General features: G+C 41.7%; 6 protein-coding genes and 2 long non-coding RNA genes across 24 annotated transcripts; 4 read left to right on the top strand and 4 right to left on the bottom strand.

Annotated features, from left to right (window-relative positions):
* The first annotated feature begins 24537 nt into the window (after positions 1 to 24537).
* Positions 24538 to 165548, top strand: LOC140916890 (uncharacterized). 2 transcript variants are annotated; one of them, XR_012160683.1, is made up of 4 exons: positions 24538 to 24734; positions 147127 to 147250; positions 147347 to 147401; positions 165171 to 165548. It is a non-coding gene; the product is annotated as an uncharacterized LOC140916890 (long non-coding RNA). The 2 variants fall into 2 exon arrangements; XR_012160682.1 differs by lacking the exon at positions 24538 to 24734 and adding an exon at positions 39637 to 39755 and having other exon boundaries at positions 147120 to 147250.
* Positions 165549 to 366913: 201365 nt separating this feature from the next.
* Positions 366914 to 526543, bottom strand: PID1 (phosphotyrosine interaction domain containing 1). Of its 4 annotated transcripts, none has more exons than XM_073359837.2 (3): positions 526165 to 526540; positions 470184 to 470330; positions 366914 to 370220 (listed from the first exon to the last, which is right to left on the bottom strand). In XM_073359837.2, exons 1-3 carry the CDS (start codon positions 526192 to 526194, stop codon positions 369744 to 369746), a joined length of 654 nt encoding a protein of 217 aa, XP_073215938.1. In that variant the 5' UTR covers positions 526195 to 526540; the 3' UTR covers positions 366914 to 369743. The 4 variants fall into 4 exon arrangements, with proteins under 4 accessions (XP_073215938.1, XP_073215937.1, XP_078710561.1 ...); XM_073359836.2 differs by lacking the exon at positions 526165 to 526540 and adding an exon at positions 509119 to 509157; XM_078854435.1 differs by lacking the exon at positions 526165 to 526540 and adding an exon at positions 475577 to 475657.
* Positions 526534 to 602127, top strand: LOC140917316 (uncharacterized). 2 transcript variants are annotated; one of them, XR_012160787.1, is made up of 4 exons: positions 526534 to 526976; positions 527136 to 527212; positions 598576 to 598685; positions 601948 to 602127. It is a non-coding gene; the product is annotated as an uncharacterized LOC140917316 (long non-coding RNA). The 2 variants fall into 2 exon arrangements; XR_013636355.1 differs by lacking the exons at positions 598576 to 598685; positions 601948 to 602127 and adding an exon at positions 547136 to 547449.
* On the bottom strand, positions 560346 to 836619 carry DNER (delta/notch like EGF repeat containing). Of its 2 annotated transcripts, XM_073359835.2 has the most exons (14): positions 835965 to 836619; positions 710768 to 711064; positions 691022 to 691116; positions 687669 to 687835; positions 657554 to 657699; positions 630839 to 630992; positions 622381 to 622494; positions 609217 to 609441; positions 593665 to 593787; positions 584150 to 584263; positions 579261 to 579392; positions 568979 to 569225; positions 561329 to 561446; positions 560346 to 560834 (listed from the first exon to the last, which is right to left on the bottom strand). In XM_073359835.2, the coding sequence occupies exons 1-13, from the start codon at positions 836211 to 836213 to the stop codon at positions 561335 to 561337; spliced, it is 2175 nt and encodes a 724-aa protein (XP_073215936.1). In that variant the 5' UTR covers positions 836214 to 836619; the 3' UTR covers positions 560346 to 560834; positions 561329 to 561334. The 2 variants fall into 2 exon arrangements, with proteins under 2 accessions (XP_073215936.1, XP_073215935.1); XM_073359834.2 differs by having other exon boundaries at positions 560346 to 561446.
* A 37546-nt stretch (positions 836620 to 874165) lies between these two features.
* On the bottom strand, positions 874166 to 1024962 carry TRIP12 (thyroid hormone receptor interactor 12). 11 transcript variants are annotated; one of them, XM_073359822.2, is made up of 43 exons: positions 1024469 to 1024661; positions 986351 to 986445; positions 985886 to 986032; positions 970153 to 970278; positions 968372 to 969171; positions 956280 to 956385; positions 944173 to 944309; positions 942960 to 943043; positions 941324 to 941419; positions 940201 to 940349; positions 937870 to 937905; positions 937677 to 937772; positions 934089 to 934181; positions 933735 to 933896; positions 931065 to 931133; positions 930801 to 930966; positions 925539 to 925656; positions 925233 to 925389; positions 924169 to 924322; positions 923254 to 923482; positions 922307 to 922425; positions 920909 to 921116; positions 919673 to 919773; positions 919246 to 919420; positions 918532 to 918673; positions 917239 to 917430; positions 915921 to 916072; positions 907755 to 907927; positions 907140 to 907213; positions 906856 to 907055; positions 905767 to 905894; positions 905347 to 905498; positions 904395 to 904537; positions 902564 to 902720; positions 900131 to 900229; positions 899477 to 899591; positions 897903 to 898057; positions 897134 to 897298; positions 887494 to 887658; positions 879348 to 879461; positions 877039 to 877133; positions 876650 to 876753; positions 874166 to 875529 (listed from the first exon to the last, which is right to left on the bottom strand). In XM_073359822.2, the coding sequence occupies exons 3-43, from the start codon at positions 985981 to 985983 to the stop codon at positions 875333 to 875335; spliced, it is 6201 nt and encodes a 2066-aa protein (XP_073215923.1). In that variant the 5' UTR covers positions 985984 to 986032; positions 986351 to 986445; positions 1024469 to 1024661; the 3' UTR covers positions 874166 to 875332. The 11 variants fall into 11 exon arrangements, with proteins under 11 accessions (XP_073215923.1, XP_073215925.1, XP_073215924.1 ...); XM_073359824.2 differs by lacking the exon at positions 1024469 to 1024661 and adding an exon at positions 991534 to 991557; XM_073359823.1 differs by lacking the exon at positions 1024469 to 1024661 and adding an exon at positions 990151 to 990381.
* On the top strand, positions 1024847 to 1096779 carry FBXO36 (F-box protein 36). Its single transcript, XM_073359833.2, has 4 exons — positions 1024847 to 1025128; positions 1079209 to 1079317; positions 1090469 to 1090641; positions 1094759 to 1096779. The coding sequence occupies exons 1-4, from the start codon at positions 1025033 to 1025035 to the stop codon at positions 1094939 to 1094941; spliced, it is 561 nt and encodes a 186-aa protein (XP_073215934.1). The 5' UTR covers positions 1024847 to 1025032; the 3' UTR covers positions 1094942 to 1096779.
* Positions 1096780 to 1100592: 3813 nt separating this feature from the next.
* SLC16A14 (solute carrier family 16 member 14) lies at positions 1100593 to 1127176 on the bottom strand. The gene is made up of 5 exons (XM_073358778.1): positions 1126848 to 1127176; positions 1118459 to 1118735; positions 1114563 to 1114706; positions 1108069 to 1109064; positions 1100593 to 1100995 (listed from the first exon to the last, which is right to left on the bottom strand). The coding sequence occupies exons 2-5, from the start codon at positions 1118718 to 1118720 to the stop codon at positions 1100847 to 1100849; spliced, it is 1551 nt and encodes a 516-aa protein (XP_073214879.1). The 5' UTR covers positions 1118721 to 1118735; positions 1126848 to 1127176; the 3' UTR covers positions 1100593 to 1100846.
* A 3184-nt stretch (positions 1127177 to 1130360) lies between these two features.
* LOC140916998 (uncharacterized) lies at positions 1130361 to 1150942 on the top strand. The gene is made up of 4 exons (XM_073358894.1): positions 1130361 to 1130558; positions 1131695 to 1131759; positions 1149259 to 1149617; positions 1150311 to 1150942. The coding sequence occupies exons 1-4, from the start codon at positions 1130361 to 1130363 to the stop codon at positions 1150787 to 1150789; spliced, it is 1101 nt and encodes a 366-aa protein (XP_073214995.1). The 3' UTR covers positions 1150790 to 1150942.
* Positions 1150943 to 1153433: the final 2491 nt, after the last annotated feature.

Genomic DNA, 1153433 nt, shown 5'->3' with positions numbered 1-1153433 from the left:
CTTTTATTTTGCCCCAGATGCACCCAGCTAACCATCAACAATCTAATATGGAAAAAAGCCAGTATTTTGGAACAGTTACTAACAGAGATGGAAAATAAAAGAGCAATAAACACAAACAGACAATAGGTTCAACAACACTTTCCCCCCACCACCAAATACGGAGGAAGGGTGCGAGTGAGGGGGTGGGAGAGAGCGCGCAAAGGAATATTTTTGTTTTCTTACTAATTCAGACATCTAGAGCAACTCTTCCACAGCTGTCAATATTTGGCCAGAGTATAGACCTTGCACTCTCTTGAATTTAGCCTGTATAAGAGTGCCTGGGTCTTCATAGGTCTGTCCCTGGGGGAAATTGAGGGTCAGAACTACCAGCGTTTCCTTAAACCAGGGTTTCCTGTATGGTAGTGTCTAATGCTGCTGCTGCTTCATGAGAAGATGGATTCTCCTGTGGATTCCTTGCAACTTTTGTGCTCACCTGATGGTTCCCATGAGTACATTTAGGGCTGAATGGGACACTAAAATCCAATCCAGAACATGTTACCCGTTGAAAGCAACAAAACTCATTTCAGTAAAAAAAAACACAACAATAAATATTCTGTTAAACAGTGGTACAGAGGGAATCTGTCATAGTCTAGTGATGACTGAGGTAAGATTCAGAGTAATCTATTTTAAGTTACAAATAAATAATTTATTAAGTAAACACAGAGCTGCTGCTGTCTAGACTGGCTTGGATAGTCTGTCTTTCTCTGCCTCTGCAGATGGTCTCTCGCTTTCTCTGTGAGGCAACAGGAAGCATGGCAACTTTAAACTTGAGTCCTAACCTTCTATTGCACAGGATACAGTAGCCCTTATTTTCCTGAATCCTTACCTTGTGCTATTTGTTCCATTCTTAATCGGTCGCTCCCTGCCCTGTGCCCCTATAGTACGTTTTATATCCCTCAGCAGTGCTTCCCCAGATCATGCGATACATTTTAGGTACTGCTGAGTCAGAAAGGCACATTCTGCTCCTAGTGAAGTCAATGGGATTTTTGCCAGTGATTTCAGTGGGCACAGGACCCAGCTCCAGAGTGTGGATAGCAATGCAGAGGACAAAGGCAGATACTATAGTGACAGCCTGGAGCTGAAATCTAACCATATCATAGTATTGATACTTTTTCTTTCCAGAACATCTCAAAAATTTCTACTGGAAAAGAATCATAAGACATGGCTGTTGGACTCTCCAAGTATGGGAGAGGAAAGATCTTAGAGTGGAGTAGTGCAGCAACAGGGGTGGCAAGAAAATTAACTAGGTAACTATTACTAGAAAGATTTAAATTTGGCGCGACAGCTCGGTGGGTTTTCAAGAACTGACCTAAGGGTTTAGGAATTGAGGAAAGAGAGTCAGAGTAAAGACAATAAAACTCATCTACTTCTGATATTATACTTGAAGTGATCCCTCTGATGTAAGGGTTGCTGAATTTCGGTGTTCCAGAAATCCAAACAGACTCAGCACTTATGGTTTTAACCCACAAGACGAGATAAAAGTTACAAGGGTGGGAGGATACGTGAATCTGAGGATCTTCTGATGTTAATCCATTTCTAATTGCCACATCAGCGTAAGCTACAACATGTGGGAAACTTTCCAACAATTTCCACACCCCCATTAGATAACATGCAGCAAATACTTTGGGCAAGTTCTTTTTTTCTGATGAGATGCATTAAAGACTAGTATCCTCTATTGTAACAGAATCAGCATGATTGATTAGATTGAGTAACAGGAACCCCCCTGTCAATGACTTTCTGTGTGACCTTGGGACAATCCCTTAAACCCTCTGTTTCCCAGTTGACGAATGGCAATAATGTATATTGTAAGACCACACAGAAATGGTGTGGGGATTAATGTTTGTAACGCACTCTGAAGATATAAAGTGCTAAATATTACTGTGCTGCATATTGACACTGTCAGCTATTCTCAACTTTCCTTTTTGCATAAGAAGTCCTTTCTCAATAGTCAAGTCAAGGGTTGTGTTAACATTGTGGAGTGTGATTTACAAAGTAGCATTAAAGCTGTTGAATTTAAGGTGCTGTTGGTATTGTCATAATCACTTCACTTCAGTATTCAGCTTCCTGTATTTCTGCACTAGAGATGGTCCCTCATTTTTCTAGATTATATTGGGTATCCTGGTTTGTGGAAAAAACAAACTCCAAACAGAGACTGTAGCCTTGTAATAAGCTAAAGCCACCAACCTGCAAAGACTTGCGCACTTGCTTAAATCTAAGCATGTGAGAATTCCTATTGAAGAGGATATTTTCCACCATCATAGCTGTTTGGGCAGTCAGGAACAATGAGGAATCCAGAAGAACCCTGGCTTCATGGTCTGAGGGCATCTGTCCTCAATGGGTGGTGTTATAGAGAAGGTGAATGAGTTAAAATTACAGCTGGTCAGAATGTTTTACATGAAATTTAAATTTTGTCAAAAGTATTGTTAGTGCTGGGATGATAAACTTGGCTCTGATTAGGTAGAGCAGGGACTAGAACCTGGGTCTCCCACATCCTAGGTGAGTTTGCTAACCACTAAACATGGATGTATTTCCACTCACTCTCAAAGCTCAGTTTTTGATCTGAAAAAGGATATTTTGACAACTCTGTTTCAATAAAAACATTTGAAAGGTTTTGTTTTTGCTCTCATGAAAAATGAAAACAAATTTAGAAACCTCACAAGTTGCTGTGAAATTGAATTGTTGTCCTCCAATCAGCTCTAATTAAAATTTTAAGGCCTGTGATATACAGGAGGTCAGATCAGATGATGATAAAATGGTTCATTCTGGCCTTAAAAAAATCTACAGGAGCAGGTATAAATCCATGAAAAGATGGGAGTATTCATGTATTTATACCTGCTCCTGTATTTTCCACTCCATGCATCTGATGAAGTGGGTTCTAGCCCACGAAAGCTTTTGCCCAAATAAATTTGTTAGTCTCTAAGGTGCCACAAGGACTCCTAGTTGTTTTTGCTGATACAGACTTACACAACTACCACTCTGAAACCTGTCACCAAAGGTACATAGTAATCAGGCAGGTGTTTAAAACAATAAAGGCCTATATGCCTGTGTTCTGTTTTGTTCTTTCCTTGCCAGTGTTGGGTAAATCCACTGAGCCCTGATGTCCCTTCTCTGGGCTAAGAATGACAGACTCCTACAATATCTTTTGTGTTTCTTGGTCAGAGATTCCTCTCTAGCCACTACTGCCCTCACAAACCTTTCCTGCCTTAGCCAGTCTCTCAAAAGTTTTCCCTTTTGATCCTAGGATTTGGGCCTGGGAAGAATAAACACTGCCAGCCTACCTGGAGCTAGGCAGGGGCTAGGGGGACATTCCCCAATGTAATAGCTTCCCTGTTTCCTTACGGGACCCTTGACTTTCTTATCTTTACCATTGTTTTGTTTCCTGTTGGTTTCTCCCAAAAGCCTCCTTTCACTTAACTCTGGGCAGTCAGGCTGGGTAACATCAAGTAGGAAAACTGAAGTACACATATTTATTGGAGGGTGGGGTGGGGGAGATTGTCCTCATCTCTACATCTGTTATGCACCTATAGCCATACCAAATGGCAAAATATTCTTGTCGAAACTAGTGACTCCCAAAACGACCAGCTTGTTTTAAAATGTCCAAAAGATAAACTTATATTAAAAATCCATACACCCCTTTCATCAAGAGATCTGTTATTTAAAAGGAAAGGTAATATCTGCATATACTCAGAAACATTCTAGCTATTATGCAGCCTCAACGACTTCAGTGTGGGAAATATCTTAGAATATAATTTTGTTTACATGTTTGTCTTAAGCTCTGAATGTTAAGGTAGAGAGTATTGCAGAACTACATAATTTATGCCCCCCATCACTGCAATACCTGAGTCTTCTCAGAGCCTTAATGTTACTGTGGATTGTTATCAGCAAAGAGGAAGAGTTGTAAGAGGCACATGGTCAGGGGGCTTTGGGCTGAAAGTCATTGTAAACCCCTTTATTATTGGAGTAAGGAGCCATTTGGGCAGGCATGATTGTAATGAAAATGCAGTTATCTTTCAAGCCAACATGAATTAATATGCTCCTAGGGCATCCACCTGTTTCTGTTTTTCAATTCAATTTTTTTAGTGAACTGTCTGCTATTTCTAACTAAGCAGCAAATGTCCAGTTCTCCTGATTCTCTTCCAATGTTCTGTCTCGTGTTCCAGTCCCAGCAGGTCATCTTATCTGTCACAGTGCTTTAATCCCTCACCATGCTAAAGTGGTTTTGTTAGAAGCATGACTTCTTGTTAGTTACTGAAAAGAATAGCTGCCCCCAGAAGGTTATGGTACATGGTCGTGCAGGAGAGGTAAAAGAACTGGGAGTAGGACAGCTCAGTTCTGGAAGGTGCACTTTAAAGTGCACTTTAAAAATAGACTGAGTCAAGGAGAGGAGAAGAGAGGGGAGAGTGTGGTGTAAGATGGGAAGCAGCCCCTTCTTCCCTGATGTAAATCTCATACCAGGTCAAGATGAAAAATTTAAAAACAGGCACTCCTTTATGTTCTATTTTGTAATTTACTTACAATACACACTACCTTTTCTATTAATTCCTAGGATCAGTAGTGCAAATTACACACTCTGGAGTCTGTTTCAGGTATTTATAAACTGAAATATTCAGAGAAGTCTTGGGGCCTCTGTTCCCACCTTCTGAAATGTCTAACACACTTATTTTCCTCTTCGCTAAATCTTGTACACATGAATTTGAGCTTCAGGCTTCAGTGATGGGCTCTGCTGGAAGAGGGCTAGGCTGTTTACTTGGTTGGTGGGTCAAGTTACCTTAACTGTGCAAGTCTTAATGGAAGTTGACTGGTGTACACAGGCTCTTCCTAGGACTGCAGGTTTTGTAATGTGAGCTTCCAAGTCCAATACTGAGCATCTGTCTTCTCTAAAGCTACCAGACTTCAGCAGAGGCAGAATTTGTGTTTGGGACACTGCTACTGTGTGGTACTGCAGACAAATATGTCAACAAACTCACCTAGTTTCCAAATATTCTCTGATCTTCCCCACTTCTAGTTTGACAGTTATTCCATACTCACTACACAAGCTGCCTAACAATCCACAACTTTACATTGCAGCTGCCCCATCCTCTTGAAACTATCCCCAAGTAAACAGCCCCCTCCCCTCTTACCAGCTCTAAGGCAGACAACTTGTGGGGCTGTTCCCTCGTCATAGAGAGCCAAATCCTGCTGGTGATTATTTTTTTCATGCAAACTCTCATGCTGTTTGTCCCAAGTAATGTTTATGTGGCCGATTTTCACTTTTAACCTAATTTTGGAACTCTGGTTGTTTGTGCATTGAAACAAGGGAAAATGTAACAAGCCACTTCAACTCATTGCACATGGGAGTGATTTCTGTTGTTCAGTGGAATTTCTGATGAGGTAAGAGTGACTGAGTTCACTGCAGTACAAAACTGAGTACGCTGCAGGGCTGGATTCAGGTATAGATACAGCAGGCCCATGCTCATAGCCCAGCTGCTGGAGCCATTTTGGTTACATCCTAATAACTGCTTACTCATCCCATCCCCCCAACATCCCAAGGACTTGTCTAAACAGGCTGTAACTATAACTGTTTAAATTCACACTCAGCTGATATCAGTATGACTTTTCCATGTAGACAAGCCCTAAATGAAAATTCCTAGACCTTGGGCTTGCAGAGAAAGCTTGAGACCAGAGTGTTCCCAGTGCAGTGGTGTCTGCCTAAGTCTAAAGAGAGCCTGAAACGATAGATTTTGAGGGTGTAAACTCCTCTGCATCTCAATGGGAGTTAACTCCAAGATCCCTTTGCCCTGTGAATACCATTCCAACAGACGTCTGTGGCAGGCAGGGAAGAGCACAGTGGGTCTGCCAAGTATTGCACCCTGCCTCTCTATAGGCAAGGGGAAGAGGGCCCCGCTACCACTCCTGAGATGGAGGAGGAGGCCTGTTTCATTACCCTGCTGCTTGGGGAGTGGAGGGTGGACCTCACTGTAAATGGAAGCAGGGTCACAGTGTAGGGTGGTGATAGGGAGTCACAGTGTGCCGAGGCCCCCAGGCTGCCTTTATGTAGCTGTGCTACAGAAAGCTAGTGGTATATGTTACATTGGCCATTAACCTGGGACCAGGGGGAAGCTGGTCACCTACTCATCTATTGACTGTCCTCTCTTAGTATGTGTAAAAATATATATGTATTTTTGAGACTACCCAGGTAGAATGTGGCATCTGCCTGCAGGCTGCTTCTGCAGCTTGGTGCCACCTCCCCTATTCCTGACAAACATTTGCCATCAACATGAGCCTGCTGGGTGGGCACGCACGTAATGTCAGCGGTCTAACTAGTCCTTGTGTCTGCCATGACTACAAGAAATCCCCACCCAAACCTCCCAAAAGTCAAAAGGGACCATTGTATGCCACCATTCTTGCCAGCGTGGCATTAACCAAGAGGTTTGTGAGCTTAGATACGCTGGAATTCATGGCAGGCAGGCAGGACACAGATCAACAGCACAGTCTGCAGCTGTGCCCAAAGAGCAGGCAGAGTTTAGAAGAGAATGTCTATGCGCAATTGTGCACACAGACTCCAGCCTTTGTTCCCACACAAAATCATACTGTATCAGTCTGAATCTGACCTGTCCCTGCCAATGCCCTGTCATCGTACAATGGGGTATAGCGGGGTCCCCTCGCGCACACAAACAACTCCTGGCCACACTGTGTTATCACACCTAACCTTTACTCTCCCGCTCCTTGTCTCACCATTATCACTCAAGCTCCATGGTAGCCTGTCAGCTATACCTCCACTTGAATTGACACATCATAAGATTCCTTCTCTCCAAATTTACTGACATCAGCAGCAATCTGTCTGCCTCCCTGGCCCTAATTTTGATAAGTACCTTGTCAGTTGCTTGCATCTCCCAGATATATCAGACTTAAATGTTGTAGTTAGCCAGTTGCTAAGAATTGTCTGGGGAGGTAGGTCAAAAATGAGAGAGCTATTCTGTTACTTCAAGGCCTGCTTCCCACACGCCTCTTCCTAATGACTAGTTAGGGCCACTTGATAATGGGGCCTCTTTAAGAGCAATACGCTTTTCTTTTGGGAATGTAGAACAGCATCTCCTGCTCCCAGTGCCCGTAAACTCTTATTGTGAGGAATACCTTTCGGGCTGCAACATTGGAGTACTCTGAAGTTTCTCCCGAGTTAAATGGTGTTTACTGATAAGTGTGAAGTTTATTTAGTATCTCTAATATGGAGAAAATAAAATGCTAGAGTCCCAAATGTGCCCACATTTATGAAGGTGCAAGTGGCATGGGAATCACAATCCCCAAGTAAATAAGGGCAGCAAATGAATTCCATGTTTTTTCTCTGAATACTGCAAAGGCAGAATGTTCTCCCGCTGAGAGAAGGAGTCCCCAAAGGTTTCTGTTGAGCCTCCTGAGCACATTCATTGATTCAAGGCCAGAATGGACCATAGTGATCATCTAGTCTGACCCCCTGTATGTCACACTTCAGGATTGATGGAAGCTTCCTAAAAGTGGGGGGGCCACCAGCGCCGGAGCCATGGCCCCATCCCTCATGCTGCCCCTTCTCCCCGAGGCCCTGCCCTTGCGCTGCCTCTTCCCCCTAAGACTCTGCCCCCTGCTTGCTCCTCTCTGCCACCTCCCTGCCTTCACTTACCCTTATGGCTGGTAAAAAGTGCGGCCATGGCCTCCTGGCTCCCCCATTCCAGCATCCTGACACAGGCCATAGCATTTCCCCCCAAAATAATCCCTAGATTATACTTTTTAGAAAGTAGAGCTACTACTTCAGAATGCCTCTTCCCGTCCCCACCCCCAACATGCAAATTGAATCTCATTTGTACATCAGAAACTCTACTTTTGTGATGTTATAAGCATGAAAAATGGATTATGGTTTCAGAACAATGTTTAAAAAAAGAGATAGAGGGGGAAACTTCTGCTTTGTCCATACTCCTTTTTGAAAAATAAATTCTCTCAAGAGGAAAATTCTAAACAGGAGAATATGATCTGACAAGTTTTTTTCAGTTCATGTATGACTTTCTGATGAGTGCCTGGTGGGAATAAACAGATACATAGATAGGAATGCCTATTTTATGACTTAACAAATGAAAGTACTGTATTTCTTATATTGCAATCACCAGAAGAATGGCAATATGCTCTATTAGGCAGATCACAGGACTAGGAGTGAGTGAGAAATTCCTGGGTTCTTTGTCGTGTAATCTGTCTCAGTTTCCCATCGGTAACAGGATAAGAGTAATACTAACCTACCTCTCACGGGAACTATATGGTTTCATTAAGCTGCACTGAGTCAGCATACTGCAAGTCACTCAAACTGTTTGGATTTGCAAAGCTACCTGCAGTGTGAATGTGCAATGCTTTAATCACTTGTCATTCAACATAAAAACAGACATGTTTTTCTAGCTACAAGGAATCCTCTGCTTGAGTTAAAAAAATGCCAGTGATGGAGAATCCACCAATACTCTTCATAAATTGTTCCAATGGCTAATTATAATGGTTAACATTGGTTAGGCTCAACCAATGAGAGGTCAAGACTTAAGTGTATGATAAATCTGAAGTAAGTTTGCTTGATATTTGAGTGCTGACCTCTAGCTAGTCCAAATAAATTTCATGCACAACCTTCAATTTTTTGAAACCCAAAATTTGCTGGAAAGAAACACTGTTTTCATTAAGCACCACAGACTTTAAAAGGGGGCATATTTTTAGTATGTTCAGCTTGGAGACAAATATTTTGCATAGCTCTAATCATCCTTCTTTGAGTTCCTTTTCATTTAATTCACATCTCTTTTAATAAAATAAGGACTACAAAACTACACAGTACTGTATTCTGGATCCTTGTCTGTATCATTTCTCCTTAATATGCAGTTCCAAGGTGAGTAGGGAATTGAATGGGTAAACTGTAAATAAAGTATAGAGTTGCCAGACTCTTTCCTTCTTTTTTCCTATGCAAGACTTGAGAGTTCAAAAATGCTGGAGACTGCTCTCCTTGCTCTACAGTAGCAGAATTTTAATTATATTTATTTCTACCACTCATTGACTGTTATGCAATCTTTTATCTTCACTCCTACTTCTAGTGTTAGTTGCAGCTTTTACAAGTAGATTAGATTAAATTTCAGAAAGTTTGAATTGCTTTGAACTCTGTGAGGCTAAAGCTAAGGTATCACATTTTTTGAGGATTTCCCCATCATGCTATTAAATGTTCTTGTGTTGAGAAGAGATGAAAGAGCTCTCTTACTGAAACTCACTAACAGGCTGCAATTGTTGAGTAACAGCACAGCTGATAACGAGAGGAGCTTTCTGCAAAAGGGATGAATTGACTCAAGTTTGCAGCTCAGGAGTTTGCAACATTTTAAATAAATTAGTTCCGTGCAGAGCTAAATTGCAAATCAGTAGTATTGCCTCAATAGTTATGTCACTATTTGCAAGTAAAATAAGTAAATAAATAACCTGGGTCCAAAACTAGCTTTTTATCCCAATTCTCTGGGAGAGGTTAAATTGGTGGGACCGGATTCTCATCTGCTTTATGCTGGTGTAAATCAGGAATAACTTCATTGGCTTCAGTGGAGTTACTTCAGCATAAAACTGGTGTTAGACCAGAATCAGGCCCAGAGGATTTTATTTTCAATTTCTTGCATAAGGGGAGCTTCTGCCTTGATAACAGGCAACATAAAGATTGTAATGCTTCTAGTAGAATATAAGCATGGGAGAATTCTGATTCCTAGGGGTTAAGACAGCAAGTAAAAGCATGGCAATACAAAGAGAAATTAATGGCCCAATCCTACTGTCCCTGAAATCAATGGGAATTTTGCCATTTTGTTCATCAGGTGCAGTATTAAGCCCTAAGTTCAATGCAATTAACTTTAAAATTACCTGTTCATTTTTTGTCTATTTCAATAAAATATGAGGTAGCATTTAAAACATTTTTATGCTTTGTTAAGAATAATAGTGCAATAATCTTGACAAAAGCTAACACCAGAAGCCAAGCTCAGGAAAGCATGAAATTGAATAGGATGGAAAATAATGGCATTCCATATGTGGAGTTATTAGTCTTTTAGCAGCCTGGATCATGTATACAGTAAACCTGTCTAGCTGATTTATCAACCCTTCTATATATCTCTAGTAGCAGGGGAGGGACAAAAAACACAGAGCAGATTCCACCAGAAAAGCCCTGCTTTATGTTAGGATGTGTGATTGGTTGGATCACAGAAACCCCCTGGGGGTTGCCAACTGATTTGCCAAGACTACTTCTGCCCCTGCTTTCCCTGCCAGCTTGGGACTCCAGCACCCTGTCTTGCTGAGCCAGACATGCCAGTCTGCTCCAACACAGACCCAGGGTCTGAACCATGTGCCCCAAAGCTGCAGACTTAACTGAAAGCAACTTAAGAAGTGTTCCTGTCTTTAACACTGAGATGCCCAACTCCCAATGGGGTCCAAACCCCAAATAAATCTGTTTTACCCTGTATAAAGCTTACATAAATTGTTCGCCCTCTATAACACTGAGAGAGAGAGAGATATGCACAGCTACTTGTCCCCACCCCCAGGTATTAATACATACTCTGGGTTAATTAATAAGTAAAAAGTGATTTTATTAAATACAGAAAGTAGGATTTAAGTGGTTCCAAGTAATAGCAGACAGAACAAAGTGAATTACCAAGCAAAATAAAATAGAACATGCAAGTCTATGTCTAAGAAAACTGAATACAGATAAAAACCTCACCCTTAGAGGAATTCCAGTAAGCTTTCTTTTCAGACTAGTTTCCTTCTAGTCTGGGTCCTGCAATCATTCACACCCCCTGTAGTTACTGTCCTTTGTTCCAGTTTCTTTCAGGTATCCCTTAGGGGTGGAGAGGCTCTCTCTTTAGCCAGCTGAAGACAAAATGGAGGGGTCTCCCACGGGCTTACATAGACTTTCTCCTGTGGGTGGAGACCCCCTCCTCTCTCCTATGCAACGTCCAGCTAAAGGATGAGGTTTTGGAGTCACATGGGCAAGTCACATGTCTATGCATGACTCAGAACTTACAAGTAGCATCCATTGCGCACATGGTATCTTGAATGTCTCCAGGAAGACTTCTTATGTGGATTGGAGTCTTCCAACATCCATTGTTCCTTAAGTGCTTCTTGATTGGGCACTTAATTTGCACATTCCTTTCTCAAGAAGCTGACCAAATGCTTTACAAAGGCTACTTAAAAATCAAGCTAGTACACAGCCAATATTCATAACTTCAAATACAAAAATGATACATGCATACAAATAGGATTAATAGATTCAGTAGATCATAACCTTTACAGAGATATGTTACATGGCATAAGTAGCATAAAATATTCTAGTTATGTCATATATACATTCATAAGCATATTTCCATAAAGCCTTATGGGGGGCACCGTCACAGGATGCTTTTTCAGAAGAGACATATATAATCAAGTAAATATATACAGTAGAAGTATCCTGGATGCAAAATACTTATCTAGAAAAATAGGCTTTTATCCTACAATCCTTACTCACACTAGTAGTCTCATTGTAGCTTATGCTTAAATAAATTGGTTAGTCTCTAAGGTGCCACAAGTACTCCTTTTCTTTTTGTGAATACAGACTGACACGGCTGCTACTCTGCAACCATTGTAGAGAATGTGACTGATCACGAACCACTTGCCTGAGTAAGGTTTGCAGTGTTTAATTTGCCGCCATCTTACCTATTATATTTCATATATAATGTATCAAAACTCAGACCAAGCTTGTTCAGACAGGACCATGTTATTTTCTGCAAAAACTGAAATAGGAAAAATGTCCTGAAAAGTACAGTTTTTGACACTTTGCAGAATAGCATGTCTGGATTTTTACAGTTTTTTATCTTTGATTGAAGGGTAACTGTAGTGCTCAAGACAGCTAGTGGATTGACATCCTGGCGATGGGGTCTTCAATCTACCCACAAAGCCCACTCCTCCATTTTATGCATTTCCCAGACTTGGGTACAGAGAAACTGACATTGTATAGAAAGAGACTAGATTCTCTCTAGGCAGAATGCAAAGATGATTGTTCTTGAAATCCTGAGCTGTACTGTTGTGTGACTTGACTTGAAGCAGGATATATTATTTTCTGGTGAAAAGAGAAATTAAAAATCTGATGTGTTTTTTCCCCACATAAGAGGTGATTGGAAGAGGGTCAGCATAGAGGATTTCAGTTTCCCATTGGACGTAGGCTTGCCTCCATCTCAAGACAGACCAGTGTTCAGAGGCTTGTGTTATCGCAGCCTGTGCTGAACGTGTGCTGTATATAATAGAGTAAGATTTGCTAGTGAAATGAACGCAGTCTCTCTCTTCTTGTTGGATATTATTTAGAGTGATATTCAATATGGGTTTCTTCTTTTCATGCGGTGCTGATGGATGCTTTTTTAAAAAACAAACACAAATTAATAGTCCTATATTTATCAGACAACACAAGGAGAGATTATAATTGTAATTCCGTCTAGACAGCAGAGATATATCTCATACAGGCACATTAGTTTGTATATAATGTAGCTGTAGTAAACCCAGTAGTTACTCCTTAAGAAATTAATAGAAAAGTGGAACACAGTAAACAAAGAAAATCATCATGCTGAATTCTGAGCCCTGGTAGTTTATTTCTGAGCAATATTTGTTCATTAGCTGGAAGGTATGCATTCAGCTTTCATCAAAGTCAGGCCGTTGCTACAAGGATGTTTGCAAATGCGTGAAAAGCTGATGTGTAAAGAGGTCAACTTCTGCATTGCCTTTAAGCTATAGCCTCCGTAGTTGGGTAAAGCAGATGCCTTTTAATACTTATCTGCAATGATGACTTGTTCATTACAATGTAATTATGCTTGCACTGTATATTTATACTGTCGGGGGAATGATAGTACAATATGTATGTATGTACTGCCAACTCACCTCCCATCTGCTCTGATTTTTATAGTAAAGCTTCCACTGCTCTGTACTCAAGGTTCAGAATAGATTCCTTCCCTACTGGGTGATTGGTATTAAAAAACCAAACCAAACCAAAAGCCAACCAAACAAGACCAAAAGAACACTTCAGTAAGGTGGATTAGCACTTGCTGGTCTACGGACATTTGTCTGTCTTAAGTTAAATTTAGTTCCCTTTTCTAGTCAAATAGAAAGATGGGTGTGTGTGAACATCAGAGGCTGTGCTAGCCCATTTGGGGCCCTAAGCAGGAATATTTCCCTGCCCCCCTCGCAATTAGGGGCCCCGTTGAACTGTTCAGGACCCGAAGCAATTGCTTATGCCTAGCACTGGCTCTGGTGAACATCTTCCAACAGCTCATAGCATTTCTCAAAAGAATGTATATCTTCTATTTTAGTAGATGTTTCAAGGAGTTTACAGCATCCTCTATTGAAATCTCAGGCAGCCATCTTTGACCTTGTGCAGAGGTTTTTGAAGGAGATCCTGGCAAAGGCAACATACTAAGGTAAGGTTTCAGAGAAGCAGCCGCGTTAGTCTGTATTTGCAAAAAGAAAAGGAGGACTTGTGGCACCTTAGAGACTAACACATTTATTTGAGCATAAGCTTTCGTGAGCTACAGCTCACTTCATCGGATGCATTCAGTGGAAAATACAGTGGGGAGATTTATATACATAGAGAACATGGAACAGTGGGTGTTACCATACGCACTGTAACCAGAGTGATCACTTAAGGTGAGCTATTACCAGCAGGAGAGCGGGGGGGGGGGTGCGGAAGGGGGGGCGTTTGTAGTGATAATCAGGGTGGGCCATTTCCAGCAGTTGACAATAAAACTTCCTGCTATAGATTCTAGCACCAAAGTTTTCAGAATGATTTTTGCTTGCCTTTTTTGTGTGTTGGGTGGTGGTGGTTTTTGTTTTTCCAGTGTCCAGTTCAAGACCATTTAAAAGGGCCTGATTTTTAAACCATGGCTGCTCACTGTTTTCTGAATACCAGGCTGCTTTAATGTGCACCTAAAAATTGAGGAACCTCAAATCACTAGTCACTTTTGAAAATCTTGCCCTAATCCTATGTGATCTGCATCAGTTCCTTCCCTGGCTCCTTTTTTGTCTTCCACTGAGTTAAACTCTGCTCTAGAAATTCAGCAGAACTTGAATTTCAGTCTCACTGAGTTCCTATTCTGTTTAGGAGAGACTGTGGGAAGAAAAAGAGCAGAGAGAACAGAGGATTGAATTTGTTTTCAGTTTTCTCTCTCTCTACTTCTTTTTTCTCATTCTAAGAGACTGAGAAACAGGCCTAATAAAAATAAATAAAAAGTATACACCATGTATCATATACAGTGCTGTAGCAGACAGGAGTTGGGTGTAGTTTCTTCAGATAATTTGTGAGCCTTCCCGTAGTATTCACTGTGTTCTATGTTTTCAAAACCAGCTAGAAAAGCGGTGGCTATATTAGCACTGGTTGGGAATTTTCCATTTGAATGATTTTCTGATGGAAAATGCCCTGTTTGCAAAATTGAAATTTTTCCCCATGGAAAATTTTAGTTTTGCCAGAAAACTTAAAAAAAAAAAAATGGAGAAAATTGAAATGGCAGCTCCCTGGCTGTCCACCTGAACAACTCTTGTCAATTTACCTGCAGGCAGGAAGTAAAACTGACAGGTGCCCAGACCTGAAGAAAGAGCTCTGTGTAAGCTTGAAAGCTTGTCTCTCTGACTAACAGAAGCTGGTCCAATAAAAGATATTACCTCACCCACCTTGTCTTTCTAAGTGACTTCCAGGTGGGCATACAGCAATCTAAAACATTTTGTTTTGGTTCTCTTGAAATGGAATTCTTCTGAAAAAAATTAGCATTCTTGCCTTTTTATCCTGAGTTGAGATGATTTTTTTTCTTCAAAAAAATTAAAATTATTTCTGCAGGAAGGGACTTCCATTTTCTGGCTAGCTAGTCTATTTGTAAGTAAGTTATGCATGTAATATACACTGTTGTTTGGATCCCACTGTGCCCCTGTCATTTCTTCATAATACTATTGTTGTATATAAGGCAAAAGATACAACAGATGCCCCCTTGTTCTATTGTATGGTGGATTATTCTTTCCTTTTTTACCTAGCAGAGGATTCCTTTTAGCTAGAAAAATATGTCAGGTTTCAGAGTAGCAGCCGTGTTAGTCTGTATTTGCAAAAAGAAAAAGGAGGACTTGTGGCACCTTAGAAATGAACAAATTTATCTGAGCATACACTTTCATGAGCTACAGCTCACTTCATCGGTAGTCTCTAAGGTACCACAAGTACTCCTTTTCTTTTTTAAAAACATGTCTGTTTTTGTGTTGAATGACAAGTGATGAAAGCATTGCACATTCACACTGCAGGTAGCTTTGCAAATCCAAACAGTTTGAGTGACTTGCAGTATGCTGACTCAATACAGCTTAATGAAATCATATAGTTCCCGTGAGAGGTAAGTATTACTCTTATCCTATTACTGATGGGGAAACTGAGACAGATTACATGACAAAGAACCCAGAAATTTCTCACTCACTCCTAGTCCTGTGATCTGCCTAACAGAGCATACTGCCATTCTGGTGGTGATAGTAATATAAGAAACACTTTCATTTGTTAAGTCATGAAAATAATCATTCCTATCTATGTATCTGTTTATCCGTACTCATCAGAAAGTCACCGATGAACTGAAAAAAACTTGTCAGTTCATATTCCCCAGATTAGAATATTCCTCTTGAGAATTTACTTTTCAAAAAGGAGTCTGGACAAAAGTAGAAGTTTCCCCCTCTATCTCCCTTTTATAAACATTGTTTTGAAACCATAATCCATTTTGCATGCTCATAACATCACGAAAGTACAGTTTCTGATGTACAAATCAGATTCAGTGTATGCATGTGGGGGCGGGGAAGGAAAGAGGCATTCTGAAGTAGTAGCTCTAATCAGTGCTTAGCATTCCAATTCTATATGATGCTGCACTTGCATAGAGCAAAAGCTTCATTAAACATTTTAAGTATATGCTTCAGTGGGCTTATCCGAGGAGAGAGAAGAATGATCTCCCACAGTGACTTGCACTGTAACAGAGGAGTGTGTGAAGCATTGCTTTTGGACAAGGTATACACAGCTCATATATCTCAGGGTGTCCTCGTCTTTTTCAGACTGCTGACAGCAGGCGCAGAACTGTAGTTAAACTGGTCTCACTGCTTTTACAAAATGAAAGTGTTAATTTCCCAAACTGATTTCTGTACCCACCTTCCTGAAGAGAATTGACAAAAAATTTACCTCGGAGTTAGAGATCCAAGTAGGAGGCTGAAACATTAAGAAGTCAGATGACTCCCCCCAATCCTCCATCACCAGATAGAAACAACACACAAGCAAGTGAAAGTGTTTCCAGCCTGTTTCCCTAGTTAACTCATGGTTCATTCAGCCTGATGCATCTCAAGCCACAAACTGCAGTAAGTAGCAATCCAGGAGTTGCAGCCTTTCTTATTCAGTTGTTGAGAATGGAAAGGATGATCGTCACTATGAATTTAAGGGATGGGAAGCACAGGGGGCCTCACTGAGAGACCTCTGAAGACTCCAGATAGTAAGAATGGGACATTCTGCTCCCCTCCATTTACTTCAGGTTGTCAGATGAAGGCACTGGGCATTCCCAGGTGGATTTGGTGTAAGGGTACAGTCTCTACTAAGTAATGTGTTTTCTGAAAAACTTCAGTGTGCACCTGTATATTCGCCAACTGCAGCCAGCACATACCGAGAGCTCCTATACAAAACAGAGTCTGGTTAAATTCCAGTCCAACTGTCCAAGTTGAAATACCATTCCAGCTTGCTCAGAGTTTAACTATTTTCCAACACACAAAAAGAATCCCCACTTGTGCTATATGTCTATGTGCTCTCGACATAGATCAAAGTTGGTGAATACTGTTCCACTATACCTTAAATCATCTTAATGCATAAAACTGATTCTCCCAAATCTCTAAGTACCTGCTGATAGCCCCCTTTCAGCTTGGATCTTTTTGCAAAACAGTTTCAATCTTAATTATCCTAATTGCTTACTCTTGAGTTCACTTAGATAGTGAATAGGCACTTGAATGGCACTCAGGAGACCTGGGTTCTATTCCCACCTCTGTCGCTGGCCTGTTTGATGATCTTAAAAGCAAATCAAGTCCCCTGCCTGTGCCTCAGTTTCCCCATCCATAAAATGAGGATAATGTTACTGAGCTCCTATTGTAAAGTATTTTGAGATGTATGGATGGAAAGTGCCTTGTAAGAGCTGGGTATTTTTATTTACTTTATTTTTAGTTGGCTGTTTGCAATGCTAGGGAAGCTTCTTCCTATGGTAGGTGCAATTTTATTTAAAGCCGATATTTCTTATGACTTCTAACAACTCTTCATTTGAATGATGTTTGCAAACTTGTTGAACTAGATATTCAGTGTAACTTGTGCACTGCATTTTTAAAAGTGAGGTCTGCTTTATTATGGAGCCTGGAAATGTTTAGAATGTGTAAATGGAAATGCTCTGAGAATATTTTTCAGGATGTTTGTGGAAATTATTCACTTGGCCCTCTGCCAGTTCTGTAGAAAGGTGTGAGTTCTACAAGCTGGAAGGGGGATGTTTTAATTTCTAATTTAGTGTGTGCATCCCAAGGGGTTCCAGCAATGTCCTAAACTCAAAAATCAATTCACAATTTTTGTGTGTAGTTATTTCACAGCATGTGTTGCTGTAGCTGTCCATATTTAACTATTAATGGCACCTCAGTCTGTGTATGACATGCATTACTGCTAGAGGATACATAGTGCAAAGAAACAAAGCAGGAAAGTTGTTCTAAGCTTGTCCTGGTACGTCTCAGGACAAAGAGTGATTTAAAAACAAGCCCTGAGAGAGAGAGAGAAAGAGAGAGAGTGTAACAGGAGCCCAAAATTCAGCTGAAGACATCATGGAAACAAGCCCCCTCCAATTTATTTGGAACTGCCTCGGGAAGCTTTTAAATCATGCAGGTTTTTTTGTTAAATGTTGTTGGGATATGTCTGAAAGGCAGCCTGCCCTCTGTGTGGCAACATGACAAAGTTTGTGAGTTTCCTCAGTTTGGTTTTCTACCAGGTTAGACCACAAAGACTTGTTAAGGAAACAGATTTTACATATTAGCTTCCTCAAGAGAGAAAGCATGTGGGTGTCGCTTTTCTTTTTTAAGGAAGTGTTCTGCCCATTCTGAAGCAATATGGTTTGGCTTTGAGCTCCTAAGGGGAGCGGAGGTGTTTGTGGGCATTTGCAAGCCTTTCTAGGAGCAAGAGGACTTGCTGTCAGAAGTGGCATGTCCCCAGGCTGAGCTGAATCTAATATTGTTGATGAATGCAAACTGTTCTAAGCCAATGGAGATCAGACTCAGAACAAAGTACAAAGAGAATGGATTATGTCATTCACTCTTATTACCTTAACTGATTATACATGGGGACCATTCCTGCCTTATGTCTAACAGGTAGAGTTTCTCCTTTTTGCTACTAAGGTAAAGTAAGTGTTATTTTTGCTCCTCTTGCACCCACTACTTCTTTCTTTTCTTACATTTTATGTATGTTTTATTAAAAAAATCCAGTAGAAGAAATACTTTCCTTACAATTGGTAATAGACAGTGATCAATGCCAATAGTAATAATAATCCCAGGAAGTGCAATTCTTAGTTACAATTGTGTCTTCCTTTCACAGAAGTTGTAATCACTTTGCCATTCTCTCTGTGAGGCGTGGGGGTGCTCTTTGTAACTGCTCTGCCTCCTTTTCTGGATGAGCAAAACACGAATCATGATACTTAACTTTTTTAAAGCGCTGTAGGATCTCTGTAGAATATGCCGTATGTACGTTAATTCCAAGGTTTGCTGACATAGCCTTGCAGTAAGATACGGAAATGGATGTACTGCAATGTGAGATCCATACTGTATACTAGAAAAGCTGGCTGAAAAGTGATAGTCTTGTAATTCTAAACTGGATACTGCATTGCAAAACTCATATGACTCGCATATTATGTATAGTTACTATAATATTAGTAAACCAAAACAGCCTTCCTGTATCTCTCTGCTTCACCAACTCCATTTCTTTTCATATCACTCCCGGATACCTATCTTGTTTGCCTTGGGCATGTCTCTAAATTCCTTTCTTCCTTTGCTACTTGGTAACTGTACTGTACACAGATGTTTATTTTACATAGAACCATAGAAATGTGAGGCTAGAAGGGATCTCAAGAGGTTATCTAGTCCATCCATTTGCACTGAGGCAAGAGCAAGTAAACCTAGACAATCCCTGACTGGCTTTGTCTAACCTGTCTTAAAAATCTCCAGTGACATGGATTGTACAATCTCTTTAGGCAACCTTTTCCACTAAAGTATCCTCATAGTGTGAGGGGCTTTTTCCTAATATCTCACCTGAATATCTAACCTGAATCTGCCTTATATTTCCATTTATTTCTTAATGCTGTGACAAATTGTATAGAATAAAAGGTACTACTTGAATATATATTATTTATGGTAATTGGATGAATGGATTGAAGCTTCAGGTTTGAAAGGTCTATGGCTTAATCCTCCCCTGCTCCTGAGCTTTGCTTTATGGAAGAGCCATGGAGCCAGGCCGGATTCAGACAGCTGTGGCTCCTTGGTTCTGTGCTAGCCTAAGGATTGTTTTAACTAGCAACATTTTTTATGGGTCCTATAGGAGCTTTGTAGGAATAAATAATAGACTCATAGACTTTAAGGTCAGAAGGGACCATTATGATCATCTAGTCTGACCTCCTGCACCATGCAGGCCACAGAATCTCACCCACTCCTATAACAAACCCCTGACCTATATCTGAACTACTGAAGTCCTCAACTTGTGGTTTAAAACCTTCAAGGTGCAGAGAATCCTCCAGCAAGTGACCCATGCCCCACGCTGCAGAGGAAGACGAAAAAAACCCCAGGGCCTCTGCCAATCTGTCCTGGAGGAAAATTCCTTCCCGACCCCAAATATGGAAATCAGCTAACCCCTGAGCATGTGGGCAAGACTCACCAGGCAGACACCCAGGAAAGAATTCTCTGTAGTAACTCAGATCCCACCCTATCTAGTGTCCCATCACAGGCCATTGGGCATATTTACTGCTAATAGTCAAAGATCAATTATTTGCCAGAATTAGGCTTATCCCATCATACCATCCCCTCCATAAACTTATCAAGCTTAGTCTTGAAGCCAGATATGTCTTTTGCCTCCACTGCTCCCCTTTAAGGGCTATTCCAGAACTTCACTCCTCTGATAGTAAGAAACCTTCATCTAATTTCAAGTCTAAACTTCCTGATGGCCAGTTTATATCCATTTGTTCTTGTGTCCACATTGGTACTGAGCTTAAATAATTCCTCTCCCTCTCCGGTATTTATCCCTCTAATATATTTATAGAGAGCAACCATATCTCCCATCAGCCTTCTTTTGGTTAGGCTAAAGAAGCCAAGCTCATTGAGTCTCCTTTCATAAGACCGGTTTTCCATTCCTTGGGTCATCCTAGTAGCCCTTCTCTGTACCTGTTCCAGTTTGAATTCATCCTTCTTAAACATGGGAGACCAGAATTGCACCCAATATTCCAGATGAGGTCTCACCAGTGCCTTGTATAATGGTACTAACACCTCCTATCTCTACTGGAAATACCTCGCCTGATGCATCCCAAGACTGCATTAGCTGTTTTCACATCCATATCACATTGGCAGTTCACAGTCATACTGTGGTCAACCAATACTCCAAGGTCCTTCTCCTCCTCTGTTACTTCCAAGTGATGCGTCCCCAGTTTATAACAAAAATTATTATTATTAATCCCTAAATGCATGACTGTGCATTTTTCACTATTAAATTTCATCCTATTACTATTACTCCAGTTTACAAGGTTATCCAGATCTTCCTGTATGATATCCCGGTCCCTCTCTATATTGGCAATACCTCCCAGCTTTGTGTCATCTGCAGACTTTATTAGCACATTCCCACTTTTTGTGCCAAGGTCAGTAATAAAAAGATTAAATAAGATTGGTCCCAAAACCGATCCCCGAGGAACTCCACTAGTAACCTCCTTCCAGCTTGACAGTTCACTTTTCAGTGTGACCCGTTGTAGTCTCCCCTTTAACCAGTTCCTTATCCACCTTTCAATTTTCATATTGATCCCCATCTTTTCCAATTTAACTAATAATTCCCCATGTGGAACTGTATCAAATGCCTTACTGAAATCGAGGTAAATTAGATCCACTGCGTTTCCTTTGTCTAAAAAATCTGTTACCTTCTCAAAGAAGGAGATCAGGTTGGTTTGGCATGATCTACCTTTTGTAAAACCATGTTATATTTTGTCCCAATTACCATTGACCTCAAAGTCCTTAACTACTTTCTCCTTCAATATTTTTTCCAAGACCTTGCATACTACAGATGTCAAACTAACAGGCCTGTAGTTACCCAGATCACATTTTTTTCCTTTCTTAAAAATAGGAACTATGTTAGCAATTCTCCAGTCATACAGTACAACCCCTGAGTTTACAGATTCATTGAAAATTCTTGCTAATGGGCTTGCAATTTCATGTGCCAGTTCCTTTAATATGCTTGGATAAAGATTATCTGGAGCCCCTGATTTAGTCCCATTAAGCTGTTCAAGTTTGGCTTCTACCTCGGATGTGGTAATAGCTACCTCCATATCCCCATTCTCATTTGTCATCCTACAAATGGACAACACTGATGGGAGCCTGTCCCTTCCTCTTCCTGCACTGGATATACTGTTAAAAAACCAAGAGGAGCTGCTGTAGAGGCAAGATCTTAAAAAAACATTCATGGTAGCTGTAATAATAACCACTTCATAACATGGAGCCCACTTAGAACTATTGGCAAAAATGCCTAAAATGGAATCTGCATCTAATAATATGTAGAATATCTTATACTTTCTCCTACATCCAAGGGTATCTATTTTATTTGAAATGTTTATAGTATGGATTTCTAGTATCTTTTGATGATCATTTCCCTCCTTTATCTCTGACTCTTATAATACAGCTTTTCTGTGTCATCAAAATTCCCTTTTGTTTTTCCTATTCTTTCTTTTAGTAATTTATTATATTTGTGCAGAATGGTCATGTACACACATGCGTGCGCGCACACACACTCTAATTGTTACATTATAGAAAAGTCAGAAGTGACTGTGTGATTTAAATTGGTTTCCATTGTCTCCATTTTATTGTGCTTTTGTTCCGATTTAAACCAGCTCACTCTACTTTTGAAAATCAACCAATTACGAACAGTGTTCTGTTTACCCAAAGTAGAGTAGGTGATGTAAAGCTACTACATAAAGATATAATATGTGCTCAATCCTTCCCCTATTTAGATCTTGTTTTTTGAGCTTCCACAAACAAAAAGGAAATATGCAGTTGTTCGATCAACATTCTCTGTCCCATATTGTTCACTCACCCCTCCATCGTCCAAAAGAAAGTGACTAGGGGATTTTAGATTTGCAATGCTGAAGTCTTGTTGAATGTTGAATGTTACTATCTCTTCTCCAGTGGAGATCACCCCTTATTTGAACTGGAGGCATCATGCTTCCATGTAACTGTGGTCTATTTCTTTGCATCTGGTTTTCTTTTAATTAGCCTTTGAGTACCCTAGTTTATCGATCAACCAGGGCAAAAGGAAATGAATCTCTCTGTAGATATCCTTGAGTTCTGCAGTGTGAATGTGGGTTTTGTACATATTTTTCTTTTTTTCCTGAGTTATTCTGACCTTAGCTAGGACACATCCATTTCCAATTACAAAGTGTTCCTTTCCATGCTGTGGTGACCTGAAAGCACACTTCCCCCAGGATTCTGCACTAGCATAAGCAGGAATTATAGTGATGTCATCCTGAACAATTAGGGAAGAAAATTAGACTTGAAATTTATTTTTTATTAACCAATCAAAATAAATATAACCATGCAAATCCTGGCTGTTCTGCCAAAGCCACAGGGGAAGGTTCTATTTTAAGAACCTGAACAAACTTAGCAGATTCATTGGAAGTACTGCAACTGGAAGTGACTCAAGTGAACTTTTATAGGAAAAGTAATTTCAGCTGCCTGAAATCGACACACACACTTTCTTGTTAGTTTCCATTGCAAATCAAGGGATGGTGAAAAATGAAACTGAAGTTGGGAAGTGACTGAGGGTCACAGTGATTCCCCTTTCTGTGCTAAACAGTAAGCTCTGCTGATATTAATCCTACTCTGTAGCTTCAGTAAACAGGTATGCCGGGTTCATTCTATACTAGCATCTAGCAGAAAACAGAAGCGAGCTGCAGAAGTCAGCCTGCTAGCAAACTGACACTCATTAATGCCAGTTCTTCCAGCCATTCATGTGCTTCTATGCAGCTTTAGTATCATTATTGTGCATACACTTCAGTGATTATAGTTATCAATGCATACTCTTTTGTTTAAAAAAGTGTCCCGCCTCCCCCAGGAGACTGGACATGTCTGTGTTTTGCAAATTTTACCATACACTTCCCAAGATCCTAAACAAAGAGACTAAGTTTGCTGATGGAGGCACACAGAGGGCCAAATGTTTAATTTGGCATTAATCAGGCCTCTGCTTTCCCTCATGCTAATTGCAGGGGCAATTTGGCTCTCTCAAGTATCCAGGTACCTGACTTGCAGAGGTAATGAGGACTGGGTGACAATAACTGCTCCTGCAGTAACTCAGGGCCCATAGGTGGAGGAAACTGTTTAAAAAACAACCCAACAACAAAAGAAAAAGACAACGTGCCTCATAGTCAATTTGGAAGTACATCCCCCAAAATAAATGGAACAATACTGATGGCAGCTTTATAAAAGGATATTATCCCACTTTAGAAAATATCAGCTGTTGCTGTGAAGCAATGGAAAAATCGATAATGGATCCAAGCAGCATGGAAAATTAACTTTTCTATTTAGATTGTAACCTGTCTTCATTCTGCAGTATAAACAGGAGAGGAGTCTAGCCAGATGTTCTTTGTCAAGGCCCCACAGCTTTATTATTTGCTTCCCCCTATGGTGCACCAGAGCCTCGTCTGTTAACCTTCTAGAAACCTTGCAAAAGGCCATCTTGTCCCCCACACAACACATTCTGAGGCAGAGGCTTGGAAGGGTTGTATTAATTTGCCTGCTGTGTAGGCAAATACTGTTAATATCAAGTCTGCTGGGGGGAATCTGTGTGTTTTCTGACATTATGAAACTTTCAAATTCTTAAAAGCAGCCAGAGCATGGGGGAAGATGTCTCAATGACTCTAAGCATCCAAAATAATAAATCCATATCTGTCTGCCAAGCAGATGGCTGGCTTTTAATAAAAACAAGGTCCTGACAGCCAGCTAGCTATTCAAAACATATTAACTTTGAAGATAGCTGTCCATACTGTTGAAAGCTATGGCCTAGATTCTGAGTAGGGCTGTGTCCCCATGCACTGTTGTACGGGACTCAACTCTCCCCATGCACCAGTACGGCCTTCCCAGACCTTGAGTCTTCAGGGAGAATTGTGTACTGCACACCTGCTACTTTCCTATGGAGCGAGTGAGCAGAAGCATGGCTCTTCCTTCCCCACAATGTGCCATGTTCAGCAGAGCCAGCACAGGGATCAGGGGATAGTGATTTTGCTGCTGGTAGTAGGCTAGTAGCAAAATTATATCCCCTAGACTCTACTTTAAGCTAAATGGGTATTTCAAGGATCACCATAAGCTTATTACTGAGATTGCAATATACAGTGATCAATTAAACATCATATGGGAAGCAGAGGTGAAACTGGGACCTGCATAAGGTAAGTGATCTTTTTTTTGCAGATGTCTGAGAAGTTGCAGAAACCTAGCCCAGTGTTGACCCCAGTGTTTATAAATCATCTCTATTAAATAACCAGTTATTAAATTAATGTTACTGGCTTTCTGTGTGTCTTTCTCATTTGAGATTTGAAATAAAACCTTGTCATCTTTTTTTCCCTCATGCTCTTAGAACATTTCAAGATGGGAGGATTGTTAAACAAAAATAGACTAATATGCAACAAAATTTAGCCACTCAAGCATTGCGCTGTGATGTGATTTCATCCTTCAGTTTTTTTTGCTTTAGTAGACTGAACTTGAGAGGAAAATGTGTTCGAAGGCTCTGAACCTGTAAAGACGTAAATACATGTTTAACTTTAACTATGTGAGTAGCTCTGTTAAATGAGGACTCGTCCTGTGATTAAAGTTTAGCACTTTGTAGGCTCTGGCCCCAAATGACTGAAATGCAAGTTTTGATCATATTTTCCTTTTGGCTAAATGGACATCTGAAATGGCAGGTCAGGATAATTTGTGGAAGGATGTCTGGCTAAATCAAGCTCTCTGCAGGGTATTCCAAATACGTTTTCAGGTGACAAGAAGCACTTGTGTAGTATTAACATGAAATGTGTTAGCACCTCACCAAAGCTTTTGACTTCCTACAGAGTTGAGTACTGAATTAACAGAGACAATGTTGTATTATTTAACTGAAGCTGACTTGTGCTTGTGATTTATGAGGATCTCATTTCCATCTGTGACACAATCAAAATAAATGGATCAATTAAAGTAATCTTGAGGTGTATAAAGAGCAGTTTGTATTATCGATGCAGAATTTTTTTTATTTATTTTTTACTATTTGTGTCATGCTTAGTATGAACTAAAAGGTAAAATAAATCAGGGTAATAATAAATAGTCTAAATATTTTTTAAGACAGCCCATTACGGCTGTTGTTTGGTTTCTCTTTGTTTCTGTTTCTTTATACCTACTTTACTGTAAGAGCTTTAAATGTCTTAAAGGTACAAATCACTGGAAATGATCAACAGCAAGATGTGAGATTAGTTCCAGTTATGATTGGTTTAATAGTTTTAGCTGGGGGTTTGTTGTACCTGGAGTCACTGAGGGATGAAATTGTTCTTACCTCAGTAGTTTCAAAAGATTAAACCAGAATTTCCTTTACTTTAAGATAGTCTCTGGATCTCTCTGGCAACTGTGTACAGCAAAAGATGGGTATAAACACAAGTCCCAGATCTGAACTTTGAGAAAGTTTTGTTCCAGATCCAGATTTTGTGTGTTTGTCCCATTTCTACGGAATCAATAAAAACTATAATGGCTGTCCACTATATAGCTCTATGGCAGAAGAAATGTAAAAACTAGTACAGTAACTGTAAGACATGCAAGGAAGTGATACACAAATAACTCACTTTTTTAGTTTGGTGGCTGAAGAGAAATCTCTAAATAAAAATTTTGTTTAGTGGCTTCAAATGATGTTTTTTAAAACACTTTTAAATAAAATTCAGGGAAATTCCAAAACAATATGTCTTTCTGAAACGTAAAACTGAAATGTTCCATTTTAGAAATGCTGAAATGAACAGTTCTGACAGTTCTGAAAATATTTTGAGACATAACCATTTGCCCAAAACAATCAAAATTCAGATTATTTTGGTAGATCCAGATCTGGATTTTTCAGTGAAGAAAGGTTTTGCACCAAATATTTGTTCCAGGTCTATTGAAAACTGACTATCAGCCGAGTCAAGTTTAGCTTAGCAGCTAAACTGTGCCATAGATTTCCTGTATGAAAGGCAGGAAAATAACTTAATTTTAGAGTATCACCTTTTCTTTGTCAAATAGGGAGAATAATGCTTATTTCACATTAGGGCTTTGAGGGCAAATTAATTAATGTAAAGAATGTTGAGATCTTCCAATTAGAGTTTCAATAGCAAAGTACCATGCTATTCTAATAACAATTTTTTATTTCCATTTTGCAACCACATATTGGTTTAATGCAAATATGTATCCACATTAAAATGATCTTTTATATTTTTGCAGTTGTATAATGGCAACTTCATAATCGCAGCAAGAGACAGTATTAGATATGTATCCCGCTCCTACAGTATGTTGCCACTTCATAGTTTTGGCCCTCTCCCTAAGAACCCACAGAGGTATGGTGCTAATTCCAGCAAAACATGCTGTCCACCTTGTTATCTTTTATTGCTCAAATAATCTTGCAACTTTCTAGGGTGGCCCTCTGGATTTCATGACTGATGAATTTTTTTTATAATCCTGAATTTCAAATTTGTATGGCATTGATTTGGGGTAAGATTTTCAAAAATGTCCAAGGCACTGGGGGTCAGATTTTGAAAGTATTTAAGCACCTGAAGATGCAGATTGGTGCCTAACCTGCTTAATTGTTTTAGAGAAAAACAATAGGTATCTAATTCTCGCTGAAATCAGGAATGTCAGCATGAATAAATGTAGAATACCCGTGTTCCACTACTTTCCACCTACAGCAACCCCTGGCACTGAAGTGAATCTCAGTTTGAGGTATCCTGGAGTGAAAATTAGAATAAAGATCCAAACAAATATTAGTGTTATCTTTTATTGAAGCCCTTCATGGTGTAGAGTAATGAGATGTACTAAAGAAAGTGAATCTGCCTGTGAGATTCCTATAGAAATCCCCAGCCAATTGTTTGATTTTTCTTTTTATACTCAAGCGTATTAATGTATATGTGGGAGCCACATAATACTCATTGCTGTGTCATCTTCTTTATTCATATTCCAACAACTACCTCCGAAGGAACATGTCTTTGGAAAAAGATCTTTCTTCCCATGAATCTCTAGGCTTATAGTCACTAAATGACAGTCCAAACATATTTGCTGCTGTTTAAGATTTTAACCTGTTAACTGTGTGACAGTACATACTGATCAGCAACCTTCTTTTAGCTTAAATACATATGGAAGCTTGGGAATGATGCGGGTAATTCTTTGCACTCCCTGATTTTTAGACCCCTTGAATAATTTAGACCAAATCCTAATAGTAGTTCAAAACAGAAATATAATCCCCATACTTAATTGGACTGGAGACAGAAGTATGAAAAACTATTTAATTGTGAAATGCATACTGCACACAATTAAATTTTATATTATAAAAATGCATGTTTTGAACAATGTTCAATTTTAGAGAGGGAGCTGCCTGGACAAATGACTAGAGCATGATTTTAGAGAGAGAAGGTGGGTGAGAAAAAATCTTTTATTGGACCAACTTCTCACAAGCTTACACAGAGCTTACAACAAGCTTACACAGAGCTCTCACCACCATAACAGAAGTTGGTCCAATAAAAGATTTTGTCTCACCACCGTGTCTCTCTAATATGCTGGGGACAACATGGCTACAACTACACTGCATACAGCATGATTTGTCATACAATGAAATGTGTCTAAAGAGCTCAGTCACTAGATGATCACCTTCAATATCTGAGCCAAACATATCCCTAGGTTGCTGCACATTTACTGGGTAATCATCTTCCCAGCAACTCCCTTAGGAAACCATCTCCTCACTGAATGCTGTTTGCCATGCAATGGTCCTGGCACCTGCACTCTCCTCTCAGTGATTAGCTGGCTACAGAAACCATAGCCCCTACAAGGACGCAAATAGATTAGCAATGTTGGAGATTAGCACAGTAATGAACTGTGTTGGAGATGGCTGTATGAGACACACAATTGATTTTATGGACTCTCAGTAAAGAAAAAGATCTTGAGGAGGACCTGAAAATGGATGAGTTTCAAAGGATGGAAATACGCACATGTTCACTCACTATGCGGTCTTTGTACCTTATTCTGGTGAAAGTTTTACACTTACCGTAGATATAAATGACTGAGGTCTGACAACTTTCAGGGTTGTGTTGGTTAAAAACCATGTGACACTTTTCCCCAGTGTGGATGAGACTAGTCTTTTCAGAAGCTGGATCAGAACAAATGTTTTATTTCATGGGAAAGAATCAAAGGAATGAATTGCACCAAGGGGAGGAGAAAAAGAAAAGCCACTTGACAATGGCAAGGCACTTCTCCCTCCCCACTGTTTTAGAAGCCACACCACCTGCAATCTACAAAACTAATCAGAAGGCATAGTGACATCATGACTATTTTAATTCACATAGCAAGTTCTCAATCAAGGAACAAGTAGGCAAAAGCAGAAGGTTGTGCTGTTTTTAGACAATGCACGCCCACAGATCCCTTTGAAAGACATTTATCTGTAGTTCTTCCCATCTAATACAATCTCCATACTGCAGCCAGTGGCTCAAGGTTTCATTCAAACAACATACTTACAGCAGCGGAAAAGATAGCTGTGGTATCTAATGACATGCAGAGATGCTGACAAGAATGTTTTAACGGCTTATTTTAAAAAATGAAGCAATCTATTGGATTAATGGGTTTGGGAGAGGAGTGCAAGAAGAAACCATAAAAAATCCTTTGCTCATGCTGTTTTATCTTTAAATTTAATTTTTCAGGCTTAGTGGTACATGATATACTGAATGGCTTTTATATTGGTGTGTCTGCATGTTCAGCAAGCAGCAGAGAATATTTCAGTCCATCTTTCAAGATGTCGTATCTACTGATTTAAAAAAATGCACGAAACACAAATGGACAGAAGAACCTGCTTCAAATGTTTGGAACTCCCAGCCCTCCTCCCACCCCGTCCACTCTCCAGTGATGGCAAAATGATAATGAAGAGGAAAAATCATGCATACTTTGTAAAATATCTCTAAAGAAAACAATGGCCTTCTAAGGACCTCTATTTTCTGTACAAAAAGAATATTTGCTGGGATAAGTGACTGAAAATAAGACACCTTGTCAGAAACACTAGATTACAAAACTGATTATATTGATGGGCCATTGTAGCCCCACTGACTTTTCAAACAATTTCCACCATCATTTTCACTAGTAATTACTATTTTCACTACATTTTAACAAAACATTCTAGTTCTAAAACCATTGCTACACGTTTATAACAAAAGACAACTAAAAACCTGGCACTCTTGTTCAATTTTCTGGTCACCATGGGCCTGATCGAAAGCACACTGACATCAGTGACAGTCTTTCAATTCACTAGGTTTTGGACCAGACCCAAGGTGCATCTTGGCTTCAGTTGGAATGGTTTATTTAAGCTCTGAACTCCTTGGGGTAGGCACTGTCTTTCCTCTGTGTGTGTGTGTGTGTATCTATATTTTACAGTGCCAAACAAGCCTTTGACACAGAACAAATAACTGTTTGCTGTTCACCCCCATTCTAGTGGATACAAATTGTGAGGCAGAAGAAGGTAGAAAATTAATTATAACTCAAGGCACACTGCATGTTTGACTCAGAATTACCATATGATTATGAACAATTGTATGAATCAACGTGTCACTCTTGGGAAATATTGTGTATTCATAAATTCATTTGAAATTACAATGTTTTATATAAAGTAGCATTGAAACTGGCTGAAGAGATTCAGTCTGCAAGGAGTTATGTTCAGACAGATGTTTGGAGCTCCAGTTACTCACTTTGACCAGGTTCTGAGCTGGTGAATTTCCTAATCTTGAATGACAAAGTTGGGTGAGGCAATATCTTTTACTGGACCAACTTCTGTTGATGAATGGGAGAGAGAGAGAGAGAGAAGTTGGTCCAATAAGAGATATTGCCTCCCCCACTTTGTCTCTTCAATATCCTGGGAATAACACGGCTACCACAATACTGAGTACAACTAAGCTTGGATGGACAGCCTGAGAAGTGGTTACCCCATGACTTCTCAAAAATAGCTTCATTGGAGACCTGGTCAAATAATACAAGAATAGATTGGTCAGTATTTTTGTGGCTAAACTTAGTGGCTTCACTGTTTTTATTCCTCTATTATTTTCCATATTAAAGGCAGTGGGGGTAATGCTGCTTATAGTTAGGTTTGCCCAACATTTTCCAGTGAAGACCATGTTTTCAGTTGGCTATAACTCTGCCAAAATTGAATAATTTGGGCTGAAATTTTCCATGCCAGGAATCTGCCTCAGGCTTTTTTTTGAGTTTCATTTTAATGGCTCAGCTGTTTCAGAATGATATTATGGACAAATGTTGTTTAAAAAGTCTTCCCACTGTTGATAGGTACACTAGAAATTTGGCAGGGATGTTGACCTGATGTCAGGGATGTGCCTTTTGCTATCCCTGGGAAAATCTACCCAAATTTGGCCAAGTTGTAAGCTTCCAAAATTCACTGTTTGCACCTGTCTGGTAGAGACTTAGAATTTGGCAGCTAAATTCTCTGAAGATTCTGCCCGCACTGAGCGTGCTCCAGCCCCGGGTAGCAAGGGCTCAACAGGAGTTTTCTTGTAATTGCTCATCCAGGCAGCCACAGGCTGCTTTAGCACTGGGCACCAAAACTGAGAACAAGGAAACTATCTCCTGTGCACAGGGTGCTCCTCTTACTAGCACCCACTATGTGATCATAATCCATGAACACAAGGGGGATGAATTATGATTGGCGGGGGCAACCTAAATGCTGGTACAGTATTTCCTTTTTCTCCTAGCTTTTCAGTGATTTACAATGCAAACTTAATGCTCTATTTTGTGTGTGGACATAATATGTGTTACATTAACCTAGGAAACTCAATTGAGGATCAGGACCCCATTGTGCTAGAAGCTGTACAGACAAATAAAAGGACAATCCCTGACCCATAGAGCTTATGACTGTAAGGTGTCAGGCAGGATGAGATGGGGGATGAAACAGAAAACTGATTAGGGAACATGGAAAGATGAGATAAGGATTATTAATCTGCAGAATTTCCAAACTGGAAGTACACTATTTGCTGTTTGGCATTTGTTGTTTTCTCATTTTATAAAACATTGTTATTCAGTCACTGAGCAAAAAGAATACCAAGTTACTTAACTGATCAGGTCTCCTTGCCTCTCCCATCTCTTGAGCTGCTACCTTCCAGGACTTTAAGTCCATCAGAACAATTTCTTCTCTTTCACTCTGAGACACCACCTCCACTGCTTGTTTTTGAATCTCTCCATGACTGTGCCCCTTCTCCATTCAGTCTGCTGCACTGAGTTCCTCTCCTCCAACTATGGCCTCCATCCTCTTTAATCTGGTTCTGCCTTTTTCCGAAACTGCTGAAATCACTCTTATTGAAGTCTCCAGTGACAATGACCTGACTAAATCCTCACACCTCTATATTCATCCTCCCCAGCTTCTCTGCAACCTTCGACCTGGTTGATTACCTCCATACATCATGTCATCCAGTGGCTTTCATGATTCCATCCTCATCTTTTTCCAACCTCTCTGATCACTTCAGTATCTAATTTGATGGGTCTTCTTCACATTTCTGCTTTCTACTCCCTCTGTACACCCTGTTTTTAGGTGATCTTATCCACACTCATAACTTTTAACGTTTTTATACCAGTGTCTCTCTCAAATCTACCTTCAGATATTTTTATGGTTCTTATCCCTTTAGTATCTGACAAGGGAGTTGTGAACGACAATTTTTCTTTCTTTCTTTTTCTTTCTTTTTCTTTCTTTCTTTCAACAGATGGGGAATTAAGACACAGAGATACTAAGTGACTTGCCCCAGGTCCCATTCATGGTAGAATGAGAAATTGAACCCAGCCCTCCAGGGTCCTACGCCAGTGCTGTAACAGCAAGGCTTGCCTATTCCTGATCTGTCGCCTCCATTCAGCACAACATCTTGGTCTTTCTGATATCACCTTGCAGTTGTCCTATCAAGAGCTCAGACTAAACATGACCAAAACTTTGTTCCTTGCAAGTTTTCCTCCATTCTTCCAATTTCAGCCACAACTGGTAATACCAGTATCCTTCCCCTTGCTCAGGCCTATCATCTGGGCATAAATTTTGACTCTGCTCTCTTCCTATTCAGGATGTAGCCGAATCTTGCGACTTTCTCCATCATAACATCTCCAAAATCATGACTCCTCTCTTTGCCCAGATCGCCAAAGCTCTAAACTGAGCCTTTATTATTTCACAGCTTGACTACGCTAATCTTTTCCTCTCCTGCCTTAACTACTGCAACTTTGCCCATTCAGGTCCATTTCAAATGCTGCTGCCAGTGACATCTTCCTAGCTTCCTGCTTTGATCATGTCACTCCCCCCCCATCACTCCGTGTCTTACCATCTCCCTGTTCTCCGCCCCACCCCCAGGCAATGGAGCATTACTGGTGTGGCCTCTCTACAGCCAGCTTGTCAACTAAACCACTGCCCTCCCACTTTGGGAATTATTTGCTTGAGTCAGTCAGTAGAATTTAGTCATGTATGTCTGTGAACATCTATACTGTTATGTTAAGAAAATATTAATAAAAAAATCCAGGCACTGTAAGGAGGTAAACTTGAGTCACTTGTTTATATGAATAGATTTGATCATTATCAGATCATTTAAGAATCTAATAATAGGTCACTGAGAAACTTAGAAAATCCCTTAGCTATAAATGATCTAATCTGTATTAGATTTCTTGATGTTTGTTTGTTTACAATCTTTTCCTTGCATGGTATATGGAAAACCCAAAGACCTATTTATGAAACTCAGAAAAGGCTTTGGTTTCTTTCTTCTAGTTTCTTACATTGTTCTCAGGGATTTCCTGCTTTTGTGTTATTTTTTCTTCTCTGGAAAATTCATAACTCATTATCTGTCCCTTCTCTTTATAGCTTTGGGAGGATTCCAAGCTATATTAAAAAAAAAGAGTAGAATTATGAATTATTTCTGCAAATTGGCATTCTTTCCTTTAAAATGATTATAAATCTCCACCTATGGGATTTAATAGTCTTCCAGGATGGCTTGGTGTCTAAAATTATTAAAAGTAATTTGGATGATAGCAAAATGAGATCAAAGTTAGGCTGGTAATTTATCCTCATGTCTCAGAAGTCTGCTGCCAAACAACCTGAATTATAGATGTGGAAAATATATTTCTAACTTAATATTCCATAACACCTAACTTATTTTCCCCTGGACAGTGACCCCTGCCATAATTAACATGCAACATTTGTTTTGATGCTGTGGTTAAGGGCCATGAAAACTCCCATGATCCAGATCCAATCCTGCCCTTTCTATCCTCCTACCTTTAGCGGGATTGTCTTTCCCATTTTGTGACTGGGTGGAACTCACCACTTTGGCGCCTCCTGCTGGCTGTCATGGGAATTAGCTGTTCCCGCCAGTGTACCCTCTTTTGGTGGTGCCTCGCCGCTGTCACTTCTGCTTTGGGACCCATGTCACTCCCAGGACTGCAGTGTCCTCTTCAGTGACGCCACACTCTGTGCTCCCCCCTTCCTGGGGAATGTCGCAGTCCCTTAGTCCAGCCACTTCCTCAGTGGTGAGTGGGGGCAGGGTTGGACCCTGGCCCACCCACTACTCTGGATCCCGACCCAGGGATGCTGTAGATGGCCACTGCTTGTGGTGCCCCCATAGAATCCTCAGTAGATTTCCCTGGGCCACTTCCCTGTGGCCCCAGCACCTTCTCTGTCATTGCCTCAGGGCCTCAGCCTGCAAATACTTGCAGCCCACCAGGTTGCCGTGAGCTCCCCAGGTCGCTGCCTGCTGTACTGTTCTGTCCTGGGTGCTTGCTGCCTGTGACTTTACCAACCTGGCTAAGACAAGAGTGGTTCCCTTACTTTCTTTGCTTCTCCTCCTGGCCAGCCTTAAACTTCCACAGGTGCCCAGTCTTCTCACTCAGGACTCAGGGCTAACGGTCTATATCCCAGCCTGAACACACTGCAGCTCAAGGCTTGGTACCTAGATGGTTCTCGGGGTTAGAACTCTCCTGTTCAGCAGGACTTCTTGAACTTCTCCGGAAGAGTAGGAAAGATTCCACCAGAAACACCTACCTTCAGATATGGAAGAAGAGACTTGCGAGGCTACTACACTGGCTTCAGTCCATACCCTCTCAACACACTATTCTAGAGTTGACACTTTTCAGGCAGATGCTGCCTTTGTCTCTGCAGTTTTACAGTTAGTTCTAGACCAAGTTCCAAAGCTCCAATCCTTCAGAAGATCCTGTTCGGGAGCCACTTCAAGTGGACCAACTTGCAGGGACACTACTTGAAGAAGAGATGATTTATCTTGAACTCCAGTTACTGTACAAAATGTATGTCACTCAGGGTGCTCCAGTACCTGCCCTTCTTCCCCTCTGCTTCAGAGACTCATCTCCTTGGTGTTTGTCGTGGAGAAGGAACTGAGGGTAGCCCATTCGTCACAGCCCTATACATCCTTGTACCCCACACTGAGGAGAGCTAGGGCACATGTGCAAATCAAATGAGCGCTACTGACAAAAAAAATCTCTGATTGAAGGTGTATGCGCACCTCAAGTGGAGCACCCAGAGGGGGACACATCTCAAACTCCTGTTTACTGTACAGAGCAAGTAACCTCAGCTTTCATTCAGTGACCTGTTCTACTTGAGCCTCTAACAACTATTGGCAATTATATTTTCGATTGAATTTCAAATCAAAGTTAAGCACAAGCAGAGCAAACTTCAGATAAATCTCTGGTTTGAGAGCTGAGCTGAAGGAAACTACAGAACCAATCAGCCAGCATGAAATGCTTTTTATTTAGAAACTCCTGGCTACAAAATAAAAAGGAAAGTGAAGGGAAAGTTGGGCTTTTGCTGTTTAAAAATTGGTGCAGTTCTTTCTATATGTTTGTAATGTCCAGCATTCTGAATGTTGAAAAAAGGAGTTAAAAATTCCTGTCAGTCAATCACTCAGTCTCTTTATTTATATTTATAAATATCTTTAGGTAATTGTAGGGAGTCAGGGTGGCTCTCCTCCGAACCAGAGGGTAAAGAGCCACCACTCTCACCCCACCTGAGGGGGCGGGGCCAGGCCAAGCTTCCACCAATCCCCGGGAGGGGAGGGGTGGGACAGGAAGTACAAAGGGCGGGGCCCTTTGCCCAGTGAAGAGAGCACCAGGGAGGGAGATAGACGCTGGCTGCTCCCTCGTGATCCTGCTGCTGACCCAGGTGAGGCCCTGGGCAAGGAGGAACCTGACTGGGAGGAAGGCCTGTGGCAACCAGGACTGCCAGCCGCTGAGTACCCGGAGGACCTGGAGGGGCCCGGCTGCAGCCCGGGCCGGCGTGAGTCCGACACAGAGGGGGGGCTGGAGCTGCCAGCAGCGGAATACCCGGACGAGCTGGAGGGACTGGAGAGACCTGCCGGAGAGACCGGGTAGGAAGTAGCCCAGGGGCAGAACGGCACCGTGGGGTGGGTGTGTTTGGTCAGCGGGCACGGACGGCCCCGCTGACCCAGCGACAGGACCTTCGCCTCCCGCCACTGACCGGGCCCTGGGCTGGAACGCAGTGGAGTCGGTGCCTTGGGTAGCAGAACTGTGCGCCGCAGACTCGGGCCGGCGCTCCCCCCTGCCTGAGGGGCGCGCCGCAGACTCGGGCCGGCGCTCCCCCCTGCCTGAGGGGCGCGCCGCAGACTCGGGCCGGCGCTCCCCCCTGCCTGAGGGGCGCGCCGCAGACTCGGGCCGGCGCTCCCCCCTGCCTGAGGGGCGCGCCGCAGACTCGGGCCGGCGCTCCCCCCTGCCTGAGGGGCGCGCCGCAGACTCGGGCCGGCGCTCCCCCCTGCCTGAGGGGCGCGCCGCAGACTCGGGCCGGCGCTCCCCCCTGCCTGAGGGGCGCGCCGCAGACTCGGGCCGGCGCTCCCCCCTGCCTGAGGGGCGGGCCGCAGACTCGGGCCGGCGCTCCCCCCTGCCTGAGGGGCGGGCCGCAGACTCGGGCCGGCGCTCCCCCCTGCCTGAGGGGCGGGCCGCAGACTCGGGCCGGCGCTCCCCCCTGCCTGAGGGGCGGGCCGCAGACTCGGGCCGGCACACCTTCCCCGCTAATTCCCCAGCACCTGAGAGGTGTGACTGAGGCCGGCCAGTGGGATCATAGCTCTCCATCGCCCCTAGGGGCTCAGAGGACCGAATGAAACCTGTCACAGTAATATATTAATTACAGAAGGAAGAAAAACATGAATCATTTCCCCTGATCTCTCTAGTACATGGAGATCCATATTAAAGACTTGAAGTAAAGGATATTACTAGATAGAGGCCCAAATCAAAACCCCTGATCTGAAATTTGGATCTGGGTCTGGTGCAGTATTTAGTGTGAAGCCCACTTTTTAGATATTACATTTTCCAGGGTGTATGTTTCACAGGTAACAAAGTTGTTGCTTCCTCTTGTTTTAAGCATAATTCCTCTTGGTTTTAAGCTTTTAAAGTGCAATTGCAACTTGTTTGTTCTACCAAGGCTTTCAAGTTGCTCGCTAAAGTATGAAATGAATAAAAGTAATAATGAAGAAACAAGCCTTTTGGCTTTTACTGTGTCCTACTGACATAAAAGAAACTTCAGTTCCTCTTTAATTGCTGTGCATAATCATAAAAATGAGGTTTCACTGCTTGCTTTAGTTACCCCCGTTTCAATTTTTTAAAAACTATTCTGTGTTAATTTGATGTAAATGTACTGTGGGCCAGATTCTCTGGCACTCGGTGCTGCACTGTGCGGTTAGGGAGGGCAAAGGTGACTTTTAGCCATCTTTGCAGCTCCCCAGTCCTCCAGGTGCTGCAAGAGACAGGACCCAGACAGTTTCTGGCATAAGTCTGGTCCTTAGGTTCTGCTCCACGTTAGCACATTCTAACAGATGACGATCCACCAGGCGAAGGCGACTGTGGGAGGTGGGGGGAAGTGTAGAGTAGGAGCTACTGTGGTGGCTATATGTCATCCAGGGATTCCTATGTAAGAGAATCCTTAGATGGATGGTTAAGCCAGCTTTCTGTCTACTTGGTGCCACCATAACAGCACAAAGCAACCAGAATGGAACAGAGGGTCAGGCTTTTTAATTCTGTAATACACCTAGGAGAAGTAAAAGCTACTGTTAGTAATATTCTTTTCCGTTCCCTTTCTTATACAACAAGGAACAACTGAAGTACCTCATAGCAGCTAATATCCAAGGCATGCTAAAGTTTAAGCCTCATAACATACTCTTGTGAGTCATATTACTGTTTTCATTTTGCAGATGGAAAAAAATGGGGCATGGAGATGTTAAGTGACTTGCTCGAGATCATACAGAGAAAGTACAAGATCCAGGAGTAGAATGCAGAATTCCTAACGCCTATTCTGTGCTCAGATTCCTCAAAAATGTTCCCTTATTCTGCAGACTGTTGACTAGGAGAGTCATGCAATTATTTCATTTTACTGCATTAAATCTTTCAGTGTCTCAAGGGACCCAGTTCATCTTGGTGTAGTGACTGCAAAGGAATTAAACCATTAGGAATCAATTAGGCCACAAAGTATGTGAATAGCTTCATTTATTTCACATTAGTATTCTTGTTTCCATTAGTTGCTCAGTTCTTGTTTTATTTAAACTATTCTAGAACATGATCCATAATAATCTGTGTGCATCATATTTCTCTCAGATTGCACGGTGGGTTTACTGCATAGTAAATTCTATAATCATTTTTTTAAGAGTGCACTAAAGAGAAATTGTTTTTTTCCTGAAACATACAAAATGATCAGTAAAAGGGGCTGAAATATAAAGTGCGGTTGGCTTTTGGGTCCATTCATTCATTTGTGTGTGTTTGTGTGCACATGTGCTCTCTCTCTCGCTCGCACATACACACATGCACACACATATATATAATGAGGAAATGCTGGGACAGAGAGATTAAATGGTTTGCCCAAAGTCACACTGTGATCAGTGGCAGGGCTAGGAATTGAAACTGGGTCTCCTGCCTGTCTGGTGTTATTGTCACTTCATCATGCTGCCTCCCAGATATTTGGTCAGAGGATCTATGATTGAGCAACATGAGGCTCTACATGAGCTGAATATTCCATCTCTTCCAAACTTCCAGCCTCTCTTAGGCCCGGGAACTAAGAGACCATAACTAAAGAACAAACCAAGTACTGGTGCACACATTTGTTCTGTAAGCGTTTCACCACCTATGAAAATCAGCCCCATGTGTCTCAAGTAGAGCATCCAAAAATTGAGGTGTACAAGGAAGGTGTACTTAGGCTGAGGCGTGTTTGATTAATCTCTCTCTCTATGTGTGTGTCCACATGTACACACAATATAGACACACAGAATATAAACTAATGATAAATTGTAGGATGCTGTTGATAATATACCTTATATTTTCCCCAGGATTGTTCATTTTTTTAGTGCTCCAGTATCACGTTTAAAATCCACCCTAAACAGTGTGGTATGCTAGTGTGCCACCACCTTCACCATTCATATATGTTACACACAGTGGCATGAGTCCATGGTGCATTGTTAGCACTAATCCAATCTTTTCTTATGCTAGTTTGTCATACCATTTGTTTGTGATGTAGTATGGATTCATGTACATGGAAAGAGTCCAGCGAAGGGCAACAAAAATGATTAGGGGTCTGGAACACATGACTTATGAGGAGAGGCTGAGGGAACTGGGATTGTTTAGTCTGCAGAAGAGAAGAATGAGGGGGGATTTGATAGCTGCTTTCAACTACCTGAGAGGTGGTTCCAGAGAGGATGGTTCTAGACTATTCTCAGTGGTAGAAGAGGACAGGACAAGGAGTAATGGTCTCAAGTTGCAGTGGGGGAGGTTTAGGTTGGATATTAGGAAAAACTTTTTCACTAGGAGGGTGGTGAAACACTGGAATGCGTTACCTAGGGAGGTGGTAGAATCTCCTTCCTTAGAAGTTTTTAAGGTCAGGCTTGACAAAGCCCTGGCTGGGATGATTTAATTGGGGATTGGTCCTGCTTTTGAGCAGGGGGTTGGACTAGATGACCTCCTGAGGTCCCTTCCAATCCTGATATTCTATGACATACATGTATGTACACACTGACATGCTGTGATACATTGGTGTTTGATTCTTTTCCCTCCTACAATTTCATTATTCATATGTATATACAGGAAGGGCACTGCAATAATCTTGCAATCGTTCTGGAAAACAAACTTTTGTGGGCCTGTCTACACATACAGCACTGATGCAGCTGTGCCATTGTACCACTTAGTGAAGACACTACCTATGCCAATGGGAGAAGGTAGGTACTCCACTTCCCGTCAACATAGCGCTTTCTTCACCAGGAGTTTGGTCAGTATAACTGTGTAGCTTAGGGGTGTGTTAAATCCTGAGTGACATAGTTATACCAACATAAGACTGTAATGTAGATCAAGCTTGTGCCAAAATTCTGACAAAATCAGGTAGCTGACCTAAGTTAGCAAAAGCCTTTAGTTACTTTGTAAACTGCAGTAAACTTTGTGCTGGGTACTGGAAAATAAGATTGGACACCCCTCTTGGCTATGTGATTTGAAATTGGTTCTGCTTGGATGGCAGGGAATTTGAAAATGAACAAAGGAATTCAGCAAAATTAATCTTTCAATTATTAAACTATAACTGAAATATTGACTAAATCTAGGTTCTTGTAACATGAATAAAATGTCGTCTCTCTCAGAACTATTTTTCTAAAATCACATTTAAAACAAAGTTCTTTTAAATATTCTTTGGTTGTAGCAGTTTCCTCTTGAAAAGTTAGTCTCTTTGTGGTTGAGTGAAGTTCTAGCAACAGCAGTGAGGTTCAGTTACTGATATTGCCTAACAATACTTTGCACTTGTCCATATAGAAGGCTCCGTACATCTCAAACATTTTGCAGACATTAAGCCTCACAACACTCCTGTGAAAGAATTAGGGAGGGATTATTATCCCCATGTTACCAGTGAGGAAACTGAAGCTGAGGTAAGAACACAGAGAGACAAAACAAAGTGTGACAGCTGTTAGTCACATCACTTAACGAGCTGCACTACACTCACTCAGCTGCAAGGGGGTGCAAGAATCTATGTAGGCTAGACTACATGAGAGTTGTTGAGTGACTTGCTATAGGTTCCATAACAAGACAGAACTAGAACCCAGAACTTCTGACTCTAGGCCTGTATTTTAAACACCAGACAATATTACTTCAGCAGTCCTGGTCTCTACTCAGATTGGCTAGACCAATCCAGGCATGGAGCTCTGAAGTCACTCCCAAGGTTTGCAATTTAGTTTCTGGTTTTTATTACATTGTATTAGGGAGGGCAGTCATGAGGAGTCCATAGAAAATCAGGATGTCAGTTAGTCTTGATAGTCTTGACCTTCTTTACATAAAAAGCCTGGAAAGTAAAACTTCCCAGGCAATATGTGAAATGTTTGGATCCCTGTCTTAACAGTTGTGGACACATTTTACTGTCATTAATTCACATCAGTACTGTGTACAGCAATGACCCTGACATCCTCCTATGTTATGCACTTTAAACTCTGGATGCATTCGGCACAGTATTGTCATACATGTAACAGAGAGGGGATTTCTTTTAACAGAGCAAGCGAGCAAGTCTCTGTGGTAAGATATCCCATTTATGTTAAGTTATTCAAGCTATTAATGCACAATGTGTCACATATTGTGGAAGACTTCAATTCTGCTTATGCATGTGGTTAGTGGAGCAGAACTATCCTATCTCACTAATTCACATTTAACGAGTAGAAGGAGCACAATGATAAGCCATGCTCTTAAACACTTTTTTTCCCTTTGACTTTCATGAAGGTCTTTATTTTTTGAGACCAAACAGATTTATTTTATTAATTTAGATATCTTAAAAATATTTCCATTCCTTGTTCCGGGTGCATGTATAAGAATTACAAAATACATTCAAAGTCCTCATTCTCAACTGACATAAAATGATATAGTGACACTGGGCTACACCAGCTAAATATCTGGTCCAAAATTTATGATCTGGAATGCAGATTTACACACCAGATTAGCCCAACCTTATTTGACCTTAATTGATATTTCCCTGCATAATGTTTTCAGCAGAAAACTCCTGCACTGAAATGTTTAGAGGGCATTTTTTCCCCATCCAAAACATATGAGTGGGTCACTTGCAATGGTTGCAGTTTTAAGTACTGTATTATGAGACTTTTAACATGGTGCTGCACACTGAAGACTCATCTTTCAGCTGTATTTGGCACTGCTGTGCTCCATAGGCCAAATTACTGTCTGTTTATTGTAAAAGATGATGCACAATACATTTCAGCAAAGTAGGCCCTTCTGATCTGAAATGCACATGCTGGTGCTCAATATAAAGCGAAATTCATTCCTGGTATAACTTCACTGACACCCTGGAGTTAAATCAGAGATGAATATGGCTCAAAGCCCTTAAAGCCAACCCTATGCCAAGCCCAAATAGCCAAGCTTGGTGCAGAGAGGTTTGGGGGATTGAGGGTAAGGAATTCTGCCCCCACAGGCACTCCATGGTAGTTATTACAATAACAACCTCTGCTCTTGTTCTCCAGTCCACCAATCCACTAATTTTGCCTGCTCTGCTCCTGCCTTATCCTTATCTCACCCACCAATCTTCCCTGTGTAGTTATGTGCAGACAGCCCCTATGTTTTTTGTTCTATAGGATGCAGGGAGTTCAGCACTCTTGGACAGGCCCCCTAAATTCTCATATTACCCTTCTAGCAGAACCACACTGTGTCTAGGAGACTCTGCAGTTGCCAAAGAGGAGGCAAGATCTGCTCTATAAAGAGATTCAAAGCTTCCTCAGTTATAAGTTCAACACAATAGCTCAAACAGAGGTTCAGGGTTCTGAAATAGAGGCCTAGAAACTAGAGCTGGGTGAATAACTGATTTGTTTGGTTTGGTTTGGTGATTGAACCAAAAACTGAAAGGGGAAAAGAAAGTTTTGTGTCGAACTGAAATGACCATTTTTCAGTTTTTCTCACAGAAACAGAAATCCAAAAAATTCAGGTGGAACTAAATGTTTTTGTTATGTTTTCAGGTGTTTTTACCCTTATGGGGGCTTCTTAGTTTAATCTAGCCAAGTTTCTGAACAAAACGTTTAATATTTTTAGGATTTTTCCCACATTTGTTTTCAGATCAATTTGTTGAATTCAACCGAGATTCACAAATGGTTTCAGTCAACACAAAATTGCATTTTTTAATGAATAATCTTAGTTGAAAAAAGTTTGCCTGAATTAAGTGCCTAACTCAGGCACTTTTGAAAATCCCACTAGGTGCCTATCTGCATCTTCAGGCACCTAAATACCTTTAAAAATCTGTGCCTCCATTCCCCATCTGTAAAATGGGGATAATAGGACTTTCCTACCTCACACTGTTGTTATAAGGATAAATAGATTAAAGATTGCGTTCAGATACCACAGTGATAAGAGTCATAAGCAGATAGATAATGTCTTACAGTTATTTGGGTTGCAAAGGGTATTCTCAGAGCATAGCATTTACTTATTGCACTTGAGTTTTTAACAGATTAGCTTTATAAATAATATGTACCATTTCATAATAGCGTGTATCGATGTGATGGGGTATACAAACACTACATTGGAGAAGAAAGGGTTAAGAAGCTGCTCTGGGCCTAGGCCGCCCTGCCACACCACACGTACAAAGCCTTCACTAACTGGAAGTGCAGCTTGAAAAGGGAAGGAGAATAGCTCTGTGGCTCGCAGATGGCATTTTGGGCTGTATAAGTAGGAGCTTTGCCAGCAGATTGGGGGACGTGATCATTCACCTCCATTCGGCATTGGTGAGGCCTCATCTGGAGTACTGTGTCCAGTTTTGGGCCCCACACTACAAGAAGGAAAAATTGAAGAGAGTCCAGCGGAGGGCAACAAAAATGATTAGGGGGCTGGACCATATGACTTATGAGGAGAAGCTGAGGGAACTGGGATTATTTAGTCTGCAGCAGAGAATAATGAGGAGAGATTTGATAACTGCTTTCAACTACCTGAAAGGGGGTTCCAAAGAGAATGGATCTAGACTGTTCTCAGTGGTGGTAGATGACAGAACAAGGAGTAATGGTCTCAAGCTGGAGTGTGGGAGGTTTAGGTTGGATATTAGGAAAACCTTTTCACTAGGAGGGTGGTGAAGCACCAGAATGGGTTACCTAGGGAGGTGGTGGAATCTCCTTCCTTAAAGGTTTTTAAGGTCAGGCTTGATGAAGCCCTGGCTGGGATGATTTAGTTGGGAATTGGCCCTGCTTTGAGCAGGGGGTTGGACTAGATGACCTCCAGAGGTCCATTCCAACCCTATGATTCTAAGATTCTACAGGGGAAGTGAACTGAGCTCTGAACTCCTGGGAAGGAGTACCACAGATGCTCTTGCTGCCTGAGGTCTGGTGATATTGACCTGACCCAGCCTGCAAAGGAGGGACTGGTGACATTTTGAAGGTCATAAACTTTATTTCTGTGTTCAGTTATTTACTTTATGTTGGGAGAAGAGAGGGCACTGATAGGAAGTGATCCAGGGAGTCAGCTACGTAGCACCCCAAGGTGCAGGGCTTAGCTGCCAACCATTGGGTCCTGGATCAGAGTCTGGTGGACAGCATGGGCCCAGGCTTCCCTGCCAGTCCCTAAAGAGGGGACAACAATAGCAGTCTATCCCATGGTGGGGAACCTAGTTGGGGAAGATTCTGAAGGTATAATGGTCCATATCCCACTACTCCCACCCATCAGGGAAACTCTGAAACCCTTGCTGATTTCTGAAGACCTCCTCATCATTGAACTCATTGTGTACCCCAAAGAGTACACAGAGCAGAGCTACAGTGGGTCAGGGAGGACCTGGGAGTTATAGTGAGACAGGCATCACCTGGGAGGAGGACAACATCCCACACCCCTGCCTGACACAAGGCAGCACCGGTGATGAGTGTTCCCATTCACAGTTGAACATATGCTCCCATGTTTTTTAAAAGACAAAACAGCCCAGGGTTCTGTTTCATTACCATGACTAGTATGGAGTTCTTATTGCCGATCTTGGTTGATGTACTAATGTTAGATGCCCCTTCAATATTAATGGTTTTGCACAACCTTCTGAAGGTGCACTCTCTTACTGCAATTTTGATTGTTTAGCTCTTCATGGCCGAACACATTTTGCCCTAGTATCTACAGTATAATATGTATGCAAATATTGTCTCTTGCTTATGGACAACAAGCAATAATAGAGCTCAGCAAAAGCAGTGCAATTGATTTTGATTTTGGTGAGCTGCTTAATGAAACTCAATGGAATCTGGAGGCTATGAACATGAAAATGTCATCTTTGACAGCGATTTGTTTTGTCAGCAGACATATATAAAACACCTCTTGTTCAAGGAAGTAGGATTAAAGTGTGCAATAAAATAACAAGTATAATGGAAGATATTTTTAAAGGACAGATCAGCAGAAAGGAGAGAGATAAATTTGAGTGTTGCCCTAACCCATCTCCATGAGCTCCTGCTATTTAAAAGAGGAAAAAAAAGTCATTATCATGACAAAGATGAATCATGAATATTGAACTTGATTTGTTGCATTGATAGTTCAGTATATTAGGGTATATTATATAGCTTTCCTCATTACTTGTTCAATAACTTTTGTGAAGGTTGTAATGCAACCTTTCCAAACTACAAAAATAATACAGCTGTTGAAGGAAATGTTGTGCATAGCATTTTCTTGTCCTTGGTACTTAAAATGATTTCTCATGTGTATGTGTGGGCAGTGCCTGGCACAATGTGGGTGCCAGCAGAAATATAAATACTGATTAAATTCACTGATGACACTATTAACATTCCATGCATCCACTCTCTCAGGTTATGACTCAAGTGGTCATGAGTGAAGTTCCTTCACTTCAACAACTGGTCCCAGGGCTTTTGAATAGGGATAGCTGAAAATTTTTTGTCAAAACTGTTTTCAACAGAAAATTTGGATTTTTGTACAAAAGAATTTTTTAGTGGAAAAGTATCTGCTTCCAGTGGAAACTGGTTTTGTTTTTGTCTTTTTGACAAAAAATAAAGAACCCCATAAAACTGAAACAGTTCAGCTGAAAATGAAAATATTTTGATTCAGATGTGCCACCACAGTGCCTCATAGGATTTGTAGTTCAGGGGCCTCATGCTCCCATTTTTTATGAACTTGGCTCCTCAGCTGGACTTCATCTCCCATGAGGATGTACTGCAGCCACATGAGAACCAAGAGGGAAAACTGCAGTGCATCCTCATGAGACATGTAGTCCAGCCAGGAAGCCCAGTCTCCAAAGAAGAGAGCATGAGGCACCATGGTGGCATTTCCAAATCAAATAATTTTTGGCTGAAAACTTTTTAGCTTTTGATATTTTTTGAATTGAAAACTTAACTTTTCTTGGAGGGTGTGCATGGGCAGGCATGCAAATTCCCATTTTCTGACTATTTTTCTACTTTTGAAGCCATCTAAAGGAGGGGGGAGGTGTTTTATGAATGGACTTCTCATTGCACAAGAAACTCTTTACATGCACTACCGCAGGCTGGGAACTTGGTGCTTTATTCAACTACATAACAAAACAGAGAGGGAAAACACCTACTACCTACATGGGAAGTAAGAGAGGGGTGGAGAATGACACCCCCTTAATACTCTGAGTAATCGAGTTAACCCTTGATGATCACTTTACTGAGTGTGTGTTTGGTTCCTGATCATCTTGTGGGGAAGGAAAGGGAAATGGGAGACTAGAGGCTCTCTGTGGGAGGCAGTGCTCCCTTCAAATTCATCAAAATAAAATCTTTGTTAGTGATACTCAAACCGTTGGAGCTGGATCATCAGTGGACTGAGGAGCCTTTCTTTACAGTCTGCAGAATGAAACATTTCAAAAACTAAGCAGTGGAAGTGTTTAGGGAACTGGGATGGGAGCTTGATGTGGAGATAGGTTGCAGTTTTGTTGTAGCCATGCTGGTTCCAGGATGTTAGAAACAAGGTTGGTGAGTTAATATCTTTTATTGGACCAACTTCTGTTGGTGAGAAAGACAAGACATATCATCAAACAATTACAACCCATACTTGATGGGGATCACATCCTGAAACACATCTTTCCTCAACCTTCTCTTCTGGCCTTTAGACAATTACCCCCGAAGATCATCATCAGAGGCAAGCTCCTCACAGACCAGGACACATCAACTCAAAGCTGCATCAGATCCTGCCAGAACAACAGATACAAAACCTGTTGACATCTCCACTGTTATGATGCTCAATACCCGAATGACTTACCTTTCATGATCCATGGGTCCTACACATGCCTATCACAACCTGTGGTGTGCCTCATCCAGTGCACTAAATGCCCCAATAACATTTGGGTGAAATGAGGGTGAACATGTGGGTGAAATGAGACAATCACTATACTCTTGAATGAATCCACATAGAAAAATGATAAAAGACAAAACCACCATATCACCTGTGGGCGAACACTTTTCACAAAGTGATCACCGCATATTTAACCTCTCAGTCCTCATCCTCAAAGAGAAACCTGCACAACAGCATTAAAAAATGAGCCAAGGAGCTTAAATCCATAATTTTGCTAGATTCTAAAAATCATGGGCTAAAGAGAGACACTGGGTGTATGGTTTATTATAACAATCTAAAACCCACTAACCAGCTTCCCCTCTGTGACTGGAGAGATCTTAACAGATCACTTCACCTTGATTGGTCTCTTGTAATACGTTAACTACTCATGCTAAACAATCTGTTTGACCTCGTATTTAGCTGTGACACTGAATACCGGTTGCAGACCAGAAGAGCTGTGTGTACATTTGAAATCTCTCTCCAACAGAAGTTGGTCCAATAAATGATATTACCTCACCCACCTTGTTTCTTATAAGGTGGTCTGTCTTTCATGGCATGATCTACAGTGTGACAAGGCTGGAGAATGCCTATTGTGAGTCAACCTGCAGGAGTTGGGTCATTTCCATCCCCTGTGAACATAACTGCAGGGTTCAGTTTACTTATTCACATATCAAACCCAGCCGGGTCCTCAAATAAGGTTTCTTCCAAATGATGGTTTAGACGACTCTCCTTTTGCAACTCTTATCAGAGCACTTGTGGTATTGATTCCCTATATTTAGGATTGGGAATACTATGATAATATTAATTAGGCAAATGACAATCATGAACATCAGTATCATTTGGCTACCTTAATAGGAGGCCATTTTTCCAAAACTTCCCATCACAATACCCTGAGAATTGACAACATGCTTTAGAAGTGAAAGCCAGTTTTTAAAAATTTGATAATTCGATGAATGTTTGGCCTTTTTAATGATCATTAAGACTGCTTCTTACTTCAGAAATTAAGCCCACCCACCTTTTCCCCTCTTCAAGCCACATAGCTCCCACCTTGCAGCTTCTAAAATTGGGAACTATTTTATACATCAGTGAAACAGTCACTCTTCTGGAACACAGTGTTAATTGAATAGGAAACAATTAACTGCAATGTTCAGTGTTCTTAATCATCTTGCATGAAGCACGGCAGAGTAAATGGGAGATATCTTCAGTCACTGAAAAATGAAATAATTAGTTAGGTATGCAAAAACTGAACTATTTTCAAAAAGGATGAGTCTGAATTCATACTACTAATTACACCTCAGAGCTCCCCATAATTACAGTACAATGTTCTCCATATCAGATTGCTCCAGAAAGTAATGTAGTGTCTGAGACAGTAATGACTTTCTTCCTGAATAAAATGGAATTATCTACAGTCTGTGTAATTCATTCAATAAATATGAAATCTGAGGGTGCTAAAACAACGCTGAAAGGCACAAGGTCAACATTAAAGAACTTATTTCAGGAAACCCACTCTTCAAACTCCTTGTATTTGGATAGGCTTCCTGGCTTAAAACACATACAAAATTATATAAAGCTGATTTTCTATTAATTAGAATTTGACTCTTCTAACGTATTAAGAGTGAGTGGGCTCCAAGACTACTATTAATTACTCTCTTGCATGATGAGATCTCAAAGCACTTTACAAACATAAAATAATTTATAGAATTGGATGAAAAATGCAGAAATGTCCCAGAAATATTATTTTGAATTTCTTATTGAATTCACTTTGGCCATGTGCTTACTTCTTCTTTTTTTTTTTAAATGAGCATAGGGTAAAATGTACAGATGCCCATGCGATTGTTTGAGGAAATCATAGTTTAAATTCATTTATGCAAGTGTTTGCATCAGAAGTTGTGTCCATCCAGTCAGGGAACAGAAATAATACCTTGTTGAGTATCCAAACAACCTATCTAAGCAATTTAAATGTTTGTGATCAAACCATAAACCAAGTAAACAATGTAAAAAGGTTTATTATGATGTATTCAATAAATTTGTGTAATGAATGTTTGAGGAGATCATGATCTGTTCACAGATACTGCAGAAAGATACTAACTTGATTAACTGCTTTGAATTATTCAATTTAATGAGCTCAGTTAATCACTTAAACCTTAGAACACTCATACAGGGTAAATAAGCATGATAGCCATTTCATAGATAGAGAGGATCTAGGTTTACTCATCTTTGATAAGATGATGTAATGTAAGAAATTGGTTAATAGCATTTTCCTTGTCTATCTGGTCTTTAACAAAGCATTTGATATAGAACCACATAAAATGGGGGATTAGTTCAGGAATTGTAAGGTGAGTAAGAAACTGGCTAAGGGGAGACAATGGGTTGTGCTTAAAGGAGAATTATCAGGCTGTAGGAAGGTTACTAGAAGAATTGCTCAGGGATAGGTCTTGGGAATGATCTATTAAATATTTTCATTAATGACTAGCACAAAAAGTAAGAATGTGCTAATGAAATATGCTCATGACACAAAGTTGGGAGGTATTGTCAAGATAGAGGAGGGGTTAGAGTCTTATGTAGGAAGAATTGGATGGCCTCTAGATAATTGTAGTTGTAGGAACAGGGATGAAATTTAATAGCACAAAGTGCAAGGTCTTGCACTTAGAAGGTCTTATTAGTCCCTGCTATAAGATGGGAGCTGATCAGTTGGAAACACCAGAGGAGGACAAAGATCTGGGTGTATTAGTTAATTTCAGGATGACTATGAGCTCCTATGTAACCTGGCTGCTTGTTTTATTTTTTGTTTTTTAAAAAGGGCAGAAAATGTGATCCTAAGATGTATCAGGTGACATATTTCCAGTAGAGAGAGGGAAGCACTAAATGTCCCTGATAACACTTCATCTAAAATACTGAGGTCAACTCTGGTCACTCATGTTCAAAGTGGAACAGAGGCAGAAAAGGGCTACTAGGATGATCAGGGGAATGGAGAAACTATCTTCCAAGAGGAGACTAAAAGAACTTGGCTTGTTTAGCCTAGAAAAGGGGATAAGAGAGAGGATATGATTGCTCTCTATAAAATACATGAGGGGCTAAACACCATTGAAGGAGAAAAACTAAAGGACAATGTTGGCACAAGAACAAATGGGTATAAACTGCCCTGAATAAATATAGTCTGGAAATCAGAAGAATGTTCCTAACCATAAGAGGGCTGAGGCTATGGAACAGCCTCCCAATAGGTATAGTGGGGGCAAACAACCTGACTAGTTTTAAGATGCAACTTGATAAATTGATGAATAGGATTATATGTCAGAGATGCCTGTGATAGCAGGGACTATATGACCCAAGAGGTCGCTTCCAATCCTGTGTCCTGTTTTCCTAAAGGACTCCCAAAGTCACCCAGTGCGTTCATGGCAGAGCCGGGAATAGTATTCACATGTCTTGGCTCCCTGTGGCTTTCTCTAACCATTAACACAACTGCTTCCTGAAGTACAGTGATGCCTTGATTCTTGCAAACATGTAGCTCAGGTCTTGTTACTTGTATGATCTGTGCTCTCTTTTTTTCTATTATTCAAGGAAGTTCTGATGCTCAGCAGCTGACTGCTGAAGAGGGCTTTGAAGCAGTGACTGGATTAAGCTTGAAAATAGGGCTGGGTGAAATATTTTGCCCCAAACCCTTTTTTGACAAAAATGAAGATTCAAATTCACCAAAACAGTTTGAGTTCATGTAGCTTTTAGTGAACAGGTTTAGTTAGAAAAACTCTTAATAAAACCCACAAAGTCAAAACATTCAGTTGTGACCCTTTCAAAATGAAAAGCTTTGATATTTTTTGGGTTGAAACAAATTGGTTCAGAATTTCCTTTAATTTCATTAAAAATGCAAAAACATAAAAGGGTTTTGTTTGACCTGAAATAACTTTTTACTTTTTTGATTTGCCAGATATTCTGAAAAAATATGTTTCAAAGTTGACCCAAAATGAATTTTGCCTCCCAACGTTTTTAACAGCCAACAACCCAAGAAATCCATTATTCACAGAGCTCTACCTGTAGTATCAATACTAGAAACACCTTGGGCCTGAATCCTGAAACTATATATACCCATGCTTAACTTTAAGCATTTGAATAGCTCCATTGACTTCAGTGGAAATACTCACATGTTTAAAGTTAGCCACATGCATAAGTGTTGGTAGGATCAAGGCTTTGTAGAAGTATATTAAAAATCAAGATGGGGCTTTTCTCAGTAGAGCTAGTCAGATATTTTGGGAATATTGCCATAGACAATTGCGGATACTGGTTATTTTGTATGTATGTGAGTTTCCTAGATATTAGAAATGATGTTTTCCATTTCATTTTATGGCTAAATCTGTCCCAGATGGGATCTTTGACAAATGCAAATTTATATACAGTGAAGATTTTAGACACTAGAAAAATAACATCTTGATTAAAATCTACTTATTCTCTCTCACACATTCAAAGACATGATTTGAATCATTCTTGGCACCCTCTCTGTTCTAATATTGAAGTCTAGCTTTTGGACTAGACATAAATCCATTCACATAACCAATAAGATTGCGAACTGTAGTTGTTTAATTTGACAAGGTAAGTTCAAACAAAAACTGTAGGGTGCAATCTCAGAAAATCTGTAATGAAACAATAACAATGGGTCCTGAGGAGTAATCTAATTCTTCAAAATTGTCAAAAAAGCCCATCCTTCTGTAGCCTTAGAGAGGTGTGGATATGTGTGTCTTTGTCTTGGCCAGCAGGATCAAGGAATACCATGGACCTCTTTAAGGACTGCACCCTCCCTCCTCCCCACCCCCCACATTCTTTGTGTACTGGAGCAGTTCTGTGACTCACTGCTTGAACAGAAGTATGCCCACTGCTTCCTGCACACCCAGTGGGAGGCCTTAAAGCTCTTCCCCTTGCCCGAGGTCACTATGTTGTAATGGGAAGAAAAGCACCACACTTTTCACCTTTGGGATTAGAATGGGGCCTAGTTTGGGGGTCTTGCTGTGGGACATAATGCTAGTTATCTTTTTGGGGCCAGAAAGGAATTTTTCCATTATTGACTGGTTGGCTTGGGCAGGGTGAGTTTTTTCACCTTTCTCTCAGCAGCCCAGGGACCCAGTGGATATGTTAGGTTGTAAAACTCATTTTGTAACAACTTGGCAGGTGGCCAGGGGTCTGGTTCCCTGATAAAGTAGAATTGCAAGGTGGGTTAGGAGAAAGCATCTCCTATAGAAGGTGCGGAATGGGGTTGGGGCTCCTAACATCTGGTAGAGCAAGCAAACAACCTCTCTTCCTCATCCCTTTAACCCACAACCTACAAGGGGTGGATGGTGGATTCCCAGCATTGGCCTGGGACCAAATTAACAGGGTTGGGGCTGACAGCAGCCCTCCACTGGGGGAGTGGATTACAAAGGATAGGTGACCTGCACTGGGTGAGTTACTGCTGGATAGTTCCCAGATATTAATAAAGTTGGAGCCTAGTTGAACCACCTTCCCAGGGCCATGTGTGTCTTCCTGCACAGTTCAGGACAGTAGGAATTTACAGAGTGCTGTTCTTTCAAGAGTAAAATGATATTGCTTACTGTACACGTAATTGTATAGCATAAATATTGGGGACGGTACTTCACCTGGATATAGCTTTAAAGATATGGCAGTAGCTGCCATCCATTTTTAGTAGCTTGATATTGCCTGACACAGACGCTTTTCTGACCAGATAGCAATCATGAGGTATCTCCTCTTCTGAGAGCTCTGGCATAAGCCCTAACAGGGCAAGGGATAATGTGGATCTAAGCAACACAATGAAAAATGTAGCGTTTCTGGTCATTCCTCCTTGAGCAGCATGTTTGGCGGTAACTAGCTTCACATTTTTATTTTAAATTTCTTGACGTCAGAAATCATCCTCTCCTCCCCTTCCCCATGACTCGCACTGAAACCTGGATGACGTGAAGTCATTGCCACTGTTATCCAGAAGATCTTGAAAATACTCCAAAATAATGGACCAAATGCTCCCTACCCAATTAACAGGAGAACTTAATCATCCACTGAACCAGAGGACCAGCAGATGTGCCACATCATGCCATGGTTCTGTGTACCAACCAAAAAGGCAACAGTCATTCACAGGCCCCACTACAGTAATGAGGTTAGAATGGCAAAATCTAATGCAACACTATCTTCCATGCTTAGCCACAGCACTGTACACCTCTGCCCAGCACACTTGCTCCCTGGCAATGCTGCCATAAGTTCCCCCAATAGCAGCTGCCCGGACTGGTGCTCCCTCCCGAGACGTTCATAGATTGCTTAGAGTCAAAGGGTGTATGTTGCAAGAACCTGACTCTGCTCATGACTGTATACTTGTTTAGGTAACGTGCTTTGCTCCCACAGTGCTTTAGGCTCTCTGCTGATGGTAGAAAATAAACTGCAGAGGAGATTTGTTTTCACTTGCTACAAAAATAGGCTGCAAAGTGTTGCCCTTCGCACCACATAATGGTGGGGAGAGTACGAGCCAGTATTATTGATGCTGTATTGACACAGTGAGTGAGCACACAAGGTTGGTTTTGGTCTTTTTTTTGGTACTTTCTGACAAATTCTACATGTTAGTGAGAGATTCCTTATACACATAACGGGAAAACTGCTGGAACTGATAGAAAGTATTGAGAAAGAGAGTATACGTTTGCACATCATATTAGAAGTGGACTGTGTGAAACGTTTGCTAATACTTTTCTTCTTGCCTTGCATTTTTGGGGTTATTCTAATTTACAAAAGTGAATACAATGAAAATTAAAAATGGGATGATAAAATATCTCTGTTCATCAACTGCTTTACTCGGGAAGAAAGAAGTATTCATCTTCGTTATGCTTATGTTAGGACTGTTGTGTTAAACATGCAAATTATAGTTCAAGTCCTTGTCAGAATTCCTGAGTCAAAAGTTTAACAGATTTGTGGAAGAAAATATTAAAGATCTGATCTTTCAGTTGTCAACTCATACTGCTAGCAAGGTCACAGAATCCTCAGCAAGTATTTTGTTCTCCTCCAAATCCTGATTTTAAATTAGAATGTGAGCTATTCATATACATACACGATGTCTTCTAGCTACTTGCAGTGAAGCTGAGAACAACAGGGTTTAATGAAATATAAGGAACTAAATTCAGAAGTAGTGTAAATGGAACTTCAGAGGATTTGCCCTCACTAGCAGCATGGGTGAATTTGGCCAGAAGAGTTTAGCTCTCAAAATATTGGATGGTACTATCTTCCTCATATAATATATTATATATATATATATAAGGAAGATAGTACCATCCAAAATATATATATCTAGAAAGGTATATTAGAATTACACCTAATAGAGGTATATTAGAGTTATATATCTAGACAGGTATATTAGAGTTACACTGCTTGATTCAGAAACATGTTCATGAAACTGAAGTTTTGAACAAGAATTTTTTTTTTAAATAGTCCATAATTGAGACATCACAAAATAGAAAGATCGGGACTTCTTTGTGTTCTGCCTATACCTGAAAATCAGTAAATTCCATTTGGAAATTCAGTATTTGGTAATACATACCATAGAATGGTATGTTTAGAATAGGGAAATACTCTGGTATCCTAGTTACTATTCTATGGCACTTGTGGCCAAATGTTAACTTTTTAATGACAAATCAAGGTATATTTTCAAATAAATTATGTTTCCTAAGGATATAAAGCCAATAATATGTTTTTCTTCCAACAAACAATATACTGTATTATGATACCCATATGGGGAGGGAGGAAAATTGCTCTCACCTTGTTAGGAAATCATGCACATATTACACCTCTACTACTCCTGTAACTCTACCTCATGTGAGAAGTGCTACTGAAATCAACTGAATTATTTACAGGAGTAAATGTTTAGAATTTGAGCCTATAGCAGCACTGAAAAGTAAACACTTTTTTTTCCCCTAAAGAAGATAAATGAGACTGTGTAGTTCCTGTACTTACTTTCTTTGGTAGTAGCATGATGTAGACAAGTAGCCATCTTTGACAGCAGGTGAAAGAGACTGGTGAATGTAGACACATAGCAAGCATAATTGTAAAGCCAAATTTAAATAACATTATAGAAAAACTTTTAATATGGAAAGTAGCGTACATCTTGACATTACTTAAAGCATTTTCCCTAAAGAAACTAAATGAGCTCTGCACTTTGTATGTGCTGCTGTCAGTTCATTTCAGGTGTCATTTAGGAAATATTGGCAGATAATTGGTCTTTTAAAATCATCCTTTTGGGAAGCATTCACTTTACTACACATTTGCAGCAATGTGAAACAAAGATGTCATCCTGGTATTTTCCCCCCTTTTACCTCACTGAAACACATACACATCAACCTGCAAAAAGGATAAATTAGTAATTCAAGAAAATGAAAGTGATTCCTTTAATAATCTGTTAATGTACAAATGTGTGATATATCAAATGTCATTTAGTGCTGGCTCTGGCCTGGCAGTGGTCTGAGGCCCGTGTCAAATGCTTTATACAAATCTGCGAGCTGTTGCAGAGGCAGATTGTCGAATGGCTCAGGGGATGAGACCCCATAAATCAAAGTTGTGGAGAAGGAGTGGACTCTCCAAACCTTGCAGCAGCCAAGATGTTGAGGAGTCGAGTAGCTGAAAACCTAAGCAGGGTCTACTCTAGGGACAGTACTGTCCCCTTATACAAGGCCTCTTGACTTGAATTTTGTGATCCTGAATCAAAGTCCACTGAAAGACTCCTGTAGATTTCAGTTGACTTTGGATCAGGGCCTGTGTCAGGATCAAGATTTGGACCCCAACAAATTGGGTATATATTATTGATTCAACATTAACCTAGATTAAGTAACAAGCCTTTGTAATTCACATTAATTTCTTGACTTCCTCATAACTGTATTGAATGAACAATGTATCACTTTTTATAGTATTCTTTTACAGTTTATTGATGTATCTAATTTGTGCAGTGTTTTTGGTTTTTTTTTGGTAACTTCTGTAAAATATCCCCAGTACCCTTATTCATGCTGGATTTGTGGGGAAGAAATAAACCATGTGAATTTGATCTTTCAGAAGACAATATAATTCGGATAACCTACTTAGAACCTATTTTGAAACAAAGCCTAGAAAATATTCAACCTTCTCTCATCTTAATTGTGCTAGTTTTAATGATGGATTGTCAAGAAAGACACCTGGAAGAAGAAAAAATATTGCTTGGTCGAAGCACATTGGCTGAAGCTATGTCATGTCCCTAGACAGACTGTGAGAGTTTTTGCTCCTGGGGAACAAAAACCATGAGCCCAATCAGGGATTGAAGAATTCACCAGAAACCTAGTCATATGACAGCCAATCAGCCAAGGGCCATATGAAAGGTCAGAAAAGCCAATCAGTGATGTCCAGGGACAGCATTCTGATAAGAAACTGAGCCTCAAAACTTTAGGTAGGGGGAGAGTACTGTCCCTAGAGTAGACCCTGCTTAGGTTTTCAGCTACTCGACTCCTCAACATTTTGGCTGCTGCAAGGTTTGGAGAGTCGACTCCTTCTCCACAACTTTGATTTATGGGGTCTCATCCCCTGAGCCATTTGACAATCTGCCTCTTCAACAGCTCACAGATTTCTCAAGCGGCAGCAGGTTAAAATTGACATGATTCTTGTTGGTACTGCTGCTTCTCCCAAAGAAAGCATTGAACAGCAGCAAAGACACTGAAGCTGTCTGCCTGTGCTCAGGAAGATAACACTGCATCCGTTCGCATTCAGAAGCTTAACTGTGAAACCACGAGGCTTAGAAACTATTTTAAAAAACAAGATATTACATTATGCACTGACTGTTCACTCTTCTTCCCAGCCCATCAGGGAAAGCTACTTATTTACCACAGATGAGTGGGAAAGTGCATTTTTCTAGCTTTCAACCCAATACTTCATTCTTCACTCTAGCAAAATGCACATTGAAGTATGCATGGAATGCAGAACTTGGCCTGGTCATTGGCCAATGATTTCACTGTATATAATATTCACACCTTTATGACTTCATCTTTATCCTAACTCACTCTTCTGAGGCTATTGTATGATATGCTAGAATGAAAATTATGAAAATATATTATACATATACAGGGCCAGATTTGCAGCTGCTGTAAATCAACACCGACTTCAATGGAGCTATGCCAATTTGCAGTGGCTGAGGATCTGGCCAATTGCTCCTGTTGTTGAATACTTTATTGAATATGTTTTTATCAATTGCTGTGTAAATATTCATGGATAACTGATGTCATTATTCAACTACTCTAGTTGTGGGTAGTAAAAGTACCTTGAAGGTCAAAGAAAATTAGACTATTATTTGTCTGGGCAACTTGACAGGTAAATAAAGTTATAGATAGAGCCTTCTTAGAAACTGCGTGTACGATTTAGTTTCTGCTATAAATACTATCCTGCTGGTGGATGTAAACACATACAGTGGGCTAAATTGTTCTCTAATTTACACCATTGTAAACCCAGAGTAGCTCCATTGACTTCAGAAAACTCCTCTGCAGGCTCACTTGTGTCACAACAAGCAGAGCTTCATCCAGTAGTGTAACTTGAGGGTAGAAAAATCTCTTTATGTGACTAGTTAATGAATGGCTCTGCAAGAGATTGGTGAGAAAAATAAGTCATTATCCAGATGTAGCTGCTGACAGATGCCAAGTTCTAATTAATTTTCATGCTCCATTAGGGCTCTTTTGTTTCTTTAAATGCAATAGATACTATGGGGGTGGGAGGGGGGCTAGAGAATCTCCAAACCAGCAGCAGGTCTTAGTGGCTTTCTGGTTGCCTCCGTGCTGAAAGAGGCAGAGGGCTATATCCACAAAAGGGACTTGGGCATTGCAATACTGAGCACCACAACATTTAATTTGTAAGTGCCTAGGTAACAACACTGTGATCCACAAAGCTGAGTTAAGCACCTAGGCTCCTGTACAATGCAATGGTGGCAGGGGGTGGGGGGGAGGGAGATTGAGATATACAATGCCAGCATGCTGGTGTGGGTGGGGGACTGTCTAAGCTAGCCAATGGATGATGCTGGTGAGTGGGATGTGTGTTTCTCCCTGCTCCTCTCTGAGTTTGGTGCCTCTGCTTGTGTTCACAGAGTGGGTGAAGACAGACATTCAGAACCCTAAGTCACATGCAGGACCCAATCAGAGGGCACTTAACGCCACACAAAATGGCTGGGGGAAGGCGACATGTGAGGAAGAGGAGGAAGACTTCCTGTTCAACCTTGAGCCTAGTGGTGAGGGTACTCACCTGGGATTTGAGAGATCCCTCCGTTCAAGTCCCTCCTCTACCCAGTGAGAAGGAATTTGAACAGGGAGCTGCCTCCTCTCCAGTGAGTGCCCCAACCACTAGACTGTAAAGTCGTTCAAACTCTTCCTCTGGACCAATTAATATTTAATTAAAGTGGAATAACTTCAACAGGAGAGACTGAGGAACCACCCACATCACAATATCCCGTAGCCCAGTGGTTAGAGTACTCACCTGAGAGGTGGCAGATCCCTGTTCACATTCCCTCTCTTCAGGCAGAGGGGGGACTTGAACTGGACATCTCCCACATTGTAGGTGAGTACCCTAACCCTAGGGTAAAGGTTATAAGAGAGAGCTTCTTTCCCTCCCCAAGTTGCTTTGTGTGGCGTTAGGCAGCCTCTGATCACGCCTACAGGATTGTGCCCCACGCACCTCTCTTTTTCCTGATTCCTGAATCACTCAGGGGCTAAGGTGGTAGATAGACAGCTGGGCCCCAAGAGTGAGGCAGCACAGTCAGAGGTGGAATCATAGGTGCCTAGGGAACTTTTACTGCAAAAACCTAGACGCTGAGCTGCTTTACGTGCTTACGGAGTTAGGTGGCAGCCAAGCCGAAGTGTTGTGGAAAACAGTAGTGCCTAAAGATGGGACTTAGATGCCCAAGTACCTTTGTGGATTCCACCCAGAATGCCACCGGCAGCGCTAAAGGAATGCACTGCCACTGCTATGGCTGTTGTCTTAAAAAGTCAACCTTTGCCAATAGGTACCACAGTTACTCCCCGCTAGCAGTTACTAGCCTCGGAAGAAATTGTGGTGTTTCAAATACTACTGCGTGGAACTGGGGGAAATTCTGACATTTTAATGGGGATTGCGGTACACTTTTAATGACAATAATGTCCTGGGTTCTGCCTCCCCCTGACCACAGTGCTAGCTTCATGGCAACAGCCACTGCACAAGTGGTTGGGGCCACAGCCCCATCTTCACCCTACCTCCTTCACTAGTTTGGCTAGCTGCTAGTTTGCTAGTTCTGCTAGTGAGGTTGTCATTTCCTGCCGTCCCTCCCTCCTGCTTGCACTCTAGGATGGCACATTCTCCTTGCACACTTGAGAAGGACAGGAGTGGCTCCTTGTACCTTTCACCCTCTTGTTCTCCTGTGCAGGGCCAGCCACAATCAGTAGCACAGCTACTGTGTCTGAGCTCTAATAATACTAAATAATAGCAGCAAAATATGGTATAATTGAACAGTAAGGCAGAAATTGTGATAATGATTCAAACTAATCTCATGGCAAGAAACTAAAGTTATCACAATAACAGCAGTTTGTGGGATCCTAAAACATAAATTTAATTCCTAGTCAGGTTAATGATATAAACACCAGTAAGTGGTATGAGAAGTCACATGATACCTCAGTACAAAAATTCAATTTATCTAAGAAACTCCCAGAACTTACTGTGTTGTACTTCATAATCGGTTATTAAAAGTCCAATTAACTAAAATACATTGATGCTGACTCTGCAGTGGCTTTAACAAGCTAAATGCAAATGGATAGCAAATATCTAAAGGATATGGGCCAGATCCCTAGCTGGTGTATATCAGGGATTCTGAATGGAAGTTGATGGGGCTACACTGATTTATAAAAGCTGAGGATGTAGCCTACTACCTATGTTTCGATGGAATCTTCAGCTAACGTGTGGCTGCAAATAAGCATTTGGAACCCTTGGCTTAAGAAATTGAAAGACTGTACCCAGTGAACTAAAGGAGCAACTCCATTAGCTCAGCTACAAAAGGGCCCCTATATGCACTTGAGCAAATCTGGGCAAATACCTCACGTTTTTTCAGTTACTAGTCTTTATATTCCTTTGAATTTTTACACTAATTCACTTTGGCAGAGTTTATATCCCTTTTTATATTCCCTTCCTCCAAACATTTGTATGATTGTGGAGACCAAATGATAAGCATACCAAACTTTTGCCTCAGGGAAGGAATGGGGAGTCAGGTGCTATATGTGGCAAATGACTGGAAGTAGTTAAATCAAGACCCTGATCACACCCTGAGAACTGTGTGGGCAGACCACTGTGCCTATGTGATTCTCAGTGCATGATCAGGACTTAATATGGCAGCACAGGGCCTGATCCAAAGCCAGTTGAAGTCAGCGGAAGGACTCTCATTGAAATAGACTCATAATTTCACCCCTGTAACAGATGAGCCAGGGAAAAGTCAGGTTGACAATAGGGAAAGTTTCAGGATAGTAGGGAAAAAATCAAGGACCAGAGAAATCAAAGGCCATGTCTGGTAGGGTAGAAAACCTCTGTGGCCAGTCATGGATTTGGGACAAGTTTTCAGGGTTGACTTTATATGTAGGTTGTATGATATGTGTAAAAGTCTGATTCCACTGAAGTCAAGGGCAAATCTCACATTGAATTTAGTAGGGCTAGGATTTTACCCTATATATTTGGAAGTTTATAGTGTGTGTGTGTGTGTGTGTGTGTGTGTGTGTGTACTATAAGTATGTATGTTATGACTTGCATTTTACCATAGTGAAATAAGGAGGGTATATGCACTTATGGTAACTCATTGAACTAACAGTCTAAAGGTCAATATATAATCAAAATATGTCAAGCTTTTAGATCAAAATTCTTCCTATTCAGATTTATAGTATCATTGACTGTGTAGGTCTCTATAGAACACTTGCTTTAAAAGATTTTCTATTTTCAGATCCTGTTTTGTTAGAAATCTAGGTCAGCTTGCTTGGCATACTGCTAGGAGAGTTTTGCTCGAAGACTAGAAAGTGTCTCTTACAACTGATAAAGACATTCACATTCTCAAAGGGGAACTAACACTTTGATTTTTGCACGGAGAGCATTCTGAACGCTATGGGGACCTATACATTATTGTTAGACAGCCTTTAGAATTTGGTGATGTTCTGTGAAAATTCTAAAGATTTATCTTAAAATTAGGCAAAAGCCCATAGTTAGCTTCCTAAATTGCTCTGTTGGCCAACTTAACATTCAATTAAAGTTATCTTTCTGGAAAAGTTATTTTCAAAAACATTTAAGGTGTCAAATTAGATATAGGTTCTCAAGGAGTTAATTCTAATTTGTTTGTATAATTTTGTAGTTGTTATACAACACAAGGTCGTACATGAGGAAGGTTAATGGTGTTTTTACATAATATTAAAGGAATTCTCTAGTCTCCAGCAATCTCATTTGGTGATTTAAATAATTTCTAGTGTTAACATACACTCTAAGATAAATAATTAACCCTCCACACTCAAACACTCCTTAATAGGCATACCCTGGAATAAAATAAGTAATAAGGAAAGCATTCTAATGTAAAAGTATCAGTCTAAAGTTACCATGAGACCTGTGGAGCACTGACCATATATAGAAGCAGAAGGAGCAGTGTACTGTATTGGCTCCACTTACTTTCAGCTAATTTTGTAGGTATCCTCATCATCTTGCTCTTCTGTGTTTCCCTTCACACCTCACTGTGAAGGGAAAAGTAGGGCTCTGCATCCCAAGGGGGAATTTGTTTTTCTGAATTTTGTTGCATCCAACCTGCAGGTTAGCCCAGTTTCTGACTCAGGTGAACCCATACAAATGAGCACAAGGCATATGAAGAAAAGGAGTACTTGTGGCACCTTAGAGACTAACCAATTTATTTGAGCATAAGCTTTCGTGAGCTACAGCTCACTTCTGAAGTGAGCTGTAGCTCACGAAAGCTCATGCTCAAATAAATTGGTTAGTCTCTAAGGTGCCACAAGTACTCCTTTTCTTTTTGCAAACACAGACTAACACGGCTGTTACTCTGAAACAAGACATATGAGTTTGCAAGGAGATGTGAACATGGGGAAAACTGGGTTAATTTTCCAATGACAAGGCTTGTGAAGCTCTGTAAATTGCTTCTGACACATAATATTCCCAAACCAGATTTGAATGGAACTTGGAGGGCTCTCCAATAATTCTAGTTTAGACATTCCAAACAGATAATATTGATTGTTTTGCACAGGTTTGGCCACCTTCCAGTTATTTCCTTTCAGCTACTGCTTTTCTTCACTTCCTATCCAGAATTCAGTCTGCCTCTGTCATACTTTCCTTTGTTTTTCCTGCTTTGGGGTTTTTATGGGTTGGCAAATGTTCATGAAAACAGGATATTTTCTTTTGAAGTGTTTTCTGTGCTCCTGCTATTCCCCACTTGAAGTCAACATCTTCCTTTTATAGCGTCACAGTAATCTCCAGAAACCAACTGTGACTTCAAATAAGGCATAAACAGGAAGAACAGATGAGCACTTAAGAAGCATAGATCACATTTTCATGCAAATATCACAGTAATAAAACTGAAGGTACAGAAGATATTGAGTAGGCAGAATAAGTGTCTATATAAAACATTTCTCTTAAGTTTTCTGGAAGATATCAGTGTATCTTCAATTCTACCCAGCTTTGCACAGTTAAACTTGTTTCAGCTCCTGTTACCAGCATGACGGATCTACAGTTTTTCCAACATTATAATCTTAAAATATATCTGCCAACATAATTACTGCTAACTACAATTGCTATTTTATACACAGTGTGGACTCTGGAGTCCCTCTTCCATCACTTATCAAACCTTTATCCCCATGTGTAACTTAAACTTCAACTAGCTCAAAACTAATTTCACAGTCATTAGATACGGGAGTTCTTTTATATCACATTCTTTAAATTATGTGAAAGTCATAATCCTGCAGGGTACCAATTTGGAGAGCAGGTCCAATCCTGCACTCATAATGCACACACAAAACCCCCAATGACCTTTACTTTGGTAAGAAGAATAGGATCAGGGCACAAAATAGGGTCCAGAAAAAAGCTAGGACATGACCAACCCTATGTGATCATAAAACTGGTCACAAACTGGTTCAGTGATTCCTTGTTCAGTGATTCCTTCAAGAAAATGTATGACTAGGGGCCTGGTCCAAATTCTTTTGAAATCAGTGGAAAGATTTCCACTGATTTCATGGGCTCTGAATCAGACCTCAAATCATCTATCTATTTATTTATCTTATGAGTTAATTGTACAATTATGTGGAAGGAAGGCATTTGAATGCTGGGATGGTGGTGGTGAGGGGCATAAGAAAATAAAAGAGAGATGGTAGAGAGAGGATGGGGAACTTATGTGTTTAATTTAAATGCCACCACCAACAGCAGCCAAACTTAACTAGTAAGTTGTGTGCCAGTCATCACCTCATCCCCACCCTGCTTACCTTGACTAAAATTTACATGGTGAGTAGTGCTGTTAATTTCAGTGGAATTATTTAAGGATTTAGGCACTCTTATTCACCTTGGGTAGTATCAGAAACAGGCCTTTTTCTTGTATTCTCCATCCCAATTCTCCACTCCTTCTTTCTTTCTGTCTTTTTAGATCTTGCAGTCCCTCCCCCAAAGAGTGTATCTTCTTCTGCATTAGGAAAGCATCTAGCACCTTTAGGAAGTGAGTATCACAATCTAATAATTAAGAAGGAACAGGTTATTTTATTTGAGAGAGCAATTTTTTCAGTCTCTACAGAAAAAAAAAAGTAAGAAGTGGAACAGGGATTTGAATGTCTGCCCTCGTTAAAAAGACCAATGAAACTCACAGGAGGAAAGGCAAGTGAGGATGCACACTTGCAGACTTGGCTAGTGAGCTCATGCTAGCACTCTAAAAATAACCATGCAGTGCTTTGAAGTTGCAGCTTTGGGCTGGAGCTCAGGCTCTGAAGACTATTCCCCTCCCCAGGGGGAGCCTGACCTACAAGCCTGAGCCACAGCTTCAAAGCGCTGTCTGTACAGCTATTTTTAAAGCAGTAGCATGAGGCCTGCGAGCCCAAGTCTGGCGACTTGGCCAGGCTGGGAGGCTCACTCCAGCTTGCTCTAAATGCAGTGCAGATGCACCCCTCACTGACACCTGCCTAAGGTGTCATGTTCCACCTTTACCAATCAAATATACATGAAAGTCCCTCTGAATAGTCTTTGAAGATAGAACTCAAGCAATTGATATATTCATCTCACCCCCATGAGAGTGACCTTTACAGGAGCTGAGATATTTCCATCTCTGGATATTGGGATATGAAAGTAATTTTTTTTTTAAAAGCAGCTTCTCATGTTATGTGCTTTGAAGTTCAGGTTAGAAATTAAAATGAGTTTTCTTTCAACATGAGCTTTCTGAAAATGGGCTCAAAATCCTATGTGTAGCTAATGCACAGTGCCTGCCGTGCACCATTGCTAACAAACGGTCTGCATTTCTTGGAACTCCCCTGTGGTGCCCAAAGGATCTGACTTCAGCCCCTGAATATGCTATTTTAAATATTCTTTTTCTGAGAAGTTATAAGGTGGTGATACAAGATTTATATGTGAGCTATTTCACTGTTTCCTTGTATCATGGGCATTGGGGGGGGGCTGCAAAAGTGGGGGGCCAAGCAACCAAAATGTCTCAAGCCCCCGCTCCACCGCCACCAGCTGGTCCCTCCCCGCTTTTTAATTCACCCTGTCTTCTGGTGAGGCCCTAGCCCTCAGGTGATGAGTCCATCCCACTTCACAGACGCGGCCGGTCCCCAGTACCAAGAGGAGCCACTGCCAGAGTTTTGCCAGCTGACAGGTAAGGGCCCAGCAAGTGGCACAATGCAGCGCAGGACCCGGCTGGCACATGGAATGGTGCAGAGTGGGACCTGGCTGGCACGCTGCATATGGCATAATGCAGAGCAGGTCCTGGGTGCCAGCTGGGCTGTGGTGCACGCCCTCCCTGCTGTGAACAGGGACGCCATTTCAGATTTCAATAGGAGAGGGCAAATTTTAGTGGGGTCTAGAGGCTGAAGCTCTTGGATTTTTTTTAAGGTTAAAATGTAAATGTCAGTCTATCTGGGAGTATTTCTTGTGATTATTTTCTACACCACCCAGCAGTGGCACTCATCCCGATGATGCCCCCAGATCACCTGGCAGCATTCCCAACCCCCCATAGTCACCCCGAACCCCAGCTGGCAGCACCCTCCCAACCCACTGTACTGCCCCCAGATCAGCTGACAGCACTCTACTCGGCAACTTCCACTCTTAATTACACATCCATGGCCCCCACCTGCAGAAAGAGGAATTGGGGGGAGGGCACATGGCAGGAATTCCACTGGGGGGAGTGGGCTTCCCTATTCTTCAGCGTGGCCCCGCGCCAGGCATTGCCCTCTCCATTCACCTGGGTCAGCACTCCCTGATGCAGGCACACAGGGTTCAGAGGGAGGAGTCCCCTCCCACCTAGAGCTGCACTGACTGACAGTGTCATGGGCCAGTCATGGTTCTCTGGTGAGAGCTGGGCTCTGAAGCAACAGTGGGGTCCATTGGGCCGGCTCACAGTTTATTTGCAACCAAGGAAAATGGAACTGCAGCTTGGCCTTCAGCTCAGCCAGTGCTCCCTGGTGTCATGGTGTTGCTTTCCTCCAGGAGCCCAGAACAAAAAGCCACTCTGTTATCTTGCTGTTAGCAGTAAAGGGACTGTGAAGCAATGTTGAACAGATTTTAATTTTACCAAGTAGTGGACATATACTGACCAGTTCATTCAAATACAATTACACAGCTGTATAAAAATGTATGTGCCCCTATATATATAATGTATAAACAGCAAGCTTCTCATTGTGGAAAACTAGTTGTTTTTCAAGGTGTTGAGCAGGATGGACTCCTCTAGACCACAGTTTATGGGGCTGCAGTGTATCCTCTTCGCAGCTTGGAATAGTAGCCGCAGTCCCTCTGTTGGGGTTTAGAGCAACTGGATCAATATATGTGTGTATAAATCCATTAGGCTTTTTACTCCAGCCACATCCCCAGTGACTCAATTCTGAATGCTTTTAGGCAGTCTAGAGGACACCATGTCCCTCCCCATCTCCTCAGCTGATTTCTCTGGTTATTGGACTTTGTTGTTGAATTTGTATTTCAATTATGTACATTCTGAAGTTTTTATACCCAGAGGTGAGTGGCTTATCAATCAATCCAATAATCAATGAATAAACCAATTATTTGTGACAACTCTTGTAAGCTGCAAATACTAAGTTTTTTGTTGATGATGAAGTATTTTTATAATATAGTCCTAAATGAGTTAGGTCTGATCCAAACTCCATTGAAGTTAATAAGAGTCTTTCTATTGACTTCTGTGAACCTTGGATCAGGCTGTCAGCAAAACAACATTTCTTGCATCTGGTAGGTCAGAATCAGCTCTTGGATACCTCTCTGCAATATCTGAGAGAAGAAACTGACCTGGTAACTTTAATTTTCTTATAGCCTTAATTCTTTTCTACTATTAATTCATCTCTTAACTTCAATACTGTATAGCATTCAAGGCTCAAGGTATTTTTCTTTTTTTATCAGGAATCTTATGTATGAATAGAGAATGGCAGGATCTGGAATTCATATAATATAAATGAGGGTGGTTTTAATGCAAATCATAATATTTAGCTCAAATATATCCCAATATTCATCCATAACTCTCAAAGATGAGTAGGCATTATCTTTGTTTTACACATGGGAACACTGAGGCATAGAAAAGTAATGGATGAGCTTTTTCAAAAACTCCTAAGTCACTTAGAAGCAAAAGTCTCACTGAAATAGGATTTATAAGTCTAAACTACTTAGGTGCTTTAAAAAAATCCCACCCCCATTGACTTAGGGTATGTCTATACTACCTGCCGTATCGGCAGGCAGTGATCAATCTAGAGGGGGTCGATTTATTGTGTCTGGTCTAGATGCGATAAGTCGATCCCTAAGTGCTCTCCCGTCAGCTCCTGTACTCCACTGCCGCGAGAGGCGCAGGCAGAGTTGACTCACTGTACTGAAGACACCGCGATAAGTAGGTCTAAGTACATTGACTTCAGCTACGTTATTCACGTAGCTGAAGTGGTGTGACTTAGATCAATCCCCCCACCTAGTTAAGACCACGGCTTGGTGTAGGTCACTCAGCAAGTCACTGGCAGAGTGGGGACCAGAATCTAAGATTGTTGATCTGCAAAACAGTACTCTTATCAACTGCTCTATACTGTTTCCTGATTGCTTGATGCATATCCAGGGGCAGACGCAGCTCCAGACAACCTGCTTTTTCACTCATGAGTTCACTCATATGAGCAGAGCTGGGTGAATAACTGATTTTTCAGATCACTGGCAATTTTAAAAAATTGAAAAAATCCTTTGTTTTGGGTAGAACTGAAATGAAAATGTCCACAATTTTTGGTGAATCAAAAAGTTGGGGGGAAAATAATTTTGAATCAAACAAAAGATTTCATTAAACCAAAAATGGAACATTTCATTTTGATTTTAAGCATTTTTATCTTAATTTTAAATAAAATTAAATGATATCTCAAAACAAAAAATCATATTAAATCAAAACATTTTGTTTTGAAAATTTAGAAACTAAATGTTTAATCTTTTTCAGAATTTTTAAAAATGTTTTGGTTTTTTTGGACCAGAACAATCTGGCATAATTGACAGGAATTTGCCAACTGTTTCAGTCTTGCCAAAAACAGTTTTGATAATTTTTTTTTGCTTTGCTCTATCAGTGAGGGAGTCCTCTAATTTAATGTTAAAAAGTGAACTCTGGGAGGTAGCATTGATTATAATAATTCCTGAAGTTTTATATCAAAATTTTGTATGTACCCTTCTAGGTACTGTTTCTCATCTACCTTACAGCACGCAGATTCTTCAGTGTTCAAGGTCTTTCACGGGCAGACATGGCCTATAGGATACTCTGCCAGGAGAATCTTGTGTGCTAAAAATGAGTTTATTTTCATTAGTCCGAGGATAAGTTTGATCAGTGTACTTTAAGAAAGTTAGCATAGATATTCAATTGGTTCAGAACCAAAAAAAAAAAGGAAAAAAAAAGAGACAACTACCTAAAAAGCCAGCATTGTTTCTTGTAGCTTTTTGGACACACCTTCCCCCCCCCCCACCCCGCCCCCTCATAACCTTGAAATTCCTTTTGGATGATGATCCTGATTTCTCTGTTCAAGAGCCGAGATGTTAATTTCTTTGGGAGGTGAATTCTTTTGCTATAAAAACTTAATGGGCTTTGTGCAAAATTGCTTGAATAAATGTTCTCACAAAGAAATAGACTTTGATCTTTATCTTCACATTTAGGTTTGTAGCGCCCTTAGCAATACACAGATACAAGCAATTTTCATTTGTTGCTTTAAAATTGTTAATTTCAATGGTAATTCTTTGAGTCTACAATGCATTCCTTGAACAACACCTTGCAAAGCTCAATTCTCCTGCTGTCTTATGACTCCCAGAGCTTAGTCAGTCCTTATGCTAACCTGAAACAAAGTTTAAAAAAAAACCGCTTAGATTCTATTTTTAACAATGAATTGACAGTAGCTACTTAGCAGTAGACTGCCAATTGCATAGACTCAGCTCAAGGACATCTACTGTACTATATCAGGTCTGTATGCAAATAAAATATAAAGTTGTTAGGTACATTTGGAGTCTTAAAGATGAACTGTGCTCCTGAATTTCAATGAGAGCAGAGTTAGGTCAATGCTGAGCAGGATTGAAAATCCCACCCAGAGTATTGTGATGGGGGTTTACTCCACACAGGCAGAGAAAGAGTTAACTAGAGCCAGACAGCAATGAGTACCCCTGATTTCACCTAGAGGGTGAGCTAGGCCCACCCTAGGATTTGACTTAAAGTTGGGGGAGAGCTGGGTGACTGAAATGAGAATGAGTCCTGTTGAGAGGAGTGGGGTGACTAATAAAGGAAGGACTTTGGGGCTGTAGAAGGGAGGCTGGAGACTCACGAGGGAAGAGTAGGCCTTTGGATCTTCTCCAGAGAAGGGAGCTCTGGCAAAGGGCCAGGAATGCAGTGAGCTTCTGTGGTGAGCTCTGACAAATGGACCAGACACCAGGGAGACAGCCCTGGTTTGGAGATTCTGAGAGATTGAGAGAGAGATGGATACAGAGAGGCAAACAGGAGCCAGACCTCCAGGGAAAAAGCCCTAGGAAGCATTATTTCATACAGGAGCTGAGAAGAACTCTGCAGTGCCCTGGAAGGGGCAAAGAGTCTGGTGGAGTGAGCCCAGGAAGAGCTGAGGCAGGAAGTAGTCCAGAGAAGAAGTGAGGAGGCCGATCTTAGCTAAAATAGGGCTTGGGTTCCTCTACTGACCACCAAGAAAGGTGGAGTGAAAACCCCTGATGTAAAGGATGTAAGTCTGGATGAGTCCAGAGTTGGGCAGAATACCTGGCATAAAGCCATTGGACTGCTGTTTTGTGGGACTCTTTCTTACCCCCGAATGGGCGGAAGTGAATGTAATCTGGCTGAGTCATGAAAAGTAGATCACGGCTGGGATAGGATGGCTGTCAACTAGGGGTGCCAGATTGATATGCCAGAGCTGGGTATGACAGCAGGTGAGTCACTCTTCTATAGTATATATTCTAGTGAGCAATTGGATGAGAAATATTTTCACCCATAAGGATGACTTGTCTCTCTGTAGGTCTCTGATGTATATATCTGTCACTCTCTGGCTTTAGATTATCTGTGTAATGCCAGAGCCTCTCACACCTCAGCACTTGCGTTGAATGAAGTCCCATGCAACTATTTCTCCCTCTTCCGCTGCTGGCATCAGTAACTGTTTGGGTTTGGATTTTTTATTTTAGGGTGGAGGATTGCACACAACTCTCCCTCTTCTTCCTGCTCCTGTTTTGTTTGTTTCTTGTGGGAAACCTAGGCTAAGAATAGAGTTATACACGATGTTGTGAGAGGCAGCGAGATGGAAAAGGGAGTCACATCGTCTGGGTCCAGTTGCTGACAAAGATCTCCCCATCCTCCATCATCCCCAGCATTCTCTCAGATTTAACCCTTGAGACTGACAATTTCTTAGTTGTTGTGGAACAGAGCTGTTGATGGACGTTAGGGCTTTTGTATCTTGCATGCCTTGAGTCGATGCCATGGAGTAATTATATATTTAAAATTAAAAAAAGGAGGGAGAGGGGAAACAAAGATCTTGAATTTAACCCCATAATCTCCAGGGAACCAGTGTAGTGAGTGGAGCACTAGGATTGTGTGTTTTGAATTATTAACTGCTGTGAAGGTGCTGCTGAATTCTTGATTGGTTGAAGCTTTTACGACATTTTCTTTTATTTCATTGTTTTATTATTGAAATTCTCTGGCCTGTGACACAGAGGAGACTAGACTAGATCATCTAATGGCCCCTTCTGGCCTGAACATCTGTGAAACATAGCTCACAAAAATACTGTTCATATCACACCGTCCACACAGTTACCCCTATATTGTAAACATCTCCTTTATTTATTTATATACATAAATTCTCTCTTGTATTTGTATTCCATTTTCAGGTTCATTATTACTGTCATTATGGTCACAGCTCAGACACTGCTGTGTGGTGAGAGTGGATTAGTAATGACTGTGCAGTGGTGGCTATTGTAAATTTACTGAATTTCAACATACATATTTTTAAAAATGCATAGTGGAGTTACATCTTTCCTACCACATCTTTGCCCTACAGGAAGCTGAGAATGCTCACTGCTGTTGCTACTCAGCCTTAGTCTTAGCAAAGTCAGAAAAAGCAATCAATAAAGAGACATTTAAAGAGCGTCTATAAAATCCCCAGTGCAACTGACATAAGTTGAAAGTCCCACATCACATGTTTATATAGGTCACTACTCTTCCGGTGTCATGTTTTTCATAAAGAACTGCAGTGTATATTTTTTTCCCCATGAGAACACAGTCCTCCTGCAATTTATTTCCCCCCCCTTACTTTGTTCATGCACAAAGCTAGCACCCCTTGACTATCCTACCAGGGCCAAATCTCGCCATTTCTCAAGGAAACCAGAGAAGGGGTTAGTAGAAAACAGTTGGCTGCACTTCTGGCACAGGAGGCATGCTGCTTCATAGGGTGGGCGACTGCAGTGCAGTCATGGATGATATTCACTGCCCCCGCTGGATTGAAGGATTGACACACAGTTTCCTTTGTTGGTTTCTATTAGCAGGGGTGCTGGAGCAATTTGTATAGTGGGGGTGTTGAGAGCCACTGAATCAAACTTTAAACCCTATATATGTTGGAAACCACTTCAAGCCAGGTAGTGCAGCAGCACCCATAGTTCCAGTCGTTATAGCTATTGGCAAGATATGTATTTGTCAGTTAAGGGGCTCAACGCCCCTTAGGATATGATCTGCACTCGAGCAGGTTAGCCAGTGTGTGCTTCTAGTGTTGAGGGATTCTGCCAGACTGCATGCATGCAGAGAAAAAGTCCCTTTTCTTTTAGGGTCAATCAAAATGTTTCATTCCAATAAAATTTAAACTTGGTTTCAGTTTGGACTTTTTAAATATTGCTTTCTAATTTAAAATTAAAGTTTAGTACATATTTTAAAACTACAAAATATGTAATGTGATTGCTATTCTAACTGGTACTTGGCAATTACTGCTGAAACTGGAAAAGTAACTGGTAGCATTGATGACTGGTTTGGCAATTGGTATTGAAATTAGTATAATATAAAAATGAAATGAAATATAAATTTTTGAAACTTCAAGTCACTTGGAAACAAAAAATCAAAATGTTTACTTTTGAGAAGGTCAATAAAGATGTTCAAACTTATCAAAGCTCTTTGTTTCAATTTTTTTCACAATAACATTTTGTTGAAATCATCACCTTCCCGCAGAACATGTTGATTTTGACAAATTGGCATTTTCCACGACAAATTCTTCTGTCAGAAAATTTTCAACCAGCTGTATTCTCAGTTTCCTAGGCCTAAACACTAGATTGTCAAGATGTTTTTCAGCAGCTGCAATACTCTGTCGTCTGTTATGTAGGTGTTAAACAAGAAACACAGTCTAACAGCCATCTTTTACATGTGGATAAGAAGTACGAGGTTGGGGGAGGGAAATGAGTACTTAGTACCCTCCCCAAAAATAATTTTCCTCCCCAGCGCTATGGTTGGCCTGGGTAACTCCAAAACAGGCGTAAAGTAACTCTGGGACGTCACACATCAATAATGTAGTTAACTGATCTTGCATGAGTCCACATTTACTTCAGACTCCTGTGCAAATCCTACATTAATGGAGCACTGTCCATTTAGAATGAAGCGTTGGTTCAGAGCAGCAGCAGCAGTCTAGCATATTCTGATACTCTACATGGCACATATAATTATAATGTTGGGTCAGGCAACCTAAGCATTTGACTTCTGTGTGAAGCAATAGTCCTAGCATGTTTGGTAAGTATAGTGGAAAACATTCCCTTTTATTGTACTCTGCCAAAGATGTGCCAGAATAGTTTCAGACATTTCCAAACATAAGAGCAGGTCCACTATGAGGAAATAATTTTCCTACCTAAATTGACCTTACTTCTGAAAGTGATGCAAACACATGGCAGCCGCATGTATGGCTGGTATTCTGGCAGTGGAGGGTGTACTCAGGTAGTGGTGAAATCTTGTTTCACAGTGCCATACCTGTCTGTGGCATTTTACAAATAAATAAAAATAAATGATCCACACCTTGATCACAGTTACACCATGTAAATCTAGAATAACTTCATTGACTTCACTGGAGTACAGTGGAGTAGAAGGCTGAAGTGACAAAATTTAAGCTTTCTTGAAGACCAGTTTGCCAGACACCTGCTGTTTACTTTCTGTTTCATGAAAATAGGTCATGAAGCAGCTAATGGACGTGTCAGTGTGCTTGTCATTTGTTATTTTTAGTCATTTTTGTCCCCTTTACTGACAGGTTTTACAAACGAATGGTGTTGAAAACTGTCCTCAAGATATCTGCATTTGAATCAATCAAAATGCCTCATCTCTGCTACTCCTGAGGAGGCTAGGTCATATAAAAGTCAAGACATCTGCTCACTTCCACTTCTGACTGCTTAAAAATAACTCATTTAGTTGACAGATTAAAATGACAGATAAAATACTCAAGGCACAGTCATATTGCACGAGTTCAACATGTTGCAGAAATAAACAGTCCTTCTGTCTACCTAGGTATACCCTCAGGATGCGTTGGTTCTTTCAAGCTATTAAGGCTGAGGGAACAGTCCTTTATGCACCATTAATTCCAAAGCAGAGGTGAAGACTCTCATGAAGGAGTTTGCACATGCAGCACTAACACTGCAAAGATGATGGCTGACCTGTTCAGGTATGAATCTTACAAAATGACTGAACAAACATGACATGTGAGCCAATGCAGGGAAAAGGGACTGAAAGAGAGAATCAAGCGATTGTAGTATATTAGCTGCCCCATGAGACGGAGCATAATTGATACGAGATTAGACAATGGATTGTTTGTTTCATAAGAATGTCCAAACATTTTGGTTTAGGTTTGTGCTGTAGTACTGCTCTGAAATAGATGTGAGGTGGATGTGCATTCTGGGTACTGTCAAAAAAATGAGCAACTATGCATGCAACTTTGAGCCAGAATTTTTGGGTGAAATGCTGACCCCATTAACTTAAATGGGGTTTCACCAGGATTTCACCCTTTATGTTTAGTTCATCCCCAAAGAGTACTTATTGTTGTCTTAGTATATATGAGAATGGGATAACAACCTATTCTGGTATAGATTAAACCGAGTATCCAATATATCCCACATTCAATGGTTGAAATGCTAAGATTGGGGCACATCTTTTATAATTTGGCTTGAAAAGCACAAAGGGAAGAATTCAGTGTATCTAAAAGCCCAGCTAAGGTTTTCAGTTCATGCTTGCAGCTTTGACACCAGCACTTTTGTGCAGATATATTGCTCTCTGGGGAATTACATATGTAACTTCCATAAGAGTTAGTACAAGTGATAAAATGTTGGGTATGCCAGGTGTTTTTGCTGTACCCATGCTCCCTCCCTCTGACCCTGAATAAGCTGCCCCTCGCCTGGAGGCACAGACAATATCATCCATTCCACTCACTGTCATTTCCATGAAAATGTATTTGTAAAACAAAAACATAGCTGAAATTAAAGATGGGACCCTAGAGAGAGAGTTATTTTGAACCTCTTCTTTGTTCAGGAGTTGTTCACATTCTGGACCTGAACCTTGATCCAAATGTTGTTGGCCAATCTCTAGCTGAAATCACGTTTAGGTCTTTTGTTTTGTATTCAAACTTAGAATCTCAGAAAAAATTAGGCAGTGTTGAGCATTGAGACAATGGTAACAATCCTGTCAGGATTTGCATTGGCTTCAACAACTTTGGAACCCAGAAGGGTCACACAGAATCAGTGATCCAGAAGCAGTCAACCCAGGCTTATAGCAACATAACTGGATAGCACAGTATGAAGTGAGCTGTAGCTCACGAAGGCTTATGCTCAAATAAATTGGTTAGTCTCTAAGGTGCCACAAGTACTCCTTTTCTTTTCACAGTATCTATATATGTGATAAAAATATAGGAAGAATACTCTTTAAATATAAGGAGGGAACATGGTGTTGTGTGTCAGGCACTGGACTGGGACTCAGGAGATCATGGTTCAGTACGTAGTTCTGCCACAAACTTCCTGTGTGGCTTTGGGCAAGTCACTTAACCTCTCCATGCTTTGGTAAAATGAAGACAATACTGCTTCCCAAGCTCCCATGCATGTAATGAAGAAAAATCCATAAATATTTAGGACATGGCCAAGGAATATGGTTATTTGGCAGGGGTCGTGGGGAACAAGTGCAGCTAAGTATCTATACATAGAATATTCATCATATTTCTGGTTTGAGAGAGAGGCTACAAGTGTCTATCAGTGAAAACTGATTGGTTGTTCATGGTTGTTTGTTTCACATAAGGTAGATACATTTATGTATCTTATTCATGCTCTGATATGTTAAGAAAATGTTTGATTTTACCCAAATAATCCAACTGAAGCAACACTGGTTGATGGTAACCCCAGGAGTTGTTCAATCATCTTCAATCTTTCTGAAAACAATTACTTACATTCTGCTGGAGGGGAAAAAACAGACCATTATAGGAAATTTCTGGCTATTCTCAAGCAAAGAACATTTCTTCGGCTATTTTTAATAGCACTACTATGTATTCCACAGTGTATATCATCTCCTTTTGTTATGGAAAGGAGGTTGCTACAGAAATGCTTTCTGAAAAATGATTTTAATATTAGAGTGGAAAAAGAACCTAGCTTCTCTAGAGGAGGCTAAAGTTTGATTATACATTTAAATTATTATTTTAAAAGTGTTTTGACCTTTATTGAAATTAAAAGGATGGGACATTTTGGTAGCTGAGAGTAATGAAGCAAATTCATATTACGAGTCTGATCTTGCAAAGTCCTGAGTTCCCTCAATTTCCATTGATGTCATTTTGTACAACATTAATATCATTAATGGACTTGTGGGCCTTCTGCACTTCAAAGAGGGCACTCAGCACCTGGCAGGATTAGGCCTTTAAATTTTGAAGCCATATATTTATTTGGCATTGGAGTAGTTTTGAGAAGCCTTTGGCCAATCCCATGAAGAATCATTGGATAGTTACATGGATGAGTGTCTGAATTTCTTGAATGTTCTCTCCATGGGTAGTTTGTAGAAAAAATAAGAGAAATAAAGTCTGGGAGATCATAAAATCCTTCCTTTAAAATCCAGTTATTTGGGGGAAACAAGAAATGACTGAGCAATAATTGAATGTGGCCGTACAGAAAATCTGTGTTTGTACACCATTGAGGTCAGGGGATATTTCAGCTGCCTGGCTCTTATGTGAGCATTATTACTTATCTGTTAATAACTTCATACTGAAATGATCACCATTTGTTACCACAGCCTATTGTCAGTCATTTATCTTTTGAGGACACAGCATCACTCCTACCTCAATTGTTTTACTCCAAGATTGTAAAAACAACCATAAACTGTCCTATAAAGATTCTGTGTTCCCAGAATTTAAAATATATTTGAAGAAGGAATCTTTTTTACTTTCCATCTCAGAACTTCCCTCTCAGATTGGTAAAATCAGACCTTTGAATGTCAGCTTCTTTTAGAACCGCAAGGTATTAAGTGAGTATAAAAATATGTGCTAGCCAGACAAAATGTCAGGGCCTGCTCCTGTGTGGGAGGGCTGGGAGAGGAGAGAGCTCAAGGAGACAGTGCACTCAGTGCAGCCACAAGTGCGTGAGTGCAAACGGTAGGATCAGCTAGCATGGTGGACAGTGCTCAACGTCGCAAAGTGGACATGTCACATTGGTCTGAAGGCATGGCCAACCTTTATTCTCCCCAACACCCCTTTGTAATTTGTAGTGTCTGGTGCTCAGGGGAGCACCTTTTGTGTAGTTGTGCCTCCTCTTTTCAGCATGGCCCCCTTAGGGTCCTCAAAGCCCTGATTCTGTGACTCGGTGAACACCATCTTGTTGGACCAGGCTTTTCCATAGGAAAAGTCTTCCAGTGAATTTAATAGTGTCAGTTTGGGGAATAATCCACTTGTTTATCTGGACTATAAGAGGAATGCTTTTCCAGCCACAAATGTGTATAGCAAATTCTAAGCAAATACATGCGAGACATACAGGTTTGGAATGACTTTTGCAGCTCTTGACAACAATTCTGATACAATGGAACTCTTTATAGTGAGCTCGTTCTTTGCAAAGAGCAGCTTAATGATGGGTAATATTCAATACATGACTTAGCCCAGTTGTGGAGCTGAAGGTAGACCAGCCATGCAATTTCATCTCCACATGTCCTTTGTGCTGAGTGGGTGTTTGTGGTGCCTCTGAATATATCGGTTGCAAAGCGGAGAAGCTAGATAATACGAATCCAGGGAATCTAAATCCTGCACAGGGGCTGCAGGGTGTCAGGGCTGCTATACTAGCCATTCACTCAGTTGTGAGCTGGCGCCCCACATCCACGCCCCCACCTCCCCTCCTCTCAGTGAGCTACCTCTGCCTGCATTACAGATCAGATCACAGAAAGAAGAGAACTCCCTTCTGTGCATGTGGGTGGGGAGTGGATGGGATTCTGACCCCACCCCAGTGTACCAGCCATTGTAGCTAAGTCCGTGCAGAGGACGGAGTGGCAAGTACCTAATATCGATGCACATTATGTCTACCTGGAACAAAGTGTGAACAGGGATGAAAATGTGTTACAACCTCGTCCAAAGTCTGCTTTTGGAACAGCGCAACTACATGCTGCCCCTCACTCAGAATAGTCTTCATAGTGTAAAGCTAGCTGTAAAAGTGGGTTTCCTTATGTTTTGCAAAACCTATTGCAGAGTATATTCTACAAAGCAGTACAAATACTCTCACTGTAGATTTGAAATATTCAGCTGTTTTTATAGATTATATATGTAAGGTAAAGTATTGCTGTGTGCTAATGGTTGGCAAAGGATGACTTTTCAATAGCAACCACTGTATATGTTATCCTGTATTACCATGCCACTTGTTAGGGCTGGATGGAAAAATCGAGGTGCGGGAGATCATGAATATTTTCAGCATAATTATTTTTTTATTGAAATGTTCTAACTGGCCTGACCAGTGCTGCTACTTACATATGAGTACATGTGACAGAGTGCAGGGGATGAACAGGTGAGCCTGCATGCTGATCACTAGGACACCAGTTAGCTCCCCCCAGAGAAAGCTGATTGAGGTAATTAGATAATCAGGCTGGTGGGCCCAGTGACACAGCTTCAACACTTCAAAGTAGGCACTTCCAGGCGGTTGGGAGGGGTTCTCCTGTCAGTGGTGGGGAAACCACCTCCGCAACACGCAGTAATGAGGTCAATGGAAGAATTCTGTCTACCTAGCACTGTCTATGCTGAGCATTAGGTCGGCTTAACTATGTCACTCATGGCATGGATTTTTCACACCCCTGAGCGACATAGCCAATGATCTTACAGGAATCAGTAAAGCTTATAGAAGTGTTTATGGACATGGAGTCTCCCAGGAAAGTATTCCAACTGTTTCAGGGACTGGACTTGGGGAAGTAGCAGGGAGGGCATTTTGCCACACCTAGGACAATTGAAAAGAGAAAAGAGGAGATGAGAACTCGTTCAGGGAGCCAGGGAGTGTTTTGCTACCTGTGTGAGACCAAAACAAGGCCTATAAAGTAGGACTGCCCACTTGTGGAATGAGGGTTGACAGAACTCTCTGGGTGGACTACGACTATCAGAGACAGGCAGAAAAGGCATCAGTAGGGACTGGTGAACACTGCCTCAAGATGCTCAGGAGTCCAGGGTGATTTTGTAAAGCCCCTTGGATACTGCCTGGCAAGAGCTTAGAACTGGAATGCATCCACAGTGAGAGAAGACTCTGCCTAATAGGGGAGATAAACTTCCACTTAATCTCTGGGGTAAGTGGAAGCAGGTAGGGGTTGTGGAGGGACTGCCTCATCCAGTTGTTTTAGGAACAGACTGGAGCTCCTTCCCTTTATAAGAGAAAAATGGGGGTCTGGAGTCCTCCACAGCAGGAAACAGGGCTAACAAGAAATAGGGCAAAATGGCTTGATGTAGAAAAATCAGAGTACCCTAGACACAAGCCAGGAGGAAAGGGAAGGAGGAAAAAGACAGTCTAGAACAAGAAGTAGGTGAAAATCAGACAGTTCCAGGGAACCTCACCATCAGAACAGTGGGAGGAGGAATCCTGGGACCAGTGTATGAGGTTGGAGGAACCAGAGTGCCCTGTGGAGGAGGAAAAGAAGGGACTGCCACGGACCCTACCCCAACTGAAGGAGAGGGCAAAGAGAGTGGGGGAACAAGTCCTCACACCGTGGGTAGCCTAACAGGGGGGAAAGAGTTGTGGGGGTGACCTCCACCCATGAAGTGCAACTTCTGAGGGTGGAAGATGGATAACCCCCCTGGGGGCAAGTATAAGCAGAGAAGTCCAGTGCCTCCTCTAAAGAAGGGAGGGCATGGAGGAAAAACCTGGCTAGCAGACAACTGGGGGAGGTGTGTAAAACAGTAGAGGGGTGAACACCTATTGAGTTCCCCCCACATCTGAAGGCCCCTCGCTCAATCTAAGAGGGACAACAAATAATAAAAGAGGGAGAAGAGCGAGGTCATAGAGGCAAAGTCAGAGATCCAAAAGTGGACACTGTGCAGACAACCCTGGACAGCACCCACTGTTCCTCAAAGGTATCTAGGAAGCCAGCAGACACAGCCCAGAGGAACTCTGCCCGGATATGTGAACCAAGGGAAGAACGAAAATAGGCCCCACAGTCGCAGAACACGGTCCCCGTCCAGCATCCTCCTCCTGGTGCAATGGATGGCCAGCAGCAGGAGGAGGTTGATGAGGAGGACTTTTGACTTCGTGGGGCCACGGATGTGGAGGGGTGAACATGTGAGCTCTGATCACTCAGACACCAATAGGTTCCCACCCTCCCTTCCCTGGAGAAAGCTGATTCAGGTAATTAGATAATGAGGCTAGGTGAGATAGCCAAGTAGTCTGTCAGCCAAGAAGGATAAAGAGACTGAGGAAAGACAGAAGTGTGGGAGAGAGGATTAGGGCAGCTGAGCCTAATCTCCCAGAGATGCTGGCGAAGGGAGAACTCTCAGGAGAGGGCCAAAAGCACAGAGGATATTGTAAGTAGACTGTTGCAGGGGAACTGCGGTGGTGTTGGTGGAGGAAACTCAAATAAATAGCACTGTGAATGCATAACCAGTAGAGTCCAAGCCAGTTTGTAAGGGGCAAGAAGACAGGAGCTAAGGTGCTCCCTGTTACAGTGTTGCAAAAATCTAAATGGAAGAAGGAAAAATAGAATGGGAGGGGAGTACATACCTGTAGATACATTTTGTTTCTGTCTGCAGTAATGTTTCAGAAAAAGATTGATTTTTGCTTAATTCTGTATCATCAATCTGAGAACTGATTTGGCATAAATAATAAAATAAGAAAATCTTTGCTTCAGGAGCAGCTTATTACATTTTTGAAAATGTATTGGTTCAAAAAGAAACTGTCTGCTTACTTCCAGTAGCTTCAGTGATGCATAGGCTCCCTATTTACCTATCAATTTAGTTAAATAGATCTGACTGAGGAAAAATGGCATTGATTTGAAAAATGCTATAAAAAGAAATCTAGTGAAGAGTGCAGCTAGTACAAAGTGTGCTGCTCTGAATACAAACCATCCCTTTCTGAAACATGTATTGACTTTTGTCAGCATCAGGCAGGTTATAAGAGATTCCTCTGCTCCAAGCTTTAAATCATATCAAGTATCCATTATGTAGCCAAAGTGGTGTAGTAGACGGGTATGATGTTAGGGTTAGAAGCAACTAGGACTGTCCGGTTACTTGGAGATAGGTCTGTTTATTCTAATGGCCACACCCTGGTTTTGTGGCTTGAAGAGTGAGGAGAACATTTTATTGCTGAACAATCTGGATGATTAAAGAGTAACAACAGGCTCTGCTTCAATTCATTAGAACCTTCTGTGTGACGCTATTCTAGTCCTATGTGACCAGAAGGATGGTAGCTTGGGCCTTAAAAGTGACCTGTGTATGGCCTAGGGAAAAAATGGGGAATCCTCAGTGTTCTACTACACCAGAAAAAATGGAATTAACATTTTTCCTTCACTATAGCCAGGCAATCTCTTACTGATTTCTGTGCTTTCAGCCACTTTGCTTTATATGTAGTGGCTTTGAATTGATTAAAACTGATGCAGTCATGGAGAGGTAGGTAGGTCTCTCTTCTTTTCCTTTAAAAATGTAAGGAATAATCAAAACAGTTCCTAGGAGGCTGTGGGGCCCAGGGCAGAGGTGATGAATCCATCACTTCCAGGACCAACCTGTCACTTCTGGGACTGACCACGCTGGCCAATCGCACCAGTCTGCGGGGCCCCGCAAAGCACTGGGCCTGGAGCGGTTGCCCTGATTCGCCATACCCTAGGGATGGCTCTGGGAATAATTTTCTAATGTGAAGGCAAGTTGTGCATATTCATTAACTATTAGTGTTTAATAAAATCAGGTCCTGATCTGTCAAACCCAACTCTCATAAGTAATCCTGCTGACATGGGACTATGTGCACAAATGAGAAGTCCTCATATGAACAAGTGTTTGCAGGATCAGGCCCTTAATTTTCATTCAGGACAAATCAAAATATCGTCAAATGTAAAATGATTTTTAAAAGAATAAGATTTCTGGCGGGGTTTGCTCGTGTATCTTTCTTAATCATGAACATAAATTGTCCTGAAGGATGAGCTCAGCTGGTTCTTGATGGACCTGCCAATGTGGAGCTCCTGTCAAGCAAGGCAGCAGCTGACTCATCTGACCCCAGCAGAGAACGTGCTTAGGAACTCAAAAGCAAACTGAGGATTAGTTTACTTCTAATGCTCAGTCAGGGATTGCATCTTTGCCAGTAACAGCATGGAGAATTGGCAGGAAGGTTTATTTTGGTAGGCTTTTTTTCTTTTCCTTTTATAAGTCACTATAAAGATCCCAAGATCACACAGAGAAGCAATAGGGCCACTGCAAAAAAAGAAAGTGAGGGAGGATGCGAAATTGGCTTATGATGCACATGCACATATGGTTTCTAATACATTTATCAGGAGAGTCAAAAATGAAGAAAATTAAAGAATCTGAATCATACAGCAAGCTGGGGATATTTTTAGGAAAACAGCCATAGAGGGTAAAAGCTCAGTGTTAAACAAAAAAGAAGGTGAAGTATTTTGAGGTAATTTAGAATAAATAATAATACTTTCATTGTCTGGTCAGTGCCATTACAGAGGATTCCGTATAATTTTAAGAAAGTGGTTGTTCGAGTTCAGAAATATTCTGGGATGTCTAATGCAGATGTGTGGCAACACAGGAAAATGGTGAAGTTGTAATAAATACAAATAGTTGTAATAAAATTCCAGCATCATGAATACATAAATCTGCAACAGAAATCCTGCAATCTCTCTCTCTCTCTCTCTTAATCATAAAATGAATCACTGAGTAGTGGAACAGAGCACCCAGGAAGGTGTCCCAGTTACCATCACAACCATCAAGCCCAGGTCAGAAAGGAAGTCGGTGGGAATAAGGAAGTGCGTGTTAGTGTACCGTACACCAGGAGAGCTCATTCTATTTACACTAGAAGCATTAAATTACAGATTTTAAAGGATCTATGGGAATCATAAAAATGGACAATGACTTCGTGGTTTTTTTTCTTTTTTTTCTCAATACTTACACTTTTCTGTAGCTAGGTATCACTTGCCCCAGCTGCACTAATTTGAGATGCACTGATATTCACCTTGGAGGCCCAGTCTGGGGTCCTAACATGATGTCTTGTGATTCAGTTGGCTTTATTCATTGCAAACAAGTTATTGGGGAGGGGATACAGCCCCCCTTTCTATTTGCAAACTATTCAGGAGTGGATCTGTTCATTAATCAGAATGCACTGGCACCTAAATCACCTGCATTGTGCCCATTGAGCATGATTGGAAATTTAAACCAGGAGAATAGAGAATAGCCAGTTTCTTGTCTGAATTTTCAGACAACTAATCACTCATACTAAAATCTGAACACTGAGTATTCGGATGAATCCCAGAATCAACAAATATGACCCTATGAGCAACAGCAGAGAAATCTTACCACTCTACCCATGCAAAAACACCCTTCCCCCAAAAAACAAACACGAAAACTTGCAACTTTCCTTTTGTACTAGTCAGTCAACTCATGGACTGCAGTTATAGGAGATTTCTGGGCAATCTGACCATCTGTTCATTTAGTACAAGGAAAACCAAACTTTAAAAAGATAATTATACGTTGTTTCCCTGTGACTTCTCCTTTTGAACAGTCTTTCACAGAAAGCATTCTGCCTGACAGTACTGGTTGTAACCTAGCTTGTTGGGGGTGCTGATGCCTTGAATGTTCAGGATAATGATAAACATTAAGACTTTTCCTTTTTGACTTTGGTATAAACGCCTTAGTGAGCTTCAGTCTCCTAAGCTATTGCATGAGAAGTTGGTCAGTTTAAACTTTCAACAATTGCTTTTTTAGAATCACCGTACCACTATGCTTTTTGGCAAACAGACTCAATGTTTTTTCTTTTTGCAGAATTAAAATCAGGGCACTCCAGATGTAAAGTGTTCTTCTGGGGCATGTACCTCATTGTAGAACAGCTCTGAAGTAACCATTTGGATAATCTGTCTACCTTAGAGTTTTATACTGCAGCACATCACCAAAGCATCTAAGCACGTGAAATCAATCAATAATGAGTCTCTGCCTCTTCTCACTCTTCAGGATATAAGAACTCTGCTTGGGGTAGCAGTTTTCTTTGCCTGTTTTTTAGTTTCAGAATTGCATTGGGCTTGGTTTGAAACCTTTTTATTTTTTGGTGGGAGCAGGTATGGGAGGGGTCACTACTGTGAATATCATTCTTGTTATGATAATAAGATGTTGTCAAAGAGGAAGACTTAGAGGGGTAAGCTTTACAATGGGCATGCTGTGTATAGAGGTTGAGTGCTCATAAGAAATACTTTTGGCCCAAGGGGGACTAAAGTCAAACTTCTTAGGAGTTGAAAAGTATTTTGGTATCAATGGCTTTATTTCTCTTAGCCACAACTTTATTACCTAAATAATTTATTTTGTAAGCCTCAAGTCCAGGGCAGTGGTTTTCCCTGTGTAATGAATCTATGCAATTGTTGGCCCCGATGAGTATCAATCTGTATCATTCTTCGGGAATTTCATGTAGCACTAGCCCGGATTGCCCTTGTTAATCTTATGAAATTATGTCCTTGCCTAACTTGTCAAGAGACAGGTAGCATGAAAATACTCCTCCTGCTGGAATGACTCTAAAGGCAAAGTTCAGCTGAGCAATTAGTGATTGCATCTGTTTTTTGTTATTTTCCCAGCTTGTGATAGCTGAGTTACTAACCTTTTAAAATGTTGATGTGTGGCCCAGGGCAGATGTAATTTCACTTTCTCTCCAGATCTACTGCAATGCTCAAAAGTGATCACTTTGTTGGAACCATCTGTTTCCTCTCTCCAAAGACACGCCACAAACTCCTTGGCAGCTTCCTTGAATGAATTCAGGGCTTCTTAACATGTAAGAATATTCAGTGAACCTGGAAATAAAAAAATATCCTAAGAGTCCAACAGTGATATTAAGTCTGATAGTTGCATTGCAGGAATGAACTAAATGCCTCAAAGCACATAAGCAAAGAATTGCAGAAGTCTGTCAAGTGTGCATTCCCTTAATTATCAAACATAGATTTTACCCACTATCTAGAAAAGCCAGAAAACACCTTAAAATAGACTTTCTATATCTGGCTTGGTATTATGGAGGTCCTTTCATAATCCTATTTGTACAATTTTCTGTACCTGAACAAGCATATAATACCCAAAACAGCACCAGGCTGATACAATCATTAAACTATTCTCTTCTGGATCTAATGAATCATTTAAGTGTAAGCCTCCTTCCACTCAGACATCACTATTTCTAAATATGCAATCATCAGAGTGCATACAATCCATCTTCATGTGAGAGCTTTCTCCAGATATTAGTTTAACAGATAACACTCTAATCGCTGGACATAGCTTTCTATGCCCCACATGATGTGGGTTTTGGTTTTGGTTTGGTGTCTTAACGGTAATATAAAGCACAGGTAAGATTTTTATTTGTGTGACATTTTCTTGGTGCGTCCAGAATCAAAAGCCACAGTTACCCCTCTGCCTGAGCAAGAGAACACTTTGCCGGAGCTTAAACTGTGTGTGTGTCTTCTCTCTGCCACACCAGTCTGTGCACCTCACTAGCAGACTCCCTGAGACTCTGCCAGTCTTAACCTTGCCTGTCAGGTAACATTTTGTGGGTGTCCAATGATAGGGGCTGGGTACATACTGCAGAGGAACTTTCTTCCAGGGGGTTCAGGATCTGGGGTACACTGAAATTACGAAGTCTGCTGTCTGCAAAGAGACAGAATAAACACCAGTCTGTTGGCTCAACTGAGAATGTATACCTCCCTTCAGTGTAACAGCAGTGAGATGAATTTATTGTAAAACAAGAATGAGTTTAAGTGATAGTAAGCAGAGATTAAAAAAAACAGAAAATGGTTAACAATGAAATATGCTTTCTAGTGTCTAAAATTTAAGCGTTTACAATCCTGGTCTTAAGCGACTTCTCACCTCCAGTCAATTCTCCACATCCTCAACCTACATGGTTGGGGGAGCCACCTTTCACAGAAGCCAAGAGCATTGGTCCCTTTTGTTCCTTAAGGGATGGATAATAAAGGAGTCCCTTTTCTTCCCTCTTACAGTCCAGAAAGCCTTTGAAATGTATTATTTGAAAAGTAACCCCAGACAAAGTTTCTCTCCTTTGCTTCTTGTTCTTTTGAGTGCAGGTACCAAGTCTCTTCATCATCTGGTCAATTTGCTTTTTTTGATTGGCTTGATCACTTTGTTTACCTTAGATGCAAATGTATTTTCATTGTCCTTTACTTGTAATCAAGCCATGCTGTTTTCTCATCTGCCTATTAGCTTGGTCCGTGTGGACAGGTAAATCCACATTCCTTTGTCGAGGGCAGGCTTGTTTATCAACTGCCTCCAGAACACATTTAAAGAACATATTTCAACACACTTACATAACTCTTTGTACACAACCCATACATCCATCACACAAGGATATTTATGACCAGCATGTCATCAGTTTTCATACAGAACCTTACAAGACACTCTTTGGATAAATATTCTGACAACAGTGTGTTGAGTGTAGTGAGTTTGTCACAGTGCTGGGATTTACTGCTGCATACAGCGGCTCTTAGGGTCACTAGCTGGTCAAAATATTCTCCAATTCTGATGAAACTTTTCATTGACACTTCGATGGAAAAAACTGAGAGAGAAATTCAGTGACATGTTAAACTGGATTCCAGTTTTCACCCTGCTCTAGTTATTTGTTTGCTGAGATGCATAGATTTCTTCTCTTCTGTCTTCAGTACTTATCCTTACTGAACCTTATCTGACATTCTTATGAGCACAATCAACTCCTCCTGTTTCCTGGACCTTATGATTTTCTGCTTGTTGAGTGTATTCAGATGGAAAAGTTTGAGTACACCATGAACTCAGACATGAGGGTGAGCCAGAGGAGTGTTTTCATGCTGACTCTCACTTTACAACTCCTTTGCCAGTTATGGTGACCATTATTTCATTGCCAGCATGTTTTTATATGTTAACTTTTTCGGGCTTACAGCACAAATGCAGTATGGTGAAAGGTCACAGACCTCTTGGATTCTACTAACACTGTAGGAATAGACCTAGGCTTAGGTACACTTTTTCAGTTTTAATAGAGCACAGGAGACTTATAGCTGATTTGATTAAGTTCCAGTCACCCAAGGCCTCAAACTTGCAAACCTTAACTCTGTCAGATACTCCAAAGGGACTACTCATATCGGTCAAGATTAGTTGTGTGGATGAGCTTTCAGACTCAGTTCCCTATTTCTCCATGTGTTTCCAAAGCTTTTTATGTACCATTTTCCTTCTTAGAATTTGCAATAATTACCAAACATTCCTGCCACCAACTCACTTTCTCCTACTAGTATGCAAAAGCCCTACCTTCAACTGGGCACAAGTATGCCTTTGATTGGTAGCATTTGGCTGTGACTCTGTGCACCCTGCCATTTTGTACTTCCTATTCCTCTGCATGTCTGTATTCAGTTGTGCATTCGTAGCCTATTTCTCATTCATTCATATAGTTAAATAACAACCTACCTTTCCTAATCAGTGCACTCTATATCTGGAATAACTCACTGATTGTCTCTCCACTGGACAGCAGACCCTTTCACTCACTCTGCTGCAGCTTGCTGATAAATCAGTGGCTTCAATTAAAGAACAAGCTGCTGTAAGCAGGGACAACATCAAGCGTGCTCCCAGTTATCTTCAGCCCCAATCTATTCCTCTGTTGCAGTGATACTGAGACTGCAGTGGTTCAAGAGCCAAATTTTTTATTTTGTTGGCAGCATGACCCCATGTTAGGACTTGCTTTCAGCATTTGGAATTGCCTGAGATCTGCAGCATAATGTGTATTCTCTAACGATACACCCCTCACCTTCCTCCCCAGCCCAGCCACTGGAACTGAAAGGTGAAGAGGACCTTACACACGACCCTGTGTGCTTGGGTTTGCCATATCTGGAAAGTATATTGTAAGAGTTACTGTCCTGGCTGGGTGGATGAGGGTTACTTGATGTGCACAGACAGCCCCTAATGGGTATGACACCTCCCATATGGGGTGGGAAGCAATCCCAAGAGGAAGTACAGGGGGTACTATTGAGCTGGAGGGGGGTGTCCTTTCTGCCTTTGGGGAAAGAAGGAACCCAAATAGAATAGCAGCAGGGGGTGAGCTCCTTGTGCAATATCAGACCATTTCTTTTGTTTAATGAATGAGTGCCAGCTCATTAGACCTGGTCAAAACTTGGGATTTCTGTTTCATAGGAAATTCTGGTATTTCTAAACTTTTGTTCCAAATTGGAACGAAAACACATCTCTTCAAAATGCACATTCTCAAACTTTGTTTCAAAACTTTGTTTGGTGGAAAATTTTCCTCTAAATCAGTATCAATGTGCAAAAGTGGGGGGGAGGGAGTTGTTGGACAACCTTTTTCCTACTAAAGTGTTTCAACAAAAGTTTTCTGACTAGCACGACTGCTGTCATTATAAATGGGATTTTTGCCTGCTTGTGCTATCCCACTATTAAGGAGATTGCAAGGTGACAGAACAATAGCTAAGTTTATTTTGTTCTCCTCATTCCCCCCCAAACATACTGTGTGAACTGATAACCTGCTAAGAGACATATGTTTGCCATCTTAGAGCCCAATTGCAATCAGATCCACACAAAGGGACCTTTGTACTCCCATTTAGAGTCACTGAAGTCAACTTTGACTTAGGTTTCAGGTCTCATAATGTATATTCTTTATCCTCAGATAGGAGAATACTTGAGAAAGTATTATTTAGAACATTACAGGTCTTATACTCTTACTGATGATTATGAATGCATTTAAAGAGGGGCTTAATCTCTAAATTTAAATTATCTTTTGCCATCTACACTCCAAACCTTGATTGCAGTTCCATATTGTGCACTTCCACAGGTGCTAAATTTATGGGCCTAGTATCTGCATCTCATTTTCTCATTAAATACTTTTTGCATTGGTCTTCTGTAATATTTTCAAGAGACACAATTAATCTTTCATGGGTGAATTCAACAGCAGCTTAAAAACGTAGCTCCTGTGGTTTTTAGAATGTTACTGATTAGTAACATGTTCTTTGAAAAGATAGTCCTGTAATTGAAAGGCAATATGGGACTAATCCATAGATCCACAATCCAAGATTCCCATTGTCTTCAATTGGCTTTGGATCAAGTTCTTATATACACACCTCCCACAGGTGCAATTGAAAGAGTCAAGCATGTGTTAAGCTATACCAGGTGGTTCTGCCTGCAAAGTGTAATTACATGTACATGCAGTTGTGTGTTGTACAGTGCACATGAGGTTAAGTCCCTTGCAATATATATATGTGATGATTTTACATTGATACAGGGAGCAAATGAAAGGCTCCAGATATAGTCCTCTTCCCTTCAAACCTCACTAAAATCCATGAGAATGAATATGTGATTAGCACCTATAATCTTATTATGTAACATCTTCACAGAAAGAGCATTGCCTGAACTGTCACATGAATTTCTGAGGGCAAAATGTGGGCTAGAATATTTAATCATGGATATTTTCCATTTTTCCCTTAGCGTGGCTTGTGTACAATAATGATTGGAATGAAACAAGACAGAATTTAAAAGTAGCATTACTCAGGGGTACTATGAGAGAGGCCTTATGTCTAGTGGAAATAATGAGATGGCCTGCACTTATAACACCTTTGAGCACTCTCAAATCTCATGAACTAAACTGGACTGGGTCTGGCCAATAGATGGGTGAGAAATCTAAGGATAAGATGTGTCTTTGTGTCTGTATATCTGATTTACCTTGGCCACACTTTAAAACTGGAATGAACATTGATTATGAGATGTTACCAATTCCAGTCATCCCTTATATTTAAAATGGAGAATGCTATTAGAAATCAAATAGACTTTCTGTCCCTGTAGAGAAGAACTTCGGGGTGTTTTCTTAAGCTGATGCCTCGCCACTATGAAAACTAGCCCCAACAGAGCATATTTAGGGCTCAGTCCTGCAAATAGATTTATGCAGGTGAATTCTGAACCTGTATGGACCCCTACTGATTTCAGTGCATTGACATGACTTGCAGACTTGGGACCTTGAAGATGATAAATGATAGGAATTTCTTCAGATTTTCTCTGATTCTTCTGCTCCTTTTCAGCCAAAAGTCTCCCTGGCTTGAGCAATGCAGACTGTGCTGCCAAAGGATTTGAAACCAAAGAAGCTTAAAAAATTTTGAACACCTCAAAGAAAAGGAACAGCATTTGAAAACAAAAACAACTTTTTTTCCCCTCATAGGTTAGAGCCACATTTTCAAGTCCTCCAAACTTGGCTGTAGTTACAAAAAATCCAAGTTTTCAGAAAAACTGGTTTTCTGAATAGATCGGCTTCTCTCCAGGGCTCATCAGATCCAAAAGGACTACACAGCACAGCTCAGGTGGAAATGATCAGTATTCTGGAAGCTAACATGGGTTTAAGCTTTTGGAAATTTATGAAATATAAAGTACTCTGTCTTCTAAAATGAAATTATGCTAGAAATAAAACAGATGAAATAGAAAGCAGAAAAAATTGTGAGGCTTAGAGGTGTGCTGCAGCATCTGAGTGCTAGGCCAATGAATTCTGCCCAGGGCATTGTAACAGTGATAACTCAAGTGAGTGGATAATTAATCTGTCATTATTAGCTGTGTCACCCAGATGGAGATCATGTGACTGAAGCCAGGACTAAAGGGCGAGACTTGCTTGGCCACCATGCTCCTTATGTGTATCTTAGCCTGCACAAGAGTAGCGACTGCCTCTAAATCCCCTTCTGGGGAAATGCCAAAGCGTTGACCAATCCTGTGCCAGGCCACGACCAACCACGGCTTATGTCCCCTGCCTGCCGGCTCAGTTGTGATGACCGTATTGTGGAGCAAGAAGTCTCAGCCCCCCATCTGTACAGAGGTAGGGGAGTAGTGACTCTGTGGAGACTGTTCTGTTCTGGGCACTGTGTGCTGCAATGTGGGTAGCCCCTTTGCCCCTTGTGTGGACACTTAGGAAAAGCCACAATGTAGCACAAATCTACACACAGAGATTGCACATTGCTGCCAATATTCAAGAGCATTTACAATGATGATTTTCAAAGCTTGGTGCCTGAAGAAGAGCTCCCAGAGCTGTATTTAAACATGTAAATAGAAGTGGCCTGATTTCCAAAAAACGCTGGCATTGATTTCAGTAGAATTTTGGGCATTTCAGCAAGCCTGAAAATCAGCCCACTTCTAGGGTATGTCTACACTACGGAATAAGGTCGAATTTATAGAAGTCGGTTTTTTAGAAATCTGTTTTATATATTTGAGTGTGTGTGCCCCCACAGAAAATGCTCTAAGTGCATTAAGTGCATTAACTCGGCGGAGCGCTTCCACAGTACGGAGGCTAGAGTCGACTTCCGGAGAGTTGCACTGTGGGTAGCTATCCCACAGTTCCCGCAGTCTCCGCTGCCCATTGGAATTCTGGGTTGAGATCCCAATGCCCGATGGGGCTAAAACATTGTCACGGGTGGTTCTGGGTACATATCGTCAGGCCCCCGTTCCTCCCTCCCTCCGTGAAAGCAAGGGCAGACAATCGTTTCGCGCCTTTTTTCCTGAGTTACCTGTGCAGACGCCATACCACTGCAAGCATGGAGCCCGCTCAGGTAACCGTCACCCTATGTCTCCTGGGTGCTGGCAGACGCGGTACGGCATTGCTACACAGTAGCAGCAACCCCTTGCCTTGTGGCAGCAGACGGTACAGTACGACTGGTAGCCGTCATCGTCATGTCCGAGGTGCTCCTGGTCGCCTCTGTGAGGTCGATCAGGAGCGCCTGGGCAGACATGGGCGCAGGGACTAAATTTGGAGTGACTTGACCAGGTCATTCTCTTTAGTCCTGCAGTCAGTTCTATTGAACCGTCTTATGGTGAGCGGGCAGGCGATACGGACTGCTAGCAGTCGTACTGTACCATCTTCTGTCGAGCAGCCATGAGATGTGGATGGCATGCAGTCCTTCTGCACCGTCTGCTGCCAGCCAAAGATGTAAAAGATAGATGGAGTGGATCAAAACAAGAAATAGACCAGATTTGTTTTGTACTCATTTGCTTCCCCACCTCCCCTGTCTAGGGGACTCATTCTTCTAGATCACACTGCAGTCACTCACAGAGAAGGTGCAGCGAGGTAAATCTAGCCATGTATCAATCAGAGGCCAGGCTAACCTTCTTGTTCCAATAAGGACAAAAACTTAGGTGCACCATTTCTTATTGGAACCCTCCGTGAAGTCCTGCCTGAAATACTCCTTGATGTAAAGCCACCCCCTTTGTTGATTTTTAGCTCCCTGAAGCCAACCCTGTAAGCGCCCCTCCCGACGTCAGAGCAACGGCAAACAATCGGGCATCTGAGAGTGCTGTCCAGAGCAGTCACAATGGAGCACTCTGATGGGGCTAAAACATTGTCGCGGGTGGTTCTGGGTACGTATTGTCAGGCCCCCGTTCCCTCCCTCCCTCCATGAAAGCAAGGGCAGACAATCATTTCGCGCCTTTTTTCCTGAGTTACCTGTGCAGACGCCATACCACGGCAAGCATGGAGCCCGCTCAGGTAACCGTCACCCTATGTCTCCTGGGTGCTGGCATACGCGGTACGGCTTTGCTGCACAGTAGCAGCAACCCATTGCCTTCTGGCAGCAGACGGTGCAATACTAATGGTAGTCGTCCTCGTCGTGTCCGAGGTGCTCCTGGCCACGTCGGCTGGGAGCGCCTGGGCAGACATGGGCGCAGGGACTAAATTTGGAGTGACCTGACCAGGTCATTCTCTTTAGTCCTGCAGTCAGTCCTATTTAACCGTCTTATGGTGAGCGGGCAGGCGATACGGACTGCTAGCAGTCGTACTGTACCATCTTCTGCCAGGCAGGCAAGAGATGAGAATTGCTAGCAGTCGTATTGTACCATCTTCTGCCAGGCAGGCAAGAGATGAAGATGGCTAGCAGTCGTACTGTACCATCTTCTGCCGAGCAGCCATGAGATGTGGATGGCATGCAGTCCTTCTGCACCGTCTGCTGCCAGCCAAAGATGTAAAAGATAGATGGAGTGGGTCAGAACAAGAAATAGACCAGATTTGTTTTGTACTCATTTGCCTCCTCCCCTGTCTAGATCACACTGCAGTCACTCACAGAGAAGGTGCAGCGAGGTAAATCTAGCCATGTATCAATCAGAGGCCAGGCTAACCTCCTTGTTCCAATAAGAACGATAACTTAGGTGCACCATTTCTTATTGGAACCCTCCGTGCAGTCCTGCCTGAAATACTCCTTGATGTACAGGCACACCCTTTGTTGATTTTAGCTCCCTGAAGCCAACCCTGTAAGCCGTGTCGTCAGTCGCCCCTCCCTCCGTCAGAGCAACGGCAGACAATCGTTCCGCGCCTTTTTTCTGTGCGGACGCCATACCAAGGCAAGCATGGAGGCCGCTCAGCTCACTTTGGCAATTAGGAGCACATTAACCACCACACGCATTATCCAGCAGTATATGCAGCACCAGAACATGGCAACGCGATACCGGGTGAGGAGGCGACGTCAGCGCGGTCCCGTGAGTGATCAGGACATGGACACAGATTTCTCTGAAAGCATGGGCCCTGACAATGCATGCATCATGGTGCTAATGGGGCAGGTTCATGCTGTGGAACGCTGATTCTGGGCTCGGGAAACAAGCACAGACTGGTGGGACCGCATAGTGTTGCAGGTTTGGGACGATTCCCAGTGGCTGCGAAACTTTCGCATGCGTAGGGGCACTTTCATGGAACTTTGTGACTTGCTTTCCCCTGCCCTGAAGCGCATGAATACCAAGATGAGAGCAGCCCTCACAGTTGAGAAGCGAGTGGCAATAGCCCTGTGGAAGCTTGCAATGCCAGACAGCTACCGGTCAGTTGGGAATCAATTTGGAGTGGGCAAATCTACTGTGGGGGCTGCTGTGATGCAAGTAGCTCACGCAATCAAAGATCTGCTGATATCAAGGGTAGTGACCCTGGGAAATGTGCAGGTCATAGTGGATGGCTTTGCTGCAATGGGATTCCCTAACTGTGGTGGGGCTATAGACGGAACCCATATCCCTATCTTGGCACCGGAGCACCAAGCCGCCGAGTACATAAACCGCAAGGGGTACTTTTCGATAGTGCTGCAAGCTCTGGTGGATCACAAGGGACGTTTCACCAACATCAACGTGGGATGGCCGGGAAAGGTGCATGATGCTCGCATCTTCAGGAACTCTGGTCTGTTTCAAAAGCTGCAGGAAGGGACTTTATTCCCAGACCAGAAAATAACTGTTGGGGATGTTGAAATGCCTATATGTATCCTTGGGGACCCAGCCTACCCCTTAATGCCATGGCTCATGAAGCCGTACACAGGCAGCCTGGACAGTAGTCAGGAGCTGTTCAACTACAGGCTGAGCAAGTGCAGAATGGTGGTAGAATGTGCATTTGGACGTTTAAAGGCGTGCTGGCGCAGTTTACTGACTCGCTTAGACCTCAGCGAAACCAATATTCCCACTGTTATTACTGCTTGCTGTGTGCTCCACAATATCTGTGAGAGTAAGGGGGAGACGTTTATGGCGGGGTGGGAGGTTGAGGCAAATCGCCTAGCTGCTGGTTACGCGCAGCCAGACACCAGGGTGGTTAGAAGAGCACAGGAGGGCGTGGTACGCATCAGAGAAGCTTTGAAAACCAGTTTCATGACTGGCCAGGCTACAGTGTGAAAGTTCTGTTTGTTTCTCCTTGATGAAACCCCCCGCCCCTTGGTTCACTCTACTTCCCTGTAAGCTAACCACCCTCCCCTCCTCCCTTTAATCATTGCTTGCAGAGGCAATAAAGTCATTGCTGCTTCACAGTCATGCATTCGTTATTCATTCATCACACAAATAGGGAGATGACTACCAAGGTACCCCAGGAGGGGTGGTGGAGGAGGGAAGGAAAATGCCACACAGCACTTTAAGCACAGCACTTTAAAAGTTTACAACTTTAAAATTTATTGAATGCCTGCCTTCTTTTTTTTGGGCAATCCTCTGTGGTGGAGTGGCTGGTTGGCTGGAGGCCCCCCCACCGCGTTCTTGGGCGTCTGGGTGTGGAGGCTATGGAACTTGGGGAGGAGGGCGGTTGGTTACAGAGGGGCAGCAGTGGCAGTCTGTGCTCCAGCTGCCTTTGCTGCAGCTCAACCATACACTGGAGCATACTGGTTTGGTCCTGCAGCAGCCTCAGCATTGAATCCTGCCTCCTCTCATCACGCTGCCACCACATTTGAGCTTCAGCCCTGTCTTCAGCCCACCACTTACTCTCTTCAGCCCGCCACTTACTCTCTTCAGCCCTCCACCTCTCCTCCCGGTCATTTTGTGCTTTCCTGCACTCTGACATTATTTGCCTCCACGCATTCGTCTGTGCTCTGTCAGTGTGGGAGGACAGCATGAGCTCGGAGAACATTTCATCTCGAGTGCGTTTTTTTTTCTTTCTAAGCTTCACTAGCCTCTGGGAAGGAGAAGATCCTGTGATCATTGAAACACATGCAGCTGGTGGAGAAAAAAAAAGGGACAGCGGTATTTAAAAAGACACATTTTATAAAACAGTCGCTACACTCTTTCAGGGTAAACCTTGCTGTTAACATTACATACATAGCACATGTGATTTCGTTACAAGGTCGCATTTTGCCTCCTCCCACCGCGTGACTACCCCCTCAACCTTCCCCCCTCCCTTTGGCTAACAGCGGGGAACATTTCTGTTTAGCCACAGGCAAACAGCCCAGCAGGAATGGGCTCCTCTGAGTGTCCCCTGAAGAAAAGCACTCTATTTCAACCAGGTGACCATGAATTATATCTCACTCTCCTGAGGATAACACAGAGAGATAAAGAACGGATTTTGGTTGAATGCCAGCAAACATACACTGCAATGCTTTGTTCTACAGTGATTCCCGAGTACGTGTTACTGGCCTGGAGTGGTAAAGTGTCCTACCATGAAGGACGAAATAAGGCTGCCCTCCCCAGAAACCTTTTGCAAAGGCTTTAGGACTACATCTAGGAGAACCGCAAATGCCAGGGCAAAGTAATCCTTTCACATGCTTGCTTTTAAACCATGTATAGCATTTTAAAAGGTACACTCACCAGAGGTCCCTTCTCCGCCTGCTGGGTCCAGGAGGCAGCCTTGGGTGGGTTCGGGGGGTACTGGCTCCAGGTCTAGGGTGAGAAACAGTTCCTGGCTGTCGGGAAAACCGGTTTCTTCGCTTGCTTGCTGTGAGCTATCTACAACCTCCTCCTCCTCATCATCTTCTTCGTCCCCAAAACCTACTTCCGTATTGCCTCCATCTCCATTGAAGGAGTCAAACAACACGGCTGGGGTAATGGTGGCTGAACCCCCTAAAATGGCATGCAGCTCATCATAGAAGCGGCATGTTTGGGGCTCTGACCCAGAGCGGCTGTTCGCCTCTCTGGTTTTCTGGTAGGCTTGCCTCAGCTCCTTCAGTTTCACGCGGCACTGCTTCGGGTCCCTGTTATGGCCTCTGTCCTTCATGCCCTGGGAGATTTTGACAAAGGTTTTGGCATTTCGAAAACTGGAACGGAGTTCTGATAGCACGGATTCCTCTCCCCATACAGCGATCAGATCCCGTACCTCCCGTTCAGTCCATGCTGGAGCTCTTTTGCGATTCTGGGACTCCATCATGGTCACCTGTGCTGATGAGCTCTGCATGGTCACCTGCAGCTTGCCACGCTGGCCAAACAGGAAATGAGATTCAAAAGTTCGTGGTTCTTTTCCTGTCTACCTGGCCAGTGCATCTGAGTTGAGAGTGCTGTCCAGAGCGGTCAGAATGGAGCACTCTGGGATAGCTCCCGGAGGCCAATACCATCGAATTGTGTCCACAGTACCCCAAATTCGAGCCGGCAACGTCGATTTAAGCGCTAATCCACTTGTCAGGGGTGGAGTAAGGAAATCGATTTTAAGAGCCCTTTAAGTCGAAATAAAGGGCTTCATTGTGTGGACGGGTGCAGGTTTAAATCGATTTAATGCTGCTAAATTCGACCTAAAGTCCTAGTGTAGACCAGGGCCTAGTTAGGTGTCTAAATATGGATTTAGGAACCTAATTTTGGTAGTCAGTTCTGAAACTGTTGTCCCTTGTTTTTAGGGATTTGCAACACTGACTGCCATATTTCTGTTGCTACTTTTGTCTGAATAGGTTGCACCAGGATTTAGGGTAGAATAAGTTCCCCAATATTTTGTTCTGTAAGCAGCATTGGCCATCCACTTAGCTTTCTAACAGTTCCATGATATATCAGCTAATGTGTCTCTAAGGCTAAAGGACAATCTCTTTGGGGGGCGCAACTGTGGATGGTGGGATGATCATTACAGGAGTGATTATAACTTTTGCATATTGCTGTCATTAAAAAAAATCTTCTGTCACATTTCCACCTGATAAGTTTGACTTGCATCACAGTTCTGTTGTTTGAGCAATCTTTAGAGCAGTGGCTCTCAACCTTTCCAAATTACTGTACCCCTTTCAGAAGCTGATTTGTCTTGCATACCCCCAAGTTTCACCTCACTTAAACTATTAGCTTACAAAATCAGACATAGAAATAGAAAAGTGTCACAGCGTACTATCACTGGAAAATTGCTTACTTTCTCATTGTTACCATATAATTATAAAATAAATCAATTGGAATATAAATATTGTACTTACATTTCAGTGTATAGTATATAGAGCAGTAAAATTTTAGTTTGTATTGACTTTGCTAGTGCTTTTTATGTAGCCTGTAGTAAAACTAGGCAAATATCTAGATACCTGCTGGAAGACATCTGCGTATCCCCAGGGGTACACGTACCCCTGGTTGAGAACTACTGCCTTAGAGCTTCTCCTTATCCATTGTATCCTGCTGATAAAGGTCTTTGATAATACCCACAGGCTCACTCAGTGCGAACTTCCCATTCAGTGACACATGGGGGAGTATGGAGGGGCAGATCCCCATTGCAGTCAGGAAGCAGTTAAAGAGCTCTTCTGGGCACAATCAGCTTCCACCCAGTGCACCTGTGAGGCTTGTAAAACCTGGAGTTGGGCAGCTCCTCAAAAGGTAGTATCCCTGCTCAGTGCAGGATGGTACTTTGAAGGAGCAGGACTGCAACTCCGCTCACTGGCCCCTGGAAACAGGGGTTGGTGACCAGATAAACATCTTGAGAGCCCTCTCAAAGGGGAAGGACTGTCACTTTTCTTTTTTTCCTCTTTTGGCTTCCTTAAGGCCTTGGACTCTGCTTTTAGAGGGCTGTGGAAGCATACTGCACTGCTTTAACTCCCCTCCCTCCACAAGGGGGCATATGCCCTGAACAATGCAACCAAAGCACTGTGCCCCAGATTCTGAGGCAGGAACAGTGCCCACCCTCTCCCAAGGGGGCACTAGAGAGACCTAACTTAATCTAGGGAGGGTAGTCTTTCAAATAATCTTCATGGAAGCTAAACTTATGCTCAAAGTCAGTTCCTTTATTTTAAGGGAAAGGGTTATTGCCTGACTTCATCTGGGTGCAGTTACCTTGCAACTGTGTTCCAACCCATGGTCATTGTGGTGGCAGTTTTATGATTCACTAAACTCAACAATATATGGAAATCACACAGCACCGAACAAAACCAAGACTTTTTTTTTTCAACTCAAATGTAATCTGTGCTAAAGCATACAGCTGTGAGACTGAAACATTAGTCAGAAAACAAAACACATTGGAAAAATAAGTGCCTATGAAAGACCCTGGGCATTGGGTGGGAAGACTTCATTACCAATGAGGAGATCAGAGAAGTCACCAACCACCCAGCTCACCTTTTCTAGAATCAGAAGGCAGCACTGGATATATTTGGGGCATGTATTCCAGATGACAACACACAGGCTCCCACATGAAGTAATGAAGTGGGAAACAACTGGTGTGAGGAAACAAGGGCACCGAAGAGAAACTTTAAGAACACCCTTAATAAGGAGGGAAGGATAGTTGATCTCAGCACCACAGAGCTGATGGAAGCCGTAGCAAATGATGGAGGAATGGAAGAGACTTGATTCCCTGTACCCTGGTACAGGAAGAATGTAATGTAATTATTATGGTAGTGCAGGATTGCCTAGGGTCCCCAGTCAGGGATCGCTGCCCCATTGTCATAAGAAGTGTAGGCTCCCATAACAAAAGATGGCCCCAGCCCTGAAGAACAATCTATTAAATACCTATAGCAGATACATGATTCCTAGTGTTCCTGTGGTTACCAAATAAATCTTTCCTATTTCACTAAATATTCACTGAAGTCTATAAGAATTCTCACTATGTGAGAGTCAGATCAGAATGAGGGCCCATACTCTCTCTGCATCAGTTTTCAGCAAACTATATCCAGATCAGTTTTGGTGACTCATCCTTTTCTTGTGACAAGAAATAGAACTTGGAAGACTCAGTGGTAGAAAGTTTTATTATACCATCAAATTGTCTAAACTAAGCTCTGGAGAACATCAAGGTGTGTGTGTGTGTGTGTGTTAGACTGGAGCCAAACTTTTAAGGCAAACTTTTAAGCCGCAACCTGCAATAGGTACAACAACCTAATTCTAGAGACACCTTGCTTGGGGGCAGACCCCATAGCACTCAACACATGGCACAGCATGTGCTCCCAATGCACTGATTCAGCTCCACTGGCCTAAGGGCATAAACCAAACTGTGACTGATGTGCCTAAGAAGAAACTTCCCAAATTGACAATTACTCCATAATTGTCCATTTGGGGGTTTCGGGCACCTTTCTCCGAAGCTACTGGTACTCGTCACTGTGGGAATCAATGTGCTGGATAGACTGCTGGACTGATCAGGAATGACAATTCCCTTGTTTACTTGGTTGGTTTTTTTAGGTTTAAAAAAAAATTAAAGAAATATTTTGTTATATCGTAGAAGGTTAATGATCAGCTCCTTTTTTTGTGCAAGGAAGCTGTATTTCTAAATTTGTATTTAAAACACAATTTATAATCTTGCATGAATTTTATACTACATTCCTATCAAGTCCCTCCCTGGTAGGTGTGTTACATGTTAGGAAGCTTTTATTTTCATGGGTAGTGGAGAGTGTGCACTCTGAGCATGAACCAATTATTAACTGCATCAGTTTCTTTGTGGGGCTTCCATTGTGCTGGTTTTTCCTCTGGGTCTGTCTTATACCATGGCTGTGTGCATGTCATTTGTTTCTGGGAAAGTTTACTGCACTCCTCCAAAGCCTTCCAAGTACGGATAGTTCATTGGCTGTTGCTCACTATTCCCCTTCACTTTGTATATTCCTTGCTAGGAACTCCATCCCACTGGAAAATACCTACAAGACTTTATTTAATGCAATCAAGTGTCAAAATCACTAATTGGATGCTTTCTCTCCATGACTAATGAAAAGATGACACTACTGCAGAAACACATCAAGAGACTTCACAAATTGTAGTTAAAAATAACACACTTATATTTAGAGATGATAGATTTGAGAGCAGAAAGTACAGAGAACGGAGGGTAAAAACACAGCTATATATAGGTTTGGGAGCTGAATGTTTGGACTACAGCTGGGTGAACCCTGCAGAGTCTGGTTCATGCAGGGTCTGTTTGCTAGCATTAGCAATGGACTAATACCTGCAAGCAAGAAAGTTCAGGTTCTACAGACAGTCTGTTTATGCTTCGGAGAATTTACAGGGAGGACAGGCAGTGGCATCACCTACAACAGAAGTAGCTTGAATTTCCACTGCAATATACTGCAATGTCCTCCATGTCCTGCTGGTAGATGATGTTCATAAATTCACTATTTCAGCATATTCTTCTACTACCATGCCCACACTGCTCCCTGGCTATTTCTTCAGGATTTGGGCCATGTTGACTCCCTTCAGGGCCTGGCAGAAGGAAAGTTGTGGCCACTTCAAGCCTTCTCTTGGTGGCCTTTCCAGTAGCTAGGGCCTTGTGCTTGGTGTTGAAGTGGCGTAAGTCTCCAGCCCACCCAAGATGCTGTAGATAAAAATCATCTCTTGCCCACTCCTTTGGCCCACCCATCCAACTTCATTGGTTCCTTACTGCTCTAGATATCAAGATCATCATCCTTGCCTTCTTATTCCACTCAACCACAACCTGTTACTGTGATCTTGTCTCTATCTGTGTTCCCCTTTGTCCTCTCCATCTCTGCCATCCTTGATGCCCCCTTTTTTCTCTTCTTTCACTCCCATTTCTGACCCTGCATTTCATGCATAGGGGCAGCATGTAAACTACCCTCAAACTTATAGACCAACCTATTTTCCTCATCACATTCAAATCCTTTCTTAAAGAATAGCTTCTCCTCTTTTGCCTTCAGGAAATATAATCAGGTGAAGTTAATGTAACCAACAAAATGTGTTACTTAACTACCCCATGATCATGTTACTGTTATCCTTGTCCTTCTTTTAAAATGTACTAATGAGCAGGGGGTCTACTTAAATCATGGAGGAATCACACAATTTTCACAGGTTGGTCATGGCACAAATAGCAAATTTCACAGATGTGTTACACAAAACTCTCAAAAATGTGTTATTTCTCCACAGCCTTTCTCAGATGAGGGGCCTGGACCCAAAAGGGTGGTCAGAAGACAATTAGCGGGGTCACAGTGTTGCCACCCTTACATCTGTGCTGCTGCTAGCCATGGTGCTACTTTCAGATCTGGGCACCCAGCCAGCAACCACCGCTCTTTGCTCTGCCTTTAGAGCTGGGCGGCCGGAGACCATACTTCATGGACGAGACCAGATTTCACAGTCAGTGATGCAACTTTAACAGCCATGGATTTAGTTCACCCCTACTAATGAGTCTCACATCATGTTGAAATCCCATGATACACTATTCATGGAAAGGACTGTTTGAGACATGTAGCATATTTTTGTTTGGAAACAGCTACTGACCATGTGGAAAGGACACAGATTTCATATGTCTGCTAGTATGTCATATATCTTCTACAATGTTGTGTGTGTAACATTTAGAAAGTGTTTAGCACTTTCATTAGCAGAGTCATAGATGTCCACTGTTAATTTTATAATATTCACATGTTATATAAAGTTGTTTTTTTTTGCATGCCTATACCTCAAGTGACAATTTTTGTACAGCCCTATCTATTCCTAAACCCATGCTCTCTATAGACAGGCATGAACAATTGTCTCTCTCCCAGAGCCACCAACCTTAGACAGTCTAGATTCAGCCAAAATAAATAATTTGAGTATACAAAAACATGTTATGTCTCAAACGGTTAAAGACCCAGTCCTTTCCGCGAAAAGCGTATCCTGATTTACAAAGAGGAGAGGAAAAATTAGAATAACTTCTTTAATGAAACATTAGCTTCATAATTATAGTTCCCTATTATTATAATTATGAGTGTAATGTATTTGCATTTCAGAGTGTCATGTTTACTGTAGCATATATGAACTTAAAACCGTCCTGTGAAATCTTATTGAGAAAAATATTAACAGCATCTTATTTTCAAAAGCCACTTTTTTCTAAAGAAGGGGGGGAAATATGTATGTCAAGTCGGTCTTATTTGTCAAGCTGAAGTGTTAAATAACTGCAGTGTGAAAATCAGAAGATAATTTCATGACTAATTTCTCTTTAAAACTACGACTGTCAATCTTTGTAAACAGATTGATAGAAAGCCCTTGAGAGTAGCGTTTTAATTTCTGGGTACTAATTAGAGATAGAATATCTGAAAAGTATCAGACTATTTGCTGAATTTAACTAAGCTTTAGGTTTGATTATGTTTGGGTTTAAAGATTTAATAGATCAAAGCACTCGCAGTTTACTGTAGGTAAATAATAATATTTAGGTCACAGAAGAGCTGGAGTTTTTTGAGGCTAACCAGAATATAGCTGTTAAACTGTTATGTGAGTCAAAAGATTTCTATATTACAGTTACAGCAGATCTGCAGAGACTGAATTTGAGATTTCTCTCTCTGTAATAGCTGTATGACAGGAAAGCCTTATAATGAAGAAGTATTCTGCACTCCCATTCTGTTTACATCCTTTGATTTGTGTACTTGTGTTTATTTTGGGCTTAGAAATGACTCCATGGAAAATTGATTAATCATGATTAATTTTCATGAGATGAAAAAAATGCATGCAAGAACAAGGTGACGCTGGGCCAAACTCTGCACTGATTTAACTGGGTTGCAGAGCATCACACAATTCGGTTTATAATTTACAGTAGCTGATGATAAATTTTGCCCTAGTAACGTGGCATGAACCCGCTGAAGTCAATGTGTTTGATTCTCTTACCCCAGATTTTGAATGGTGAACAGAGGTTAGAACTTCTCCCTTTGTCTTTCCAGTTTTTATTTTGCTACAAAATGTAATGCCTTTTTATTTGAAGCCTTAATCTGTGTGCCAGATGGGAATGAAACCTGATGTGCTGAAATACTGTAAGAAAGGATGTGTTCTATGGCGTTTCCTGCCCAACCAGAAACAGGAAGTGGGAAGTATCCGATATCTCTCAAAAGACAGTTCCAACATTGTTTCAGAGCAGGGAAGAGTTAAATTCAGGAGGAAGATGGTGCTGTGGTTAAGACATTGCACTCCCAAAACCACCACAGATTTTCTGTGTTACCTTGGGAAAGTCACTTAATTTTGTGTCTCCTTTCCTCTTGTAAAATGAGATCTGTACATTTTTTCTCCCACTTTTTATCCATTTACATTTTCTTACTGTGTATTTGTACAGTGCCTAGAACAGTTATTATATATTGTTTGTATTGCACCTAGTTGGCCCCGTCATGGACAAAGGCTAGGCATTGTAGAAACCCAACAAGATGATGATCCCTGTCACAGCGAGTTTACAATAAGACCAATGGGGTCCCGATCTCAGTTGATGCCTAAGTGCTACCATCAAACAAACAATAGTAACAATGATCAATAAGTTTTGCATAAGCAGCTGTGCTTTGAGTGCTCATCTGAACCAAATGCCTGAGATTTGTCAACCAGTAACATTAAGGGTATTTTTGTGTTACTTTAAATGGAGACAGGGTCTAATCCTACACACCTGGCCAAGTCCAATGGGCATGGAGCATCCAAACTTAATTCTAGTGAAACTTTTAGGTGTGCAATTTAAGCTCATGAGTGTGCCAAGAATACAAGGGGTCTGAAGCAACTAAATCAATGGATAACGGCAAAGCATCAATTTGAAGTCAACAATTTTTCCAGGGATGGAGGGAGGGGAGATTATATTTTTATTTACTCTCTGTATTTTCTTGTACTACATGTAGTAACTCAATTATTTTATTCCCTGTATGGGGCCTTTCCTGTGGGAGATAAATCTCCCTGGAGTTTTGTAAACACTTAAGACTAAATATTTCTGTCACTGTCTGTTAACCAGTTTCATGGGAAGTAGTTAAAAATGAGAGTTGAATTTAGGCCTCAGATCTCTGAACCTGGTTCCTAGGAACTTCAATGAGTGCAGCACAAATGCATCTGCAGCTAGAATTTGATTTGTAGTGTTCATTTTTGTTTTATAAGTGACTGTCTTTTTTTTTAACTTCATATCCAAGCCCTGGCCAACTGTCACTTCAAACTCAAGCCCAAATCAACAACATCACGGTGTCTCTGATGGATTATTTGTGCATATTTGTGCAAATATTGTTTGTGCATTTTGTCACTGTGCTTGAAAGCTTTAACTTTTCTGAATTTTTCCTCCCTCCGTCCCCTAGTCTGTCTCTTTGATCTTCTTTGCAGGAGATACAGTTGCATTTAAGTGTCATTTAAATCGAACCACCTCTCCCCCTTCACCATAATTTGTTCCTGCAATTTAGATAACTATTGTGCACATTTTTGAGTAATGCATTCAAATTTTTTTCCTGGTTTTCTACCTTTGATTTCTTCCCCCCTTGCAAAACTTCTTTGTTCAGTTTCCTTTAACTATTCTAAAAGAAGTTGGTTGTCATTCTTGTTATGCTGAATTTAATAGTATGACAGGTACAGATAGCATACAGTAGAAGTACAGTAGAATTCACCTAATTTACCATATTGCAGTTAAAATCAATGAATCCCAATCCATACATCAACTTAGTTACAAGAAGCCCATAGAGATATTTGCTGTGAAATGATCCTTTTCTGATGTGCTTTTAAAAAAAACGACGACGACAACAAACAAAAAAAACCCTGAAGGTTTGTAATAATATATAAGTATGGTCAGATCAGAATTTATACAGTCATCCTAGCTCTGGTGACCAGCATAAAGGATAATATGGTGGAAGGGTTACACTAACGAACACCAGTTCACACCTATAAACAACTGACTAGTCTCTGAGACAACACCAGACTTGTTACTTGACCAGATTAGGTGTGCCATTTATCCAATGTTTAGAGTAAATGAAATGGACTGCACTGGATTTTTTTTTTTTGTTCCTGGGAAAAGTCCCAGCCTAGTGTTTATGTTATTCATCGTGATGTCTCTTAGATGAGCTCTCCTATGTTTTCTAAACAGTGGCACCTTTTTACTTGAAGCACTTTGGGTGAGGTACTCTGGTAAGAGTAAAGGTTGTTCATTATTTTGGTTCTAGTAATGCCAGTGATACTATAGTTAGTCTGTTACAGTAAGAGTGTGTAATTTTGTGCAAGACTATAAAACCAGTGACATTTATCTTTTTAAATGACTTTGCAAAGCGCATATCACCCAGCGTTGTTGTATGTCTTGCACTTAGGCTAACAAGCATGTCTCAACACGTATGGCACTATGAATTCACATAATATTATCAAAGAGGACACCCAAGGTTTCTCAGATTTTTTCTGTCCTTCACATTGATTATGAAGCTCTTGGGTTTGGCTCTGCCACTCTAAATTCTGATCCCTGCTACATATATCAGAAACATGGCAAAAATGTTTGCTTCTGTCATTAAAGTTGATATGAAGCAAAATCTGCAATCTCTTCCCCTCCACTAAGGGTAGCAGTGAACCTACTTCCTTAATAATTTTTACTAATCATACCGAGGCAGCCTCGGGATTGTTCAGAAAAAGAAATGACATTGCTTAGGCAATGATTTTTCCCACATCTAAAAATAACAATTGTCCACAATAATGTAAACCAAATACTTGCTCCAGTCACAGATGCTGGACGAAATCCTGTTCCCAGTTACACCAGTGTAAATCCAGATTAAGTTAATCATCTTCAGTGCAGTTAGTCTGTTTTTACTCCAGTGTTGCTTAAGCCCTTTTTGTGCATTTGTAATACCAACAGGTGACATGATTAATATCTGTTTTCTTGGGTGCTCGCTCTTAGTACATCAGCTCAGTCTGTTTGAAGAATGTGTGGTCTGATTAGAAACTTTTTATTACGGCAAGGTTACAATAAAACATTAACAAACTAAATCTTACGTTACTTATCACTTGTTCAGAATCAGATGAATATTCAAAGAACCTGGCTAAAGATTCTGGTTCATTCTGCTAAAAAGGGTGACCAAATTTCCAAATACCTAGCCCCTTTTTGGCATGTCTCTTGTCTATGTACTTGTTGTGAAAGCTTTTCCATTACAAGGATAAGTCCATATTTTACTATACCACAATTCCACAGGAGGAGTTGCATTTTTCCAATAATGTGCAGTAAAAGTCTAGCTGATAACTATAAAGAAAGTAATTTGTCATTCTGTTTAAAATGCAGATCCTTTACTGGAGCATTAAGTAAGCATGTCAGAGGATCTGTAGGAAGCTGGCATTTTGTGATATGATGAATCTCTTTAATAATTTTCCTCCCCAGACCATCTAATTCCTGAATACAACCATCACATGTGCAAGTACGTTCTCCACAACCCCTCCAACAATTAAATAATTTATTCCACCTTGCTCCTGGGTCAACTTCTCAAATGCAGTTAAAGGTCTAGACAGAGCTGCCTTGTATCCAAAGTTCACATATAAAATGTTTGTTTATCCTGTAAATCCTGAAAATATGGGATCTTTATATTACATATCTCTTGGTATGATTTCAAACCAGGACCCAAGAACAGCTGTCTGAATTCAGTAATCTCAGTTCTTACTCACAACAGTAGTCACTTGGAATTTATTTATTCCTAGGAATAAATTCCTTATTAATGAAAGTACCCAAGGGAGATCATGTTGGTGACAGGAACTTTAAAAAAAAATTGTCCAAAGCTGCTGAAGTGACCTAAATGAATGGGTGACTTACTTTTCTTTAACCCAACAGTTACTATGAAGAGCTATATTTTGTGCTACAGTTTTTTCAAGTTTTACCCCAGTGTTTGGAAGGACTGTGAACCCAAGTGATCATATCTTTTAATTGTGCTGCATAAGAAGACAAATTAGGCAGAGCTAATCCACCCCATGTTGTAGGTTTATACAGAATTTTAGAACTCCTCCTTTTGTCTTTTGTTTCCATCTGAATTTTAATAGCACATCCTACCATGGTTTTTAATGTCATGTTGGGGATATCAACAGGGATGCACTGAAACAAAAATGATCATTTTGGGAGGCCATTCATCTTTACTGAGGCTACCCTGCCTAGCCAAGATACTTCATATTTGTTCCATTCCTCCTAGTCTCTTATTTTATTCCACACTGTAGGGAATTGGCTTTAAGATTTTTTTTTTCTGTTTCTCTGCAATACTTATTCCTAAACATTTTAAAAATTCCTTTACCCATTTAAATGTATGTAGCTGATAAGTTTGTTTTGACCCTTTTGGGAATATTAATTCCTAATATTTCAGAATTATCATAGCTTATTTTGAAGCCTGATACTAATGTCTGTTGCATAATTTCTAATGAGGCTTCTGGATCCCGTAGATGTAACAAGACATCATTGATACACAAGCTATTGTGTGTTCTAATTCAGAAGGCATTTTGATGCCCTTAACCAAGTGACAGTTTTTTACATATATAGCAAATGGCTCCATTGGCAAACTAACAGTCTCATATACCCCCAGACAAATTAAAAGGAGTGGATTGATGACCATTAGCCAAAGCAGATACTTGAGCATGCGTATATTGAGCCATTATGCCCCTCTAAAATTGATTTCCCAAATCAAACTTCACCAAAATCTGTCAGAGGTATTCCCAGTGCTTAATCTGTAATGAAAGAGATGCTGGGGCTCAAAGAATTAGGTGCCGGGGATTAAGCAATATTTTTACTTTCATAACTGATGCGGCAAGCCCAGAGGTGCCAGGGCTATGAACTGCCATTCCTACAGGTCCTGGGGCTCAGGCAAGCCCTGGCACAAATTAAGCACTAAGGTTTGCCATTCCAGCCAGTCAAAGGCTTTTTAAGCATTCAAAGAAAGCAGCCTATAGGAAGAATTCAGAGTTTATCAGATTGGTGAGGGTGAACATATTGGGCAAGAAGACACTCAGTCTGTTTGCTAGCACATTGGCATACATTTTTGCATCCACATTAATTAAATAGGTCTGTATGATTCACAATTGGTAAGATCTTTTCCTTCTTTAGGAACGACCACAGTTATTGTGTCTTTCCCTGAATCTGGAATCTCATTCCTCTACAATGTATCATTAAACAGACCAAAGCTTGTTTAGAACTCTGTAAAAGTCCCTGGAAAACCCATTGGGTCCTGGAGCTTTATTGACTTTTAAATTCTTAATTACAACTGGAACTTCCTCTGCAGCAATTTCTCCATCAAGAGCTTCTGCGTCATCCTCTGACAGCTCAGGTACTTTCATGCTTCTAAATATCTATACATTTAGGATTTGGGTGTTCTGTAAGTATTTCAGAGATCTGTTTGATCCTGTAATGAAATTTTGCTTTTTATTTCTTATCAGAAAAATTATCAGGCTGAATTATCCTGTTTCTTTTTTTTACATTCTGGCTAAAAGCCTCTCAGTTTTATTTTTGTCTTCATAATATTTTTGTTTGTTTAATACATCTAAGTGTTTGTTTGCTCAGCCTTTCTTTTGCTTTCTCAGGGTTGAGGTTACTAGATCAGGGAAAATTTGTATGTACTGACTGGGAATCAACAGTGGTTCAGCTCTCTCTCTCTCAGTATTTTATCCTCATCTTGATAGTAGTGTAGACAGACAATCCAAGCTTTTGGAATTGGGGCCTTGGGAAAAGGACCTGTGATCCCTCTCAAACTTTATTGCCAAGTTTTAATGTCATGGCAAATATCACACAATCTGTCCAGCAGATTTCTCTTCTCGGTCTCCTGCGGAATATCTATAATACTTATGTTAATTCTACATTCTCTATTAGTCCTGCAGTTTTAATTTTACTTTTTCCCTTTTTTTAATGTAATGATTAGTAATGTTAATTGCTCATTTAATCCTGTTTCCACATCTGATCTTTTCCCATCAATCTTCTACATCAAATATATATATTAAAAAATTGAATTTAAAGTCTGGAACTCTTCCTTATCTCCTTATTCATCTTTGTGATTTCTAACACCAGCTCCTTCAGGTCAGCCTTAGTGATTGGTGGTTCTCCACTCATAATTTGTTTACAGGACGGGGAGTTACACGGCCATGAGAGAGAGTCTTTGTTTTGGGGAGAGAGGGAGTGCAACAGATTTTTGTATTGGAGGATTTTTCCTTTATTTCTCAGACATATAAATCTTCCTCTTCTTTCCTGTTTGCTCATTGTGCCGTTCTCAAAATGGCAGCTGCCACACTTCCTCTCCCAGCCACAATAGTTACAAGATTGTATTTTTTTTATCCTGTTGCACTTACCCACCCTGCTGCGTTATCTCATTACAGTATAATGAGGATCCAGTTCAACATCTGAGCTTGCAGATTCATTGTTAACGTTCTGCTGGCTGATGGTGCTGGATTTTCTCCCCCAGTGGCTACTCACTGGGACTGGGATCAGCCATCTCTCCAGCCTTCTCATTTTCTTTTCAAAACTGGCTCCAAAGTAGCTATTCACATTTACAGCACAAACCTATGGATTCAGGCTGGCTTTTTTTTTTTTATCTTGTTACATTTCTTTTATTCCCCATTTATTACAGAGAGCTGGATTGAGCCACCATTTTATCTGTTGGGTTAGTCACTCTCCATATGGCCTGACTTTTTTACACTTGCATAGCTCCAGTAACTTACATGGAGTTACTGCTGATTCTCACTGGTGTGAGAGCAGAATTGAGTCCTAAGTCCATAATATTCAAACATGGGTACCTGATTTTTGGTAGTGCTGAGAATCCACAGCTCCTGTTAAATGCAGGAGTGCAATGCTGCTCAGCAGCTTTCAAAATCGCATCCTGCATTAAAGTGCATAGCATCCAAATTTGAATAATGTGCCTTAAAAGACGAGTCAGAAAGAGTGAGGCGTACTTCGAGAAGCTTCTTTCCTCCAATTTTCACATTAAAATGGATTATGTTGGTTCTAGAAATAACCTCCAATATGCGGCCTTCTGAGCTAAGCACGACCAATGCAAAAACACTACAGGAATGTCAAACTAAGGAGTAAAAAGAACAGGAGGACTTGTGGCACCTTAGAGACTAACAAATTTATTTGAGCATAAGCTTTCGTGAAGTGAGCTGTAGCACATGAAACAAGTCAGCACAACAAAATGTAGGAATAAAGATTACTTGATTATAATGCCTATATCTCCTTATTCACTGTGTTGTCATGTCCCACAGCTCAAGGATTTGGCCCAAATTAAAGATGGGTGGCTTTACACAGCTTTATTTTGTTTATGCAAAGTAGTGGTTGTTTATGATAAGCTATTTCTTATTTATGCTGGACTCTTCCTTTTGCTCTGAGGATGATTCAGAATTTCCCTTATGTTAGAATCAAATATTTATCTGCACTGGAAACCCCTCCATTCCCTCCCTTTTCTTAATGAGGAAGTAGCACATATACATGGCAACGCTGATTTCTGTAACATGCTTCATTTACTCTTTAATTTGCCAGAGAGTAATGTGGTCTCATGTCAGTGTCTAGTTCTAGAAGCTAGAAAAAAGGGTTTTCCTCCCATCTCTGATACTGACCTTCCTCTGTGTCCATAGGTAAGTCCTTTAACTTGTGTGCCTCAGTCTTCTTATCTAGATAACAAAAGGTACCTCACAGGGGTGTTGAGGATTACTTAATGTCTGAAAGCACTCTGAAGAAGAGAAGTACACCATAAGCCAAAGACTATAAATCATTCTCAGCTCTAAAAATGAGACAATGTAGAGATTCAAGGCTGCCATGTGAACAAAGCCTGCAACACTGATCTCATCTGACTGCAAATCTTTGGTCAGAGCAATATTATTTACTTTCACAGGCCTGGCTGTAAGTGTGACACAGACAAATTTAGCTCTGAATCTATAGTCTTTGTTTTCCTCCTGGTTTTGTGGTGATAGAGATTTGCACCTAGTCCAGAAGCGGTGTATTTATAGCTTTCAGACTGACGTGACCAATGTTAGCTTTGACAGCTTTCCCATCTTCTGAATGTAACAGCATAATAAGTAAGCTCCTTTCCAGTTTGCATACTGCTCTTGGAGTGGAAAAGGTACTCTATAGGGTTGTGGTTGTTTTTTTAAATTGGTACAGTGAAATGCATGTAGTGCTATTTAACAGAATGTAGTCTTGCACTCCAGTGACAGATGTGTTGCTCGCTGAGAAAATAATGAACATCACAGGAAAGAATGAGTAATTTTCCTTGTATTCTCTTTTCATTGTCATTTGTCTATAAATATAACTGCAGATTCTATGTCTGGTCATGGTTGACTCTGTTGGCTGGAAACCATTTTTAAACCCAAATATCTCAAGATACCAAATCCCTTTATTGCAAGCCAAAACTGAGTTCACGAGAGAGTCTACTACTTCCCCTCCAAGTAATGGGAAACATACAAATCAAAGTATCTGTAAAGATATCTTAACCTCTGGGAGGACAGAGTGGTTCAAGTAATAGATAATGGGCTGGAAAACATTTACATCTGGCTTAAAGCAAGGCTATGGACAAATTCTCTTGGCAGCTGGTGAGAAAACAGCCAGAGACCTAATCATCATCCCAAGTGACTAACATGTAAGCTTATGGCATTTCTTCTTAATTTAAAAACAGAGTAAGATAAAGACAGAAGTAGTTACACATCCAGTTTGGGTGCTCATTCTAGGTGCCATTTCCAAAGTATAAACAGAAGAAGGAAACACTTCAAGAGGGAGAACGGGGGGTTAAAGAAGCACCAAACAGAAATAGCTTGGGGCCTGATCCTCACCCCATAATTCCCAGCAAAGAGTGGCTCTTGATGTATATCTTCTCTTCCCATGCAGAGGCACAGAAGGCATGGTCCATTCTCCATTGCCCCATACCTGGTGGAGAACTCTCCATTTAGATGGGATCCGTCGGTGGGAAGGGTGCAGACTAAGGGATGGGCTGGGAGGAGAAAATGCAAATGGCCCTGGATCTTAGAGAGACAGGAGGGCAAATACTATCCTCCTGATGGAGCAGTCAGAAAACTTAGTGGCTGAAATGGATAACTTTTTTGTATATTCATAGCAAATGTTTAGCACATGCTCACTCCTCAAACTTCCATGTTGCTGTCATCAACAGGCCACACCTTGACACATTCAATGTACGACGGGCATTTTAGCATTTTAACCCCACATTTTAAAGTGTTTATTGAAGGGTTATTCTCCTGTCTTGGAGATGTGGGAAATGCTATTTTACATGCTAGGGAGAAGTAGGATGGTCGTGTGTGTGTGTGTAAAAGACACTAGACCGGGACTCAGGAGATATAGAGACAATTTCTGGCTCTGCCACAGACTTCCTTTGTGATCTGGGGCAATTTGCTTAATGTGGGATTTTCAAAAGGTGGCCAGCTCCTGTAAAATTTGATGCGGATTTGCATGCCTACTTCTGTTAGGCTACTTTTGAAAATCTCATCCTTTGTTTCTCTGCCTCCTTTCAACACAGGTAAAATGGGAAATTATTTCCTTTGTCCGTCCTGTCTATTTCGATTGTAAAATCTTCAGACCGAGGATGCTCTCTTACTAGTTACATATACAGTGCCTAACACAATGGTGCTCGATCTCAGCTGGGGCTTCAAAGGTACTGCAATACCATTTTTCTTTTTTTCCATACATATGCTTTTTCATGAACATGTTAGTTATTAATCAAAGGTTGTTGATATCTGATTTCTGTTTGGTCCATTTGTAAAGAGAATGGTGGCATTCTAATTCCTAGTGAAGAATTGTCTACATCACTGAACCATGGAGCCACAACTGGTGCTAATTGTTACCCTTCTTGATTAGCTCACCAGAGAGGCCAATAATTGAATGGGTGATATCCTTTAGGTCAGGCTTGCAACATATTGGTGGGAATGGAGAAGATATGCATAGCTCATAGGGTGACCAGATGTCCCAGTTTTATAGGGACAGGCCCGATATTTGGGGCTTTGTTTTATATAGGTACCTATTACACTCCACCCCCATTTTTCAGACTTTGCTGTCTGGTCACCCTAATAGCTCATGCTCTAATCATTCTGTGGATAAAATAGAGGGATTCATATTTGTTCATCTGGTACCTTGCCTACCTCTAAATTTACTCCCTTTTTAAAATTCAAGTTTAACAGCCATGAGTTTTATTAATGGGCTGCATCCTGATCTCAATGAAAAAAAGATGCTATTTGATGGTGCAGAATCAAGTAAAATAACTGTTTTTCTTTAGTCTTGTCTTATTTGTAGGACTTATGAAGGTCTCTGGGTAATATGTTACAAGTGACAGGTGATGTACCTTTCATTAGCTTCCTGCATTCTTTTCCTGCGGCCAAGTATTCATAAAAAGAAAAGGAGTACTTGTGGCACCTTAGCGACTAACCAATTTATTTGAGCATAAGCTTTCGTGAGCTACAGCTGAAAGTGAGCTGTAGCTCACGAAAGCTTATGCTCAAATAAATTGGTTAGTCACTAAGGTGCCACAAGTACTCCTTTTCTTTTTGCGAATACAGACTAACACGGCTGTTACTCTGAAACCTGTCAAGTATTCATAGTAACAGCTTTTGAAGTGAGGTAAAGTAAAGGGAAAAACTAGGCACAACCACAAGCTTGATGTTTCTGTCTTCTGGTTCCTTAATACTTGGCTTTTGAATTCGTCATGAAATAAATAGAAAATGTCTTGTCTAGGCAACATTTTTGCGATTAATCATTCATTAGAAACTCTTCAGTGAATTTCACTCAGAATTTTAAGTGTGTGTTAATACACCAGACTATAAAAATGTGTTCCCAGAGGTAGGAAAGTAAGCAAACAAAACCCAGTAAAGATTAGATTATGACCTGATTTTCCTAGATATGTTTTCTCTGATATTAAGACCTGTCATATAGACTTTATTCCATACGTATATAGTGTCATATGAAATACTGTAAAATGCATACATAAACAAGCACCTGGTCAGTAGTAATGACTGAGAGGACAAGATACTTACAACAGACTATGTATTATTATCTATATAGTTTACTGTGATATACATACTTACAACTGTTGCCTTAAGCATATTGTTTCTATGGCTATGATTCTGTAATGTATCTAAGGGTGCTGTAGGAGTACAAACCATGAAATTGCATATACACCATTTAACAAAATCTTAACCCCCCTCTCCCACTCCAAAGCTTATTTTTGGGGAAGTGTGTATGTTGTCATGTTCAACAGCATCCTCTTCAGAAGGTAACTTCTTGCGTTCTTTCACACTACAGAAGGCACCATGCTATAGCAGGATTATTTCCTATAGACTATCCCAAGGCACCTTCTTTCAGAGATAGAGGCTGTCATTTTTCTTACCAGTGTAATTTCTTGTTTGTTACAAACCCTGCTCCTTTCCAAGGGACATGCACTGAAATTTGTTAGCCTCTTTCTAGACATCAAGGTGATTCAATGTGGAAATGGAGTAAAGCTTTCCTTAGGAGAATTTTGAACAATGGGAACATATTTGGGGAGTAAGGTCCACTAGAGAGCAACTCCGGGCCCTCTGTAAGTTGTAAACACAGAGCAAAATCCAGCAGGGGTGGTGGACTTCTTCTCTCTCCAAATCAACTAAGTTTGAACTATTTTTAAAAATAGGATCGGTTTGGTTAAGATAGGGAGTCATCTCCCACTTCCTTGAGATACTCCCAGGAGCCTATATCTCCTGCCTAACATCCCGCCCCCCACATTCACTTCATGGCCCCTCCCCTCATCAGCTGCTTTTTCCTTCATCCCCACTTAGGCCTTCAGCTGATCCTTTGAATCTGGGACTCACCTTAGTAGGAGGCATTTTGAAGACTCACTTTGTTTGCATCCCAGAATGTCAGATGTCACTGTGGGCCATATCACACAGGAACTGAAAACTAAAACATCAATGACCCATGCAGAGGTAGCAGTTCCCCAATGATCAACTTAAAAGATAGGAGGTGTTACAAGAAGCTAAGGAAGCTCCCAAGCCAGGGCAGACATGAGGATATTGTCAGAGGCCATGAAAGGTGGCAAGCAGGTGGAAACCAGCAGGAGTAGGGAAAGGAGGGTGGCTGGCCCCTGTAAATGAAGCAGGTCCAGCACTGCTGTGCCAGATCAGGTGCACCCAGTTGACCCAATTAAGGGAACAGGGACTGCACCTGGGGATATAAAGGGCCAGAGGAGACCCAGTGAGTCAGACCTGGTGAGAGGGGCCTGGGAAGCTGCAGGGAACATGACTGCCAGAGTCTTCCGAGAGCCTAAAATAGAAAGGGTGAGTTGAGAAACTGGTTTATTTGTTTAGGTTTGGACAACAAAGCTGTTTAAAATATACTGTGGACATGACAATGAGTCCTTTGCAAGCTGGGAGAAGCCTTGTCTTGTGACACATGGTGGAGAATGCAGGTACTGTAATGGTCCTTGATACAAGGGGGAGAGGACGATCGTTAGTGCCAAGAAAAAAAGAGGGAATTGAAGCCTCAGATATTGACTTAGCTTTGGTGATTGGGGTGTGTGTGATGGGCCTGTTATTAATGGCACAGTAGCATCAGACAGTCACATTACAGTGGCAGCAACAACAGACCTGTCACACACTCCTACAGCTGAGGAGCTCATGGGAGCGACAAGCAGCACAACTGGTTGCTCAGCAGCAGTGGCAAGAGGCCGACTTCTAGCAACAAGCGGAATTGTTTGGGCTTGGGGACTGGAAGGGTGGGGGTGTGGGGATGTGCTTGGTGATGGAGATGGAAAGCTCAGGCCAGCTGATCCCCGGCCTAGTGAAGATGGTGCTATAGGATGATTCAGAGGCCTCCTTTCATACTTCCAAGAGTAGCAAGTGCAGTAGGCTTGCAGGAGTTGACTTGGGCAACCCGCATAGCACTCTTCCTGCTGGGTGAGGCACAGTGGTAAGTAATGAGCAGATGGGCTTCTATCCTGTGGCGAAGGCTGCCCACCTTAGACTGGAGGTGTGTGGGCACTAGTTTTGGGTTGAACCGCTTCAACAGAGGGCAATACCATGAGTAGTGACTCTAAGACTACAGGACCTCACAACCTGGTGGCTATGCCCCCAGACCAGTGCAATAGAGAATCATTGACTAAGTCATCCTCACATAGTTGTTAAAGGCCCTTCCATTGGCAGCCCAGAGCTGGGCAAGGCAATTTCAGCCTGCCTTACCTGAGGAGGCAGTTGAACAGGCAAATGCTGCCTTTGAGGCCAAAAGAGACAAGTGGCTTGAACAGCATGGCAGAGTAAGAGTGGCTCAACAGTGGGGGAGTTGCAGAGAAGCTCTCAGTGCGTGAGGATCCCAAACAGCCCAAAACAGGGCCCTGGGCAGTCCCCCAGTCCAGCAGAAGTACTTCTGGGGATGGCTGGGGGAGTCTAGTGGTGTGCTTTAATTGCAGCAAGCCTAGGCATATTAGATGAGACTGCCCAATAATGGAATGTGATTACCCTGGGATATCACAGCTAGACCTGTGGCCTGGGGTCCATTCCAAATGACACTGGGGCTCACCATATGTGGTATCAGTCAGACTGGGAGGAATGGTGATAGAAGGGCTTGGTGGACTCAGGTTGAGGGCATATCCTTGTCCAAGAAGATGGTGTGATGGTAAAAGAAGGTGGACTAGCATCTCTATGTGCATGTCTTGTCTATATGGTGAGGCACATGTCTATCTACAATGGAACTGGGGGTCCAAGGCTAGAGAGTTTGGCTATGTATCTGCCAGGGCCTGTGATCTTAGGGAGAGATTGGCTGAGTTTCCCAGCCCTGATGCCATGGAGAGTGGTAGCGAAGACTCACAGCTGATAGGGAAAGGAGTGGAGGGAGCTTGAGTAGAGAGGGCAGAGTGTGGCCAAGAGAAAGTCCTTGACTGTCTTCAGTGCTTATAAGATCAGCTAAAAAGGTATTGAAAAGAGCTACAGGGTGTAACCACCTGTTGTCAGAATATCATCAATCAGTTGATGGGACTGGGACAAGAATTAGCATGCATTAGGGCAGAGGCAGAGAGTGGGAATGTCTCTGGGTAGAGAAGGGGGCCAGGGAACAGAATCTGGTGGCAGACACAGATGAAGGTACAGTGAGGACCCAGATAGTACCTCATCTCAGCCCAGCATGCTGATAAAAGCAGGGTATAAACAGTGGACCTTGGCAGGGGGAAGGACAGAGGGCATCTGTTCTCTGGGTTCTGGTATAAGAACTGGGGAACTGCCAGAGCAACCTCAAGAGAGAACACAAGCTACAGATGATTAAGCAAGAAAAAGAGCAGCTGGCTGTGGAACATCAGGCCACTTAAGAAGAGAGAGGTCACCTGATCCTCATGGTCAGTGAACTTGAGGGAGAATTAGACCTTGAAGCCCTGGAGAAGAAGATAAAGTTATGTGGACAGAGCCCTGCCGAATTGTAAGGCTTTAAGGACTGTGGTGAATTTGATGTGTACAAATGTGTGTATATATATATGAATTTTTCTGTTTTGGGTTGCGGGTGAGAGTAGTCCAGAAGTAGCCTCCCAGGTCAGAAAAAATCTGCCTTTGAAAGAGGCAGGGTTTTTTTGTTTGTTTGTTTTTTGGTTGGTGGTTTTTTTTTTTAAATCCATGTCCCAGGATGGCTGTCCCCTGTAAATGAAGCAGGTCTCACTACCCTATGCCAGATTGTATGCTCCCAGGGGGAAGTGCTGTACTTGGGGGTATAAAGGGTCAAAAGAGATCTGGTGAATCAGAACTGGTGGAGAGGGGGTTAAGAAGCAGGAGCAGCAGGACTCCCAAAGTCCCCTGGGAGGGGAGGCAGTGAGACCCTAAAATGTAATGGGTGAGCTGAGGATCTGATTTTTTTTGTTTAGGGGTGGACAGTAAAACTGCCTACAAGATACTGGGTGTGGCAGTGAGTCTTTAACAAGCTGGGGTGAAGCCTTGCCTCATGACAAAAGAAAAGATGGATAGGTCTGCAAAGTGTTGTGGTATTTTGTTTGTTTGCAGGTTCTGTTAGTATTTGTATGTATTCACATACTTCTATATACCACGCTGAACAGCTGGGGGCTCTCACATAATTTGTCTGACTTATATGATGTGAGTTATATTTGAAGTATGAAAATAAGCTCCCATTCTGACATCCATGAACCATGGCTGAATTTAGCTTGTTGCTTAAAACACTTCCTTTTCTTCACTGTAACGTCATTAGGAGAATTGTATGAAACTACTCCTGCTATTCATACTAAGACCTAACATATTCTCACAAGTAGCCACAGTCTTGAGCTAGGGAGAATTCTTCCCATTTTGATGTTCAACACAGTTTCTTGGTGACCCATGGACAAACAAGTGACTTCTCAGGAATTTGCTGTATGGACATTCAACCTATGTACATTCCAGTTTTTTCCAATAAAGAGATTCATCAAACAATTCTCACCATCAATCTGTAAACTCTTAGAGGAGATAGTAGGGTTATAAATAATAGCCAGCGTGGATTTGTCAAGAACAATTCATGCCAAACCAACTTAATTTCATTCTTTGGCAAGCGAACTAGCCTAGCAGATACCAGGGAAGCTATAGATCTGATACATGTTGATTTTAGTTAGACTTTTGACATAGTACCACAACATTCTCAAATGAAGCTAAGGAAATGTGGTCTAGATTAATTTACTGTAAAGCAAATGCAAAATTGGTTGAAAGACTGTACTCGGAGTGTAGTTATTGATTGTTTGCTGTTCAAATTGCGGGGACAGGGATATAGTCTAGTTCCGATACTAGTAAATATTTTCGATAATGACTTTGATAATACAGTGGGTAGTATGTTTATAAAATTTGCATACAACACCATGCTGGGCGGGGTTACTAGCACTTTGGAGGACAGGATTAGAATTCAGAATGAACTTGACAAATTGGAGAATTGGTCTGAAATCAGTAAGATGAAATTCAATAAAGATAAGCGCAAAGTGCTATATTTAGAAAGAAAAAATCAAATGCACAACTACAAATGGGGAATAACTGGCTAGGCAGTATTACTGCTCAAAAGGATTTGGGGGTTATAGTGGATCACAAATTGAATGAGTCAACAGTGTGATGCAGTTACTAAAAGGCCAATATCATTCTGAGATGAATTTAGAGGAATGCTGTAAGTAAGACATGGGAGGTAATTGTCCTGATCTACTCGACACTGGTGAGGCCTTAGTTGGAGTATTTATGTTCAGTTGTATATGCCAGACTTTAGTAAAAATGTGGACAAATTAGAGTCCAGAGGACACCACCAAAAATGATAAAAGGTCTAGAAAACATGACCTGTGAGGAAAGGTTGAAAGAAACTTAGTTTAGTCTTGAGAAAAGAAGACTGAGTGGAGATCTGATAAATCTTCAAATATGTTAAGGGCTGTTATAAAGAAGATTGGTGGTTCTCCATGTTCACTGAAGGTAGGACAAGAAGTAATGGGCTTAATCTGTAGCAAGGGAGATTTAGGTTAGATATTAGGAAAACCTTTTAAACTATTACGATATTGAAGAACTGGATTAGCCTTCTAAGGGAGATTGTGGAATCCCAGTCATTGATAGTTTTTAAGGACAATTTAGACAAACACCTGTCAGGGATAGTCTAAGTTTATTTGGTTCTGCTGCAGCGCACAGGGCTGGATTTGATGACTTCTCAAGATCCCTTTTAGCTGTACATTTCTATGCTTCTGTAATGGATTCATATTTTTAGTTTATTAAAATACAATATAAGACCACTGATACAAGGTTCCTTTTCCATGGTAGTTAATTTGTCAGCTTTTCATTTGCAAGCCATGGAAAATTTATAAGATGACATTTTATATCTAAATGAAATTGGCTTTATTAGTTTTGATTATACTTGGTACACTAGAAGTTAAGGAATGCAGAAGACATATAATAATATAGGAGCTACTGCTCTATCAAATTAGGGCAATCTCTGATTTCCTGAAGCAAGAGATGATCTCCAATTTAGTGTGACAAAATACTGCATTACCCAATAGATCTTACTGAACTGAAATATCAAAAAGAATTGTTGAGATGAGTAACTCATAAATTGAGGACCATTTATCTGTTATTAGCTCATCTGGAATTCCAGGTGAACAAACCTTGACTTATGTAAGGGGACTGTTGCCCCCTTACTAACATTCAGTGGGGATTTAGTTGCTGGCTCCCAGTACTAAAAGGGGGAAAGGTCAATGGGGAATCAGGACCTTGAGACTGCCAGTCCCTAGGAGCAATGGGGAGAGGCCAATTCTCCAGGTCTGCCTGAATGACGGTGGGCAGGCTAATCAGGGCGGGCAGGCTAATCAGGGAGTCAGGAGGTCTCGTCCTCCATGTGAGCTGGAATTGCCTGGGTCAGACAGTGCAGGGGCGAGCTAAAGAGAAAGCAGGGGCCCAAGCTGAGCTGGGGAGCAGAGCTGTGCCAGATCCAGAGGGACCAGAAAAGCAGCCCAGAGAGAGCAGGCCCTGTCCTGGGAGCAGAGCTGCAGCCCCAAAGCCAGAGGCACATCCCAGAGAAAGCAGACTTGCCCTGGGAGGAGAGCTGCAGCCAGCAGAGCCAGAGGGGCCAGAAAAGCAGCCCATGAAGCAGGTCAGTGCTGGGAGTGGAGTCACAGAAGCAGCCTGCAGAACAGACCTGTCCTGGGAGCAGAGCTGCAGCAACCAGAGCCAGAGGGGCCAGAGAAGCAGCCCAGGGAGCTAGAGGCAGAGCAGCAGCCGTGCTGAGGCAGAGTGGAGCTGGGGCTGGGGCTGTAGCAGTCTGGGGCCCAGTGTCGTGAGCAGCTGGAGAGAGCGAGGGGGGACCCTGGGCAGTGGGACCAGCACAGGTAGACACCTCAGCCAGGAGGCTCTGCAGGCCAGACTCGGAGGGGGATTGGTAACCCCGACAGGGCGGGGGCAATGCTGGGAAGAAGGGCCCTGCCTCCTAGAGCCTGAGAGCCTGTGGCCACCACCAGAGCGAGTGTCCAACCCACAGCATCCCTGCAGCACAGCCAGGGCCTGAGAAGAAGGCCTGGGACTTACAAAGAACAGACTGTGAACTGTCCTGACATTCCAGAGACACTGTTTGTGATGTTCCCTGCCACAGAGCGGGGTGATGTGTTTCCTTTAATCTTTCCCATTTTTCCTCACTCTTTTTTAAATTAATTGTTGATTAAATAGCTTGCATTTGCTTTAAATTGTATGTAATGATCAGTGGGTCAGAGAAGTGCCCAGTGCAGAAAGAGTACCCTGGAGTGGGGACACCCTAGCCCCTGTCCTAGGTGACCACAGCAGGGTTGGGGGTCGAGCCCCCCAGGAATCCCGGGCCCAACCTTGTTGGGGTTACGAGGACTCTGCCAGACAGGGGAGTGGAAGGGGAGTCCTCAAGGGCAGGGAGGCCTCTGGGTAAAGGAAGTGGGAGCGAGGACTCAGATCCTTTCGCTAGCCCACTTCACCGGGGTAGTGCAGAAGCCAGGAAAGTTCCCCACAATAGCAGGACTATTCATAGATTCATAGATACTAAGGTCAGAAAGGACCATTATGATCATCTAGTCCAACCTCCTTACAATCTTTTCTTACATTGATAGAATGGTGTGCGGCAATTCATTTTCTTTTTAAAATTGAGCAGTAGAGCAACAATGAAAAGTCATCTTTCCCTTTTTATTCAAACAGATCTGTCCAGAGCCTGGAGCAAGGGCAATCAGGACTCCCATGTGGTTTCCAATGTTTTTATATTCAGTTTTGTGTATTTATTTCAGATTTCATACTTAGATCTTACCTTTGACAGCATTCATGGCTGGCTGGATCAGGGTTTCGTGGTATCTGTGGATTTTTCTTAGTTTCTGAACTCATACAATGTGTGTTTTTTATGGTATGATGTCCTTAGCACTGACTCATTTAGGATACGTCAGTTCACACATCCATCATCAGGCCCTTACTATGCACCATCAAATGAGCTAGCAGAAAAGTCAGCGCAAACAATGAAGAACTTGATTTAAAAAATCACTCTGCTAATATAAGACTATTAGACTGTAACGAAACACTTCACAATTATTATGAAATTCAAAGAAAGAAAACAAAAAAGTTTTTTTGAACCAAGAGCAATTAAAACTGAAGTAGTTACAAAACAACCATCCGCCAGGAAACTAGAACAGATGAAATATTACATCGGGAATTCCTGTGGTAAGTGGGAGAAACTTGACCTTTAAATAGGTTGTCAGGTTACCAGATGCTTTCTAACAGCTATGCTACCTGCACCACGGTCATCCGAGGGAGAGCCCGTTCTGAGGGTCAGCCCTACTAGAAGAACTGAATACATGGAAACAAAATCAAGGAGGCCATTGGCTCTCTGTGTCTTGGACATCTAGAATGCTCATAAGAGTGTTTATGTGCTGGCAGAAATAACACATGCTGACCCAATCAGTTCGTTTCTGAATTCACTTAACATCAATTTCACCATTAACTAGACACACTTCAGTTGTTTAACTGCTTGCTAACATTTTCGTTTGGGAAGTGCAGTTTTTAATTAGCCTTGTCAGTACTCACTGATCTTTTCAACATTGAGTCCATTTCCTACAATAATCTTGATTTGACTTAGTTATTAGATATACCACCAATAATTCATTCTCTTATTAGTCCCATCAGATAACTGTTCAAAATCACATGACTTAGCTTTATTACACAGGTCTACAACATCAGTCAGTGGTCTCACCTGGTAGCAGTTTCTTGTATAGCGTACCTTTCCCAAGTGACATTCTTGCACGGATCAAATTATTCTTCACATTTGGGAAAGACTTTATCTAGCAGTATCAGTCTCCCTCATGCTTCCACTGGTATGTATGGTCCATGACCTCCAGTGTGCCTCTGTGCCTGCCTACAGCAACACTGTGGAGAATTTCACTCGCTCCAATTTTTTCTTCAATATCACTTAACTCTAGGAAAATTTTTGGAAGTGCTGCACCTATCTTTTCCAGTTTCATGCCAGGTTTTTAGACAGGATAAAAGTTTACCAAAGATTTAGTTTACATGTGGTACCATGTAGTAAGCATGTGAAGCAGTGCTTACTGCTAAGCGTGCTGGTAAGAGCGTGATTTTTATTTTCTGGACCCAGTAACATGGAATAGGTCAGGCTACTGCTACACTTCACTCTCCACTCCCCTGCCTCTTACCAGGATGGAATGCCTGGTCCAATGGCCTTCTCTGGGAGGTGATTTTCCAGCTATGTCCCATCCCCTCTCTACCAAGCATGACTTCATGGATGCACAATTCCTCAGCAGTCCTTTTCACCTCACCTACAAACAGTATTCTTATGCCTCCAGAAAGTGTGTTTTTAAAGTGTTTTTTTCCCCTCACTCTACCCTTTCCAATTTAAGGTCTTTTCCCTGATCCCCTAAGAGTAACAAGAGCTCTTTTTCTTTAAACTCTTTTATGAGAAGCTGAATCAGTATCTCTGTCAAACCACAAGATTCAAACTAAAGTTCCATACTTTTGTAACACATGCTGAGTTGTAAAGAGAGCTGCCTCACAAGGGAATATTGATTCAAATCAGCATTTTCTTTGCTTCAGTACATAAAATTCAGGGAATGCTTCTTATCCTTTCCCCCATGTCTGCCAAGTAATTCAGTACATCATATTTTAATACAATTGTCCTTTAAAAATGTTTGCTGAGTTAATAGGATGGCTCAACAAGTGAATATTCCAGACTATTATTTGGCCTTTTTGAGTCAGGTCTGCTCTGATTTGTGGATTTTGACATGCCTGATATTTATCTGGGGGAGGCCAAGAATACTGAATTATAGTTCATAATGTACCCAGCACACACAAGCCTTATAACAGAACCCTTTACCATAGCCAGGGAAGTTAAGAAAGCTTATTTCCATGGTTTAAAAACTTTCATTTATCAAAATAATGAATCTGTTTGCAGTTGACCTTTTCCACTGTCCTAAACAGAACTCACTCCTCACATAATGGAAGGACATAGAATGTCACTACACACATAGGCAAAGAAAATGTAACCCAATTGTCAATAACACAATAGACAAGGTGGTCATGAGCAAAGCCACTGACCGATGTTCCCTCTAATTTTTAACAGGCCATGTGCGCAGAAAATTTCTTCTGTGCAAATTTTTGACAGGCCGTGTGTGCAAAAAACTTCTGTGCAAATTGTTGTGCTTCTGTGCAAATTTTTGTGTGCATGGTGTTTCACCGTGTGTGCGGGGTTTAGGATCTGTGTGCGCACGCACACAGCTTAGAGAGAACTGTGCCCACTGACCCTATGTGTCTAGTACTGCTGTTCTGCAAGTCATTTAAAAGTATATTAGGTAAAAAAGAGAGTAGAAGGAGGGAAAAGAGAAGGAGCAGAGGTGGTAAAACTGAAGAAAGTAGATAAGTAGACATGTACATGTCTGGATAAAGAGGTGATGTAGATGCACCTTGTAGATGAGATTAGGGGATATAGAGTCCTAGACTTTAAGGTCAGAAGGGACCATTATGGTCATCTAGTCTGACCTGCTGCACAACGCAGGCCACAGAATCTCACCCAGAATCCCACCCCATCTAACATCCCATCACAGACCATTGGGCATATTTACTGCTAATAGTCAAAGATCAATTAATTGCCAAAATTAAGCTATCCCATCATACCATCCCCTCCATAAACTTATCAAGCTTAGTCTTGAAGCCAGATATGTCTTTTGCCCACACTGCTCCCCTTGGAAGGCTGTTCCAGAACTTCACCTCTCTAATGGTGAGAAACCTTTGTCTAATTTCAAGTCTAAACTTCCTGATGGCCAGTTTATATCCATTTTGTTCTTGCGTCCACATTGGTACTGAGCTTAAATAATTCCTCTCCCTCCCTGCTATTTATTCCTCTGATATATTTATAGAGAGCAATCATCTCTCCCATCAGCCTTCTTTTGGTTAGGCTAAACAAGCCAAGCTCTTTGAATCTCCTTTCATAAGACAGGTTTTCCATTTCTTATATCATTCTAGTAACCCTTCTCTGTACCTGTTCCAGTTTGAATTCATACTTCTAAAACAGGGGAGACCAGAACTGCACACAGTACGCCAGATGAGGTCTCACCAGTGCCTTGTATAACAGTACTAACACCTCCTTATCTCTACTGGCAGTACCTCACCTGATGCATCCCAAGACCGCATTAGCTTTTTTCACGGCCATTTCACATTGGTGGCTCATAGTCATCCTGTGATCAACCAATACTCCGAGGTCCTTCTCCCGCTCTGTTACTTCCAACTGATGAGTCTCCAGTTTAGAACAAAAATTCTTATTATTAATCCCTAAATGCATGACCTTTCACTTTTCACTATTAAATTTCATCCTGTTACTATTACTCCAGTTTACAAGGTTATCCAGATCTTCCTGTATGTTATCCCGATCCTTCTCTGTATTGGCAATACCTCCCAGCTTTGTGTCATCCGCAGACTTTATTAGCACACTCCCACCTTTTGTGCCAAGGTCAGTAATAAAAAGATTAAATAAGATTGGTCCCAAAACCGATCCCCGAGGAACTCCACTAGTAACCTCCTTCCAGCTTGACAGTTCACCTTTCAGTGTGACCCGTTGTAGTCTCCCCTTTAACCAGTTCCTTGTCCAGCTTTCAATTTTCATATTGATCCCCATCTTTTCCAATTTAACTAATAATTCCCCATGTGGAACTGTATAAAATACCTTACTGAAATCAAGGTAAATTAGATCCACTGCGTTTCCTTTGTCTAAAAAAATCTGTTACCTTCTCAAAGAAGGAGATCAGGTTGGTTTGGCATGATCTACCTTTTGTAAAACCATGTTGTATTTTGTCCCAATTACCATTGACCTCAATGTTCTTAACTACTTTCTCCTTCAAAATTTTTTCCAAGACCTTGGATACTACAGCTGTCAAACTAACAGGCCTGTAGTTACCCGGACCACATTTTTTTCCTTTCTTAAAAATAGGAACTATGTTAGCAATCCTCCAGTCATATGGTACAACCCCTGAGTTTACAGATTCATTAAAAATTCTTGCTAATGGGCTTGCAATTTCATGTGCCAGTTCCTTTAATATTCTAGGATGAAGATTATCTGGGCGTCCCGATTTAGTCCCATTAAGCTGTTTGAGTTTGGCTTCTACCTCGGATGTGGTAATAGCTACCTCCATATCCTCATTCTCATTTGTCATCCTACCATTATCCCTAAACTCCTCATTAGCCATATTAAAGACTGAGGCAAAGTATTTGTTTAGATATTGGGCCATGCCTAGGTTATCCTTAACCTGTACTCCATCCTCAGTGTTTAGTGGTCCCACTTCTTCTTTCTTTTCGTCTTATTTTATGGCTATAGAACCTTTTACTATTGGTTTTAATTCCCTTTGCAAGGTCCAACTCTACATGGCTTTAGGCCTTTCTCACTTTATCCCTACATGTTCTGACCTCAGTAAGGTAGCTTTCCTTGCTGATCCCTCCCATCTTCCACTCCTTGTAGGCTTTCTGCTTTTTCTTAATCACCTCTCTGAGATGCTTGCTCATCCAGCTTGGTCTACAACTCCTGCCTATGAATTTTTCCCCCTTTCTTGGGATGAAGGCTTCTGATAGTTTCTGAAGTTTGGTAAAAGCTTCCTAGAGAAAGAGTTCATTCAGCTGGTGTATGTGAATCAGGCAGCTTCCTCCTCCAAGCTGCCTGGTCTCAGCAGGGGGATCACTGGGAGCACAAGAGAGACAGGCTCTGTTGTGATAATTGGGGCCTTGCAGGCTTACTTTAATTGTAAGCCTCACCAGTAGAAGGTGAGTAAACATTCATGAATTGTCACAATGACTTGTTATATACAATTATTGAAGAAAAGGTGTAAGAAGGAGATAAACTGGATCAATTTAAACAGAGAGGGTCTACTGATACCACCCAAGGACTGTGTTAAGATTATGACTTATAAACAGGAGGAGTAGAGGATCAAAAATCAATGGACCAACATTGGTGCTTTGGAAATTAGGCCTAGTTAGTGGACAAAATAATGAGAGGATGGACTATTCCACCCATCCACTTTTGGGGGCCTTTAAAAAGTGGCTTGGGGGAGAATAAGCATTTCTACCCCTATTGCGGCCATGGTGAAAGGATTTTTATCATGACTCCCAGACTTTGATACACCAGTGGGGATGCTTGACTATCACCACTGCCCCAGCAAGGATCCCAGTCTAATACCTGTGAGAACCGGCTTTATTTTCCCCTCCCTCATGTGTCCCTTTCTGGCCCCCACTATCTTCCTCCTGTCCAATCTCTCTCTGTTTTTCACCTAATCCTGAAATCAACTACACTGCACAGCACCAACGTGATGAAATGACACGGCCCAGATCTACTCAGTCTGAGAAGGAGTAGTGAAGGAGATGGACTGGACCAAACCAACCAAATGATGTCCCTGACAGGGGAGGAAAGCTGGGGTCCAGATCAACCACTATTGTGGCTGACCTACCAGCCCAAAGCATCTCTGACTGACTGACTACCCTGGATCCTGAGAACATCAACAAAGGCCACAGTTCCCTCATCTTTACTACCCTGTCTATTTTCTCCTTTCTGTGTCTCTCTGTCTGTCAAAAGCAGGAAAGTGACTATCATTTTGACTCAAAATTGAGCAATACAACTAACACCTTCCTTCCCACCCACCAAGGAGGACTGCTTGACAGAATAATAGACTTTAACCGATATTCCCTCTCTTTTTAAAGAGATGTTGATAGATTTTGATTAAGTTTAAAATTGAGTGATTATATAAAACAGTTTCAATGTCTTTTGCCTTGTTTTGATTCTTCTTCTTTTGTCTTTCAATCAATAAATTTCTAACCTTTAGCATTAATTTCCTGATGTGTTTGCCATGGTACTAAGTAGTCTGAGGACTCTGCACTCGGAACCATGAACCTCATTTAAAACTGTTAAATTGTACAGTGGCTTGGTCACGTTAACACTTGACTCTATGTGCCAACTTATTCCATTGACATTAAAACAACAGCTCCCTGTTCTAAGTTCAGGGGCCAGTGCTGGCACGGCCCGTAGCAGCCTACAGCTGCAATTGCAGAGAAAGTTCTGCTCAGCACCAGGCTGGAGAATGCCCAGTATGGATGGAATCTTCTGAGATTTTAGCAGCTAAGTAATTTAGCAAGTCTCTACTAAGTGGTTCAAACTGATTTTTTTTTCCAGAGGGGTATAATTTGGGGGGTTTTTCACAAGAAGGGCAAAAGGAGGGTAATTTTATAGCTTCTCAGTGCTCTCATAAAGCAAACCTCTCAGATAGTGTACCATGACTCAGAAGCAAGTGCTGATGGTAGTTCAGATGCTATGTGCTATCCATGGGGTCCCCAATAAGCACTCGGAAGATGGCTGAAGTTGGGGGTTTAGCAAGAAAGAGAAAGGTTGCAAATACCCTTTGCAATGCAATGGGTTAGATAGTTACAACTCAAAGTAAAGCAATAGCAGTTTCTATTTGGGCCCCTGTGAAGCAATCCACAACTGGGTCAGGGGTCTGCAGGCCGAGTGCCTAGAGTGCATTCTCAGTAGCACCCATAAGTGTCTTTGGAGGGTAACAGGGATGCGGGGCTGGACCCAACCCTGGTCCTGAATCAGACCTGAACAAGAGCTTTCTGGAGGATATAGTCCAGAGGGAATTAACCATTTAACTATGGGCTGTGACAGCAATGCTTCCTGGGAAGAAGTGTCAGGGAATATAATGAGTTGCCTTCCTTCAGGACAGCTAGGAAGCTGCCTGGAAAGGGACTGTAACAAAAGTCTTGGGAAGAGGTGAGAAGGACCTGGAGTGGGGAAAAGGGAGTGAAGGAAGAGGCTTTGGACAAAAGGAGAATAGAAGGACTAGGATAGAATCCAGTGGTGGTGGCTTCTTTCAGCTGGAGCTTCCTGAGAGGGTAGGAAGGAACCTCCCTTCACTTGCTGCATCAACAAAGGAAATCCAGGGAAGATGCTGTGGGAAAGGAATTGTGAACTTTTTAACTTGGGGAGGGAAAACTTCTGTTGGCATTGATCAGCCCTTCATGAACGTGGTTGAAAGCTGTAGCCGGAGGAAGGACAGGAATGTGTTTTTGTGTTTGGACTTTTGTTTACTCTGGAAGGGGAGTACATGATTTGTCGGGAAGGCTATATCACATCAAATTTCCCAAAGAGGCAAACTGAGGCATGGTCAGGCCCTGTTGGAAAAGCAAGAACCTGCTACACTAACAATTGCAGCACACACAATAATAGTTTGGGGAACTATAGAATCATAGAACTGGAAGGGACCTCGGAAGATCATCTAGTCCAGTCCCCTGCACTCAAGGCAGGACTAACTATTATCTAGACCATCCCTGACAGGTTTGTCCAACCTGCTCTTAAAAATCCCCAATGATGGAGATTCTACCACCTCCCTAAACAATTTATTCCAGTGCTTAATCACTCTGAAAGGAAGTTTTTCCTAATGTCCAACCTAAACCACCCTTACTGCAATTTAAGCCCATTGCTTCTTGTCCTATCCTCAAAGGTTAAGAAGAACAATTGTTCTCACTCCTCCTTGTAACAACCTTTTATGTACTTGAAAACTGTTATCATGTCCCCTCTGTCTTTTCTTCTCCAGACTAAACAAACCCATTTTTTTCAATCTTCCCTCATAGGTCATGTTTTCTAGACCTTTAATCATTTCTCTTGCTCTTCTCTGGACTTTCTCCAATTTATCCACATCGTTCCTGAAATGTGACGCCCAGAACTGGACACAATACTCCAGTTGAGGCCTAATCAGCACAGAGTAGAGTGGAAGAATTACTTCTCGTGTCGTGCTTACAATACTCCTGCTAATACATCCCAGAATAATGTTTGCTTTTTTTTTTTTTTTTGCAACAGTGTTACGTTGTTAACTCCTGTTTAGCTGTGATCCATTATGACCCCCAGATCCCTTTCCGCAGTACTCCTTCCTAGGCAGTCATTTTCCATTTTTTATGTGTGCAACTGATTGTTCCTTCCTAATTGGAAGGGACTTCAGGAGGTCATCTAGTCCAACCCCCTGCTCAAAGCAGGATCAATCCCCAACTAAATCATCCCAGCCAGGGCTTTGTCAAGCCTGACCTTAAAAACCTCTAAGGAAGGAGATTCCACCACCTCCCTAGGTAACCCATTCCAGTGCTTCACCACCCTCCTAGTGAAAAGGCTTTCCTAATATCCAACCTAAACCTCCCCCACTGCAACTTGAGACCATTACTCCTTGTTCTGTCATCTGCTACCATTGAGAACAGTCTAGATTCATCCTCTTTGGAATCCCCTTTCAGGTAGTTGAAAGCAGCTATCAAATCCCCCCACCTCATTATTCTCTTCTGCAGACTAAACAATCCCAGTTCTCTCAGCCTCTCCTCGTAAGTCATGTGCTCCAGCCCCCTACTTGTTTTTTTTTTGCCCTCCGCTGGACTCTTCCCAATTTTCCACATCCTTCTTGTAGTGTGGGGCCCAAAACTGGACACAGTACTCCAGATCAGGCCTCACCAATGCCGAATAGAAGGGAATGATCACATCCCCCAATCTGCTGGCAATGCTCCTACTTATACAGCCCAAAATGCCGTTAGCCTTCTTGGCAGCAAGGCACACTGTTGACTCATATCCAACTTCTCATCCACTGTAACCCCTAGGTCCTTTTCTGCAGAACTGCTGCCTAGCCACTCAGTCCCTAGTCTGTAGCAGTGCATTTACTTCAGACCATTTCTCCAGTTTGTCCAGATCATTTTGAATTTTAATCCTATTTTCCAAAGCACTTGCAACCCCTCCCAGCTTGGTATCGTCCACAAACTTTATAAGTGTACTCTCTATACCATTATCTAAATCATTGATGAAACTATTGAACAGAACCTGATCCAGAACCTATCCCTGCAGGACCCCACTCATTATGCCCTTACAGCATGACTGTGAACCACTGATAACTACTCTCTGGGAACAATTTTCCAACCAGTTATGCACCCATCTTATAGTAGCTCCATCTAAGTTGTATTTCCCTAGTTTGTTAATGAGAAGGTCATGCGAGACAGTATCCAAAGCCTTACTAAAGTCAAGATATACCACATCTACCGCTTTTAATTTTTGCAGTATGTATTCTTGGGGGCTTCTTTGAATGTGTCATGGCAACCTTGCATTTATACGATTAGATCTGCAGGTGTGTAAACTAGCAACCCCTGTTTTTATGTAACTTACATAGAATGGCTGTGCATGCAACATTACCTAATACTACTCACAAACAATATTTTAGGAGCTATGGAATAGAACCTGGTTTCAGAAACGTGCTCAGTCCTGTTGGCTTCAGTAGAATCGGGTCAATGACTACAGGACATGACCCTATGTATGAAATCCTGACACCACTGAAGTCAATGTCAAAGTTCCCAGTGAAGCATTGACTTAAATAAGAGCAGGATTTCATCCTATATTTTCAATAACTTTTATACTTAAACTGGGTTGTAAATGGAACTCTCTTTCATTGTATTTTCTAGAGCACCTAGGACAATTGCACCCCACTCCTGATTAGGGCCTTTGAGTGCTACTGCAATACAAATTAGAAACAACAAAAATGTCTTTTTTTTTTTGAAAAATGAAAAACACAAATTAGAACACGTCTCTTGAAGAGACATTATTTTACCTTTTGTGAATTATTAAGCTATTTTCAGCAGATTGAGGTAGAAGCTAAACATCTATTAGGTTTTACAGTGATGCAGGGACACACACAAGACCTTCAAGTCCTGAGCCTGAGTAGATTTTACTTACTAACAATACAAACCTTTCTTTACCACATTGGTACTCATTATTTACCAATTCTAATTTTTTCCCCGGAGAACCTTGCTTTAATCTCTTAAGAGAAGACTATATAGAAAGGGCCTCTATCTTTAACACACATGTTCCAGATACTTGTATGGAGCCCAGTGGGAATAAAATTAAATGAAACAGACAGAACAATGAAATCAAGTGTTGCTCTGTCTGTGATTCAGGGCTCTTAAACTACTAAAAAATCATCCCTTTCTGAAATGGCTGTCCCAACTGGACTGTCTGTAATTCCCATGTAATCATCCCAGTATGAATCCTATCCAGTCCTGAGACTGTGACGCAAGTGGTAGATTGCTTATAATTAGCATGTGCATACCAGGAATATCGTTTTCCAGATATGCTCTTAGCGTCTCTCAGAGAGCCATATTTACATTTAGGGTGACCAGATATCCTGATTTTATAGGGACAGTCCCATTTTTGGGGTCTTTTTCTTATATAGGCTCCTATTACCCCCCCCCCCACCCCCTGTCCCGATTTTTCACACTTGCTGTCTGGTCACCCTATATACATTGTATTTTTATGTTTTAAGAATGGTTTGGTAGAGGATAGACCTGTTATATGATTCTTTTCCTGCTCTGAGTTTAAGGATTAGAGAAGTGCTGGTCTAACTCCATGATTAAGGTTGAAGTGAACAAAGACTTGAGCTGGCTTTAAACGTTTGATTTAGAGATTTCCAGCACCTTCATTCTCCTGCCTCTCCTCCCTCCGTTGTTTCCACACATTCATTTCCGGGTTCCAGCAGCAACCAAAAGCAGAAGTACTGAAATAGACAGAAAATAGCCATTCTCATCTGGCTGGAAGTGAGAAATATCTCACATCGCACAAGAAACTTTCTTCTTGGGAGGCTTCCAGCCCAGTTTGTCCAACTCAAAGTTCAGCTAGGACAGATAAGCTTTGATACTTATACAAATGTGGGTTTTTTAAAAATAATCCCATCAAAACTAAGGTCTCCATCCTATAGTTCCTTTACAGATGACAATCCTGTAGCCTGAGTAAGGATTATCAGATCCATCCCTGAGTGGTACAAAAGGTATTGTGGAGTCAATTTTGTTTAACTTCAGTCTGGCTCTAAAAGAGAAAATGTGCCAGGTGCCCACCAATGTGAATACAGGATTCATAATCAGGCCCTTAATGTTATCACTCTAAAACACAACTGAAAATCTACATTAAAAATAGACCGGCTAAATTTGTTGTAAATATAACACTGCTGTGAGCAGTGGGTCGGGTTTAAGAATGAGATTATCCCATGGTATTTTGGCTCTTTAGATTCTGTCACAAAGATACCAGCCAGTGTAAACTAGCATAGATCCATGTGCTCCAATAGAGCTATGCTGACTCACACCATCTGAGGATCTGGCCCTTTATTTTTATTCAGGCCTATTTTATTTCTTTGAACTATCTGAGTTAAATGTGCTGGCAAGCAATACCTGAAACCTAATCTAAGAAAAGGTTTCAGAGTAGCAGCTGTGTTAGTCTGTATCCGTAAAAAGAAAAGGAGGACTTGTGGCACCTCAGAGACTAACCAATTTATTAGAGCTGTAGCTCACGAAAGCTTATGCTTAAATAAATGTGTTAGTCTCTAAGGTGCCACAAGTACGCCTGTTCTTTTTACTAATCTAAGAACACCATGATGATGATAAAATAATGCAAATGATGTTTTCTACACAGCTCTGTTTAATGATGGCACCTATCAATAGCACAATAAATCCTCAGGAAATAAGCAGATTTCACTGATGAAAATAAAGTCTGGTTTGTTTGTTTTTTAATGGTCTCCATAAATAACAGGCATTAATTGCAGAGATTTTTTTCCTGCACATTATTGTTTCTGATTCAGACCCTGCCATCCCAGTTACTCTGAAAACCTTTTAAGTCATCTGAAAGCTAGAGGAACACTTTACCTGTGCAAGACACTTGACAAATGAAAAGGGTCCATAGTGTAAAATCTCTCATCGCTTCCAAAACTACAGTGTATGTGGACACACTTTGATCTTATTCGCAAATACCAGTATGTAAAAGAACAACTTTTGCATGTACTTACTTTCTTTAATCTTAAATGTTTGTGTCCATTCATTTCAGCTATCTCAGTTTTTGGATGTGCTGTTTTGGACACCTAGAGGTCTTATATTCAGGGGCGCTGAGCACCCACTAGAGCAGTTGAAGACAGTGAGAGCTGTGGGATGTCCAGTACCTCTAAAATCAGGCCATTATTGTCCAATTGGGCACCCAAAAATAGAGAACACTTCTGAAACTATAGGTCCTAACACACACACACACACACACAAAGGGATTGGAAGTTGGTCCTCTGGGTACTAGTCTTAATTCTTCCTCTGACTTGCTGTGTGACCTTGGGAAAATCTCTTAATCTCTCAACTAAAATTAGTATTATATTTATACCCTACAGTGGTTACCTACACATGTGGTCTATGATAGCTGTCCGTAAATTTGGGATACGTATTTGCATATTTGGACTCTTTTCCAATCTGAACTCTGATACTTTTGAGGCTTCCTCAGCACTAGTTTGTTTGTGGTGGTGAGTGTGAATTTAAAATATGATTTAATGATTAATACAGTGTAAAACCATATAAACCCAAGTTTATAGCACAAAGGTTCTCTGGTAGAATATTTCAATAAATACATCTGATTTTACATTTCAGTAATGGAACAAAAAAGCTTTCCCTACAATATTTTTCTGCTTCATTTATGTTTTCTAGTCAATTTCAATGTAGTGCTATCAATCCGAGATTGGAGTATAATTTATTTTGTGCTTGTATAGGTATTTTCTTAACATTAATTGCAATGTATATTCAATTTTCCAGTGTTGAAATGAGTTTGATACATGCTTCTATGTAATGCATCCTCATTACATATGTTTTTAAAATAACTTTTTTCCTATAGTGATGATAATAGTCTGGACACTATTTTCCTCTATATTTGCTTTATTGAGGCTGGTTTATTACATACTTTGGTTTTCCAATGATGTTTCATTTACTTGGTGTTCTCCTTTATGCAAAAGTTGCCTGTGCTACAAGCTGGGGTTAAGAGGGCTTTAAATTTTATTCAGCTTTCATTCCTAGAAGCAGAGCAAGAAAAATGATTATTTAATTTGAGTCCATAACAAGTGACAAACAGAAAAATGTAAAATAAATGAATCCAAACCAAATATAAAACCAAAGGGTTCTATTAGGAACGGGAAGTCAAAATATGATTGTTGAGGTTTTACCAGAACAAAACAAAATCTCCTTGTTCTCCCATTTCTATTAATAAAATATAAAGTATTAATCTACTTTTGGATTCCTGTACACTGATGTATTCACATTAAACTCATTGCACAACTGTTAGTCATTGCATTGAGTTGGTATATTAACTTCTAACACGATAGATCTATTAAACAGGCAGACAACTCACTTCATAAACTTACTACAAGAGAACCTTTAGACTGTGAAATCTTTTCTATTTCTGTGCTCCCATCATCCAAGATGACATTAATCATGATGCTGGGGATGAATGCAATAAGGATTTCCCTTTTCTCAAAACATTCTGTGTTGTGGATAAGGAGACAGAATGTCTAGATGGCATAATGGATACAAAGGGAAAAGAGGTGGCGGGGAGGGAAAACATGGCTAAAGGCACAATTCTGTGATTTTACATTTCAGTACTGGAACAAAAAAGCTTTAATATCTAAAATTATATATTTCTCTGGTGTATTTCTCATTTCCAGTTCAATTTCACCATTTTTTCCCAATTAAACTCATGGAAAAGATTTGAAATTTTGATTTCAAGATAGTGTGAAACAGGTATGTTAGACAATGGGTCTGCTTCTGATCATAACCTGGTATAAATCTGGCATGTATGATGTAATGCAATGTAGGTGAGAGTAGATTCTGAACCAGCTGCCTGGTGTACTTTATGATGTATCAGCTACATGGATTTCTCAATACATGTTTTAAATCATAAATAGTATCATAGTTGCAGGATCCTGTTTTCTTTGATGAAAAACCCCATCCTTGGTAGAGACTGAAATACTTATACACAGCTGTCTGCACAGCAGACATGGCCAGATCTAAACAAGACCTAGGCCCAGATAAAAGGGTGCGAAATGCAAAAAAGGATCCAGCCCTTAATTACTGCAGTCAGACACAAGCTAAAATCATGATTTCTCCAGAACCTTTCTGAAGCAATCTGCCTTTGTTTTGTTTTCAAGTAAGGAAAGAAAACATCAACAACAAACAGAGGACCAGATTTTCAGCTGCTGTAAATCAACATACCTCTGGCATCAACAGAGTTCCACTGATTTACATCAGCTTATCATTTGTCTCACTAACATTTGGAACTCCTGATGAGACTTTACTGGTTAAATGAACCAATCTTTCAAAACCTAAATATGTATTCTAAACATCCAGGCTGCAAGGTGAGAAGTGTATTGTAAAGTACGCCTTCTTTCTTGACTTTGCCTCTTGAGAAGTTTTTATGGCATCAGTTTATCACAATTAGTAGCACATCAAGTATTATTATGTGCAAATACTCACAGCTGTGCAAAATGTATGTTATCCACAGAAGCCAGCAGTATTACCTCTACCTCCAGATTGAGACCATGTTAGCTTATTAAAAGAATGAGGGAAATGTAAAACATTGGCTCTTCCAGTAATCCCGAAAGAAAAACATTCTGTTGTTAAAGCTAAGGATCTAGTGATTATGTTGCTTTCTCAATATAAGGGAGTAATGGAGAAGTATACAGACAGAGAAACACTCACTTGAAGCTGTACAGTTTCTCATTATGGTAATATGACACAGGCCTGTGCAGAAGGTCTGTGGTCCCAGGTCTCTATGGGTACGGCTACACTGCAATGTCAGCCCAGAGTTAGTAGAACTTGTTAGCAGATCCCAGGTTTGTTAACCTAAGGCTTGAGCATCTACATTCATTTGTGACTTGAGGTTAGGTATTGTTGAACCCTCAGTCCCAGATTGGGGCTCCAGCATCTACGCTGCATTATGTGGGCCAAAGTCCAACTACCCATATCCAAGCCTTCCTAGCGCCCTCCCAAAACGTGGCTGTTTTAGCTCTTTGTTTGCGGTTCAGTGTGGAATAATCTCTCTGCCCACCAAACTTGACTGTCCAGAGGACAAAAAAAGTTGGCCTGTGAGATTGTTGGATACTTTTCACAGACTCCCAGAGCACGACTCCTGTGGGGCTGCATCTACGCGGCAAAGGAATACGGATTGAATCCTGGGTTGACTCAGGCTCAGACCCTCCACCCCTATGGGGTCCTAAGAACCTGGGTCCAAGACCTGGGTTAGCACGATTTGTATGTAGTCTGAAGGGGGGTTAGGCTTGAGACTGAGTTTGAACCCTAGGTTTACATTTAAGTGTAGACATAACCTGAGTCCTTCACTCCTGACAACCAACCCTTAATGAGGAAGGTTACAGTCACATGAAATGACAAAAGTTGGTTTGCTGCATTTACCTACATGGCTACTTCAACAGCCTCAATTTTCAGTTCCAGTCAAGTGTCTGAACTATGTAATAAGTGTGAAGAGAAAGGGGGGAAATTTTACAGGTTGTTGAACAAAAAAACCCTATAGTATGCTGTGAAGTAAGCACTACAGCAGCAAGAGGCTATGGGACCTCTGAAAAGTGAGGACAAAACAGCAAAGCATGTACACAACGGGAGATAACACGAAGAAATTAGTGGTGCTGGTGGCTTCCAAGTTTCCCTTTAGAGGTTAGTGTGTCTTGTAATATAGTTAGCACATTTACAGAGGTTGTATTAGACTCCTGTTTAATATAACTGGCAACAGCATATGGCTCCAGGCCTCTATTCTTTCCAAGTTGCAGGTCTCGGTCATTCATACTTCAGTCTTTATCTGATGTGGGCTGAGGATTTGTATCTGTTTGGCTGTGGGCTACAGCTTGGGTTTCAGATTCCAGGGTGAATGATAGCTAAGGAACAGACAGAGACACCAAAATCTCACCAGATGTTCTTGTGAGTTTTCAGTACACTGACTGAGCATCTGAGAGCTCTGCTATCTCAATGTTTACACCATCTTTAAAGTAGACGTATTTCATCAGAACAAGTCTTGTGAGACTTCAGCCCCATCCAAATTCAAACTCTAAAGCAGGTCCCTTCTAGGGTTAGATTAGACTAACTAAAACTACAGAGGATAGTTCAGGTACCACAAAACAGCTGGTAAATAAAACACTGGATTCAAGAAATGGAATGGTGGCTTCCTGACCTGGCCCAATTTAAATGGACACTGATGAAAGGACTTTGTGGTCACTTCAAAATTGTTATCCACAATTATCTTGGCTAAAAAGGCTCACTCACGTAGTGATTAAAAAATTATAGTTGTAACTAGTTGTCATGATGATAGAGCGAGTTTATAAAGTGGATGTTTGGGGAAACCCTAAATTGTTTGTATGACAACACTGAAATAGCAAATGCAGTATCCTATTGAAGGCTTAATACTGCATATATTATATTTTATCTATGTATCTGAAACTGATATGCTGTCTTGATCTGGCATCTTGAATACGCTCTGGACACCTACTTTTCCTTACTTTAGTTCAGAGAATTGGTCATAGTTTCATAGATTACAAGGCTACAAGAAACCACTGTGATAATCTAGTCTGACCTTATATAACACAGGCCATAGAACTTCCCCATAATAATTCCTAGAGCACATCTTTCAGAAAAACATCCAATCTTGATTTAAAAATTGTCAGTGATGGAGAATCCCCCAGGGGTACTGGTTAATTATTCAAATGTTATTTGCTCTCTCTATTAAAAAATTATGCCTTATTCCCAGCCTGAATTTGTCTAGCTTCAACGTCCAGCCACTGGATTGTGTTATACCTTTCTTTGCTAGATTGAAGTGCCCATTATTAAATATTTGTTCCCCATGTAGGTCCTTGTAGACTGCAATCAAGCCCCCACTTAACCTGCTCTTGGCTAAGCTGAATAGTTCAGCTCCTGGAGTCTATCACTGTAAGGCAGGTTTTCTAATCCTTTAATCATTCTCATGGCTCTTCTCTGAACCCTCTCCAATTTGCCTACATCCTTCTTGAATTGTGGGTGCTGGAACTGGATATATATCCCAGCAGTGGTCGCAACAGTACCAAATACAGAGTTAAAATAACTTCTGTACTCCTACTCAAGATTCCCTTGTTTAAGCATCCAAGGATCACATTAGCCCTTTTGGCCACCGTGTTGCACCGGGAAATCTTGTTCAGCTGATTATCCACCATGACACCCAGTCTTTTTCAGAGTGATTGCACCCCAGGAGAGAGTCCCCCATCCTGTAAGTATGGTCTACATTCTTTGTTCCTAGATGTATATGTTTACATTTAGCCTTATTAAAATGCATATTGTTGCTTATTAACCAGCTTACTAAGTGATCCAGATCACTCTAAATCAGTAACCTGGCCTCTTCATTATTAACCACTCCCCTATTTTTGTCATCTGTAATTTTTATCATGATAATTTTGGTTTTCTTTGAGATTACTGATGAAAATGTTAAATAGTATAGGACTAAGAACCAGTCCCTGTGGGACCCCTGAGAAAAACGCCTGCTTGATGAATCCCCATTTACAATTACATTTTGAGACCTATCGGTTAGCCATATTTTAATCCGTTTATTGTGTGACATGTTAATTTTATATTGTTTTAGGTTTTTAATCAAATTGTCATGCAGTACCAAGTCAAATACCTTACAGATGTCTAAGTATATCACATCAACACTATTACCTTTATCAACCAAACTTGTAATTTCAAAAAGATATGTTTAATTTGACAGAATCTGTTTTCCATAAACCCATGTTGATTGGCATGAATTATATTAACTTCCTTTAATTCTTTACTTATAGAGTCCTGTATCAGCCACTCCATTATCTTGCGTGAGATCGATGTCAGACTAACTAACAGGCCTATAATTACCTGGGTCATCCCATTTACCCTTTTAACATTTTGGCACATTCGCTTTCTTCAGGTCTTCTGGAAAAAAGCTTCCAGTTAAAGCTCAGTTGTCACGTCCAACTTTTTAATGGTACAAGTATTTTTAAAGCTATTACTTGGTTACATGAAAATGTGTTTCTTGTTGATTCTTTATATATACATTATATATCTTCTAGAAGCATAATGTGGCTTCCCAGATGAAGTAGGGGGTGTTTAAGTGCAATGCTGGGCGACAGGGTTTGTCCTTGTATCACTTGGTGACTAGATAAAATCTCATTTTCACTGCATCAAGACCACTGAGAGGAAGGCTATGAACTAGGCTGAAATGTGGTGCAATCAATCAGCTGTTCAGCTGTAGGGTAATGTAATTTATCATCTCTCTGGTGGGATCTACACTGGACACTGCATGTCCTGCTGAATATAGTAGAAAATCAAGTGTGCATACTGTGCATTAAAAGCACTCTGTTTTAAATGTTCTGCTTTGGGGCATTGCCACCCAGCGCTCCAAGGCTGGGGGCACAGTGACTGCTCTGCCCGAAGCACCAGGGATTGGGCTTTGCCCACCCCGGCCTCCAGGTGCTGGGGCTGAGGGCTGCAGTGGGGGTGCTCTGGGCTCCTGCAGGGAAGAGGGAACAGGGGGAGGGATGGGTCCGGGGCAGAGCGGGGAGGGGCCAGAGGCTAGCCTCCCGCAATGGCCAGATCACTGGCCACCTATGGCCGCTAGCGCCAGGCGTCAGCGCGGCCAGCCCCGGTGCTCCAGGAAGCCCACCCATCCTAAGCCCCGATGTTCCGGGCAGCCGGGCACCGTGTCCCCAGCCTCCATGCACGGGGCAGTGCAGCTGCAGCGACCCCAGCCCCAGTGCGCCGGCCAGCACAGCTCGTGAACCAGCCACCCTGAGTCCCAGTGGGAGGCAGGCCAACCAGGGAAGAGCACTGGGAACTGCAGGAGGCGGCCTGGCTTGGGACGGAGCGTGGGTGGGGCCATGCTAGGCTGTTTGGGGAGGCACAGACTATGATACCCACCACCCATGTTCTGCTCAAGAAAGTGCATCTATCAGAATCTCTTTAAATATGAAAAACCTTTATATTTCAAACCAGTATCTGAAGCTGCTCAGTCCCCTGGAGAGTAAAACACTAGACATACTGCATTTTAGCAGTATGGACTAGTCTTGAGTCAAAAAGCAGAAAGGCCAGTTCTGTGAATTGTGCAGAAATGGAATCATTTTAAACGCTAGATCATGTCCTAGCTGAAAAAGATGGCTTTTTTTTTAAAAAAGTCATGTTATGCACTGTTTCAAGGGATTTAGTGTCTAAATTCTAAGGTCAATAAAACAAGCAAATAAAAATTGTCTATCCCCAAAGACCATTAACACAAGCCCCATAATAACTACAAAATATAGTTGGTGTGTGACTCCATTGATGTCAATAGGGGGGAGTAACTGAGGGCACAATTTGGTACTCTCACTTGTGCATTGTGTCTACCAGTAAACTGCAAACTCTTCAGTGCAAGGAATGTGTTATGAGCCCTTAAAGAATTTCTAGGCTGACATAGTACGCTATGAATAAACAAGAAAAATTAGTAGCCCTATGGGGGAGAGGGGAGGTTAAAGGTGACCCTAAATTTAAAGGTTTCCGAGTAGCTAAATTTAAAGCACATCATCTGTGTTTAACATAGCTGGCAAAGGAGTCTCTTTAATTAGATTTCTAGCCTATTCTGCTAGGCATCTGCACAACAATAAACATAAACTAGAGCATCAGCCTCAGAAAACAAATACAAACACAAATACATCATCTGACCCAAATAAACAAATACCCCATCCAGTCTCTCAACTTCATTTTTTCTAGAACTCCAGTCTTTACTGAATACCTAGAAGGCAGCAAACTTGGGCTACTTCATGCTGAAGGTATGCGGTGAAGTCCAAAGTTCAGGGCCCCTCACAGAAAAAAAACATACCTTTCTCCCCTTTAAACCAATAATTATATAGCATGAGTCCTCTCGTCTCATTGCAGCTATAGCAAGTATTTTACAGGGGTAGAGAAGATTTCTCAAGTAGGCAGGTCCCAAGCTATTTGGGGCTCTGTAGGTCAAATCCAACACTTTAATTTCTGCCGAGAAACTAGTAAGTGCAGAGCATGGAGCATTGCTGAAATACTTAGATCATTAGGGGCCTCAACCCTGCAAACATGCATGTAGTTAACTTCATTCTTGTGCATAGTCACAGTCTAATCTTCGGATTAGATTTAAATTGTGGCCTGATTTAGAGTGCATTGCAGTGATCTAAACTTTTCAATTTGTGTTGCTCTATTCTGTATCTTTTTTTAACAAAGTGAATAACTTTGTCCAGAGTTTTTGAAATTTAAACTTTATTTAGTCCACCTTCTGTATGTTTTGTAGCAGAAATTAATTTTTAGGAGAGATTTAAAAGAGGGGATGTTGATGGCTTGATACAAAGTACTCCAGGCATGGGCGTGGCATGGAAGAATGACATTTAATCAGGAAGGTATGCAAATAAAAGAAACGGTCTCATAATTGAAGCACAGACTGAGGCAGCAGTGGGTTCTTTTCCTAGTTCTTCCATTAGCATCATTTTCTCTGTGACTGGAGACACATCTGTAACATGGAGATGACAATACTATACTGATATTTTGTGAGGATTAACTGCTGTTTAAGTGATTTTGAGATCCTCCTATAGAGAAGTGGTGGTGATTTATTTGTGGCAACAGTGAGGGGGGGGGGAATCGAAAATTATAATTTACTAGGGGAAAGGCATATCAAGTAATTGAAAATTCAATGCAAATAACAGAACTTTAAGATAATTACCTAAATAATGTTTCTAAATAGTGAAAAATCAAGCTTATTATAACCAAATAAAATATTTCACTCAATAAATTATAGTGCTTGACCTTGGTAAGCACTCCATAAAAGGCACAGTAAAACAAGCATTTTACATGTAAATTGGTCTACTCTTTCAGAACCAGTGAATTGAAAACAGAGCTAACAGATTTTAGTCATAAAAGATTGCAGCTTGTAAAAGGATTGGATGAATAATGAATTCTCTGTGGTTCCCTTTTCTTCACACTTCACTATTTGACAGCATTAGGTTAAAGTTCGTAAATCACTGTCAAGTTTCATATAGTTCTTACAGTTCCATTTATCCATTCCTGTCTATTACATTTATACTGCATTTTGACTGGATTTATTCAATAAAACAATTATTAGACTTCTTAGGTCTTAAATTGGTAAAATGTTATATTGGCTGCTGTAACAAAAAAATATACTTTCCCTTGCTGGGGTTACTGAGAGTCATACAGTCAAAGTTATAGCAGAGATGTGGCCATAGAAAGAGAATCAGCTCTGTGTGATCATGCAGCTGTTGTTAATGCTCAATAAACATAAAGCAAGTCCGCAAATTAAAATGAACTACTGTTGAGTATATGGCCTGAACTATGTTACAAATCTGCTGTGGCTGAAAACTCTAATTCAGCATTTCCCAAAATTCAAGTGAAACCCCTGCCCATGAAATCAATAAGCACCCCCTTTCAAGTCTGCCATGGGTTGTTTTCCGTTGGTTGATAGGTTGGTTTTGCTTTTTTTAAAAGCCTATCCAAAATGAGCAGTCACCTACAGTAATTTGTATAGACCCTCATGGTATGATCCTTCTTCTACTTTCTTATATGCTTTGAGAAGCAGTGAAATAGTTAACTATGGCATTTAAGTTAGCACCTTTTGAAATGAAAGGACTAGTTAACATCTCCTAGGTATTGTCAGCCACTCTGCAAAATCAGAAAGATATCATGACACTTTAAAAAAAATTTCACAACCATAACAGCTGGAGACTTCTTTCTGTTTTCATTAAAAACAAATAAACAAACAAAAAACACTCGAGAACAAGTGAGATGTCTGTCTGCACCCAATTGCTAGCTATTCTTTCACTCTGCACTAGGGAGAAGTTTTCTGATCTAAACCTATCACTTGCCCTGTACCAGTCTCAGTGAATACCAAATAAAATGAGAACACCAAATCCAGAAGGGAAGTAAGAGAAGTAAATAGGGAAGGGGTGGGGGTATTGGCATTCTGAAAATATTGTAATGACCATGCAGGTACGCAGCTTTTAATTTTCTTTCACAGGTCAGATATAAATCCCATATCATTCCTGAAAAAAGCCCCATTCAAATCATCCTACCTAACTTTATTTTCTATTTCTAACATGCATTTTAAAAAAAACACTCCCCTTTGGTTCATTTGCAGCCTCTGCTTTGCCCCTGTTTAATGTTATTTTCATATTTGGACAGCGTGGTTGTTTATGGCAGTGTTTTACCAACAATGTCAATCTACCTCACATAAAGAAGATCTATAACCAACCTGAGGTTATTTTTGACCATAAGGTAAAGAGATTTGACAAGCTGTGATGATAAATAAGGATGTTCCAGTTATGAAAATTCTTGATCAAACTGTCACCTCAAATTTAATATGAAATAATGAACAGCTCCTAGCGATATTACACTCCCATATGACAGCTGTGTTTATAGGAAGTTTGAGTGTATGCCAGTGATAAGACTTATTCTAGTTTCCTAGCAATTTGCATAGAATGTAAATAGTGACCCAGACTTAATACTAGCATAGTTAAAATGTCTTGGATATGCAAAGCAATTTGCCAACAAAGGCTAATAGCCTCATTAATATACTTGCGCTGTGTCATCTTTGTTCATGGACCCATCATGAACTGCAGTAGCGTATTGCAAGTTTATTTTGTTAGGATAGAAAATTGCTCCAAGTACTCTTATTACAATATTTAGTAATATTTTTCAAAAACAAAGAAAATATTATTTCTGCATAAAATAACTTTTTTGCTGACAAATCTTGTTAAGTATTCTCTGGTTTAATAACTTAGCATTGATTCATTGGTTATGTCTTGCAGGGTCATTCATAGAACTGTGAAAAATGTTTAGTTAAATACATGAACTTCAGCTTAATTCATGACTCGGACCACTTTTAAAACTCTTGCCCTAATTTTGATTCTTAAATGGGAACTGAGTGCTATTGAAAATCAGGGCCCAGTTGTTGGAGTTGAACACCCAAAAATCTGTCAGAGGAGAGAGAACTATTCTTGCTTCTATCTCAGCCAGTAGCAAGCTCTCATTGACTTCAGTAGGAGCAGACTTGGCCTACAAGTCTGGCCCTTTAGAAGGTATAAACTTTGAGGTCATTTCAGAGGAAAGTATGAAGTTGCATGAAGTACCAGGAAGTCTACTAGTCAAGGGTAAGGGCTTGTCTACACATGGAAGTATTCAGGAACAGCTATTCCTGGATAACTCGAGTGTGTGGACACACTTATTTTGGAACAAGAGTGTCTTGTTCCTGGTTAGCTTAGTCCACTTTGAAATTTCCGAGGACTTAAGCACGTGCCTATGGCCATTTTATTCAGGGCATGACTTACCCACATACTTAAGTGCTTTCCTAAATTATGGCCATAATAACTTCAGACAAGATGACGCAGAGAATTTCCATAATTCTTTCTCATGAGAATAAGCGTACAGTTGTAAAATTGTGAGTCAGCCCAACTATAATTTTCTCTCAGAATGAATGAATGAAAAACCAGTGAAGTTTCATTCATCACTCCTTATCATGTTAACCTAAGCAATTTTTGAGACTTGCATGAGGACAATTAATTTTGCTAACTTGTGGCTTAATTAGAAAATGGTCTTAATCTTCTCTTCTTTTCCAGGATGGGAGTAATAGCTTAAAACTGTATCCACGTCCCAAGGCTGTTTTATATCTGGCTTTTATGAAGATGGAGGCCACAAAATATATATGTTAATGACCCAGCAGAAGGAAAGGCTGGGTCTTTCAGGGACTTTTTTCTGAGAGCCCTGTCCATACTAAAATCCTGTGCCACCAGAACATTGCAAAAGAGCCTTAAATCTGCCCTCTGTGGGCAGCTAAGGATGGGAGTATCCTCTGCTGGTATGAAATTGTTGTAGGCTGCTCTACAGCAGGCCCCTAAATCCTACAATGTAGGATGAATGCTAGAAGGGGAGAGGAGGGAGCACACTGCATTGTGGTGAGCCTTGTCAGTGTGATTGGCACTATGAGGGCATTAGTCTGTTGCAAGTCAGAAAAGTTTTGTGCCTTTGGCTGCCGTAGTCCGAGTCAGCCTCAGAATCAGGTAAAGGTCTAACCTGGTGTAGTGGAGGGTTTAGCTTGATATATCTAAGTGGAGGTCTGAGATATTAGTACTCTGGGATGCATTCTTTTATATTTGAGTAGGTCAGTTTTTTCTAATACTGCTTATTCTTAAGTATAATTATTTAGGCATCTTGTTTGTTTAAGTACAGACAATGTGAAACATAACATATCAGATTGTTTGAAAAGCAGAAAACCAGCTTGGTTTGAATATGTTGCTGATGATGAATTGCTCCACTGGTCCAGTTGCTGCCATTCGAGTTCTGACAAGCTTCTGCACTGGGACTAGCTTGTCTATAAACATGTGCATCAGAGTGTACAACCATTGTCATGAGAGCCCTAAAGAAGTAGAATGATGACTGAAGGCTTCCTCGGGGGTTGTTCAAAGTAATTGAACAACTGAGGTTAAATCCCACATCTTGAGTGGGGGTGGGGGAATGAACAGGAGAATAAGTACCATGTAAGTTGTAGCATTAGAGGAGTAGATTATTTTAGGGAAACAGTATCCCTCCAGACTAATTCTTCATAGCATGTGGTGCTGTGCCAGCTTTCCTTGATATGAGAACTATTGAAATCTAATACTCTGAAAAACTTCTGTCAGATTTTATTTCCAAAACAGAGGTCCAACATGATTTTGTATCTTCTTTCCTGTTCAAGTAGGAAACATAGCATTGTTTCTAATATACTAGCTTTAGTAGTCATGTAGAAAGTCTTTCAAATATAATTTTCTAGATTGTGGTTTTCCTAATGTGTTTACACTGAGTTCTGTTAACTTACATATGCCACAATCTTCAGAACATTGTCAACAGCAGAGTAATAAAGCTTTCAGTCACCTGCTCCTACTACATTACAAACAGAAATAGATAAATTAGAGTGTGGAGGAAGAGTTAACTTCATACCAGCTGAGTATTAATGTTGTAGCATCAGGAGTTGCCGATTCAATTGTAAATGGAAATCTCACAGTAATGCCATTCCTCACTGTAGATTGGGCAAAATACATACTTAACTATCCCACTCTAGTGCCAGTTTTGCTTGTTGAGATAACACAACTTCAGTATTTGGAAAGGTTTTTTTTTCTTGCCTTTAAAAGTCAAAAGGTAATTTTTTTCTGAAAATAAAGTTGTTGGCAAAATTGGAAGTAAAGCAGAAGTGAACATCCTATATTGGCCATTCACCTTTTCCACACACCCCTCACTTGCTACTTAATCATGTACATTTGTAGTGTTTTAATTAGATCTTCATAACTTTTTATTTACTTTGAACTCATCTAAGACTCTCAAAACGCAAACCGTTCAAACTAAACAAAGACAAAAAGCAAAATAAAATCAGCCTTCCCCAAAACAGAAAACAGACTGATGCATGAATTCACAAAGAATGAAAGAAAGAATTTCCTAACTAGAAAGCCTTCACCAGAAGAAAGCACCCTCCCCACTACATGCAGGGTAAACCTACATGATGGCCCATGCTAGCTGGTATCACATTTAAGCCTTTCCTATAGATTCACCCCTACCATGCCGCCTACAGTGAATATAATTAGCTTGCAATTTTAAAACCCTTATTTGTTGTTCCCTTCCCCCTCACCTGCGTTTGTCCTTTAGGCTGTGAACTCCTCAAGGAAGGGTCCAGGTCCCTAGGAATGTCTGAAAAGCACTTAGCCCATTATGGGTACCACCACAAAACAATATGTGCTAATAATAACCATATTTGGGTGCTGGGGGAGATGACGGATCCTTGGAGTGCTGATGGAGTTGCGTTGATATTCCCAGGAACAGTTGTTAGGGCAGCTGGCTTTGACTAGTTTACATATTATTACTAGTAGTTCTAATCATCTTTGTTTATTGTTGTTGGAGCACTTAGGAACCTCAGTCGTGAACCAGGATTCCACTGTGCTTGGCACTGCACAACCCAGTACAAAAAGAGCTACCAATCTAAGTAGAAGACAAGAGACAACAGAAGGGTCAAACAGACAGTGGATTACAAGGTAACAATAAGACATATCTGAACCTCACATACTATGATTTTGTAATTGTCCACTGTGGTCTTATTCTGACGTCTTTTCTCTTTTACCCTCTTGTAGGTGGCTGGGGTCCAGAAGCTGCTCCTGAAGTACGTGTAAATACATTTGTACAAATGTAAGTACATTTTCACCTTTGGTCTTTTTTCATAGAAATGTCGGGTTGAAAGGGACCTTGAGAATTCAGGAAGTCCACCAAGTAAACCTAGACCATCCCTGACAGGGATTTGTCCAACCTGTTCTTAAAAACCTCCAGTGACGGGGATTTCACAACCTCTCTTAGAAACCAATTCCCTTATATTTTTAGTAATTTTTTTCCTAATCTCTAACCTCTCTTGGAAACCAATTCCAGAATTTAACTGCCCTTATATTTTTAGTAATTTTTTTCCTAATCTCTAACCTAAATTGCCCTTGCTGCAGATTAAGCTCATTACCTCTTGTGCTACATGGAGATGGACATGGAAAACAATTGATCACAGTCCTCTTGGTAACAGACCTTAGGATATTAGAAGACTCTTTTCAGGTCCCCTCCTCCGTCTTCTTTTCTCACAATTAAACAGATTTGTTAATCTTCCTCATAGGTCAGGTTTTCTAACCTTTTATCATTTTTGTTGTTCACCTCTGGACTCTCTCCAATTTGTCCACATCTTTCCTAAGTGTGACGCCCAGAATTGGACACAGTGCTTCAGCTCACCAATGCCAAGTAGCATGGAACAGTTTTCTTCCACATTTCACATAACACTCGTGTTAATAAACCGAGTGCTATTAGCCTTTTTTGCAACTGCATCACATCGGTGACTCATATTCAATTTGTGGTCCACTATAAGCCCCAGATCCTCTTCAGCAGTACTATCACCGACCCAGGTATTCCCCATTTTGTAGTTCTGCATTTGCTTTTTCCTTCCTAAGGGAAGTACTTTGCACTTATCTTTATTGACTTTCATCTCGTTGAATTCAGCCCAATTCTCCAGTTTTTCAAGGTGGTTTTGAATTCTAATCCTGTCCTCCAAAGTGCAAGCAACCCCTCCCATCTTGGTGTCATCTGAAAATTTGATAAGCCTATCCTCCAGTCCATTATCCAAGCCATTAATAAAACCATTGACCAGTACCAGACCCAGGACGGACCCTCTACAACCCCACTAGACATTCCCAGTTTGACAGCAAACTGTTGATAACTACTCTTTAAGTACAGTCTGTCAACCAGTTTTGCTCCCACCTAATAGTAATTTCATCTAGACCAGGCGTTCTCAACCTTTTTCTTTCTGAGGCCCTCCCAACATGCTATAAAAACTCCACGGCCCACCTGTGCCACAATAACTGTTTTTCTGCATACAAAAGCCAGGGCCGACGTTAGGGGGTAGCAAGCAGGGCAATTGCCTGGGGCCTTATGCCACAGGGGCCCCCGCGAAGCTACATTGCTCTGGCTTCAGCTTCAGCCCCAAGTGGCGGGGCTCAGAGCCCTGGGCTTCAGACCTATGTGGTGGGGCTTTGGCTTTTTACCTTGGGCCCCAGCGAGTCTAATGCTAGCCCTGCTTGGCGGCCCCCATGAAACCTGCTTGCAGCCCCCTCAAGCGGACCCAGACCCCTGGTTGAGAACTACTGATCTAGACTGCATTTCCCTAATTCGGTTAAGAGAATGTCATGTGTGACTATATATCAAAGGCTTACTAAAATCAATAACTTCTATTCTCTGGACTAGAATGAAAAGAAATTGTCTCAAGTTTATGATAAAACTCAAATGTGTCAGCGAGCATGAGAAATGAGACTTTATAAATTGCTTTAGAATTTCTGCAAACTTTGACGCCAACCTGCCTTCAAAGTAAATCAACAGCAGACTGAAACTCATGCTCCTTAGTAGAGATTATACCCCTGGTATCAATGCACAGAATTCTCTTAAGACAATGTATAACCCCCAGATCATTTGTTTTGTTTCTTCTGCTGACCAAACTTAGAAACTCTTCTAATGCCAATTAGCACACTGTTGAGAACATGTTGAATGTATACTTAGGATAAATAGCATCTTTAAATAACTTGTAAATTGTGGTTTATATCTGAAAAGCAACTCTCTGCAATTGGCAACTCGATATGTTTCTGCTTGTATTGTCTCAGTGATTCCACATCATATTGGCTCAGTTCAAAGTAAGTATTTCTTTATACAACACACAGTCAACCTGTGGAACTCTTTGCCAGAGGATGTTGTGAAGTCCAAGACTATAACAGGGTTAAAAAAGAACTACATTAGTTCATGGAGGATAGGTCCATCAATGGGTATTAGCCAAGATGAGCTGGGATGCAAAACCATGCTCTGAAGTGTCCCTAGCTGCTGTTTGCCAGAACCTAGGAATGGGTGACAGGGGATGGATCACTTGATTACCTGTTCTGTTCATTTCACCTGAAGCCGCTGGTATTGGCCACTGTTGGAAGACAGGACATTGGGCTAGATCGGGGAGGGGCAAACTATGGCCTGCCAGCTGTTTTAATCCGTCTCTTGACCTCCTGCTGGGGAGCGGGGTCTGGGGCTTGCCCCGCTCCAATGCTCCAGTTGGAGAGCAGGGTCGGGGGCCGCTCCACATGGCTCCCGGAAGAAGCAGCATGGCCCCCCTCTGGCTCCTACATGTAGGGGCAGCTCCGGAAGCTGCCCCTGCCCCAAGCGCCACCCCCACAGCTCCCATTAGCCAGGAACAACAGCCAATGGGAGCTGCAGGGCGGTGCCTGTGGATGGGGCAGGTTGCAGAGCCGCCTGGCCGCGCCTCTGTATAGGAGCCAGATAAGGGACATGCCGCTCCTTCCGGGAGCCGCTTGAGGTACGCACCGCCTGGAGCCTGCACTCCTGAGCCTCTCCCTGTGCCCCTACCCCCTGGCCCAGCCCTCATCCCCCGCTGCTCTCCGAACCCCTCAATCCCAGCCGGGAGCACCCTCCTACACCCCAAGCCCCTCATCCTCAGCCCCACCCCAGAGTCTACACCCCCCAGCCAGAGCCTGCCCCCACACCCCAACCCCCTGCCCCAGCCCTGATCCCCCTCCCACCCTCCAATCCCCTTGGTCCCAGCCTGAAGCACCCTCCTACACCCCAAACTCCACAACCCCAGCTGAAGCCCTCACCCACCCCCCTGCACTGCTCCACCCCAGCCCAGAGCCTAATTCTGTACCCTGAACTACTCATTTTGGGCCCCACCGCAGAGCCTGCACCCCCAACCAGAGCCCTCACCCCCTCCCATACCCGAGCCCCTATTTTGTGAGCATTCATGGCCCACCATACAATTTCTATTCCCAGATGTGGCCCTCGGGCCAAAAAGTTTGTCCCTGGGCTAGATGGACCATTGGTCTGACCCAGTATGGCCGTTCTTATGTTTACAATAATTTTTTTCCCTAATTGCTAACATTGAAAACTCAACCACTATCTGAAAAGCTCACTGATTTTTTTTTCTAGCTCACAGATCCCTATGTGCCAGGCCAGAGTAACTCTCCTTTGGGCCAGGAGCTATTAAATTTTGTGAGGCCCGTGGGTGTTTGGCGTGCAGGAATGGGCTCAGAGCTGGGGCAGTGGATTGGGGTACAGGAGGGGGTGCAGCTCCAGCTGGGGGGGGGTGGGCTCTGGGGTGGGGCCAGGGATGGGCCGGGCTTGGAGTGCAGCAGGAAGTTCAGGGTGAGGGCTCTGAGTGGGAGTTTGGGTGCAGGAGGGGGCTCAGGGCTGGGGTAGGGGGTTGGGGTACAGGACGGGGTGTGGGGCACAGGCTCCAGGCGGGAGGCACTTACCTCAGGCGGCTCTTGGTGGCAGCGCAGCGGGGCTAAGGCAGGATCCCCCAGAGTTGCCAAATCCGTGAAAACCAAGCAGAAATTGGGCTTGTTTTAGGCTGAGTTGGCTTGTGCATTGTGTGTTGGCTAGCTTTTTGGCTTTCAGGGCTTTTACAGTAGTTTGTAGCTTCTTGTGTTTTGATTGGCTCCTGGCCCTGGCCCACCCCTGGTCCCAACCAATCAGAATGAGAGCTTGAATCAGGTGATTTTGGCTCCAGTCCAGCTATAGTGTGTGTGTATGTGTATGTGCTGAGCGTGGGTGTGCATACCCTCCCCTGACCCTGCTCCCGCCCTTGAACGCCCCTTGCCGAGGGGCTGCAGGGGCATGCCGGTGCTTGCGGCTTCATCCCTACAGGGGCGCTGAGGCTTCGGGACCGGTGTCCGGCCCGCAGCATGGAGACTGGCTGGGAGCCGGATGAAAAGAAGCAGCGCGCCCCAACCCCCTTAGCCCAAAGCCGTGGGCTGCAGCCCCTAAAGCCCTTGCATTAGTCCGGTCCCACCTATGTGTTAAGATTCTGCCATCAGAATGTAGTTAACAAATCTGTTGAAGATGCATGAGCCAGAATCCAGTTCAGTCTCCAAGGTTAAATTAACTCCACCTGCATAAAGCCCAACTATTGTCTCCTAATGTAGGTAGTGTTGAAGGAGGCTGGGGAGATTAAATCAACCATCCTCATTCCCACACAAAGTTGGGGTGTGACTACCACATAGCACCTCCCACAGAGCTGCTACTCTCAATAATGGCCTGGCTTAGTAGCCACAGCCTTCTCCAGGTGTTTCGGTGATGGTCGAATGGAGTACTGGATCATCACACCCACACAGATTTGTATTAATTTCCTTTCCATTCCTTCTATGGTTACTAAGCAACTGCAGGGGGATACAGCAAGTGGGGAAATGGATAGGGAGTGAAACAACAAAGCTATTCATGTGGACAGCTCCTATATCCACAGAGGTAGTGACTTCCTTCCTCATGGATCCGGAGAATCGGTGGGGTTTGACACTTCATCTGGTATGATCTTTTCCCTCCTCCCCTCTCCGTAGGATAGTCCCTCTGGGAAGGTGACTGAGATTATCTGTCCTGACATTTTCTTAAGCTATGAATATAGCCAACAACTCTGAATGAACATAAGAACGGCCATACTGGGTCAGACCATAGGTCCATCTAGCCCAGTATCCTGTCTTCTGACAGTGGCCAATGCCAGGTGCCCCAGAAGGAATGAACAGAACAGGTAATCATCAAGTGATCCCTTCCTTGTTGCCCATTCCCAGTTTATGGCAAACAGAGGCTAGGGACACCATCCCTGCCCAACCTGGCTAATAGCCATTGATGGACCTATCCTCCATGAATTTATTTAGTTCTTTTTTGAACCCTGTTATAGTCTTGGCCTTCACAACATCCTCTGGCAAAGAGTTCCACAGGTTGACTGCGCATGGTGTGAAAAAATACTTCCTTTGTTTGTTTTAAGTCTGCCTATTAATTTAATTGTGTGACCTCTAGTTCTTGTGTTATGAGAAGGAAGGGAGAAAGAGGGGAATTCTGCAGACTTTTTTTTAATGTGGGATGGATGCAAAGCAAAACTAGAAATGATTATGAAATTATGAAGTATGAAGTGCATTTATATTATAGAGGGAGGCCCTTTGAGTGATACTATTCATGGAAGTTAACCAATTTAGATCACTCTATTATAGTTGCCTTGTTTGCATTATATTTTGTTCAGCCATAAACTATTTTTAAATGATCTGTGTGGGGAGAGGTGATGGAATTGTATGTACATGAACCTCTAACCATAAACATCTCAAAATAAGAAGATGGTTTGAATAAGATAAGCAACTTCCCTTCATCTAAAACATGAAGCCAATCTAGTTTGAAGTTTGAACATTTTTGTAACAGTGTAGTTTTCTTTTTTGAATATCTCCGTTGAAGTGTCAGACAAAACTGGAAGTAGAAGTGCTGAAATATCACATGGAAAGCTGATCTGGTGGCAGTTCTGGCACACCCAAACATAAGATATTCTAGAGACCTTATTATTATAAAGATTTGCCACCCAGTTTTCTAAGCTCAAGAGATCTGGATAAGCTTCTGAGACTTAGGGTTCTTGAGTGAATCATATTAAATCTTGCAACTTTTTAAGGTTCCCCACAATGTCTAGTATAAAGCTGCTTCTGAATAAGAAATTGCTAGTCTAGTAAATATTTCCCAATATCCACATGTAGAGATGTGAGTGTATGTGTAATATATTCACTGATCTTTGTAGGGGTATCCATTAACTTTTGTTAGGTCTGCTGCTATTCTTGCAAATATTCACAAAGCTATTCAAATTTTTGAAACTTTTGGGAAGTGCATCATATTAATTTTATTTTTCCTTTTAATGTTTAGTCAATGGGAAATCTGAAAATCTCATGTGACCAACAATACCAGTGAATTAATAGCCCATAGTCTGACAATTATTCGTTTAACCTGTTTCTGAATAATTAATTCTTTGTATTAACACTGTGCCTAAGACCGCCAAGCATGGACCAGGATCCCATTGTGTTACACACTGCACAAACACAGAACAAAGATGGTACCTGCCCAGAGGGTTCATCATTTTCTTCATCCAAAGCAAACTGTTGTCATTTTCTGTGTAAGAAATTTTCTACAATATGACTTCCTTCCAAGCTGATGATTTTGGATACCAATATATTTAACCATCTTAGTTAATTTCTTTGAAATGAATTCCTTATTTAAGGTATTTTTTATGCCCTTTACCATCTAATTTATACTATAAGATTGGAAAATGTTTTACAGTGGATAAAACAGAAGATAGCTCCATTGAAAGGACAGTTCAGAAAATGTAGAAGTTTATTACGGAGATGAAATAATTGCCTCCAGTAACTGCCAATGATAATGATGCTCTTTTGACGCAACGGTTCTAAAAGCTCATAACTGAAGTCTTCTTGGGCCTTGTAAAAGAATCGAATGCTGGCTTTTAATAGTATTTTGGGAATAATTGCTCTACCATGTTGTTGTTCTGTGAAAATACACTTGTCTGCTAAAAATCTTTAACTCTTCCCAAGCTATTTTTTCACTCTTAGGAACACTTCTTTACAACACAGAATGTGGATGCTGATAAGACAGAATTGACAAAATAGCGTTTTGTTTTTTAAATTGAAAACATTTATTTTGCGTGAGATTTTTTTCATACACTATTTTGAATTATCACCTTTTTTTTTGTACTACAACAAATCCATGCTATAAATAGACAGGACAACTTCTTATTGCTACTATTTTCTGTTTTGTCACCTTTTTTCATGTTCGTATAATCACGAGTATCCCCACTGAAATTGGCCAGTGAATTAAAGTGGAGCTCCTTGTAGGAAAAGGTGCTGCTGAGTTTGATAAGGCTGGCAGAAGGGGGCTCTAAATCTGCACGTGAAGTACATTGACAAATCTCTTTCTCACCTTAGCCTCTTAAAAAGAAAAAAGTACTCGTTCCCCACCAACAACATGAGGATGCGCTTGGCTTCAGGCGACCATGCAAACACACACTGCTATTGCTGCTGAGAAAGCAGGCTCTTTGAAAATCCGCATTTTCAGCCACTTAACATTTCTACAAACACTTCTTACCTGAAAATTGTCACGGTAGTCTCAGCCGAAACCTCTTCCAACTAGGCAATCATCTAGTCTGGCCACTTGTATATCACACTGCAAAGGACTCTGCTGAATTCCTGTATAAAGTAGATCATATCTTTTTTTAAAAGTCTAATCTTGATTTTAAATTGCAAGTGGTGGAGAATCCACCCCAATCCTTGGTAATTTGTTTCAATAGCTAATTATATATATAAAAATAGGCCTTATTTTCCGTCTGAATTTGTCTAGCTTCAACTTCAGCCATTGTATCTTGCTATATTTTTGTCTGCTAGACTGGAGAATCCATTATCAAATTCTGTTCACTATGTGGGTACATATAAATTGTTATCAAGTCATCCTTAACAGGGTTTTTGTTAAGCTAAATAGATTCATCTCCTTGCGTCTATCACTGCATGGCATATTTTCCAATCATTTAATTATTCTCTGACTCTTCTCTGAATCCTCTCCAATGTATCTACATTCTTGTATTGTGCATGCCAGAACTGGACATAGTATTCCAGCAGTGGTCGTGTCAGTGCCAAATACAGATGTAATATGACTTCCCTATTCCTACTCGAGATTTCCCTATTTATGCATCCAAGGATCATAGCCCTTTTTGGACACAGTCTCACATTGGAAGCTTGGGGGTTATGGTGGATAATCAACTCAACACAAGTCTTTTTTGGTGTCACTGCTTCCCAGAATAGTAGGCCATACTTACAGAATGGGAAATGTTCTTTGTTTCTAGATGTGTAACTTTAAATTTGGCTTTACTCACCCACTCAATTAAGAGTCCCCATTTACAGTTACATTTTGAGACCTGCCAGTCATTTTTCAATTCATTCAATGTGCGCCATGTTGACATATTATTTTTGTTTTTAATCAAGGAGTGCAATACCAAGTCAAATGTTTTACAGAAGTCTAAGTATATTACATCAACAGTATTATCTTTATCAATTAAACTTGTAGTCTCATGGAAAAAATATATCAAGTTAGTTTGACAGAATCTATTTTCCATTAAGCCATGTTGATTATCCTCCTTAATTCTTTATTAATCGAGTACTGTATCAGCCGCGCTTTTGTTGTTGTTCTTTTGCCTGGGATCAGTGTCAGGCTGACAGGCTTGCAATTATCCAGGTCTTCCTGTTTAATGCTTTTTAAATATTGAAACAATGGTAGTTTTCTTCCAGTTTTCTGGAACTTCCCCACTGTTCTAAGATTTATTGATAATATACATTAATTTTGGCTTATCTGAGCAAAGTTTTTGATGGTTATGATGGAAGAGTTTCAGAACATTCAGAGGTTTGGCTCAGATGCTTATCTAAACTTGCTAGAACCTGTTTGGGAAGGAGATGAGGCTATAAATCTGTCTGAGATTGGGACTGGGAGCCTGGAACTCCTGATTTCTCTATCAGTTTTGTCATTGTCTTGCTTTGAGGCCTTGAGCAATTCACATCTGTTATGGCTCCATTTCCCCATTTGTACAATGGGGATTTCCTGTTAAACAAGTGTTTCTGTACCATGTGAAGATGCTTCATATCTTTCTATTTTAGGTATTTTTTTGGCAAAAATGTATCCATATACAAATTTGTGGGCATCTTAGAAACACGAGAATTGCTGTACTGCATCAAACCCAAGGTCTATTTAGTCCTATTTAATATCCAGTCTCTGAAGTGGCCCATACCAGATGAAGGTGAAAGAACCCTGCAGTAGGCAGATGTGGAAATCTGTACCCCATATTAAATGTCATCCTGGTATCTCTAGGTATGTCTACGCTGCAATAAGACACCCGTGGCTGGTCCATGCCAGCTGACTCAGGCTCGTGGGGCTCAGGCTTCCAGGGTTGGGCTGCAGCCAGTTCTGGGACCCTCCCATGGTCCTAGAGCTCAGGCTCCAGCCAAGCCTGGAAGTCTACACTGCAATTAAACAGCCCCACAGTCTGACCCCCACAATCTCTTGGATTGTGACTCTGGCACTTTTTACAAGTATTAAAATTCCCTTATTCTTACCGCAATCCCTAATAGTTAATGAGCTAACTATCTCCTTCTTTTGGTGATCTATGATGAACTCATTTGACAGATCATCAGGCATAACTAGCTAAATACTGGTGGTGATAATCAGTATTCAAATGACATATTATGTTTGAAATGTTTTATAAACTATATTCCAAATACAACTGAAATGGACGATTCAGTGCGTGACAGCTTTTCAAAAATAGCCGCTTTTGTAAAGTAGCTAATTTATGAGTTACAATAAGTGTTTTTTTTCTTCCTGATGCAGAAGAAACTTAATTGCATTAAGTGGCTTTTCCTATCATATTTTTAGAAGCCTATCATGAGTAAGAGTTCTGTTTGTACTCTTAATTAAGTGATAATATTAATGGAATTGTATTTTGCTTCCAGATAATGAGATCTAGCCAAAAAAACCAATGAAGAAGCATTCACAAAGACATTTATCAAAATTAAACACTGAGACAAAGCAATTATGGTTATTTCAAATAATTTACTTTTAAAATAAATATACATGAAATAAATCCAGCAGCCCTACAGAATGTTTCCACTGGGAGATTCAAAGAAACCTGAAAGAAAAGGAGTACTTGTGGCACCTTAGAGACTAACCAATTTATTTGAGCATGAGCTTTCGTGAGCTACAGCTTACTTCATCGGATGCATACTGTGGAAAATACAGAAGATATTTTTATACACACAGACCATGAAAAAATGGGTGTTTATCACTACAAAAGGTTTTCTCTCCCCCCCACCCCACTCTCCTGCTGGTAATAGCTTATCTAAAGTGATCACTCTCCTTACAATGTGTATGATAATCCAGGTGGGCCATTTCCAGCACAAATCCAGGGTTTAACAAGAACGTCTAAGTTAATTGTATCCAATTTGCAAATGAATTCCAATTCAGCAGTCTCTCGTTGGAGTCTGTTTTCGAAGTTTTTTTGTTGAAGGATAGTCACTTTGAGATCAGAAATCGAGTGACCAGAGAGACTGAAGTGTTCTCCGACTGGTTTTTGAATGTTATAATTCTTGACATCTGATTTGTGTCCATTTATTCTTTTACGTAGAGACTGTCCAGTTTGACCAATGTACGTGGCAGAGGGGCATTGCTGGCACATGATGGCATATATCACATTGGTAGATGTGCAGGTGAATGAGCCTCTGATAGTGTGGCTGATGTTATTAGGCCCTGTGACGGTGTCCCCTGAATAGATATGTGGGCACAGTTGGCAACGGGCTTTGTTGCAAGGATAGGTTCCTGGGTTAGTGGTTCTGTTGTGTGGTATGTGGTTGCTGGTGAGTATTCGCTTCAGGTTGGGGGGCTGTCTGTAGGCAAGGACTGGCCTGGTCTCCCAAGATTTGTGAGAGTGTTGGGTCGTCCTTCAGGATAGGTTGTAGACCTATTTCTCCTTGTTTATTCCTTCCCATCCCCCCCACTGTTCCTCAGACGTTCTTGTTAAACCCTGGATTTGTGCTGGAAATGGCCCACCTTGATTATCACACACATTGTAAGGAGAGTGATCCCTTTAGATAAGCTATTACCAACAGGAGAGTGGGGTGGGGGGAGAAAAAACCTTTTGTAGTGATAAAACCCATTTTTTCATGGTCTGTGTGTATAAAAACATCTTCTGTGTTTTCCACAGTATGCATCCGATGAAGTGAGCTGTAGCTCACGAAAGCTTATGCTCAAATAAATTGGTTAGTCTCTAAGGTGCCACAAGTACTCCTTTTCTTTTTGCAAATACAGACTAACACGGCTTTACTCTGAAAGAAAGCTGAGTGAGTTTGTGATCTCCTGCCTGTAGCCCAATCCTGCACCAAAACTTCTTGTGAAATCAGCACAAATTTGCAACATGCAAGGAAGGCAGAGTGAAATTGTGGGGGGGGGACTTAGTCCAGCATCTTTTCATTGCCTTTGATGCTTTGATGGGTTTTGGATCAGGGCACTGGTGAACAAGATACATTTATTTTAAGAAAAAAATCTCCATAGTTCCAGTCACACGATAACAGGGTGAATTTAAGGGCAGTTTTGCCCCTTCTCCAGGGGCAAAACAATTAGAAAAGGAAGATATGATCTAATTCTCAGTCCCAGAATACACAGATAGGATCCAGGGCCAGAGTTCCACCTCTGTGGTCAAGACTGTAGTGAGGTGCTGAATGCCCCCTGTCAAGCACTGACCATTCTCTGTTTATAAAAGCGCTATTGTGAAGTTCCCTATTACAGCCCCTTTAGTGTGCACAGCAGGATCTATGTAGACCAATTAATGCACAACATGTTAGTGCTCTTCAGTTATCACACCCTGTGCTGTGCATCACCCCACCTTGTAGACCAGCCCTTATTTGTATTCGGAAAGAGCATAGGAGCTGATACTTGGATAGCTTTAAAAGGAACCGTTCATAGTCCTGGATCAACACATGTATGACTACAGCTCTGACACAGCTGGCATTTGGAAATTCCTCATAGCTCTAATGTTTCCTGGTGCATTATTTCAACATCAGTGCTGCAATCTAGATTTTAGATAGCATATTAAATATGTAAACTAGTGTTCAGCAACCTTTAGCCATGATCTGTACATCTTATGTAACTCCAGGTGTTTAAGTTTCCTTAGTAGCATCGTTGTTGTTAGAATATTAATGTTATTTTGTGAACTAATGTCAGAAAGAAATGGTGGTTTATAGAGAACCATACACTCCTGTATTTAAGAGAACCATACAGATGTAAACCATACATTTAATCTCAAGAGAACCGTTCAAAATGCCCACAGAATGGAGTAGTTCTCCTTCCTTGTTTGTCTGTGAAAAGTTCTTCCCCTTTTCCACAGATTGCTTTACAGCCAGATAGTGAGCTCCAAATCCAGGAGGGAAAGGCTGCATGTGCATTCTGCACTGAAGAGCTCTTCAGGGTTTAGTTCCTGCCACAGCTGGTCTTGATCTATTTTATGTACATATTAAGATAATTCCTGTTTCCAGTTGTTTATCTGAGATGGAGCCAGGATCAGCTGACTGAACCAGTGTGCAGTACCAGCACACTGAGTATATGAAGTGCATATTCTAGTGCATATTGACTGCTGTGCAGCCCATGGGGCTCTGCACAGGGCCCTACCTCTGTGGAGAAGACTGCAGCATTGGGTCCTGGTGCATGTAGCCTATGGCTGATATTTTCAAAGCTGATTAAGGGAATTAGCCATCCAATTCACATTAATTTCCGTGGGAGTCATGGGCTTAACTCCCTTACTCAGCTTTGAAGATAACAACCAAAAGGTGCTTTTTATATCAGGAAATAAAATTAACACAGTGTTTCTCCTTTTAAATGTAGAAGCAAAAAAGTTAAGATAAAGTGGGATAAGCCTGGGTGCCCTCATTTTAGTCGGTGGAGCTTGGTAAATAAAATTATCACACTATTAGGTCCTGATTCTGCAAACTCCTATGCACTCTTCACATGGGTCGAGTTAAGCACATGCATACATTTTAGAGGCTAAGGGCTTTCATTATTATTTTATTTTAATATAACTGACTTCTTTCTGTAAATCACTTTTGAACTATGTTGCACTGGTGAATTCATCAACAGAATTCTCTTCTAAAACTGCACACCAAGGATCAGGTGCTTGCATTCCCAAGTTTTAATATGGTCTAAAAGAATCTTCCTGTTTTTTCAGATTTTGTTTCTATTTGGCATTTAAAATTCTAGAAAAATGTTTTTTAGAAGATCAGTAATTTGATTACATAAGGTCTGAGCGCATAGCTTTTGCCAGCAAAATACTTACCCTGCCTCCCACCACACTTTCTCAACATGCAGTGCATAGGGACTGGTTAGTATAATTGTTTACGTTTTGTTGCAGAGTTAACTTAGGGTATGTACACCCAAGTTACTCCTCTCAAGTCAGTAAGAGTGGCCAATCTGAAAAGTAACATTTGAACTGCTGTATCTGCACGGGTGCTACAATCACTGGTGTGTGTTGCTAAGACTTCCAGGGGCATATCCCAGGATACATTATGTTACAGTAAGATGAATTCTAGGAATTCATTCCCAGTGATTTGTAGGAGAATATGTCTGTTCTTTTGCATGGGAGGAGGGCGGGGGAATGATGGGAAGGCACTGGAGTGCAGTAGCCTGCATCCACGCTACAGAGTGATCATGTTAGCAGCTGTCGATTTGTATTAACTTGAGCTTCAGCCTACACCCCAGATGGGGCAGCCAACTCAAGTTAATGACACAGGTGCCCTCCAGTTAACACATTTTACATGTGAATGGGACTCAAGATAGGGGCAACACTAGAGATATAACTTAAGATACCCTTGCACTGGAGACAAGCATATAGGCCTGGATGGGGAGAGATAGGCACCTTAGACTGCAATCCACAGAAGCCAGCATGCTGGCTGGGGAGCCATCTAAGCTAGCCATTGAGAGATGCCAAGGACAGAGGTGTGTTCTAAGCCCTACCCCCTCACAGCTGGGAACCCTCACTGGAGCTAGGCTGGTGCCTGATATATAATATACACAAAATATTCAGTTTTATCTTCAATGGTTTGACATTATTTCCTTACATATATTTTGCTCACGTACATTTTAAAAATGAAGCAACACATTATACAGCTTTAGTTTGTTTTCTATTCCTGTAAATACAAAAAGTCATTGGCTGCTGGTGCCTGACCCAAGTCCTCCAGAATAGACGCATGCATCTGTGCATCTGATGATGACTCGCTGGCTGGCAGCGCAACCTCTGGGTTTAATTTTAAGACCAACCAATATCATTTGAAAATCTGCTTACGCGTCTCACATTACTAACAATGCTTTCAGCTTTGTGCGTCCTTGAGTTCCACAGTAGCCAAGTCTCTTCAGTATATTTGAGTAACTTGCATTAATATTAAAAGGAACCCTTTGAACAGTTCTCTTGAGATTAAATTGAGCCTTTTATTAATCTGCCACATGCCCATGGAAGGCCCATGCATATATTTCAGCCCTCTACCTGTCCTTGCAGTTCAAGGTTTCTGGGTCATGGAAGTGGATTTTCATTGTTCTGTGAAGTCTTCAAGAGTCGACTTGGTCAATGTTGTGAGGAAGATAGGGCACATTTGAGTTGGGCCTGGGAAAACTTTAATTATAGTGAATGGCTTTTATTCTGAAGGAAATGTAAAAGCAGTTCCTTGTTTCTAGGGCAAAAGTCCCATGTTTACACCTAGATTAGGCCCTCTCCACAGCTATTTCCTTAATTTATCGCAGGGAACCAGCCACTGTCATGAACTGGTAACAGCATACGAATGAGTTGTGTATGCACTGACTAGGTTATTCGCTATTTTAAAGAAACTGCCAAACAGCTGATGCTGCTAAACATGGCCCCCCACATCTGTTACCCCAAATGGAAGGCTGGTACCAGTTTTTCCAGCCTAGGCTGGGGTGGATCTGTCAATCTCTTCTGTTTTGAAGTTGTTCCACTATATATAAATATTAGAATAGTCATTGGGCCAGAGAGAGAGTTAGTCGATAGCCCAGTGATTATGGCACTCACCTAGGTTGTGGGAGACCCAATTTAAAATCTCTTCTCCACATCAGGCAAAGGGGGAATTGAACCAGGATCACCCACATCCCAGCTACTCACCACGGGGCTAAAACTTAAGGGAAGAAACCAACATAACCTCCTGCTCTTCTGGCCATTTTGGGTGGGATTAGTCATACTCTGAAAATGCCTATTGGATCGGACCCCACAGGTGAGATTAGAGGGGAATGTCTAGTTTGAGGATTGCATTGGAGTTTAGGCATGAAATAGGTGCCTAGCCAAAGGCAGATGTATGCACAGTCACTGGCAGAAATGTAGGCACTTAGGGGACTTTAACTGTGAAAAATTAGGGGCCCATGGATTTCTGGTGCCTATAGTTAGGTGGCAGTGGGGGATTTGACAATCTGAGTGGCACCTAAATGATACTCTTAACTGCCCCTTGAAGCATCTAAATCCTTTTGTATATCTCATCCTTTGTATTTCTTCTGCTTCTTGATTGGACAGGTGAAAAGTTTTAAATAAAGGACAAGCGAATAGGGAGAAGTTAGTTTTATTTCTGTTCCTTCATATTTTCTGATGCCAGACATGGAGAGGGAAGGGAGAACATGCAAATGCACTGAGAATGCATAGGATAGGATGACTACTCACGCTCTATTTTCAGACACAGCCATACTTGGACCTAATAGCCAATGACTCATGTTCAGCAAGGAGGTACTAAGAAGCATTTGATAAGATTGAAAAGCATGTTTACAACCAGTAATTGTGTATGGCTTTGTACAATGAATTAGCCCTTGTCAGTTGTTATCCTTTAAAAATAAACTATGCTGTCTTTTTTCCATATAGTTTTCCTTTTGGGGGGTGGCGGTGGCTTTTATTTATTTATTTTTTAAATAGAGACAGTCCTCCTGCATGGTTGAGGAATTTGGTGTGCATTGCAACAAAATTAGGGGTATAAGCAATGCAATGGTACACAGCATATTACTATCTCCTGCTTCTTCTGGGAACTGCGGTGACCCTTATTTGCATCAATTTAAAAAGGTTTTTTTAAATAAGGTATTTTTCATCTAGTAACTTTTACTTTGAAACACTCAAGTAAAAGTTACTAGATGAACAATACCTTATTTAAAAAAACCTTTTAAAATCATGCTTACAATGCTTGCTTTTTCATACGGCATTTGAACCTTCTGATTGTTTGGATACCATAAATTTTTTTTTGCAAACACCAGGGATTGACTCATACTGTTAAACTTAGGTTTGCACAAATGCAGGCACTGGAAAACATAGAGCAAAAGAATCAGATTTAAACTATAATATAATCAGGTCTGGTAGGTGCACATCAGTTATTCCTGCTGTTGGCCAGAATGCAATTGATTGCATAGCAAATGTGCTCCATAGAGGATTCTAAATTTGGAAAGTGCCTCCTTCCCTTTGTTGATGCAGATGTCTTAAGTTTTAAAGTCTAAGATCTATTGCTCAGAGATAGTTACAGGTTACAAAGTAGAATGAAAGGTCGTGTAACTACTATGCACAATCCACGGCCATGTGGAAAACTTGCCTATCTGTTTTAGAAAACAGAGTTATTAAAATACTGCTGGTATTGGGAAGTTTTTTCCATCTTTTTTTTCATACACGAGAGAGAGGACGACTTAACACCCCACGCCCCGTCTCCTCTTTTCCCAGACTCCCTACAGCTTGATTCTAAAAACATTTCATCCTCTGGACCCTGAAGAATGAAAATGAACAAAGGAAGATCCATAACTGCTTAGGTCTTGCAGAGGGCTCAGTCCCGCTCTCCTAACTCAGGCAATGCTCCCCTGAATTCTGTTCTCCACTCCTGCAACACTATATCCTCTTTTCCATGGATGGCTGTTTACCATGCAAACTATTGTGTATCAGTTGCAACATAGATACGGTTATTTCCTTTACCCAAAAGCTTATTTACTAGACAGCTCTAACTCCAGAGTGGTCTTATTCAATTTTGCACAGGTCTCTGTCCATTGTACTGAAAATGTATAGGCATGGTTTGATGCTGAATATGCTCCGACACCAATGACACACTCTTACCATAATTAACAAGGATTCAGAAATTTTCTGATAACGAAAAGGACACATAAGTGCTGTGCTACAGAAAGGACACAAGTGAAGCAAAAACATTTTCATGGTCACAGATTAGGAATCATAATGTAAGCAATTTTCTAAGGATCCCCAAACTCACAATCTTACAACTCCACTGGATTAAGAACCATACAACAAAGAAGCAGACAACTTAGTAGATGTTTACATGGCAGAATTATTCAAACACAAGGCTTCCTCAAAAAGAAAAGGAGTACTTGTGGCACCTTAGAGACTATCAAATTTATTTGAGCATAAGCTTCCGTAGCTCACGGAAGCTTATGCTCAAATAAATTTGATAGTCTCTAAGGTGCCACAAGTACTCCTTTTCTTTTTGCAAATAGAGACTAACACGGCTGCTACTCTGAAAGGCTTCCTCAGTAACACTGAAGGGCTAAAATCCGTATTCTGTTTATGTTATAACCTGATATATGGACTGTGTCAGCTCTTTTTACAGGCCCAAAATCCAGAGTTTGGTCAAGAAGACAGAGGCCTAGCAAATAGTGAACAATATTAGTTAAGAAACAGAACAAACAAAGGACAACCTTACTTTTTGCTAAGATAAGCTTGGTCAGCAAGAAGCCAGGTGGAAATTATAATTGGGGGCTTTATCTCAAAGTTGGGAACAGACCATGGGAATGAAAGGGGCCCTGTTTCTTCTGTAGAAGAGGTGCCTTCCTACATACCAGCCTTGAGTTTATGGAAGAGGTTCAAACATATCAGTATGAGATATGATATCCTCCCTCTCACAGATGTGCACCTCTCCTCCTAGCCATTGCCAGTACCTGCCTTACAAACACAAATGAATAATTAAAAGACAACCTTTATTGCTATATACTTTTCATTTGTCCTTTTGCTTTAACTCCTAGGTGTGTACCTGTTGAACAATCAAGGGAGCTACTTCATTATCTATGGATCCCAAATCAGAATTCAACATATATATATTTTATACTAACACACTTTATATATTGTTTAATGGAAAACACCTGTGTACTAATTGTCATGTGTTAACCTGAAACCATGGGCGGAGACATTATGTAGCCTTTTGACCATTGGCTACTGTGCTTATCTTGTCTTGCTGCTAGACCTATCCAGGGGTTTGGGACTGCCTACCCCGTCATTTCCCTCCACCCATGGAAAATCCATATAATCCATTGTAATCAATTGTTTGGCAGTGTCTCTGAGCCTAATAAGCGAGGTGACGCTCTGTCAGCGCTGTACGTAATAAACCCACTTGCTTGATTCTACACGGTGTCCGTATTTGTTCCTTCAAACACCACATTGACCGGCCTGTATAAGATCTGGTCAGACCTGCAGTTTCTGTGCACAATGGAGCATAGGGCCCTCTCCCTGTCTGTTCCCTTAGATGACAAGCATCATAGCAAAGCCCATACATTAAAAAGCCTCTAAGTACAGGAATACGTTGATGGAGCCGAGGGTGAATCTTCATATTCCAAGAAAAAGACACTTTGTGCAGAGGGCCTCTGCTGTGGACCACTTTTGTGCCAGAAAGATGGATGAGTCCTCCTCCCCTTCCCCCATTTAGAGGAAAATGTGAGTTGTGCCTCTTTACCCAGGCCTGTCTCTATTAATAGAGGTTTCATCCAAACATGCACACAACCTGTTCCCTCTCCTTACTTCCATGAGATACTCTCCCAACTGCTATCTGGTTGACTGGCAAGCAATGTATGGGTCTCTTTAGTTATTGAACTAGGCAGCTAGATACTATGGTGATACGCATAATAAAAATACCTAAGAAAAAATAGTTATGTTTATAAAATTAAAGTTCATGTGGAGCAAATGCTACAATGCACAGAAATACACATCCCAACCAAAGTCCTGTGTTAATAAACCACCAGAAGACCCAAAGGAAACTGAAAATGTGAGAATGAGGAAAAATTTTCCAGGCCTAAAAGCAAAAAAAAAAATAACAAAACACCACACCCCCAGCTTCCTCCAATTTAAAATCAGGTTGGAATTAACCTTAATTAATAACCTGAGTCTTAGGCCCTGATATTTTTGTTGTTTAGGGCTGACTGCTTTTATTTTATGCTTTCACTGTTAAAAGAGAAAAATCAACTTTCCTGAACTGAGTCTACAGCATCTGTGCCCAAACGCCTCCACTCATGCTGTGTGTTTGTGCGCGTACAGTAAGAAACAAAGTGGAGGTAACAGATAAAGATTCTGATTAACATGTTAAAAAATAAAATTAAACGACACTAGCCAAAGGATTTGCCATGCAATTCAAATTAAGGGTGAGAGCTTTGCCAGCACTTAAGCTTTAGAGGGTGCAGAATTTAGCTATGAGCTTATGAATTAATTTTTGATTATATAATTGCATTTACTTTTAACTTCTTGCTGTGCATATTTGAGGAGTTTTGGGGGTGTGCCTATACTTCTGGGAGGACAAGGTGGGTGAGGTAATATCTTTTATTGGATCACCTTCTGTTGATGCGAGAAGCTTTCGAACGTATAGAGTTCTTCTTCAGGTTCCTCAGCGTCAAGCTGCCTGCAGTGACTCAAGAGCATGAGTGCCAACCTCAGGGCAGACTGCTAGGAATCAGGGCACAAACCCCAAATTGGGTGTGAGGTCTATACTTAGATTTCACTAACCAATCATCAAGCGTAAATTCCTCTGGCCTAACCATGGAGTCACAGACAGTTCCCTTTGGTACTCCAATCTATCTTGCCACATTGGTAAGCATACCTTTGGGATAGGTGGTCCATTATACTAGGAATCACAGAAACATTCAGGTTACTCCCATCCCAAAGGACTAGTCACTTACCCCGGTCAACTGCACCTTAGATCTCACACCAAAGACAGCACTTGTAACCAATCCTATAATACACTACATAAAGATTTATTAACTAGCTCAAGAAAATAAGAGTCATTTCCAAGGTTGAAGCAGGTGAACATATACTCGCACGAATGAATTATAATCTTAAATTCCAAAAAGTAATAGAAGCTTTTCTAGTAAGCAAGTTGAATATGTCCTATAGGGCTAACCCAGGCTAAGCAGCTGGGGACCTGAAGAAGCGCTCTGTGTAAGTCTGAAAGCTTGTCTCTGTCACCAGTAGAAGTTGGTTCATACAGATATTACTTTGCCCACCTTGTCTTGCTAATATTCTGGGATCACCATAGTTACAACAATGCCATATACTTATATGGTCAGACTGCTGCAGGTTCTTCTATGGATATGCAGAAGGGAGGGTCATAAGGAGTTTTCTCTCCCATTGCACTGTCCCTTTACGCTCATCAGCACAAAAGACTGCTCCACACCATGGCTCTCTACCTCTCTTTCTAGAAGGGGAAAAGAGGAAGTGGGCTCTGACCAGGCATCCCTCCAGACTACGAGCAAAGGCAAAGAAAGGGATGCCACAAGTACATCCACCCTGCACATCAGGACCCTTCAGTAGGCTATGGCCCTCATGTGGCGGTAGGCATTCTTGGGGGGGGGGGGGGGGCAGTACCCTCAAATCCCATTGATTTGAGAGAACTCACCCTTTCAGAGCCTGCCCCAAAAACAACTGTTCTTGGGAAGAGTTAGGGCACGTGCACGTGTTGTCCTGCACCCTTTCTGTACGGTTATTAAATCTGCAAACTGCTTAACTGGCAGAAGAAGAACTGTAACTTGGTACAAGAACATAAATGTGCCCAGCTCAGAAACTGTCCAGCTAAACTGGCAGAAAGCGTTAAGAGACCGGTGACAAGTAGTTAGACACCTGGCAAGACTTCCGTGTGAAAAAAGACTGGGACTGTTCACTTTAGAGAGGGGATTTGACAGAGGTCTACAAAAGACTGAAAGGTCTTGAAAAAACGGCTATGCTCCTATTTGCCCTTTTTATTGTAAGACAATAACAAGGGGAGGTTAAATGAAATGCAAGGTGACAAACTGAAAAGGAAATACTATTTTGCACACCGTGCGTAGCCTGTGGAACATACTGCCACAGGATATTTTTGAGGCCAAGAGCTACTAAAATGTTAGATGTTTATATGGATAAGGAAACATAAATATTTACATTAGATTACATGAGACAGATAATATAAATAGAGAAGGGATTCAAACCCTCATGTTCCAGGGCCTAAGACAACTGCTAATAGTGATTAGGAAGAAACTTCCTCTGTGGGCAGGGTATTCCCTAATTATGAGAATAAGTAATGAGATTACTTATGCCTTCCTCTGGAACACCTTCAATTGGCCCAGTTAGAGTCAGGCTATTGGATCAAAGGAAGGGCCGGCCTGATGAATACAGCAATTTGTGTAGTCCGATGAGCAGATTTTAAACACTATTTTCTTGCAGGCTAAACTAGTATTTGAGGTTAAACAGGGTCCAAAATGTGGGCTAATATAAAACCCTGTGCAAGACTGTTGAATGGATTGTAAATCAGCAGAGAATTTGCCCCCAAACAATATACTGGTGTGATGCAATAATTGGACTGAGATCACCTCTGCTGGTGCAAGGAGGTGCAACTTGTATCTCCCTGTCCCAGCCAGGGCTGCTGCATCCCAAGGGGACTTTGCTCCCCAGAGAGGGCAGACAGTGTTCCTCCACAAGAAGGCTGCTTTAGTCTCTGCCAGGAGCACGCTTATAATCCTGCCAGGGGATCCTGCACTGGGGATGTGGTGAGCAGCTGCTTCTCCCCGCCATGCAGACTCTCCACTGTTAGGAGCACTCTGCCAGGTTTTGTTCGCTTCCACAATTGCAGACTAGTGTAAATCTGGCCCACTGAATAAACCATTTGAAACATACTTTATTATCATAATGGTTTGTGTGGATCCCATGTCAGCCATCCTCAGCTCACCTACAGTAACTAAGCTCATGTAATGAGGTAGGTATATTGATGAAGCTTATACCTGGTTTTTTACAGTGTCTCCTTAGAGTTGATGTCTATCATTACTATCCTTGTTAGGAATAACCTTGAAGTGGCCGGGGATGTCATTTAAACAAAGGAGACGTTACTGTTCTGATATGTAGGAGGTCTAGCTTTACATTTAAACAACTTGACACGAGGAAATGACTGTAAACCTGATGGCCCCTGTGGGCCATAAAGTTTGTGCTCTCAGACCATATAGTCAGAGACAATGCAGTTCAAGAATTCCCAGGTGAATTTTTGCAAGTTATAAAAGAAACTTGTATATACATGTAAATAAAAATGGTGTGGAAACAAGAGAACAATTCCAAGAAATAACCCAGAAAGTCTTTCGCAACACAATTTCTTTTATTGCAAAATGGACATCAAATGTTCTCTTTTGGTCACAGCTCACCGTCTGTCCAATAGTTTACCAGACTGCAAACTAAAACATGAGATGCCTTCAAGCTGTGGCAATTATATGGTCAAGATTTGTTATGCAGAGGTCAACTGAAGAGGCCTTTATTCAACCACAGTAGCAATAAATTTCATAGCTAAATAAGCAGAGATAAATGTTAATAGATTTTTCTGCTTACGTAGGCAGTTGGTACAGAATAACAAAGCTGAGGCTGTTCTTATTATAGCTGCATAACCATGTAGCTTGAGGCCAAAATATGTCTGAAGAATGGCATTGTCAAAAACGGAAACATTTTCTGTTTTGTCACCTACTTCTAACTGGGTTGTCCCTCTTTCCTTACCTGTCTCTGGTGCAGGCTAAGGGCCCAATCCTGCAGAATCCCATGAGTGGTGAGTGTTGCTTACTCACATAAAGTATGATACACACTGAAGTCAATGGAAAGCCTCTGTAAAGCAGTGGACTCATTCAGGGGCACCCCCAGAAATGTTTAACATGATACGCATCCTCAATCCCTGTGGAGCCATCTCCTCCCCATAGCCAGGTGAGGCCAGGCAGGCCCCAGGGAGATGGGGAGTGCTGGTACTGGAGCCAGCCCCACAGCAGTGGTAAGAAGAAATAGTACTGGCCACCTCATTGTTCACTCAGAATTGGCACCGTAGCCCCTCCATCATGGTACTGTTACCCCTGTGTACCAGGTTGCGATGCCAGGCACTCAGTTTTGACTCCATGCCCTCCCCACCCGCCGACCCTGCTTCATGACAGAGGACCAGCAGGGTCAAATCTGACTGAACAGTGGGGTGGTCAGCACTGCTCCTTCTCACCACTGCCAGTGGTGCATTCCACATATACCGTGCATACGGCTGTGGGTGCCACTGAACTCACCACTGGAGTGCTTTCTCTTGGCCAGAAATAGCACCAGAGCTGCCTCTCCACCAGGTACTCCCCGAGATTGCTTGGGTATTTGCGGGGGAGGAGGGGGGTTGAATGGGTTTGTGTTTTGCTTTTTTCAAAACCAAGGGGGAACTGCACTGATCTAATGGTAAGAGTGAGCACCAAATTCTTCTGTGATGCCTGCTAGAGTCTTTAAATAAATGGAAAATCATAAGAGTTTATTTTCCAGGAAAGAAACACCATAACCATTGTGCTGGAAATAGGGGAAAAATGGCTATGCCTTTGAATTATTCTAACAGGCAAATGGGGAAACAAATGCTGGGTATAGATTTGGGATCTGGCTACAGGGCTGTTTCATTTGCAAAGAGTGAAGCTGAATGCAGGTTGCGCTGACCAAGTGGAACTTTATTAAACCCCGCTCACTGCTCTGTCCATGTTGCTGAGTTGTCTCCAGCCCAACTCCTCTCCCTCCCTGCTTTCCTGGTGTCCCATCAGTAACAGTCGTTCTGGGCTCTCTGACTCCAGTTCCACTGATTGTGATACAATGGCTATTCCAGAATCTAGTACTTAGGGTCCTAGCCTGATGTTGAGGGGCAATTTTAGCCACTATTCCCCATAGTGTGATCCCTATGGACAAGAAAAGAGGGCCTGCTGCTACAGGATGAGCACTAAGCATGCCCTTATTCAGCCAGCCACCTTTGCATGAGAGAGGGCTGTGAAACCTCCTCACCATATTTTCAGGCAGTTAGTGCTTCTCGCAGTGCTACCCCTACAGGTTCCTAAAGCTCACCATGTCTGCACCAGGATCCCCAGTGCCCCTGCTCCCATGGTGCTGCCCAGGTCAGGGGACTCGGGGAAGTGGCGGGACATCATCTCCCAGACTGCAGCACCAGAAGTCTGGCAGGGGTTCCCCCAACTGGCGAGGCTGCAGGCACCCCTGCCTGTTCCTCCTGGTGCAGATGGTGAGTCCCTGGCTGTGGGATCATTGTCCATTCTGCTGTCTCAGATATGTCCAGGAGGGGAGGTGGCAGCTGCTGGGTCTTCCCTATGGCCAGTGCCTCTGGCACCCCCTTCTTCCCCTCAAGCCCGGGACGGGGGTGGGGGGGAGGGGAAAGGAGAAGCCCTTTACCGATGCACAGGCCAAAGGGTGTTGGCAGGAATGAAATGAACTCTCTCGACCCTATCTGCTGCTCCTGGGCGAGTGGACTAGACAGGTGTCCACAGAGTTCCAAGGGAGAAGTGAGTTCTGGCACTTCTTTTTTTAGGACTCAAGCACTGCATAGAAAGGAGCCTTATATTAGTGTAGTCCATTCCTCTTCCTTTATGGGAATAAGCTGTGCTGGTATAAGCACATCTACATCAGTAAAACTGTGTCCACACTGGGGGTACTGGACAGCATTTATACCAGAATAGTTAAAATGGTGCAAACTTTGTGTGCAGACAAGCCTTGAAACATTTTTTGTTCATAAAGTACCTTTTAAGCTTTAGTTCAGCTCAGGTTCCTATTTCTGCATAAGGTTTCAATTTATTCACAGTCTGCTTTTGTTAAACTGGTGATGAAACCAGAAAAGCAATGCATATTCTACTGCTGTGTAAGCTGTATTACACTTTTTTCTGATCAGCTCCCCCCCACCGCCGCCAAAAGCCTCTCTGTGCCTGTCTTTCAGTTTTAGCCATGTGAATGGCTGTCAGTGACATGAATAGTTCAAGTGTTAAAGGCCTTTAAACATTAGGTAACAAAAACACAACTGAGCTGTCCATACGTGCCAGGCCTTTCTTCCACACCAATCTTCATCAGTGTTATTCTCTCACTGAGAAGCGCACACGTCACCTTGCAGAGTCAGAAAGTAATTATCTCTTGTCAATTTGACTCAGTCAGCTTCATAAACAAACAGCTGGTGGTGCTTACCAGTCATAATTACTAAAATCTGCAAGACTGGCTGAAGCATAGTGGCCCAGCGAGTGGCTATAAAGAGGACAGGCTGTGAGACAGAACCACGGAATATTTCTCTGGAAAAACAAGCTCTCTTTTTCATTGGTTTTCTTTAATGTCGGTACACCAAGGTTGAAGGTATCCATTCTTATTTATGGATGACTCCTGTTTAGATGTACAAAAAATATGTAAAGAATATTAGAGTAACATGACTGTAGCTTTTTTTTTTTAATAGATATCGCTTACATTGTGCTCTCCCAAACAGGTTTTCTGGCCAACTCTAGCTCCTTTGCTCCATTCAGGCAGTGCATGGGAGCTAGAACTTGGCCCATGCTGGGAGTCTTTCAGCTGGTATAAAGCCTGGGTTACCAGCTGCTGCACCAACTGTCCCATTCTCTCTCACTCACACAGGATAGGGTGGCAGCAGACCCTATCAAGCTGACATAAATTACAACAGCCCGTAGGCTGTTCTGACTCATGCCAGGGCCAGCTAACTGGCCCAGAGAATCAGGGAGCTGAAAGTCGCTCACTGACACACCACTGCTCAGTCTAAGTGGATCTCCAAGCATAAATATATCTGGCTGTCCATGCTCAAAACATTGTACAAACGTAAAGTAATTTTCATCCAAGTTTTTCTGAGTGTCCCAAAACTGAGTCTTTCACCAAAGACCCACCTAAAAATACCTTTGCATGAAAATGCATAGTCCTGCCTTGAGTGCAGGGGTCTAGACTAGAAGCCCTCTTGAGGTCCCTTCCAGTCCTACAATTCTGTGATTCTATGCTGTGAATGACATTGCCCCTGATCCAATACCCATCAATGCCAATGTAAAGGCATTAGATCAGTTCATAGTGGCTAAAATAGCTTAGTCAAAATCAAAGCTATCCTGGGGAGAGAAAATAAAAATTGTTGCCCAGTCATCCCTCTCTCAAGCACTTGGATTTCATTTAACTTCTCTGTTTAATAATAAAAAAGTAAATCATAGCAAATAATTGAATTACTCGAGAGATGCTGTTGTCATCTGCTCATTAAAGTTATTCTTTTGAAAATAAAATACAATTTTCTTAATTTAAGACTTAATTGGAACAAAAAGTGATGGATAGACTATTATTGAACAATAGTGGAACTGAAAACTTCCTGTAGAAGAGCGGGGGATGATGAAAAGTAAGGAGGATTAATATTTATTGGCATGAATGAAAAAAAATCTTGCCTCAGTGCTCCTTAAAACAAATCAGTGGAAGAAATCATGGGCAATTCAAAAAAGTGAGGGATTATACTTTCTATTTTTCAGCGGGTGTATGTAATAATAAAATGAGACCCTCTTACTGTACAATATTTCCACAGAAGTTGCTTGTGTCCAAACATTTTATATAGGCAACGATGCAGTACAGTGTAGGCAAGCCCAAGATTGTGTTGAAAATTCAGTCCCAGGTTGGAGGGGAGAACGCCCCCCCCCCACTTTTCTGATTGTGACCACAGTGTGTAATGTTAACCCAAGAACTTGTTGGTGATGGTCAAATCTTGAAAGGTTCAGAATTTCCATTTAACTGAGATAAGCATCTAATTGTAACAGCTCAGGTGGTCAGATTAATTTGCTAATTTTATCTTTCTGTTAAAATGCCATGTAGGTTTGGCTCATTATTTGACACATCAGATAACTAAATTTTATCTCAGTTCTCTGAGAAAAATCTGAATCTCTCAGTTCAAACAAACTTCTTTACCCCAACCACAGGTTGGCCTCCGATTCCAATTTTACGGTTTTGATTTTGAACATATTTGCAAAGGTTTCACACCAGTATTTCTCTATTGACTTCAATGAAACTAAATTTGATTTACACTGGAATAAGTGAGATCAGAACTGGGCTCTAAATTTCCAATTTATGAACCTTTTTTATGATTTTTCACTGAAGAACTTTAAGCACAAACTACTTAATCAGAGAAGTATTTAATTTTATTTATTTAAAGATACTAGAACATGTGCCTAATTTAAGCATGTCAATAGGCCCATTGACTTCAATTTAGTCATATGCTTTGGTGAATCAGGACCAAAACCAAGAATTATGTACTTTATGTAACAAGAGACTAGATATCTTCCACTCCTATTGATGATATAACCAAACCTGTAAAACATTTCTTATGTAACTTGTGACCAATTGAGATATGGCTGTATCAAATTGTGAACTCCGCTTTGTATTGCAGCCTCAACCTTAGATTGTAACCTTCACTTCTACCTTCATTTCACAGTGTAACCTCTCTTTTGCATTAGAACACCTATTTTGTAGTAGAGCCCTGGCACCTAATTGAATGACTATGGCTGAGAAGCCATCACAGAGCAATCTAGGGGCATCAGCATTGGTTGTATCTCAACTACTGGCCCATCCCCATGGGACAATGGACTTTCAAGCACAATGGAGTGGGGAAAGGGGCTAAAATTTCCCAGTCTAGGCCATTGGTAAAACAGGGTCAGAGACTGTATTTAAGGGGGGCTTTTCTGAATAAGGGGGTCATCCACAGCTGCAAACCAGAAGACTGGGCTGGAGGGAAAGAGAAGGCAGAAGGGGCTCTGCCTGGCCTGAAATGATGATCAGACCTCAGGCTCACAAAAGGGGTGAGATCAGGCATCACAAGACTGTTTGTTCTTCTGTAAAGAATAATAACTCTGCAGGGTTAAAGGGCATCACAAGACTGTTTGTTCTTCTGTAAAGAATAATAACTCTGCAGTACTTTCTTAAGAGTAAAAGTGACTGTGGTTAAAAAATTCCTTTGCTAAGCCTATATTCCTTGTTCACCTGACACGTTGACCTTGAAGGGGTTAACTGAGAGGCTCAGAGCGCCCACAGCAAGATGGAACTCTAAGGGTATGACTATACAGCCTGCAGCAGTGAGCTTCCCAGCCCAGATTACTGACTAAGGTTTATGGTGCTCACACAACAGTGCTAAAAGTAGCTGTGTAAACATTGTGACTCAAGCTCTGAAACCCATGCCCCTCCTTAGGCTTCAGAGCCCAAGCCACAAGTTCAAAGTGCTATCTACACTGCTATTTTTAGCACAATAGTGTGAGATGTGCAAGCCCAAGTGTGTTGACCCAGACTGGGAGGCCCGCTACTGCAGGCTGTGTAGTCATGAACTAAGGGAACACGAATAACCAACTGGGTGATTCAGGAGGGCTGAGGCACTGGTTTTGGGGTCTAAAATAGCCAGACTGCAGAGTGCTATGTCCCAAGGACCGGTTACAGACTCTTGCTTGGGAGCATGCCTTAGCAATCCAGAACTAGGAACAGTTTCCTGGCTCTTCTCAGATCTGGTTGGCTTATGAGCACATGGAACCAGCAGTTGTGTCCACTCACAACAGACTGGTGTCCTTCCAGAGGGGACTTGGTCAGCCTGTGATATATATAATCTCACTGACAGCAATTGGGCTACTAACATGAGTAGAGACTAATCCTGTGAGGAAAAATTACAGAACCCCAAACACTTCAGTAGGAATTAAAGGTACTCAGAACTACTGCAGCAGTTGTGCAACACCTTGCAGAATTGGGCTGTAAGTGTGCAATAGAGTCTCTAGAGCCAGACTTTTAAAATACTTTAACTCATTTCCCCAAAATTTCTACCTTTGCAAGTCACTGTACTTAAGTTCCCTGGATTTCCTTAAAAGTATGGTTAATTATTTTTTCCCTCTCCCTTTTAAATCAATCTTAGTCTCTATATAGGATCTGGCCATTTTGATAATGATGGGCAAACTGCAGCCACTGGGAGCTGCGGGCGACCGTGCCTGCAGACAGTCAATGTAAAGAAAGTGTCTTGCAGCCCGCCAGCGGATTACCCTGATGGGGCTGCAGGTTGCCCACCACTACTTTGACGCCTTAAAAAAAAGTTTCTTTTTTCCTAAGCAATAGATGATGTGTCTTCCTCCCTGTTAAGGGAGTCCTGGATATTTGCTATGATATGCAGTAAATCAGGCACTGAGAGGAGCCTATACCCATTTAGTAGCTACTTATAACAACTGGGGTTATTTTTGTGCAGTGAGATGAGCAGTAAAATTGATGCAAACACAATCATCTCTAAAAGGGCCCAATCCTGTTCCCTTTGAAGTAAGTGGTAATTTTATCATTGATGCTGCTGCTCACTGTAGTCAGTGGGAATTGGGAGTGCTCAGAATTTTTCAGATCTCAAAACTTCACAGGATCTGGCCCTAACACTCCAGCTACCATTTGAACTACTCTGTACCATGCTCTGATTGAATAATAGAGTGAATTTTTCCCATTTTTAAAATTATATCAAGTATTTGTTTAACAAAATTAAATCAAAATGTAATTTCTGAAAAATAATTATCTGGAGATATCTCACCCTGAGGTAAGTTTCCACATTAGTTCTGCAGAAAATGCCATTACATAAGTCATCATCCACAGCATGATCCCTTTAGAAAATGAGTATGGAGAAGTAATAATTACAGTGAAGCACATGAACATACAGGAAGAGACAAATACAGGTGTTTTCTTTGCACCAGCCATTTCTCCTGCTGGTTCTTCCCACCTCCTCCTGATCCCAGAAATATCCACCCACAAGACCCAAGCATGCTCCTTTCTCATCACTTACAGCCCTGCCTGCCTAGGACTGAACTCTGGACCTAAATTCAGACCTTCCTTCTTTAGAGCATGAGCCAACCTCCATGGAAGTCAATGGGAAGATGAGTTCAATAGGCTTTGGAAAAAGGCCTTTTGGGAATGTCCCATGCAACAGCAACAGGCCTGGCACTGACAAGTTCTGGACTGAATTGAGTTAGACTGCTTTGGTTTGAAGGAATGGCTTCCTTGAAGATTTGCAAAGAGCTCTGCACCCAAACTCATTTTTCTTTCTTTTTTTCTTGTCTTAAAATCAGTGGGCCAGGTCCTAAGGTCCAGATCCAAGACTGTCATCGACTGGACTAGGCTTAAATGTTACATTGGACCTGCGCCATGGTATAAATTGCCAGAGCTCCTTTCAAAACCAAGCTATACTGATTTACACCAGCTAAAAATCTGGACCGTCTGTCTAAAGGGTTTTTGTATTGTAGACATATCCAAATGAAATGTACGGCTTTTCACATTAATGAAAAACCCAAACCCCAGGGGAACTCAAGATCAACCTCAAATTCTAACATAGATATAAACAAAATAATTACTGTTGGTATGTTAGGACATTGCAACAAGATAACATTTTAAAACAATCAGTCAAATATAATTAAAATATTCTTAGTGACAGTTCATCAGAACTCATTTTATCCAATGACGTAGGACTCTGAAATCTTTAACACCAGCCTCAATGAAAAGTTTACAGAAAATCAGATAAAATATGCATCACACACACTGATTAATGGTCTTCGGGGAAATGCTTCTTCCAAGATATTATCACATCTGCTGCTTAATTTAATTTCTGTTGCTACAGAAACACATTTGTATGTAGCTCTGAGTCATAAAGCATCATGTTTTACACATTTATTAGGATAAAACTCTCATTGACAGTGATTTAGATCAAATATTGCCACAAGAGATAAAAGTACAAGCCTTCATAGTTCTCTAATGCATAATGGAACTTGTTTAATATACACAGATTAAGGCCCCAATTCAGCAGGGCCTTAAGCGTGTGCCTAATTTTAAGCATGAAAATAGTCTCACTGAAGCCAATGGGACTTCTCAGGTGCTTAAAGTTAGGTAAGTGCTTCAGTAACTCACTGAATCCAGGCCTAAACAAGGAAAGGGATCTGTGGTGTGGTCCCTTATGGTGTGATGTCCTATTTAAGTCCTTTTGCAGGACTGGAACCTAAAGTTGTTTGTTGCTGCACAGAGTTCTCCAGTAGCTTTCTTGTGGTGATTAGTATAATGGTCTATGCTATGTACAGTTTAAAACATAAATCATTGTCCTTCTCTAGAAGTTAAAAAAAGAGAGAGAGAAATAACTCAAAAGACATTGCAAGCATCAGTTTCACATCAATAAATAAGTAAAGGCTAGATTGTGCTAGTTGGAAACAGCCCAGAATGAGGGGCAGTACAGAGCCAGAGGTGGCTGCAGGGATGGATTCTACCTGAAAAAGTACTCTGTGTTTTGGCCTTTTGCTGCAAATTTGAGACTTGTCCTTTGTTAAAGGCAAAAAATTATCCCAATCAATTTTTAAATTTTTCATTCAAAACTGGGCCAGATATACAGTTAAAATAGATTTCAGAGTAGCATCCGTGTTAGTCTGTATCCGCAAAAAGAAAAGGAGTACTTGTGGCACCTTAGAGACTAACAAATGTATATGAGCATAAGCTTTCGTGAGCTACAGCTCACTTCATCGTGAGCTGTAGCTCATGAAAACTTAGGCTCAAATAAATTGGTTAGTCTCTAAGGTGCCACAAGTACTCCTTTTCTTTTTGCGAATACAGACTAACACGGCTGCTACTCTGAAACTTTTTGTGAAATGTTTTGTTTCCTCCCTCCCCCAAACAAAGGCAGGGTTTTTGTTTACACTTTCCTTACTCACAGGGGTGCTGTGGTTAGCTGATAGTTGCAAAGTGTTAAATGAATGTTCAAATGCACAAAAATATGCATATGACCCAGATTTCCAGCTTATTTCTCCTTAATTCCCAACAATTACCCCTTGACAAACTGAACTGTGTATGGACTCCTGCCCAAGCAGTTAGGCTTTACTTGTCCAGGAAGAGGCTGCGGTGGGGAGTGGGAAATGGCTAAAGATCCACCCTTGGCCCAATATAGTCATTCTCTCCCTGTGCATATCTATATATAATGAGTTAGTTAAAATTGGACATACCTCAAAGGATCATCTCATTAACCCTCCCCAACATCGGCAGTCCTGTTCATTATGGTTTCATCAACGTGGATAGAGCTGATTATATCTGAGGAAGGCAAAAAAATTGTTATAGAGGCCCATTCAAAGATGCTAAGACTGCTTGTGGACATGACAGTTTTCATTGCTGATAATAGGACACAATAACTCTAGCAGCTGCATGGTATGTTATGGCAAATGTTGATGTGTAATGGTCATCATTGTATACCAAGTAAAAATCTTCCTTTTGGATTTCCCTTTCCTCTTCAAGTTCAGGTGTAATCAAGCAAAAAAACCAGAAGGAAAACGAATGCTTTGTCATATATAACAACCATTTAAAATAGAGGCAAATAAGGAGAATGCATTTCCTAAGCTAGAGCTGTCAAAGCAGCTTTTATGTGCTTGAAAATGAAGGCTTTAGTCAACTACTTCTTTTTCAACAAAATAATTGAAGTCACCATAGCAACAGCCATTTTGTAAAATGCTTACACCTCAATACATTCCAGATAGGGAGCAGCTAACTTAAAAAAATATACATGCCTCAGACATCACATGGGAACTTTGTACTTATTATAAAGATTTATGGGGAAAAGATACAGTATCTGTTACAATGAAGTGACAATTTCCCAAGAATAATGCTTATTTATAACTTTCTGCAGATTATATTTTTCCTTTCTGAATCCATCATGTGAATAAGATGAGACATTTATTTTAAAAACAAAGTTTTTAAAGGGCCAGATTATTGGCAGGTGGAGGTCAGCATATATTTACTGAAGTCAGGGGAGATGTGCAGCTGAGGATCCAGCCTCAGGTGCCAATGGAGGGGTAAGGTAGATGCTAGGATCAGCTGAAGACTGTCATGGTTTCCTCCACATCACAATTTGGCAGGTGCTGTGCAACTAACAGAACACAATGGCTTACCCAGATGGGCTTAAAGCTTTTATTTTATCTGTGGAGTTTGTTACCATGGGGTGTAAGAATTAAATACAATGGATCAAATCCTGCCTTTTTCTTGCATTGTGTGATTGACTAAATGAGGCATGAAATTGTGATCTGAAAATCACACATAAGCAGAGGTGGGCTTTAGCCACAACTTTTAGATCCAGGTCAGTGTTTAGAATTTAAACACCCTCAACATTTCCGAATGTAGCATGAGAATCTGAGATTTTTAGTTCAGGCAAATCACCATGGGAGTTTATGAAAACAAAAAGGAATGGAAAGTAAAAGTTCAACATCCATCTTTACTCCACTGCCTGTTGCTTAGAACTTTGCAGCTTGATACCTGACATTGCAGGGTCAGCTAGTGTACTTAATATAGATCCACTGACTTTCAGTGTAGCTATGCCCATTTACCAGTTAAGGATCGGGCCCTGCAAGCATGAAAACGATGGGTTACATTTATGCCTGGTGGAAGTCCAGGGGGGCTAACAGCAGGCATAAATTTGGTCCAGAATTTCTGAAGACCGTTTGCAACACCAGACTTGCTTTTGGACATGGTAGAGTTCACATTTCATTTGTGCTGAGAAGTGCTGCTTATATTTCTGACTGCAAAAATTGTATGTGTTTTTCCTTTAAGTATTTCCAAACATGACCTGTAGGAGAACACAACTGAACAGAAATTGCCAATGTGAAATGTAAGAGGGTGGCTGTGCTTTGTGGCATGAGACGTTTGTCAAGTGACATGAACAACATGGTGACTTTTTGGTTGCAGAGTGGGCAGGCAGGGCTAGGCGGGCAGCATTATTCCCCACCACCATCTGCACAGAGCTTACGAATAGAAGATAATACAACCTTACTCTGTTATCTTTTTGTGTGCATTTCCACCCCCAGCCATCCTGTGGTAGGAATTCCCCTTTGAGGGTGGTCCTTGGACACAGGGCACCCTCGTGATGTGACGCTATCAGAGAACAGGGTGGGCCACTGGTGCACAAAGGTGTTGTGGAGGCATGGGGCCTCTGTGCAGATGAGCCTTGTTGAGGCTCTTTGGAGTGTGGGGGTGGGTCAATGTTCTGTGGAGTGGTCAGACCCAGCCCCACTGCTGGAAACGTGGGAGAATTAATCTGCAAGGAGATCCTTGTGAAAATTTCTCTATCATGATCCCCCTTCCATTATTTTTTTTGTAACACCAGAGCAAGCAATCTGGTCCCGTGTATGTTTGTTTTTCTAAGACTATTGATTTACTCATACACAATACACGTTCCAGTCCAAGTAATTGTGTGAGTTAGTTTAGTCAGAGTATCAGAGGGATAGCCATGTTAGTCTGGATCTGTAAAAGCGGCAAAGAGTCCTGTGGCACCTTATAGACTAACAGACGTATTGGAGCATAAGCTTTCGTGGGTGAATACCCACTTCGTCGGATGCATGTAGTGGAAATTTCCAGAGGCAGGTATAAATATGCAAGCAAGAATCAGGCTAGGGATAACGAGGTTAATTCAATCAGGGAGGATGAGGCCCTCTTCTAGCAGTTGAGGTGTGAACACCAACCTAGGAGAAACTGCTTTTGTAGTTGGCTAGCCATTCATAGTCTTTGTTTAATCCTGAGCTGATGGTGTCCAATTTGCAAATGAACTGAAGCTCAGCAGTTTCTCTTTGAAGTCTGGTCCTGAAGTTTTTTTGCTGCAGGATGGCTACCTTTAAATCTGCTATTGTGTGTCCAGCGAGGTTGATGGAGCCATGCATTTCTTTATGTGGTACATTATGTTCTCTATAGCAATATTATGTTATTCTCTTCTTATAGTATTCTCAGGATAACAGGCCAAGTTCATTCCTATTTTAACTCCACTGCCATCAGTATGTTTAAGATAATTGAGACTTTTTAATGTAATGAATTTGAACAACAACATACTTCTCTTTCCAGTGAGTTCTGTAATTTTTTTAATTTAAGCTGATTTGTAGGTTGTTTCTTTCTGATGTCTCAGCACTGACAGCTTGAGTGCTAATTTTGCTGCATATGTCCCATGAACTCCAACAATAATCCATAAATATAATGTGCACAAAAACAACAGGTAATAGGTACAATATTTCTGTAAGGCTTTAATGCAAAATGCATTTATGCTAATCATCAAGAACTCAGAGGATTACAATAAAGGTGCATACTACAGACTGTCTGTCAGGGGTCTCCACGGCAAATGATATTAAATAAAATATTAATCTACGTAAAATGCTTAATAGCCAGAACACAGTTGACATTCTCAAATACTTATATATGTTAGCCATTCCAAAGAAAGTGCAAACTAAGCCACCTAAGATCTTCATTGTGCGAAGAGGAGAAGAGCTAATGTGTGTTAATTCAGCTCACCTGGGGCTGAAAATTGCAGCAGGAGGGGAGCCTATTCCAAACTTCTGAGCAATTTCAGGCAGACACCAGTTCAAAAACCAAACAAACAGTTACTGAAATCTTTCCCTCTTTTCCCCAAAAATTGCACTGATGTCAGATGCAGGACAGGCAATATTCAGTCCTAGGTCAGTGATTGCTTTTAAGTCTGATATCTCACATCCCATCAGGAATAAAAATCAGAGGTTTCCATGAGGGCTTTTTACCACCAAACAGTGGGAAATCCTCAGCTTTCCAGTAGGATATAGTATACTTGCTTCAGGCCCTAGAAGTTCAAGATGCTAGACCTTAATCTTATGACATTATTATATATAAAAAGAACAGGAGTACTTGTGGCACCTTAGAGACTAACAACTTTATTTGAGCATAAACTTTAGTGAGCTACAGCTCACTTGTCCAATGAAGTGAGCTATAACTCATGAAAGCTTATGCTCAAATAAAGTTGTTAGTCTCTAAGGTGCCACAAGTACTCTTGTTCTTTTTGCAGATACAGACTAACACAGCTGCTACTCTGAAACCTGTTATTATATATAAACAATTATTTTAGAATTTTTTACAAGCTTCTAACCATTTCTTAGCTTTATTTTTTCTTTCCCTCAGAGGCCTGTGGTGTTGGATGCCTTTGAGGGAATTAATATTCCCCTGATCATTTCCTCTCATTCTCTTGTTTTGACTACTTACTCCCCTTTTCTAATTTATATCACCTCTTTACTTCGGACATTTAGCTTCTTTTTGCGCAATTGGAGAATTCCAAAGTGGCATAATTTAGAGTATTTAGACATTCACACCCACTTCTGACTCATTTACACCTGCTGTGTAATTTAGACCCTGTTTACATTGTCATCATTTTTAAGAAGAGATCTGCTTATCAACGAGGCAAATGTCATTGCACAAGTGTATGATGCACCTTGAGCTTTACCTATTAGTGATGAAATTTAGAGAAAATATATCTCAAACTAATGGACTCTTAATTCAATCCCACAGCCATAGAACTACATTACTTTGACTAAGGATTACTTAGCAGTTCACATACCCAACCATTCAGCAGATATAGTAGATGTTTTGTTAGACAAGTAGAAACTGTTACTACATTTGCTGAAAGAAATTAAGGCAGGCTACTACCTTGTTGACTCAGTTATAGACTATGACTTTCTGAGTTTTGTAAAACATTGTAACTATGCTGATTTTTAATGAGGAAACTGGGTACTAGTCTTGTGGGTAAATGGAATCTGTGTGGTCTCATCTGCAACAGAATATGTTTAGCGCAGGGGTGGGCAAACTTTTTGGCCCAAGGGCCATGTCGGGGTGCGAAACTGTATGGAGGGCCAGGTAGGGAAAGCTGTGCCCCCCAAACAGCCTGGCCCCTACCCCTTATTTGCCCCCTCCCACTTCCCATCCCCTGACTGCCTCCTCCTGGGACCCCCCAGCCCCAAACCTCCCCCCCCCCGGATCCCACCCCCTATTCAACCCCCCTGCTCCCTGTATCCTGATTGCCCCAACCTATCCAAACCCCCACCCCTGACAGGCCCCCCGGGACTCCCATGCCCTATCCAACCCCCTCTGTTCCCTGACCCCTGACCGCCCCAGAACCTCTGCCCCATCCAACCGCCCCCTGCTCCCTGTCCTATGCATATGTACACTGAATCATAATCTGCTCTATATTATTGTTTTACCTATGCCTGTTATGCCATCTTTGTGCAGGCAAAATTGCCATTCAAAATGGCAAAGCCAGTAAGCAAAGTAGGATTTGGCCCTGGGAGTTGGCTTTCTTCCCCAGAAGTTGAATAGCATTGGAGTTGCTAGCTTCATTTGATTAAAACAATAGCTATTAACTCAGCCCAGTTGGTTTCTATGGCAGTGCCTCACCAGATTCTGTAAAGCACCTCCTCAAGTTATGATACACTTTCGTTGATGATGGTTAAAAATAAAAAGATTCTTCAGCATAAACCCCCTAAAGTTTGAACCATTTTATACACAATACAGTTACAAGGGAACAAGTGTTGAGTTTGGGCAGGGCTTCTTAGGTTTATACCTTTTAAGAACCATCAGGCAACTATGTCTTTGCTGGGTTTGTGCTTTTTAATATTGTGTGAGGCAACTGTGTGCCTGTTTATTTAATGGCCATCTCATGCTTAATGAAATGAGAAGCAACTATACTTTGTCCTTTGGCTGCATCAACACTGAGCTAAACGGACACTGATAGCTCAAACAAATAAAAATCTCTTATTTTTTCAAAAACAATGAGGAGTCCTTGTGGCACCTTAGAGACTAACAAATTTATTTTTTAGGCTCTAAGGTGCCACAAGGACTCCTCGTTGTTTTTGCTGATACAGACTAACACGGCTACCCCTCCGAAACATATTTTTTCAGTATTTTTATGAAGAGGCCATGACTTGTGACCCTAATTTGTGAGCACTTACTCACACAAATAGTCCCAGTAATCTTCAATCTAGTCCTTAAACAGTACCCGGACTGATTTCTCAGACAGGGGTTAGCACATCCTTAATCAAAAAGAAGGTAATTGATGAATCCTCACGTGGATGATTGTCACTTTTTAAGATTAATTCTTACGGTACTTTGAATATCCTCAGAAAAGCCTTCACTGATACTGTCAAGGCTAAATCCCCACTCTGTCACTCCGAGTGCAGAAGTGGGGGCCCGCAAGGATTTTAAAAATTAATACTTTCTTGGGGGTTCAGCGTAAAGGTCACAAGCAAACAAAGCATCTGGGGTTAGCAAAGAGGAGATCTACAAGCCAAAATAAAAAATAAACCTGACTGTGTCTATTTAAACATTCCATATCCAAATAATTTCTTCTTGGTATGGAAGATTAATTTTTATACCTGGTTCAAGCCTTACACAGCATTGCTGCTCCGTCCCTGCAGCCCAGAGAACAACAGACAAAGGGAAAGTTTCTTTCCCAATTTTAAAAAGTTCTACCTTCCCACTGGCTCTTTTGGTCAAGTGCCCACTCCTTTTCTTTTACCTGTGGGCTTGTTAACCCTTTACAGGTAAAGCAAGCAGAGAACAGATCAAGAGGGATTTTACAGCTGACTGGCTGGCTGGGTGTCCATCAAAGGGGGCTGGGTGTCCATCAAAGGGAGCTACTCCCCCTTACCCCCACCCCCGCTCATGTATCACAGATACAAAGGTACTGTTCTAGTCCTAGCCTTGCAACCCTATCCAGTTATTCAATAGGATTACTCATGAGTCAGAAATATACATATGAATAAGGCTTGCTGGATCAGGTTCCTTATCAGCAGGAGAAATCTTCCTCAGCACAGCAGTTTATAGCATTATTTGCTTCTTTTGGTTTTCAAAATGATGTTACAGTAACTGATATTCAGATCATTTCCTATCATTTACAGTTTTTCTCTATGTAAGACACCAGGACTCCTAAAGTAAGTTAAAGGCGCTTGCATTTATGGCAAGAGTAAGATAATGGAAAGGTTTTTACTTTCTCTATTCAAAATGGCATTTTCCATGCATATGGCAAATACTGTACATAATCCTTCCTATCTATACGCTTTTAGCCTGCCAGGGCACTGTAGAGAAAAGCCAAGAAATGGCATCAAGCTGTGTTTTGAGAGCTCTCAATCTCCTGGTGATGAGCAGCCTGTCACCAAATCCATTAACATCTGCTCATGGAGATTTGACATTTTAAACCTAGGGAAGAGACTCCCAGCTGTGATGAGCAAAGAAAGAAGAGCAATGGAATTGTGACCTGTGAGTGTGAAGATGCTTTCTTTCCAAGTGGAGGGCACTTCAAGGGCGTGAATGGATGAAGAACAGCTAGGCAGCTGAGTATCAAATTTGACTGGCACAGAGGCCCTCAATAAATAAGACTTGAGGACAGGAAAAGAAGGAGAATTAAGCAGAAGAAATCCAGTATATTTTAAAATAGATGAAGAGGGAAGTTTAGAATTGTGAGCAAAAATATCAATGATTTTCAACAGTTCTGGTGTTTTCAAATATGCAACATACATCCTGGAGGTAGCAATGGCCTTTGGATCTACAGTCTATCCCATATTTTACCATTGTCTTTTTGGATTATTTATGTTTCTAGTAACGTATTGCTAGAAATAACCAAAAAATTGTACTAACCTAGAGCCCTGGATTGGTGTCTGCACCTGAGCAAAGATTTTTTTAACCTTCTCTTACATATTGGTTTGGGGCACGTTTTAATGATCATCTCAGTGTTCTTATTCCTTTCTGCTAGTCATGGAGAGAGAGAGAGTCATGCTTTGTTCTCTTGACACCTGGGAACAGTTTACTTCTCCCACACCTTTCCTCTTGTAAATAACGCCTAGAGAGCCCATTGGCTCCCTCACTGATACTGTGCAGAAGCATATTGAAAATACTACATCCTCTGTACTGCTTTCCTACCTGTCACCTTCCTGCTGCATTTCTGTATACCACGATTTCAGGTTATCAATTGAGACTCTAATCCTGTTATGGAATCCATTCAGGCAAATTCTTATCCCTAGTTGGAGTCCCAATGAACTCAGAACCAGAAATCTATTCACATGGATCATGTTGCAGGACTCATTGGGGACAGGTTTCAGAGTAACAGCTGTGTTAGTCTATATTCGCAAAAAGAAAAGGAGTATTTGTGGCACCTTAGAGACTAACCAATTTATTTGAGCATAAGCTTTCGTGAGCTACAGCTCACTTCATCGGATGAATATTTCCACAGTATGCATCCGATGAAGTGAGGAAAGCACGGTGGTGCTGAGTGATTCTATACCCAGCATCAGCATCTTTGTATTATATTGTGAATGTCATTTGCACTTTTGGGATGTAGAATTGGTAGGGCCAGATTCCTACGTCATGAGTCGGATGGCATCGGGGGAAGACTTGTGTTGCTATCACATCACATTTGTTCTTTGCACAGATAGAAGATTTCAGTCCCCAGTAGAGCTGGGCCTTATCCTTGGGTTTCCCAAACTTCCAGTGCTGGTGAATCACTAAGAAATGACACCAAGAAATGTTTTCTAATGCTATCTCCCCTGCTTATCCAAGACCTGGATTTGGCTTTAAGATGGGAAAAGCGGAGAGAAAAGGATTGCACATACCATAATTTTGCATCATTGTGCATAAGCATGCTGCTGCTGGAAACTCCCCTTGTAATATGCATGGACCAAAATGAACAATACTAGGATACTGACAAAACTATCTCAGTTTTCATAAATATAGCCCAATGGAGATGCAGCCAAAGTGGAGAGAGAGAGAAAGAGCGAGAGAGGGAGAGTTGATGTGTGTGTGTGTGTGTGTGTATTTACTTTCTGAAACAACACAAGTTTAGGTAAGAAAGGGAAAAAAACAAACCAAAAGCCAATGTTTTTTAAAAAAACAGTTGTGGTTTACAGTATCCCTTAAAACAGGGATGGGCAAACATTTTGGCCCAAGGGCCACATGTGGGAATAGAAATTGTATGGCGGGCCATGACTGCTCACAAAATTGGGGTTGGGGTGCAGGAGGGGGTGAGAGCTCTGGTTGGGGGTGCGGGCTCCGGGGTGGGGCCAGAAATGAGGCGTTCAGGGTGCGGGGGCTCCAGGCTGGGGTGGGGGAATAGAGTGTGTGGGGGGGTGAGGGCTCCAGCTGGGGATGCAGCCTCTGGAGTGGGCCTGGGGATGAGGAGTTTGGGGTGGAGGAGCGTGCTCTGGGCTGGGACCAAGGGGTTCAGAGGCTGGGAGGGGGATCAGGTCTGGGGTAGGGGTGCAGGTTCCTGCTGGAGGTGCAGGCTCTGGGGTGGGGCTGGGGAGGAGAGGTTTGGGGTGTAGGAGGGTGCTCTGGGCTGCGATTGAGGGGTTTGGAAAGTAGGAGAGGGATCAGGGCTGGGGCAGGGGGTTGGGGTGCAGGGAGAGGTTCAGGGGTGCAGGCTCCAGGTGGAGCCTTACCTCAAAGAGCTCCTGGAAGCAGCAGCATGTCCCTTCTCCAGCTCCTACGTGGAGTTCCCGGCCAATGGGAGCTGCAGGGGTGGTGCTTGGGGTGGAGGCAGCATGCAGAACGAAGCTGCCCCTACGTGTAGGAGCTGGAGGAGGCCATGCTGCTGCTTCTGGGAGCTGCATGGAGCGGCCCCCAACCCTGCTCCCCAGCTGGAGCGCCGGAGCAGGGCAAGTCCCAGACCCCACTCTCCAGCGGGAGCTGGAGGGCCTGATTAAAACAGCTGGTGGGCCAGATTCAGCCCGCAGGCCATAGTTTGCCCACCCTTGCCTTAAAAGCAAATCACTTTAGACACTTACATCTAGTGAAAAGTAGAACAGTGTAGGAGGATATTGACTTTTTTGGATGGTTTTGACCCTGCAGTTGTAACGCACTTGTGGGCAAGTTGTTGTGGAATTATTAGCCTTGCATTCATTAGCCCTCCGCTGTGTTGAGCCGGTAATATAGCCTATAATGCAGAATCATTTCTAGGGCTTCATTAATGCACTTAGGCATTCAGCATGGAATCTGGTATCATCATTTCCAAGTAGTATATGGAAGTGCATCAGCTGAGCAGCAAAAGTGGGACTTTGACCCTCCGTTCACTATGTCTACCAATACATTAGAACTCTGTTCCCAAGGCAGCAGAACTGCTCAGTTCTTTGGGCATTAGTTTTCTGAGGTTAGATTTCAAGTCATTCTTCCACATGTGAATCAATGCCATAATCTGTGTACAGGCCTTTTTGGGCCATATCCTGAGCAAAGAGCAAAGCCTGTATATCTCAAACAGGTAACAGGTAGAAAGGGTGTCAGTGACCTTTTCTTATCTCCTATAATTGTATATCTCGTATAATTAAACCAATTAAAGTGGCAAAATACTTCAAACTTTATTTTCAATGTTCCCTTTTCTTTATATCCTGAAGAAGCTTATCAAAGGTTCTTTCCTATTTGGTTCATATGCAGCAGAAACCACATAATAGCATGGTGAGATTCCAGGGAGAGGCTGGCAATACCATGGCTGTTGTACATATAATTAGTTGCATTTATTAGATGCTGCTGTTGCATATTATATTGAGAACATTCTTCATCATTAATAAATATGACATTATTAAAACAAAAACAAAGAAGATACTTAAAATGAGGTAGTGCAAAGAGAACCTTTCATCCTGGTTTGAAATTTGTTCACTCTTGTCTAGGTTAAATATTGGAGAAGAAGCTTATAGAAGCCTGTAGGTATTTCCAAGCAGAATTGTTGAACCTGAAAAAGCCCTGGTGAAATTAAACCTAAGCTGATGTTATTGGCCAGATTCTGATACCCTAACTCCACAATGAGTAAGGGTTTCAAAAATTTTCCCTGATTCACTTTGTGACCCTAACTGACAGGTGTGTGTGGCTTCTAAAAGGTGACAAAATTCTGAATTCTCTTGTCCTACTTTTCTTTATTTTACTTTCATAATTTTCCACCATTTTCCTGCAAAGAACTGTGACACAATTTTCTCTACAAAGATTCTCTCAAACTTCGGTGTTAAATGCTAGAAGAGAAAGAAGGATTATATTCAACCAGCCACATTTTAGCCTCTTGTTCCTTTTCTGGGCTCAGACTTCCACCTTGTATTTGAGATCCATCATGTTGACTAAGTAATGGAAAGGTTCTGTAGCTGCTCTGAATTGTTTTTATGATTTTGTCTATTTGGAGCTCCAGTTCTTTGTTCATAAAATCAAGCCAGATTTCCACTCAGATTGCCACAGTAGTGTCACCAGCCTGTAATCTGTCAATTTCTTTCAAAATCTCTTTTGATTGCCTTTATAAAGTTAGTGCTTCTATGAAGTGTGCTATGTTGTGAAAAATGTGTGCTGTGTTTTGATCTAAAATTCTCCGTGTGTCCAGTGCAAGTTTAGTCACAGGGTGCATATGGCAGTTGGGTGCAGATGGAGACCGACCATCTCCTAAGAGTTTCAGAGAGTGACATTGGGAAGATCAGATGTCTACCCTGCATTATTCAGTCAAAAAATTCTGAGCTTGATGTGGGTAGTAAAAGATTACTGAAAGACCACCAGGTGCTTTAGGACTGCATATAGTGGTATTTTCTCAGCAATATCCTGCTGAACACATATCCATCAGAAGAGTAGGATTATTGTTATTCTTAATATGATAATCTGCTAATGTTCTAACAAGCCAAATTTAATTTTTGAACTACTGAACTCATTGTAATAAGCACCATGTACACTACAATGGTTTTAAAAATATGCAAAGATAGTTAAGTGCTAAATACCATGAACCAAATTCTGCCTGCCATACTCTCAAACTCAAAGGCGGTACAATAGTATAAATAAGTGTACGATGTTGGCCCACTCAATATTTATTGTAGTAAAAGAACAGTCTTTGGTTCTTGATATTTCAAATGGTAGATAAACCACCATGGGTCAGATTGTGTGCTCTTAGGTTGGGAACTGTCTCTTATATTTGTACAGGACCTTTGTTGAAGCCCCTAGGCGCTACTGTAATGTCACTAACAGCAACCGCAACTGATTAGCATTGATGAAGGTATCATAAAGTATCTACCTGTTGGATAAATGTGACAGTTACAGCAATAGAAGGTAATCAGTCAGTCTGGGGTGTGACTAGAGATAGATGAACCTCATTGGGTATGTCTACACAGCAATTAAACACCTGCAGCTGGCCTGTGTCAGCTGATTTAGGCTCACAGGACTTGGGATATGGGGCTGTAAAATTGTGATTTAGTCATTCGGGCTCAGGCTGGAGCCTGGGTTCTGGGACCCTCCCACCCTTACGGGGTTTCAGAGCTTGGGCTCCAGCCTGAGCCCAAATATTTACACCACAATTTTATAGCCCTACAGCCCAAGCCCCATGAGCCCGAGTCAGCTGACATGGGCCAGCCGCAGGCGTTTAATTGCCATATAGACATACCCATTGGGGCCAGAAGTATAGACAAGCATCAAAAAATTCAGATGTTTATTGAAATGTTATCTGAACATCTCCACCTTTCTTGTTCATGAGCCTCATCCTGAGCTTATTGAAGTCAATGGAAAGGCTCACATTGACTTCAATGGCCTTTGGATTAGGGCTCATGAACCTACATTAGTCCTCTAGTGCCCATTTCACTCTGTGACATCAGGAAACACTTTCTAATCATGAGAGCGTTTGCAATAGCTTTTCAAAAGACTTAGTGGCTGATCCATCACATAAGCAATTTAAAACTAGACAGGACATTTAAAGTGTGGAAAATTCTGAAAAATAAGTGTAAAATATTACTGTGGTGTATCATGTTCATTCACTCTCCTTATCTGACATTAGAAGGGTGTGCAGTGGCAATATGCAACACAAAAGAGCAGCCTTTTTCTCAGGACCTTTTCTTTGGTGACTTATGGTGACCAGATGTCCAGCTTTCAACTGGAACACCCGGTCAAAAGGGATCCTGGCAGCTCCAGTCAGCACTGCCGAACGGGCAGTTACAAGTCCGGTTGGTGGTGCTGCAGCACTAAGTCAGGCTAGTCCCTATGTGTCCTGGCTGTCACTGCACTGCGCCCCAAAAGCAGCAAGCAGGTCCAGCTCCTAGGTGGAGGGGCCATGGGGCTCCAGACACACCCCCTGTCCCAAACACCAGCTTCCGGCCAATGGGAGCTGGGGGTGGTGGTGCCTGCAGGTGAGAGGGGCACGTAGAGCCTCCTGAGCCCCCACCTAGAACCCGGACCTGGTGTCTACTTCCGGGGCACGCACAGCACGATGCCGGGACAGGCATGCAGCCTGCCTTAGCTCCCCGCTGCGCCGCTGACTGGAAGTCCCCCCAAGGTAAGTTCATGCCCCAACCCCAACCCCAAGCCCCAACCCCCTGCCCCAGCCCTGAACCCCCCCAAACCCAGAGTACCCTCCTGCACCCCAAACCCTTCATCTCCAGCCCCACTCGAGCCCCCTCCCACACCCTGCACCCCTCATCCCTGACCCCACCAGAGTCTTCACCTCCTCCTGCACCCCAACCCCCTGCCTCAATCCGCAGCCCCCTCCTGTACTCCTAATCCCTCAGCCCCACCCCCCCAGCCTGGAGATCCCTCCTGCACCCCAAACCCCTCATCCCCAGCCCCACCCCACAGCCCGCATCTCCAGTTAGAACCCTCACCCTCTCCCACACCCCAACCCCCTGCCCCAGCCCACTGAAAGTGAGTGAGGGTGGAGGAGAGTGAGCAAAGATGGGAGGGGGGATGGAGTGAGTGGTGAGTGGGGCCTCTGAGAAGGGATGGGACAGGGGCGGGGCCTCAGGGAAGGGGCGGGGAAGGGGTGTTCAGTTTTGTGCAGTTAGAAAGTTGGCAACCCTATCCAAGTGCAACCTATCCTCTTGCCAGAACATTAGTTGCCAGTATGCCTTTCAGGGAAGTGGCCCTTTAAGATTGTCAGAGACCAGAAGCTGCAGCCTAAAGTGGCCATTTTACCACTGATTGCAGAATTTCTCTCTTCCAGTTGATGAGTACTCTTAGCTCCGGTTTTGTTTTTTCCTTTGTATTCCTGAGGAGATGGTACAGTCACACAAAAAGTAGTGTGCTGTGCAAAATGTAAATTAATTTGCACTGCAAATTAAGTTAGAAGAAAATGCTGAAGCTTCATTTACAAACTAACAATACATCGCCAACAACAGCCAGTAAAAACTAGAGATGGCACAAAGCCTAACATCCAAACCCACTTCTAAGCCACCTGCAAATCTGGTAGGGGCTGCCTTTACTGTCTGATTCAGAGGCAGTCAAAGATGGCTGACATGTCACAGGATGATGCTTGCAAGATTTCCACTAGTGGGAGCCAACATCTCATGAAAACAGGTTGTTAAAATTCAGCACTGCTTTTATGAACTGAAGGGGTTTGTGGATCCTCAATGCCTTGTTAACAGGGCTGGTAGTGGACCCCATATGGGAGAACCTCAGCTTCCACTAGACAAAGCAGTAAACCCCTAACCATTTTTCTGGTGGTGAGGGTAATCTTGAAATGCAAACTGATTGATGGTGCAAAAAGAAGCAAACATTTGGGCTTTACCTCTGCAGCAGGAGTCTGGTGGGACCAAAATATTTTGGGGGTGGGGAGGAAGGTGTAAAAAAGAATCATCTTGCTTAACCCTCTTCAAAATCTTCAGACCTGTTGAGTGCACAAAATTGTGGTCCTGATGGAATTATTCATGGTTTTCTGGCTCATCCTGCACTGCTAGACTCCAGCAAACTCCAACACCAGCCCAGAGAGTCTCACTCCAGTTTAAAGGTGGACTCCTACACCACTCACCTCCATGCCTCTGGAAAATGCCCAGCACAGTCCATAGCAATGCAAACGTCCCCTGTGCTTCCCTGGTATATATTATATACTCATTCATGAGATGGCCAACTAGGTTAGCAATTAGTGCCAGTTGTGGTGATGGTGGTTATTGTGCTGTGGCCACTTTACTGAGAGCACCAAATACATTTCACATTGATCACAAAACAGCCATCACATGATAACTTGTGGTTGCTGCTGCTCAAATTAATGTAATTGTAAGTACAGTTATTAATCCACAGTGAATGTTGTTCACTCTTTTTAATGTGACAGTATAATGGATGCTGCTCAAACTAAAGGGGAATAGATATTATTGAAATTAATCTGATAACCGTCCAATGTACATTTCATGTGATTCAGCTTACAAAAATGAAAGATTGTGCATTAGGTTTTGTACTTGTATTTTTTAATATTTGAGTATGCAGGCCTCTGGGTATTGCTCGGGAACACTTCTAATCAACCAGAGACAATACATTACCGGATGCTTTTTGTGATGTGTGGTTTTTACATTGATATCCATAAATTATACAGTTGACCTAATATCTGTGGATATTGAAAGGCATGATTTCAGCTTGCATGTGTAAAATAAATCAGTGATTTTTTTCAATCTCAAGTGTATCACAGAGAGGAAAAGAAATGAGTTAATGTATAATTCACACATTATGAGCAAGAATGAAATTTCTAGGTTTAATATTATGAGTGGCTCTAAATCAAACCTACGCACTCTGAAGATTGGTAATTTTTTTTGTCCATTGTTTTTGTCATTGGATGTATACACAATAATTAATGGGCAATGGTGAATTATGAGGTTATTAGTGGGTTATGTGATATAATAAATCATGGAAATTAAGTGATTTATTTCAGAGTAACAGCTGTGTTAGTCTGTATCCACAAAAAGAAAAGGAGTACTTGTGGCACCTTAGAGACTAGCCAATTTATTTGAGCATGAGCTTTCGTGAGCTACAGGTAAATCTGTTAGTCTCTGAGGTGCCACAAGTACTCCTTTTCTTTCTTTAAGTGATTTATGTTACTGAAAACCTCAGACGTATAAGAACTTGTTCTAAATTTTCATATTTTCATTTTACTTAATATAAAGGTTCGGGCTACAAATTAAACCAGAGGGAAGGTTCCTTTTAGTCCTCTTCTCAGCTATCCATTTGTGAGTTGTTGGTGCTATATATTCATTTTTTTTTACCAACATCTGTGCAGATGATAAGAAGAGCAGCAATTTATTTATGTGATTTAATTTGAAGGTTATTTTGCATACAGCTTCTAACTGAGATATATGGAATATTGTGGAATTTTGTCCATGCCTCCTCCTTGGATTTCCTTCTTTTCCCTGTTCTTTTGAGTCCTTTTCCCCTATTCTTGAGCTCCTTCTTTTCTCCATGTATCTCCCAATTGTCCACTGCTTTGTCTGTGCATACGTATATAGCAGAATAACTAGGTTCACTGGGAATAAGGACTATCTACCACCTAATCTATTGTACCAATAGTTTAGATATTGTGTTCAAATCATTTTTAATCTAAGTGCATTTCCAGCCCTTAATAGGTCTAGTCTTCCTCCTCCTCCTCATCATCGTCATCATCACTTTTCTGCCTTTCTCCATTTTCCTGATAATCTGTATCAAAGAATAGGGCCATGTTTTCAATAGAACTTGTACTTTTGTGCACGTCTGACGTCCAAGCCACACATCTTTATGGACCTATAAATCCAGGTTTATGTGCACACATTTCAAAAAATCTGGCCCAATTATTTACATGCCAATGAGGTGTATTTTTTTTAGACTGATGGTCAAGTTCAAAGATGTGAAAAGCTGTAGACTATCCACCTGTCACTCAAGGTATGTTGTGTATCCCCATACACTCACACTCTTGGGGTTGAAGTGGTCAGCTAAATATGCTATATTTTTTTTCTTTTACTGGGAAGGCCTTGTCACTTAGAATCCCTACAAATCCCCTTCTATCACATCAGATAATGGAGTTTTATTTTAGCTACCTGACCACAACATCACCTCTTACTTACCAGACTCCTTACTCATTCAGAGAGAGGGGTGCCAACTACTAAGGCCCCAGTCCTGCAAACATTTAAGCACACAAATAATTGTATTCCTGTGAGTAATCCCATTGATTTCACTGAGGTGACTGACGTGTAAAGTAAAACCCATACCGCTATATTATTTGTTCTGAATAATGAAGGAAGAAGTAAAGAACTTTAAAAGTAAATAGCTTTTGGGTTAGATTCTGCCACCCATATTCACATTGAGTAGTATCTTATTTCCATTGAAATGAGGGGAACTGCTTGAATAGTCTTACTCGGAGTGAATAAGAGTATCAGAATTTTGCCTCTAATATCTGCTCTGTAAAATGTGTCTTTAAGTACTACATATTCCTTTCAAAGCAGACCCTTTCAATGGGTCTATGCAAGGAGTGAACTCCTCGTCAACACAAGTATCAGAATCTGGCCTTCATTGAATAAAATAATGCCTTAGTTGTCCTTTTCCAGACTTACCTAAGATATTGATTCCTTGCTGGAAATGTGTTTTATCTTATTAATTTTGGCAAAAGCAATCCAGGTATCATATCTACAGTACCATCTTAACACTTAAAAGCAGTGCCTTAATAAAATGAAGACCATTGCTTTTTATAAAATGTGAGCAGCATTCACTTCCCCACCATGATTTTATGTCATTGAGACAGATGTATTGTTAATAAGAAAATGCCTGGAAGTCAGTCAGAAAACCAAAGCTCCTGGTCTTTTCAATAAAACACAGGTTCTTGTACTATTAAACTTCAGAGTGTTGGAAATCTCCCACACTGAGTCTTTGACTGTGTTCAGTTAGAAACCAAAGAATACAGGATGCTCCCTCACCCATACATTTCACTGTATGACACCAGCGTGACTGGAGTTAAGCTTGACACTAGATACTGTATATGCCAAGCCAGGACCGGCTCTACAGTTTTTGCCGCCCCAAGCAGTGAAAAAAAAACTGCCACCACGGATGGCAAAAGGAAGAAGCTGCTGCTGAATTGCCGCCACGGCGGGCGGGACAGAGAAGCTGCCGCCGAATTGCCGCCGCGGCCAGAGGAACTGCCGCCCCTTTCGAACTGCCGCTCCAAGCACCTTCTTGGAACGCTGGAGGCGGCCCTGTGCCAAGCCACTTGAGAGAGAAAAAAATCAAATCTAGTAAAAGAGAAAGGGTTTATTAAGCAAGTCATATTATAGCTAAAGCCCTGGTCTCTCATGTGCCACTTCACCTCCTGACCAGTGGGGTCTGCTGATATCGGGATCATTGCAGTCATATAGATTTCCTGTTTTTCAAGGAGATGTTTACAAAGATTATTTTTGTGTGGCGCAGAAGAAACCATACAATTGTATACAATGTAAACCCAGAAGTGAAGCCTTTATGTCACACTTTTTTCACCCAAGGATCTCAGAGCACGTTTACAAACATGACTTAAGCACTGTCAGACTACAGTACCTGATGAGAAGTATCCATATACCTACGCTGCAAATGGATAACCAAGCAACAGAGTAATAAAGTGATTTACCTAAATGGGTGGAGTTGTTAGGATAGTTGGGATTAGAACACAGAACCCTGTTCCCTGCTCTGAATACTAGATACATTTAGGCTAGAAGTCCACATAATTTTACTGCCTACATCTTTCTGTTGCCTCTTTGGCCCAAATGCTTAACCAGTATTCAGGAACTTGCAGGGTTGTTTCTGTTAGGATGAGAAATGTATCTTACAAATAAGTTATGTTCTTTGATGTAATCTTTTTTATTTACAAAAGTAATAGACAAAGTCCTGTTTCCCTGAACACAGTAGAAACAAATAACAGCAGGCAATTAGTTTCCTCGCTCAAAAATCTGAACATCTGCCACTCCAGCAAGCTCTGTGCCAAAGGCTCACTCTCTCTGCTTCTTCTCGGGGACTCACAGCTCACAACTCCTGCAAAGCTTTCTGCCTCTAAACACACACAGGCTTCAAAACCAATATCCTAGCACCCATGCTTGCAATCAGGGAGCCCCCTCAAGCCACTCAACATAGCTCTGACCTGCCATGAGCCTTGGGCAGTCCCTCCATTGTTTATGCTGTCTCTGCTATATAAACGGGTTTAATTGCTCCTTGAATTGGATCTGAAAGAATGATTGGTACACACACTGACTTTAACAAGATCTGTTATTGTTTTTGGATTAAAGACTCACCTGATCGCAGCTATGAGCACCATTCAACATAGCATTTCATTCCCATGAATGAATCAGTGCCTTAGAAACTAGACTGAAACAACCACACTCATTTCACATAGTGGAACAAATTCTGCATTAAGTTTCAATGGGAGTTATGTCTATGCAACTAAGAGCAGAATTTAGCCCTTTACTTTTCATTAATACAGTGAGGAGGACTATAGGTATACCTATGAATAAATAAATACTGAAAGGATACACAGCCTCTAGATTTGGAGCTTTAATTCACAAACACACTAATTGAAAGCTTTCAGAGTAACAGCCGTGTTAGTCTGTATTCGCAAAAAGAAAAGGAGGACTTGTGGCACCTTAGCGACTAACCAATTTATTTGAGCTTAAACTTTCGTGAGCTACAGCTTAAGTTCAAATAAATTGGTTAGTCTCTAAGGTGCCACAAGTACTCCTTTTCTTTTAATTGAAAGCTAAAATGATCCTTTTTCATTGTGCTTCTTCAAAGATAAAGTAGTGGATAATATGGATTTAGCTCCACCTTGAGGATTCACTTGTAATGTTTATTATTTAAAAATTATTTCAGGTGTGAAAAATAGAGATCTGTGAGAATGGCTTGCATGCAAGAAGGGTGTTTTGATGCTGGATGCATCGTTGGATGGTTTGTCTTTACAGAACCTTTGAGCAGATTGCAGTATGAGTGGGTTTTGTACACCCCGAATCTTGCTTTGGCTTTTGGGTCAGTGGGACTGAGCAGGATGCTACATTAGCATTAGGGGAGGGGATTCATTTTTTTCTACATTTTTCTGGTTGTTTGTTTTGTGAGTTTGGTTTTGCTTGTTTTTTCCAAAATAAAAATTGTGTAGAAAATTGGACCAGCTCCACTCAATATGAGTAAGGGCTTCAGAAAATGACCCCAGATAAAACCCAGTTGAACTATTATGTTTGTCTATTTTGAGCTGGGAAAAAATGGATAAATACATTATAATTAAGCCCTTTCATTTTCAGTTTAAACCGATTTTTACCAAAAAAAATCCTGGGTTTTACAAAAAGTATTTGTTTTTTTCCAATTTTCACTCTACTTTTATATAATTCAAATATATAAAAATAACTTGTTTTATTAGGAAAATACAATACTTTGCATGAGATATGTATTACGATAATACATTAGTCTGTGTGTATATGCAAAGCTGCCTGTTGAAGTAAGGCTGTGTGTTAATTTAGAAAATACACCCAATAAACAAACAGGCACGAGTTCAAGCTCCAAAGCGCGTGCACATTTGAATGTATTTATGAATCTCATGCCCACCACATACACATTTCAAGATGTTAGTAGATAACGGTTTAAAGATCGGACACACTAAAATGGGAAGAAAACAAAAATCTGTATCAAAATACATTTCAGAACACAAAGAAGTATTTGAAAGTTTAAAAAAAAAAACAGGAGAAAAGGATGAAGTTGAATGTATGTGCTGCAAATGGTGTGGCCCAATTATTAAATGTAAATATTTATAGGCTAATAGTTCTTAGTCTACAACAGTAAACTGCTTATTCAAATGAAAAGTTTTCTTTGGGAATTTGAGATATATTGTTTTCGTAAACTCAGAGGTGACATTGCGTTTTGAGCTCTCTTTTAGCTCTGCAGTAAACCACATTGAATTCCATTCACCAAAACATTAATCTACTGAATACTTTTTTCCCCTGTCCTTCCGTCCACCAAAATAAACCCCGATATTTACCCAAAAAATTATGAATAGTTTTTTCCATCGATTGTCACCTGTATTTTGGTGTTGTAGTAATAAACACTGATAAATTCTCAGGAAAAATTAAATACAAACCAAAAATGAAGGGCCCTAATTATAATCATGAGGCCAAAAGTCTCTAAATGAACAATACTGGCACACCCGATCCCACCAGACAAACTACTCCCACAGCCTGCTGTAAGTTAAGAGATCTTATGCTTCACCTCCTACCTTCCCTCCTCCTACCTCAGAGTACCCCAGCAGCTCAGCCAGTCTCCTGGTCATCTCCCAATCATCCCTCTCCATCCAGGGCAAGCCTATGAAAACTGGTGGCTTGCACAGCAGAGAATCATCAAATTTAGGCTTCAGTGAAGTGGAAGTGAGATAAATCTTAGTACAACAGCTAGGGAAACAAATGGAAAACCATCCCAACAGATCCAGCATACAATGTGGATTACAGTCTCTTTCCTAGTATGCAATTGTGAGAAATATACCATTGGCTTTATTCCTACCAGTCTAAGGAGAATGGCGCTTCACTGTCCCTGAGCTGCCCCATTAGAGAGAAAGTGGGTATATCCTGAATTCCAGGATCTTTAAAAGTCTGGGAGGGCTGTGGCCCTCCCTCTAAAGTATATCTACGGAACAGATCTCTTCACTGGTGCCCCTTGTGGAACTGGAGGGGAACAATGAGGATCACCCAGTCTCAGTAGGGGTCACCCAATAAGGAGCACCACTTGAAGACATCTAAGGTAAATATTGGGTGTTCTGTGGCATGTTTAGTAGAGGGGGTGCAAGAGAAGCTGTCTGCCTATAAAACCACAACAATGCATTCTGCAACATACACTGTGTTTTGATCAGGCTCCCACTGTGACATTCTATACCTTGGGGGAGCGTACTGTAACCCCCATATTCCTCATTTTCATATAATTATGATCTTATATATAAAGCATGCCTTGTAAGGTATCAGGGGAAAGGTTATGATCTGCTGAAAGTCATTTCTCTATCCATATATGTATATCATTAATGTATATGAAGTTATGAGAATTGTGTTGTATGGTGGTCACTAAAACATGCATTGAAGTTGGGGAATCAGCCAGATATTAGCTCCCCAGAGGCAACAGCAAGGAAAGTAACCAACGTCCGGGCAGGGTGTCAAACAACCCATCAACAGCTATTGTCCAGCAAGGGAGCTACAATGCAATGACTCACCTGCATGAGGCCACACCAAAGGATTTGCTCAACCTTGCTTGGAGAGACTCAGCAATGCCCCCCAGACATGCCTGGACTTGTGTTCCCCAAGCACATGGACTGAGGGTATAAAACAGACAAAGTGGACACATACTGGGCCCTTCTCCTGCCCCAACCTTCGCTGCAAGCAACTAAGACACTGAGAAGAAGACAAGACTCCAACAGAGGAGATTGGCCCAGGTTTAAGGAACAAGCCTGTATATTAAGGACTGCAATATCCAGTGAGGTGAGAAAAACTGCTTAATCTAGGTGTTGCCCAGTTTAATAAGGTTGAGAGTTTAGACTGCATGCTTATATTTTATTTTACTTTAGTAACCACTCTGACCTTTTGCCTATCACTTAAAATCTCTTAAAATCTATCTTTGTAGTTAATAAATGTGTTTGTTTATTCTACCTGAAGCAGTGCATTTGGTTTGAAGAGTGTCAGAGAGTCCCTTTGGGATAACAAGCCTGTTAATATCAATTTCTTTGTTAAACTGACAAACTCATATAAGCTTGCAGTGTCCAGTGGGCATAACTGGACACTGCAAGACGGAGATTCCTAGGGTTGTGTCTGGGACCGGACATATTGGCTAGTGTCATTCAGTTGCACAATCCAAGGAGCAGCTTACATGCCAGGTGCTGTGTGTGAACAGCCAGGAGTGGGGGTTCTCACAGCGGAGCAGGGTAAGGCTGGCTCTCAGACTCAAGGATTGGAGTGACCTAGCAGATCACAGGTCCAGATAACACCAGAGGGAAACATCACACCCACTCATTTCAAATCCATGAAAGAAGCTGTTGCCATTTAACTGCAGAATGATTTCTTAATCTACTGTGCCACTATGTGGGCTGATGTATAAATACATGTCTTAGAGTAGGGCAGTAGCATAGCATAAAGCGTTCTGCTCATAGTTCCATTCCAGCTAGACCCATAGTTCAGTTACTAATGTCACACCAAACATGTCAACTCCATCCAGACCAGTGCATATATTTCACTAACATAGTGCAATTATCTGTCCAAGAGGAGCCGCGGACATCTTAATTGATCTTAGCTTTTGTGTGTGACAAACGAGCAGCGCTAAGTAAAGCCAGCTCTTTAACAGAAATTTCTCCATTTGATGCTCATGTATTGAAGATCTTTGTTTGAATATGCACGTTAGCTACTAGGTGTGATGCTGCGAGTTAACAAAGCTTGTGCTCTGCAGTGAAATAACAAAAAGGAGACATTTGAGGCTCTGGAAATTTGATTTCCTGACTGAGAGGGTTTCACACTTGGGTGCCTTTCCTGGGCTGTGAAAGATGATGGATTTTGATGTTTATCCTCATGATTATTTTTTAAGTGCGACCAAGTAGCAATTGTGGGACAAATGCAGCCATGGTGTAACTTCATTGACCTCAGTAGAGTTATCCAGGGAATACATCTGGCCCATTAGAATATATTAGTCTATTTAGGCAATCTGAAACACTCCCCCAAATACTTTAAACTCAGCAGTTTATTTCAAAAACTCACTTTTGTGACTAACTGTAAATTAAGGTGCCACAAGTACTCCTTTTCTTTTTGCGAATACAGACTAACACGGCTGCTACTCTGAAACCTATACATTAATATGTTTTTCCCAGCTTGCATACATAATGAAAGACTGTGTGAATTTCTCTGGCATTGCTATAATTTTCTCATTATAGCTTCTCTGCCCCCAAATGAAAAATGAGCAGGCATATAGGAAAATCTAGTCCAAACCACGGAGAGTTTGCATTTCCAGGCACCAATCCTGCAATTGATATTGTGTGGGCAGATTGCTGCACCCATGTGATCCCCTTCCGATTTTAAGGGGCTTTGCACCAATGCATTGGTTCAACCACATGCTATGTGACCATCACTTATTAGCACCGTAGTGAAACTACAGTCCATTGATGATCTTCCTGAAAACACCATCCTGGCCACTATGGATGTAGAAGCCCTCTACATCAACAGTCCACACAAAGATGGACTACAAGCTGTCAGGAACAGTATCCCTAATAATGTCACAGCAAACCTGGTAGCTGAACTTTGTGACTTTGTCCTCACGCATAACTATTTTACATTTGGGAACAATGTATACCTTCAAATCAGCGGTACTGCTATGGGTACCCGCATGGCCCCACAGTATGCCAACATTTTTATGGCTGACTTAGAACAGTGCTTCCTCAGCTCTCGTCCCCTAATGCCCCTACTCTACTTGCGCTACATTGATGACATCTTCATCATCTGGACCCATGGAAAAGAAGCCCTTGAGGAATTCCACCATGATTTCAACAATTTCCATCCCACCATCAACCTCAACCTGGACCAGTCCACACAAGAGATCCACTTCCTGGACACTACGGTGCTAATAAGCAATGGTCACATAAATACCACCCTATACCAGAAACCTACTGACCGCTATTCCTACCTGCATGCCTCCAGCTTTCATCCAGACCACATCACACGATCCATTGTCTACAGCCAAGCTCTACGATACAACCACATTTGCTCCAACCCCTCAGACAGAGACAAACACCTACAGGATCTCTATCAAGCATTCTTACAACAAAACCCACCTGCTGAAGTGAAGAAACAGATTGACAGAGCCAGAAGAGTACCCAGAAGTCATCTTCTACAGGACAGGCCCAACAAAGAAAATAACAGAATGCCACTAGCCATCACCTTCAGCCCCCAAATAAAACCTCTCCAACACATCATCAAGGATCTACAACCTATCCTGAAGGATGACCCATCTCTCTCACAGATCTTGGGAGACAGGCCAGTCCTTGCTTACAGACAGCCCCCAAACCTGAAGCAAATACTCACCAGCAACCACACACCACACAACAGAACCACTAACCCAGGAACCTATCCTTGCAACAACGCCCGTTGCCAACTGTGTCCACATATCTATTCAGGGGACACCATCATAGGGCCTAATCACATCAGCCACTCTATCAGAGGCTCATTCACCTGCACATCTACCAATGTGATGTATGCCGTCATGTGCCAGCAATGCCCCTCTGCCATGTACATTCGTCAAACTGGACAGTCTCTACGTAAAAGAATAAATGGACACAAATCAGACATCAAGAATTATAACATTCAAAAACCAGTTGGAGAACACTTCAATCTCTCTGGTCACTCGATTACAGACCTAAAAGTTGCAATTCTTCAACAAAAAAACTTCAAAAACAGACTCCAATGAGAGACTGCTGAATTGGAATTATTTTGCAAACTGGATATAATTAACTTAGGCTTGAATTGAGACTTGAGAATTGCTTAGATATAAATAACTTAGACTTGAATTGAGAATTGAGTGGATGGGTCATTACACAAAGTAAAAATATTTCTCAGTGTTTATTCCCCCCCACCCCGCACTGTTCCTCAGTCATTCTTGTGAACTACTGGAAATGGCCAACCTTGATTATCACTACAAAAGGTTTCTCCCCCCCCCCACCCCCTGCTCTCCTGCTGGTAATAGCTCACCTTAAGGGATCACTCTCGTTACAGTGTGTATGGTAACACCCATTGTTTCATGTTCTCTATGTATATAAATCTCCCCACTGTATTTTCCACTGAATGCATCCGATGAAGTGAGCTGTAGCTCACGAAAGCTTATGCTCAAATAAATTTGTTAGTCTCTAAGGTGCCACAAGTCCTCCTTTTCTTTTTGCGGATACAGACTAACACGGCTGCTACTCTGAAACCAGGATTATGACTGGCACCCATCTTGTTAGTTCCAATTAGAGGAGGTTTTCTCTCATGTAAAAGTGTCCCTATCTGCTCTCCAGCCTCATCAGTTTTATTTTTTAATTATAAATGGAAGTTTTAAAAAAATTACTAATAAGCTACAAAAGAGATTTCTAGGAGTGATATGAATGATTGCGGTGATATCATCTTTTATGAGATTACAAGTTTGATTGATAAAGGTAATAGTGTTGATGTAATGTACGTAGACTTCTGTGATCTATTCGACTGGGTTACTTCATGACATTTTGATTAAAAAATTAGAATGGTATAAAATTAACATGGCACACATTAAATGGATTAAAAGCTGACTAATTGATAGGTCTCAAAATGTAATTGTAAATGGGGAATCATCATCAAACAGGTGAGTTTCTAGTAGGGCCCCCAGGGATTGGCTCTTGGTCCTACGCTATTTAACATTTGAATTAATGATAATATAAAAGAAAAAAACAGAAAATGGTCACGAATAAAGTCTGCAGATGACACAAAAATTGGGGGTGTGGTAAATAACGAGGAGGACAGGTCACTGATTCAGACTTGTCTGGATCACTTGGTAAACTGGGCTCAAGCAAACAATATGTGTTTTGTACATCTGCTAAATGTAAATCTATAGATCTAGGAACAAACAACGTAGGGTGTGCTATAGGATTGGAGGCTCTATCCTGGGAAGGAGTGATTCTGAAAAAGATTTGGTGGTCCTGGTGAATAATCAGCTGACCATGAGCCACAGAGTGATTCTGTGGCAAAAAGGGGTAATGTGATCCTTCAATGAATAAGCAGTCTTGGAGTCTCTTTTCTGCCCCTGTAGCCATTTCCCCTTAGCTTTGACTGGTCCTGCACTCAACAGGTCCCCTATTTGTCCCTTTTTATTTCCTCTGTTTGTGTTTTTAAACCCCTGCTCTGACACCTCTTTGTCCCCTTCTAGAGATTTTTCTACTTCTTAACACCCTAGCTCTCTGCAAACAAGTTGGAGAAAACTGGTTTCACCTAGGCTGCCGCCATGCCATTGCTGTGTTTAGGCAAGATCTTTTCAGGTGTTGATGGTCTCTCACAGCCATCCTATTCAGAGACAGACAGGTGATCATCCCTGTCTCCTTAGCACAAACAGTATGAGCCAACAATACAGTATAGATAGTTGTAAGAGTTTAAACATACAGAGAGTTCATTGTCTCAAACACAATTCATAATCTGTACATAGACAGATTCCCCAAATCATGTCACCCCCCACAAGCTAAAATGTATTTGGTGAACAGCTGCCAAGAACTATGGAGCAGATTCTGATACCCCCTACCCATTTTGGGAAGCACCTTGCTCCACGAGTAGCTTCACTGACTTCAGTGACTGATACTGTTCAGAATGACTAAGGTTATTGGACTCCAGAGCAAAGGCCGCTGCAGAAATCAGGGTCAGTTTGTGAACAATTCACAAATATAAAATAGAGCTAAATTCATTGGACAGATTATTCACAATGAATAATTCAACAGCTCTAGCTACAAACTTACTACATGAGAATGGTGCAAGTGGAATTCCCAACAGGGGGATTCTATAAGAACTGAGAGAATTTCCTTTACAAAAGATTGGTTCTTGTAGTTATTTTCAGTTTGGGATCTCACTGATCTCTCAGCAGAATCTCGCAATGAGGAACAAAACCCTTCCCTTTGTAGCAGGCATCAGTATAATTCAAACTGTCTGCCAGAAATTAAATACACTACTTTAGTAACAGGTGGTGAAGCTTTATTTTTTAAGTCAGTTATGTCATGAGTCAGAAGGGCTGTTTGTACAGCACTGTGAAAGTCTCAGATCAGGAGAGATTCAGTTTGATGGCAGTTGGGCCCAGAAGAGAGGCTGTTAGATGTGTGAATCCTGTAATTCTCTTTAGACTAGTTAAGGGAGGACTCGGGGGACAAGGATGTGGGAAGGAATCACTGGGGGATTATGTGGGCGAGGAGAGATAAGAAGATCCTATTGGAGAGTATCAGGGAGGGATGAGTGGCTAATGTGATGCTGTTGAAAGGAAGGATAGTGCAGTGGTTAGGATGCTTGCCTGGGATTGGCATAGGTGCTGGAACTAGAGGTGCTGGGGGTTCTGCCACATCCCATGGCTCAAAGTTGTAATAACCCAAATAACAGTAAAAGCTGTATTATCCAGCATTTTGGGGAGATGGGGGGTGCCAGTAAATGAAAAATGCCAGTTAACTAAGAGGGAGGGAGTTTGGGTGTGGGAGGGTGCTCAGGGCAGCAGGTTGGGGCATGGGAGAGGGTGTGGGGTACCTGATCTGGGGGATGCTCACCTTGCGTGGCTCCCCACAAGCAGAGGCCTGTCCCAGCTGCTCCTAACCCATACCCAAACTCCCTCCCAGAGCCTGCACGCCACACCCCCTCCCACGCCCCAACTCCCTGCCTGCCCTGCACCAACCAGACTGTAAACCGGAATTTCAATGAAGATCAGAAATGCTGGTTTATAGAGCTTTTCTGTTGGTGAAGTGCCAGATAAAACAGCTTTTACTGTACATGGTTTCTGCATTCAGCACCCCCAGTATAAGAATTGTTCCAGCACCACTGGACTTGGGAGACCTGGGTTCAATTTCCTGCTCTGTCACAGACTGCCTGTGTGACCTTGGGCAAGTGACTTAGTCTCTCTTTGCCTCAGTTGTCTATGTCTAAATAGGGATAACAACACTTACCTACCTCATAGGGGTCTTGTGAGGATAAATGCATTAAAAAGTCTGAGCCCTTGCATACTATGGCAAAGGGGGCCATATAAGTACTGAAGATAGATATTGGAGGGAAGGTTTCCCTTTGTAGCAAAAAGAGCTACAATCCATAAATATTTCACATGGACTGTTCCATGACAGTTTGATACAGACTGTATAGATCCACCCCACTGCAATGGAAAATCTAAAAGGAATTTATGCTGCCTGGACAAGCTATCATCCCTTCCCAACTCCCCCAGGTCCAATCTGGAGTGGGAGGAAAGGACTTCAAAGCTACCATCACTGTACTCAACAGATGAACTCTTCGTGATCACCCACCCCACCCCAACCCTGCATCTCTCATCTTCCATCCAGACCCCACTCCTCACCCATCTCTTAGGAGAAAGCACCTGTCACTTCCTCTCTTCCCAACTACTTTGTCCATAGTTGGATTAAGGAGTGTGAGGTTCTCCACACCTGATTTACTTCATTCTGGTCCTTTCCTGAAGGACCAACCTCTTCTCTTCAAGTAGATCCTTCTGCTATGGCAGGCCCCAACCTCAGGTGATGATGTGAGAACTAGGGCTGGCTAGAGAAAGAAAATTCCATTTCATGAAAAACATCAAGATTTCGCCATTTGGTTCCATTTCACATTGAGATGAAACTGAGACCCTTCCAAAAATTTTGTGAAAAAAAACAGACACCTCAGAATAGCTTAGGTTCATGAAACATCAGTTTTGATGAACTTCTCCCACATCCCAGGGAATGCCCAAACTACCAGGCTATTTGACTACCCTAGGATGCAGCTTTCTCAGAATCTCCCGTTGGAGCTGTACCATTTTATATAAATAATTAAATATTCCTTGAGACAGAGAGAGAGAGACAATCAGACAGGCTTTATGAGCACTCACCTGGGATCGGGGAGATGTCGTCAAAACTGATACGTTTCGATAAAAAATTATGGTTTTGATTAAATGTTTTGTCAAAAAAATTCCAAGCCAACTCTAGCAAGAACCTGTGTTAGTTGGGGCTGGGGATTTTACCTACAAAAATAATATGGGGAGTTCAGTCAGAGACCCCCAGAAAGCTAAAAAATAACAACATAAATTATGGGCCTGACTTTGCCCCTTTTACACCAACACAAAGTATGGTTATAGATAACTTCATTGAAGTCAGTGAAAACATGTGTGTATGTCTGTCTGTCTGCTGTCACACATGCCAGAAGGTGTTGTTTCCTAGAAGGAGTTAAAATGCTATATGGAAAGCAAAGATACCTGACAGGCTGACTTACTAAGAGCCTGGATAAGTGAGTTCATTTTGTCCCAGCACTGTGGACATCAGCATAATTAGATCAGGCAATAGACAACGTTTACAGAATTGGTGTCACTGATCTTGGCTAAATGAAAAAGCTTTGTGGACCATGGCTACACATTTATCTTTCAGCAACCTCTGGTTAATTATCCTAAAATGTCTCACCTGTGTCAATTCTATGGTTACATAAAGGTAAAGATAATTATCTGTAATTCTTCACATCTTTATTTTTAACTGCCAGTTTCTGTTAATTAGCTCTGAGCATGAGCTAAAATGCATTTAAAAGGGTCTGGAAATGTACACATGAGATATTATTTAAACCTTTGCTACAGCAAAGTTCAGATCTAATTTGAAGCCTTACAAGATCTTAAACATCTCTTAGAAATTTAATAGTGAGCTGGTACAAAGCTTAAAATTCTCCTCAAAAAATTCTACTAGGATAGTCACTCTTTTGTTTATGCTATCATGATTAAATAGACTGTTTCATATACAGTATAGATTATGAGGGCTTTATGTTTTCTAAACAATAAAATATCATGTGGAATGAAATGTATAGTCGTATGTGTGACATAGAGTATAAAATTTGACTTTATTAATTTGTCAACTTTGAGAGCTAATTCAAATTTATTCTGTGAGTGAGAAGTAATTTATTGACTACAGGACTGTAACTCATTGCAATAAAAAGGCATGCTCAATATTGCAATATTATGAATGTGTGTAAAGATATGATTACAACAGCATATTTGAAGTAGCAGCTACTGGTTTTGAAGTCATATCTTAAAAATCACTTTAAGCCCAAAAGTACATGATGAGTTATTTCTGAGAGGAAGTTCTTTAATTATCATCTCTTTACATGGCAATAAAGAGAATATCACTGGTAATTCTATTTTAGAGTTCTTTGCCATTTCAAAGGATCTTATTTCGTCAAAATTTGAACTATCAAAATTGTTAATTTTAGTGCTCAAGACTGTCATTTACCTTGAGGCTAACTGCCTGGAATTCTTCCAGTGAGGCACAGGTTCCTCCTCCTTCCCTCACCATTGAGCCAATCTTAGAAGTGCCACACACAGAGTTACCGACATGAGGGCCCTGTACTGCCACCTTGCTACCCATTCCCACCCCAGCTCCACTGGAGGTACACCACCAAGGACTCCCACACTGTGAGCCTCCCTCACACCCCCTTTCAGGGGACATTCCATAGGGTGGAGGCATTGCCACAGAAAAGCTAATACACCTTGAGCTGTACTAATTTTTCAAAGTATTTTCCATGAGGCTTGGGGTGGAGCTGGTGATGGCTGTGGCTACAATCCACCCAAACCCACTCCCCATTCTTTATTCTCAGCCCCACCCCCCTTCCCACTCAGGGTTCCCTGGGTCTGTGGAGAGTCTGTCTAAGGCCAAGGATGGTGCTGTGGAGACACAAAACATCCTCCTCCTTCTGAACATGCAGAATGAGTCCCCACTATGTAGGCAACTATTAGGACAATGTTGCCCCATGCCTCAGGTGTGGATCAGATCTCAAGCAGTTTGTCACATGACCTGACACACAAAGCAAAACAGGGAATGCTGAGCAAATGGATCAGAGCCTCCAGCATCTCTTGCCATTATTCCAAGTGGGGAAAAAGGTTACCTGACTCCCTCCTTTTCAGCAGCCAGCAGGGAGGAGATAGTGTCTGATGGAACTGAAAAGACCTACAATATACTTGTCACACAATATGTTGATGTTTCACTGGAATGTTTGCACCACAGTATTGCCCCAATTCATACTGATCTCATCTCAGGAGAACACAGTGCCATAACTCAGATACCATCATGAACTGTAATTCTGAAACTATAAAGCTTCCTGTGATGTCATCTGTTGATTCAGTTGCTCCTCAGCTCTGCAAGGGCCTGATCCAAAGCCCAACAAAGTCAATGGAAAGACTATCATTGATTTCAATGAGCTTTGGGTAAGGATTGCTAGATTGACTACCGTTAACTGAGTTTCTGAGTGCAAGGGCTGAAAGTAGCAGGAAAGATAACCTCCATGGGCAATGTGTTACGACTTGCCCAGTAATTCAATAGTTGTTACTTTGGATAGACTGTTTATCTGACCATTTTATAAAAGGGGAGGAAACTGAATTATTTGGGGGAAACTCTATGTTCTGTGTTATCCAGGTCAGACTAGATAGGCACAATGGTCCCTTCCGGCCTTAGAATCTATGAATCCATGACATTGGTGTTACAGCTGTTCTCTTCTTTGCCAATTCATGTTGTTTATGTTCATTCGTGTTCAGGATGTTTCTTTAAGAATGGCTTCAGACAAAATGAATACACTCTGAGCAGATGAGCTGTCTTGGATTTATGTCACAATCCATCTGCCTGTTATAAACAAGCTGCCTGCTTCATGCAGTTCCCTCCTCATTAGGTAGGCAGTAATACTGACTGCATTGCATATAGCTTCCTCATTGCATTTGACCTTCTATAGTTTTATTCCACACAAAATATTTTGGAACTTATTCCTCCCTCCACCCCCTGCAACAACAAACCCTGACACTTTTATGCTCCTTCTGATAGCAGGATCCTGGGCTAGAGTACTGCATGTTTTAGCAGGATCTCTGCTCAAATCTGAAATAGGTTAGACCCACAAACTTCAAAATAGCATTGGCAGTGTGGTTCTGAACTACCTCAAGATTGGAAGGTGTTCAGGTATGACAATTGGACTTAAGCCATTTTTTAAAAAAGGGCCAACCATTACATTTGGATTAGGATCAAATCTTTCATGCAGTTCAGGTACATCGCAGGACTGGCTCTTCAAGCTGCAGATCTAATTTTCTTTCTAGAGCAGGTACAGAAAATGGAAACATTTCCCCCATAGGCTACAGAGAGTTGTTTCATAGGATAGACTGGATACAGTATTCAGAGTAACAGCCGTGTTAGTCTGTATTCGCAAAAAAAGAAAAGGAGTACTTGTGGCACCTTAGAGACTAACCAATTTATTTGAGCATAAGCTTTCGTGAGCTACAGAAGTGAGCTGTAGCTCACGAAAGCTCATGCTCAAATAAATTGGTTAGTCTCTAAGGTGCCACAAGTACTCCGTTTCTTTTTACTGGATACAGTAGTTTCTTTCCTTTAAAAATATGCATTATGATGAACCTGCCACTAGATGCCAGTGTAGTATAGAAGATAATCACTAGTAAAGTAGAGGCTTGCGGCTGTAGAATTCTCATTACTGCAGTGATATAATTAAAAGCTCCCTTCTGGTGAGTCATAGGAATTGCTAATTGCCTGAAAAAATTCAGGTCAGGTCACCTGAATTATTTAATCAATGAAAGCTTCTCATGCCATGGAAAGGGGAAGCAGTAAATTGATATAAATGACTAAAAGAAAATTTTTGTTTGTAATAAGAAAAGGAATACTGCTGTAGGAGGGAGTAGTTGGATAATAGGGAAAGGACATGGGAAAACCAGCAAAAAAGAAAAAGTTTTCTTCTGAAATTATTGTACTTCTTCTAACCTGCTCAGCTGAGTGCAACAGTATGTATGGTAGCTGCATGAGCAGAATATATTCCAGTGCATTGAATGCTTATGTACGTGTTAAGGCCATATTGCATTTTGCACTAAATATAAGTCTTTGAGTACACTGGCTAGTGGACAATAGAGTAGAAAAGCTATTGGATTTATTTCTATAAAGGACAAGGGAAAGATGGAACCTATTTATTCAAAGAACTGGCTTGTTTAGATTCTAAACCAGCTGTGACACCATGCTGTTCTTTAGGAGAACGTTTACTGGGCGGCAGCTCAGTGTCAGAGGTCAACAGAGCAACAGCAAAAGATGCATCATGTTCCTGGGAGCTCAGTGGAGGCGGTTTGGGACAATAGTTAAAACTGTGGGAATAGGACTCATGTTGCTGCTATTCTTTGCTCTTTTGAGAGTTTTTTAGTATCACATTTTAATGAGCAGAGAGAAGGTACAGAGATATACAGACTGTAACAGCGGCATGAGAAGAAACTAGATGGTGGGTTTTAAGCTTGTCTGAATGTGAACGGGGTTGAGAAGGGAGGGGCAGACTGATAGTAGCTCCCAGAAGCAATAGGAGAGCAAAGTCAGGACTGGTCTGCACTACAAAGTTAGGTCGATGTAAGCCGCCTTGCTCCGGCCGATTTATGAATGTATCTACACTCAAAATTTGTCTCCCACGAATATAAGTGCCCAGATACAGCGATGAAATAACACCACCTCCCTGAATGGCATTGAGTCAGGGTGGATATACTGGTCAATGCAGAGTGAGTGTAGGCAGAAGGGGTTTTTCCATCTCTGTTGTAAATCCACCCCTTCAAGGGGCAGTAGCTAGCTCAATGGAAGAATTCTTTCATCGCCCTAGAAGTGTCTACAATAGGGTTTAAGTCAGCTTAATTATGTCACACAGGGTGTGAAAATTTTCACAGCTCTGAGTGATGTGGCTAGGTCCACCTAAGTTTTAGGTGTAGACCAGGTCTTGGTCTCCACTGCCTTCCTCTTTCTGTAGCCATTGTCACTCATGCAAAGTGGATATGAAACACTACCATTTGGCAGCCCTCCTCAGCCATAGCAGCATGGGCGAAGAAGAGAAGATGGTCCAAGATGCTGCTGTATTGTGTCGTGGGGACCTGTAACCAATGCAGCCACCTTTCTCCCAGCTGGTCCCTGCCTGCTCCCAAGTGGAGTGGGGAGAAGGGTAGGAATGGGGAGTAGGAAGGAAGTGGAATGAAGAGTATTTCACTCACTAAATGTTGTGTTGATCCCTGTCTGAGGTATCTTTATGTTGATATTTTGGCAGCACATCACTGGCATTAATGTCTGGATTGGTGGGGAGGTCAGAGGGAGCCATTTCTGCAAACTGTTTTGAAAACATTACTTTTTTCTTCATGAAGACAGAGGTTTATTGCAAGAATACATCACTCTTAGCCAAGTCTATTTCACCCCTGACCTTATGACTGCAGCTAAACTTGCTATTCCTGGAGGCATCATTCAGAATTAAGTGCCATACTCATCATTGGCCATGAGTCACAAATTTAATGCTAATGCAATTTTAAGGTCAAAATGAATATTCTCACATCCTGGTAAAGTCATTAATTTGCCACAATGTCCAGTATTGCATCCCAAACAAATATGAAATGAGAGACCTTTCCAAATTAGGCAAGTGACTAAGAGCCCAAGATTCAGTTCAGTTTACCTACTAACCGTACACTGAAAGATTTTTTCATTAGCTCTTTTTGTAAGGAATGAAGTCATCAGCATTCTAGAATTTACAACTCCCCTTGGATCTCACCATGATTTCACTCAGAATCTGCCATATCTTTGTTTTAGAGGCACTTTTGAGCGGGTTAACTCAGTCTCAGACAGAAGGAGGAGAGGTGACCTTAGAGCTTTAACTTGACTGGCAAGGTGACTGCCATTGCTTGAGGCAAATTTCAGGAATAATTGTGTTTGTAGCTAAATGTTCTGAATAATGCAAATTACCTACCTCATCTGCTCTAAAAGGAATATTCAAAACTTGAAGAAAAGATGCATTGTACAGAGCAGATCCGTTACAGGATATTTTGTACTCAACTACTCTGAGTAGTAACTTACTCCTCAAGCAGTCCCACTGATTTCAATGGGAGTAATGTACAATACAGTGGGCAGAAGGGAAGCAGAATCTGGCTTCAGATTCCTGAATGCTAGGGGGTTGAGAAGGGTATGGCACCCTGACAGTAGCTCCCAAAAACAACAGGAGAGCAGACTCAGGTCTGGTGTACAAAGTTAGGTTGATGTAAGCCGCCTTGCACCGACCTATGTATGCATGTGTCTCTCATTAATGTAAGTTATGGCAATGCAGTAGCACCACCTCCCTGAACGGCATTGAAATAGAACCAAAGTTTTCATTTCATTCCAGCTGGTACACTCCACGTTTTCTAACTACATTCAGTGTCTAATTATTTCAAAACAGAAAGTGTGGTCATAGCAAAATATTATAATAAGCATTAACAAGGAGAAAATAAAACTGACCGGCCACAGCAAATGGTCAACTCAGAAAGAGAGAATCAGGCAGAATTCAATTGAACTCCTACAGAAAAATCCCCCACCGGACTTGTCAAGGTTCCTTCCCCACTCTGAACGCTCGGGGATAGATGTGGGGACCTGCATGAAAAACCTCCTAAGCTTATCTTTACCAGCTTAGGTCAAAACTTCCCCAAGGTACAAAATATTCCACCCTTTGTCCTTGGATTGGCCGCTACCACCACCAAACAAATACTGGTTACTGGGGAAGAGCTGTTTGGAAATGTCTTTCCCCCCAAAATACTTCCCAAAACCTTGCACCCCACTTCCTGGACAAGGTTTGGTAAAAAGCCTCACCAATTTGCCTAGGTGACTACAGACCCAGACCCTTAGATCTTAAGAACAATGAACAATCCTCCCAACACTTGCACCCCCCTTTCCTGGGAAATGTTGGATAAAAAGCCTAACCAATTTGCATAGGTGACCACAAACCCAAACCCTTGGATCTGAGAACAATGAAAAAGCATTCAATTTTCTTACAAGAAGACTTTTAATAGAAATAGAAGTAAATAGAAGTAAAGAAATCACCTCTGTAAAATCAGGATGGTAGATACCTTACAGGGTAATTAGATTCAAAACATAGAGAACCCCTCTAGGCAAAACCTTAAGTTACAAAAAAGATACACAGACAGAAATAGTTATTCTATTCAGCACAATTCTTTTCTCAGCCATTTAAAGAAATCATAATCTAACGCATACCTAGCTAGATTACTTACTAAAAGTTCTAAGACTCCATTCCTGGTCTATCCCCGGCAGAAACAGCATATAGACAGACAGAGACCCTTTGTTTCTCTCCCTCCTCCTAGCTTTTGAAAGTATCTTGTCTCCTCATTGGTCATTTTGGTCAGGTGCCAGCGAGGTTACCTTTAGCTTCTTAACCCTTTACAGGTGAGAGGAGTTTTTCCTCTGGCCAGGAGGGATTTCAAAGGGGTTTACCCTTCCCTTTATATTTATGACAGGACTATAAATGAAATAACAGGTACATAGCTGTTATGTATATAATGTTGGCAGCTGCAAGCCTGTTAGCAGGTAAGTTATTTAGAAAGTGAATAAATTAAAAGAGATGATGGAACTGTTAGAAGAACTGTAGAAAGAGAGATTTCAGTGCAAGAGAGATGATTAACCACAAAGGGATGTGTAAGACCCTAAAGGAAAGGGGACCTCAGCAGATCTCAGAAAAGTTAATGTCAGTATTGAGAAGAACCTGAGGAAGAAGAAGAGAAACCCACTGATAATGAGCTCACATCAACTAAGGATTGCTCCAAGGAGCATACTGATATCAATATGTAATTACGGACAAAAATTTCATTCGAGAGACCAGAGTTTGTCTGGTATAGAGTAGATACACATGAGTAGGATACAGAATATTTTAGGAAGAATCAGTTAACAAAGGGAGGTGAAGTTATCCCTTGTCCTGAATCAGATAACATCATTAACAAACAATGAAAGAAATCCTCTAAGGGTTCTATCCTAGTATTCCTGATGCAGGCAGTGTTTTCACTGAAGCCAATGGGAGTTTTGCTAACTTAAGAAGATGGGTTTGAAACTGTCCACATGTCATAGAGTAGAGGATCTAAGAGAAATAGATAATTGATGCAATCATTTCCCTTCAGAGCAAAGAGAGCAAAAGCTGTGTGTGGCTTACATTTTTTTGGCATGTAACCCTCAATTAATTCATTGAAATGTTGAATTATATACAACCAACAGAAAAAGAATCCTACCTAGCAGACTTCAAATGAATGACTGGTGAAACCCAAGCATATTTAAACTACTTTCATGCAGTGCCAACAACTGATTTTTTCAGTTTTTTAACCCTGTGAAATATGAGGAACTCCACGGGGACTGGAGCTAGTTTCAAGTTCCAGTCATCTCAAGTTTTGTGGGCAATATACATGTATACAGTGCAAAGCGTTTTTCAACATACAGTACAAAAAGAAGGTCAAAAAAACAGAGAAAGCAGGGTGGGAGTACAACACGTTTGCATCTGATCTTGTAAATCTTATTGTTGCAAAAAATACATGTTGCAGGTTCAATCGAATGCTCAGTGACGTCAACAGCAGTCTCTTCATCGGTTTCAGAAGGTGTCAGATAACATCTACATATACTGGAAAATTTCTCCTAGATTTGTTTGTTTTTCCTTAGGAGTTTGTAACATTCCCATTTTTGGAGGATGGACCGATCCCTAACCCCGCTGAGTAATGTGACAGACTACCCTGTCACAGTAATCAACAAGAAAAGAAAGCCGGGGAAATGGATATGACTGGATTTCAATGTTTCATACACTGTTTTTAGAGCCATCTGGCTGTCTTTTCAGGTTAGTAGCTAAATTTCACAATAGTCCAGGTATCCTGGTAGCTTACGTTAGTAAAGTATTTGGTTTTGTGTCTTCTTTGGTCATATATTTTATTCCAAAGAACCTATGGATACCAATTATAGCCCAGATTTTTTTTTGTATATGTAACTTGAAGTAGAAAAAACCCAGATTCACAATCAGCTAGTTCATCTGTTACACAAAACAAATAAACCAATTGTAGTAAGTAGAAATGTCTTTTAAGATACAGTATGACACTCCATTTCTCAATAGATTATAATAGGATGTGCTTGATGGCATAGGTGAATGAAACCACTCTGCTATGATTTATATGCACCAGGATTGTCAAACTTAATATTACCAGTGGTCAACTTTCACTTTCTCATTTAATTCAAGTGTAAAATATCGGTGTTGGAATTCACTGTAACCTGACAGTTTTAGATGTGTAGTAGATATAGCATCAAGAATATGTCTTAAGCATAGACATTTTTAACATTTTTCAGCTGGCTCACATCTCTAACAGTGTTTTGATCATATTATACCAGGACATAAAAAATGTACTCCCAAAAGATGCTTCATGTTCTAACGAGAGGTTTGCCTACTAGCAAAACATCTTAAATGCTTCACTCATTATCAGTCTGAATCAGTATAATAATGTGAATAATACTGTAAAGTTCCTCCAAAGCTGAGGAGTCTGAAAAATCCCTGGGACAAAAGTTTCAAGAGTCCATCAAACCTGATAGTTGCCTTAGTAGTAGTTACAGTCCTTCCCCTGTTCCCTTCTCCCATAATATTGTTTTCTGTTAAACACCTGGCTAGTTCTGATTTCTGGTTCATACTCTACTAGTTGTTTAGGATGGACTCAACTCAGTCCGGAGTTGTTTTATATCTCATATTGCTGCTCCTGTTGCCATACAGAATCATGTGACCATTTTGGGTCTCAAAGAACAAAGTGTTGAGTTCATTTAGTGCTTGGATGGGTTCATTTAGTGCTTTAAGGAGTATCCTGGCAGCTACAGGAATTGTTGTTGTTGAACCATTAGTAGGGCCCTACCAAATTCACGGTCCATTTTGGTCAAATTTCACGGTCATAGGATTTTAAAAATAGTAAATTTCATGATTTCAGCTATTTAAATCTGAAATTTCAGGGCATTATAATTGTAGGGGTCCTGACCCAAAAAGGAGTTGTGGGGGGGTCACAAGGTTATTGTAGGGGGGTTTGCAGTATTGCTACCCTTACTTCCGCGTTGCTGTTGACGGCGGCACTGGCTTCAGAGCTGGGCAACTGGAGAGCGGTGGCTGGTGGCCAGGAGCCCAGCTCGGAAGGCAGAACCACTGCCAGTAGCAGCACAGAAGTAAGGATGGCATGGTATGGTATTGTCACCCTTGCTTCTGAGGTGCTGCCTTCAGAACTGGGCCCTCAGGCAGCAGCCGCCACTCTCTGGACGCCCAGCTCTAACGACAGCAGAGCAGAAGTAAGGCTGGCATGGCATGGTATGGTATTGCCATCCTTACTTCTGCACTGCTGCTGGCGGGGCGCTGCCTTTGGAGCTGGGTGCCCAGCCAACAGCTGCCGCTCTCTGGCCAGCCAGCTTGAAGGCAGTGTAGGAGTAAGGGTGGCAATATCACAATCCCCCTAAAATAACCTTGCGACCACCCTTTTGGGTCAGGACCCCAAATTTGAGAAACACTGGTCTCTCCTGTGAAATCTGTATAGTATAGGCTAAAAGCACACAGAAGACCAGATCTCACGAGAGGAGACCAGATTTCATGGTCGTGATGTGTTTTTCATGGCCATTAATTTGGTAGGGCCCTAGTCATTAGGTAGCACTCTTCCCTTTGTGCCTCTTCAGAGAATGCAATGACATTGTCCAGACTTAGTGTAACTGGTGGTGATTAAAAGTTTAGTCCTTGCCCACATGATCATTAAAATCTCATGGTACTGTTATTTTCTGGATACTTACAATCTGGATCATAATGTCTTATCCATGATTTCCCACATAATTTAATGTAGTACGATATTCCTCTCTTCCTATTTTCGAGTGCTGTGGATGCTGTGCACTGTTAAAGAGTTGTTGCATTTCATTTCAGGGCCGGATGGCATGATCCTGGTGTCTAGTTTGTGTATCAATTTGTCAAGGGTTTTGGATCCTTCAGTATGCAAGCTGGAACAGAAATGTAAGATCTTTAATGATTAATATTATACTTTATTGTACAGCATGCAAGAAATATTCCATACTATACAGTGTTAGTAAAATGCAAAGAATCAGGGTTTTATTTTTTCGTTTGGTGCCTTTGTGCTCACTTCAATTTGGCCTATGAATATATTTATCTGTCACAACAAAGTCAATGTATTGGTCAGTCCATGTGGTTTAATATTTAGTATGAGCCAGTAAGTTATAAGGGAAGGTTTAGATCACATTAAAAGAAAACCAGGTACACTAGTTTGTAAGGACAAAATGAGGGGAAATTTCAAAATGGATAAATGATTTTGGTTGTAGGTACAGTCAAGTCTTTGTGGTTTATGAATGAGTGCCTGTGACAGCTACAGGGAGGAGCTCTCTACTGCCATGAACTGGTGAACCAGAGGAAAAGATTGAATGAGCAGACCTTATTTGCATGTTTACCTGCCTTCCCAATGTTTTGATTAAAACTCAATTAAATTTTAGGTGGAGGGGTAATGAAATGTTAGTAATCTTATAGTGTGAAAAAAAGGCAGAAGAACTGTACTTAATATGCTCTGAGTGAGGAGTTCCCCTCACCACAACACCTCTGTGTGACACCACAGGGAAATAAACCAGTCACAGAAGGGAAAGGACCCCCAGCTGAAAGGGGAGGGTGAATCCCTGGTACCAAGGACTTTGTTTGACGGTTTTCATATGCCATTGAACCTACGCTACAATATAACGATAGAGTTGAGTGCACTCTGGGTTTGGCACCTAGCCAGAGCTACTAGAGCTATGATCATGAGAGCTGGGTAGGAGCCTGAGGACCTAGATCTGGTATCTCGGGGAGGGGCAACATAGAGGCCACAGCAAGGCACCCTTACCCTACACCAACAGAGCTGTAATCTCTATAGCTGGGCTGGGTGGTGGAGTCTGAGGACCTGGGCTCAGCATTGCAGCTAAGGCAACAGCATGTGTGAAACAGTGAAAGATGGCACAGAGCCAGCAGCACCGCCTCACTTCATAGGAGCCAGGCAGCCCTTCTCCCTGGTGGTTTCATACGGGCCCTGCCTGAGTGCACGCTTGGGTCTGGGACATGACTACCCAGCCAGAGCGGGGAAAAGCGGGGAAGTGGGGTGTCAAGGGGACAGTTTTCCATCAGATGCTCATTCTGGTAGGTGGGGAAACTGAGGCAAAGGACTACTGCCAAAGATGTCATGGGTGGTCATTTTACTTACTATTCATATAAGCATACTGTTGATTTATTGGTGTGTTTTTCCAAATTAATGTTCTGTTCCTCTGCCCCATAATAAAGTTGTCTTTGTTTTAAACACAGACTGAGTGCTTGTGAGAAGGGACGTATTGCCTGTTCAAGGCACTTAGGACAGGTATTTTGTTTTTTCCAAGGTATTGGCGTGGGAGTTTGAGCCGGGGGTATTTGTTAATTTTAAGAGGAACCCCTAGATATTTGAACTCATCCCTTTTTACTGCTGACAACACCTAGCAGAAAGGTTACATTTGGCGGGTGGGGAAGCTTGTTCTGGGATTGTTCCTGGGTTAGTAGCCCTTGCAAGCACATCTTGAAAAAAAAACATTAATTTGGGAAAGCACGTTATTTTGGGGAAATATACTTTGCATCATGGCTGTATAGATGTTGGAAGATCATGGCTGTATACATGTTGGGCGCATGTTTAGGAGGGAAGGAGGATGCCTGTGCAGCATTACGTGAGTTGCCGGCAGCGGTGGAACCTTCACAAGTTCCAAGTGGCGGATGATGTGTGGAAACTGGTAGCCTGTGGAACCCAGCTCCCCCACCCGACCCTGCTTCATATGTAGAGTTGTTAAAGAAAATGACAGCTTTCTTGGAAAAGGAGGCTAAGATGGTGGGTGATATGCTGGGGCTGTTGGGCCAGCAGCCCCAATCCTGGGTGCCACTGTATCTCCTGATGTATGAGCAAAGGCTGTGGGGCAAGCAGTGGAAAAGCCCCATCCTGAGTCAGCCCTCTGTTTTAAGTCCAAGGTTATTTTCGGGTGCAGGGAGTCAAAACACCTGGTGAAGAAGGGGTGGACTGTCAGTTAGGAGACAACACCAAATTGGTGCAAGAGTGGCAGATACCAGATACAGAAAAGTGAAGGTGTCTAGTAGAGCATCTCCGGGGCCCAGCTTAGGACAGGGTCAGCACCTTGAAAATCAGTGACCTGGACAAGAAGGTTTCAGCCTATATACAGAGGTTGGAGAAGCTATTACAGAGAGCTGTGGAATATCAGTTAAAAGTAAAATGACTTTGTCCAATGATGTTTTGACTTCTAGATTATTTCTGAAGATCAAGAAAAGTCTTACAGCAATAGAGTTCTTATATAGAGCCTATGTAGTCACCCTAAAATACTTTCCAGTTTTGCCTTAGATAAATAATGTGGCAGCAGTATTTCCACTGAATTATTATACACATTTTTCAGACAGGGGAACTAAGGCAGAAGGGGTAAAGTGACTTGACATAGGTCACCCAACATAGGTCACCCAACAAGCTAGTGCACTGTTCTTACCTCCTCTCAACTGTTGATCCTAGTAAATCAATGCTAAATTTAATCAGGTTAAGGCTCAGATTCAGAGAAGTACTTTAATATGGGGCTGTGATGGGGTGTTCGCCTCACACCAGAGTGGAAGGGGTTAATGGAGGCCTCATGGGCCTGCCACACCCTGTCCCAGAAAGGAGCAGTGGAGGTTAGTCCTCCAAGCATCCTAGGGAGGCTGCGCAGGAAGCAGCCAATTGGAGGAAGACTGTATGAATCAGCCAGTCAGGGCCCAGCAGGCTCACATGAAAGCAGCTGCAGAGCTACAGATAGTCAGTTGCTGCAGGGAGTCCAAGAAATAGAGACTGTGTTTCTAGTCAGCTGCAGGAAGGTAACCCTTGGATGGAGCAGTTGCTGGCAGGGACCAGGGAAGCAAGAGGGAGCTCCTGGCTGGCTGCTAGGACCTGCTGACTGGAGGCCCTGAGAAGAGGGTGAATAAGGTGCCTGGGGCCATGGGAAAGTGGTTCAGGGAATTGAAGCAGTATTGGCAGAGAAGTTAAGGAGAAGCAGCAGGAGGCTGCCATCTACAGGGTTGGGACCTGGAGTAGTGGGTGGGCCCAGGTCCCCCCATGTGCCATTGAGGAAGTGGCTGGACTATTGAACTCCAAGATACTTCCACCAACAGGGGAAAACATAGATGGAGACACAGCTGGAGGGCCAAGTCATGAAAAGGATACTGCGGTTCTGGTGCTGAGATGGGTCTGCATGCGGAGAAGGCAGTGGGAGAGGCACAACCAGGAGAGGGCAAGATAGCTAATCTGTGAGATGGCCAGCAGGAGGCATTGCTCTGGTGAGTGAACTCCATCACAGAGGCTTACATGACTAAGACACAGTAGTTACAGAAGAGAAGGAATTAACACTAAGATCACGGTGATTTATACAACACCATCTTTTCACCAAGTGAATGATTTTCTAACTTCTAAGAAAAAATATCATTTCTTTTTTCATATAATCAAGCCCCCTATTTTCTCCTTATAATCTCCCTAGATTTATAGTGCTCAGAATGGGCCACCACTATTTGCAAGGATTTTTGTTTTGTTTTTCCTGAGAATTAATTTAGTTAATTATCCATGTTCCTACAAAAATGTTTCCCTGAACATTCGTTTGAAAAATGTTCTCAGTATATCAACAGGGTCCTTAGGCCAGCAGATTTCTCCTGCAGTAGCCAGTGAAGTTGTTCTGAGTCATGTTGCTGCATAGAACAGCAACCCATGTTACACATTACCACAGCTGAGCATAAATATGTGAACCAGACTAAAATGTTTATTGCATTTTTCAGCTTTAATATATTCCCTACTTCTGTGCTGTTGCCAGCCCGTCTGCTTTCTCAATCATTATGGTACTCTGGGAACTTCTAATGATAAAGCAATTTAATACTGTCTGTGTTTATTCCCCCAGGAGTTTGTACTTTAGCAGAACCACATTTACACTGTGCATGGCCTCTGCTCATCCTACTAACACTTCTGACAAAATGGAAAGCCTCTTTGTAGCTTCGGATGGGATCTACAGAAACAGTTGCATCTTTCCTGACTTAGGAATTGGTAAAAACTTCACAGATAAGATATATTTGATTAGGGTGACCATATTTCCCAAAAAGAAAACTGGACACCCCCAGTTGCTTGCCCAAGGGCACCCCAGTGCTGTTGCTTGTCGCTGTAATACTGTCTCTCCCCCCACTCCCTCCACCACGTGCCAGGCTGTTGCCCGGTCACTGGAACCTGAGGGGCTACCCTGCGCAATGGGGGTTCCCCCACACATGCTGGAACACTGCTTCTCCCATAGCCCTGTCTCCCCCCGTGGGGGTCTGGCATCTCTGCTCACCCCCTCCATACCACACTCCACTTTTTTGACAGAAGTGGGCATTTGTCCTGTTTGCTCTTCTGATCAAGTCAGCAAGAGCAAACGGGACAAATGCCTCCTTTTGGGGGGAAAAAAGGGGCCAGGACAGGGCTTAAAAAAGGGACCGTCCTGGCCAAAACAGGATATATGATCACCCTATATTTGATCCAATTTGAAATATTTCTTTACAGACCATTAAATTAACATGCAAACTAATATCACAGATGGAAATGAAGGGTTTGACTCTGCTGTGCTGAGCGCCCATCACGGCAGTTGATTTCAATGGGAGTTGTGGGTCTCAGCACTCTCAGAATCAGACCCAAAATACTAATGGGAAAGATAAGAATTAGTGCAGTTTATATTTCTACAAGTATTGAGCCAATTCCTAGACCCTCCATATCTGTGCTGGGCACAGGGGAACAAACATAGCTTTAGGTACCTTTGCATCTCCCAAATTCTGGAGCTGAACCAGTCGTGGGTGTAACTCAGAGCAGCCACAGGGCAGCTCTAACATATGCTCTGACTGTCCATAGTCCCCTAAAATATGTCCACACAGTAAGGAAAAACCTACGGCTGGCCTGTGCCAGCCAACTCCAGGCTCAGGCTGTAGGACTGTAAAATTGCTGTATAGATTTCTGGACTTGAGACAGAAGACAGAATACTAGGCTAGATGGAACACTGCCATGATCCAGTATGGCCATTTTTCTGTTCTCATGTTTCCTCTAATGCAATTGTTTTCAGGATTGCTCAGTATAGCAACTCTGATCTGCACGCACTCAGGTCACTCCCCTTGTTTTTAAGGATACAGTTTTCTGCAGTTATTTTTAAGATGTTCTCTTTCAGTTCTTCCTAATACAATCTAGGATATTTAGAAATTAAAATAGGGTTTTTTAATAATTTTCCATTTTCGAATTGGGCAAAAATGTTCTTTCCCTATTTCTAATGGAAAATATGCCAGAATGATTTCCTTTTGTTTACTTCTTCACTTTTGTTTCCTTTTGTTTGCTTCTGCATCAGCATAATTAATCCTTTCAGCAGGAATACAAGCAAACCTCTTGTTCTAGGATAATCGTTGTTTAAGTGTGCGTCCTATAAAAATGATATTAATGGGCCTGATAAATTTTTGGCAAATTAGGTAACATTCATTTGAAAAGGTTAGAGATATTCAGTGTGCAAAGAATTCTTCAGTTTAAAGTAGTCCACATTTTTTGGCCTAAACTATCGTGTTTAAGTCTTTCTTTCAGCAATCATTTTAAAACAACCTTACCACACAAGACAGGCCCAAACCAAAATACCAGACCTGAACAACTTTCCAAACTTTGGGAAAATTTGGAGCTGAATCTGCGGCCAGCCCTTATTTTTAAAATGAGCTATCCAAAGATCCCAGATCTAAAGTCCCCCCAACTTTGGAGAAATATGGATCAAGTTCTGGTGTGAACTTCTCTAATTTCTATACATATACTAGATTTTTGGAACAAAATAACCCCCAAAACCAGCCGTCTTCTGAATAAAGCAAGGTAAAACTGTGGGCAGCTACTATTGTTCAAATACATGCGGGTTAATAATAAAAATAACGCCTACACTCTGGGAACACAAGAAGGCTATTTTAATTGTTGCTATTGGAAGAAATGTATCAGCATACTGCAACTTAAATCATCGAGAAAAATGTGTTCCTTGGCTTTTTGTCCATTGTGCAAAATGTTGTTTAAGACAGAGAAAAAAGTTCCATTTCCTTATATGTTTTTAGTGTGTCTTCAGGGCATTGCTATTTATTTTGCAGGATCATTGTAACAGTCTGTTATTCATTTCACTGCATTTTTGAAGCATGGCCCAGCAACTATCAACTGAAGTGAGGATTGACCTAGTAGTGTAGTGTTTTTGTCTGTTACGGGCCAGGGTCTCTGATATTTCATTACCCATTCCTTTTACATGAGTTCTCTACTTTACTAGTCTGCTTTAGAATAGAGGCGCAACTATAGTGGGCTTGGAACACACTCCAAAATGTGAAAAAATCATTTATAGACCCATTTCAAGGGCATGAAATGAACGGGGACCACTATTTTTAAAAAATGTCCATTTAAAAAAATACTGATGTGCTCTGTTTGCCAAACAACATTGATTCATTGATTTCTCTACACCAAAGCTCCAAAATATGTGGTAGCTGGGTGTGGTTTTGCCAGTCACATACTGAAGAGTTGAACTCAGCTATTGATCTATTTTGCCCCCCCGCCCATGCTGTACAGAGCCACTGAGCTGAGCTTTAACGTAAGATTGTGAAAATGATTCAATTTTCACTATTTTTTTCTTTTGTATCCGTTGGTTTTCTTATTGTGACTGATGCACAAATCGCATATGGGGCAATGCTCCTCTGAACGGGGGTGGAAGAAACCATTGGCCAAAGCTTTACAATTCAGTCTTCTTTGTGAAAGGAGATACACTTGAAATCCCATCCTGCTGTCCTTGCACATTCTAAACCCCCCATCTAAGTCCATAAGTGTTTTAGATCACAAGATATGTAGAACTAGGCATTTTATGGACTAACAGGGGAGAAATTTGTCAGAGGAAGTTGCTGAGGTTTTTCTGGGAACATAGCCGCAGCATAAGCTTAGTGTGCAGATTTTACAGATGTGGTGACTGCCCAAGTTCCTCTTTCACATCCACTGCTGTTGATGCCACAGTACATTCTTAGGTATTCTATATCCACTGAGGTATCTAACTACCTCCCACAGTTAAATGAAATGTGCATATAAATGTATAGGGCTTGTTTCTCAGCTGCAGCCAAGCCCTGCTTAGCGCCGATTGGGAGGGGACCATGGTGGCACTCAGACACTTTTACACCCTCATGCCCTATTCCTGGAGCCTGCACGGGGCCAGATCAGCTGCCTCAGGGCTGCTCTAAATGACACTGATTGCAGCACAACCAAGGAGCCATTACGCTGTCATGGATTGCTGAAGTGCAAACAGTCATTCCCTAGACATGACATACACCAGAGACTGTGAAGGGACTTGTGGTGTGTGTCACCTGGGGATGCCCCCCACTGAAGAAACCCTCAGTACTTAGGCTCCTTGAGTGGATTTTGTTGTACGTTTGCACTGCTAGAGCAGCCCAAAGAGGCTGTATCAGAGCCAGGATCTGGCCCATAGTTCTGCCTGTCTGTTCAGGGACTGGATTTTGGTGGGGAGGGGTACTATTTTGACAGTGTTACCGTGGGAAAGTTAAACCAAAAAAGTGGACTTTGCAATTTTCTCTGAAGGTGCGAAGGTTTGTTAGGAGATGGGGCACCCCCAGACATTCTCAGGCTAGGATAAGAACAATGAAAGGACACTCCCCAAAGACAGGCATCTGAAAGGGGCCTGTGAAAACATGAAATGGCAAAACACAATTGCTTAACCCTGGTGCTAGGAAATGGGTCTGCCTCAATAGCTATACGAGACTCCAGCCGATGCTCCGGAGCCCCTTCTGCATCATTTTGTTGTTCGGTATCTGACAGGTCAGCAAGGTGCAATAAGATACCTGAATATCCCATAAAGATTTGGGCCTGGGGTACATTCAGGGGTCTGTGGTCTCCTGAGAGATTTGACCCACTTTGAATGATTGAATAGTGTATCCAATGCAAAGCTAATTTAAGAGTCTCTGTGGCTTAATATACACTAACCAACATAATGACTAACTCACTGTATTATCATTAATGCTAAACATTTAATCAAAAGCAATTTCATCTTATTTAATTCAGCTATTTGGGCCAAGAATAAAGTGATGTGCAAGCATTCCGGAAGTGAAACTCCAGACTGAGCAGAAGCTAAGGAACCTAATGCTGTAATTCCACAAACTATATACACAACAGTTAACTGCAGAAGGAAAATCCCCAGTCCTAGCTTGCATATCTCATAGTTAGAAGATTGTCAAACATCTAGAGTATGTAGAGAAACAGCATCACATGGCAGGGAAGGCAGAATACAGGAAACATTCAGCAACACAGCCAGATGCTCTAAATTCTGAATTATAGTATTAATAACAAAACACACAGAGGGCGAAGCAGACTGATCACAGCAGAGAGAGGGTTGTTTAAAGGGCAGAGAGATAAAATCTTATAAAGAGCAAGACTAACTTGTTTTAAAAGAGACAAGCTCTTGGTCTGAAATTTTGTTTTAAACTACAGATAAATGCATGCTTAAGAGTATCTAATATTTCAATCATTAGAGCTTCCCAGACATGCTAAGGGGAGTTTAGTGTCAAGTCCCTGCACGTCAGTGGCAGAGTGGATTTCCAGACTTGTATGGGTTTTAGACTGCTGCCCATCACTCAGGTATCTGATCTCATTGTTGGCTCTAAACTAAATAAACATTCAGATATTTTAAAATAACTGGTACTCTATTGTGTACTGTCTTCCACTCTTACCATAGAAATGTAAAACAGCTGAGTTATTAATGAGCTGCTGAGATATTTTTTAAATGTTGTTAACTATGTATTTTATTACATTTTTTACTGTACAGATTAGCTTTGCATTTTCATGTCAGACTTTTAGATAATCAACCAAACAAATAAATAGTTTCTCATGCACCAAAAGGACCAAAATAAATTATTATAGCTTTTAAAGTAATATTCCTTATTAAACCAAAATAAGTATCAAAGAGGCTTGGGGGGGTGGGGTCACATAAGAAATTTGATTTTCCTAAGTGTTGTTTCATAACGCTCTCAGCTAGGTAAAGTGGAACAAGGACTCTCTACAAGAGTAACTCCACTGGAAATATTTCACAAGGACAGGTGAGTTTCAGGAACACGTGTATGTGATTTCTTTTCAAAGGTGTTGAGCACCCACATTGACTTCAGTGGGAAACAGGTGTTCAGCACCTCACAGGATAAGGCTCTTTCTGCATATAGATAAAATGAGGCATTTTAATAATATCCTTAGTGTATACAGGCGTTAACAACATATCTGTGTTTTAGGATCAGTACATGTTTTTAATATTTCTCCTGAGAAGGGCATTTGAAATGAGAAACTTTTCCAGAAAAATTGTTGCTTTGGTTATAGATTGTGTAAAATCTTGGCAAGCATATTTCTTCCTTTTGTATGGAGCATTGGTATTGTTTTTTTGCTTTGCTTTTCTCTGATGCACTTTATATCTTGAACACACAGTAATTGCATTTAGGGCTAAGTCTCAGAAAGACGTTCTGTGTACAGTATTGAAATAGGGAAAATATGCCAGTGGAGCTAGTCTAAAATATAATTTTTGGGGCCATATAGCATCCCTCAAAGCAGTCGTGAGACAGTAAGAGAAAACGCTATTTCTAGATAGGTGCTCAAAGACCAGGAGTGTGGGACAGTATCCGAATGCAGGTGGATGAGTAAAACTGACACATAAAACTTTAAAAAAAAATGTTCTTTTCACTTCATGAAGCAAAATCTCAGGAAAAAGCCTAATTGCATGACTGTGAACTCAGTTCAAAGGGTGAGAATCATATCACGAAGACCAGATAAAATGGTATTTTAATAATCCATTTTTCTACTCAGAATAGCAATTAGCCTCCAATATATTTTGGAAAAAGGAAGTACCAGACCCTCAGCCCTGCTCAGGATGTTCTGGCAGTTCAAACACACATAAGGGACAGCCTATCAGAGCCTGTTAGGATACCCTTTGTCCAAGAGTCTTCTGTTTCTATGTCCCCGGGGGACAGGGAGTGTGGTTATGAGCCTACTCTAAGTTACAGTGGAAACCAGACCAACCCCGATATCAGGAGACCATAAAGCTGACTTGAAGTCATTGTCCCTCCCAACCCCTTACAGTCTTATGTGGAACCCAGTTTGGCCAAACCAGAGGATTTGGAATGGAATGATGGAATGATTCCAATGATGGAAAAGCTTTTAGACATGGAGAGGTGAAAATTTAAAAAAGAAAACCTCTCTGGACTGATGATGCCTACAATCCATTATGTAATGGGGACTAAGCCTTTACAGATGACACTATAAACACTTCTTGCCACTAGAGGAGCAATATTTGTATCTGCTTGCTCCATGTCTGGCACTCAGCACAACCCTGGGCCACCACTAGGCCACTTACCAATGACCTCCGGCATTGCTGCTCCACCACCGCCTACTGTTACTTCAACAGCAGATTATTTGATGGTAACATCAGGAGATTCTTGTTCCTCCAAAATATTCAGGTGCATGAATGCGTTTGGTATGGCATACCAGCCTGTGTTTAAAAGTGCAGGTGCAGTTTTGCAATTAAGCCCTATATGCCTATTTCTGTAGTGAGGTGGATGGATGCCTTTGCATATGTGTTATGAAGTCCATAAACATATATATTAAGTGCCTCACCAACAGTCAAATTTCATGAAGTTTTAGCGTGTATCAGGATAGCAAAATCCATCACCAGTTTTCCAGCAGTTTACCTGAGAACCTGTCTCTGCCCTAGCTGAGGTCAAGCAGATATGCTTGAGCTGGCAGTTCGTTTGTATGTGAGACAGAACTGCTTGCAAGGCATTCTCCATGAGGACCCATAAACTGGACCAAAGGTGGGGAAGAGAATTCCACAAAGTAGCCCAGTTTGTTGACCTTCTAGCATGCTGCAAAGCCCTTCTTTTAGACCAGGTGTTAGGGGAGGGCTGAGGCAATCGGAGCTGATGTGTCTTTGAGGAAACTTCAGGGTGAAGAGATTTTGATTTGATTGATAATATATCTTAGTTGACCAGTGTAGGGGAGCGTGTAGCCATTTCACTTTGTAATTGTTTTAGTATTCTATTTTTAACTGATGGCAAGAGCACCTATAGCTTGAGTGTTCTTTATGTTAGATTATTGATATCCAGTAAACTCTGCTCTGAGGTTCAGATTTACCCCACCACCCAGGTTTCACCAGAATCCCAGAAGCTCAAGGTACACAATCTATCTTAATTATCCCTCTATTACTAGCCACATGGCATAATACTTCAACAGCAAAATAGTTCAGAAAAGTCATCCATCAGATCAGTACTAAGCAAGGAACTTTTGAGTAAATCAGCAAAATTTCATATGCAAAATCTAAACCTAATAGGCTTATAATATTGCAAGAACCAGGCACTCAAGCATTGTACTGACATATTGTATTAAGGGCCCAATACTGTAATCCTCACTCACTTTGAGTAGTGCTTTTGTAACCCACTGGTGAGTGTGAGTTACAGAACCCTTCTGTGCCCAATCCACAGAGAATATGACTCATACTGCTCCACCTTAGTGCTTTAGCTCATTAATTGGTCCCCAGTTCAATCCCTGACATGTTGGCCAACATGGCTGCTATCATTTTGTACTTACACTGTAGTCCCATTAAACTCAATGTTTGATATGCTAAATCTGAATAGAAAGGAATAAAGGTGAACAGCTTTGTGCAAACTTGATAAGGAATGTACTCACTGGATCTACATTGAATTCTGAATTGTCCCTGTTAATAGGGAAAAAAGATTTCTTTGAAGTTTGCAATACAGAACTCAGCACATGGATTACCAGGGTGCAGCCACTCAAGCTAGTAAAAGAAATTCACATGCTGAGGAGTTGACATTTTTGAGCTATCTGGTGTATTAGCATCTTGAGGAGCTATTGCTTGACATAGGAAAGTGTTAACAGAGAAAAGATTTATTGTAATAGTGTCTTCTTCTTTCACATGTCTTTCATAGACAAGTCTGTTTTATAATCTGCATCTAGTAAATAGCAAAGTAAAACTCTTAAATTACATTTGACAAAAAGATAATGTTGCACTTATTCTACATTTTTGTTAGTCTGGAAACCTTTTATTTGCACACTATCATCCACCCTAATTCTACTGAAGGAGGTGATCTTTCTGTATAAGCCAAATTGACTAACATAAGTGTATATTTGAAGAGTCCCTAAAAGAACAGAATGTCTTGTTCATTTACATACAGTAAACACATGTTTCATCCAAACAGCATGGAATTGTGAAAGAGTTTTGGAATCCAATAGCTTCTTTCATTTCAACTTTGAAAATACTGGCTAACGAGTCCCAGAAGGATGTATTTTCTCTTGTTTACAAGAGGATTATATTATAAAAATATATTTTTGAAAGAGCATTAATCTTTCATTTCTTGATCACTCTGTTTCAGTGGAACTACTATTTCTAAGATTGAGCAACAGGCAACCCCATGATTCATTCATTTATAGTTACACATCACATTGAGTTAGATAGATAGACAGAAATATTGATAGTCTCTCTTTATCACCACAGTCTAGAAGTAATTTAGAAGTTGGAAATGCTTCTTCTAATAGTCATCATTCAGGCTGCATTTATCTGGCACCAGACTCCCCTTCTCTCTGAAAATCTAAGCAGATTGTGAACAACAACAATAAAACACTCCAAAACTGCTCTCTACAAATATTTCATTTCTATTTCCTCCTGAGATTTTCATGCACGGAACATCTGTAGTATGAATGCCGTAAATTCCAGCTGATGCTAATACTGATTTTGGTCATTGATTTCAGTGGAAGTTGAAGGTGTTCAGTCCCTCCCAGGATCAAGTCCAAAGAGAAAACTGCCAGAGGTAGCCTGGGCTATAAAATCACCACAGCAACAACAAAACATCAGTCCCCGAAAAGCTATCTTGAAGAAACCTGTCCTAATAAAATTACTGTGTTTGTGGAGGCAATTTCATAAGTTTTCCACAGGATTGTTGCTGCAAAGCAGTCCAGAACATAAAGCAGAAACAAAGGGGGAAAAAATCAGAGGGCTGCATGGCTTAAGCACTAAGCTTTCACTTCTGAGACCAGAGTTTAATTTTAAAATAAAATCATATGCAAAACAAGCTAGGTGGTCTCCTTTCAGTCCCCGCTGGCTAGGACGCCACATCATAAAACTATCCCACAGAATCTGACGTAGTTAGCAGTCCCTTCCCAAGAGAGGCCCAAATCTGATTTGTTAGCAGCTGAATTATGTCTTAAGTGAGGGGTTAGCAGCAAAGGAAATCTTGCATTGCAATCAAATGTATCCAAGCTGTGAAAAACCCTCTCTGTGCACAAAATGCAGGCTCAATCTCTGACCCTGCATAAGCTCAACCACTTGCCCAAATTTTAACATAGTCTTCCTTTCATAAATTACCATGTTAAGACTCCTGTGTGTGCAATGTACTGTCATAGCATCTGGAAAATCTTAGGTACAGTAAGGTGCACAGATCACCCCAAAGGGCTAGTCAGACCATAGCTTGAATATCATTCACAATTTAACCCCACCACAGAATTCACATCAAAGAACGGAAAAGGACACAGGAGAGACAAACAAAGAGTGAGATGTCTCAGCAGCTCTCGTGACAGTAAAAGAAGTAGGTTTTGTTCCTCAGTATTAATGCTTTGCACTTTTTATGGTGCATTTCATTGAGGAATTTAAAGACTTTTTTACTAATGAATTAGGTAAGCCCTGTGAAGTACTGCCATTCCACAACCATTTGAAAATGAATAAACTGAGGGTGAGTGATCAGTCCAAAATCGCACAGCAGGTGCAGAGTTAAGAACAAAAGCCACACGTCCAGCCTGACTCCCAATCATATGTTCTAACCACTAGAAACCACTCCCTGCAGAGGAACCGAAGGCTATGTCTGCACGAGCACTTTTGTGTAAAAAACACCCCTCTGAGCGACATAAGTTACACCTACAGAAGCACAGGCGGGGATAGCATTATGTTGGTGGGAGGCACTCCCCCGTCAATATAGCTACCACCGCTCATCGGGGGTGGTTTAATTATATTGACAGGAGAGCTCTCTCCCGTCAGCACAGAAGTGGCAACTCGGGTGATCTTACAGCCGTGCATCTGCATCAGTACAGCTATGCTGCTGTAAGGGCTCTAGTTTAGACATGGCCTAAGTTCCTACACTGTGTGGCATTTTCCCCCATTCTCTTCAGTGTATGAAGTGTTAGAAAGTTTGTCCTATTTTAATTAGAATAGAATTTATTATATCCACCTACAGTATTTTCAGTGAAACTGGTATCAAAGCATAACATTTCCAGCTTATCCCATTAAATAGGTATATGAGGGGAGAGAGAATTTTCCCTAGTCTCCCTGAGTAGGTGTATGCAATTGCTCATGTTAGAGCAGATCACTGGCAATCTAGAAAGAGAAGTCTTTTTAACATTTATTTACCTTTATGGAGAGAATAGCACATATAAAATGAATGTCATGACTCATTTCTTTTTATTTCAAGCTGTACTCGATGAGCTGCTGCTTTTTTTTTTTTTTTTGCTAAAGTAAATAAAATATTCATTAAGTGTTTATAGAATTGCGAGCCCCATAGAATGAGTCAAAGAAAGCCTGCTCAGAATTTATCACAAGGTGGAATAAGCCTCTATTGTTTTACATTCATCAGTCTGGTAAGACTATAGGCTTACGGATAGTGCTCTGTGAACCCACAAGGGGAGATTTCGAATTTAGGCCTTGATCCTGTGACATGTTGCACATGGACTAACTCTTGTGCTTGCCTGGAGTCAATTGCAGGATCAGGGCTTTAATGCTTAGACTCAGCCTTTTGTTCCTGGGGTAATCAGCACTATGGAAATGGGGCTGAAAGCAATAGCAGTCACCCACAAAGCAATGTGACGTGCAGCCCGTAGAGAGTCTTCTGTTCTTCTAAGATAAATGCATGACTGCTGGTTGGAGGGAAAAGAGGTGGAAACTCTCAGCACTTCATCTGGGATTCAGAGAGTATCACAGGAGGAAAGTAATTTAGCGTGTCTTTACCCTCAGCTGCAATTTCTGCCTTGGCAAATCTGTGTCATAAACTTCTACAGAAACAGGACAGGTTATTTGTTGAGGCATGACAGTTGATTCATGCTGTACATAGACACAAAGCTGTCTCACTGTCTAATTCAGGTGCAGATAATACAGATCAAATATACATTGGCTGATAGTAGATGGTCAAATTGGTGAGGCTGTCTAGGAGATGTCATGCCAGAAAGTCCACAAGAAAAAAAATGTGTTTTCAGGATAGCATGGATGAAGAAGGGAATTCCTGAGTGAGTGAAAAGAGGGAGGCAGTGAAAGCACAAGGATGAGCGTGGAAGAAGGTGAGAGTGGAAGAAGGTTCCAAAGGGGTTTCCTAGGAGTTTTCAGGGGAGAAGATGGAGCATGAGGGAGAGAAGAGAGCTGGAATTGCGCAGGGATGATGGCGCATGAGGGAGAATGAGAAGATGTGAGCTGGATGCAGTGGGGATGCAGTTTCTCTAGGCTTACAGCCATGAAACTGAGAATAGTGTTTGGAATCCAGGCCATAGTGTTTAGAATCTACTCCTGTGGCTGAAAGCCTCTTAGGGCAGAGGTTAGTGACACAACCTCTTCACAAGGATACTTGCAAAGCCCATAAAATCTTAAAGAGGTCAAGTGCTTATAGACTATGCCAGCATGACTCAGGCACACTAGAAAGAATACTGAAAGAAAATTGGCCAGCCGAGAGTAAAACTACGTCTTCACTCATTCATTCTCAGACAAACAAATCGAGTAATAAGCCTGACACAAACAGCCCTAAACTTTGAAGTTCAGATCTAAATCCAAATCCAGTCTGCCCAGCAGACCTTGTCCTTGCAGTGGGTCTAGGCAAATCTCTGGTCCAAACACCCCAAACTACGGTAAACTGCATTTCCAGGTCTGAAAACTGAAACTGGGGCTGATCTCCAATAAAAACCACTGTCCTGATAGTTTTGGCAGTGCAGTACTGCACTCTATATCCAGAGAGCTACCTGGTCAAAGAAGCGAGCACCTTCTTCACCCTGACCTACAAGGAAGCTGACGGAACTGCCTTCCATGTACCTTCAAACAGCTCTTTTCCTGCAACCCTTTTTACCAGCCTCAAGGGCTGCTTCCCCATCATCTGCTAAAAAGGCCATTTGCAAAGGGTCATCAGTCCCCATATTCCAAAACAATTAGTGAAGAAAGCAAACAAGAATACAGCTGGAGGCAAACTACATTAGAAGCTTCATTGCCTCACACTTAAAGATAAGTATCCTTGAGTAGGTAGTGCATGGCAGTCAGATATGTTAGGACTGTAGCAGTGGAGTACTAGGGAATCACTTCTGCCTTGCGTATAGTTTATATTTTTAATGTTGCAGGCTATGAATATAAAGTGACCATTATCCTCATTCTGCTTTAAAAGGAAAACAGAGAAGAACCTTTTATTGTAAATGCTAAGGGAACTGGCTACTAGCAGCTAATATAGTAATATAACTAATAACACTATAAGGAACCAGACATTTTTCTCACATGCAGCCATTTCAAAAATATTGCTGGTTGATACAGTGCCACATTAGCTTAGGCCATCATGATTTTATCACACAGCATACTTTGCCTAATGACGAAAGGAAAGAGAAATACTGTCATCTGTATTGTGGGTACTTTATTGTGGGAAGGTAAAGGGAATCAGTAGTGCACTCTGTATAGCATTCAGAGAGAGCCCTGCCTGGATTAATACTGAACTTCACTCACTCAGACTTGTGTGCTTGCAAAACCAAAAAACAGATCATGCTACTAGCTTTTTATTTCAAAATGAAAGTTTCCTAGGCGTGGTTCTGGCTAGTCATGCTCACAAACACTACACTCGTTCCATGGAGTTAACATTTTGTTTTCCAAACATGAAACAAGCCATTAAAAAGTGAGCATTAGCTAGCTACTCATCCCTCTTCATATGGGGGAAACTGGCTTCTCAGCTCCCATAACTGTTGGTGATTCCTGGCTTTTTAGTGGTAACCTCTGGTTGTGACTAGGGTTTGGCAAAATCAGTTATCTGTGAGAGCGTGCAGTTTTTTAGGAGTATAAGAACCAACTCAGTGCAGTCTCTGTAAAGGTGTAACTCAGGGACCACTGGGTCTAAAACTATGCGCTCCTGTTGCCTGAGCTAACGGACCAAGCAGCAGAGCCTCATGCTTTTTAGATCCAAAGATAACCACAGATGACCCAATTAGGGGTGACCCATATGACGATTTGAATTGCAATATGTCTCTGAACCTTCGGGTGTGTGTAACCCATGCTAATGGACTGTGACCCTTTGTCCCCCTCTGGTGACTAGACCACATATAGAGATTTATGAGTCTGCTGCAGCCTCCACACTGATGAGCCTGAGTCTCTAGCTCAGGGGTGGGCAAACGTTTTGGCCCAAGGGTCACACTGAGGTTGCAAAACTGTATGGAGGGTCGGGTAGGGAAGGCTGTGCCTCTCCAAACAGCCTGGCCCCCGCCCCCATCTGCCCCCTCCTGCTTCCCACTACCTGACTGCCACCCTCAGAACCTCCAACCCATCCAACCTCCCCTGCTTCTTGTCCCCTGACTGCCCCCTCCCGGGACCCCCGGTCCCTACCCCCCACCCCCACTCCCTGTCCCCTGACTGCCCCGACCCCTATCCACACCTCCACCCCCTGACAGGCCCCCTGGGACTCCCACGCCTTTCCAACCCCCCCGATCCCCATCCCCTGACCACCACCCCCAGAACCTCCACCCCATCCAACTGCCCCCTGTCCCCTGACTGCCCCCCAACCCTGGCCCCGGCCCCCTTACCATGCTGCTCAGAGCAGCATGTCTGGGAGCCGCGCCACCTAGCCAGAGCCAGCCACACTGCTGCGCTGCCTGCAGGAGTGCGCAACCCCACCGCCCAGAGTGCTGCCCACACAGTGGCATGGCTACGGGGGAGAGAGGGCAACAGGGGAGGAGCCGGGGCCAGAAGCTCAGGGGCCAGGCAGGATGGTCCCATTGGCCGGATGTGGCCCGTGGGCCGTAGTTTGCCCACCCCTGCTCTAGCTCTAGTAATAGCGGCTTGTGCTTTTAGCTCTAGAAGTCGAGGCGGTCAGTTCTCACACATAACCTGTCTAGTGGCTTTATTACATTTGCCTCAGAAATCAGCTAGCTTAAACCATAAATAGAAACCTTACATTCATGCAGTTTGATTTTGTATTTGTAAGCAGAGTCTGAATGAGCTCTCCCCTGACATCTAGTGGTGAGCTGTGGAAAAGGACTTCAGGAGCTGATCTCGTTTGCATGGGCGCACCCACCCTGCCTATGTGCTCAGCATGATGGGATTGCTTGCCCAAATAATCACTTGTGACTGGTTTTGGATCCCCAGTCTCCTTGTTATTGGGGCAGGAGTATTAAATGATTGCTATCCTTGCTGTGTGACTCGAGGGTAGCAGAACTGTACCTGGCATACCCCAATGGAGGGACTCACCCTAACAGTACTCGCTAGGCAGGGGACATGGGTTCCAAAGCCCAATCAGTTGAGAGAGGGTGGGGATAGGTTGTGCCTAGTGGTGTGGGCCCCTCGTCTCTATTTGACCCTTCTCTCCATGGTATATGCTGCAAAGCTGAAATCACGAATACCTAGTGTGACAGAGTTGGGCCAGATGGCTACAGGAGAGTAACAGACGGCAGATATATTAGCCCCAGGTTAAGTAGGTCCCTTTTCCCTGGGTAAGGTAACAGGGAAGGTTTTTTTTTTTTTTTTTTTTTTTTAAAACAAAAAGGAGATTTATTTGTAACAGTTACAAAGAATACAAAAGAATAAAGAAAAACTTAACAACAAAACAACGCAATCAGAAGGTATAACTCAACAGCTTTCAGGAGGGAGAGGTGTTCAGGTTAGCCCAGGCCCAGAGCGGGGGGGCTTCCTCGACACTCGTGGTCTTCCACCCTCCTGAGTTACCTGGTGGCCTAGAGCGGGGGGGCTTCCTCGACACTCATGGTCTTCCACCCTCTCGAGTTACCGAGTGCCGCGCCCAGGGTCACCGACCCTCCCTCTCCTGAGAGTGCCCGACAAAATGGGCACGGCTGCGGGGTGGGTGGTTGGGAGGGAGGGGGGTACACCCATGTATAATAGGACCCCTCCTAGAAGACAATAATGATGGTATTCACAGCAACTAACGGCTGTGGTTGGCGGCTCTCGCTCTTTCCCTCAATCAGAGGGTCAGACGGAGGGAACCGGACGGGGTCACCGAGCAAAGAACCCCGGACAGCGCCCACCGCTCCTCGAAGGTGTCAAGGGAGTCGGTGGACGCTGCCCAGAGGAACTCCGCCCGGATACGTGAATGTACTGAGAGTCGGAAAACGGCCTCACAATCGCAGAACGCCTCATGAGCCAACCTCCGCTCTCTGGTCTTATAAATGGCTGTTTTAGCCAAGGCTAGGAGGAGGCTAACCAGGAGATCCCGCGACTTGGTGGGGCCACGGATGGGGAGTGAATAGATAAAGAGGTGGGGGGAGAAATGAAGCCAAAAGCGCAAAAGAATATTTGTGAGGAGCCGAAAAAGAGGCTGCAATCTGGCACACTCTAAATAGACATGCGCCAGGGTTTCCCTCACGTTGCAAAAAGGGCAATTCTCCGGAAGGGAGGTAAAACGTGTCAAAAACACGCCCGTGCTCACAGCCCCGTGAAGGAGCCGCCAACTGATGTCCCCGACGGGCCTCGGGACCAAGGTGGAGTACAGGCTGGCCCACCGAGGTTGCTCACCCTCCAAAGGTGGTAAGAGATCTCGCCACTTTGTATCGGGGCGGGACACCAGGGTGCGGGCATGAAGGGTATGGAGCGTGAGTGTATATAAATATTGCCGTGATGCAACTTGAAAACCGACCGGTTGCAGTTCATGCAGCCGGCTCGCAGTGAAAGGATGAGGGGTGTGTTGGGATCGGCAGGGTAGGGGCCCGATGGAAAGGTCCGGCGGGCCTGGGGTAAGGGATGGGCGGGGTGCGCCCTCGCACAAGGCTCGGCTAACATAAGCCCGAGCGGCGGGGGTCAGAGCGGCCTCCACCTCCTGGAGCACGCGCCGGGGGGTGCGAAGGCTGGAGAGCCCCATGCGTCGAGCGAGCGTCAGGGGATCCAGCCAGTCCCCCCGGTCGTAGTCCAGGAGGTCTCCGACCCTCGTAACTCCCGCCAGGACCAACCTCTGGCGCACCGTGCGGGACTCCGCCGCCTGCACACAAAGTTGGGGGTTGTGTAGCAGGGGCTCCGTGAGGAGATCTGCCCCCACGATGGCCGCCACGGACCTGGTCGTTGAAAACAGTTTCCAGGCCCGGAGGAGGTCCTGGTAGAAATCCGGCAGCCCAGAGAGGTCTCGCGGAAAACCTCTCGGACAAAGATAAAAGAGCTGTCGGTCATATTGGAGCCCATGGAAGCGGCGTAAAAAGGCATGCGCCAATATGCTCCACGTCGAACTACCTGCACTATAAAGGAGCCTCTGCAGGGCCTGGAGGCGGAAAACGCGGACCTGAGTGTACAGACACTTCAGGTCCTGCCCTCCTTCCTTCAGGGGCAAGTGGAGAACTCCAACAGGGGCCCAGTGCAATCCTGACCAAAAGAACTCCAGAATCAATCTCCGGAGGTGGGACAGGAAACCCGGGGCCGGGGCTAGGGTGTTGAGCCGGTACCAGAGCGTGGACAGGACCAGTTGGTTAAGCACCAGTGCTCTCCCCCGAAGGGAGAGACATCGGAGTAGCCTCGTCCATTTCCTGATCCGCTCAATCACGCCGCCTTCCAAATTTTGCCAGTTCTCCGGCGGAGAAGGGTGCGTGGCAGAAAGATAAACGCCGAGATAGAGCAGAGGGCCAGCACTCCACCGGATGGTCTGAAGCGCGGGTGGGAGGGAGCTTACCTGCCGCCAGCCCCCCACCGCCAAGCCAGAGCTCTTGACCCAGTTGACTCGGGCGGAGGAGGCTGCCGAAAAGATGGCTTGGCATGCCTCCACTCGCGCCAAGTCGCCCGGGTCCTGGACCACGAGGAGGACGTCATCGGCGTACGCCGACAGGACCAGCCGCAGCTCCGGCTCCCGCAGCACCAACCCCGTCAACCTCCTGCGGAGGAGACAGAGGAAAGGCTCGATCGCCAGAGCGTACAGCTGGCCTGAGAGGGGACACCCCTGCCGCACCCCTCGCCCGAAGCTGACCGGTTCGGTCAGGGTCCAGTTGAGCCTAACCAGACACTCCGCGGAGGCGTACAGCACCCGGAGAAAACTCACAAACTGAGGTCCGAATCCAAACGCTCGCAGGGTGCTCAGGAGGTACCCATGATCTACCCTATCGAACGCCTTCTCCTGATCGAGAGACAGGAGGGCGAACGACAGACCGTCTCTCCGCCCGAGTTCCAAAAGGTCTCGGACTAAAAAGAGGTTGTCAAAAATGCTGCGACCCGGGACAGTATAGGTCTGGTCTGGGTGAATCACGTCCGCCATCACGGACCCTAGCCGCAGCGAAATTGCTTTCGCTACGATTTTGTAATCCGTGCTGAGGAGTGAGAGGGGACGCCAGTTTCGTAAGTCGCGGAGGTCCCCCTTCTTCGGCAGCAAGGCGAGCACCGCTCGTCTGCACGAGAGAGGGAGGACCCCGCCCTGCAAGGACTCTGCCCAGACAGTAACTAGGTCCGGGCCAAGGATGTCCCAGAACGCGCGGTAGTAACAGGGAAGGTTCCAGAAGAATCAGGAACCTTCTGGAGACAATTAAGACAGACAGGCTGATTAGTACACCTGCAGCCAATCAAGAAGCTGCTAGAATCAATTAAGGCAGGCTGATCAGGGCACCTGGACTTAAAAAGGAGTTCACTTCAGTGTAAGCAGCTGGGAGCAAGAGGCGCTAGGAGCTGAAAGTGAGAACACATACTGTTGGAGGACTGAGAGTACAAGCATTATCAGACACCAGGAGGAAGGTCCTATGGTGAGGATAAAGAAGGTGTTGGGAGGAGGCCATGGGGAAGTAGCCCAGGGAGTTGTAGCTGTCGCACAGCTGTTCCAGGAGGCACTCTAGACAGATGCATTCCACAGGGCCCTGGGCTGGAACCCAGAGTAGAGGGGAGGCCCGGGTTCCCCCCAAACCTCCCAACGCCTGCTCAGACACAGGACGAGTTGACCTGGACTGTGGTTCACGAAAACGGCCAAATTAAGGGCTGCCGTGAAGCCCCAAGGCGAGCAAATCCGCCAAGAAGAGCAAGACCCACCGAGGTAGAGGAGGAACTTTGTCACGCTAGATATAAATATTAGACCTACTCTGGGACAGTGTCTCTATTGTAAGAGACTTCCCCACTAACAGCTGAAATCACGGAGAGCTTTGTTAGGTGGGGTTCCCTAAAGACATTTTGGTGACAGGGTAGCAGGTGGAGAGGCATGGCCATTGGATGGCTGATGGAGAAGCGTGACCAGCAGGGCAGCTGGCAGAGAGGGCCAGAGCAGAGCCCCACAAAAAGGTGTGGTAATCAGCCAGTGGGGCGGAGAGCGAGGGCCCAAACAGCGGAGTGTATAAGGTGACTCCTTACCCCACCCCCTTCCACCCAGGGTGGGAAGTGAACTCTGCAGATGAACCTCTGAACTCTGGGGCTGCACTGGCCAAGGACAGCAACTGTGAGTGGGGTGCAGAGAAAGGACTGTGGGGTGCATGTTAAAGGGACTTTTGGGTTGCTGAACTTAAGAACCTGAGGGGAAAAGGACACTGCCCAACTTACTTGGGGGTGGGTCTTTTGCTCACAGTTTATGTCTATATAGCCCATTTGTGGTGTTTTCCCAAATCAATGCTGAGTTACTTCCCTCCTTTTATTAAAAGTTTTTGCTACACTCCGATTCCATGCTTGTGAGAGGGGAAGCAATGCCTCTTAGAGGCACCCAGGGCGTGATGTGTAATTGTCTCAGGTCATTGGGTGGGGGTTCAAGCTGGTTTTGTGTCGTATTGGTGAAAAGGAACCTCTAGATACTGAACCCGGCCCTTGTTGCTGCTGGCTTCAACTGGCAGAAGGGTTACATATTTGTTAAATTTAGTTTGCTGGCTCTTTGGCTTTTTCTACAGGCTCCCTTCCTTTGTGCCTTCTCCTTTCTCATTGTTTTAGGTTTTTGTTTTGCTAGTTCTATTAAAGTGGTCTAGGGGCCTTTGGCCATTGCCTGCAAATTATAATGGATTGTTATTATTACGTTGTGTATGTCGTCTTGCTATATACGACTGATTTTTCCAGTTGTAAAACAACAAGGCGCTATTTACAAAGCAATGTTGGCTTGTGTTTAATGGTTTCTATACAAGATTGTCATTTACCTTAACATAATTACTGGCTGATTACTTTTGCCAAGCCATCTTCTTCCTGCTCTCTGTTTACTGATCCTGAGCATAACAACAAGAGCAATATTTTACGTTTACGTGGGAGAGGTGGGTGGCCTGCTTTAGTCAGGGAAGATGGACATTACTTGCATTTGGTATGAAAAGATTGTGTTATTTGCAATGCTAATGCTAAAACTTTTAATATATGGTTTTGCATTGTTGATAATGGATTTTTTTAAATCTATTTTTCCATGGCATCTGATAGATCAATTTATCCTAAATCCAGCAGCTGAAGGTAAGAGAAGTAGTTGTGGCTTGGGAGTCGTATGAGTTCACGAGCCAAATCTTCAGCTGCTGTAAATCAGCATAGCCCTACTGACTTTAACAGAGTTATGCTGATTTATATGAACTGAAGATCTGGCTCCATATTCTCCATCCCTATTTTTTTTAAATGGTCTGCTCGAGTTTGAGGCCAGCAGAGACCGTCATGATTATCTAGTCTGACCTCCTGCACTTTACAGGCCACAGAACCCCATACACCCAGACTGTAATAGGCCCATAACGTCTGTCTGAGTTACTGAAGTCCTCAAATCTTGATTTCAAGACTTGATGTTAGAGAATCCACCCTTTATGCTAGTTCAAACCAGTAAGTGACCCTGGCCCCCCACTGCGGAGGAGGGTGAAACCCCCTAAGGGCATCGGGTCACGCCAGACAGAGACCCAGCCCTTCCTTGTGCCCAGCTTTCCTGGCCAGTTAGCCACCACAAGCTATGAACCCAAGTTGCGAAATCAAGCTACGGACTCAAGCTACGTTCAGGACTGGTAACTATACAGCAGCTGCAGAACATTTAGGGTGTGAGGGTGTGTGTATAGGTATTAGATATTAGCTATTGGTTATAGATCAGATTGCTACCATTATAAACGTGGTATCTTTGCCCTGAAACGATCCTGTGTAGTTTTGTCTGCATAACACCCCTCCCAGGACCCCCCACCCCAAACCGCCCCCCCGGGACCACACCCCCTATCGACCCCCCCTTGCTCCCTTACTGCCCCGACCCCTGCCCCGAGCCCTCTAACCAACCAACCCCCTCCGTTCCCTGTCCCCTGACCACCCCCCTGAACCTCCACCCCAGGCAACCGCCCCCTGCTCCCTGTCCCCTAACTGCTCCCCCAGACCTCCTACCCCTTATCCAACCCCGCCACCGCCCCTTACCATGCCACTCAGAGCAGCAGGAACTCATAGCCCCTCAGCCTGGACAGAGCCAGCCACGCTGCCCACACAGTGGTGTGGCTGTGGGGGATGAGGGGGGGCAGCGGGGGAGGGGCTGGGGGGGGCTAGCCTCCCCGGCCAGGAGCTCAGAGGCCAGGCAGGACGGTCCCACAGCCGGATGTGGCCCACAGGCAGTAGTTTGCCCACCTCTGCATCAGAGACTCAGTCCACTTTGATACCTTGAGAGAGAGCAAGCGATTTATGTAAAGTGTGGATTCCTCAGCCGCACTGACTTTATACTCTAAGCCATCTTTCTGCTCTCCTAATCCTGGAGTGGCTCAGGACTGTAACTTTAAACAGCCTCAAGGCTACTCTAATTTATGCTGACTGCTGCTAGCTGTTTTGCTAGCTGAGGGACGTGGTGAAGCTCCGTGAGCTCCAACTCACCCTCCCATTCTGGCTGGTCCTCCTACCCTTGACACACACCCTGTGTGGAAGGGTGCGGACAGGTGATGTAGGGGGCTTGTGTCATTAATACCTTGCAAGTCCTGTTCAAACATTATTTGAGACTATGGAGTCTGTTTCTTTCAAAGTAAATTATAGTTCACAATCTACAATTTTATAGACATGAGCAATATGTTTTTTAGCCGATGCCGTTAGATTTTTTTAAAAAAATATTCATTCAAAGAGTCAGTACATTAGTCTTCTTTCAGACAGCCTGCTACTCCACTCCCATGCATTTCTATAAGCACAGTAATGTTGTGGTACCAAAAACCCTACTCTGGCACTTTGGTGGTGGATTTTCAAGATCATACATAATCACTGAATCCATTCTAACTGATAGGAGCTTATTACTTTGCAACCCCAATGGTGTGTCACACCATGATCCATCACCGAGCCTCATAAAAATGAATTGGTCTTCTATCTCTTTCTGAACATTAGCAGCAATTTTCTTCAGCTGACTTTTATAATCAGCTCTGATGACACATTCTTTACACAAAAGGCTTCAGATTTTCCATGGCCCCGCGCAGAAGGCAGAATGTCACATAAAGGGCTTGAATGTTTCTGTGGTGCTTTTTACAATGGAAAGAGCTGCAAATGTTTTCACTTTCAAAGTAGAGTCTTTATAAAGCATTTGCACCAGACATGTTTCCCCACTGTCATTCTATTTGCACCCATTTCAAAAATAGCTGTAATATGTAGTTTATGACACACACTAAGATTGGTGCTGAATACTTTGTTGTAAAGATCAAAAGTGAGATGTGACATGAAACAAATGTTTATATATAAACCTTGAAGCTCAAATATTAAGCAGCATTTTGCTCAAATTCCAGGAAATTTGCATGGAAATTATATGGAATAGAGTCCAAAATCACAGCATTGAGAGTCCCCTAAAACCTTTATCTATGTTGCACATTTTCTGTCTGCTATCTCTGAATCCACATGGAGTGCAAAGCAAAGAAAAGGACAAATAAAATGAAAATAAATATAAAAATGTGGAGGGGAATAATCCGATTAGATCCTATTTAATTTGGACATTTATTTCTAACCTATTGGCTAAAACCCTTGAATTTTAAACAAAACAATTAGATGAGACTATATTCATGCTATCCACACAAAGTCGTCTTATATTAAAAAAAAACCCCTAGGATTGTCGATAAATTGCAGTTAACTCACACGATTAACTTAAAAATTAACTGCTATTTTAAAAACTAATCACATTGTTAAACAATAGAATATCAATTGAAATTTATTAAATATTTTTGGATGTTTTTCTACATTTTCAAATATATTGATTTCTATTACAACACAGAATACAAAGTGTACAGTGCTCACTTTGTTATATTTGATTAGAAATATGTGCACTCTAAAAATGATAGATAAAAGAATTATTATTTTTCAATTCACCTAATAGAAGTACTGTAGTGCAATTTCTTTACAGTGAAAGTGTAATTTACAAATGTAGATTATTTTTGTTACATTGTTTTGTTTTTGAGTGCAATTATGTAAAACTTTAGAGCCTACAAGTCCACTAAGTCCTACTTCTTGTTCAGCCAATCGCTAAGACAAACAAGTTTTGTTTACATTTACCGGAGATACTGCTGCCTGCTCCTTATTCACAATGTCACCTGAAAGTAAGAACAGGCGTTCACATGGCACTTTTGTAGCCGGCGTTGCAAGGTATTTATGTGCCAGATATGATAAACATTCATGTGCCCCTTCATGCTTCAGCCACCATTCCGGAGGACATGCTTCCATGCTGATGATGATCATTAAAAAATAGTGCATTAATTAAATTTGTGACTGAACTCCTTGGGGAAGAATTGTATGTCCCCTGTTCTGTTTTACCCGCGTTCTGCCATATATTTCGTGTTATAGCAGTCTTGAATGATGACCCAGCACATGTTGTTTGATTTACAAACACTGTAACTGCAGATTTGACAAAATGCAAAGAAGGTACCGATGTGAGATTTCTAAAAATAGCTACAGAACTCAACCCAAGGTTTAAGAATCTGAAGTGCCGTCCAAAATCTGAGAGAGATGAGGTGTGGAGCATGTTTCAGAAGTCTTAAAAGAGCAACGCTCCAATGCAGAAACTACAGAACCCGAACCACCAAAAAAAAAAATCAACCTTCTCTCAGTGGCATCTGATTCAGATGATGAAAATGAACATTCATCGGTCCGCTCTGCTTTGGATTATTATCGAGCGGAACCCGTCATCAGCATGGATGCATGTCCTCTGGAATGGTGGTTAAAGCATGAAGGGACATATGAATCTTTAGCACATCTGGCACGTAAATATCTTACAACGCCAGTTACAACAGTGCCATGCAATCACCTGTTCTCACTTTCAGGTGACATTGTAAACAAGAAGTGGGCACCATTATCTCCTGAAAATATAACCAAACTTGTTTGTCTGAGCAATTGGCTGAAGTAGGACTGAGTGGAATTGTAGGCTGTAAAGTTTGACATTGTTTTATTTTTGAATGCAGTTATTTTTTTGTAGATATGTAAGCAGAGTCAGGGTGAGCTCTACCCTGACATCTGGTGGTGAGTTGTGGAAAAGAACTTCAGGGGCTGATCTCATTTGCATAGGGACACCCACCCTGCCTAGGTGGTCACTTTGGCTGCTGTAGGAGCCCCAGTTTCTCTGTTATTGGGGCAGGAAGAATAAACTGCTGTTATCCTGATTATGTGAATCAAGGACAGTGGAACTGTACTTGGCCTTTTGTTATGATGGAGGGACTCGTCATCAACTAAGCAGTACTTGCTAGGCAAGGGTTCCAAAACTTAGTGAATTGAGAGAGGCTGGGAACAGGTTTAAGTACCTGGTGGTATGGGTCCCTGGTGAGGGTCTGAAATACTAATTGCACTATCTCCTCTCTTTACTGTGGAATATCAGAACTAATTGATTCTATTAAGAGTCTAATTACAGGTTGCTGAGCTGAAATCAGTAAAGAGCTAAAGTCACTGAGCACTGTATTAAGTAGCGGGGGGGCCTGAAGATATATTGCAGGAAGGCTGGAGCGGCTCACGGGACGGCTGGCAGAGTGGAGCAGTTTGTGGGGCGGCTGGAGCGGCTCACGGGATGGCTGGCGGAGCGGAGCGGTTTTTGAGGCGGCTGGAGCGGCTCACAGGATGGCTGGCGGAGCAGAGTGGAGAGGCTGGTGGAGCAGAGCGACTCGTGGGACGGCTGGCAAAGTGGAGCAGAGCCCTACAGAGAGCCAGGGCAGTCGGCTTGGGACCAGTAAGGTGCCCCTTAACCCCTCCATTTCCACCCAGGCTGGGAGGTAAAACTTCAGAAAAACTTTTGAACTCTGGAGGCTGCCCTGACCAGGGACAGAGACTTTTGGGATGTTGAACTTTTGGGACTTTGGGTGACTTTTGGGTTGCTGGACTCAAGAACCAAAGTGAAAGGACACGGCCCAATTTGCCTGGGGTGGGTTTTTGTTCATGGTTTGTGTTATGAATCTTGTTGGTGGTGTTTCCCCAGCATAATTCCACATTGTTTCTCTTTGTTATTAAAAGGCTTTTGTTTCACTCAGACTCTGTGCTTGCAAGAGGGGAAGTATTGCCTCTTAGAGGCGCCCGGGGGGATGGTATATATTTGTCCCAGGTCACTGGGTGGGGGCTTGAGCCAGTTTTGCATTGTTTTGTTGGAATGGAACCCCATAATACTGAACCCGGCCCTTGTTGCTGCCAACTCTGATGGGCAGAAGGGTTACACATAATTTGACATTTGTAAGTTCAACTTTCATGATAAAGAGATTGCAGTATGGTACTTGTATTAGGTGAATTGAAATATACTATTTCTTTTGTTTTTTACAGTGCAAATATTTGTAATAAAAATAAATAGAAAGTGAGCACTGTACAGTTTGTATTCTGTGTTGTAATTGAAATCCATATTTGAAAATGTAGAAAACATCCAAAAAATTTTAAATAAATGGTATTCTATTATTAACAGTGCGATTAATCACGATTAATTTTTTCAATTGCTTGACAGCCCTAAAAAAAACCCCAAATTGCTATGCATGGATTTTTTTTTTATAATTATACATAGTGTTAGGCCTACTCTTGCTATCACTTCCAACAGTTCTACAACAGTGTAACTCCTCTGATTCAGATATTCCTGATTTACACTGCTATAAGTGAGATCAGAATCAGGCCCATTATGTTCATGTTGATAAAAAAACTAGGATAGGGAGGCAGATGTTCAGCACTTCCATTCAATTGACAGTTACCATAGGCATCAGTAACATGCATGACTGCAACATGTATCCATTTGACACACAACCCTGCACTTTTACCTCCAATAAGTCAGCTACAGCCTCCTGCATACAATTACTAACATGATTAGGAAATACCATCCAATCAAAACCAGTCTCACACTGTTGACTATAATTTCTGTTCTTTGATATCAAACAGGTACAGCCCCTCCTAAGTCTGAGTCTTCCCCCATCTTCTCTGAGATGTAGAGACGGCAAATTTCTCAACGTTTGCAGTAGGTAATGTACCTTGAGAGGTGCATACACCTTGATCACTTCTGTATTCATGTTGCGGGAATGACCTCATTGTCTCTTCATTCTGTAGCACACTTCTGCTTCAGATACCAACTGAGGAGAGAGCACAAAAGATAGCACCAAGACACTGTGCAGGTTTGTTGGGGAGGAAGCTCTCAATCTGAGGTTGGCAGAGTACTTGCATGCAGGGAGGAATCAAAAGGGAAAAGCCAGTGTAGCTGTCTTCACTAGAGGTTGCTATTATATAGATATAGGCATGAACAGGAACCGCTTTCAGGGCCAGATCAGACTACCTGCAAGACTGGAGCTTGTCAGCCAGCGGTAGGAACCAACAGTATGAGAATTGCTAGGAATCCTAGTGCAGGTCAGGTTTCTATTCATCACTAGCCATGTGGGTAACTCACGTGCTGCAGTTTATTAGCCATAACTGTTACTGTGGTCTCATATTAAATGAATCTCCTCTAAAAACTTCAGAATGCTGCCATTGGTAATTTCCAGTGTTTCCTGGCCCTGTGCCAGCTCTGAGGAAGATGGAGTAGTTAAGTCTACTGAGGCAGACATTTCTGGCAGGAAATCATTTGCTACTCTGCTTGCAGTGGCTATTCTTTCCCTTGCTGCCTCTTTTGCTCCTAATGGGGGTCTGCAGAGAGGGAAGGTCGATCCCAGAATTGGCAGCCAACAAGGCAAGCATAACCCTGAATCCACTAGAAAATCATAATGGGAGTAAGCAGTCAGAGTAAAGCATGTCTGTGCAGCTGTGCACCGAACCACGCCCCCGGATTGTTTATTTTATTGAACACATACCCTGTAGCACAGTTTCTTTGCATAATAAACCTTTTCCTCTGCTGTTACATTAAAACTGCAAAGCAAATCCTGAAGTCTATAGCTAGGCATCACTCCCAATGCAGACAATAGGAATTTTTACGTGAAGACTGCTGGATTCGTCTCCGTCAAGTTGTTCAGATGCCAGTGTCTGTTGATAACCTTGACTAAAGGATAGTCTAAGTAAGTGATTCACTCAGTTAAATGCTCTTCACAGTAGAGTGGAATGCCATGACCCGGTAATCTCATTCAAAGCAAGGCAGCTGCTCACTGGCTAGCAGGGGGAGATCAGATTGAAATGTAATTATAAAACCATAATATCCAGCTTGTGGTTAATACCAATTCCTAAATATTGCTCACTATCCTCATTTAGTTCACCTCATGTGGGAATATTAAACTGATGAATACGTCCATGTTTAGAATATGGCATTATCCAAAGTCTTAAATCCTAAGAATCTGTGTGCAGATTTGAATATAAATGGAGAAGATGACGTTCTGGATGGGTAAATTTAACTTTCATGCTATAGCATGCATTGCTAATTTCCTTTAACTATCTCTAGCCAATGATATACATCAGTCTCAAAAATAAACAAACAAGCAAACAGTGGTTAATTAATCATTAGGAAAACCCAATATAAAACTTTTACAAATTGACATAGGGACTTTAAGGCCAGAAGGGACCATCGTGAACATCTAGTCTGACCTCCTGCACACTGCAAGCCACAGAACCTAACCGACCCACTCCTGTAGTAGTCCATTATCCATGGATGAGTTACTGACGTCCTCAAATCTTGGTTTAAAGACTTCATGTTACAAAGAATCCACCATTTACTGTAGTTCAAACTAGTAAGTGATCTGTGCCCCCATGCTGCAGAAGGTGTTTCTGCTAACCTGACCAGGGAGAAAATTCCTTCCCAACATCTTTTATTCAACTTTAATAATCTATTGCTCAGTGATAAGTTATTGTCTTAATGCTCAATAGAAATATGAAAATAAAGGGAAATGTGATTTTATAGTCCATTTAACCTAACCATTACCTGACAGTTGATAAGTGACTGTACTATTTACTTCTTAATATTCTCAACTTCATTATTCCAATAATATACTGTACGTAGATTAATAACTACAGTAGATATTCAAATGTTAACCAAGAATATATAGTAATTGTGTATAACATTATTTTGTTATCTATCTATTGTAATAGACATTCTCTTTTGCCATGTCATAATATAAACCTGCTACTCTCCCTCTGATATTCCTGACTATTCTGCTCTGTAAACAGCCTTTGTAGATACAGTATAACCTAATCCACTTTATATACCTTATGCTTTTAGCGTGCAGTCATGGTGCCCTTGTAACTTATTCCCGCAAACTCTCACACACTATGTGTAGTCTCACTGGACCAGTAATTGGACGGGAAACTTCCAAGAAGCACTGTGATATTGTAAGGAGTTAGTGATTCAGCAGGTGGATCTTTACCTTCTTAATCACAACTGTCTCAGCATGGTGTTAAGGGGAACACTGCTGCTGGAGGAGCTGTCTTTCAGATGACATAAAACTGAGATCATTACCATTATGGTAACTAAAGACTCCAAGAATGGGGGTGCTAATCCTTGTGTTTTGACCCCATTCAAACTTAGGTAGTTTCATTCTGCCTGCTTTAAGTGCCTCTGCAGTTTCAAATGAAAAGGCATTCTTCACTTCCCTTCCTAGAATGTTGGGTAGAGCTGTTGTATGTTTTTAAACAGCTGCTACATTTCTCAGAGGTGAATGAAGTAATCCCAGTTTAGTCTACGTATTTGTTTAAAAAGCGCTTTGAAATACTTTGTGATGAACAGTGCTATATAAAAGTAACAACATTAGCATTAGGGCCCAATTCTGACTCCATTACTTGCAATGAGTAGACCTTACTTGCACAAATAGTGGAATGTAAACAGCAAGAAGAGTACATACCAACATCCATGAGCACCCAAAGACACGCTCACTGCAGAGCTGAAAAGCCAGAAGTGCTTCTAGGTTTGAAACACTCAGTATCACCATACAAGGCAAATGCACCTGTATTTCCACTCAGTGGCCCAACAAGGGCACCCACTCCCAGGCATCCAGCTCTCGAGCCGTTGCCTTTCTTGGGTGGGGACTCTTGTCTCATTCTCTGCTGACCAGGATAGTTCCAGGCTGTACATTTCCTGCCTTCACTGTATTATTCCCAGCAGAGACAGGCTGCCCAAGCACACCTGCATCTTTCTCTTCAGACTGGTAACAGAGCAACTGTCACCCTTTATAAGCTACCAGTAAGTTTTTTCTATGCAAGCCTATCTTATTCTTAAGGTAAAACACTCCAAAGATAACAATAAAATAACATACACCCATCCTTATAAGCTTACTAGAGATTGCTCCAACTATAACATGGGCTGTGGCTGAAGCAGTCCTTCCAAACTCCACCTTGTGGTCACAAGTTCATCACAGGTCAGCTCAGAACAAGCAAATTCATTATATGTTTAGTTCATCCTTTTATCCAGTTCTCAGGGGTCTTTGATCTGGAGTTTCCAGGAGCAGGTAATTAGTAGACAATAGGTTTTACACCCCAGGGCATAGCTTCAAAAGGATTTTGTTTCCAAAGTTTCGAAGTACAGTATGTCATTTGCATTCCCCTTATTCCAAGGTACTTCCTAGCAAATCTGCTTCACAGGTATTGTTTCAAAAAGCGTTTTGAGAGATTGCATTAGTCAGTGTTCTGGAGAAGTCCCAGACATACAATAACACACCCATATGTGCATTTCTAATGCAAGGGACCCCAAAGGTATTAAACCTAATTCAGTCAAGTTTAACATAATTTGGTAAAGTTCATTCAGGATAGTGTCAGTCTGTCACACTCAGCATTGGCCTAACTGTTCCATTGAAATCAGTGCTAGAACTTCCAGTGACTTTACAGCAGAATTAAGCCAATACTCAGAGCTTTTAAAAATCCCACCTAAGAATATTGGACGTCCGTCAACCACCATTTACAGCATTGCTATGCCATTCTTTTAAATACCTGGTTTTATTCTCCTTACTCACATATACATCCTGATCTGCAGGTAGAACTGCATTAACTTCAATGGGGCTTTGTGCAGGCAGAGCCTGGCTGAAATCAATGGAGATTTGCACCAGTACAGGAGTCCAACCACAGGTTCAGCATGCAGGATCAGGGGCATAGTGCAGAGAAAATCTGTTCCTCATAGCAGGATGGACATCATATGTAAACCTTCCCTATACTTTAATTTTTATTTCACATTTTATTAAATTATTATTTCTTATTACTATTGTAGTGTCAGGGTTTCTCCCCTCACACACACTCTGAACTCTGGGGTACAGATGTGGGGCCCTCATGAAAGACCCCGTAAGCTTATATTTTAGCAGCTTACGTTAAAACTTCCCCAAGGCACAAATTCCTTTCCTTGTCCTTGGACGGTATTGCTGCCACCACCAAGTGATTTATACAAAAATTCAGGGAAGGGTCACTTGGAATCCCTATCCCCACAAACCCCTTCACCCACTTTCCTGGGGAGTCTTGAGAATGATATACCAACTAATTGCCTTAGAAATGTGAGTACAGACCAGACCCTTTATCTTCAGGACATTAAAATCAATCAGGTTCTTAAAAGAAGAAGTTTATTATAAAGAAAAAAGTAAAAGAATCACACCTGCAAAATCAGGATGGAAGGTAACTTTACAGGGTAATAAAAAGCTTTAAAACACTGAGGACTCCCCTCTAGACTCAGCTTCACAGTTACAAAACCAGGAATAAAACTACCTCGAAAGCATGGGAAACGTCACAAGCCAAAACAAAAGATAACCTAATGCATTTCCTTGCCCTACTTACAATTTCTGTAATTTTAGATGGTTTATTCCAAGTATATTTTCAGGAGATGTTGTCCCTGCTTGATCTCTCCCTCCGTCTGGATTGAGACCAAACAAAGAGAGCCCCAAACAAATCCTCCCCCCGCCCCAGATTTGAAAGTATCTTCCTTCCTTGTTGGCCCTTCTGGTCAGGTGACAGCTAGGTTATTTGATCTTTTTAACCCCTTACAGGTAAAGCAATTTAGTACAGCTGCCAAGGAGGGATTTTATGCTACTCTTTCCTCTATATTTATAACATAGTAGCACCTGGGTGCCCCAGTCATGGACCAGGACCCCACAGTGCTGGGCACTGTACAGACATAGTATATGAAAGTTATCTGTAAATACACTTCAAAAATAAAAAAGTAGCAAAACATTAAGTCCTTCAATAAGAGCAGTGTCTCTGAATGACTATCTGCCAATAATTTAATTATTCCCTCTATGAATGCACTCCAGGTACCACGAAAATGCCTATCTATGAACCATTTGAAAAAGAAGTGAACTCAATGTCCAAATATACAAATACATGATAATTAAATATGTGTAAAAACAGAAAGTGAAGAAGATTCTGAAGGAAACTAAAAATATTAAACAACAAAGTGAATGAGTATAATTTGAATAAAATAATGAAATACTAAATGAGGACTTCAAACACACTTGTCTCGTCTTCTACCCTGTGGGTTATGCAAATGCTTCTCTATTTTATGATGTTAACCATTAAATAGCACATGCTGATGCATACGTGCCACATAGATTGAAAAGGAGAAGCTAATGAAATTATAATTTACATACATATTGAAAACATATCAGAGCATCTAAAGTTTTCTATTAATGAAGACATTAAAGTCTGGCATAAAGAAACTCAACATAAACCAAGCAATGAAGCATATTATTTATGGTTATCAAGCAAAAGTAATATTAGCAGCAGTTTATAATCCCTCTTATCTAGAAGAGTAGCACTCCATGCACAGACTATCCAGATTTATTCCCACACTTGTAGCCTTGTCTACTCACTAGAAAATCCATGAAAACTTACCTGATATTTTCATATAAGTCATATTAGGAATGCAATCTCTATATTACTGTTTCTAGGAACATAAAAGGGAAATGATTTCTTTAGTCACAGTTGTTTGTTTGGCACCAGCAGGTTTGTTCATAGACCTGATATACAGTCCTACCTCTTCAAAAACCACCCTTCCAGTCTGTCTGTCTGTATAGGTTCTCCTATAGTGCCCATGCCATTATAGTTGAGTGTCTCCCAAGAATGAAAAAAGAGATGACTATATCTCTGCTTTCCTCCACAGCGAAGTAGAAAGGAACATGATTGTTGTATTTTGGGTTGTGTTGTGTTTGGGAGCAAGAAGAACTTTGGAGGGAAAGCAAACTTTGCATTTTGTTCTGAATATGATGAGATTAGCGGTTGTTAGCATCTCTTTGGGTGCATGGTTTCATCTCTATGTATGAGTTGCAATAATCAAGCATGGAGGTGTGAATGAGATTTGCCATGAGTAGGTAGAATGGGTGCAGTTTTCTGGCCAGTCACTGATAGAAATGAAATGGGTGGGTTTTTTTATCATTGTGCCAAACAACCTCAAGTCTGCAGATCAAGTTTACAGTCTGAGGACAGATACCTTCAATAGATGCAATAGCTAAAACACGTTCTTCACGGTGTCTTCCTCTACCTGGGAGCATCACTTCAGTCTCACTCAAATACAGTGTTAGTCAGCTGCTCTACATCCAGGTACTGATTCTAACTGACCATCAAGCAAGCTGGCTGAGTAGAGCTGCTGGTTGTCACCCAGTTATGGCTGATACCTCAGTGTTTGTTGTCTCACCAGTTCTCCCAACAGCTTCATATACAGAGTGCTGACACCTAATTAGACAGGGTTAACCTGTATCTGACTTGAGCTCAACGGGAAGAGATAGGATGCCAGACCCAAAATCTAGTGGCAGGAGCAACAAGTGGGTTTTTGACAAAATCATTTTCTCCAGCCTCCCACCAATTCAAGCATTGGGATTGATGTTCATGTGGCATCACCATAAAGAGAAAATACTATAAGGTTCCATCCTCATTCTGTGCACACTCAAATCTACCATTCAAGGATGGGAAAGAGATTCAGGATTTGGCCAAAGGTAGGGAAATGTTAGTAATGAATATTCCTCCAGACAGAATTCTTTAACAAATTGCAGCTCCACAAACCATGGGGGAAAATCTCAACTGTGTGGCCACCTTACTCATAAGGATTTTTGCTTTGAGGAGAAAAGTAGAATATCATTAATTGAAACGATTTAAAAAATCATGCACACCTGTTTGGGTTGATTTGACTATTGATGCTAGTACCCTGGATTAAATTAGCAATTCATTAGCATAAAGGGGTATCAAGCGTTGCCATTCTCAAAGACAAATTCTCTTGGCTGCAGAGTTATCTTAATCATGTTCTCTCTAGAAGTAAACAAGGAAGGTTTTCAATGACTGGAATAAACATTTCCAAAGGAAAATGCTCACTTTCACCCAAAGAAAATGATTAGCCATCCAGGGGAACCATGCGATAATTAGCTTCAAATGTGGATTGCAGATGATTTACTCTGTATTCTGGGATTTTCAGGATGAGTCTCATTTCTGTACCAGACAATGGCAGGACAAAACAAATCTGTTTCCATTATTAGGAGGGCTAGAGGGAAGCTATCGTGGAAAAACAAGCTGGGTTTTCAGCATGCTAAAGATGGCAAGTAAATATTCAAAATAATTATAGATATGTACTGCCTAAAACACTAAAGTCACAAAAAACTTGTAATTACTTAGATTTTTGTACTGTTTTAAGGCAATTATGTCACTTCTTTTTTACTGTAGAGTTTTGAACAATATTAGGCATGTACCTGGAACAAAACTCCATATCTGAACGTTCTCAAAGTTTGGATTAGGAACCAGATGTCTATACTGTGCAGAACCCAAACCCTGGATCAGAAAACTGTTGAACCTGAGGAGAATTTGGATCTGGTTTCTGCCATCCATAACTGGATAATGGAGTATAGTGATCACCATTAAAAACTTTCAGTTGTGTTAAAAACTTAAATAACAGCAGCCATATTCTCAGTACTAAGTATAGGGATGTAAGGGATTGGCAATGTCTTCCTGAAACTTCTACTGTTTAGCAGGTACTATTCCTGATAGGGACTGTTAAGTGGCATCTGCTGGTTCACTTAGATCTCATTACCTGTCCCAGATTTAAGATAGGCATATATGGTGTTCTAGAGCAAAACAATACAGAGCGTAGACTGAGGAGTCTTGAAATAATGAAAAACACCATAGAGTTTATAAATTATACCAAATAATATCAGTGTTTGAATACTGTTATATACATAAAAGTTAAAATAAAACTTAATCCTAACATTACAGAATACTTTAAAAATGTTCTGTACTTTCCAGAAATAAACCAGATAACACTGCATGATTCACACACACAATCTATTTTCTGCACACATTAGGGTGATCAGGGCCCAGATACTGAGGAAAATTGGCAAGTCACAATGTCCCAACTCAATAACACATAACCCTTCATCTCCAGTCCCTGCACAACATTCCTCTAAGCAGGCCAGGCTTTCATCTTTATTGTGTGTTGCCTTCTAGGGGAGGGCCTCCTTTGGTGGCTTGGTTCCTTAGCCTGCTTTTCTAGAAGCACTTTGTAAGCACAGTGAGACACACATGGCTGAACTCTGCCCTCAGGTTCACATGCACAAATCCCATGGAAGTCAGTGGGAGTTTTACCTCATAACCAGTGGCAGAATTTGCACTGTAGAGTGTTTCTCTTGTGTTATTCCCCTGAAATAATGCTTTCCAGAGGTGATGCTCTGGAACATTGCCAAACTAGGGCAAGCCATACCAGTTCATAGTGCCCATTTTGGTACACAAGGCAACAACAGCTATTAGAAATGTGCCAGCTGGCTTATCATTAAACATCAGTGGCCTTTCCCCCTAAAGCGACTAGAACATAATGGAACTGACAAGGCAAAATGTTGTTGACTTATCCATGTACTCAACTCTATTCTTGTCAGGTGCTGACCCATCCTGCCAGTCCCAGTAACTCCAAGGATTGGACCCTTAAATTATTTACTAGCTGCATTATAGGCCTATCCATTCCAAGTGGGACTGATAAAAGGTTCCAAGAGTTTATTAAAATACAAATAATTGTAGTGGAGGATGCAACATACCAAATGACTGTGTCTTTTAATGTTTTGTCACTGTTTTTTATTTCCCTTGTATGTTGCTTGAAAAAGCTCTGAATGTGTCACACAGCTGAGGTATTAAATCAGCAGTTTCCTTGTTAAACTCCCAGTTGAAGCCAACAGCGGAAATGCTGGCTGTTGTGTTTCTTAAAAAAGAATCTATTGAACTGGTGAGTACAGAGCAGCTTATTTTTGCATTTGTAGTGCAGCACAGACAGCCTTTTGATGTTCAGCTGTTTCCATCACAGATTTGATAAGGGGCCTCCAGTGTACTGAACTTCATCCGTGATTATGGAAATAAAACCGTGGAATTGATAAAGAGCTGCACAGTCACATTTTAATTGGTTAATTAAAATCATGCAGCCTGTATTACAGTCCAGTTGCTGCAGAACTGTTCAATAGCTTTATGCCTAGAATAATGCCATAGGCAGTAAATTTTGAGTTACCACACAACCTGCTGCAAAACCTTGGGGCTTATTCTATTATACTCCCAGCAGTAATGAAGTTATCACAAAGCATTTTGATATTTCAAAGTATCTCCATTTTCGCACTGGAGTAAAATGGAGCTGAAACAATTACAAAATCTTGTGTTAGGGTACATCTCCCACTATCTTGTCATAAGTGGTCAATGACTAATTGTCAGCATTTTTGTCCACTGGTTTGTAGCCTGCTGCATTCTTTCTACCATGGATAAGTAGTCTACATATGATAGGAATCAAACTGAAGGGCAATATTCTCTGGAATTTCCCCCCTCCACTTTCATGATCAGAGGGGGCCAGAACATGCTAATCCCAGAGTGGGAAATCTTGGCTTCAAGGCATGCTTCTCTCCATCTTGACAGTGTCTGCACAGAGATCTTCCTCCAGCTCTTCATGGGGTTGTTAGTCCAGAAATTTTGGGGGCTATGGAGAAGGATGGAATCACAGAGCAGCTGCTCTCTGTAACGTGCTCCCCTCCAGACTGCATAGATTTGTTATTGGAAATCAGAACAGGTGTTAAGACCTGTGGACACCCCCTCTTGGCTACTACTGCATTGCTGAGTTTGCACCCACCCCTGCTGCCAGGAAGAGGAAAAGGGTGCCTTTTGAAAGCAGAGAAGCCAGCAAGGATCTCCTGAGACCCACTGGTTTGTGTAAGATGTTGCTGAAATAGCTCATTCATCAGAGAGCAAACTCTGCCTACCTATAAGAAGGCCAGCCCTGGGGAAGAGCTCTGTGTCACCTCAAAAGCTTCTCTCCTTTGCCAAAAGAAAATGGTCTAATAAAAAATATTACCTCACCCACCTTGTGTCTCCTATAAGAATGGTGAGTGGAAAATTGAGAGTCACACCTTATAGAATCTCCTACCTTCTCCACAGGGAAAAACTTGAGCAAGGAAGTTCCTGATTTCAAATGAGCACCAATGACAGCCCTGTGCCTCCAGAAGATAAGAAAGCAGACCCCTCCCTGGCTGCTGGTAGTACAGGTTTGGTCCATTCCCTACCATTGGCAGGAATACTGGGTTCAGCCTATTACCATTTTGACTGTAAAATGTCCCCTACAGACTTGGCTACCAGACAAATATGGGCCAATTTGGCTAGAAAATGTTAATTCCTCCCTTCTCACACATTGATGCTGTACCTTGAGAAAATCCATTGTTGGAAATCAAGTAGAAATCACTAATGTGGACAAAGTAGATGGATAAAAGATTGATCTGGGTCTGTCAATTGATCTCAGAAGATCATTTTCTGCCATTCCAAGCCCTCCAACAACAACACAATTTATCTGGTCCAGCTGCATGGTGTTACCTGCAGCTTAAGCATCTCTTGAAGGACATATTTGGTCCTGATGCTCTGGGAGCACCAGAGACTCCAGAATTGTTGGTGATGTGGAGAGAACTCCATAGATTCACCCAACCAACTGCAGCCTGTTATGACTTCCTAGCCCAAAAGACCCTCCCTTAATTAGGTTGCCTATGCCAGGCCTGGAACAAAGATTTGTTTGTATCCTTGAACAGTAGCCCCTGGGGAAGTGCCCTGCAAAACATTAAAAACTCTGATATTTATCTTTGATTCAAATAGATTCAGCAGAAAATTATATTTCATTCCCAGTGGTCCCTGCATAGGCCTTGCTGAAAACTGCAGATATGAGTCTCCCAGAGCCACACTACCTCATGTTTTGGGACTGCCCCATTATCCTGTCAACTCAGAGTACTTGTGGCTAGAAGTAGGCACATTTTGGGATAAATAGCCCCCTTATCTAGGAAACTCTCCGACTCACAGGAAACTTGTTTCTGGTAGCCAAACAGCTCATATTGCAAGTCAGAGGGAAGAGCAGACTGCCTCCAGGGAAGGAAGCTTGGCTAAGCAACTGACCTGGCAGCTGAAGAGTGGATAATGGTTCACAGAAGATGGACCTCAAACAATTCTGAAAAGATTTGGGCAGACTCTTTAGAAATCTTTGATTTCTACCTTGTGCGTAGAAACCGAACTATCGCTCTCCTTTCTCCTACCTGTCCCACTTCCTTCCCTTTCCCTCCCGCTCCCTTTCCGTGTGGGTTTTTTTTTGGTTTGGTTTGGGGTTTTTTTTGCGGGGGAGGGGGGGAATGGGGAAAGCAATAAAATATAAACAAACAACAACAAAAGAAGCACCAGGGACAAAATTTTCCATCATAGATGCCTAAAATTAGGCTTCTATGGCAAAATAGCCTGATTTTCAGGAATATTGAGCACCTGCAGTATCCACTGGAGTCATGAGAAATGTGGGTTCTTTCAAACTCAGAGAGCTTTGATTTAGGTGCCCAAGTAAAGATTTAGGAGCCTTATCTAACCACTGTGGAAGTCAGTGGAAAGATTCCTATTAACTTCAGCAGTAGCAGAATTGAGCCCTAGAAGCCAAGTTTTCCTATCTGCCTAAAGATGCAGATAGGAAAATCCCACAGGGCACATATCTGCATCTTTAGGCCCCTAACTACCTTCAAAAACCTGGCTTTAGGTGCTTAGCTTTTGACAACCAAGTTTTATTGGCTTGAAATTTAAAAAATGCCGCCCCCCCTTCAAAAAGAAATCTGTATTTTCATGTATGGGGAGATTACTGTAAAAGCTTGGACTGATGTTGTGATGAGGTTGTATTACATATATATATATATATGTGTGTGTGTGCTGTGAAGAAAGATGACACTTTTAAAACTCGTCAGAGTGCCTGCACTGTCTGAGGAAGACAAAACAAATATGTTTACAGCAGATGTCAGTTGGTCTCCAAAGGAAAGATATGAAAAGAGAAGTTTGTCTGGACTGGTGGCTATGCCAAAATGACTAATAAAAGATAGCTCAAACACTACTCTAGGAACGGGGAATGGGATATACCAGATTTATTTCCCTTTTGTGATTAATGCCTTTTGATTTAGGGCAAAAAATGTTACTCATATTGTAATTTAAATATGATTTGCTCATATAAAATCATTCTAGGCATTGTAAACACTCAGATAAAGTTGGCTTCATGTTGGGACATTACTGATATTAGTAAAGTAATGCAATGATAGATGACCTTTATGCATTGATGTAGATCATGCTCTCTCTGGAAAGAATTTAGAAATTGAAATGGCATTGAGGAGGCTATGGGAGACAACAGTGAATATACAGGATCAGATAGAGTAGAAATTCAGCAAGATCATGCTTTTGATTTATTAGGCATCATTGGTAGCATTAGGAGAGTATTCAACTCACAACTTGATATTTAATTATTCTTAATATGCAGAACACAAGTGTTTTGAATAATGGTTATTTGCTATAATAAATATGATCAAATTTATGAGAGCACAGTACTACCAAGCATTCAAAATGAAGAGAAGGCAGTGTACACGAATATACTAGATGATATTTAGAGCTGCAAGTACTTTTTCAGCTATACTTCCAAGGAAGAATTCTATGCTTAGGTCAGGAGTGTTACCATGGGAACAAAAACAAGACCTTTATATGTTTGTCCTTTTGTTGGAAGGGTTAAGGCTGGAATTTTCCAGTAATATCATGGGGATACACTAGAACAGTTGTTGTTCTAGTGAGTATTTAAGCATTGTTTGCAAGGTGCTAGAATTATGGGGCTGGATTCTTAGCTGAAGATCTGACCGCTGAAAACTAAAAATAGTAGATTTGCATTATGTCTGTGATCAGTTTTCATCCTGCTTTGGATCATTTCAGCAGTGAAGGGCAAACTAGTTCAGAGAAAATATGAGCTGATCTGAATCGTTCCCTAAACCTGGAATTGGGACCCCCACTCCCAAAACTTCTTTTGATATTCGAATAACTTGACGTAATTTTCTGTTGTTTCTTTTTGTCCCTGCACCTGGTTTTGGCTAGCAACACAAGTGAATGAACACATACTGTCATAGGGACTAGTATTGATGTATTATTTTTTTACCTGGCTAGAACCAATACTCAGGTATCAAAAACAAAACAAAATCTGATGAGAGCCTTTCTTATCAAATGGGTTAAGATAAGCGGCAGAAAAAAATCCAAACAGAAGTCCTTAAGTCTTTGGGGATTTATCTATCAGTACATTGAATGTAATGTTTCATGACTGTCTGAGCTGTGTGGTCTGTTGTGGATTCAGATTGTAATCTCCTGAAGATAGGGATTGACTCTTCTTCTGTGTGTGCCAACTACTGATGGCCCTCAGTAAACAATGACCAATCCTGCAAATAATGACAGGGAAAAGGATTTTTGTCTGTAAATAATACCATTGCTACCTCAAGCACTGCAATTTCTGCAACTACAAATCAAAATTAAAAAATAACCTTTCCCCTTCCTCCCCTGCCTCCAAATGATATTTGGCCTTATCCTGATTTTGGACTATTCCCTTTTAAAAGCACAGGAAATACTGTAGTAATATCAAAATGTCATAGCAGAGCAGATGTTGATTTATTTTATATTTTTGTGACCACGTATGTTTGCTACAAGGGCAAATAAAAATTCCAGTGTCTGGGTGTATTATGCCTGCCTAGCAATAACGCATCCAGAGAAAATAATGGGTGTGTGCTGCGCAGTGACAGTGTGAAACACCCAGCAGCACTTTCTTCCTATCTGTGCTCCATTAGTAATGCAAGCACTGCTGGGGTCTAATCACACCACTTGCACTCACTAGTGAAGCCAGTCAAATTATGCCCACTTCTTGTTCAAGTGTTTTAGGGTGGAAAGTACCTTCTCCCTTCACCTTAGCACCACCAGGCTAGAGTGGCTGGATTTGACCTTTTGCATTTATTTAGCACTTTTCATGTTACAGATTTTAATCTGTCCTGCTAATTTAAATTATTTCCCTCCATTAGAATTTGTAAGACCCCATGCTGTAACCAGGTACGTATGTTTTTCTGTTTAGGGGGGAAAAAATCCATCCTCTGTGCATATGGGCAACAAATAACTATGCAATCACAATGTTGCATGCAATGTTGTTGTAGCCATGTGGGTCCCAGGATATTAAAGAGACAGGGTGGGTGAGGTAATATCTTTTATTGAACCAACTTCTGTTGGTGAAAGAGACAAAACTTTGAGCTACACTGAGCACTTCTTCAGGGCTGGGAAAGGCTCATTGTTTGGAAGTGTTGTGCCAGAACAACAGATGCAAAACCTGTGTACATATCTCCACAGCTATGATAATCAACATCCCCCACAATACATCTTTCAAGATCCCTGGGTCCTACACATGCTTATCACAATACATGGTGTAACTCATCCAGTGCACTAAATGCTTCAATGAAAACTATGTGGGTGAAACCAGACAATCACTACCCTCTCATATGAACTCAACCAGGAAAATGAGAAAAGACAAAAACACTACATCACCATGGGGGTGATGAGACTTTCACAAAGTGATCACTCTGTATCTGACCTCTCAGCCCTCATCCTCAAAGGAAACCTGAGCAACACTTTCAAAAGACGAAGCTGGGAGCTTACATTCATAATTTTGCTTGATACTAAAAATCATGGTCTTTATAAAAAGACTGGATTTATGGCTTATTACAATGATCCATAACCAACTAACCCCCATTTTTGACCTATGACTGGAGGGGTGTTAACAAGTGACTTCACCTTGAATGGTCCCTTAGAATATGTGCTAACACTTATGCTAAACTACCTGTTTGGTCTTGTATTTATTTGTGACATTCTGCATACCTTTCCTAGACTTGATGAAGAGCTCTGTGTAACTCTAAAGATTGTCTCTTTCACCAACAGAAGTTGGTCCAATGAAAGATATTACTTCACCCACCTTTTCTGTCTATGCAATCACATACGTCAATAGTAAAAAGAAAAGGAGTACTTGTGGCACCTTAGAGGCTAACAAATTTAGTCTCTAAGGTGCCACAAGTACTCCTGTTCTTTTTGCTGATACAGACTAACACGGCTGCTACTCTGAAACCATACATCAATAGTATACTTCTTCCTAACAATTTATTTCTAAAGATGTGTGCATTCTTGAATAGGGATTATGGGTAGCAGAAATATAATTCACAGACACAGTACACTTGAACTCTGGAAACAGTTGTGTTCAGACCTCCAGCTAGACTGTATCTGTGCATCTCACTCACACTCTTCTAAATTTCTCACTCGTTATCAGTCACTTTGGATGGGCTATTACCAGCAGGAGAGTGAGTTTGTGTGTGGGGGGGGGAGGGTGAGAAAACCTGGATTTTTGCTGGAAATGGCCCAACTTGATTATCATACACATTGTAAGGAGAGTGATCACTTTAGATAAGCTATTACCAGCAGGAGAGTGGGGTGGGAGGAGGTATTGTTTCATGGTCTCTGTGTATATAATGTCTTCTGCAGTTTCCACAGTATGCATCCGATGAAGTGAGCTGTAGCTCACGAAAGCTTATGCTCAAATAAATTGGTTAGTCTCTAAGGTGCCACAAGTACTCCTTTTCTTTTTGCGAATACAGACTAACACGGCTGTTACTCTGAACTCTGAAACCTGTCACTCGTTATCAGTGCTTTAGGATTCAGCCCTGAAGCCATCCATGCCCAACAGAAACCCTTCCCGGCTTGGTGAATTTAGATATCATCCCGCCTTTCCAACACAAAGGCTCATTATCAGCTGTTAATGGTGCATCAAGTTTAAAGGCACCTCACTAATTAGCTGCGCTCATCGGTAAGCTAGTTAGGTTTGCAGTAGGTAACCTTTTCTGATGAGAGATTCATCCATGCAGTCAATTTCAATAGAATTATTATTTTTATGTATTCACCACTTTTGCTATACGATGGTAGAAAAAGTTTTGCAGTTTTAACACAATTAAAAATGATTCACTGAGATGTGGATTGGAAATTATGAGGTCTATGACAATGGATTAAGTAGCAGTGGTTCAGTTTCTTTGTACATGTTCTAGTTGTGCACCAGTAATCATGAGATATATTGAATTCTTGGGCAGCCAATTTAATTTCAGTACTTCTAGTAACGTAGATTTATTCCTGTTGTCATTTGTTAAGTCCATGCATGTTTGGATGTAGACCATGCATGTTTGGATATGCCAAAGACAATTAAGAGAATAAATTAGTTGAAATAATATATAAATAGTTTCTACAGCATGTCAGTCAGTGAGTAGATATAATGGAAAAATAGAACAAGTATAATGCAGCATCACTTCACTCTCATGAGTTTGAAGATGATGAGCAGATGGGAGACAATACAGCAGATTGTTATAGCAGAACACAATTGCAAGGGGACATAGAGCCCAGTACCAGTTCAAATATGGGCTATTGGATATTGACAGCTGTTTAGCTCATTTCATGTTTAATTCATAGTTAATAAGTACCCACATCACAAAACTCATAGACTCATAGATATTAAGGTCAGAAGGGACCATTATGATCATCTAGTCTGACCTCTTGCACAATGCAGGCCACAGAATCTCACCCACCCACTCCTGCAATAAACCTCTCACCTATGTCTGAGCTATTGAAGTCCTCAAATCATGTTTAAAGACTTCAAGGTGCAGAGAATCCTCCAGCAAGTGACCCGTGCCCCATGCTACAGAGGAAGGCAAAAAAAACCCCAGAGCCTCTTCCAATCTGCCCTGGAGGAAAATTCCTTCCTGACCCCAAATATAGTGATCAGCTGAACCCTGAGCTTGTGGGCAAGATTCACCAGCCAGATACCCAGGAAAGAATTCTCTGTAGTAACTCAGATCCCACCCCATCTAACATCCCATCACAGGCCATTGGGCCTATTTACTATGAATAGTTAAAGATCAATTAATTGCCAAAATCATGTTATCCCATCATACCATCTCCTCTATAAACTTATCAAGTTTAATCTTGAAGCCAGATAGGTCTTTTGCCACCACTGCTTCCCTTGGAAGGCTATTCCAGAAATTCACTCCTCTGATGATTAGAAACCTTCGTCTAATTTCAAGTCTAAACTTCCCGATGGCCAGTTTATATCCATTTGTTCTTGTGTCACACCGGTACTGAGCTTAAATAATTCCTCTCCCTCTCTGGTATTTATCCTTCTGATATATTTATATCTCCCCTCGACCTTCTTTTGGGTAGGCTAAACAAGCCAAGCTCCTTGAGTCTCCTTTCATAAGACAGGTTTTCCATTCCTCCAATCATCCTAGTAGCCCTTCTCTGTACCTGTTCCAGTTTGAATTCATCCTTCTTAAACATGGGAGACCAGAACTGCACACAGTATTCCAGGTGAGGTCTCACCAGTGCCTTGTATAACGGTACTAACACCTCCTTATCTCTACTGGAAACACCTCGCCTGATGCATCCCAAGACCGCATTAGCTTTTTTCACAGCCGTATCACATTGTTGGCTCATAGTCATCCTATGGTCAACCAATACTCCAAGGTCCTTCTCCTCCTCCGTTACTTCTAATTGATGCGTCCCCAGCTTATAACTAAAATTCTTGTTATTAATCCCTAAATGCATGACCTTACACTTCTCACTATTAAATTTCATTCTATTACTCCAATTTACAAGGTCATCCAGATCCTCCTGTATGATATCCCGGTCCTTCTCTAAATTGGCAATACCTCCCAGCTTGGTATCATCTGCAAATTTTATTAGCACACTCCCACTTTTTGTGCCGAGGTCAGTAATAAAAAGATTAAATAAGATTGGTCCCAAAACCGATCCCTGAGGAACTCCACTGGTGACCTCCCTCCAGTCTGACTGTTCACCTTTCAGTAGGACCCGCTGTAGTCTCCCTTTTAACCAATTCCTTATCCACCTTTCAGTTTTCATATTTATCCCCATCTTTTCCAATTTAACTAATAATTCCTCATGTGGCACCGTATCAAATGCCTTACTGAAGTCTAGGTAAATTAGAGCCACTGCGTTTCCTTTGTCTAAAAAATCTGTTACCTTCTCAAAGAAGGAGATCAGGTTGGTTTGGCACGATCTACCTTTTGTAAAACCATGTTGTATTTTGTCCCATTTACCATTGACCTCAATGTCCTTAACTACTTTCTCCTTCAAAAATTTTTCCAAGACCTTGCATACTACAGATGTCAAACTAACAGGCCTGTAGTTACCCGGACTACTTTTTTTTCCTTTCTTAAAAATAGGAACTATGTTAGCAATTCTCCAGTCATACGGTACAACCCCTGAGTTTACAGATTCATTAAAAATTCTTGCTAATGGGCTTGCAATTTCATGTGCCAGTTCCTTTAATATTCTTGGATGAAGATTATCTGGGCCCCCCGATTTAGTCCCATTAAGCTGTTAGAGTTTCACTTCTACCTCAGATATGGTAATATCTACCTCCATATCCTCATTCCCATTTGTCATGCTATCAGTATCCCTAAGATCCTCATTAGCCTTATTAAAGACTGAGGCAAAGTATTTGTTTAGATATTAGGCAATGGCTAGATTATCCTTAACCTCCCCTCCATCCTCAGTGTTTAGCAGTCCCACTTCTTCTTCCTTCGTTTTCTTCTTATTTATATGGCTATAGAACCTTTTACTATTGGTTTTAATTCCCTTTGCAAGGTCCAACTCTGCTTGACTTTTAGCCTTTCTTTATCCCTACATGTTCTGGCCTCAATAAGGTAGCTTTCCCTCCCATCTTCCACTCCTTGTAGGCTTTCTGCTTTTTCTTAATCACCTCTCTGAGATGCTTGCTCATCCAGCTTGGTCTACAACTCCTGCCTATGAATTTTTTCCCCTTTCTTGGGATGCAGGCTTCCAATAGCTTCTGCAGCTTTGACTTGAAGAAATCCCGGGCCTCCTCTGCCTTTAGATCCATAAATTCTTCAGTCCAATCCACTTCCCTAACTAATTTCCTTAATTTTTGAAAGTCAGCCCTTTTGAAATCAAAAACCCTAGTCGCAGATTTATTTTTGTTTATCGTTCCGTTTAGTTTGAACTGAATTAGCTCATGATCACTTGAACTAAGTTTGTCCCCTACAACCATTTCTTCTATGAGGTCCTCATTACTCACCAAAACCAAATCTAAAATGGCATCCCCTCTAGTTGGTTCAGCAACTACTTGCTGAAGGAATTCATCAGCTATCGCATCTAGGAAAATCTGAGCCCTATTATTATTACTAGCACTCGTCCTCCAGTCTATATCTGGGAAGTTAAAGTCTCCCATGATCACGCAATTTCCATTAGTATTTACTTCATTAAAAACATTAAAGAGGGCTCTATCCATATCCAAATTAGATCCCGGCAGTCTATAGCACACCCCAAGTACTATCACAGAGGAGGCTCTAGTAGTTTTCTTCCCCAATGTGATTTTTGCACAGACAGACTCTGTCTTATCCATTCCATCGCTTCTTATTTCTTTACATTCTACCAAATCCTTGATATACAATGCTACTCCACCACCTTTGCCTTTATTTCTGTCTTTCCAAAACAGCACATACCCTTCAATACCTGTAGTCCAGTCATGACGACTATTCCACCATGTTTCTGTTATCCCTAGAATATCTGGTTTCAGTTCCTGCACCAGTAGCTCTAGTTCCTCCATTTTGTTACCTAGGCTCCTCGCATGGGTGTACAAACATCTTAATTTTTGCTATTTGGCCTCGCTCACATTCTGTACCCTATTAGGCACGGACATTCTACAGCCAGTGTGACCTATTAGACTCACCATTTGGCAACCCTGTTGGCATGTCAGCAGAGACCAAGGATTGACTAAGCATGGAGAAGACTGACTATTGCACCTGGAGTGGTGTCTCTGCTATTTGGGGGAGATTTTCAATAGAGATATGTGTGTGGTATGGGCTCTGTGGAAAAATGCAGGCATCCAACCTGCAGGTCTGTCAATCTGGCTTCTCTCATAATATCTAAACTCACTATTTTTAATGTAAAGCAGATTAGGAATTTTAAAACACAAGGAGTTTGAGGAAACCCTCGTTTTGTCCCCCAGATAGAAGACCGAGCAGCTGACATCAAACAATGAATGAAAATGGTGGCACTATAGTATCAAATGAGTAATGGTTGACAACAATGTTTTTTTGTCACTAGCAATTTGGTGGATGGTGCATCTTTAGTTAGACACAATTTTTGTGAAGCACATTTTTAATTCTTTGCATTTAGCTCTAGTCACCAGGATCCAATGTAGTTGTTTATGGTCGCGATAAAGTACACAGTTTTCTGTGTTATCTGTAGTGATCACCAGTAGAAGGTTACCATTTATCAACAGTACTACACCATGGAATGAGACAAGGTGAATGAGATAATATCTTTTACTGGATCAACTTCTGCTGGTGGAAGAGACAAGCTTTTGAGTTTCATAGAGCTCTTTTTCAGGTCTGAAAACGGTAAACAGAGTGTCACAGCTAAATACATGGTGGGACACATTGTTAAGCACAAGGGGTTACCTCACATTGCAAGAAACCACTTAAAATGAACTGGGCAATTAACTCTGCAGTCATAGGACAAAGGTGAACTAGTACGTTACAAATTGTTGTAATGAGCCATCTCTGTTGAGACCATGACCGTGTTAGACCATGTCTAGCAGTGTTGTGAATTTAAGTTCCCACATTCATCTTTTGAAGGTGTTGTGCAGGTTTCCTTTGAATATGAGCAAAAAGAAAAGGAGTACTTGTGGCACCCTAAACAATTTATTTGAGCATAAGCTTTCGTGAGATAGAGCTCACTTCATCGGATGCATACTGTGGAAAGTACAAAAGATCTTTTTATACACACAAACCATGAAAAAATGGGTGTTTACCACTACAAAAGGTTTTCTCTCCCCCCACCCCACTCTCCCGCTGGTAATAGCTTATCTAAAGTGATCACTCTCCTTACAATGTGTATGATAATCAAGGTGGGCCATTTCCAGCACAAATCCAGGCTTTCTCCTCCCTCCCCGCTTTTTTTTTTCCCCACACACACAAACCCACTCTCCTGTTGGTAATAGCTTATCTAACGTGATCACGCTCCTTACAAAAAAAAAAGGGGGCGGGGGAGAAAACCTGGATGTTTCGGGTGAATATCTGAGGGTTGTCCAGTGTCCTGTAAATATTTGAGGCAGACAACAATGCTGCCATGGTGAAGGATGTTGAAGGTGACATCCACGGTGGCAAGGATAGCATTCTAAGGGCAGTTGTTAGTGTTGCAGAATTTCTGCAGGAAGTCGGTTGAGTCCTGGAGTAAACTGATCCTTTGGCTGGTGAATGGTTTGAGGATTGTTTCTGTGAGTCCTGATATTCCTGAGGTAAGAGCTCTGTGGCCAGATATAATTGGTCTGCATGGGTTCCCTTGTTTGTGTATCTTGGGAAGCATGAAGAAGATCCTTGGGGCGGATTAATGGGAGATGAGGTTGTAGAGTTTCTCTTGGAGTTGTTTGGGGAATGATTTGATTATATCATTAAATTCCTTGTGAATTGTGGTGTGGGGTCTTTTCTGAGTTCTTTATAGTAGGTGGTGCCGGAGAGCTGTTGGTTGGTCTTGTTGATATAGTCACCATGGAACCACATTCTTATTTCCCTGTTCTGTTTCTATCGTAAGACAATAGTATCCTATATACTACAATGTAGTTACTGTTTTAAACTCTGAATTTTGCATAGCGACAAAAGTATATTGCTTTTTCATCATATTTTAGTATTGATGAGCACATACTGGTTTGTTCTTGAAATAATGTTTCTGAATTCTTTCATGTCAACAGCTGTAAAAACACAAAAAACAAACCAGAAATACCTCTTTGAAATCAAGTGATAAAGAGGTACTGCTAGTAAGCAAGGAGCAGTATAGAATGAGCCTTGCACATGTCTAACAGAAATCTCCAGTAGAGAGCTACGGGAATCTGGAGACTGTCTGCTTCCCACTGGAAGTGCCAGTCAGAGGGGGTAGCACACGAGGTTAAGTCTAGCCAGACACTTTTGCTCTGTAGACTGGTTTCAGAGTAGTAGCCGTGTTAGTCTGTATCTGTAAAAAGAAAAGGAGTACTTGTGGCACCTTAGAGACTAACAAATTTATTAGAGCATAAGCTTTCATGAGCTACAGCTCACTTCATCGGATGCATGTAGACTGATACCTTCAGGAGAATGTCTGTGATCATACATGTGGTTACTGCAGTATCTGTAGGCTTGGAAGGATTAGATTTTTTTGCTAAATGCCAATTTCCCCATAAGCACACAAACCTATGAAAAAATATTTCCGTCAGTAATAATTGAAAATTACAGCTAGGCAAAGTTAGAAAAACGCTGCTTGAAAAAATATTAGAGTCCCACCTTAATGTGTATAAAACATGTTGTAATGAATGCTGCATAAAGCACATATTTACAGCACCGCTAAAGCAGCCAGCTCCGGTGTTAGCAAATTTGGAGCTATGCATAATAAAATAATTATTGGCTGACTTCCCTGTAGTTTCCAACAACTATGAATATTTAAATTGATAAAAATAGAAAAAATGTTTTAAACCCATAATTTCACAAAGCTGTCAAAATATAAATTGATAAAAATGAGGGTTGGGGGGAAATGCTTAAAAATAAACATTTCTATTATCTGCCAGAATTATTAGGAAAAAAATTCTGCTACCACTAAACTTCTCAAATCTGGTACATGAGAGAAGCCTGTTTTTTTAAAAAAAACCCTGAATTCCATATAGACTCCCAGGAAGCTTTAGCTCTTTCATTGCGGATAAGTCAAACTGAACAGACAGAGCTGCAAAGGAAGGAAGGGCTTATAAATAAACTATGACAATGACGATTCTGAAGCTGCCCTGATGAGTCAGCCCTACCACTAGGCGTCTGCTTTGGAGGTGCACTCCTCATGCTTGCAGAGGTAATGGCTTGCAGCCACCTTTTAAAAATTTTTTAGGCACCTAAAGATGCAGATAGATGTCTAGTGGAATTTTCAAAAGTGCCTAGGCATTCACATGGGAGTTAGGTGCATAAGCGCTTTTGAATATTTCATCTACCTGTATTTTTCACAGTCTAAATATCTTTAAAAATCTGATCCTTGATCTTTAGGAAGGAAATTCTCTGACAGCTTGCAGTGTTTAGTTATAGAACATACATTGTATCCTATGAGTAGGTCTGACCTCGCTACCATTGTGAGATGATTGTATGATTTGAACAGGGTCTGGATGCCGTTCAGACTTATTGGGGTTGGGAGAGTTGTGGTCTAGATTAAAAAGTGGGGAGAAAGCACCATGACTCATGTTGTTGACAGCCCTATATCATTATTCCCTGACTTGGAGAGCCAGGGGTCTACAATGTATATAGTCAATGGGGAACAAGGGAGAGCCGATGCTAAAAGCTCATTGCTAGAGAATCCTGCTGCGAAAAAATGTTATAAGATTTTTTTAAAGTGTTGAGTCTGCTTACTTGGGTCTGGGTTGTTAGTGGTATGAAAATACAAACCCAACTACACAGATATTTGAATTGCTTGGCTGAACTACTGATTTGACTTATTACCTTTAATCATATACTATTTATCATCATCATCATTTACAAATGATCATATCCCAGGACAAGTTGCAGTGCTTTTCTTTGCCATTAAACACTTTTAATTCTTGCCTTCTAGTTGCTTCATTGACTATAGGACTGGATGGGATTGCTCCGAGATGTTGACATGCACAGATGTACACTTGCTGTACATCACGAAAGCTTATGCTCAAATAAATTTGTTAGTCTCTAAGGTGCCACAAGTACTCCTTTTCTTTTTGTGAATACAGACTAACACGGCTGCTACTCTGAAACTTGCTGTTATGATTCACAGCATGTGGAATCTTTATATTTGTGTTTTGCTCTGTTTCTTTTATAGTGATAAGTGCTCAGAGATGGCCTCTTCTTATCAGGGAATGACTAGAGGAGGACGAAGGAAAGGATTTAATTTATGTACAGTAATGTAGGAAAAGTGACACTTCCCACCACCAGCCAAACCATATTTATAATGAATGCAGGTCAGCATAGGTTGCTTTGGCCAGTTACCAAAAAAAGCAGGCATAGGTGTGAAAATGGCATTCCAAAGGAATGAATGAAATGCTGTATTTCTCCCTGAGAAGAAGCATACACCCTGTGTTTCTTCTCACCTTTCACTTTGTTCCTTTTTATTTGCAGTTTCTTTGTAGCTGTTCCACACATCAGAGGGCTTCTGAGAGTGAGGAAGCTGAGCAGACTACTGCATACTCTGAGGAATTCATGCTATTTCAGTAAATTGTGCACACTTATGCTGCATGCAATCTGGAGACTTTTAAACTTACAGTAAGTGACGTTCTGTGCTTTAGTTTACATGCAGCTTCACTATTCATAGAATAATGAACAATTTTATGGAGTAGTACCAAAGGCACTAGTTGCAAAGTGATAAAATAGGAATAAAATCAAACCACATACCTATAACATACAACATTTTCATCTAGCAAAGTGAATGAAATTTCAAATAATATTTTATAAGATCTTTATAGTTCTTTCCTTGTCCAGTTTGGAATTTTCAAAATTAAATGTCATTCCCTAGGTTTAGATATTTGTCATTTGGATACAAGCCATACCTAAAGTGAATCAGAAACAAAAATATTTCTAGAAAGTCTTAGAAATTGACAAGAAATAGAAACTTACAAGTATTTCCAAACCATTTTCCAAGAGGAGGCACTGGAGGCAGAGCTCACTGCCAGAGCATTTTCAGACAAAACGTAGAGACTGTTACAGAGATAAACTAAAGAAGTCCTCATTCTTACCCATGCAAAGTAATATCATTTGTCTTTTTTCATATCTAGCATTCATATTTGTGTAACTTCAATAGACGGGCCTGATTTTCTACTGCCCTGTCCCTTGTGGAGTCAGTTGCACCTATGCAAAGTGGGGGTAAAATGCTCCCAGATTTGAATGGTATCACTTTACACTCTCTTTGCACAGGCATATGGCCCTGAATTCAGCAAAGTACTTCAACATGTGCTCGTATGTGCTTTGCTGAATAAGGATGGATTTAAGCACGTGCTAAATTGCTTTGCTGAGCTGAGGCCTGTATTACTATGCAAGGTGCAAGGCAGTAAGGAATCAGGCCCTGTGGGTTACAGGTGTAAAATGGGTGCTGTATTTCCAGCCCTGCAGGTAAAGCAAGGGTAGTTAAGTCAGTTGCACCACTCTGATTAGTTTCACCAGCATCTCTACACCCTGATGCATATTAAAATGCAGTTGAATGCGGTGGGGGGGGGGGGAGAAATGAAAGGGTATGCATAAGTTGGCTACACCCCTCATCTTCCCTTGAATAGTGACTAACCTGTCCTGTGGTGTCTAACATCACAATGGTTAAGAAAAAAACATAGGACACTAAAAGGGGGAAATAATCTGGGGGAATACTCATATTTAACAGGAAGATGACCAGTGGGATTAATGGATGCTCAGCATCTCTGAAAATCAGGTCACTTATATTTAGGTGCCTAAATATGGATTTAGGAGTCCAATTTTAAGCATCCAGGTTTGAAAATTTTGACTTGTATAAATAAAATATTAATAACAGAAATTTAATATATGTATATGTCGGTATAAATGGTGTACCAGCCCCTGGGGGCAAGAGCCAACGGTATAGCCAGAGTAGCCCAAAGGCTGCTCTAAACTGCACTGGGGCTGCAACCAACTCCACTGTACCTTCCTCTCTTGACTGCATCTGAGGTTCTAGCCCTGTATCAAGTCACTGGAATGATCTCAGGATACTTGGAAATCTCTTTCTAACCCATAATCTCATTATGATGTGTGAACTCCCAGGTATCCAGCAATTACATATATTCCACTTGATATGTGAAAGTATTTGTCTTAACCACTAGGGGCAGTATTCCTGCTATTGGGCAAATGTGCTGTTTGATTTGCTCAGTACTCGTTAGATTGTTGGCACAACCATACTGTAAATCAGTATAATACAAAACCACTGATTATACTTGGAATTTGTTAATTTAAAAAGAAAAGCTATTTTCACTTCATCTTTCTGTTCTCACACTCAGTGCCTCTAAGGCTGTCTTGGCTTTGTGGCAACAGTTTTAAAGCAGAGACTACAGCAGCTGCGAGGCTTCAGCAAGGACAGAAGTTGACCATGCTCTTTTTCCTCTATTTAATTGCAGGATGCATAGTTTTGTGGTGAGAAAGTGGGATATTAATCCAGCTACTTTGCAGAAGAGCTAATAGAGATTTGTTTCAGACAAACATTTCAATATCCAGATGTTCCCCACCACCACATAACTATTTCACTGTTCCCATCAACTTCAAAAACAAAGCAGTAGTTTCTTTACAATAGCGACAGTATGACTGTCTCTAACATTATTTTACCCAATTAATAGGTGCTGCATCTTGATAATCCTTATGTAATAGAAAACATGCTGCTTAAACATGCAGGGAAACTCTGAATTGTATGCCCTTGATATGACTGAAAGATGCACAGACTGATTGGGAATATAGCTGTTGAAGTGAAATATATGATCAATATCATTTGTAATATGCTAGTGCCTAAATCCCCAAACTGAGGCTGGGGCCTCACTATGCAAGGCATTGTACAAACAAGTAGTAAGAGAGTCCCTGCCCTGAAGAGCTTACATTCTAAGTAGACAAGACAGATAAAGGATGTGGGAATGGAAGTATTATTTCCCTTAGCTACCTGGAGGGGCAAGTGGGGGATTGAGGCACAGAAAGATTAGGACTGAGCTTTTCAAAGGGGCCTTATGCCAGGCTAAGTGAGTTGCCCAGTGTTACCCAGGAGAAGTCTGTGAGAGAGCTGGGAATTAAACCCAGATGATGCATCTGATGAAGTGAGCTGTAGCTCACGAAAGCTTATGCTCAAATAAATTGGTTAGTCTCTAAGGTGCCACAGGTACTCCTTTTCTTTTTGCGAATACAGACTAACACGGCTGCTACTCTGAAACCTGTCATTAAAGATGCTTGAATTTTTGCATAACTTATACTAGCCAATATTTTTGCAATATTGGTTTTATTGTTCCTATTGAAAAATGCATATATACTCTGATCCAGATACTGCTCTCATTTAAACTGGCACAAACTGAAGTCAAAAGGAGATTTGCTATTGAATGCATGCTATAGAATAGTAATGGAAAACATCTTTCAGAATCTAAATGTCACTTATTGTTAAAAATTATCCTCTTTCATCGGTTCCAAATAAGTTAATAATAAAACGTGTATTGATTTCAGTGGGCAAAGCTGGGTCCTTAGAAAAGGAGCAAATAATTTCCTCCATTTATGAGAGATCCTCTGATTTTAATTCAACGGCCAAAGGGAGTTGCTCCAAATTTCCACACATGTAAATGACAGGAGAATCAGGCTCAATGTTCAGTACTCTGTCATCTGGCTTTGCATCAGAAGTTAACTAACACAGCATTGTTCTCAGAGCTCTGATAACATAGTTGATGGTACTGGTGTTCAAACAAAGATGCTTTCACAAGCAAAGAGCTGTGCAAAGTGTTGTTAAACAAAAATTTCCATGTTAATTTCAGTCCCATTAAAAATACAAGAAAAACATGAATCTGGGCCCACAAAAAAGGACAGACAAAAAAGGCACTCATTAGGAAGGAACATATTTTTTAAAAAAGCATTGCAAACCAAGAAAAGTAAAATCCCAAAATTATAAACCATAAAAAAAAGAAATGACGCTTTCTGTGTCCTGGCTAGAACATCTCCAATAGTGGATAAAAAGATTTAACATTCTTTTTACTCTATCCACTTTTAATAGGAAAACCCAGATGCAGATGAATGCTTGATTTCAGTGCCAAGCTGCCTCCTCTTTTTAATAAAGAGTATAATACAATTTAAACTGAAGAAGCAAAGAGCCCTCAGATACCAACACGAGAGACTCAGAATCCTAATTGATTTTCTGTTGTCAGAGATTCTCTTCCTTGTGCCTCTGCTAACATGGGACAAAATATCCAATAAATTCTCTTTTGCACTCAATTGAAATTCTAAAAGAAATTATTAATATTTATATAAGAAAATAGAATATTAACCCACTAGAATTATTCAGTGATTTTTGAACTCTGTCTGTACTGAAGGGATAAGTGTAAATGTATGTAAATACTGACAGCTGATTCTGCCTTATCTTATGTGGATGTGCTGGGAAGGGAAGAGGGCACAGTCTTTTCTCCCCCTGCCTCTACCAGTACATCTGTGGAGAAACATGGAAGTAGGGCTCTACTAACACATCCAGCAACATTCCACAATCCCAAGGAAGTAGAGTTACTGGCTGGGGAGATGACTAGGCCCCTGAATCACCTAGGGTTGCCAGGTGTCCCGTTTTCAATCAGGACGCCCGGTCGAAAAGGGACCCTGGCAGCTCCAGTTGGGCCATTAAAAGTCAGGTTGGCAACGCAGGAGGGGTCCAGGGCTAAGGCAGGTTCCCTGCCTGCCCTGGCTCTGCGCTGCTCCTGGAAGTGGCCACCAGGTTTCTAGGGCCCCTAGGTGCATGGGCAGCCAGAGATGCTCCACGCTATGCCCCCACCGCAAGTGCCGGCTCCACAGCTCCCATAGGCCAGGAAGTGCAACCAATGGGAGCTGTGGGGGCGGCACCTGAGGACGCAAAGGCAGTGTGAGGAGCCTCCCTGGCCGCCGATGTGCCTAGGGGCCGCAGAGACCTGGCAGCCACTTCCTGGAAGCCATGGTAAGTGCCTCCGGAACCCGAACCCTCTCCTGCATCCCAACCCCCTCCCCCAGCCCAGAGTCCCCTCCTGAACCTCAAACCCACCATCCCTGGCACCACCCCAAAGCCCACACCCCCAGCCAGAGCCTGCACTCCAAACCCCTCAGCCCCGGCACCCTTCTCCACTCCATACCCCAACCCCCTGCCCCAGCCCAGAGCCCCTTCCTGCACTCCAATCCCCTCATCCCCAACCCCACCCCAGAGCCCGCACCCCCAGATGGAGCCCTTACCCCCCACCCACACCCCAACCTCCTGCCCCAGCCTGGTGAAAGTGAGTGATGCTGGGGGAGAGCAAGTGATGGAGGGAGGAGGGATGGAGCGAGCAGGAGGCAGGGCCTTGGAGAAGGGCTGGGGCAGGGGTGGGGCCTTGGGACAGGGGCAAGGCTGGGTGTTCGGTTTTGTATGATTAGAAATTTGGCTATCCTAGAATCACTCAGGGACATGTTGCCATTTTGCAGCAAGCTCTGGAATAGGAGATCATTGAATGCCCTTTGCTCAAATATGGCTTGTGAGGCATGAACGGAAAAGAGATAAATTATGGTGCATACAGCAACAACTACTACAGAAATGTCTCTTCCTCCCCAGCATGCAACACACAAACATAGACTGGTGCTCAGGACAGACAGCCAAAAGGCTGAGTGGAGCCCAAAGCTAAGGCTAAGGAGCCATTGAGAATGAACATGAGAAAGGGTGACAGAATTGGGGCCAAAGTCCTTGATTCAACAAGGTTCCTTAAGATCATGGCTAATTTTCAGCACACAGACAGGTCAATTGACTTTAGTGGGACTAGTCACATGCTTAAAGTTAGGTATATGCTTAACTACCTTGTTGACTCAGCCTCCAAGTATCTAAATTAGATTAATCTATTTCTGGGCTATGTTTCGGTCCCTTATGTCCTTACATATTACTGAGGTATGCACAGAATGATATGGGTAATGGATAATAAGAAAATTGCACATTTCTGCTTTGTTCTGACTTGAAAAGCCTGCTTTAGCTCTCTTGTCTGAATGAAAGAGCAGGTTGTCAGAGGAAAAATAGCTAATACAACATGGCAAGTTAACTGTGCATACCACATCCAGAGCAGTCTATTGCAACATACCCATAGCAGACTGTCTTTATAGTACCATTGCATAATCACTTACTACAGGAAGTTTTAAAGTCATTTGTTTCTAAGCCTATATTCTAAAAACTTGTTTTTAATAAGATAGCCCCCGATTGTGAATTTAATTCTGAATTACAATTAAACTATGAAGGAGGGGCATTGTGATAGTCACATAAAAATGTAACCACTAATTCAATATAATCAATACAGTTGAAGTAAATATCAAACGAATTTGTAGTGATGTGACGAACCCTAATGTCTCTTGAAGCATGTTGATAATTTACCAAGTTAATTTAGTTCCTCCTGACTCACCAGCCAGATGATATTTTCTGAAAGCCAAATTGTTTTTGGACTTAATAAGGGACCACGCTGCTGTAGAAAAATGGTATAAACATTAGATAATTTAAACAAGATGAACCCTGCTGAAACTCTCTAAGACTCTAATAGACTGCATAGTTTTTTCCAAAATAGATTTTGAAAAAATGATAAAAGTTGAACACACTATTCAAGGTCTTATTGTCACACAGAGTGTGAAAAATATGAAATGCCCAGTGTTTGACTAGTCACTGAAAATATTTTCATGGTTTTAATCGGTCTTGTCTACATTATTTCATTAACATTTAAACATACTTAAAACAAAGTCACTTCCAGTTCTGGTAAAGCATCATCTGTTTTTACTCTATGGTAATGGATTTATACCTTATATCAGCTCTCTAGACTAAATTCTGGACTGAAGCCCTAAGTCAGAGAACATCGGTTTTGTATGGGGGATTTCTCAGAAGGTGGAGAGGGGTGACCCATGGTGTGGAATTCTCTCTCTTTATGGATTGTAGTCACTGCACCTTCCCACCCTCTACACCATTTTGGTGTTTTGTCCAGTGCTTCTCATGCCAAGAAGTTTCAATCAGTTGATCTCTTGGGTTTCCCCAACCTCATACCCCTACCAGTCTCTACACAGCTGTGGGGAGAGTTCCTGCACAGGTGGGACACCATTAAACCAGTTTTTGGCTTCTGCAGAGCCTCCTGATCTGGGAATGTAAATGAGAATATATACCCTTCGAAACAAAATGATATTTGATTCTAGCCCTTTTCCATGTGAAGATAGCAAACAAAACATAAACTGAGGGTTGAAAGGGACAATTAACTGGGCTCCAGTTCTGCACAAGGAGGCATGGCAGAGCGGAGGGAGACTCTATGTAAAATAAGTAAAATGGTCAAAATCAGCCAAAATTTCCAGTGCGTAATTTATTTGATTAATATTGCTGGTATTGCTGAATAAGGGAGGTGTGAATAGTATTAATCAGAGCACTTCAGAGCTGGTCAACTACTAACAATTAATTATTCCTCACGAAAATTATTTCCTGGAAAGTGGTGGTGTTTGCCAAATAATGTGTTCATAGAATATTATTTGACCAAACTAAAAAGAGTCCTTTCATCTCTGGATGTATCTCAAAATCACTTCATTAACCTCCTCACAATCCTTAGGGAGGGCCTACCGTGTAATGGTGGCAGCTATTGGGTATGTTTGGGCAGAAAGAGCCGTGAAAAGTTGCTATAGATATTTGCTGAAGGACTCTAATTGCCCCAAAGCTAGCATTAGCAAACGGAAAATGCTGATGCCCATGCTGGAAATGTAGGCACCTCCTTCATAGTCTTTCCCATCTTTCTTTCACAGTAGAACTGTGACCGTTCCACAGCGTTTAGGGTTGGGTTTTTTTGCAGCAGAGTGGGGGATTCAGAGGCATGAACAGGATTTGATCCACTGAGAGGAGCACCATTTACTTTACTCTCCACTAATATTTATTTTTATGGCCTGATTCATGTCACAGTAAGGTTATTGGGAGAGTTTTCCATATATCTTACTGCACTTTCTAATCGCTCATGGGAACTTCTGATTTGAATTTATTGTAAAGACCATATATATTAACAACAGAGTGTACATCACGCAAAAATTCTCTATTTCACTAAGAACTGTTACATTATTTTAACCAGGTTACTATTAAATACTGAGCTATTCTTTATAATGATCTGAACCTAGTGGCTTCATGCTAATTTACTGAACTGGGCTTATTGCCATTGTGACAAACTGTACCCCTGTATTCTCCCCTTACATGATATTGTAATAATCTTTGTATAATGTATGCTTTGTGTGGTATAATTTGAAAACTCATAATTTTCTGGTCATTATTGTCCTGGTAAAATATGTGTAGCAACACTGCATGTAAAGTTCTAAGATTCCACTGTATGGTGTTATTAAAACAAGTTCCAAGTTTGGGGAGTGGCCAAACCAGTTCCTCAGGGACAAAGGGCAAGCTGACTCCTCAGTCAGGTGTAAACAAAGTCAATGGACCATTATCTGCTAAGTGGCTATTCATTGGCAGAAAAAGGGGCATGGGCAGAAAACCTACATCTTAGCAAAGAAGCAGTACGTGGTTCCCGTCCACACAGTCTGCCTGGCACCATGCTCCCAGCTGGAAATGCTTCTCAAAAGAGGAGGACTATAAAAAGAAGGGGAAGACGCTCCATGTACCTGGGTTTATCTGAACCCAAAGCTATTGAAACTAATCTCTGTTTTCCAGGTGGTGTCAGGAAATAAAACAGTGGGGGACACAGTACCTCTGTCTGATAAAGCGTACTGCCACTCAAAAATCCTTGTTTTTATTGAGTACAAAGCACACATCTAAAATAGCAATAATCTTAGAGCACCCCAAAAATAGTTACCCAAAGTCTGAGGTGGTATCAAGTGACAGTAGCAGAGTTCCGGTGGCCAACCTTTCTCTTAGCACAGGCGAGTTAGGTGTCAGTCTCCTAGCTGGTAGAAATCCTCTCAAATTTCTCCCAGATTCTCCAACGTGCAGACACTAACTAAATGCTTTTATATGTAACTCAAAATAAAGTACTCATAACTTCTAATAGACTGGGGTTTCCCTAGCAACAGCAAAAAAATAAAATAAAAAACCATCATAATTTCTACTTATCAGCAAAGCAGCTTCTAGCAAGAAACTTACAAACACAGGCACCCAGACTCAAGGTCAGCTATTCACATTTCCCCCCCTTCTCATGAATCTGTCCTTGTTAGTAACACACTGCAGCTGCAGTTGTTTTTACTCTGTTTGCCTAAGCCAAGGCCAGATTTTCTGACTCTGTGGTGTCCTCACTTCCAGTTTATGGGGGTTAAGTGCACAAGATGGTTGCGAATTATATCAATTCCAATCCTCTCATAATACCCAAGGCTTCCCACCCCCTCCTCCTCTCTCTCACTCTGTCCATCACTGCACTGCACCACAAGGAACAAAGGAAGCAGCCATTAAACAGACGGGATCCTGGCCTAAGAACTTTGGCTTGTCAAATTGTTGAGAGCATGTGGTGAGAAAAATTGCTTTGAATTTAACATAGTTTGTTAAATTAGGCATTAGTTGCATTTTTATCTTTATTTTTGTTGTAACCATTTCTGATTTTTATGCCTCATTACTTGTTTACTTAAAATCACTCTCTCTGTAGTTAATAAACATGCATTATTGTTTCATCTAATCCAGTGTGTTTAAATTGAAGTGTTTGGGAAACTCCAGCTGGGGCAACAAGATTGTGCATATCATTGCTATTAATAAAATGGACTGTTTATGAGTTTGTATTGTCCAGGAGTGGGCTGAGTAGCACAACATGTGCATTTCTGGGGAAAATCTGGGTCTGGGAGTGTATAATTCAGACTGGCAGGTTGCAGTGATTCACAGACATAGCTGGGAGTGACTTATATGCTGGAGGCTAGCTGTGAGCAGTCCAGGAGTAGAGGCAAGAAGAGCAGAGCAGTGTAAACGGCACCCCAGGTTAAAGGACAAGGGTGACACAGCTACTCACTAGTCTGGATTGTACCCTCACTATATCACAACCATTCAATCCATTTAGACACAAAAATCAGTCCAGATAAAACACTCTCCCTTTCATCAGTCCCCACTGCCTGTGTGCATCTCTCTCCCAGTGAAGACATTAGTTCCACAGTGATTTCTCAGTAGTTCAAATCAAAAACTCTCAGAAACCAGCCAAAGTGGCAGCCGCAGACACAGATGCCATTCCTGGAAAAATACTTCAGAACCTGGCAGCCTTGCAACAGACTAGAATTCCCTCTGTGTGGCCACAGTTGTTCTTGGCTTCAATTTGCCAGAGGAGGTAGAAAAGAACGGACAGAAAAGGAAGCAGCTTCCAAACTGCTAGCAGGAGCCACAGGCTGTACTGATTGGGTTGCACTGACAGCTCCTTCTAGATGTCTGCTAATCTCAGGATCCCTTTTAGGGGCTCAGTTCTGATTTTCATCCATCACTCACAAGAGTAAGGGATGTACAAGTGTGTCCAAGCTTTCTAGAGATTTTCATTTCAAAGACAGCTCCAAACTGCAACACAATTGCTAGAATTGCAAGTCTGACATGGTGATTTTTCCTAACAATCATGCACTATTCATGGGCCTGCTAAGTCTGCTCAGGACTGACTTTAGGGCACGTTTAGCCCATGAACACAGATCTTCAAATTGTCAGTGGGGGATCCCAAGGAATCATCCTGATGGTTCACTCCAAAAATCATTGTCTGGAAACAGAGTAGCACGCTGAACTGTTTTAGGGTATGTCTACACTACGAAATTAGGTCGAATTTATAGAAGTCGGTTTTTTTGAAATCGGTTTTATATATTTGAGTGTGTGTGTCCCCACAGAAAATGCTCTAAGTGCATTAAGTGCATTAACTCGGCGGAGCGCTTCCACAGTACCGAGGCAAGCGTCGACTTCTGGAGCGTTGCACTGTGGGTAGCTATCCCACAGTTCCCGCAGTCTCTGCTGCCCATTGGAATTCTGGGTTGATATCCCAATGCCTGATGGGGCTAAAACATTGTCGCGGGTGGTTCTGGGTACATATCGTCAGGACCCCGTTCCCACCCTCCCTCCCCCCGTGAAAGCAAGGGCAGACAATCATTTCGCGCCTTTTTTGTCTGCTGCCAGCCAAAGATGTAAAGGATCGATGGAGTTGGTCAGAACAAGACATAGACCAGATTTGTTTTGGACTCATTTTCCTCCTCCCCTGTCTAGATCACACTGCAGTCAGTCACAGAGAAGGCGCAGCGAGGTTAATCTAGCCATGTATCAATCAGAGGCCAGGCTAACCTCCTTGTTCCAATAAGAACGATAACTTTGGTGCACCATTTCTTATTGGAACCCTCTGTGCAGTCCTGCCTGAAATACTCCTTGATGTACAGGCACACCCTTTGTTGATTTTAGCTCCCTGAAGCCAACCCTGTAAGCCGTGTCGTCAGTCGCCCCTCCCTCCGTCAGAGCAACGGCAGACAATCGTTCCGCGCCTTCTTTCTGTGCGGACGCCATACCAAGGCAAGCATGGAGGCCGCTGAGCTCATTTTGGCAATTAGGAGCACATCAACCACCACACGCATTATCCAGCAGTATATGCAGCACCAGAACATGGCAACGCGATACCGGGCGAGGAGGCGACGTCAGCGCGGTCCCGTGAGTGATCAGGACATGGACACAGATTTCTCTGAAAGCATGGGCCCTGCCAATGCATGCATCATGGTGCTAATGGGGCAGGTTCATGCTGTGGAACGCCGATTCTGGGCTCGGGAAACAAGCACAGACTGGTGGGACCGCATAGTGTTGCAGGTCTGGGACGATTCCCAGTGGCTGCGAAACTTTCGCATGCGTAAGGGCACTTTCATGGAACTTTGTGACTTGCTTTCCCCTGCCCTGAAGCGCATGAATACCAGGATGAGAGCAGCCCTCACAGTTGAGAAGCGAGTGGCGATAGCCCTGTGGAAGCTTGCAACGCCAGACAGCTACCGGTCAGTTGGGAATCAATTTGGAGTGGGCAAATCTACTGTGGGGGCTGCTGTGATGCAAGTAGCTCATGCAATCAAAGATCTGCTGATATCAAGGGTAGTGACACTGGGAAATGTGCAGGTCATAGTGGATGGCTTTGCTGCAATGGGATTCCCTAACTGTGGTGGGGCTATAGACGGAACCCATATCCCTATCTTGGCACCAGAGCACCAAGCCGGCGAGTACATAAACCGCAAGGGGTACTTTTCGATAGTGCTGCAAGCTCTGGTGGATCACAAGGGACGTTTCACCAACATCAACGTGGGATGGCCGGGAAAGGTGCATGACGCTCGCATCTTCAGGAACTCTGGTCTGTTTCAAAAGCTGCAGGAAGGGACTTTCTTCCCAGACCAGAAAATAACTGTTGGGGATGTTGAAATGCCTATATGTATCCTTGGGGACCCAGCCTACCCCTTAATGCCCTGGCTCATGAAGCCGTACACAGGCAGCCTGGACAGTAGTCAGGAGCTGTTCAACTACAGGCTGAGCAAGTGCAGAATGGCGGTAGAATGTGCATTTGGACGTTTAAAGGCGCGCTGGCGCAGTTTACTGACTCGCTTAGACCTCAGCGAAACCAATATTCCCACTGTTATTACTGCTTGCTGTGTGCTCCACAATATCTGTGAGAGTAAGGGGGAGACGTTTATGGTGGGGTGGGAGATTGAGGCAAATCGCCTGGCTGCTGGTTACGCGCAGCCAGACACCAGGGCGGTTAGAAGAGCTCAGGAGGGCGCGGCACGCATCAGAGAAGCTTTGAAAACCAGTTTCATGACTGGCCAGGCTACAGTGTGAAAGTTCTGTTTGTTTCTCCCTGATGAAACCCCCCGCCCCTTGGTTCACTCTACTTCCCTGTAAGCTAACCACCCTCCCCTCCTCCCTTTAATCACCGCTTGCAGAGGCAATAAAGTCATTGCTGCTTCACAGTCATGCATTCGTTATTCATTCATCACACAAATAGGGGGATGACTACCAAGGTAGCCCAGGAGGGGTGGTGGAGGAGGGAAGGAAAATGCCACACAGCACATTAAGCACAGCACTTTAAAAGTTTACAACTTTAAAATTTATTGAATGACAGCCTTCTTTTTTTTGGGCAATCCTCTGTTGTGGAGTCGCTGGTTGGCCGGAGGCCCCCCCACCGCGTTCTTGGGCATCTGGGTGTGGAGGCTATGGAACTTGGGGAGGAGGGCGGTTGGTTACAGAGGGGCAGCAGTGGCAGTCTGTGCTCCAGCTGCCTTTGCTGCAGCTCAACCATACACTGGAGCATTCTGGTTTGGTCCTGCAGCAGCCTCAGCATTGAATCCTGCCTCCTCTCATCACGCTGCCGCCACATTTGAGCTTCAGCCCTGTCTTCTGCCCGCCACTTACTCTCTTCAGCCCGCCACTTACTCTCTTCAGCCCTCCACCTCTCCTCCCGGTCATTTTGTGCTTTCCTGCACTCTGACATTATTTGCCTCCACGCATTCGTCTGTGCTCTGTCAGTGTGGGAGGACAGCATTAGCTCGGAGAACATTTCATCTCGAGTGCGTTTTTTTTTCTTTCTAAGCTTCACTAGCCTCTGGGAAGGAGAAGATCCTGTGATCATTGAAACACATCCAGCTGGTGGAGAAAAAAAAAGGGACAGCGGTATTTAAGAAGACACATTTTATAAAACAGTCGCTACACTCTTTCAGGGTAAACATTGCTGTTAACATTACATACATAGCACATGTGCTTTCGTTACAAGGTCGCATTTTGCCTCCTCCCACCACGTGACTACCCCCTCAACCCTCCCCCCTCCCCGTGGCTAACAGCGGGGAACATTTCTGTTCAGCCACAGGCAAACAGCACAGCAGGAATGTGTCCCTGAAGAAAAGCACCCTATTTCAACCAGGTGACCATGAATTATATCTCACTCTCCTGAGGATAACACAGAGAGAGAAAGAACGGATTTTGGTTGAATGCCAGCAAACATACACTGCAATGCTTTGTTCTACAGTGATTCCCGAGTATGTGTTACTGGCCTGGAGTGATAAAAGTGTCCTACCATGAAGGACGAAATAAGGCTGCCCTCCCCAGAAACCTTTTGCAAAGGCTTTAGGACTACATCTAGGAGAACCGCAAATGCCAGGGCAAAGTAATCCTTTCACATGCTTGCTTTTAAACCATGTATAGCATTTTAAAAGGTACACTCACCAGAGGTCCCTTCTCCGCCTGCTGGGTCCAGGAGGCAGCCTTGGGTGGGTTCGGGGGGTACTGGCTCCAGGTCTAGGGTGAGAAACAGTTCCTGGCTGTCGGGAAAACCGGTTTCTCCGCTTGCTTGCTGTGAGCCATCTACAACCTCCTCCTCATCGTCATCTTCTTCGTCCCCAAAACCTGCTTCCGTATTGCCTCCATCTCCATTGAAGGAGTCAAACAACACGGCTGGGGTAGTGGTGGCTGAACCCCCTAAAATGGCATGCAGCTCATCATAGAAGCGGCATGTTTGGGGCTCTGACCCAGAGCGGCTGTTCGCCTCTCTGGTTTTCTGGTAGGCTTGCCTCAGCTCCTTCAGTTTCACGCGGCACTGCTTCGGGTCCCTGTTATGGCCTCTGTCCTTCATGCCCTGGGAGATTTTCACAAAGGTTTTGGCATTTCGAAAACTGGAACGGAGTTCTGATAGCACGGATTCCTCTCCCCAAACAGCGATCAGATCCCGTACCTCCCGTTCGGTCCATGCAGGAGCTCTTTTGCGATTCTGGGACTCCATCATGGTCACCTGTGCTGATGAGCTCTGCATGGTCACCTGCAGCTTGCCACGCTGGCCAAACAGGAAATGAGATTCAAAAGTTCGTGGTTCTTTTCCTGTCTACCTGGCCAGTGCATCTGAGTTGAGAGTGCTGTCCAGAGCGGTCAGAATGGAGCACTCTGGGATAGCTCCCGGAGGCCAATAACATCGAATTGTGTCCACAGTACCCCAAATTCGAGCTGGGAACGTCGATTGAAGCGCTAATCCACTTGTCAGGGGTGGAGTAAGGAAATCGATTTTAAGAGCCCTTTAAGTCGAATTAAAGGGCTTCACTGTGTGGACGGGTGCAGGTTTAAATCGATTTAACGCTGCTAAATTCGACCTAAAGTCCTAGTGTAGACCAGGGCTTAGACTTTTGAAGAGATTATATGAAGGGAGCCAATTATATGATTTACTCAAAGACGGCATAACCATCAGGGCCTGATTTTGCTCTCCCTGAAGTCCATGGGAGTTTTGACACAGATTTCAGTGAGAGCAAGATCATGCCCTCTAGACCAGTGGTTCTCAAAGCCAGTCTGCCGCTTGTTCAGGGAAAGCCCCTGGCGGGCCAGACCGGTTTGTTTACCTGCCATGTCCACCACTGGTTTGTTTACCTGCCACCTACCTTCGGCCGATCATGGCTCCCAGTGGCCACAGTTCGCCACTCCAGGCCAATGGTGGCTGCGGGAAGCAGCGTGGGCCGAGGGACGTACTGGCCGCCCTTCCCGCAGCCTGCATTGACCTGGAGCAGCGAACCACGGCCACTGGGAGCTGCGATCAGCTGAACCTGCAGGTGCGGCAGATAAACAAACCAGTCTGGCCTGCCAGGGGCTTTCCCTGAACAAGCGGTGGACCGGCTTTGAGAACCACTGCTCTAGACAGCTAGATTTACCGTGCACAAATGAAAAGTACTGAATAATAAATGCCACTAACTGATTTAAATGACTGAGGAACTATTCCCTATGTCTCCTACTACAGTCTTTAAACATAAACTTTATTATTATTTAGTAACATTTATACTGATTAACACCTAAAGGCCAGCTGGGATGGGGATTCCACTGTGCCAGGCACTGTACAAACATACAGGAAATGACAGCACCTATCCCAAGGAGCTTCCAATCTAAAAGAGAAGACATAACAGATGCATGAGCAAAGAAGCAGGTCAGAGTGGTGAAGATAGCATAACAAAAATAACAGGACGTGCAGAATTCTTTGCCGATCAGGAGCGGTTTTCACACCTCGCCACCTGCCTGCCTATTATCAGGTTGTAGTTTCCTGTATGCATTTTAGATGGAGTGAGACAAAACAATATTACAATAACTATTCAGCTCTAAAAGCCAAAATTGAATTTTCCTTCCAACATCAGACTTTCAAAACTTGTATTTTATTCTCCAACAGCCACTACTAATCTCGTGTTCCCCCCTACTAAAATGTTAAGTGGCATTTGTTTCCATTGCACATTTAATTGAATGGTAACGTTCCTATTGACTTCATTTGGAAGGGGAATAGGCACTGGAAGGGATACATTTTGCCAGTTTATGAAGCTGTAGTAAACTGATTTGGTCTAGTAGGGGGATGGCAAATACTGACGCTTTCAATCACAAGATTGACCACCGGCTGTAGCCAGTCTGGTGTATTAAAACATACCATCAGCTAACGATTACCAGAAACAGTCACTGAAGCTTCCAGAGCCACACCACTAAGTTTCTTTAAGAGCTAGTAGGATAAGGAAGTAGTTGAGAAAATGTACAGAAACTTTTGAACACGTATAGAAAGGATTTGATGCAAGAGAAAAATGAGTCAGTCAGTAGAACACTTGAGAGTGGAATTTTCACTGCTAAAAAAAATCCTGTACTGAGGGACTATAATTATGTATCCTGAATAATGTGGCCCAAATTCAGATACCCCTACTGGTGGGCAAAGAAGTGCACACAATCTGCTTAGCTTTGTCCGTTAAATATATGTTTCCAACAAAAGATGTCATGTTTCTAAAGGAAATTAAAATGAGAGTTACAATGTTTCTGTATTTAGTTTTGGGCCCCAACACATACTTCTTTCTCTGTTGTTTACTTTCATAATAATTAAGAGGGCTGAGTGTGCAGGCACCAAAGGCAATGACACCATTTTATTTGTTTAAAGGTCAGGCCATGCTTTGCACAGGAAACGAGCAAATACTTTAAAGACAAGGTATCATGCATGCATGCTGCGTGGGGCAAAAGCCAATTTCTGACCTGGACTTAGGGCAGGCATGGAGTATCTCCTCCACATCATTTTCATACACTATTAGAGGCCACAGGATCCATGAAAAAAGCATGGAGTCCGAGGCCTCTCCTTGAACACGATTGGGAAAGTGTAGAGGCCACACTATTGTTACTGGCCAATTTCAAATTCCCCTACAAAAAGACAACTGATGTAGTTTTGGGACTTTGACAGCTGTAAAAGGCTTGTAAGAAAAAATAAGGGAAGAATTTTCCTTCTGGGCAGAATTTTCCTTCTGAGTCAGCGATTTGGGGGAGTTAGCCATAACCTTATCAGGTGACAGATATTGCTGGTTTTTATTTTGTCGATATGGACTGTATTGTTTTAATATATTTTAAATTGGCAGACTCACAGGCATTCAGTAGGGTGGTAATTATATGCTTATACTATCATACCACATATGCATTTGTCTTGGTGCAAAGCCCTTCTTTCAGTAGTCTTATTAAAGGCCTGGCCCTGCAAGAAGCCACGACCATAAGAATAGCCATACTGGGTCAAATGATCCATCTAGCCCCATATCCTGTTTTGCGATAGTGGACGATGCCAGATGGTTCACTGGTATTGGACAAAATAGGGCACTTTATTGTGTGGCATCCAGACCTGGCTTCTAATGGTCAGCAGTTTAAGGACACCCAGAGAATGGGGTTGCATTCCTGACCATCTTGGTTAATAACCCTTGACCGTTCACTTTAAGTCACTTGGGACCAGACCCAATGCCGTTACTCATTGTTTGCTAAAACCTTACTTAGGTGACCGCCCACTGAAGTGAAGGACCTTTCAATTTGGGCCTTTGATTAAAACAAGAGTTGCAATGTCTCACAAGAGACTCAGAACACCTTGATGTATGAGACTGCCCTGGGCCCAACTCTAACCTCAGAAATGCCTGTCTGACTCCTATTCAAATCAGTGTCAGCTGTGTGTGCTCACTTGTTGGCAGAACTGACTCCTACGTTTTTAAAGAGCAAAGCAGAGTGCATTCTAGACTATTTCAGTACAAATTAGTGATTCTTACCCAAACTTCCCAATTCCCCCACAATCAACTTCAAAATCGCCCAAAATAAAAGAGTGCATAGAGAGAGAAAGAAAAGGAAAAATAAAATGAAAGGGGCAGGGTGGGGAAACTATCCAGATTTATAATGCCATTTCTACAGTAAGTCAAAAGGAAATTTCTAACCAGATAGCACAGATGTGAGTGAGTCAAATAGTTATGTATTACATCATTCATACCATCCTGAATATAATCTATAAACTGTCTCCAGATGCCTTTTCTTCTCTTTTCTAAGTACTCTGCATTCCTCTCCTTTCTGAATTACAGGCAAAGTGCTTTCTTTCTTTATTATAGACAAGGTATGCCTCTTGTTCATAGATAGATAGACAGACTTTTTATTTTAATTTCCATCCTTTACTAGTTTCCAAAATAGTACATTTTCATTCCACAAGTTGGACAAAAGTAACACTTGTGCATTTGTGGGATATAATTTACTGTAAAGTCTGTTTTCTGTACAGTGAATAAGAAGCTAATTAACAAAACAATGACATGCAGTGAGATTCATGCAGGGTAGTGTAGTGTAGTGACAGTTAGGTTATCATGCAGGGGTGCAAATTGGCTCCCTAAAAAAAAGGCATATCCTCCTGTCCCCCAGAATAGTGCATGATGTATCAGGCTGCTGGGCCTACTCAGAAAGTCCAAACTCATATGGGTATATCCTGGGTGCAGGTTAGGAGACAGATGAAGGGAATAGATACAATGTCCTGTTCCCACTGAAATGAATGGCAAAATTCCTATAGACTTCAGTGGCCTTTTTGACAATCCTGGATGCTGAGCTTCTCCTGCAAGGAGCTGAAAACCCTTAATTCTTGTTGATTCCAATGTGATTTGAGGGTGCGTAGCATCTCCTAAGAGACATTAAGTTCCTCACAGGGTCAGGCCGTATATCAGGAGCTCATAAAATTACCTAACTTTTCTGAATGTCAAAAAAGGGTGAGGTTCATTTTGATTCCAGGTGTGATTTAAGAGTTTTTTATTTGAACTAAAATTGGTTCACCCATCTCAAATTACACTGGAACTTTGTTTGGTAACAATATACAAAAGGGAAAGTATTTTTATGCTTCTTACATTAATATGAAATATTTTCACACAAACTAGAACCATGCTAATTTTAGATGCCATCTTCTACTCTCCAGAATTACATATTAACTGTAACTTAGCATTGATTAGACAATGATATTCAAGATTCCTCATCTCAGCAATAGTCTTGGTGCAATACTATGTTTGCAGCCATGGGACTATCTGCAAACCAGGGGTTAAGATCACCCTACCTGCAGTAGGCTATAAAACGGAAGCTGTTTTATTGCCACAAAGCTTTGGCAGTGTTCTGCTGAGGCCCATAATATCCAGAATTTAGCACTCATCACTATCCCAGTCATAGGATAGGCAGATGCAAGTTAGGGAAGATCAAACTTTCCTAATTCATACTGTAGCTTCTTGAATTAGATTAAGTCTATCAGCAACTGGAAACAGGTCTCAGTGTCACTAAAGGATGAATGGTTAACGTCTTCCTGAAACATTAGTCCTGGTTTTCAACAGAACTGTACAAAGATGCTTGTGAAGATGATGTTGCTACCCTGTAGAAATAATATGGAATTAAAGTATCCCATATCACTTGCGTCAGCTGAGTGCGTTTCTTTCAGTGACCTAAAGATAATGTAAATATGGAATGCTATGTTTCTTAAATGGACTATACAATAAAGTGGTAGCAGTGTGACCTTGATTACATCACTTCTTTTGTAAACTGGTAAAGATGGTGTGCGGTATCTAAGTGTTTAGACCTTTTATTTCTTTTTTGTGTTCATTGTGATGGGGTAAGGCCAGATGGCTATAGAAAAGTAGTGAGAGATAGATATATTAGCTCCAGGCTAAACAAATCCCTAATACCAGGATAAGTGAAATGGCAGCTGCTCCAGGTCAATTAAGACACCTGGGGCCAATTAAGAACTTTCCAGAAGGCAGGGAGAATGCTAGGTTGATTGGGACACCTGAAGCTAATCAGGGGCTGGCTGAAACTAGTTAAAAGCCTCCCAGTTAGTCAGGTTGGTGTGCATGTCAGGAGCTGTGGGAGGAAGTTGTGCTGTTGGAGAGACTGAGTAGTACACACCACATCAGGCTCAAGGAAGGAGGCTCTGAGGTAAGGGTGAAGTGGAGCTTGAGGAAGTAAGGGCTGCTGTGGGGGAAGTAGCCCATGGAATTGTACATGTCATGTTGCTAAAAGGTCAGCTACCATAGCTGATACTATTAGGGTTCCTGGGCTGGAGCCTGGAGTAGAGGGGGGCATGGGCTCCCCCCTTGTCCCCTGATTAATCACTGAGACTGGGAGACAACAGAGACTGTGCAAGGAAGGATAACTTCTCCTCACCTCCCTCGCTGGCTTATGATGAAAATGGCTCAGTAGACTGTGACCCTTCTCTCTAGAGAGAGAAGGGTTATGTGGAGGGTCACAGTGAGTCTCTGAGGCTAGTGAAATCTGCCAGAAAATGTGGGACCCAAGGAGGCAAGGACAGAGCTTTGTCACAGTATATATATATATGCACACCTCTAATTAGGGATACCATTTTTTATCTTATAATGGGAGGAAGCATAACGGAAGTACAGGGCCAGTCACAGGGAGAGTTGTCATGTTTCCATCTTTACCACTATATAATCTTGAACAAGTTACAGTAATTTATCATTCTGTGCCTCAGTTTTCCCACACATAGAATGGGGATACCGCACAAGGACATGTTGTGACATGTATGACCCTGATCTTGAACACACTTATACTAATATTTCATTCTCTATCATTGAAGTCAATAGATTGTAGGGATAGGGCCCTAGTTAATAGCTATACATTTTCTTGAGCTCCCCCAATGGGAAACAGAGTGAGGAAAATTTGTTAAGGAGCTACAGGTGTAGTGAGATCCAGGGACACTTGCCACAACAATAAACCCACATAGAGTTCAATTAAAAACAAACAACACTTACAGTAAAATTTTATCCTTCTGGGTTTTTTTAACTTTAATAGGATAATACCATTTGCTCCAATAGGGCCAAATAATAAGATCCTTTACCTTTTCTTTTCTAATTTCTTTTAATCAGTCCCCACTAAGACAAAATTCCATGGAAGTCAGTGAGTTAAAAAAAAAGAATAAGGATCTCTGGATTTGGCCCTATAGGAGTAAAAAGTGTAATGTCACAAAGTGGAAAGGGAAGAGATAAAATTATACAGTATGCTATAGAACAAGGTTTACAAAAAATAATAATTTCCTTACTGCAGTTAATATAATAAAGAATCCCTGAAGGACATATTGATAATGGTAGTTTTGACAATGACCAGTCATAAATCCATGCTGTTTTCATTTCTTCTTTATCCAGTTCATTCTCCATCTTTGTGTTACCTGCTAAAGACATCTAGCCTGCCAACTCTCTCGTCTGTGAAGGTATCTGCATCAGAATGCCTCATCAGCTATATCTTTTAATTAGGTCTTTTGGCTGCTGGATATTACTGGAAAAATCCACATTTTTTTCTATTTTTAATCTTTTTCCGTTATTGCATTTATTTAAGATGAAAGTCAGACGTTATATTAATAAGAGAAGTGCCTTTCCTAAAAGGAACCTTCCTTAGCAAAGAAGCAGATGTAGCTTTGCTGCGAATTACTTAAATTCCTCCTTTATTCTTTTGAGCCGGAAATCCAAGATGATGTATTTGAAAGTAATAGTATTGTGACTGCAGAATAACACCTATTTACCATGATCTCTTTAAAAGCTGGTAATAGGGATTTAGAGTTTATGCACTGAAGTTTACAAAGTTTAAATTTGGAAAGGGGAAAAAGTTGACAAAATATATTTGAATAAGTAAGACTTGGATACATTAAACACAGTATTATTATGAGAAGGTGGGGGCCTGTTTTTTAAAGTTCAGACATAACATAGATGATTACTTGCAACCAGTTGGACATTTTATGTCCCACAGCTATTCATTTATTGTCTTTTGGAGGCTATTCACTTAAAGCTAGCTCTACATGTAGCCAATGGCAGAACCTCAATTCTGCGCTCTGTCCCACACCCACTGCTATTGTATGCACACTGCTCCCTGCTCCTATTCCCACCTGTTCAAGTGCCTATAGTTACAACCCTTATGTTAGGTCCCCCATTTTAGAAAATTTTGGCCAGAATTTCCAAGCAGCTTACACACTCAGATTGCCCCCTTTGAAAATAACCTGCTCATGTATAAACTAACTTGTAATAGTTATACAAACAAATAAGATATACATCACATACACAATACTCTCTGACCACAAAATCATAACTATAATAGAAATATAATTCATGAACAGTTTTTAGAAACCTTGTTAAAGGGTTCATACAATTTTTTTAAAACACAGCACTTTGACAGCCATATGATTAAATATCTCCTTTATGCCTTCCATGTTCTATTTTAAAGATTAGTACTATCTGCTGCATTATAAAGCCCAATACCAGCAGCACTATTTTGCAAAATATGTTCTAGTTGAATGAACTAATTAACTTTTAAAAATGAGACCGAGCCCATGGATTACAAAGCAAGCTACTGGAGCTTAATGAGCCAAACACCATCACATTTACAAGTTAATGTAGTGTAAATCATTCATGGGCATCATATAAATAAGTGTAATAGGCTAGTTTCAGTGCTGTTGTTGCCTTAAAATTAGGTTCTTCTGAAAAGTAACTTTAGAGATCCAGCATTGTGGGATCCTATGTTGGTTGTGTCTTAGTGATTTCCAGATCAAAATTTGCTCAGTTTGAATCTAAAAGAAAGCTCACTAAACACTTGCCCTACTCTCCTCCCATTCCATGCCTCTGCCAGGCCCTGGACATGGTGGGAAGGCGCAGACAGGCTGGTCTCTTATTTGGTCATATAACAAGCTTGAAAGAGAACCCAGTACAAGGTCAGGGAACCGCCAAATGCAAGGAATATTGTGGAAGCAAAACTTCTGCAGGTAGCCATGCCATCTTTGGCCTAGCTGTAGTGTTAGGCCAACATGGCTCCATGCGACATGAAGGATCAACATGGCCTCATGGCTATTGGAAGCTAAACTCCTATCTTATTCTTCTGGAAAGGGATTGCACCCACACACCCACCAGAAAACTTAATAAAAAAATCCATAAAATGAAATGATGAGTTACATCTTAGCTTCATGAGTGTGGCCTTCTCTCCATTGTCTGGTCAGGGAAGTTTATTTTTATTTAGGCCAGGGCATTTGAGACGTCACTTGAGTACAAAGAAACTTTGAAAACTGAGATGCAAATAAATCCTCTGGACCCAGACACATCCTCTTTCCCCCCTGTAAATGGTTGTAATTTGGTAGGGAACAGCTGCATGAAGCCTACAAAACTTAGCCTGTAACTCATGCAGGCCCAGGGTAGCTGACTGTTGTGGTTGCACCTAAAACATGTCCCAGAAATTGAGAAACTAAAGTGGCGGATAACAAAAGTGCTCTTCCTCTGATCCATGTTTCACTTTTAAAACCAAACTCAAACAAATCCTTTTTTATAACGTTTATTTGGACAATGCAGTTTCTGGCATGCAATGGGCTTAGAAGATGACGAAGTGCTGACATACCATGAAGTAATATGAATTTCCCACTGTGGCCAGAAACAGAATGGTGGAAATCTCACAAACAGGTTTGAGCTTGGGAGTTTTCCCTACTGGTTTTACATATTAAACAGTGTTTGATAGCATCCAAAGCTGATCTAAGCTTATTGCAACTAAATCTTAACAGTCTGAGGTTTGCTCTAAAGCAGAGAGCACTATTTGTTATGAATAACACTTATGAATTTAGCCTTCTTTTGATTGATGCAGGAATAGCTAAACTTTTAAAAGATGGGCATAATGAATGTTGAACAATATATAATATATTATCAGTAGTGCCAAGTTTGGCAATTTTACCCAAGATAGCTGCCACCATTTATTGCTGTCAACAGGAGTCACAGGCTGCGCTTAGCCAGAAGGCTGCCATGTCCCGTCTAACCTTGCAGCTGACCGTGAGGCTGCTCCCAATAAAGCCGGTCGCTACCTCCCAGAGTTTCCAAAGAGGGCTGAAGCCAAGCTGTTCCCAGAAAGATGATGGTCCCTTAGTGATCATGTGAGGGCCAAGCAGGAGAATGAGGAGAGACAGGGAATGAAGCTGTGGAACTACCAGGAGGATATATGTGTTAGGAAATAAGAATGGAAACTGTGGGTCAGTAGGAAGCAGGAGGCTGACTGAGGGATGTGGGGGAAGAGGGCTGAGGGAGGAAATGCAAGGAACAGGAGTCAAACTGATGGGGAGCTGACAAAGTGTCAAAGGAGACTGAGATATGCAAGGAAATGTGGGTTGGCAGAGAGGAAGAATGTGATGGATCGGAGAAGACCGATGGGAGAGATGGAAAGAGGAAAATATTAATGGAGAATGAGAGTGGGACAGTTACCTGTCCCATGTAGTTTACTGAGGGATAGAATGGCAGCTCCCTGTACCTCAGGGGATAGGAAAAGTTAAGTGGAGTCCCCTCCAAGTTTCAAACAAGGAGATCTGCAATGTATGCATTTATTTAATGTTGAATTTTGAACCTGAGATAATGACACACATATAATACATTATATATTGTTTTATATATTGCCAGCTTCGTCCTCAATGTAAAAATTAAAAATAGAAAAACATGGTCTGGAATTTATTTTAATTGTCATTATTTTAAATCCAATCTCATAATTTCTGGGAGGTCTGGCATGAATTTTGGTCAGTACTAGTACAAGTGTTCAGATTTTATTAATGCTAGAATTCATGAAACTGTTTGGATTTGTGAACAGTTTTGTGGATATCAGAAGTGGTCTGGATAGTTATAAACAAATTATATGCCCATATTCATCATAATAACTGAATTTCAATGTTTTTAGTACTCAACCAGCTTTGCCTAACATTAGCCTTTTTTGGGGGAAAAAATTAACACACACAACTCTGACTTAGTTTATATGTGGTACATAAGCCTGGAAGACACAGCTGTACGTTAAAGCAGCAAAGTAAATGTACAATAAAATTTAACTAGGGAAAGCTTTTGTGTTAAATTTATGTTTCATCAAATTTACATGTTTGATCTACACATTTTTAAAGCTCATGATTATGTTTGGCAACATGTATAGATTAAACAGATAAATCTAAAACAAAGCACTCCACTTTGTACACTTTCCCTGGGGAAAGTATGAGAGAACAATGCTTAATGCAGCACTGGAAGGCACTGAGATAGCACAGGGATGAGTGTGGCATAAACCTATAGAGAAGAATTCTGGCCTTAAAGTGTATATTCATGCCTTGCAATTTATGAATCTTTCATTTAAATAATGCTGCTTTGGTGTTTTTCTTCCTAGTATTTGATGTTGTCAAGGTTCCTTCTCCACTCTGAACTCTAGGGTACAGATGTGGGGACCTGCATGAAAACCTCCTAAGCTTACTTTTACCAGCTTAGATTAAAACTTCCCCAAGGTACAAAATTATTTTACTCTTGGATTTCCACTGCCACCGCCAAACTTTATCTGGGTTTACTGGGAAAACGTTTGGACACATCTTCCCCCCCAAAATCCTCCCAACCCTTGCACCCCACTTCCTGGGGAAGGTTTGGTAAAAATCCTCACCAATTTGCATAGGTGACCACAGACCCAAACCCTTGGATCTGAGAACAATGAAAAATCATTGAGTTGTCTTACAAGAAGACTTTTAATAGAAGTAAAGGAATCACCCCTGTAAAATCAGGATGGTAGGTACCTTACAGGGTAATTAGATTCAAAACATAGAGAAGCCCTCTAGGCAAAACCTTAAGTTACAAAAAAGACACACAGACAGGAATAGTCATTCTATTCAGCACAGCTCTTTTCTCAGCCATTTAAAGAAATCATAATCTTTAACACATACCTAGCTAGATTACTTACTAAAAATTCTAAGACTCCATTCCTGTTCTGTCCCCGGCAAAAGCAGCATACAGACAGACACAGACCCTTTGTTTTTTCTCCCTCCCAGCTTTTGAAAGTATCTTGTCTCCTCATTGGTCATTTTGGTCAGGTGCCAGCGAGGTTACCTTTAGCTTCTTAACCCTTTACAGGTAAGAGGATTTTTCCTCTGGCCAGGAGAGATTTTAAAGGGGTTTACCCTTCCCTTTATATTTATGACAGATGTGCATCTCAGAAAACATATGGGATACAAGCCCTGATCTCAGAACATATAGGCAAACACTTATGCACGTGACAAAAGTTACTCATGTGCCTAAGAGTTTGTGGGATTGAGTCCATAGTATATAAGTGCTTCCTTCTCTCAGGGTGGTGGAGAAAGTGACTAAAAAGGGGAAGCCTTGCACTAATGAGCCTGGTCTACCCTTTGTGATTTTAAAGTGATTACACTAATTTATATAAAATACCTGCATGGACATGCTTATTCTGCTTATTAAGAGTAGCTCATTTTGGTTTAATTTAAATTGATTGGGAATCTGTCAAAAACAAACCAAAATAATCCACTCAAACTGAAATAAGTGTGTCCACACAGGAGTTTACACCAATTTAACTGAAATCAGTTTAAAAATCATTTAACAACCATTTTGCATCCAGAAATTTACTCAGCAGCTCACTATAGTTCATTGATCCTGACAGTGGTGCAGGGACTTTTTTTTATAAACACACTGATGAATGGTCTAATATTATCTCCAATGATTTAGGCACAAACAGGTTTATCTGCAAAAGCAGCTAAACAGCACATTTTCCCCAGCTCAGTGTACATTGTTACTAGTTTTGTGTGTGGCCACTGCTGAGATGATCATTCCATATCCCAGTGATGTATTCCCTTCTTCCAGTATCACAGAGTGGTCAAGAAACACAAGATCACATTCAGTGCTGCTTCATGGTTTGCTTTTGCAGAAGCCCCCTTCCAGACTCCACTGCTACAAAGAGGCATTTCAAATTGACTACTTCTTTCCAAAACCAGTAGTTTGTTTTCAGGTTTCCTGGAAATTGATCAACTTTATCTTATAATGATCCATTCTAGAATACACCTGTGATGGGTTCCCCCCCAGGGTGCCACCTAATGTACTGGGATACCACTACGCCCACTGGTTCCACCAGTCTTGGTTCCCTTACACTGCCCTGATGACCCAGGCCCTCAAGCCTCCTCCAGCATACATGCAGGTAGGGCTACACCCAGCTGCAGAAAGACACAGACTCTGAGATCAGCTCTGTGTGGGAAGACTCAGTTTGGGAATTGTCCAGCACTCAAGTGCACACCCACTCCAGAGTGTAAACCCAAAATTGTATTGTCTTGTGCTGCACAGAAATCTATACAACATAAGCTCATTAAATTTTCTCCCTCCCTCAATGTGGAGGATATGCACAGCTTCCCCCCCACCCCCAGTTATTAATTACACAAAATGGGTTTTAAAATAAACAAAAACAAGTTTAACTACAAAAGGTAAATTTTAAGCGATAAGGTATAGCAAACAGATCAAAGTAGATTACTAAGCAAATAAAGCAAGCATGCAAACTAAGCTTAATATACTAAATAAACTGGCTACAAGTAGTAATTTCTCACCCTAAATGTTGTTTTAAGCAGGTTGCAAAGTTTCTTAAACACAAACTGCTCTTGCCTGCAGCTTAGAACTCCACGTATTCCTTTCACGGGCCAGACCCCCTTCTAGCCTGGGTCCAATTCCTTCTCCCCCAGTGTTTTTAGCAGGCATCTTGGGCAGGGTTTCAGTGAAGAACCAAACTTGATTAACTCACTTCCCTGCCTTCAGTAGGATTTACATATTGCAGGAATCCTTTATTTCCCAGTTTGATCCCCACTCCCCTATTTGTGGAAAAATACTAGCAAGCTAAGATGGGGTCCAGTACCAGATGACATGATCACATTACCCTGCAGTATCAAAGCAGCATCCCAGGAAGCTTCTCAGAAAGGTGGGAGATTAGCATCTTCAAAATCCTGTTTCCCCTAATGGCCCATCCAGGCTGATTGCATTTTGTCTGGTGGGCGTTCCCCCAGTATAAACACAGTTGATATTGTTACATAATCAATATTCCTAACTTCAGATACAGAAATGATACCTGTATGCAAATAATCATAGTACACCTATAACTTTTCCAATGATACCTAACATGCCCCATCTTGCATAAAATATATCCTAGATCTGCTATAATCATCTGAAAACAATATTTCTATGAAGAATATGGGGAGTAGCATCACACTACCATTTCAACACATCCCAAGAGTGTGCTTTGCTACCAGCATCAAAGAATGTGGAGGCCTCTGCTTTTAAGAGGGCAACTGTGACCATCTACATGAGTAGAATATGTTGTGAAAGCAATGCTGCGGATTTTCAAATACCCTGAACAATTTTGGGGCCCTATCTCCAAGTAAAAGCTGCCTCTTATGAGACAATACAATGTAAGGTGTAACATTGCCTGTGAAGTCCTGAATGGTCCTTATGGTACAATGTCAACAAATAAGTCTTTGCATTTGAAAGGGGAGTCATCATAACCTCATCCATAGCCGGTATGTACTCACATGTTTGGGGGTGTCTGTTATGGAAAATAGGAGGCAAGAAAGAAATATACAGGGATCACTTTAGCAATCACTCAAGTCCCCTCCCCCATCCCCAAAGCAGCTGCTTGCTCAAAACAACTTTCTAGCAAAGAAGCAGAATTGTACTCAGAATGGATCAGATTGCACTAGTGTGCAAGAGTGGGAGAAGTCACAAGGAGCCTCTCATCACCTCACTCCTGCTGCTGCTGCACACAAAGGGAAGACATTATACTGAAGGGCTCCAGAGGGCTAGCAGCACTAGTGCATGCAAAGGGGCAAGAACCAGGACCCTAAATCCCCTGTACTTCAAAAAAAATGGAGATGGCAAGCCCCATAGAGGAGCATACACTGCATCAGCCTACTTGTACATCCACTGCACACTCTGTGGCTTCCCCATCCACAGAGTACAGACAAGACAGGTTTGCTAGCCTGGCTACCCTGCCATTTCTGTTGGTTGGAGATTTCCAGACACAAGTTTTCAGAACAAGTTTTCACAAGTTTCCAGAACAAGTTTTGTTCACACAAGAGATTGAGAATTAAGGGAAAATTTGGATCCAGTCTCTCTTTCTGCTTATCAGAACCTCCCAATGTTCATGCATCCCTAGCGCTCGTTGGCCTATTTCTTACAGAGTAAGATTTGTTTTATATTTAGCCTCTTTTTGATTCTGCTTTTTAAAAAGCTACCTAATGAGCATGTAACTGTAGTTAATTTCCATATTTTGGTTTTACTCAGAGACCCATTAAATAACAGAACTATAGTACATAACATTTTGATCATGTAGTGGTGTAAGTTAACCTCAAACAGATACATCAGTTGGGCCAATTTAATTAGACAGTATCAAGCCAGAAGTTAGTTTAAATTAAACAAGTTTTTATTAGGTCTATATAGCAGGGCTGCACTTACATTTGTAATAAAGGTCATTTCCTTTATTATTTCACTTCCTTTCACACTAGCAGTCTGTCCACAGGTTATGGAAGATGCTTCCTGTACAGTATATTGGAAAGAAATAATCAGGCACTGATGGAAACGTTATGGATGGTGCATCACCTTTTAAATGGGTTCCTCTAATTCCTCTGTTTTGTGGCCCCAGTCGAAGGGACCACAGAAGTCAACAGGAATCTTTCCATTAACTTGACTTGGCTTCGTATTTGGCCCTTAGAATTAAAATCAGCCCCTTATTTTATTGTAACTTCTGTTTTGGTAGGACTCACAGATAACGCTTGACTTTGTGTTTGTGTATAACTCTTTACATAATGTAACAAACTCTTATTTGTCATCTTGGCAACTACTGCAATTAAACTGCTCCTAATCAGAGTTGGTGAAAATTAGGTACCATCCCTTCTGTGAAAGATAATTTATTTGTACTTTAGTGATATTTGCCTAGTGTTCTTTATTTGTCTAACCTTGCAACTTAAGAATTAATGGGTATTTTTGGCCAATTTTAAAAAAATCTTTTAAAATCTCAGATCAATAGACAGGTTTCCCTAAGTCATAGACAGAGATTTTTCAAGAATAAATCAAGTCAGGCCAATCTAATTTTTTTGACAGAGCAACTGGCCTAGTGAATAGGGAGAAGCAGTAGATGTGATATATCTGGACTCTGTCATGTGGGACTATGTAGAAAGCCTTACCAATCTCAGAAGCAAACTAAGGAAATGTGGTCTAGATCCCTATAAAGTGGGTGCACTACTATTTGAAAGACTGTTCACAAAGAACTTATCAGTGGTTCAGTGTCAGACTGGCAAGGTGTACCAAGTGGCATACTGCAGGTGCATGTCCTACTACTAACCATGTTTTCATGAAAAACGTGGAGTGTGATTATAAAACTTCCCGATGACATCAAACTGGGAGGGGTTGCAAGCACTTTGGAGGACAGGATTAAAATTCAAAAATGATCTTGACAAATTGGAGAATTGGTCTGAAATGAACAACATGAAATTCAATAAAGATATTTGGAAAGTAATACGCTTAGGAAGGAAACAAAATCAAATGCACAAATACAAAATGGGAAATAATGGCTAGGCAGCACTACTGCAGAAAAGGATCTGAGGGTTATTAGTGGATTACTAATTGAATCTGAGTGAACAATGCAAAATTGTTGCAAAAAAGATATTGGCATTCTGGTTGTATTGACAGGAGTGTGATATTTAAGACACAGTAGGTAATTGTTCCACTCTCCTTTGCATTAGTGAGGCCTCAGCTGGAGTACTGTATCCAGTTTTGAAGATACATGTGAGCAAATCGGATCATGTCTAGAAGACAGCAACAAAAATGATAAGGGGTTTGGAAAACATGACTCATGAGGAAAGGTTGAAAGAATTATGTATGTTTAGTCTACAGATGAGAAGGATGTGGGGGAAGTGTGATAGTCTTCAAATATGTAAAAGGAAAGAGAATACAGAGGACGGGTCTCCCTGTCCACGGTGGGTAGGACAAGAAGCAATTGGCTTAGTTTGCAGCAAGGGAAATGTAGGTTATATATTAGGAAAATGATTCTAACTATAAAGGATAGTTAAGCACTGGAACAGGTTAACTTGGGAGGTTGTGGAATCCCCATCCTTGGAACTTTTTAAAGAACAGGCCTACCAAATACCTCTCGGGGATGGTCTATTTATTCTTAATACTGCCTCAATGTGGATGTGGGGGTGGGGCAGAGGGGGTATGTGACCTCAAGGTCCCTGCCAGACCTACATTTTGATGATTCTATGGAACCCTAACAGGGCAACTGAACAGGAATAGAAGTGAAACTAAGTTTAGAGGCATGCAAAGATAAAACAAACAGCAAATTAGAAATAAATTAGATTTTAATAATTCTTTCCATGTTAGTAATCTGAGGTATTATTTATAATACAGGAAAATGCATTAATTTAATAATATTTTAACCTGAAATACTCCTCTGAACTATTGGACTGCATATGAACTGTCAGCTAAAATTAACAATAAAAATCACTAAAGTGTGGTAAATATTTCTCTCAGAGGAACAAGATGGTAAGATTATACTGGTCTGGCTAAATGTAAAGAAGTAGTCTGCAGACATTTAAGGTGAAGTCAATAGGAGTTTAGCTATTGGACTTCATGGAGCCAAGATTTTTTCCCCCATGTTTTTACTATGGGCAACTAAGTTTTAGGACCTTCTTGTGGCAGATGTTAGAAAATGTTTAAGCCTCTATATGTGCATCAGAACGTATTACTGCTATTTGGCCCAGTCACAGGATTGCTCTGCATGCAGAACCTCTATTCTGTGTTTGGACAGCATCCAGCACAGTAGGGTTCTGCTCCATGAGTACAGATTCCAAATGCTATGGAAATACAAATGCTAAATAAAAATAATGTTGGAGTCATTGGGAGTTGCAAGTGAACAGTGGTTGAAAAATCAGGCTCATTATTAATATCTTGTTCTGGACTTGGGAGTGCCATCGGTTGATATTGGTGCTGAGACATCAGTTAGAGTTCAGTAGCAGCAGAGGCTTTGAGAAACAGGAGAAATAGGCAAAACAGTGCCTCTAGAGGATTATTACTGTAGGAGGAGTAGGGGAATACAGACACCTCCTTTGCATGAGTGTGATATAAAGGAAAGAAAGGATGGGGATGCCTTCAGCCCCCACACCAGAACATCTTTTTATGGACCAGGTGTAATTTGGCTTCCAGTGCCAGGGAGCAAAAAGGGCTGGTTAGTAAAGAAGGGAGGGGTGCTTCCTCAGTGCCTCGGTCCCCCACACTCACATGGTAGAGGAGCTGCACTGAGAATAGCTCATTTTACTTGTGAGATACTCCACCCCACACTCATCCAGAGAGTTTCTAGAGGCATTTCAACTTTCAGACACACAATACCTCCAGCCACTTCTGCTCCAACATTGCACCTCCTCTCCTCGGGCTGTGGTGCTCAGGTTCATTCAGCTTGTAGTGTGATTGGCTGAGATGTGTCCAATAAAAGTGGTTCAGCGAACAAGACAAAGGAACTTTCAGAGGCTACAGTGACTTTAGTTAACATCTGAGTCTAATTATCAAAGTGGTTTCTATTCCCATTTCAAGGCAGGTGAAAAGCAATCATAAATAATGAAGAAAGAAAATATATCTGCCACCAGGGCATTTTAATGCATAAAATGCTGGGGGGGGGGAATCAATGCACATCCTGCAAATTCTAGTTTAATATAACATTTGTTTTTCTTACTGGTAATTTATCTTGGTAGAACTTGATAGTTTTAAGATTTAAACAAACAACACGTACTGTGAGCTTTCAGTCAAGTGAAGATCAAACACTGAATATCAATGAGACATTCAGAGAATGGGAAACATATGGTACTTGACAATATTTTCTAATTAAGGCTGCAGGTTTGTCATCGTGGTATGTTTTGGGGAAAGTCATGGTGGATTCATACTAGCAATGCCAAAAGTAAATTATTGACAGTTAATCAAGTTATATACATTGTATATAATTTGCCCATTTTTCCTGTTCCCTTCATTTAGACATTATTACTCATCTGTCCTTTGATTGCAAGTTCTTCAGAATGAGGATGATTCCTCTTGAGTGTTTGGAAAGCATCCTAAACTTTCTCTAATCCAGCTACCACTGCTTGCACGCCACTGAAATTGCTCAAACCAAAGCTCTCTTGACCTCTTCGTAGCCAAATCTCAGAACTAGTACTCCATCGTCAACCTCCTTGACCCACCAGCTGCATTCAGCATGCTCTTATTGAAGTCTGTCTTCTCCTGGTTCTCTTCCTGCTTCTCTAATCGCTCCTTCAATGTGCCCTTTGACAGAACATCTTCATCCCCCTCTCGAACTTTCTGTGGGGATTCCATAGGGCTCCATTTGGTCCCCTTCACTTCTCCCTCTACACCTTGCCTCTGGATAATTTCATCCAAAAAACCAGCTATATCTACCATCTGTATGTTAACAACTCATAGATCTACTTCTCTTCTCCAGACCATCACCTCCTATCCAAACTAAATTCTCAGCTTGTCTTTCTGACCTCTCCTCGTGGATGTCAAGCTTTCAGATCAAGGTCAAAATGGCTAAAAGAGCTTTTAATCCCCTCCCATCCCATCTCCAAAGCTGTCCCCACTTCCTTCCTTTCTCAGTCACTCTGGACAACCCCACCATCCTGCCTGTCATTCAGGCCTGTAACCAGGCCTGGTGTCATCTCTGACTCTGACAGATGATGTGGAAAAAACTGAAGTACTCAATGCTTTTTTTGCCTCGGTTTTCACAGACAAGGTCAGCTCCCAGACTGCTGCACTGGGCAACACAGTCTGGGGAGGAGGTGAGCAGCCCTCAATAGTGAAAGTACAGGTTAAGGACTATTTAGAAAAGCTGGACATGCACAAGTCCATGGGTCTAGATCTAATGAATCCAAGGGTGCTGAGGGAGTTGGCTGATGTGATTGCAGAGCCATTGGCCATTATCTATGAAAATCTGTGGCGATTGGGGGAGGTCCTAGACAATTGAGAAAAGGCAAATATAGTGCCCATATTTTAAAAAGGCAAGAAAGAGAACCCGGGGCACTACAGACTGGTCAGCCTCACTTCAGTCCCTGGCAAAATCATGGAGCAGGTCCTCAAGGAATCCATTTTGAAGCACTTGGTGGAGAGGAAGGTGATCAGGGACAGTCAACATGGATTCACCAAGGACAAGTCATGCCTGACCAACCTGATAGTCTTCTATGATGAGATAACTGACTCTGCGGATACGGGGAACGCAGCGAATGTGATATCTTGACTTTAGCAAAGCTTTTGATACGGTCTCCCACAGTATTCTTGCTAGCAAGTTAAAGTAGTATGGATTGGATGAATGAACTATAAGGTGAATAGAAGGCTGGCTAGATTGTTGGGCTCAACAGGTAGTGATCAATGGCTCAATGTCTAGTTGGCTGTCGGTATCAAGCGGAATGCCCCAGAGGGTTGGTCCTGGGGCTGGTTTTGTTCAACATCCTTATTAATAATCTGGATGATGGGATTAATTGCACCCTCAAAGTTTGCAGATGATGCTAAACTGGAGGTAGATATGCTGGAGGTTAGGGATAGGATCCAGAGTGACCTAGACAAATTGGAAGATTGGGCCAAAAGAAATCTGAGGTTCAACAAGGACAAATGTAGAGTCCTGCACTTAGGAAGGAAGAATCCCATGCACTGCTATAGGCTGGGGACCAACTGGTTAAGTGGCAGTTCTGCAGGGGATTACAGTGTATGAGAAGCTGGATCTGAATCAGCAGTGTGCCCTTGTTGCCAAGAAGTCCAACAGCATGTTGGTCTGTATTAGTAGGAGCATTGCCAGCAGATGGAGGCAAGTGATTATCCTCTATTTGGCACTGGTGAGGCCACACCTGGAATATTGCATCCATTTTTGGTCCCCCCACTACAGAAGGGATGTCGGCAAATTGGAGAGAGTCCAGTGGAGGGCAATGAAAATGATTAGGGGGCTGGGGCACATGACTTACGAGGAGAGGCTGGGGGAACTGGGGTTATTTAGTCTGCAGAAGACAAGAATGAGGGGGGATTATATAGCAGCCTTCAAGTACCTGAAAGGGGCTTCCAAAGAGGATGGAGCTATTCTGTTCTCAGTGGTGGCAGATGACAGAACAAGAAGCAATGGTCTCAAGTTGCAGTGGAGGAGGTCTAGATTGGATATTAGTAAACACTATTTCACTAGGAGGGTGAAGCAGCACTGGAATGGGTTACTTAGGGAGGTGGTGGAATCTCCATCCTCAGAGGTTTTTAAGGTCCGGCTTGACAAAGCCCTGGCTGGGACGATTTAGTTGGTGTTGGTCCTGCTTTGAGCAGGGGACTGGACTAGATGACCTCCTGAGGTCTCTTCCAACCCTAATATTCTATGACACTTCTATGACTTTCAGGGTACACAAGAATGGCCATAGTGGGTCAGACCAAAGGTCCCTCTAGCCCAGTATTTTGTCTTCCGACAGTGGCCAATGCCAGGTGCCCCAGTGGGAATGAATAGAACAGGTAATCAACAAGTGATCTATTCCCTGATGCCCATTTCCAGGTTCTGGCAAACAGAGGCTAAGACACCATCCCTGCACATCTGTGCTAATAGCTACTGATGGACCTACCCTCCATGAATTTATCTAGTTCTTTTTTGAAACCTGTTATAGTCTTGGCCTTCAAAACATCCTCTGTGTGAAGAAATACATCTGTTTGTCTTAAACCTGCTGCCTATTTATTTCACTTGGTGACCCCTACTTCTTGTGTTATGAGGAGTAAATAACACTTCCTTATTTTTCTCCACACCAGTCATGATTTGATAGACCTCAATCATATCCCTCCTTAGTTGTCTTTTCTCCAAGCTGAAACGTCCCAGTCTTATTCATCTCTCCTCATACAGAAGCCATTCCATATCCCTAATCATTTGTGTTGCCCTTTTCTAAAGCTTTTCTAATTCCAATATTTTTTTTGAGATGGGGAGACCACATCTGCACGCAGTATTCAAGACGTGGGCATACCATGGATTTATATAGAGGCAATATATTTTCTGTCTTATTATCTATCCCTTTCTTAATGATTCCCAACATTGTTCTCTTTTTTGACTGCTGCTGCACATTAAGTGGATGTTTTCAGAGAACTATCCACAATGACTCCCAAGATCTCTTTCTTGAGGGCTAACAGCTAATTTAGACCCCATCATTTTATATGTATAGTTTGGATTGTGATTTCCAGTGTGCATTACTTTGCATTTATCAACACTGAATTTCATTTGCCATTTTGTTGCCCAGTCATCCCGTTTTGAGAGCGCCTTTTGTAGCTCTTTGCAATCTGCCTGGGACTTAACTCTTGAGTAGTTTTGTATCATCTGCAAATTTTGCCACCTCACTGTTTACCCCTTTTTCCAGATCATTTATGTATATGTTGAATAGGACTGGTTTCAGAGTAGCGGCTGTGTTAGTCTGTATTCGCAAAAAGAAAAGGAGTACTCGTGGCACCTTAGAGACTAACTAACCAATTTATTTGAGCATAACCTTTCGTGAGCTACAGCTCACTTCATCGGATTGCATCCGATGAAGTGAGCTGTAGCTCACGAAAGCTTATGCTCAAATAAATTGGTTAGTTAGTCTCTAAGGTGCCACGAGTACTCCTTTTGAATAGGACTGGTCCCAGTACAGACGCTTGCGGGGACACCACTATTTACCTTTCTCCACTCAGAAAACTGACCATTTATACCTACCCTTTGTTTCCTATCTTAACCAGTTACCAATCCATGAGAGAACCTTCCCCCTTATCCCATGACAGCTTACTTTGCTTAAGAGCCTTTGGTGAGGGACCTTGTCAAAGGCTCTTTGAAAATCTAAGTACACTATATCCACTGGATCCCCTTGGTCCACATGCTTGTTGAACCCCTCAAAGAATTCTAATAGATTGGTGAAGCATGATTTCCCTTTACAAAAACCATGTTGACTCTTCCCCAACAAAGTATGTTCATCTGTGTGTGACAATTGTGTTCTTTACTATAGTTTCAATCAGTTTGCCCTGTACTGAAGTCAGGCTTACCGGCCTGTAATTGCTAGGAACACCTCTAGGAACACCTTTTTTAAAAATGGACATCACATTAGCTATTGTCCAGTCATTTGGTACAGAAGCTGATTTAAATGATAGGTAACAGACTACAGTTAGTAGTCACGCAATTTCACATTTGAGTTCATTCAGAACTCTTGGTGACTACCGTCTGGTCCTGGTGACTTATTATGTTTAGTTTATCAACTTGTTCCAAAACCTCCTCTAATGACACCTCAATCTGGGACAGTTCCTCAGCTTTGTCACCTAAAAAGAATGGCTCAGGTTTGGCAATCTCTCACATCCTCAGCCATGAAGACCATGCACATACATGTGGGGGTGGGGGTAATACTTAATATTGATTCAAAAATTCTATTAATTTATTTTTCAGTAATTACAAACTTATTTGCACCTTTACTGAATACTAAGATATAGCTCAAGAACATTATAGCCAGGATATTTGAAAATATAACTATGCATGTTTAGCTAATTATGTTAAAGCTAATCAAAAGTTTGACAGTGTTTCCGTTTCTAGCTCCAGAGGACAAGCAAACAAACATCAAGCAGCTAAACCATGAAAACACTTTTAGGAAGAAACCCGATTGTGAAAGAAATGCAGATTTGTGTTCTCAGAGCAATAAATCAAGAGGGGAAAATACCAAACTGCCCTCCCCCTTTCCTTTTAAAAAAAAAAAAAACAAAACCCAATTTTAAATCCACAAAGAATTCGAGAAATATCCTTATTAAAAGGATTTTGTTTTAAAACACACTAAAGTCTCCATGCTGTAAACTTGAACACTTATGGTAGAAAATGCTTACTGGTTGCTTCCAGCTCATGTTGCCACTTAAAAGGTGAAAATATTTTTTGTTTCTCAAATGCTTTAAACTGGCATAACCTTTAATATGAATATTTATAAATATTTTGTATCTAAATGGAAGCCTTCATATAATAACTTCCTGATACAATTCATCTAAAAGTAAGAACATAACACAGCTCATTTGATGGTAGACTAATTACTAATCTAAGAAAACATTTAAGTACAAAATATTTATATTAATGGAGAATTAATCACTGGCAGTGCAAAAGAAAATCCAGAGTGGAGGAAAACAAGAAAATAATCATTTCAGAAATCGTCATGTAGAGTTAAGATCTTTGGCTCTTTAAGAAAAAAGAAAAGAAGTACTTGTGGCACCTTAGAGACTAACTAACAAATTTGAGCATAAGCTTTCATGAGCTACAGCCCACTTCATCAGATGCTTATGCTCAAATAAATGTTAGTTTCCAAGGTGCCACAAGTACTCTTTCTTTTTGCAAATACAGACTAATACGGCTGCTACTCTGAAACATGGCTTTAAGAGTTATTTAATTTTAAAAAACTGTTTTGAGAGGTCCTACTAGAGATGATCATGATGGTCCCTTCTTACCTTAAAGTCTAAGAGTCTGAGAATTAAAAACACTTACATAAAAGGCCAGGTGAGTTTGGACTTTTTAAAAGCAGGATTTTACTTCCTGTCAAATTCTAATAAATCTAAAAAAAAATGGATTAAATAAAAAGAAAGTTAGTTTTTAACTTTTAAAGTTATCTGGATTTTTTTCTGCCACAAGAAGAACAAAGGAAGAAATGTTTAATATTTGTTAAGTGTCACCTAAGCCAATCATGGAGGCATAGATCCAGTGAAAAAGTGACAGCAACCAACTTGAATCTAAACAAGCAGGATAGAAATGTTTTCCTAGAATTTCAAAAAAATAGAACACAGGTATAAAAGACTCTGAAGTAAGGTACCCTCTGCTACTCTGCTCTGACAGCAAGAACTCCACAGCTCATCCTGTCCATCTCTACAAACAAGCAGTCACTCATGGATAAGAAACGGGGGGGGAAATCCAAAAGAAACCACCCCAAGAAAACCTTCCAAAAACTTCAACATAGATTGGCGAGAGAAAGCTAACTAAGACACTGCCAGTGGATTAGATTTAAATTCATATAATTTTATTGGGATATTAAAATGCTATTGTAAAACTTGAAATACTAACAGCTCCTCCGGTTAGTCACCAAGTAGTTAGATCACATATTCCTGGAGAGGAAAGAGGGACTAAACATTGGTAAGCAGAGAAATTGTGGGATTTAATTAGATTTAAGATAATTAATATTGGTTAAGGGTTGGCCTGTATCAAGACAGTTCCTTAAATGGCTTTTTCTAAGTAACTGATCTAAATATTTTCTTTGGTTTCCTAGAATGTAGTTAAAATTGCTTACTTTGCCAACTATAAACTGTCCTGTTATTTATTAATAGCCAACAGGTCTGCCTGCCCTAAAATCTCAGGGATGTATTCTCTGTTAAGAGCTCTCCACAGAGAGCCATACAGAAAAAAAAAAAACAGAATAACTATAATGAACTTGTCATTTGTGTAGTTTAATGTGTTCTTTTTTTCTCTTTAATAATAAAATAGACATGATTAATAATTGTGATTTTTTGCTTGGTCTTGATCATGGTGTCCCCTAAGGTTTATAAAAAAATAAAACCCCTGTAACTAAATAGTGGGAGCCAGGCCCTTGAGCTGACAGTAAGAGAAACAATTAGTAAAAGCCGCCTTCATTTTTGTTTCTCTAAATATTTTTAAAACAAAATTACTTGGAGTCCAACTATTTAAAACTACCCCCTTTCAATACCACAATATAAGTAATTATGGGTAAAATACATTGTAATTGTCCCTAAACCAAACATTATAAGCTCAGGAAATTCAGAGGTCACATTAAATTTAAAAATGTAACTATTAAGGCATCCAATTTTTTAAACTCTGCCCTGCAGCAAAACCATGGGGGAGGGAAATAAAATGCTGAATGTCTTCAAAAATTGGTTTGTAGAGTTAAGCAAAGTTTTGGTTTGGTCGGTTGGTTTTTTGCTGGCCAAACCAAAAAAAATTTGGGTCAACCCGAAACAGAATTTTCTTATTATTCGATTTTTTTTTTCCCCGAGCCAAAATGAAAAATCAAAAAATTGTTTTAGGTGTCACTAAAGGACAGAGTTAAGGAAAACAGGGAAAGATGCAGGACTCTCCGTGTCCAATGGTTTAAAGCTACCAGTTCTAATCTTAATGGTTCACATGATATCAGATCTTAAAATTCAATCAATGTCCAGCATGTAATTTGGCGGGGGGAAGGAGGAAATATTTGTATACCATTTTTTTCCAGTAGTGGCTGTTGGAATCCTCCTAGAAGTTAAAAGGGACCAATAGGTTGGTGGGCAGAATGCACATGAAACGGTTCTGTTAGTAACACCTGTTACTGTATTACACCATAACACATGCGCAGCACAGAACTGAGCAGAGGGAAACCTAAAGACTGACAACTACCCAAAGGGGATCTCCCTGAGAGAAGGGAGAACCCACCGCAGAGACAATCAGAGGGAAGTATTCCCCCTCCCCCAACTGTGGACCCTGGACATTGGCAACCCTCTCTTACTTTATTTTGATTTGGACTTCCCCAACAGGGAAAAACCTTGGACTAAGCTGACCCAGGAGGGGAACGAGAGGAAGAGGCCCAGGAAGTACAGCCTTGGTTGCCAGAACACTGGTAGCCCAAAGGCCTGGGTCAGAGCCCAATGGAGTGGGAGGGCCCGGGCTCCCCTCCCCACAATCCCATTGACAGTCAGGGGTTGCAGCAATGACCACTAGACCATGTTCCCCCAACCCCAAGTGATGACCATTACAATGTAATGGATGAAATCCTGGCCCCCATTGAAGCCAATAGGAGTTTTGCCATTTACTTGAATGGGGCAGGATTTCACCATATGTCTGTTTAAAATGACATATCATATAAAAATATGGTTTGTGTGCTGGAGGACAGAATGAGTTGGATTCAAGTTTAACTTCTAAATATTATGTAGTTTAAGATATTCTTTTGAAAGACAGATGTTCCACTTTTCCTGGAAACATGCAGTTATATACTCATTGTCTGTGTTCGTAATGTTCAAGAGCATCCAACAGTTGATATTCATTTTTACTAGTATCAAGAATGAATTTGTATTTAAAAATGTGGATGTTCTTACTGCAAAGGAAATGTAAACAACATAACATATTGTGTGAAAAGGATTTCCCCAATGTATTCTGTAGAATTTTCCCAATGTATTCTGTTTAATATGTACTCCTGGCACGTTTTCTTCTACCTCTCTTTATAATGGATGCTGGATATAATGGACAATACTTGAAAATATGGCTGAGTCCACCATCATACCTAGCATTAGAGCATTTATTCATCTTCCTAGAAGTCTTCCACAGTTTATTGTACTTACACTTTTATAAATTATATTTTCTCTTTCCTTGCTTATACATTCAGAATTGGAGCTACTACTTTGATGCTTTGATTTTTACTTTAAGATGGTAATTACTTTCTTGTTATTATCTATAACAATGTACAGAGCCAGCCTGAGTAATAAGGCTATAATTCGATTAAGGATTTGTGGTGCCATTTGTCAGTTGCTTAAACATCAATCTCAACAAATAGGAAATCTGCATAACCCCCCCCCCAGATGAAATATGACCTTGAGTGCAGCAGAAAGTAGTGCTTTATTCAATAACACTAATTCTAAGTCAGGATGTATAAATTCTCTTTGTAGCCTATATAGAAAAAATAATGCAGTATAAGACTTGTTTATAGTCCTGTATATCCCTGAGCCTGGAATTTATCAGCTAATTATATGGCACAAATGATAGCTACAGCCTATGTTTTATGTCCTGGTGCAGAAAGTCAGTTATAAAACTTTAAAACTGCTCCCATCAAGTTATGCTAATTGATGGTATATAGGTCAGTGATGGAGAAAGAGCCAGGTTTTCATGACAACTTTTTTTTTTCTTTTTAAGTAAAAGACTCAAGATAGCAAGTTCAGGCCTTCCTAACAGCAGCTATGCTTCCTTTCATAACTATGAGTGAAGGGAGGAATAATGCCAGATTTTCTACTTCCTCTTTGTTTTTAGAAAGGAACTGCAGTTATTTCTACAGACATCAATCCCTTCTCCTACTAAACCTGGGTTTGAAACTCAGCAAAATTCAGTAGTTTCACTTGCCACAGGTTCATGCTGACATTTTACCCACACATGATCTATGTAAGTTCAGATGTTGAATATCATTTAGGGTTTGGGGTGCAAACTGTCCAAGTGTCACCTGTTTGTGTCAGAATCATGCAACGCTGATCTTGGCATTTCAGTGCTGAAATTAAAATATAATGACTTTTGCCAAATACTAGATTCAAATCCCAGATCTGAACCAATGCCTTGGCTATAATTCAGTTTATAATTCAAGTTGTATTTTTTAAAAAAAGCTACAGTGAGTCCAATTTTCCAGCTCTGCTGCGAACAAGACTCAAAATGACAAAAAAAAATAAACTTACAGATATAAACTTTTGTGGGATTTCAACATCATTGAATCTAAATCCAAATTTTATTTGTTTTATGGCCTCACAGCTGAACTACAAGGCTATATCTAATCTGGATCCAAGTGACAACTCTTCAGCTCTTCACTAATCATTACTGATGTACATTTAGAAGTCTTTAGAATCCGATGGTCAATGTGGAAGTGGGAAGTAACCTTATAACTTTACCTTTAGCATTTTCCAGACAATTCCTAACTCTAAACATTTTCCTGTTTCTGGATTCTTCAGCTCACCTGCTGGCTGCTTGGTTGCATAGCAACTTCTTTTTCTGTCTCTACCTCCCAGAATCAAAAGACTGTGCATAAAATAATTGAAGTATTTCTTAGATTAGAAGGAACTAAATTCATGCAGCCTGGCTGGCATGTTGTTACCTGATCCTAGGCTTCTACCTTGACAAAGACTGATACTCATACACCTGAAATCACAGGTCCATAATTTCCCATTTTATTCTTTAAACTCAATATGGTGCTTCCTGTCACCAGATATTTCCTACTTTGAAAATAAAGACAAATAGACACCTGTAGAGTCCTCTGCAACTGCTCGGCCCTTGCTGAGAGAACTCTTGAGCAGGACATTGGAAAGACTGGCAAGATGATGAAAGAATATTATTCTGCAACGGGAAGAAACCCAGGCATAAAGTCTGATATTTTGTTCTGAACACATTTACTTCCAAAAAAACCCAAATCAAAACAAAAATAGTCCCAACCTCTATTCAGAAAAATGACCTGGATTTTATTGTACATTTGCCCTGATACAGGATTTTCTCAGTAGTTGTCAGAATGTTGTATAATCCAGTCTGGCTTGAAAACCGGGCTGTGACAGACATAAAATTCCAGTCTGAGACTGACTAGTAATGGGAACTGTCCCAATGACTCAGGTAATCTCACTCTTGCCCACACTGTGGCCTTTTAAGTAACATGCATACACTGTAGCAGAGAATTCCACTAATACTTGTCTTCTGCTATATGGGAATACACTGCAAGCATTTGCCCCACAACATAAAAGAGCACATGTATGAATGGCAGCACCTATGGGTTTGATTTAAATCTGAGGATCAGCATCAAATGATGCATCAGATACAGGCTGTGAAAATGTGTATATACAGTAGGGTGTAGCCTATAGGGATAACTTACCTGCTTGCCTATATATATCTTTTCTTATGGGTTTGATTATCTGTTTTATTATAATAGGCTTACATTAGAGTATTTTTGGCTGTAACAAGGGACATACAGGTCACATCCTGTATGTTGAGCTAAGGCTAAGTTAGTGTAGATATGTTAGGGACCTTTCACCTAGATAGGTGGTGATGAGCTAAAGCTTAAGGTCCATATATAGCTGTGACCTTTAACATAAATAGATAAAGGATGCATTGAAGCAGGTTGGCATTAGGGGCTTCCTAATTTCATAGCCTTTTAAACTTAACAGGTACATTGCAACTTGGAAAGAATCAAAACAACCAGTTAGGACAGAAATAACAAATCTGAGAATGAGCTAATGTCATTATGTATATGTCATCAATACATCCCAGTCTATGGAGTAAGTGTACACTAACATTTTTGTGGGTGAAGAAACTAAGTTTGGACATAGAAGGAAGGCTGAAGTGCTCAAGCTCTATAAGACCCCCCCAAGCTAAGGGAGCTTCAAGCTTCTTCATTCGTAGGTCTTTGTGTGCCAGTCTATAAGTCTGTTAGTTTTTAATTGTAAGTTAGTTAAGTAAAACTCTAAAGAGCTAAGAACTAAAGAATTTAGCTTCTCCTAAGCTCTGCACCTCCCACTCAAGAATTGAGGAACCTGGACCTGAAATTTCTTGGCATGCCAGAGGTGAGGCTGGTCCTTTGTCTCTTACCATCAGGTTATCAAGGAAGGGTGTGATTATATTAATCAAAAGCTCTATAGAATATAATATCACGCGTATCTCTAGAACAATATTATTGCCTTTATAACTGATTTTACCATTTGATTACTATTCCATTTACCTTGATAAAAGTCTTTAAGTCTGTTTGTCTCAGTGTGAGTGTCCTTGTCACACACCCCAGGGGTCCTTGCAACTCTGTATAACCTGATTCCAGGACAAGAACCTTATTACATTCTGATCAGATCCATTGGTGAGCCTATAACACATATTATCCAAAATAATAATATTAACCTCCTAAAATCAGGCAAAAAAGGCTAGTTATTGGAAAAGAGATGTGTCATACAATATGTTACACACAAACTAAAAGAACATTTAAGGTTGCAAAGTCAAGCATTAAAAAGTTAGGAAGTGCCAGAATTAAGGTCACCTGTGCAATCTTAATTTGGCCCCTTGTGTGTTTGCATTACGATAGTCTTTAATTACAGACTCACATACAGTACTACTTTTTCCATAGAACATCTTCTGTATTTAGTACAAAGAATGGACAGTGCTTACTCAATAAGCAGCTATTTGATTATTTGATTTTATCATTGTTCAGTACATGTCCTATGCCTTATTTATGGCACATTACTCAACACCCTCCCCCCTTTTGAAAACAGAATTATTAATTTTCTCATGGGCTTTTCCACGGAGCTCATTACTATCGCAGCTGAGTGCTTCACAAACATCAACACCTTCACAACACCTCTGTGAGGGGAAGCAGTAGAATTATCCCCATTTTGCAGATGGGGAATTGAGACAAAGATTAAGGTTAAAATGCCCACAAATTTTGGGTGCCCAATTTCAGCTGCCTAAGATCTGTTTTTTTTCCAGAGTATATAGCACTTTATAAGTTCTAAGTTTATAAGTTCTGCTCCTATTGATTTCCATTGCAGCTGTGACTACTCAGCCCTTCTGCAAATTGATCTCAAGTCAGGCATCCAGAAAATGAGGAGCTTATAACCCCATGTGACTCTTCCCCCCCCTGCCATGGAAAGTTTAGTTGCCTTTAGTGACTTGCCTGGCACCAGACAGAACTCTGTGGCAGAGGCAAGGATAAAATCCAGCTCTCCAGGGCTGTATTCAACTGCCTTAACTATGACACCATCCTATCTCTTCCTGCAGTCCCTTGCCTCATTCACTATACACCTTTTGCTTACTGCAGTTAATGAGGCAGGCATAGGCACCAACTCCATGGGTGCTCCGGGGATCAAGCAACTAAGGAGAAAAAAAAATAGGGGGTGCTCAGCTCTTGGGCTGATGCCGATCAGCTGTTCAGTGGCTGGCAGGAGGCGCTCAGGAGAAGGTAGAGAGAAGTGGGTGGGAGGGGAGGGGAGGGGAGGCGAGGGGGCAGAGCACCTACCAGGAAAACAAGTCAGCACCTGTGAAGGCAGGGGTCCTACAGACAACAGCCTTATTCACTACACAACCAAGGTTTATCCTCAGAGCATGTCCACTCTGTTTCTTGAAGACACAGTTCCTGTTGAAAAAATAGCATGGGATTATATAGATAGACAAACAATACCACGCTGAATACACACCAGGGCGTGAATTAAGTTTCACAGGCAACCTTAATTTTGGCATTACCTAACTTTTGTATTACTGATTTAGCAATCGCAATATTCTGTTAATGTAGTTTGTCTAGTTTTCTAGGTTTAAAAAAAAAAACACCTGAAAAAACATTCTATCACATGGCATCATACTGGCTTCCACCTGGTTCATCAGCAGGGCTGGAAGCAGAGTTGACCAGAGGAAGATGATTCTGGTTTCCAACAATTATCAAGGTTTTGACATTTGTTTTTGTTCCTCACTGGAATGAAAAAACAAAATCTTTCAAATATTTCCACAAAAGGAGAATTGTGCCAAAATTGTTTTTTTCTCCTTGAAAATGTCAGGTCTTTGATTCTGGTCACGCTCTCCCTCTCTGGTCTGAAGTGACCATCTGGTCCTCAGAAGGCCTCCAGACAAAAACTCCATTAAAACATATATGTCCCCATGAAACATTTCAGATTCAACAAAACAGCATATTCCAGCAAAAATACGTTTTGGTAAAGGTGTTCCAATCAGCTCTAATTGGAACCTGTAGATCCACTGAACAGACCTTAGAGGCTAACACATTTATTTGGGCATAAGCTTTCGTGGCTATAGCCCACTTCATCAGATGCATGGAGTGAAAAAATACAGTAGGCAGGTATAAATATACAGCACATGAAAAGATGGGAGTTGCCGTACCAAGTGGGGAGTTGGGGCTAACAAGGCCAATTCAATCAGGGTGGATGTGGCCCATTCCGAACAGTTGACAAGAAGCTTCTTGGGTGGGGAGGTAGAAGAAATGGTAAGATTAGGAATCTTGGATTCCATTTCAGGCTCTGGAGGGGAATATTCTCCAGTGGGCACAGACCCTTCTGTCTGCTTCCCCACCAAACCTTGACCCCTTCTTCCCCAACCTAGTCCGGTTTGCTCCTGGCTCCTCATCCCAGTCCCAGTCTCTACTCCTCAGGCTTCTCATTCTCACTCTCCTTGCACACCCAGTCCTAGTCTTGGACTTTGGGCCCCACATCCAAGTCCCAATCTCAACGCCCCCCCAACTCCTAGTCTCTACCCACCCCCAATTCACATTCTCAACCCCACCATTACTAGTCCCAGTTCTCTTGTTGAGCCAGTCCAAGTTGCTCCCTTCTAGTTCCTCATATAATCTGCCTCTCCCCTTCCCCTCAGTTCCAGTCATTCCATCCTCCACCCCCCTTCCCCACCACCTCTGGTTCTGGATCCCAGTCTCCCTCCCTGTATTCCCCATCCAATGTCAGTTTTCTCCCACCCTTCTCACTCTTTGTCCCGGTCTCTTTGCCCAGCCAGTCTCAATTCTTCCCCACTATACCACAGTTCTTGTCAGATCTGCATCCCCTCCCCTCATCCCCCTTTTACTGTCTCCCAGTCTCCTTGTCCAGACAGTCCTACTCTCTCTTTTCCCCATAAGCCCATATGATCTCAGAGCCCCACCCTCACCTCAGCTGGCTTCTAGTCCTAGTCTCCTTGGTCAGCCAGCCCTAGCTTCTCCTCTGTACCCACCACCACCAGCAACCAGCCCCAGGCTTTCCTCTACCTCTCGTTTCCCGGTCTCTCCCTCCCCACCATTGGCTCCCAATCCCCCACAACTCCCAGGCACAGTTTCCCTCTTCCCCTTCCACCAGCTCCCGTTCCAGTCTTATCAGGGTCCTTCTCCAGTCTAAGTATTTCCCTTCCCTCTCTGTCTCCTTTGTACTCAAGCCCGGTGGATTTCTCTCTATGCTTCCTGGCTACCAGCAGGGGAGTAACTGAGAGCACAGAAGAGAGTGGCTCCTTGCTCTTAGTTCCAGTGCTTTGCTCAGGGCAGCCAGAATCAGCATTTACAGGGAAATTCCAGATTTGCATCAGCAGCCATTGGCTACAGCATGTTCACTCACTCTGGGGATGGTACATGTACAGTGCAGCCAGCACTAGGTGCTGTGAAGGGCTAGAGCATTCTCAGTACGCATGGAATATTTGTGGATTTTAGGGTTTAAACTAAGTGTCTACTGAGCATGTGTCAAATGATATTTTTCAAAAATTTATACTTTTGGCGCAAACTTGGGAAGATCTTTGTAGAAACATCAAAAGGCACATTGCTGACACAAATGCCAGTGCCCTGCCAATTTCAAGTCTCAGCTCAAAAGTGGGATGGTGCTAGACCTTCTCAAAGAAGAGAGGTTGCCCTGAGAAATTTTAAATTGATAAAACAGTGGATTTCCCCCTCCACCTTGCTCCTCTCTCAGAAGTGGGTGAGCCATCTTGGCTGAAAAATTCCAAAGCATTTCTACCTGACAGAGCCACAATGCATGGGAAATTTCACCCCAAGCAGTTAGTTTGGCAAAGTTATAAGCCACTGAAAACCAGATCTTATTATGGGAATTGTCTGGCAACCTTAATAGGCAGCATTACCAGAACCATCTATCTGTAATATGCATATTGTCTGATTTTGCCTTGTGCACTCAAAGACACAAGTGAGGGGCCACATTTTTAAGTCAATGTCAAAACCTCCCATTCTGGGAGCAGAGTTGGATCCAAATTGAAGTGCAACATGCAGCCAGTCCCTCATTTTACTGTCTCTGAATGTGGACAGACTGACTTTGATTTTAGGTATAGGTTGTAGGGTCTAGATACATGGCAGAAACAGCTCTTTCCTTCCCTCACTCCCACCCTAACAAAGGAACTCTTTTGCCCATTGCCTCTGCTTCGGTGCCTCCTCCCACTGCCTCCTTTCCCTCCTCCCCAACATACAAGGATTCCTTCCTATGCTCCATTATTCTCTTCCCTTTGCAAGCTCTCCTATTATGCTGCCTGTGCAGCCCACTTTCATCTTCTCTCCCCTTCCCAAAATGCCCTCCACCCACTTTCTCCCACCTTCCTTCGCACTGCCAGCTTCCCCTCCCCTGTGCAGATGGACCCACCCTCAATTTCCCCTGCTGCCTTCTGTTGCTATTCCTCCATGTAAGAAGAACACCCCACTTACTCCCTCTTTCCCTCCCATTACCTAGCTCCAGAAATCCACTCGTCCTGACCCTCGCTCCTTCTCTTTCTGCTCAGGGCGGTGGAATGCTGGGGGAGGGAGTAGAGAACACACCCGCCATGGAAATATTGTGGGGGCTCCACCCCTGTCTAAACACACACACACCTGGATCAAAGAGCAGGGTGTGGAGGGGCTAGAACAGGCCCAGGAGCAGAGAGGAACAACTGGGACACTTATTCCCAGCCTGAAGCCAGCTCCCTCTTCCCCCCACTCCACTCATTCCCTTCTATCCCTCCAGCTCACCATTCACGGGGAGCTTCCCCCCACCCTCTTTTCACTTACTATTTGGGCTCTCTCTCCCCTTTCTTTGACTGAAGGAGACCGGGGGTCAGCAGTACCTCTATCCAGTGGTGAGCTTGAGCCGGTTCGCACCCGTTCGCTCAAACCGGTTGTTAAATTTTGAAACAGTTTTAGAACCGGTTGTTAACCCGCTTCCCTGTAGGGGGTGCTGAGGCTTTGATGGGCTCTGGCCGGGGAAGTGATGTAATTCCTCCTCCAGCCACCGGGGGCGCTGCACCGTGGGAGCCATGTGGGCTGCCTCCTGGCCCTGGGCATGAGCCCTGTTGCTGCTGCTGCTCCCCTGGCCCTGGGGCTCCTGATGCTCTCTGCTGGGTCTGGGCTGCGTCCTGCTGCTCTCCCCGTGAGTACCCACCACCCTGCCCGCAGCCAGCCCCTACCCTGCCCCCCCGCACCCCCTGCCCTGCCGCCTGCCCTGTCCCCCCGCCTGTCGCCAGCCCTTGCTGCACCCCCTGCCCTGTATCCAGCCAACCCCTGCCGCACGCACCCCCTGCTCTGCCCACAGCCACCCCATCTCCAGCCACCCCCGCACCCTCTGTCCTGTCCGCAGCCAGCCCCTGTCTCCAGCCAACCCCGCACCTCCTGCCCTGCCCGCAGCCAGCCCTGCACCCCCTGCCTCCAGCTAGCCCTGCCCCACGCTCCTGTCTGCAGCTGGCCCCATGTCCACTGGTGCCCTGCAGTTCCCAGGGCAGTAACCCTGCACACCTGCTTCAATGAGGGGGGCAGGGAGCCGCTGGGACCCACACATGTGCACATCCTAGGGTGACCAGACAGCAAGTGTGAAAAATCAGGACAGGAGGTGGGGGGGTAATAGAGGCCTATATAAGAAAAAGACTCCAAAATCAGGACTGTGCCTATAAAATCAGGACATCTGGTCACCCTAGCACACCCCCAGGGCGTGGCGGGGACCCACACCTGTGAAATGGAGCTCATTTCTAGTTCAGGCCCATCTTTTTAAAAAAGAACTTTAGACAGGGTTAACATACATCCGTATTTTCCCGGACAGGTCAGGCGTTTTGGTTCTTAAATCGCCGTCAGGGAGGAATTTTAAATTTTAAAAATTCCTCCCGGGAAAATATGGACGTATGATAACCCTGTTGGTACAAAAAATACATACTGGGGCACATCCCTTAAATCAGAACTTTTTATAGGGAACCGGTTGTTAAGATTTTGGCAGCTCATCACTGCCTCTATCCCTCTGTGAAGTAAGCCTCACACTGAACAGAAATGCCTGCAGCACTGCAGTATTTCTGTTTTTCTCCAGAGAGCTCGAGCAGCAGCAGCCTCTGTACAGCCTTATGGAAGCTTGAGAGAAAAAAGCATCAGAAAATTCTCCTGGGGCCTAGCCTCAATTGCCACTAATTACTGTCAATATGTTTCCAGAAGTTAGCATCAAGTATCAAATTTGCTGATTAGGATGGCACAAACACCAACTGAGAACAGCACTGCTGATTACAGCTGGGTGAATAATGCAAATACATTTTCCTTGTGTGTGTATATATTATATATTTGAATAAAAAGACAGATGTGTTTTGTTAAAGGACAGAGCCAGATACGGATGATTTCTAATCACAGATGGCCAGATAGTGAACCCTTTACTCTCAGTAACCCCAATGGGTATTCTTATTGAAGTCACTGGGACTATGGGTGTGAGTAAGTGCTCACAAGTGAAAGTATGGCATTCACATGGTGGCCTAGTAATTTCTGAAGCTGCACCATGCTACATAATGACACTGATAGTACTGTACATCCTGTTAGATTAGTCCTGTATTCTCTGGTAGTGCCTTGAAAAAAGAGGTTCCAAAGCTCTTTTGGTCTTCTTCAGGGAGCTCCATAATGGCGCTGGCATATAAACGCATTCCGTGAAGAGAAGTTCATCCATTCCAGCTGTTGTCTATTCAGATAAAGGCTGTTTATTTTGAAACATATAAAGTTCACCAGCTAAAGAGAGTCACAGCTCCAGAACGCTCAAAATGCAGTGTAGAGGAGCCATCCTACTTCCCAAATTCCAGAGAAGTCCTACTACAGTGGTTCACCATCTTAGATTCCAACAGTCAGCATTCAGAAAAACTGGGCTTTTGTTGCCTGAGCCAATAGTCTCAAAGTGCCAGGTTCTTAAAGGAACATTCCACTTCATTTAATACAATTTGAGATGCCAAAAAGTAAACACTGCACTCCTTAGCTGGGGCACTATTAGAGCTGTGAAATTAAATATTAGCTGCGTTATTTAAAATTCCCTAGATATACTTTTCCAGTTCACGCTCCATGCAGTGTTTACTGTAAATTCTCATGTTTGTGATAGTTGTGTGATAGTAGAGTATTCCATTAATTTTTACTATTTGGAGAGCACCAAAAAAATGTTTTATTGGTGTGTTTTCAAGCTGAGACAAAGGTTGGCTGGGTTTCCACCACATGGCTAAAATCTCATGATAGGTCTTCAAAATTCCTGATTGGTTGATCCCATCCATTGTGCTTAGGAGGGTAAACAGAATGCTGGGACTGAAGGATCAGGGTTTTAATCCTGATTCCCTCGGTGCTGGATTCACATCTTGGGTTTCTTTCCCTTTTGTTTGGTGGGGGTCAGATTCTAACAAGAGGCTCTTGTGAGCTGCACAGCACTTTTGGGGCATGTCACCTAAGAATAACTCCACCTGGGGAAGGGGTGGGGATTCTTAGACACAGCAAAATAAGCAGATCTGCAGCAAGTATTAATTGGTGTAACTCAATTCCAGAGCTATCTGGATTTATACCATCTGAGGGCCTGACTCCTGCTGGCTATGCTCCTGCCACTTTTGTAAGCTCTCAGAGTTTAAAACAATGAAGCTCTGAAATGCTAGCATCTGGAGATGACCTTGCAATTAAATTTCACTTTCATAGTATTTGCATTTCATCATTTGCAGAGCATAAAGGCAACAGAAAAATAAATCTAAATACATTTTAACCTACCTTTACTTATCCTCGTTGCATAAGAGCAAGGTGCTCTCAGGCAGCACAAACATTCTCTTAGTCCTTGATCATCTTAGGCCATTTTCAATCTAAAGACTGTGGTGGGGAGTAACAAATAAAAGGCAACAAACTTCACTAGTTAACACAAGTTTAGATTTCAAATAGGACTTCCTATACCATGCAGTTTAAATTTTAGCGATGAGAAGAGCCTCAAAAGGTTCAGAGGCTACCCTCAACTCTAAAGATTTACCAAAATATACTGTAAAAAACCATCCTCCATGTTGTATGGGGTCAATGGGAGCGGTAAAGTCTGAAAATGGAGTCATGCAGGGAAAATGTTTGGGAACTGCAGAGTTAAGGTTAAGAAATAAAATTGAAATACATCTCTGGCTATTTCTTTTTCCACACAGAAGAGATATTATACAATAAAGGCAACTTTAAATCTGCATATTTAAGGGCCTGGTCTGTGTCAACAAAAGCAAATGTCTGATATATACTGCACCAGCGTTGTCTTCCCTGCTGCCTCAGTGGACAAGTTCAGATTAGCATTTTTCATAATCAGAAGTCCTATAAATAAGAACAAGTTTCTGGCTAGTGCATAAGTGACCCCTGTTATCTCTCCTGATAGATATAATTCATAATTACAAGATTAGTTATTAGAAGAATTGTAAGATGGCATGAACTTCATCAGAAGCAGCCACTGATGTTGGATGTCTCAGTTCTTGGATCACCACCCACATATCTCATGGGCTTGATTTTTCTGCAGTTCCAATTAATTCCAGCTGAAATTGTGGATGCTCAACACCTGAAACAGCTGAAAAATCAGAGCTAAAAACTGTCCTAAGGAGGATATCCCCCCACCCTCCAAAAAAATTCATGGGTGCTTTGGAATATCTTGGTCAATACATATAGAATATTTACCCCCACAGAAAAAGAGCAAACACCAACACTTTGCATACTCTGCCAGCAAGTTCAGATAACATGAAACTTTAAAAGCACAGAATAGCCCCTGTAAGATAAGGTATCTTTGAGGGTTGTATTTGAAATTGCTAGAATCAAAGGGAGTTTGGGGAGTTTTCATTCATTCCTCACCTCCTCAGTTGATCATTTCTGGCTTTTGACAGTCACAGATAACTCAAAAATTCATTGCCTTTGATTGAATTTAACCCCCAAAACACTGGATACTTTGAAGGCAGCAAATGGCCCAGTGGAGCATGAACTACCTGTTCAAACAACAAGATGAATTTCAGGCGGAGATAAGATACCCATCAGAAACTGAGAAGGAAGAGAAGGATATCCATCCAAATCCAAAAAGGGACTGGATAATTTTAAGATTGGGATTGATTTTTATTGTCTATCCCTAATAAATATCAATATCAAAATATGGATATTAAAGATAAAAAAACAGATCCTGAGATGACGTAAATTAATGTAGCTCCACTGACTTCCATGGAGCTACTGTGATTTATACTAGCGGAGAATCTGGCCCACAAAGTATTGCCTGTGTATGCAATAGGTGGCAGTCTCAGAATTAGCATCTACTCTCCCTGCCTTAAAACATCTGCTGGCTCAGTCACAGGTCTTATTCTTTTATGATGCGCCCTGCTATCTCTTGCTCTCATGATGAAAGATGAATTGCACCTTATAACACATACAAACAATGCGCTTACATTGGTTATGTTCTTTAGCACTTTGTTTCTAAGAACAATTAACATCTGCTTTCATTTTTTCAGCGTAGAATGTACTAGGAGTGGGGGTTTATTTATACAGAACTACATTAGGGAAGCTATATTTTAGGGTTTTTTCTGTTAGAAAAGGGGGAACTTGGAGGACTTCAGGGTCATTTATTAAGGCCAAGATTATCTCCTCCCATAAAAAAATCCACAGGATGGGAGGAAATTTGCAAAGTTTTGAATTCTCTCATTGTCTTTCCTACCATCTTTTCCCCATGCATCCCTTACCCCATCTCATTGAAGATGCAGGGAATCCAGCCTACAGGTCTCACAAAAATCCCTGAAAGCACAGAGTCCTCTAATCTGCTTCCATGCCTTAGTCTGTGTGCAGCTGCTTCTGGAACAAGACTGAGCACCTCCAACTTCAGTAGGAGCTGAGGAGGTGCTCAGCCTCTTGCAGGGTCAGGCCCTCAATGGAGGATCCTTTCTCAAGGGGACAGCCAGTAGTGCTAGGGGCAAACAATTCATGCCCACATGCATTACTCCTTCCTATATGCAGATCCTCAGAGCGGCAAAGAACAGCAACAGGGATGAGGGAAAGGGCCACAAAGAGCTGACTGTCCTTACCACAGAACCATGGCAGATCAACACATGAAAGATTCCATCTGTGCATGGATACAGGAAGCACAACGGGGATTTAAGATATCAGTTTGGGGATATAAATTAGTTTAATTGTTTTTGTTATGGTATTTCCAATTCCTTTTATACATTTAATAAATGTCTTCAAAGATTTGTGTATAAGTATCTGTAGATAGAAATCTGTGGGGATATGCATGTGTATACACAGAGGGAGAGAGAATAACCTACTGTGTAATCTAGTGATACCACACTAAAAATATTTAGCACTATGTAAAATGTCTGATTTCTAAGTAACCTGAGGTCATGGATCAGATTAAAGATTCTCAAAGGCAGTTTGTTTCATTAAAAGCCAATAATGGTCCAAAATATTCATTCCATCCACATCTCTTATTAACTGTCAAATGCTCAGAGAGTGTAAGCGAACATAAGCAGTGGGTAGGAAACCATCTGCTTCTGTAGTGTGTGAGTAGTCTGGCATTTAGATGAAGCAGTGGTAAAATTCTTATTACAAAGAGTTTTCAGTCACTTCTCCAAACACTAATAGGGAGAAATTCCTCCCTCTCCACTTTACAACACCACACCCCCTATTCTCAAAGCCAGGACACTGAGGACCAGGTTCAGAGGCCAGGCACCACTGCAGTTCTTTGTTTTCTTGAGCCTGCTGCTCCCTCCTAGGGCACAAACAGCAGTGAAATGGGTTGAGAGTGGGCAGGGCCATGACTAACTCCCATTCACATTATGCTACCTCCTGGGGTAGTAAATAGAGATGTATATCCCCATCTTCACTACAGAGCTCTGGAGTGTGTTGTGCCCCCTACTGGAAGGCTATACAGCTCTGCATCACTCTCAGCATGGGCCTGTGCCTCACAGGCATGATCCAGCCAGAATTTGTTCACAGAATTTACCTTACATCCTCTTTTTTCCCCCCTTTCAAAAAAAAGCATGAATTATTCTGAAAATGCACTACTGTTTATGCTGGGTAGACCAACTGTGTGCCAATTCTGAGAGTTAAACAGAGTCAGGAAACAATGGAGAACCCTAAAATCTGGAAACGCAACTGATGTTAAAATAAACTGACTTGTATCCTCCTGACACTTGGCCCAGTCTTTTCAGGTGAGTACATGAGTGCATACTGCTGATCCAGGGTAGGGGTTTTACTGTTATTTTGAGGAAAGATTCCCCTTTCCCCACCCTACCCCAATACATAGACATATATGACATTTCAATAACAGACTAACAGAGTTGTTGCATCCAGCTGTTCTCTGGCTATTTGAATTCTGAGGAACGAGCCCTGCTCAGATTGCTTGGAAAAGCCCACCAGTTCACTGCTGTTTGATTGCTAGACTCCACATGAGAGTGCTTCTGAGAATTGCATACAGCCACCACCAATCTCTGGGATTCAAATAAATGCATGATGGGTATAAACATGAGGCTGATACCATCTAAATTTAATGCAATTTAGAATTCAGTGCACTCATCTCACATGGATAGTAGTTTCTTTGGTGTGCATGAACATTAGAGAGGGAAGTACCGACTAAGCCAAATAATTTGTAGAGTGACAACTTACAGTTACAGTACATGGTGCCTTCCAGACAAAAGAATCCCACAGTATGGATGTGACAAACTCTCCAATCTTATTAGATTTGCTTGTTCCCTAAATCACAAATCTTTAGATTTTTAAAAGCCCAATCCAAATGTCCATTGTCCATTAAAAAGTCCACAGAAAAATGCCCATTGACTTTAATAGACATAGCTCATATAACAGAGCCAGTAATATTACAATTGTTTTAATGTGTCAAATTAGAAATGGACAAGGAAAAGTTTATATCTCAGGGACGAAAAAAAACTCCTTGTGCCTTCTTCCTCTCTTGTATACCCGTACAAGGGACAGAAACAATTTGCATTTAACACACACATACACACGCAAACAAACTATGACTTCAGCCCTTTAGCTAATGGTGTATCTGCAGCCGTAGACCTCCCAAGGAGAGATGGTTTTAAGTACATTGGGCTTTTGTCTTACAAGAAGTGTCCTTTGGAAGGGCATAAAAACACAGAGTTTATAAAGGATTAAATAATTGTTGTCACTGGTTCACTGTTAGCACATAGCATTAAGCTTACCAAACCAATCTCTCTCTTTATTTGGTGATACGTTATCATCCTGAGCTCTTATTGTGAATTCTTATTGTAGTTCTTTCCATCTTCAAAGTATTTCCTGAACATCAGGTAATACTATTGCACCTCTGGTAAATACGCTGTGAAAGATGGGAAAACTAAGGTAGAGAAGATAAGGGACCTGCCCAAAAGCACAGAGAGCATCAGCATCCAAATTGAGATTAAAGCCCAGGCTTTCCTGGCCCCCATTTCTCCGCTCATAGAATACTCTGTTCTCTGCCCTGTATGTTGCATTACGTTGTGAGTTCCACGAAAAGCTGCAAGACCTCTGCCACACAAACATTTTAGGTCTGATTCTGATTTCTCCAATACAGGTGGAACTCCGGAGTCACTCTCTGAAACTAAGAGGATTACACACATGTAAAAATGGTAGGAGGGAGACTGAAATCAGGCCTTTTTGATGTCAATTTATGTAGAATGTTTTTTTCAACAGAATTTCTGCATCTAATAAGTAGTAACGAACCATGAATGAAAGTGATCTAAATATATTCTACTAATAACTATACAAAGCAAAATCTCTTCATTGCTTTCAACTAAAAAAGATTTCCCATGTTTAAATGGCATGAGTGGCCCATAATTGTTGCCTCTTACCACAGTTCCCATGTAACATTCTGCAGAAATACTTTACTTTTAAAAACCATAGTTCCAAAACCTTCCCAAAACAGTTTGCAAGCCTCGTACTTTATTGGAACATAATCAGCCTCCTAAATAATAAGACAGAAGGCTAAATGTTTCAAACCTGGGTTCTTACAGTAAGGCTCCCAACATATTTAGGCACCTAAATAAAAGTGGTCTGATTTTCAAAGGGGCTAAACACCCACAAAACAGCGAAGCCAATGAGAACTGCGGGCGATCAGCACTTCTGAAAGTTGGACCACTTTTATTTCAATGCATTAGATAGAGGGATAGATAGAAACCTTATGTTAGGCACCCAGGCATTAAGTATTTGTCTTTAGAGCCTTCAGTTTGTCAAACTATAAATATACTGTGTTTGCTTCAAATAATTCTGTGCAATAAACTGATACTCCACATCAGAAATGACTTCCTAGAACTTTGGCATACAATGCAAACTAGGGGAGGGGAAAGGCTCAATCATGAAGTGTTCTCATATAGCAAATATGTTGAATTCAGAATTTGTTTTCAAATGCATATTCATGAAAAGACAAGTTCCACTATTTACTCAGCTGTAGCAATTACCCAACTAGAAGTTAGACCCAGAATCCTGGCTAACAACCATGCATTTACAAAATGCGGTATGGGATTTTAATGACTGCAGGATCTCTGCTTTACATATCCTGCAAGAGCCAGCACCTCCAGGATCGCAACATTTCTACAAGAATTATTGGATTCTAACTGCCAAGTCCTGCTCGCCATAGTTACACAATTAGCCGCAACAAAGTCAGAGTGCTTCAAGCATTACCTGATTGAGCCTCCAGCATCCTGGGAGGCGGATATATCCACCCAAGGTCACAGGCCACGTGGTTACAACCCCTCACTGATCTTGAATGTGACAATTAATTTCAGAGGTTCTGTGTGATGAAACTATCATTCAGTCCTGTTAAAGTCTTATCACTGGCTCTCTCCCAAATCAAACTCAGACTGCTTATTTTCAGCTGCAGGCTCCTTCACAGCTAAGCTTTTTTCTGTCTCAGCTGTTTCTCCCCCATTATGCTTTTTTGCTCCACTTAACTGCTTGCCTGAATGCCCCTGGTGTCCATCTTCCACTCTACCACTGGGCCTACTATTATACTTCCCCCCGCCGCACCCCATGTAAGGAACTGTCTTCCTGATGCCAATGTCCCTGCCTCCTCCCTTTCCCCCTTTAAATATCTTGTCAAAATCCATTTCAAGTCGCCTTATAGACTAGAGCCTCATTAACATTAATAATGTTAATAAGTAGTCACACTGATTTGTGAACTTCAGAACATATGACTTCATGATCAAAATGTCTTCACCCACCCAGTATCTCCCTGGATTGTCTGAATTTGGGGTCTGATCCTGCAAACACTTTCTGCCAGAAAAATTCCTATCATCTCCGTTGAGTGGCATCTGGTTGTCAGCATTATGCACAATATTAACATTTAGTCCTACAAAATTAATGAACAGCGTCATTTAATAAAGTTCTATAAAAGTTATATTCTGTAGTATTTTAGAGTAAGAGAGAAATGTTGTCCTATCTATATTTTTAGACCCCCCTTAGAATTCTATTGAAGGGGTATTGTACTTTACAGATTGGCAATTATTGTTCTGTTACACTCTATAGAACTTTTCAGGGTCCTAGATTGTGAACTCTTCAAGAAAGGGAATCTAATGTTACCTGTACTGTACTGTGCATTGCTACTTTATGGCCCTACAGTATGTTAATAATAACCAGAAACAATCACATCTTAGGAAAGTGGTAGTCTAGTAACAAAACGACACCACACTGGGTGAAATCCTTGAAGTCAGTGGGAGCTTTGCCATTTCTGTCGATAGAGCCAATTAATCACTCTTTGTATTCTGAAAACTTAGTTTGATCATTTTGTGTTATGATTTCGCCTTTTTTTTAAAAAAATGGTTAGGTTTAAAAAAATAGACAACCTAGTGCAGTTGTGAACTGTATGATGCATTACAAGAAGCTGATTACTATTTGATGATAAATATTTATCAAGTAACAGTAGTGAAAACACCACAGCTTCAGAGAAATTTTCCTTGGGACACATACAAAGGGTCTTAAATAAAAAAGGCAAAACAGAATTATTAAAGAACAATAATGTTCAAGAGAATTAGAAAACACAGCTTTTCTTCTGGAGTCCTATTTGTTCTGTGTCCTAACAAATTTAAAAAGGAATGATTTTACAACATAAAAGTGAATTATGCTTTACATTTGAGGTATAAAATTAGACATTTTTATGAGCTACTTTGTATGCTTAATCACAAGTATTATTATAGCAGAAATGGAAACAGTTAAATGGTATTGTGTTAAATTGGACCGCATAGTCACTAATTGAGGATATGATTGCAATAGAGCATTTTCTATGGGCCCAACCCTGTATTTGTAATCCAGGTATAACTCTCATTCAAGTTAATGGAAGTTTTACCTGCATATGACCTGATTCTGCCACTCTTACTGATGTTGACTACTACTGTGTTCCCCAAGTAGTCCCAATGGTCCTGTGAAGAGCGCGTGGCAGAGCATTCACCTGTAAGTTGTAGGGTGAGATTGTAGTTTTGTTATACAGTTCATAGGTGGGATGCACAAAGGGACTTGGGCAGGATCAGGCCTAGAAAGCAAAATGGTGGTGGTGGGGAAACCCTTGTTTGTGAATTCTGCTGGTGCTTAGGGCTGAGGTGGGCAGCATACTGCTGGGCAGTCAGTACTAAGTCTTAGGCAGCTGTGTGCATGCAAAGATACCAAAGTTTAGATACTGTGGATTTAGGTGCCTACATCCTGCCTGTGAATCCAACTGATAGTGCTTTTCATCTTCAGAGTGCTTCAAGCATTACCTGATTGAGCCTCCAGCATCCTAGGAAGCTGGTATATCCACTTTACATATAGAACAAATAAGGAAGAGGTCAAGAAACTCATTCCAGTCAAGGATGCAACCTATTATCTGAGGCAGAATTAGAAATCATGGGTCTCTTGGTGTGTCATGTGCTCTGCCCTTAAGTCTACACCTCCTTCTTTTAGCGCAGTACTCAAATTAATGTAATAAAACTGCTACAGTCAGTGTTTACTTTGTAGGTCAATCTTTTTTTGTGGGGCTGCATATGAGGTTCTGTGATCATTCTAATTTCTCTTCATTATTTCCCCCCCCACCACCACCACCACCCTATGAAGAAATTGCACAGGCAAGGATGGGATGACAATTCCTCTCATACTCATCTACATTGTTGGTAGGGAATCACATGAGAGGAGCCTGCAGTGCTCCCTGCTCACTTAATTTATTTCTCATGCTACTGGGGAGGCAGCTCAATCTTGCTTCTTAATAGCTATGCCTGTGTGTTTGGAGTTTTTGATGGATTATAGTCAATGGAGTACATGAAGTGCCAGTTTTCCAGGGCAGCATTTTATGCTCTATTGCAATAGGTATTAGAGGCTGTACTTCTCAGATGGACATTGATGGAATGTTTTCCCATATATTGCCATTTCTGTTTGTCTTTTCTCTTGCCAAACAATGACACAACATTCTTGATTTCACTATAAAGGGAAAGGAACTGAGATGGTGGAATTACTAAAGAGGTAATGCTAAAGAAAGGGTCATTTCATAAATAACTGTCCATATTGTGAGCATTCCTGAGAATTTAAGCACAAATCTCTTTCAATGGTATAAAATAAATAAATAAAAGCCAAGTCATCATGTATTCTAGACAGATTATCTACTGATCTAGGGTGTTAACAGACCACTTAATCTCCAAGACATTCCTTTTGGGAGTCTTATTTGTGAGCCGCCCATCAGATACTTGCTATCTTTATGGATATTTCTTTAGGGAAAATGTGTTCTGAATCATCTGTTAAGTGGGGGGCAGGGGTGAGTTTGTTGGTGAGGAGGGATTTGATTTCTGATTTTTTTGGTTGGTTGTTTTTTTTGGATGGGGACAGTAGGAGATTGGGGATGTTTTGCCACCTCTTCTGAAAAATAATTGCTCTAACATTTCATCTCTAGGTTTCCTTAGTACTACTTTTTAAATCCTTTATTTTTTTTTTGGCTGTGTACTAATAAATGGTCTCTAGTAATAGTAGGAGTGCTTCATGCATCAGTCCCTTCTTGTTTAGGTATTCATGGACTTTCATTGGGTTTTTACTTTACTCCAGCAACAGCATAATATTAATTTTCATGTTTAACTTTCCCAATCAGCCCTTTATAGTGATTCTGCCTTGCTTCATTATATCACTTTCTTTAGTCTTCCTTCATTTTTCAATATGCTCAATAGCCTTGCTAATCCCAGTGAAGAGCCCTCATTGTTAACTGTTTTCAGTGTATAGAAATGCCGCTCTCTGGTACTTTGATATCAATAAATACCCTTCCTGCAAATGCTTAATTTCCTTACTCCTGTTTCTGTTACCTTGTCTAGCAATCAAAGCTATACCATGATCCATCCAGTTTTAATTCTCATTGTGCTGATCCAACTCAATTCCATCTGACACTTGCCCAATTAAAATTCCCAGGCAGCATGGTTGCCTAAAATCATATTGCCAAAAAAAGCCAAGCCAGAGCTGTTTGTGGTCCCAAGTCATGCTTTCTTCTCTGAGGATGGGGGAAACCTCACCCACCTCTGCAGAATGCAGTGGAAGGCCTTACAGAAGGAGCTTGACAGTTCACCCCCCATCTTAATATGTGGAAAAACATGAATATTGTTCTTATGAATTCATAAGCCACCTAGTTTGCTGCCCTAGTACACTACCTACAAGAAAAAGGATACTCTTAACTATATATAGCACCAAGATATGATGAAGACTAAGCTGAAATAAGGACATCATCCAAAGCCAGTTGGAGACAATGAGTCTTCCCTGACTTCAGTAGGTTCTTCCCAGGCTCCAAATTAGTACTTTAGAATCCCATACTTAAGGTATTACAACTGTATTATTCCAATACAATGCAACATGCTGGTAGTAGTATACTAATAAACTGCGTTCGACAGTCTCTTCCATTCATGCCCAGAACTCCATGACTGGGAGTTGTCTGCCCCCTCTACATAAAAACATTCTTCAGTGATCCAGGTGGAAATTAGATATAAATATAGGATCCTGTTTCAGGAAGTAGCTGCATATACATTATTCAAGTACTCCAGAATAAGTGATTGAGAGCAAGTTTATTGTCACTTAGAATGAGAGCCTGCATTTTGTCTACTTTTGGAGCGTGGATTGCAACACCTTGCTACCTTCAACAAGGCAGCTGTTAGATGACTGAACACACAAGTAACGGCAAATTATAAAGGCAAGAAAATGCTTTAAAATAATAGCCTGTGGGTCTGCAGTGAAGATTTATGATGTGTGTGGAATAAGTTAATTTCCTCTCCACATATTTAGCAGAGATACTGGTGTTGTGGCATATTAACAAAAAGACATTTTAACATTTGTAACCCTTCTGCCAGGGCATGGCAGCAGCAAAAGAAGGATGGGTTCAATTTTCTAGGGGTGCCTTCTAAAAAATTAACACAAGCTTGAGTGCCCACCCAGAAACCTAGGAAACCTTATACCTAGGCATCCCTGATGAGCATTATTTTCCCCCAGCCTCAGAATCCCAGGAGTTTAAGACAAAACTTTTAGGGCAGTAAAAAAGGAGACTACAAAATAAACTTGGGAAAACCAGCAGTTTAAAAAAAAAAAGTTTGAGATAACACTCCTTCCCCCTACTGAGCCTTAATATTCCCAACCTCAGTCTTCCTGGCAATTGAGTGTGGCAGGATGTGCCCTAGCCCCGGCTCTCCTCCCCAGTTCCCCACTCATGGGTAGCTGTCCTGGAGAGTCCAAGAAGACTGGCAAGCCAGTACTTCCTGTGGGGGCTTTACCACCTGATCCGACTTCAGCTTTAATTACTAGGTGTGGTGCCTGCACCAGAATCCCTTAGGTAGACTGCTGTTCTTGGCAGCTTCAACTCAAGGTGCTTTAGCTCTTTTCCAGCCACTGCTTCTGTGCTGCCCCTCCTCTCAAAGCTGCCACTAGCAGTCTAGCTCAGCAGTTACAGGGGGATTAGTAGTATCTAGGACCCTTTACAGAGTCCCTATCACCAGAGAAGTAGGAGCTTCTTTCCACTCCCTTTCATCTCATCTCTGATCAGTGTGCATTGCCCAACAGTGCCTGACTCGAGCCTGAGTCAGGGTGACACAGGCACATTTGGTGTGGATTTCTTGCCCCTTCATCTCCCAATGGATTCAAATGCATTTTATTGCCCCAAACTCAAAGCATACTGGATTTTAACAAAAATGTCACTTAAAAAAGTCACATAAAACAAAGACAAATGAGGTCTGGCCCATCTGCTGTCCACAGATACTGACCAAGAGCTCTCTCACCTCTGGAAGGCCTTTCCAGCCACAGTTCTTCAGCAGCTCTGGGCCATTCTTCCTCCATTTTACCACCAGGGAGCTCCCTTCTCTAAGGGTTCAGGTCATAGGGCAAATACGGTTATGGAAACTAAGATAATCCCTCAGGTAATGAGGTAATTCAGTGACATTTGATGTATTCTGATACTTCGGTGATGAGCACTATGGAAATGCCAACAGATCCATCACTCCGATCTATGCTCACAAATTGTAGCTTTTGGGCACAGTGATGCAAAGGAAAGGTCAAACTCTCCCATGCTCATGGTGCAGATAGACACTAAATACCATCACCATCTATCTATGAACTTCCACCCATACGACACACTATTCTCCTCTTACACTGGTGTAAGTCAGGAATAACTGCATGAAGTATATAGTTATACCAACACTAGATCAGCATAAGATCCATCCTCTTACCTCTTGCACTTCCTGATTTGTGTGTGTTTAAACATGTAACTTAACCGTTACATAGACTTAGGTGTTGTTTGACCAGTTTTCCTTCATTTGCAATGGTTATTAAACAAAGTTAGCCCTTGCCAATAGCTGCCACACAGTGGCATGTAGTTACTCCAATCCTAGAATGAGAGATGCTGTATTTAATGCTACTATTGTAGTATTAGAAAGCATGCCCTTAAAGGCCTATAGCAAAATGTCTGGCTTAAGGTTTAGCACCATAATTATTGGTTCTATATCAAAGTGACCCCTGTAAGAGCTGTGATTCGTACACTGTCATGCCATCTTCACATGGCAAGTTCAAAAACCAATAAAGTTAGGCAGATAACTTAGCACCAAGAGCTTTCAGCCATCAAATTAATTGTGAATTCATGTCATGCTATTGTATAACCCACTCTGCATAACATGAATTGTTATTTACTAAGGAAAAATAAACCAATATGCAGTCTTGCATATTACATTTGCATCCATTTACTAAGTTTGTAAGGAACTGTACAAATACCAATAACTTGCTGGGATCAGAAAGGGATCCACCCTTCCCCGGTATGCATTGCCCTATTTACTAGATGAATGGGAAAAAGACATTGCAATGTTTAATTCTTCTGTGTTGCTCATACAACATGTGTTATTTACTCTTGGGCTTTTGTTTAAGTGTGTGGCTGCTTATTACATCAATACTATAGAACATACAGGAGTTGTTACTCTTGGAAACTTAACCTTTATTTTTTAGCTCTTGGTGGCTTTAACATTGCACCAAAATGCATGGATGCATTTACAGTATTTCATTATTGTGGAACTAGTAATTTAGTATACGGTGTGTTCTAACCAAAAAAACACCATATTACTTCATGCAACCAATCCCAGCTCAGAATTCAAATTGTGCCGTAAACATGATTTTAACAAAACAAAACAGACATCAGTTATTGCAGAAAATGCTGTTCCTGACTATGGAAAATATTTTACTGGTGCCCAAAAAAAAAAAAAAAACGTACCACACACATCTCTGTTCACAGAAGCTTCACACATACACACAATGTGATTTCAAATGTCATAGTGCTTGTAGTTAACTTACTTTGCCTTTATTTTAAAGATAATTTCATAATCAGCTTCAAATTGTTAAGAGGCCAATTGGAAAATTGATCAAATGCAGTTGTTTGTATGCCAGTAAACCCTGGAGGACTGAATTTGAGGCTCCAGCATGCCCAGCATTCTACAAATATTGAGAGACTATTCCCGCCTCAAAGAGTTTACAACCTAATTAGACAAGACAAAGGATGGGAGGGGAAAGTGAGTCACAGGGCGGTTAGATGACTTCACCAGGATCACACAGGAAATCAGTAGCAGAGCCAACAATAGAACCCAGGTTTCTTGACTCCCAGTTTAGTGTTTTATCCAGGGGGTTGCCTCTCAGATTATGTTAATCCCAATAAAGTTTTCATTTAATTTTAGCTTTTTAAATAATTTGGTCAAATATTCAGTTCAAATAAAAGCTAAACACATTTTTGAGCTGTCTAGTGACCATCATATAATCTCTAGGTATAAATACGCAGTTTTGTCACTTATTGGTTGTGTTCCTGCTTATACAATATATACACTCTAGAAGTCTGCCTGCATACAGTTCTAGTAGCAAAGCTTGATCTCCTGGGCCAAGGTAGGATTTACAGTACATCCAGTCAAAGGCTCAGTGTAGTTCCTATTGATTTAGGGTCAACTCCTGCTGTTGTGTTGAAAGACCAAGTAAAGACGCTTCACAGTGTGTTAGGAACAGGAAGGGAAAGATAGAATCCTTTTAAAGAGGTGTCAGGTAGAGCATAAGGCGTTTAAGTGCAATAACTTACTATGATTTCATTGCTCTAGGTTCTGCGGCTCAAAAAAAAAAAAGCCACACCATAAATGAATTTCTCAAAGAAGAAATTAATCATGATAATTATTCAAAGGATCTTTATTACCTTTGTGCACTTAAGAGACGTGGGCGGACCTGTTCATTTGAAACTGTACTTGAAGAACAGAAAGTAGAAATTCAAGCTCTCTCTAGAAGTTACTTAACACAAAACCCAAGGAGAAATTAAAACCAGTGGTGAGCTGGAGCCGGTTCGCTAGAACCGGTTGTTAAATTTAGAAGCCCTTTTAGAACCGGTTGTCCCAAAAGGGACAAGCGGTTCTAAAAGGGCTTCTAAATTTAATCGGCCCAAAGTGTCGCTGACTCCATGGGTACTCCAGGGCTGGAGCACCTAAGGGGAAAATTTGGTGGGTACAGAGCACCCACCGGCAGCTCCCCACCCCACCCCCGGCCCCAGCTCACCTCTGCTCTGCCTCCGTCTCCTCTGCTTAATGCACCGCCCTGCTCTGCTTCTCTGCCCCGCCCAGGCTTCCCGCGAATCAACTGTTCCCGAGGAAGCAGGGGCGGGCTGAGAAGCAGGCGGCAGCTTCGCACTCAGGCCCAGGGAGGCGGAGGTGAGCTGGGGCACGAGATGGGCTGCCCACGCCACAGCAGGTAGCCCGGGGGGTGGCGGGGGCACGCAGGGGAACTGCTCCCCCGCCCCAGCTCACCTCTGCCACCCTCGACCTGAGTGGGAAGCTGCCGCCTGCTTCGCAGCCCTCCCAGGCTTCCAGCTGAACAGCTGATTTGAGGGAAGCTGGGGGGTAGGGGGGGCACGGAGAAGCAGAGCAGGGCGGTGCGTTTAGGGGCGGAGGCGAGCTGGGGCCAGGGAGCTGCCGGTGGGTGCTCTGCACCCACCAAGTTTTCCCTGTGGGTGCTCCATCCCCGGAGCACCCACGGAGTCAGTGCCAAAGGCGCCACTTTTGATGTGATCAGTGGGAGGAGTTGCCGCTCACCCTGCTTCCCCACTAGCTACGCTCCCCCATCCCTAGGAGCCAGAGGGACCTGCCGGATGCTTCCGGGGAGCTGCCCCAGATAAGCACCGCCGGGATTCCCCACCTTGCCCCCCGACAGGTCCCTCTGGCTCTTAGGGGTGGGGTGGGCACCCACTACGGTGACCCACGAGACCCTCCTGCCTGGTTCTGGGGGCAATCATGGGACAGGGGTGGATGGGCAGGAGTCCCGGGGGGTGGGGATGGGCAATGACCCCCTCATGGGGTGAGGAGGGAACCAGTTAAGATTTTGGCAGCGCAGCACTGGTTAAAAAACACATTATAATTATTATAACCTTTCCTTTTGGCCAGCAGAAGTCCCCTGTAGTCTTGTGTCAGCTTCAAATGTATGTGTTTACAGCTCTATTTACCATTCTCCAGATGGTTCTAATAGATGCAGTATGTGCCCAGTTGCTACTGGTATCCATTGAAGGGTTGCGGCAATCCTGTCAACTTAGAAAGACAGCTACAGCATTTTTTTTTAAACCTATCTTGGACTCCCACCAAGAGTTATTAGGTAAGAAGCAATCAAACAAGGGCAGCGTTAGAGTACATTTGGTAGCCATATGATATCTATTAAATACAAGTCCTCTGCCTGCAAAGAATTGACATTACCTCAGATGCACAGTTGACTGCTATCTCTGAAGTTGGTGGTGCCAAGTATCTTACACAGCCCAATGGATAATGTAACTGCTTTTCTAACTAATTGTTTTGTTAGTTACAAATTAAAGGCATCTAATCAAACATTGCCATCAGAACATATGGGGCCAAGATCACATAGCATATTTTCTGTAACTGCCATACAAAGTTCTGCATAGCTGGAAACGTATTGAGTAAACTTTATTCCTAGTCCACTAAAATCCATGGAGCTATGACAGTTTATATCCGCTTTTCACATTTTATAGGGGCTAAAGACAAGGGGTTTGGTTTTGTTGGTATAGTAATTCCTTTACATGATATCATCCATGCAGGCCGATTGATCTAAGGGACCAGAGATGATATACAGGGTCTTTCACATCTAAATTACTGGTTCAAATCTCATCCAGGATTAATAACTGAAAGTCAATATTATCCGATGGCTGTTGTGAACCTGCAGAAGGAGTTAGAAGTCTCAGCCTATTTCCCAGTGGACACCTGTCTACATCAAAACTCCATTTGTACTAATAGGCAATCTCAGCACAAAGGCTGAGTTAATCTGAGTTGGCAGTGCTCTCAGCCTTAGAAATGGTACCTTCACTATTGTGCTGAAAAAATTCCATCAGTGCAGGATGTTGTTCACAAGCATCAGTTTCACTTTAATAGGGTTTGGTTGGTTTTTTTGAGTTCCAGGATGTGTATTTTACATAGAACATATTAAATTCTTTTTCAGTATCAAACATAAGGAACCATATTTCTCCAGGTTTCAGAGTAGCAAAAAGAACAGGAGTACTTGTGGCACTGAAGAGACTAACAAATTTATTAGAGCATAAGTTTTGGTGGGCTACAGCCCATATCTCTCTAGGAGCCCAATAGGCTTATGTATCAAAACAGCCAAATATCATCCCAAACCCTTCCCAGAGATGAGATCCACTGCAATTATTTTACTTTGCTGCACAAGTAGTCCATCTCATCCGGATGAAGAATCTTACACAAATAGCATATCATTGACTTGCATTGTGAAAGCCAAGCATACAGCACATACACAAGAGGTGTTATTTTAACAGACCACTAAGTTCCTCTAGTAAATCCCATATAGAAAAAACTTTTAGTACAGATCCACATTTTAAACAGTATGCTTAATAGGTCTGGCCTTCAAAGGCTTCATTGTTTGTTATTGCACTTCATGTATTATACCATGAAGAAAAAAAATACAGGCCCAGCCCTGCAGAGAGATGGGCACAGTATAAGAACCTAAATAGAATGTGTAAGGAGACCGAAGAATTACTTTTTCTAATACAATATACTCAAGCTTTTGGGGGGCGGGTTTTCACAATTTGGTTTGTTTAATGCCAAAATTTCAACAAGAATATTAAGACAATATTTTAGGCAGATAAATTGGCAGAGTGCACATACCTATGATGGAACACATGACTCAATGTATTTGTATACCATTAAAGAGAGTGCAAAAATAAGAATAAATGCCAAATCAAATGAAAATAATATACTCCAGATTAATAGGTCTCTTGCCAATTAAAGAAAAGTCTGCTATCTATTACAATGGATGAAAATGTTTTGTTCACAACTGTATCAAACATACATGGACAACTTTACAAAGAAAATGATCACCACCTGCTAGAGTCCCAGTTCAAAATATGGGTCATGCAAACTACAAACAATGATTTAAAACCAGGCTCATTAATAACAGCAAAGCACCATGGAACTTTTTTGTAGGGCAGGCAAGCTAGTGTCATCTAGCCACAAAACAGGCATGCTTTGTAATGTGGTATTTATTAAAAATGAATAGATGTTGGAATTAGTACAGTATTCTGCTTTAGCCTAATAGGGTAATAATTTTTTCTACTTTGATTCTTTAATAAAATGAATTGGGATGATTCTTTATTAGACTGATATAATTGTTTACCACAGGATGAAATAGATATGATGCCATGTACCCTGTAGTAGGATTTCTCTGAAAATTGGGTATGATTCACCAAAATGTAAATGAGACCAGTCAATGTGTCATTAATAAGAGACAAGGTCGGTGAGTTAATATCATTTCACCAACAGAAGTTGGTCCAAGAGACAAGGTTTCAAGTTCCACAGAGAGGACCTGAAGAAGAGCTCTGTGGAGTTTGTAAGCTTGTCTTTCAACAGAAGCTGGTCCAATAAAAGATATTACCTCATTCACCTTGTCTCTCACACATCCAACATGGCTGCAGCACCACTGTGACAGTGTAAGGAAGTTCCCAAAGGAATTAGAGAAGATAATTAATTTACTAGATTCCTGCCTCCTAAAGTCAGACAGGTATAGGGTATGGAACTAAGAGAGAAGGGATTTTTTTCCTTAACACTTTTCAATTAGGTTAGATCTCTCAACATCTGGGCCACATCCTGCTGAGACAGACAGAAGCCCAGGAAAGCAGTGGAACTACTGCAGCCCAACAGTAAGGGTGAGCAGGCCAGGCAATGGAAAGTAGTGCTCAGCAGCGAAACACAGTACAGCGATGCAGGCATTGTTAGGAGTGGGGAGTGAGTTTGCAGCCATGCAGAACCACAGGTCAAAGTGCCCTTTGGGGGTGAAGCATGGTAGTGGTGCATGCTACTGTAGCCCAGGAACTATTGTAGCTGTTATGAAGCAGGTGTGTTGGTGCTTTGCACCTCACCATTATTGAGCAAGGGGTGGATTCCAGTCTTCTTCAGACTGATGTCTCTTGCTCTAGACCCATGTGCACAAAGCTTTGAGTAAGGGACCAGAATTTGAGCCTCAGAAACCAGATGAAAATAGGTTGTTGATTTATGCTGACCTTCCTGATTACATAGGACAGCTCAGCCAGGCAGCAACTAAAGAGAAACACCCTTACTTCTTTGCCCCCTTACATCCTATCCTGAGGAACCAGGTTCTAACTTGAAATACACTGTGTTGAGTATCCTAAAGATGTTTGCGGGGATCTGCATCGTGTAGAAGTGCTGGCAAAATTCTTTTGCTGACCATTTGCAGACACAAGAAAGTTCTACCAAACCACTGCTGCACCACAACACATGAAGTCTGATCGCAAGTGCTTCCACACTAAGTCTCACAGTTTATACAGCTCCACTCCAAACCTCAGATTTGTATAGGATGAAACATGTCATTTAGCAGAAGCGTTGAAAGCTAACTTACACCTGCCTGAGACCCAGGACAGATGAGATTTAGTCCTGGACTAGAGACAGCTTTTCTGAACTTAAATATGTCATAGCTTTAGTGCCCATTTTCTAGCCCTATCCAACTAGAAGATAAGTGATCTCCATCCCATTTGGAAGAGGGTGATTGTCACATTCTCTGTGGGATGGACAGTACTCACTTCCAGCTCTTGAAGTATCTGATATGTCTGACCTTAGTGCATTTTTATGCACACAAAAGGCCTTTAGGTCAGTTTTTTGAAAGAGTTTATGTCTGAGTCCTGTACAGTTGGACACATGGAATTAAGGCACCTGGTTTTGATGCAGAAGGATAAAGTTCCAGTAAAAAAATGTTACAAGTTTTCTTAAAAAAAATTTGTGAAACAGTGTTTGTGACTTGTATTACCTACAGAGAATACAGGATGCTGTGGTCTTAAGGTTTTTTATTAGCAGCCATTTGGAGTGTCTCTATGGCTTAGTTGTAGTTTTGCCACTTTTAATTCAGCCATCCCAAACCAATAAAATCATTATCTACATCACCATGTATTCCATATACACAAACTTCCATATTTATACATGCATGCAGTATACACACACATATACATGTTTTCATTGCATTCATATGCAAGTGGTTACATAGCCTGTGCATTATCAGGTCAATGAACAGTGGCCAAGTGTTGCGGGGACAGTACATCCCACCCTCAGGGTGATGGGGTAAGGGCGTGGTCGCCCCACAGCAAAGCCAAAGGGGTGGCACCCAGCCTCAGGGTCACCTAGTCCAGAGTAGAGTGGCCCACAGGCCAGAGTCAATATAACCACCCTCGAACGCAGGGTAGTGTGGCCTAGTGGCCGGAGTCAGTATCACCTTTGAATGCACGGTAGTGATTCAAACCTGGGGGGCTATCACCAGGGGTGTGGTGGCCCTGGTATGGGGGTCTGGGTCCACCTGACTCCACCAGGCTCCAATCCAGGGCCCTAACACTGGGTCAGCGGGGAATCCCACAGAAACACGCTGACCTCAGGAGTGTGGGAGGTACAACTCACCCACCCTCCCTGGGTCACTTCCTACCAGGTTGCCTGCAGCAGCAGGCTCCTCAGCCCAGGAGGCTCCCTGGGGTTCTGCTGGCTGCAGGCCTCTTGTCCAGGTCTCTGGCTCTTTGGCTCCTGGTCTGGAGCCTCTAACAAGCATCCTTCCTCCTTGGCAGTCAGCCCAGAGTGATCTAGGCTGCTCCCTTTTATACTGCAGCAGCAGCAGGAACATGCCCAGCAGGGTCAAGAGGGCATGGCTTCCGCTGCTAAGAGCTCTGCCTTAACCCCTTCTGCTCCAGTGTGGGACCAGTCCACCCCGTCACACCAACAATAAAAGTAAACAGGCTATACAGACTCGAATAGAAACTACTGAAATATTATGGTGCGACTATGTAATTAAATGGTTTGCCCCCACCTGAAATATTATGTACCATTCAGGTCACCCAGCTCAGAAAAATATAGCAGAAATAGGAATCCAAAGATGAGCAACACAACTCATTAGAGACATGGTAAGGTTTCCATCTGAGAAGAGACTGAAAAATTCTAGTTTAGAGAGGAGAAAGGTACAAACAAATAAAGGTATAGAGAAGGTAAATAGGAGCACCCTATTCTCATAATGCAAGAGCAAAGGACATGCAATCGAAAGATGATGGACTTAAACATTTAATAATGATAAATGAAAGCATTCCTTAGCACATGCTTAATCTTAAATTAATTGCCACATGTTATTGAAGCCAATGGGGTTGTTAGGTTTGAATAAGAATTTCACTTTCCATGGAAATGTCTGATTACATTAGATAAGATGTAAACTCTCATGTCTCTGAGCAAACTGATGGGACATTAAGAAGAAACTTTTCCAGGCAACAGCTTATTCCATTCCAAGGTTTCCTGTACCAACCTTGGAAGCATCTAGCAGAGGCTGCTGTCAGAGAGAAAAGAATGGACATGAGGGACCACTAGTCTGCTCTGGTATAACATCTGTGCTATTGAAGGGATTCATATTGCATTTTCTTGTATCTTCTTACTATTTTCTCTCTGGCACAAACTGTATTTGTTATGTTTGACACACATACAAGAATGTTTGGCCTATTACCCATGTAAATGTAAAATCGTACAATTTGCAGTGGGTTTTCTGCTGCCATTATCATAAACAAAGTACTGTGCCCATTAGCTGGTTATAGAGGAATTCTTGTCATACTTTGGAGCAAGCTGACAGTTTATCAGAGCAGACTGAGCCTTGAAGCTGTGGTTAAGCAATGAACAATTCAGTGAATTGCTACCACAGCTTCAACATTTCTGAAGACATTAGCCTTCTGCCCAGTGTTATTTTTGTTGCTAGTACATAGCCCACAGTATGCCAGAAATTCAGTGGCTTTGGGCCTGATTGTGTAACTTTACTTACATGACTTCAATGGGACAGAGTAAGTAAAGTTCCCAGGACTGGGCCCTGAATTCCACAACTGTCAGCCTGAGGGCCAAAAATCTGAACAGAGTCTAAGTTGGTGCAATTTCAACATTCTTCTGGCCCTTTCAGCATTTAAACATGAACCAAGACTCCCTTACACTCACATCACCGAGTAATTTACACCCCTTATACCTCCCTGCTCAATCTGGCCCTCTAAGTATAAGCAAATCTAAATTGCTGTCACTTTCACATTTAGTGTCCTGAAAAAAGGGCTATAGCCGTACAAGCAATTGGTATATTACAGCTACATCTGCTTAACTGTAGGGAGACACAAGAATGGGATGATAGTGGTCAATACACTCGGGATTGCTATTTGCTAGTATCCCAGAGAGAAGAGGTTCGGCCAAAGTCATGCATATCCCCTGCACACCAGGATTACTGCACTGGGGGATCACGGACTATGTTATACAGGCTGAGCAAGGGTCACCCTTCCCTGTGCTCTCTCCAGGCTTCCAGAGGTATGATGTCTCCCTGCCACCACGGCTGGTATGGTGCATTTCCTCCTCTCCCAGAGCAGCTCCTGCTCCTCAGAGCCAGATGTAATACTATAGTGGTTGTGTGGATAACGATCACTCAGGTATGATTCACTGCAACTGATACAAGGAATTATTTGGTATCTTGAGTGAATGGATATAAACTTGGGTGATAGCTGGACAGTAAATGTAGATTTACAAAGTTGGCTGCCTATGAGTTGGTAGGTGATATGTCAAACTGTTACCATGATAAAAGGAATCCTACAACAGCCGAGTACTGTAGGTATTTGAACTCAGGTGGCAGTGGATTTCTATATCAGAGTGTATTTTTAAAGATCCATATCCACACTCAGTTTATTTTATAAAGTTAATATGGCTAATATGTTATAATACTAAGTTAGTATTATATTGGTTCAGCATATTACGAAGTCAGGAGCTATTTTGAAATACTTGATCCGGATTTGGGGTCAGAATAAAAAACCTCAAGTTCCATGGGTGGTTTGGACCTATTCAGTGGTTTGGACCCATCTTTACTCAAAGTCCTATGAACCAATATGTACTTTTGCTATATTTGCTTTCCTGCCATTGGTGATTATTCATAACCAGCCTCTTCCTCTCCAATTCATTCATTGTTGGCATAATCCAGTGTTTGTAATATCACAATCACATATATGTTGATGAATTATGCCACATACACCATATTCTTCCATCACTGAAAGAATCAAACAAAATTAGGGAGAAGTGACATTAACATGAAATAATCACCAATAATAGGAAGTACATGGTACTGTCATTTAATTTAGCTTAGCAAAATATCATACTTCAAAGTTTGATTGAATATGCTCTTTTAAGCATAATGGGCCTGATCCAGTGCTCACTGAAGACAGTTTTAATGGGTATTGGCTGAAATCTGGTATGTGCCTGACATGAGTCAATGCAGTAAATGAGAAACTACAGTACAAAATTACCTAGTATGGCCTGGGTCCACAAAGGCATTTAGGCTCCTAATTGCCATTGAAATCTAGGTCTCTATCTGTTTGTAATGAGCACTCTTGTATATTTTAGTGGCATTTTAAGTGCTTTAATATAAAGCTGTTACTTTTAAACTTAATTACCGACATTAATTTTGGCTTTTATTTTTGCCTTGCAGCTGCCACATGGTGGAGATAATGAATTTCCTATTTTTACTATTAAAATTTTGATTGAATTTGTTCAATTTTTGGTTATTGGTGAAAGTGACAAGCTAACAGAGGTGACTTGAGACTGGAGCCACGCCATCCCCAATCACAACCTGCAACATGCTCACAATTCCAGAATTGGAACTCTGTTGAGCAAAGCCTACAATCAATGCTAATGAATTGTGCTGTGACCCAAGCACAATGTCATTTGTCACCTCTCCACAGCAGAAACGTTAATGTTTTAACCTACTGTACAGCATCATGTAGACAAAAAAGGAAAGAGGCAGGATTTTAAGCAGATGAGTTTTCACCATGTGGATAACATCTTGCCCCATTTCATTGTCATTTCATTTGTTTTTACTAGTTTATAAAGAATCTATTACATATATCAAGCAGTTGTATACTAAGGAGCTTTATGCAATTAAACCAAAGACATATTAAACCCATAACTATTAAAAGATTGTCTAAAAGTTTTTAGTAAATCTTCCTAACTCACAAGTTCATTAATTTACTTGCACATGAAAAAGCATTTGCATGAGAAAATGGTAATTAAGAAAGTAAAACACAATTTCTGTGTGCAGTTTGGCATTTGCACATACCACACAGGTGCAAATTTTGCAGATGCTGTTTCTTTCAATCTCAACCTTGTTCTCCCTAAACTTGAATTCCATCCTGAAAGAAAGACAAGGTGGGTGAGGTAATACTGTATCTTTTATTGGACACGCTTCTGTTGGTGTCTCTGACAAATAGAAGTTGGACCAATAAGAAATATTACCTCACCCACCTTGTCTCTATCATCATCTTGGGACATGAACAACTACAACAACTGTACATATTGTGAAAGAAGTCAGTTTCAAAGTTTAGTTTTCTTATTGCTGTGCTGGTCATGGAAATTTGTGCTGAGTTTATTTGTTCAAGCAAGGAGATGGATTTATTTCCTACTTTTTGACCCTGTGGATGGGAAGATGGCAGATGCAATTCTTTTTCAGCCAGTCCATGTGGGACTGAGGGTAGACGAGGAGGGGCAAGGGAGTCAGTTAGTCTGGGAAGGATTTTTGGTCTACCTTTGGGGCAGGGTGCTCTAGGAAGGCAGAATTTTTGGTTTTGAGGTGAAAAGTCCTATCCTGATGCAAGCTGAGATAGTTGGCCTCCATCTGTCTGCGGGATCATCAGAGGGGCTGCAGCTGTAGAGGTTATTTTGAAGGCGTCTCTCTAAAGCGTGCAGCCTTTGTGAATTCTTATTTTTAGGTTACAATATAACATCCACTTCATTTTTAGGAAATTAGTGTCACTGCTGTACATTGCATGTGTCTGGATTGCAGGGGGTGGGGGAAGGATCTTAGTGGTTTTGGTGGCACTGTATAAATAAGTTGAAGGAGTACACTCCTTATATACACATGGGTGGGATACAATACATATGTTTTTGCTTTCTTTGTATGTACAGGCTTGCTCATGTTTCTTCAGGCTTTCCAAAATGTCCTCATTCATTAGCCATGTTTCTGTATTTGTAACATAACCTTTATACAGTAATGAAAGGCTGGCGGGGTATGACATAGAAAGAGCAGTTAAGGGTTTTCATAGTCACTGAACAAGGATGAGAACAAAAACAGAGGAAGTTGTGTGAAAGTGGAGGAAAGCGTCTTCTAGAGGTTAAGTTCTGGCTGTGGCTACCTGTTGCTTTCAGGGGTGTGCCCACAGCCATATTGAGAAGTGATATTTTCAGGCTCTTGAACGGGAGCATCAGCCACAGATGTTCTCCGAGTGTGCAGAGGGTGGTGCAAGGTGAAGGACAGGCAGCTTGGCCTGGGCTTTGGCCCATCCTGGCTGGTCACAACCCTTTGGTGCCATTGAGGGCCACCAGGCAGGCTAGCTAGCTTACTCCCTTAATTCAAGGGGTATTAGAGAAATCATTTTTACCTGTTCCTAAAGAAGAGCTCTGGAGAAAGGTGTAGAGAGACTTTTGCTCCTTTCTCACCTTCACCCCCACACAAGTGAAGCCTTAAGTGCTCACAGCTAGAACCATCATGTCCCTGGACAACATTATAATACTGAAGTAGAGCTATACAAGGAGAACTGAACATCATCCAGTTACCATCCAGGACATTGTAAACAATCCCTTTTAAGCAACAGTGAAGTCTTCATGCATTGTCTCTCTCCAGTCACAGTCACCCTTTCCATCTGTTATTTACTTTAAAGTAAGGGGGTCCAATCCTGCTCTTTTGGAGAGAGGAGCAAAACTGATAGCTTCCAAATAGAGGATATTGGTGCAATCTTGCTCTCTCACTCAGGGCTTAAATTAGCTCTTTGATATAAATGAGAGCTTCATTGTTGGACTTTAACCAAAGCAGAATCCAGGCTTCAATTGTTGTGCACCTTGGTAGAAGCATCCCTGTGATAACTCCTAGAGTTATATGATTAATGTAGCTTACCATGCACCTTTGACAGCCTCACTTCGACTCTGCTCAGCAATTCATCTCTGCTGGTATTACCACCACTCTAAACCTCTGAACAGTTGGGGGTGGGGGGTTTTGTGTTTGTTTTCTGTAAATCAGCCTGGTAGAAAAATATTCCTTCAAATGAGGGATTGCCTTCCAAAGCCACAGTGGCCCAAAACCCAGGATGAGCAATAGTCATTCTAGGAAGAGAGACAGATGTATGCCTAGAATCTCATGACCCAGCAGGGCTAGAGACATAAGTTGTATAGAAAAGACAGGATTCTCAGCTTTCCAGTGGAGCCTAGATGTTCAAGGGATCAGACCTTATCTCATGCAGACAACATTGTTATGTACAGAAGAGGCTATGATATGTAATTTCTCAAGCTAACATTTTACTAGTTATGATTTTCCTCTCCCTGCAATACTTGTACAGTTAGGTTCAAGAGGAACAGGATTTACAGGCAGAAAGATTAAAAAGTACCGTGTAGAGGGGGGTCAGTGAGTGGTTGGTATGCTACCTCATAGTTAGGCACAGAATAACAACCCCTTTGTCTCTCTCACCCCTAGCCCCAGTCAGTTACAGCTCAGGCCACTCAGCTGTCTCTTCTTTCTTATGGCTCAGCTCTCAAACCTAACACCTTCCAGGGTAACAGGAAAGCCCAAACACACACTTGGCATTCAAGGACTCTAGGTCACACCTTCAGTCTCAGTCCAGACACATTAGTCCTTGCCCCTTTATCTCAAGACTTACATCTCCCCTTCCACAGGGGCTAAAAGCCAGGCCCACCCTCTCCTCGGGGTTCCAGCCCAGGGTCCTTGTGATAAACAGGTAAGGGCTGTTTCTTACAATATCTCACAAACTCCCTGGGCTGCTTCCTACTTTTGCCTGTTAGCAAGCATCTGTCCTGCAGCTGCAGTCTCTGCTACTCACTCTCAAGAGCATCACCTCTCTGTGCAGCTTTTCCCCAGTTTGTTCCTCAAGCTCTTTCTCAGAAGGGTTTGTAGGTTCTCTGTCAGTCACCAAGCTCTGCCTGAGCTGCAGCCTTTTATCACCATTGTGATAAAGTGGCCAATTAGTTGCAGCTGGAGAAGTAACTGACCCATGTATTAACCCCTTCCTGGATGCCACAACTTGGGTCTATACACCCATCACATACCAATACAAGTGTTTAGAAATAACTTAAAGCATTTCTGAAGTCAGTTTTTCTAACATGTGACATGAAGATGAGAGGAGTGGTACAAAGGTTTCCCTGGACATGTTTGAAAGGACCCATATAACTCACAGATTTGCCACTCGTGAGTAATGCAGCCAAACCAATAAAAATCTTTTACCACAACACACAGTGTCTGCTCTATTCATTTAATCCAGCTCCCAGCATCTGCAGAGTTAGAAGGGCAAAAGACTGTTTCCCACCCTTACAGGTTTATGTCCTATCATCCAGTAAGATCCTACACAACATTATCATACTTACCTAATGAATGCCTTCTGGGATTGATTATATTTCCTAGTTTTGCTTTGGCATTTAACCAATTGCAGAAACAGTTTATTGATTTTTACTATATTCTAAGGTGGAACATAGGTCATATCTTTGTGAAATTATTTCTGGTGCATCAGGCTTTCCATAGATTATTTAAATCTATAGCAATAGCATTATTTTCTCTTCTTTGAACAAGATTTGGAAAATGTTTAATTGTCCAAAGTGGCTTCTTCATTTGGAAGCTATAATATCAACATAGTCTCTTCCTATCTGTACTAGTAAACTATAATTGGGGTGAAGTTTGTTATGAGAAGCCAAACATGGTAGCTCTGATGATCTGATATAGGATCACCTAGATATGCAAATAAACCAACTGCAATTAAGGACTACTCCTGTTTGTTCAAGTGTATTGGGCCCTTGTAAATTGTCTCTTGCTTACTTTTTATGGTAGGTAAGCTTCAGGTGTCAGCTGAAAAAGCCAGACATGAAATCATATTATCCATATTTATAGTCTAGCTGGTGAATGCAGAAGATATCGGCTTCTGTTTAATGGAGCATGGTTTGAGTACTTCAGTACCATTTGGAATTGGGTTGCTTGATTACAAAAGCAGGCCCTCTTTCACATCTTCACATGAAGCAGCTGTTTTAAATCATTTCAAGTTTTAAAAGTGGAGTTGTGCAAGAATTTAAATTGCTAGCAATGGGCAAAATGGTAGAAACTATTAGAATAGGATGCCAATCTCTGACCAATTTCTAACCAGGATATGGACATCTGAGAGAACTGAGAAAACATGATCATTAAATTAAAAACATGCAGTAATCATTAAATTCATTGTCTCTTGTTTGAACCATGTTTACCTCAGTGCTTCACTGTGATTTTATAAAAATCCACCGACAAATACAAGAACGGGGGAATCTATCACCACCACGTTTCCACTCTCCAGTATTTGGTCTCCACTACTACGTGCTCATTTACCACAGTATTAAACATGTGGAGCCTGACCCTGCGGTCCCTACTCAGTGGAAGTTGTGCATGAGTAGACTTTGCAGCACCACGCTATAATAAGTAAATAATGTGATAATGCAGTGATCATTTTGTATTTCCTTTAGGGAATTTGCACTTAAAAACTTGAATCAGCCAATCCAATGCCAATCGGCAACATTTTCTACATCATACTACAATGTTAATGTTAAAAGAGAAGGATGACTCTTTCATTTCATGGCTAATAGTCCCCGCCCTGTTCTCCACTGAGCTCCTGCATCCTCATCCAGCTACTCGGTCTGGGTGCTGAGCTGAGGAGTTGACAGTAGGTGCAATGTATTAATATTAGGGCTTAGTTTTATACATAATTATTCTGTATTTAAAGGTCCAATAAGGTAAAGCAATTGCCCATGATGATGAGTTAACCACAGCTTTCCAGCAGAAACACAGAGATGTGTGCTGATCCACATGACACTTTTTGATCATGAAGGTTCTTTCCTTTGTTTTACCTATGTTTCCATGTATAAGGTGAAAAATCAAAAAAGCGAACATCATCTGTGCAACATCATGTCCTCCCTTACAAATTTTCCCTCAACTGTGCCTTGGTGTAGCCAAAATCTCTTATAGAGAAATTCTGTAATGCCGTTCAAGTTTTTCTTTTTAGTATTCCAATTACACTGACTGAATCAAGACCCATCATCTCACCTTTTTTCATCTGTGACAGGCAGAGTTAATAAAATCTTAAGGGCAAATTCTGCTCTAATGTAGACTGTTGTAAGTCCAGAGTAACTGCACTGATTTTAAGGAATTACTCCAGATTCATACCAGTCTGACTGAGAGCAAAATTTGGTTCCCAAGTGATAGTTTTGGGTGCTCCTGAATATGTTCCACTTGCCCTGCTTACCCACATGGTGCTGGACAGGATTTTGTCTAATGAGTAACAGTCAAATCAAATTACTTTTGATTATAGTCACAAAGAGTCTCTGCCCCCCTTGCTACCATTTTGCTCTCCCTGAGGGAGAGCATGAAAGAAAAATATGCCAAAAGTGACAAAAACTCAGACAGCACAAGTTCCAAGAATGTAATTGCTGTAATAAACTACACATGGTGTTCTCTTTTAGTATCCGTTCTCTTTCACAGAAGACACATGAGACACAGATGATGTCCATTATGATACAGTCCCTCTTGGCATTAATTCAATACAAGCATAGTTTTGGTGGGGAGGGGGGTTGTTTGTTTGTTTTTTCTTTCCTTCTTCTTCTCTGAAACTATACTAAACTGATCCCTTTCAGGTTATTTGCCAACTTCCTAGAAAAGACAGACAAACCTCCTCTATTGCAATACTATAAACTGAGGACATGAGGGGTATGCGTAGCTGACCCATGTAGGATAGTTCAAGCCATCAGCCAGAGTCACTCCCTACACTACACTGGCATGTACCCTGGTATACGCTCTGGTGGAGATCCCCTGCAGTCAAAAGACAACCATGTGGTTGTGGTCACACAAAGTAGCTATCTCATCCCACAGATCAGGAGGGACCAGAACTACTTAAATGGGTGCCACTGGCCATGAAGGACCCTGTTTGGAGTAGCTGGGGAATGTACTGGTTCTGTGTTCCTAGCATGTAAAGCTCTCAGTGGAAGGCATGATGGAGTGTGGTAGCAGAAACAGCCTCTACCAGGGTTAGAAGTTGACACATGTAAGTTATGCTTCTACTTCTGTGCAACTGCTCTTCTGAACTTGAACACCATCAGTGTTTGAAAATAAATGACCTTTTTTCTTTTTGCCAAATTAATAGGAAAATTCTCCATTTGACATGATTTTACACTCCCAAAATTTTGATTTTTAATGGAATCAGAGGTTCCTTGCCTCATGTTTACATATGCTACTTATGGATTCTAAGGGGGGAAAGATGCTGGCCTTAGTTATTTCTAAAATGAAACATAAGTGTATCTATACACACACAATAATAAACATGCTTATAAAATGCATTAGGTTTGGAAACATCAGCATCCAGCTTTCTTTTCATTTTATCATGAGATTTAAGCCTGTGACTTTATGCCTACATCTTTGTCAATAATCTTTTTTCCTTTTTCCCTTTTTAAATGTATTTATATTTTGCTTCCCCCCAACTCCCTCTCCCCAGTACAAACATACACAGACAAACACACACACAACTGCCTTTACTAGGATGCTGTAAAGTATCAGAGGAGTAGCCGTGTTAGTCTGGATCTGTAAAAGCGGCAAAGAGTCCTGTGGCACCTTATAGACTAACAGATGTATTGGAGCATAAGCTTTTGTGGCTGAATACCCCCTTCGTTGGATGGACGAAGTGCGTATTCACCCACAAAAGCTTATGCTCCAATATGTCTGTTAGTCTATAAGGTGCTACAGGACCCTTTGCCACTTTTACAGGATGCTGTACTAACACGTGCGTAATCTGGTGCCCATAAAACCGCAGTTCCAGTGCTGGCCAATTTCAGAGACAGAATACCAGACCAGGGTTCCAGTTATGCAATGAGTCCTTTCTAGGCATACCCTGCACAGAGCTGATTGCAAGATGGGGACCTAGATGGACAGCTGATCTGATCCACTCTGGCAATTCTAGATGACTGCCATGGGTAGAGGAAGTATTCAAATTCAATTACGAATTCCCCAATCATCCCCACAATTAAGAATTTATGTAGACCCTCAATCCAGCTCTGATCAAAAATATTTTTAAAACTCTGAAAATAGAGCGAGAAATGGCATTTGTGCATGTCCGCCCCGAACTGTGTGGTGCTGAAAAATTACTTCACAGAGCACCAAGTTCAGTTTTATCAGAATTGCATGAAAAAAAAAAAGGCACCCAGTGTTGTCATTATAAAGTGAACACTTACCTACAGTGGCATCTGAGAAACTGCAGTTCTCCTTTCTAAGCAGCAAGGCTAAACAGTAACTTAACAGCGTCAGTCCTGCTGGGTTGAAAATCATTGCACAGGGCCTTCTGAACCGCTCATAATACAGGGTGTAAGTGGTGCTGTCCATAAGGCCTCATGTACAGCCCTCTGTACTGGTGTGAATTTCAGCCCTACTGAGCCATGGAAAGCAGCAGGTCCATTGTGTTCACATTGCTTTGAACCCAAATAGACAATTTCTGAGCCATTACATGAAGGAAACAGTTATTTCACTGGAAAGGTTTTGAACACAACCGTCTATCTGTAAGTGTAGTAACCCTATAGACTCCTCCAAAGAAATGTGGTAGATACAATGAAAAGTAAGATAAATATGTCAGGTAAAACAAGGGGAACAAACTTATTGGGCAATAGTGAGCTTTCATTTATGAGATTTTAAATGCACAGCCATACAGAGTTGAGTCCCCATTTGAACTTGAAAAGCAGTGGTGATAAATAAACACACACACTGGCTTTTAGTATAAATTGTGTCAGACAAATGGCTTAGGGGCTTGTCAAGAACAAATGAAGCAAATGTTGTCATGTACTGTATCCAAACTTTTTGCAATGGTGGGTTGAGTGCCAGAAGTGGACATGGGCTGTCAAATATTGTTATGTAATTTGAAAGCTCTGCTTTGAAGGGCGGGACACGTTTTCACTAAGTATGGGGGATCCAGTCCTGGAAGGTACAGGGCAATGTCTGCTCAGTTAGCAGCTCCTTTCTGGAGACATTCAGAATCGTAGGTACTCTGAAGCCTGCTAGAGGAAGAGGCTGAGCGCCTCCTGCGAGGGGCTGAGGGCAATCAGCTCCCATTCAAGGGCCCAATCCTGCAAGCCTTATGCTGCCATAAGTAGATCCAATGGGAGTTCCTCAGATGAAAGGCTTGCAAGGTGTAGGGTTGGTACTGACGCAGAGGTTGAAGATACCACCCTACCAGGATCAGGCCATTGGTAGCATTACAGCTCCAACAACCATGGACTTCACACATTATTTCTTGGGATGATTTTGAGCAGTCACAAGACAAAATATTGTTCTCAATTAGAGAAGAGGTTTGCATTTTCAGAATGGTCACTAGTATGCTTCTTAGAGAGAGGATTTTAAAACAACCAATTACTTTGCTGAGGTTGCACAGGAGTAAATCAGTCCAGAACTTGCCCTTTAATATTCTTTAAAGAGATGCACACAGCTTCCCCCACCCCCATGAAGTGTAGAAAGAAAGGAATTAGACCATAGCAATAGGGAGCAGTCTTGTCTGTAAATGTTTTGTTCTTAAACCCTCTTCTCTGCTGCCAACACATTTGAGTAAATTCAGCTGTTTTACCATGGCACCCAAAGGACTGAGAGAGCAGTATCATTGTTTAGTGATAAGAAACTCTACTTTGTAAGATAGGGGGAGGGCAGGATGGCCTAGATTGTCTAATTAAAAAATATCAGTATTATGAGATTATTGCATTAAGTTGTAAAGATCTTTATGCTGACTGAGTTGGTGAATGGGCTCTTTCCTAAGTGAGCTATGCAACTCTTTTGCAATACTTACAGCTAGTTAACTATTTTCTTGTGAATTTTTATTAGTCTTAATGCAGTGACAGCTTAGCTGGTTTTGATTTCTAACAACCTGCAACTTCAAAAATCACTTTGTCTGGTGGATTAGAGTTAATTTTCTATCTTGCCTAATTAACTTCATTGGCCTGATCAAACTTATTCTTCTCTCTTACTAAGACACATTCAGCTGCTTGTCCAAGAATACAAATTAGCTCATATCCTGGTTATGCTGCTGACACCAGGTCATGAAAAAATGTGCAGGCAAAACACAGTCCCCAGTGCTCCAGAAGACAACAACGAATCTCATATTTCATTAGATCTTGGCAAGTAAGTCAAAAGAAATAACTTAGGAAAAGAAACATTCTCTAGGAGTTCAAGCAAACAAACCACTTCTGATGTATTAGAGGCGACCTACTGCCACGCTGCGTCCTACCACTTGTGCAGAATACAAACAATTCAGAGCCTGATTGTTTTGTCTATGTAAGATTTCCATAAAAAGAGAAGGTAACACAATGAGTTAATGCACTAGCTTGAAGCTGTTCAGGAGGGCTTAGGTCAAATCAGCATCACTTCACCGTTCTTTGAAATGTAACCACCTTTGGGGTAGGAACAGCCTAAGCACTGACACAACATTACAGCTTTTAAAGATGGGAAGCAACATGTCGCTCAGCTAGACTACAGTGGACGAATGCAAATACAGGAGTTGTATAGTCTACCACCATTATTGTTATAAAAAGTGTCTACGGTCGTTAATGACTGAGTGGTCAGCAATGACACCTCCATTAGCAAGTACTCCAGTTGGCTTGCGCTATGGTTCGGTAACAACTCAGAGAAGAATGCCACCTTGCTAAGTCACCATCCAGACTTCCTGTATCATCAGAGTTTTCCTTAGAGGCTATCTGTCCTGCTTAGTTTCTAGGAGCTGATGCAACAATAACAGCTGCCATCTTGGCCAACAGACTAGATTGAACAGAGGCCCTCCACAGCTAAAAGCATGAGTTGCTTAAGGCTATAACAGACTTATACTCTCTGACACTTGGGTATAGAAGAGGGCCTGTAATCATGTGAGTTACAAAATCACAGAGCAAAGTGGATATGGCTTCAGGTTATCCCTATGTATTAGTGGCCAAAAAAGGGAATAAGACGAGTGCAACATCTTCGCAGTGCTCCTATAAATTGAATCTTCCAGAAGCTAACTATTTCAAGGGCTTAAAGTTGTGTAGGTTTTGTGGCAGGCCAAAACACCAACACAAGAGAAAACTATTCTGCTTTCAATGCTACAAGTATTTGGCCAGCAGAGCCTAGCCCCTAGTTGATATTTGTAACAGTTCAAAAGGCAGAACAAAGTTCATCCTGACTGACAGCCTTTCCCTAAGAGAGGCCCAGAATTGGAATAGAAGGGCTGTCACAATTCTGATTGGCAGAACTGTATGAGGATGCTTACAGAGGATCCATTAGTGCTAGTTTCAGCTGTCAGCTAATGATGGGGCATCCCAGGAGCACCAAAGACAATGAAAAAGTGAAGCCACAAATAAGTAATTCTTCTCTCAAACTGGTCAGGAGTGACTCCATTCAAGTCAGGGGAATTACGTTGGGGTGAGGGAGGAAAGAGTCAGACCCCCAAAAAACCTTCAGAACTCCTTGTTTAAAAGAGACTGGCTAACTGGCAGTCCTAGTATATTTGTCAATGTGCCATCACTTCAGTTTTCACCTGTTTCTACATTTGAAGTGGCCTGACATCTTTTATGGTTATAGAAATATTCAGCAGTTCACCAGCTCAGCATTTAAACGCTTTTGTGTCTGCAAGTTTCCTTTGAAGTTCCTCCTAGCATTTTATTATTCTCTCGGGCTCTGAAATATCTTTCTTTATTTGAAACACAGAAGAATCTGGAATCCATTAAAGATGAGATCAAACCAAAGAGCAATAGGTACAGTAGTGCTCAACATTATGGCCACCAGAGCCTGTTTAACCTAACTTTAAAAGAAAGGACTATGGTTTTGAATTAATTATAACTTTAGCTATTCTGGCCATTAAAAAAAAAACTCTGAAAGAGAGATTGCTAAATAAAAAGAAAAAGTAGCTTTAATATATATATATATCACATGCATAGGACCTTTAACACAGATTGATGAATGACTTGGTGTCCAGGAAAGAAATCTGGAAGATTAACTGCAAGCTTTCACAATCTGTAAGGCCAGAGCAGGACCCTACAAGTCCAAGGTTTCCAGAAAAACTATATTGTCTACAGAACACAATATTGTTCCTACTTTATATTAATTATATAAAACAACAATACTTTCCCTCTCCTTGCCGGCAGTGTAAAATCACTGAGAGTGTAATGGCCAACTCAACCTAAAAGCATAGTATTCTCTGCTGATATCTTCTTATTCGACTGATGATGGGAAGGAAAAAGATGCTGTACTCTGCAGAGTACCATGCTTCATCTCCCTGGTTGATGAGGTATATGGTGTAGAAATTTACTTGCTCTATGGTACATGCAATAACCAGAAAATAAATGTTTTCTTAGATAAGAGCCAGTTCTCTCATTATGGTCATATAATCATGGCATTTTATAAACTGAAAGTTGCTCGACTTCACCATTGTATGTGCACATATTGGTCAAGTTACTTGCAAACAAGGATTTTTTTCAGGCTGAACAAACATTTCAAAGTCTATTTTGTACGTGCCCTTCCAATACAGGCATCAAAGAACCTACTGGAGACAACCGGAGATGGTGCCTCTTGTCTTAATTGAGGGTTGCTTGAAACAATTTCACTCCTTGAGGCCTGGGCTTTGTCTTCTTGTGCTGTACTGCTGCATTAGGATTATTTTCACATAGACTGTTTTCTAGCCAGGATTTTCTTGTTAAACATAGGTTGCTATGCCAAGTGATTTTCTCAGTTGTATGATTTAATATAATCTAGGCAACAACCAGAAATGCCTAGAACTTATATTTCTTCACTTCCATTTTCTTTTCAAAAGGACTTGTTGCAGAACAGATACCACTTACAGAAGCATGAGGCCTGGTACTCCCTTTACTTTCACTGGCATAACACTATTGAAATTAATGGCGTTTAATAGGATTAGAACTGTTGTAGGGGAGGGAAGAAGCCTGTTCATGGAGTTGATTCCCTATGCCCATAACTGTCAGAAAGAGTGACAGATCAACTTGTGAGGAGGTACATTTTCTCCAATAAAAAGCAGGCTTACAAGACCATGTAAAAAGGTAGTAATTCACTATTAGTTGAGGGCCAGTATTCTTAGCTCAACTAATATTCCCAGTTGTCAAAAACTAGTCATCTCTAAGTGCCTGCCTGTACAATTAAAAGAAGGTAGCATCACTAATTCACTTGCATCTGTAGGATCAGCTGTATTGTTGTCCAGTGCCATGGTTATTCATTCCAGTGAACCCTCCATCATTTTGACTTAACGGAAGATCTCTGCTAACAGTCACATGGAGCCACTAACTGACTTGTCATCAGGCTACCAATTTGCAATGAAGAGATTGCTTGTGGGAAGCTAGTCAAAGTACACAGATCAATTTAACCCAGATTTGCAGGCATCCAGTTCACCTTCAGAAAGTAAAGTACCCTATTTGGAGTTCTGTCCTTCATTAAAACTAGGAGCTGTATAGGAGAGACTATGGGAGTTACATATGTATCTGAGGGCAGAATTAGCCTTTAAAACATGACTCACAACAAGAGAGTCCTAATGGGAGAACTGGTGACATTAATGCAGCCTACTTCATTGGAGGCTGTAGGCAGTTGCACTCACCACCATAGCATCTCCTTCTGTCAGGTTGAAGCATTGTAGGGTCTTCGCCTCTAGTGCCTCCTGTTGGTTGCCTCTTTGGCCCTGCAATGGACTGATTCTGTCACAACTCAGCCCTCCAGCTGCGTCCCGTCTGTCTGGGGTGAAAAGAGTACAACTAAAAGTCCAAAAACGTCCCAACAAAAAATATTTTTCTACCTCTTCTAGGGTTATTCTTCAGCCTGTCATTTAGGCTCACTCTTCATCCCTACCCTAACTAGCTCAATAGTCCTTACATTGATCTTGCAGAGGAACCCATGCCCACCACCTGCTCTGGGTTCTTGCCTGGGGACCCTATGGTAAGCAGTTAGGTCTGCTCCTTCAGACACACTGCTGTTTCCCTGGGCCACTCATTACCTTCAAGGCCTTTGTGCTACTTCCCTACAGCCTGTGCTTAACACAGCCTCTCCTGTGATTCCTAGACCTCTGACTTCTCCCTATATCCTCCAAGCTCCTTCTTTCTCTGCCAGAGGGCAGACCCCTCAAGACAGCTTCTCTGTGTTTTGCCCCCTTTCCCATGTGCACCACAGGGATTAATTCCATCTCTGTGGCTCTCTATAGTCTGCCTTCTCCAGGCCCTTGCCAGAGCAAGGGAGCACCCTACCTTCTCTGTCCTGGGTCCTTTCTAAGTGAGCTCTCCCCCATCCCTCCTCAGTATTTTCCTGATCCTTTCACAGCTGGGGTCACTAATTAGAATTAAATTGCCACACCAGGACCAGCTGAAGGATAGCTGCTATGTCACAGGCAAGGTTGAGCTCAGCTGCCCGCAAAGGGCCCCCCAACCTGTGACAAAGCCATGCAACCAAGGACTGCTCCTGGCTGAAACTGCTCAGAACCCAGGGACAGGGGAAGCTGTGCAGAATACATCATACAGCCTGATTCTACATCATCTTATCCGGGGAACCCACAAGGGCCTGGAAGGAGGACAATGCCCATTCTCCTCCACCTCGCTTACACAAGCACCACTAGTATACAACCCAGTTTAGACTGCAGACTGCACAGAGTGGCCTCTGCAAACTCTGAAGCAGTGGGGGATGGTGCCAGGGAGATAGCTGAACCCTCTTCTACACACAGTGGGGAAGACTGGTGTGTGGATGGAGATGGGGCACAACAGAGGTCTAAATATTGAACTTACTCAAATTGGCACAAAGCAAATAAAAGAACTGGGGGGAGGCTGACTGATATTTTGGAGGGAAGCTCTTTAAACAAGAACATTTTGGGGGTAATAATTGTAAATCTTATATCAGAAGGAAGGAAGGCTTTTAATTAATTTAGTAAAAAGAGTGACCTTTTAGAAAAAGATGAATGATGTGTGGAAGTATAACATTGTATAAGGGGACATGCTGGATACATTGTATATGAGAGGGCATGCCAAAACATGTTACAAAGTATCTGAGGGAGCACACGTAGGGACAGTTAGCTTTTGAATGGAGAAGCAATTAAGATAGAGCCAGCACATCTAAGAAGCAGGCATCAGAATGGAAGGTGTGAAGGGCAATTAGTTAAGTTAACTGGAAGCTGTTAAAGGAGATTGTTAAGGGTGGCAGGTAATTGAAGATACGTGACTGGTCTCAGGGATCTTGAAGGGTGGTGACTAAAATCTTTTTCTTCTTTTGTCTGTAACTTCTCTGTAACTTGTTCTCCAAAAAACTGTATAAATTAAAAGACACAAGCCCCACTCGGGGGGCTCACTTCTAAATGTATTAGCAGAGCAGCTTTGCTAATAAAACAGAGTGGTCTGATAAATTGTGAGTCTGAGTCAAACTTTGACAGATGACAGTGGGAAAACGTCCTTAGTAAATTATTTTCACCTCTGTACCTCTTTCTTGCAAAGTCTTCTCCTGATAGACAGAAATTTGCAGCTATACCTCCCTATTCAATGAGCTGACAACCCTATACTTTACAGTTCACTTCTCAAATTATGCAGAAGATAACGCAGGAAATTTAGGGTCCAGTCCTACCCCATCACCCTGCTCCATTAAAGTCAATAGGAACATGAGCACAATTATCTCTTTTCTAAAGACACATAAAAACAACTGGACACAGAATTGGTAAATAGTCTGTATTTATGTTTGTCAACAATGCATGTAACATCTGAAAAGTAATATTTTTAATAGACAAATTATTTTGCTTCTCTTTATGGAAAAAACTTTTTTACAAGTTTATTAATGTTATCAGATGCACAATTTATTTGAATTCCAGCACATAGGATTCCTTTTTATATGTATACTTACAATTTCCCTACAAAACAGTTATTAAACTACTGTATTAACAAACATCTTGTTTCAAAATGTGGCCATTTCATAAAAGAATATCTGGCTATAGACAGATCCTTAAATTTTAGAGAAAATGTACTGTGAACAAAATAGTACCGGAGCCCCAGAACTCACAAGCGTGTGAGAACTGTAAAATAATCTGATCGATTGATCTGAGGTTTCCTCTTTATTTCAAACCTTCCACCCCCAAGTCACAAATCTTTTACTGGTGTATTTTAGGGATGTTAAATGTAATCCACTAGACATGTACAATTGTTTTCTCATGTGAAAAGAAGTTATTCACTGATAGAGTTTTAGGGAGAAGCATATTAATTTTATGTTTCAGATATTTTTTTAAACAGGAAACAAATTAAATCTCCACCCCCTCCCACCACCCCAAAAAACCTGTGTGCAAGAAAACTGACTTTACCTCAATTGCTCTCAGAGCCATAGAAAACATACAGTATGAACAGGAATCAGATATTTTCCTCCATTAGAATTATTTTTCGGAGATCCTTCAGTTCTAGGCATAATTAGGCATATTCTCCATCCTTATGGTCATAAAATGCACTGATGAAAATACTTGTGGTTAAAGACTGGCCCAGTTCCATGCTGAAGTTCAGGTTTTAATGATCAAAATGCTGCTTTCCTTGATGGCCCACTTAGAATTTTTGACCCGTCTTACAAACAATTTTAGGACAGAATACCTTAATGCAACCCCTTCGCTAACATAGCAGCAAAATATTCCTGAGAATGAGCAGCAGTGGGATGGCTGGGAGGATGCCTCATTGCTATAAACATCATCTGGTTTTTGACTATGAAAACAGAGCATTTCCTTTTTATTGATGAAACTAACTTTCAAGGCTATTCTGCACAGCCATCAACTTTAGTTATATTAGTGTACATCAGACTAAACTGGTGGGTTCACAAACTGTATTCATCCTGGTAGAAAAAAATGTCTTCAATTAGAAACCATCTCTGTTATACATTTTATTACAGTGAGTTCCCATGGCAAACTAGTTGAGTGAAACCTAACTGTGATGTTTCATGTCTAAATGTAATTGATTTTTGCCCTATGGTATGAAAATAATATTCTCAACAGATCGGCCAAATCTTCCTTCTTTTACTTGAGTGGGAATATTTGTTTTGCTTAATGATTGGGCCCCATATTTAAACATTCTGACAGGTGGCTGAGAAACTAATTTCTGGTCTTGCTTTAGCACAGCTTAGAAATGTAATACAGCAAAAATCTGGAAAGGACAAGTTATGATGCACTTTAGAACGTTACCTTCACAATATCTGTGTCTTTTAAGATCTTCATAACAAAATATACTTAACTTGATAGTTTTACAAAATTTACATTCTTTTAATAACAAATTAAAAAACAAATAAAAGCCAAACCCATTTCACAAATACTTAATCAATTTAGTTAGATCCCCCATATCAGCAACTGTTTCTATATTATAAGCAGGACTTGCAAAAATCTGTTCTAGTGAACTTTTCTTCAATCTCACATAGCTTTTTTATATTAGAGAGTATATAAAACCATACTCATATACAGTATAGTTTATCCCAAATGTTCAAAAATCATGAGCCAGGACCCCCCCCCAAAAGTAAGATTGGCTTAAAAATCACAAGATTTTAAAAAATAATAAATTTGTTCACTTGCTATCTAGTTTTTGAGCCTTTAGAACACACTTGGGGCACATTTCTAAGCTTTCCTCCACAACCATAAAGGGTGAAAACTGACTTTTTGAAAAGACAAGACCTGAGTCTCACATTCTGTCATGCTTCTGAGAGCTGGGGTTTAATAAAAACATCAACTATTGCGAAAGTAGCATTAAATCACAAGAGTTGGTGACATATTAGATGTAAGATTCTCAGCTGGTATAAATCATTGTAACTTCATTAAAACCATGTATCTAAAACAAGCCCCCTCCCCACTACGGATGTGCCTACATGGGAGCTGGAAATGTACTTCCCAGCACAGACACACTAGCTCTGCTTGTGCGAGTGCAATAAAAATAGCTGTGAGGCAATAGCAGTTCAGGTTAGCCCCTTTATGTATGTACCCCGAGGGCTGGGCAGGCTTGTACCCAAGCGGTTAGCCTGAGCCACTACCTGTGCCCGCACGTCCACACTGCTATTTATAGCATCCTAACTCAAGCTGAGCTAGCATGTGTCAGCCTACCCGCTGCTGTGTAGACCTACCCTGGGTCTGAGCACCTGGCGTGACAAACATAGGAGTAACATTCTCGATTTAGCTTATGACCCAGTGATTTCTGGGGCACTGAGTCTTAAGCACATGAGTAGTTTCATTTAAGCAATGTGACCATTCATGTAGCTAAAGTCAAGTATGTGCTTAAGTGCTTTGCAAAGACCGAGCCTCAGTCACGGCCATCAAGGAGAGAGGACTGGAATCTCCTCTCACATGCACTGGTTTAAGTCAGTAGAAACTCCATTGAAGGCAACAAGTTTACACCAGTATAAACATAAGAAAAAGCAGGAACAGTGTCAAAATTTGGATGCAAACAAACATAAAATCAGCCAATTTTTGTGTGCTTGAATTGAAGGCTTTGAATTTTTTAAATAACTTTTTTTTTATTTCAAAACCCCCAGACTCCACTCCCCAGCAGGAGCTTGTGGGTCAACTTAAAATGGCCCGTGGGCCATAGTTTGCCCACCCCTGTTATAGCAGGTCAGATTTATTTACCATTGTCTGATGATGTGTGTTGCAGGAGGGACTTCAAGAGACAAGAGATGGCAATCTGTATCACAGAACATGTTTTTCCATCTTCCCATCATTGAATGCAGGACTATACTGGTATCATCAGAATGTGAAGTCATCCTCTGTTTCATGAAGTTACTATTTACTAAAGCAGGTGAAAATTTAGAGCTGTGAAGCATCTTCACACAAAACTATCAGATCAGACAGACTGATTTAAATGATCTCTTACTCCTACTACCATCAAAATCAATGGCAAACCCAACTAGGTGGCATTATAATGAGTTTGCTGGCATTCCTGGTCATGGAGGCTCTGACAACTGCAAACAGCCAGATTAGCCAGAAGGACACGCATCTCCTCTTTCATGGGCAATTAAATGTGTTGAAGTTAGGGAGAAGTTAGGGAAGTTAGGGCGCATTGAGACTTGACTGTAGTATTTAAGGAGCAATGGGGAATGAAGCTATGTTGGAATAAGTCCCTAAGTATCTGTCTAGTTACTGGAGTCCAGTGCACTGTTTGCATTGCTTTAGTGAAAGTGGAGTCAGCACTGTTTGCAGAGGTTTAGAATCTGCCCTTTAACTTACCCTTGGTGTAACTTAGACCTAGAAGCTCTTGGTGATTTGGGAAAAGGGAATGTGTTCAACAGTTTTCAATATGCTGTAAGAATGTGAATATAAATGTAACAGTAACTATTTCTGTCTCCAATTCTATCCCATTGTTATGTTGATTAAAAGGTAAATGTTGTGTCTATAATGGGACCAGGTCCACTAGTTTCTTTATGTTCCTTTTGAAATCACTTAATACAGGTAATTTGGGAATATTTTACAACACAATACAAATGATCAGAGTGCACACCTCAATAGTGGCACATACCACTGATTGATAAATAAATACTAAGGATTATTTACTGCCCTTTATTTGCATGTAAAATTTTTATTGCCATATGGCCCAACGAGCACCTTTAGGACCATAACAGTCTACTAAATACAACAATTGATGTTAAACTTTGACACAAACAAACGAGTGCCAGAAAATTCAGAAACTCGATATTATATGGAACAACAGAGCCCACAGCAATGTTCTCTAGTCCTACCTTCTGGGTATACAAATATTTAATTATATCAGTTATTATTTATAGTTCTGTTTTTAGCTTTGGCAACCTTCTTCCAATACATTATGAGAATGATGCAAGATATAAAAGACAAAAAGCCATCACACATTCATCGGGGCTCCATTTAGTAAAAATCTGGCTCCATGGCTTGGCAACTTTTTTAATGCTTAATCAGGATTTTGTAATGCTTAATCAAGAGGCATTTCTTTAAATAGCCTTATAAAATTGCAAGCTCTGTCTTTTTGGACCTGTCTCCTGCCAACACACATGTAAGATATATAATCAGTAGTGGTGAAATCAGGAGAACCCATTGAACCTTGTCAAAGAGACACCTGGGATTACTATAAAAGGACCAGAAAATGGATCTGAGAAGTTGAATGACAGCAATTTTGGCTGCCAAATGTCCCAACATAGCTAAATGCAGGCTATAACTCTGAGGAAGTGAGCAGAATTTGACCCAAAGTTGAAGAAAGGTTGCCTTTGACCATAAAGAGACATACCTGCCTAACAGAGTTCAGATTTATTTTTTAAAGCAAAGATAAAGACTGTAGAGTAACCCAACTTCTTACTAGCCATAGTGAGGAAAAGGAAATCTCAACTTTGAGAATTAAATTTAGGCTCTCCAGACTCAGAGTTCTGTACTCTGGATCATTTCTCTGCAGCAGGCACTCAAAGATACAATACCAAAGTATTCGAGGAACTTGCTGAGCTTCTTTGTTCTTCATACTGGATGCTGATGCCAGACCCGAACTGTTCCATGGTAGTGGAGGCAAGGTACCGTTTCTGGTCAATAGGGCTCTTAAGTTAGACTCATTGCCTGGAGAAAAATCTCTGCCACCTACTGGAAAGCAGAAAGTATGAACTGGTGTCTACAGACCTTAAAATAAAAGTTAAAAGCTGATCTTAGATAGTAATAATTCAGCCCAACAGGAAATCATAAAAATTCCCATTACCCCTTTTGGAAACTAATGTAATGTTTTAAATGTAAATAAATTAATATTTTAATCCTATTAACTGTTGGGGTGGGTGTATATATAAATAAGCCTATAACAATTTTTAATCAGTTCAATTGGTGTTTGTAAAAACATCTGTCATCAGTGGATGACCAAGGTACTTTAAGCAAAAACAGAGAGTTTGCATTGGAAATAGAGCCTAAAACTATCATAGCTTTAACTCAAACATATTTTTTATTAAAGTATGAATGTATTTATGCTGGAGAATAGTTTACATACATTGGAAAGCAACAAGCATATTTTCAAGAGCTGTGGGTCCCCATCAACATGTCTCCATGCTCAATCTCATGCTTTAACATTGGCCATACGCACAGGCATACATATGCTCTCTCACACAATGTATATATACACACCAAAACACAGACACATAGCTTTCTTTTAAGGCTTCTGTAAGGTGCCCTAGTGCCCCTACCATTACCATGATTACGAACAAGGAGCAGCATTACCTGCAAACTATTCGTCTGCTCTTGGCCTTAAAAACATTTAGTGAACCAAAGGTTTTGTTTTTATATGATTTTTTTTCTGCCTTTACAAAAGTTATGAACCTTTTTGTCCATGGACCAGGAAAAGTGCAGGATATCTTAATGTGAACTTCTCAATCATTTCAAACCTGACTCTAAAAGGACCAGTGCCTTTTCATTGTCAGAGACATTTTTGCTATTTATGGTAACACACCCCTGGCTTTTGTGACCCAGCAGTACCAGCTACATCAAATTATATACGCTAGGTTGGTAATGGAGACTACTGTGGAGTTAAGCCTACGATGTTCATATCACTTCAGACCTGAGGTGGATCATAAGTCCCAGTCAACTGGTGAAAGACCACGGGTCTTAGCAACATGTCACTCAACTCTCAGCAGAAATAATGGACCTGGCTCACTGTATTACCAGCCATCATGGGTTTTCTTTCCCTTTTTGGTATCCTGGAAATTGTAATTAATGGTGCTTGGTGGGAGACGAGTGGCTGCAGGTACATTAAGAAAATAGACAAAATGAATAAAATAAAGGATAGCATATGATATAATGTGTAAATATAAGCATCTTTTTAAAAATCTGTGAAATGTGAATAAACTGCAGAATGTCAGGCCATGTGTCAAAAAGCCTATGAATGGCTGTTTCAGCCTAGGTAAGGTCAAATGATTTTGCAATATGACATGGAAAGGGATTTGTTTTTCTGAACCAAAGGGCTCCCTTTTCCACTTGCCGCTGCATAGCAGCATCAGATCCCAGCTATGAATCCCAGAGAATCTACTATTAAAATTGCTTGATGAGTTTCATAAGGCAAACTGGACTGAATCAACTTCAGATTGTACACCTGAACTATACCAGGCTATAAAGAGTTGATGGTGCATGGGTTGGGGAAGTGATATAGAAAAAAAAAAAAGAAAAAGCTTTTTCTCACATTTACAACAGCAGCAGATTTCAATGTAACATAATTACTTTAATGATGCATATCTTTAGGTATTGATTTGCTCTTTTGATTTAAAAAGCTGGTCAGCCAAGTATTTGGCCGTCTTTTAATTCCAGATATCAGTTGTTGCTTATTCATCTATCAGCTCCTTTTCCCTAGGCAATTTCTGCCTTTGCTGTACTATCAATGAGTTCAGTCAGCCATCATCAGATTCGAATTCATGAGACACTTCCTCAGATGAGCTATTCCTGTGGATCCGGCCATCACTCTTCATGCTGTGGAAAGTCTTCTTAAAGGCCTCCATCATGGCATGAGCCAGCTTCTTGGCCTCCAGCTTGCTCTCACACTCTACAGCATGGCAGTCCATCTGATAGGACAAGTCATCGTTGATCTCCCTGTAAACCCAAGCAAAGATGTTTGGGCTGACATTGTGGTCGGCAGTGCAGTAGGCAATACGTGCCACCTGAAAGGTATCCATGTGGACTGTGGCTTCGCCTTTGAGGTCCAGGTGATGAAGCCAGACTTGGAAGGGTCGGATTTCCAGAAGGGCATTGGCTGGGAAGACGTCCTCCCTGGCTAGTGTGTGCTTCTTCCATAATTCAATGACAGGTTTTTCTGTGCAGCCTGATAAAAATTGCATCCCTGTTGTGGACACCTTACCCAAATATGTAACCTACAAAGAAAAAGCAAAATGATATGTGATGTCAACAATAGTCTTTGATATTCATTTCTACCATCCTGCAAATTGAGTTCTTTACCTGGAACAATGGATTTTTTTTCTACACATTCAAATGAAGTTTTCTGATTGACAGCGACAGATTTGCCTCTCAGAACAGTATTTTTATAGTCATTCATGCTGGGATTTTCAAGGGAGTTAGGAGCCTCTCACTGAATTTCAGTTTATTTTGGGCATCTAATTCTCTTAAGCTTCTTGAAAATCTCTGCCTAATGCTGATACTCTCATCATGCTAGCAGTCCCAATAAAGGCAATGGGATCGATCATGCAAGTATGGTCAATAGGATCAGGCCCACAGGCCAGATAACTGGAACATGGTGCTTACCCACAGTTTCTTTGTTCATATTATTTTTGTTAAACACATTTTAAACAGTAGTTTTACTTACATCGAGATATACACAGAGTGTAATAATGCAAGAACACAAAATGTGGTCAGAAGAGCACAACCACAACAGATAATAACACAATTATTCTAATGCATTTTTCAGAATGATCTTGTTTATGTTTCTTCCACTGCTTCTACTTACATAATTATCCAGAAATATGTAGAAACTATGCAAAATGCTATATCTTCTATTGTTAGCTAAAGGGCTGAGGCGTTTACTCCTTCAATTTTATAGAAAATGTGCCATTAAAAAAACCCACAGTAATAAATCTAGCTTAGTTTAATCACACCAGCTCTCTCTGCTTCAATGTCTAGCTCCATCGGGTAAATATTCAAAAATAAGAAAAGTGTTATCCCGTCTATATAGGAAAATGATGAGCCTCGACTAAAATTTGTTTCACATGCCAAAATCTAACTCATTATACAGCCCAAATCAAAATTCTAAATATAGCATATGGGAAAGAATCAATGCACCTAAATCTTTATACTTCAAGAAACATTTCTCAATTATATTTTGAATGAAGCTTTTATTAAGTGGGAAAAGTTACATTTTAGGATGGTCAATACCATTTAAATATAATTTATACATAGCATTACCCTCGATCACTGTTGTCTGCAAGTTGCATTTAAGAACTAGTATTATAAAAATAAAAGCAAAATTACTTTGTCCGATTTTAAATGTAATGCACATAAGACTATAATAGATCAAGCAAATGGACCACTGTCCTGTCTCTGACAGTTACCAGTACTAGACACATTTGTAAATAATAATGTGCACTGTGCAATTTAATTTCTATAAATTATAGTATTATATTTTTATATTTTTATCTAAGTTTAAAAAAAAGGAAAAAATAGATTTTCACATGTTTAAATATATTAAAGATACAGCTGCAAGGAATACTGAATTTATATTTCTTACAAAGCAAAAATCTTCAAAAATAATTCTGGGTTTTGCTGCAAGCTTTGATATACCCACTAAGAGACCTAAATTAGGCTATGATTAAAAAATAAGGTTACAAAATAGTGTGGCTTAATCATGCCTGTCAAACAAGCAATTTCATAACAGACATTTCCGGACAAAAAGTTTTATTCTTCTCCAATAAATGTTCATGGTTTCCATTGGGAATATTTTAAATCTTATAAAACCTTTATATTTTTGGGAACAGTGAGAATCACATCAGAACCGTTAACAAGGCAAGCCCTACTGGAGCTTTGTGTTACTTTATTTTATTGTACTAGTGAGGAGAAAGTAAAGTACCTAACAGCTCATAGCACGAACTGTACTCATATGAACAGTACATAGAAAACCAAGCAGCAGTTTGACTGCAGTGTACTATGGAGTAGTTCATCATGTATTCACAGGCATATTTCTAGTAAAATAATAACATAAAAATAGAACTCAACATGATCACAAAGTATTCAATATATTCTCTAAAAATCCATTATGTTCCATTTAAAATTCACAAATCAGTTAACAACAGACTAGCACATTGTAAAGAAGTTTCACGTTGGGGACACAATCCAAAGCCCATTGCCGTCAAAGTGAATCTCTCTTTTGACTTCAATGTGGTTTGCATCAAACTTTGAAAACACAAAAGGGAGAGTGAGTCTTCTGCTTTTACACTTTGTCCCAGCCAAACTATTGCCCTGAATTCTACTTCATAAGTGGGATCCTGACACAAATTCTCTGGCTTTGCCTTTCCAAGTTTTTGCTGGTTAGAGGACACTAATATTGCTTGCGAATGTGAAGAAATGCAAGCACTGACAGAATAAAAACACCGACTGGGGGGGGGTTCACCTTTTTATATATATTTTGCCAAGTGTCAACTCTAAAATAAGTGAGCATGGAGTATGTTGTAAGTATTGTGCAGGCACACATTGCAAGCTGAGGAATTTGACTTATTTGTCACAGGGAGGGTGGCAGGACAAAGAGGATTGACTTTTCTCACATTCACTGAGCGCATACAAGCTATCTAGATTTTCTGTTTGTTCTGACCAACCAACCTCCCGCAACACCTTCTCCGTCACTAGCCATCTGCTTTATCTCAGTATATTCAGTACCTAAATGTAAAGTCTAAAACAAAGTTTTCTAAAGGAAAATATTCCACATAAACTTGTGAAAAAGCTGAGTGTGCCTGCGTGGAAGATCTGTGAATTACTCTGAAAAATAGAAAGAAAAGGAGGACTTGTGGCACCTTAGAGACTAACAAATTTATTTGAGTATAAGCTTTTGTGAGCTACAGCTCAATGCATGATGTGAAGTGAGCTGTAGCTCATGAAAGCTTATGCTCAAATAAATTTGTTAGTCTCTAAGGTGCCACAAGTACTCCTTTTCTTTTTGCGGATACAGACTAACACGGCTGCTACTCTGAAATCTGAAAAACAGACAATGTCAACAGCAATAATGATTGAGAGGAAGGATGGGGCTTGTGGCTAAGGCACTGGAACGGGGACTTAGATGATCTGGTTTATATTCCTAGCTCAGCCACACACTAACTGTTTGACCTTTAGTAAATAATTTCATCTATCTATACTTCAAAACCCCATTTTACAGACAGGGAATAATACTCTTTCCCCATGGAGGATAAACTGATTGGTATTTATGAGGTTCTAAGTTACTACAGTGATGAGCACCACAGAAGAGATTATAAATAAGTAAAACTTTACCTTTTAGATTCACAGTTCTGCTATATTTATTTTTAGAAAAACATTGACCTCTAATAATGTAGTTAGACTTTTAACAAGCAACCAGATTTTTCCCATTTGGTGCGTGAGTATTACGTTAGTACAGGACATTTTATTGAAGATAAATTACAATATACATCATTTCCTCAGAGTCCCCTCTATTAGACATAGAGCAGAGATTCAGAAGGCTGGCAAGAGTTCTTGAATATCTGATACAAAAAAAGTCAGCATTCTTTTCAGAACATAAAAGACCTTTATAATTAAATGCTGTCTAAGTGTTATACATTAGATATTAAACCTTCTGGAGTTAGCCATTTTAGTAACCTGCCCATTAATATCTGCACAATTGCAGGTATTGAGCCAACATAAACTAAAACTGGCAGAGGATGAATTTATTATGCATTCCTCACTAGGTTCTCAGTTACAAAGATATTCCACAAGTAAGGTTACTGTACATTGGCTTCTACCACCATTTATTTCTCATTACAGACTTATGCTTTATAACATGCACCTCACTTAAATACACAAAATTGGCCCAAGCACATCAATACAGAGTACAGGTATTAGATACAACCATTTTTCTTTTTCCAACTTCTTTCAATTCACTGACCGAAGATCAAAGAACAGATCATCCCATCCAGGATGAGATGCAGAGGGGAAAAAGTTTAGGGTACAAACCATAAAACGTGGGGAGGCTTAGGACCCTCAAAAGGAATCATCTTCATTTCCCCCAAAGCCACAGATAATCCTGAAACGTGAATGTACCAGTGGCCACTCAACACAATCTGCTGCCATTGGCAAAACTTCAGTGTGCTTCCCCTTTGGGTGAAGCCATGTGCAGTGGGCAGAGTTGTGTGACACAGTGGGTGGAGCGCTATTCAGTGAGCATGGCTGTGTGGTATCGAGGCCAAGCTCTATGGTAAAGCAGGTATGGCTGTATGGTCCAGTTTGGGGCAGGGGAGCTGTGTGGTACAGTGGGTGGGGTGCTATGACATGTGAGTGGGGCTGTCTGGTAGAGTTCTGGAGACTCTGTACAGAGGAAGGACTCCATGGTATAGAGGAAGAGCTCTGTGCAGGGAGCCGTCGAAGGGCGTGTTTGCCAGTGACAGGGATAGCTCTAGGAGGGCAGCATTTGAAGCACCAGGGGAAGACAAAGCCATGAACATTAAAAAAAAATGCTTCTCCCAGAGATCTGCTGCCCTGCCTAGTTTACTGCTGCATACTTTGCCTAGAGTTAAAGCAGCTCCTGACCACTACACTGCTGTGGCTTTTTGGAGGATTTTGGATGGGGCTAAAGAGGCAGCTGGTCTATGTAGCGACATGCACAGGAAATCTGGCAGAATTTCCAGTGGTAGTACAGTAACAAACAGGCATGTCTGAGAAGTCATGTAAGAAGGAAAATATATACACATCCACCCAAAATACTCCGCTATTGTATATGTAATGTGGCCTACTGTGGTAGGAATGTTACAGGTTTGAATTTTCTGATTTTTATGTGTTCAACTCAGTATTGCATTAAAATGGCTACCAGCTTCAGCCATTTGGGATACATGGGATTGCAGACGTCATTCAGAACATATGGGGAAACTGTTTCCTTCCATATTCCCATTTCCCAGATAAGCTTTGGGCTCAGATCAAGTATGGGTAATTTCCATCTTAGTTCCTTTCCCAGAAATATTTCCCTCTTTTGCATTCAGAACCCACCACTTAATTGTCAATTATGTTCTTTCATTGTTATTCTTATTGTAAACAGGTCTCTTTGCCTTTACAGCTTTCACTCAGATTTCAGTGAAAACAACACATTTTAAAGGTAATTCATTCAAAAAGGCACAAAATGGATAAAAGGAAATACTTTCCCACCCACACAGTATATTCACCTCGTAATTCACCATCACGAGATATTACTGTAAATATTTAACAAGATATTACTGAGAACAATTTAACAAGATTCAAAAAGGGCATTAGATACTGTATCTGATTCTCCTCTCGCACTGGTGGGAATCAGCAGTAAGTCCAATGAAAACTGATGCAAAGTGAGAAAAGAATCATTTCTTCCATACTTACATGCATCAAACATGATAAAAATAATGGTTTACATATATACACACATAATTAGTTAAAGAAATATAATAAGAACAACACTGGCAGTTACACTATTTAGGTTAAAAGAAAAGGAGTACTTGTGGCACCTTAGAGACTAACCAATTTATTTGAGCATGAGCTTTCGTGAGCTACAGCTCACTTCATCGCTCACGAAAGCTCATGCTCAAATAAATTGGTTAGTCTCTAAGGTGCCACAAGTACTCCTTTTCTTTTTGCGAATACAGACTAACACGGCTGTTACTCTAAAAACTATTTAGGTTAATCACTTGAAAGAGTTACCAGTATTTATGCTTTAGGGCATAAACTGGGGTTGAGAAAAAAAAATCCTGCAAGAGGATAGCACTACACAATTGGGCTGAGTTCTTTTCCTTCCTTTGAACCACTATATTAATGTAACTGACGGAGGCATTAAAAGGACAAACCATTTCTTCTGATACAGCAAGATTTAAAGTGAGCCCAATCTTACACACATCGAAGTCAATAGCCAAATCCCCCATTGACTTTGATGAGAGCAGCCTCAGCCTCTTTCAAGTGCATACATTATTTACAGGCTGTTGAAGCACTTAGTAGGTTCACATGCTGTATTCTACATATGAAATAGGTAATGGAAAAGCAAACACAATACTGTACTGCTAACCTTAAGTAATAAAAGATAGTTCATATGTTATGCTTTTCCAGAAGTAGAAATATATTTCTTTATGGCATTTACAATAGTTTGATTTGAACATTCCATTTTTCCAAAGGATTGTGGAAGATGTGACTCAGACAACTCCCTGTGCATGCTAAAAATTGTCTATATCCTTTCCATCATTTCTGCTGTGAACTGGGAATTTCTATCTAATTCCTCTCTCACTGGCAAGCCACTACAACCAAACACATGCATGATTTGAAATTCAGCTGTGGTTTTAGCACTGTTATTATGTGCATGTGAATACTCTAGCGAAAAGGCAAGTCACTCTGTGGAGCTCCCTATTTCTCTTCATAAACTTTGCAACTGGTTGTAGTTGTAGCCAATGTCAATATCTGACTCAAGGTGCCCTCAACAGAAAAATGGCTTGTCCTGTCCCCTTTAGTTATTAGAACTACTGCTACTTGGTACACAAACATGCTCAGCATCAAGTTAATGAATATTGTGATCTATGACATCTTCATGTCCTGTTCTAGAAAAAGTAGAACAAAGACATTTTTGAAATATATGATTTGAGTATTTTGACAACAAACCTTTAACTTACTCCATTTTTTGTAAGTAAGAGGAAAGACGTATGTTTTTAGAATTGTTTGTAATATGCGTGATACTTTCAGTATCTTTAAAGGAAAATGGTATGTCAACTCCTATATTAACTGTCACTTCTTTTATTACCAAATTTGTTACACAAAATGGTGACAGTTTATTTTCCATACTTGGAATTGTTTTCTTTAAAATGAACAGAGAATGAATAATTTGAAGTCAGTTAAGAAGAATAATGGCTTAGCTCCTGCTGTGCCTAGCACAAAGAGCCTCACTCAGAGAGAAAGAAACGTCTCAGAAGACCAAGCAGGAAAATGTCTTCAATATAGTTTACTCGTGCTGCCCATGGTGTTTTCTGTTGTATGCTCTAAATGGTCGGATGCCTTTGCACATTCATAGGTGAACGGTCAAAAGGCAAATCCCAGTCCCTCCCCACAAAATGCATGTTGTCCAAACAGCTCAGCCATAAGAAAGAAAAACAAAAAAAAGCCTTCAGTCCTACCTGGAAGGGTGCCAGGGATGCAGTGTATTATACTGGCCTTCAGGGAGATAGGGCAAGCCCGCAAAGCGTTCTGAATACCTCCTGCAATATGCTGGAGGTATTCGTCACCTTCCGAGATCAGGCCCCATAGGGTACATCTACACCACAGCCTCCTAGCCTGGGCAGACAGACAGGCACTAGCTCTGCTAAAGATAGCACCCTAAAAATAGTGATGTGGATGTTGCGACAGGAGAAGGGGCGACGCGGGAGACGGGCAGGCGACGGCAGGGGAAGGGGCGACGCGGGAGCTCCCAGCAGCAGGGGGAATGACAATGCCATAGAGCGGCAGTGACGCAGAAGGAACAGAGCAAACTGAGAGCCAGTTGAGGGAGTGGCAGCAGCAGAAGCTGAGCTATAGGTGAATGTGGCTGCATGGGCTACCTGCTGGCGTAGAAACCTGCCCATCCACCATACGCGGGTGGCTAGCTCATGCCACAGCCGGTGCTACAATGTCCACCCTGCTATGTTTAGAGCACTAGCTCAAGCACAGCCTGGGCCTGTCTGTTTACCCAGACAGGGAAGCTTGCTCCCCACTGCAGTGTAGACATAATAGAGTGTTCCAAAAACAAGTATCCTGGATAGAACTATGCTCTTTCAGGATTATATCTTGGCTCTAGGCTCATAGATCCGACATGCCTTAATGGGACGCAGGGCAGCGGGCAAGTACTCAGTTAAACTGTTCCTATGTTACAGTATTTAGGATTTCACACTTTTGAAGTGACAGTCCACAGTATGGTTTTGAGATTTTTCTTGTATTGTTCACATATAAGTGTTATTTAGTGAAAAGAAAATGGAACACAAAAGGGAAGATGCGTGTCTGACACTCAGGAAAAGGACAAGTGTGTCAAATATAGTACTTAAGAAAAACAGTTCAAGAAAAGTTCATTCTGATGTGCAATTTGCCTGTCATGCACAAAGCCAATGTTCGGGATACTGTTATCTGTGGCAAGTAGTGGTTAGACAAGTTAAAAAACTGTCCAATGACTTAACATTTCTGGTTTAAAATATATATATTTGGCAACTGGATTATTTTCAACAGATCCTCTTCTTACTCTGCTCCACTTCTGAAGCTTAAAGCCCTCAGCAGTCACCAGACATCAATCTCAATACACCTGCAAACAATTCCTTGTATTATGTGTACTTCCACATCAGATGCACACAGGGATGCATCCACTTACCATACACTGCTTAGAATTCCACCAATGAAAAAATCCTGTAGGTTAACTGTGGCTGTCGTGTGTGTGTGTGAGAGAGAATTCAAGTATATTCTATTTGTTTTTAAATTAGTTAGAACTTAATAGTGAAAGATTTTAATATCCACTAGAGGCATTTCCTATTGGATAAAGTCACTCAGAGAACTCAGCCATGTACTATATTACTGGGTTTCTGGAGAAGGAGGATATTGTAAGTAATCAAGAAAAAGGAAACCTTTCTTCTAAGATTATCTTTTAGTAAAAGCAACTAAATAACAGCTGCCAAATCCTGACCCTCTGAGACACTGCAGCAAAAGGGTATAGAGATGCTGAAGGGACGCTCTTTCAAATGAATATCTCCCTGCCTCAGCCCATCCATAGACATTATCTTTGCCTGCAGTGGACCAGAGGTTTCAGTATTAACCCCCAGGGAGCTGTTAGAAGGAAGAGTGACAAAAATATCTGTAGTGGGGCTGGGCAGGCAGAATCTCAGGGGACTGTACCATTTTCCCTTTCTAAACTGGGGCTATATAGAAATTAGAGTGGGAGGGGAGCAGATTCACAACCTCCACCTCTTGTAGCAGCTGTTGAGGGATGGAATCAGCTTCCCCTCTGAAATCACATGGCAACGGCAGACTGTGGAGATCCCAAAGTCTTTGTGCTGGAATCGGGTCCAGTTTTGGGTGCATTCATACCATGGGACTCATGTCCATGGGGATGCTTAATCAATAAAGTGTTGAATGGTTCTGTGATCTCAGTTAAGAGAAATTTGCGATTTAAATGGGATCAAAGTAAGAAATCATTCCCATCTGTCTGATTTCTGTTTGACCTGATTCAAACATTTGCCATAATTTCAAAACTAAAAAGATTCCTCTGAAAAAAAGAGACCTTGGGATTTTTCATTTCTAAGCCAAGTCCTGGTCTTGGTAATCCCTAACCCTTCCCATAAATACACATATGCATTCCAGTAGCACCAGGAGGACCCAATCAGAATCGAGGCCCCATTGTGCTAGGTGCTGCACAAACAGACAGAGACAAACCTGTCAGTCTGATGCTGGGGGACCACATGCTGGACCAACAAAATGGAGGCATTGGAGCTGTTCCTCAGCATGATCCCCACAGTGCTCCTAGACATATCCTGCCTTCAGGCAGTGCCACTGGCACACCTCTTGCACACGCAAACAGGCACACACATACGGCCGCTGATACAAAAATCACACTGCAGCGGCCCCAGGCCACCAGGTGCCCTTGCTATTATTTCTCTTACATTTTGCCTCTTCTGTCTCCCATGATCTGCCAAATTTCCACAGAACCGGATGTCAAAGCCCCCCCCCCCCCCTTACTGAGTCACTAACACCTACCACAAAGTTCTGCCTACAGGTTAATCCATCACCTCAGCTCCTCTGTGTGACCAGATTGCACCATCCCCACAGAACATGCTCCAGCCTGGGGCTGAGCAGAAATTTCCCCTCCTCCTATCAGCTGCCAGGGGCTGCTGTGGAACCAGGCACTGGAACTGACCTCAGGGAGACGCTCTCTCTCATACTTCCAACGCTCACCCTGCTGGCAACCTCAATTCTGGCATTCCCGAAATTTGGAGAGCTTGACTTTGCAACTGTAACATTCTCTTAATATCGGTTTGTGGGATGTAATTCTATATACTTCCCAAGTTCTAGATTCTCAATGCACTTCTCTGGCCTTGCCACAAGTAACAATAATTACTTACTGTCAAAACTGCTTCTCTCATAATTTTCACTTTTTTCTCTGTAGTTAAGTATGCCTAGGGAAGTTGTAGAATCTCCGTCATTAGAGGTTTTCAAGAACAAGTTAGGCAAACACCTGTCAGGAATTGTCTAGTTGTCTAGTCCTGCCTTGAGTGCAGGGGACTGGACTAGATGACCTATAGTGGTCCCTTCATGTCTTCTATGATTCCATGATTTAATACTGCTTTTGCTTTCTCTTTCTATTAAAAAGGACTGATAACTTCTTTTTAAGTATGTCTGTTTATTCTGCACTAAAAATCTCCAATGGATTAGATCCTGTACTTCATTTTACCCTGATAGGTTATAGGAGAAAAAGCAAAAATTCTACCATAAGCAGGCACTGGGATTTGCCCAACACTGCAAGCACAAATATATGCTTATGTATACAAAGCAAGAGTGGAGGAAAAAGAAAAGTGCCCATTTGATGTTGGCACAAATTACACTGGCTCCTTCTAAACTGACAAATTTGGTCAATAACAGTTCTTGCATATGAATATAAACTATTCGTTGTGTTGCCAAGGTCAATGTCATCTTCCCTCTTCCATTGCTATCAATCAGACTAAGTAGAAACACCCAAGAATTTCACTGATACACAGAACTTTTGAGAAAGTGTTTCCAATTTTTCATTCATGAGTCACAATGCTATGCTCATTTGTTACAATCCCACTTGCTCCTCCCTCCCCTGCCTTTGGGTCTTTCCCTCCCACCTTCCCGGTGTGTACTATCCATTACAATTAGCTGCGTAAGTGACAGCTCTGGTTTCTGGATTCACATTACAACTTAGCTCTGACATTTTTCCGTGAGGAATGGGGAATTGAATTTTTGTTTTTCCCATCTCACTCTTATCAAACTGCCCCAGTGTGTAATTTGTCCTGCCAGCTGGCTTTCTGGATGTATAAAGACTGCAGATATTGTCACTGTCACTGACGGAGACAGAAGTGATTTATCTGTAAGGCATTAAACCATGCCTGGGGAGACAAAATCACTTTATAAAAATGACATCACAGTAATATATGTGTACTCTCTGTTCGACTCCATTGCCCCATTTGTCCAGCTTAGAGTCAAAACAAAGGATTCTTACCCTCACGGTATAAAAACAATTTAGTTTATGACTTTAAGATGCCCTCTTGCTGCTTGATATACTTTATGATGTGAGCAATATAAACAAAATACTGAAATGTTCAGAAATCTGTAGATACTGTGATTAAAGGAGAGAAAAGGAAGTGAAAACACAAACAAAATCTTTTTTAAAGAGTTGCCAGATAACATGTATGCATTTTATTCTTCAACTCACTTTTTCCAGCTACCTACGGCATTTTGAAAATTACAACAGAAAACAAATCTAAGACGACTGAGTATACAGAGCTGACAGAAGCAGAACTGTTTCTAATTACAACAGTGAGAGGAACGACTATCAATGCATGGGATATTCTGACTAACTGTTAAGGTAATACAATTATAATTGCCTTGTCTATATACCGTTTCTTTCTACCACCATATGCTGATACAATAAGGAATTTATTAGAGTTAGTTGAATAATGGCAAGTATGTTTTGAGAAAAAAAAGTTCCGGGAAAACCGCTGATTCAAATTTCCACTATTTTGATACCAAACAATGAATCCCCCACCCTCTCACTTTTTTCTTCCTTTCACCACTCTTTTTTCCCCTCAAAAACCAAATGGAAAAAAAGAAAGTGGGGGAGGGGAGAAGTGAGGGGAAAACAAAAAGGGAAAAAAGCCAACAAAAATCAGTTTTCTGTTTAAAAAATACGAAATGTTTGTAAATGGGAAAATTTTGAAAAGATGAAAAAGTTCTGCAAAAATATTCAGTTTAGAAAAAAGGCTTTTTTGTATAAAAAGTTATTGAATGAAAAATGTAGACAAATTCTATAAAATTATTACTTTTTCTGCAACATGGGTGGTCTTAACTTGACAACACAACAATTCCTAAATGCTAAGCAAACTACATTAATTTGGCTTGGCAAACATCAAATACTAGTTTGATTAAAAAAAAAGTGCTTTTTTTAAAAAAAAAAAACTTTCTAGTAGACTTTTCAAGTGTAGAATAGCTACAAAAATGTGAAATCTACAGTTGACTACATTCCATTAAAGTATAGTCTAGAAAAACATCTCTGCCTTACTGCCATAAAATGAAAAACTTCCTTTTTCAGGATTCCTGAAGATCTTCTTTCAGCACCAGCTAGAGTGGAATGACTGACCATTCCTGAAGCATTCAGACAGAATCAGGCTACAACTGAATTCTCCTACAGAAAGTAGATTTGATTTGAAAGTGGATCTCTGCCTTTTAACCAAAGAGTGTGTATATAGGTATAACAATAAGTAAAATATTATGGTCTTAATTTTTCTCTCACTTACATCCATTTTATGCTGTTGTAATTTCATTGTGTACATTTCTACCCTTAGCTATATCTGATTTACACTTGTGTAACTCCATTGACGTCTATTGAGTTACTCCAAATTTACATCATTGCAAGGCAAATAAGCAAAGAATCATGCCCTATGAGTCTACTGTATTAAAATCTCATCATTCTTCTGTAATAACTAAACAGTGAGATCTCTGTTCCTCAACCCTCAAAGAGTCAGTGTAAATGATTAACAAAACTATGATGCTGTGAACTGCATGATCTTATTAGCCTAAAACCAAGAGAATGTCACCATCCCTCCTTACTAACATACCCAATGAACTCATAGAACGCACACCTAATAAGGTAACTCTTACAAGGATTCAATGGCTTCCATCATCTGGCAACATTTTAATGTATAAAGGGAAAAAGGCATGGAAAAAAACAACAACATGATACTAGAAGTAACAGTGATATTTCAACCTGAACAAGGGATACTCTTTAGCAGTCTAACTTTTATCAGCAGGAAACAGTAATTTTTGCACATAGTATATATGTAACATTTGTTTCCTCCATTCTGTTCTATGTACACTATATAGCACGTACATAAATTATGTTTTCTCGAGATCTTGTTTTTAAATGTTATATGCATAACTTTTCATTTATCTAAATTTTAAAGGGCCATATCTGAAGTTGGGGTAAATGGTTGTAGCTCCATTAAACTCAACAAGCTACACCGATTTGCACCAGCTGGGGATCTGACCCACACTGTTTTACTAATGGAGGTATATTTCTAAATCCCCATTTTGTTGGATTAAATAATACAACTCAGCCAATAAAGACTCCTAATTCAGGACCCTCGCCCTAATGTTACTAAGGGTGTGTAAGTCTAGAGTTTTCTAGGCTGCTTTGAAGTGTCTGACTGCAATTCTCTTCTCTGTGTGGGTGAAATTCTCCCCTGTGCTGATCCCCCTCCTTGGCATGGATGGCCTCTTGCTGCCCTGCACCAATTAAGGCAAATTGAAATGAGCACATAGGGGGCCCTCTGCAACCCAGGGAAATGGGATATAAGCTAGCTCTAATTAAAGGAAAGAAAAGGAAAACTGGGAGCAAGGAGGTGGGGGAACACACACACGCACACACACACTGCAACCTTGTAATCTGCCTCCAGCTTGGGGGCATGGATTTGGTTGCTTGTAGGCCTCTCACAAGACAACAGCATGAAGCCCTATTTTTCAGGATTTATGCGGTTTCCAGAATTTGATTCCACAAACAGAATGACTCCTGTGTGGTCCCTCAACCTTTTAGGTTGCCAGCCAAGTCCTATATGGTGACTTGGCAATACAAAGAAATAAGGTAATCGTCCAAAAGTAGCTACAAGTGAAAGAAATCCTCCCTTTGCCAGGTCCCTTATGCTACGTCAGGGGCCAGTGAGAAAGGCAAAATAAGAGCCCGTAACTTAGTGTGAGGGCCTTGGGCCATGAATAAAGCAGCAGAGTGAATCTACTGACTTGCCTTTGCAACCATGTCAGGGAAATCCTAGTACCAATCTAGAATATAAAAGGCTGTTGATGTCTCTCTGAGGCAAAGGTATCTAGGAGTAGCTACAGAGAAGTCCTGAAGGAAGCAATTCTAGGAACAGCCAGGAGCAAATATGGGTAGGAAACTTCTGTTTCTTGTTAGTAGGCGCTACTGCAATACAAACAACAATATTTAAGTTAACAATTAATAAAAAGCTCTGGGAGGGGTTAAAATTGGACTTCATCCTGGGCAGGTGGGCACAGGCATGCTGTATTAGAGGCAAGGTGGAAACACCACCTGATTACAGGTTTCATAAAACACGGAAGGACCTAGTATCCAAGTTCCACAGTGATTGCATGATAAATTGAAAGACTAAATTAGACAGGGCACTGGTGAATCCCAAATACCCATTCTTTGGCCCAGAGGCAAACAAACACAGACAGCTTGCCTCAGTATTATTATTATAATCATCATGACGACTCTCTTCAATTTATACAGCACATTTCAACTCAAAGGTCTTTAAAGAGCTTTCCATATTTTTGAGCAACCTCTGTTTTCATGAAACTTCTAGGATGGCTGCACTCTAGCTACAAGAATGGACAAAGACATCATTCAACCTCACAGGATGTGTGGAGAGGGGACTTTCTTCCCCACAAACACTTTAAAGTGCAGAATTTGGAAAACTGGAAGTGGGACAAGGCAATTGGTGTTTTGCTTCAGCCGAAACTCAGAAAGCACATGTGCATTTTCCAAAATCCTTTTAGCTCAACAGATTCAGATTTCTTTTGAAAGTTGCACATGTTAGTTCTCCGAAACTGGATTTCCTCTTCACTGTGGCACTCAGACATTAGCTAGACAGGTCTACAGTGGGCTGACTGGTAGTTCAGTCAGTCAGTCATGGCACATTTTTCATTTCAGTAAAAGCAAACTTAGCTTTAGTGTCATTTTAAATGTCTTTAATCTGCAAACATGGTTTTTGGCAGGGACATAGAGAGCATACCCTGTGCCAGAAAAAGCTCCCCTGCCAGTCTTAGTGCAAATTGCTAACACTCCAAGTCACAGCCCTCCTCTGCTCACCTTTAGGTAGAGTAACTCAGCCTCTGGCTGGTGGCATTGAGTATTAGAGCGCAAATGATTTTTTGGCTCCACAGGAAAAACAAAAACGCCTCAGACATTCCACTGGATTACTAACCAAATATTGTGAACTGTGTTCAAGCAACTTTTTCATCCGACCCAACAAATCAACTCAGCTTTTTAAAAAAAGTAGTTTCCCTCCAGTCTGTCACTACTTCTTTGCCCACATTGTATGTGATCAAGCCGGAGCCTTTTCAGCATAAACACGAGATTCTTTGTGGAGCCCATCAGCACACAGAACTATGGCTCACACAAATATATTAAGAACAGTTTTATTTTGGAAAAGAAATTCAGCATGAGCACTGACTGACTTGGCAAAATGCTTAATGGAAAATAACGGATTCCTATATCTGCGCTCCAATTTAGGTGGGCGGGGGGCAAAACTATCGCTATTAACATCTGATTTACTTATTTAAGAGAAGCCAGAAAAGAGCCTGCTGATGGCTGAAGTCAATGACAAAGTTTCCCAATGACTGTTTCAGTCAGAGTAAGACTGGTACCAAGACTAGCACACCATTCATTCAGACCACGAGACATAAAATAATGCAGTATGAAAACTGAGCAACAAAAACAAACAAAACCAACAGAACTATATTCAACAGTTCAGTCCTTTGCATTCCTGAGATCTCTATTCCCTTCTCCTTGCTTACATGTGTCCCTTCCCTCCCCTTAATGGGCTTTACTTCTGTTACCTAAGTTACATTATGATCTCTTCAAAGGTGCCTTTATCTTTCGGTCGGTCTCCTAAACATTCACAATGCACCAATCGTTGTGGTATCTCAGGCTATTTGTACACTAGAGAGCTTAGAGCGGCACAGCTGTACCAATGCAGCTGTGCCGCTGCAAGCTCTCTCGTGTCGCTGTTCTCTGCCAACGGGAGAGAGCTCGCCCATTGACAGAATTAAACCGCCCCCCAATGAGTGGCGGTAGCTATGTCAGTAGAAGCTCTCCCATTGACATAGCGCTGTGCACACAACCACTTACACTGGCGTAACTTATGTTGCTCACAGGGGTGTTTTTTCACACCCGAGTGACATAAATTTTGCTGACATAAGTGGTAGTGTAGACATGGCTTACGCCTCTCAAAGGGCCTAAGGATAAAAAGTACAGTTATAGGAATGGATGAGTCACTTTGGAGGTTAGACTATGTCTACACATATAAGGGCAAAAAATTTATGTCGCTCAGGGATGTGAATATTCAACCCCCGAGTGACATAAGTTTTGCCAGCATAAGCACAAGTGTGATCAGCGCTATGTCGGCGGGACAGCTTCTCCCGTCAACGCAGCTTCTGCTGCTCACGGAGGTGGTTTTTTTTATGGAGACAGAAGAGCTCTCACCCATTGGCATAAAGTGTCTTCATGACATGCACGGAAGCAGCACAGCTGTAGGGGTACAGCTGCGCCGCTTCAGCATTGTACATGTAGACATGCCCCTACTCAATGCTCCAACCAAATTTCCATTTAGAGATTCAAAAGGTTTGAATAATTTTTAAATTCCACATTATTTTTCAGTTTCCCTAACCTCTGTACACCCAGGTTGTGGCCAGCAGCAGAAGGGAAACAGTTGAAACACTGTGAAAATGGCTTTTATCACATTTTAGATCCCAGTGAAAGCAGAAAATATTGGCAGTATCACCTAAGAATTTATAGAATTATGGAATCATGGAACTGGAAGGGATCTCGAGAGGTCATCTAGTCCAGTTCCCTGCACTCAAGGCAGGATTAAGTATTATCCAGACCATCCCTGACAGGTGTTTCTCTGACCTGCTTTTAAAAATCTCCAATGACAGAGATTCCACAACCTCCCTAGGCAATTTATTCCAGCACTTAACTCCCCTGAGAATTAGGAAGTTTTTCCTAATGTCCAACCAAAACCACCCTTGCTGCAATTTAAACCCATTGTTTTTTGTCCTATTATCAGAGGTCAAAGAGAACAATTTTTCTTCCTCCTCATACTTGAAAACTGTTTTCCTGTCCCCCCTCAGTCTTCTCATCTCCAGACTAAACAAACCCATGTTTTCTAGACCTTTAATCATTTTTGTTGCTCTTCTCCGGACTGTCTCCGATTTGTCCATATTTTCCTGAAATGTGGGGCCCAGAACCGGACACAGTACTCTAGCTGAGGCCTTATCAGCACTGAGTAGAGCAGAAGAATTACTTCTTGTGTTTTGCTTACAACACTACTGCTAACACATCCCAGAATGATGTTTGCTTTTTTTGCAAAGGAGTTACACTGTTGACTCATAGTTAGCTTGTGACCCACTATGACCCCCAGATTCCTTTCCACAGTTCTCCTTCCTAGGCAGCCATTTCCCATTTTGCATGCGTGCAACTCTTTGTTCCTTCCTAAGTGGAGTAACTTGTATTTGTCCTTATTGAATTTCATCATATTTACGTCAGACCATTTCCCCAGTTTGCCCAGACAATTTTGAATTTTAATCCTATGCTCCAAAGCACTTGGAACCCCTTTCAGCTTGGTATTGTCTGCAAACTTTATAAGTGTACTCTCTATGTCATTATCTAAATCATTGATGAAGATATTGAACACAACTGGACCCAGAACTGATCCCTGCAGGACCCCACTTGATATGCCTTTCCAAGCTTGACTGTGAACCACTCAGAACGGTTTTCCAACCTAGATGGAGCTCCTATAAGGTGGGCGCATAGCTGGTTTGTTTATGAGAAGGTCATGTGAGACAGTATCAAAAGCCATACTAAAGTCAAGATAGATTACATCTACTGCTTCCCTCCTATCCATAAGGTTTGTTACCCTATTGAAGAAAGCTATTAGGTTGGTTTGACATGATGTGTTTTTTTGACAAATCCATGATGACTGTTACTTATAACATTATTTTCTTCTAGGTGTCTGCAAACTGGTTGCTTAATTAATTGCTCCATTATCTTTCCAGGTACTGAAGTTAAGCTGACTGGTCTGTAATTCCCTGGGTTGTCCTTATTCCCCTTTTTATAGATTGAGACTATATTTGTCCTTTTCCAGTTCTCTAGAATCTCACCTGTCTTCCATGACTTTCTGAAGATAATCACTAATGTTTCAGATATCTCCCTAGTCAGCTCCTTGAGTATTCTAGGATGTATTTTATCAGGCCCTGCCGTCTTGAAGACATCTAACTTGTCTAGGTAATTTTTAACTTGTTTTTTCCCTATTTTAGCCTCTGATCCTGCCTCATTTTCACTGGCATTCATTAAGTTACGTATCCAATTACCACTAAACTTTTTGGTGAAAACTGAAACAGAAAAGTCATTTAGCACCTCTGCCATTTCCACATTTTCTTCTTTTATTATAAAAGTTTTATTATAAAACTTATTTTATTATAAAAGAGCAAGAGTCCAGTTTCTCAGATTCAAGAGGTTTGGACAGTTCAGTTGGACAGCAAGAATGAACACTAAAAATCTCAATGGAAAATATTATATAGTAGCCACTTAAGTGTGAATGTCTGATCTCTTTTCATTTTTAAACTGAGGCTGTTTTTAAATTCTAACCCTTAAAACAATCAAAGATCCAAAACCACAATGTAATTTTGTTATTATGTTTACACCATCCAGCATTTTAAAAAAACAAAATTATTTTCATTTGGTATTAAAATGGATTCTCCTGATGAGGCTTTAGAGGCTAAATTTTCAAATTGACCCTATAAGCATCTCTGAGACTGCAGTCATGGACAGGACCCACATTTTTGCACCAAACAGGGAACGGGGGCTTATTTGATGGTATTTTGTATGAAGAGAGGCTGCTAGCCCAAGACCATCTCTCGTCACCTCGTCAGCCCAAACAACAGTAAAAACATAGGACCACAGATACTTCTAAGGACTGCTGGTATCAGAACAGGGCACTAACCAGCTAAAACTGGGACCTGTGGCACATGGGAGGCAAGGTTCATGAATTCTACCCAATTAGCAGCTGTGCCACTCCCTGCTTTGATGCTTCTTTCCCTGACTCACTTTTTGTTCTCTCTCTAGGCTACAGCAGCCCAGGATGCAGCCAAAATGAAGGGCCAGTGGGAGACTGGGATTCCCTGACAACTATATATTTTTTCCTGTGTAGCAAACCCCAAGAGTGAGACTCACCCCTACATAAAGGTCCAGTCCAAGGTGTATGCAAACCTTAATTCCTCAAAACGTCTAAGTTGCCCAATGGTTTTGTGCTGACTTTCTGTCCAAGTCTGAACCTTTATCTTCAAGGTGCTCAATGTCCTGGCCCCAGATGTAATAGTTTCACCTTTATTACCACTCCGTGGTCCATTCCAGGAGATTCCAGGGAGGTGTCAGGCCTCCATCCATCACCAGTTGCTCAGCAGGGACTCTTGTCCCACTCCCTTCTGACGGTAGGTTTTTAAGTCTCCACAACTCCCTGCCTTACACTGTGATATCCCCAGCAAGCCAGTCTGCCTAAAGGCCAGTTCTTGTGCTGTGCTTTCTCCCAAGGGCTATGTCCAGTGCATTGCCAGCAGTTACAATTTACCACCCAGCTCCTTCTAAGCAGGCACATTTATTCTTAAGGTAGAAGCATTAGAGAGAAAACACATAAAAACAATCAACAGCTATGGGACACTCACTAAACATACCAGCGTACACACATCAGCGTTATAGGGACCCAGTAGGCCAAAGTCCTTCCAACTCTTCAACAGGATTTGGGCCCCCTTGGACAAAAGTTCATATCCACTAGTTGTATCAGAAAGAAGGCCCTGAGTCAGTTGAAATTCAGCCTTTTTAAACCAAAATCCTGTTCTTTGTCTATTGGTCTCTGGAAATGAAACTTTGAACCACTATATGCAAATTACCCTGGAGGGGGATACGTCTGTGCAGTTGTGCGTCACACCAGGATATCTAAAAGATCACCAAAAGCTCTGGGATGGAGACCAAGGACAACAACTCAGCTGGTCCAATGGAACTTTCCATCATAAGGGTAACATTTGTCTATACAGGAGAGACAGCTTTCTTAAAGGCTGATCCAAGAGTATGAAACAATCCCTCTCATAACTAAGGATCATCACAATACTCACTACCTTCCACTCCATGTGCAAGGCACACTTCTTTGACTTGACTTCTCTAATACAAACATATAGAAGTGTGTACATTATAAAATCCCAAAAAACAAAAAACAAAACCCTACCAAAACAAAAGTCTGTACTGCACACATGATTCTCCCTTAGGGGACACGATGAGACACAGAATGAACCTCAGTTGTTAGTCACATTGCTTCATGCACTATTGGTAGGTTCTCAGATGATAAGGAGGATATAAGAATCCATATCAAACAGAATCTGTTTAGCAGGCAAATTTCCTCCTTTGAAGCTCTATGAATAGACTGCTTGCTATCTCTGAGCAACTTCTGTGGGAACCAAGATCTTCAAAGCACAGTAGGGGGGGATTAAAAAAAGGGAGAAAGTTGGCATTTCGCAGATATAATATTTAGTAATTAAATGTACTGGAAAGGAAAAAGATTTACTTTTGACAGCTTAATTTGTAGGCTCTGATAGACAGGAATAGCAGCAAATAAATAAATAAAGTCTTCTGGCCCCAAAGCACAAGTAGTCAGTGTGGGATAAATAAAGAAGCAACTAAAGCTCTCCCCTGGAAACTCAAGTTCTGAGAACCACAGTGGAACGAGAATCTTTGTACCTTATATTACATCAGATTGCTGCTCAAAAAGTCTCTTTATAAATTATTTGGGATACTAAACTACTGTCTTTAGTTACACTGTAAACAGTATCTTCATACTGGAGCAGAAAATTGCCTTTAATTGGCAAAATGGGTAAATCCAAACACAATGTCATCAAGAGCCTGCCCTGTATCCTCTAATCTAGCTCAATTTGTCCTCAGTGGTATTCTTTATACCACCCCCATTAACAAAGAGAGAATATACTTTTGCTTTTAATTTTTCACTGAACATGGTTTGGCTTGTTGGGGAGAGCCTCAAATTAAATCAAGTGGTGAATTGAAATGAACTTGCACTTGAAGACAGTAGGAACTCTGTTTGAGTGGAAGATTTCTGCTGTACAATTTAATTCTAAAGTACATTAGAAAATGTTTTTAGTGAGACACACACTGGAATGAAGAAACGTTAAGATCATATGCAAGTCTGCAGGGTTGTTGGACTCCCTATCACACAAATCAATGGCCACTTTAATTCCTAAGAAAACATTTGTGCTTATCTTGGTCATCGAAATATTTTGTTTTGATCATCTGCATAGCTTTTCTCCTTTCACTGCTTCACATAATTTCCTTTTACTGCAAACCTGCAAACTTGGTCTAGATTCATGCTTGCATGTACAGGGAGATTTAATCCCAAGGTAGGTCCCTGCTGTCCTTTGGAGCTCTGCTACTGGGGCTGGGAGATAAGAGGTAGAGAAGGTGGAGAAAAGAGAAGGAAAAATCACTGTCACTGGCTACTGATATTTAGAGCATGCCCACCATGCCCCTCCTTGGCCAAAAACCTCCATTTTGGGGCCATGCTTTCTATCTATGGGATCTGTGCTGGAAGAAGGCTGCTGCATGTTTGCATTGCCATAATCTCCTCCAGGGGCTCGGAGGGACATTACAGATATTCATCTCCACATTCATGATGCCCAAGTTATCTACGAGACCATTTATGTCAGAAATATAGATAACTTTTCTCCCTAAACTTGTGAGAAATAGGAACCATAAGTATGGAACTCTTTTTATTGGTCTTCTCACACAGCACTACGTTTCTCAGTCATAAGTATCATCCCGACTTTACTCTCACAAGCCATTTTCTTAGATAAGGTACATTTTTACTTTTCCAATCTGCAGAAAGCTAATTTAGACACCCACCCTAAAAAAACATGTGCAACTGAACTCAATGGGACTACTCACATGTGTAAAGGCAGATATATTAGTCCCAGGTTAAGTATGTCCCTTTTCCCGGGTAAGGTAACAGGGAAGGTAGGGAAGGTTCCAGAACAATCAGGAACCTTCTGGAGACAATTAAGACAGACAGGCTGATTAGAACACCTGCAGCCAATCAAGAAGCTGCTAGAATCAATTAAGGCAGGCTAATCAGGGCACCTAGGTTTAAAAAGGAGCTCACTTCAGTTTGTGGTGTGTGGGTAAGGAGCTGGGAGCAAGAGGCGTGAGGAGCTGAGAGTGAGAATGAGAACGCAGACTGTTGGAGGACTGAGGAGTAGAAGCATTATCAGACACCAGGAGGAAGGTCCTATGGTGAGGATGAAGAAGGTGTTGGGAGGAGGCCATGGGGAAGTAGCCCAGGGCGTTGTAGCTGTTGCACAGTTGTTCCAGGAGGCACTCTAGACAGCTGTATTCCACAGGGCCCTGGGCTGGAACCCGGAGTAGAGGGTGGGCCCGGGTTCCCTCTGAACCTCCCAACTCCTGGTCAGACACAGGAGGAGTTGACCTGGACTGTGGGTTCATGAAAACGGCCAAAGTGAGGGCTGCTGTGAAGCTCTAAGGCGAGCAAATCCGCCAATAAGTGCAAGACCCACCAAGGTAGAGGAGGAACTTTGTCACACATGGTTTTTGTTTTGTTCCATAATTGGCTTGTCAAGAAAAGTGGCTATAGAATAACACTGAATAGTACATGGTAGTTAAAGTAAAACAACAGCACATCTGTTTTCAGTGACACTGTTTTTGCCAGAGTTACCTGATTAAGGTACACTGAAAGAATATAACCCAGCAAAACCATTTGGACCATTAACTATACTGTGCCTATCATATTTAATGGTTTGGTAATGGGTAAATCCAAACAAATAAACCCAAATAAAACTTTACTATTGAAGGATTTTGACAGTAACATGCTGTATGTAACTTTTGTTAAGAATTATACTTGGAATACAAACTATTTTACAGAACAAATTAACTGAGCAAGTATAGCACTGTAGAAATCATCTATCACATTGTCCTCACGGACAAGGTAACAGCAAGATAATAAATAAACAAGATACTGTTAATAAATAAATAATATTTAATTAAAATTTCTAGATTAAAGTAAAACAAGTTCTACTGGGTCTTAAATGGTGCAAAGAAATGTGTGGATGCTGTGTCTCCACACATGCAGGGTGAAGATTTCAGACACTGCTTTGTGTTGGTGTATAAGTAAATCCTTTTTCTGGTTTCCAGATTTAGTGCCAATTGCATTAGTCAAAACACACAGGCAAATGAATGATAGTCATACGGGATGGATTTTCAGCAGCAGGCAGACACATTATTTATTTACCCGGGGGGTGGGGTGGGGGAGTTCATTACATTCCTCACCCTCGTATAACAGGCACTGAATTGGGTCCAGTGCAGTGTTCAAAATTCCCACCCTACAATCAGTAACTTGGGATAGACCCACCTGAGACCCTGTGATTCAGCCCACTTCAGAATCCTCCCCACCTCTGCTGCACAGGGTGTGTAGCGGTTCCCAAGGGAGGACCTCAGCCCATAAAAACATCAGGTGTCCCCCTTAGCCAGACAGAAGGACCACCAGTGCAACCCTGGGTCTCATTTACCTCTTGGAGCTGGTCCCTCTTATCCTTATCTGCACTGGGCACCAGCCGCAAGTTGTGACAAGCTAAACAGTCTTACTTTCCTAATATTAACCTTTTAAGTATTATTGCTGTAAGCTAACTGTGCCTCCTTGATGCTGTGAGGAAGGAACAAAACAACCACAACTCTTGCCAATTGTATCCAATGGAAAAATTCCTTCCTGACCCAAAACACGTGATTGGTCAGGCCCACAGCATCATAAATAACACATCCCTGACGCTACATTAAGGGTTGCTAGCAGGAGATTTTTTGAAAAGACCAAGTAAGCTTAAATATCCAAATAGCAGGTGAGAGTCAACTGACTAGCCCATTCCCTTGCCTCCAGCAGCCAATGGGAAGGAGCCAGGGGAGGGAGGGCAGCCCCTGCTCCCAGCAGCACATGCTCTCTTGCTTCACACACATACATACTCTGAAAACGAGGGTGCGGTGTCCTTTCCTAGCAGTCACTGGACGTTCTTTCCTGTTGACTGTGTGCGGAGGGGCATTTGTAAAAGCTGACCAAAAGCTAGTTCAGCTTTTACACTAGCCTTTTTCAGAATGTTTCTATGCTTTTCATTTATAAATGGATGTTCTTTCTTTTTTGTTCTAGATTCTCCTTTAGAGCCTGTTGTCCCAGATTTGTGCTTATTACCCATCTGGTCTAAAGTAGAAGAAACCCTGTGCTAACAAATCTTGAATTTCAGGTGAACTGTATACGGAACTTTATCAAATGAATTGACCCCGAAATTGGTGCTGTGGGGACATTAGTTAGGGTGGTTCATTCTGCTGGAACTTTGGGGAGTTATTTTGGATGCACCAAACAGAAAATGCCCCCTTCCTGTCATTTTACCTGAATAGCATGTGCTTACATTTTCTGAAAAGAATTGGATATTTTACCAGAGTACCTACATTCCAACCACATTAGAAATAAAGGAAGTACTTAGTCTCCCTACTAGCCCTATTCATATGAGGTTTACATTCACCTAAAGGCAGATGAAAATGTGTTACTGAAGCATTGATAATTCAAAGACCATTTACTAGCACCTGACACATCTTGCCCCTAATACCTAGTAAATTACTCATCTGTTAAATGGTTAAGCTGCTATCTCTATATTAAAAAGAAAAGGAGTACTTGTGGCACCTTAGAGACTAAGATACAGACTAAACCAGCGGCTACTCTGAAACCTATTTCTATATTGTGGGAACTAGCACTTAGGAGAAAAGAGAAACATCACAAACTTACATTCTTCTGCCCTGTGTGGAAGCTTTCAAGAGATGTGATCTCCAAAGGAAAATGATACCTGGAAAGAGCGCACTGCACTAGAAGGATGGTGCCACTGTTTGGAAATGTCTGCGTCCATGATAACTCAGAAGGGGACCGATTCTCGTCATGCTAAAGTTATGGCAAAATTCCTATAGATGTCAATGGAAGCAGAATTGGGCCTATACTACAATGAAAACAAAATCATCTTGTCTAAGTATCATCAGACCATGAGAAATTCAAAGAAATTGTGAAACCAATCACAAGTCATTAGGGTCTCTCAGAAATGGCAGCACATACTCCCTTTTGCTATCTCACTGCACATCTCAAATGAAATGTATTCCCTTCAGTGAAAGAGAGACCACAAAAATGTAACCAACTGTCTAAAAGCAACTGTACCCGCATCTGTGAAATCTCCTTTTAAGGCACTTAGTCATTAGTTTCACATCTCTTTCATGTGAAACAAGTTCCATGACTTAGAAAAATCCTTAGAGATTTTTCCAGTTTATAGTGTTTCCAGGATGTTGCTCTCTGTCTTACCTCAGGACTGCAGAATATGGTGCAACGGGTTGTAGGTTCTGAAGATTCTTCATTGCAGCAATATCAAAAGGATATTACATATTTTCGCTTAAAAACCATTAAATATATTATTAAAAGGAAACCTTAATTATTTTTATTATTCAGAGGTTCATTGGATACTTTTGTGGACTCTTATTTTATAATATGAGAAGTTCAAGCTGCAATCCTTTCCTGAAATCACTCAAACCAAATCTTTATTGATTTTCATTTTACAGCAAAAAAGAACACTGATGAAAGCCTTTCTTTACACTAAGCCACCCAGGTATGTTCAGTGGAGCTACGGTCAAACTGCTGAGCTAGCCACTGCCAAGTATTTAAACAGCGGTTATTTAGCATTCTTCTGATTTAGACCAAACATGGACGTACATTGGTTACAGATAAATCAGAGAACTACAGGTGCACTAGCAGGAGTTGATTTTTCAAGCTCATGTATTTAAATACAGAACAACAGTATCACCTTTCTCCAGTTTTAACAGAGAAACCTGTTCAGTAATCTACTGTTCTCAGTTTGATCTATGTTCATATTTGCTACAGGAAGAAATAACTATCTAAAATACTGCTCTTGGACCTCTAGTCATCATCACACTGAAAAACTGTATAGAGAATTTTCCATTTGTTGAATTAAGTTCAGTCCAGAGTCGCACATATACATTAGTGAATAAGGGAGGCAGAAATACAGTTAGATTCTGATTAGTTATTTAGTGATTAACTTAGGCCAGTGGTTCTCAAATTTTTTTTTCACGGACCACTTGAAAATTGCTGAGGGTCTCGGCAGACCACTTAATGATCTTTCCAAATGTTGTTTTTACCATTAGCTAACTATTGTAAAGTGCTTTGGATAAAAGCGCTATAAAAATAACTTTTTTTGTTCTACAAAGAAAAAGACACAATTCATATTTTAATATCAGTAGTCTTACCTTTCTAATACGATGGATGTGCCCTTTCTCCCCAGCTGTAGCAACCCCTGAGCGGGGGCTAGGAAGGAAGGGGGATCTCTCCCCTGATGCGGCAGCCCCCGAGCTGGGGCTGGGAAGGAAGGGGGTCTCCCCCATCTCAGCAGCCACAGAGCTGAGGCTGGGAAGGAGGGCCATCTCTCCCCGGCAGCCGCAGCCCTGGAGCTGAGGAAAGTCGCCCTTTTCTCTGGCCACTGCAGTCCTGCACATCCCAAATTCCCCCACCCCCTCTTCTCGCACCACTGACCCCTCCCAACTACCCATTATCCCACCGAAGGCCACCACCACACCTTACATGTGTGTCTTTCTCCAGGGTCCAGGCACCTAATTAGTAGAGCCACGCCTGCGCAGCTCCACTCATTAGGTGGGTGGCCCTTCATTCTCTTGCGTGCGGCCACCCAGGTGCACCCCTTAGAGGGAACTGTCCACAGACCACCTGGATGGAGCTTGTGGCCTCTGGTGGGCCGCGGACCACACTTTGAGAACCTCTGGCTTAGGCTATTAGGCCCCAGTTCAGGACAGCGCTCTAGCATTTGCTTAATTTTTAAGCATGTGCTTAAATCTTATTGAAGTCAATGCCAGAGGATTAACTTTTGTGGATATGAAAGGAGGCTTAAGAGCCTAATGCAGCACAGACTGAACAGTAATTAATTCTGGACAGCAGTTTTGCCTGGGAAGTGCCCTGATTGAAGACCCTTTCCCATGTCCCCCTCCATACCATTTCATCTTCTAAACATGTTGAACATGCTGTTTACAATTCCTGTTTGAAGTTCCTCTTCTCCATTTCTATCTTAGACCCTTTTAAATCCAATTTCTGCCCCGGCACTCCACTAGAACTCTAGCCAAAGTCTCTACTGACCTCTCCCTAGTTAAACCTCAGAACCAGTACTCCATCCTCATCCTCATCCTCATCCTCCTTGACCTGTCTTTGCCACAGTCAATCATGCTCTTCTTGAAATCTTGTCCACCCTTGGCTTCCTTGACTCTGTGCTCTCCTGGTTCTCCTCCTACCTCTCCAATTGCTCCTTCAGCACGTCCTTTGAAGGATCCTCCTCATCAAGATAATAGAGTGGCTGATACAGAACTCAATTAATAAAAAACTAAAAGAGGATAATGTGATTAATGGAAATCAACATGGATTCATGAAAATAGAACCTGTCAGACTAACTTGACATTTTTGTTTGATAAGATTACAAGTTTGGTTGATAAAGGTAATAGTATTGACATAATATTTAGACTTCTGAAGGCGTTAGACTTGGTACCGTACAACATTTTGATTAAAATCTAGAATGATATAAAATTAACATGGCACACATTACATGGATTAAAAACTGGCTAAATGATAGGTCTCAACATGTAACTGTAACTAGGGAACTATATTTCTATTGCCTGTGTTATACAGCAGGTCAAGCTAAATGATCACAATGGTCCCTTCTGGTCTTGGAATCTATGAATTTTGCCTCCAACTTTCAATGGAAATTCCATGGGACTCTGTCCTTGGTCCCCTTCTCTTCTCCCTCTACACCTTATCTCTGGGTAATCTCATCCACAAAAACAAATTCAACTCTCTATGCTGAGGATTCACAGATATTCTTCTCTACTCTCCAGACCTGTCTCGTTCTGTCCTCTGTGGCAAATTGCCGGTACTACTTTGATGGGTCTCGCGCTTTCTCTTCTTGGGGAGTGTTCAGGGCACCGTTTCTCGCCCCTGAACTGGGGTATTAACTGCCCCACTAGTGCCCTAGAGGAGGGGAGTGGAGAGGGAGGGACCCAGGCCCATCCTCTACTCCGGGTCCCAGCCCAGGAGCCCTAGGGATAGCGGTAAACGGCTTGAACTAGAGGTTCCTTCCCCTGGACTACTTCCCTCTCCTGCCCTTCAGCTTGTGGGCCTCCCTCTGCACAAACCAGTTGTCCCTTTACCTAGGGTCTTGGTCTTCTTCGCCCACCACTTTGGTCTTCTCCAAACTCTCCTCTGCTTCCCTCCAAATTGCTCTCTACTCCAACACCAATCCACTCTGCTTCAATTCCTTCCCTTGATTGAAGCAGGGGGTTTTTATCAGGTGACTGGCTTCAGGTGCTTTAATTAATCTATAGCAAACTTTCTTCCTTCTACAGGGAATAAGTCTCCCTTCTAACACTCTCCTGCTGCCCTCTGGCCATGCTGTATCATACCAAGTTGAAATCGCAGCCTCTCTCTCTCTCTGATATTTAATTGATGTCTAGTTGCCAGTTCAAGCCAAACATGGCTAAAACAGAGCTCCTTATCTTATCCCCCAAACCCTCCCCACGAATTCCTTTTTTGAATACTTTGGACAACACCACTGCCCTGCCTGTCACTCAGGCCTGTAACTGGGGGTCATCTTCGACTCAGACTTTTTCTCTTGCTCCTCACATCCAGCCTATATAAAAATCTTGCTGATTTTTTCTATATTACCTCTCTTAGATACTGCTTTTCCTACCCATTCACACAGCAAAAACTCTCATCCAGGCTCTCATCATCCTGCTCTTGAGTACTGCAACATTCTTTTCTCTGGCCCTGACATATGCAATCTTGCCCCACTTGTTCACTCAGAATGCTGCTGTAAAGATCATTTTCCTGGCCCATCACTTTGACCTTATTACCCTTTGAATCCCTCCATTGACTCCCCCTTCTTTATGATTTATACATAAACTGCTCATCTTCACTTTCACGGCTCTTCACAGTCAATCCCCACCCTGCCTGTCAGCTTTCATTGGCTATCACGCTGTTGATGTTCTCCTCCATGCAGCCACTTGTTAAATTTTCAAACAAATCTCACGCTGCCCCACATGCCTAGGAGAAGCCCCCCATAAACATCAGCAAAGCCACCTCATTTATACACCTGCAGATCCCTCCTCCAAAGCTCTCCTTTGCTGTGATGCCTACAGAATACTTGACAACAGTTAGGCTGCTGATATCCAGTGACCACCTTCCATCATGCTGACCTATACGGTCTCATTGCTTAATTGTACTCTGCCATCTGTCTGTAAACATCTGTTGTCTCTTGTCTTAGACTAAGCCTGTTGGGGCAGGGACCATCCTTATATTCTATGTTTGTACAATGCCTAGCACAATGGGTCCATGACTAGGGCTCCTAGGCACTACTGTAATACTACTAGTAAAAATAATAATCCTTGTCCCTAGGAACTCAAACCACATTTGGTACTGATTTGGCTGGTGCCAGGCAACACATCTAACATGACTTTAGCGCAGGCTGCAGGATCTCTATTCAGTTACACAAGCTAGCATTGCCCACCTCATTTGGTTTTGCTTTCTTCTGTACACAGATACTGATTCAAGCAAGCAAGCTTATAATTGCATTTAACTGGCTGATCCCAGAGAATATGTACATTAATCCCAGAGAAATTCATGTAAAATTATAATTAAACTTACATTTATTGACAACTGTTTGTATTACTCTGAATATTATTTAACATTGATTTTATTTAAAATCCTTCTAGAAAAGTGACATATTATCCATTAAATATTGCTGAGTTTAGAGGCCTTTTGCTTTTCTTTTTTCCTATTGGTTACTTTAATTCAAACATCACCCGTACATCTCTCAGACAAAGTTACGTTGGCACCACAAGAACAGCCATACTGGGTCAGACCAAAGGTCCATCTAGCCCAGTATCCTGTCTTCCAACAGTGGCCAATGCCAGGTGCTCCAGAGGGAATGAACAGAACAGGTAATCATCAAGTGATCCATCTCCTGTTGCCCATTCCCAGCTTCTGGCAAAGAGAGGCTAGGGACACCATCCCTGCCCATCCTGGTTAATAGCCAATTTATACTAATGACATAAATTTCTCCTTTATGGCACTGCCTCTTCTGGATTTTCAAAGAGAAATTGGCACCACCTGAAGCAACTAGTTAAATCTAAAGATCTCTGTTTTGCTAATCTTGGTAAAGATAAAAGGAAAGAATAAACCTTTACTTTTCAAAGCATGAAAAACACTGTTCTAAAATGGAGGATTATAAGAAAAGAGCAAGGATGGGAAAAAAAAAGTGATCTTTTATCTTCTCTAGGGACAACTATAACTTAACACAGCTGCAATCATATGTGGCCCAAGTCATCTATCATAACCACATTCCTACAGTGTAAATGAGGACATCACAGTTCAGATTTGAACTCCAGTCTGTCCCATCCTGCAGCAAGCTCCTGGACTTCCTTTCCTACCCATGGAACTTAATCTTTCTGCTACTGGTCACTGCCATTGTAAAGCATGGCAAACTCATTTTCATAATTTCCCCTAACCCTGAAGTGAACCATGTAAGGGCTTGTTAACTAAATTCAGCAATGGGTACCTGCAACTGATCAACCCAGTCCTTCTTGTCGGAAATAGTGCATATTTAAGGGACTTTGGGGGAATAAAAACTATAAATATAGCCGAAGCTTTACTTGCTTCTTTTTCTTGATATACCTCATCTTCATATAAAGATGAATCAATGCCATTTAAATGTACAGTATGGCCCTCAACAACCAAATATGAAAACATTAGAAGGGCCTGATTCTGCAATTCCTAGCCAACCAAAACTCCCATATGGACTGGATTGTCCTATAAAGTCATATTGTACTGTACATTTAATGAGGATCTATGCTTCTGTATGAAAAAACACAGAAAGAAAAGATGTAAGGATACGTAGAAAGGTAGGGCTGAAAATAACTTGACAGAATCAATTTTGCTGGGAAAATGGCCATAACACACCCACCTATTCTCTGTCATGCATTGCTTCATAAGAAATTCAAGTAAAAGAAAAATAGATGGAACTCTAGCTGTTCTATTGACTCCTTCCCAAATTGACATCAGCATAACTTCAGAACTAGGCCTTAGATAGCAGTAACTCTATGGACTGCACTGCCAAATATAATCATTGAACCTACTTGACTTCAAATGGAAGTTTGGCCTCCAAAGGCACAACAGGATTAGATCATGAATAAAACATCTCTTATCAGTCACTGAAGTCCACTCTTCCACAGGAGAACAGATACAAGTGCTTTGGCCTTTAACAGATATACCTTAGAGCAGAGAACAATACAGGTTCTGTAAGATGCTGTGTCTCCAGGCAGAATGCATCTTTTCTATGAAAATGTAGGCCATTCCTCAGCACAGTATTCTAAATGAGGTCTCAATATAACAGCTTATAAAGTAATGGCATCATATTGTTATAATATAATATACATCTGATAATGAACTCCAGAAGTCTGATGGTCTGATAGAGTATTTTTTATAAGGTAACCTGGGCAAAAACGTTTCACAACAGTTTAACAAAGAAATTCATTATTCTTAATAGCGTATCATTAACATACTTTTGTAAATTTCACACACATTTCTTGGAATTTTAGGAGCACAGGACTTGTTTTACCATATCAGAACAGTGGTCCAACCAGTGCATAAAACTGTCCCCAACACTTACCAGTGCCAGCTACTTAAGTGGGAGATTCAAGAAACCATATCATTAGGGTACGATTCTATGCCAGTCAACATCAATGGCAAAATTTCCATTGAATTGAAAGGTGAAGGATCAGGGACCTATAGAATAATCCACCAGAGGAAGAGTCTTCCTTCTCCAGGCAGTTGAGGCCAAATTTTCAAACCAACTCAGTTTTTCCATTTAGATGTCTGAATAAGGGCCAGATTTTTGAAAGTGCCCAGCAACTTCCATTGTGTCAATTACAACTAGATTTTCAAAAGACCCCACCCCCCAAACGTGCTGAGCTCTTATGAAAATCTGCCCACTTATTTTGGTACCAAAACTGAGCTGTTCTGAATTTGGTCCCTAATGGTTGGTTAACAGTCTGAAACAAGAGGGTTTATACCCCCTTTAAATTCTGTAGCTAACCCTATCTACATTTCGTGAGTAACATTTTTCTACTTCCAGGACCCTGGTTCTATCATATTAAGAGAGACAATTGTCCATTAAGTCAAAGGATTACAACCCTGGTTGAGACCTTCATAATGAACTGTTTCCTACCAAAGTTACTGTGCTTTCAGTTAAATTATTTTAAGTGGAAAATAATACATGTTTTAATTACATATGAACATCAATAGAAAGTATATTAACAGACAGAAAATATTATTTTTGCTAACTCAAAAAAATTTGTACTCATTTAAAGCTAAAAAAAAATATAGATCTGCAGTGGAAGAGAACATATGCTAATAAAAATGAGTTCCTTTTTGCCATCAGTTCTTTTCATTCTTCCCTCTTTCTCTCCCATTTGGTCTGATCTCTTCGGCCCAAACAAGTTAATGCTTGTTTGATGGTCAGAAACTAAGCAGAGGAATCCTTAATTAGACAGAAAAACCCCAAACAACATAAAAGTTAAAGTCCTCAATGCAAAATATCAAACCAGATAGGGTAAATGAACCTATGTGTACACATGAATTATATTTAAAAGAAAATGTCCTCTTTCTTTGAGTACCTCACTAAAAAGACATTTGTATCAGCTTCACCTCAGCATAAAAGATTCTCATGGAAGTAACTCCTCTTCATTTACTTTCCCAAGGAGAAAAGGCTCAGACATGAGATAGCAGTTTTCATATGGGGACTATTTTTTAGGAATTCATTACTGCCAACAGTCTAGGCGGGCCACTCTGATTTAGATTTATTAATGTTTTGTCAGTGAAAATGTAGAATGTTTTTAACACAAGCCATAACAGTTCAATAAAACTGCAGCTCTTCTCACACCAAAGAAAGATAATTAATAATAAATTAATACTTACGATGGAGTAAAGGCAAATACAATTCACTTTTTTCACAAAGGTAGGATATAATTAGCAAGGTCAGTTGAACTGGTGAATTACAATACGTTCCTTTTGTGTATGCATTGTTCTGGCCCACTAATTGAATTCACATGCCATGTTGTATTACCAGTCATAACCTTAGCTTTAATATATAGAAATGGAACACATAAATAACAGTCATAATATTAGATACACAAATAAGATAAAAATAATATTGCATATTGATATAACACATTTCCAATGTCACACATTTTGCAAATGTTCTATCAATGAAATATAAGCAGCAGCTGTTCAAACAGCACAGAGTAACCCAACACAAAAGTTTACAGTAGGATGTGATGAATAATATATCCAGCTGAAACTTCAGAGAAAATTTATAAAGGCCCAAATTAATTAACTGAAAGGAAAGTTGGCTATGACACCAAGGTTAACTATCCTTCCCTTGCAAAAAAGTACCATGGGATTTTTAAATGAGCACAAGTGCTCAGTTACAAAGACTCATTCATAATACAGCATCTCCAAAGGCAATATCCCCCAACACCATGCTGAGGAACTGGTTCTGCATTGGGAAGAGTGTCATCTACTGAATCATCCCCACCAAGTCCTGCTTGAAATAGGCCTAAATAGGAATTTACAATCTTATTGATTTTTTATTTTTTGTTGCTGTTTTGGGATGAGAGGGAGGGTATAGCCTATGGGGAACAAGGCTTGGATTCAAATCCCAGGATGAACACCCACTTCTATGGGCTTGGTTTTGGGCTAGATGAGAAGAGGTACATATTTTCTGGTTCTAATGATGGTTATGCAACTGAAATCTTTTAAGAAAAGTTTATAAGATTTCACCATCACTGAATTCAAACAGAGTCACTAACCCTCATTTAGTCTTTAACCCAAATCCTAATCTTCCCTGGCTCCTGCATCCCTGATCGACTTCTGCTTCCTACGACTGCTGGGTTTTCCATCCCAATACTCACAAGGCCCAAACTTTTTAGTGTGTGAGATCACACACTGCCCCATGTTAAAATGTTAATGTTATATTGTGGATAATGTGGTTTGTTTATAATAGATTTTATGCATATCATAGCTCAAAAGTGACCACATAAAAAAATTAATAATGGGAATATCTGATTCTTTTAGTGATATGTATTCTGTATAGCAACCACTGACACCATTCTGCTTTCTCTACAGAGAGCAAATGTTTTAGTTGGCTTAAACTAAGATAATAAAAATAAACCTGAATGACAACGAACTAGCTCTCCTTCATTTATGGGGAGAGAGGTAGGAAGCCTACAATATTCTTATCTTATACTCTCTTAAGCAATTAAAAATGAAAGAAGTTGGCCATAATGGAATAAACAGAATGAACAGTGAATAGGTCATCTAAATGCTTGTAAGTTAAGTCACTGAGGTGGACAAAAGGTTGGAATAAAGTGAATCCCCATGAGTGGTCCAATGAAGAGGCAGAAGGGACCACAGAAGAAGAATGGATCATGCAGGAGATACATAAGCTCTAAAATCATGCAACTGTGAAAACTGGTAGATTCCAGTATGACTGCTACCAACCCTTTCAGCTGACAATTGCCCAAGATGACAACAGCAGCAACAACACAACAAACTAATCCAAAATCTGTTGTCATCTTCTCTACATGACCTGAACCATGAGAAGTTGGAGTAACACATCACCAGCATTAACATGTTTGGGAAGAGAGTCCTTCAGAAAAGGCAAAGTCATATTGGCTACTGGAAGCCTTGGTTTTAAAGTTACACTACCCTTTTTTGACTGTTGTGGACTCTCGCTATAATCTGTCTGGAAAGTGACCAGGAAGCCAATAGTTTCAGCTGCTTTTTCTTTGATGTACAGCATGGTGTCCTGGAGTGTCTTTCTACAGAAAAATGACCTTTTCCTTTCATGCTTGAGGCAAGGGAGACAATGTTTTTTACACTTCCCAACTAACCCCGGGGAATAATTTTACACAACATGCTTTCTATCATAACTAAGATCCTGCAATTGGAATAATTAAATCGAAGATACAATGGCTAAAACAGGCTTTAGCTTGTTTGCATTTCTCCCTGAATTCCAGCTGCAGGCAACTATTTATTCAGAGTGGAAACAGGATTAAAGAAACTGGACACAATGTTTAAAGAACGGAGTAAAAAATTCAGTTGGGAGTCCCCCTTGAAGAGTGAAAAAGTAGACCAAGATTGGTGGTTTATTCAGGTGGTATAATAATCACCTCTAGCCTGGAAAAGTCCTTTAGAACACTATAAAAACACAAGCATGAGTCCTTCCATATGGAATGCATAATTCCACCCATGACAGATTATATAATGACAAATGAAGCCTCTAACCTAACTAAGGTAATCATTCCCCTCTCTGATCACGAGGTAACATGTCTGAGAAGAAAAGATCTGCCAGTCAAACTTCCTTCTAATTCATATGCACTTGTTTTCAGATTATTCTAGGGTACAATTATAAATCACCCCTCAAGGATGATGATATATTCAGATCCAGCCCAGATAACCAATCAACTCCCATTCTGAAGAACCAATGAATTACTGGCTGATTAGACATTCTTCTTTCTGGTAGATGACTATCCTAAAGTTACTTACAAACTCTAAAAATGACAACAAAACAATAACAGCTTTCTGGAGCAATGCCTGCTTTCCTATAGCTAGGCAATAATAACCAGAACAGTGTCACAACAAAAGTGACCTTGGGGTTACTACTCCCCAAACTGGTGGAGGTCATGCACATCAATTAATTCCACATATTGACAGGAAATCTTACTCTCCTTTGTCTTCAGAATCCTATTTTCCCAACTGGCCAACTCGCATAGAAGCTTTAACACCAAAGAAAAATGCATGTTTTGACATCCAGAATCAGGGAAGGTGCTGAAAGAGCAACTGGGACAACAGTGTCAAGGACAAAAACTTGAAAGCACAGCAGTGGACTCTGATTAAAAGATTTTGGGTTGAGCCCGTTAGCAAAAACTGTCAAGTAACAACAATCTCTCCTCTCTGATGAAAAAGCATAACTAATGCTTCAGTAAAACAGCTACCCTAGGATTGTGCAAACAGGTGTACTTTAATATCATAGAATATCAGGGTTGGAAGGGACCTCAGGAGGTCATCTAGTCCAACCCCCTGCTCAAAGCAGGACCAATCCCCAATTTTTTTTCACCACAGACCCCTAAATGGCCCCCCCAAGGATTGAACTCACAACCCTGGGTTTAGCAGGCCAATGCTCAAACCACTGAGCTATCCCTTATAATATGGTCTTGCTGACATATTATAACCGGGATAAGTTAGCCCGTAAAACAACTTGAGGTATAGCAATCTTAGAAAATTGGCTCTAGTTCTATGACATGCATACCATCTTGTCAGATCAGAATACATCTGAAATATTTAATACAGTATCCTATCCTCAAGTAAGTTATTTCTAGCCATTTCCTAAGAGAAAGCTCGTAGGGGTTTTGATCCATTATGCACTAGGTCACAGTGCCTACTAAGTAGAAAGTGGAGGAAACAATTACCATTTTTAACCTCTGACATGGAATACGAAAGGCAAACAGAAATGCGCCACACAGCTCAGTCCATTGCACAGTGATGTATATTATTTGAAGTGATCCCACAGCTTCTAATGACTAGACCTTTTTGATCCCTACTCCTTCATCTTCTTCTACAGCTGTACAATCAATCTCGGATCCCTTTAAAACATGCAGGTTGAAAACAAAGCTAGAAAGCTTAGAGAAACCCAGCAAAAACAGAAGGATTTAAAAAGTTGCGTTTTTAATCTGGGAAACTGGATTTAGTACATACAATTCCTCCCCTGATACTCATGGTTTATGTATAGTGCACTAGTACATTAACGTCCCAAGAGGAAACATGGGACTATTTCAACATCTCTTTGACATAACAGAGGAGAACGAGCCATAATGCCATATGGTGAATGAGCATCATGAGCCAAGATAAATAATTTGCTTGTCATTAAAGTAGTTGAGGCACAGCTGTCACAGCTGTATTATACTAAAACTAAAAAGAGATGGGGTCAAAAGCTCATTCTATTGGCTTATTAAGTCCTTTGGCGTGATCAAGCACTATTAGAGAAGTCCTTGGTCATACAGAGACTATCCACTTTTTCTCGAATGAGTCAGTTTACTGAGATAAAAGGCAGATAAGTTAGTGTGCAAGCAAGCTTGGCAGACTGGGGGGGAAAGAAGACGATAGAGGAAATCATTCATCGTATTAAACAGACGTGTTATCAACAGGCCTTGGAACTATACAGAGATCTGACTTAGAGCTTGTCTTCACTACAGCACTGGCTTGAGGTACAACCTGAGTGTTGCCCCTATTCCCCACCAAAAAGTCCATAGCTCAAGTTAAGCTAACTGGCTCATAGGGGTGTGAGCTGACTCTGAAGTTCTGCTGAAACTGGAGTTAGTACTGCAGAGGGGATGCAACTATAGCGGGGTGGACAAACTTTTTGGTCCGAGGGCCACATCTGGGTGGGGATATTGTGTGACAGGCCATGAATGCTCACGGTTCCCGGCCAATGGGAGCTGCGGGGGCGACATTTGGGGCACTGGCAGTGTGCGGAGCCCTCTGGCTGCCCCTACGCATAAGAGACGGAGGAGGGACATGCCACTGCTTCCGGGAACCACGTGAAGCCATGGCACAGGTGGAGCAGGGCAAGCCCCAGACCCCATTCCCTGTCAGGAGCTCGAGGGCCAGATTAAAATGTCTGAAGGGCCAGATGTGGCCCCCAGGCTGTAGTTTGGCCATCTGAGCTATAGACTACACACACAGCTCAGATTAGCACAGCTCCTTAGCTGCTGTTCCAATCACTCTGCTAATTCAATCACTCCGTGCTGGTCCAGTGTTGGCTGCTCTCACTTGAGTTAAGCTAACTCAAGCGTACTAACTGGAGTTAACTATTTCAGTGAAGATAACCCCTTATGAAGACAGCTATAGAAAATATGCTCTGTGTATTGACCTTTCATTCTAAAGAAGGGACACTCACCTAACCTTGGTGACAAGCATCAGGGGGTAGCTGTGTTAGTCTGTATCCACAAAAACGACAAGGAGTCCAGTGGCACCTTAAAGACTAACTGATTTATTTGGGCATAAGCTTTCGTGGATAAAAAACGACGCCTTCAGATGCTAATCTTGGTGAGGTAAACATAAATGAAAAGCTAATCAAAGTCTCACAGCACATATATCCAAACACATGTTCAGCTATGTATCATTGCAACAGCTTCAAAAGGAGACACTGAGAGCGCCCCATCCCCGAACAACCTGTAGCTCAGTGGTGAGGGCACTGACTTGGGAGGTGAGAGAGCTGGGTTAAATCCTTGCTCCACATTATGCACAGTGAGGATTTGAAATGGGGTCTCTCACATTCTGGGTGACTGCTCTAACTCCTAGGATAAAGATTATATTTAACACTTTCTCCTACTAATCCTTTTTGAGAAAGGGCTTAGGCACCTAACTCCAGGAGAGGGTTCACAGCTGTGAATCCTGAAACCTGCCTCCAGCCCATATTTAGGTTCCTAGCTTCCTTTCACAGATGGGGCTGAGGCCACCCCGAACTCCCTTTGAGGGGTGGGATTGAGGCTACTCGCAACTACTCAGTATTTCCTACTGGCTAAATTAGACAGGTCCCCACTCAGCTTGCTGACTTTTGTGGGTCCCATTCTCAGGCACCTAGCTCTCCCTATACATTGTATAAAGCGCCTGACTTCCTATCTAAGGGCTGTGGATTCCACTAGGCAGCAGGGTGCTTAAATGTTAGGTGTTGCAACCCTTAGTCCAAGTCCCCTTTCTGGATCTAGCTCAAGAACAGAAGCCCAAGAAAGAAAGTAATTACATAGTTTCTCCATGAAAGTTTGCTACTACTTATAATGGAAATTTACAATATTCCCTCTTATTGCCAATGGTTACCTTCTTTAGACCTGTCAAGCAGAAGAACAGCAGACAGCATCGCAATGAAGTATTTGTGTCACACTGTTGATAAATCCATTTACAGGAATGTACATTAATGTGTATATTTCTACATCTTAGCATATAGTTCTGTATCAGGGATTTGTATTATAACTTCTGTTAACCACCTCCTAATTTATCTCAGGTAAAGCAATATCCTGGTTCTAAAATGGTTGAAAATAATGGCCTTCTGTTTTGAATTATACATATCTTGTTATTAAAACATATATGGCCATCTTCCCACAACCCATTCCTCTCACAAGCAATCAGTGAGATTACTCATGTTAATCAGGACTACCTCATATACAATATATAAGGAATATATGCTAGAAAGGGTAACATACTTGTGGAAATATCAAGTCAACAGAAAATGTGATGGACATTTGCAGTGAGTATTTTAAAATTCTGGAGTCTTGCTTTAGCTATGACCTGGCCTCCTATTACAGGAAATCAATACTTAAAAGACTATGTTTGAGGGGCTTGGGGCCATATCCACAGCTGGTGTAAATCTAGGGTTGCCAGGTATCCGGTTTTCAACCAGAAAGCCCGGTTGAAAAGGGACACTGGTGGCTCCAGTCAGCACTGCTGACTGGGCAGTTAAAAGTTGGTAGGAGGCGCAGCAGGGCTAAATCAGGCTCCCTGCCTGCCCTGGATCTGCACAGCTCCCTGGAAGTGGCCAACATGTCTGTCCCCTAAGTGCAGGGCTGATCAGGGAAGCTCCGCATGCTGCCCCTGCCCACAGAGCCGGCTCCACAGCTCCCATCGGCCGGGAACCATGGCCAATGGAGCTGCAGAGACGGTGCCTGCAGGCGTGGGTAGCGTGGGCTGCACAGAGCTGCCTGGCCACACCTCCGCCTAGCCACTTCCGGGAGCAGCGTGGAGCCAGAGCAGTCAAGTAACCTGCCGCAGCCTTGCTGAACCGCCAACCATGAGCCACCTGAGGTAAGCCTCGCCCAGCCGGAGCCTGCACCCCTACCCCCCTGCCCTAGGTCGGAACCTCCTCCTGCACCCTAACTCCCTTCCAGACCCTGCACCCCCACCCACACCTCAACCCCCTGCCCCAGGTTGGAACCCCCTCTGGCACCCGAACTCCCTCCCAGAGCCCACACCCGGCATCCCCTCTTCCACCCTGCACCCCCCTCCCACCCAAATTCACTCCCAGAGCCTGCAACCACACCCTCTACCACACTCCAACTCCTTGCCCCAGCCCAGAGCCCCCTCCTGCTGCCCAAACCTCTCATCCCCAGCCCCACCCCCAGATGGAGCCCTCACCCCCTCTCGCACCCCAACCCTCTGCCCCAGCCCGGAGTCCCCTCCCACACCCTGAAACACTAATTTCGGGCCCCACCCAAGAGCCTGCACCCTCAGCTGGAGACCTCATCCCCTCCCACACTCCAACCTCCTTCTCCAGCCCAGTAAAAGTGAGTGAGGGCGGGGGACAGTGATTGACAGAGGGAGGGGGGCTGTGGTGAGTGGGGGCAGAGCCTCAGAGAAGGGACAGGACAAGGATGAGGCCTCAGGGAAGGGGTGGGACAGGGGCAGGGCAAGGCTGTTCAGTTTTGTGCAATTAGAAAGTTGTCATCCTTACGTAAATCTGTAGCTCTATTGACATCAACGATGCTATATTGGTTCACGCTAGCTAAGGATTTGGCCCACAAAGTGTGATTACTTCTGGTCATGATATAACTAGAAAACATAGGCCTGCATAAGCCCTTTTTTCCAAAACAGTCATTCTATTTAACAGTGCTATCTGTGATGGATAAACTCCAGAGGGAACCATAACTCTATCTTAGATGCATAGACATCCCGTTGTCATTAGAAACAGGAGCTGTATCCAGTGCATTTATGCATAAATAGTGCAGACTCTCTTTTTTTCACAGCTGCCTTCACGGTTATATGTGTAAAGAAGAACACTGGAGTCATCCATTAATCACATACAAAGAATTTGATTGATGTCATCTAGCTTGAATGGTTATTATACTATGAGCTAGAAATTGTTCCCTATGATAAAAATGGTTATAAACAATCTGAGATCCATAGAGTTTGATGGATGATCTGTTGTGACACTGGTAATCTTTTAAATTATGCACTGCTTAGCTTTGACATATTGGCCAAATTCAAATCTGGTGTAATTCAAATTAAGTCAATTTATACCAGATAGTAATTTAATCCATTGTATCCTCATTTAAAAATAAAAGGGAAATTAAGTTAACTGCTCACTGAAATGCACTCCTATGTTATACTGATTCATAAAAAGGTATTGAGGTTGTGAGATGCAGTGAACACAACATTTGATTTTGTTTGATTAAAAACGAAACATTAGACAAACTATTGGAGTATTGGCTTCATAAGCCCAACGCTGGCCTTTGTCAAGATGAATCTTCAAAAAGAGATGAAATCTTGATTAAAACAAAAAACTAGTGCTGTCTCAAAGAGCAATAGTTCTCTAGTAGATTAGTGGTCATGCAGAAAGTGTCTGTATGAGCTACAACACCTATATTCCTTCAACATCTGCCCCATAAACAGACACTCGTGATAAGCTATTGAGCAGCACTTTCTGGGTAAGTAAAGTTCCAGCGTGTGAACCCAGAACTATTTTTTATGGGTGTTTTCACTATTATAATCCACCTTTACAAACCAATTACATGTTTATTTTATTTTATTTCAGTTTTTCTGAAATAGCAATGATGGAATGATATATCCAAGGTATTTTCAGTACAAAAAATTGATAGCTAATCTTAACTTATATTCATATTATTGTATTGGGATAGTGAAATGGCACACTGTATATTAAAATACACTTTTGAAGAAAGCAATTTAACCTTCAGTAAATCAGTCTGATTAGACACTGCCTAGCCACTCACAAAAATTGTCTTTAAAGATCCCAGTACTCTGATGACTGACACATACTCTTACTCTGTTAAATTTGTGGGACAGGATTGCCACCTGATGGCCACTCTTAAAAATGGTAGACATCTATCGCAAACTGGGGGAGTGTCTGCAATTCAGAATTTATGAAAATACTATTTTAAAGTTGTTTATATGGTACTCTCTAACACGATATAAAAACGATTTTGTTTCCTATACATTCAGGACACATGGTTTCAGTCAATGCTGGATCATAAAACATTGGGGACTTTTATTTCTTTTTTTTTATTTACACAACAGTGCCTTCAAGTAAACCAGCCTGGCTATTTTACATGAGGATGGAGTCAGAAACCAAGGCCAAAGCTAAGTAATGGGAAATAAGATGAGCATCTCAGCCTGGTGCTGAATGTGCAATGCCATCACCAGAAAATATATTACAAGATTTTTTTTTTTGAAGATTCACCAAGATTTCTTAGTCGATATTAAACTATTTGCTCTGCCAGGATACCTCATGCCAGACAAGACCTCAACGTGCATTTAAGAATGCCATGCTTCCTCTGAGAATCTGCTGCTTCTGACAAAATTGCAACAGAACTTTCTCCATTGCCAATTCTGTTCTTTAACCAAGGAGTATTTTATGGGCAACATTATCCTCATTTTCAGAAAGAGCTGCAGGGAGAAGATAGAAGAGGAATGGCAAGGAAGAGTGTGTGAGATGAAATAAGAAACAAGGCAATGGAAAGGAAAAGAAAAGAGAGGAGCAATCACTAGATGTAGAAACATCCAACCCTTTGCATCTCAGGAGAATAAAAATATCCCAGTCAGAACTTCAAACAAGATTAGGACTTTTTAATAACGATTCTCATTTGAGGTACCCCACAGCACCCTTCCCCCTTGGGCAGCTCAGCAAGTTGGTAACAGACAGTGGAAAACAAGATCTTACATGAAGACTCTTTACTGTAGAAATCAGACTATACTGTAACAAGTAATATCAAACATCCATTATTGATTATTATTATTATGATTGTTGAGCATTCCAAATTGCTGGCCAACTTTCCAACATCATGACCCATGAGAGGGCCGATCTTCCTCCTGTTTACTCATTAGGGTAACTTGGCTCATGACAACATGTGACAAGCTTAATCAGAGTCCACTTTTTATGATAAATGAAGTTGTCTGGACAAATCCCAATCACATCAAATTGACTGGCCTCAATGACCCACCTGCACCTATCTAATGGGGGAGAGGGGGAAATGACCGAACAGTAGTATGACTGGACTCACAAGATAACCAACCACAGCAACGGCCAACTGCAACCCAAGGCAGGAAACGACATCTAATTCCAAATTCCACAGAACATTAACTCAGCCCACAGGCAACCTATTTCAATCAGCTGTAATTATGCCTAATACAGGCATGAATCCAGAAGAATAGGAAACTGGCTGTTGGGCTGGAACTTGATGCCTGGAAAATCTCCACTCCTGTTGGTGCACATCAGAAACTACTGCCATTCTGTCTTTTCCCGAGGAACGGATTCCATTAAAGTTTACACCACTTACTTTCAACTGTTGCACTCTGATTATTATATTTGCTCGCATAAGCGATTGTTAGAGGTTTACGTCTGTAATCAGGCAGCGGAAAGGTATTCTAAAGAATCAAGATAAAAAGAAGAGTGTTTTCCTGATGTTGCACAGGCAACTCATCCGCATCATATGAACTTTCTGATTTCATGTAGCTCTCCAGGCAGTTGGTCAGTACTCTTTATGGATTCTCAATGAAATCAGGAGGGAATCCAAATATGAAGTCTTTTGTGGAATGTAAGCAGATCTTTGCAGTGCCATTTCTACTAAAAAATTAAGAACACCTGGAAAGGAACAGTGTGTGCAGAAGTCTATTTAATTCCCCCAAAAAACAGAGGTGCAAGAAAAGCCCCCTATATACGAGCTTGAAAAGGAGGAAGACGCAAAAAGCCTCTATGTCAAACGGACCATTTCCAAAGCCAGCATCCTGGTTCCTCCATGGCGTCTTTAAAGGCCATACATTTAAATGACAATACCTTTAAAGTCATAAGTCCTTGTAAGTAAAGCGATCCAATAAGTCCACTGTGCATGTGAATTTGCACATGTGAATGATATTATTGAATGATTTGAGAAAACTGCCGAGGACAGGGAAGTTCCATGTGTAAGGTAAGATGCAATGTGTGTCTAATAAATATTACATTTCAGTTGATATAAACTTCGCTGGAATGCAGTGACAGTTCTGTGCTTGAAGAAAGACGTGCCACCACATGATATGCCTTGCCAGTTTTGGCTAGTAAGCAATAGACCACCACAACAGGGGCAGAATTAATAATAGAAATACACAAGAAGCTGGTAGAGTGCCCAAAAAGTAGCAAAAAACTCAACTAACCCAGCTCTTTATTCTTTTCATATTACTTTAGCCAAGCTTTTAAGTGCAGAAACCTACCACATGCTCTGTGTATAATAGGAAACATTTACTTTCATGAATGATTATAAACAGAAGGCTCTTGAAACAGCTCAGCCTCCAATAGGACCCTTTAAATATTTACATTCTGTTGGCTGACACATAACAATGAGTGTTTATTGTCATGGCTGCTCCAAGCATACTAGATACAATGCCTGCACACAGTGCGTTCCTTTATTTCTTTCATCTGCCATACCAGAGGTTAAACCTTGGATAAAGGCTGACGTGGTCAGGTTTCAGCCTAAGGCCCTCTTGAAGTTCATTTGCAAATAATCCTTCTTTATTTTTTTATTCTAGAACTCATATGGCAGCAATTGCAAATGTGACCAAACACTGGAAATGACAATTAGCATATGACACTATCATTATGCATGTTTCAGAGTAACAGCCCTGTTAGTCTGTATTCGCAAAAAGAAAAGGAGTACTTGTGGCACCTTAGAGACTAACCAATTTATCTGAGCATAAGCTTTCGTGATAAGTGCAGAAAGGAAAGAAAGAAGTTAAGCTCTTCCCCCAACTGATAATTGTGCTGAAAACTATAATTTCTGTATTGCAGTTAACCTGGAATGATTGAGTTGGCAGGGATAATTTGCTTCAGTGGACAAAGCCTCAGTTTACTTTTCTAGGAGTTGAAACTGTCGGTCATAAAAATCATTATGGCTTTTTTCTTTTTCAGAACATAATTAGGATCTTGATAAATAACAGATTTTGATGGAAAACAAAGGGGAAGTGGTGAAATATGGACATTTTAATCATCATCTGCTACTGTGTCATCACTAAAGATTTTATTAATTGTGAAAGTTTAGGAAACCCTGTCATGAACTCATCACTCAATTTAGAGAGGAAGTAGCCATTTAAAAAAGAAAATCTTCAAATTTCACAATGGCTGGTGCCTGCTTTTACGGCAGCACTGGTTGCCAGTTTTTTTCTTGATTGTTATTTAATTATTCATGTGATCCTACCCTTTCCCTGTTCCTAATTTCTGCCACTGAAACTTTCAGTACTTCTAGAGAGAGGCAGTACTTGCAGGCCCGAAGGAAAGCCAGAAAGAAAGATACTGCAGAAAAATCATAGGATTCATCATTTTCTGAGGCTGGGTAGAAACAGATCATTTCTGTTGCTGAGATTAACCCATATGGTGCAATACATGAGTAGATGGCCAGACCTATTTACTCAAAGATGACGGAACAAATCTGTCTCACAGATACACTGCTGTAAATATGGAATAACTTCTCTGAGGTCAGTAGAGTTACTCTGGATTTACACTCATGAAACTGGGAGCAGACTTAAGCCTCCTCGGTCGCCTGCCAGCTGGAAAATCCACCTCTTTGTCAAAGAAAAGGTATCTTTCTTTGTGGGATAAAGTCAAGAACTACAAGGTGAAGAAACTGAAAATCAGATGTTTATTATGGCATAAGGGCCCCTTAGTTATTAATTAGTTTCATGTGTGATAAACTGTTACACCAAATATGTAACTGTCATGAACTGTTCCCTTTCCTATTTCAAGATTAAGGGCAGTGGTGAGCTGGAGCCAGTTCGCACTGGTTCGCTGGAACCGATTGTTAAATTTAGAAGCCCTTTTAGAACCGGTTGTCCCACCAGTTCTAAAAGGGCTTCTAAATTTAACAACCGGCCAAAAGTGGTGCATTAGGCATTGACTCCGTGGGTGCTCTGGGGTTGGAGCACCCATGGGGAAAATTTGGTGGGTGCAGAGCACCCACCGGCAGCTCCCTGCCCCACGCCTGGCCCCAGCTCACCTCTGCTCCGCCTCCGCCCCTGAATGCGCCTCCCCCTGCTTCTCCCCCCCCCCCCCCCCCCGGTTTCCCACAAATCAGCTGTTGGCGCGAGAAGCCTGGGAGGGGTGAGAAGCAGGCGTCGGCTTCGCGCTCAGGCCCAGGGAAGGGGAGGTGGAGGGGAGCTGGGGCGGGGGCGCGAGGAGGGCCGCCCGCGCCACAGCAGGTAACTGGGGAGGGAGGGGGGCACGCTGGGGGGCAGCCAGGGGACAGGGGAGGGGGGTGGATGGGGCAGGGGCTCCGGGGGGGTCGCGTCAAGGAATGCGGTGAGTTGGATGGAGCAGGAGTCCCGGGGGGGGCGGGGGTGGGCCACGACCCCCTTGTGGGGTGAGGAGGGAACCGGTTGTTAAGATTTTGGCAGCTCATCACTGGTTAAGGGTTATTTGAATTACTCTGGTTAAATCTGAACCCAACTTTAACAGCTGTACAAAGCTGATACTAATCCCAGATTCTAAATTCACATTCCCTGAAGGAATTATTGTGGTCCTAAATATTTTACTCAGAGCTGTTTCATATCACAGCAATTATATTAGCTGTATCTGTCCTCAAACTCGTAGTAATATGGGTACCTGTTTTGTTATGCTCCATTTTAAAAAAAACATGTTACTTTCTATATGGAAACAACAGTATCCACTGCAAGCCAAGAACCACAGCGAGATAGAATTAAGTGAAGATATTTTGAAAAGTACATTGCATGAGGAATATGAGACTTACTCTATATAGATGAATAAAAACCACATAATTTCAGATCTAGGCAATCAAAGATTCTTTGGGATTTCCCAATACAGCAATGGCTAGGAATTTTAAAAGGAACGTACTATAAAAATGTGTATTAGGACATTTCCAAAGCCAATACATTCAGCTAGTGTGAATGGTTCTGCGTATAGACCATAGTTTCCTTTGAGTCAATAAAACACACATATTTAAAGAGCTATAGAAACTCTTTCTGATATAGATTTTGTGCTGGCTCCTTGCGTTCTCCTCTGCCATGTGGTGTGGAGAATAATGGAAAATCTACCCAGATGGGATAGAGGAGCACCACAGAAAAAGGTAAAGGTAGCTTCATGGAAGCACTTCCAACTAACTTTATACGAGGAGGTCTGCAAAAAATGGGGAAGAAAATATGCCATGTTCCCTCCAGGCTACTGCAGTAAAGCTGAAACCCCTTCATCCCCCACACAGAGAAACAAATGCTGCTTGATCTCTCTGATCTTTCCTTAGGGGACAGAGTTACACAGGAACTAGAAAGTATTTTGCCATGGAACTCAGCTGGGGTATAAGGCCACTGCCCTGCCCATTGCATGGACCTGCAGAACTGCTTTATAAAGAACTACGATATACACAAATAAATTTCCCCTTCTTGAACTTTCTTACCAGTGTGGAAGCAAGTTGGAGTCGGGTGGCGTGGAATCAGAACACAATACAGGCTCCCGGTACATTCTGATCTGCTTGCTGCTCAGGTTTATTAGAGTTTGACTCCAAGTCAGATATCTGCTTGGATTAAGACAATTCTCACCAAAATAGAATTAAATTTGGATATTTTAACCAGCACTGTACTTTGAATGAGGAATATGAGATGTACTCTATGCAGATGAATAAAAACCATGTGATTTCACAGCTAGGCAGCCAAAGATTCCAGAAGTTCCAGAGGGACACTACTACACAATGGGAGCACCACACAGTTACAGAACATAACAATTATATATACCTCCGAAAACTATTAGATTTTTAAATGTGACTAGGCTTGTTGGTAGTTAGCCATTTTCCTGTTAGCAGCTAGCATTCCCTATCTAGGGCATGAATTGCATAAGAAGAAATGAAAAGGGGATTAAACAGCCCTGATTCTGCCAAATCTCAGCCAATCTCTGTTTTTATTGTCCATCACATGCAGCCAGCCAATGCACTACATTAATTTGACTTTTTGTTCTTATCATGCAGGCTTTCCAGTGGTAGTAATTAAAGGATTTCCCATGTAAAGTAGGAACCCTGTTTATCAGAATGCCTCACCAATCTTCGAAATGTCCTTCAACATAACTGGATTCATACTGACAAAAAAGGATAATTGATTCCATTTTGCCAACAGGAAGAAAATCCAGAGAAATATTGGATTGTTTTTAAATTGATGGAAATGAAGTGCTACTATAACTCCATTTGGCATGTACAGAACTTGTTTTGTTTATAAAGCATTTGGTTATGCTTTATGGTGTTCGCATTGTTCAGTTAAGTTACAAATGGAGATTCACATAATGAGCAAGTCTTTGATCATAAATGCTTATTTGATACAGGAGTCTCTAACCTAAGAATATATTTCCATTAAGTCAAAAGAAGAACATACTTAACCTCTAACAATAGAAGTGGTAAGAAGTGCAGATGTCTCAAGAACATTTTGAGGATTCTTTTCCTTATTGTATTTCTTTTCTCCCCCTATCACCTCTACAGATTTTATTGAAATTAACTGATTTTTAATGCTGGCATTATAACATTTTGAGGTATGCAAACTATTTGCAGTGAAATTTAGAATCTACCAGCTTTGGGGTTTTGTTAGTGACTCAGAAAATGTTTGCTGATAGGTTCATTTAGCTTGGTGAACACAGGCCCAGTTTCAAACCACGCTTTGCCAATTTTACAAAATCATGTCAAAACTATGTGAAATTTTGGGTTTGCATGGCTTAGACGTGAAATGAATTTCAAAGGGGTGGTTTCGACTAAGCTTGGGGTAAAGGCAGGGAACCCACATGGAGCTCACATGGACTTTCATTTTGCATAAATAGTTATGTTGATTCAAACAAAAAACACTGTTAATTTTCAGCTGGAGTTGCTAAGTTACAAAGACAACACTGAAACATTATAGCTAAAACTCTTAATCATGAAAGAGTTTGGAAATTTTCCCTCAAGGCTGTTACAACTCAGTCCTGAAGTGGCTCTGTGCACTGCACTTCTACTGTCTTCAGTGGTAACCCTGTGCATAGGGTTGCCAACTTTCTACTCGCACAAAACCAAACACTCTTGCCCCGCCCCTCCTCCAAGGCCCCACCCCTGCTCTGCCCCTTCTCCAAGGCCCTGCCTCCAACTCACACCATCCCCTCTGTCGTGGGTGCAGGCTCTGGGCGGCACTTACTTCAAGCAGCTCCCGGAAGCAGCGGCATGTCCCCCCTCCGGTTAGTACAAGGAGGCTTGGCCAGGCAGCTCTGCGTGCTGCCCCATCTTCAGGCACTGCCCCTGCAGCTCCCATTGGCCACAGTTCTGGGCCCATGGGAGCTGCAGAGCCAGTACTTGGGTTGGGGGCAGCGTGTGGAGCCCCCTGGCTGCCTCTATGCGTAGGAGCCAGAGGGAGAACATACTGCTGCTTCTGGGAGCCGCGCAGAGCCACAGCAGGCAGGGAGCCTGCCTTAGCCCCACTGCACCGCTGACCAGACGTTTAACAGCCCAGTCAGTGGGGCTAACCAGAGCCGCCAGTGTCCCGTTTTGATCGGGCGTTCCAGTCGAAAACAAGACACCTGGCAACCCTACCCTGTGCATGGAGAACATGCTGAGTAGTCCCTTAATCAATAGCCATTCATGTCTTTGTTTATAAAGGTACAGGGATATTTTCATGGCAAATCTGGCCCCAAATTAAAATTTTGTAAAGATATCAAACCCAAGAACAAATATGTTTCCCTAGTTCTCTGTTTAATTCCAATATCACCTGTTGTTTTGAAAAACAAATACATATGTTCATGCAATATTTGCAACCTAAACATTGCAATGTTCTTCTCACACAGGAAAGTCAGAAAGCAAACCTGTGTAAAATGATTACCAAAAGTGAAACTGACTAGTCTATTTGCATGCAGTGTTGTTGTAGCTGTGTTGGTCCCAGGATATTAGCTAGACAAGGTGGTGAGGTAATATCTTTTACTGGATCAACTTCTGCTGGGGAGAGAGACAAGCTTTCGAGCTACACAGAGCTCTCATTCAGGTATAGGAAAGGTACTAAGGGTGTTACCAGTGGCATTGGAACAATTTTTATTGTGGAGGCACCGAAAGCTATTGAACAAAACTGTAAACCCTGTACATCAATGGTTCTCAAAGCCGGTCCACCGCTTGTTCAGGGAAAGCCCCTGGCGGGCCAGACCGATTTGTTTACCTGCCGCGTCCTCAGGTTCGGCCCATCACGGCTCCCTCTGGCCGCAGTTCAGGACAATGGGGGCTGCGGGAAGTGGCATGGACCAAGGGACATGGCTGGCCGCCCTTCCCGCAGCCCCCATTGGCCTGGAGCGGCGAACTGTGGCCAGTGGGAGCCACGATTGGCCGAACCTGCGGACGCGGCAGGTAAACAAACCGGTCCGGCCCGCCAGGGCTTTCCCTGAACAAGCGGCGGACTGGCTATGAGAACAACTGCTGTACATGATGGAAGCCCCTTCAAACCAGTGGGTGCTACTGCATCCCCAGCACCTCTAGTTCCAGCACCCTGGGGTATAAAGCTGAATACGAGATTGAACAGATAGTTTACCATAAGCAGTCAGTACATATTGTAAGGGACCATATTCAAGGTGAAGTGGCCTGTTAACACACCTGTAGTCATAGGACAAAAAGGAAGGTTAGTTAGGTACAGATTGTTGCAATAAGCTATAAATCCAGTGTCTTCATTAAGACCATGATTTTTGGTTTCTAGCAAAGTTATGAATTTAACTCCCAAGTGAATCTTTTGAAAGCAGAGGCTTCCTTTGACGTGGAGGACTTCCAGAACTTCAGAGCTTTATATATTGCCAGTAGACGTCTTATACAGGTGATAGCAAGGACATGGCTGATGTTTTAGAGAAGACACAGCCAGTGGACAGAACAGAGAAATGGTTCATGTAGCAAAATAAAAATGTGTTCAATTGTCTTGTTTATAACTCTCAGGAACTGTATTTGAATCCATAATGAAGGAGAGCTCTGCTCACAGCTGTCAGAGTGGCTGTGAAACTTCCCTTTAATCACAGATGGCTTGGGGATTCTATTGTGAAACAGTAAGTGAATGTGTATGTTGTGTGGCACTTGGTATTATGCCATTCCAGTGTTCCGGAAGCTAGTTCTATATTTGCTGCTGGATTTCGTTTTGTCGTGTTAGATAGTGGAGTTCATTTCGTTTCGATACCCCCTGTTCTGCGGTTAAGCTGCACTTCCAGAAACAGACAGCTTTTGCTGTTCTTTTCTCGTGGCTTTGAGAGGGATGGGTGGAAAAGCCACCCTGTGTCTTACACAACAAGCATACCCACTCAGCATAGGACAGCAATTTGTCCACAAACTGTAAGACAGAGATCCCCAATCTTACTTCAGGGATCGCAAAGTCATGATATTTTGCGTTTGCTTTGTATCATCACAGCATGAAGAAAGAAATTCTATCATGTTCCTATTGTACACCACAGTACACAAAAATACATATAGTTGTTATCCCTACATGTAGTTCCTGTTGATGTCAATGGGAGCTGAATGCAGGAAACAAAGACTTAAAATAACAGAACTTAATTTTTAATAGACCTTTTCACCCATAGATTTTAAAGTGCTTTACCATGGAAATAAGCAGAGCCATCCTTAGGGTACAGAGAATCGGGGCAATCGCCCCAGGCCCCGCAAGAGGCGGGTGGGGAGGTGAGGCAGAAGGTGAACGGGCGGACAAGCAGGGTGAGGAGGCGAACGGGGAGGTGAGTGGCAGGCGAGGAGGAGCCGCCCTACCAGAACCTCACTCTACCCCAGCGCCTCCCCTTCCCTCTCAGAGCCTACCGTGGCTCAGATGTTTTGTCCACAGCATTAGGAGGCGCTGGGGGGATGAAAAAGGGCGCAGCACGCTTTGGGGAGGAGGCAGAACTGGGTGGGGCAACGGTGGGGGCGGGGCCTTGGCAGAGCCAGGGGGAGCACCCCCTGGCAGATTAGAAACTCGGCGCCTATGTCCTGCCCCCACCCCCAGGGACAGCCCTTGGGATAAGTACCATTACCCCCATTTCACAGATGGGAAAACAGAGACAAAGAAATCTTAGGTTAGAAATCTTGCTTAGGGTCAGAGAGCAAATCAGTAACAGAACTAACTCCTATTCCATTACCTTATCCCCTGGATCACACCACTTCCTTTACAAGGCCCATTTTTGCTGTTATGAATGAAACAGTTATATATCTCTGCCTTGCACCTGGGTTAAAGAGATTTGTTGGGTTTTTAGTAACAGCAATGGAGATAATAAACTTCACTGATCTGGGCCTGTACCTTTCATTTACACTGTCTGGAGAGCTATAGAAAAATTACTGTTTGTTAAATGTTAATTACTTTGTTTATTTATTATTCACCCTACAGAGCAAGAAATCTCCTACAGAAGTGGGAGTTCAAGGCTCCAGAACTGCACATTTCATTGTAGTAGTGTATACATGTTTTACCACATTTCTGAGTGTTGGCTCTAAACACATTAAAAGTACTTCAGTACACGCTCTCTCATGAAAAGCAGGACATGCTCCTCTCCTTCAAAAAACATAATATGGAGAAAGTAAGCACATATGGAACACACCATTAATCTGCAGAACTCCAGACTCAGCTGTGAAAATAGTTGAAGTCAAAATTTTCTAATAAAAACAGATGTGTCCTACATCTTTAACACTGCTAAAATATAACACAATGTGAGATAAAGCAAATTAGAAAGAAATTATGGAAACTGCAGCATAGCGATAGTATAGTGATTCTGGGCCAGATGCTGATTCAATTATTCCACTGGAATTACCCCCCAGTTACACCAGATTAGCACAACAGAATCTGGACCCATGTTTGTGAAATCCTGCTTTGAGTCTACAAAACTGCCCTCAAAAGTGCCTTGGGTTTCTTCATTTAACAAGACAGTCATAAATGACACCATAAGAACCTTAGGCAAAAATATTCTTCTTTGTGCAAAGTATCTCATTTGAAAAACAAGAGGACTACATTTCACAAAAGGGCTAAAGTTTCCAGAGAAGGTAAAGCAGAGAATGAATAAGGGGTTGTGTAACGTTGACAGGTCCCGGTCACTGGTGGGCAGGATCGAACCTGGGACTTTTGAAGCTTAGTGCATGAGCCACTATCACATGAGCTAAAAGCCAACTGCCTGTTTGTTAAGGCTGTAAAGCAGTCTCTTTTCTCTCTAAGTGATCTTGGTGCCACTAGATTGGACAGAACACCACACCAAGGAGGTGTGTGGGTTATACTTGCAGCTGCTAACAAACTACATACCTGATCAACTGGAAAACCGCAAGTTTTATTCTCCTCCTACTAACTTAAATCTGGAGAAAAGGAGGGAGGAGAGAAGCAAAAGCAATGCACATCTTGTCCTTTAAAACCCTGATCATTGTGACCTTTCTGTCCGCTTTTGAGTTCCAAGAGATTCCTGCAGGCTACAATGTCTATTACAGCCCTTCTGAAAAATGAAATTGCAGATCAAAAGAGTGAAAAATTCTATTCAAGCAAAAGAATTATTGTTTTCAACTGATGACACTGCATAGTGTCTGCTATTTCTGAAGGAGGTCTGTTAAGCAAACTTTATTTTAATCACCATTTTCCATCCAGATATTTTTATATCAAAGACTTTTTTCCCACATTTTTTCCACTTTTTTTCCATTAAAAAAGCAACTGAAAGTGAAGTGCTTAAAGACCAGTTTTTCAGCACTACAAAAATGATAATGATAGATGATCCTCAGAAGTCCAGAGTCTGACTTTGCTCCAGGACAGATCATGGGGTAAGTCCACTGGGAGTGAGGTTCAGCAGTTCATCCACCAGCAACCTCTATCAGAGGCCCTGCAGGGAAGCTGCACTGCCCCACAAGTGGGCAAATGGTGCTTGCTAAAGAGGGACAATCAAGGCATCTCCATGGCAGTCTCCACTGATAGAGCTACTATGAAGGCCCCAGAACTTAAGGCTGTCTCCTTTCTGGAGTTTGGGTACTGACGGTAGCCTGGGATTATGAGCTTTACTTAATATAGACAGATATAATTGAAATCATAATTTCCTTTCCCAAAAGTTTTGCTATGTCACTGCAGTTAGCTCTGATTGCGAATAGCCCCTACCATCTCTTCATTTGTGGATTACCAATTTATCACAAATTGCATTGCTAAATTATCATAAGATACATATTGCTAAATGTTATAACCTTAGATCAAGCATGTATCGTTCCATAACTTTTGGTTAAGCACATAATACCAATTTCTGCTAGGCCTCATTCTAAGCTCTTAACACTTAATGCTTAAAACCTATAGCCAAGCCCATATTTAATACATATTTTTGGTTCCTCTCCTTGCTGTTACCTCTTCAGTAACTTTCATTATTAGTTCTATAAGCTTGCTTAGCAGATAGATTTTTTTTTTTTACCCAAAACTATGGACCCTCCAAGATCAGGTGAGAGTCAACAGGGGTGAATTGCCCCGGCACTCAGGTACTATGGCCCTGGGCACTAAAAGGTTAAATTTACGCTTCTCTGCAAAAATAGGGTGGATCTGGCCTCAAAATTCAGATGGCCCTAGTGATTTATTGCAACTTCTTTGATACCAAAATCTCATAAGAACAGACAGATTTTCTAAGATATTTCCAGTGCTTCCTCATTTGCACTAGTCCAGAAATATCACAAGGCCAGTCTTTCCCAAGGTATTTTGGTACTTCTGCTTCCTGTCTGTTCTGCAACCAGAAAGTGATGAGATGCAAAAGATAAGATACAAATGCAGTGGTGTCTAAGCAAAATCTTACCTGATCTAACAGTTGTTTTAGCCAAATAAATAGAAAAAGTACAAAGAGTATTCAAAACAGCAGTTACTTCCTGGGCAAAGATAGAATGCAAATTCTGATTTCATTTACACCAGTGTTAATGAAAGCAAAATGTGGCCCTGGAACTTTAACTCTAAAAACTAAAAGACAATTATGATTCAGACATATTGCAGCTCTAATAATACTGATGTCCACCAGAGAAAGCTACAGGCTGCCTAGCACTGAAAAGGGAAGCAGGGACGCAGCACACAAAACACCCATAGATAAGATTTCAAGCAACACTGCTGATCAGAATGTCCTTATTGACTACCTCTTATTGTTCTGCTCATTGAAAACCAAGTGGAAGTGAAACAACATTAAAAACATGAAGACAGAAATACTGCCCAAGAAGAACACACAGGACATTTGTCAGATAAGAAAAACGTAAACAACTTCAAATTATTGCAATAATTAAAGAAGTTTTCATACTAATATTCTGTGTTAACAACATTCTCTGTGAGGTCTTGTTCTGTGCTGCAATCTGTGTTGGCCATAACAGGCCTTAGACACAGTAGCACAAAATTCTCCAGGAGTAAGTATCGCCATTCATTGTTTCCTATCATTAGTCAGCTCATTAGTTGCATAATCCTTCCCCTCTTTTTGATTGCTCTTGCAAGCAGTATTTTTTATCTTCTTTTTTCTCCTCCTGTTTTATACACCACAGACTCTAAACCACTTGCACTGCAGGTTCAAATTTAGATGGAACAATTTGCTTTTCTTGGCAAGGTCTCTTAACTTGCTGCTATAGCATCCTACGTGTTACACAGCTTTCTATTTTCCTTTTCCCTCCAGATCATCTTCTTGTTGGCTTTCTGCACCACTGCACTTTCCTAAGGACGGTGCCTCTGATTCCTGCTCCTGCCAGAGCAAACAGCCCGGGGGACAGTTAGGGGTCCTGCTTGAAGACGCTGTGCAATGGATAAAATTAGCTGATGTTCTGGAACTCTTGGGAACTCTTTCCAAATCAGTTTAATGAAATTCAACAACAATGCAAAATAAAAAGAGATCCTTCCACATAGTCAGTACCAGACAGATGTCTTGAAATCTGGTGTCATGTTAAGAACCATGTTATTGTTTAAATGCCCAGATATTTTTGTCTATTATTTACTCTAAAACTCTTGTATCTTATTCCTTTTACCAATTATTCAATAGATTTGTATAATACTGACCACAGTATGGAATGAATAAAGCAATGCGGTCCTTAATTTACAAGCACTGCAGGGTACTGAAGCATTGAACTCTAAGCTCTTAAAAAGCTCTATATTGAACTTTTACATAGCGAGGTTTATCGATATAGAAGCAACCTCTGCTTAAATTATTGGAGAGGCCCACCCTAGCAAGGACATGGCAGAAGGAAGAGCATAACTAAAAGTCACTTGGATGGCATTTGAAACAGTTTCATGCCTCTCTGCAATTGACACTGACCATGATACAAAGACTATGCTCTCCATCAGTGGGTTAATGGTGCAGCGTAGCTTCTGATACACTGGGCAAATGGGAGCATGAAGTGGTAAATAAAGCAGCCTAGTATTAAGGGTGTGTAAACCATACAATAGACTGCCTCTCCTGACTCCTTACCTGAGAGAGGTGAAAATGCCACTGACTAGGAGGACTGCTCATTCTTGACAAGAATATCAGTATTTCAGTCATCCATATGGAATTATTATTGGCTCTTCAATTTTGAAGTTTTACTTTTACCTCATGATGACTTTACAAGTCTATGTGGTATTCATTTCAACAGCATTCTAACACTGCACAATAGTCACATGATACAGTGTATGTTTTATGAGACAGACATGACAGGAAAATTAAGACCAGGTTTCTTCTCTTGACTATGTAGAGTAACTACAAGGGAAAACTACAGGGGCCCAAATAATCTCCATCCAAGAATATTAAAGGATCTAGCACATGAAATTGCAAGCCCAATAGAAAGGATTTTTAATGAATCTGTAAACTCAGGGGTCATACCCTATGACTGGAGAATTGCTAATACAGTTCCTATTTTTAAGAAAGGGAAAAAAAGTGACCCAGGAAACAAAAGGCCTGTTAGTTTGTCCTCAGTTGTGTGCAAGGTCTTGGAACAAATTTTGGAAGAGAAAGTAGTTAAGGACATAGAGGTGAACAGTAATTGGGATAAAATACAACATGGTTTTAAAATGTATATCATGCCAGACCAACCTGATCTCCTACTCTGAGGAGACAACTGATTTTTTAAACAAAGGAAATGTAGTAGACCTAATCTATCTGGATTTCAATAAGACATTTAATACAGTTCCACATGGGAAATTATTAGTTAAATTGGAGAAGATGGGGATTAATATGTGAACTGAAAGGTGGATAAGGAACTGGTTAAAGAGGTGACTGCAATGGGTCATACTGAAAGGTGAACAGTCAGGCTGGAGGGAGGTTACTAGTGGAGTTCTTCAGGGATCAGTCTTGGGGACCAATCTTATTTAACAATTTTATTCCTGACCTTGGCACAAAAAGTGAAAGTGTGATAATAAAATTTGTGGATGACACAAATTAGGGAAGTATAGCCAATATGGAGGACTGGAATATCATACAAGAAAATCTGGGTGACCTTGTAAACTGGAGTAATAGAATTGGGATGAAATTTAATAGTGCAAAGTGCAAGATCATGCATTTAGGGACAAATGACAAGAATTTTTGCTATAAGGTGGGAATTTATCAGTTCAAAGAGACAAAGGAGGAGAAAGACCTGGGTGTATTGGTTGGTCACAGGATGATTATGAGCCATCACAGTAATGTGGCCATGAAAAAGGCTAATGCAGACCTAGGATGCATCAGGTGAGATATTTCCAGTGGATACAGGGAAGTTTTAGTACCATTATACAAGGCACTAGTGAGACCTCATCTGGAATACTCTGTGCAGTTCTGGTCTCCCACTGGTCTCGAACTACTAGGATGATCCAAGAAATCGAAAACCGACCTTATGAGAGAAGATTCAAAGAGGCTGGCTTGTTTAACTTAACCAAAAGAAGGCTGAGGAAGATACGATTGCTCTCTATAAATACATCAGAGGGATAAATATCAGGGAGGGAGAGGAGTTATTTAAGTTAAGTGCCAATGTGGACACAAAAACAAATGAATATAAACTGGCCATCAACAAGTTTAGGCTTGAAATTAGACAAAGGTTTCTAACCATCAGGGGAGTGAAGTACTGAAACAGCTTCCCAAGGGAAGCAGTGGGAGCAAAAAATTAACTGGCTTCAAGATTGATCTTGATAAGTTTATGGAGAGGATGGTGTAATGGGATGGCCTACGATGGCATGTGGCCCATAGGCGACTGCCAGTAGCAAAAATCGCCAACTGCTAGAGACAGGGCACTAGATGGGGAAGGCCTTGAGTTACCACAGAGAATTCTTTTCCAGGTGTCTGCCTGGTGTGTCTTGCCCACATGCTCAGGGTCTAACTGATCTCCATATTTTGACCTGCGAAGGAATTTCCCCCCCACAGGTCAGACTGGCTGAGACCCTGGGGGATTTTCGCCTTCCCATGCAGCATGGGGATGGGTCACTTGCAGGTTTAAACTAGGTTAAATGGTGAATCTCTCTGTAAACTTGAAATCTTTAAACCATGATTTGAGAACTTCAGTAACTCAATGAGATGTTAGGAGTCTATTTCAGGAGTGAGTGAGATTCTGTGGCCTGAAATGTGAAGGAGGTCAGACTAGATGATCACGATGGTCCCTTTTGATCTTAAAAGTCTATGAATAAGAGAGAGAGAGAGAGATCAGGGATTAGGGAGGATAAAAAGAGGGGAGTTAAAAAACAGGATGAGACAGAGTCATTGCATCCTTTCTGGAGTGAAAACAACCTTCACCAATATGAAAGATTATTCATTTGCATATATTTGTGGCAGTATCATTGTACTATGCTGTTATATTCCATTATAGTTGTTGCAGATGAAGATAACTATGCATATAGTCCAGTATGTTTATTATTATGCATGTAATTCCCTTACATAAAACATAGTGTAAAATTATTTGCAGTACAAAAGAAATTGTCTGTGGGTGTTACATATGAAGAGAATTAAAGTGAATCATGCTTCTAACACAATGTAACATACAGGATTTGTTGCTTGGTCTAACACGCATAATTAACCATTGACTAAAAATACTGGGTTATACCATATACTCAGCCATATTCCCACTGAAGTTCTCCTTAACAATTGATGGCATGATGTGGTCTACCATATTAAACACAGGGATGTACAGGCATCTCATGTAGCTAAGCTCACATACAGCATTCTTCTGTACATAGCTCTCATTAAGACTCTCCCTCCAGAATGGCTCTGAAGCAGTGGTGATGGGCCATTCACCAGTTACACAAAGAATATGTCTGTATGTGCCTGTGTGTATGTATGTATGTATGTTATATGGAGCATATCATACATACAGAATACCTCAAAACGAGAAATGGTGGGTATTAGATCTAATTTGTGAACTTTTGTAGAGCTCACAGTTGGCAATTTTTTCATTTATTTGGCCTTATTTGCTGCTTTAAACAGAGACAGTCCCTGTTTTTAACCGACTGCACTTCCTTTTTGGATTATGGGATTAGATGAATTAATGAGTATGAATTACAGATACAGCTACTTGAGGCAGAACAAAAAGATATGAGGAAATCAAATCTCATGCTTCAAGGATGAAAGGATCTATAAAATGATCACCAGCTGGGATCAGGAACAAATCCTACCCTTACCTCTACCCTCACCCCACTCCTTGTGTAGGATTCCACAAATGGCCTGGGATATTGCAAGGTTTGCAGGGGCGGGGTTGCTTTCTTTGAGGTACCCAGTGTAGGCGATTTCTTAAGGTCAAATACAAAACATGATGGATCGATGATATAGATTCGTTATGGTCACTTCATACATGTTCTCCAAGGACAACATGCAAAATCTATCAATTCACATGGGGAATAACAAACACACTCTTAAACAGCCAAACTACAAAGACAATTGTACTTTCCATGATAACTATAAAGTGAGCTCAATACTGCAAATACTCACATGAGTAGTCCCTACTCACTCTACACATCTCACCCAATGGAGCGGGTCATGTGACTAAGGACAATTTCTGTGGGTGTCCATTGCAGGACTTGAGTATACGCTGTTTCTGAAATGAGTGCACCAGCACATCTTTATTGGGTTTATATAAATATGTTATAACATACTTATTAACCTTTAAATTACATAGGGCCAGATTCTACCACCCACTGGGGCTGCTTGTAGAGCAAAAATGGCAGAATCACATCCATATGTATTTAGACCATAACCATTTGTTTTTAAAAAGAATCTTTTTGCAAAAGTCCATGTTGATTTTATAGAGAGAGTATGACAACAAAAAGACAAATACAAATAAACAACAAAAAGAGCTACATAATCTGTCATGATAGTAATAAAAACCAGTTGAAGACATGTTACTAAAATGGTTCAAATGCACTCATGGCTACACACACTGTAGAAATGAAGCACATCTCCTACTCAGACACAAAGGGCCTTTAAACCACGATCTGAGTACTTCAATAGCTCAGACATAGGTGAGAGGTCTTTCGCAGGAGTGGTGGGTGAAATTCTGTGGCCTGCGTTGTGCAGGAGGTCAGACTAGATGATCATAATGGTCCCTTCTGACCTAAATATCTATGAATCTATGAAAATGCATATAAGCAATTGTGTGCCTAATTTGCATGTGCAAGTCCCACAATGGTGTGTGCAAACTGGGTATTTCTGCACGTAAATGACCGGTTATGTGCCTGCCTGGTTTCCTTGTATGTGCAAACACCAACAAATTAGGTGGATAAAAGCCTGCACACAGTTTCAAAATAAGGCCCTACATGTTGTAGATGGTTCAAAACCATGTATGAAAAATCCCAACCCTGTACAAATCAAGAATAAGAAAACAAAGCTTTGGCAGCCATTTAAGACTCCTCTCCAAAAATAGTGGAATCTGGTTAGCCTACACCCACCCAAAGCATTACTTAACCTTCATTATGTATTCTACAAATATATTTAATTCCTTTCATATGCTCTGCATGGTTACAGCCTATTTGAGCAAATTTTTTTAAACTTATCTTGGTATCATTTATACTTCTGAAATGTTGAGCTTACCATCTGCTTGTAGTGACCACAATAAATATATTCTGGGAGGTAAGAAGGGGAACATAATAATGTGTAATAATCCTTATGGCGAAATCCTTGTTCTACTAAAGTTAATGGGAGTTTTATCATGAACTTCAATAGGATCAGAATCTGGCTCTTAGTATGAAATCCTGTAATAATGGCAGCTTTCACCAATTGGTAGAGCACAGTAATTAACTGGATGTATGGGAAATGGATGCCTGAATTATCTTAACAGACTCTCTTCACTGATTATCCTAAGCCCCCAACAACTGCTGGCTCTACCTACTCTACTGCTATCGCCACAGAACAGAAGATCGCAGAAGAACAGAGTCTGACGTTCAATCAATCTCAATCCAACCTAAAGAACATAACTGAGCAAAAAGAGAAGTAACCAACACCAGTTACTCCAAGATGCTCTACAAATGAGAATGTAACAAGGGTCGATATAGCATTAATTCCTTGGGCTTCAAAAAAGAAAGGAAGATTCTCTTTGTATTGTCCATAATTAGTTTGTGGGTTTTTTTAATGAATTTTGTGGTTTGTCGTTTGTTTGCACCTAATCCATTGGGAAAACTGATAAAGAATAGTTCATTAATATGAAGTACCACACCTTGCCAATGCATCATATGCTATACAAGTGCATACCTGGACACGTTGCTGGAAAATTGCCTTGGTCTGTTTCATTTAAGGCATTTTTTTTGAGATTTCAGAAAATGTTGCAACAATATATTAGAAAAGGATCTTCCTTGTGCCCTCAGTCCTCACTATAATGAGTTGTACTAACCCTTTAAACCTCAGGGTCTCCAGAAGACTTTGTTAAAGGGATGTTGGTGAGCACAGGCTCGGAAACAGTTCAAAACAAGAAGAGAGAAGGCAGCCCTGTGGAGTTAGCAGTGGAATGGGAAGATCCCTGGACACTGACTTTAAAGGCCCAGCATCAGGATCCCACAGTGTGGGAGGACAGGACTCCCCTCTCTCCCAGCCAATCAGGAGAAGCTTTCAGAAGGAGGGTAGTATATATGCTGCCTTCCCTCTCAAAACAGGGAGCATGTGCCCAGAGGAAGGAAGTCTGAGCCAGAAGGTTAGATTCTAAGCAGAATAATGTCTCTGTGGATGACAGGAGCATTGGAAATGAGTATGAATTATGGGGTTACTCCCAAGGATCTTGCTTTTGGGACACAGAGTTCTATTTTGATTTACTTTGGGCTACTGAGCCAGTTTCAATGGAAGTCTGGGGATAGCCCTGAGCCAGACCATATGGTGCTCCTAAGGGTCCTTGAAGAGAGGGGGCAGAGGGAGGGCCCTCTGGAAACATCTCTGACCATGGGGCCCCAGCACATGGCACCCAGTAGGAGTTAAAAGCAATCTGTTCTCTGAGGGTGTAATATGGTCGTGGGAATGGGCTCCCCCTTCAGCTCCTGGAAACCCTGACTGGTAGGCCCTCTTTGTGAACTGAGCAGCACACACAGTCCACCTGGGTAATGCCACCAAGGGTATGTCTACACTACAAAATTAGGTCAAATTTATAGAAGTTGGTTTTGTAGAAATCATTTTTATACAGTCGATGGTGTGTGTTCCCACACAAATGTTCTAAGTGCATTTAGTCGGCTAAGTGCATCCACAGTACCGAGGCAACCATCGACTTCCGGAGCGTTGCACTGTGGATAGCTATCCCACAGTTCCCGCAGTCTCCGCCGCCCATTTGAATTCTGGGTAGAAATCCCAATGCCTGATGGGGCAAAAACATTGTCGTGGGTGGTTCTGGGTACATATCGTCAGGCCCCCCATTCCCTCCCTCTCTCCGTGAAAGCAACGGCAGACAATCATTTCGCGCCTTTTTTCCTGGGTTACCCATGCAGACATCATACCACAGCAAGCATGGAGCCCGCTCAGCTCACCGTCACCGTATGTCTCCTGGGTGCTGGCAGATGCAGTACTGCACTGCTACACAGCAGCAGGTCAGTGCAGCAGACAGGGCAGTATGACTAGTAGCCATCATCGCCGCAGTCCAGGATGCTCTTTTAACTGACCTCAGTGAGGTCGGTCAGGGGCGTCTGAGCAGATATGGGAGTGACTCAGCCAGGTCATTTCCCTTTTAAGTTTCATCTCATGGCGATTCAGTCCTGCTGGCAGTCGTACTGCACTGTCTTCTAACGAGCAGCCAGGAGACGACGATGGCTAGCAGTCGTACTGAACCGTCTGCTGCCAGCAAGATGTATAAAGATAGATGAAGTGGATCAAAACAAGAAATAGACCAGATTTGTTTTGTGTTCGTTTTCGCCCCCCTCCCTCCCTCCGTGAAATCAACAGCCTGCTAAACCCAGGGTTTTGAGTTCTATCCTTGAGGGAGCCATTCTGTTTCTCTTTGATGCAAAGCCACCCCCTTTGTTGATTTTAATTCCCTGTAAGCCAACTTTGTAAGCCATGTTGTCAGTCGTCCCTCCCTCCATCAGAGCAATGGCAGACAATCATTTCGCACCTTTTTTCAGTGCAGGTGCCATAGTACTGGGAACATGGAGCCCACTCAGATCACCGTGGCAATTATGAGCACTATAAACACTGCGCGCATTATCCAGCAGGATATGCAGAACCATAACCTGCAAGAAAAGCGAAACCAGGAGAGGAGGAGGTGACTGCAGCGAAGTAATGAGGACATGGACATAGACTTCTCACAAAGTACGGGCCCCTACAATATGCACATCATAGTGTCAATTAGGCAGCTCATGGCGTGGAACGCCGATTCTGGGCCTGGGAAACAAGCACAGACTGGTGGGACCGCACAGTGTTGCAGGTCTGGGACGATTCCCAGTGGCTGCAAAACTTTTGCATGTGTAAGGGCACCTTCATGGAACTTTGTGACTTGCTTTCCCCTACCCTGAATCGCAAGATTACCAAGATGAGAGCAGCCCTCACAGTTGAGAAGCGAGTGGCGATAGCCCTGTGGAAGCTTGCAAAGCCAGACAGCTACCAGTCAGTTGGGAATCAATTTGGAGTGAGCAAATCTACTGTGGGGGCTGCTGTGATGCAAGTAGCCAACGCAATCACTGAGCTGCTGATATCAAGGGTAGTGACTCCGGGAAATGTGTAGGTCATAGTGGATGGCTTTGCTGCAATGGGATTCCCTAACTGTGGTGGGGCAATAGATGGAACCCATATCCCTATCTTGGCACCGGAGCACCAAGGCAGCAAGTACATAAACCGCAAGGGGTACTTTTCAATGGTGCTGCAAGCTCTGGTGGATCACAAGGGACGTTTCACCAACATCAACATAGTTGATGGCCAAGAAAGGTACATGACGCTCACATCTTCAGGAACTCTGGTCTGTTTCAAAAGCTGCAGCAAGGGACTTTATTCCCAGACCAGAAAATAACCTTTGGGGATGTTGAAATGCCTATATGTATCCTTGGGGACCCAGCCTACCCCTTAATGCTCTGGCTCATGAAGCCGTACACAGGCAGCCTGGACAGTAGTCAGGAGCTGTTCAAATACAGGCTGAGCAAGTGCAGAATGGTGGTAGAATGTGCATTTAAAAGTACACTAGTGCAGTTTACTGAGTCATTTAGACCTCAGCGAAACCAATATTCCCACTGTTATTACTGCTTGCTGTGCACTCCACAATATCTGAGAGTAAGGGGGAGACATTTATGGCAGGTTGAGGCAAATCACCTGGCCGCTGATTACGCGCAGCCAGACACCAGGGCAGTAAGAAGAGCACAGGAGGGCACGGTGCGCATCAGAGAAGCTTTGAAAACCAGTTTCAGGAATGGCCAGGCTACGGTGTGAAAGTTCTGTTTGTTTCTCCTTGATGGAAACGCCCCGCCCCCGGGTTCACTCTACTTTTCTGTAAGCTAAGCAACCTCCCCCCCACCTTCTATCTCTGCTTGCAGAGGCAATAAAGTCATTGTTGCTTCACATTCATGCATTCTTTATTCATTCATCACACAAATAGGGGGATAACGACCAAAGTAGACCGGGAGGGGTGGTGGAGGAGAGAAGCACCAGGAGGGGTGGTGGAGGAGGGAAGTACAAGGCCACACAGCACTTTAAAAGTTTAAAACTTTAAAACTTATTGAATGCCAGCCTTCTGTTGCTTGGGCAATCCTCTGGGGTGGAGTGCCTGGGTGGCCGGAGGCCCCCACACCATGTTCTTGGGCATCTGGGTGAGGAGGCTATGGAACTTGGGGAGGAGGGCGGTTGGTTACACAGGGGCTGTAGCAGTGGTCTGTGGTCCTGCTGCCTTTCCTGTAGCTCAACCATATGCTGGAGCATACGAGTTTGATCCTCCAGCAGCCTGAGCATTGACTCCTGCCTTCTTTCAGCAAGCCGATGCCACCTACCATCTTCAGCCCGCCACCTCTCCTCACGGTCATATTGTGTTTCCCTGCACTCTGAGATTGTCTCCCTCCACGTATTTTGCTGTGCTCTGTCCGCGTGGGAGGACAGCATGAGGTCGGAGAACATTTCATCACGAGTGCTTTTTTTTGCCTTCTAATCTTCGCTAGCCTCTGGGAAGGAGAAACATATGCAGCTGTTGGATGGGAAAAAAAGGGAGAGTGGAAGTTAAAGAGACACATTTTATCGAACAATGGGTACACTCTTTCATGGTAAACCTTGCTGTTAACATTACATAGCACATGTGCTTTCATTACAAGGTCGCATTTTGCCTCTTATTGAGGGTCTGCCGCTTTGGTGTGAGAGATCACTGACGCAGGGCCGGGCAACAGAATTTGGCTTCCAGGCAGCCATGGTAAGCCACAGTCTTTTGGCTTCTTTAACCTTCATAACACATGGGAATGGTTTCAAACAGCAGCACCCTCATTTCCCATATGAAGTAGCCGTTGGGTTGGCCATTTAAAATGGGTTGGCAATTTAAAAGGAGGGGCTGCAGTTCTGGATTCACATGCAGCAGAAACCCAACTAACCCCTCCTCCCCACCCCACACACACACACCCAATTCTCTGGGATGGCGGCTTCACCCCTCCCCCACCACGTGGCTAACAGCGGGGATGATTTCTGTTCAGCCACAGGCAAACAGCCCAGCAGGGATGGGCACCTCTGAATGTTCGCTTACTAAAACCACCCTATTTCAACCAGGTGACCAGGAATGATATCACTCTCCTGAGGGTAACACAGAGAGATAAAGAACGGATGTTGCTTGAATGACAGCAAACACCGGGACCATACGCTGCAATGCTTTGTTCTGCAATGATTCCTGACTAGGTGCTACTGGCCTGGCGTGGTAAAGTGTCTTACCATGGAGGATGGAATAAGGCTGCTCTCCCCAGAAACCTTTTGCAAAGACTCTGGGAGTACATCCAGGAGAGCTTTATGGAGATGTCCCTGGAGGATTTCCGCTCCATCCCCAGACATGTTAACAGACTTTTCCAGTAGCTGTACTGGCCACGAATGTCAGGGCAAATTAATCATTAAACCAGCTTGCTTTTAAACCATGTATAATATTTACAAAAGGTATACTCACCAGAGGTCCCTTCTCCGCCTTCAGGGTCTGGGAGCCCGCCTTGGGTAGGTGTGGAGGGTACTGGTTCCAGGTCCAGGGTGATAAACAGATCCTGGCTGTTGGGGAAACCGGTTTCTCCACTTCCTTGCTGTGAGCTATCTACAACCTCCTCCTCCTCATCTTCCTCGCCCCCAAAACCCGCTTCCGTGTTGCCTGTCACTCCTTGGACGGAGTCAAAGCACATGGTTGGGGTAGTGGTGGCTGCACCCCCTAGAATGGCTTGCAGCTCATCATAGAAGCAGCATGTCTGTGGCTCTGAACCGGAGCGGCCATTTGCCTCTCTGGTTTTTTGGTAGGCTTGCCTGAGGTCCTTAATTTTCATGCAGCACTGCTGCGGGTCCCTGTTATGGCCTCTGTCTTTCATGCCATTGGAGGTTTTTTCAAATATTTTGGCATTTCATCTTTTCGAACGGAGTTCTGCCGGCACAGATTCGTCTCCCAATACAGCGATCAGATCCCGTACCTCCCATTCGGTCCATGCTGGAGCTCTTCGGCGATTCTGTGACTGCATGGTCTCCTGTGCTGATGGGCTCTGCATGGTGACCTGTACAGGTGAGTTCGCCACGCTGGCCAAACAGGAAATGAGATTCAAAAGTTCACAGGCCTTTTCCTGTATACCTGGCCAGTGCATCTGAGTTGAGAGCGCTGTCCAGAGCGGTCACAACTGAGCACTCTGGGATAGCTCCCAGAGGCCAATACCTTCGAATTGGGTCCACAGTACCCCAAATTCAACCCAACAAGGCCGATTTCAGCGCTAATCCACACGTCGGGGGTGGAGTAAAGAAATCGATTTTAAGAGCCCTTTAAGTCAGAAAAAAGGGCTTAATCGTGTGGATGGGTGCAGGGTTAAATCGAGATAACGCTGCTAAATTCGACCTAAACTCATAGTGTAGACCAGGCCCAAGTGACTCCATTATTGTATATGCTCCAGGTACATCACAACACAGCAGCAGTAATGTAGAGTCCCCTTCCTGCTCCCTGGCTCAGCCTTTTATATTGCTTGCTTTCTTCCTAGAGCTATCCAGCCGGCAAGCTAATTACCTCATCAAGCTCCGTAAAGGTGCAAATGATCCCTTCTACCCTTCCAAATCCAGACTACCTAAATCCCTCCTACTCTAACAATAGCCAGTGCCCTGGGTGTTCTAAGGGACCAGAGTGCTGGCTTCCAAAAGGCTCAATTTATAGCTACTAACTGCATCCTGTCACAGGCCCACTATACATTACTTGATTAATTAGGCCAATTTCCCCCTACTCTTCTACTAATTTCATCAATTTCTAAAAGAGCTTCCTGCCCAATAAACACATCTATGAGTTTCTCACGCTGGGCATAACATTTGGGATCAGTAGATATACCTGTGTCTCCGGTAACTATCTTAAGAAAGCCACAATGGACATTTTTCTGTTCAAGTCTAAAACATTGGAAGTGAGCACCAGTGAAGACACAAATGGAATCAAGACTCTATGTCAAGGTTCCTCCCCCACTCTGAACTCTAGGGTACAGATGTGGGGACCTGCATGAAAACCTCCTAAGCTTACTTTTACCAGCTTAGGTTAAAACGTCCCCAAGGTACAAATTAATTTTATCTTTTGTCCTTGGAATACCCACTGCCACCACCAAACTCTAACTGGGTTTACTGGGAAACATAGTTTGGACACGTCTTTCCCCCCCAAAATCCTCCCAACCCTTGCACCCCACTTCCTGGGAAAGGTTTGGTAAAAATCCTCACCAATTTGCATAGGTGACCACAGACCCAAACCCTTGGATCCGAGAACAATGAAAAAGCATTCAGTTTTCTTACAAGAAGACTTTTAATAGAAATAGAAATAAATAGGAGTAAAGGAATCACCCCTGTAAAATCAGGATGGTAGGTACCTTACAGGGTAATTAGATTCAAAACATAGAGAATCCCTCTAGGCAAAACCTTAAGTTACAAAAAAGACACACAGACAGAAATAGTCATTCTATTCAGCACAATTCTTTTCTCAGCCATTTAAAGAAATCATAATCTAACGCATACCTAGCTAGATTACTTACTAAAAGTTTTAAGACTCCATTCCTGGTCTATCCCCGGCAGAAAACCAGCATATAGACAGACACACAGACCCTTTGTTTCTCTCCCTCCTCCCAGCTTTTGAAAGTATCTTGTCTCCTCATTGGTCATTTTGGTCAGGTGCCAGCGAGGTTACCTTTAGCTTCTTAACCCTTTACAGGTGAGAGGATTTTTCTTCTGGCCAGGAGGGATTTTAAAGGGGTTTCCCCTTCCCTTTACATTTATGACACTCTAGTTCTCCATGAGATGAAATTCTGTTCTCTTTAGTATGCATAGCACACTATCCAACGTCTGAGTGGCTGCATTAGTAATCATCGACAGTAATGTAAGCCAGATGAACCAATTTTCACAGAAACTTGGTTAAAAATCAAATAACCCCCTAATTTTGCTCATAAAGCCAGCCATAAACTAGACTGACTAATGACACTAAAGCTGAAGCGTATCATTATATATCCCTATAGTCATTTTCCTAGAATGTCTATATAGCAAGTTAATGTTCATCTTTTTGTTATAACTGTAATTTTCTGTGTCCCTGGGGCAAAGCCTGAAACGAAAAGTTAAATTGTGTGTGCTAACTGAGGAATCACTTGAGTACAGGACATTTAGGATTTGTGAATGTACCAATAGTTTAAAAAAAAACAGGGCCAATGCTTCAGATGAGAAAGACAAAATTAGTGCACACCGACTGCATGCTCAAAACCTTGTATTTGGATGTGCAAAGAGATGCACCCAGACAAGGCAACTGTATGTACAACTACATTTTTCCAGGAGCATTTACCACCTGTGCACTGTTCATGTGTTTTGCATGGGCCAATAGTATTCAAAGCCTTGACTCATGCTGAAAATTGTTGGCGCCAATTAATTAGCAGTGAGGGTCATAGTTGTTTTATTCACAAATACTTTTTTAAAAAAACAATTGCATTTTTTAAACCTAATTTTCCACAAGAGCACAAAACTTCAGTACACTAGAGCAGTGGTTTTCAAACTTTTTTTCTGGTGGCCCAGTTGAAAAAAATTGTTGATATCCATGACCCAATGGAGCAGGGGATGAATGGTGTGGGAGGGGCTCAGGGCTGGGGCCAGGAATGAGGGATTCAGGGTGTGGGAGGGGGCTCTGGGCTGGCGATGAGGAGTTAGGGGTGCAGGAAGGGGCTCCAGATTGGGGAGGGCTCAGGGCTGTGAGCTTACCTCAGGCAGCTCCTGGTCAGCAGCGCTGCAGGGGTACTAAGGCAGGCTTCCTGCTGTCCTGGCAATGTGGACCACGCTGTGCCCTGGAAGCGGCAAGCAGCAGGTCCTCTCTGAAGGGTCCTCTCTCTGTGGCATTGCTGAGTTGTGCTGACTCACATGGGCTTTTCCCATGTCAGGACCCTGGGATACGTCTCCTCCAGCTTTCACTTAAAACACCCACTGCAGTTCCATGCTTGCAGAATCTTCCTGCAAGCTGGGGAGTGCGGAGCTAGTGCTCGGGGTGGGGGCAGCTCACGGAGCCCTGTGCCCCCCCGCCTAGGAGCCGGACCTGCTGCTGGCCACTTCCAAGGCGCAGCACAGTATCAGAACAGGTAGGGACTAGCCTGCCTTAGCCGGGCAGCACCACTGACGGGACTTCTAACGGCCCTGTCGGCGGTGCTGACCAGAGCCATTGCGACCCAGTGCCCTGCATTCCGTGACCCAGTACTGGGTCATGACCTGCAGTTTGAAAACCACTGCTCTAGACACCTACATAATGAGATTCGGTCAAATACTTGTGCATAGTAGCCAGGACAACAGTATTCTAGGATACTAAAGGAACTATTAAAATATACAGACAGACGTATGTCAAACCAGTCTAGACATGAAGAGCCCATGGCCAGGTTTTGGTGCTATACAACTATGTAACATATACTGACTTGGGATCAGTCGAAGAAAGATCAAATAGATTCCACTTCCTGGTATATGCAAAATCTCTCTCATATAATATAAAAATATATAATATTCTATTTATAAAACTCCGCATATTGAAGGAACGCAAAAAATGGGTCAGTCCTATTATTCTCTCAGTTACTGCAATGTAAGTTTAGAGTAGCTCCACTAACTTCAATGCAGTTATTGTGGATTCATATTGCTGTAACTGAGTCCAAAATTTTCTGCTGCCTACACAAAGCTCCATTAAATGCAGCCACCTCTCAAGCACAGGGTTGAAGCCAAGAAAGTATACAGCACACTACACACGAGGACTCCAGGAAGGGAATTCTTGGCCAGAGAAACTGGGGTAAATACATATTTTAACAAAAAAGCCACAGGCTTTTTAATAACCACACAAAGCAGACAACACATCTATTTTTAAATACATCATCTGAAAGACATGCAGCCACAACAAATGTCATGGTATTCTTCATACCTACTTTGGAAGAATTAATTGGGTGATTAATCTTTTGAGATTTGAAACCACTACACTAGGGTTTAACAAACCTCATGGTTAAGCCACCCACTCCCCAGCTTCCATTCACAAAGGTAACTCTTCTCCTTGTTTATACGTTCATCAACAACCAATCAGCTGGAAACAAAGGCATGTCATTCATATCTTAATGCCATAGCCTAGTGTGACTGCAGAATATTTTGTTTGTCCTACTCAAACATGAGCATGAAATACCAGTGAATTATGTATTAATTTCACATTTATTGCCTACCCACCATGTAACAGACTTACAGAACAAAATAAAAATGATGATAAACTCTAACTCCAGCCTTGCCTTACTTGAATTATATTTGATGCTTTCTTAAAAAAACTTTTGGGGATAATTCCTCAGGAACCTCTGTTTAAACCCCACCCTCAGAGATCCTACATCCCAGTGCCACACAGACCTGACTGGTGCAGAGGAATGACTGTGGCTCCCTTCACAGCACTCAACCCCAGCTAGCTCAGGAAACAAGATAGGAAGGTATTGTACCCAAGTCGCATCCTCTGCCTGTCATCAGATTATGCTGGTGTGAAACCACTGTGTTAGCCACATCTCTGTATATTTGAATCATAGTTTCTTGGCCTTTGAAAACTACATGGAAAACTGAAAGTGAACCAAACAGCCCTATGTCAGTGTGGGTGCAAACTCCACAAATAGCAGTGAATGGAGTTTCAATCACTTAAAACCAGGGCAGAATCTGAGAGTCTGTTTATTTTCCATGACTGTCAAATGCGAAGCATTGTATCCAAAAGTGGTTTATCTTAGTACTCTTAGACAAAATCATTTAAGTGTTTTTGTTTTTCTGGAAGGAGGAAAAGGCTGCGTTTTAGATATTGTGTAGGGATGCCATTGGGAAATCTGTTTCAATTGTCTCTGCAATTATCCACGTACATCAGCAGCACACTTTAATTGGAAAATCAATTCATTTCCAAATTACTTAATCCTTTCTAGATGTCCTGATGTGAGCTCTTCTGTCTCTCACCTATACAGTTTTGTATTGTTTTATGAAGGATGTTAGGAAAATGCCAAATAGTTATTCTCACAACTTTACAGAAAGGTGTTGGTTTGTTTGGGGATTTTTATTTATTTTTCAGAAAACTGATCTTGAGATATTACTGTCTAGTGGTTTGCAAAGGCAGGTAGGAGTCAGGAGTACTAGTTTCTATCCTTGACTACCACTGACTCTGTATGAGTGTGGGGAAGTCACTTAGGGCTAGGTCCACAAAGGGGATTTAGACTTACCATTGCACCCAACTTTAGGAGCCCTGATGACTAGTGGATCCTGAGTCATGAGTTTGGCACCCAGAGTCCCTTTACGATGCATGGGGAGAATCAGGGACCTTAGAACAGGAATCATAACAGCCAACATGCTGAGCCACTTAAGCTAGCCAGTAGGATTTTATTGGTGCAGGAATTTGCCTCTCCCCACCCCCCTGGATGGACACACACACACACAGAGGTGTGTGTGCGCCGAACACCAGACTATACAATCACTCACATTCTCTCTCTGAATATTTATTTATACACAGTGGAACAGCTTCATCAGGAGAGACTGACACAGCCCCACTCAACCCCCCTCTCACACCCACTCCCCAAGAAAATCCCAGAATACCTGGTGATTATAGCACTTTGCTGGGATTTAGGAGACCTAGGTTCACTCCCAGCTGCAGAGCAGGAATTTGAAGCTGGGTCTCCTACACCCCAGGTGAATACTCTAACCATTGAACTATCTGGCAAAAGGAAAAGAACCACCTCCTCCAGCTGTGTTTTTGCAGGGCCTGATCCAGTAGGCGTGCTCTCTGGCAGCCTCTGAAAATGCCTACAGGATTGGGCCTGTAGACGGGCTTGGAGGGAGAACACCTAGTCTGAGAATCCCACTGAGGCTTAGGTGCCAGGCATCAGGCTGTAGGCGGCTTTGTGCGTGCCTGCTGGCAGATTTTTAGGTGCCACCAGAACTGTGCTGGTGGAAATTTAGGTGCCTACAGGGTTAGGTGGCAACTGAGCAAAAGGTTTTGAGGATCTAAATATTGGATGTAGGTGTGTAAAGTGGCAGCTAGATCTAAAACCTAAACTCTCTGATCTTTAATCTGCCGGGTCTGCCCATATGTAAAACGGGTATAATACTTACCTCACAGGATTGTTGAGACTTCATTAATTGACAGTAAATAGCTTTGAGAGCTGTCTGCAAAAATTATTTCTATAAAAGTGCATATACATTAAGTACTAATTGCTGCCAGATGGCCATTCATCATCTCAGGCAGTCAGATCAGCAGCTTCTTTCCAGACGTTTTCTGCAGTCGGCTTAAATGGTCCACTTTTCGTTTCTGGATCCAGATTTTTGCTCTGAAGAGCATGACTGTCCTAAACGAAGCACTTAGTTTACTGGTCCAGGGAAATGCTTCAAACACTTGACGCCACCACCACACCAAGCAACACTGCCATTCCAATGCCCTTCGAAAGGAGAGATGGCCCCTATCTGCGATGTTCTGATCTAGAGCTAGCTCCAGACATGCTTCCCTTTTAACACGTGGTCAGTGAGTTGAGTGAACTCCTGCTAAACATTCTACAGGGACTGCAGCTGAGGGTGACCCTTATGTTACAACACCCTGCAGCTGGAGAGGGAGGTTCCCTGTGCTTTCCTTCAGCTAATGCACCCACACATGTGCCAGCCCCAATCTGTATGTGACACCTTGCTATTGCATAATGAAAAATAAGTGTCCTTGTATTGTACATACCCTGTGTCAAGGTTCCTCCCCCCACTCTGAACTCTAGGGTACAGATGTGGGGACCTGCATGAAAAAACCTCCTAAGCTTCTCTTTACCAGCTTAGGTCAAAACTTCCCCAAGGTACAAAATATTCCCCCCGTTGTCCTTGGACTGGGCGCTACCACCACCAAACTAATACTGGTTACTGGGGAAGAGCTGTTTGGATGCGTCTTTCCCCCCAAAATACTTCCCAAAACCCTGCACCCCACTTCCTGGACAAGGTTTGGTAAAAAGCCTCCCCAATTTGCTTAGATGACTACAGACCCAGACCCTTGGATCTTAAGAACAATGAACAATCCTCCCAACACTTGCACCCCCACTTTCCTGGGAAATGTTGGAATAAAAGCCTCACCAATTTGCATAGGTGACCACAGACCCAAACCCTTGGATCTGAGAACAATGAAAAAGCATTCAGTGTTTTACAAGAAGACTTTTAATAGAAATAGAAGTAAATAGGAGTAAAGGAATCACCCCTGTAAAATCAGGATGGTAGATATCTTACAGGGTAATTAGATTCAAAACATAGAGAACCCCTCTAGGCAAAACCTTAAGTTACAAAAAAGATACACAGACAGAAATAGTTATTCTATTCAGCACAATTCTTTTCTCAGCCATTTAAAGAAATCCTAATCTAACACATACCTAGCTAGATTACTTACTAAAAGTTCTAAGACTCCATTCCTGGTCTATCCCCGACAAAGACCCAGCATACAGACAGACACAGACCCTTTGTTTCTCTCCCTCCTCCCAGCTTTTGAAAGTATCTTGTCTCCTCATTGGTCATTTTGGTCAGGTGCCAGCGAGGTTACCTTTAGCTTCTTAACCCTTTACAGGTGAGAGGAGCTTTCCCCTGGCCAGGAGGGATTTCCAAGGGGTTTCCCCTTCCCTTTACATTTATGACACCCTGCCAATACAGCCTTTTCTGAAGACCCTCATTATACTGAGGGAGGCTCCGATGCGTTGCTCAAGACTTGGAATGGCTCCACCTCCTTGTGTTCGTTGTTAGGAGCTGGAAGAGTTTTCCCCTCATCTGTTTAACAGACGCTCAGATTTTCAACTCACAAGACAACATGTCAGACAAAAATGTCTTCAAAATAATTAGCAGGATTCCCAGACACTTCTATTGTGAAGTCTGCACGTAAGGAAAAACTCAAGACAGTTCTGAAGAAACTGCAACTCTGGACTACGTCTGGGACTTCTACAGCATCCTTTTACACCTTTCTGCATGGCATTTATTGTTATCTATGTAATGCAAAGGATGGGTGCTGGTATGTAGAAAGGTGGGGGCTGGTATGTAGAAAGGTGGGGGCTGGTATGTAGAAAGCCTCCACAACATTAAGAGCATAAGCGGTCCTATAATCTGTCATTTTCTTATACTGAAGTAAATTTAACAGAAAATAGAGAACAAAAATGAAGTTTTACAAAGAGAAAAATCAAATTTATGTTTATAATCCAAAGCATCATAATTGCTTGTCTCTTTCCTCCCTCCCCAAATGTTTTTCTTACAATGGGAAAAATTGAATAAATACAATATTCCAGTACTGTAAGATATAACAATGTAATAATTCACTACATAACTGAAGGCCTCTCCTCCCTCTCCATGCCTTGCAATGTAACAATTCAGAAGTGTTTAGATCATCATAATCCTGGCATGTAATGTGATAGCTCACATACTTCTTAACATGGTAAAAGTCAAGCTGAGTTTTTTTTAATCTAATGATAACATGACAAGATGCTCAACTGTCAAGTGAGGGCACCTGACAAATTTAGAGAGACCACGAAAGCAGAACTGAACTGCCCCAAAAATGTTTCTGTGTTAGTGAGGCTCATGTTTGTTACAAAGGTCCAAATGGCCAAAGTGTTGGACTTCACTCCCTTGATTTATCACAGAAATTCTGCCATGAAATTACAAATACCCTGGAGGATAAGCAGTCTGTGTACAGTGGTGACATGAATAAATTTAATTCCCATCATGTGATCTCATGATGGGGAATACTGAGAATTAACATGAGTTATTTAATTTCACGCTCAGTCCTGAAATGAAACTGCAGGCCTTCTCTGAGGGAGGCTATGGAGTGGATCCAAGATGATAAAGCAAAAGCTGTTCCTATTCTTCCTCAGCCCCACACAGAGGTCCATTTTTGTGGGGGGTTTGGGGAGATGGTGGAGAAGGGGATTATTATTATTATTTATTTGTATTACCATAGCACTTAGGAGACCTAGTCAACGACCAGCACCCCATTGTGTTAGGAGCTGTACAAAGAGAGGCAAAGCTAGTCTCTGCTCCAGACAGCTTACAATTTAAGTATTAGACAAGGGTGGATACTTGGAGTACAAGGAATCAGTGAGATTCAATTACAAAAGGTTTCTCTTTTAATCCCAGGTGTGACTATAAAATAGCAATGGTAAATTTGGGAGTGTACAGCCAGGGTTTGGAAAGTGTGTAGACAATGCAAGTACGGGCCTAGATTTTCCCTGTGTAGGGGCTAATTTGCACCGCACCATCAGCACAAAGCAGCCTTAAAGTCAGCATCACCAGCAATGGATGGATCACCCAAACACAGCAAGTTCCTCTGGAGGGGAAGAAACAATGACATCTCTTAGACCAACTTGTGATGGCGTGCCCACCCCACACAAGCCCTGAATAGGTTAATGGGTCCAGAAGGGGCCAGTTAACCTTCTGTACTGCATCTGAAGGAAAGCTAGGGCTTGATAAGCACTAACTGCAGGTGAAGCCCAGGTAGGGGAGTATAAAGCCAGGAAAATAAGAACAGCAAGGGGTTGCAGGAAGGAGGTCTGCAGTCACTCCTGAGAGGGAAAGGGAGTTGGCCAGGGACAAAGAGGAAATCCAAGTGGAGAGTAAATCCTAGGTCCTGCCCTGGACTAGGGAGTCTTACAAAAGGCCCAAGGAGGTGAGGTAGCCACAGGGAGCAGAGGAATCTCTGGTGGTAAACCCAGAGGCAAAGAGACAGAGAGAGATGGGTCGGAAGGAGTCCAGGGAAACAGCAAGAGGGTCTGAGATTGAGCAGTCCTAGGTGACTAGCCATAGGGTACATCTAAACAGGGATAAAAGACCCACAGCACGGCCACAGCTGGCCCAGGCCAGCTGACTCGGCTTGCAGGGTTTGGACTGCAGGCTAAAAATCTCTGTGGAAACGCTCAGGCTGGAGCCCAAGCTCTGGGACCTTCAGCCCTCTCAGCGTCCCATAGCTCAGGCTCTAGCCTGAGCCCAAACGGCCACACAGCGATTTTCACCCCCAGAGTCCAAGCCCCGTTAATTCAACTCAGCTGACTCTGGCCAGCCATAGGTTTTTTATCCCTGTGTAGATGTCCATGGGATGGAATCTGGAATAGCAGGTGGGCCCAGGTTCTAACAAACACTGGCAAAGTGGCACAGGACCTGGACTTGGAACAGAAGACTGCCTGAGATGGCATGCAGACAACTGGTCTGGTTGGATTTTGTTACCCTGGAAGGGGAGGGGGATATGACTATATAGCGACTTGGCTGGAGGGAGCACCCCGAGTCATTGGGGGCGGCGGGGGAGGGGGTGAGAGAGGCCATGACATCAGCAAATGAGAGTAACGGGCACCAGATGAGGTGAAAGCTAATTTCCTAGGCCCACCAGAAGGAGGTGTACCTGCAGGGAGCTAACCCCTGCACACACCTCCTTTGTTGCAGCTAATGTAGGGAACGTGACCAGGGGAAAGAGTGTGCTAATTTTCCATTTCCTATGCCTACTAAATATTGGAATTATGTCTTTAGGAAAAATGAAACAAACTAATTCAATTAACATTGACCTGAGCTGCACAGCTAAATCCTGCTCACCTGGCTATAACTTAACGTTGTTGTTTTATTTTAAAAGTAAATAAATAAAATAAATAAATAAATAAAAGAAATAAAACCAATCCAACCTGAAGTAGAGGTAAAATAATATAAACCCTATTAGTTGTTCTTTTCTAAATTACCAGTCACTTTTGCCAATATTGACCATTTGAAGAATGCTATGCATGCTATGCACTGAATGTCCCTGGCACAAGTAACAAGAAAAAAATTAAATTAAGCATTATTTTACTACCCCCCTTCCTGATAGCTGGCAGAATGCAGTCCCTTAGTACACACAAAAACCACCTTTCCCCATACAGATTTCACTCCCAGAAAATAAAATATTATCCTTGATTCTAAACTAGAAGCCATAATGAGGAGGAATATCCTTCCTCAACTCCCGGGCATGCAGAGGGAGCTCATATTGCACCAACCCTCCACCCAGCACCTCTAGCTCTTCAGGCCTTGTGAGGAAAGGGATACAGGCCACCCCTCCCCCTTTGGGGTGATTTGTAAGTGTATGGAAGGAGCAGTCCCTATGCTACCGAAGGCACAAGGTACAGACTGTTTCTGACTGTCTGTGGTCCTTCTGCAGGGTGCCCAGGGGAAACAGGGCTGGAAGGCCCCTTGCACCTGCCTATGGTACTTATCCAGCCCCCATTACCAGAAAACCCCTCTAAGGTAAGGAAATGTTTTTTTCCTGAGACACACAGAAGCTAAGGGCCAGATATTCAAAGGAATTTAGGTGCCTAAAAATGTATATTTGAAAAATCCCACTAAGAACATTAGCTGCGTAAGTCCCATTGTTGGAGTTAGGCACCTAAATACCTTTGAAAATCTGACCCTAAGTGACTTGCCTGAGGTCACACAAGAAGTCTGTGTCAGAGAAGAAACTTGAATCTGGGTCCCTCAAGTCCCAGACTAGCACTCCAACCACTGGACACACCCTCCAGCCCCACTTGCACACTCACGTTAGGGCCAGGGCCCACATGGCCACAAATTGCTTGGTTACTTGGGGGCCAGAACTCGTAGTAGTTCTTACACAGGCAAAACTCCCATTGCTGTCTCCACTGCAGGCTGAAGTTTCTTGGCAACAACTGAGAAGAATGTAGCCTCCTTACACTACTGTACCTCATTGAAGCATTGCCCCAGATCCAACTGGGATGCAGACAAGAGAAATCCATAAATACATAATCCCGACTCTTGCAACAAAACCAAACTGAAGTGAACGGAAGTGCAGACTGTGCTGCAGATAAAGTAGGAGGCACACAAGAAACTCATATTCATATTTCAAATTTGGCCCAGGCTCACTTATTACGCACAAAGTCTGAAAAGTTGACAGAAAAATATCTATTGTACAGAACCACACCAAATAAATGTCATTTTAGGTTCTCATTGCCAGCTTTTACTCAGTAATTGCTAAAATAATGTAAGAAAAACAGATTTACTCCATGTATTAATATCCATAAGAATATTCAGTGTCGAAACACATCAGCATTAAACACTGATCATGTAAAATAGATCCAGGAAGGTAGGTACGTGTATGTGTGTGTCCGTCCATCCTGCTGGTGGGGTGGGGAGAGAGAAAGAATTTTACAGAAAAAAAGCTCCAGTATGTGCTGTGATTGCTAAGGCAGAGTTAACTGGAGATCTGTAGTGTACCCCAGTAAAATAATAAGAAGTGACTGTCTTGTGGTATATATTTCAGAGCCCTCAACTCAAAAAGTTATTCAGTTGGGAAACATGTCACATTTCACTGACTCTCTTCTACAGTAGGCTAGGGGGACACAATTTCTGGCGGCACCAGGTGTGTAGTGTTCTTGTCCTATCTATTCCCTATTTTAACTAATACAGTAGAACCCTCTTAAAGTAATTTTCCCTCCAATAAAACAACTTCCTGATAAGGGGCCTGCATCCAGAAGGACTTTTATTTGTAGTGCGTGTGGATTCTGTGACTTCCCTTGCAGCCCTGCCACACTGTATTTGTGGTTGGGGTGAAAGTCTCACCTGCTACAGTCACTGGGTATGCAGGAGCCCCTGCACTGCCTCTTTCCCAAGGCACTCCATGACCCTGCACACCCCTACAGCAGTGAACTTCATCCTTCAGGCACACCTTAACTCAGGGGGTCTCAAACTCAATTTAACTTAGGGCCAGTGCCAGTTCTCAAATCCTTCCAGCAGGCCAATAATGTCACTCATACCACACAGAACCCACCCCCCCAAAACTCCACCCCCCCACCTGCCTAAGGCTCTGGAAGGGAGTTTGGGTGGGGGAGGAGGTCTGGGGCAGGCAATTGGGGTGCAGGTTCTGGGAGGGAGTCTGGGTGCAGAACAGGTGAGAGGTTGGACTCTGGGAGGGAGCATGAGTGGGGCAGGGGATCAGGCTCTGGGATGGAGTTTGGGTGCTGGGTGCAGGCTCTGAGAGGGAGTTTGGGGGCAGGAAGGGGTATGTGGAGAGGGGATGGGGTGCAGGCTCTGGGAGGGGGTCACGAGGGTGCGGCACTTAGCTGTGGCTCCAAGGTGAGGCGGGCCGGGGGGCCTCTGTGCGCTGCTGCCCCCAGACACCGCCCCTGCAACTTCCCATTGGCCACAGGGGCAGCGGCAGCGCACGGAGGCACAGCCCCGCCCCAGGGCCGCAGGGAGGGGCCGCCAGACACATGGAGCGAGCAGGGAGACGCCGCTCAGCTCTGCTGCACTGCCGGGGCCCCAAGCCATTGTAAATCACCTGGAGGGGGAGTGCCCGGAGGCAGCAGGTGGGGCCAAGGGAGAGACCTGGCCCCCAAACTGCTGGAGCCCCGCGGGCCACATTGGGGAGCTTCGCGGGCCGCGAGTTTGAGACCCCTGCCTTAACTGCAGTACATAAAAGATCCTTGGTGTTAACAAAGGATACTCAACAATGAGCAAATTCTTTGAGAATAAAACCCTTAGAGTAGCTTCTCAAGAAGACAGTGGTAATTGAAGGCACTATGTTAGCTCACTCCTGGGCATCTCCTAAGTAAGGGCTGTAAACTGTGCCAAACTATACTAAATTATAGAAATTGATGTCCACTTGGGACTGAATTAAACTGAATTAAAATCGTATTTTTTTTTTTATTAAGAACTTCAGGACTTAAAGCAAAAGTTCCAGGGAGAAAACACCCCTCTCTTCAATTCACTGACAAGTTTTTTTTTTATGTAATAAACATTATTGCAAGGATTGTTTGATATTTTTAACCCTTCCATTTAATAACAAATGACAAACACAGCATTGGTTCACATCTGCTATATTCTAGTACTTTGTTTTAATTAATAGCTTGCTCTCAATCATCAGAATTTTCACATAATTTTTTAGACTGAGAATACCAGATCCTCAGGTGGTGTAAACAGACATGGCACTAGTGAAGTCAAAGGAAGAAGATGGATTTGCATCAGCTGAGGATCCAGCCCCCAGACTTCATACATTTAACAAGAATTCCACAAAAGCATTTCCAAGATAGGTTCATTGGAAAGGTAAGGTGAACAGTAAGCTCTATAAAAGTGTTTCTGACGTCAGCAGGGGCAAGTTATTCTTAGCCCTCTGACAATTCTGTCACATCAACAGTTTCAATAAAGCAGTAGAAACCAGTCTTCTGTCCTGTTCCAGTCTAAACAGCCAGACAGGTACTTAGAGTCGACTGCAAAAACACTCAAAATAATCATGGCTCACACATTTATCTAACCTCATTTCAATCTGCCTTTTCCTTCTCCTCCCTCCCCCGCCCCTCACCAGATACTTCACTGTACCTATTTTTAGACACTTCCTTCTTCAATCTTTCAAATATTATTTTAAAAGTGATTTCTGGCTGCACTAGGCTTGGTTTTCTCCCCTATTTTGCACTCAGAAGCATTTCCTGCAAAAAGCAAACTGAGATACATCACACTTGCTGATCTGAAAAAAACCTAACGTGTAATTGTTCATTGGCAATTTTGTAGCAGCAGAAAGGTCAATGAATCTTTCAGTAGCAGCAACACCACCTTTATAACTGTCACACCATCTAGAATTTTGTAAAGTACCAGACGTTTACAATTTACCAATTTTTCTTCCTAACTTCTCTTTGCCTTTCACCCTGCTTAAAATATAGTTTCCTTTTCCTTGACTCAATTCTATATTGGCAGCCCACTAACTGCAAGAGTATAGACATCCTGAGTTTTATTAATTATCAGGTGCAGAACTGGTGACATGCCCTCTAAATCTTGAGGGCACTGCTACTAGGGTGCCATGTAATCACCAGGAAAAATTACTTCATATGAAAGCACTGTTGGCGGGGAAGAAACTGAAGATGAAAATGAATTAAGCCTGTCTTCACACTGATTACCTCATCCATTTCCTCACACTGTGTAATACTTTCATAACAAAACAAAAAAAAATTATCTAAACTAAGGTCCAGATCCTTCAAACCCTATTAAGCATGAAGCCAGATCCTCAGCTGGTGTAAAACAGCAAAACTCTATCAGTGTTAACAGTGTTCTTCCAATTTACATCAGCTGAAGATTTGGTCAACATTTAGGTACTATGAATAGAGTCCTGAGGGCTTGTCTACATGGTGGAGCAATGCACTCTACAGGGTGTGATGTTTAAAGCATACCAACATGTTGTATATTAATTGGTCCATGTAGACCAGGGATATCAAATTGAAATCATCATGAGGGCCCCATGAGGACAAGTACATCGGCCCGAGGGCCGCATCACTGAAACCTTTTCATACAACGATAGAAAAATTTTTTTAAAAATGAAGAGTAATATACTATGCTATTAAAAGTCAACGTATTAACTTTTTTAAAACTGTAATGCAAAGAGAGGTATTAATAAAATATAAACACCTGTAACTATTCCTTATGTGGCCAGTAACACTGATGATGATCTACACTAACAGTCTATCAACATAGCTGTAACGGCAGGAACTTTTTAAAGTAACTGTTCATACAAAATACGTTGCCACTTTTAACAAACATTCTTCCCAACTACTGACAGCAAAGAATCATACATGCTGAACTTCATACCTCAGACTGCTCGTCTACTCCATGAGGCCCCGCCCCTGCCTCACCTCTTCCCATCCCTTACCTGCCCCCATTCCAACCCCTTCCCCAAAAGTCACCACCCCAACTCCGCCCCCTTTCTTCCCCCCCAAATTCCCACCCCAGCCCCACCTCTTCTCCGTCTCCTCCCCTGAGCGCACCGCGTCCCCGCTCCTCCCCCCTCCTTCCTGGAAAGTCCTAAGCTGTTTGGTGGCGGGAAGCGCTGAGAGGTAGGCAGAGGAGTGGGGACGCAGCGCACTCGGGTTGGGGGAGGAGGGGAGCTTGGCTGCCGGTGGAGTCGGTGTCTATGGCGGGCCACAGGAAATAACTCTGCAGGCGGCGTGTTTGAGACCCCTGCCCTACACCCAATCTGAACATATTTACAAATTATTTGGTATAGTAGATTATAATTAAATGGTGGGGGGAACAGGAAACCAGGAGAACTGGAGATGTGTGCTAGATACATTTTTTCTTTGCTCAAATTAACAATCTTGTTATTAAAGTATCATATATAAAGGAGTATAATTATATTATTGTATATTCCCATTGACCTCAATGGGCTGTGGATCAGGCCCACAGTGTCTTACTACAGATAAGTGAATTTGCAGTCCAATTCCAACATTCTTGTATACCAAAAATCTCATGGGCTTCAAGGGGAGTTTTGAGCAGGCAGGATCAGCCACAAGAGGAAAACTGACATTGATCAGAATATAGCAATTAGAAATTATTATGAATTGCTAAGACGACTCACATTAGGTTGAAACAGCATGGGCATTCTGTGTGCATCATCAAACTTCTGTGGTACAATACACCTCCTAATTTTGGGATACTCTGTGTGTTCATACATATGCATGCATGTTAGAATCTAAATGCAATGCTGTCCAAGTAAATCAAACCTAATACCAGTGGTTTCAGAAGAGTAGCAACATGAAATACCTCCATGGATTAATAAAGATGCATTCATTTATTTATTTCACAAAGAAGCATTGTCTAAAAAGATCTACCTAATATCTGTCACATCTGATTTTGTGCTGCTGCACAGAAGCACATTCTTTAATGGTATTTGGTGGGCAGGAGGAATAACACCCAGAGAACCCAATGCTGCCGGATTTACATTAAAGAATGGCTTAAAGTGTTAGAAATGAAGGATGTTTCATTCTACAAGAGCCAATACAAAGCAAAGATGCAGGGTCTACACTAATTATCATGAAGAGCCATCCTGCTACCAGGCATGCTTCAGTAACCATGGAGACCTAGCCTGGATATCATTCACACAAATTAGATCAAAGAAGTTTCTAGTGGCTCCATTCTGAAACTGAAGCAGTCATACAAAGATGGAAACATTTCTCAAGGACATTCCATAACAAAACGATTGACAGTGACTTCAGCATCTGCTCAGAGTAACCACTATAATAAATTTAAATTTTGTTTTAATGTTGAGTGTCAAAAGCTATTAAGTACAAGATGTTTGAACCCTGGTTATCACAGAACTGGTTAACTCCATGATGAAAAGACCTTGCATGCATGAGCATGATGAGCATGGCCCTTTCTACAGCACCAAAAATCCCAGAACAAATATTGTAACAAATCTGTGGATATCTAGGACTTCACAGTTGTACTAAACTCCAGCATATACTAAACTCCAGCATGCTGCCTTCAGGGCTGTACAACACAACCTTAATTCTAGCTTTTTGTGTATAGATATTATGATACAATCTTTAGTACATGATCATACAGTGTTTTATAAATAATGTCATACAAAATCACATTTTCCTTTTTTAAAAACATGTTACATCTTTGTAATTTTTTTTCATCACTGAACGCTTACACTAATTTCATTGCCACAAGGGGCCAGATCCTTAGAATGGCTAGGTGTCAGCAATTTAGGTTTGGGATTGGAGGCACTTCTATGGATATGGATACACATTTTTTTACAATACGTTCACTTCTCCCCAAGGTATATATTTTAATAATTTTCTCAGTACCCATGTATCATACGTTTAGGAGGATATTCCATTCTTTTGCAGACACGTACACCATTGGACAGTAATTAATGTCAGTACTTCAAGTAGTTCCCCACAGAAATACATGTACATTGTTGTATTAACAATGTCTAATTTTATGAGACTTGTTTGATTATCACTCTAGTTACACTTTTATATAATTCTGTATTTGTATTAAATCTTCAAAATGCACTAACAAACAAATATTTCTCCTACAAGTGGACTTCAAAATATTAAACTGTTTGAGTGAGAACTGTTTACAGAATTTATTCTTGTATATTACCACACTGAAAGATACTGACATGTTTCTAATTCGACCACTACAAGTACATTGAAAATTGAAGTTTTCCAGAGACTGATATAAAATTTCTTTTTGTTTCCAAATGTATTAAGAAGTAATATATTAACGAAACACAATGAACAGCAATACACATTAAAGAAACACCACTGAGGAGGTTGTAATCACTGAGGGAATTAATTTTGTCTTAATTCTCAACAAATGCCAGCACATTTTCATTGTTTCCTCTAGGTTACATTTCATCCATAGAATGTTGTCTAGCTACAGTATATCGCACAGTTTTCATATGGATGCTATTTGTATGGCATATAGCTCCAATCCAGAGATTACAGAAGTCAATGGGAGCCCTGTATGGACTTTAGAAGACTTTGGATTGAGCCCATTAAGAGTTCATGGTGCCACAGAGGGTTCACATCTGGATTTAAGGTTGTAGAAGAAATATATTTGAGAACCTGTATATTATCACGCAATTAAAGATTTAGGGGCAGATCATCAGCTGGTGGAAATTCTCACATCTCCACTGAAGTCAATGGAATTATGACAACATGCACCAGCTGAGGACCTGCCCCATATAGCACTACTTATGCCCTAGAGCATTGTAGTGAGGCAGAGTGGCCTCCCTCTAGTATGGAAGGGGTTAATTCCCTCTGGTGGGCGCAGCTGACCACACCCTGCTCCTCCTCACAGGAAGTGCAGGGGCGGGACAGAAAGTATAAGAGTAGGGCCATGCAGCTCAGTCAGGCCCGGACAGGGGAAGCATGCAGACGTCCATTCCAGAGTGCCGAATCTGCAGCAGAATCCCAGACCTGCTGCAGGGAAGAAAGGTCCCAGGAGATGGAAGACCCCCAGGGAGACGCCAGACCCCCAGGGAGACGCCAGAGGTAGGGTTGCCCAACCATGAGCCAGAGCCTAGAAATGATGGAGCAGCAGCAGCAGGAACCAATAGGAAGTAGTCCAGGGGAACCAGAAGGCAGGAACTCTGCGTTTCCCTGCTGATCCCATGATCAGGGCCGGTGCAAGGATGTTTTGCGCCCTAGGCGAAACTTCCACCTTGCGCTCGCCCGCCCCCACCCTGCGAGCCCTGCGGCAGCTCCCCCCTCCCACCCTGAGGTGCCCCCCCACGGTAGCTCCCCGCCACTGCGCCCCCCCACCCTCGGCCCAGAGAGCTGAGGGGCAGCTCCCCGCCCCGGCTCACCTCTGCTCTGCCTCCTCCCCAAGCATGCCGTCACTGCTCCACTTCTCCCACCTCCCAGGCTTGTGGCGCCAATCAGCTGTTTGGCACTGCAAACCTGGGAGGGAGAGAAGTAGAGCAGGGCGGCACGCTCATGGGAGGAGGCGGAGCAGAGGTGAGCTGGGGTGGGGAATGGTTCCCCTGCGTGCCCCCCCACCCTGTTACTTGCTGCAGGCAGCCCTCCCTGCGCCCCCCTGCCCCAGCTCACCTCCACTCCACCGCCTCCCCGGAGCGCGTTTTTGGCCGCCCCCAACCACTTGGTGCCCTAGGTGACCGCCTAGTTCGCCTAGTGGTTGCACCGGCTCTGCCCATGATGGAATCGCCTGCCATTGCCAGGGCCCTCGGCTGGGACCCAGTGGAGCGGGGTGGGCCCAGGTCCCTCTACCCCCTGACCCCAACCTTGTACATGGGCTGGATGTGCACTAAACTGCTAGGCTATAGGAACAGAGCCATAGATTTGCTGTTTGCCCCAGCCAGGAGGCTGAGAGTTATAGACTGGTTAATTATTCTGCCTATGTTCAGAGGGCCAGAGCCACAGACTGTTGTTGTTGCCCCAACGAGGAGACTGAAGGATCCTGTTTAAGTGCTTCACCCATGCCTAGAGTGCTGAGCCCCTAGACTGTTATCATCTCCCCTGGCCAGGAGGCCAGACTACCAGCCAACTGGGGGCATGCAAAACCCTCCTGAGGGAAACCTGAAGGGCTAGTTGGTTGGAGGCCCACGTCAGACCACCTAATGAACTTCCGGTGGGTGTGTCAGCTTCCCGATGCCATCAGAAGGGGATGCGCCGACCCTGAGAGGGAGGAACGTTACAGGCACCAAGTGCCATTTCCAAGTTATAGGCATTGTACAAAATTAAAATATGCAATACAAAAAATAAAAACAAACATATATTCACTATATAGAGCTGTATTTTGTATGAAGACTTGTTCAAATTTTCCTAATCAAACTGCACAGTCTACCTGTCTGATAAGGATTAATATTCCCATTTTACAGATGGCAAAACAGCAAAGTTAAATGACTTGTCCAAGGTCACATTGAAATAAATATCTGATCCAGAAGCGGACCCTTAGTCATGTGGCTCACAGGCCAATAATATCTTGGATTTACATAGTACTTTTAATCTGTAAAGCTCAGAGCAATTGACAAGGGTAGGTACACGAGTAGCCCCATTTTACAGACAGCATAAAGAGACACATAGATATGAGGCTTTTTCTGAGAAGCACAGTGGATTAGACATGTGACTTCTCCTTCAGAAAATCAGGGTTCTCAGCCCAGAACTTCCATAGCTTCCCTTGTGATTTTGAACATGTCACATGACCAAACAAGACCATGTTTTATTTATATTATATATTTCTGGGTTCTCCAAATGGAGTTTTACACTGAAAATAAATTTGGTAAGGAAAGGGGTAGGACATTTCTGATCTCTACACTCAAAAAGAATTCTCTAGACTAGAACTGGAATTGAAGAGAGTTAATTTAAATTTCACATTTTTTAATAAAAAGTACAACCGTAAAACGGATATCACTGTTTCTATGGGGTTTGGAGAACTTGTCACTATAGCGTTCATATATGTAAACTAGTTCAAATTTATGTGAAGTAGCCCAGTTGAATTGTTCCTTTGTGCTGAATTATACTTTAATCTATGGATCAGTCTTCTGATTGTATATGTTTACTATGGGCCAAATTTTGCTCTGTTATACCAGTGTAAACCTGGAAATATTCCACTGACTTAAGTGCTGAAATTCAGCTTTTGGAGAGAATGGATGTGTCAGATTGACAATGCAAGACAGTCTTTTATCTGTCTATCACTGGCTTATATTTAGCTCAAGTAACGACTGAAAAAATAGCTACCATAGGACATTTGGCAGTAATCAGTGTGAAATGATCTTAGTCCAGTTTCCACAGGACAGGTGACCACATCTCAAACACCAACATCACAACTGGCACTGATCTGGACTTTAGTTGTCAGTGTCTGGAGAGAGGTCAAGGATGGAAGAGGCAAAAAGGGTACACCACACTGTCTCTCCAGAAGTCACCGTCAAGACCTATAAGTACCGAAGCATGGCAGTTGTGCAGTGCAAGGCAGATTGTACTGCCAATTCCCCTGCTGTACTTGGTGGACAGTCAGAGAACTCCAGCCTCCAGTGCTGTGAACATTGTGCCTTCCATAAACATCACTCTCACTTCAGACAGAGAAAACATGTGCTGATTTCACTTACAAACCACTCGGCATGAAAACCACGACATTTTGGAGCATTTTCTTTTAAATTTCTAAATTTTAAAAAGTACCAAACCAGAACACTTCAGTGAAAAAGAATAAGCTGTGACAACACTATTACTTTTTGAAAGAAAAGAAAATACATTTTACAACTATTTTAATGTTTACTGGACAAAGGTCTGCTCTCAGTTGTCACTGGTATAATACCAATGGGAACATAAAAGGTAATGCTGAACCTACATGAACTACCATTTAAATTTATTCAGAATATATGCATTATAAATTCAGTGCTATACAAATACACATGGACAGTACAGAAGACCATACAATACGTGTGCACAGTACCTGCAGTTAAAATGAAGTTCCTTAATAGATATGCTTGGTTCCTTAAAACTGAAAGAAATTACTTCACTTCTATATTATATGGTCATTTAAAATCCAGGATAATGTTTTCCAGTCTGGATATTTTTTAATATAATCAAATGCATTTTTATACAAAAGCATGTAGGCTTAATATTCTAAATTGTAATGTTCTTATTTTAAAGGAAAAATTTCCATTTTCAATCTTGACCCTCAGGTTTCATAGATTTAAGGCTAGAAGGGACCATTGTGATCTGATCTCCTAGGACCATTACTCTGGCCTCCTGCATAACGCAGGTCAAAGAACCTCATCCAGTATCTCACCAGTTTCTCTTATCTTAATATTGGGGGGAGGGGGGTTGATAGTTTCAGCCATAGCACGTAAGTGCTGTGCTCTTGCCAGATCTTATATGCTAAAGAGGGATGGACTTAAATTATTTAGGACCCAATCCTGCAAACAGCACTACGGAGGCAGACCTCTGCATCCACAAAGAGCCCCGCTGACATCAATGGAGCTCTGCCCATGCCACTCTGATTGCAGGATTGGGACCTTGGACTGAAAATGCAAGTGGTGCAGAAAGTAAAATTGAGGATTCAGTAGGTGGCAGTCAGCACTCTGAGTCAGACTGAGTCAATGACTCTGTTAGAGGACACTGTGTTAGTACAAAGAAAAGGAGGACTTGTGGCACCTTAGAGACTAACCAATTTATTAGAGCATAAGCTTTCGTGAGCTACAGCTCACTTCTTCAGATGCATATCGTGGAAACTGCAGCAGGCTTTATATATACACAGAGAATATGAAACAATACCTATTCCCACCCTGTCTTCCCAACAGATGTCTAATTCACTTGCACTCATTAAAGATCCAATGGCACGCTTCCATACAGCAGTGGTACTAGCCTCAGTGTCACAGCCAAATTCCAACTTGAATTATGTCTGCCTAAAATTTCCATTACAGTTTAAATTGGAGATATTTTTCTTCACTTCCTCTTTGAAAGAGCATTGTGAAGAGTTATTGGCAGAGAATGGCCACCATTTTCTACCCCATGATGGCTGCACTGCAGAGGATGACTGATCCCTATTTAGATATTCCAAAGTACTTTAGGATTCAAAGTATTATATATGCTAAAGAAATGATGAACATCTACCAATGAAAAGTTCCTGATTTTCTTCTCAACACAGAGAGGGTCAGCATTTGTGACAGGTTTGTTCTGAGCGTTACATTCAGGAATGAATAAATGATTAATGATGATTCTCAACCAAGTCACACAGAGTCCAAATGGCTTAGTTTGGATTTCTATTTATTTGCATTTTATGCTTTGAATGTGAATCATTATTTCTTCCATAACAAATTGGAGTATAAACTGTTCAGAGCCTTAAATAATTGTTTTACATTAAAAGGTTTAATTTAGATTATTTCTTCTGATTGGCTTCTCTTGCTAACGAGACTAAGGGATGATGATTTCCAATTACAGCTTTTGTTAACTCAAAGGCAGTTAAAACCACCAAGCTCTGCAATTGTAAAAAGCACCCAATTCCAGCCAAACAGACTTCTTCCTACCTTAGAAATTTTTCTCGGGCTCCAAATTTCTTCTCCTGGTTGCTCATGATGGAATGGTCCCCATTTATTTAACCAAAACTCAATTAATCTAACACAAGCTGTGGAAGATCTTTGGCAAACAGCTGATTATACTTCCTTAGACTTTATATGCTTCACAAGGTTTCCAAACTTCAAGATAACTCTCTCTTTTTTTGGCAAGTTGACAGCACACAATGTAACAGGGTTATTTGCTCTGCCAGGTTTCAAAAACAATATGAAATATGCATATATCATAGCAAGCTTAGAAAGAAAGGCTCATTATGATGACGCAAGCACACTTTTCAGGGTTTAAGAGAAGTGCAAATAATTTCTCAAATACATGGAGCATATACCCCATGGGCAGAGTTAAGATTATAGTGAGTTAGATATAGCAGACCACGGTTGTGCTAGCAGTGAGGTCTCTCTCTCTAGGTACAGGAGTAGAGGTTATGGGCTGATTGTGATGGATACCATAATATTTTCATTTCCTTGCTTCTGAAGTTTTGGTTTAGGCCACAGAAAACATCCCCAACCTTAACTGATGCACAGCATAGTGGTTTTGTGTATTATATCCCTATGAGCAAGGACTGGCTACCTGAATGACCACCTCTCTCCGTAATGTGCTCTTGCAACATTGGAGGTCAGCTGGGGTGCTTTTGGCTCTGGAACTTGCTCCCACATATGACTGAAGGAATCCCAAGATTTTTAACCCTTGTGCATGTTGGGTAGTCCCTCTCTTTGCTTGGGGCTAGCGTGTGCCACTTGGGTATGGCACAGAATAAAAGGTAGGGGGGGCCCACCTCACCCCAGCCCAAGAGAACAGCAGGAGACATTCTCCTAGAGCTCCCAGGCACACAGAGTGTACCATACTACACTCTTTTTGATGTGCAGTCACGCCCCATTTTTCCCCACATCATGATCAGCAAGTTCCACCAGGGAGTGGAAGGCTCAGTAAGACAGCCATAAACCTACCTCCTACCTGGCCATCTTGGATCATGAGGTCAACCCATGGAAGTAGAGAGGGAGCAGCACTCAGGGCTGCCCAGGAACGGGAACTTGGCCCTTGTGCAGGTCATGCAGGTGTGTCGGGAAACTCCTGGTGCCTTTCCCATGCTCACTGCATGCCCATGAAGGAGACAGGCAGACTCTAGTTTTCTGAGGGGGTAGCTGGGGGGCATTTCATATTATTATTTACAATATTCCCAGGGATTGTGCTGTGGGTGCAGTTCTCAATTTAACTCCCAAAATAAATAAATAATTGTGGTACCGCTCAGCTTTAATTAACATATATTCAAAATTAGAACCCATGGAACTATACCTAAGCAAGAGGCATTCAGATAAATGTGTGTAGTCAACCCTTGCTGGTGAATGTGATGTACAAGGAGGTTTTTAGATAGGGAAGTATAATTTAAACTTCCAGAACTAGATGCCCTTTGTTCAAACTCCTGCTTGCAAAATGTCACCAGTGCAAATGCTAACAAAAAGCAAGAACATTAATATATCTGACAAGACATGGCAACTTTTACTGCACCCAAAATACATTTTTCCTATCATGCCTATTTACTAGTAAGCAAACAAAATTTGCTACAATACATCCCATCACAGTGAAACATTGAACACTGCCAGAAGTCTTTTTCAAGCAGGCTGGACTTAGTCAGGTTTTACTAAATCATTTTAACTAATTTAAATCCTTTGATTAGAGGTTCATTTTTAAAGTCTAGGGATCATATCAAATATCTTCTGAACTAATCATTTTCCACTTGCATTCACACGTCATATTTCTGTTAGTTATTTTGCACTCAGCCAGTTCACAATACTGCCACTGACGTCAGTGGCATTTCCACGCATGAAGCGAGCAAATGATATGCCACAGAGATCTGCTCGGAAGTTCAGAGAGGAGAGCGTCACAATGCCAGATATGGTGTAGGATGTTCCGTTTAATGGTTGTCTGCTTGGCTACTGGCCTTCATAGCAGAGGCGGCTACATTTGTTGGCGCATTCAACCCTGTTCCCATTGAAGTCAATGGCAAAACTTCCACAGACTTTAATGGTACAGAATCAGACCGCTTACGTGGACAAACTCAGAGGTGGTGAGCACATGCAAATCCCACTGACTCCCCACTGTGAGAGTTGCCAGTGCTCAGCACAGAACAGGGTTTGGCCCACAGTTATTAAAGTGCCTTGTGATCCTATCAGAGTAAAGCCATTATGGCTGTGTCTACACTTGGAGCTGGGAATGCCATCCCCAGCTCACACAGCCACACTTGCACTAGCTGTCATCATGCCAGTGTGCTAAAAATAGTAGCGTAGCCATAGCAGCATGGGCAGTGGCAAGCAATGACATAATCCAGCTGCCCCAAGCATGTACCCAATGGTGTCCGGATGGATTTGTATTCAGTGCTCCAATCCTGCTGCTGCTCACCGCTACCTGTGCTACTGCGGCTTTGTTACTATTTTTAAAAAAAGAAAAGGAGGACTTGTGGCACCTTAGAGACTAACCAATTTATCTGAGCATCAGTGCTCAAATAAATTGGTTAGTCTCTAAGGTGCCACTAGTCCTCCTTTTCTTTTTGCGGATACAGACTAGCACAGCTGCTACTCTGAAACCTGTTACTATTTTTAGCTCTCTAGCTCAATGAACGCTAGATCTCTGTGCAAGCTGAGAATCACGCCCCCAGTTCCAAGTATGGACATTGATACTTTGTTTTTACATAGGCTTTCTTAAAAATGTGCAATAACTTTGCTATTGAAATCTTAGGTTAATGAAACAGAGCATTCTTCAATTCGTGTAATTCTAGACCAAGAAAACTATCTGGGGGAAGTGTAAATGAATGTTCCAACAAGCAACTTTTCCCATTGTTGTGCCCTCTCGTTTTTGAAATTATGCCTCTAAAACTAAGTCTTATTTCACCATCTCTCCCACTGATGAATATAATCTTCTAACACGCTGAAGCAATTAAGATCTGTACCACTTTTCCTAATGCAGCTGGGAGGAGTTGCAGGGAGAACTTGGCAATTAGAGTAACACTGTCAATTTGTAGTATAAAGTGTGCATGGCTTACATGCAACAGATAGAGAGTCCTAAATGAAGCAAAAAGAAAATGAGGCATTGTGCTTCCCATTCAAATATGTGGTAGAATAATAATAGACCCTGGATTAGGGTTTTATTATTATTTGTTTGTTTGGGTTGTTTAATTTGTTTCTTTATTAAAAGATAATGGCCACCTTCAAGTTATGATCTAACAAAATGGTAATAAAGACCATCAAAAAGCTAGTTAGCTGCTAGCCACATTATATTTATGGCTAGATGCAGCTGTGCTCAGGAAAACTGCTCCTGACCTCACTACAGCTGCAAAGAGAACATTTTTATTTGGTCTAGGATGAGATGAAGTGGGTTTAGGAATATATGCAGCAGCTACTCAACTGTGGTTTGAGTAGCCAAACTGGCAATAAATGTTTAAAGGTTGGGAGGGTACTTAAATTATCTGAAGGAAATTTAAATAAAATAGTAGATTTTTAAGCACCAAAGATGTCAAAAAGAAAATGCATGTTCTGTTAAGTATTAATACATAATTGTCTGCTGTTCTGAATAAATAATATATTGCCATGTGCTCTTAGTTCAGACTGGGGACCAGGAACCCAGACTCCTCACATCTAGAGATAAACTGAAAGTTACTAGACATGATTCCGTATAGCTGAACACAAATAACCAAGCAGTTGGATTATATAACTGAAATCTAAACTAAGACCTGGACTCTCAGCTGCACCAGAGCTCTGTTCTAAAGCTGGAGCTGCTGGGCATAATTTCAACCCTGTGGCTGTTCTAAATTATACTGCCCCCTGGGACCATTACCTCAGCTTGTAACAGATCTCTATGAGCCATTAGACCAGCCAAGAAATTGCCAGCTGACAAACCCCCTTAAACCAACTTTATGTCATCTGGGATTTCCCCCACATCAGGAGAAACCTCAACTGACCTCATAGGGCAGTTTTTCAGCCCCTCTGCTCCACCAGGATAGCACAAAGAGGCCAGAGCAGGGACCATGAGCTGACCCTCAGTATTCAAGTGAGAAGAAAAGCTTTATTTGCACCACATTTTACTTACTCACTATCTAGATTATCTAGATTTCAGTAGCATAAGATATGCACAGGAAATAGTAAACATGTAGTACAGGGTAGCAGTTTGCCACCTTTCTTTAAGTGATTGAGGTGAGAATTTGGGATTTGTCAAACAAATTGGGAGGAAAAGGACGGGGTTAGGGATGGTCCTGACTATTAGGCTATTGTGTTGTATTTAGCTAAAAGGGACAGTAGTCAAAAGCTGACATGCCATGTCGTTATTATTGTTACATTATTTATTTATTATTTGTATTGTGGTATTACTAAGAGCGCCCTCCCCCCCCCCCCAAATCAGAATCAGGATCCCATTGTCCTAGATATTTTACAGACACACAATAACTCCCTACCCCAAAGAGTTTGTTGTCTAAATAGAGAAGAGAGACAAGCAGAAATAGACAGAGTAATACCCAAGCAAGAGTTTGGTAAAATTTAACAAGGATATTTATCAGTAATAAAATAATTATTATTATTATTATTTAATTTAGGAATTATATATTACTCTAGGATTCTAAGCTTTTGTCTGTTCCTGTGCATCCTCTTAGTTAACCCAGCTTTCAAATTGGTGCAACTCCACTGACTTCACAGGCATTATTTCTTGAATAATGTCTCCCAGGAAAGGAGATCAGAATCAGGCCCAGGGGGCAAATTTAGGACACCTATTTTACAAGTATCCCAATGAGGATTTTCTTATTTGTGTGGGACATCATCAGATCATTATTTTTGAGGCATGAGAGCAAATCACTGACTATTAACTCTAGAAATTAATTATGGATTTTTGCATTGTGGGTCAAATTCTCATTTATGTCATGCTAGTTAAATTTGAAGTAACTCCAATAAAGTTAATGAACTAACACAGGTTTAATGAAGAGAAGGATTTGGCCCAGGGTCTTCAATATTCCATAAAGCCATACCACACATCAAGTACAGAAGATTATTAGTATAATGTATATTACAGAAGCACCTAGAAGTTCCAATTGTGGGCAAGGACCCCCAGCGTGCACAGAACACAAACTCCACTAACCACTACCATTTAGGAAGTCCAGACACAGGATTAGGTCCTTTCTACTGCTGGTGAACATATTTTTTCACAACTCCAGAATAACAGGTATAAATTATACCTGCTTCCATTAATTCTTAATTTTTCATCTGTAACAGTATGAGTCAGATTTGGTTTTAAAACATCATTATCTCACTAATGCCACCTATGCAAGTTACCTGCCATCTTATTTGAAAAGAACTTTAAAAGCATTAAGCTCACATTAGTCATTTCAGAAATGTTAATATTACATGTCCAACAGAGATGAGCAAAGAGCTTGAATGTAATAATCTTCCCAACTGAATATAAAAGAAAAACCACAGGCAATGTATCATACCTAAAAATGCTGTATCATGGAAATTTATGTTGCCATTTAACAAGAGCTTATCCCTAGGAAAGGAATGAGTTGTACCTAAACTATAGCAAATCAGCTTTGATGAATAATATTCCTTGCTAGGCTCATGCTGCTCTAATCGAGACCCCCCTGGTCAATCCAAGAATAAGGGTCACTACATTTGAATGAAACCACTACTGACTCTGGTCACTGACTCTTCAATACAGACTTCACATTGAAGAGTCTTATAATTTAATACAAATGTTCAACCAATGACACCACTTCACAAGTTACAAGGCAACATTTTTAACCTCTGTCATTTTGCATTACAGTAACAATGCCTGGAAAAGCAGCAACAGAATACATAAAATCCCTTGTAATGCCTCCACAGCTTTAAGAGATAGAAAACGAGGAGCCTTGAAATCTGCATAAACTAATATAATATTTGATTATTCTTCAAAGGATAAGGATAAAGCTTTAAAAAAGGGACAGTAGAAGCAGCTACTTTTGAGAAGCGACCATTTTGAGCAACCTACTTTCGAGAAGCGGTCCAGGTTTCCAATCTCAACCTGATGCTACAGTACTTAGTGTTGTGCTGAAAGGAGAGGAAGTTTCCACTTGAAAACACAAGAGTGCATCACAATTAATAATCAAAGAGCTACAAGTTAGATAACCACAGTCAAATCTAAATCCTCAGCATATGAACAAGGGGGAGCCCAATATTCATATGTGGGGATCTAAATTGCACTCATGCACATACAAAAAGATATGTATTTAATTTTTGGTAGGAGCAATTTAGAAACCCATGATTAAAAATCTCGCCCAACAAGTGAGCTGGAAACAATAAAACATATATTCTTAGCATTCTCCTCCCCTTCCCAGCTATATTAGGGTTTAACTCAAATAGTGACTTTCTATGTACAGGTCCCTGATTAACCAAGGTGTTTTGTTTCTCTCTTGAAAACAGCTACTATTGTTGTGACCAAAATGCTAAAACACTTTTCTTTTGTCACTGTCTACAAACATTAACTACATTAAACCGCATAGTATTGCTGAAAAAAGCAGCATCCAATCTTGTTGGCACCCATGTTGTTGACTTTCTTGACAGATAAGGGGTCTCAGCAGTGGGCAGGATCAAGACCCGAGTGTCCTGCCCAAGACTGTAAGCAGTGTCAGCAGTAGAAGGTAGAACCCAAGCTTCCACTCTGGGCTCTCACCTCACCTGTCTCATAAATTAGTCTGTTCATCTTTAAGAAATATATTGGAATCTTTGACAGCACACACTACCCAAGAAGTTTCGGCTACGCTGGCCTGCATTATGAACTATATGCAATCACAAGCAAAGACTGCAATGGCATCTGAGGTGTTGTTCAGTCTTGAAATCCTGAGACTGCAGCAGTGCTCTTGCCTGTATGTCAGGAATTTCAAAGAAAGAGAGTAAAGAAAAGAAGGGCCGGGATAGCAAGAAGGAGCTGGAACTTGTGCCCTTGAGTAAGTTACTATTGCACTGAGAGACTATGACCGTTAGAATTTTGAACGTGGAATAACTGCAGTTCTGTGCTGCAAAATCGAATGTAAATTATATCTTGTTTGTTTGTGTAAGTGTGTGTTTGCTTGGTGGAGTCATGTTGTTGAGCCTAGAATGATAGGATAAGATTGGAAAAAGGCAAGCCTAGGTATACAGATTAAGAAAATGCAGACATGGGAGGCACTCTGATGGTTTTTAAAGGCTGGGTGAACACTCTTTTCAGGAACCAATCTAGCGAGCAAATTTACTCAACAGTCTAAAGCTGGATGGTGGAGGGAAACTGTGGGAGGGTAAAGCTGCCTGAATAACATTTGCTGAATAATTTGGCTAAATTTCACAAACTTTTGAAAAAATTATGCAATTAAATTTTCCCTAAATTATTCATCCAGCAGATAGTCACATAGTATTTGCCCAACTCTATTTGCTATGTTTTTTTATTACTCATCTAGGTCTTTTGGTGGATCTAACCAAAAGGCAAAAGAAAAACAGTAATTGCTATTGAAAAAGTTACCTGAAGAAGTAAAAATGAATTAGTCACTGAAGTGCTGCGGGGGTGGGGGTGGGGCGAGGAGCGTTGAGCATCAAGGGGAGAGGAAGCCAAACCAGCTACAAATATTTGAAGAGAAGGATAAATAAATGTAGCAATGAGGTAAAATAGGGAAAGGGAAAAATCGGGTTAATAACTGAGGAAAACTTCTTAACCATGAGAGCAATGCAAATACGGAATAGTCTCCCAGGAAAGGTACTAGAAGCCTCATCTCTTGAGTCGTTTGAGACGAACTCAACAAAGCACTGGAAACTACACTGTAGGCAGCAATTCTGGCAAGGAGATGGACTACAACACTGCATGACATACAGTTGTTGCCACTGACAAGTAGGGGAAGAAGATATGTATATAGTGGTAGCTGATAGGATGCTTTTTCACAGAAATACATAAAAAGCTAAGTATGGAATAGGATTCTGACTGCTATAGATTCCGACTCATTCTGCAACACGCGTCACTTGTTAAAGAAGAGCTTTCATTTGTTAAAGAACTGCAGGATGAGTCCAATAGCACTCTCTGATTTGAACTCTACAATCATACTCTCAGAGGCAGAGTTAAATTTCCTTTCAGAAAGTGTTGTTAAGCCAAAGCCCATCACACAAAATGTGAAAGCCAGACCCTCCACAGTCCGTACTATTAACTACTGATGTTCCCCAAATTTCATTATGTATCAACACAAAGGACAAAAGACATCATTAGGGAAACCTCTGGCAGTAGGAATGACTTATAATATTGTGTAGGGCTCATTTGGCTTGTGTTCTACTGTATCAACACAATGCAGCAATGGCACTTGACACTGAACATGAGCTCTTCTCAGCTGCACTCGCAGCAAAGAGCCACAAGAAAGTCAAACTTCCTAGAACAAAGGTTTGCTCATAAAATCCTGGTGACGACATTCCAGGAAAAAAACAGCCTAACACTGTAAAGCATTTCATTTCATAATGTACCCACAACTCATTTCCTTTACCTACTGAGAATGCTGTGAAAAGCATAGGAAACCACCATCAAGCAACCTCTCCCTCCACACCTCTACCAAATGGCAATATCTCAATGGCTATTACCAGAAACAACAGGCACAAAAGGTCTTGTAAGTTTTACTTGTAACTTGAAATTTCTATTTCACCTACCACTGTGACATCAGAAAGGGTTTTATTTTACAGCTGGCATCTTGCACAGCAAGTGATGCCCAAGACTAAAAGAACTGTTCTCTCACTACCTTTGGGCTCAGGTATGTATCTGGCTCAGCAACTGGAACTTAGCTAACAATCCTGTTGATGATGTACAAGCCAAATGAGAATCCAGCTCAATCTCCCCTAACATCTGTGGCTCCACTGGGCTAACTTAGTTTTGTAACTAAATTAGACAGATATACCCAGACAGACAGGCAGATCTGTTCACTGTTGTTAAATAGTCACAGTAGAGAAAGTACTTTATGCGCTTAAGCAGTTTAGAGAATAAATACACTTTTTCAGGAGCTGTAGTTTGCTGCAATTGGACAAAGTCATCTTGCTGGTTAATTGATTCAAGGTCTAATTCTTTATTTTTAAATATGATCTCAAGCCTGATCCTGCAAAGCCATTTCAATGGGCATATATGTATGTTAGTAAGGATTACTAAACAGGGTGCTTAGGCCTGGGAACCTCATCTTTCAGTGTTAGTACCGATAATCATATTTAAATTAGCCCAGGTGAAATGACACCATCACTAAAACACTTACATATTGAGTATAATAAGCAATTTTGGAAGCCAGGATCCAAGTGCAATTTATTGCCAGGATTGCAAAACTACTTTGGGATTTCATTCTCTATGCATGAGAACCTCATTTATTAAGGAGCAGAATGTTAATTAAAAAAAGCCCAAAGATTCTTTTGATTTATAAACCTCACAGTATTAGCATTATTTAATGAGGTTTCCAAGATAACAAAATGAATTTTTTCCCACTTTCCTCTTATATGTGTGGAACAATTCCACAGTTGTCTTGAGCCTTGGGGGTTTTGATTTTTCAAATACCTTGCATCCAGTATGGGCCCGGGTCTTCATTAATGGAGTTGTGGTGCACAGCTCAATGGCTTCTGGCTCATGGAAGATCACTGTAGGAAGAGGCTCTTTCCGAAGAGTTAGGACATTCAACTTGGTCTTCAACATGGTCTGAAAATGCTAAAATACAAAACAAAAAAGCAATTCACTTGAATTCAGACAAAGGAGGACTGAAAGTTAATACTTCTATTCACCTGAGTGTCTTTAACTGTCCATTCAGTGCCTTGGAAGCCTCATGTGCAATAGGAGGATGTTTTATAAATTAAAAAAATAGATTACTATTAGAAATGAGTAAACATGTACAACTAAATAAGACACACACAAAGAGTGGCCCAGTATCTTTTAGAACAGAAGCCAACATTTCCAAATTTGAAGGCCTAACTTTCAGCTCCTAAATCCATATTTGTGCACCTAAGTGAAAGTGACCTGATTTTCAGGAGTGCTGGGCATCCACAAATCCCACTAAAAATCAATCAAAATCCCAGTCACACACTGAATCTTTCCACAAACTGCCCTTCCTGGTAAAGACAGACCACACCCAGCAAGCCTCTACTTAAGATAAAACAGGAAAATCAGAACATTTGGAAGAAAAAAGGAAAAAGACAAAATGCCTTATCTCTGTGGCCCTATAATTCAGCAATCAACATTTCAAAGGAATTTTTTTTTAGTGTTTATTATTTTCCCCCTCCCCCAAGGCTCAATTCTGCTCTCACGGACTTCACCAGCAACACTCCCATTGAGTTGGATGCCTTGTCAAGCCCTCTCCATTTGTCTTTGATTCCTTGGCTTGTTAAATTTGGACCCCCTTCCATTGTTCACTCTGAACAGGATATATAGTGTACTCAGGTAAATCACAGTATTGGTCCATAAGAGTAGGTGGCACTTCCAGCATTTTTTTTTCTTTTTTACACAGTACTCCCTATGCTTAGAATGGGAAATTATGAAAAATAAAGATTAAACTGTAATAATGTTAAATGGCAAGTTTTTAAAACAAACTCTCACGTAAAACAATACAACATTTTAAAAGTTTTTAAATAAAGAAAGCCTGTTCTTGGGAGATTTCCAAACTAATTTTGCAGAGTCAACTTTCAACTGATCCTGAACTCAGGAATATATAGCGTTTGTTAATCACTATTTATTTGGAAAGGACATATAGTTATGAACATTTTCAAGACACTACTAACAACATACAGAACCTATTTCTAATAGCAGCTTCATTGATTACAGCCTCCAAATTAGGCCTCATTAATTATACACCTTCACTAACTTTACCATACTTGTGATTATTTTCACTAAAACTAAACTTTAATCTCCAATTTAGCAGAGGAAATTTTATTAATAAAACTACACTTTGCATCTTTTATCACAGGATTTCAGCATGCTTTGTAAACCTCATTTAGCTCAGCCTTCCTGCACTCCCAGGAATAAGAGAACCATTATTGTCTCTATTTTACAAAACATGAAACCTAGTGACTTACCCAAGGTCACACAGAAAGGCTGTGTCAGAACTAGTACTAGAATCCCTGTCTTCTGATTTTCAGTTCTGTGCTTTAAACTCAAGACCCTATTAAATGGATTTCCCATTCAAAATGTATGATAAGTCCTTAGCAACAACCTCTGTATATAATTTACATAAACATGCCATTGGGATGCTAACTGAAGGACTGTTAAAACAATATGCTACTCTGAAACACTTTAATCCTCAGTTCCTCAATGTTTTGTACTAGTGACTGTTATGATGAAGAATATTGTACTCAATAAGTGTACCGAAAAGGCAGAAATACCAATGGTCTATGAAAATAATACTTGCTTTCCTACTCTACCCATGAAGTTATGGCCTGTCATCATACTACAGGGCATCTTTGAATGTTTCCATGCTGTTTATGCAGCCATTTGGGCGTCCACTCTGGTAAGTTTCAGAGTAGCAGCCGTGTTAGTCTGTATTCACAAAAAGAAAAGGAGTACTTGTGGCACCTTAGAGACTAACAAATTTATTTGAGCATAAGCATCCGATGAAGTGGGCTGTAGCTCACGAAAGCTTATGCTCAAATAAATTTGTTAAGTCTCTAAGGTGCCACAAGTACTCCTTTTGTTTTCACTCTGGTAAGAGATGTATTCATATTTCTAATCTGACTTTCTCTCATATTCTCCATTATCCCATTCATTCTCCTAAGCACAATAACGTATTATCTTAGGCAAAAGAGCACTCCATTTAAGATGATTATTCATTAAAGAATATACTTTGACATATATTTATGGAGAAGAGCGCTGTTAGCTATTACTAAGCTCTCTGGGAACATTCTTTTACATACCCTTATTTGAGCATTGGCCTGCTAAACCCAGGGCTGTGAGTTCAATCCTTGAGGGGGCCATTTGGGGCAAAAATTGGGGATTGGTCCTGCTTTGAGCAGGGGGTTGAACTAGATGACCTCCTGAGGTCCCTTCCAACCCTGATATTCTATTATTTCATTTCTTTCAATTTTGAATAAGGAGTTCATTGATTTGAATGTCAGATTCATTCAGTAAGTTTTTAGTAAAGGCTTAGAAATACATGAGAATGGCCATACTGGGCCAGTCCAAAGGTCCATCTAGCCCAGTATCCTGTCTTCTGACAGTGGCCAATGCCAGGTGCCCCAGAGGGAATGAACAGAACATGTAATCATCAATAAATACCTTATTGCCCTTGATTAGCACAAAATACTATCAAAGTTTGAGATGCTCAATTTGAAAAGAGGAATGTAAGATCAGTTATGGAACATTACTTGCTACACCAGTTAAGGAATTGCTAATCTACTAACCTGGACCACTGTATCCCTTAAATTACAAATATAGGATACAGATTTGCTAACTTGCTGCTGAGAAAAGAGATTTATTTCTTCAGAAGAAAACATAAAAAATAATACAAAGAGTAATACAGGCTTGAAACATGGGCAGATCACAGAGCTGTGAGAGAGAATTTCTTACCACAGTCCTTCACTTGCCAACATTCTTTCACAGGTTTTATTAATCTCCCCTCAATAACACAACCTTGAGAACAACATGTCCGTTCTATCAAAGCACCCAAGAACTCCGGCCCAGAGGAGCCCTGCTCTTCAATGTGTGTGGATGGCTGGCTGGGGGAGACGGGTGTAAATTCAAACTTTTTTTTAAAACTTTCACCAAGTACTATTTTACTGGTGGACTGATTCTGGCTACAAACAGAGTTCATGGCTGGAAGCATTTCAAACTAAAAATGAAATCCTAACCCACTGCCTAGCCACTCCATCGCTGTGGGCCAAAATTGCTGTTTCCATAGATAAGCACTTTAGGGAGAAAACAGAAGAAAGGTGGCAGGGGGGGACGATGGACAACTCTTAAATGAGATAAAAAGAGAATCATTCCTATAGCCCTGTTTTATTTAATTAACTGTATTTCACTGTTACACTTTGATACAGTAACAGTGCTCTTAACAAGAACATTTCCCACCCTCCCTATGAATAGATTCCTCTAGAGTTCAGTGAATCAGACCCCAGATATGGCTCACCTTGCCTCTCATCTTCATGGCGATTACTTGCAAGGACAAAAAAAAAAAAATCGCACACTGACAAAAAGTGAGAAAAACTATGATAATCCAAGCCATGATCTATTTCTCTCATATATTACCAACCATCTACAAAGGCTTAAAAAGGGGAAAAGAATATTTTTTGCCATCTTGTCACTATTACATGTGAAGTCAGATGCAGTGGCCTTAGTCTTCAATCTAGTCAACAGTGGCAAATGCCAAAAAAACCCCAACAACTGCAATTGACAGAAAAGTGCAAACTAGTAGTTAGTCTCCTCAGTAAGGGCATGCCTAGAATGAATATATACACACACAACTACCGCTCAGACCTAAAGGATGTCCTACTTTAGCCTGGGATACACTGATGGTATGGAAAGGAAAATTTGCACTGCCATTTTAAGAGGCACATTGTAGTTGGCATTAAAAAGTAAAGATTTGCCAGCAGATGCCAGACAGTGAGGTCCCAAATTAAGAAAAGTACTTAAACACCTGTTTAGCTTTCAGTACATCAGTAGAAGCATTGAAGCGTATTTGGGTAGTCAATGGGTCTACTCATGCGTTTAAACCTCAGAGCACGCTCAAGTGCATTACTGAATCAGTGCCTTATGGCCAGATCCACAAAGGGACTTATGCACCTAAAGTGGCAGTTATGCACGAACTCCAAAATTTAAGTGCCACTAAGATCCTCAAAACCTGTGCTGAGCTATCACCTAAACACAGAGGTGCCTAAATTTCTGCCAGTGAGCATGTGCACACCCACCTCAGTCTAAGCACCCAGCCGCTTAAGACCAGCAACATCCTCACACAAGGCATTCTCTTAGCTGTCTTGCCTTCATGGCCTGATCTGATAAGTGTTCTCAGAGTACATCTAAAACTCAAGCAAAACAGCCAGGGAGGAGGAAGTGCTGGCAGGAGCAATCTTCCTTTAACCTGGTGATTAGAGCACTCATCTGGGATGTGGGAGACCCAGGTTCAATTCCCCCCTGCTCCCCTCCTCTTCCCTTGGTTAATGTGGAGCAGGCATTTGACCTTGGGTTTCCCACCCCCAGGGGAGCGCCCTGGGCAATAGGATATTATGGTGGGGTCTCTCATGTTGAAGCTGTTCCACTGTCTATAAATAATTAAATATGCACTGGGCCAAAGAGAGTGAAAGAATACATCTATAGGCCAGGGGCTAGGGCACTTGCCTGAGAGGTGGGAAACCCAAATTCAAATCCCTGCTCCAAATCAGGCAAAGGGTGGAAATTGTACCCAGGTCTCCCACATCCCAGGTGAGTACCCTGACCACTGAGCTAAACATCATAAGGGAGGCTACATCCTTCTCCCACCCATTCCAGCAATTCTTCCAAAAATAGTGTAAACACTTAACTCCACCTGAGAATCCCAAGGAGAGATAGGCACCTAACTTCTGGAGAGGGGCAGTGCTTGGGTCACACCCCTCACAGTGGGTGGGTCAGTGTTCTGGCTTTTATGGATCTTATTCTTAGGCACCCAACCTCCCCATTCATTGTATCGGGAACCAAGGCACCTAACCTGGGACTGAAATTCCATTGAGTGGCAAGGCACCTTGAAGTTAGAAACTGCAACACTGAAGGCCCTTTGTGTATCTGAGCCTTAGTTCCTGTTCCTAACTGGTATCTTTAGTGGAAACTGTTGGCAAATGCAGACATTTAATGGTGACCAGTGCACCTTTTTATTTTAAAGCTGAGACATTAGCTTTCCAGTGCTGTCAATCCACAACCTTTAAAGAACATTAAATTCACTCAGTTCTTAAGAAGCATGATTTATACCAATTTAATACATAAAGCACACTGTTATCATTTACATTTTATGTGCCAGAACTACTCAGTTTCATATGGTAGTTCTTATATTGAAAATCCTCAAGGAAGCAGAACTGTACAGAAATTTATATTCCATCCATGTAGACGGTGTTGCTGATTCAGTCTGCCTGTTTACAAGAAACACAAAGAGCCAATAAGCAATATAACACCGAAAGCTTCTCAGCAAGTTTCAAATTCCTTGAGCAGATAAACTAGTTTAATTGATTCCCAAAGAATTATACAGACAGGATTAGTGTGGTAATTATAATTGTATTTTCATGTTTGCAGGATCTGAAACCTATTCAATTTAAAAATCTACACAAACTTTACTGGGCTAATAATCATCCCATAAAGCTACCTTAACACAAAACCATGGTGTTGGTCCTTCAAGCCCTTCTTGAAACCACTGAGGTTCTCACATTACCTTCTTCCATTCAGTTTACCTCCTTTCTAGAAGGTTGAATCTCCCTCTTTGTAGCCAAGCAGCCCCACTCCTTAGCTGACCAGAGAGATCACTGTATGTGATGTATGCACAACCAGTACGTACAGTGCAGTATGTACATTTTTCCTCAGGGGTCTTGCCTTCAAAGTGTTTCTTGCCCCAGTGACAGCAAATTTTAGTCTTGCACGGTAATCTTTAGTCTTGTACTGAATAATAGTGAAATGTGCACCAGACCACAAAGATCAGCTATATAGATGAATCATTCATAGGGCCACAACTTTCTAATCTTAAGTGTTTTCATCACATATTTCATTCAGCGATCCTCCAAATATTCAAATACAGAACTTCTTTAAAACGATTATTTTTCCACAGCTATCAATTTGGAAATTATATGTACTAAACACTTTAAGTCATAAGTTATAATTAAAACTAAACATTAACATTTTATGTTTTTTAGTTCTAATTTGTCAATAAAAATAAAAATCATTCCCATGTGAGTATTAAGAATTGCTACTTAAGCAATGAAGACGAAAAGCAGTGCACAAGTACTAAATATCATGAGAAAGGCATGTTTCTATGTCAATGAAAATAAAAATCATTTCCATGGCCAAAGGACTAAAAGAAAACATCATGACCTCATACAATTTAAAAGATTGTTTGGAGAATAAAAATAGAGAGCATGCCTTTCTAACGATAATATTTAGTACTTGTGCACTGCTTTTCATCTTTAATGCTTAAGTAGCAATTCTCAATACTCACATTAGTTAATGATCAACACTCACTGTTACCCACACCAATTTTACAACAGTGTAACTCCACTGATTCCAATGGAATCACTCCTGATTTACACTTGTGCGACATCAGAATCAAACTGACCCCCAATACTATGATCAGAGTCGTAGACTACAACTTTCTCTTATCCTTTATCATTAATAAATACAAGGATTTAGAGATAGTGGGTCAGATTCTAAACTCATTGCTTCAATGAGTTACTCTGGAAAATCACCTTTGTATGTGAGATTATAATCTGACCTGCATTTTAACAAGATTTCCATAGTGACCTTTTTTAAAAAAAAAAAAATACACAAAAGCTCAGCTGCTTTTGCATTTTTCCTGTTATGTGTGATAATGTAAACCCTGAAGATTTTAAACTTGGAACGTTATCTGTATTCTCAAGACCCATCAAATATTTCACAAAATGTTGCTAGTGGTTACACCTGCAGGCATAATGTTTTAAGATTATTTGAATTCTGCTAGAGGTTGATCATGTACCCATGGACCAGCAAATGATGCAACACATAGGACAGTAAGATATTAATATGTATCAAAGAATATGTTTTGAATTGGAAGTAGTTGAAAGATGGATTAACCCCACAATGTGGTTTTACAATAAAGGAGTGCAACTCAACCCATGCGGCACCCAAGATTGGAAAAAATTTTCCAGTTGAAGGTCATATTGCAGTAGCAAAATGCCAATTCAATCTAAAGCTCTTTTCATTCAAAAAGATTAAAAAACACTTAGCATTGCACTCACTTCTATACAGAGATCATTCACCTATGAGTAAAGTCCAGCTAGCTCTGGTGTGAAACACAAAAAACTACACAGCAGGTTAGGAGAGTGTATCCAACGGAAACTGCAGAATCAATTTAGGAACGCAGTTGACGGAATTACTTCAACTGGATTTTGACCAAGACACCAGGGTTAACAGCCTTGCTGTTTACAAAAATGCCATGGTATCTTTAATGACCACAGGTGAGCAAAACTTTGTTTTTACACATTGTTCAAAACGCAGACCCCTTCAGAAGCTCAGTACTCCCCAGACCTGCTTACATCAGTTTTATACAAATATAACTCCACTGACATCAGTGTAAATGAGATTATAATCAGAGGCACAGGATTTCAGAGTAATCCTCCCCCATTTTAAGTCCTCACCTAGAATGGAAAAATTCTGGCACTGTGTATGTGAAAAAATACCTATTTCTAGGCTTTTTGTTTTATTTAAAGCAAATGCCACTGGATACAAATAAATGCCACATTTAATCTGTGTTTTTGTTTCAACAAATATTGCTAATACACTTTAAATACTATTTTCTGTTCGTTCAACTTTACTGTACAGTATCTATTTGTTCTTTATTAGTCATTCACATAACATTCCACTGGACAATACAATAATATCCTCTGTAAAAGAGATGGACACACTTAGCATCAAAACTCATTCCATCAGCAATATCTCTGTAATGCAAAGCTGATTACCATGCATACAAGTCTGTAGAATCCACGATCATGTCATGATTCTTAATATTCAAGCAAATCCGGTTTGGGTATTCTAGAAAGCTGGTTATTAAGATTGTGTCTTGTCTCTTGTTAAGATACATATACATATAGTCTGCTAATATATCAAACCAAATTCTTTAACTCTCTTTCAGATGACAGCAGATATTTCAGTGAAAAACTAGCAAATTACTCCTGTTTTATGTCTCTAAACCCTATCAAAATTATAATGACAATCAGAGCAACTCAAGGATAGATTCACAACTAAAAGTACTTTTGGCATTTTAGGTGTGTTAGTTACTATTATTATTGTTATTTAAGATTGGAATTACAATAGGACTCCAAAGATCCAATCAGGATTGAGGTGACATCCAAGGCACTGTACAAACATATGAAGAGAAGGCCTAGTACCTGCCCCAAATTGCTTCAAGTGACATATGAACAGTGGAGGCTAAGCATACAGTCAAATATATACAATATTTATGACTGTGTTTGCAAAATGGTATTACTTTTTCAATAAATAATAATAATAAAAGTGCCAATTCAGTGACGCTCACCCTAGCTATCATAAGAAACCATCGGATTTCTTATAGGCAACATGGTAGGGTTTGTTCCAGGTGTAAGATGAAGCCATATGGAAGATGATGTTTGTGTGTAAAGCTGACACACAGAAGAATGAAGCTAGCATTATCAGCGGGAGACAATGTAGTAAGTGACAGAGAAGGGGTAGAATGGAGAATGTTTCGGGGGAAAGAAAAGGAAGAAGGTAGCTGGTATCATGTGAGCAGATGAGATCACCAGGAGTATAAAATAAGGGGATGCAAGCAACAGTGAAATCCAGATGGAATCTCACAGACAGTGAGAGGGGGAAGATGGGAATGGCATATGGGAGACGGGGCTGTCACTGGAGAGGCAGAAGGGGAACGATCATAGCTGGGCTTGTTTAAGATGAAGAGGGTAAATATATATTTTGAAGGGAACTGGCATGAAAGGGAAGAGAAGCCAATTCAACTTCAAAACCATTTTCAGTGGGACCTTCTGTGGCATCCTTGCTTGTGAGCACTAAGGTACATTTCATCTCATTATCAATGCCAATCGGTAGGCAGATATCTTGCTCCTTCTTGTGGTATGTCATATGCTGCCTTCAATAACTCTAATTATCAGGGTTTTATAAATACAAGTCGCAAGCTCTGCCAGTGGCCATGGTTACACAGTCCGGTTCTGATGCTCTCTTTGCATTGTCTTCTTACAAGTTCAAAGAATTTGTGTTTCATGACAACTTAATTCATGTGAAACGTTTTGTTTTCATACTCTGTGTACTTGTTTGCTCTGGCTTGGATTACTTGGTTCTGATACCAAGTTTATGTGATTCCAGTCAGCAGGATTGCTGCTCAAACAAAACACAAGCGAAGATGCAAACACTCTCCCAACCCTGGGGAAGTACGGATCCAGATGAGAAGTGCATGACCGATCTTATCTCTGCAACAGGCAAACCCAAAACCACAGATGAAAACATCTCTGAATCTTATTCAGATGCCAAATTTACAGCTTGGATCTAAGTGCTAGATAATTAGAGCCCCATTATCAATATCATCATCTGGGTGAGCCGGACTCAATATTTAGTTTATTATTATTGTCTTCCCATGCAAAAAAAAAAGCAGCTTCTCAGTGTCAGCATTAAGTATGCAAATGAAATTACATTATTAATTACTAAATATTATTAATTTAAATTCTTTTATTGCTGACTGTTTTGTATATCTTGAAACTGATTGCTGAATACTCCTGATGTTGTGTCCACAGTAAATAATTTTAAGTAGAATAATATAAAGATTATTCATATTGCTAGGAACAAAGTACAATAACTTTCACTTAATCAATTTTACAATAGTTGCACGCCCTGCCTGGATCCATAGGATTACATTTGATATGAATAGTTTAAAGTTTTCACACCTGTTTGGACTCCACTAACCCTAGCATGGCGTTTGTATGTTACAGCATCTTCTTGTTTTTCTTCCTTCCATCTCTAATAATATTTAAACTAACTCCAGCAGTGAGCAAAGGAAAATGCTACAGCAAACTTGGCTCAAAAGCACATCAACAAAGGAGACGACATTCACGTCATTTAACACAGGTGTCATCACCAGCTTTTGTCACCAACAGTGTGTGTGTGTGTGTGTGTGTGTGTGTGTGTGTGTGTGTGTGTGTGTGTAAAAATCAGCACTCTCAAATTGGATTAAAATTTTTGAAAGGATCAGTGTGCCAGAATTTCATCTGTGCAAGCCTGAGTATTTATGTACACTACCTGGTCAAATGCAAACCAGAAAACAGAGATGACAGAACAGGAAAGAAAGGAAGTGAAGAAAATGAAGCAATGAGAGATGTCAAAAAGGAGAAAGAGCAAAATAAAACACACGGAGGCACAGATATGTCACGTCTATTCATTTTTATTTTGAGCTAACCTCTCAGACATCCTCCAATAATTTTTTCCCTAACTTGAGTTTCCAGTAGGAATGTTATGGGATAGAGAAAGCCCAATATTAAAACAATGGAATCGTGCAGCATGAACAAGGCTAGTTCTTTTTCAATTTACTGTTGGAGCCATTCCAATATTTTCTGCGTCAGAGAATGCCTTAAAAAGGTCTTTCACCATTCTCTGCGACAGGCAGACTGAACCTATCTAGTACAATATGTACCAGAAAAATAGGCATTCCCTAACCCACCCTTTTCAAAAAAGCATTTTAGTCATATTCCTGCTCTTCTTCATTTCTCAGCAATAAATCAATAACTCATTAAACAGTTATATAGTGACGTGCTCCCTCACCGCCTCTGTAAGGCTTTTCCTGCGAACCAAAGATTTGGGTTGGGTTAGTGAGGTGCCTGTTCCACACAGGGAATTTATACTGACCTTTAAAAGAGCTTGTTTTGAGCTTAGCAATATACTGGACACAAAGGAGGTGAGTCTCTTCCCAAAACAAAGCTTACGTGAGCTTTTAAACACAATGAGCCAAATGAAAGTCCACCAAATTCCTAGATTCACAGCTACATGATGGGGAGCGTCTAACATGATGATAATCCATTTGTTTATATAAAACAATTAATTGTTTCATTGACCTTTGTTGCTAATTGACAGCATTGCCTTTCATTGGTCTGAACCTGAGTTTTTACGACTGATGTTCTCAAGGGTTCCATTTGGTTGTTGGAAAGGAGCCACCACAGCTCTCCAAGAGAGCAGGCAGCACTAAGAAGAAGGTATGGTTTTGAACAGAAGCAGACTATTTAGGAAGACACACCACCTACCCCAGGTATACAGACAGAGGGTGCATGACATGTCCCTACCCCAACTAAGTCCTCTGCACTGGAGGAGGGATTCTCTCCAGGAAAGGACTAGTGTTATCATCTCCGCTCTCTCGGAGGGTCTCCTGTGGGGCACAGCTCTACAGTACACTCTACAGTATTCTGGCCATGAGTCTATTTTGGTCAGTGCTGCCACCTTCTCAGGCTGTGCTGGTCCCTAGCAGCTCCCCCTAGTAAATTAAATTGTAGCTGCTTTGCTGCACTCCAATTTCACACACACACACACACACACACACACCACACCAGTGGCTTATGACCAGAAAAAACCCTTGGTGAACATGCCCCAGAATCTATGGGTAAAATTCTGGTTCCCTTGAAGTCAGTGACAAAACCCTGTATTGACTTCAATGGGGGCAGGATTTTACCCTACAGGTCCTCCCACTTCCTATAGTTCATGAGTCAGTGGCCTACAGGGGAATTTATAATATAAATAAGGCGATTCTATAGGAAATGAGCATGAACTATCCTTCTAAGAACTGTCTGGTTAATTACATGAAAGCACTACAGTATCATCAAATCTCAGTTCTGTTCTTAGCGTGGAGTTTACCTATTGGGCACTGAAAAGGAGAACACTCACCACCATACCAAGTGGTGGTCAGACAGTGATGTGGCAAGTTGTCTCCCTCCCTGACATCTCCCCTTTTCAGTTATAGTTCCATCTTGTGAGGTCTGTCCCTTCTTTTACGGCTCAGTCCACCTGGTTAGCCACACATTCCAGTCCAGCCCTTTCGGAGTATATCAAAAGAAAGTCCAATCACAGAGAAGTATTTCAGTGACTGCAAGGGCTTCAGAGCTTTCACCTTAGTTCAGAAACATCAGGTCTAGGTCCTTGAATAGTCAAGGTCTTTCCCAGCTGGAATATCCACCAAGGTAACGGCTCCTATTGTTGTCAGGTCTTTTTAGAATTGGTAGAGGAACCTGGGCTCACCCTCTCCACTTGCACTTTCCCCTCACCAAATTCAGGATTTGTGATAAAGGTCCCAAATCTGCAAGTCTTTCACTTCTTTTGCAATCAACGAGAGTTCTGCATAGAGAAAGACTGCAGGATCAGACCCTTAATACTCTCAGTATGTGATCCCTTTAAAAAAAAAAAAAAAAAGCTTTATGACCACTTTCAATACAATCCATTCCCAATAACTTCATTTAAATAATTCTGCTTTGAAAAAAGAGAAGAAGCTTTGCATCTGAATATTTTGGCTAAGGTTGCTGTGTGATGAAGTTGCAGTAGAAATGAAAATGTAAATGAGCTGTTTTTTTTAAAAGGCTTCTTGGTGCAAATCCTGTCAATTATTGCAAACAAAACCACGACGACATTTTCAGGATTGGTGAAAGGAAATAATATAGATTGTCAATGCATAAGGAAAGCATTTTTGGCTTTTAAACCTCCAAGCTTCTCAAGGTCCTTCCACAATATGTTACTGCTCTTATATAATACTTCAAAAAATTCTGAATACCCAGGACACAAATGGTCTCCAACTTACCTATGTTAGGCAATGATTTAAGCAGACATGAAAGAGCCAAAGAAATTAAAATAAATGAATAGCTAGCCATACTTGCCTGGCCAACATTTCCCTGCTGTCTCCATGCCTCCTGTTTCTATAGCAATCTAACGTACCGCAAAAGCTTATTAATGAAGTTACTTTAGCATCAATTCCAGTGCATGCAGCTGTAAAGCTATATGAGCTCTAATAAAATTAACTAATACCTTTAATTATAAAGAGATTGCTGAAAACTCCCCTTTCCCAACCACCAACCTAAATAAACAAATAATTCTAGCCCGAATAAATAAATAAATAAACACAGTAGTTTCCCCATCCAAAAAATGTTTTCTCAGCAATTTAACTTTGTATTTAGTGATGGTTTTTATAGCATGTCTGTCTGTTCAGTTTTGCAGTTTCTTGCTCTTTGTATTCTGACTGCTCAGCCCAAAGGACACATACATCATCTATTAGTTCTTTCAACTATTTTAATATTGAATTACATATTATAGCTTTATTTTAGACTCCAAATTGAAGTAAGTGCTATACTCTGCATATTAAATTAATTGTTGCCTATATTAACAAGATGCAACTCTCATCTAAGTCTGCAGGCCAAATTAAGCAGAGGTGTAAATGGCAGCTCAAACTGGTCATAAAGTGTCTGGTTCTGAAACCCTTATTCACATGGCAGTAGGGCAGAGGGACAGTATCTAATGACAGGTCCTGTACACACATGGCAGACATGTATAAGATGTGCATCTCCAAGGTTTCTTCCATATGAGGTCAGCCTGACCCCACAATGGAAAAAATACAGAGGAAACTGCAAGGGGAACCTAACAGCATTGCCTGTCTCCTATAGAGATATTACTATGAAAAAATGTGATCTGGCTTGAAGATTTGTAAACAGTTTCTTACTTTTGTGGTAAAAAGGCATTTACAAAGAAACAACATAAAAATAAATGTGGAACAATTTGGCTAGACATTATCAAAACACTGAACACTCACTGCTGGAGCAGACTGCAAGGTCCTCAGAAAGGCTCCCTATACACATTAGGAGCTGTATAGCTTTTATCTTATAAGAAGCACCGTGAATAAGGCAAGAGCTGTGCATGAGGCCTATTCATTGTTTACCTTTACTACATTTTTCACTACAATAGCTAGAGTTCGCCAGGCACATGCACATAGCACAGCTTTCTTCAGCTACATGCTTTCCAAGCAAATTCAGTGTCAAATGTCCCACAGATGTTCCGACAGGCTGGTGATAGAAAAAGACCTCTGCACATTCAGCAAAGCCTGCCCGCTATAGGGTGCAATCGAATGGTCACAGACCGTCAATTGACATGCTCCAAGCTTTGCTTTTTCCTGTCTTCAACTGCTGGTGGGGTATCATGCTCATCAAGATATCAATGCCATTGCATTGGGGATAATGGAGCGAACAGACATTTTGGGACTTTAACATTTCCCATCATAGCTGGAAACCCAAACATAACAGCAATGTTCTAGTTGCACAAGAAGAAAATGTAAGTGGTTATATACAAAAGTGAAAGATCATTCCAGTTTCATCGTTCCAGGAAATGAAAACACAAAATGTAAAACTAACAGCAAAAATGGTGAAAAATTAACTGGATTTGTTTCAGTGTTTGGTTTAATAACCTATGGGATATTGGTAACAAAGGTCAGGAATATTTGAAAATAATGATTTTCTGTTTGGATATTGTCCTTTGAATGGCACCTCTTCTATAGGATTAACAGGGACAGGGCTTTCCCAACACATTGAATGAGAGTCTGGTTATAATCCCTCTTCCCTGTAGTGTCTGTAGATAACTTTGATACTTGCCCTTTGGTATGGATATTTTTCTTTCACATTTTACCATTGCGATATTTAGAAATTAACAGAACCTTTTTAGTATCACTGATATCCTTGATATGACAGAGAAACTGAGTTGAGGTTTCCTCTTATGTTTAGACAGAGGACACTTCTAGCATGTAATGCACCATTAAACCACACCAAATATTTGGTGAAGCTCAATAGTGCACTACATATATGGAGAGCGTGTTATGTATAAAATGAATCACCATTACCATCATTTTCCTCCATACTCCGAGTGCTATTTTTATCTGCATCTGGTGTTATGTAAGGGTGAATGGAAGTAGAACATAGCGCTTTGGCTGTTTATTCACTCAATCATTATCAGAGACCTGACAATTCCAGTGTGGAGGTTGGAGAAAAGTCTGCAAGTAGCGTAAGTAATAAATACACTATAATCTCAAAGGAACAACATATACAGGGTCTTGGGGAAGATCCTTAGATGGTGTAAATATCAGTACAGCTGATACCTTACACCACCTGCAAATCTGCCCACAGTGACTGGGATGGTAGGTAGTGATAGTAAGGAAGATGATGATTTATTCCCACCGCAGGTGCTGCTATCGCAGAGATGTGCAAGGTAACAGATTTGACAGCTACCCTTGTTTATCCATCTGTACCCACTACACCTGCCACCATCTAAGTACTGTCTGAGCAGAAAGCACAGTCCAACAGCTCTAAAAGCCAGCTTGCTAGAATACACGGCATGTCTTAATCTGATGCCAGACTCGGTCCTGTTTGGCACAGAAAGAAAAGATATTTCAGAATGAAATCCAGTTTTCTCCATAAGATTGCCTCTGCATCTTACATGTTTATCCTCATTTCCGACCAGGCTCCTGAGGAAATGATCGTAGCTGGCATGCCAAAGTTATACCAATTTGAATACTATTGCCAATCAGAACAGATTCCAGCTGTCAATGCCACAGCAAACATGGAAACAGAGGATTTTGGGGAAAACAGCACCACGGACACACTTAAAATTTATTTATTTAATAATTGCAAATGATTTTCAGATAAGTCCCCCAGGCACAGTGTTATCCTTCGTATAAATCGCAATCTCAGTGGTAATCATGCATTTACACAGAAATGAGCTGAATTACAAAGGTCAATTTCAAGAAATGACATACTATGTCAACAGGCAGGGAGCTTACTTACAGAACTCCTACTGCAACAGTATTTCATTATGCCAATTGCAAAAGAGGTTTCCTGAACACATTACTGAAATTCCTGGTTTCCTGGAAGGACGTGCACACTGCACAGTGATTCACATGGTCATGCTTCCAGATATAGCAAACAGACAATTCTGTACCTACAGCTTTTCAGGTAGCTTTAATAAGATTTGAAGGTCACAACTTCTTAAACATAAAACTGTCATTATTTTAATAATTTTTAAAGGTGTCTTGCAGAAGTCATTATTTACTAACCAGAAAACCAAAAAAAAATTCAGTACTTAGTCTAATAAGGTGTTTCAGGCATATTTTCTTTGTGTCGGTGTACAGCACCTAGCACAATCCCTGACTGCTGCTTTAGATGCTACTTCAATACCAGAACTAATATTACAAAACAGAAGCAGAGCAGCTGTAATATACTCTCACTGTTATATTGTATTTCCATATTCCATACCAACTCCCCCGCCCGTCCCCTAAAAATTGTGCTAAAAGAAACATTAAGGATGGAAAGCAAAAAACTCAAAAATTAGGAAGCACCAAAATTAAGGTTGCACAAATAACTTTAACTCTGTACCCCCTTGTGCATGTACATTAGGATATCTTCTTTAATTGCATTAGCACAAAGCATTTTTTTTCACAGGACCTCTGCTTCATTCAGTGCCCACGTAGGACAGTGCTCAGGGAATGAGGCAGCTGTTCAATATTTTTTTTTATCCTCATTATTCATTGTGTAGTCCCATATGTTATTTACTGAACACCACACAAACCCTGAACGGAATTAAAAAATAATAATTTTCCTGGGCTTTTCTATGGCACTCATCACTGAAACAGTGGCTGCTGTCCCTCTACCCCACCACTTCGTGCAGGGATTTTCAGTCACTGTACATGTGTAGTTGTGAATTGAGTAATCTTTTCCATCAACCAATAAAATTTCCTGCTCAGAAAATAATTTTGGAATAATTTGCCTAGGAATCACCAAAAAAATTGAAAAATCCTCCCAAATTTTCCCCATCACTTGTTAGGAAATTGTATGCTCATGATCATCAGAGACCCCTAAAATTTCATCAGGAAGGCTGAATGGGTATTCAACAAAATAAAAGGTTACATCAAAGCAATGCATTGAAACCTCAAGAATACATTAATATCTATGCTGACTCCTCAAATTTCTTACTATGATGCCATTTAAAGAACAGATTTTCTTTTGGGAAAGAATCTTTTTTTTAAAAAAAATTGAACTACTGAGAAGTGATTAACTGCCCTTAAAAATAGCATATTTAACCACTTGTCTTGCTTCAGCAGCAGGTAGTTGATACTTATGTCGGGTGAGTACTGCAGAATATAGTAATCCACTAAGTAATGCTGCTCTTTAAAATCCATAAGCCTACTTACAATGAGCTTGAGAGACAAACATCTACAGCTTATTCAATTCAAGAATTCTCTGCTTTCGAAATGTCCATTCAGCAATCCTGCCACATATTGTTTCACAATACTACAGGCTCACTTATTCATAAACAAATCATTAACATTCTTGACATAAAATCACAGTGTACAATGAAGCCCAGCTATGATGACGTTTTACTACTTTTGCTCGGCCCATCATGAATCAAAGTTTTGTTTCACAAAAACTATCCTCATCAAATAAAAGACAAATTATGCTCCGTGAGAAGACTGCCAGCATGAAAAGCTTACGCAAAAATTACAGCCTCATTATCAAGTCCATACAGTAGTAGCCCCTGTGTTCAGTTAGTGAAACCAGCAGTCTACAATCTATGCATGACTTTTCATACTAGGACTGCAAGACACAATTATGTGCTACATTACAGCATTAAGGTAATTTTTACTTTCTCAGATACTACCAGAAAATACTATGCACATTAAAAAGGGAATGATTTTCCTTCTCCCACTTCCCCAAAACAGAATTTTATTTTAAAAGCCATCTGAAAAGGTAAATAGATAAGATACTGCAATCATTAACATGTCTATTAGCAGTTCAGAGTCAAAGGTTTTCAGCCAAGAGCTTCTATGACTAAGGACTATTTTTATATAGATATGTCAAACTTAAATTAGACTAATTAAAAAGAATGGAGTGGACTAATTAATGACAAGACCTGGACACTTATGCATGATTCACTGACTATACCATGTATAGACAACAGTGCTCAGTACAACTCTTCTATAGTTCAAATTCTCCATGTTCTACCTCCAAGTACACCCAACCCCGTTTTCAACAACAACAACAAAATCTGTAATGCTCACATATCAAAGGATAAGGAACAGATGGAAAATAGACTCACTAATGATCTGCATTATGCTCTTGGCAGCTTGAAAATATATTCTGCAAGAACTGGATGGCTCAGTAAATTGAAACTAGAATAATGTGCTTTTTCTACTTTGGCAGCCAGTTCAAATCTAGCCCAGTAAATGCAACATTTCAACTCTGAAGACAACAGGTGTGCTGAAACATTAATATTTAGCAAAAAAACAAAGCGTAGCTAACTTTGGCCTTGATCCTGAAAAAAGCTACACTCATGCTTAACTGAACAAAGTGAGGTTTCAGAATAGCAGCAGTGTTAATCTGTATCCGCAAAAAGAAAAGGAGTACTTGTGGCACCTTAGAGACTAACAAATTTATTTGAGCATAAGCTTTCGTGAGCTACAGCTCACTTCATCGGATGCATTCAGTGGAAAATACAGTGGGGAGATTCCACACAAAGATGGACGACAAGCCATCAGAAACAGTATTCCCGATAATGTCACGGCAATCCTGGTGGCTGAACTTTGTCCTCACCCATAACTATCTCACATTTGGGGACAATGTATACCTTCAAATCAGCAGCACTGCTATGGGTACCCGTATGGCCTCTAGTATGCCAACATTTTTATAGCTGACTTAGAACAACGCTTCCTCAGCTCTCGTCCCCTAATGCCCCTACTTTACTTGCGCTGCATTGACGACATCTTCATCATCTGGACCCATGGAAAAGAAGCCCTTGTGGAATTCCACCATGGTTTCAACAATTTCCATCCCACCATCAACCTCAGCCCGGACCAGTCCACACAAGAGAGCCACTTCCTGAACACTATGGTGCTAATAAGCGATGGTGACATAACTACCCTATACCAGAAACCTACTGACCGCTATGCCTACCTACACACCTCCAGCTTTCATCCAGACCAGACCACACCACACAATCCATTGTCTACAGCCAAGCTCTACGATACAACCGCATTTGCTCCAACCCCTCAGACAGAGACAAACACCTACAAGATCTCTATCAAGCATTCTTACAACTACAAAACCCACCTGCTGAAGTGAAGAAACAGATTGACAAAACCAGAAGAGTACCCAGAAGTCATCTACTACAGGACAGGCCCAACAAAGAAAATAACAGAACGCCACTAGCCGTCACCTTCAGCCCCCAACTAAAACCTCTCCAATGCATCATCAAGGATCTACAACCTATCCTGAAGGATGACCCATCACGCTCACAGATCTTGGGAGACAGGCCAGTCCTTGCTTACAGACAGCCCCCCAACCTGAAGCAAATACTCACCAGCTACCACACACCACACAACAGAACCACTAACCCAGGAACCTATCCTTGCAACAAAGCCCATTGCCAACTGTGTCCACATATCTATTCGGGGACACCATCATAGGGCCTAATCACATTAGCCACACTATCAGAGGCTCGTTCAGCTGCACATCTACCAATGTGATATATGCCATCATGTGCCAGCAATGCCCCTCTGCCATGTACACTGGCCAAACTGGACAGACTCTACATAAAGAATAAATGGACACAAATCAGACGTCAAGAATTATAACATTCAAAAACCAGTGGGAGAACACTTCACTCTCTTTGGTCACTCAATTACAGATCTAAAAGTGGCAAAATTCTTCAACAAAAAAACTTCAAAAACAGACTCCAAAGAGAGACTGCTGAATTGGAATTAATTTGCAAACTGGATACAATTAACTTAGGCTTGAATAAAGACTGGGAGTGGATGGGTCATTACACAAAGTAAAACTATTTCCCCATGTTTATTTCCCCCCCTCCCGCTCCCACTGTTCCTCAGATGTTCTTGTCAACTGCTGGAAATGGCCCACCTTGATTATCACTACAAAAGGTCCCCCACCCCCAGCTCTTCTGCTGGTAATAGCTCACCTTACCTGCTCACTCTTGTTACAGTGTGTATGGTAACACCCATTGTTTCATCTTCTCTGTGTATATAAATCTCCCCACTGTATTTTCCACTGAATGCATCTGATGAACTGAGCTGTAGCTTATGCTCAAATAAATTTGTTAGTCTCTAAGGTGCCACAAGTACTCCTTTTCTTTTTGAACAAAGTGAGTAGTTCTATTGGCTTCAGTGACTACTCACCACATGTAAAGGTGAGCACATATCTAAGTTTGCAAAATTGAGAACTTTGTTATTTATAATGAAGTTACAACATTTAATTTGGGGTATTCTCACTCATTTTAAAAAATATTTTGAGTGCTATTGCTTTCCTTTTACAACTTATTTTATTTATAGCTTTAGCAGAATTTAACCACAGCACATACACTATAGTCCACGCATGACTGATGGGTTTGATACAACAATTGGTGAGATAGCTTCTATAGCTGGAGTTGTGTAGGAGATCAGACTTACTGGACTTATGGTAGTCATCCAAGCTTATAAACTATTTTTATACTTGTTTTTGATTAAGTGTGCATGTTTTTCAAAGACTAATAGATTTTTAAGGTAACAAGGGACAATCATGACCATCTAGTTTGACATCCAGCACAACACAGCCAATAACTTATGCATGAGCTATAGCATAACTTCTGGTAAGGTATTGAATTTTGATTTAAAGACTTCATATGACAGAGAATCTATCTAGTTGTTCCAACAGTTAATAACCTACACTGTTAAAAAATGTGCACCTTATTTCTAAGTCTGAATTTGTCTTGCTGCAACTTCCAACCACTGGATCCCATTATGCCTTTTATTTCTTCATCAGAAATCTCTTCCTTGTATAAGGACTTATAGATTGTGATCAAGTCACCTGTTAACCATCTCTTGGATAAACTAAACAGACGGAGCTTCTTCAGTCTCTCACTGGAAGGTATGTTTTCCAAACCTTGTCTCATTTGTTGTTACACAACTAATTATATTCTGTGCTAGATATTTACTTGCAGAAGCTGGGGAAAACACTTAAATCCAATTATTTGAAAATACTAAGGCCTCAATCCTGCAATTACTTACACAAACACTTAATTATAAGCACAGGAGTTAGGGTGACCAGATAGCAAGTGTGAAAAATCAGGACGGGGGGGGAGGGGGTGGTGGTGTGTGTAATAGGTGCCTACCTATGTAAGAAAAAGCTCCAAAAATCAGGACTGTCCCTATAAAATCGGGACATCTGGTCACCCCAACAGGAGTAGTCCTGCTGAAGCCAATGATTCATGCACAGGCCTAAAGTTAAGCATGCGCATTAAGTGTTTACAAAATTAGCGCCTATTTTTCCACTTTATCAGACTTTAATTAAATCAAAATCAAAGGATGAGAAAGGGTATAAAAACAGAGGAAGGATGGTTCTAAATGAAGAAAACAGCCATGATCAATGGAATGAAATCTGCGAGAATACAGGAAAAGTCCTGAGAGAGTCCTGTAAAAACAAGGAAAGAAAACTTATACAAAATAACGTGTGTGTGGGGTATCTGACACCTATAGGCAAAGAGAAATTCCTTCTCACACACATCTAGGCGTCCCCAGGAAAGGGAGCTTTGCAGCACTCTGTGCTAAGTCCAGCCTTTTTAAATATCTTCATTAACAAATGAGAAGAGAAATAAACAGAGACCCAAAGTTGGAAGGAGTTGCAAACATCAGCAAGAAAGGATAAAAGACAAAGGAAACCATAAAGACTGAAAACATGAGCAAGATCTGTTTTCTGGGTTATTTTTTTGGTTTTGGGGGTTTTTTGGTAAGGGGAGATAAATTATTTAGTTTCTTTAGGAATTCAGGTTTGGGGCATTATATGAGTGCTGGCTACCAAAGTGCCCATATATTTTACGTCTATAAAAATCAATCAAAAAATAAGAGATATTTATTAAGCAAAAAGCTTATTCCCTGTTATAAAATCAATCATAAGCCTATTCAGGCCACGTGTAACTCCGGCTCTGATGAGACTGTTGGAAAAAATATGGGGTCTCCCCTGAGAGGGCTTTAATACTTGATGAAAAAAATGAAAACTTTGGAACAAACATCAAGAGTGCAGTATTGCCAATTCCACAATTTAAAAATAATGATTCTGGTCCCCAAAAATAATCAGATTTAAAAAAAAAAACTGTAGAGTTGTTTTTATTTGTTTTCTGGTTTTTGAGTCTTTAGGGCTCACATTTTCAAATTTTACTCTGCAACCATGAGAGCAAGAAACTTACTTTCTCTTTCACAGTGAAAGCTTAGCTTCTCATGTAATCACATGGCTTTGGGAGCTGTGGCTTTAAGAACAATACAAAGTATTCTGACGTGATAAAATGATAGTCAACTTGAAGAAAGGCAAGCTCTGATATCCGCTATCAATGGGGAGTTCAGGGTGTACAAATAATGCATAACAGAGCCCTTAGTGGTGCTAATAGACAGCAAATTAAAAATGAATTTGCAACATGACATGGCAGCAAAAAATATCAATACAGTTTGGGCGGCATCCCATCACATGACAAGGAAGCTGTAGTCTGATTCAAATGACCAGGAAGAGCGTATTCACCTATAGGTATCTGATTACCAGATTGACTAACTGGAAGAACTTCAAATTTGAGCAATAAAAATCAGAGGGCTGGAGGTCGATTTATCAGAAAAGGTTAATGAGTTAAATAAATGTGCAAAGCATAGCTTGCATGAGCAACAACAGAGATAGGAGAGAAGACAAAGTACCAGCCTACACACGAAGAGTTTAAACACAAATGAGGAAGAGGATTTATTTAGCTTAATAAAAAGGATACAACTAGAATGGGATGAAGTTAAGGAATTGGGAAATTTAGGCAGCACCTCAGGGGAAGCTTCCTGAGGATGAGAACAATTACTCAGTGAAATAATCTAAATGTTGAAGGCCCATTACTGGGCACATTTAAACAGATAAAACAGTAGTAAAAGTACAATAGCAAACAATCCTGTGTGCACAAGGGGACTGAACAGAAGACCGGAGAATACCTGGAGCAATTAACTGGTTATTGCATTGTCCGACGTTTGAATTCTAGGAAATCCAGCATTGTAAACCCAGGCTTTCCCTTGCTGGCCAAAGCTGTAATACCAGACATGTCCTCACTCTAGTAAAAAATGGAACTGTGCAGACTGATGAAAATTTGACACTTAATTCAAAGAATGAATCATCACACAAAAACTGAGCAGTTTCTCCAGGCCCAGATACATGTTAGTGTAACCCATGCTTGCTCGGTGTGGCACTGTCCCCCTCTAGTCCTGCTAGCCCAGCTGGAGATTGACGAGTCTACTACAGCTTAGGGCTACAGTAGAACCTCAGAGTTACGAACACCTTGGGAATGGAGGTTGTTTGTAACTCTGAAATGCTCATAACAAAACATTATGGTTGTTCTTTCAAAAGTTACAACTGAACACTGACTTAATACAGCTTTGAAACTTTACTATGCAGAAGAAAAAAGCTGCTTTTCTTTTCTTTTATAGTAGTTTACATTTAACACAGTACTGTCCTGTATTTTCCATTTTTTTGGTCTCTGCTGCTGCTGACTGTGTACTTCTGGTTCCAAATGAGGTGTGTGGTTGACTGGTCAGTTTCTAACCGGTGTTTGTAACTCAGAGGTTCTACTGTGGCTTTTAGCTCATGCAGTAGAGATTGATACACTAAGTTTCAAAGGTCCCAGATTTAATCCCACCCTCTGACAGCATTACATTAGGACTGGCACTCATTTTGAAATACACAGAGCAGTTTGTCCTGCATCCTAGGAGGACAGTTGAAGAGGTCCAAATTTATTTTGGGCCCTGTAACAGTGTATTAGGATAATATTAAATACTAATGTGATGATACAAGGTTAGCAGGCAAGTTATGAGACACAAATAGCTATGCAATTATCAGTGCTTTTAAAGAATGTGTAGTAACACACAACTGAGAAAATAGAATAAAAATAATATTTTTGTTTCACAAGGCAAACAGAAGTAAACAAAAACTTTCTGTAATGAGTTAAGATTTCTGTAAAGGAAATCCTCCTATCAGGGTATATATCATTCTCTGCTCTTTTCAAGGTATAGAGATAGCAGAGACAGGCAGCAGACGCAGTTTGGATTGTAAAATGACCAGACAATGAAGAGGAAAGTAGATGGCTCAGCCAACTGGCAACAGGCTATAGAGCCTTTTAACTTGACGTTGCTGGTTCAAGCCCAGCATATGCCCAAAATCATTACTGTCCAGTAGTTGTTCTGACTGTGGTGTGCTCCATGAAGTTACATGGTGGTTTCAATCTAGTGCCTGACAGAGATGTGTCTCTGTTATTAAAACCACCGCTACTGTTGAAACTAATTGGCATCCTGGTTGCTGGTCTCAAAAGAGAAGCCAGCATGGTCAGGGCTAAGGTACAACTGCTAGGCAATATGGGGAAGTCAGAACTTCTGCTCATACTATCACACTTCAGGGATGTCATGAGCACTAAATTTGTAAGAAAAAACAAAGGAAAATAGAAGGATATTGGTGATAATTTACCAGGCCAGACGGCTGACCATAGGTATTCCTAGAGGTCTTTAAAAAGCACTAATCCTGAGCAAGCTGCCTCCAGGCTGTAAAAGAATAAAGCAAGGCCATAAAATGTATAAAATGTAAAATTAAAGAAAACCCTGTAAACTTGCTTAGAAAAGCTTACAGTTCTGAACTAAATTGGGGGTTTTCTTATACTTAACTGTATGTGGCAAAAGGGGAAGAGGCAAATGTGCGGCAAATATATATTTACTGAATGGATATAATGAACCAGGACTGTAGTTTAAAGCAAAAACTACACATAAGCTGAAGACTCAACCATTATTTTGCTCCTACTGAAATCAGTGACAAAAAATTCCATCAACTTCTATGGTGCTGTACAGGAATCGTAGACTTGATTTTGGACGGAAAAAAGAACTGAAAGGCAAACAGACAGGATTCTATCAACCAAAAGGAAATAAAAAGCAAACCTGTTAGCTCGGATGGCTTTTTTTCTGTTCCTAAAAACCTCTTACATCCTTAAAACAAAGAGAAAAATTAACACATGCTACAGAAATGCATACTTTTGTCAATTTACCAATCATCATAGCACACTGAAAGTATGCATTAACTTTTTCCTTCAGTCAGAGAATATTAGAAATAACTTTCTTTATAGTCAGTCACTTAAAAGGAAGTGCCTTTTAGACAGTCAAACAGTTGTGTTTTCCAAAAGAATTTGTAAAATCCACGCACTGTTAGTAATAGGGCTCCAAGCAGATCTTCATGAAAATTAATTACTGGTTTAGTGCAATGGCTTGATATACAGCTAATTCTTACACATTGTCTAAATTATTTTTCTTTTCTCCAGCTAGTGAAAGACAGCATGGATTGCTGATCAATGGAAATAGAAAACCTTGATTTAAAAAAAGGTCACCAAGTATTATTAAGGCAGTTCTCTGCAGACCATAAAAAGCAGAAGAGCAAAGTTAGAATTAGTGAACATATTCTCTTAGCGCCATCCTGCTATTTCTATGCAAAGATGTTCTGGAATAAAATGTTATTATGGATAAGCACACTGAGATGTTCTTAATATATGAAAACAATGTCATAAACCTGAAGCTATTAATTCCTGATAGCTAAGGGCTATAGTTTATCATTAGCATCTAACAGTGAATGATGGCTTTTAAAGTCAGTTCCCTTTCTCCCCAGAGACTGAATTGGCTAAATCATTTATTAATGTCAAGGGCTGACATTTTTCAATTAACATAATGAGTTTTTAGAGGTTCAGGCCATATGAATTCTCTATTTGTGCATGCTCTTTTGCCAATTAGAAAAAAGTGGAGCATTCTCTAATGTGTGTGTCTTTACTTAAACTGATCATTATTAAAGTTCAGAAATTAATCACACAAACAACATCTAGTTCCAAACATACCATGAATAAGCCTCTACAACACAGAGAAAGAAACCAGGCTGGGCTCACTGGAGATGACTCAAAACATACAGACTTTGGAGTCCATAAGGGTAGAGATTAGCTAGCATGAATTACATGAATCAAACGCCTCAGCTCCTCAGACTTCAACTAATCGCTTTCAGTGGACGCATTTATAAAAAAGAGTTCTTTACTAAGATCTAAGCTACAGAGAGTCTACGTAAGTCCTATATATTAGGTAGAGAGAGGCCCACAGTGTTTGAGGTCTGGCTTATTTGTGAAAGGAGGAAGGGGACAAAAACTACCAATAGAGAAAAACAAACAAAGCGACATTGAAATAGAGTGGGGTGAGCTTGCAGCGATGCAGACATCCCTGCTTCTGGAAATTCTCCTTTGATTCTCAAGTTTGGGAAGCAGCGGGTGTGAATCCTCTGCCACTTCCACAGGGAAAGGAACAAATCCACTCCCTCAACATAAAATTTGTGAGGAAATTCCATGAATGGAACTTTTTTCAGACACACAGGACTATTTCATGTAAGGGAACATCAGGTCTTCAGATATTAACATCTCATGTAGCACCAATACTACAGAGGAAGCTGGTATCGACCCCTACATCTAGTTGCCTAGTAGTTTACATCATAAAGGATTCTTGTGACATTTTCTTTGAGAAGCTCTCACACATCCATTATTTGAAGCAGACCTTTAATATTTAGCAGGGGATAGACCTTTGAGGGAGGAAAGTGCCTTTGCTTTGTCCCATGAAATTCCATTCAGCTTTTGCTGAGACAAACTCCCAAAAATTGCCATTTCCCTTCTGCCACATGTGTTCTTCAGGAAAATTTTATCAGCACATCGAAATAATAACTAAACACAAACATTCTAAGGCTGGGCTCATGCTGACACAAAAGCAGCAACAGCAGAAGCAGCAACGATAATAGGAATGCCTGGCAGCTGACAGAGTAACTGCAGCTCTGTAGACAAGTGGGGAGGGGAGTGAGAAGAATTGGGACCCAATCCAGGACCCAGCAGTCCATTTCAGGCCCCAGCACCCACCTTCTGGGATATCAACCTTTTCCTGCTGCCAGCTAATGTACTTAATCCTGAGTTCAAGAGGTCATAATCTGTGATACAATGCTGATGGTTCAGGGTTCAAACCCGAGTGATGATTCATGATGAGGGGGGGATGTTGCAGTTGCACATAATATAATGTGGTTTTTTACCTTTTTTCCTTTAAGAACACTAGAAAATTACAGTTTCTTCATATGTTAAAAGAATATTAATTTAGGTTATGAAGTCAAACTCCAACATTAGGAAATACCAAATGTCTGATTGACCAAGAAACCTTAACTCTCACTCTTTGGGTTTATGCGTTATCGTACAGTCTATAGTTACATGATCAAATACTATTTTCCCCCCACAGGTCCCTTGCCTTATTCTGTGCATAGGATGGACATGCAAGGAGGTAGAATTAGGATTGTGTGGGCAACCATAAATCTGGTATTTCCTAGCTTTTGTGTGTTTGACACTGCAACTTAAATAACAGTCCTGTAATGTGGGGTGTGCAGTTGTATGCCATATAACACGGAGCGTAGCTCAAGCTCTGTTAAGATTATATGGAATCTGAGAGGCAGATACAGGGACATTTGTTTCCCCGAATGTTTGAAATAACATAAGGAAGTGTATACAAAAGTTTCACAGAGCCACATCTATCATGCAGTCTTCAATTTTCCAACTCTGTAAAACACTTGAGATTCTTGAAAAATGCACAGAATGAGTCAAATTTAACTATTAAGTTCAATTGGCATGGAGAGCACTCAATACCATGTAGGTCTGGACCCTGTGCCAAAGCAAATAGGACAGAATTACCCTAAAGAGCCAGAAACACAGTAGTGTTCTCATTTGGTTGCTATAAGCTGCATTTGACTCCTCCAAATGATGGAAAGAGGTTCCCTACTAAGTGACAGGCCAAGGAATCTGCCAATATAGGACATTATTTTCTCTCTAATGTTGGTAAGCATATCCCATACCAGTATGGCTCAGTAGGTAGCATTCTTGCCTTTGGGCCCATACCAGGATTTAGGCTTACAGTTGATGCTGATAATGCTATATAGTATAATTAGGAATGCACACTGTGCAAAAGTATTGTCCTTTGAATGAGATACTAAATCAAAATCCCTACTTTTCAGTTGCTGTGCACTTGGAAGAAAAAACACCCAACAGCTCTTTCAGAAAAAAGTAGACCACTCCACCAGGTTCCTGGTTGAATATTCCCTCAGGTGAGATAGGTGCTAAATGTCAAAAGCCATTTTTGAGATATTACTGAGCATATTTTGACTGCTTTTTACTTGGGCAGTGATTGCACTGCATAAATTATCAGATATTTGAAGGTGCTTACAGGGTAGGACAGGAAGTCCAAAAATCAAAGTTCCATAGCATAGCATTGAGTCTGCTTTCACATGGCATTTACTTAAGGGAGACACACTGAAAATGTTCCAATGACAATATTAGTAATAAAATATTTTTCATTTAGATAGTGCATTTTTACCTAAGACTCTCAAAGTAATCATTTCTCTCCACAAAACAACTTCACTATGCACCAAATACCAGCATGCAACCAGACTGGTAATGTTGCACACAGTATATCCCCAAGGGAGTATGGCTAATGTACCTGCATAGCTGTAGACACACCAACACTGCCTCTACACCTCCATGTCCAGGTCCCCAGATCTTGCCCTTCCTCTCCACAACAGAGCCATACCAGTTCTAATGCACTGTGGCCCTCCACAGAGATAGAAGTGGTCTCAGGATTGGTCCTGTGAGAAATGGTTCACTGTAACTGTAATTATATTTTGCATACCATAATTCCTTGGAGCAATCTGGACCTTCATTCTACTTCAATTAAAAAAACCACTCTGAGAAGCAATAAAAACACTGCCATTTCACTACACAGCAGTGCCAGGAAAAGCCCCGAGGGTCCATCTGTAAGAGTCAGATCCCTTGAACCTAGATTTGTTTAGTTATTTTAATATTTGGAATGTGAAATCCACACGCAAATCAAGTTTGAGCAATCAGGTTCTATATGGAACAAGTGCAGGGGGGAGGAAGTGGTGAAATTCATCTCCGAACCTGGTACGAGGACATGGCTCTGTCAATCAACCCACATCTTCTGGCCACTTTCTCCAACATATGGGCTGGAATAGCAGTGGATGCATGTCTACATGATATCGAGGGCCAATGAATCCACATAAATGTAGACCCCACAGCCCTGCTCCCACCCTAACCCATTTTTACTCTCCATGATGGCCTGTGAACTTCTGGTATAAAGCCACGGGCTTTGATAGACTTTGAAACAACTAGAACACTTTGAATTTTGAACATAAATAACAATGATCAACCTCTACATAAGCAAAAGCTACACCCAAAGCTAGCTGGGATTTTATCAGTCTTTGTAGCCTCAGTAGATCATATAATTTTAATATACCTATGAAAAATACAGACAAGATACATGGAGTAAAACTTCATGAAACTCCAGTGAAAGCATGTTACATGTTAGGCAAATCAAAAGTATCAGACTAATTGGTTAGAATGTAAGCCAGAGCTGGCCAAGCTTCAGATTTTACCCTAACATTTTACTTTACCACATTTGCCTTTAGCTGATAAAAATCATTAGCTGGCAAATCACTCTCTCTCTTGATTTTTAAGTGTACAGAGCATAATCACGCATAAATACTTCCCAAAATAGACCAAACATTTAAAAAAAAATTTCACAATACAGTACCGCTTTGAATAGTTAAAACTAACTCTAAATCACGTTGCATTATTTACAGAGCAAAGTCAAACTCTTACAACATTTTTATTTTTCAAATAAAACCCATAAATACAGGTAACAGTCAGAAGCAGAAGATAACATGGAATCCTTAACATCTGCTTTCAGATAGGATTTCCCATCCAGACCCTCTTCCAAAGATTTGTTCAAAGCCCAGACCAGTATGAAAATTAATGATTGATTATAACAGAGAAAAGAAAAGATCTGGAGCCTGATTCTCCACTGCCCTGTATTTTATATAGCCATGACAGGAAGGATAGTCCTATGGTCACGGCACCAATTTGGAACTTGAGAGATCTGCTTTCGATTATCTGATCTACCACAGACTTCCTATGTGACTTTAGTCTCTCTGTACCTCAGTACTTCCCTACCTCATAGGAGCATTGTGAGGATAAATACATTAAAAACTGTGGGCGCTCAGAGACTGTGATAACTGAGGCCATATATTGTGCAAATTGAGGGACACCACTTTGATTTGCAAGCTTTTGCACACACTTTCCACAAGGATAAATAGCCACATAAAGTGCAAGTCAGTTGAGAATCAAGCCCATAGTGTCATCCTGGCAGTACTGACTCTGCATAAATTCTTGATTAAGAGAAAACATTGGTTTGCCATTCTTATAACTGTTGCCTATCTGTCCCAAAGCAGTTCCTTTATGCACATGTAATAGCCTGGCTGCATATATCTCCTGTATGCCTCTAGGTTAATTTACCCCTACAGAATATGGTCCTCGAGTCTTTTAAGAATCTTCCCCCTCCCCCTGGTTACTTACAGTACTTGTGCAACTAATCTGGCTTGTCCTGATAAAGCAGGCAATGGGAATCTAGCCATGCAGCTTCTTTATCTGGAATGTCCCTAATGAAAATACCTGTTTGTTGCCCATCAACACCTCCTTCTAGGAATTCAAGGGTGACTGTGGCTGTTGCTGAAAATGATTGTATACAGTATTGTTAACTCTGATATGGTAACTGCTCTACATCACCACCTTTAACAAATTCTTCTCAAATTTTGCATTCAGAAGATTATTTTGCTATATGGACAGTAAGTGCACCATATTATGTTAACGCTGCAAAGACTGGGTCTTAACTTTTCATAAAGCAGATTTTTTATTTGTTATTTCATTCAGGTGCTCTATTAAGTTTTATTTCACTCCTCTACTTACACATATGGTATATATTATGACTTTCATAAAGGAAACGGAGCATGCTGGGAGAAAACTCTGCTGAGCTTTCATGCTAAAGAACAATTGTCCCCTTAGCACAGAAGCAACAGACATTTCATGGCAATTTTAATTTCTTGACTGTATGATTCTATTTAAATGCATCATAATAAGTACCTACTCTATGCTCTGGATATGACTTAATAAATTAAACAAGGTAGCAGTTTGTGACATGTCCTTGGATATCAGAGAGTTTAAGTTTCAAATGAATCGGTTAATTAAAGGTGTTAGTGATTATAACTGCACTGTAGAGGCAGTTTCCGTATATCAGTTAATAATACTGTCTGCAGGATAACGAACCAATGGGCTAACAAACCGCAGAAGCTCAATGGCTCTATGTCAATGAAGAACAGGCAGAGTATTTTGAATCTGAAGTTTTTCAGTAAGTTTACATTATGAGCTAAATGGCTGATTTCATGTTTTGCAATCTGAACTCTCCTTGGCCCTTGTAACATGCACAAAGCTTAAATATCATTTAGTGCCAAAAGTTTGTTTATCTCATTTCTGATTGAAAGTTTTTCTTTAGGATCCTTCATGTTTCCTGTTTGCTCGAAACTCTTCAATGTATGTGTTATTTTAACCCATTCAGTTTCACCGTTGAACTGGCTTTCATATCTAAACTACAAAAGTATTGCTTTATGTGTCTCCATAATTTCTCTGTTCACTAACGTTTCCTGAATTTATGACAAAGGACTTTTTACTTTACAGAAAATCCCAATATAATTTCCAAATTGTCAGTGTAATTTCCAAGGGAAGCACTTTCTGCAGATTCACCCCTGCTTGGTCAGCACTTTTACATAGAACAACAGCGTAACAGACCCCAAAAAGGACAGTTACCCTAGAAGGGGGATGTAACAAATCCACATGCACATTACCTTGCCAGCTAAACCACACATGTAGCCCCATGGACAACTCAGGACCCGTAGCTCCCAAAACACACCTTTGCCATGTGTGCCAAAGGAGAATCACCTCAGGTGTAAGTAGCATTAGAGCCACCACTGGCAACTTGATCCAGTGGCGGCTCGTGATTTTTTGTTTGACAGGTGAGGAACAAACCACAAAATGGTTATTTCCAAGCCTGCCCACTGTAAAATTTAATAGTTATTAAAAAGCTGTTGTAAACAGCTGGCGGGCCCAGCAGCTGGAACCGCGACCACCGCCAAAGCTACCTGGCTGGTGCAGGGGGCGAAACATGAGCTGGGCCATGTCTCAGCAGTGGCTCCTCACGTGCACACACTGGGTCCATTGGGGAGTGAGGTGCAAAAGAAATGGTTTGCTACATCTTTCCTTCAAAAGTTTTCTTCAAAAACCAGAAAACCAAAAAATGTTCTGTTTTTGGCAACCAAAAATTTTTGACCAAAATTTCTCCTTTCAGTTGCCAAACAAAAAAGTTTTTGGTTTTGTACGACATATTTTTCAATTTTTTGACAAAACCCTAAAAAACTTAAATCAGACATGGACATTTCCCACAGAAGTTTGCATTTGGACAAAAACCCATTCTTAGTATAAAAAATAGTATTTTGAATAAAAAGTTTAGACCAGCTTTACTGCCAGGCTGGTGGATGGAGTTCATTCCACCACCACTACCACTTATGCTGCTGGGTGGCTGATGATAACTGAACTTACAACAAGGTGCTCAAAGCTTACTTTGGGTGTTCTTTTGACATTTATATCGAAAGAAACACAAATTAACAAACAGAACTAGCTGTATGGGTGAGCCATATTCTGCATTGCCGTGAAGTCATTGGCACCACATCTTTAAGTTAGTACTCTTCTATAGGCCCTGAAACTGTTTTTTCCACTGACAACTGTGTGGCAGAGGTGGAGTGGCTGAAGAGCCCCCAACCAGCCTCTTCCACTACATATTTATGCCTACTTTTCACCCTGACAGAGAAGACTTCATGTGGCAACAGAGCTTATCAACATTCCCATAAGTATTTCTTAAGTGGTTACCTCCTCTGAAGCAAGTGGACTTCTATTTACTAAAGTCTCATACATCACTCTGTCATAAACCTAAGAGCTACTTATCTCAAAAAAAATGTTAACATTCAGTTAAGGTTGCTTTAAATATCAAGCGCTTTAAAATCAGGGAAGTGAGCAGTTAAACTTGCTCAATCTTGCTTGTTAATCCATCCGCATAACAACATGTAGATAAACTTGCACGCAAAACACTACAGAGAAAATGTTTCTGAGATAAAATGGTTCCATAAGATAGACCATCCAGGGCACCACACCAAGGTCCATAAAGACTGGTAGAGCCCTTCGCAAGATTGGGACCACAGGCTGAATCCTGCCTGCAGCAACACACGTACAACTCTCGCTACCTTTTGTGGGATTGAGAAAGATTCCTCCCTCAAATACATGTAGGCAATTCCAGGGGCCAAGTTCTTCCTCTCAGTTAGACCAGTATAAACCTAGAGTAACTCTATGGACTTCAGTGAACCAATGTGGACTTACACCAATGTAACCAAAATCAGAATATGGCCCAAAAGGAGTTACATGCACACAGATAAGGAAAAGTTTATCCTCAGGCCAAACAAGGAAAATAACAGAACACCACTGGCCATCATGCACATCCCCCAACTGCAACCTCTCCAGCGCATCATCAACGATCTACAACCTATTCTGGAAAACGATCCCCCACTCTCACAGGCCATGAGAGGCAGGCCAATCCTTGCTTACAGACAGCCCCCCCAACCTGAAGCAAATACTCACCAGCAACTACACACCACACCATAGAAACACTAACCCAGGAACCAATCCCTGTAACAAACCCTGTTGCCTTCTCTGTCCCCATATCTACTCTAGCGACATCATCCTAGGACCCAATCACACCAGCCACACCATCAGTGGCTTATTCACCTGCACATCTACTAATGTGACATATACCATCATGTATCAGCAATGCCCCTCTGCTATGTATATTGGACAAACCGGACAGTCTCAACATAAAAGGATAAATGGACACAAATCAGACATCAGGAATGGTAACATACAAAAGCCAGTAGGAGAACACTTCAATCTCCCTGGACACTCAATCACAGATTTAAAAGTAGCCACTCTTCATAAAAAAAAAAAAACCTTCAAAAACAGACTTCAAAGAGAAACTGCAGAGCTACAATTAATTTGCAAACTTGAATAGGGACTGTGAGTGGCTGGCTTACTACAAAAGCAATTTTACCTCTCTTGGTATTGACACCTCCTTATCAATTATTGGGAGTGGACCACATCCACCCTGACTGAATTGGCCTTCAACATTGGTTCTCCACTTGTAAGGTAACTCCCTTCTCTTCATGTGCCAATATACATTTATGCCTGTATCTGTAATTTTCACTCCATGCATCTGAAGAAGTGGGTTTTTTATCCACGAAAGCTTATGCCCAAATAAATCTTTTGGCCTTTAAGGTGCCACCGGACTCCTTGTTGTTTTTGTGGATACAGACTAACACGGCTACCCCCTGATACTTTATCCTCAAGTGAACACAACCACATCCATAACTCAGTTGATAGAGTTTTAACTCAGACATTATTACTTCTGAAACTCTCTAGCTTCATACAACAGTGGCTATTGAAATGCCAAACCGCATTCATTTAATTTATCTTGGAAAGCTTCACATACACATAAAAAAAAGCCTCAAACCATAACAGAAACAAAAGGTCAGCCTGTTACTTTCAGAATAAATGTAGTAAACTTCAGAGCAAACAAGTTACAGACATTTCCATGTACAACATTGACTATTGTATAGTTGGTGTTTTTACACTACAGTACAATGGGGTCAGCATTTCTTTTGATAAGAAAAAATACAAATATTACACTTGATAAGACATCCTGGTAAGTCCCCTCTGAAGAACATTTAAAATATTTACTTGTTTCTCATAACTAATTGGCACTGAGCTGCTCCAAAGTAAAGTTTCTAAAAACAGAGTTTAGGTTATTAAACCTTAGCACACATAGTACAGTTCAGTTATCCACAAAACACTCCCACTACACACTCTTCCTCATGAACCACCCCACAATTCCTGATCCATTCCTCTCCCTGAACGGGGACCTAGTCCCAGCTTATATGCAGATTCTTCTCTAACTAACCCACAAAAATTACTGTTTTCCCACTGCTGGTTTCCAACCTGGGCCAAGTCTGCAGGATCAGGCAATCAGAGAGTGATAGCCCAATCATGAGAAAAAACCTAAAGATGTAGTTTCTCTCTGTGACGTTCCCTTGGTGTTATCTGGACCGGTGATCTGCTAAGTCACTCCAATCCTTGACTCTGGGAGCCAGCTTTACCCTGCTCTATTGTGAGAACCCCCACTCCTGAGCTGTTCATGCACAGCCTCTGGCATGTAAGCTGCTTGGATTGTGCAACCGAATGACACTAGCCAATGCCTCCGGTCCCAGACAAAACCCTCGGAACCTCTGTCTTGCAGTGTCCAGTTATGCCGCTGGACACTGCAAGCTTATATGAGTTCTTCAATTTAACAAATAAATTGATATGCACCAGGCCTGTTATCCAAAGGGGAGTCTCTGACACGCTTCAAACCAAATGAACTGCTTCAGGTAGAACAAACAAATTTATTAACTACAAAAGATAGGTTTTAATTGATTATCAGTCAAAACAGAACAAGTTGGATTTGGTAAATTGAAATAAGAACAAAATGCATTCTAAGCTGATCTTAACACTTTCAGTGCCTTTACAAACTTAGATGCTTCTCACCACAGGTTGGCTGGTTGCCCTTCAGCCAGGTTCTCCCCTTTGATCAGCACTTCAGTTGTTTGGTGGTGATGTCTGTAGATGGCGATGGAAGAGAGGAGGAGGAGCATGGCAAACATCTCTCCCTTTTATCATGTTCTTTCTTCCCTCTTGGCTTTGCCAACCCCCCTTCAAGGTCAGGTGAGCATTACCTCATCATAGTCCCTGACTGACCAAGGCAAGGGGGGTAACTCACTCGAAAGTCCAACAGATCCTTTGTTGCTGCCTAGGCCAGCGTCCTTTGTTCCTGTGAGGCTGGGCTGGGTTTGTCCCATAGTGCCCTCTGCAGTATGAACTGCCCCTCTGCTCCTAAAGATTTTTGCCTGTGCTTGTTTTAAGCCATGAGGACACATTTTCAGCCTCATAATTATATACATGAAATTACAACCTATAACATTACAATAACAACAATGCTCAGAGAGTCATGAGCCTTCCAAAGACACCCAACATGACAAACTTTGCACTGGATACCACACAATCATATTATAAGGATGAACATGGGGGTGCAGGGTGTTCCCCCGAGATACAGAGTGTCACACTCTCTGTCCAGACAAACATCTTTCAGCAATCAATGGACTAGTGCCATCTATGCAAACCATCTCCCAAACCATTAAAAGATCAGATTCCATGTATGAGCCATCTAGAAATTCACCACTATTTCAAGCATTAGATGGGCTCGGTCAAGTAATTTAGGAAGTGAACATTTCAATATAAATTAATCAAAGCTTTAATGCAGTGGCTCTCAACCTTTCCAGACTACTGTACCCCTTTCAGGAGTCTGATTTGTCTTGCATACCCCCAAGTTTCACCTCACTTTAAAACTATTTAGTTACAAAATCAGACATAAAAATACAAAAGTATCACAGCATGCTATTATTGAAAAATTGCTTCCTTTTTCATTTTTACTATGTAATTATAAAATAAATCAATTGGAATATATTGTACTTACATTTCAGTGTATAGTATATAGAGCAGCATAAACAAGTCTTTGCCTGTATGATTTTTTAGTTTGTACTGACTTCACTAATGCTTTTTTATGTAGCCAGGCAAATATCTACATGAGTTGATGTATTCCCTGGAAGACATTGGCACACCCCTAGGGGTACATGTACCCCTGACTGAGAATCACTGCTTTAATTAACATCTTCACTGGCCTGAAATTTCAGGGTTTCATTGCCCTGGATTGTGCAAGGCAGTTTCCCCATTTATTTAGGACCCCATTCATTTAGGGCCCAGTTCATGAGGTCCTTACAGACCTGGACAACCAAAGCATTCACAAGACTGACACAACAGGATGCCACGTTGCTCAGTTTTCACAACAGAAATTACTACAGTAGAAGACTCCAAGGACAGGAGGACCATGTGACCACAAAACTTCAAAAAACAAAGACAGAACTGAATGCTAGGATTTTCTCATTGCTGATACAAACCTGCCAATGTGAGCTATCTTTATTCAAGCAACCTTTTAAATGTATGATATTCACTTCCTTTGTATTCTGAGAGTGTCAAGGTTCCTTCCCCACTCTGAACTCTAGGGTACAGATGTGGAGACCTACATGAAAGACCCCCTAAGCTTATTCTTACCAGCTTAGGTTAAAAACTTCCTCAAGGTACAAACTTTGCCTTGTCCTTGAACGCTATCTTGCCACCACCAAGAGTGTTAAACAAAGAACAGGGAAAGAGCCCACTTGGAGACGTCTTTCCCCAAAATATCCCCCCCAAGCCCTACACCCCCTTTCCTGGGGAAGGCTTGATAAAAATCCTCACCAATTTGCATAGGTGAACTCAGACCCAAACCCTTGGATCTTAAGAACAATGAAAAAGCAATCAGGTTCTTAAAAGAAGAATTTTAATAAAAGAAAAAGTAAAAGAATCACCTCTGTAAAATCAGGATGGTAAATACCTTACAGGGTAATCAGATTCAAAACACAGAGAATCCCTCTAGGCAAAACCTTAAGTTACAAAAAGACACAAAAACTGGAAAATACATTCCATTCAACACAACCTATTTTACCAGCCATTTAACAAAAGGAAATTAACGCATTTCTAGCTAGATTACTTACTAACTTTTTACGGGAGTTCTGAGCTGAATTCCTGATCTGTTCCCAGCAAAAGCATCACACAGACAGACAGACCTTTGATCCCCACCCCCTCCAGCTTTGAAAGTATCTTGTCTCCTCATTGGTCATTTTGGTCAGGTGCCAGTGAGGTTATCTTAGCTTCTTAACCCTTTACAGGTGAAAGGGCTTTGCCTCTGGCCAGGAGGGATTTTATAGCACTGTGGACAGAAAGGTGGTTATCCTTCCCTTTATATTTATGACAGGGAGTAAAAAATAATAGCTTACCCTTTAGAAATGTCATGTGTTTTTGCACTAAGACTAAGCTTCAGGGTTCTTTAATTATAAAACATTAAACATAAGATCAAAATGAAAATACAATAAATACTTTCTAGCCATTCCTTAAAAATAGGTGAAGCTATACTGTCATCTCACTATTGTACAATAAAAGTTAATAAGATTCAAAGACATATCCCCATGCACCGAGATAAGACTAAACTCCTAAATATGTGTGAGCTGAGTAGTTCAACATACATTTATCAAAGAGAACTGTCTGGTTTTAAAGAAAATAAAATCCATCCTTTGGAACTCTGCACCTAATGTTCCATCAATAAAACATGAAAAAGAACTAGGAGCTCCGCCTCCTCCATAATCAGAACCACATTTTTAAGAAAGGCAATTTATCAAAGGTTTTCAACAAGTTTACATAATGTATTCCAGTGGCCACAGTTACACTGATTTACTAAAGGCATTCTTTCACTGGAAGGTAATCTCTGCAAAGAGAAGTCAGGTACTATAATCACAAACCTGATATTTGGCACAAACCCATGGCCAAAGCTACCCAGGGCCTGCTTTCTATGAGTCCAGATTGGTATTTTCCAAGAAATACCAGAACAAAATGAAAAGTGGAATATAAACAAATGTGCTGGGCATTAATGTCATTTTCATTTGAGGGAGCAGTGGAAGATCTCCACATCCCTCTTCACTTTCCACCTACTCACCTTTCCATGCACAATCTTACAAATGAAGGAGGTGAATTCCAAACCCTGAAACTGGAAAACACATGGGTGTTAAACTTGCAATTTTTAATTATTATTATTACATTTCAGGATCTAATTCTGGAACGAACCCCGTGTGGGCATGACCCAGGAACCCATGCGGAAAGCACAGCAGGATTGTGGCCTTGGTAACAAGCTTTTTATACCAATACAAAAAAATGTGGCACTGCTAGTTTCTCTTTTTTTTTCTTCTTCTTCTTCCCCCCAGCTCCCAGTTACCCTACTCTGGTCACAACCCATTGAAGGACTGCCCCCACAGCATTCAGATTTAGAGAAAGTATTGTAAGCATTCTCCCCGCAAGATGCTCTGTCCCTACAGAACAGAGCTCCCTTCTCTGTTTCCAGCTTCTCTGACCTGACAAGAAATGGTAGAGGCTCACACTTTGTGGAGGCTATGGGAAAGGCTGGGAGCCCACACCAGTGGTGAAGGAAGCATGTTTACTCCTTAAAAAGCCAAAGCACCATGAGAAGACCCCAGTGACTCTAAAGGATTGGGCAGGTAAAAGAAAGGCAATCTCTGATGGGGGGGGGGGAGAAAAAAAGGCTAGAATCCTCTGATCTCACCTGACCTTCAAATAGTTCCACTAGTGGCCTTGATGTGCCATTGTTGTGGGAGCCAGGGTCTTAAGCAAGTCTCCTCCAGCAGACCAACCAGAGGACCTGAGATGGGTCAGTCAAAGCCCCCACCCCCTCCCCACACACACACACACACCCTCCAACAAGGAATCAACAAGCCTTTTATCTCTGTCAGATACTCTGACTTGAGAACAAGTGCAAAGGCAGGTCAGAAAGCGTGTGCATCATCATGGGGATCACTGCTGGGTAGCTTTTTGATTATCTACCAAAAAAATCAGCTCTCCATCACTGTTTAGCTACATTTCACACCACTCTGGCGAGTCCATTTCAGTGGAATGCAGTGAAGCTTATCTTTATTATCAAAGATTTATTCAAACAAATAGCATCAAGCTCCATAGTCCCTTGCAGTCTAATTACAGAGCAGACTTAAAAGTCACATTTTCAAAATCTCATTTCTTCTGATTCTAATCCAAACTACTAAGTACAGCTGTGAAAATGAAGCCTGTTAACATTTGGATTGTACAGATTCCCTTAAAAACACTGAAAGAGACTCAGGCTGCTACATTGTTTTAATCACATTTATTGATATTCATAATTATCTCCCTAAAAATTCTCATAGAGCAGGAGGTAGCATTAAAAAAAAGACATGAATGTTGATTTAACATCATGCAGTGGTGCTGGTATGGACAGCACAGAAAGCAATATTAACTGTGGGCAGTACGATCAGGGGTGCTGGAGGTGCAGCAGCACCCCCCAGCTTGAAGTGGTTTCCATCATTACAGGGTTTACAGTTTTGTTTAATGGCTTTCAGTGCCCCCACTACAAAAATTGTTCAAATGCCACTAAATATGGCACGAAAGCAGAAAACGTTACAAACAGAAATCTCTCACTATGTTTATATATTATACTTACAGGCCTGATGCACCTCTGCCCTATTCTAGTTGTATACAAGGAAGTCAACGGAGTTCCATGGCATAATACTAGAGTAATATAGTGATAAATTATATATACAAATTTTACACAGGCACAGTATAAGACTTAAAGACAAGGAAATTTTACATTTGTTTGGGTCACTAGTGATAAGCCAGGAAGTGCTAGAAATCTTCTGAGAATACCAGGATTGGATCTTGTAGTAGATAAGAACGGCCATACTGAGTCAGACCAAAGATCCTTCTAGCCCAGTACTCTGTCTTCCAACAGTGGCCAATGCTAGGTGCCCAGAGGGAATGAACAGAACAGGTAATCATCCAGTGATCCATCCCATCGCCCATTCCCAGTTTCTGGCAAACAAAGGCTAGGGACACCATCCTTGCCCATCCTGGCTAAAAATATGAAGTAAAATATGAAAGAGAGACTTTCTTGGAATAGTACATCAGATATATTGAGCAAACTATACACATGCAACCTGTAGGGCAATATTAATATCGTCATTTATACTGGATGCAAATACATATAACATTTGATTTATCTTTAAAGACGCAGTGTACAGCAGGGAGCAAAAAGGGTGAAATGATTAAGGTCAGGACTACAGAGAGGAGCTGCAGGTTCTAGTCCCACAAAATTCTTACATGAACCTGGCCTTTAGGGGTCATTCCTAAAAAGTGCTTTGGAGACAATGCGTGAGGTGGATGTTCAGAAGTTGTCAAGATCAGGGCCTTAATTTCACTGTGACTCAATTTCCCTATCTGTGAAATAGGAATAACTCTTCACTACCTGCCCTCACTAACACCTCTGTGAAGTAAATTCACTCGTGTTCATAAAACATTTTGAAAACCCCAGTTGGAAGGTAACGTATCAGTGCAAAGTTTTATTACCATATTCATCCTTTATCTTGTCTCTTTGTTTGGTACTAGGTTTTTCCTGTTCATGTGAAGATACAACTGACAGTTTTCTGAAAAGATAAAAATGCTTGCTCACCTCTGGAGCTTACAACAAATACAGTAGTGCATAGGTAGTCCCTTCAATAGGATTCAGGCACCAGCTTGGATAGCTAAGTGTGGCATTTTGCATAATTCCTGAAAAATATTTTTCTGGCAAAATAGAAAACATAGAATCTCAGGGTTGGAAGGGACCTCAGAAGGTCATATAGTCCAACCCCCTGCTCAAAGCAGGACCAATCCTCAATTTTTGCCCCAGATCCCTAAATGGCCCCCTCAAGGATTGAACTCACAACCCTGGGTTTAGCTGGCCAAAGCTCAAACCACTGAGCTATCCCTCCCCCCAATAATAGATCCCAGATGGTAAGAACTCATGGTGGGCAAAGTGTTTTGTTACAGTAAAAACAGACTCAAGCCTAACCTGAACCAAACTTATTTTTTTCTAATTATTTTCAGTTGCTGCTTGTCTCTGCATTTTCCTGGGCCAAGCTGGGATGAGAAGTACCAACATACCCATGACAAGGCTGTTCTTAGAATACTTCTGTCCCCACTGAAAGGAAATACTAGAAATCTCAGGAGAAGACCTCTCAGCATAACATTTTAAACAAAGTTTAGCATATTTATGAGACTTGGATAGCTGAAATAAACATCTAGTGAAGGCTTTACTGCACTGAACTTTTTGATTTTTTCCCAGCAACTATATGAATTTCAACCGCAGATCAGTATCAGCGTAATCAGTTTAAAGGCTCACACTAATCCTGACCGTAGGAAAGCTTGTCTCCACCTACAAAAAACCCACAGGAGGATGTGGAAACTCCTCATGGAGTTCCTGCTCCACCAATTGTCCCTGAAGGGAAATGCCAAACCTCTCCCCACACCCAACCTCTCTCACACACACACACAGCGTATTTAGCCCCGAAGCTTCATGTGAAAGCATTTTGTCCAATGATATTTGATGAGACCTTGAGGATTCATTAGAAGCCATCACCACCTGCATGGGAACTTTGGGGCAGTCCGCATTGCCAGACTGCCCCTTGCTGCTCTCCCATGGATCCATATCAGCAGCTGACCTGGGAAACCTTCTAGGTGAAGAGACTCTGCCTCACGGAGGGTCTTTTCTCTGAAGCTAGTACAGCCTCATGCTGTACTTCCTTTCTGCACTTCGCTATAAGACTGGCAAAGGGGAGGAAAATGTGGACCTGATCCAAAGCCCACTGAAGCCATTGGGAATCTTTCCACTGGCTTCAGTAGGCTCTGGATCAGACCAGAATTTCCAAAAGAGCTCCGCACCCATATTCAGGGCCACATTCTGAAAACAGTGCATCCCTCATACAGGCAGCAAATAAGTGGCCGGACTTTCTAAAAAAGCTCTCTGTATGCTGGGTGCTGAGCATTTGAAAATCTAGCCCTGAGCTCTTCTGAAAATCTGGCCCCTAATGTAAAGCTCAGCCACCCCCTTCAGACTCAGAGATACCCAAGTCAGGAAACGGGTCTCCTGGAGGTCTGAGTTGGAGGCCTGAAGAAAGTGGTCACAAGCCTGAACTTCAGGACACTCAGCTTTCCTTCACAAAAATAGCCTCCATTCTCAGTGTTCTTGGCAAGTCTCATCAAATACCATTGGACAAAATACTTTTCCATGAATTAGGATTTGAAACTTGTCTGACATAATGCAGTCACAACTTCAATTGAAGGTGATGGTGGGGGGACGCACAGGTATGGTGGAGGGATAGCTCAGTGGTTTGAGCATTGGCCTGCTAAACCCAGGATTGTGAGTTCAATCTTTGAGGGGGCCATTTAGGGGTCTGGGGCAAAAATTGGGGATTGGTCCTGCTTTGAGGAGGGGGTTGGACTAGATGACCTCCTGAGGTCCCTTCGAATCCTGAGATTCTATGATTCAAACACAAGGATGCTGTCAATTTCAAACTTTCAATGCTACTATGCCAATCTCACAGAAGTAGCTTAGTCACCAAAACTTAAATTACTAACAGGTCAAAACCTGTATTCAATTTCTTTTCTGAGAACAACATTTCAGCAGTTCTGTCATCAGTGAATTGATATGATAATTTTTAAAGTAACAAAGATTCCATTATGGTTTTTTTTTATAAAGTACACAGTAGCGGCCCAAAAGACTATCATTGCCATTAGTTGTAATGTTTTCAACTGTTACTATATGTGTAAATTAGCTTTATTACACAATATCAAATGGCTGTGAAAAAAACAAGTATAATATATTGCTGAAAGGACTTTTCAATTACCCACGTTTAACATCTGTGGTCCAAATTCTCATCTCACTTATACAGATGCATCCCAATTAAGTCACTGGGGTTGGATTAGTGTAAGTGAGAGGAGAATTTGAGCCTGGCCCATGGAATTCTATGATGTATCCCAGTTCAAGTCCTGTCAAATCATACACTGAATCCTATTTCAAAGGAAATCTACAGTGCTCTCGGCCAAGGATTAGAGACAGTACCATTGATCCCAGTGCCGTTTGCCATCAGACAGCAGAAGAATAAAACCCACACAGATAAGATAGTAAGCTATTTAGACTCTGCATTCTTCAGTCCCTTGACTGCCTTCCTTCAAGGAAACCATTGATTTTTGTCATCAGAGAGATTGTCAGTTTCATAAACAGAAACTAGCAGTAGACTATAAATGAACCCTCGTGATAATTTTCCAGAGGGTTTTCCACAAGGGAGCCACTGATTTTGATTTTCTTTGGTCATACATTACTTCCCAAAATTAGCACTTTTCAAGAGCCATTCATTTTCTACAATGCATAAATAAAGAGAAACGCCCAAACTAAGTGGTGCCAGATGAGCTTTTCTGAATTCAGACAGTTCTGTTTTAAGGATTTTTGACTGGTATTAAATTAGAGTAACAACATTTATTGTGAAATTTTGATGCACTATAAAGTATCCAGAAGCCAGATAATGCCAAAACCTGGGCGATAAAATATTCTGGACTGAGGAATCTACTTTGCCTCGATTCAATTTCAAGCACTTTTCACTTTCCTCCTTGTAATTACAAAGTTTAATAAAACCAAAGATCAAACAGCAATGTCAGCATGTTTTTGTCTTGTAGCTATTTGTATTCATGATTAAATAATGCATCACACATTGTAGTTTTTGTTTGTTTGTTTTGAAGAGTGTAGTTTATCTTAAATTGTTTGATAATACTTCAGAATATATTAGGAACTGTATTGTAGTATATTCTGTAAAAAATAAAAGTCTAGTAGTACAAGACCATACTACAGATGTCTGCTATTAAATTCTTGCTGGTCTTTTGGTAAGAATTATCAGGTTTCCAGATTAGCAGAGTGATCAGAAAAGTGCTACATGAAAGCATTTGGCCTTTCACATTTACTAATCATGACACTTCACAGAACAATATTCTGAACTGGAAATAACAACGCAGTACTAGTTTGGATGTTTGGGGGGTTTTTTGGGGGGAGGGGGTGCCAAACAGGGGGAGGAGAATGTATTTTACCTCCCGTCAGTGATTTGAGCCATGCCTAGAAGAAGAAAGAAGTCCAACAATGGTGATGGACAATCATCAAAAAGGGATTTCTCATGTTGTTCAATTATACCAGTATATATGAAGCCTTTTAGCACATCCAACTTGAAAACATGAAATAGATGCAGAAGCACTTTATAGAGTGATCATTTATTTAGTTTCCTTTCAACATCTATATTATTCAGGTTTATCTGCATGTCATTTGAATTCAGATTAACCGTTAATACAAAGTGAGAGATTTGCAAAAGATCAAGTGCTTCCTGTACGGCACGACTTGCTTGCAAACGGTCAGCGCTGCAGTGCTAAGTAGAGCACTTGCAGAACTACCTCTTCGCTCTCCTTTCCTACTCTAGGAGAAAAGGTACTTGAACACTGTGGGTTTTTACACACATGTAAATATAAATAGGGAGAACCAAAAGGCTTACAAACAGCATGAATTAGGAAACTATGCACCTACTCAGATTTGCTACAATGACCAATTGGACCATGGGCAGTCAAGCCTAGTGGCTGAAACAAGAGTTCAGCCTATTGGTTAGACCTGTGTCCAGGACAAGCTGAGGGTCAGAAGCCAAATGCCGAAGCCAGTGGGTAACCAGAGTCATAGGCCACAGGAGGAGCTGAGGATCAGCACCAGAGAGACAGCAGTTGAATGCCAGAGCCAGAGGGTAACCCTGAGTTGTTAGCCAAAGGTACAGCAAAGGATCAAAGCCAGAAGGGAACAAGTGCTAGAGCCCAGAGCAGGCAAAGTAGGAGCAGGTTCAGAAACAAGGCTGGAACAGGGGGCGCAGGCAAGCACAGCTGCAGGTGTGGTACACACTGAACAGCTGCTAATCTGCTGTGGCTTACAAGCAGGGCTGCTAAATCAGCAGCCAATCAGATGCTGTGGCTACTCTGTCAGTTCTAAGGCAATGCAGCTGGCTGGGTTCATTGATTGCCTAGCAGCAGAGTTAGTCAGGGACAGGCGAGCACCTAAGTCCTAGCAGGTCTGACCCTCGACAGTTACCTAGAAGTAATGTATGGTATCGTGACTCCAGAAAAATGTAGGTTTTATAACCAACACCATTCTTCTCAAAGGCCAGCAAATGGAACCGTACTAGGCCCTTGATTGTTTTCAAAAACACTTCAGAACTCTGCGTGATGAACAACAAAAATAGCTGCCCTAGAAATTACAGCCACAACAAAGGCAATAGGTTTCTGACCCTCACGTCCTACGCCAGGAGCAGGAGATATGTTTAGAAATCATTTAAAATGAAAGGTTTCGGAGAACTCCATGCATTGCTTGAAGTGGTATTACAGCTACAGACTATGAGCCAATCTCATCAGCCTTCTGTTTACAACAAGCAGTAGATTCTACAGCAAGGACCACTGCAAAGAGAATACATAAGAAAATACAGCAAGCCAGGGGATTAAGGTGTTGCTGTATGCATAAGGGAAGAGCACATTTTAAATAAATACAAACACCTCTTGATAAGCTTTCCAAGAGAAAAGACAAGGTATGTTCATATTCCATGCTTCCCTTGACATTTTCCTGATAGAAAATTAAAGCAAAGACGAGGGACAATCAAAGACTGGGGATGAAGGGTGTTTTAAAAGAGACAGTCTAAGATCATTATTACATAAGCGTGATTAATAATATGTCTATATGACCAGCAGTGTGGGTAATCATAATCTCTTAAGCATCAGTGCATTTCTCTGCACCAGTGGCTTTGAAAAGTCATACAGCATTACACGAGTTTGTGTCCACAATGTGCAAACCGTGCACTGTCCTATGCAATTACAAGAACTGTCATAGCTAAAAACAGGGTAAAAGTGAAGATGTTTCTACAGGTGAAGGAATAAGGCACAGTCAAAACATGCTCTTCCTAGATCATATTTTCAAGAAAATTCCAAAACTTGGATATTTAAGCATCTCTATCCTAATTTTTGTTAAATCCACTGAATTCAGTAAAAAGTCTGCCACCAACTGAAAATACATCAGACAATGAATGATTCTTCATTAAACAGGAGGGCAATAAGACAGGCCTCATTCTGAGAGAAGTGGAGCATAGAGTTGAGTGACAAAGAAAGCATTGGCCACGGCTCATTAAGCAGGAACAAGAAATTTATGCCACATTATTACAAAAATTACACCTTTCAACAGCACATCAACCTTTCAACACTAGGCTGTCATGACAGTGCTAGGTACAAACTCAACATCTGTTGGAACTGCACTCACAACCATCTGTTCCAGAGGTTTGAAGGTTACCAAATGAATTAGTTACATTTCCTGCAATCTGAATTTACCACAGACATTTTCAATGCCTTACTCTACCTCGGATGCCCTTACACAATATGTGAGCTCTATTAATGATGTTATTACTGATGTTGATTGTAATTATTGCATGATCAACAATCAAACCTAAATTTCAAGAGGAAAATCAATGGAACTTGGGAGGATTGATCATGTTAGAATAAATTGTAACTTTTATATGAGCTACCACATATCTGAAATGCATAGCTTTGTATGTAGTGTATGGTTTGGCTGCGAGCTTAGGGAGGTGAGGAGCAGAGCAGCAGGTGGGCAGGGATGAGGAGGCAAGCGGTGAGGCAAGCGGTGGGCCCTGGCTGTGAGCGGCAGAGTGAGAAGGTGAGCAGTGAGCCACCAGCAAGCAGGAGTTCTCGCGGAGGGCAGGGGGTGTCCGTGGCAGGGGAGTGAGGAGACAAGTGGCAGGTGGGAGGGCTGAGAGGAGGCGAGCAGCGGGTGTGGGGGTGAGAGGAGGCAAGCGGCAGGCGCATGGGCAGCGGGTGGAGACCCCCTTTGGGGAAGCTAGCTCCCGACTCCATCCCTTCCACCCGCAGCCCCTCCCGGCAGCCAGAGCCCTGAGACGCCCTACCCCCCTGTGGCTGGAGGCACAAACAGCAGCTAAACAATACAACTCTCAGGGTTCTCCAAGCAAGGATGGAGCAAACCCAGTATAAAACATACACACCCTCTCCTGCTTGGTCCTGAAAAGAAACTAGCAAACTCTCAGATCTAAAATTACCAGGATGGACACCCTACTTGTATCCATTTCTAAGACATAATTGGCACCCATAGATTGCACAAAGATTGTATTGCTATCTCCCCAGCTTAATATTCAGATACAATTGGAATTTGTCCAACACCTCTTTTTCAATAATTTATGTTAGAGGCCAGATGGCAGCTGGTTGTCTTGTTAAGGTCACAAGATTTTTTTGGGCAGGGGTCTTACTGTTTAAGCTATCCTGAGCTCTTGAAAGGAGACATTAGCAATCTTCATCAATAATGAATACAATAGGACCCCACTGGTTTTCACCAACCATGAAGGGCAACATTCTAGCTTATAAACAGTGGGTCACACCGTTATCTCAAAGACAAGACAATGGAGCTCACTCAGTGGCCTCCTGCCACTACTTCACACCGTATCTTCTCACAGGGTTAAGACCTGCTAAATAAATTCTAGTCCTTGGCCAGTTGGATCAGGACCAGATCTTTGCTTCACCCAAGTCTCTGTTTCAGTCTTCAGTGGCATCTCTTGCATCCTTTTGATATCACTCTCTTACATCTCTGTCTTTCATCTCCTCGACTAACTATCATTGTAACTAATACTTTGAAAGCGTGACTCCCTCCCCACCTCTGGTCTGACTGTCCTTTGGATTTTCCTTGTATTTGTTCAGATTGTAAACTCTTTGTAGCAGGGCTTACTCTCTTTACCATCTTCCAGCCTCATCATTGGTGACTTCAACTTCTGTGCTGACATCCCATATGTCTCCTTAGCATGCTGGCTCTTCACCCTCTCCTCCTGGTCTCTTTCAACACTGGATCAATTTTCCCACACACCAAAATGGCCACCTCACTTAAGCTTGTCTTCACTAAACATTGTTCAATTTCTAATCCCTCAGTAGCTAATTTACCTCCGTCTAACCACCATCTTGTTTTCCTCAACATTGCCCACCCACCCCACACCCAACCTCTGCGTCCATGGCCTCCAGTCCATCATTCTTCATGGCTTCCCAACGCATTCCTTCCTATTAACTCTTACGTTGACTCAGATGTTGATTCACTCTGTCCCTCGCCTTACACTTCTTTGCCCTCTCTCCCACAACAAACACCTCCCAGTCAAACCCAGTTCTCCCTCTGCATCCACATCCCCCCGATCCTATTCGTGCTCTGCTAGGCACCTCTGCACAAGACCACACAGAGTTCCTCCACTACATAATTGCTCTCTCCTCCTTCAAATCTGTCCTATTCCTAGACAAGCAATACTAATTCACCACCCTCAGTGATTCCTTCTCCCACAAACCCAGACACCTATTCACCAGCTTTGACTCTCCTTATACCCTCCCCTTCCGTTGAGCCCTCCTCCTCCAGGCAGGCTATTGCCAATCTTTTCAGAGAAAAGACTGAGAAGATAGGACATGATCTCATGCTCCCTCTCTTTTCTGCCTACACCCTTCAACATTTCCTTGTACTCTTTCCCCTTCCTCCTCTAACTGCCTCCCATCTCCTTAGCTTCTCACTCTCATTGTTTCCTACCCCTCACAATGCAAACATGCATGGTCTCTCCATACTTACAAAAAAGTTTTATCCCAATTCCCTCTCCAGTTACCATGCCTTCTCTACTAACTTAACTTATTGCACCACCTACATTTACTTTCTTCAGTTTCTCTCCACCCACTCCATCCTTGCTCCCCTCCCATAAGGCTTCTGTCCTCCATTCCACTTAAAACATTCTCATTGAGTTCTCCAATAATCTCCTCTACAGATCTCTTATCACTTCCCTTTAGTGACTCAACAGCATCAATCACTTCTTCCTTCTTACAGTTTTGTTCTTGCTTGATGTTCATGACTCTGACCTCTCATGGTACTCCTACCTCTCTGAGCACTTAATTTTCACCAGCTCATCCTCTTAACTCCCATTCTCAGTTAGGGTCTCACAGGGCTTCCCCCTGAGCCCTGACACCATCTCCAGGTAGTTCCCTTGTCTAGCAGATCTCATCCACTCACACAGATGCAACAACCATACTCATGCTGATGATTCACAAACTGCCTCTCCAGTCCTGACCTGTCTCCTGACATCAAATCCCTGATCTCGGTCTGCCTCTGATATCTCCTCATGGATGTCTTGCTACCAATTTAACATGAACAAAACTGAGATTCACATAACCTCTGCTCCCCCGCTGCAAATTGTCAGTTGACAATGGCTAGGCAGGTGGCTAGCAACGATTACTATATTATAGGCAGGGCTAGCATCCCTTTGTGTAAGGGATGTGTCTTTTACCGACCCAATAAAAATCCACTCAAAATTGGCCATGTTATAAGCCTTTGAAAAAATCTCAGTTTGCACATGCACTGTAGAGACTTATTATATTAGCAGCTAAATTCTCAGAGAGTCAATCCCCTCACAGCTCCCACGTGCTGGCTGGACTGGGTATGCACCACCACACAGCGTGAATGAGCATGATCCAGCCACGAGCTGCAGGGGCTGTGAGAAGCACTTTCCCTGTAACTGCTGCTCTTAGCTGCTGTGCCCCTCGGCACCACAAGGAACAGGAATCGAGAACAGGGAGACTCTCGAGCCTGTGCTCTCAATTTCCACACCACTGGCACCCAGGCAGCATGGAGGAGGGAGCCGTCTAATTCAAAAGCAGGAGGGAAGAGAGCTGGACCTCTGGGGTGGTAAAGGGAGAAGACTGGGACATGGACGTGAGAAAATGATATTGGAAAAGGAGTTGAGGGTGGGGCCGGGGAACAAGTTGGAAACAAGTAGTGGAGAGAGGCAGTAAGATTGGACAAGGAGTCTGTGGGAACAGGAGATTGTGACAAGGAGACAGAGTTGGGGGGAAAGTCTGAGATCAGATGAAGATTCCAGGGTAGGGAGACTGGAACAAAGCATCTGGATGGTGGACACTGAAAATGGTAGTGGAGAAGGGGAGGAGACTAAGATCAGATGAGGCACCAAGGGCTGGGAGGAAGGATGGAGACAGACTGGCTGGGCAAAGAGCCTAGGATGAGGGGTCTGGAATGGGGAGCCAGGGTAGGAGGAGACTGGGACTAAGATGAGGATCCCAGAGGGGGAGCTTTAGAGACTGACTAAATGAGCAGACTAGGACTGGAATAAGGAGCTGGAATGTTGGGGTGAAGAGACGGGACTGGAACTGGGACATGCTAGGGGGCAGAAGAAATCAGGCTTGGAAGGAACAGAAGCAGAAGGGTCTGTAATTTCTAGAGAAAACTCTCTTCCAGAACCTGAAATGGAACCCAAGAAGTCCATGTCTTATCACTCCTCTGCCGTGAGCAAATATCTATGAAACCCACTGGTAAAATGCCTAATCTCCCACTCTGGTTAGGGTGACCAGATGTCCTGTCTTATAGGGACAGTCCCGATATTTGGGGCTTTGTCTTATATAGGCACCTATTACCCCACACCCTCTGTCCCGATTTTTCATACTTGCTGTCTGGTCAGCTTAACTCTGGTGCTGGTCCACATACAGCAGAGGTCCCCAAACTGTGGGGCACCCCTCCTAAGGGGGCAGAGAGGAATGTTGGGGGGCCATCCTGTGCAGCCCATGCCAACCCACACAGGGGGCAGAGAGGGAACACCATCCAGCCCTGCTCTACCCCCAGCCCAACTCCAGACTCAAGCCATAGCTCTGTTCCACCCCCAACCACAGCTCCACTCCACTTCCCGCTCCAGACCCAGCTCCATTCCACCCCCTGCTCTGCCATCATTCCCTCTCCACCCAAAGGCCAGCTCCACCTCTAGGCCCAGCTCCTCCCTCATCCCCAGCTCTGCCTTCAGCCCACACACCTCTGCTGAGCTAACTGAGCAGTAATGGAGTGGGGGCGCAGACAGATTCCCTTTCTAGTAAGGGTGTGCAAGATCGAAGAAAGTTTGGGCACCACTGACATGGAGGATGACAACCTACTACGGCAATCAGTGACTTCATTAGCTCAAGTAGCAGAGGTCTGTGCAGTGAATCTACATGTTCTAACCCTGCTGATGATTCATGTGGGTGCCAGTAGGATACCACATGATGGAAATTCTGCTTTGTTTTTTTAAAGCAAACCAAAAAACAAACAACAAAAAAACTATGTTAAAACAACATTATTTATATTGCGAAGTCAAACACTCAAAGGTTAGGACACACCAGATTTATGATTGCCCATGCAACCTTATTTCTGTCTCATGTTATGTATATGTTATGACACACTCTTTCATTACATACTATTTTCCTGCAGGATGGATGGTGCTCACTGAATGAGTAGCTATTAAATATTTTATTTTATTCTCATTGCTCAATGCGTGGCCCCATGGCTTATTTACCACACACTACTCAAACCCTTCTCTGAATACAGAATTATTAATTTCCTCATGGGCTTTTCTCTACACTTATCGTTATAGGATCTGACATCACTCAATTTCTTTCCACAATAGCCCTGTTAAGTGAAGTAGTATTATTATCCCCATTTCACAGACAGACAGGGAACTGAGGCACAGAGAGATTAAGGTCAAAAGTCTCCACTAATTCTGGATGCCTAATTTGTGATGGCTAGGGCCTGATTATTCAGAATAGTTAGCATTCAATAGCATTTTATATGTTCAAAGCACAGGTCCCAGCTGCAGCTGTGAGTGTTCAGCACTTTGGCAAATCATACTTCAACTGCCTCACATTGGGGGCAATGAGGAAATGAGGAATACCCAGTTAATGGTCATCTATAAAAAGTTTGTTTTATATGACTTGCCATTAGCACCAAATAGGAACTCTGCCTCATTCATTACACACTTTTCACATTCTGCAACAAATGAAACAGGGGTCATACAAACAAGTCTCCTTCATTACATAACCCTCAGCCCTCCCTAGGACAGCTCCATCCTGTACGATGAATGAGACAGGAGTCCTACGGAAAAAATGGACAGCTTTAATGTAAATACAGTCTGTATTCTAATACACATGCACAAGAGGGCTGAATTAAAGTTTCACAAGCATTTCCAACTTTGGGGTGCTTGATTTTGCAACCTAACATTCTTTAAATATAATGTAGTATATATTTATGCTATAGTATTAACCTTCCAATTCTACAAAGCGTGCACTCAGTCAATCTATGCAATTACCTTTTCATTCGTTATGCCCATTCATTACACCTGGTTTTAATTTCAGCCCCTACCCGGCATGTGCTCAACTTTATGCAGTGAGAGTAGCCCTTTTGGCTTCATTGAGACTACTTACAGTATGTCAAATTCAGCATGTGCAAAAGTCTTTGCAGGATCAGGGCCTGAGACTAAGTTCTTCAGGGCAGATATTGTCTTTTACTATGTGATTATAAAGGGTCTGCACAATGGGGCCTCTAGCCATTACTGGAGAATAAATAAATAAATAACATGCCACCATGGTTAATTTCATTCACAAATCACATTTCAGGCACACACAAAGTCAAAGGTTCCTAACCACTGAAATTGCATTCCTTGGTCTGATTAAGAAGCATGGATTATTACTGTTACTGGCTGGTAGAGATTAAAACTCCTAAAGACTTGATCATACTTGGCTTTAATATCAAATCAGAGCAAGTCTTTGAATTTTCTCCTCTCTGGTATCAAAACAATTTTTTAATTCCAATTGCGGAAGCAATAAAATATTTTAATATGTTCAACTATTTCTCATTAGATATTTGTTTTGGAAACTGTATGAAGTTGCTATAGTGGAACTACAAAATAAGCTTTATTTTGTCTTACTTTCTGCAAGTCTCAAGTTTCCATATGTATTTATTCATACAATATATTTAAGAATAAGGGGATGCACTTCAGGCAGGTAGGCCTAAAACTAGATCTACTAGCTGTGGTTTGGTTTGCAGGCACACTATTTCCCATCATGCCACCATCCCTCCCACACTGCCTTCCTGCTCTCTTGTCATGAGAGGGGGGTTGAAATATACAAGACTTCTGAATTCTGAAGTGGTAAGAAAGCAAAATTTGTGTATATTTCATTAGCCTGCCTGCTCATAAGAAAAAAGAATAGACACAGAGTAAAGAGATGAAGTGACACACACATGCACACACAAACAAAATAACACTGACCTTCAGATGCTGTTGGCAGGTTGCCTTCCAGAAAAGTTAGATTTTTAACAATTTTACAGCTTTCATTTTGAGGATCTTACGGGGGTTTTAGGGTCAGGAGACTAGTTACTGTATAATTATGTTTAAGGTAGACTAAATTTTGCATCTGTCAACTCCGCCTGTGTCCCATTAATGGTATTTTTCATAAGATTTTATAAAATGTAACCATTGTCTTTAATGAGCCAGGCCCTTTCTTCATTATATCACAAATGTTATATAATCTGATTTAAGAAAAGACTACTAACATGACAAAGAATACAACAGGAAGCACTAGAGCCAACAGTTGCACAGCCAAATAACCATGAAATGAAAGCTGATATTTCTAATATGGAAATATCACAAAGCAGAATATATGCCAGAATAGTTCAGCTGCCAAGTGTCATGGGCTTTGGAACCCACACACTTCCCTAAATAAAACATGCTGCGCATGAATAACTTAAATAGATAAAAAAAAATAAAACACATTCAGAAGAGCAAGAGCCCAAAGTCACAAAGAAAGCACATCAAGGAATTTTGACTGCCACCATGACTCGATCTTCAAAGTGATGCTGCATCAATACCTCTCTCTCTCTCTCTCTCACACACACACACGCCTTTATAGATAAGTGAAACATTAAAATAAGCCTACACTGCACTCAGTTAGGTACTGTATGAATGCAGATTTGTATTAAAATAAGGCCTTTCAGAACATTTATTAATATCACCTTAGCATCCCAGAGTAGAGTTCCTTATTTGAGGTTTGATTATTTGCAACAAATATGTAAATGTGTTGTCCCACCCCATTTAGAATCTCCCTTGAAATTTAGAGCATCAGTGATCTAGTTGGAATCTTCAATATTACAAGATACTGATACTCTCTAAACAGGCTGCTCCTCACTGCAAAAATGAATTCAGTTTGTGAACTTTACCTACGACTTTTCATGAGGGCTATATGTTTACTTATAGATCTCTGAACTTCAAGTTAAATCTTTAGTTTGCATGCCTCAATAATGCTGCTTGTCCCCTCCTTTCAGCATATTTTCTTTTTGCCCTATGCCTTCAAATTCATTCTGCCTTAAAGGTTGTTTTATTTTGCTACTTAAATAGTTCTTCAAAGTTTACTATGAGATTTAATGCTGCTTTAAGCATGCCAGAAAGTTTGTCTTTGGGATTGTGTAAATTCATCTGGCAATCTGTCTAGTTGACCATCTGGAGAACATTTCAGAGAAAAAAGCATGGAGCAAAACCCTGCAGTAAGGACAACCCTGAGCCCCCAGAGACCTTAATACGTGTCACTGATGACTCCTGCAAATAACTAGACACGTCCAATTTTCAGTATTGCTCAACCCCAAACATTCTCCTGCACCCGCCATCCAAATCCCATCAAACAAACATTTTCTTGTTTGTATGCAGGAGTCAATGAATTGGCTAGCGCAATACCTGATGAGTTTTGACTCTTTATAAACTTTTCCCCTTAAAAAGAAAGAAAGAAAGAAATGGAAGGGAGTTGCAATAACCAGAAAGAAAATTAAAATCCTATTTTCAGGAGGAGCATAAATTTAGAGAGATAACATCATAAATGCAACCCAAAGATTTTCAAATCATCTGTTCTGTCTTTGAAAAAGTCAGCAACAACAACAACAAAAACCACCCCACATCTGGATTCAAGAAGCCCAGCCCTGGACCTGTAAATCCTGTCAGTGGAATGCAATGTTAAATTGTTGGGCAGAAAGTGCTCCACACACAGAGACCAGCTGAAAGTTGTAAGCGTGATCTATGCACGGCCATGGGGGTGGCGGGGAACGAATTCAAAACAAGGGCTTACCAATGCCCCCTACATATTTTTGACACAAACCCTCGGATCACATGACCCGTTCCTTTACAGACACGCCAGCCCCGCCTCAGTTTCTCCCCCTGCCCTCCTCCCTTACCTGCAGTCTCTCAGTGGCCGGCTGCCACATAGTTCACCCTCTGTGGATCTGCGGGGAGAGGAGGACACGGCTGCTTGCGAGCTGGGCTTCAGTTCTCCAGGCTCGCTCACATCTGCTCGGGGTGGCAGCGAGGTGCGCTCAGTCCTTCAGGGGCCGGTGCCCAGCCAGCCAGGGAGAGCCGCCAGCTGCGCGAAGCCTGGTACCTTGCACCCCGGGCTCTCCGCCGGCTCCTCCGCTAGCCGCGCTGCGCTGTCCTATTGCACCAGCGAGCGAGCGAGCGGGCGGGACGCTGAGCTCCGCCGGCGGCCCCCCAGTGCAGCGGCAGCGGCAGCGCCCGGGCTTCTGGTCCCTCCCACGGCCCCGCCCCCGCTAGCCGGCGCATCTCCGATGAGTCCCCCTCACCCTCCTCTTCCTCCTGCCCCGCCGCCCAGCCGGGCTACGCTCCGGAGCTCCGGGCCCGAGCCCCGCGCGGAGGCTCAGCTTGCTGCCGCCGCCGAGCACAAATGCAAGAGATCTGGGGCCTGGGTGAGCCACGTATCGCCCGTGTCAAACCAATCTGTGTAGTACGGCGCGGCTGGTCGCCTGCAAGACCCCAAAGGCACGCGCCGTGCGTCGGGCAGAGCGCCCCAGAGCTAGCGCGGCTGCTTGCTGCGCGGGATATGTTGGTATGACATGTATGATGTGTTCAGCATGCGTCTTGCCTTTTGCTGGGGCACGCATGATCTGTCTATAGCACGCAGCCTGTTTCTGTCATGACGTGGTACGGAGAGGTTCACCTCATAGGCATCTCCCAGCACCATGAGCTATGCAGGGTATGTGGATTTAGTATACTTGGCTTGCATGGCATATTTATGTCCACGCTATAAATAGCACTTATACTTTCGGATGCAGGACACCCTTTTGGCAATGAAAAAATTAGAATCACTTTAAAATTCGGGTTACATTTTACAGAATGTTTGCTCACGTTTCAGATAAATAAAGGAGATTGATTATGTCCAGCTGTGACACGAGCTCCTACTGAAACTTCTCATCCATTCCATGTGGAACGGTAGGTGAATGTAACAGAGACATCTACTGGCTACTGGTGTAGCTTGTTTTCTCAGAGGCACAGGTCTTCCTTTGGACTTGGGTAAAACAGCTCCCTGGGTGTAGGCGGGCCTCTGGTTTAGTATTTCCTAGAGGGACCATTTCTTATACCAAATAGCAATGTTTATTTTCTTCTTCATTAGGCCTTTTAAAACCCTGCTAGGTCACTGTGTAACTACACCAGTTACATTAGTAATCATTAGGGCTGTAATTAAAAAAATTAATTACAATTTAAAAAAATCACAATTAATAGTGTGATTAATCGCACTGTTAAACAATAATAGAATACCATTTATTTAAATAGTTTTTGATATTTTCAACTTTTTCAAATATATTGATTTCATTTACAACATAGAATACAAAGTGTACAGTGCTTATTTTATATTTATTTTTGATTACAAATATTTGCACTGTATAAAACAAAAATAGTATTTTTCAATTCATCTAATACAAGTACTGTATTGCAGTCTTTTTTTCATGAAAGTTGAACGTACAAATGTAGAATTATGTACAAAAAAACCCCTGCATTCAAAAATAAAACAATTTAAAACTTTAGAGCCTACAAGTCCACTCAGTCCTACTTCTTGTTCAGCCAATTGCTCAGACAAACAAGTTTGTTTATATTTTCAGGAGATAATGCTACCCACTTCTTGTTTACAATATCACCTGAAAGTGAGAACAAGTTTTCGCATGGCACTGTTGAACCAGTGTCGCAAGATATTTATGTGCCTGATGCACTAAAGATTCATATGTCCCTTCATGCTTCAACCATCGTTCGAGAGGACATGCAGCCATGTTTATAATGGGTTCTTCTCAATAACCATCCAAAGCAGTGCAGACCAATGCATGTTCATTTTTGTCATCTGAGTCAGATGCAGAAGGTTGATTTTCATTTTTGGTGGTTTGGGTTCTGTAGTTTCCACATCAGAGTGTTGCTCTTTTAAGACTTCTGAAAACATACTCTACACCTTGTCCCTCTCAGATTTGTAAGCCTTGGGTTGAGTGCTGTAGCTATCTTTAGAAATCTCACATTGGTACCTTCTTTGCATTGTCAACTCTACAGTGAAACTATTCTTAAAATGAACAGTATGTGCTGGGTCATCATCCAAGACTGCTATAACATGAAATATATGGCAGAATGTGAGTAAAACAGATTAGGAAACATACAATTCTGCCCCAAGGAGTTCGGTCACAAATTTAATTAATGCATTATTTTTTTAATAAGCATCATCAGCAGGGAAGCATGTCTTCTGGAATGGTGGCCAAAGCATGAAGGGGCATACGAATGTTTAGTATTTAAGTGCCAGATATTCCTTGCAATGGCGGCTACAAAACTGCCTGTTCTCACTTTCAGGTGACATTGTGAATAAGAAGCAGGCAGCATTATCTCCAGTAAATGTAAATGAACTTGTTTGTCTTAGCAATTGGCTGAACAAGAAGTAGGACTGAGTGGATTTGTAGGTGCTCAAGTTTTACATTGTTTCATTTTTGAGTGCAGTTACGTAACAAAAAAAAATCTACATTTGTAAATTGCACTTTCACGATAAAGAGATTGCACTACCGTATTTGTATGAGGTGAATTGAAAAATATTTTTTTGCTTGCCATTTTTACAGTGCAAATATTTGTAATAAAAAATAACAATGTAAAATGAGCACTGTCTACTTTGTATACTGTGTTGTAATTTAAATCAATATATTTGAAAATGTAGAAAAAATCCAAAAATATTTAATACATTTCAATTGGTATTCTATTGTTTAACAGTGCAATTAAAACTGCAATTAATCACGCTGAATTTTTTTCATCACGATTAATTTTTTGAGTTAATTGCGGGAGTTAACTTCAATTAATCGACAGCCCTAATGATCATATTGTGTATGGCGCCACACCTACCTTGTGAGCTCATGGATGTGGTATGTTTTCAGGGCACAGGGATTAGCCAATGTGTGTTCAGAATCGCAGTGCAGTTATCTGGCTACACCACTTTATTTTTCAAATTTATGATATTTCTACTATAATTAAGGGCACAACTCTGTGTCTCTGAGGCTGCTTCTTACCTCAGTGTCCAATGCAAAGAGCCTGTAATAACAGAAAATCCATGTCTGGAGTGTGCAGTAGGTAGTTCTACTGCGAGATGATCTGACAGTGTATTCCTGACAAAGCAACTGGAGTACCAAAATGAATAAGGAGAGATAATGTCATTCAGCAGGAGAAGACCTGAAAAACTGCGCTCCTGCTTGTGCTATGGGGACATAAAATATCCCATGGCACTTTCCTAAGAGATGTAACTTTCCCCAGTATGCTTGTCCAAATCTTCCCTGCCTCCCCTCCCCAACTGTATAACGTACTGTGATGATTGATTCCTGTCTCTTGTCCCAGAGTGGCTGCATTTCAGTGGTGCTGTATTCATGTCATTAGCCAAAAAGAGTTTTGGATTTTTTGGATGGTGCAGAAGTTCTACACTGCTCAGAATTTCTCCTGGGATTATTAAAATTACAACAATCTGCAGCGCACCTTTAGCTTTATCTATAAATATGTCTATATTGTGTACAGCAGGATACACGCTACAATAGCTTCACTTTCCATTCATTATAGCCCACCTCTATCCACATTCAAAGGAAGGGAGGGAGAGAAAATGCATGGGATTCCCCCACAAAAAAGGTAGCTAACATTGACTGTGGAGAATTTGAGTCTATCATACACAATAGCTAACAAAAAGATAGCCATTCAAAAATTCTAAACCTTAACAAATATGGGAATGGCAAATTAAGATTAAGAATATTCGATAAACCCTATTGTTCATAAATTTTCTTAGCAATACTGACATGCAAAAATTCACGTTACACATTCTCATAACAACCCTAAATCTGACCCACAGTATGTACACACACACACACACACACACACACACCTGTCTGTCTATCTTGGAGAATACAAAATGTCTAATTAGGAATGTATATGTCTGTAGCACTGTTTACTACTGGAATGTGTAAGGATAATTTTCACTGGTAATATCGTTGAACTAATATATGAAATTTAAGGATTATATAATAGTCATTATTACCTCAGCTTGACATTTCCATCTTTAAGGATTGGAGATTTTTTTAATGGTGATGCCCTTCTTATGTATTTTCAGTAGGGTTACATTACTTATTGTCCTAACATTAACTGTCAGCCAACAGAGTTTTTGCATGGGAATTTGTTTTCAAAAAGTAAAATAAGGAGGCCTGAAAGTTTGTTTGTTTTTAATGTTTAAATGATCTATACTGAAGTTAAATTTTTTAAAAGCATCTAAATGACTAGGAGCCTTAGTCCCATTTTCTAACATGACTCAAGGTATGTCTTATGTAAGCCCAAGGTTAGTAGAACTTGAGTTAACAGACCCAGGGTTTGTTAACCTAGGGCTTCATTGCCTACACTCATTTGTAACTGCAAGTGAGGAATTGTTGAACCCTGGATCTCAGCCTGGGGCTCCAGCATCTACACTGCATTATGCAAACCTAAGTCCAACCACCCGAATTCCAGAATTCCTAGTGCCGTCCCATGTGGCCATTCTAGCCCTTACTTCATGCAACACGGGAAAACTTCGCTGTCCACCAAACTTAACTGTGCAGAGGATAAAAGAAAATCATCCTGTTGGATTGTGGAATACTTTGGAGGACTCCTAGAGCATGAGTCCAGTGGGTCTGTGTCTGCATTACAAAGCAATAGGGTTTGCATCCTGGGTCCTGGCTTGACTCAGGCTCAGACCCTCTGCACTAACCCAGGGCTTAGAGGGTGATTTGTGAGTAGAGAGAAGGTGGAGTTAGGCTTGAGAGTGAGTTTGAACCCTGGGCTTACACGGCAATGTAGACACACCCTTAGGCATTTAGGGTATATCTACGCTGCAATAAAAAACCCTGTGGGGCTCGGGCTGCAGGGCTATAAAATTACAGTGCAGACGTTTGGGCTCAGGCTGGAGATCAGCCTCTGGGACTCTCCCCACCCCATGCCCAAATATCCATTTTATAGCCTTGCAAACTGAGCCCCATTAACCTGAGTCTGCTGACATGGGCCAGCCACAGGTGTTTTATTGCAGTGTAGATGTATCCTGTACGGGTATGTCTACACTGCCAAGTAGGCCTAGGATTCAAACTTAGGTGCAAGCCTAGCCCCCTCCATCTACACACAAATTGCACTAGACTCAGGGCTTAGACTCAGGGTCCCAAGATCCCACAGGGGTGAAGGATCCAAGCCTGAGTCAAGCTGAGACCCAAGGATCAAGCTCTATTGCTTTGCATTGTAGAGATAGACTCACAGAATTCATGCTCTGGGAGCCTGCCAAAAATATCCCACAAACACTTTAGGAGGTGTTAAGGAGGGAGACACGCAGCCACAGACTTGCTAAAGGTCCTCAGGGTAGGAGCTCTTCTAAGGTGGGAAACAGCAGGAGCTCCTCCCCACTTACCTGCAGGAGACACATAGCAGGGACGTCCTTCTTCTACAGAGTTTAGGAATTCCACAAGAGAGAAGAGTCTCCATACTTCTCTCCTGGGGAGTTCCTGATCTGTACAGGGGAGGAGACCTTTTTTCCTGACATGATGCCTCACACCTCTACTACACCAGCCAGTCACATTTCTCCCTGAATCCCTTAAGTATTAACATGTACAATGTTGTTATATGCTTGACTTTTATATGTAAATGCTCTATACATCTGATTCTGATGGATGTTTATAAATGGCATAAAACAAAATGGCAAGCATGTGAAATGGCTACAGTGACTATTGATTATTACTGTTTACCAGACTCCTGAATATTCAATAATGTGCAAAAAAGCCCAAAGGGTCCCTATGATGTAGAACAAGGTGCAAAAGCTAGAAGAGACCAAAAATATGTCCAAGGGAAACTTTCAAAAAGAAGGTTTTTACTATATTCAGCTTCCTATATGAGATGTTGATTTCTTTAGAGGCTGAGAAATCTAGCTCCATCTGGCATGTGCTTAACTTTAAGCAGGTGACTAGTCACATGGAAGGCAATGTGCTTAAGTGTTTTGATGGATCAGGGCCACATCGCTCAGTGCCTTGTAAGATTGAGCCCTGTTGTTTTTAAACTTTCTAAAACCAGCCAAGCTGCACCTTAATCGGAAACATATGTATTAAATCAGATAAAAGTTTGCAGCTTTGATTTTCAAGACACTGAAATCTCAGTTAGAAGGGGGCTGAATGTAGCCTGAATCACACACATCAGAGTGCAGCCTGAAACAGAGACCCACTGCTGACACCTCCACAGTCCTATGGAGATAAAAATCTAAGAAGAGTGCCCAGCACCTTTTAAATATCAAACCAGAATATTTGCCAGAGCTCTCTTTTGTAGATTTTCAAAGTAAACAGGATGTTGTGGTTTGTCTCCTTTTGACCCCTCTCTGTCTTCTCACTAACATTTACATTCTTTGCTGCTCTCAACACCAGAGGTATTTTCTGAAAGCTTCTCTCTTTCCCAAATAAACCTTGACAACAATTTCATTTTTCCCGATGTAACAATCAATTTACCAGGCACTCTAGACTGAATCAGATGGGACTCTATATAATCCAGTCTGCTGTCAGTTGATGGTCCACAAAGGAAGCTTAGAATCCACTGCAATTAGCAAAGTGATTGAACATACGGGTTGGGGTTCATCTTTATTTCTTAATGTACACAACTTTTATACAACCTAAGACAACTGAAAAAGCTGCATTAACTAGTTCGTGGGTACTGCTAGCATGTGGCAAAACCATTACTGAAATGAACAAACAGAAGCCAGTCTCCACTATTTTGACTACCAAGACAATGTTCATACAATGCAAAAGAAAACTTGTCTGTTGTGACTATTCTGCATGTCACTTTTATCTATGACAGCAAGGTACAAATGCTTTTACACACAAACCCATCACCAACCAGACTGGAAATCTCAGAATCAAGTAATACTGGTCATTTCTTTTAATGTGATTTTTTTTGGGGGGGGGATGATATTGGTCAAGGTCTTCCTTTAATGGTTCCAAATCTTTACACCGGGGGGTCATTTGCTATGAGGTAAGAGGGGCAGTTTTCCCCCCTCCCCCGCTGACATTGATTTGACCAACTGGATTTTTCATAGGTCTATATGCTCCACTATGTCTTCCATTTGTGGCCTCTCATCCCCTGACTTTCCAGGATATAGTACGTATGCAGAGTTGTTGTAGCCGAGTTGGTCCCAGGATATTAGAGAGACAAGTGAGGTAATATCTTTTATGGACCAACTTCTGTTGGTGAGGGAGACACGCTTTCGAGCTACCCAGAGCTCTTCTTCAAGTCACCTGGTAATAAAAGATATTACTTCACCCACCTTGTCTCTCCAGGAGATAGTATCACATAGAACATTCTACATGCTGACACAGTTTTGACCCCCTCCCCCAGAATTTTTCTGAAATGACCATCCACAGAACTGGTGTAAAGAGGGAGGCAAGTATGAAAATATAGTTAGGGGCCAAGACTTATCAAATGTTAAATGGGTTAAAAAAATATCACGTCAGGAAAAACTGCTTCTTTTTGGTCCTATTCTGTACCTAATTCTGCTTTTCTTCTCAATGGTAGCCCATAAGCCTCTTCTTGTGTAGAACACTTATCAAATGGTTAATTTGTATAAGGCCACTGCTTCCACAGACATGTTGCAATAGTGTTACACTCTCAGTCAATGAGAATGAGTCCTGATGAAACTGGCCATGGTACTGGAGAAGAGTTTCGGAACCAGGCAGCGCTAGAGTTCAGGCAATTTTCAGTTAAATTCAGATGTCATAATTCTTCTCTAATTTTTCTTACTCTCAGCCAATGAGAAATCTTTTTTCTAAGAAAGGAAACACACACATACAAAGAAACTTGTGTGGATTCATATTTCCAGTGTTTCAGGTATTTACCTGTAAGAAGATGTAGGTCTTTTCCTATTAATTTTTCCCCCATAGTGCCAAATACTGGTGTTTCTTTTCTTGTAAACAAATTTGTATTCAGATATTACAGTATGTGGACTGAATTATTTTATACATTGCACTCACACTTGCCTTAATCGGTCTCAATTCTATAGCCAATAGACCAAATTACTAAAGTCAATGGCATTTCATAGTTTAAATAGGGGCAGAATTTGATTTAGTGGTGCCAATTTTAATTTCATCTACCCAGTAGTCGATCCAAAGTAACTACATTGACTCCTGGAATTGACACCTCCTCATCTATTGTTGGGAGTGGGCTACATCCACTCTGATTGAATTGGCCCTGTCAACACTGGTTCTCCACATGTGAGGTAACTCCCTTCTCTTCATGTGCCAGTATATTTATATCTGCATCTGTAATTTTCACTCCATGCATCTGAAGAAGTGGGGTTTTTACCCACAAAAGCTTATGCTCAAAAAAATCTGTTAGTCTTTAAAGTGCCACCAGACTCCTTGTTGTTTACATTGACTTCAGTATACACCTCTACCCTGATATAACACTGTCCTCAAGAGCCAAAAAATCTTACCACATTATAGGTGAAACTGTGTTATATCGAACTTGCTTTGATCCACCGGAGCACCCCCCGGAGCACTGCTTTACCGCGTTATATCTGAATTCGTGTTATATTGGGTCTCGTTATATCAGGGTAGAGGTGTATTTATGTTTTCCCTGTTAATAGCTATTAGATGTTTTATTTTCTCTGAATCATCTAATGCCTAATAATTCAACATTCAGGATGATACTCTCCCTTTAACTTGTTGCCTAGTCTACACTATGCAAAGTTAGGTTGATGTAAGCTGCCTTGCATAAACCTAGTTGTGCATATGTCTACACTTTGTTCTTTAACCACTTAAAATCTGCCTTTTATAGTTAATAAAATTTGTTTTGTTTATTATAAAGCCCAGTTTCTGTTGTGCATGTCTTCCTCCACATTGAGGGAAGAGGCGAATTTCATAATATACCTTTGAATCTGCACCCCAAGGGAGGTGGACACCTGAGTGTTGGGGCAAGTCCCTTAAGCTGAGGCTTCCCACAGCTGATCTCAGTATCTGTGTCATTCTACAGTTAAGTGTGGCCCTGCCTGTGTGTGTGTGTGCCAGAGGAGACTTAATAGCCTGGCTCAGCAAGAAAGGTAAAAAGGGTGCCCTGGCTGGCAGAACAGGTGGGCTCAGTGATATCCCAGCACATCAGGTGGCATCTTAACTGGGGGCAATCTGTCACAGACGGTATGGAGGGCTGCACAGGTTTCTGGGATTTTTTTTTAAAAAGGCATGAAAATTATGGGATAGAAACAGTTGCACACTGGGAAATTGACCACTTGTTCCCAGTCACTTTGCGCAACTCATTTCTGCCCACAATGCATTGCCAAAATTTCCCAAAAGACAGTGCACTGGATGTTGGCACATTGCATATGGCAGTACCTACCCATGGTGCACCACATTGAGCATCAACACGCACTCTTGGTGACAACACAGAAAGCCAAGTATACACATGTACACACGATATGACGTAAATTGCGTCAACCAAAATTCGTAGCATATACATGGCTTGTGTCTTTTTAAGTACAGTAGAATTGTCTAATTGCTGGACTCTGCTGAATTGTTGAGCTTCACAGTATTCCCTTGCCTTAAGGGCACTCCTAACCATTACTACAAAATACTGTTTAAAAAAATCAGTTCTGTTATTTAAACAGTACTTCTCCAAATATTGTAAGCAATTAGCAATCCCTGTTTTTAAGATCCCTATTTCCCTTATGCAAGCTCACACATGCTTCATTAAACATAGCTTGTTCCTCAAGAATTCAGTTTACCTTGTTTATCTGCAGTGTAATAGGCCTAATTAGGAAATTAAATGTTTTGTGAAGTACTTTAGCTAATAGTGTCCATCCAAAAACAATTGTTACTGTTAAAGATATAGTATCAACCTGTTATACACAAATGCATTCTCCTTCCATAGATGGAGGATGCCATATGTATTTTCTTCAATGGGAAAAAAAAACTTTAGCAGATGTGTTTTTAAAGTCATTTTTTTTGCTCCAGAGCAAACCAAACACAGAATCACTGAGGAATCAAGAAATGTTGACTTATGAAGTATTACCTTGTTTTAAAAAATGTTCATGGGTAAATCTGAAACTTCATACTCTAGCAAACTTTCCACAGAAATCAGTGGGAATTATGCTTGAGTACGGCGCTCACCTCTAAGACGGCTGTGTATAGAAAAGTTATCCTGCCAGTATATTGCTTCTGCCAGGGGATTTGCCCTTACTCTAAAGGAAGGTTTAGAGTTCTTCAGTCTAAACATATATGACTATGACCATTTAGACACCAGATCATAATTCTTTATCTATCTTTTTACAATATCTTCAACAACAACGAACAGAGGCCAAAATTCTTCTCTTATGGACATTGAACTTAGTGGGGTTACATGGGGATAACCCAGAACAGAATTTGGATCTAAATGTTCTATTTTAAACTTTTTATGTATAGAGACAACTAGAAGGCACTTTAATCTAGAAAACAAAAGAACAACAAGATCCAATGACTGGAAAATCAAGTCAGAAAAACTCAAAGTGGAAATAAAATACACACTTTTATTAGTGATGGTAATTTTATTTTTATTTTATTTATATTTTATTTTTATTAATGATGGTAATTTTCCATCAAGTTGAGTATATAAATGACAATGAGATGTTTTTCTAAAAAAGATGCCCTAGTTCTATGCCAAGCTACTGGGCTTGATAAACTGGTAAAATTCTATGGCCTGTATTATGCAGAAGGTCAGACTAGATCCATATAATGGCGCGTTCTGGCTCTAAAAATCTATCTGTCTCCTAAAAAGAGCATTAATAGAGACAGCCAAATTTTGCTCTCAGATAAATCCATACAATATTACTGCCTTCTATAGACTTGCACAGACTCAAGCAAGAAAGTAATTTTGCCCTGCAATTACATTCAAAGATTAGGCACATATGTCATGTTCGCTCTGGTCCATTGGAATGTGTACCTCCATTCAAGATGCATGCTACTACATTGTCATTTCTTTGCTCTGCAGTAAGCACGGTCCCCGCAAGACAGATGTTTGAAAGGAAAAGCACAGTTTCCTTTACTCATGCTGAGCCTCATTAATCAAGTTCCTTGTCTCAAAATAGCTCTCCATGGTTCCGTGAAAAATTATTTCACTAATTTTAATTCGTGACTTTAAACTTCTCAAATGTAGTTTAACACAAATATTTTTAAATGTGGAACTTCCTTTTCTGGTATGAGAAAGCAAAACTAGATGGAACAGACATAGCTATTTAATTTCTTATTGATATAGGCATAATATACAGTATCAATCTATACCAGATCTGTGACATCCCAGTGTTCATGATGTTGCACACGATGGCCACTTGGAAACATAACTCAGAACATCCTCCTCCACCTCTTTCACTTGAGTTAATCGAATCTTCTGAGTACTGTACCTCCTTTACTCATTGAACAGTTACATTTCCATCCAATAGGAGGCAATGGTAGACCTACACATTATTTATTCTTTATATTACAGTACTACATAGAGGCTCCAACTGAGATCAGGGCTCCATGGTGCTAGGTGTTGTACATAGAAACAGAAAGAGCCAGTCTCTGCCCCAAAGTTCTTACTGCCTCAATAGACAAGACAAATAAAGGGTGGGAGACAAGAAGGATTATTATTCCCATTTTCTGATGGATTACTGAGGTTTGGACGGATTGGGGCCTTAATCAAGCAAATTCCTTAAGCATATGCTTAACTTTAAGCACATGACTAGTTCCATTTAAATTAACTAGATTACTTAAAGCATCTTCTTAAGTGCTTTGCTGGATTGGAGCCAAAGTCACACAGCAAGTCAGTGGCAGAGACAAGAATTAAATGCATATCTCCTGAGTCCCAATCTACCAACAAGATCATCCTTCTGCTCATTATCTGTATGGGTAAATATTTGGTAATAGCTTGGTTTTGCATTGTACTCTAGAGATCTAGTTCAGTACTCAGTGAAGTAAATGATAATCTTTCCACTGATTTAAATAGGATCTAGATCAGGGTTCTCAAACTTCATTGCACCATGATCCCCTTTTGACAACAAAAATTATTACACGGCCCCAGGAGGGGGGATGGAAGCCTGAGCCTGCCTAAGCCCTGCTGCCCCAGATGTGGGAGAGCCAAAGCCAAAGCCCCACCAGCCTGGGAGGAGTGGGGGGGCGAAGCCCAAAGATTTCAGCTCCAGGCAGGGGTGCTGGAACAATTTGTATAGTGTAGGTTCTGAGAGCCATTGAACCAAACTGTAAACTGTATATAATGGAAACCACTTCAAGCGAGGGGGTGAGGCAGCACCCACCGTAATTTTAGTTCTAGCACCTATGGGCAGGGGGTCTGTAACCTGAGCCCCGTCGCCCAGGGCTGAAGCTCTCTGGCTTCGGCCCCAGGCGGTGGGACTTGCACTTTGGAGCTGACCCAGGTGAGGCCCCAGCAAGTCTAAGCCAACCCAGCAACCCCATTAAATTGAGGTCCTGATCCACAGCTTGATAACCACTGACTAGATTGATCCCTAGAGGAGAAACTTGTTTGTGCATGTTTCTTTTGCATTTCAATATTCTGCTTATTATACTTGTTACCAATGTTTCTTATTTATTATCACACCCACTACCAGGCCTTGAGTCTGATGCCAGCAATGGGGCAAATGCTGCTTACCTTACTCACCCTGGCAATGAGTATTGTAGTATGTACTGAAGGCAAAGTAATGAGAACAGATATTAAAACCATCTCAAAGCCTGTGAAGTTGCTATTGTTTCCCCCCCCCAAGAACATCAGCATTTCACGTACTATATTTTTCTTACTGAAAATACCTGCAATCTAGACACTATATTCCTTTCCCAATCATTGCTTACACCATAATTACTGTGATCTCGGTTAAAGTACCAGCAATTCAACTGCTAGAAATTTATTCAAATACTGACAATATAAAGGCCTCATTTCCCCAAAGATTCTGTATTTCCTTTCAATATTTTCTTTAGATCAGATGAAAGAGAGAGTTGCTTAGATACCTACTTACTGAACAATCACAACAGATAAATAGCTGGGCTTTATTTAGAGAGGAATAAGTTTGTCTTACCTTTTGTTCTGAAGATGATTTAAATACATTAGGCCAAGTTGGCAGCTGTTATAAATGTGTGCAACTTCCACTGAAGTCAGTGGCATTGTGCCCACTTATGCCAGCTGTGAATCTGGCCTAATATCTACATTAGAAGTGCCTTCAAATGGAAACTGTGGCTGTTACAGACCTGAAGCAATGGGCTCTTAATGATTTCTGAAATTGATGCAGAAGTAAATATCCCAGAGAACTGGAATAATTTAGTCACTGATATGGATACCTTCTCTACAAGATTGAAAAGAGGTTTGTCAAAATATATTGAAATCCTGTTTGTCCATTTATTCATGAGGTTACTGCCTGGGTTACTATAGTAACCAGGTATCCCTTGATGACCTGCCTTGGTGCCAAAAGAGTTTACATTTATGATTATCCATTCAGCTGTAATCATTGCAGTGCATTCATGAAGTGCTATGGGGCTACTTTTGTTCTCCTATATAAAATAACCCTGAGGAGAATAATTTCAAAGCTGGCTGGTTTTGTAAATAAGCAAAATAAAAAATGGATCCATTAAACTAACAAGAAGTGACCAATTTGTTTGTACTGCAGGTGGTAGCCCCTTTCCTCCCACCCTTTGTTTATCATCGTTTCAGGGTGCTAGCTCTTTGGACAAGGACTGTCTCTTCCTATAGTTTTGCAGCGCAACTAAACCAATGTTGGTGCTCCTGCAGTATAAACAATAATAGCCAATGACACCAAACATTGTTGTAGGTCAAAAATATAGATTAATACATTTTTACAAGCTTTGGATGGATTCGGTGTAACAGGCTCCTGCAGAAAAATGTATGGTAATAAACTACGAAGAATATTTTATCCCGGATTCACCTCTCACTTACACCAGTGTATGTCAGAAGTAATTCCATGGCCATGAATAGAGTTATGTCAGTGTAATTGATACTAGAAGTCTTTAGCCTTGAAGGAAATAAAATAGGGATCAACCAAAGTTGTGAAGAAAAAGGCCTGGATCCCATCTTGCTCTCAGTCTGGAGTAAGGCCACTAAAGTCAGTACTGCTGTTCTTTCGCTTTATTTTCCTTTTTTCTGACCATCTTTAGTTTTGGATGGAAAGGAAGGATAGATGAGGAGAAGAACCAATCGGATTTATCAACAGCCTGGATGTGGGAGGAGGGAGAGAGACATTGAGGGTGTGCTAGCAAAGAGAATGGTGTCATACATTAACGAGGGAGGAGTGTTGGGAGGAAAGGGAAAATGTCTCATTTTAGCCATGCTGAGTTTGGGTCTGCAGCAGACCATAGAGCATAAAAGGCAGAAAGGGAGTTGGAGATTGAAGTGAGTGGGGCACATCAGGGGGAGTGAGTGAATTTGGCAGTCATCACCATACAGGTGAGAGCTAAGGCAATGTGAACAGATGGGTAATCCCAGGAAGAATATATAGAGGGACGAGAGGAGGATACCAAGGGCAGAACCGAAAGCATCCCAATAAAAAGAATGGGAGAGAGGCAAGAGAGGAAGCAGCAAAGGAGAGGGCAGAGGGGAACCAGAGGAGCAAAGACTCATGGACACCAAAGGATGTATAAGTTCATGATGAGAGAGTGACAAACTATGTAGAAGGCAGTGAAGAGACTGAGTTGAGTGGAGGAGAGGCTCTCACTTTCCATGGTCACATGTTTTGCGTGTCTTTGTTAACAGAGAAAACCACTGGGCCAAAGTGTCTTTTCAGTGATGAATGACTTATCGTAGACATTTAAGGTCTTGGGGGCAAATTCAGCCCACACAGCCATAGTAGAGCTCAAGTCCAGCATTCTGCTCTGCAGGTGGAAGTTTAGCACTGTAGGCACCGCAGAATATCACAGACAAGAGCCAAGGTTTTCAAAAAGGGATCCCTACAATCAGACTCCTGAATCCTTATTTATGTAACCCTGCTGCTCTTGTGACTGTTTTATAGGTGCCCTGCCCAGAATGTGCAGAGAGGCCAGATTCTGATCTCACACAATAATAATTCCACTAACTTCTTTAGTTACAGTACCTGAGTCTCCTCCCACCTACAGCTGGTATAACACTTCAGTTGAATCTTTCCTGATTTGCAGCATCATAAGTGAGTGAAGAATCAGGCTTTGTATGCATATTTATGGAAACAGTTTCTGGATACAGCCTTGGATTCAACAGAGTGACAACTGGGATGAATTTGGTCTGCAGTATGCCAGAAGGTGGGATAACATTTGGGCAATTTTGCAAGCACATGGATGTTGACCTGAGACAATGGAACACTGAGAACTCTGCAAGGTCAAAAATGTTTTCAGCACATAATTTCTGAGAAAGAAAAAGTTTGGAGCTTCATAAATTGTTTCACAATTTCCAATGAGTATGATTTATTGTGAAAATAGGAAGTGCGCTGGAAGTCAGACTTCCTATTTCAGACCCAGGCACACGCTAATTATTCACAGGCATGTAGAGAGTTTCTAATTACTGTATCTCTACCTATTTTTGCAGACTTTAATTCTTTTGTCACCTGGGCCCAGAACTTGCAAAACACCCCTGTGTGCTAACAACCCAGGATAGAACTGTTTTGAAAGCATAAAAGAAAAATAAATTGTATAAAGACTATCCCATAGGTAAAACAGAGTATTTAGAAATTGCATTGTTGTAAAGTGGAAAGGCTGAGGGCAGAGAGAAGATATCTCATAAGGTATAAAATAATAGTGTTATTTGATGTGCAGCTCCGCCTGCCATCATATATAACAAAGATGAATGAAAATACAATGTTCTGAATGTCCTAACACATCAAAGCAAACAAGGGGAGTCCAATAGAAAACAAAGGAAGAGAGGGAACATTATAAAACATGGGACCCAATAGTGGTCATTCTATAAAGAACTAACCTCCACCTCTGGAAAATGTACTGGTTTTAGATTTTTAAGCATGGGACAGATTTCATAGAGCACTAGCTCCACATACAGAGGCCCCTGACAGCAAAGGCTAAGCACTTGCCAACTTGAGACAAGATAGTAAGATTCATAAAACAAGCAGTGTCTGCTTATAGTCTAACACACTGTATTGGCATTGGTTCCCAATAAGTGTTTCTTCTTAGAGATGAGCTGTCCCTGAGGTTTGAACTAATTAACATGTAAATAGGTATTCAGGCATTTACAAAATCAAGCACATAAGTGTACCTAAGAATCAGCATGCAATTCAAATTTATATAATAGGAATGGAGATCCCACCAAGCGTGTTGAAACAACAGTCAACACAGAACTGCAGGGATTGAAGACAGTTCTCATCAACATTCTGCATTAGATTTTGCCTGGTGTACTTAATTAAAGAATGAACTCTATGACCATATAAGGTCAGTTTTTGGGCTCTGTAAGGACTGAAGATACATATTATAAAATACTTACTGTAAAGTTTCAAGAGACTTAATTGTGGAAGGTGCTGAGCACTCTGGCCCTGATACAGCAAAGCCCTTCACCACATGCTTAACTTTCAGAATAAATAAATAATAAATAAATAAAAATGCTTAAGTCCACTGAAGTAAATGCTCCAGCAAAGCTCATGTTCAAGTGCTTTGTTGGATCAGGGATGAAATGCTCGCTCAACACCTTACAGAGATCAAATCCAAGATAACTCGTTCTGTAGTTTGGCCAAGTTAAATATGCTGAGCCACAACTTTCTGTTTTCATGATAGAGAATACAGTTCATGTGTGTCCAAAGCAATTTCTGTAGGTGTAAATGAGGTGAGGAGAATGTAAGTTACTCACCCACTTTAGGGAAACAATTGGATTTTTTTAATTTTAAAAACATGCTAACAAATTGCTACGTGAAGATTTTTCTACATCTTGTGTCTCATGTTATTTGACTCTGTGATCTCTCTCTTTTGGTGTATATCAAAGGGAAGCATTTACATGCAGAGCGAAATGGATTTACTAAATCGCACAATGGGATATTTTATGCGGAACAGGGCATTCATATTTCTCACCCCGACACTGAAATTTGGGAACAAAGGGACTTATATCATAGACATTCTGTCTTTAAAAAATAAATAAATAAATTCTCTGAAATCTCTGGGCTGAACTAGCTGTGACTAAAGCATACATTTAACAGAAACTTAGCTGGTCATTTAGAGTCTGATGTTATTTCTGCTTTTTAAATTTCTGCCTTTGCGGTCAGCACCAGAGAATATTTTTCATGCAAAATTGGAGGCTTTTGTGGAAAAACAGTTGAGAGGTATGTGTACGAGGGCTAGCCTAGAAACAGTTCTCATCATCCCATGAGAATTTAAGATTTAAAAAATTTCTCCTATCCTGAATTGTGATAAAAATCAAAATCTGTTTTTCACAAACCAACAAACTGAAGCAATGTTTTGTTTCGATCGAAATACCTCGTTTCTATAATTTCAAACTGTTTTGTTTTGGTGTCGGCCTTTTCAAACTTCTGATAAATTAACTTTCAAAAATATATTTTTTTAAAACTGAGAAACAAAGACATCAAAACAAGATGTTTTGATACTTTTAACACTTTTTTAAAAATATTTTGCCAAATTGGGAAATTAAGCAAAACTCTTACGCATGAATAGTTTCAGTTTAGATGAATCAGCATTTTTTGGCAAAAATAGTTTCCTCAAAATAATATCCGCCCAACTCTAATGAGCACAATAAAGTCTCATTGCCAGTTCTGTCTGTGGCAATAGCTTTGATAAAAGATCATTTTTTCCCTTGATAAATGAATCATCTCCTAGTTTGTAGCATAAGTAGAAAATGTGATCCAATTTGTATGGGGAACTTGTAGTGTATTTCACAAACCTAAAAATGTCATCAAAGTATTACAGTATTTATCATCTAAAAGTCCAATAATCTATTCCTTTCTAAATTCAACAGCACATATCTGAGAATAAGTAAATCACAGCCATGAGGCATTTTGATTTAAAACTAACATGCATCTCTTTACTGCTAGTTTACCACCTCATTTTGAATCTCACACATATTAAGAATAATAACCCTTCAAAACTATCAGAAGTTATGCCATCTCAGTGGAATCATCAGACATTCTGTCTGTGGAAATAAAATTGGTGGCGGTGAAAGATGGAAGCAAAACTGATAAATTGCACACCTAATTTAACGCTTCAAAATCCGCTCCCAGCTTTATCCTTATCGAATTAAATGTAATCTGTGTTTTGTGGGAAAGCAACATGCTGAGTAACTGAGATAAATTAACTTGTCACCATCTTTCAAATCTAAAACAATTTAAATGTAAAATACGTAAGATAAAAGTAGAATGAAAGTTATAGACTGATGTGCTGAAGTCAGATTGATCCTTATTTGTAAGAATGACAGGTTTCAGAGTAGCAGCCATGTTAGTCTGTATCAGCAGAAAGAAAAGGAGGACTTGTGGCACCTTAGAGACTAACAAATTTATTTGAGCATAAGCTTTCGTGAGCTACAGCTCACTTCATCGGATGCATTCAGTGGAATGAGCTCACTTCATCCGATATATTCAGTGGAAAAGCATTCCACTGAATGCATGCGATGAAGTGAGCTGTAGCTCACGAAAGCTTATGCTCAAATACATTTGTTCGTCTCTAAGGTGCCACAAGTCCTCCTTTTCTTTTTATTTGTAAGAAGTTTCTAATCAAGTTTTGTATGGGATGGATCAATATTGTGTCATGCAACACAAAAGAGCAAATTAAAATAACAGAATTACAGACACACAAAAATAAGCCTATATATGTCTCAGGAGGCAATTATTCTACATCATGATTATTACTATCTGCTTTCATTCTTCAGATGACAGAGGCACTAGAGTAAGTCGAAAGGCAACAGTCTGCTCTGTGTTATAAATACTGTTGCCATACAGAAGTATATATGAACAAATATATAGCCCTTTGTCACTGAGTGCATCACTCACTGCAGAGCTGGTACCTCCTCCTGGTCACTCTGGTGATTAGCTTGAGGTCAACACCCCCTGTCGGCGGTTTGCATACTGTCACTGCAGCCCCTCTCACAGCCTCAGGAACTGCAGTGTCCTCTTCGTGGCTTGGCCTTCTGGTCATGTCATCATCCCTAGGTGGCGGGGGGGAGATTAGTATCACAGTCCAATAGTCCAGTGGTGAATGGAGGGGAGGGGACCTGAGCCCGCCAACTACTCCGGGTCCTAGCCCAGGGATCCTATTGACCACAGCCTCTTTCTGTGACTTTTTAGCATCTCACCATCCTGCTATGTCTCCCTGGGCCACTTCCCCATGGCCCCAGCACCTTCTTCACCCTTGCCTCAGGGCATGTCACTACCCAGTCCCAGCAGCCAGACAGGAACTCCCTCTTGCTTTCCCAGTCCCTGCCAGTAGTTGCTCTGTCCAAGGTGCTGCAGGTGTCAGTCTATATATGAGAGAGAGAGAGAGACCATACTTCTTGAGCTCCCAACAACTGACTTCAACTCTTCCCTGCAGCTCCTTTTATTCGATCCTGCTGGGCCCTGATTGGCTGCTTCTTGCATCCTCTCTCCTATTGGCTGCACCTCACACAGACTCTCTGGGCCACTCTGAGGACTCATATCCACTGCCCCCTGGTTAGATTAACCCTTTCTGCACCCATGTGGGGCAAACATCACACCCTTGCCAAACTAACTCTTTTTCAGAGTGCTGCAAAGCATCCTAGTTTGCACCATATACTTGAATCTTTTGCTAGGCCCCAAGGCCCATTGCATGAGTGACACAGGCTTTAGCCTTACCAATGACACACACAAGAATGAGACACCATGAAGAACAACCCATGCCCACCCACACCCTCAGCAGATAGGTAAATAACACATGCATGGATTTGAAGGCAATCTCCTACCTACCCAGATTTATACACGTATCTCCCTGTCACATAGATGACAATAAAGTAAATAAAACAGACCACAGCAAAGGAATAACACACCAAAAACAACAGCACAACAGACTGGGAGCTAAGTTGGAGGTGGGGGGTGAAAGAAAAACAGGATCGGGAGAAGGAAAGGGTTAAGGTTTTGTAATAATAAACAAACATGAATATATAAGACCATTCCCCACCTCCTAACACTTACAAACTCCTCCAACCTTAGTTCCCTGCCCATCTTCTTCTTGAGGCAGCTGGTAAGACCCAAGTTGCCTCCTGAGATGGAGTGTTGCAGCACTATAGTATTGGCTGGCTTTAAAAAAAGCCCCTTACTTTATCTTCACCCCTGGGTGTGGCAGGTCCTCTCCTGACTTCAACTGGGCTTGCTGGTTTCCTGATTGGGATTCCTTTGGGGTCTTGACTGTCTCTCAGTAGTGAATGTTGTTGGGTTGAACCCTCTCTCTCTGGATGCTGGTCATGGCAGGGCTGGAGCTGCCTGATCCATGCAGTTAGCATCTCAGAACAGTGCAAAACTTCCTTGGCAGTAGAGGGCGAGGGGGAATGTAGCAGGACTTCCCTGAACTGCTCTCTCCCTCTCTCAACTTCCAAATTGAAACTGAAAGTACATTCACTCCTTCCCTCCCTCCTTTTCTTCCTGTCCTTGTGTAAAGTTAGGCTGTCCCTTCGCTGGCCATGTGGAAGCCTCTTATTGGCCCCAGCAAGGGGTTCTCGTTCCTTCTGTCCCCAGCCCTGACTCCAAGCATGCTGAAAATGTGGGGAGGGTCAGACTGGTTTGGAAGCCATCTTAGTTGTAGTTCCTGTTGGTAGGGTCCTCTCTAGGCTCAGCCTGCAGCTCCACAGTCTGGCAAGCTCCAAGTAGGGATTACATAAGAAAAGAATCAATTCATTTTCTGTTCACTGACAGCATCACCCATTCCTTTTCAGACAGATGCACCTGGACGTTAACCATTTTGCCATGAATAATCAGCTCAACTATTCCTACCATGTATGAGCATCTAAGGCTGAGACCAAGAGCAGTAAGAAAGGGAGGTTTAAGCCAAGTAGATTGGAATGGAAAGACCCAGTTAAAGCAACATCTGGAAGAGAACACCCCAGCACAGCAATGTGGCAATGCATCACATTCCAAATTATTCTCTGGTGACATGGTATCTCCTTGTTAATGAGATTGCATGAGGCAGAAGTACACAGAAATATGCTTATGGGGCTCTTCCTGTCACCCCATCAAGAAATAAAGACAATTGCCCAGCTGGCTGACTCATTTCCTGGTTTAATAAATTTAGAAATGTAATGGGGGTTAAATTTGGAAACTAAGAAAATCTTTAACAGCTGTCTCAAGCTGAGCAACTGAGGGCTGGTGCAAGTCTGCTTTCCCATTTGTAGCCATAGTGTTTGGGATAAGTGATGCATTTGTGGATCTCCATATTTAGCTCCCAATCTGTCTGTATTCTTCTACCTCTTAAATGGGTAACTTCATTACCTCCAGGTGAGGATCAGAGTAGCACACAGCTGGTTCAGAGTTGCCTTTCCCCATAGTGCAAATTGCTTGGCCATTGCTAAGGATCAGGGCCACAATATTAACTACAGAATATCTTCAGAGGGGAAGAATTGGGCCCCCAAGAGTGGTTAGTTGAGATGGAACTTCTAGACTAAAGAAATCCTATTTGGATCCTGGCTAGTTCCGCTTGTGTTCATGTTGTTTCTTTTATGGTACCTGCAAGAGGCTCCAAGATATGCTAATAGAAGAGTGACAAAACTTTGCACTTTGGTAATGCCTGTCCCCAGAGGAGCCAATAATGCTTTATTTATCATTGAATAAAGCAACATCATGCTCATGGGGCAGGTCCGAAGTGAATGTTAGAATTTGGGGAGAGAGGTTTGTTTTGGTTTTGGGTTTCTGTGATTGTTTTTTTGGCTGTGTGCCTCTTTTTTCTTTTTTAAGAATTTGTTTTAATTTAAAATTAAACAAAACCAGAACTGAAAGCCACGCCATGTGCTCTCATCTTCCCGATACAGTTTAGTCGGAACACTGCCATTTTAAAAAGATTTAAGAAATAGCACAATGTGTCCATGAATTTCTACATCAAGAGTCAAAGCAATGCCGGGGGAAACTTGCTGAAGTTAATGGAGCGCCACCTGGTATGAAATGGCCCCACAGTCCTAATACTCATCACCTATTTCTTTTCTTGACATTTGTAGGTGGTCAGATTTGCAGATGAATGCTGAGTAAGGGCTCAGAGATTTTTGCATCTTGTTTCATGCCCAGGAGAAACCCCACATGGGGTTTCATGCAGTTGCTAGTAACTACATTGTCTTTTTTTTTTTTAAATGATGATACCTGCAGTAGACATTTCAACTCATTTAATACAAGAAACTTGCTTTAAGGCATTAGACGGGCAGACTATTTCAAGAAGTGACAAGTATGCACAAACTAAAATCTGGCCCAAAGGGAGTGGGAAGGAATGTTCAACCAAATTTGTGCAACTGAGTATGCAGTAAATGTCTATAACAGGGGTCGGCAACCTTTCAGACGTGGTGTGCTAAGTCTTCATTTATTCACTCTAATTTAAGGTTTCACATGCCAGTAATACATTTTATTGTTTTTTAGAAGGTCTCTCGCTAGAAGTCTATATATTATATAACTAAACTATTGTCGTTTGTAAAGTAAACCAGGTTTTCAAAATGTTGAAGAAGCTTCATTTAAAAATCAAATTAAAATGCTGATCTTATGCCGCCGGCCCGCTCAGCCCGCTGCCAGCCTGGGTTCCGTTCACCTAGGCCAGCAGCAGGCTGAGCGAGACCTGCGGCCGGGACCCCAGCTGGCAAGGGGCTGGCAGCCAGAATCCCAGACCGGCAGTGGGCTGAGCGGGGCCAACAGCCGGGACTCCAGACCAGCAGTGGGCTGAACGGCTCAGCCCACTGCCGGTCTGGGATCCCAGCCCTGCCCACATAGAGTGGGTACCTACCTTCTCCCTGGTTCTAGCCCATTCTCTTCCTCTCTCTCTGCACTGAGCTGAGGGTGGGAGTGCACTGAGCACAGGGCTGGGGGTAAAGGAGCGGGCTGGGGGTTGGGGTGTAGGGCCTGGCCAAGAGCTAGAATGAGGGAGCGGGCTCAGGGTTGGGGCAGGAGGTTTGGGTGTGGAGTGCTTACCTGGGCAGCTCCCATTTGGTGCAAGGGGTGCAGGTGGGAATGTGGGTGTGTGTGTGCGGGAACTCCCGTTTGGTGCTCAGGGTGGGGGTGGGAATGTGGGGGGTGCAGGAGTCAGGGCAGAGGGCTGGGAGCATGTGAGGGGGATGCTGGAGTCAGGGCATGGGGGGGCTGGGTATGTGTGGAGGTGCTGGAGTCAAGGCTGGGGTCGTGGGGGGTGCAGGGGTCAGGGCAGGGGGCTGGGGTGTGGGGGGGGATGCAGAGGTCAGGGGTGTGTGTGGAGGGGACACGGGGTAAGGGCAGGGAGCTGGGGGTGTGGGCTAGGGTCATGGGGGTGCTCCCAGCCCCCTGCCCAGAGCGGCTCACAGCATTAGGCTGGAGGGGATAAGCCCTGATTCCAACCCCCTTCCCTACCTCTTCTCCACCTCCTCCCTAAAGCAGCAAGCGTGCTGCGGCTCCGCTTCTCCCCATCCCTCACAAGGGCCATCAGCTGATCAGTAGCAGAGAAGGAGAGGAGGAGGGGCAGGAACCCAGCACGCTGGGGGAAGAGGCAGGGGACGGGATACCTTGCCTGCCCTGCAGCAGCAGCAGCCACCACAGGCCGGGGGTGGAAAAGAGCGGGCCGGGGCAGGCAGGATTTTTAATGGCACGCTGCTCCCTGCCAGGGTCCTGGCTGCAGGCCCAGCTCAGCCCATTGCCGGCCTGGGTTCAGCAGCGGGCTGAGCGGGGCCGGTGGCTGGGACCCAGCAGGCAGCAGCATGCCACTAAAAATCGGCTCGTGTGCCATAGTTTGCCGACCCTTGGTCTATAATCAACAGTGTTCTAGCAGCTCACATGGCATGAATCATGCGGCACTTCTGGGCTGATATTTTCTGTACTAGTTTTTAATATGATGTCCCTAAAGTCCACATGCACTAAAATACAGTGAATATGGGTATCAACTAAAAGGAACTGTCCAAGGAATGTTCTTTCATAGTTACCTATATTTATGGATAGTGCCTTTCACGAAAGAATCTCTAGGGACATTCATTAGGTCTCACAAAGCAAGGAGGGTAAGCATTACTATGCACAATTTGCATTTATTATAAACTCAGGCCCTAAAAGGTTAAGTGACTTGCTGAAAGACACTTATCAACTCAGTGGCAGATCCAGGAATACAAACCAAGTTGTGGCTTCCTCCTCCTCTTACAGCTATAACCCTAGACTAGTGGTTTTCAACCTGTGGTCCATGGACCTGCGTGGGGTCCATGGACTGTGTGTAAGATTTCCAAAGGGGTCCACAACTGAGAAAAGGTTGAAAACCACTGCTCTAGGCAAACCTTTTTCAGAAGAGTCTGAAGCCTGCCCCGTGTACCTCATTGTTGCAGCAAAAAATACTTAGAATGAAAGGGGCAGATTAATGTTCAGCGCAAATGGTGGGGTGTAGCAAGGCTGAGACTCACCGGTGGGGCGCCTCCCACTGGTCAGCCTGGGAATTAGCTCTCCAGCCTCTGGAGCACCCTCTGCAGACCGGTGTCCCGCTTGCCTCAAGCCCCTGTGTCTGTCCCGGACCCCGGTGCCCCTTCCCTCGGGGCTCTGCCCTCTGCAGTCCCCACGCAGTCTCTGGGTCTCCCCATCCCAGGGAATTCCCACCCTCTATACCCACCTTGCCTCAGCAGCTACTGCTAGTCCTCATCTAGCCCCCATACACTGGTTCAGACTGCAGTGCAATGGCCACTCATCATTGGCAAGGAGGGTTTGGACCTGCTGCCTTTGCCTACCCCTGGGCTGCCCCTCTGCAACCCCAGTACCTTTCCCGGCCTTTAGTAAGGCCTGCGGCCTGGGGGTTTTCCAGCCTGGAGCTCCCCAGCTCCTCTGGCCTTTCCTGAGCCCTGCTCCACTCTAGGTACCCTGCTCAGCTCCCAGGCAGCCAGGTCCATCTGTCTCCACAGCTAGAGAGAGACTGCCTGAGCTCCTGGCTCACAGCCCTTTTATAGGGCCAGCTATGGCCTGATTGGGGCATGGCCCCAGCTGTGGCTGCGTTCTCCATGAGCCTAGTCTTTGGGTCCCCCTGGGCAGCACTCCCCCTGCCGATCCAGGCTGTTTTAACCTTGTCAGGGCTGGAGCACCCGGGTGACCATCCCGCTACATGGGATTTCACAAAGCTCTTTCACTGAAACTGTGGAACTGTCTCAGCTGTTGTGTTCTGAAAAATGCTGCTTCTCCTTCCCCCCCCCATATGGATACATTCACATGCCAGCTCCCTCTCATCTTATTTCATTCCAGTCACTGCCCGACCATTTGACCAGAAACATATTGTTATAATAGTTCAGCATGAACATTTATGTTCTGTCCCCGCTGTTATAAGGTTTGGGCATTTTTCTTCAAGAAAAGCGTTCAAAATGTTCCTGAATAGAATGATTCTCTCTCTATTTCATCACAACCATTTTTTAGATTTGGGGAGTTTAAAGACTCAGTGAAACAGAGGCAAAAATGTGAAGCTGTATCTTGAGGGCAGCAAAATGACATGAGGTCAATTTAGGCTGAAAGTGTCATGTTCCACCAATGTATTTTAGGGCATCGGTCACAATGACACTTAAGCAGTGGAGACCGTGATCCAAGTCTCAGCAGCGTTCTGCTGGGAAGGTATTTTCTTTGTGGGGTTGCATTCCGTCAAGTGTCTTTCTCTGGAGAGATGTTTATGGGAGCAAGTGTGAGAAGAGGCTCTATTGTGCTAAAGCTTATAGAAACAGACCTGTCACAAGGCAAGGCACAGTTTCATCCTGATCTCCTGTGGTAGAGTTTCACAGCCAGGAGTGTGTACTGACAAGTCCTTCTCTAAACCTCCAGAGGTCCTCATCCTGGGTACAGCAGCATCTTCTCCATAAGATGGTAGTGTCTTGGAGGGATTCAGAGGGAGAAACAGTCTTTCCTCGACCTCATAGGACCTCAGCCAGTTGAATACAACCGGAGAGAGAAGAAAGAATACAGTCCTATAGGACTTACCATTAACTAGCATTTGGAGCAGGAACACCTGTCATTTCCTGTGCCTCCGATCAATCTAAATTGCACCTGCTAGTTGCCAAATCCACCTAGTTACACTACACTATTTTCCATGTACACATTGGGTCTACATTGATCAGATATACCACAAGTCACATCAGTCCTGAGTTTGGCTCAAAGGCCCAGATACTAATCTGTGTTCTGCTGGCATAAATTCAGACTAACTCCACTGAAGTCAATTAAATAAGTGTAACTGAGATGAACACCAGGCCCTTCTCACTTGGATTTATACTGATGACTAGAATTAATTGTGATGTACATCATTGTGAGCTCAGAATGAGGCCGTCGGCTTTGCTAACAGGGTAGACCAGAGAGAATTCCAAAGCCTGGCTTCCTGTAGAATCTTGCAATGTAGACTGATGTAGTTTTGGTTGACTCTCCCAGGATGCATTGCTCCAAGATGGAAGAGATTCCACCGCCTGAACTGCTGTTGTAATAGCAAGGGCACTTTGTGTGCTTCTGCAAAGAAATAAATAAGACAAGAACAAAGTCCAACACTGGCTGCAGCTACACAGAACAAACTGGTGGATAGGCATCTTCCTGGATAGTCTCGTTTGACTTCAGCCTGATCAAAAGGAGCACCCCCTGATCATGTGGGAACCTGTCGCAGAAAGTCCGAGGTCAGAGAGCCCCAGCGGATTGTTTTCGTTAGAATATTCCTCGCCTGCTATGGAAGCAAAACACAACAGACCAGCTTATTTTCCCAAATGATTAATTTTGCTGTCTGCTCTTCTCAGCTCTTCAGATTAAGATGTTTGCTCAACAAGTTTATTTATTAATTTATATTCTTTCACGAAAGATCTCCCCAACCAGAGCCTGTTTGGTGGTTTATTTTTCCTAATGAGGAAGATTATTTACAATAATTGTCCTATTATACAGTCATTAAAAGGAGTTTAAAACTGGAATCCTCACAGGCACCCAGCAGCCTGGAAAGCAGACTTTTGCAGAGAGCTAATTTCTGTCCCCTATTCTGCACTGCAGAAGTGATATAGGAGAATGAGCCCACACAGAGCTAGTTTATGGGATATTGTTTATTTGCACTGGCTGATCTGCTCCACATCAGAGGAAGTTACCTGATCCAGTGCGCCTGATTGTAGCTATTCCAAACCCTAAGGAAATGAACAACGGTAAAAGGAGAAGGGATGTAAGAATAAGAGGTCAGCTCCTGGCTTACATGAAAGTTCCTCTAAACTGCATTAAAGGCCTTAGGGCTGCCCTGAATGTTCAGCTGACTCTATGCCAACTCCTTCTGAGTCTTTCCCATGCCCACCCGCAAGGGGAGTAGATCAGGAATTAGAGGGGACAATTTGGGGCCCCCAACTAGAGCACACTGCACTCTAGTAAGCCTCATAAGCATAATGAGCTCTAGGGTGTCATTTCATGCCAGCATAAGCGATCACAGCCATCAAATTAGGCCTGAATAAAGACTGAGAGTGGCTGAGTCACTACAAAAAGTAATTTTCCCTCTTTTGATATTCACCCCTTCTTATCAACTGTTGGAAATGGGCCACATCCACCCTAACTGAATTTGCCTCATTAGCACGGACTCCCCCCTTGGTAAGGCAACTCCCATCTTTTCATGTGCTGTATATTTATACCTGCCTACTGTATTTTTCACTCCATGCATCTGATGAACTGGGTTATAGCCCATGAAAGCTTATGCCCAAATAAATTTGTTAGTCTCTAAGGTGCCACACAGACTCCTTGTTGTTTTTGCTGAAACAGACTAACACGGCTACCCCTCTGAAACACAGCTTTTGGGTTGCTCTAACTTCAGCTGAGGGCCGGTCCTCAGCCAGCTCCATGATAAGGCCCTGGGATTGGACATAAAGGTGGCTCAGAGGCAGCTTTATGTCCCCCATGCCCTACACCTGCACTAAGCTGTGCGCCAGGGAATGTAGGCATTTAGCCCAAGGGCTCAGGGAATGGAGGTTGGAACTTGCTAACAAAGAACATGGGCTAAGGAGGAGGATCAGGTCCATTTTTCCATGTTGCTATTTATCAGGTACGTTGCCCTTTCCTCTCTTCCTGCTTGCTTACTCTGTGGAGAGCACGACAGGGATTTAATTGGCCCCATTGTGCAAATTAGCTAAAATCACACTGGTCAAACCTTACATTTAAGATGCCTAGAAGATCCAGCAAAAACCAACAGCACTGTGCCAGAAAAGAGGGGTTCTGGGAGAGATCTTTTAGTGGTTCTTGAACCAGGTGAACTCACTTTCTCTTGTTAAAATATATCCATCAATATAATAATAGGCACAGGGAGGGACGACAGATACTGAACCTGCCCCCTTCTTATAATGATTTTAATTTGAGCCCTGAGTGTCCTGGGTAAGAAACTGTGTGTCAGGAGACGCTGATAATATGGGGCCCAATACTGTGCAAAGCTCTCACTGAAGTCAACAATAGGAGGGCAGTGCACAACTCAGAGAGGAGAATTGCACCCAGGGTCAACTGGGCGAACAAGACTGAGCAGTTTGTGGAGTTCTGCAACATGTCAGAACTAGTGAAATATTGAATGTGGTGACAAGCATCACTATAACAAACACTTGAAGAAGGCCTGTTGATGCGCTGGAGAAACCTGAACAGAAGATAGCCTTGGTCTGCCCATCTATATGGAGGGGCCATTTCTGCAACCCGTTTTGCAACGTGGCAGGACTAGCGGAACTCCAGAACTGCTGGAGAAAGGCCAAGGTTTTTTCCAAAAATGAAGATGAGAAAGCACTAAAATATCATAGGTGTAATCTCTGTGAGCGATCTTACTGAACTGATCAGCTTTTGGCTGACTCCTTCCTGTTGTATCCTTAGGACCAGATTTTTAAAGGCATTTAGGCACCTAAAGATGCAGAGAAGTGCCTAGGGGGATTTTCAAAAGCACCTAACTCCCATTGATTGCAATGGGAGTTAGTTGCCTACTCACAGAGGCCAGTGGAAAATCCACCTAGTAGCTCCATGGGTGTCACTGGAGTGACCTACAACTTACACCAGTGTCAATGGCAGAAGAATCAGACTTGTAGCATTTCCATGTGTTAACTCAGACATGGATTCTGATTAGATTTGACTAATCTTGGAGAAACAAGGTGGGTGAGGTAATATCTTTTATTGGCCCAACTTCTATTGGTGAAAGAGACAAACTTCCAAGTTACATAGAGCTCTTCTTCAGGTCTCCTCTTGGTAGGGAGTGGCCAGGGCCTGATTCCAATCACCCTGGAGTAAAAGTCCTTAATCCTGAGGCCACTCGGAGCCTGTTGGTTAGTCTGATAATAAGGAAATGTTAAGAGAAATGAACAGCATTTACAGAGGCTTTTATCTTCCCCAGATACTTACCTAGAGTCCCAGTAAGTTCTGAAGCAATTCCACAGCACCCGCCATCCTTCCTCTTAATGTCCCCCCAAAACAGGGGCTGGGCTGAGGCAAATTGTTATGTGATAGCAATGCAGACAGAAATTTAAACAGGCATTATTTGTGTTCTATTTCCTGCTTGCAGCAGTGCTATATCCTGCTGCTCACAGGATGTTATTGCACATGCTCAGTTACATGTACATGCGCTACTATTCGTAATATTACAACTCGTTTATAAAACACCCCTCGTTTAATATAAAAGCAAGGGAGAGAGGTAGCTCTTAGCCTGTCAACTGCCTTAGACAGGTAATGGCTAGACTGTACAAACCACATGCAGCCCAGAGTAAGGGACAGTAGCAAGCTACACCTCCCCTTGGGGAAGCTCAGTGAGATAGTTTGCCTCAGGGAGGCAGAATTCTTCCTCGTTTGGGTGGGAGGGGGTTGTGCTTGGCCCTTCAAGGGCTGTTTACTCCCCACCCCTTGGGCTGCATTAGAGGGAGCAATCCTGCTATCTGCCAAGTGCAAGGGTTGCAATTGTGGCTGGCCCTCACATGGCCCATGCAAGGTAAGGGCAAAGGCTCCATATGACTCATACCATAATTAAGAACATAGAGTTAGATAACCTCAGTATTTAAACCACCAAAGTATTTCCTGTAGTAAATACAGATCTGTGTTAGGGCAGACTGCAGCTATGGAGATACTCTCATTTATTTCCCTTAGGCAAAACTGATGCATGAACAGGGGCCACTACTGTTTGTTTTAATGTGGGTCCTTTAGAGCTGTGTTTAAGTATCACGGATAGCATATGGCCAGTGTGCTCGTCTGTTTTGCCTGCACCTTTTATTTTTGCACTTGCATTCTGTGAAGGAGAAAATCTACAAGTTCCATTTAGTTTAGGCACTTTGCCATTTTGTTTGTGAATAGTTGTTGTTTGTCCACCATGTTGGTGCCCTTCATTTTGAGCCTATTGGCGCCTTTCTACCTCTGAGGCGGGAAAAGACCAAGAATCACTTAGTACGTGTTCTGCCTAGTAACAAGAGAACATAAAGGACTGCTGCACCTGAGAGAAGGGGCTATCCTTCCTGGTGGCAGCACAGTGCATGTCCTAGCCAAGACTTCGAGAGATCTACAGAAGACCACAGAAGAAGATCCAAACTCCTGTTCCAGTTACTGATTAGTTCTTGTCTTACCTGTGTCCGAGCATCCTGTTATACTTGGTCCATGAAATCCATTGTCGTGGTCCCTTCCTTTGAACCTGGTCTAGTATGTCCGTACCTTACCTGTGGCAAATTCCCTTGTTCTGTGGTTTCGGGACCTTGACTTCATGTCAGTTTGTTAAGCCAACCTGTACCTTTGTGTACTGTTTTATTTGGGGGTCCTATTAGTTACTGTTTAAGTCTTTGTTAAATAAATCAATCAGTTTCATAGTTAAGCCTGTCTGTAGTTTCTCACAGATGATAGATGTGGGTTGGGGGAATGAATCTGCTGGATGGGGCTTTAAGGTGTGGAACCTAGGGCACATCCAGTTAACCACTAACAAAATATAAGTAGAGAGTATTCCTGGTTAACATGTGCTGCAATTATTCCACCCACAGGGACGGGGCTACATATTGCATTCCTCCCTGTGTATTGTGGTTGGCAATACACAGTATAAAGACTAAGGCCATGTCTATACATACATCACGGAAGTGGCGCAGCTGTACAGATGCAGCTCTGCCACTGCAGAGCGTCTGGTGAAGATGCCCTATGCTGATGGGAAAGAGCTCTCCCATCAGCATAATAAAACCACCTCTGCAAGCGGCAGAAGCTATGTTGGCAAGAGAAGCTCTCCCACTGACATAGTGCTGTGCAAACAAGCGCTTATGTTGGTGTAACTTATGTCCCTTGGGGGGTGGGAGGGAAGGTGGTTCACACCCGAGTGACACAAGTTATGTTAACAAAGACTGTAGTGTAAACATAGCCTAAAACTGGACTTGAGCCTTTGTCAGTGTGTATGTATTAAGCCATGTACTGCATGTGTAAGCCACGTATTAAGCCATGTACTAAATACAAATGTCACAGCACCCAGTGAAGTGGGTAAGAATTATACAGCTGGGGAAAAACAAGCCCAGGTATGTTTCCTTCTATTTATGCAGAGTGGAAAACACATGTGGGCAGAATTCGGAAAATGTGTCCAAGTGAGGGGAGCAAGTTCAGAGCACACTCAAGGCTCTGCATGTTGAGAAGGCCTGGAGCACACACAGTATGTTCCCCTCTGCACATGGTGGATTTGCAATAGGAAACCTGTGTAAAAGTTAACACTTCTCCAGAGTAGCATTAACCCCCTCTCGCTTTGTGGAGGTTTCTGCTCTCCAGCCCTGTGGTCAGGTTGGAAGGCTGTGCAGCCCCTCACAAATGTTTCTGAAATGCAGAGATGTGTACAACACAACTATAATATGCTGTCGGAGTTTAATAAAATAAATGGAAAGAACCAATTTCCAAAGCATTTCATGAGAAGCACAGGATGATTTACAGAAGCTAGAGGCTCCATGTTCACAGAAAGATAGCGCCTCACAAATTATTATCTTTCAGATCAGTCACTCAAGAGAGATACGGAATGGTTTAGAATTATTACCAAGGAGTGATTTGTATGCATAGAGGCTATTGCTCACTGCAACATCTCCCTTGTAAAATACAGACGATTAAGTAGCATGCTCCCTCAAATACTAGAAAGTTGCTTGTTTCTGTACTCACATATAGATTCTCAGATGGTCAATATTTTATTATTGCAGGGAGTAAAATACTAAGAACTATTATTTCCTTTATATTTGCTTAGTAAATCATCTAAAAGTCAAATACCCTCTAAAAGGGTCTGATGGTTCACTGGGTAATTTTAGGGGAATGGAACATAAAAGCTGCTTCTCCACTAGCCTTTGGAGAGCATTGCTCCTGCCAGTGTCTTCCAAGCTCCACTTGGAACTCCCCATCGAGGAGGGCCTCCAAATCATGCAGAGAGGAGAAGAACAAGGAATTGCAGACTCTGTATGTATGCAAAACAGGTAGCCAGACATCTGCCTAGTTCTTATGTGCAAACTGTTACTTGCAATATATGATTGTGCATGCAAAATTTCACTTCCAAACTCAGAAGCTGGTTTTAGATTAGGGTCATTTGGTCTCCTTCTGTAAATTACTGGCTTGGCCAAAATTCAGTAAAATCTATTTTATTAGTTACAAGGGTGCAGAGGAGTTTGGATTTTTAAGATGTGTTTGGCATTTATATAACTCAAATAGTTTTGGTCTTATTAACATGTAGATTTATAGTCTAGTTGCTCCTGAAAATGACTACTTACTTAGTTCACTTAGAAAACAAGTTACTGTGTTTCATTTTAGCAGAGAGAACTGACACTCGTATATGCTATTTTGTTTTCCCTTGCTTCCCTTCTTTCTCTCACATGCTCTAAAAATGTGACTTGCTTCTGCTGCATTTATCCTCTTTGCTATTTTTAATTTTTGGACTAAAATGTAATCTATACATTTAAATCACAAAACCCTATGCATTTTAATAACATTTACAGCTTGATTCACCAAAATAATATGTCCATATTCTGCTTGTACGTTAGTGTAAAATTCAGAAAATAGATTGGATCTCTTCCAATGGTTGCAACTGGAAACAGTAATAGCAAGGAATTCACAATTAAGAGTAACATACCAGATGTGCTCCAACCACTAGTAAAGATATTAACAAGGGGCAGTTACATCTGCCTTCCCGATTCATTATATTTTATTTGTTTTTAAGGGCAAATTCTGGAACCAACCTCAGTTGCTGAGCTCTGGGGATCTGTGTGTTAGGTGAAGTGGGTGAAAAAATCCCCAGGGCTGCAGTTGCCCCCACACAACCAGTGGTGCTGTCCCTTTGTGGGACACACCTACGAGTCAGCAGGCCATATCCTCTTGGACGAACTTACTGGCTGGTGCAAGAGCACTGACAATTCCCCAGAGTCCTTCCAGAGGGGGAGTTGGGATAGAGATTCACTTACATTCTATGCTACCATGCAGCACCCAGTTAGCAGAAGGCAGGATTTTCTCTTGATTTATCTGAACATCATTTGGAGGGCAGTGATTTTTTTCTCACTCTTCACAGAAGTGAGAAACTAACAGCGCAAGGCTGAAGGCAAACATCAAACCGACATTGTGCACAGCACGTTTCTCCAGGCAGTTATGCCAATTCCTCTCAGTCTTGATGTGGACACTTTGCCATGCCAATAATGGGCTCTGAAGCACAGAATGAAAGTCATGCTGAGTTCTATAACTGCATGGTTCTGTGACTACCAGTGTGGAATGAATTGGAGGACTGGGCCTAGGTTACAAGCATTGTATTCATTCTGCTTTTGAAAGGTTAAATTGTAATTTCTAGAAGTGACAATTCCATTTCACAGTAACTTTTGAAGTTTCAAAATTTGATTGTGTGTATGCATGCGCTGGCCGGGGATATTCAAGTTCAAGTCCCTGATTGAGAGCACAGAGAGAGAGAGAGAGAGAGAGAGAATGAATCTGACTCAGGTCCTTTCAAATTTAGAGACTTTGTGTAACCTGAAATGTAGGAAAATGACCAGATCAGATCCAACCTTGACTTGATAACATTTATTTAATATTCTCTGAAATATGCAAGAATTTGAAGAAGCACATAAGCAATCAAATGCAGCCACAGAAAAACCATACTGTATATAAATAAGATGCACGATGAGAAATACACAATATTGAATGAAACAGTACTGTACATTAATAACCTTTGAGAAACGAACTCAAACTGTAGGTTTAGTTTACTCACGATATAAAAACCTTGACTTTTAAAGAAAAATATCGATTCAATCCAATCCTTGGGCCAAAGCCTGTACCCACTAAAGTCAAAGGCAATTTTGCCACTGATTTCAATGAGTATACGATCAGGTCCTTCGTGTGCCTCCATAGGCACCTGAATTGTATATTATTTTTACAAGGCCTACCTTGAATACTATTACAAAAATGACAAAACATCAACTCAAAAGTATGTGTCAGCAACTTCCAGATAATAATGCAGAAATAGGTTATCTATCCATGCACAGAATAAGGCAAAAGCTAATTCATTCAGGTTAGGAATAATAAATGTTACTAATTTCTTTTTCACAACACAAACATTTTAGACTTTTTTTTAAATTAATGGATATATTATGCATCATATTATTTTTCACTTTTTCCTATCTCTACCGAGAAAGCTGGCACTGAGATGTCAAAAAGGAACTGTTCATTGATTAAGCTTACTGTATTCTGTTCTGTAACAACCACAGAATTTCATCTGGGTTTATTAATAATGTCTACCATGAAAAAACACACACTATTATAAGCTAACAATTTATAGAGTTGAAGGTACATTAAAATGTAATCCATGAATTTCAAACACTAAGTTTTAAAATATTTTTTCAGACTAAAAGCTGCAGAAAATTAGTTCTTAAATATTCTACAGAAAATTCTGGAACATTTAACATTTTAAATTTCTCACGCTTTCTTCTTCTTAAAAATATTTAAATTAATTTAGTAGCCCATCTTTTTGAAAAATAATCAGAAAAAGATACAGTCGATTACAAATCTTTTGTTTTAATTAGCGTGACCAAAGGTTTGTCATCAGGGCTGTAATCTTCATAAGCAATGGGGGTTGCATCATACATTGCAGGTCGGGATTTCTTTCCAAACCTAAAAGAAGGGGAAAAAAGGACTTTGGTGATAAACAGAAGTACATACATGTTAATTGTAATAATCCACTGATTCATGGCTCCCTGTCAGAAAAATCTTTAGGGGAAAACTGTAAATTCTAAACCATATTGCAGTATTTCTTGCAATCAACAGTAAAAACACAGAAGGAATGTTTGAACTATATGGAACCCAGAAACCAAGCCCTAAAAAGAGCAAGGAACAGATTCTGTACCCCCAAGTCATTGGAGGTTTTACCCCTGAATTCAATAGAATCAAAATCAGATACTAAGGGTGAAATCCTAGCTCTGGTGAAATCAGTGGAGAAGCACCCACTGACTACAATGGGCCCAGAATTTCCAAACAACATTGAGGTTCCCTGATGTCATTTGTCACAGTTATCACACACTGTTCATTGTTTTTTTGTCTTCCTATTTGCCATCTGGAAATAGATAAAACTGTATATTCAGGTTGAATTGTGAACTGGCAGACAAAGTGTCAAATAATTCAGCTGGTACAGTTTTGCTGACTAGATATATCCATTAGAGAGTCAGGTTGAAACTGCCAAGATTCTATAAAAGTTTGGAATGCCGATAAAACATTAATGCCTTTTAGTGAATCACTCTCATGAACACTTATTAAAATGTTAGGTAAAAAATATGCTGTAGATATGACCTGACTGTAGAAAAAATGCCTTCAGAAATAGTTGTAAGTAACTAGGAGCTTTAAATAAAGAAATAGAATCATAGGGATAAAGAGATAGAAAAGACCTCAAGTCTATTTTCCTTACAGGGCTCCACCACATAAGACTCTGAAAGTGAAATAGAAGGCCTCTCAATTAATATACAAGGAATTCCTCTAATTTTAGATTCCCATTTAGTTCCCTTCATGCATATGACATGTTAGCTCTACTACTGAAAAAAACAAGGTGGGTGAGATAATATCTTTTATTGGACCAACTTATGTTGGTAGAAGGGGCAAGCCTGCAAGCTTCACAGAGTTCTTCCTCAGGTCTGGAAAAGGTAACCAGCGTGTCTCCACTACTGTAAGCTATTCAGGCTGGAAATTGTGACTTAGAAGTGATGTTCTGAAGAAATTATTTAGGCTAAAACAAAAACCAATCCCATATTGTTTAAAGAATTGCATACAATTTCCCCGTTCTCCTGATTTAGTTCATGGCTGTTTTTGGTGAATTGCACCAACCAAGATGGGTGGAAATCCTATAATTTGAATGATGCAAATCTCATGCAAGGAAAATACTCCAATTCTCAACAAGCCTAGAGTGAAAAACTTGTTTTTACTTTATGACTGACAGCTTTCTTCCATATTATACACAAAGTTAAATATATTTGGGCCACTGACTTCATCAGGGATGAATCTGTGCTTTAGTTGATATTCCAGGATCTGTGGAACCAAGCACTCTTATGGCACGTTACTAATCAATACGATAAAGATGAATTTCTGAACCATTTCCTCCTCTATCATTTTCAGCAGGAGTTAAAGATGCAGATCTTTTAATAGGCATGAAAGAAGATGAAAACTCTCTGGTGATTTATGGTGACATCCTGCCCTTTTTTGACAGAAGCACACTGCAGATGCTGAGAGCATACTACCGGTTGCACACCTTGTACAATGCAAGATCCATTCTCCTGTGAAGATCAGGGTGGGCCATGGTTGACTAGCACACGCTAAGACAAGACTACGGCACCTATACTAATTGTTTGTGGCCTGGATGAGCCTTCTAGATGATAGACCACATGCCTTTGATCAGCCAGGCTCTGCTTATAACACTATAGCTAGTTAATATATTACTCAGAGGTCTCAAAATGTAACTATAAATGGGGAATCATCATGGAGCAGGTGTGCTTCTAGTGGAGTCCCGCAGCGATCAGCTCTTGGTTCTATGCCATTTAACATTTTTATCAATGACTTGGAAGAAAAGAAAATCATCACCAACAAAGGCTGCAGATGACAAAAAAGATTGACAATGTTATGTGATAGAAGTCTACTATTTCCTGAACATGTACCTGCTATTGATTCTAAAAAAAATTTCACACTGTAAAAATACACCCTTCATTTGACATCCACCCACACATGTGTATATAAAGAATACCCAGGCCTATATTTTCCAAAGTGAGTAGTGATCGTGTGTCCAAACTGTGACACCTTAAAAGGAACCTGATTTTCAGAAAGCGCTGAGAACCTGTTCTTTGAAAACAGGCCCCTTTAATATGTCTCAGGTTGAACACCTAAAATAAGTCACTTTTGAAAATGTAGGCCTTGGTAGTCTCAATATATATACACACGTCTGTGTAAAAGACAACTGTGAAATTGTGATTCCTCTGCTGTTCTGGGAGCACCAATTTATACTGCTTTCTATCTTCTGAAACAGTAATAAAGACTGAAGTCTGCACACTAAATCTTAGAAAAGTACCAGCATGGCAGCTGCATAGTAGATATTTATATAGCATCAAATGATTTATTTCTCATTTTCCGTTTTTGGCAGCACACAAATATTATTTGCAATTCAAACATTCCTTTTCATTGACATTAACTAGAATATATTTCACAAAGGTGCAAATAAAAATCCTTTTTATTTACAGGTTCTGGCATTCTCTCTTTTTCTTAACTACTGAATGCGGGCTCCAAAAACCAGTATGAATGCAGCCCCAATCTAAAAGCTTTTTTATGAGCTCATTCACCTTGACTCTCACTGGTTTTACTAAAAGGTGTTCCTTGGCACTATGCAGAGATTAATTCAGAGCAGGTCACATAGCTAAAGGAAAGACCTCCAACAAACAGTTCAGGTCCCAAGATTTGAAAAGTCTGACAGCAGCACTGTTTCACCTTTTCAATCACATCCATCAACAACTTGCAGTGAAAATAGTTTGAGTCAAGGTGAATGAGCTTATAAAAAAGCCTTTAGATTGGGGCATTGAACCACTAAGTGCCCTCTGCCCACTCCTGGAGCAGGAGAAGCAGTTACCTCACCATACACCTTCCTCTCTATACCCAAAGAGGGTGGTGGGGGAGTGAACATCTAGTACCCCTTGAAGATTAAGGAGCAGAAGAAAGATTCCAGCCATCAGGCAACCCCCTCCCCACCCAAGATAACATCAAAGGAAGAGGAGGCCCTACAACCCATAGGGTTAGGGGTCCCTAAGCTTCCAGTGCAGGAGACGCTAGTTAGGGTAGGGAAGAAAGTCCCAAGAAAGGGGATGAGCAATACTTGGGACACTCCAAACACTGCGCTGAAACATTCAGCTGCTAAGAACAGCACCAACAGCTGGGACAATTTTTATTTGGGTCGCATATCCCTGTTGTGTACAAGGCCTCAGGATTCTCTTTAAATGTCACCAATGTCCACTTCTCCTTACATCTGGGAAAATACTGTTGCACAGAGAATGAACAATATAAAAAATTGGGAAAATATGGCCACCAACCACACCATTGCTAAATCATCCTTTTGCCTGGCATACTAACGGTTCCAGTTATCAGAAGAATGTGGATGAGAGTAAATACTCTTTCAGTTCTCTAACCAGGAACAGGAAAGGGGCATAGCCAGAGTACATAAGAAGAGCCCTACTGGGTCAGACCAAAGGTCCATCTAACCCAGTATCCTCTCTTCTGACAGTGGCCAGTGCCAGGTGCCCCAGAGGGAATGAACAGAACAGGTAATCATCGAATGATCCATCTCCTGTCACTCATTCCCAGCTTCTGACAAACAGAAGCTAGCGACACGATTCCTCCCCATCCTAGCTAATAGCCACTGATGGACCTATCCTCCATGAATTTATCTAGTTCTTTTTTGAACCCTGTTATACTCTTGGCCTTTACAACATCCTCTGGCAAGGAGTTCCACAGGTTGACTGTGCGTTGTGTGAAGAAATACTTCCTTTTATTTGTTTTAAACCTGCTGCCTATTAATTTCATTTGGTAACCCCTAGTCCCTGTGTGATGAGAAGTAGTAAACGACACTTCCTTATCTACTTTCTCTACACCAGTCATGATTTTATAAACCTCAATCATATCTCCCTTAACCATCTCTTTTCCAAGCTGAAAAGTCCCAGTCTTATTAATCTCTCCTCATACGGAAGCCGTTTCATACCCCTAATAATTTTTGTTGCACTTTTCTGAACCTTTTCCAATTCCAATATATCTTTTTTGAGATGTGGTGACCACATCTGGACACAATATTCTAGATGTGGGCATACCATGGATTTATAGAGAGGCAACATGATATTTTCTGTCCTATTATCTATCCCTTTCTTGATTATTCCCAGCATTCTGTTTGCTTTTTGACTGTCGCTGCACATTGAGTGGATATTTTCCGAGAACTATCCACGACTCCAAGATCTCTTTTTTGAGTGGTAACAACTAATTTAGACCCCATCATTTTATATATATAGTTGGGATTATGCTTTCCAATGTGAATTTCTTTGCATTTATCAACATTAAATTTCATCTGCCATTTTGTTGCCCAGTCACCCAATTTTGAGAGATCTGTTTGTAGCTCTTTGCTCAGTCTACCTGGGTCTTAACTATCTTTAGTAATTTTGTATTATCTGCAAATTTTACCACCTCACTGTTTACCCCTTTTCCAGATCATTTATGAATATGTTGAATAGGACTGGACCCAGAACAGACCCCTGGGGGACACCACTATTTACCTCTCTCTCCATTCTGAAAACTGACCATTTATACCTTTGTTTCCTATCTTTTAATCAGTTACCAGTCCATGAGAGCACCTTCTCTCTTATCCCGTGGCAGCTTACTTTGCATAAGAGCCTTTGGTGAGGGACCTTGTCAAAGGCTTTCTGAGAATCCAAGTACACTATATCCACTGGGTCCCCTTGGTCCACATGCTTGTTGACCCCCGCAGAGAATTCTAGTAGATTGGTGAGGCATGATTTCCCTTTACTAAAACCATGGTGACTCTTCCTCAACAAATTATGTTCATCTGTATGTCTGACAATATTTTTCTTTATTACAGTTTCAGCTAGTTTGCCTGGTACTGAAGTCAGGCTTACAGGCCTGTAATTGCTGGGATCACCTCTGGAGCCCTTTTTTTAAAATTGGCATCACATTAGCTATCCTCCAGTCATCTGGTATAGAAGCTGATTTAAATGATAGACTACAGATAGTAGTTCTGCAATTTCACATTTGAGTTCCTTCAGAACTCTTGGGTGAATACCGTCTGGTCCTGGTGACTTATTGCTGTTTAATTTATCAATTTGTTCCAAAACCAAAGGCTTCACTTCAGCAATCCTTGACTAGTGTATGGCTCCTAGCAGGTAGTAGACAGGCATAGTTAGAGCATTTTCAACAGGAAGGGCAGAGCACTAGAAAACCGCTGAGGGGAGCCCAGGCCCCAGGCAGGAGGAGTAGCCGTGAAAGGAAAGGTGGGGTACTCTGGAAAGTCAGGAGCCAAGAAACAGCCATGGTGAGCAAACAAGATAAGGAGTTCCTGTCTACTTTAATCTGTGATTACTAGCACTGACTTTTATCACTAACACCCTGCTGCAGTAAATGATCACATCCGATACATGTGACTGTATCATTAACTGTTCTGTCCATTATTTGGCTTCCATTTTAGCTGCAGGCATACACCATTTCCAGTTCTTATTTGGCTGCCTACTGAAATTAAATATTCAGTTTATACACACCTACTTTAAACAGCTGTTTGTTACATCAGCATAGGACAAGGGAGGGCAAACTATGGCCCGCAGGCTGGATCTGGCTCATCAGGGCTTTCAATCCAGCCCATGGGATTGCCAGCCCCATGGTGCAGCGGGACTAAGGCAGGCTCCCTGCCTGCCCTGGCCCCGCACCACTCCCGGAAGCTGCCATCACCACGTCCCTGCAGCCCCTGGGGGAGAGAGGCAGAGGGCTCAGTGCGCTGCCCTTGCCTGCAGGGACTGCCCCCTGCAGCTCCCATTGGCCAGGAATGGGGAACTGCAACCAATGGGAGCTTTGGGGGTGGTACGTGCAGGCAAAGGCAGTGTGCAGCGGAGCTGCCTGCTCCACCCCACTCCCAGGAGCCACTGCTGGACGCGTTGGCCACTTCTGGGATTGGCGCGGGGCCAGGGCAGGCAGGGATCCTGCCTTAGCCCCGCTGTGCACTGGGCCAGAGCCCGTACCCTGAACCCCTCCTGCACCTCACACTTCAACCCCCTGCCCTGAGCCCCCTAAACTCCTGCCCTGAGCCCCCTGCCACACCCCTCCTGCACCCCAACCCCCTGCCCTGAGCCCCCTCCTGAACTCCGCACCCCTTCTGCACGCCAATCCCCTGCCCTGAGACCCTAACCCCCTGCCCTGAGCCCCCTGCCGCATCCTGCACCCCAACCCCCTGCTGAGCCCACTCCTGCACCCTGTACCCCAACCCCTTGCCCTGAGCTCCTTCCTGCACACCACACCCCCTCCCACACCCCACACTCTCTCCTGCACCCCAACCCCCTGTCCCAGCCCTACATTCATGGTCCTGCATACAATTTCCCCATCCAGATGTGGCCTTTGGGTCAAAAAGTTTGCCCACTCCTGGCATAGGAGCAGGATGGAAACTGATTTATAGACTAATACAATGGTCTGCTATGCTGATAGTATCAGCAAGATACCTGCCATTACTATCTCACAAATAGCAGTTCTAAACTACACATTTTAATCTCAAATGCAATTTACTCATTGTAGTTGGTGTGAAATGTTTTAATTATATTTAGACTGCTGCACTGAACAAAATGCATGCAACTTTCTTTTAAAAACCTTTTCAAATTAATCTATCTTCTTCTTGGGCATCTAGCGCAATGGTATTTGACTGTCTCACAACTATTAAAGGATTTATCCTCACAATATTCTTGCGAGGCAGATAAGACTTATACCCATTTAGTGGATGGAAAAACAGAGGCACAGAACAAGGTCACACCAGGAATCTGTGGCAGAGGTGGGCACTGAACCCAGATTGCCTGAGTCCTGGTCCAATGATTTAATCACACACAAGATATCAACCCCTGGCATTTTGATGATTATTTAGGAATTTTGTTTTGTTTTGCTAGGTGTCAAAATAATTTTGAAAAATATATGCAACAAAACAAATAAAACGTTCCCAAATGCATTATTCATTATTACCCAAAGTACATGGATGATAAAGTATGGAATTTTGATATGTAGATTTTGAAATGTGTAAATATAACAAGAAGAATAAAAACTTACAAAATAAAAAAAAATACTTGCACACTTCCCAAACGGAAACACCTTACAGACTGATGTAAAGGGACAGATTCAGCTCTCAGTTACACTGTGTAAATCCAGAACTCTACTGCCTTCAATGGAGTGGCACTTGATTCACACTGTTTAACTGAGACCAGATTGCAGCCCAGATATAATGACGAGCAATTAAAACAATGCGATATTTCTAATTTGGAAGCAGTACAGCCTTCATATTTGTCAATAGCAATTGGCTGATGCTGTGCTACTACACAAGAATTTGAAGTAGATATAGCAAAGAGATTCCATTTACTTTCCCTTTCCCCACAACAAACCTGGCATGTCGGATAGAAGCAATTGCACTACTAAATTCACTGTCAATGCTTCTACAATTGTAGAACTCCTCATAGGCTGGCCTGGAAGAGCCTTGGTATTCAATGCGGCTTATGCGACATATCCCCACAATCAGAATGATCAGCATTAGGACAAATGCGACACAAAGGGCTCCAATTATGATGTAGAGGGAATGACGAGGCATGTTCGTTAGACTCTCTGCCATGTGCCCAGACTTCCACTGCAGATCTAGCAATAATACATAAATAAATACAAAAATGAAATTATTATTTATTTCCTTCCTGTTGAATAGAAGTTTTGGGTGCATTAATTTCCAACATTTCTGTACAGACTTCTGTTGTTAATGATATTCTACTTTAAAATTATATTTTACATTTGAGGCTCTGCCTTGGACATAGCTGTATTTAACATGCTGTAAATACCAATATCACAAAATCTGAAAGATAATTTTGATTTTAGTTGGCTCTGTAACTGCTGATTGATGCAGGGTTCTCATTATTGGCTCTGCCACTGATTTTCTCTACAGCCTTGAGCCCTCCATTTTCCCATCTATACTTTCATCGTTTATTCATAGCTTTCAAAGTCAGAAGGAAATTACATTTCCTAGTCTGCTCTTCTATTTAAAACAAAGGTCACAGAATTCCACACAGCTACCCTGGCATTGAGCCTTGTGTTTGACTGAATCCAGAAAGGCATTCAGTCTTGATCTGAAGACTGCAAGAGAGAGAGAATCCACCACTTCCCTTGGTAGTTTGTCCAATGGTTTATCACCCTCACTGTTAAAAATTGATGCCTGACTTCTCATTTGAATTTGTCTGTCTTTAACTTCTGGTCATTGCTTCTTCTTCTGCCTTTCTCAGCCAAATTAAAGCCCTTTGGTACCTGATATTCTCTCCTTGTGAATGTACTTCTACACTATAAACAAATCACCTCTCAAACAGATTGAGTTCTGTAAGTCTTTTGCTGTAAGGCATTTTCTCTAGCTCTTGAATAATTTTTGTGGCTCTTTTCTGCATCCTCACAAATTTTTCAACAGCTGTTTAAAAAAAAGGGGACACCAGAACTGTATCCAGTGTTGGCGTCACCAATGCTATATACAAAGGTAAAATCACCTCTCTACTTCTATTCACTATTCCCCTCGTTTATACATCCAAAGATTGCATTTGCCCTTTTTGCCACATCAGTTCATGGCGGAGGTTGGGGGACAACTCATATTGAGTTGCTTGTCAACTATGACCCCTAAAATCCTTTTCAGAGTCACTGTTTTCCAGGATACAGTTCCCCATTCTGTAGGTATGACTTGCACTCTTAGATTTATGACCTTGCATGTGACTGTATCAAAATACATTTTGTTTGAATGGGTCCAGCTTACCAGATCACTCTATATGACTTGCCCTGTCCTCATCATTATTTACCATTCTGCCAATATTTGTCTCATCAGCCAGTATTATCAGCAGTGATTTATATTTACTTCCAGAGCAGACCTCCAGATCTTCTTGGAATTAGAGAATTGTAGGCTTGGAAGGGACCTTCAGAGTCTCTGTGCTCAAGGCAGGACTAAGTATTATCTAGACCATCTCTGACAGATGATTGTCTAACCTGCCCTAAAAAATCTCTAGTGACAGAGTTCCCACAAAAATCTCCAGTGATGGAGATTATTCTCACTCAACAGCTTTGAGACACTCACTTTTATGTAGCACTTTAAAACCAACAGTTGCTACTATTACTTCACTTGCAAAAAAAAAAGAAAAAAAAAAGCATCATTCTTGGACACAATTAAATAATTTAAAGGACTCCTGCAGGGCAAAGCAGCTGGAAATACTGGTAAAAGAGGTTCCTGTGTGGAGAAAGTTTCTCACTGATTTGCGAGCATATATCTCAAAGGGTTTGCAAAAAATTAAAGACCCAACTATTAAACTATTAAGTCTTTCAAGCAGTGCAATATACAGCCATAAACAAGTAGACTGTACTTGATTATAGGCAATCCAAGTCCTGAGCTTCCCATACTTTCTACCCAAGGAAGCAAAAAAGAACAGTTCTTAAATCTCAGCTACACGTTCTGGGAGACTACAGTTGTCTGCCTTGATAAAATAAGCAGGATTCACTTGCAAAGAATGCATTTCAGTATTCCGTGTGTGAGATCCAGATCAGGAGATAGCGTAGCCTTGGTGTATCCTCACATTAGACTGATGCCTTTGAACACAAGCCTATTATTTTTGCATCAAAACATTTCCACTTCATTTCAGCTATATAATCATCAAGAAAAACCACATAAACAGTACTGAGTCTCTGCATGTTTTATGTTGGGTGATTAGACTCTAAATAAATAGATTTTGTTTTATAATACAGTCAAAGATTCATTTAGGGCCTGACTGCTCCTAGGCCTTACAAAGGTACACGAGGGCGAGGAGGTGGAAGGATCCACCACAATTGCAGTCCCTGTGCTCAAGGGGAAAAGCTGCTCCCTTCCTTACTCCTCTGGGGTGCCCCAAAGGGATAAGGAGGTGAGATCCTGGTTTTAGCCCCCTACACGTACAGAACTAGCTGATCACATTGCAGGGAGAACCCTGGACCTGATAAATGAATTACAGTACCGAGCAGGCATAGGCTGTGCAAGCCCTTTGCATCCTCTCTGAGGCTGAATGCCTCATGTGGTTTTCTTACAGGATGGTACCTTAAATAAAGGACTAAGCCCTTAGTCTACAGGTGACTTTTTGTATCTTATCTGCTCCATCTCCATTCATCAAGTTACTGCTGATATCTAAACTGACTGGAAGATTTGAATCTTCCATTGCTTGTTTGTCGTCCTCAAATCTGGTGATTTCTATCACTGGTCAAACTACCTCCAACTGAATATCACCTCTACCCCATCTGTTGTAAACTCTTGGCAATCTTTTAAAATGTTAAGGGTGGGCTTTGGGGTTTTTCCCCCCCCACAATTTCTACAATAGTACTGAATGTCTTCATGGCTCCTGCAGGAATTGTAAACGGCTTGGCACCAGTGCTCAATCTCAATGAATGGAGATCCATTTGGACGCAGAAGTCTGACACTGTGTCTATAATTTATTTTCACTTCACGATTGAACCTGCCATGTCACATTCCATCCACCATCCTCAAATGGCCCACTGAGTACTTAAAACCAGACTGGGACAAAGCACTTAATAAGATACTCTGGGGTTGGTGGGATTGTGGACTTATTTATTATGTCAAAGAGTTGCTATTGCCAATAGATGACTGATTTTAGGAGCTCATCTGCTGGGTGGCATCTGGGGACAGAGTCCTGATTGACTATGTATAGCAGTGGTACAAAAGGAGGCTACAGGGTAGACAAAAATCACTTGGACAATGGTGCAAGGAAATAGTGAGGTTATAACATCGGGTAGGACAGCTCAGTGACAGGCTGAGAGGGAAGTAAATGGGCAGTGTTCTTTGTTTCTGTGGAGATGATGAAAGATTGATGCCACTATTTCCTCAAGTTTGTGTTTGCTCAGATTATCTTGTACCCTTTGTATAGCTGAGAAAGCTTTCAAGGCTGCTTGTTTGTATTTGCTTTTGCACAGAACCCTGAAATTCTGATTAATCCCGACCACAAAGCATTTAGTTATGTACTGTTTTTAAGGATTTAATATTGTAATGTTCTCTGCTGGCTAGTGAATAAAATTGCCCAGCTGTATGAAGTTTATTTCAGTTTTGGAAAAGCCTTTGTTTTTGCTCCATAGCACATCTATCAGACACTGTTCTGTCAGATTGTAAAATATACTCGGCCAAATTCAGACCTAATGTCAGCAGATACATCTCCACTGGAGGCAAGGAAAACCTGATTCTGACCTACTGTCTTCAATCTCTGGATGATAAGGATGTGAGGAATTTCTTCTGTTCTTTTTCCATAGATAGAATCTGAAAGATGCATGGCACATATTCCAGAGGTTAAGAAGAAAGTGGTTGTGACTCAAATTTATGATCTTCTCAGTTGCCACAGCAACCATGATAAGATTCAGTAAGATTGTAGATTATGACATATACATATATACTCCTAGGATTACCCTGTGAATGATTTTCTCTGAGTAATACTATCATTTAACTTTCCTTGCTGATTATCCATATCCGTAGAATCTGAAAAGATATTAGTGCTGAAAGATAATGTGCAGGCAATAAGTGGTTTATAAATGGACAATTTTACACATAGTTGCAAACTTTAATCTTACATTATCCTCATTGGCCAAGAGTATTTAATTTTAGTGGAAAAATTTTTCTCTTGTGTAACTCAGGTTGGTTGCAGTGTCCCTCTAGGATTTATTTTTAATTCCATTGTTTTTCAGTAGACACTGCTGTCACTGGGAAAAACCACAAAATGATGATATAAATGTGGGGTTTCATTGGGAGGCAAATTATTTCTTGCTGAATTGACTGACTGGAGAATATTTGGAAGGTAGTTAAAGGATACAGTTTAACACGTAGTTGAAGAGCCTTAACTCTGAAATACCTGTAAAAACAATAACCCCAGTGTAACAGATAGTTGGATCCGTTGTGAAAAAGCTGCACTGGATGTGGAACTGCCAATTTTAGACAGTTTCTCTGCAAAAGGATGAAGTAATGCACAATCTCACCAGCCTCCTTTCTGATTAACAGCAGCTCATCATAAAAGGCAAGGCTGGATCAGTTTAGGAATGTGGCTGAGTTACACCACCACACTCCATCTCCTGTGAAAGTCTGGAACTCGACTTCATCGCATTTTTGAGTCAATCAGGTCAGGAGGGTGGATCAATCACATGAAGCTAGTGCTTCGGTGGTGAATTTAATTTCCAGTGTGTCAGTATGTGGAAACGGCTGAGGCTGTCTGATGGATGGTCCTCTTGGCTCTGACAAGGAGGTATACACTGCTGAAATGGAGGCAGGTTAGTTGACATATAAAAATCAATGGGCCAAATTGAGACAATGAACAATAGGATCAACTCCAGTCAAGTCAACTGAGGCCTGGTCTGCACTAGAAAATTAGGTTGGTTTAATTACACTGGTCAGGGGTATGAAAAATCCACACTCCTGAGCAGCATAATTAAGCCAACCTAAGTCCTTGTGTAGACAGCACTAGGTCAATGGAAACATTCTTCCATTAACCTAGCTACCGCTAGGGAGGTGGATTATCTATGCTGACAGGACAACTTCTTCCACCAGTGTAAATAGTGTCTATCCTGAAGCACTGCAGCTGTGCCACTGTCATGTTTTAAATGTACACAAGTCCTGAGTCATGCCTGTTTATACCAAGTTTGAATGTGGCCCTTTTCTTTTGTAGGCATACTACGAATTGTACTTGGCCTCTAACCATTTAGTCATTTCTTAGACAACTCAAAGATAGAGAAAAGGAGTTCCCTGAGGTACACGGCTCTTTTGAAAACTCTATTGAAGATCAAGTGTTTTCAATGCTATTCTGAAAAAAGATTTCTTCAGAAATCCATCCAGATTTATTTTGGTAATCCTTTATATACAAGCTGAAATCCTGGCTTTTTTTCTTTTCTAAGTTTAAGTGTTTTTAAGGTATAAGTTTAATTCTGTAGCTTTACACCAAGTGCTGAACTTTTTTGGTTGTATTATATTTATGTTTGACTGTTGTAAAGTGCCACATGTAGGTTTTCTAGACAGGTGCCCTATAAATGACATGTTATTTGCAGAGGCAAGGTGGGTGAGGTAATATCTTTTATTTGACCAACTGCTGTTGGTGAAAGACATAAGCTTTCAAACTTACACAGAGCTCTTCTTCAGGTCTGGGAAAGGTACTCAGAGTGTCACAGCTAAATGCAAGATGGAACAGATTGTTTAGCATGAGGCGTTAACATGTTGTAAGAGGCCATACCTCTGCAGTCATAGGACCAAGGACGGTTAGTATGGTATAGATTGCTGCAATGAACTACAAATCCAGTGTCTTTATTGATGTTTAGTGTCTAACAAAGTTACAAATTTAAGTTCCCAGGCTCATCTCTTGAAGATGGTGTGCAAGTTTTCTTTGAGGACAAGGACTGAGAGGTTATATACGGAGTGATCATTTTGTGAAAAATGTTCGCCTGCCGCCAATAGGGTGTTTTTGTCTTTTATCATTTTTCTGTGTGAGTTCATTAGAGAGTATAGTGATTGTCTTGTTTCACCCACGTAGTTGTTACAGAGGCATTTAGTGCACTGGATGAGGTACACCTTATTTTGTGATAGGCCTGTGTAGTACACAGGTATCTTAAAAGGTGTGTTGTGGGGGGTATTTATCATGGTAGCAGTGGAGAAAGATGCAAAACCTGCAGACTGTTCTTATGGCTTGGTGTTGGTGGGTCCTGGTCAGTGGGGAGCTTGCTTCCAATGATGGACTTGGCAAGATTTGAGGGGTTGTTTAAAGACCAGAAGAGATGATTTACAGTACCTAATAGTATAAATCTATTTTCTAAACATTAACATGGCAGGTAAATTGCTATAGGCTCCTGATTGCAGCATCAGCAGGTGATATTATCCAAGGCATTAACATTCAGATGTCCATAGGGCCACCACTGGTGAGAACGGGGTGGAAGACAGACATGGCTATTGGCCTAGGCCCTGTCAGTGGAACTATGAAACAGACTAACACAGTAAGTCTCACTATACAGCAGTAGTAAGCGTCATCAGTGCATGTAGCTGCTATAGAAGAGATCCAACAAGGGGTTACTGCTGGTGAAGGCAATGCTTAAGGAAGCCAGGGATATAATGTGAAGATCAGTCCTCGACCATCCAGGACACAACTGGGGTGAAATGCACAACCCACTGAAGACAATGACAAGACTCCCATTGATTTCCATGTCTGAGTGCAAGCAGGGTTAAGCCGAGAGACAGTTCTCCCCACTGAGCAGAATGAGGTCTAAGCTCTGTGTGCACCTGCCCCCTTACTTACAAATGGGTAAATAAGTAGAGTGGATGTCTTAGAATCATGGGCCTAGGCATGAATCTCATCTTGCTAATCAGGCACATAATATATCTCTACACTGCAAAAACAGGTGTGTTCTTAACTCAGATCTAGTTAAGATAGCAGTGAAGACACACCAACTGTGCATTTAACTTGGATTAGCACCTTAAGGTAAAGCCTATAGAAGAGCCTGGGGTTGAACTCAAGCTACTAATGCAGTTAAAAGCTGAGTTGCTGTCTTCATTGCTATTTGAACCTGAGTTAGGTACCCTGAGTTAAGAATATACTTTTTTTTGCTGTGTAGATGTACCCTTAGCAATAAATTCCCCTCACAAGCTTTCTCCTCTGATCAGGCAGGAATAATTTTTCAGATGTGCAGCAGAGGAGGCTTCCCTTGCTCTCAGTCCTGCTCATCGCTTTTCCCCTTGTGCTGATACATGCAGGACTCTACCTGAGGACCTAGTCCTCAGTGGATCTAGAAGTCTGGATAAAAAGGAGGATCCCTGAACAGATGCTGCTAATTTCATAGCTCAGCTTTGCAGTGCCCAGTAAGTACATAGCTCTGCCTGTCTTCCTTTTATGTATTTTCATTCCATTCCATAATAGTAATGCAATTATTATATCAAGGTACTCCAGGGAATGCATTTCTAGAGGATTATTGCATGTCTCAAGGAATTAAAATCATTTTTCTGTCAGCCCACTGCCTACCACATAAGGAAGCTGCAGTCACTCAGAATGGCATTGCCTTACTGATTACATAGATGTGCCCGGTTCAGGTATCACTATGCCTGAGCAGGCCTCACAGACCTATTGAAGGCTCATCTCTGCCTCGCAGAAGCAATTCTATAAGAGGACCTGTAGAAGGCACTGCACCTAAAAGCTCCCCGGACTGCAGCATGCACTGCCTTCAAACAGGCAGCATGCACTGTCTGCAAATCAAAGGTGAGACACACAATGGATTTACTATCTTGGGAGTGGCTAGCAGTGCTATCCAGAAGCAGAAATCAAAGGATTGCAAGAGACCATGCAAAAGGACCCAAGATGGCAAGGAAAACTTTGTACAGAGACCAAACATAATTTGGCCCTTGAAGTGGTTGATATCATCAACACTGTGTCTTTAATGGTTTGTATTTGTGCTGTCCTATGATTAATCAATGAAACTGAATTCATGAACAACAAATGCATAGATTTAGGCCTTAATCTAGCAAATGCTTACATGATAAAAAGTATGGAGTGATTGCGCTCCAACAGAAGGGTGAGCAGAGGTGACATGTGAGTAGAAGTAAGGTTGAGCTTTAGGCACTGCCTGCGTAGAAATCAGTCTCAAGAGCACAGGATTTAAAAAGAAAAGGGTTTGGGTGGAAAGTGGGCATATTTAAGGAGACATGGTCCAAAATATGATCCCCCCTATTATAGAGGAGCTTAACTACACATATACTTCTTTGGCTTTATTCCAGTAGGAGTAACTTTGTGACATTCTGCCAGGTTCTCACTAATGCAGGATGGGATTCTCCTGAGTACCTTCTGAGTTCATTACTTTTTATCTTGCACTTATTCATGCAATAGTCTGCAACTGCACTGGGCAGCTTCAAGCCCTTAAATCAATCTGAGTAACTATCTGATATTTGGAAGGGATCCTTCACTGTAGTATGTGAACAGTGAAATGGTCAAATATACCATTAAACTTCCCAGTAAAGGAGACAGAAGTGCTGTCAACGACCAAACACAAGGCCTCAGTGAAGCATAAACATAGGGCCTGCTTTTCAGACGTGCTGTTCTTCTGCAGCTCCAGCTGAAGTCAATAGGAGTCTCTGAAATCAGGCCCAGTGGTGAGTTGTCCCATGAGGGACAACAGGTTCTAAAAGGGCTTCTAAATTTAACAGCCCGCCAAAAGTGGCACCTTAGGCACTGACTCCGTGGGTGCTCCAGGGCTGGAGCACCCATGGGGAAAATTTGGTGGGTGCAGCTCCCCTCCCCGCCCTGCCCCAGCTCACCTCCACTGCGCTTCTCGCCTCCCCCTCCCCCCCCCCAGCTTCCTGTGAATCAGCTGCTCGCATGGGAAGCCTGGGAGGGCTGAGAAGCAGGTGGCGGCTTTGTGCTCAGGCCCAAGGAGGTGGAACAGAGGAGAGCTGGGGCGGGGGGGGGGGCACGCGAGGAGGGCTGCCCACACTGCAGCAGGTAACCGGTGGGGTGGGGGGGAGGGAACTGCTCCCTGCCCCAGCTCACCTCCGCCTCCCTGAGCCTGAGCACGAAGCCACAGCCTGCTTCTCAGCCCTCCCAGGCTTCCTGCGCCAACAGCTGATTTGCGGGAAGCGGGGGGGCGGGCGGAAAAGCAGAGCAGGGCGGTGCGTTCAGGGGCGGAGGTGGAGGCGGAGCAGAGGTGAGCTGGGGCCGGGCATGGGGCGGGGCGGGGAGCTGCCGGTGGGAGCTCTGCACCCACCAAATTTTCCCTGTGGGTGCTCCAGCCCCGGAGCACCCACTGAGTCGGCGCCTAAGGCACCACTTTTGATGTGATAAGTGAGGGGAGTGGCCGCTCCCCCCGAGCTATGCTACCCAGCCCTTAGGAGCCAGAGGGACCTGCCGGATGCTTCCCGGGAGCTGCCCCAGGTAAGCATTGTCGGGACTGCCTACCTCGCCCACCGGCAGGTCCCTCTGGCTCTTAGGGGTGGGGTGGGCACCCACTACAGTGGCCCACGAGACCCTCCTGCCCGGTTCTGGGGGCAATCATGGGACGGGGAGAGGGGTGGATGTGGCAGGGATCCAGGGCAGGCCACAAGCCCCTCATGGGGTGAGGAGGGAACCAGCTGTTAAGATTTTGGCAGCTCATCACTGATCAGGCCCATAAGCTTTACGTTTACCGAGTTAAGGTGTAATCACAATTGTGAAATTAAACTTTGCGATCACTAGGTGCACCAGCCAAAATTTTCAGAAGTGGCCACCAATTTTGGTGCCCGCCTTGAGACACTTTGGGTTCAATTTACAGAGGTGCTGAGCACCAACAGCTCACACTGACTTCTGCTGGAGTTATGGGTGCTCAGCACTTCTGAAAATCAGGCATATGGTGTCTCAAAGTTGAACACCCAGAAACAGAAGCATCTAAAAATCAGTGGACACTTTAGAAAATTTGGTCTAAAAGACTAATTTTAGGATTTTATGCAACCTTGCTACATTATAATTCTTTTTAGAGTGCATTTTCCTTCATTCTGTGCATATCGAGGTATTGTTTAAGAACTGCCTACGATTCTTTTAGTATAATGTTGGTCCATTATTAGACGTTTCCAGGACAATGAGTTATACATATATCAAAAGGCTATTACAAAGCAACACAAACAATCTTTGTAACACTTACGAATTTCACAATTTGCTCCAACCCAGCCGTGTGGACAATGGCACGTATAACCGTTGGGTTGGTCTATGCAAGTCCCAGCATGGTGACACGGATTGCTGTCACAGTCATTTATATCAAATTCACATTCTTCACCTTAAAGTAAAAAATAAAGATGCTTGTGGATGTATCATGTTGTCAAGCCAGTTGTGTCATTTCAGTCACTAAAAGCAAAAGTTAGCTAGATTCACAATGTTGTCATTAGTATTAGTTATTTCATCCTCATATATCAAACATTTATTGAAAGAATAAAGACCATATTTGTGACATTTTTTTGTTGAATTAGCTGAACATCTATAATTTTCTTTGGTGAAACAATATTTTGCAGTTATATATCACTTTCCATCTCAGAATCTCAACATGCTTTTACAACTGTCAAAGAACTAGGCCTCAGATACCACTAACTGACTTCACTAAGTTTACCCTGATCACCTGTCTTCCAGGCCTTTACTTGAAATACAAGACCATCCTTCTTCCCCAGTCAAATGTGATAGAACTAGTCAGTACAGTAAGACCAGCTAATACAATCAATTCATTAGCTATTAAGGGCTGCCATGAAGTGAAGACTCAAGTCCTATTTAAGTTTGTGGAAGGACCACACAGGATCAGGCCCAAAATAATATTCTCCTGTTAATCTAACAGAAAGCAGCATACAATTTAAAACAATAAATATGTGTTTATATATTACTGACAAATTGACAGTTATCTTTTACATAATTGACTGAACATCAAGACAGATGTAAATTAGCTTAAAAGCAGTGTGTTTGGATTATGCCAATCATATTAATTTGAAAATGAGGCAAAATGACTAAATTGGCTGCATACCTTTGCTCTGGATGTGCAAACTGATGAATATAAGCACTTCAGAGCTTACAACAAACACATATTATGTAATAAAATGAAGTCCTTATTTAGATCCCAATAATAGTTCAAGGTAGACAGATCTGCCATTTTCAATACCATCCAATTAGTATATTTGCTTACCTGAGCATTTTCAAACTGTTATTTTTAAAATCTAGTCTGAAACAGATGTGTCACACACAGTGTTGAACAGCTGTTTACTTTAGTGAATTCTCTAGTAGCAGCTACATTTTGCTGCTATATTTTTAAAACTAAACCAATTCTATGCAATATTAACAACTTTCAGTCTTTCAAGGTTGATTATAACCCAGCAATGTCCAAATTAATTAGTTTCCTGAAATAAATATAATCCTTTATGTCTGTGTAGAAGACTTGGAGTTGATTGCCTATTAACTAGACCATTTGTAAAACTGTCCCTTTATTAATTGGGCAATCAGTTTCTGGGGAAAAGAGACTGTGATATAAAACTACTACAAACTACAGAACTGTGCAATAAATGTACCACAACTCTGCATATGAGAACTAACAAGTGCAAAGATATTTTTAAAGGTTTAAAGCCAAAGTCAGCCCTTGGATGTATACAGTACACATGGCTCCCATTTATTTTTCTAGGACTTGCAAGATTCTCTTTAGAACACATCATCACCATTCCTTAGTTGTCCCAGGAGGTCACTTTTGTGCTTTCTCCAGGAGCTAAATACACCGCCTCTGTAACATTCCAGCCCATTCCAAGCTATGAAGTGAAAGATCAATGGCCAAATTCTGCAGTGACTTACACCCTGTGCAACCTTCCCTGAAGTCAATGGACTACATCCTGCTCTCTCACACTGGTGTAAGACAGAAGAATTTTATATAATGAGGTTATAAGCACAGAACTGGGCTACAAGACAATGCAGGACTCCAGTCTTCTCCATAACAGTGCATCCCAAGTAGACCAGCAGATCACTTGCCTCTCTTCCAATCTATAATGGAGATGGTGGAAGAGCACATTGCTCCTCCACAGTGTTTCTTAGTTATAAGGTGTCCCTTTGCTGGAAACTATAGGAACAATAATGGAAACCCTAGTAATGAATGGGGAGGTTGCCACCAAGTGAGATCAGTAGTAGACAGATAACAGGGGCTAGTGTTGGGCCCATGTTTTAAAGACTCAGCTTGTGGCAGCTACTCTTAATGCCTCAGGTCCTGTTTCTAGGTCTGCAGCTTTTCTATGTATTTGTTAAAGTATATACAATAGATGGTCTTTGCATTTAACAACATCAAACAAAGAGTAGGTCATTAAAAACATATCTGAAGGAGAAACCATAAGAGGTTTCAAAACTTCATACTTATTATTTAAATATCCCAGTCCAGCATCAAAAATCTTTTAACAGCATGTTCTCAAATGTCATTAGACTACAGAAAATGTTACAAAATGTAACTGATTTTAAGCCATAACCACTTCTACAGGCACGTTAAAGGAAAAAAACAATTTGATGCAGATATGGTATGAAAAACAAAGTTAGGATTGACAATATACAGCAGTATTAATCATCTTAATATACAATGATAGGCATGCATGTCCAATGGAAATGGGCTACTAGATGAAAAAGAACATGAGCCAATGGATATCATGCCCTGAGATTGCTAGGCTCTCAGCTGAAAGGAAACCTGTTAGCAAAAATTGTTAATGAAGTTATAAAGTCATTTAGGAATTATTTGTGTTTGGCACAAAAGACAGTGAGCACCTGATGCCAAGTAACAACATTTAGTATTTGCATTTCTACAGTGTTATACAGACATTTTATCAGGACAGCTCCAAACAACATTTAAAACATGAATTCACATCCAGTGATTGTATGAACTACTGAGAAAGGTTGAGTCAAGGGCCAGGTTTTTTCTTCCCACTTATCCAGGAATAACTCTACTGACGTCAGTTAAATTATACATAAAACTAGTCTGAGGAGAGAATCAGGCCAAAAAGCCCTTGGTTTTGCAATGTTTTAATATGAATTTCAAATACCAATAATACTGAGAATAATGAAGTCTTGGCTAAAATATTATGTGGTAGATGATGGCATTTTGTCGTCAGGAAATACTAGCATATTTTAGGAGAACTGAATTTTTCAGATATTTCATTGTAATAGCTAAACTTTTACCTCTATTGCTCAACTTCATTTCCTAAAAAGCCCGAAGCAAACATCTTTACTAAAAAATTTTAACATGAGATTTTATTAAAGGGACACCATTATGGGAATTGTAACAAGTGTTGAATGATTAATTTATCATTTTTATACCACTTTGAATTGCCTCACACTATATGATTCCATAAATTTCCTCTCGTGCTTTTTTCTTTAACGTAGCATGCCTCAACGATGCACCTAATTAGGATATCGATCACTTTTATACTATTTACAAGAACGACACCTTCTGGGTATCATCAAACATAAAACAGATTTATTTACACCAGCATTTACAAGTGTTAATCAATTGCAACTCAGTCACATCAGTGTAAAGCTGAAATTGACTGAAATAGAGTTATTCTGGAGAGTACCTCAGAGGTGAATGTTGCCCTATGTATAAAAAGAATATGTGGACCAATATTAAATAACTTCAATACTCAAACTTTACCACAGCACCAGTAATACAGAAGAGAGAAATGAATTCTCCTATCAATAGATGCCTGTGTCGTTAGTAACACAGACCTTCCAGCAGTTCATAGTTTCATAGATTCCAAGGTCAGATCATCTAAGTCTGACCTCTTGTATGACACAGGCCATAGAACTTCCCCAAAATAATTAGATAAACATGCAATCTTGATTTAAAAATTGTCAGTGTTGGAGAACAGATTGAGCTCTGAGTCTACCACTACAAGGCATGTTTTCTCATGTTTAATCATTCTCGTGGCTCTTCTCTGGGCCCTCTCCAATTTATCGACATTCTTCTTGAACTGTGGGCACCAGAACAGGACACAGCGGTGCCAGAGCAGCTGCACCAATGCCAAATATAGAGGTAAAATAATTTCTCTATTCCTAGTTGAGATTTCCCGGTTTATGCATCTCAGGATTGCATTAGCTCTTTTGACTACAGTATCACATTGGGAGCTCTTGTTCGGCTCACTGTCCACCACAACCTACGAAACATCTTGACAGTTGCTGCTTCCCAGGATAGAATCCCGCATTCTGTAAGTATGGCATACATTCTTTGCTCCTAGATGTATACATTCACATTTAGCCATATTAAAATGTACATTTGCTTGTGTCCAGTTTATCAAGCAATCCCACTGACCTGTCCTCTTCATTATTTACCACTCCCCCAATTTTTGTCTCATCTGCCTATTTTATCAGTGATGACTTTTTGTTTTCCACCAGGTCACTGATAAAAATGTTAAATAGTGTAGGTCCAAGAACCAATCCCCATGGGACCACTGGAAACAGACCCCCTTGATGATTATTTGCTATTTCCATTTTGAGACCTAATAGTTTTTAAACCATTTAATGTACATTAATTTTAGTGTGCTTAGTTTGTTAATCAAAATGTTGTGAGGTTCCAAGTCACATAACTACCCTCATTGGCATCATAAGGGGAATATAAAATATAAACTAGTATAGAGTGAAGTAGTTTTCCCTTAAAAAACATGCTATTCTGACAACTAAAACAAGTAATAACTAATGTTAAAGATGGGTCCCAAGTTACAATATTTGGATGTGGATGACACCATAGATAGAGGTGTTCAGATTTAGTGATTTGGTTCGGGCCCCTGTGTTGGTACAATAATTCAAAGCAGTACTGCATTAAAAATTTAGTTTCAGCTGTACTTACATTATTTCCCAGAAGTACAATGCAAGATACTACTGCTATATCATTTCTATCCTCTAAAATGTCCCTTTTAACTTGTTCATTATATGAAAGAATATGGAGACACACAGATTCAGATGCCATATACTTGACATTTGCCTTCTTTTGGACACTGAGATTAACAATTATACTTTTTGTGTTATTTGCAAATTACTTGCCTGTAAATCCAGGTGCACAGATACATGTAGCATTTAGACCTTCACTGTCACAAGTGCCACCATTTTGACAACTGATGTTAATGCAAGGATCTTTGTATAATTCACAGTGCCGTCCTAAGAATGATAAATTAGTGTTATTGACATTATTTGTACTTATGGTTAGTCAGAAATCAGAATGTGGGCTGTCTGCCATATGGAATGAGGGCAATGATTGTTCTTCTCTCAGACACCAACGTTATTCACAAGTAAGTTGCTGAAGACAATTGTAAAGCCAATGCAAGATCAGACTCAGGTCATATGTTTTTATGGTGATTTGGTCTTAAAACATTGGACTCCCCTTCTCATCAAGGCTATGTCACCTCTTCAGGCATAGCAGGCCAGTTCCTGTTCTCAGACAATGGCAGCAAGGGAGTTTCTATGGCTATACAATGGTATAATAAAGAAGCAGGTTGGCCAGCTGTTTAATATTCTGCAATGGAAATAACAGTTGCTATCTTCAGTAACAGTTCCAATTAATATGAAACTTAAAATATAATAAGTACACATTATTAAGCCTATTTTCTCCTTTCCAGTAGGCTCAGATGGACTATGGCTTGTCAAGGCAATAAAAATAGAAACCCCACTTATTCAAACATATAGGTTAACATTATATGATTTTATTTAACTGGCAAGCCCCATCCCTCTTTCCTTGATCTCCTGCCTCAGAACTTGATCTGTGTGAACTCAGTGGTTTCACTCTGCAGCAGTGTGTGAGATCCTTATCTGGCACAAGGTAGAAAAGGATGGTAGATTCCCAACTGGGGTTGGGGAGAGAGGTCAGCTACCACAGTGGTATCATATATTATATCGTATCAGCTCTGAAAACACTACCACATAAGTAGCCTCACTGAGCTCAATGGGACTGTTTTCATTCATAAAGTTACTCATTTTCTTAAGTGTTTATGGAGTCCTACAGGTGTAATGATATAGACTTGTTCAGGATAAATTTAAGCATGCATTGGTGGTTGTTCTATGTAAAAACTGAGTAGTGCATTTGCAGGCTGACCTTTGATCTGTTGGTTGCTTTTGCTTGCATAATTCATCCCCCTTACTTTGTGATCCACTATAATATGCAATATTTTGTATATTATATAATATACAATATGCTGAAATGCTGACTACTCCATGCAGACATAAGGGTACCACTTCACTGATCGTACTGTAGGGTCAAAATGATTAGTTTTAAGTAACTATAAGTAATTAATTTCTGTGGGTAGTTTTGTGAGCTATGCTCACAGACCTTTGTTGGTACTGCCTTTCATTGTCCTGAATAAAGATTACGTACTTTACAGAGGCACCACCAACTTGAAATCTAATCAATTAACAAAACAACAAAACAAAGAATTATTAGTTTCAAATACTACATCTTCATCTGAATCTCCCTGCCAGTACTGTGGTTTTATAGTCACACTTCTCTTTTTTCTCTCTCTCCCTGGTTGCACAAAAAAAAAGGTAAAACAGATTAAACATACAAACGAAAACCATGATACTGAAAGTCCTGTGAAATGCAAAAAATAAATAGGAAAAATTAGAAGAGCAATTACACCCAGTCTCTTTCAGATATTCGTTAAGTTTTCATCTTATGTTTCGTTTGTAAGAGTAGAAGGCAAAAATATTGAGAGAGAAATACACTTTTCAAGTTGATGATGCCCCTTTAACATCAACTCCAATTCAACAGATTGTGCTACCCTTTGCTAACTATGATTATATGTATGATAACATTATTACATTTCTCAGAAATAATAGCCTCAACAAGACACAAATTTATTTCACTTCGGATATTTGCCAGGAATTACAGTCAATGTTAGATCTGAACTCTTTGGCATCAGCTATTTTATAAAAGTATATTAAGAAATTTACTAAATTACAAACTGTTCACATTCACTACAACATGCTTAAAATGAATTTAAGGAAAACATTTTAGCCTTCTGCCCATTCATGATAAATATTACTGGTTTCCCGTTTCAATAATGATATGGCTGAAATGAAATTAATCTAAAAGAACTACTTTGATTAGATGTAATGTATACAGAGAAAGTGTTTTGTGCAATTTCTATCAGTTGTTTTCCTATTTGTATTACTACTATATATTTATGGAAATGATGTATCAAATGATTGTTTTCACCTGACATGCTACAAAAATGATGGATATGCCAGGATTACAGGGGGCACATCTTTATAATCCCAGCAATGAATAGCTCCAGATTCAGTGAGCTGTTTCATGGGTACAAGAGACTGACTTGCTGGAGAAGTGCGGGAAGAGAGAGTAACTTGGAGGGAGGAGGGTAACTGGTTAGGAAGTTAGCTAATGGCTATAGCTACATTAGATTGGTGAGGGACGTGGAAGCATGAGGATTGGAAAAAGGCAGTAAGAGAACTGAAGAGGGTTGGTGGGAAAACTTGGAATAGAGCCTTCTGGGAAAGCAAAGAAAAAAACAATACAAAATTAGTAGATGAAACACAGAATCATAGACACATAGGGCTGGAAGGGACTTCGAGAAGTCATCAAGTCCAGCTCCCTGTGCTGTGGCAGAACCAAGTAAACCTAGACCATCCCCAACAGGTGTTTGTCCAACCTGTGTTTAAAAATGTCCAATGATGGGGATTCCACAACCTCCCTTGGAAGCCTAGTCCAGAGCTTAACTACCCTTATGGAAACATGACACATTTCACCTCCATCACTTCTATGCTTATATCTGTTCCCCTATCTCTTGTCTGTGTGTTTTTTGTTTTTGATCTATTCAGATGGTAATTTCTTCAATTATGGACCTATCTTATGTTTTATGTCTTTGGGTGCTGTAATACAAATTATAAATAATAATAATAATACTATTCTGCAGGCCTGAATGAAAATGAGAATGAGAAGGATTTACATAATTTAGTTGGTAATACATTTGTTTTATGCATACACTGAGTCTTGTTTTACAATGTCCTTTTCAGCTTGTGCTTTATCCTTGCCCATTCAAACAGTATTCCTTATGTCAGAATACTTGGCAAAATTCTGTAAGTCAGTTATGAGTTCTTTTAAGAGCACAGTTCAACATCAGTGTATTATGTTAACCAGCACAGAGAAAGAGGCTACCACATTATTTTGTTCTAACCAGACTTTTACATAGCCCTGGTCTACACTAGGACTTTAGGTCGAATTTAGCAGAGTTAAATCGATGTAAACCTGCACCCATCCACACGATGAAGCCCTTTATTTCGACTTAAAGGGCTCTTAAAATTTTTACTTTCCTTACTCCACCCCTGACAAGTGCATTAGAGCTTAAGTCGGCCTTGCCGGGTCGAATTTGGGGTACTGTGGACACAATTCGACGGTATTGGCCTCCGGGAGCTATCCCAGAGTACTCCATTGTGACCGCTCTGGACAGCACTCTCAACTCAGATGCACTGTCCAGGTAGATAGGAAAAGAACAGCGAACATTTGAATCTCATTTCCTGTTTGGCCAGCGTGGAAAGCTGCAGGTGACCATGCAGAGCTCATCAGCAGAGGTGACCATGATGGAGTCCCAGAATCGCAAAAGAGCTCCAGCATGGACTGAACGGGAGGTACGGGATCTGATCGCTGTATGGGAAGAGGAATCCGTGCTATCAGAACTCCGTTCCAGTTTTTGAAATGCCAAAACCTTTGTCAAAATCTCTCAGGGCATGAAGGACAGAGGCCATAACAGGGACCCGAAGCAGTGCCACGTGAAACTTAAGGAGTTGAGGCAAGCCTACCAGAAAACCAGAGAGGCGAACGGCCGCTCCGGGTCAGAGCCCCAAACATGCCGCTTCTATGATGAGCTGCATACCATTTTAGGGGTTTCAGCCACCACTCCCCAGCCGTGTTGTTTGACTCCTTCAATGGAGATGGAGGCAACAGAGAAGCAGGTTTTGGGGACAAAGAAGATGATGATGATGATGAGGTTGTAGATAGCTCACAGCAAGCAAGCGGAGAAACCAGTTTTCCCGACAGCCAGGAACTGTTTCTCACCCTGGACCTGGAGCCAGTACCCCCCGAACCCACCCAAGGCTGCCTCCTGGATCCGGCAGGCGGAGAAGGGACCTCCGGTGAGTGTACCTTTTAAAATACTATACGTGGTTTAAAAGCAAGCATGTGAAAGGATTAATTTGCCCTGGCATTCGCGGCTCTCCTGGATGTACTCCCAAAGCCTTTGCAAAAGGTTTCTGGGGAGGGCAGCCTTATTGCGTCCTCCATGGTAGGACACTTTACCACTCCAGGCCAGTAACACGTACTCGGGAATCATTGTACAACAAAGCATTGCAGTGTATGTTTGCTGGCATTCAAACAACATCCGTTCTTTATCTCTCTGTGTTATCCTCAGGAGAGTGAGATATCATTCATGGTCACCTGGTTGAAATATGGTGCTTTTCTTCAGGGGACACTCAGAGGTGCCCGTTCCTGCTGGGCTGTTTGCCTGTGGCTGAACAGAAATGTTCCCCGCTGTTAGCCACAGGGAAGCGGGGAGAGTTGAGGGGGTAGCCACGCGGTAGGAGGAGGCAAAATGCGACCTTGTAACGAAAGCACATGTGCTATGTATGTAATGTTAACATCAAGGTTTACCCTGAAAGAGTGTAGCCACTGTTTTATAAAATGTGTCTTTTTAAATACCGCTGTCCCTTTTTTTTTCTCCACCAGCTGCATGTGTTTCAATGATCACAGGATCTTCTCCTTCCCAGAGGCTAGTGAAGATTAGAAAGAAAAAAAACGCACTCGTGATGAAATGTTCTCTGAGCTCATGCTGTCCTCCCACACTGATAAAGCACAGACGAATGCGTGGAGGCAAATAATGTCAGAGTGCAAGAAAGCACAAAATGACCAGGAGGAGAGGTGGCGGGCTGAAGAGAGTAAGTGGCGGGCTGAAGACAGGGCTGAAGCTCAGATGTGGCGGCAGCGTGATGAGAGGAGGCAGGATTCAATGCTGAGGCTGCTGGAGGATCAAACCAGTATGCTCCAGTGTACGGTTGAGCTGCAGCAAAGGCAGCTGGAGCACAGACTGCCACTACAGCCCCTCTGTAACCAACCGCTCCCCTCCCCAAGTTCCATAGCCTCCTCACCCAGACGCCCAAGAATGCGGTGGGGGGGGGGCCTCCGGCCAACCAGCCACTCCACCACAGAGGACTGCTCAAAAAACAGAAGGCTGGCATTCAATAAATTTTAAAGTTGTAAACTTTTAAAGTGCTGTGTGGCATTTTCCTTCCCTCCTCCACCACTCCTTCTGGGCTACCTTGGTAGTCATCCCCTATTTGTGTGATGAATGAATAAAGAGTGCATGAATGTGAAGCAACAATGACTTTATTGCCTCTGCAAGCGGTGATAGAAGGGAGGACGGGAGGGTGGTTAGCTTACAGGGAAGTAGAGTGAACCAAGGGGCGGGGGGTTTCATCAAGGAGAAACAAACAGAACTTTCACACCTTAGCCTGGCCAGTCATGAAACTGGTTTTCAAAGCTTCTCTGATGCGTACCGCTCCCTCCTGTGCTCTTCTAACCGCCCTGGTGTCTGGCTGCGCATAACCAGCAGCCAGGCGATTTGCCTCAACCTCCCACCCCGCCATAAACATCTCCCCCTTACTCTCACAGATATTGTGGAGCACACAGCAAGCAGTAATAACAGTGGGAATATTGGTTTAGCTGAGGTCTAAGCAAGTCAGTAAACTGCACCAGCACGCCTTTAAATGTCCAAATGCACATTCTACCACCATTCTGCACTTGCTCAGCCTGTAGTTGAACAGCTCCTGACTACTGTCCAGGCTGCCTGTGTACGGCTTCATGAGCCATGGCATTAAGGGGTAGGCTGGGTCCCCAAGGATACATATAGGCATTTCAACATCCCCAACAGTTATTTTCTGGTCTGGGAATAAAGTCCCTTCCTGCAGCTTTTGAAACAGACCAGAGTTCCTGAAGATGCGAGCATCATGTACCTTTCCCGGCCATCCCACGTTGATGTTGGTGAAATGTCCCTTGTGATCCACCAGAGCTTGCAGCACTATTGAAAAGTACCCCTTGCGGTTTATGTACTCGCCGGCTTGGTGCTCCGGTGCCAAGATAGGGATATGGGTTCCGTCTATGGCCCCACCACAATTAGGGAATCCCATTGCAGCAAAGCCATCCAATATGACCTGCACATTTCCCAATGTCACTACCCTTGATATCAGCAGATCTTTGATTGCGTGGGCTACTTGCATCACAGCAGCCCCCACAGTAAATTTGCCCACTCCAAATTGATTCCCAACTGACCGGTAGCTGTCTGGCATTGCAAGCTTCCACAGGGCTATCGCCACTCGCTTCTCATCTGTGAGGGCTGCTTGGTATTCATGGGCTTCAGGGCAGGGGAAAGCAAGTCACAAAGTTCCATGAAAGTGCCCTTACGCATGAGAAAGTTTCGCAGCCACTGGGAATCGTCCCAGACCTGCAACACTATGCGGTCCCACCAGTCTGTGCTTGTTTCCCGAGCCCAGAATCGGCGTTCCACAGCATGAACCTGCCCCATTAGCACCATGATGCATGCATTGGCAGGGCCCATGCTTTCAGAGAAATCTGTGTCCATGTCCTGATCACTCACGTGACCACGCTGACGTTGCCTCCTCGCCCGGTATCGCTCTGCCAGGTTCTGGTGCTGCATATACTGCTGGATAATGCGTGTGGTGTTTAACGTGCTCCTAATTGCCAAAGTGAGCTGAGCGGCCTCCATGCTTGCCTTGGTATGGCATCCGCACAGAAAAAAGGCGCGGAACGATTGTCTGCCATTGCTCTGACGGAGGGAGGGGCGACTGACGACATGGCTTACAGGATTGGCTTACAGGGAATTAAAATCAACAAAGGGGGTGGCTTTACATCAATGAGTATTTCAGGCAGGACTTCACGGAGGGTTCCAATAAGAAATGGTGCACCTAAGTAATTGTTCTTATTGGAACAAGCAGGTTGGTCTGGCCTCTGATTGATACATGGCTAGATTTACCTCGCTGCACCTTCTCTGTGTGTGACTGCAGTGTGACCTAGAGGAATGAGTCCCCTAGACGGGGGACGGGGGGAAGCAAATGAGTACAAAACAAATCTGGTCTATTTCTTGTTTTGATCCACTCCATCTATCTTTTACATCTTTGGCTGGCAGCAGTCGGTGCAGAAGGACTGCAAGCCAACCACATCTCATGGCTGCTCAGCAGAAGACAGTGCAGTAGGACTGCCAGCCATCCTCATCTCTTGCCTGCCTGGCAGAAGATGGCACAGTAGGACTGCTAGCAATCCGTATCGCCTGCCTGCTCACCATAAGATGGTTCAATAGGACTGACTGCAGGACTAAAGAGAATGACCTGGTCAAGTCATTCCAAATTTAGTCCCTGCACCCATGTCTGCCCAGGCGCTCCTGGCCGACGTGGCCAGGAGCACCTCGGACATGACGATGACGGCTACCAGTCGTACTGTACCATCTGCTGCCACAAGGCAATGGGTTGATGCTGCTGTGAAGCAATGCAGTACCACGTCTGCCAGCACCCAGAAGACATACGGTGACGGTTACCTGAGCGGGCTCCATGCTTGCCGTGGTATGGCGTCTGCACAGGTAACTCAAGAAAAAAGGCGTGAAACGATTGTCTGCCCTTGCTTTCACGGAGGGAGGGAGGGAACGGGGGCCTGATGATATGTACCGAGAACCACCCGCGACAATGTTTTAGCTCCTTCAGGCATTGGGATCTCAACCCAGAATTCCAATGGGCAGCGGAGACTGTGGGAACTGTGGGATAGCTACCCACAGTGCAACACTCCGGAAGTTGACTCTAGCCACGGTACTGTGGAAGCACTCCGCCGAGTTAATTCACTTAATGCACTTAGAGCATTTTCTGTGGGGACACACACACTCGAATATATAAAACCGATTTCTAAAAAAACGACTTCTATAAATTCGACCTAATTTCGTAGTGTAGACATACCCTTAGACTCCAAATCAGACAAAGGTTTCCAAAATTTACAAACAAAGCATTCAATGTTGCCTGACAATTCTCTCTTGCACCCAAGAAAGATCTCCCTAGAAATTAATGAGCAAATATTTTCAGTGTCCATCTTATGGGCCCAGTTATGCGAACCCTTATGCATTTGAATAATTCGACTCTCGTGAGTAGTCCTATTAAAATAAATGAGACTGATTCTCTACTGCTCTGCACTTTGTAGAGTCACGTACATCAGTGCAAAGTAGGTGTAGGTAATAGTAATGTTCTATACCCACTTTATAGTGGTGTAGGTGACTACACAAAGTGCAAGGCAATGGAAAATCAGGCCTAATGGAACTACTCAAAGTAGAAGGCACAATGCCTTATAAAAAGTGTTTATAGGATTGAGCCTCATGCTGGCATTTCAATCAAATGCAAAAAATTAACTTCCTATAATTTTAGGGGTTAAAACTTTGGGGTTTTTTGGTTTTTTGGCTAGATACACTTGTGGAATTGACAGTTTAACATTAAGTCTAAGCCAATGCACTCTCAAAAAGACCACTGTTTCCATTGTCACTGAAAAGCTGATGGTTAATTCCTCATCCTTGGCCACTGGAATGATGCATTCTTTATCTAGTGCCAAAGAACAGAGCACACATCAATATGAAATATATACTTAGCCTCAAGCAGCAGCTGACTGAGCTTCAGTCAAAAGAGAGAAGGATTTTTTGTTTGTTTGTTTGAGGACATGTTTAATGTTCCTTAAACCACTGCGCTCTCTCTCTCTCTCTGTGTGTAAAAACAAAACATATATATGGTTTACTCTTTTTTACTGAAAACTAAATAAATCTATTCTTAAAATATTCTGGATGAACAAAACGTAAACAATTTTTTCTTTCTTTATTTTACAAAATACTTAGGAAATGTTATATGAAAGCAGAATCTGTTGAATCAGATATGACATTGATTTTAGTGAACATGGAGGAGTGTTTATTGAATTACCATTACTTCTCAATTTTATGATTTGCAAATAAACTTCCAGATAACTGGGTTACATTTGTATTTTTTCACCGCAGAGAGTATTAAATATAGGTGTTTGTTTCTGTGTTTTTAACTAATTACACTAGAGAAAATCCAACAGAAATCTGGGAAGTCCTCCAGGTAACGGTTCCCAGCAACAATTGATTACAAACTATATCCAACAGCCTCTTAAAAAAACTATCACTTTAACTCACATCTTTAAAGGGAACAGAATAAACTAGTATGCCTACAAAGTAATAACCTGAACAAGCAAATCCTTACTCAAATTAATTTTGTTCATATGAGTAATGCCATTGACTTCAGTGGATCTACTTATGTAAATAAGAATTAATCATTTGAGTAACTGGGCGGGATCAGGACCTACTTTAAATTAATTTTCCTACCTTATGCAGTGGCGTACCACAACTTACCTCCTCACTTCATAATTTTGTTATCCAGAAAGAAGGCATTTAAAAGCATGTGGAGTACGCTATACTTACACAACAAGAGGCAAAAACATATTTTACCTTCATATTCAGCAAGGCATACACATTCATAGCTATTGACAAGGTCTCTGCAGGTGGCAGCATTCTGGCAGGGTGCAGAAAGGCATTCATTATATTCCTCTTCACAATAAAGGCCATGGTAACCTAAAGCACATGTGGGAGAAAATGGAATAAACTATGAAATGCTTCCCGATAAAAGGTAACAATTTAGCTATCTTGGATTGTGGGTAGATGGTCATTAATTGAAAGGTATTGTGCCTTTAAGGCTATCAGGCTATCTATTACACAAATAAAATGTATAAAAAAGGGTAGCGAGTCTGATAGCTAGAACTCTAAACATTTATTATATGGTGAACTACAACATTTCCCAGACTACAAAGACAGATGACCAAGACCATTATTGAGACTCTGAAGAAAATGTGTTTTATTGTAGCAGTGAAATAATCCAATAAGTACACAGTCACCAATTTTCATGATTAGCTTTTCCCTGCAGCAATTTCACTGGCTTGGAGTGATGATGATCATGTAATACTACAGTTAGCATTTATGCTGTGTCTTCTAATTCTTAACACTGTGCAAATTCAAAGTGCTGCACAAACATCTAACAATTCAATTTCCGCAGTACTCATGGGAGGTAGGCAAGTATTATAGCCTGATTCTGCCCATGGAGCAAATGGAAGCATAGAAAGGCTATGCAACTTGCTAGTGACACAACAGGATGAGAAATCATGAGTTATGTAATCCACTTGACCATCCACTATTTTGCATGGTCTAGTGGATCATGCAGTCATCTGTCTTAATAGTAGTTGCAATGTCTTTTTCAACATACCGCATTAGGTCAAAGAAGCATTTTTTTCAAATCAGATAATAAGATAAATAAGATCATTAGTGTAGTATGGGGATAGACTAGCCAGAATAAAGAGTTACAAGAGTTTTGCTTTATAAGACTGATTACAAAAGCATTATCACAGCTTCCTCCCTGACCACTATACTATGTTTTGCTCTGGATCTATGCACATAATTCATAATATGATTTGTATACAAAGAACAGAAAAGTATATATTGTACCTTCTGTTTCTTGATTTTCCTGGCCAATTTACTACTGCAGTGGCTCTCAGCCTTTCCCGACTACCGTACCCCTTGCAGGAGTCTGGTTTGTCTTGTGTACCCTAAGTTTCACCTCACTTAAAAACTACTTGCTTACAAAATCAGACATACAAATTCAAAAGTGTCACCGCACACTATTACTAGAAAATTGCTTCTTTTCTCATTGTTACCATATAATTATGACATAAATCAACTGGAATATAAATACTGTACTTACATTTCAGTGTACGGTATATAGAGCAATATAAACAAGTCACTGTCTGTATGAAATTTTAGTTTGTGTTAACTGAGTTAGTGCTTTTTATGCAGCCTGTAGTACAACTAGGCAAATACCTAGATGAGTTGATGTACCCCCTGGAAGACTTCTGCATACCCCATGGGGTATGCGTACCCCTGGTTGAGAACAGGTGCACTACCATATCCTATATTACTTATATATAGAGCTACAAGAGTGTGCAGTATTTTACACATAATTTTCTATTCAATACAAAGAAACTCTTTAAATTATTTTTAAAAATTGTTTAAATTTCCTCTTTTTTGACCCAATGTATTTATTCATTAGGGAAAAGTTCCCCTTTCCTCTCTTCCTGCTGTGTATTACAATCTGTATTTAAAATGCAGGGCCCTCCATCTTCAGTATATTTTATTTATTAAACATATTTCTACTTTTCTCCTAGTTCAGTAGTCTTATCTAATTTTATAGCCAATTAAGGCATATGCAAGATAGAACTGATATAGGCATTCTTCCATTGCTATTTATATTTAATAAGCAAAAAGAATTATTTAAATGCAGCGATAAGATGAAAATTTACATTTGTTCTCTCCCTATTAATCAAGCTTTAGGTCAGGAGAATTTAAATACCCCAAGTGTGTTTGACCTTTTACTGAATTGAAGTGGTATTTTCTACAATGAAAAAAGCAACAGCTAATTTACTGAACTCAAGTTGTTTTCCTTTTAGTACTACATAATTATCTTGCTTTCTTACCTTTGGGGAAAAATATGGAGGGTAAATGATGGTGGTTTTTATTTTGTTCAAGAGATTATTCTGAAGACTTTTTGATTTCTTTGAAAGACAGAAAGAGTTCATTTTCTGTAACTGTGTCTCTCTTTCGTAACATTTACAATTCGTTTTGGAAATTAAGTCAAGTTGTAGAATGAACAGACTTTGGTATTTTCTTACCACATGCATTAAACCACTTGCTGTGTTCTATGAAATGACTGATAAAATGAATGCTAAGGACTCAACTGTCGTTCCGCAACAAGTCATGAGTAAGGAGCAATGCAAGGTTGTGCTTCCCCAGGAAAGCAGAGCAAAGACAATCTTGTGACCTTGCTCCAGGGAGGAAGTAATCTGCTCCATCATGATAGTTAGTGCTGATTACTTCCTCATCTGTACTGGCCAATGCATTCGGCCTTAGCTCCACCTTGTCCCTGCCCCTGCTCACTCACCTTTATGGGAGGGAGAATAGACACCTTGCAGAGGCTGCTCTTGCCTCCTCCCCCACCCCCAGGGTGATGAAAATCCCCCCCTGTGCAGGTGATGAGGGAGACTTCTGCCCTCCTGCTCTCTTGTGCATGCGGGTAAAGTGGATCACACATGAGCCATAAAGGTTGTGATATTCTCAACACCACCAAAATTTAACGAACAGCCCTGAGCACCCAACTCTCCATTCTTTGACTAGGGTTTTTCCCTCAATAAAGAGTGAAGAATGGACTTTGAGTCTATGATAATGCTACTCTTTTTAGCCCATGTTCTCAAATACTGCAGTACACTATATTCTTATTATGTACATCCACTATCATAAGGTTTTATTAGTATTTATTAAGCACTGAATGTTCTCAACACTGTACAAGACTCGAGTGCAAAAAGTTCCTGTTCTGTAACAATATAAACAAAATTATTTTAGAAATTTGTTTGGCGCTTTGATCTATCTTTCCTACTGTCTTGGTGTTCAGCTGGCTGTGAAGAGTGTTTTCAGAACAAATTCAAAAACCTTGGCAGTTAGAAATTTTGGCATTTCATTTTAATTTTGAAGTATTTGTTCAGATTTGGAAACAAAAATAGCCTGGTGAAATTTCACCAGTTTTGAGTGGAAATTGGCTCATTCACTCAGACCTGATCAAATTTCAAATGCTCTTGAAATTTTATTCTGACGAAGACCAATTTTTACATAAAACCTGTAATTATACATGTTTTGAAATTAAAATCATTGTTTCACAAAAGGCATGTAGAGTTCCATGGAAAAACCATATGCCACAGTACTTAATACTGCATGTTATAAACACATCTTTTCTCCACAACCACTCTAATTTCCAATGTGTTGCCCCTCTGAGATATCACAGCATCTTTTCCACTGAGCTCTAATGTGTAACTGGAATACGACACTATGAAAACTGTTTTGTAAATTATAATACAGTACTGGGTATCACAGGCTCAGGAACTAGAGGTGCAGGGGGTGTTGCAGCACCCCCAGGTTGTACGTGGGGCTGCTGGCCCTGCACCCAGGCCTCCATTCCCCAGCCCAGGGTTTGTGTCCCAGCCGCTGGCACTGCTCCACAGCCTCTGGCCCCATGCCTGGGGCTCCGATCCTGGGGCCCCGCGCCCATGCCTCCACTCCCCAGCCCTGTGCCTGGAGCTCGGGTCCTGACCACTGGCCCTGCGCCCTGGCCTCTGGCTCTGTGCCTGGGGCCAGCACCCAGGCTCTGCTTTTGGGGCGCTGGCCCCACTCCCCACCCACTGGCCCCATGCCCAAGGACCGGTGCCCGGCCCCCCCACTCCCAGGGCCCCAGCCGATGGCCCCGCAGCCAGGGCTCTGCTACTAGCTCCGTGCCCGCCCTGACCCCTGTCCGGGACCTACTAGCAGCCTTTGCCTCCTGACCCGGAGACACGGCACTGCTCCCAGCCCCAGCTGCAGGGGGAGGGCGGACGGGGTCAGGGGCTGGCTTTCACAGCCACTGCTGGGTGTTAAAGCAGTGATTGTATACTTTATAAAGTCTTGAATCACTTGTTCGTTACATATAGTTATAAAAACGATGATTAAAGAAATAACTGGAAAAGAGGTCTCAAATATCAGTGCGTATGTAACAGTTCACAACGTGTGGGCTCTCCACTGTATTTTACATTTTATCAGAGACATCTTCAGTCTGTTGTGAAAACAGTACTGCATTGCAGGAGTGTTGTTTCTTTTTTCCCCCACAAAGAAGAAAGTGCAAAAGGCACAAGATTCTGATCTCAATTAATTGGTCTCAATTTAGAGCAACCAATCTTCTGGTCCAAGATTTTGCCAACTCAAGGATAATTTAAAAAAAAATGAAGTATATTGAGATACTACAGAGCAAGCTTCCTTTCCCACCGTTACATCTTGTGGTTGCCTGAGACTGAGTGCAGTGCTTTCAGGTGCTATCCTGTGCATGCAGTAATCTCCCAAGTAAATCATTTAGGCAATCAGACTGTTACCTTATTACGAATTTTTTGAGACTCCTGTTTTCCGTACATTTCAGCCCTTTAAGACTGAAGAATTAACGATTTCCTCTGTGTATATTATTCTCAACCATGTCAGCTTACTTGTGATACATTGTATTGTTTAGATAGTAACATCTTTAGCCAATACTTATATCACAGAAATGGCTGGTATCTAGCAGATTTTAAAAATGGTACACGGGACATACTTATGCTAAACATACATGTACTTAGACATTTTAAGCATACATATTTTCAAGTGTTTGTAATTACGTTTTTCTTGGAGGAAATATTCTGAATTGCATGATTAAACAATTGACTTCTGAAAATCAGTATTCACCTCCTTTTCATTAAAATATGACAGGTCACTTGCTGTTCTGAACTACAGTAAATGGTGGATTGTCTGCAACTTGAAGTACTTAAATCAAGACTTATGTAACTCAGCCAGATGTTATGGGCTTATTACATGATCAGGTGAGTGAGGTTCAAGAGAACAGACAAGATGATCATGATGGACCCTTCTGACTTTAAAGTCTATGAGTTTATGTCATCAAATACCACATACAATATGGAAAAGATGCCTTTTTTTGCCCACTAGAGGGTGGATTGTGCCTATGCACTCTATATGAATGCTCAGAGGGAAGGCATACAGTGTTTTCCTGTTACCAAGAGCCTGATTCTAGTTGCATTGCAGAGAAGAGTAAAACTCTGCAATGGGATCAGGCCATTGCTACTGCAGGGAAAGGTGATATTTTCATTTTCCTCCCATGAAACTAGGATGCATCATACAATTCTTAGCAAATCGTCCTGTTTTGTGTTATTGTTCTTTAATATGCTCTGAATGCATTAAGGATGCTTATACTGTTTCTACATGTATCCTCTGAAATCTATATACATCACTTTGCAGTCAAAGAGATGAAATGAATACACTGACCCGAGAGGAATCGTCTGTTGATAACTTCATCTGTCTCTGGCCTATTAAAATTCTGCTGATTTTGTGTCAGAATCAATTAAAAAAACTGATTTCATCTTTGCGCTTGTACAGTGCACAGCTTATTCTATGTGTGACAGACAAAAACAATGAATAATATCTGCATTATCCAGCAACTCTAACTGCTGGTCATCAGTGCAATGTTCTTCAGTGCCGTCTCTGCTGATGAACACCGTCAGTGATACAGTTTATGTTTTATAGGCAAAACGGGCAACTGAACTTATAACTCTATTTTTCCCAGGTGAAGGCAGAACTTGAACATGCATTCAACAGCCACATCTTATGTGGGCAGGCAGGGCATAATGATGTGTATGTGCCCCCTACTCCTGCTTAGATGTGTCCTCTTTTCCACACTCCTTTCCCCTCACCCATCCAGGAGATGGATGAAAAATGGGAAAAATATTCTGGAAAAATCTGTCCCTGATTTTCATTTTTAAAAAATTTGAAATTCATTATTTTCTAACCAGCTTTACCCAAATCCTTACACCTCTTTTTCCCTACTGGCTGTCCCCTTTCCTCTGCCATCCTCCCTCACAAAGACAGATACCTACCTCTTTCTTTCCCCAGGATGCCCAAATCCTCCTTTCTCCTTCTCAAACACCCTCTTCCTTCCAAAGTCACTCACAGCCCTTCCCACACATTTGCATTCGCTGAGTCTCATATGCACATCAAGGTCTCTCTCACACATACCATCTCCCCTTCTCAAACCTCCTAGGCTCTCTCACACAGACTTCCCTGGGGGCTCATACCCCACCCACTCTAACCTGATCCATAAATGGTGAGGAGTCCAGGCAAAGTGCCTAGAAGAGGCTGGGATCATTGACCCTTACATAATTCATAAACAGAGAGGAGTCCTGTCCAACTGGCTTGCAGGAGCTGGGGCATCTCTGCCCCATGTATTTTGCAGCATGGCCTGCAGGCAGCTCCTTTCCTAGGTGAGCTGCCTCTGTAGACAACCATTCTCAGAAGGGCTATGGGAGTCAGACTGGGGAGGGTACAAACATAGCAGCTCTCACCACCCTCTTCTCAATTTCTGCACTCACGGGCCAATGAAAGGCAGGGGGAGAAGTAGCTGATGAGGGACAAGGGGAAAAACTCTTGAAGCTTCTCTTAGGCTCCAGTTCCTCAGGAACCACACCTTTCCTCCCTCCCTCCCCTGACTTAATGACCCCAAGCACTTCGAGACTTCAGCACAACAGCCACACCTCTGTGTGCTGGCCTAATGGGGTACAGTACAATAAAACTCTGCTTTGCTTGGCATAGTGCCCTTTCATATAAACTTTATCCTAAAAGACGTCCCAGAATTACATGTACAATAGGAGCTGCAGAGGAAATAAGAGGTATAGCTGAGGAAGACACGATGTGTGGCGTGGTCTGATAAGCTCAGAAATTAAACAGTGATTCAATAAGACAGAGAGATACAGGGAAGCTTCTCCAGTTGAGAAAGGCAGGCTCACCAACACTGGCCAGATTGTGCAAAACAGGCTGCGAAAAGGGCTGTGAGATAGCTGGCAGCTGGAATTACCCTGCAGCCATCACTGCCAAGGTCTTGAGACTGGTCTGCCCCCAGAGAGAGGGGAGAGAGAAGAACAGAAAAGAACTGCTGCAACTACAGGAAATGTTGCAGCTGCCCATTCTGAAGCACTGAGACCAGCCTACCCCCAGCTACAAACCTGCAGGAAGGAAAGGCAAAGAGTAGAAGAGAAACACCCCTGGCTATTATCAATGAAGTTGCTGCCCCCTGGTTCACTTTTCTCTTACTCTTTTTAAAAAAATGTTCTAATGATGATATAATTTATATATTTTGGTGACGGAGATGTATATCTGAATGTGTGTGAGCATCTTATATCCATGTCTGTACATGTGGGATTATAGTGTGTGTGCTACCTGGGCACATTATTTTTATGTATTATCCAGGGGTGAAATCCTGGCGCTACTAAGCTCACAACCAAAACTCCCATTGACTTTAATAGGGCCAGGATTTCACACTAGCACTTTGGCAACCCATCTTGGAGTTGATACTTAGTTTCCCCTAATATCTATATACCTTATTTTCCAACTGGATTTCAAACGCCAAATCCTTATAATTCATATAATGTCTCCAAAGCAGAGACAAGAACAAGAATGGAGGTTCCTTAAATAAATTATTGGTAGAAATTCCCATTGCATATAGAAGAGTGACAGACTATATCAGGACATCATCCATGGTACTACAACCCTCACTGCAATCCCATCTTGCTGTTGCTGCTCTAAAAGCTGTTCAAGTAGCAGATAAGATTTCTACAACTATCGAGCCAACTTATGTCAAAGTTTCATTGGAAAGGCTACTTTCAGCCATTCATGGTTTATAAATCAAAAAGTTTTAATTCTTTTGCATTCAAAATAGACACTGCTACCCAATAAGATAATTCAGTTTGAAAGTAGGATTTAAAAGATTGGAAAAGGTCATTACAAATTGGAAAAAAAATAGATTTTTTTTGTTCTATGTTCTATGAAGTCAACAGAAAGGCTCCATTTGATTTCAGTAGACTGAATCAGGCCACAGATGAGCAGAGCACCAAAACGTTCATAAGAGTTTTAATAAGGATAATTCTTTAACATGTAGTAAGCTTAACACCTTGAGAAAGTTCAGCTGGACTGTATTTTTTCAGTATCTCTATGAGACACATTAATGGCTACTCATACTTCACTGGTAAACTCTCTGAAAGATTTTAATTCTCCCCTTTATGTTGCAATGATTTTTAGACCCTGATCCTGCAGATGTATCCATGCAAGTAGAGCCCCATGGAGCCAGTGAGGCTTCACATGGATGCCTGGATTTGACCCTTTGATTCCAACTGTAGAACGTGGAGCTGAACGGGTAATGGAGTTTCTAAGCCTACTAATAAATTAGCTTTTTTCTCTTGTACTGTGATTATTGCAATTTCATCCCCTTTTGATAGAGAGCATATAACTCAGGTAATGTGTGTGTGTATGGTTTTTTGGGGGGGAGAGAGACGGAAATATTTCATTTAATAGGAAAATTCTTATAGTCAAAGGCACTTCAAGGGCTATTCAAGCTGGATGATAAAAATTGTTTTTGGTCAGGGTTGAACTTGCAGCCTTAGTTTTGTCCACTTCAGTCCTGTTCCCAGCAAAGCTAAGGGTGTACAAAAGTCAAAAACAATACATTTTCTTTGTCAATAATGGCAGGAAAGATTTTCTGATAACTCAGATTAGAAAGGCTTTGTGTAAGTCATTTGGAGACTGGTTCTGATGCTCAACTTTCTGATTTATCACAGTTTCAATGGGCATGAATGCAGTTTAGTGTTTGTCTGTTAAGCCTGATGTAACTAAAAATAACATTAGTGCTTCCTGAAATATAGTCACCAATCTTGCAATTGGATCCATGCAGGCAAGTCTATGGAGCTCCTATAGGGTACATATACTGAAGTTCTATTTATATATAACTTAGAAATTGGGGATAAGTATGTATCGATATTTTACCTCCGAGATAAGAAAAATATTCTACAAAGCATCAAGCTGGTTTTAAAAATTAATTTACAATGTTAGGTCTTAATCTAATGTATTTAAAAAAATTCTCTCTTATAATAAAAATTCTACTATAACAAGCCATTAGAACAGTGGTTTTCAAACTTTTTGAGCTGAGCCCCCCCTTTGAGTTACAATTATTGGTTGTGCTCCCCCAATCCAAACAAAAAGAGGTGAATCAGGGGGTGGAGGGGGTGCTCCCTCCTTGAGCCCCATTGCACTGGGATGAAGCCTGAGCTGCCTGGCATTGTCAATCGCTGCCTCCACCCCACCCCCGAACATACCTCCATGCCCTAAGAGGAGCACCCCATAGTTTGAAAAACTCTGCATTAGATAATGCAAGCTATTCTTATCTGTCCCAGTCTTGCAATAATGACAGCCAGCATTAAAAACGCCATCAATATTAAACGCTGGTTTGAGAGTGCTCTTCAGATTGTGCAGCTACGTAAGTGTCATAGCTATCATTTTTCACTCTTCCATGCTGCACACTGGCCAGAAAAGATGGAAACCAAGCTTCCTACAAGGCAAAGACATTTCACAGTCTTTAGGCTAAATGAAGCAGTTTAAAATTCCTCTCATGTGTAATTTCTGAGGCAGAAGTAACAGAGATGAAAACCCAGCTAACAGCATATGTCTAATGGTGAAAAGAGAGGGCATAAAGGAAGGACAGCATCGAGGTTGCAGATGAGAGCAAAACTCTGTGGTTCTTTTGTCTCTGTAATTAAGATGTGATAACTCCTCCTAAGTACCTCAAAACCAGAATTGTTCCTGAGATCAAATGTAAGAAAATGAAGTAGAACTTATGGACTCGGAAGTTCTGAAAATGAGATTAAGTTTCAGATAAGCTACATAACATAAGGAGATAGGTATACAGGTTATGACTATGAATGTATGCATGCATATAGGAGTAGAATATTGTAATTGTAACTATGCTGCAACTACAGCATCATCTCATAGTAGGGTTGCCAACACTGTATTTTAAAAATAAAGGACTGTTTTCTTAGCACCCTGGCCCACCCCTCCTAATTATCATTATTAGTATTAATAATAATAAGCAGTACTCACCTACATTCACTCAGCAACTCCCAATCTTCTTGTGCAGAGATGAAAAAATAAGGGACTGTTGACAACCCTACCTCACACCAGTAGGGGGGAAGCAATCAAGCAGGGAGGGGCACCTCCCAGGTAAGCTGTTAACAGGAAACCAATTCCCAGTCCCTAACCTTGCACAACCCAGGAAAAGACAACGATGGACCATTCAAGTTAATGAAAAAACACTGAAGCTGAAAAGAAAACCCGAGTCTTGGAAAACTAAGAAAGGAGAGAGTTTGCCCCACTCCGTGTAACCATGAATTATCATCGTCCAAGAGAAAGGGGGAAAATGAAAACCCTGTTAAAAGGGAAGGGGGTTTGAGGGTAAGAATTTCAATAAATTGAGAGCCAGTATCTAAGTGGGGTGCTGTCTGTGAAACACTGGATCCCCTCTAGGACAGATGGCATGCTAGGAAACTGTTCAGAGGCAATAGGTCACTTGTGATGGAAAAGGGAATTTAGCTATCATAGAAGTGCAAAGCCTGAGATGGCATCTTTATGTTTATTTTCTGTGTCACTGCTCTGTGTTTGCTCTCCCTTACTATTTCACCTTTGAATCTCTGATTTTTCTATTAAACAATCTTTTTGTTTATTTTTACCCCAAGCAGGTCTCTGCTGTGCAAACTGTGTGGTGTGTGTGCGCCAAAGTGAACTGATAACTGGCAGCAGGTTTCACTCCTTTTGGGAGTGACAGACCAGAGGGGAAAAGTCCAAGCGTCTGGTAGTTAAGAACTCAGGGAGAAGGAGATGGGGGGACTCAGGACTGAAAGGTGTTTCTGAGGATGCTCTGCAACAGTAACTAGGGTAGTGGATGCCAGAGTTGAGACCTCTATGCCTGCAGGCTGGCTACTGGTATCAGAGCTCTGAGCCATAGCAGTATAGCAATAAGGCACACCAAGTTACAAAGCAGGGGTTACAGAACTCTTTACTAGTCTGGGTAATCCTTGAAAAGTCACAGTATCTGAGACACATTATATGTATCCAACTGTATCTATAAGAGGAATACTCCTATATGAAATAATGGGCTGTGAGCCTGGAGACCATAGGTTTGTTCTCCTCTACCTGGCTTAAATACATAGCACTTGACTGGGACAGTGTAAGAGATCACTCCTGTTTCATTCTACACTAACCACTGCTTACTGGAGGACAGCGTTCCTCAGGGCAATGCTAGTGAGCTACTGAGCCTTTCGCCTGTATGTCACCTGTCTGCATATAGCCAACTCTGTAGGGGATTACCAGGTGTTTCCATCTAATGGATGTTTGGTGGCCCTTATATGAGAGGAGTTTGGAAAGTCTCAGTTCCAGCTCCCATATAAGAAGCTCACGATCATGCTTTGCACAGAATGGCAAACTCAGAGAGGCCCAGGATTGTGGGGGCCTGGGAAGCTGAACTAGCCCTTCTATCCCTATAGTAAGTCTCCTCAGATCAAGACTGAAGTATGCTGGCAAGGCATGGCCTCTTGGAAGTCTGCCCTGCTGCTGCCCTGTAGATAAGCAGGGGATTAAATTCGCTAGGGCTGTCAATCTTATCCCTTTCATCAACACCACATCCACTTAAGTTTTTAAACCTGAAGTTTATGGCCGTATGCAAACCAGCTCCTTAAACACTTTGCATAAAATATCACACATGGAGCTACAAAAAACATCTGAGCTACTGACTTCCATCTGAAAGACCTGTACTTAATTTCTGGGTCTGGACTACTACTTCCATGGGTCCAGTCTGGCAAAACTTTGCCCATGTGAGTACTGTTTAAATAAAAATAGGTTTCCACAACATAAAAGAACTGCGGAATGAGAAACAAAAAGCCCACAAATAGATTTACACAGCTAGTCTCAAAAGTAGTGATTTTTTCATTTATTTCTCCACAGAGAATTCAAACCCCCTAGAGTGCAGGGGTTTGGGTTGATCTGACATGTTTGCCCATGGATCATGCACAGGTAGAATGTGGCACTTAGCATTGCAGTTTGTAACCCTAAAGTATATTTGTTTCCTATCAGTAGCTGAAAGATAACCTCCCAGAGCATACATACTACTGACATTTTAATACCTACATCTTTAGTTCTGACATGCATCAGGAACTACTGAAAGATCAAAAGGTTTATTGAAGCATTGACACCCTTTGATCACAACGAACCACTCTCCTTTTTGGCCAGTTCTGCAGCTCTCCTTTTCCCCCCACTACCCTCTGCTTCACCTGCAAGAATGCTTCTTCACTCTGTCCCATCTGCTGGTAGCATGCATTGGCTGGAAAAACTGCGTTTTTGTGTTAGCCTGGTGAACTAAGCTGCTAACAGAGTACTGGCCAGACAGTCAATTTATGGGGTACTGCTGCCAACCTATCCAGTTCCTCCTGCTACTCTTGCTCCCTCCCTCACTGGATTTTCTGGTGTCTCCTCCATATCCACACAGTTGATTCCCACTCCCATTCATTCCTTATGGGGAAAAAAATCAGGAATGAAGGGGTTAATATTAAAATCTCATCAATTTCCTAGTTCTATCAAATGAAGTTCGAAAAAATAAAACCTGGCAGGTTCTCCGATCTGAAATCAAAAAAAGATATTTGTGTCAGATGTGGAAATAATTAGTAACCTAGTACGAGTTTTAGTTTTCACCTTTTATTAGGCTTGTTGCTCTTCAGCTAGATACCCAGTTTAACTTATTCTCATGGGATTCCTCTATTATGCAAACTAACAATAAACTTTGAAGGATGTAATTGCTTTATGACTGGAAAATTGAAATTGAGAGACTTATCTTCACCTCCATTCATATCAGATGCTAGGAAATAGCAAAGCTATTTTCTCAAATAATGCCATTCACCAGTCCCAAAGACAACTGGTGTCCCCTGGACAGTGTCCACAGGACACTTAAGTCTACCAGACAGCAAGTGAACCCGGGCGTAACACTAATGTGGCATAGCCTCATCTTCCATTTGATATCCCCATTTTTCTCCCTCTGAATGGAATTGTGTAATTTCACTATAACATTGCAAAATTCCCAGCACAGGATTTAAACTGGCTTCTATTGATTTGTGAAAAAACTATGTCATCTGTTGCGATATCCAAAGACTTTGTGTGATGGTTCAAATCCATATTTTTGCTGCTAATCTGTGACGATTATTTCAACATATTCTAATTCATATAAAAGTGCTGCAGTACTGTATCTGGAAGCAATTGTTCAGTCGCACTATTCATCAGAAACTGCTCAAAATTCTTCGTAGTGCCCCAAGAGACTGGCAGTTAATTGTATCATCCATACAATGGTGATTGTCCAAAAAGAATTCATAAATTGGGAAGTTTCTTGGTTCCTCAATCAACAATTTTTACCAGTCTTACAAGATGCCAGTACTGCAGACTGGGGATCTCAGACAACAATTCACTCTTGTCAGGGAAAATGGCCATTTATCCAAATTTCACCACACCATAAAATTATCTGAAACTGGAAGCAGCAGGCAAAACATGATCTTTCTTCCTCACAACACCAATAATCAGTCAGCCAATTAAACCAAAATATTGCCTTTACCTTTCTTTTGTCCTAAACTGCATCATTCCAAATCTCTCCATTGGCAGAGCAATAAGGTGGTATAACAACAGACTTCAGAATAGAGAAGCTGAAAAGCTCTTTTCATGATTTACACAGACCAGAGGAAGGACATGAAAACATCAAAAATGTTACCACTCAAACTGGGGATCAATAGCTGAATGTGGTCCCATGGAATCTGAGCTCACTTTCTTTTGCTTTGCTCCCAGGAGCACTAGCATATTTCAGGCAATATGACACAGTACCACAAGGAGGGCTAAATAGTTGAAGATTTATTTGCAAGTCTCAGTTCTAGCTCCCACATCACAAGCTCATCATCATGCTTTGCCCTGACCATTCGGGATCAGCTTATGAGATCCCTCCATATCTGGCCAAGAAACCAGGGAGGGAGGAGAAAAAAAAAGGTGAAAGAGGAGAAACTCCCCGTTTTCCTAGAAGTCAAGAGAGATGATGAGAGAACAGATATTGTGCTGACTGGAGCTGCAGATATAATAATTTGTAATAATAAATAATAATAAATAAGCTGCCATTTGTGCATCATAGCATTACATCAACATATAATGATGTTGGTATGGCGAGGCGATGCTACAATGCAAACGTCATACTGCACTACCAAGATGTCACGCTGGCTCTTTTCAATTACATCACTGATTTCTAGCCCAGCAAAGCTGAGTACATCTGCCCTGAAATATGTTCATCTTTAGATAAATAAACCAACCATTAAACAAGTGTATATGTTTGTTAACAAGATTCCTCTGCAAGGAATCAAAAGAAAGTAGTTCTGCACATTTCAACCTATGATCCTAAGTGGTCAACAGAACACCACTTTGCCTGTTATGAGGTGGAAGTTTTTTCTTCTGCAGACGCAGTTTTCAAGTGTACAGTTTTGCAAACTGTACTTTCTCAGGATAGATTCACTTTAAAATGCTACAAAAATGTTGTCTCCCTTGATATTGCCTTAATTCTTCATTCCCTGTGCATCTTCAAACATGAAACCTGGATTGCTGCTTGCTATTCTGCAAGGTTAGTTGATAGCAATGAGGAAGAGGGGATATTTTTTCCTTTTCTGTATTTTTGTCTGGACGAATCTTCTCTATATTAGCCTGAACAGTTCTGTTTACGTAGTTATCACTGTTGGAATATGCTGTCAGCAATTTCTTCTTATGATAAAATCTGTGTATACAGAAATTGCAGAGGGGGGCAACAACCCGCACAGGCTGCTCGGGGTAGCTTACCCACAACTTCTAGATTACTGACTATCATTATGAGGAGAAACAATTACAGAAAGGGGGGAAAAAATCTCATTTTTTATGCAATCCAGAAACTACTTATTTCTTGCCTATATAATCACATGCAGTTTTTCCACCTGATCCAGCAATCTTTGCTCACAGAGAAGTCCCACTGAAATCAATGAGTGTGAATAAAGGCTCTAGGATTGGGCTCTTAGACATAATTAAACATTGTGAGTGGTTTACATTTATTTCTTCGTGTTTCCAGCCTTTTCCCAATAGCCAATTTCAAGGCTTCCCATACCTTTACTTCATTTTTCATTTCATTGACATTTGATATCTCACCTTAAAAATCCTCATGCTGCAAGCTTCAGTTCTATAATACAGCTGTAAATATAAACCAACCCATATGGAACTCAGTGTGTATTTTGAGTGCTTACCCTGCAATTTCTGATTATCCAAATGGAATGTGTAGATTCCTATCATTATTCTAAACAGATAGAACATCTGCTCAATGTGTATTACATACTGAAAAGAAAAAAGGAAGTAATTTTAAACTATGTATCCGAGGCTGTGTAAGAAGTATTAAAAGATTTATAAAATATGGAACTGGTTGGTACAAACCAGGAATACAGAGGCATTTATAACTGGTTCCAACACTGCGACAAATGCCATGTGCACAAGGATTCAGAGCACAGAAGTCAATCAGCTGAGAACAGGTAGGTCCCGTGAATCCAGGACTACAACTGCAGGAGTAGGCAAGTCTGTCTGCGTAACAGGTCCCATTGTTCTGGCAGAGAGATGAAGCACAGGGGTCTACTTTCTCTTCACAAGAAGATCCTAAAAATCCTAGGTGGAAAGAGATGATTTTCATAAATAAAACTTCTTTACACATAAGCTATTTAAAAAAAAACTTGCAGTAATTGACAGTTACACAATTTAGTATTTCTAATTGACTTTGTGGAAGAGTTACAGAAACACATATGCATGCACAAAAATATTAATTCTGGCAGCTGACATGTTTGTGACATTATTGAAACTCAGTGCATAAGGAGTGTAACTGCTTTGATGTGGCAGGATTTCAAAGATATTTGCAAAATCTTACATCAAGTATCATTTATCTCAAACAATTATAAAGGTATACTGGTTGGTTTAATTTAGAGAAAGTGAGAAAAATCAGACATCGTGTAAGCAGGTATAATTCCCATTAATATCTTGGAGCCAAATTCACCCCCAAGTCATAAATGGTGATGTATGTGTTATAATAGGGTAACTTGCATTCAGGATACATGCAAAATAAATGTAACTTAGCCCTGGTCTACACTAGGGGTGGGATCGATCTAAATTACGCAACTTCAGCTACATGAATAACGTAGCTGAAGTTGACGTACTTAGATCGACTTACCGTAGTGTCTTCACTGCGGTGAGTTGACTGCTGCCGCTCTCCTGTCGACTCCGCCTGCGCCTCTCATGGCGCTGCAGTACAGGAGTCGACAGGAGAGCACTCGAGGTCGATTTATCACATCTAGACTAGACACGATAAATCGATCCCCGCTGGATTGATTGCCGCCTGCCGATCCGGTGGGTAGTGAAGACATACCCTTATTTACATTCTGAGTTGTGAAAGGAAGCATGCAGTAGTGTCATCCTTAAACATTGAAAAATCGAAAGATTTCTAAAAAGAATTAATTTGGGGTTGGGGTTTTTTTGCCTTTAGGCACTCAGGCTCTAAGTAAAGCATATAATATTGTAAGAATTGTAATAAAATGAAGAGAGTTGGTAACATAGAGATGGTGGAGCAGTAACAGTAGCAAACACTCTGCGAGGGATACTACTTGCTAGACCAAAAATACTGAATTCAATACCTGTATTGTGGCATCTCTTGCTATTTATTATTGATCTTGGAAGTATTATTGTTCAGAACAATATCATTTTACACTTCAGGTGGTTGTATTTTATTAGTAATACATTTCCATTAATCCTGACAAGATGTGTTACTTCCAGGCATTTTTACAAAGTTTTTCTTTTCTTCCTTCCAGAATTAATCATTATTCAGACACAAAAGTGCATTAAATAGCCATTTTATTTTACTTTAGTTTTATCACTGCAATAATAGACAGCATCTGAGAAAGATTTTTCTATAGATTTTAAAAGCACAACAACTCTACAAAACAAGCAATGGATGAAATTATATTTTCAAGTGCAACAATAGAGAAACAAGCATACAATGGTATATTCAAATCATACTATTTGTTCTTTATCAGTGGATTTCTTAATGGTAAGAGGCAGTAAGGTCTAGTGGACTGGGCTAGAAGTCAGGAATTGCTTAATTGTGGTCCATGCTCTGACATGGACTTGATGTAAGATATTGTGCAAAGGCCAAATCTATCAAAAGTAGCTTCTAGTTTTGTAGGAGTCGATTTTTGTGCGGCCATATTTTAACACTTAGGACCTGATTCTCAGAGGTTCTGATCACCTACAACTCCTATTTAAGTCAGTGTTGCTGGCAGTATAGCTATAATATACTGCATACGTGTATACGTATATGTGCATTTATAAGCTAAATTCTGCTTTCAGCTATTGCAGCGTCAACACTGAATATTGTCACTGATTTAAGAAGAATTACATGACTTACACCATGGTAACGGAGATCAGAACAAGGTCCATAGATTTCGAGAAAACATGTAAAACGAGTAAATGAGGAGAATCAGACCCACAGTACTGCTACTAAGACACCTTAATTCTACTGCGTAAGACACCCGTTAACCTATGGCAGTGTGGCCTCTGGATAGGACACAGGACTGGGAGTTGGGAAACTAGGAATCTGTTCTTTGTCCTGCCACTGAGCTGCTCTGTAACTTTAGAGAATTCATTTCATTCTTAGGAAAAACACATGATCCATCATGCTTGGGTTTGGACAGGTTTCTGCTGGAAGCAATTTCCAGTGCTCAGAGCCCAAGATTGCCCTGCCACCAGCTCCCATGAGACCCACCTTCCCATCAACACAGAGCACAGCAAGCTTAACTGAAAGAATAAAAAGGAAGGCCCATATACATATCTGCTAGAGAGATGAATCAAAATTCATTACATGTTCCCTGCCAGAGCAGGGTAAAAGTGTTTTTTAAACTTACACAGACATAAACTTTCAAGTTAACTAAAAAAGGAATCAGAATACAAATAAACAATGTAAAGTAACTGTTCAAACTTCAGTATATTAAATACACTTGGACTACCAGTAAAAAAATCTGAGAAGGCAGGTGAAAAACTATATTTTTTTCACAGTAGCAGCCGTGTTAGTCTGTATCCGCAAAAAGAAAAGGAGTCCTTGTGGCACCTTAGAGACTAACAAATTTCTTTGTGTGAGCATAAGCTTTCGTGAGCTACAGCTCACTTCATCATGCATCCAATGAAGTGAGCTGTAGTTCACGAAAGCTGATGCTCATACAAAGAAATTTGTTAGTCTCTAAGGTGCCACAAGTACTCCTTTTATTTATTTTTTAAATCTCCTGGTTTTTAAGCCAGTCTCATGAGTTTTGAATGGTTTGAACTGGTTATACTGCATGTGCTTAAGAATTCTGCTAAACGAGGAATGGATTTGCGTATGCTAAGCATGTTAAGTACTTAAGAGCTTTGTGTTTTCCATGGCTGGTCTGCTTTAGGGGTAGTGTGGAGCTACCCACCCCAATGGAAGCTCCAAGAAACATGCTTTCTAGCGATCGTGGATACACAGATGAACTTAGAATGATGAATCATCGCTTTATGCCCAGACAGCTGCTCCTCAAGCACAGGGATTGTGACTTCTCTGCGAGCTTGTTCTTCCCCCCATATTCACATAAGGATCAGAGACAAATATGTATGCCAAAAGGCTTGGTCTGTGAGAACAAAGGAAGAAATGAATTCCAGAGCTGAGGGCCCTCTGCAGAGAACACCTGGCCATCAGTCCAATAACATTTAAAATCTAGGGACTAACAAGCTTGAGCCCAGCAGCTGATCTCAAATATCCTGATGAGTCATTGGGAGAGGTAGTTTCTCAAGCAGTAAGCACATAAAATATAGTACCTGATGTTTTATAGATCAAAGTCAGCTCCTTGAAATGTGCTAAGTGAATGGGAAGCCAGAGCAGTCCCTTACAACTAGATGATATCTGCTCCCTGCAGTGTTGACGCTGCATTAGCTGAAAGCAGAATTTAGCTTATAAATGCACATATACGTATACACGTATGCAGTATATTATAGCTATACTGCCAGCAACACTGACTTAAATAGGAGTTGTAGGTGATCAGAACCTCTGAGAATCGGGTCCTAAGTGTTCAAATATGGCCACACAAAAATCGACGCCTACAAAACTAGAAGCTACTTTTGATAGATTTGGCCTTTTGCACAATATCTTCCATCAAGTCTTATGTTTGAGTTAAATATATGCAAATACTAGAACCAAGTATAATTACACTGCTAAATTGAAGGTGTGACTTTTCAGTGCTTCTGATTGTATATTTAAGTCAATACTTACCAATAAAATAAAAAAATAATGAAAAGGTTAATAGAGGTGCACGGATCAAGAACGGCATAAAAATGGTGAAAAATGGGTTTTTCACCTTTACATTTATTTTGCAGATAAATATCATCTGAAATTTTCATCAGCTAAATTGCAAAAAGGAAGCCCTAATAACACATGATTAAAATGGGGAAATGACTGGGGATTTATGATATCAGAATGCAGAATTTACCAAAGGCAAATAAATAAAACAGGAAGCAAGAAGGGATGGCAACATCAGTTAAAAATTCTATTGCTCAAAAGATATGATAAAAATATTTTTGCTGACATAGCCATTTGGCTAGAAGTCAAAGACAACAGAAATAGTCAGAGACGTGATATTCCTTAGACATTTCTATATACCACAGCAAGAGAAGGTAGATCAGGAAATATTTTCAGAGACGAGAGCTCTGAAAGAAAGCTAGAATTCTGATCATGAGAGCATTTTAATTACTTGGCTACTGAGTGGATAACAGTCATGCAAAAACTAAGAAAGGTAAATGTTTTCAGAGGTAGTGCAAGATTTTGTGAACAACCAACTTGGCTGGAGATTATGTTAGAACTAATCCTAGGAAATGTGTCAAATGTGATAAATGAAGTTAGTGAACACTGAGGACCAGAAATTACAAAATCTTTAGATTTGAAATATGTGGATAAGCAATAAAAGTAGTAAGATAAATATTTTTGATTTTTCTTGTACAAAGCCTTTTTATGAGGAAATACAAAATGCTCTATGGAATTTTCATTAGAATTTTATATAAAAGAGATGCCTATTATAGGGAAATGAGAAATAATTAGGAAATAGTAGTAAGACTTTAATTGACATTCATCCCAGCCAAGTCTAAACACACAAAAGGGCAAGAGAGACCAAATGGGCAAAAGCATAAAAGAGATAGGCAAGCAAAAAGAAGGTAGCTTTTAAAATTAAGAACAATATGGAAGGATGCAAGGTAAAACGATAATTACATTAGCAAAAAATTTAATGAAAACTAAGTTACAGTAATAGTTTAAATTAACAATAAAGTATTTTTCAAATATATTCACAGCCTCTTTTATATTGTTAAGAACAGTGTGTTCTGTAATCACCAGATACTCTGGGTACCACACGTACACAATAGGTGTATTCCCCATGTTCATAGTATCAAGGTGATAAATGGACCTTGATTGGACTATTGTGCAAGTGTATAGAAGTAACAATCAACTTTGTTAGACGTATTAGAGAAAACCCATCTTGCCTGGGTATGGAAAACAAATCCAGAAAAGGTGAACACCACCACACCTGGACTGTTCCTAGTCTATTGTCAAAGTTTTCTAGTCAATAACTCTGCTAGTCAATTAAAATTCATGGACCTAGTGTGCATTTTATTGGCTGGTAGAGCAAGTCAACTCATCCCAATCACAACTTAACACCTTCTGTTCGCTGTCAAGCTTTAATTTCCTCTCATTGTACCACTAACTCCACATCAACAGTATTCTTAAATTTCACAGAATCATAGAAACGTAAGAATGGAAGGGACCTCGAACAGGCATCTAAGTCTAGTCCCCTGCATTGAGGCAGGACTAAGTATTATCTAGCCCTGAGGTTCTCAACCTTTTTCTTTCTGAGGCTCCCCCGACATGCTATAAACACGCCACGACCCACAACTGTTTTTTTGCATAGAAAAGCCAGGGCCAGCATTAGGGAGCAGCAAGCAGGGCAATTGCCCAGGGCCTCACATCACAGGGGGCCCCACAAAGCTAAGTTGCTCAGGCTTCGGCTTCAGCGACAGGTGGCAGGCTCAGGGCCCCGGGCTTTAGCCTCACATAGCAGGGCTTCGGTTTTCTGCCCTGGGCCCCAGTGAATCTAACACTGACCCTGCTTGACAGACCCCCTGAAACCTCCGACCCCTGTTTGAGAACCACTGATCTAGACCATTCCTGACAGGCATTTGTCTAACCTGTTATTAAAAACTTATGACGACAGAGATTCCACGGCCTCCCTAGGTAATTTGTTACAGGACTTAACTACCCTTACAGTAAGGAAGTTTTTTTTAACATCTAACCTAAATTTACTTTGCTGCAATTTAAGCCCTTTACTTGTTCTGTCCTCAGTGGTTAAGGAGAACAATTTGTCACTCTCCTCTTTAACAATCTTGTACATACCTTTGAAAACTATTATTCACCCCCCACACCTCCCGTCTTCCCTTCTCCAGACTAAACTAACCTAGTTTTTCCAATCTTTCCTTGTATATCATGTTTTCTAGACCTTTCAACATTTTTGATGCCCTCCTCTGGTCTTTCTCCAATTTGACCACATCTTTCCCAAAGTATGGTGCCCAGAACTGGACACAATACTCCAGTTGAGGCCTTCTCAGTGCTGAATAGAGTGGAAGAATTACTTCTCATGTCTTGCTTAAAATGCTCCAGCTAATACATCCTAGAATAATGTTTCTTTTTTTTGTAACAGAATTACATTGTTGACTCATATTTAGTTTGTGATCTACTATAACCCCGATCCTGCTCTGTGGTACCCCTCCCTAGCCAGTTACTCCCCATTTTGTATTTGAGAATTTATTATTCCTTCCAGAGAAGGACTTTGCATTTGTCCTAATTGAATTTCATCCTATTTAATTCAGACCATTTCTCCAGTTTGTCAAGATCGTTTTGAATTCAAACCCTACCATGAGGCTTGAAATATGATGATCAAAGTGACATTTCACACAAACGGAACACATTGAAAGAGAAAAATAAATGTCCCTCTCCCAGTCACTGAACATGCATCTATATTAGCACTGGAGGGGATTTCTTGGGCCGTCTAATCCAGTCCTTACACAAGTGCAAAAATTTCTTCATTCTACTTCTCTGAATGTAAAATCCAATTGTGCCCTGAAAACAAGTTGCCTCAACAAACTGCACAAAGTAGATTATTTCCCAACTTATTTTGTATATATGTCGGAGCTAAAATATAATGTTAAGCAGAAAATCATGGGATCTTCAAGCCTGATTCTCTAGTTTATTAACCATTCTTTAAGGACTCTAAAACTATTAAAGATTATCTAATGAATATAAAGAACTACTTCTATTTAATCCGTTCACTTTCCACTGCCTAAGAAGCTCACCTTTCATACTTTTCGCGACTGATTTCTAAAACACAGGTCTCATTTGTAGAACATAAATGAACCATGTTGAAATTATTCCTCATTATTTCCTTCCATCTCTTCTTCTGCCATCCATTGCATGCTCTTCTCTTTTTTCCTTTTGTAATGTGGTTATATTTTCCATCTCTCCTGTTCTGTTCATTTTCTATCACATACTACCTCCCAATTCTCCAGTACTTTAGTTTTTAAATGTGTACTAACCACTGGCCTGCCTTCCTCCTACTGTGCTGAATTAGCACTTCAGAAAGAAAGGCCTCCTCTCAACATGCAACTACAATTAGGCACAGTGGGAGAAAGGTAGCAGAGCAAGAGCCCAAGCCTATGCTTGAAGCTGATCATATTTTTTAGAAATGAAACATGTCAGGGTATTCTAAAAATAGCAGATCTGCAACTTCCAAGCAGATATTCTTTGGCTTATTTACAAAAAAAATTTCCTCCTCAGTCTCCCTGCTCCCTAAAAATCTCCAAATAAAAGCTCACAAACTGTATTTGAGTGAGAAAGATAAAAATATGGTCTCAAATGGAATAAGAAAAAACATGGCTATGTATCTGGCCAGAGCAGTCAATACTGTATTTTATAATGTGGCATCTACAAGCTCAGCCCTTATTCTTCCCCTCAAAAACCTGAAATTCCTGTTATTGTTAGTATAGGTATATTGCATTTCCTTGCCATGTTGGACAATATCATAGCTAACGTGCTTGGTTGATACTCTATCCCAGTACAAGTGCCCATGCCTTTGCAGAAGGGACCAGATGCGACCTCTGCAGCAGCATTCTCCCTTCCTTGTGGTGGGGACAAAATTAGGAAAGATGGATACTCAACAGCAACATTACTGAAGCAGCAGCAGTTCAGCTGAGGGAAGGGGACCAGCATAGCCACATACAGGGGCAACCATACATAAAGAACATCACCTAATTCTGCAAGTTTGGAGGTGTTTTGCCCAGAGAATACCTTATGTAAAAAGGATTAGGAGGCTAGATGTGTAGTCCCAGAAACCTCTCTTCACTAGAGAGGATGGCTCTAGAGAACACAGAGGGTGAATACAGTGCAGTTTTTTGCCTGCTTAATGGGGTCCCCTTCCAATGTTTTTTCTGCTTGAAGGGGCAATCTAGCTCTGCACACTGATTGATTCTAAAGACAACATGGTGCAGTATAATGCAATTAAACAGCAACAGTTTTTTGGATAAAGGGGAAATGTTTGTGCTCCAATCTATAATCCAGGGGTGGCCAAATTTACTGACCCTCTGAGATATGACAATCTTCAGAAGTTCGAGAGATGGATCGCACCTGCCGGGGCTCAGGACTTCAGCCTTGCAGGAGGCACCTGCTAGGGCTCAGGGCTACAGCCCTGTTCCTGCTGAAGCCCCAAGCCTTGGCAGGTGCTTCCGGTGGGGCTGAAGCTCCAAAACCCCCCATCCCTGCTAGCCAGAGGAGATGCGTGAGGGGTGCACATGTAGTCACATGTCCAGCTCCCTCACGATTTTTGCTATGGTTTGCTGGCCCTGCTCGGTTACATGGTGCTGCCGGGCCCTTTTCCTGCACAGCAGCTGCTGGAGCTGGCAAGCTGGGAGCTGCGGCCATGGGGAGAGCCAGCAGCAAATAGCTGGGAGCTGCAGGGAGAGCCACTGCTTTTGCTTCTGCCTCTCCCTGCAAAGCTAAAGTAGTGCCCCCTCTCTGCAGCTCCTAGCTGTTTGCAGCTGCCTCTCCACAAGGAGCTAACACATGGGAGCTGCAGGGAGGGGGCACTGAGGGGTAAGCACGGGGGGGGGGGGTGCATGCCTGGTAGGGCACGACTCAAACTGTTGGGGGGGCAAACCTTTAAATTGTGCCCCCCCCCCCCCCCCGAGTCACAACAGACACCAGTCAGCTCTGGCAGAAACCCCTAGCCCCACCATCCCGCTGCAAGGCAGAAGCCCCAAGCTCCACACCACCAACCTGGTAGGTGGAGAATGTGGGGGAGATCATGGGTGACTCCATGAGCTGCACTTTAACTGTGAAAGAGCCGATGTGGCTCACGAGCTGCGGTTTGACCACTCATGCTGTAATCCGTAGCAGCAAGTACACCTCTACCCCGATATAACGTGACCTGATAGAACACGAATTCGGATATAACGCAGTAAAGCAGTGCTCCGGGTGGGCAGGGCTGCGCGCTCCGGTGGATCAAAGTAAGTTTGATATAATGCGGTTTCACCTATAAAGTGGTAAGATTTTTTGGCTCCCGAGGACAGTGTTATATTGGGGTAGAGGTGTATAACAAATAGAGTAAACACACAATCAAAGTAGAAGATCCTCACCCAATTCCATCCTGATTCTATATAACAGCTGCAAGTTGTAAGTTATTCAGAAACATTAATAAAAATGATGTAATATATAGTGTGGTTTATTTTTAAGGGAGGTCAACGTGCTGTGCTGTGCTGTACTTATTGTATTAGACATGCAGTAGAAATCTGTCTGATACTAATTACATTCGCTAAAATTACAGTAAGAAAATATTTGATGTAAATATTTGTTTTTGCTCCTATAGAAAAAGTGAATCGTTGTTTATTCTAATTCTTTATTAGGAAAATAAATGCTAATATATTTTGATACTAAAATGAAACAACAGAAACTTACTAGTGCATTAGATCTGAAGCATGAGAATAGGAATGGTGTTTCTGTTCATTTCAGCTCAACTCACTCTGCCTTTGAGATTGTGTGCACGTTCTCTATGGTAATATATGCATATTCTTTATATAATCATAAAGTAATGTTTCCCATGGTCATTTAAATCTGGATGCTAGCCTGGACCAACCCAAATCCCAGTGCACAAATCCCTTGCTATAAAAGTTTTATCTGTATACCTCAGCATATCACAGAGTCTCTGATGAACCATAAAAATTACTTTTGAAAAAGTCAACACACAAGTCACTCGTCCACAAATTGGGGCCTTTAACAGAAAGCATCTCTTTCCTAAAGGCTCCAAACCTTAAAACTTTGCAATATTTCCTATTATTTAGTCATCTTAAATCCACAAACATGCTACAAAAGAAATGAGCTAATGGGGAAGCTTTAACAGGCTTCAACACCATTTGTGCCAAGATCTTTGGCACATGAAATGTCAGGGCTGCTGGGGACAGGACTTATGTTCATGTGCTCTCTGAACTGACTTCCTGGTTTGTGGGTGTCAATCTTGGTACAAAAAGGACTTTAAATGCATTTAGAGCTCTAATAATCTTTCACATCGGGTCTGACAGATCATTGCACCCTTCAAGACAACCTGGAGGATGACCAGGAAGGACTTGACAAAGTCACTGCACACACACTGCCACACAGCTAATTGGTCAGTGATGTGTAGCCGCCTCGAGTCCTTTTCAATGTCTCGCCAAATGAGGTGGTGGCTCAGTACCAAAGACTTCAGTGCTGAGATGCCTAGGGCATCATGGACTAGGTGTACCACTCAGTGTCCTGCCTTGGTGGTAAAGCTACACTGTTGGATTCCGAGAAAATGTGGGTCTGCACCAATGCAAGCAGTGCCAACAACAGCAGAGGTTTGCCCAAAGGCAACTCAGATTTATGTTTCAAGTAACTCTCCTTCAAAGCACCCTAGGCTGGCATCTTGCCAGATATATGGGGGTTTCTTTGTGGGCAGAGGTCCCTTCAGAAGGGAGAAGAGTGATTCTCTGAAACACTTGAGTGCCTTGGGTGACATATGAAATTAGATCTGACATCCCCATACAGAAGTGATCCAGAAAATGTGAATATCCATTAATGATGTTCATGCAGCACATACACTCCTTGAAGCTGCTACAAAACAGAAAGACTGGAGCTGAATAGGAGCAAAGGCTTCATCAGAGACGCAAAGCAAGAAGGTGAGATAACAAAGCAAAAAATGCCACAGAAAATTGCATCCAAGTGCCAAGAAGAAAAACAGCAAAGCACTGAGCAAAAATGGCAAAGAGCTAAAAACTATATCAAAGAACTTCATACTCAAAATAAAACACAGGCCATGGTATGAAAGTTGTTTCAAGATTTTTGGCAGCTGGAGAATGGTTGTCAATGATGTTCCTGGGCTAGTGGCAGAGAAAGAGCTGCAGAAATAATAATTACGATGAAAAGAAGCAGACCTGACTGTAGGATCAGGTGGACGCAGCACAAAGATATCCAAACCCACTGAGGTTGAAAGGAGTAAGTTCAGCTGGAGAGGCACAGGTTCCTGCAGGTATTTTTGGGACATTGCAAGGGCAACAGTTAAGCTCAAGGGGGGTCAGCACAAAACATGTGTGATGTAAGTGGTTCCACACACCATTGTTCCACCTCCTTGTGTTGGGGTGTGGCATTGCAGGTACTCCCTGCTTCAGTTTACAAAGTGTGACAGCTAATCCCAAATAGGGCGGTGTGCCGTAAACTCAGCATACCATCTTTAAACGGTTAAATAATCTGGTTGTCCGTGCCTTTAAACAAACAAATGTCAAAGGCAGATGCTTCACTGCAGCACTTTTAAGCCCAGGACCCAAACTGCCCTTGGAGTGCTGGGTTAGCACAGAAGAGCTCCTCCTCTGTCCCAGTTTCACCCAGCAGACCACTCAGAGTAAGCAGGCAAGCCTTCTTAACTGGCCTGCTGTCTTCCTATTGGCCTGTGTCACCTCCAGGAGGACTAAATCTCATTGGTGGCCTGGCCCAAGTGGATTTTCCTTAAGCAGGGGATGTCAGGGTGATGATGCCTTCAGCAAGGGGCTGAGACAGAGTGATAGCCCCCACCACATAGGTGGATAGTGGCTCTGATCCCTTCTCACTACTGCTGCCACGAGGGGACAAAACTTTTAAGAGCTTTGGGGAGTATCACCCGATCTGTGCTAAGGAACTGATCCAGGACTGCTAATTGGTTAGTATTAGCATGTATTTAATTATATTATACACACGAATGAATGTCATCTTCAAAACTGCAAAAATTATCTAACCAATACGTATTTTTCTTAATTACTGTTCTTACTGATAAGATTTTCTTTTAGCCAATTATATAAGATACTTGAACAAATTTCATTAGGAAGTCAAGCTACATTTGGCTAAGTCCCAACATCTTATGATTGTCTCATTGAATTCTGGTACTATTTATACAACAAACAATTTTCAAAATTCTTCTAAAATGCAAGGTTAAGACTGCTGACATAATGTCAATTCAACGCAGCCGTTAAGTGGGTCACTCATTAGAGCAACTATCTCCAGAGAAAGAGAAAAGCCAGTCTGAAGCAATTACAAATAACCCTTCGTTGTTAAGCAGGTTCATATTTCTTCAAGAGAAATGGTTATTAATTATCAACAAACTTCTACCTAAAAGTAAACTCAACTGTATAAAAGATAGTATTGGAAGAATAAAAAACAACTATAGGTGAATTGGGAGAGGAAATATGATTAGCTCTGGACAACAACCTTAACTATTGTTTCGTTTTGATGACTAATAGAACACTTTGTAACTGGAAGCTTTCACTACTAAGAATGTATGCAACCAGCCATTGCAGCTAGCATGATGTTATAAAAAGGATATGCTTTCAACGTCACAATGTCCTCATTACATAGAGTTAACATTTACAGTGTTTACTGATGAAAATTATTTCAAGGCTTTCATATAGTGAGAGATAAACCAGTTCAAATAAAAACAGAATGGATCAAATCTTTTCAGGGTTTGAAAATGTTCAGTTAATTAAAAAAGTATACTCCTATAAACTTTCTATTTTATCTAGGAACAGAAGCAGATATATAAAAATAACATGAGAGGGTGGCTTTTCTTTTGATTTTTCTGAACAAGGCAAAAATCAGGAACAACTGTACATTCTTATGTCCTTTTCTCACAAGAGCTCTAGCCTGATTTCCAGATAGGAGAGATTAAAAGAACATGGAGAATTCTTTTGTTCAGCATATACACTGAAACTTAATGTGGTTTGAAACATCATTAATAATGGTAATGCAAAGATTTCTAAACTGGAATTCTATCCACCTAAATTGATGTCTTGTCAGGTAGAGCTTCCAATATATGTTCATTTAACTAAAAAGTTACATCATCAAACTATATCCCATATAACATCAACTTTGTTAATGCTGATAAGAGGTATGATTTAAAATAAGAAGTTGTTTCTATTTACCTTCTGGACATTGACAACTGAATCCACCGATACTGGAAAAGCAGGTACCTCCATTTCTGCATGGCTCTTGGCTGCAGTGATCAATCTCTGACTGACATAGTTCTCCAGTGTAACCTATATCATAATTCAAATGTTTTAGAAAGTGAAGAAAAATTGAAGTTTTATTACCAAATTTGCCATTATATCATTTAAATAGCAGTAAGTGAGTTTCCTTGAATAATATTACCCAGAGATGAGAAATAGTATTCATGACAATCTCTCAATATTCAAATTTTCATTAAAACATTCAATTAATAAGAACCTCGGTTCCAGCAACATAAATCAAAATTCAAATACAGTGATACTATCAAATTGTATTTTACCAACAGCAATATTCTAACTGCATTAGTGTGTATGGGGTTGTGCAACCACAAAGAACTTCAAATGAATTTCAATTTTATTTTTAATCTGAACACAAAAAACCTCCAGGGAGACTTTAAACAAGACTTTAAAGTCATTCTGAATTATTTGTGTATGCTGAATGACTGTCATTTGTTCCCACTTCTGAGCCTCAGAGAGGATTGTTTATTTGAAGTGAGAAATGTGGAGACACGATCACCCCAGTTGTAAATTCTGCCAAAAACAAGCTCCTCAAAGGTCTCAAGCGACAGATTGCAAGTGCAGTGTGGGGCACATCTACACAGTGAGGCAATGCACATTATAACGGTGTGATTTCTAAAACCAATAAAGTATTGCACATTAATTGGTCTGTGTAGACCCTGCTGGTACGCACTAAAAGTTCCCTAGTGAGCTTTAACCTAGTGTTGTTTGAAATAGTATTACATTAATGCGCATTAGGGAACTTTTAGAATGCACCGGCAGGGTCTCTGCCATAAATATAAAGGGAAGGGTAACCACCTTTCTGTACACAGTGCTATAAAATCCCTCCTGGCCAGAAGCAAAACCCTTTCACCTGTAAAGGGTTAAGAAGCTAAGACAACCTCGCTGGCACCTGACCCAAAATGACCAATGAGAGGACAAGATACTTTTAAATCTCGAGGTGGGAGAACAAAGGGTCTGTCTGTCTGTGTGATGCTTTTGCCGGGAACAGATCAGGAATGCAGCCTCACAACCCCTGTTAGTTAGTAAGTCATCTAGCTAGAAAATGAGTTAGATTTCCTTTTGTTTAATGGCTAGTAAAATAAGCTGTGCTGAATGAAATGTATATTCCTGTTTTTGTGTCTTTTTGTAACTTAAGGTTTTGCCTAGAGGGATTCTCTATGTTTTGAATCTGATTACCCTGTAAGGTATTTACCATCCTGATTTTACAGAGGTGATTCTTTTACCTTTTCTTTAATTAAAATTCTTCTTTTAAGAACCTGATTGCTTTTTTCATTGTTCTTAAGATCCAAGGGTTTGGGTCTGTATTCACCTGTACAAATTGGTGAGGATTCTTATAAAGCCTTCCCCAGAAAAGGGGGTGTAGGGCTTGGAGGGATATTTTGGGGGAAGACATCTCCAAGTGGGCTCTTTCCCTGGTCTTTGTGTAAGACGCTTGGTGGTGGCAGCCTAGGGTTCAAGGACAAGGGAAAGTTTGTACCTTGGGGAAGTTTTAACCTAAGCTGATAAGAATAAGCTTAGGGGGTCTTTCATGCAGGTCCCCACATCTGTACCCTAGAGTTCAGAGTGGGGAAGGAACCTTGACAGTCTCCATGGGCCAATTAATGCAGAACACATTAGTGCATGTTACCCCATGGTGTAGATATACCCATAATGTCAATTGATTGTTAACTTGCTTTTTCCCATATGCTTGAAGACATTATAGTAGGTTCAGAATAAGGACCAAACATGGACATAACAATCTAAGTAATGAAATACTCCAAACTCAAATCCTATCACAAGTACCACACATTTTTCATTCGATGTTTAAAATGATTTCTTTTGTTTCTACTAATTCTCTAGGGATTTGTGTGTAAAGAGAAAAGTACTGCATGTTACACACCTGATTGTTACCAAATATGATAGTGAAATACTTAATTGATGGTAAAAAAGAAAAAAAGAGAAAAAGGAATGTTTATCACCATATATTATCCTTGTCAAAGTCTACAATTCCCAGTTATGTCAAATGGAATTGCGTGTATTGATCTAGGGCAATATGTGGTCTTCAGTTTACCATAGACTAGTGGGAGGAAGTGTAGTCTAATGTCTCGAGCATAAGACTGTGAATCAGGAGACTGAGTTCTAATCCCCCTTCTATCACTGACTTGGTGTTTTGACACTGGGCAAGTTACTTAAGGGGTCTGTGTGTCAGTTTCTCCATCTGTAAAATGCTTGCCCATATCTGTAAACTGACATGAGATCTACAGTTGAAAAGTGCTCAGGATTAATCATTGTTATCATATGAGAATAAATACATATAAATATAATAAAATATATTTAAATACTTGAGGTACCAATGGGTCTAAACCAGAACAGCATAGCTAAAGTTCCCTGAACTCTAGGTATGTGGATATAGAACCAAATGTGTATTTCACCTTCTACACAGGCATTTCTCTATTACTGGGAAAAACCAAACCATTATATGTTAAGACTCTAGAGAATTTCAAATCCAGATCTGGATTAGAACTTTGTTTATTGGGCCTATCCAGAGCACAAAATGTGAATATCAATGAACTTTGGAGAAGTTCAGATCTGAATCTGTTTCCAGATACGAGCTTCATGATTTGGGCCGCACTCAAATTTGAGAGTTACATTAGCATTAAGTAGTACAGTCTTATCAAATACAATACACTTTCTTTTCTTTTTTTCCTATCAAACGTTTCAAGATTTTTTAAAAAATATATATACTCAATCAGAAATCTAATTCTTGAACACAGTCATAGCCTGAATCCCCCACGGGGGGTTCTCCATCATCTCTCTTTATAATTATGTTTCTAGGCACAGGTACTAATACCATGCTGTGTAATTTTGGAACTAGCATCAGGAATTCTAATAGGGCAGAAGGCACTAGACCTGCTTGGACTGTTTTCCTCATGCAGAATAGATATTCCTTAATTATTGATTGGATCATTTTTTATATAAAGTGTTTAACATTTAAAAGCCTACTGGGCAGACTTACACTTAAAATTACATCAACAGGCTTGAATAGGTGTAAATCAGCATTGAATTTGGCCCCAAAGGTGTATAACTGCTAGAATTTTATACCAGGTAAGATTTCTAAGATTTTCCTCTTCTCTGTGTTTTCTTTGAATTTTCACATGGTATCATGAGCAAAATTCTGTTCCTCTGTTCTCCAGCATGAATCCAGAATAACTCTCTTGTATCTCCATTAACACCATAACTGGCACCTAGGTTCAACAAAAAAACTAAGGAATCTCCCATAGGTGGTTCGTCTAGGTCAGGGCTAGGTTACACAGCAGAGCAATGAGAGGAAGCTTGTGCTGTCAACTGTTTGTTACCATGCCCGTACTGTGGATGAACAGTAGATTTCAGTATTTACACTGACAATGGTGATGAGCACTTAATGAACATAACACTTACAAAAAGACAACAAGCACAAGGAACCACAGAACACTGTTGGCCAAGTAATTTTCTTTTGATATATATATTCCAGTGTTTCAAGTTCTCTCTCACATTCATAGGATTATTTTTCTGAAGCATAGTGCAATAGTGAATATGCTTACTTCATTTTCAGTTATGGCCATCTTCAGAAGTGTAAGTTTGTGAAAATAAAAATTACATTGGAATTCACTGTGTGATTGGAAAAACTTTAGTCAAATGAGGGACATGTAATTGCATGGCTCTGCAACTTGCTAAAAGAATCAGCTGGATTTGCTGAGACTGTCATAACAACCTGGAACAAATCACACCATAAAGATGACATTTTATTGTCAGCTTTATGAAAACAAATATATTCCCTCTAATTAACAAGTACATTGCATGTATTCTTTTACTGAAAGAAAATATTCTTTTGGTCTTTAACAGCCAATACTGAGTGCTGCAAATTAACAGTTTCCTAAATGAGTCATACTACAAAAAAGCAGCTTGTCAGTCAGATACATTTTAAAAATCTTTGTTCCTGTACATTTTGTGCTGTTACAAATCTCTGTAACATTTTCTTGTAGCAAGGTTATGGCAACATGGTACGTCACAGATACTATGGGTCCTGAAAGCTTTCAAAAATGAGGAGTTTATAGTATATTCTATTTTTAGTTTCCACTTCCTCTACTAGCTTCAAATATGCAGTGAAGGGAATCTGTTAGAATCTTTTCTCAAAGAAATAACATGAAGACCACCAGTTTCCACTTTTCATTTCTTGATATACTGACATATGTTCTAGTAGAAAATCTAGTGAACATTAGATGAAGCAAGCAGTGATAGTCATTCCAATTACTACAAAAACAGTAGATTTCAAAAAACAAAAGCAGAAATTTACAAGGAGAAAAAAAACCTCCGAAAAAGCCAAACCCAACACATTTTAACAAATGTCTGAAGAAACAGGGCCTAAATTCTTCAATGGCACAAATGAGTCCTACTCCAGTGGCTTCAATGAAGTTGAACCCACTTACCCCATAACTGAATTTTCCCCAAAGAGAACGTGTGAGCCTAAGAATGTAAGTCCAAGACAAGAATCAGAGTGAAATGAAAAATCTTTGAAAACATGAATGGATAATAACAACAACAAGGCAGGGTAAGAAAAATTAAGTAAGACTGAATTGTCATATTTATGGGCCCCGCCTCAGTACTAATGAAATCAATGGCAATGTTCCCACTAACTTAGCTCTCTCTTTTTCATATATTTATTTTTAGGGAGTCAGGGAAGAGTGGTGATCAGCCAGAGAAAGAATCTATGATATCTGGCTACCTTTATAAAAAAAAATCAGTTTCTAAACTTCTTGTTTTGTCTGGGATCAGAAATATCACAAGTAGTATAAAACACACATAATTTGTGAGATTACTGAAACATAACCCAACTAAAGCCAGGATATAATAGAAATCTCATATAGAAACTTTCTTGTGAGCTTCACTATTCAATATATCAGGCAAAAGATTTAGATTAAGGTTAGAGCATTACATTTCAATGGGAAGTTTGACTGAGTGAGTGGATGATATGATCAGGCCCAATTTCAGGCAAGTTTTGGGTAAATATATGAATTTTTGGCTATTTCTACAAGCCCAGCCACAGCTAGAGGATGAATGCACAAACCACTACTCAAACAAGTAGCTCCACTGAAGGACTTGGCTCAAGGTTTGCACATCGCTAAAATGTGGGGGGATCCATGAAGCAGAATTTGGATATTTGTTTTTGCCTTATATATAGTTAATTTTTGAGAATTACTACTAATTGCCATTTACAAAATAAGTTCACATAAAGATAATTTAGTCTAATATTACATTTTAAAGAGGAATTTAAATAGGTATTTATATGCTTATGCCTATACAGTATATAAAAATACATTTTCAAGTGTCTTCTCCAAGTTACGGACAATTTTATGGTCAATGAATTCTGAATACATTGTATCCACTCACTATGACTTAACTGTAGGGATTTTTCAGGTCACTCAATTTATCTAGTTCAGTTCCAGTCTAATCTTTCTCTTCTAAACTGTCCTTTGCCGTTAATAGAATTTAAAGCATTACGTAACTATATTTACATATCTTACTCGTAAAAGAGACAGTTGGATCCATCTGTATATTTATGAAATATAATAGAGAAGAATGTGTTTGTATAGGGAGGTCATATCTCATTTCCAGCATGGTTTAAGTATAAATTCAAGTCATTAAATGAAGCCCATATGCAAATTAGTTTGGGGCTGCACATACAAAATAGTTAAACTAAGCAAAGGGAGAGAGAGAGACTGGAAATTCAGAGGCATAAAAAGCAGCATATTTAGATGATGGGTGGGGATGCAAGATAGCTACCTTAAGTCATCTTTGTATACTGCAATTTCTGGGTTGGTACCCTAGCATAAGTTAGAGCAGCTAGAAGGTTGCTCTAGCTTGAACTGGCTGCCAACAGCCCATGTTGACAGTACAAGAGCCTGGGATTAGTGGGGCATACGGATGCCCAGCTCATTTCCCCTACTTTAATTACATAAGAACCGTCATACTAGGTCAGACTAAAGGTCCACCTGGCCCAGTATTCTGTCTCCGACGGTGGCCAATGCCAGGTGCTTCAGAGGGAATGAACAGAACAGATTGCAGGGTGGAGAGTGATGTACATGCTGCTATACCTGCATTGCACCCTGATAGATCCCCTTACACTGAGACAATTCTTCCAAGGCCAACAGTGCTGGCTGTAAGGCCACTTTGAATAATCTATTACTCCTGGTTCAATTTATTGATTATTCCATCTGACTTTCATCACAAGGTTTCAACTATCTTCAGAACTAACTGTTAACTTCTATATTATGCACAGTTCCAGGGCTTGATTCTGCAAGCACTATATGTGTGGAACTTCCATTGACTACAAAAGGAATTTCATGATTAGAGGATTTACAGAATATGTTCCATAGTATTAAAAATTCCAACGGATGATCCTTCTGGGCTAAATTCTACACTTAGATACTTCTATGCCACAACACTGACTTCAAAATTTAGCATACATTTTATAAAACTAGCCACTTTTAACCACTTCTGTCAAGGTTCCTTCCCCACTCTGAACTCTAGGGTACAGATGTGGGGACCTGCATGAAAAACCCCCTAAGCTTATTTTGACCAGCTTAGGTTAAAACTTCCCCAAGGTACAAACGATTTTACCTTTTGTCCCTGGACTTTTTTGCTGCCACCACCAAGCGTCTAACAAATATAACAGGGAAAGAGCCCGATGGAAACGTCTTTCTCCCCAAAATCCCCCCCAAGCCCCACACCCCCTTTCCTGGGGAAGGCTTGATAAAAATCCTCACCAATTTGCTTAGGTGAACACAGACCCAAACCCTTGGATCTTAAGAAAAATGAAAAAGCAATCAGGTTCTTAAAAGAAGAATTTTAATTAAAGAAAAGGTAAAAGAATCACCTCTGAAAAATCAGGATGGTAAATACCTTACAGGGTAATCAGATTCAAAACATAGAGAATCCCTCTAGGCTAAACCTTAAGTTACAAAAAGACACAAAAACAGGAATATACATTTCATTCAGCACAACTTATTTTATCAGCCATTTAAACAATACAGAATCTAACACATATCTAACTAGATTGCTTACTGACTTTTTACAGGAGTTCTGACCTGCATTCCTGCTGGTCCCGGCAAAAGCAACACAGACAGAGAGAACCCTTTGCCCCCCCCCCCCACCATCTAGCTTTGAAAGTATCTTGTCTCTCATTGGTCATTTTGGTCAGGTGCCAGCGAGGTTGTCTTAGCTTCTTAACCCTTTACAGGTGAAAGGGTTTTTCCTCTGGCCAGGAGGGATTTTAAAGGTGTTTACCCTTCCCTTTATATTTATGACAACTTCTAATACTAATCTCTCCTTCCCCTCTGTTATCTCTTCCTTTTTCAGACAATTCCACTTTCATTCTTCTCAGTATTAGGTGCTCTAAAAAATAATTTGATATATCAACAGCCAATAGATCATTCCTATTTCCTATACTAGAGTTGGAAAAGTGAGGTAAAATGTTCATAAGAAATGAAAATAAACTACTGAATGTTGCTGTTAATTTTATTCCAGTCTGCTTTTTATTTAAAACTAATCAAAATAATTTTGGAAAATGCCTATTGAAGTGGTTTGTCTAAGAACTATGCAATGAACTTTAGTGCCTTTGAAATGTCAGACATGAAGGCACTACATATTCAATCATGCCAATTCTGTAAAAAGGATTTTCCACCAGCACAGAACAGTAATTACATGAAGTTACCCTCTGGCATTCAACTATAACCATCATATTTAGTTTAATTTTAATTCTAATTAAGATGCCAATATTCATTTGATCAAGTGTTAAAAAACAAATGCTCATAAAGCAATTCCGAAGCAACTTAAAACACATACACTTGACCATTAGCCAAACAATGAATTACTCAGTTAAGCTTTTTGCATTTTATAACATTTCTGCAAAATTTTATTTTAAATTAATTGTGTGAACAATCCATCAGCTGCACGGTTTGTATAGAAATATTTTCTATTTGACTAGTCTGAGCGGAAAAACACCACTTAAAGTTAGTTACTCAGAAGAGAACAATTTCAAGTGTGTACCAAAAAGCAAACAACATGACAGTTTTAGGCAGTAAAGTCTAAGCAAACTCTTCCTGTTGTATGTAATTCTTATAACTGTGAGTACTCTCATTGACTGGGACAATGCTCGCAATAGCAAGACCTACATCTAGTGGTCTCTGTAGCAGTAGCCCCTATGTTCTTGTATCATCTTCCCCCTTGCTTCTCTTCCTCTCTCTAAAGGGAGAGCACTGTAGAAAGCACTGTATTGCAAAAGATATGCACAGAATATTAAAACAGAAATATATTATTCAAAGCACCATGTAAAACATACCAGTAGGGCAAGTGCAGGTGAAATTTTTCCCATCGTGTTTTTGTCTTACATCAGTGCAGGTTCCATTGTTCTGACAAGGCCTGCTTTGACAGGCATTAAATTCTTCACAGAAAGCACCGATATATTGATCTTCACAGTCGCAGTAAAACATTACCTATGAACAAACACATTGTGTCCATTACTAGGAGACTTCCAAGCTTATTTCTGAGTTGTTAACTTCATTGAGCAAGGTTTAAAAAACACATCATTGTAAAAAATACATCTCTGAAAAGTTACCCCTTAAAACAATGATCCTACACCCCTTACTCGGGCAAAACTTGTAACAATGTTAGTGGGAATTTCAATGGAGTAATGAGATCAGAATGCTGGGATCTGAAACTGGGATCAGAACCCTGATATGCAAGCTAGTTATATATAATAGTAATATATAAGCCACTGTAAAATTTTCTTCTGTAGTGTTCCAGTTAACTGCAAGTGTTATTAATTAATGCCCTAAGACACACTAGTAAAGTACCAGTAAGTAATAAGAAGCTCTACTGAACATAATCAACATCGAGGTAATGGGCGATGCACCCATGTATATAAGGGGCAGAGGAAGGGGGGCCCACAGTCCTGCCTCAGCAGTTTTGTGTAAAACCTGGGACAGATTCCCTAGGGAAAGTCTCCTCTTCAATTCTGCCAAAGTCCCAGACAGAAATCTGAAAGCATTCTTCTTCCTAAGGCTTCTACTACATCTTCCAAATCTTAATTTATAACAAAAAAGTGCAAAGGACACTATATTTTAAAGCTTTAGAAATTCATACTTTTAAACATACATAATACAATATGACATAATTGTTATTAGTTATAAAAATATTTTTGAAAGAAGAATCTATGGAACATTAAGATTAGTAGCAGATGAACTAAGGAGAAGGAAATAGAGATATGCTCGGGTTTTTTTAAGTTGTCTTTGCCTTAGATACATGAACAGCTGTGTCCTACAAAGAAAAAATCATATTAATAATGTGTGGATTTAAAACATTGCAAAACTCTGTACTCAACAGAAATCAATAACATTTAGATCTTCTTTAAAAAGTTAGTACACAGGCTTGAATTTGCACATAGATCAACACTGAATATCTCCAAAACCTGGAATTATTTGTATTTTATTGGGACTGCCAAAAGCCTCTTCTGAGTGAGTGGTCTGCACATACTTTTACATCCTTCAAAATCTGCAGATCACTAGAACTGAATATGCTCCATGTGAGTGATGGCAAATCTCCAAATACGGCTCTAGTTTGAACAAAAGCAGAGTGATTTGGCCAAAACCACAATTTATGTTACTTCCATATGATACAGTAATTTAAAATGCAAGTTATGCATACACACCGGTATGTAGTCAGCAGAAATCTATCTAACTACCATTTTTGGCAAATCCATCACCTGATCCTTGTCATAAAATCATAGAACTGGAAGGGACTTTGAGAGGTCTTCTAGTCCAGTCCTCTGCACTCAAGGCAGGACTAAGGATTATCTAGACCAGTAGTTCTCAAACTTTTGTACTGGTGATCCCTTTAACATAGGAAGCCTCTGAGTGCGACCCCCCTTATAAATTAAAAACACTCCTTCTATATTTAACACAATTATAAATGTTGGAGGCAAAGCGGGGTTTGAGGTGGAGACCGACAGCTCGCGACACCCCCATGTAATACCCTCACGACCCCCGGAAGGGTTCCGACCCCCAGTTTGAGAACCCCTGATTGAGACCATCCCTGATGGGTGTTTGTCTAACCTGCTCTTAAAAATCTCCAATGACAGAGATTCCACAACCTCCCTGGGAAATTTATTTCAGTGCTTAACCACCCTAACAGCTAGGAAGTTTTTTATAATGTACAACCTAAACTTCCCTTTCTGTAATTTAAACACATTGCTTCTTGTCCTATCTTCAGAGGTTAAAGAGAACAATTTTTCTCCCTCCTCCCTGTAACAATCTTTTATGTAGTTGAAAACTGTTATGTCCCCTCTCAGTCTACTCTTCTCCAGACTAAACAACCCCAATTTTTTTCAATCTTCCCTCATCGGTCATGTTTTCTAGACCTTGAATCATTTTTCTTGCTCTTCTCTGAACTTTCTCCAATTTGTCCACATCTTTCCTGACATGTGGCACCCAGAACTGGACAAAATACTCCAGCTGAGGCCTAATCAGCCAGGGATAGGGCAGAAGAATTCCTTCTTGTGTCTTGCTTACAACTCTCCTGTTAGCACATCCCAGAATGATGTTCGCTTTTTTGCAACAGTATTACACTGTTTACTCACATAGTTAGCTTGTGATCCGTGATTACCTCCAGATCCCTGTTAGGATATAGATATTCAGGCCTGTCTGTAAAGGCCTATACTCTAAGAATTTAGGTGTATTCTTATCACTTGGCTAGTGATAGAGGTATAAAAGAAAGAATCAAAATCACTGTCTGCTGGTGTAAGGGCCTTCTCTTACTGTGACAGTCTGAGGCCCTGTTCTTAGGCTAAGGCCTTTGGCTAAGCAGCAGAGGCAGCCATAAGCTGGGAAGCAAACAGTCACATCCTCACATTCCAAACTAGTCACACTGAAATAAGGTGCGATTCGGCTGTTAGGAATACAATCCTGTCCTGACAGTTCCTATCACCTCCAGAGAAAGGGAAGTGCCTAGAAAATGTAAAAGGAAACTTAGTTTGATAGCATCCTGTCTGGCAAGAACTCACTTATCAATAGCTGGGATGTGAAATCCTCGCTTCTGTGTTGTCTTGTCATTGTAGTTCCCACTTTGCTATTGTTTGTCTGTATAATCTCCGTCTGGTTCTGTGATTGTTCCTGTCTGCTGTATAATTAATTTTGCTGGGTGTAAACTAATTAAGGTGGTGGGATATAATTGGTTACATAATCATTTTACAATATGTTAGAATTGGTTAGTTAAATTTCAGGAAAATGATTGGTTAAGGTATAGCTAAGCAGAACTCAAGTTTTACTATATAATCTGTAGTCAATGAGGAAGTGACTGGGTGTGGGTGGGGGTGGGCATGTGGGTGTGTGAGATGGGAACAGGGAATGGGGGTAAGAAAATTGGAATCATGTTTTGCTAAAGGGGGAGATGGGAACAGGGAATGGGGGTAAGAAAATTGGAATCATGTTTTGCTAAAGGGGGAAATGGGAATGGGAGTAAGGAAGTTGGAATCATGTTTGGCTAAGGGTCGGAATGGGAACAGGGACACAGGTGTAAGGCTCTGTGGTGTCAGAGCTGGGAAGGAGGATACTAAGGAAGGAAACTGGAATCATGCTTGCTGGAAGTTCACCCCAATAAACATCGAATTGTTTGCACCTTTGGACTTCGGGTATTGTTGCTCTCTGTTCATGTGAGAAGGACCAGGGAAGTAAGTGGGTGAAGGAATAAGCCCTCTAACAATCCCTTTCTGCAGCACTCCTTCCTAGGCAGTCATTTCCCAGTTTGTATGTGTGCAGCTGATTGTTCCTTCCGAAGTGGAGTACTTTGCATTTATCCTTATTAAATTTCATCCTATTTGCTTCAGACCATTTCTCCAGTTTATCCAGATAATTTTGAATTTTAATCCGATCTTCCAAAGCACTTGCAACTCCTCCCAGCTTGGTATCGTCCGCAAACTTTATAAGCGTACTCTCTATGCCATTATCTAAATCACTGATGAAGATACTGAACATAACCAGAACTGATCCCTGCAGGATCCCACTCAATATGCCCTTCCAGCTTGACTGTGAACCATCAATAACTACTCTCTGAGTACAGTTTTCCAACCAGTTATGCATCCATGTTATAGTAGCTCCAACTAGGTTGTATTTCCCTGATTTGTTAATGAGAAGGTCATGCAGGACATTATCAAAGGCCTTACTAAAGTCAAGATATACCACATCTACTGCTTTCCTCCTATCCACAAATCTTGTTATTTTGTCAAAGAAAGGTATTAGGTTGGTTTGACACAATTTGTTGTTGACAAATCCATGCTAACTGTTATGTATCACTTTATTTTCTACTATGCGTCTGCAGATTGATTGCTTAATTATTTGCTCCATTATCTTTCCGGGTACTGAAGGTAAGCTGACGGTCTGTAATTCCCCGGGTTGTCCTTATTCCTCTTTTTATAGATTGCTAGAGCCCTGCACAGATAAAAAAATGTATATCCATGGATGCGGATATCCACAGATATAAAGTGGATATCCGCAAAGCTGCAGGGATCTACCAGGAACGGCAGTAGTGAAAGCAGCAGCATGTCAGGCTGCTGCTCGCTGGCAGGAGCCAGCACCCAGCCCGGGCAGCCCCTCCAGCATGGCTGTACTGCCCCCAGCCCTGCCCACTGGGGTGGGCACCAGGCTCACCAACAGCTGCCCATGGTCACGCTAGTGTGTGCAAGCGACTTACACGCTTCCGGGCAGGAGTTTGCTGGGCTCTGGCTCCTGCGAGTGGCAGCCCGACATGCTACTGCTGTGGTTCCTAGTAGAGCCCTGCAGCTCCGCAGATATCTGCTTTATATCCATGGATATAGATGTTGTATCCACACAGGGCTATATAGATTGCCATTATATTTGCCCTTTTCTAGTCCTCTGAAATCTCACCTGTTTTCTAAGACTTTTCGAAAACAATCGCTAAAGGCTCAGATATTTCCTCAGTCAGTTCCTTGAATGTTCTAGGATGTATTTCACCAGGCCCTGGTGACTTCAAAACATCTAACTTGTCTAAGTAATTTCTAACTTTTTCTTTCCCCATTTTAGCCTCTGATTCTACCTAATTTTCACTGGCATTCATAAAATCAGTGATAAGCCTAACCTGTCCTTGGTCTTCCTCTTGCTTCTAATGTATTTGTAGAATGTTTTCTTGTTACCCTTTATGTTTGTGGCTAGTTTAATCTCCTTTTGTGCCTTGTCCTTTCTAATTTTGTCCCTACACACTTGTGTTATTTGTTTATATTCATCCTTTGTAATTTGACCCACTTTCTGTTGGATTTTTTTTTCTTTTTCTTTTTTTTTTTTTGAGTTTCAGATAATTGAAGATCTCCTGGTTAAGCCAGGGTGGTCTCTTGCAATACTTCCTATCTTTCCTATGCAGTGGGATAGTTTGCTCTCATTCCCTTAATAATGTCTCTTTGAAAAACTGCCAACTCTCTTGAACTGTTTTTCCCCTTAGACTTGCTTCCCAAAGGATCTTACCTATCAACTCCCTGAGTTTGCTAATGTCTGCCATCTTGAAATCCATTGTCTTTATTGTGCTATTTTCCCTTCTACCATTTCTCAGAACCACAAGCTCTGTCATTTCATGATCACTTTCACCCAAGCTGTCTTCCACTTTCAAATTCTCAACCAGTTCTTCCCTATTTGTCAAAATCAAATATAGAACAGTCTCACCCCTAGCAGCTTTCTCTACCTTCTGAAATAAAAAATGGTAAATCCCAAAAGGTAAGTCAGTAGTGACATTCAGAATAAGTTTTTCCTCAATTCCATATGGCACTGGTGGAGAACACATCAGTGCATGGCTCATTTCTGTTAAAAAAAATCCTAAAGATGACAAACATCAATTGCTCAAAACCTCTGCTTGTTTATCAGTACTCAGATAACATGAGTCACGCAGTCACATTGTGCAAGCTGTAGGATGAGGACTTGTGTGAAAAGATAACACAAATCTGTTACAAGCTTCATTCGTCATGGGTATTTTAACTCTTTCAAGCAGCAAGTGATTTTTATGCTTAAACAACAGTCAGTTTGTGATCTTGGGCTTGTGATCATCTTTGTTTCTGAGTGTTGAGTTTAGGCTTAATCATCAAATCAGGACTGCTGCTACCAGGATAATGAGGCCAGAAAATGGTCATTCAATAACTCATACCTTCTTTATTGACTTACCAAAGTGTGGCCCTACACTTAAAAAACAAACAAACAAAAAACTAACTACATATTTTTTTAACATGTTCAGGAAAAATCTTTACGTTTTAAGGAGCACACATCAGCAGAGATTCACTAGGCTTTATACACAGAGTGGGGAGAGCCCCCTTTTCAAAATGATTCAAGAGACAAAATGTGGTGCACTGCACGATTGTTACCTCTTCACAGAATTTTCCTGCCTCCAATTCTATCTGCTTATTCTCTACTTTAATTCTGCTTGGTTTGTTTATTTTAAAATATTAAATCAGTGAATCTAGCAGATTTAAAAGAAGCATTAATGCTGTATTTCCAGTACCTGCACTCGTGCAACTGGAAATACAGTTAATACTACTGCTTCCTAGAGGCAGTAGTGTTGTAGTTACGAGAAACTAGGTTGTGCCTCTAGAAAGTCTGCATCAGTGAGCTTTAATCTCCTTTCTTTCTTTGTTTCATTTTCCCTTTTATTTACTTAGAACATCTAACAAATTAAATAAACTATGTTACTGTAATATCGAGGTTGCAATATGAACTTGGTCATGTCGCACATCATGGACTATGTCCATTTCCTGTTTTCCTTACAAAGGGACCGATCCTTGGTTATATCTCAGGAGGAATTGTTTGCACTGTAGTCACCCAATCTTGGGGCCAAGTGCAAAGTGTTGCTGATTAGAGCAACCTGAGGAAAATCAGAACATTTCCATGTACAATATGTCCAGGGAATATAACACCAGGAATCTCCATTAGGTCCCTAAAAATGAAAACAAAACATATTGCAGAAAACATATACCTAGTGTAAATGTAATTCCATATACAGATTCATAGAGTTTAAGGCCAGAATAGACCAGCAGCATCTAGTCTAACTTCCTGTATATAACAGGCCATCAAATTTACAGTTTCCCCTGTATTGACTTGTGATTGACTAAAGCATAGCTTGTGTTGAGACATGGGTATCTCTGTAATAGTTGAAAATTGACCACTGTTTAGCAGAACTGCAGATCTGAGAGTCCCTCCCAAACCCAAACCTGAATGCACAGATGGAAATAAAAGAACAATCTAGTATATAGCTTGCTACCCACAGAATATTTTGTGGTCATGCTTTTCAAACGGGCAGATTCAAGAATGACAGGCCCGACTCTTTTGTCATTCAGGCTGACGTAAATCTGTTGACTTCAGTAGTGTTACACCAGTTAGACATCAGAGTAAGAGGGGAGAATCAGAGGCGACGTATATAAATGATATTCTTTTTGCGAATACAGACTAAAACGGCTGCTATTCTGAAAAATATTCATTCCTGAAACTCACATGGCCTTCCAACCATTCTTGCAGTGTTTACAAGTATTTCCTTTCATGTCAATAGCCTATTCAGAAAGCTATACATTAGCTATCTTCTTTGCCTTTTTCTTGGTAGCCAGGTGATCATTTAAGCAACCAGTCTTTGATACAGAGGAAAATTTGTACAATAGCTATTTGTTGTCCTTGAAACTGCAGATTCTTTTTATGCTGTTGTTCAAATCTCCTTAGTAGTTTTTAAATTGCCTTCTAACCCAATAAGATGTTTATATAAACCAGGAGCTAAAAATATTTAATTATGTTATGTGCACTGTGGCTGTTTAGTCTCTAACTCTATACATAAACACCTACGAGACACTGCTGCAAAAGACTATTTTATTTAGAAAATATAATTCAATTGTTTTCAAAATCTTTTCTGCAGCAGCATCTCATATATTTACTCTAACTACTCATTTCTAAGGGGCCTGTTACTGAGGTACCTAGACCCCATTTAAGAGGATTAATTAACAGAACACTTAGAATATGTAAAGCACTGTACACATATGGTGAGTATTATTCATACACTCAAATATTTCATTTGAATTTTGATTTTCAGGCAATAGGTTAATAATTACAGCTACAAATTATTATAAATAATTCAACGGAACCATTTTTGGCCCAAATTACTACCATCCTGTGCCATATAATTGGCTTCCAAATCTTTCTCTCATTCTAGTTCAAAAGTTCCCTCTAATTATTGAAAACTTTCTAGGGATTTGCTTCAGTCTACTATTTTGATCACATTTTCCTCCTGTTTCCCCACCCATTAGTTCCACTCCAATTTTGGTTTCACATATTCCTTGGTCTGTACTCACCAGTTAGAGCCAGTGGTGAGCTGGAGCAGGTTCACCCTCCCTGGCTTCCCGCTGAACAGCTGATTCGCGGGAAGCCAGGGAAGGGGGCGGGAAAGCAGAGCGGGGCGGCGCATTCAGGGCAAGAGGCAGAGGTGAGGTGAGGTGAGGTGAGGTGAGCTGGGGCCAGGTGTGGGGCGGGAAGCTGCAAGTGGGTGCTCTGCACCCACCAAATTCTCCCCATGGGTGCTCCAGCCCCGGAGCACCCACAGAGTCGGTGCCTAAGGCGCCACTTTTGATGTGATCACTTGGGGAGCAACCGCTCCCCCTGCTCCCCCCCTAGCTACACTTCCCCACCCCTAGGAGCCAGAGGGACCTGCCGGATGCTTCCTGGGAGCTGCCCCAGGTAAGCACCTCCGGGACTCCCCACCTCACCCCCCGGCAGGTGCCTCTGGCTCTTAGTGGTGGGGTGGGCACCCACGAGACCCTCCTGTCCGATTCTGGGGGCAGTCAGGGGACAGGGGAGGGGGGTGGATGGGGTAGGGGGGCGTCAAGGAACACGGGAGGGTTGGATGGGGCAGGAGTCCTGGGGGGCAGGGGTGGGCAACGACCCCGTCGTAAGGTGCGGAGGGAACCCGTTGTTAAGATTTTGGCAGCTCATTGCTGGTTAGAGTGGTATCCCTTTATACTTCCCCACATATCTGGAAATCTCCAGATGACTGTAATCTAAACCATTGAGACATGTCTCCTTCAATCTTGCCTTAAAACCTCCTTTCCCCTCTCTCTAGCCTCTTGCGCTAATACTACAATTCTAAAGATTTTTGATTGCATATCAAACAGTAATGATGTCACAAAATACAATATTGGCGTAGCCTTTTAACAGATTCATAGATTTTAACACCAGAAGGGACTATTATGAACCTCCAGTCTGAGCTCCTGCATAACACAGGTCTAAGAAGCTCACCCAATAATTTTTGCATCAAGCCCATAATTTCTATTTGAACTATATGATAAATCTTTTGAACTGCCTAGAAATAAACTAGAAAGACAAAATATTTTTATTGGACCAGTTTCTGGTTGGTGAGAGACATCAGAAGTTGGTCCAATAGAAGATATTACCTCACTCACTTTGTCTCTCTAATATTCTGTGACTGACACAGCTACAATACTGCATAGAAATAAACAATCTTCTAAAGCAGCGTTTCCCAAACTTTTTTGGCCACGGAACACCTGGTATATATTTACGGAACACTTCTAATATTATTTTGTAGTCATTTGGTTTTCAAATAAAAATTGCGTTATTTATGCTCAAATATATTTTATTTTATAAAACAAAGCAAAAAGACAAATTTAAAATAACTTGAACTAACAATTTCTAACTGGAAAGCGTGTATAAAGTAGTACAAAAATCGAGTGCAAGACCCTTTTTTTTAATATGATTCTTTCATGGAACACCTATTCACATCATGCGGAACACCAATTTGGGAAATGCTATTCTAAAGCATTTAAGTAACTGTTTTGGTTCTCTACACTTTATGAGAAATTAAGGTGCATGTAATGGCAACAGAAGCACAGATGCTGTGGATAAAGGCTATGGTTAGTACCACACTATACTTTTCATTCCATGTTTAAATACAGATTATCTGTAAACTAAAATGCAACCAAACATCTGATGAAATGGTACCATGTCATTAGCTTATCTGATTAGTGAAGAAAAGTAAATAGTATAAAATTTGTGTTTTAATTAATGTTTTCATTCATGATAGTTTCTTTAATGTTAACCTCTGGGAAAGCACAAGTCTTTTGAAGATTGTTTCATTTAAATATAAAATGTACATGGCCTGCTTTTTTATCTTTTTCAGTGAATTTAGTGCTTTTGAAAAATGCCCAATTTGACAAGCATGGAAAGTGAAATCTTCTGTTTATCCACAGAACAAGTACACAGACGCAGTGGACTATATGGATACTTATCAATGTCTCCCATTCCAGACCTGAAGAAGCTACATCTCAGGGCAAAGGGACTGTCCTCCCTGCTGTGAATGTCGAACAACAAAGATGCCAATTTGTCCTCGACAGTGGTTTAGTAGTGATTAAGGGTAACATTTTCAAAAGCATCTGAAGTGAATTTGGAGGCTAAATCTCATTTAAAAAGTGCTTTAGGCATTCAGAAATCTAAGTCCCATTGACCTTTAATAAGAGTTACGCCCCAGTGCTGAAGTCACTTTTGAAAGTGATTTTTATGATGTGGACTCTTGCTATGTAGGACCTACCAGTGGTGAGCTGGAGCTGGTTTGCACCGGTTCATGTGAACCAGTTGATAAATTTAGAAGCTGGTTTAGAACCAGTTGTTAAAGGGTTGGGCAAACTCTGGCCCACAGGAGCGTCCTGTCTGGCCCGTCTGAGCTCCCGGCTGGGGAGGCTCCCCTTGAGAATCCCTTTTTACCCACCCAGTGGCACTCCGAGTCTTCGGCAGCACTTCAGCTATGGGTCCCTCAGTGCTGCCGAAGACCCGGAGCGAGTGAAGGACGTGCTGCTGAAGACCTGGAGTGACTGAAGGAACTGGTTCTTCAGATTTTGGCAGCTCATCACTGGGACCTACACAATGAACTACCAACTTTTTTTTACACAGGCCATCGAACATCTATCATATGTCACAATGTTTTCACTTCCAACCTGAGCTTTACTTGAAAAGTCATGGTGTGTAGGAAAGGCTTTGCATTCCAATATCAATCCCCTCAGCAAACTGCTTTGCCAGAGGTTAGACCTGATCAAGACTCAAAGACTTGCTATTCTGCTTTATCACCTTTACAGGTAAATGTATTCATCATTTCTAAATTACAAGGCATTTCAAACTTTGCTGACTAAACTAATACTGCTTTGTGGACTGTGGAGGTTTGGGAAGGCTGCTTTCCCTGGTGTACTTTGCCACTGATTGTACATATGAAACCAATGCTTCGCCAACTTTTATAAAAGCCAAATTCGCTAATCCTAATTTACACCATTAGAAGTCAATGTCCTGAGGTCATTTTCAATTTCACTTGCAGTGTTTTTTGCAGGTATATTTCATTAACATTTATGCATGTGCACGTTATGGTAGGAAGATCTGGTAGCACCATCTATTATTAAGGTTGCCTGACACTTCAACATCATAAAACTTAATTTTCAGTTGATTATAACTTTGTCAAATGTTACCAATTTTGGGATGAAATCCATATTGCATGTCTTCCTCAGGAAAAATTCAGCCAGAATGGTTTAGCCAGTTCATTATGCAGTCATTCTCTGCTTACATACGGTTCTCACACATTTAACTCATAAAAATACTCAAAAGCCTGGTGGCTTTTCTACCAAGCTACAGGAGTTTTATAGTGTGGGTTTCGGCTTTGTTTGAAGTGCTGCTAATCTAAGAATCCCGAAACTCTAGAAAATTATTGTTCTAGAGCAGTCTACACAAAAAGAAATGGAACCCACAACGCAATGATCCAGATGGACTATTCTCCCTCTTTTGGAATACAACTATTTCTGAGAAACAAGGGATAAAACATCTCAGAAAAGTTGCAATTCCAGATAAACTCCAGGTTATGCTTAAGTGCTTTCCTGAAATTGAGCCAATATTTGTATAATAATGGTAGTGTTTGTGTGATGGGGAGGCAATGTGGCCTAGTGGACAGAGCATTGGCCTGGAACTGGGTTATATTCCTGGCTCTGCCATTGGATTATTGACCAATTATTGACCTTGGGCAAGTCATTTCCTCTCTATGCTTCAGTTTACTCATCTGTAAAATGATAATGATATTGACCTTTATAAAGTGCTTTGAGAAGCACTATTTATGAGCTAGGTATTATTATTAATTATTATTATTATTAGTGCCCAAACATCTCAATTAGAACTGGAATCCCATTGTGTGAGGCTTGAAGTGATTTCCATTATATACAGGGCTTAGAGTGTGTAAATGTCTCTCAGCACCCCACTATAAAAATTGTTCCAGCACTCCTGCATGTATGTAATGAAAATATGAATTGACTTAACTAACGTTTGTCTTGGTCTGCACACACCCTTAAACAGTACCCCATTCAATTTAACTCTGAATCCTGCTGCCAGCACAAGTAAGGGTGGGGCCATAGGACAGGGCAGAACCACAGGGGCACTAGATTGCCTTAGTTCAGCCCTGCATGGCTGAGTATATTAGGGGAAGGAAAGGACATAACAGTACAACACAGAAAGTTATCTGCAGTAAAGGAGCAGCAAATTGTGATTTAGAGCCATATCATGTTATCAGTTTTAAGCAGAAGACCACTCTGAAGTAATGACAGGTTTCAGAGTAGCAGCCGTGTTAGTCTGTATTCGCAAAAAGAAAAGGAGTACTTGTGGCACCTTAGAGACAAACAAATTTATTTGAGAATAAGCTTTCATGAGCTACAGCTCACTTCATCGGATGAAGGTGTCACAAGTACTCCTTTTCTTTTTACACTGAAGTAAATGAGGAGTTCTGCTTACACCCAATGACATTACAATAGCCTTGAGAATGGTGTTGCTTAGGCAGAGGAGGGCTTCAGGCACAGAGTTTAAATTAAGACCCAGATGTCAACTTCCACACAGTCTGCAGATGCTTGCATCTGGAGTTTTGATTCAACTTATTACAGAGATTGGGGTCAGTGATGAAGTTTGCATCAGAATCCAGTGTGAACTTCACCAAACTTCAGGGTGTTCAAATATATATCTAAACTGACCAAAGTACAGCACAGATCTCAGTTATAAAAGATGTGAGTAGTAATTTATTTAGAAAAAGCATAATGGAAAAAATTAAAATACTAATGAAAATCATGTTTTTCCACCCTCATGTCTACTCAACTAAACATGGAGATCTACTATCTCATATGCACAGAATACTAGTCACTATGTTATAATAGGTACCGGAGTAAGAGAGGCATAAAATTCAAAAGTGTTTTACTCACTAATCTTAACAAAATGGACAGTTAAAAAGCTAAGGATAATGATGATGATGTCAGAAGATATGTAGTAGCAATTTACCATAAAATACAGTAACAAAATGGTTTTTTTGAAATTTTGACAATGAAAAGGGTTGCAACACTTCAAACTTAAATTTCTAATGATACATAACAGTTTGGGGATTCACAGAAGTTATTCTGCAGAGATAATTAGGTGTCATTATTTGCTATTAGATAGTCATTTTCATTTTTTCCAAATCACGGTGTTATATTTTTTTCGTGAGTAGGTGACATGTGCTCATTAATGTGAGCACAAAAGCCACACAAAGGGAAGAAGAAATTACACACTGTTGTAATCCTAAACAGAATGATAACTAAACAATTCAAAACAAATAACGTAATTTATATACAATTCTTCTGTGTATTTTACTTAACTATAATATGGAGTGTAAATCTAGAACAGCAGCATACACAAAGATTTGGGTAGCAATTAAATTGAAATCAAACCAATTTCTTATTAGCAAATCCAAAATATAAATTCTCTGCTATTTTCTAGTGATATACTGTACCTACAGCCAAAACAAGTTAAGTGGGTACTACTGGAAATAAATAAGAGTAATAATCATTGTATCAGATGCTGGATTTCTGATATCATTTTTACAACAAGCAAGAGAAACTATAAAAACTACATTGAGACAGATAATTCATTCTGCATTCTTAATTATCGTAGATTTGTCCTTAACTATGTCCAGACCTAAACTGATGCCTGCCTCTTTCTTGCTCCGAAAGACTTAATATTCGTTCAAATTTTTGGGTAATTACTATAATGTATGGACCAAATATTACTCTGATTTAGACAAGTGTAAATCTGGAGTAACTCCACTGAAGTCATTGACTTACACCAATGTAAATGAAAGCCTCTATCTAAAATACTTTGGCTTTCATTATGAAACAAAGCTGTAGGGGACAATTTCCTGGTGCAAGTGCTGGAGGAACCAACTAGGGGCGGAACTCTTCTTGACCTGCTGCTCACAAACCGGGAAGAATTAGTAGGGGAAGCAAAAGTGGGAACCTGGGAGGCAGTGGGAACCTGGGAGGCAGTGACCACGAGATGGTCGAGTTCAGGATCCTGACACAAGGAAGAAAGGAAAGCAGCAGAATACGGACCCTGGACTTCAGAAAAGCAGACTTTGATTCCCTCAGGGAACTGATGGGCAAGATCCCCTGGGAGAATAACATGACGGGGGGAAAGGAGTCCAGGAGAGCTGGCTCTATTTTAAAGAATCCTTATTGAGGTTACAGGGACAAACCATCCCGACGTGTAGAAAGAATAGTAAATATGGCAGGCGACCAGCTTAGCTTAACAGTGAAATCCTTGCTGATCTTAAACACAAAAAAGAGGCTTACAAGAAGTGGAAGATTGGACAAATGACGAGGGATGAGTATATAAATATTGCTTGGGCATGTAGGAATGGAATCAGGAAGGCTAAATCACACCTGGAGTTGCAGCTAGCGAGGGATGTTAAGAGTAACAAGAAGGGTTTCTTCAGGTATGTTGGGAATAAGAAGAAAGCCAAGGAAAGTGTGGGCCCCTTACTAAATGAGGAAGGCAACTAGTGACAGAGGATGTGGAAAAAGCTAACGTACTCAATGTTTTTTTTGCCTCTGTCTTCACGAACAAGGTCAGCTCCCAGACTACTGCACTGGGCAGCACAGCATGGGGAGGAGGTGGCCAGCCCTCTGTGGAGAAAGAAGTGGTTCGGGACTATTTAGAAAAACTGGACGTGCACAAGTCCATGGGACCGGATACGCTGCATCTGAAAGTGCAAAAGGAATTGGCGGATGTGATTGCAGAGCCATTGGCCATTATCTTTGAAAACTCATGGCGATCGGGGGGAAGTCCCGGAAGATTGGAAAAAGGCTAATGTAGTGCCCATCTTTAAAAAAGGGAAGAAGGATGATCCTGGGAACTACAGGCCGGTCAGCCTCACCTCAGTCCCCGGAAAAATCATGGAGCATGTCCTCAAGGAATCAATCCTGAAGCACTTAGACGAGAGGAAAGTGATCAGGAACAGTCAGCATGGATTCACCAAGGGAAAGTCATGCCTGACTAATCTAATTGCCTTCTATGATGAGATAACTGGTTCTGTGGAGGAGGGGAAAGCAGTGGAAGTGTTATTCCTCGACTTTAGCAAATTTTTTGACACGGTCTCCCACAGTATTCTTGTCAGCAAGTTAAAGAAGTATGGGCTGGATGGATGCACTACAAGGTGGGTAGAAAGTTGGCTAGATTGTCGGGCTAAACCGGTAGTGATCAATGACTCCATGTCTAGTTGGCAGCCGGTATCTAGCAGAGTGCCTCAAGGGTCGGTCCTGGGACCAGTTTTGTTCAATATCTTCATTAATGATCTGGAGGATGGTGTGGATTGCACCCTCAGCAAGTTTGCGGATGACACTAAACTGGGAGGAGTGGTAGATACGCTGGAGGGTAGGGATAGGATACAGAGGGACCTAGACAAATTGGAGGATTGGGCCAAAAGAAATCTGATGAGGTTCAACAAGGACAAGTGCAGAGTCCTGCACTTAGGATGGAAGAATCCCATGCACCGCTACAGACTAGGGACCAAATGGCTAGGCAGCAGTTCTGCAGAGAAGGACCTAGGGGTGACAGTGGACGAGAAGCTGGATATGAGTCAACAGTGTGCCCTTTTTGCCAAAAAGGCCAATGGCATTTTGCGGTGTATAAGTAGGAGCATTGCCAGCAGATCGAGGGACATGATCATTCCCCTCTATTCGACATTGGTGAGGCCTCATCTGGAGTACTGTGTCCAGTTTTGGGCCCCACACTACAAGAATGATGTGGAGAAACTGGAGAGAGTCCAGCGAAGGGCAACAAAAATGATTAGGGGACTGGAACACATGACTTATGAGGAGAGGCTGAGGGAACTGGGATTGTTTAGTCTACGGAAGAGAAGAATGAGGGGGGATTTGATAGCTGTTTTTAACTACCTGAAAGGTGGATCCAAAGAGGATGGATCTAGACTATTCTCAGTGATAGCAGATGACAGGACAAGGAGTAATGGTCTCAAGTTGCAGTGGGGGAGGTTTAGGTTGGACATTAGGAAAAACTTTTTCACTAGGAGGGTGGTGAAACACTGGAATGCGTTACCTAGGGAGCTGGTGGAATCCCCTTCCTTAGAAGTTTTTAAGGTCAGACTTGCAAAGTCCTGGCTGGGATGATTTAGTTGGGATTGGTCCTGCTCTGGGCAGGGGGTTGGACTAGATGGCCTCCAGAGGTCCCTTCCAACTCTGTTATTCTATGATTCTTTGTTTGTGAAGACTGCCATCAGAACGTATATCAGTACATGCACTGTTTTATTGCATCTGAATGCAACCAGACAGACTAAAACAGTAGCATCAGGAGAGGTGTGGCCTTCCTGTCATTTATCTTAATGAAATCCTATTTGTGATGACTTAAATGCTAATAGTGGTAATTGCTTCAGTGCTAAATGACATACTGAATAATGTCCAGAAAATATGCTGTTCTAGTATTGCCTCTGAATAGAGCTGGTATCATACTGATGTCATTCAGAGAAAACACACCAGAACATTTGCGTGTTTCAGAAGGAATTAAATAACTTTAGCAGCTAGGTCAGCTGTGTCTCGTTTTGATAACTTTTCTGATAGGCAGTAACATCTTCTGAATCTTGAAGCATTTATTAGTGCATTTATATTTATTTACTGCTACATACATAAAGGCACTGCATATTATTTTTCAGTTGTCTCCTTCGATTTTTCTACATGGGGAATTTCAGACATTGTCGTAATCCTAAACAGAATGGTACCACCAATATCTCTGCACCAGCACAAACCCCTAGTATAGACAGGGAAAATTACTATAGGATCCAATTAGCACTGGTGCAGCAGCCCCAACTTGAAACCAGGGTAAACTGTACTGGCACATATGGTGGTTTATAGGGGAGCTTTACCGAAGGGTTTCACTGTGAAGTTACATTAGTGGCTGACCACCAATGACTGAAACTGGGGTAAATATTCAAATACGTTTTCTTACAGGTTTTTAAACTTTGGATAGAAAACATGTTTGTTATAATTTGCCACAGTATATATCATGGCACAGTCTGGAGTTATATTGTGTTCTGCATGTGACAAAAATGGACACACTGAAAAAACCCTTTTTGTAAATTCTGGTTTATTCTAATGATATAATCATAGATTTATTTTTGTAACTTGAATGTAATATAGTGACGTTCTGCAAAACCATATTATGAAAATTTATTAATGTTAAGGAAAAATGATGTATGAAGATCAAGTTTTTTTTATTGTTAAACTAAAAGTTTATGCTACTTAAACTGTAATTGATTCCTTCAGCATAATATAGATCTTAAAAAGTATGCATTTCTTTAGAAGGTTAAAGATGCTAGTTACACACGATTTACGTGCCATTATTCCAACCTCATTGTTAGCCCATACTGGCAAAAATACAAAGATCATGCATGTATGTTGCAAAGCATACAAAGATGATACCTAATAAAGTATATTTTTCATGTATGAATCAAAGCCTTCGTCTAAACTTAAAATTTATACTGGCATAGCTATGTTAATGGGGGGAGAGTGGAAAACACCACACACCTGACCAACAAAACTATGCTAACAAAACCTCCAGTGTAGACACAGCTATGTTGATGGACAAGGGCTTTTGTTGGCCTATCTAATGTTATTTGGGGAGATGGTGTTCCTACACAGGCAGAAAATCTGTCGGAAGAGGATGCAACCTTGACTCAGAATCCACTCTCTCAACAAAATTTGGACCAGAGGACTGTGTATTGCACTCCTCTCATCATCAGTACAGCAAAAATTGGAAGGGAATCTATACCCTGGAAGCCCTTTTGATTTTACTACTACATTGTATTCAACAGCTGGTGAAAATAATATTTGACTCCATCCAAACATAGGGGGCCAACATATTCCTTACTCAGGAGTTTTCCTGAGTAAGGAATGAGTAAAAGCTTGGTAATGAGCTCTTGATCTGGACCAAATTTATTTGTTTACTGATTTACACGCTCTACAGCATGCCTCTGTACTTATACTACAGGAAACTGTTAATTATAATTTACTTTCCAGTTAAGCAGATGTGGTAGCATATTTCTTTTGCATTAAAATGCATTTGAAGCAAAATGGTGAGGTACATAAACAAACAAAGTTGGTCATTAATATTCCTGTTGGCAGTGGAAGCAGCGACTACAGCCAGTGGAGCTTTTAGCTTATTCATGGCACTAGGCCTTTTATACATTCTTCTAAAAACATGCTCTGCATCTTGGAAGACTAGATTACACAAACAGAATGAATTACAGATAAAAAAAACAGAAAATCACAAAGGGCATGTAGTAAAGATAAATAAAATTAAAGTTTCAGCTTTGCAAAAAGAAGGACAGATGATCAGCCTTGTGGGAAACTTGACACTATGGCTGAGTCACGTTGAGTATATATAATTTTGGCAGATGCTTGCTATATCACTAAAAAAATCACAAAGCCATTCCAGGGCATGTCTCACCTTGGATGAGAAAAACAGTGTCAAAAACATCCCACTCAACTTAGCATGCACCTCCCAGAATCAAGGTAATTAAAACTACACTAGTCATATTGGTTCTGAATCAGTTTCCAGTCTTTAAACTGAAAAGGAGGACTTGTGGCACCTTAGAGACTAACCAATTTATTTGAGCATGAGCTTTCGTGAGCTACAGCTCACTTCATCGGATGAAGTGAGCTGTAGCTCACGAAAGCTCATGCTCAAATAAAAGTGAGCTGTAGCTCACGAAAGCTCATGCTCAAATAAAAGTGAGCTGTAGCTCACGAAAGCTCATGCTCAAATAAATTGGTTAGTCTCTAAGGTGCCACAAGTACTGCTTTTCTTTTTGCGAATACAGACTAACACGGCTGTTACTCTGAAACCAGTCTTTAAACTGTAGGGCTAAAGAGCAAGAAAACTTCTGTTAGAAAAATCAGTAAGGAGGAGAAATAAATAAAATGACATTTTTATTCTCAATGGGGTAAAAAACTGTTCATAAATTAATTATATTTGGAAATCAGAAACATAATTGATGCCTTGGCTGATTATCCTCAGTCTAGAATGATTTTTAAAGTAGCTTGGTTGCACGTAGATAATCATAAATGTTAGGGTTGTTTCCCCAGTATGTTCCAAAGAACTGAAGGACTTTTCTGTAGAAATTAAAGAATAGTTATAGTTGTGAGCCCAAATTTTATCTGTAGCGAAGACTTATGAAGGATATTGCTAATTCTCATTCTTTCTGCCTGTAATACTTTGGAATCTGTCTCTTTCAGGAACTGACCTCTCTATGGCTTCTCTAGGTCCAATAGCTCTACCTGCTGCTGGTAGTTAGCCATAAGCTACAGTGTGCTAGAAGCAGTTCCCATTGCAAGGTATTCCCGTAATAAATATGCTCCCTATTATTATTATTCACTTGTCTGTTTTCAGTATGCGCTATGCTAATAACAGATGTATACTAAAACTGAATTCCCTGGATCTTTGACTTATGCTGATTTGAATGGGGATTGAGGGCAGAACACATTTCAGGAATGATCTCCAAATAACCTATTATTTTTAACAGTATTACTTCATTGGCCAGAAAAATGGGGGTTGGATATCTGCTTATTTTGTAGGACCAACAAAAAAAAATGTTTCAATTTGAGAACCACTGTCATAAATGTAAAGAGAAGGGTAAACACCTTTAAAATCCCTCTTGGCCAGATGAAAAACCCTTTCACCTGTAAAGGGTTAAGAAGCTAGGATAACCTCGCTGGCACCTGACCAAAATGACCAATGAGGAGACAAGATACTTTCAAAAGCTGAGGGGAGGGAGAAACAAAGCCTCTCTCTCTGTCTCTTGATGCTTTTGCCGGGGACAGAACAGGAATGGAGTCTTAGAACTTAGTAAGTAATCTAGCTAGATATGCATTGGATTCTGATTCCTTTAAATGGCTGAGAAAATAAGCTGTGCTGAATGGAATGTAGATTCCTGTTTTTGTGTCTTTTTGTAACTTAAGGTTTTGCCTAGAGGGATTCTCTATGTTTTGAATCTAATTACCCTGTAAGGTATTTACCATCCTGATTTTACAGAGGTGATTCTTTTACTTTTTCTTCTATTAAAATTCTTCTTTTATTAATCTGATTGCTTTTTCATTGTTCTTAAGATCCAAGGATTTGGGTCTGTGTTCACCTATGCAAATTGGGGAGGATTTTTATCAAGCCTTCCCCAGGAAAGGGGGTGTAAGTGTTGGGAGGATTTTTGGGGGGAAAGACGTTTCCAAACGGACTCTTTCCCAGTAATATATCCAGTTAGACGTTTGGTGGTGGCAGCAATAAAGTCCAAGGGCAAAAGGTTAAATAGTTTGTACCTTGGGGAAGTTTTAACCTAAGCTGGTAAAAGTAAGCTTAGGAGGTTTTCATGCAGGTCCCCACATCCGTACCCTTGAGTTCAGAGTGGGGAAGGAACCTTGACAACCACATAAACAAATATTTCAGCCTCTTGGAACTGGTGTGATAAGGTACAGTGAGCAAAGAAATGGCCAATGATGGAGTGAATTAGTAAATCTCCTTTTGACTCAATATATGTAACTGCCTCCACCACCTCCAAAAATGAAGTCTACACACCCTTTGACTGAATAGGCAAATATGCTGGGGACATAATCTGAGCCCTTCCATCTATTCCTGTGCATGTAAGGGCCACATAAACTCCTTTGCGGTGGAGGGTGGTGTCGGGGGCATCCGCAAGATACCAGCTTCTTTTTCCAAGAAACAATTGTTAGACCATTGATCAAGAAAAAAATCTCTTCAGCTATCGCCTAGGCTCAAACTTTCATTTTTGGAGGAAGACTGTTGGGACAGCTGTGGCCCTAGTTAGTGTTAGAGAGCATATCATAAACTGTACCAGTTGTGATCACTGATGATCACCATTCCTGATTCTTTTAGATATGTTACCTGGCTTAGTTATCACTGATCATTGTAGCCTGCAGAATATAAATATTGTATCCAGTGGTAATGCAACGAACCTACAGGCCCAAACCCTGTAAAACTCAGCTTGAGCACTTAGCATGAGGCTTTAGACCTACAAACCTTAGCATAAGAAAGTTAACCAATAAAAACACAGAGTTATAGGAGAACCTAACATAAGATTTTTGCTTGGTTTACAGTTGCAAATTTGCTAATTGTGCATGAAATAACTAACACGTATTTCAAGTATTTTGGGATAAGAACATCCGCAAACACATAATTGCAGGATTGTTATGGCAACTTAATTGACATATATGACAATGGACTTGGGATAACTAATATGCTAACCTATAGGATAAGGACACCCCAATATTATCAGGGTGAGGTATTTAGTTTCGGATAGACGAAGCAGAATATTTATATGCATATTCACGGAAGCCACCGGACCCTATAATTGGCCCAACCACCACAGAAGCTAGAGAGCTCTCAGGACCTTGACCACCAGACTAGCTTAGCATGCCAGAGATCAGATAGGACCCTGCCTTCCTACCTCTAGATCTCCATGAGAATTGTGAGGGTATGCATATGGGATGATGTGGGACATCAGGCTCATGTTGCACTATAGTTACATTCTCATTTGGTTTGGAACATTTGTGTTTTACTGACTGTATTAACAAAATTATTAAAATCTCAGCTCTACTCTGAGTGCCACTGTTGTGCACGTCCGGGTCCCCAACAAGAAACTGAATTTGAAATTGAACTTAATCTTTCTGTTGTGTTTGACTCTGGGGCGGGAACCTGGCAAACCTCAAGAAGTTTAACTGTTTTGTCAATTGGGAGTTTAACTGGAAACTCTAAAGGAAAATTGATATAATCAATATCCACTCAACAAATCGGGCAACACAATCAGGTGTGTTTTCTCCCCTACAGAGCCTAGCACTAATAGATGGAGACCCTCAGGTGACTCCATTCCTTTCTCCTTAAGAGAACCAAGAGAGTAATCCTAGACAATTACTCATTTCCCTCAAGGGCTCTCCCATGCAGACACACAGAGAGTTCCATTCTGTCCCCTCTCCTGTTCAATGACCATTTGGACTTTTAGGAGGTTAGAAATACATGTGCTGTCTATAGTATGCAGATGACATCCAACTTTATATTTCTCTCTCTTCTAGCACAGCCAGTGCAGCTGAATGACTTGTTTCATGTCTAACAGAGATTGGGGTGTTGATGAGGATTAGTTGATTGAGGTTCACCCCAGAAAAGTCAAAGGTGATGCTTATAAGGTGCAGGATACAATCTGAAGAAATAGCAAAGCCTATCATTTCTTATGCAGGCTTACAAGCTAGATATCTAGTTGGAGTTCAGAAGCTGCTGGATGTTACAAGTTTCAGCACTTAACCAAAAAACAACTCATCGTGTGTGCTTGGCAAAAAGGTTGCAACATTTTCTTTCAGATACAGATCTCATCAAGGTCATCCAAGCTTTTGTCATATCAAGACTGGATTGCATAACTGTAATACACTCTAAAAGGAGGGACATACCTTAAGACTATTCTAAAATTTAAAAATACATCTGCCTGGCTGTTTGGCCATGTTTATCATAGGCAGAATGTTACATCTGTTCTGTTTGATTGGCACTGATACCAAATGATTTCTGAGTGAGGTTTAATGCATTCATTTTTAGAGCTGCTGCAAAAAAAGTTTGAAATTTGAAATTTTCTGACAAAAAATTATCCTTTTTTCATTATTTTCATGAAAAATGTATGTCGTTTCTCTACCAGCTATAAAGCTCATCAAAAAACCTGAGTTTTGAAATTTTTCAATGAAAAAGGCCATTGTTTGCAAAAATAATTCCATGTTCTGAGTTTTAACCTATAAAACTTTAAATGGTGTGATGCCTTGCTGTCCCTATAGACTGATTGTTTATGTGGTTCTATGCCACTACAACAACAAAGACTAGTAATGATTACATGAATGCGATCTACTGATTGGGCATTCTCACTGAGGGTTCTTCACTCCTGGAAAGTACTTCCCCTTCGGTCTGCCAAGGCCTGGACTTAATGACTGCCAGAACTTGCATCAAGGCTTATACTGAGCATTTGTTTTCCAAAGATTTTAAGGTGGAGTGGTGGATATTGAAAGCGGTTTTGAAGTTGAAGGTTGACAGACCCTATTTGATAGCACTGAACCAATTTTGTTTCTTTTTTCTTTTTTGTAAAACGGTTTGTAAAATGGTTCGGGTCAAAGATCTATATAAATAGGTTCATTACAAATTATAATACACACATCTTCATGAATGAAACACAGAATACACCAACAGGTCATCATTTCTTCCAAAACAGTCAGATACAGATCAATGTATCAATCAGTCAATGTAGATCTTCAGATCTATGTAATATAACAACATATTAACAGATGGAGAAGAGAGAGAGAAGTTGGGAAAATAAACAGGGAGAAAGAGGAAAGGGAGACGTGTACTGCCTTCCTCCTTTTTTAGTGAACATTCTAGTTCTTACGCTTTATCTTCCACATGATTTTTGGTTGAACTACTCCTATAAAGTTTCAAAATTTTTGTACCTGTGCTTTAGGAGTGTTAATTAATTCAGTTAAAAATCCAAACAAATAAAATTATCCATTCTAAATTAAATAATTCTTCTTACTAAATAAAGAATGGGCACATATTCACATTATGATGTCCCATACTAAGTGTTTAATGTATTATTATGTAAGAAGCTTATGTGATTTAGAAAGCTGTGGTTCTGAAAGAAAAATTTAAAATTTAGAAGGAAATAAATTAAAAAATTAAACTAGTTTATGAAATAGGAAACATGACTACTTGAATGAACAACACTGATAGACAACTACTACAGTAAGGCCCTAAACTGGAAAGTAGCTTTTATTTCTAAAATTGTCTTGTAGTAATTGCATGCATATTATCTCAAGTATTTTAAAAACTTTATTTTTCAGGTCTGAAGAAGCTGTTCCATTTTTCCAGATGTTAATACTGTCATGGATATATGGATTTTAGCAGTTCAATTATTATCACTGCAGTTCAAACTATAATTTTCTGTCAAAGTAATGTGCTTTTGTTTCGAGTTTAAATTAGTAAATGGTAGCAGCTGAGCTATTATTTAATTCCCCAAACATGCCAACTTTCCTGTGCACAGAAGGCTAACAGATGTTAATATTTGCTCAACAGCCACCACTATTTTTATCTCCCAAGTGAATATTAAATATTCACAGTTAATCTAGGTTTTTACTGTGCTCTAAAATGTTTGTTGTTAAAAAACATATATATATACACAAGACATTTTCCATATAAACTAATGGAGAATATGTGGCCTAATTCAAAGAAACACAGACTAGACTGGTAAAAATGATAACCAGACAACAGAATTTAGCAGAAGGTTTTATAATTCTTTCCTTTGCATGTTATTTTGTCTACAGGAACTCTTAGACCACTAAGTGATCAATGAAATTCCTATGATCTCTACTATAGTCCTTCAATATAGTATTGTTAAAGGGAAAGAGAAGTGAAGTCAACAGTAATCAGGTATAGTAAGGAAGAACATAACATAAAAACATCAGAATGGCCACAGTGGGTCAGACCAATGGCCCATCTAGCTCAGTATCCTGTGTCTTCCGAAAGTGGCCAATGCCAGATGCTTCAGAGGGAATGAACAGAACAGGGCAATTAAGTAGTGGTCCATCCCCAGTCATCCAGTCCCAGTATGTGGCAGTCAGAGGCTTAGGGACACCCAGAGTATGGAATTGCATCCCTGACAATTTTGGCTAACAGCCAGTGATGGACCTATCCTCCATGAACAAATCTAATTCTTTTTTCAGTCAAGTTATAGTTTTGGCCTTCACAACATCCCTTGGCAACGAGTTCCACAGGTTGACTGTGCATTATGTGAAGAAATACTACTATGTTTTTTTTAAAACATGTTGCCTATTTGTTTGATTGGGCGATCCCTGGTTCTTGTGTTATGTGATGGAGTAAATAACACTTCCTTATTCACTTTCTCCACCCCAGTCATGATTTTATAGATCTCTCTCATATCCCTGTTTGGTATCTCTTTTCCAAGCTGAACAGTCCCAGTCTTTTTGATTTCTCCTCATATGAAAGCTGTTCCATAACCCTAATAATTTTTGTTACCCTTCACTGTATGTTTTCCAATTCTAGTGTATCTTTTTTGATTTTCAACCTTACTCAAATAGCTCTGCCTTGTCTCTACCCAAGCTGATATATAGTTATGTGTAGCGACGCAAGATGCACCCGGCGGCGCCTCCCACTGGTTGTCCTCTGGAACGCCCTCTGCCGTTCTGTGTCTCGCCCGTCATTGGCCCCCGTGTCCCTCCCGGACCCTGGTGCTCCCCTACAGCAGGGTTCTTCCCCCTGCAGTAACCCCACAGCTCTGGGTCTCCCCACCCAGAGGAACCCCCAAACCTCTCTCCCCACCTCCCCTCAGTCTATGGCTACTGCCAGTCACCATCTAGCCCCCCGCTCACTGGGGCAGACTGCAGTGTATAAGCCATTCACCATTAGCAAAACGTGGTTTGAACCTGCTGCCTTTGCCTAGCCCCTGGGCTGCAGCCTCTGCAACCCCAGTACCTGGTTTGGCCTTTGACAAGGCCTGCAGCCTGGGGAGTTGCCAGGCGGGAGCTCCCCAGCTCCTCTCGCCTTTCCCCGGCATGCTCAGTTGCATGCACCCTCAAGCTCTCAGGCAGCTAGGTCCTTCTCCCTCTGAAGCTGGAGGGAGAGTGTCTAGCTCCTGGCTCATAGCCCTTTTATCAGGGCCAGCTGTGGCCTGATAGGGGAAACTGCCACAGCTGGGCCACGCCCTATCAGCCTAGGCTTGCTGCTTTCACCAGCAGCAGCCCTCTCGCAGCCTCAGCCCTCTCCCAGGGCTGGTTTAACCCCTTCAGGGCCAGAGCAGGGTAACTACCCCACTATATTATGCTTAGATGAATTGGTGGCACCATTTTGTAATTTCTGAATAAGTCATTACACAGACTAACATACATGGTGAGAATGGTGAAAGATTACATAAAACCTTAAAAACAACAGAGCTGCGTGGGCTGCACAAACCAGATCGCACAGGTCTGTGGGTTAACGTGAAGATTTGGGTTCACCCCTTATTGCAACTCAGCTCTCTTCAGTGCAGCCTTTGCTTTCCCTGCCCCCTCTGTTCTCAAGCCAGGCTATAGTCCTTGGGGGAAGCTGTGTATCCACTCTACTGATCTTTTACCTAAATATTTAAGAAATTTCCAGTGCAACACGATGGAGATCATTCATGTGAACATATATCAATTAATGCTTCTGTTTCAAAAGGGGGTGTGTTTATATTTTGAGATCACTAGTGAAGAAAAGTATTCCTTGATGGTGAAAGTTAACTTGGTTGTGTTATGATGAAATATACATTACTTTATACTTGATATGAATCATTTTTTGTTATCTGGGCAATGTTTGATTCTTCACCTCTTTAATTATTTATTTATTTGCTTTTCAGATCTTGAGTTTTGTAAATGATGTGACAGATAAGTACACTGTTATTATTCAGTAACCTTTACCAGCTTTTGAAACATATAGACATGCATACATGTACGCACCCACACACAATGGAATTAGTATAGAAATACTAGTCTAAACATATTAGCTATATTTGTCCTACCCCATTTAATCTCTACTTTTTAAATAAGGTTTTTGATAATGTTTCACCTTACCTCAGATGGTTTTGTGATACATTTTCCTTTTCCCAAACACTGAAAGTCATCTGAGTGGCTCCCCACAGGCATGCAGGTGCTGACTTTTACTACCACAGTTAAGCGTAAAGCCACAATGCATTTAGTAACTGAATCATTCACAAAACCTGAAAAGAAACAGAGATTAAAGGTTTTTAATTTAAAATAAAAATTTCTAATAAACGGTTTTATTATTTGTAAAGTAAAAAATATTGAATACATAGAAACTATGGTTCAAATTTCACCCTCATACACGTCTCATGAAACCCTACTGAAAGCTTACATGGGATTTAAGTTAGGGTGGAATTTGTTCATATTACTGATCAAGTTGACTGACAAATGGAAGACATTCCAGAGTCAAGATCCATCATTAGAGTCTCATTCAGCACTCCTTCCTCTGGCAAAACTCCCATTTCACCTCAAAAAATGAATGAATAATTTGCTTAACATGGCCTTAAGTAAAAAGTACTTAACCAGGCCTTAAAGTTGATCTTCAATTTGCCTTTTTTCCGATAAAACTATATTTTAGTTTAAGTACCATAAAATATATAACAGACAACTGCAATAGCTTAGGAGAGTAGACTGAAGTGACAAAATAAAAGCCTCGTTTTACTTGATTTTGTCTGCTTAAGGCAGAATGTTAAACATTTCTGTAACTTTTTTGTAATACATTTCCCTCAGTTTTTAAGGGTAACATGAAAGCAAAGACACCACAGTGGACATATCCAGTTAAAAATTAACTTAAATAATCAATCTGTAGCATGGAAAAATTAGTTTGAATAGAGTTAATAAGCACATCATTGAAACAACACAATATAAATTACAACAAATCAGTAACGACTCAGATGTTTCCTAGTAGCATTTTAAGTCAAAGTTGCGCAGCTTTACACTCTACTTGAAGGCATTACTCTGTTTCAAAGTAACATGAGAACTTTTGAACACCACATTCAATCAATTCCAAAACTTCAGGGACTGTTCTAGGTATCACTGGACTGAACCCTATTGATTTTACTGAAAAATAAAAAAAATAAAAAAAAGGAAGGGAGAAATGGGAGATCCAACTTGTCCCCACCATCTGGTCAGCAGAACAAGCACCTTCAATTACTCTGTAATTATCTGCAGATCAAAGAGTTGATGGCAGCCATTAACATCATTCATAATAACAATGCCTCCATATCAACTCTATCCACCCTCCCTATACAGTTCAAAATATTGACACCCTGAAAGCAAAAAAAAAAATGGAAGAGGACGACTGGGAAAGTGAAGGTATGAGAGGAAAGGAGGCACACAGAATCCCTGGCAGAGGGCAGAATGGGTTTGTATAGAGTCCCTGGTATGCGGGGAGGGAATGAACGGGGAGTTTCATGGTTATAGAGCGAGCTGCGCTTTTGGCCGCTTTTAAGTGCGCCCCTCAGGTGACAGGCTCTAGCTTCCTACACCTCACACTGGGGAGAACAACACAATCCTACCACTCAGACTGGATCTGTGGCTTGCAGCCCTCCTATTTACCAATCATGTTAATCTGAAGGTCAAACTGGTATTGGCATCTGTACGCTCATTTCCTCCAGGAGACTATGACAGAATAAGTTTGCAGTGACAAAGAAACACCTGTTTCAGAACAAAGTAGTATTTATTTGCCAAAGGGTGCATCATATGTATAGCAAATGGGTTAAAACATCAGAGTCCTACAGGGATCTTAACTTCTCTATAACTATCTCAGGTGGGTCAAGCTTATTCCAGACCACTCTTCTGAGTCTGAGAGTTAATTTTCATCCCCACAGACCCTCTTTCCATGTCTCAATCAACCTGGGTCTGCTGACAACCTCTCCTCCCCTCCCCTTCCCTTTCCACAGGAGCAAATCTTTAACTGACCAGTGTCTACTGATCTCTGGTCTCAGCCTGGAAAAAACAGCTGTATAATCTTGCTGGCACCAGGCAGGCAGCCTCTTTACAGCAAGTAACTACCTATTGTGTTTGAGTGTTTGCTGGGATGCTCCTTACCTAGGTCATAATTTTGTCTTTCCTGCTTGATTTCTCCAACACCTCCTTTTGATTTCACCTCATAGTAAGTAACCCATCACAAACACACACAGAGAGGAATGCACAATATTCATAAATATAATACAGCTATCTCCTATTTTGTTACAGGTGAAATGAGGCACACAAAGGCCCTGGCATGAGGGGTCCCTGAATAGACGAGGTGGGGAGGATGGCACACAGGCAGCTTGTTGAATGGTGGTATAAAGAAGCCCCAGGTCTGTGAAATGAGCTCAGCCTATAGAAGCAACAAACTGTGCAATTTTCTGGTTCGAATTTTCCAGCCAAAACATACTGTTTAATATACATTTCTCTCCTTTTAATACAATATTCCTTCTGCTGCATATTAAAAAAAACAGTTGTGTATCTGTAAGTCATTGTTACGAAATAAATTGATTTGACAATACCACAGCCATTTTGTGCACTCAGCCACCATTAGCTGGAAGCAAGAACACCACACTATTAGAAATAATTTGAGCTTTGTATAAGCACAGGAAATAGCTGCAGCTGCACTTTTGACAATAAGGATAGAAAATAAAATTGGAAGAATCATGAGAATGGGCGAAAGTGTGGATAACTGACCTTGGATTTGAGTGTTCCTGATTATGAGTTTTTGCTGATGTTATGACTAGGAGTTGCTTGCTGATGTTAGGAGAAATGTTAGTTTGCAAGGGGTTATTATGAGTTATTAGCTTTGTTTTGAGCAACCTATAAAAAGATCAGTCAGTGTGTGTAATTTGGAGAAATTTGAAGAGGTTTTCTATGAGCTAGGAGGCTGACATCCAACTCCCTTGTGGCTAGGAGGAAGGCTGGCCACCACAAACCTGCTGCTGACCGCTCAGCACCATCTCAGACTTTGGGTAACTATATCTGGGTTGCTCTGGACTATTGCTATTTTATATGTGTGCTTTAGATGCCCTGGGTCCAAACATTTGGATCCATGAGGGAGCATCCACACAACCACATTGGAGGCTGCTATATAAAGAGCTCTGAGCTTGTATGTCAAGTGCATGTGCAGGAGAAGGTGAAAGATTTTTGGCTGAAAGCACTCTCATTTGTACCAATCATTTATCAGATAGAGGAGCTGTCTACCCCATTGATTTATTTCCTGACACCGCCTGGAGATAGGAACATATAAATTAGCATAGTTTCAGGTTGAGAAAATTCTGGGCAACGGCATATAGTAGTACTATTTGAAAACTAGCTATAACACAGGAATGGAAATGGCAGTATGACTTTGGTTTTAGGTAGAAAGGCTTTGCTGATTGAGGGATATTTGAAAACCTCTTTCAGCATTCACTTCATCATCAATCTACAAAGCTGGTATAAACACTTTGAAAAGTTTCCAGAGAGTTTGGCAGAAGATCTGAAGTGCACTTTCACAGGTAAATACATTTAGAAGGCCCTTTTGGAACAAGTTTATTTTCCTCCATTTCTTCAGGTGAACCCTCCCAACTTGCAGGAGACACAACTGGGGACCCTCAATGGAGAAAAGACAGGGGATGCCCCCTTAATATGTCACAGAGGCAATGGGTCTGCTGCTGCTGCTGCTTCCATTCAGTAAGGAGGAAAGGACAGGACAATTTGCAGGCTACTATCTCTCTCTTTGAAGAAGACAACTGCAGGTAAGGGTGAGGGCACCTGAAAGGATGGAGGAGAAATTTGCAAGGAGAGGAAGGGAGCCTCTACAGATTCTAGAAGATTAGCTGAACTGCCATATTGTGAGGCTTGGAGAATTAAGATATTCATATTTATATCATCTAAAATTTCTCTAAAAAGAAAAGGAGTACTTGTGGCACCTTAGAGACTAACCAATTTATCTGAGCATGAGCTTTCGTGAGCTACAGCTCACTTCATCGGATGCATACCGTGGAAACTGCAGCAGACTTTATATACACACAGAGATCATGAAACAATACCTCCTCCCACCCCACAGTCCTGCTGGTAATAGCTTATCTAAAGTGATCATCAAGTTGGGCCATTTCCAGCACAAATCCAGGTTTTCTCACCCTCCACCCCCCCACACACAAACTCACTCTCCTGCTGGTAATAGCCCATCCAAAGTGACAACTCTCTACACAATGTGCATGATAATCAAGGTGGGCCATTTCCTGCACAAATCCAGGTTCTCTCACCCCCTCACCCCCCTCCAAAAACCACACACACAAACTCACTATCCTGCTGGTAATAGCTCATCCAAAGTGACCACTCTCCCTACAATGTGCATGATAATCAAGGTGGGCCATTTCCAGCACAAATCCAGGTTTTCTCACCCCCCCACCCCCATACACACACAAACTCACTCTCCTGCTGGTAATAGCTCATCCAAAGTGACCACTCTCCCTACAATGTGCATGGTAATCAAGGTGGGCCATGTCCAGCACAAATCCAGGCTCTCTCACCCCCCCCCCTTTTTTTTCCCGGGGACACACACACACACAGGGTGTGAAAACCTGGATTTGTGCTGGAAATGGCCCAACTTGATGATCACTTTAGATAAGCTATTACCAGCAGGACAGTGGGGTGGGAGGAGGTATTGTTTCATGATCTCTGTGTGTATATAAAGTCTGCTGCAGTTTCCACGGTATGCATCCGATGAAGTGAGCTGTAGCTCACGAAAGCTCATGCTCAAATAAATTGGTTAGTCTCTAAGGTACCACAAGTACTCCTTTTCTTTTTGCGAATACAGACTAACACGGCTGTTACTCTGAAACCTAAAATTTCTCTGGCTTTGCATAGGAAAGCCCCAAGGAAATCCTCTAGTCTCTTTTCAGAATTAACCTAGGATGTTTTTTTTTAAATGTTGGTATCTCTGCATTATTAATACAGGAATACTAATATTGTCTATATGGATCCCTCTCCTGAACACGCACTTGACATATGTGACTTTGCACTCCATATGATTTTATGAAAATATGCTAATAAGTGTGAATATAATGTAACTGGAATATGCTTCATGCAAAAGGTCTCTTGTAAGGTATCATTACAAAGCTTATAATCTACTGAGTGTGGTCATCCTATTTGTATAAAGGTATCATTCTTGTATCTGAAACTAGAAATATGAAATATAACTCTGAGGTCCTATTGTAATTATGCAAAGTGTGGGCCATTAATGGCGGTTTAGAATCTTGATGGCTCCCATCAACTAGGACAATTGGTTGTAAATGGCTCTGTTTACTTGCAAGCCTTCCTGTGAGTCAGACCAGGAAGAATGAAGGCTTGGGGTCTCACAAGACATATGACCATGTCACCTGGTACTGGAATCCATCTTAAACCTGGAGGTTCCAGTCATGAGAAATCCCCTAGTTACCACCTGAGCTAGAGGTAACAAGAACTGTACAAGGGGAAAGGATTGAGCCCACACTCAGAAGGAGTCCAGTCTGTGAAAGAAGCTTACTGGAACATCTCTTTTGTGAGATTTCATCTGTATTCAGTTTCCTACTGTATTCGGCTTAGACTTGCGTGTTTTATTTTATTTTTCTTGGTAACTTACTTTGTTCTGTCTGTTATTACTTGGAACCACTTAAATCCTACTTTTTATATTTAATAAAATCACTTTTGCTTATAAATTAACCCAGAGCAAGTAATTAATTCCTGGGGGAGCAAACAGCTGTGAAATCTCTCTATCAGTGTTATACAGGGTGGACAATTTATAAGTTTAGCCTGTATAAGCTTTATACAGAATAAAACAGATTTACTTGGCGTTTGGAACCCATTGGGAGCTGGGTGTCTGGGTGCTAGAGACAGGAGCACTTCTTAAGCTGTTTTCAGTTAAGTCTGCAGCTTTGTGTGAGGTGGCTCAGACCTGGGTCTGTGTTTGCAGCAGGCTAGCGTGTCTGGCTCAACAAGACAGGGTTCTGATGTCCCAAGCTGGCAGGGAAAACGGGCTCAGAGGTAGTCTCTACACATAAGGTGGCAGTCCCAAGGGGGTCTCTGTGACCCAACCCATAACAACATACACGCTCAGAGCTCTTTATATAGCAGCATCCAATGAGGCTGTTTGGATCCTTCCCTCATAGATCCTAATGTTTGGACACAGCGCATCTAAGAAGGCACAGCACCCACTATAACTCAGTTCATTTCAGTTGCAGAGGCAGTGAGTTAAAAGGCTTTTTTGTCTCTCTCTTTTCAGTGCCTCAGTTTTTATTAGTTAGTGGTTTTATCTTTTTAAAAACACAAAGAGTAGAAACCCTTATGCTTCACAATGTAAGCCAAGCTCTAACTAATGGTGTTAGGAAGACATCTCCCCTACGAGCTGTTTAATTCTATAACTGTCTATTACATTTTGTTCATGTGTTTTTTTAAATCTTCCTCTGAAGCACTGGGTACTGGACACTATCAGAGACAGGATATGGACTAAATCAAACCAGTGGAAGGTGGCAGCAAACTTGTCCAACCAGGCTACACATTATCTGTCCTGTACTTTTGGCAAAACACACTGTGGCAAACTTGTCTTACAAAATGACAATGAGTCTTTAAAGCCAAATTTCTCACTGGATGTCCTCCTGGCCTCTACTGGAGTGTGCATATAAGTGCTTTTATGGGCTACCACACTCCTGCCAACACTGCTGTCCACCCTGGACAGCATAAGTTATGTTGGTATAAATTGGCATAAGTTATGTTCCTCAGGGGTTCACTAATTCACACTCAAGAGATACAACGTATATCAATGTAAGCTGTAGTGTAGCTATAGCCTAAAAAGCACAATGTTACCACCATCAATCTAAACACAAACATAATAAATTCTAATAAAACTAAATTTTGATCCAAATTCATCTGAGGTTCTAAAAGCAGCTTTATACATCATGGAAGATTTTGAAAAACCTACTTAAGTTTTGTTTGTTTCTCTTTCCTTACCCTTAATTACACTAATACAGGCATGAAAATGAGATTTATTTTTTTTACAGCTCACTTTCTCCTGATGTTATTCCCCATCTGAAGTCATACATTTATTTGTGACATCAAAATTAGTTGCTTGGAATGTGACTGATATGCATCCAATAAGGGATTAATATTTCTGGAGGTAATAAACAGCAAGACCCTAAGGAAATATTCTATTTTTATGCAAATACCATTATTAACAAGAATGACCGAAGAGAGAAGCAGAAAATACATTAAATAGAAAGATTTTCAATGACACATTACCCTCCTCTTGCACCCTAAGATTTCATTTTTATGTAGCTATTCCCTAATGCAGTTATTCCCAAAGAGATAATGATGTTTACATGGTAAACAGGGATGTAATTCACACTACTATTCTTACCCATCACAAAAGAATTTACGGAATACAACTGCATTTTTCTTAGAGTTTCATAATGTTTTCTCCAAGAATTTTTTCTACTATGTGGTAAATTCTGCCTCTCTTCCAAAGGTCCCTGCCTGATGTGGAACCTGTACAAATCAATTGCATAGGATGAGCGAGATCTTGGGAACTCACACAGGGGACATGTAAACCTTAAAAGACCAGTTCTCTGGGAATCTCCTGCATGAAGATGATGAGCACCCTTGCGAGTGTACCAACAGATCCACTAGACATTCTCTCTGCCTAGGGAAGGCATAGGTACCGTGGAAGCTACTCTAGCTCTAAGATTAGTTCAAGGGAGCAGCTCTGTTGCTAAGCTACAGCTTGAGGCAGTGGAGGATACCTTTCCTTTAGCCCCAAAGGAACTCCTCTGTTCACAGCCTAGCTGCTTGTGCTACATACTGGAGACTGAGTGGTTTATTTGCTCAGAAAAAAATTTAGAATAATATATAAGTTATAATGAGTACAGTACTCAATAAAACAGGGGTCCTGTTTCTTGGATGCTGAAAGAAAGCTATTTCCAGTGCTTTTATTAAGCACTCCTTAGCTTCTAGGTATGTTAGTAATTCTATGAGTGCTGTCAAAAATATTAATGGAGACGTTTCCATTTCATTTTACAATTTTACTGTATAATCTGGATAATTAGTAAGTGTTTCTAATTTGTAATGATCTATACCTTAATTTCCAAGTTGCAAACCGAAGGGTGAGGGGAAAAAGTGCAGCAAATGTCTTCTTGTCCAACATAAATTTAATCAACTTGGATTTAACCACAATCAATTAGCCAATATTCCAATAGTCTCGATGAAAAATTTACTAGATATATCTCTGATGTCTGGTTTGACTAGTAAAGTGGTATGCTGCTGACCTCTTCTAAAAACTACCAAACTGTTCTGGATCTAATCAACATCATATATTACCCATCAGTATAAAGATGCAGCCAAAACTCACCTCCTCTTATAACAGAATTTGATAGTCCTAGACAGAGACACAAATATATAATTATATGTGCATGTTTGGAAATATCTAGAGTTTATTTGCTTGTCTGAAACAGATTGTTACACACTCTTCAGGGCAGTTCCCTGAAGGAATTTAAAATCAGCCTCCTTTGTACTTTGACTCTCATTACTATTTTGGCAACAAAAGCCCTTGGCAAACTGCTGAAGAAATCATTTCTCTCACTGGAGTGCCACATTTTTTCTTATAATTCCTAATTATTCCACCTAATTTCCAAAGATTGTGAAGATAAAACAAGGCTATTTATTTTTACTTTACAGTATTTAAATTTACAAAAAGAAAAGGAGTACTTGTGGCACCTTAGAGACTAACCAATTTATTACAAGATTCATAAATTTTAAGGCCAGGAGGACCATTGTGAAAATCTAGTCTGATCTCCTATATAACATAAATTAATTATTTTCTGCTTCAAATCCAATAGCTCTGATTGAACAAGAGCATATCTAAGATCTACTTTAATTTCCAGGTAGGAGGATAATTTCAGACATGTTTACAGCTCCCTTGATCTTGAGTCTCAAGAAAAATAATATAGCTGCTTATAATGATAGGTAATTTTGTTCAATTTAACTTTGCAGTCTTTCCAAGGCCCAGTTACAATGTAATGATGTCAAAGTAATTTCAGGGGAAGAAGTCAGGGCTGAACTATTTATACCTGTGTGTATGAACAATTTGAAAACGTTATAAATCAGAATCTGAAATGGAAGAACTCTGCATCTATTTTAAAGGAAAGAATCTTTCAAGCTTATACATAATCAGTTGATAGTGAAAAAATATCCATACGATTTCACTAGTATCATACATGGTAAAATAGACTAGATCTCATTTCCATCATTGCTGTTTTTCATTCTTCAGCCTCGGAGCACAAAGCATATACCTTAACCCTTCCATTTCTCTCACTTGGAGAAAGTCGACGAACAAAAACGTAGGAAAGTCAAAACACAACAATCCTCCTCCACACCAGTTTGGCACATAGCTTGGGTCTTGCAACTAATTAGGAATATGGCCATTTTGTTATGTAGATCAGAAACTCCAAACCACACCACTATAACCAGTACAGCTAGTCCTTCCTTCTCCCATAAAGCAGTGCAGTCAGAGGGTGCCACTATATGTACTTGCCCTCTGGAGATTCTGCCCCTGTGTATAAACTACCACAGAGGGCTACTCTGGCTACATCACCTGGAAGCCACAAACTACAAAATGAAAAGGAGTACTTGTGGCACCTTAGAGACTAACCAATTTATTCAAGCATAAGCTTTCGTTAGCTACAGCTCACTTCATCAGATGCATCCGATGAAGTGCACTCTCCCGTGAAAGTTTCCCAGAATCAACTGGTTAAAACCGTCCTTGAGATGTGGAAAATAGTTAGTCTTTATGTACTTGGTAGTATATTTAGAGATGCATGTGTCTTATTAACTCTGTTTTTCCTAGAGCTCCAGGAAGAAATCCCAGCCAGTGTTTCACCCTAGCTGAGATTTGGGGGGCGTGTCATAAATATAAAGGGAAGGGTAAACCCCTTTGAAATCCCTCCTGGCCAGGGGAAAGCTCCTCTCACCTGTAAAGGGTTAAGAAGCTAAAGGTAACCTCGCTGGCACCTGACCAAAATGACCAATGAGGAGACAAGATACTTTCAAAAGCTGGGAGGAGGGGGAGAAACAAAGGGTCTGTGTCTCTGTCTATATGCTGTTTTCTGCCGGGGATAGACCAGGAATGGAGTCTTAGAACTTTTAGTAAGTAATCTAGCTAGGTATATGTTAGATTATGATTTCTTTAAATGGCTGAGAAAAGAATTGTGCTGAATAGAATAACTATTTCTGTCTGTGTATCTTTTTCGTAACTTAAGGTTTTGCCTAGAGGGGTTCTCTATGTTTTTGAATCTAATTACCCTGTAAGATATCTACCATCCTGATTTTACAGGGGGGATTTCTTTATTTCTATTTACTTCTATTTTTATTAAAAGTCTTCTTGTAAGAAACTGAATGCTTTTTCATTGTTCTCAGATCCAAGGGTTTGGGTCTGTGGTCACCTATGCAAATTGGTGAGGCTTTTTATCCAACATTTCCCAAGAAAGGGGGGGTGCAAGTGTTGGGAGGATTGTTCATTGTTCTTAAGATCCAAGGGTCTGGGTCTGTATTCACCTAGGCAAATTGGTGAGGCTTTTTACCAAACCTTGTCCAGGAAGTGGGGTGCAAGGTTTTGGGAAGTATTTTGGGGGGAAAGACGCGTCCAAACAGCTCTTCCCCAGTAACCAGTATTAGTTTGGTGGTGGTAGCGGCCAATCCAAGGACGACGGGTGGAATATTTTGTACCTTGGGGAAGTTTTGACCTAAGCTGGTAAAGATAAGCTTAGGAGGTTTTTCATGCAGGTCCCCACATCTGTACCCTAGAGTTCAGAGTGGGGGAGGAACCTTGACATGGTGGCAGCGGTGGGGGGAGGGATAGCTCAGTGGTTTGAGCATTGGCCTGCTAAACCCAGGGTTGTGAGTTCAATCCTTGAGGGGGCCATTTGGGTCAAAAATTGGGGATTGGTCCTGCTTTGAGCAGGGGGTTGGACTAGATGACCTCCTGAGGTCCCTTCCAACCCTGATATTCTATGATTCTAAGTGAGCTGTAGCTCACAAAAGCTTATGCTCGAATAAACTGGTTAGTCTCTAAGGTGCCACAAGTACTCCTTTTCTTTTTGCGAATACAGACTAACACAGCTGCTACTCTAAAACCACAAAATGACTATCTTCCTTTGCTGGACATAATGTTCATAACATTGATAACAGATCATGATCTCTACTGTGACAAAGACAAGGGAGTACTTTGGGTCTGAGGAACAGTGCAAGGCTTTACTTGCTGTTATCTGGCACAAGTTAGGTATCCAAGCTGTTTTGAATTTAACAAACGAATCAGAAAGTGTGTCAGTGAGTCTCTTATTACCTTGTGGATAGCAGCATCCAGTGAAGTGGAAGAAAAAATGACGACACAATACCATCACGTGAAGAACTCAAACGCAGTCTCTGACAACTGACAGACAACTATTTTCCCATTTCAAGATGCTGGATGTGGGATCTCACAGCCACAGCATAGGTGACTTTTGAGAATAGCTACAGAATCTGAACTGGACCCACCAATGAAGTAGAGAAGATGACGTTACCAAAGCCATCTAGCAACAGTACAGGAAGGTGGCTGATTAAGGTAATGTGGTAATGTGCAAGATCACTATTATTGTGCATTACTGGGAGCGTAGCTGGTTGTATGGATGGGGCTGGGTTCAGAAAAGTAACAGATGTGGCTCCTGGTGCATGCACGTTGCTTTGGCTATTGTGCTTGGTGACTGCAGAAATGCTCTCTCATTATTTCCATGCTACAGTGCATCCAACACAGAAATATATTTTTCTCTGGCCATGCCTGTTCATACAGTGCTGGAACAATAATTAGTAATTTTAAGATTGAAATACAATTACCCTCCATCTCCTCCACTAAAGCACTAAATTACAAAGCTCAAAACTGAGTCTGTTCTGGGTCATGCATCAGGGTCTTGTTCGCCATTTGTTTCTCTGGTGAACATACACATGATGCTTGGGCCCTCCAACTGTATCTGATATTGACAATTATCATGACCCTGAACACCGGAACAGTTACACTGGCATACAGCCACCATACTCAGTACATTGTTTGTGCATGTGCACACTTGGCTTTTAGTGTCAGCGGTGTGCATACTCACCAGGAGGGCTTGTATCGATTCAGAGTGCAGTACACCATGGGTAGGCATCCCACTTTGCAACTCGACACCGTCCAGTGCACTCTCTTTTCGGAAGCTTTGGAAGTGCATGATGGGGCCAAAAAAAGTTGAGCAGGAATTACGGGGAGCATGGAGTCAACTTCCCAGTTTGCAACTGTCTCCATCCCATCATGTTATCAGTTTCCCATAATTTTTGCACTTTTTTCAAAATCCCACAAACCCACGCAGCCCTCTTCAATGTCTGCCATCTCTGACAGAAGAATGGAGCCTGCACAGTTCTACACTATTATCATGAACATTGCAAGCACAGGGTGCACGATCTTGGAGTATTTGCACAGCTGCAAAAGAACCAAATGAGCGGAGAACACAATTCCCCAAAGGACTGACTGCTGTGGGACATCAGAAGAACCAATTTCAAGGTTGCTGGTGGCATTCACGGAGCAGCTGTAGATATGGAGTGCTGCTTCTGGGCCCAAGAAACAAGCACTTTCTGATGGGATTGGATCAAAATGCAGGTTTGGGATGATGAGCAGTGACTGCAGAACTTTCAGATGCACCAGGCCACATTCCTGCATCCATGTGCCAAGCTCACCCCAGCCCTCCAGTGCAGGGACACCAAAATGAGAGCGGCACTGACAGTGGAGATCAAGTGGGCATTGCACTGTGGAAACTTGCAATGCCAGATTGCTACCAGTGAGTCAGGAATCAATTTGGAGTCAGGAATTCCACTGTGGGGGCTGTAGTCATGCAAGACCATTAATCGCGTCCTGCTTTGCAGGACTGTGACTCTGGACAATATGCAGGATATATCCTGAACTGTGGTAGAGCAATAGATGGCACGAATGTCCCTATTTTAGCATCAGATCACTTTGCCACTGAGTATATCAACAGAAAGGGCTACTTTTCTATGGTTATGCAAGAACTGGTGGATCACCAGGGATGCTTCTCCGACATTAATGTGGGCTGGTCAGGGAAGGTGCCTGATACTCGCATCTTTAAGAATACAGGACTGTTCAGAAAGCTACAAGCAGGGACTTTCTTTCCTGACCAGCGGATTACCATGGGCAATGCTGAAATGCCAACAGTGATCCTTGGGGATCCAACCTACCCCTTGCTCACGAAGCCACACGCTGGTCAGACTGACAGCATAAAGGAACAAATCAATTACTGGTTCAGCAGGTGCAGAATGACAACTGGTATTGTTTACAGCGCTGTAGAGGGCAGAGGTGGAGCAGCAGTCTGTTGAATCTGAACTGCAAGACACAAGGGCTATGAGAAGAGCTCAGCATGGATCTATAAGGTTCAGGGAGGCTTTGAAAGACCTTTTTAACAGTGAGCCAGAGTAATATCTATTGTAGTATCATAGCAGCCGGGCCCTGCTCTTTTATGGCCTGATATGAATTGTTGGTCATTGCTGTACATCTATGGATATAACATTGTCAATGAACCTATTAATTTTCTTTGTGACTTATCCTATGAGTTGTGTGACACTGTGCAGTAACAGGTAATCTGTTGCTTTCAGAACTTCTGAGTATATGTGGTGAACTAATACAGATGAATTCTGTTGTTTGGAACATAATTCTATTCTGTAACAAAAATCATTGCAAAAAAACTCTGTGCTATTTTAAAACAAATATATTAAAAACTTAAAAAATTAAGAGAACTGAACTTATGAAGTGGAAAGAACATTCATGTCCCTTTCAGCCACATACACCTTCCGAGGCTTGGTAGTGCAGCAGGCCTTGATGCCACATAGATTGTGAGGCATGTGTAGGGAGATCCATATATTGAGTTCCCTCTGGACTGCAGAGGGAGACGAGCTTGAGATCATTGAACCTGCAGGTCCATCAGAGTCTGCAGCATCTGTGTTTGCTGCCTGAGAAGCCCCATTATGTCCTGGTGCATCTCCCTCCTTTTCCTGCTGGGATTTCTGGGCCTCCCTCCTTTCCACTCTTTCCTTCTCCAGGCTTTCCACAATGTTCATCTTCCAGGCCCTATGCTTACAGTCCAATATGCAGCACTGGCTTGCAGGATGTCATTGAACGTGTCATCCTGAGTCCTCTTTTTTTCTCCTTATCTGGCTCAGGCGTGGAGAGGGAGACCCTGAAGGTAGCAATGGCTGCAGCTGAAGATGAAACACTCAGAGGTACCATTGTGAGCATATTCGCTACCGTAAGTGAAACTACAGATTCTGAACTCACTCCCCTACATTCTCACTTTACTTGGGACTGCTTGTGCATGGCGCCCAACACACCACCAGCCATGGTGAGTATGGCCCTCTGGGAGTTGGGGAAATGAAGAGGAAATTGCTCGGCTGCATGATTCTAGGAGCGCAGGGCAATGGCACTGAATATTGCCACCATTTTTCATAGGCTGTGATGCTTTAGCTGATATCTCACTCCTGAGTGTCGCAAAGGCAGAGAGAACATAGTTGCTGCGAGCATCCCGAAGACACCCAGAGCCTTGTGCTGCTAGCCTGTGTACTGCAATGGTGCCTACTGAAATTATAGCTGAGTGGCATGGGAAAGTATCCTACCGTGGAGGAAGAAATAAGGCAGCCCTCCCCAGAACCCTTCAGCAGATAATTGCAGAGAACCTTCATGAAACTCTCGCAACAGGATTCAAAGGACACCTCTGTGCACAGAAAAAACCGGCTCCGCATGCCTCTCTCCCCCACTCTAGAGGGGAATGAAAAGTAGATAGCAATTCTACCTCTTTTGGTAGTGCCACTACCTCTTCTAGCACGAGTAAATTAATGAAAAGTCAAAAAATGTGTCTTGCTACTTTGGGGGTGCCGTCCTCTGTAACCCTTCTGCCTGTCAGAGTTGGCAGCAACAAGGGCCAGGTTCAGTATCTAGGGGATCCATTCCAATAACACAATGCAAAACCGGCTTGAGCCCCCACCCAGTGACCTGGGACAAATATATACCACCCCTCACTGGGCACCTCCAAGAGGCAATACTTCCCCTCTCGCAAGCACAAAGTCTGAATGTAACAAAAGCCTGTTAATAACAGAGAGAAACAATGCAGCATTATGTTGGGGAAACACCAGCAACAGCATTCATAACACAACCCATGAGCAAAAAACCCACCCCACGCAAATTGGGGCATGGTTTCCCTTTGGTTCTTGAGTCCAACAACCCAAAAGTACCCAAAGTCCCAAAAGTCCAAGAACCCAAAAGTCTCTGTCCCTGGTCAGTGCAGCCCTAGAGTTTGAAAGTGTATCTGCAGAGTTTTACCTCCCAACCTGGGTGGAGATTGGGGGGGGACCTTACGTGGTCCAAAGCTGATTGCCCCACCTCTCCATGGGTCTCTGCTCCGCTCCACCAGCCATCCCACGAATCGCTCCACTCTGCCAGCTGCCCCCATGAGCTGCTCCAGGCATCCAACAAACTGCTCTGCTCCTCCAGCCGTCCCGCAAACTGCTCTGCAATATATCTTCAGGCTCCCCCACTACTTAACACAAGACTCAGTGATTTCAGCTCTTAGTAAGTTTAGGTCTTTTATGATTTCAGCTTGTAGTAGGGGAGCCTCAGTGCTGGTGCACCACTGAATTCACCTCAGCAGCCTGTAACTAGACTCCTAATGGAATCAAAATTAGCTCTGATATTCCACAGTGAAGAGAGGAGGAAGTGCAATTAGCATATAAGGCCCTTGCCAGGGGGGCCCATACCACCAGGTATTAATACCTGTCCCCAGCCTCTCTCAATTCACTGAGTTTTGGAACCCATGTCCCTTGCCTAGCACGTGCTACTTAGTTGATGATGAGTCCCTCCATCATAACAAAAGGCCAAGTACAGTTCCACTGTCCTTGATTCACATAATCAGGATAATAACAATTTATTCTTCCTGCCCCAAAAACAGAGAAACTGGGGATCCCACAGCAGCCAAAGTGACCATCTGGGCAGCTACGGGATCATGCTACGCAGGGTGGTTGTGCCTATGCAAATGAGATCAGCCCCTGAAGTTCTTTTCCACAGCTTGCCACAACTCACTACCAGATGTCAGGGTGGAGCTCATCCTGACTCTGCTTACACCTCTAATTAAAAATGTAGCTACACACTTACCAGAGATTCCTTCCCCTGCACCAGGCTTGCCCGTGCTTGACTGGCAGGACTGTGGTGGAGTCAAAAACAGGTCCTGGCTTACTGCGCAGCTGGATCCCGCTATCTCCTGTTTCCCATATTACTCCTCCTTATCCACTACCTCCTACTTGCTGTTCATGGCAAGGGCCTGTAACTCAGGCTCCTCAGAGGTATCTGTGGTGCTGTGGGGGGGAGGGGGTATCTTACAAGTATGCCTTTGTAAAGGCAGCAGGTCTGCAGCTCAGCACCAGATTAATTGTTGGCCTCTCTGGCCTTCTGGTATTCCTCCCGCAGCAACTTGGCTTTCACACAGCACTACTGCTGGTGCCTGCCATACCCCTTCTCCCGCATCTTCTGAGCAATCTGCTCGTAGATACCAACGTTTTTATGGCTGGTCCATAGCTGTGCCAGCACAGCCTCTTCTCCCCACAGGCCCAGGAGATCCAGTATCTCCTGCCGGCTCCAGGCAGCAACATGTCTGGAGTGTGTAGCTGGCATGGTCAGCTGGGCAGTTGTGCTCAAAAATGGAAAGCTGTTAAGTGTGCTCGCCAAGCTGGGCAATCAGGAAAAGGAATTTCAGAAATTTGCCCACCCCTGCACTAGAGAACAGCTGCCCAGAACATCACAGATCCCTCTCCTAAAATACTGCTAGGCAACATAGCAGCAGTGGACCTATATATACGGTTGTGATGGCAGAACAGCTGCCATGTGGACCCAAACCACGTTATTTGTAACTGGTTAGCAAACCAGGCCTCCACCCAGTTACAAAAATCACTGATGTTGAAGTGTGGAGGAACAATTTGTTACAGAAGGCATGAATCAGTCAGACCCCATTTTGGCAGCAGCATATTTGATCTCCATTGTTATATGTAGAGCTTAGTGACAAACATATCAAGAACCCTTTAAAATGCTTTCAGAAAAAAAATAATCATATGAAATATTGGGATTTAAAAAGTAATTCTTCTCTGAGCAGCAACTCTAAAATCATCATCATGTGGCTGCATCTCTATTGTTTCTCATTAATACTATAAAAAACCCACTCAATTTCCAAATAAACACACGTTCATTACTAACTACCAGCACTGAAAATCACACTGGGCTTGGATAGTCAAGTTGAGTCATTTCCTTCTTATACATAATCCCAACACAGTAATATTACTGCTGGACAAATTATGCTCTCAGTCTCAGTAAAATTTGTCCAATGCCACTAACCTTAGTGAGGATCACTGAGGTACAGACTGATAACAATGAAATTGCATAGGTGCAACTGAGGACATGAATTTGGCCTGCAGGTCTTTATTACTGGTAGTGGTGATTGCGAAGGAAAGTACCCAGCTTGACTTTCAAAGGTGAAGCTGAATTTTGCAGAGTTACAAATAGAATATATTTGTAAACTGAACAAATATGATTTGAAAGAACGAGGAGTACTTGTGGCACCTTAGAGACTAACGAATTTATTTGAGCATAAGCTTTCATGGGCTAAAGTCCACTTCATCACATGCATGCAGTGGAAAATACAGTAGGAAGATATATAGATATATATATAGATATATATTTATATATACACACAGAGAACATGAAAAAATGGGGGTTGCCATACTAATTCTTAACGATACCAATTGATTAAGATGGGCTATTATCAGCAGGAGAAAAAAAAACTTTTGTAGTGATAATCACTACATTTTTTCATGTTCTCTGAGTGTGTGTATATATATATATATATATATATATATATATATATATATATATATACACACACACACACACATCTTCCCACTGTATTTTCCACTGCATGCATCTGATGAAGTGGGCTTTATCCCACGAATGCTTATGCTCAAATAAATGTGTTAGTCTCTAAGGTGCCACAAGTATTCCTTGTTCTTTCTGCTGATATAGACTAACACGGCTACCACTCTGAAATATGAGTTGGAATCACCTGGAATAAACCCCCAAATGAATTTTCACTGCCACTTTTCTGTGTAGAACCACATTTAAAACAGACCGTGGCTTTGTGTTACTGTCTCTAAATATGGCACAGTTTGATGAAAAAAATAAACCATATAAAGATCAACAAAATCACATACCAATGTGATATGGACCCTTATGAGATTATTTGCATACTGCCTGCAATATCAGCTTAGAGTGTGGCTTTCTGCCATGTCTCTGAGGGCTGTATTTATTGCACTAGACAATGTGCCAGCATACTAAAAGATGGCAGGATTGGCTACACTAATAGATTTCCCATATGAGGATTTCCCACTACACGCTTGTTGTGTTCCTGAATGAAAGTAATTGAGAACACCCACAGTGCAGGAAAATTTGCAATTAACAATATTTTGAGGCCAAACAGGCAGACCGTCAGAGTGTCTGATCCCCCAAGGAGCCCAGGCAGACTGTAAAAGGCAGAACTTGGGGTTGTAACAAGGGGATCTGCTGTGGATTAGGTGTGTGGTGATGCCCATGAGGTTTTATCTATGCTGGTTGGTTCAGTCTGACGACGTGTACAGTCATGAAAGCATTGGCTAACCCTATTTTAACATATACACACTATATAATAATAAATAGTAGCACCAATTATCTGAAGACCTCAAAGCACTTTACAAACTTAACAAACTGTGCCTCACAAAACCCCTTTGAATTAGGAATTAGTATCCCCATTTTACACATGAGAAGAGAAGTTAAGTGACGTGTTCAAGGCCTCACAGCAAGTCTGTGACAGAGCCATGAATAGATTGCAAACATTCTGACTTCTAGTCCTGTGCTTTTTTCATTAGACCATCATTTTGCCTAAAGAGAAATCCGAAAACTGAAGGGTTTTGCCCCCTAAACTATAGATATCAACAAGTCATAAACCATCTACCAGAAGCTTTAAAATGCTGAATTTCCAAAGGTTAAACTACAAAACATACTCACTTCCCATGTACTCACTTCCCACTGCTGGGACATGCAGTAGTCAAACGTGAACTGCAAAGTATATGACAAAATTAAAAAAAAATATTTGTAAAATTTCTATCTCCACCCCAAAAAATGCAGAAGTTGCTTAGAAATACAGCACTGTGTTTTGGCAAAAATTGAATTAAGTATCACTTGCCAGTCCTGCTCTCTGCTCCACCCTGTGGCCATTTTGTGTGGAGTTAGGCAGCCTCTGAGCACACTTGGAGGATCAGGCCCTGGAGGACAGACAGGTGAGGGAAGGCCTATCTCCGCCTGGTTTGAGGCTTAAGCAGAAGATAGGCATCCAGATGCCTGCCTCAGGCAGCAGTGCACATGCCCAGAAGCAGAGGGCATGGGGAACTTTTACAGCAAAAATTTAGGCACCAAGTGAGTTCAGGTGCCTGCAGGGTTAGGTGACATCTGAGCAGGGATTCTGTGGATCACAGTAGTGTCTAAATCTGGGACTTAGGCACCTAGGTCCTTTGTGGATCTAGGCCAAAGTAATTACAGTTTAATGGGTTGAAAGAAGAGGCCCTATATTATATTATAACTAAATTATATATTATATTTTCACAAACAGTCTATTGAAGATTTGCTGCCAGGACACAAGTATGGTATATTGTAACAGCACAAAAGGATTGAAATATTTATTTCAGCTGCGTGTTTCTTTCTTGGCTTACAAAGCTATCATTTAAAAACAGTCTTTGAAATTAACACCTCATTGAATGTATAATGTAGTTCACATGCTGCGGCGGCGGCAGCGGTGGCTGTTACCCGAGGGTATGTCTCCACAGCAACAAGAAACCTGTGGCTAGGCCATGCCAGCCGACCTGGGCTCACAGGGCTCAGGCTGTGGGACTCTTTCATTGCTGTAAGAACAGGAGGACTTGTGGCTCCTTAGAGACTAACCAATCTATTTGAGCATAAGCTTTCGTGAGCTACACGAAAGCTTATGCTCAAATAAATCGGTTAGTCTCTAAGGTGCCACAAGTCCTCCTTTTTGTTTTGCGAATACAGACTAACACGGACGCTACTCTGAAACCTTACATTGCTGTGTAGATGTCTGGGCTCGGGCTGGAGCCAGGCTCTAGGACCCTGCGAGATGGAAGGATCCCAGAGCCCAAGCTCCAGCCCGACCCAGAAGTCTACACAGCAATGAAACATCCCTGCAGCCCAAGCCCAGAGCCCAAATCAGCTGGCATGAGCCAGCTGTTGGTTTTTGTTTGCTGTGTAGACATGCCTGAAGGTAATTTTTTGCAAGGCTGAAGTGGAATCCTCACTGCTGTAAGCACAACACTCAGTCGTGTTTGTACAAATAAGTCCTTAAAGGTGAACTGCAATCATAAAAATGAAAATTCTATTTACTTGAGCATAATGCACTGAATTCACCACTAACCAGGCTATGGTCTTGCACTGAAATAACTAAAACTGTTTTAATTTACTCTCTTTGTTATTTCAGTACAAGTCTGAGTGTAGACAGACACTCTTATTGTGAAATAAAATTGTGCTATTTCAATTTTACTTAACTCATTAAAAAACTTAAGCTACATTGAATTCTTCAGATGGAAATATGATTATCTTTCCACTGCATGAGATGTAATAACACTGAATGCCTCTAAGGGTGTACATATTCTGGACCTAAAACACACAAATTGCAATTTTGCTTCTAATCTGAAACCCTCACAACCAGATACGTTAAAGGTTAGGATCCCCTCATCGATGTAATTAGTTTCAAATTACCTACAGATAATCTATCATTATCAGTTTATTTTTAATATAATTTTCTTTTGTACAAAGACATTCACTCTGTCTGCATAATATGTCTCTAACCCCTGTTAGAGGTTACCAACAGCTAATGCATGAAGAAGAGAGATAACTGTGTACATTAAATGGCCCAGAGACCATCAATAGAGCAGATAATTAAAACTCATGAGACTCAAGATTAATAGTGGTCAGGGCAAAGATGTCTGAGTAGAAATCTGGCACTACAATGGCAGGTGAGCACTTTTAATACTAAATGTTGTTTCTGCACAAAATACACACAGATAGATCCAATCCACAAAGTTTTATACAAACCCTCAAAAGTTCACAAGCGTGTTTAGACCTGAGATTTTAGTTCAGACTAATTACTAATTTTCATAAAGCTAAATTAAGCATGCTTTAAAATTCAGATTAGGTGTCATTTAACTTCAGAAGTCACCATGATAAACTTGGATGACTGTATGTGGCAGAAAATGTTCACTATTGCTGTACATTATATACTTCATTAAATGCGCAAGATGTTGTGTAAAAACAATCTACTGTGCACTTCTCCATGAATGACTTTCAGAAAATCTGTTTGTATAGCATACATATGTTGCACATGTGTATTGAAGGCTGTAAAAAGTTTTGTTACTGAGAAATAGTATGTGATCGTGTGATTCACCACTGTATGGTAATACGTGACCCAAATGGAACATAGTGAAAGCTGCTACACCCATTTATGCAGTTCAGCACGCTCCCCACTGCACATGAGTGCCACCTTAAGAGCATGTGCAGATGGGAGGGAAGGGTCATGGGCCCACTATACTGCAGGGGCTGTAACTATGATTGGGCCTTCCTTTGGCCATGTAAGGACAAAGGAGTAGTCTTCTTGCAGCACTCACAAAGCAACTGCATAAGGGCCTCGCATAATCTGTCCCTAGCAATTAAACTGCACTATTTGGTGATGCACCTTTAACGTGAGATTGCCAATGCAAAACTAATTAGGCTGAGTTTAGCTATAGTATTTTAGACAGAGTCTTAAAAAGAATTAAAAATTACTAAATATAGAAAGCTGTTCGTTACTACAGTTATGTTCATTGCTAAGTACTAAGATCACTAGTCATAAAGCGTTTTTGTGCTGTTTGTACAAGACAAACGAGAAATTTACATTCCATTGGGGATTTATAAGTCAAAGCATCTTTTAGAATTATTACTGAATTCCTAATGACTTCTGATTCAAATAATATTTTTCCAAGGTCACATGAGAAAAGTTAGAGTTCAGTTTATTTAGGGTATAAAATTCTATTTATACTGGAGAAAAGTATACATTTTTCACCACATACAATAGGGAAGTCCGTAACAGATCTTTGATGCATTTTCCCATTATATCTTCTCATTGTACCTATCACATTGTTTCTCAGTACATACATGCATGTATTTTAAAATCCATTACTACTTAGCCTAGTCATAAATAAGACTGTATGATAGAAAGTAGATTGGATAAAGATGATGATTTTTTTTAAATTTAAATAGTATTTTAAATTTAATATTTTTATTTAAATCAGATTTGTTTTACTTATGCATTGCTAATTCTTTACTTTCTTCCCACTTTATAGTCTTAAATAACTAAAACCAAATGTTTGGTCTTGTTTCCTTAAATAATTTCCTGTCAATAGAATTTCAGATTCTGCACAGATTTTATTTCTAAAAATTTTCACATTTAAAGTGATCATCTATGCTGAAAAAGAATTCCGGGCTTCATTAATATCCTTACTGTACGAACAATCAAACTCATAATTGATAAGCAAATGTTAAACAAATAGCCAACCAGTACCATTTTCTGATATACTGAACTTTCCCAAGTCAAGAAAGATAAAATGCTTCCATCAAGGTCAATGGTGCCAAAATAGGGATTTAGGAGCCTAATTAGGGATCCTAATTTAGGGATCCAGTTTTTGAAAATGTTTCCCTATGTGTGTAGAGAAATTCCCAATAACTTTGTTAATGTACTAGAAGTCTAAATAACATTTCAGTGTTAGCATTACAGCAATATTGTTTTGAAGTGACAAAGATTTATGCCATTAAGAGAAAAGCTTTTTAATAAAAATACAATTTTAGCTTTGCTGCTACAAACATGTACACACATGAAACCCCACTATTGATGTGTGCAGTTACATACCTGCTCAGTTGGTTAAGGGGTTAGGGCATTAATTTTCACTATTTTGGGGGTTTTTTTTGGTTTTTTTATTATAGCAGTTTTGTAAAATTAAAAGAAGCTATCCTGTAAGTGGTAGCATTTAAAAAAGTCAATAGAATTTACAATTCAGTTAATTATAAATTTTAATCTACATTTGCAATAGCACAAATTTTCATATTAGTTTCACAGAGCCTCAACTGGATTTAAATTATTTATTTAAATTAAGTGATTTAAATTATTATTTAAAATCAGCTGATTAAATTGCTTTAATTTAAAATTGCTCCACAACCTGACAAAATCAGATTACACTGCTGGCCTAACTCAGTCCCTACAATCAAAATACTAGACACAATAGATGCTACAAGTGGAAATTATGTTGAGAGGATTTATTGTTCTGCCCTCAGTAACATGACAATTCTAAATCATATTTTATTTTTGTATAATGATAACTAAACGGTAACAGAGGATAAGATTCAATCCTAAATGTGCTGAGCCTCTTGGCTCACTGGCTATCAACTTTTATTGGCACTGAATGATAATTCAGAATTTCTTGATTTGAGCTGGGTTGTTTTTTTTTTCAGTACATTCCTGTAATTATTTTTCTTTTAAAGGGAAACATTCTCAATCTCAGCTATACTGAAATGGCAAAATATGTCTTCAAATTTTCTTTTCTTTCTGTTATTTTTAAACATACAATTAAAGAAAAGCAAATATACCTATGCCAACCTACAAAGCCCCCCACCCCCCACCCCTTTTTAGGCCTTATTATGGAATTTATGAAACTTGGCAAGCATCTTTTAGTGCAGAAGGTCTCACACAGCACTTTAGAAATATTAATTAAGCCTCCCAAATCATGTGAGATAGTTAAATATCCCTACCCCCGTATTACAGATATGGAAAGAAGGTGACTTTCTCAAGGTCCTTATGCACTAGGCTGATATATTTCTGATATATTTCACACTGCCGTTAACAATTTTGCAGCTCCACCAGAGGACACAATGGTGGGGGTGGTAGAACAGAAAAGCCACTGGCTGCCAACAGTGTTCGACTATCATATCATGCAAACTGATTACAAGCAGGTTTTGACAACATGGCTACATTTGCTGGCAGTCATGGGAAGCCTTGTTACCATGGATGGAGCTGCACTGGCATTAGCAACAGTGGGACATTTTTCTGAAAAACAGCTAACACGAATACAGCCAATACATCAGAGGCAGAGTTGAAAATAAAATCTGGAGTCCTCAATGCCAATTGGATGACCTACAATACCATGTCCCAAACATGAGCACTTTTGGGAAACTGACTACAACTGAACAGATAACTATGAAGTATGTTAAACACTTTCATTATCTATTTTCCAAATCTTCAAAACAATACAACATAAAATTATGGCAATTTTTATTGTTACTAGAATTAGACTATTAAATGTTATTTGCTATAGTAAAAAAGCTACAGCCATTTAAATCTGAATGTTTTTAAACTCCTTTATATTCAGCAAAACTTTGCATAATTTTGAAATGCATGATTGTGACTTTGTTTTCATTCATAGTAAGGAGCGAGTTTATAAATCCTTCAAAGATAAAAGGCTAAAAATTAATGGGGGGTGGTTCTGGTGCTCACCTCAACCTCAATACTCTACTCATATGACACAGTTGCCACAAATAGCTGGGCTTCCACACAATGTCTGGTGTAGGGCATTTGCCCAGCTAGAAGGAGCATGTCAGATGGGAGGGGTCTCCATAGCGGTAACTTAGTAAGACCTCGATTACAAAACTGTGGTTAGAGCAGCTTTTTTTTTTTTTAAGGCAAATTTTACTGAATATTCTCAAGAAAGAAACTTCATTAGATCAAAAAGGAAAACCAAAGGAACCTGCAACCATCTCAAATAGAAACAGATATATATGTAAATGGCACTAGGACGACTGTATTATCCCTTTCATGAGAGATATACTGGGTATCTGGCGTTCTAGGATTGCCAGGAAAAATGCATAGTAACATGTTTTTAGTTCTCAACCCAGTCTGCAAGGCTTTAACTATGCAGTTCTGATTAACATTCATGGAAATTTCACAGTTGAAAAGACTCGTGCAAACTGTTACTATACTATGCATTCCATTGTAATGTCATTTTTCAGCACCTTGTCAAATACATTACATCTGATTTCAATTAAAAGAACTTATTGAAATAAAGAGTAGATGTATGATCAGAACTGGGTTAAATTTTTGCGGCGTCTCATTTATGACATAGTTCTGGTGACACTAATGATCACATACTGCAGAGGATCCTGAGTTAATCTAATAAAGCTCAGGAATCTTGTAAACCTGGTAGGACATTAAGGCCCTATACTCCTGCCAATTTAGATGAATATCTCCCACTGACTTCAAGGGTCTTTGGACCATATAGTGTGAAATTCTGGACTTGCTGAAGCAAATGGCAACATTCCCATTGACTTCAGTGGGCCGAGGATTTCACTTACAGTAAATGATTTCATTTTCTATTTAAACAGATGATTTTTTCTGATGACATTTTCAGTTATACACCCCATCTAGTCATATGTTACTTTCTCTGAGGGTCAACCTTACTGGGACCAATTGATTATGGACTCATCATTAAAAGTGTGAAAAATGTATCTTGTAAGCCCAGCTTTAACCTTCTACCATTGTAATTAAAAAAAACCAAAAACTACAACCCTCCTTTCCTCATAAATTTGTCATGCATAGTCTTTGTCCGGAGAAGAATATTTAGGAAAATCTAAAGTTAATTGGACTGCTGTTTTGTTCAATCACAGGTATTTGAAGAATATGATGTGTTTTCAATTTTTAATTGTTTTCTTTTTTTTTTTTTTACCCATTGATAACTCATTGTCCATGGGGTCCCCAAAAAGACACCTCAAGCTAGGGGCACACAGCCCATAAATTTATTCAACAAACAAACCAAAGTGGAAACAAACAAAAATGGGAGATGAACATAGTCTTTGCAGGAAAGGGTTAGTATAGCTATCATTGTCCTGATTGGCAAAACCCAACTTCCAAGCCCAGCATGATACATGTCTGGCATAAAGAGGGATAAAGCTGCCACTGTGCTAAACTCCAGCAATATACTTAGCCCCTAGAACTGCGGCTTCCCATCCCTAAGCAAACCAGGAAAATAAACTGATGCCCTGCAAAACCTACATAAGCCCCCAAAGTTTTGCCATATTCACACACTGGAACATATGGTATTTGAATGTGATACTGGCTTGACGTAAACAGAAATAAAAATTCAATGGTGAACCCACATAACATACAATTAGCAATCAAATGCCAATATGTTTGCCCTAAGTCTTGCCCCCGGAGGATGGGGGTGGCAGAGAAAACTTATTGCAGCAGAAGAGCTTCAATCATCCTTTGCCTTACCCCCACACGCAGCCTGAAAGGGATGATGAGTGGGCTCCTCCCCAACAGAGTATTTCTCAGAACCATACAAAATGGCAGCATCTTATGGTCAGTACCAGCCTAGCCTGGCTTTATACTAGCAACCTGGAAGTAAAAAGTGTCCTGTCCCACTCCTAAACCACTGACCCATCCAGTGCACCTTTGTTCTTTTCAAAGCCTAAATTGTATTTAATAGGTCACTCATTCTTTCTGACTAATAAATGTATCTTTTATGTTTCTTAATTAATGGCTGTAAGAAAAATGTTAGAAGATAGACTCCATACCATGAACATGTGGCTTACTCAAAACTCATTAAAATCTTTCTTTAAGGAAGATAGTATTAATAAGATTGCTATGGAAAGTATATGCTGTGAGTGACAATAACTGACTTCAGTAAGTATTGGAGTTGGCACCCCTTTCCCTTCTCAAGATGGCCCAGCTTTAATAAAGTAAATGTAGTAATTTAACAAATGTGGTCTATGCAGCCACAGAACCATTATGACTTCATTTCCACACTGCACTTTTTAAAGAATCTGTCTATTTGCAGAGTCAGCGACAAACAAAATTAGAGTATCATGCTACAGAGAGGGCACACTGTGCTCTCTGTGGCAGACTTTTATTCCTTCTCATTTTGCCATTCCGCTCAATCCCCAAAGAAGTCATTCACATTGAGAGTATAGGGCTGCTTTTTGTATATGGAAAAAACAATATGATCTCAAGGTTTTATTTATTTGTAATTCTTAGAGACACTCCATTACTTCCACTCAATAAATACTGTTTACACACTGCATCACTTGATTACTTTCTCCTGTCTGATTCCTTTCAGCAGTGTCTAAACAACTTTAAACAAATGTTAATTTAGTTAATTAAACACCAAGAGAAGCTCATGCTCAAATAAATTGGTTAGTCTCTAAGGTGCCACAAGTACTCCTTTTCTTTTCACCAAGAGACAGTACATAAACAAATAATATATTTCCCGGAATGTTTTGTCTTTGGCACATCAGACTTATTCTGGAAGACTGGTATGAAATAATTAAAGATCCAAGATACATAACAAACTTGGAGGCTACACTGGGGAAAGTGACTTGAGAGATTCATGTAATCTTTTTCTTTGATCTTCAGCTTACTCACATCTTCCCTTTCTTCTATAACATCTCTAATTAGAAATTAGAAATGAAAAAATAAGAAGCCAATAAAATCTCTTTTAGTAAGATTCACTAAGGAAAAAAAAGAAGAGTTTAAAAAAACTCAGTTGAATATGCAGAAAAAAATACAATGTTCAGTGCAACCCCTACATTTCTCCAAGAAACATTATACATAGAAAGCAAATATTTGGCTGATACATTCCTAGAAGGAAAGTAGCATTATGCTTATATCATCCCACATTACCTCTTGGCTCAAGAGTATTACAGCTTAAGTATCATCAAACAAAGTAACTGTTACAGTCATTGCTTTTTTGTATACAGCAAAGTCATCCATGCCCCTATTTTGACGTTTTCATGCAGTAGAACTTTTTGTGAATACTGAAAGTAAAAAGCTTGACGTTCACCTCGCCCTAATACATATAAAAACAAGGTATAGGGAGGGAGTATGTTTTATATTTATTTTTTTGAAGTAAAACTCAGAGTGCTACCAATGCACAGCAGATTATAAAACTAAAATGAAGAATTTAAGTAGATTTGTGGGTCTTTTAATAAAATATTTAAATCAAAATGTACTGTGCATGCCTCCATCTTTACTAAACACGGATTAGCCCTCGATGCATGGTATCATTTTATTGTTACTTGAGTCTGCATGTTCCTCCATGCCATACTAATTTGTGATTATAGTGTCCTCTAACATCAGTCAGGATGATTGTGATCTTTTGGTTTTATTTTAAAAAAACTGCACTAAAGAGTTTGGAAAGCTCTGTACAGATTTTTTAGGATCAGAAGATTTATTTAAAAAAAAAAAAGACATCACAAACTTCCAGTAGATGGAAGAAAAAGTTACAGAAAAAGAATTTGTAATGATGTACATGGTGACCGAAGTCTCTATTACAAACTGCACGTATGCTTTGTCTTCACTAGGAAAAAAGGTACGTTCTTACCTTGTGTGAGCTAACATGTTAACTAACAGAAGATCAAAGCCTAGTGAAGACAAGGCAAATGTAGCTGTAACATGAGTTAGCAGACTGAGGTAAACACTCCCCTGTAGTCTTTACCTTGACCGGCTAACACATGTAAAAACTACAAACTGCCTTATCTTCACTAGAATTTTACCTTATGTCAGTTGCCATGCCATTCCATGTTAGCACTGCTCTCGGAGAGAAAGTTAACTTCAGCAAATTAAATGCAAAAAAAAAAAAATTTAGATGTAAGAGATTTAAGAGAAAGTGTCTATCTCAGCTAACGAGGAAAAATATAAAATAATTGGAAAACCATTTGGAGAAAATAAATGCCATTAAATGAAACCTGCTGCTGATAAAGTAGCTGTAACAACCCTCAACAGGATCTCTGATACACTGTCCCTTATCACTGTGGAAACACAGCATTTCTGCTTTATTTGGGCTTCTTTCTGGCAGGGACATCCATTCAGAAAACGGCCCAATATTTTTGCACAGGTGTTTTTGATGGCTTATATCTATTTGCAAAGCAGCCTGTGTTTCAGAAATGACAAATTACTGAACAATAATCTGTAGCAGCTTTTTCTTCATTATGGAAAGAAAAGTATTTCACGACTATAACAAATAAGTACTATTATTACCATGATTTCAATTTCATGTCCTAATTTCAGTCAGTCATAGAATATCAGGGTTGGAAGGGACCTCAGGAGGTCATCTAGTCCAACCCCCTGCTCAAAGCAGGACCAATTCCCAACTAAATCATCCCAGACAGGGCTTTGTCAAGCCTGACACCATCTGTCCACAAAGCCCAATATAATTAAATCTATAGTCTCCATTCTTAAAGAATGTCTTTAAAACAGTATTATTTTCCATATACTTTATTTTAAACTGGATACTATTTTTCATTTCACACTTCCTCCCATGATATTTAATGTTTCATTTTTCAAATGAAGTATATTACAGTATATTAAGATAATTCTAACAGTTCTGTGTTTGTCATATTTACATAGGAATAAATCCTTGACAAGTAAGTGTTATTGGTGGGTAATAAATATAGTTGTGAGAAGAACAGACTTGCCCATTATATTTTAATATATTTTGAAGTTTACATTATGTTCTAGGTATTTTATTCATTTAACTGATTTCACACAAATTCTTTTCTCAAAGTGTACCATAATATAACAAATGATCAAAGAAACACCTTGAATATTTACATTTGGAGGCATTTATTGTAGTATTTACCAAAAAGCAACATAGTTAAATTAAAATGTACTATAAAATGTGTATCTGAAGTAGATGGGTCAAATAACATTAACTGGATTTCATATTACATAGTTCCACATGTGTGCTACTTTGCAGCTTCAGGTAGCATTCATCTGCTTCGAATTAACAAAATTCTAAAATATATTCTGACCACCAAACCAGTTCTTCAAGTCCTTTGTAAATTAACAGAGCTGCCTCTACGTTTCTTTAAGTTTTGCATAAATTATTGATTCTTGTGTAAGGCTGGAGATCAGGAGACCAGAACGTTAGCACAACTCACCAATAAAGTAGTTATTTCCTAATGCAAGCATTTCCTCAGAAAGAACAAGTCCACCCAGTGCCTGGAGGAGAGTAACGCTTCTACCATCTATAAGTGAGCACTGTTTAAATCCAACTGTTGTAACCTTCCACAACAGAATAAGAGAAGCCGTGGCATCTTGCCTTATTCTAGAGACATGAAGGATAAAAATAATTACATGTCAGATTGAAGAAAATCAGTCTTATCAAACAATACATCATTCTGGACCAAAATTAATCAACAAAAAAAGAACGACTCAACTGTAGCAAATATACAATCAGAAAAAAGGTATAATTTAATGCACACTATTTGTACTATCAAAATACAAATTTTTTTATTACCACGCAATTTTCACTGCAGTAAGGCTGGATACATGCACATTCACAATACAAAATCCTTTTAACAGTAGGGTTTGAATAATGGTATATTTGAAAGCAGACATTATGCACAGTCTTAATTTCTAATAATTTAAAAGAACCATTTTCATGTCCAATGAACACTTTATATAACATGACATAACACAAAATCAGCATCCATATTCACATACCATCCTCAGAACATATTAAATATATAACTACCGGATAACTACCAGAACACAATCTCTCCCCCCTGTATTAATGTGCTTTCAATGGTACTTCACTCCATTCCGAAGTTTCCCCTACTAGCATTCATAATGCTGCCATTTCTAGTGGCTGAAATACTTCTGCTTCCATCCCTTTTAGTCATGGTATCAGTACACATTCAAGATAGGCAGTTTTGATGTTGACAGAAATTCTGGTTTTGTTTAATGAATTGGATAAAATGTTCAGAGCATTGCATTCTCGTAAATCAAATGGGTTATGCAAGGTTGTCAAGGTCACTCAGACCTGTGGTGATCTACCGCAGGGGTTCTCAACCTTTTTCTTTTGGAGGCCCCCCCTCCCCGGCGTTCTATAAAAACTCCACGGCCCACCTGTGCTACAATAACTGGTTTTCTGCATATAAAAGCCAGGGCCAGCATTAGGGCGTAGAAAGTAGGGGAATTGCCTGGGGCCCCATACCACAGGGACCCCTGCAAAGCTACATTGCTCTGGCTTCAGCCCCATGTGGCAGGGCTCAGGGCCCTGGGCTTCAGCCCCATGTGGCAGGGCTTTGGCTTTCTGCCATGGACCCCCCTGAAACCTGCTTGCAACCCTAGGGGTTCGCGGACTGAGCTAGTGAAATAAACAGGGTTGAGTAAGGTAAAGTCACTTGAAAGCAACTACAATATATGCACTCAGTTCCACAGGATTTTAAATTTTTGTTTCTATGGATCTGTCCTTCCTTTTAGTGTACTTTTTCCACTCCCTTGTGTAGATGTATAATATGAATCTTTTCCAGACATCTGCATCAATTCATAGATGGAAGAATCCCAACTAGGACTCAGTGAACCTCCAAAGGCTCAAACATTCTATACAGCTTAGTATCCAAATGTTCAGAAGTTAGTCTGACTCTTCCTTGCCTAAAATTGGGCTGCTAACCTCATCAGATCAACCTCTTCCAATTTTCATGCTTTTGCTTTCAGCTGAAACCAAGAACTGCAGGTGTGTGTGAATGTAATCCACATGAAGAGATCCCCTCTTGTACCTGGACTATTTAAGAATAAAATTTTGGCCAAAGCTTTGGATTTTTTTTTATCCCAACTTATAGGCCCCTCACTAACAACAACTTCAGGTAACCTGAAAATGACAGCAAGGAATGCCACAATTTAGGTCAAATTCCATGATAAAAATCAGTGCAAGTTTACTAACCTAAAGTGATTGTTGTTACATAAATATATATTCAGATCACATGTTCTACATATGCCTTTTAACATAGGGAATACAGTGAAATAAAGAAAATTAATTCAAGTGATTGGCAAAACTGGAGTATTTCCGCTTATAAACAGTGTAAGTTCATGCCTAGCAGGGGCTGAACTGGGAAAAAGCTTGCGGTGTCTTTCCAAGTTTTGCTCACGTCAGCTGCCAAAGTGAGACGCTTGCTCATAGTAGATATCACAAATGACCAACATATGACTGTGTGTGCTCCTTGGGTTCCTTAGAGATGGGTACTCCACAGTGAGTTTTTAATAAGCCCATGAATTCTACTGGACTTCTCACGGTTGGCTTCTCAGATTCCCTCCTGGTCTCTACTTAGGACTTCTTAATTTGGGGGCGGAAATGGTAGTACACTTCCAAATCGCACCCACATACAATGAGACAATCAGTAACTGTGCAGATCTGTGATCTTACCTCTCCTTTCTTACAAGCTTTCATGGGGAATGAAATAATTAACAATGTTGACATTTACATCATAATCACTGGGTGTCTGAACTAACAACTCAGTGAGACAAATTGGGCAGTTCCCAACTTTCAGAGTCATTGTTCCAGGCTGCCTGCAGACTCAACGTAGACACAGTTGCAAGAGTTTCACTCTTTTTTGCAAACATCAAAATAAGTCAAAACTTTTTTTTAATGAAAGCTGTGATTCTAGAGCACAAGATGGCAGCACAAGAGTGGTGTCAGTGCGCTGTTTCAGGAGAAACCGAGGCCTAAAACAGCAGGAATGTTGCAAATCAGAAGGGAGATACATTGGCAGATCTTTATCTGAAAGCTTGTACCATAAACGTATGCTTCATCCCAGTCAATGCTATCAGATCTTGGCTTTCAAGGGAATCAAATTCCGTTCATTAAAATTAAGTTACACAACTGTCAGTGTGAAAAAGTGGGTGCTTTACACAACTTTAAACTCTTCAAACGCATATCTGCTTTGTAGGACTCACACCTCTTTGTAGAAAGCTTTTATAAAGCATTCAGACTACTGATGTGAAGTTCAAACACAAATATAAACAAATACATTAGTCTGAATTTGGCAATGGGGAAAGGTGAGCTGCTCTGGCTTTCAGAAATCATCACTGCGTGGAGGGAAAAGAACAAAATGTTACACCCTTCTCCAAGTCAAACTGTTGTCCTCCACCTCTTTGCTCCAATTCCCAGTGTTCTCTGATGGCTGAAAGACACTTTACTCGCTTAGTCCCTCCTCCCCTCCTGTCCCCCCAAACATGCCCCACAACCAAACCAAACCAAACCAAACCAAACAAAACAAACCACTTAAACATACATGTGAGCACTTGCACCTCTGGAAGAAGGTGCTCTGGTATTGCTAGGTCCCTCCTGTCATCTGGAGGTGCTCTGGAGTTCTTTCATGACATACCAAGGCATTTCACAGTCTGGCTGCCTCGGAGACAATTGACTACAGTTCCCAAGACATGAATTCGGTACCAAACACTATTTAAATATTTATTATTCCAGGCTGCTATAACAAAGCAATATTCTTACTTTATTGATGTGTTCTGTGGAACTTCAAAGGAAATAAGCCGGCCTCCAGCAGAGTTGTTAGAACTGGCATTTCCACAAGCTACATCTGGGGTTATCTGAAAAGAGTAAAGATTGTTCTTTAAAGATTTAATCCTTCAAAAGCGGATATAAAAAATGAGGGAAATTAATAAACATGAAAAGAATATAAAAACAGCACCATTAACCAATCCTGATCTTTTAAGAAATTTCCAGATATTGAAAGTTTCATCATCAATATACATTTGAGGTAATATAAGGTTCTAAGTCGTCTTCAATTATTCTGGAATCTCATTTTATGGGTAATGTTTTCAAAAATATAAAAAAACCCCCTCTCTATAGCTCTACATTTTAGTGAGAATTTACTGCGAGAGGTGTCCGCCTTTAAAAGTATCACACCAGTCTTGAGAAAAAGATAAATGGGAAAATTTATGGCTCATATTGTCAAATACTAAGTACCGTATATACTCGTTCATAAGCCGAATTTTTTTTAGTAAATAAGGGAAGCACAGACAAGGGGGCCAGCTTATGAACTGGTTTAGAGAGGGAGAGGTGGGACACAACCCCTCCCCCAACAGAGGGAGCAAGGAGAGGCAGCACAGCCAGCAGAGCCAGAAGGGAAGAGGCAGGGCCAGAGTCTCTCTGCGTCTGGCCATGCTGCTCTCCCCCAAGCCTCCGAAGCAGCTGCAGCTCCGGGGCTGGCAGGCTGCATCCGTGCCGCTCGGCCCCGCCCCCCAGGGAAGGCTGTGGCAACACTGCCAGGCCTGCCGGAGCATGCTGCAGCCATGCCACCAGGCCCAGCCCGCTAGAACATGCTGCGGCTGTGCCGCCCGGTCTGGCCCACTGGAGCAGGCTGCAGATGCACTGCCCAGCCGCCAAAGCAGCTCCGGCCAGGCCAGAGACATCCTCCCCTGCCCCTCCCCAGATGAGGTGGGAAGGGATGGGATGGGGAGAGTGTGGGGGTCCTGGGCTAGGGGTGGGGTCATGTGGGGGATGGTCACGGGGTTACTCCCCTGACCCCCAGCTTCTCGCCCCCCCCCCAAAAAAATTTTCCCGTCAGTTGCTGTCCCAGCCCGTCAGGGTAAGCAGCTGGCACGCCGGGACACTTTGCTTAGGTTTACCTCCGCGCCTGAGGACGCTCGAGGCAAACAAACCATCTCGGCCCGCCAGCGGCTTATCCTGATGGCCCATGAGCCAAAGTTTGCTGACCCCCTGAATTACAGGGTTGGCTTTTGAATGGGTCATTAAAATTTTCCATTTTTACTTATTCATCTTGGGGGGGGGGGTTGGCTTATAAACGAACCGGTTTATGATCGAGTATATACGGTAACTATCTAGCGTTGCCACATGTCAGTGAAAATGAGAGATCTTGGGGCATTTAGATCCAACAGCAAGAACTACTGCTCTCTTTCAACTGCACTTATTGCATAGCTTATTTTTCCTGTTGAAATTCATAGCCATACTCTGCCACATGAGCCCAGCAATAATGAAGCCCACTATCGCTCTTTCCAATGACAGGAGGCTTTCTACAAAGTGAATGAAGCATCCACAGCCTACCTAGGGAGTAAATTCATGACTGCAGCTGTGATTTAGTGCTTGTGCTAAGTAACTGCTTTCTCTGCCATCTATGCAGCAATTCCTCTGTTCGCTAATCAGACCTTTTCTACCATACAGCACTGGCAGTAGGATCATGGACAACATTTTTATTTGACCATACAATGCTGGCATCTAAGTTCATGCATGTACACAGGCATTCATCTATCTATCCAATAATACCAAATGTATTTCCAAAAGCCATGAATAAGAGCCTCTTAGTCCATCTAGACCAGTGGTTCTCAACCTTTCCAGACTACTGTACCCTTTTCAGGAGTTTTATTTGTCTTGTATACCCCCAAGTTTCACCTTACTTAAAAACTACTTGGTTACAAAATCAGACATAAAAATAAAACGAAAGTCACAGCACACTATTACTGAAAATTGCTTACTTTCTTATTTTTACCATACAATTATAAAATAAATCAATTGGAATATAAATATTGTACTTACATTTCAGTATATTGTATACAGAGCAAGTATAAACAATTCATTCTGTATGAAATTTTTGTTTGTATTGGTTTCACTAGTGCTTCTTATGTAGCCTGTTGTAGAGCTAGGGAAATATCTAGATGAGTTGATGTGCCCCCTGGAAGACCTCTGTCACCCTGTTTGAGAACCACCTGGTCTAGACCAAACCATTGTTGCTACAGATCAACATAATGTGTGTGGGGGAGGGGGATCTTAAGTGTCTCTCTATATCATCATCATCTAGAGTATTTTTTGTGTATCCCTAACAGCTTGACTATGTAATAACACCATATGCAGTACAAACAATGAGCCAATTTCTTTTCTACATTTGACAAAAAGTAAGGATAGGTTTGTAACCCATCTTGTATGATAAAAACCTTATATAGAGCCTATTATGCTAGGTTTACACTATGCTTATTGATAAACTGAGAATGTTCGCTGAAACCCCTTCCAAAGAGTGAATCATCCTTCAAAAAGAAGAGCCAGAATCCAAATTCTAAACTCATGTTTCATTCAAATCCACATTTTGAATTTGACAATGAAGTATCTATTAAAAAAAGACACAGAAGAAAATCCTGGCATGTTACTTAAGTAATAATTTTCAAGTAATACAAGTTCAATTTTGACTCATGTGGCCAATTAGTCACAATAAGCAAAATTGTATGTCTGGCTCAGTTTATTGCTTCACCAGGCAGTAAGTTACTGAATTCTTCTCTGGCTTCAACAGATAATTTGATTATTTCAAATTTAAATAAATAGTGTGCAATTTTGTTGTGCTAGTTAAAGTAACATAGAAAAATGTTAATAAATTTATTACTGTTTCTTAATTTTGGAAACCATGATGATGGAGATTATGTTCAAAGCCCAATATGAATTTGGCTGACATCCCTCCTTTTATATTTGCCAATATGCATGGTAAGAGTTGTACTGTACAATCACTTTCCGAGAGAACCTGATTTTTAACAAGCCTGTGGGAAAAATATCATTAACATCTCTATTCTCATATTCCAGTATGATGTTAGCTAAAAATATAGCCACCATCACCCTCAATAATGAATGTCAATCATAAATCATATGACAGCAGAATTTTATATGTCCATTAACTTGGTCTATATCAGAAAAAGTTACAACCAAATCGCAGGACTGGAAGGGACCTCGAGAGGTCATCCAGGACTAAGTATTACCTAAACCAGCGGTTCTCAGACTTTAGCAACCTGAGGACCCCCATTTTGATTTAAAAGTTTTCGGGGACCCACAATGCCGCCCCAGCTCAGCCCTTGCACCACCCCTTTCCCCGCCCTTTCCTGGGGCCATGGCCCTTCCCCGTCCCTTCCCCTACTCACTCCATCCCCCCTTCCTTCCTTTGCTCTCTCTCCCCCATCCTCAATCACTTTCACCAGGCTGGGTCGGGGGTTGGGGTTCAGGATGGGGTGCGGGCTCTGGGAGGCAGTTTAGGTGTGGGAAGGGGTGCGGGCTCTGGGCTGGAGCAGGGGGTTGGAGTGCAGGAGGGGACAAGGGTTGCAGTGCTCACCTCGGGACGCTCCTGAAAGTGACTGGCACATCCGTCTGGCTGCGGCTCCTAGGCCGGGGTGGGCAAGGTGTCTCTGCGTACTGCCCCTGCCTGCAGGCACTACCCCCACAGCTCCCATTGGCTGCAGTTCCCGGCTAATGGGAACAGCGGAGTCGGTGCTCGGGCAGGGACAGTGCACGGAGACACTCTGGCCTCCCGCCCCAAGGGCCACAGGCACATGCCTGCCGCTTCCGGGAGTGGTGGGGAGCCAGGAGAGGTAAGCCTGTTCCCCAGTGTACTGGAGGTGCGCCTGGAAGGGAGGGGGAGGAGTTTCTCAGAGGGGCCCGCGGACCACCTGGAGTCCCCTAGGGGAACCCCAGGGGTTCATGGACCCCAGTTTGAGAAATGTTGATCCCTGACAGGTGTTTGTCTAATCCGCTCTTAAAAATCTCCAATGATGGAGATTCCACAACCTCCTTAGGCTATTTATTCCAGTGCTTAACCACCCTGACAGATAGGAAGTTTTTCCTAATGTCCAACCTAAATCTCCTTGCTGCAATTTAAGCCCATTGTTTCTTGTCCTACCCTCACAGGTTAAGGAGAAGAATTTTTCTCCTTCCTCCTTGTAACAACCTTTTATGTACTTGTAAACAGTTATGTCCCTTCTCGGTCTTCTCTTTTCCAGACCAAACAAACAACAACATTTTCAATTTTCCATCATAGGTCATGTTTTCTAGACCTTTAATCGTTTTTGTTGCTCTTCTCTGGAGTGGTGAAATGTGGTGCCCAGAACTGGACACAATACTCAAGCTGAGGCCTAATGAGCACGGAGTAGAGCAGAAGAATTACTTCTCATGTCTTGCTTACAACACTCCTGCTAATACATCACAGAATGATGTTTGCTTTTTTGCAACAGTGTTAAACTGTTGATTCATATATAGCTTGTGATCCACTATGATCCCCAGATCCCTTTCCTAGGCAGTCATTTCCAATTTTGTATGCATGCAACTGATTGTTCCTTCCTAAATGGAGTACTTTGCATTTGTCCTTATTGAATTTCATCCAATTTATTTCAGACCATTTCTCCAGTTTGTCCAGATCATTTTGAATTTTAATCCTATCTTCCAAAGCACTTGCAAACCTTCCCAGCTTGGTATCTTCCGCATATAAGTGTATTTTCTATGACATTATCTAAATCACTGATGAAGATATTGAACAGAACCAGATTCAGAACTGATCCCTGCGGGACCCCACCCATTATGCCCTTCCAAGCTTGACTGCGAATGACTGATAACTACTTTCTGGGAAGTTTTCTAACCAGTTATGCACCCATTTCCCTAGTTTGCTTTTGAGAAGGTCGTGTGAGACAGTATCAAAAGCCTTACTTTAGTCAGGATAGACCACATCTACCACTTCCTCCTACCCACAAGGCTTGTTATCTGTTAAAGAAAGGTATTTGGTTGGTTTGATATGATTTGATCTTGACAAATCCATGCTGTTACTTAGCACCTTCCAGGTGTTTGCAAATTTATTGTTCTATTATCTTTCCAGGTCGTGAAGCTAAGATAACTGGTCTGTAATTCCCTGGGTTACCCTTATTTCCCTTTTTATAGACTGGGAGGACAAGTGGAAAGACAGAAAAGACAGACCAGACAGACAAGACAGAAAGAAATAAACTGGACAGTACAATTGCACAAGGGGCAGCACAAAAAATAATATACTGAGAGTGGAAACCAACATGCAATCAAACAGGAACACTCTCTTAAATTAAAGCTTCAAAGGAAAAACAACATAAACACAAAATGTTTTAATGCAAGGCAAAGCAGCAAGGGTATGCAGGGCTTTTACAGTTATACCTGGAGAGGAAGGTGTCGTGTGATGCTGACCTAACTAGCAGCTCCATTTACATTTCACTCTGGCTCCATTACCCACTGATCTGATAAACCGAAGGACATCTAAAACAGAAGGACACTGAACCAAAATAGAATTTTACAGTGGCAGAAAACTGATATTTCAGTTTTAAAAAATCTGGAATTTAGATCAGCACAAAAACAGAAGGAGAAGCAGCAGCCTCCCAGCACAGATAAGAAACAAAATGCTGCCAGCAACAATGTGTCCTCAGACAAATACCAGTGAAAGAGAAAATCATGGTTTGGCAGCCAGAATTACAGGAGAAATTACACAGAACCTTTCCATAGCAATGGGAGAAATACATTACAGTTTCCAGTCATGTCTGTATTTGGTCCTGGGAGAGTTTTCTACTAAGTTGAAAGAGCTGAAAATCAGGATTTGCTAGACCAGTACACTAGACCAGTACTAACAGAGAAAACTAAACCAGAACATGCAAATAGATCACTGGCTCTGCAAGAGAAGCTACAATAGCTGGAAGAAGATAGCAAAAACAGGGATTGCAGCAAAATATTTAAATAAGGGATTTTCAGATTCATAGATTCCAGAAGGGATCACTGTGATCATCTAGTCTAACTTCCTGTATAACACAGGCCATAGAATATCCCAAAATAATTTCTGGAGCACATCTTTGAGAAAAAAATCCAATCTTGATTTTAAAATTTTCAGTAATGGAGAATCTACAATGACCCTTGGTAAACTGTTCCAGTGGTTAATTACTCTCACTATTAAAAATGTATACCTTTTCTCCAGTCTAAATCGTCTACCTTCAACTTCCAACCATTGAATCATGTTATACCTTTCTTTGCTAGATTGCCTTTATTAAATATTTGTTCCCCAGGTAGGTACTTATAAACAGTAATCAGGCCACCCCTTATTGTTCTCTTTGTTAAGCTAAATAGATTGAGCTCCTAGAGTTTATCATTATAAGACACATTTTCTAATCCTTTAATCAGTCACATAGCTCTTCTCTGAGCCCTCTCCAATTTAGCAACATCCTTCTTGAACTACGGAAACCAGAACTGGACACAGTATTCCAGCAGCAGTCACACCAGTTCCAAATACAGAAGTAAAATAAACTCTCTTGTCCTATTCAAGATTCCCCTATTTATTTATTCATTTAAGGATCGCATTAACCCTTTTGGCCACAGCATCGCACTGGGAGCTCATGTTCAGCTGATTATCCACCATGAGCCCCAAATCTTTTTCAGTCACTGCTTCTCAGGACAAAGCCCCCATCCTGTAAGTATGCCTTACCTTCTTTGTTCCTAGATGTATACATTTACATTGAGCCATTTTAAAAATGTATATTTGTTTGCCCCATTTACCAGGCAATCCAGATTGCTCTGTATCAGTGACCTGTCCCCTTTGTTATTTACCAGTCCTCCAATTTGTATGATCTGCAAACTTTATCAATGATTTATGTTTTCTTCCAGGTTATTAATAAGAATGTTCAACAGAGAAGCGCCAAGAACCAATCAGTTACAACACCTTTTAATCCATTTAATGTGTGCTATGTTAATTTTATATCATTCTAGCTTTTAATCAAAATGTCATGCAGTACCAAATCAAATACCTTACAGAAGTCTAGGTATATTACATCAACACTATTTCCTTTATCAACCAAATTTGTAGTCTCATCTGAGGAGTCTCTGAAGGTAAAATTGAAAGGACATGTGATATGCTTTCTCCTAAAAATGCAGACATTGAGAGATCATGACCTACATGTTCCAGTTCCACACCCATGAGGGCAGACAAGCAGTTATGCCTGATGAAACTGGAAAAAGATCCACTGAACACAACTGCAGTATCATGTTTTTCCAAGATTTCCCTGTAGCACTAGAAACAGCACACAGCCTTTAACTGAGCAAGGCAGCTCCTTAAGGCACACACCACCACTTTAAAAATAGTCATTAGGAAAAAAGCATAATCTTTCACCAGCCAGACAAAGCCCTGAAGCACCCTCAAGAACTGCTTACAAAGATATGTTCTTCAATATGTTATGCAGTATTTAGAATGATTATATGTCCATCATGCAGATATGAGGACACAGGTATTCTTCTGCTCACCTGTAAACTGGCATAAATATGAATGGACCCAAACAGTTTGGGTCTAAATCAATGGATACTGAGCTCCTTTTTTAACGAGATAGAGATGACAAACCAAAAATCACATTTCTGCTTCAAATATTTTAACCATTGTCCTTTCCCAAGGGCCCTATGTGGGGTAGGGAGGAGCTCCACTGTGTGCTTGCCAGGGAAAAAAACCATGGAGTCTTTGGGAGGATTACAACAGAGGGCTTTTGCTATTTGTAGTTTCAGAGCATCTAGTCCTTGCTCTCTAAGTCTTAAAGGTGGCCTGGAAACACAATGAACATTTCATTGCCTTTAACAATACATGATGAGTTCCCCCACTAGCCAGACTCAGAACATATTAACAAGTTAAAATTCACTTTTCCTTTGTACTTTTAGTCCCAAAATGTCCATCCTTCCCTGAGGGCTATCTGTTATGATACCCCAGCATGCACCATGCTGTGACATCACAGCTTTCACAACACCCCACTGTGGTTTGCAGTGAGTTTGCATACTTTTGTAAACACTCTCAGTACATTACACACACACAAATGATTATTGTTCAGAACTCAGCATCTCTTCTTTATTCACAAGTGACAACATAAGCCTATGTCTGAGTTTCCTCCTGAGCTGGCTGCTCTTAAGGATTCTCTATTCTTGTCTTTCTCCCTAGCTTTTTTTTCCTTTCTACCCTTCAGGTGGAGGCAATGAGATCCACCTGGTCTTGCTGCCAAACCACAGTGGGGGAAATTACTGTCTAGAATGCAGTTGCAAGTGTGAATTCACATAACACATCTGAACTGACTCAGGAAGATAAAAGCCTCATTGACATATACCATTCAGTTGGAAGGGCAAGGTAATAAAAGCCAGTGCTTTAGGAAATGAAAGTTTTAGACTTCTGACAAAACTTATTTTAAGGGCATTGGGTGAATGCAAATACTGTAAAAATTATTAGCTTGAGAAAAATGTTATATCCCAAAGCTGTACCATTTTAAAAGTGATATGACAGTTATTTCACAAAAAAACTATATCCCTCCAGCCAATATGAATACATTACCAGGATTGCTTCTGTAAATGCTAACCCTGCCAAATCTCCTTCCAAGGGATTACACATTAATTAATTTTTAATTCAATAAAATTAGTTTCCTTACTTGCAATTTATCTTCTGTGAATGCAAATCCACTGTTCCATCAGGCTTGGAACTGCTGGGTTTTCCATCTTTTCCACGTCTCTATGCAGGCAAGAGGTTCCTCTTTTCTCCCCTACTAGTGCAATCTGCCTAGCAGCACCCTCTAAAGGCACAGGATTAAATTGCATGACCTTTCTCCCCCAGGCCATACTGCCAAAGCTAAAAAGAATGCTGGGGGTGGGAGGGAGACCCCTAGAAAAAAATCAAACCGATTAGATGCCGAACTGTATTCTGTATGGGAAAAATGGGGCTGGGGAAGCAAGAAATAAAAGCAGGTTTGTAAGACCCAGAAGATAAGGATCTTACCCTCTCCATTCAGCCATACTGAAATTGCTGAATACCACCCAGGGTGAAACAGAGCAGGGAATTCCCATTCAGAGAAGATAGAATTACAGGTAAGGAAACCAATTCTCTTGCTCTCTAACCATCTCATGGAAACTCCTCCATTACTTCACAGAGTTGGAACTGCTGGGAAGCAACAAGCAGAAAAAAAACTTCTAACAATGGGGAAGGAAAAGTGAAAGTGTCCAGAGTAGCAACATCATAATATCAAACCTAATAGTACTGAGCAAAATTTTTAAGAGAGGGTCTTTACTGAAGAGCACCGGGAAAGACTGAAGAACTCCATGTCCAAAGGTGGCATCAGATGAAGAAATCATGTCAGTTTTGTAGTGTTCTGTGAATGAAAGTAAGTATCTGCCAGGCAAATTCCATTACAGATGGCTCTGTTTTTCTGTTCAGAAAACAACTGTAACCTTGGTGGAGTCAGCAACTATACTTTCAAAATTATCTCAATTAGAATATGATTTATTCCACCTACAGATACAGAATTTTGAGACTCTGCACCCTTTTTTAGGTTCCACGAATAAAATCTTGGATTTCCTCCAAGGTATTATCAATGTTCTTCCAAGTACTGGATGGTTCAGTCAGTGAGGCAAGCTATCACGTTGCACGATTGCGTCTTCACAAGTATATCGTCTTGTCAGTAGTAGATCTAGATACTCTCTTTTCTCAAGATGACCATCAGGGTGGCCTTTAACTTCAGAACACCCAAGGAACAGGTGATAGACTGAAGGGCATTTCCTGAATCAGATAATGGTCATTCCTGATTACAAAGCATAGACATTCATGTCAGTAGGGATGCACTGGGGAGAGGGCTATAGTTCTTGGATCAGTAGAGCTATGACCTCCATCATGAAATCAGTTTTGCACATGAAGACAGACAAATCCAGAGTCAGACAAGATCATCCAGAACTATTTAAATCACCAAGAAGCACATGGAACCCACTCTCTTTTGATGCAACTGGAATCATGGATCTAAGGCATAAATTCTCAACATGGAGGTTGCTACCACACCCCTATACTTTATGACTAGGTGGGAGAGGAGTCCCGAAATGTTTCTCTGCTGTAACATTAGGTTGCTGAATGTAAAACATTGAGAACTGCTCCAGAGAAAAGGTTGTTCACTACACAGTTCAGAAAGCCTTATCTTTTCATTCAGTCTTAAAGGAAGAGGAGACAAAAGTTTCAAGATGGAGTGGTTCTTGAAAGACTACGAGAAGCCTTGTTTATGAATCTTGATACTTGCTGGAAGTAGTAACAGATCACATTAAAAAGAAAGTTCTGAACCCAACCTGGGCACTAAAGAAACGTGGGTCTGAACTAATAGGGCTTCACTCTCTAGTTCATATTGTGGAAGGATTTCCTCACCCCAGTGTACTGAAAGAGTTTAAGAGAGCTGTGGTTCTGGTACGGCTAGAAGTTGTAGTTGTGGCAAAATTACCTGAAACTCCCTTGAATGTCTTTTGACAATGGATGGTTAAGCATAATTTTATTTGGGTCTGGGGAGTCCTTAAGATATTTTTTAAGATAAGTTATTTTGTTTTGTTATTTTAAAAAAGGGGCCCACTGAAGAGTTTTACCCTGTTCAAAGATGTCTGAGCCAAGTTGCCTCTGGAAATAGTGTTTATATCTAAAGCCCAGAGCCATGATGTGGCAGAGAAGAGATTTGGTGATATTACACAAGTCACAGGAAAATTAATATAATCTTAATAGAACACATCTTCCCTTTAGTCTCCCTTGATTTTTGAGAGCACCAGACGATGCAGGAGATACACAGAGCTATTTTGAACCAGTATCACATGTACCATGGCAGCACATAAAGAAATGGAAGATTAAAGGTCCTATTTCAATTCTTGCAGATGACTCAAATAGGGGCTGTCAGAGTTCAGGACAACTCAGTGATCCAGCAAGGGCACCCACTCTCAGCTGTCCAGCTCCCCAGCCATTGCCTTTCTTGGGTGGAGACCCACGTCTCATTCCCTTCTGACTGGGGAATTTCCAGGCTGCACAGTTTCCTGCCTTCACTGTGGTATTACCAGCAGAGACAGGCTACTTGCTTTATCTTCAGAGATAGTTAACAGTCTGACTGCCCTCAGTTCTAGATACCACACAGCTCTTTCAGTGCAAGCTTATTTTAGTCCTAGCACTACAGAGAAATCATTATAAACAATAAAAGAACCTACATGCATGCTAGTAAGCTTACCAGAGATCAAGAGATCATCCCGATTCTAACATGGACTCTGGCAGGAGCAGTCCTTCAATGCCTTACAAAGGGAGTCTTTTCTATAGTCACAATTTCATAAGAGTCTCTGTTCAGAACTAGTAACCAGTTTTATGGGCCCCAGTAAGCCAAGTCCTTCCAATCCTTCTCTCACGATTGGATAAGAGGTCCTGTCTGTATGACGGATAAGGAAGAAGGCCCTGACCCAGTTTAAAATGAGGCTATTCATCCAAAAACCTCTTCTTTGTCTGTTGGTCCCTGGAGAATCCGTTTTGAACTAGTATATGTGCACCTCTCCAGGAGGATAGGTTCAAAGGGCCGATAACGGAGGAATTACATGAGCACCTCCTCCATAACACATACACAACTGCATTTTAATACAATGGACCCTCAGGTATTAAACCTAATCCAATAAAGTTTAATTTAATTCAATAAAGTTTATCTTAATTCAATAAGATTTGTCCAGGATATTAACAGTTAATATCTAGCTAATTTTGGTTTCTACACCTTGTGAGTGCATCTCAAAGAATCCCTGTAATCAAAGTATTTTAAAAGTCAGGCTTAACATTTTATCCATTTATTCCTGAATAATAAACTCACCTGAATTCTCTTTTCTTTACAATCTGTTGTTTCATTAAGAAAAAAGTCACAAAAGGTTATGAAATTGTTATCATTTATTGAACTTCAAAAAATTGCTGCATCACTGACCTTTATTATGCCTAGTGCTTGATACTAAAATCAATCCAACCTCATCTGCATTTTGCCTGGAAGGCAAATACAACCCTAGTATTTATTTCCAAATTCTGAAGGGCTTTGGTGGCATTGTAATCATGCTTTTTAATGGAACTATGACAAAAATGCTAATAAATATGACTTAGTTCCCTGTTTAGGAACCAATCTGCTATGTACATGCTTAACTTTATGCACTGGCTATGTCTACACTTCATAGAATCATAGAATATCAGGGTTGAAAGGGACCTAGGAGCTAGGGGTATGATTCCCAGCTTGTGAAGACTCTCGCACTAGCTCTCTTTGAGCTGTGGTAGGCACAGCACAGTGGCGACCAGCAGGACATGATAGCCGCACCAAGTATATACTAATTTGGTCCAGGCAGATTTGTAACTGGGGTAGCTAGCCCGTGCCACCACCGTGCATTGTGTTACACAGTCACACTACTATTTATAGTGTGCTAACTCGATCAGAGCTAGAACGGGTATGTCTGTGCAAACTGGGAATTGCACCCCTATCCACAACTGTAGGTGTAGCCACTGTGAATAGGTCCCCTGAACTCAATGGAACTTCTACATGCATTACCCTTTGCTGAACTGGGGCCTTATTTATTTGGGGATAGGAAAATGCTTGATAAACAAAGGCTATTTTCTATTTAGTTTACTACTGTATTATGATTTTGGTTTACTCTGAATAGATACTTATGGTGATACATAATACAACATAGTATGTTACTCGTTTCTTGTACAGCTAATTAGAATTACAATTCTTAAAGCACAATAAAGCCTTCTGGAATATTTTTCTGGAACATTCCAAATGTCAAAAGTTAAACCTATTGGAAGTTTCTTTGGTGTTTTTGGTTTGTTTGGTTTTTTTAAGTCCTCAAACTGCAACAAGCAATTTCCATTATTTAGACTATGAGCTTGTCATAAATATAAAGGGAAGGGTAAACCCCTTTGAAATCCCTCCTGGCCAGGGGAAAGCTCCTCTCACCTGTAAAGGGTTAAGAAGCTAAAGGTAACCTCGCTGGCACCTGACCAAAATGACCAATGAGGAGACAAGATACTTTCAAAAGCTGGGAGGAAGGAGAGAAACAAAGGGTCTGTGTCTGTCTGTATGCTGGTTTCTGCCAGGGATAGACCAGGAATGGAGCCTTAGAACTTTTAGTAAGTAATCTAGCTAGATATGTGTTAGATTATGATTTCTTTAAATGGCTGAGAAAAGAATTGTGCTGAATAGAATAACTATTTCTGTCTATGTATCTTTTTTGTAACTTAAGGTTTTGCCTAGAGGGGTTCTCTATGTTTTTGAATCTAATTACCCTGTAAGATATCTACCATCCTGATTTTACAGGGGGGATTTCTTTATTTCTATTTACTTCTATTTTTTATTAAAAGTCTTCTTGTAAAACACAATGCTTTTTCATTGTTCTCAGATCCAAGGGTTTGGGTCTGTGGTCACCTATGCAAATTGGTGAGCCTTTTTATCCAACATTTCCCAGAAAAGGGGGGGTGCAAGTGTTGGGAGGATTGTTCATTGTTCTTAAGATCCAAGGGTTTGGGTCTGTGGTCACCTATGCAAATTGGTGAGGCTTTTTACCAAACCTTGTCCAGGAAGTGGGGTGCAAGGTTTTGGGAAGTATTTTGGGGGGAAGGACGCGTCCAAACAGCTCTTCCCCAGTAACCAGTATTAGTTTGGTGGTGGTAGCGGCCAGTCCAAGGACAACAGGGGGGGAATATTTTGTACCTTGGGGAAGTTTTGACCTAAGCTGGTAAAGATAAGCTTAGGAGGTTTTTTTCATGCAGGTCCCCACATCTGTACCCTAGAGTTCAGAGTGGGGGAGGAACCTTGACAGAGCTCATATCTATTTAACACTGGGCTGGAGCACAGACTCTCAAGTCTAGGTGCTTGGGTCAGCCTAAGAGCCCAAGATCCAGCGTCCACACTGCTATTTTTAGCAATTAGCTCCAGCCCAGCTACCATGAGTCTGTGTACCCAGGCTGGGAGACTTGCTCCCACTGCAGTAGAGACACATCCTTTAGTAGCAACAGACAAATAATATAAAACCACACAATGTACTTGCCCCCCAAAACCCTCTCTGAACAGATCCCCTTATGCAACGATTAATATGCAACACGTATCATGTCTCAGCCGAGATTACTAAATAGTTAAAGACCTAAGTCAAGTACTCAGATGTTTTCTGATCTGCAGACATTAGATCCTGTTGCAACAGAGAAGAAGAGACTCCTCAATGAGAAGTTAGGAGAGAGTCAAAACAACGTTGAAGTGGAGATCTTTAATTAAAGTTAGTATGTTGTCTACATTCTGACTTTTCTTGACAGATACTATGGTTTGTGGTATCACCTACCGGTATGATAATTGTTCATAATTGACTTATTTTACTTTGGCAATCCTGAATATAATTCAGTGCTGGCTCTTATCATTTAGGAACGTAGGATTCAAAGGGATCTCATGGGTCATCAAGCCCAGTCTGCTGCTACTGCTGGCAACCCTGACCATGTAATCCAGGGGTTCTCAAACTGGGGGCGGGACCCCTCAGGGGGTCACGAGGTTATTACATGGGGGGGGGCGGTTCGCAAGCTGTCAGCCTCTACTCCAAACCCAGCTTTGCCTCCAGCATTTATAATGGTGTTAAATATATAAAAAAGTGTTTTTAATTTATAAGGGGGGGGTTGTACTCAGAGGCTTGCTATGTGAAAGCGGTCACCAGTACAAAAGTTTGAGAATCACTGATGTAATCCCATTCATAAATGTATCAAGCTCCATCTTAAAAGCAATTAGATTTGTTGTTTGCACTACTCCTATTGGAAGGATATTCTAGAATATCACTCTTCTGGTCGTTAGAAATCTTCTAATTTCTAGCCTAAATTTATTCATGGCCAGTTTATACCCATTTGTTCTGGTGCCCACATTGTACTTTGTGCATTGTAAAACAGCTCTTCTTCCTCCCTGGTGTTTACCCCACCAATGTATTTATAGCGACCAATCATATTCCCTCTCAGTCTTTGTTGTGCGAGGCTAAGCAAGCTAAGCTCTTTCAGTCTCCTCTCATAAGGCTTCTTATTCCCCTGATCACCGCAATAGCCCTTTTCTACACCTGTTCTAGTTTGAATTAATCTTTCTTAAACATGATTGATCAGAAGTATACAAAAGATTCCAGATGAGGTCTTATCAATGCCTTGTACCATGGCATGAATTCTTCTCTCTCTCTACTGGAAATACGTTGCCAGAAAGATCATAGGATTTCATGGCCTTTTTATGGCCACACCACATAGATGCCTTAGTCATCCAGTAATCAACTAATACACCCATGTCTTTCTCCTACTCCATTATTTGCAACTGATGAGTCCCTAGTTTCAAAAATTCTTTTTATTAGCTAAGTGCATGACTTTGTACTTTATACTATTAAATGTATTTCCATTTCCATAATTCCATTCCTCAAGATCGTTCAGTTCTTCCTGTATAACATTTCAATCCTCTTCTGTATTGACAATGTCTCCAGACTTTGTGTCATCAGCAAATTTCATTAGTACACTCCTATTTTTGTGACACAGTCATTAATGAAAATATTAAATGAGATTGATCCCAAGACCGATCCTTGAAGAGCTCCACTAGTAACCTCTCTCCAGAGAGATAGTTATCCTTTCAGTGCAATCCTTTGTCATCTCCCCTTTAGCCAGTCCCTTAGCCATTATACAATTATTATACTAAGCCCCATATGATACTATATCAAATGCACACACTCAGCCATGACATGTGCAGCTGCTAGCTAAAAGATCACTGCACATGCGCACAGCAAAACAAAAAACAAAAAAAGAGTCCAGTAAATTAAATTTCTTGACCAGCAACTGTCAAGAGAGTAGAAAAACTGGCCAGGCCAGTTGAAAAACAGCCAGGTGACGACCCTATTTTCCATGCAGCCGCCTAAAATTGGTTGGTCCATGGCCCGGACGGCCCCCTAGCTATGCAGTCTATGCCAAGCATGGAGATTACAGGAATCTCTCCCAAACTTCCCCCCACCCTGCATTTCCTAGTTTAAAGCTCTTCTTATCAATCATGCCAGCCTTGATCCCAGAAGGTTAGTACCCCATTTACTCAGGATTAGTCTATTAATTGAGAAGAGCCCTCTCTTTCCCTGAATGTTCAAAAACCCTCAGCAAGGATCGGTGCTATGAGTTTGTCTTCATTATCTTACCACACCTTCACCTTCCCTCCCTAAGGACTGGAAGCATTCCACTAAAGAAAATCTTCTGAGCCTCTGCTTCTTTGGGAGTCTTTCCCTAGCCTTGTGCACTCATCCTAGAGCCCTTCCTGCAGGAATGTGGCAGTGTCATAAAACACAACCAGTGGATTTTCCCCCACACCCATCAGGATCCCTTTCAGCCACAGGTCTACATCTCATGTCCTTACTTCTGGCAGATAGCACACCTTTCTGTCCTTTGGATCTGCTCTGGTGACAGGCCTGTCAATTCATGTTAGTAAGGAACCCACAGTCACACAGGCCTGTCTCTTACTAGTTTTGGTGTGAATATCAGGTTCCCTCCCAGCTGTTCTTACTTCTGTGGTCCCTTGCTGTCCCCTTTATATCATACTATCTTTACTATGGCTCCATCCCTAATATCTCCATCATCTCTTCCACTGGGGACTGGTTTCCTTGCTTTCCTTCCTTGCCACCCCATCTTCAGCCTGCTTCTCCTTGTTGTTCTCCAGTGCAGCCCTCCACTCTCTCTCTCTCCTCAACTAGCCTGTCTCTTCCTCTGCCTTGTCATCATGGGTCATGCTCCTCGTCTAGTAGTCTGCCCTCTAGGTCCACTTGTTTGGCAAGGTCAGCAAATCTTGAGCTGTATGTGCAGTCTCCTCTCTCCTTTCCCCCATGATGTCTTTAAATCCCCATCTGAATTCCACCATTATCTCCAGATGCATCTCTAGTCCTCAGATCTTCTCTTCCATGAGCTCTCTCAGGCGACATTTCATACATAAGTAGTTTCTGTCAGAATAATATACATCCTGCAGCTTCTGTGTCCAGTCATCTTCTTTGTCTCCTCTCTTCCTCAGGTCACCTCTAGTGCTACCTCAGTAGCCATCGTCTTCACTTCCTAGTCCCTAGTCTTAAAAATGAAAGGACAAAAATCCACCAAACTCCCTCCTACAAAATCCCACACAAACTCCCCTGCTTTCTGTCCTCTGTTCACTGGCTTATAATCCTTTTGTCTAGGTCAGCCCTGTCCTCATTAAGGCTTGGCAGTTATCTGTCCAACATCAGTGATCAAAGACAGAAAATCTCTAGTGCACACTCATCTGGGAGGCCTCCAGCTCAGTCACAATACAGAGCCCCCAAACAGACTATGCAAAATACAAACAGCAAACAATCTACCAAAAAGCAGACCAAAACAAATTCACTTCCCCCCCAGGAAAAAGGACTCACTCCTTCCTTACTAAGTAAAATCCCTTCCTGACCCCTGATGGTGGCTGGCTGAAACCCTGATGCATGAGCTTTAGAACATAAGACAAACTGGGAGTGAGCCCCTGTGCTTGTGAGCCTTGCCCCTCCCTCCCCACCATCAAAAGTAACCCCATCATACACTCGCAGCCATAAATTTGTCCAGCTCTTTCTTCAAACTAATTAAATTGTTTGCCCCCACAACTTATATTGTTCCAGAAACTCACTCCTTTGATTAGAAACCTTCTTTTACTTTCCAGCCTGAATTTGTTCATTGTTAGTTTATATCCACTTATTCTTGTGCCAGCATTGTCCTTTTGCTTAAATTGCTCTTCACCCTTCTTGGTATTTACTCCCCTAATGTATTTATAAAAAGTAATCATATCCCCTCTCAGTCTTCTTTTGTAAGACTAAATAAGCCAACCTCTTCTAGTCTCCTCTCATAAGATGGGACCTCCATTTTTCTGATCATCCTAGTCGCTCTTCTCTGCACCTGTTCCAGTTTAAATTCATTTTTCTTGAACAGGGTGACCAGAATTGGTTTCCAAACATTACCAGCTTCAAAACACACCATGACAGGGGTTTAGTTCTGGAAGATGTAAAAACTTAAAATAAGGTAATCCCGAGGCAATATAACTAGTTCATTTTGACCTAGGTTGAAAAGATCCAAACTGCAACGTGCGGCGTGCTGATCGGTCAGGGATTGGAGGTCATCACTGTATCTATGACAGGTATTAAATGTAATTAAGAAATATGCATATGTACATTTTTGGCTATTTTCAAATGTAAAATTTTCATCTCTAAAGACACACTTCAGGAAAACTATTTATAGCATGTGGTATACGGTACAGTGTATTGTTAAAGTAGTTATTACATACATTTCCTAGCTGTAAGTATTGAGCATTTGTATTCTCTGAAAATATTAAATATATATATTCCCACTATCATTCTAGAAGTCTACACTGGATAATCTGCAGAATTCACTGACAGATCTGAGACTCTTTTGATCAGTCTCCCTACCAGCGTGGAAACAGATCTGAAAATATAATACACTTCTCAGAATTTATTAGATATAGAACAGTCAGATAGTATTTACTGTTGCAAAACAATAAACAGAATTCTTGGAACTTCTGGCCCAGATAGGAAACCATAAAATATACATTTCTCTTCCATGTACGAACATCACAAAGCATATCTACAAAGAGGCAAACAACTCTACAACATCTTCAATCACAGACTAGCCTGCTGTAATCAAAGTAGAGTTACAAAACGTGAAGATGGAACTTGATGAGACAGCAGGGCTGGAAAGACTAGAAACACACAGTTTCCGTGGGGACTTCATGAATTGTACTGCACACAATTGAGCTCTGACTCAAAAACTGTATGTGAATGTGACCTTGACAGATTCAAAGAATGTGACATTTTTAATAGAGTATGTTGTAACTAGTGGCTACCTTCGTACAAAATAAAACTTTCTGTAACCACATGTTGAAATCCCAGCAGGGTGTACAAAGGGTTTATTTTTCTAGAATAATTAACTGCATTTCTTGCAATATATTGTGCCTTTCAAATGAGAGCTTAATAAAAACAGAGATGTTGAGTAGCCATTAAAAAAACTTTCATAAGATTGTTAAAAAAAAAAAAAGCAAACCCAACTTCTCAATATACTTGCTTAAGTTTTCTCCCCCATATCCCAGACCCCTACTGTTATGCAGCATGCTGTGTGCTATTTTTGTCACCAAGTATGCAATCTTCTACCTCAAAGGTGGCTTCACTGCAGTAGTGTTTTGGGACTATATAACTTTCAAAGCAATATAGGACCCTTTGCTCTATAAATGTAAAAGATTACTACTACTGTGTAAATAGAAGAAAACCATGCTAAAAGGTAGTTGCTTTACACTTTTGCTTTTCTTAAACGGATTTGAAGTTTGGAATTTCCAGTTTATTAATAAAATGGCAGAACTAAAAGATATTGTACCATATATTTCTCAAAGATTTCCCATGCATTATACCTACAAAAGCATACATCTATTTTCAAAAGAGCAACGGTTAAGCCTAAAACCATTTTCTCAAGTGTTTTACTTGCTAATTTTATGGATTAACAACTCAGGGCAGGGATCATATCTTCAGTCTTCCTACATATATGCCTATGGCCCATAGACAAATGATAACTAAATAACAACAAGTGACATCCACAAGCTTTTTATGTATGACTGTTAAACAAAATGGTCTCACCTCTATTTCATCCCATTTTAGATCGACAACTTTTTGTCCTGCTTTTGGCTGCCAAGTAGGTAATGTCACAGTTGCTCTTGAATGGGGTAAAACAATGTCAGGTTCCAAGGTTGCTGATACTGGCCTGATTTGTCTTGGTGGCAGTGACTCTGCCCATCCAGAGACTGGAAGGCCGTGAAATGAGCGTTCACAGTTTGTACCTTCATAGCCTTCATTACACAAACAGAGGTAGCCATCACCGTTACTGCTGCAGTTACCATAGTGACAAGGGTTGCTGGCACAAGGATCTGAAACAAACTGAGAAAAAAAAACATCTGGGTTAATTACTTCATACAAAAGATTTACTTCTGCATTTTACAAATGCCATAAAACAGGATTTATTTTTCCAATATTTAGCTTCCACAAAATATATTTATGGGTCAAAATTCATCCCCGATATAAATTCAATGATTTTAGAGGATAAAAAAACAGGGATTAATATGGTCCGTTATTCCAAGGTCAATGACCACAGGTTCATTGATGATAGGCTTACAGAGAAGTAGTAAATAAAACAGTAGCGTCAGCAGTGTTCAAATTATGTAGTTTGCAACTGTGACGGGGTTGCTCCTGTGCTCGCAACAATCAACTGCTGGGTTTCTGGTTGGATGGAAAAGACAAAAGGATTTTATATTCAGGTGGGGCATCACCTGCAGCAGTCTTACTCAGCAACAACAGACATATCATGGGAGCAAATCAAAACAATAGCCCCACATCAGGCCTACCTTGCCTCAGGGAGGCTCAGGTAGGCAAGTCTCTAGTCAGCTCCGACCAGAGCTAGGCTCCTCTCATGGAGAGCAGGTAGTTATCCCTCCTGCCCAGCTAGTATCTAGCTAAGCTGGAATTTCCCCTTTTAACCCTTCCCTCTAAGCCCGACATCTATTGCCGATGTAGCAGGACGGGGCCGACTAAGCCCATAGCAGTTCACTGACTCTTTTCCTGGCAGTATGGGATTCATATACCACATCATAGTAATCCTCATAGGAAGGTCTGATGGTAACCTCTCCTGGTGATGTTTTCTAAAAGTGTCTGCCATTTGGTGTAATCTAGTACATTCCAAAGGCCAAACCAAAGAAACCAACAGTATATTTATGAAACAAGAATAAAGAGCAATTTCTAGCATGAATAGTTTAGCAGCAAGCAAAGAAGGGGCTCCGCTGCATAAGAGAGACGGGAAGACCACTAATATTTATTAAAGAAAAGATTTAATTTTTTAATTTTTATGAACCTGCTTCAAAAAAAAATAAAGGTGTCTTCTTTAGTATCGAAGTCTGCCATGCAGGTTACAAAATTTAGTTTAATTGAATCAGGAGCTAAGAAAGTATTACATGGAAATGGTTTTAGAAGAGATTAAATAAAGAAATCTAGGTCTTCTGCTCTCCTTTAACTTGTTAAATATAGAAGAAATTCAAGAAAATAGGAAAATTCCACTACATATATCCTCAAACTTTTTTTACAACTATTATTTTTTATTTGCAAAATTACTTCCCTACCATGACAGGTTTCAGAGTAACAGCCGTGTTAGTCTGTATTCACAAAAAGAAAAGGTCTCTAAGTCTCTAAGGTGCCACAAGTACTCCTTCCCTACCATAAATACATCATGTTCTCTTTTGGTTTGAAAACTTATTAAAATCAGAACATCCGGTATTAGACCACCCTAGCTGATAACCCAAATCCCGCAGCATGTCAGTGTCTTGTCAGAATTAGCAGCGTGCTTACACCTGTGCCAATACGTCACAGCAAATGTATCTCAATACCACTGTCTCTCTTGCAGTCTTGTGGCAATACACAAAATGACAGTTCTAGGGTAGTTCTAATTCCATCTAAGGTTTTTTTCTAGTGCTTTACACTAAAGTAAAGGCTTGAATGTATTCCTCTTATCAATATTTGTTTTTCTTGATTCCATCACAGTCTGTTTCTCTGAAGTCAATTTTATTAATCATTTCTTCAACATCACCAAAATGCCATGCCAAATCTCTTGGGAAACCAACAATGCTTATGGTGCAGGATGACAAACAGTTTCAATCAAAGAATAGAATCAACCAGTATACTGGCAACAATTTTTGATTAAGAAACAAAACTTATTGGGAAGAATATTTTTGTTAAGTAGAAGCTGGCCAGAACTTGAAATCTCTATAATTTGTCAAAACAGGGACATAGCTTTTGGAACTCCCAAACCTGGAGATCGGAAATCTGGATCTGAATCTGTCCCTTTCCCAATTTAAAGGTGTTCAGAATCCACGGAGATAGATTCATGGTGCAAATTTGGATCTAGTTCTAGATTTAGGGGTTCTGTTTACCCTGCATCTCTGGTTTTAAGGGAATACAGTACTTGTAAAAGAGGTCAGGTGGACAGTCAGAGAAGAAAAGAAAAAAATAATAATATTGAGCATTTTTCCATCTGTAGATTTTCAAAGCCCTTACAACAAGTGGGACCTATCGTAGTCTCCAATTTAAATATGAGGAAACTGAAGCACAGGAGGTGAAGTGACTTGCCTGAGGTCACACAATAGGTCACGGATTGAGGTAGGAATTGAAGCCAGGCCAGATTCCTGTTCTGGCAGCCCAGTCCCCGGATTCCATTTCTTCTTCTGTTAGGTATTGCACCATCAGTAGCAGTGAAAGCTTCCTCACAGCACCCCATTTAAGTATTTCAACCCTTAGCTGAAGGTAAGTCGAGTTTGTATGGCACAACTCTGTGATGTTGGCAGACCAGGTGCCAGCTCATGCCAAGCCCCAAGCGTCACTGCTGGAAACCAGTCTTGTTTACCTGTGAGTTAGCATTATCAAAATAGATATTAGATGTTAAGTTGATAAGAATGTGTTTATTGTTTAGACTTCATAAAATACTTGATGCTGCATGTATTGATCTCACTTCTAACCTCTGTAGCCCATGGTTTAAAGTTATATTGAGTGTTTGCATTGTAAACCTCTGTAATTCTGACTCACCAAACAGGAAATGAAGCATTAATAAAGGTACAGGACTTGACCTGCATACAAGATGGCCCACTGAAGACCAGTGGGGTATTTTGCAGCATCAAAGGAGAGAGACCCTGTTGATTGCATTCCTAACTCCCTCCAGGAAGGAGAGATCTATGCATGAATTAATTAATGCATCAGTCTGGAAGCTGGAGTGGAGGGGATAAAAATCCCTGACAAGGAGAAATTGAATCTCTTTCATGCTGTCTGGATTCTGAGGGGAAAAGATTCCTAAACATTAGCAAAGAGATCCACATGTTGCTTGGCATGGGTTAGCCCTGAAAGACATTTTGAATTGACAGATTATTACAACTGTCACTTTTTAAATCACAGATTGAAATTCCTTTGTGTAGATATGCTTGCTTGCTTTAACCTGTAAATAATTCTTATGTCTGTTTCCTAGTTAATAAAACTGTAGTTAGTTTATTACAGGATTGGCTACAAGCATTGTCTTTGGTGTGTGATCTAAGGTACAAATTGATCTGGGGTGAGCGACTGGTCTCTTGGAACTGGGAGCAATCTGAATATTGAGTGACCTTTGGTGTAAGTGACTATTTGTCACATAGTCCTAGGTGGTAAAATCACCTGGAGTGTCCAAGGGTACTGTCTGTGACTCCATTGTAAGATTACTGTAGTACTTTGGGAGTTCACATTTGTTACTGGGTTGGTGAAATCTAACAACAGTACATACAACCAGTTTGGGGCATCTGCCCTGCTTTCTGATAGTCCCCCCTGAGGTTAGCACTCTTTGTCGTGAGCTACTCCAGACAAACTCCCTCAATGCTGGAGGCCTCCTTCATCCCAAGGAAGATCTGACCTATGTGGGAGACACTGCCATTGTTGATCTACTTGTGGATCTTTATCAGGCCCCTGGTCAGGATTATCCTTTCTGGAAGCATCATTTCTACTCTCACCCACAAGGGAAAGAAACAGCGTAGCAATGAAAGGATCCCAAGTCTCTAATCCCAGCTTGGCTCCAGAAATAAAAGGAGCAGCAGTGTACAGACTCTGGGGACATATGCATAGATAAGAGACATCAGTTCCCACCACGTGGTTCCAAAAGTGTCCCTTTCTCTTCCCAGGCTCTGATCCCAGTGCCACAGACAAGAACAGAACTTATAAGACCTACTATTGAAGGAGTGGAGCTTTGCAACGAAGGATATCTTTGAAATAAGCAACAATGCAAAATGCCTCTGGTGTTGTGTCAGACCAAGGACTGATAAATTCAATCACAAATACATTACTGTTAAAATTAAACAAAAGACTTATTTATACTTTTTCACTGATTCCACTTGTCGTCAAAGTTGTGAGAAGACAAATCTTTGGTCATAATGATTGCCCTGGTGTGGGCTAAACAATGTATTGGTACTCTGTTCTCCTGACTCTCTCATGGGACCGTCCTTATCCTTTACCAGTGTCATCAGACCTCCTGGAGAAATAAAATGGTTTCATTCTACATCCCAATCCAGAACCATTCCCCTCAGAACCTGGATTATGGAATCCTGACTAACTCTGCCCTAGCCTCTTCTGCAGAATTGCAGAAAATCTTACCAGTTTGGAAGCCATCTACACTGAACCATTATTCTCAGATTTGGGAAAGGTTTTCCCTAAGGGCAGTAGAAAGCAATCTGCCTCTGCGTTCTCATAGAATATCAGGTTGGAAGGGACCTCAGGAAGTCATCTAGTCCAACCCCCTCCTCAAAGCAGGATCAATCCCCAATTTTTGCCCCAGATCTTTAAATTGCCCCCTCAAATATTGAACTCACAACCCTGGGTTTAAGCAGGCCAATGCTCAAACCACTGCACTATTCCTTCTGTTTCTATATCATCTATTTTGGACTATTTTCAGTACATACAATCTTTCAATCTCTCTGTCTACAGCCAACATGCATTTGTCTGCCATCTCAGAATACCATCCATTGATAACTCCACTGTGTTCCATTAGGGACTGCAGTAAAGGACTGGTGAATTTACCTTCACTGATCCATGAGTTTGTCCCAATCTGCGATCTAAACCTGACAAAGTCAATTAATGTGTCCTTTGAGCACTTAAACTTCAAATCACATGAGGGACAAATGTGACCCCAATGGACACTACTTTCCAGAAAGTTCTTGAAGTACAGTGACACCAGGGACACTGAAGTGATTAATTAGCTAATTTTTGTAGAACACTTTGAATGCGTAATACTTCACATATTAAGCATTTTTATTATTGTATTCTGCGTGCGGGCTGGAAAATCCTGGCTGATGCATGGCACATCAGCAGGAAAACCACAAAAGAGTTGTTTCTGTAACTGCCATAGGGGATTACATTTTTACATTTGCAGTAAACTGAAGCAATGAAGCTCTGCATGCTTTAAACTAATGCTGCTGCGGTTTTCAGTTGTTAGAAAACATGGAAAGATTTCTATATGGTTAGGGTCAAACTAACTCTCCATGAGATTTATACCCTATGCTGCTATCATATTACTTGTTTTTCTTACAGAAAATTCTGCCGGTTCACTTATTTACAGTAATTCTAATACTGATGCACAATTGTTGCGTTGGGCTTTTGAGAAAAAACTTGTTTTACTTTTCAGTGTATGGAAGGAAACAACCTCACTATTGTTTCTTTTATTTATGATCATTTGTACCTTTTGTTTCTTGCTAGATATACCATGGACCCAAGACACATTATATCCCAAACTCCAGTTTGACAGCTACATTACATTTCACTCCCCAGCATTCCCTTTGGAATATACCAGGATGATTTTAGAGTAAGGGTTTCATACCTGTGTATCTTTTGTAGCACTGAGACTCCAATACCATTTATGTGAAAAGCAACAGCAGAGTGACAGTAACAGAAGTAAACCGTTTTCTAGGAATTGTGGGAAATAAATAAGAATCTCAGCCAACTCAAAACAGATATGCTCATTTAGCTCACTACAATCACCACCAAACTATTAGGATTAGTTTTAATCAAATTTCTCAGTTATTTTCAAGTATTTATTGTGTATATGCCTATTTAAGGAGGTACACTGAGGTTCCTGTTTCAGAGTATCTGGTAGTCTAAACTATCTTCTTCGTTTAATCTCATACTTCAGCTTGTATCTCTGATTCCACCTCATGGATATCTTGTCATCTCAAACTGAACATGGCCAGAACCAAACTCCTTAACTCTTCTCCGAAATCTTTTCCATTTGTGGTGAGATATCTCCATATTGAAGCAAAAACAGTATCTATAAATTATTATAACATATTCTTATGTTAGATCATTACAAACTTGCCTGTGCCTTTACTGATTTTTAGGGGATATTTATCATTACTTTCATACATATGATGCCTGGAGAAAAAAATCTCACAAGTTTATATTTTTGTTTATTTAATTCTATGAAATGTCCCAGAGAAGGAAATTATTAGGAATTCTGTTGTCTTTCAATGTGACAAACTCCTCAAGTGCTAAGGAATACAACACCACATTTATTACACCCAAATGTGTTTATACAAACCCTAAGATGCAGCTTTTTTAATTCCAATTTCACTATAACTCGATAGTATTTGCTTTGATGCTCTGTTTTAAAAATAGTATCACTGTTTATTGAAATTTGTGTTTTGTATGAAATATTTAATAAGAAGTTTTAGATGCAAGTTGTGAATGCTCTGACAGGTCATAACTAAGGAGCACTGGGTCAAAAGACAGAGTCTTATTACAGCCCAGGATACTTCTCTAGACTAAAACATCAGTTGGCAAAGATGATTTAATCTCAAACAATAGATCTTACAAAGGTAGGCTCTGACTTCAAAAGCAATCATGCCTAGGGATGTATTATCAGAACTGTAAACCAGTTGGCAAAAATATTCTTTTAAAATCACTCTAAAATCTTTATTCTTGACACTAAGAAAAACATATATAGTTGAGAAATATTTTGTAAGATACCTCTGTTTTTCTGAAATGCTGAGATGGTAAGCCTTTGTGAAATGCATATTTGCAAATATGATAGCTAAATGCAGATCTCATGTAATTTCCTAATGCCATTGCTATGTAAATGGTAAAATGCTTTGTGAACCAAAATGGGATCTAATGACCTTGCTAAGCTGATTATTAATAAAAGAATACTGATGACTAATACAAATAGAATATTTATATTAATTAGGGAATTATTTGGCAACTTTAAGAAGCTTGTCACCAAACTCAGAAGAAAAAGAATAACCCCTTCAAAGATGTTAAGAAAGGACAACTTATTGAACAACTATTCCAGTCTGAAGACTCTGTCTAATAATTATTTAATTTACAATATTATTTCAAGAACTGAAAAAAAGTGTTTATACTTTTTGAAATCAGAATTTCAAATCCTGTTGAATCCTGATGAAACTGAAGAAATATGTTAGAAAATGGATTAAATGAAGAAAGAGTTAGAACTCTAAAGATTACCTGAAATTTACGAACCACAAAAGACCTGAAGAAGAGCTCTGTATAAGCTTTCAAAGCTTGTCTCTTTCACCGACAGAAGTTGGTCCAATAAAAGATACTACTTCACCCACCTTGTATCATAAAAGAACAAAGGCAATTAGAAGCGTGTTGCATATTAATTAAGCAGCATGTCTATTCAGGAGCTGAAGGTGTAATGAAAGCCAACCCACAAAGGCATTGAGAAATGGAAAGATGACAGCATCAGTTTTGAATCTAAACAAGTCTGAATTAGGTTTTCCTATGATTTCATGAAATTGGAGGTGGGGATATAAAAGCTTTGGAGTGATTCTCCAGCAGGACTCACTCTACAACTCTTCTTGACTTCACAGTATTCAACACAACTCATCCTGTACATCTCTACAAGCAAGCTGCAAGAGAAGACAGCTAAGAAGAAAAAGAAGAGATCAGCAACACAGCAGCAACAAAAGGCAATCTTTTGGCCCACATGACATTATCAAGACCTCAGCATGGTAAGATGGAAGTAGCTAAAGTATTACCCAGGGATTCGATTTAAAAAGTTGTAATGATTTTACTGGAATACTAAAATGTTATTGAAACTTAAGATACTACCAGTATCTCCTGCTAACCCAATTGTTTAGGCCACGTATTCCTGGACAGCAGATGGGTTAAACTTTGGTAAACAGAGAAATAGGGGGAATTGGATTTAAGATATTTAATATTTATTAACTGACCTATCTTAAGACAGCTCTTTAAATAGTTTCTCCTACAAAACTGTGTGATGAGGTGGACTAGGCCCAGAGGCCCCCTGCTGAAGGCCTCAGGATCCTGCCACACCCATCCCAGAAAAGGAGCAGAGGAGCCAAGTTCTCCAAGTGACCTAGAGAGCCTGTGCCGGAAAGCAACCAATCAGGGGTAGGCTGCAAGGGGCTTGCCCATCAGAGGGTTGCAGGCTAATATACAAGGTGCTGAAGTGAACGAGAGTCAGTTCCTTGCTGGAGCCAGAGGAGTACAGCTGGTGCTCCTCACTGGCCAAAGAGAACTTCAGCACCACGGACAGCTCAATGATGGCAGGAACCTGGGAAGTAAGGAAGAGCTCCTGGCTGGCTGCTGGGCCTGAACATAGAAAAGCCCTCAGTAAAGGTGAAGCTTTGGTGAAAGCTGGGGCTGTGGGAACTGAAAGCAGTTTCATTAACAGGACACAGCGGCATACAGCTGCTACTCTTAGGGTCCCGGAGTAGTGGGAAGGCCCGGTCCCTCCCCCTCCATAAGCCACTGGGGAAATGACCTACAACTGGACAGCAATAAACCCCCAGAAGGGGATCTGAACTAATTAGTGGCTCAGCTGGAGAGCTGGTGCCAGAACAGACCAGAGAGGGTGAAACCACTGCCTCCAGGGAGAAAACCCTGGGGGTTCGCCCCAATACCAGGGTCAAGACTATTTAAAGACTGCAGACACACCCAACCAAAAGGAGCGGGTGGTGCATGACACTGTTACAAACTGATTTAAATATTTTCTTTGATTTCACAGGATTTAGTTAAGACCTTTGCCCATTTATAAACTATTTGTTATCCTGGATAAACCAAACAAGACTCACCTTCCCTTAAACACATTATTTTACCCATCTATAAACAGTTATAGTTATCAATGATATACTAAGATTGAATTCATAACAATTTTGGGAAATAAGATCTTGGTCTTAATTTACCAAGAAAAAAGTGCCCCAGAGGCATTTCACTCTGTTAAAAGCTCTCGAGTTAAAATCTTTTCAGTACATTTCTCTGTGAAGTAACCAGTGTTTAGCATTTATGTTCTGTTTTGTTTAATATTTTCTTTTCCTTCCTTTAAAAATAAAACAGCCATGGTTAATAACTGTAATTATTTTGCTTGATTTTAATTGTGGTCTCTCCTAAAGTATGTAAAAGAACCCCTGAGACTAAAATAGAGGGAGTCACATCTCTGAACAGGCAATAAGAGAAACAAATCCTGAATCAGTATGGTGGGAGTTTGGATTTATGGGAAACCAAGATCAGCCTGCTGCTAGATCCAAAGGAGAAATGGAAATTCAGTTTTGTGGTAGAATAGTATATCCATCTCTGCTGTGTAAAAGTACCTCAGTGAGGTTTAGTAGTTTGTTTTGAAGTAGTGTCCACTTGGTGTTTTCCTAACAATTAAGGATAGTACCTGCTCTGAGGGCCTCACGGTCAAAGGACAGAGATCTGGGAAAAGGAACAAAAGTAGATCAAATTGATATGCAAATCAACAAGATTTAGTATAGCATCCCAGCAGAGCTGGGTCTTTAAGAGAAACTTAAATGTGGACGTGAAAGGGCCTTATGGATGAGATTAAGGAGATCATGACATGCATAGGGGGCAGCATGAAGGAAGGAACAGAAGTCATTGTGTCAAAATCTGACATGGGGGGAGGAGGTTGGGATTGTTGCCAGGGCAAAGAGTATGGGGACAACTTGGAGCTTGACAAAGGGGAACAATAAGAAAGGTCAGTGTTATGTAGAGTTTGAAGATGGTGATAAGAAGCTTACATTTAATTGTGATCAAATGACTAGAAAGGATAAGTTTAGAGACAGAATTTTATATGGGTGGAAGGGGCCAATGTGTTTGGGACACCAGAGAGGAAGATTTGCCATAATTAAGACTGGCTATACTGTGGGCCTGAATGAAAGAGAGGGCTACATGGATAGAGAGAAACGGATGGATCTTGGAGATGTTGGGAAAGAAGTAGTAATAAGATTTAGAAATGGTGCAGATTTGTGGGGAAAAGAGGAAGAGGAGCTCCAACCTGTTGGCCTGAAGGATGGAGAAGATGGTGGTGTAGTTGACAGTGATAGAAGAAGAAGAAATTATATGGCATAAAAGAGGTAATTGAAATTGTTGAGCATCAAGTAGTTTTTCCCCAAAATTACTAAAAATATGTACTCTAGAGAAACAAGAAATGCTCTTACTAGTTGTTTCATTTGACTCCCTACTTTCCTAACCTTCCCCACTTCCCAAATCCCTATATGACCATATGCAAGAACATAAGAGTTGGATTAGTTTAGTACCAGAACTCTTCCATCACTTTACTCCATCTCCAAGGGATTTAAAACAGACATCACTGTTCTAGGAAGCAGGCAGCATTAAAACATGTGGAAAGAGAACAAACAAGAGTGTGTACAGAGCGAACTGTTGCACAATGGAGGCATGGAAGCAGCCCATAAATGGGACCACGCAGAAAGAGAAGGGGGAACAGAAGAAGAGAAGAGACCACAGAGCCAAGACAGGAGAGGAGAGAGAGAAATGGACTGATAATGAAGGGACAGAAGGTGAAGAGAGATGGTCATGGGAAAGGAAGAAGAAATAGATTTTACAGAAAGAAAACAATAGCTGAAACCGAGTAGGTGAATTTATTTTTTAACTGTTCAGATGACAAAGCTGTAAGATGATTTAAAAGCAGTTCCGAAACACACTCTTCAGTCCTATGTTTTGAAAGTACTGCTCTCAAATTTTTTAGTTTTTATATGATTTAGCACCAGGCAGCATCATTGCTGCTGCTCTGAGTAATATTAAGCGATTGCCACCAGAGTGGCTAGTGAGCTGCAAGAGCGCAGGAGGTGTCTGACTGGCAGGGAGCAGATGGCTTATTAGCATGTAAGTCATTGCATTCTGCTTACAGCTGCTCGGGTGGTAACATGTTGGTATTACTCAGTGTAGACGTAACTTCCAGTGGGCTAGCAGCAACAGCTCTGCCCACACTAAATAACACTTCAAAAACTAAAATGCTATTCAGTAAGGCAAACTAAAAACAACATCTGATCAATGCCTTAAGAGGTACAAGCACCTCCCTCCATAGTTTATTCCTTTTAAAGTAAATTCTGTAGAGCCTATCATTTCTCATCTCCCATTGCTCCTCACTTCACCACATGCATTTTGCTTTGCCCTTTATCTCCTTCTTCCACTCTCACATGTTGGTTTCTCCCCCTCCCTCCAACCCACCTTTAAAATGACATGTCTCTTCCTGTATGCAGCGTTGTTGTAGCTGTGTCGATCCCAGAATATTAGAGAGACAAGCTACGTGAAGTAATATCTTTTATTGGATCAACTTCTATTGGTAAGGCACGCTTTGAAGCTTGTGTTGACCTCTTCTTCTTCTTCCTGAAGAAGAGCTCTGTGTAAGCTCAAAAGCTTGCCTCTCTCACCAACAAAAGTTGGTCCAATAAAAGATATTACCTCACCCACCTTATCCCTCTTCCTGTTCATACAACTTCCTTCCTCTCCTTCAAATCCATCTCCTAAGCCCACTTCTTTCACATTGCTTTCTATCAGTCACTCCCATCCCTGTGCTACCTATTCTTGCCCTATCTCGGGGTCTTTATGGAAATACCAGATACCTATCAAGTGAATCATACAAAAAGACATTGTACCAGATCCTCAGCTGCTGTAAACTGTTACAGATTGACTAAAATTGAACGATACAAATTTATGCCATCTGACAATCTAGCCCATTTTTTAATTTGTTTTAACCTTTCTCCACCTCATTCTTTTGTGTGTTATCTTTATGCTCTATTTTTCAGGCCCTATTCTTGCAAATTCTTAAACTTGTGCTTAAATGCTTTGCATGTTTGGGCACTGCACTCTAAGTTCTTTCAAAAGGGACCACGACCTTTTAGTAAAGCACCAAGGAAAGTTATCACAACTGCAATAATGTTTAAGAATAAGAAGAACAATAAAAACCTTATTAATACTCTGTCACCAGTTGTGGTTTAATTTAGTATATGGCCTAGTTGCTTGTCTCATTTATGTGTATATTCCAAACATGCACTACAAGATCACAAAATGCTCAGATTATAATTTCCCTACTTTAGCTTTCAGTACATCTGCAATTTCTCAGCACCATGGGAGAGAAAGAAGTGAACTGAATGTTTAAAATATCCAGTTTTGTTATATACAATCACACACTAATAAACAGCAAGTGTTAGGGTTCTAAAAAGAAAACAGCAAAAAAACTGAAACAAAATCAAATCCAAAATATCTCAGTCATTTTGTTAACATTAATAGTATACAGTAGCTTAGTAACCAGTGCAGCAACATAGACATGATAATCAGAAAGGACATCTAATTATATAATCACATAATGACCATAAAGTCTAAATTTAGTGTCTGCACTTACATTCAGCATCTTAACAATGTCAGGTATAATGTGCTATACAGTTAAATGGTTATTAAGACATCTGCTTGTTCATTCTACTATCCAACAAAGAAACATATGAACTAGCTGAACTTGAGCAATGTTTTCCCTCCTTGAACAGAAGAATAGAAAGGCAACAACACTGCTAGAGCCGGCAAATAATGGATTTTTTGGTTTGCTGGCAACTCTGAAATTTTTATTTTTTTTTTAAAGTTCTGTTTCAGGTCAAACCAAACTAAATTTGTCAGCAAATCAAAAAGTTGAAGAAATTTCAGGTCAGGTGTCCTACATCCAAGACAAGTGCCCTAACCACAACATTATGGAGTCATTCTCACTCACTTTCCCCACATTAATGACTAATCTTTGTCATTCACAGTGTCAATTCATAGTCAGAAAGTTGGGACTGGGCAATAGGGGATGGATCACACAATGATTGCCCTGTTCTGTTCACTCCGTCTGAAGCATCTGGCACTGGCCACTGTCAGAAGACAATATACTGGGCCAGATGGACCATTGGTCTGGCCCAGTATGGCCATTCCTATGTTCCTACTTAATATTTCATAAAGTAACTGAAAGTTGGTTATGTTAAAGTAGGACCAGTGGAGATGGAGTGGGGCAGAGATCAGGTGAGGTAGTCAAAAGTGCATGACAAATTCACTTATCACAGGGCTCAATTTATATATGCGTGCGCATATTATACTCCATTTTATATATATACACCTATATATCACATTTGACGCAGTAATACATCAGATGGCAGGGTCAGACCCTGATTCTCCATTACAATATGCACTATGGAGTTAAAATCAATGTGAGCTCTTCATGCATAGTAGGCAATAGAGAACTGCACTGCACATAAAAAATACACCATTTGGATCATAGAAGAAAATTCTTAACTTCGGAGCATGTCTCTGTTACGCAGGATAACATTGCTCAATGAATTTTTAAAGTCTATATTTAATTTATCCATAACCATCAATAACTCTAGTGTGAATTATGATGAACAGATAGGCATTACATTTTTTGCTTCCCCCCCACCCAAAATAAAATAAAAGCAGTAGTTCCCTGGGGTCACTTCCTAAATCATTACGAAGCAAAACGTTTCTTACACATGAAACTCTTGAGAGGAAAGGGTAGCAGGTTGGAGCAAAGCCTTCACCCAGTTTTGTTTTACAGTTTGTCAATTAATTTTTTAAGATTGGGCCCAGTGTCAGGAATCAGTACAGTTTAAAGGAACCTCCTAATTGCTTCTCCTTTTAGGGTATTGAAGATTAAAAAAACAAAACAAAAAATTTGGGGGGAATGAGGGTTGAACAAAGCTTTGTTAAGAAGTCTTTATAAACAACTTTGTATGTTCCGTTTCAGAGTAGCAGCTGTGTTAATCTGTATCCGCAAAAAAGGAGGACTTATGCTCAAATAAATTGGCTAGTCTCTAAGGTGCCACAAGTCCTCCTTTTCTTTTTGTATGTTCCATTTGCTTGGTTTGCTGATTTGAGTCTCAAAGAAGCAATATGATCTTCCTCCCAGCAGAGGTTGAGACCATTCCCTCCATTCTCCCGCTCCCCCTAATTTTAAATCATCCTTCACATTTTAAAGACCATCTTTGATTAACCAATCAGTATTTAACACCATCCCGATTTAATTTAATCTTCCTAGACACATTCAAAATGTTTATTTTGTTACTGACAAGCCTAAAACAGAGACAATGAAATAATTTCAAATGATCACAAAGGGCAAAAGATAATATTCTCCTTAGGTCTGTTTACAGCTTTAGCATATTGTAGAGAGAAAATAATCTGAAGTGTTTTATCATGCGCAGCATTTCAGATTACCTTCAGTGATCAATCAGATTATTCTAGATAATCTCAGCCACTTTTTATTTCTTCATATACTATAGAGCAATGATGTTTCTACTACTGGGGGAATTCTGCTCCAAAAAAATAAAAATTCTGCACACACTATTTTAAAATTCTGCAAAATTCTATATATTTTATTTGTCAAAAACAACACATTATAACATGCCAGTTTCAATTACTTTGGTAACTTATTTCAAAATAACTGTCAGAAAGTATGTCTGTAACAATACAGACAACAGAAAAGATTTCCCCAGGAGCAGAGAGTTAAAGAAACCCCTACAACAACCCAGTTCCTGCTTCTCTGTTATGCTCTTGTTGGGTGACTCAGCCTGGGTGTGGGCACATCTTGGGGGAAAACTCTGCCCATCTGGCCTTTTAGTCGATTCTCATTTTTTTGCCCTGCCCCCGTAGGATTGCCATATTTCAGGTTCCCAAACAGAGGATGCTGCCAGGTGCAGGTTGAGGGGGGGTAAAGTCGGAATGCTGGAGGGGTGTGTCTACTGGGAAGGGATATTTGGGGGGTGCTGGAGTGGCTGTGTGGGCCCCCCCAGCCCAGATGCTTGCACCCCTCCACCGTCCCTACATTAGTCCCACCAGGCAGAGATGACCTATACCTGCTGATAGTGGGGGGCACAATTTAAAGATTCGACCGCCTCCAGAACAGCTTGAGTCATGTCTGCAAACCCTCCCCCAACCCTCAGTCTCCCCTCCCAGAAAGCAGCAACCCCTCCCTGCAGCGCCCAGCTGTTGCTCCTGCCTCTCCCTGCAGGGCACAGCTTGGTGGCTCCAACACCTGCCACACAAGGAGGGGGTCCAGTCACACCAGGTGACCCAAGTGGGGCTGGCAAACCCGGGAACCACAGCCCACCCACGCCTCCCCTGCAGGCACACTGTGAGCTTGGGAGCTGGACTCTGCTGGGTCCAGTGATCCCTAATGGCAGCCAACAGCTCTGCAGCACCAATTCTGCAGAAAAAAGAATGAAATTATGCACAGAACATTAATTCTGCACCAATTCTGCATTGCGCAGTGGTGCAGAATTCCCTCAGGAGTATGTTTCACACTTAGTGAATCTCACTTAATATTCCTTAACTAAAAAATCTTCATTAAAAAAAGGTTCAAAGGTTGGCTAAGTTTGACACCTCCTGCCTCCAGCACAAACTGTAAACAATAAGGACATATCACATTATGGGCCTTTTCTTAAACATCCCCTAAAGCCCAGACAGCAAGCTTTCACTCAAAGTGACAGATTCCGCCTCCTCACAAGTAACTTCTTTCCACTTCCAACTGATAAGTAAACACAAAACATTAATCTCCCTTGCAGTACAACATAAATCTCTAATTACAACCCAGTGCTTCCCACACAAACACATGAAATACTACACATGTAATCTGTGCACGTATATAAACCCTGAATACTTGGGGACTGGTTGCTAGTAGCAGTTAGAGCTATGTAATCTCACCATTCTAGTGGCACAGAGATATGCACAAAAACAAATGATTACGTTTTTCTTCCATCACACTATTGGGCAGTGCCTCGTGTAAAAAGTAAGATTCTTGATAAAATAATTTATTTACACTACTGGTTTGAAATGTTCTTGTCTTCTCTCAGTTAATTAATTTTGAAATTCATCTCTCTCCAACCAGCAGACTAGAACATCAAGAGTCCACAAACCTGGCAAAGTAGAAATCAAGGTACCTCTAGGTCTCTCAAAATATTTGTTCTTAGGTTCAGGGTTAAAAGGCCCACATTGCATACAGTTTTTCTGCTGGGCAGAGAAAGAGTTAACCTCATTTTGCAATTCCAAAAAGTCAGGCAAAGACAAAGTACTTTTTTTTGGCTGCTTTTGATATCATTGTGATTTCCTTACTCTCCCTCCAACTTAGTGGTAATAATTTTATCTATCCTAGGAGAGAGCATCTTGAACAAGGGGATACAGTGGACCAGAATAAACAGATAGCAGATTTGAGGACATTAGCTTTGACAAAACTTTGGAAAGCCAGAAAAATAAAATAAAACCCACAACCCCCAAAATGAGAGCTGATTAGTGTGAGAGTTTAATTAATAGTAATTTGTTGGTTGTTGTCATTATTAAAATCTTTTGACATTCACAACATGACATGAAACAGTGTTATGCAGTGAAAAGGGGAAGGGGCGGCAAGTCTGACACCTGCCATAGTCATTGATGAATTAGTTAGACAGAACACTGATTGCCTATACTAAAGGTAACCAAATTAGTCTATGTACCTGTGAAATTCCAATAATCCTCAGAGAGAGAAAAAAATTGATGTAATACGTGCGATTTAATTATCTGCTTCTGCATCTGATAGTGATCATCTGACTGTCAGTTTTCATAATCTACTCGTTGTATATATTGGTACAGTCAGCAGTTGTAGTGCTTAACTGACAAAGCAGAGCTAAAAATTGCAAGATTTATTTCAGCCAATTAATATTTCATATGCCTGCACCACTGTAATTTTCAATATATTCTTCACTATAAAGTTTTAAGACAGATGCACACCAAGGTGACCTTGATATTGCAATTATAGTTTTTCCAGAGCAGACAGGACATGAATACAGCTACAGTACAAATACTGAGCCTTTTAAGAATCACATTCAGATATGCAGACTGGATTCTCTGTATACCAGTCAATACATTTCTAAGATTTTATTTTAGTGTGCATCCAGTGATATGGATTGCTGCAGTTTATCCTATATTAGACAGACATTTAAACAAATAAACTGTGGTGAGACAAATCTGTTGTCTTTTTATGCATACTCCAGTTCATCACCTTTTTGGAATTTACTGTTTGTTCTGCCTAAAAGCAGTCAATGGAACTTCCAGAGAGCTTAAAAAAAAAAAAGGAGACGTCTACGAGGCAGACTGTAAATGACCTGCTGCAATGCTATGAAAAAGCTGCCCTCCAGCAGAGACAGGTTTAGCACAATCCTATTAGATGATCCAGGGCAAAGCTACCTATCAGCTCACTTTGTAAAAATGCTGCCTACTAACATGAACAACAAAAAGCCAGTTTGTCTCTTGGCTGCAGTAACATACAGCACACACAGAGCAAGTCCAGCCATCAGAACAGAGATTTTCCTAATTGCTTATGCACACGCTTTTTAATGTCTGTCAGCTTGTTAGCAGACAACACCTGCCACCAAAATTTCAAATATTATTCTTATTTAGCATTTTTTCCCAGCAGTACTCACAACGTGCAAGGCACTTTTCAAATGTAAAAGGTGGCATAGTCCCTACCTGAAAGAGAATTCAGTTTTAAAAAGAGAGACAGACAGACAGACAAAGGGGTAGGGGAAAGGGCGAACATGAGGTACTATGTATTAAATAAATACAATTTGAGTTATTATTTTTGTAAAATACATAGATTAAACCCAAATACCTCAACCCAACCATAGTGAGCCAGTTGGTTACTGAAGCTTCATAGAAGAAGTGGGTTTTAGGAGAGATATGAATGATCAAGGAGAGGGCAGTGTCCTTACAAACCATGTGGGGAAGGGAATTCCATAGGCTGTGTGGAAAAAGACCGAGAGATGCTTGTGTGGAAGCAGATAAATGGGACATCAAGATTACATCACTGATAGAGCAGAGGAGACCAGACATTTTAGTTTTTGCTACAGACAATGAATTAAAAAATTAATGATTCCTGAAAACTGAAAAGAATATTACTGTATTACAAACTTGATTATTGCCTTAAATGTCAACTGTTTAAAAAATGTATAAGACGACTTGCTGGAACTAGCAAATTTTTCCTATGAGCTACTCTAAAGTATTACTGTATAGTTGATGTTCATAAATTTTAAGAGCAACAAATGGAAACAGATTTAAATCTTCCACATATCAGTGGTGCTACAGATTATCTACAGATGTGATCTCCTGAAGAAATGGCTAAGTTATGTTCCAGCTATTATTTAAACTTAGCCTGATTCCATCCTTCACACAGTGACATCTTGAATCCCATTCTATTAAACTATTAAATATTAACATAAAACAGGAAATGAAAGAAAAGTAGGACAGAGAACAGAGACAAAAACACAGATTTTCCAAATGGTACACACACAAGAATTTTTAGATGTTAAGCATATCAATCCAAATACTTTGGTTCTATTTTGAAGAAAGACTGTCTTGTGTTTAAGGCACTGGACAGGGACTCTGAAGATCTGTGTTCAATTTCTGGCTCAGCCACAGATCTCCTATGGGATCTTACACAAGTCAAAATCTCTCTGTGCTTCGGTTCAGCATCTCTATTATTTCTTAAATAACCCAACTTTGGTTTTATTATAAGTGCTCACAAGTGCTGGGGGATTTACAAGAGCAGTGGTTCCATGTAAAACTAGTAAACAGGAGCACATTCCTCCTTTGGGGGCAGAGGATCTGGGATGTCTATAAGTAGCCAGTGTCAGGGGCTGCCTCTCACAGGGGAATGGTTCAAGGGGACTCAGAACTGGGGTGCACCTATTGTTACCTGTGAAGGGCTGGCATAGCCCAGAGGAGAATGCTTGTGTGGCTGAAAGGCTGGTGGTGTTAGGGAGGTGGAGGCAGGGGGTTACAAAGTCACAATCCTAGGTCCTCCCAGAACTGTCACACATATCCTATATATTCAAAGCACCGCTCCCACAGAACTCATTTGCAATTATAAAGGCTCAGCACTTCTGCGAATCAGACCCCAAGTCTCTCACATTTATTAACCAGAAAATGAAGAACACAGTGGTCACCTGTGAAAGCCTTGTGTCAAGGCTCCTTCCCCACTCTGAACTCTAGGGTACAGATGTGGGGACCTGCATGAAAAACCACCTAAGCTTATTTTGACCAGCTTAGGTTAAAACTTCCCCAAGATACAAATGATTTTACCTTTTGTCCCTGTTTTTTTTTTGCTGCCACCACTAAGCGTCTAACAAATATAACAGGGAAAGAGCCCGCTTGGAAACGTCTTTCTCCCCAAAATCCCCCCAAGCCCTACACCCCCTTTCCTGGGGAAGGCTTGATAAAAATCCTCACCAATTTGCATAGGTGAACACAGACCCAAACCCTTGGATCTTAAGAACAATGAAAAAGCGATCAGGTTCTTAAAAGAAGAATTTTAATTAAAGAAAAAGTAAAAGAATCACCTCTGAAAAATCAGGATGGTAAATACCTTACAGGGTAATCAGATTCAAAACATAGAGAATCCCTCTAGGCTAAACCTTAAGTTACAAAAAGACACAAAAACAGGAATATACATTCCTTTCAGCACAACTTATTTTATCAGCCATTGAAACAAAACAGAATCTAAAGCATATCTAACTAGATTGCTTATTAACTCTTTACAGGAATTCTGACCTGCATTCCTATTCTGGTCCCGGCAAAAGCAAAACACAGACAGAGAGAACCCTTTATTCCCACCCCCCTCCAGCTTTGAAAGTATCTTGTCTCCTCATTGGTCATTTTGGTCAGGTGCCAGCGAGGCTATCTTAGCTTCTTAACCCTTTACAGGTGAAAGGGTTTTTCCTCTGGCCAGGAGGGATTTAAAGGTGTTTACTCTTCCCTTTATATTTATGACACCTTGGTTTATATGACTTGCCCAGGAGCAAACAGGAACACTGAGACAGGGACATAATCCAGTTCTGCAGGTTGGCACCAACTGCCTGACCAATGAGACTATCCTTTCTTTTCCTGTAGTTCCCCACCTCTTTAACCACACATATTGCAACTTGTGCCACAAACGAGGCAAGGATCCTAAAGACAACAGCCTCATTCACTATAAAACCAAAATTCACTCCCAGAGAACAGTCCACCCTCTGCACTGAATGAGGCAGGAATCCTATAGAAAATAATAGCATGTTGTATAATAAAAGACTATTATAATGTGGACACAGAAGCAATCTTAAACCTGGATTTTGCAATCTTGACACTCAATGTAGGGAACGGGGTGTTTATTTTGGGTTTTAAATGTAAATGCCTGGCTTGTAAAAACATTCCAAAATTGAAAAACCAAAAATATGAAATGGAACAATGTTGACCCCAACATGAGTCATCAGCATGGTTGCAATCCTGAGATCTAGAGCATAGTCCTCTACTACCTGAGCTAATGGAGTAACTGGTAGCAGAAGAATACTTCTCTTCTGTGTGGATCTGCCCCTGGAGGGGGATGGAGCCACACACTTTGCCAGCAGGTTTCACCATTCTTTGCTAGATACTTAGGGTTTGATTCCAGGTTTTGTAGGAGAGGGTGCAGTATAGGTTACAGACCCTTCTACCCCTGCCTCCACAGCCACTCCCTGATATATCCTCCCACTCCAACTCCTCAAATTACTCTGCCCCTCCTGCCCCTGTCACCAAGTCAATATTCCCCCTCTGCTCCTATCATTCCATATCCCCAGCTACTGCTCCTAATGCCACCTCTGAGATCTGATACATATCTTCACCCAACTCTCCGCACAGCAGTCAGGTAGCTTCCACCTCCATGCTGCCTGGGCACCAGCCTTGAAGTGTGTTTGGGAGGAGGGAACATTGAGAGCACAGGACAGAGTCTCCCTGCTCTCACTTTCAGTGCCTGATGCCACAGCAATCCCTGACAGATGGGTGCAGCAACTGCAGGGGAAATCCTGGCATCCCTGCAGACCTGGCAGTGCCGGTGCTAGCCCATTGGGGGCCCTAAGCAGGAATATTTTAACACATACTAATCATTAATAGGGGGCTCCCTGGAATTGCTCAGGGCCCAAAGAAATTGCTTAGTCTGCTTATGCCTAGCGCCAGCTCTGAGCCCTGGGATGGACCATGCTCAGTTGCTCTGCAGGGAAGACACATGTGCTGTCCACCTGCAAGGACTGTGAGGGACTGCAGCATGCCGGGTGCAAATGGCATCTTTGGAAAATTAAGCTGCCAAATTCAAATAAATCTCTACTGAGCATGTGCAAACAGATTTTTCTGGGGCTTATAACCTGGCAAAATTTGGAAAATTTTTCATAGGGATAGCAATAGGCACATTCCTGACACCCAGGGAACCGCCCACAAAAGATCAAGTTCTTGCTCCAAAGCATGGAAGGGCTAGAACTTCAAGGAAAGTTTGTAACGATATTTTCAGAAACGCTTTTCTGTAATGTATTTTTCCCTAATCTCATGCTTATGAACAGCTAAACCATTTTAGCTGAAACTTTCCCAAAAGATTCAGCCTGAGGCAGACAACCAGCATGCAAAGTTTCAGCCCAAATGGGTTAAGTTTGGCAAGGTTATAAACAACCGAAAATATACTCTTAATAGGAAGTCTCAGGCAACTTCATTTAAAGGCATCATTGCTGCTCCACCTATCATATAAAATCTTTTGCATCAGTGAGCAATGAAGACATTTAAATCCATTCTCAGAAAACCACCTACCACCATCCTCCTATATTCTAACATGCACAGGTGGTGCAAAGGGAGAGGAAACCTGCCATAACTCCTAATCTGAGGATATCCACAGTATGGGGGGAATCTGCAGACGGCACATGGCTGTCACAACTGGCTCCTACATCTCTCTTCCTGAACTCCCTGGAGCAGGGGGGGCATTTGAGGTAAGGCGAGTGGGTAGAGGGACTGCCAGGAGCACAAAGGCCTTAGGTGACCATAGGTAGCAGGCACAGTACAGAGCAGACCCCCAAGAAACCAGGGCTGGGGCAGAGAATCATGGTAATCTGAGAGTATCCCTTTCCCATTCCCATCTGCATCCAGGGTAAAATGGATAGGGCACATTATATATGACAACCCACTTTAGCTTTATACTTATGAAACATTCAGCACGTGCTACAACAGGCAGTTGGAAAGAATAGTTACTTTTCTCTTACAAAACTAATGATAAAACGGCATCATACTAAAACCTTATTCTTTTAGTAATTTGACCCCCATTAATACTCGTAAATCAATAAATGTAGTAGAGAACAAGAGTCTACTAGATAATTCAGAACAACAATCTCATCTTTAAAATACTGTTAACCAGGAGCACATTGGACTGTTTCCAAGTTACCCTTCCACTCCTATGAGTTTTGAATATGCAGAATAATGAAACTGCCAGCAAATGTAACAAACGGATATAGAACATTTCCTTTACTTCAGTCAAGCAGAAAAAATGCCTGAAGAAATTTTCTGTTTAATTGAGAACCAAAGCATGACTGCCTAAATCTATTCGAGAAACCAGCAAATATAGCAAAGCCACTTTTAAAAATCATCATAGATTTTAAACTAGTACCTTTACTATTTTTGTCCACTTTTTTCTTTACATTGCAAGAATAAGCTAGCCTGTGTCCAAAACCTTGCAAATATGATTAACAAATTGTCTGGAAATAGCCAATTCAATATTAAGTCTTCAGCAGGTAATCAAAAATCCAATTTACTCTATTTAATTTACAAAGGCTACATTTACATTATACCGTTACACTCACTATGAATTCCACAGTAATAACAGGAACATCTGAATTCTTAAATTAATCGTGAAAACAATTCTCCTACTTAGCAAAGCTGCTTTTCAATAAGTGCTCTACTTAGAGCCAAAACATTCATGGTCAAGTCAGAGAGGTCTGAGCTATTCAACAGAAAATCTGGCTCACAGTGGCAATACAGTAAAAAGATATGTACAGATCTATATGTGCAGGTTAACTTCCCATCCCAGAAGTTCACAATTCACGATTCTATTTCTTCATTGCAAACTGCAAAAATTGGAAGGCTTATGAGATAGCTTGGCTTTTATGTATTAGGTGTAGTCCTGTAGGTCCCAGGATACTAGAGAGACAAGGTGGGTGAGACCATATATTTTATTGGACCAACTTCTGTTGGTGTGAGAAACAACCTTCGGAGCTTACACAGAGCTCTTCTTCAGGTCTGGGAAATGTATTCAGTGTGTCACACCTAACTATAAGGTGGAACAGATTGTTTAGCATAAGCCTTTAACCCATATTTCAAGGAACCATTCAAGGAGAAGTGGCCCATTAACATCCCTCCAGTCATAAGGCGGAAAGGAAGGAGCAGGGAGAAAGTAGATCTGGAGGGTTGTTAGTGGGTTACAGATTGTTGTAATAAACCATAAATCCAATGTCTCTGTTCAGTCCATGGTTTTTAATGGTTACCAAAGTTATGAATTTAAGGCTCCAGGCTCATCCCTTGAAAGTGTTGTGCAGGTTTTCACTGAGGATGAGGATTCATAGGTCATATATAGAGTGATCACTTTGTGAACAGTGTTCACCCACAGGTGATAACAGTGTTTTTTGTCTTATTTTCCTGTGAGAGTCCATTTGAGAGCATAGTGATTGTTTGGTTTCACCCACATAGCTGTTATTGGGGCATTTAGAGCACTGGATGAGGTAAACCACATGTTATGATAGGCATGTATAGGACCCCTCAATATTGAAAGGCGTGTTGTGAGTAGTGTTGATTATTGTAGCTGTGGAGATATGTCTATAGGTTTTGAATCTGTTGTTCTGGCAGGGTCTGGTGACGCTTTGAGTTGGTGTGTCTTGGTCTGTAGGGAGATTGCTTCTAATGATGAGCTTGGAGAGCTTGAGGGGTTGTTTGAAGGCCAGAAGAGGGGATTCAGGAAAGATTTCTTTCACCATGTGGTCCTCATCGAATAGGAGTTGTAGTTGCTTGATGATATCCCATATGGGTCCCAGTGTGGGATGGTAGGTGACAACTAGGGGTGTGTGGCTGGAATGGGGTTTATTTCTGTTTATTTCTAGCCCATTTGCAAAGTGTTTGCACACTGACAGCCCTACACTTCTTCCTCTCTTTCTAACTGATAAAGAAGTTACGAGATTGTCTAAAATACTTAATTCTGTATAAATAAAAGGCTTATGCCCTAGCATCCAGTATATATAATCTACCCTCAACAACCTCAGCATTAAATTTGGGAAAGAAAGAAGGAAAAATTGCCATTCAATCAGTCTATAATTATAAACCACTCTTGGGTGAATATGTAATGTTACTTTATCTTTATGAAAGACTGTAAATGGCAGGTCTACCATTAATGCTCGTAATTCGCTTACACACCTTGCTGACATGATGGCTATTAAAAATACAGTCTTAATTGATAAATGAAACAATGTACAGCTCCCCATAGGTTCAAATGGTTATTGCATTAACTATACAATCTCTATGTTTAAAACCAAGGTTGTACAATATTTCTGACTGAAGTGTATAGAGTATTAAGACCTTTCAAAAACTTTAGGAAAACTTCTTGAGTAAAATTTGATTTGCTATTCACAGGGACACAGTATGCTGATAATTGAAAAAAGATGGACCTATATGGATGACAGGAAGAGACCCACCCTGTCAAGACATAATACATATGCCAATGCACAGCTAAGAGGTGCAGTACATGAAAACCCACAATAAATAACTTTTCCATCTGTAACCATAACATTTGCGTGTTGACTCTTTCCTTGAATTACCCAGTACATTTTGCAACTCTAGAAAACAAGACTATTCAACCAACCTCAGAGTCCTATCCCACAAACTAAGAAGTGAAGAGACTGATGGTCCATGTGACACAACATCCCCTGTTGTTGCGACAACATGTCTGACAACAGAAGGAGTTTGTATAATCCCTTAGACAGATGGAGTAAATCCAGATACCACTTCTGCCTGGGCCAGACTGGCACTTTCAAAATCACTCCGGCATTGTCTTATTTTATCACTCTTTGGTTGAGGGGAAATAGAGGGAACACTGACATGAGAAATTTATCAGAAATGCATCTGATAATGAGTCCTTGTCTCTGCCTGCCTGTGAACAAAATCTCTGACACTTCCTGTTGCTGTTGCATGCAAAAAGACCTATTACAGGATTTCTTTACAAATTGAAGAGCACTGCTACCATTTCCTTCTTCAGAGACCACATGCGCATTTGAGAGGCAGCCCTGCTCACTTTATCTGTCAGGATGTTGTATACCCCTGATACGTGTATTGCTAAGGGGTGAACCTCATGTCTTATATATCATTCCCAAAGACACACTTCCTCCCTGCACAAATTGCAGGGTATGTGCTCCCTTTGTTTGTTCAGATAATATAACGCTGTCAGATTAATAACATAAGAACGGCCATACTGGGTCAGACCAAAGGTCCATCTAAACCACTTCTGACAGTGGCTAATGCCAGGTGCCCCAGAGGGAATTAACAGAACAGGTAATCATCAAGTGATCCATCCCCCATCGCCAATTGCCAGCTTCTAGCAAATGGAAGCTAAGTACACCATCCCTGCCCATCCTGGCTAATAGCCATTGATGGACCTATCCTCCATGAATTTATCTAGTTCTTTATTGAACCCAGTTATGGTCTTGGCCTTCACAACATCCTCTGGCAAGGAGTTCCACACATCTCTGCACTGTGTGAAAAAATACTTCCTTTTGTTTGTTTTAAACCTGCTGCCTATTAATTTCTTTTGGTGGCCCCTAGTTTTTGTGTTATGAGAAGGAATAAACAATGCTTCCTTATTTAATTTCTCCATGCCAGTCATGATTTTATAGACCTCTATCATACCCCGCCTTAGTTGTCTCTTTTCCAAGCTGAAAAGTCCCAGTCTTATTAATCTCTCCTCATACAGAAGCCGTTCCATACCCCTAATCATTTTTGTTGCCCTTTTCTGAACCTTTTCCAGTTCCAATATATCTTTTTTTGAGATGGGGCAATCACATCTGCACACAGTATTCAAGATGTGGGCATACCATGGATTTATAGAGAGGCAATATGATATTTTCTGTCTTATTATCTATCCCTTTCTTAACGACTCCCAACGTTCTGATTGCTTTTTTGACTGCCGCTGCACATTGAGTGGATGTTTTCAGAGAACTATTCACAATGACAGGCAGAGGGATAGCTCAGTGGTTTGACCATTAGCCTACTAAACCCAAAGTTGTGAGTTCAATCCTTGAGGGGGCCATTTAGGGATCTGGGGCAAAAATTGGGGATTGGTCCTGCTTTGAGCAGGGGGTTGTACTAGATGACCTCCTGAGGTCCTTTCCAACCCTGATATGCTATGACTCCAAGATCTCTTTCTTGAGTGGTAACAGCTAATTTAGACCCCATCATTTTATATCAGTGGTCCTCAAACTATTGTACTGGTGACCCCTTTCACATAGCAAGCCACTGAGTGCGACCTCCCATATAAAATATATAAAAATGCAGGGTGGATAAAAATCAATGATTTTTTTTAAATAAAAAAAATTGGATTTTTTTATTTAAATCAGATATTTTTGATAAAATATCTTTTATCTTTTGCTTTTTGAGAGAAAAAACCCTATCTAAAGATAGTTTTACTTAAGATACATTATAGCTCAAAGATATCTCATCATGGAATAGGGATTAGAAATTCTAATTCTATAGTATGAAACAATATATTCATGTAATGTTTAAGAAAAGTTTTGTAAATGAGTTCCAATAGTTCATGGATTAGGGACCCAATCTTATGGGGTTCCAGGGGCTTCTGTATAGATTATATAGGTTAATCTTTCTATCTACCCAATGGGACTCAGGGCTCAGTCTAGAAGATACCATCAGAGATGCTTAGTTTTGCAGTTCTCAAACTGTGGATTTGTGTCTCCAGAGATAACATGCTTGTTAACAGCAAAAAATGTTTTTAAATAAAATAAATAAATAAATAATGTATAGAGGTGAGAAATAAGAGACCTCAACCCTATTGGCTCTCTGCAAATCTGTGTACACAGAGTCAATCCTTTACCTCTCTCTAAAATTGCAAAGTTTCAAAAAGTTCAATGAATAGAAGATTGTTGGGGGCAGAATAATCTGCGGACAAGAAGAAGTCTGGAGATGAATGTGAGAAGGGAGGGACAGGCAGTAGAAACAAAAGTGAAACTGTTTGAGCAGCATATTCCAGACGGCATGAGGTCTTTCTGAGTGTAGCCTTCATTGATTTGAGATCTACCATACCATTCTCTTTCTAGAAGGGAAAACCTATAATGGCAGCAGGCCGTAAAAGAGACCCAGTTTGGGAATAAGAACCATTCAAGCAATATATGTTTGCTGATGATGTTTTAAAGAAAGTTACACCAGTGAACTAGTGGAAGTCACTTAAGCACTTGGATTCAGAAATTGTTGAAGTGATAATCTCATTTTTAACAGCAGTAGTGTCTTCTGCCGGTGTAGAAATAATATATTCTTCCTTTGGACTAATTCATTCCAAATTGAGAAATCGTTTGGGACCTGAAAAAGCAGGAAAATTTAACTATCTTGAGTAGTTTTGTATCATCTGCTAATTTTGCCACCTCACTGTTTGCTCCTTTTTCCTGATCATTTATGAATATGTTGAATAGGACTGGTCCCAGTATAGACCCCCTGGGGGACACCACTATTTACCGCTCACCATTCTGAAAACTGACCATTTACTCCTACCCTTTGTTTCCTATCTTTTAACCAGTTACCAATCCATGAGAGAACCTTCCCTCTTATCCCAACACGGCTTACTTTGCTTAAAAGTCTTTGGTGAGGGACCTTGTCAAAGGCTTTCTGAAAATCTAAATGCACTATATTCGGTGGATCCCCCTTGTCCACATACTTGTTGACTGCCTCAAAAAATTCTAGTATACTAGTGAGGCATGATTTCCCTTTACAAAAACTATGTTGACTATTCCCCAACAAATTATGTTCATCTATGTGTCTGACAATTGTGTTCTTTACTATAGTTTCAATCAGTTTTCCCGGTACTGAAGTCAGGCTTAACGGCCTGTACTTTCCAGGGTCACCTCTGGAGCCCTTTTTAAAAATTGGCCTCACATTAGCTATCCTCCAGTCATTTCGTACAGAAGCTGATTTAAATGATTGATTTCAGATGAGAATTAGTAGTCCTGCAATTTCACATTTGAGTGCCTTCAGAACTCTTGGGTGAATACCGTCTGTTCCTGGTGACTTATTACTCTTTATCAATTTGTTCCAAAACCTCCTCTAATGACACCTCAATCTGGGACAGTTCCTCAGACTTGTCACCTAAAAAGAATGGCTCAGGATTGGGAATCTCCCTCACATTCTCAAACGTGAAGACGGATACAAAGAATTCATTTAGTTTCTCCGCAATGACCTTATCGTCGCTGAGTGCTCCTTTACCATCTCAATCATCCGGTGGCCCCACTGGTTGTTTAGCAGGCTTCCTGCTTCTGATGTAATTAAAAAAAATTTTGCTATTACTTTTTGAGTCTATGGCTAGCTGTTCTTCAAATTCTTGTTTGGCCTTCCTAATTATATTTTTATACTTCATTTGCCAGAGTTTATGCTCTTTTCAATTTTCCTCATTAGGATTTAACTTCCACTTTTTAAAGGATGCCTTTTTGCCTCTCACTGCTTCTTTTACTTTGTATAGCCACAGTGGCTCGTTTTTGGTTCTCTGTGTTTTTTAATTTAATTTAATTTTTCTGTTACCACCTGAACTACTTTGTCTCTGAGCTGAGGCAAAAATTATTTTAGGGCCCTTCTGATTGCTCTCAGTTCTAACACACTGATAAGCAATTTCTTTTCCACAGGTGACCCCTTATCAAATTGTTGTGTAAATGTGGCTCTCAGCCCAGAGTGGATTCACTGCAGGAAACCATTACTAATACGATAGGCAGATTTTATGGTACAAACTTCTTCATATTTTGATCTCACTGCAGATAATACCCGCTATGGAATTATTAATTTCTGTTGTATTTTGTCCACTTCTAGTCTGTAACCACTCTATAACCAGTGCTGTAACATTCTCAGGTGAAGACAAACATGGAGTCACTGATGTGGTTGATGCTAGAAGACACATTAACCTTAGAAAAAAGAATATAACCTGCTCTGGAGACTGCAAAAGTAGGAGTATGGAGAAACTTATTTTCCAAACTTTTCCTCTGAAAGAAAAAGCTTGCCTACAATTGAGTCCAACGTGGCCCCTATAAAAGAGATTTTCTGAATTGGACTCGGGAACAATTTTTCCCAATTTATATGTAACCCAGGCCAGCAGACATGAACATATCCAATTTACATCAATCAGGATCTTTTTCCTTGCTAATGCCTTTATTAACCATTGTCTAAGTAAGACACAAATATCCCTTGTTTTCTGCTGTTACTACTGAAAAGCATTTTGTAAACATTCTCAGAGCAGTTGACAGGCCAAAATAGAGGACCCTGTAATAAAAATAGTTCTGTCCTACCATAAAACATAGGTATTTCTGATGACATGGCCTTATTGAAATATGGAAATACAACCAATACTGAACCGAAAGAGAGGGGCTTATAGAAGCTAATATGGAAACAGAACATTTTTACAAAAGTACTCAATTTTCTGCAATCCAAGGCCCTACTTTTTTTTTAATAATACAAATAAAAACCCCTCCACCTATATTTGCAAGGTACATTCTCTATTGCTCCTGATTCTAAAAGAGAAGGAATCCCTGCTCTCAGCAGGTTTTTGACAAGGCATTGGGAAAAAGAGACGTGAACTATATTGAACAACCACTTAAAATCTCTAGAATCCACCTGTCCAAAGTTATTGACTGTCATCTGTGGTAATGATGGGATTGGCAGTCCCGAAGCAGCGGACCAAAAGTGCCTAACAGGGTTTGTAGCTTTCTGTCCTATGTCAAATCTGCAACCTTGAATGAAGCTGTAAATGTCCTCTTCTTCTGTTGCTGTTGTTGAGAGTAATGTTGAGGCTGGCAATAATGACTTCTTTGGTAGAAGTAAAAAGCTGACAAAAAAGTGGGCACTGTCTCTGGTACCTACACAGTAGAACAGAAGATGACCTCTTAGTTGTCTGTAGAACGCCTAAAGATCTAGCCATAGAACTTATATTTTTCATTTTCTGTAGGACCTCATGTCAAGGTTCCTCCCCCACTCTGAACTCTAGGGTACAGATGTGGGGACCTGCATGAAAAACCTCCTAAGCTTATCTTTACCAGCTTAGGTCAAAACTTCCCCAAGGTACAAAATATTCCACCCGTTGTCCTTGGACTGGCCGCTACCACCACCAAACTAATACTGGTTACTGGGGAAGAGCTGTTTGGACGCATCCTTCCCCCCAAAATACTTCCCAAAACCTTGCACCCCACTTCCTGGACAAGGTTTGGTAAAAAGCCTCACCAATTTGCCTAGGTGACTACAGACCCAGACCCTTGGATCTTAAGAATAATGAACAATCCTCCCAACACTTGCACCCCCCCTTTCCTGGGAAATGTTGGATAAAAAGCCTCACCAATTTGCATAGGTGACCACAGACCCAAACCCTTGGATCTGAGAACAATGAAAAAGCATTCAGTTTTCTTACAAGAAGACATTTAATAAAAATAGAAGTAAATAGAAATAAAGAAATCCCCCCTGTAAAATCAGGATGGTAGATATCTTACAGGGTAATTAGATTCAAAAACATAGAGAATCCCTCTAGGCAAAACTTTAAGTTACAAAAAAGATACACAGACAGAAATAGTTATTCTATTCAGCACAATTCTTTTCTCAGCCATTTAAAGAAATCATAATCTAACACATACCTAGCTAGATTACTTACTAAAAGTTCTAAGACTCCATTCCTGGTCTATCCCCAGTAAAGACCAGCATATAGACAGACAGAACACAGACCCTTTGTTTCTCTCCCTCCTCCCAGCTTTTGAAAGTATCTTGTCTCCTCATTGGTTATTTTGGTCAGGTGCCAGCGAGGTTACCTTTAGCTTCTTAACCCTTTACAGGTGAGAGGAGCTTTCCCCTGGCCAGGAGGGATTTCAAAGGGGTTTACCCTTCCCTTTATATTTATGACACCTCATCTATCTCTATACTAAACAGACCATTTCTTTCAAATGGAAGAACTTTAATTCTCAAACTTCTCTCAGGAAGAAGGACCATTAATCTCAGTCAGGCTGGTGTTCTAAAAAAATTTCTGAGGATATCTCTCTAGCTGATGTATCTAAAGAAACATCTGCTGTCCTTAACTCATGTTTGGCAATATTCTGCCCTTCCACCAAAATAACATTCACCAACCTCCTACGTTCTTCAGGAAGGGTATTTGCAATCGATAATACCTTTTGCCACATGTGATATGGATATCTAAGCATCACACCTTGGAAGTTCCATATTCACATACCTAAAGAAGCAGAAGAGAAATTTTTTCTTCCAAACACACCTAATCTCTTTCCTTCCTCATCAGAAAAAGTGGAATGAACGTGAGAGCCCTTTGGCTCAATGCAACTTCCACTATCAATGAGTTAGGGGAAAGGTGAGTATGAACATTGAAAAACCTTCCTAAAGAAACTGATACAGTTTATCAGTCTTTTTTAATGTAGCCTAAGCTGATGAAGGAGCAGTCCAAATCATTGATGCTGGTTGACACAACCCATCTAATAGAAGGAGTGTGACACTGTGTCTGGTAGCTTCCCTTAAAATTTCACACAAACTCACTATCCTGCTGGTAATAGCTCATCCAAAGTGACCATTCTCCCTACAATGTGCATAATTAAGGTGGGCCATTTCCAGCACAAATCCAGGTTTTCTACCAGCAGGATAGTGAGTTTGTGTGTGTGGTTTTTGGGAGGGGGGTGAGGGGGTGAGAGAACCTGGATTTGTGCAGGAAATGGCCCAACTTTATTATCATGCACATTGTGTAAAGAGTTGTCACTTTGGATGGGCTATCACCAGCAGGAGAGTGAATTTGTGTGGGGGGGTAGAGGGTGAGAAAACCTGGATTTGTGCTGGAAATGGCCCACCTGATGATCACTTTAGATAAGCTATTACCAGCTGGACAATGGGGTGGGAGGAGGTATTTTTTCATATTCTCTGTGTATATATAAAGTCTGCTGCAGTTTCCACGGCATGCATCTGATGAAGTGAGCTGTAGCTCACGAAAGCTCATGCTCAAATAAATTGGTTAGTCTCTAAGGTGCCACAAGTACTCCTTTTCTTCATGCTATCAGAGTAATTTGTGTCATAAAACTATGCAGTTAGACTTTCAATATCATGCAAGACCCTGAAAAACTCAATGTGATGTGATGGGGAGTATAAACACAAGGCAAATACCTCAGCACTACATGCAGTCAAGACTTTCTCTTCCAATTCCTACCTAAAAGTGGCAGTGGCAAATATCAGAAGACAATAAGGATAACAAATGAAATTACTCACATAAGTAACATAACCAGAATACACTGCAATTTAATTTCCAAACCAAGCAAGGACAAGCAGGAAAGGGGATTAAAAACTGGGAAGTGTTAAAAGAACGAGGCATGTTAATTTCAAATGGTGATATGGAACATCCAGAGGAGACAATTTGCCAAATGAGAGTCTCCTAAAGTTGCCAGTCAATCAAAAAAGCATAAAGGAGTTTTGGTTAGACAACCATTATACAGGTCCTCCTTGGCCTTCAGTGTAGGATTGCTGGGGGTTTTTTATTTTTTTTAAACTACAACACTATATTATTTCACACAGTACTGTATTATTGATGGCATTTGAAACCACAGGATAATGGGATCATTAGAGACTCTCTCTATTAGCTACTTTGTCTTATTTATCATACTTGAACGTTCCTTTAGCTCAGAATTTCTGAAGAATTGCTTATACTGTTGGCTAGAAAACCATGACCCCCGACCCCTTTCAGCAGTACTCCTTCCTAGGCGGTCATTTTCCACTTTGTATGTGTGCAACTGATTGCTCCTAAGTGGAGTACTTCACATTTGTCCTTATTGAATTTCATCCTATTTACTTCAGATCATTTTGAATTATAATCCTATCCTCCAAAGCACATCTAACATATATTTTGATAATGCTAACACACAAGTAAGCAAGACAGGTTTCCAGCTATTAGGGTGACCAGATGTCCCGATTTTATAGGGACAGTCCCAATATTTGGGGCTTTTTCTTATAGAGGCACCTACTACCCCCACCCCGTCCTGATTTTTCACATCTGCTATCTGGTCACTCTACCAGCTATGCAACTGTAAGTGTTCAGTGAGGCCTGGGCCATCGCATGAGCTGCCACCTGGTCTGCCAGCATCACACATACTGTTTGCATTATGCTAAAAATTTTTCTCTCAATTTTTAGGTCAAAAGGGAGGGGCAATTTCTTCTTTCTCCTAATCCCCATGGAAATGGCACCCAAAATATCATAAGGTGTTGTCAACCCACAGGTGACAAAATAGACAGGACCACTCCCCAGGGGCTCTACTCTTTCCTCTCCAAGTGACTTCACAGAGCACTACTGGGCAGTTGCTCATTATTCATGAGATCTCTTCTGTGTTAGATTGTCTCTCTTGTTGGATGTGTATGCAAGGGAATTGGAAAGATTGTAAATTGCTTGGATTGCAATGCTATCAGTATGCTGATGAAGCCAAACTCATATGTTATTTTTAATCTGACCCAAACAATACAGTCTCTACTTTCTCAATGCCTTACGATACTTATAATAGGTAGGAGAGATTTCTGGAGGAATTGGCAGAACTTGTGTCTACTCCCTCTACTGGAGGTTTGAAATCCTACTTACATAAATCAATCCCTCAAGAACTTTAATTATTTTGGTTGGGTTAGCAAAGAAGTGGGAGGGATCCAGCAGACAGTTCAGAGATAAAGAGCAATGCACATGGATATCTCTTGCCTCTGGCAGATCACCAAAAATCCAGTTTTTCAAAGATCTGAAACCCTAGCTTCCTTCGGAAGGGACCTAATGGAAGAATTCCAGAGAAACGCCTTGTAAAAGAGTGGCAGATTATGGGGCTCTTCCTAAATCTACTGCTTCCCAGGAGCACGCATTAACTCAAGGCAATGATTCCCCTGTAAACCAGGCTCTTTCATGCTATCACACAGTAATGCCAAGAGCTCCTTCTCTTAGTTACGAGTTCTAATTTGTTTTTTGCTACAGTATTAAAAACATAACACTTCCTATTATAGCCTCTTTGGAAAAAAAATGACAAGCTATTCGGAGATCTTTAAACAGTAAGCAAAACGTTGGGTCCACAAACAGTGAAAGTAGTACAGTACATCCAGTACAATAGGGGTCTTTCACTGGGCACATCTGACCTCAGGAATTCAAATTGGACACTATGTATCTATGCTGCATGATGAGGCAGCACATTTTAAGAGATGTCAAATACTTATAGAAATTTTAGAAAATTGCATTTGCATGTACTGCTGCAATATTTTATCCTGATCTTGACCTTTAGCAAAGCATAATGTAAAATCAAAACATATTTAAAAAAACTGGAGGGGCTTAGAGATCAACTAGAGCAGTGGTGGGCAACCTGCAGCCCATAAGGGTAATCCACTTGCAGGCTGTGAGATAGTTTGTTTACACTGACCATGCGCAGGCACGGCTGCCCACAGCTCCCAGTGGCCGCGGTTCGCCGTTCCCAGCCAATGAGAGCTGTGGGAACAGGCGGCCAACACGTCCTGCAGCCCACGCTGCCTCCCACAGCTCCCACTGGCCGTGAACGGTCTTTAATATTGACCACATTCTATTTTTTGCATAGGTCTAGTGCACTACAGGGTCCTTGTATATGAAGTGTGTACATGGAGCACAGATCTGCAATGTGAGCATAGATCAGGGATTCCCTTTTCTTAATCTTAAGAAGGAAACAAAACTAATTGACTGAACACTTTAAATAGCAGGTACGAACAAAGTACTCGTTATCATTGCACATGAACTGCGTTATTTTCATTACAAAGTGGGGATTTATGGGGCTGGATGATCCCAACTATACCTATAAAATGATTAGGTCTCAATAAGCTATTACCACTCAAAGAAATCATGGAGTAATTGTGGATAGTTCTCTGAAAACATCCACTCAATGTGCAGTGGCAGTCAAAAAAGTGAACAGAACGTTGGAAATCATTAAGAAAGGGATAGATAATAAGACAGAAAATATTATATTGCCTCTATATAAATCCATGATACGCTCACATCTTGAGTACTTTTTTCAGAGTAGCAGCCGTGTTAGTCTGTATTCGCAAAAAGAAAAGGAATACTTGTGGCACCTTAGAGACTAACCAATTTATTTGAGCATCCGATGAAGTGAGCTGTAGCTCACAAAAGCTTATGCTCAAATAAATTGGTTAGTCTCTAAGGTGCCACAAATACTCCTTTTCATCTTGAGTACTATGTGCAGATGTGGTCGTCTCATCTCAAAAAAGAAATATTGGACTCGGGAAAGGTTCAGAAAAGGATTTTCAATTGGTATAAATGTACATATCTCCATGGAAGTCAATGGAGCTATACCAATTTACTCCAGCTAAGGATCCATCCCATGCTGTTGATGCTGTTGCTTCTGGCACTTAAAAGCAGCTCCTCTGATTCTTCTTCAAGCTCTAGTGGTACCGCTTATGCAAAAAGGGAAATTCTGGATCTTTACATATGGTGAGTGGAAAAACGAATTTCAATATTCTACAGGTGTCAGTGGTAGTGCAAAAGGTCACTTAGCACTATAGTAGCCCAACTCACTGATATTTTGAAGAGTTGTTGTTTTTTTTTAATTACAGAGTTTGGAATATGAACCTACCACTGTCAATATCCCCCAAACACAAGATGAATTGAAATGTAGGTCTACAGAGGGATCTACCGTGCCTGACTATAAAAGGTTGGGTGTGTTCAAAAATTTAAAATAGTAGAAGATGGCTTCTTGGGACCTTGGAATGAGGGGAAAAGGAGAATATAGAAGATAGAATCTGAACTCTCTCTGAGCAAGGGACCTATATAAAATGCTTCAAGTTCAGACTTCATAAATGGCATATGGAAACTATTTCCAAACTGAACATTTTATCTTATTTTTATCAGTCGTACACCAGCAAATATCTTGGACACAAAATACACTCAGAGAAGAGAATATAACAGACTTTTTTTTTAGCTGACAGCCATCAACACTCACTTTACGCTGATCAGCTGAACTAGTTACTTTTTCAATGTCATCAGAGAAATAGCACATTCAGTATGAAACAGGAATTAGGACAATTGCATGCAAAAAAAAAAAAAATAGAACACACACCTGTGCTCTTCTAACGCTGTCAGACACCAGTCCTGGGACCTCTGAAGCTTAGTGCATGAGCCTCTATCGCATGAGCTAAAAGCCAACAGGCTGTTAGCTAAAGCTGTAGTGCAAATTCATTTTATCTCTCTCTAAGTAGTCTTAGTGCCACTAGATGGGACACAACACCACACCCAAAAGGTGTGTGGGTTACACTCTCTCCTGCTCACCTTCAATTTGACCGGAAAAAAAACTGTGATGAAATCAAATCACAGTCAACTTTGATGGCCAGGTGGAACACACGGAGCAGCACATGAGTGACTGGAGGCCTCTACAATTATGTTGTCTATTTTAAAAATGTATGCAACAAAAGGGCTACAGTATTAATTTATGCAACACCAACAACAGGCTAAGCTCAAAACCTTGTCTCTTTCACCAATAGAAGTTGGTCCAGTAAAATATATTACCTTACCCACCTTGTGTATCTAACATCCTGAGACCAACACAACTACCACAATACTGCAAACAAGATATTCATGTGTTAGAAGTTAGGACAATAAATTTCTCAAGAACTGTGCTTAATGATAAAGAGGGTGCAATTCGAAAGATATGGACCATAGTTAGAAGCCACAGAGAAATTAAACAGGTCAGTCAAAAAGCACCTTAAGTGCTACTCCATCAGAGCATAGAAGTACAGATTTTATAGTCACTATTGAGGCAACATTTTTCCCCCGAAGGCCAAATTATCTTGACATTTCCAGATGTAAGCCACATTATACAATAAAGTAGGAACTAATTAAATGCATTTAAGAAGCTCTTAACACAATATTTGCAGTTAAATAATGAAACAGAATACTGATGTTCTCTTGTGAATTTGCCAGGAAATCTAAGCTATAACTGGTGTTATAGCTGGGCTAATCTACAGATTATATGTAGAAATAAGCAACATTCACTTGAGGTTAAAAGTTCAACCTTAATACTGTTAGAGAAAAGTCAAAGACCTATCCAAGGATAAGGAGCTAGAAGACTGCTTAAAACTTATAATACAAAAAAGATTTTAGAATTCCACAATTATCTACTATACTTCAGGCGTATCCATTATTGCTGACTACTGTTACATTTCTCAAAGCTACCCGTTATATCAAAAATTTGATAATTAACCATTTTTACTTTTTTTTTTTTTGCATTCTTTATGTTACAACTAATGCAGAGACAATACAGACTTTGTGATGAAAACTAATGCTGGACCCACTGATTAATGTTTACAGGCTAGACAGTGACTTGGAGTACATGGCCATGCTAGATTATAAATGGGAATAAGAACCCCAGCTTCCACACATGTGTAGGCTACCTGGACCTTGGTTCTGACCTTGGTTGCAAATGGAGCAGGTGAACAGGTAATGGATGAAGCTTTCACCCCATGCCCACCCTTATGTGCCAGCTAGAACAAGCATGGGGTTGCAGGGTTTGGGGGATTTTCTACAGGGACTGGTACAGGCCAGCAGCAAATTACTACCTGCCATCCATCCCCTAGTGAAGAAAAAGAAGAAAGTTGTTCCTCAGGAGAAATGTTTCTGAGTTACACTGTCTCTGGTGTAGTTTATACATGTGAGCACAATCTAGTCCTAAGCCTTTTATGCTTTTTCAGGAAACCACTGGAAAGAAGGCTCTGTAGTGAAAGGTTTTGTTGTGGGGGGGGAAATTGCTCATGGTAATTTGTTTACTATATTCAGAGGTGTGCAAGAACTGCAACTGTGGTCAGCCCACGCACAAAAGACAAAGAAATGGAGAAACTCATGTCCCTATCTTCCCTCACGCACTCATGCTGACCCTAAGGACAATCTGGCCCCAGCTGATAAGGTTTTCACCTCTTTCCAGGATACCATTGGAAAGAACACCCTAGATACTTTCTTTCAGAAGGGTTCATTTTAAAAGGCATTCTTAAAATCTATGGCATCTTACCTGCAGAGAAAAATATCACATGTAAGCTTCCTGCCCCTTCTACCCTTTCCCCCAAATGAGAATGTAAATTCTTTTCTCTACAATGCCAGCACAGTACAAATTGTAATGAAAACTCAGATGGAAAAAATGAGCAAAACTTCTAGATGTCCACTTGTTCCAACACCTCTAATACAAATCTCACAAACTGAGGTTTTCAATGTATGATATATTTCTTATCATTACAAGAGTGAAATGCTATGCAAGCTAAATATTTTAAATGTTCTTTAGTTTGTAGTTCTACCTATAATACTTTTAGAAAAAAGGTAAACAGTCTTATTAGACAATTCTGAGTTAGAAGAAATGGAACTTTTGTACTTTACTAACTTAATATATTGCTCCATTTTCTGTTTTCAGGTTATCTGGACGGTATTTCATTTGCAAACCTGTGAATAAATCTTACCAGCAGGAGAGTGAGTTTGTGGGGGGGGGGGGGGGCGGAGGGTGAGAAAACCTGGATTTGTGCTGGAAATGGCCCAACTTGATTATCATACACATTGTAAGGAGAGTGATCACTTTAGATAAGCTATTAGCAGCAGGAGAGTGGGGTGGGAGGAGGTATTGTTTCATGGTCTCTGTGTATATAATGTCTTCTGCAGTTTCCACAGTATGCATCCGATGAAGTGAGCTGTAGCTCACGAAAGCTTATGCTCAAATAAATTGGTTAGTCTCTAAGGTGCCACAAGTACTCCTTTTCTTTTTGCGAATACAGACTAACATGGCTGTTACTCTGAAACCTGTCTTTATTTGTTAAGTAACCTTTCCTGAAGAACTAGCATGCTCCTGAAGCTCCTAGCAGGAGGGGCAGTCAGGGATGCTCTGCATGGTGCTTCCACCACAAGCGCCAGTTCTGCAGCTCCCATTGGCTGGGAAAAAGGATCCACTCCAAGAGCAACAGCTTGGCCCTCCAAGCATATCTGGGTGCTGAACAACGTGTGGGCGGAGTACGCTGTTCTCCACACATTCAGAAGGAGCAGCCGAAATATTCACCTCCACAAGGAAATTTCAGAGAGGCTGGAGCAAGAGGGCATTTGGCAGACTCCATCCCAGTGCAGGGAACGCATAAAGCACTTGAGGCTTATGCACAGGAAGGCCAAAGAGTTCAGCAGTCGGGGCTGCTTGTACATGCACTTATATGAGGAGTTGAGTGGGTGCTGTCAGGATACTCATTACTGAATCTGAAGTGGCTCAAGATTTCCTCTTCAACCCTGCCAGCCTCACTGTCCAGAAGACTGGGAGGATAAGGAGCATGCACCTTTAACTGGAGCAGCAGGTTTAGGAAGCTCACCATGACAAACCTGAGGAGGACCCTGGGCCGCAGCAGGAATCAGAATCCCACACTGGTATGTTCCAGTGCCCACTCAGGTACCCCACTGCTATTCCCCTCTTGCTCTGGTGCTAAATTCCCGATTTTAAGATGAAGGGGCTATGACGTGCTGTGCACTGACTTTTCCTTCCTAGATAATATGGCATGCAGTGCTATGTCTCTGTGTATTTGAACTGCAGTGCTGAAGCCATTGCATTGTCAAGCCCCATTCTCTTACCAAAGTCCTCCAACTTTTGCCCCTCCATCAAGCCGCCACTCTGCTCCACCCTGAAATGGTCCTCAAGTGACCAATGATTTTATTGATTTCTCATGAACTACAATTATGCATTTACTTTCTTCAAGCTGTTTTTTCAAACACTTTATAAAGGAAAAAATCAGCGTGTCTCTGTGTCTGTGCACTTCTCAGCCAGCAGTAATTGGGGAAAGGAACAGAACAGCGTAGAAAGCTTACCGTTGACTGTCTAAGGAAAAGCTAGTTACAGCAGTCTTTTCTCCCTGGGAAGATTATAAAGTCTTTACTGTCTCTGTCCCTGGTGACTGCTCTTTCCCTGCACAGAGCCATACTGCAGCAGCCAGAGCGAGCTGTAGAACAACCTTCCAAGGGGAGCAGTAGGGCAAAAAACCTTATTGGTTTCAAGACTGAGTTTGATAAGTTTATGCAGGGGATGGTATGATGGAACTGCCTACAATGGCATGTAGCCAATCTGCAACTGCTAGCAGCAACTATCTCCAATGGCCAGTGATAGGACACTAGATGGGAAGGGTTGCCTTCCTCTGGCGCACAGATCACTTGCAGGTTTAAAGTAGTGTAACTGGCAGACTCTCTGTAACTTGAAGTCTTTAAATTATGGTTGGAGGACTTCAGTAACTCAGCCAGAGGTTATGGATCTATTACAGGAGTGGGTGGACATGGCTCTGTGACCTACAATGGGCAGGAAGTCAGACTAGATTATCATGATGGATGGTCCTTTCTGACCTTAAAGTATATGAGTCTATGGGACAGTAATCCAGTTTGGGGGTAAGACACTGCACCGTTTTTCACTGCTTCCAATTGTCTGAGGTGAGGGTTTGTGACGCTGAGCTGAATCTTCTGGAAACTGAAATTGTGGCGTGTCTTTCTTTCCCTTTCCGCTGTAAAGCTGGGGTGAGCGTAGGGGGATGTTTGTGGTACTGAACTCCTACTGAATGAAATTTCCCTATGCTAGCTGAGAATGTAGGCAAATTTCTAAATTGCCTCCCAATCCTGTAAACATATTGCAGCAAATTTCTGCTGCAACAAAAACTCCAGCTGGGTCTCTTGGTCCTCAAGTCCCTTTTTCCACTCTGATACTTTAAATACCCCCTATGTTTTCCAAATATAGGCTAGCCTTCAGGGAAGATATTGTAAAATGGTAACATAGCCCTTAGATGGAATTTCCCCACAACCCCCCACCCTCTGAGACACAACGAACATTTTAAATGGCTAAATACACTAGTACAGTTTTCTTGCCATTATTAGTCTCTGTTCCTTCCTCATGGGCTGCAAAAGTTCTATGAGAAACAAGGATAGTGAGACAGTTATATTCCTGGAATGCTGAAAAGTATCGAAATTGTGGCCTTCCAAAGCAAAGTTGTGTTATTTGGGGGAATTTCTTGGCTTTTTCCAAAAGCCAAAAATATTATGTTCTCCTTGTCTCTGAATTGGCAGGACCTATGGCTCCCAAGAAGAAAACCATGCTGCGAGTGAGGGAACAGCACCACCCAGACAGCACGGATAGACTGAGAAGAACACTGGAGGAGCTGCTCATAGGCATGCAAAGGAGAAACCAGGAGCCATTTGAATTCCTTAACATATGGGAAGAGTAGTCTCTAGCAGGAGAAGCCACTTATGAACCAATTCATGCAGCTGCAGACAGGTGCATTCCCTAATGGTGAGGCTCATTGAACTGGTGGTCAAAAGAATTCAGTATCTGCCTACTGCTTAGGTCCCAGAACCAGCCCATCAGCCACCACATCCTTCTCCTTCTCCTCTGGCTGCTGTACAGGGTGCTGTCAGGCCAGATGATCCGGTTGCAGTGACCCCACTAAACAACCAGGATGACAACACTGAGCCTGCTGGAGTACCAGAACACCACTAAGTACCAGACCCTGACACCTCTCACAGGAGATGTCCCCAGTTCCCACTGAGAGTCATTGTCTCCTGTCGTTCATCCCTTCTGATACGACGGCAAAGGAGATGGGTGCAAAGATAGTAAACTATGGGCAGTGTTCTCCGTTGTGAACAATTACTCTGGTAATTTCAGATTTCAAAATCTTTCCACTAACCTTTCTAGCTCATATTTTTAATAAACATTATGCTTTGTTTACCTGTATGCTGGTCCTCTTTCCTAATAATGAAATTAACACAGTTTTTCATCCTTGAATGGGCTGCAAGCTTCCTACCTCATATAGTGGAATGGTGTATAAAAATCTGGTGCCAGCAGTATCTTAGATCATAAGGACACATTTGAGGGATGTGGAAAGTGCAGTGTATAGTATGATGTGCTTTAAAAAGCCCTACTATTTCTCAGCACAGCAGATGTAAAGCACACACAAAACGAGTCAATGTCTTAAGAGCTTTATTACACATGCTGAAAATCAAAATCTAAGAATAATAATAGAGGGAACATACAAGCAATAACAGCATTTGCCAATACTCCAACTTCCCCTGAAACCTTAAGTACTTTCAATGGTACCAGGAATTAATGCTCTCTAACAGCTGTTAATTGCACTTAGCACTCCTGAGAATAAAAAGTAAAAAAACCCACAAGGGGTGCAGTACTTCCCAACCAAAGCAAACCACTGTAAGCTTGCTTAAGAAGTTTAAGGCTTTGTCTACACTACCACTTTTGTTGGTAAAACTTTTGTCAGTCAGGGATGTGAAAAAACACCCCGACTGACATAAATTTCACCGACAAAAGTGCTGGTTTGGCCAGGGCTACGTCAGCAGGAGGGGCTCTCCTGCTGACATAGCTAAACACCGCTTGGTGGGGGTGGCTTAATTATGCTGGCAGGAGAGCCTCTCTCATGCTGGCAAAGAGCGGCTTCACGCGTGAACTTACTGTGGCACAGGTGTAGCGGTACAGCTGTGCCGCTGTAAGGTCCATAGCATAGACAAATCTTAAGTTCTCCTGATAAGAGAGGTTTCTAAAGAAGTGTGAATCCTGAAGACAAAAACATTCTACAATGATCACATAACTTGGTGGCCATCTTCTGCAGCACAAACCCAACATCAAGGTGATAACCCAGTGGAGGTGCCCTGATATAATTGTCTTTAATGTGTGCAATGTCACAGAAATGAACGGCTAATGACATCTGGCAACAGAGAAACATAACCCTTACAAAGCTATGTTGCCCCATAAGCATGTTCCAATGCTTCCTCATATGTTTTTCCAGCAGCTACACAGGGTGTGAAGGTGTCCCTTGGCACAGGCAGATATCATCCTCTGCTTCCCTCCTGTTCCAAGATGTGTGACATATGGCATCCCTGATTTCCCTTGCTTTCTGGACAAGTGTACACAACGGCAGGATGCAGCACCCTGTAGAGAGTTTGTAAATCAGATTTTTCCTGAACCCACTTGAGACAGAAGCACCCCACTTCACCTTCACAGACATTGCATAATATACTGCAGGAGACAATTATATGAAAGATGCCGGCCATACTGGCATCAAGACAGGAGTATAGACAGTCCCAGTGAGGTTTTAACCTACCAAGTGTGCACTTCCAGACCATTTTGCAGCTACTAACCTTGTAACTGAATTCCCTTTTTCAAGGGTCATTGATGTCAGGGTATGGTTTCATGAACCAAGGCAGAAGCAGTTATGCAGCTTCCCTCAAAATAACAGTGAGCCGTACAGAACATGTACAGACATGCCGTACAGAACCATATCATTTCCAGGGAATAAAGCCTCCCCTACCCTCATCAAGTACAATCCTGATCTCATCAGTTCTATGGCACCATGAACCTTTCCAGTGTTTCCCATATTCGTAGTCACAAATCTGCCTCTGTGGTCCATGGATTTTACATCTACTCTGTGATAAAAATAACCTGCAGCACAGAGTCTCAGAGCCTGGGTCAGCTGACTCAGGCTCATGGGGCTTGGACTGCAGGGCTAAAAATTGCAGTGTAGATTTTTGGGCTTGGGCTGGAGCCCAGGCTCTGAAACCCCATGATGGGGGAGGGTCTCAGAGCCCAGACTCCAGCCCGAGCCCAAACAGCTACACTGCAATTTTTATAGCCCTGAAAGCCCGAGTCAGCTGACCGGGCTGCAGGTCTTATCACAGTGTGCATACCACACAAGACTTGCAGAATGATCAAATAGTAACCTTTTTAGTCCACATACTCACCTATCCTTGTGGTGGGCAAAGTATGGGGATATGGGTTCCATGAAAGTCTGTTTCCTCATTCGGAAGTTCTGAAGCCACTGCAGGGCATCCCAGGTTTCCAAACAACATGATCCTACCACACCATGAGGGTTTCAGAAAACCCCAAATAAATGTGTCTAGTCCTCATGGTTGTGGAGAAAAAATGGAAAATATGAACCCTAAAGACATATACCTGAAGATAAATAAAAAATCCTAAAATTTGCTTTTGTTATTCTTGTTGTTTTTTCAATTTAATGTTTAAGCCATGGGTTGGGGTCTGACTCATGATGTTTTAAAACCTCTGGTTCGAAACACTGCTATTCTATTCCTCACCAGACTTCCACTCCTACAGCCATTGGTCTACCCTCCCTTGCAGACAAATGAAGCCAAAACATTTTCATTTTTCAAACTGCCAGTTCTCAGATACTTGACTGCATTACAACTAATGATGTAATATAGCCTAAGTATTCTTCAGTATGTACATGAGTGAGGTATCACATTTACATTGTATTATGAGATACAACTGACTGAATTATATTTGAAATCTTATCCTTATTCAAGCTTTCATAATTTGCAAATACTGTGTTTCACACTGCTGCATGAAATTGTTACTAAAGCAAAAGAACACCAATTAAAACAAAAGTTTCACCTGCTTGTAGTCTCCAGAAAATCAACAAAGTAGAAACCATCTATGAGTCATCCCTAATTTTCAGAAGTAGTATTGACTTTTTTTCCCAATTAAAAATTCAGTTCATGCTCTTTAGCACTATGGCATTCTAGGGAAAGACTGGAACAGAAAAATTCAAAATAGGGGATGTATTACTATACAGCCATATAATTTTTAATACAACCCTTTTTCAAGAGTGTCTCCAATATTTTAAATATTCTCTTCCATATACATGCAAGTTAAGTGGAAATATTAGGAATTGACTATTATTGTTTCAGTTTATTACTATGAGTGGAATTCTTCCTTATGAGGTGTCAGTCTGAGGAGAAAGAGGGCTCAGAAGTCATATTTCTCATCCCCAGTCCACCTATGCACCAGTAGGACATTATCATGGGTGCGCACTCTTTTGAGCTGTACTATTGGAAGAACAGCTAACAAAAATGTTGGTGCCTCAAGGTTGTTCGTTTAGGGGCCTGGTAAATATCCTGCCACATCTGTATCTAGGCTTATGTTGGTAACATGTGCTTGAAGAGAGTGCAAACTGCTTCATATTGAAAGGAGCAACAAAGTACACTACAGAATATTCTAAGCATATTTGTCCTGTATAGATAGAGCCCTGCGTGGATACAAATTTATATACAAGAATGTGAATATCCACGGATATAATTGGTATCCGCGGAACAGCAGGGCTCTCCTGGAAACCACAGAAGAGAAAGGAGCAGAACGTGGGGCCGCCACTCCCAGGAGCCAGCGCCCCACGCCGGCAGCTCCTCCAGAGAGGCTGTACCGCCCGCAGCCCTACCCACTGGGCAGGCACCAGGCTCACCGACACCTGTCCCTGGTTGCACTAGTGTGTGCAAGCAGCGCGCACGCCCCCAGACAGGAGAGACAGACAGCTGTGTGGAAGGGACAAGGGCAGGGCTGGGGGTGGTACAGCCGCACCAGAGGAGCTGCCGGCACAGGGCACTGGCTCCTGGGAGCGGCGGCCCCACATTCTCCTCCTTTCACTGCTGCGGTTCCCAAGAGAGCCCTCTGGTTCTGATATCCATAGATATCTGCATTTGCGGATATAAATCTGTACCCACACAGGGCTCTATATGTAGGTAAAACAGCTTAAGGAGGCTATTCAGCCACAACCAATATGCCATCCAGCACACCTCTGATAAGCTGGGGCAGGATTTTTCCCTAGATGGGTATAGTCAGGTAAAATAGAATGCAATATTTGTTTCCTTTAACAATCTATTTTATTTACTGCTTGCTTAGATGTTTCAGAAGTAGTATTTGAAATTAAGGTGCCACTTATAAATGCTGAATCAATATTTATCAATATATTGATAACTTCTTATGAAAACATGCTACAAAATGTCTCCTCTGGACTCTTGTCATTCAAGGAAGACATTGCCAGAGGCTGTTTTAAAACATAGCTAAATTCTGTCATTTGGGTTAATATATTTGAAAATAAATCTGCTACAACAGTGGTCCCCAAAATGTCAAATTATACAAATGTGGATAGGAGGAGAAACACAAGAAACTCTGAATCAGCATGTGATCTACACCATGTTAGAAAAAAAACAACAGAAATAAATTAAACAAATAGTCATATTTCATCTGTATATGAAAGTTCCACCGGAGACAAATCAGTAGATCTAGAGCCCTACAGCCATTCACCCTGACATATTTCCTTAATTACATTAAAATTCCAGTTATGTATATATTTACTTGTTTTATAATCATTTTATACACACTTTACTTTAGCTGACTATACTCTTGTCTTCACATGTGAGACTAATTGACCATTTAGAGAGTGGGAGGGGAGGAAGGAATGACTGGGACTGAGACATTGAGCTGAGGGGGATTGGGACTGAGACTAAGACACGGGCAGGTTGGAGAAGCCAAAGGCAGAAGGGTCTGTAACCACTAAAGTAGATTCCACTTAGCTCATGGGGCAGAACCCAGTATATCTGTATTCAGAGCAGCGTTTCAATAAATGTGCAGTAAATAAGACATGGGTGTGGGAGGTCACACATTGAACAAAGAGGATAAAACAAAAAAATTGAATAGCAGCTCATTACCCGAGCACCATGCATTCTGTGCACTGAATGAGCCAGGGATCATGTGTAAAAGATAATATGTGACGATATAATTAAAGTCTGCTTCATAATGTATAAGGGGGGATAAATTAAAGCTGTACGGGCAACTCTGATTCTAGCCTTTCCTAACCTTCGAGTGATAGAATTTGTAACCTTCAGGTTTTTAATGTACTTTTTATATGTAATTAATAAATATATTAAACAGTCCGCCAACTATTGATGTCTCAACTGAGGGGTCGTCTGTATTAGATTTTTTTTTTTACATTTAAAAAAGCCAACATTTTAAAATTATTCTGTATCACCAAGGTGTGACACTAGCTAGCACTACTATTACCAGCATCCTCTTTCCCCCTTTACTCCTATCATCTTCAAACTAAATTGTTGAGCATAATATTGAATTAGACAGTAAGCTTTTGAATTACCTAGCACAATTCAAACCAAACCGGACTGGGGCCTTTAGGAGTTTTGACAATATATAAAATACTAAAAACTTATTGATAACCTGCATTAAATTACATTTGAATGACTTCTTAAATCATTATGGCATCTCTCAGAGAGGAAAGAAAACTCTACACATGGATAACACATCCATTTAATCGACCGAAGTTCCTCCAGATAGTTTCACAAACTGCATGATGCCTACTAGTGCTGAATTTATCATTTTGATCTGGGTTTGCCAGATGTATAAAAAAGAAAAATCACAGAGAGGCAGAAAGATTCCTACTGAATATGTATCTGAAAACGTTCCTGTATAACGTTTATACCAGCAAGAACATGACATATCCAGCAACACTTGTTTTTGATTATGTGAATAAACTGATGAACCTTCCACTTTTGGGGGAATCGAATCCCTTTGGGGAAGCTGTGTCTTTCTGTGCTGGTGGACAACGCCTAGCATAGTATGTGCACTACCAGAACACAGAGCCACACAATTTAAGAAACTATACGCAAGTATTTGTGAACTGAAGCATAGTATAATGTTTTACTTACTTGGTTCCTCTGTCAAAAGAAATGGTTGATACATTTCAAATTTTGTTTCCAGTTACTTCCTGAGGTTTGATTTTTGTTTTTTTAAGATTGTGGTGACCTACATAGAAATGACAAATTCTCATTAGCAGAATTCGGCAGTACCCAGAACTGGCAGTAATTGATTAACAGAAGCCACAGCTGCAGCAGCACCCTGCAGTTTCAAAGCCAAATAGGAAAGTGCTTTTTTGTACTAAGACAAGAATGGGGGTGTCCTTTCAAGGGCTTTGAAAAGCGTATTTAGTAAAAATGTGAAGTTCTATTATACAGAAATGAACAGGATTAAAAAATGTTAAAATTGAGGCTTTTATCCTCCTAACCCCTTCTCTATCCACACATACATATAAGTCACTAAAACGAGAAGCAATCACTCAGAAGCATTGTTGCCAGATCTCATATATTTACTATGGAAAGAAAGCAATTTATTTTGACAACGTGTATGTGAGAGCTGGCATTTGAACAGAGGAAGAGGTGATCCATAAACGGACATTTCTGTTGTCTACGAGATAGCTTAGATTCTCAGCAGATCCCCGTGCATGGCCATGGGAGTATAAAGTTACAATATACTTACACACATTCCTGGCTCTGATTATGCAAAGGGCATAGCAGAAGTTTGTAGATCATCAGTAAACAAATACATGGACCGTATTCAACCAACAGCTAGGCACATAACTGGGATTACGTATATGCATGTCATATTCTATCAAGCTGTCTTGTTCTGGTGGCCAAAGGCAGATCAAGAGCCCCATAATCATCTTATCAAATGTTTTCTGCTTGACTAACATAATGAGCGCTTAACAGAGCGGAGAATCTGCCTTTAAGCATTGACTGCAGCCCCTTAGCCTTTTTGAAATAATCCGATTTTTGTTTTAGGTTAAAAAGGTGGAACACAAGAAGAGTTCAACATTTTTCTGGGGATCTCTTGGGATCTGGTGTTCACTTTCAGTGCATTCAAAAACTGATCCTATAAGACACAGAGCACCTCATGAGACATGCCGAGTGCCTTCCCCATTCTCTCTGCTCTCATAAAAACTCTTCTATTAGTCATATCCTTCATTTGGTTTTGCATTAAAGAGCTGAGGTCTGGAAAAAGTAATCTTTTTCTCCTACATAAAATACCTCCTTTTTTCTTGGCTACTTTTAATAGTCTATCCTCCTCTGCTATATCTGATATAATGATCATACAACCACAGTGCCTGCATTTTCTCCCATTCTAGCAGAGAACTTTATCATGGGGGATTCTAGAATAATCAAGGAACACAGAAATTCCTTTTGCCCTGACAACGTCCAACCCTTTATAATCAGGAATTTTCAGTGAAACCTATTAGAGCTGCTCCTTCTTCTCTTCCATGTATACCCGAGATGCATGCATCAGTTCCCTGTATATGATTTGCTAACATTTCCATTTTTTGTATGCTAGGCCTCCATGCACTTTTGTAACACACATTGATTTTTTTTTACACTCCCCTTGCATATTATTTTCTACAGTTTCCACTCTTTTGTGGCTGAAGTTCCTACCTTTGAGTACAAGGTAAAGGATTGTTTCATATAGTCTATTTTACAGTTGAGTTGTCCTAAAGAGAAACAATAATGATACCTTCATTTATTTCCTGGTGTATCTGAGTTGGGAAGAGAGCAATGACACAGGTTCTTCGTTCCAGAAGCTGATGACCATGGCTTTAAGAAGCCAGTTTAGTCATCTTTAGATTTCCTTTTTTCAATTTCAAAGTCTACATACCGCTCAGTGTAGCTGTCTTGACCAGACCTATAGGACTTCAATTACTCACAGCAGTAGTTGCTGTTCTTTATTGTCCTGCATTTGCCCTGATTGGTATTTGAATTCTGACCTTAAATATGTAAACTCTTGACCAGAAAAGATGGTAAAAGAGTGAAGCAAATATCACATGCACCAGAAAAACAGGACTTTCAGACCTCATCAATTACCTTTGTGCCCAAAAACTAGTCTCCAGACAGCTTTTTGTGTTATTGCTCTCCAAATATTTCCAACTGGATCTGTAAATTCTCAGTACTTTGACTCCTCCCCACATACTTTAAAAGCCTTTTCTATAACCATCTGCCCCATATCTGTCCCTCAAAATCACCACCAGGCCCAGATGTCAAAAACACACCTAAGATGCTCTCTGCATCTGACAAATAAAACAGCCGTTTGTGACTCCACAGAGACCTCACACAAAATTCTTACATTTAAAACTTTCTAGGAAACAGCACTATAAACACCATGTGTAGCTATTCCATTAACATTACCTGCTACTGCGCTGAATCCCCCCCAGCTGTTAGCCTTTCCCATACACTATACTTGAGGATCTCATCTCCACCATGTAGAAATAAATGTATGTTTCATATCTTTACCACTCTTGCTATAACACATCTAAGACAATATCTGGGCCTGGAATATCTGTCAAGTCATGTTTACTTTCACTACATTCACCTTTTCAAAACAAAGTAGCGCAGGCAGAAACACCCTAAAAATATCAAACTTCAGCCAAAAATCAGGCTTATTACATGCCTTTTGCTTCACTGATACATTCCATAAAATTCTGCCACACCCATGCTCCCACATTTTAGACAATGAATTTCAATTTTGCCACTTTCTTTTTACTGAATTTTACATACACGATGTTTTAAAACATTAACTTAAAACACGAATGACTTTGCTCATCTCAGTAGTTTGAATTTTCAAAACAAAATACCAAAATAAATTATTCATACTGGCTTCTCTATTATTTAAATATGCCAAAAGATACTACTACTAATGAAATTTCAGGATGCTGGTCTGAGGAAAATAGTTGTTTCCATTTTAAATTGCATGCACGATATGGGAGCAGAATTTTTGTCACAAACGCACAGACTCATGTTTTATAGGTTCTTCACAAGACAGAGAGATCTCCCCTGGCCACTTAATGCACAGCAAGAGTCGAGCCAGATGCCCCTGAGTTGGTGCCTGGGACTGCAGCAGCAGCAGCTCTCAAATTAATACTTCAACTAACCTGATATAGACACCTGTTCTACAGTTGCAAGAAACACTATCCATCCCTTCCATAGGCAAATCTCCCATGTGCTCTGAGAAGGGTAAAGAAACGCCACACTACTACTGACCTATTTGTGATTAGGCAAAAAAAAAAATCCCTCCTTGCCCATTAAAAGAGTGTTGGCCCAAACCGGAGCAGCATGGAAACCTAGCAGGAAGAAACAAAAAACCCACATAAGTAAGTCCAAGGGAGGGGAGAGTGCAGCAAAGGAAATAGATGCAAATGGCACCCCAGGCCCTGGAGCCACAGGGCCCAGAACTAAGGACTCCAGAGGTGTCTTTCCCCTGCCGGACCAGTCAAACCTCAACTCTCTCAGCAAGCAGGGATGTATGGTTGGTTTCATATGGGCAACATTGAATTAAAGCAACTTCGTCCGCCACACTTTCTGGACACCAGTGGACAGGGGAGTAAGGACAATGAAAGCACAGATGAGACAAACTCCCTTGCTCTCATTTCCAGTGCCTGGACCCAGACTTTCCATGGCATACAGCAGCTTAGAACTACAATTACACGGAAAGTCCAGCTCAGCCACCTATAGCACAGGCCTGGAGCAATCTGCAAGGAATTAAGCTATGAAGCTCTAGCAAATCTCTGAGCATATGCAAAGTTCAATTTTTTTTTTCAAAGGCTAATGACTCGGCCAAATTTGATCAGATTTTCACAGTGATGGCAAATGGCACGTGCCTGGCACAAAGGCCACCCCCCTGCCAAATTTCAAGTTGCTATGGCAAAGCACAGGGGCATTAAGTCTTTTCATAAAGAGGTCACCAGAAATCTTTAACAAGGGCAAAACATACTTTTCCCTAGCCTCATTCTCAGAAATGGCTGAAATTTCAAAAACAAACCGACCACCAGACCAAGGCAAACACCAAATATGGGAAATCTCAGCCCTAACATATAAACTTTGGTAAAGTTATAAGCAACTGATAAAAGAGGGACTTATAATGGAAAGTGCTAGGCAGCCTTAATAAAAAATTAGTGCTTCCAACCCTGCCTATAAAAAAAGGAAACCCCATGAAAAGGATGAGCTTGGAATTTTCATACTGTGTGGAATGTTGTTCTATAGAAGGCAGGGAAAAGGTGCTTGCACACAGGACCTGAATTCTCCTGTCACTACGCAGTAAATCAGAATGAACTCTACTGAAACCAGTAGAGGAACACTGTAAATCAGGGGAGTATAAGGCCCCATGTGAATAATGTGCGTAAAACACCACGTTGAACAGCTCTCTATCAGCTCTGCATCACAGAAGGCTGCAAAGAATTAATGATTTCATCTAAATTCTAGAATAAAGTCATTCTGAAGCAAAGTTCTGTAACTTCTCATTTTCTACCCTAAAAAAGTGCAATTTATATTGAAAAAGCAGATCTCACCTGAACCTATATTCTAGAACACCAAACTCAACTTCCAAGTGCCTATAGTAGGAATAAAAACTTTGCATGAAGCTTATAATAGCGTTCACTGGGGTTAAGAATAAGGGGCTACATGCTCTGACTTATACCCTCTTGCCATAAAGCCCTGCACCAAAATACCCCACCATGAATCCAATCTCAAAAGAACCTAAAGAACAGCTTCTCACCAGTTTGGTGAGGTAAAGGAAGTAAAATCATGGAGAAAAAATTCTGCCCTGCACTTCGCTGATGGCTATTACTTTTGAAATGGTCTCTGAAGCAGAAGAGAGTGCTTGGAACATCTTTTTTGTCCAGACCATATTGGGAACCTAAGTAGAATTTAGAGCACAATTAACAGATGATTTAAGAATGCTGCTTTGGTGTTTAGAACATTTGAAAGTAAGGAAGAACCCAGAGGATCATCAGGTATCAGATTTCAGAGCACAATGATCTAGTTTCAAGGATACAGACTGGTAGCCGTGTTAGTCTGTATCAGCATAAAGAACGAGGAGTACTTGTGGCACCTTACCTGGTCTACCCTATGGGGTTAGGTCGAATTTAGCCGCGTTAGGTCGATTTCAAAGTAAATGCATCCACACAACCAACCCCATTCCGTCGACTTAAAGGACTCTTAAAATCGACTTCTGTACTCCTCCCCAGCGAGGGGAGTGGCACTAAAATCGACCGTGCTGGGTCAAATTTGGAGTAGCGAGGATGCAAATCAACAGCATTGGCCTCCAGAAGCTATCCCATAGTGCTCCATTGTGACCACTCTGGACAGCACTTTGAACTCCGATGCACTAGCCAGGTACACAGGAAAAGCCCTGGGAACTTTTGAATTTCATTTACTGTTTGGTCAGCGTGGCGAACTCAGCCATGCAAACGCATATGCAGACCCCCGGAAACGCAAACAAGCTCCAGCATGGACCAAAAGGGAGACACTGGATCTGACTGCTGTATGGGGAGAAGCATCTGTGCAGGCAGAACTCCGATCAAAAAGAAGAAATGCAAATATATTTGCCAAAATCTCACAGAGCATGTTGGAGAGAGGCTACAACAGGGACATACAGCAGTGCTGCGTGAAAGTTAAGGAGCTGAGGCAAGGCTACCAAAAGACAAAGGAGGCAAACAGTCGCTCCGGGTCAGAGCCCCATACATGCCGCTTCTATGATCAGGACGGGATCCTACCACTACCCCACCACTGTCCGTGGACACCTGAAAGGGGGGATTCTCAAGCAACGGGGGGAGGATTTTGTGGATGAGGAAGAGGAGAAGGAGGAGAATGTGCAGCAGGCAAGCAGTGAATCCGTTCTCCCTGGCAGCCAGGACCTTTTCATCACCCTGGAGCGAATACCCTCTGAAGGCAGGATCCCCTACCCTGAAGCTGGAGAAGGCACCTCTGGTGAGTGCACATTTGTAACTACAGTACAGGGTTTAAAAGCAATAATGTTCAATGTTTGATTTGCCCTGAAGAATTGGGATGCATTTGCAGCCAGTACAGCTACTGGAAAAGTCTGATGGAGTGGGAATCCTCCAGGGACATCTCCATGAAGCTCTCCTGGAGGTACTCTGAAAGTATTCTGGAATCATTGCAGCACAAAGCATGGCAGCGAATGGTCCTGGGTTTTGGTTGCATTCAAGCAACATTTGGTCTATATCTTTATCTTAGCCTCAGGAGAGTGATATCATTCTTGGTCACCTGGTTGAAATAGGGGAATTTTTGTAAGGGAACAGTAAAAGGACCCCCTTCATGCTGGGCTGTTTGTGCTTGGCTAAAAGGGATTATCCCAGAGAATAGCCACATGGTGGGGTGGGCAGAGGTGTGTGCTGCACATCTACCCAAAAACCGCAGCCCCTCCTTTTAAATGTGAAACAACCCATTGCTTTCTATGGGAAAGGATGGCGCTGCAGTTTGAAACCATTGCCACATGTTATGCGTAAGAAGCCAACCCCGCGTACCTTTTGCCTTACCATGGCTGCATGGAAACTGAATTATGTTGCCCAGTCGTGTGTAATGTGACACAATACCGGCAGGAGCTCAATATAAAAGGCAAAATGCGACCTTGTACCTAAAGCACATGTGCTGTCTGCTGTGAACTGCTTGATTCACTGTGAAAGAGTCTTCCTTTTGTTCTCAGAAATGTATCATCTTAAATTTTACTCTCCCTTTTTATCTCCTCCCAGGTACAAATGTTTCTAGGCTTCCCCTACCATCTCTGTCCCTGAGGTTATCACAGATTAGAAGGTGAAAAAAAATGCACTCACAATGACATGTTTTCCGAGCTCATGCAGTCCTCCTGCACTAATAGGGCTCAGCTGAATGCATGGAGGCATCCACTGTTAGAAGCTAGGAAAGCATTAAGTGAGCACGAAGAGCAGAGGCAGGAGGAGATGCTAAGGCTAATGGGGGAGCAAACGGACATGATGAAGTGTCTGGTGCAGCTGCAGGAAAGCCAACAAGAGCACAGACCCCCGCTGCATCCATTGTACAACCGCCTGACCTCCTCCCCAAGTTCCACATCCTCCTCACCCAGAAGCCCAAGAACGCGGTGGGGGGATGCTCCGGGCACTCAGCCACTCCACTCCAGAGGATGGCCCAAGCAACAGAAGGCTGTCATTCAAACAGTTTGATTTGTAGTGTAACTACAATAAGCAATGTGGCCTTGTCCTTCCCTCCTCCCCCACCCCACCCCACCTGGGGTACCTTGTCAGTTATCTCCCTTTTTTTTTTAATTAATAAAGAAAGAATGCACGATTTCAAAACAATAGTTACTTTATTTCGAAGGGGGGAGGGTGGTTGGCTTACAGGGAATTAAAATCAATAAAGGGGATGGGTTTGCCATCAAGAAGAAATACACACAACTGTCACACCGAAGCCTAGACAGTCATGAAACTGGTTTTCAAAGTCTCTCTGATGCACAGCGTGCTGTGCTCTTCTAATAGCCCTGGTGTCTGGCTGCTCAAAATTGGATGCCAGGTGATTTGCCTCAACCTCCCACCCTGCCATAAACGTCTCCCCCTTACTCTCACAGATATTATGGAGCACACAGCAAGCAGCAATGGGAATGTTGGTTGCGCTGAGGTCTGACCTAGTCAGCAAACAGCGCCAGCGAGCTTTTAAACGTCCACAGGCACATTCTACCACCATTCTGCACTTGCTCAGCCTATAGCTGAACTGCTCCTTACTACTGTCCAGGCTGCCTGTGTACAGCTTCATGAGCCATGGGGGCAAGGGGTAGGCTGGGTCCCCAAGGATAACTATTGGCATTTCAACATCCCCAACGGTAATTTTCTGGTCTGAGAAGTAAGTCCTTCTTGCAGCTGCTCTAACAGACCGGAGTTCCTAAAGAGGCGAGTGTCATGCACCTTTCCTGGCCATCCCACACTGATGTCGGTGAAATGTCCCTTGTGATCCACCAGTGCTTGCAGCACCATTGAGACGTACCCCTTGCAGTTTATGTACTGGTTTATGGCAAGGTGGTTCGGTGCCAAGATAGGGATATGCATTCCATCTATTGACCCACCACAGTAAGGGAAATCCACTGCAGCAAAGCCATTCACTATGACCTGCACATTTCCCAGAGTCACTACCCTTGATAACAGAACGTCAATGATTGCGTTGGCTACTTGGATCACAGCAGCCCCACAGTAGATTTGCCCACTCCAAATTGATTCTCGACTGACCGGAAGCAGTCAGGCATAGCAGGCTTCCACAGGACTATCGCCACTCACTTCTCAACTGTCAGGGTAGCTCTCATCTTGGTATTCCTGCGCTTCAGGGCGGGGCAAAGCAACTCACAGAGTTCCAGGAAAGTGGCCTTATGCATGAGAAAGTTTCAGAGCCACTGTGACTCATCCCATACCTACAAAACTATGCGGTTCCACCAGTCTGTGCTTGTTTGCCAGGCCCAGAACTGGCGTTCCACTGTATCAACCAGCCCCACTACCACCATGATGTCCCAAAGGCCACAGCCCATACTTTCAGGAACTTCTGTGTCCATGTCCTCATCAAACTCGTCCTCGTGCTGGCATCTCTTAGCCCGGTTCCGCATATACTCCAGGATAACGCGCAAGGTGTTTACAATACTCACAACAGCAGCAGTGAGCTAAGCAGGCTTCATTCTTGACATGGTATGGCGTCTGCAGGAGAGCAGAGTTGCAGCGGAAGTGGTGGATGACGATGGATGCCAAGAGAATAGATATTTATACAGAACGACAAGAGGACCTAAGAGGTGGATTCATGGCACCAGGAGAGCAGAGTTGCAGTGGAAGCGGTGGATGACGACAACATGGAGAAATTTGCTATGGAGACTGAGCTCATTCACAACATCAGGAGAGCAGAGTTGCAGTGGAAGCGATGAATGATGACGGTTAGCAGTCGTACTGCCTCATCTGGTGACAGCAGCACTCAGGACACAACAGCAGCAGTGACGGTGAGCTGAGCTGAGCAGGCTCCATGCTTGCCGTGGTATGAAGTCTTCACGGAAAAATGGCGTGAAATGATGGTCTGCTGTTGCTTTCACAGAAGGAGGGGTGATTGACGACATGTACCCAAAACCACCCGCGACAATGTTTTTGCCCCATCAGGCACTGGGAGCTTAACCCCGAATTCCAATGGGCGGCAGAGACTGCGGGAACTGTGGGAAAGCTATCCACAGTGCACCACTCCGTAAGTTGATGCTAGCCACGGTAGTGAGGATGCACTCCACCGACTTAATGCGCTTAGTGTGGACATACCCAATCAACTGTATAAAATCGATTTCTAAAAATCTACTTCTATAAAATCGTCCTAAATTTTGTAGTGTGGAGACTAACAAATTTATTTGAGCATAAGCTTTCGTGGGCTAAAGCCCACTTCATCAGATGCATGCAGTGGAAAATACAGTAGGAAGATATATATATACACACAGAGAACGTGAAAAAATGGGGGTTGTGACTCAGATTACAGAACTGTGCCTTCAATAATATAGGAAACACATTGTATTTTCTTACGGATACCAAACAAAGGTTTCTAGCACATCTGTTCCCTCTCAGTCCCCTGTATAAATAAAGAGTAGAAAGAGAAAGGGAAATATTCTTTTATTACCTCATAAGTATCTTCCATGAACACAAGTATCTGGCAATACTCTTGATATACTATAATTTAAAAGCCTTTCTGATGTAGTTCAGAAATCATTTCCCTCACTCACTGAATTTCTCTAGTTTATTTTCTGACCTATAAATCACTTTTATAATCATCAGTATCTACCAAGCCTGTGACCCACTCCTCCTTGATAGTCCTGACACATCTTTCCATTACCTAAGATTTTTTTTTTATTACTACCAATGGATGTAGAGCCATCCACTTACCAGTCTCTTGTGAAACATCTTTGAAGTTTTGAATAGTAACTAAGAGTATACATAAAGTTGGTGAAATTCTCCCTTGATGAGTTAAGTGAGTTTACATATGTTTTCATCCCAAATCCATCCAGATTCTTTATTTTTGCAATTTACTGCAATTTTATTTTATCGCAAGCATTGGCTTTAGTTTTAAAAAGTGATTACTTCACAAACCTTACCAATATGATATGCAATATCTGCTGTGTAGCTATAATCTCTATCCAGGATTTACAAAAGAATTAATTACTTTGTTTGGGTCACCAAGGTGAAATGTGGAACTACACAACACTGAAAATTCAGAAAAAGCAGAAAAGTGAGCCTGTCTGAAGAGCTTTCTTTACTAAAGAAGTCAACACAAAATACGAAGTTTGGCAGCACGTGTTGTTTATGCAAAAACATGGTCATTACTGCATCTTTTTAAAGGACACCTATTTCCTCCTGTACACGTATGAGTAACTCTCATTAACTCTAATGGGAGTTGTGCTAAGTGAGCAGGTAATAAATACCTTCCTTTTGAGAGGAATGTATCAGCATATTTATACACCAGTATATTAAAATTCACTTGTAGGCATGGAAAAATAATCTCTTAACATGTCATGCACATGCACCATTTTCAGGGAATATATTGCATGCCCTCTTTTATTAAGCATTCATTGTCCTTGTTTTCCCACAAGTAATTTAGCAGCAAACATCAAGGCCCTAATTCAGGAAAACACTTGCACACAAACTTAAGTCTCATTGACTTCAATGGGGCATAAGCACGTTACTGAACAAAGCTTCTTTCCTGAACTGGGGCCCCAGTGCTGCTCTGACAGGAACTGAGTATTCCAAGAAGGATTACCTGATAAGAACTTTTTATGTTTTCAAGGGCAAGACAGAATCTATCCACACTTCCCCATAAAATACATACATAATATATTTAGAACAATGTATCTTCCATTTTGGACAGGAAATAAAATGATGTGAATTACAGAAAATGAGAATTTTCTGTAACTCACTGAGCAACACAATACATACAGTGCTCAGGTGTGGTGGTAGCAGTAGAAAGAATTATGCCTAAAAGATTCTGGAAACACATGAGGGGAAAAACATAATTGCTCAATATTAATAGCAGCACTTGCAGAACAGCTCAGGTTTTTCTTCTGTTGCTTCTTGCTCCTTCAGCTGTGGGCAGAAAATGGGTAGAAAGAGATCTGAGGGGCAGAAATTGCATGGTAAGTCTCATCACTATTCACGCATTATTTCCTTACAAGGCAATACATAAAAATGTGGTACTAGTTCAGGTTAGGTCTTTGTACAGGGAGTTAGACAGTCACAGTAATATTTGGGAGTTTTGAGCCCAATATTCAATTATTTGTACTGGATATGAATGTGTACATAAAGGCCAAGGGTGCATGTAATGGAGGCGCGAGAGGGCTAAGTCTTCCCAAACCTCATGCCACTGGGGTAGGGGGATGGTAGGAGGCAGTAGTGGATTACTCCATGGACCCACACCCAGAGATCCCAGCCAATTTGGGACCACTGGAAAAATCTCGCTCCCTGCTATGGCCGAGCATTTCCAGTCTCAGGGTCACAATGGGGGGGAGGGGGTGGAAAGGAGCAAATGGGGGCAGGGCCTCACGGGAAGAGGCTGTTTGGGCGAGGCTGTGGAGGAAGGGGCAGACAGTGAGGGGGAAAGGGGCAGCATGGAGTGGGGCCATGAGTGGAGCCACAGGCAGAAGGGCGGAACAGGGGAGGGGCTCCAGGCCCCGAGGTCCATCACTGTGGCCCCCGGCCAGGGGGGAAGGCTTCTGAGTTTGGAGGCCTGACCAAGCTCTCAGCCCCACCACACCCCGCCCCAGCCAGGGCCACGATGGGGCTGAGAGCAGCAAGTGAGGGCGTGGCCTCGCCAGAAGAAATTAGGCCTCAGCTGGAAGAGGCAGGGCAAGGGGCTAGCCTCCCAAGGAGAAGCTTCACCCGACACCCAGGCTAAAGGCTTTATAAATTTTATTTCCTCTACTAAACTTCAGTCCATTTTAGTAAACTTTCCTTTTAAAGTCTCTCTTCACTCCCCTTCAATATTCCTGGAGCAACATGGAGATCTCCCAAATAAAATATTCTCTCACATAGTAAAGGAACTCAAAATCCTAAGTAGTCTTTATTGAGCTGTTTGTTCGCTTTGTGTCTGGTTGCTGATACAGAAAATGCATGTTTCATGCTATGTGAGAAACCAAGTAGGATAGTTCTGTATTGCACTGAAAGACAAGATAATATGAGCATGGTGGCCAAAAGAAAGACATTAAATTACAGTTCAAAAGTGAAGAAGATGATGATGATTGAAAGGGTGTCTCTCTCAATATGTTAAAAGAATGGATCTAAAAATGAGGACTAGAGCAATGATGAAAAGAGACTAATGGCCTCCTCTTCAGCAAATGTTTCCTTTAGCAGTACACAAAAGAAATACTAAATACTTTCCAAAGAGACATTTTTCTAAAAACATTACAAAGGAAAATATTCTTAAACTGCTTTTCAGTACTCTTTCAAATTATGCATGCAATCTGTCTACATTATAAGACAAGAATGCAACAATTTACCATACAAAAAATATTTCTTTTTAGGTTAAACTAAACCAGTCAGATCCCTTATTATGGAACCTCTCTCAAAGCTGTTGTATAACGTGACCCTTGTAATGCATGTCTCTACAGAACTTGCAAAGTCCTGAAGCAACACAAAACTGACCAGATCAATTATCAAGAAAATGACGCAGCACTAACATCTTGTCCCAGCTGTTCCATACTCTCAGAGACCATGTTACTAAACCAAATTAATTTGCAACCCACAGCTAAAAAGTCTTCACCAAGAATTACGTTTTCATCATTAAGCTCCATCAAGCTCCATTAAGCTTCATCATTAAGAAAAAGAGTCTATTGATGCTGCTAACTGAGATTAGACATTTCCAGAAAGTTCCTTTTCGTATGCTTACTAAACAAATAGGAAATGGGTGAGTAAAGAAACAATGAGAATCTGTTTATGAGAGCCATTTATGAAGCATACAGCTATTTTTGGTTTGTGCTTGCAAAGGCAGAAGAATATGGATCTTAATAAACACATAGTGATAATTTGTGCATGCACAGGGTCTTAAATCACAAAGTTTCACAAAACTGCTGTCCTTACACATTTTTTGTTGCATAATGGAAATAGCACATCCACAGGGGACAAGAACTCTAACAGAAAGAATTAAGACAATGAAATGGAAAAAGCACCAATCACTAAAATAAGAGATAAAATTGAACATTCTGCCAAGCCCAGAGAAATCCTGTTTACTCAACTAGAATTTGTTCAGAAATTAATCCAAGCCAACAAAGACCTTGCCAATAATGGTTTGGTTTTGTTCCCACTATAGATGACTTGTTCGTAGAGTTTTTTCTAATGTATTAGCTAAATAGTGGACTTTTGGTCCTACTTGCAAATTGCATTTCTGCAAGGGACTCCAAATCAGAAACTGGGTATTTGCTTTGCTTAGTAGTAGTAAATATTTACATGATCAGAGCACCCAAACATCTATAGTCCTATCAGGATGGCACTGTACAAACATACATCTTAATCAAACAGCTCTACCAATCAGCTGACAGAAGACTTTGATGGCTCTTTCTCCTCAGCTAGCGACCAACCCTCATTAACCTCATTTACTTCCCTAGCAGGAATCAAATTCCAACCCATAACCTAAAACAATAATTCTGCATTGTTGGAGCCTCTCGCAGAAATCCAATTTATAAGAAAGAACCAAAATTCCATTTTTTGCCAAGGGATGGGATAGTGAGGAGAGTGAGCTCCAATAATCTAACAGCACCTTAATAGCCAGATTGGACAGGTTTTATTTATGAATGCAGTTATTTTTGTACATAATTCTACATTTTTAAGTTCAATTTTCATGCTAAAGAGATTGCACTACAGTGCCTGTATTAGGTGAATTGAAAAATACTATTTCTTTTGTTTTTTACAGTGCAAATATTGTAATAAAAATAAAGCGAGCACTGTACACTTTGTATTGTGTTGTAATTGAAATCAATATATTTGAAAACGTAGAAAATATCCAAAACTATTTAAATAAATGGTATTATATTATTTAACAGTGCGATTAATCATGCGATTAATCGCAATTAATTTTTTTATTCACACAATTAATCGTGATTAACTTTTTTAATCGTTTGACAGCCCTACTTAATTATTTTGTCATGTGGTATCAGAAGTGCTTCATAATATCTTGAAATTTCATCTTTCCACTACTGGAAGATGACTGTAGCCTGAAATTTTAAATTCAAGGAGTACTACTAAACATCAATATTTTTGCAAGCAGTTGGGAATAACCGTTATCTTCTCTTATTAATCAAGATATCAAGATGTTTTCCCCTAAACTATTAAATATACAGAGTCAATACTGAAACGTTTTTTAATTCAGAGATTCAACTACAAAACTCATTTTGGGACCCTTCTGATTTTCTAAACAACATTTCTGAAAACGTCAGTTCTGAAAACAAATTATACTGATTTTCCTTTGCCTTGTGCAACACTTTTATTTTGAAGGGTTCAACAGTTGCTCACTATATATGTGGTTTTTTCCCCCTATCTGGAGATGTGGCCCAGTAACACTATACTAATGATTATAGAGAGTTTAAGGCCAGAGGGACCAGATCATCTAATCTGACTTCCCGTATATCACAGGCCACTAAACACCACACAGCCATCTACACCAAGCCCAATAACCATCATTAGACCAAAGTATTACAGCCCTCAAAATACTAAACTATTGTTTACCAGAGGTACATCACCAAAACATTGAAATAGTCGAAGTACATCATAGTGCTAATGGTCAGTAAATACAGCCTTAACTGCCATTAGTATCAGTAAACAGAGTGAACTAAGAGGCATGAATGCCAGTATCTTTGAGAACATTACTATTTAACCCTCTTGATTACAGCTGTTTTCAGAGATTCAGATTCTAAGGCCAGAGGGACCAACGTGATCATCTAGTCTGATCTCCTACTAACACAGGCCATTGAACATTGCCAAAATAATTCCCAGAGCATATCTGTTAGAAAAACATCCAATCTTGATTTTAAAATTCCAGTGATGGAGAATCCACCACAACCCTTGGTAAAACTGTTCCACTGGTAATTACCATGTTTAAAACCAACACCTTATTTCCAGCCTGATTTTGTTTAGCTTCAACTTCCAGCCATTAGATTATGTTCCATCATTAAGTATTTGTTCATAGGTAGATACTTATAGACTGTAATCAAATCATCCCTTAATCTTCTCTTTGTTAAACTAAACAGATTGAGCTCGTAGAGTCTATCAGTATAAGGCATTTTTTTCAAATACTTTCATCATTCTTGTGGTTCTTCTCTGAACCTTCTCCAATTTATTAACATCCTTCTTGAATTGTGGGCATCAGAAATGTATTCCAACAGCAGTCACACCGGTGTCAAATACAGAGGTAAATGCTCAAAAATTTGTTCGTCTCTAAGGTGCCACAAGTACTCCTGTTCTTTTTGTGGATACAGACTAACACGGCTGCTACTCTAAAAAGAGGTAAAATAACCTCTCTACTCCTACTCAAGATTCTCATTTACACATCCCAGGATCACATTGGCTCTTTTGGCTAGTGTCACCCTGGGAGCTCATGTTCAGCTGTTCATCCACCAAAACCCCCAAATCTTTTTCAGAGTCACTGCTTCCAGGATAGAGTTCTCCATCCTGTAATAAAGCCCTACATTCTTTGTTCCTAGACGTATACATTTACATTTAGCTGCATTAAAAAACACATTTGCTTGAGTCCTGTTTACCAAGTAATCCAGATTGTTCTGAATCAATGAACTGTCCTCTTCATTATTTACCACTTCCCCAATTTTTGTGTCATCTGCAAACTTTATTAGCAATATTTTATATTTTCTTCCTGGTCATTTCAAGGGCCACACATGAGCAGCACACTTGAGATTAGCCTTCAATTACCTGCACTGTGCGTTGTGGGCAGGTATCCTCCACTCATTTCCAGTTGTTTGATTTTTAGATTGTGATTATGTCCCCAGATCCAGCCTTCAGATACCACAGTGAAGGTTGTATTAAGAAATACCTAGGTTTAGTATGCTTTGGTTGGCTAAATGTTTTTGAGAATGCTTGGTGAACAAAATTATATTGTTTCAATGACATAACCAAGTGCTCTGAGGCAGTCACACAAAGCAGCTCAGTTTTCTTCAGGCAAGCACCAGCAACATCAGCAATTGGTGATGACAAGCCAAAAAGTGTGTGCAACTGCAGGGAATAAACATTACTTCCAGGAATGTTTGTGGTTTTATTTTTGTTAATATTTTATACTGTTTACTTTTTATGCACTTGTCCAGCAAATCACAGCATATTTAATGAAAGACAAACATTTGGTCCCTTTTGCAGCTATTTTATGCAGAGTGCCTGTAGCTTTTTCCATACCCCAAAGAAATCCAGACCTCATCAAGATTTAAATCATGGAATAAAAGACACTGAATAAACCACAATGTTACTCTCTGTTCTCCTAACCCTTTTTTTGCTGTGGGCTTCATGAGCTCCATTAGCAACATGGTGTATCCTGCACCCATTTGCATCTTCACCAGAATAGGATTCCAGGTATTTGTTGTGGTCTCTTGATGGTGAGAAATACACAGCTTCACCATCAATGCTGCACAGGCCCTTGTCCTCAACTTTCAGTGATACATAATTTTAACCTGATGCCTGAAGTGTTCAATTTTGTTTCCACTGTCCCTCAGGAATTTTTCTAGTTTGTTGACAGAGAACCTCTTAAAAGTATATGCTTAATAACACCAGCACTGCTTTCTTTTCTAGTTGTTTTCTAGAAGAGTGAGTGTCCCAAACCATATCTAGGTTCATTATGGATCTTTGAAGCAGTAGCTGTGGCAGGTGGTAGCATCTGTGCAAACGTACTATATATGTATCTGCCTGTGTGCATTCATGTTGCTTGGGATAGCATAGGTGGAAATGCTTGATTCGAACATCTAAGGATTTCTTGAGTTTACTATTGCATGTCTATCATAGAATAATTCTAAAAAGCTGTTATTTGGTCCTTCTGCTTTGTTGCACTATTTTGGAGCCTTATTTTATTTTAGCTTTGGTGCATTGCTTCTGTCTCTACTACATAAAGCTATTATTATTATTATTATTTACTTGTATTACCGTAGCACCTATGAGCCCTAGTCACAGGACCAGGACCCCATTGTGCTATAACCTGTACAAACAGAACAGAAAGACGGTCCCACAGAAAATTTACAATTTAAGTATAACACAAGAGACAACAAATGGATACAGATTGGGGAGTACAGGAAACAAAGAGACAGAATTGCTCAGTACAATAGGCAGTGGTCTCAACACACCAGGGGCCTAATCATTGTCAAGTTTTTTTGTAACTATCACAGTAAAGGAGAGTTTTAAAGAGGTTTTTGGAAGGAAGATAATGAGGCAGGTTTGTGGATGTTTATGGAGAGTTCCTCCCAAGCGTGAGGGGCAGCATGGGAGAAAGCACAAAAGGTTTAACAAGTGGGCGATGGAGGCTGGCATCTTGGGCATAGACATTTCGATAATGAATGAGCGATGACAGGTTGGGTGGAGATAGGCTGTGAAGAGCCTTGAAAGTGAAGACAAGGAGTTTATATTTAATATGATAGAGAAGGAAGAGCCAGTGGAGGAATTCAAAGAGGGCGATGATATGGTCAAAGCAATGGTCTAGGAAAATTATCTTTGCAACAACATTCTGAATGGATATGGATGAGTGGGACAAGATGGTATTTATAAGGGCTGAGAAAAGGATGTGACAGTAATTGAGATGCAAGATGGTAGACGCTAGATAAGAATTTTGGTTGCTTGAATGGACAGGAAAGGCTGTATTTTAGAGATGTTATGCCAAAAGAATCACATGCTGTCTACAGTCAAGTTATCAAGAACAACAACAAAAAATCATTCATATTTTTACTGTCCTCAGAAAAAGGATTCATAATTGGCGACAATCAAAAAAGAAAATAGATACTCACTGCAAATGTTCTTTGGTCTGTAGGGATGTTATTTATGGGGAAGAGCAGTTTTCTTATTGTTTTGAAAAGTCAGTAGCAAGCTCTTGAATCAGCACTGACAATTGTAGGCAAGCAAATCAAGAAACTGAGAACTCCTGAGTTTTCTGTTAAGCCTGCATTATTGTCATTTTTTTAAAATTATTTTTATTATAGTAGCACCCAAAGTGTGATAGGTCCTGCTGGGGCAATTTGGGCACAATCTTGTCTTCAAAATGTTACAACATACAAAGTGGCAGGTGGCACATCTTGTTAGTTCTATTTATTTATATTTTATATATTTGTTTTATTTATAAAAATTAGTTTGAGTTGAGTTGGTTTGGTGTACTTATCAGGGGCTGGATTAGGGGGAGGAACAGAGGAAAGTTGTGTTAATAAGAGGAATGGCTACATGATGAGGAAAACTGAGGGAAAGAATGAGAGGGTGGAACGCAAGAAGCACACTGCACAGGGAGAGAGAGGTTGAGCACCTGAAAGGTTGCAGGTGGTAGGAGAATGCCAGGATGAGGGTGGGACACCCAGTCAATGGCAACAAAGCAAGTAAGAACAAAAATCCAAAGTCCAAGTGCTCAGGATGAGCAAATAAGATGTCATGAAGCTTCTATAATGGAGAAGTGACAGAGAAGAAACATATGAAATAGAAAACAAGCTGATTAAGGCAAGGAAAGGCATTTACCTTCACCCAATGTCACAGGGTGGGGCCATTTAAGAGGGAACTTGTCCAGCCTACCTGTGTCTCATTAACAGGCTCTCAATGGGTCCTGAAAGTGGCCATCTGGTCTCTACAAGAGCCAGAGGAGAGCAGAGAACAGGAGAAGGAAGCCATAGCAGAGACTGCACAGAGTGAGAAAGGCTCCTGCGGGGAAAACCCTGAGACCAGAGGAGTTACTCCAACTAGGAAGGTCTGGGAATGGCCTGCTGAAGCAGGGAAGACCCTGAGATATCAAGCAGAGTTTCTAGGTAAGCAGGCTTGGAAGTAACACTCCTGCAGTGAAGACCCTGAGACACTGGGGAGTTTGAAGATGGTATCTCAACGAGGAGGGGCTGAGTCCATCTTAAGGCTGGGGGTAGGGGGAGACTTCTTATGTTTATTTTGAACTTTATGCCAATAAAATGAGACAATAAGGAGAGGTATTACTGAACAGAGAGAAGCCTGTTTCAGTTACTGAGGAATCAGAAGGGGAATCATAGAAAAGTACGGCTGAAAGTGACCTCAAGAAGTCATCAAGTCCAACCCCACAATACTGTGGCAGGGCCAAGTAAACCTAGACCAATCCTGACAGGTGTCTGTCCAACTTGTTTTTAAAAGCTTCCCATGATGGAGACTCTACGACCTCCCTTGGAAGCCTATTCCGGAGTTTGACTGCCCTTATAACTGGAAAGATTCTCCTAATATTTAACCTACATTTCCCTTGCTGAAGATTAAGCCGATTACTGCTTCTCCTACCTTCAGTGGACATGGAGAACAATTGGTCACCATCCTCTTTATAACACCCCTTAACATACTGGAAAACTTATCAGGTCCTCCCTCAATCTTCTTTTCTCAAGACTAAACATGCCCATCTCAACTTACTGAATGGCCATATTTTGCAGTAGTGTTTTGATCATTCTGTTTTGCCTTTGTTTTCTTCTATATTTCAAATAAAAAATGTGTTGTGCTATATGTTGTATAACAGTTCACGTAAAGGTTTAAAAATATAAGCTATTTAATTATATATATTTCATCTGCTCTGCCCATTGTCTTCTGTTTTAAAATTGGACTAGTTATTGTCTGCTATAAATATCATTATTTCATGTTCCTCATAGTTCTGGAAACATTCTGAACAAACTAAACATCACTTTAGTCCAAATATCTCCACCATTGGACAAAGGCAACAACAATCATTCCAACCTATCCTGACAATTATCCCAGAAAAGTCAAGGGAGCTGTTACTCTTGTTGGTATCATCCTTGTGAGGATGCGGTAATAAGCTTCAAGCACTTACAAGTTGAGAATGTCAAAAAGGGATCCAATTTTTTTATTATATACACATGAAAGAATATGAGACAAAATGTGGACATAAATATCTCCCCAAAAGGAAAATTCCAGGCTTTGCCCTTAGAGTTTAAATTTTAAACTTCTTTTCCTAGCATTAACTGGTAGTGCTGCCTGGTCACAACTGAAATGCCCAGTTTGGATTCATATTTTATAAGAATCTTTCTCAGCATACTCCTCTTTAGTAACTTGCTCTTTAAACCCAGAAAAAACAACCAGTTACAAACCAAAACTGGCCATTTTGTAGCTGATTCTACAAGTTCCTCCAAGCTCCTTTCCAGCTACTTGAGTATTTTGGCTTCTGTCACATTTTCTCCTAGCTTTTTCTTTCTTATCATGCTGTACCTGAGCTGTTTCCGTGCCCTCCAAAAGTCTGGCTGTTTTGTGATGCTACTGCATATGGCACTTTTAGTGATAGCTTTCCTTGTGCTTAGTCTATGCAGCCTCAGTTGTTTTCTGTAAAACACATTAAACTACCATTACTTCTGAATGCCCATTCAGTGACCTCATGTTCTAACTCCACAACAGGAAAAAAAGACAGTAATGATCTGCAAAAATTCTAGCCAAAGTTGATAATGCTCTTCCAAACAGATGAAGCAATTCAGAATCTAAACTTTGCAGTTTTGAGAATGCTTTAGTCTTGCCAGGTCACAGTCTATACCAGAGGTGGGAAAACTACGATGGCCCGTGGGACTCTCCTGCCTGGCCCCTGAGTTCCTGGCCCAGGAGGCTAGCCCCCATCCCCTCCCCTGCTGTTCCCCCTCCCCCTCCGCGCCACGCAATGCTCTAGGCGGCCAGGCAGCGCAGTTGCAGAGCCGTGGCCTGACCTGGTGCTCTGGGTGGCGTGGTAAGGCGGGGGGGGGGGGGGGGGGCTGGATAGAGGGCAAGGGAGTTTGGGGATGTGGTCAGGGGGATCAGAGGGCAAGGAACAGGGGGGTTGGATGGAGCAGGGGTCCTGGGGGGGCAGTCAGGAATGAGAAGGGGGGTTGGTCAGGGGACAGGGGGTGGTGGATGGGGCAGGAGTCCCGGGGGAGGCTGTCAGGGGGTGAGAAGTGGAGGAGTCGGATAGGAGGTGGGGGCCAGGCCACACCTTGCTGTTTTTGGAGACACAACCTCCCCTAACCGGCCCTCCATACAATTTTGGAAACCCGATGTGGCCCTCAGGCCAAAAAGTTTGCCCGCCCCTGGTCTATACCAGCCCCTATGTATCTCTTCAGAAACATCAAACTTCACAGACCAAGAAACTGCTGAACAATCCACTTCTCAAAGAGCTTATTCCAAAAAACCAAACCATGTGGTGAAAATATGTTATATACAATTACTGTCCCAGGAAATTTGCTAGAAATACTGCCTTTTTGTACTTCTGTATATATAATTTGCAATTTATTGTTTCAATACATTTTAAAATATCATGAAGCCACTAGCTTCTGCAAAACCTGAGCTTCACCTGTTACCATTCAACAGTTGAAGAAACAAATCCACTTTGTTCCTACATTGTTCATTTCAATCATTCAAATGTGCATGTTGTTTGTGGGGGGTGGAGGGAGAGGGTATAGAAAGAGACACAGGAGCCTGACTAGGACAGGAACAGAGGGGAAGAGTCTTGTCTTGGGGGAAAAGGGATATCAACTAAACCATATCCAAACCATGGATTGAGGAATGAAAAGGCTAGAAACTCCTCCTTTACCTCCAAAGCACTCATCTATGGAAAGATAAATTGTCTCCCTCATCCTTTGTAATCTACATGAAGCTATTGAGGGAAGTTGTGAGATGCCATAATCTCAAATGCCAGTAACACAGAAGACCTGCAGCTCAAAGAATTGCTCTAATTACCCCAACAGTCCTATTTGAAGGTACACCTGTAAATAGTTAAACCTTGCTTTTTCAATTATTACTATGTCTTAGAACAGAGGTCCCCAAACTTTGGAGTGCGCCCCCTAATTCAGTGGGGCATGGCTGGGGCCTGGGCCATCCCCCAGCAGGGATGGGGAGAGAGTGCTGCCCAGTTCCGCTCTTGTTCCTGGCCCCAGCTCCTGGCCCTGCACCTGGGGCCCTGGCTTCTGGCCCCGCGTGCCAAGACCACGCCCCCAACACCGCACCCTGGTCCATATCCCCCCCTTCCGGAGCCACAACCCTACTCCTGGCCCCAGCTCTGGGTGGGGCGGGGGGGCAGGGTAAGGTGGGGTGCAAGGTAAAAAGTTTGGGGACCACTGTCTTAGAACGTTCATCACAAACGTGAAATTTTCTTATATTATTTCCTTAAAGTCTGCTAAAAATTAAACCAGCTTGTCATAAATATAAAGGGAAGGGTAAACCCCTTTAAAATCCCTCCTGGCCAGAGGAAAAATCCTCTCACCTTTAAAGGGTTAAGAAGCTGAAGGTAACCTCGCTGGCACCTGACCAAAATGACCAATGAGGAGACAAGATACTTTCAAAAGCTGGGAGGAGGGAGAGAAACAAAGGGTCTGGGTCTGGGTCTGTCTATATGCTGCTTTTGCCGGGGATAGACCAGGAATGGAGTCTTAGAACTTTAGTAAGTAATCTAGCTAGGTATGTGTTAGATTATGATTTCTTTAAATGGCTGAGAAAAGAATTGTGCTGAATAGAATGACTATTTCTGTCTGTGTGTCTTTTTTGTAACTTAAGGTTTTGCCTAGAGGGATTCTCTATGTTTTGAATCTAATTACCCTGTAAGGTATCTACCATCCTGATTTCACAGAGGTGATTCCTTTATTTCTATTTACTTCTACTTCTTTTAAAAGTCTTCTTGTAAGAAAACTGAATGCTTTTTCATTGTTCTCAGATCCAAGGGTTTGGATCTGTGGTCACCTATGCAAATTGGAGAGGATTTTTACCAAACCTTTCCCAGGAAGTGGGGTGCAAGGGTTGGGAGGATTTTGGGGGGAAAGACATGTCCAAACTACGTTTCCCAGTAAACCCAGTTAGAGTTTGGTGGTGGCAGTGGATTTCCAAGGACAAAGGATAAAAGGAGATAATGCTGCCCACTTCTTATTTACTATGCCACCAGAAAGTGAGAACAGGTGTTCGCATGGCAGTTTTGTAGTCGGCATTGCAAGGTTTTTGTGTGTCAGATATGCTAAACATTCATGTGTCCTTCATGCTTCATTCACCATTCCAGAGGACATGCTTCCATGCTGATGACGCTTGTTAAAAAAAATACGTTAATTAAATTTGTGACTGAAATCCTTGGGGGAAAATTGTATGTCTCCAGCTCTATTTTACCAGCATTCTCCCATATATTTCATGTTATAGTAGTCTCAGATGATGACTCAGAAATGTTCATTTTAAGAACAGTTTCGCTGCAGATTTGACAAAATGCAAAGAGAGTACCAAAGTGAGATTTCTAAAGATAGCTACAGCACTCAACCCAAGGTTTAAGAATCTGAAGAGCCTTCCAAAATCTGAGAGGGATGAAGTGTGGAGCATGCTTTCAGAAGTATTAAAAGTGCAACACTCTGATGCGGAAACCACAGAACCCAAACCACCAAAAAAGAAAATCAACCTTCTGCTGGTGGCATCTGACTCAGATGATTAATATGAATGTGCATGGGTCCACACCACTTTGGATGGTTATCAAGCAGAACCCGTCATGAGCATGGATGCATGTCCCCTGGAATGGTGGTTGAAGTATCAAGGGACATATGAATCTTTAGCGCATCTGGAATGTAAATATCTTGCGATGCCAGCTACAACAGTGCCATGAAAACACCTGTTCTCACTTTCAGGTGACATTGTGAACAAGAAGCAGGCAGCATTATCTCCTGCAAATATAAACAAACTTGTTTGTCTGAGTGATTGGCTGAACAAGAAATCAGGACTGAGTAGACTTGTAGGCACTAAAGTTTACATTATTTTTATTTTTGAATGCAGTTATTTTTTGAACATAATTCTATATTTGTAAAGTTCAACTTTCATGATAAAGAGATTGCACTACAGTACTAGTATTAGGTTGAATTGAAAAATACTATTTCTTTTGTTTTTTAAAATGCAAATATCCGTAATCAAAAATAAATATAAAATGAGCACTGTACACTTTGTATTCTGTGTTAATTGAAATCAATATATTTGAAAATGTAGAAAACATCCAAAACTATTTAAATAAATGGTATTCTATTATTGTTTAGCAGTGCGATTAATCATAATAAATTTTTTTAATCACTTGACAGCCCGAATATACACCAGTGTGTGTATTTTATGTGTCTTTTAATTTCCCCCTAAGTTTTGTTATTGTCATCAAACAGTTTATGTTTTCTCAATTTTGGGGGGACGGAAAGTCCTCAATGATATCCAGGCCACCCAACCATCTTTTCAACATACATCACAGCAACACTCCATCTAGCCAAGGAAAGCTTGACGCAACTCCCTCCACCCACACATACCTCTCTAAGGACCTAATTCTCTCTCTTTGACACCATTTAATTGAATAATGGCGTTCCTGATTTATAAATCAGTACAAGCGAGAGGAGAATCAGATCCTGAAAGTCTGATAGAAGGGAGTCTCTGAAGAACAATGCAAGACACATTTTCTTACTAGGAGTTGAATGCAAAACTGCCAGCCCAGTGAGAAAAGCAGAGCAACATAGTAGCTAATAGCTTTCGGTCATAATACCTACCATTCTTGGAAACTCCTCCACTCGTTTATTCTTCCCCAAAAGCTTTCATTTTTAGAAGTCTGCAATCCACACACTCAGCTTCAGAAAATGAGACTGTAGATTATTTTCCTTTCTGCAGCAATGAAAAGTTGCTGTGATATTAAGAGAGCCTGCCTAGAAATTTTAGAAGTGTATTATTACCCTTTTGTTCGATTTACAGCCTGCATACTGTTGCACTGTAGCCTCATTTTTATCACCCTAAATCATCGAATGATTTGTGCCTGCATAGCTGAGGTCAGATTTGGGCCCTATGACTCTACTCGTGTAAGGTAATTTATGATTACTGAAGTTTGTCTTTGCCTCTTTAATAATAATAATTATGCTTAGCATTATATTACAATTTTAAAAGGGCTGAGCAAACATCAACTGATGTATAATACAGCAAAGATAACGAACTTACTTCTTGGAGCAAATCGACTATGCCAGTCTTTTTCCTGAAAGTAGTTGTCTCTCTTTAAATTGTGTATTTCAATGTTACTCAGGACAGTAAAACTCATAACTGTATAGCTCTGCTTGCTGACAATCACTGTCTTGGCCTCTAGGCAGTTTCCATGATAAATGCCATATTCTTCCACTAATTATTTGCTTTCAGCTTAACATTTTTGATGTGTATTGATAGTTTAACATGCTTTAGTATTGTTTCCACAGTGGACAATACTGGCAAAAAGTGACTGGATAAAGAAACAAGATCAACAGTACCATAATATGGATTCTTTTAGAACCTGAACAAGTTCCTTGAGTACAATTATATTATTGATCTTGCCTGTTAAATCCTACTTTTATTATAAAAACTGAAACAAAAAAAAAAACAACACTTAACACTTCGGCCATTACTGCGGTTTCTTTTATTGCCCTTCCCCCTCTGTGGACCATGCCTGGTACGGGTTACAGCTGAGAATGCCAAATTCAGGACAAACTGATAAAAAAATAGGGCAGACACATCCTAAACTGGTGATTCTGGCATTAGAGTTCACCCAACTAGTAACAAAATAAGCCACTGTATCACCATACTGTTAACAAGAAGCTAAAAAACAATCTCATTAGGCAATCCAGCCCTTATCATTACCCAGACATCAGGTCTTTATGATGAGAGGTTACTGTAAACCAGATTCATCATATATCAGGTTCTTCTAATCCCAAAGGATTAGCCACTTCCCCAGGTCAATATATAATTCAGATCTTACCCCAAAATCAGGCTTGTAGTCTGTTCTTTAGTACTAAAAACTTATTAATATAAAAAGAAGAGTGTTATTAATTGGTTAAAGGAATCATATACATTACAACTGCATTTGCAGGTAAGGATATTAGCAGTGATGTTAAATCTGCTAATTTGTAAAAAGTCTTTCTAATTTATTTTATTTGTGCCCTTAATTTTTCTTTCATTGTAAATCAATATGACAAATAAGAAATAATGATGATGATAATACATTACAAAAACTCTAAGGTTGAAAGCCAAGCATATCAAACATTAAGAAAAGCCAGATATAAGGCTGCTCAGGCAACCTTCAGAAAAAAAATTCCAAATCCCATTTTTATCTAATTGTATAATAAGGGAAATGTTCGTGTCTTCGGGTGTACTGTCTGGACAAATCAGATGGTCAAGTTTTCTGCCCATTAGGCAAACACAAAAAAGCAGGTGAGTAGCAGGCTCAATTGCATCAGGCACAGCAGCACCATGCTGCAAGTCAGAAAGAAATATGGCTGAATACGAAAGGAATAGTCCTGATCAGAGTAATAGAACTGAGCTACCAGTCAGAGAGAAGGAGAGATTGTTCTACAAAATGCTAGCCATACAAATACCACCTTGAGAGAAGGGGATGGGACCAGAAACAGGTACACTGTTGAGCCTAAGGTATGTCTGCAATACAAATTTATGTCGACCTAAGTTATGTCAACATACAGCCACCACAGTAATTAAATCACTTTTGCATGTCCACACTACACTCCTTGTGTTGGCAGTGCATGTCCTCACTAGCAGCGCTTGCATCAATGCAGAGGGCAGTGCACCATGGGTAGCTATCCGACTGGGCAACCTGCTGCCATCTAACGCAGAGCATTTTGGGAAGGTTTTGCAATGCTTAAGGGGCCAAATGAGTTGTGCAGGGGTGACTGGGAATATGATTTCAACATCCTATAATAAAGTGTTCTCCATCCTATAATTTCATCCTATAATGTTTCACACCTCTTTTCAAAATACCCATAAACCCGTGCGTCCGCCATCTCCATCAGAAGCATGAATTCTGCACAGCTTTTCAATACTGTGAGGAGTGTTGTGAGCACAGAGTACCTGATCCTGCATATTTGCAGAGCCACAAGAGGAGCCACAGGGAACATGACGATTGTTTGGAGAGGATATTGCTGTGGGACAATTCAAAGTTGTTGATGGCATTCAAGGAGCAGATGTAAATGGTGGTTCTGGGCCTGAGAAACAAGGACCTTATGCAGTTTGGGGATGATGAGCAGTGGCTGCAGAACTTTCAGATGCGCAAGGCCATATTCCTGGACCTGCGTGCGGAGCTCACCCCAGCCTTCCAGCACAGCAATATCAAAATGAGATCTGCACTGACCATGGAGAAGTGAGTGGCAATTGTTCTGTAGGAGCTTGCAACTCCTGATTGCTACCGATCAGTTGGGAATCAATTTGGAGTTGGGAAATCCACTATGGGGGGTTGCTATGATGGAAATATGCAGGGCCATCAATCATCTCCTGCTATGAAGGACAATGACTCTGGACAATGTGCAGGACATAGTGGATGATTTTGCAGCAATGGGGTTCCCAAACTCAGTGGGGCAATAAATGGCAAGCATATCCCTATTTTGGCACTAGACCACCTTGCCACAGAGTACATCAACAGAAAGGGCTACTTTTCTATGATACTGCAAGTGTTGGTGGATCAGTAGGGATGTTTCACCGATATCATCGTGGGCTGGTCAGGGAAGGTGCATGATGCATGCATCTTTAAGAACACAGACTGTTCAGAAAGCTGCAAGCAGCAGCTTTGTTTCCAGAGCAGACAATTACCATTGGGGATGTTGAAACACCAACAGAGATCCTGGGAGACCCAGCCTACCCCTTAGGCCCGTAGCTCAGGAAGCCGCACACCAGCCACCTCAACAGAGCCCAGAAACATTTCAACTACAGGCTCAGCAGATGCAGAATGACGGTTGAATGTGTCTTTGGCTGTTTGAAAGGTCGCTAGTGCTGTCTACTCACAAGACTGGACCTCAGTGGGAAAAAAATCCCAATGGTTATAGCTGCCTGCTGTGCTCTGCATAATATCTATGAAGCAAAAGGGAGAAGTTTCTGCGGGGATGGAAGTGGAATGGCTGTCTACTGATTTTTGAGCAGCTGGATACCAGGGCTATAAGAAGAGCTCAATGCAGAGCTATTCAGCTCAAGGAGGTTTTGAAAAACCACTTTAATAGTGAGCCATGGCAAAGTGTGTTGCTATACTGTGCTCTGCCTGGCATTGCTTTTTTGCACCCTAGTCTGAAGCCTTGCAATGAGTGCTCTGCGTGTGTAGTAATATAACATTGCAAATACACCTATTGCTGTTACCTGTTGTCATAAATATAAAGGGAAGGGTAAACCCCTTTGAAATCCCTCCTGGCCAGGGGAAAAATCCTCTCACCTGTAAAGGGTTAAGAAGCTAAAGGTAACCTCGCTGGCACCTGACCAAAATGACCAATGAGGAGACAAGATACTTTCAAAAGCTGGGAGGAGGGAGAGAAACAAAGGGTCTGTGTGTCTGTCTATATGCTGGTCTTTACCGAGGATAGACCAGGAATGGAGTCTTAGAACTTTTAGTAAGTAATCTAGCTAGGTATGTGTTAGATTATGATTTCTTTAAATGGCTGAGAAAAGAATTGTGCTGAATAGAATAACTATTTCTGTCTGTGTATCTTTTTTGTAACTTAAGATTTTGCCTAGAGGGGTTCTCTATGTTTTTTAATCTAATTACCCTGTAAGATATCTACCATCCTGATTTTACAGGGGGAATTTCTTTATTTCTATTTACTTCTATTTTTATTAAAAGTCTTCTTGTAAGAAAACTGAATGCTTTTTCATTGTTCTCAGATCCAAGGGTTTGGGTCTGTGGTCACCTATGCAAATTGGTGAGGCTTTTTATCCAACATTTCCCAGGAAAGGGGGGGTGCAAGTGTTGGGAGGATTGTTCATTGTTCTTAAGATCCAAGGGTCTGGGTCTGTAGTCACCTAGGCAAATTGGTGAGGCTTTTTACCAAACCTTGTCCAGGAAGTGGGGTGCAAGGTTTTGGGAAGTATTTTGGGGGGAAAGACGCGTCCAAACAGCTCTTCCCCAGTAACCAGTATTAGTTTGGTGGTGGTAGCGGCCAATCCAAGGACGACGGGTGGAATATTTTGTACCTTGGGGAAGTTTTGACCTAAGCTGGTAAAGATAAGCTTAGGAGGTTTTTCATGCAGGTCCCCACATCTGTACCCTAGAGTTCAGAGTGGGGGAGGAACCTTGACATGGTGGTAGTGGTGGGATTAACCTGAAATCATTTTGAGATCCAGTTGAGATTTTTTGAACTAGAAATACAGATTTTAAAAAGGAAATTTTTTTTTCCTTTTGAAAGGAAGTCCAGAAAGCAGCTGAAACTGAAAGCAGCTTGTTTTTTCTCTGCTTTGTGGCCAAGCAGAGACAAAAGGGGATTATCTTTGTGAATTGCATGTTTTCTTTGCCTGGAGGCAGGGTACTTAACTCCTGCAGGGAAATTCACAGTCTTCCAACCCAGAGTTTTTTTTTTCTTTTCTTCCTAAAAGTAAATAGGGGGTGTGTGTTCTACCCATTTGCTTTTATTTTGGGCTGGGTAAGCAGGTTTCCAAGTAGTTGGAGGTTTTTTGCTTTAATTTGGGCCCAGAGCAGAGACAAGGGAATTGTCTTTTTCTGTAGGCTGACAATCACTATCAGAGAATAGGTATTCTATTCCAGCACAGCAAAGTTTTACAGCCAAGTTTTGTTTGTTTATTTCTAAACCTCGGGTGTAAAGTTAGTTAAAAACAGAGAGGTTAGAATGACAAAGTCCGCGGCTCGACTACAGCTGGAATTAGCCAAATTTCAGGCTGAGGAAAGACAAAGGGAACATGAAAGACAGATGGAACTCATGCGGCTGGAGAAGGAGGTACAGGAGGCTGCCCACAAGAGGGAAATGGAGGCAAGGAAGCATGTGGAGGAGGAGAAGGAAAAAGAGAGGAAGCATGTGGAGGAGGTGGAGAGGATAAAGGCCCAGCAGAATATACCAACAAACCCTAGCAATCCTTCTCCAGGTACCACTTCCCATCCCAGAAAGTTCCCCACCTACAAGGCAGGTGATGATACTGAGGCCTTCTTAGAAAACTTCGAAAGGGCCTGCCTTGGGTACAACATCTCTACTGACCAATACATGGTAGAGCTGAGGCCGCAGCTCAGTGGACCCTTAGCTGAGGTGGCAGCTGAAATGCCTAAAGAACACATGAACAAGTATGAACTGTTTAAATCCAAGGCGAGAGTCAGAATGGGGATAACACCTGAGCAGTCTCGTCGGAGGTTCCAAGCCCTAAGGTGGAAACCAGACATGTCATTTACCCGACATGCCTACCACATTGTGAAACATTGGGATGCCTGGATATCAGGAGCAAGTGTTGAATCTCCAGTAAATTTGCCCTTCCTAATGCAAATGGAACAATTCTTAGAGGGTGTTCCTGAGGAAATAGAAAGATACATCCTAGACGGGAAGCCCAAAACTGTAATCGAGGCAGGAGAGATTGAAGCCAGATGGGTGGAGGTGGCAGAGAAGAAGAAAACTGGTCGCAGTTGGAGCGGAGACCAGAAGGGACAACCCCAGACCCTACCCTATTACCGGGGGCCGCCCAAAGCCCCACCTACCTCCCAAAGAACCCTCCAGATCCCTTATCGTCCCACCACCCCGTTCTCCAGCAACCCTCCTCGCCCCAGTGACCCGTCAGCTGGACGATGTTTTAAATGTAACGAGCTGGGGCATGTAAAGGCCAACTGCCCCAAGAACCCCAACAGATTACAGTTCTTTGCACCGGAATCACACCAGAGGTCCACAGGCCCAGATACCTCCCAGATACCCTTGGAGCGGAGGGAAACTGTGAGTGTGGGCGGGAAGGTGGTCACCGCGTGGAGGGACACCGGAGCACAAGTGTCAGCTATCCATGCTTCCTTAGTGGACCCCAATTTAATCAACCCAGAGATCCAAGTGACGATTCAACCCTTCAAGTCCAACTCTTTCAATTTGCCTACAGCCAAGTTGCCTGTCCAGTACAAGGGCTGGTCAGGAATGTGGACTTTTGCAGTCTATGATGATTATCCCATCCCCATGCTGTTGGGGGAAGACTTGGCCAATCATGTGAAGCAGGCCAAGAGGGTGGGAACAGTCACCCGCAGCCAGGCTAAACAAGCCGTGAGGCCTAGCTCTGTTCTGGAAACTTCTATCAGGACCCGGTCAGAGGTGATGGACCCGGACCCCAGGCCAATGTCTGCAACAGCAGTAGTGGATCCAGTCCCAGAGACCCAGATGGAACCAGTCCCAGAACCGGAACCAGCCGAACAACCAACACCAGACCCCGTGTCAGCACTGAATCCAGTACTTGCAACCTCAACACCAGAGGGCCCCACCGAACCTGAACTGGCAGCAGCCGATAACCCTACACAAGAAGCTCAGCTGGAGCCTGAATCCCAACATAGTGCACCAGCGGAGAGCGGTTCACAGTCAACAGAAACAGCTCCATCCCCTATATCGCTTCCAGAGGGACCAAGCCTAGGTCCACAATCCAATGAGGAACTGATGTCTCCAGCATCAAGGGAACAGTTCCAGACCGAACAGGAAGCAGATGAAAGCCTCCAGAGAGCTTGGATGTTGGCACGGAGCAACCCACCGCCTCTCAGCTCTTCTAATCGATCCAGGTTTGTTGTAGAAAGAGGACTTTTATACAAGGAAACTCTTCCTGGGGGACACCAGGAAGACTGGCATCCTCAGAGACAGTTGGTAGTTCCAACTAAATACCGGGCCAAGCTCTTGAGCTTAGCCCATGATCACCCTAGTGGCCATGCTGGGGTGAACAGGACCAAAGACCGTTTGGGGGGGTCATTCCACTGGGAGGGAATGGGCAAGGATGTTTCTACCTATGTCCAGTCTTGTGAGGTGTGCCAAAGAGTGGGAAAACCCCAAGGTTGGGAAAACCCCAACCCCAGGTCAAAGCCCCTCTCCAGCCACTCCCCATCATTGAAGTTCCATTTCAGCGAGTAGCTGTGGATATTCTGGGTCCTTTTCCGAAAAAGACACCCAGAGGAAAGCAGTACATACTGACTTTCATGGATTTTGCCACCCGATGGCCGGAAGCAGTAGCTCTAAGCAACACCAGGGCTAAAAGTGTGTGCCAGGCACTAGCAGACATTTTTGCCAAGGTAGGTTGGCCCTCCGACATCCTCACAGATGCAGGGACTAATTTCCTGGCAGGAACTATGAAAAACCTTTGGGAAGCTCATGGGGTAAATCACTTGGTTGCCACTCCTTACCACCATCAAACAAATGGCATGGTGGAGAAGTTTAATGGAACTTTGTGGGCCATGATACATAAATTCGTAAATGAGCACTCCAATGATTGGGACCTAGTGTTGCAGCAGTTGCTCTTTGCCTACAGAGCTGTACCACATCCCAGCTTAGGGTTTTCCCCATTTGAACTTGTATATGGCCGTGAGGTTAAGGGGCCATTGCAGTTGGTGAAGCAGCAATGGGAGGGATTTACACCTTCTCCAGGAACTAACATTCTGGACTTTGTAACCAACCTACAAAACACCCTCCAAACCTCTTTAGCCCTTGCTAGAGAAAACTTACAGGATGCTCAAAAAGAGCAAAAAGCCTGGTATGATAAACATGCCAGAGAGCGTTCCTTCAAAGTAGGAGACCAGGTCATGGTCTTAAAGGCGCTCCAGGCCCATAAAATGGAAGCATCGTGGGAAGGGCCATTCACGGTCCAGGAGCGCCTGGGAGCTGTTAATTATCCCATAGCATTCCCCACCTCCAACCGAAAGCCTAAGGTGTACCATATTAATTCTCTAAAGCCCTTTTATTCCAGAGAATTAAAGGTTTGTCAGTTTACAGCCCACGGAGGAGACGACGCTGAGTGGCCCGAAGGTGTCTACTACAAAGGGAAATGTGGTGGTGGTGTGGAAGAGGTGAACCTCTCCATGACCCTTGGGCGTATGCAGCGACAGCAGATCCAAGAGCTGTGCGCTAGCTACGCGCAGACGTTCTCTGCCACCCCAGGACTGACTGAACGGGCATACCACTCCATTGACACAGGTAATGCTCACCCAATTAGGGTACAACCTTACCGGGTGTCTCCTCAAGCTAAAACTGCTATAGAACGGGAGATCCAGGATATGTTACAGATGGGTGTAATCCGCCCCTCTGAAAGTGCATGGGCATCTCCAGTGGTTCTAGTTCCCAAACCAGATGGGGAAATACGTTTTTGCATGGACTACCGTAAGCTAAATGCTGTAACTCGCCCAGACAACTATCCAATGCCACGCACAGATGAACTATTAGAGAAACTGGGACGGGCCCAGTTCATCTCTACCTTGGACTTAACCAAGGGGTACTGGCAGGTACCGCTAGATGAATCTGCCAAGGAAAGGTCAGCCTTCACCACACATCTCGGGCTGTATGAATTTAATGTACTCCCTTTCGGGCTGCGAAATGCACCCGCCACTTTCCAAAGACTTGTAGATGGTCTCCTAGCGAGATTAGGAGAAATGCAGTCGCCTACCTTGACGATGTGGCCATATTTTCGGATTCCTGGGCAGACCACCTGGAACATCTACAAAAAGTCCTTGAGCGCATAAGGGAGGCAGGACTAACTGTTAAGGCTAAGAAGTGTCAAATAGGCCTAAACAGAGTGATTTACCTTGGACACCAGGTGGGTCAAGGAACTATCAGCCCCCTACAGGCCAAAGTGGATGCTATCCAAAAGTGGCCTGTCCCAAAGTCAAAGAAACAGGTTCAATCCTTCTTAGGCTTGGCCGGTTATTACAGACTATTTGTACCGCACTACAGCCAAATCGCTGCCCCACTGACAGACCTAACCAAAAAGAAACAGCCAAATGCTGTTCAGTGGACCGAAAAGTGTCAGAAGGCCTTTAACAAGCTTAAAGCGACACTCATGTCTGACCCTGTACTAAGGGCCCCAGACTTTGACAAACCGTTCCTAGTAACCACAGATGCGTCCGAGCGTGGTGTGGGAGCAGTTTTAATGCAGAAAGGACCTGATCAAGAATTCCACCCTGTAGTGTTTCTCAGCAAAAAACTGTCTGAGAGGGAAAGCAACTGGTCAGTCACTGAAAAAGAATGTTACGCCATTGTCTACGCTCTCGAAAAGCTACGCCCATATGTTTGGGGACGGCGTTTCCACCTGCAAACCGACCATGCTGCACTGAAGTGGCTTCACACCGTCAAGGAAACTAACAAAAAACTTCTTCGGTGGAGTTTAGCTCTCCAAGATTTTGATTTCGACATCCAACACATCTCAGGAGCTTCTAACAAAGTGGCTGATGCACTCTCCCGTGAAAGTTTCCCAGAATCAACTGGTTAAAATCGTCCTTGAGATGTGGAAAATATTGTTAGTCTTTATGTACTTGGTAGTATATTTAGAGATGCATGTGTCTTATTAACTCTGTTTTCCTAGAGCTCCAGGAAGAAATCCCAGCCAGTGTTTCACCCTAGCTGAGATTTGGGGGGCGTGTCATAAATATAAAGGGAAGGGTAAACCCCTTTGAAATCCCTCCTGGCCAGGGGAAAACTCCTCTCACCTGTAAAGGGTTAAGAAGCTAAAGGTAACCTCGCTGGCACCTGACCAAAATGACCAATGAGGAGACAAGATACTTTCAAAAGCTGGGAGGAGGGAGAGAAACAAAGGGTCTGTGTCTGTCTGTATGCTGGTTTCTGCCAGGGATAGACCAGGAATGGAGCCTTAGAACTTTTAGTAAGTAATCTAGCTAGGTATGTGTTAGATTATGATTTCTTTAAATGGCTGAGAAAAGAATTGTGCTGAATAGAATAACTATTTCTGTCTGTGTATCTTTTTTGTAACTTAAGGTTTTGCCTAGAGGGGTTCTCTATGTTTTTGAATCTAATTACCCTGTAAGATATCTACCATCCTGATTTTACAGGGGGAATTTCTTTATTTCTGTTTACTTCTATTTTTATTAAAAGTCTTCTTGTAAGAAAACTGAATGCTTTTTCATTGTTCTCAGATCCAAGGGTTTGGGTCTGTGGTCACCTATGCAAATTGGTGAGGCTTTTAATCCAACATTTCCCAGGAAAGGGGGGGTGCAAGTGTTGGGAGGATTGTTCATTGTTCTTAAGATCCAAGGGTTTGGGTCTGTAGTCACCTAGGCAAATTGGTGAGGCTTTTTACCAAACCTTGTCCAGGAAGTGGGGTACAAGGTTTTGGGAAGTATTTTGGGGGGAAAGACGCGTCCAAACAGCTCTTCCCCAGTAACCAGTATTAGTTTGGTGGTGGTAGCGGCCAATCCAAGGACGACGGGTGGAATATTTTGTACCTTGGGGAAGTTTTGACCTAAGCTGGTAAAGATAAGCTTAGGAGGTTTTTCATGCAGGTCCCCACATCTGTACCCTAGAGTTCAGAGTGGGGGAGGAACCTTGACACCTGTGAATGATGTCAGCCCCAAACAACATATGTTGTAAACTAATAAAGATGAATTAAGTTTACATAAACAGACTTATTTCAAACCCATGCAAACAAACACATTTATAACTGAATGAAACTCAATAAATACAGAGGAAAGAACTTTTGAAGGGGAAAGAACAGTCATTTCCATTTCACAAACACATACACCAACCACGTCTTCCACAGGTCAGTGTACGTGCAGATGTGACTGCCTGTACTCTCCCGTGAAGTGGAGTGGTAAGGGTAGTGCAGCAGCCTGAAACACCACATGGAATGCAGGGAGGGTGCGTAGGGAGGTCCTGGAATGCAGTTCTCTGTGGGTTTCAGAGGGATGTGAGAACAAGTCTGCTGAACCTGAAGGTCAACAAGAGCCTGCAGCATGTCTGTTTGCTGTTTGAGAAGTGTTGGCATCTCCTGCAACACATCTCTCTCCTTTGCTTGTGCCTTTCTCCTCTCCACCCTATCCCTGGCCATGCTGTCCACAAGAGAGATCCTCCAAGTCCTGTGCTCGGTATCTGAAGCAGCAGAGGCTTGCAGGATCTCTTGGAACATGTCATCCTGCATCCTGTTCCTTGTCCTCCTTATCTAGCCGAGCCACCCTGCTGGTGTGGATGGAGAAACCCTCAAGGCCACATTTCTAGCTGCAAAACATACAATGCAAAGAGGTACTATTGAGAGTATATTCAGAAAATAAATGGAAACTTCATATGCTGAACTCACTCCCCTTGACCTACACAACCTGCAAGCACTACCTTCTCACTTCTCTTCGGGATTCATACAGCACAGTGGAAGATCCAGCAATGGTGAGTACGGCCCAGGGGGAGAGTTGAAATAAGGAGGGGATAGCTCATGGGAATGAGTATATGCTGAGCTTTAAAGAGGAGAGGCATGTACGTGGCCACTCGGCAGTAGAGTTCAAAACGATGATGAGATCAGTCAAGGAGGAACACTGTGGGACACCTCCTGGAGGCCACTAAAGTCAATGTAAGTAACACAGTGTCTACATTGACACTGTGCCAACCTAACTTCATTGACCTAAGCACTACACCTCTTGTGGAGGTGGAGTTAAATCGGTGTCAGTGAGAGCAGTATTTTAGTGTACACGCTTACAGAGTTAGGTCGACATAAGCTCCCTTGTGTAGACCTAACTGTGTACAATAGACCAGGACTAAGTTAGAATGTCTTGTCTGTTTAGTGCTCTGATCAGAGGTCTGCAACAACTGGGCAGGGGAGAGACTGTAGCTGAACAGTCCAGACCTGGACTGTAGGTAATTTCAAAGACACAGCTTGCTTTAATATTAAGGTACAGAATATCATGATAAAACACAACTATGTTTGGGAGAAGAGCAACCAATAGTTTAATTGGCCAGCCAAGCAAATACTCTTAGTAATAAAAAAAAAAACCCTACTCTGACTGCATGTGTACACTAATCAATCGTTGATTTATAAATTAACCATTTTAAACACATTTGTATAAAAATTAACACTATATACAGACTTGGTTGATTTTTTTTAATGTAAAAATATCTTGACTACATCACAAAACTCAAATTTAAAAAAAACAAAACAACCACTCACACATACAAGCCTTAATCAGCAGAGGGTTATTACTGACTGTTCCCGATTAAGACATTCTCCCTTAGAATACTGTTCTGAACTATGTATTTAAAATATATTTAATGAGAAGTTAAGACACAAGTTTACTTTCCAGAATTAATGGAAATCTAAACCTCCACAGTTTTCAAATCAGAAAGACAAACTGATTTATGTAATTCACAGAAAGCATGAAAAGCTTATCAATAAAGTACTGTCTTTTTGTAAGTTGGTATACGACCTTTCAAATTTATTCCGTACATTTACATGGCTGCTCTGCTAATTTTGAAATACATGTAATAGAAATAGCAAGATGTTTTCTACGACTGCTCTGTAAAACGCAACAGAAAATCAAAAATTTTGAAACATTGATTATCAGTGGTTACACAATTGTTAAATACATTATTTCAGCTATACGGATATTGAAACACTCTGCTACTTGCAGGTCAAAAGTGACCTTAACCTTGTATTCACACCCATGAGGTAAAAGACTTCAGAGAAGTAACTGCAAGTGGAAAGGTCTCAGAAATGCATGCTGGTTTATTACAGCAATTGCTGATGGATCCACTGATATATATGTATCTGATCAAGTCAAAGTATATATCAGAATAGTGCAGGATGGGAAATAAATAGACACACTTTGTTGACATAGACGACCCAGAATCTGGGACAGAACAAGGAGTATGACCATTTTTTGGATGGAATCCAAGGCATAATCATTCATATCAGAACTGGCAAGCCTGATTTAGATTATGCAGTAGAGAACATGGGAAGTTCAGGTGGCACAGAGCCTAAATTTGGACAAGATGATCCTCTTGCTGGTGCGCGCTACCATTTGCCAATTCAAATTTCAACAAGAATTATTTTTCAGGTTTGAATATATTGTGCAAGACATTTTCACTACAAATGGTAAAAATTAAATTAAATTCGAAAGTATGCAAGAACCATAAAAAGACGACAACTTTTTGCAAAAGGTATGTCCTTCATGCTCAAATGCTGGTGCATACAAGTTTTTGCAGGTTCAAGTTAGCTGTCAGGTTTGTTTTATTCTTGAACTGTCATTACAGTTTATTGAATCAAAATTGTCTTCACCTATCTTCACCACTCCTAATACCGTAATAATTAAATCATTATACCTTGTGGATCCTCAAGGTGCTCATTTCTCTCACACACACACACAAAAAGATGCAGCTATTTTCCTGTTCACTCATCCCTCTGTTCTTTGCTGGAAATAGAATGTGCATGTACAGAATATCAAAATGTGTGATCTATACGCAGAAAGAGTGGCAAAAAAAACAACCTGTTGCTGAAATCAGCAAAATCCAGGAAATTCAGAGGAAAGGCTGAAACTTCATACCTAAACTCACTGACCATCCTGTTATTGAGAGGCAATGTCTTTTTATTTTCCTTTCCAGGAGCCTCTTCTCAGATAGCTGGGATCTAGCCAGGGCCCCCACCCAATTAACAGTACTGGATGGGCATGGTAGTTGTGACTCCGACACCCCTTTTCACATCCCAGAGTTGAGAAATCCTGCTGAAAACCACCCTTTTCCTACTTACAGGCAACCCAAAGGACAGGTAAAACCCAGTTTTAACTCAAAATTTCCTGATTTTAGACAGACCTTTTAATTTCATTTTAAATTTAAGAGTTTGTGTGATTTTGTTTTATTAGTTGATCTTAAATCACAAGCAATAGTAAAATAAAATCAAAGTTAAATAATGTAAGAATATTGGATATAACTGAAATGAAAAAGTCCAGATGACCTTGTAAAATCACAGATTCATAGAAATATAGAGCTGAAAGGGACCTCAAGAAGTCAAATTAGACAAATTAGAGGATTGGGCCAAAGGAAATCTAATGAGGTTCAACAAGGACAAGTGCAGAGTCCTGCACTTAGGATGGAAGAATCCCATGCACTGCTACAGACTAGAGACTGAGTGGCTAGGCAGCAGTTCTGCAGAAAAGGACCTAGGGGTTACAGTGGACGAGAAGCTGGATATGAGTCAACAGTGTGCCCTTGTTGCCAAGAAGGCTAACGGTATTTTGGGCTGTATAAGTAGGGGCATTGCCAGCAAATCGAGGGATGTGATCATTCCCCTCTATTCGACATTGGTGAGGCCTCATCTGGAGTACTGTGTCCAGTTTTGGCCACACACTACAAGAAGGATGTGGAAAAATTGGAAAGAGTCCAGTGGAGGGCAACAAAAATAATTAGGGGGCTGGAGCAGATGACTTATGAGGAGAGGCTGAGGGAACCGGGATTGTTTAGTCTGTGGAAGAGAAGAATGAGGGGGGATTTGATAGTTGCTTTCAACTACCTGAAAGGGGGGTTCCAAAGAGGATGGATCTAAACTGTTCTCAGTGGTACCAGATGACAGAACGAGGAGTAATGGTCTCAAGTTGAAGTGGCGGTGGTTTAGGTTGGTTTAGGTGAATCTCTTTCACTAGGAGGGTGATGAAGCACTGGAATGGGTTACCTAGGGAGGTGGTGGAATCTCCTTCCTTAGAGGTTTTCAAGGTCAGGCTTGACAAAACCCTGGCTGTGATGATTTAGTGAGATCCCTTCCAACTCTGATATTCTATGATTCTATGAAAATCCAACCTCTTCGGCTGAAGCAGGACTAAGTAAATTCAGAAATGATGAGACTGCATCTACTTTAGAAAATAAATATTCTCTAGACTGAAACATTTTGATAATCTTTGAATTATTACAATCATTCTGAAATGTATATTTATCTTTTTGTTGATTTTCCAATTCCCTTAGGATAACAATGCTACAAGGTTACAGGACTCGCCCCTTCAGTTGCTTAGCAACCAGTAGCCTTGAATAGAAGGTAGGACAAAAAGTACACAGTATGATAATGTAGCTTGCATTGCAATGTACAACAGAGTCCAATTTTTTAGTATTACTAATGCCATAGTTCTCTCCTGATCCTAGTCAGTAAATGAATTCTTCCCATGATCAATGGAATTGTTGTTATGACTGGTCTATTCTGATATGGTCAAAGATTGAACACTTTTAGTTTATACTAACAGCAAATTCGTTTAAAGTCTGCTAACAATAGTGTTGGTAACAAGTTCTACTTCAGAGAGTTCAAGGGTATTTGTTCATGCCAAACCAAAGAACAAAGCATCTAGGACCATAACCTGGTAAAGATGCATAATAAAGGTGAGTACATAAAAATTAGTGGAGCCTTTTACACTACAGTTCTGGGCAGGTAACTATACACCCAATCCTGGAAGCCTTCTGTGTAAAGAATGATCATTGAATTCAATGGAATTTCATTCAGGGAAGATTTGCAGGATCAGAACCCAAGTTAATTGTTTTTTTCTGAGGATCCTGCTGCAGCAGGGATGGCATGTTAATATTACTACTTATGTTACTACTTACATGTTAATATTACTACTTATCTTCTTTCTTTTCCTTTTTGTCTAGTATAGGTTTGTTCCAGGTAATTCAAATAGTTAGGGTGAAAGAGTGACTTGCCCATTAGTTTTCATTCTTCAAATGTCTAAAGAAATCTATTTAAATAAAGCAATATTATTTGAATGGACTCATGCAGTTCTTATCCTCATAAAATAAACTAGGACTTAAAAGTTACTTACCAACCTCACTTGAATCAATAGTATTTTAACTTTAAATGCAGTGCTAAATAACCATAAATAACATCATGTTAATTTTTTGGAGATTAATAATGTGAAATAATTTGTGTTTATATTTTAAGACTACAAGTTCTATCTGGCTTTACGATTGCTATACTACCAGATGTTTATAAGTAGCTCTCCAAAATAATCATCCACAACTGAGAGAGTTTATTTTCCTCCTAACGTAGCAGCGAAGCATTCAACCATGCAGTTAGCTAACAGTAATTTTCCCAAAGAAACATACATAAGACGAGAACATGCAGTGTCCATTAGTTATTTGTCAAGTTTTGCAGACAATAATGCAAGAGGGAATTGTATAGAGAAATCCAATTGCTTTCTTTACATTTTATTGTCACATTGAACTTGTCTCTGACAACAAAAGAAATATCTTGTTTTGTGAGTTACATATGCCACTAGAAAAAATAAATGGATAAGAGGGTGTATTTACTCTAGGATCACAGTCTATTCTGAGGGACAGACTGCTCACTAAAATTCATGAACTAAAATTCTAGAAGCTGTTTTGTGACACCTATGTATGTGAACACCAGCATCACAACTGATACTAACTGGCACCATCAATGGCAGTCTTATCGGAGATGAAGGACTGAATTGATGTGGAAATTTAACAACCGCCTTCAACAAGAAAGCCGCTAGGCACATTGTCAGAACACATTGCCATTCCCCATGCTGTATCTAATCTGTGGATAAACAGAAACTTTATTCTTCAGTCTTCTGTTTCACAGAAGCAAGTTTTCCACTCCAGATGAAGATAGACAAAGCTAATGGTCATCAGAAATTAAACTGGGGTTTGAAAACCAACCAATTTAGAGGTTCTCAGGAGACTCTCAAATGAAGAGCTAAACGGAAAACTTTCATTTAGCACTGTGATTTGTAAATCACATTCAAGCCTTGACACCCAGGTGACAGGTGAACCATAAGTCTCTAATACAGACTAAAGTTTAAATGATCTTTTAAATATCAAGTTGCACCATGCTCAGGTTTGGTTTTTGTTTGTTTGCTTTTTTAAGTAGGCCTAAACATGTGTCACTTGCATTTAATGGACAAATGAATTTTTTTTTAAATATTTACATTGACTTCCCATAAGAAAAACTATAGGTCATATGGTAGTTGTATGTAGAATACACAGGATACACTATTAGACATAATCTAATTGTCAACAGAAGGACACCAAAAAAACCCAAGGTCACACAAAGTAGAGTGACAGCATTTCAGATCGCCTCCTTCAGAGTTTATGTAAGGCTGAAAGTGATCTGATATGGCAGTATTTCCTTGCTCCTCCAGCCAACTATACTTGCTTTTCTCTGCAATGGTGCAGAGCAACACAAGGCACCAGCCTTCTCCACTCCCTCCTACACACATCTCAACCCACCAAACCTCTCACTAGAATTACACACAAAAGGAATATTAAATGCAGCCAACAGTGGTTGCGGATTAATTGTAAAGAGAGGTTACCAGTAACTGTTCTTTAAGAGTTTTGTCTGAGCATTCCTACTAATGGGATTCAAGTACCACCAGCATTGAGCTGCAGAACTGTACAGAAAAGCCATGTCCACTGGAGGTGCAGTGGCACTCTTCAGCTAAAATAACATCAATGTCTTTGGTCACTCGATTACAGATCTAAAAGTGGCAATTCTTCAACAAAAAAACTTCAAAAACAGACTCCAACGAGAGACTGCTGAATTGGAATTAATTTGCAAACTGGATACAATTAACTTAGGCTTGAATAAAGACTGGGAGCGGATGGGTCATTACACAAAGTAAAACTATTTCCCCATGTTAATTCCCCCACACCTCCCGCTGTTCCTCAGATGTTCTTGTCAACTGCTGGAAATGGCCCACCTTGATTATCACTACAAAAGGTTCCCCCCCCGCTCTCCTGCTGGTAATAGCTCACCTTACCTGATCACTCTCATTACAGTGTGTATGGTAACACCCATTGTTTCATGTTCTCTGTGTATATAAATCTCCCCACTGTATTTTCCACTGAATGCATCCGATGAAGTGAGCTGTAGCTCACGAAAGCTTATGCTCAAATAAATTTGTTAGTCTCTAAGGTGCCACAAGTCCTCCTTTTCTTTTTGCGGATACAGACTAACACGGCTGCCAATCTGAAACCTATCATTAGCTCTGTGTATATAAGGGAGCATGCCCCCACTCAGACCCTTTCAGTTCCTTCTCCCAAGACCAGAGTTAGTCCTGAAATACAAATAACTCTGATGCAGAGAAGAAGGTGGATGGGTAGTGTGAATGCACAGAGACAATTCTCAAACAGCAACAGTAACCATAAGGACTGGTCTACACTGAAAACTTACATCGGCATAGCTACATCTCTCGGGGTTGTGAAAAATCCACATCCAAGAGACATAGCTAAACCAACTTAACCCCCAGTGTAGAAAGCACTAAATTGATGGAAGAATTCTTCTGTTGACCTAGCCCTCCTCTCGGGGAGGTGGAATAACTACAGCACCATGAGAACCTCTCCTGTTACTGTAGTGAATGTATACACTGAAGCACTACGGTGATGAAGCTGCAGCACTGTAGCTGAGCCACTGTAATGGTTTAAGTGTAGACAGACTCACACTCTTCAAGACTCTCTGTACATTCCCACTAATGAGAGATTAGCAAGCCATGCCCCCATTGGAGGGTGGTGAATAAGGAGTTCTAGGCAAAAATGGAATTAGGTCAAATTGGGCAGAACATGATACCAAGTCTAATAGTAGTGCTTAGTGAAAGTATGAACCCAATTCCATGGTACTTTTTTGCAAATCTCTACCAGGGAACTAGTCTTAAAGAGGTGATAGAGGAAGCTGTGTCCATAGAGGAGTGTGCCTTTAACCCATGGCTATTGGCTTCTTGGATAAGGAATAGCTATGCTGAATACATCTCTTGATCCAGTGGCATAGAGTCTGTTATTAATAGCCTCCTCTCTACATCTCTACCCATAAGCTACAGACAGTCCGTTTAATTGTCTAAATGCTTTCGTCCAAGGGTTGTCAAACTTCATTGCAGCGTGGCCCCCTTCTGATAGCAAAACTTACTACACGATCCAGGAGAGGGGACTGAAGCCTGAGCCCTGTCGCCCTGTCACCCCGGGGCCAAAGCCCAAGGGCTTCAGCCACATGCAGGAGGCCTGTAACCTGAGCCCCGCCACCCGCCTCTCTGGTACCAAAGAGAGCTTGTGTTCTACCACGATGCTCCAGATTGAAGACAGCAGCGAATACTGCTGCACAAAGTCAAGCAGCTGAGGCAAAGCCAACAGTTTTGATGGGAGTTCCCTGATGAAAGAAGAAACTGCCAGCATCGGAGTATCCAGAAGCAATGGACTGTCACTATAACTCGGCAGCAGAGCCTCAAGCGGAGAATGGGTGTGTGCTGAAGGTGATGCTGGCACCAGTAAGGAGCTCCCGTAGGAAACGTGCCAATGGCAGAGAAAGAGAACAATGCCTCTTCTACTTGGACTCTCTCTGCGTATTGGAATGCTTCCTCCTCCTCTTTTTCCCCAGAGCAGGGTCACAAGGTGGACGGGAAGCCTGCCTTTTGGTTACGGCATCAGCCAGCACCAATGCTGATGGCACCAAAGACTTCAATAGTGACGCCAATACAGACCATGTTGATGATGCATGTTGTCTAGATGAAGCCTGCAGTGCTGGACAGGAAACTTAGGCATTGTACACATTAGCACTGGGGAGGTGGACCTCAGGCCTGACAAGGCAGGACTGGCTCGGTGCATCTCAGGCTTCTTTAGTGACGACACTAACACAAAAGCAGACTTCAAACTTCCTACAGAGTATCACGATGGTCCAGTTTAAGGCTTACTGAAGCCAAATGCATTTGCAGAGCAAGCTGCCTGATCTTCTTTGTCTGAAAAAAGCATCTCAAATCATGCACTGTGATATGATGTGTGATTCTCCCAAGCACACAAGGCACTGGATATGTGTTTCTGACTTAGGGAAGACTACTGAGTAGATCACACTCCTTTTGAATCCCCTACGTGGTTCAGGACACAACATGGTCTCAGCGGAATGAAGACCAATCATCTCAACTAAGCTAACTATAACCACCTATTGGAAGAAAACAACTAGAAAACTAACTAGCCTTTGCTGACAAGAGAAAGAGATCCATTAGCTGTCAGGGACAGCAAAGACACTGAGATGAGCTAAAGAGTGCAACCCCTTATATTCACAGAGCCAAGGACATCATTCTAATGCAAGAGCACTACTGCACTCCCCAGCAGACATGGCTTTTTATAAAGTTCTGCAGCTGTATGTTAGAAGCGCTGAATCCCATTAGTGGGAATGCACAGAGGCCCTCCAATCAGAAATAATTGTTTTATTATGTTGCTACAAAAGATCCTTCTAATGGCAATAATGTTTCTTTACTTATTGTGTAATTCCAATGCTACATAATAAAAGAGTTAGCCAAGATGGCTGCTTCTGTATACAATATGGTGCCAGACTGAAACCCTTAAAGTATGAGGGGGAAATGGTTCCCTAACAACTTTATATTAGTCTGTTGATGTTCCCCCCACAAAGCTCATGTGTTTTCACTTCAGCCCAAATTTCCTACAATTTTTTTTTTGGTCTGGTTAGACCTCTAATTACAACTCAGACTAAAGATAAAAACTGAATGTGTCTTTGAAGCGACTTCTCATAAGAAACATTGCTGAATGACAGAGATGAATCACACAACAATTTCCAATTTCTTAAATGGCTAGGCAGACAGATGAAAAGCTACCAACGACTTCATTGTTCCAAACTGTACTGGGAGAAACAGTGAGATTTATAACACCTTTAAGTATGAGACTAAAAGAAATAATCCAAATGCAGTGACATTTAGTGACTGTGGTACCAAAAACAAGTAATTTTTGCTTTGGTCCAGCAGTAAAGCAAGAAAACTGATCAACATAACAGTGTTTAAAAGTAAAAAAAAAAAACTTAAGAGAAAAGATAGGCTTGTTTGTAGTGTTGTTCACCCCAGTTCAAAGGACCGGTTTTTAAAGAGACAGAGTTAGCATTAGAGCAGCAAACACTTAAAGAACTGTAGAGGTTACTGGAGCTGTAGAGGAGCACTGGAATGGGTTACCTAGGGAGGTGGTGGACTCTCCTTCCTTAGAGGTTTTTAAGGTCAGACTTGACAAAGCCCTGGCTGGGATGATTTAGTTGGGGATTGGTCCTGCTTTGAGCAGGGGGTTGGACTAGATGACCTCCTGAGGTCCCTTTCAACCCTGATATTCTATTATTCTAAATCACAGTATAAGTGATGGACTGACCCAACTAAAAACAGAAGTAATCAGAAAGAATTTTTTTCTATTTTTATAAAGTCTATTTTGTGGGCTTAAGATCTCACTTTTTGGAGTTAATACATTCTTTCACACTGAATCTCTCTTTATAATTCCAATCTCCTTGAGAAAATATCAGAAACTGTCTAAAGATGAGGCTGTGACATTATGCCCCATATTCTTCATAGAAATATGCTTATGATATGAATATGGCATAATTAAGATGTATTTTATGCAAGATGGGTCATGTGAGATATCATTGGAAAGGTTATGATTTACTGATATGATTATCCTATTTGTATGCATGTATTATTTTTGTATCTAAAGTTAGGACTATGAACTATGTTACAATTATAACTCTGTTTTCACCTGGGGAACACCCACCAGACAGAATGCAATCAGCCTGGAATGAGCCATTACAGAGAACAACAGGACTTTTAAAATGCTAATCTCCCTCCCTCCTGAGAAGTTTCCTGGGATGCTGCTTTGACTCTGCAGGGTCAGGTGATCATGTCACCTGGCACTGGACACCATCTTGGACTTCTAGTGTTTTTCCCACTAAAAAGAGGTGGGGGTCAAACTGGGAAACAAATGATTCTCGCCATTTGCAAATCCTATTTAAGGCCAGGAAGTGAGTTAATCTTGGTTCATTCTTCAAGGAATCCCCACCCAAGATGACTGCTGGAAACACCTAACACTGAACTGGGGAAGAACTGGACCCAGGCTAGAAGGGGTCTGTTCTGTGAAAGATATATCTGGAATTCTAAACTCAAGAAAGAGCTGTCTGTCCACAAAGTAATTCTTCATTCTGCTGAAAACAACATTTAAGGTGAGAAATTACTATTTGTAGCCAATTTCTTTAGTGTATTAAGCCTAGTTTGCGTGCTTGTTTTATTTGCTCAGTAAAATCTGCTTTAATCTGTTTGCCATCCTTTATAATCACTTAAAATCTACTTTTGTAGTTAATGAACTTGTTTTTTGTTTATTCTATAACTAGTTTGTGTAATTCATAACTGAGGGGGCAAAAAACTGTGCATATCTTCCTCCACATTGAGGAAGGGGGCAGATGTCATGAGCTTATGCTATATAGATCGCTATGCAGCGCACGACAATATAGTTCTGGGTTTGACCCTCAAAGGAGGTGTGCACTTGAGTGCTGGGCAATCCCCAAGCTGAGTCTTCCCACGCAGAGCTGACTTCAGTGTCTGTGTGCCTTTGCAGCTGGGTGTGTCCCTTCCTCTGTGTGTGTGTGTGTGTGTGTGTGCGCGCACGCGTGCACACGCTAGAGGAGGCTTGAGGGCCTAGCACACCAGGACAGGGTGAGGGAGCCCAGGCTGGTGCAACGACAGGCTCAGTGAGACCCCAGCACATCAGGTGGCACCCCGGAGGGGGGGGACAACACATCACACAGGTGAACATCCAAATGCTAGGTAGAAGAGTAGCAATGCAAATTTTCCCAGAAGCAGTATGTAGTCAACTTACCACATACAAAAATGGCAATGTTGACGAAGCAAAGAAGAGGCAAATATACAAAGATATTAGAGAGACCACACCAGACTGGAAATATGGAGAGAGAATTTCTTACTGTTTCCATAGACTTCTGCATGGCTGACTCAGGTTTGCCAGAACTACTAAAGGCAGAAGGTCCAACAATGATAGGCGTCAAACATCACATTCAGTAGCGCAGCATGCTGGGGTGCAGTGCAAACAAATAGAGACAGCAATCCTGGATTGAAGCATTTCTGCAAGATAGATACCAGTTACACCTATCTCTTGATTTATCCACTCCTGAATAATGAAGCATCTATTCATTAGTCTTGAGGAAGCAGGAACACTCGCACCATACCAAAGCACAGCTATTACGTGAAAATTCATGAGACACAAGACAATTTCTGATTGCTGCTTTGACCTATCACTCACATGAGGACTGCAGATGACCCAATGGTTTTAAACCTGTGAATCCAAACTACATAAGTCATCCCCAAGGATCTGAAGAAACAGTTGTATAACTCTGGATAATTCTTTTTCTAGCTGCATTTTCAGATAGTTATACTGCTACATGATTTGGCAATGGATTGTTTTTAAACTTATTTTCTACTGAGTAACTATGTAAAAAAACTGCACCTTCTTAAACAGATTCCCTATATCTGTTGAGTTACCTCTTAACTTTACTGACAAAGGCAAGTTTCTACCACTTTGTAGTCTTGTTAGAGCTGAACAGGCTTCTGCAGAAAATTTTCAACTGAAAATTAGTTTTTGTCCAAGTTTTCTGCACATTTAGACTTCTCAGAAAAATATGGAAAACCAAAATAATTTTATTAAAAATCATAATAATTGCAGTGCCTCGTGGGAATTGTAGTTCAAGTGCCTTATGCTCCCATGCTCGTTTATTGGCTGGACTCTCTGACCCAACTGTTAATACTTCGGTGCTAACACAACTGTGGGAGTTAACTACTCCTTTCTAGGTACCATCAATATTGTTTATTAAGTTCTAATCAGTTACACCTGTGCAGATCCACTGAAGACCAGGAGTCCCAGAAGTATCACTCAGGGCCCAATTTGGTCTATCAAGCTTAATTATGGCAATAATGTACTAGTTATAAAGAACCCAGCTTGACTTCCATGAAGAATTTACAGAACTATCATTTAAGAAAAAAGAAGAAAATTTCATTTTACCTGCAAAGCCATAAAATTTGATCTGGAAGAAAAAGACACAAATATGAATCCCTCCCTTCCCTCTCCCCAAAAAAATATCACTCATACGCTTATTTTTCACAATAGTACCCTACTTTTACATAAAGTATTGATCAAAATAAAGATGAACCTAAGACTTTGTTAACTAAGATAGTTATGTTTGTAACAATAGTCTTGTGCCTAATAAGTTTTACTGAATTCTTCACAGCTAAACTCAGCCGTACACTTGGAGTTTAGGTCGAATTTAGCAGCGTTAGGTTGACTTAACCCTGCACCCATCCACACAACCAAGCTTGTTTTGTCGACTTAAAGGGCTCTTAAAATCAATTTCTGTACTCCTCGCCAGCGAGGGGTTTAGCGCTAAAATAGACCTCACTGGGTCAAATTTGAGGTAGTGTGGACGCAATTTGACGGTATTGGCCTCCAGGAGCTATCCCAGAGTGCTCCATTGTGATCACTCTGGACAGCACTCTCAACTCAGATGCACTCGCCAGGTACACAGGAAAAGGCCCAGGAACTTTTGAATTTCATTTCCTGTTTGGCCAGCGTGGCGAGCTGATCAGCACAGGTGACCACGCAGAGCTCATCAGCCCAGGTGACCATGGAGTCCCAGAATCGCAAAAGAGCTCCAGCATGGCCCAAACGGGAGGTACTGGATTTGACCGCTGTATGGAAAGAAGAATCCATGCAGGGAAAACTCTGTTCCAAAATACAAAATGCCAATATATTTGCCAAAATCTCCAAGGGCATGATGGACAGAGGCTACAACTGGGACACACAGCAGTGCTGAGTGAAATTTAAGGAGCTGAAGCAAGCCTACCAAAAAACAAAAGGATGCAAACGGCCACTCTGGGTCAGAGCCCCATACATACTGCTTCTATGATGAGCTGCATGCAATTCTAGTGGGGGGCCCTACCACTACCCCACAACTGTCCATGGACACCTGGAAGGGGGAAGTCTCACGCAACAGGGATGAGGAAGATGAGGAGGTTGAGGATAGTGCATGGCAGGCAAGCAGAGAATCCCTTCTCCCTGGCAGCCAGGAACTGTTTATCACCATGGAGCCAATCCCCTCCGAACCCTCCCAAGGTGGGCTACCGGACCATGAAGCCGGGGAAGGCACCTCTGATGAGTGTACCTTTGTAAATATAATACAGGGTTTAAAAGCAAGTGCATTTAATGATTAATTTGCCCTGAAGACTTGGGATGCATTTGCGGCCAGTATAGCTACTGGAAAAGTCTGTTAACATGTCTGGGGATGGAGCGGAAATCCTCCAGGGATATCTCCATGAAGCTGTCCTGGAGGTACTCTAAAAGCCTTTGCCACACGGTGGGGAGAGGCCCGTTCATGCTGAGCTGTTTGCGTTTGGCTGAGAGGGATCTTCCCTGATACTAGCCATGCGGTGTGGGGGGGAGGTGAAGCACATGTGCTGTGTAATATGAATTGCTTGATTCAGGGTGAAATAGTCTTCCCTTTCTTCTCTAAAATGTATCTTTTTAAATACTACTCTCCCTTTTTTCCTCCCACAGCTGCAAATGTTTTCTGCGCTCCCCCTATCATCTCCATCCCAGAGGCTAGTGCAGATTAGAAGGCGAAAAAAAACACACTCGCAATAACATGTTCTCAGAGCTCATGCAGTCCTCCCGCACTGAAAGAGCTCAGCAGAATGCGTGGAGGCAAACAATGGCAGAGTCCAGGAAAGCATTAAATGAATGCAATGAGAGGAAGCAGGATGCAGTGCTGAGCCTAATGGGGGAGCAAACTGACATGCTCAGGCGTCTGGCTGAGCTGCAGGAAAGGCAGCATGAGCACAGACCGCCACAGCAGCCCCTGTATAACCGCCTGCCCTCCTCCCCAAGTTCCATATCCTCACCCAGACGCCCAAGAACACGGGGGCGGGGGAAGGCTATGGGCACCCAGCCACTCCACCCCAGAGCAACAGAAGAATCATCCCAGACCAGCAACACTATGCAGTCCCACCTGTCTGTGCTTGTTTCCAGGGTTCAGAATCAGCGTTCCACAGCAGGAACCCACCCCATTACCACCATGATGTCCAAAATGCCAGGGCCTGTGCTTTGAGAGAAGTCTGTGTCCATGTCCTCATCACTATCATGATCGCGCTGTCGTCGCCTCCTCGCCTGCTTTTGCAGGTTCTGCACATACTGCAGGATAACGTGCAAGGTGTTTACAATTCTCACAGCAGCAGCGGTGAGCTGAGTGGGCTCCATGCTTGCCGTGGTATGTCGTCTGCAGGACAGCAGAGTTGCAGCGGAAGCAGTGGATGACGATGGATGCCACAAGAATAGATATTTATACAGAACGACGAGAAGACCTACAAGGTGGAGTCATGACACCAGGAGAGCAGAGTTGCAGCGGAAGTGGTGGATGATGACGACAACAGTTAGCAGTCCTACTACACCGTCTGCTGACAGCAGTATGATGTCTGCATGGAAAAGAGGCGCGAAACGATTGTCTGCCGTTGCTTTCACAGAGAGAGGGACGACTGATGACATGTACCCAAAACCACCTGCGATAATGTTTTTGCCCCATCAGGCATTGAGAGCTCAACCCAGAATTCCAATGGGCAGTGGAGACTGCGGGAACTGTGAGATAGCTACCCATAGTGCAACGCTCCAAAAGTTGACGCTAGCCACAGTACTGTGGACACACTCCACTGACTTAATGCACTTAGTGGGAACACACACAATCGACTGTATAAAATCACTTCCTAAAAATCGACTGCTATAAATTCAACCTAATTTTGTAGTGTAGAAAATATTTCACCTCTAACAAGTAGTGGTGTCATTGCTGTAATTAGTTACTACCGCACAATCACTTTCAACGTCAAAAGAGCCCAGAATTTTGTCCCATAAGAACAAATGCAAACAAAATTATATCACAAATGTTAATTCCATCATGTTCTGTAATAAGGGAATCATCTTCGCTATAAGAGAGAGAGAAGACACCCTATCATTCTGTTACAGTTGGAAAGTCACCACTAACCCAGATAGTTAATTTGCTTTTACTAGCCTAAAATAAGTGAATCTATTAAAATTATCCTATACTGTAAGCATTCCTGGAAAATAAGTCCTTTATGATTATACTGATGTCCTATCAACTTGATTAATTCTGCCCAGACTTTATCCTAAAGGAAAATAATTCAAAGAAGAGTTCCAAAAGAAATGAATTAAGGAACTTTGACCTTTCTTTCTCGTACATTAAAATGTAATTTTTCTCTACTACTTCTTCATCACTTGCTCCCTGTATCTATTTAGTCTCTCAGCTGTTTAATGACAAAAATAACTATTTACTACTTTTTGCTCTGCATATCATCCAGAGGCAATACAGCAATGGAAGTGTCATCTAGATTCTATTTTCTTCTCACTCATCATCGCCAATACTGTTAACCAGCTCCAAGAGCAAATTCTGTCCTCGTCTACACCTGTGAAACCATGGAAGACAATTAAATATGTGTGCTACTCGACTAGACATAGACAGATAGCACTAATTTAACTGAGAATATAATTTAGACTACATAGGTATAACTGGGAAGGGTAATTTGACCTGCAGAATCTACTTCTAATGATGATTCATATGACAAAGAACCAAGCTTGACTCTCACTTCCCTGAATGAGTTTGCAGGGCTGATACTTGGGAAAAACAAACCAACCATAATTTTATTTGTACCATGAGAACAATTGGTACTGAAAACACTTATTCAAAACAAATATCAGACTCCACAACAGCACTTAAAAGGGAACTGGAAGCTATAAAATATTGTTTTTCAAAAATTGAGACTTGTTTTAGGACAAAAATGAAAGATTATTTTTAGAAGTGAACTTAATTTGATAAGAAATTCAAAGCAACTAAGGTGAAAATAATTATCAAGAGCAACAGAAATCACATTATTGAAACTACAATGAAATCTGACTTAAGGGACTTGTAGAAAGCAGGTGTTAAATAGATGTTCTCCTAATTAAGTAACAGAACTATACAAATACATTTTGAGATTCTTGGGGCTCTCTCTTAAAATGAAGGTTGCCCAATAAGGGTAATTTTAATACCAGTTTCAGTATATTTAATATCTTAAAAGTAGATTTACAAACACAGAGTAAGACATATGCCCAAAAGCAAGGGCAGCCTGATGGTCCAATGGCAGGATGTTGTGTTGTAAGTGGCAATTGGAGTCTAGGAATCAAGCTTAGTTCTTCGCTCCCAAGTTAGCAGCAGCAGCACACTCAGTCCCTGCTGGAAATATATTTTGTACATCAAATTAATGCCCCTCTCCCCCAAATTACATAGTCCTGGAACTTTGCCATTTGTGCTTTGCAACTGAGCAGGAATTTATCAATTTCCTCATTCTGGCATGGATATCTATAGCAGATGTTAGAGCAGTGGCTCTCAACCTTTCCAGACTACTGTACCCCTTTCAGGAGTCTGATTTGTCTTGAATACCCAAAAGTTCCACCTCACTTAAGAACTACCACGCTTACAAAATTGGACATAAAAATACAAAAGTGTCACAGCACGCTATTACTGAAAAATTACTTACTTTCTCATTTTTACTATATTATTATAGAACCATAGAATATCAGGGTTGGAAGGGACCTCAGGAGGTCATCTAGTCCGACCCCCTGCTCAAAGCAGGACCAATCCCCGACTAAACCATCCCAGCCAGGGCTTTGTCAAGCCTGACCTTAAAAACTTCTAAGGAAGGAGATTCCACCACTTCCCTAGGTAACGCATTCCAGTGCTTCACCACCCTCCTAGTGAAGAAGTTTTTCCTAATATCCAACCTAAACCTCCCCCACTGCAACTTGAGACCATTACTCCTCGTTCTGCTACCACCGAGAACAGCCTAGATCCATCCTCTTTGGAACCCCCTTTCAGGTAGCTGAAAGCAGCTAACAAATCCCCCCTCATTCTTCTCTTCTGCACACTAAACAATCCCAGTTCCCTCAGCTTCTCCTCATAAATTGTGTTCCAGTCCCCTAATCATTTTTGTTGCCCTCCACTGGACGTTTTCCAATTTTTCCACATCCTTCTTGTAGTGTGGGACCAAAACTGGACACAGTACTCCAGATGAGGCCTCACCAATGTCTAACAAAAGGGAACGATCACGTCCCTCGATCTGCTGGCAATGCCCCTATTTATACAGCCCAAAATGCCATTGGCCTTCTTGGCAACAAGGGCACACTGTTGACTCATATCCAGCTTCTCGTCCACTGTAACCCCTAGGTCCTTTTCTGCAGACTTGCTGCTTAGCCAGTCGGTCCCTAGTCTGTAGCAGTGCATGGGATTCTTCCATCCTAAGTGCAGGACTCTGCACTTTTCCTTGTTGAACCTCATCAGATTTCTTTTGGCCCAATCCTCTAATTTGTCTAGGTCCCTCTGTATGCTATCCCTACCCTCCAGCGTATCTACCTCTTCTCCCAGTTTAGTGTCATCTGCAAACTTGCTGAGGGTGCAATCCACGCCATCCTCCAGATCATTAATGAAGATATTGAACAAAACCGGCCTGAGGACCAACCCTTGGGGCACTCCACTTGATACCGGCTGCCAACTAGACATGGAGCCATTGACCACTACCCGTTGAGCCCGACAAATCTAGCCAGCTTTCTATCCACCTTATAGTCCATTCATCCAGCCCATACTTCTTTAACTTGCTGGCAAGAATACTGTGGGAGACTGTGTCAAAAGCTTTGCTAAAGTCAAGGAATAACACGTCCACTGCTTTCCCCTCATCCACTGAGCCAGTTATCTCATCATAGAAGGCAATTAGATTAGTCAGGAATGACTTGCCCTTGGTGAATCCATGCTGACTGGATTTATTATAAAATAAATCAATTGGAATATATATATTGTATTTTCATTTCAGTGTATAGCATATAGAGAAATATAAACAAGTTGTATGACATTTTAGTTTGTAGTGACTTTGCTAGTGCTTTTTATGTAGCCTGTTGTAAAACTAGGCAAATATCTAGATGAGTTGATCTATCTCTGGAAGACCTCTGCGTACCCCCAGGGGTACGCGTACCCCTGGTTGTGAATCACTGTGCTAAAGGGTATCTATTACATATGCATCAAAGTTTAAGTTTTGTTCTTTCCTCCAGCGCCTGGCTCTATTTCATTGTTCTATAGAAATGTTTTAAATCTGCAATATATTTTTCCATAGATCCCTTTATCCCCCTCATTCCATGATGTCTAAAACAACTAAACTGCCATGTTACTATTCAATTAAAGCTACTTATCCCAAATTTCAATAATCTACACCCTAGTTATGGTCTTTTTCTATCTTTTACTCTTTATATCCTTTTTCTTTCCTCTGGGGTTAACATTATCATCTTTAGAGACTCTCCTAATGTGACTGATACTATATTGTGCATGAATAAGGCTACGATTTTGTCATGGATATTTTTAGTAAAAGTCACAGACAGGTTGTCACATTATGTCCCATATTCTTCATAGAAATATGCTTATGATATGAATATGGCATAACTGAGATGTATTTTATGCAAGAGGGTCATGTGAGGTATCACTGGAAAGGTTATGATTTACTGAATATAATTATCCTATTTGTATGCATGTATCATTGCTATATCTGAAGTTAGGAATATAAGATCTGTATCAATTACAAAAAAGTGTTTGCATCTGGGGAACACCCACCAGACAGTAGGCAATCAGCCTGAATGGGCCACAAGGAAGAATAATAAGACTTTGAAGATACTAATCTCCCACCTTCCTAAGAAGCTTCCTTGGTTGCTGCTTTCATGCTGCAGGATCATGTGATCGTGTCACCTGGTACTAGGCCCCCACCTTCGGCTTCCAATGTTTTTTCATTAAAAGAGGGGGTGGGGGTCAGACTGGGAAACGAAAGGTTCCCGCCATACGTAAATCCTATTTAAGGCTGGGAAGTGAATTAATCGAGGCTCTTCTTGACTGCCTCCTTGCCCAAGAAGGAAAACTGCTGAAAGCACCTGAAGAAACAAAGGAACTAAGCTGGGAGAGGTAGGGAGTGAGCCCAGGTGAGATAAATCAGCCTGTAAAAGGAATCCCTGAAGATTTAAGCTGTAAGAAGTGCAGTTTACTTTCAAGAAACTCTGCAACCTGCTTGAAACAACATTTAGAGTGAGAAATTATTATTTGTAGCCAGTATTCCTTAGTGTATTAAGCTTAGTTTGCGTGTTTTGTTTTAATTGCTCAGTAATCTGCTTTATTCTGCTTGCTGTCCCTTATAATCACTTAAAATTCATCTTTTGTACTTAATAAACTTGTTTTGTTTTCTAAAACCCAGTTTGTGCAATTCATAACTGGGAGGGGGCAAAGAGCTGTGCATATCTTCCTCCACTTTGAGGGAGGGAGCAAATATATGAACTTACGCTATGTAGATCTTTATACAGCGCAAGACAATATAATTTTCGGTTTGCATCCCAAAAGTGCTGTGCAATCCCTGAGCTGAGTCTTCCCACACAAAGCTGATCTCAGTGTGTCTGTGTCCATTTGCAGCTGGGTGTGTCCCTACCTGTGTGTGTGCTGGAGAAGGCTTGAGGGCCTGACACAGCGGAACAGTGTGAGGGATCCCAGGCTGGTGGAACTGGCGGAAGGGGGGTCCAAGCCAACACACAAGTCACGGGCAATAACAAAAAATCACAGAAGCCGTGACCTGTCACTGACTTATACTAAAAACAACCCTGACAAAATGGGGAGGAAGGAGGGTCCAGAACCCTGCTCCCCCACCTGCAACCGCTGGGAGCTGCAGCATCTCCATTGCCCAGTGGCTGGGAACTGGGGAGGGTCTCCCTACCGTCCTGTGGGGCTGGAGCTGGGGGGGTCCCCCCATTCCCTGCGGCGGCACGGGAGCTGTGGGGTGTCCCTGCCAATGGGAGCAACTGGGGAGCTGAAGGGGGGGCCCTCGCCCGCTGAGCAGCTCTGGGATCCCTCTCGGGCTGGTGGGGTCCCTGTCAGCAGCTGGGGACCTGTGGGGAGCCCTCCCACCGGTGGCTACTCAGCAGCTCTGTGGTCCCCCTGCCACCATCGCCAGTGGCTGGGAGCTGAGCCGCTGCAGGGGGGGCTTCTGCCAGTGGCAGCAGCTGGGCAGCTCAGGAGTCACCGCCGGCGCCCTGTCAGTGGGGGTTCCCACCGCCCGCAGCTGTTGCCCGCAGAGCCTGGGCTGCTGCTGGAGTCCCCCACTACTGGCTTCAGCAGATGTTACCAAGCACGCTCAGTTCATGTGAGCATGCTCAGTACACCATAAGTAGCAAATTCAGCCAGACAGCAGTTTTTCATACTACACCACGGCTGGTCAGCTGCAGGGGCCTCCAATGCCATGGAGGTCGCTGGAAGTCACTGATTCCGTGACTTCCACAACCTCCATGACATAATTGTAACCTAAGGCATGAAGTTTGTAAATAACATTTTTGTTTTTCAAATTGAGCCAATAAGGGAGGACAAAGGAGGAGAAGAAGAAAACACTGGAATGAAAGCAAGTGGTTGAAAATCAGCTGAAATAAGAGGGTTTTAAGGAGAGATTTGAAGGGCAGTGAAGACATTGGCATAGTGGAAGAGAAACGTTGTTCCAGGTGTAAGGACAACATGCAAAAAGTTTAAAAAATATACTGAATTTAAAATCTTACTTAATTTTGTAATTTAAAAATACACTAAATTCACATTTTCCCACCGATGTTGAAAAAGTGGTTATTAGTCATGCTAATTCAGCCCCTGGCAACACTGCAAAGGTCGTTGAAAGAGTGTTTCAATGGTGTTTTTCCCCATGGCTTTTCAAAGTCATCATCTCCACTTAAACTCCCTTGAACAATACCAAAAAAAAAAAAAAACCCACAAAACTGATTAAATGCTTCTTTTTCTATTATACAACTATTTAAATGATTTCCAAGTTGCTAAAGTAGTCTGAGAAGATCAATTTCACAATTACTTTCAGGCTGTTCAAATCTCAAATAATTACACAAGAAACTAAAAAGTAACTTCTAGGGTTGCTAACTGTCTAATCACACAAACCCTGCCCCGCCCCCTACCCCACGCCTTATCCTAGGCCCCGCCCCCTGCTCACCCTTCCCTCCGTCGCTCGCTTTCCCCCAGCCTCACTCACTTACACCGGGCTGAGGCAGGAGGTGCAAGCTCTGGACTGGGGCTGAGGGGTTCGGAGTGTGGGAGGGAGCTCCGGGCTTAGCCTAGGACAGGGAGTTGGAGCGAGGGGGGGTACAGGCTCTGGGAGGGAGTTTGGGTGAGGTTCCCGGCTAATGGGAGCTACAGAATGCAGCGCTTGGGGTGTGGGCAGCGCGCAGACCCCCGCCTCCCACCCCCCCGGCCACCCTGAACCTAGAGCCAGACAGATGTGCCAGTCACTTCTGGGAGCTGTGTGAAGCCAGGACAGATAGGGAGCTTGCCTTAGCCCCACTGCACCACCAACCGGACTTTTAGCAGACGATTAAAATCTCTCGGATTGCTTTCAATAGCCACCAGGAGATCGAGGTCGATTCTGGGAGTCTCCCAGCCAATCTGGGAGGGTTGGCAACCCTAGTAACTTTTCTTTTTAGACTCCATTGTAGTGTGCTGATCACAAAGTGGATGGCACACACAAACCATGGAGAAATAGACTAAGGCCATGTTTATAGGAGACAAGAGACCTAAGGCCACTTAACTGCTGAGTGAAAGCATCCACATAGGGGGTTAATGTACCTTATGTGCATTAACTTCACATCTTCAGTTGATTTGCTTTAACGTTCCTGAGTGTCCCCATGTAGACAAGCCTTAAGACAGACTGCTCTTGTGTCTGCTGCTTGACCCCTGACACAAAAGATTTATCACCATAGCTGTCATTCCCAGTATGTTCTTCAAATGGATTACCTTTTCTAAACATAAAATGCAGTCAAATTATTCACTCACTGACTAATATGCTACATTCAAAGATCAAATGCATTATAAACTTTTAAATTAGCTATAACAGCATCTTGGTCCACTGGAGTTCCTAGGTAATACTGCTATGCAAACAATAATATAATGGGTCCTACTTATAACTAATGACGACTTCATCCTAGAAAACGTCTCTACCATAATGCTACTTTTTGTGCCATCCCTATTAATTTCAAGAAAATTAATCTATCACCCAATTTATGATCAGAAATTTATAATTGGGTTGCATCACCTTAATCGATAATTATTTGCCCTTTCTTCCTAGTTGTCTGCAAAAGCAGTTCAGGGTTGTGGGGTTTTAAGCTGCATCCAAGCTACTCAAATAAACCATAGGCAAGTTTTACAATGGATCTGAGCCTCTGATTCACTCCATAGAAGTGCTTTATCTCTTATAATAAGCACTCCTGCATTATGGGTACTATATGAAAACTCAAGATGCCCTGTGTGCAAATGATTACTGAAATAACCCATGTCAGATTCTCCTTGTTCACAAAAAGTAATGCAATGCAAGAATGACCTCATTTAATTTGAGCTTCTTCTGTCAGAAACATCATAACTGGGTTCTGAAACAGCCCATAAGACAAAAGAGAAGACACCGTTTGACCTTTCAAATTCTTTAGTATGTGCTGAAACACCTAATCATTTCCCTCACCATCTTTTTTTTACCTTTTTAGAACCTTTAAGAGATCATAATCAGCCAAATTTTTAAGTCCAATTATTGTCAAGTAAATTAAATCTAAATCTGTCCTTACTTAAATTAAACATATTCATTTCCCAAAACAGAAGACTCAGCACTATTTTCTGCAACTATCACATATGCAGTCATCATACACCATGCTATATCATTAACAATGCAAGATCAAGGACCTGATCCAGAAAATTCTTACTCCTTATGAGTAAATCTCACATAACTAGTCGCAAGGTTTGCAGGATCAGGCCCCTATGTTGTAACATTGTCCTGATGTCATACCATGATAATAAATACCAGAAAACAAAACTTTGCTCCAGTCATAAGGTTCTCGTGTGTACTATGGGGCACAGCAAAGAGCTAGGAACCAGGAGCGTCTACAGTTCCTGCCAGTCAACTTTACTTCTTTTTTAGCAGTAGTATTCATCTAGGCCATGCCTAAAAATAGGTTTCAAGATCAATGCATGTTGACACATGCATGTTGATATGTAGATAATTAATACATTTTAAAAGTCTGACAGATCTGCCAAAGAATGTATGGGATCCTTTACCAAAATACTGGTAATATATGGCTATCAACAATGAAGAAAAATAAAATACCAAATTTTATATTCACCAAATAGCATTTTGGTAAAATTTCCTTACTAGTTTTCCTGAGCTGAGTATGATATTGATATGAGTTATTAGAACATCTCACTGCATAGTGGCAACACCTTTAAACAATAACAGGAGCAATCTGCAGACAGTTTTACAGATTTTCTCAATTTAAATCAAACAATTAGAACTTCATGTCTTAAAACTAGGTCTTCTAAAAATGTGTACAGAATATGCATTTGGATTATCTAAATTATGAGAAAAATGAGGAACATTAAAATTGTCATAATGGATCACACCAGTGTTCCAAATACTTCACTGTCTTGTCTCTGACAGGACGCACTGCCAGATATTTTAGAAGCAGGTGCAAGAAACCTTGTAGCAGACAATTATGGGAAAACTTGCCAATACACCAATATTTTCCCTAGGCCTGTCAAGTGAATTATGTCCTAAAGCATGTAGTTATCACTCTCTCTTTTTTTCTTCTTCCTTCAAACTGTCCTATTTGATGAAACTACAAATGTTCCCATTATCCATATTAAAGTCTAGTTCTTCCTTGAATCCTGCTAACCTTTTTGACTCAGTAACGTCTTGTGGGAGTGAATTCCACAAGTTGATTATACATGAAGTTAAAAGAAAAAATATTTCCTTTTCAGTTTTCCATTTATCATCTTACAATTTCATTGTCCTTGTATTATGAGTGGGTAAATAAAAACATTTGATTTGCCTTCTTGTTACCTTTCATTATTTTGCACCTTTATTAGGTACCCTCTTATTCATCTCCTCTCTAAACTAGACTGTTCATTCCTTCCAGTCTCTCCTTATATGGAATCCCTTACAAGCCTCCAACCGTTTCTGCCACCCATCTTTGGACTCATTTTAAGAGAAGGTGACCAAAAGTGAATTTCAGGGGACAGTATGCTATCGATTCATACAATGGTGTTATATTTTAAATACTTTCTGTTCTATTTATAATTCATAATATCATTTGGGTTTTTTTGAGCACCACTGCATAGTGAGATGTTTTCAACAAGCTATACAATGACACATGAAATCTTTTTCCAGAGTCCATACAATTCATTAGAATATGCAAACGTGGTCCAAATTATTCCTTCCAATTTGCATTTGTCAGCTCTGAATTTCATCTTTATTAGGCTCTTCTGAATTTTCCAGTAGAAAGGACCAAGTAGTAGTAATCTACACGGAAAAGATGGGTTGTTACTATAAAGGAAAGCTTCCAAGTACAGAACATGCCTTCTGTTTCTCCTTGCCTTGTTCCTGAAATTGCTTGACAATCTTCTCAATCAAAATAGCAATTTGGTTCCTCTAGTGACCAATACATCAGATACTTACAGCAAAGTCTCTGAAATCACTGGAAGCCATAACTCAAAATCACCCTATTTTCACAGTCCAAGTCAATCCTCTTGGTCTTAACTAATTCACTCATATTGATCTTATTCATAAACATACCATCACTATAAAACTCTAAAAAAAAATTTATTACTGAGCTATTATGTGCACTTCCAGTGGAAAAGAACGTTACAAAACTAAATTAATCAGAAGGCTACTGGCCTTTGTCTACCTTGCCAACTGAATGAATTGCTAGATTACTTAATTGTTGAAGTGCTGCTTTATTCCACAGTTGCATCTATCCATATAGTTATTTTATAGGTATATGTTGTGAAAATGCAGGTTATAGGAAGCTTAAAATGTTTATTGACATAAAGAAAACAAATAAAGGAAAAATTCAGTATTAAACAAGGCATCCAAAGAATCGTAAGCCTAATGATTTTAAATGGTTAAGAAAACACTACTGATTTCCAAATGTAGCATAGAAAAAAGGAAACTTCAGTATCCTAGATAATGAGATGACTTATTAAACAAGTAACTAGACGAGTTGCATCTATATACTGCTTTAAAGTTACATCCCGGAACCAGCAAGATTAGGAAATAGCACGTTCTAAGGCCATCAAAAAAAGCCTAAATAAAGGTCATTTGTGCATTTCCATTATTTTTAACAAAGAGCTTGTCTGGTCGGGGGGTAATCTATATCTTTTTGATGCACATAAGGTAACATACAATACTCAAGCTGCATTAAGATGCCTGTGCGATCTTTCAATTTGCACAGCATGCAAACACAGCAGCAGTTTGCTGTGTACTAGTTCTTGGAAGACATCCCATGGTCCTTTGCTTTGCTGCCAAGCAGTGCACATTCTGGAATTTTTCTCACTATGCACGGCAAACTCCAGGCAGGTTCAAATTTTTTTTTTAAGTCGTCCCATGTCTCTGCTGTCTCCAACCCATACTTCCTTTCTGGGTGGACTAACATTATTTTCAATTGCTGTTGGCCAGCCTGGACCCAACAGTGCTCTGTAGCTATGCTAGCAACCATGAATATGCAGAGGCTGCTGGGGCTGTATTTCAGCACCTATAGCCAGATGAACTTGGCTTTGGATTCCATCCATTGCACCACCGAGCAGATGATGTGGCAGCAGCAGCAGCTCCTTCTGCGGCTGCAGGAGCTTCAGCGGTGGAGGAAGGATGAGAAGAAAGACACAGAACAACTGATAGTATAAGAACAGTTTCTGGAACAGCTTTAAACTGTGCGGTGCCATTTCTGGTCTCGGGAAACCAGAGTGGAAGAAGTGGAAAAGGATCATTCTGAACATCTGGGACAACCAACAGTGTCAAGAGAATTTCAGGATAGGGAAAGCAATTTTTTTTTTAGATATGTGCTAAACTAACTACAGAGCTGCAGCAGCAACCTACTAATATGAGGTGCCCCAGGCTCCCATAGATGCACATCACCACTGTTATCTAGAAAGCTGGTCACCCCTAAATGCTACTGGTCCAAACAATTCACTGTGGAAAACTGACTTTTGGGGCCATTGTTATGCAGATCTGCAATGCCATGGAAATGGTACTGTTGCACCAAGTTATAAAGCTTGGTAATACTCAGGAGATTATTGATGGCTTTGCATGCATGGGGTTCCCAAACTGTATTGGGGCAATTAATCGGATCCATGTATCTATTTGCTTCTCCTGATCAGGACTCTGACTTTATAAACAGAAATGGGTATTTCTCCTAGGTGTGCTGAGTACTGGTTGACCACAATGGCAGCTTTACAGACATAAATGCCATGTGGTCTGAAAGGGTCCACAATGCTAGGATCCTTCAGAACTCAGCTTTATTTACCTTTATGGAGAAAGTGTTTCTGGGGGGAAACCAGTCCAGTGTTCATTAATGATGTGGAGATTGCACTGGTTATCCTGGGAGACCTGTCTTATCCTCTGCTTCTCTGTTTAATTAATCTGTACACAGGCTGCTTGGACACAAGGCAGGAATTGTTTAACCACCACCTCAGTAGCTGGAAAATGGTAATGGAGTGTGTACTTGGCCATTTGAAAGGAAGGGGGTACTGTTTGTAGAACAGGTTGGAAGCTGCAGAAAAACAACAAGCCAAAGATTATAGCAGCATGTTCTATTTTGCACAATATTTGTAAGAATAAGCAAGAAAGCTTTGACACTAGGTGGGAGGCTCAAATGCAGAGACTTGCTCAGTTGTTTGAACAGAATAGAATCCAACAGAAAATGGGAACAGCTGGGGTAATATTATCAGTAATGCCTATTGCTCTTATTTTGACTATCAGGCCTGAAATTGTGCAGCTGTACATCTAGATATTAACCCATGGAGGTTGAGAAGGGGAATGGATTGTGAGCAGTTCTGTGTTATTTATAGGTGGTAAAAATACAACATTGGGGCAATCCCTATTTTACCTTGTGTCTTTGCCTAGATATCTTTGTAAAACCTCATGAATTATTTCGTACTTAATGATTTTCTGTGTAAAATGCATCGTAGACTCCTCATGAATGAAGTTTTCAAGGTTTCTATTATTAAACAACTACAAACATACCTTTCATTAAAACAACAGCAAAACAACAAAAATCAAAGTGCAACAGTTCAAGGCAGTGCACAACTCAAGGAGGTAAGGGGATAGCTTAAAGTCACAGGTGAGTATACATCATGCCTCTGCCTCATCTGTTTGTGGCCCTTCTGGTGTTGAGTGTCAAGGCTTGAAGTTAACCAGAAATGTTAAAGGGCTCAAAAGAGCTGGGCTCCCAGGTGCAACTGTTCTCAATGCTGTGAGCTTGGGCCTGTGAAGGGAATGGCTCTGGAGCTCTGCTGCAAGGGCATAATAGGGAGGAGTTGCTGTTGTTCCCATTAGCCTGTATTGTCCAGGGTTGCACAACATGGCTGGGTGCTGATTTATAGGACTACATTAGCAGCTGCTGTAACAGCAACATATGCTGCAACGGGGCATTTTGGCTTTGTATTGCCTCCAGGAGTTGTCTATTCATCTCCCTGTTTTTTCAATACTATCTTTTCCCACATCAGTGCTACCCTGGCAACTGTTGAGATCTCGTCTTTTTTCCTCTCCATCTCCAAATACTGCCTCTACCTCTCCACTATTTTCAGGGATTTGTGGGACTCTGCAGTGAGGTCTGTGAATATTTCATCACAAGTTTTCCATTTTCTCCCCCTCAGGTTAGCCAGCCACTCAGTTGTTGATTAAGGGCCTGTCCTTAAAGATATGGCCGCTGCAAGTGCCATGGTTGCAGGAATATTAAAGACGACACAGGCGGTTATTGTTCATATTCTAAAAAGATTGTGATAGCATTTCTAAATGTATTTCTGATTTTACTTCCCTGAGATTCTTCCCAGTCTTGGGGGGAACATCAGACTTGGTAAGCGGTGCAGGAGGAGGACTGGCTGCATTGGGATTTTTGTCTGTGCAAAATATGCTGTTTTACTTTTGCTGTTGTGCCTTGAAGATTTGGGGGAGGGGGACTGTTCTCAGCTTGGTTTTGTCATTTTGCTGCACCTTGGAGGTGTTTATATGATGTCAGAGTGGGTAGCGGGGGGCATGTGACGTCAAACTGGATAGTAATCCCTTCTACATCCCCTTAAGCTGTCCTGACTCTAAATAACATTATAGTGAGGTGGGTGACTAGGAGGCAAAGAATGACCTTATTCAGAAAGGCAAAGAACAGACCAGTAAGATATACTGTGAAGTTCTTCACAAAGATGGTTCACGCAGAAGTACAAGAGAGCTGTAAGCTATATCGGGGGAATCCCATGCAGCTATCCCCCATAATGGCTGGACAAAAATAGAGCAATTTCTTATTGTTAGATTCTGCTTTATCTCCCCTGCAAACATGGTTAAAGTATTCAGAAAAACAGATAGGGTTCTGTAATTATTGCGTGAATCATTCACTGTACCTAGCCTTTCTCTATATAGGCCTTGCTATCCCTAAGGTAAAAAGCCCTTTCTCTGCATGAACGCATGTTTTTATACCTCAACAGGGCGCTGTAGTCTTTGTGGGCATCCAATGCCCACATCTGTCTCCTGCAGGCTGAGAATCCTAACCAAACTTCTTTTCTGGTAACCACTGTCTCAATTAACTGTTGCATTTTGCAGAAATGAATGTTTTCATTACTTGAATCTGCCACCAGAGAAGGGTGAGGCAGAGGCTGCAACTGTGCCATGCTGCTGGCCACCATTTTGAGCTGGAAAATGGGACTGTGGAACAGATAAGGGGAGTGGAAAGGAAAATATATAGACAGACAGGTGCTGTTGATATTGGGCCTTAAAACAGTCAATAGTCGGGGCTTTGGTAGAAACAGGGGCCAATTGCCTGCCATTTTGGAAACGTGTATAGGGAGCTGATCAGACAGTATGGGCCAAAGGAGGGAGGGAAATAGGGGCTGGAGACTTAGAAAGGCTCCTGGCTCATATTCTCTTAAAATGGTGGCAGCCGTCAGGCACCTGGAACAGAAGCTAGCAATGCAGCATAGCACAACAACAAAAAATTGTAATGATAGCTACATGTCAAGGTTCCCTCCATAGGATCTGCCTTCTCAGCCCTGGACTGGGTTGCTGCCTGGGAACTGGGCTCAACTATGGCAAGGTAGGACTCAAGCTCGCATACTGGGGAGGTCTCTTCACAGGCCTCCTTGTGCTCATCCCCTGGTGAGTCTTGCTGTTTGACCTTGGGAAGTGGGTGGTGAAGGGACCAGGCAGCAGACTCCACAACCTTCCTGTGTTTGGTAGTTGTATAATTGTGTGAAATCCTATCCAGCTCTTCAAAAAACAAACCAGTTACATGTCGCCTGATGGGATTATTTCCTGGCAATCCCTGCTCTTTATCCGGCACTGGCTGGCATCCCAGTTGTGGCCCTTCATGGGCATCTGCTTAGCAACATCCACAAACAGACCTTTATTGCAGTGACTGGCTACAAAAAGCTTCCTGCACCAATTCTTCTCCCATATGGTGATGAGATCCAGAGTCTCAGCATAGCTCCAAGTGACAGTTTGCAGCATAGTGTAGGGCTTCTGGAGTAGTACCACAGGAATTGTAACACATTCAAATCCAGGAGCAAATTGGCAAAATCTGGCCCAGTAGCAGCTTTTAGATGGGGTGGGAACATCCGGTCAACTTCACACCAGAGCGGGGAGGGCACAGAGGGAAACAGATAGGTCAGTAATGGTCACCCACAAAGCACCTGCTGGAGCTATGCCTATTCCTCAACAGACTGAGATCACAACCTGATGTTGGCAACTGAGACGCTGACCAAACAGCAGCAAACACCTGAGAATCAAACTGTATCTCAGACCCCTGCTGCACCTAACTACCAGCACTATGAAGTATTCAAATTGTTTAATGTACAAGTGGAATGAAAACAGATGAAGTTAAATTATTTTTGCGATACGTTATGAAGAAACTGGAGATTAGTAATTTAACTTCCTCTAAGATCAATTTGGTTATATTGTGCAGTTGGCCCAGGTATTCTTTACCACGATACACTAGAAACGGCAATTACTGATATCAGAAACTCTGGAAATTCAAAATCTTGCATTTCAAAGTAATGAATAAAATTTACCTTCATAGTTTCTTCCAAGTTTCTTGAAGCTCTTTACAAACATTAAGGAATTAGTTCTCACAACACTCCTATAAGGATAGGGTTTTTTCCCCATGTGTAAGTGGGAATAGCGCGACACAGTAAGTAAAGTGACTTGCTCAGTATCCCACACCAAGTCAGTGGCAAAGCCAAGAACAGAATCCTAGTCTTGAACTTTCAACAACAGACTTGTTTTCCACAGAGCTCACAGCTATTCCTTCAGGCTAACAGTCCTGTTTTTCTTTTACATCAGAAGACATTTATTACGGTATGGGAGAGCGAAAGAAAAATATGAGCCACATGTAGAGCATGGGTACCTTTTAGGTGCAAGAGTGTTTCTGGATAAAAGACTGCACTTGACCTGTGGAAGAAATGGATTCAAAGAACTTTGTATCAAAGGAGGCATTACTTTTCCCAATGTACACAGCTCTTGCCCAGACTGCAGACATAAGTTAAGAACTAACAAACTCATAGCTGGAGACCAGACCAGTTCACCGGTATGTTAGTTTTGCTCAAAATAGATATTAGTCTTATAAGAATGTATTTTGTGTTTAGACTCTCTGAAATGCTTGTAAATTGCTGCATGCATTCATCTCACTTGTAATGTCCATATTCCATGCCATAAGAAAATAGGTAAATTTTGCTTTATAACGACTTTGAAAATGTTTGCTTGTGAACTCAGGCACAGGAATCATCCCCCTCTCACCCATCGTGAAGGACTATCAAAATCAGATGGGCCATCAAAGAATATTGCGATACCAAGGAATAGTTAATGGCCCTATCACACTTTGGAAATGCTATGTGCAAGAAAGGTTATCCTGTGGACTTGGAAGCTGAATGAAGGAAATAAAACAAGGTCACTTGAAAAATATCCATCTTTTCGGCTGTATGAACTCTGACAAGGCCAGAGACTCTAAACTGAAGCCAGAGATCCCCCCGAGGCTGCTTCCTGGGTCCTCCCTGAAAGACACTTAGAATTGACATATCACTCCAACTCTGTCATTCTTAGGATTTAGATAACTTGTGTGCATATGTTTGCTTGCTTTACCTTGTAAATAACTCTATTAACTAGGAAAAGGAATAAAAAACCTTTAGATAGTTTATTACAGGACTGGCTACAAGACTTGTCTTTAGTGTAAATTCTAAGGTACCAATTGATCTGAGGTAAGTGACTGATTTCTTGGGACTGAGAGCAACCCGAATTTGGTGTGATTTTTTGTGTAAGTGACCACTGACCGCTAAGTCCAGTTTGTCCGGGTGGCAAGACAGATTGGAGGATATAAGGGGACTGTATATGAGGTAAAACTGGTATAGTGATACAGGAGTTCACATTTGTTGCTAGCTTGGTGAAATCTAATTATACAACACACCACCAGTTTGGGGTATTGGCCCTGTTTTTGACAGTCTGCACTGAGGTAGGCATTCACAGTCATGAGCTACTCTAGACAGTGTGACATAGACTTTGACATGATTTGCATTTTCTATGCTCCTATACTGTTATGATATAGCTTGTTCAAGTAGTATATCTCATACAAATTTTCTTTTAGTAATATAATTTATCGTTATGCCTAATCTTGTTCATGTTGGAGAGCTATATGATAGGACTTTCCCACCATAGGGTACTTTTTTCAATTTTTATATTATATATGTACAATGTAAATTGACAAGTACAGTAGTTAGGGAGATAGAACATTGAATAAAGCTATTTTACCTTCTGTAAGGTGGAGAATTAGTAAAAAATCTACTAGTAGAAGAGTAAGTCCTAACAGGCTGAATGCACTTATACACTACACTACCATTAGAAGAGGTTTTAGGACAAGGAACCACAAGCTTCCCAAATGCAGCATTTTTCCATCTATATATAATGGCTTTCATTTTGGTTTGACTGATCCAAAACCAAAGGCTTCTATTACCAATGCTCTCCAACTAGGTTACTGGGTTCTAAAATATCTGTTTCAACTCAGCAATTATTGTGGATAGCTCAGTGGTGACCTCTGCTCAAAAGAACAGACAAAATGATAGCATGCGTAAGGAACTGAATACAGAATAATACAGAAAATACTATAATGCCATTACATGAATCAATTGTCTACCATCCCCTGGAAAATTGTGTTCAATGTTGGTTACTTCATCTCAAAAAGAATATCGCAGAATTAGAGGAAACACAGAAGAGCGACAAGCTTGATTAGGGTTTGGGAAAACTCTCATATGAAAATGTTGGGATTGTTTACTTTAAAGAAGGGACCTGACAGCAATATAAAAATAATTAATGGTACAGAGAACGTAGACTGGGCACTTCCACTCTCCCTGTGACATAATACAAGAGCAAGGGGACTTGTAATGAAATTGAAAGATAGCAAATGCAAACTTATAAAACAAAATATTTTCACATAATATATCATTCAACAATGGAACTTATTGCCATATGATATTGCTGAAAGCCAAAAAATGACCAGGATTCAAGAGAGACTCAACATTTACATGGATAACAAAAATACAGAGTTAATAATAAATACAAAAAGAAAAATTAGAATAGCTGTCAAATCTCATTCTTCGAGTTTTTAGTTAATCTCTGACTATTAAGGGTTAGGAGGAGACTCCCCTGGAGGGCAGATTATCCCACATCTGCTTACTACAAGATTTCTTAAACCTTCCTCTGAAGCTGATGGTCTCCTGCTCACAGTGCACCTACAAAGCCACAATATTACTACCAGAACTTGTCATCTTTTTCAAGGTTTTTTCATATGTTTAAGAAAGCAACTAGTTCCTATTTGTTAAGCAAAATGTGGAAGATTCTAGAACACCGTTTAAAAAAAACTAAAAAGCATCTGACTATATCTCGACCTTGGAGTGCTCAACGAAGCCATAAAGTATTAGGTATTGATACATATTTCAAAGGAAAAGAAAATACTGGTTTACGAATAATCAGAAATCATTTCCATATACAGAGAAGTAAGGCAATTCTCTCAGATCAAACCATATGAAAATGGAAAATTGTGATGAACAAGAACATGAAATAATTTAAGCATTTTAGCATCGCTATATTCTGCAATTATTCAGTTACCTCAAAACTTTTGGCAAGTTTCTTCAGCATCTTTAATCACAGAAATGTAAGCCAATGCAACATCTGCAGTTTTTCTTTATATCATACAATTCTTGGAAGCCAAATAATTTACATGGTGTAATGACCTGCATGAGATTCAAAGAAGTGTTTTGAATAGATTTCAATGGGCTATTTGAGTAGCTTGAAACAGAGATAGTGAAGGTTTTTTAGTTGTTAGTATATAAACTGTCAAATTGATCATAATACCCATTTGTACAGCTGAGACATAACATTTGGTCCTTAAATAATTGTTGCCTTCCCTTATAGGAATTGAGAACAATCAATTAGATAATTTATTGCAAACATTTGGAACTGCTGAGATATAATCCTCTTTCTCTTATGGCAGTTTTTACAATAGTACCCACAATTCCTCAAGGGACAATACCAACTTAAAAAAAAATCCCACTACAGCTACAAGGAATATCTAAAGTTACCATAACTGAAAGAAATGTGTATATGGGGTGGGAGATAATTTGTTTACTCTGTCCAAGTGCTCCCTATATCCTGTCCCCCCAACACTGCCGAAAATGCACCAGTTTCACTGCAGGCAAGGGCCTCCAAGTCTCCATAACAGAAGAGCAGAATTTGCACCTAAAGAATTACAAAACAAGTTCTCAATTAACCTTGTTAATTTTACACATAACAATACCACCCATAGCAGTGCCTTGTGAAATATATTTAGTAAGTCTAATAAAAAACTAAACCACTATAAAATTGGCACAAATTAGCATGATGGCAAAGTCAATATAAGAGAGTTGTGAAACTTGAACCCAGAGTTCAGTGGTCTGTCCCCAATGGTATTCAAACCATCCAGCCATCAACTGGGTAACACAAACTGAAACACAATCCAACAGTTTGGGAGAGTTAGGCTGTTTAATAATTGAACAACATTAGTATTTGATGGTTCTTGAAAATAGCATAAAAGACAAAGTGACACACTTAAACCACCACCTGGAAATGGTGTAGCAGGATCTCTGCCAAAGAAACAAAAAGGAAAGAAAAGGACCAATGAACATGACATCTAGGAACAAAACCCCACAAAAATCGATGTTAATACTTATGGTCTGACATTTTGAAAGACTGTATGAGTTAATAGTGCTGTTGTTCACCAGGAAACTGGTACAAGATCTCAGGAACCTATGCTACGCTGGAGAATGCACAGAGAGCCAATAGTCAGTCTTACAACAAAACTGAAGATGTTATCTAATTGTACAGTCTACTCTTATGCATAGATAAAAAAGCAACAGATAGAGTAGCCATATACCTTCAGTAACTGCCTAGGAATCAAAGAAAATACCATCAAACAATTAAAAAATTGGGAATGGCCAAAAAAAAATTTTTTTAATATTGTGATGTGTCCATTGTGAGCACAGACCTAAAACAACTCCTTAAAGACTTCTTATCTAGGATGTCCCCTCCTAGCAGGAGCAAGAGAGACAACAGAGAAGGAATGGAATATATTAGGACACTGATGTGAAGGTAAAGTACATCTTAAATCTTCTAGCAGAACAGACTGAAGGATGTTGAGAGACTCAGGGCTGTGTAGTGCAGCCAGTAAATAAAACGGATTTACATAGAGGCGTTATATCGTAGAGCAGGGAAGCAATAGCTTTTCCTCTATGTAGCCCTAGTATGACCATAGGCAGAGGATGGCTAGGGCTAGTCTATCTCTATACATGTCAGTTTTCTAAGCCACCCCACCACCCACATACATGGCCAGCTCAGCAGGCAAAGCCCCATGTCCAGGGACATGAGGGCCAGGAAGGGGATAGGACGTCACAGGGAAAGTTCCACCTATGCACTGAGTTCCCTGCAGATAGAACAGGATTCCTCAGTCCCAGCACGGGGCACTGGCTCCTGAGCGGCGCTTCCTGGGAAAGCTGAAAAGTTCTGGTTGTGTTGTCCATCTGACAAGGAGGTTCAGAAGCTCCATCTGGAGCAGGTCCCAAGGAAAGAGGAGCTGTGGCATCCGGAGAGCCCCAGCAGATGACTTGAAGAGACCTGTGTGAGTGGAGATTCTGGGGGATTCTCAGAGGAGAAGAGGATAGCGCTGGTGCAGAACAGAGAGTAGAGTTTGCTCGGTAGGAATATAACAATCTACAAATGTTTGAAGAGTATTACGATCAAGAGGGGACAGGAATTATTTAACGTGGTACACAGAGAATACAGGAAGAAATTAAGAAAAAAATTAGGCTGAAATGTCAGGAAAACTCACAGCAAGATGTATTAGCATATGAGAGAGTCTCCCAAAGGAAGAGGTGGAAACCACGTTACTTAGGACTTATAAAACCAGACAAAACTTTAGGAAATGTACTAAAAGTAAAAATCCCATAGTGACAAAAGGATGGAAAGGATAACTTGCTGGGTCATTTCTATTCCAAACTTCCAAGCTTCTATGAATTTTTAATCAAATGGAAAGAATGTATTATCTCAGGATACTTTAAAGGTGATTTTTTTTAAAAGAATCCTGTCTTTGGTTAAAATATCTTTTGCAATAAAACCATTTTTAAGAGCAGAGTTAAAGAGATGATATATCTGTTGCTTTTAAATCTTAAATCTTTCACTAGCGTCTCAAACTCAGGATATATATTTCTTTATGTTCCATTTTATATAAATAAATTGTTCACAGTGTCACAATTAAGTTGATTTTATAAAACTTTTGCTGCTGCAGAAAGCTATCCAGCAGGGGGAGCACAAGAAACTATCCCCTTAATTGCTAGCATAACTACTGCAACAAGCACTTGTATACTCGTCACAGGCTCCCAAATCACTTAAAAAATTAAAACTAACATCACGCACATGAGATATTATCTCCATTTTAGATATGGGTTAACTAAGGCAAAGATAACTGAAGTGACTTGTCTAAAACCGAACAGAGAGTAGCAAACCAACGACCAGAACTCAAATGCTGATAGCCAGTTCTGAGCACCACCGAAAAGACAATACTTGATCTCTGGCTTTGATTATATTATTGAAGAAGTCTATGAAATACAGATACAGAATACAACAAAACTACACTGCCAGAAACAAAAGAATAGGGGTTGTGTGACAACTGGGGTGAAAGGAAAATAATTTATTTTCCAGCAAAAGGACAAAAAATAAAAATGATAAAAGTACCTGACAGGATCTCTTTAAAAGTAATAATAATAATAATAAATAATAATAAGCAACAGTTTCTACAGGAGATAAGATATGTTAGTGAAATTCTCACAGGACTTTGCTAAAAGTGATTAATGTAAGAAAATTTTACCTGATAAGTTCATTTTATCTTTTTTCAAACTCCAAACCTAGCATGGAATTCTTCATCCCCTTCCCCTTTTAACTGTTTTGATTCTTATGTCTCTAAAGTTAACGATGTCCTAATCCAAATGACTTTCCACGTAATATATTCCAGCTGAATACACAGTACAAGCAACAACCTGTCCCTTTCAAGAAAAAAATAATTTTATTGGATTTTGGATATACTAAATCAAAGAAAAAAATATGGAATTTACTCTTTAGCTAAATATTATATTTTGTTTTTTAACAGCAGAAACAAAGGAAGTATGTCAACATAATTTTAACATTTTTTCATATTTTTATTAGATTTAAAATTCTGCCACCAATTTCTTTCAGAATAAAGCTAAAAATTTTCCAATTTGTTTCAATCTCTTCCAGAAGAACCAGATTCATTAAAAAAAAGTTTGCACAATTTTATGCAGAACATCCATTCATGTTCTTCACAATACACAAAAGCAAAGAATTAACTTCTTGAGAAAAATATATGCTTAAGCAATTGTACAAATCCCTTTTCTCCTGTCACTCCTTCATTAGTGGAATGTAATGAAAACCACGCATATCCTTGAATGTGCAATCTGAAAATATTACATAGTAAGAAAAACTAGAAGTTTTCTAGACAGCATATGTCAAATGTACCCATAAGTAATTTTGATGTATGCACAGATATGATTTTTTTCTTCCTCTCCATAGAAAAAAGTTACCAAAGCAACCGCCACATCTTATGGAAAAATGGTTCCTCAAGACAAAACAAAAAACAAAACACACACAATGAAAGATTGCACTTGGTGATAGAAAAGCTGTGGATTTCAAAAATATCTTAAGAGGATCTGATGTGCCAATTTACCTCTTTGTCACTTTCCTTCCACCAAGAGTACTGTGAAGTGCATAAAAAAATGGACCCAGCTAATATATTACTGAAGAAGTTCTGGGTAATTTCCAGCTGTGACTATGTTATCAGTCTTTTTACAACACGGGCAGAGAAGAGTGCTAGCATGTCCTCTTCTGACCCGCAACTCTATACCTACTTGCATCAAAATAACATAGAATCAGATGGATTGTTTACTTAATCTTTTTATTACAGAATTCTTGTGTGTGTGTGTAAAAACAGGGCTATGTTTTAATTTGTTTTCAGAGAACAAACATTGATGAGATATTATTCCACTTCTATGACAAAGAGCAGCTGTGCGAATTTACCATCTTCAGATTACTAGTGGTTAATTATTTCAACATAGCTGAATTCCTTACTTGTATTTGTTTTCCCTCTTAATATTTCCTTCTCCCCATTTTAATAGTTTAATAACATCCTCAGCAGTAAGTTGAGAAGCCTCTGCCTGAGGCTGCAGCTTTAAATTTGAAGCAATCTGCCTGATTTAGCACTCAGTTTTCTCATACCCCTTTTTGGAATTAAAATTCCTTGTGTTTTAGAATCCCTTTGAGTCGGAAAAGTTCATCAATAGAGTACATATATTGTTTTCACTTGTGAGGGGTTTTTTTAAACTGCTAAAAAGAAAGGCATCTGAACTACTAACCAATCCTGTAATTCATATGTATTTATTATCCTCCTTTTATCAAAGTAGGAAACCTTCTTGTATGCAGCCACATACAATATTTTACTAATTTCTCTTTAGGCAGATGATTTGTCCCCTCTTTCATTACAATTATAGTTTTTTTAAAAATCACTTTTCAGAGTAAACTAAAATGTTTTTGCTTCATTTCCAGTCCTGATAGACAGGGATGAATTTCTTTTATCTTTTGTTTAGAAAGTTTCCCTTATAAAACTACTGTTCCATGGGTTAAAATAAAAGTCAATGATATCTCAAATAAACATTTTATAAACAATACTCCCAGAATTAGCCCTTTCATATCGTTTAATAAAAAGTGTGCTTGTGAATTCATTATCTATTTTCTCAGGTTACAAAGAAATGTATTCCTCTCTTCTACCAAAACCACAGATACAACACCTCCTGCAGGTTATGACACCAGTAAATGTTACAGTTTACCAAAACATTTGAGAGAGCCATTTATCCTTCAGTCATGGATTTCAGACAGTATAACAGCAATAGGCAGCAGCACACATGCAATTTGGTCTGTCTCTTCTAGAGCGGAAAACACAATGAACCCAAGTGCAAGCAGTCAAATTCTTACCAGCAAGACTGCTAAAATTTGCCAGAGGGGGGATTCTATTTAATCCACTTTAAGCTCTCTGATTTTGCAGAACCTCATTAACGGTAATATTTTGACTTTCATTGTTAAAAGGAAGCAAGTGAGACATTTTAGGGCGAGCACAGAAGTATTTCTTTCTAAAATGCCTGCAGTTCACAGGGACTTTCCATATGTCCATACAATACTCATTATTGAACCCTACACATGATATTCATGGCTTATTAAGAAAGAAATCTGTTCTCTCCACCCACACAGGAAAACTACAGCTTTGATATTTTGTGACCTAATGAACACATATAACAACAAAACAAAATCAGGCTACTTAAGTTAAGGAGTGTGCTGTAGAAAAAATTTTAAAAAATCAACATTAGTTTACTTGAATCAGTTTACCTCTATGTCAAATCCTGTAAACCAGGAAGCGTTGCCCAAAGAAATGTGAACCAATCTGTGTTCTATTATAGTTGTTGTCACTGGAAGTATATCACTATCATTTAAACCCTCACAAAACAAACCCTTCTCTCTACTTATAAGGAAAAGAGAGGTGGGGGGATAAATTGAGAGATTTTATCCATATTTTAGAATGTGGTATCAAAGACATTTAATAACAAGACAAAATGCAAGGATTATGAACAAAACCTCTTCATATGGTCATCAGCATTCACTTGGGTCTTCATAGACCAAGTAATGCAATATTTTATCAAAAAAACTGTATTAAATCAACATATGACCAAGCAGGCTAGAAAGATGTTACTCATATTCGCTATTGTCCACAGTTTTTTTTTATTCTAGATGTACCAGATAATATTTTTCTACCCTTACATTGACATTTTGATCTTTCTGTAGAATTTAATAAGGTGAAACCAAGTGGCACACAAAATGTGACAGGAAATGCACTAGAAAGAAATGGTCATCATAAACCTATTAAGTCGTCTTTTGTATATTCAGTACAATTTTGCTACCCATTTTCCAAAAAAAAAAAAAATCAATCATTTTGATCTTAAAATAAACAATATATAAAAAGCCACCAGAGTGCAGAAAGAAAAATGAAGAAAAAGAAAAGAGATCCATGCTAAAACATTCCGTCTAATTCTGGAAAGCTGCCTAATTTCCTGAGATCATTCACCTTTTCATTCACCTTTTAATAATTTAACCCACCAAGTTTGCATATATTTTTTATACAGGTAGGGTTAAAAGTATTGCAGGTTTGATATGTCAGTTTTACAAGCCTAGGAACTAAACCCCAACACTTGCCCAAGAATAGTCAAGCTCAGTTACTCTGAGTAATAGCATCCACCTTAAATATTTAATGGATTTAAAAAAAAAAACAAAAAAAAGACTAACATCCGCAGATAGTTTTTTGCAGGAGATAGAAACTGCAGCTTAGGTACTGCCTCTGACCCACAGCTATTACCACACCTAAGAATCTGGACACTTCGCTAAGGAAAGAAGGGCAAACGTTATGATCAGCAGACTCATACACCCAGATATCTCCTTGGATATATGTATGTATCACGCACATATGAGAGAAAAGAAGGCAGATCTACAGACAGGCGCATAATACACAGCTGTATATACGGAGATGGATTGAGACAATTATAGCCACTGTGTAGAGGACAGTACCTAACCTACGACAGACAGTATAATATTGCTGAACTAATAGATTAATAATGCAAAAACACTGATGTCCATTAGTGATATAGAGCCGCAGCCTGACTTACAAACAGCTGGGTAGCGGTAGGGACAGATGAACCTACAGAGGGAGAATGAATGAGCCGATAGAGACAGAGCCAGACCCCGGAGACAGCGAGAGAAAGATGGGACAGAGACAGACTCCCAGACGCAGAGTCCTAGTGAGCAGAGCTAGGCAGACAGACCGACAGACAGAGACACAAGGGCAGCCGGGGACAGACACAAGGGCACGAGATGAGCAGAGAGGGACACACACCAGGGCACAGCCAGGGAAACGGGCAGGGGCGCACCCAGGCGGGGCTGGCGGCGGGGCACGGGCAGGCGAGCTCCCCGCACAGCCCCTGCCCCCCTTACCTGGCAGTAGGTGCCGGTGACCCCGGCGGGGCAGGCGCAGCTGTAGGCAGGCTGGGGCAGCGGCAGGCGGCGGGGGGCGGCGGGGCCCCGGGCCGGCGCCGGGGAGCAGGTGCCGCTGTTCCAGCAGGGCTGGCTGCGGCAGGGGTCCCGCGCGGGGTCCGGGGGCGCGGCGCTGACCGGCCCGGAGAGGCAGGCGCGGCGCTGGGCCAGGCTGAGCAGCAGCAGCAGGAGCGGGGCGGCGCGGGGCATGGCGCTGCAGCGGCGGCCGGGGCAGCCTGGGTCTGAGGGCCGCTGTGCGGCGGCGGCAGAGGACACGGGGACGGCAGCGACGCGCTGCTTCTCGGCTGCTCCCCGGCGCCGCTTCCCCGAGCAACGTGCGGGTGGGGACTAGGGCGGGGAGGGGCCGGGCTGCCGGGATCGTTCCCGCCCAGTGCCCGGCAGAGGGCGCCCAGCCGCGGCTGGGAGCGGGGCGGGCTGAGGGGAACCCGGGCACTCACCCCAGGGAGAACAGCCTGTGAGCACGCCCCTTGTCGCAGGCTGGGGCCGGGGGTGAGCAGCGCCTGCCCCGGGGCGGCAGTGTAGCGCAGGGGCAGGGCTGGCTGAAGAGAGGCGGCGGCGCGGGTGCGGGAGATAATGGAGCCAGCACAACCTGCCCTTTGTCCGGGCACAGGTCGCGGTGGGGTCGCTGACGTGCTGCCGGTGGGACAGCGGCGCCCACTGGCGATGCGTTTTGTGAGCTGAACCTGGCCCATGCTCAGCCCCCAATGCACTTCACGCTCCTGCTCCCCGGCGGTCAGGAGGCGGGCAATAAGGCCGGCACCGGGAGGTTGTGTAACCCATACACCTCCTGGGTGTGGGGCTCTGTCCCGTTTAGTGGCACCGAGACCACTTAGAGGGAGATTAAGGAGCCCACTCTACAACCTTAGCTAAGAGCCCTATGGCTTTTAGCTCATGCAGTAGAGCAGGGGTGGGCAAACTTTTTGGCCCGAGGGCCACACCAGGAAATAGAAATTGTATCGCTGTCCATGAATGCTCACAGAATTGGGGTATGGGGGTGTGTGTGTGAGGAGTTTGGGGTGTAGGAGGGTACTCTGGGCTGGGACCGAGAGGTTCAGAGGGGGATCAGGGCTGGGGCAGGGGGTTGGGGCATGGGGAGAGGCTCAGGAGGTGCAAGCTCCGAGCGGCTTTTACTTCAAGCAGCTCCCAGAAGCAGTGGTACGTCCCTTCTCTGGCTCCTACTTGTAGGCGCAGCCAGGCAGTTCTGCATGCTGCCCCATCCGCAGGCACCACCTCTGCAGCTCCCGTTGGAGCACATAGAAGCTAGAGTGGAGCCATGCCGTGGCTTCCAGGAGCCGCGTGGTGCAGCCCCTGACCCAGCGCCCTGGCCGGAGCAGGGCCAAGCTGCGTGGTGCAGCCCCGACCCAGCATCCCAGCCAGAGTGGAGCCGAGCCATGTGGTCTAGCCCCCTACCCAGCGCCCCAGCTGGAGCACCAGAGTACACTGAGTTTAAGAGACAAATATAAGAAATTAACAGTTGTCAGGCTTTCAGTATGTCATCAGTAATACCCACAACCCCAGACAGTATCAGGGCCCAACTGTGCTAGTTACTATACAAACACACAGTACGGGACTGTCCTTGCTCAAGAGAGTTTACAATTTGAATTTTATTACAGCTATTTAGTTTTATAATGGTATATTAGGATCAAGCTATATGCAGATAAAATGTGTAACGTGCATTTTTGGGCTCTTCTTTGGCTATCTACACTTCATAAAAATCCCAAAGAAACTGCAGTAGTAGTAGATGATTCTCTTTTTCCTTTATTGAGGTAACCTGCAGTAGGTTAAAAAAAATTTATCTACGTTTTGCTAATCTTTTCTGCAGATTTCTGTTGCCCCTGTCTAGAACTAAGCAACATGTTCTATAGCTTGCATAACAGAACATGAAGATAATCCATGCTATTGTACATTTGCTCCTACACAGAGGCCTTTAAACCTGTAATAGCTAATGACTTCCCCTCAGATCTCTGTCACACCTTTGCAAGAACATGGTAATGCTGCAGACAGCAATCCATGATACTTTTCAGAAACTTGTTCTAACACAAGGCCAGATATTTGACACTTCTCCTACAAATAATGACTGAAACCTGGATCATGGCCTGAAATAATTGAAAATGCTTCATGAATTGAAATGAACTACTGAAAACTCAGCTGGACTATTTGCAGCCTAGACACAGTACTGGATTCAAACCTTGAAGCAAAAATGAACTGCAATTGCTTTTCCATAACCTCATGACTTTCTTTTTTCCTATCTTATTTCCACTGCATTTTAATGTTACATTTTCTGTGCCATACTAACTCCCTCTGCTGGTCCCGTTCTTACTATTTGCCCATTTTCCAGTTTCACCAATTCTTTTTAATTGCTTTTGTCTGGTGCCCCGATTCCCAGCTGTGTAACAAATAATGCTTCTGATTCTAAGTACAATTTTTTTTATCTGTGCATGATTTCAGGAGAAAGACATTCTCCCCTGACTTTCTCCTGAAATCAGTGTTTTCAGATGCTACCTGTAGTACTCTGCTCTACACCAGTCCTTCTCAAAGCCAGTCCGCCACTTGTTCAGGGAAAGCCCCCGGCGTGCTAGACCAGTGTGTTTACCTGCCGTGTCCGCAGGTTTGGCCGATCGCAGCTCCCACTGGCTGCAGTTCGCCGCTCCAGGCCAATGGAGGCTGCGGGAAGCAGCGTGGGCTGAGGGATGTACTGGCTGCCCTTCTTGCAGCCCCCATTGGCCTGGAGCGCCGAACTGCGGCCAGTGGGAGCTGCGATCGGCCGAACCCATAGACGCAGCAGGTAAACAAACCGGTCCGGCGCACCAGGGGCTTTCCCTGAACAAGCAGAAAACCTGCTTTGAGAACCACTGCTCTACACCATTTCCATTGTAAAATCTTTGGGAAAGACATGAGTGACAGAGGATGTGGAAAAAACTAATGTACTCAATGCTTTTTTTGCCTGTCTTCACGAACAAGGTCAGCTCCCAGACTACTGCACTGGGCAGCACAGCATGGGGAGGAGGTGACCAGCCCTCTGTGGAGAAAGAAGTGGTTCGGGACTATTTAGAAAAGCTGGACAAGCACAAGTCCATGGGGCCGGATGCACTGCATCTGAGAGTGCTAAAGGAGTTGGCAGATGTGATTGCAGAGCCATTGGCCATTATCTTTGAAAACTCATGGCTATCGGGGAAGTCCCGGACGACTGGAAAAAGGCTAATGTAGTGCCCATCTTTAAAAAAGGGAAGGAGGAGGATCCTGGGAACTACAGGCCAGTCAACCTCACCTCAGTCCCTGGAAAAATCATGGAACAGGTCCTCAAGGAATCAATTCTGAAGCACTTAGAGGAGAGGAAAGTGATCAGGAACAGTCAGCATGGATTCACCAAAGGCAAGTCATGCCTGACTAATCTATTTGCTTTCTATGATGAGATAACTGGCTCTGTGGATGAGGGGAAAGCAGTGGGCGTGTTGTTCCTTGACTTTAGCAAAGCTTTTGACACGGTCTCCCACAGTATTCTTGCCAGCAAGTTAAAGAAGTATGGGCTGGATGAATGGAATATAAGGTGGATAGAAAGTTGGCTAGATTGTCGGGCTAAACCGGTAGTGATCAATGGCTCCATGTCTAGTTGGCAGCCGGTATCAAGTGGAGTGCCCCAAGGGTCGGTCCTCGGGCCGGTTTTGTTCAATATCTTCATAAATGATCTGGAGGATGGTGTGGATTGCACCCTCAGCAAGTTTGCAGATGACACTAAACTGGGAGAAGAGGTAGATACGCTGGAGGTTAGGGATAGGATACAGAGGGACTTAGACAAATTAGAGGATTGGGCCAAAAGGAATCTGATGAGGTTCAACAAGGACAAGTGCAGAGTCCTGCACTTAGGATGGAAGAATCCCATGCACTGCTACAGACTAGGAACCGAATGGCTAAGCAGCAGTTCTGCAGAAAAGGACCTACAAGTTACAGTGGACGAGAAGCTGGGTATGAGTCAACAGCGTGCCCTTGTTGCCAAGAAGGCCAATGGCATTTTGGGGTGTATAAGTGGGGCATTGCCAGCAGATCAAGGGATGTGATCGTTCCCCTCTTTTCGACATTGGTGAGGCCTCATCTGGAGTACTGTGTCCAGTTTTGGCCCCACACTACAAGAAGGATGTGGAAAAATTGGAAAGAGTCCAGTGGAGGGTAACAGAAATGATTAGGGGACTGGAACACATGACTCATGAGGAGAGGCTGAGGGAACTGGGGATATTTAGTCTGCGGAAGAGAAGAATGAGGGGGGATTTGATAGCTGCTTTCAACTACCTGAAAGGGGGTTCCAAAGAGGATGGAGCTAGACTGTTCTCACTGGTAGCAGATGCCAGAACAAGGAGTAATTGTCTCAAGTTGCAGAGGGGGAGGTTTAGGTTGGATATTAGGAAAAAAAATTTCACTAGGAGAGTGGTGAAACACTAGAATGCGTTACTTAGGGAGGTGGTGGAATCTCCTTCCTTAGAAGTTTTTAAGGTCAGACTTGACAAAGCCCTGGGATGATTTAGTTGGGGATTGGTCCTGCTTTGAGCAGGGGGTTGGACTAGAGATGACCTCCTGAGGTCCCTTCCAACCCTGATATTCTACAATTCTATGGAAGAAGGAGCAAGCCTTATTTCAACTTTCCGTAGTCCTGACGGATAGTAGCAAACCCAAATGCTACCAACAGGCAAAGGCAAACTACTTCAATCAGATTCTCTCCTGTGTGGTTCAAACCCCCACACACTGTGGCTTCCTATAGAATCTTTTACAATAATATACGTACTGCTTGAATGAAGGTTTTTTTCTTGTTACTTTACCTTAGGGCCTCTTTGCTACCATCCTTATGTGTTCATGACCTCTGCATTGCCTACGAAGGTTTATTCATCAGAACCCTGGGGATGATGGAACATAGAGATTGCTGTACGACATCACATCAGTGGTCCAACTAGTCCAGTAACCTGTCTTTTTCAGTGACCAGTACCAAATGCCTCAGCTGGAGAAAGAAGAAATTCCATTGTGAGACTTATGCAATGTCCAGCTTATAGAGAAGTTTCTCTCTAACTTTTGGTATATGCCCTGAAGCATGAGGATTTATATCCTTTATTAAAATGTTTTAACCTAATATAACTTTGGATGTTCTCATTCGTATAATTGTTTAATTATTTTTAAAGCATATGTTATTGAGGGCAAGAGTTTACTGTGGCAATAAGTTCTAAAGGCTAATTATTCACTGTATGAAAACATTCTTTTGTAATTTCAAATTTATTGCCTTTAAATTTTATTGAATGATCTCTTGCTTTTGCATTATATGAAAGGGTAAGTGGGACCACCTGATTTAACCTATCTTTATTACTTGGCATACCTCTATCATGTCCCCTCTTATCTAGCTCTTCTCCAAATTGAATATTTCCACTCTTTTCAATCTCTCTTCATATGGAAGTCTTTCAATGTTGCTAATTCATTTTGTTGTCCATCTCTGGATTCCTTATATTTCTTCTAAAAGTTTTAAGCAGAATGACCAGAAGTTAATACAGTCTTCCAAGAGAGGATGTACTACTGATTTATATAATGGCATTGTGACATTTTCAGTATTATTTTCTAACCCAATCCTTTATTTATATTTTTTTCCTTTTTTGGCTCCAGCTGTGCATTGAGAAAACATTTTCACTTAGTAGTCCACAATGTCACAAAGGTAGCTCTGCTTACAACTGATTTAGAGGAATGGATCTTTTGCTGTTATAAGTTGTCATAGGCCCCTCGACTTACAACAACTGAAGTACTGCCCCAGATGTGTAAGTAATTTATTCATTCCAGTGTGCATTACCTTATAATTATCAGCACTGAATTTCATCTGCCATTATGCTCCCATTCAGCTAGTTTTGATAGGGCCTTCTGAATTTACTTTAGTCATCTTCATCTTTAGTCTTGAATAACCAAAAAACTTTGTCTCATCTGCACACTTTTCCCCTTTTCATAAATTTAGCTATAAATATAGTAAACATTAAATCATAATTCTGGGGGGTGCCCTACTGTTAACTTCTTGCTATGCTCAAACTGTCTATTTGTTCCTACTCTTTGTCTTCTGTATTTTAGTCTGTTTCTAATCTATGACAGTAGTTTAATTCTTATCCTATGAATAGGGTCCGACCAAATTCATGATCCATTTTGGTCAATTTCACAGGTCTAGGATTTTTTAAATCGTAAATTTCATGATTTCAACAATTTAAATCTGAAATGTCATGGTGTTGTAATTGTAGGGGTCCTGACACAAAAAGGAGTGTGTTGGGGGGTGGGCTTTGCGGTACTGCTACCCTTACTTCTGCACTGCTGCTGGCGGCAGCCCTGCCTTCAGAGCTGGGCAGCTGGAGAGCGGCGGCTGCTGACTGGGAGCCCAGCTCTGAAGGAAGGAGAAGCGGCACGGAAGGAAGGATGGCATGATATGGTATTGCCACCCTTATTTCTATGCTGCTGCCTGCAGACCAGGCCCTCAGTAAGCAGCTACCACTGTCTGGCCACCCAGCTCTGAAGGCAACAGCGCAGAAGGAAGGGTGGCATGGTATGGTATGGTATTGCCACCCTTCTTTCTGTGCTGTTGCTGGCAGTGCACTGCCTTCAGAGCTGAATCATCCCAGTGCCTTTTCAGCATCTATGTCTAATGTTTTTTCCCCCAGGATAGCAAATGATTTTAGGGAGACTGTTTTTTATAGCAGCTCACTCACTCACTTCATTCTTATGTCTCTTCAAAATTCTTGGATGAATATTAGCTGTTCCTGCTTTTTAATTTATTAATGTGCTAGCACCTTCTTTTTCCATGACAATGCCTCATTTTTATAACCAGAATCGAATAGGGCTAGGGTAGGTATGTCTACAACATGCTTTGTTGTGAAAGCTGATGCATAGAAATCATTTAACTTCTTTGCAATGTTCTTGTTCTACTTAATTGTTGCCTTTACTCCCTGCAAGTCCAGCTGACTCACCACCTTTCTTACAGGCTTCCTGCTTCTGATATACTTAAATCATTTATTTTTTTTCTCCAACTGATTGGCTATCCAGTTATACTATATGGGGACCTCTGTAAATCTTAACATTTTTGTTACCTTACACTATCTTCCTGTTTGTTTTGTCTTAGTTCTTCTAGCAAATGTGTTGGCTCTTCTGTTAAGATAATAAATCAGATAGTTTCTGAAGCTTTTTTGTTGTAGTTTAGTAGCTATGTTCTCTTCAACGCGTTAGAGTTTTCAGTGTGACGATGTCTTCTGTAACTATGAAAAGGCATAAAATGCAAAAAAATTAAATAGGACATCAATTCTATGATTAATAAGGGAAAACTATTCCCTCACTTTACATATCAGTTAAATGTTCTCTCTTCTGACTAGTAGAGCTGGGTGAAAAAATTCACACAAATAGTGTATTTGTTGAAAAATGCAGTTTCAGTTGAGCTGAAACAAGTCTCATTTTTTAGATGAATTCACCAAACAGTTTCAGCCAAAATAAAATTTAGGGGCTGTATTCAGCAGGGGGTGTAAGTGCCATTTGTTAAACCACTACAGCAGGAGCAGGTAGTGGTGTCTTCCTTATAACCTTTAACCCAGTGATTGGAGCACTCACCTCAGATGTGGGAGACCCCTATTCAATTCCCCCTCCCCTGAAGTGGAGCAGGGGCTAAGCAGTAGGTATAGGATATTCTGAGGCATGGCTTTATCAGTCTCACCCGTTGAAGCTGTTCCACTGTGTATACATAATTAACTGGGCATTGTAGCAGGCGCTTGAGTCTCCAGTTTCCCAGATGAGTGCCCTAACCACCAGGCTGTGATATTAACACTCTCTCTCTGATCTAATAACTAGTCAGGTATTTTATACACAGGACACAACCATCCCAGACTACCCTGTAGTCTGATGGTTAGGCACTGACCTAGGAAAGGGGAGATCCAAGTTCCACATCAGGGTGTGTCGGTGAGGGATTGAACTCTCATCTCCCACATCCCTAACCACTGGGCTAAAGTTTATAAGGGAAGTAATGGACAGGTCCACCATCTTCTTTTCTTCTTCCTATTTTGCATTAACGTAGTCATCTTTCAAATGGGACTATAGTAATGCAAGCTGAGTACCTTTTAGTTCATGCCGGCAGCATCCGCATGGTGAAGTGACAGCACAGCATATTAGCGCATGCTGCAATTCAGACCCAGGTAGTCTGAACTGCAGGGCTGTGTCAACATAGCCTAGGAAGCATTTTAATACATCATCCCCATCTACTGGAAACTGAAGGGAATGCAGAGACCCAAGAATTGGTTACCTGCAAAATGGGTCCGGTGGTCAGAAAAACCATTAAGAGTTGTCCTTGCCCCCCAGACACAGATCAAAAAATCAGGGGAAAAAAAACAAACAAACCTTTGGACAAGATGCTCTCTAGCTGAAACCAGCAGAGGTCTGAAGCGTAAGAAGAGCTATAAGTCAACCTGAGCTGACACTATCCACTTCTCCAATCTGGGAATCATTAGGGCATACAAATCTAAATTTATGAAACTTGAGAGGCTGCAGCACAACTAAGCTGCTGCATGTACTGTTGAGCCAAGCTAAGAAGTTGGGAGACCCTGCTATGTTATCCTGATTTAATCCTATATAAACTGCCTAGAGCTGTTTTATCACCTTTTCATTCATGCATTCTGAACCCAAAACCACGAGCCGAAGAGCAGCGGTATGAATCAGCCAGAATTGTTGTAATTTCATCTCTTCTCCACCCTGGGAGTCATCAAACCTGAGGCCAAACCAGAAGATGACAAACTTCCTGGACCAATGAGTTTTTGGATTGTGGTAAAATCGGATTCCCAAAATCCTTGTAAGTAACTACTTGCTTACTTTTATTTTCAATCAGTCTCAGAACCATTTAATTTAAGCTAAAATCTCCTTCCTAGGCAAAGGGATGGTCTATTTTGGAATTCCTTAAAGCAGCCCACAGACACACACCTTGGCCCACTTAAATGGCCTACTAGTTTCCCAATGTTTTATCTCATATAAAGAAGTTGATATTGATTCACACTTTAGGTTATTGTCTAAGGAATTGTCACTGCTTGTGTTCAAGTATCCTTAGAATGCTCTTCAGTGTATTAACAATTTACCTTAAGAATTACCAAATGGTTTTCATTACCTTAATATATTAAAAATTTATCTTAAAGACATTATATGCTCATAATATACTCCTTCTGCACCTCAAAGTGAGTATATATAGTCATTTAAAAAACACTTGCTGCCTGGAGGCTACTGTTGTATATTTTACTTTGGGGGGCATTCTGCACCAAAAAAATTAAAAATTCTGTGCACAATATTTTAAAATTCTGCAAAATTCTGCAAATTTTATTTGTCAAAATAACACTACATAATCACGCCAGTTTCAGTTATTTTGGTAACATATTTCAAAATAACTGTCAGCAAGTATGTCTGTAACAATACAGACACACACAAAAATTCCCCCAGGAGTAGTGAGTGATTACAGTGTCTATACTGTTTTATCATGTTTAATTTTATATTATATATAACATTTATTATGAATTATTTTCCATTTCCCCAACCATGAGGTTCAGTACATTCATGTGACTATTCAATTAATTTAGGCCCTGTGGCAAACTTTTATAGTATTGACAATTAATTGTCATTGTGTGACAAGCGTAGAAATAGCCTTAATGTTACAGTCTTCTAGACTCAGACTAGACTTTAAGGTCAGAACGAGCCACTGTGATCATCTAGTGTGACCACCTGCACATTGCAGGCCACAGAACCTCACCCACTTCTGAAATAGATCCCTAAGCTCTGACTGAGTTACTGAAATCCTCAAATCATGGTTTAAAGGCTTCAAGTTACAGAGAATTCACCCTTTACACTAGTTTAAACCTGCAAGTGACCCCTGCCTCATGCTGCAGTTCAGCCAATCTGACCTGGGGGGAAATTCCTTCCCAAACCCAAATATGGCGATCAGCTAGACCCTTAGCATGTGGGCAAGAAGCACCAGGTCTTACAGACTTTTGTTATGAATGTGTGTTCCTAATTCAATTGTCGGACTCAATATTGCCTCTATGGTGCTATCATTACAGGTGTTGGGTTGCAAATAAAATTACTTTGATTACCAGAACTCAGGAGCATTGGTGATGCTTGTAGCCACTTATAGCCAAAATTTTATTTTCTTAGATATCTATGCAATTTACTTGGTTAAACTGATTTTACTAGACCTTTGAGGCCAATGAAAGAGGTTTAAATTTCTTGATTTTTCAAAAGATACTAAAATTATTAAACCAAATCTAGGTTTCTCAACCAAAGAGGATTATTTTTTATATCAAGTCTAATGGGGCCTATTTTTTCATGCTCAGGATTGCTTTCCTCTGTACTTGTCAGGAATAATACACTCAGTGCTGTCTGTTTAAAAGCCTCAAGTACTTGTTTCAGATGCTGCAACCCAGTCTTCAGTAAAAATTACACATCATTTAGGCCAGGTCTACACTACAGATTTATATCGGTATAACTATGTCGCTCAGGGGTGTGAAAAATCTACCCCCCTGAGCAATATAGTTATACCAGCTTAACCCACCATGTCGACAGCACTATATCAATGGGAGAGCTTTTCCTGTTGGCATAGCTACCACTTCTCAGGGAGGTGGATTAACTACACCGATGGGAGCAGCTCTCCGAGTGGCATAGACACGCCTTCACTTAAGCACTACAGTGGTGCAACGTGTATCAGTGTAGCTGTACTGATACATACTTTTAAGTGTAGACCTGCCCTTTGAAAAGCAATAGTACTCTTCATACCCACGCAGCACACAGCCTGGAGGATAATGGAAAACAGTTAAGGCCTGTCACTACTAAGTTACTCTCATAGTTAACAGTTTACACCTTATTTCCAGTCTGAATTTGTCTTGCTTCAACTTCCAGCCATTTTATTATGCCTTTTTATGGTACACTGAAGAGCCCATTATTAAATATTCATTCCTTATGTAGGGGCATATAGACTCCAATCAAGTCATTCCCTTACCCTTCTTTTTGTTAGGCTAAATAGATTGAGTTCCTTGAGTCTGTCACTATAAGACATGTTTTCTAATCATTTAATAATTCTCATGGCTCTTCTCTGAACACTCTCCAATTTAGCAACAGCCTTCTTGAATTGTGGACACCAGAACTGGACACGGTATTCCAGCACTAGCTGCACCAGTGCAAATACAGATGTTAAATAACCTCTGTTCCTACTCAAGATTCTCCTGTTTATGCATCAAAGAATCCCATTAGCCCTTTTGGCCACAGCACCACAGTAGGAGCTCATGTTCAGCTGATTATCCACCATGACCCCCAAATCTTCATCAGGGTCACTGCTTCCCAGGGCAGAGTCCCCCATCCTGTAAGTATCGCCTAACTTCTTTTCTCCTAGATGCATATATTTACATTTAAGCCTTATGCAAATGCATATTGTTTGCTTACACCCACCTTATCAAGTGATCCAGATCACTCTGTAGGGACCTGTCTTTTCATTATTAACCACTTCCCCAATTTTTGCATTTTATCAATGGCGGTTTTATGTTTTCTTCCATGTCATTAATAAAAATGCCAGTGTGGTGCCAAGAACCAATCCCTGATTGGACTTACTACAAACACACCTGTTTGATGAGGATTCCCCATTTACAGTTACATTTTGAGCCATATCAGGTAGCCAGCTTTTAATCCATATAATATGTGTCTTGTTGATTTTATATCGTTCTAATTTTTTAATCAAATCATCATGTGGCACCAAGTCATATGCCTTACAGAAGTTTAAATATATTACATCACCACTATTACCATTATCAACCAAACTGGTAAACTAATTTAAAAAGACATGACATCATTAGTTCAACCTAAACCTACGTTGTTTGGCATTAGTTACATTATCCTCCTTTAATTCTTTGTTAAGCAAGTCCTATATCTGCTGGTCCATAATCTTGCCTGGGATTGAGGTCAGATTGACAGGCCTATAATTACCTGAATCATCTTCCAGTATTCTGGAACTCACCTGGTGTTCCAAGACTTATTGAAAATCAACATTAACGGTCCAGGAGGCTCCTAAGCCAGCTCTTTTAATAATTAGATGCAAGCTATCCAGCCCTACTGACTTAAAAAGGTCTAACTTTAGTAGCTGATGTTTAACATCCTGAGGATGTTACTGTGATACTAGGAGAATGGGAAAGAGTGGTGTGTGGAAAGAGTCGTGTTATATGATCTGACTAAGTCACCTCCTGTGAGGCATGGAACAATGAGTTCAACTTTGGCAAAAAAGATTCTGGGGTCCTTAGCACCAACTTTTCATCATGGAACACACTGAGGTTCCTGCACGCCAAAGCTGCCAACTCCCAGACTTGTCTAGCAGACATCATAGCGACCACGAAACAGGTATTGACCACAAAACAGGTATTGAAGTAGAATGGTGTGACCATAGTCAATGGTTCAAGTGAGTGGGTGGTCAGGGCTTCCTGCACCAGTCCCATTTAGGAAATATTGGTCTGACTGAGTTCTAGCAGTCTAACTGCTCTGAGAGATCTGGATATTTGAGGATTCTCTGTGAAGGAAACCGAGGAGCCTTGTGTAAAATGCTATTTGTGGCCAATACCTGGCACGTGATGGTGCTAGGCTGAAGTCCCTTGTCCACACCATCTTGAAAAAGTTTAAAATAGCTGGGATACCAGGGGCCTTGCGGATTTTTGTTGTTTTCTTGACACCATGAGCTAAACATCATCCAGACAGAGGAATAGGCCTTTAGTGTTGTAGCTCATCTGGAGGAGCAGAGTTCCAGTCACTTTGGGGGATAGTCGATCGAGATTAACACTTCCCTTTCAATTGCCAAACTGCCAGTTTTAGAGTCTGGGACTGACTGGAGAATAGGATTGTGATGGGGTGTCCTCCACACACAAGGCCTGAAGGGATTAAAGGTGGCTAAGTGGGCCAATTGACCACATAGGCTGCACCTGGAGGAGGAGCCAGGGAGCAATGAGGAAAAAAGAAAAAGGAGTACTTGTGGCACCTTAGAGACTAACCAATTTATTGGAGCATAAGCTTTCGTGAGCTACAGCTCACTTGCTTATGCTCAAATAAATTGGTTAGTCTCTAAGGTGCCACAAGTACTCCTTTTCTTTTTGCGAATACAGACTAACACGGCTGTTACTCTGAAACCGGAGCAATGAGGATTAGTTAAAGAGGAAGCTCAGCTGGATGGGAACATGAGGGGCCTGTATCAAACCTACTGGTTGAGAGTAGAAGGGGACTACAGAGAGAGAAACTGCAGTTACTGTCAGGGTGAGAGAAAGTAAGGTAGGAAGTAGCCCAGGGATACAGCAGTAAGGTTCAGGACTGTGCAGACTTTGACTGCTTGATGTTGAATCCCTGGGTTGGAACCAAGTGTAGAGAGTGGGCCTGGGTCCCCCTACCAGCCACTAGGAAGTGCCACTATCAAGGGACAGTGAAAGAGAAGCTATGGAAAAGTAGGTCCTAAGAGTCTTTGAGCACACAACCCACTCCTTCCTCTGGAAGGGGAAACTACAGGGACCTGGCTCAAGGGCCAAGCCATGAAGTGACAGCAGTTGAGTCCTGAGAGACCAAGAGGCAGGGAGTGACTGAGTGCAACCCCAGGAAGGGGCATTGGCCTAGCAGAGCTAATCCCCAGAAACGGACAGGAGGCAGCGTTTTGGCAGTGAGTAGAGCACCCTGTGAAAAGGACCTTGGTGAAGGATTTTCAGACTCACTGGTGGATGCAGTGAGGGTTCTACTGCCAAATCTACCAGATCCAAAAACCATCATCTCCTTGGGCAGCATAGAACTAGAACATTACCTTTGCTTCAATTCACCTTCCCTAAAAGTGGAAGTGGTGCCAGTTCATAAAACAGGCTCTGTGGCCTTCTGTAGGAGTGTGTGTTTTTTTAAAGGGACCTAGAATCTGCTTCCCTGCTAAAGTCCTTCATCAGCTTTCTGTTCTTGTGACTAGCAAACAGGTCAACTGCTGGGAGGCTATATTTCTCATGGCTCTTCTCTGAGCCCTCTCCATATTTCTCTGAAATCAAGTTGAAGGCTTCCTGATTCAGGCACCATTCTGAGTTGTTGACTGCACATCTGTTGAGCAAGTCTGCCTTCTGGTTCATTTCCCTTTTTATGTGTATTGATCTTATGGAAAAGAGGTTCTTCTCTGCCCATCCATTATCTCCATTGCTTCTACACAGAGTTAAAGTCCAACTTCCCCAGTGGTAGATGAGATACTTCACAGTGTTAGTGTTGTCTGACTGGACCAAAATGTGGTGGCCCTTGAGTTGGCTGTGGAACTATTGAAGGGCTAGCATGACAGCTCTCAGCTCCAAGAGATTGATGTTCTGATTCCTTTCACATGCCTTGCCCTGTCCTTAGTCCCAAGAGTGCTCTCCACCCCATGAGGCTGGCATCTGAAGTGAATACCTACAGGTCTTAATGGCATACTGGGTAACCCTGGCAAATGTTCTTTAGGATTACCCACCCTCAGGGGAGTCCAGTAACTGGGTTAGAAGCATCACCTGGTCCTGTATATGTTCCAGTGTATGATTCTATATTTTCAGGAGAAATACCTGATATGGGATCTTTTCCCCTATACACAGAAACAGAAGGCTCAGTAGCTGGAGACACTGAGCTATGGATGGCCTTATGTTCCTTACCAACATAAATATTAGGTTCTAGATTTTCTGGAGTCTGTTTAGTGGTGGGTAGACTTTTACCACAGAAGCATCTGTATCCACTCCCTGGTGAACTGTCCTTGTGGAAGGGATCAAGGAACTTCTCTTGGTGTTTATCGCAAAACAGCATATTTGAAGCTGTTTCAGTGTCTGGACTGTGGCATCGTCTGCTGCTACTTTGGTTGGATTGCTGATCAAAACATCAGCTAGGAGGGGATACAGGTGAGTGCTCTGAGACCTGTAACTACGACCGACACGTTGGTAAAATTTATAGGGGCAAACAAAAGGCTGAATGGTCGCGTTTTGTAGTGGTAGCGTGCTGTGCTGTACATAAATCTCAGTAGGTGGTAGTGCTGGTGGTCCAGAGGTACAGGGGAGTGGAGATACACATTTGCTAGGGCCACTGACGCAAGGAAATCCCCTTGGGACAGGAATGCTACCTGGCATTTGTTTCCATTTGGAATCTGATTTTTAGATGAAAGATGAAGTGGGATCCAGTGTTCTAGGCCAGGAATAGTCACAACTCAGTACCTCTCTCACCCACTTGTCTGTGGTCAACAGAGACTATTCTCCTGCGAAGGAAATTCTGCCTCCTCTGTTCAGATTCTGGTAGAGGCACATCCGGTTGTTGTCAAACTGAGTTCTTACAGAGGATGCTACCACCTTTGGTTTTTCTGCCTGACCTGTAGTTCCAGGCTTTTCCCACTGGTGAACCTGCTGTCTTTCTTCTGGTACTTCTATGTGGATGGATGGATGAAAGGAGCACATCTACCTGGTATTGGGCGGGAAGTCCCTTCTCGAGGCACAGTGTGCGGAGGAGGGGGAACTGTTCAGAATTACTGTCTGCCACAATCTTAACCATTTTCCCCCAGACAGGAAAGCTGGTGGAATAGAATGAGCACAGAATTTGTGTGACATAAGTGCCTGCCAGATGTTGGCCCTGATTGCTGAGCTAGATGTCATGGCCCTGGCTGAGAATCTAATTGCATCCATTGAAGCATCAGTCTCAAAAAGCTATTGCTAGGGATATTTTCTTAAGGGTATCCCTGAAGATAGGTTAGTCCTCATCTTCCACAGCCTTAAGGTCATCCAGCCAGGACATTAGGGCTCTTGTGAAGCGTGTAGTGGCTAGCGACATGGTAAAGGGGGATTAGAGGAAGCCTCAAAATGCCTTCTGAGTGTGGCTTCCACCTTCCTATCAGTGGGTTGTGGGGAAAGAAATCCCTTCAAATGGAATTACATGTTTTGCTTGAGATGCCTCCACAACATTGTCCTCTAGTATTTCTGACTCTGGCATTTTTTTGACTCTCACAACTTGCAGTATTTAAGTGCATGCTTGCTTAGGTGCTTTACTCGTCAGGGGTTTTCCATTCCTCCCTGATCACATCCTGTCATAAATATAAAGGGAAGGGTAACCACCTTTCCGCATACAGAACTATAAAATCCCTCGTAGCCAGAGGCAAAACCCTTTCACCTGTAAAGGGTTAAGAAGCTAGGATAACCTCGCTGGCACCTGACCAAAATGACCAGTGAGGAAACAAGTTACTTTCAAAGCTGGAGGTCAGGGGGAGCAAAGGGTCTGTCTGTCTGTGTGATGCTTTTTCCAGGAACAGAAAAGGAATGGAGTCTTAGAACTTAGTAAGTAATCTAGCTAGATATCCATTAGATTTCTGTTTTGTTTAAATGACTGGTAAAATAGCTGTGCTGAATGGAATGTAGATTCCTGTTTGTGTCTCTTTTTGTAACTTAAGGTTTTGCCTAGAGGGATTCTCTATGTTTTGAATCTGATTACCCTGTAAGGTATTTACCATCCTGATTTTACAGAAGTGATTCTTTTACTTTTTCTTTAATTAAAATTAGTCTTAAGAACCTGATGGTTTTTTCATTGTTCTTAAGATCCAAGGGTTTGGGTCTCTGTTCACCTATGCAAATTGGTGAGGATTTTGGGGGGATATTTGGGGGGGGGAGATGGGGAGACGTCTCCAAGTGGGTTCTTTCCCTGTTCTTTGTGTAAGACACTTGGTGGTGGTAGCTTAGGGTTCAAGGACAAGGCAAAGTTTGTACCTTGAGGAAGTTTTTAACCTAAGCTGGTAAGAATAAGCTTGGGGGTCTTTCATGCAGGTCCCCACATCTGTACCCTAGAGGAAGGAAGGAACCTTGACACATCCTCAAAGGATGTAGGGTGGGGAAAATTTGGCTACATTTTTTCCAGTACTGCTGCAGAGCCTGAATCTGAGAAAATGAAGGTTACTTACCTGTGACCAGAGTTCTTCAAGAGTACTGAGCCACCTTGATAGGGCTTGTAGTAAAAGCCTTTTCTAGCAGCATCAGCTAGAGCAGTCACCACACTGGGCCTGATCCCTGAACATCCTGACATACTGAACGTGAGGATATAACAGGGGTGGAGCACTGTCCCTACCTCAGTTCCTTCTACTTGAAAGCCACAGACAATTATAAGGACCCTGACAGAGGGCAGAGTGTGAATTGTGAATATGCAGAGCCATCTCAACTCTGGTTGAGAGTAAGTAACCTTCATTTCTTCAAGTGACTCTGCATATTCCCACTTATGGGAAGATTGATTAACACTGCTGAGACTAACAGGGAGCTGGGAACAGTGTCCTAGTTGAATACTCAAGCAAGATCTTGTCAAATCTACTGTCATCTTTAGCAGCAAAATCCAAAGTGTAATGTTTGGTGAAAGTATGTACCAAAGTCCAGGCTTCAGCTTTGCAGATCTCGGCAACGGGCTGGAGCCAGGAATTAGCCACAGCTCTAGTAGAATGTAGTCTACTTGAAGCAGGTACAGAAACTTCTGCTAGCATGTAATACTCAGCAATATATTGCTTACTCCACTGGGGAACAGTCTGAGAAAGCATGTGTCCCATATTGTTCTTAGCATAAGAAACAAAGTCTAGACTTTTATGGAAGCTTAGTACTGTCCAAATAATAGGTGAGAGCCCTTATAGCAGCCAGTATATGGAGGACATTCTCCTTTATTAGAATGTGCCTTTAGAGGGGAAATGGTAAATTAATAGACTGATCTATATGAAAATCAGGCACTACCTTTGGTAAGAACCAAAAGATCAGATGTAAGGACTACCTTGTCCTTATGAATAGAAGTAAAAGGTGGGTCAGCCATCAGTGCATTCAATTTGCTTACTCTTCTGCCTGATGTAATGGCAATAATGAAGGCCATTTTGGTAGACAAATGATAAAATGAACACTCAGCTAATGGCTTGAATGTAGATTTCACCAACACGGTCAAACCCAAAATGAGATCCCAAGAAGGGACATGGTCTCTAACAGGAGGACACATATTTAATAAATCTTTCATAAACTTTTTAACTAAAGCATCAACAGTGATCTACCATCAATTAAAGTACAGTACGTGGAGATGGCTGCCAAATGGACCTTTAAAGATCAGTTAGACAACATCTGAATTTTAAAGTACATTAAGTATTTCAGATCACAAGAAATAGAAGCTGATATCGGAGAAATCAGACTTCCTCTGCATCCATGCCTGGAATCTGTACCGCTTTTGATGGTAGCAATGTCTAGTGGACAGTTTTCTAGAGTTAACTAGTATGTCCTGCACAAATGAAGAACATGACTGCTCAAGAGAAAGGAATGAAAGGCAGACATCAGTCTACTCCCCTAGTGCAGCAGGAACGTATCCAATGTACTGTCCCTGCCTGCTCTAGAACAGAAAATGTTGACACACTGTTGAACCTTGTTGCAAATAGATCCACAACAGGTCAATCCTTTCTGGAAAATATGGTCTGAACCAACTGATCCTTCAGGGACCACTCATGTATCTGGGAGCAGTTTCTGCTGAAGTTATCTGCAGCTACATTGTTCTCTTCTGCCAAATGTAGTCCCGTAGGATAAATGGGGTGGTGGATACACCAATCCCATTGATTTATCGCTCCTGCGCACAAGAGGTTGGACTGAGCACGCCCTGCTTCTTGTTATAATGCATTACAGATGTGTTGTGCATTACTACCTGCAAAACCTTCCCTTACAGATGAGAAAGGAATGCTCTAAGTGCCAGATGAACAGCTTCCTTCTAGTATGCAGATATGCAACATTATTTCCTTACAAAACAAGTGTCCAAAACTGTTAAGTGATTCAAGTGCAGCACCCAACCCTTGTTCTTATGTAGTTTGCTCCACTTGTTGATGAAAGGGACTAGCCTGTCTTCAAAAGAAGGAGTAGAAGAATGTTAGTTGGCTGGTTCTAAACTCTTGGGCATCTTGTCAAAACCGAGGCTTGGTGTCCTGGGATGAGGACACTGATGAGGAAGTGGACTGCTGAGGTGTGGAGCCTCATTTGAAAAGTATCTTTCTGTTGTTGGTATTGTTGAGTCTCTGACTGGGCAAAAAGAAGCCGAAGGCTGGGGATAGTGATACCTCTGATATCGGAAAGAGGGGGTGGAGGCCTCCTTTACGTGGATGGGAACAAGCTGTTTATCTTGTGTCCTTCAGTTTTTCTATTAAGTCAGTCTTTTCCCGTAAAGACATCCCCACTTCAAAGGGGTGATCTTCCATCTCACTTATAGCACCCATAACTAGAGAAGAGGACCAAAACCCATGCATGCCTCCTGATTATCACAGCTGATGTCAGTGCTCTGGCAGCAGAGTCTGAGGCAATAAAGGAGGCCCAGAAGGAATGTATGGCTACATTCTGGTCACCCAGTAAGATGGTGTTTGCCAACTTTCTTCTATAATCAGGAAAGCCCTGGAGAAATTGTGGCACCTCCCACAAATGGAGTTGGTAATGGGCTGTGACTGCCAGATAATTCACCACCCTGATACCAAGGTATGAGGAGAACACCTTGCTCCCCACTGTGTCAATTTCCCCCCCCCATCACCCAGGGTGCAGTGTGGCTGTTAAGACCTCACCCTGTTGCTGACAGCAGCCACCACTAGCAAGTTAGGCACAAGGTGGTTATGGAAATACAAGAAACCTTCAGAGGGCATCTGGTATAGTTTGTCCGCCTTTTTAGAGATTGGACCAATCTCACCTATTGTCAACGTCATAGATTTGGTAGACTGCAACAAACCATCCAAGATGGGGAGTGATCTTACGGTTGGCAGTAACACCAAGCAGGCCCGTCCCTAGGGGAGTGCCCAGGACAAATCAGCCTCCCTGCTAGTCTCCTCGCCATCTATCCAGCGTGCCCAGCTGCCACTTGCCTCCTCACCCCCCCCCACCATTCTTCTCCTTGCCGTCCACCCGCCTGCCTCCTCACCCCCCTTCCTCCCACGTGCCCGTCTACAACTCGCCTCCCCATTTGTCTCCTCACTCCGCTTGCCTGCCTCACCTCCCCACCTGACTCCTCACCTGAATATTGGGACACCATCTGTCCCGATATTCAATCATACATTGGTCAGGACATGGGACAAAGGGCTGAATATCACGACAGTCCCAATTTTATCAAAGCATGGTGCCCCCCCGAAGTGCAGGGCCCAGGGCAGTTGCCCCAATTCGCCCTACCCAAGTGTCATAAATATAAAGGGAAGGGTAAACCCCTTTGAAATTCCTCCTGGCCAGGGGAAAGCTCCTCTCACCTGTAAAGGGTTAAGAAGCTAAAGGTAACCTCGCTGGCACCCGACCAAAATGACCAATGAGGAGACAAGATACTTTCAAAAGCTGGGAGGAGGGAGAGAAACAAAGGTTTTGTGTGTCTGTCTGTAGTCGTCTTGGCCAGGGACAGAACAGGAATGGAGCCTTAGAACTTTTAGTAAGTAATCTAGCTAGGTATGTGTTAGATTATGATTTCTTTAAATGGCTGAGAAAAGAATTGTGCTGAATAGAATAACTATTTCTGTCTGTGTATCTTTTTTGTAACTTAAGGTTTTGCCTAGAGGGGTTCTCTATGTTTTTGAATCTAATTACCCTGTAAGATATCTACCATCCTGATTTTACAGGGGGGATTTCTTTATTTCTATTTACTTCTATTTTTTATTAAAAGTCTTCTTGTAAAACACTGAATGCTTTTTCATTGTTCTCAGATCCAAGGGTTTGGGTCTGTGGTCACCTATGCAAATTGGTGAGGCTTTTTATCCAACATTTCCCAGGAAAGGGGGAGTGCAAGTGTTGGGAGGATTGTTCATTGTTCTTAAGATCCAAGGGTCTGGGTCTGTAGTCACCTAGGCGAATTGGTGAGGCTTTTTACCAAACCTTGTCCAGGAAGTAGGGTGCAAGGTTTTGGGAAGTATTTTGGGGGGAAGGACGCGTCCAAACAGCTCTTCCCCAGTAACCAGTATTAGTTTGGTGGTGGTAGCGGCCATTCCAAGGATAACGGGGGTAATATTTTGTACCTTGGGGAAGTTTTGACCTAAGCTGGTAAAGATAAGCTTAGGAGGTTTTTCATGCAGGTCCCCACATCTGTACCCTAGAGTTCAGAGTGGGGGAGGAACCTTGACATGGTGGCGCAGCGGTGGGATTAACCTGAAATCATTTTGAGATCCAGTTGAGATTTTTTGAACTAGAAATACAGATTTTAAAAAGGAATTTTTAGGAAGTCCAGAAGGCAGCTTTGAAACTGAAAGCAGCTTGGTTTCTCTCTGCTTTGTGGCCAAGCAGAGACAAAAGGGGATTATCTTGTGAATTGCAGGTTTCATTTGCCTGGAGGCAGGGTACTTAACTCCTGCAGGGAAATTCACAGTCTTCCAACCCAGAGGTTTGTTTTTTTTTTCTTTTCTTCCTAAAAGTAAATAGGGGGTGTGTGCTCTACCCATTTGCCTGGAGACAAAAGTGGCAGGGTTTTTTTTAGGATTTTGATTTTTTTTTTTTTGTTTTACAAGGAGCACAGGTTTGAAAAGAAATTTTTTTTTTCTTCGTTGGGCTGGGTAAGCAGGTTTCCAAGTAGTTGGAGGTTTTTTGCTTTAATTTGGGCCCAGAGCAGAGACAAGGGAATTGTCTTTTTCTGTAGGCTGACAGTCACTATCAGAGAATAGGTATTCTATTCCAGCACAGCAAAATTTTACAGCCAAGTTTTGTTTGTTTATTTCTAAACCTCAGGTGTAAAGTTAGTTAAAAACAGAGAGGTTAGAATGACCAAATCCTCAGCTCGACTACAGCTGGAATTAGCCAAATTTCAGGCTGAGGAAAAACAAAGGGAACATGAAAGACAGATAGAACTCATGCGGCTGGAGAAGGAGGTACAGGAGGCTGCCCACAAGAGGGAAATGGAGGCAAGGAAGCATGTGGAGGAGATGGAGAGGATAAAGGCCCAGCAGAATATACCAACAAACCCTAGCAATCCTTCTCCAGGTACCACTTCCCATCCCAGAAAGTTCCCCACCTACAAGGCAGGTGATGATACTGAGGCCTTCTTAGAAAACTTCGAAAGGGCCTGCCTTGGGTACAGCATCTCTACTGACCAATACATGGTAGAGCTGAGGCCGCAGCTCAGTGGACCCTTAGCTGAGGTGGCAGCTGAAATGCCTAAAGAACACATGAACAAGTATGAACTGTTTAAATCCAAGGCGAGAGTCAGAATGGGGATAACACCCGAGCAGTCTCGTCGGAGGTTCCGAGCCCTAAGGTGGAAACCAGACATGTCATTTACCCGACATGCCTACCACATTGTGAAACATTGGGATGCCTGGATATCAGGAGCAAGTGTTGAATCTCCAGTAAATTTGCCCTTCCTAATGCAAATGGAACAATTCTTAGAGGGTGTTCCTGAGGAAATAGAAAGATACATCCTAGATGGGAAACCCAAAACTGTAATCGAGGCAGGAGAGATTGGAGCCAGATGGGTGGAGGTGGCAGAGAAGAAGAAAACTGGTCGCAGTTGGAGCGGAGACCAGAAGGGACCACCCCAGACCACACCCTATTACCGGGGGCCGCCCAAAGCCCCACCTACCTCCCAAAGAACCCTCCAGACCCCTTATCGTCCCACCACCCCGTTCTCCAGCAACCCTCCTCGTCCCAGTGACCCGTCAGCTGGACGATGTTTTAAGTGTAACGAGCTGGGGCATGTAAAGGCCAACTGCCCCAAGAACCCCAACAGATTACAGTTCATTGCACCGGAATCACACCAGAGGTCCACAGGCCCAGATACCTCCCAGATACCCTTGGAGCGGAGGGAAACTGTGAGTGTGGGCGGGAAGGTGGTCACCGCGTGGAGGGACACCGGAGCACAAGTGTCAGCTATCCATGCTTCCTTAGTGGACCCCAATTTAATCAACCCAGAGATCCAAGTGACGATTCAACCCTTCAAGTCCAACTCTTTCAATTTGCCTACAGCCAAGTTGCCTGTCCAGTACAAGGGCTGGTCAGGAATGTGGACTTTTGCAGTCTATGATGATTATCCCATCCCCATGCTGTTGGGGGAAGACTTGGCCAATCATGTGAAGCAGGCCAAGAGGGTGGGAATGGTCACCCGCAACCAGGCTAAACAAGCCGTGAGGCCTAGCTCTGTTCCGGAAACTTCTATCAGGACCCAGTCAGAGGTGATGGACCTGGACCCCAGGCCAATGTCTGCAACAGCAGTAGTGGATCCAGTCCCAGAGACCCAGACGGAACCAGTCCCAGAACCGGAACCAGCCGAACAACCAACACCAGACCCCGTGTCAGCACTGAATCCAGTACTTGCAACCTCAACACCAGAGGGCCCCACCGAACCTGAACTGGCAGCAGCCGATAACCCTACACAAGAGGCTCAGCCGGAGCCTGAATCCCAACATAGTGCACCAGCGGAGAGCGGTTCACAGTCAACAGAAACAGCTCCATCCCCTATATCGCTTCCAGAGGGACCAAGCCTAGGTCCACAATCCCATGAGGAACTGATGTCTCCAGCATCAAGGGAACAGTTCCAGACCGAACAGGAAGCAGATGAAAGCCTCCAGAGAGCTTGGACGGCGGCACGGAGCAACCCACCGCCTCTCAGCTCTTCTAATCGATCCAGGTTTGTTGTAGAAAGAGGACTTTTATACAAGGAAACTCTTTCTGGGGGACACCAGGAAGACTGGCATCCTCAGAGACAGTTGGTAGTTCCAACTAAATACCGGGCCAAGCTCTTGAGCTTAGCCCATGATCACCCTAGTGGCCATGCTGGGGTGAACAGGACCAAAGACCGTTTGGGGGGGTCATTCCACTGGGAGGGAATGGGCAAGGATGTTTCTACCTATGTCCAGTCTTGTGAGGTGTGCCAAAGAGTGGGAAAACCCCAAGACCAGGTCAAAGCTCCTCTCCAGCCACTCCCCATCATTGAAGTTCCATTTCAGCGAGTAGCTGTGGATATTCTGGGTCCTTTTCCGAAAAAGACACCCAGAGGAAAGCAGTACATACTGACTTTCATGGATTTTGCCACCCGATGGCCGGAAGCAGTAGCTCTAAGCAACACCAGGGCTAAAAGTGTGTGCCAGGCACTAGCAGACATTTTTGCCAGGGTAGGTTGGCCCTCCGACATCCTCACAGATGCAGGGACTAATTTCCTGGCAGGAACTATGAAAAACCTTTGGGAAGCTCATGGGGTAAATCACTTGGTTGCCACTCCTTACCATCATCAAACAAATGGCATGGTGGAGAAGTTTAATGGAACTTTGGGGGCCATGATACGTAAATTCGTAAATGAGCACTCCAATGATTGGGACCTAGTATTGCAGCAGTTGCTCTTTGCCTACAGAGCTGTACCACATCCCAGTTTAGGGTTTTCCCCATTTGAACTTGTATATGGCCGTGAGGTTAAGGGGCCATTGCAGTTGGTGAAGCAGCAATGGGAGGGATTTACACCTTCTCCAGGAACTAACATTCTGGACTTTGTAACCAACCTACAAAACACCCTCCGAACCTCTTTAGCCCTTGCTAGAGAAAACTTACAGGATGCTCAAAAAGAGCAAAAAGCCTGGTATGATAAACATGCCAGAGAGCATTCCTTCAAAGTAGGAGACCAGGTCATGGTCTTAAAGGCGCTCCAGGCCCATAAAATGGAAGCATCGTGGGAAGGGCCATTCGTGGTCCAGGAGCGCCTGGGAGCTGTTAATTATCTCATAGCATTCCCCACCTCCAACCGAAAGCCTAAGGTGTACCATATTAATTCTCTAAAGCCCTTTTATTCCAGAGAATTAAAGGTTTGTCAGTTTACAGCCCAGGGAGGAGACGACGCTGAGTGGCCTGAAGGTGTTTACTACGAAGGGAAATGTGCTGGTGGTGTGGAAGAGGTGAACCTCTCCATGACCCTTGGGCATATGCAGCGACAGCAGATCCAGGAGCTGTGCACTAGCTACGCGCCAACGTTCTCAGCCACCCCAGGACTGACTGAACGGGCATACCACTCCATTGACACAGGTAATGCTCACCCAATTAGGGTCCACCCTTACCGGGTGTCTCCTCAAGCTAAAACTGCTATAGAACGGGAGATCCAGGATATGTTACAGATGGGTGTAATCCGCCCCTCTGAAAGTGCATGGGCATCTCCAGTGGTTCTAGTTCCCAAACCAGATGGGGAAATACGTTTTTGCGTGGACTACCGTAAGCTAAATGCTGTAACTCGCCCAGACAACTATCCCATGCCACGCACAGATGAACTATTAGAGAAACTGGGAAGGGCCCAGTTCATCTCTACCTTGGACTTAACCAAGGGGTACTGGCAGGTACCGCTAGATGAATCTGCCAAGGAAAGGTCAGCCTTCATCACACATCTCGGGCTGTATGAATTTAATGTACTCCCTTTCGGGCTGCGAAATGCACCCGCCACTTTCCAAAGACTTGTAGATGGTCTCCTAGTGGGATTAGGAGAATATGCAGTCGCCTACCTTGACGATGTGGCCATATTTTCGGATTCCTGGGCAGACCACCTGGAACATCTACAAAAAGTCCTTGAGCGCATAAGGGAGGCAGGACTAACTGTTAAGGCTAAGAAGTGTCAAATAGGCCTAAACAGAGTGACTTACCTTGGACACCAGGTGGGTCAAGGAACTATCAGCCCCCTACAGGCCAAAGTGGATGCTATCCAAAAGTGGCCTGTCCCAAAGTCAAAGAAACAGGTTCAATCCTTCTTAGGCTTGGCCGGTTATTACAGACGATTTGTACCGCACTACAGCCAAATCGCTGCCCCACTGACAGACCTAACCAAAAAGAAACAGCCAAATGCTGTTCAGTGGACCGGAAGGTGTCAGAAGGCCTTTAACAAGCTTAAAGCGACACTCATGTCTGACCCTGTACTAAGGGCCCCAGACTTTGACAAACCGTTCCTAGTAACCACAGATGCATCCGAGCGTGGTGTGGGAGCAGTTTTAATGCAGAAAGGACCTGATCAAGAATTCCACCCTGTAGTGTTTCTCAGCAAAAAACTGTCTGAGAGGGAAAGCAACTGGTCAGTCACTGAAAAAGAATGTTATGCCATTGTCTACGCTCTGGAAAAGCTACGCCCATATGTTTGGGGACGGCGTTTCCACCTGCAAACCGACCATGCTGCACTAAAGTGGCTTCACACCGTCAAAGAAACTAACAAAAAACTTCTTCGGTGGAGTTTAGCTCTCCAAGATTTTGATTTCGACATCCAACACATCTCAGGAGCTTCTAACAAAGTGGCTGATGCACTCTCCCGTGAAAGTTTCCCAGAATCAACTGGTTAAAATCGTCCTTGAGATGTGGAAAATATTGTTAGTCTTTATGTACTTGGTAGTATATTTAGAGATGCATGTGTCTTATTAACTCTGTTTTCCTAGAGCTCCAGGAAGAAATCCCAGCCAGTGTTTCACCCTAGCTGAGATTTGGGGGGCGTGTCATAAATATAAAGGGAAGGGTAAACCCCTTTGAAATCCCTCCTGGCCAGGGGAAAGCTCCTCTCACCTGTAAAGGGTTAAGAAGCTAAAGGTAACCTCGCTGGCACCCGACCAAAATGACCAATGAGGAGACAAGATACTTTCAAAAGCTGGGAGGAGGGAGAGAAACAAAGGTTTTGTGTGTCTGTCTGTAGTCGTCTTGGCCAGGGACAGAACAGGAATGGAGCCTTAGAACTTTTAGTAAGTAATCTAGCTAGGTATGTGTTAGATTATGATTTCTTTAAATGGCTGAGAAAAGAATTGTGCTGAATAGAATAACTATTTCTGTCTGTGTATCTTTTTTGTAACTTAAGGTTTTGCCTAGAGGGGTTCTCTATGTTTTTGAATCTAATTACCCTGTAAGATAACAGGGTAAGATATCTACCATCCTGATTTTACAGGGGGGATTTCTTTATTTCTATTTACTTCTATTTTTTATTAAAAGTCTTCTTGTAAAACACTGAATGCTTTTTCATTGTTCTCAGATCCAAGGGTTTGGGTCTGTGGTCACCTATGCAAATTGGTGAGGCTTTTTATCCAACATTTCCCAGGAAAGGGGGAGTGCAAGTGTGGGGAGGATTGTTCATTGTTCTTAAGATCCAAGGGTCTGGGTCTGTAGTCACCTAGGCGAATTGGTGAGGCTTTTTACCAAACCTTGTCCAGGAAGTAGGGTGCAAGGTTTTGGGAAGTATTTTGGGGGGAAGGACGCGTCCAAACAGCTCTTCCCCAGTAACCAGTATTAGTTTGGTGGTGGTAGCGGCCATTCCAAGGATAACGGGGGTAATATTTTGTACCTTGGGGAAGTTTTGACCTAAGTTGGTAAAGATAAGCTTAGGAGGTTTTTCATGCAGGTCCCCACATCTGTACCCTAGAGTTCAGAGTGGGGGAGGAACCTTGACACCAAGTGATGGCTCTGACACCAAGGATATTGAATACCAGGTAGGAAGTCTCCTCCACTGGCACCACAAGGAGATTCAAAGTAGACACCACGTGATCCACCAGATCATGGAACTGCACAGCACCCTCAGAAGAAAAGGAGGCTGAAGCCTTCCCCCACATGAACATCTGATAGACTAGGCTTAAAATCAGTTCCTAAACACTCCTCTTCAGAGACAGGAGCTCACTCTTTGTCCTCCTCTTCTGACAGGGTATCAGGTAGCACTAGCTGTAGCATCAATGGATCCAGGGAAATCGGGTCCAAGGATTTTTGGACTTTTGGATTCTTTGCAGATGAAATACCATCCCTCCATCCACAAGGAGGGAAATTGAAGAGGTCTTGAAGTGGTACCCACTAAGACCCCAAGACTGCTAGTCTCCTTAACTACTGGGGGTTGGAAACATGCTAATAGGGGGAGGACCAAAGAGTGGTCCAACCTTGCTATAGCTCTCTCTCTTTCCTCTATCCTTCTTCTGGAGAGGGTGCGGGTCCAGATCTGAGAAAGAATGTAACAGGGATTCCACAGGGAGGAATGGGGATCCAGTTCTTCGTGGAGACCCTGATGGAGTCCTTGGAGGAAGGATCAGAAGGTGTTCCAGGAGAGGACGAGCAGTGGGATCTGGTTTCTTCTTCCTAATGGGAGATGAAGAGGATGACGACCATGGAACCAATGGCACTTGCCTCCTTTTGTGCACCACATACTTCACGCCCAGATCCAGGGCATGCGCTGGAACTGAAGGGTGGACTTGGGCCACCACAGTGACAGAACTCTCTGGAACAGGAACCCGATCAGGAAAGGACAGAAGATCTGAAGATACACATGAGCTTATCTCCATTACTGAATCTGGAGTTGGAGCAGCTCTCTGTTTCAGAACAGTACGTGGAGATGGCTGCCAAATGGACCTTTAAAGATCAGTTAGACAACATCTGAATTTTAAAGTACATTAAGTATTTCAGATCACAAGAAATGGAAGCTGATATCGGAGAAATCAGACTTCCTCTGCATCCATGCCTGGAATCTGTACCGCTTTTGATGGTAGCAATGTCTAGTGGACAGTTTTCTAGAGTTAACTAGTATGTCCTGCACAAATGAAGAACATGACTGCTCAAGAGAAAGGAATGAAAGGCAGACATCAGTCTACTCCCCTAGTGCAGCAGGAACGTATCCAATGTACTGTCCCTGCCTGCTCTAGAACAGAAAATGTTGACACACTGTTGAACCTTGTTGCAAATAGATCCACAACAGGTCAATCCTTTCTGGAAAATATGGTCTGAACCAACTGATCCTTCAGGGACCACTCATGTATCTGGGAGCAGTTTCTGCTGAAGTTATCTGCAGCTACATTGTTCTCTTCTGCCAAATGTAGTCCCGTGGGATAAATGGGGTGGTGGATACACCAATCCCATTGATTTATCGCTCCTGCGCACAAGAGGTTGGACTGAGCACGCCCTGCTTCTTGTTATAATGCATTACAGATGTGTTGTGCATTACTACCTGCAAAACCTTCCCTACCTGCAAAACCTTCTGCATTATCAGAATCAGACAGGAGAGCTCTGATGCATGAAAACTGGCACTGCTAACATTGGCCATCTTGCTCCTCTGCCTCTTTTTCCTCAGTGCTGCAGCATCTGGAACTGAAGGAACTGATGGCCCTCATTCAGAGGCACCATTTACATCCATTTTCCAGGATCTGGAAGAGGCAGTTGGAAATGACACTGGCCCTGCAACCAGAGGGGTTGCATCAGAGTGAGATCACTGTGAGACATGAGGTACCAGCGAGGGTGGCTAACTCATTTTTGAGTCATTTTCCAGAACCAGGGCAGTGGGCTCAAACCACACAGCCCTTGCTTAGGACATGTGTCGCCTCAGGGGCTTGACTGGGGGAGCTGCAGGAACAGAGTCCATGCTTGATAGGAGCTGCGACTTCTTGGAAACCTACAGTTGACCAGAACAGATGGAGGTCACTGGGGCTGAGGCTGGCTCCTTAGAGTTTGGAACCAGAGTTTAAACAGATCTAGATGGTCTAGCTTGGAGGGCTTCCTTAAGTTGGAGGAGTTATAGATTAATCTTCTTGTGATGGGGGCTCTAGGGGTGAAAGTCAAGCAGATCGAACAGCCAGAGGGTTAGTGGCCTTCTCCCAAACAGCTCAGGCACCACATGTAGTCATCAGATATTGGAAAGAGGGCCAGCAGGAAACAAACCTTTTAAATTCCTGGCTTTTTCAGTTTCACCATTCCCTGGGACTGGGGAAAACCCTCACTATTTCTGACATACTGTAAGCTAACACAAAAGTTTGTAGAAAACTTCAAAGAACTGGAAGTATTCACATCCATCCTGGCATATGGTTGGGAGGAACTGAGGTGGGAAGGACACTCTGCCCCTTTTACAGCCTCACCCTCAGTGTGTCAGGATGCTCAGGAGAGGGACGCAAGAGTGCTCTAGTTGTCACTGCTAGAAGAGGGTTCTACTGCAAAGTGCTATAGAACCTGTAAGTGGGAATGTGCAGAGCCACTGAAAGAACTTTAGGTGTTATCTACCTGGTTAATTTTACTAGTTAGAGAGGTGCCACAGGGAAATTGGACAGAGATTAATGGAATGAGAGTAAACCAGATGTCCAGTACCACTAACTTGGCAGCTAATTCACAGAAGACTGAGCTTGAACTCCAGACTGCGGAGTGCTGGAGGAGTGTGAAATATAATCTTCAGGGTTATGTATGACAAGCTTATGCCCCTGGAGACTAGAAGTCCAGAACTGTACAGATGCATGGGCGACAGCAGGTTCAAGCCCTATAGGTGTTGGAGAGGACATGTCTTCATCCTATAAGAGGAGTTATACACAGAGACAGATTTCAAAATGGAAGTATTAGTGTGGAAGTCAAGGTCCATGATGTTTGGACACATTCAAAGGATAACTGAAGGGGAAGGTAGCATGGCAGGAGAAGGTGGTAGGAAAACCACTGAGGAAGCAATGGATTGATTTTATCAAAGATGGTAAAAGCAGGTAGACCTGTGTTGGCTCAGACAATGATGGCAGATGGTTGCATGACAATCTAGACACAGTTGATGGGATAAGGGAGAAGAATTCTCCCTCTCTGGCTGGTGCTAAATGCGGGCTACCATCTTTCTCAACATGATTTCAATTATGTATGGGGAAAACCTTCTGCTGCTTCTGAGGTTTGGGTTTTTAATTCAAAGCAGAGAAATCTGTCTCCAAGGGAAAAGTTGATCATGGAAGGAGGTGAGGACGAATAGCTTATGTGGGTTTGTTTCATTTATTTTTAGCCGTTTTGGCTTAAGTTTCCATGTGGGAGGAGGATAGCCATATACAAAACTATCATTAGAAGGAGTTGCCTCCTGGATCAGAGAGCATAGAGGAGCAGAGGTAAAGGAGTCCTTGTCGAGCTCATCCCTACTGTATAACTGGAGTGGAAGTGTGTCATGAGTATCGAGGGAGAATATTCCCATGTATTGTGAGGTTTTTTAACTGGTAAGGAGGGATATCCCCTAAGATGTCCAATTCCTTGCCAAGTGCCTCAGTTACCGCTAAGAGACTTGGGAACTTTTCAGTATACATACGGACTAAACTAAGGAAAATTTTAGAAGGATTTTTGGACTTTTCACTCAAGAGTTCTTTATCAGAAATGATGATCAAAGTTTGCTGGTAAGGACTGACCCACCTTGAGCGGATCACTGCGGACTACGTGGCTCTGGGAAGAAGGATAAAGGAGTTTGAGGCGCAAGTGATGTTCTCGTCTATCCTCCCCGTGGAAGGAAAAGGCCTGGGTAGGGACCGTCGAATCGTGGAAGTCAACAAATGGCTACGCAGGTGGTGTCGGAGAGAAGGCTTTGGATTCTTTGACCATGGAATGGTGTTCCATGAAGGAGGAGTGCTGGGCAGAGACGGGCTCCACCTTACGAAGAGAGGGAAGAGCATCTTTGCGAGCAGGCTGGCTAACCTAGTGAGGAGGGCTTTAAACTAGGTTCACCGGGGGAAGGAGACCAAAGCCCTGAGGTAAGTGGGAAAGCGGGATACCGGGAGGAAGCACAGGCAGGAATGTCTGTGAGGGGAGGGCTCCTGCCTCATACTGAGAATGAGGGGCGATCAGCAGATTATCTCAAGTGCTTATATACGAATGCACAAAGCCTTGGAAACAAGCAGGGAGAACTGGAGGTCCTGGTGATGTCAAGGAATTATGACGTGATTGGAATAACAGAGACTTGGTGGGATAACTCACATGACTGGAGTACTGTCATGGATGGTTATAAACTGTTCAGGAAGGACAGGCAGGGCAGAAAAGGTCGGGGAGTAGCACTGTATGTAAGGGAGCTCTGGTACGAAACTGCAGAAAAACCTGAGTGTCTCTGGATTAAGTTTAGAAGTGTGAGCAACAAGTGTGATGTAGTGGTGGGAGTCTGCTATAGACCACCAGACCAGGGGGATGAGGTGGATGAGGCTTTCTTCTGGCAGCTCGCAGAAGCTACTAGATCGCATGCCCTGATTCTCATGGGTGACTTTAATTTTCCTGATATCTGCTGGGAGAGCAATACAGCGGTGCATAGACAATCCAGGCAGTTTTTGGAAAGCATAGGGGACAATTTCCTGGTGCAAGTGCTAGAGGAGCCAACTAGGGGGGGAGCTTTTCTTCATAGAATCATAGAATATCAGGGTTGGAAGGGACCCCAGAAGGTCATCTAGTCCAACCCCCTGCTCAAAGCAGGACCAATTCCCAGTTAAATCATCCCAGCCAGGGCTTTGTCAAGCCTGACCTTAAAAACCTCTAAGGAAGGAGATTCTACCACCTCCCTAGGTAACACATTCCAGTGTTTCACCACCCTCTTAGTGAAAAAGTTTTTCCTAATATCCAATCTAAACCTCCCCCACTGCAACTTGAGACCATTACTCCTCGTTCTGTCATCTGCTACCATTGAGAACAGTCTAGAGCCATCCTCTTTGGAACCCCCTTTCAGGTAGTTGAAAGCAGCTATCAAATCCCCCCTCATTCTTCTCTTCTGCAGGCTAAACAATCCCAGCTCCCTCAGCCTCTCCTCATAACTCATGTGTTCCAGTCCCCTAATCATTTTTGTTGCCCTTCACTGGACTCTCTCCAATTTATCCACATCCTTCTTGAAGTGTGGGGCCCAAAACTGGACACAGTACTCCAGGTGAGGCCTCACCAATGTCGAATAGAGGGGAACGATCACGTCCCTCGATCTTGACCTGCTGCTCACAAACTGGGAAGAATTACTGGGGGAACTAAAAGTGGATGGGAATCTGGGAGGCAGTGACCATGAGTTGGTTGAGTTCAGGATCCTGACACAGGGAAGAAAGGTAAGCAGCAGGATACGGACCCTGGACTTCAGGAAAGCAGACTTCAACTCCCTCAGGGAACAGATGGGTAGGATCCCCTGGGGGACTAACATGAAGGGGAAAGGAGTCCAGGAGAGCTGGCTGTATTTCAAGGAATCCCTGTTGAGGTTACAGGGACAAACCATCCCGATGTGTTGAAAGAATAGTAAATATGGCAGGCGACCAGCTTGGCTTAACGGTGAAATCCTAGCGGATCTTAAACATAAAAAAGAAGCTTACAAGAAGTGGAAGGTTGGACATATGACCAGGGAAGAGTATAAAAATATTGCTCGGGCATGTAGGAATGAATCAGGAGGGCCAAATCGCACCTGGAGCTGCAGCTAGCGAGAGATGTCAAGAAGGGTTTCTTCACGTATGTTGGCAACAAGAAGAAAGCCAAGGAAAGTGTGGGCCCCTTAATGAATGAGGGAGGCAACCTAGTGACAGAGGATGTGGAAAAAGCTAATGTACTCAATGCTTTTTTTGCCTCTGTCTTCACAAACAAGGTCAGCTCCCAGACTGCTGTGCTGGGCATCACAACATGGGGAATAGATGGCCAGCCCTCTGTGGAGAAAGTGGTGGTTAGGGACTATTTAGAAAAGCTGGGCGTGCACAAGTCCATGGGGCCAGACGAGTTGCATCAGAGAATGCTAAAGGAATTGGCGGCTGTGATTGCAGAGCCATTGGCTATTATCTTTGAAAACTCGTGGCGAACGGGGGAAGTCCCGGTTGACTGGAAAAAGGCTAATGTAGTGCCAATCTTTAAAAAAGGGAAGGAGGAGGATCCTGGGAACTACAGGCCAGTCAGCCTCACCTCAGTCCCCGGAAAAATCATGGAGCAGGTCCTCAAAGAATCAATCCTGAAGCACTTACATGAGAGGAAAGTGATCAGGAACAGTCAGCATGGATTCACCAAGGGAAGGTCATGCCTGACTAATCTAATCGCCTTCTATGATGAGATTACTGGTTCTGTGGATGAAGGGAAAGCAGTGGATGTATTGTTTCTTGACTTTAGCAAAGCTTTTGACACAGTCTCCCACAGTATTCTTGTCAGCAAGTTAAAGAAGTATGGGCTGGATGAATGCACTATAAGGTGGGTAGAAAATTGGCTAGATTGTCGGGCTCAACGGGTAGTGATCAATGGCTCCATGTCTAGTTGGCAGCTGGTGTCAAGTGGAGTACCCCAGGGGTCGGTCCTGGGGCCGGTTTTGTTCAACATCTTCATAAATGATCTGGAGGATGGTGTGGATTGCACTCTCAGCAAATTTGCGGATGATACTAAACTGGGAGGAGAGGTAGATACGCTGGAGGGCAGGGATAGGATACAGAGGGACCTAGACAAATTGGAGGATTGTGCCAAAAGAAATCTGATGAGGTTCAATAAGGATAAGTGCAGGGTCCTGCGCTTAGGACGGAAGAACCCAATGCACAGCTACAGACTAGGGACCGAATGGCTAGGCAGCGGTTCTGCGGAAAAGGACCAAGGGGTGACAGTGGACGAGAAGCTGGATATGAGTCAGCAGTGTGCCCTTGTTGCCAAGAAGGCCAATGGCATTTTGGGATGTATAAGTAGGGGCATAGAGAGTAGATCGAGGAACGTGATCGTCCTCCTCTATTCGACATTGGTGAGGCCTCATCTGGAGTACTGTGTCCAGTTTTGGGCCCCACACTACAAGAAGGATGTGGATATAGGCATATATATGGCTGTGGATATAGGATGTGGATATAGGCATGGAGAGAGTCCAGCGAAGGGCAACAAAAATTATTAGGGGTCTGGAACACATGACTTACGAGGAGAGGCTGAGGGAACTGGGATTGTTTAGTCTGCAGAAGAGAAGAATGAGGGGGGATTTGATAGCTGCTTTCAACTACCTGAGAGGTGGTTCCAGAGAGGATGGTTCTAGACTATTCTCAGTGGTAGAAGAGGACAGGACAAGGAGTAATGGTCTCAAATTGCAGTGGGGGAGGTTTAGGTTGGATATTAGGAAAAACTTTTTCACTAGGAGGGTGGTGTAACACTGGAATGCGTTACCTAGGGAGGTGGTAGAATCTCCTTCCTTAGAAGTTTTTAAGGTCAGGCTTGACAAAGCCCTGGCTGGGATGATTTAATTGGGGATTGGTCCTGCTTTTGAGCAGGGGGTTGGACTAGATGACCTCCTGAGGTCCCTTCCAACGCTGATATTCTATGATTCTATGACCTATCCAAAGGTGCCACTGGAGGAATCTCAGCATGTGGGGACAGCATGTGTGGGAGACGGGCTCAAGCTAGCTACTAGGACCAAGCCCAGAGTTTTAAAGGTACAGAGGGATATTTGTAGGTATGACTGTCAATGGGATTTAGCTCCTAATACTTAAATCCTTTTAGAAAAGGAGATTTAGGCTCCTAAATAAATTCCTTCTAATGACAGTAGTTGAAACTCTGACCTCAGAAATGCCTATATACTCAAAAATCTGGGCCCAAACTTTTATGGGCTGGAAATTATTGCAGTGCAAACCCTTTCAATGACTCTTCAGGGGGTCGTCACAGATGGAGCTCCTCAGGGCCTACCTTTTCTATTTGGCCATCTCTGCCCTCTTCAGGGTAGGAGAAAAATTGAGGGACGTGAGTGGTCCTTTTCAAGGACTAATCCCTCAAAGAATTGTCCCCTAAATGGAGGAAAGAAGAGAGATGACTGCTCAGTGTTGCTCCAGAGTCTGGCTTTGAAAGCTGGGATGGTAACAAGAAAGGCAGGAAGACTAATCTGCCAGTCTGTTTAAATAGGTGAAGACAATATGATTGGGGGTGGACAGTGTGTGACTGAAGCCTAGAACTGTGGACAAGTCTAAACTGCCTCCTGTATCTGCAGGAAGAGAGGAACAGCTGAAATGTCTTCACTAGGGGAGAACTAATGATGGAGAAGTGCATTTCACATGCAAGCATATGAACAAGGACTATACTCTTAAGAGCTCACAGTCTGAGTGGATGACATACAAGATAACAATGAGGAATGAAGTAACAAAAAACCCAAGGTGACCACTGATGTTAGGCATCTGTTCTTAGGGTATGTCTACACTTAAAACACTGCAGCTGCATTGCTGTAGTACTTCAGTGTAGACACTTAGTACAGTGGCGGGAGGGGTTCTCCCATCACTGTACTTGGAACACCTCCCTGAAGAGGCAGTAGCTAGGTTAACACAAGCACTGTCTACACTGGGGGTTAGGTGGCATAGTTACATCTGTCAGGCAGGTGGATTTTTTATGTAGCTATGCTGATGTAAATTGCCTAGTGTAGACCAGCCCAGAGTTTTAAAATTTATTTATTAAAGCAGGCACTGAACACCCAAAGGGATAAGAAATTAAACTTAAGTGAGCAATCTGTATATGAAGAAAACCTTTAAATGTAATGAGTTAAAATTTTCCACTATGCATTACTTTTTACGTTTACCCTTTTTATGTTATCTGTATATGCTTTATGGGAAAGTTTTAAAAGCTACAATGCAAGTTTATTATAAAAAATTGCTTATAAATGGAGTTATTTTAGAGATCAGAATGTGAAAGACTAATGTCTTTGACAAGCACTAGGGTTGGCAGGATTTCTAAGGCCTTATCTACCTGGTGTAACCTAAGGTGTTAATTTAAAAAACAGATCTAGTTACAGGTGTAAAATCCTCTACAGAAACTTATACCAGAATAAGTCTGCCTTTTTTCAGTTTAGTATGTGGTGTGAAAAGGGGTTTAAACTAAATAAAAAATAGCCAGAATAAGAGTATTCACACAGATTGTGTGTGGGGGAAGGGGTTATACATGTATAAAACCAGTACAATTTAACCAGGTAAATAAGGCCTAAATTTCTCAGATTGCAAAGAACTTTACTCTTGAACTATAGCCACACTGCTAGGGGCTTAACTGCTGAGCAGATTGTTTATTGTATTGAATTGTATGACGTGGACAAATATCCATCAGGAATTAGGATGTGTCCACCAAATTAAATTCTAGTGTGAATTACCCCTTCTTTGAACCCACTGTTTCTGAAAAGAGTTAACCCCAGCACATAATCTACCACCCCATAATTCTCTGAAGTAATCTTAGAGATATGTTTAAAATTTAGTGCTTGTGAAAGGCGCTACCCATCACAGAAACTACAGTCTTCAGTTTATCCACAACAGAGATATAGCACAGTCACAGGCAATGCAGACTTTCCCACACTGCCTTGCCTATGTGCCTCAATACTGCCCTGGAACAAATCTACAGGGCTAAAGTCAGTTCCGTTTCGAAGCCCAATCAATCCATGGTCGATCCGCTGAAACTGACAAAATATCAATCAATGCTAAACTCGGATTAATTTTGTGAAGTGAATGTTCATCCACAAGCAAATGGACCGAGACCACCGACATCTTGTTTTTACATAGGCCATTGAACAGTCACCAGATTGCACAGGACCAGACTGTAATGGACTTTCAACTATCATACAATGGCTCTTTTTCAAATTTGAAAACTTCTCAAGTCAATGAAAGCCAGATTCTGTAGGGAGACAACGTGGGTAAAAAAATATCAATACAGATGATATTTTAATACAAAATATTAGATTTTTACACAAGTCAGTTTTTTTTAAAATATAGAACCTTAAAAAATGAACAAGTTGCTATCCACACACTATAAACACGCATCTTTGTGCTCAGTTTGATCAAGTTTTCAGAACAATTTTAAACACCAGTCCATATTTTAAACACTGCCTTTAACTTTTATGAAATCTTTGCCACATTCTGCACTACCAATATTATATGTACAGTGTGAAGCGCCTTCATTCAGTTTTAATAGGATAGTTAAACTGCTCAGTTATCAGATTCTTTGTGCAATGATTTCACATTCGACTGCTCATGACAAGTTCGCATTACAGTTCTGTGGCACCTGGTATGAGCAACCACATGTAATTCTGTGAATGTTCACGGTAAAGAATGTCAGTTACATGTATTGAAATACATTTTTTCAAAGTACAAGTTCTTCAGCTAAATAAAAAAAATTATTCGTTTAGGGGAAATTTTAACTGATTAACCAGAGTTTTCAACAATTGCTATGCACTGAAAAATTAATTTTGATTTCTCAAAGTTGAATAAAGTAATTAGCTATTTATCAGATTTTCATAGAGATGAACTATAGCATGTGCATCTCAGGAATGTTTGGAATAGTCCATTTGTTTTTGAACCCATAGAAAGGAAATTTTTTCCTTCCTCTTTATCCACCATTATCTAAGTTAAATATCAGATCTTACAAACTCCTCTTTTAATAGTAAATCATCCACAACATGTGGGCAGTTAGCCAAGGAGATTTAAGATGATTTACTTGTGTTGAAATAATTTACACAATTGAACTTATGCATACAGTACAAAACTATGAACAAAAAGGTGAAGCAAACTTTTTTATTTATATTCAGGTAAAAACATTAACCTGATGAAGTAAATTATTGCAGATTTGAGAAATCAGCACATAAAACAGTTGGACAGAGCATTGCTTACAGGTGCTTTATCTGTGTCAAAAGACAAAGGCTGAACTGTTTGTTCCAAGCTAGCACTGGGGGGCAAAGAGGGAGGCTAGAAAAGTAAACATGAACTTAAGTCAAGAATAAGAAATTTTTGTTTACTTGAACAGGGAATAAAACTGCTAATTTGTCTTTTAAAAAACTATACATCAATTTGAAATGTGCTGGCCTTATAATAATAAATAATGGCCAGCCCAATCTGTTGATTTTTCAACTACACAAAAGAAAGAAATTCTTCCCAGCCTCTGGGTAAGAGGCTTTTGTTGCCTGAATCACTGTGTAAACAGTTCTAGAGTGTCATCTGGTAAAGACTGTAGCCAATATATCCTACTACTACGTTAAAACTAAGCTCTACCTAATTACAAAGGCTGAATTATATTGACAATATATATTTTTAATTCAGTAAAATTTAAATTATATCTTAATTTGAGAGAAAACATGGAGCAATAAATGCCCATGCGAACCAAAATGTAACAATTGTTGAGTGTTGCACACAAAAAAGAACCAAGTGAATTGCACATCAGACAATACAAGAGGAAGGGAAAAATCAGAGGCATGTGAAGGGACACAGAACTAGTCTACTAAACTAGATTTGTCAAATACATGTGTATTTTAATTTCTGTACTTATGTACAAAACTTGTCTTTGGAGGAAAAAACTGCAGACTTAGCTAGATGGATACACACAGCCCGATATTAAACTGCACAGCGACATTTATTGTTCCAGCCTGGAAAAACATCCCTTTTTTAAATTTCACACAGCAAAGCAAGTTAAAAACTTCACTCATCAAATAAATGATAATTTAAACAAGAACTTGCTAAAGAAACCTTGTCACAACAACTTTTTAGGGCCTGATCACTTTAAGTCCATTGGGCCTTTAATGAATATCAACCAAGTGTCTTTGTTTATAATCTGCAAGCCGTTTTTCTACAACAAGAAGGCGTAACACGTTTCCTTGACTCAGGTGATACATTTAGAAAAGAATCATGATTTTCTCTTTGCTGTAACAGGCAGACATTGCATTTTTCATTGTGATCAGGAAAGATGGAATGACTGCTGCCCTTCTCTTGCAGCTATCAAGAGTTTTTCACGCATTATCTCAATACTTGAATAGTCCGGCAATTTGAGATAATTCACACAAGTCATTACTGAGGGCAAGAAGTCATCTGGATTTTCTGTAGACTCAAATGTCTTGCGTACAATTGTCAGTGGAGGATTCAAACTTCGAAAGCCTGAAAGGAGAAGAAAAGATCCACTGTATTTCTCTGAACGTAATAGGAGAATTACTTTTCTTAAGAAACAGTGTTTAACCTACTATGAAACTGACAGTAATTCAGCACAATTGGCATTCTAAATTATGACTCTTCAACCTTTGCTTAAGAATATTTCCACATTACCACAACCTTAAATGGAAAGTAAAAAGCTAGACGTACTTTCAATTTATGCCAACGAATTTTTGCTTTCTAGTTACCGTGAAGACTCAAACTAGACAGGTCCCTTTCACTTTTTGGTTCTTCAGCACTAGCACACTACTGCAATCTATACATGAAAACTAAAAGATGTAAGCAGGGCTGAAGTATATTCATAAAGATGTCATTTTTATATACAAAGCAGTCAGTCAGTTAAGGAAGCTGGCAAAAGGTATTTTTTAAAATATACACCTGCATAACCATGAACATATTCAATATCAGGAGGCAGATTCCGAACAAGGGCATCAAATATTCTCTCATTTTTTCCCCTTTATTCCTTTTCCTTCAAAAAATAGCATCTTCTTTTTATACCCTCTTTTGCATTTTAGGATTCAGAATCAATGTTTCTACAAATATAGTCTCATTTCTTGACAGGAAGTCTTAGTGACTGTGCTTCCTGTAAGGAAAAACACTGCCATTTTATTATTTGGCCCGCCGTAACTTATTACAAGTTGTCTCATGGTTAACATAACCATGAACACTGAACTGCTTTTCCCCCAAAAGAGTAACAATTTGTTTTAATGTGGACTATTCTGTGTCATGTAGCATGATATCTGCTAACACTGATATCAGCTATGAAATATTGTACATTATCTGTCGTCTCTATCTTGTAAAGTTATTCAAGCAAAATCTTTATTAATGTTACTATTCAAGACATTTTATTTATGCAAACTTCAAAAATGTGAACTATTATAACTAGCTTATAGCACTCCAAACTTCTTTGTTAACTAACATTTCAAGTTTTGAAAATGATATATGCAGATTATAGGTAACTACTGAAGTGAAGAACAGAAACGGTTTTGAATGATTCACAAATGCATTAGCTGTGCTGATTATACACGAGAGTGCAGACATGATGGCAATATCTACTAAATTAACCCACCTCCTACTGGCAGTCTAGGGCTACCGGTCACAAACTGGAGAAATAATCTTTGTTGCTCGCTATCAAGACTACTAAGAATTTCAAACAGGTACTTCACAGCTCGACTAAAAAGAGAAAACAAAAACAGCTGTTTATTTTAAAAATATATATTGTAAGCAAAAGAATAAAAAACTATTATATCACAGCATTAATGAGCATGGTTCCATGCTCAGACTACATGTATTATAAATGCTATTTTTATGAACAAATATCTCAGTTTCTTCCCAAAATGTGTAAGAGGTGTTGCATCATTTCATGTACAGCAACTATGAAAGGTATTTTGTTTATTTTAAGATTAATCAAATGCACAATTTTCAACATTTGGTATCCTAGTATCAAATCCATATTACCTGTCATGTGTATAACCATGATCTGGCCTACAGCATTCCATTAATGTCTTTGCATCCCAAGTGTCTGTTTTACTGCCACACAGGAGCTGATCCAACTATAAATTTAAGCAGAGAGAACAGTTTTGTCCTCATGCGGACACAGAACGAAGACTGTGCATGCGGATTACAACATGAATCTATTTTCTGGAACAACATTCAGGAAAGTTACTTCTGCTGAATTCTGCAATACTACAGAGCTCATTTGACTTTAATAGCCCCATCCCAATAAAGCTTCATTTATTGGATCCGGACATTTCCAGACCTCCTGCTACTAGTGGGCTGCATTTCTTCCTGTAGTTAGAAACAGTCCAAACTTGTCTCTCACGCTGTGGGCATTAGCCAGGCTAATTCAATGACATTTGGGCACTTCTCGCTCAACCTTTTTTATGAGTCTTATACAACTAATTTCAGGGAAACAGACCGCTTCTCTCTCACCCTTCTTTCCCTCCCATTGCAGGTGCACTCCTGATCAGAGACTTTTAAACAGGAGGGGACTGCTGCCAACAACTTAAAATGCATCTCAAAAGATAATCTGTACCACTTCATACTGGTGCCCACCAACAGAAGAACAAAATACAGCACTGCATAAAGAGGAAAGGACAAAACCATAATAGTGGGAGAATCTCCCTTCCCAATGGCAAGTGACACAGTGTGATGCTGTCGATAGCTGAGCAGAGTTGAACTTTGGCCAGTAGGTGATATTTCTATGTAAAAGCACTATCACATTAAGAAATATAGAAAAAAAATTAGAAGCAGTACCTACATGTCTCAACTTTAAAGGAACTACACATCACCATGCAAAGCATCAATAGGAAAATTAAAATGCAGCAATTCAGCCAAGCTCCTTTGCCATTTTTTTCCATGAAACTTAGAGGTAACGGTATATGTAGAAAGAGAAAACCTATTTAAGATATGGGTTTTCCTGTCCATCCACACATCTAAAATGCTTATCCGGGCTCTCACTGCAATTACTACAACTCCAGAAAGAAAGAGAGTATGTTGACAACTGCAAGCTTGCCTCACATATATCCATTCCAAATGCTGCTGCAAAGATCATTCCCCTACCTGTTTTTTCTGTCACCCGATAAGAACGACCATACTGATCAGACCAAAGGTCCATCTAGCCCTGTATCCTGTCTTCCAACAGTGGCCAATGCCAGGTGCCCCAGAGGGAACAAACAGAACAGGTAATCATTAAGTGATCCATCCCCTGTCGCCCATTCCCAGCTTCTGGCAAACAGAGGCTAGGGACCTGCCCATCCTGGCAAATGGCCATTGATGGACCTATCCTCCATGAACTTATCTAGTTCTTTTTTGAAGAACACTCTCAGTCCCCCAACTGGCTCCCCACCCTTCTCCACTGCATCAAAATAAGCTGCTTGTTTTCACTTTCAAGACCCTTTACAGCCTATCCCAAACGTACCCATCATCTCACGGTACACTGTCAAAATGTCAACTCCTGCCTCTAGTCCGTCAACAATGCCAGGCTCCATTACCCACGTTACATTTTTAAACAAGCACCTATGTGCCATCTCCCCTGCTGCCCCTAGCCATTGGAAGACTCTCCCTATAAACGGCCACAGATCTACCTCATTGCCATCCTTCAAGTCCCTCCATTGCCTACAAAAACCTTCACAATGATTAGGCAGCAGGTGTGCTGTGTCCATTACCTACCATGCTGATCAGTACTCTTTCATTGTTTCCTTGTGCTCCTGCATCCAACTATAACTACCCGCTGTCTCTTCTCTTACACTTCGTTATAAGAGGTTTGCGGACGGGGACAGGGAAAGTCTTTGTTCTGTTTGTGTACAGCATCTAGCACAATGGGGTCCTGGTCCATGTCTACAACCAGTAGTTGCTACCACAATATAATAATAAATAGTTATGAAGCTTCTTGATTCCTCTAGTGACCTCCAATACACTGGGAATATGTGAATCAAGAAATTTGCATTTAGGGTGGATGTATTACTTTCTTTGGGGAAAAAAAGAGTTACAATATACTAAATCTGATACTGCAGAAAATAAAATCCACTACCAGAAATACTAATTAGAACTACTATTAAATACAGAAGTCTCTCTATGTACAAATTAAGTACATAGTTTAAAACTCACTGAATTGTCTTGGTACATGAGTTTCAGAAATATATTGCCCTATTTGTGAGAGAGAATTACACAATAACCTGCCCATAACTAAATATGGGGTTAAGAATGTAGATTAATATTAATCTACGTAACTGATTGATATCAGTTATAAATTCACATCTACCAACCTCTTCAGGATAGAAGTACTGAAGATGACTGAGGGGGAAGACTGATTCAAATCCATCTCTGAAAGAGTCAAATTGTCTGGAAACACCTTCATTTAGTGCCCAGAATATAACCAGCTGTAAAATAAAGAAGAAAAAACTACAATAAGTGAACAGGCTATGAGAAGCTATGTGAATATTCAACAGTGGAGTTACACAAAGGATATGATGACTTGGCAAAAGAATCAGCAACATAACCACATGTCCATATAAAGATGTGTGAACCTGAGCCTGATTGGTGCTGTACAATGTTGCACCACTTCGGTCACCTCTCACCAGCCCAACACCAGCATATTTGTTGTACCAATGCAACACAGTTGTACCTAGAAAGGGAAAACAACTTCCTCCAGAGACGGATATGTCACTCTAAATCTAACTGAAATTTGGCTATGGCATATGTTTAAAAACCAACTGGATAGTAAAATATTGACCTGTATAATCCTTCCACCTCACCCCCAATATGCAAATAATGAGACATTTTAAACAGGGAATTTGTTCTTAACTAGTTTAATAGAAATTGGATACATCATCTTGAACAAGAGTAAGTGTGCCAGATGTACTTGTCACGCTAACAAACAGATGTTCTCCTGCTTCCGAAATCAGACACACGACTCCTATTCAAATCTTACTAAAAATCCATTTGAAATACATTATGCAGCTAGAATACCATGTATAATATTCCCCCAAAATTGAGGTAAATATTTATTAAGCATTTAAAGTGCTCAGCTAAGCTTGGGTTATTAAAGAAGGTACATTAAAAAAAGTTGTATAAGTCATATTTCCTATGGTCAAAACATATTGAATGGCACAACACCTACAATCTATCATCAAAATCTAGATAAAGTTAGTTATTTTTTCCTCATGAAATAGCATTATGTTGAAATGTATCCTTCTGGAAATTTCTGAAATAGAAATCCTTATTCTACTGAATATTTTTTCCTGCTAGATATGCATTGGTTGGTTTTATAATGTGAATGTTAATATGAGAAGAGTAACCTGGGAGAATTTTACTCCCAATTATCCCACAAGGTTTAACAGTTTATTGGACTTCAGAGAAAGTAAATACAAAGAAGAGGGGGAAAAAAATCTCTTAAAAGTGGGAGGTAGGGGAAGACTAGAAGTGGGGTGGGCTGTAGAATGGACATGTGCAACATACCTCAAAGAACAACAGTTACAGAAAGGCAGGTAACACCCCCTACCCCCCAAGTGATTGCACATGTCCATTCCACTGTTGGTTACTCACAAGTAGATTAACATGGAGGCAGGCTCTACCCCAACAGCGATTGTAGAACAGCCTGTCAGAAACTCCTCGACTGACAGGAAATGGCATAATGGGCAGCAAATGTGAGAACTGATGACCAGGTTGCCGCTTTGCAAATATCTCAAATAGGTCCTTGTACTGGGAAAGCCACTGAAGTTGCTTGCACTCTAGTCAAATGAGCCAATACTCTGGGTGGCGGCAAGTCATTAGCTAATTCATAGCACAAATGAATACAAGAGGAAATCCTCTGAGTGAAAACCAGTTTACCTTTCACACAATCTGCAACTCCACTGAGGACCTAAAGGACCTAGTGTGGTCCAGTAGAATACTAATGCTCTCCTCACATCCAATGAATGAAGCTTCTGCTCATCTGTAAGAATGTAAGGCTTTGGGTAAAATGTTGGCACAAAAATTACCTGGTTAATGTGGAAATTGCAGGCCACCTTTGTTAGGAATTTTAGGTGAGAATGGAGGTAAGTTATCCTTATGGAAAACCGTATAAGGAGACTCTGAAAGCAAGTCTCTCAATTCAGCCAAATCTCATTGCTGAGATTTTCACAACCAGAAACGTCACTTTCATAGAGAGGTTGCACAGACGATGAGTTGTGGGAGATTCAAAGGGAGGTCCCATTACTTTTTGTTAGTACCTGGTTGAGATCCCCTGGAGGAACAGGTTGATGCACCTGAGGGTATAACTTGTCCAACCCCTTTAGAAATCTAATAGTTATAGGGTTAGAAAAAAAGCAATTATGCACCGGAGAATAAAATGCTGAAATCACTGCCAAATATATTTTATTGGAACTGTCAGACCTTGATGTTTTAGGTGCAATAGATAATTGAAAATGTGGGTAATGGATGCCTGCATTGGGAAACATTTTTCTATCTTTTCTCAACAGAAATGTCTCTCTCATTTGGCCAGGTAAGTATTCCTATTGAAGGCTTTCTGCGATTCAGAAGCACTTCCTGAATGTCTTCAGAACTCTGGGTAGTAATGGGATCAGAGGAACGGCAAGCAAAGCAGGGAGTTGGCACAATGATAGCATCAACGCATCAACCAACAAACCTGAGCTGTGACACTGCCTCCCACCTCCTGGGAGCAGAACAGATAGCATTTTCTGTTGCAAACAGGTCCACTTGGGGAGTCACCCACAGCTGAAAGACAGACCTGGCCATGTGCAGATGTAGTGACCATTTGTGGTGAGCAGAGACTGATCTGCTTAGGTGACCTGCCAATATGTTCTGCTCTCCTTGGAGGTAAGCAGCTTTGAGGTAAATGGAGTTGGTTATGCAGAACTCCCAAAGCAGAACTGCCTCCTGGCAGAGTTGGGATGAATGCACTCTTCCCTGTCAGTTTACACAGAACATAGTCGCAGTGCTGTCCATTAAACACTAAGATTTTTTTCTGCACAGTAACAGGTTAGACAGATAGCTCATAGCTCCCTAACATTTATGAGAGTCCTCAGATCCTCGGAAGACCACAGCCCTTGAGTTTGCAGGGTTTTGATGCATGCCCCGCAACCAAGGAACGAAGCATCTGTGACCAACATGAACATTGGTTGCGAAGACACAAAAGGAACTCCCATATAAATGTTTGAAAGTTTGTCCCCCAGTCCAAAGAGGACCAAGTTACCTCTGGAATGTAAAACACTGTCTAGATGTTGATAGGGGGCATTCACTGACGCTAACCCTCCTTGAAGCCTTCTGAGGTGTACTCTGGCATGCTGTATTACGTAGGTACATGCTGCCATGCTGCTATGTGCCCCAGAAGTCTGAGGCAAGGGTACACTGTGGTAATGGGATGTGCTTTGGGATCCAAGATCAGATCTCGGAGCATCTGGAACCTTGACTGGGGCAGAAATGCACCGGCTTCCATAGCACCCAAGAATGCTCCAATAAACTTTTATTTGTGGAGGTTTTAGAATTGTTTCAGCCAGACTGAGTAACAGCTCCAGAGCAGTGAAGCTGGAATGAATGATGGTCATGTTGGACAGTACTTGATACTCAGACCAGCCTCTCACCAGCCAGTCATCCGGGCAATCTCCACAGATATGCATCTACTGGCTCCATATACTTTGTGAAAATGCAAGGGGCTGCTGTTAAATAGAACAGAAGTACTGTGAATTGATAGTGGATTCCATTCACTATGAACCTGAGAAACTTCCAGTGATCCAGACAGATCACTATATGGATGTAAGCATCCTTCAAGTCAAGGGCAACATACTAATCGCCCTATTCCAGGGAATACAAAAAACTTTATTTTCTTCAGGTACTTGTTTAACTCTTAGATCCAAAATACGTCTGAGACCACCTTTTGCTTTGGGAATAACACCCCCTCCCCTGCAAAAAAAAAAAAAACGAACAGAGGAACATCCTCTGTAGCACCTACTAGAAGGAGAGACTGGAGCTCCAAGAGCCATCTTGTGAGAGTGGTCCCTAAAGAGGGTCAGGGAAGGGTGGTGGAAAGAAGGGATAGAAACAAATTGAAGAAAATACCCTAGGTCCACTGGGCTTAGGGCTCTCCATTCCCATATGATAGGAGTCCAAACACAAAGGAAGTGGGATAGATGACTGGCAAAGATATGGATAGGAACAGATGCACTTGTAGTTACTTGTATCAAAATGCATGCTTGGACTGGACTGCTAGTTGAGAGGAACCTACTGTTGCAGAGGGAGGGAGGGAGGAAGATGGTCACTGCCTGTAATTCCTGCCCTTTCTTCTCAGCAGGTCTTGGGGCTGAGGTATAAAGCTCTGTGAGCCTGCTGGGGCCGGAACTGCTTCCTCTTTGTTGCTGGTGTAAAGATTCCAAGTGACTTCAGCGTTGCTCTGGAATCTTTTAGGCTATGTAGCCTATTGTGCATCTTTTCCAAAAAGATGAGAGGACCCTCAAAGAACAAGTCTAGGATGGTCTGCTGTATTTCAGCAGGGAGACTGCATTTATGAGCACCTCCTCATAGAACAGATACCATGGACTGAGCTGCTGAGTCCAAGCCACCACTTACCCTCCTCTACCATCAGAATGAAGTCCTCCAGTAGCCTCATATTTAAACTTCAGGATGTTTTCCCATAGGGAGAAATTGTAGCAACTTAGGAGAACTTGCTGATTCTCAATTCTAAGTTGTAGGTCTCCTGACAAATAAAAGGTTTATAACCAAACAAATCCAGCCTCTGATTCTTTACTATCCTTTGGCGTCAACACTTGGTGCCCTATCTCTTACGCTCATTAACAGCTGCCACCACCAAAGAGCTTGGGGGCAGGTGAGAGTACAGAGTTATTCTAAACCCTTAGGAGGGACTAGTATTTCCCCTCTGTCCATTTAGCCATATGGAAGAAGGGGTCTGCCAAAGTGTTTTGAGTGGCTCCACAATTGCTCAGTCAGTAGTGCCATTCTGGAGGGCCCCAGAGAGGCTAACATGTCCACTAGCTTGTTGGATTTCTCACAGATCTCTTCTACTTGAATGTTTAGCACCAAAGCCACTCTTAAGAAGTTATTGATAAGCCTGTAATCCTCCAGTGGTGGTGAATCGCTCATCTCTACAGCCTCATATGGTCTTGAGGAAGACCATGCACTAGGTCACTGAGGCAATGACTAATCTGCCTCTGATGGTGGAGGAACTGTTTGAGTAACCTGCAGCTGCTTGGTACCTGTCCTGGGCATCTGAGAATGTTGTCTGTGGCGCTGATGATCTTGTGCACCCTTGAAAGTCAACTCAAAGGTGAAGGGAGGCAAACCAACTGTGTCTATAAAAGCCATTGATGTAGTGGTGGGCCCCATGGTTGCACAGGCCATTGCCCCTTGCAATGTGGCCAGTGCTGAGACTGCTGTGAAATCCATGGACCATACTGATAGAGGATAAGCTTCCCCTTTAGTATGTGACACGAGACCCCAGTTACAAATCCAATGAAGATGGCTCAAAGTCCTGCAATAGCGGTGGAGCAGAATCTGTGTGGACAGGAGACCGGTAAAGCCAAACTCGGGGATGGTGGTACCAGGCTTTCCCCTGAAATGTACTGGCCTCTTTAGGTACTGCATGCTGTTGCAGAGCTAGTGTGGGAACTAGTTTCTGGTACCAGCCAAAACCCTTCCTGTACCACAGGAGATACCAGTACCAGAAGATCAAGCAGTTCTCTGGAGGAAGCATACATCTTTGGCGTTGTCAGTACCAGAATTGTGTCCTGAGTTTAGTGTCTTTGTATAGCGACTTCAGGGGTCAGCTGTGACTGACCTGGTATAGGTTCTGGAGTCTATGAGCCCCTTTTTAGCAGAGGAACTCTTGGGGAACACTTCCCTTCAGAGTCCCCCCTGGCGTCCTTGCTTCTAGATGGCCCCAGTACCAAAGGTCTTGCTGAATGAGGTCTACATCTCTTCACTATCAGAGACATAGAATGCGGTGCTAAAGACATCTTGGGAGATGCATTCTGTACTGATGGTGCTACTTTTGGAGTTTGCTCTGAACATGACTGCTCCAATGGAGGCGAAGTGCCATCTCCGTAAAGGAGACACTTAAGTCTCGCTGCTCTTTTCTAGAGAGTGAGGCTTAAACCCTCTACAAATGCGACGCTCGTCACTGATGTGGCACTCCAAACAATTTAGACAGCTGGGATATGGTCACTGACTGGCATCAGCCTGGCACTCAACCAGCAGGACTTAAACCCTGGAGAGCAAGACATGGCTCCAGTTCTGGTCCAGGTAATCAAATTTGGCCTAAAAGGGACCTAAATGTTGAAACCTATCACTAAGATTAACTATACTCTGTATCTAACCACTACTAAACAAACAAGCTGTATACAAAGAATGAGGGAAATAAACCTGTGATAGAAAGACTGAAAGTGCTGCAACAACCTGCACTGGCAGTAAGAAGGAGCTGGGGGCAGTTTCATCCTCCTATACCGCCATGCAGTGGTGTGCAACGGCAAAGGGCGCTCAAGCCACCCTAATGTGAAGGAAAACATTCTCTGAAAACTGTGCATAAGGCACACAAAATTAGAGTGGAGTGGACATATGGAATCGCTAGAAGAACTCCTATTTACACAGAGTGATAAGGCACACAGTGAGCAAAAAGGCTCAGACTGCAGGGTTGTGACTGAGTCATGAGTGGTGAGAAGGAACTGAGGAGCAGTTAGTGTTGCTTCACCATCTATGTGAGGCATGAGGACACTTGGGATACAAGTGCAGCCCTCAGTGGGACACTGCTGATTAAAAGAATCTGAACTCAAATACATGGGGTGGCATGCATATGGCCAAAGCACTCAGACTCAAAATGTATGGGAGCAGAAAACTTGACTACTTACATGATCAGGCAGAAGTCCCAGTACTAAATTTTCTAAGTGCTGGAAACTGATCACCACAGCATTTATGATCTTGCTTATTAAAAGTTGCAAGTTTACTTTGGTTTGTGCAGTAGGAAATTGGGGGCGTTCTATCTACTACAGGGGTGGGCAAACCATGGCCTGCGGGCCAGATCCGGCCCCCCAGGGCTTTGGATCTGGCCCGTGGAATTGCCACCCCCGTGGTGTTGCGGGCCCCGCGCGTCTCCCGGAAGTGGCCAGCACCATGTCAACTGCGGCCCCTGAGAGCACCATGGCCAGCACCATGTCCCTGCGGCCCCTGAGAGCATTGCCCTTGCTGAGAGCACTGCCCTTGCTTGTGGGTACCTCCCCCGAAGCTCCCATTGGCCGGAAACAGGGAACCGTGGCCAATAGCAGCTTTGGGGGAAGTACCCACAGGCAAGGGCAGTGTGCGGAGCCAGGGACTGCAGGGCCAGCCGCTTCCTGGAGAGGCACGGGGCTGGGGCCAGGGCAGGCAGGGAGCCTGCCCTGGCCCCAGTGCGCGCTGCTGCCACCCTGGAGTTGCTCCAGGTAAGCGGCACCGGGCAGGAGCCGAACCCCTTCTGCACCCCAACTCCCTGCCCTGAGCCCCCTGCCTGCACCCCAGCCCCATGCCATACTCTGCACCCCTGCCCTTAGCCCCTGCCAAACCCCCCATGCACCATTGCCTTGAGCCCCATCCTGCACTGTGCACCCCCTCCTATATCCCAATCCCCTTCCCTGAGCCCCCTCATACATCCCACGCCCCTCCTTTGCCCCAACCCCTTGCCCTGGGCCCTTTCCTGCACACTGCACTCCCTCCCGCATCCCAAACCCCTGCCCCAGCCCTACATTCATGGCCCTGCAAGCAGTTTCCCCCACCCAGATGTGGCCCTCAGGCCAAAAAGTTTGGCCAGCCCTGATCTACTACCATTTATTACCATCTGGAATATTTTGTGGAAGCGAGTTCTGAAGTGAACAAAGATATAAGTTAAAGGTGTCAAGAAAAATAGCACTCAAGATTTTATAAAACCAGTTGCTAGGGTGGACAAAAAAGTGATTCAAGCAGAATTCTGAAGACTCTCACCTTCCACATACCGTCTGGCTTGCAGAGGTAGAGTCCCAAAGTCATTTCAGAAGCCCATAATCTTGTGTAGCAGTGTTTTGCACTACTAGTCCAAAGTATTGGTTCAATACTTGGCCCAGTAATTTCTGGCTTTGTTTTCAGAGGTGCTAAGAACCCACGGCTCCCAGTGAAAAATCATGCCATTTAGGACTACATTTGCCATGGATACAAAATAAGTTTTCTGAAACCTTAAGGAACAGATTCTTCTACAGTCAAGTTGTATATTACAAAGACTCAAAGTATTTGTTCTAATTTCTTACCAGGGCCTTCAGACAAACAGAAGCAACCAGCTGAAAAGTACTACTGCTATGACCAATTTGCAAAAAAGAAGCATCTTAAAATAAACTACTTTGAACTAACTATAAGACAGGAAGAGAGTTATGTGATTAAAAAAATTACAGCTTTGCTTTTACGTACTCTGAGATACTCTTCTAAATTGTGGATGGTGACAGGCATATCTTTTCCCCCTTTTTTCAGCTCTATATTGGGAAACCCAGGTAATGTGAAATCCAGCCCTAGATCTTCCACTGAGCAGCCATTCATATTGAGGGTCTCCAATGCATACTGTAAACTTTCTTTGGTCTAAAAAAAATTGAAAATGAAAGCCAGTGAATAATTCAGTCACTTACATTAGTTTATCAACAAATTATTTAGCATTCTAACACATGTAATATTGGTTACTAAATACACAATACTCATTGCAGACCAGTTATTGAAACAGATCAGCTACAGATTACAGTACTTTTTGTTCCCCTTTAATCTTAACTTTTAATGTATATAAAACAAGTTAACTAATCAAGATAGTCAATAACATCTGCCTTGACTGTGAACAAGCATAGTTTTGCTGATGTTTCTGGAGTTACTTTACTTCAAAGCAGAATCAGACAGCTAGTAAAGGTTGGTGTGAAAAAACAAACCAAACCAGGGCTTTGTTTTAACACAGACTAAAAAACTGAGCCTAAAAGAGTAGAAGCCATCAACTTAAACACCAAGAATTACATTGATTTTCTGATGAGATTTTGTTACAGTAAATGAGAGCTATAATACTGCATACATACTATTTTCAATCTTTTTACTGTTGGGAAATTAAATGGGGGAGAGAAGAGACAAACTTCTGCATCTAATAGTAAGTTCTCATGTGCATGGCAATACATGATCATAACTCAGTAGTCAAAATGACTACTAGCTGCTATTCTGAATTGGGGAACAAATTTGCTGCCAACTTATTGGCAATTAAGTGGCATCAAAGTATGTTTTTTAAAGAAACCTTTCAAAATGTGAGGAATAGGTAAGTTCGTAGATTCTAAAAATGAGTACACATGTGAAAAGTCTACCACAATTCTCCTCAATAGAATATTGTTGATATTTACAGTTGATAGTGAAGAAATCCACAGAAGTCTAAGAATACACATATTGTGAAGGACATGTGCAAACAAAACTGAATATGAATATTTCCATAAATCTGCAAATTAACAGATCACACTATGGGTTTCCATAAAGAGTTTCACAAGGAACACAGGAGGAGCCTTTGCTGCATTACAAGGAAAACGTAACTAAGTGGCCCAATAAAAGCTTAGCATTTTGGGTACTCAAAGCTTAATAGGGAGTTTTCTTGCAAAAGATAAGGAAGTCCTGGTGTAAAAAAATCCTTTAAAGTGAACTAAACAAGTTTTAAATTAGTAAAAACTGTTTAAAATTTTAAGTTAACAGAATGTGCATAGACCTACACATTTTGAAACAAGACATCACAGCTGCAAGTCATTTCCACCTTTATTTATTTGACTAGACCCAAGTGCACTCTCCTGAGTTTCTTTCAACAATTGATGGTATCACTAACATCTAAAGCAGTGCAGGAAGCGCTTCAGTTCACCTTTAAATCTGTTATTTAAGCATATGTCTATCCTATAAGATAGATGTGTGATTCCAAGATCACACAGACAAACTGGAACTTTGTCTCATCTGAGCTATCATGCTAAAAATAATGGCATCTACCACAACTGCAGCACAGGCTAGCTGTCCAAGTACCATGAGGCTGAGGTGGGTTTATACTTGAGGAGAATAGCCCATGCTGCTCTCCTGTGGCTGTGCTACTATTTTTAGCATACCAGCCCAGATGAGAGCTAGCATATGTGCAGGAGAGCTGAGAATCACCCCTCTCGCTCATAACACAAGCAGACTAAGGCTAAATGACTACAGGTTTCTTAAACTACAACTCCATCACTAGTAGGTTTTGCTAGCATTAATTTTATTGACACCTTTAAAATAAAGGCCATGCACTACTGTGCAAAAGAAAAATGGCTTGTTAACTTATCTCTGGAAGTATCAAAACACTACTACAGTATTACTGGCTCATGTACTTTCTGACATGTGGCACAGAGATGGTGATGCTTGTTTAACAGCTTTTCCCCTTGAGGCACTATTAAGCATACACCTAAAAAGAGAGATATACACGTCACATCTGATATCAACAAAGACTGCATCTGCTCTAGAAGCATGCATGATAGCACAGTGCTGGGAAAATGTGTACACCAAAAACCAGCTGGTGGCCTTGTAAGTGTCTGAGATAGATATAAGGAGGACATGTGGCACCTTAGAGGCTAAACAGATTTATTTGAGCATAAGCTTTCATGAGCTACAGCTCACTTCATTGCCTGAGGTCGATATGTTCTTCAGTAAGGCCACAGAGGTACACGGAAATCTGATGGAATGGTCGTCACCAAAAGGTGGAGGACGTACCTTCAAGGCATCATTACAAGTCAAGATGCATCCCAAAACTCAGACAGTTTTTGGGTGGTCTTTCATTCTTTCCATGATGGAAATAGAGTCTGAGAGAAGCCCTGAAGAGATTATTCCTGTTGAGGTAAAAGGCAAGAGCTCTTATATCAAGCGTGTGGAAACTGGCTTCCTCTCTAAGAAGCAAGGCTTGGAGCAAGACACCAGTAAATGAACATCCTGCTTAATGTGAAATGGATGCAACTTTAAGTAGAAAGCAAGGATGGGGACGTAATGTCACCTTATCACTCACACAGAACACTGTATACAGTGGAGCAGACAGAGGACCTTCTAGTTTACCTATCCTTCTGGCCAAGATGATGGTTATGAGAAATGATGTCTTAAGGCCCCATGGTGGAGTTGGCTCTTGGACAAAAGGTTGGACAAAAGGTTAATCCTTGGAGTAGTCGGGTGAGTAAAGACTGAAAATCCCTTAATGTGGGGGAGGGGGGAGTGTAACTGAAAGGCTGTAATGGCAGCCAGGTGGACCATAAATTTAGCTAAGTAATAAACCAACAGTTTTCAAATGTAGCAGATAATCAAGAATGTACATGAGGACAGACTCAAGAGACAGACTGTTCCACACACTAGGCTTGAAAATATCTTCACTTCTGGAGGTAAGCTTTCCTTGCTGTGGCCATGATGGCATTAGGAGGATGGCTACAGATCTCTCACTTCTACTTCAAGACATTGAACAACAATGGTTTTGGAGGTGAGCAGACAGCATTTCCCAACAAATTGCAGCCCCTCAGCAGAAGTGTTGGCTCTTCGCACTGGACACTGATGCAAATAAAGTTCTCTAGGGAGCCCTGGCTGAGCCGAATCTTCTGAAATACAACCATAAGTGGGAGCTGAATTATGTGGTGACAGAAATACCTGCTTAGGGAGTTCACTATGTTGTTCTGTAGCCTTGGTAGATAAACTACTATCTGATGGAATATGCACCAATTCTAGAGTTTTATGTTGCCTGTGCCTAAGTACTGGGATCTTGCTCCTCCTTGGTGATTTTTATAATTTTGATATAGATAGATGTTCCTAGGGGCAGTGGGAGTGAGACACTTGCCCTGGGCTGTCCTGAAAATGAGCACCACAGCCTCATAGGGAGGCATCTGTGGTGATTATCTTTGTGCAGGATGGACACGAGAGTAGAATTCCTACACAGCTTTTGGGTATCCCTTCCACCACTTGAAGTGAAGAACTGTCTGAGGTAACACGTACCTGGATAGTTAGAGTGCTTGCTGGGGATGCAGACAGACCTAAGCCAGGCTTGAAGACATCAGAAGTGTAGTTTTGACAGGAATATTACAAATACACAGGCTGCCATGTTGTCCAGAAGTCAAAGGCAAGCCCTTGCTGTGGTTTGTGGGCTCTTGTAGCCTGGCAATGAGGCTGGACAGTATAGCAAGCTTCTCCATTGGCAGGCATGCTTTGCCAGTAAGTGGCTCTAATTAAGTCTATTCACTGTAAAGGTATGACTCTAGATTTTTCTATGTTGAGGTGAAGGCCCAAAAAGTGGAAAGGGGATACGGGCCTTGTTGATTGCCGACTGCTTCTTGAGAAAAAGACAGTGACCCTTGATGAGCCAGTTGTCCAGGAAAGGAAATATGATTATTTCCATCTGATGAAGATGGGCTACAACATCTGAGAAGAGCTTTTTAAAGACCATTGGGGCAGTTGAAAGGCTGAAGGGTGGGACCTGGAATTGGCAGTGGTCCTTGCCAACGATGAACTGTAGGAAGCATCTCTGGGAAGGATGTATAGCATATGAAAGCATGCGTCCTGGAAGTCAAGGGAGATGAACTAGTACCCAGGATCTAAAGAGGGAATTAGTGCTGACAATGTTGCCGTTCTTAACTGTTGGAAGAGGACAAAGGCATTCCTGAAGTCCAATCTGGGAAGTATCTTGAGGGGAAGTCTTTTCCTACAAAGTCTACTGAACAGGTTTAATCAAGTCATGAGTAGGAAGGATTGTTCCTCCTGTCTTAAGAGACTTTTGTGAGAAGGGTCCCTGAAAAAGAAAAAAGAAAAAAAAAGATGAGGAGAGGGGTTGGAAGGGTGGATGGAACTGAACTGAAAGGAAAGGAATAGTCTAGTGAAGCCACTTCTACGATCCATGTCAGAAGTGATGAGCTCCCGAAAGGTAGGAAAGGGGAAAGACTGTCCCCACAGGAGTGATGGAGGACAGGTTGGTGCAGCATATGATCCAGAAAGGGGAGCAATTCGTGACCCTCGATCAGTCGATCAAAACAAATACTTGGTAGAAGTAACCAACTGCAATGTCACTGTGGAAGACAGACCGTTCTTACAAAATCTAGGTCTCCTTGAAGTTTTGGTTGGTCTCATGGAGGTCTGGTAGTGAACTGTGAGAGACCACTGAGCTGTTTACGACTTGCTGTATTTTCTACTCCTGGGGGAATTCTGTTCAATGGTAATGTAGCTAGGTTTGATGTGGTATCTAGGAGCAGCTGGACTGACCTGCTCCATCCTGTGTGCTGGAGGGAGTACAGTGCCGGTCAGCACTCCTCCTTCCTTGCCACATCAGAGGAGGGCAAAAGACATTTCCTCTTGTGGGAAAACGCTAGAACCAGAGTGTGGGGTGGCATCACTTGCCAGATCTGAAAGCTACCGCTGGTCAGACGAGGTCCTTGGTGCTGAAGTGGGCCTCATGGCCTGCTCCAGAAGGTGCTGTTTCAACAGCAAGTCTCTCGCCACCTGAGTCCTCTTTGTGAGCAACTTGCAGATGAAGCACCTCAATGTGGTCCTCGTCAAGAGGCAACAAGCACCTCCTGTGGGGGTTGCTATTGTGGATGGTCCCTATGCAGGATGGACAATGCTTGAACCTTGGGAAGGGCATCACACAGGCAGCCAACTACTCTATTAACACTAAACTAACAGTTAACCAAAACTAAGGTACTACTACGATATACACACAAGAAAAGTTACCAGAAAAAAAGAATGGAAGTGTGAGGTGAAGACACCACAGCGACCTTCAACTCTAGCCATGGTTGGTAAGAAGGAACGGACGGTTGGGGCAGCACCACCCTTATACTGCCACAAGAGGGGCTGTGGCCACAGATACTGATCCTATGGATACTGGTAGGCAAAGTTTTCTTGCTCCAGTGCACATGGCGTGCATACCCACATGAAATATATGGCTGCATCTCTACTTTAAATTAAAAAAAAAAAAGAAAAAAAAAAGAAAAGCTATTACAAGCAAATACTTTCTGGGAGAGTTGGGTGATTGGGTGGAAAAATTAGGTGGTAATAGGAGGAGAAGAGTTGGGGTGGATCAGTTGTTTGGGAAGGGAGACATGGAGGTGACAGGGGCGCCTGCCAGCCCTACATTCCCCTCCCATGTATGCAACGCAATCTGAAAGTTCACAGCCCATCTAAAGAGGTTCATAGATTCTAAGATCAGAAGGGATCTTTACTGTCATCTAGCAAGACATTTTCTAATCCTTTAATCATTCTCACAGCTCTTCTCTGAACCCTTTCCAACTCATCAACATCTTTCTTGAACTCCCCCTACCCTTTCCCTGCCTCCTTTAGATGAGCTAAGCTCTGAAGAGGTCTGAGCCTCCCTCCCTACTCCCCCCCTACCCCCCCGTGACATTACTGACATAATGTGGGACAGTATAGATCATTGTTGCAACCAAGGTCCTGTAGTGGCACCAAATCTTGTGTAAAGGGGGTCAAATAAGGTGTCTAAGACAAGGTGACAATTTGCTGGTTATGATTATGCTATCTATATGCATGTATCATTTTTGTATTTAAAGTATTGGCTCTATATTGCCTGTAGTTCAAACTTGTGCTATGCTTCTGGGCAACACCCCAGACAAGTTGGTGTCAGCTCTGCCTAGCCTGCTTGATGGCCCATTAAGGACCATCAGCTATACAACTGTCCTATTGAGAGAAGGCAGATACACCTTGTGACTCAGCAAGGCATGCAGGGACATGCCTATGGACAAAACTCTGAGGTTTTTCCATGCCATGTGATGGACAGCTTGTCTTTGGGACAAAGAAAGCAGACACCACATGGCAAGAGATTATAAAAAGTTGCTGCAGCTCCATCTTGTCTTCAATCCTGCTTCATATCTCTGGAGGGACTTTGCTACAAACAGAAGCTCTAAACAAAGGACTGATGACCCATCCCAGCTGTGGATGCACTCCAGAGACTTGAGTTGAACCTGCAGTTTATTCTATCACTGCTACAAGCCTGAACCAAGAACTTTGCCACTACTGTATGTAACTGATTCCATTTAACCAATTCTAGCTCTCATCTAGATCTTTTTCCTTTTATGAATAAGCCTTTAGATTTTAGATTCTAAAGGACTGGCAACAGTGTGTTTTGTGGGTAAGATCTAATTTGTATATTGACCTGGGTCTGGGGCTTGGTCCTTTGGGATCAAGAGAACCTTTTTTCTTTTACTGGGGTATTGGTTTTCATAACCATTTTGTCCCCGTAACCAGTGGCATTGGTGGCGATACTGGGAAACTGGAGTGTCTTAAGGGAATTGCTTGTGTGACTTGTGGTTAGCCAGGGGGTAAAACCAAAGTCCTCTGTCTGTCTGGTTTGGTTTGCCTTAGAGATGGAAAAACCCCAGTGTTGGGCCGTAACTGTCCTGCTTTAAGCAATTTGTCCTAAACTGGCACTCACAGTTCTGTCCTGCCAGAACCAGCATCGTTACGCCCTCCCTACCCCCATCTGAGCTGGGATCTGAGGGTATGAGCTCTGCTTCCTGCCCTTGTGTGTGCACCAAGCTCTGGGGGGCTCTGCACATCTATGAGGTTCTGACCTGCGGGGCGAAAGAGTGCTAGAGCCCCCTCCTGCCAGAACCCAAAGTCTACACTGCAATGAAACAGCCCCACAGCCAGAGCCCGGCAAGCTGGAGTCAGTTGGCACAGCCAGCTGACAGTTTCTCTTTGCTGTGTAGACATCCCCTCAGAGCTATTATTTCAGGCTGCATTCATCTCCACTGGATGTTCTCTCAGCTGAGAAATCTCAGAGATGAATAGGTCACTTCACACCTCTGTGAGTTTGCTATGCTGCTGCTGATGGATGGATGGATGTGTAGTGCCCTCCCATAGTTAAGGTTAAAATCAGCCTTCTGTTTAAAGGAGGACTCTAAGTGTTACGTGAATTGTCTTGAATAGTCTCTAGTATTTTCATAAATTGCAAGTACTAAAATGACAACTGCAGCCATCATCCCTTAATTATCCTCACTTATCCCTGTTGGGCCTGTTTATTCCCCTCCCCTCCAGGAGGTTGGTACTGGGCTTTTTCAGATGATTGCTCCCCTTCTGCAAGTGAGATACAGATTGCCTCTGACTGAATATGTCCCTTCAATGCATACAAGACAGTCAAGTTTTACAGATTTTTCACACTATTGCTAACAAAAACTCAGCTGCACAAATATTAATACTGGGAGCCCTAGCGAAGACTGGCCTCTGTATCTGAGCTGAGCTAGATAACATGGTGCTTACCAAGCCAGCAGCCAATCTATATTACATTGTTGCCACTAGTGGAGTGGAACTGCTATTAGTAACTGGGAAAGTTTTGGAAGGTTTCCCTAGCATAGACAATATGCAAAGTTATCAAAAGCACCCTAGCCATCCCACTGAAATACACGTTCCCAGAAACATCCTGCAGTTTAGCAAAGCAAGTATTTACTTATATTTGGGTTCTGAAGTGGTTTCAAAGTCTCAGATCTCTTGGATACATGGAAGGGGATAGGAAAGACCCAAAAATTCATAGTAAAGCCACATTTTCCTGGTGAAGGTTTTCATTAAAATAAATAAAAACTCATTAAATTACTGACTGAACTTGTAAGACTAACGTCTTGATGGGAAGTTTAGAGCAAATACTAAACCATCACTTATCAAAATACACAGCATCAAAACTCAGATGATCAGAGCAAATTCTAAAGGGAACAATGAAAGAGACTTCATAGCATTAAAGCCAGAACTGAAGCAAGTCTTCAACTTCAGATGTAGACAAGACCGGTCTATGCTTGGCTCTTCTGCCAAATATTTCCCATAAATACTTCACTAGCTCAGTTCCAGTGGAGTGCTAGCATAGGCAAAGCTGTCAGCATTTTAACTAAGGCCAGGTCTACACTACCATTACTTAGGTATAACTTCCGTCACTCAGGTGTGAATAAGCTATCCCAACAAGCACTGTAAATTACACCAACCTAACAGCCAGTGTGGACAGCACTATGTCAGTGGGAGAGTTTCTCCCACCGACACAGCTATCGCCTCTTGCAGAGGTGGATTTATTGTGCCAACAGGAGAGCTCTCCTGTCAGCATACACCTGCGCCGATATAGCGCTTCTAGTGTAGATTAGCCCTACATCTTCTAGACCTCATCTGAGCAGAACTGGTAACGTTGGCAAAATTCTGAAAAGCAGCTTGGCTAACTCTGTGTATGTTATCTTTTAGGAATTGTACTGAGGTATCAAAGCTCTTCCTGAGTACAAGTAGCTTCTCCCACTTTGATCAAAAAATTAGATGTGGACAATTGGCTTGAAGCAAAGTGAAGAAATTCTCATCATGTCACGCCTCAAATATCAAGGCTGTTTTAAAATTAAGGAATTCAATACAGTACTGGCTTTTTGACCTTGTATTGGACAGGTATTTTAATTTGTGCATGTATCTGACTCTGCTAAATCAGGAAACTCAGTCTAACTTCAAAAAACATGATGTGACATTTGTCTCAATTTATTCATTTTTCTCCAACATGTGTGAAAAGTCTTGATTGTACCGGGGGAAGGGTAATCTTCCTGATGTGTCTACAGAGCTGCTGAGCAGTGCCCAACATACAATGGTTACCCAAATAAACTCTTCTCTATAATACCAAAATTTCTTAGCAGTGTTCTTAAAAAACCCAGAAGTGTGATGCATTGTTAATAATTGTGCTTATATGCAATTCAGGCTGTGCCTAGAGGTGAAAACTCTTTGCAAATAAAAGACTAGGAATTCACTCATTGCCATATACTGTATGCCACAACATCCAACGTAGATTTGTCTGTACCTTTACAAAAAGGTCACGATGGTTGCCCATTGCTAGCAAATTATTTACAACTTTGATTTCAAATTGATATAAGAGGAATAGTAATACTGATAAAAATAGTAATTTTTATTAGCATATTAAGAATATACCAATTAAGTATTTATAAGAAGATACTTATTTTCACTCTATGTCAGCTATGGCTTGCAAAAATCCAGAAATATGTAAAATCCAGGTTGGCCTTTCCCCTTCATATAAATTACCCTCCCTTCCTACCTGTGATTTGTCCTGTTCAAGTCTTTTCTTCTGTCTCACTATATCTTCAAGATGATATACTGATCTAGCTACCACTGGATCAATATTAAACAAGTCGTGTGAAGTTAAGGAAGTTTCCTGTCGTAACATCCATTTGTAAAAAGGAAGGCCAAGGGGAAGGTCCACCTGGAAGCCAAAGCAGCATTGTTTTTAAATTAATAGTTAATGCAAAACAATTCACAGTTTCAACAGCTTTAAGTTTTGATGTTTCATTCCCTGAGCAGTACCTTTTCCAACACATTTTTTGGACTAGTAGAGAGTAGTTTGTCATACGGTATATATAGTACTTTGGGATAAATTTATACTGGCGATTTTAATATAAAAGAGGACAGAGTTATGTTGAAAGACCTAGGTATGGTAGTGATAAGCAAGTATGAATTTTCATCATTTGCTACTATATCACAAGCACCATATAATTTTGGGCTAAATACACAAAGGGATAAAATCACAATGTAAACAGAAATTAGGTGCTTTCTCTTGCAGAGAAAGATGAGCTAGAGTCACTCAGGAGACCCCCTAACAAGATTACAACCCATCTTCATTTTAAAATACTGACTGGCATTGAAAGTGCTGAAATTCAGGTTCTCTCAATGTTATGCCATAATCAAACTCGAAGCATTACCAACTTTGTCTTCCTGAATCTAAAGTCTAGCAGTAAGTGTTTTACATTGGAACCTCCAGAAAATATTGTTATATATTACTTCAGATAAAAATCAAATTTCATTCTTACCAATCTGAAATCCATGATCGCCTTAGCCATTAGTTTTCCCAGAAAACGGAACTTCATTTTAACCTTTGCAATGTGAGCTGGTTTAGCTGTTCTACCAAAAGGAAGAGCAAATAGGCCTTGGAGATTATGAATATACTTTGTGCCTTCTTGACTTCCTGTTGGGGAAAGAAAGAGGGGTGGTGGGCAAGTTCAGTACTTGCATAATGCTGTTTCGTTTAAAAAATGAGTTAACGGCACAGAGTCCAGTCATTCGGGCCTAAAATTTAAGTTGTTAAAAATGTCAGTTGATATTTCTATTTCACCCCATCAGTTACAAATTTAACCATTCCTTGCAGCACTAGCAAAAAAGAAAAACAGGGCAAACTGAAATAGAAATGGACTTGGTTTTATTTGCCAAAGCTGAACAAAGTTTAGAATTTTAATATTTTCACTGTTCATATTCATAACACGGAAATTTTAATAAGTGATTACCCTGACAGTGTCCCTTTATTTTTATTGCTTCATTTTCTCAAAGTTTAAACATTCCATCCAGATTTCTAAACATATGAATGTACTTATATTACATAAAAGTCTTAAGATAATAACCGCTCGAGACCAAGACCAACTGGGAAAATGTCTATTATTTCTTATGATTATTATATGTGACTGTTTCCCTGTTCAAGTGTGTATTGCTGCCTGCCTGAACGCATGGACTTTACCAAAGAAGGCTGTAAAAGGGCTGAGGTGCCAAGTAGGAAAGGTGACACAAAACAGCCTTAGGTACCCAGCTTCAAAGGAGTTAAGATAACAATGGCTTGGCCATCAACTGGGGGAAGAAGTTACACAGCTGGCTCCATACAGATTAGGACATTTTACTCTTCCCAAGGCTAAGCCTGGGATCAAAGGAGACCCTAAAAGATCAAAAGACCTTAACAATTAAAAAGCTGCCCAAGGCAGAAGGGGTGGGGGAGGAGAAGAGGGTAGAGAGGCCTCAGTATGCGTCAGTTAAAAAGGCTGGCAGTCTGATTGAGACACTCAGAAAAGAACGCTAGAAGGAGTGTAGGCTGGTTCTCTCAACTCGGATGGGGAAGAAGCCAGACCCACTTGAGCTCTAGATAGAGATTAATCTTACATTCTGCTACTTATGTTCAGGTCTCTTATTTTAAATCCACTTCTAAGGATTATCTTTTGGGCAAAACAAATCATGCTTTGTTTTGAAGTGGTTTCTTTCTCACTTCAAATACATGTGATCACAGGCTCCTGGAGAAAATCTCTTCTTGAAAATGCCAACTCCAGTTTCTCCTGCTGGATTAGTTATAGTTGATGCCCATGTGGCTGTAACAGAGGTCCTAGTCAGAGTGTGCAAATTGCAGAGTTCCACCTTAGGAGAGGTAAAGACCTAAGGCCTGATTTGTGGGGGCGGGCGGAAGGGGTTCCACTCAGAGATCACTGAAAAGGGGCAGCAGTGCAACAAGCCCAGTAACCATGACAAGTTACCTTTGACAACCACTGTTTTGGGTAGAATTACGCTTTAAGGCCCATAGGACAATTTCTGAAGCAGCTGAAAGTACATTGATAATCAGAAAAACAGTCACCTTTTGGATTGGATAGAGTTACTTCTTCTCCTCTCCAGAGGCCTAAGTCTGCTCTCTGTAGTTCCTGAGATACAAGTGCATAAAACTCCAGTGTAGGTCCTAGACCTGTGCCAACCTTCAGAGAGAAAAGGTAATTTTTCATTTAAATTAATATTTTAATATTCAGAACATTTTTAAGTGTGAGCTGTGCAATAATATATAACAGTTATATTCACTACAATTTCTTCCTCCAGGGAAAGGCCTTTCTATAATCAAAAACTATTAATAAACCTGCAGAAATCTAGCAAAAATTCATACATTGAAAAGGGATACTGACCAAACAGAGTATTTATTAAGTCACCTAGCGACCAAGCTAGAGACATGTACATGTGTTTGCTGGAGTAAGATTTTTTCGAACTTTAAAGTGAACGCATTTCTGACTGCTGAACTTAAGTCAGTGCATTTGCAATTGAAAAGTATTTTTCATTTAGCTATTCGGAGGACAGTCAGAAACCAGTCATATTTGGAAGAAGTAGATATGCATTAGTGGATGGAATTTTTAGCTGCCAGTAGTAGGATGGAAGAGAGTCTGACCAAGTTATTCTAATGCAATTACAGCTTTTGTATGAACTTTCATTAAAAAGGGTTAATGCATTTCACATAGCCATTACTTACTTCATTCTCATACTGAATTTCCAACATAGCTCTTGAACTGCCTAGATCTTGCATCACAGATTCTGCCTGTTTCAACAGCTCTTCTCTATTCACAGTGCGCTACACATTAGAGACATTTAGGCAATAGAATTAATTTTTGCAAATCTCAATTCCTTAGCAAGCAAGGCAGTTATAACACTAGGAAACAAAATTTTGGAGTGAGAAAGTTTGCATAGTATATTGATTGTAGTAAAGCTTTTGGCACAGTCCCACGTGATCTGGTTTCATTATGAAAGCAGGGAAATATGGTCCAGATTAAATTATGATAAGGCAGGTATAAAACTGGTAAAAGAGACATTCAAAAAGTAGTTAACAATAGTTTGCTGTCAGATTGAAGACTTATCTAGTGGATTCCCACAGGAGTCTGTCCCAGGTCTGTTACCATTGAATACTTTCATTGATGACTTGCATAATGAAGTAGAGTATGCTTATAAAATTGGAGAATGACACCAAGGTGGGCAGGATTGCTAACATTCTGGAGAACAGGAACAGAATTCAAAGTGGCCTTAACAGATTGAAGAACAAGTCTGGCATCACTGAAAGATACTGCATGTAGGAAGATAAAAATCAAATGCACAAATACAAAAATGGGGCATAACTGGTTACGGAATAGTACTGCTGAAAAGGATCTGGGTTCAGAATAGATCACAAATTGAATGAGAGAGTCAACAATGTGATGCAGTTGCAAAAAAAAAAAAGCGAACAATTCTGGAGTGTATTAACAAGATTGTCACATGTAAGACATGAGCTGTAAACTGTCCTACTCTACTTGGCACTGGTAAGACTCCAGCTGGAGTCCTGTGTCCAGTTTTGGACGTCATACTTCAAGAAAGATGGACAAAATTAGACAGAGAGCCCGGAGATGAGCAACAAAAATGATTAAAAGTTTAGGAAATGTGACATATGAGGAAAGATTAAAAACTGGGCATGTTTAGTTTGAGAAGAGAAGACCTGATAACAGTCTTCAAATGTGTTCAGGGCTCTTATAAAAACAGGATAGTGATCAACTGTTCTACTAAAGATAGGACAAGTAGTAATGAGCTTAATCTGCAGCCAGGGAGATTTAGGTTAGATAGTAGGAAAAGTTTTTCCTACTATAAGGGTAGTTAAGCCCTAGAATAGGAAGGTTTCAAGGGAGGTTATGGAGTCTTTGTCACTGAAGGTTTAAAAACAGGTTGGACAAGCACCTGTCAGGGATGGTCTACATTTATTTGGTCCTGCTTCAGCAGGACACAAGGCTGGACTCAATGACCTCTCAAATTCCCTTTCATCTCTACATTTCTATGATTTCTAAGTAAAATAATTTGCTTTTAAAAATGTATTAACTTTATATAAGCAAGAAGTTGTATTCAGTGGTGAACTATTTATATAAAATTCTTATTAAGTTGTTTCATGTCAAATGCGAACTGGTAGTCCTAAAATTGTAGGAGTATGTACTATAAGGGAGCATTCTTGCTCTGGACCAGAAAATGTTTAAAGTCTCAGCCCTAGGACTGGGGCATCATAGTAAAAATTATCAGCTGACATGTTACCCACTCAGCATCCTCTTCACCCTTGAACAAGGAAAGGGCAGTAGGGTACCACCAGTGGGCTGGGACTCGGTTAGCAGTTTATGAGGCTGACAGAAGCCCTCCACCACATGGAATGGATTACAAAGGAAGGATGACCTTAATAGGACAAGCTATTGCCGATAGTTCCCAGATACGTTATTTAAGAAGGTGTGACCCAGGAAAGCCACATTCCTGATATCTTGTCTCCTTCCTCTGTTGTCCAGGCAATAAGCTACTATGGTCTGGTGGCTCTTCAGGAGGGAGTTAAAAAGCCAAGGCTATCAATTTTCTCATCATGTGTTAGGTTCATAGTTATACTCTGTACAAGAATGCATTACACTGAATACTTAAGCATATGGATATTTTTCTGGTGTGTACCATTTATATGCCTTTTCCAGTATCAATAGAAAACACTGAATCAGGTGAATATAACAAGGATAAGCCTAATATAGAACCCTTAAGTGCTTACATCTATACAAGGCATCTACAGAGGTGGCAAACATATTTTCAACAACAAAGTTTACATTCCACAGGCAGGCAATATCTGCAATCCTTAAACATCCAAAATGTGCTGGGGAGCTGTTACATAACATGTGCCAGCTACCCCTGCTTCCCAATAGCAGATATTCAGTTGGGATACACTTCATTCTTTTGGGAGTCTGCCACCCCTACAACTGGCCCTTGTCTCAAAAATCCACTTGAGATATGTACTAGTACAACTGACATTGTGTCATTTTGAGCAAACACTAAGATCTCCCTTCAGTGGAAGTTGTGGAAGAATGATCCATATGGCAAACTACTACTATTCACTCCCTTGTGAAATGGCTTTTCGCATAACACTTACTTTTTTCCTGTCCAGTCGCGGCGCCACTCTGCTGTCCTGAGAATCCGACTGATTGATTTCTGGATTGGTATCTAGTAATCTCTGCATTGCTCGATCTCGATCAAAAGCAGTTACATAAAACAGCATTTGCCGGGTGTCAAATGGAAAGAAAAACGGGCTGTGAAGAGTTAGAATTGGTTAGTTTATACTGGAAATCTGTAGTCTTGAGAATTTAAGTAGACTAAACAGAGGTTTCATAATGCCTGAAACTGGAGAGTTAGGTCAGTTGTATCACCCCTTAGAGGATACTTTTCCTAGTGTAAAGGGTACTTCTGAGAACAGAAGAGACTAAGCTTGAGATCAGGTATTTAAGAGTAAAAACTTTGCAAAGATTTTAAAAAAGCAACCATTAGAAAGCTAGAAAATTCAGAGTGAAGGTTATACCTAAATATTTGAAAACAACAAAGATGTACACTTAATGTTACTAATCCCTCTTAGTTCCTTAATACCTATTTTACAAGGAATATTTTCAAATCAAGGACTTTAAAAGCCCACAGTCCAAGGTTCTGGATGTCTTAATTTGGAAAGCCACTTTATTGGTGCACCAACTATATCATTGCCAACTACTACTTCCTCATTTTTCAGGGGGGCTTTAAGAAATGTGCAGTTTGTGGAAGACAAAAATATGCAGAAGACATTACAACTCATCTTTCAGAACCTACAAGGCGAGTAGTATTAAGAGGTATATGTTAAATTATTTGTAAGAGTAGGCTTAGTCTTCTATCTTTTGGATTTACTTTCCATTTTATAATCTAGACCTAGGTTTTTTTTTTAAACACACACGCACACGCACACGCACACGCGCTTTGAGTTTGATTTACTTCAATAATTTATGTCTATGGAACATACGGAATGGGGAAAGATTATTTTGGTTTATGTCAGTCAGAAATTTCAAAACTACTTCGAGGACTGTGTTAAAAAAAATAATTAAAAAAGGCTAAAATAAGACTATTGTATGATTCAGATTCCAGTTTTTGTTGTCACTGGTTATGAACAGAGAAGGTTGCTTCTGTTCCCGTTTCTCAGATTATTACAGGGACAGAGTTAAAGGTACTTAGCTAGCCATATACTTTCAACTGTTTGGATTTCTTAAGCTTAACCCTAACTCTGAACACGGACTGGTTTTCAAATAGTGGTTTAGATACAGTATTTTCTTTTTACTGTAAAATTACATATTCCCCTATGAACTGCAACTTAATGGATTTTTGTCTAGTTATTTCCTTCTCAAAATATTTTAAAATCAGTTTAGGGCATTTGACTGACATGCAGGGTTTAACTTCCTGGTGCTCCTCAGAGCTTAAAGGTACTGTGGAATAAAAGTGAAAATGCCATGAAAATAAAAGGAGCTATCCTAATGGTTTGACTGAGCCTAGAGCAGGGAAAGAATACAGAAATATGTCCCAAATAATGCATTAAATATCAAATAGGAGCCAAATATGGGCTCTTTTGCCTTACACTTGTCATCACATGGCTGAAGTTCTCAAGAACACTAGCCTAGGAATAGTAACCTAAAAATGTGCACACAACTATCACTGACAATTGGAATCAATCCAAGTTTGTTTAAATACATTAATATGATTTAAGACATTCAATACTACATGCTGGGAATCAACCATATATCACCATGTTACCCGAGAAGTCTCCTGTACTTCTATAAATACCATTCTCACTCTTTAGAGATACACAGCAATGTATGCTGTATAAGAGGGAATAACTGAACTGTAAAAGTACAAAGTGATTTATTAAACCAAAGTCAAGTTTTAAGGGTTGTAGAAAGCCAGCCATTTCATACCATGTTTTTCCAAGCTCTGTCAGCCAAGTTGGTATGTTTCCTGTCATGATTACCAAAGGATCCTGAAGCTGCCTGTTAGCTTTTGCTGTCAGTTTACTGTTGATAAATTCCGTGGTGGGAATAATCTCCTTGCAAACTGCATTCTGTGAGATCAAGAGAGAGTGTGCTCTATTTTAGAAAAGCATTGGAATTCAAAAAGATACCAACTCTTTTTTTTACAATTTCTTTTTAATTACTCATTGCTTTTTTCTTTTTTTTTTTTTTTTGGGGGGGGGGATGCTTTGAGATCTTTTACTGTGTCTGTTCTTACCAAGACTGATCAACCTGAGGTCCAAAGAACCTCCATTGTTCACTTCCTTCATCCCTCTTCAGAAGTATTGCTCTTTTGGTTTGGAGGGAAAAGGAGGAGATTTGAAGACTTTTTAGACGAGAACACCACCGAGTTTGACTGGATATCACAAAACCCTCTAGTAGTCAAAAGCCATCACCAAAAGCAACAGAGGGTAAATTCAGGGGGTGGAGGGCATCACACCTGTGATATTCCATCACTTCATGGATAAAGGGATTATTAGGGATGTTCTCAAACACTGTTTTTGTCTCAGCACCTATCTGATGTACAGATAACAAGTAAGTTTTCAAATTCTATTTAAATTAGAGGTGGGCATTAAAAATTTTAGACATGTTCCTTAAATAAGGAAATAGCAATATATTTAGTTCTACTATCCTAAATTTGCAGCTGTATTTTTGTAGTCTTGTAAGAGTTTTTGTACTCCACACCTTACATTAAAAGGATTCTCTAACATTCAACACTCTGATTTTTACCTAGTTACAGTAGAGTAATGTTTTTACCATTTTGAAAAAGTTTATTTGTGTATTGTCTCAATACCTTTAGCAATGACAGTTGTCTACAGATTTACAGAAAGCCTTCCAAGTGATTAAATGTATTACTCACTTCATACAGGTAATACCAATATCGACTGATAGCATGTAAAACTCTCAAAAGGAGGATAACATCTAATGAGGGGTCTTCAAATGTTATATTTTCAGGCGGTGTAAATACAAGGTAAACTTCTAAAGGATTTGACACTGAAGGGCACACACCATCTAGGGAGAGAAAAAACTAGATCATTTCTATTGTCTAACAAATTAGTTGATTAATGAGTTACGCTTCTATCAGTTTGAACTTTAGCTTCTTGGATATGCACTCTATTCGTTTTTTAATATCAGTTACTCAAAACAAAACCTGACTATAAACTGAATTGTAATTCAGGAAGTATATATAGAGATTCTTTATTAAAGGTATACAAAAACAGAAAATATTTTTTCTTTGTCACACATAATCCTACATATCCCCCCCATGACAAACACGTACCATGCCACAACTCATCATGCTTTTTTGAATTTCTAGGGGAAGTTTTTGTGGGAGCAGTTTGTGCCCTTCCTCTTTTACCACCAACAGAGTCCTTGTTACCATCTTCATCCTCTCGCACTGGTTTGTACCTAAAAATTGTGAAGCATTTATTAATATGGTTCTGGAATACAACAGATCTGAAAATAAAACAACCGTTTAACAATAGATTCACTCAGGTTACCAGAAATTCATTTCAATGGCAAAGTTTAAGCAGTAACAAACAAGACATTTAGTGGAGCCACCAAGTGCAAATGTTGGAAGATAAGGGAAAATGGAACATATTGGGGTGGGCGAAGGGGAAAGGAAGTAGTAAACAAATGGCCAACTTCATGTATTGTATGAGAGGGGCAAAGAGAGGAAGTGCGCTCAGTCTAAAACATGTTCTTTGTTCTGGATCACTTTCATACTTTGCGATGCACTACAGGTGCAAACAAACAGTTATAAAGACACTGTTGAATATCAGTGTGCTACATGCAGTACCAATCATACAGAGAAGACTGCCCTTTGCCTCGAGGAACTTACAGCCTTAAGTGAGACAATGCAACTGATACCCAATGTGGCTGGATAACCAGAAGATCCCTTAATCAAAACAAAAACTAAAAGAAAACACACCTGTCTGGCATTTTTTGTTATGCTTTACCAAACCGATTAATACTTGCAAGCCTCACAAAAATGTTCCTTGAGAAGCAGGCTATTTTTCCTCTATTGTTTGTAATTATTCAAGGTTGATAAAATAATATTTCCCCTAATTTAGCTTCTTTCATTTGAGAAGCCCCCTTTTATTTTTGTATTTCCAAACAATTCATCCCCATCAGCTGGGATTGACATAGTCCCAAGAATGTTAACTGTTGCTAATCAGTATTTGGTATGTAGATCCTACAAAGTAAGTATTTTTCCATCAAGGTGCTCAGTGATCAAAAAGCAGACTTATAGGCTACCTACAACAGAGATGCTACAACAGTATTGGGGCCTAATATATACACGCCCCTTTAAAAAGCATAAACACAAATTTGGAGAGAGAGATTCTTCCCTGCTCTCTGCCCAGCTTACCATATGGTGTGTGTCTTAGTCCAAATTCCAGCTCTTCCCAAAGGGTTGCTTTCATCATCTGTGGATTCCCTCTCCTCTTCAGCTTGTAAACTGAACTGTCTAACTGCTTGATACACAGTCATATTATATGGCAGCAAGTGATCTCCAATGTAAAACTGCAGTCTGTGCCTCACATTCCCTGAATTTAAGAACTGAGCAGCCTCAATAAAAGCAAAGTAAATACAGGTTAAGAAGCAGGTTCCTTAGTCTCACCATACAACTCTATACAGAGAATAGCAACTTACCAAAGATTCATCTATTTCTTCATCTGATCCATCATCATCACTGTCCTCATCATCTTCTCTGACTCTTCCATATCCTACCAAGACAAATTGCATGTCCTTATTTGCACTTCAGAATAAGGAAATTTAACTGATTATTCATAACACACGTAAATATTAATCCCATATCATTGTGTTTCCAGAGATTCATCACTTTGCAAATATCAACTACACATTAAAACAGAATTAACGTTTAGGAGACGTAAGTCTCATGTTCAGTCTTAGCACCAACACTGGAAGGTCTACAACGTATATATAGGAGGACAGCATCAGCCTGTGGGATGATTGAGAGGCTGTAGCACCATACACTACATGCAATGCAAGATTTGGTACTGATAAAACAAAATCTTGCTTCTAGGGAGAGAAAACCTAGACAGCTACAAAGTGAGTAAGCCTAACCAGACAGCTAAACAAATTTATCTTCTGTCTTTAATACTGCCCCGACATTTACTTTTATAGCGCTCTGATAAGAGATTTATGCAGACTTTAACATGACATCTTATTTGTTTTGGTTATTTCTAAATATATTAAGCACCAGCAGGTTGTACGGCACTGTACAAGACATCAAGATATAAATACCTCTAACTACAAGGTATCTTTCAATGGCTTGCACCAAAGCCAGGGGATCTATCTTCACAGGTCCACCCTTCCACTGTTTCACGTTAGCACAATCTGGATGTCTTTGCAGCTGGCATTTTAATTGATGTGTGTTGAAAAATTTTAAAGCTTGGGATCCTCTGTTGAGAGAAAAACTCAAGATAATTTGTGAAAAAAGTTGCTACAGTTATTCTATTTTCTTTGTTCATTTCTATAATCAATGCATTACATACACACAAGATTCAGTTACAAATAATAGAAACTTTCAAATGTTCATACTCAAATTGACTCATTCTGGAAAACAGACTAAGAAATTTTAAGCTATCAAGGCTGAGGCTAATATTTTAAAACTCTGATGCTTAAAGCCAAGCACCAGAAGTCAAACTAGGAACCCATATAAAATGACTTGATTTTCAGAGGGGGCTGCATATGCTAAAAGGAAAGGATAAGGCCATTTGGATGCCCAAATCGAATGAGGCTTTTGGCACAATCTTCAAACGTAAATGCCGAACGTTTAGTCAGAAGTGGCTTCATCTTATTCAGTTTTGAGTCTCATTTAAATATGGAAGTATTTTCCATCCTTTTTTGCTGTTTTTTGTTTTGTACTGCACATTTCCCTTATCAATTCACTTTATCCTTATTGAGTTTTGCCTTTAACTTGCTGTTTTTTTGGTTTTTTTTTTTAAACACTCTGGTTTGCATCTGTTTTTTTCAGTATCTGTTTTATTTAGTTCTTATGTATGCTCCATCTTCTGTTTCTCTGCTCATTGCCGTACCATATACTCTCCATTTATCTAATTTGCAGTTCACTTCTTTCCAGATGATGCAGCTTGAAACACTAAGCCTTCTAGTGCTGCTCCTGACCTCCAAGTACTAGTGGAGGAATGGAGGCTACCAGAAGTTTTAAACCCTTTAGTACAGGTCTGGTCTACCAGGTACTTAGTAATCTACCAATGACAATTCTCTGCTAGACTTACCTTTCTAAAAAGGTCCAACAAATATTTGAATCAGAAATTGATAAAATTTGTATTTGTTCCACTGATTAGTCAAATTGCATGAACTGAGAAATTTAATGAGAAAATTAAAACATGCACCATTTACAATGCAAAATTTACTCCAAAATTCATAGGAAACTGCAGATTAAATTTATCACAGTATGCCTTGGTTAAAAAGGTATGCAGCATGTTGAATATTCCACACAAATCTAATTAAATACTTTGATTTGAAAGTAAACCGGTCTTAGGAGCCCTAATCTTCGACCAGGACTCCACTGTGCTAGGCACTGTATGAACAGAACAAAAGATGATGGTCTCTGCCCCAAAGAGAAAGTATCTTGGTATCTCAGATTTTGCTTTAAAATTTAATTAAACTCCACATATTTCCTCCTACTCCCAAGATAGATATCCACAGCAAAGAAGATACCATCCATTTGAAAAGTGTAATTCCCATTAGCAGTTAATCTTGTCCTTTAGCAAAAGTAGCATATTACAACAAATCTAAGGAGTTCCTAACACTAAGCCTGGACCAAAAACAGGCGAGAGACTTTCAGAGTTCCACACCCACCCCAGTAAAAAGTCTCCCCCAAAATCTTTCCATCTTTGCACACCTATGACACAGTCTTTAGCAATATAAACCATACCACTGACACACATTTAAACACATGCTGTATGACAACAGGAACTGAAGTCATTAATGGTAAATAAAAAGCATTGATTAGGACGTAATTAATAAAAAGATGTGTAATTCTCATTATTGAAGATACTAAACTTCCCAGATTATTTGCTAATTACTCCGACCAAATTACCTTTAAGGTTCTTATGCTAGATTATGGCAAATTAGATCTAGGACAGCCAATGAATGCTTGATCATCTTGCATTAGGAGCTATATTCAAGTACAGAAGTGAATTGAATATAGTCAAAAACCTTAATCGTTATAAAAACTTGTTGCTTAGACTCTGACTTGTACATAAATTTTACAGTATATTAATAATCTGCCTCAAACCAAGTTTAGAAGACAGACCTGGTACGTACAATACCAACTTTTCCATACATGTGTTTTTAAAATGGTTTGTGAGCAACTGTCACTCAACTGCATAATTACGCAAGAAAATTAAGTCTTCTTTTATATTATGCAATACAAACATTAGCATTGTAATACAAACATCACAAGATAAACTCTTCCAAAGTGAAATGAGAAAGTTACTTAGCTTATAGTAACAGGGGTCACATATCTCAATGAGCCTCCCATGTGCATTCCACTGTGGGTATACATGTGCTCCTGTGTGCCCTGAACTGGAGAACTTTGAAAGCAATGTCCATTGGTCCACACTTGCGCCCTGGCTCACCTCATGCTTTTGACTGAGGAGAAAAAGGGAGGGGTGGATTGACCACCTCGCCAGTTCCTTCTCTGTCGAGAATCAGAGGAGATCCAAAGCATAGGGGAAAAGGATGGCTGGTAGTAGAATATAGATAGGGAGCATGTCTCAGAGACCGTCCAGTTAATATAAGGTAACTAACTTTCTCTTTTTCAAGTGCTGGCTCCTATGTGTATTCCACTGTGGTGGCTGACAAGCAGTACTCAAACAGAGAGAAGGGCGTGAGGTCTTAGGTGCCAGAGCCAAACAAAGGACTGCTGTTCCAAAAGATGAACTGGCAGAGGAATCCTGTGCCTATCTTGCAAATGTAGCAGTCTCAAATATCAAATAGAGGCACCTCTTGAAGCGATGCCATAGATGTTGCTTGCGCTCTTGTGAAAAACACTTACTCCATAAGGAAGGGGATGATTAGACAGCTGATAGAGCAAAATATAGCCTGAGATTCATTTCGAGACTATAACCTGACCCTGGACCATTTCTGCTGAGGCAGCAAATAGTTTATGGGATTTCCTGATTGTTTTTATTTTCTGCAGGTAAAGGCTTGTCTAACATCAAGGGAATGGAGCCTCCTTTCTTCGGAGGCTGCATGAGGTTTTGGAAAGAACACAGGTAAGTGGATAGACTGAGTCAGGTGAAAGTCTACTCGGGGGGCAGGGGGTGAATTTAGGGTTTGAATGTAATGAAGCAAAGCATAATGACAATCCATGATCAATGCCCCAAACTCACCAGCCCTCCTGGCTGAGGTGATTGCTACCAGGAATGCAACCCTCATGGAGGAGAAGATAGACATGGAGCAAGAAGCTAATGATTCAAAAGGAGGTTTGGTGAGTACTGAGAGAACAAGGTTCAAGTTCCATTGAGCAGTATGCTATTATAGGCAGAAAGTACTGATTAAGCCTTTCCAGAACCTGCTAGACAGAGGCATAGGGTGCCTGATGTTGCTGTTCCCAAGTCAGGAGACCAGGAAATGTAGAAATAATGATTGGTGCCTGAGCAGACATGCATAGGATATTAGGGAACCAAAAAACTGTGTAGGCCAGTTTGGGGCAATGAAAGTAACTCATGATCTGTCTGACCAAAACTCTAGGTAGGTGGTGTAGCGGAGGCAAGGCAAAGTTCAGATGATCTGACCATGGAAGGTGTAAGATTGTCACCCTCCGAATGTCGACCTAGGGCTCCCGTGGAACAGTATATGTTGGATAGACAAACGGGTCCATGGGGGGCGGGAGGGGCCGGGGGGCTTCCCAGGGATCAAAAATGTGGTCGTGAAGCTTCCACGCGTGATTGACTGCAAGTTTTCTAGCACATTCTGGTTTCCTGGGAGGTAAACTGCTGACAGAGTAATCCAGTTGCCAATATACCAGTTCACAGACTGATCGCTTCTGTGTACAGGGCTGTAGAGCTCACGCCTCCATGTTTGTTAATGTAAGAGACTTGTGAAGTTATCTGACATGAGGGCATCGTGACCTTAAACAGAAGAAAGATTTGCAAGCCCTTCAAACTGCTTGTAGCTGTAGAACATTGATATGTATCCTGAATTCTCAAGATGTTCAGGTACCTTACGCTGTACTGTTGTCCATGTGAGCTCCCCAACCCAACAGGGATGGGCCTGTAATGATCATGCTGTCTGGTGCAGAGATGAGGAAGGAAAAACAGATGCAAAACTGATGGGGATTCTTCCACCATGACAGGGACTATACCACTTGGATAGGAACAGCAAACTAAGGTGCTAATGGACTGTCAGTTTGACAGGTACACAATTTCAAGCCATGCTTATAGGCAACAAAGTCAGTCCTGCTAAAGGTGATGTAAGTGCATAAGGCCATATGGCCTAGGAAAGAGAGGTTTTGATAGGCACTCTGGGGTTGATTATGAGCTGATCTATGGTGATGTTCATAGCCTGAATCCTGTTTCTCTGCAAGTAAGTCCTTCCAGTGATCGAAATTAAGGGCATCCCAATCAAGTCCAAAGCGTGTGCAGGGGGGAGAAGGTAATTTTTGGTGTTCATGCTAACGCTCAGGGAGGAGAGGAGTTGTAGCATTGTCAAAGTAGATGCCTGGGCCTCTTGGTATAACCTGTCAACAAGAAGCTAATTGCTGAGGTAAGGGAAGACTGAAACTATGGTATCTAATATAGGCTTCTATGACAGAGAACATATGGGGAAACTCACCAACCTGGGAGTGGTAGCAATGAGGAAACGGCATATTCTGTACTAAAAGTGCTCACAGCCAACTATCAATCTATGAAAGTGTCAGTGAGCGGGATAGATGTTCTTGTGAAAATAGGAGTCACTCATGCTGATAGCTGTAAGCCATGTCTTTTTATGGGGATAGACTTATAGATGCTAACATGACCCTGTGAAACTTGAGTTTGCCAATAAAGCACTTAAAATGGTCAAGAATAATGGTCTCCAATTGCCTCTCTTTCTGGGAACTAGGAAATATGTTGAGTAAAAACTACTCCTTTGTTACTAAAGAGGAATCCATTCTATCACTCCTCATTGTAAGCGTTTCCACTTCTTGTCCGAGAATGTTCTCATGAGAATGGCCCCTGAGAGGGGTGGGAAAGAGGGTTCTGGAGGGGTTGGGGCACAAACTATTGGATAGCTGGAATAGATGAAGCTGAGCACCAATTTGTTGCACTCCAGGTATAGAGAGTGTGCTAGACAACCCCCAAAAAGGCATGTGGGAGTTGGGAGGTGTTGCATTCAACTGTTTGCAGCTCCTGAGCTATAGTCAGTCAAACAATAATGTTTAGCTGAGGGTTGGGATTGGCATGAGGCACCCACTGAAAAAGACGTGGGAAAGTAGGTCTTTTGAGCTCTCTGCCTCTTATGGCATAGTTCATAAGGTCTCTGGTGGAAGAACTGCTCAGCCATCAGTCTAGCTTGTATTGTTGCCAGTGGAATGTTCTCTTTGTGGCAGGTGTATATACCTCCTGAGAGCAGAGGGTGCGCTTGGAGTCCTTTAAAGTGTGTAAGGACTTATCTGTCTTCCGATTAAACAGGTTCTCAACAATGTTCTGGACCCTCCCTGGGAAATCCCAAAACATGGAGCCATGACTCCCTATGCATGACAGTGGCAGTAGCCATTGCCCTGGAAGATTCATCAGCCGCATCTACTGCTGATTGGAGAGCAATCCTGGCAACCATTTTGTCTTCCTCTATGAGAGCCTAGAAATGAGCTCTGTCCTGCTGTGAGATACTATACATAAAGTCAGCAACTTTCAAGTAGTTCAGGAAGTCTCACTTAGCCAGTCCTGCTTGCTAATTTGTTATCCTGATCTACAGGCTAGAAGACCTTCCTTCCCAATAAGTTGAGACGCTTGCCCTCCTTATCAGTAGGGGAACAACAGGGGTGTTGCTGCCTAGATCTCGGTTGCAGCTTGCACTACTAAAGAATTAGGAGTAGGTTGAAAACACACATTTCACTCTCTTGGTTGGGACATATTACTGTTTCTCTGCCCTCTTAGTAGTAGGGGAGTAAGTAGCTGGGGTATGCCAGACCACCCTAACTGGGTTCAGGATGACTTTGTTAACTGGGAGTGCTATTCTACTGGAGCCAGAGGACTGAAGGATAACCCGGAGCTTGTGTTGAGGATCCTAAACCTCAAGAGGAATACACAGCTGCCCTGCTATTCTGCAAGAAAGTTCTGGCACAGTTTACAGTCACTGGGAGGCAGGAGAGAAAGAGAAGATGGAGACATCAAATCGTCACTTCATCCGACAATGAAAACAGCAATCTTTTCGGATCCGGTGAAACTACCACTTACTGCTTCTCCTCCTTTGAAGGATCCAGAAGCAGCTCCATTTGTCCCCTCAAAACCAAGGGGAGGGGCGACTCCCTAGAAGACCAGGTACGCTCTGTAGGATGGTATTGGTCCCATGGCCCTGAGTATGGCCAATTGGGTGAATTGAATGGGGGTTGTGGTGGTTCCCAAGGCATGGGAGACCAACGGTTCCAAGGCAGATGAGGTGGAAATTGCTGACCATGGTCTTCAGACTGGGAAGGTGGGTCTTGAAGGAGAAAAAGCATAATGGTTCATCAGGTGGTTCAGAATCTCCCAAGGAGGAGAAAACAGATTCCAGTTTCAACAACGGTACCACTGGAGGGAAATCATAGCCCAAAGATAAAATGAGAGACATACTACTTCCAAAGGCTGGCTCCCCTGGTGGTGTCAAACCTCTCTCAAAAGGGAAGGACCCAAAGGGGTGGGAGACTCCAGGTCTGGAAGACCTAAGATGTCTGCAGGAGGACTGTAGGTCTTGGCTTTTCCCCAGAGTGAGAGCAGTACTGGCTGCCCAAACTGCTGGAGCCAGAATAGAGAGAGAGAGTCTGTGTCACAACCACTGAAGACAAAGGTGGAACCATGGGTGATCTATGCTCTTGGCTATCGGTCTGTCAGTGCCAGTGCATCCTGGGGTTTGTGCTAGGGAAGTGCTGGAGGCATCGGTACTGCCAGATTGTGAACTACTGCTGACGGAGCCCTAGAGTTGTGGGCTTTCTTATCATGTCTCCAAGACTTACAACATACTCAATTCTCTTGGGCTGAGCTAGTGCTTGGTTTTTGCAGGGCTAGATCAGAGTTTTTCAAAGTGGATTTGGAGGAAGACAGACTTATGTTATGAGAACACTCCCTGCTCTCCTGACAAGACCCTGCTGAGGGATCTACGTGGGTAGCTTCCTTCACTCCTGATCTGGACATTGTGGCAGGAGACGCACGCCTTGCTGAGTCAGACTGATGTATGGGGACGGATCCCCCAGCATGTGGCCTCACAGCCTTTTACGTTATGTGCTTCCTAAGGCAAAGCTCCTGCCCTTCCTGGGCACAGATGGGGAACAAATGGCAAATACTAAGCCTTTATGTGACGTGGGCTTCCCCAAAGCAGTACAAGAAGCATTGGTGGTAAATGCTGATTGAGAAGAACAGGCAGGAAGCACAACTTTTGAAGCCCGGACTTGTGGGCATAGTTCAGTACCCAAACAGGGTATGGAGGGAGGGAGGGAGAGACGTGCTCACTGGATCAGGGAAAAGGACTCACCTCACTCAAAACACTAAAAACAAACAAACAAAAAACCTTTAAAACTCTAGAATATACAAATTATTTACAAATATCAAAGTATCTTTTTAGAGATAAAGCTGAAGCTTGGACACTAGAGGGTCTGCCCCAGACATGCAGCTGTGAGAAGGAACTGGAGAGACAGTGGGTCCATCCTGCCCCACCCTTTATCTCCTTGGTTGAGTACACAAGACAAGACAGGGCGCACGTGCAGACCACTGGACACTGCTTTCAGAACTCCCCAGTTTCAAAGCACGTGTACCCACAGCGGAATACTCGCTGGGACCAGCACTCAAAGAAAAATATTGATTTCTCATGTAGCAGTAAGTCCATTTTCCTCTGACTAAACTGAGGCACACAATCTTCAGTTTAGGTTTAAGAGAATTAATCCATTAACATGCCAAGTTTTTTATGCAGGAAACAAAGCAAGTTTCAAGAGTTTCAGTTTAAAAGTTTGTATGTAACTTTTATGCACCTCCACCTATAATTTATATTTTAAAATAGTCTTCTTGAGATTCCAGGTTCAATGCTCACTCACTATGGTTATATTTACAACTATTAGTTGAAGACAAACGCCAGCTGCATAATTGCTCCCTTTTTCTTTGAGGGAAGCCAAAGTTTTCTATTACCTCTTGAAACTTTACCAGCACTGAGACAAGTGCTAGAAACCAGCAACTTCCAGCAAAAAGGGGTTACCTGAGCATTAATCCTTACCTGCTCCCTGTTCCATTTCCACTTGGGAAATCATGCACTTTGACAGGAAACTGCTCCATCTGACTGAGACAGTTGTTCATTTTGTGGACTAATGCCAACAAGGGTGCATTTCCTACTGGCTCTAATCTTCCAAGAGATTCTTCTTCAGGAGGCTGAAGTTGAAGGTAACACATTTGTTATATTTTCTATTGAACAGCTTTGTGAGCATTAATATGCCATACAATGCAAAATAATTTACTTTAGCTATTAATGCACCAGTGTTCTCCAAAGCTGCTAAGTGCAAAAACGGACAGCAATACTTGTATATCATAAATTATTTGTTACCACCAGGTTCTCTTTACTGCATTTCAATAGCAGCACATTGTCACTTATTTTTTAAAAAGAAAAAAAAATCACAACTTAAATATGTTTAGATAATGGGCTTTACAAATTATTGCACAGACTGGTTCACGTGGACAACTGCTTAAAAACAGAGGTTGGTAAGCTTTTTGGATTTGCCTTACTACAAACACCTACCATATGCTAAAATATGCAGAGTTTTCTACAAACACACTCTTCCAAGTGTCCTTCATTTGATATTGAAGACTGGAATAAAATTGGCACATACTAGGTCTTAAAGAGATCTTATGCATTCTGAAACAATGTAACCATTAAGATTTTATTTTAAATGCCGTGTCTCTTGAAATTGCTATAAATATTAAGATGACCTAATAGTCAACACAAAGATAACCAAAACTGCCAAATGATTTGCTACACAGAACCACATCTTTACTTCTAAGTTTACTAGAACCCAGTAACAGCCTTACAGATTTAAAATATTCACACTCCTTCCCCTCCTTTTAGCTATGGGCATTAAATTTAATGGAAGTTTCAGATCATTCTTACACATTTTCATCTTTCAAATCGTGCTTTTCTTTGATGAGCCAAAGCAATCGCTTACATTACTCCCAAGAGAAATGAACAGAAAGTCAATTGCTATTGCCTGAACGTCCCCCGTCTCCATTATGTGCATCTTATCCAGTGGCTCTCTGTCTCCCAAGAGGCAACTGACCATTCTGGAAAATGTTATCACCTGTTGTATGGTACTTCCCCAGTGAGTACAGTCTGTATCAGAGAGGAACAACAGTAGCTCTGAACTTAAGCAGGCCACATGTTTTGTCTTTTTATTTATTAATGATTAAAGTTGTCATATTAGTAAAAGGCCAATGAGGCACTCTCATGCTCTGAAGGTAGGGAGGTTGCTGGACCTCAAACAATCATAAAGATATATATTACTCACTACATAAAAACACTAAAATGAAAAATACACTGAACTTACTGGAGAAGAAAAAAACACATGAAGGAACCTTTTTAATCTGACATCCCTGCTTACAGCATCTTTTTCACTTTTAGATGTCAAGTAAAGCAACAGCTGTTTAACAAACCCACTATGCTGGATTTCAAACGAGGAGACATCAGACTCAGAGACTATGCTACGGATTTCTACAAGGCACTCAGCTCCACCATCCACCTGAAAGAAAGTATATTAGCGTAAGGTTCTGTACTTTAGTACCCACAGCACAACACCCACAATTAGTATTGCCCAAAACAGTGATTTTATTTACATTTTCCTGCTGCTGCATGGAAGACATATACAAAAGGGGAAATAATGATTGAGAACTGTAGCTTACTACAGGCAAAGCACTGACAATTCTGTACTAAGTGAGTGAACTGAAAACACAGGAAAGTAATTTCTATAATTGCAGTGAGAAATCTTAGATGTTACTTGTAACAATATTGCAGTTTGTCCCATTTAGAAAAGGAGCCACTAATACAAAAGTTATACAAGGTGCTGTTGTGTGTTTTGCAAAATACAAAAAGGTAAGATATTTAATGTTCTGCATTCCATAACGTTTTCCCGCACCAGGCTGTGTAGATCACGGTTTCCAGTTTAAGTGTGTGTGTATTTTAAATTAACTTGAAGCCTGTGCCATACTTTCCAACAAGAATCTCAACTGTAACAGCTGCCTTGCTTTTAGGGCTGTCGAGGAGACAGATACAAGACATATAAAGCAAGGGAATTGTTTTGTTCTAAAACTAGAATCTAATTTCTGAGTGGATCCTAAATTTGGCCAGGATGAATGAGTACTACTACCTCATCAAGAAAATGCTAAGCTTTCGCACTCATCCCTCTGAAGTCCTAATCAAGCTACAGATTCTACTGTGAGATTTTCAACAAAATTGATCTGAGAGAAATGTAATAGTGCTTTACAGCCATTTAATTATAGGAATTTTAATAACTGAAAAAGTGCTATTTGAAAAATCACTAATGGGGAAAAAATAAGAATTGGAAATGAAAGTTAAGTCACTGAAGAACTTATACAAAAGTAAGGTTTTTACATGCTGGTATGATACATTTAAGTTTCTCAAATAGTACTGCTGCAACTTTAATTGCATACTAAAACTCCTTTGTTACAAGGTGGTGGCTCTTGGATAGCATAACTAGGATGGTGTTTGAGACACTATCTAGAGAAACTAATAAGTACTTCCTTATAAGCATAGCTATTCTTTTCCCACTTAATCATTTTCATTGCCTCCAAAACCCCTTCCAAATCAAGTTTCCATTTCTAACCTGGAGGTTGAGTTGTTCAGTTGCAGTGCAAAGTCTCTGTAATACATTTAGTGCAGGATTGCTTCCATCCATGTTCTCAGAGTTAAAATAACGCTCCACAAATTTATGGGCTTGTTCCTTAATCCAACCCTTAATTTTCTCTCTGCAAAAAAGTATACAAGAACAAGCTGATCAATGCATGCCACATTTAACATTTGCACACTAAGTGTGTGTACACACACACACAGTGCGCGCGCGCAAGCGAGCAGAACAAGTTCTCAGATAAGCAAGTAATACTTGGAAGATGGGGAGCATCAGTTCCCATGTATGCGATCTCGGACCACAATAAAATGCTCCTTCTCTCCAGGCCAAACCAGTGGGGTGCTAGAAAGCTCTCCCATGGCTTCCATTTTCTCCATAATCACAGTTCTTTCCCCGCCAGGTCTAAATTTTCCACTCACCAGGCATTCCTTTTTCCTACCTATTCTCTTTCAATTTCTACTCTGCTTCCTTTCCCTCGCCTTCTCCTCTACCTCTCAACTTTTCCCCCTAGATTCTCTTCCCCTGTCTTATTTTTTTCCTCTCCCACGCTGGACTCCATTGCTCGCTCTCAGCGTTTGACCAAAGAGGCTAATTACTGAAATTCAGGGCATCAAGTAACCCTGTTTTAAAGTAGTTTGATTTAATCCTTACTGAACAGAATTTTACTTCCTAGAACAGAATGTATTACATTACCTGTTGTTGGATATGGTGTCCTTTGAGGCAGCCCTTGCAAGACCACTGACTCCTGCTGTGCGTGCTGGTTCAATGTTGTTGCTATTGGACTGTGTGCTTAATCTCCCCCAAGTTTTAGGATTCAAGCTTGCCAAGAAGGAAGATTTAGGAGACTGAGTAGTTGTAGGGCTTTTAGCTTGGGGGGGAAGGGACAGTGAGAGAAAAGGAATGGGATAGAATTAAAATTAAAAAAACAAAACAAAAAAAACATTGATACACCCAAGTTTCCAAGAATCCTCTGGTATACTGTCAGAAGTATTTAGTATACATTAAATATTTGAGAGATTGCTGTGTTTTTAAAAAGTGATTAGTAGGCACAATGCGTGTCTTTTCATTTATCTAATAGTCTTCACGGACTACTTTGCAGTCTATTCTAAAACTAATTTACCTTGATTGTCTACTTTGTCATCATCTCTTGGAGGTGAATACTTTGGCCTTCTGGGCCCACGTTTTGGCAGTCGTTTTCTCTTTAAAACATCACTTAGTCGGCTGTCAAAAGTTAAAAATAAGCAGCATATTACATCTACTTCATACTTCATAGGGATGTGCTTTTTAAAAAAAAAAAGCCACCCAAATCTCAGTATTATGTAACTATGAAACATTTAACGGCTATCTTTGGGCACACACAGAATGGCAGCTTACCATTCACTTAATTTGGGATCAATATTCCCAGTTTCTGAATGACTAAGAACTTAAACATTGCACTTCCAAGTCTATTTGGTGGCATTATGACTTAAGACAACAGGCTGACTTAAGTCACCTTTCCTATTTTAATGTGCCAACGTATTTAAACCTCTAATATTAAAAATTAAATAAAATAAATTAATGGAAACAAATAAAATAGTCTATTGCCATCAGACATTTACAAGTTTCACCAAGTATAAAAGCAAGTGTTTTCACAAGGATTCCCTTTTTTGTGTTTCTTTCCCTCCTAACCACCTTCAAAAAGGTACCACACATGGCACCGACCATTCCTTTAGAGCTGGTCAACACTGTCCACAGAATGAGACTGCAGCCCTCATGATTTCGGCATCTTCTGGTCTCTTAACTATGCAATGCTAGGGTGTGCTGCATCTCTTTACAAAAAGATCATTAGGTAGCTAAATCACATTTAATACACAAAGAAAATTGACAAACAACAACTTGAACATTATGAAATTTTACTTCCTTAATGGAAGTACTAAATTGAAGTGCATTGTTTCTGCAGCAGCCAAAGTCAATCACTAGAACACTTTTTCCAGGATTTTTGAAGTGTTGGTAAAATAATACAGGAAACTTGAGTGAATATTACTTTTGTCTATACACAGGTAATAGGAGATCTTGATTATCTAATCATGAAAAATTATGTGTTATGTGAACAAAAATAAATCTAAGGTTTAAAATTTTGATTGTGTTGCTGATCACAGTGTGATGTTTACTTAACTACCGACTATAATCACAAAGCAGTGTAGTGTTCTTGCCTTAAGGGTTCATAAAATATTAATAGCTTTCAGCCTGATCTTTAATGATTCTGAGCAACACAACTACCATCGCACTCAGAGTTATGGGTCATTGCTGACTCTCAGAATCACGCCCTTTTTCAAACACACACACACACACACACACACACAAATTGAACACTTACCCCTGTGGACTCAGATCCAGAGAGTCTTCCCGGCTGTGTTGTAAGCTGGGAGACCCCAAATCTGCAGTTGCATTACTGGCAGAGGTGGCTGTCCCAGTGCTTATTGTTGTAGTGGTACCCAGAGTTCCTGATCCATTAGTGCATGCTTTTGGTGGGCTCGTCAGCAAAGCCTCAGATTCTGCTAGATTTTTCACTTGATGCATCACCCCTTTCCAAAGTTAAAAACAAAGTGTTTATGCTAATCTTTAGACATGCAACTCTTGCAAATATTGATATGCACCCCCTCACCCAATGATTGTATTCAACAGTATTTTGAAAGTATCCCTTAAACTTCATAGAAAATATATGGTTATTGTACTAGTTATAAGAAAAGGAGTACTTGTGGCACCTTAGAGACTAACCAATACAGCTCACTTCATCGGATGCATACTGTGGAAAGTGTAGAAGATCTTATTATATACACACAAAGCATGAAACAATACCTCCTCCCACCCCACTCTCCTGCTGGTAATAGCTTATCCAAAGTGACCACTCTCCTTACAATGTGTATGATAATCAAGGTGGGCCATTTCCAGCACAAATCCAGGGTTTAACAAGAACATCTGGGGGAGGAGGGGGGGTGTAGGAAAAAACAAGGAGAAAAAGGCTTGAATAGAGACTGGGAGTGGCTTAGTCATTATGCAAGGTAGCCTAAGTTAATTGTATCCAATTTGCAAATGAATTCCAATTCAGCAGGGTGGGAGGAGGTATTTTTTCATGCTTTGTGTGTATATAATAAGATCTTCTACACTTTCCACAGTATGCATCCGATGAAGTGAGCTCTAGCTCACGGAAGCTTATGCTCAAATAAATTGGTTAGTCTCTAAGGTGCCACAAGTACTCCTTTTCTTTTTGCGAATACAGACTAACACGGCTGTTACTCTGAAACCTGTACTAGTTATGATATCCAAAAAGAAAACCAGTATCAAAATATAATAGGAATGGCAGAGACCATCAGGATTGGCAGGAAATCCAGACTTTTTAAAGACATGATTACTTGGTATAACCAAATAAAGCATAGTCAATGTAATTTCAACAAGTATTCTTAAAGTCTAAAAATAAGTCTGCTTGCTTCAAATAAGTCTTTTTCAAGTTAATTTTAGCACTTTCAGAAAAACAAGCATTTAACACCAAGAAAAGGTTGATTACCTTCTCCCCAGTCATATGGCTAAAGAAAAATTTTCATGATTTCCCTTTATATTATTTTTATAGTAACCTCCATTTCCTGCACATGGTAGAGGTCTAATTTACAGTTTAATAGCATAAGCTCTCAATTCATCTGTCTAAGAAACATCCATTAGAATTTTGCTTATTACCTCAGATTAAGAGTAAATAAATAATGAAAAAGAGTACATTTACCTTCTCTTCTGAAGTAAACACTAAAAATGTCAGGTAATTTTTGCATTAAGATCTCTGCCATCTGAAGGGCTCCAACTACTATCTTAAGGTCTTGACTTGACAACATGGAGGCAATATGACTAAAATAGAAAACGTTTGCTTTAAAAAGTTTGATTTCTCAAAGCTTTTGAAAATAAACCTTATTTATTAAGTTAGAGCCTCTAAATATATAGTTAGTAGAAAAGTCAAATGCAAACCCCTGTATCACACCTTTTATTGTTACATAGCAATATTAAAAAAGCTGATGGAAAGGGTGGTATAACTTACATTCCCTTAACCAGCTATATCCCTATGCTTAATCAGGCATGTGCATACATGCATGCATGTTGGCAGTGGTGGGAATTAGAAAAGATTTATACCACAGGCAGGAAGTGGTCCCTGAAGAAGTTTAATTTCCAGGAAGAGCTGCTAATTCAGTGCATTGCCTCCCTCACATATTAGGCTGCTCTGGTCCCTAAACACATTCCTAGGGTACCACGTTGGGGCTGCTTTGTGCTACCACCAACACAGTTTATACATCTTCTGCTATAAGGGTCCTCTTTTACAGTTTGCACCATCAGAATACTAGAGTTAATGTGTCCCTAAATTTGTAGGTAAGTTGGCTCAATATTTTAGTTTTAGAAACTAAGGAAGTGCTTGACATCACTATTTGACTATATAATAATCAGTAACTAGCATCTATCCATAGGGATTCTTTGGTTGAAATGTTTAATAAACTGCTTACAGTTGGGCTCCTAAAAGCACATTTAGGCAGAGTTTGATTTTCAGAAGTGCTGAACACCCACAGGTCAATGTGAACTGCTTTGTTCTCATCTCAGCACTTTTGAGAAATAAGGTTAATGCCCAAGCACTTTTTTTCTTCCAACTTTTTTTTTAAAAGGTTCGTTCACAAGTACAAAGAAACCCACCTTGAAACGGCATGATTTTTCAGTACATCCTTCAGAAGTTCAGCGTCAGCAAAATATATTATCCTAAGAATTGCTCTAAGGCACTTGTGTCTAACAGCAGGTCCAGCGGAAGAGCTGTACACTTCATAAAGAACACCAAACAATGTTTTAATAAAGGATTTAGCCAATTCTGGGTCTTCTTTCATTAGCTGTGCTCGAGCATCATCCTTCTTTAATTCTGAATGTCCACCTATAGAAGAACACAGATTGGACACCTGAGGCACTGTGCAGTTCACTTCACTTTCACTCTGGCATTTGCCTTTGTTTTTTTTAAACTGAAGTGGTAAATTTAATCTCTATTTAAATTCAAGACAAGAGAATAAAGTTGTTTTTAAAGATACATTACACTTTTGGTGGAACTAACATTTATAAGAAGGTATCCATCATAGTATTCTACTCTTGAAAGATACTGTTGGAGTTCACATCAATATTTCTTTCTCAGATCTTTCTCAATAAATTTTTGAGGTAAAGGAGTAAAACAAAGCAAGTCTTCAGAATTTAGAGGTTTAAAGAAAGTTTACTATCCTCATATAAGACTACCCACACTAAGAAAATGGTATATACTCCAGAAAGTGGCAGGGGAGAATAATCTATTCCAACCTCAAGTTTGCCAACTTACCCACAGCAGCTGATAAAAAAATTTCTGGAACTACTTCCAGTTCATGGAATTAATATTGTGATTTACTTAAGACATTTTAGTCAATAATTCACCTCTGGCTTAAATGTAGCCTTGACTCAAGTAATCAAAATAAAGTTTCGAGTTCCAAATTCAAAAACAGACAATTCTGATTAGCTGAGAAACAGATAGCACACTGAGCAATATAGTATAAATAAGAGACAGCCAGAGATGCAGGATAACTCAAAAGCAGTACTTACTGGTATTACTATTGGCTAAGGGGTTAGGTTTTCTCTGAATGGCACGTGCTGTTCCAGTGTCTTCATTGATTTGCTGCATAGAATTGAAGTCAATAGTATAAACACGTCCCAGGGTAGACAGACTTATCTCATCCTCCCCAACCTGATGAGCTGCCTGAGAACAAAAACACAAAATGAAGCAATTTAAAAATAGAAATACTGACAAGTAAGGGGGCCATGTTATAAATAACCTCATATCCCACAAGGAATGGGAAACTTTTTTTTTTATTTTAAAACAAGTTTAGAGTGCTATGTTCCATTTTACAGTGTGCTGAATGATGGCTTGCTTAGAAATTCTGTCTGACAGATACATAAACATGTTAGAAAACTTTCAGAAAACAGTCTTTGAAGTGAAGTGAAGGCACTTTTCCATATAAAAATGAGGGTTTAATCATCCTACTTGCCCTTGCTCCATAAAGGAACTATGACTCCCATAAACAGTAGTTAGCAGTCGGGATGAGATAACTTTTGAGACTCTGCAATGATTTGATCATGTCCTTGTGCATTCTGGATAAAGTTTATTTGTATCCAACCCCAGGATTCATATCCCAAGGCAAATGAAAATTGAGAGCTTGGGTGCCTCAACCTCAAAATCCTAAAAGGCACTGTCTGCACCACCGTTGGGTATACTAAATAGCTCTCTGTACAAAATAAGGGTCTCAGTTGAGGCCTTTAGGTCCAGCCGAAGTGAAAATTTTGAGTACTCTGACTGCTCTGTGGACAGCAAGGTTAAGAGATATTCCCAGGGTAAGACCGCTCTTAAGATCACGGGTGCAAAAGTGCAAGGTTCTGATGAACATATTATACAAGTAGCTGACTAGATGTTTTATAATTCACCCAGTTTTGAAGGAATAGAGAAATACTGCATTATCAAGCATTTAGTTTCACATTTCAAGTATGAAGCTGTGATAAGGCTGGCACTTATATTAGCCAATGTAGAGTTTTAGAACAAGGATGGAGAAGTGAAGCAACATTCAAACCCGTACACCAAAGCACATACTTCAAATGTATGCTTGAAATACTACCTCAATTATCCGGCTATCAATCCTGTTGTAGGGATGCCACAGACCCCTGTCATCTCGCCACTGCCAAATTGCCCCATCTGTGTTTTGTGCATTTCCTTTCTTTAGCATAGTATCAACAGCAAAGATTCCTTCTTTAGGCAGGCAAGGCATCAGTTCACTGAAAAGAACATCAAATCAACTTTTGGTAATACTAATTTTTTTTATGTACCAGCATTAATAGTTTGAAAGCTATTAGCCTTCATTTCAGTAATCATGAAATTAGTATGTCAATAAAACTTGAAAAATAAGATTGGGTAAAAGACTTACCATATAAGAGAAGTAAGCTCATAAAGTTCTTGAGGACTTCGTGGAACAAGATCAATTTGTTCTTGACAACTCCCATTTGAGGCTCCACAAAGAAGGAAGTGAAGTGTTTCTGCAATATCTTTAAAACAATTGTTTTATAGTACAGTATTGTCCCGGAGTCAGAGGATAGTGCCTTAATGTGACAGACACTGCACAGAATAGACAGTTCCTGGCCTAAAGGGTTTACAGTCTAAGCCCCAGTCTACACTACGAGTTTAGGTTGAATTTAACAGCATTAGATCGATTTAACCCTGCACCCGTCCACACAACAAAGCCATTTTTGTTGACTTAAAGGGCTCTTAAAATCGATTTCTGTACTCCTCCATGATGAGGTGATTAGTGATGAAATAGACATCGCTGGGTCGAATTTGGGGTAGTGTGGACACGATTTGACGGGATTGGCCTCCAGGAGCTATCCCAGAGTGCTCCATTGTGACTGCTCTGGACAGCGCTTTCAACTCAGATGCGCTAGCTAGGTACACAGGAAAAGGTCCAGTAACTTTTGAATTTCATTTCCTGTTTGGACAGCATGGCTAACTCATCAGCAGAGGTGACCATGGAGTCCCAGAATTGCAAAAGAGCTCCAGCATGGAGCACGGACCAAACAGGAGGTACTGGATCTGATCACTGTATGGGGAGATAATCCGTGCTATCAGAACTCCGTTACAAAAGACAAAATGCCAATATATTTGGAAAAAATCTCCAAGGGCATGATGGACAGAGGCTACAACAGGGACCCGCAGTAGTTCCGTGTGAAAATTAAGGAGCTCAGGCAAGCCTACCAAAAAACTAAAGAGGCAAATGGCCGCTCCGGGTCAGAGCACCAGCCAGGCCGTGTCTATGATGAGCTGAATGCAATTCTAGGGAGGCCCCTACCACTACCTCACCCGTGTCCGTGGACACCTGCAAGGGGGAGTCTCACGCAACAGGGATGAGGATTTTGGGGACAAGGAAGAGGAGGAGGAGGAGGAGAGCGCACAACAGGCAAGCAGAAAATCATTCCCCCTGACAGCCAGGAACTGTTTATCACCATGGAGCCAATCCCCTCCCAACCCTCCCAAGGCGGGCTCCCGGACCATGAAGCCGGAGAAGGCACCTCTGGTGAGTGTACCTTTGTAAATATAATATATGATTTAAAAGCAAGCGTGTTTAATGATTAATTTGCCCTGAAGACTTGGGATGCATTCGCGGCCAGTACAGCTACTGGAAAAGTCTTAATATGTCTGGGGATGGTGCGGAAATCCTACAGGGACATTAAAGGGGACATTCAGAGGTGGCCATTCCTGCTGGGCTGTTTGCCTGTGGCTGAAAAGAAATCATCCCCGCATTTAGTCACATGGTGTGTGTGTGGGGGCCATTCACACTGAGCTGTTCATGTTTGGCTGGCAGGGATCTTCCCTGATAGTAGTCACGTGGTGGGAGGAGGGGTGAAGTGATCATCCCAGAGAATGGGAGAAGGCTGGGGGGGTTTAGTTGGGTTTGTGCTGCACGTTAACCCAAAAACCGCAGCCCCTCCTTTTAAATGGCCAACCCAATGGGTGCTTGGTATGGGAAAGAAGAATGCTGCTGTTTGAAACCATTCCCACATGTTATGAAGGTTGAAGAAGTCGAAAGACTGTGGCTTACCATGGCTGCCTGCAAGCCAAATTCTGTTGCCCGGCCCTGCGTGTGAGATCTCTCACACCAAACTGGCAGGCCCTCAATACAAGAGGCAAAATGCGACCTTTTACCGACAGCACATGTGCTAGGTAATGTTAACAGCTTGATTCACCGTGAAAGAGTCTACTCATTGTTCTCTAAAATGTGTCTCTTTAAAAGTTACTCTCCCTTTTTTCCTCCCGCAGCTACAAATGTTTCAATGCTCCCCCTATCATCTCCGTTCCAGAGTCTACTGCAGATAAGGCGGAAAAAAAAAATGCACTCATGATGAAATGTTCTGAGCTCATGCCGTCCTCCCGCACTGAAAGAGCTCAGCAGAATGCATGGAGACAAACAATGGCAGAGTCCAGGAAAGCAGAAAATGAATGCAAGGACAGGAGGGACGAGCAAGATGAGAGGTTGCGGGAGCATGATGAGAGGAGGAAGGATGCGATGCTGATTCTACTGGGGGAATCAAACTGATATGCTCCGGTGTCTGGTGGTGCTGCAGGAAAGGCAGCATGAGCACAGACTGCCCCTGCAGCCCCTGTGTAACTGCCCGCCCTCCTCCCCATTTCCATAGCTTTGCTCACCCAGACGGCCAAGAACGCAGGGCTGGGGGAGGCTCTGGGCACCCAACCACGCCACCCCAGAGGACTGCCCAAGCAACAGAAGGCTGGCATTCAAGAAGTTTTTAAGTGCAGTGTGGCCTTGTCCTTCCCTCCTCCCTTCATCCACCACCCCACCCGGTGCTTCCCTTCTCCCCCACCCCTCCCAGGCTACCTTGGCAGTTATTCCCCCTATTTGTGTGATAATTAATAAAGAATACATGATTTTGAAACAATAATGACTTTATTGCCTCTGAAAGCAGTGATCGAAGGAGAGAGGTTGGTTGGCTTACAGGGAAGCAGAGTGAACCCAGGGGGCGGGTTTTCATCAAGGAGAAACAAACAGAACTGTCGCACCATAGCCTGGTCAGTCATGAAACCGGTTTTCAAAGATTCTCTGATATGCAGCGCGCCCTGCTGTGCTCTTCTAATCACCCTGGTGTCTGGCTGCATGTAATCAGCAGCCAGGCGATTTGCCTCAACCTCCCACCCCGCCATAAACGTCTCCCCCTTACTCTCATAGACATTGTGGAGCACACAGCAAGCAGCAACAACAATGGGAACACTGGTTTCGCTGAGGTCTAACCGAGTCAAACAGCGCCAAACAGCTTTTAAATGTCCACAGGCACATTCTACCACCATTCTGCACTTGCTCAGCCTATAGTTGAACCGCGCCTTACTACTGTCCAGGGTGCTTGTGTACGGCTTCATGAGCCATGGTATTAAGTGGTAGGCTGGGTCCCCAAGGATAACTATAGGCATTTCAACATCCCCAACAGTTATTTTCAGGTCTGGGAAGTACATCCCTTCCTGCAGCTGTTCAAAACAGACCTGAGTTCCTGAAGATGCGAGCGTTGTGTACCTTTCCCGGCCATCCCACGTTGATGTTGGTGAAACGTCCCTTGTGATCCACCAGTGCTTGCAGCACCACTGAAAAGTACCCCTTGCGGTTTACTTACTGGCTGTCAAGGTGGGCCCGGTCCCAAGACAGGGATATGCGTTCTGTCTATCACCCCAGCACAGTTAGGGAATCCCTTTGCAGCAAAGCCATCCACTATGACCTGCACATTTCCCAGAGTCACTACCCTTGATAACAGAACGTCAACGATTGCATTGGCTACTTGGATCACAGCAGCCCCCACAGCAGATTTGCCTACTCCAAACTGATTCCCGACTGACCGGTAGCTGTTTGGCATTGCAAGCTTCCAGAGGGCTAATGCCACTCGCTTGTGAACTGTGAGGGCTGCTCTCATCTTGGTATTCTTGTGCTTCAGGGCAGGGGAAAGCAAGTCACAAAGTTCCATGAAAGTGCCCTTATGCATGCCGATGTTTCGCAGCCACTGGGAATCGTCCCAGACCTGCAACACTATGTAGTTCCACCAGTCTGTGCTTGTTTTCCAGGCCCAGAATCTGTATTCCATGGCATGAGCCTGCCCCATTGCCACCAGAATGTCCAAATTGCTGGGGCCCGTACTTTGAGAGAAGTCTCTGTCCATGTCCTCATCACTCTCATCACCGCTCTGCCGTCACCTCTTTGCCTGCTTTTACAGGTTCTGGTTCTGCACAGACTGCTGGATAATGCATGAGGTGTTTACAATGCTCATAACTACCGCGGTGATCTGAGCGGGCTCCATGCTTGCCGTGGTATGGTGTCTGTAGGAGAGCAGAGTTGCAGCGGAAGTGGTGGAGGACGATGGTTAGCACCGCGCACGTTTCCCAAGGAAGAACACACATACCTGGGAGCCCATGACAGATAACATGGAGAAATTTGCTATTGAGACAATAGCAGCAGAGCAGAGCTGCAGCGTAAGCCGTGTATGACAACAGCTAGCAGTCCTACAGCACCGTCTGCTGCCAGCAGCACCCAGGACACAACAGCGGTGGAGTCGGTGAGCTGAGCTCAGTAGGCTGTATGCTTGACGTGGTATGGTGTCTCAGCAGAAAAAAGGTGCGAAACGATTGTCTGCTGTTGCTGTCACGGAGGGAGAGGTGACTGACGATGTACCCAAAACCACCTGCGACAATGTTTTTGCCCCATCAGGCATTGGGAGCTTAATCCAGAATTCCAATAGGTGGCGTAGACTGCAGGAACTGTGGGATAGCTACCCACAGTGTACCGCTCAGTAAATCGATCTAGCCACAGTAGTGAGGACAAACCGCCGACTTAATGTGGACATAATCGACTGTATAAAATTGATTGCTAAAAACTCACTTCTATAGTATCGACCTAATTTCGAAGTGTAGACATACCCTTAGTAGAAGGCAAAGGGTAGGGAAAGGGATATAAAACATACAGTGACTGTTTGCAAGTGTCTTTTTTTTAAAAAAAAAAAAAAAAAAAAAAAAGAAAGTAAAAAATTTACAGGGGGTTTATCTAAACAGGAAGAATGTAAGAGAGGGAAGACTGATGAGGAGATGGGGATAGGGACAGAGAAGGAAGGAGGGGAGCATGCAGAGTACTGAGGCTGATGTTAGAAAGGGGAGGGGGAAGTTGGAATAAAAGCCAATCAGCACATGGAAAAGAATGTCCTAAGCCAGAACTGCAGACAACAGCACAATGACACCCACGTTCTTTCACAGTATTTCTTAAAAACAGTGCTTCTATAATGCACTTTCTCCACCCACTAAACGTAGTTGGAACAATTACTTGTAGTAATGTTGTGATGGAATTAGTTTCAATAACTAGCATTGACTCAAAACTAGTTTAAACCTCCAGCAACAGTTGAAAGCCAAAGATAAAAAGAATTAATTTCTCCATCTAATTTAACTGTGAACCAAACTTTATATCCCAGTACAAATATTGTGTCACTATTGCTTTTTCCTTATTCCACATATTTCTATAGGCAAGTGTGGTATACTATAGATTATGGAGTGTTTAATAAAGTCAGTAACATTTATGGACACTATGCTTCCTGTTCTAATAAAAGTACCATGACAAAAAAAAAAGTGGAAGTACAGGAAGAACACATGCACTTACTTTGCTTCATAAGTTGAACTGCTAGCGTAGGACAATTGGAGCACATTAAGGAAAACATGCGCACCACCATGATGAACATTCCTGAGCTCAGGATGGGAGGAGTCACTACCAAGAGTTGCTGAATATTTGTGAGCAAATCCTTAGAGGCAACCTGCTGAAGCAAATTCTTAAAGAAAAAAAAAAAAGAAGGAAAAGTAGAGAATTTAGAAAATTCTAACGGATTTAAAACCTTTTAAAAAAAAGTACAAAAGAGAAACTACGTACCTCCTCATGTTGGAAGTTGTCCACCAGCCGTGCAAAACAGAGACAAGTGCTTTCTACTGACTTTTTGTCCTATTTAAAAAAAAAAACAAAAACAAAAAAAACCTCACATTGAAAGGTATTCAAGAGCCTGTATCAGATAGAATTCTGCATGAAGTCCCCTTCCTCCTAGAAAACCCATCACCGAAACCCTACTTTTAGAAGCTTCCAAGCTGGAAGTGATAAACTAATCCCCAAATTCTTTATGCCAAGATCACCTTCCCCAAACAGATATATTGGTATGGCTCACAGCCCTGTAAGACTATTAATTGAACTTGAGAGTTATTCCATTTTAGATCGCAAAATGCAAGTTTAATATATTCACACAATTTCTCAAAGTGGAAAACCTAGAACAGCCTTAATGCTAAGTTTAAAAATGTAAGCAGCCAGGATATACAGATGCCACAGAAGACTGAAGTCTCACAGCATGAGGCCAATCCTGCTTCCCAGGGGGAAAAAAAGGAACTTCTCCCAAAACCTTTAACTGTTTTCTAGTCTTTTTTCTAATTTTGCTTCAAAAGTTGCTCCTACATATAGCTTCTCCAAACTCCTTTTGCCAAATTGCTGAAATTATGCTTAATCAAACTTCATGACTACCCACACAAAAAAACTGTTTGTTCACTCACCTACATGCAATCATCCCCAGTTTTTCTACCTTAAAAATAACCTGGTGTATATTTACAGCATGTACAAAATCATTAATTTAAGGTTAACATTAGTATGCACAATACTAGGACACGAGTTATTATTGGTTTTGCCAAGTATAGATGCCTCTTACCAATATGTACATTATTCCATTACCCCAATAAAAAGTTTTAGTACTGAGTATAATCACACATATTATACACACTTATAATCCTCAACGCTACAAGATTTAAGACTTTTTTTAAAAAAGTGACTAACTCACACTGATCCTCCCCATTAAGAAAGTAATCAGTAGAGTTAACATGCTGACAAACCTAGAGAGCTCAAGGTCAGAGCAACTGGAAAGAATGTTACTTACCTTACAGCAAAACTGTGGTTCAAGATGTTTTTATACACAGATTCCACTCATGGGGCACAAGATCAGATTCTCTTGAACAACACTATCAGCTGGGGCCATGCCTGTCCCACCTCTTGCTCCCTGTAGCAAGAGGGCTTAAAGGGCAGAGCAGCCACAACCTATATCCAGTTCCTTAGATCATAAAAATGCCACTGAAGCAGGACTGCTATCTGCAGGGATGGAGAGTGGGTCATGGAATCTGTGTGGATGCAACATCTGCATACAATTTCTGTCAACAGTAGACTGTTCTCTCTTGAAGTGATCATCAACTCAGATTATACTCTTGCTGATTAATAAGCAGTTGCCCTGAAGCTAGGACATGGATAAGTGGAGGCCTATCAAAACTAAGGTGCAGCCCAGAATCTTACACCTGGCAATAATCAGTGGCTCAAGCTCCACATAAGTGCTCTTCATCTCTCTGATATGGGGAAATTACCCCAACAGACCACAGAGGCTGCCTGAACCCTAGTGGAATGAGCTACAACCTGTCAAGGTGGACTTTTCTTGGCCAATATTTAACAGGAAGTCACACTTGGGAACTCAGTGCTTGATAATTTACCAGTATCAAAAATACTGGAAACAAGGGAGACAGGGGAGAGATCCTTGTAGAGGAGAATCATTACTACTCTGTCCTGAAACTTTTAAAGCCAGCTGGCAAAGAAAATCTTTAAATTAATGTCCTAAAAATGGGAGGGAAATGTGCTAAATACTGTCCAAGAGCAAGGAACACTGAATATAAAGAATTCTTTCTTGCAGCCATGGCTGGTAAGAAGGAAATGAGTATGGGTTGCAGGTGCCCTGCCCTTTTCATCCTCAGGTACAGGGAGAGATAGGACACTCGGGGGCAGGCATGGGTCCACAGACACTGCTGTTCAAAAGAATCCGATTTTACATGCATGCACATCAAAAATTAAATTTGACTGGACAATCATTCAAAGACAGAAGCTTCTGAAATCAGGTTTATAGTTGGGTAAGTATGTATTAATCTGAATACATAGCTTTGTAAAAGCTATTCACCAATTTTTACCACGGGTCTCGGAAATACTGAAGAAACTAACTGAACTTTTAAAATTAAGTCCACTGCCCACAAAACAGACTATCCATTGTGCAGCTTCATATTTCCTTTTAGGATCCTACTTCATATGTGACTGGAAAAAGGTAGCAAGTGGCAACTTCAGAAACGTCTGAAAGTGCCAGTCTGCAATGGATGAGTGCCTAAACTAGTTTTCCTCATCTCCATTGACAGGATCTATTAAGTCTGACTTGAGACAATATGTCATACTTAAATACTAATATTTTATTGATTCTGCTGGCAGTTTACATAACTGCCAAGCCATAAGAGTTTGCAATACACCGATCTACAATCTTTCAGGGTTTTTTGTTTTTTTATTTTTAAAAACAAACCTTTAAAACTTGCACCCTTCCTGTTATTTTAAGTAGCATTTTGTCAGTTCCTTCTTGCTCTTTGCCAACATGATGAAAGAGCCCCAAAACATTACAAGTATAAAATTCAGACTAAGAGAGCTACAGGCAGCTTTATACCTCCATAGCATGTCAAAATGACTAGTCAATGTTTTATACTGGCTTCTTACCTGATGGGTTAGCCTTTGTGTAAGCAGTGGCAGAGAATCTGCAACAAAGTGAAACTCATCAGGTGTGATGCTCTGGCAGCAGTTGGCAGCAATAGCTAGTGCATTCCTCTGGGCATTTATGCTGAAGAACTCCAGATACAGCAGACAGTCTGCCAACCCACCCTATAATACAGAAAGCTGTTAAAGAGAAGTATTCTCTGTCAGTGGCAATACAGTGACAGAAATTTCTGGGCTTTAATTACTCTTTGGGAAGAACTTGTGCACCACCCACTTTGTGGTGTAGGAGCCATCAAAAGAGGAAACAAAAACTTCAAGCAAATATCCTTTTTCTTTCTATTATGGAAAATTACTTACTGCCTGCAGAATAGCTTTACTATGTCTGCGTGATAACATCTCCAGGGCAGTCAGTGCCTGCTCTGCCACATCAATACACTGAATAACTTGCAGCTAGAACAAAAGAAAGTAATTAAATGAATTACCAGTTAAGAATATCAGCTAAGTTTGAGTTAACACTCTACCTTACATATTGGATTCTTACAGAAATTTCATCATCTTAACAAAAGTACTTCTAATGTAACTGAAGTATTTCTCTGTAGTACAAATTGTAGGTAATACAGTACATATTTAGTGTTTGAAGATATATTTACCTTTCCACATTGAATTAGAGAAACAAAACTCAAGTCATAACTAGCTTCATAATACTTTATTCCCTCAAACAGACTTCAGGAACTCAAGTTTGAATTTAGGGGCTTTCCTAAAGCAAATGGACTCTAAAACCTGTTCTATGGCAAAACTGCTTTAAAAGTTTTTGGGAACTGGAGAAAATGTTGGATGTTGTAATGAAACAACAAATATGGTTAAGGAATCCACTAACAGCAACATAATACTTAAGTGCATGCCCTCACACGTCTGCCTGGCAGATTTCCTCTCAGTATTAATTTTAACCAGGAGTATGTGCTCTTTGGACTGTTGAAGTGTTATTCGTGGGACATACTAGGTCCTAGTCAGCAAAGTTCGACATGCAGTTTACCAAATGAAGGAAGGAAAAGATCCAGGAAAAAACTGACAACCAAAATGACTAGAGCTGGAGGCCAAGACTTCTGGGAAACCCTTGCTCAGAGATTTAGCCATTACTTAGAAATGCAGAAGATACCATCTAGTTGGAAGGAGTCCAACACATTTTGCTGTACAAGAAGGGCAATCGTGAAGATCTAAAGAACTATCGTCCAATAATGCAGTCTCTTGCATGCCTACAAACTGTTCACCAAAACAACAACAAAAAGTGACTCTCAGAGTCTGGACAAACAGCAGCCGAAAGAGCAGGCAGGTTTACGAAGAAATTTCGTCACAATGGACCATAACTTCATTATAAACCAGTGATTGGAGAGCTCAAGAGAATACAAGTTCCCTTTATGCATTGCCCTAGTCAATTAGGAAAAAGCATTTGATCATCTAGAGATCAATGCAGTGCTGAAAGCTCTTGCAGAGCACGGCATTGACACAACTACATCAAACTACTAAAGGAAGCAAATTCTGACTGCACTACGGATATAAAAAAAACAAACAAAACAAAAAAACCCCACACAACTGTTTGGTACTCCTTCACATGCCAGTCAAAAAAAGGTGTGAAGCAAGGAGACAGTTTCACCGAAACTCTTCACAGCCTGCCGGAAAATGGTAATGAGGCAGATGAACTAGAAGGGTGCAATCAGCATCAGAGAGCAATTAAACCACCTCAGAGTCATGGCTGATATTGTGTTGATTGCCAAAAACACTATCAAACTACAGTAAATGCTGCGAGAGCTCAACACAAAAAGCAGCCAATTCGGACTGAAAATAAACTGCTCTAAAACAAAATGTATGCGGTCTGATGCCTTGCCAAAAGACCAAATAATAGTCGAGGGAGAATAAATAGGCATATAGTTCAAATTCTTCTAGTTGGGTCAAGAAATTAACATATGTCACTATCAGGAAGGTGAACTCTCGTGAACAAAGATCTGGTAGGTGCACGCATTCAGTTCTATCAAGGATGTCCTCCAAGGAAAACACGCCAACCTCTTGAACTCAACTGTACTGCTGGCAGTGTTGTACAACAGAGAAACATGGGCACAGACAAAGATAGAGGAGCAACAATGGAGAGGGCCATGGAAAGAAGAACTCTGGTCATTTCAATCCGTGACCGAATCCCCAGTGAAGTGATCAGACAGGAGAGCGGAGTGCAGGACGTTGTTGTTGAAAAGCAGGTACAGTAAAACGTGATGGGTCGGGCATACAGCTAGGCTCACTGATGAACTGCAGCAGTCGCCGAGTGGTATCCACGGGAACTGAAATAACCACTCAGCCGACCTCCAAAGAGATGGGAAAATTTTATCGTGAAAAAGGCATGGCTGCACATGGAGAAGGAAGGCCAGGATAAGAGAAGAATGGAAGACATGTGATCGGCACAATCTATATGAGGACTGATGGACTGATCGATCAAGGGGATTATTTTTAACAAACAAAGGTTATTGTTTCACCTAAAAGACTTGCACGCTACGTAGTCAAGTCCAGGTGCTGGGGAGATGTGACTTGGCAGGTGTGTGTATGTGTGTTTGGGTGCATGTTGGTGTCTGGGTGCTGGGGAAATGGGGGCCAGGTGTGGGGGATGTCCAGGGGCTCGGGAGCGTGGGGGGGGGGGAAGGGAGTCCAGGTGCTGGGGAAATGGGACTTGGTCAGGGGGCGGGGCAACGCAACGCAACAACAGACTGGGTGCTAGGAGATGGGACTCGGTGGGGGGGGGGGGGGGAGCTTGACAAGGAAGCCCCAGCTGCTGTTGAGGGGACATCATATGCTGGGCTCCTGCTCCCCACCACAACCTCACCCTCATCCCCCTCCCTTCACTCCCACATTCCCCTTCCCCTCTGCCTCCTCCCTTCCTCCTACCCAGCCCCACCATGCACACTCACTGTTGCATAGAAAACAATAAGGCTCCCAGCACACAGAAGGGGAGCATGACTGGCACTAGGATCCAGGAGACGGCATTCAGCTGCAGTCAGTTGAGCTGAGATGCAGCCTCCTTCAGCTGGGGAGCTCTGCGCTTGCAGAAATGAGAGGGGGGCAGTGGCAAGTAAGCCCGTGTGCCCCCCCATGCCTTGCCTCTGTTTGAGAGGAAATCCCACCCCCCAAATAAACTGCACCCACAGTCCCGTTCTCCCCCTCTCCCCCACCACAGCTTCCCTTTGCTTCCCTGCTGTTTTCCACAGGGAAGCATGGGCATTCTGCGGGTGGGCGGGGGTCTGTGGGTGTGCAGTCCAGCAGAATTTCCCCAGGCATAATTTACTTTAGGCTTCTCAAGTACAATTTAACTTCCCTCTCTGAATGCCTTTTGCTAGGAGCACACCAGGTGACCAATTACCAGCAAGTTGCTTGCATGTGTTTGAAATGAAGCCTTCTAAACGTCTAGCCACATCCATAAAACAAAAGCCACCAGCAGGCTGGAATGTAGTCCAAAACTAAACGACTTTCTGAAGCCCCAAAACCAAGACTGAGCCACCACCCTTTTCCATTCAGTCAGCAAACCTACAAGACAGACCTGTAAGTCAAGGAGCTCTCTAGAAGATACCTGACTGTACACCTGTGTGCTCATGTGTAAGCATAAAAAGGAAGTATTGGTGGTGAACTGAATTAGTCAGAACTCAAAATAAAAAATTAATATATATAGATTTCGTTGCAGTGTCATTTGGAAATGTAATTTGAGTTTCCCGTAAACCAGGTACTGATTTACAACACTGAAGGCTAGTTTTTTTCTTCTGATGCATTTTATATTAATTACAATGGTTATAATAATAAAAAGAATGCACTTTTTTGCATGGGTGGAGAGTTATGGGGATTACTCAAAGGTAAGTGTTTGTCCTTAAGTTTTGTGTACTAATTTTAATTATTTAGGGACATGACTATTGCTACCTTTTCCAAAAAGACAGGAATTGCATCTACCACTACAGCAGATGATCTGGGAAGTGCTTCCATCATGTAGGTTAAGGCTCGACAAGCATGGTTCATCTATTAAAAAAAACAAAAAAACAAAAAAACCAAACAATTAGATGGAAAAAAACTTAAGTTCACAGGAAAACAATTAGCTCATATCTATGTCACTTACAATATCAAAGTTGTGTTCCATCTGCAGCAATGTTATCTATAAAGAAAAAGATTAGGAAATGAGTAAACAGTTCTGATTTGGTACAAGTTACCAAAAGGATATTGTTTTTCTTACATTCTACAAATATTTGAAAACCTGTTATGATCATTTCAGTTTAGTTTCACTTGCAACACTGGATCTTTTTGAAGCTGTCACAACAGCTCCTATAGCATTTAATGAAAATTGTTAAAGGAATCCAAAAACCAATTTAAAAGGAGAAATACACTTTCTACAGCAGAGAAAGCTAAAGAATTTTAAAATACACATTAAAAATATTTCTGCTCATATGGATGAAGCAGCTTTTGATTGCTATTACACATTACAGGTTATTGGCTTTAGAGGAGTCCCCGCCCCCCCCCCAAATGTACAAAGCCCATTGACCATGCAATGTAGTCAATGTAAAGAACATTCATTGTTTTTGTTGTTTGCATGCGCACACACATGCACAGCCCTTTTATCCTCATGATTAAGATTTCTGTACACATGTTGCTTCCGGACTGTGTCGTTAAAAACAGATGGTATCAGGAGTGATTTTTTTTAAGTCTTTGATAAACACCTGAAATAGGAGTTTACAATGGAAAGTTCTTCCTCAAGCACTTCTGTTTTCTTCCATATCACCCACATGCACAGGAAAGATGCCATCAAAATTCATAAAGCCGCCAACATTTTAAAGTTCTGTGACCTCTACCTTTCTCACACTGCTCACAAGTCACTCCTGTCTGGCTTTGGTTAAGAGAACAAGGAGCTGTGACTTCTACTTTCATTCTAAAGTAATTTTATTGGTACTGTATTCATCTCAATCTAACTTCCACTCGTGTCCACTTGTTGCAGTCTGTCTTGATACCCAGATACCTGTAAAGTTTTCTAGGGCAAAGATATACTTTGTTACTTGTCTATACAGTGCCTAGTGCAATAAGACCCAGTTTTACCGGAATTCCCACATACTATCATAACAGATGGCAGTCACGCTATAACAGAGCACAGTGCAACTTAACACCTGTTATGGGTCCACAGTCCATTTAATGCCAGGGAATATGGGACTTGAAGTCCACAAGGATCACCTGCTGATACACTGAGGGCTTGGCATTTATAGCTTATAGGCATGGCTGCTGTAGATGTACAGGACAGCATGGAGTGTACTACTGGAAGCCCTAAAGGAGAACTGTGGCCACTAGGCTTCTTCCAGGAGAGCAAGAGAGATTTGAGTGGGCCTACGTAAGAAGGCCCAAGATTGCCAGGAACTATCAAGGACTTCTGGAAGGACAGTTCATAGATCCTAGTGACAGGGCTGTAGAGAACCCCTGCGGCTGAAGGATGGTAGGACTGTTACCACTCATACATGGGTGGAAGATGTATTAGCAGACTAGTGAGGAATCTATGGAAGCCAAAGTGTGTACAACAAGCACTAGAATAATAAACCCCAAAAGGAGACTTTTTTTTTTTTAAAGTCATGTGTTGTGTGGGGAGGGAGGCACAGCCACACCCCGGATGAAAAAGGGTAAGCAGACCTCATATACACGTACATACACCTTGACAGAGCACCACAGCAGTCTTCCTGGGTACTAATATGTAAATGGAAAGCCATCCATTTGCACAGACATGTCTGTGTGTACCTGACTACATATTAGAACTCAGGAAGAATGCTGTAGTGGCCTGTCAAAGTACATATTTATGATTGGGGTCGGGGTGTGTTTACCCTCTATATTCAAGGTATCTTTCTAGTCCTCTGCAGTGCAATCCATACATGGAATTTTATGAAGTTTCTATGTATCAATACTCCCATGAGCCAGTCTAGAAAGGGTACTCACCACACTGGCTACATAAAGTCATTGCCCCTCACCCAACCCTGCTTTAAGGACACAATGACCTCTCTCTCTCTCTCTCCAGCCAGCTCACACTCCAGTTAGGGGCCTCACAGCTATCAAAGCAATCTGTAGGAGTACAGAATTAACCTATAGGGTGTTTTTTCCTTTTACTATTTAGCAAGTGTGCAAAAGCCATGGGATCTAAAATTGGAGGAGAGGAGTTTAGTAGTTTGTTAGTAGTAGTTTAGTAGTAGTAGTTTGTTAACTAAACTATTGTCTGATTAGAGGAAGTTGTTGAAAGTGAAAATATTTTGTTGGTATCATAAGCCTTTAATGCTATTTCTGAGTCCAGATGAACCAGAGGCTACCAAATACCTCTTAAATTTAGAGGTTTCAAGAGTACTTCTATTTTACTGTTGAATCCTTTTGCTATACTGTTTAAATACTATGTTTCACACAGAAATATATAAACAAATTTGATCCTTACCAAAGCTGGTACAACACTTTTGACTGGAAATCCACCTAATGTTTCTTCATTCCCCATGACCAACAACTGACACATCTCAATTACTGCCTGTAGCTGCTGACTTTCATCAGTGGCTTGGAGCCCCTGAAGAAGCTGTTGGGCTTTAGAACCTAGGAAAGTAAAGATCTATTAATACTTGTAAATATTTAGGGTAATTAATGCTGTGATCACTTATCTTACCAAGCAGAAAGTTTGTTTTCTGTGTGTTCTGTGACTTCAGAGGTTTTTTTTTGGGGGGGGGTCAAATTCTGCTCTTAGCTTCCCTTGCCATGCAGCTAAAATGAGCATACAGGAGCAACTGTGCTAAAATTACCAAAAACGATCTACCTAGTATAAGACAGGATGGCTAAGGTGGTGGGGGATAAATACCACTTCTTTAGGAAGTAAACAGCATATACTACTAGGGTAGTGTTCTGTTCTAGCTGGCAGACAACATCCCCTTGTTGGTTGTGATGTGCTTGCAGGCCTGGTCCTCCTCCTAGTTCTTTTGACTGCTAGGTAAACATCCCAGCCTGCTGCATTGTAGGTATACTGAACTGGAGGTAAGAAGAGGATAGAATTTGGTCCTTAGTAGTCCCTGCGGACAGCACTGACCTGTGTTTCAAAGAGGTGCTCAAACAAACAATTATCCCTCTAAAATGATTTCAAGCCCATCTGACCATTGTGCATTAGGGATGCCATGTGCAAAGCAGTTTTCAAAACCTGATCTTGAGTATGGCTTTTCAAAAACCATGAAAATTAAAATAAGCCTTGTTTCAATTCAATTAAGTTACTTCTTGTTAAAGAAGTATATATAAGCCAAACTAAAAAAAAAAGTTAAGCCAAACGTAGCTTCTTAAAAGGAAGATAAAGTTAAATGCTTGTAGCCAATGTTCCACAACTATGGAGTAAAGGAGGGAAGAAACTTAAGTTTTAGTATGCTGGAGTTCCTTATACTATCTAACATTATACACTGGATTTAATCTTAAAAATTAGTTGCATTTAAATCCTTACACAGATAAAACATTAGATTTACTAGTAGCCAAGTTTAACCAGTCTGAAAGCTGCTGACAGAATTATATCTGTCAAGATATAGTTTACTTACTAGCTCCACTTCCAATTGTCCTGTGGAAAAGCTGTGACATCCGAGGACCAAGAGGGCCAAACAGGTGAGGAGGAAGACCCCTAGCCTCTAACAGAGCTAGAAGCAAACACAGAATATTAAACGGCCATTTTCATAAAAAGTTTCCATGTAACTAAGTCTCATGAACTTATAAAGTTATAGGAGTTTTGAAGATTTAACACAGAAAAAGACAAGACGACGCTACATGGATTTCTCCTAACACCAGTAAAGGCGAGTGAACTACTTGTCCTCCCAAGGTTACCCTTTACTCAAGCGTGGCTTTAAAGTCAAATGTGAATCAAGACTGTGAAAAGACTGTTTTTTGAAGAGCCAGGAGGAATTCTGGAATTGTGTCAGTTTCTCTGAAGTATTTACAAGAAAATAAACATTTTTTTTTTTTAAATACTAAAAATAGTAGGCTCTAGTTTCAGTCTGAATGAAAACTATTGTAAAAACAGTTAAAGGGGATGGCAAAAACAATGGAACTGGGCAGAACAAGTAAGCTGTATAGGAGAAGTAGAATAGACAATGTTATTGACTGGAGAGAAAAGCATGGCAAATGGAGTTGTGAACTGTTAGGGGAGCTGGCTTGCTAGAGTCTAAAAACTTCTGGAAGAGGCAGAACATCTGTTAATTTTATATTAAGTCATCCTGTTTTTCTTGTCTGGAGAGTTGACTTCAAATAGGGGGGTTCTCATTAACTGCAGCAAGTCTGAACATTGCTGATCAGTGCTACAAATGGGTGGTTAGCAATTAACCATTAATAGTATTTGAGTCAATTTGCCTAACACTGGAGGAACTGTTTGCAAGCAAGCAATTGCTCTTTTCCCCCAGCTCTTCCAGCATTTAAGAATAAAAGATCCAGATTTTTACCCCAAACCTATATTTGCAGAGGAAGCAACCACCATAATTCCTTGCACCCAAGTAGTAAAAACCTGTTGAAGTGTTTACAGAAGACAGGCAAGTTAAATGCAGAATTTTGTCCAAGTTGTCAGTTTCTGAAAGGAAATGCATTTTCTGTACAGCCCAGGCATCAAGCAAGCATATTTTTTAGCACACGTGGATTTTATTTGGTCATAACCTGGGAATACAGGTGGGTGCTGAAGAAGCAAATAACTCCATCTTTATCTAAGAGCAGATACAAGAAAGAGTGGTAGGCCTAACTAAACTTGCACTCATGTTTTATAAACTGAAAGCTATTACTAGCATCTTTTCAGATTTGAGGAACAAACAAATTTATGAACTGTATTCCATATTAAGTGTTCTGTTTCATCATAAAAAAAAGCGTTTAGCCAAGCAGAGTATGTTTATTGGGTTGGGAAATCAGTAATCAGTGCAAAAAGTGTAGTACACTACAACAGTTAAGACACCTAAAGTTCAGCTAGTACTGCCAAATTTTTGAGTGTCTACTATACCACAATCTCTCCCACTACATTATTCATAATTATAGTAGGCAAAACAGCATGTTCACTTGGGGAGGGAGGGGGGGAGGAAATAGTTAGTAGGGTTTTTGAATGGGTATCAGCAGAGAGAAAAATATCAGAATAATGTTTTTATAACACCATGTACATATATACAGGTATCAACCCATCATATAAATCTAGTAAAAGCTTTTTACCTTGTAGCCTTCCCATCTCAGAATCATCTGACTCACTTTCTCCAGAAGTGGTCATGCCTACAGCCCCCGCAACAGAGCTAGATGCTAAAGAAAGAAAATATTTTAGAGTAACACTGACTTGTCTAAAATTTATTTCAAAAAAGAGTATTGGATACATTAATGCTGCTTCTATTTAAAATCGATAACTAAATCCCTACTGACTTCAGCAGCAATTGGACTAGGATTTTAAGATACTTTGTATTGAGTTTGGATTCATTTAAGCTATATTCTTACAAAAAATTTATAGTGACAACTCATATATAAGTTCTAGGGTTTCTCCATCATGAACTTCCACAGAAAATGTAATTGTACTTCTGAAATGGTGCATGTATATCTGAAAAAGTTAAAATACAGCTTTGGATAAAGTCTGAACTCAGTTTAAGTAACCAAACTTGTTACACTGCACTGAAGCAAATCAATACCTTATTTTCAAGCCTGAACATTTTAAAGCTTTTTTCTAAAAGCCAACATAATTGTTGAAGAATTTAAATAAACTGATGTGCTGAATTAGGGCCGGATTGCTTATACTGAACTGTAAATTACTCTGCAATTATTTCAGTAAGACTGTTTGGGAAATAAGGTACTCTTCAGTGTGAGGATATCACTAACTTTGTGAACAGTTTTTCCTATTGCAGCATAGTCAGTGCAGAAAAGCCAATAATTTAGATACTGGCCAAGACTATTAGAAAAAAATACATTTTTCTATAAGTACCATACAACTAGAATACATAGGTTAATATCAAAAAGGTACAAAAATGCTTTCACAACTGAGCATCACAAGGTAACCAAAAGACGTTTACTATAAAAGGACAGACTCGTGTAGTATTAGCTGGTTAGATACAGATTCTGACAGTAGCTTGTGAATTAGCACACTAACTTATGTTTCTATATGGTGGATAAGAGTAACATTACTAGTACAGTAGTTTGAAGAAGAGTTCAAAGTTATGTCACATAACCAAAAGGCCTCTGAACACAACTATAACTTAACACCTGAGTTTCAAGAGAGTAGTAGTGCCTTGCTCAGTCAGCATCCAAAAGCGACATTAAGAATTCATTTATGCCTTCCCCCCTTCATTAAAAAAAAAAAAAAAAAAAGAAGCCTGATACTTTAAGGTTTACATCAATGTTTTACAGAGCACCAGACATGGGTTGCAAAGTTTGTGTTTCTGCTTACCTGCTGCTCCTTGTGGAGCCTCATCTGTACGTGCAGCTGAAGAATTAACTCCATCCTGGTTGTTATCAGGATCAGCCATTTTTTCCTGTCGGCGAGCTTCAGCTGCTCCTCTTTTGCCCAGGCCAGAGCCTCGCCGACTATAAAAGAAAGTATAATGCGTAAAATTCAAGGTATTGCCAATTAAATGGACACCAGTTTCTTACCTAACACGAGACCACTCAAAAACAAGAACTAGTATCGAGTATTATAAAGCAATGTTGACATTCATAGCTATTCCTCTGAACATTCTTTAGCTTTTTTCTAAAGTGGACCTGAATGCAATTTCATCCATTTTACGTTCTTGGTATCCACATTTACACATATATAGTGAAGAATGTTATAAACAGAACAAGTGAATACTTGAATCTTGATCATATTTTGAAACTTATGCTGAATTACTGACCATCACTAGAATTTAAGTTCAGACAATTGAGTGCACAACTGTGACTACGTGGGAATTTTCTTAATATTTTTGCATGAGTACTGTGTGCTGCATGTTTACCTAGATGGATGGAAAGGTGGTTTAATATTTGTAGAGACTCAGACCAGGTGTGAGTGTCACCTGGCTCCCTGGGCCCAGACAGTGGCTGGACATTTCATAACTTAGAAAGTGATGACCAGGGGGCTCACCTTCTGCAAAAAGCCAGCCAGCTGCAACAAGTTGGAGAATAAAAAGTTGAGGTGGAGGCCAGGTGACCTGTTTTGCTAGAGAAAGACAAAGGACAGAGGAGGAGCAAATGGGCATGATATAGGGTGGATTGCCGGAAACAGGCAGCTCTCTCCCGTTTTGGGTCTCTCTGCAGGAGAATCAGGGCTGTGTGTCAAAATCAGGGCTCTGACCAAGATAGCTGTAATTTTCTGGTTTCTGTGCTGAGTCTAACAATGACTTTTTCTACACTGTGTTCAGACAATAAACCCCTTTGTTTTACATGGCTGGCTGAGAGTCACTGCTGACTGAGAAAGTTGGGAGCGTATGACTCCCCTTTGTGTGTGGGGGGGAAAAGAGGACGAGTATAAGGTGTCCTATTCAGGTGGACTTACTACGGGGAGCTCATGGCATGGAACAAGGATGCTGATGGCTCAGAGTTTGGTCCCAGGAGGCACTGAAGCCAAGGTGGCTTAGCCTAGTGAAAGTGTGCTGTGAGGGGTTTTCATACTGAAGAGGGCCCTGCCTGGGTTAGATTAAGAGCTGTTCCAGCGCATCCATGACAGCATCCTTATGTATTAGATTATGCCACCATTTAAAAAAAAAAAAAAAAAATTTCAAGGAAGAAAAAATGCAACTGGCTTTGCTGCTTGTTTCAAGTTTGTTTTTTTAAAATGGGGAAGGGTGTGAGTCAGAAATTCATATTTTCAGAGGCGAGAGTAGTTTGTTGCACTGGTAGTTGTAATGGGGTCAAGGTGTTTGTCTGAATTCAGAAAACACTGAACAACATTATGCCAAATTCATAATTTTTCAGAATAGTAACACACTTCAGAGTTTTTCCTAAAGTGTTAGAAAAATGGCTGCCTACCAATAAAGTCATCAAATCCAATTTAACAAGCTTTGTTCTTTTCTTTCCACTTAAAGCACTTTAAAAAGTGTCAATTAGACATTGTGTAGCTCCAAAACTTTTGAAATTTCATCACAGATATGAAAAGCTTTTGACATTTTCCTAGTTACTTGACTTGAAAGCTTAAACTCTAGATATAGAACTTCAGATTAGCAATAGTTGCAAACATGCCTGTAATGTTAAGGACTTATCATTTCGGCATGTTCCAGCATAACTTTCTGGTTACAGCTAAATTAGACTTATGTATTTCAAATTTCTGGCTTACATGGTGGATACCTTTAAAATAACTAACTTGCCTCAAAGTAACCAACAGCTCGCAGCTGTAATCATCTTAATGCGACTTTTAAAGTTTGAATCTCTTAAACACAGTAAAAATTTTACTTCTGGATAACCTGAGATCAAAAACAGCTAGCTCAAAGTTGTAGTCCATAACACCAGAAAGTATTTTATCTAAGTTTGGATTGCATGACAAACAAGCAGCCTTTATTGCTACACCCTCTAAATTCAAGCTAACCAGTTTGAATTTTTACCTCAACATTCCAAAAATCTTAAAGCTGTTTTTATTCGCCATCTGATACCAGCAGCTATCTCAAGTTCCAAGTCTATTATGTCTGAGTACCTGATTTCTCATCTTGCACAAATCTGATGTTCATTTGCTCAGGCCTGGTCTACACTATAAAATTAGGTCTACTTAGGTCACTTAGCATTGATCTAGTTGCGCATGTGTCTATACTAATTTCTCTCCTGCCGATAGAAGCGCCCCTTATGGCAATGCAGTAACACCACCTCCCCGAGTAGTGTTGAGCCATGGTCGACCAACTGTGGTCAATGCAGAGCAAGCATGGATAGCACAAGACCTAACAGTCCTCCAGCAGCTGTCCCACAATGGTGAACACTGATGCTCTAGTCACAATTGTGACCTCAACTGCCAAGGGGTCACAGAGACCTGAAGCCACCCCACATCTTTAAAAACCTCATGTATTTTTGAAATGCCTTTTCCTAATTGCCCAGCTTGGTGAGCACACCTGGCAGCTCTCCCTTGTGTGCAACTGCTCAAAGTAACCATGCCGCCTACATACTCCAGACGTACTCCTGCTTGGATAGAAGCTTTGGATCTCTTGGTCTTATAGGGAGAATAAGCTATGCAATAACAACTATGGACTAGTTGTAGAAATGTGGACATCTACGAGCAGATGGCACAGAGGATGCAGGGAACAAAGTCAGGGTGGATAAAAACCAATGATTTTAAAAACGAAAACCAGATTTTTTTTGATAAAACGCTTCTTGAGAAAAAACCCCTACCTAAAAACACCTATAGCTCAAAGATATCTTAACATGGAATAGGGATTATAAATTCTCTAGTACGAGACAATATAGTCATGTAATGTTTAAGAAAAGTTTTGTAAATCAGTTCCAATAGTTCACGGATTAGAGACCCAATTTTATGGGGCTCCAGGGGCTTCTGTATAGATTTATTTAGGTTAATTTTTCTATCTACCCAATGGGACTCAGTGCTCAGTCGAGAAGATACCAGAGATGCTTAGTTCTGCAGTTCTCAAACTGGATCATCCCCCAGAAACAACCATAGATAAATTTGTGATAAGAACCAGCAGATTACAAAAGGAGGTAATTGATGAAAAAAAATTGCCCGGCTTTTAATGCAACAAACTCTCCTTTCCGTATGATTGAGAGCCCAAACTTCATGAACATGGTGCAGTCATTAAGACCAGGATACAGTCAACCCAAAAGAGCAGATGTCGCAGGCAAATTGCTGGATAAAATGTGTATGAAAGAGAAATTGAGTAGTGTGCAAAAAGTCTAGAGGGTGAAATTGTTAACCTGATTCTTGATGGGTGGAGCAATGTCCACAATGATCATTTTGTATGTGCTTGTGTGACAACAGAAGAAGAGAATGTCATTCCTTACAGAAACAATTGATACATCTGGAAATGCACACACAGCAGAATACTTACAAGTAGCAGCAGTAAAAGCTATAAAACTGAAAAAAATCTCAAATGTCTAGTATGCAGCTTGGTCACAGACAATGTATCCAAGATGAGAAGAAACTATTAAGAAGAGAGTCCCAGGATGACAACATACGGTTGCAGTGCTCATTTGATGCACCTCCTAGCCAAAAACTTCAGCGTTCCAGAAATAAAGGCTAATGTTGAAATAGCAAAATACTTCCATAACAACCACTTTGCAGCAGCTGTTCTGAAAAAAGTGGGAGGAACCAAGCTAACTCTCCCACAAGACGTGCGATGGAACTCAGTAGTGGACTGTTTTGAGCACTGTATCAAGAACTGGCCTAATCTAATGACAGTTTGTGAACAAAATCGTGAAAAAATAGATGGCACTGTCACAGCCAAAGTTCTCAACATTGGGCTTAAGAAAAATGTTGAATACATGCTGAGTACCCTAAAGCCTATTTCTGTAGCCTTGAACAAAATGCAGGGAAATAAATGTTTTATTGCTGACGCTGTTGAAATTTGAAAGGAACTGAGTGAGATCTTAAAAAGAGAAATGTGCAATGACTGACCTAAATAAGCATAAAAAAAAAAAAAGAATGGGACAAGCACCATCTCCTTGACCAAATCTTAACCGCTGAAGAAGAGGAGTTGGCTATGACATGGACATCTAGCAATCATCCCTCCATAATGCCAACTATAATAAACTTCAGAGTGAAGGGTGAACAATTCAAGAAATGTGTGTGTGCTGAGGGGGCTTTAAAGAAAGTCACACCAGTGAACTGGTGGAAGTCACTTGAGCACTTGGATTCAGAGACTGTTGACGTGATAATCTCACTTTTAACAGCAGTAGCTTCTTCTGCCAGTGGAGAAAGAATATTTTCTTCCTTTGGACTAATTCATTCCAAATTGAGAAATCATTTGGGACCTGAAAAAGCAGGAAAGCTTGTTTTTCTTTTCCAGATTATAAACAGGAAAATGAAAGTGAAGATGACTGAGCTAGCTGCAGAAGCCAGTATTTTAAGTTTCTCATGTTGATCTGGCTGACAAATTTAATATTTTTAAAAAAAAACAAAAAACAAAAAACTAAGTATTTTAGTTAAAAACAATTTTAACAAAAACAAAACCTGACTTTAAAAACTTGAAAGTTTAAATTCAAAAATTCATATGCTTGTTTTGTTAAAATATTGTATGTTTGCTGTTGAAGAAAAAAACCCAGAATACATAACGTAGTTGTTTCAGTTAAATAAAACAATTTAAATGTCTGGTGATGATGTCCTCCTCCTAATACAGCCTGGCAAGAAAATCCTCCAAATATTGATTAATCTGTTGAACTGAAGATAGTTCATTCACCTCTCAGTGACTTCATAAATATCTGCTTCAATTACCTTTGGTAAATTAAATAACCAAACAATATTCATTTTCTGATACAGCTGTAAAACTAATCTGAAATTTTTCAAAATAAATCACTTTAAAAATGTATAGTGTGTAACTTCTAAAAATGAAACCTACATCTGAGTTGTGAACAATATGGATTAAGGTCATAACAACCAACAAGAATGCACTTTTATGTAGAAATCCATGATTAAATTGAGTCTTCCTGACTAATGATTTAAATCAACTCCACCCTGAACGGAGTAAGACAGGAATCAGCAGCAGTTCTGTGCAAAAGTAAAAGGGACTTCAGGAGGCATCCAGAAGGCCAGGGAGGCCAACAGTCGATCTGGTGCCAAGCTGCAGACCTGCCACTTTGCCAGTGAGCTGCATGCCATACTTAGTGGAGACCCCACCAACACCCCACAGAACATCCTAGGTACCTTTGAGGAGCCCCAAACACACAGACCCCTGCCACAAAACAATGAGGACGACAACGTGGGACATGCAAAGGGGAGGTCCAGCTATGCCAAGAGCCAGGATCTGTGTGAAGCTCCAGTACTGTCTAATCAGTTCCAGCAGCTAAATATGGGTGAGATTCTGTTAAGTGTGTGGGTGCCTTTCCCACTACCATGCTTAAATGTACAGATGGCACCTGACCAAAATGTATTCATTCTAGAAAAGACAATATCACATCACAACCAGAGATAGTTATCTGCTTTTCATTCTCCTGTAGAGTTAGTTGGGGTGGCCATGGAGAGCAGTTTACATAAAAAAAAGGATGTCCCTTGAATCCTCCTGAGAGATTTTAATGAAATTTTCATGGGAGGTATTCTGCAATCTTCTCCCATAGGTTTTTAGGGATAGCGGTCTTATTTCTTCCTCTGTGGTAGGATACTTTCCCACACCAGTTGGTGACGACTTTGGCAGACTTCACTGTAGCCAGTCAACAGGCCAGCCCCTGTCTTACCCACAAGAGTGAGATATCAACTAAAATCACCAACGCCTGTGGAATGCCTGACCATAATAAGGAGAAGGAGAAGAAAGGAGAACGTGAGGATATATTCAGTGAGATTCTGAAAAGTTGATGCTGCATCAGACTGCAAACAGATGGCATGAAGGATGACTATTGCAGACAGTATGAAGAGGGAAAAAAGTACAGAAAAAGGGCCCAGGAGTCAAGAGAGATGTATCAGGACATAATGGAGCTTAGAAGCAAACAAATGCACAGACTCACTGACCTACAAATTCAACAATCTCGGGCTCACCTCCCTTTGCAGTCAATGGAGAAATCCATTTTAGCACCTCCCTACACCCCCTAAACCCTCCACATGGTATCAGGGACTGCAACTTTATTCCCACCACTCCATGTCACAGAACAGTAGTGAGAACCACAGCTTCACATATATAGCAACTGCGGTGCTCTCAGGTAGTATGTGTAGCCAAAATGAACATGCATGTTCCTTCCCCTTTAAGTTCTGTTCAATTGATTTGTTTCCAAAAGTTTATTGTAGATGTTTAATTCCACATTTTTGCTCTAGTTTTGGTCTGAAATAATAAGCTATTTCTGGTAAATAATTCATCTATTATTTCACTACATATGTGGGAGAATGCTTAGTGCTACTGAAAGCACTCACTACTTGTTATTGTGTAAGGTGACAGAACTCATAAGGTCAGTGACAAACATGTAATTATAGGTGTTTAGCAAGCATTGCAAAATTAATAGGTGCATTAACAGGCCATGTTTCATCTATAAGTGTACAACAAGTACTTCACAATCCCAAAGAGCCCCCAAAACTTCAGGGCCAGATAGAACACAATTCACCACAACACATTACTGTGGCTGACTGTTAAAGTGCTCTTTCCAGGCCTCCCTCAGCCACATAGCTCCACATGGAACTCCAATGGCCCTTGCATTTCATTCTAAATGAGCAGATAGCGACTCCACCTCTGCCCTTGACCCTAGCAGCAGCTTTCCCCTTCATCTGCTTCACATTTATTATGAAGCACACAAACAGGCCACTATACACACACACACACTATAACCATTGGGATATTTTGTTCCCTGAAATCCTATCTTGTCAGTAAGCTCTACCAGCATCCCTTCAATCTACCAAAAGCATATCCAACTGTCTTTCTTCACCTGCTGAGACAGTAGTTTAATCTTTCCTTGGTGCTGTCAAGGTGGCCAATGTATGGTTTCATCAGACAAGGGAGTAAGGGGTAGGCTAGGTCCCCCAGGATCACTACTAGCAACAGTAATCCACTGGTGAGGAAAAAGTTCTGTGTAGCAGGAGACTATTAAATGATGCTGGACACTTATATGAAAACAGCCCCACTGTGGATTTTCCAACTCCAAAATGATTTTCCACTTACTGGTAGCAATCTGGCATTGCAAGCTTCCACAAAGATTGCTACTCACTTCTCCATTATCAGCACAGCTCTCATTTTGGTGTCCCTGCACTGGAAAGCTGGGGTGGGCTACAGATCCAAGAATGTGGTCTTTCATATCCAAAAGTTCTGCATCCACTGCTTGTCATCCGAAACCTGCATTATGATGCAATCTCACCACTCAGTGATTGCTTCTTGGGCCCATAAGCAATGCACCACCGTCTGTAGCTGCTCTGTGATCACCACCAACCACCACCTTTAATTGGTTTTTGCTATGTCTGTCTCACAGCCATCTGCCTATCACAAAATGGCCATGTCCTCTGCTGCTGCGGTTCTTGCTGCAGCTCTGCAAATACTGGAGGATTGTTTGTCCGTGTTTGCCACATTCATGACAATAGCACAGTGCTGTGTAGACTCCACGCTTCTCTCAGAGATGGCGGACAGAGAAGTGCTGCGTGGTTTTGTGTTTGTTTGTTTGTTTTTTTTAATAAAGGCACAAAAATTATTGGATTATGGATGGCATAATGAGATGGAGAAAGCTGCATGATGGGAACTTACCCCGTTGCTCAACTCACTTCTTCTCCCCACCATGCTGTTCACACTGTGTCAGTGAGAGTCATCAATCCTGACACATTTTACACCTAATACACTTGTCATAATCTGTATCTAAAAAGGGTCATGCAGGTTCTCATTGGAAAACTAGTAATTCCCTGGTCATTCGTATTCTTGCATGGTGTGTGTACAGGTAGTGTACAAAGTTATGAATATGTACTAAAATTATGTTCTGCAAATGTGTTTGGCAAGCAGTACATAAAGCACAGTCTGCATCGGACAAAGGAAGATGTATTTGTTTGTCCGACCAGCCTGGCTGTCATGCAGAGACAACGAAGGTACACTTGCATAAAAGATAAGCAAAGCCATCAACCTAACAAGTGGGGGTGGGAGAGTGGGGATAGCCTGTTGTGAGAGTCTGAACCTCAAATGATATACAATTATAAAAAACTGTTTAAGTAAGGTCTTTTATGAAAGTTAAGAACACTGGTAATGAATATAAAATAGTTAAAAAAATGTATTAACATTATGAGGAATTGTGAACACGTGATACGTTTCAAAGTCAGTGACCAAACAAAGAGAGAAACAGGTTCTCTCTCTCTCTCTCTCTCTCTCTCTCACACACACACACACACACGGGAAGGCAGCTATCTACCAGTCTTCTCTAGTGGAATTAAGCAAGGTAAGAACACAAACAATGGACACTATTTACATATGAATGAGCAGGGTAGGAATCCACAGACAGGGAAGAACAGAGTGAGGTCATCCCAAGGACTAAAAACAGTGACTTTGGAAAGATGTAACAAGAGAAGAAGTCATCTTGGCACCCATCACTAGACAAATACAAGGGGCCAGAGCTCTTGCAAACAGAGAAAGACGGATCCCCCAACCAAGGGAACTGAAGTCTCCGAGAACCTAACATAGATGAGAAACCTGCTTAGGCAAAGATCTTTCACCTAGGAAAAAAAGGGAAACCAGCACCTTGTACTTCTGTAGAAGGTCCTGACTGAGCCCTGGTCTACACTACGAGTTTAGGTTGAATTTAGCAGCGTTAGATCGATTTAACCCTGCGCCCGTCCACACTACGAAACCATTTTTGTTGACTTAAAGGGCTCTTAAAATAGATTTCTGTACTCCTCCACAACGAGGGGATTAGCGATGAAATAGACATTGCCGGGTTGAATTTGGGGTAGTGTGGACGCAATTCTATGGTACTGTCTGCAGGAGAGCAGAGTTACGGTGGAAGCGGTGGCTGACAGATGCTACAAGAATAGATATTTATAGAGAACAACGAGAGGACCTGTGAGGTGGATTCATGAGAGCAGATTTGCAGCGGAAGAGGTGGAGGATGATGGTTAGCACCATGCACATTTCCTCAGGAAGAACACACATACCCGAAACCCCGTGACAGACAACATGGAGAAATTCGCTATTGAGACAATAGCAGCAGAGCAGAGTTGCAGCAGAAGCGGTGTATGATGACGGTTAGCAGTCCTACTGCACCGTCCGCTGCCAGCAGCACCCAGGACACAACAGCGGCGGTGTCAGTGAGCTGAGCTGAGCGGGTTGCACGCTTGCCGTGGTATGGCATCTGCGTGGGAAAAAAGGCACGAAACAATTGTCTGCCATTGCTTTCACGGAGGGAGGGACGACATGTACCCAAAACCACCTGCGACAATGTTTTTGCCCCATCAGGCATTGGGAGCTTAACCCAGAATTCCAATGGGCGACAAAGACTGTGGGAACTGTGGGATAGCTACCCACAGTGCATCACTCTGAGTCGATGCTAGCACGGTAGTGAGGACGCACTCCACCGATTTAATGCGCTTAGTGTGGACATACGCAAATCGACTGTATAAAATAGATTTCTAAAAATCAATTTCTATAATTGACCTAATTTCTTAGTGTAGACATACCCTGAGAGAAAGTCAGCCATGGCTAGAAAGAACAGTAAGAAACCTGTGTGGAACCAAGACTGTAGCTTGTTGTCTTAGCTACTAGAAAGTGGTTTTTACTTTTATTTGCTTGTAGCTACTTTTGTCTTTATCCCTTGTACTTGAACTCACTTAGAACCTCTTTTTTTTAATAAACTTGTTTTACTTTTAATCTAAACCAACCTAGTGCTGCATGTGAGTTGAAGTGATTGTTAACTCCAGTTTAAGCAATAAGCAATGCTTTTGTCTCTTTCAGAGGAGTAATAAGGTTCATTGCTCCTTTAATGTACCAGGACACAACTGGACATTTCAGGACAGAGAGTTCGGAGAAAATTCAGGTCTTGGGGTATGTTTGGGGTAGCGGTGGGGGGAGGGCGTCACTTGGTTAGTAATAGCCAAGGCTGAATAAGACTGGAGTATGGCTATGGCTCTACCAAATTCACAGCCATGAAAAATGCATCAAAGACTGTGAAATCTGGTTTCCTCCTGTGAAATCTAATCTTGTGTGCTTTTACCCTATACTATACAGATTTCATGGGGAAGACCTGCATTTTTCAAATTAGGTGCCCTGACTCAAAAGGAAGTTGCAGAGGCGTTGCAAGGTTATATTAGAGAGCGGCGGCTGTTTACTGAGTGCCCAGCTCTGCAGGCAGCAGCACAGAAGTAAAGGTGGCAATAACATACCACGCCACCCTTACTTCTGAGCTGCTGTTGGCAGCACATTGCCTTCAGAGCTGGGCTCCTGACAAGAAGCAGATACTTTCCAGCTATCCAGCTCTGCCGCCAGCAGCAGCGCAAAAGTAAGGGTAGCAGTACTGCAACACCTCCTACAATAACCTTGCAACCCCCCACCCCACTCCTTTTTGGACCAGGACCCCTACAATTGCACCACCACTAAATATCAGATTTAAATAGCTGAAATCATGGAATTTATTTTATTTTAAGTTCCTATGATCGGGAAATTGACCAAAATGGACCATGAAATTGGAAGGGCCCTAGCTATGGCATAATAAGAAGGCTGCTGGCGGCAGACACTCAGTGCTCATTTGTATGCTGGCTGGGAGCAGCCAGACAGGGAGCGAGAGCAGCAGAGCATTTAAGGCACCCAGGGCTAAAGGGGAGGAGGTGGCAACCTCACTGGTCTGAACTGCATCCCAAAAACATGACACATTCATTGCCAAAATTTCCCAAAAGACAGTGTGCTGGATAATGGCAAGTTGCATGCTGGGATACCTATCCACAGAGCACTGCAGTGCATGACACAAGCACTCTTGGTGAGTACACAGTGACAATGCAAGGAGCCAACCAATATACTAACATGAACAGTTTTATGCCAATGTAACTTGCATCAACCAAAGTTTGTGATCTAGATTATGCAGTCACCTACAGGGCTGTTGGTGAAACTATGAACTAGCACAGTAAAAAAAAAAAAAAAAAAAAAACACCACACAAAACCACTTAGCTTCCTGTACATATTTGAGATACTTCCCCGAGAGAGACTCCCAAGACTTTCCAGACCCAAGTTTATTGTGCAGATGTTAGCGCCTGAATCTTGGATCAGAGGCTTTTTTTGGCTTGCAGTTGCACAGTATATTAAAAAAAAAATCTACTAAATTGAATATTTAGTGACTGAACAGTGTTAAACATGGTGACCGTTCCTAAACTCATGTTGCATTTTGTACGATTAACAAGAGCTTCTTTTGGACAAACAGAGGATCCTTTCCTCCTAAAAGGAAATCAAATTGTGATTTGCAGTTGCAAAAAATAAAATAAATCAAATTGTAGTTTACTAGTACCCTGGCTTGGCTAGCAAGTTTTTATGATCACCTGCCTTTCTGATAAAAATAACCACCTTCTAAAAAACACAAACAAGCAGTGACTTATAGCTTTATTCTTCTTCGAAGCAAAGTGTCTTCCGGAAACAGCTGCATACCAATGATTTCTTTAAAAATTATGGAAGAGACCTTGAAGCGTGTCCCACTTAAATAGCCTTCCCCCATCTCTGACTCGGACGACACAACTATACATTTGTCACCAATTTGCTGAGCTAGCCTACTATATTGTAGTCCTTCCCTGCTCGGTAATTAGAGGTCAGTAGCATCATGTAGGAGGATGCCAAACTCCACACATACTTATATGTTCGTATAAATCTCAGTGACCCAGTGGGTATTTGAACCACAGCCACTTTTACACAATAGCAATTTGAAGCCCTTTTCCATCAACAGAAGGTGTAAGCTTTCTTGGATCAACTGCAGTAATAGTCATTCACAGCTCATAATCCCGAATCTAAGATTTACCTCGTGCTAGCACAGGAGCCCGTGGTCTTTTGCCGTGTGCTCCGCCGCAAACTGGGGAGCTCTGCAGGTGGTGATTCGCTGCGCTTCTTCGTAGATTTTCTTAAACCTATATACATAATAGAGAGAGTTAGGACAACACTTCAATCCAATCCAGTCTTTGTTTTCAAGTACATAGCAAGTAGAGAAGCACAGAAAAGTCAAAGTGTTGTTTCACAGAAAAGACACCAATAAATTCCTCTTCTTTCAGCCTCCCACCTACTTTTAACTGCCACAACAAAGCCTTTTGTGTTTTAACATTGAAGGAAAGCTTTAATGGCCTAGCAACACAACTCAGTACAATTAATAAAAGGAATTATTAAAATGTGTTTTGGACATGTGGCAAAACTTTCTATATGATTTTATAGCAATGATGGGAGGCCTTGCCTACGACAGGTACTAGGTTACAGGATGTTGCATTCTATATATTAGCTGTTCATTCTTTAGACATACTGGTAAGCAGAAAACATTCTATTTAAACACAATAAGGGAGTGATGGGAAAGAAATTCAGCACTGGTACATTGCCAATTTTTATCTAGATCAAGCTAGCGTAGAGTAGGTGCTCTAGATACTAATTGGTGGTTTATGTGAAATGCTGAGGTCAGTTTCTTCATATATGGGAGATCCTATCACAAGTCACATTTGACTCATGTGAGCAGTCCAAAAAGGTGAAATATTGTGTTGAAAGTAAGACCCTCATCCCACAGATGTGGTCTGCTCAAAATCAGATTTCATGTACATTAGTCAATAGTCAGAGGCTTGCACTACCCCTTGTCCATGATCTGCTTGTGTTTATTTTGACCAGAGCTCTTCAGGTCTCCAAGACTATCGTGACACCTTCCTTTAGCAGGTTTCAGAGTAACAGCCGTGTTAGTCTGTATTCGCAAAAAGAAAAGGCGTACTTGTGGCACCTTAGAGACTAACCGATTTGAGCATAAGCTTTCGTGAGCTACAGCTCGCTGTAGCTCACGAAAGCTTATGCTCAAATAAATCGGTTAGTCTCTAAGGTGCCACAAGTATGCCTTTTCTTCTTCTTCCTTTAGCAGTTAATTTCCTTAATTTTAAGGAAAATTTGCCCATCATTCATCTTACCATTTTATTAAATATGTTTGCATGAATACAGGCTTTTTGTCAAATGTTTATCTACTCTTGTCAGCTTTTCCCTCCAACATTCCTCTGATACACTCTCCCTTCACAGTTCCTAGTTATTAAGATCAGTCCTCTGATTTAATGTTACCAACAATCTGTGGGAGAGGACTGACTCGTAAGAGGACAAATAATGCTGTTCTCAATGCAACTCTCTCAAGGTGAAGCACAAGGCAATTCGGTCAAGTGTGCAAGAATAACAAAGTAAAAATAGTTATCTTCAGATAAAATGAAAGTTCTCCTATCCGAGTTATAAGAGAGCATGAGGCAGCTTGAAAAAGTGAAGAATTCTGCCTTTTCTAAAACTGGAGATGCGAGTGCTTTTTGTTCCAAAACCCCATAGATTTACTCCTAGGGTAAACTTTTGCAGCACTTTCCTTTCCCCCCACGCTAGGTTTTGCGACTACATTCCAAATCTCTGAGGAGTTGTGCAGACAACTAAAATTTATAGTCACTGCCTATGCATGATGATTTTCAATATTTCACTTCTCTGGTTGTACAGAAATGCAATAAGAGACCACCCCACAAGACCCAACACATTAAGAATGGCAGTGCAAAGTGTTTTGGTTTTTTTTTTAAAATACGTGCTAAACTGAAAATAGGGATTTAGATCTTAATGCTCATCTCAGCCATAATTGTATGCCAATCTTAACTTTAAGGGGACAAAATTCATTCAGCGTTACCATACTGCCCAAATGTATAGGCAAAACAGGATTCTTAAATGAAAACTGTCTGTGAATCATTGCTTCTAAAGTCTTAAGATGCAAAGGTGGTCCCTGCCCTGAAGAGCCAAGAACCTAAACTAGAAAATAAATAAATTAAAAAAAATATTTATTTTTACTGTGCCTAGTCCAGAGGGGTCCTGACTGGGACCTATAGGCCCAATCACAATATAATATGCTACTAAGTTTTTTAGGACGGATGTGCCACCAGAAGAATGAATTCTATATTAGTGCTCATTGTAGCACATGAATACCTGACACTATTTTTCTTAGTCTTGCCATTTACAAAATTCACTATTTTAAATATCTGACTCCTAAAAAACTGATGCACTAATATGCAGTTACTACTCAGCTGTGGACTCTATGCAAGTTTCCTATTTTCTTAAGCTACTGGAAAAATTCACAAGGACACATGTATTCAGCTTAGGTCAACTGAAAACTGAAGTAAGTCAAGACTGGCTACGAAAACCCCTCCTAATCAGCACAAAAGTTTTAATTTCCTGAAAAGCATTTTCAAAGAGGATCAGATTTCAGACCCTAAAAAAGGTTTAGGGTTTCCCGCCCCCAATTTAACACACAGGAAAAGAGCTGCTGAATTGTAGAATGCCATTTCTTTTATAGAATCACAAAAAAGGTAAGGCTGGAAGGGACCCTGAGAGGTCATCTAGTTCAGCCCTCTTTGGTGACGCGGGACCAAGTAAACCTAGACCATCCCTGAACAGTGTTTGTCCAACTGGCTCTTAAAAAACCTCCCATGACAGGGACTTCACAACCTCCCTTGGAAACCTATTCCAATTCTTAACTATCCTTGTAATTTAGGAAGTTTTTTCTTCTAATATCTAACCTAAATTTCCCTTGCTGCAGGTTAAGCCCATTACTTCTTGTCCTATCTTCAGCAGACATGGAGAACAACTGATCACCATACTTTTTATAATTCAGCCCTTAACTTATTTGAAGACTGTTATCAGACCCCGCCCAACAACCTCCATCTTTTCTCAAGACCAAACATACTCAGCTTTTAACTCTCGCTTACAGGTCAGATTTTCTAAGCCTTTTATCATATTTGTTGCTCTCTTCTGGACTCTCTCCAGTTTGTCCACATCCTTCTTCAAATGTGGTGTCGAGAAACAGACAGCACTCCAGCTGAGGTCTCACCAGTGCCAAGTACAGCAGGACAATTACCTCCCAGGACTTATACACAAACCCTCCTCTTGTTATTACACCCCACAGTATCAGCCTTTTTAGCACCTGCATCACATTGTTGGCTCACTTGATTTATGATCCAATATAACCCCTGGATCCTTTTCAGCAGTTCTACTGCCTAGCAAGTTATTCCCTACTTTGTAGTTGTGCATTTGACTTTTCCTTCCCAAGTGTAGTTTTTATTTCACACTTGTCTTTATTTAATTTCATCTTGTTGACTTTAGACCAATTCTCTAATCTATCATGGTTGTTTTGAATTCTAATCCTGTCCACCGAAGTGCTTGCAACTCCTAGGGGTCATCTGCGAGTTATAAGCATATTTTGCATTCCATTGTTCTAGTCACAGAGGCATTACTGGCACCTGTGGGACTCCACTAAACTCCTTCACAGCTGGACTGTGTGCCACTGAAAATGAAGTTTTTCCAAAAAGTTTTGTACCCACCTAATAGTAATTTAATCAAGACCGAATTTCCCTAGTTTGCTAATAAGAATATCATGTGGGACTTTGTTAAAAGCCTTACTATCTTCTTTACAGGGTTTACTGGTTTAAGGAAGAAATTAGGTTAGCTTTGTTCTTGACAAATCCATGCTGGCTATTCTTTACAGCCTTATTATCCTCTAGGTCAGTGGTCTCCGGCCTTTTTATGCCCAAGATCACTTTCTGAATGTAAGGGCAACTTAGGATCTGCCCTGCGCCTTGCCCCAAAGCCCCACCCCCTTCACCCCCTACCCCAATCGCTCGCTCCCCCCCACCCTCACTCACTTTCACTGGGCTGGGGCAGGGAGTTGGGGTTCAGGAGGGAGCTCTGGGCTGAGCCTGGGGTTTGGGTGCAGGAGGTGATGAGGGGTGAAAGTTCTAGGAGGGAGTTTGGGTGCAGGAGGAGACTCCAGGCTGGGGCAGAGAGTGTCGGGGTGCAGAGTGCAGGCTCTGGGAGGGGCTCCAGGCTGGAGCAGAGTGTTGGGGTGCAGGAGGGGGTACAGGGTGCAGGAAGAGTTTGGGGTGCTGGCTCCAGGAGGGGGTTCAGGAATGGGGATTGGGGTGTGGCCTCCAGCCAGGCAGCACTTACCTCCAGGGGCTCCCAGTCGGCGATGGGTGCAGTGAGGCTAAGGCAGGCTCCCTGCCTACCCCGGCCCCACACTGCTCCCGAAAGGAGCCAACGTGCCCCTGCGGCCCCTGGTGAGGGGTTGGGGGACCTGTGGCTCTGTGTGCTGCCCCTCTCTGCAAGCACTGCCTCTGCAGCTCTCCTGGCCAATGGGCACTTCAGGGGGTGGTGCTTGCAGCCAAGAGCAGTGCGCAGAGGGAGACCCCTGCACCTCTGCCCCTGGGGCTGCACTGGCCACTTCCAGGAGCAGTGTGGGGTTGGCGTAGGCAGGGAGTCTGCCTTAGTGGCAGCCGCACTGCACTGCCAGAAATTGCGATCGACCAGGAGATCCTCTGCGATCCACCAGTTGTTGCCCACTGCTTTAGGCGCTTATAAACCAAACTGTTTAATCATTAAAGTTTCATTCCATATATTGAAGTTAGGCTGGCAGGTCTTAATTCCCCAGATCCTCTCTTTGTTCACCTATGTTAATCCTTATCCAGCCTTCTGGGCTAAAACCCAAGCTTATGCCCAAATAAATTTGTTAGTTTCAGGTGCCACAAGTTCTCTTCATTCTTTTGGCTGATTCAGACTAAAGACTTTGTTTACCACTCTGAAACTTTGTTTACATTTACGGGAGATAATGCTGCCTGCTTCTTACGTCACCTGAAAGTGAGAACAGGCGTTCACATGGCACTGTTGTAGATGGTGTCGTAAGATATTCACATGCCAGATGTGCTAAAGATTCCTATGCCTTGTCATGCTTCAGCCATCGTTCCAGAAGACATGCTTCCATGCTGATGACACTTGCTAAAAAATAATGCGTTAATTACATTTTGACTGAACTCCTTGGGAGAGGATAGTATGTCTCCTGCTCTGTTTTACCTGCATTCTGCCATGTATTTCATATTATAGCAGTCTTGGATGATGACCCAGCACATATTGTTCGTTTTAAGAACACTTTCACCGCAGATTTGACAAAAATGCAAAGAAGGTACCAACATGAGATTACGAAAGATAGTTACAGCACTCCACCCAAGGTTTAGGGATCTGAAGTGCCTTCCAAAATCGAGAGGGATGAAATATGGAGTATGCTTTCAGAAGTGTTGAGAGTAGGACTCCGATGCAGAAACTACAGAACCCAAACGGCCAAAAAAGAAAAGCAACCTTCTGATGGTAGCATCTGAGTCAGATGATGAAAATGAACATGCATCAGTCTGCATTGCTTTGGATCATTATCAAGCAGAACCCATCATCAGTGTGGATGTATGTCCTCTCAAATGGTGGTTAAACCATGAAGGGACATATGACTCTTTAGCGCATCTGGCACAAATATTTTGAGACGCCAGCTACAACAGTGCCATGCAAATGCCTGTTCTCACTTTCAGGTGACACTGTAAACAAGAAGCAGGCAGCATTATCTTCTGCAACTGTAACCAAACTGGTTTGTGAGAGTGATTGGCTGAACAAAAAGTAAGACTAAGTGTACTTATACGCTCTAAAGTTTTATAATGTTTTATTTTTGAATGCAGGTTTTTTGTACATAATTCTACATTTGTAAGTTCAACTTTCACGATAAAGAGATTGCACTACAGTTCTTGTATTAGGTGAATTGAAAAATACTATTTCCTTTATATTTTTGATTACAAATATTTGCACTGTAAAAAACAGTGTTACTGTAAATTTTGTATTCTGTGTTGTAATTGAAATCAATATATGAAAATGTAGAAAACATCCAAAAATATTTAAATAAATCATATTCTATTATTGTTTAACAGTGCAATTAATTGCGCACTTAATCTTTTTAATCACTTGACAGCCCTAGATTTTAGCTCAATTTTCATTTTAACTCTGCAGTTTCCTCTAAGTCTCTGCAATATCTACTCCTGGGGGAATTCTGCGCCCCTGCACAAGCACAGTATTGGTTGGCTCCACAGATTCTCTCCCCACTCCCCGATGCAAAATAATTGATTCTCATGGGGAGGTGAAGGGAAGCCATGAAAAGGGTCCCATGTCCCTCCTAAGCGGCAGCCTCAAGATGGTGTGTTGGTTTGGGAATCGGGAGCAGCCAGGGGAGACAAATCACCTGGGGGGGGAGTGGGGAAGAGGGGCTGGGTGTGCAAGCGAGACTATCGCTATCGTGGTGTGCCCAGCACAAAGGGAAGGGCTCCAAAATGTTTCTGGGGCAACCTTTCCCTGGTGATCAAGAGAAGCTAAAATAATTTTTTAAGCAGAATTTAGACCAAGATTTTCAGGTTTTACCCCCCAAGATTTTTTCAAAGCCTCAAGTTAACATCCTAATTCCATATTTAGGTAATTAAGTAAAGTGACTTAAGACCCCAACTTGAGGTTCCTATTTTTGAAAATAGTAGCCTTAAGATATTTTAAAATGAGTTTCTGCCCACATGATTGCAGAGAGCCTTCCTAATGTGAACTGACAAACTTTGAGAAAGTACATCAGTTTCAGGGATACTCTTCATAACCCTGGAAACTGTTAATTTCATATTACTGCTGGGGAAAGTTATTAGGTAAGACTGCATCTTTGTTCCCCCACCTCCCAAAACACATCCAACCAGGTTCAGGAACAGCACTCTGGCAGAAATCCTAATACCTTCTCAGTGGTGGCAGACAACAGAACAAGAAGCAATGGTCTCAAGTGGCAGTAGGGAAGGTCTAGGTTGGATATTAGGAAAAACTATTTCTCTAGGAGGGTGGTGAAACACTGGAATGGGTTGCCTAGGGAGGTGGTGGAATCTTCATTCTTAGAGGTTTTTAAGGCCTGACTTGACAAGTCCCTGGCTGGGATGATTTTTTTGGGGTTGGTCCTGCTTTGAGTACGGGGTGGGACTAGATGACCTCCTGAGGTCTCTTCCAACTCTAATCTTCTAGGATTCCAATCAACCCAAGTAGCAGGGTCTCTAAAATTCTCCCCAAGCCTCTACTCTGAACCTGTAGAGGTCTTGTCCCATGTTTTTCTTTTTGAAAGTATATCTCTGGCCTGCCTATTTAAAATGTCGGCCTAAGCAATATTTTTAACATATTTAACTTCATTGTACTGAAATCCAACTTGCTTTTAAAAGAATAAAATGAAAAATTGCTTTCATACTATTTTAAACAAACTAAACATTTTCTAATAATTTAATATGCACATTTCCCCTAACGCCCTATGACAACTCCAGAACAGAGGTTAACATTTCCTCAGCACAGTGATTTTTCAGCTGAAATTTTGCTACATATCTAGATGCATATCTAATTTAAATATGCATTTTAGAAATTTTACAATTGTGAATTAAGTTTCTGTTCAGTCATACACTTGATTGATCTCTTTATTTTTCTTCTTTTAAATCCTGAAGTAGAAAAATAGACTACACAAAGCTGTATATGCCATGTTAAGGGTACTATCTGACTGATTAGAAAAGCCAATACTCAACTTGCACTTCTTGAAAGTTTGCACAAATTGGTGTGAATATTTATTTTGCTCATTTGAACCTGATCTGAAAGTTTAGGATGAGTGTGGTTTTTGTGTTTTTTGTTTTTTTTAAAAGCACACAGTGATGTCTTAGCCCTGCTTCCACTCAAATGAGTTAGGTCAACAAACAATGCTTAAGTTACCCCTCTTTATAGTATCATGCCTTAAAATAAATAAATACAAATTAAATCCCAAACCAGTTTACATAAGTCTTCTGTGGATGAGCACAAGGCCATTTGGCTAGCAAGTACAGGGATAGGTCTACACTATGGATAGAGGTGTGCTTACCAGCACTGGTAAAAGTAGCCATGTAGCCAGGGTACTATGGACACTGGGACTAGGCTAACCACTGCAGTACATACTCAGGTGGTCAGGGTGGGTTTGTACTCAGGTGGCTAGCCCAAGCTGCTGCCCATACTCCCCAACTACATTGCTATTTTTAGTGTAATAGTTTTGTTCGAGCTAATGCATGTCTACCCACAATGAGAAGCATGCTTCCAGGTGCAGAGTAGATATACCCTGAGAACTGCTAGGCTAGTCTTCCTCTCTGATTGCTCCAACCATGCTACTCCACTTCCCAAATCTCTTTGCAAGCTTCCCTTCTTCCAATGCCAGGTTCCTATACTCTTCACAACTCTGACCTCATCTCCTACTGTTCATTCTCTTCTCTATCCTTTAAATGCTCCTTTCTATCTACTGTTGTATGCAGTGTAGTTGTAGCCCTGTGGGTCCCAGGATATTAGAGAGGCAAGATGGGTGAGGTAATATCTTTTATTGGAACTGTCCCCTTTTATCTACCAAGGTATCTTCTACCTCAGCCTATGTTCTGAACCTCCTCGAAGTCCCCTCCTCTCATTTAAGGTCCACTGTTTACAAAGCCCTCCTAAATTTACCAACAGTATTTCCACACCTTCCTGAATAATTCTGCCCCCCATAGGTGAATTGGACTGCTAAACTCTGAGTAGGATCTTGGGGAGGCGAGGTGGGGAGGCCAAAGTTTTTGTAAAAAGCTGTGTATATTTACAGCTCTATATAAATAGAAGTTCATTTTTCAGTTTTGCTAGAATAGTCTCTTAAAATGTGAGTTAGCCCTATTTTTATGGAAGTTACAAAACGTAAAATGAGCTCAGCAACACCATCTGGCAAGTAAAACAGGTGACATTAGGTAGGTGAGATTGCGACATCCTGTGACACATGAGGCAAGTAGGGATTTCAAAGGAATTAATTTGTTGTTCATGTTGAGAAAGTTATTTACTTGGCACTGATTCCTGTAGTATACAGAGTTCTCACTAAAGCCTGTGTTTCACAGGGTTGGAATTATGATTAGTGAATAACTGCAAAGAAAGTTATATATTTAATCAGTTCTTGCTCAACCACTGCTTCAGTCTTAAAGATAAAAAACTTTAAGATTGAACTATGAATTTCTCCTTATAAGGCAAGAAACAGACTATGGCTATCTCCTTTCTCACATGCCATCTGCATGCTGAACATGCATGTTAATCAGTGAGTTTGCAGAATAAGGAACTATACAGGCTGAACTAGAAAAGGAGTTAAGGAGCATTCAAAAAACTAGTTAAAGCCTTATGTGACAGCAATTCTGGATTCCCATCTTCAGCACAGGCTGTTTGCCAATCTACCTTGTTCTCCCAAACCTTTAGTTCAGGGGTTTGGGAGCCCTCAGGGGTCACGAGGTTATTATATTGGGGGGTTGCGAGCGGTCAGCCTCCACCCCAAACTCTGCGTTGCCTCCAGCATTTATAATGCTGTTAAATAAAAACATGTTTTTAATTTATAAGGGGGGGGTCACACTCAGGCTTGCTATGTGAAAGAGGTCACTAGTACAAAAATTTGAGAATCACTGCTTTAGTTATATGAAAAAGACAAATGCAGAACTGGGGTACAAATCTATAATTGTGCTGTACTTGCTCACTTTAATGGAGAGAGAATGCTCTCTGGCATCTGATACTATTTGGATCACTGATGGTGTTACAAGATGGTAGTGCTACATATAAACTTCATAAACCCCTATATTTGCAGTCCAGAAAGATGACCAGCCTTCTGAGCCTCTCCTACTCTAGGAGAAGCATGACCTGAAATTCACCACTACGGGTAGTTGTAGTAGAGAAGTGTTTTTACTTAAGTTCGTTTAACCATGCTCTGAGCAGAGTTGAACAAAGACAAGATATGCACAAGTCAGGTCTCCACGAAGGCAGTTACAAGTCCTAGTTTTCTTGGTGTACACTAGCCCCAGCTGGGGCAGACTACTGTAGATGGAGCAACCATGAGTGACAGAGACACCCTAAGCTTCACTAAAATCTGATTACTCAAACTTTGAGACACGCAGTGCAAGGTTTTGGGTTTGGTATTTTTTTGTTAAGAGCATATTGAGAAAGTATAATGCATCACACAGATAATCAATTTAGGCGAGGGTTGGTCTAGAACATCAAATTGGAAAGCCACATGCAGATCAGCATTCTGGCGTTGAAGGCTCCACCTTGGTACAGCCAGTCCTCCTTGATGGGGGCAGGCTTCATCCCCTTTGATCTCAACAAGGTCCTGAAGTAAACAAGACCAAAGGTTAAGAAACACAGCTCCAGCCTTTCAGGCCTATAGCAATAGTTTAAATCAGGAGTTCTTAACCTTTTTCTTTATGAGGCCCCCCTCCAAACATGCTGCAAAAAAATCCAGGGCCCAGCAGGGGGCCTCAGTCTCACTGGACAAGGGGTGTGGTCCCCTCTGACATAGGCATAGTTTGACTTTCAGAGGGGTGCGGGGGGGGGGGGGGGAAGAAGGGGTTGTGTGACTCGCCTCAGCAGGCTACCCAGCCTGTGTGGGTTGAGGGGGTGCAACCAAAAATTATAGCTCAAAGTGATGGGGGGAGAGAGAGTGCTCAGGTTAAAAAGGTTGAAACCTGCTCAGGAAACCAGCAGGGGGTAGCTAGGGGCTGTGTGCTGGAAGGGTAACCCCCACTACGGTTGCTGCTTCCTGAGAGTTCTGCAAGCCCTAGAGCCAGGTCACCCCACCTGGGCGGCTCTTGCTGGCTGCGCCAGCAGTCAAAGAGGGCTGGGAGTAGAGCGGCAAATGCAGCCCCAGGCGCCACCAGCAGGAAGAGGGGCAGACCCTATGAAACTGGCTCACAGCCCTGGTTGAGAACCACTGGTTTAGATTACTTCTCCTGTGTTGAGGTTATCCGAGTACAACCTAAAAGGGAAAGAGGTTAGGGGAATGTAGTCTAGCTGAGAAATTAGAGTAGAAATGAAGTCATTAGTTTTCCAAGACCCGCAAAGGAATTGAAGAAAATGGTAGCAGGAGCTCAATTTTAAAGGTGACCTTGATATTCTATCTAGGTTCTTATATACAACCCATCACTATAGCATTCAAGGATCTCATACTGATGAATTTATCCACAGAACTCTGCTGTGAGAAAGACTTATTATTCCCATTTTACAAATACAGAATGGAAGCAAACATTAAGATATTTCTTGTGACTTTGAGGAGGTATGTGGTAGAGTTAGAAATTTAACACAGATCACCCGAGTCCTAGTACAAGCTCATAAGTCAGGTGATTATCCAATGAAGATGCAACCAAGAAGGATGCACCAAGAATCAGTAGAAAGACCCCAGGGCACACAATCATTGAACATTTTAAAGATCTCTACATTTTGCCTTTAAAACTTGATCAGAAGTCAACATGAAAACCTCACACAAAGTTAAATGTTCTGTATGGTAAATGTGAAGGCCTGATTTTGGTAGATTTTCATAGTAAAGTCCCAAGCTTTGAGAAAAAGAGTAGTAGTACCGTATTCTCATTTTGATTACACAAGGATTTTTTCCCCCCTCCAGATAGGCTTAGTTCAAAAGGAATTTTGGGGGACTTATATGACCGGTGTTATAAAGACGTCAGACAATCACCACAATGGTTCCTTTTGGCCTTGGAATCTATAAGAAGGTGGTCTATAGTTTTATTTATGTTTTATGAGTCAAATGTCTATACTTAAAAGTAAGAGAGGTACACTCATCTACCCAATACAATTCTGAAGTAGAATTCTACGGGGGAGGGCGAGGGCCAGGGTGATTAAAATCTGGAGCTCCCGTAGTCTTTAATGGAATTTGCAGATGTTCAGTACCTCAGCATTTGGCCCTTAACTGTAATAGTCATTTTTCATCTAAAAATAAAGTTTAACGGGGAGCATTTATTAGACGTCTATACCATAGACAACGAGCCAACAAGACTGAATTTTGATCATCAAGAACAGACAAGAACTTAATCATAAGCCGATGCATTTTACCAGAGAGTTTAGGTCTAGCGGAACTATTTTGCAGATTGCTTCAGAACCAAAACAAAAATGTCTATGTAAAGTTTTTTCCAGGCTGAGTTTCAAAAATAAGACACTTCACCCTTCCAAAATAAAATAAAATATTTATCAGCTTACTTGCTAGTTTAGCCTGTAATCCTGAAGGTCCAGGTTTTGATGTCTCTGACTTTGAAGAGCCTGGTAGAGACAGTTTTGTTTTAGGCAGGCTAACTTTTGGGCTGAAGCGAGCGGCCCAGTCAAACTTTGAAGAGCCACCTGTTTTACTTGGTTCTTTATCTCGGCTACTCCTTCTGGGACTGGGACTAGATGCAGAACGGGAACGCCTCGCCTTGCTCTGGTCTTTTCCTTGTTTTACTCTGGCACCCTGAGGAACTGTGGAAGAAACAGAGGCAACAGCAGAAGAGGAGGAGGATGTAGAAGCTGAAGAAGAAGAATCAGTGATGTTGCTACACCCAGCTTTGGCTGAGGTCGCCGATTTTGAAGCCAGTTTGCTGGGTTTTGCAGACCTCTCTTCAATGCCAGTTGATTCAACTGCTGTACCACTCTTTATACAAGATGAGCTCTCTGTCCTTTTCCTTTTCTGACTTCGGGAGCTACCGGTAGCTCCACCCTTTCTGGTATGAGCCTTGCTCGTTGATGGCAATTGTGCAGATTTCGACTGCTGTTCTTGGTCTAAGGGTCTTTTCTTAGATTTAGTATGTGGCTTGTTTGTTTCCGAGAAAGTTTCAGTATATTGAAGTGCTTTGGGTTTTTTAGCAGAGCTAGGGGAATTGGTCCTGTTATAATCTGGGCTAGCACTGCGTTTCACTCCTCGAGAATGGTCTTTCTTAGGCACCTGCCCCGTTTTTTGCCTCTCTGAAGTACTGACTTTGTCTGGGTCTTCTTGTGGTATTATAACTGCAGATGAACTACAGCCTCTGCAGAAGTAAGCAGAAACAGAGTTAATACAATACTAAGTTACAAGAAACTTTACATTATTACAATAATTGAGACCAATTTATACTAATTGTTGGCATTCAAGAAAATGTAGATATATCCTAATCATGGTCCATTACAAGGTTTACATTAAAAAGGAAAACATGCTTAGATGAAAAAGGTTGCATTCCAGATTTCAATTATGTCACTTTACTAGCAAGACCAAACTAAAATAAAAAAAGCTGCAAAATAAGAGCATGGAACACTGTCATCTATGGATTTTTAGGGGAGTTATGAGAGGATTTTAAATACCATTTGGAGTATAGTACCTCTTGTTTCACAGACGACAACCAAAATACCTCAAGCCACTATATAAATATTTCAGAACTAAGTTCCACAAGAAACCAAGGAGTATTCAGTAATGCATAACCAGTCAACTGGATTTCAGAGGAGTGGGAATTTTTTTATAAAGTGATTGCAATTTACCTCTTATTACAGTCACATGAAATATTTCAAAATGGTTTAGTTCTCTTCAACAGGACTGAAATATGATCTATTCTAATTTAAGGGGCAGGAAGATGAAAATGGTAAGCAAATAAGACATCACCAAGGTTCTCATCACTAAAGCAGCCTGATACCAGATCATTTTATATTTGCTTTAATATATTACAGAGTTCAGAACTGTTTGGGAAATTTGCATCTTACCCAAGATGTAGGAAAGTTTCAATTTTCAATATATAATCCAGAGCTAGTTATGCAGAATTTGTTTTCTCCCCATCACTGATGAAATGGCGTTTCAATTTGTGACTTTTAGTTATAATGCAATGCATGAACATTTCAGACACTGACCTACATCAGCTGACATTAAGCCTAGATTAGTAAAAACTAGATGTCAGACATTTGAGTCATCCAATATGGTTAGAATATTATGTACATTCTTGAAGTGCACATTACACTTGTTAACAAGAATATGAAGCAGTTACCTTTTAGAAAAGTGTCCCGTGGACTGCTCAGAAGTAGTATTAGACTGCACTTTGGGTGTCTTTGAAATAGATTTTTTACTCTCAGGAGGGCTATGTGCCTTATGTTTTGCCTGCCCTAAATGTGACCTGTCAGCAGAAAGTCAAAACAGAAAGCTATCAGGAGTCTGAGAAGTAGATAAAAGCCTGTAGGTGGAAGGTTTTTTTTGTACTTTATACAAAAATATATTAGTGTAAGTACAACTTCACATACTTCTTCACATCAACCTTTCATTAAACAAGATCATACTAAAATTTATTCTTCTAAAGTGTCATGTAATGTTTTGTAAAATGAAATGCACTTAGTAGTGATTTCTAACCAAATGATTTTGGGGCATCTCGAATAAGACAGACATTGTAAAAAAGTTTCAAACCTAAAGAATTGTTAAGCATGACATTATCTGCAGTTATTCTGCTATGCAAGCCCATCCAATTCCCAATTATCCACTCAAGCATGAAACACAAGACATGACCAAATAAACTTTCAAAATTAGGGCAATTGTTTTAGAACAGGGAAAAATATTAACACATCAACCTTGAATGCTTCTATGCATCAGAGCTAATCCAATAAAAGGTGTTTACAAGTTTGCCCTTTGCTGTTCAATTTCACAAATCCACCAGTAAGGGTTCTCCCATGGGCATAGGTAATCCACTTACCCAAGGGCTGGTAGCTAGGTTGATGGAAGAATTCTTTAGCTTTTATAAGTTATCCATAGACTGTACCACGGGGATATACTATTAGGTATATTTCTGCTGCATTTTACCTGTTAATGTTCATGTGCTTCCACTGTTGCTACTTTGACTTTGTAAGAGTAGACCCTATTATGCAGAATATGATATAGGAAGAGGACCAGGCTTTAAGAAAAATCACCAATAATGCTTCAGCTACTCCAGAACATAACTTGCTTCTTCCAGTAACACAGAAGATATTCAAGCGACGTAACTAGGGCCCTACCAAATTCACGACTGTGAAAAACACATCACGGACCTTGAAATCTGGTCTTGTGTGTACTTTACCCTGTAAACATGCAGATTTCATGGGGGAGATCAGCATTTCTCAAATTGGGGGTCCCAACACAAAAGCGGATCATGGGAAGGGGGTCGCAAGATTATTATAAGGGGTCATGGTATTGTCCCCCTTACTTCTGTGCCTACTGCTGGCAGTGGCGCTGATTTCAGAGCTGGGTGGCTCAAGAAGAGTGGCTGCTGGCTGGGCACCCATCTCTGAAGGCAGCACCCCGCCAGCAGCAGTGCAGAAAGGTGCCATACAATGCCATTCTTACTTCTGCACTGCTGCTGCTGGCAGCAGCGCCGCCTTCAGAGCTAGGCTCCCAGCCAGCAGCCACCACTCTCCGGCCACTCAGCTCTGAAGGCAGCGACATCGCCAGCAGCAGTGCAGAACTAAGGGTGACAATATCACGACACCACTACAATAACCTTACAACCCTCTTTTGGGTCAGGACCCTGCACCACCATGAAATAGCCAATTTAAATAAGCGAAATTATGAAACTTACCATTTTTTGAATCCTATGCTCATGAAATTGACCAAAATGGACTGTGAATTCGGTAGGGCCCTAGACATAACCAGTTACCCAAGAATCAGAATTTTACACATGCTATTAACTAAGCATGTCTATTTCCTGATCGTTTGCAAATTATACTGAAGTAGGGGAAGGTTAGAAATTGTGAGCGCCTCCGGCCTTGAGAAATCTAGTTCTTAAAGTTTGTTTAGAGACACCAGGATGATGGGGAGGAAAGCAGAGGAGTTGTGCATTGACAGAGAGCAGCAGGTGTCCCAGCTTTAACAGGTTAATAAAGCCTTTTGACAGCTTGTTTCCAAAACCCTATAGAGAATCTACAAAAGTGATCTTACCAAGGAAAGAGGCAAGCCATAAGAATAATGGACCTAAGAAAGAACAGCTATGAAACAGCTGCAAAGTCAAGAGATTATGATCCATGGACTGAAAAAGGGCGCTCTAGCAGCACATAAAAAAAAAGCTATTCACTTTTAAACCTGTGTAACTGTTTTCTATATGGGTTTTTGTAGCTTGTGACTAGAGGAAAATAAGTTTTAAAACTTAATGAGGAGAGGAAAGGGGGGAATCAAGTGGTATTTTTAATGCAACTGATTTACCATGGCGAAAGAAGTTCCAACAGGCCACCCCAAGAGACTGTACGTTACCCTTTCAAAAGAAAGGATCCAGTAAAGTTAACTGATCTAAAGGCAATACAGTAGTGGCTCAAAGCAGGGATGCAGAAAGTGACTAAAATGAGTCCATGAACAGAATGAGCCATCAGAGTTGCTGGGACATAGAGGCCCACTATTGGAGGTGACCTTTCCATAAATGTACTTTAAAGATACATTGTTTGAAAGCACCATCCACGCATGTGCAGTATTTTTAATTCATGGGCAGTCAAAGCACTTAAGAAGCTGTCACAACTTGTGACATCTCAACCACATATGTTACAAGTGAGTTACATATACCATATAAACCCATTTGAAAATGCCTTCTTCTAATCCCATCTCTTGTTCTCCGACATCACTGGAAGCAGGCAAGGCAAATTTGAAACTGCTCCAAGAAATCATATACAGTTTACGAAAAATATTTGAAAATTGTCTAAGATCATACATTTGTGTTTCTCCCAATTATGCTCATTCAATGATTGTGGAAAGATTAAGTGTTGGATAGTTTGAATATGAAATACCCAAAGACTGAGAACTTTAAGAAGACAGCTGGAAGAAAAGTTTTAGGTAGTATGGGGAGTTCAGTCTAGGAGGACTTAAGAATTTTTAGGCTGCTTTAAATTCTTCGAAGATCAGGGTACCCCAGTCCACTCTATACAAAGCATTCTGCCAGATCAGGTTTGAGCTAGCAAAGTTACAAACGGCATTTGCAATGAGATTTTAAAGGGTTTTCATTTGAAAAATGAAAGATTTTAAAAGTGCACCACTTTTCTCCCCAGAAAAGGGAAGAACAGGCCCATTTAGTTTCAATTTCTTCCACTTGGGTTCAGTTAGTATTAAATAGTTAATCTGATGTTATGGCAGTCTGATCTTAAAGGGAATTGGTTCTTCCTGGTGCACCTTAAGCCTCCACAAAGAAGAAAACTCAGTTGAATTCAGACCTGTACACACGATCAATGGTCCAAACTGGCAACTGAAAACAGTCTGCAAATGGGATTTAATTAAAAAAAGACGGCACAAAAAATTCTTAAGGCTTATTCCATAATTCAAAGCTGTCTCAGACTTGTCCCTGGGTGTTAAAAGCACTCAGTGAGACATTTTTAAGAAGGAAGAAAACAGATATCCTACCCTTCAAACCCTTGATGCTCCCATCCTCTGTAAGTACTATCAATGTCAACACTATCACTCCATGCATTGAAACTTTTCACCGCTAAATAAATAAGAGCTATAGGCAGAATTTTAGGCAGCTTTAGACCGAATCTGAAGGTTCATACTCTGTTCCATCCTCAGTGGGGATGAATTTGCTGATGTTTCTTTAGGAATGTGTATATAGAAGAATGACACCTGGACACGGTTTCCATTGAGGGATGACCTGTGCATCTTGCATGGTGTTATAAAGGAGAAAAAGGCATAACCTCACCTTAAGCCATAGTAATACACACACAACTGGGCAATATTCACAAAGTTTCATCCCAGGAGATAGCTAGCTTTCTCCTAAGCACTGAACAACAGCACCCCTGTTTTACAGCATTTATGGAATGGTTCACAATGGGAGATCTTGGAGGGGCTTTGAAAATTAGGACCAGGATGCTTAACTCAGTCTGGAATAGCTAGGGAGCCATTTACCTATTCCTCTTTGACAATAGTCAGCATTATAAAGAAAGCATTAAGGTAGTCTAGCCAACAAGTAGATGTATAAATCTTTGCTGGCAGGAAGCATATTGCTGAAATTTGAGCCCAAAGGATTGTCACCTAGACAGTTAATGGATTCTCAAAGCAGAAAGGAGAAAAATCAACTTTCTATGGACTCTTCAGGCAAGTGTTTTTCAGTGAAGGAGAAGCAGCTCCCCATCACAAGTCTGATATTTGTAGGGTGTCAACTGAAGCCTTACTATATGACATAAGCACAAGTATAAATACGTAAGTGCTAAAAATACATAAAGCACTCCTTCTGATGCACTTGCCTCAACCTGAGCTCTGTGTAGCTTGTTCCATTACAAGAGAATAAAAACAAAAAGGTGCAGAGACAAAGGTAAGCAGGCCAACCCTAAGCAATTGGAACTTCCAGTATGACTCAGTACAAGCAAAAAGAACCTCCCAGGGCAATTGCTCTAGAGAGTGTGACCACCTACAGTACCTTTCTGAACACTCCTAATGTGATTTTGACAAACTGCTTGCAAGCAGGGTTGTGCATCAATTTTCTCTTGCACATTCAGAGTATTCAGTTTATTTTTTGTCATCTAATCTTTCTCACCACTTGTCTTGAAGCTGGGTATACTGGCTTAACAACAGACTACCCCTGGTTTAGGTTAAGGTCCAAATTTCTTGGTCAAGGTATAGTCACGGTCTAGACTGCCGAAAAAATTTAAAAAAAAAACAAAAAAACAGTAAGAAAGAGATTTTTGGGTCTGTTCAAAAGCATCTGGCAGTCTAGATTTGACCCGTAGGCCACCTATTAACTACCCCGACCTAAACGATAGCATCCAGTCCACCGTTACCAAGTATGTGTAAAGTGGTAGTTGCTCTGCAAAGCTGTAATCTAAGCATAAGGACTCTCCACCCAGGATGAAATAGCAACCTTGCTAGTAAGTTCAGATGCTAAAGGAAGCTGTTCAGATTTGACAAAGTCAAATGTTAAGAGGAATTAACCCACTATGGTTATCAAATCATTGTAGAAAGGGAGAGAAGAAGAAAAGGGACCACCAGAACAACGGAGCAGACATCTTTGCTGAACTGCACATAAATGACAATTGGATTTTTGAGACAGAAGTCGTTTTTATTGGTTTGGGCAGAGATCAGGAAGCCAGAAAACTCTGTAGATGAATCCTAGCTCTGACACTGAGCTCCCTATAGCTGGAAAGGCAATCTCCCTTCTACCTCATAAGAGTGTGTCAAGGATTAGTGCTTATACAGTGCTTCCAAGTAATACTCTAGTGTATGCATTACAGTAAGTTTAGCACAAAAAGCTATCTACCATTGTATTGTGAGTTTACTTTTTCAGTCTTCCTCAATGATCACTAGCCTTGAACAATTTTAGTGTCCAGTGTTGCTACTTAAATATCTTCTCTTGGAAGAAGAGAAGATTGAACGCTGTTATTTCCATACTAATCTTTTGAGAGTTAGCTATTTATTCTTACACATTCCTTTAGGTTTCAACCAATTTAGTGTACAACAGGATTTGACACCTTGCTTTGCCTCAAGCATCAGACTCTCACAAGCCTTTTTCACAGTCTAGATTATATTCCACTTGTGTTCTATTAGCTACTTTTAAGAAGTCATTCAAGCCTAAGGCCATGTCTACGCTAGCAAACTTACAGTGGCACAGCTGTTCTGATGCAACTGCACCACTGTAAGTAAAGGCTTGGCTACACTTGCGAGTTAGAGTACATTAAAGGAGCTCACTACCCTTCCACACTGGCAAGGCACGTAGAGCACTCCTGGTACTCCACCTCAGGGAGTGGAATAACATTTTATGCGCCCCTGCTGGAGCACTGCGGAACCAGTGTGGACGCCCTGGTCTGTTAGTGCGCTCTGATCGGCCTCCAGAAGTGTCCCACAATGCCTGTTCTAGCCACTCTGGTCATCACTTTGAGCTCTACTGTCCTGCCCTCAGGTGACCAACTATCAGACCCACCCTTTAAATTCTCTGGGGATTTTGAAAATCCCCTTCCTGTTTGCTCAGCCAAGTGTGGAGTGCTCTCAGCAAATCTTTCCACGTGACCATGCCTCCACATGCCAGGCGATCCCCAGTATGGGCCAATGGCTAGGTGCCGGACCTCCGTGTTGGGGGGGGAGGGAAGGAGGAATGCTGTCCAGTCCCAGCTGCGCTCCAGGCATAGGAATTACGACACCGTCGAGCAGATATCAAGGGACATGATGGAAAGGGGCCACAACCAGGACGCACTGCAGTGCAGGGTTAAAGTGAAGGCACTGCGGAAAGCCTACCGCAAAGCCTGTGAGGCAAACAGACGCTCCGGTGCTGCCCCTGCGACCTGACATTTCTACAAAGAGCTGGACGTGATACTTGGGGGCAACCCCACCTCCACTCAGAGTACCACGATGGACACTCCAGAGCCCAGTTCTACAAGGCATGAGGAGGAGGAACAGCAGCAGCAGCAAAGCAGGAGCAAGAGTGCTGAGGCGGAGGAAGACACTCTAGAATCCCTAGATGCATGCAGTCAGGAGCTGTTCTCAAGCCAGGAGGAAGGTAGCCAGTTGCAGCGGACGGTGCTTGGGGAAGGACAAAACACCAGAGGAGTTCCCAGTAAGCGGCTTTTATTTTGGGAAGGAAATTATTCAGTGTGGGCTCTTGGGGCGAGGAGGGTTAGGGCTGCATTCATGCCTAGATATGGAATAGGGCACTGATGTGCTCTCTCACATCCCGGTAATCGGCCTCAGTGATCTCGTCAAAGGTCTCATTCAGAACTTGGGCAATGCATTTGTGCAGGTTTCTCAAGAGAGCCACTGTGGTCCTTGTCCCAGTAAGGCTAACTTGTCCACACCACTATGCCGTGAGGAGCGAAGGGACCATTGCTGCACACAGGCAAACTGCATACGGGCCAGGGAGGAAGCCCCACTGTGCTAGAAGACCCTCCCTTGCTTCCCAGGTCCCCCTCAGCAGCGAGATATCTTCCAGGATGAACTCCTGTGGCAAATGTGAAGACAGTGTTCAGTATAGGGGCCCCCGCCACTGTTGACTCTCCCCAAGGCACAGAAACCCAGAGGACAGTACAGCCATGAAACAATCAGTCATGCTGGACATTGTACTTACTCACCATTTTGGGGCTCCTGTGGGTTATGTGCACTTGCTCTGGGACAGGCAAATTATGCTATTGTGGAGACTGTGCTTCCCCTTAAGTATGAGGGAATCATTGCTCTGTCGGGTGTGAACAATGCTGTCTCTGCTAAGTGTTGCATTTTACCTTTACAGATGCAACCTTCAGATATCAGCCATCCGTGTTATCACTGGCCAAAAGACTCCAAAGAATCAGAAAGAGGCCACGTAGAAGCAAGGAAGACATGCTGCATGAAATAATGCAGCATTCAAGTAATGAAAATAAAAAAGTGCAGGAGTGGCGGGACAGCGAAAGGAGGATCTGCCAGCAGAATGAGGAGCACCGGCACAAAAGCCCAGTGCTCTGGCAGCAAAGCACAGATGGGCTGATGAGCACAATGGCACGCCAAGCAGACTCTATCCAGGCGCTCATAGCCATACAGGTGGAGCACTACCGCGCCCGTGCCCGCCCCCCTCCCATGCAGACCTTGTCCCAAAACTTTCGCTTGTGCCCCCATGTCACCTCCAACCCACTTTCCCCAACATCTGGGTTCTTACCGCCACCAGCTGCCTCCAACACCTTTAGCTTCACCACTCAGCCCTGAAAACTATGATCAGTGTCTACAGGAAGTGAAGAGTACTCCCTTCTGAATGTTCTTGGGATTATGTAGTCACTGGACTGGTGGTCCATGAGACCTAGGACCACAACTCATACTCATCCGATACCTCAGGGGGAGATACATCCATTACATGGTTGGCTGAAGTCCATGTTGGTGAATTCTGGCTAACAATGTTATGTATGTGTAAACTTGTATGTGGTGCAGAAATCTCAAGCAGGTTCTTACTGTGGTTGATGGATTCCTTTTGATATTGGTAACTACTGTCTGAATAGAGTGAAACCTGTTCACATACTTTTGCAGATTTGGAGTGGATAACTACTCCTATGAACAAATCACTTGGGAGACTTTTGTAATCTACCTTGATGCCCAGCTGCCTGAACAGGTGAAGGACAGATCAGAGCTGTCCTGATGAAGTTTGCCTTTGACCATCCAAAATAGATTTGGGTATATGTGAATGCCCTACCTCTTCAAATATGTAGCCACTATAACTAGGCATTTCTTTCCTATCTCAGGGCTGTGGAGAGCATAAATGGTAGAGCTTTGTATGGTATTGGTAGCACTTGGAATAAAGAGGACTAACGGAGGATATGATAGAGGTCTAAGGAAGTAAGGAAGTGTAAATTACTCCTTCTCAGAACACAGGGCCCAGGGATTACCAAATGAAAATTAATAGGCAGCAAGTTTAAAAAACAAACAAAAGGAAGTATTTCTTCACACAATGCACAGTCAACCTGTGGAACTCCTTGCCAGAGGATGTAGTGAAGGCCAAGACTAGATAAGTTCATGGGAGGATAGGGCTATTAGCCAGGATAGGCAGGGATGGTGTCCCCAGCCTTTGTTTGCCAGAAACTGGGAATGGGCAACAGGGGATGGATCACTTGACGATTATCTGCTCTGTTCATTCCCTCTAGGGCACCTGGTATCAGCCACTGTTGGAAGACAGGATACAGGGCTAGACGGACCTTTGTTCTGACCCAGTATGGCAGTTCTTATGTTCTTAATAATTGGGTCCTACTATAAATCCCAGATACTTCCATATTCCAATTCATCTGGCACACAGGAAGTATAAGCCTTTGAGGAAGAGCTACAAGCCAGTCTTGAACCTGAAGGGATGATTCAGGATGGCAAAGCTTGCCTCAGTCTGAGACTGCATATATTTGTTCAATACTCAGTCTCCTTAGGTACAGAGTAGGACAAAGACACCTATTTTTCTGCAGAATAAGGAGATACCAGTATATGGAGCCTCTTTTATTGCTTCTTGTCTTGGCCTGGAGCTATTTCTTTTAAGATTTTCATGGAGTAGGGTCCCTAAAGAGTGACAGGCAAGAGGGGTAGGTAGGGACAAGAACTGAAATTGGAGGAATTAGCCTTGACAGTTTCCAGTACCCATCTGTCAGTCAACATTGCACTCCAAGCACAAAGGGGTAAAAGCCAGCATCCCAATGTTAGGTATGAGAATGGCTCTGGTCTTATCCGAGCATGGATCCTGCTTCAAACCTGCTGCCTGGAAGCAGATGAAAACTGGCCAGCAACTGAGGAAAACGACTGCCACCTCTGAGAGAATGACAACTTTTTTCTAGGCGGAAACCCACAGAACAGTTGCTAAAGGTAGGTGGGAATCTTCTCTGGTTTTCCCTTGATATCTACAAAGTGTGTAATTTGGGGTTCAAGTGGAGCTGGGCAGTGAGCTAAGTGCAGCCCTGTAATCTTAAGAAATTTAACACATGGTCAGTGCATGTGCTTAATAGGTTTGTAACCTTAAAGGGTAGAGTCCTCAAGTGTTCTTTCCACCACACTAGGGATGTCAGATTTTTAGCCATGATGCTGTGTGCATAATTACTGCAGTGGCCACGGACCTAGCCAGTGTCTGATGCATCCATAGCTGCCTGTAGAGATTTTGCAGCAGAATTCAATCTTTGCCATTGATGGTTTTCAACTCTGCTCTGGATTCCTGAAGGACATTGGCTAGAAAGAAGCTAACTTTACCAACTTGGATAGGGTACTTTGTAAACAAGGCCTGATATATTGATATTTGTAGCTGGAATGATGCTGACCAAGAAGCTGCTTCTAAAAAGATATTATTTCTTAGGGTCGTTGTTTCTGGGGTCCTTTCAGACTGTAGTCTTCTCATGGACTGGAAAAACCACTAATGAATCTGGTATTATGCAGGTGTAAGATTGGTCCAACCTCTTTTGGGGTACTGAGTGGAGAACAAAGTTACAAGCACTGTTACCAGATATTAGTTGGTTCATCCTCAATAATTGGTAGTGGTATTCTGGCAGGAGTGGAAGAATGCGAAGTATCAAAAAGTTAGTAATCTTTATCTTCCATCATCCAAGTCTCTATTTCAAGGGTCTAAGTTCTTTCAGAAACTCCTGGAAGCCTCCATAGTCAGGAGTCGAAGAAAGTGACATCAGGAGAATATGACAGGTCATTGGAAGGGGATGAAAGGCATTGCTCAAAAGGCTCAAGACCAACCTATTCCTCCTTTGCCAGCTGTTCTTGTTCATTGAGATAATGGTCTGGCAAATGGTGCTGAACGGACATGAGCAACATCTCAAAGAACCACCGTTACAAACAGTTTTTTTCTTTGAGTGCTTGCTCATATCAATTCCATTCTAGGTGACTCACAAGTATTATCTGTGGAGGTGGGCTTGGTGTTCACACCTTAGCGGCTTGCAGTACTGTTCTACTGAAGCCAGCATCATCCTGGGCCTGCTGGCTAAGCATACAGTGGGACATAAAGGTATGGACCGATGACCAGATGGCTGCCCTACAGATGTCCTGAATAGCCACTTGGGCCAGAGAAGCTGCCAAAGAGGCCTGCACCCTGGTAGAGTGGGCAGTGACAAATCACTGGGGGCTGCACCTTCGCTTGATCATAACAAAGCGAATGCAAGCAGTGATCCAAGAAATTATTTGAGCGGATACAGGGTGACCTTTCGTTCTGTTGGCCACAGAGACAAATAATTGCATTGACTTTCAGAATGGTTTGGTTCTGCCAATGTAGAAGGCCAGAGCCCTCCTGATGTCCAAGGCCTGTAGCCTGCACTCCTCCTCTGACTTACGCAGCTTTGGAAAGAAGCCAGACTGGTAAATACATGTCTTTGCTCAAATGAAACAGAGACTACATTGGGAAGAAAGGCTGGCTGCAGTCTTAACTGGACCTTGTCCTTGAAGGCCGTGTAAGGAGGTTCCGAGGTGAGTGCCCAAATCTCACCTCGGAACCGGCGGGCTGACGTCACCACAACCAGGAACGTGACCTTCCAGAAGAGAATAGGAAGCCAGAGGCTTGAAGGGGAGACCTGTGAGCCACAACAGCACCAGATTCAAGTCCTAGGGAGGAACAAGATCCCTGGTATGTGAGTAAAGGCTCTCCAGGCCCTTAAGGAATTTGGCAGTGATACCTTGAGAGAAAACTGACCTGCCCTCGAGTGGCAGGTGGAAGGCTGAGATGGCTGTGAGACGGACTTTGATCTAGGAGAGCAACAAGCCCTGGTGCTTGAGATGCAGGAGGTAGTTTAAAATGAGTTGCAATGAAGCTCACTCAGGACAAACAGCTTTATCCGCCATCCAGCAGGTGAACGGCTTCCATTTGGCCAGGTAGGTCACTTTGGTGGAGGGATTTCTACTTCTCAACTGGACTCTCTGGACCTCGGTTGAGCACTGCCCCTCCTATACATTTAGCCACACAGCAGCCAAGCTGTCAGATGCGGTGCGGCTAGGTTTGGGTCCAGAAGACTACTGTGGTTCTGAGCGGCAGCTGGAATGGGGTCACCACCAAGAGGTCCAGCAGTGCTGAACCAGTGTTGGCATGGCCATGCTGGCACTAGGAGGATGGAAGATCTGTCCTGCTTGATCTTCATGAGGACCCTGGTCAGCAATGGCACCGGAGGGGAGGAATACATCAGAGCCCCTGACCATGGGAGCAGGAAGGCATCTGACAGGGATCCTCTGTCCATACCCTGAAACAAGCAGAAAAAAAAAAGTGGCATTTCCTGTTCTGCCTGGATGCAAATAGGTCCATCCAGGGAGTTGCCCACTTGTGGAAGGTAGAACTGACCACCACTGGGTGAGGGGACCACTTATGGTGAGATAAGGAAGTCCTGCTGAGGCGGTCTGCCCAAGCATTTTTGGCCCCTGGGAGGTGAGAGGCTATGGAATGTATGTGCTGCATAGTACTTCTTTTCCATCTTCTTGGTTGTGGGCAGAATGGAAGATGGGGTCTGCCATACAGACTTGGCAATTTTCAGGACTCCTGGGTGAATGGGCCATGCGACCAGGGCTGAGGCAAAGGAGAGGATGACACTGAAGCGGTTCGACTCCGCAGCTACCTCCTCAACCTCCAAATTCAGGTTGGCAGCCACCCTCTGCTATTGGTTTGTGAGTGCCCCATCACCACCTCGTCTGGGGACAAGGACAACTGCATTGCTAGAGGGTGGTGTCCCCTTGCTCAATTGGGAACTTCTCTGTGGCCTCCAGGGCCTCCTGTGAAGTTGCTTCGGACTCTGCAGCACGCCCCAACTCCAGTGCCAGCTGCACTGGGGGTAGCCTGTCCAATGCAGCCTGGGAGGAGTGGTGGGAGCATGGTGCCAGCATAACACGTACATCCCAAGGGTTCCAAGGATGTACCGCTGGGCAGGCCATTGCTGTTGATCACATGCTGGTGCCTGTGCAAGTGTCTTGGTGGGTTCCTGCCGAGGAGACTATTCATTCTTTTGGGGGGAGGGGGGGAGTGGGGAGGCGCGGCGGCTGAACCGGCCCTCCAACCCAGACCACTGTCCTTCTGGTGACCAGGGTGGGGCTGTCTAAGCCTGAGTCTTTCAACTGACCCTCATTGGTGACTGGTATGGAGGCAGCCAGGACTGGTGGCTGCCCAAAGAATGGTACTGGGACCCCAGTGACTGGTACCACGACCAGGAACAGTCCCATACTGGAGGGGACTGATGCCTGGGAGATGTGCAAGGCGATGGCAATCAGTACCTGGCGATCTCTGGTGGGAGGACTGACAGTACCATGAATACAGGGATTGGCGTCGTGACTCCGGAGTCCCATGTCAATGCATTCTCGTTGGTGGGGACTGTGGCACAAGAGATCTGGGCCTCCTGGCCGGAGACCGAGGCTGTGATACCAGGATCCTTGGCCAAGGGGAACAACGCCTTCAGTCCAGGGACAGCAACGCTCCACTGCCTTCAGGGGCAGTCCCATAATTGACTTGATAGTCAGTACCAGTGTCTTGGCAGGATCCGCCATACGGCCAGGTTGGCCTAACTGTTCTTTGGCCACTGGGCCCACTTCACGCGCAGATGGTCCTGTGATGGGCCAGTACCCCTACCCCTGGAGTCGGAAGCAGGTCCCTCCCTTGGCTAGGAGGTCCGACCATAGCGGTATCCCTAAGAGCCTCCACAGGGGGCACGAGGTCTAACACAGGTCCTTTGCCTGAAGTTCCCTTCTTGTGTGGTGCCTGTGGACCAGTCGGCTTAGACTGCTTCTTTGGTACCGGTGAGGGGGAACAGCGCTGGGCAGAGTCCGCTGCTGGTGGAACACTTCATGCCAATGCTGAAGTATTGGGCATGGAGTCAGAGTGCAAGGGCTCCGATGCTGGGTGCAGATCAGCCTCCATGAGGGCCCTAAATCAAACGTCCCACTCAGAGTCCAGGAATGAACGTTTTTGCAGATCTGGCACTTTTTCTATGCACGTTCCGGGGGGAGTCGCAACAGCTGTCGTGAGGGTCACTGATGGGCATCGGCTGGCTGCACTCTGAACATGGCTTGAAGCCTGGGAAATGGGGCATGCCCCGCTCTGGGACAAAGTCCCAGCCGGGACTCTAACTACTAACCTACTATTCAAACACTTAACAGCTAACTAATCACTCAACTAATCTCAAAAGGAGAATGATCTGAACAGTGAAGAATCGCTAATGCTCTTGCTAAGACAGATCAGGAGCTCCAACCAACCGTCACGGGCAGTAAGAAGGAACTGAGAGGCGTAGGGTCAGTGGCACCTGATATACCACCGCATGAGCGCAGTGCTCCAGAGGGCACCACAGCAGGCCCTATTGATACGCTACAGCAAATATGTCCAAAAACTGTGCACGTGGTCTCGCACACACCTAGAATGGAACAGACATGAGAAAGCACTCGAAGAACTTCCTATTGTTTTTGACCAATGGGATGCAGGGCACCTCCTGGATGTTGGTCCCCAGTACATAGAACAGGGTCATGGTGGAATATTATAGGGATACAGCTGGTTCCAATATGACTGACCAGGCCATTGTCATGCCTGAAGAGGATGAGACAGAGCTCTGAAATTCAAGTCCCTGCTCTGCAGAGAGGCTCTCTCATTCATTAGTGTGATCAAAGAGGAAGTTTCCCTGATAAAGTGGGGAGAAAGTGTGCCCTGGTGAAGGAGACAACGCGTAAGCTCCCTGCAGAGGCGATACTCTAAATTTAAAAAGGTACCAAGAAACCATAACTAGGACATCAGTGCCAGAAACATAGCAACCTCTTTGCACACTGAAATCAGCCTGTACCATTAAAGGTTTCTATTATCCATGCTGATGTCAGTACTAGTACCAATGTTGATACCTGTGGTTCAAGGTCACCAGAATGGTCAGGTATAGGTACTGAAAAGGTCTTGTACCTTTTCAGTACAGAGCCACAGACTGAGAAAGCATCACATCTCCTTGTTGAATGAGCCAGCTTAGTGCTCCCTATTGCGTCTTAGGAATGGAAGAGGGGACTCTGTTTGAGAAGTCTCTACAGCTTGGTGTTTGGATCTCCCCTGCATTGGTGAGGAGCCAATGCTGGTCTTTGCTGCCAGTGTGATTGCTTAGAAGGTGGTTTACAACTGCCCCAAATCCTTGCCTAACAGTGGCACGAATGCAGGCACCAACACTGGGTGTTGTGTGGTGCTGGCAAAGACAATGGCTGACTAGAACTTAAGACCAGTTCTACCTTGAAGACAGATTCTTGTTCCTTGGAGTCCAAAGTGCCTTACTGGTGGTTCAAGTTGCATCTTGAACAAAGTGAACCTGGATTTTCTTGTCCTGGTCAAAAAGGAACAGCTAACCAAGCAACAGTCTCACACACTGCTCTCACCAAGACAGCAGACTATGGCCATCTGAATGTGGAATAAGACTGTTGCAGGGCAGGCAAGTTTTGAAACTTAGAGCTTTGAATCCACCATTCTAGGCCAAAATGGTGGCATAAAGTGCTGAGGAAAATGGTTTTTTTTCCCCCCCAAGGTACAATAAATTAGAGGTTTACTCCTTTCAAGATCCCCAACTACAAGAAGTGAATTCTGCTAAAGGTAGTGGGCAGACACTGCTTGTTTCATCTGACTGCCACTGGTGGCAAGAGAAAACCGAGGAACAGTTGTGACTGTACTGCTATTTATATCAATGGATAGACTAAAACTAGCATTAGTGGACCAAAGCGTGGCCAAATGCCTCCTTGACTACCAAGAAAAACTCTTCCTGTGTGTACAGCACAAGGCAGCAGTCCTCTTGTTAGTCAGTTTTGTATGTTGTCTCTTAAATACAGGAGGTGTTTTGAGAAACTAATCAAGCAGCAAAATATCTAATTTGAGATCAAACAGGCCTCGTCACACAAAATGCTTTGACACGATACAAGTAGTTGTTTTCACTTTGTAAAAGAGAAAACATGTCAGTCACTTGTCCCATTTAAAAGGAGTCAGTTAACCTGAAATGGTGTTTACACTGTCTACTTGCTGTAATGGAGATATGTAAATAAATCCCATTTCGGGGTAGTCTGGACGGATTTTGTTTTTTGGGAGTTCACAATCACTCTTGGGCTATGTGGCTCACGAGAAGAAATTATTTAATTTTCCACATTCTGTGTCTAGATTTCATGCTAGCTGGAAGATTACATAACCAGATTACATATTTTACACTTCACCTGATCATTTCAGCCTACAACAGCACTGCAGCTGTAATTTGATGAAAACACATTAATGAAGTCGCAGCAATTCCACTTATTAGGATTACAGAACTTAGACTGAATTTAATAGCATCAAGTCATACTGTATTTACATACTAATATATGCCTTTTGTTCAGAGATTTTCAAATATACTTGTAGGTAATCGTGATCTTACCTTCCTCCTACTGTGTCGTCTTGTGGTTGGGCCCCGGCAGTGTTCCTCTGTGAACGTCGCAGTGACCCCCCTGGATTGTTATTAGGCCGGTTGGACATTGGCACCTCTCTCCTGAAGGGACATACCCTTTCTAGACACTACCATTCACTGTAAGAAAAAAAAGTCAATACACTTAGATCAGACACAGAAAAGGATTCCTGAAGATACTGTATTAAGAAAGAAAAGTATCTTCATGGAAGGCTTAAGTCTGTTCCAAGTCAAGGGATACTCTAAAAGATAACCAATATACACTGAGCAATAATGAGGTTATTTAGCCAACATGACATTCTATATTAGAGATTTTTCTAGAAAAAAGCATCACAAACTAAATGCTTTTGTGGAAAGACATAGGATACGGACTGTTTAAAACCCACAGCATTTGTAAATATATTTAGGGAGAAATCCATTCTTTTTAGTGGTACATACCTACATACACTATTAAGTTGACAACTAAACAAGTGTCCAAGAAACTGTACACTTCCTTATGGAGGGAGGTGGCACAGTTGTATTGCTGCCAATTCCTGAGAGAAGGGATGCACAAGATTAAAGAGGAAAAAGAGATGCTTTAAAAGTACAGTAGTTGAAAATGTTAAACTTCTGCATACATGTGTGAATTACATAAACATATAACCATTCAGCATACGAGATGCAGTCATCAGCCAGAAATTCTTGTTCAAAAATCAGATGAAATCTAATCTGTTTTTAAAGTCGTAAATTCAGTGCTCCCAACAATTGCTAGAGAAAAAAAGTTACCTTAAGATAATCAACTCAAGTAACACTTATTGAAGTAAAATAGGTACATGATGCCTTTATATTTCTTAATCTTGGGAGGCCTACAACTTTCTCACAGATACCTTGTGACTTTCTAAATATTGCTTTGCCAATGACAAGACCCCATACTGTCCTGCCAATATCCTTGGATAGAAAGGTATTTCGAGATGTATGCTTGCTCAGTTCCTAAGCAGAGAAAGAGTACCACCTCATTGTAGCAAATTATGCTATTTTGTGTTTATGTAGGCAAGCCGATAGCAATTGAACTGTGGTCAGTAAACCTATTTTTATTTATGACTCAATCCATAATTTTAAAAAAATCAAAAAGGGGATTTGCAGGTAAAAAACAGCTGCAACAAAGAATACAGCATTACTGAAATGAAAGTAAAAAGAGGACAGGGGAACTGGATAAGGTCCAAAGTGTTACAACTTTGAACCACCACTTGGACTGCAGTATCTGTTAAAACAGATATTAAAGTAGTGATAATTTAAGGGGAATTTTTAGCTCACATTTTGAGAGCTGAAGCATAGCTCAGCACTTAGTGCAGCCACTGAAGTCATTTTAAAAGCTTGTGTTTTCTCATATATTAGTGAGAGGTATTTTGAATAGCAGATATCCAAAACCAGTACTAGAGATTATTAAAAGTAGTGTTTGGCATGTCATTCCAACATTAGTCCTCGTGGATCCGACAAGTTGACCAGTTAGATTTCTCATGCCTGTTAGATAACACTAATGTTCCCAACGCCTTCACAGGCTTTTGCCATCTCTTCCCTAGGATATCACAACTGCTCACATGGATTTTGCAAGATCTAGATTTCAATGTTGCATTGTAATGTGATCACGATGCTAGACTAGTGGAAGACTAATACTAGATGCTCTTGTCTGTTAGTGCAGCTGCAGCATATTGCGGAGTCTCTGTAGAACTCAGACTGGGATTAGCATTAGGCACAGGATGCCTACATTATTCCCCACCTCACAATATTAGAGATAATCTGCAAGAGAACCACCACACTGGTTTTCCCAGAAGCACCAGCTCTACACAGACTGAAGTCAACTAATCTTTCATTTGAAGCATTTGCCAAGTCACAGTAGGTCAACTGTACAGTATTCAACTAATGTACAAGTTTCCCTTCAGAAGCATAGCTCTGATGCATTCCCCCTCCTCTGCAAGAAGGGAAAAAAAAACAAAAAAACAGCCACCCCACAGACCTGAGCTGTTCTTCATGGGAGAGATTGTATAAGATTTCCAGCTACATGACTAAATGGTGACAGAATTTCTTCTGGCAGCCTGTGCACTAAAAGTACATTTTGTCCACAGCCATTTCATTAACATTATCTACTTACATAGAGAGTAAAAATTCTCCCTACCGGGGGGGGATATCAAGTGAAATTAAAATGCATAGAGGCAAGGCTGCTTGAGATCTAGATTGCAGGAATCCCAGAGAAATGGAATATACTGTTATGGAAGGCACTAGCAGGTGGTTCTGTTATGTTTTTGCTCAGCGAGTGAGCAAGTATTGCAGTGTTGCCAACTCTGGTGGTCCCGTCCCAATCAAGAGAGGATTCTGGTAGGAGCTAGACTGGAGCCAGTTTTTCAGTGACATGAGATGCTCCAACCCAGAGAATTTAGCCTTCTCCATGACCACCTGTCTGGTTAATCCACCCAGGAGGTGGGGCAATCAAAGCTGCTGTAGGCAGACCTCTTGCACTCTTCCTCCTCACAGCAACCCAAAGCCATTCTCATAGGAGGAGGAGGAGGGGTAAAAAGGGAGCAACATGAACAGGACAGTTCTTCTGCCCCCCATCCCTCCCCCATGCAATACCCAGCCTAGGAACAGTGTGCCCTCTGGCCTGGGAGTGGAGTCAGGAACCGAAGAGAGTAGAGGTGAGGTTGGGAGAGTGTGCTGATGACAGTTGGAGCAGAACTGCTGGGGAGCAGACAGGCAGATGCAGGGGCAAGAATGGCCATAACCCAAAAAGTTTGGGAGAGTGGACAACAATATTTGTCTCACACAGGAGATGTGCAGGTGGAGTTGCAAAAAATTAAAATGCCACCCTCCCTTTCCTGCAGTAGTCGTCTTCGGCTCCCTTCAAAAATCATGATTTTTTTTTTTTTTGGATCTCTTGAGGTTTAATACTGGTATTGATTCTTAAAATATGTTGTTGGTAATTTAAATTATGCCCAAGTTTTTTTAGTAGAGCCATCTTTTAGGAGAAGGAACAGCATCAGCAGAAGTGTGCTTCCTACCCCTGGGCTAGTATCAAATTCTGAAGCAGAGTTGCTTTCTGGAATCAGGCAGTGGCATTGGCCTAAAGTTCCTGCAAGAAGCAATTGCACTGAAAGTTGTACACGTCCTGGAATGAGATGGCCAGACATGCATGCACATGCACAAGTAAAAATAGGGCATGATTCTCTCAGCATATATTCTGATTCAGGTCACTAATTACTCCTTCACCACAAACTGACTTGCAAGCACCCAGATTTCTGCTAGGCAGTGGAACAATGCTGTGGTTGGAACAGGACTCTGGCATCTGTTGCAGGAGGTAACAATTCCTTAAACAGTCCTCTTGCCTTGTCTCTTTCACCAACAGAAACTAATCCAAAAAAGAAAAATAAAATTCTACCTCACCCACCTTCTCTCTTGCATATACTGGGACAAAGACGGCTACGACCCCACCGCAAACACCAATGAAAATGTTTTATGTAGGAAGAATTTCAAAAATCAGAGTCAATGTTTTGGCTCTCAAATTGAAAAAGCTGGATGTCACAGAGGAAGAATTCCATTCCAAATAGCTTAGAAGATATGGAACAGGAGAAGGCAATTCAGACCCAGAGAAGTGGAGCTCCACTCTACCTAGAAAGCCTGGGAGGATAGCTATTTTTTCTTGCAAGCCTCTGCCTACTCCCAATTCTAAAACAATGTTTATCCTCATTCTGTCCCTCATGTTGCTCACTGTACATGGATCCCTAAACCAAATCAGTCCAAAGAGACTCCCACCTGCAAGTGATATTTACTACCACTGAAGTTCAAATGTGTGCTGATATTTTCATGGTGTGGTGCATTTTTGGAGTTCAGATAAATAATTGGTTTTTAAGATTTCTAACTGTAATCCTGTCTCACTGCTTCTAGTTTGCCTCAGAATTTTGTGCAGCTTTGTGACCCACCCCCCTAATTATCCAGCATAGCATATGGGATTTTTCTAAGTAGTTAAGCTCAAATATAAACAAAACAAGCATACATATCTAGGGACATTTCTTCCACTGAACTGCTACCATCTCCTATACTTATTTAATAGCTGTTTCAGGATCTCAGGATAGGCTCATACTCTGAGTTTAGACAGATACAATCTAAGACCTCAGTGTTACTGCTCAAGTGTTATACTCAAGATTTCCTTTTGTTCATGTTATTTTGCTCTGACCCAAAACTATTGTGTTCCCCGTATAATCAGAGACCTTTAGTTGATGAGCAAGTGCAGGGAACTTTCACATCAGTTTTTAGTCTCCATGATCAACATTTCCTCCTCAGGTCTCCAGTTGGAGGATTCAGTAGTTGTGTCTGCTGAAGAGGAGACCTAATTAAGGAGTGCCAAGATTTATTATAGAAGAAGGGGTCCTCCACATCCTTGCACCTGGGAGCCCAGGATTCTATTCCAATTCTCCTAGAGTAGTGGTTTTTAAACTTTTATTCTGGGGACCCAGTTTTAGAAAATTGCCTGTGATCCAACAGAACTGGGGGATGAGGGGTTTAGGGTGTGGGAGGGGAATCAGGGCTCTGGGTGCAGAGGGATGGGTGGGTTTGGGATGCAGGAAGGGGTTCCAGATTGGGGGGGGGCGGGGCTTAAGGCCCGGGATTGGAGTGTGGACTTATCTCCGGCGGCTCCTAGTCAGCAGTGCAGCCAGGGTGCAGAGGCAGGCTTCACAGCTGTCCTGGTGCTGCACACCGCACTGTGCCCCAGAAAGGGCCAGCAGCAGGTCCGGCTCCTAGGCAGAGGTGCACGCAAGTGGCTCTGCACAGCTGTCACCCACAGACACTGCCCCTGCCCAGCTTCCATCGGTGGGAACCAGCCAATGGGAATGCAAAGTCAGTGCTCAGGATGGGGGCAGCGCACAGAGCCCCGTGGCCCCCTGCCTCGAAGCCAGACCCGCTGCTGGCCTCTTCCAGGGGGCAGCGCAGTGTTGGAACAGGTAGGCACTAGCCTGCCTTAGCTGGGCAGCACCACTGACGAGACTTAACGTCCCGGTCGGCAGTGCTGACCAGAACTGCTAGGGTCCCTGGGTGCTGAGCAAGGTGACCCAGTACTGGGTCACGACTTGCACTTTGAAACACACTGTCCTAGAATTCCATCATGCAATTTCAGTACTTTTCTTATTCAGAAGTGGTTAGATTCATAAGTAAATCTGAGACCCTTCTCATCCACTGAATTCCTTTATCTTTTCAAGAACAAGCCCCACACAGACAGTACTGTAAGCGTTCTTCCCTTATTTAGATGCCTACAAGGCACAGCTTAGCTTTCTTGTTTATAGCTACTATGACATGTAATTTTAACAAAGTTTGTTCAAATTACATCAGCAGGGTGCTGATTTAACATGTAAAGTTATAGACATTACATACATCAAGTGAACTGCTAAGATTGTGTATGTTCAATACCCATTATTTGCAACAGAATATTAGGCAAGGTTTCACTGGCTTGCCTTTTTCATACAGAAGAAATATCCCATTGCTGCTTAATGCCGAAGTACTGGTCCATAGCTATTTTGCTTTCACATACAAGGTCCTTAACAGTCTTGAACTTGAGAGGACAGTGTATAATGTTTCAAGCACTTCCCACCACATACCTTTTGAAGACATTTAACAAGTCTGGCACCCAAACTGCCCTCCTGCCCCTGGCAGGAGTTGGAACAGTGATTCCCAGGCAATGACATTTCAAGAGGCCAGATATGATAGGAAGGGTAGCAATAAAAGGTGCCAAGATATAGGCAGGTGAGTTCCAGCAGTTACAGCATGGGACAGAGTCTGGAGACCTGAGCTCTGCTACAACTATCACTCAACCACTGCATGACTTGTCCACTGTGTCAGTTTCCCCACCTGTAAAATGGTTTTTAGTACTTATACTGAAGTGTTCTGATATCCCTTAGTAAAAGCATTAAGATCCAGATCCTCAGATGAATTTAGATGCCTAACTCACATTGATCTGTGCCTAAATGCCAAGCATTAGCTGTATTTGAAGCCAGTGGACCATTGCTACTACTAATTTAGTGTGCTTCAGGTGGACTAAAAGAATATCTGCCAAGAATGTGTCTCCAATGACAGCTGCTGGGCAAAGATGAGCCTCAAAAGAGCGACTGTGTCTGAACTCTGGCTTTATGCATGTCTGTCACGCAGAACTCGATCTCACCACTGACCTTCCCCCTTAGTCTCTGTCAAAGGTTACCTGCAGTTGGAGCATGAGAAGGAGAACAGTACTTTGTTGCTCAACTGCCAGCTAGGTTCTGTTTATGAAAGGCCAGAGAAGATCATGGAGACCATATTTATCACACATACTCATGCCAAAAGTCTAAAAAAAAAACAAAAAAAAAAAACACACAAAATGGTTAGTAGGGTAGAATAAGCAAACACCAAGTTCTGGATGCAGAGATGTTATGGTACCACTATGTGGAGTCCACCATTTCACCAGTACTGCTCCTGGACAAGACCTGGTGCCCGTAGGGGCCTGACAAACCCAACAATTGCAAGCAGATTAAAGCCTCACTGGTAGTCCCAGCTGGACTACACAAGCAGTTTCTACTTAGTGCTCATGTATGACCAACAGATCTACATTAAGCAGAGCCAGCAGACCTCTCCAATTATCACTTTTGACAAGGGTTGACTCAAGAGCATGATTAGCAATCAGGCCACCTCATTCTGCTGTCAAGTATGTAGTAGGACTATTGCTTACCAGAAGGCCACCTCCTTCAAAGTAACTTCTTTACAAGTTTAGAGAAGGGAGAAAGATTAGTCCCTTTCAACAATTTCACTTTAGGCTATACTAAGCAACAAATGGTTTCCTTTCTCCAGCAGGTGGAAATAAGCCAGTAAGTTTCCTAAATAGGAAGCATGACAAATTGTTTCTCTGCTGGTGAAGCGTTTGGGGGATATTCCAGGGTACACCAACATATGTTCAGCCTAGCATAGAAAGAGGGGGATTTCATATCAAGTGATATGCCTTTCCATTCCCAGTTACTGTGCTTAACATAATGGATGAGCTGTTGTAGCTGGAACTGTTAGAGAAGTATTTCTAACTCCAAGATCATAAGGATTTTTTTTTAAATCCTTAATTAGTTCTACAGTCATAGAAACAGGAGAGCCTATGTCCCGTCAGTCAACGCAATGGCAGACATTCAAACTCCCAGCCACTCAATCTGGTTTATACTCGGCAAAACTGATCCTGAGAAGCTAGCTGAAGCAGACAATACCTTACTAGTGTCAACATGAAAAGGTCATTTTAAAAACAGAAATTGTATGGATTTATTACACAAGCATCTTAATACTGAATAAGCCTGAAATGCCATGGGAAGACAGACAAAAAACAAAAAGCCACACATGCTAACTCAGGATAATCAAAGCCCTGTAACATGTTACTATACCAAATTAGTTCTGCAGCTTAAGGCTTACTTTGTTTTTTTTAAATTCTTCAACATTTTGGTTAAAGGAAGGAATTACAAGCTTCAACAAACCACCACCAACCAAACGACAATAGCAAAATATGCAGAGACATCACTACACAATCCACAGTGCTCACAGTATTGTGCATCCAATTTCAGCAAGTGAATTGAGTTCATTTAGGTTTCATATGATGCAACACGTTTTGAAATAGACATTCAAGGCAAGTCCTCCTTTCCAATTTTGCTGCCAAACAGTCAAATTTGACTTGCATTTTTATGGTTAGCTTGCAGTACATTGTTCAACTGATGTGATCAACTAGATATGTTTTTAGATATCAAGGCCTGCTTTAAGACCTCAACTGAATCCCTACTAACGAGAAAAAAAAATTAATTTCAGAAAATTTGTTAAACTGAATAACCCTGAAAATGGTATTGTAGGGTTCCACATGCATTATTTCAACAATATCTATGCAATCCAAGTAAAGTAGTCAGCATGGGGGGGAGGGGGGAGCAGCAAAGAGAACTGGCATGCCCCATAAACATCCTGTGACAAATTAAGCCCAAGTCCCTTTCAAATAGCCACAAATAACGTCAGCAGATTAAATTATGCCTGACACTTGTGCAATTTTATTGTGTGAAACAGGTCTGCATATATGTAACTGACTGCACATTAACAAATATTTATTATGGTCCATTTTAGAAAAAAGAATATACTCTCAACTGAGGGCTTGTCTTCACGTACAGCTGCACTAGTGCACTAGTGCAGCTGTACGGCTGTAAGGCTTTAGTGAATACACTACTACACAGGAGAGCTTTTCCCCTCAGCGTAGTTAATCCAACTCACCATGAGGCGATAACCATGTCGAAGGGAAATGCTCCCCCATGTAGACAGTGCTAGGTCAATGGGAGTTAGTTATACCGACATAAGTCACTGGAGGTGTCGATTTCTCACACCCCTGAGCCATGTAGCTATACTGATATAGGTCTGTAGTATAGACCTGGCCTCATTCTCTTAGCTGTGCTGGCTCCACGGCAACAGGACAAAGCAGTATGACAACAACAAAAAAAAAAAAAGGTCCACTATTTTAGTCATTAAAGCAAGTAGAAGAGATTATAGGGGAAACATCCTCATAGCTGTCTGGCTTTATAAAAGAAATTCAAACAACCAGTTGAGGTTGCCTCTACATGATACCAAGAAATGTTACAATTAAACATTTAGAAATATGGAAGTGAGCAGTAGTTTCGGAAAAAATTTCACAGCACTTGCACTTCATAAAACCTTAGAGGAAAAATGCATGTAAGATTACATATTCTAAAAACCTTATTTACCCATTATATTTGCTTATTACATGGATACCAATACACCCTAAATGTTAACTGTTAGAAGGAATCTGTCAATACAGTTAATCTCTTGAGAAAAAGTGTAAAAAACAAGGCCAACCTAAAAACTATCAAGTAGTAACTTTTCACCTTCACTTGGAAAGGTCTGATACTTCTTAAAAGTAATTTGCTTCCAGAATGAGAAGAAGTTTTTGTGGATGAACACGTTTTCCTACCTCCACACAACTTGGATATTGACAAGCAATACCCTTCACCCATTATCCACTACTAAAGAGCGAAAATAATTCCTCATCCTTCTTAAGGACAACATTGGCTTTTCCCAACCCCAAACCCGCAAAAGGAACAACTTCAAAGCCACTTCTCTTCTCCTCCCAACCAAGCAAAGTAGAAACCCTAAAGTTTCAAAAAGTAGGAAGCACAAACAGTCGCAAATAGGGATGCAAAGATCAAAATGCATGATCAAAAGACCTGATCAAAATGACAGGCTAGGAGAATGGTCTATGAAGCAGCATTCTGAATGGATGAGAGGAAAAAATACTTCTGTCAAGGCCAGAGAAAAAGCGATGTTGCAGTAATCAAGATGCAAGATGAGAACCTGGATGAGTTTTAGCTGTGTGGATACACAGGGAAAGCCACATATCTTAGAAGTGTTATGTGGAAAGCATCTGCAAGACTTGACTAGATCCTGTTACACAGCTTATGTCTAAAGGGGACACCCTAAAGAGGTCCTAGACAGAGAGAATACCCATGTTACTGGCCTGAACAACAGGTAGTATGGCAATGTCCACAGTGATTGAGAAAGGAGGTAATGAAAAGGGTTTGGCAGAGCGAGGAAGGATTAAGAGCTCTGTGTTAGCCTGTTTGAAGATAAGTGATTGCTTCAACATTCACATGGATATGTCAGAGAGAAAATCTGTTTTTAGTTTGGACAGAAGGAAACAGGTATGGAGTAGAAAGGTATATCTGCAAGTTCTCAGCATAGAGACTATACTGAATTTGTCTGCAGATGAGATTATCCACGTGTGGAGAGAACCCACACACAGAGCTGGGGAAGATAGGGGATTTTCCTATCAACATGCTGAAGGAGTAGTTAGAGAGGCCAGAGTACTGGAAGCCAAGGAAGGACAGTTTTAAGACAAGCATGGTCAATGGCTGAAGGCAGCCGACCGATCTATGACTAGTAAGAGATCATTTGAGAGACAGAGACATGAAAGGGGTAGAAGAGGAACTGCAGACAACAATGCAAACAGTGTAGTTAATGATTATAGAGATGAAAATGAGAACGGACATAGTTGGAGAGGCAAGCAGAGCAATGGTATTTTTAAGACTGAAGCAACTAGACCATATTTGTACTGTGAAGGAAGACCCAGAGGAAAGTGAGAGGCTAAAGAGAAATGTATGGGAAAGGACAAGAGTGAGTGTGAGGACTACCAGGAGATGGGCCAGGGTCACTGGAACTGAAGTGGTTAAAAGAAGAGAGCAGAGGAGACTTCTGAACTTGACAGAGAAAGTAAGAGCTGAGGAAGGAGGAAACGTGTCATTTTCTCTTGGAAGAAATCTGAAAAATCCTGTCGTTTGAGGAATTAGTCAAAGGTGTGAGAATATAACTAGGATTGCAGACAGGGAATTCAATTATGTTGGCAAAAATTAAGGAGGAGAGAATGAACTTGTGATGAACAAATCAGCCTCGTCAAGAAGTGCTGCAGAGGATCTCTGACAAAAGTGAAATTATATAATACAGGAGTTGGAGTAAGGCTGAGCTGGAAGTTGACAAATTAGACCTTGCAATGGGAGAAAAGAGCAAAAAGGATGAAGCATGGAGAGAAACAACCACCTTATCAGTGGAAGAAATGGAAGAGAAGATAGAGAGGAAAGGGTTAATGAAAGAGCAGTGCTTGGTGAAAATAAAGTCAAAGGAATGGCTGATTGGATGAGTGGGAGAGTTGAAGCAGGTAGGAGCAAATCAAAAAATGACAAGATGAGGGAGAGGAAACATGAGCCACATGGTTGGATGAGTCATCGAACATGGAAGTTGACATCACAGAGGACAAATATGGGAGACTGAGGAGAGAAGAGACCAGCAGCTGAAATCAGAGAGGAAGGCTCATAGGAAGTTGGGTGGATGGTAAACAGCAGCATGGAGAAGGAGTGGAAAGAAGAGTGATTCAGTGCTGTTCAAAAGAGAGGAGAAAAAAAGTGGGAAGAGTTGGAAGTAGGGCTGTCAATTAATCATGAGTTAACTCAAATTTTAAAAGATTGAATGAGTTTTAAAAAGATTAATGGCACTGTTAAACCAACAGACCAATTGAAATGTTATATTTTTGCATTTTTCCCCTACATTTGCAAATGTATCGATTTCAATTACAACACAGAATACAAGGTGTACGGTGCTCACTTTATATTACAAATATTTGCACTGTAAAAATTTTACATAAAAGTGTTTCAATTCACCTCATACAAGTACTGTAGTGCAATCTCTTTATCCTGAAAGTGCTACTTACAAATGTAGTTTGTTACATCACTGCACTCAAAACCAAAACAATGTAAAAACTTCAGAGCCTACAAGTCCACTTCCTCCTGATTTCTTGTTCAGCCAATCACTCAGACAAACAAGTTTGTTTATATTTGCAGGAGATAATGCTGCTCACTTAATTATAATGTCACCTGAAAGTGAACAGGCATTTGCATGGCACCATTGTAGCTGGAGTCACAAGATAATTACATGCCAGATGCACTAAAGATTCATGTGTCCCTTGATGCTTCAACCACCACTGTAGAGGACATGCGTCCATGCTGACGACAGGTTCTGTTCGATAATTATCCAAAGGAGGGCAGACCAATACATGTTCATTTTCATCATTTGAGTCAGATTCCACCAGCAGAAGGCGGATTTTCTTTTTTGATGTTTTGGGTTCTGTAGCTTCTGCATCAGAGTGTTGCTCTTTTAAGACTTCTGAAAGCATGCTCCACACCTCATCCCTTTCAGATTTTGGAAAGCACTCCAGATTCTTAAATCTTGGATTGAATACTGTAGCTATCTTTAGAAATTGGTATCTTCTTTGCATTTTATTAAATTTGCAGTGAAAGTTTTCGGGGGGTGGGGGAGGCGACACAACATGCTGGGTCATCATCTGAGACGGCTATAACATGAAATATAAGGCAGAATGTGGGTTAAACAGAGCAGGAGACATACAATTTTCCTCAAGGAGTTCAGTCACAAATTTAATTAACACGTTATTTTTTAACGAGCGTCATCAGCATGGAAGCATGTCCTCTGGAATGATGGCCGAAGCATGAAGAGGCATATGAATTTTTAGTGCATTTGGCAAGTAACTATCTTGTGACGCCAGCTACAACAGTGCCATGCAAATGCCTGCTGTCACTTTCAGGGGACATAATTAAGAAGTGAGCAGCATTATCTCCCATAAATGTAAACAAACTTGTTTCTCTTAGCAGTTGGCTGAAGAAGTAGGACCGATTGGACTCTCAGGGTCTACAGTTTTAAGTTTATTTTTGAATGCAGGTTTTTTTGTACATATTCTACATTTGTAAGTTCAACTTCCATGATAAAGAGATTGTACTACAGTACTTGTATGAGGTGAATTGAAAAACTTACTTATAATATTTACACTGCAAATATTTGTAATAAAAATATAAAGTGAGCACTGTACACCTTGTATTCTGTGTTGTAATTTAAATCAATATATTTGAAAATGTAGAAAACATCCAAAAATATTTAAATAAATGGTATTCTACAGTCTAACCGCACAATTAATTTTTTTAATCACTTGACAGTCCTCGTCGGAAGCAGAAAGGAGAGAGGACAACCCCACCCCAACCACCAGTCCGATCTAAAGCACAGAGAATACACAGAGTTTTATGCTGCTGTTTGGACCACGCTGCACCAGAAAGGTCTTCACCCTACCTTTAAAAAAAAAAAAAAGAGGAAGAGCAGAAATCATGCACTCATATACAAATGAAGATTAAGTATAAGACAAACTTGTGGTACTTCAGTATCTGAAATTATGTTCTCACTTAGTTTAAAATTACACATTTATTTACAAGACTAGACTCATTGCCCCATCTATCCCTGATTTATGGAGATTTCAGCACAAGAAAGAAGGTGGCATTTGTAAGAAACAAATCCTTGAAAAAGTTAAAGCATCCTTAAACTAATACAACTAGCTTATGAAAGGGTGGAGTTTTACCAGGACACCTTCTGACCTGGATTGACTGGGAGGAGTTTCCTGTTTGCTAGCACTTTTCATACAGTTTTCAACAGCAAATTGAATATATTGACATTGAAGAAACATCTGCTAGAACCTCCAAAGTCTTTCAACTCTTTTAGATAGTGCGCTAATAAGAATTCCCCTATACATATTCCTACACCACAACTAGTTATCTGTATAAGAGTAGTTTATACTTCAGAAATATTTCTACTAGTTATTTCAACACAAACTGTCCCGCAATCAGTAAACATGCCAAGTCCAGAATAAAATTTCAAAGCTACTAAAAGCACAATAACCTAAATATTTAATCAACTAATATTCAGTAGAATTGGAACTTGTTCTTTTCCACCCATTCAGATATTTTGCATGTGCAAATTAAAATGCAACAGTCAAGCTTCAGACAACAATGCTCACAAGCATTCAAGCCATCTCAGTAGTACGAAAGTGTTTTTACAAAAGAGGAATAATACACTCTAAACTTTGAGTCTAGAAGCTAAGCCGGTAGCGTTTAGTTTACTTTTCCTGCCTTAAACTGCAGAGAACCAGCTTGGCTTAAGGAAAGTAGTACTGTCCCATGCAGACATGTGACCTAGGAAAATTCTTCTGCAGATCAGGACCACTTGCAGCTGAGTAAGATAGAATTTTTTGTATTTGAACCTTGCTGTTCACTGCTAGGAAGCTGCTAGATGCAGGAGCAGAGACATAAGTATACATTTATGCTCTAAAACAAAAAATATACTAGGTAATTTCAGAGTTCCAATAATGCTTCCACCAATTCAACTGAACTGAGTTAGCAGCAGTGGAAATCCTAGTGTAGATGTTCTAGGCCATTTTTTCATCTCCATGTAAGCTAAAACGTGCTTGAAGTAAGAAGTCATCTCTGCTCTCAAGAGATGCAAATCAAGTACTCTGCAAGCAGCAGCACCTTCTGTCCAGGGCTTTGGTATTCCTTCTCATAGCCAGCAATAATGGAGTTGGAAGCCAAAAACGTATGCATACTCAAAGGAAGAGCAAAAAAGAAAGGGTGGTGAGGACACTAGCCTTTTACCTCCCTTTAGTAGTCAAAAGAGCTACAACAGCAGCAACCTGTGTCTCTCTCCTTCCCTCCCCCTGTCCCCGCATCAACCAAGAAATGAGAGGCTAAAGTATGTTGGTTTCATATCAAGAAACTGTTTAATAGTTCCACTGCTGCACCCCTTTTCCCTCCATTTCTATTGCTGCCCTGCCTAGCCAACAGAAGTAAGATTAGGTTTACTTTTCTGGCTAATAAGTGACAGTTTCTGAAGCCCTACCTTCTGGTTTGAAGTTTTCATTCAGTATCTTTATTGATTGGTTTGTAACTAATAGGTTACTCCTCTCAGAGGAAGCAAATCATGGCTTAGTATTTTGGCACCCTTCTCACATTGCGGTTTGCTTCTTCCATATTCTATTCAGAAAAAGATTAGAGGCTCAACAAAAAAAGTACACTTGAGTCAGATGACCCTATGGCTCTGACCTCGGACATTGAGATCAACTTGTTTAAAATAATCGTGTTCAGATAAGCTAAGCTATCTGACAAGGTATTGAGCTAATCAATCAAGAACATTAAAGATCAGCGCTCTGCCACACTCTTCAAAAGGGTCTAGACCTTTCTTCCATGCACATTGATTAGAGTCCCTGCAGTAGATCCCTGTCTAACCCCATATTTTCCACAAAAAAGCATTGAGAGTCCATTAGACTAAAAGCAACTTTTGAAACCCCAGATATGTAAGTAGATCAGGAAATGTCTAGGAAGATGCGATTAGGTTTCTCTTATTTCTTTATGGCTTGTGGTCTCCTCTGTGCTAACCCCAGGTGCTTTTGTTTTGTTTGTAATCTTCAAACTGGACCTCAAGAAAGCTATTCTTTATTCTTCATTTTTGTATTTGCTCTTTTTAAATCTAGCAATAGCCTGAGGTTTCAGATGTATTTATTCCCCCTTTTTTTTAAGAACAGGATTGGAGTTTTGTATCTTGAGAGGTTTGTGCACATGCTTAATTAGCTGATGGCAACAGCTGATTTCCTTTGTTCCTTCTCCCCCCTCTCCCCTGCCCAGGAAGAGCTGAGAGGAGATGAAAGGGCTCATGGGTACCCCACAGGAAGGAATTCCCAAGTGCACCTTCTTGAGTTCTCAAAGGGGTTTTTGCACTTGGGTGGTGGCAGCATCTACCCATCCAAAGGTCAGAGAGAAGCTGTGACCTTGGGAGTTTAATACAAGCCTGGAGTGGCCAGTATTAATTTTTAGAATCCTTGTGGGCCTCCCACCTTCTGCGCTCGAAGTACCAGAGTGGGGCATCAGCCTTGACAACATCAATGTGTTTTATTAGTGATACACAAATCATATGACATTCTGTTTGTCTGTTCAAGTTCAGTTCAGATTGGTAGGGGCCAACACACACCAGCTAATGCTTGTTTGGTGAGCTACAAAGTGAGATCAGCCCAGCTCTTAAGATTAATCCACAAAATGCCCCACTACAGTTGCTCCCCCTCTGAAGCCAATGGCTAAATGGACATATTGAATGAACTACATTCTTTCACCCTGAAATTGTCACTCTGTATCAGAATGAAGATATGTCAGCGGAGCTGGTAAAGCTTGCACTAGCAGTCTTTGGAAAATTTATTCAGAAGCTAGAAAAAGGACTGCACAGTGGCCCTTGAGACACTGTGTATATATATGTTTATTTTTGTCAAAGTCTAAAGCACATCATTTTGCAGTAGCATGTAGCACTGCCTCAGCCAGGTTTGGACCCATTGTTCTAGGTCCTGTACAAATATTGTGTTCTACACTGTCGTGCCCCGAAGAGTTTTCAATCTTAAGAAATGTGTAGATGAGAGAAATAAGTGAACAGTTCTTAGGAGCAGTAATCAACTCACCTCACACCACGTAGCTATCAGGTCTTAGTTCACTGACAAGGTGAGTTTTGAGAAAGGATTTAGAGGCTAAAAGGACTTTACGGATTTGGACTGGAAGCTTTTTCATCTCATAAGGGGCAGCACAGGAGAAATACTTGTTGGTGAAGTAGACAATCTACCAATGATTTCTAGCTTCGTTCACTTAAGTGAAGGAAGGAGTTGATTGAACTAAATTAGGGTAGATAGGTAAGGCAGGGAAGAGCTGTTAAGGGTTTTGAAAATAAGGATCAGTTTGATACAGCAGAAGAGCCAATGAAGGGATTTAGAAGGATAATCTAGTCAAGCAGCCTGAAGATTATTTTAGCAGCATTCTAAATGAACTTGGAGGGGAGAAGTTTAGTGGCAACTACAATACTCAAGATGCAAGATGATCAGGGTTTGGACAAGAGTTTCGACAGCACAGGGACAGAGAAATGGTCAGATCTTACAGATGCTATGCAGTAAGAAGCAATAAGGATTAGACATGATCTGGATGCATGGGGTCAGGATTGACTCTGCCCCATGGTGAAATCAAGATTACCAGCTTGAGCAATAGGAAGAATGGAGGAGTTATGTACCCATGAAAGAAGGGGAGGGAAAAGGAAATCGGGAGCTCTTTTTTGCCAAGTTAAATTTCAGCTGGTGACAGTTTATTCATGGGAATATGCCACAAATTTAGGAAGGTTTTATTTTTGCTCATTTTTTTTAAATTAAAACCCAATATCCATTCATATACTCTAGGAGCTCTTGACATAACTTAATGATGGGAATTTTGTTGTGCCTTAGTAGTGAAGTGCATCAACTCCAATTTATGGAAATATAAGACTGACTTAGGTTGTTTATAACCTGGTACACATTTGTCCCCTGACCATCTCCTCCTGGGACCCCCATCTCCTGTCCAACCCTCCTGCTCCTTGTCCCCTGACTGCCCCCTCCCGGGACTCCTGCCCCATCCAAACCCTCTCTGCTCCCTGTCCCGACTGCCCCACCCAACCACCCTGTTCCCCATCCCCAACCGACTGCCCCCCAAACCTCTGCCCCCTACTCCCTGTCCCCTGACTGCCCCTCTGGAGCTCCCAGCCCCTTATCTAACCCCCTGGCCCCACTACCATGCCACTCAAAGCAGCATGTCTGGCAGCAGCACTGCCCGGCAGGAGCCAGACAAGCTGCTGCCCTGCAGGAACTCACAGCCCAGCCACCCACAGCGCTGTGCCTATGGGGGAGGGGCTGAGGGCTAGCCTCCCCAGCCAGGAGCCAGGCCCTGTAGGCTGGATGTGGCCTGTAGTTTGCCCACCTCTAGTCTATGCTAACTGGCAACAGTGCACCAACAGCGAACTCTGGCACCTTCCAGGGCTGTTGCCTGCTGACACTTCCTTTCCTGATAGCACCATACCTAAAAGATTGGCAGTAGGCTATGCTTATGATTTTTAGATCTACATATTATAAGACTACAACCAAGGCTTATTAATTTAGTACAATTTACAAACTTGCCTCCAATTAAATCTAATTATTGTTCCTGCTGAGAAGCAGAAATCCAATTAACAGGTAAAGTTTCTATTTCTGTACTCTTACTAAACTAGTCAAGATTGGAGGATAAAAAAAAACAACAATTTCAACATTAGAAAGTTGCAACAGATTTCTTGTCATGGCTAAGGGAGAAATTCTACTCTAGTACTATTCACTTTAGAAACCAAATTCCACAAGTATTCTCTCTCAAAAAAGGTGAGTTAGATACCACTACTTTACAGACATTCCTGCAGATACATCTTTCCACCCAGGAAGGAAGCCAATGTCTTGGCAGAATACTTAACCTCACACTCCACAGAACTTTCCATTTACTTAATCAACCTCTTGTATATATTTCTTAAACAATTTCAGCTAGAGTAGTTTTAGTGTATACTACCTCCACGGAGCAAGCAGACAGATTCAGCTGTCAATGGACTTTTCTGACATCTAAAAGTATCATTGCCTGAATTTAAAGAAAAGTTGCACCGAAGACTGGAATGAAGAAGTCCTGATTAGACCAACAATATCACTATTGGATATTGAGACCTATTAGGACATTATCGAAGACATCAAGAAGTTGAGGCAGGAATAGAAGTAGCACTTACATACGAATCTGGCAGAAAACGTGCAGCTCTCTCAGACAGTATAATGATCAAGTTACAGAACCTCCCAGTAAAAGAACTCTGACATTAAAATCAAAGATGAGGGCAAGAGGAGCTTCATATTACCGACAAAGGACCATGCTAACGGACAAGAGGAGGAAAAGCATTTAAAAACAGACCCAATCGGCACAGCTATTCCAGAAGAGTTAGAGACAACTCACTCAACCAACTTTCGATAACTTCCTTTTATATACGCCAAAAAAATAATTCCAGCCCATTCCATCAGACTCTATAGATCTCAGATATCCTTTTAATATTGTTTTTATAGGGCAATATGCCCAGTCCCCTGAAACACAATTTCTAACTTCAGCTCCCTTTAAAATGCTCATTTGAGCACTGAGAGCCCAGGTGACCTATAGTCAAGGAGATTAGGGTCTTGGAGACAGACAGGAGGGATGAGATCTGTCAGCAGCAAGAAGGTCAAACCAAGGCTTTATAGAAAGGCCTGGGTACTCCGCAGCAACCTGAATTCTACTGCAAGGCTGCTTCATTTAATTTTTTAGAGTTATGAGTTTAACTATGAAACTGAACACAATCAGAACTATGAACAGTCTCCTTCCCCAAGTTATTTAGTATTGAATTCCATTTATTTTATGCAGTTCCCAGTTCTAGTTTGACATGCTGAAGATTCATATGAACTGTGCATCATATAAGTTGTCAGGGTCAAGACCGAAGGTTTGGATAGTTAAGCAGTGAACAAATGGAGCTTTTGGCATCTGAGAACATGTAGAAGGCAGTTCAGGACTATGGGATGAGAATACTAGCTGATTTTTTCTGCTAACATTATTTAGCAAATTAGTTATGTTTACGTTTCAAGTTACTTTTCGTCACCATATCAACAAGGCAGTTCACCATCTTCACAGCTATTGTTTCATGGTATCTGCACACTCGAAGACCGCACTGCATCAGTTTACATGGTTCATATTTTCAAGTTTCTAACCCATAAGGCTGTGAAAATAAACAGTTTTCAAAAATGGACTTTGAGGCTCAGTTTTGCAGCAAAGGCTGTGTTGTGATCATGGAATGAATACCTGTGTCCCTGCCTCAGTCTTAATTATTCCAAGAAATTCAAAACAGGAAACGAAGTATGGAACCCATTCCTCAGCAGAGAGTATCCAAAGAGACATCCTCTGGTTCTATAAAGTGTCTGCAGAACACACAAAACAGAGTGCAGTCTACTACAATTAATTTAAGTTAGATGTGGTATCGTGGATATTTTTGCCACCTCCAGGAATACTCTTAAGTTTTGAGTTGCACGTAACTGACCTGGCACCTACTAGTTCATTCAGACTTACTAGTCCCACACCGGCCCTTGCTAAGCCCATCTATGCAATCCGTTCAGTAGAGGGAAAAATTGCGATATATTGTGCTCAGCGCCTGCCACTTAGGTAGCTGACTACTTAAATCATTGTGGATATCTCAGTGAAAGCTTCTGCTCAGTACAGAACAGTAGTCAATATGAACAAGACGTTAGGATTGCATGGGAGAGATAATATAATGCATTTATAAACACTGAAGGGATGCATATGCCTTTAAAACTCTTCTAGTTTGGTTACCGCACTGCAGAAATAGGAACTACAGAGACGTACAAGAAAGAAATAGGAACACTTTTGGTGTAGGTTTTGGAATTTCTGCTTCAGTTAATATCTTTGTTGTTGCAGGGGCATTAAACCAATGATATCGGCAAGAAGAGGGTCATAATACCACCAGAGGACCATACTGAGGGACAAGAGGAGGAAAGCCATTTAAGAACAGATCCAATCAGAGAAGGGGCCAGTCAGAAGAGATATGAATATTAAATAATTCTATAAATGTTTTACTCTGGCTGACAGTCATCAGCCAAAATACAGGAATTTCCTAATACAGAGTTTTGAAAAAGTGTCTTATTAGTATGATCAATACATCCAAGAAGTGCAAGGACTGTACACTCCCCATTTCCCCCCCAAACTGTATAGTTACTCATCTCTGAAGCTCAGACTGGCTAAGAAATCCATTTCAGTACTGTATTATATAATTTACAGTCCTCCATCCCCACCCAGCACTAGCAGGCAATTGAAATTCTCATTTGTGTAGCACGGATATACATCACATCATTCAGGAGACGAAGCCAAAAAAATTAAAAAAAAAAAAAAAAATGACCTAGGTTGAGAGATTAACGATACAATTCCGTCACTGAGGTAACAGATTCTGTGACTTTCTGGGACCTCTGTGACTTCTTCCAGGCAGGGCTAAAGCAGCTGTCAGCCCCAGGGCTGCTGCAGCAGTGGCCCCAGGGCTGAAGCAGCGGCAAGGGTTAGGCCAGCCCCACTAGGACCAGAGCAGTGATGAGCCCCAGGGCCACCAGAGCAGCAGCTGGGATTGGGTCAGCCCCATGGGGCTGGAGCAGCTGCCAGAGGTCATCCCCCAGCAGCGTTCTGTTAGTTGTCCCCACCAGGATATTTTTACTAAAAGTCAGGACAGGCCATGGACTTCCATGAACTTTTGTTTATTGCCCATGACCCATCGACTTTTTTCTAGTAAAAATATCTGTGACAGAATCTTAACCTTAGAGAGTATGCACGTAACTCAATCACAGTTCAGAGATTTTTGCTAGATTAGTATGGCCCCACAGCAACAGTAATTTAGAGAGCAGAATATGTAAATTTATGCTAAAGAACAGCAACTCTCCACCTATAGTACAAAGAGTAGTTGAGGATGGATGATTTGTCATAGACACTTTAGTCGCAAAAAGCCTCCTTGCTCCCCACTGTCCACACAGGATTTCCTTTGTTTACTGACACCCTGTGCCAGATGTAAAGAGAAGGTCAAATTCTAGTACAGAGGGTGAAAAACAAAGGCTGAATCAGACATGTTGAAACAGAATTTCTCCAAGCCTATGCTGAGGCTATATTTTAGGCCAAGAGAACCTTCCTATCAGCTTCTATTGAAGATATCAAATCCCACTAAGGGCAGTGAACCACTTCAGTGTCAAGGGCCTACAACCTACCACAGAACTCAACCCAAGCACTCTGAAGGAAAAATCATCCTATTTTGCAGAGATCACACACACACACACATTTGGAAAAAGTCATCTTAACTAGCATAGATCTGCTCCTCCATGCCAGCCAATGAACACCCAGCCTGCATTCCCAAAATACTGACACCCTAGATAGGTCTTGGATAGACCTATGAATCCAAACCATGCCATTCCTAGTTGGTGAATGGGTCATGAACAGAAGACCCCATTCAGGGAAGAAATCTTCCCCTTCAAAACACACACTAATTCAATAGTGAAGAAATTCACCCTGGATCCATCATTTTAATTAACTACTGTCCAGGATCAAACCTCTGAGCTTGCTCATATATTGAAGGAGTTAGCCAAAAGACTAATTACAAGCTCATCAACAGTTTTTCACAAAATGCTGCTGTCCACTAAAGAGGAGTAGTAGGGATTATGGGAAAATATGCTAAAATACTTAAATCCACCCTTCAGAGATGCACCCAAAGAGGAGTAATCAGAAACTATACCTCTGCCACTTGACCCCTCACCTGTAAAGTCCCACGTGGATCAATTCTCTTTCCAGTCCTATTCAACATGTACATGCAGCTGCTAGTCTTACCATAGACTCGAGTGCCAGCAATATGCAGATAACATGGATTTACTCATCCATCCCCATGTACAATTATTACACTCAAAACAGTTAAAACATTAAAGGTTCCAAAGTCAAGCGCTGAAAAGTTAGGAAATTCCAGAATTAAGGCTGCCTATGAAGCCTTAATTCCACCCCTTTGTGTGTAGGCATTATGAAACAGTCTTCAATTACTTGTTCATATACTGCCCCCTTATCCCCGAGGTTCCCTACCTCAATGCACAGAATGGACCCAGAATGGGAGGAAAGAGAGCTGTGTAGCGAAAGGCTTAGTTGCCAGAGCCCTGCTTCATTTGTTGCAAAAAGTTGGAAGGTGTATAGCTCTTATATAATGCTTTTCATTTGTGGCTCAAAAAGAGCTTTACCGAAGAGGCCAGTATCATCATCATCTCCCTTTTACATATGGGGAAACTGAAGCAGAGGAAAATGAAGAATGCACATTGTATTACATGACTAGTCTAGCATCCCATAGGAACTCTGTGGCAGAGGCAAAGATAGAATCTAGTTCTTCAGGGTGGCATTCAACTACCTTAACCAGAACCATCCTCTTCCTGCAATCCCCTGCCTCATCTCTCTTCCAAGAGAGATGGTGTGATCTAGTGGATAGACTAGATTAAGTCAGGATATGTGGGTTCTGTTCTTGGCTCTGCCACTGAGCAGCTGTGTGCCACTGGGCTACTCACGTCTCTTGGTGCCTCTGTTTTCCCATCTGCCTTGCTGATTTAGGGGGAATGACAGGGTTAAAAATCTAGCTCATACCTATGGCTTCTTATTGGTAGAAGTTACAGGAAAGACAAGATGGTGCCTATGAGTTGCTACAAAAATAGTGCCATGGGACAAGTTTCTTACACTAAGCTATTTTGTCCATGAAATGGCATCCCTCTATTTAAAACTACTAAATAAAATGGAGTAGCATTGGAAAATTAAAATATAGTAAAGGGAGGGAATATGCCAACCTTGAAGAGGAGTGTCTGAAATACCTGGTCTAGATTTTGACCACGGTCTCTAAGGAAAGTATGTGAAACCTGATGTTTATACCACCAGACCATCCTTTCCAACAGGACCTGAAAGCATCATTGCTACTGTGGGTACCAATTGTGACTTTCAAGTTAGCTTCTCAAGAAAAATATTTAAAACACTCCCCTACCCTACTTGACACTTCTTATAAAAAGATCCTCCCATCCTCTCTGGGTTGCGTAAAAAGCAGTAAAGCTAAGATAGAGGAGCTGCTCCAAAACACACTGTTTTTCTAATCTGCAGGTGATCAGAAAACAGCAATTTTTCACAGAACTGATCACCCCTAATTAATCTTCTCAGTGCTCCAGTGAGTTAATATCCATTTTCTTTGTGAAGAGGAAGGAGGTTAAGTGACTTACCCAAAGTCACACAGCAAATAACTATCAGTCTGATAGTTTAACCTAAACCACTACTGCAAATCTTGCAAGTCAGACAGCCTTTGTGTAATATGGGCCTGATACCACCACACCATTTCACAACACATTATCTGAGAGAGATGACACATGTAATCACAACTGCCCCATTTTTAAAAGGCAGCATAATTAAACATTTACAGCAACTTGAGAATCACAGATCTGGGCCTGTTTCCAATTTTGTCATAGTTTCAGTGCCTTTGGTTGCATGCCTAAGTGCCTCAACTGCCCTATCAGTACAGTGGGGACCGTACATCAGTTTATGCCATAAGCTGGTGTGTGGTTTCACTAAATAAGCGTGAGAGGGTAGGAAATTAAGGGCAGTTGTTGGAATAGAGGTGGACAGAATTCTGGCCCCCTAGCCCTGTTCACATTCTCCTAGGCCAGAGCTCTTGAAGCGTGTAGGATCAACATCTTCAATAGCCTCATGGAAGCATGATGATCCATAACTCCCCTTGAGCAGCTAGCTACTGGCACTGATTACATGAGTACTGTTTGTAAACTACTACTGTATTTAGCAGAGGGGGGTTGTTGTTGTTTTTTAAAAAAAAGGACAAAGATTTCTCAGACCAACTATTTGTGCTCTTCACTGATTTTTTTTCCCCACCCATCTATTTCAGTTTCTCAGCTGGAAACAAATAGACCACACGATCAACCAAGGCTACGTCTGCACTACTGCGGTAAGTCGACCTACGCTACACAACTCCAAATATGTTAACAACATAGCTGGAGTTGACGTTATCTTAGGCTGAGTTACCACAGGGCCTACACTGCACGGGGGAGGTGGGTGGGGTGTCGACAGCAGAAATGCTCCTGTTGACTTACCTTACTCTTTTTGTCAGGGGTAGAGTACAGGGGTCGACAGACGAGAGATTTGCTGTCAATTTGGAGGGTCTTCACTAGACCTGCTAAATCAAACACTCATAGATCAATCTCAGAGAGTGTTGATTCTGCCTGTAGTGTAGACATAGCCCAAGTGTTTCCAAAATGCACTCCCCAAGTGCTCTGTAAGCCAGGGGTCTACAATCTAGAGTTAAGGAACCTGTAGCCTAAGCTAAAAAGCATTGTGGTTGGATGTTCAATAGCAGCAGCATGAGGAGGATCCCTTTACTAGACTTGATGTTTCCCAGAAACAGCTGGAAATGGGTGCTGTCCCATTTGAGTAATTTGGGGGACTAAGGAAGTTGTGTGTAAAAGAGTCATGCATAGTACTCCAAATATAAATAATGCTGTGAAGTTGTACAAGATTTGCTGTGCATGGCTGAAGTGAATTTTTTAGTAGGCCAAACATTCAAGACATTGGTCAGTGAGGGCTATTCCCAAACATACTTACTATTTTTAAATAGCAAGACTGACAGAAGGTTGACCTTTTTTTTAAAAAAAAAAAAAAAAGGTACCTATGAGAGGATGCCAGCGCTCAAAAATTTCAACTTGAAAAAGCGATGCTTCAGAAAGTTATGACTCCTTGAAGACAGGTGGTTAGGACAGGAACACTTAGAGTACTCCTTATAGTTAAGGTTGCTTAACACCCTCACTGAGCTAAAGCTTGTGTGTAGAAACTTGAATTCATTAACATTTATGATGAACAGAGTGATCCTTGGATAGAAGTATTAATATTTAGAATAGTACTGAGTAGGGTGGATAAAAATCGATTTTCTTTTAAGACAAGGGATTTTTTAATCTAAATATAATTTATTTTTTAAATAAATGTACGTTTAGGCCTTAACATAGGATATCGTTTTTCAATTTAATCTGTTAATGTCATTTAGTAGAAGTACAAAACATTCTGAAGTGTATGGCAGCAAACCACTAAACTGGTGAAAGTCACAGGCTAAGCTCCTGGAACCAATCTGCTGCTAAACCAGCATTTGACAGCATTGGCCTCTTCTGCAGGTGCAGAGATAATATTTTCTTCATTTTCATTTTTTGAACAAGTCATTGACCTGAACTAGTTGAAAGTTAAATAACCATTTGGGGGTTGAAAAATCAGAAAAGCTTGTTTTCGTTTTCCAAACTGGCAGGGACCTGACAGGGTCCTTACACATCACCCCACTGGGGTTTTGAGAGAACAACACTCAAATCAGGTTCAGTCACTCCAGTAGGGGCACTCTGTAGTACTTCAGCAGTGATGAATTCTCAGCCTTCCTTCCAGCTGAGTCTTTCTGAATACTTCCTACCTTCAGAGAACCGTGGGACAAACAAAACTCAGGAGTAGCAAAACCACCCAACAACGAGGAGAAGAGACACAGATAGCTCAAATGGGAACACTAGCCTCTCCTCTCTCAGAGTCAGAATTCAAGTCCACTGAAGTTATAGAATACAGCACCCCTTATTCTTAAGGGAGTTGGATTTTTTTTTTTAGGCAAGCTTGTAGGCTCTGCTCACCACGAGGCCTCTTCCTGGGAGGTGGGAAGCTCATCATTCTGCTCCCTCACACAACTGCCCTTCCTCATTGAGTTTTCCCCTTTTAAATGCCTCCTCCATTCCTGGCATGACTTGCAGGTGCAGAAGGGCAGGGCTACTCCAAACCAGAGCAGTTCCTTAAACCTTTCCAGGTTAGTGCAAGGTTTATACACCTCCATCACACAGACTATGAATAAAAACTAATTGTGCAAGGGTGCAATCTACTAGTTTTAAAGCGTTGGAGGACAGAATGACCAGAAAGCATCAGTTCAACTAACTACCTACAGAAAAAATAAATAGTTCAGGTAAACTGTTTAATAAATCAGTTTTAAACACAAAACTTGCTTTGATAAACTTTATTCTTGTGTCCATTACAGTTAAGGTACATTTAATAAAATAATTAAATGCTGTTTTTGTGCACTGTTAATCGAGTTTTACTTCCCTTCAGAAAAGAGCTTGACAAAAAAATATATATATATCACATTTAGTAAATAAGTACTTCATTTTTAACATACTAAAGTGTAAATATTAACAATCTGATGAAGTGAGATTTAGCTCACGAAAGCTTATGCTCAAATAAATTGGTTAGTCTCTAAGGTGCCACAAGTACTCCTTTTCGTGAGTACAGACTAACACGGCTGCTACTCTGAAATCTGAAGAAGTGTACACTAAGCTATATAGTTGCTTAAAAATGTGTGTGATGTATCATCCTGTTAGCAAAAAAGCACCAAGTTTAAAATAAAGGTTATATTCAGTTGCAAATCAACACATCCTATAGGTTGGTAACCAGTAAGAATCCAACCTCTCTTTAGGAAATTAAGACGTACAAATCCAAAACAATAAAAATCAACTATTTAAAGAAAGGTTGCCTGCTTGCTGATTTAAACCAGATTAAAACCCAGTGATTAAAAAAAACAAAACCCCACAGCCACTCAAAAAACAAAACAAAACCACACACACACACACACCCCCCCCATCAATCCACCCTTGTACTCAGGACCCCATCTTGTACCTCAGGATTGTATCCCACAATCCTGCAGCCATAAAATATTTAGACTAAACCACCCATGGCTGCTCTGTTCTAGAATCCAAGCCCTCACCCTTTTTTTGTTAGAAACAATGGCTGTGGAGAAGCATTCCAAATGTAAAGTTAACTAAAGCAGCATTGTCTTCCTGCATTTACTGGCAACGTGAAATACTATTTCTAAAGAGGTTAAACTAACCCATTCATCTGAATTCGTTTTATTTCAGAGTTAATATGCAAATTTCAAAATCAGCATGATTAGTTATATCACTGACTATTTTAGCCTAAGTCTCCCACTGGTATGTTTATCCCAGTATCCCAGACCACCTCCCCTGAAGACAAAAGCTCCAGCTTCCACAACATCCTCTATTCAGTTGTCAAAACTTCCAGTTCTATTTCCACTTCTTTCTCTAACCCCAACACCTACATGCTGATGTGGAGCAACTTAAAATTAAGACAGTATTTAGTCTATAATGACTAGTTCATATTTACAAGACATGGAACTGCAAGACTGGTAATCTAATCTGGATTGTCCTACTAGACCAACTGCTTAAAGATGAAACAGACATCTTCAGAGTGAAGAAATTTATGTACGGGAATGCCAAAGCATATGTGCACTCAGTTCTTGCAGGGCACTCTACAGTGTAGATATACCTTTGTTAAGGAAGCAGCTGGAATCAACACTTGTGATTGTAGCAGTAGGGCAATGGTTCTCAAACTTCATTGCATTGCGACCCCCTTCTGATAAAATTACATGACCCCAGGAGAGGAGACTGAAGACTGAGTATGCCTGAGCCCTGCCAGCCAGGGTGGTGGTGAGGGGGGCCAAAGTCCAAGCCCCACTGCCCCGGAGGGGGGGCGGGGGGGAGGGAGGGGAAGAGAAGGAGAAAGAGCAGGAGGCCAAAGCCCAAGCGCAAGGGCTTTAGCCCCAGGCAGAGGGCCTGTAACCTGAGCCCTGCCAGCAAGGGCTGAAGCCCTGGGGCTTGGGCCTGGGCCCTGGACCCCAGTAAGTGTAAAACAGCCCTGGCGACCCCATTAAAACGGGCTTGCAACTCACTTTGGGCTTGCAACTCACAGTTTGAGACCCGCTGAGCTAGGGTCTATAATGAAAAGGGAGGTGGTGAGAGGGGAGGAAGGAGACAGCATAGAAGACATTAACTCTAGAGCCAAGCACTAGCATCAGCACAGGATGTGTTTAACTTGCCCTACCCAGCTTTGTACCAGCACTGATTCCTAGTATCATGGGTGTGTTCCCACATATCTGTGTGAAGCTGGATGGTCTGCTGAGGGCAAGAACAGCACTACTGCACTGGAACTCATGTGTAACAGTAGCATTTGGTATGGAGAAAAATACTAAACACAAGTCTTCTAGGTATTTCTTTCTGCCACTGACTATGTGACACCAGCACCCTTTCTTGAGAGGCAGAAAAAGTGATAGGCCTCCACAAAGAAGCTTGCTGCATCAAGTGACACCACATTAGATTTTTATGGCTCTTAAAAAGTTACACATTTGATTTCTAGAGGGGTTTATTATTCTCTGAATATGCTTAAGTAGTGCAGTTATACTATGACTATACAATTTGATCTTTCTAGTGCTGCGTCATTCAGTGCACACATGATACATGGAGATGTGTGTTCACGTTTGATATCTCCCAGCTGGGAGGGGGAAAAAAGCACGAAGAGTCTACATGCTTAGGAAAGCAAAAGCAGCTACCTCAAGGCCATGGCAACAAGTTTTACTACAGAAAAGCAAACCAACTGAGTCAACCCAATAGTAGAACAAAACAAAAAACCCAACCAACAACTTTGAAAGACATTAATTGGAGTGTTAACAGCAAGCAAGATTAAACAAGCAATATTTGGGGAAGGAGTACAGGACTGGTAGATGGAGCACAAGTGATAAGAAATTCGTTTTTAAAGCAGTCAGTCATATGACCTACTATGTAGATTTCCATTTGCCATCACATTGGCTTGACTTTGCAACAAAAGCCATTAAATAGGAGGGGCATGACAGCAAGTGGGTTTTTGTTAAAGACTGACAGCGCTCAGAGCTAGGAAGGACATGAAGGAGACAACATAAGGTGCTGGAGGAAAAGACTATTTAATAATTTGACAGTTGAGACAAGTGAAATGACTTTAGGAGCTGTGCAACAACTGTTTTTTGGGTTTGTTTGTTTTTTTATTTAAATACATAAAGTTTTGGCTTCATGGAGGCAGGAACATTTTTTTAATTTCTACTATTACTAACATTAGTTCAGCTCCACTGGTGTGAGCATTATTGGGAGCTCTACTATAGACAGGATGCTAGGTGGCATGAGTAATTGTAGGAATGCTAGTGTAGGCCAGCTACCAATCATTATGTCCGGCTCCTAACTGGTCTAGATGGTGGCTAGAACCATCTTATCTATACTAGAGCTGCCACCAGTGGGAAGTATATTTAGCGCAGAGAAAGGTCTAGACCTGAAATGCTATCTGGTAAAGCTCCTCATGCCCAGACCTCACACTTTCTTCCCACAGTGCTAAATACATGATGAGGAATACAAATGCAGACACAACCTGTTTTAAAAGTTGAAGTCAGTGTTACTTATCTGTTCAGTACTAGAATAAAAGCAGAACTACAAATATATTGCGTTATGTAAATACATTCTTAACTTTTGATTAAACTGCTACACCATAACAACTGCGGTATCTAGAAAAGTGTTACTTCTAGAATAGTTATTCCAGAATAATGGTAAGAAGTATCCCAATTAGTTCAGAAAGTAACCTAGTAGACAAATTGTGCAACTATTTTTCAACCAGCCAGCACAAACCTTAAAAGGAATATTTTAATCCATTTAGCCTATCACAAACAATAGTAATTAACATTAATAGTTAATGAAATATAAAATCAGTTTAAGTAATGAGGATATGCTTTCAAATTTATTCACAGATGAAGGGTGAAAATCTGACGATTGGGGAAGAGGGCTAAACATACCCAAGAAACTTCCTGGTTCAAGTAAACTAGGACCTGTTACTGTATCTACAGTGTGAACATCAAGTGATACCAGATTAATTCTAACACTGTTCCAAACAAGATTCCCATCTATGCACTTTAGAACTGGCTCTAAAGGCTGAAGTCTTTGCTCTGACCAAGGCTTAAGTACATAGATTTTAACCAGAGAGACTATTTGGAACATTCACTCTAAAGTGATACTGAAGATCAAGGATGTGTCTAAAAGTGTGCATGATTTGGCAAATATCAAATCACTCCCCAAAATTCCTATATCCTAGCAAATAAGAAACTAACTCTAATACAACAGGCAGTATCGAAAGAATAAACTGATCTGAAGTCCTAGGAACAAACATTTATGTAAAAGAGAAACTGCTTGCAAAACCAGAAGTTTTTCCTTAATTTAAGAAAAAAGGAGCCAGGGTTTCAGGTTCTTGAATAAAAAGACAAGCTTCAATACTTGCGCTCTCCCACCTATATATTTCACATTAGATAATGATTGACATAATCTATGCGTAAACTCGGAAGGATTAGATTTTTTTTTGGTAAATGTTGATTTCATTATACAATCAATCAACAAAAAGTTTATAGATAGGTAACAGGAAAAATGCCACTTGAGAACTTTGTTTGACTTAAGAATAACAACTTTGTATATTTTGACACGTGATACAACAATTTATGTTTTAACAGCCTACCTACACCTAATGGCAAATTTATCATTGACTAGTTTTGACTATTAGACCAGAGACTGTCCACATGCTGTAGTATTAAGGCCTTCTATTAAGCTCCAATTCAAAAGCCATACCACAAAAATCATCATATTCCAGGGAAGGTACACAATCATCCACCTCAGGCAGGGAAATCCTGTTTTTGTTTGCCAAGCTTTTCCATACACAAATTTGATTCCCCCTCCCCGCCATCCCCCACTAACTTGACCCTCACCCTGAAAGCTAGTGGCATGATGTAAACCTTCATTCCCTGTTACATGAAAGTGAACTTTCTAAATTATTTCTACCAAAATAATTTGTAACAATCACAATGTTTATCCTGTTTTAGTTACTAATCCTAGCTAATTTTCATCATCAGATTATTTACTGGAAGATACCTATTACTCTACCCTATTGCCTATGCAGGGCTGTTCCCTGTAGTACAAGTTTTACTGCTTTGTCTCAAGTGGCTTAAGTGATGTGGCTTATAATACTTTGCTTAAAGAGATGTCAGTTTAACAGCTGCAATTTAAGCCAGAAAAAGCTTCTTGAAAATGAGGCCTATTTTCTTTAAATGCCACCATATTATTTTTATTTGTGCCCTCCTGTATCACCCTAAATAATTCTTCTCCATCACTGGTATTAATTTATAAATACCTGAAAGGCAGTCATACCCACACACCACTTCTCTCCAGTTGCTGTTTATCCCATTAGTACACATCTAATTTTTTCCTCAAATCAATACCCACCTCCCTATCTTCCAATCTCACTCCCATTTGCTGATATCTTTGTGACAAAGATGAGTCCATAGATGAATGCAGTATTCTGGGTGCCGTGTCACCAAGATAATACAGAGATGTATTATCATCACCTTCCCTGCTCCATGACTTGACATATGTCTGCAGATGCAGCCCAGGAACTAAAAATACCACCATGCTGTATTACATTATGTGTGTCTAATTTACTGCCCATTACCCTCAAATGCTTATTAACACACTAGTATTTTACCAATTTCTTGCTTTGAATTAGTTTTGTTTCCACACACCCGCACCCTTAGATGTAGGTCTGCATTTTCCCCAGAGATGAATTTAGTTTTAAGAGTCTGTATATGAGATGTGTTGATTTCATGAAGTAGTCGTCCACACTGGAAATCAAACTGGAGCTAAAATGGATAAACTGCCACTTAATTAACATGTTGAAATGTTACCCATGTTTCACTGCTACACTTTGGACAAATTAAAAAAAAAAGTTATTCTTGTTCAAAACAACACTTCAAATGAAGAAAGCCTACTCTGGCTCAATCTCTTGGAGTCAATGAAACCAGTAGGCTTTTCCTTAAACATTAAACTAAACTAGAGTTAAAATTGGAGCGAACTAGTGTCAGGAACTTATGTAAATCTGATTAAGATACAGGACATTATTTTCAAATAGCTTTTGTATCACAGTGGTGAGATCAGTAAGATTCACATTAAGTCTCACCTTCCCTCCTGCCTCCCCCCTCCAAAAAAGAAAAAGGTCAGATTGAAAGCAGGCATTCAAGGAGGATGTGAAATTAAATGTCTGTCCAGCCATTTTTATTTGTTTTGCTCCCTTCATTTACTTGCCTTTACTCTGTCCGTGTGCTTGGTTCTACATTCAAGCAACCTTTGAGCTTCACAACTACACAAACTACTATCCCTTCACAAACTGCTATCCCTAAAAGCACACTATGTTTAGCAGACCTTAGATTGTAAGAAGTAGTACATGGCACTATGATTGATAAGAACTATGTTAATAACATGAACATAAGACTAGCCATACTGGGTCAGATGAATGGTCCATCTAGCCCAGTATCCTGTCTTCTGCCAGTGCCAGATGCTTCAGAGGGAATGAACAGAACAGGGCAATCATCAAGTGATCCATCCTAAACCTCTGACTGCCAAAAGCTGGGCCTGGATGATGGGGACACCCAGAACATGGGGCTGCGTTCCTGGCCATCTTGCCTAAGAGCCACTGATAGACCTATTCTCCATGATCTTATCTAATTCTGTTTTGAACCCAGTTATACTTTTGCCAGGTGATGCTGCAAAGGTCAACTAGTTCCACAGGTTGACTCTACGTAGCGTGAAAAACTTCCTTTTAATTTTAAGCCTGCTGCATATTAATCTCATTGGATGACCCCTGGTTCTTGTGTTATGTAAACAAATAACTAACACTTCCCTATTCACTTTCTCCACACTATTCATGATTTTACAGATTTTTATCAGACCCCCTCCCTTAGTCTTTTCTCTAAAATGACCAGTCCCCGTCCTTCTAATCTCTCCACGTACGGAAGCTGTCCCCTAATCCTAATCATTTGTTGTCCCTTTCCAATTCCAATACATATTTTTTGAGGTGGGACAACCAGAGCAGTATGCAGCATTCAAAGTATGGCTATACCATGGATTTATGTAGTGGCATTATATGTTGTGTCTTATCATCGATCCCTTTCCTAATGGTGTCTAAAATTGTTAGCTTTTTGGACTGCTGCTACATGTTTCAGAGAACTAGGACTCCAAGATCTGAGTGGTAACTGATCATTTTGACCCTATCATTGTCAATGTACAGTTGGGATGTTCTCCCGTGTGCATTACTTGGCACTTAACATTGAATTTCATCTGCCATTTTGTCACCCAGTTTTGTGAGATCCTTTTGTAACTCTGCAGTCAGCTTTGGACTTAACCATATGTGAACACTGCCACCTTATAGTTTACCTCTTTTTCCATATTCCAACATATAAAATTGTACTGACCTGCAGTCAATCACCAATCTCAAGGAATATCAACAATATGCCTATTCCTAAGAGTCTAGTGCCTGTCATTTACAGGCAGCCTTAGGAAAGTTTTCTAACCCCCCCCCAGCCTTTTTTTTTTTAGTCACTATATTGAAATACGCTCATTTTCACCTTTACACTTACATGGATACAATACAATAAAAGGGAATTTGTACAGTCAGTAAAATGTACATATCTTTAGAACAAAGAACATCTTGCTTTCCAGAAATTTTTTTGGAAGAATTCACAGTGAACCTGGAATCGGAGATTATGTGGAATCAGGTGACTGACCAGATACCTCAGCCTCCACTTTCAAATACCAATACTTTCTGGAACCCCATGTTCAAAACCCAAGGAGGAGGACTTAGCCCTTCAGTCTTCTGAGGGAGATAATTGCAGAAGACTGAATTTTACTGTGTATTGAGTCTTCTGGATAAGACCTTAGAAAAGTACTCCTGTCTGTTCAGCATGGACATTAAGAATCCTTCACCCCACCCCCACCAAATGTACAAGCATCCTTTACTAAAGACAACCCTCTTCTCACTATTGTAAAATTTTGTTGCTTGCAGATGTGTTGCCTCCCCTCCACCCAAGAAACAGACAACAGCTATATTATTAGCCACCAAGATAATGTGTCATCTTGTAAGCTGTAGGAACTGAACACCTGTTAAGTTAACAAATGTGTGGATACAGTCAGATTCAGAACTTTGCCTTCTGGTGTAAAAATAAATAAATAAAGCTATTACGAAGTTTCTAATTGAATACTAAATGCCAACAGCTCTACCAGACAATACTTAACTAGCTTTCCAAGCACTAATTAACCATATCTGTTTGGGGTGATGGGGAACAGAGAAAATGATGCATGGCTCAAAAGATTAAAATATTCGTTAAGTACAGTATTTGCAACACCGTCTCATACTACATTCAAATGTTTTCAGTAAGCATGTCTTGAACTGAAGTCAGCCACTTTGTGCTTAGTTTTCCAATAATCTTGATAGCACTATTAATTAGCAGTAGTATCAATCCTCCTCCTTATACACATTAAAAATATGGCTGAATTCTGTACTGGGTGATATGCAAGAGATTAAGGTCACTGGTCTCAGTAAGCACATTGCAAAAAATTGCTACTAGACTCCCTATCCATAGACAATTTGGTTATGTGTGCTAAAACATGAGTTGCCAGATGGAAGTAAAGACAATTCCACTAATTGCACATTTGCATAGCCAAAGCAGCCAAGTTCTTTCAACCCGATAAGAAAGGGCTATTATATGGCAGGATGGAAAAATATTTGTCCACACAAAACTGATTGCCCCAATCACCTGAATATCATTCATTTAAAGAGACTAGTTAACTAAGTCATGCTCTTAAAACTGACAGCACATTTGATATCATAAAGAAACATTACTAGAAATGTTCTATTTACAGAATACTGCTGCTTTCAGGTTTTATAACTGGCTTTTGTTTCATGATTGTCTTTGGCAGAATGTTGTTTTTATCAGAAACAGATGTTTATTCTCAAGCGTGAGAAGTGAAGATACTTTCCTACCATAGGAAACACAGGACTTCATGTAAAGTGCAGAAGCTGGGAATTCAAGGAAGAAAGGGGTACCTAAAGACTAAGCCCATGCCACTTTCAGCTTTTCCAGATAGCAATAGCTAGCTGATGGCTCTTGTAGGAAAATCCTCAAACATGTAACTGATTCATAATACTACATGTAGAGCAGTATATCAAGAGTTAGTTCATAATAAAATTTACTTCAAAACATGTAGACAAAGCTAAGACTCCTTAACCATGAAATCTTATTATAACAGTGCCACTGCCTTCCTTGAGCAACAGCAGAACCAGGAAAGGACAGTTACAGTTCAGGTCTACTACTGCTAAGTAATCTACAATGGACACATACTTGGATATCATTCCTGCATCTCAAATAGCTTTACAAAGAAGGTAAATATTGGCCCCATTATATAAGTAGGGAAACTGAAGCAGAGAGGTGACATGATTTGCCATGGGATCCAGTACACCAGTGGCAGGTGTTAAACTAAGGAACAGAATCCAGGTCTCCTAAGTTCCTGTCCAATTGACAGTGCACTGTATTACACTGCCTTCATAGTAAGAGCCCACCTTACCCTACCCCAAAAATGCCTCTTGAGATTTACAGGGCTCTATTGGCCTCAATTATGTTTACTGGTTTACAGAGGTGTCTTCGGAATCTGTGTATAGGTGTGGCATCACTGAAATAGCAGAAACAAAAGATATATCTTTTAGAATGTTACAACGTAAATAAATTATGACAAGCAGTACCCACCATTTAATAGGTTTCTTAGGTGGTTATAAGTTACGTTACTTAGCCTTTAGAATCTTTAATCCTTAGTTGTTACAGCATATTGTTTAGCAAAACTACCAAAGCTGTATTTAGGGCCCATCTACCCTACAAATACAAGCTCCTGAGCCACAACATATAGTACAGAGACATTCTAGCCACGTTCCCAACTAAACTAGATAACATGGTTTAAGGGTACAACTGTTCTATAGTCAGATTATCTTACTGGTTCTATTAGTAGTGTAAATAGGCCTCAAAGTCTTAAGGATCTGACAACTAAACAGAGGCAAGCAAGAAAACTCAAAGCTGATTTTTTTAAACCTTTTCTGCCTAGACATTGCAATATATCACCCACTGTTTAGAGGCTTTTGCAATTCATGTTTTGTTATCCAAGGCTTTGCATCTTAGATACAATTAGACATTTCCTTGCTTTTGAAGATTCATCAGACTAAATGTTATCTTAGTGTGCTTTCAGGGTCTAGTTTTGAAGAGATAAATAATCCCGTCACAGAAACAAAACACTGGCACCTAGCCTGTGGTCCCTGGCTGGAGTAGTACTTAATTGGTTCCATTCTTTCCTCTGAAAGAGGAGCATTAGCTGATCTATAAAATCCTGAAAATTCTGGGGTCTCTGCTGTGATAAAGCTGTCAATATGGTGTCTTAAACAGCTGTTTGTTCATAGCCCCTGAATGTTAACCATCTTGAGGTTTGAGATTATGCTTTCTCGGGAAGAGCGACAGCGATGTAAACTCATTTCTCAAGTTGGTCTGACAACCACTGAGTGAAATGATGAGACAGCCCATCTCTTTTCCTCAGGCTTCTAAGGATGGGAGGCTTTGTGGGTGCAGCAAGTTTTGGAGGATGCGTTCTTTCATTTTATACAAGGAACATAAATGTACGCACACCTGAATCGCATAGCTGAAAGCCTTTTAGAAATTTAGTAAGTGTGGTAAATAAAAGTTAAAGCTTACCACAGTTTGTCAGACCATTTTGAATACCACTTAGTAATAAGTTGTCGCAATAGACTGCCTTATTTACAATATTTACTCACTAAAATATTGCTTTTAGGCTCATTGTACTCATCTGACAATTTTAGCCTTTTAATATGTTATGCTTAAAGTTAAACAAGCTGTCACTTATCAGACTTTAAAAAACTCATTAAAAATATAAATATTGAGAATTCAGTTGTCTTTAAAAAGACAGCCACCAAACCTCAGAACTCCTGGGGAGGAGAGGGGAAAAAAGGAAAATAGGGCACAAAGTGGAAATAATGACCTCCTTAATTACAAGATTGTTAGCGGCTGCTTGACTTATACATATTTCTACCTGTACACATGCAGAGACAAACCAAATCTTATTCATTCTGAGGACAACTCCTTCATTTTTTATTTTTAATTTAGTTTTTAAAGTTTCTCTCTCTTGTGATAAAGGATTTGGCTGTGTGTTTCAATTCAGTATCCCTTATTCAAGTTGCCTTGTCAAAAGATGACAGCCCTGAGAACTCCATGAAACTCAATATTTAAGTATAAACGTAAGCTTATGCTCTCAAATAGAGAAATTCAGAGAGTCACCCTCTTAAAGTAAACTTTTATGATGTGGCCTTAAATGCAGTGTATCAATACTGCTGCTGAACAGGATGAAGAAAGACGACTGTTTACACTGAAACTCACCCTGAATTAGGATGATTAGTGGATGGTTGCACATATCAAAACCACCCTGAAAACAAACCGAACGCACTCTAAAAGCATTTCCAAACCGTATGCCAGACTTACGAGGTGAATTTAGGCCAATGCCAAGCTCTCATTTCTTTCCCCTTGTATAAATGCGACACAATCGAGCCGCACATGCAGGCCTCTCTCTCTCTCCATTTCAGGCAGGACCTTTGTTCCATTCGTTGATGTTTTTCCCTCAAAGCCCGTGACACGACTTTCCACTTTTCCCCCTATTATTTTCCGGTTCACAGTCTAGACTTTCAGACTCCCGATCCCTTAAAACACCCAACTGCGGAGAAACGCGATGAGCCAGTGCATTAGGAGGCGGGGGGAGGGGGAACAATAAAAAAGTTGAACAGCAGGAAGATGGGCCTGCAGGTCTGGTAAAAGCCCCGGCATCGGTTTGTTTACCAGCCCCAGACAGCCAGGGCAGCAGCTAGGAAGGGATCGGCGTGAGTAGTGCGAGCACCCCCCCACACACAAAAATCTTCACGGCTCCCCAATACCCAGCCACTCTCACCGATACAGTATCACGGGACTAGCAGTAAGGGGGGTGACGGGGGAAGAGAGAATTTACGTGTGAGCATTATGCAAACAGACGGCAGGACCAAGGGACTGGTTACTTCACTGAAAGCAACAAAAATTAAGAGAGGAAAAAAAGGGGGGGGAAATCAGCTCTGAACCGATGCGGGTAGAAATAATCCTCTCGTGGGTAGTCAGTATTGTAACTCGAATCAACACCCTCTCCCCTCGCCTGGGAAATATGGACGGCGGCTGATTATTTTGCCTTTTCTTTCTCCGACTGGGTTTTTGTTGCTTTTATAAAAAAGGTGACTCGATAGCGCCTTAAAAATAAGTATAACAACAACAACAGGGAAAGGGGGTTTATGGGGGGAGGCAAATACAAATCTGGTTCAGTAGCGTCGACCCTGACACTAGCCTTTTGTATTAGCAACTACCCAGGCTACAGAGCTAGTCGTAGCTGGTGCGGAGAAGAGTCCTCCACCTTGGGGCTCCAGGCTGTCGGGAGCATTGTGTGAGGTAGGGATTGGGGGCAGCTTCTCCCCCTCCCCCCCTTAATATTTTGGGGGTGGTGAGGGTGCATTGAAGTCAGCTTCCAGTGGCTGCTTGGCCATTTTGTCAGCTCCATTTCTACCACCTCCACCCCCTCATCCCTTCCTCAGTGAGGCCTCACCACCAGAATCCCATTATTAAACCCAGGGCCCTCTTCGCCCTTCCACCCCCTTGGCCTCTCCCGATCATTACACCTCCTCCCAGGCCCCAACACTCACTCCCCCACAAACAATGCCTGGGATGGCGCTTCTCCCCTCCCCCCTGCCCCGGGAAGGGCAGCTGAGCTCATACCGGGGGTGACACAACGGGCCTGACCAAGCCAGCCTAGGGCAGTTGAGGAGGCCCAGCGCCCCACTCACATCCTCAGTGCCTAGGAAAAGGGAGAGGAGCCCCATGTACCTAGTTTGTCCCGATGCGGCCTCCGCAGACGCTCCGTGCCACCCTAGCAGCAGCTTCCCTTCCCTTCAATTATCAGCTGAAGCCGCAGCACCGACCAGCGCGCCGTCCGCTTCCGCAGCCGAACCCCTTCCAGTGGCACAGGGGGAGGCTGGGGACTACTTTACCCCCCCCAACGGGGCCCGCAGCCCCTACCCGTCCCCCCTGCCTAAAGGCGCTCCCCCTGCCCGGCTGGCCGCCCCCCGCGAAGTCCGCGGACCGGCGGTTTGCTCGTCCTGCTTCCCTGCGCTTCCAGGCGTTTCTTGGCCTACCGAGCGGTATCCTTCCGCCGGGGTCGTCACCCCTGGGTCCATGGAAGTATTTCCCCTCAGGTCAGCGGGGCTGGAGGAACGGTTTTTACCAACTAAGCGGTGTATAGGACCCTCCTCGCCGCTGGGGCGAAGACCCCGCTGGCCTAGAGCGTTAATATCGACCCGGCTCCTTTAAGAGGGGGCTGGGCTCCCAGTGACCTCTCGTGATGCCCACCCCTTCCTGGTTGCCATAGTCACCTCTTGCCAGCGTCCCAAAATGGCGTCTCTACTGGAGGAGAACTTGTTTGAGACCCGCGCGCAGGCCCCAGCCCCCAGCAAGGACTTCTACCAGCTGATCGTCACCCAGAAGGAGGTGGGTGAACGAAGGAAGGAGGTCCTGCCTGTGGCCTCCGCCAGCGCCCCCATCCCACTGCCAGCTGCCCACCGGGCTGTTGCTGCTCCGACTCGCACGCAGATGAGGCAACTCAACGGGCTGTCGGGGCAACCCGCAGCTTGGGGATGGTCCACGGATCTGTCACCGGTCGGGAATCCAGAGGGGGGCCTGGCAAAGGCCGTTGACTAGGAGTCGGGCAGGCGGGTGGGGAAACACCACCAAAGGTTGGTCCAGAGGGACGGAGGGCACGTAGGATTCCTAAGCGTCACTGAAACGTGCTTGTGAATGTATGGAAAAGCATTGCCTGGGGGAAAACTCGCTGACCAAGTATCCGGGGAGGTGGGGGGGGGGGTGTATCATCACTGAATGGGATCTGAGTAGTAGTGCACGTAAAGCATGTGAGATCTGGGGATCCACTACGCGTTGGAAAGTATCCCCAGTAAGAAATTCAGGGGTAAAATAGGAAAGTCACCAACTGAGTATGAAAAAGTGTTGCAGAGTGATGATTCAGTAACCTTGAAAACATTCCACAGTTGCATGAGATACTGTGACCCTGAAAAAAAATACAGAACAAATTAAGGGACCTTCAAAGACTGTCACAAATAAGTGATCCAGTGATTAGAGAAAACAACACAATGCTGAGAAAAGTCACAATGCTTTTCCTAAGGAAAAGCAAGTTTTAAAGGAGCTGGAACAAACAATTTACAGGCAAATCACTAGTTTTCCATTGAAATATCCTGCCAGGAAGGTGAAGTGAATAGCTAAGAAGAATTAATCTGCCTGTCCTGGGACAGGAAGCCAATACATTTTCATAATCTTACAGGATAATACATGTCAAGACACTTCTTTGGCAGGTTAGTTAGAATTTTATTTCTCTGATAATGTCCAGAGGTGGTTCAGAAGAGTGTTCAAAATAATCCTGAGTGAGATTTTAAGTGTCTTATTGAAACGTACTGCAAAATCCTTTATCACAAGAGTAAGACTGATGCCTTAAAACTGCTTTAAAATTAATCTCCAATAAGAGAGTCGCTCCAGCAAATGATGGGACTACTTTCCGCTTCTTTAAAGATGTACTTCAGGTTTGTTTCATGTTTACCCTAAATTTGACTAGGTTTGATCTTGAAAGTAAAGGTATTGCATGGAGAGAGCAGGTGCAAGATATGAATACTGAGCTCTGTCTCAGGTTGTGTGTATCAGTTTTAATGTTGTGAGATTTCAAAAATAATATGCTAAGTGAGATTTTAATGGTCTCATTAAAACACCTAGCCAAATTTTTTGTCACAAGAAGGAGATACTTTTTACATGTCATTAAAACTAATCCAAAACGACAAAGATGTCTTCCCTCCAATCGGGTGAGAGTCGGCAGGCCTGTAAAATAAGCAAACCAAAATTGAATCTATTACTCCAAAATGAATAGAATTCCAAGCTTTGATCTTTATGTCCCACATGCTTTTTTTTTATTAGTTTCCTTTTAAAAGTGCCACTATAAGTAATTGTTGGTTGTTTTTTTCCCCAATGAATATGAAAGTATACTAGTCAACAGTAGTAACAAAAATAGTTAAAATTTCAAAAGTTTCAGTTACTTCTTTCTGAAAAATTCTGTTTTGAGGCTGAAATTTCCACATTGGGTGTCTGACTAAGGTGATTTTAAAAAAAATGTTCATTACATTCTGCTATTTTTAAAATATATATATATTGTTGCCCCGTTATGACATGAGCACTTTGGCAATATTTGGCCCCCTGAGAGTTGTTTCAGTTGGGTAGAGAAATTGATGATGGAGTCAGGTATTTCTTTGATGTAACCTGTTTATTCATTAGGAATGTACAAATTCCTGTTTCTCTAAACACAGCAGGAATTAACCAGCAAGACAGTTACTTTGCTCACAATTCCAAGTCCCTTTCTACCCAGCACTTAGCACAAAAAGCGCTCTCTTGCTCACTCACTCTCGACTTTTTCTCAGGGCCATGCTCCAACTGCTTGTTCTGCTGTCTTCTTTTCTGTGTCTGTTTCTATGGTGTTTATCACTGCTTCCCTGTAACACACACCACTTGAGTCCAATCAAACCCTGCCCCAAGATCACAGAGGGACCTCCTGCCACATGGCTAAAACCTACTCCAGCCTTGGGTGTGGCTTTATTCTGGGCAAAGGCCCCTATCGTTTCATCCATCTATTCTATAAAGTAGCTCAATTGTTCTTTACATTTTTCCCAAAATGAAGGGCAGCTGTTAATATCCGGCAGTTTCAATGAGGTTTAACCCAACCCATAACAATATCTTATTTTAACCTCTATTTTTTTCACGTAGATATCCTGAAAAGAACTTCAGGTAGATTTTTTTTTTTAAAGGCAGTGGTTTGGTAATTCAAACTGAGGCCAGATCTTGTAAATATTTACCTGTTTGCATAACTTTAAGAATGTGAATAGCCCCATAGAAGTCAGTGGAACTACTATGTGTGCGTAAAAGTAGGAATGTTTACAGCATAAAGTTAGTCCTCCTTGATGTATAGTTGCTTAGCATGCTTTGAAAAATTTTGTTTTGATTTCATAAAGTTATGACTATTTGAATGAACTATTTGAGCATGCAGAGCAGTGTGACAAAGTTCCTCCTCTACCTTGGTGGGTCATGCACTTATTGGCGAATTTGTTCACCTTAGAGCTTCACGGCAGCCCTCAGCTTGGCCGTTTTTCCTGAATTCACAGTCCAGGTCATCTCCTCCTGTGTCTGACCAGGAGTTGGGAGGATTTGGGGGGAACCCAGGCCTGCCCTTTACTCCGGGTTCCAGCCCAGGGCCCTGTGGAATACAGCTGTCTAGAGTGCCTCCTGGAACAGCTGTGCGACAGCTACAACTCCTGGGCTACTTCCCCATGGCCTCCTCCCAACACCTTCTTTATCCATAGGACCTTCCTCCTGGTGTCTGATAATGCTTGTACACCTCAGTCCTCCAACAGTCCACGTTCTCACTCTCAGTTCCTCACAGGAACACCACAAACTGAAGTGAGCTCCTTTTTAAAACCCAGGTGCCCTGATTAGCCTGCCTTAATTGATTCTAGCAGCTTCTTGATTGGCTGCAGGTGTTCTAATCAGCCTGTCTTAATTGTCTCCAGAAGGTTCCTGATGGTTCTCGAACCTTCCCTGTTACGTTACCCAGGGGAAAGGGACCTACTTAGCCTGCTCTGCTGCCCTCTGGCCTGGGCTTTCCTTGCTTTTTGCCCCTGCTTTCAGCTTTCCCCCCTGACTGGGCCAGACGCTCTCTCCCCTTTCTTTTCCTTTTGTTGTTTTTTTTCTTTCTCCGCTGTTGCTAGAGTGCTGGCCAGCTGCTGGCTGGCTGTAACGCCCCCCCCCCCCCCGCCCCGCCCGCCCTTGGATGCTGCTGCCACTCCAGCTGAAATCCTCCCCCGAGAGAGGGGGGGCCTGCCGGCCCGCTTCCCCAGACGGGGGGAGTGGAAGGACCTAGACCCAGCCGCTTGCTGTTTGTCTGCAGACCCGTCTCCGGTTGAGAGGAATCTTATCACTTGCTCCGGCATTTCTGGAATGCAAAAAAGAAAACCCAGAACAGATAGAGAAACAGCAGTCTACCAGAGGAACACCGCCCGGGGAACTTACAAATCGCCGTGGACAGGGCCCAAGACTGAGTAACTTTCGAACTGTGCTCTCATGTGGGGGGAGGCCTTGACTATGTCGAGACTGTGTTCGTAGGGACACAGGGGGTGTGGCACGGAGCCGCCCCCCGATCCATCTGTGTCCTCCCAACCCCCACGCTACCATCTTCACAACTGCCTCCTCCACCGTCATTGCTGGCGGTTTAACATCTGCCTCTGGACTTAGCTGCTCGCCCTGATTCCACCGTGTGGGCCAGAAGCACAAGCCAACCAAACAGGACTCTCAGGACAAGCGTACGGTGGTTCATGTGCCCCCCCCCTGAACTGCCCATCCCACAGCCTGTCCCTTCTTACCTGACCCCAACTCCTGTTAACCACCTGCCACCGCCCCCGCTGGGGCATCAGCAATGGAGGGCACTGGGGTGACCTCCGCCGCTGCCATGCCCACTGCCTCCCCAGACTCTAGGGGAGTCCCCCAGCTGGCAGGAAAGGCCAGGGCAAGAAGAAGGGGAAGGGCCCCGCTAAAACCACCAGGCCCTCTGTGGCAGGGGTCACCCCCACTGCTGCGGCCCTGCCACCAACCACGGCATCCCTCCCCACTGCCCCCTTTACCAGCTCTGCGGGTGTCCCTCCCTCAGCCCCCAGGATGTATGCCCGGGCGGCGGAAGCCCCCCCGCCTGCCTCCTCATCATCTCTCCTGCCCACCGCCTCCGCCACCATCAACAGCGGCCGGGGCCCCTTCCCCACCATGACAAGGAAGCACGGTGTCCGATGCCTCCTGGTGCCCGCCTCGCCCCATGTGGAGACCTATGTGCGGGCATTGGCGAGGGTGGTGGGGCCCTCAGCCATTGTGGCGGCCTCCAAAATGTATGGGAAGGTCGTCTTCTTCTTAGCATCAGAGGCTGCTGCCCAGGAGGCGGTGGAGAGGGGCCTGGCGGTGGGAGGGATGTTTGTCCCCCTAGAGCCGCTAGAGGACCTGGGCGTCCTCCTGGTCCTGACCTCTGTCCCTCCTTTTCTCCTCAATGATGCCCTGTTACCCGCCCTTTCCACCCTGGGGAAACCTGTTTCTGTCATCAGTCCTCTCCCGTTGGGCTGCAACGACCCCACCCTCCGTCACATCTTTTCCTTCCGCCGGCAAGTGCCGCTTCTACTGCCATCGGCGGCGCGTGACGGAGAGGCGCTCAAGGGGTCCTTCCTAGTCCCCCACCAGGGGGCCCGTTACCGGGTGTATTTCTCCACGGGGGAAGCCCGGTGCTACCTCTGCCAGGTGTCAGGGCATGTCTGGAGGGACTGCCCCTTAGCCCGGCAAGGAGGGGCATCTGGGGTCCCCGAGACCTGGCAGGACATCGGCCCCGTCATTGCCGACACCCTGGCCACCCGATACCCAAACCTGCTCCCCCTCCTCTTCGGACCACCGCTTCTCCTGCTCAGGCCCAAGGTGCACCTCCCCTACAATGCCCAGACGAGCGGGAGAGCCCCACCCTCGCTGCTGACAATCTGGCAGGGCCTATGGAGGAGGATGTGGCAGAGATACCACCAGGCATGGGAGAGAGCCTGCCCCAGGGAGACTCCTCCCTCCCTTATGCCGCCCCATCGCCCCCCCCCCAAGTCCCTGAGCCATCGCCTTTACCCCCGACACGACCCCTGCTAACCAGCCCCCAGATGATGCCATGGAGGGCTGGGCCCTAGTTCAGGGGAAGCGAGGCAAGCGGAAGGCTCAAGCTCTGCCTCATCTACCCGAAGGGGGGCACCAATGCCGAACCTTCCGCTTTGCCCACGAGTGCATCCCATCCACCGGTATCAGCCGGGAAAGATGTGGTAGCACCGAAAGGTAGTGTCTCCCCTCCACGGGAGACCCTCCCCTCCGAGACCCTCGAGGAAGCCCCTTCTGTCCTGACACTACCCAAAGCCCCCGTGAACCCCGAGGCAACCGTCGTGGCGGGTGCTAGCGGGGAGAACCCTGGAGCGACGGAAAGTGTCCTCTCCTCCATGTTCGCGGAGATCGAGGCCCTAGATCTGTCCCCGGTCGCCCAGGGGAAGGACGACCTTTTGCCACCAAACCTCAATTTGGGTGACCTCACTCCACCTCTCTTTTCCCCATGCTCCCTCCCCCTAACTGCTGCTTCTGCTCCCACCTCCGAGGAGCCCATGGACTCCTCCATTGACCCGGCCGCTGATGGCACTCCGCTGAACACTGCCCAGCCTGCTCAGGTGACAGCCGGCACCACGTGGACGGGACACGAGTCACCAGGGGCACCCCTCGTTGGTGCAGAACAATTGATTTCCTTCCCAGGCGGGGGCCCAACAGAAGATAATCCACCTCCTGATGCTGTGGCCGTTAAATCCACCATAGAGCCCGTGCCTGGTATCACTGAGAGCTCCCTCCCCACCCCCTTAACCCTCGAGTCTGATCAGGAGGCGCCACCATCCAGCTGCTTGCCTCCCGAAACCCAGAACCTCGCCTCTGCCCCTGCCCCTACCCCTATCCAATTTACCTCCTGCAATGTTATTGCCGCCACCAGGGCTGTCTCCTTCCCTTTCCCAACTGATGACCCCCAGGGAGCGGCCTTTGTGTTCTCCTGCCCCGACCCATTAGAAGCTGCTATCTTCCCTCCACCGCCCCATATCGCCCCAGAGCTTGAGGCAGGCCTAGAAGCTCCAGCCCATCAAGGGCCCTCATAGGGGAAGGTAGAGGGACGGGGAAGCAGGATGCCGCGGCCTACTGGCGGGTCTGCGTCTTCCATGATCAATTACTCACCTACGGGATGGGTCAAGGACTGTTGCGTGGCCCGTTGCGGGATGCAAGCGTCCCTGCCAGTGAGGATCCCCCCCAGCCCCCCCACATGACACCTCTCACCATTGCAACGTTGAACACCTGGGGCTGTAGGATGGCTCTCCGCAGGTCCCAGGTGCTCTCCTTCCTTCGGGAGGGAGGGTACTCTGTGATTCTCCTGCAGGAGACCCATACGGATCCGACCGCCGAAGACAGTTGGCGGCTGGAGTGGCGGGACAGGGTCTACTTTAGCCATTCCACGATTCGGCAGGCTGGAGTGGCGACCCTGTTCTCCCCCGACCTACGGCCCGAGGTGCTAGGGGTTGCCGAGGCCGTGCCGGGTCGCCTGCTGCATCTCTGGGTCCGTATAGAGGGGCTCGTGGTTAACCTCGTTAACGTCTATGCCCCGACATCGGGCCCGGAGCTGCTGCAATTTTATCAGCAGGCGTCCACCTTCCTTGGCACCTTAGATTCTCACAAGTGCCTGGTCCTGGGAGGGGATTTTAATACCACCCTCGAGGAGCGAGACCGCTTGGGAACCGAGCAGAGCCCAGCCACCGCGGACACCCTCCGGAAGATAGTTGAACATCACTCCCTAGTGGACATCTGGCGTGACCACCACCCGGATGACACTTCCACGTTCACCTTTGTCCGGGTGGAAGCCCATCGGTTGAGCCACTCCCGGTTGGACCGCATTTATTTATCACGCTTCCATCTCTCACAAGCCCACTCCTCCAGCATTCGGCTGGCCCCATTTTCTGACCATCACCTAGCCACTGTGACAGCATCCCTCTGTGCGGAGAGGCCAGGGCCGGCCTATTGGCATTTTAACAACAGCCTGTTGGAGGATGAAGGCTTCGTGACATCCTTCCGGGAATTCTGGCTGGCCTGGCGAGGGCAGCGGCATGCCTTTCCCTCGGCGTGGCGATGGTGGGACCTGGGGAAGGTGCGCACCAGGCTTTTCTGCCACGACTACACCCGGGGCACCAGCCGACAGAGAAATGCGTCGATAGAGCAGTTGGAACTGGAGGTCTTAGAGCTGGAGAGGCGTTTGGCCGCCAGCCCCAAAGACCCGCTCCTCTGCAAGGACCGTCGGGCCCGGGGCGCATTTGTTCGATGCCGCATCCGCCTCTTTCGGAAGATGGATCGCAGCTCCCGCTTCTTCTATGCCCTGGAGAAAACGAGAGGGGCTAAGGAACACGTCACCTGCCTCCTGGCAGAAGACGGCACCCCCCTCACGGAACCGGTGGAGATGTGCGGGAGGGCCCGAGCCTTCTACGCAAGTCTTTTCTCCCCGGATCCGACCGACCCTAGCGTTTGCAGAGTGCTTTGGGAGGAGCTCCCTACGGTCAGCGCGAGCGACCGAGACCGGCTAGAATTGCCTCTCTCTGACCGAGTTCTCGGAAGCCCTCCGTCGTATGCCCACTAATAAGTCTCCAGGCATGGATGGGCTGACCGTGGAGTTCTACCGTGTGTTCTGGGACGTCCTCTGCCCAGACCTAGTCACTGTCTGGGCCGAGTCTCTCCAGAGCGGGGTCCTCCCTCTTTCGTGCAGGCAAACTGTGCTCGCCTTATTGCCGAAGAAGGGGGACCGCCGCGATTTACGAAATTGGCGTCCCGTCTCGCTCCTCAGCACGGACTACAAAATCGTAGCGAAAGCAATCTCGCTGCGGCTAGGGTCTGTGCTGGCGGACGTGATCCACCCAGACCAGACCTACACCATCCCGGACCGCAGTATCTTTGATAACCTATTCATAGTTCGGGACCTTTTGGAACTCTGGCGTAGAGACGGTCTGTCGTTTGCCCTCCTGTCCTTAGATCAGGAGAAGGCGTTCAATAGGGTGGACCACGGGTACCTCCTGAGCACTCTGCAGGCGTTTGGCTTTGGACCCCAGTTTGTGGGTTTTCTCTGGGTGCTGTACACTTCCGCAGAGTGTCTGGTTAAGCTCAACTGGACCCTGACTGAACCGGTCAGCTTCGGGCGAGGAGTACGGCAGGGGTGCCCCCTCTCAGGCCAACTGTACGCTCTGGCGATCGAACCCTTCCTTTATCTCCTCCTCAAGAGGTTGACAGGGTTTGTGCTGCAGGAGCCGGAGCTGCAGCTGGTCCTGTCAGCGTACGCTGATGACGTGCTCCTCATGATCCAGGACCCCAGAGACTTGGCGCGGGTGGAGGCTTGCCAGGCCATCTATTCAGCAGCCTCCTCCGCCCGGGTCAACTGGGTCAAAAGCTCTGGCTTGGCGGTAGGAGACTGGCGGCAGGTGAGCTTCCTCCCACCCGTGCTTCAGACCATCCGGTGGAGCGTGGGTCCACTGCTCTACCTTGGCGTTTACCTTTCTGCCACGCATCCCTCTCCACTGGAAAACTGGGAAAATTTAGAGGGCGGGGTGATAGAGTGGCTCCAGAAATGGACGGGACTACTCCAATGTCTCTCCCTCTGAGGGAGAGCGCTGGTGCTTAATCAACTAGTCCTGTCCATGCTCTGGTACTGGCTCAACACCCTGGTCCCGGCCCCGGGTTTCCTGACCAACCTCCGGACATCGATTCTGGGGTTCTTTTGGTCAGGAACACACTGGGCCCCTGTAGGGGTTCTTCATCTACCCCTGAAGGAAGGAGGACAGGGCCTGAAGTGTCTACACACTCAGGTCCGTGTCTTCAGCCTCCAGGCCCTACAGAGACTCTTCTATGGTGCAGGCAGTTCGGCGTGGAGCACACTGGCGCACGCCATCCTGCACCACATCCGAGGGCTCCGATATGACCGGCAGCTCTTTTATCTCTGTCCGGGAGGTCTTCCACGAGACCTCTCAGGGCTGCCGGTCTTCTACCAGGACCTCCTCCAGACTTGGAAACTGTTTTTAACTACCAGGTCCGTGGCGGCCACTGAGGGGGTAGATCTCCTCACGGAGCCCTTGCTACACAACCCCCAGCTCTGTGTGCAGGTGGCGGAGTCCCGCTCGGTGCGCCAGAGCTTGATCCTGGCAGAAGTCACGAGAGTCGGAGACCTCCTGGACTACAACCAGGGAGACTGGCTGGATCCCCTGACGCTCGCCCGGTGCATGGGGCTCTCCAGACCTCGCACCCCCCCGGCGCGTACTTCAGGAGGCGAAGGCCGCTTTACCACTCTCTGCTCGAGCTTACCTCGACCGGGTTCTGCTCGAGGGCATGCCCCACCCACCCTCTACCCCAGGCCCGCCGGACCTTTTAATTGGACCCCTGCCCTGCAGACCCAATCGACCCCCTCACCCCTTCACTGCGAGCCAGCTGCATGAACTGTACAGGCTCGTGCTCCACACCCTTCACGCCCTCACCCTAGTGTCCCGCCCAGATACAAAATGATGAGACCTTCTGCCACCTTTGGAGGGTGAGCACCCCTGGTGGGCTAGCCTATATTCCACCTTGGTTCCGAGGCCCATCGGGGACATCAGTTGGCGGCTTCTTCATGGAGCTGTGAGCACGGGCACATACTTGGCGCGGTTCACCCCCGTCCCAGATACTTGTCCCTTTTGTGGTGTGAGGGAAACCCTGGCGCACATATATTTGGAGTGCACCAGGCTGCAGCCCCTGTTCCAGCTCCTCACAAATCTCCTGTTATGTTTTTGGTTGCATTTTTCCCTTCACCTTTTTATTTATGCACTCCCCATCCATGGCCTCACAAAGTCGCGGGATCTCCTAGTTAACCTTCTCCTGGCCCTGGCTAAAACGGCCATCTATAAAACCAGAGAGAGGAGGTTGGCCGATGGAGTTTCCTGTGACTGTGGGGCCGTTTTCCGATCCTCAGTCCGTTCACGTATCCGGGTGGAGTTCCTCTGGGCGGCGTCCACTGACTCCCTTGATGCTTTTGGGTGCTGTCCGAGGTTCTCTGCTCGGTGTCCCCGTCCGGGTCCCTTTGTCTGACCCTTTGACTGGGGGATAGAGTAAGGGACCCCAGCCTCAGCTATTGCTGCTGCGAACGCCACCACCTTAGAGGGGTCCTTTCACATGTGGGAGCACGTGCCCCCCCCACCCCCCCCGATTGTCCACCCCACAGCCTGCTCCTCTTGTTGGATGCTTTCAGAGGAGGGAATTGTTGGTGACACTCGGGCGTGGCGCCAGGTAACTCGAAGAGGTGGAAGACCACGAAAGTCAATGAAGCCCCTTGCTCTGGACCACCAGGTAACTCAGAAGGGTGGAAGACCACGAGAGTCGAGGAAGCCTCCTGCTCTGGGCCCAGGCAAGCTTGAACACTTCCCTCCCCTGAAGCTAATGAGAAAATAATTGTGATTGGTTGCTGTGTTACACATTGCATATGCTGCTGTTTTTACTTTGTAAGTGTGTTATGCAAATAAAAAAACATCTTTTGCTTCAAAAAAAAAATTACTCTCCTTTAGCCATCTAACCCGACCCTGTCACACCACATAACAAAAAGATGGAACCTGTCCCAAAGAGCTTGCAATTTAAGTATAAGACAAGAGACAACAGATGGACACAACAGACAGATGGGGGAGTACAAGGAAGGAATGAGACAATACTAGTAAGCATAACCATTGTCAAGCTTTTAATAAGCATCACAGCAGAAGAGAGTTTGAAAGAGGACAATGAGGTGGCTTTGCAAGTGTTACAGGCAACTTCTCCCATGCATGCGGGGGCAGCACAGAAGAAAGCACAGTGGTGGTGCCTGTCTGCATTTAAAAAATGGACAATGAAAGCTAGCATCACTGGCAGAGTGGTGATGGGAGTTGGCATCCTGATAGCATATAAGAGGATACATAAGGGGATAGGCTGTGAAGAGCTTTGAAAGTGAAGACAAGTAGATTGTGTTTGATGCAATGGAGAAAGGGGAGCAAGTGCTCAGTAATATTTTGAAATCCAGGACTCCAGTTGTAGCATTTTCTGAAGTGCTCCAAATTCCACATGATTTTAAAGTCATCAATAACTTTAAAAATAGCTTCTCCAGTTGTATGCGTTGGTATAGGTTGGCAGAACAAAATGTCATCGTGGACTTCATTATTCAGCTCGTATCTGACAAACAACAAAAGATTAGCTAAATTCACAGTATCAGTGGATTCATCCACTTGCAATGCATAGTAGCGACTCTTTTATACTCTTGACAATAATTGCTGCTTTACATTTTCAGCCATATCTGTGATTCTACAATGAACAGTGTTATCTGAGAGGGGGACATGACCTATAGCTTTGCTAGCCTTGTCTCCAATCATCACTTGCACTATTACTTTGGCTGCAGGTTTCACTAATGTCTCACCAATCACTACAGCAGCTCTGGACTTTGCAATTAAGTACGCCACACTACATGAAGCTTTCAATGCTTTCATATTTTAACCTCCCATCACATTACGAATTGTTTTCTGGGACTTTTGGAGATTTTTGCGCCTATTTTCAAAGAATTCTACAGGTTTTCCCTCATATTCTTTATGTTTGCTATTGAAATGGTGTTTTCGGTTGGATTGTTTCATGTTTTATTTGTGAGAGTCTTGTAACAAATCACATATAGTGGAACAGGCTCCACCTCATCGCCAGTCCATGAAAATCCCAGTTTAAGATATTCTTCAACATATTTGCGGGCTTTTTTCTTTTTCTTTGCAGCTGATACGTTAAATAAACTTACAGATGGTTCACACGGTTCACTAATTTTGTCGTCACAGTTGTCTGATGTAGCCATGTCACTGCATTTTTCGGCATAATTATCACTAACATTCATATTTCCTTCATAATTTTCTTTTGTACGTTTCAAACTTCCCGTTTTTAGCCAGCGAGCCATTGTAAATGGATTTAATGAAAACAAAAAGAGAGAAATCTGTATATTAATACACACCAAGTATGTACTTGCTACGATCTTTAGAGCAGTTATTCACTTTTATCCATCAATATGACTGCTGCACATGCCACAAAGGCAAGTGTATTGCCCTAGCCACGGTAACGCACACACGTGGTTTGCGTCCGCTCTTCTGTGCTTCTGTGATTTCTTTGGTGGTACAACTTCTGCTTTTCTTTTCTTCGCCACTTGGGGCAGAATAAAAGCTGGAGCCGGCCCTGGCTGCCAGCCAGTGTGAATGGAACCCCGGGCTGGCAGCGGGCTGAGTGGGGCCAGCGGCCAGGACCCCGGCTGGCAGGAGCTGGAGGACAGAACCCCAGACCAGCAGCGGGTCTGAGCCTCTCAGTGGGTCCGGCAGTGGGTCTGAGGTTCTGTCCGCCGGCCCCAGTCAGCCTCCTGCCGGCCTGGGTGAATGGGACCCCCCGGTCAGCAATGGGCTGAGCGGGGCCGGCGGCTGGGACCCCGGCTGGCAGGAGCTGGCGGTGGGGCTGAGCTGCTCAGGCTGGCGGTGGGGCTGAGCTGCTCAGGCTGGCAGCGGGGCTGAAGTTCTGTCCTCCGGCCCCGTTCAGCTCGCTGCTGGCCTGGGTAAACGGGACCCCCGGCAGGCAGCAGAGTGAGCGGGGCTGGCAGCCAGGACCCCGGCTGGCAGGAGCCAGCTGACAGAACCCCAGACCTGTAGCGGGCTGAGCTGCTCAACCCGCCACAGGTCTGGGGTTCTGTCCGCCGGCCCCACTCAGCCCACTGCCGGCCGGGGGTCCCGTTATGATAAAGTAAAATAAAAAATTCTGCCCCGTACCCCTTGAAACCCTTTCACGTACCACCAAAGGTACACATACCACACTTTGGGAAACACTGGTGAAGAGAAAGTGAATAAAGAAGTGTTATTTACCCCTTTATATAACACAAGAACCAGGGGTCACCCAATGACATTAATAGGCAGCAGGTTTAAAACAATCAAAAGGAAGTACTTCACACAATGCACAATCAATCTCGTTGCCTCGGGTTCTTGTGAAAGTCAAAAGTATAACTGGGCTCAAAAAAGAATTACACAAGTTCATGGCTAATAGGTTCATCAATGGCTATTAGCCAAGATAGGGACACAACCCCATGCTCTGGGTGTCCCTAAATCTCTCTCTGCCAAAGTCAGGATGGATCATTTGATAATTGCCCTGTTCTGTACATTCCCTCTGAAATATCTGGCACCAGCGTCTCTCAGAAGACAGGATACTGGGCTAGATGGACCATTGGTCTGACCCAGTGTGGCTATTCTTAAGAGTGCTTTACATTGTTGTGGAGGAAGGGGCAGGATTATTTGCCTCTAAGAGCCAGGTTTAAATAACATAGTGGTAAAAAACAGTTCTGGCCAAAAAAGCCTTGTCTATGCTAGGACTTCTTCTAGAACTGATGGTAGTATGGGTTGGACATTTTTTGTAAAATTCCCTAGTGTAGGCAAGGGCATATATTTTGTCTCTCCTAGTTTTATCGTCAAAATTGCTCTCTGGAATAGGGGATTGATTCACGTTTTCCCTCTCATGCACCCCACACCTTGCATGTTCTGCAATTCTTGCATGTTCTGTTGGTAAGTAGGATCAAACTTCTGGTTAGTGATTTGTCTAGCATTGATTACAAACTATGATAGAGTTAACATCTGTTGGCCTGGTGGGTGGCAGAAAAGCATATAATAGTCACGTTAAAGGAACATAATTGGAAATAGGAAAACTTGGAAGTTCCAGAAGTTTGATTGTTGTACTGGGGATAATAGGCTATGAAGAAAAAGTAGGATTTGAAAAGGTTCAGGGAGTTCATTCCAGATGGTGGGGATAGTGTAGTGAGACACAGAGCAAGGACAAACAGTAGTCTGGTGTTTAAGTTCCTGTGGGAATGGCCTGATGACTAGAAAATGAGGATGGTAACGTTAGGAATGTAACCAGAGAATGATCTACTCAACATGTAATTAATAATACACCTGTCACCCACTCCATTAGCAAATGCTTGACTAGACATGGGATTGCTTCATGTTGGTAAATTGTTTAACCACTTAGCCATAAAAGTAATACATAGTACTTATGGAACAACTTTTATGTTTTATCAAATATTCTCATGTAATTTCCCTGCATAACTGCATCCGAGCAAAGACATACCTGCACACCTACATGTGCAGTAGGAGATCAATGCCCAGATTTTTTTAACCAATAGATTCAGAACTGTCAAGTTAGACAAATAGCTAGTGTGTGTAACCAAGTGTTCCTATTGCTGTTGCTCTTCTTCATCCTCTTTACCTTCTATTGTTTGTTACCAACTTGTTGTGTTTTAAATTAGGCCCAATCCTGCAATAAATTCTGAGTGCAGTGTTGTTAACTTTTGTAATTTTATTGCAAGTCTTGCAATATTTGATGTGTTTTTTTTAAATGCCAGCTCTTGTAGTCATGTGATTACATGAGAATCTTAGCTTTCATTTTTTTTAAAAAGTAAATTTTCTGCCCCTCATAGTTGATGAGGAAAGCTTGACTTATTATAAAACCACAAGAGTAGGAATCACTGGTAACCTGTTGTGAGTCAGTTATGGCCTACTGTTCTTTAAAAGTAGGGAGGAAATCAGTGAAAGTTACTCAGCGTTTCTGAAAATCTCAGTCTACAGACTTAAACAATAGCTTAAAAAAGAGCCTTCATATCTTGAGGCTCTTAGAGGTGTTAGTTCTTAAAACCTAATGATGCCACTTTGAATCAAGCATGTTAGATGGCTGTTTCTGCTAATCAGCAACTAATTAGGTAATAATTTTGACTCTAGCACAGGGGCTTGCCCTTGGACTGGAGAACCTGGGGCCAAGCAAGTCAGGCAATTTCCTGTAAAGAGCAGAAGGTGGATCTAGTAAAGGGGAAGTTCAGGAGATTGTAGTGAGACTGCAGAGAGTGAGAGGCTCCTGCCTGGAAGACTCTGAGATCAGCTGAATTGCTCTAAGTAGGAAGGGCTGGGATAGCCTGCTAAGGCAGGAAGGACTCTGATCAGACTAGAGAAGTTTGGGCTTTACCCAGCTGAAGACTGGGGGGAAGACCTTTGTGTTTAATTTTGAACTTCAAGTTAATAAATTAAATGCTAAGGAGGGTGGTTGTGATAGGACTGCAAAAACCCTGTGTGGAGTTTATTTGGGGATCTAAGAAGGGAAACTGAGGTGAGAGGCTGCATGCAGGGCTGCCCTGAGCCTCCTGGGGTACTGTGTGGCAACCACTCATCTACATTGACATACAGAGTAGCTGGAGTCATTTGAAAAGATCTTCTGTAGGAATCAAACTGCAAATAATAGAATATCAAATATTTGATTTTGAGGGATTCTCAGCACCTGATTGTGGAAGGGAAAAGAAAATGGAGGGCCTAAGGGGGACTGGAAGATATCTGGGGAAGAAACCAGAAGGAAGATTTGGAGAGGACAGAACGCCTTACTTTATGGGGGAAGATCTCAAGTGGAAAATAAGTGAGATTGAGGATCATTTACTTAAAAACCTTCTAAAAACTAGGTTAAATAAAGATAAATTTTATTTAAAACTACTTATTAATTTAATTTACTTCACTAATTATTTTTTTGGCTGAGTTTGCTTTACATATCTCTCAGATTTTACATGAAATTCTGCAGAATTTGCCAGGAAAGAATGATAATTCTCTGGATTATGTCAAAATTTCCTTCAGATTTCAAATGCCCCTAACTGAAAAATAGCTTTGAAAAAGATAAAAATATTATAAAGATGTGATGAAGGCCAGTAAGAGAGCAGATAATTTGTAAATGTGTGGGAGAGGCAGCAGGGCAAGTTACTATAACAGACTGGAAATGAGTCAGAAAAAGGCAGTGACTTTTGTTAGGTGGCTGTTTCTGCTAATCAGCAACTAATTAGGTAATAATTTTGACTCTAACCCAGGGGCTTGCCCTTAGACTGGAGAACCTGTGGCCAAGCAAGTCAGGCAATTTCCTGTAAAGAGCAGAAGGTGGATCTAGTAAAGGGGAAGTTCAGGAGGTTGTACTGAGACTGCAGAGAGTGAGAGGCTCCTGCCTGGAAGACTCTGAGACCTTGTAGGGTGTGGATATTAGATATGATTAGAGATTACATTGGTAACAATGGCGGAAACTGATGTTTCTGCAATTTCCTTTTTCACCAATGTGGTGATATGCAGATGATGTAAATCAGCATAGTTCCATTGATTTCAGTCTCGGTACACTGATTTACAACAGCTGTGGAATTGGACCACTATTGTAAAAGAGAGAGACTTTATAAAATTATACAAGTTTTAAAAAATTTTAGTTTTTCACATTTTAAGCCATTAATTACCAGAGTGACATTTTGTTCAGTCAAAAACCCAGTTTTCAGTTGAAATACATTTTTGACAGAATTTTCAGACCAGTCCTACTATGTACTATATTTCTGCAAAAAAATACAGATTAAAATTAATCCAGAGATTATATCACAGTTACTTGTAAATAAAATACTGGTTTCTTTTTCAGTTTTCATAAAGTCCTATCAAGGGACAGGGTCCTTCTTTTATCTAGGGTGATTTTGCTCACTCTTAACCCAGTTCTAGTACATGATTAATGATACCGGGACTCAAATTACATGACTTAATCTCTTATTTTTACCAAAGAATTTCTTGCATGGACTATATATAACGGCACTGAAGATGGATAACTTCAAAGATATCTACAGAGATATAATTCTACCTGCCATGCACATAATTGTCAGGTCATGGAAGTGTAATGTCTGTAAATAATATAGTACGTAATGTCTGTAAATAATATAGGACATACCTACCATGGGAAAACTATCTTCTCTTCATTAAATAATACTTTCCAGCTGTACCTGGCTCCTTTACAGACTTGTTTGGACAAAAAATATATCACTGCTTGTCCTTCTTTATGAATCTTTAATTTTTTAATAATTGTATTTGCTGCTTAGCTTACTTAGGATGGTACATAACCTATGACGGTCTTTTTTACTCTGTTGTACATCTGCAGAATTCTTCGACATAATTCTGCTTTTTTTCCCACCTTCTAAAACTGTATGTAAAACTTTCCTTTCTTTGCTCCTGAGTTACTTTTATATTATATATCATTTGTTTTCTGTTGTCTTTTAATTGTTCATAGCACATTTTCTTTTTTTCTTGTTGCCATATAACTGCCTAGCAAAGTTGTCATGAAAGTGCCCCTGTCCGGACACTAAATTTACTTGTCCATCCATACCATGATGATATAATAACTATATTTTATTCCTCTGCACAAAAGAAGTATCAAGAGTGAGTATAATTTTTGTAAAGTTGGCATACAGTTGTATGCAATAATGTTAAAAAGGAAGAAAGAGGCCTGTTCAAGGGAAGGAGTGGGGAGATGTAGTAAGAAGAGCTGGGAGAAGGATAGGATTGAGTCACAGAAAGTGAAAGTGCCAAAGTCTACACACAGAAGATTCACCACTTTAACTTAAAAATGTTTTTTAAACCAATTTAGTTTAAACTGGTGCAAATCACTCTGTGGACACTCTTATTTCAGTTTAAGGGTTTGTCTACCTTGAAAATAAACATAAATTAAGGTAGGATGTAAATTTAAAATACAATAGCGGTTCCTCTTTAACTCCAATCATAGGCACTCTTATTGCAAAACAAGAGTGCCTTACTCCTGTCTAGCTTAAACCAGGCCAGGTCTACACTAAGAAGTTTTGTTGACATAGCTATGTCTGTTACAGATGTGGGGAAAAATGCACACACTTCAGCCAACATAGATGTGCCAGCAAAACTCCCAGCATACATGCAGAAGTACAGACAGAAGAGTGTATCTGTCAGTATAGCTAATGATGTTCAGGGAGGTGGTTTTACTCTACCAGCAGAAAAACTCTTTCTATTGGCATACACTGTTTTTATGCTAGGAGCTCTGCCAGTATAGCTATACTGGTGATGGTGTAGCTGTATCGGAAGAGTCTGTGTAGGTAAACTAGCCCCCTCTTTCAAAGTGGGTTGAGCTAAACAGGAACAAGGCAGTCTTCTGGAATAAGAGTGTCCACACATGGAGTTAATCAGAAACAATTCCATCTGTAGACAAGCTTTTAGGGTTACACAAGAAGTTTGTACCAGTTTAACCTAAGATGTAATTTTAAACCATTTTGCTTAAACTGATACAAAAGACTATGTGGACAGTCTTATTCCAGTTTAAATCAAACTTATTTTGATTTAATTTAAATCAATTTGGAATAAGTTTAACTGAAATAAGTCACTCTTAAAAGATTAGCTGGAGAAGTAGGATGTAATAATTGGGGAAAAAGAAGATGAGTCATAGGTAGGATGGTCAGGTGCCCGGTTTTCAACCGGAAACTCCGGTTGAAAAGGGGTCTGACAGTGTTCGGTCAGATCTACTGACCGGACACGCAAAGTCCAGTTACTGTACACACAAAGTCCAGTGGGCGGGGGCAGCTGGAAGGCGCCACGTCACCACCTGTGCCAACCCCAACTCAGCCAGGGTTGCCTCTTACCTGCGTTGTGCGGCTGCAGCTCCCAGCCGCGTTTCCACAGGTAAGTCCCCCAACCCGGGAAGGGGAGAGAAGGAATAGTAGCGAGCGATGGGAGGAGTGCGGAAGAGGAGTGAATAGGGGGGAGGGTAGGGGAGGTTCTTGCACTTCTGTTGGAGTGTCCGGTTTTTAAATATTACAAAGTTGACAACCCTAGATAGGAATAAGAAGTGCATTGTACAATGCCTAAAGTCATATGTAGAGGGAGGCTAAGTGACCTAAAAGAAGCAGAAACCTGGGAGATTTCAGTGAGTGTAAAAAGTTGAAGTTATAAATAATATAATGGAATGATAGTAAACAATGGAGTGAAATGAGTGGGGGCAAGTGGAAACTGCAAGCAAGAGAAGGAAAACAATAGGAAAGATAGGGAGCACCAGAGAAGCAAGCAGTCACTTGTGACAGAGAACTCGATTTTGATAGTCAATATACAGTATAATTATTACACTTCTGCATTTCTCAAATGGGAATAGGAAACTGATAATGATGTGATAGATATCAACAACGGAGAAACTAAATACCACAGCTGAGATATGTAGGTGTGAACTGTGCAGACAGTAACAGTGAATCCAAAATCTATAATTAATTAGTACATTAACAATTCAGTGAAAAACAAAATGGAAAAAACAAAACTAAAATTGAACTTTTTTTGTAACCAACAGTGTTGAGGAGACATGGTTTCAAAGAAAGAGGGTGACCACAGAAGGACTTCTTATATCTCTGACTAGCCCATGGTGTCCTAACAGAAAGGAGACAGAAAAAAATTATCCATTTTCCCTTAACGCAGATGGAGAAAGAGAAAGGTGTGCCTGTCTCCATCCCTTCTGCTGGCAAATCAGGGACCCCCTGGCAATAGCCTAGACCATCAGGATGATGCACAATGTGGTGGATCCCTTTGTGTTCCAGTCACAGCTGTCAGATGGAATTAGAGGGGTTTAAATTGATAGTAAAGAAAATACAGTAGAATATCAAGTGTATATTACAAGAGTAAAGAAAAATACATTATTAAATTGCAGGGACTACTAGTAAAATAAAGCTATAGCAGAGAGTAGATCTTCAGAGATTTCAGTGTTGAGGAAGAGCAAGCAAGGAGAGAAGTTTAGAGAAAGCAATTTTGGTACAAATAAAAAACTACAGATGTATTCAATTCAGGTGTCAAAAGAGACATTCCTGGAAGGAATAAAAATAGAAATATCCAGAGGAGTCCAAGAGGTTAGTTGACGGTACAACTAGACCAATGACTCGTCTACTCTCAGAAGTGTTTGCTAGTATAAGTATAGATATACTGGCAAACCTTCCTAGTGGAGATGCAGCTTATACTGGCAAACGTCTTTTGCCAGTATAGCTTATACCAGTTCCCCAAAAAAATAAACTATACTGACAAAAGGATATTTTTTGCTGATAAAATTGCATCTACGCTACAGCTTCTGTTGGCATAGCTATGTCAATTAGGGATGTGATTTTTTTCCCCACACTCCTAACAGACATAGCTATGCCAGCAAAACTTTTTAAGTGTAGACCAGGCCTGAAACTGTAATGAAGAGACCTTGAAACTGAAATTGGAGAGAAACCACTGCTTCAAATGCAACCTGTCAATGTCTTATCATCTGGAAGGGAACGTTATGTCTCACATTTAGCTAGCATCCTTTGTTCTCTTAAATAGGAGAATAATCTAATTACGACACTCCTGTCTGCCTGCTTACTTAATCATATATTATTATTAGATGGAAAGCATCGTGCACATAATAGAAGACTCTGATCCTCAAGACAAGAGTAATTTCTTATTGCCTGTGATAGTGTTGTCTCAGTCTCAATTTTTTTATTCTCTCCCTGTCCTGTTTTCTTATGCTCTGTATGTAGAGGTCTGTATAGCAGACATTCCAGCCTTGGAAGCATTCACACTGTATGATCAAAATTATAATCACTTCTGCTGTGTTGCAAGAATCCACAGAGCAGATCAGCAAACGTGCTAATGTAGGAATGAGGGAGGTGAGAGACAGGAGCATGACTGAAAGGAGGGGGAAAGACAAGGAGGTAGGTTTCCTACCTGGACTCTCCTCTCCCTTTCCCTTCCCCAAAAGAGGATCATAAATACTTTCCCAAGCCTCCTGCTCCTCACCCCTCCTGTATTTTATTGACATTTGTCAATAACTTTAAGCAGAAAAGTTTTTTTTCTAGCTATGCTCTCGAGTGAATTGATTCATGTTTTGGAGTATTTGAGTAAAGCAGGGGTTAGCGCAATAGCTTCATAGTGATTCAGTTTACTAGTTATTGTACATGACCTTTTGGAATCATTACCAACCACCCTTTCTTATGTTACCTCTTTATTAACTGAGATCCATGAAATTGTATTCTTGTCTTCTATCCAAAAAATTCTTCCATCTGCCATTATTTTTGCATTTGTTATACACTAGTGCTACTGATTCAGTCTTCTGTGTACAGGAATTAGAATAAAATAATAATAATTCATCTTTTCTTTTTCCTTTTGACAAAATCGGAGTACTTCACAGGTCTGCATAAGTAGAAGGCATGCTGACAGTTTCTCTAAACAAAGTATAAGAAAACTTCTTTTATACCACTAATTACTAGCTGAGAGCCTGTGGCATTAGAGTCTGCAATCCATAAACCATGCACCAGTTGTAGTTATTGTCATGTCAGGTCATACTTCTACATTTGTTTACATTTTCTACACATATTTACCAAGCGTTTGCTTGTTTGTTGTCCAGACTCTTTTTTCTCTTTTATTTCTTAACACTTAGTAACATTCTCATTTTTTCAAAAATAAAGAAAAATATTAATGTGGATCCATGTCCTTAGTAGGTTTCATCACTGTACACTTATTTAACAATTCTGAGTGTATGGAGAAACACCATATTTCTCACAACTAACTCCGTTTCTCTCCTCCCTCTGTCCTTTAATCCGTGATGGTTCATAACTGAGTGTGCTGGTGTTTGAGAGAGAACATGCAAACATGCTACTGGAAGCAAGCATTTAGTGGACATGGCAACATCAAAACTGAAGTATGGTACTAGCAGATTTTTTAGTGTAAGAAACATTTTAGTGTTTTTTCTATGCCATTTGTAATTGACTGCTATACCGATATTCTATAATAAACAAATAAATTAATAACATTTAAAAGTATGGCAAATTCATGAGAAGAGTCTATGCAGGGTTCTAGGAGCAGGATGTGGCTATTGTTTAACTGTCTAATGTGATGTTGATCAGAAGGAATGCTCTTGTCTTTTGTGTCCCTTCCCTCCAGGGTAAACGCTGATATGATCTGCACTTGAAAATCATGAGTGCATTAACTGGCCTGTGCATCTGATCAGAGGCTTCAAATGAAAACTGAACATCTGCCTTAATAAATGCCACCAAACATAAATAATACATTATGGAGAGAGAAAATATTTAAATGTCCACTCTGCCAAAGGTGTGACTTCGGGTGTAACTGGCTGAAAAAACTAGCAAAGTAGAAGCCCACACAGTCCAATCCATTCTGCTTTTTAGTGGTGTTCACAAATTGAGATGGGGTACCAATGTTCACATTCAGCCTTAGATCAGACATGCTAGTCATTCAATGCTCAGAGGACTTTAAAGTTCAAGTTAGCAGCTTGTACAGTATGTATTTAAAATTCAGTTGTCCCAAACTGGTTATTAGTAGTCCTATGGTGCTGGACAATAAGATTTTTTTCTTGGACTCTGGCTTTTACAGTTTTGGTTAAACATTGGGATAATTGGCAGGATCTGTCTTCCAATCTATGGAACCTGGAGTTTATTGAATCATTGTTTCAGTTTGAAGTCACGTCAAATTCCAAACCAATCAATCCTTCTCATAGTAGACTACTATACAGTGAAGTCCAATCTCTTCTGGAAACAGAGGGCATAACAGGTTACAATGTGAGAGCCTTACTGTATTTCTGAGCATTATAATCCTTAGTTTTCAATTCACAAAATAGATTAGGCCCGTCAACTTCAGAGTGCACTCCTCTACATCTTCATGAGGCCAAAGCCCAAAGAGTACTTCAGCTTATATCAGAGGTGGGCAAACTGTGGCCTGCGGGACCGTCCTGCCCAGCCCCTGAGCTCCTGGCCTGGGAGGCTGTCCCCTCTCCCCTGCAGCCATGCCGCCACACGGCGCAGTGCTCTGGGCGGCAGGGCTGCAGAGCTGGGGCTGCAGAGCCCGGCCTGACCCAGTGCTCTGTGCTGCGTGGCGTGGCGTGGCTGCCTGTCCTGGTACAGCCACGTTGCCAGACACCAGTGCTCCAGGCAGCGCAGTAAGGGGGCAGGGAGCAAGGCGAGGTTGGATAGAGGGCAGGGGAGTTCAGGGGGTGATCACGGACGTGGATAGTGGTCGGGGCAGTCAGAGGATGGGGGGGATGGGGCAGAGGTCCCCAGGGGGCCATCAGGGGACGGGGGGGTTGGATGGGGCAGGAGTCCCAGGGGGGCCGTCAGGGGGCGAGAAGCGGGGGGGTGGGATGGAGGCGGGGGCCAGGCCATGCCTGGATGTTTGGGGAGGCACAGTCTCCCCTAACCAGCCCGCTATACAATTTCAGAAACCCGATGCGGCCCTTAGGCCAGTAAGTTTGCCCGCCCCTGGGTTATATGTTGGAGACAACCTGTGTCAGTCTAGTCTTTTGGACAAGCAGTAGCTACAAGGTGTTTGCTGAGTGTCTTGGTTTGGCAACTACCTACCTTCATCATCAGGGCCTACAGGTAGCTTCTTATGCTTATCAGGGTATGATTCATTTATCTGAAGATTACTTATTCTCTATTCAATACTCTTAGGTTGAATTAATCTGGGGAAGTTGGTCTTTGCATTATTCAAGTTGTAACACTTACAGGGGCTTCCCTAGATTCTAGGAGGGCATTAGTTTGCCTCCTGCAAGAAGAGCTGTTTACTTCAAGCAGTTGGACACACCCCACCTCCTTCTTATAAAATTATCTGAGGAAATTTCCTCAAAGAGCCCTATAGAGTTTTCCTTCCTCCTATCCTTTCCCATAGGTTTTTTCCTCTGGAGGGTATGTTCTAGTGTAGGATTAGATATCACAAGGCTTTCACATTAAAAACATTTTTATTAACCAAGTCGCATCTTGTATAGAATGCTATTCGGTATATTTATTTTTATATGATTCTGTTTCTTAGATATACATGAAAATCTTCAGTTAAATTTAAAACCAGCTATGAAGCACTTGATTTTGGCTAGTGGATTATGACTTTGGAAGTAACACAAGCTAGATAATTTGTATATTCCTGAATGCTATATAATATCTTGCAATTTTCTCATATTTAAAAACAAATAATATTTCATTGCGTGCTATCACAACCAGGAAATCCTGTGTAGCTTATGGGACATATTTACATATTTTACATTGGGAGTTTTGAAGTATCCATTAAATACAATGTTCCCACTGAAAAAAGAATCTCATGCATAGACATCACTTCTGTTTTAGACTTGCCCATTTCAGAGCAACAGGGGCAGCTTGGCAGGGTTTTTTCACCTGGCTGGAATGCTGCAATACTGAACCCGGACACCAGTTCATTTCCTGTAGCTGAGAGAGCAGATGGAAGTATAAAAATTTCCTGTAATTGGCACCTGTTATCATTTCTCTTAGGGCAGACTGAGGAACCTGTGTGCTGAATCTACATTCTTCTGGTTTTCTTGGAGTGTATATCAGAGCAGTCTAGTCCAGCATGCTGTTCTACTGCACATACCTTCCTGCAGCAAAGCCCAGAACGCATGGGCTAGCAGATAGCACATCCCAGGAGAGCTTGCATCTACATCAAATCAGGAACTCAACAATATCATGTGACTTATCTGACCAATCACAACTAAGCAACACAGATTGAATTTTAAATATTCATGCTCAACCAGAGAATAAAAAGTGTGAAAATGTATTTGTTGTACAAATTCAAATAGCAAATACAGTTTAAAAATACCATGACCTGTTTATAAATATTCAACTAGCAGAAAAAGAGGCTGAATACATTATACCAATCATTCATTATGAATTATACACTCAACTCTATCTGCGGTACAGTTTAAAAACATATAATCGACCCTAGGTTCACACGTTTATCCAGGGTTGTAGAAAAACTATTGTATTATATTGGTTAGGAAACAGTTTGTGATCACATAAAGACTGTGCAGAAGGAAACAGAGTTATGGTACAGTGGCATGTCCCCTCCTGCAAACTCTTAAGTTTGGACAGCCATTGTACCTTCTGGAACTTCTCCTGGGAAAATGCAGCTCTGCACCACCCCCAACATGCCTGGGTGCGCTTTAATGGCCATAAGTGGCCACTCAACTGCTTTAAGATTCACTCTTTTCATTTATCTTCTAGTATTTTTTTAAGATTTTATATTTTGAAAACTGAATCATAAGTATTCTATTTTCACTATTACTTTTAATTCATGGTACTGCAGCATAGCTGTGAGGCGCTACTAGATGTGGATTTTAATGTGTCAGAGAGAAGAATAAGAACTCATCTTTAAGATTACCTGCTTTGTGTACCGATAATCTGATCATTACTTTAAATTATTATTGCCGTTTCCAGGAACCATTCTTTCTTACACAAATACAAAGAAATGTCTATACCCAGCTATGTTAAAATGTGCATTCATTTACTGATGAATAAGGCTGCAAGTCTGTCATGGAGGTCATGACTGACACGCACACACACCGACAGCAGCAGCGGAGGTCTCAGGCCGCCCACGTCACCCCCAGCAGCAGCAGCTGTTCCGGGCCACACAACACTGCCCTGCTCCCCCCCAATTATTTCCCCCCAGCAGCAGCAGGGGTCCCGGGTTGCATGCTGCTGCCCGCACCCCCGAATACCTATGACACCCCCCGGGCCGCACCCCCCCACAAGCACCCGTAGTGCCCCCGGGACACTTCCTGCCCCAGAGCACCCAGGGTGTAGTCAGGGGTATATAGTACAAGTCATGGACAGGTCACGGGCCGTGAATTTGTGTTTACCACCCATGACTTGTCCCTGACTTTTACTAAAAATATCTGTGACTAAAATGCAGCCTTACTGATGAATATCTAAAACTTCAGAAAGTTTAAACAGGTTTTTATAAAAGCCTGGTTTAAATCAAGGTTGCTAATAAGAATAAGAGATCTTAAATGTATAATCTCTTTAATACTAAAGATTTAAATAAACTTGTCTGTCAATAATAGGTGGTTGAGATGGTTCCCTGTGTAATACAGGTGATTTGGGAGATGTTTGCCAAGGTATATTAATCTCTGCTAGGAAGAAAATATATATAAATAATAATTATACAGATGCCAAGCTAAAAGAAAGTGTTAGCAAGGGGATTCTTTCCCAGCTACTAGGTGATCTAAACAGGTGGGACCCATTGTCCTTAAGCAACTGATTAGAAATTAAAAGAAATTCTAGATGGGACCATATTACAGCAGTACTGACTTGCCTGCTTTGCTAGTCCATGGCAGTTGGAGACTTTTATTTTAATTGGCAGATGTATTAAGTCTTTCTTCTGGTGTATAATTAGGGGGCAGGTTGGACATATTGGCTAATCCATTCAACTTCTTTGTCTCTCACAGCCACATGCATTTCTTTTAGCAACACCCACTGGAAGAAGAATTGAAAAACTACTGTACTGAGCTGGTCTTCTTAATAGTTCCTCTCTGCCACCTGTTTCATACAGCATTGTTTTCTGTCTGGGGACATCTTAATAAGAATCACCAATATCACCCAGTAAATCATAAAGCCATTTTATAAAGAGACATAATTGCAAATTTATCAAATGAATGAGGCAGAGATCTAGAATCACGCTCATTTATACAATAAGCTTTATTGTGCTAATTTTCATTGTGGCTACTAAGTTACCTGGTAAATAAACAAATAATTTAATCAAATATGAGTTAGTCAATAATTTCACTATAATGCTAGAGAAATCATATAATGTGTCTAGATAATGTACTGCTAAAATACTTTTGCTGTATCTAAAATAAACGTTGAAGAAAATCTGATCGACAGTTTACAAGGAGTGTTGGATAATATTATGATTTTTATTAAACTAATTATTGTCATAACAATATATGTCCTATTATAAAGTGGGATCTCCCATTATTACTTGGATATAGTTTAATCTTTTATTAACAATAAGTTAGTATAATAAATAACTTTTCAACAGTCCTCACTGCAATACAGCCAGCTCCAAGACCTCCAAAATAAGAACACAGAATTAAGAGGCTGTAGGTATATTTTTAACCTGAAATAAACACACAATTGAGAGGTGGGGCCTTCCTCTCCGTCTCTGTCTCCCTACTTGGCTGCTAGGAGAGATAGGTGGGGGAAAAGATCATCTCTTTTTTTTCACTTCTCTCACATGGAATGAGGGTGGATAGCAGCTTCTGTTTCTCCAGCCAGGAGGTTTCATGTGGATTCCTCTCTCCATTCCATGTAAAGGGACACTGTAGGTCAGATTCTTAGCCCTACTTTGGCCTCTTTGCCCTGATCTGGCAACATAAAGGGGCATGAAGCAGGCTAACTGAGCCAGATGAGAATTTCCTTGGCATTGAGGAATCCCCGGATAGTGTAGGGGTATGGCTGTGCAAAAATGGGAGTTGGTAGCACGGCTGCACTCAGACAATCCCTTGCTGCCAAAACGTCTTCTTAAAGCAGTGGTTCCCAAACTTCAACAACCCACGAACCCCTTTCACTAAAAGATCAAGTCTCATGAAGCCCCTCCTAAAAATGAATATTTCCATGGATTTTCTCTCTTACCTTAGCATAAATTATAAAAGCAGTGATCTTGGAAATATAAAATTTGTTTTTATGACATGCTTATTACACACTATTTATTATTATTTATCATTTACATTATCATTTTATTACATTATAAAAATGGCAACACTCTTCCAAGATTTCACTTTTGCAGCTTGTATCACTTTTGATTAAACCTGTTATAAGACAAGGCTCCTATCAGAGGTGCCAGTAGAAAAAATGGGTATAGGAGCAAAGCCCCCATGCACCCCGGGGCCTGCGGGGACCCACGGAAAAAAAGGGGAGGGACCTGTGGGGGGGGGCACCGACACAGGGGCGGAACGTGACCCTCGTCGCCTCCCCATACTGGCATCTCTAGCTCCTATGTTTCATCAAGGAATATCAGATGTGAAACAGCATGAAGGTATTTAAGAAGCCAACTCAAAGAGTTCCTCCTACACAAGCATTTAGGTCTTGCGCAGTCCAGGCAAACAATACACATTACAACAAAGCTTAAACTTGTTCTCCATAATAATTTTAAAACAACACTAGCAGCCTATTTAATTTTAAAAACAGCAAAAAATATCCAACTCCCATTCTATTTCGTAAAAGGACTCTTGAAGTTTAAATCTCCCCAGTGTTATAGATATGCTTGCTTTGATCTGCTTAGCTCCTGGAAGTCCCCAAGGCTCTGGACTGCTGGCCCCGTGCTGCCCAGCGTCCCTATGAACGGCTCTGTCCGCCACTAGGGAATTTTTTCCTGAGAACCCCCTGTAACATTTTGTGAACCCCCAGGGGTTCATGAATCCCAGTTTTGGAGCCACTGCCTTAGAGTGACAGGTAGCTGGGCTGGATGTAGAGGATCCCTGAGGGTTCTGTATGCTGCAGCAAGGCCAAAATAGATCTCTGCCAGCTACAAGACTGGGAAACACAAATATGACATTACACCACTTTGCCACCACCACTGCAAATCGTGTGCCGATCACCTTTGAGCCAGACTTGATGGTGAGCCAAATAGCTCTTATGCCACTGCCTCCATTTGCTCATCTTTCCTTGGTCTGTCTGATTGTGGAAAGCTCTAGCCTTTATTACCTTACCACATTTCAAGAAACTTAATTTTCAAAACTGTAAATGATCTCAGGGCTGTTGAAGTACATTACTTATTCACAATGAACCAAGTTCTGATCTCAATTAAACCAATGTAAATCCAGAGTAACTTTACTGACTTTGGTACAAATGAGAGAGAATCCCTCCTCCATGAATATGTAAAGTATTCAAAGTGCTAGTGCTGACAATGCAACAACTTTCAAATAATTTAGTGTTGTTAAAAAGAAAACAAGAGGCGCGTGGACAAGATGTTTCACTTTATTATTGTCCTGTAATAGTCAGGGCCAGCTCCAACATTTTTGCTGCCCCAAGCGGAAAAAAAAACAAACTTGCTGCCGAACGGGGAGGCAGAATCCTGCCCACCGAACACGGAGGTGGAGTGATGGTGCTGCCGCCAAATTGCTACTGAGCACGAAACGCGGCCGCCAAATTCCCGCCACCACCGAGGGTGGATTGAGGCCCAAGAGCCCGATGTCCTGCAGCCCCTTTACACTGGCCGCCCCAGGCACCTGCTTGGTTTGCTGGTGCCTGGAGCCAGCCCTGGTAATAGTGTAGTTGGGTCATAAATTCAGACATGAAGAATGGGGCTTTCCTTAGATTGTGTACCTTATTTTTTATTAAAGAACATGTGTGTGAAAAGAAGGCCTGCATGAGAAAGAAATCACAAATGTGAAAATATTGCTCCTGTCTTACTTTCAGAGGGTACTGTGACATATTTTATTTTAGATCTCATGAAGTACCAGTTGGCATGATAAAAATGCCTAGGGGGTTTACACATGCAATTGTATTAGGAACAATTCCATGCATTTTCTATATATTCTCCACTGCCCTATAGATGTGAACACCCCTAGCATAGCATAATTATATAGGTAATTAATATAATCCCTAAGTCTTTGTTATCTACAATATAATTAACAGCTAGAGACAAGATTTTAAACATCTGGAAAAGCTAGGAATGAGTTTATATCGTCAGGACAGAAATTAGTTTTCAAAGGGTAGTAAAAAATCCATAAGAAGTCATCATTCATGAAGGTTTCAATTCAGTGCCTTAAAGAGGCACTTGGCCAGGAGGCAAGAACTAGTAATCAATACTACAATTTACAAAGTAGTTTTTTGACAAACTCTGATAGTTAGAACTATCTAATTGTGTCTCTTTGCCATTGTCATTTAACAAGTTTTCAGTTTTCCACTCTCCCTCCCAGTCTCTAGTGAATTCTGAGGAATATTCTATGGAATAGCTTTTTTTAATTTTGTCCACTCTCATACCGGACATAACTCCATTAACTGAATATTCAACAACATTCAGTGAAATGCTTGTATTTCACTTATTAAATTGTATGAAGACAGAGGGGTAATGTTTGTTTATGCAGAGGTTTATTGTTTTCCTTGTTAACATCTGCCTTTTTCTCTTATCTCAACCCCAGTGAAATCTTACTAGATCTTAATTGGTGCCTGAACTGCACAACAGCTATCTACTTCTTTCTTTTAAGATAACCATAGTCTGAAGTTGGTAGCCATGTATGAAACAACTGTCCATATGCGTCATTTATTATTATTCCTTAGCAAATATATCCCAGGAGGGCTAAATTAGAGTTCACTTACTTTAATCTTTGCCAACGCAGTTGCCCAGTCTCAAATCAGTTCTGCTCTTTACATTTGTAGGACAGTTATTTTAAATATCATTGTAGGTTTCTGCAAATATTAGTGTGGTTTTGATGCAGCAAATTTGGCTTCTATTCCAAATATAGCCTGGGATTATTACAAGGTTTGCCTGACTCTGTGTTCCTCCTTCATCTTTTGGTGCCAGGATAAGTCTATGGAAGTAAAATATTTAAAAATGCTTAAGGTGCATTCTCAGAAATGATATAGGCTCCATCCCATTGACTTTCAATGAGACTAGGCTTATCTGTGCTTAAAAAGTTTTACTGGCATAGTTATATCAATAAGGGATGTGATTTTTCTTTTGCTGACATAGTTATGCTGGTAAAAGCTCCAGTGTAGATACATAGCTGTACCAGTATAAAGCATTTTATACTGGGATAGCTTATTTTCTATCCCAAATTGAAATAAGCAATAGCAGCATAAGCACTCTTTTACCTGTATAACTGCATTTACACTGCGGGCTGAGTTGGTGGAGGGTGGGGGGCGGGTTGCCCCTCAAAACTAGTTAAAGTCACAAAACTTGTAAGTATAGACATGACATTAGGCTTCTAAGAGACTTTTGAAAAGGGGACTTAGGCATTTTAAAAAATTGTACCTAGTGTCAGCCCCTCACCCCCGCAGGATCAGGCCCAGTAGCATTGGCAGGAAACTAGGGGGCTTAGTGCCCCCCCAAGATCGCGAGTCCAGTGACCCTGGCTGGAGCAGGATCATGGCACTGGGACTGCAGTGGCAGGCAGGTAGGGTGGGATGGGGTGCACAGCTGAGCTATGTGCAGCTGAGGTAGGAGACTAGCGGGCACAGGGAGGCAGTGGAGAGGCTAAGGCCACAAGGGGCACAAGGAGGGGGTGGAGAGGGTTGGGGCCTAAGGAGGAGGGGCAGAGAGCTAGGGCTTCAGGGAGGGGGTGAAGCCAGTGTATGGGGGACAGACTGTAGGTGGGGGGGACTGGTGGCAGTCCGTGGATGGGTGCTGGGGGCAGTTGCTGGAGGGATGCAGGGGTCAGTCCCTCGGAGCGGGGGTGGATGCATGGTGGGGGCAGTCCCTGGGTAGAAGACTGGATGTTGGAGGGTGAAATCCGGGGGGGGGGGGGCATTCTGCCCTGGACAGGGTATTCTGTCTCTGCATGGCAGGCATGTGTGCCAGCCCAGTGTCGGTGGGAGGGTGTCCGGTTGCTGGGGGGACAGTCTCAGGGAGGTTGGGTGATGGGGGGCATTCCCTGGCTGGGGAGCAGTCTGGAGAGGGGCTGGGGGGCACTCCCTGGTGTGGGGGGGATGGGTGCATGGGGGGAAGTCCCTGGCTGGGAGGGCACACTGCATTGGGCAGGGCTCCCTATCTTTGCAGGCAGGCTCTGCAGCCGCACTTTCCGGGTGCTCAGCCCAGCCACACTGCCAACAGCAGCACAGAAGTGAGGGTGGTAGTGAAGCATGCCATGCCACCCTTGCAGTAAATTAATTTTAACAGAAATGTTTTGACTTATTTTCTCATTTAAAATGCTCTTGGTAGACATTTGCCAGTGTTAAAATGAAAGGTACTCTATTGATTTGAATCGTATTGCTGTCATATAACAAATAATAAACCTTTTTTTTGAGTAGATGTACAGGTAGTATATATATATATATTGTGTGGATGCTGCCCACATAACACATAGACAGCTGCATATGCGCCCACAATGGTAAATAGGTTGAGAACCACAAGTCTAAACTGTTCTTAACCTCCAGTGATGGAGATTACACAAGCGCCGTCTGTAACCTATTCCAATACCTAACCTTGTAGTTAGAAAGTTATTCCTAATATCTAACCTAGATCTCCCTTACCTCAGATTAAGCCAATTACTTCTTGTTCTACGTTCAACAGACATGATGAACAATTTATCTCCATCCTTTTTATAACAGCCCTTAACATATTTATCAGACTGTTATCAGGGCCCCCATTGGTTGTCTTTTCCAAGACCAAACTTGCCCAGTTTTTTTAACCTTTCATCAAAGGTCAGATTTTTGAAACCTTTTATTGTTTTTATAGCTGTCTTTTGAACTCTCTCCAATTTGTCCACACCTTTCCTAAAGTGTGGCACCCAAATCTGGACATAAAGTACTCTAACTTAGCCCTGGTCTACACTGGGACTTTAGGTCGAATTTAGCAGCATTAAATCGATGTAAACCTGCACCCGTCCACACAATGAAGCCCTTTATTTCGACTTAAAGGGCTCTTAAAATCGATTTCCTTACTCCACCCCTGACAAGTGGATTAGCGCTTAAATCAACGTTGCTCGAATTTGGGGTACTGTGGACACAATTTGATGGTATTGGCCTCCGGGAGCTATCCCAGAGTGCTCCATTGTGACCGCTCTGGACAGCACTCTCAACTCAGATGCGCTGGCCAGGTAGACAGGAAAAGAACCGCGAACTTTTAAATCTCATTTCCTGTTTGGCCAGCGTGGCAAGCTGCAGGTGACCATGCAGAGCTCATCAGCAGAGGTGACCATGATGGAGTCCCAGAATCGCAAAAAAGCTCCAGCATGGACCGAACGGGAGGTACGGGATCTGATCGCTGTATGGGGAGAGGAATCCGTGCTATCAGAACTCCGTTCCAGTTTTCGAAATGCCAAAACCTTTGTCAAAATCTCCCAGGGCATGAAGGACAGAGACCATAACAGGGACCCGAAGCAGTGCCGCGTGAAACTGAAGGAGCTGAGGCAAGCCTACCAGAAAACCAGAGAGGCGAACGGCCGCTCCGGGTCAGAGCCCCAAACATGCCACTTCTATGATGAGCTGCATGCCATTTTAGGGGGTTCAGCCACCACTACTCCAGCCGTGTTGTTTGACTCCTTCAGTGGAGATGGAGGCAATACGGAAGCAGGTTTTGGGGACAAAGAAGATGATGAGGAGGAGGAGGTTGTAGATAGCTCACAGCAAGCAAGCGGAGAAACCGGTTTTCCCGACAGCCAGGAACTGTTTCTCACCCTGGACCTGGAGCCAGTACCCCCCGAACCCACCCAAGGCTGCCTCCTGGACCCAGCAGGTGGAGAAGGGACCTCTGGTGAGTGTACCTTTTAAAATACTATACATGGTTTAAAAGCAAGCATGTGAAAGGATTACTTTGCCCTGGCATTCGCGGTTCTCCTAGATGTACTCCTAAAGCCTTTGCAAAAGGTTTCTGGGGAGGGCAGCCTTATTGTGTCCTTAATGGTAGGACACTTTACCACTCCAGGCCAGTAACACGTACTCGGGAATCATTGTAGAACAAAGCATTGCAGTGTATGTTTGCTGGCATTCAAACAACATCCGTTCTTTATCTCTCTGTGTTATCCTCAGGAGAGTGAGATATCATTCATGGTCACCTGGTTGAAATAGAGTGCTTTTCTTCAGGGGACAGTCAGAGGAGCCCATTCCTGCTGGGCTGTTTGCCTGTGGCTAAACAGAAATGTTCCCCGCTGTTAGCCACAGGGAGGGGGGAGGGTTGAGGGGGTAGCCACGCGGTGGGGGGAGGCAAAATGCGACCTTGTAACGAAAGCACATGTGCTATGTATGTAATGTTAACAGCAAGGATTACCCTGAAAGAGTGTAGCCACTGATTTATAAAATGTGTCTTTTTAAATACCGCTGTCCCTTTTTTTTTCTCCACCAGCTGCATGTGTTTCAATGATCACAGGATCTTCTCCTTTCCAGAAGCTAGTGAAGCTTAGAAAGAAAAAAAAAACGCACTCGCGATGAAATGTTCTCCGAGCTCATGCTGTCCTCCCACACTGACAGAGCACAGACGAATGCGTGGAGACAAATAATGTCAGAGTGCAGGAAAGGACAAAATGACCGGGAGGAGAGGTGGCGGGCTGAAGAGAGTAAGTGGCGGGCTGAAGAGAGTAAGTGGCGGGCTGAAGAGAGGGCTGAAGCTCAAATGTGGCGGCAGCGTGATGAGAGGAGGCAGGATTCAATGCTGAGGCTGCTAGCGGACCAAACCAGTATGCTCCAGTGTATGGTTGAGCTGCAGCAAAGGCAGCTGGAGCACAGACTGCCACTGCAGCCCCTGAGTAACCAACCGCCCTCCTCCCCAAGTTCCATAGCCTTCACACCCAGACGCCCAAGAACGCGGTGGGGGGGCCTCCGGCCAACCACCCACCCCACCACAAAGGATTGCCCAAAAAAAAGAAGGCTGTCATTCAATAAATTTTAAAGTTGTAAACTTTTAAAGTGCTGTGCTTAAAGTGCTGTGTGGCATTTTCCTTCCCTCCTCCACCACCCCTCCTGGGCTACCTTGGTAGTCATCCCCCTATTTGTGTGATGAATGAATAAAGAATACATGAATGTGAAGCAACAATGACTTTATTGCCTCTGCAAGCGGTGATTGACGGGAGGAGGGGCGGGTGGTTAGCTTACAGGGAAGTAGAGTGAACCAAGGGGCGGGGGGGTTCATCAAGGAGAAACAAACAGAACTTTCACACCGTAGCCTGGCCAGTCATGAAACTGGTTTTCAAAGCTTCTCTGATGCGCACCGCGCCCTCCTGTGCTCTTCTAACTGCCCTGGTGTCTGGCTGCGCGTAACCAGCAGCCAGGCGATTTGCCTCAACCTCCCACCCCGCCATAAACGTCTCCCCCTTACTCTCACAGATATTGTGGAGCACACAGCAAGCAGTAATAACAGTGGGAATATTGGTTTCGCTGAGGTCTAAGCGAGTCAGTAAACTGCGCCAGCGCACCTTTAAACATCCAAATGCACATTCTACCACCATTCTGCACTTGCTCAGCCTGTAGTTGAACAGCTCCTGACTACTGTCCAGGCTGCCTGTGTACGGCTTCATGAGCCATGGCATTAAGGGGTAGGCTGGGTCCCCAAGGATACATATAGGCATTTCAACATCCCCAAAGGTTATTTTCTGGTCTGGGAATAAAGTCCCTTCCTGCAGCTTTTGAAACAGACCAGAGTTCCTGAAGATGCGAGCGTCATGTACCTTTCCCGGCCATCCCACGTTGATGTTGGTGAAACGTCCCTTGTGATCCACCAGAGCTTGCAGCACTATTGAAAAGTACCCCTTGCGGTTTATGTACTCGGCGGCTTGGTGCTCCGGTGCCAAGATAGGGATATGGGTTCCGTCTATGGCCCCACCACAGTTAGGGAATCCCATTGCAGCAAAGCCATCCACTATGACCTGCACATTTCCCAGGGTCACTACCCTTGATATCAGCAGATCTTTGATTGCGTGGGCTACTTGCATCACAGCAGCCCCCACAGTAGATTTGCCCACTCCAAATTGATTCCCAACTGACCGGTAGCTGTCTGGCGTTGCAAGCTTCCACAGGGCTATCGCCACTCGCTTCTCAACTGTGAGGGCTGTTCTCATCTTGGTATTCATGCGCTTCAGGGCAGGGGAAAGCAAGTCACAAAGTTCCATGAAAGTGCCCTTACGCATGCGAAAGTTTCGCAGCCACTGGGAATCGTCCCAGACCTGCAACACTATGCGGTCCCACCAGTCTGTGCTTGTTTCCCGAGCCCAGAATCGGCGTTCCACAGCATGAACCTGCCCCATTAGCACCATGATGCATGCATTGGCAGGGCCCATGCTTTCAGAGAAATCTGTGTCCATGTCCTGATCACTCACGTGACCGCGCTGACGTCGCCTCCTCGCCCGGTATCACTTTGCCAGGCTCCGGTGCTGCATATACTGCTGGATAATGCGTGTGGTGTTTAATGTGCTCCTAATTGCCAAAGTGAGCTGAGCGGCCTCCATGCTTGCCTTGGTATGGCGTCCGCACAGAAAAAAGGCGCGGAACGATTGTCTGCCGTTGCTCTGACGGAGGGAGGGGCGACTGACGACACGGCTTACAGGGTTGGCTTCAGGGAGCTAAAATCAACAAAGGGGGTGTCTTTACATCAAGGAGTATTTCAGGCAGGACTTCACGGAGGGTTCCAATAAGAAATGGTGCACCTAAGTTATTGTTCTTATTGGAACAAGGAGGTTAGCCTGGCCTCTGATTGATACATGGCTAGATTTACCTCACTGTACCTTCTCTATGAGTGACTGCAGTGTGACCTAGAGGAATGAGTCCCCTAGACAGGGGAGGGGGGGAAGCAAATGAGTACAAAACAAATCTGGTCTATTTCTTGTTTTGATCCACTCCATCTATCTTTTACATCTTTGGCTGGCAGCAGACAGTGCAGAAGGACTGCATGCCATCCACATCTCATGGCTGCTCGGCAGAAGATGGTATAGTACGACTGCTAGCCATCCTCATCTCTTGCCTGCCTGGCAGAAGATGGTACAGTACGACTGCTAGCAGTCCGTATTGCCTGCCTGCTCACCATAAGACGGTTCAATAGGACTGACTGCAGGACTAAAGAGAATGACCTGGTCACGTCACTCCAAATTTAGTCCCTGCGCCCATGTCTGCCCAGGCGCTCCCAGCCGACGTGGCCAGGAGCACCTTGGACATGACGAGGACGACTACCAGTCATACTGCACCATCTGCTGCCAGAAGGCAATGGGTTGCTGCTACTGTGTAGCAAAGCCGTACCGCGTCTGCCAGCACCCAGGAGACATAGGGTGACGGTTACCTGAGCGGGCTCCATGCTTGCCGTGGTATGGCGTCTGCACAGGTAACTCAGGAAAAAAGGCACAAAACGATTGTCTGCCCTTGCTTTCACGGAGGGAGGGAGGGAACGGGGGCCTGACGATATGTACCCAGAACCACCCGCGACAATGTTTTAGCCCCATCAGGCAGTGGGATCTCAACCCAGAATTCCAATGGGCAGCGGAGACTGCGGGAACTGTGGGATAGCTACCCACAGTGCAACGCTCCGGAAGCCGACTCTAGCCTCGGTACTGTGGAAGCGCTCCGCCGAGTTAATGCACTTAATGCACTTAGAGCATTTTCTGTGGGGACACACACACTCGAATATATAAAACCGATTTCTAAAAAAATGAATTCTATAAATTCGACCTTATTCCGTAGTGTAGACATACCCTTAGGACTAACCAGTGCTGAGTAGAATGGAACAGGTACCTCTGGTGTCTTACATACTATACTCCTGTTAATATATCCCAAAATGATATTAGCCTTTTTCACAACTGTAGTACTACCTCTTAGACTCTCCTCTCTCTTAGTTATTCTCCATTTTGTAATTGTGCATTTGACTTTTCCTTCCTAAGTGTAGTACTTTGCCCTTGTCTTTATTGAATTGAATCTTGTTGATTTCAGACTAATTCTCTAATTTCTTCAGGTCCTTTTGAATTCTACTCCTGTCCTCCAAAGTGCTTCCAACCCCTCCCAACTTGGTGTCATCCACAAATTTTATAAACATAATCTCCACTCCAGTTAGCCTGACTTCGATACCTGGAAAGATACTGGAACAAATGATTAAACAATCAATTTGTAATCATCTAGAGGACAATAAAGTGATAAGTAATAGCCAACATTAATTTATCAAGAACAAATCATGCCAGAATAACCTAATTTCCTTCATTGTCAGGGTTACTGGCCTGGTGGATGGGTGGAATAAGTAGACATGATACAACTTTATTTTTAGTAGCCCACACAGCCCAGCATGATAGTCTTATAAGCAAACTAGGGAAATGTGGCCTAGATGAAATTACTATAAGGTGGGTGCACAATTGATTGAAAGACCGTACTTAAAGAGTAGTTATCAATGGTTTGCTGAGAGAGTATATCTAGCAGGGTCCCACAGTGGTCTGTCCTGTGACCATTACTATTCAATATTTTCATTAATGATTTGGATAATGGAGTGGAGAGTATGCTCATAAAATCTGTGGATGACACCAGGCTTATTACGCACTTGTTTAATTTAACACGTTATGAATAGTCTCATTGAAGGGATTACTCTCACAGTATGTAAAGTTAAGCAGATGAATAAGTCTTTACAGTATCAGGGCCCAAAGTCAGTATTAAAAATTACTACAGTTTTTCTTGAAATAGTGTACTACCTAAATGTAATTGAAATTCAATGCAACATTTTTTATAACTGAGCCATTTTTACATTACACCTTTTAAATTATACTGTATTTCTCTTTCATTCAGAATTGTATGCCGTGTCTTAATCATCCTATTTAAAATGTTCAGTTTATATTATATTAAAAATTTCACTTAGATCCCTGACTGAGTAAAAATTAACACATGCTTAATTGGCATACATGAGTAGTCCCATTGGGACTGCTTGTGCATAAACTTAAGCATATGCATAAGTGTTTGCAGAATTGGAGCCTCAGTCTTTTATATCTGATTGAATAATTATCCTTGTTCAACAGATCCCTCTGAACCACATTTAATAGTTTAATTTTAACATTTTTCTTTTGTTAATATTTGTTCTAGTTTTCTTTCTTTAGAGGTTTATTCTAGCAGTAGTACTAGATAACTACATTAGGTTGATAAGGAATCCCAAGCTTTAAGTGGTAAACCTAGTGAAACAATCATCTAGTGCATTTCCTTTAAAAACAGTACTGAATTACATCATTTGAACCTTCTTGATTTAGGAAGTTCCATTTTGGAGGCTTTTTGATGCAAGGGTATTTTGGACACCAGCCATTGGTCAATTGGAATAAGGTGTGTGTTTACATTAAAAGCAGCCAGCCAAATCCTAAGGTGATGTAAACAACATATCTCCATTGACTTTGCTGATTTACAGGCTGAGGATCAGGCCCAACATTTTTATTTATTAATTTATCTGAAGATAATTGCCAATACAGAATAAACATACACTATAAAATATTTCTGCATTGTGTAAGATGTATGTGCTATTTGTCTTCAGAAATGAAGGCTATTTCTGATAGGTTTGTAGTTATTTGCAAAATATCTCATGGTCTTAGTACTCATTTTTTGCTGAAGGCTTGGAATCAACGTCTGCCTGTAGGTTTCATTTAGAAAGAGCTTTTTTCATCTATTAAGACTTCAGTCCAACAGAGTGTTCAGCTCATGTTGACCATTATGCCCAACATCAATGTGACTCCGCATGGGCATAAATGCTTATGTAAATGGATCATTTTTCAGGATCTGGGCCTTAATTTACATACATCTTTATAAATTACTCATAAAAATATAAACATATCCCAACTCCTGCAAGACAGTAGGGCAAAGGTACCCTTTGTGTAAGCAAGTTCTACTAAACTTACTTCAACTGAGCTTGTGCCTGCTGACACCAATGCTGAAGTTGGGCCAGTAACTTTTCTTTTTGTACACTCTATTTTATTGGTTGGAGGATATGGACTTCCCACACTGAGAAATATTACTTTAATTCATTTTACTTTAAAACAGGTTCCAAAATTCCATAATGTAATACAATAAGCATCCTGATTCTAATTTTACAAGAATTAGACTTACAGACTTCAGAGGAACAGCCGTGTTAGTCTGTATTCGCAAAAAGAAAAGGAGTACTTGTGGCACCTTAGAGACTAACCAATTTATTTGAGCATGAGCTTTCGTAGCTCACGAAAGCTCATGCTCAAATAAATTGGTTAGTCTCTAAGGTGCCACAAGTACTCCTTTTCTTTCTACTTACAGACTTGTGTTAGTAAAAGACATTCAGGTATGAATGATCACAAATTAATAATTCTAGGAGAGAAGCCAGTGTTAAAGGACAGATCTTTAATTTCACCAAGTTTGGGCCAAATGTATCCTTGTTGTAACTCCCATTAAGTCAGTAGAAAGACCAAGAAAGAAGTTGACACATTTTGCTCAACTAGGCAGTATAAAAGTTCAAAAGGTTAAAAGCATTTGTCATCTTGAATCCATTATTGTAAGTGTTTTTGTTTAAGTTTTTAATTACATTTGGCATTTCTGTGCTGGAGGTGCCATCTCTTTGAAAAGAAATGTCACTTCTGACCATAATAGTATTAGAATGTAATAGAAAGGAATGTAAGCAAATTCCCATCCTGCTTTAATAATGGTTTTTGCTATCCTAGAAGAACATTAATGGTTCAGTTGTGCCCTGTTTTGCACAGGTGCACCAGGTGGAAAACGAGCAGATGGAACCTCTTTTTTCTCTCCCAACACTCCTCTCAATTTTATGGCTGTCCTTGTTCTCAGGAAGCAAAAGAACTAAGGCCAAGATCCACAAAGGTACTTAAGGTACCCCAGACTTAGGCACTTAAGACTCCAGTTTGGATGCCAAAGTGCAAGTTTGGCTCCACTGCTATCCACAGAACTCCTGCCAAACTCTGGAGGTACCTAACTCACTCGGCACCTAAGTTTTCAGAGTAAAAGTTACCTAGGCATCTATGTTTTAGCCTTCTACTAAGGGGTAGGGAAAAGCTGACAGGTGAGGAGGAGCACAAGTTTCAGACAGAGCCTTCCAGTAGGGGAGGATCTATTAATGGGATTTCACTATATCCTCGTAAAGAGGAGAGGATAAACATTGTTAAAGTACAGGTAGGAACTGAAGAGAAACAGTCAAATGAAAAAGAGTCCCATTCATTTACGTCACATGAAGGCAGACAACTAAAAGATGACAAATTTTATAAATGCTTTTACAGAAATACTAGAAGTCTAAATACTAAGATGGGTGAACTTGAGTGCTTGGTATTAAATGAGGATATAGATATAATAGGTATCACGGAAAGTTGTTATGACAATCAGTGGGACATGGTAATACCAGGGTACAAAATAGATAGAAATGATCGAGTAGGTTGTGCTGGTGGGAGCGTGGCACTATATGTGAAAGAAAGTATACAGTCAAATATAGTAAAAATCTTAAGTGAATCAAACTGTACCATAGAATCTCTACAGACAGAAATTCCATGCTTGAATAGTGAGAGTATAGAAGTAGAATATACTACTGACTACCTGAGCATGATGGTGATGGAGATTGTGAAATGCTCAGGGAGAATAGACAGGTTATAAAAATAGAAAACTCAATAATAATGGAGGGTTCCAACTATCCCCATACTGACTGGGTACATATCACCTCAGGACAGGATGCAGTAATAAAGTTTCTAGACAAAATTAATGACTGCTTCTTGGAGTAGCTAATCCTGGAACCTACAAGGGGAGAGATAATTCTTAATTTAGCAGTAAGTGGAGCACAGGATCTGGTCCCAGAGGTGAATATAGCTGAACTACTCAGTAATAGCAATCATAATATAATTAAATTTAACATCCCTGTGAGTGGGGGTAGGGAGAAATACCAAAGAAGTCCACCACAGTAGCATTTAACTTCAGAAAGGGGGACTACACAAAAAATGAGGAAGCTAGTTAAAGGGAAATTAAAGCAACAGTCACAAGAATGAAATCCCTGCAAGCTGCATGGAAACTTTTTAAAAATACCGTAATAGAGGCTCAAATTAAATATATACTCCAAATTAAAAAAAAGTAAGAAGAGACCAAAAAATGCCACCAGAGCTAACCAACAAAGTAAAAAAGGCAGTTGGAAGAAAAAAGAAATCCTTTAAAAATTGGAAGTCAAATTCTACCGAGGAAAATAGAAAGGAGCATAAACACTGGCAAGTAAAGTGTAACAGTTGTGACAGACCCAGACCAGTTGGGTGCAGGAGTCTGGTAGAAGGCAAATATACTGGCTACTGGATTAATAGTTTTCTGCTCCATGAGTGACCAGAGCGGGAGCTGCCCTCAAGCAATCAGGAACCTGCTAGAACCAATGAAGATAGGCAAGCTAATTAAGACACCTGGAGCCAATTAAGAACTTACTAGAATCAATTAAGACAGGCAGGCTAATCAGGGCACCTGGTTTAAAAAGGACCTCCCATCAGTTATTGAGGGATGCAAGGAGTGGGGAGTAAGAAGGCATGCTGCTGGAGGACTGAGGAATACAAGCGTTATCAGGCTTCAGGAGGAAGGTCCTGCAGTGAGGATAAAGAAGGTGCTGGGGGGAGGCCATGAGGAATTAGCCCAGGGAGTTGTAGCTGTCACGCAGCTGATACAGGAGATGTTGTAGACAGGTGTTATCCAAAGGGCCTTGGGCTCAAACCCGGTGTAGAGGGTGCCTGGGTTCTCCCCACCCTCCCAACTCCCTATCTGACACATGTGGAGTTGACCTGGTCTGTGAGACACACCAGAGGGGAAGGTCTAATTTGGAAAGGGATCTGGCCTGTCCCCGACCCACTACGTGGGACAACAGAGACTGTGGAGATTGTTCTCAGTTTCCCCCATGCTGGCCAGTGATGAGGTTAGCTAAGTGAACGGCAGGTTTGAGCCTCTAGCAAAAGCTGCCAAACTGAGGGCTACCGTGAACCTCTGATACGAGCAAATCCGCCAGAAAGCACAGGACCTACCGAGGCAGAGGAGGAACTTTGTCACACTGATGTCAAGAGTGGGATTTGGTGCAGAGTGTGGCAGAAGAAGGAGGGTGTTAAAAAAGAAAAAATAAGGAGGGTGTATTTTCTTTTCTTTACCACAATGGAGGACGTAGTGCGGGCACTGATACAAGCCATGGCTGCCCAGCAGGAGGCTACCTGTGTCCAGGCAGCTGCCCAACAGGAGGTAGTGCGGCTGCAGCAAGAGACCAATCGCCTATTGATGGACCAGGCCCCGCAAGATCGTGCTATGTTGTGGGAACTGTAAATCAGGTGAAGGCCCTTACAGAGCTGAACTGCAGCCATGATGGGACACGGGTCATATGGGCCATCAATTGGCTGCAGAAATCCTCGCTGGAGGATGACGTGGAGACATACCTCCTGGCCTTTGAGAGGCCAGCCCTATGGGACGCTTGGCTCTGAGATCAGTGGTCTGGCATCCTCGCTCCATTCCTATGTGGGGAGGCTCAAAAGGCCTACTATGATATGTCTGAAGAGGCTGCGGCAGACTACCTACAGTGGAAAGCAGAGATCCTGGCCAGATCTGGGGTAACGAACACAGTGCTGGCCCAACAGTATCATGAGTGCAGGTACCATGAAAACAAAACCCTGCAGTCCCAATTATACAACCTCATCCATCTCGCCCGAAAGTGTTTATGAACCAAGTCTCAGAGTCCAGAAAAAATACTAGAGGTTCTGGTCATTGACCGGTACGAAAGAGGACAACTGCCAGACCTTTGCACCTGGGTAAGCCAGAACGACGTGTCCACCTGCAATGAGGTGGTCACACTGGTAGAGAGGTGAAGGACGGTGAGGGAACTGATTCAACCAGTTAACGAAGAGGCGCCCCAGGTTAAACTAGCAGCACTGACCTCCAGAGCTCAGGCAATTGAGCCCCCAAGGAAGGCCCAGGTGGAAAAAGAGAGGGGCTGAAGGCCCACCAGAGGCAACCAAAAGTCAGAGCGCAGAGGGTGAAGAGGATCATGACATTAGACTGCCCAAACCGAGAGACCAGGGAACGCCTAGTGCCCCATACAGATGTTACACCTGTGGGGAGTGGGGACACATAGCTGCACAGAGCCCCGGTGCAGAGGAGTGTATGCAGTGTAACCTAGGAAACTGGGAAAACTCATGCTCCCTAATTCACATTGTGGGGGTTGCACTAACCCCACACAAATATACCAGGCCATTGAGGTTAAATGGAGTAGAGACCACAGCACTGATAGATTTGGGTAGCGCCATCACACTCATCTCAGGAAAACTTGTGAAACATAATCAGTTACTACAGGCAAAACACCCAGGGGTGACATGAGTCCATGGGACGGTTAGTTACTATCCCACCATCCCGGTAAAAATTAAAATCCAGGGGAATGCTACAGAGGTAGCAGCAGGTGTAGTGCCTAAACTCTCTTACCCAGTGCTCATAGGGAGGGACTTCCCAGGATTTGATGACTTACTCCCAGTAGGGGGATTGGAGAAAGGGGAGGACCCTGAAGCTAGTGAGGCGTCCACAGTAGACTGTCAACCCCCAATCTTCTCCAAAATATCCCCAGATTTTTTCTCCACTCCCAGGCGGGGCAGAAAGACGAAAAGGGAAAGAAGGGCAGCTAAGGCCTTGGAAACCCGAATACTGACCCAAAGCCAGAGGGTCGCTCTCGTAGGTAGGTGGACCCCGGCAGCTGAGAAGGAGGCCACCCAGCAGGGAGAAGCACCTGAGCCAAATCCCAACCCTAATGCCTCCGAACCGGCAGAAGCAATAGAGACCAGTCCCCTAGAACTTGGGCAGACCAGCCCTGGGAGAGAAAATTTCGGATGGGACCAAGCCTAAGATCCAAGGTACGACAACATTAGGAAGGAGATAACAGAAATAGATGGGGTCCCCGTAAAATGGAAAACCCCAGGACCCGGCCCCTATTTCATCATAAAGAAGGATCTCCTGTACTGGGTTGTACCAGTACAGGGACAGAAGATAGAGCAGCTCCTAGTGCCTCGCAAACACCAGAAGGCAGTATTAAGCCTCGCTCATAGTCCTCTTTTTGGGGGGCATTTAGGGATAGAGAAGACCCTGGCAGGGATCCTACAAAGGTTCTTCTGGCCTGGGGTGCATGAAGAAGTGTGGCAATACTGTGCCTCCTGCCCAGAGTGTCAGCTGCACAGTCCCCGTCCCCACTTGAGGGCACCTTTGGTACCCCTTCCCATCATAGAGGTCCCGTTTGAACAAATAGCCATAGACCTAGTGGGACCCCTAGAGAAGACGACCCGAGGTCACCAATATATACTTGTCATTCTGGACTATGCTACATGGTATCCAGAAGCCGTCCCCCTGCGGAACACAGCCTCTAAAACAATAGCCAAAGAGCTAGTGGGGATCTTTGCCTGAGTGGGGCTACCAAAGGAGATACAGACCAAGGAACCCCATTTATGTCAAAACTGATGATGGATCTATGTGTCCTACTCCATATACATACCCTGAGGACTTCAGTCTATCATCCACAGATCAATGGGCTGTAGAAAGTTTCAACTGAACTCTGAAGGCTATGATAAGGAAGGTGGTAAGTCGAGACAGGAAGGATTGGGACACACTACCATACCTTATGTTTGCCATCCAGGTAGTACCTCAGGCCTCAACTGGGTTTTCTCATTTTGAGCTATTATATGTGTGCCACCCCCAGGTCATCTTGGACATAGCCAAGGAAATTTGGGAGGAGGAGCCCAATGAGGGGAAGAATGTAATTGAGCATGTGTTACAAATGAGGGAACAGCTACAATAAAGCGGGATTTGATAGCTGCTTTCAACTACCTGAAAGGGGGTTCCAAAGAGGATAGATCTAGACTGTTCTCAGTGGAAGCAGATGACAGAACAAGGAGTAATGTTCCTCAAGTTGCAGGGGGGGAGGTTTAGGTTGGATATTAGGAAAAACTTCTTCACTAGGAGGGTGGTGAAGCACTGGAATGCGTTACCTAGGGAGGTGGTGGAATCTCCTTCCTTTGAGGTTTTTAAGGTCAGGCTTGACAAAGCCCTGGCTGGGATGATTTAGTTGGGGATTGGTCCTTCTTTGAGCAGTGGGTTGGACTAGATGATCTCCTGAGGTCCCTTCCAACCCTGATATTCTATGATTCTATGGTTCTATGATCGCACGGGTCACTCCCATTGTGCAGGAGCACCTAGAGAAGGCCCAAGAGGCCCAACAAGCTCATTACACTCTCCAAGCCAAAGTTCGGCAGTTCCAGCCCGGAGACCGAGTATTGGTGTTGATACCCACAACAGAGAGTAAACTTTTGACCCAGTGGCAAGGACCCTACGAAATAGTTGAACCCGTAGGGGAGGTAAATTACAAGGTGCAACAACCGGGATGTCGGAAACAAGAGCAAATATATCATGTCAACCTTCTGAAACCCTGGGATGCACAAGAGGCAAGCGTAGCTATCCAAAAAGACCTACCCCAGGAAAATAAACCCTCTGAACAGGTGACGGTGTCTCCCAATTTAACGCCAGACCAGAAGAATGGGGTGTCTGAGATGATCTTCCGGAACCAAGGTGTGTTCTCAACAAAACCGGGTCGAACAACTGAGACATACCATTACTTCATCATGAACCCCGGGGCCAGAGTAACAATGAGGCCATACCGGGTGCCAGTGGCCAGAAGGGAAGAATAAAAGCGGAAGTAAAAAAATGCTGGAGTTGGGAATCATCAAAGAGTCCCAGTCAGTGGTCCAGCCCAATCATGCTGGTGCCCAAACTTGATGGCACCACAAGTTTTGCAGCGACTTCCGGAGACTAAATGAGGTATCCCAGTTCGACACGTACCCCATACCTTGCATAGATGAACTAGTGGACCATCTGGGCAATGCCCAATACTTGACTACCCTAGACTTGACAAAGGGGTACTAGCAGATTCTCCTTGCCAAAGACGCGAAGGAAAAGATTGCTTTCTCTACACCAGAGGGTCTTTTCCAATATTCTCTCCTCCCTTTTGGATTACATGGGGCCCCAGCTATCTTCCAGAGCCTCATAGACAAGCAGTTACACCCCCATACCAATTATGCTGCTGCCTAACTGTATGATGTGGTTATTCATACTCCAGACTGGGAAACCCACCTAGAGAAGGTGGAGGCAGTCCTCGATACCTTCAGGCAAGCTGGCCTTACAGCAAACCCTGCCAAGTGTGCCGTAGGGTTTACGGAGGCCAAATATCTTGGCTACATTGTGGGAAAAGGTCTGGTAAAACCCTAACTAAATAAGTTAGAGGCCATCCAAAATTGTCCCCGACCAATTCGCTAGAAACAAGTCCGTGCATTCCTAGGTGTGGTGGGGTATTACTGATGATTTAACCCCCACTTTGCCACAAGGGCAAGCCCCCTGACAGACCTAGTGAAGGCCCGTGGACCTGATCTGGTGAGATGGTCTGATGCAGCAGAGAGAGCATTCGCAGACCTACAGACTGCCCTTTGCAGTAACCCCATACTGATAGCCCCAGATTTCACCGAGGAATTTATCCTGCAAACGGATGCATCAGAAGTAGGTTTGGGGTCCGTCCTATCACAGGTGGTCAGGGAGGAGGAACACCCAATTCTCTACCTCAGCAGGAAACTCCTGAGGAAACAAAAATATGTAGTGGTGGAGAGGGAGTGCCTCGCCATAAAATGGGCCATGGAAACATTGCGCTACTACCTGCTCAGCGCAGATTTGTCCTTGTGACTGACCATGCCCCTCTTCAATGAATGCAGCGGAACAACGAGCTACAAGAGAAGAGCGCAACGGTGACCAGATGGTTCTTATCTCTCCAACCTTTCCAGTTCCATGTGCAACACAGAGCAAGGAGCTGTCAAGGCAATGCCGATGGCTTGTCACGTGTGCACTGTCTGGTGTCCCAAATTGCCCAACCCCTTGGTGTTGAGCAGGGGGGAGGGATATGTGACAAACCCAGACCAGTTGGGTGCAGGAGTCTGGTAGAAGGCAAATATACTGGCTACTGGATGAATAGTTTTCTGTTCCATGAGTGACCAGAGCGGGAGCTGCTCTCGAGCAATCAGGAACCTGCTAGAACCAATGAAGAAAGGCAAGCTAATTAAGACACCTGGAACCAATTAAGAACTTACTAGAATCAATTAAGACAGGCAGGCTAATCAGGACACCTGGTTTAAAAAGGACCTCCCATCAGTTAGTGAGGGGCACAAGGAACGGGGAGTAAGAAGGCGTGCTGCTGGAGGACTGAGGAGTACAAGCATTTTCAGGCTTCAGGAGGAAGGTCCTGCAGTGAGGATAAAGAAGGTGCTGGGGGGAGGCCATGGGGAAGTAGCCCATGGAGTTGTAGCTGTCACGCAGCTGATACAGGAGACATAGACAGCTGCTATCCACAGGACCATGGACTGGAACCCAGTTTAGATGGTGGGCCCAGGTTCCGTGCACCCCCCCAAATCCCTAGCTGACCTGGTCTGTGAGACACACCAGAGGGGAAGGCCTAATTTGGAAAGGGATCTGGCCTGTCCCCGACCCACTACGTGGGACAACAGAGCCCGCGGAGATTGTTCTCCATTTTCCCCACGCTGGCCAGTGATGAGGTTAGCTGAGTGAACAGCAGGTTTGAGCCTCTAGCAAAAGCTGCCAAACTGAGGGCTGCCATCAACCCCTGAGGCTAGCAAATCTGCCAGAAAGCACAGGACCAACCAAGGCAGAGGAGGAACTTTGTCACACAGTATAATCAGGCAAGCCAAAAAAGAATTTGAAGAGCAACTAGCAAAAGACTCAAAAACTAACAGCAAAAAAGGTTCATCAGAGGTACGAAGCCTGCCAATCAGTCAGTGGGGCTACTGGAAAATCAAGGTGCTAAAGGAGCACTCAAGGAAGACCAGGGTAATGCGGAGAAGCTAAATGAATTCTATGAAATGGTCTTCACTGCGGAGGATGTGAGGGAGATTCCCACATCTGAGGCTTTCTTTTAAGGTGACAAATCTGAGGAACTGTCCCAGACTGAGGTGTCAGTAGTGGTGGTTTTGGAAGAAATTAATAAATGATACAATAAGAAGTCACCAGGACTAGATGGTATTCACCCAAGAGTTCTGAAGAAAGTAAAATGTGAAATTGCAAGAATTCTAACTGTGGTACCTAACCTGGTGCTTAACATACCCTCTGTACCAGATGACTGGCGCATACCTAGTATGATGTCAATGTTTAAAAAAAGGCTCCAGATGCAATCCTGGCAATTACAGGCTGGAAAGCCTAACTTCAGTACCAGGCAAATTGTTTGAAACTATAGTAAAGAACAGAAATATCAGACATATAGATGAACATAGTTTGTTGGGGAAGAATCAACACAGCTTTCACAAAAGAAAATCATGCCTCACCAATATATTAGAATTCTTTGATGGTGACACCAAACATATGGACAGAGGCGATCTAGTGTATATAATATACTTGGACTTTCAGAAAGTCTTTGACAAGGTCTCTCACCAAAGCCTCTTAAGCAAACTAATCAGACATGGGATAAGAGGGTCCTCTCATGGGTCAGTAACTGGTTAAAAGACAGGAAACAAAGGGTAGAAATAAATGGTCAGTTTTCAGAATGGAGAGAGGTAAATAGAGGTGTCCCCCAGAGAGCTGTGCTGGAACCAGTGCTGTTCAACATATTCATAAATGATCTGGAAAAAGGGTGAGGTGACAAACTTTGAAGATGATACAAAATTATTCAAGGTAGTTAAGTCCAAAGCTGACTGCGGAGAGTTACAAAAGGATCTCACAAAACTGGGTCACTGGGCAACACAATGGCAGATGAAATTCAGTGTTAAGTATGAAGTAAGTCACAGTGGAAAACATAATCCCAACTATACCATACAAAATAATGGGGTCTAAATTAGCTGTTACAACTCAAGAAAGAGATCTCGGAGTCATCATGGATTGTTCTTAGAAAACAACTGTTGAATGTGTGGCAGCAGTCAAAAAAACCAAACAGAATATTAGGAACCGTTAGGAAATGAAAAGATAATAAGACAGAAAATATATAAATCCATGGTATGCCTACATATTGAACATTGCATGCAGTTCTGGTTGTTTTAAAAGTGCAATCTAGATCTAAATGTTTTTAAAATAGTCAGATCACCATTCAAGCAGAATGGTCACTGGTTTACAGTTTCTCATTGGGTTTTACACTCCCAGTGTCACAAATGACGTTTTAGCAAGATGAGTGACTACAATACTCAGCTCAGAAATACCAATTGTAAAACTATAAAATATATGTTTATTCAAGGCTGCCATTTCTTCTTAGCCTATCAACTTGTAGATTCTTAGGACGGTTAAGATGGGTTTACTTTAGTTTTCCTTTAAAAGGGGCAACTACTACTTGTAGTTACCCTGTATTGCAGAGAACCTGTGGGATGATTGGCTTGTGTCTCCAGTTTTGGGAATGTAGTGGGATATTATTTGGGGATGGGCGTTATGTCTTCAACTAAACCATGATTGTATGTGTGCTTAAGTGAAAAAACTAGTTATGTATTTCCTCTGTTTACCTATTAAGTGTTCTGTAAAAGAACCCTGTAGTTAAGCCTGACTGGCTATTTATAGTGAAATTTTGCCCAAAGGAAGCTTACAGAATAAGCCAGTAAATGCAACTGGGCAATACTCTTATAGTACTGTGATACAGGAGGGCCAGGGAGCAGTGGTAGAGTGTTAGAGAGGAAATATATAAGCCCTAGGCTAATTAAGATGTGGTTCCCTGTTGACTAGGGAGGGTTGCTACAGGTTAAGTGGAGTACCTGTTGTCAATTAAGGCCCTGTCAGGAACCTAATAAAATCCCCTGCTTCAGGCAGTCGGAGGAGGAGGAGAAAGGGAAAGGACTAGGACTAGGACTAGGACTAGGACTAGGACTAGGACTAGGAGGTGTGTTGTGAGATTTGGAAGACCAGAGAGTTGAAGTAAGGGAGACCCTGCCCCAGCAGGACAGGGAGACTCCCTCCCTGCAGCATCTAAGGACCGAGGGTAACCCCACCTAAGGGGGATGAGGGTAAGAAACCCACAGGGGTTGTGAGTGGCTGGGACTCAGAGCGAGGAGCAAACCCAGACCCCTCCCCCACTTCCCTCCTCTGTCACCTTCCAAGGTACTATCAGGGCCCTTGGCGCCCAAGAGCAGGGGCAAGGCGTGGCGTCTTAGCACCCCCATGCCCCAAGAAAAGCGCAGGACCAACCATCGGTTATCTTGTCACAGTACGTTAAAAAAAATAGCAAAAATCATGCGTGTTCTTTGAATGGCTAGATTTGATATTAAAAATATATATGCTCAGCTTTTGTTTAAACATATTTATTGTCACTGTAGATCAAATATCTACCAAATACAAGCAAACTATGACAAATCCACACCCAATTTCCAAGAAGGAAACATTACCTAGTGAAAGTGTGGCCTCACCTAAGTGTCTATGCAATTTGAGCTTTTGTTTAAAAATAAATAAATAAAATTAAAGTTGAATGACAAGTCAGTGGGAATTGTGGGTTCTCAGCAGCTCTGAACATCAACTGTAGGTGTCCAAAGTTTGGTATCCAAAAATTTGAGAGACCCAAATTTAGATTACACTATGGAAAATTAAGCATAAGTGTTCAGGTTTTATGCCTGTGACAGTAACCTGTAAGTAATGGAGTGCTGTCTCTGGAATCTTCTTACACACAACCTGAAACAGGAAGGATTCTAAGGTAGAGATCTGGGACACAGCAAAGAGCTAGGCTGTGGACTAGGGAAAGAAAATTCTTATTATCTGCTGGTTATTCTGTGTCAGTGACACTATGCTGCTGTTGTTGAAGCCTTGTCACCAGCTTGCCTGAGCCAGTGGGTATCTTGCAAAGTGAATTTACCTAATTTTCAGTAGTCCAGCATCTTACTCAGGTTAGCCTGCCTGGACCTTACAGTCACACTGAGTACATCAAAAAGTCCCTCAGTGACCAAAACACAAAGTGTGGCTTTGTGGGTTATGGTAGAGGGAAGATCCTTTCTTCCTTCCTCCCTCCCCTGACTTAACCATTGAACTGCCATTTGATAGAAGTAGCCAGTTTTTTTTAATTTGACCTGCTGGGCCCTGACTGGCTGCCGCCTGTTCACCAACCCTTCCAGCTGCTGAAAGATTAAGTCTTCCTGGTTCCACCAGCTGTTAACCCTGAAGGGCCTTTCTAGGCAACCCTGGAGGTCCAAAACTCACTGTCCTTTTCTTAAAGAGCTGTCGTGTGACTGGAGGATCCTCAGAGGGGTAGATCACAAATCCACATGCTTCATAGCAGCACAGTTTGCTGCACAGGTCTTTCTAATTCTGTCCCAATCCCAGGATAATGAAAACACACTGGTTCCACTGCAAGAAGGTCTTTTGTGACCTTGGAAAAAAGGAGGTAGGATTTACCCTAAGGGAGCTGTGAAATGCCTCCATTCTTCTTCATGGGTTGGTAACAATGAATCCTGTCTATCCAAGGGCTTGTCTACACTTGAAACACTACAGCAGCACAGTTGCAGCTGCACCACCCATGTTGACAGACGGGGTTCTCCCATCGGTGTAGGTAGTCCATCTCGCTGACTGGTGATAACTAGGTCAACAGAAAGTTTTGTAGGGATTGAGATTAGTCCTCCAGCCTGTATATGCTAATAGGAAAAAAAAGAGGACCAGGATTGTGTGTGTGTGTAAAAAAACTCATTATTTTTATTATTATTTATTTATATTACCCACCAATGTGTGAGGTACCTCTCAATATAGAGAAAAGAGATTGGGTGAAATTTTAGCCCCAGTGAACTCAATGGGAATTTTGCCATTGACTTTCAGTAAGGCCAGGATTTCACCCATAATCCCTGATTTTTAGGAAACTGATTTCAGACAAAATACAATAGATAAGTAACAAGATACATAGAACGAATAAGCAGAAGACTAATCAATGAATTTCTTGTGGGTATTGCAGAAGTAGTGGGTATTCCAGAGGGATTTAAATTAGGAGAGGGTAGCAGCTTCCAACTCAAGAAAGATCAGTGTTCCATATATAAAAGGAATTGTGGAAGGATGTGCACAGATATGAGGAAGACGGGCAAATGGAATGTCAAGGCTGGCATTGCTGGTGAAGCAAACTAGTCAGGGTGACATAAGAGACTATATCGGATAAGTACAGAGAAGGCAGTTATTTATAGCTGGTCTACACTTGGTTTTTTTCAAATCAGGGTAAGCGGTACCTGGTACATGTCAGTGCTTTGTACGTACTATGGATTTGCACTGGTAGAGCTACTGTGGTATAACTTCACTGAGTGCACCCCAAAAACTCAGAAAGCAAATAAAAAGAAGCCAATACTTGCTATTTTTAAAAATCACAAGATTTTTAAACAAACCTTATGATTTTTAGAGGCTAGCCTCTTGATTTTTGAGTGTTAACAGTATGGTATCTATTTTTCCTGATTTGTGAGGATTGTCTTATTTAAAATAATAGTAATAAGATATTAAAAGGAGAGAGTCTAACACAGCTGCTCAAGCACGCTACATAGTATTTTAAAAGAGATCCAGGAAAATGACTATTAAGCAGGGCGCCTTGTATTTCACAGTTCCGTGGCCACTGGATTCACCATTGAATTAATCTCTTGCCTCAGTTATGCGCTCGATAATCTGTTTTAATTGTTTTTCAAACAAAAAAAATCTTTCTAGCCCCCCCCTTGTTGCAAAGTGCACCTTAAAACCCTTAATTGAATGTAAAATGATGTAGTTATTGCAGGGAGCTGGAAACTATAGCTCTAAGAGATGGGAACTGCTGCATTCATCTTAGGGTATCAACTTTGAAACATAAAGATAACAATTTAAATGTCAACACTTAACTCTTTAATTTTAAGGTTGTTAATTTGCTTATTCTGAAACACCTATCTAGTGAACTGTACTCCCATTTTTCATCAGAGCCTTTCATTATTCAGATCATAATCAGCATTTTTAGTTGAAATTTTCATTCAGAGCAGTAGTTCTCAAACTTTTGTATTGGTGACCCCTTTCACATAGGAAGCCTCTGAGTGCAACCCCCCCCTTAAATATATAAAAAAATGTTTTTAATTTAAAACACCATTATAAATGCTGGATGCAAAGCAGGGTTTGGGTTGGAGGCTGACAGCTTGCGACCCTCCCATGTGATAACTGCGCGAGCCCTTGAGAACCTCGCAACCCCCAGTTTGAGAACCCATGATTTAGAGTATGTAAACAGTGAATCTTCATTATATGTATTTTAAATTTTATCCTTTGGTACACACAAATCTGCTGCTAAATGCAGAATGAAAAAGAATATTTGTAGTTATACAAGTCAAGATAATTAATTCAACCTCAGGCTTAAGGGCATAAACAGTTTTCATGCAGGGCTAAAGAAAGAATATTCCCTGCATATACAGTATTTCACACTTGTCTAGGTGCATTAAGGTGATTGGGGTTTTTTTTGTTTGTTTCCTTTGAAGCATCAGATATGACCATTGGGAGTAGCTATGGTCTGATCCAGTATGACAATTTATACGTACTTAGAAATGAAATAGTAGTTACATAACCATAATCCTGAATTTTAGAACTATTATATCCACTAGTATTTGATGTTTGTTAATTCTTGCCAATATCTTCTTTTCAATCATAGGTAATTTTCAGATGGTGGAAAATCTCTCTTAGAAGTGAATTTCGTGAAACAAAGCCTGGGGAACTTAAAGAATCTCATGAATACTTCTTGGATGATCCATCTCTTCAGAGTAAGACTTAGAAAAAGACTATACACTTACTGTGGCAGACATGGAACTTCTATGTAATAATCTGGGAACACTGCTCTGTAATTTTATAAATATTGTATGTTATAGGTTAATGAAATAGCTTCTGCTGGGTTATTGGGCTTTACAATATGAACGTATTCATTTCAGTTAATGAGGGGCTGTTGGAAAAAGAAGCAGAAAGGCAACACAAGCTCTAGATAAGCTTACTTCCAACAAATCCTAGCAGGGAGATTACAAGATAGTGACAATGTTGTTATCGGTTAAGATGCTATTTTCAGATTCCCACAATAATTCAAAGGGACATGAAACAGTTAAAAAGACTTTAGGAGGGGAGTTCTCAGCTGTTCCTGGGGAGAACAGACTTTCAGGGATATAGAAACAGGTCCTGTGGCAACATCTGAAGTAGTGGGGCTCTTCCTTAACTAGATAAGTGTATAATCTGTTTGTTTTAAGATCTTTTTCTCTGAAATGCTTTGGTTCTAAATCAATGCTTTTCAACCTGTGGACCTCTGGGGGTCCACAGACTATGTCTAAGGGAGCCACAACAGATTGTAATTACGATAGAACAGTGGTTTTCAGCTTATGGCCTGTGAGCCCCGAGGGGGTCTGCAGACAATACCTAAGATTTCCAGAGTGGTCTCCACCTCCATTTGAAATTTTTAGGGGACTGCAAGTGAAAAAAGTTTGAAAACCACTGTTCTATGTAAACAATACTTTGTTTAAAGAAGGCTATCTGATCATTGGACACCATGGTCGTAGGTCCTGGAGGGAACAGAACAACAGGGACTGAACCTAACTGAGACCTGCAGAGGTAATCCTGGTTAGTACCTGGAAACTGCAGCTCAAGGCTGGTCTAAGAGTGGAAGAATCACATGATTTCACTCCAAGAGAGGTAACAGCTCAAGGCCTGAGATTTGAGAAGGAGTGCACTCAAAGAGTATGTCTACACAGGGATAAAAGATCCACAGCATGGCCAGGTCAGCTGACTCAGACTTGGGTTTTGGGGCTAAAACTCTCTGTGCAGACATTCAGGCTCAGGCTGGAACCCAAGTACTGGGACCCTGCATCCTCACAGGGTCCCAGACATCAGGCTCTAGCCCGAACCTGAACATCTACACAGCGATTTTTCAACCCTGGAGCACAAGCCCTGTGAGCCTGAATCAGCTGACCTGGGACAGCCCATGGGTTTTTTATCCCTCTGTAGATATACTCAAAGAGACCAAGAGGGGACAGAGGTATAGTTACCTTGTAACTGTGACACTTTTGATTAGATGCTCCTTTGTCATGGATGTGCACATGCAGAGAAATATCTTGAATACAGATGGTATCTTCAGGTTTATCACATTTTTTTGAATGATGATCTGTAAAGACATGTCACTTCCAAGTGATGGAACACAAGCACCACGATGAAAGATGAAAGCAATTGGGAATATATATCAACTTCAGATTGAAAGAAAAACAAGACCACAGATCAAGTTGGTTTAAGTTATTAAGTTTAGTTCATTTTAAATTTAACTCTTGTTATAGCATAATTTTTTAAAAATTTTTGTTTGTAAATGACAAATTTGCAATAAAACTGAACAAAATTGATAGCTAATTGGATCCTTGGCAGGTGCTTAAGAAGTCCTTGAATATATTAAGCTCTTTTACTGCTGATATTTTTAATATCCCTGTTTCTTCAGATGCAGTTGTCTTCCACAGTGTTTCAACTTGACAGTGGTAATATCAATTTTGAAAACTTGAGCTTTCTAGGAAATATGGTGTGAATGATGAGTAGCCTTTTTGTACCCTTTGTTTCCTGTGAGAAGTTGCTAACAGTGTTTACAGCTGAATTCTAGCAACACTTCCTAATGATTTATTTGACAAATGTAATTTGTTTTTCTTTTAGCACCCATAAGTAAGCTTTTGTTCAGCTCTGTAGTGACCTGTGCATATGTAATGGCAAAGGTTTTGTGTCACTGTATATATTGTTCGACCTTTCTGTGGCATTTAATACCCGTTTAATGTCACAGTGAAACACATGTATTGGAATATCTGGCATGTTGTTCAAATAGTTAAATCCTTACCAACATATGCAGTTTTTTTTCTTCGGTGCTTCTATTTCTACTGTTGCTAAAAACGTTTCTAGATCCATTCAAGGTTGTATCTTGGGATCTAATCTGTATTGCATTTGCATGCTTCTTTTGAAAGTACTACTGGTGTTTCTGAACTTCATCACATCACTATTGAAGCCCAGGTCAGTTTGTCCCACTTACTGTGAAAAGGTTTCTTCCTGTTTCCAAAGATAATAATCTCAGGGTCACTTTTTTTATATACCAAATTTTCCTTTGTGGATCATATTAACCATTATTGTATTTTAAAGCAGTCATTGGCAGTCTTGGAACTATTCCAGATCACCTCTCCAGCTGTCTCACATAAATACTAAGACCTTTTTGCATCTTTTTCTCATCTCCTGGCTTACAAGTCTTGCTACTTTTTCCCTCATATATTCACAGGTTGCTCAAAACTTTGCTGCCAAAACTGTTGTTGAAACAGTGATCTAATTATTTTTATTGAAATTTGTGCCAAAGTCAGTTTCAGTTGAAGTCAGTGGCAAAAATCCCCACTGACTTAAGTAGGGACAGGATTTGACCCTCAGTGTATGTAGTACGTTCTGCTGACAGTGTACTCTTTTAGGCCAATAGCTAAGTTTATATATAAGTTTAAGAATTAATTAGCATTTTACATTGCCTTCCCATAGTTAGTCTTTAATTTTATGGCTTTTTTTTGTAACTTAAAGTGCTTAGAGATGTTCACAAAAAAAGTGTTATGACAAAATCATTTGATTTATTCTTATCAAGCAAACATGAGGTAAAATATATTCCCTTGCAAATAAAACATTATGCGTGCCACTAATCCATGCAGGCATTCAAAGCATCCAGTAGAAAGCCTATGAAAGAGTCATTTTAAAATAACCTTTTTAATACTTCCTGTTTACATAGATTTCTGTTACAGTCTACAAACTCTATAGAGTAGTAACAAAAGTCAGTGACAACCATGTACATTCACATTTAAGGCTGTAGGCTGATTTTGTGCTTTTGTAGTTTTTGTAGTAATAACAAAGGTGCATACCAATCTATGAGCAGATTCAGTGCATGTGCTGCATAGTAGTAAACCATTGATCTACTTTCTTAACCATATAAATAGACTTGCAATTCTTAACACCGAAAGAAACATTCATATAGTATGCAGCATTAACAAGCCTCCATTATTGTGTAAAATCCGTGAACAAAATGGTTTCATAATATAATCTGGGAGAAATACCTCAAAACAGCCTTACACATATTTTTTCAATTTTGAGACCATAAACTGCAGCCTTCTAAAATACTAATTATCCATCTGTTTAGAGTGAGTGTTTTTTTTTTACAGCTATGTAACATCATTCATTTCTCATCATAATTATCATAGTGATGATGAGAGGAGGGTGGAGAGTGTAGATTTGGTTTCTGAGTTAGTAAATTTTTATGATTTTTTCAAGGCTGGTTTACAGCATCACTGTACATTCATGGAAGATAGTATAAGGCACACATTCTAGATCTTCACATTCCAAGGGAAGGAGATAAAATCTATTTAAGTCCCCGAAAGAATGAACAACTGGTGCAAGTCACTAAATACTATCAATTGCTCTTAGGCATGAAAATCTCAGTGAGCTCTGAGGGTATTCAAACATACCCTTATGTCTAAGCCACCATCAGCTGCAGAAATAATACGATAGGTATTTTTACAGAAATAAAATAAATACAGCTAAAGACATTTTGAGAGCATCCACAAACAATTCATATGTTAAAACATTCATACCTACATGTAGAAAGAAACTTTCATTGTGTAATAAAAACTCATTTTTATTGAAGCAGCAAAGAATTGGATTGTAGCCTTTTGGTTCGCCATTTAGCATGACGTAGATACGTGTTGTGGACTTTTTTTTTTAATAAAGAGTTGACTCTTTGTCATGCATGAGTCTGATTACCTGGGCTATCCAGCACTTTTGTTTTTGTGTCTAGATCTTTACAGTATTTACTAAGGGAATTTCCTCAAAAAGAGGATTACAGTAGGGGGTATACTGCAACTTTTTAACCGAGTTATGAAAAAAAGAATCATGACAATATTAATGCCATGTTCAAAGTATGGTCTTATGACATTTTAACTGGATGAGACTACTGAGTAGCTGTCAATGTCTAGCCAGATAGTATTTGGGAAAGAGAGGAGTTTCCTCAGATTCCTATCTTTGTTGCCAGGGTCTTCAGTAAATATCCTTTGTGCCTAAAAGACCTACATACTGCTTTTAAAACCTATTCCTAAACATTTTGCTGTTATAGGTTATCCAACGTGTAATCAATATTAAGAAAGTCAGTCCTTAACTGCATCTTGCAACCTGGTCTCATGTTGAATACACTATTCAACCTCAGGAGTGGGCAGGAAACATCACTTTCTCGCCATATGGCCCATGACTGTGGAACTCTCTCCTGAATATATTAGGATGCTCAAGAACCTCAGAACCTTCATAGCAAAAGGCAAACCCACTTCTTTGACCTTGCCTTATATTTACTAAGCAAATTCTTGGCACCAGAGCCCACTGCAGTTTTATAACCTAGATCAATGGGAAGACAATTGACTATGTGCACATGACAGCTAGATGAGCATAGTATAAAAAAAAAACAGACAAATTAGATAACTGTAATTCCAATGAATTGATCTACAAATCTGCACATAACTGCATTCTAGACCAGTGTGATAGACTGGGACATTGGCAGTCAGACCTAGTGGTCAGAACTGGAGTCAGGAACTGAGCCAAAGGTCAGAGCCAGAAATCAAGCAAGAGTCAGAAATGGACATCTCTTCCAACTGGGAGCTTTGTGGGCTGGGCCTGTGGTGAACTAGGGTCCACCCACCAGCCCACACTCCCTGATGGTACCAGTGAGCTGCCGGGTGGTGGATAGTGGTCTGAGGATTGCCTAGAGACCCACAGACCTAGATTTGAGACCTGCGATCCCCCACATCACCCTCAACCTGAGGGTGCTCTCTAGCCATTAGTGGGCTGGGTTTTCCAGGATGGTTCTTGGGGAAGGTCTTTACTGTATTCGGGCATGGATATTTTCTGTGGGCTCCCAGGAGCATTCTTTGGGACCATAATCCTCCCAATCAATCAAATATCAGAGTTTAGTCCATTTCATTCTTGCATCAAGGATCTCTTGGACAACATATTTGTCCTGACCTTGAACATGTATTGGCGGGGGTTGGGGTGAGGAGCAGTGAGGAAATATGGCCTGGTAGTGGGGCTTTAGAAAGTAATACATGAAACACCAGGTGGATTCAGAGGAGTTTAAGGTAACTAGATTGATTTAGCAGCGAATTCAGTATGGGCCCAGGAACTCTTAATCCAGTTTATGAGATGGCCTCTCTGTGTGCAAATGTTTGGGCAAAAGCCACACCATCTGATCTACAGAAAAGGTGGGTCCTTCTTGTTGTCGGCAGTCTGCATCATAGTGCTTGTAGAATCATAGAATCATAGAATATCAGGGTTGGAAGGGACCTCAGGAGGTCATCTAGTCCAACCCCCTGCTCAAAAGCAGGACCAATCCCCAGTTAAATCATCCCAGCCAGGGCTTTGTCAAGCCTGACCTTAAAAACTTCTAAGGAAGGAGATTCCACCACCTCCCTAGGCAACGCATTCCAGTGTTTCACCACCCTCCTAGTGAAAAAGTTTTTCCTAATATCCAACCTAAACCTCCCCCACTGCAACTTGAGACCATTACTCCTTGTCCTGTCCTCTTCTACCACTGAGAATAGACTAGAACCATCCTCTCTGGAACCACCTCTCAGGTAGTTGAAAGCAGCTATCAAATCCGCCCTCATTCTTCTCTTCTGCAGACTAAACAATCCCAGTTCCCTCAGCCTCTCCTCATAAGTCATGTGTTCCAGACCCCTAATAATTTTTGTTGCCCTTCGCTGGACTCTCTCCAATTTATCCACGTCCTTCTTGTAGTGTGGGGCCCAAAACTGGACACAGTACTCCAGATGAGGCCTCACCAATGTCGAATAGAGGGGGACGATCACGTCCCTCGATCTGCTCGCTATGCCCCTACTTATACATCCCAAAATGCCATTGGCCTTCTTGGCAACAAGGGCACACTGCTGACTCATATCCAGCTTCTCATCCACTGTCACCCCTAGGTCCTTTTCCGCAGAGCTACTGCCTAGCCATTCGGTCCCTAGTCTGTAGCTGTGCATTGGGTTCTTCTGTCCTAAGTGCAGGACCCTGCACTTATCCTTATTGAACCTCATCAGATTTCTTTTGGCCCAATCCTCCAATTTGTCTAGGTCCCTCTGTATCCTATCCCTGCCCTCCAGCGTATCTACCACTCCTCCCAGTTTAGTATCATCCGCAAATTTGCTGAGAGTGCAATCCACACCATCCTCCAGATCATTTATGAAGATATTGAACAAAACCGGCCCCAGGACCGACCCCTGGGGCACTCCACTTGACACCGTGTAGCTTCCTCTAGGTAGGTTTTCGGTTCATCTTGGGTCCAATGGATCTGTTGTACCCAGTGTAAGGCTGCTTGGTTGGGAGAGGTCATGGGTAATTCTGGATAAAATAGACAAAAAGGGACTCTGTCTTGTAAAGGCATGTTCTGTGTTATTGTATGTAAACTCCACATGGGGTAGTAATGAGGACTAGTCATTCTGGTGATCATTTATGTAGCACGGTAGGTACTGTTCCAAAATTTGGTTTGTTCTTTCTGCTTGACCATTTGACTGGGGGTGATAGGTGGAGGAGAGATGGGAGCAAATGCCCAACTTTTGGAGAACTCCATGCTAGAAGTGAGAGAGAAATTAAGAATCACAGTAAGAGATGTAGATGCACTCCAGAAGGCCATGGAGGTGGACAACTTGATCTATACAGAGCTGGATGGTTTTCTGGGTGGAGGGCAGATGAGTGCAGGGGTTGAAGTGTGCCATCTTGGTGAGGAGAACCACTATGCAGAGGTCAGCAACGTGTCCATACATGGACACAAGTGTCCGTGGTAAAAATTTTGAGGTCTGTGATAATTTTTTAAAAAATCGAATGACTGAATGACATAACGCCCCCGCCCCCCCACCATGTCGATCACTAAATACGGTAATTTTGTCAAGTGTCTGTTGCGCAACATGGTGGTGCCGATCCTTGCCACCACAGTCAGGATGGTTGTGAACCCATTGGACTCAGGTAACTCTACTCTGAAATCTAAGGTGATGACTGCCCAGGAGTTAGTTGGAGCCTTGAGAGGTTGCAGGAGGCTGAGGGGTTTGTCATGCAATGCCTTGGAGTGGTCACACACATTACAAGAGGCAGTGTAGGCCTCCACTGTGACTTGCGAGGCCACTAGAAAGATGAGAAATTAGGCATTGGGTCTTGACTCTACCAAAATGTCCTGTGAAGGGTGAGTCATACTTCCTGGGCCATAATTCCTGGAGATCCAGGAGGATCTGAGCTGGGATAACCTATGTGCCCTTTCACGTAGGTTATCCCAGCTCAGATGTCGTGGGACTCCCTGCTTATGGCTTCCTGCTCATCAGAAGGGATCCTCTGGTCATATCAGGGCAAGCAGATTTTGGTGGGAGGCTCCACCCAGGAAGTTATGAGGTTTAAGAATGTTGGAGATTTTGGAGTTCAAGCCCATCATGTCAGTGTAGTGTTCTCCCTTCTGGGACAGAGTGTCAGATTTGCTATTTTTCGTTCCTGGACAATAAGAGATTACAAAGTTGTAACATGAGAAAACAAAGCCCACTGGAGTTGCTGCTGGATGAGAGCTTTCACCTTATGCAACTATTCTAAATTCTTATGGACAGGGTACAGGGCCCTTTTAAGATAGTGACCCCGTTCCTCAAAGGCAGTTTCGGTCACCAGGAATTCTTTATCCAAAATACCATTGTTTTGTTCTACGGGGGTGAGTTTCCAGGAGTAAAAGGCACATGGGTATAATAGTTGCTGAGAGCTGTGTTTCTGGGAAAATACTGCCCTGATCACCACATTAGAAGCGTCAGCTTCAATGATAAAGGCTTGTTTAGTCTCTAGGTGATCTAGTGTGGGAGTTGAGGTAAATGCAACTTTCAATTGCTGAAAGGCCTGTTGGGCCCCAGGAGACCAAACTAACTTACTAGTTTTGTGAAGTAGGGCAATAGGGGGGTGCAGTGTGCTTTGAAAACCTCAGGATGAATCGCCGATAGAAATTTGCGAATCTCAGGAAGCTCTGTAGTTCTTGGATGTTCTGTGGAACTGCCCACTCAAGATCTGCCATCGTCTTACAAGGGTCCATTTCAATACCCTCGGCGGATAGGATGAACCGTAAGAATTTGAATGGAGGCCTGACCAAAAACACACTTCTTCGACTTAGCGTAGATACAATGTTGGCGAAGCTGTCCAAGGATGCAACGGATAAGCATAGTGTGTTGTTCAGCACTGTCTGAAAAAATAAGTATGTTGTCCAGGTATATCATATATTGGTTCAGAATATTTTGGAACACATTGTTAATGGAATGTTGAAATGTGGCAGGGGCACTGGTTAAACTGATAGGCTTCATGATGTATTCAAAATGTCCACAGTGGGTTCAAAAGGCAGCCTTCCTCTTATCCCTTACAAGGTTATATGCACCTCAGAGGTCCAACTTTGTGTATATATAGGCATGCCCCATGCAGTCCAGTAATTCAGGAGTTAGAGGTAAGGGGTATCAGTTCCTAATGGTGACCTCATATAGTGTTTGGTAGTCCATACAAAGTTAGAGGCTACCATCCTTCTTCTTAACTAAGAGGACAGGTACCCCAGTAGGTGAGGTGGACTTGTAATAAAGCCCTTGGGCAGGTTCTCCTGCAGGAAGGTGCGAAGGTCGACCAGTTCAGGTTCAGACATGGCATAAATATGACCAAATGGTATTTTTGTTCCCAGTTTCAGTCATAATCCTTGTGGGGGGGTAGGATTTCTCCATTCTTTTTTCAAATACATTGGCAAAATCACTGTGCTGGGGTAGAAGTTGAGGCGCAGGATCAACGAGTGAGTCTGTTGGACCAACAACCGGCTTGTGATTGTTGGGGTTCTACTATGCACTCTCTACGTCCTGGGATCAAGCAGTGCAGCCAGCAATATTCTGAAAAGAAACTGACCCTTTAGTTCATGCCAGTGAATGAGAAGGTTATGGAGGAAATACCCAGGATCAGGGGAAAATGAAAGGAGCAAATGGCACTAACCAGCAGCATCTCTCGGTGCCCTTGGATGGTGACATGCAGAGCCACAGTCTCTGTGACCACTGGCCAGCGGGATAGGGGGACCAGTCAGTTGTCTCTACTAGGTCTGGAATAGGCTTGGGCCTTAGGGGAATCTGCACGGTCCAGACTGCATCCAGGTCAATAAAGTTATCACCTGAGTCAATCTGAGCCTGTGGTGGAGGGACTGGAAGGCAGCACCCTGGGACATGTAACTCAAATGCAGTGAATATTGATGTAATACAACTTTGAAACTTTGCTATGAATAAGAAAAATGCTGCTTTTAACGATCTTAATTTAAATGAAACTAATACAGAAACAGTTAACTTACCTTGTCAAATCTTTTTGTAAACGTCCCCTTAATTTTTCTAGTACTTTACATTTAACACAGTACTATAGTGTACAGTATTTGCTTTTGCGGGGGGAGGGGTCTCTGCTGCCTGATCGCATACTTCTACTTCCAAATGAGGTGTATGGTTGCCCAGTCAGTTCGTAACTGTGGTGTTCATAATCCTGAGGTCCTACTGTACTGCATTTACTGCTAGGTGCCTGAGTACCAGGATCATATAGACAAAGTGGAGAGAATTCAGAGAAGAATAAAACAAAATTAAAAAACTGGAGGGATTGATTTAGCAGGAAAGATTGAAAAGGATTTAGCTGTTTACAAGTATTAAAAGAGGATGTAAATACCACAGAAGAAAAGGAATTACACGAGGTGGTACAAAGGGGTATAAGTACTATACGAATTAAGGAACGCAATTAAAAAAGAGAATGTTTGAGTATAAACCAAAAAAAATCTTAATAGTGAGGTCTGCTGGATTTTTGGAAGAATGTTTCAAGAGAATTATGAACACCTCATAGCTTGCATAATTTAAAGTTAGCCTAGACAAAATACTTTAAAATATACTGGAAGGAAAAATCCTACATTGGCAGATGATGGATTAAATTGCCTATCTGGCCTTTTCCATCTCTTAGCTTCCATTATTCTATTTGTATTTTTTTGTGAGTATAACATATGCCAGAAGATATACATACCACTCCTTACTTAGTAGAATTTATAGCTCAAATCTGAGAAAACTAGTTTGGATTTGTAATAATTTGTTAACTGTAAATAAAGCAGCTTTGTTTTGAAATGAAAGGGGAGCCCACTGTGAACATATCCCTTTCCAAATCTAAATTACAGAGCTCCTGTAATTAGGTCTTAAACAAAACACAACTCCAAAATGTACTACAGATCACTAATAAAGATGCATATTAAAATTAAATAAACAAATAGCACATTCAAGAACATGTTTTTTTGTTTTTTTTTGAAGAACAGATGTTTAAAACAATAAACACAGGAACAATGCAACAAAATTACAAAGTTGGAACCAGTTTAAAAATGAATACAATTTTCATTGTTTTCTAAATCTACTCATTAGTTCATAGCACAATATAAAAAACTTGTATTTAATATCTCTTACGTGTGCAAAATGGGATTGGACAGGTTTCAGTTAAGTCTTGTTGCTGCTGCTTTGCTGACATCAAAGTTCAGCAATGAGCAGAGAAGAGTTAGAGGTATGCTGGTCAATGTCCAAATTTTGAGCATATCCTATCCTATGCAAGACTCCTATTGATGTTTGTGGTAGCTCTGTTCATGGAACAAAACTAGAATATTATATTTTATATTATAAATGCTAAGGGTTTTCAGAATTGTGTTGTTTATCTAGAAAATATCCAGAAATGTATCTGCTTACCTTTTTAAATTGGAGTTGTTCTGTTTTTGGAAGATACATGTAAGATTATCCCTATGCATTGGGAGGGAATGTAAAGGCATTTACAAATCTCTTTCTTTGTTGGGTTTCTTTGAATCACAGTTCAAATTGCTGTAATTTTTGGTGCCAACATTCTGGAGCATATCTTCAATCTGTGCCGGGGTAACTTTGACTTCTTGGAACGGCTTCCTGACTCATTGCTCCTGTACATCATTTCCTTTCTGGAGCTTGAAGATATTGCCAGGCTTTCTCAAGTTTCACACAGATTTGAAACGGTAAAAAACATTTACAATTTATTTCAAGTATTAGTTTTGCTCTGGCACATTCTCCTCATTTAGTTCACTTTTAACACACACATCCTTTACACATGTCTACCTTTAAGATTATTCAGGTAATAAACACTATTCCTAGTATTAAGTATTTGAAGGATTGGACCCATGCTTTATAGCATACAGAGTATTTAAGATCTTGCTGTCATTGCACGGCTTTAGCAGTGCAAGATCAGGCTCCATGGAGGATACTACACTCATGTGTATTACAAAAGCATTCTTAATGGATAGTCTCAACTTTAAAGAAATCATAGAAATATTTTAAAGAAAATTACCCATGCAACCCTGCTGATGTCAGTGGGCTTATGATGATACAGCTGAGACTATAATTTGTCATAATGTAATATCAATTACAATTAGCAGTACAAAAATATCAGTATTGTTGTTTTCAATATCAACCGTATTCAAAAGTTAGTTAGGCGAATTCACCTGTGGTGTGGAGTGCTTTATTATATGGAACTATGAGGGGCTTTACCAGGTATTCGCTGCCCCTGCCAGAGGCCCCACCAACTTGGCACATCCTACCATAAGAAGGTACCCTGCTGGAAGGGAAGAGCAGTGACTTCAGACCTCCAGAGGTTGCATAGAGAGGTGTCTCTTGATCAGCTGCAAACAGAACCAGTGAGAGTTGGTCCTCCGGTACCTAGAAGGGCTGGGAGCAGGCAGGAGCCAATCAAAGCCCAGTAGGCCAGATGAAAAGGGCTGGCAGCTTTTACTAGGAACCAATTCTGAATGAGGCCAGGACAGGGTCAGCTGGCTTGGACTGACTAGTTTTATTGGGCCAGTTTGCAGCCAGATAATCTTCAGTGTCCTAACCCAAGAAACCTGGCTTAGCCAGGGGCCTAGCCTTGACAACATTGGCCTTGGGTCTCTATGAAGGACTAGTGTTTGTTATGGACTTTAACATCCATGTGGTTATTTTGATTTCACGTTTAATATGGTTTCTTCTAACCCCGGAAAAAGACTGGACTGAGAGCTGACCTGGCCAGAGGGTTAGGCCATTGAGGTGGCAGACCATTGCAGATGCAGGACACAAGAGGGTAAAGAGGATGAGTCTCTGCAACACTGTGAACTGACATGAATGGGCACTCTGGCAGTGAGTGCATGATGTAATATTGACCATATAATCAAATAGTATTTAGGTCTTTTCTTTTACAAAGAAAACCTTTCTTTTTCACCTTTTGGATACTCAGAATCTCAACTGAGGAGAAATAATATTTCTAAACTATGCTAATATTCTTGTGGACATTGGGCTCAGTTATGACAGTAAAGCAAAGCATGCAATAGAAGCAATGGAATAGACTCACCAGCCCAGCCAAAGCTTCTGGAGGCTTTTGCCTCATGTACATACAGTGCCTCCAGGAGTGGAGGGTGAACATGGCTGCTGTGCCATATTTGAACTGGGTGACCAGGGATAGTCAATTTTTTTTTCTTCTGGTCACGGTCCAAATTTCTTGGTCAAGGTATAGTCAAGATCCAGACTCCAGAGAAAATAATAAAAAATAACAATGATAATAAGTAATAAATAAAAAGATGTTGGGGTCTGTTCAAAAGCATCTGGCGGTCTGGATTTAGCTCACAGTCTGCCTATTGACTACCCCTGCTGGGTACACTGTCCTGATCACTGGGCCCAATGATTAGGGCTTGGGCAGTGCCATGACTCTGCCCCTCATTTTCTCTGAAGAGGAAACACTGACCATGAGCACTAAACTGGAGCAGTCTTTGTGTTCAAGGGAATGAAAAGACTGCTATTTCTGTGAGATTGTAGTAAATTATTTATCATTTCTTTCCCAACCATGGATCCTTGCAGGACACAGCAGGGCCCTTTTTCATTACCAAATTATCAACCCAAAGCTTTTTTTCTTCCTTTCCAAGATAAATTAAAGAAATAGGTAGCTGCGTCCTCTCATTTCCAGTCCTAACCAAATATTCTGGCTAAGTATCATGGCCACAAGTATCCTGCAAAGACTCCTATGTAATATCCAGTTTTGTTACTGGTGGCTCTTGCTGTGTGCCATCTTTTGCCCTCCATCCCATTATTACTACAGTCCACCTTCTATTTCCTGTTCTTGCCAAAGACCCAGATTATCAGCAAAAATATTCTTACACTTTTAAATATGTTCACTTTTATTTGCTTGCATACTCACATGTTTATTTCTTTTCTCACCAGGTAATTCTAAGCATAAATCTCATCATGTTTTTCTGTCCAGAATTTAGTAGGTTTATTCCAATGCCAGTTTCAAAGTATTTTTACTTTTGTATTTTCACTGTGTAATATTTTAAAACAAAGACAGTGTAAAAGAAGCTGTTTTATAAAATCAAGTAAGGAATGACTGCAGTTGCCGTAATCTGAACACCACCACTCAAGCACTGCGAGTTTTTCAAAATATCATTGTTTACTGAAATACATAACATGGTATTTTCCATCACAGTCTCAGTAGATTTCTTAGATTTACCTTGTTTGTGGATTTTAAATGGTTCTATAAAGGTAATTATTTTAATTGTAAAAATTATTACTTATCTTTCTATGAACTAAAATAACCACCAGAGGGAGCTATATCCACGATGCAAACCTGAAGATAAACATTTCTGATGTTCTGTAACTATAGAGTCTGATTTGCTCACACTTACACTGGTGTAAAACTAGTGTAAATCCATGAGTTCTGGGGAGTTACTTCCAATTTAAGCCACTGTAATAGAGAGCATAATCTCACCAAAGTTTCTAACACTGAAAGCTGGCTGTTGTGTTATATATTCTGAAATCCACTGTGACTGAAAGAAGAAAACAATAATATTGAATTGAGATTTGCACTGTATGTTTTAATATTGTGTATGAAGTACTAAAAAGATTGTCTCCAATATTTTCAATTTAATACAATTACCAATTTTCTAGGCACAACAGAACAGAGAAATATAACAATCAATCAGAAATTTTAGGAAAGCTTTTAAAATTCATCCCTTTTTCTTCTTTCAGCAGTATTTGAAGCAGTATTTCCCATGATCCCTGTCTTCCTATTTTGGTCAGACAACCCAGCATATAATATGCTGGTAATATAACCACCACTGCTCAGCAGTGGAACAGATATTGGAACCAAATTGTAGTATTACATCAGTGCAATTCCATTGACTACAGAGGGGTTGTACCAATAAACTCATTGTAAAACTTATGTGAGGAGAGAATCAGATTCAGTATCTTCCAGGATCACTTATTTTAAAGATTGGATATAATGATTATACTGATGCACCCAGTCTTCCTAATAATTACTCTTTTATGATGGTTGTATCATACCTGAAAAAACCCTTCATTTACTCTTTCTGCTTATGCTATAATGACCTATATGATTGTTTCCACACCATTCTATTTATGCAGTCATTCAAAAGTGGGAAGCGTCACCCAGGAATCACAACCCATCTCCAGAACTGAATAGCTCACAATTCTTGTGAAAGCTTCTTTCAGTTGCATAGGGCCATTGGGCCAAATTAATCTGATGTAAATCCAGAGAGTCTGATAGTATAACACCACAAATAAATAGATTTGGCCCTTTTTCTTTACCACAAACACATGTATATATATTTGTGATATGATTTGTAAATAACATAGGCCAAATTTTCTGGTATAGACCGGCACAGCTCCATTGATTTCAGTGGAGCTGTGCCAATATATATCAGCGGACAGTGTGGCCCTGTGTCCTCTTTGTCACAACAGATGGAGAAAATATTTTTGAACAGTATATTGAAAGAAACCATGACAATAATTTACAGAATATATAATACCATGTACAAGACCAACAAAGACATATAACAAGGGTCAAATCCTACAACCTGGACTCAGTCCTTACTTGGGCAAAACTTGTACTGAAGTTATTGTAAATTTACCTAAAGAAGGTCTGTGGGATTTTTTTCCCAAAAGATCACATTCTTATATATAAAGCTAACTTAATATACAATGGGCTGAGTTGCCCTATGCCGGGTTTTTGCAAACAAAATGGTCAGTAAACATTGAATAGGTCTGGCTATGTTTGTTTAAACCAGATTAACCCTGCCTACTTTCTCTTATAAATAGATATGCAACTCTGACACACTGTGGGAGAAAATTGTGCAGAATTTGTGTGGTACAATTACCCCTGAAATGAGAGCACTGGCAGAGGAAGTGGGTTGGAAGCAGTTCTTCTTCACAAACAAGCTTCAGCTTCAGCTGCAGCTCCGAAGAAGGAGGCAGAAACAAGATGATTCAAAGACTAAATAAAGCAGCATGCTTTTTCATTATGGGCAAAAGTTGCAAGTGCGGACTTGTATATTACATTATAATTGGTTATTTTTACTGAAAAGAATTAGACTATTAAAACAGTAGACATAAAGCATAATGGAAGCAATACATAAACAACATTACCTTTTATAGACTGGAATCTTTTTAATCAGGCTCCCAGCTACCACCAGCAATAGAAAAGGTTCAAGCTCCCTTGAACTTCTTGACTCTGAGATATAATAAGTTTACATATACAGTGGTTACCATTCGAACAGTCAGCATTTGACAACAGATATCATAATGTTGCCACAGTTATTTCCTAAGAAATAGGGAGAAATGTGGTATGTCAGTTCTTATTGTGTAGAAACCATTGGTAAATGCTGACTGTTTACTGGCCACCATGGCAAATGTGAAATGTTAAAAGGTGACCAGCATGTATCTTGGGTCCAAAATTTGAACTACATTAAAATGAATTTAAAATTAGTGAACGTCTTCTGTAGTCTAGATATCTAAAATTCAAACAAATAAGCAAATCAGCACTCTGTCACTAAGGGGAAACGTCATTAGAGACCAAGAACTGAATGGGTATGTATACCAAATTACCCTTTTCCTTTTAGACAGCTACTTCAGGTCATGGTTTGGGAACACTGGAAGGATGGTATATGGGTGAAATTTTCACTGCTTCTGTCTATGCAGGAACTTCTGATGATAATGGACTAGAGTTGCCTGTGTTGTGACTCTGGTACCTTTGAGTTCTACATTCACTTAAGTATATTTTCAATTAAAAAATAATATTTACTATTGGCTCTTTGCATTGTAGCACATCAATAATGTTCCTACCAAACAGAGCTGACAAATCCATTAAAAAAATATTTTACATAGCTTAGAATTTCATCTTAATTGTTGTTAATTACAACATTAACGTCAACAATCCAGAGGTCAAGTATTACTATCCTTAAATTATTAATTAATGTCTACCATGTGTTACTGACTAGGTTTAAATATTGAGCATTAATACCAATGCTTGCATTTTTTCCATAAAATGGCCTAAAAGCTGCATGATTTACTCAGCTAAACTCCCACAAACTTCAGTTAGTCTTCCTAAGAAAGGCCTGCAGGATTTGGCACTGTACTAATGATAACATCACAAAAAAATAAGGCCTACGTGGTTGCACTGGAATGCCTAAAGTTAGTCACCTGAATTCACTAAAACGTGGCCTGATTTATTTTATATGTTGAGCTGATGTTGATGTGAGTTCATAGTATTCAGTACCTCTGAAAATCAGGTCATTTTGTTTAGGTGCCTAAATATGGATGTAGGTGATTAGCTTTAGGCACCCAAGTAAAGCCAAAATGCTCAAAGTGACCTAGTTTATTTATAACACAAACTTTTATAATGCAAATGGTCCTTATTCACAAAAGTAGTCTTACTGAAACCAAGACTTAACTTATTGTTGTCTTATTGTATGAGTAAGGACTACGCTTGTGAGAGAGGGTTCCTGGGATTGGACCCTTAAATATGTAGCTGGTTATTTGAAATGTTTTAGTAGAGCCATGTATATTTTGGTTATAGTAAGAATAGATATAAGGAACTTAATCCTGACCAAATGCCACTAACAATTTCTACAATAATCTGAGTATGGCCACCAGGGTGACTGATGCACTGATAAATGATCAAACTAAGTGTAATGATCAAACTAAGGTGCTAATTACAGTAGCATGAAAGGCAGCTAGACAAGTTTTGATCTTTAACTTCTCTAATTTTACAGGGTGGTGTGTTATTTTTTTATTGATGGAGCCTTGTATTATCATTATATTAAACATAAAATAAGTTGTGATTCTTTGTATCTAGTGCCAATTTTTCACCATTTTCCTCCTTCTCCAAGGTCACCATTCAAAGTGAAATGGTATTAAATATATATTCTATGGAAGTTTCTAATCTTTGTAAAACATGCAATGTATGGTATACCCTTGGACTTTATAGATAAATGTGACCATATTCATGCTATAAAGCTATTTACTTGCCAACAGTTTGCCAGAGGAATATTTTCCCTTTTTGTGATGTTTTTCAGTTACTTTACTTTAGAACAAATGCCATATTCTCTTTGGGCCAGATTCTCAAGTGGTACAAATCTGCATAGCTTCATTATCGTCAATGCTGGCCCATGATTTTTAAAAACTGGTTTAAATGTCAAGTATTAAAAATGCAGTTTGTAAATCTACTGTAAATTGTTAATTAAGAAATAAAAGTGTAGATTCTACAAAATGGTTTATTCAGATAGTCCAAAATATATTTTCTCTTATTTCATATTTTTTTCTGAATATGTCATTCTAGTAGTACTTTAAATTTTGGAAGAAATGTGCTAATCGGAGTAAATTTACTTTGCACTGGAATTATATACAGATATCCCCTAAATATTTTGCTAATAGTAAAGAGCATTCGGAAGAAGTCCCTGAACCTTTCAAACACTGAAGCATATTTTTAACTTTATCCATGTGAGTGGTTCACTTTAAGTCACTGGGACTTCTTACATTTATAAATTCATTGTGTCCATAAATGTGTAGGATCAGGACTTATGTGATTTTATTTAAAGATACTATGTTTACAAGATTCCAGTCCTTAGAGAATAAAACACTCAAAGGCAACTCTAAAATAAAAAAGGAATTTATAAAGAACTGCAATGCATAGCGAACATAGCTACTCGACAATGGAGCCTCTTTCCTCACCTTCATGAAAGCTTAGTGGATTTAGATTTCCCTGGATTTCCTTGGCAGTTTCTGCTCCCAGAATCTGCTCAGGGGGCCTTTCAGATTATGAAAGGAGAAGCCACCTAAATTCAGCATTAATTTAAATTGGTAATTATGCTGGATTGAGTGGGCGATGATGCCAAGAATGGCTATCTCCCCACTTCCTGGACCAACCAGGTTTCTGTTCCCTCTGCAGAGGTGAGGAGAATCATTTAGCCCTTACTTTGCAGGAGTATCTTTACTTTTAAAATGAAAAAGTGCATAATTAAAAAAGGAAAAAATATTGAAATATTTTATAATATAAAGTTTATTCTCATTACATGATCTAGTTATCCCAAAAAGAAGAAGAAGCTCTATAGAAAGACATATGCACATATCTTAAAAGAACAACATTTAATTCATTACAGTCATATGGAAATAAAAACAATTTGGACAAATGGAAAAGTGAAGTTTGAAGTATAAAAGACACATATCTTTAAAAAAAAAAAAAAGAAGGAAATTGACGGACGATCACCATTTCCATATATATAGTAACCCAACAAAATAAGTCACTTTGATTAAAATAAGCTATCAGCAACATTCACACTAAACAAGACATTGAACCTGCACTTAAAGAATTGATGTTGGTCTCATAACTTCCCCTTATTTGTTCTGTTTATATGGATACCACAAATTGTTTTCAATAGATTCCAGCAGCATAAATCAATACTAAAGCAGAAACCTCATTTATGACAAAAAATAACCTTTATAAAGCTTAAACCCAGAAAATAAAATGACACTTTGTAGTTAATATAGGCACTACATCACAAGTTGTGTCTCTCAAAGCATGGAAAATATTAATGTAGCACCATACAAAACATTCTGTATTGTCCCTCTGTTATTTGATATTGTCAAAAAAGCAAGGCAATGCACTTAAATAGTTAAAACACTTCTCTTTTCCATGCTTTGCATTACATAGCTAATTTTACAGCAAGTAAACAACACTGAAAAAATCTGATCCGTTTTACATAGAGAATGTTGTGCTCTTACGTTGCAACACAATTCGTCGTAATTTAATAACTTTTGTGGTGAAATAAATTTCAATAAAATATCATGCTGTCTTCCATGCAACTGTTCCTAAACCTAAATGCATACTTTGGCCAGCTTCACCCAATATTCTCAAGTTCTATCCCTGAGAGATTGGTTATTTAGGTTAAATAATTAATTACTGAGGAAGGGCTGCAATAAAAATGTTTTACAGTTGCAAACTGTGTAAACAAGTAAGGTAGCCAGGAACTTCAAACTTTTTCTGGAAGCATCCTCCAGTCTGGAAAATCCTTGGCAAGATGTTTCACCTGCAAAGCATCAGGCTTAGGAAACTATACATAACATGCCATAACGTAATATTGGTAACTGTCTTAGATCTCAAACATCCTGTACAACAAATCAGCTAGAGGAAGTTATTAAAGGGATTGTTCTGCACATAGGCAAATTCTTTGGGCTTGTCTCCACTTACCAGCAGATTGAGGTTGCGACGATCGAGCTACCGGGGGTCGATTTAGCAGGTCAAGTGAAGACCCACTAAATTGACCGCAGATCGCTCTCCCGTCAACTCCAGTACTCCACCAGAACGAGAAGAGTAAAGGGAGTCAATGGGAGATGACATAGCCTAGTGTGGACCCTGCGATAAGTAGATCTAAGCCACCTCGACTTGAGTTATGCTACTATTGCATAGCTTAGATCAACTTTCCCCCATAGTGTAGACCTGCCCTTTCTGTATGGTGATAAAATGTAAGCAGAGTAGGGCCAAGTTCAGTCTTCCAGAACGTTGCTCTAAGCACACAGGACCTGATTTTGATCTCACACTGATGTAAATCCGGAATAACTCCATTGATGTCAATGGGCCTGATAATTAGTTGATGGAAATCCACTTCAATGGACCTATGCCAATGTATATTGGGTTTGGCCCAATGTAGTTACAGGTGTAAAACTGATGCAAACAAAACTAGAATCATAGGAAAGGCCAGATTTTGTTCTCAGTGGCACCAATATAAATTGGGAGTAACTACTGAAGTTGATTCTGGCTGCATTGAGATCAGAATTGGGAGGCCCATAAACTCTACCTGAATGCATTAACTTTTCTTATAGACTCTTGCAATAAATTGTCTAGTTTTGCTGCCTGTCCTTTCTGCTGCAGAACCCCATTAATATGCCCCATCCTTCCCCAGTTTTTGTTTGTTCTATTTCAGTGCTGTTTGGTATCAGAATATATTTAAGTACCTCATTTATCATTTCTCTTATGAGCTGAGAATAGATAATTTGTTCTGCAATCAAAACATCAAAAAGAGTTCTTTGGACTGGAGAGTGTTTTCAGAAAAATATAAGATATCTTCAATTTTATATCACAGAAACATTCTTTTAAATATATTAAATTATGTGTATCCTTGAATTATCATTAGTATTGTAGTGACACACTTGTGTAGCTGGATGAGAAATGTAGCCATTTTCTTGTGCTTAACAACAAATTTCTGATCAGCTGGAATATAGAGTAGGAAAGTATTCATGTGAGGCTTGATTCTTTTCTCACAGCAGTGTAAATCAGCAATAACTGCATTGCAGTCAATAGTTTCATCAGTGTAAAACTGTTGTACATGAATTAAGAGTCAGAACTAGTTTCAGAGTAGCAGCCGTGTTAGTCTGTATTCGCAAAAAGAAAAGGAGGACTTGTGGCACCTTAGAGACTAACAAATTTATTTGAGCATAAGCTTTCGTGAGCTACAGCTCACTTCATCAGTGAAGCTGTAGCTCACAAAAGCTTATGCTCAAATAAATTTGTTAGTGTCTAAGGTGCCACAAGTCCCTCTTTTCTTTTTGTGAATCAGAACTAATGTTTCAACCACTGACCAAATGTAAAAATAGCAATATTACATCTGGAAAGCTCTTAACATCAGTATTTGTTAAAGAGACAGTTCTAAGCAAAGAATCATAAGTATGACAGTCAACTTGCTTTTACAAGCACATTTCCACTAATTATTTAATATCAGCACTTTGCAGCTCATTCATTATTCACTGTGATGCTCTTCAATGCAGTTGGTCTTGTAAGAATAACAATTTTATACTGCTATATAACAGAGACATGAACCCAATATATTCTTTTCAAAACATTCCATAAATTGAACTATACTTTTGTGCTTTCAGTGGGTTTGTCTTTTGATTGTTTCTTTTGAATACAAGGTTGGATGAGTAAAAAGATTATTCCTACCATGTAAAGCAAACCACATATGTAAAAAGAAAAATCATATTTTTGTGTGATGTCATAGATCCAACCTGCAAAACAAGGACAAGACAGTTTTCAGTAGGGAGCATATCAGAGAAACATAAAACAGGAATGTTCAAAAAACACTGCATATTTATCTCATGAATGCATCCTATTATGTGACACTTCATTCAAGTCACCAATTTTTTCTAAAAAAGAAATGAAGTGGAAATTGTCTCCATCTTTTAGACAATAATAACAGAAATGAACTAACAAAAACCAGTGATTTATTCAGTCCTATGCAGAAAGCCAACCCATGGCCTGTGCATCACTTATATCCCATTTAAATCCTCAAAATGGGGCTTCGGATATGCACAGGCCTTTTGATGGTCCTCTCCATAAGGGAGAATTTCACTCCCTGTCTGAAGTGAGGTATATGGAGTTAGGACTTTCAAAACATTTTGGACGGGGAAGCTTAAGGAAGAATGCTTTGGATCCAGGGACAGAAAACATAAGTGATTCAGAGGGAGAGCATCAGGCTGTGATGCAGCACAAGGCTGAATGGGAGTTTGGGCTGAGCTACCTACTTGCCAGAAAGAGCCAGGACTCAGGTGTGGGTGAAAACAAGAGGCCATCCTAGAAGTCTGGCAGGAAGATTCCAAGTGGAGGGGCCTATGTTTATAGATTCTTTCTATAAACTTAGGCCCCTCCACTTGGAATCTTCCTGCCTTAATCCATTCTTGTTTTGGGCAATGTTTTCACATAACTAGAAAAATGTGATCAAATTACTACTACTACTACTAACATTATTTCCATATGTATCCAGCCTCCTTTCTTGGAATAAAGAATAGAAAACTGTGAAAATATCAGTTTTGTCAATGAATGTGTTAACTGTAAGTAAACTTAAAAACATGTTGTTGTACTACAGAGGCACTGGGGAACACCCTGATCCTCAGCTGGTGTAAATCAGCATAGCTTCATTAACTTCAGTGGAGCTATACTGATTTACACTGTAAGGATCTGGCTCAACTGATATTTAGTATTTAATTTAATATTTAATATTTACAAAGCACTTTACAGGCTTGATTTTCCACTATTTTGCACCTGGTATAGTCATTTACACCTGTGGAAAATCGATGTAAAATGCCGCTAAATCAGAATGACCATTTTACATTCACATTTGCACAGGTATAAATGGTTATACAAGGTACAGGGCAGTGGAGAATCAGGCCACATATTGAAAGATCAGTATTACTATCCCAGTTTACAGATGGGAAACTTACATGTAAGAAATTACCCCAAGCCATACTGTGAGTTAGTTGCAGAGGTGGTATTAAACTTTAGGAACTCCTGGCTCCCAGACTCCTAATCAATCTGCTATTCAATCATCCTAACTATGTAAACAGTAAACGGAGATGTTTTCAGTCCTCCATCCAAGCTCTAGAACAAGTCACAGATAGTGAATGGCTCAAAAATTCAAAACTCAGGTAGAGTTTTATTAGTTTAAATTAGTCCTAGGCTCCCATAAGTCTCTGGATATGTGATATAGGTATCTGAAGACCCTACACTGTTCATTTGCTAAAGTCTGTAACTCAAACCTTCTGTTTTATTCAAATTTCTTTCATATATGATTTTGATCCTTGTTTGGTACATAAATCCCAATAGCAAAGCTAGATCACCAAATTCTGAATGCTTCTGTTTCTCCAATCTTCATCAACTCCAGCCCAGACAACAAATATAAATCCTATACCAGCAGCTACAGATAGGAATAAAGCAAATTGCTTCTAACATCCCTCTGAGTACAAAAGGGGCTACCTTGGCTAACCCTATTTAATTGTTCTTTCTCTGACCCATATTGTCCCTGCCACTTCTGCATGTTGTTTTAAAAATTCTGATTATAATAAAGAAAAGGTGAAGGAAATAATTTTAAATGGAAAAAATCTATTCTGTCAGGACTGCTAACTCAAAAGTCCAGAAAAACTCTCTGGGTGAAATTCACCTCTGTGTAAAGGGAAGCATGAAGGTTTAACTTACACATAGGACTCATGCTAGCACTGTGCACAGGGTGAATTTCACCCAGTTTATTTTACTTAACCCAGCTACGGTATATGTATGTGATTTTGTAGGTGATGGAGTTGGTACTAAATACAGAAGGCCAACACAGGTACTTGAATACATGCATACAGTTCCAGGTGAAGTCAATAGGCCCAATCTGACAGTCATTGCATAGATGGAACTCCCTCTGATGTTTATGGGAGTATTGTCTTAAAAAGGACCACAGCATGCGTTCTAATTGGTGTTGCATATGATTGGTTGAAGATACAATTGAGCCCAAGTCATGAAGGGCCCAATCCTGCAGTCTTCAGTCATATAAAATTCCCAATTACCTCAATGGGAGTTTTGTGCACATAAGAGCTCCAGGATCAGGGCCTAATAATGGTAATTAATTATGGCGTAAACAGGCATGCACATTGTCAGAATGTGTGACCCTTTTATTTGGGCTGCTGAATGTTGACAATCTCTTTTAAATATGACTTCACAAATTTGCCTTATATATAACTGCATAGGTATCTCCTCTTCTCTTTTAGTTTGCTCTGTTCCCTGCTGGCACCCCTCTTCCTCTACTCCTGGAATTATGCCCAGCATATTGCACAATTAGGAGGTTAACTTTGTTCATGAGAGAAAAAACAGCTGAATTAACAAAGCATAAAATTTACTGGGACAAAGAGAAAAAGTACAGTCCACCATCTTCTCTATTTTCCAAGAGACAGAGTATTGTCTAATAGTTAAAGAAAAGTCCTGGGTCCTACTCCCAGTTGTGCCACTGACTCATTGTGTGATCTTGTGCATTCAATACATTCTTCTGTGGCTTAGTTTACCCAAATGTAAAATGGGTATAAAATACTTACCCAAATCACTGGGTAGCTGTGATAACTAATTAATATTTGTAAAACATAGTCAAATCTTCTGATGAAATGCTCTATAACATGCAAAGTATTGTCACTGTTCCCACAGGAAGATAGAGTTTCTGTGGAATAGTATGAAAAATTGTCTCATGAACAAGACTCTTGATCTGTACATTATTTAGACCAAATGTTGGAAATAATATCATTTCCCTCCTTCAAGAAAATAACCTTACCTAATATATGTTGCATTTAATACTAGTTACAAAATAAATGTTTATGTAATGAAACTACTCTCTGGTATCAAAAGCAAAAATAAAAGGAGTACTTGTGGCACCTTAGAGACTAACCAATTTATTTGAGCATGAGCTTTTATGAGCTACAGCTCACTTCATCAGAATGAATGAAAGCAAAAATGTAGTTTTGGTTAATTATATCATAAGACGATTGAAAACAATTTATTTTTTAAAAGTAAATTTAAAACATTATACTACTTAAGTCTTATGTTCTTGAGTGAGTCAATCATGGAGCCAGGTTAATAAAAGTTGGTGCAGGAGTCGTACATTACCCCTTCCTGCTACCTACTACCAATGGCAATTGAATTTGTGGGTGTTAAATTATTGTGGTTAGGGTCCTGGACTGAGACCCAGAGATCTAGGTTTAATTTCTGATTCTACTCCTGATTTTTGTGTATGAACTTGGACTAGTTACCTTATTTTTGTGCCTCAGTTTCCTCATCTGTAAAATGAGGATAATACTTCTCTACTTTACGGGAGTGTTGTAAAGATAAATATATTAATGTCTATAAGGACTTCTTCTGATGCTGTGGTGATAGATTTCATACAAATAGGGTAGATAAATAGTGCAGTAGAGTGCTATTCCTTTAACAGGTGTGCAGTCTAGGAATCCTCTCCACTATCTATATAACAGTCTATGTAATAATATTGCTGGATTGTCTGTGTCACTATGAAGCCTAAAATGTCTGTTGAGTCAATGTAAAGCAATGGAAACAGCTACAAGCATGGTTGAGAGCTCTTTTTGTTTAACATACCAGCAGGTTCAATCATCACTGGGATTTGTGGTCTGTTGCCATCCAATTTTTAAGTTCTCAACCATTTTTTACTTTACAAATTACACCTGTGTGACAGCAAGGCATGTATCTATGCCACACCAAGAACCTAGACCATTATGACAGCAGAGGTAACTTAACCTATCACCACCCTTACACATTTAGCTAATTTGCATGCAACAATTTTATTGGTTGTATGAGGCAGTTGGCACAGATGGTGGATTATTTGGCCCAGATGACACACCCCTGTGACAGCCCAGCCATTCAGCAACTAGTTTAAGCTTAAAAGAGATGTCTGGGGAAATCAGTGTGGGGGAAGCTCTTGTTAAGCAATGGCCTGTAGTAAAGAGCCTAACTAAAGAGCCCAGTTTCAGGGTATGGGATTTGCCTGATTTTTGTTTGTTTGTTTTTTTAATTTGTTTTCCTCTATTACTGTTAATAAACTGGGATTTGGTTTTATATTCCTTGAGATTCTGGAAGTTTTAGGGTTGGAGCTGTGGGTTCCAGGTGACTCTGTGTAACTCCCTACTGGGGGAAGCTTTAGTTTATGGCCAGAGCTCAGAGGAATGCTGCTAACAGATACTTCTGAAGAGATGCACTGAATCAATACATAGGATTTGTAATATTAGGTTAGATCGATGTTCCATCTGCTCCATATCCTCTCACAGACAGTGGCCAGAATTAGATGCTTCTGAAGAAACCCCATAAAGGACAATTATGGAACAACTGCCAAGGCAGCTCTGGCCATACACCTTTGTGGCTAACACCACCCTACTTCGGGGATATGCTGGCCTCCTATGGAACATGGGCCTCTAGAAGAGGAGAAATAGAGTTTAAATTATTAAAATTCTGCCCAAGATCAACACAAGCAAGTCTTCTGGCAGACATGTGCCAATGAGAAATGTTTTTAAGTGCTGCAGTTTCACTGAAAAGAGATATTTTAGAAAACTTGTTCTGTATATCTTCACATCCTGGTGTTCTGAGTTCAAGTAATAAATAACAATATTACTTAACAAAATTAAGATTGTGGTAGATCACCTAAAAACTTAAAATGCAATATGTTTTCTATATTGAACAATCTCTAAAAATAGCTTCACTCTCTCCACTGAAAGTTTAGAATAAAGGAGGGCTCAAATTTGCAGACGCTAACCAATGCTGGCCGCAAAATTATATACCTGCCACAATCTGCATCTAACAGATCTGAGCTAAAATAACACTGGAAATTGAAGCCAACTGTTGCTTCACTTAGTCTTTGCTATTGCCTCACTATTTCCCCTTTGGAATGCTTGATACCACATCTGTGCCAGGCAGGTTAAGTCAGGACACTGTTCCAACTGCTGTTTGTACAAGCACATTTCAAGGAGCTGTCCACATTTCTTGTTCAAGGAAAACAAGGCTTTTAAGAACCCACATATAGTTTAAGTCCTTCTAAGATCTTTCTCAAGAAGTGTGAGTTCAGCATCGTGACAGCCCATACGGCAACCTCAATTCCTTGACTGATGCACTTCAATTCTGCATTCAGATGGTTTCAAAAGGTTTGAAACACAAAACACCATACATAAAATAAACTCCTGTTACCATGTTATTCACATTGGTTCATAATATAAAAGCAGAAGGGCTAGCTGTTTTAGAGCAATCACTGTATCTTTTTTAAAATTATTTAAAGGCCAAATTCTCCCTTGAGATATGTACATGTTAACTGTTACTGGGCTCAATTCTGGCTGACAGGGTTTGGGAAAATGCACCGAAGAGTTGTAGTTTTGCTCCCCTTTGAAACGATTCAGCATGTCTTCTTGTCTACGTCATTACAGCAGTGCTGACAGGTACAGAGAAAGAGAGAGGGACTACAGATCTCCCAGTGCTGGTGGTGGCTCTAACCCAGCTCAGTGACCATGCTATCCCCTACTGAAGATGACCTATTGCACCTTATTGCTTTCTTCTGACTCATGCACCCAAAAAAGACAGTCACACTCTGGGCCAAAGTATTATTTTTAGGGAGTATTTTTGTCACCTGCCTCCCCATTCCTTTGTACTGGATATCTTACAGTGAAGGGGTTTGATTCCTTCTAAGTTCATTTGAGGGGAGCTGTAGCAATGCTTGCAACTTCACTTCTCCCAGGGGTGAGGGGGAGCATGCAATATAGTCCCCAAAATGGACAGTGTTGGCTGATAATCGGCCAAAGCCAAGGCAGCTGGTGATGAGCTTTATCAGCACATCCATTGGGCAGCCTATGCTGCTGGAGCACAAACACAATTTAAATCTACCTGATGGACCCACCATAGAAGGTGATGGTACAAACCAGTCTGTGCTCCCCACTGATGAAATCTCCCTCCCGTGATGCACAGTGGCAATTCTTACTACAGCATATTTCTCATCTGGAAATATGCATGCTTCAAGTGTAAACTGTGATACACAAACACAGGAGTAAATATGTTAACAGGATCGGCTCTAGGCACCAGCAAAGCAAGCACGTGCTTGGAGCGGCACATTTTCAGGGGCGGCATTCCAGCCACCCTTTTTTTTCGGGGCAGTTGCGCTCTCGGAGCTGCACCACTTAGACAGGGCGAGGGTACCGCGCCCCCGGCCACAGCGGGAAGGGGAAGCCTCAGCCCCAGGATGCTGAGCTGCCAGGGCCCAGCCGCTACCTGGGGAGGAGAGGGCGAGTCCTGCCGGGGAGCCAGGGCTGCGCTGCCTCATCTGCGCACTAGCTGCTGTGCTGCCTTGTGCCACCCCTTATATCGGGGCTTCTCTGCGCAGCTGGGCGGAGGAGGAGGTAAAGCCCCTGCAGGCGCTGGGAGAAGGTGACATTACTCCCTCTGCTTCCAGCACCACCTGCAAATCCCAGCACCACCTGAGCTTGGGGCCACAAAAAACCTAGAGCCGGCCCTGTATGTTAACCCTTTCTATGCTAGAAAATTTTTATATACAATTATTTTAAACAATGTACCATAAAAATGATAGTTTGTAACAGAGCTAGAATGACTTGCAAGGATGGCAGTTTGTACTGAGGGTGGGGAATGTCTTCTGTAAACACATACATGTAAAATGGGACACTAGTCAGACTGGGAGCTGCTGTAATTTTGTTATCCACATTATTATAATATCACAAGTATATAATAATTCAGATATAGTCACAGATATGCATTTTGATTTGAAACTTGAACTATTTACCTGCAAATGGTGGTCCTAGCAGTGCAGATATCCCATTGGCACAAAGTATGATGCCGTAAGCATTTGCAAGATGCTCTATCCCAACTAAATCTTCAGTCACAACAGGCATGAGAGAAAAATATCCACTGGAAAATCCTATTAGGGCACAAACCATTGCCAGGCTAATATATGTATGCATTAATGGCAAAATAAGAATACAGGTGACAAGAGTGAAGTTAGCTGTCAGAAAGACATTCCAAGTACTGATACAGGGTAAATCAGAGATGATTCCAAGGATCACCTTTCCAAATATATGAACTATGGCTATAATCGAGGTCAAAGGAAATACATCATTCTGTGTGGATAAATTATACTGTTTGACGATTTCTGGAAGATGAATAAAAGGAATAACAAAGCTGCTGTATGCAAACAATGCCCAAAACACAAAGGCCACAAATACTCTATTAGTAAAAAGTGATGCAGCCCCAAAGTAGCTGGAGTACCATGTTCCAAACCCCTTCTTGATTGTAACAGTCAGCTGGCTCACTCTCTTGAGAATGCAAAGAGCATACAAATGCTTTCCACGTCTGGTTTTACCTTTGCACTTCATAGCTTGAATATTATCAAGCACTTTGTCATTAACTGGTCCTTCTTTTTTCTCTTGCTCTTCATGTAATACCCCATTAGATTTTATGGGCTTTGCAGAGTGGAACAGAGCTTTTGCATGATAATCTTCACTACTGTTTCTCTTAACACCTTTTTCATTGGCATCCTTCCTGGAAGAAAGTGGCCTCATGAGCGCTCCGCAGACACACAGGTTCAGAGACACAGCACCCTGGATGAACATTGCATTCCTCCATCCAAATTCCTTACACAGATGCTTCAGTAAAATGGTCATTAGAAATGTTCCAAACCCTGTTCCAGTGGTACTAAGTCCCTGAGCGAGTGCTCTTCTCTTCTGAAAATACTGTCCTACCATGACCACTGCAGGAAGATAAACCATGCCACTCCCAACACCTGTGAAAATAAAAACATCACATGCTACTCTACTGAAATCATCCAGATTTAGCAAGGTATACAACAGGGATGCCCAAACTCTGCAGCAGCAAGAGCCACATTAGCAACATACCAGTAATACAAGGACCATACCAAATTTGTATATAAATATAATAAATAAATACTTTGCATTTATCATTTATTTTAATCCAGTATTCATAGTACTTTCCAAACACAAATTAATTAATCCTTGCAAAGTAGGTATTGTCCCATTTTACATATAGAAAAACTGAGCCATACTGAGGCTAATGGCTGTTGATATTTTCAGAGGTGTTGAGCAGTCATATCTCAATATGACATCATCAGAAGCTGTGAGCGTTCAGCACTTCTGAAAATCAGGTCCCAAGTAACTAGCCCAAGGTTATGCAGCAAGTCAGTGGTAGAGGTGGCAATAAATGTACATAGATTTTAATTTTTAATTGTATATGCACACAGCCATAATATTTTCTTGTACCTGTATCTTATTTGACAGCAAATAGACATTGCTTGATTTTTAAGTTCACGAGTGATGAAAACTTGCAGCTAGTCAGTTTTTCCTCACTTTGCAACTACAGAGTGGGGTGATTGTAGGATACATTTTAGAACTCCATGGGCTGCATTTGTTGCTGATCCAAAGCCCATTGCAACACTGCATGCAACACAGTATCTATAGGTGTAATAATAGAAGATGACAGAGGGGAACATCTCCCCTTAACTTTCAGCTGTGAGGGAGGGGGCTGACAATGCCATTCCCTCTTCCCCCTTTCTGCCCCCTGATTTTTGCTGGCTGTGTAGGGGAGAGGACAGAGAGGAGAAGCTAAGAATAAAGGTATTACCATATCAGCTAATAGATAGGTGGGGCAGCTGTAATTGTATCCTCCGGCCAACAGAGGGCTCTCTGTCCCCTCTTCTCCCATTGCTGGACAGGCATTTCAGGATCCTTATATGGGCCCTTCCCCTCCAGATATGAGGGTCTGAGGAGCTGAAGGGTCTGGCTCCCTCTAGTCCCTTCCCTTAGGCCAAAACCAGGAGACACAGCTATGGGGGATGTGGGGCCACGATGAAGGGGAGACAGCTGATGGGGTGCACAGGCACTGGAGAGGACATAGGGGAAGCCAAGAGGGATATTTTGGGAAAGGTACAAGAAGCTGGAAGGATGCGGGGGAAGTGAAAGAGCCTGGGGTGACAGGCAGTTTGGGGAAGAGAGAATGAGGGGCTTTGTGAGTGAATGAGTCTGGGGAGAAAGATGGGAGAGATTCATGGAGATGAGCCTGCGGGTTGGAGAGAAGACATTGGAGGAGTTTGTTGGAAATAGGTGGGTCTTGGAAGACTGTACATCAAGAGGAGTTGGGAAGAGGAAAAAAAATAAACTGATGGTGTTAGCAGGAGGGTGGGCATGCAATGAGCCACCTGAACACTAACTGCACTGCTGGTCAGAGGCCAAGGTAAGTAAGTGCTGGAGGCCCTTTTTTAAGGGCAATGGAGAGAAAACAACAGGTGTGGGAACCTTTTTTGGTGTTGCAGTGAAGGGAGGTCTTATGGCATTGCAGAGGAATATCCCTGATATCTCCAATTTTTTACCAGAATTACTCCACTGATAGTGTCTCAGTTCTTCTCAATCTCACTTGAAACATCCAGTCAGATTCCTCTAGAGAACACAGATATGGTTTTCATGTTAGCTATTTATTTCTATATATTACATTCTGCAGTTCAAAAGTTTTGGTCTGGTTTCCTTGGACAGGATGAAAAAAAGAGAATTGATTCCTTTGTACCTAAGGGTACTCCAGATATAAGGAAAGAGTCGTACAGGTAAGGCTCCCTGCCCTGATGAGAGTTAATTATACATTACTGTTTTGATATCATTGTGATCTCTAATAGAATCAATAAAATGATACCAACCATAATAGAAAAGCAGAAGAAAATTCTTTACAGAAATTCTGTGGATTTTGTAGAAATTTCTTTAAGGGATTTTTGGGGGCAGGCAGCTTCATTTCAATCTCGCCAAAATTTCCAAAAAGATTTATTTTGTCCATATTCATCACTCTTAGCTTTTTCACACAACTTGTAGTTTCTGATTTATCCTTTTGGGAAAGACCAAAACTCAAATCTTTTTTCCACCAGTTGAGCTCAGTGAGAGCCTGAACTATACCTTGCTTCATGCTGCAAATGCATCTTTCTAGAGACATTACATCCAGAGCCTCTTCAATGGAAGTGTTGCTCAGATAAGAAACACAAAAATTATCCCTTAATTATTCCTTGCAGTCATGTCTGCCATCCTGTCTCACAGCTGTGAATAACTACCTTCTGATGAGGGATTCTGGGATTGGAGGTACTCTAGTGTGTGACAGACAACCAGTGTGTTAAAAGCTCAGACCATTTGAGAAGTTACAACAATCTACAATATGTGACTAATGAGTTTGGAAAGATAGTCCTTGTCAGGGCAGCTGATCCCTTAAGGGGAGTTGGGCCCAGACTCATCTGTGATGACTCAGCTACCTCCCAGCTGAGACTGAAAAGCTATGGATCAGGTGATGATTATGAAAGCCAACAAGTAGGCTATTTGAGAGACAGCTGTGGGGAGGTTCCTGAAAGAGTAGTTATAGGAAGTAGTTTCCCTAGAGCAGGGTAACTCCCAGGCAGAGAGTTAGAAGAAGAACTGAGGTAAGAGCTTCCAGGAGCAGGGGGGCGCTGGTAAGAAGCCCCTGGATGGGGGAGTAAGGGAGAAGAGGAGGGTTTGTGAATAATTCTCAGGCAGGTGTCCTGTACAGTAGAAACCTCCCGGGAACAGTAGGTCTCTGTAGAAAACTCTGGAGTTAGAGGCTGGAATGATTGATGTGCTGTACTAGTTTTCTGTAGAAGTAATAAAGCTGAAGCCCTGGAGAAAAGGGCCTGAACCAGATTCTGGGTGTGGTGTCATTCCTTGGTCTGGGGAGGCAGGCCAGCAGCCTACTGACACCTTTGGTGTACTAAAGTCATTGCTCAACAAAGGCTTATGTTCTTCCTCTATCTATGCAAATAGAGACTTTTTTTGTACATAAAGGATTTTTGCTTATGGTATAGTGCTGTAAAGATGTAGTCCTCACCCTGAACATATCACCAAACCCTTCCTTTATAAGTTTAGTCATCTCTTAGGCTTGCTACAATTCCTTCATTTCAATGTGTGTGTGTGTGTGTGTATGTATGTATGTGTGTGTATATATATATATATATATATATATATATGCGCACACACACTAATTTATATTCTTCTACTGTGCTCATTAAAAGTGTAAATGGTTTTCCCATTAACTGACATTCCTATCTCATTTTCTGTGAGAGAGCAAGAGAAATTGTCGTATGGTAAAAAGGTTTGGCTGCATCTCAGTTAAGTTACACCAATTTGGCTAAAGGTAAAGAGCTGGAGAGCCTCTAGGCTGAAGTGACCGCCTTGTGAAAAGAACTGAAATCATGCTGGGTGAAGCCGCTACAACAAAAAGATGGATTGAGCCAGAAGGTACATCAGTTGATTGAAGCTAAGATCATAATCCAAAGACATGCGACAGTGACAAAGCTACAAGGCAAAGCCACAACCATACCCCTGCTAAAAAAAAAAAAAACCCACCAAAGAGCTCTACCCCAAAGAAAAAGGAAGATAAAGGTTATTTTCACATATTGATAAAATAGCGTGGCTGAGGAAAGAACAGAAGTGGGTGTTGTTAAGTGAGATACTATAAGCTGACAACACAGGAGGTGGCAAAGAGATTCTACCATCTAGGTACACAGGTGCCTGGTGTAAATTATGACATGCCATGGCATATGGATGACCACATGCATCCTATGGGCTACATGCAACAGAGAGAACCTCAGATCCTGGTTACTTAATTTTTTCTGATGAAAATAAGGGTATTGCCAAGGACTGGTTGCCATGATAAGGATGTTGCCAAGCATACTGGTTGACTTCCTGGTAGCAGCTAAACAAAAAGTGCCTCCCTGTCTGGGGAACATGGCTAAATGATAAATTTGATCGAGTCTACATTTTGGATATAGATTAGCTCTTGAGGGGGAAGCTTTGTGATAGGCTGACCTCTAGGCAAAACTGCCTTTAAAGGGCAGACTATCCTATCTATATATAGATATAAAGTGTGGAGGGTGTGTGTGTGTGTGTTATGTATGTATGTGTATGTATATATATATATATATATAGTGTGTGTGTGTGTATATATAGCTAAGGGAGATATGGATAGAGAGGAAACAATCCTTGGAATGAGTGTTGAGTGGGAGTAAATCCCATCACTGTCTCTTTAAGAGCCCAGGAGCCTTTCGGAGAGGGTGGGGCAGAGCTCCCCTCTCCCCCAACAAATTGCAGATAAACTGGGGGAAGGGGACCAGCATAAAGATAGCCTCCTCCCTCATATCAGAGCAGATACTAGGAGATATCAGCAGGCAAAAGCTGATCTGTGGAGTACCTAGAGGGCTAATTAAGGGAAACAGCCAGCTGAGGGAGAAGCTGGCAAAGGCCCTACAGTTGACTAACCCACGACTCAGCTCCAGGAAGAAGAACTGAGGGCTCCAGCTTAAGAAGGACCAGAAGATTTGATAAAAAGAACCGACTTTCAGAGACTAGAGCTGGGGGGGAAGGAATACAGCACAGTTCCAAGTTGAGGACTCCTGCTTAAGGAAGCACAGAAAAGGAGGAATCTAAAGAAGGAATGGGGAAAAGTTCCAGAACAAAATACGAGACTGTTTCCAGGCACAGGAAGAAAGAGTATCTTGAAGGAAGGAACTAGCAGGACTGAGCCTGAGATGACAAATGTCCCCGGTTTATCTGAGTAAGGTCCTAGTTATGCTTGTGACTGTTACTAATAAATTAAACCCTTGGAAGAGGGGGGGTGCTCTGACTAAAAAAGGTCTTTCTGGACTTGTTTGTAAACCAAGGCAGGACCTGCCTGTGGTGCCATCCCTGACTGAAAGGTGGCATGCCTGGGTGACCTCTATGCCATCCCACCACTGACAAAACATCTTCACATGCTGAATGATAGAACTTGCATGACAAAAATAGCCATTCGATCCGACGCTGCTTTCACTTCCATTGGTATAATTCTGTTAAAGACAATGGAGTTACACTAATGTAAAAACGGTGTGGAATAGAAATCAGGCCCATTGGACTACAATCTATCACTTGCCTCAGTATTAATTTTGGAATAACTCCACTGACCTCCAAGTGAGAGCAGAACCTTGCCTATTATGTCTAAAACTATAGAACAATAACATTGGTCTGACTGTGCAAGCTAACTAAAAAAACTAAAACTGTGCTTGCAAACTAAAAGAAAAATTGTTAAATGGTATTTCCCCACCTAAAATCACTTTATCAGAAGTTTAAAAAAAATCAAATGTTAAAATGACCCAAGAGCGATCTTCGTTTCTCTCATGTTCTCAGCAAATAGACTTCCAGAAGACACTGACACCATTTAAAAGAATTTCCAAATATAAATATTGCTTACCAGCTGTCACACCAAATGTAATGAAGAGGTAATGTACATTTGAGGCATAGGCACTCAATACCCAGCCTAGGGCATTCAAGATCCCGCCAGTTATTGCTGTCTTGCGGCACCCACATGTGTTAATGAATAAACCAATGAAAGGACCTGTCACAGAACATGAAGAAGAATTTGCTAAAAGGTTAGTGTAAAGCCCTTACTGTGAAACTTATTAAAAGTCTTAATTATCATTTCAAACAAAATATGAAACAGTTTAATTGAAATTGTTAAATGCAATTAAAAGGATTATTTTTTCCTGTTAACCCTTTAAGGCCCTCAAAAATGTCATTCAGTTAATCCCTTTAGGCCCTTGGCTAATAACTCTGCCAATACCTAAATTCAAAGTTCTTTATTTCACCTGCAGTGGCTTATGATAGTGCAAACGCTTAGTAGACCACAGAATCCTGCTCCTAAGTCCACTTCATGCTGCTTCTACCAAATTAGTGAAAAACGGTCAGCAAAGAATTCCCCCTCAGGAGTTTAATTCTCTGCTAGAGGAAGGTCCACAGTGATGGTGTAGCTGCTTCCCCAATCCAGCTATTCTCCCCAACCCCCGCTCCTCTGGGATGAGGGAACCGTAACTGCCTCCCTCTACCTGCAGTATTCCCCTCCCCACACACTGTAGTTTCAGGTGGAATGAAGATTCTAGCCACTGAATCTACATTCCTCAAGAGATTCATTAGGCAAGATGTGAGTTAAGCAGAAGACCAACTAACTTGTCTGTTGCAATGTGAAAATGTCTGCTTCCCTGCTCTAAAGAAAGATTTCCTCAACTCGAGGACCACATTCACACTGGCTTTCTCTCTCCCAGAGGTGTCATGATCCAGCTGAAATGAAACATTTTATCCATTACAGCTGAGAAACATTGTGCTGACTCAAAATGTGTGAAAATGAAGGCCATATCTTACAGAAAAGATCCACCCTTTAGTTTGATTTGTTGCTGTTTCACAGTCTCTGGAGCGGTGGAGATACTGTATTTAATTAATTAATTTGATTTATTTACTGATCTATACAATGTACTCTGTTATGACTTAGGTACATATACAGAATTTAATAACATAATTGGTCCATTCCCCATTAACTAAATTCTTGAGAAAAGATCAACAGATGGGCTCTTCTGGACAGCAAGGAAAATGAATTCTAAACTTTTGAGCCCTCTGGAACACCCTTTCAACAGCTCCCTGACACTTAAATCTAGGGCTTGCCAGCTATAACATCCCAGTATATCTCCAGTGCCAGTGCAGCACATTGGAGTAGCTATAAGCCTACTCACGGGGATTTGTCCATGGTAAATCAGAGCATAAATTAGCAACCAATCATATCAAGCTGATCCTGGATGTTCTTGGAAGGATACATCCCTCAACACCTTGTGAATGATATAATCCATTTCCCAGATGTTTCACTCTGAACTATCCTTGATCCTCGCATCAACTTTCAGAAATGTCAAGCATCACAACACTCAGCAAACTTAGTGAGGAGGCAGATGACAGTAGTCTATGAACCACTGTCAAATACCATGGGTGAAGGAACTCCACCATGTACAGTGAAAACAACATCCACAGTATAAGTCTTTTGTCACATTCAGGGGCATGCATATCTGTAGAATGTCTATGTATTTAGTGTGCATGAAGTAAGATTTGTATCTTGAGCAGTGGTTGATATTACTGCACATAAACATCCTGTTCCTTTGCTTATGAGATGTATGTTTTGCTTTTTTAATGTGATTCCTGCATTTGATTTAACAAAATTATGTGTTTATTCTACCTAGGTACCTGAGTACCTAACAAAATTATAAGATTCAGCAGGATGTCAGAGTCTTTTAAATTGCTACTGTCTCTTCTAATATTGGTCCTAAACTGTTCATGTTAGTGAGTCAGGCTCAGTGGATGGCCCTGCACTGCTTGTCATGGATGCAGTGGTGGGGAGGGAGAGCTCGGTGGTTTGAGCATTGGCCTGCTAAACCCAAGGTTAGGAGTTCAATCCTTGAGGGGGTCATTTAAGGATTTGGGGCAAAAATTGGGGATTGGTCCTGTTTCTGTTTAATCTATCATGGCACTTTGTCCTGTTGATCCCATTTGATGCTGTTATTTAACCACCCTTATAAATGTTTCACAGAGCCTGTGACAGGTACTACAGGATAATCTATTTACACTCAGGTGAAGGGGGGAACAAATAAATGTGGTCTGTTTAACAGACAAAACATGGCACCTTATATCCTTGGGAGTGCAGACCTGGAAAGCCCTCTCACAGGCATTCATGCAACAGATAAATACACCTGGCATGTAGAGAAGGATTGGAATTGCTTCTGCAACCCTGTTGATCTAGATTAGCTTAGTCACTGTACAGATCTCTGAAAGCCAACATCTTGCCATATATATAATATAGCCTTTAAATAGCACAGAAAGCAGAATTCCCTGCACTGATTTAAGTATTAGTGATGGTAACAACTTTTGCAGAGGCAGGTGGTGCATCCCACCACTCAGCTGAAAATAAGAGGCCTCTCTGTAAAACTCTGACAAAGAAATATGTAAATAAGCACAGAGGATAAGTGGTTAAATGCTGCTCTGAGAGCTTTAGTGATTTTAATGATATTTTAACTATTATAAGCTTTTGTGACTTTGGAACTTACTTGTATCCCAAATTATCTTCATTGTTAATTATTAATGATTGACAATATTTCAGCTAAAAGATACTTTAGTTACTTGTTTTCCTTTCATTCTTGAAGACCAAAAATAAACTACAGTTTCTGAGTATTAGGAAGATACAGGGAAATGTGGACTGTCCTAGCATGATTCAAGATTTACCTTGCCCTCTGTGAGGTTTGGTCAAATCCTGCCCTGACTTGGACTCCTTGGCACCCCATTGAAGTAACTGAGATTGCACAAAGTTTAATCCTGTAGGATGTATACACCTAACTCCAGCAGTATTGACAGACATTTCACATAACATAGATTAGAGAATATACTCATTTTTCTGGGTTGAACTAAGACTTAATGGGACCCAGCTACACTAATATTTTGGGGTCTTTTAGGGACTCCTCCATCTTCCTCCAAGCCTCCCCTCTTCCAGGTGGGCTGTTCTTTCTAGTGGTACACACCTCAGACAGACTCTAAATATGATTCTATACAGCCTTGCACCTTGTGCTGTCATTTACACTTGTGTAAAATAGGTGTATAGCACAAAGTGGATATAAGACTTTGCGCTCACTTTGCACATATGTAAATGACAGCACAAAGCATCAGACAGTGAAGAATCAGTCCCTAATTCTGTTCCTCCCAGCCTTACCTCTTGACCTCCCAAGTAGATTCTAAGACAGACTCCAAGCTTTTTGGAGGGACTATTTTTTCCCATTCCTGATCCAACCAACCAGGTAATTAGCTGGGACCATCAGATGTATGTTACATGACTGCCTACTGCTCCTCCTCACCTCACTGTTTCCCCCAGCTTCACTGCTGCTCCCTGCCTCCCTCTGACTACATGGCTCACATGCCAGGGTATGTCTACAACTGCAAAGAAAAACCCTAGAGCCAAGGTCAGTTGACTTAGGCTTGCATGGCTTGGGCTGCAGGGCTAAGAGTAGCAGTGTAGACCTTAGAGATCAGCCTGGAACCCAAGTTCTAGAAGGAGGAGCTTGGAGCCTGGACTCCAACCCCAGTGGGAATGTCTATTTTTAGCCCCACAGCCCAAATTAGTTGCTGTGGTAGACAACTGAATTTGGCCTGGTGACTTTAAAACTATAGTCCAAGAACACTATGGCCTACTCAGTTACCATATTTGAATAGTGCAAGAAAATACTTGCATGGGGGGAAATACTACATTAAACCTATACAGTTTTGCAATATAATTATATTGGAACGTACCTACGATCAATGTAATACCCATGCTAAGGGAGCTAACCCAGGCAGTCAAGCCTCGACTTTGACTGAATTCTTCAAGCCATTCCATGTTAAGTATTCCAAGGGCCATTTGTGACCCCATGATGAGTATATGTACAAGGAAGGAAGAAAGGACAATCATCCAAGCCCATCCGCCATCAATGTTTGGATTAGGCTTAAGTGTCTTAGTCTTATCTTTTGAATCATCTTCAAAATCATATGCAATATCTTCTTGAGTGGTGCACATTTTCCCCACAGTATTCTGAAACAAAAAAAAAAATGCTTTCAGTATGCACAGAAAACAGGTACAGGTTTGTAATAGTTATTTGTTTTTATTTTTTAATAGTATAGATTAAACTAGTTCCCCAACCTATTTTTCAGCATTTGTTGGGGTTTCTGCATACAGTAACAGTATGAGGACTGCAGGGCAGTATTATTCAGCCACAACCTTAACTCCACTTCTACAAGTAAATAGGTAAGAGAGCCTCCGGCTAGAGCCGGTAAAAAAATGTTACACAAATATTTCTGAATTTGTTTTGCATTTTCAACATTTTGAAATGTCATAAAGTATCAACCAGCTCTATAGTTCCAAAAATGGGGGAGGAGGATTTTACAAACTTTTTTTCAAAGTTTCTTGTTTGTTTTTTTAATTGAAATATTTTGAAAATTAACATTTTTGAACCTCTAATTTTTTTTACCACCTCTATGTACTGTTTTCTATGAGAAAATCTGTGGGATTATGATGTGCATCTCTCCCTTAGCCAGTCTCAGGATAGCCCTGCCTACTCTACTCCCCCACACACTCCTGGGTTTCATGAAGCAGGGACGGTGTTGCAGAGGTGAATGGTACCCCTTTCTCCCATGTGGAAGGGATGAGAGCCACACATGGAGGGCTTGGGGCACGATTTAGATCATGATTTTTTAAAAATGAAACTGTTATAACAAATTTGGACCATAGCCATATTTTCACTATTGCGTTTCAATGCAGATATGTCCTTCATGTGGTTTTTAGTAGTATAACAGCATTTCAATAAATTTAAATATAAAACGCATGGAAAACCATACACTGTGTGTGTTGTGTCTTTCTGGTTTTTGTACTTACCTATGTGATGTATGTGTGACTATAATTTGCCTTGTTTGTCACTTTGGCCCAGATCCACAAATAGAAGTTTGGAGCCTAAATACCTTTGTAGATCTGGGCCTATATGTTTCTGCTTTAACTTTACTCATGTAAGACTGGAAATGTGTAGCCTTCATGGATTGTGACTGTGGTCCCATAATAGGACAAGTGTCATCTATATATGATGCAGCATCTTCTGCTCTCCCAGTAAACTTGGATTATGTGTTTTTGTGTTCAAAATTATAAAGCTTTTAATGAAAAGGAAATAATAAATAAAAGATTACCATTCTTTCTGCAGCGAAAACCACTTGTAATCTTGGGATTTATTATTTTTACTATTGGTGGGACAAGAGTGAAAGAAGAAAATAATGAAAAAATATTTAGATTCCGTGATCTTCGAGATGTTTTGCTTACATAAATTATAGAGCAGGGGCCTGATCTTACCTTCCTTGCACAACTCAAGCTCCCATTAAAGTCAGTATGATATATAATTATATTGTTAGGCTTTCAGTTATGCTGGTGTAAATCCATAGTAACTCCACTGAGATCAGTCAGTTACTCCAAATTTATGTCAATGTAGATCAGAATCTAGCACAGTGGGAAGGTTTGGGTGCATATGGTATGGAGGACTGGGTCTCAAATAAATTAAATTGACTTTGGGTTTGTTAGTCCCCACAAATGAAGAGCACAACCCAGAAATAATCAAAATAATTTCAAGTGACTCCACAGGCAATTTTTAACTGGACGAGTCAAGATGCCGAGCCAACTCTCCATTTATCCTGTGATGTATTGAAATGTTACAATACTGTGGAGCACCACAGAGGTTTCCATGGAGACTGGGAACTTTAGTGGTACAAGTTACCAGATAAGGTGTGTTTTTTCTCTCGCCATGAAGAAATGGAAACAGGAGGTGGCTTCAGAAACAGACAAAAGAAAATATATTAGAAACAGTGAAACAATTTCTGGTGGTATTCTATGTACCACATTTAATAGTATAATATGCTTCTTGAAACAATAGCTATTTTGAAGAGATTAAATGCATAACTTAAAAGTATATGTGTGATGTTTTTCAATAAATGAGACCTTGTTCATCACTAACAAAATCCAGTTCCTATAGAATTCAAATGATAAATTAAATTCAGTGGAGCAAATGTTGCCTTCTAGTACATCTCAGTGACAGCCTCACACAAACAATAATAAACACATAAACAATAATAAATAGACCTAATAGGTAAGGCACAAACAAGACAAAGCCCACAGAATGGTGACATTGGTAAGGCTATATAGGTATAAAGGAGGACAGAATTTGGCCCACTAGATAAAATTCTGCTCTGATTCACAGTGGTATAAATCAGAGTAATTCCACCAAGATAAGCGAAGTTACTCTGGATTTACACTGGTGTAAATTAAAGGAAAATTGGGTCCAAAATATCTAAATTCATTAAAGCAAAGCGTAGTATGCAACTGATTCTGAACTCGTACAGTGTCTCCTTAATGCCAAAAAATAAGAATCAAGAAATAAAATTAATGGGTCATAGGCAAATATGATAGGATAAGATACTATAATGAAGCAGTGCTCATGGCAACCAAATATTACAGTAGTATTAGGAGCAGGACAGGCCTTAGGCATTTTGCTGCTCAGAGCAAACTTCAATATGTATACTGTGCTCCTTCCCTCAGGCCATGATATTTTACAAAAATAAATAAATAAAAATCTATAAAGTAAGAGCACTGAGTTTTGTTGTTGTATGTCACCTCCCATTTCTAAAACAATTGAGAAGCTGGACTGAGTGTAATGTGAGTACGCTGTAACCATTTTTAGCAGGGTACACTTGGAAGTCTACTGTAACACAGCAAAATATGTGGTACCCACTTAAATCATCTCCATGAACAGTTTTCAAAACTACAGGATAAAGTAGAGTGGTTCTCCATCCAATGGATTTTAGGAAGAGCACTGGAAAAGGGCTTCTCTGTGCCAACTTATAGCAATCTGACAACCTAGGAAAAATGTAGTTGTCCTGGGACTAAACTATTTTCTATAGTGACTGGGAAGAACCGTTGAAACTTTATAGAATTCATCTATTAAATTTTATTTCCAAATTAGTAAGAAGTAGGATGACCAGATGTCCCATTTTTGGGGACTTTTTCTTATATAGATGCTTATTACCCCCCACCTCCTATCCTATTTTTTCTCAGTTGCTATCCGGTAAACCTAGTAAGAAGTTTTTGATAAAGAAAAGTGTAAGTGCCCACTGCCAAAAGATTATGTCAATATCAGGGCTCCTTCTGGGTTAAATTCTGTTTTCAAATATAGCAGTTTCCAGGTCAGTGACATCACTCAAGATTTTACACTCAGGAAGCCGAGAGCATAATTTGACCAGTAAATATTTCTTTTAAACAACCAGGTAAAGACTGCCAGGGGTTGAAAGAGGGATCTCACCCACTTTTTAAGATGTGCAGGAGGGATGCACGTTAAAAGTTCCACAAAGATTTACAAGAGAGAAATTATCTCCTGTGAATTTCCTAAAGTGCCCAGTGTGAAAGTAGAATGAATTATATTGAAATTATAATTCATTAAAGAAATGCTGCTTGGAGGATTTGTTGAAATATAGTTGTCAGGAAGAGAAACATTAAGGCGTGTGAGACAATGGGTCCTCAAACTAATTAACTTAGAGCTCAGACTGAGCTAGGAGATTGGTAAACGTTAGTATGCAAATAAGATATGTATGTATATTTGTTAGTTTCTTCTTCCTTTTGTCTCTTATGTTAAATTGGCTTTCCCTTATCTGTTTAAATAAGTTAGCTTGAGCTTTGGCAGGAGGCTCACACATATCTGGGTGCATTGCTAATAAACAGAGTGGTCTGACAAATTTGTGAGTCTTGAATCTGACTTTGACACCAGGAAAGAGGTTATCCAAACACTTCCAGATTATGGCATTTACACATGCTATTGCCAATTATTTGCAAGCCAGCAGAACTTAAAGTTGTCAAAAGCAAAACTTCTTTTTATGTCTTGCCTCTATGTAAAAAATTCCATATAAAAACTATATTAAGCAGACTAAGTAATCAAAAGTAAAAAAAAAATGCAGACATCAAGGTTACAGTATTCAGCCCTACCTTAACTCTGATCCCTTTTACATATGCATCATAATACAAGGTTAGTTCCTCGGGTGTTGTCAGTGGAGTTAAGAGTGGTTTACATTAACAGAAGATTTGGCCACTGACTTTAATGATATGATCATTTACTTCTTGCAGTACACGTGTAGCTTCTTGCAGTACACCGTACTAGTGTGTGTGCGCCAGTCAGCTTATATGAAAAATACACAGAAAGCTGTACTTGCACAGTATACTATAGATTAAGTATAACAAAACAATAGTAAAAAATTGCTTGCATACATAAGCTGTCTAATTTTGTAGCTCAGTTACCTTCATAGTTAATTGTGGCACTGGCTGCACTGCAACTAAGGAACACAGGAACATGTCTGTGTTCAGCTGAGGTAACGGCACAGTGAAATGCCTCATTCACTGAATTATGTGTAAAGAAGGTTGCGCTGATAGTTGAAAGACAAATCTAAAGTACATGGCTGCTGATTATGGGTTCCGTTAGATTGTCACTAGTCCTCACCAGGCCACATAGGGGAGTAGGAAGGAATAAAGACCACTACATGCATGAGAGCAGGGACTCCATACTTCCCCCCCCCCACAATCAAATGGGCTGGAGGAACTGGTGAATGCCATAGCTGTGCTCCACTACACACCAGCAGAAATGGTCAGGCTCCAGCAGATGTGCCCTGAAAAGGAGTGAAGTGACTTAATACCCACTTGTCTTCAAAGCAACAGGGAAAGAGGACAGGGATTGTGCCTCTGAGTTACAGTTCCTTCCTGGAGTTCTTCCTGGGTGGTAAAGATACACACCACCCTTTACAAAGGCCCAGTGAGCCTAAAGGCTCAGATTATCCCTATATTAAAATTCATTGGGCCAGATCCTCAACTGATGTAAATCAGTGTAGCTCCATTTATGCTCTTTTACATCAGCTGAGGATCTGGCCCATACACAAGAGAGAAGAGAACTAATTGTATAAGAAGTCTAAGTCAATAAAGATCTACTGAATGATTATGGTAATGAAAATAATGAGGGATACAAGAATGGGAAAAAATGCAATATATTACACCATTTGTCTAAGATTGTAGAAAATAATGTTTGATTGACATAATCTATTGTTTCAGAAATAATATGTCATCATCTCACTAAAGATTGCCCATAAGTGTGAATCTGTGAAGGTTGAATATGGAACCCTAGTTTTTGTATTTCCTGATCTCAAGTGCTTAACTGTGCAGCTTTTCCATAGATTTTATATGGAATCCACAAAGTAATATTAATGGCCTAAATTTCAAAAATAAAGAGTAATTTTCAGTGCCTCAAATTTTGAGTACACAGTTTGAAACACCTTAAAGGGCCTGGTTTTCAGAAATGCTCAGTACCTACTCTCTCACAATCAAGCCCTATGAACTGTCTCAGATTGCCCAAAGATTGAGGCACCCCAAACCACTAGTCATTGAAAATGTAGTCTTGATTTAGCTATATGTGGGGTATATATTCACTGAACAGTATATCAAACTTTCTAAATACTGATACTGTACATAGTCATTTTTTTCTTTTTTGACACGAATGAATGTTGTGTATTTTTTAAATAATTTAAAACAAAAATGACTTGAAACAGTAACATTTTTTCAGTTTGACTTATGTCTAATGATACTCATCCTATTTACAATGGCAAAGAAACTGCTCACTTGACAACAGTAAGGATGGCCCCAACCAAATAAACTGATATAACAAAGTGATCTGAGTTAGTGCCAGACTTGCAACAACATCCATTAACCCTGGGTAAAAGGGAAATGCTTATTTTACCCTGTATGAACTGGATTCTGTCTCATTTTTATATTTAGTCCAGAATCTTTATGTAAATATACCCACAAGCAGGAAAGGTCACTTGCAATACTTGTGCAAACTCTCAAATGATAAACAGAGCTGGGATTGGACATTTGGCTGCTCTCCTCACTCATGACTCAGCACACCCCTGACCTATTGCATTGTATTGTGGATGTATTTAAGTAGAATGTAGTACCTTAGAAGTCAGAAAAGCAGAGGACACTCTTTGCAACTACAAAATAGTAAAGAAATTATAGCAAAAGTTCCAACAGTTTATATGCAAAGCCATACATATTTCCCACAACCAAACAAGATTGTGAGGTCCTCAGTCACAACAACAAGGCATGATACCCCCACCCTGACTCCCTTCACCTGTGACTGGGTTTGGATGTGGGAGTAGCTTCTAAGAGCCAGTTTGTCAAAAGAGCTTAGAATCAGATTTCAAATGTTCAGCACCCATAAGGGGTGCCAAATTTTCGAAAGAGCTCAGCTCCCATTTAGACACATTAATAAGAATCAGATTTTTTAAAGTGCTCAGGACCTAGCAACTCCCTCTGTAAAACAAGGCTAGATTTTCAAAGGCTGCTCATCCAGTGTGCACCCAACATAGCAGTTTCATCTACTAGATAAGACCCATTAAGTCTAATGGGATTTCTGCATGCAGGACTGTTAGGAGTCTGCCTATCTCACTTAACTAATTGAGGAGAATGAGAAGCAACTTTTGCATGATGTTAACGGCCTTCTCAGGTGAATTAATAGTTTAATAAATATTAATGCCAGAAAGAACTATTATCATTATCTATTCTGACCTCATGTATAACTCAAGCCATAGATTTCATCCAGTGATTCCTGCATCTAGCACAACTTGTGGTTGAACTGGAGCATATATTTTTGAAATACATCCAGTCTTGATGTATACTTTACTTTAAAGAGTATAAGTGATGGAGAATTTACCATATCCCCAGGTAACCTGTTCCAGTGGTTGATTATCTTTCCTGTTAAAAGTATAGAATATTGCACTTTTATGGCAACTTTCATCAAAGAACTCTAATTGTTTTACAAATAGTAATGAATTTGGCCTCACAACACCCCTGCTGGGTACCCTAAATAGTAATATCCCCATTTTACCAAGGCACAGAAAAGTTAAGGGCAACATTTACAAAGTGGCCTCCAATTTTGGATGCTTTAATTTTTGGTTGCCGAGCTTGAAACACATTTAGCCTGATTTTCAGGTTAACACCTCACTGACTTCAGGGGAATTGAGAATATTCAGCACTTAGATGAATCATGCCTGTCTTCATTTGCACAGTCAAACATGAAGGCAATCTAGTGTGGAGACTTCTTTTGAAAATGTTGGGCTAAGTGAGTTGGCCAAGGTCATGCAGGAAGTCTGTGGCAGAATGAGAACAAGAACAAGTTTCCATGCTCCTAGTCCTGTGCCTCAACTACAATGCTATCTTTCTTGCTCTCTGGCTATTTTTCTCACTCTTTGATGTTGTTATAGGATCTGTATGATGGATCTTGTTCCTGATATTATTCTCTCCCTAGGAGCATGTAACATGGTTATTAGGGGAAGCAGAATATGGAACTAAGATCTGAGAACAGATTTGTTTTCCCTCCCATTGGGCTCCAGTAAAGGAGAGCCTTACATCTAATGAAATGCTTGTTGTGGAAATGGTTTTAGAAAATATTCCTGGAAATGGATGTTTTTTCCAGATTGTACATGTGGGGTTTCCAGGATTCAGATCGTATGTCCCCCACAAAATGTAAATCAGGACCATTGACTCAGAAAGTAATACCACGTAATACGCTTCTCAGAACTTGAGCCTCCGCAGACAGACACACAGACAGAGGCTGGCAGACCCCAGAGATCACTGAATGCAAAGGGGTTAACGGTTGCCCCTGAGTGTGGGGGAAAGGAGGGAAATAAGAGGAAACGGAGTAAGCTGCTCCTTCGCTGTCAGCGGGAGAGCGTTCCGGTGGCGGAGGGGAGATGCCTCCAGCCGTGATGATGCTTTCGGGCAGGTTACCAGCCCTGCAGCCTCCCTCTGCCTGACGGTAGCACAAAGAATGACCGCTAGTTACCCCGCTGCTGCTGCTGCTGCAGCGCTTCTCGCCCGGAGCCACAGACAAAGCGGTGCCGCCTCCCCACGCAGCTGAGCTGAGCTGAGCTCCGCTCCCTTTCCGGAACCTCCCTCTCTCCCTGTGCGGCTCCGTGACACGGATCCTGCCCCCTCGCCATGTCTCGGTGCCATTCAGCCCCTGTGATCCACGCCGCCTCTAGAGCAGCCTCCCCTGGAGCGCGCCGTCCCAGCCGTACTCACCGCTCCGGGCCCGAGCCAGCCCTGCCGCCCGCAGGGCTTTAGTCCTGGCTCTCGCCGAAACTTGCAGCTTTCCTCCAAGCCCCTGGCTTTGTTGCCGTCCTGCCTATCATCCTCAGCCCAGGCTCCGCTCAACCTCCCCCCGGTAGCCAGCCGGTTCCCTCCCCTTGGCCCGGAGGGGTGCTGGACTGGGGCTTATTTTTGGGAGGAGGCTGCGGCCGATCGCTGCCCTTTTGCCCCCAGAACAGCTCGTTTTCTGCATGATCCTGTATCCATTCAGGGCAATTTCAGATCTGCACGCTCTCTCATGTGCCAAGGATACCGGCTAATTCTGGTTTGGGGGAAGAGATTTGCAGTCCTCTCACATGCACACTCTTGTGGTCGGATGAAGTTTATCGCTGCACAGGTTATTACTGGAACTTTACATCTAGCTCTGAGTTACAAGAGGTAATCCAATAAAAGCGGCTAGTAATCAAGTTTTTAATGGCAATTCAGTTTCACTAGGCTGTGTAACCTTCCCTGTGGCTGTGGTAGAGCACACATTTTCCAGCCACCCCAGGAGTAAGGCTTGCAGGATTGGCAAAATGCAGTGTGCTGAAAAATATTCCTTCATCGGGAAAATGAGTTAAATGTACCCCTGAGTTTTCAAAGCACCACACAGAGTCTCACCTGTCCAGCTGTCCAAATGTGGCATTTAATGAGGCATTCTTGAGAGTGAATTTACCAAGGAGGATACTGTCATGTTATTCTGTTCTATAGGTTCTGATAACATGCTCCTCACGGTAGTAGTTGAGTATTTTCCAGCAGTGCATTAAACAAGGGGACTAACATCTGTCACCTGTTTGTTCTCTCATCCTCTGGATCAGGGGAGAAGGGCGTGCAGTAGAGTGTTTTGGTTTGGAATCATTTTATTTTCATATATATTGCTAGATGTTTCTGTTAGGTAAGGCAAGGTCAAAGAAATGTGCATGGCACTTACAACAGAAGATGATGAGGTTTGCAATGGTCCTTAGTTCATTTGGGATTTCCTTCTACAGTCTTGGGTTGGCCCCTGATCTTCTGGCCAGACAAGCTTTACCCTTATTGTAGAAAGAAAAGGAGTATTTGTGGCACCTTAGAGACTAACTGCGAATACAGACTAACCGATGAAGTGAGCTGTAGCTCACGAAAGCTCATGCTCAAATAAATTGGTTAGTCTCTAAGGTGCCACAAGTACTCCTTTTCTTTTTGCGAATACAGACTAACACGGCTGTTACTCTGAAACCTTATTGTAGAAAGTTCCGTTGTGCTAGAGGAGTGAAGTTGTCAGCCAGGGTCTTTATCCTGGAGCCTTATGCGGTCTTTTAGATATGTTGGGCCTAGGCCCTGGAATGCCTTGAAGATAAGGACTGAGATCTTGAACTTGATTCAGTAGTCTATGGGAAGCCAGCACAGAGAGAAGATGACAGGTCTGAAGTTTGTGGTAGCCAGCGTTACTAAGATGTGCTTCAGCATTCTGTACCAGTTGGAGTTTCCTAAGAGCAGAAGTTTTCATGCCCTGGTCTATTGTATGGCTGTAATCCAGCCGAGAGGTGATGAAGGCATGAATAACTGAGGCCAGGTCAACGTTCGTCAGGATGGCCATGGTCTTGCAATGTTAATTGGCCAAGTAAGGCATTGAAATGTTTCAGTATAAGATAAAAAAATGATGTGAGCTGTTTATTTTAATTGTATTTGTTTTCCTCGGGTTCAAATTAATATTTATTATCTAAAAAAATTTTAAGTGGATGTAGTGCTTGTGAAACCTACCCGATTGGCAATCTAGGAAAGGGAAGTCTTCCCTTTATTTACAAAATAGGTTCAGCAAGAGCAGCCAGCAGGGAAAGCTTACCCATACCTCTTCAACAATGTTCGCACAAAGAGAGGCCTGTGGAGAGCAATGTCACCTTTATATCCAAGTGGGCCTTGACCCCTCTGCTGACTGTCAGTTGTTCTGTGAGTTATAGAGTTATAATAGAGTTATCTAGAGTTATAATAGTTCATGATAACACAAATTTTATTGAGGATATTAAACTTTCTGCTTCAGAATATAACCCAGTCTCTAATGATTAGAGATCAGAATGAAACCTAATATTGGGGCAGATTATGGCTGAGCAATATATATACATATAGATATGCTGAGCGGTATGGCTTCCTCTAGAAGTTGCAGGGTTCTTACACAGGGTTCTGATACTGTCACTGTTGTAGATAGGATACTGAACTAGATGAACCTTAGGTCTAATCCAGTGTGACAATTCCTGTGGGGTTTTTTTTAATTGGTTTTTAGCTAAATATAAAACCCAGAGGGGAGGGGAGGCAGCTCATTGTGGTGAAAAGAAGATACAAATAAAGAGGAAAGAAAAATGGAACAGGAGAGGAGTAATCCAGAGAATACTGCAGAAGGAAACATGTACAGCAGATGAGTAATCTTTATATTCCTTCCTCTCCAGAGACAGGAGATGTTGGTAGTGTACAGCTGTGGCTCACTGAGTAAATGTCAAAGAACAGAGATAATAGGTCAGATTCTGAGTTGCAGTCTGGCCCCTTTTAGCTGCCGTGGCAATGCAAATAGGTCAGAAAACAGTCCTATTTCCCATGTTGGGAATTTCCCCAGAGTGAGGGAGACCCCAGTTGCATAGAGCTGAAAGAACCCAGTTGCCCTCAGTGTCTCCTGGAAGTGGGAGGGGGTATGGCCGGAGTGCTTCTGCTATTATTGTGATCCCCAACTGGCAGGTGGCTAGGTAAGTACAATTGGCCTTGAAATCAGGGAGCTGCAACTGCCACCTTTGTGGTCCTGCTCTCAGCTCCACACAACTGGGGAAAGCTGGGAAACTTGCTCAAGTCATTGGGTCTTTTGTGTGCCATTCTTTCTGATGCCTCCATATCTGCAATGCATATAAAAACTAACACGCATAGTCTTTTGCTGGCTGATCAGATGCAGGTTCTAGAGGAGGAAGATGTGACAAAACATCAGCCACATTACTTTCTCCTCTAATGTGTTCAATGGTAAAATCATATCGTGGAATTTTCCATCCTTGGCAGTGGATTCTATGTAGAATCAGAATAGATTTGTTAGGTTTTAGCATGTGAATTATACGGTTATGATCAGTCATTAGAACGTGGCTTTAGGAAGGGAAGGAGTAGTGTTGACACACTACTTGACACACATTTGCAATGAGACAGAAGTTTGAAAGAATGATAAATGGAAGGTGTAACTGCTATGTAGCATCTATTGATCTTGAGAAAGCATATGGCTTGGTTCCACCGAGCTGGTGTTTGGAGTATTGGAATGGATGGGAGGGGGACTTCAAGAAGTAGAGATGATAGAGGAGCTATAGCAAGGGTCAACAGGTAAAGTGGTAACAATACATAGAATTTCTGAGTTTTGAGATGATTGTGGGATTGAGACAAGGCAGTGTACTAAATCCACTTCTCTTCTTCCTACTTATGAAGTTAATTAGTAGGAGAACCAAGCCTGAGGAGACAAAGAGAAAACGAATGTATGCTGACAATTTGGCCCTTTTGGATGACAGTAAGGAGGAAGTGGTGAATATGGTATCAGAGTGGGCATCTGTGTTTGAAGGCCAAGTTTTGAAGGTAAACACAAAGAAAACTGAAGTTATGCAAGTAGGAAAGGTGGAAGAAAAGCTGTTGATTGATGTTTCAGGAGAGAAGCAGAATCAGAAGAAAGAATTTGTACTTGGGAAGTACACTTAGTGCCATCTGAGAGAGATCTGGTTAATTGAAGAGGAGAAGCTAATGTGCATGGATGGCAATGAAAAAAGTGGCAGGAGTACTGTGGGACTGGCAAGTAAGTAACAAACTGAAAGGAAAAGTGCATGCTACGTGTGTTTCTCCCTGCCTGCTCTATGGTTTAGAAACAGTGGCTCTCATGGAGATGAAAGAAAAGGAGATACAGGTTGTAGAAAATAATATATTGAGGAGAATGACAGGCAAGAGGAGGGTGGACAGTGTGCATGGAAAAAGTTGGGGGAAGATGAACTTGGGATTCTCACTGATAGATAGTCCAGAGAGTGCACATTTGAGGTGGGCTGGACATGTGGAAAATACATGAAGAACAACCAGCATGGGAAGAACTGGGCAGCAAGAAAGGACATGGGGGATAGAGGATACAATGGAAAGACACTGTCAAGAGAAGTTTGAAGAGGAAGGGACTGGAACTCCAAGACCTGTGCACCCGTGCTATGGATTAAAAGGAGTGGCAAATAACCATGGGCACCTGTGACCCCATGTAAATGGGAAAAGGAGTTGAGAACTAAATTGAATCAGTTATTAGAATAAATGTATGTCCCTAGAGGTACATGTGAAAATATTCTATAGCCCACACAGAGCCAAAGGCTGTTTTGTGCTTATTGGCAAGTAACTGCATATACCAATGATTTTTTGATCCATTATTATGTATTTGGAGCAGAACTGCACATAAATCTACAAGGCTATCATCAGCTACTACAAATGTTGGTGAATCCAGTTATGCTCCACACAGTTCTTTGGTTAAAGCACTTCTTAGCGCCCAAGAAGCTGATTCTTTTTTAGAATTGCACTCTTACTCAATATCTTTCCTGATTTCAGAACAGCTCTGCTGACTAATGTTTATATACTTTGGAATAAACTTCATAAGGAAGCCACAAATTCCCAGAATTTAAGGCATTAATTACATATTCTCCAGCCTTGGAGCCTTAAGAACAGTTTCCAATTTCTTTTGATCAGTCTAAACACCATCTGAGGAGAAATAGGAGTCTGAATATATTTATTTCTGTCCAATTTTAATCCTCTTATGAAATCAATCAAAAATTTTCTCCTTCTCCTTCTAGCTCCTCTGCATTAGCAGCAAAACCAACAACATCTGTATTCCAAACAGTACCAGGCCATCTGCAAAGTACTGGATACATAGCTTTTTGGTAAACCTGAGGCGCATAAGAAAGACCAAAAAGAAATTTGGAAGATCTGTACTAACTACAGGGAGTTTCAAAGTCATCATATTCCTGGATTCAGTTAAAGATGTTTATTAAATTTAGCCTTAAGCTCAGCAAAATCTTTTGAGCCTTATATAATGTGGAGTATCTTATAATTTATATGTTTCAGAGTAACAGCCGTGTTAGTCTGTATTCGCAAAAAGAAAAGGAGTACTTGTGGCACCTTAGAGACTAACCAATTTATTTGAGCATGAGCTTTCGTGAGCTACAGCTCACTTCATCGGATGCATACCGTGGAAACTGCAGCAGACTTTATATATACACAGAGAATATGAAACAATACCCCCTCCCACCCCACTGTCCTGGGGTGGGAGGGGGTATTGTTTCATATTCTCTGTGTATATATAAAGTCTGCTGCAGTTTCCACGGTATGCATCCGATGAAGTGAGCTGTAGCTCACGAAAGCTCATGCTCAAATAAATTGGTTAGTCTCTAAGGTGCCACAAGTACTCCTTTTCTTTTTATAATTTATAGTTACAGGGTGATGTTCTCTAACACAGTGGTTCTCAACCAGGGGCCTGGGGCCCCCTAGGGGGCCTCGAGCAGGTTTTAGGGGGGCTTCCAAGCAGCGTCAGCATTAGATTTGTTGGGGCCCAGGGCAGAAAGCCAAAGCCGGCTGAAGCCCAGGTCCCTGAGCCCCACCACCCAGGGCTGCACTGAAGCCTGAGCAATGTAGCTTCGTGGAGGACCAGGCAATTGTTCTGCTTGCAACCCCCTACCGCCAGCCCTGGCTTTTATATGCAGAAAACAAGTTATTGTGGCACAGGTGGGCTGTGGAGTTTTTATAGCATGTTGGGGGTGTCACATTCCCCTCTGGTGTTATCTGGACCAGTGATCTGCTAAGTCACTCCAAACATTGACTCTGGGAGCCAGCCTTACCCTGCTTTGCTGTGAGAACCCCCACTCCTGGGCAGTTCACGCACAGCCTCTGGTGTGTAAGCTGCTCCTTGAATTGTGTGACCCAATGACACTAGCCAATATCTCTGGTCCCAGACACAACCCTAGGAACCTCCATCTTGCAGTGTCCAGTTATGCCTGCTGGACACTGCAAGTTTATATGAGTTCGTCAATTTAACAAATAAATTGATATGTACCAGGCTTGTTATCCCAAGGGGAGTCTCTGACACACTTCAAACCAAATGCACTGCTTCAGGTAGAATAAACAAACAGATTTATTAACTACAAAGATAAATTTTAAGTGATTATAAGTCAAATCATAACAAGTCAGATTTGGTCAAATGAAATAAAAGCAAAATGCATTCTAAGATGATCTTAACACTTTCAGTGCCCTTACAAATTTAGATGCTTCTCACCACAGGCTGACTGGTTGCTCTTCAGCCAGGTTCTCACCTTTGATCAGCGCTTCAGTCACTTGGTGTGGTGTCTGTAGATGTAGGTGGAAGAGAGAGAGAGCATGGCAAATGTCTCTCCCTTTTATCATGTTCTTTCTTCCCTCTTGGCTTTGCCCCCCCCCACTTCAGAGTCAGGTGAGCATTACCTCATCACTGTCCCAAACTGGCCAAACGTAGCGGGGTGACTCACTCGAGAGTCCAACAGATCCTTTGTTGCTACCTAGGCCAGCATCCTTTGTTCCTGTGAGGCTGGGCTGGGTTTGTCCCATACCTGCCCTGATGAGGTGTGAACTGCCTCTCTGCTCTTGGAGAGTTTTTGCCTGGGCTTATTTTAAGCCATGAGGATACATTTTCAGCCTCGTAACTACATACATGAAATTATAACATATAACATTACTATAACTTTACTATAACAACAATGCTCAGTGCATCATGAGCCTTCCAAAGACAACTGACATGACAAACTTTGCATTGGATACCACACAACCATTTTATAAGGATGAGCATGGGGGTGCTGGGTGTTCCACTGAGGTACAGAGCATCACAGGGGGGCCTCAGAAAGAAAAAGGGTGAGAACCTCTGCTCTAACAAACAACCTTATTAACCTTGCTTACAATTACACTGTAAGCAGGTTGACTTTCCACCATACTTTGAAAAAATTATATCTGCAACGATTAAAGTCCAAATCTCCCCTATTTCTGCCTTTATTCTTAACTTAAATAACAGAAATAACAATACATAATCATCAACCAAAGCTTTTTCCTAGGATTAGATATTCTTAAAGTTTTCCCTGTAGGACCTTCAATCCCAACCCCTAGTTTGTTCTGCCTTATATAGGCACTCAAATCCTTTTTATTTCTTGTTATAGAGCTAAAAGGCCCCACCTGTAATCACTACAGAGAGAGTCAAAAATAATTTGCATTTCTATATATGATTCAAGCACCTAATATCAGGATGGCTCAAAAAAAGTCTTGCGTGTCTATGATTATTATTATGAATGTTATTGTTTATATTGCAGTCACACACCCACAGATCCCAACCAGGATCATCATCCCATTGTGAAAGGCAGTGAATGAACACATACAAAGATTCCCCAAAATGCTCACAAGACGTGGCATGCCAAGACAAAAGCATGACAAACAATGCAGGGAAAGGGAAAGGAGAGGATAACAGGAATATCTTTAAGAGGTTGCATAGGCTACCTGTGTGCACAACATGGTGGTTTCAAATCTTTTAAGCGTACTGTTTTTAATTGTTATTTTTAAACATGTTGAGTTTTTATGTATTTATTTTTCTACACCTGTGAATTAGCCACTGTTAGCTGTCTTAGGATCTGATGCCCTGTTACACACACAGATCTCATACATATGCTTTTCAGGCACTAACAGAAAATGTAATATCCATTTTCTTTCCTACATGTCATCATTAATGCCTGTATGTAGCATTTTATCCACTTCCTGGTTCACAACTTCTATTGTGACACATTGACTGGGTGACAAACTGGGGCTTAATGGCGTGACTTTAATCTCTGTTACAACCTTGTGCCAGTACAGTCTAAGGCAGGGGTGGCCAACCTGAGCCTGAGAAGGAGCCAGAATTTACCAACGTACATTGCCAAAGAGCCACAGTAATACAGCAGCAGCCCCCCACCAGCTCCCCCACCCTGCTCCCAGTGCCTCCCACCCACCGGCAGCCCCGCTGATCAGCACCTCCCCCTCCCTCCCTGCACCTCCCGATCAGCTGTTTCTTGGGGTGCAGGAGGATCTGGGGGGGAGGGGGAGAAGCAAGGGCACTACAGGCTCAGGGGAGGGGGTGGGAAGCGGTGGAGTGAGGGAAGGGCCTGTGGCAGAGCCAGGAGTTGAGCACTGAGCCTCCCCCCCCCCGGGACATTGGAAAGTTGGCACCTGTAGCTCCAGCTCCGGAGTCGGTGCCTAGACAAGGAGCTGCATATTAACTTCTGAAGAGCCGCATGAGGCTCTGGAGCCACAGGTTAGCCACCCCTGGTCTATGGGCTTTGAATAGTGAGTGTCTTGGACTTGGTACTTGATTCACTTTGCCTCTCCTTTGTAGTATATGTTAAATCAAAACTAGATTTCCTGTTTAATAAGGTTATGATATTTCAATCAATAGCATATACATGTCATCACACACGTCTTTTCCAGTTCATCTGTTCTTTGCAGTATCCTGAGTAACATAATTGGTGTTGCCTGCACATTATACAAAACAAGTTGAATGCTTGGAATTAATTCTGATGTTTCTGGATTATTAAAAAATTTAACACTAAGATTCCATTTCTGCAGTGAGTTTTGCATGAGCAAGACATCTGTGCCTCTGTGGAGTTCATTACAGGACTGGGCCTACATTTCTTTTACTTCACTTGGCAACCTTTGTTCACTAATAGTAAAAGATTATTTTACTTTTGAAGACATAAAATAAACATTCATCCAATTCTGAGTCACTCTACAGAACAGGTGGGGCACTCCCATTCCCTGCCTTTTGAGATTGATTGTTTCAGTGTTTTTCTGTCCAGTGTTTTTCTGATTGTTTGCTTTCTTTCCCCAAACTCCAGCCACATGTTTCATTTTTCTACAGAAGAGGCAATTGGTACTCCTTACTCTACTTCTATATGGCATTTCTGTAGTCAATTCACAACAATAGCAGGCACAATTATTATCTGAATTAGTAACATAAATACATTTTTCAAATGCTGTAACCTCACTTCCTGGTTTGAAACTGGTTCAGTCTGAGGTGTGGCTGCAGTTGGTTATGCTCACATCTAAAGTCTTAGCACAGTGGCTTTCAACCTTTTTTCATTTGCAGACACCTACAAAATTTTTAATGGAGGTGCAGACCCCTTTGGAAATCTTAGACATAGTCTGCAGACCTCCAGGAGTCACTGGACCACAAGTTGAAAACCACTGTCTTAGCAGACACCAGGTCCCTCCTGTGGTGACTCATATAGTTGTGCTATGATAACTGCATTTTCTAGGGTCAAACCCACCAGTTGTAAGGATTTCTTAGTGTTTTGTGAGCATGCTATGACTTGATCATGGATCATGCTTGATGCAGATATACCAAATTCACAGTTACATTTCCAATGACTTCAGTGGGACCAGGGCTTAGCCCTTAAGGCATTTACATATGAGTCATAGTATTCATCAGGTACTTGCAGTAGCTGTCTGAATTTGTACTCTCCTGAAATTGTATTTCTTTGTGGTTTGAAATAAGCATTTAGTGTAGCCTTTGTCTTTTCAGATATATCCATCCCCCTTTGTGCCTCTTTGTAGACTGTGGTAATATTGCTCATTCACTCTCTCCTCTGCTTTATCTAGTCCACTGACAAAGTTTCAGGATCAGAAGGGATTCCTCTATCCATGTTGTATATTCTGCATATAGATCAGGTGTGGTGCTGTAGAAGGGCTTAAGTGCTAGTAAATTTGGTTTGCTGGTTTTTGCTATCTCCCATTGCCAGAATGTTGTGTTCTTTAGGAAATATGATGTATGAAATATGATTGTTTTTATTAAATGGTAACAACAAAACCATAATGGATGGAAACTGAGACACCAATCATGCTCCTCAGATTCATGCATGAAAGGGACTCCACAGCAAAGATCTCCTCTTCCTGCCCAGAAAAAGGGCTCATCTGCATCCTCTCCTTCCCAAGATCCTGTCTGCTGTGGGCTTATGATATATGAGGCCAGAGAGAATGAAAAATGGGTAGGCCAGGGGCATGGTGTGGGATGTATACCGTACCCCACTGTACCCAATGGAACTCTCACTACATATGTCATAAAACTAAAGGCTGTATAAGATTTTAGCCATGATCATGGATACATTCAGCTTGTGGCTAAATCACATTATGCAGTTATCATATCAGCTCTTAGAAGCTGGGCTTGGTCAGTACTTGGATCAGATGTTTTCAAGGAGCATCTTGGTGCTATAGGAAGTGGTGTTTCTATTCCATAGTCGGTGCTGTTCTCTCTGTCATCCTGCCTGATGCTAGGGGGCTTGGTGCTGCTGAAAATAACATTTTTGCATGAAATAAATAACACCGGTCCTGCACCACTTGCTGTTGGAGATCTAAGAGAATAATTTGTAGACCACCAGATGTTAGCTGTTCTGGCTGAATTCCAGTGTTGGTAGATATTTTCTGCCTATCTGAATGTTCATTCCAGTGTCACTTGCTTATATTAATATTTTTTATTTCAAAACTACTGTGTGGAGTTGCTGTTGAACTTCTACAGTGACCATACTTCACACTAGAAGTGGCTGAATTTGAGAGAGAAATAAAGCAATCCTTGTGTACCACCATTTGTAGATCATTAGTGAAGTGTTGTGGACCCATTGGGAAGCTTAATCTAAAACAAACATTTTTTTAATTGTAACATTTAATAAATGTCAAAACCAAACTCTGTATACAGTGTTGTGAGATAATATCTTTTATTGGACCAACTTCTGTTGGTACAAGAGACAAGCTTTTGAGCTTTTGTTCAGGTCTGAGAAATGTAATCAGAGTGTCAGCAAAATACATGATGGAACAGATTGCTTAGCATAAGTAGTTAACACATATTTCAAGGGACCAGACTTCCAGAAGGTGTTGGTGTGATGATGTGGGAATCTAAACCCCTCATCCCCAGCCGTTTTTCCTCCTTTCTCCCTTATGACTGGGGCGGTGTTAACAGGCCACTTGAGATTCACTGGGCATTGCTCCAAATGAAAACCTAGTCCATCCATTTCTTCAGTATGACATACTTGCAGCTTTTCAGGCATAGTCAATTGTAACTCTCAGTACTGCACTACTGCTATTAAAATCTGCATGTAAGGCTCTCAGGACACTTCTTTTCTTTTCTGTCTTTCTTCATTTCCTTTCTCTGATGGCTATGGAGTGTACCTACTGTTTCCATTTGCTTGGGCTAGTGCTTTTGGACCTGTGCCTGGGATGGTAGTGCCACAAACACCAGGTGGTCCACCCGGACTTCAGAAGGTGTTGGTGCAATGATGTGGGAATCTGTTTGTACAGCTTCTGAATTCTTTTGTTACTGAGGGATCTTCATATCCCTTTATCTTTACCAAAGTGTAAATTCCATTTTGTATGTGCAGCATTTTGCCTTCTCTTGTTCATTTGCCTCCATGTGGGGTGGGGAGGAGATGGGGCGGTGGGGAAGGGGCATGGGATGGAGAAGAGAAGGGGATGGGGGAAGCTGGAGCCCAGCATACAGCATCCCCTTGGCAGAAGCTGGGGCTCCCCTGTTAAGCAGGCCCATCGAACCCTCACCCTGACAAGCCCCACCTCCCCTGCATCTGTACCACCCCGATAAGCTCCCACAGACACCCTCCCCACTGAGCCCCAAACACCTGCACCTGGACCCCCACCCAAATGAACCCCACCTCCCCTGCACCTAACCCCCCCCCGCTGAGCCCCAAACACCTTCACCTGGATCCCTTGCAGAGTCCCATTGCCCCTGCACCTGGAACCCCGCAATGAGCTTCTGTGCATCCAGATCTCCCACTGGGCCACCTGCACCCAGATTGCCCCACAGAGAACTCTCTTACCCCCACCTGGATCCCCCCACACTAAGTCCCTCTGCACTTGGATCCTGCGGCTGGGCTGAGCCTGATCACCCACACCTGGTGCGCCTGGCACAGGGGGGCAGGGCCCCAGGGTGTTTCTGGGCCAGGCCTGGCCCTTGCACTGTGTCAGGGTCGCGTGCAGCCTCACTGCCAAGTCCCTGTCCCGGAGTGGGGTGAGGGGAGGCTGCAGGGTGATCTCCCACCTCCATGCAACCAGTGGCCTGTGCTCCCCACTGCCATGTTGGAACCGCCACATTTATTTATTGACAAAATTAGCAGAATTTTAAAATATTGTGTGCAGAATTTTAAAATTTTTGGTGCAGAATCCCCTCAAGAATTTGAGGTGCTGTGCAACTGTGATGGTGGGACTGTAAGGAAGGTGGTGGGCAGTGGGGAGGTCTATGGGCAGGGGGTGCTGGGCGAGCGGTGTGGTGTGCAGGGTGCTGTGCAGTTGTGGTGGGAGGCCAGCAGGGGAGGTCTCTGGGAGGGGTGGGGGCTGGGCATAGAGATTGTGGCGGAGATCTCTCGGCAACGGGGCGCTGGGCATAAGGGTGGGGCATTGGGCAGGGGGGTGGTGTGGTGCGTGCCTGCCCTCAAGGGGAAGGGGCATGCTGGCAGCACAGGGCTGGGCCTCCACAGAGGGGAGCACAGGGGCTGTCCTGGGGGACAGGGCGGAACCAGCACCACCCCCCTGCACTCACTGGTGGCGTGGCTGGGGCTGGGCCGCTGCACTTCTTGCCGCCAGTGAGTGCAAGCCCGGCCCTGCTGCTGCCCTCAGTGGAGTGGGTGTGGAGCAGGGGCGGGAAGAGGTGGGGCTGGGGCCATGGGGAAGAGGCGGAGCAGGGGCTCGAGCAGCACACAGCTGCGCAGGGCACCAGGTAATTGCGTATGGGTAAGGACGGCCCTGCCCTCCTGCTCGACTGCACAGAGCAGGGCTGCTCCCACCGCGCTGTGCCTCATTGTCCCCAGCCCAACCTTCACTCTGGAGACTGACCATCCCGTTCCCCTGCACCTTGCCCCATGGGGGCCCACAAATATGTTTGGCACCAGTCCCACAAGCAGTTAATCCAGCCCTGCCTACCACATGAGTGAAACTGTAACTCAGAAGGTTCAGACCTGTGGTGGGATTCTGGGAAAGGATTGCTTAAGCTACAGGGGAGTCTGAGGAGTCAGCACTAAATTCAGGAGCTAAGCAGCTGGGCCCTGGGATCTCAGGAAGGGGTGCTTGTAATGGAATGCTAAATTGTAGTATTACTATTCAGTCACTAGGTGGCATTGTGTGTAAAAACCTTATTTAAGGTATCCTCAGCCAAAACCTAGCAGAGCATTACAGTGTCTTATGATGAACACTTCTGCTGTGTACCTCACTAAAAAGGAAGCACTGTAGCCAGTTCATACCCATACAGGAACATGACAGAGCTAACTAGAGGATTTGCAGCCCAAGAGGGTCTAGGGGGGAGGGATAGCTCAGTGGTTTGAGCATTGGCCTGCTAAACCCAGGGTTGTGAGTTCAATCCTTGAGGGGGCCACTTAGAGATCTGGGGCAAAAATTGGAGATTGGTCCTGCTTTGAGCAGGGGGTTGGACTAGATGACCTCCTGAGGTCCCTTCCAACCCTGATATTCTGATATTCTATGAACTCCAAGGCAGGACCAGATTCTGTTCAGACTCCCCTGGGTATAAAACACCTGAGGATCCTCCAGTGGTTGGGTCCCCTCACAGCAGTCTGGTGGGCTGCCAGCAGGGTACCCAGATCTGTGACAATTGGCATCTTTCTCTTTTTTGGCTTTGAACTGGTTCAGTTGGTGTCCGTAGCTGGCCAGCTTATGTCAGCCTTCTGTGTCCTGGTACCTGGTTCAGTTCTTGAACTCCACAATGCTGCACATAGCTAACTGTGTGAAGTTTTCTCCTGCAGATGAGGAACTTGATGCAGACCATCAAGACCAGGTTCTTTGATACAGCTGGATTAGGGTGACCAGATGTCCCGTTTTTATAGGGACAGTCCCATTTTGGGGGACTTTTTCTTATTTAGGCACCTCTTACCCCCACCCCTGTCCCATTTTTTCACAGTTGCTATCTGGTCACCCTAAGCTGGATTCCCTAACATTGTAGGTGATGGACTGTATTCATGTGAGCATCATGGTCCTTATTGTGGGTATATGTATATGAAATATGAAATATGCCTGAATATGCAAGAAATATCTATCTATATAGGTTTTTATAGTGTGCCCATCACTTTAGTATCTGAGGACATGACTCATAAGGGTATTATTATATATTTTCTGCCTAGTTATCCAGGGAGTACCATGATGCCCAAATGTCTTTGATCTGTTGAAATGTAGAATGATTCTGTCTGCAAGGCCTGAATTCAAGCTTTGGCTTGTAAACAAGCAGCAAACACAATGAGGCATAAGTAAGAAAGTTATAACATCACTGCTCACATCCTGCTCACACTCCTAACAACCCTAAGTTATTTTGTGTAATTAGTAGAAATGTTTCTATATTATTGTTATTGTTCCTATTGCTATTTCTTGTCAAATATTTTTTAAAGAAACCAAATATTTCCTGTGAGTGTATGTAATCCAAAATATTGTTCTAGTGACTGGAATGTGAATGTGACATTGACTGGAACAAGACTAGACAAAATGAAGCTGGCTAGTCTGTTTTCATTGTCCAGCTGGAATGAAGTTTAGAAAGTAACCAAACAGCATCAATAGTCAAAAGTTAGTTAGATTTAAAATTCTTTCACATTTACTAAGATATTATTATTAACACAGATTACATTTTTAATATATTTAGATACTATTTTAAAAATCTGACTGTATCCCTTTAAATGTTGCAGTCGGAAATCTTCACCCTAATCTGCCTAGCAACAAGTGACTCTCCGATAACAGAAAACTAGTTCTTTCTTTCTTCAGATATATAATTCTACAAGTAATAAGGCTCCAGATAGATTGAAAATTCTTTGAGACAAGGAATGGGTCTTAATCTATGTTTAGAAAATATAGTGTAAATTTACACTGCTAAATAAATGATTATTTACACTAATATTAAGATAAAGGTATACATATTTAAATATAATTCATACAATATAAGTAATATACTATCCTAAAGGAGTACTATATTCTTTCAGAAGTAAATAATTCATTCATTATATCAGTATTTATAAAATATGTAATTACATTTCTCTGTATGTAGATATTTAAATAGGACAAAACGCATGACAGCAAATAAAGATAAATGAAAAGGTTAACCATGCTTAACATTAGGCACATGAGTATTCCCACTGAGTTCAATGGGAATACTCTCATGTGTTAAGCATGCATGCACGCAGGTATTTGCAGGATTGGGGCCTAAATAAACTAGATATGGGCTCAAGTTATAAAGTTTTGATCTGGATTTGAAGCTTGGGAGTTCAGATGCAAGATCATAGAAATATGGAACCAGCCATGACATTTAAACCCAGATGCAGATCCAAGTTTCTTCAAAGTTTGGAGGTATTTGAATCTGTGATTTTGCTTCAAGTTCATCTCTAGAAAAATTGATTTTTAAAATGTCAATCTGAAAATTTTCCATTGCATTTCACACTATGAGACTAAATGCTGAGTAGTCCTATTGACCACCTCCATAAGTAATGATTTATAGGGTTAAGTGAGACCATAATTAGTACTGGGAATTATTAAAATACAGTACTGGTGAAATTTTTCAAGATATACAAATAACTTCTTGACTTCCATTTTCCAAATCTATATAGGATGGAAGTAACAAGACCATTTCCCCCCTCTCTAGATCCATGTTACTGTGTTTTCCATGGCAGGTTTGTTTTCAGAACTCATAGAAGGAAAGCTTTTTAAAAAAAAATAATCTCTGTAGGATTTGGATAATTGTAGTTAAGTTACAGGAGCAGCATGAATTTGAAACATCAAGTTCAAAAGATACATTAAAAATAGTTTCAGATTCTTCTCCTGCTCCTGAGTCCCACTTACTATTTTTTGTGTTTTTACAATCACATTGTCTTACTTTTAAAAATTGTTTTTCTCTCGTACTTTGCTGTGTGCAAAACTCACACAAGCTTAAGGAGAAATGGACTGACTGTACAGGGAACACTGAAATGGGCTACACACAAAGTTGTTGTCAAATGCACAAAGTAAAAAAGAATAGAGAAATTGTTTCACTTTCTCTAATATTACTCAGTTAGAGTAATCTCTGGTGTTTTTTGTAATAATAGTAAGTGCAGATGTGACTTTTAATGTTGACAAAAGAGGGTAAATGGCTCTTATCCTTGAGAAACCACTTTGGATGACAGCAAACACTGTCATTCAAACACTTTTTGTTAATTTATAGAAAGGGTTTTCCCAAATATTAGCATGTTCAGAGTTCTCAGATGTTGGTGATTTCAGTCCACCTTTGCTTTTGAATGCATTAACTGCAGCTTTCTAGGTTCCATTTAAATGTCAAGGACCCTACCCTACTCTCTATAAATATTAAAGAGGATATATGCAGAGGTGAAGCCTGTCTATTCAGTTCAGTTTGTCTCTGGCCTTCCAGTCCCTAGGTTTTATTTCTTCATTTAATTTCTTATCAGGCTTTGTAATGAGAAGCCGTAACTAACATCAATGGCAGATCCTGGGATTGGCAGTTGCTGCAAAATTTAAGCTTTCTTAAAAAGGAAAAAAGGGGAGGAGAGTTCTAGCCCTCTGGCCACTGCTCTTCCTTTGATCTTTTCCATGTTGAGATTTTTTTTTTGCCCTGTATTGTGGGTTGCTTATTGTCAGCGCTTCCTTCTCTCTATTACTGTGCTTCATACTTCTCTCCAGATGGCAGCTAATACAAAGAAAAACATAATTTGTCCCATGGAGCAAAAAGAATGAGGGTGTAATGGAGATGACTTTTTTGTCCCTCCAGGTGGCGCTGTTCTGCATAGTGACAAATGAAAAGTGAAATGAAAGCAGCAATCAATTTTTAAAACAGCACCTTGTTTTCTGTGTGCATGGGGCAAATTCTGCTCTCCACTGTCCCAGGCAATACATTGTCATTTACTAGCATGAACACAATTATTAAAGCAACAGATAGTGTAGAGTGTGATAAAGGATTTACCTTTTTAATTTTTTCTGTTATATACCCTTGATATTTGGCACACATCTATCTTTATTTTGGCATGTATGAAACAGCAACTCAACAATAAGGTATCCTATATACAGTGTGCCTGATTCTTCTCTCATGGTGTAAATCAGGAGTGATTCCACTGAAATCAGTGGAATTATACCAGTGTAAGTGAGATCAGAATCTGCTATATTAGAGGTTTCAGAGTAACAGCCGTGCCACAAGTACTCCTTTTCTTTTTGCTATATTAGAGTTTCTAAAAAAAAATTCATTAAATGAGGATTGCAAGAATGCAGAATTCAGCTTTCCTTCATATTCTGTCAAGGGGTCTGATCGGGTCCTTGGTTTTCCCAGAAGCAGCAAGGAGAATCCCAGAACAAGAATCAAATAGTCATCTCTTGATAACCAAGCCATGATTTCAGAGGGAAAACACAATGGAAGGAAACAGTCACTAAAACATGGAAGCTGAAGATTTTAAACAGTTTTACCCAAAACTTTATTAATCACTTGTTGGAGATTATTTATAAACAGGCATGAAAAAAGCAAATTTCCTATTCCTCTGCCTATTGATAATGAATAAAATATTTTATCAATGTTTTCTAATAACAAATGAGAGGATAAATTGAAGATAGATCCTGATTCTGCAAATATATGTGTCAATTCAGGTAATTGCCTGCATGGAGTCCAACGAAAATCAGGCATCAGCACTTGTGCATTTGTTTGTTAGGTTCAGGGCCATAGCTTTTTAACACTAATGATCCGGTTCTTCAGTGTGCTTGTACATCTGGGACTGTATGATTAATATACTTTTTCTGGGTATTTGGGTTTTTTATATGTTACACATCTAGGTCCAAAATTCAAGGGATTAGAGATTTTGAATGTTTTGATTTTTTTGGGTGCCCAATTTGAGTCATCTTTTAAAAGCCTGATTTCTTGACAGTAGGTACTCAGCACTTTCTGCAAATCTGACCTCCTTAAGATGTCTCAAGCTGAGCACCCAAAAACTGACACCCAAAATCACTGGTCACTTTTGACTGTTTGGTAGTAACACAATGTGTTTATTTGATAACATTTAATTTTTGTACATATAATATACTCATTTATTTACTTATCTGACAGTTCTAGAAATCAATGTGAGTTTTGGCAATGAGGTCAGTAGGACTGTGACCCTAGATGATGTATAGTGCATGCAATTGTTTTTACTATAACTAGATAATTATGTCACTTTCATCTTAGTCAGAACAATGAGGAGTAAGAAACAAAGCTGAAAAATGAAGCTCTGAGAGGCTGACTCACTCAGTTTCACTAAGACTAGCATCATGAGGTGCAAATTGCATTTCCTGAACTTGCTGCTCCCAAGGGAAAACTTATTATCATGAAAGACCCCTGATGGGCGGCAGCTTTAGTTCCACCAATGGCTCCACTGACTGACTCAGTCTACCTTGCCTACGCCTGCTCCTCACACTGCACTCACTTTTATATCTGCATTGGCTGCCCTGGCAGAAGGGAGGGTGGAGATCCCTTTGCAGGTGGACTTTGCACCAGGCCTGCACTGGCTTCGGCTGCTAGAGACTGGACTGCAATAACAATTTCCTGATAAGCTTTCCCAGAGCGATAACTTGACAGGTACTGTGGGAACTAATTGAACAGCTGGGATATTGCTCCTCTCTGCCCTTCAGCCTTTAATATTAATAGGAAAGTTGCTAATTACAAATTATATTCATAGTGATAACTAGCAGCAGGTTGCTAAAGATTTCTAGAAAACTGCTTTAAACCAAGCAGGATTACCTTTAACTCTTTGAGTCCCGAAATGAATGAAATTTAGTGGGTCACAAGTGTATAGGCCAAATTGAGTTAGACTGCGTACGTAAATACCCAAAAGGCTGCAGCCAGGAAGGGAATCACAAAGTGGAAACTGCCTGTCCCATTTCTGGCTCGCCTGCAAGCCTTTGGTGACCAGAAGAAAGGAAGAGCATTCGAAAGCAGGGCTTAAGGGTCAGGGGGCACAGTCTACCTGCTTTACCCTATGACTTCACACAGATCTCTCCTCTCACATAGCATATTCCTGGCTGCAGATTACCCATGTGCAGGACTGTTCATGGTGCTGAGGATGGTCAGAATAGGACATGCTCTAACATTTTTTTTCAGCATGAATATGCAGCTATTTGGTGGGGGAGGAAGAGTTACTCTGTTTTAGTGCTTGGGACCAGAATTTGGTTCATGTGTCTGAGTATGTTTGCTTTTGTTTTCCCTCTTATGCTTGTCAGGTTATAGGGGTTTTTCTCCTACATTCAAGTGAGATTCTTGTGCGCTTCAAATTATTCTGTGATTTTAGAAGAGTAGAATGCACTCTGGGTCATAAGGACCAAGGAAGTGCCATAATGGAGATACATTTGGGGTCTAATGCTACAATGGTGCCTAGCACAGAGGCTACTGGGCCATGCCACTAAAAGGGGACAATATGCAAGCCGTAGACATCTGGAGTAGCAGTGCTGGAGCAAGATGGAAAAAGTCACAGGTAAGCAGTGATCTGTGCAGCAGCATGTTTGGTGATCAGAAATAAACTCCTCTGACTGCAGATTAAATTTTTTTGTGAAATCATTTCTAGAAGGTGAAGGAAGGCCTACCTCTGCTTTTCCACTAACACCTGTTGTAGGGGATATGAGGCCATCCATCCTTCTGAAGACACAGACCTGATTCTGTACAAAGTGAGTGTAAAGTGCTACTCTTGGTGTGGTGGAGAATTCTGATTTGGTAGTGTTCTACACCCACTTTGCACGGGTGTAAATTACTACACAAGGAACAAAGTAATGGAAAATCAGGCCCAAAATCATCTGCTGGAGAAGAAGGGGAGAAGGTCACCCAAATTCCATCTGACGGCCCCCTTTGCACAGACTTATTACCAGAGGCAGGAGAGGGCCACCTCATCCACAGAGGTCATGGGGCCATAGTCTGCTGGATCCCAAAAGAAGGTGGAAGAGAGGGAGCCTTCATAGGGGTTCAATTCAATTTACAAATGAAAAGATGTAATCCCTCCTGGGAAGAGCTGATCTAGCTGACATGATGCAATCGTTTGTGTAGTGTGCAGTAAGGAGTGGTTCAGGTGCGGCAGGATGAGCATTGCAGCAATGGATACTCAGTCTGTTCACATCTTGTTTATCCAAACTTATCTTAACTGAACCTCAGGACACTGTAAGACTCACCCATCATTCATGTTTGGTTAACTTTTCCCACCATTCCTGCTCATATAGTTTTTATTATTTAAGAATTCTTTTATTTTACCTGTAGAGTTTTGTGTTTTCTATGGAAATTTTAAAACCTCATGACAAATGGGGATAAAGCTTTGTTTTCAGGCTGGTTGACTGGTTAAAAATATGGATTGGATGAGCTGCATCAACTCAGTTGGTATATGGAAAGAATTATGAATTATAAAAGGACTAGAGTGGAAGGGTCAGATTCAGTCTTGGTGTATGCTTCAAATTCAGTGGAGTTGTGCTCACTTTTAATAGTGCTGAACATGGCCCAGTAAGTTTGCAATTCACAAACAATTTATTTTATTCCCAAAAGATTTTGAGAGAAACTTTCTTTGAATCCAACTACTAATCATCCCGTGGGTGACTCATAGGTAAATTACTTATAAACTTAACAATCAGAAGAGCTTGCCAGATACACCAGTTGAGCCTCCCAAAGATGGGAGGGAAGAGAACCAAGCTGGGGGTTATCTCCAAATGAAGAGATGCCATGAGCTGTTGCGTCAGAACTCCATCTCTCCCTCATTTCTTTGGGGCTCTTCCCAGTAAAGCTGGGTGAACAGCTTGTTATAGATATTATTGGTTCCAAGTGTGGACCCAATCACATATATCTGTTATTCATGAGTGGTTCCTAGATAGTTTAGGTGAATAGATTTTTGGTTCATGGTTTATTTATGACTTGTGCTATTCAGACTTTGTTGTTTCTGCTGTATGGTTGGTCACCTCTGTTACAAGTATTATTTCTTCTCTCTGATTATATGTATGAAGTTCATAGAGTAAGATCAAGGAAACTTACTTTCAGGTATGAATTTTTTCATGCACCATTTGGGATTTGTGAATATTTTCTCAAATCTGTGCGGCTGTTCATATAGTTGTACATGATGAATAACACAAGCCCCCCCAAACAGAGAATGCCTCTCTTTTATTTGTGAAAATATTCACAAAAAATTTCAACTATTCAACTATTTCCCCTCATTGGAAATGCGTGAGCCTAACGATCCCATCATTTGATTTCAATGGGAGATAGTGTGATCATGTCCAAAGAGGTGTAGATGAGATCTCAGAGATGATGAGCTGTGAGTCTTAAGAAGTTTGCCTCTTGCTCTGTATATAAGATTTCTGCCATATCACAAAAACATTTTAAACTGGTGTTCTGCATAATTCACTCCTATATTTGCACATTTCACCTACTTGGTGTTGACCTTGGAAAATAATATAAATCTATAGGCTAAATCATGTGTCCCTTGCATGGGTACAATGGGAGGGAAGAGAGCATAGGATATCTTTCTTTCCATCACACTCACGCAAGAAGCATCCAGAATACAGCTCCATTATTCCCTGGAGTACTGGACTGTTGAGCTAGCCAAGGCATCCAGCAGTGCTTTTTGTCCCAAAGATAACAGTAAACCCACAATCAGTCCCAGGAAGAATGCATGCTGCATCACTCTTCAGAAGAAGGTGTAAGTGTTGCTGCCCTGAGATCTCCCAGAAACATTCGATCAACCTCTGTCCTGTACAGGTAGAATGTCTGAGCACTACCACAAAGACCCTGTCTACACTGGCAAATTTCCGCGCAGTAAAGCAGCTTTCTGCGCTGTAACTCCCGAGGTGTACACGCTGCCAAGCCACTTAGTGCTCAGAAACTGTGCAGTTGCAGCGCTGTAAAAAATCCACCCTGATGAGAGGCATTGAGCTTTCTGCGCCGGGGCTACAGCGCTGCTGTGCCAGTGTAGACACCCTGGTCGATGACAGCGCTGTGATTGGCCTCCGGGAGGTGTCCCACAATGCCTGTTCTCGCCTCCCTGGTCATCAGTTTGAACTCTTCTGCCCTGCCCTCAGGTGACCAATCATCATCCCCACCCTGTAAATTCCTTTGGAAATTTGAAAATCACCTTCCTGTTTGCTTGGTGATGCGTGCAGTGGTCTCTTCACATCTTTCCAGGTGGCCATGCCTGCTCCACGCAACAGGCGATCCCCTGTTTTGAGCAATGCCGAGCTGCTGGACCTCATCAGCATTTGGGGAGAGGAAGCTATGCAGTCCCAGCTGCGCTCCAGCCATAGGAATTATGATACCTACGGACAGATTTCACAATGTATGATAGAAAGGGCCATGACTGGGACACAGTGCAGTGCAGGGTCAAAGTGAAGGAGCTGCAGAATGCCTACACAAGGTGTGGGAAGCAAACCGCTGCTGCAGTGCTGCGCCCACGAGCTGCCAGTTCTACAAAGAGCTGGACACGATAGTCGGTGGCAACCCCACCTCCACTGTGAAGGCCCCTGTGGATACTTCGTTGGCTCATGTGCCAGTTGAGAGTAGACTGAGCCAGGAGGAGGAAATCTTGGATGAAGGGGGGGACCCAGAGGCAGAGGATGGTTCAGAGGCCAGAGATGAATGCAGTCAGGAGCTCTTCTCTACCCCAGAGGATGCTAGCAGTCACAAGCTGTCGGATCTTGGCGAAGCGCGAACAGGAGAGGAGGCCCCTGGTAAGTGGATCTGATTTGGGGAATTGCTGAAGTGATTTGTTGGGGGCAGGAGGGTTGCAGAAAGCAGGCTTGTCTCCCACCACATGCCTAGTCTGAGCAGTGGAACAGGCTGTTGATAGACTCCCTCACTTCACGGGAATCTCCCTCAGAGATCTCCAGGAAACTCGTGGAGATACTGGGCAATCCACTGCTGCAGGTTCTTCGGCAGAGCTGCTTTGTTTCTTGCCCCATTAACAGTAACTTTCCCACACCACTGTGCTGTTGTGGCAGGGGGACCATTGCTGCACAGAGGCAAGCCGCATAGGCACCAGGACGGAAGCCACAGGCTTGGAGATGACCCTCCCTTGATTCCCTGCTCACCCTCAGCAACGAGACAGCTTCCATAATGATCACATCCTGTGGAAAGTGTGGGGACAGGAATGATTATCAAGCTCCCTGCCCCGCCCCCCCCCCGCCCGCCTACAGTGCTAGCTCTCCCCAAAGCCATGTACAGCAGGGTCTGGGAAAAGTGATTCACCCTGCCTCTGCAGCTACTCACCATTTTGGGGGTCTTGTGGCTCATGTGTGCTTGCCTGGGGTCAGCCAGTTAGTGACTGGTGTGTGAGTACTGGCTGTGTTTTAAAGCACTGAATCAGTGTTGTTTGTGTTGCAAACAATACTGCTTCTGTAAAATGTTGCATTTAAACTTCACAGAGATGACCTTGGGAGGCCAGCCTCCCTTATCGGTGGCAGAATGGCTGCGCAGAATTAGAAAGCAGCCACGAAGAACTAAGGAGGACTTTCTCCGTGAGGTTATGATGCACTCTGCCGCTGAGGAACAGGATTTGAAGGAGTGGCGGGACAGCGAGAAGAGGGACCAAAAGGAGAATGCGGCACACCAGAAAGAAGCCATGGAGCAGCTCTTAAATGTTATGGAGCGCCAAGTGGACACGCTCCAGGCAATACTAGCTCTTCAAACCAAGCAGCTCTGTGCCCACCCTCCCCTGCAGCCGCTGTCACAAAACTCTTTCCCATGCGCCCCCCACCCTCACCCCAGACTGCCAACACACTGTTATCAACCTCCTGGTTCCACTATCTACCCATTCCACTCCTCCTCCTTCACAGTCCAGCAGTGCGGACTCCCACTACCCACTGCACTCAACACCCATCCCTCTGCAGTCTGGCTCTGCTGAAGTACAGCACCCACTGCACTGTACTCCAAAGGAGAAGGTTGTATATGATCCTTGGACATACACAAATCTGTAGCCATCCTGGGACCCCTCCTCCTCTTGATACCTTCCCATTCCCCATCTCCCTCCCTGCTGATGAATTTTTTTGTTTGACTCGCTCCTCCAGTTTGTTGTCTTTTAATAAAAGAATTGTGTTTGATTGAAATCAATCTTTATTCTATTGAGTGAAAGCAAAAAGAGCACTGCAAAGCAACATACAATTATGTTAAGGCCCCTTCTTGCATCATGTGCACCAATCACCTCCTAGCATTACAAGCACTGCAATCCCAAGCATAGCAACAAATATTAGTCGTTTTCAGCCTCAAATTGCTGCCTCAAGGCATCCCTGATCCTTATGGCCCCATGCTATGCCCCTCTGATAGCCCTGGTCTCTGGCTGTTCAAACTCAGCCTCCAGGCGCTGAATCTCTGCGGTCCAGCCCTGAGTGAAGCTTTCATCCTTCCCTTCACAAATATTATGGCGCGTACAGCACGCGGCTATGAGCATAGGAATATTGTCATCAGCCATGTCCAGCTTCCCATACAGGCATAGCCAGCGGGCTTTTAAACAGCCAAATGCACACTCACCAGTCATCCTGCACTTACTCAGCCTGTTGTTGCACCGCTCCTTGCTGCTGTCAAGTTGCCCCATGTACGGCTTCATAAGCCATGTCATTAAGGGGTAGGTGAAGTCTCCAAGGATCACAATGGTCATTTCAGCTTCCCCTACAGTGATCTTCTGGTCCAGGGAGAAACTCCACAGGAGATAGAGAAGGCAGCAAGGAAGCACCAGCCACAGCCACAGAAATACTGGTAAAAAGAAAAGGAGTACTTGTGGCACCTTAGAGACTAACAAATTTATTTGAGCATAAGCTTTCATGAGCTTCAGCTCACTTCATCGGATGCATTCAGTGGAAAATACAGAGGGGAGATACATCATTTCTCTATGTATACAAATCTCCCCACTGTATTTTCCACTGAATGCATCCGATGAAGTGAGCTGTAGCTCACTAAAGCTTATGCTCAAATAAATTTGTTAGTCTCTGAGGTGCCACAAGTACTCCTTTTCTTTTTGCGAATACCGACTAACACGGCTGCTACTCTGAAACCAGAAATACTGGTAGTATCACCATGAGAAAAAGCTAAGAGAATAAACTTTTGGGCTGAGTTCTGGCTGAAAGAGGCTTGAAACTGTAAGCAAAGAAATGATCTCCTGCTGCTTGATTACTCTTGTGTTCAGGGAAACAGGACTTTGTACATTTTTTGTAAATAAACACGATTGCATTAAAGAAATAACTGACCCTATTGTCAATATCTCCTCCTAAGAGAAACAACTTTCAGGATCCTGAATTTCGGTTAACCACTTGGGTCAAAAAGGGATAATAATACTGTTTAATTTGTCATGCTTCTTGAAGACACATTACATTATCAATCTAAAACTAGAAAGGTTTAAGACAAGCCAGGAAATCTGCAGTCCTGTGATGTTAATCTGGACTTGCATTAAAGATTTCCAGTTTCTACATGATAACACTAGTGAGGTTGATGCAACTATGAAAGAAGGCTGTGTTTGCACAGCTTGGTCCTTTCCTCTTCCTGGGGCTGGAAGCAGAAGTCGTAAAATATCACAAGAGCTGCTTCTCTTGCAGTATTTCTCACTTCATTAGATGTAGGAAATATCAGAAATTTCATGAGAGAACCTATTGTCATAATTTTCCTGGCCAGTTTTTCTGTCCCAAAGGTTTCAGATATGTGGCATGAGCACCCATACTTTTGGTGCATATCCAAACCTCCTGAACTTCACACACCACCACCATAAACTTACTTGGAGAGACTTCATCACTTGGGATTATTTCCTTTTATGATATATGCACACAATCTCATTGATACAATGGGATTTTTGTGCATGTACAGAGGGGGATACACCTTAACATTGTCCACACTAGAGCAGATATTTAGAGTATCAGATTAATTGAGGTTCCAGTAGAGGTGGGGCAGAAGTAAAACCCTGAATCCAAACATCCTGGAATTTGTGGGCACAAATTTCACAGATGTCCCCTATGTCTTGAATGGGATGAGTCAAAACCCTGGGTCTGTAGTGGCCTGAACTTTGGATGTGGCAGATTGAGGTCTGGATCAGGATTTTTTGGCATGGCCCATCGCTGAGTTCAATTGCCTGTTAAGTTTAGAGTGGTGTAGTCATTGTTACAGGAAGTCAGAACAGGAAGAGTCCTCTCCCACTACAAAAAAGTAACTTTGGATTCCCTTCCTCTGTAGCAGAAAGATGCATTTGTCAAATGTATAACTCTGAGCACTGAAAGGATGGTTGAAGTTTCCTTTCCAGCCATACTGTAATGAGCTGGTCAGGGAACATATACCACTGCCCTCTGCTAGATATAATTAGCTCCGCTGTGTGTCACAGGCCCTAGACTGCTAACAGAGATTTTCCTTTGGAGTAGGAGCATATGAGTTCTATCATTTCTGTCAGTATGAATTTCCAAATGTCCATGGTATGCAGCATACTGACAACCATGTGATCATAGATGGCCATGAATTTATTGCAATACTTTTATCTCTCCTTGTAGCTGTTATCTTGTTGATTGAATATGTGG

This window comes from Lepidochelys kempii, chromosome 9, assembly GCF_965140285.1.
Source record: "Lepidochelys kempii isolate rLepKem1 chromosome 9, rLepKem1.hap1, whole genome shotgun sequence".
NCBI classification, from domain to species: domain Eukaryota; kingdom Metazoa; phylum Chordata; order Testudines; family Cheloniidae; genus Lepidochelys; species Lepidochelys kempii.
The sequence above is the reverse complement of the archived record's forward strand: the minus strand, read 5'-3'. Positions and strand labels throughout refer to the sequence as shown.

Bases quoted from the DNA above. Each gene is read 5' to 3' on its own strand.
- PID1 (XM_073359837.2), bottom strand. From the start codon at position 526,194: ATGTGGCAGCCGGCCACTGAGAGACTGCAG. The intron at 470,331-526,164 runs GTAAGGGAGGAG...TTTGTATTTTAG, and splicing joins CGGCCACTGAGAGACTGCAG to CATTTTCAGACCATGTTGAA. The intron at 370,221-470,183 runs GTATTTGAAAAA...TTTTCTTTGTAG, and splicing joins GGGCCCATACTGGATGCAAG to GTTACATATTTGGGTAAGGT.
- DNER (XM_073359834.2), bottom strand. From the start codon at position 836,213: ATGCCCCGCGCCGCCCCGCTCCTGCTGCTGCTGCTCAGCCTGGCCCAG. The intron at 584,264-593,664 runs GTAAAATATGTT...TATCATTCTTAG, and splicing joins ATGCCTTGCTGAATATGAAG to GACGGCACTGTGAATTATAC. The intron at 579,393-584,149 runs GCAAGTAATTTG...TTTTACTTTAAG, and splicing joins CTGTGCACCTGGATTTACAG to GTGAAGAATGTGAATTTGAT.
- TRIP12 (XM_073359825.1), bottom strand. From the start codon at position 985,983: ATGTCCAACCGGCCTAATAACAATCCAGGGGGGTCACTGCGACGTTCA. The intron at 937,773-937,869 runs GTAAGTGACATA...TTTTTTTAATAG, and splicing joins TGGAACACAACTTTGATATT to ATGAACCATGCTTGTCGAGC. The intron at 919,421-919,672 runs GTAAATTAGTTT...TTCCCCCCCAAG, and splicing joins TGACAAAGTAGACAATCAAG to CTAAAAGCCCTACAACTACT.
- FBXO36 (XM_073359833.2), top strand. From the start codon at position 1,025,033: ATGGCGTCTCTACTGGAGGAGAACTTGTTTGAGACCCGCGCGCAGGCC. The intron at 1,079,318-1,090,468 runs GTAAGACTTAGA...TTTGAATCACAG, and splicing joins GGATGATCCATCTCTTCAGA to TTCAAATTGCTGTAATTTTT. The intron at 1,090,642-1,094,758 runs GTAAAAAACATT...TCTTATAAATAG, and splicing joins TTTCACACAGATTTGAAACG to ATATGCAACTCTGACACACT.
- SLC16A14 (XM_073358778.1), bottom strand. From the start codon at position 1,118,720: ATGTGCACCACTCAAGAAGATATTGCATATGATTTTGAAGATGATTCA. The intron at 1,114,707-1,118,458 runs GTACGTTCCAAT...GTTCTGTGACAG, and splicing joins GGGTATTACATTGATCGTAG to GTCCTTTCATTGGTTTATTC. The intron at 1,100,996-1,108,068 runs GTAAATAGTTCA...CTTGTTTTGCAG, and splicing joins GCTAGGACCACCATTTGCAG to GTTGGATCTATGACATCACA.
- LOC140916998 (XM_073358894.1), top strand. From the start codon at position 1,130,361: ATGTATGCTGACAATTTGGCCCTTTTGGATGACAGTAAGGAGGAAGTG. The intron at 1,130,559-1,131,694 runs GTACTTGGGAAG...TTCTCCTTCTAG, and splicing joins AGAATCAGAAGAAAGAATTT to CTCCTCTGCATTAGCAGCAA. The intron at 1,131,760-1,149,258 runs GTACTGGATACA...ACTGGGACACAG, and splicing joins AGTACCAGGCCATCTGCAAA to TGCAGTGCAGGGTCAAAGTG.